The sequence below is a fragment of the Lissotriton vulgaris genome, chromosome 12 (genome assembly GCF_964263255.1).
Source record: "Lissotriton vulgaris chromosome 12, aLisVul1.2, whole genome shotgun sequence".
NCBI classification, from domain to species: domain Eukaryota; kingdom Metazoa; phylum Chordata; class Amphibia; order Caudata; family Salamandridae; genus Lissotriton; species Lissotriton vulgaris.
In genome coordinates, this window is record NC_141700.1 from 622,177,205 (window position 1) to 623,330,637 (window position 1,153,433).

A 1,153,433-nucleotide genomic window follows, 5' to 3' on the forward strand; every position below is an offset into this window, starting at 1 on the left:
TAGAATATCCTCCTATTTCCCGAAATTCAAGACTCTACTCAAGCCCCTCTTCCTTGAGTGCATCTGATCTTAACGGGAAGAACATAGGACATGCTGGAGAAAGTGCAACAACGCTCCACATCCATGTTGGGAACAAAAGATCAGCTGCCTCAGAATTTTAACCACCTGGCTTCTTCCATACCTCGTACGACTTGGACTCCCCTCTCGCAATCAGCAAAAGATCTCCTCTGTTTCATACCCCGCAGCCGCAACCCTCCTGGGGACCACATGATCTGTATGGTAATGTTATTTGCAATGCTCTTAAGTTGACCAGATGTTGATTCTGCCGTCGCCGCCAAGGCACATTATTGTACCTGATGTGAAGTGCTCGGATACCCTTGGGTCCAGCTAGTGCTATACAAAACTTAGAATAAATAAATAAATAAATACAAACGCACCTCGGAGACATGGTAACTACTGCACAACCATGCTCCAGATCAGCTCTCACAGTAACAAGGCTATACCCAACCTCTGTTCCGGACATTACTGCATCCATCTTTGCCGTCACCATCATATATTCAAAGATACCATCAGCTGCATCACCTACACAGCCACCCACACCAGCTACATGGAACAGTTAATGTTTACAGTCAACTTATCCCTAGGTGGAACCCTCATATCAGACCACCAGGTCCCTGTACTAATTTCACCAACATCACAGACTTTGTTGCATGCCTCATCATCAACGCCAACAACTTCAAACTCATTGGTGACCTTAACTGTCACCTATAAAACTGCACTGAATCAAAACTACATAGCCCTTCTAGAAAACCTCAGTATCACCCAGCACGATAATGAACCCACCCAACACTGCCAGCCACCTATTTGACCTTATTTTCTACTCAATTAGATACATCACAGTCGACAAGCCAGAAACTATGAAATGGGTAGACCACACCCTGCTCATTTTCAGCATATTCATCCCACACCATCACTGGATCCTCCAGCACCTGTTCGAGGCGAGTGGGTTTCTGCCCTCTTCAAGCACCAAACTGAGCCCACCAGCAACTTCCCGAAAGTCATGTTATGTTATGTTATTTTTATTTGTATGTACCGCGCACAGCTGCCCCAGCAAAGGGGCGTCCTGGCGCTTTGAGAAGGTAAACACAACACAGCATTAAAAGCAGGCAGAAAGGAGAAGAGACACAACAGATGAGCTAAACAAATAAAAAGGTCTTGATAGCCCGTCTAAACTGAAGGAGCTCATCGATGGCCCGGATTTGTGGAGGAAGAGAATTCCACCAGCTCGCTGCCAGGACCCGAAAGGAGCAGCCACCAATTCTGCTCAACTTAAAACGCGGGACCACTGCTAAGTTCTGGCCTAGCGATCTAAGAGTGCGAGAGGGGACATAGGGGATCAGCAGTTTCTCCAAGATTTGTGGGGGAAGTACCCTTGAGGATTTTAAATGCAAGGCAGAGAACCTTGAATCTACTCCTCTGCTGCACAGGGAGACAGTGGAGAGAGCGCAGGGCATTGGACACCGAGCACCGCCTAGGCAGACCTGTCACCAGTCGGGCCGCAGCGTTTTGACCCCGCTGGAGCCGCAGAAATTCTGACTGGTTAACCCCCGCCAGTAGGGAGCTGGCATAGTCCAGCCTGGACAGCACTGATGCTTGGACCACCAGCTGTCTTGTGGGTGCATCAAAGAATCTGAGGATGGGTCGAAGTCCTCTGATGATGCCATAGCAAGAAGCTGCCACCTTCTTGGTATGACAGATGAAACTCAGAGAAGGATCAAGCCACACCCCCAGGTTTTTTATCTCTGCCGCTGGGAGGGGAGTCACACCCAACTCCGAAGGCCACCATTTGTCACCCCACAAAGCAACCTGTTTACCAACCACCATAATCTCCGTCTTCTTGGTGTTTAACTGGAGACAGTTGGAATTCATCCAGTTAGCCACTTCCCGCAGACCATCACAGAACCTGGGAGCCTCCAGGTCTGAGTCCCCACTCAGTGTGACCGCCAGCTGCGTGTCATCTGCGTAAGAGACCATGGTCAGGCCCCACCGCTTGACGACTGCAGCCAACGGTCTCACATACAGATTGAAAAGGGTGGGACTCAGTGATGACCCCTGTGGGACTCCCTGGTCTAACGGGTAGGATGACGACTTACCGGGCGGGATCCCCACCTGGAATGACCTATCCGTAAGGAAGGATCGAAACCAGTGCAAGGCGAAGCCAGAAACGCCCACCTCCTCAAAACGCCGAATCAGAATCCTGTGCGAGACTGTGTCGAAGGCGGCACTGAGATCTAATAACAATAGTGCCGCCGTCCGACCGGAATCCAGCACGGAACGCAGATGCTCGACCATCGAGAGAAGGGCCGTCCCATGCTGTGACCCGCACGGAACCCGTTCTGGGTAGGGTCGAGAATGTTAAGCCTACCAAGATGGTCTGTAAGAGTGGCATTCACATGGGCCTCCGCTATTTTCGTGGCCCAAGGGAGATAGGGCGGTAGCTTTCAGGTTTAAGGGGGTCAAGGGTCGCCTTCTTCAGAATTGGCGTGACTACTGCCTGCTTCCATCTGACGGGAACCACTCCAGAAGAGAGGGACAGGTTGATCAAGGACAGCACCGGGGTGCGGCAAACCGGCGCCAGGGTCTTGAGTTGGGCTGGTTTCAGCGGGTCTGCCGGAGATCCAGACTTGATTTTGGCGCTGAGAGAGTCAAACACCTCCAAAGATAAGGGGGGTAAGATAGAAAAACATTCCCCCTCACCTAAGGTGCGACCAGCCTGCTCTAGCATCAGGGAACCCGTTGGAAAAGTGCGATAGATGGCTTGCACTTTTTCATGGAAGAAAGAGGCCAAACCCTCACAATGTGAGTCCGAGCATATTTCCACTGCAGTTGCTCTCTTCGCCATCAGGTCCTTTAATACTTTAAAAATAAGTTTCGATGGATTGGCAGAATTCTGAAACTGTTGAGCATAAAAGGAAACGCAAGTTTGACACACTGCCCTGTGGTAGATCTTGACCGAGGCCAGATAACATATCTTCAGATCTGGGTCATACGACTTCCTCCATAATCTTTCGGCCTGTCTACAGGCCCTCTTAAGAGATGCCAATGAAGTGTCATACCAAGGACTCGGCTCCTTCCGATGACACTTGGACCAACACATAGGAATCAGAGAATCAAGGGCACCAGATAGCCACTCACAGAAGGAGTCGTATCCACAATCGACCTCGGTGAACGGACCTAAAGGAACCTCCTCGAGCAGATGGTAAAAATCCTCCAGTCTTAATTTGTTCCAGTGTCGTTTAAGAACAAGTCTGTCCTGAGATAGAAAAGGAGAGTCAGACAAAGAGCATGCCGTTTTCACCAGCATGTGGTCTGTCCAGACCAACTGGGAGGAACCAAGAACTCTGAATCCTTCTAGATTTGTGAAGAACGGGTCAAGAGTATGACCACCTCTATGTGTGGGGAAAGTAATCATCTGCGAGAGCTGTAGAGCCTCAAGATCCGCCAGAAAGCTCCTAATAGAGGGTAAATCAAGAACCTCACCAGCTGGATCACTGTACGGCTACCTTCAAGTGCAACTCAATGGCAGGAGCCCGACCAAAGGCAAGCTGTAACACAGATGAACAGCCAGGAGCACAAATAAAGAACAAGTCAAGACAACCACGGATAAAGACATCTTCAAACCGCCCTAAGATGATACCACTAATAAATTTGAAATACCAAAAGTTAATATCTTGCAGACCGCATTGATGCCTGTACAAACAGCAGCAAGAAAATCTTCACCATAGTTCTAGATTTTACTGTGCCTACTGCTCCTTCCAGCAACACCTCCTCCTCACCTCCTGCAAGACCTTTGCAACAACCTCTTCCAATACTTCTGTAACAAAATCAGATCGACCCTCAACCGGACCCAGTTACCATTACAACTTAACTTCCCTTCACGTCCGAAGAATTAAACTGGACCGTGTGACCCGCCGCCACCACTGTCTAAACCTCCCGATCTGATCCTTGCCAACCATGCCTTCAACAAAGCACTCCTACCAATCAGCAAATAACAAACACCAGTGGTGGCTGGCATGGATTGCGGGAGGTGTGGTGGCGTAGGAAAAAAGAAATTCACACATCTCTTCGGCCGGCTGCATCTCTCCTCTGCTTCTCTTCCGACAAGTCCCGGAACGGAGCAGGAAACACACAGGCTCCCCTAAGCCAATCACAACACTTCTGTCACCAGCATATGACAGCAGCGTCGCGATTGGTCTGGTCATCGTGGTTTGGCGCTCAGACTGGGACTATGAGCCTGTGCATATTCTCCACCCAGGCTGTACAATACAACCGGCGAAGAACATGCAAACTGCGCTTGGCTGGCCCAAGACGGCAGTCCAAACCACATGCACACGTAAAAAGTGCCCACAACCACTCCCCCCCCCCCCTTTCCAATCTAGAAGAAGCCTATCTCTGCCCACAAAACTGCCTCAGCCGGGAAAAATAAAGTTATAACATCGCGTTATCATGATTTTATTTTTCCTTTTTTGTACTGCTGAAAGCAGAGGGGAGACACTCCACCTCAGCAGCGAAGTCGACACTGATGAACACCCATCCTCAGCACCTCAATTGACTTAGCCACATTACTGGACACCTAGGAACATGCCTTTGTCACACCGTTGCTCAAGATCCATTGTGGACCCACACTTTCCAACTACAGACCCATCTACCTCCTACCATACCTGGCCAAGATCTTAGAGAAACTAATCAACTGATGCCTCACGGACCATCTCATCTGTGGAGTGCCTCAAGGTTCATCACCCAGAGCAACCCTCTTCAATGCATACTTGATTCCCCTGGCCAAAATCAGTGCATATGACATTAAAATCCTCTCCTACACAGACGACAACTCAAACTCTCCCTCTTGGACAAAACCCCCAATAAAAGAAAGAAGTTCACCGCTTGCATGACCAAAGTCGCTAACTGGATGAAAGCCAGCTGTCTCAAGCTCAACACAGACAAGATAGAAGTGTTGATATTTGGCAAGAACACCTCACTATTGGACTCCAACTAGTGGCTGGCCACACTCTGACCCACACCCAGAACCCATGCCTGGAACCTCAGAATCAGACCGCAAACTGGACATGAGAGAACAAGTCAATGCAGTCATTGCATTCTGCTTCCATATCCTGAAGATGCGGAGGAAGATCTTCAAATGGCTCCCAAGTAACACTAGGAAAACTGCCATGCTATAAATCACCAGCAAGTTGGACTAGGAGAATGCCCTCAATGCCGGAATGAACTAGCAATTCATCAGAAGACTACAAACTATCCAGAATTCGGCAGTCAGACATTCTCAAACTTCTACACTAAACTCACACCCTCCTCAGGAAGCTCCATTGGCTCCCGATACACAAATGCGCTCATTTCAAACTCTTCACACAGACACTACACTTGCATTATTTAATCCTTCAGAAACAACTGAAACAGACAACTGTTGGAGGGATAAAAAGAACCAAAATGCACTATTTTAATGTTAATGGGTGAGCTAACAACATGGCAGGCCAACTGCAGTCAATACTTCTGTTAACTTTTTGAAGGAGTAATTTAGAACGATCAATGCCCAGATATTGGAAAGCCATTCAATTTCAAGTCTAAATTCTTCAGAATTTAAAATGTTGAAAATAAGTAACTTGCATTACAAGGAAAAAGGGTGTCAATAGGATAGATGCCAGGCAGAATCTAGTTCTAATTTGGACATAGGAAATGGAGTTCGTTATTCGGTGGCAGAAAGTGCCTGCCAGGCATGGCAGGAAAACCAGTCTTCACAAGTAAATGCACAATAGTCTTTGGAAGTCTGACTTTTGATGGTTTACTGGTTAACACCCAAAAGGGCTTAACTTAAGCATTGGTTCGGGAATGGGAAAAACAGCAAAAGGCTTGTTTACAGAATCACACAACACAGAGAGCCGCAAGAATATTCCAATAATTCAGACATTTGTTTAATATTTGACAGCTTTCACTGATTACGTCTATAAAATAAAAGGCATTGTTAACACAGGTGGAAAGTACATTTCCTTTGCTTGGTACACAGGAAGGAGGTCAAAGGGAAGGGGGATAATCGATGACAATTTTAGCCACTTTCCAAACATTTTGAAGCTCAAAAAGTATGTGGCAAGCATCTTGATACACCTCTGTGAGCGTACAGATTAAGCAGCATTTTGGAGATCGACATTTATAAGAACAATAGCATGATACAGTATTCATGGGGGAAGTGGCTAGAAAGTTCTACATATAACGGATGACAGCTTGAGGAATGTGTAGCAAGAAAAGTGTCCTGTTGAACAGATTAAAAAGGGGTATGTGTCCACTGAGGGGAAGTATATTCACTGACCACAATCTGCTCATTGGCCACGACTGGTGCCATCTATCAAGTGTCGGGCACAGAATGAGCGCGTGTGTTGTGTTGGACACAGTGAATAAACAGTAACCAGCTGATTCCCATCCTCTTTTGCAGACATTGAATTGTTGGCCAATTTGCAGCTCCAGAGAGAGAGGGTGTGAAAGGCAGGTTCAGGACGATTTGCTCTCCAGAGTATAATAGCGGTACATGAATCCTAAGAGCAGCACTGCGATGGCAGGGATGAACCAGTTGGACCAATAGCTAGAGAGAAAAAAGACGACAAGTAGTTAGAGACCCTTTAATCAAATCAGGAGTTCGACATTTCACACAAAACACCAAACATGGGCATGTCCTTTGCACAATGAAACTTTTTTGTCGCAGCCACAAACTCTTGGAACTACTAATTCAGTTGCAAGGTCCTTGAATTAAAGATCAAAATACTTAATCAATGCTTTCAGCAAATAAGTGTGTTTTGGAAACATGTTTGCTTTCGGTCTATTCGAGGTTAGCACATTTTTGTTATTATGGTCGCTGCCATACCATTATGGATGCTTAGAGTGAAAGCTGACAGGCTTCTATTGTTTAATTATAGGGGCAAATATCTGTATGTAATTCGAGATTACACATGTATCGCTTTATTTGATTTGCCTGGTTGAGACGTTAGAGTCTCCAAGTACAGTTTATTTTATAGAAATAAAAAACAGTAATCAGATAATAGAAAAACCCAGGTATCTGACTAGAATTTGGTGTGGCTTTTTTGCTAGGACTTTCAAGCCTGGGATCATGCCAGTTTGCAGAGATAGCCAACCTCGGTCGGGCCCCCTTCAGAAAGTGGTGCAGAGAACTGGCCTTCAGCCTGGCACCGCTTATCATTTCCAGGCCTGCGCTGGGACAGAGATTAGCTAAACAGCTATTTCTTTTATTAACGAGAGAAGAAGGTATGCTGTGCCATCCATCGTTAGACACTCGTTTTACAGGCGTGCTATTTTCTGCTTCTGCTCAAATTTAGCATAGCATTTAGAAATAGCGACCGACTAGGATGCTAGGAACTTGTTAAATAGGTTAGGAATGCTCTTATTATTTTCGCTGGCCATGTCACGCAGTGCCGCGTTTATTTTCTTTTTCTGCGTGGTTACTGTTCATATTTTATGCACTAGACTGGTTTTATTAATAACGATTTTAAAATGCATCCCCGGTTTCTTAGAGCTATTTGAGTGTGTCATTCATGGACAAAAGAGGGTCTGGCGTTCCACTGTGTCCCTGAACTCCTCCATTGAGACGGATTGTACCCAAAACACTTCTCTACACAACCCACTGAGCAGGACTGTGTAAGGTCGCAGTCCAACTGGATTTCTCAATCGTGTTAGCGCATTGAACGGAGTCTAGGCTCCAGGGGTTTAGAAATGTGACCCCTGTGGCTCTGGTGGGGGGCGCTCGTATCATGACAAGTAAAGTCCCGTCTCGACCAGCATTAAAACAGGCATCCTACAACTCTAGAAAATTCTTATTGAGGGTCCTTGAAACATACCCGGCTCTATTTACATTCAATGGAAGAGGTGTGGCGCCGCGGCTAGGGCGACTGACTCCGGAATCTAGGGATCATGGTTCGGGCACAGGCGGCAGATTAGCCCAGCACCATGTGACTCTGGGCAATAGCTTGCTTAATATTCCCGACGGCCCCCATCGCCTAGAGACCCTTACGGGTGATTGTGCGCTTTACAAATGTGGATTATTATTATTATTATTATTAATGGGGTACACATTCTTTTGGTTTAATGGATAGCCACATATCAATGAACACAATCTTAAAAAAGACAATATAGAATATGAAATTGACACTTATCTATATTATTTTTATGCACGGACCTGCGTTTCTTGCAGTGGGTAGTTTTCGTGGCAAGAGCAGGCCACCAAATATTCCATTGAAGCTGTTCGCTTAACCACTTCCATGCGGCCGCGATTCTGCGCCTGTGCGGCAGAATCACGAGTGAGCGGGTTTATGACGGCCCCCAGCCGTCATCAGCACACGAGCACCGTAGTGCATGACGGCTGGGGGCCGTCATCAGCATACAAGGGGTTATTGAAAACACCTCACACAACGTTGTACTTCACATTGATTTATTGGCAGGCAGCAGCAGCAAACTTGAACGAGTCCTCACAACGTAGTTTTGCGCCTTTCTCGCCATACGGGTTTCGGAAACAGCTTTCCTTAATCATCTGCTTGGCATTTGGGGGCAGGCAACAGCGTGCATTGTTTCTCAGGTGTTTTTCAATAGTTAATCCCCATCCCACTGGGGGTGAGCTCGCTGTGCATTCTGGTTATTGAAGTCCAAATTGTTTTGAATCCTTCGTAGATACCGCTATGCCTTCACTTCCGCAATTGAATCCCATTGGGTCGCTGATGCAAGGAAGGCCAGCTTGCTGCTTGACTCGTGCCTCACTAACCGGTACGTTGTTCCGTTCCGTGCCCCGGGGTCAGAGCACGCGGACCAGCAATTCTTGCTGTGGGGTTGTTTTCGTGGCCAGAGCAGGCCACCAAATATTCCATATGAAGCTGCTCGCTTAATGAAAACACCTCACATAACGTTGTACTTGATTTATTGGCAGGCAGTGTGTATATATATATATATATATATATATATATATATATATATATATATATATATATATATATATATATATATACATATACACACACACACACACACACACACACACACACACACTAAGTGGAGCAATCTTGCTCGCTATCCCTTCTTGTAGGCTCACTTCATATTGAATAAGCTGCAAAGATATTAATTTTATATTCTAAATATTGTATCCAAACTGGCCAATATTACTTAAGTCAAAGACTTTTCAATCGGCAAGATGGCCGCACATTAGTGCAGATCTGCTGGCCAGGTCTTGAACCCAGGCCAAACATGAGCCATCCAAGACCCCAAGCGAGGGGTACACACGCCACTAACCCGCTCCTGAGACTGTGTGTGAAATCAGGGTGTGGAGCGCACGTGCAAGCAACAGACAGCGCTGTGGCGAGGGTCAAACCCCTTCAACCAACATGGCAGTGGCCGACCAAAGCTAGTAGCGGAGAGGGAGGGTGACTGCAGGCCCCCGAGGCAGAAACAGTGTAACAAAGCAAATAGGGTGGCTCTTATAGGTCTGCAGACCAGCGGTATAGGCATTACCATCAATAGGGCGACCAGAGGCGAAACGACTCGCTGTCTGGGGTGTACCTGCTGCCTTGGAACTCACCACGTCAATTAGGAGTGCTGGTCGGGCCCCAGACAGTGTGTGCTGGGAGCAACTGATGGCACCACATTGAATCAGAGGTGGGTCGGATGACACACGTCTGCCTTGGCACAGTGGAGCAGACGCTGCTGCGGCATTGAAGAAAGCTCCCTCAGGCTGGGCTTCAGGCGCGCACGGGTGCCAGGCAAAACGGCCGCTAGGTGCCGCAGATACGAGCCTCTGCAGCGAGACAGGACAGGTGAGGCTGGTGCGCGCCGGTTACAAGATGCGAATCTTGCGGGGGCGCTTCTATATATACCGCCATCACTGGTGCCCCCGCTGAGTGTGGGATTGGTGGCCCCTACCCCCTGCGCGAACGGACCGTGGCAGGACAAGGCAGGAAGTCAAGAATGGGAGACCTGAAGGATTGCCCCCCCTGGGGTAGGAAAGGGGAAGAACTACTAGTTGTGGGCGAAGAGTCCACCAAGAATATATAATGGGGAAAACAGACAGGCAGCAATCCTGCCTAACCTTCCAGGTGAATAAGGCCCCCAGGCCAACACAAAATGTGCACTCTCACTCTGAACAAGAGCTGCCGCCCTAGGTGGATGAGCCCTGGAGGCCACCCTACTGGCCATGCAGCAGTTCCTGCAGTCAACAGACGGCATCATAGACGCCTTAAACATACCTATGGATAATATGGCCTCCAAGCTAGATAAACACAAAGTGTGCCTCAAGACGGCAGAGCAACGCATTTTGGGAGCCGAAGAGGATACACAAGAGCTCACCCGGAACAACTGAACATGGGCAAGATCTTGGCCGTCATCCAAGCCAAACATTAGAACCTGGAGGTACGCTTGCGTCGCATTAACCTGCGTATAATGGGAGTCCCGGAGCCCATAAACACAGGCCGCCTAGAAAACTATGTGGAAGAAATGCTGAGAGGTGTGTTCGGAAGTGAAGAGCTGGCGATGGTGCGGTCAGTTGAACGCGCTCATAGCTCCTTGCAGGTGCGCCCGCCTCCCGGACCCGCGCCTCCCACTCTCCCCAGACGCCGACCATCGCCAAGCTCCTGAATTATAGAGATTGGGACACAGTGCTATGCCTCTCATGTGAAAAGGGTGTCACACAATACGATGGAAACAAAGTAGCTTTTTGCCCCGATTTTACCTATGCAGTGCAGGCGGCGCGACAAGAGTTTGCCCCAGAGAAGAAGAAACTTCAGTTCCTGGGCCTCAAATATGCGATGCTGTACCCAGCTTGTCTGAAAGTGGATCACGATGGCCACCACACCATACTTACCTCCCCCAAAGTAGCTATGGACTTCATTAAGACTGTGGGTGCCCTCACAGTACCTCCCCGTGAAACGACAAGGCCACTGCTGACGCTGGGGAATAATGGAACTGACCTGTACCAGCGGAATGCCTCCACAGATAAGTTCCATTCAGGGATGTAATGATTTGTAATTTGGGAACTCGCCTTTTGTAATGTACTTTGCACTAATAGATGTCAATAGATACAGTAGTAAACGCCCAATGCAGCTGGGTGAGATCCCTGCTGGATGCCCAGAGACAGGGCCCACCTTGTTGGGAAACCTTACACAATTACATATTATGCTCATGGGTGGCAGATGGTGGGTCTCCTTAACCTGAATTTCTGTACAGCCCAATGATATTTAAATTTCTCCCGGTCCCCTCTGGTCATCAGAGGGCAGCTAGCTTCTCGCGCCCCCCTTCAGGGTAAAACCCACTGAAACTAAATGTATTATACCATGTGTTTTGATCCTCTAGGACAACGATGTTTTGAATGAGTATTTTGTAATTTTTTTTTTTACTGTATTGGGCATGGCTTAGGCATGTTTCTATCGCTGAAGTGAGAGGGGGTGTGTTTGTTACTGTTGGTCTGTTACTGAGACTCGGATTGCATGCTACCTGATAAACATCCACATAGCTAAGTTCTCTACCCAACAACCCCACATACATGGCAATAGCATAACGTGATTAAAAAAAAAAAAAAAAAAAGGAGTACCAAAAATGGCAACCTCAACCTGCTCACGCAGAACTTGTGCAGGTTGAATACCCCTAGAAAGGTTAGGCAGGTTTTTGCGTATCTAGATCGTCATCAGGTGCACACTGTATTTATACAAGAAACGCACCTCACCACACTGGCTTCCTCCGATTCTAGAGGGGTCCTTATCCTGGTCCGTAGAAGTACCCTCTTCACAACATTGCACTCTGAAACGGATTATCAAGGGAGATATGTCATATAGCAGGTGTTGTGTGGTGGCATAACATTGACCCTAATCAATGTGCATGGTCCCAACACTGCCGATCCAAGGCTGGACTGTTCCCATGAGGCACAGGCTTAAGACTGATTTGCATATAGTTGTGTCTGAACTGCGCTGGCGAAGTGAGCTAAAGAACGATGATGTATTCATCCCAGATCTGTGACTGGGGGTGAGTGCCTGAAACGTTTCAGCGCTCCATCCATCATCTCCTTGCGTTTGCTTTGTTCACCCTAAGTTGGCAGGGTATTCCCAGACGTGGGTCCCTTGCTCACTTTGCCACTGGATTCAAGCTAGCCTGGCTGATGAGGGCTGTTAGCCCGAATCCGGTCCCAGAATGCTCGTTTCCGGTCCAGGGAAGACATGGCTTGACAGTTCGGGCTGGAGTGTTTCCAAGAGGCACAGCGTCAAGACTGAATTGCATATAGCTGTGTCTGAACTGGGGTGGGGAAGTGAGCTAAAGAACGATGATGGTTTCAACCCAGATCTGTGACTGGGGGTGAGTATCTGAAAAGTTTCCGCGCTCCGTCCATCATCTCCTTGTGTTTGCTTTGTTTGCCCTAAGTTGGCTCTCACCGCGACAGAGGGGGTTCCTGCTCCAACCGAAAACGGAGGAAGAGGTTGGTGATGCTATCCGCTCATTACCTAATGGAAAATCGCCTGGAAGCAACTGCATTCCATGCAAATTCAATAAGACATTCTCATACTTGCTAATACCCCACCTCCTTGAAATGTACCAGGAGGCGTATGACAGCCAGTCCCTTACCCCACTCTCCGGGAGGTGCTATTAATCATGCTATTGAAACTGGGGAAATCGGCCAAACAAGTAGACTCACACCATCCGCGGTCACCAATTAATACAGACGTAAACATTTTGGTTAAAAGTTTTGCATCCTGGCTACAGCTGATGCGGCAATCCTTAGTATTGCCGGATCAGGTAGGCTTCTTTCCCTCTAGGTCCACCACACATAATCTCCACACCCTATTTGCCATCATTCATGAGCTGAATCCCTCGTTGCCAGCTGCAGTGATCTTTCTGTACACTGCAAAGGTGTTTGACTCTATACAATGGCCTTACATGTTCACTGTGCTGGACCGGAAGGGGATGCTGCTGGCCTTCTTGTGTTGGATTTGGTTGCTGTATACGGCCCCGGTTTCCCGTTTCATAGACAACCATAATCTCCCACCCCGTGTAAATCTACAGGGGAAAGCGACAGGGCTGCCCACTTTCCCCGATCTTACTCGCCCGGTCACTGGAACCACTTGCTTGAATTATTAGGCAAAAACACTCGTCTGCAGCTCTGTCCTTCTATCAACGGCCCCTAGCTATATCACTTTACACTGAGGACATGGTGGTATATGTTAGAGAACCTAGGGTAAATTTAGATCAGACGGTGAGGGAGTATGTCAAATACGAATGGTATTATGGACTACATATCAACTCGAATAAAGCGCTTGTGTTTCAATTAACCCCTTTCATGTTGCTCCACACGCTAGAGTATCCACTAGAGTGGTGCACTGAGCCCCTAAAAAACCTGGGGTTATGGATACACTGCGACCCAGAGGTTGTAATATGTCAAAAGTACTGCACTGCCATATTGAAGCTGCACGATCAGATAACCCAATGGATTTGACTCCCCCTTTCACTGGCAGACAGACTGGGAATCATGAAGATGGTTGTGCTGCCCAAGTTTCTATATTTGATTGTGAACATTCCCATCACCCTAATACAAGAGTTCCTGAAGACACTAAAATCTTGCATGATGTCTCTCGCCTGGGCGGGCAAATAGCCTAGAATATATTGGCAGACACTCATGCGCCCTTATCTACAAGGAGGGTTTGCCGCCCCAGATATCCAGCTATATTACCTGTGAGACTATGCTCACTTTGCTCACTACTGGTACCACCCCCAATGCTACATGGCTCACACCACTGTTGACCATGATGAAGCCTACCCTAACCCCCTAAATGCTATACTGCCGAATACACAGTCAACGGATACCCTCAAGTCTGTCAGTCCACTAAACAGTACAAATAGAGCATGGCAGGCACTCGCCACACGTGCACACAAGACTCCACTATACATTACAAAACTGCCATTACTTTACCATCCCTCCCTATCAGTCACAAGGGAGGCAGGAGTGTTAACTATATTTAAGGAGGCGGGAGTGAGAACATGGGTGACGCTTTCCCCGCGGGATCCTTTCTCACACTTGCAGAGTTTATGGGGAACCGGAATTTTACTCCGATGCAGAGTTTTGTATACTTTAGGCTAAGGGCAGCAATGAATGCGTTATACCCCTGCTTTCCCCAAGAACAGCCTGTGCTGCATTACCTATAGACCCTACTTACAAGCGCAGATCAGAAAAAACTCATTACCAAACTGCACAACTCCTCTCTGAAGTAACAATTCAAATCCATGGGCACACCTTTCAACCTATCAAATATAAAATTATGAGCTTATAGAGCATGCCTGTGTACAACTCCTTACGTTTAAAACACACAGAGCCTTGTACCTTTTTTTCCCTCTTAATAATCTAAATCTATTGTGTTGGTGGGCTTTCCACAATTCTTATTCCCCACCACTCATGTAAAAAAGTTGATCCTAAAGTGCCTGCGACAACACAAATCTGCAACTAAAGTATTTCAAAATAGCAAAGTACACACAAAAACAGTCTATGGTACCTAAATTAGATTTTTGCGTCCAGAGTAATCTTTTTCTTTCGAGTTGGTGGGCTATCTAATTCTAACTCCACACTACTAACATCAAGAGATTTTCAAAACCACCTATAGTTAGAAATAATCCTAACAGCGAGTCGATTTAAAACGGTTAACTTAACAGTCTGTTTATAAAATGTTATTCCATTTGTTTGTCACCAGTTTTAAAAACGTCTGTCTCCCTCGAGAACCCAGGTTCATATAAAAAGATAAACGCTAAATCTCATGCTTTATTCATAGGGGAAATCATCAGGTAATAGAACTCACCTGATGCTAAACCATGTCCCTTAAGGAATCTAGACTGTTAGTAATACCACAAGTAGAAACCTACCAGGTATCATGAAACACTGACAAAGAAGACACTCATATTGAACCTGGAAGCCCATGCATACAGCCACCATCTTGGACTGATCTAGGACTAAACTAAATAGAATCAAATTAGACTGCCCTATACATTTTATGGCAAAATGTTTGCAAAAACAGAAGATTCCACACTTTTCATATAACCATGCTAGTGTATTTAAGTGGAAGATTCAAAATTTGTGCCCTGAATTAGGTGGTCTGAATCAATTTTTAATATTGATGTATAATTGTGTAATATTTTAACAACTAATATAGTTTTGTAGGTAATTGTAACTTTGTGTTTTTGCTATGTGTACATGGTCTATTAGTAAGAAACTTAGTTAGTGAACGGAGTCACAGAGGGGTTTTGAATTATTTTTGACATGACAGAAAACACAGAGGTTGCAATAGCCCAAGTACGTTTTAAAAACAATGTTTCGCTTAGGTTAGGGAGGCGAGAATAAAAACGAATGAAGCACCTTCCATTACGAGAGTTCAGTTCAGACTCCTTGTGTTGGGAACACTGCGCACTTCTCACCAGACCATGCTACAAAGGATAGTAAGCTGGTCACAATAAATTAAAGTGCTAAACAAGAAGCATTTTGTCGACATGTACCCACATTTGAAAGAGGGCTCGGTTATGAAACAGGATTATTATGTGGCTGAAATTTCACCATCCTCTTCGGAACCCTATATGAGAGCCTCAGACATTTACAAGACTGTACCCCAGAAAAGGGCAGGGTACTCTGTGGGCATTTACATTCTATTAGGGAGGATGTTCCCATGTTCTTTTTTTAAAAAAATCCTCTCACAGTAAGTCTGGCAGAACCGAGGCCCTTACAGCCCTTGGGTGTGTAGCCCATAACAGTAGAGTTAGTAAAAAACAAATCCATAAAAACAGGACTGCTTAATTTGCATCCAATGGTCATTACCCTCACTTCAAGCAGCTGTACAGGAATCACATACCCTATGGAGTGCCGGATGCTTAATATTCCCTACCCGGTGGATTTATTAAGGTCCCTAGAACTACTCACTCTCATGACAATAATAAATCCTTCAAGAGTAGCACACTAAACTGTGCTGAATAAAATTGAAGGAATATACTGGCTATTCAAGTATACAGGGATGTTTTGTAGTTCATGTTGGCACCTATTATGTAAAACACTTCTCAATTTTATTGAATTTTTTAAATATGCTTTAACACGGAGGTATGCTTGGAAATAAATTCAACTTTTGTAGTTTAAAAAAAAGTCATGAAATAACGTATATACACAGCAACAGTGGATAGCTTTGGAATAACGTATACACACAGCAACAATGGATAGCTTTGGAATAACGTATACCGCTAGCAACAATGGGTAGCTTTGGTTTTAAGTAATTGCTTCTGGGAGGAACTCTAATGTCAAACAGCAGCATACTCAACATTCACTACATAAATGGTGTCATGGCACCTTATAGTCCACTTCTAAACCGGCCATGAAAACATTTGGTTAATCAACAGAAGTAAGTGAGAAAAAGAGTACAAACGATAATGTTAAAGGATTATGAATCCCAATGAGCAGAGATGCATTTATGGAAAAACAGACTTAAGGATAATGCACCTGCTACAAATGTATACATTAAGTAAACGAGTTACAAAGTCAAATGCAAATGAGTACTTCAGAAGTCGGTAAAGCGGCCCTCGAGTAAGGAGACTACCATCATTCATAAGAGCATTTACAAGCCCAGAACTTACAAGCCTACAAAAGGTTCATTCAGTCATTACTTTGTACAAACTTCAGGCGCTGCGCTAACAAAGGAACACTGTACCTGGAAGTATTGGATGACGTGCTGATGAGAACATTCTGCAAAATAAAATAAATATTTTTAGTAGCTCTTGGCAAGGAATACAATTTGCCGTTGGTTTTTGCAATGAAAAGGTACAGTCAATGTTTTGAAAGGGAAATATGCCCAGTTTTTCTATTTCCATTGAGAGTAAACCTGGATCAGACATTTATCAGCAGCTTTGGTGCTCCTAAATCGAGTGCCTCTTTACAAATAAATATTGCCACAGTGATAAGGAGTGGAGAGTTTCTTAAAATAATTTGAAAAACATCTGCACGCATGGCCTCCCTTGGTTTGTAAATAAATTCAGCACCCCAAAGATACAGTCTAAGAAAATGTGCGCAAACCTACAAGACACAAAAAAAAGACTGGGGAATCACAACAGCAAAGAAATGCAAGCCATGATCCAAAGACCTGGTATGGGGTCTCTTAGTCCTGGATACTATTATCACCACAGGCAGAGAGGAGCCAGAGTGCGATTAAATTCCCGGGCTTGCAAGGAGAAACCCCACAGCTCTTTGGTCACTAAACATGTGAACCATTTCAGAGACTAAATCAATGCAGTACTTAAAACAAAAACCAGAACAACGATTGCCTGGCTGATGTGAAAATCTGAAAGAAGTGAATACACTTCTGCATCATCTATGTGAGGCATATATGGTTATAAAACATGAGAACATCTGCTTTTCACTGACTTTCTTGCGAGAAGAAGTGGAGAATAACAGTGTCCCCTTCAAAAGGCAAAAGCTTTATAATTATAATCAATGAAAAGATTTTGGTTAACCGTGGCAAGGGGGGGTTGGAAAAGATTTATTAACATGGTAAAACAAGCATTGGGAAAAACAATGTCTGGTATTGGCAAGCATGCACGTTTATTATTTAAGTATATACAATGAATAGAAAGTAAAAGATTAAACCTAATAATGGCACTGTACAAAACGAACCATAGCAGCACTGGGCCCATGAACACTGGTGCTTATGCAAATTTGTTTTAATTGGGTTGTGCACCTGTTGTCAGGCAAAATGACATAATTTTAAGTGCGATACAGCCAATGGCTAATGTGGGCTGACCCATTGGCTATGCTGTATACTGTTGTGCATGTGAACGACACCTGAACAGAACAATGGATGAAAATGCTCGACCTAAAGGGTATCATGAAAGCATTTTCTAATTAGGATTTATTTTTATTACGTGACGATGGCATGATACCTAAGAACACTAACTGTGGTTCCATTTCACGATGTGACATGTACAAGACAATAAAACTTATTTCAAGTTGCACTGAAACAAGTACAACTCTTCTGGAATATTTTGGTGGATCCTAAACGCTCTCATTAGGTTCAAAGTGTGAAACTGTATACCAAATCACGTTTAAACTACATTACAAATTGTGTGTTAAAGGGCAACTGAAGCTCATGCGTTTTATTATAAGAGCGAATGTTTGATCTTCAACCGTGCACTCTTGGGCCGAGATCTAGTTGACACAATCCAATCTGCTGTAAACCCCAACCCCGTTGTCAACTCATCACAGTTACGGAAGAAAGTACTCTAAACCACATTCTGTTGCTAAGAGGAGACTGGTAAATATTCCTGGGCGGTGGAAAAGTAAAAAATCTTGTATGCTTGGACTGAGCCGATTAGAATCATCAAAATATATGCGCTTGAAACTAATTTTCAGGATTGTTTTATCGATTAACAGAAAAGGTGGAAATCTGGAAGTAATCCTGAAGAACTAATGGAATTTGGCGAGACCTTTCACCAACCAAAACTCGTACAGTTTGCACTTGAGTTGTGTCTTGGGTTTATAGAAAAGGTGAGGGCTAGCAAGTGATAAATGGCTACTGAGAAATTCTGTAGTGTGACATTATGACGGCTGGTAGCTCTATGTTCTACTTTGTTGTCAGGTAAACAGTGTCAAGGGAGATGTGATGTAAAGCTCACTTAGTGTTTTCCAGGGCCAAAGAATGCGAATAAGTGCCACGAATATTACTCCTGTAGATTAGGTCAGTGGTGGAACTGTGGTATTCCGTAATCATCTTGTTCTGGATAGGTCAAAAACTATTTTAAGTCCAAGAAGACAAATCTTCAACTGAAAGTCCTCATCCAACATGGGTTTGATCATCTGGGAACTGGGAAGAGGATTAGGATTCCTTAAACCAGCTACAAAGAGTCTTAAAGCCATCAAAACACTGGAGATTAAAAATAAAGATGCCTGAAGAGTTAAAATGTTTATGTCCGCAAATTCTTAGGTTGTGAACTTAACTTTTGAGTCCCTCTGAGATAAGGCTTGTATCTTAAATACTCTGCCTGTCCTGCAGACTGTGTCCACAGAGAAGACCAAGAACCCCACAGTACTTTGTAGCCACAAAGCACACTTTAGCATACGAATCTGAACATGGCTGTTTCATTGTTCGTTATGATTCTTTCCGGAAGGAAGGGCACCATTATTTCCACTCATTATTGAAGAGAATATGTTATGTTATGTTATAAAGAGCTTGTAGAGCGCACAAATACTCTGGAGTGTCCTGGTGAAAAGTGAGCTGGGGTGAAGCGAGCAGGAACCATTAGCCAGACTGACTGAACAGATAAGTCTTTAAACGTTTTTTAAAATGACGAAAGTCTTGCATGAGCTGAAGATCCGAGGGGAGCGCATTCCAGGCCACTGCAGTTTTAACAGAGAGAGACTGCCCCCCCCCCCAAGCGTGATCTGCGGAAACGTGGAATAACCATCCGCCGTAGAGAAGCAGACCGCAGAGATCGATTGGGCACATATAGGGTAAAGCGCCTCCTAAGATACACAGGACCCTGGCCATGAAGGGCCCTGTGCGAAAGGATAAGGGCTTTGAATTGTACCTGCTGTGCCACCGGCAGCCAGTGCAAATCCCGCAAATGCTGCCGCACACTAGACCTCCTAGAGATGTTAAACAGGAGTCTAGCTGCGGCATTTTGTATGATTTGCAGTTTTTTTTCAGCAAATACCCCGGAATGCCAATGAACAAGGCATTGGCATAATCGAGGCGGGAAAGAATCAGAGCACGCACTACCATCTCTTTGGCCTCTCTGGGGAGCAAAGGAAAGAACCTTCTCAGGGCCAAGAGGGTGCCAAAATAAACACCAGTAAGTTTCTTGACATGATCAACAAACCGAAGATCCTCACTGAACCACACCCCTAGGTTTTTTTCTGGGCCTCCCTCAGAATTAGGGCAAGGAAAATCAGGAGGCCATAGGGATTGTCTGAAGGCCGGTGGGAACTGGCCGTACAAGAGGACCTCCGACTTGTCCTCGTTGCACTTTAAATGGGCCTGCGCAAGCCAGCGGAATACGGACGCTAGGCACGTCTGGGCGATGTCGGGCGATGAAAATAGAAGGCTACACCATGGCTAACTGCCGAAGAGCTGCTGAAGAGCTGCTGGTTGTGGAGCATGTTTAGAACTGCATGAACGTTTTATACCCTGTACCCAAGTAGTTGTAGGGGGAGACTAACACATACACACTTTCTTTTTCTCTGTCTCTCTCGTACCAGAAAATGTTTGTCTGGTTTGTCGATCTAAGATCTTCCAATGCTCAGCTGATGGTAATCCCTAGGGTTAGGAAGGTCAAGTGGGGTGGGAGAAGCCTCTCCTACTTGGTGGGCAAACTATGGGATTACTTGCCTTCCGCCCTCGGGTCTCAACCGAATGGGCTCCGTTTAGATAATCTCTCAAGGCCTGGCTCTTTGCTCCCATGTCCAAGTAAGTCTCTTCTTTTCTAGATCAGCAGCAGCATTGTTTTAGCTCTAAGACGCCTTGATATTGGAGCACTCTAGAAATACTTTACTCACTTACTTTCTCTTACTCATCAAAATTGTTGCTCCAGCAAGTACATTTGATCCAGGGCCCTTCTGGTGTTTCTCTGGAGGGATGGTCACCTAGTGGTAGCCTCTCTTTTGCATCATGGAACTAATGATGAGGCACCACTCACCATCATGGCCCTATAACATGCAGCATTACAGTCACCTAGCAAGGAGGCCATCAGGAATATTTCCCTCAAGAGTCATATAAGGTGGCACTGTCCCCTAAGAAGTAGCTGATTAACCCTAGATGTTAGTTTCCCTTCAGATTGAAGGCTGAATCTAGATGTCCGGAGGGCCCCTCCAAAATCATAAATCACCTTTAGGTGTTGAGACTGGTGTATGCTGTGTTGGATGGAAGCAAAATGTGAATGGCATTTGAACAGACCAATGGAAGAAGAGGGATAGGTGAAAACCCTAGTGTGTGTGTGTGTGTGTGTGTGTGTGTGAATATATCAATTTTTGTGTACTATTTCTTAGCAACAGTTTTCCAGCAGTGCCATGTGGCTTCAACTCCAATACCAGTCATCTGATGTGGCGATATCAGAGTTTATAGGCACCAACTGGCACTCTAGTTTCAGTTTCTATATTTTTTCCACACCCCATCTAAGCATGCACGGAGAAAGAGACCAAAATCAACAACACATACAATACATAACATGACATGACTGTATATCTTGGTATCTTATTTTTTTACTGCACTAATTCATCAGGGCAGGATGGAGGGTGGTAACAAATCTGCAAGAAGATTAAGAGCAAGGATTGGTCTCAGACCATAGTCCTTAATGGAGACCAGAAAGTAAAGGGAATAAAATCCTGAACCTCTTTCCTTCAGGTTGTCCAACATTATGGCCCTGCCGTGAAGGGTGCATCAAGTGTATTTCAGGGACAGGTCGTCGCATCCTGCTAATTGCCTGACGACTGTTAGAATTGAAAACGACTTATTCCATGCTGCCATAACAGAATACAGCAAATCCTTGTGACCGGGCAAGCGTAGTTCTGAAGCAAACACATGGGGCTGCAGCATAGTTCTGAAGCAAACACTTGGGGCTGCAGCATAGTTGTGAAGCAAACACTTGAGGCTGCAGAATGTCAGCTAATACAGTCAACTTGACAGCTGAAGCAGGCAAAAACAATTCTAACACCTCTGACTTCTCCCCAACAATGGGCATTGCCAGATCGGCAGTTTCTCCGGTGACGTTTTAAGGCAGACACCATTCTTCAGATCCAAGAACACATCAGAATCAGTTGACAAAGAAGGAAACAAGTTATCCTTCGAATTATCATTCTCTGTGCAAGCATATTTCCCCCAAACATCAATACAATCATACCCAGGTGATTCTGAATGCAACTCCAAAAAATCTTCTAGTAAGCAAAATTCTGGAACCTGGGGAGGCCTGGGCGTTCCGCTTGGCAGATGAGGTAATTTGTTGAGTTGGAGACGCACACTGACGCATTAAAGCCAACAGCTGAGATCAATTTAATCACAGAGACTGAAAAAATGCGCCATAGAATGAGTTTATCCAAGAAAAGCAGCACCATATGACCTACACAGCTTGCCACTGAGTCAACTGGCTCCAGAGCTGGTGAAGTCTGACGATTTGAAGCCATCTTGTGAAAAGATTGAAAGCTTCTAGCATGGGGTAAAGGGGGGAGTGGGAAGGTGAGCCAGCAATCAGAAAAGACCAGGCATGGATCGCCTAAATATTTTGATCTGTGAGCAATCAGTGAAGAGTGCTGGAAATTCCAGATGCAATTTCTCCAGGATAGGAACTAGCCGGGAGAACAGTAAAACCTCGGCTATCGAGGGACAGCGTCCCAGACAGATTTATCCAGAGAATGGAACCGGTAGGAGAAGCTGAAGTCGACCTCTATTACTTGTGCTTCTTCTAAAGATTCTCATCTTGAGTAAGGAATCCGCATAGGAATGCTTCCAATTTGAAGACTTACATGGAGTAGGTGGAGAATGGGACGGTGTGCAATAGCAGGCCTGGATCCTGAACATCTTGGCCTCCTGTTTACTAACTGCTTTGGTGTGCATCAAGGTAGATTTATCGCAGTATACAGAGTATCGCTGAATGCCTGGGCACCACATACAGATGTCACCGTAATCGGAGTGCGACATACGCTTCCAGGAGGACTCAATGCTTAAACCCCTAAAAATTGAGTGGAGACATTCCTAGAGAGTACTTGCATATGATGAAATTCGGAAAGTAAACTACAAGAGGGAGGAGTAAACCCCTGGGATAATGTTGAAAAAGTGGAAAAAAAATCTGACTCCATCGTGCAGAGGTTCCTTGTATAGAGCTTGTGTCGACATTCCCAGAGACAGTATGGAGCTGCAGGTTGAGTCGCATATGGCAATAATGAAGGACATTGTTGTGAAGTTTTCTGATTTAGTCTGGCAGCTGTAGATATTCAAAAAGTGAGGAAAAGGCGGGATAGAAGAAGCCAGTAAAAGTACTGTTTCACTTGTATGGATTGCTTTTTTAAAACCCCAATAAATAAATATTAGCCAGATTAAAGAGTTTAGAAAATGTTGCCTTTTATAGGAGTGTTTACATTTTGACATGAACATTCAAACTACTTACCAGGAGCAATGGCTGCGGAAATAGTCTACTGCCTATGGGCAGCACAGAGAATCCAAGATAGGCCTCACTTAAATTCTTAACCAAAGGAGGTAAAAAAGATACAAAATACATCTACGGCACAGGAGAGGGGTTATTGTGTAGAATCCAGTGGAAAAACATGACCCTATTGCTCTTGGGTTGGGTTGTAATAGAGGTTCTCTTGGCAGCATATGACTGGATATCGGGAGACTGTTCCAGAAGGTCAAGGGTTAGACTCTCCAGTGCTAGGATGCTAACTTGAGTAATGGAGGGCATCAGTGAAGCACATGGTTCTCCTGCTATTACAAGTGATCCACAGGGAGGCAAAGAGCAGTTTCCACTGCCACCTGAATCGGTTCTGAAGTTTAAGTGTTTAGCTACGAAGGTACCCCATTATCATTGAGCATTCAGTCGGTCTCCCAATAAGAATATTAACTTGGGAACTAGAGTGAGGCAGGAAAATGTATACAGGGCGAACACAGAGTAAGTCAAGAAGCAATGCTTGCCACAAGAAAGTGCCTGCCCTTCAGAAAGCTAAGAGAGCACATTTAAGTACTGCTTGAATGCAAAAACATCCACTGCTGGGGTCCCCCATTACAGAAACTGAAGGGAGATAGCCAGGTGTTTCAGTTTCCACGTATTTAGAGTGGAAGCCAAACTGCTCACTAAGTCTACCTCAGAAAGGTCCCATATCACATGAAAAGGAAATGAAGTAGGTAGGATAGGGCATAAGAACCCAACGACAAAGAGGGTTCATCAATAACCCCAGGGCAGACCTGCTATCCTAAGTTTATTTGTCACAGTGTGTGTTTACAGGAAGAAGGGGCAGGGCAATGCTGAGTAGGCTTTATACTCATCGCTCTTCCTAAACAACCAAAACACCCTTACCCCTCCCCCCATAATGAACTGATTGAGCACTATCTTACATATCCCAAGGAGGTTTTAACTGGGGTCCAGCTGTTTAGACCATTCACACTAGAGCTTGAAACCACTTCTGGGCCAGGGTTGCCAGCTCCCTGTATGATTGTACCTCTTCACCATGTGGCCATGTGAAGAGGCATGAGACCGTGTGTCACATGGTGGCACCATGTGAGTTGGCAGACCTGCAGTGCATCACCCACCAAGTCCAGTTGAAGGTCTACTAATTATTTTCTAGCTTCTTCAAAGGGTAGTCCAAAATAAAACACGTGCACATGAATGTAACCCACATCTGTATCTAGTTAGGATTCTACCTCAAGAACTATCTTCAGGGAAGACCTTTAGTCCACACTATCTGGGGCACTACCATGGGCAAAATAGAGGCAAAGGAATTAACCTGCTCTTCCAACTCTTGGCCACTGGACTAACTCTCTTAAAGGGGCCAATGCCACTGATCCGCATGCGGTTTGGTCCCATAAGGAGGACTGAAATGAGCCTGGGGATCACCACAAGCCATTTTGCATCAGGCTGTATGTATCAGACCCAGCTGGAACAGAGGAAGACCGACTTCTTTGTGCTTTTTTTTTTAGATCGGTTTGTTGGCCAATGCGGTCTAGAACCTTCTTAATATAATTAATCACACCAAGGAAGTGATTTCGAGGCTGTCGAATGTAGGGCCAAGCGTTAAAAATGCAGCTCATGCCTCTAAGATAGAACATATTGTGTGTTGATTGGACTGTAGCTTACCAAAGTCTTCCACCTCCTCATCAACTGAAGAAGCAGAGGCCAGTCACATTCCGGCTCAAGCAATGGCAACTTTCCATTTGTCTGTGGAATACTGGTAGTATTAGCCAGTCGGGGGTTAATTACAAGGTATTCTGATACAATTGGGCCAGAAATGTAATTCAATGGGAGTCCTCAGAAAGGAGAAACTCTGAACAAGCTTAGTTTGTCCAGTCTTTATAAAACAGCCTTTCTGGAACATTTTTGAGGTGATTTTGCATGCTGCCACAAAGCTGCTTTATATACTTCCACCTACATGTATTCAGGGGAAAATCACTAAGAACGCAATAGTTTATTGAACGAAATACAGTAGTAATGCAATGAGTAATTACAAGAAGTACAGGAATAATCCAGGTCCAGAAATATACACCACGAAAAACCGAATAATCAGCTGTACGGCGAACAGCAGAACAGGTACTTACAGGAATCATTACTAACTACAGGAATGGCTTTCCACGGCGCCTGAGGGTCAAGCGTAACCATCCGTGGGCTGGATTTCAACTTTACACTTGCAAAATCAATTACTGAAATGCAGCCCTGCACAGCACGGCATTTGTCCTTTTCATGTGTGAGCGAGGAAAGCCTTGCCGGAGACCTTGAGCCTGGTTCAAGGTCATTCCCAGAGAGCCAAGAACAAGAAACACTGATCACAAAGTAGTGAGAGGGGCCCCACATCCGTCACTCGGCTGACAGCTCTCACTCCACTCAAGGTAATGCCAGGAAATCGCCGGGCTTCTCGGGACAGCTAGTGCCGCCTGCCTGGCCATTAGGTTCAGCCCTGAAACTCGTGAGCACGGCTCTGGACGTCCGCGAAGGTCGTCCACCTTCCATGCAGCGGAGACAGACAGGGAGAGGAAGAGACGGAGAGGAAAACACGAGGAGAGTGAGAAACAGGAGAGAGATAGATGGGGAGAGAGAGAGAGCAAGAGAAGAGACCGCGAACTAGAGGGACAAACACATGTAGGGGCATAGAGCAATCTAGAGGCGGGGAGAGACTAGGTTGGGGGCACAGGCCTGAAGAGACAGAGACAAATATTCATATAGAGAAAAAGAGAAACGTTGAGGACAAAGGGAGATCTAGAAATAGAGGGAGAAACAGATCAAAAGAGACAAAGACAAATCCAAGAAATAGAGAGAGAAAACACATCGTCGACAAATAGATCTATTGACGGGGAGAGACCGCAGGGGACAAAGACCAAAAGAGACAGACACCCAGAAAGACAAAACACAAATGAAATAGATACAACTAGAAACCGAGCGGCGTGCACACACACACACACACACCTTGAACAGCTATGTATTAAATACACCTTTGTGCTCTTCCCTGCCTGCCTTTCCCCATTTCATCTGCAGCCTCTTTTCCTCCTCTCGGTGGAAACCCAGCTGGCCGCCATGATTGGCAAACACATATACAAGCAAGAAGAATGTACACATGTGCCATAAAACCAGAGCCTGTTGTGGATGGAATAAAGCAGCCAGAAGTTAATCAGTTTAGTAAGAAATGCAAGCACACCAATGCACAGGGCCTTTCACTGCTGCACTAGCCCGCAGGTCAAGCCCTTTCCACATTCCAATGCTCTGCCTCTCTCACAGGCATTTACTGGCTCCCAGAATCCCCTCCGACTTCTAGGTAAACCTCACTGCTGGTCTGACAGGCATCTGAGGCAGGCGGTGGGGTAGGGGAAAGTTCAGTGACAGGAACTGGCACACAGTGATTCAAAGGTGGAGATGAATATAAACATATACAACAAAGCTAAGGAGAGAAATGCCAATAATGGAAGCCAGCAATGCTCTAACTGAAGTTTGTTGGGGCAGAAACTGGCCGAGCGATACAAAGGTGAAGATGATCTAGACAAAGGAAAGCAGAGAAATGTCCAGCACGGATGCCAGCAAAGCTCTGAGGTTTGATGGGGCAGTAGCGATAGACTCATGTGTGTGAAGATAAATACAGACAAATTAAACAAAGGTAAGGGAGAAATGCCAATAATGGAAGCCAGCAATGCTCTAGCTGAAGTTTGTGGGGGCAGGAACCGGCCGAGCGATACAAAGGTGAAGCTAAATATAGACAGATAAAAGAAAAGGTAAACAGGGAAACGTCCAGCGAGGAAGTCAGCATTGCTCTCACTGAGGTTTGTTGGACTGAAACTTTGGACATGTGCGAATGATTGCACACATGCCAATGCCTTTTATGAAGGTGTGTCCTGTGCTTTCCAGGGGTTACTCTGTGGCATTGTAGATGTATGCAACATGAGATTTGCGGTTGCCATTGCGATATATTCCTGCAACTATCCAAAATGGCCTAATTTCTTTAATAAATAAGTCCACGGTCCAGCATCGCAGAACATCCTCGCCACCCACTGGCCCTACTGTGGTAAGATGTCATTTCGAAAAGGTAGGATGCCCTCATCCCACCAATATCCCTATTCTACCATAGGAATGGATCTTCTGTAGGTCAATGTACTCCGGCTTCACTTGAGGAAGGGTTACCAGGCCCGTTTTGTCCCCAGAGGCGCCACATTTCAACTACTATGGACTTGGACTTACTCTGTGGATCAAACTGAACATCAGAGTAAACATATGAATCTCAGACAGGAACTGTGTTCTTCACAGAAGAGTATCCTGCTATAAAGTTTAGGTTTGCATCAAACCCCATAGTCGTCCTGTGTCAAAAGCCCTTCATGGCATTGTGAAGTGTGCAAATTCGGTTTATGTTTTGTGCAATCAGTCTGACCCAATGTCTTGTGGGCTTGAACCTTGAACACACTGGAAAGCTTTCTCATGTTTTCTCTGACTGCTCCATTTTGCAGTATAGCCAAAGAGTACTATTTTCCTTATATGAGGGCGATTCCTCCCCCCACACGTCTCCTGGCCCTAGCGGAGATGTTTGATCAGTCTCTGACACCACAGTTTTCTCCCACGAGTGGCATGTGGTGTGTGGGCGCGCGATTCTTTCAGGTAACAGTGTGGCTGATATCTTTTTTAGAAAGACACAGCAACTACACCTAAAAATTGAGGAGCCACCTGTATTTTTAAAGAGGCAGCTTCCTAGATAGGGCACTAGTTTTCCATTCGAAGCCCACGTCTGCAGCCCGGAGCCAGCTGCTCAAATCCTCTGAGATCTACAAAACTCATCAGCACTCACATTGAGAAAGGCATTGATCAGTTGTAGGCCTAGACCACAGGTACCCCCTGAATTTTTCTACTTTGTGAGGAAAAAGAGGAAGCGAACTGCCCTGCAAGAGAAAAAGCGACTTGACTTCATGACTAGACTTGCGGTCCAAGTGACAGCGGAGCTGGGCTGACCTGACAAGGGAGGGGAAAATGGCTGTCCAAAAGCAGAGGATCATCTATCCAGTGTGACCCATAGGGACTCTGCACTCGCTGCTTGTATATGCGTCTTTGACAGTCTAGGACCTGTCTTGGAAGTGTGCCAACATGGACTGCGGAAAGCAGGATTCTCCCCCGATTCTTCACCTAGTCTCCTCCGTGTAGAATAATATATTACTCTTCCGTGGATCCTCAGAACCCTTGGCCATCTGCCCCCAGATTACTATGATGATAAAACCTCTTCACTGCCAGGAGCGGCCCACGCAGGTAAGAGCAGTGGGGCGGGGGGACTCTACAGATGAGGACAAGGGAAAATGTATTACATTCTTCCTCATAGTTGTCTGTCGAGTTAAGCCCCCCCGCCGCCCCCCCATTGCTCTTGCCTACACGGACCACTTCTGTTCACTTTCAACAGCTTGGAGTACAGGCAGTTTGAGATACAGCTACTTTGAGGTTTCTAGGCACTGGAATAGGCTAATCTCACAATACCTTTTGGACAAACATGATTTGCCAAAAATCCTTTAGTGAACATAAACCAAGAGGTTTCTGCGATTCCTTTGGGTGGAAGTTGGGGTGTTTCCAAACATGAAGCAAAGAAGCAAAGCTCAACTGACCTTGGCTGCCGTGGTACAAGTTGTCTGGAACTGGCAGAGATAGCGCTGTAGCTGAGCTGCTCAGATAAATGATCTTTTTGTTACAAGGGATGTACGTGAACTTAGGATACTTTCTCTGGTATGTGTGTGAAATGCTGTGTTGGAGATTACTTTAGTAAATCTGAGTTCAGTAGGAGCCTGCTGGAGCACTGCTGACTGAAAGTTACAATTAAAATTTCTCTACAGTTAACAGTGAGCAAGAGCACTATGTTTACATAAAGGCAGCAGTTATTTAGGAATAAACCCCAGCCCTACAAAACGGTACGGAATACTGTTTTTTTTTTGTTGAGTGCAGTTTACTGATCTGTTTATCTAGATTTTATATAAGTTTCTGATAACCACCCCCTTGATCAACTGCCCAACCTTGCGACCTCAAGAGAAGAAATACCCAAACAGCAATACTTTTGAGTGGTGCAAGAGTACCCAAGATGCTGAGACACAAATGGTAAACACCAGTTAGTCACGTGCATAGTGCCCAGTAACTAGTGATTGCTCAAGGACCTGGTGAAGAGACCTTATAACATATTACTGGACGTCACTGACAAAGCCAAGCTTCGACCCGCACTGCTGTTAATGTGTTTGCGAGACAACAGCACCTATTTACAAGAAGCAGCAAGCACAAAGCAAAACCCTGCAAGAAGAAGCCGGACACTGGAAGAGCGAAGTGCCATACCAAAAAACATAAAAACGTGCTGTTTGCGAAAGGTAAATCCGACAACACAACAACAGAAAAAGCATTTCATCTGCATTTCAGACTCGCAAAGGATATGTGGCCGGGAAAGCAGTCCTTGCGGAGGGATGAATTTATAATCCTGCTCAAAGAACTACCAGCTCACTGTAAAACAGACGCACACAATGACATCAGCAAACCCCATAGTGCTTTTCTTACCCTGCAGAAGATTAGGCTTAAGGTATCAATGTAAGGTGACAGGGATTATCCATTCCCATTTCAGCGCTCTCTTCCAGGAGGGGCTTGTCCACTTCCATGAACTACAAATCACTGAGTTTGAATGTATAGCGAATCCACTCATTGTGAGAGCTTTTTGGATACCTTGAATTGTACATGTATCTTTTCTGTCTACCTGTATAGTTTTTATATTGTGATGTATTTTATCTGCACTTTTATGGTATTTTTTTATGCCGGATAAAGTCTTTTGAAGTGAAAAAAAATTAAATGAATGTACAGCGAAGCCACTCGTTGTGAGAGCTTTTTGGATACCTTGAATTTTAAATGTGCCAGTCTTATTATGCTGCGTTTCTGCTATCTTTGGACTATACCAAAACCTCAAATACATACATTAGCCTATTAAGTAGTGACTCCCATATTTAGCATCAAGACAGAACTGCTGCAGCCAACTGCCTCAGTCTTTGCAGGACAATATTACAGTTCAAAATATATGCAATGGCAAATGGTATCCTTACCTTTGATCCTTTCCCCGTACGGTCATTCTGTGAAAATAAAAGAACATTTATTTGCACGCATGTTTTCTAAGAAAATCTTCAAATTACAACACAGAGAAGCGAACATTTGAGATAAATGCAAGTGATAACCAGTCCTGTACTCCATAGAAGTGTGCACAGACCTGCCCAAAGGTAAGGCGGGCACCCATGCGAATACCAGACCCATACTAAAACCCAACCCAAACCAAGATCCCCTTGCGCTTAACTAAAGCAAGAAAGGAAAGCCCCCCATTTCCCCAAACCACGCATGCTCAGCAACATGTCCCAAGCAAGCACAACCAGGTCTCCCCACATCCAGAGCAACAGCACCCGGGATTCTGGATGAGCAAACTGTACACAAATTGATTCCCATCTTAGGTCCAAAATAAGTTTATCCAGACACTGTCCATCACAACCAAATCAAGCTAAGACATAGGCCAACAATCCCACTAAAACCAAGCATATCATGCCCAACGAAAGCTAGGCAAACCAGCTCTGAGCACAGACGACTATAATCTGCCAACTCTAAAGTCTGAGCAGCACATCGTAAGAAAAAGTACACAAAACAGACAACAGCTGACGTTTCATACAGATTTAATACCAGTTGTAAGATTGGAAAATGTGTTTAAGTCCACAGGTGCACTTACCGGATGGACCTCTCCTATAAAATACTGCTTCAGCATTTCTCTTGCATCTATGGAATGACCAACATCTTCAAAGCTTTCTGTGGCATCTCCACCAGCCTGCTCAAATAGCACCTCTTCGCCACCTGGGTGCTGGAAAACAGATATTCTATAATTAGCCAAAGAATGACAAAACAACCAATAATAATAATTTGTGGAAGAATGGAATTGATCATTAACGACCCATTAAGAATTGAGTTTGATTACTGATGTCCTACTCCATTACTGAGCTAATTATCTCTACTGAAATGCTCCGAAATGGGCAAAAAGGGTCTCAATGGATCATTCCGAGATAGATGGCAAAAGTGGGATGGCACATGACAATTTGTTTTTGATCATTCTAGGATTATAAAAATATTATATAAATCAAAAGAAACAAAATAAATAAAATGCCCAGTTATATTTGCAGGTGGGGGAGATTAACTTCCGCTTAGTGTGAAGGAAGGTGAAAATAATCCGGCAAATCAAAACACATTAACCAGACCAAAATCCCACCTGATTTTTCAAATATACACCACTTAAGCAGACGTGTAGGGATAGAGAGCATGGAGCCATATTGTAGAAAACATTTTTTTGGAGGTTGCAAACAGCCCGGTTCACAAAATCGGGCCATTTTCTACCGCAAAAAAGATTTTTCATATATACCAAGTACAAATTGCGATTTGGTTACATGTTACCGAATTGCAATTTGAGTTTAGCAATTCGGTATTTGGATGGGGCGTATTTAGGGCGTCCCTTCCAAATACCGAATTGAAGTGCTATGTAGGAATGTTTCGTAACAGAATTACGAAAGCAAAATATTCTTTTTTTACTGACACCTCTAGGGTAGTGGTAACCATTCGCAAATAGGAAGGAGTTCCCACTGGACCCCTTCCCCTTTGTGAATATTGAAAAAAATATTTTGTAATAGCAGGCAGTGGTCCAAGGAACCACTACCTACTCTTAAAAAATGTTTAAACTTAAACGTTTCATTTCATTTTTTGAAACGCTTACTGTTTTCCTTTAAAAAAAAAAAAGGATGCATTAAAAAAATATATATATTTAATAAAAATTAAGATTGTTTTATTTGAAAAATCAATCACAGACTTGGCAGTCTACTGACCCCAGGAGGCCAATGTCCCTGTGATGGCTGCAGTTCCTAATGGGTCCCAAATTGCAAGCTAACTCATTAATATTTATGAGGCAGGTCCATTTGTGACACCATTAGGAATCTCTTTCTGAAGTTTGTAAGTTTATTTACATTAGGAATTACGGTTTCCTAATTGCGATTCCGTAAAAATCGCAATTCCTATTTTTGTGCATATGGCTCCTAGTTCTAAAGTTCCAGGTTAATGCTGTCCACATCAAAATCATCAACTAGTTATCTGTATTTCATTGCTGTCCCTTTAAGCAAGGCTAGACGTTTGCAGTTGAACATTTCACTCTTGATCAAAGTTCAATGTATGCTAGGTAAACACTGATGCGAATTCTGATCTCATCTCCAGTCTGACAGTAGATGAATATATTATGAAAAGTAAACTTTAAAATGGTAAAAAAAATAAAAATTTCAAGTAAGGCTGTTTTCAAAGAATGTAACAAAGCAGAGGGGTTTCATGGGGCACGCGACTGCAGTTTGACTGGAGATTCGTATTGCCCAACAGTGTTTGGCATGATTAGGAGAAGAGACTGACTAGCATTTGAAATGTTAGAGTTAGTATGGAGCAGGTTGGCTGGCATGAATATTGCTGACTGACTGGTTCTATGCGTTTCCTCATTTCCATTGTAAAAGCGATTGGGTGCTGTACACCGCAGAGCCTAGCTTATATTTATAAGTATAGTAGTACAGCTGGAACAGTTTGAGACTCCGGACTACTTCAGTAGAAGAGTAATGCTGCTGAAAGGAAAGGTAGCCCACTTTTTTTTATTCCCCGGAGCGTTGAAATAGATATCGCAATAAATTGTCTGGGGAGAAAGGGTAATCAATTCACCACCATAGAGCGGCCAAAAAAACAAGCTCACTAGCATTTATTTGTAATTTAGGAATCACAGTAGAAGAAGATATTGCCTGGAATTCTGGATTTGCTTGACTTGTGAGAATGTACATTTATTGGACCTCTAGATGACTTACTTAAGAATTGCAGCCTGACCAGGCACTGATGTTCTTTGAAGAGGCTTCTTCTCTCACTGAGTATACAGTAAAAACAATCAGAAAACGAGCAGTGGCAAAGTCAATAGGTTTCACATATAAAAGAGCTATTGAGTTTGTCAATGTTTTTTTAGCCACGTTGAACAGCAGTGTGGTTGCAGTACAGCATGGCTGAAAATAAAGAAAAAATGAATTATGATGCAATCATCGCAGAGAGGATTGGAAGGGTGGCAGGGGACAAGCCCCAACATGGAGAAGAAAAGGAGGGTGGGAGAGGCAACCAATAACAGAGTGGGACAGGAGGGTGAGAGAGGGCAAGCAATAAATGGAGTGGAAAGGAGTACGGGAGAGGGGGCAAGCAATAACTTGGGAGTGGTACAGGAGAGTGGGATGGGGCTAGCAATAACAGAGCGGGAGGGATAGAAAGAAGGGAATAATTCTTATGGAGTGCTACAACTAAAAGAAAAAAGTTGACAAGGCTTTAAGCTAGCAAAATGTCTTGCAAGCAACAGCGCATGCGCCTTCTAAGACATGACCTAAAAACGGATTCACATCCCATGCTCAACTAAAAGGCAACTTAGCTTGAACACTATACTAAAGGAATGGAAGGTAAATCAAGGCTCACCCCCAGCATACATGTTGAAGCAATCTTACAAGACCATCCTGGACTGTCGATAACCAGATTCCCTGGTGTACAGACAGCAAACATTTGAGGAGCTTAAAATATCATCAGTAGAAGAGCTGGAAGTGTATATAACACGAAAGTGACTGAAACTGTGATACTTTTACAGCTCATATAAACTGCGATCCATATTTTTCTGACATTAGAGCAAAAGCCATACAATATATTAGTTGAATGCTGGCATCACAATGCATTATTTATATAGTGTACTGACAACGAACATACACACTGCACTTAGTTGTAACCAAAAGCAATACATTTCCTTACTATGGTAGGTGGGCACAACAGAAAACATTCATATACTTAGTATCAGTTTATTCAATATGACAGCGGACTGATAGGGAGTGTCCTCATGGAGTGCCCCACAATATTCTTTAAAATCCTCCTCACCCCTGCAGACCCGCTGTTGCAGACATTTGCTAAAAAGGCACTGAGCCAAAAGCATAATCTAAGGCACTACATCAGACGGAGGTGTGCTCCACTAGGTGGCCATCAAACACTAGCCTAGCTCATTACAGCTGTGAGTGCAGAGGTAGCTATGACAGCAACCAAATGGAGATAGGATCAGGTGGATGTTAACTCACTGGGAGGTAGGGGTGGGAATGGGAGGGGGTGCAGCAAACACATGTAATGTAGTATATTTTTGCAGCGCCCAGGAACTTGGATAAGTGGTAGATCATGAGCAACCAGAAACCTGGTGGTGTGCAGATCAGCAAACTGGAGTTACACACATTTTAAAGAGGTGCACCGACACATAGGTGGATGACCACTCGTGCCATGCGGGACTGTGAATGAAGATACAGCATGCTTCTTTCTGGGTGAGAGTGTAAGCCTGATGCTACATCATAAGAGGCAGCACTCCCAATCTGCAGGGACCACTGCTCTATCAGGCCTTCGCTCCAAGGAATACTTTAGTGCTTAATGGAGGCAACCATGTTGGGGAAGTTGTTCACACAAGATTAGACAGCAGCACAAGGCAAAGCATCACACACAATTTAGCCTCAAATCTCAAATTTTTATCGATAAATAGCCCTTTCAATTTTTAACAAGCGGCCATATCAAGCGTAGGGAAACGAAGATATGCATTTGATTTCATGTATTCCAAATCATCAGTCACTGGAATAAACAATAGAAAGTTTCAACACCTTATATTTCAACTGAGCTAGGTGAAGAACTGCTTTAACCCTAACAGACCAACAAAGTACAGAATTGCCACCTTTTAAAACGTGTTACTTTCCACAAGAGTTTAATTCAAGTGAAGTTAACAAAGAAGCAATAAAAATCCAATTTTACTCTATCAACAGATTTCTTCTCAAATCCATGTGGCTGTATAAAGACTGGATCTAACTTTAATTTCCACCTGACAAACCACTTTAAACACAAACTTTGAAGCAGTCGCGCAGGAGTGACCCCCCTTTAGTCACACAACCACCAGTTAGAGAAAGACTGTCGATACAAACAGGTTTCACAAAGACTTAATTTCATGCGATAGAACACCCTCCTTACTTGATAAAGGGCAGCTATCTAAGCAGGTGTGTCAAATAAAAAAATACAGAAGGTCAAGAAGCCAGACTATGTCTTAATTTACAGAAATCTTCTCAGATCACACCAGGCCTTTGAAGACCTACATGGACTTCTGCGGTACAGAAAATAAAGTTTAGAATATCTTGCTTAGTCTTCAAAACTAAGACGGGATTCGGCCATAAATATGTCCAGTCGCTGTTCATCAACTATACCCTGAAGGGAACTCTGAGATCCAGCAACCTGCTTATTCAGGCCAGATTCAACAAAGTCCCATGGTAGGCGAATAGGCAATCAATGTCATGGCAATCCAGCTTTGGATCTGTTTGGAATGAAAGCGGAAAATCGATCCAATTTGGCAACGTTTTACCCCCCCCCCCCCCCCCCCCCCAAAATAAACCTTTAAACAAACCAGCTGTTTCATCCATGCATGAAAACATTGGTACTGCCTCCCACTCCCTTCTAAAATAGTACGTGGCCACTCTGGAAGCAGACGAAAACTGGATAAAACCTCCAAGATGGGGTGAGGGCCAGAGAATGTGGCCAGGCCAGCAAGACAGTAGATATGTTGCTCCGGAGTTCCCCACACTGCCTCTGGGGAACCACTGACCTTCAGGTGCAAAAGTGCTATACCCCGCCCTCAAAAGAGCATGAGAAACTGCCAGACGGCACAGAGTGACAAAAGTTATCACATTTACTGGACAGGACCCAATCAGAGAGCACCTCCCATTCTTCAGCAATACAGAACGTCAGGAGTCCTAAAAAGGGGGATCACTGGGACGGGCATTGCAGAAACCTAGAATACTGCAGCAGTGGCCATGGTGGTGCAGATGGGACACCTGCCACTCCGAAGGCAGCTAGTGCATGGGTTTCTGAGAACAATACAGTCACGCATTGTTGCTAGAAAGTGTGGGAGCGGCTCTAGAAGTGTGGATTGTAAGAACAAATCAGAGCAAACTGTCAGAACGTGTGACAAACTGAATCCAATCTTTCTACAATGCAACCATTATTTCTGGACATACAGAAGCAACTGTCTGAACTTAAATAGTGCTAGACAAAGCAACAGAAAGGCAAAAACGGAGGAGGATGCTTGTTACTCTACAACATATGGGTATCCCAGAAAGGGCAGGAGTGCTTAATGTTACACTGAAAACTTACATTGGTTGGAGAAGACATTTCAGGAGTCTAAAAGAAGAGGAAGTTGGGTAAAGTTGTGAAATGGTTTGAACATCAAACAGCGACACCCACGGAAACTACAACGAAGATAAGCCTGGAAACTAGTGCAGAAGGAATGGGGCTACCCCACCCACCTTGGCTACAGGTAATCTGCGATAAGCGGAGATGTTTCGTAAATTTAACATATGGCTACAACAGTGGCAAAGAAAGAAACACACCCCGACATATGGGAGTACTCACTTTACTCCTCAGTTCATGAGATCGGTACTTGATTAGACATGTTCATTGGCACTACAGACGCATGTAGAAAAGTACTCGCTTCTGAATATCTATGATGGACCACATCACATTACATTACATCATCGATGATGATAGAATGATGCGTAAAACCCCAATCATACCAAAGTGTTGCCTACAGAAAGAAGCCCTCCAGGGAGACCAGTTCACAGAAGCACCTCAAGGAAACAGATTGACCACTATTTTCCGGAAAATGAGGGAACAACAAAACACAGCAACCAAGTGAAAAGTCTTCAAGGCAGTACTAAGGGGATATACGGGATTAAGCAAGTACCCCAACAAGAATTATTACACTCAGCTCGACAAAGTCAATAAGTAGAAAAATTGACCTAAAATGATCCACAGGTGGCTCACCGCCTGAGAGCTGTGCAAGCTATGCTCTTGGTACATACCAGATGCCTAAATTATAAAGAATACATGACCAGGCAAAGCGAAAAGGGTGACAGGTCAAGCAAGATGATGGCTTAGCTCTTAAAATCCAAGAATCCTAAAACCCTATTCATGAAATATGCACTGATGATGGACAAGTGCTAGATACAGCTTTTTCGACTATCACACACGATTAAACCTTGCTCCACTAGCTTGGGATGGAACCCAGATACAAACATACTTAAACTCCAAATACCTACCATCACAACAGAGAAAATTCCTGAAGGAGATTTTCATGCTTAATAAAATTAAACTAGCCATAGATCAAGAGGCAAAACTCTCATGTAACCTCCAGAATGGTTCTATATCAGGCCGCAACACATTTTCTGATCTTAGAAGACTTCCATGCGATGAATGCGCTGTCCAAAGATTGGACTTGTGCCGGTAGCAGTCTTATTAGATATACAAAAGGAATTGGACATTCTACTCTGGCCACATCTCTTCAAAGTTGATAAAAACTGGAAACGAGGAACGAATTTAAGAAAATGAATAGTTTTCCTATATGATGGGCTAATGGCAAGGGTGAATATATGGAAGGTGATATCTGCAAAGTGGCCCACAGGCAGAGAAACCAGACAGAGGGGTGCTCGCTATCCACACTATTGTTTTGTTGGCTCTGGCCATGGAGTCGCTAGCGAGTGTTCTCAGAGGCAACGGCCCAGACCTAACAAATACTGAAAGGAAGTGTTCTCTATATGCTGATGCTGGACTGCTTTTCCTGAGGGACCCAGAGCAGAGTATAGAATAACTTATGGGTATTCTGTTTGAGATGGAAACAGAATTGAGAGTCAAATCGTAAACATTCTGTATATTCCTATTGAGGCAAATAAAGGGCTGGGAGTGAATAGAATTTCCCATAACCCCACTTTGTTGGGAAATTGAGACATTCAAGTACCTTGTGGTGCGACATTACCATGATCTGGACAATATGAGTGCTGGAATCTAGCATGGCGACTGCCTTGATGATAATATTGTTGAGACTTCTATACTACTTTGAGGCACTGCCAATTAGTTTACATAGGAAATCCTTTAAGAAACTTCAAACTCTACTGGTTTAAGTAATATGGGGCACAAATAGAAAAGGATGCCAAAATGTAAATACAAAGACTCATTGAGGAAGGGGAAGTGGGGCTCCTTACTTCAAAATATATTCCTTAGCAGTGCAACTTCCATTATCAAAGAGAAAGTTTGGGGGCAAGAATGACCTGAAAGAGGTGTTATACCAGCTGAGCTACAGCAATACAGGAAGCAGTCCTGGGAGATGTGAAATTGACTGCCCACCCAAGACGGTTTGATATCGACGCTCGGCCAAGATATAAATATACAATTTAGTATTTAACACATATAATCAGACCTCAAGTCACTGAATGCGAGAGGCAAACAGGGTAATCATATTGTCAGGCCTCGAAAAATCCACTTGCCCACTCGCAATTGCGAGTGAGATTTTATCAGGTCGAGCTATTTTCAGTATTTACTTATATGTGCTGGCAAGTTAACTTAAGCTGAAAGGAGCAGGCGTTCTGTTCATTCTAAAAGTGAATGAGCAGTAAAAACAGCTTTAAATCTGGTCTTTGTCTTAACAAATTTGCTGTTTGTTCAAGGACAGGGTAAAATGTTAGTTTGTCCTTTTACTAATTGTTGCTTATCTGTTCATGGAAAATTGTGTTTTATTTTCTTTCTTTTATTATAGTAAGTGCTTTTTGTCAAGTAAGTTATCTGACCATAATTGTGAAACAAAAGGCTGTAAAATGTCAGTATTTTTATAACACAACATTTAAACCGCTTTTAAATGAATAGTACAAGTATTAAAAAAGATCTCGGCAATTATGAAAGAACTTTGTTTTGTAATTCAGAAGTGTGATGCAAACAAAGATTTACATAGGAGCAATACAAATCGGAACACTACTTGGTGATGTGCAAATGACAAATAATTGCAGAAACTCGATTTCCAGACACTGACCACTATATAGTTTTAAAACCACGTGAAACGAAATTCTGTAGCCATTTCAGTGTAAAATCTGCTGATTGAAAATGACAGTGTACTACTATTTTATGTTTTAGTTATGCTTTTATTAAAAGTGAAATTTTTTAAACAGGATTTGAGAAACATTCCTGCCCCCGCACTGATGACAATGCAGTTAATGAACTGAGGCAAGGCAGCGGTCATGTGTATCCTATATGTGGCTAGCTTTGTATTATATATGGAGCAAACGTTTAGTCTATTAAATCAAACAAGAGTTTTTTGTACAGCCAATGCTCTGGAAACGGAATGGAACGTCAGAAGTAGTAAGAGATTGAATTAATGCAACAAGTAGCCCAATTCTTGTATCACTCATTAGGGCACAGCAGAGAGAGAAAGAGAAAATGAAGAAACAAAAAGGATGCAAGCTGTGCACACGCTTAATAAATGTCCAACCATGCACATCCCTTTTTTGCATTATAAAGCTATGGGGGTGCAGTGACTTTCAGAGCAATGAGATTAAGGCAGGTGCCTATTTTAAGAAAGAAGTTGGGCGAACCCAACAATATTTCCAGTGTTATACGATAAGTCAGATCAGATAGCAAATAAAGTTTCATTTACTTATGATGTGTTTACATGTTCATATAATTACATGTAATGGCTCAAAATAATGCTTTAGGGAACCCAAATTGGATACGGGGTCTATTTAAAAGATAAAAAAAGCCCATTGAATGAATTCGAAAATATTTAAAAACCCAACTGAGAGCAATAAAAAAAAGTGTGTTTGTGTGTCTGCGTGTGTGCACGTGTGTGTTCATTTGCTCAGGAGATTTTAGATTTATCCTCTGGCCTCTTGATTACAGGAGACTTCAATTTGGTAATAAAGGCACGGCATGAAATGATCTAACAACGCCTAGGTGGAACATTCAAAATCTCAGAGGAAGGGAAACTATGGCTTTGTTCTTGGGGCTGTGCAATAGTCGCCGCTTAGCAGTAAGGTATTTTCACTTCTCGGCGGCCCAACTGACATATGCCTGAACTGATTACTTATTTACAAATAAAACGCCTATTAAGTGCATTATATGGGACTGTTCAGAACCCGCAAACAGTGTCTGATCATGTTCTTCTTATAGAGCCAAAGGCCTATTACTCACTAAAGAATCCAAACCCTAATGGGACATTGTGGCCGACTGAACCCTTCATAGTGGCCCTGATGGTTATTAACACAATCAAATAGTGGACCACAAAATACAAAAGAATACAGGAGAGGTTCGCAAGGAATCCGATGGGATGCCCTGAAGGAGATCATTTGGGACTTGTTCATACAAAAAGGCCATCCACCTTAATGCAATGAGGAATACACTCTTACGTAACTTACACTGGAGTTTCTGCACCTACAGGAAAGGCATAAAACAAACCTGTTAATAAAAATATGGCGATTGGTAGAACATGTTAGGGAAAAGATAGGCTCCATAGAGAATGACAAAGCTAGCCATATACTTGTAAAGTTGGGTGCACACTTTCACTGTGAAGACAACAGGGCCTGTAGACTTCTAGGAAACAGAAAACTGGCATGACAAGCATGCAGCTATATTGTATAGGTCTTATATGAGGGGATAAATCAGGGGGTCAAAGAAGGGAACACTATGGTAATTCCAGGATTTCTACCAGACACTGTACATGGCAGACCCCATCTAACCCACTAGCTTGGTGTGCATATCTGAATTTTGTGTCGCTGCCCAGACTCGGGAGATCAGAGTCAGAGAGTCTGGATGGACCAATAACTAAAAAATGAAGTTTTATGGGCAATAGGAAGCTTGAAGAGGGCGTAGGCCCGTGGCCCTGATGATTTAGCTGCAACGTTCTTGTCCACCCCACGGGTGGACAAGAACGTTAAAAAATGTGGCTAGTAGCAGCGTTTTTGCAGACAAAAATCATATGTTTGGTGGGCTATCTTGATGACGCTGCCCTTGTGACTCAAATTACAGTTTTTTCTCAGGGATACCTGCTAGTGGTAGTGGATCATTTGAACGTATGCGATTTCCTACAGAACTACAACAATTCAGACAGCTATCCAGAAAGGCTGATGGATTTTCTGGGATTTGTAAATGATCCTTACTCCTGTGAAATCATACCCATTCAGGAGAAGCTGCATTATATGAAAGATTACATGGAGGCAACTGTTACCAGGCTGGAGATCAGAGGCGCAACAATCATTGTCAAAAAGGTGCTCCTTGAAAAATGGGTCTTTAGCTACTTTCTAAAACTGCACAAGTGACATTGCAAGTATAGAGTGATCTTATTCCAGATACTCAGTGCATAGATGAGGTATTTTAACTCCTATTTTCCATTCTTTTACATTTGCAAATTTCAATTCCGGCTATGTTTGTCTTTCTTAGTCAAGCTACCCTTCAGTTAAAAAAAAAAAAATAAATAAAAAAAAAAAAAAAAAAGCTGGAGCACCAATTCTTGCTTCTTTGCTGGTGACATCCAGAAGGTTTTGTCATTGATGTGAACTTCGAGGAGCAGCCAATGAAGATACTTCAATCTGACAGCAATATGGTTGTACTTTTTCATGGTGTGATGAGTTGAGAAGCGGCGTGTAGCACATTCTTCTAAGAAACTAGAGTTAGGAGGAGTGAGCAATTAAGAATATTTTTTCATCAATCAGGTGAGGAAAGAAGAATGATAGGAAGGTCATACTGAAGTCTACTTCAGAAAGTCAGTATTTCGCCTCCTGCAGAATTTAGAGGTGGCACCAGGATTTCTTCTATTGGCAATATGTCCGTAAGTTGCAAGCGCAAATACTTTGGATTTGGCGTATGTGCAAGTTTGTGGAGGGACGAATGCATTCAGTTTCATGTCCAAAAGCCACAGCTGGACAAGAGCTTGTCTGCTGCAGTTTACAATGAAAAGAATTTGGTCATGGGCGGATTCAAATTAAGGCAGGTGTCCAGTTCTCTATGAAGGCGTGTCAGGTACTGAGCCAGTCGAACTCACAGGAGGAAGTTACTTTTAGCCATCGCTTTCAGTCAACAGCATGACAAGTAATAAACAGCTTTTTCATAGGGCCTACTGTACGCATAATGTACTCTGGAAACATGCTGACGCAATAACCATCATTGTCCGAGCAGGTAGTTTTCTCTTGGGTTACCGTCTAAGCCTGGGGTAAAATTATATCTAGGATGATCTAGGCAGATGTACACAACATTTTAGGAGGCATGACTCTGTATTCAAAGACAAGACAGCATAGTGGAAAATGATGCATAAAGATGCAGTACAAATAGGAATACATTTATAGGGAGCGTGACTTCTGGAACAACACGTCTGGGCTCTAGCGGTCTGCTTGTTACCTCACATTTATGTGCACACAAAACACACCGTTCTACTGATCTTCTGAGGGGTTACAGAGAAACAAAATAATCTCTGTACACCATTGCTCACAGTGTCACACCAGGATATGCAGTACAAAATGTGAATTTTTGGCGCGATAAAGAGGAGGAACAGGCACATATGATTTCTTCCATGTGAGCTGGGGGCCACCCTTTAACGAAAGGGTTGATGTTCATAGTACTACGTCAATTTCATTTTTCGGCAGGATTGGAACTGAAATTCTATGTTTCAAGAGAGAATGGCTGCATGAAAACATGAGGCAGTGCCTGCTCCAGATCTTTTCAGTGCTGCCCTGAATGGGTGTAAAAGGCAACTACTACTGAACATAGTAGGTATAACGGAAGGAAAAGTAATCCCGCGAGTTTCTTCTGCTCTAATAAGACCACTGCGTTTCATTTCTCAGACTTGGCAGGGCCAGCTTCATACAGAGCCTGGGATGACGACACAAGGTCCTGAAGTGGAATCTGGAGGAGTACAGCGGCCTTATCAAACACAACAATATTAACGTCCTTCGAGCAGAGGGTTACAATTTATTTTCTAAAAAGAAATGCCTCACTGGAACACAAACTTGACCAGATTAGATTTGTTGCCTCTTTTACTTCAAGCAGGATAGCAGTCTTGTGAATCCTTCTACAGCGGTCAAGCATGAATATGGTCCATAGCCCTAGAAAACGTGCTCGTTTGTATGGGATAAAGTGCACTATGCCATGCATTATAAGGATACAGCAAATCACCAAAGCGCCCCTCAAGCATACAGAGCAGCGAGGCTGAAGGCCGGACTCCTTTATGAGGCCACTGAACTCCAAGTTTATTCTTATATTTACATTCCTTATACATGCTGGTGCCACCCTGCTAACAATAAGTCTCCTGAAAGTCACTTCAAAAACAGCTATAGCTCATAATCTGTTAAGGTGCTAAGCGATTACTGCTTTCGTGTAATGGACTATGGCTGGCCTTCTTTCTTCTAATGACCGAATATCAGAAACACTGATCAGAAGAGTGAAAAAGTAGCACCGATTCATTCCATGAAGGTGCAAACACCAGTTCTACTTCGGGAAACATCCTTTACAACTCAACTTTTACCACGCAGTGCCTTTACAACACAACTTTTACAACGCAAACCATTACACCGCATTGCGCTGGGGGGTGCTCTAGGATAGGGAATAGGTTTAATTTACTGTCCAACACCTTCCCTACTATCCACAGGGCCTGGAGTTGGACTATGCGTTGTAATGGTATGCGTTGTAAAAACCGTGTTGCAAAAGAATACGATGTAAAAGCATGCGTTGTAATGTCGTACATCCGTTCTACTTCTGCTCCTTGACCCACGCTGAAGCTTTGGCAGGAGGCACTATAAATTTCACACTTCAATTCTAATAGGTTATTACAGTTGATCAGTTACGTCATTGCTTATTACAGGAGGCTAGTAATGACACGAGTATATTGCAATAAGAAAACTAGAATCAGATTTTTATACAGGGATTGCAGGCACCTTTATATTATAACAGTGTAATACATTTACTCAACATTTTCACTCTCAGTGCATAGTCAAGATCAGGAGCCGAATAGGCACAGTTTGGAATGCACTGCCAATCGAGCTCAGACAAATTAACACTCTGCTGAGGTTTAGGAAGGAATTGAAAACCAGACTTTTCCCCAAAGAATAATCTCTCAGTCCCCTCGGCCTGGCTCTTATGAATTTCAGTTACACATAGTGTTCTTTTGCAGGTAATCTCAGCGCCAGGATACCCGTTGGGTGGCAGCTGCGCTATAGAAATGCTACTTACATTACAGTATAGTTGTGCATTCACAATGAATCCAGGACAATAAATATTCAACACAAAACGATTTCTGGCCTCTATATAAAGCCCCATGATTTACTACTACATGAAAGCTGGTTTATGACCGTTTACTGTAAGCTTCGCAATAATTAAATAAAAGTCAATATATTGGCAACTAATAATGGCTTATTGTTGCAAAACACCTTTTTAAAAGGTCACATATAACTCGCCCACTGTCTCAACTGACTTGTGCCAGCTGGAAGGTCCATGGGTGGAGCTGGGCACGTTGCAACACAAGGACACACAGATGCTTACAGCAAATACAGTAGCTGCCCTTCATTGGCAAATGTGAGATTGAAGCACTTAACAGATCTCAAAATAAGGACACTATATGTGCGCCATTTTATCTCATTACACACTACATCAAATTGTGTGGGTATGCTCCGGCTTACCAAAAATATAGCAAGTTCACAGGAGATCTTTAGCCTTTTTCAAAGGCAGGCAGTCCGCCGAGGGTTTCTGGAGTCAACAGCTACAGGACGAGTCAATGTAGGCACAGTTTTCGACGAGGGATGCAGACAGGCCGGCAGGGTTGGTACCAGGTCAGCTGCTTCTTCTCTCCTCTCTGCAGCTCTTCGGTGTCCTCTCTCTTCTTAGGTCATCAGTATCTGCTTCTCTGGTGCCAGGGACTCCCCTAGATCCTGAATTTAGGGGTGTTAGGGAAGTGTAAGGTAGTAGTCAATGGGCTACTGACCCTTGGGGTCATAACACCCCTTATATGACCACTTCCTATGGATAGATGGTATAACCCTTGACACATTTCCTAAATTCTGAAAATCATATCGACTTCTCAGTAGCCCACCTTCGATGTGGTACTAGCCTGGAGGTGGCGTGCCCATCTGAGTAGTTAATTGTCCCGCCTGTCCAGGGTCCAAGGGGGCCCTGGAGAAATGAGTCAGCTTCCCTCATGTGAGGGGGAGGCAGATTCACATTTCAAAGGCGGCAGCCCTTTGAGGCTTGCCGGTCAAGGAAGGCTAATCAGCAAATCATCCTGTGCAATGGAGTGTTACACCCTTTTCCCGGACAGGCTTTTGTTCGGAGTCTCCTGAGAGCAGAGGCTCTCAGCCTAGGAGGTCAGAACAGTTTCTCCAATCAATCAATCAATCAAAGAGAGTTTATAAAGCGCCTGGTTACACTAACTAGTGTGTCCCCGCGCTGCAGTCAGAAAGAAAGGTACATAGAGGATGCGAAGAATGGTCCAGTGAAGCCAACGGGATAAAGTGTTTTACTTCTGGAAAAGCCAAGTTTTCAGCTTTTTTCTGAAGATGTTCTCTGACTGTTCCATACAGAGGTCAAGGGGGAGAGCGTTCCATTGCTTGGCGGCCAAGTAGCGAAAAGAACGGCCTCCCATTCTCGTTCTTTTTATCACTGGAACTTTCACCAGTCCAGCGCCCTGGGAGAGCAGGGCTCTAGTAGGCGTGTAGGGGACAAGTAGGTTGTGCCTTTCCTCAACAGAATACGTTGGCTAATGCATCGTTTTAAATAGAATTCTTTCCCTTATAGGGAGCCAATGAAGGGTAGTTTGGGCTTTTTTAGATGAGGCTCTCCTGGGAAGCATCAGGACCAGGTGGGCAGCGGCATTTTGGATGCACTGTAATCTTAGCACACTCTTTTTATTGGCCCCCATGTAGAGTGCATTCCCATAGTCCAAGCGAGAGGTGACAAATGCGTGGTCAAGGATTTTCCTGGCAGCTACTGGGAGCACATCTAAGATTTTCCGAAGGGCCTTTATTATTCCAAAGCACTTTCCTGCCACCGTTCTGGTGTGGTGATCATAGGAGAGAGTGGGGTCTAGCCATATCCCCAGGTTTTTGACCTCCTCCTTGGGGACAGGGGTGGTACCCAGATTTTATGGCCACCAACTCGGTGACCATATTGCCGGGGTGTTTCCCACAATGAGGACCTCAGTCTTGCCGGCATTTAACTATAAACAATTGTTGGCCATCCAGACAGAGCTCTTGAAGGCAATCTGAGAAGTTAGTGGCAGCTTCTTTCCGGGGCTGGGTCAAGGATACGACAAGCTGCGTGTCATCCGCGTATGACAATACTAATGCCGTATTTATCAATGATGTTAGACAGAGGGGCGATGTACACATTAAAAAGCGTAGGACTGAGTATCGATCCCTGGGGTACCCCCTGACCCAATCTGATCTTCTTTGAGTAATACTGCCCTTGGGATACTTGAAAGCTTCTATCCTGAAGGAAGGAGCTTAACCATTTCGGAGCCAGATTGGTCATTCCGCTCTCCTTGAGGCGCTGAATCAGTATGGGATGAGCCACGGTGTCGAAGGCTGCGCTAAGATCCAACAGTATCAGCGCCACTGTCTGCCCAGTATCGACCAGCCGACGGATGGTTTCAGTGGACAGAAGCAGTGCCGACTCTGTGGAATATGAAGTTCGGAAGCCTGATTGCGTGGGGTGGAGTAGGCTGGCTTGATTCATGTGGTCAGTTATCTGAGCATTAACCACCTTCTCCGTGATCTTCGCGAAGAAAGGTAGGAGAGATGGGACAGAGATTCTCCAGTTGGCTGGCACTAATCACCGGTTTCTTTTTAATAGGGACAACTACTGCCTCCTTCCATCCTTGGGGAACTACTCCTGCCTCAAAGGAGAGTTTAATAAGGTGTCTAATGTATGGCCCTAATAAGTTAATACTCTCCCTCATGTTTCTCGGTTTAAATGGGGTCTTTCGGGGAGCCTGACTTGATGTTCAAAGCTATCGATTTTACATTGTCTAAGGAGGGGAGACTGAAACTGGAGAGACCAGAAGCATCTTCCAGATGGCATACTCCTTTCCAATCAGCTTTCCTACTAGGGCCTCCTCCGGGAAGGTAGAGTAGATCTTCTCTACTTTATCCGAAAAGTAGTCTGCAATCAGATTGCAAGACTCAACAGACGCTTTACTAGGGGCAGAGGTTCTGTCTAGGGACGAAAGCTCTTTAAAAATTACAAATAGTTCTCTCGAGGAATTGTCGGCAAGTTCAATCTTCATATTGTAGAGTGCCGCTCGAGTCTTCCTTATGAGGGAGTGATACATCTTTAGATTGGTTTTATATGTGGCCCTCCCCTCTTCCGAGAAATCTTTCCTCCACCTACGTTCCAGATGTTTACAGACAGATTTCATGGCCTTCAGCTCCTCATTGAACCAGGGCGCGGATCTGGATTGTCTCCTACGAGCATTAGTGGCCCATGGTGCCACATTGTCGAGTGCATCACAAATGCATTGATCAAGAGCTGTGCAGGCCATTTCGACATCGCTCCCTCCCGGTTGCCCTCCCTGCTGAGAGCAAGGTTAAACTTGGTAGCTGTAAACTTAGACCACTTCCTCTGGGGTTTGCTAGTGTCCGATTTTGGCCTGCCTTAGGTATTGGAATTCTAAAGGGGATGATATAGTGATCAGTTCACTGGACTGGAAAGGGAGTATCAACCTGCAGCTCTCCCCAGTTTGCAAAGATGGGGTCTAATAGGTGCCCCTGCTGATGAGTCGGGAGGGTGGATTGCAATATTAAATGGAGCGCCTCCAGCTCTTGGCTGAGCTCTTGCGCCTGGGCATTATCCCTGTCGTCAAAGTGTAGGTTGAGATCACCCAACACCAGCACCTTAGCATAACGTAGTGTTAGTTGGATGACGTGCTGCCTGAGACTGATGGCAAACTGTGAGGCTGGGCCCGGTGGCCGGTATATCAGGAGGCCCTTAATGACATTGATATTGTCGACAGTGATAGTGAAGAGCCCTACCTCATTGGTCTCTATTGACACCCTCTCCAGGGAACATTCCACCACTAGTTTATGGATTATAGCTTTCCCACCCCCTCTGCTTCCAGGGCGGTCAAGTATTAAGATCCCATAGTTTCAGTTAACAACATGATATCAGATTGGGTATCCGTGAGGAAGTCAAAAAGCTTGTGTTTATGCTTGCTTAGGGACCTACAGTTAGCCAATACCATATGGAACTCAAATTTCCTTGCCGTCAGCCCCCTGGTAGGTTGTCAGTGCAAAGGGGCAGTGACTGCATTTTTGCTCCCTTCGGTCTAACTGTATACTGTGCGCACAGAAGTTAGATGTACAGGAGCGCATCATATGGAGTTCCTCAGGGGAGTAGGTGCGGTGTTTCAAAAAATGGGCAGGGGTACTGGCCCCGGCCTGCGACGGACGAGATTGCGCTCTGGTGACGCTGCGCGCGTCCGCTGCACGTCCTTCCTGTCATATGCCCTAAATAGCCCCTCCTGCCTGCACACTAGAGCGCTGACTGGGCCAGTCGCAGGGCGACCGGAAGTCCTACTTCTTCCTCCCTGCCCTCTGTTCCACTTTTAAAACAAGCAGCATGTAATTTTAAAAACAAAAGCATCCAGCACCGATACCTGCCAGAAAAAACGAGGTCCGCCCTAGCAGCTTCTGAAAGACTCTGCCACTGTCTGTCTGACTGCAGTGCGCCCTCCTCGGCAGATGCCCTAAATAGCCCCTCCTGCCTGCACACTAGAGCGCTGACTGGGCCAGTCGCAGGCGACCGGAAGTCCTACTCCTTCCTCCCAGCGCTCCGTTCAATCGGTACAGGACACGCCGTGACGGACCAGGGCGGGGAGTATTTCCAGGAGCAGGTAAAAAAAATGCCACTTTTAAAACAAGCAGCATATCATTTTAAAAACAAAAGCATCCAGCACCGATACCTGCCAGAAAAACGAGGTCCGCCCTAGCAGCTTCTGACAGACTCTGCCACTGCCACTGTCTGTCTGACCGTCCGGTGACAGGCTGGCAGAAACCAGTCAGCAAGGACAAATGAGGCTGGTAGATATTCAGGGGACACTTCTAATGTGCCCTCTGGGTGCATGTAATGGTGAACCACTGTGGGTTTACCAATACGAGATGTTTTATACCAAACATACTTATTCTCAGTGAAGCCATCGTGTAGCTGGGAAACTCGTTTTCACCAGTGTCTAGCATGTTTTAAAATGGCTTCCTTGGTTGTAGTATCCTGTTCATGTTAATATACAGCCATTATATCACCAGCTGCTCAGCCAGTGTGAACGTGCTGTGTGCTGCATGGAATGTTGGAGTGATGATACGTATTGGAATGTTGGGTGTCTGTGAGGTGAAATTGAGAATGGGCTGAGCAGGAGACAGGCTGCTCTTGGTGGGGCTGCTTCACAGGAACTTATCTACATGTAACTTACTTGATTAAGTCCACATAATCTACATCCCACCTGCCTGGACATTCGTTACCACACTGGTCACTTGTACTGGCAGTAATAGCACTGACCAGCACAGGGGCATATCTGCTCATGAAGGGATGCTTTCACATGTAATATTCAGCGCCCTACCTTAGAGCTGCCAGGCCTGGTGTAGAGGTGACTTACAAATATTTCCTGCAGTGTTACGGGACATGGCACGCAGGGATGTGTTACAGGACATGGCACACAGGGATGTGGGACATGTCATGTTTTCACTTTTGTCTGAACCAAGACACGCAGCCTGCAATAGGAGCCCTGCATATACCTGGTGATAGGTCCCTTAGCGTGGCACAATTTGAGCTGCTGCCCTTAGGGACCCTCTAAGTACATCAGGCCCTAGGTTCCAGGGGTTCAATTTACAAGGGAATTACAGAGGGGACTAAAGGTATTGCCGATTGGAGGAAACAACTGAACAATTTTAGGGAAAGAACACTGGTACTGAGGCCCTGGTTAGCAGGAACCAAGTACACTTCAGTCAAAGTTGCATCACATACCAGGCAAAAAGTTGGGGGTTACTGCCACAAAATCCCAGTTTCCTACACTTGCACAGAGGCAATTACAATAGTCAATTAAAGGATTAACTAAGTCTCCAATCACAATAGCAAGAGACCGAACAGCATGTAACCAATATTTCTTTAAACCAATGCAGCTGAAAGAACAAATACAGGCTCAGTGGGATGAATTCTAGAGCCCTCAATAAAATGGTAAAAATTACGTCTGTTTTTGCAAAACTGAGCTGCAGCCAGCTGCTTCTCATACGCATCTCTACAGCACCAACCAAAACTGCAGCACTGCATGCTGGCCTAGAGTCCCAACCAGCATGATGTACAATTCAGTGCTACGGGCACAGTAAGTGCAACTAGGCAGAATAAACACGTGATGTAGCAGAGATTGCATATTTGTCAAATAGGATAGAAAATAATGGCGACCAAGGCAAAAATACACTCTCGAACCTGCTTGCAGTAGAACTGAATGCAATGGCAACTAACTGGGTTACATCTTTCATAAATGAGGAGGAAAAGTTCAGCGCCAGAGATCTTCCTGTAGCAACCTCTGAATACTACAAAATCTTAGATTCAACAGTGGCGAAAGTTTCCAAAAAGCCCAAAGGACAAGTGCATCATTCATTGCAGATACTAGAAATGCCAGGACATTATCCGACAGTTCAGTTAAACAAGTTTCAACCCCATTTTCTGGTCGGTCGTCTGAATCAATGTGGTAAGATGGGTGGTGATTATTCATGTTGTCCTAAAGTAAAGGACCTTGGGGGAAGAAAGGAAGAATAGTTGTAGGTTTTAATCTGGGAAACCCCACAATGGATCTCCATGGTATAGCCAGGAGTGGTACAGTATCAGGATATTGTGGACTAAATATTATTTACAAATATATTGCGCAACTGAAGTTAATAACTGAAACGGTCCACATAATGGGACAATCTATTTAAAACTGTATTGAAGGAATGAAACTCATCTAACTAAATATTTTTATCTAAGAACCTGACGTACAAACTGTCCAGTAGTTGTTCAATAATTCCTACTTTAAAAAAATGGTCCACCCCCTTCCTGAAAGAGTCAATTTAAGATGTTTAATATATAGGGAAGGGGGGGTGGAGACTTAAGGAACCTAGCTTAAGATCTAGTCGCTCCAAGTTTTATTAGGCTAAGTGGTCACAAGTCAAATCAGAAGCAAAGATTCTAAAGAGGATTAGTTATTTAATGGTTGTCTAAAATGGAGACAAAGGACGTAATGAGTCCTCTACAATAAATGTAAATGTAAATGTACATGTATTTATATAGCGCAAACCACCCACATCGCAGGCATCTAAGCGCTTGCTTAGGGAACCCGTCCTGGTATTCCCCTGTGAGATAACCCTGGCAGGGTATCCACAATGTGAAAGCCAGGCATCCCGCCGCGAGGGGCCGTTGTGGAGATTAAGCAAGCTATTGCCCAGAGTCGCAGTGTGAACCCGTGAGTCGAGTAGACACCGAAGCGAGAATTCTATGTCAGGACCGGAGGCTTCAGATTATGCTATATCTTCCTTCGCTTTATTAACATAAAGACTCCACAGCAGCTTAGGAAAATATATATAACAGTGAACAAAAAATGCTTTACTGTCTAAAGCATTTGACGGAACGTTCAACAGCTCAAAACAACAACTCCCAAGAGTCTCTTATATATTGTCAGTCCATAGTCCTTCCACTCTGTCCATCACCGCTATAAAACCGGCCTTCTCTTCCTCTTCCTCCTCTTTCTTCGCTGCTCCCGCAGCCAGATAAGTGCTTTTCATGTTTTCTTTATGAGTTTTACTGGTTGTATTGTATGTACGATCGTTGGGGACTCGCCCCATGGTGTTTCCATTTCAGAGTCCCCGGTCGCGGGAACGTTCTACCGTTCCTACGCGATCTTTCTTTCCCTTTTGTGTGCGGTGACTAAGAAAGCCGCTAGGGGGCGACCACACGTCTCGCCGGCTCTTCGGCGCGCCTCCGCAGTTACAGGGGCCGCGTTGAGGAGTCAGCCTGCGCAGGAGCCAGCCCTCGCGTACCCCTCTGACACCTGGTGTGCCGGGTCTGTAACCCCTACTTCTGACGCCCCGCTGGGGTCTGTATTGCGGCATCGACCGCGTGAAACGCCTTCGGGCGCATTTGTGCACCTTTTTGCTCCTGTGTGGCTTAGCGCGCTTGAGGGGTACGGAGACTCGGTCCCGGCGAGGAGAGTACACGCGCTGGGGGGGTCGGTGCAACCCTACCTGCCACATCCGTTGGCCCACAAAGTGATTGCAGTCCGCTGGTCTGCCCATACTCGAGTAATATCTCGATTAACACCCCCCTGGGTGCCTTTAGTGTTACGCCTGTGCTTCAGGATGGAAGGAGAGTACGAGGAAGAACCCTATTCCTACCTGCAGGACGACGAATTCTACCAGGCGGTGGATAACTCCATTTACCGCTGCGTGACGGAGGTGGTAGGGCCTATGGAGGACCGCCTCTCCGCCGCATTGTGGAGGAGTGCGCGAAGCTTGCGCCCGCGCATGTTCCCCCGACGCCCGAACTCCCGGGGACATCTGGCGGTCTGCCGCCCGCACCGAAGAAGCCATGCAAGGAGGGCCCGTCATCGGAGGCCCAAGGAGTGGACAGGGGCGCGTTTGAGCGTCTCCGGGACGCCTTTTTGGCCAAGGCAACGGCTGTGCCCCCTGCCCCCTCGGCGGACCCTGGTGCTTCGGGGGACGTCTCGACAGCCCCCGCTTCCCCTGTATACGACTCGCCAGACACTGATGACGACGGGGAGTCGGTCCGTTCTTGGCTCCCGTCGTCCTCGGCCAAGGATCTGCCACGGGATGAATCGGGCATGCTGGATCCGGACGAGATCGTCCACCCCCGCTCCGCGGCTTGGACACCGGGGGAGACGGTGGCGAAATTCGTAGCAGGGTGGCTGCGCAAGCCGTTGGAGAAGGAGGCAAGGGGTTGCCTACGTGGGGAGTGCCCTCGGCCAACTTTGGAGGGTAAAGTGGCCACCTTCTTGGCGAAGTTTATGAAAGACCCACGGAAAGGTATCGATCAGTCCTGGCGGTCCTGCCAGGACAAGCTGCTGGATGCTGTGGGGCCTGCCACGAAGATCCTCGACATGGCGGAGGAGGCGAAGGCTAATGGCACCGTTATCTCCCCGGAGGTGCTTTCTAATTGGGCCCAGAGGGTTATGGTCTTCCTAGGCAACGCCAATTGCGCCCTGTCTACGGAACGGCGGCGTTCCCTTTTGATTAAATTGGATCCGAAGTTGGGGGATCTGGCCTCGTCGGAGGCGGGTGCTGTGGCCCAGGGAGGCCTCTTCGGCGAGCCCTTTATCAGGGAGCTGGGCAAGTTCGTGAACACGTTCACGTCACTGGACAAGGCGCAGTCCAGCATCAAACGGGTGTTTCATCAACGTTTCTCCGGAGGGGCCGGTCGCGGTAGGGGCCGCGCGACCGGCCGTGGCCAGCAAGCCAGTAATAAGGGACAAGGCTCTGGCAGAGGCCAGTACCAGACCTCAGCAAACTTTAATAACTTCTACCCCACCAGAGGGCAACGCTTCGGCGGCAGAGGGTTCAGGAAGAATTCTGGACAAGGAAATGCCTCCGGTGAGTGTACTTTGTTTGGATCAGGTTCCAATTGGAGGGCGGTTGGCAACCTTTTACGGGGAGTGGGAGTTGCTCACTGCGGACGCTTGGGTCTTGCAAACCGTACGTGGGTTCCACATAGAGTTTTACGACCAACCCACACAAGCGGTACCCCCACGTCCAATGGTGTTTTCAGAGTCAGACGCGCGGTTGATAGACGGAGAGGTCTCGGAACTGCTCCGCAAAGGGGCCATCCGCCTATCAACGCGCCATCCCAACGGTTTCCTCAGCAATGTCTTCTTAGTGGACAAGACAGATGGGGGCAAGAGGCCTGTGATCAATCTCAAGGAATTCAACGGGTGGTTGGTTTATCGGCATTTCAAGATGGAGGGAATCCACCTCCTTCGAGACGTACTCCTTCCCCGGGATTGGATGGTGAGACTGGATCTCAAGGACGCCTATTTTGGTCGTCCCCATCCACCCGCCACATCGTCGCTTCTTACAGTTTCTATGGAACGACAAGGTGTTCGAGTTCACCGCACTCCCGTTCGGTCTATCATCGGCCCCCTGGTGCTTTACGAAGGTGCTCCACCCGGTGGTGGAGTTTCTCAGAGGTCAAGGGGTTCGGATGTTGGTGTACTTGGACGACATCCTCTTCATGGGACAGTGCCCGGAGGTGTTGGCGGGCCAGCTTCGGCAGGCCGTGCACCTTCTTCAGAAACTGGGGTTCGTGATCAACGGCTCCAAATCGGTATTGGTTCCCACTCAGAGGATTACTTTCCAAGGTTTCGTGGTGGACTCGGTGCAGGCGGTCTTGAGCCTGCCGGTTCGGAAGGTTGCGAAAATACGACACCTGCTTCGGCAGACGATCTCCAAAGATCGCACTTCTTTGCGCCATATCGCCAAGGTGGTTGGGCTTCTGTCGTCCTCCATCCAGGCGATATTTCCGGGGCCTCTGCACTACAGGGCACTCCAGCGTCTCAAGGCCCAGCATTTACGTCGCAGGATGAGCTACGATCAGTGGATTCTTCTCACGGACGAAGTGAAGGAGGAAATGTCCTGGTGGCTGTCTCACATGGAGGCGTGGAATGGTCGGGCGATCTTCGGATCGGCCCCGGACCTGGTCATAGAGTCCGATGCCAGCAGGTCGGGCTGGGGCGCCCGATGCGGGGATTTCTCCACCGGCGGCGCCTGGTCTTCAGAAGAACAACGGTTGCATATCAACTGTTTGGAGGTCCTGGCGGGCTCCTTCGCAGTCCGTTGTTGGACCAAGGATTCGGTCAAAGCCTGTGTTCTATTGAGAATGGACAATATTTCGGCGGTTCGTTATGTGAACCACCTGGGGGGTCCTCGATCCCGCGCGCTGGCGGATTTGGCGAAGGACTTCTGGGACTACTGCCTGTCGCGCCACATTGCGGTGACAGCGGAGTACCTCCCGGGTCAGGCCAATCAAGTAGCGGATTGGCACTCCAGGCACCTCAGGGATGCCAGTCAGTGGAAACTGGATCCAGAAGTCTTCCGGTGGTTACAAACTCTCTGGGGTCCCTTCTCGGTGGACCTGTTTGCGTCCCGTCTCGACCATCAACTGCCGCGTTTTTTCAGTTGGAGGCCGGACCCTCTGGCGGAAGCCACGGACGCCTTTCTACAGGACTGGAGTCGGGAACAACCGTTTGCGTTCCCTCCGTTTCCCATGATTGTGCGGACGGCGGCCCAAATACGCCGCCAAGGAGCGGAGTTGGTGTTGGTTACGCCGCTTTGGAGGTCTCAAGTGTGGTTTCCGGTTCTTCTGGAACTTTCTTGGGGTTTTCCAATCCTACTCCCCCTGTTTCCTCTGCGCCTGACGAATCCGGATCGGGAACCGCATCCTCTCGTCATACAGAACTCGCTCCGCCTCGTGGCGTGGAGGCTCTCAGGAGACGCTGGTCGCTCCCAGGCCTTTCGGGGTCGGCTGAGCACCTGCTCTCCAAAGCATGGGCCGATAGTACGACGAAGCGTTACAGATCCGCTTGGCTTAAGTGGATGCGTTGGTGTCTACGAAGGGATTTGGATCCCTTGGTCGCGGGCCTCGTTCCCGTGCTGAATTTCCTGGCTCATCTAGCCGACAAGGGCTTGGCCTACAGAACGATCAACGCGATTCGATCGGCCATTTCAGCAGGCCACGATAACATCGATGGTCACCCGGTAGGGGAACATCCTTTTGTTTGTCGCCTTCTGCGGGCTATTCGCCTCGCCTTGCCCCCGGAGCCCAGGTACTCCGTTCTTTGGGACGTCAATTTGGTTCTCAACCTGTTCCTGTCCTGGCCGGCCAATTCCTATTTGTCATTAAAGGAACTCTCGGCAAAATTAGCCATGTTGTTATGCTTGGTCTCCTGTAGACGCGTATCGGATGTGCGCGCGCTGGATATATCTGCACGCATTTTCTCCCCGGATGGGGTTACTTTTACCGTGGGCCGACGCACAAAAACGTCGTCGCGATCCATTTCCTATCCAGCCTTTCTAGACACTCCTAAGTTGTGTGTTGTGCAATGTCTCAAAGCGTATGAAGACCTGACCTTGGAATTGCGCCCCCCGGGCGAGCGTCAGTTGTTGATTGCCCTGCGGAAGCCACACAAAGCTGTCTCCTCCCCCACTATTGCTCGGTGGGTGCGTTGGGTCATGCAGGAAGCGGGCATCAATACGACTCTTTTTGGAGCACACTCTGCCAGAGGTGCCATGGCCTCGAAGGCATTTTCAGTGGGTGCTCGTTTGGAGGACTTAATGCGAGCTGCGGATTGGTCCTCGGATTCCACCTTTAAGAGGTTTTATTTTAAGCCCGTGGTGGATTTGGCCCAGTTGGTGGTAAGTAAGCTTTGAACTAGCATAATCTGAAGCCTCCGGTCCTGACATAGAATCGAAATTTGCCTAGCTTATGTAACGGTAAGTTTCAATTCTATTAAGGACACAGAGGCGAGGATTATCCCACCCAGGCTACACAGTGGTTTCGCTTCCCACCCGTATGGCAGTAAGTAAAGCGTTTTTCCTTTACATTGTCTGTACTGTATTAGTCACTGAATGCTCCTCGCCTTATTGTTGCATTCCTGGGCCACCTCGCTGACGCTGTCCCTTTTTTTCGACAGGCAACGAGGGTGCTAAGCAGGATCAATGAGGTGTATGCGTGATCTGCGCGAAGAAAGAGGAGGAAGAGGAAGAGAAGGCCGGTTTTATAGCAGTGATGGACAGAGTGGAAGGACTATGGACTGACAATATATAAGAGACTCTTGGGAGTTGTTGTTTTGAGCTGTTGAACGTTCCGTCAAATGCTTTAAACAGTAAAGCATTTTTTGTTCACTGTTATATATATTTTCCTAAGCTGCTGTGGAGTCTTTATGTTAATAAAGCGAAGGATGATATGGCATAATCCTCGCCTCCGTGTCCTTAATAGAATTGAAACTTACCGTTACATAAGCTAGGCAAATTTCGATTATCGAGTCCATGGAATTATTGAGCCCAAGCCCCGTCGAGGCGGGGAATTGAACCCTGGTCCAAGGCCGATCTCAGCTTCCGGGTCTGCCGCCTGTAACTCCGGAGCCACACTTCTCCAATACAATACAATAACCTCCGGAGAAAGAGATTGGGAAGCACAACTGCACAAGAGCAGGAGTGGAGATCAAAAGTATTAGTGTCAAGTAATACTATTAGGGCGGAGTCCTGCTTACATCCAGAATGATCTTATGAGATATTTCTCAACATACAGACACCTCCCTGCTATCGGACTGTTATTTTGAAGGTAGAAGATCATTATTTAAAACACAGTGTTGTCAAAAAAGTAAATCCCCAAGAGTCTATATATTTTTTTACATTTCTAACCTTTACCTAGTCCTCCTCAAGTCCTAATATTAGATAAATGTATCTTCATATGACCAAAAACACACACATTTCACTTTGTCATTATTCATTAAACAGGTAAAATTAGCCAATATTCAGTAGCCTTATGTGATGAAGCGAGAGTGGAGTGAAATTCAGTAATATATTAAATACTCTTTGACTGAGAATCAACTGGGAATAAATCTGGCCCAATCCTCCTGACTAAATTGACAAAAATCAGTGATGTTTGAGGGCATTCATTTATGTACAGTTTTCAGAGTCTCACAATAGCATCTCAATGGGTTAGACGTTTGGACTTGGACATTCCAAAATGAATAATCTTTCAAGCTGGTCACTCTTACATTTTAAGATTGAAGTTTCTTATGTTACAGAATTGTGGTAGCATTTTTTGATAATCAAGTAATTGTATGCAATTGTATAGTAGCAACCGATTCCAAATAACTTTTTAACTGATATGGAAGCAGTAATGGCCCTTTTTCAAAATAGATTGCTGACCGTTGGCTGATTTTTTGTTTTATACATGATAACTAAGTTGGATCTATGGCTTTATTTGTTACAAAGTGAGACTCATCTACTGTTAGGAACTTGTGAAGCCAGAAGATATATGCCCTAAAATGTAAACCAAAAGAATACCAATAGAGTGTATTTTCATTATGGAATCCCCATTTATGGTGTTAAGAAATCCTGAAAAGTGGGGGTATTTTTCAAGGGTGGTTCTAAACTATTGCAATGATAATCTACCACAATCTAGTCTTTTTTTCCATAGAACAGACAATGTTGAACACATAAGCATATTTTACTTCTAATTCTTACTTCTTTGTCTCTGACATTTTTTTTTGTCCTTTTTAGGTCTTTTCTACACAGCGCATGCGCTGCGAGACATACTGTTTACTGGTCAGAGGGCTTACCACCCGTCAACAGCATACCACTGGCCGTTTTCGTTGTCACTCTCATTTGCAATCTTTCAACTGGTTAGCTCCCTTCTCTCTTGTGTTAGCTCCTCCCCAGAGCATGGACCAAGTACATGTTTTCTTTCTAGTCTTTGTTCTTCCGCATCTTCTTTCAACGCACTATTTTTTATAAGCATTTCGGTATTGTTCATGGACGCGCAATGTCCTTTCTTAATTTGAAAAGTGGCATAAAGCTGTTGCATTAGCCCTATCTGCCGTTTCTATCGACGCTTTATTTGCTTACACCCACAAATGTACTAGTCTATGCCTCTCTACTCTACGCCACACCAGTCTATGCCATTCTACACCACTCCAGTCTATGCCATGCTACGCCACTCCAGTCTATGCCATGCTACGCCACTCTAGTGCACTCCATGCGACCCCACTCTAGTGCACTCCATGCGACCCCACTCTAGTGCACTCCATGCGACCCCACTCTAGTGCACTCCATGCGACCCCACTCTAGTGCACTCCATGCGACCCCACTCTAGTGCACTCCATGCGACCCCACTCTAGTGCACTCCATGCGACCCCACTCTAGTGCACTCCATGCGACCCCACTCTAGTGCACTCCATGCGACCCCACTCTAGTGCACTCCATGCGACCCCACTCCATGCTACCCCACTCCACGCTACCCCACTCCACGCTACATAGTTCCATTCCACTCTACAACAATGTAATCTACGCCATGCTAGGACATTCTACTCTTCGCCACTCCACTATATTATACACCACTGCAGACTTGTACACTTCACACAATGCACAATTGACAACACCCTTGCCTTGAAAACACAGATCACAGGTCTCACGGGTACCTGTTTTGGCCTATTAAAAATGATGCGAAAATTCCTTCCTATGCTCCCTATGGCCCACAGGAAGCTGACAGTTCAAGCTTTGATCTGTTCCAGGCTTGACTATTCAAATATCCTTTACTTGGGTTTGCCAGATTATCTCTTGCACAAACTCCAGGTTGTTCAAAATTCTGCTGCAAGAGCCATCTTCGGACTACCATCATCTGAGTTGCTTTCCTCCCTGCACTGGCTTCCTATTAAGAAGCGTATCATATTCAAAGCACTTACTCGGGCCCATAAGGCACTCCATCGGGTAGGGGCCTCATACATTCAGAACCGGATTTCTTTCTACAAGCCCACCAGATCTCTCCGGTCGGAAAATCTTGGCCTGGCAATTGTACCTCCCATTAAGAAAGTCAGAATAGGTGGACGTTCTTTTAAATATCTCGCCCCCACATTATGGAACTCCCTTCCCGTTGATCTCCGCCACACTCCCAATCTGTTTGCCTTCAGAAAGGCCTTGAAAACCTGGCTTTTTCATTAGTATCCCTGAAGTCTACATACTCAGGAAAACTTAAGGTGGCCAGGTGAGTAATAGAACATCTAGCATGAGACCTTCCTACAACAGACTTTTTGGCAGATGTAATTCCTAGAGGGCCATCCCGCCTCCATGGCTTATGTCGGTATCAGCTCCAATAACGTAATTATCACTGAATAGCAAATTGATTAGAGATCTGGCTGTGCAAAATTAGTAGTGGCATTGGAGACTCCTAGTTCTTTAATCTCATGGACTACAACCATCTTCCGTAACAAAATTTGCCAAAAGTGGGGTTTGGCCACTCCCCATTTGTAACTCATAGAAGTAATCAGTGAAGTGCTGGATGACAACTTACAAAAAATAGGACAAAAAAATATAGTAGCACTTCCAGTGATTTGTCAGTACAGTTTTGATTAAGATGTACCCTTCTTCCACGTTAAACAAAAATATCATATATATGGGTTCATCCTGTATAAAACAGATTTTCACCATTTACAATGGCATATGTTTTCAGCTTCATGCCTACAGGACGTCTCCTGACAAGTGGCCTGATAAAACAGACTAAAATGCTTTAGGTCACAGAAATAGGGCTTTTGGGAATACACAAAACTGACAAAAAACGACTTCCCAAAGGGCAAATGTTGAACAGCTGTTAAGACCCGCTACAAAGAAGCACAAATCCCAAACAAATGTGAACAGCAGAAGGGAAGAAGGTAAAAATAAAAATAAAGACCATGTACTTCCGACCAGGAGGGCCGTGCGCTAAAAGCTCAAGAGCGCTTCCCTCGTCCTCAGCTCACTCCTTTGGTCTAATCTGAGCCAATCCGCATGCATCGGATACAAAATTTACAGGATGCCAGTGTTGGCTTAATGTTGGTAAAGGAGCAAGAAACACTGTCAGCCTCCTAATCAAAAGACTACCGCAAAAATGAGAATCAACCATCAAGACCTCTTCAAGAAGCAAAAAATCTGCCAGTATCTGTGAGACCATGACCTTGACACCACTTTCTTCCAGCGCACTCACCTCCTGGTTCAAGATCAGTTTAGAATGCGCCACAAACTGTAACCTGGGCGATTGTGGGTATCTGCAGAATCGGGAGTAGCCATTCCCCTTAAGTATACACTAATGTGTAATGTTTCTGATGTAGCCAGGGACTAAGAGGTGCATTTAATTAGACAGCATATACAAATGACCACTGCAACTATCACGCTTATAAATATATACTTCCCCAATACCATGCAAAATCCATTTTCAGCTTTTCATCGCAGAAGTGCAAGGGGAAATGCAATAGTGGGGGGCAGTGTGTGGGCTGGGGGGCTTTAATCTGAATTTGGACTCTCACTGGAACATCAAACAATAGACATCCTAATAGATCTCAGCAAGTGGAGAAAACTATTTATATCCTTGCTGGGTAGGATAAACATATTAAAAATGAATACGTTATCCAGGTTGCTATATTTAATTCAAGCCTTGCCAGTGCCAATTACGATGCCACACCTAGAGACATTGCAGGGAAAGTTGATCGGCTTTGTCTGGGCAGGAGGAAGAACCCGAACTAAACACAGATTAATGGCTGAGAAAAAGATTGCCTAGTATGTCCAAACATTATACAATACTTCCATCTCAAAATAATAATAGAGTGGAGAAGTGTGGCTCACTGCTTAGAGGAGGCAGACCTGGAAGCAGAGGTCAGCCCGGGACCAATTCCCTGCTCGGCGGGGTCTTGAGTCCTAAAATGTCCATGGACTCGACAATTCTCGCTCCGGTGCCTACTCGATTCATGGGTTCACACTCTGCGACTCTGGGCAATAGCTTGCTTAATCTCCACAACGGCCCCTCGCGGTGGGATGCCTGGCTTTCACCTTGCGGATACCCTGCCGGGGTTATCTCACAGGGGAATACCAGGACGGGTTCCCTAAGCAAGCGCTTAGAAACCGCTCGGTGATTTGCGCTATATAAATTCCTGTACATTTACATTTACACTACTGGGGAATCAATTAAAAATGGCTCTTAATGGTGCGAGCAGCTGCAAGACAATCATTATGGAACTAAACATGGATAGCACAGAATCAGTAACTCCCGAACACATACATATGCAGACATATTCCTACGTTCCTAGAACTCTGGGACAAACTGACAAGGAAGGGACACTCGAGCAATTTTTCATCCGCCAAAACCCCCCAAAAACTCCCTTTTGACAACGTCTACTCTTGGAAAAGTTCAAGAAATGGCAATCAGAAAACTGCATAACTACTTCATTCCAATTCCATAAAACACAAAGAAAATGATTTGTGCAATGAAAGGCAGAATTCCACCCAATTGAAACCTACAGATGAAAATATTTCAAGGGTGCTAAATTTATTAGAATATCTACTTGTCCATGAGACCGGTCGATTCATAAATCTACTAGTCCTGTAAACAAATCACTTGGGCCTTTCGTGCCACGTAGGGCGGTGACAAATTATGGCAGCAATCTCAATATATAAGAGCTCTGGCAATAGCCTCTCTGATTATGCCAGGGCTAATACTATAGTAGGGCTTGAATTCTAACAATTCCCTTATTTTGACACCTTTCCACAGATCTATAACTGGAGCTGGAAGTAGTGTTAAGCAATAGTTCCAGGGCTGGAATGTACTTTTGAGTCTTTGCAAACCTACTAACTTGCATATTTTAGGGGTTTTCACTAGCTCTTCTTTAATCTTTCCCCATACTGAGAAAGGTTGGAAATTTACTCCAGACAAGGGCATAAGTAAAACTTCTTTCAGGGTTGGGGAAAAAGTGGTTGGAGAGAAAGTCAACTTGTAAACGCTCAACAGATTTTCGCATGAGCAAATCTACACATGAAGATTTGCTCAAGCTAAAATGGTTTGCAAATATTTTCGAGGAGTACAATTTCCTTGCCTATTCTGTAAAGTATTGTGAATTCATGAAAGCTGTAAATCTGTACTACTGCAAGGACATATACCAGTCAGTGGTGCACTTTTGTAACTTAATTTAAGAATTGGGTCCCTAATTAGGTCTTGAGTTAACGAAGACCTTTTGTTTTCATTAAAATTCTTCCCCCCTCTATCCATTTCTGGGCAGGGGTCATTGTGAGTGGCAGCATTCTGTTCTTTCGCCAGGAGCATATTGGCACACATAGGAGTTTTGTTCAGCTTCGGGGACTCGTGTAACAATGTGCACTTTTTGAAACCAAAAAATATGATTTCTTTTTGGCAATGTTTGTTATAAAAAGGAAGGGCATGGCAGCTTCCACAAGAACAACGTTTTAAAAAAAAAATGTTGAAACTAGACATGCATTGAAAAACCAAAAGGCTGACCACCAATTTAAAACCTATTGGCTTTTCCAATGATTGTTTATTTTTTACGTTTCCCACAATCGTCTTGAAACTAAATTGTACTGATTGTACATTCTGAATATTTTTGGGCAATACAAGCATGCATCAACATATTTTAATAGATGATGCTTCAAAGAAAGGGTACGTAAAATTTCTTAGTAGTTTGGCAAAACGTTTTGTTTCCAGGTTGCATTTTGTAAACCTTTAATTTGAAAGCAAAGACTCATCACTCTTGCTTTCAAGCTTCCACAAATATTTGCATCTAACCAGAGAGCATTCTGGGAGCATTTTAAGTAGCCTCATATTATTATACTTTGCAAACGAGTGTACACATTTTTATACTGGGCCACTGTCAACAGTGCAGTCCGAGCTTACAACATTTCCTTAAAGCACTCATCCTAATATTAAAGGCTTTGCATTACTGAAGCATAAATAAAAATGCAAGCAGCCTTAACATAAGGACACAAACATTACCTTAACTGCAGACAATGCCCTTTCCTGATCCATAATCTAGTACTGTATACTGGCAGCCAAAGGGTTTGTAATGCAGGGTGTTGGGCCAGATTGTCCCAAGGACAAAGTAAACGTGAAACTTTGTTGTCCTTAATGCGAAGATATGTTCTAGGAGTCCAGCTAAATTACTGGAAAAGCTTGTTGGAACACACATGGGGGCTAGAGGATTAGTACCCGGGATACACAGCAGTCAAACAAAAGTTTAAATATCAATCAGACTGGAGTAACATACTCCATAGGGAGGTAACAGATCAGGATTACAAGGCAACTGGACCTAAGGAATCCGTCAACAAGACAGTATATCATTACTACCAGACACCTGAGAAACTACAATGCATTTACTCAGATGCAATAGACAAATGTTGGAGGTCTGGGCGAAAGTCGGGGACGGTTTCTGCACATTTGGTGAAGCTCCATCAACATATTTTGGAAACAAATTAGAAGCAACATTAAGGAGGGTAGGTCTACCAAGTCCTGGCAAAGCTGGCTTGGTATTATTGGAACTCTGTGGTGTAGACCAGTGGCAGCGGTTTCCCTTGAGAATGGTGGAGCATAGATAGGATACATTTTTCATATCACAAGGCCATCAGAAGCATACGGCTGCTACAAGTCTATCGTTTTAACCCCATTTTTACATAACCCAAACTCTATCTCTCACAATATGGGAGCGCTTAACATGAGCACTAGTTACATTTACATTACACAGATGTAAATGTAACTAGTGCTCATTAAACAGGACTCAAACTATGAAAAGAAAAAAAAAATTAAATCACCTATCTCCTTTTCCACACCACGGGCCGACCCTTAAATCCACGGCGCTGTCTGCTGAACTGATGAGCTCCGCATGTTGTGCCTGAGGAAACTAGCACCATACACATCCGCCAATGAAAGCAATGATCTCCTGCTGTTTATAATAGTTAACAGCATAAGAGCACTGCGAGGATTGGCTGGGACAGACAAATGCAGCGCTCCATCCAAGACTAATGGGGCTCTGTGTCTGGTTCCCCATCTCACAGACTGGGATAGCCTGAACTGAGCATGTCAGGCTGGCAACAAGCAAAGTACCAACCAACCTGACTTGCGCAGTTCAGATACACAGCGCCAGCTGGTCAAGGCAGTAAACCACACGTCTCCAGCCGTACAGCTCATGTCTGCCGGCATAATGTGCGCAATATAATTGCTGGCAGGCAGGGGGTCAACACCCCCTTACCCATATGGAGAAACCACTCCTGGCGTAGGCACGAATGTAATAGATCATGGTAAGAATTTCTAAAGAGGTGCTACATTGGGAGTATCATAATTAGATATAAACGAAGAACATGATAAAGTATTGTACCTTTTGACACATGCTTCTAATGTGATTTACATGATGTCATTATAAAGGCCACCTGGTCCCAAGTCTCCCCCCTTTTGTCTAGTCTGTGTTGTATACTCAATAAGCATGACATCCTAAGAGTTTTTCTTTGGCTATTCCTCCTTCAAGGCATGATCAACCTTTCCACCCTTGCCATATTCATGCTTTAAAGCTCCACAGTCATCTCCTTCTATTGGCACCAAACCAGAAAGCATACTACCTAATCCCTGTACACATTCCTGACCACTGATGATTACATCATTACTGCAGCCCCCACAACCAAACTAAGACAATGTCCTGGCTGCTCCACATTCGGACACTTCCACAGCCTTTCTAAACAAATCTGCTCTACCTTACCATTTCAGATCTTTCAACCTGTTGGCTTTCCACCACTGGAATGCCTGCTGCTTGAACATTAGAACCTAAATCATCACCAGGATATTCAAGAACCTTCTGCAGCTGCCCCCCCCTCTGAACCAAGGGCCAACCTGTAGTAGAAGTGCTACACTAAGTCATTAGTGCTATTCCCCTTCTACTACTCCCAACACCTATGACCAGTGTTTCTCGAATTCTATGTTCGTATGGTACCCTTGTTTTGTTTTATACATTTTTGAAAACCTTTATTTGTAAACAAGGTGCACACAGCTATTCAGCCGAACATCCCGGAGGCACGGCAGCAGGATTAGAGACCATTACTATCGCAGCACACACAATGTTGCACAGGATGAGTGAGGTTAATTTTAAATTTTACAACAGGATATTTACCATTAGAAGGAATGAATTACAATATATTAACAAAAGGAGCAGAAAACGAGAAAGGAGGGTGGGATCAGTCACTGAATCTAGATCATATATCTGTCGGTATCTTTAAGGGGGGGGGCATCAATATACGCGTGCAATCAAACACTAAGCACACCCGGCCATCGCCCGTACATGGAGAGGCTTAGTGAAAAACATTTATGGGCGAAACCCACGGTCAACATCGGGAATTCAAAATCAGGTAATACACTGCACCGATCCCAGAACCCTGAAAGAAGGAGAAAGAACAGAGAGTCCAGTTAAACTAATGAAGAAAAAGAGGCCATAGAAACAAAAAAGAAAAAAACATAATACCCCATCCCCCCCCCACCCTGCACCCCTGCAAGTGGCTACGGCCTACCCCCCTAGCAGCGTGCCTATCACCCAGCATCCAAAAACCCGAAATATAGCGAGAAAAGGGAAATATATAAAGATAGAAAAAGGAAGAAATAAGAAGAGTAAGAAAGGCGGAGGAGGAGAAAAATCACATTTGCCCTCGGTCCCCTTACCCCCCCTGCGGCGCACAGTCCCAGTCCTAAGTCTAGCAATTATATAAGCAGGTTATTGAAAATAAAGCCCAGGAAAGGCGTCCGACACCGCCCCACCACCCGTAAGCAACAAAATGGCGGATCCCCCGAACTTCACGCACCCACAAAGTCCAGATCCAAGCAGTCTCACCCTTGACCCCTCCGAATGTTCACAATGAGTTCAGCCAACTGCACCAGAACATACCCAGGAAAAATCAGAGTTCCCGCCAGTCTGTGGACCTGCATAAAGAGTCCGATCAAGCACCTCAGTCCATCATGATCCGCCGCCGCCATGACACTTGCCGTCTTCCAGCCAAAGTTCGACCAGGTCGACCTCAAACTCAGGGCAAAGTCAAAACAATCGAGTGATGTTCGCAGCATCTGCTGGGTCGTATTAGCCGTAGGCTCAGGAGAAGAGAAGACTACAAACACATCAGTGGACGGATGCGCCGATAATGGCGGGCGTCTCTCTGAGACAACAGGTCCACCAGTACATAGTGTTCCAGGCGATAGTTGTGAGGTTTCGACATGAAGGGAGTCTCGTTTGGTAAATACCGGGAATAGCGTAGACATAACAGCCGGCTCAAGGGCACCAGGCAGGTCAGGGTCCCCGCACGATCGGGCACTTTCGGTGACATCCGCAATCGTCTTCTGGAGGGTAGAGGCCATGAAGGATCGCAGCTCCCTAATGGCGGCCATCACGGTCCTCAAAGACGGCTCTTCAATCCCCCGCACCGCCTCCACACGGTCAACTCCAGACATTTAACTGCACTTCGGGGCACCCGATTCCCCCGGGGACCGAAGTGCAGGTAGGGCAGGCGGGGATTGGAGGCTCACCTCCGAACTGCGACGGGGCCTCTCGGGCGGGGGCACCAGCCCTGCGAGGGGGCCAGCCGCCGGGAAGGGGACCCCCCGACCTCTCAGCCACCTTCAGGATACGTACACCTCCGGAGTGTGTACAGGACCGCAGTCACCTCACCAATATAGGGATGGAAAACACTCCAGGTTAATCATCCGGACCGCGTCTGGGGCACCCAACCGCCGCTGCTGCCCAGTAACCCGGCTGGGTCAGTAATCGAGGTCCCGGCTTACAGGCAACTCTGGGCCAAGATCTTCCATACGGCACAGCTCCGCCAATTCGGGTGGGAAAGTTCTCGGGACCACACCGCCAGTGTTAGCAAAGATTACCCCGCACGGGGGTGAGGCGCGAAAGCAGGATATATGTCAGGATCTTCAAGCAACAGGCGGAGGTCGACGGAGCTGAGAGCTTATGCGGCCATCTTAGTTTGTTGCTAGGCTCCTCCCCCCCGAATGGTACCCTTTAAATAGCACAGATATCCTCTTTGTAGGGGGGTGCTGAATTGCTTATCCATTTGGGGAATATGCTACACCAGTTAGGTATCTGGTTCAAAGTGTGTTGTCTTGGTTAGAATATATGTGGACAGTTTTTTCGTGTTACGAGTGATCAACCAGAGAGGTGCGCTTATCTTGCCTTGGGATGCAGTGCTTAACAATATGATGACATTGGCAGAGTCAGTCCCAGAAAATTTGACAAGGTGCGGGCAGTGGAGGCCCTACCATGGTTTGTTGGACGATATGGTGGGATTGGTTGGGGAACCCATGCTGCGAGATGATAATGGGGCGGATGAGGATAGACAGGCAGGGGTGTGAGGTGATCTTCGGGGTCTGGGCATGTGCAAATATCTTGTTATTGTATTATTTTGATGACAGAAAACGAATAAATAAAAAAAAACATGAGATGATTTTGAATGTAAGAGATGGATGCGCAGGGTAAAACTGCAGGGTGGTGGCACCCATTAGCTCTGTAGATCCTTAGAAGTTACAACTTTCTTTTCAGTCGGTTTCTATACTGGCTGCAGCAGAAGGGTGACAAATCGAGTTATGGTGGTGCAGCAGTGTAAACCAGTTATAGGAGGGAGTAAAACTTGGAGATCTGTCTAGATGGCTCAAATTACTGTCACCTTAGAGGTTAGAAACGGCGGGTTCAGAATGGGTCTGGATCTGCATGGATGGAGTTGGATTTGGATTACAGCCCTACATTTAATAAAACAGTCGGCGGTTCTCAGCCACTACGAAAAGCAACAAGCCTACAACTTGAGTGTTTATATAAGTTGGCTCTCAGTAGAAAATGGTACAGAAGCAATAATCTCCATTAAGCCAGTGGAGGGTAACAACTGGGCATTATAATTCCAGAAATCCAGGAGCAGATGTAAGTACCTAGAAAAGTTGGTGTTGAGTAATACCAAGAGCAGTACATTTACATTTATTGCAAGTTAATCAAAGCCATTCATATTTAGAGTAAATCGATAACAATTTGCAGCATCAAATCAGATCATAAAATTAAGAATTCATTTCTAAAATAGTATAATAGAAATCCAGGCAAACTTCTGGGGGACAAATTTGTTTTTACCTTCGATATTCAGATGCATTTTAATTTGGTCCTCAGTAAAGAGGTATACTTTTTTTTTTACATTATCTAATATATTGAACTAGCAAGACGTGTTCTTGGTATGTTAGATATAACAAAAACACTAGATGGAGCTTAATTGCCACTCCCTCTTTCAAAACATCCTCATCTAAATCTTAGAGTTGGAAAACCAAATCTTTGCAGAAGGGAACAACGGCCTTTACATTTCTCCATGGAGACAGAATGGGTAAAAACCCTTTTCTACTTTAGGCACCAACAGCCTGATTCATCAAAGACCCGTTTTGCGAGTCTTTAATAGCGATTCATAAGGAATCGCTATTACAGACTCGCAAAACGGGATTCATGTAGGAATCGCAAAAAAAAATGCGATTCCTACACATTCCTTATTTGCGATTAGCAAATTGCTAATCGCAAATAAGGAATAACTCCCCATTCATTCCTATGGGCCAAAGGCCCATAGGAATGAATGGGGAGTTATTCCTTATTTGCGATTAGCAATTTGCTAATCGCAAATAAGATAGCGATTTAAAGGGTACTAGGGGTGTCCAAAGGACACCCTGTAGCACCCCTGAAACGAAATCTACATTGGTGTTGCGCACACACGTCCAAAGGACATGTGTGTGTGCAACATGCAACTTAGAAAAATGCTTTTAAAAGCATTTTTCTAAGTTTTCGCTATTTACCACGAGGTTTGACCTCGCGGTAAATAGCGGCCCGAAATTGCGATTTTGCAATTTGAAAATGGATGATGAATTACATTTAAGGAATCTCAAATAGAGATTCCTTAAATGTAATTCCTCGCAAATTTGCGAAATTACTATTACCGATTTTTGCATTTGGGATGATGAATCCCAAATGCAAATATTGCGCTCGCAAAGGGCCAGATTCTGAGAATCTGGCCCTTTGCGAGCGCAATTCACCTTCATGAATCTGGCTGCAAGTCTCTTGAAGCCATTTACTCCCTTTCCTGAACGGACGACCTTTCTCAATATCTGCAAGGCTTATTCAAATTTCTGAGGCATGAATATATAATTTCAACTTAACTTGCCTTTCCAGGTTTTATTGCATTAATGAACATGACTTGTTCTTGTAAAGTGCTACACCTATTAGGTGTGTTCTTTTGTCCAAAAGTTTCCAACATGGTGTAATTTCTACCGGACTACTTTGAAAACCAATCAAGAATTCTTTTCACTTTTACACACAGACCTCCTGCTTGCCATTTCAAAGTCAGCCACAGAAATTGCATTAGTGGTGGTGTTTTCCAACTGAAATACTGCTCGAGAGCTGCATCTATCCGACGTTCGATCAGAACTCGTTTACGCCACTTCTGGCAGAGCAAATAAAATTACAGGCACAAAATTGGGACACATTCCACTAGTTTAACCATTTTTGTTCACAGGAGCATTAAATGGATCCTATAGGCAAATAGGCTATACCCCCGGTTTTAGATCAACAGGACTGGATTCCCCAGTTGTAACTGCACATTTCAAGTTAAAATCTTTCAGGGACAATTCATCAAGATATGCTTCTAATTCAGAGTTCCTTTGATGTGCAATGTATACATTTGATATGGAATTGCTAACAGCGATTCTCAATTGTATTTTGTTATACTCTTGCTTCAGGTTTGTGATTGAATACCATGCTATTTCACAAATGAATATGCACTCAAAACCTAATAATACAAACATTTTGGAAACAGCAGAAGTTTTAAAAAAAATGCCACCTTATTGCAAGAGTGGTGGCTTGTTAAGGGGTAAGTGGGCACAGGGGACACTGCAACGTCAAACTGGCTGAGAAGTTCAATACAACAGAGAGAACACTGCTGCCACCTCTGGTTAAGATGGTTAATGGTTAAGAGGCACAGATGCTGAAGAAAATAGGAAATACGAGTATGTCCACAGCTTAAGTTGAGTGCTCCGTTTAGAAACCGGTTATCCAATGTCAAATAAGTACACAAATACATATTAATAATAACAGAAGACTAAGTAGTTGGCTATACACTACCACATAAAGAATACAACCTACATATGAGCATAAAGCAAGGTTATTTAATCTGAAAATCGAAAGCAGTTTTGATAAAGTGCATTTGATTTGTAAATAAATAGAGACCGACACCCGCCCACCACGCCTTACTAATGAGCATGGAAGAGCAACTGTCAGAGCAAGGGGGAGCAGTTTCCCTCCTGAGGCTGAATCTGGTCTCAAGGTGGACGGCGGGCGAGACTCGGGCATGTCATCCATAATTGATGACTGTAGCAGTCACATTCCGAAAACGTGCATCATGAGCTGCACCCAGAGAGGGACAAGAGGGTTGTTCACATTCCCATGGTAGGTTTCAACACTAACCAGCAAAACAGGAGCTGAAAAACAGGCGGAAGTAAACTAAAAACAACCTTTTCTACTGGCCTATAATCCGATGGCAGTCTAGTTGTAGGTGCACAGATTTGCGTCCAGCTGCACATTTCCCTTCCTTTCCATTACGGCCATCCGTTTTTTCTAAAATTATCAGGTAAATTAACAGGCACGGATAGACTGACACTGGCATATAGACACACAGGTACAGGTACAGGCAAGGATGTACAGGCACAGGAGATTTAGAGACAGACACAGGGGCAAACAGACTGGACAGACTGCCACTATACGTTAATGCAGACATGGGACACTGATACCAACAACTAGGGCACAAAAATGGGCCATAAAGACATGGGCAGATTGGCACTGACAATTACACAAATGGGGCTGAAAGACATAAGGACCCTGAAACTCAGAGCGTCAGACAAAGGGGAGAAAGTCATTGAGCACCTGACATCGGTATGAGGCACTAGGAAATGTGTCATAAAGACACAGACAGAAGAATTTAGACACACACATCCCACAACAGACTGACGCGGATGCACTCACATTGGAATGTAGAGAATTAGACATGAGCAGAGAGAGACAGACACTAAAACTTAGAGAGAGGTTCTGGGAAGAAAGACTTGTAGACATGGACACCAGTATGAAAAGACAGAGAATTAGGGTACAAAGACGTAGTGTATTAGCTTGAACTAGAACTAAAGATAAAGGCACGAAGGCAGTAACAATTGCAAGACTGGCACTGAATTTAAAGACACCAACACAAGGACAACAAGACACAGATGTCCTGACTTTGGAAGTTAGAGACACTGATGTGGGTGGAAGGGCACAAGGCACTGACACAGAGGATAGCAGAGATGAGGGTATGGGCCAAAGGACGAGCAAATTGAGAAGTGAAGCTTCATCCATCTAAGCCAGGCTTCTCTAATAAGCAGCTCGTGACTGAGCCACTGGTAGCTCTCCAGCTGCCTGGAAGTAGCTTTCCTGTGTGCATCCCAGCCTACAAATAGGAATCTTTTTCTCGGTTGAATAAATGTACGCATGGCAAAATTGTTTATTCAATACAAAATTGTGTGCATTTTCATGAGCTGATGTTTGGAGAAAAATGGCTGAATCTACAAAATATATTTAAAGTTGATTTTAGAGTGATAAATCATGTGGGGAGACATTACTGTTATCATTACTTTACTGCCAGAGGCACTGCACCTGTGGCTGCTTTATTTTTTTTTTGTAACACCATTTTTATTGCAGCGAAAGCACAGTATTACAGCTCACATGTATTGTAGCATAAAATGGGCATCAGCCTACCCCCCAGACCAGTACATATTGCCTGCCCGTGGTCATCAGCGAAATTTGCATATACACGTCTCTCGTGTTCTGGGCCAGTAGATATAGCAGTGCAATCAATGACAATGGCTTGAACTAAAAACCCCCGGAAGTCCCCCCCCCCTCCAACACCCATTAACTGGTCTAACTATAGTCCCTGCCACCGTCCCCACCTCCCCACCTCTCCCCTTCTCCTCCCTTCAACACTCCCTTCCCCTCCCCCCTGCGTGTCGTGATGCAGTCCCCATCGGATTGGGAAAGGGATGACTGCCGTAGTCCTATCTCGCAAATGGGTCTGTGAATATTATGTTGTAAGAGGTGTCTCTATGCTCAGTATAGGGCATCTCCCTGTGGATGTTTTTTATTTATGAAGAGTCATTCCAAAATGATAAAGCCTTTTTTTACATTACTGCTGGCAACCATTTCTGATGCACTGAGATAATCACTGCTAGTAATTTTAAATAGGATTGCCACTAAGGTAATCTTGCCCAATGTGGTGACTATTGCAACATTAATATTAGTAGCTTTCAATGATTTTCACTGAACACAAATAGATCTTATTACACAAAAGAGTGGAGATCCCGGTTCTAAGCAGAGTCCACTCTTCATGAAACAACACAGTGCAGCGGTAGTGCACAGTCAACATAGCCACAGTACTTTGAGGATGAGCGTCATGTTCCAGGGCACTGACAAGAGCTGCCCTTGGTGCGGGTTTTAAAATATGGTATGGGGTTGCCCAGTCAGAGAGCTCTTGGGCACAGATGACAGACCTGGAGCGTACTCTGTCATACATAACGGAGATAAGCCTGGTTAGTCGGACAGAGATAAAAAGAAGGTGATAGGTTCCCATACCTGGTTCTGGGAATAGCTTGTTGAGACATATCACGCCACTAAAGATAACCACATGGCCCGCCTCACAGTACATGGCTGACTGGGAGGTGAAGCAGTGTGCTCCCACCACTTCCTGCTTGAAAAGGCTCTCTTGAGCCACTGAGCGGACGAGCTTGTGGAGATGCGCCTGTAAGAGGTACGGAGACCTGAAAGGATTGTGGCAGCCTGCTCAGCAACCCCAGATTAAATTTGTTTTTATTTCTACTGATGACGGATGATATTCAGAAACACGTGTCTAGAGATTTGCAGCACTAACCTGCACCAACTTTGGGGGAATACTCCAGTAAAATTTCAAGTAAGCATGTACCATGAACTGCATTTACCCTAATGCTAAGGGGCGAACTGTGCTGGGAGGTGAAGCAGTGTGCTCCCACCCCTTCCTGTTTGAAAAGTCTCCCTTGAGCTAATGAGCTGCGAGCTTGTGGAGATGCGCCTGTGCACCTGTGAGGTACGGAGACCTGAAAGGATTGTGGCAGCCTGCTCAGCAACCCCAGATTAAATTCGTTTTTATTTCTACTGATGGCGGATGATATCCAGAAACACGTTTCTAGAGATTTACAGCACTAACCTGCACCAACTTTGGGGGAATACTCCAGTAAAATTTCAAGTAAGCATGTACCATGAACTGCATTTTCCCTAATGCTAAGGGGCAAACTGTGCTGGGAGGTGAAGCAGTGTGCTCCCACCCCTTCCTGTTTGAAAAGTCTCCCTTGAGCTAATGAGCTGCGAGCTTGTGGAGATGCGCCTGTGCACCTGTGAGGTACGGAGACCTGAAAGGATTGTGGCAGCCTGCTCAGCAACCCCAGATTAAATTCGTTTTTATTTCTACTGATGGCGGATGATATCCAGAAACACGTTTCTAGAGATTTACAGCACTAACCTGCACCAACTTTGGGGGAATACTCCAGTAAAATTTCAAGTAAGCATGTACCATGAACTGCATTTACCCTAATGCTAAGGGGCGAACTGTGCTGGGAGGTGATGCAGTGTGCTCCCACCCCTTCCTGTATGGCTGATAGAGGTAGGAAAATGAGCTGCAACAGAAGGGTCTGCACTGTGGACTGAAGAATCAATGGGTCGTCACACAAAACCAATTGCGGAGCTATGCAAGGAAGTGGTAGCTAGCTTCCTGTATGGAGACACTCAGGATGGAGAAACACGGACGGGGGGGGGGGGGGGGGGGTGCGTGTGTGTTTGTGTGTGCGGACAAGAGGAAAATGATTAGTACCACTGAGACGGAATGTCTGCTAATACAGCAGTGAAGGTTATGCAGGGCCGATCAGAACAAACCCCTGGATAACAGGTGCATTTTCCAAGTGGATGTTGAGCTTCCTTGTAATGCAATTGCACTACTGACTACTGCTGTAATTTTTTTTGTTCAAAACGTAATAAATTAAATATATACATATATTTAGATCTGAAGCAACCCTTTTAGGAATTAGCTAAAATCACATGGCGCTGCTGTAACCATTAGGAGCAAGAACAACAAAAACAACGGAGGAAGCTACAACTAGACTTGGAGTAACAGGATACACCAAAATGTCTGACGAAATGACATGCAAATCTATTCACTATGGAAATAATGCGGGACACAGAGACAAACACCACCATGAAAACAACTACATATTAAAACCACTCCAATCCAGTTTATTATATGATGTATCAAAGCATGTAACACAAAATGCAACATTCTGTAAAAGACTGGCACCTCCATGAAACAGCTGAATAATACCAACTAACACAGCATTAGGGAAAGAGGCCCTGCATACAAGGGTGCCAATGCATTATCAAGAAGAACACGAACATCAAAAAGCCACCAACCAGAAATGGAAAGAGAACAGCCTCGTCTGGAGGAAAGAAAGAATTTGGAAATAAAGACTTGCAATATATGTACCTCAGGCCCACAGAAATAAATTCAAACCATGCTTATTGTGCATTGCTTGCTATGTCTACTCCTTGATGCTACCTCCGAGATACATAAATACCCTCCATAAAACACGTGCATTCTGCAAAGGATATCCAATATTACACGCTATTTTTAGCTCTTACTAAGGTTGTAAAAGTTTTACTATCCAATTAACTATGTTTTCAAGCCAGGTGGTGCAAAGGTGGGCCCGGCCTACAGCAGGATTTCCGCTGTCATACAGTAAGTCCTGCCTGCGTCACAAAGGTTGCAACAGCATCTGTTGAATCCTCATCTGAACTGGGGAACATTACATCTGGGGAAGAACCGATCACTTGTAACCAGCCACGTCTGTGGGATGGAATCTGGATCTCAACCTCATGACTGAAAAAGAGTGAGAGAGTCAATATCACTTTAAAAAAAAAATCTCAGTACAATGGTGACATTTACAGGTACTGCATCATATACATGTGGGATGGAATTATCACCATATGAGAAATTTCTACCAGAGAAAGTGGAGGCTTGAAAAAGTCCGACAATCTCCCAGTGCGGTGACGAAACACGTGTTGGCTGGCTAAGAACTCCATAAAGTAATAAGAAATGTAACAGAATAAAAGGGGGAGGATTACGACTACTTTGATTACAATTTGTGTACACAATTTCACATTACTATTGTCTTTACCCTGCGGATGTGTGCTAAGGATTATATTTACCGGTTGTGTTGGCCACATTTTGGGGAGGATGGTGGTTCTCTTCACCTTACAGCACCGACATATGTTACTGTCCTAATGTGGCGTTTCCTGAGTGGCGCCAATATACCTAGTTATATACCATCAACCATTGGAACCTTGCAGAGCTGCAAGCCTCAACTGTTCCAGATGCAAACCTGAACATGTCATGAGATGAGAAAGTAACAGAATCGCACCAACTGGCATGGCGGATCCAGAGAAATGATGGTCTGCGGAGTCCCTACCTACGTAAAATGTTTACAGAGTTGAAAGAAAGTGGAATCCTTCCACAAGACCTCCGTACTGCCACAATAGTGGTAAATCACAGGCTGGGCAAGCCCAAGTTAATCGGCAGCTCCTATATCCAGATGTCCATCTTAAACAGAGTCCAAAATCCTAGCATCCATCCTGGTCACGAGGCTCCTGAAGGTTATTGCCGCCCTTATTCACCATGATCAATCAGGCTTCATGCCCAAGAGATCAACAAGGATGAACATCCAGAGGCTATACAATTGGCTTGACACCATACTGAATAGGAAAGACCCACACATGCTACTATCCCTAGATGCCCAAAAGGCATTTGATGCCGTAGACTAGCCCTTCCTCAGACAAGTCCTAATAAAGAATGTGTTTGACCCCAAATCCTAGAATTGGGTAGCCCTTCTATATAATTACCCGACATTTGAAAGTGGGTAAATGGAGAGCTCTAGGCTGAATTTCCAATTGAGAGAGGTCACACGTCAGGGGTGCCCCTTGTCAACACTGTTGTTTGCCTTGGTACTGGAGCCGCTAGCATGCATCACACAAGCACAGCCAGTGATCACAGGCTTCCGGAAAAGGGAAATACGTTGGGAGATTAAAGAATATCCCTATCCCTGATGATATCTTGCTGTATATCATGGACCTACAACAGACGCTACCAGACGCTACCAGACCCTTTACATTTTTAGGTACTAGCAGGATATAATATTACCTGGAATAAATCCATCCAATATTCTGTGGGCAGACATCTAGATGAGCGAGATGTCCAGGGGTAAACAAAGGGGGATTCGGCTACTTAGGCATTTATATGACCACAAATAAAGAGGCGAGCCTAAACCATAATACCCGCAAAGTCCTTGCAGACTTCCAAGAGGATGTACAGAGGTGGAGAATGCTGCCACTGACATTTCTGTGTAAGATGACCATGTATAAAATGATTGCACTCCCAAAAGCTCCTAAATATACTCCAAAATACAAATTACAAGATCCCAACAGACACCTTTTCCAAAATAGACGGCGAGGTCTGGACGTTCCTCTGGAATGGAGGTCACCCAAGGGTGACGCAACACACCCTCCAAAAGGAACCAATACAATGGAAGCATTGCCCTCCCCGACATTTAAACATACTATTGGGAGGCTCACTTAATAGTTATTAATGACTGGAGCCATATGTCAGGAGCCCACCCCACATATGGCATAGAATGAACCTACTTCCAGGCCCACTCCTACATATATTCTCTCTATGGGGAGTATGAGGTGAATAATTCAAGTGGTTGTAGAAGCATGTAAGGCAACGGAACAATGGATGAAATGAGACGCAAAAGTGACCAGAGACACCACTCTTTGGGAAGGATCACGACTAAAAGAAATAAAGACGTTTAGGGACTTTGGGTCCTAAGATACGCTTGGGATCTCCAAAGTGGGCAACATTATTGAAGGAGCTGCACAGATACCATTTAGTTCCCTCCAGAGAGACTACTAGCTTAACGTGACACAGCACTATAAAAACATTCATCTACAGCATGCCTGGGCGATGGAGGGACTCCTCGAACTTGAAAACATGCCGGAGTATGCACCCATAGAAGGGGGGACTGTTAATGTGGGAAATCCCAGAACAGGCAGTTTTGTGGACATACACGATGACGACAAATAATGGACCCGACTCCCTAGTGAACCTTAGAGCCCGCTGGGAAAGGGAAGTGGGTGAACTTGATGATCTGGACTGGGAGGCGGCTTTAATGCACCCTAGAGTATTCGCCATTAAATTAAGGGTCTGTCTGATAAAATGTAAAGTCCTATACAGAGTATATTATGATAGAGCGGGACTACATAGCTTCGGGAAAGCTGAATCGCCTAGTTGACAATGCTGTGGGGCAGACAGGAGGTCCTTCATCCATACAATACAGGAATGCCCAACGATTCAGAAACACTGGACGGACATTGTTGAGGAACGGTCTAAAGTATAGGGGAAAACCATATCGATGGACCCCAAGTCCATTATATCAAGTGGATCTCCCCAGAGCCAAGGTGGAACTTAGTAACTTAGGCCTGGTCGTGGTTAAGCTGGACGTGGCCAAACACTGGGTGCATCCAAAACCCCCACAATCAAAGAAAAGAAATCCGGGATGGACATATATATATATATATATATATATATATATATATATATATATATATAACCGCTGAGAAAGTTACATTTAAGGCCAGAGGGTGTCCCAGGTAATTCACTAAAATATGAAGTCCCAGGTTAGGGTATTATGATATTGACATGAGAGATCGTGAAGGACCGCCCAATACTGAGTGACTGTCCTATGAGGGTATATCCGCTTTTAACTGCCTGTTCATTAAATGACTAAAGTCTAAAAAGAATGGTGTAGGTTTTTCACCTACCCATGGGCATTTCAACTTTTCTGCTTATTGGACTCATTTGAATTATTTCACAGAAAATTCTAATACAAATATTTTTTTTTTTAAAGGCTGGTTTGCCAAGATCTGGTGTCAGTCTGCAAGTTACCCATGTGTAATACCACTGCAGTCCTCTATACACAACAAAGCCACCACCTCAGATGAAGACATATGAAGTGTGTGTGGCGCGTTGCAGTACTTGCTACCTGCAGATTAACAAAAAAGGCCATGACCAAGACGCCACATCTGAGGTCTGGGAGGCCTCAGAAGAGCCCCAACATCCCCGATCTAGGGTGAGCGAGCACCCTTCAGATAATAGGGTCAGTCTCTCACTTGGAGGAGACTAGAAGCTATTCAGTTGGGGGTTTCATCAAGTTGTATCAACGATAACCCCTTTTCCAGGGGACAAGCAGTGGGCGGATTTTGCAGGTCTCCTTGTGAGATAGCAAAACAACTCATTAACCAAGTGACTGATATTAACTTTGGGAAGAATAATCCTAAAGATACTTCACTGGCTTTGAAGAAATGAACAGAAGACCTAGAGCAGAGGACAACCTTTAGTTATTTTTACCTGGGTGATTAAAAAGGCCTGCACCCTGCCCTGCTCCTCCTACACCATCCCCAACTCAGAAGTGCACAATCCTTGGACACTATCCTCTAGCTGTGAGCAGTGCTCTTCCTGGTCTTCTATTAACAAACGAAAGTGAAAATCTGTTACGAGGAACTGACTGCAGCCTGGGCTTCGCCTCATCCCCCAATGTCCCCCCGTAGTAGGTATTGGAGGAGAGGCTGTGACAACAGAAGGCCAGAACCGAAGGCAACTCAAAGTAGAGAGTTCATTGTCCCACCACCAACCGTGGAGCGGCATGGCTCAGTGAGCTGAGCTTGCTAAGGAATCTTCTGTGAGATGCACCTGAAGGACAGAAACCCTGCCTGACTGAGGTCTTTATAGTGACAGTCGGCTCAGTACAATCGCCAAGAGCACTAGTCACACCACATCTCCATTTTTCAGCAAGAAGAATGTTGGATCTTGCCATGCAGACAACGGTTGCCTTTGGGAGTTCTTTAAGAGTCACCTCCCACGAGTCCATTGCTGAAAGTTGCTGGCTAGCGACAGGGATTCTTGTTTTTTGGGAGACACATACTCGCGGAGGGCTACCAAGTCCCTTCGATAAATCTAGTAGCCTCAATAATGAGTTTCCTCCTTCCCCTTTAAACCGTGCGCGAGGTCCTCGACTTTGTGCCTCAGTATTCCATGCAAAACATAACTTGGGCGTGTTCAGATGGCTGATGTGCACAGGACAGAAAATAGTTTAACCCCGCGTTATGGGCACCCGTCTCTGAGAGCATTTCCTCAACCCTAGTTTGTGAGTTAAGTTTTCGCGACTACGCCTGAACTTGGGGGAGGGGATCACTTCTGTGTAATTCCGCTGAGCATCCAGCTCCAAATTCGGTTCTGTACAGAGGGTGGAATGAGTGATGAAAGTTTGTGAACAACTTAAAATTCTTGAACAGTCCTTATCTGCTAAAGGTTTTGCCTTCGGCCACCTTACTTAGTGTGAGATCAGTAAACTAGAGCGACAGTGACATCTTGAGGTATTAAAGAGAATCGCATTTAAGAACTGCAACCACTCATGAACAGTCTCGATTATAGGGGAAAAATAAACTCGTTATTTTGCAAAATACAAGAGTTAAAGTTTTTTTAGGACGCGAAAACAGTAACCCAGTCTCTTTAATTCGGATGCTCAAATATGAGCGTTGCGCCCCCATAACGATAAGCCAACCTGCTCCCTGGTGGTTCTGCACGCACTTTACGTCCACTAACCCTGAACTGCTGTGTTTGCCAGAGTTACAGTGAAGCCCCTTCTCCCCCGTTCCACAGCAGTGAGACGTTCAAACTCCTAAACATTAACCAGATGGGAAGGTGGTGCTTTTGTGCAATCACTGTTGAGATAGCCGAGAAGCAGGCAACAAACAGTTTGACCTTGGCCAGTCCAAAGGCTCCCGGCTAAGCTTCAATTGCCCGTTTAAAAATATTAATAAGAATAGAGCGCGTATCATCTGTTTAACGTTTCAGGTCCTTTCTTGAGTGAAACTGTAGCATTTATGACACACCATGCAGTCCCTGGTGATTATGGGTAAAAGCAACTTTTTCACCATCTACCTCACACCCCCTCACACCCCCCCCCCTCCCCCTCCCTTCCCAGAATCACCACTCAACCATCGCCGCTTCCACCTCTTGGCAATAAAAGCAGCTGGTGATATCCAACTTTAAGACTCCTACCTCCTTCATAAACAATCGCGCCCCTACACACTAATGGATAAGAAGAACAATTCGGAAGGGCCGTGCTGGGGAAATGTCACAACAATTAAAACAAGCATTGGCATTATTATTATTATTATGTTTCTTATATAGCGCCTGAATCGATCCCCAAAGGGGTATCTCCGCGCTTGCCTTGGGAACCCGTCCTGGCTTTTCCCTGCGAGATAGCCCCTACATGGCATCCCCAAGGTGAAAGCCAGGCATCCCGCCGCGGGGGGCCGTTGTGGAGATTAAGCAAGCTTAATGCCCAGAGTTGCAGAGTGTGAACCCATGATTAGGTCAGGCACCGAAGCGAGAATTATCGAGTCCATGGACATTTGAGCTCAAGACCCTGCCGCTTTGGGAATTGAACCCTGGTCCCGGGTCTGACCTCTGCTTCAGGGTCTGCCTGCTCTAACCAGGGAGCCACACTTTTCCACCCTAGGCATAGCCAATAGGTCTCGCCTTTGGGACATTATACGTGTTTAGCCACGCAGCACATCATACTGGGTGCTGTGCCGCCAGGGAGGAATAGATATACAATTGCTACACAGCGGGTCATGCAGTCTGATACTACTGGAAAGTGTGTGTAAATTGCAACTTTTAAAATGCCCTTTGCCTCTTTTTTGATTGAGACATTGGTCTTTAAAAAGTAGGTCCTCAATACCACTGCAAAATCAAATTTCTGGCCAACAAATTGTTTGTTTGCCCACAAGAGTATAAGCCAGTGAGATATTAAAAAGAACGCAGGAAGGAAACTTAGCGTGAAAAAGAGAACATGTACGATTTGAAAAAAAAAATCAATCTTTGTGGGTTGGGCAAATGTGCATTTTAATCAAGTCTGTATTATTTTACGATTTGCTATGATGCAGGCGAGAGGCAGGGGATCTTTCCAAACTACCATACATGTACACATGAACATCACCAAAAGCTAGGAAAATCTTGGTGTTTTTGTAAGTTTCGTAGGGTGAAGTCTCCTAATGTATTTGGTTGCAGCACAGCCCTGCTGCAGTAAATGCACAAACAGGCATCTGCCGAGTAGAGCATAGCAGCTCAGAAAGGAGTTCTGCAAAACTCAAACAGATACATTTAGTTTTATCAGATTAGCGGAAATGATAAACAGGAGTAGCAGGAAGTGAGAAGTTACGAAGAATTAGGAATTTATTGATCTATCCTTCTTGCATGGTGTTGTAAAGTGTCCAATATTGGGTTGTTGAAAGAGGACCCTAAAAAAGCCCAAACCAAGCCAGATTTGTAAAATGACCAATGACTAGATTAATTTGTTTAATGTAACAGTATCGTAAATTGATAGCCTGAAATGTCACATACAGCGTTCGTGGAGCAATCTGTGGAGAATTCCCCTGTCAATGCCTTCACATACAATCACAAGCAACAATTGGGACTACTACATCATGGGGGATACGAAAAGATAGAGTTCTATATAAATGATGGCTGGTAAGCAATTGAAAACCTCAAACTCATAAGCCCAGAAATACATTGCTGAAAGCAAAAATATTTTTGGGTCTCAAAAATCACGTTGCCACTGTAGTCTTGGTCAACGAAAGGGACTACTTGGTGTGCGGATGAGCTGTCCCATTGCCCCATGCTGGGTGCTGCAGTGGGCGGATTAAGAATCACTACAAAGGACCAATGGATGAAGCACACTGGCTGAAAAACCTATATGTAAGAATGTTGTATATATAATTTTAGTAAAATCAAAAGGTCTTTTGTAATGTCAGATCTAAGTAGTATCAGTCACCTGTGTCTTCTCAAACAGAAGAATATCTGGTATTAGGTGGATATTTTTGAGACTTTAGCTCCAAATGTCTGGGACTCGGCAAAAGACTGTACTTAACTTTGTCATCTTGTCAAGATTTCTGTGGCAGCAACCAAGTAGACAATGTTAATTTACACTCTCTGCATTGGGAAAATTTGCTGCATGCCTACACATCCAGGTGAACATTTAGTTTTTTTTTTTGTTCAATAAGTTTATTAAATTTTAAGAAGTTTAAGAAATAATTAAATACAATATAAAGTGATACAATCAATTAAATCTATAGGTACAGTACTAGGTTTGATCCAATTACAAATAATTCCCACAAATAATATATAGGTGAAACCTAGGAAACCCATAAGGGAAAAGTCAGTGAACCAAAATATCCGTTAATGGTATCACTATTATAAATGGAAGAAGTAAAAAGCGAGAAAAAGGAAAGGAAGAAAGAAAAAAGAAAGTAGAAAGGAAGACAGCAAGAAGAAGGAAAAAGAAGAATGAAAGAAGTACAAGGGGGGAAAGGAAAGAAGTGGACGTGAAGAAGGGAAGGATCCACTGCAGTACTACAAAAACTCACCACACAAATAACAAACAGCAATCAATTCGATGACACAGAAGGATACTGGTCAACCAAACCCGTTGAGGCCAAATCCATATATGCGTCCAGAGCTTTCCAAACATTACTAGAGATAGTAGGGGTAAGATGAGCCACATCAACTGAAATATGAGCACTTCGTAAAAAAGAAACCCAAGCCCACCCTGTATGATATGATACAGAAGAAAAAGACTTCCATTCCATAAGAATTACCCTAACAGCAGCTGTCAATAAAAGATCCAGCAATTGCAAATCTAAGGTATCCAATGGCAAAGGTACTCGGGAAGTTAATGGGCCCAACAGGACCATGGGAGAGGAAAGCTGAAAATCAGTATTAAAAATTAATATAAGATGTTTATTAATGAGATCCCAGAAGAGTTGTAGAAGAGAACAGGTAAAAACAATAGGCGGATAATCACCACTAGCCAGAACACAGCTCCAACAGAGATCATCATCCTTCAAGTTTAGCAAATGTAAACGCACAGGAGTCCAATGGAGAAGGTTGATAGAGAAAAATTTAGATTGGGTTAAAGAAGGGGCGATCTTATCACGGAGAGAAAACTTCCCAATCAACTGGCAGGTTTCTGATGAAATATGGTCAGTAAGATCCTTATCAAAATGATGCAACAATTTTTGTTGGGTAACAGTATGTAAGGCAGATGAAGTAGAAGACAAAAATGTATACATTTTTGAAGCCACATGACCAGATCTAAGCCACAAGGAAATTAACATAATAGTGGGGGAATTAGGCTCCAGGCGTAATTTAGCTAGAGCTACTTTAATTTTTAGAAAAGTATAGAAATCCAAATTGGAGAGCGAGAACTGTTGAGCTAAGGAGGAGAAGGGCATCGGATCATTATTAAGAGTCATACAAATGACGAACTAACGTCACTCCTTTAGAAGTCCAGTAAGGGATCAACGCGGGATCAATAACAAATTTTATTCTAGGATTACGCCACAAAGAAGACCACCTTGATTTATGAATCAGGGTAGCGACTTTCTTATCCACAGACCTAACTGCTGCAATAGTATCCAGGATAATTGAGCGGGAAAAAGGAATAGATAAAGTGGATGTGGTTAAAAAGGAAGAAATTGGTAAGGGAAATGAGAGATGTTGCTCAATGAACACCCAGGAAGGAGTGTGGACAGGAATCGAGGAAAACCATAAAGCACCCTGGGAACCTAAAAAAGCCACCCGATATCTCTCCCAATCAGGAAAATGACAACCACCCATCTCATAAGGTTTTCTCAAGGACTTATACGCAATTCTAGCCCTCTTGTCACTCCAGAGAAACTTAGAGGTAATGGAGTCAATCTCACGAAAAGAGGACAATTTTACCGGAAGAATAGAAGAAACAAAGTTAATAATAGGAGTAATCATCATTTTTAGATTTTGTTCCGACCCCACCAAGAAACATGTTTAGGGGACCAAGTATCTAAAAGTTGACGAACTTTTGAGTAGAGTTTGCGCCTCATTATATGCCACCGTATCATAGAGAGTGCCACAAAACCAAATCCCTAGATATTTGAGATGTTTAGATTGCGACTTAAAGCCAGCGGCACCCATATTCGCTGGGAAACAATAAGCATTCAGGGGGAACATCTCAGTCTTGTCCCTGTTAAGAGTATAACCAGAGACCTTAGAAAAAAGAGCAATAATATCTGTGAGCGCGGGAATAGCTGAAACAATATCATCTGAAAAAATAAGAACATCATCCGCATAAACCGCTGTTTTTATGCAATGCGGACCAAAAGTAAACCCATTGATATTTGGATGGAAATCAACTAATCTAAGAAGGGGATCAATAGTGAATGAAAACAAAAGCGGGGATAAGGGACATCCTTGACGAGTACCTTGACGAAGATTGAGAAACTCAGAAGTAGCCCCATTGACTTGGATATTCGCTCTCAGTTGGGCATATAAGGACATAACCATGTTAACAAAAGAATCACCAAGATTATGTGCACAAAGAACAGCATGGAGAAAAGGCCAAGATACCTTATCAAAAGCCTTCTCGGCATCTAAGGCTAGAGCAGCAGCTGGAAGCGTAGACCGCTTAGCTGTACATAGAATATGGCAGAAGGTACGGATATTATCTCTAGCAAGTCTACCCTTCACAAACCCCGTCTGAGATGAATGGACCAAAGAAGGAATATAAGATTCTAACCGTTTAGCAAGAATCTTAGCAAAGATTTTAGCCTCCAAATTAAGAAGGGAAAATGGGCGAAAGTTTTTAGGGTCTGAAACATCTTTTCCTTCTTTTGGAATTACTACAATAGTAGCATCCGCCGCAGTACCCGAAACCGCGCTCTCCTGAATAAACATGTCAAAAACAGCTTTAAGACGAGGAACCATAGAAGGGAGAAAGGTCTTATAAAATATGATGGGAAATACATCCGGCCCAGGGGCTTTACCAGACCGAGTGGACTTGATTGCATGTATAATTTCATCAGATGTAAATCGGGCCACCCAATTTCTCTCCATCCGGCATAGAAACAGACTGAAGAGGGATAGTTTTTAAAAATTCTTGGCAATCTTCAAACGACAACTGATTAGTGGGGTATAAAGAGAACTATAAAAATCCTGAAACACGTCAAGAATCTCCGTAGTCTGAGATTTTTTAATACCAGATCTGTCAGTAATAGAAGAGATTTGAGAGGATTTAAAGCTAGACTCCTGAAATTTCAAAGTCGCGGCTAGAATCTTACCAGCACGATTCTTCAAGAGTAACCGTTTGGATTTCTGGGCCTGAACCCCAATATGAGCTCTCTTGGTAACGATAGTGTTATAGGAATATTTCAAAGTTTTAATGGATTGCAACAATTGTTTATCATTAGTACGACGAAAAAGAAGCTCCTGTTGTTTAATACCATCTGCTAACTCCGCGAGTTCCCTTTTGATGTTAGCATTTCTTTTCGCCATAACTTTAATAATGTGTACCCGGAGTGTACACTTAAAATCATCCCATAAAACCACCGGAGAACTAACTGAGCCTTCATTATCAGAGAAGAAATGTTCAATCTCATCATGTATATTCTGAACTTGAACATCGTCATGGAGAATTTCCGTATTGAGTCTCCAAGAGGAAGGTTTTCTCTTAGGAGCTAGATTTAGGAGAGAAAAAGAAACAGCCGCGTGATCTGAGATAAGAATAGGATGAATGTACGGAGCAGATGAGTGCTGCACTAAAGACGAATGAACTAAGAGATAATCAATACGAGAAAAGCTTGAATGAGGGGAGGAAAAGAAGGAAAAATCCCTACCCGTAGGATTATGGAGACGCCAAATATCTTGAAGATTAATAGAAGAGCACATATTTAACAATTGTTTATGAGCTCTAGGAGGACGGAAAGAGAAAGCCGAATTCCTATCCAGCACAGGGTCAAGTGGTAAATTTAAGTCACCACCAACGATCAAATTACCATTATGCGGTGTAAGAGCTAGTTGTTTAATGATCTTTTGCCAAAAAGAAGGATCATCAGTATTTGGAGCATAAATGTTCAAAACATAAATATCAGCAATACCATCAGACAATCTAGATAACAACCAACGTCCCTCAGAATCATGTTGAGCAGAAATGACTGATAATCCAGATTTTTTAGAGATAAGGGTTATGACCCCGTTCTTCTTGCCAAGGGCATCCGAACACATCACATCAAGAACCCACTCTTTCCGTAATAACAACGCTTCTTTATAGGAAACCTTTGTTTCTTGTAAGAACACTAAATCCGAAGATAGAGATTTACAATAGTCAAGAACATTAGCCCTCTTAACCGGATGGTGTAATCCCTTAACATTAAGGGAGACTACATTCAAACCAGATACAGTCTAACACAGAAATAAAATCCGAGCAAGAAACATGGTAGAGGGAGTAAGACGCCAAACAAAACACGAACAAAAGACCAACATCTAACTACACCAGCACCACCTGAGGATCCAAGAGGAGAAAGAGAAAGAAAGGGAAGTTAGAGAAGAGGAAAAGAAAAAGAGAAAGAGAAGCACAAGAAAAGAATAGAAAGAGCAAAAGAAAAAGACCCACCAGGGGAGGTCTATAGAGGACCAAATTCATACCGGGGGGAGGGGGGGTGGGACATGGATGGGGCAAGCAAGGGGACCGTCAGGGAACAGACAATAGTAAAATTAACAACCCCATAATAGACAGGAAAGTAGGTGATAGGCACCAAAGAAGCAGAGTGATGCAACATTTAGAGCCAGATAGAAGTGAAAAAAGCTTAAGAGGCCTCTAAGCTAAATAAAAATGGGAATACATAGGCGCAATACATATTAAAATAAAGACATTATGAATATATATGAACAAGCAATAGTAATAAATATAAAACGACCTAAAGAGTAAACAGACAATTAATTGTAAAGAGTAATCATATACCCTGTATATGGAGCATATGTACTAAATATGCAGAATTAATGTTCAATAGATACTGTAATAAAAACATCATGAATAACTACGAGTCGGAAACTAACAATAAAATTCATCAAAGGAGAAGAAACAATAATGAACTATATACATAGAATATAAACAGTCAGTGAACTAATCAAACATAGTAAATATGCAGAATTAATTCTCAATAAATAGGGGAAAAAAAAAACTTAAGAGGCCTGTAAGCTAAATAAAAACGGGAATACAAAGGTGCAATTCATATTAAAATAAAGACATTATGAATATATATGAACAAGCAATAATAATAATAAATATAAAGCGATCTAAAGAGTAAACAGACAACTAATTGTAAAGAGTAATCATATACCCTGTATATGTAGCATATGTATTAAATATGCAGAATTAATGTTCAATAAATACTGTAATAAAAACATCATGAATAACTATGAGCCAGAAACTAATAAAATTAATCAAAGGAGAAGAAAAATAATGAAATATATATTTCATACTGGACACTAAGATACCGAACGGGCTTAACACCAGTGATGATTGCTACACTTATTTATAGGTTTCCAGCTTTAAGGGAATATCATTGTTACTGTATGAGCTGGATATTAACTGAAAGTGCCACTGAATAATACTCTGTAATTTCAAATGAAATCCATTTTGTATTACCCCGCGTGCAAGTCCTCCACACGACTATAGTTACATGATTTTTTTAACATCTATTACATGTTTTTAAATTCACTGGTAGCACTTTCAATGCTTTACATAATGGAGCTATGCTAGTACTCAGAACTTAACACCTTAGCAGCTATGGAACGTCCAACTCCAGTGCTGAACGTTCCATTGCGCAGGTGCAGTTGGAACGTCCAACGGCCGACGGCAGCACTTCCGAGGTAGTGGTGCAGTCGGCCGTTGGACTGGGCGCAGCACTTATGAGGTTAAGCTATTGCGTATTTTGCACTGAGGGTCTTGCCCACTTGGGCGGCACTAACTATTTATCGTTGTTTCACAACTGCTATTTTTGCACAAAGACTCTACCCAGATAATGCACTGTATGCCCACTTGGGCTATATGTCTGCCAATTTTGGATTACTTATTCAGTTTTTTAAAATGTGGCTTCAATGTGTGATCTTTGTATTTTATTGTTGCAGATATCTTGCACACGGTAGAATCATGTACCCTTTTTAGCAATGGGTGGTAAATGTGATTATTTATTGTTTTAAAGGCGTATTACCAACGTAATTGTTTTTAACATTATTTATAATTGCCCCCATCGATTCTCTTATGCATTTTAGATTTTACAAATCTGAGAATCTGCTACTCTGATGCTAAACAAACAGATCTCAATAAATTATATTGTTTGTCAGTACAAGATCAATGCTTCTGGGTTGTACTGCATATGCAATGCGAATACGCGATGTAATATGTCAAAGTATTTCTTCACTTTCCATTATGTAAATGAGCACTGTGCACTTTAAATAAGGGTCATCAGCCCCCATGTCTGTGTCATGTGATCAAGGCTTGGAGAAGCCGAAACGTGTCATGTCGGACTGGTGTTGGGTCTCTAAATAAATAGAAAATCTGCACTACCTATGGGTCTTGCCTCGTCTTTCCAGGTGCTGGTTTTTCGACGTCTTCTACATACCGAATATATATATATATATATATATTTATTATAAACAGTCAGTGAACTAATCAAATATAGTAAATATGCAGAATTCATTCTCAATAAATACTGTAATAAAAAGCATCATGAGTAAATATGAACCAGAAGTGACAATAGGGAGAAATTCATTAAAAGAGCAACAAAATACAGTGAAACATTTAGATAGAATGTACAGTGAGCCTGTAAATTAATGAAATATGATAAATAAGTGTAAATAATTCTGAATAGATGTTGTAATACTAAAAAACAATCTAAATAGGAACGAACAAGAAACAGCAATACAGAACATTACGTCCAAAGAGAATAAAGCATTCAAGTATATGAACCAAGTATAAACCGAACGTATATCCTAACCACAAAATAAATAGATAGACATCTAACGGACAATACCGCAAACAGAGGAAAACATCTTAAAAAAACTAGGAATAGCAAAAAGATCTAATAGATATAACTAAAAGCATTTCCATAAGCTAAGCAGAGAGAAGTACAAATACAAAAAAAATCTGAAGAAGTAAAATTCCATAGAAAGAAAGCAACAACTAGACCAAGTTCCAGAGGGAACAGGAGAAGGAGAAGAAGAATCCATCTGAGACTCAGATTGGTTGTCAAGAAAGGAGGAAAGATCAGAAGGATCATCAAAAATTCGAGACCGACCTTAAAAGGTAATGCAAAATTTTGAGGGACCAGCAAAGGAAAAGGGAATGTGCATGTCTAAAAGACGTTTCCGCAATTGCAGAAAACCTTTTCTTCGAACAACAGTATCTCTGGCAAAGTCTTGCGAAACAGAAATCCGATGACCTTCCCAAGTTACCGCCTTAATCTTCCTCATATGAGCCAAAATTTGCTCCGAGTGTTGATGACGAAGCGGTTTAAAAATTACCGCTCTAGGATGTGGTGAGGACTTGGGCTTAAAAGTAGGAACTCGATGAGCCCTTTCAATTTCAAAGTCCTTCTGAAATGAAAGTTGTAAGGTAGCAGGAAGCCATTGGTATAGAAAATCTATCATTGAGGGGGCCGTTTTTTCCGCATCTTCAGGAAGGCCAAAAATTTGCAGATTACTCCGACGATTGCGATCTTCTTGATCCGTGAGGTCTCTCCGCAAGGCTGCCATTGAACGCTCCATCTGTTGAAGAGACTTACAATGCTGGTGCGCGGAGTCCTCCACCCCACTAATACTTGCCTCCGCATTCGTAAAATGAATAGGCGTTGAAATCATTCCTAATAGCAGCCACCTCAATCTGTAATAATTCAGTATTAGTCTTGGTAGATTGAGCAATATCATGTACTGCATTTAAGCGTGACAAAATGGTATCTAATGTAGTCGTAGAATCCTTCTGAGATAACTCAGGGGTAGGAGACGTTTGTTTGGACCTTTTCAAAGCACCCTCAGCATCTTTAGCATTGGTGGAAGGACCCATATTGTCAGCCATAAGGAAGAACCCAAAAAAGTCCCAAAAGTCGTACCAGGAGACAATACGGAGATATGCAGACCAACACAGGACCAAAAAATGGCAGAGGAGCAAAAAGGAGCTCACCAGGACCCAATGAAATCAAAAGGTAATTGGTAATAAGCAAACAATGTCCATCGAGATGGCATTAGAGCACAAAATGGAGGGCAGTGACCAATGATGAGGAAAAAAAATGTCAAAATCTGCAGGAGCAGTGAAAAAAAAGAGCCTGTCCAGGTCGCAATGTGTATCATATTATCAAAAACAGCTCATTGTCTATGCTTGATTCAGAAACCTCAAAGAGAGGTTAAGGATGACAGGGACTGCGACACAAAGACCAAAGTGCCTCATAAAGAGGAGTGAGCAGACATAAGCAACTGTGAGCCCATAAAACTGATAATAAATCGAATGTCACCCTAATTCAGCGTAGTGCGCCAAGCCCAACCAACTGAAACAGTTGTTTGAGGAGAAAAACGCGAGCGACGCCAGTAGAAACAATATGGCGGCCGCTCGCGAAATCCAGAGAGCCGGACTCCCAGTCGGTAAAAGGACAAGTTCCAGGCGTCGCCGACGATGAAAACACCACAGCCGATGTTCACGGCAGCATCCTACATCGATGACATGACAGCCGCTGTTGCCCCGGAGCTCAAGCGCAAACCGCCATCTCGTAGCGGCGCGCAAGCCACGCCCTGTGAATATTTAGTTTTGATGTATTTTGCGTCAACCAGTTACCAATAACCACAATAGTTTTCTCTCTACTTCCTACCACTTTAAATACCCAAAGCTTTCAGTGCAATTGGAAAACTGTTGATGTTTTGAATGCAACTCTGTCGACATAAAAATTTTAAACTTTACAACGAAAAATGTAAACAGTTGCAATTACAATGATTGACGAGATTCTCTTATGACACAACTATATATTTTAAAACCATGAACATGGACCTCGCAATTTAACACAAAATATCCATTCATGGGTTCGAATAACATTGCAATTGAAGATAAATAAATCAACTGCTGAGCATAATTCAAGCAAAAGCTAAGCTCCTTTTCTGTGTGTCTATTAATAGTAAAAATGAAAAACCATGTAGGTGAAGGGATCAGATAGCGCAGAATGTCATCGCGATGGATTCAAAGATGGGTGTCACATTTCAATACATCAAACCTTGGGTTAAATGATGACATTCCTTGGTTGGCCCCAACGTAACATCATTCCACACGCAGACGCTTTCTGCATCACATGGTAGATACAAACACATTACTTTACCAATATTTTCACATTCAGTATCCGACGCTGTGATCAGCATCTTTTCGATCCTTCTAGAGATCATGTACTCTGACGCTGTTCTCTAGCTCAACAGTGACGTCCACTCATACAATGTCCTCCTGCTCAATTACGAGTGACTTGGTCCTGTTCCGAGCAGGATTGCCTTTCCATGATGGCCGAGGACTCTTACTTGGTCCTCCTGTTTCTCATTGTGTCCTAACATTCAGAGCTCCGTTTTCATGTCCTTAAGACCCCTTTGACATTCTTGTCCTGGCACCTCAGCACCCTGACTGTGCTTGTGAACATTTCCTCCAATTGTAGGCATAACCCTTACTTAAACAGGTCAGGTTTATTCTGATTTGTAGAGTTGCCTTTATTATGTTAACATTGCGTCTGACCGCGCTTCTTGTCCCTTAGTGGACATTGAGTCCCGCTGGACTACAGTTCCAACCACCCTCGGTCCACTTTTGGATATCCAGTCCCACCGACCTACAATACCCAGCCTTCCCTACATCTAGTCCGGATATCGACCCATGTGCAATCCCATTTAACCCGGCCGCGCTCCACACGGCCTTCTCCCCAGTCCGTCGGACGGATGTGCTGGAGCACTCTGCATACTTTGAGTGGTAAGTTCCCGCTTGCTTTCGTATACCCTTCGGAGCTGACTGCTCTATAGCAGTCTCTAAGCTCATAAACAGAGCACTTCACTTGGCTCTCCCCACCCCTGAGAGCTGTTGGGCATGCCACACCGAGTGAGCTTTCTAGCATTAGGCTGCTGGCTGCTCGATCCACCCCTTAGGGCGACTTGCGCAGCTTCCATCATAGCCCTCCCCATCCACATAGGCGTTCTCGCTGCAAGAGTTGCTTGTACGTACCACCATTAATGCTTTACAAGCCCACACAGTGCGTACCACACATCCCATTGCTTTTATTTACCCCTTGGGGATGTCGTGTTAATCACTCGCACAGCCGCCTCAACTTGCACACTTGGCCAGCAGCCCGGCTTGGCAACAATTGCATACGTGTCGAGCCCCGGCAGACACGCACCCCATGACGCACAGCCCTTCTCGATTTCCACAGTCAAAGCCTTCGTGAACCCCTCCAAGCTTGGACCTTGTGAGACACTATCATGTTTTTCTCACAGCGTTCATTATGTACCCAAGTGTACAGCTCCAACCATGGTTATGTTTACATTCAAGTTCCCCAGGTCACTACACCTCCATACTGCTGTGCCCTCATTCCCTCGGGTGGCAATTCTTTTTTTCCGACCACATATCACAGAGCATTTGACTGCTACTGCCCCCCCCCCCCTTTCACCAGCCATTGGCAGGATAGCTCCTATCTAACGTGTGTTAACATATTCTCTGCTACCCTTTTTATTCTGTATTTTCCAGTCTCTTGACCCTAAACACAACCACTTTATCTATTAGGATGGTCGGCCTACGTACCTTTGGCTCAAAGCCCAGGACAGATGTGGTATATTTCCTGACAGTTGTAGGTGAGTCTCGCATTCCCACCCACTCATTATTAATGGATGGTGCTGCCTATTGTTCTTAACTAAAGCAATTGAGGCATGTCTAATGTGGTATTGCCTTACCATGCAATATATGCTCTCTTTCACATTGTGACAGGAATGGAACATAATTAGTTTGTCTCACTACAGGCTTCACCAACTAATCTTCAGAACAACCGGACAACTGGTGTAGTATCCCATACTGGTGTCATTGTTTTTTCATTCACATTTGTAGTTCCACATTTTCACCTTTTTGCAGTAGCTTTTGACTGATCCCGACTAAGGCTGCAACACTTGTATAGATCTAAAGGTCGAAACATGTCAATTGTTTCAAATGCAGCTGTCTCTAATGTCAGCAGCTACATCACAAGCTATTTGTTTATGATCCTGTCACAGGGTAGTAGAATAAAGTTCGCCTCAGCTAACCCTGTAGCCAGTTTAAACCCCTTCAGTGCTGATGATGAGCCCAGGCTCGTCATGCAGCACGGTGCTCGTGTGCTCATGACGAGCCGGGGCTCGTCATGAGCCGTGGAACGCTCACACGCGGGGCTAATTCCCCTGCTGTGCTGAGCGTTCCATTGCGCGGGCGGGTTCATGACGAGCCCAGGCTCGTCATGAGCGCACGAGCACCGTGCTGCATGGCGATCCTGGGCTCGTCATCAGCACAGCGGCGCCGTGCGCGGCCCCTCTCCCCCCCGCACCGCGGGAGAATTAGCCCCGCGGCGAAGGGGTTAATCACCACTCACCACAGCACTGCACTTCACCAACACACCACGCTCACATAGGGTTTTAGGACCATTCTCTCTTCCGAAAACATCCCTGAGCTCCTCCCTCGTAGCGAGGGGGTTGTAGCCCACATCGCAACTAGGTTGTTGGCGTGAGGAGGCACCCCTATGATGAAGCATGACACCTCTGGTGTGTGAGGGGGAACCGTCCTTTAAAAGGGATCCCCCCGAGCATGGTAAGCAGTCTCTACACGCTCAGTAGACTTATCAGTAGGACATTTTTGTGTGTTTTGATTGTGATTTAGTGGGGAGGCGGCCCACGCATGTCCTGCAAATCTCCCCGCAGCCCTCTGTGTGAATTCAAGGCCAACTACAAGACTCAAGTGTCTATGTGCCAGTTATCAAATATGTTTTGTTGTTAGGCCTGCCTTTCGTATGGACTGACTTTGTGGGACCAACACCAATAACAATCACCCAATAAGTCCAATTCAACAAACCAATCTATGAAAGTAACCATTACAAAGGTTTTTGTTTCAAAGACTGCTTGATCCCAAGTGATAGGCATGTCATCAAAGCACCTGGCTGTCTTAAATCTGACAAAAGCTGGTAGGGTAAGTTTCCAGGTAATTTAAATAAAAAGACAAACCATAGGAAATGCTTGATTGCCAATGCTAAGCGAAGCAGTGCCCCATTCTGCTGACCTGTTGGACATTACTGCTTGTTTGTTTCACATATAAATCTCAATGGATTCAGTGTAGTCTTACTATACATATCTGAACATGGAAAAAATGCCAAGATCTTTAAAGGGCATCTCTTCCATTACATGAATATTGTGTTTAAATCTTTTTCAATTACAGAAACCAACAGCGAAAGACTACGCAATATAGATTGAACCCTTAATACATACACATAAAAATGCAGCTATTAGACCTTCTCATTTAGTATATAAAAATCACGAGATCATCTAAACAGATTCTGAATAAATCTGCCAATCACTCACGAAAGAGTTGGTGAGAGATGAGAAAAAGGGAAGTGTGTGGGGGAGCTCAGACAGAGCTACAAATTAACACAAATACAGTACCTCAAAATGTCCAGCTCTTTAAGGGAATGGTTTAAAAACACACTACAGACTGGGTCTTGGGCTCACACAGGTTTAAAAGAGAAAGAATAAAATACTTACCAGTCAGCTAGCATGGGAGGTCTAAAGAGACAGAACTTTGGCCTTGAAGGCCAGGAATACTGGCGACCACAGGCATTCCTGGTGGATTGTGTGTGGGAGAAAAACACTTTCACAACATCTTCTACTTTCCAGAGCAGGTCAGCTGATAGCAAGAGAGACATGGTCAAGCCCAAAGAGTTCATCTCCTTTACAACCTACAGATCATGCCTCCTTTGCTACGTCTCCTGAGAACTATCTGGTAAGAAAAGGAGCCAGTGGCTTCTCCAGAGCAACCTTTGCAGGCACTTTGCGCAATTCACCCGTTGTCTAATAGAGACCTCGTACAAAGTTATGCTAATTTCACTGAGGGCATTCCCAGAAACTCTGGTAAATATAATAGAAGCTCTTTGAATATTGATAGGAACTGGTGTCCAACGCTCAAAGACCTCGTTTCCATCAGCCTCAGACTATACCTACTCAGGTGGGAGTTACACTCCTTGTATTGATTTACAGTCTGTTGTAAGAGGATCAGGAAACACATGTCAGGGATATAAAAGATGGCCAAACTCTTCCTCTGTTCTCAGAGTCTCCCTTATAGGAACTACTTGCAGTGTGCCTGTAACAACCAACAATACTGAAGAGCCAGCCATAAATACAATACATCACTATATAGGTGCACAAAGTAGCGATTTGCAAAGATCTATGCAGCAGGTCAGCATGGATGGCAGTGGTGAACAGGACCTAAGTTTGGAAATCTATTGAACAAGCAACACAACAGGACCTGTAGGTGCACTTTTTAGGTTGCACCCTACCGGACAGCGGAGTGGTCTGATTTGCTAAAGACATCCTGGGAACTTTCAGAAAGTTGACTTATGAATGCTTTCTCCCAGATTACAATTGGCTTTGTATTTTGCAACTCACATTTTCTGGCTTTTTCTGGCTGGCTTTATTTGTTTTAGGCTTTCTAGGTCCTGTTTGCTACTCACGTTGCCTAAACCGTGTTTAATGTATTCTTCAACAAACTCCCTTTCTGTAAACAGGCCTTTAAATCTTGTTTTATCTTGCCACATTTGGCAAAACCGAGGTCAAATGTCAGGCACTGTCTTCCAATGGCGCTGGTTTAATTTTCTCTCTCCGACTTCAAAGTGAAAGGATTTATGTGACAATCTTGCTGGCTACTGGGGTAGGAAAGAGTTTTTTTCTAGCACATGTCAACATTTAAATGAACTGTGTAAGTATTTCAGAATATGAGAATTAGGAACACAAATGAAGCACATTTTTTGTTATTTCTAAAGTGTGTTGGAAACAAATACTTTAATATGAACAAAACAAATTACAGTAGGGGCTTGTAGCAGGGAGACCAGGCAGAGAGATGGAATATATATCCCACCATGCCGAATGGTGGGTCACTGACTCGAATAACCCCCCCCCCTCTTTCCACCCGACCCAGAACGTATGGAGTTCAGACTCCCAGGCGCTGTGGAAAGAACACATCGACGAAATGGTGAAAGGTTCCTTTAACTGGGCGTACCTAGAGGAGGAGAACACACCCCGGATGACGTGGGTCTTCAAGCATTGGACAAAAGGGAGGAAGCAAGAAGACCGGCGGGTGAAGACACCGAGGAGCTTTGGTTTGCAGTGGAGATTGTGTGGAGTTCGGAGGAGAAGTAGCGTACCGAGCAAAGGAGACGGGAGACGGAGACCAGAAGCGCCGGCCACGGATGTTGCAGTGCCTGGAGGCCACCGTCACCACGAGCCGCCCAGCCACACTCGCGGAGGAGTGTGGCTCAGCCAGGTACGACATAGTGTGTTGGGCAGGATGGGGAGGCGGGGAGATACGGTTTGAAAGTAACCGGTCGAACCGGCTACTGCCTGTGGGGCTTACAGTGTAAATACTCTGTTCCTGTTGCTCCCGCTCCCCTAGTTTTCCTTTACCCTCATCACCCTTTCCTCAAAATCACCACACTCACCTCGTGTATATAGGAGTTTGTATATACACTTCTGCACCCGTGTCCTTTCACCTCCCGGTTCCCCTTGGGTGTTCCTGAGAGAGAACAAACCACCTGACAGAAGTATTTTCTTTTCTGCATGTCCTACTGTGGAGCAACGAGGAAGAGCAACCTGCAGAGGACCACTCACATACTGCACAGGACCCAAGAAAACCCCAGAACTTAACAGCAACTACGGATCCTGCTATCTTGGCCCATGAGAGACTCACTCTGAGAAAGAAATAAAAACATATATACCAAGGTCCAGTCTCCGAGCCCATCCTTCAACCCAGCCACAGTGATGCAATTTCCATACTTTAGCGTTTGCGCGCTTTATAGTTTTATTAGTAAAATGATAGGTCTGTGCAAATGAAATAGTAATTGAAAATGTGTTGTCTGTAATGGAAATGCCCTTCCATGCCATGCATACTCCGCTCTACGCCACTCCATTCTACTCGGTACCACTCCACTTTACACCCCTCCATACCACTGCACTCTGCACCACTCCATTCTACGCCACTGCACTCTATGCCACTTCACGCTACACCAATGCAGTTTCGCCACTCTACTCTACACCACTCCAGGCTAGGACACACCAATCGACTCTGCACAACTCCACGCCATTGCTCTCTACACCAATGCACTCTACTCTCCAACACTCAACTCTTTTCCCCTGCACTTTACACCACTCTAATCCACTTTGCATCACTGTACTCAACGCCATTACACTCTATGCCACTCTAACCAGCTGCACTCTACCCAACTGCACTCTACCCTTCACCACTCCACTCTACGCCACTTCACTGTACTCTGAAACAATCCATTCCATGCCACTGCACTCTATGCCACTCTACCCAACTACTGCACTCCACACCAATGCACTCAACACAAAAACAGTCAACGCACTCTATGCCACTACTCTCTACACTACTGCACTCCGACATTCTACTTTGCAACACTGCACTTTCCGCCACTCAACTCCATTCAATGCCACTTGACTCTACTCAGCACTCTATGCCACTCCACTACTCTGCGCCACTGCCCTTTGCATCATTCAAAGCCACTCTACTGTGCGCCACTCCAGTCCACTATGCACCACTAATCTACGCCACTACATTTTAAGAGGCTGTCTTTTTCATGCCACTGAATTCAAGGCCACTGCACTTAACACCACTCCACTGTACACCACGCCACAACACTCTTGGCCACTCCACTCTACAACACGCCATGCAACTCTCCCCTACGCCACTATCTTTTAGCCATGCTGAACAGTAGCCACGCTGGAGTACAAATTGACTAAAACTCATTGGCAAAGCCCACATCTCTTACATAGGCGAGACCTACTGGCTTTGGCAATTCTCGTTATATCATATAGATGCCAGGATTAAAGTGACTTATACTGGAGGATAAATATATATTATAGAAAACTCTAAATAAGGTTTACATAGACCTTGAAAATGAGGTTTCTATTGGAAAACGGATTTTAGTAAGGAAGGAATGTCTTTGGAAGGATGAAAATAGAACCAAGGGCCTACTACTCCACAACACTAATGCACAAGAAGGGTAAGGTGAATTCATCATTTTGCCTGAGGGGTTGTGGGTAGGAGGGCACTTTCTTTCATATTATATGGAAGTGGCCCCAAATAGAGCTCTACTGGAAGGGGGTACTGCAGATAATGTCTAGAGTGTTTGACCAGACGGTCCCACTGGACACTAAACTGGCCCTTCTCAATGTCTCTTGGGAGGAGGTCGGCCCAGATATAAGAGAATATGTCTGGCAATAGCAGCTAAGCGCAATATAGCACAAGCCCCGGGTCCGGGGATGGGGGGGGTGGAGGTGGGGGCGGGTTGGGGTGCTTTAGGGAGCAGTTCCGCCCTGACTTGTTGACTGGGAATCAGATATGGTCTGGTGCCAAAGGGCAGAACAGGCGGTCTACCACAGCAGGGGCTGCCCCAATAAGTGGGACCAGGTATGGGGCGAATGACATGCCTATCGAGATGAGTTCTGTATCATCACACACACACACCCACCCAGAGTCACACACACCCACCCAGAGCCACACACACCCACCCAGAGCCACACACACCCACCCAGAGCCACACACACCCAACCAGAGCCACACACACACTCCGGGGCAGGGAAGCAAGCACAGTGAGGGGCAGGGAAGCAAGCACAGCGAGGGGTTTTAGGCTATGTAATATACACTATAGGGTAGCTTTTCCTCAACACAGTATCTAGAAACATGACTTGCCCCTGTGTCACTGTGATCACGTTTTCACACAAAGCACTTAATACTGTTTTGCCCCTTATACACTGATTATAGGCAAGATTATTTAATTTCTGTTTCAAAGAATTCTAATTCAAGAATGCATAAAGAGGACTTGACCTTCTTAAAGAAACTTTCTACCCATGAGATATACTAAATTTGATAAGAAACGTCCCTGAACTAAGGAAATATATGAAATGCTGGCAGTATGAGTAACATTTGTAATTAAGAATTTTTAACCTTGGTATAGTACTGGTGATGTAATCTGTTTGAGTTTTAGAAAATAACAAAATATTGTCGAATTGGTGCATTATGAGACCCAGTCTAATTTTTAGTAAAATGTGAACGAATTTAAATGCTTAATAAACAAGCAGCAGGCAACAGAGGCAGACGCAAAACCGGAGCACAAGCAGCAGGCAACAGAGGCAGACGCAAAACCGGAGCACAAGCAGCAGGCAACAGAGGCAGACGCAAAACCGGAGCACAAGCAGCAGGCAACAGAGGCAGTTGCAAAACAGGAGCACAAGCAGCAGGCTACAGAGGCACACGCAAAACTGGAGCACAAGCAGCAGGCAACAGAGGCACACGGAAAACGGGATGTAGTTTCCGTGATGACCTGGAGTGAGGTGGTCACCCTATATAGGACTGTGGGGGTGACCAGTAAGATCACGAGGCCTAACGGAAGGTTGCAGCTGCATGTGAGAGAGAAACCGAGTAGAAACAATGAAAGACAGAAGAGAGCTATTTAAAAAAAAATGCAGACTAAGCTACACAAAGAAGAAATAAGAAAGACGAGATGGGTAGAGAGAGGAGAGATAAGGAGACAGGGAGAGCGAAAAAGAGACAGTTTAGTATAGTGTGTGAGAGAGGATCTATGGAAAGAGAGAAGGATAGGGGAGATAGAGCGAGAGAGAGATGGATTCTAGCACAAATATGGCCCACGCGCCTCCGTGGCTCTGAAGACGAATGCCTCCGGTCGTGGGAGTCCCTCGTGGGGGACTCGAAAGAAATGCCCCCGCTTTGGAAGAGCCTCGTGGGCTCTGAAAACAAAATGCCCCTGAAGCTGCTAAGACGCCCGCACTCACCGGGAGCTTCTGGCGGACACAGCGCTCTTCTGCCTGTATGCTCCGTGGCTCTTCCTTGCTCCTCGGTGTCCCGGGGGAAGTCGAAGGGTAAAGTTAGAGACCTGCAGATGACCCAGCGGACTAAGGGTGGATCCAACCGACGTGGGCTTGACTGGACCTGCCCGTCACATCCCGTGCACGCTTCCGTGCACCACTGGCTGCGTGATCCCAGGGTGCAGAGCAGCGATCGTTATAGGAGTCCCCAGGAAGGCACGGTGCCCGAGCCCCCATGCAAAGATCACCATAGAAACCGCCCCCATACTCTCACGCCACCCCCCATGTTTTTTTAAAGCAGAGCCGCCGAGCGGGGCCTGCAACAAGCGCCCACCCAAGCAGCGCCCAACTGTCGTCTGTGGACAGCTCTCGCTGTAACACCACATCCTCACTCCAGGAAGAACCAAGAGGAAGGGGCCATTTTTGGGTGCTTAGGCGAGATTCGTGAGGAGTCGATCTATCGGGCGGGTGCATTGAACCTAGTTGGAGCACTTTCCCGCAAGGGCTCCTCCGCCACTCACTCACCTTGTTGCAGCGCGTGCCTTCCACGGAGGGTTCAGTCGGAGCCGAGTGTCGCCTGGACTCCTCGGGGCCCTCTGGCCGTGCCACAGGGCTCTCCTACGAGACTAGGAATTCAGCAGCCACCCACTCCTGGGGTTAGGAAAAACAAAAAGAGTCAAACAAATGCCGAGACAAAAAAAAAACAAAAAAAACGCCCACCGCCGCATGACGTTTTAAAAGGGGTGGAGAGGGGGGGGGGGGGGGGGGGAGGGGGAATCCCGGGAACGTCCACGAATCGTCTCGCACAATGACAGACAGATCTCTGTTCCAATGGCTAGCCTCCATTTATGGAGCTAGCCACCAATGGCTAGCCTCCATTTATGGAGCTAGCCAATGGAACAGAGAGGCGGGACAAAGCCCCATACTAGTAAACAAAGGTTTTCGCCTGCGCAGCGGATCGCCAGGCGAAACCTAAAAATAAAAAATACAACAAATACAACCCAGTTGCAAGCATGTGCTGTCCTACTAGAGCTCTTGCAATAATGGGCCTTATGTCAAAATGTCAAACACATTGGCAGGGCAACAGATACACAAGTTCATGTGCCAGGGACATCCCCAGCAAAGGCAGTGCATGCTCAGTGCCAATGCTGATCACACCTCCCCTCTGCTCCACTTTCATGCCAACCAAGTCATGAAACACAATGTTCTGAGTCTGAAATTCAGTGGTCCGCAGAATCACAACAGGTGTCTAAAGTCTGGCAATTGTCAACCGCTGAGCAATTGTAAACTCAAGGAACACAAAATTACTATTTACAGACGTACAGCAATCTAACAGTTTTAAAAGTCTTGTGGCCCTCGCATTTGATGGCTAGCCACATAATTACTTGACAAAAGAGTAAAATAGGAGGCCTATTTGCAAAGGCATTTAAGCGTACTCCTGTAGGACTGTTTTACATATTTCTAGTGTTTTGGGCATTAAAAAGAGTTTTCAACTTGGAAAAAAGGGGGAAAATGCAGAATCAGAGTGCACTAGGGCAGTTTAAATGTAAGGAGGTAGTGACCAAGAAGTGAGGTCTACATAAACAGCGGCAGAGGAACACTCACAATATTAGGACTACTTCACTACCATTAGCCACAGTCTTCTTCCTGCCCAGTAAATTGTGTGGAGACCTCAGTCTGAATGATACGACACAGCACTCGTTGGAGATTGTTTTATTATGTGCTATGTACGCGGGCTTAGGTGTCGAGAATCGAACCCAACACCATCTCCTTGACAAAGCCTTGAAATACTTACTGTGCTTTGTACTTCGTTATCAGTCCAAAGTAGCACAGGTCTCAGGAAAGCAGATGCAAGAGACTCCAATTACATTTGGATCTCAGTAGACACTACCTGCCCCATGGCCCCGAATCAGTTCAGACAAAGGGTACCAGTTTATTTGGGAGTTAGAACGAGAAAGAAATTGTCTATTTTCTGCAGGAAAGGAAAGAAAGCACTATTCTTGGGGAAGGGAGGACAGAAGAACAAAGTAAGAGAAATGGCCGGTTTCCTTATTTTCCTCATTTTGAGAATATCTAGATTTCTAGGAGCAGTTGGATGGTCTCACCACAGCACATTAATCAATACCCTGCAACAACATACCATAGCTCATTTCACTTAATTTTTTTTTTTTAAATTATATATTTATTTATTGGTATTTGCTACATTTCTCCATAAACGTTAGGAATACATGGGAAGCAACCATAACAGATATATTCAGTAGTCGGTTTCAGATATCAGTACAATATCAGTATCTAGTACAGGATATACATCTGGAATATTAATTAAATCTGAATAAATTGGGCCTCCTTTGCAAGCAATTGGTAGCCTAGGAGTCCAAACAGTGTCTTCCAATAAAGTGTTGCATGACTAGCGTGTTCCAACCAGGGCCAGTTCTAGGATTTTCGGGGCCCGGGCGAAAGGGAAGATGCGCGGCCCCTTTAGTTTACATAAGTAACACCCTCTGGTCTCCGGAAGCTTCTTTGTGGAGACTCTTCCTAGACCGCAGCTCCTCCTCTCAGCTACCTACAAGCACCTCTGGAGCTCATATCGGGCTGAAGGTGTTCGAATTGCTTGGGGGGGGGGGGGAAAGAGTTAAAACTGTGGGGACGCTAAAGTGCTGACAATGGGCATCCTGCGGCGTCTCTGAATGGGCAGCCAGAGAGGAGGCTGAATTACAGAACAAACCTGAAAAGTGTTTTTCCCTGAAACTTGGACAAGAGAAGTGTCGCTCTTCCCTAGGCCTTTCCATACCATCCCTGAGAGGCCCAGGGAGAGAGCCCCCTCCCATTGGCCCAATTGTAATGAGACACCTTTCTTTCAATTGGATTGGCAGAGGTACATGAGGACCAGTGTTGCAATTGTGCGGTTCCCCATGCTGGTAGGCTTAGTGGGAGGCTCTGGGCAGCTGCCCACACTGCCCATGCTAGCCCCGGCCCTGGTCCCCACCATCTTAAGAACAAAACATTGTAACTTATAACCTAGACCTATCCGGCATTTCCTGTAGCATCAGTCAACCTCTGCTGAAGCAGTTTCTCCTAGCAGTCTAAGGTTGGGGCATCTAGGTGCAGGATAGAGGAGCCAGAGGACAAGAGGGCTCAATGACATTCAGTCACTCCTCTAATACCTCAAGAACATAGGCACCCTCCAGACCTACAACTCAGCCAGGCCAAGCTCCGACAACGATTCAAGCTTGGTGGTAATCAAAAGGACGCCTATCTCAAATAAGTTGTAGGTTACTGTTTGAGCTCTAGGAAGTTGGCGGCCATCTCCCCTCAGAAGTCCGCTGATGGTGGTTTGCATAGTCCTCTGTAGTCAGCACACAGTGTCTCCACTTCAGCTGCTGCCCAGGCTCTCACCCCAGCCAGCCACCTGTTATGAGGTAGGCCACGGGGGTATTTCAGTGATCCCACCTTATATAGCCTAGGAAGGCAGATTTATGTTGTAACTGTTCACAATTTGAGTGTACGCTAGGTCCCTCGTGACTATAATCGAGCACCTCCAGGCCGTGTGGAGAAAATCCAAATCAGTTTGGATTTTCAGTAGCTCAGATCAACAGCATGTTGAGTCGCGAGGTGTGAGGTACATACAGTGCTGATAATTAAAATGTGTGTATTTCAATCTAGTGCTATGAGTGGAGATGAAAATGCATTCAAGAGTGCAGGCCCATTCCTTTGCAGAAGGGCCTGCCTATATTGGCCTTCCATCTAGTCTTCAGAGTCACCTGTCCTCTTAATCAGTGCGGTTTTAAACAGCCAGGAGACAGGTTGCCTACCCCCACAAAACATCAGTATGATCTGTAAGAGGTCATACGTAGATGGCTCCAGCTAAAGTGTGCTATATAAGTGGCTCACAGCTAGGCTTATCACCCCGTAAGTCAGGAACTGAGTTCCAAGCAAGCCGTCCTCAGTCATTAATGCCTTCAATAACTGTAAGGAGCCCTCTGACTAACTGTTCCTCACTGTTTCACCCCAAGTTCTGTCCAGGGCAACATTCGCCGAGCAGCGACATACCCAAGTTGGGTGGGCGGCAAACTCACCACCATTATCGCTGGGGGATAGAAGATGGTCATCCCCATCCGGTGACAAATTACATCCTCCCCCCACCACCACCCCCAACACCTAAGGGTGATGAGACGAGTCTGTGTTTACGAGTCTGTGTGAGTTTTACTCCCCCCCCCCCCCCCCCCATTAGCAAACCCAGTAGTACCCATTCTTTGTTCGGGTCTCCGAATTTTCCCAGGTCTTGCAGGTTGAGTTCCACCAACTGGCGAGCAAGCTATTGCAACTGGGCTGCATGATCATACAAATCGTAGTCTGGGACTCCCACCAGGCTCCTCTGGTCGAGGGGCTCTGTAGTGTGCACAAGGAGGGTGTTGGCCTTCCATCTCACTCCTTTGAGGACATCGAGGGATATGAACCAGGCCCCCTAGAACGAAATTGGAAGACTTACGAAGTAATAATGGACTCTAGGTAATATCATAATTTTGGTCAACGCTATGCAATATCAGCCAAAAAGCCACACTATTCGGCAGGCCATGCATTACGCCCTTGTGGTTGCCCTCCCTTATATCAGCATGAGTATGATATACCTAGACCCTATTGTATTAAAGGACTTTGGGCTCCAATTGGATCCAAGAACTTATAAATCGACGCCTGTGGCCTTTAAAGCCCCACTGACAGGGAAAGTGCACAATTTCTGCCAATTCATACAGAAGGCAGAGACTCGCCGGAAGTCCACCAAAAAGGGTAACATTCCACAGGATTCTAGGTTAGGAGTCTTTCAGATAAATAAGCATATTGCCCACAAACAATAAGACCACATATTCTTTGTCATGGAGCAAGGTTTCCACATCTCAATTGCCAGCGCAAACATGGAGAGGTGGGGGCAGCACTGTTGTGTGCCCCAGCCAATCTCAAGTGGGTAAGAGATATATCTGCCTGTTCATACTAGTGCCTCCACATAGAGCAGTGTGACCAGTTTATTAAATTGTCACCCAGAACAGCTGGGTCATGACCGCCCGTAAGTATTGCCAGTGCAGGGTATCAAATCAAATGTCTTACATATATCGATGGAGAGCATAGCACGTTTCACCATACCAAACCATATTATAACACATTTCCATACTCCGACATTGTAACAGCTTACTACACTATCCGACATGTGACAACATCACATTATATCATATCCAGCAAAACAATCTCACAACAAAGCTCACCAAAACATACACAACCACACTGAACAAACTAACTACACACTATCAACTCCAAACTACACCTTCAGGATAGGACTCCTTACCAAACGACACATCAACATACCTGCCATGACACCAAATGCTGCAACATATCACCATCCCCGCCACAATAACATACTGTAGGAAAGAAGGATCTGCTTTTATGGTTACCCCCACTTTTTGCCTGGTGCTAACCTGTTATTGACTAGTCTGACTGGGATCCTGCTAACCAGGACCCCAGTCTATCTGCTTTTTCTCTTACATTGTGATGTTCAGTACTTGGGTACATTCCAGATTGGATACTGTGGGGTACCTTTATTAGTCCCTAGTATATGGTACTAAGGTACCCAGGGCATAGGTACCCCATAGGCTGAAGCATGCATTACGCCACTCATGGGAGACCATTCAAAATGGAACTACAGGCCTACCATTGCAGCCTATGTAAGCTGGTGCTAACACCACTTACTAAATATATAGGTTTCCTATATCTAGGGTCACTGCACTTAAAACCTTTAAGTCACCCCTATAGCAGGCCTTTGCAATCCTGAAGGCAGGGTGCTTGGTTCTAAGTGTGAGAGTGCCCCTGCATTAGCAGGACACCCCTACAACCTACAGAGTGAAGTGAGTGAAGCAGCCATATACGATATGGAGGGGCACAGTGTAATTACGCGATGACCATCTCAAAATCAGCTGCAACAATTCCTGTCATTTTTGTTATCAAACTTGTTGGAATCATACCCCCACACCTTAAACGGCATGGGAGGTATGATTCCAAGCACTGGAAGAGCCCTCCGTTAGGCTCTCAGTGTTCCCGGTATCAGTCTTCTAGACCCGGACAGCACAACATGGCTGCTGCGGACCAGAGACATGATTCTGCCCTTCTGCTGCTGAGCCAAGCTCGAGCAGGGGAAGGCAGAACAATAGGTATCCTGAGACAGGATTTATTGTATTGGGGCCGGGTGGGTGCGCTTTCTAGCGCCGTTCAATCTGCATGAGGTGCACATTTGGTGTCCGCGTGCATAGTACAGTTCCATTTGGTGTTTGCATGCATAGTACAGTTCCAATCAGCTCTAGGAGCTGTTGGCTCGCACTCTGGAGCGAAACTGGACAAAGGACATGGGAGTAACTTCCCCCATATCCAAGCCCTCTCCTGGGAGAGTCCCCTGAATCGTCCCAACCCTTTCCAAAGGGTACTTAAGAGCTTACCGGTGGGTGGGTCCCTAGATTCGTCGTTGGACAAGATTTAATTCAGACACCACTGCTACTTCTACCATCTGGGCACTCTGGACTTCGCTTGAGCTCGACTTCGTCCCCCTTTCAGTCTGCTGCATCGTCTGTGTCTGTGCACCGTACAGTAACCTTCCAAGGTCTGTGGGCATCCAAGACACCTGAAAGAATCTCCCTTGAAGTGAAGGAGTCACTTCCCTGCATTTGCAGGCACTGCAACTAAGCTGACCGGTCTGCTGATCCAGAGCTCCTAAAGACTCCAAAAGGTTCTGCAACACAGGTGCTGGTTCTCCACAGCTCTCGAGGCCTGCCCTGCCCTCTCACCAAGTTTGAGGCCAGTATCCCTTGTGGGAGCCACAGAAACCGAACCCCCTGTGCACTGCGTTGACTTGCAGTTGCAAAGGCTTGTTGACTTCCTTCCACCAAGATCTTTGGGCTCCAAGTAGCCCCAACGTCAAGCATCTCCAGTGACCAATGTCTTCGTCCACATCGCATTGTTTACACCGTGGCCTGTATCTTTTGCTGAGCTGCTCGAGGTACTCTTGCAACTGCAGTGCCTCCGGGTCCTGTTGAGGTTCATCTTTGCTTCTTTTGGGCTTCCCTGATTTCTCGGGTCATGCCCGACTCCCCTGCTTGTGGCAATTCCTCTGGACCTTGCTGGTCCCAAAATTGCACCTTCTTCGATGTTGTTTGTATTTGCCAAGGCTTGTTGGTGCTCCCGCCGGACACAGACCCCTCAGCACTCGACATCCGACGTGGGACAGCTTATGCACAGCTCCTGGCTTTCCTCAGCATCGCCTGGTCCTCATAGCTGCAGAGTCAAGGTCCTTGTCAACTCTCCTGCAACTCCAGACATTGGTGGCCATTTGTCTTCCATATCTTCTGGTCACTCCTGAGTGACAGACTCTGTCCCCTCTGCTTGCAGGTACCTCTCGACTAGAATACACCTTCGGATTCCACTGGACACCTTCTCCTTCTCCAGCAGCAACACTTTCCTGAAGTCCTCCACTGGGTTCAACAGTGGTTTCCGACACCACTTTACACCTTTGCACCCGGCTTCCCTGGTGCAGGTAACGTGGATACTAGGGTTTCCACGGGTGGGCGGGCTCTGCAACCTTCTGTCTTCCTCTGGGTTTCTTCAGGGTGCACTGGGAAGGGTTCTTAATCTTTCAAATTCTAACCGCGACTTACACATTGATTTGAAGGAGCACGCTCTCCGTGGAGTTCCTAGTCACTCACCTTGGGTGGTTTCTTGGGTCCCCAGCACTTCTATGTCCTCTCGACATTGTCCGGACCCAAGTTGTTGTTCTTATACCACTTTCTTAGTATATGGTTTGGTCCCACCTTGGGTCCACTGTGTTTTTTGTGCTATTTAGGTGATTTCTACGCAAACTATTGTGTGTATTGTCTATATCTCTGGGTAGGAGATAATTGTATGTGTTAGAGAGTATTATATAATAAATAGATTTTTTTATAAATACCTTGTGTGGTTCTTTTTCACTTAATCTATACATACAAGATTGCACTCTGGTAAAACAAGCTGCTTTTCACTATTTCTGGACTAAGCCTGAAGGCTGCTCGCAACATCTACCACTTAGAGAGCTTTCTAAGGTTGTCTATGACCTCTAAGACCACCATAAAGGTTGTCCGGACTGGTGCAATGTGCCCACTTACATAAGTGGACATCATATACCAGGCCAGCTTCTCACACATACTATAACATCAAGCAACACCATATCACAACACACCACTGCTCTACTGCTGATACCACAATACATCACACTGCTCCTACAACACATCAGACAACTTACCCCAACTCATCACACTACATTATCATAACCATCCCATTCAACAATAGATCATGTCGCACCACATTTATAACACACCATTCCATAGCACCTCAAACCATACAGTACCCATTGGGTCTGTGGAAACACTACATTAGAGAGTTAGTTCAGCACTGTGTATTCACTATTAGCGGCATGAAGAGGATTTTATGAGTAAGGCAAACGTCTCATATGGCAAAGCTTCATACCTAAAACAGGAAAGAATAGAAGTAAATAGTCCAGGTTCTACTAAATAGTTGTGTGCAAATGGCAAACACATTGTTAAAAACTCAACAATATTAACAGTGAGACAAATAAAACTTTGCTAGTTAGTCTCCAACATTTGAAAACACACAGTCTGTGAGGAGGAGATAGGTTTTGGTGCAGGGAACCAATGGATTTTTTGTTTTTATGGTTCAAAGACTTGACCCATGAAAATGTTGTTGAGCGGTCACAAGCAGGCAGGGAAGATATTGGAGTGTAGCAGTTTTCATCTATCCTCATCTCGGTTTTGCAGCGGTGTTGCATTTTCTGGAGTCTTCTTGTTTTTATTACGCCATAAGACTATAAAGTTTCCAGTTTTGAGCCCCAGAACATAAGTGATGCCGGACAGGTGAATCTTCGTTAAGGTATTGGGGGATAAGTTACCATAATGATGTGTTTTAAATTAGATCATTGAGGTGAACTTCACAACAGCATATCCACAGAAAACCAAACGATTCAATGGTTTCTCACAGTGTACAAGTAGAGCAGAGCCCTTGAAGTGGGCCAAAATCACAGATTTCATCACAAAGGCAGTGGGGAGGGACATACAGCCAGGCTTTGTAGGACTAGCGACGGCCTTCATGGCCCCAGACCTCCAATCAAAAAAAGGACGGGGACCTGATAGACCTCCTCCTCACGGCAGCAGTCAAAACAATTCTAGCAAACTGGAAAAACACAAGGAAGGCCACCTTCAAGGGCTGGGTCAACTGGATCACCTTTCTAAGGGGGTCCGACAACGTAGCGGCAACACATGCTCCCAACCATACAGCAAGATGCGAAATGTGGACATCCCTAGACATACACCTGGGCACGCACAAACCCCCATGAGAGGGTCCTATAGGAGTCTCCTTTTCACCACCGACCACCTGTGCTTGGCACAGCACAACCATGCGATAACTCATCTCTATCTCCACTTCATTTCCTTTTCAGCCTCTTCTCTTCATCTCTCACTCTCTTTCTTTTTCAACAAGGGTGCAACAAGATTTAACAATGTGCTACACTACCGATCCTGTGATATACGCTCCACCATGAAGCCCGACAAGCCAGTTGTAACCCTTACGGAGTCCGCGAGGCAATGCTATCACTGTACTGCATGTATATATGAAAACCTGCTAATAAAAGATTGTTGAAATCAAAAAAAGAAGTGCATTTATAACCAGGAATGCAAAGCAATACTGCAAATGTATCTCTGCCCAGGGCATTGGCTTCTGTTCCATTTTTGGTACCAGGTAGGTACGCCGTTTAGCCTTGAAAATGTACTTGCATGACATTATCAACTGTGGGTGCTACTGAAATATTTACATAATCTGCCACCAGCTCGCAGGTCAAGGTCACAAAAAAAAGAGTACTGGATGGCTGATTGGGGAGAAGAGACTTTCTGCGTAACAACGGCTTGTTTCAAGATACAGATCCTTGAGTCGGGTAACAATGGGTCGTCCTGGAGGTGCCCCTTAAATTTCACTTAGGCTGGCTAACATGAAATGCACAAAGGCCTTGTGCCAATTAAGGAACCCGAGATTGATGTGGGCTCCTCTGAACCAAAAGAGCTGCAGAGGTCGTAGTTAGTCTTCAGGTAAACATGACAGGATTGTGTCACACATAGAAGTTGCTCTTCGATCCTACCAATTCTGGCCACAGTAACAGGTGGTTTTTATTGGGCCTGAAGTTACTGCTATACCAAGGCAGGCACAAATGAGAAATAGTTTAGAAAGGCAACCTTGCCCTCTCACATCTATGGAGCTGATTTTACACAAATGTTAGAAATACACAGGCAGTAAGTAATACTCATTGAGTGCCTATTGCCATATACCAAGTACTCTCTAAATCAAGACCTCAGCTTGCAAAACCTGCAAGAATCTCTATTAAGGACAAAATATTAAACATACCTAATGGCAGTCACCTTGGACAGCCACTGCAAACTCATTTTTGCCCCACAGTCTCTGGCTTCAACCTAAAAAAAAAAAAGCTCACTCACTCACTCACTCACTCACTCACTCACAGGACTGCTGCTTTACAGTCTAGATTTTAGTGTTGGTTCTGCTGGGTGGTCCGTGTGCCAACAATCCCATATTTAATAAGCGTCACTGCATACCAACTGTAATAATTTATGTTTCAGCTTTTCAACATAAACAAAAAAAACCCAAATAAACTGTTTAATTCAAATATATGCACATAAGCGCTAGTTGTTATTTTGACTATATACAATAAATGCCATGTTGTACTTGATGGGGAAATCTATAGATTGCAAAGAGATTACACAGAGGCAGTCTCCACTCTGTAGCTATAGTTAGGTCAAAGTTTCCGTAGGAAGAGCATTTTTTGTTTTGCTAATAAATTAGGCGCCATCTAACGAATCTGCACAAAAGTTTCAATCAATACGCCTCCGATCCTTTATGGAAAGCTTTCTTTCCACACATCAAGTTGTGGCCAAGAAAAAGGGGACGGGGTCCTAAAACTTTGCTTTCACTTGTTTAGTCACATCAGAAACTTTGCTCTCCAATACAGAAAATAGCTGAATAAAATTACACCAAATTTGTCAACAAGTTGTAACTTTACTCAGAAAGAGTGCTTTTGTGATTGGGTGTAAATTCATTCAGCAGTTTTTGAGAAATTTGCATTTAAAGTGGTGCTCTAGTGTAGCTTGAATGGGTTAAAAAAAATGTAAGTGCATCTGAAAGGTAGGTCCCGTGGCAGTCCCACAGTAACAACATTTTCAATAAATTGTACCCTTAGATTTGCCAAGGGAGACTTTTCTCCCGTCGGCAATCTGAATTACTGGCCACAACAGAAAAGAAAATGTTGACATTGGAGGACTTGGGGACCTCGTCCCGGTGTCCAGAAAATGTTTTTAAAAAAATAGGGTATTAGGGTTAATAGTAGGGAGACCCAGACTTTAGAAGAGGCCAAAAGGATTCCCACCAGGCTGGCTGCATTGAACCAGACTTACCCGTTGCAATGGTCGACAGACTCCATTCCCTATCTGGGGGAGAAAACAAAAATCCTTAATTATTTTATAGAGAGAGTGGGCTGACCTAGATCGCTGGAGACACTATACGGCTGTCACTGCTAGGTGGCATCACGGCCCTGAAGACAATCATCTCCAAGATACTCTTCCTCTTCCAGACTCTTCCCCTGACCCCGCCGACAGGCAGATCTCCACCCTACAGGCTTCTTTACACCTTTTTATCTGGGCGGGTAAATGCCCCCAAATGCGAAAGGAGTTGAGCTGGCATCCATCAGCTGAGGGATGACTCTGAGTGCAGAGCTTACTCCATTACTCCCGCAGCTCATCTTCGCTGCCTGGTTGAGTGGTCCAGAGTTGGATCTGAGAAGCTGTGGTTGTTTATGGATCGAGCACTTGCTGGTACCTCACTGGGGAAAGTCCTGTGCCTTCTTCGGACACAAAGAGACCCCAGTCTCTACAGGTCACAGATTACGAGCTCCCTGCTGAGAGTGTGGAACACTTGCCCCATTAAGGGAAACCTCAACTTTTTCCCCTCCCCTGTGAAGTTGGTGGTCCACAATCAGGCATTCACACTGGGTATGGAGCCCATCTTATGGATGGACAGGAGGCCAGGTGTCGGGCGATTGGGCACTTTTTTGTTCATTCCTTTCGAAACCCTATGGGTGGATTCCTGAGGAGAAGCATTTTCGCTGACTTCAGATTATACACTGGATCTTACATTCATCAGTTAGGCAGGGGGCACAGAGGCAACTAACAAAATTTGAAAAATGGCTGCTTGCTAAAAGGTCAGATAAGCGCCTTATCACAGAATTATACACTTTGCTTCTCCCAGCAAAGTCTGTGGACAAATCACGGGCCCAATCACGTTGGTAGGTATAACTGGGAAGACAGCTCACCCATAAAGAGTGGCAAAACATCTTTAACAGAATGAAGCATACTGCACGCAACGCATCTGGCACAGAAACAGGAGTTAAAAATGCTACTTATTGGTACTGGACCCCTTTTGGGCTACACAGAGGTAACCCTGCACATAGTGATGAACGTTGGCGACAATGTGGGGGTATAGGAACGCTTACCCACATCCTCTGGGACTGCCCAAAGGTGACTTAATTTTGGGAATCAGTACTGCATGACATTGCTACCTACCTGCACACCCAGCTCCCAAGATTTCCGTCATTTATCTTGTGGGGACTCCCCAACTCCTTCACATACCCACTCACATCACGTAGAGGGTGTCACATCAGTATAGCTCTGGGGGGGACCTACCAAACTGTCTTAGCACTTTGGGGCACTACTACTATTCCATCCTAGGGTGGCTTCAGCGCCTTAGGTTTGCTCTTGGGATGGAAAAGTTGACCCTCACCCTTTCCGAACAAGGTGACCCATGGAAAACCCTTTGGCAACCATTTATAGCCCTCTTGTCTGAAGAATTCAGAGAACTAACCTGCCCCTGCATTTTGTGACTACCACATCACAGACTCTGCCTCGACAAGAGATACAGGGGCCCCCGAGTTACACGTGTCAGTTGGCTTCTTCCATACACTACTATTGCTATTGGTACCCTGGGAACGGGGGCGTCATGGGATGGGGTGTCATGGGATGGGGTATGGGTTACTTGAAAAGTTATGTTTTATGACTGAAATGTGATTGAAAGTGGATAGCCCACCATGTCATGGTCGCTGGCTAAGCAGATAAAGCTGTAACAATAAAAACAAATTTAAACCCAAGTCATAAACTACTCTGAAACATACCATTGCAACCTACATCAGCTGTGCTCACCTTTTATCTGGTTTAACATGGAGTAATACTTACAACCCAACCTATAGTGATTTGTAAACTGTGCACTATAAAACTTTCAACATGCACAACCACACTTGCCTCCAGGGTTTAAACTCAGTAACTATGTTGTGTATGACTATGTTGGTATCAGTGATGTCATCAATGATGTAATTTAAATTACATTAGTGATGTAATATAGGAGTTTGTAAGCAATGCATGGCAGGACCGGAAGTTGTACTAAGCTCAGTAAATTATAGCTGGTGAATAATTTTAGAGTTCGGTTTTACCTTATTTTGACACTATAACGTCACTCGTTTTTTCTGTGAATATCTAAGTTTTTTATTGTAAGCCAAGATTTTATTACCATACACAACTATAACATCAATGTAATCTTTGCTTTATTTCCAGTGAGAATATATGTACTGTATCTTCCTCTTTTCAAAGCCACAACACTCCTTTGAAATTTGATGTTCTGCTATTTGCACCATATAAACCAGCGATGCAAATTCTTTGAGCTAACCCGAGCATTGCTCACAATAGAGACTGCCAGTTTCTCTCATATTTTAAGTTGCTCACAATCCACAAGAAAGAGATCCGAACATTTTCAGGAAAAAAAATCATGTACATATCAAGTTGCCATTGAGGTAATAATTGTAAGATTTCTTCTTAAAATATTGTACAGAAATTTCGCCTGGTTAGACTGATCAAAAAGGCGGACTATAGGGGGATAAGAGGAAAATCCAGAGGGGCAGCAATAAAAGCAAACAAACTTAAATTATGATAGACCAAGGGTTAAAGTGTTTCAATTAATTATGAAATTAAAATGTCAGAATTTCACATGCAGTGGATAGAAATAACGACAATCGGCAATTCTCCAATCAGAAAAGCTTGGCTAACAGAAGAAGCAAACGAGGCACTGTCCCCGCTTTGACAATAGGTAATTCACATGCCACTTGAGTAACGAAACCTGAAGAGGCCCTCTTGCAAAGTCAATGCAGGCCCCCCACATGCCGGATTCAGGCCGAAACTCTCAGGCCAGTGCGGGCGGGGGCCCCGGGAGCTCAGCCCCCCTCCCCTCTACCACACCGCAGGGTTTTTGTTACACCACTGTTGCAGACAAACGAAAATCTGCAAAACAAAAAAACGTACAAAGATAGTGCTTACAAGCGTACATTAAGAAGCCTTCCTACACTGGAGTAGGCAATTGTTGAACACGAATGTCAGAAATCTCACCATTGCAGATTTTCATATGCAGTTTTGACGGTTTTCTCTTTTAATCTTGAGATTGTCCAATAAAATGATGCAATCAGCTGGAAGCTGAATGACGATTTTCTAGAAGCACCGTTGGTGATAGGTTGATGTACTTTTGTGCAGAAGGCATAGCTAACCCAGTCAGTTATTTATTTGATAATTATGTATGCTTTGAGATTAACAGTAAAAAAAATGCTTTATTTTTTTTATTAAACATGAATTTGTTCAGTAGCATGATCCACAGATATAAATTGGGAGTGCACAGCTAATGCACAAAGCTTCATTTGTCACAACAAGCATTGGTAAAACCACAGATCTAGCTTTTCTTACAAATGCAATAGAAAATCTAATAAGTCTGGCTTTTTGTCGGGGGAAAGTGTTTGGCAATAGTTGGGCTAACAGGAAATGAATCTGCCAGGTGCCATCCTGTCAATAAACTAAATACTTCAAAGAACACACACTGACTGGATTAAAAGCTACACATCATGTTGATTTTGTAGTCTGACAAAAGCACTCATTTAGCACCATCACCAATGAGAAAACAAATGGGACAACGTAACCATCACCAAAAAGCACCGGCCTTAATGGCCAGTTCTTCTTTCAAGCAATGAAATACCATTAAAAGAAAATACATGAAAGCCATTGTCAGAAGTAGGCGCACCCAAAGCCTACTGTCTCCATACAACTTGTTTCATGTACTTATTTTTTTTAATTGATGACATGTGGTTTCCTTACCAGCTAAGCTTGTCAATAGCGAGATCTAAAAATAACAAGATTTCAACCCAGTCACAATAAAGCACCACTACAAGAAATTAAAAAATGTATCAAGCAGATAACCTTCAGTCTTATACTGCAGAAATAGCTGTGCGAGAAGTACAATCATTGGTGTTATTAAACTGCAAGTTAGCAACTGAGCCAATACCTGGGTGTTTTATTACTTATTTTGAACCTGAAAAGGAACATCCAAGTAACTGGCATATGTCCCGGCTGGTAGGGCCAGCTAAAAGATAAAGAGCAGTAACTTCACATCAGTATTAATCAAGAAAAACACACAAACTCTGTGCCAGGAACAGGCTTGTTTTGAAGTACACTGTGTTGTGAACGCTGCAGCGAAGTGGCAATGAATCCAACAGGACACAACCAAGTGTGCATAAACGACCATACAATGTAGGTTTCTTCTTAAAATGGGGTACTTTGGGTGAAATTTATATTTTATAATTACGTACCGCATTTGGATGTGAAACATTTTTATGAATAAAATATGCTTAAAAACTCTAGGTACTGTTAACTGCAAATATATACAAATCTTTATGGCATAACCATTTTTAAAAATAGGAGTGTCCAGCACAATGACACTATGGTTTTTGTTCACAATGTAAGCCATTCAGTCACATAAAATATAAAATAGTGGGCTGAATCTTCTACTTGCAAGCAACACATTGTCATGATTACCCTCTTCTTAGTCTTAACAGTTAATTGAATTTGTATAGTGGGTTAGACAACTTGTTTCTAAACACAAAAAATATCCTGTGCCCACAGTATAAGGTTTCGCAGTCATGCTACTGAGTGGCAGCCATACAATTGTTTACATTCTAATTTTCCACATCAGTTTCCATACCGTGTTACTCAATTCAATCAATACATCATCTCAAAAGTAACAGCTGTATTTTTTCCTGGAAAATGTCTTACCCTATGAGATGTGTTTCCTTTTTAAGATGGAGCTATTCTTTGGTTTTTCACAATGGATTGTCATATTGTTAGAGAGTTTCCACTTAAAGTGTAGTTTGTGCTAGGGTCAGACTACCAAAATAGTGGTAATTAGGAGGAAAGATTCTCTTTGGTACCTATGCCAGTGGAGGGTCCCATTCTGGGTTTTCCTCAGTTGTTCAATAGCTCACTGTATTCCCAAACCTTAATGCAACACATTACAACAAGCATCTTGTTTTAGTGGGGCAATTTACAGTGCTCCACAGTCCTACCACTAGAATCTGCATTTGCTTGATAGGACGCTGAACAGCAAATGAGGAAGAAAAAAAAACTTACCCAGGAGTAAAGTACACAGGAAGTGGGAGCAGCAGAGACATAGACAGCAGACAGAAGCTACTAGACCATCAACAGCTGGGTGTAAGTGGCACAACTTGGAGCACAGTCTCACTGAGAACAGTTTCAGTTCTTTGAGCTTAATCTCACCCATTGTGTTTTAGCTTTAATTGGGGGGGGGGGGGTTTACAGCTTCACAATTTTCTTTTAACACTTTGCTGCTCAGTTTCTCTCTCAGCATCATCTTGGAGAGAAAGTGGGCCATGAAGACCCAGATCAACGCAATGACCTCTGCCTGCTTCTTCCCTCTGCGCATGCTACACAAAATTTAAAAAGGCTTTACCAGAGCACAAGACTCACGGTCCCACAAGCCCCACCTTTTACCTTTGAATGCAAAGAAATCATCTGCGGTGTTCCCCAGGGGTCATTCCTCAGCCCCTCTCTCCAACATCTACATGATACCATGGTCAACATTGTGAGATCCAACAGACTCAACATAATACCATACGCAGATGACACTAAACGTATCTTCTCAGAAGAAGCCACCAGAACCAGCTTCCATAGGTTTATGATGAGTGTCGCAAACTGGATGATGGTTGATAAATGCCTGAAACTTAACACTGACAAAACATAAGTTGTGATCTTCGTCAACAATACCACTCTCTGGAATGCTTTCTCATGGCCCTCGGAGCTAGGACCTTAACCCACGCCAGAAACCTAGACATCATCCTGGACAGCAAGCTAACCATGTAGTCTCAGATCAATGCAGTTTCCTCTGCCTGCTTCTTCACTCTGCACAGGCTATGCAAAATCTTCGAATGGTTTCCTTAGAGCATAAGATGCAACGTCACAAAGTCCCTCATCACCAGCAAATTGGACTACAGCAATGCTCTCTATTCAGGGATCGCCGCACACCTCCTCCAGAGATTACAGACCATACAGAACACAATAGCCAGACTAGTCCCTGACCTCCTCCAACTAACCCACATCACCACAAAACTCAAAGAACTCCATTGACTACTAGTACAGATGAGATGTCAATTCAAGCTGTGGACCCACACATACACAGTCCTACACAACAAGGAACTGCCTACATCAACCACTGTCTGAACTTTTTTTTTAAATGTATTTATTAATATTTAAAGCAAGGCAGGTAATCAATGGTACAGAATCATTGAAAGCAAGGAAACGTATAAAACCCACAACATCCCCCTTCCCCTCACCCTCACCCTCACCCTCACCCTCTCCCCCCCCCCAACCCCCCCCCCCTGGTGGAACAGTAGTACAGGTACAGTACACTTTGGACAACAAAGCTGCATTTAGCAGTATACAATAATAAGGAACTTTTTTTGGCAAAGACTATCCTTCAGGTCCGCGCAGTTGTTAGCAGGAGGTCCACACCCATTTAAAGGTATCTAGTGGGATCTGCTAATGGGCTCATACCAGGGCAAAATGGGACAGAAGATACTCCGGTCAAGGGGGCCCAGAAATCTTTGGGGCGAGAGGATTCCGGCAGCTCCTCCTCATATGTCTGTAGGTAAGTTTTACAATACACCAGGTCTCGGAGCCACTTCTTTACAGTGGGTGACGTTTTGGCTCCCCAACATTGCGCCACCGCCCTTTTTACAAACAAAGTGGAAACTGCGACAATTCGCCTGTTACAGGGCTTAAGGCGCTTGACAAACCCCAGTAGGCAAAGCTCAGGAGAGCAATCCACAGGCTCCAGCACAATATCATATAGAATGGCCACCACTTCCATCCAGAAAGCAAACACACTCCCACGCATCCAAGCAACATGAAGGAAATCGGCATCCGCCGCTCCACAGCTCACACAGTTAGAGGTTTCCTTCAGGCCATATTTATATAGCTGCAAGGGGGTATAATAAACCTGATGTAGGAACTTAAAATGTATAATTCAAAGATTACAATTAGCCGTGAGGCGACCAGTGAGCTGACAACACGCAGTTCAGACCTCCGGCGCGATAGGAGTACACAGCGCCGTCTGCCAGCGCAAGCAAGAGGGGTGTACCTCTATTTCACGTTCGCGCAGAGAGGCATTGTAAAGTCTTGTAACTAATTTCTTTTGACTCTCTCCCGTCAGCAGCACTTGCAGGGCTTGCAAAGTGGTGTGCTCAGGAGGATAACCCGGATACACCGCACGGATAGTTTGTCGAACCCGAACATATGAAAAGTTAAACATGAAACCCCGCTCGGAGTCGCTCTGACCTCTTTTAGGGCTAGATGTAGGTATATAGGATTTACCGATTCTAAAATACCGAATTTTAACGATTCTGTATTTTACAAATCGGTAAATGCTATGTAGGTAATAATTCGGTAAAAATTACTGAATCGTTAAGATTTGGTATTTATGGAATCGGTAATTACCGATTCGGTAATTGCCAATCATTCCTATAGGCCTGGAGCCCCATAGGAATGAATGTCAATTACCGAATCGGTAATTACCGATTCGGTAAAATAGGGAAAGAGTCAAGGGAGGCAGGGTGTCACTTTGACACCCTGTTGCACCCCTGAATAGTGCTTGTGTGCAGATGTGGCAACTAATAGTTGGTGGAAAATAACGAATCCCTAAAGCACAGAAGTACTCTTCAAAGTGCTTCCTACATGTCATTTACCGATTCGGTAAATACAGAATCGGTAATTGATGATTCGGTAAATACCTAAATCGATAAATACCGATTAGTTATTTACTGAATCCTTCCCTACATCCCAAATGCCCAATACTGGTCGGTAACGGCCGAAATTCGGTAATTTCGTCCGTTACTGACCGGTATTGGGCAACCTACATCTGGCCCCTAATGTTTTAAATCTACCCCTCACATATAGATCACCCAGCCGGTGGATGCCAGCCGCCGCTAATTCTTGCAAAGCAGGCACTTCCCAAGCCTCCGAGATTCCAGGGTGGGAAAGTAACGGCAATAGTGGCGCATACAGATAGGAAAGCTGCGCCCTAGTCGCCAGCCTTCACCAGGCCCAAGCCGTGCACTGAGTGGGGTTAATCTCGGTCCGCGGCCCACCCAATTCCCCTGTAAATGTCACCGCCTGCAGTGGTACAGGGAGCACAGCATCTGCCTCTATAGCCACATGTGGCTGATACCACGGTGGGTAGTGCCAGTAATGCCAAACTGCGCCTGGGCGCACAGGTAATAGAGGCGGAGGTCTGGAGCCCCAAAACCTCCTCTTTTAAAGGGCTTCACCAACAGGTCCCAGCGGCACCTTGGCTTCTCGCCGCCCCACACAAATGTGAGCAAGACAGATTGGAGGATACAGAACAGAGCTATATTCAGTTTGACAGGAATGTTGATGAAGAAATATAACAATTTAGGTAAAAACACAATTTTCACCACCGCAATCCTGTCCGCCAGAGAGAGGAGCAAGTGTGTCCATCTTGCCGCCTGTTCTGAAATACGGGTCATCATGCAGCCATAGTTTTCAGAGATCATGATGTCAGGATCTCCATATTCCCAAACACCCAGATACTTCACAGGGTCAGTTGTTCACGTCAGTGGAAAATCCAGCTCAACCTCTTTGGTGAATGCAGTTAGGGGAAACACCACCGACTTGGACCAATTTATCCACAGGCCGGAGAAGCGCTAGAATTGGACATATTCCAGAGTAGCGCAGAGAGGTGGACCACAGGCTCCTGGATATATAGCAGCATGTCATCTGCATAAAGTGAGACAATACGTGACCGTTGTCAGAACCGCAGAGCAGCTACAGAATGCCTCAGTCTGCAGGCGAGGAGTTCCAGCGCTAAGGCAAATAGCGTAGGCGGCAGCGGGCAGCCCTGCCTCGTGCCGCCTCCAATAGGAAACAATGATGACACCCAGCCGTTAACTCGCACCCTGGCGACTGGGTCGCTGTACAGCCCTCTGAGTCACTGCAGGAAAAAAGGGGGAAAGCCCATCCTTTCCAGTACTGTAAACATAAAGGGCCACTGTAAAGAATCAAAGGCCTTGGCTGCGTAAAGTAATACGGCCACAGCCTGAAAGTCCGGCGCAAAGTAGTGCTGAGTGGAAAATAGTGTACGCAAATTATGAGTGGTGGAACGCTCCATAAGGAATCCCGATTGATCCGGCAACACCAACAGGGGAATCAAGAGTTACATTCTAATAGCGATCATTTTCGCTAGGATCTTTGCGTCTATATTGATCATAGTGAGCAGTCGGTATGACCCGATGGCTTACCTGGTTTCAGGAGTGTGACCAGCAGGGCTTCACGGAGTGAAGGGGGCAGCTTCCCGCTCTCGTATGCTTCTGCATAGACCTCCCACTGTCTTAACTTACAACATCCAGCCAGACCTATACGCTCTACGTCCTTCTCGCTCGCCCACACTCCCCACATCAAGAGAATCAGCGGCGGAGAACGCTCTTTCTCCCACCTTGCAAAGAACACAGAGGTCCAAAGCTGCAGGGGGAGTTCACTCCAATTCTCTACCAGAGGACGTTTAAGGCCTGCCTATTCGACTGAGTCCCTTGGACTCTGCAAGTGCCTGAATATCCAATCATGTGATAAGCAGCACTTTACAAATCGACTGATTGAGGATTGATAAGAAGTAGGATTTTAATTGAGGACAAAGCTTGCCTGGCTCCAAGATGGCCGCAATAGAGTAAAGCTCTGGCTGCTAGTCTACAGGAATGAATCCTGGCAACTACTGTGTGAAAAATGATTTACTGACAAGAACTCGGCGAAATAACCAGCTACCCAATCGAGGTGCTGAAGTCTTCCGGCAGTGTCCATTTTTTTTAAAATATCTTTTATTGCATTTCTTATTAAGATTACGTGACAAAGCAATGGTTGTACAGGGTAAACTTGTCTTTCATCTACAAAAGAAAGAACCAAAAGAAAAACCGCAGATGTACAGAGATATATGTAGTCAACAACAGTTCGCTATGTTAGCAGTATTCGACGTACATCACCTGCAGATCAACCATGTGGTCTAAGGCACTCATTCCAATAAGCATTCAGTCCAGGAGTGTTTGGGGTCACTTGGGATAGTGGGGATTACATCGACCAAATGAATGCAATTACATTTCAGCAAAGGGGTGCCATCACAGTTTGAGGGTACGTGAAACAAGAAAAAACTTGGGACATGTAAGGCATCACAGTATGTCTGGTCATGTGTATCAATTATCAATGTCCACATTTCAAGGATGTGCCTCCCGCCGTGCTCCTCAGAGAAGCACGTCCACCCTTTTGGGCTACAGTGTCCATATATTCAAATCTGCATCAGCAGTCGTCTGGGTAGGCCCAAAGGAATATGCATGGCATTCGATATTCAGTGCACCACACTCATTGTATTGAACATAAAACAGTAACTTGTAACATAGGAACTGAAAACATTAAAAGAAAGTGTCAACCAAAGAGGAGCATGGGCACGGGTACATGTGTGTTTCATGCTGTCATCGATGTGAAATGTCTGATGTGGGGTACAGTTATTGTAGGGGGCAGGGGAAATCCGCAAGCGTCATGGCTCAAAGGGGTCTTCCTGAAGTGTCCATGGAGTGAATTCTGATGCAACCGGGCCTAAGGGTGCGGCCGCAGCTGAAAGCGGCGCACAAATCGAGCCTGCTGAGTGAAGCGAGAAGAACAACAAGCATTGGAAATGCAATAGGTCTCGCAGCATTAGAGTTAGTGCTTTTAGAATTGTTTATGGGTTTTTTTTGTAAATCTTTAGCATTTTTGTTTCCTGTAGCCAATGCTAAAGAATTACAAATAAAAAAAGCCATAAACAATTCTAAAAGCTCTAACTCAAATGCTCCGAGACCTATTGCACTGTGTGAGGGTGAGGGGTTGAGGGTGAGTGAGGGTGAGTGAGGGTGAGTGAGGGTGAGTGAGGGGTTGAGGGTGAGTGAGAGTGAGGGTGAGTGAGGGGTTGAGGGTGAGTGAGAGTGAGGGTGAGTGAGAGTGAGGGTGAGTGAGAGTGAGGGTGAGTGAGAGTGAGGGTGAGTGAGGGGTTGAGGGTGAGTGAGAGTGAGGGGGTTGAGGGTGAGTGAGAGTGAGGGTGAGTGAGGGGTTGAGGGTGAGTGAGAGTGAGGGTGAGTGAGAGTGAGGGTGAGTGAGGGTGAGTGAGAGTGAGGGTGAGTGTGAGTTAGGGTGAGGGGTTGATGGTGGGTGAGGGTGAGGGGTTGAGGGTGAGTGAGGATGAGTGAGGGTGAGTGAGGGGTTGAGGGTGAGTGAGGGTGAGTGAGGGGTTGAGGGTGAGTGAGGGTGAGTGAGGGGTTGAGGGTGAGTGAGGGTGAGTGAGGGTGAGTGAGGGGTTGAGGGTGAGGGGTTGAGGGTGAGGGGTTGAGGGTGAGGGGTTGAGGGTGAGGGGTTGAGGGTGAGGGGTTGAGGGTGAGGGGTTGAGGGTGAGGGGTTGAGGGTGAGGGGTTGAGGGTGAGGGGTTGAGGGTGAGTGAGGTTGAGGATGAGTGAGAGTGAGGGTGAGTGAGAGTGAGGGTGAGTGAGGGGTTGAGGGTGAGTGAGGGGTTGAGGGTGAGTGAGTGAGGGTGAGGGGTTGAGGGTGAGTGAGGGTGAGGGGTTGAGGGTGAGTGAGGATGAGTGAGAGTGAGGATGAGTGAGAGTGAGGGTGAGTGAGGGGTTGAGGGTGAGTGAGGGGTTGAGGGTGAGTGAGGGGTTGAGGGTGAGTGAGGGGTTGAGGGTGAGTGAGGGTGAGGGGTTGAGGGTGAGTGAGGGTGAGGGGTTGAGGGTGAGGATGAGTGAGGATGAGTGAGAGTGAGGGTGAGTGAGGGGTTGAGGGTGAGGTGTTGAGGGTGAGGGTGAGGGTGAGGGTGAGGGTGAGGGGTTGAGGGTGAGGGGTTGAGGGTGAGGGGTTGAGGGTGAGTGAGGATGAGTGAGAGTGAGGGTGAGTGAGAGGTTGAGGGTGAGTGAGGGGTTGAGGGTGAGTGAGGGGTTGAGGGTGAGTGAGGGGTTGAGGGTGAGTGAGGGGTTGAGGGTGAGTGAGGGTGAGGGTGGGTGAGGGGTTGAGGGTGAGGGGTTGAGGGTGAGTGAGGTTGAGGATGAGTGAGAGTGAGGGTGAGTGAGAGTGAGGGTGAGTGAGGGGTTGAGGGTGAGTGAGGGGTTGAGGGTGAGTGAGTGAGGGTGAGGGGTTGAGGGTGAGTGAGGGTGAGGGGTTGAGGGTGAGTGAGTGAGGGTGAGGGGTTGAGGGTGAGTGAGGGTGAGGGGTTGAGGGTGAGTGAGGATGAGTGAGAGTGAGGGTGAGTGAGGGGTTGAGGGTGAGTGAGGGGTTGAGGGTGAGTGAGTGAGGGTGAGGGGTTGAGGGTGAGTGAGGGTGAGGGGTTGAGGGTGAGTGAGGATGAGTGAGAGTGAGGGTGAGTGAGGGGTTGAGGGTGAGGTGTTGAGGGTGAGGGGTTGAGGGTGAGGGTGAGGGTGAGGGTGAGGGTGAGGGTGAGGGGTTGAGGGTGAGTGAGGATGAGTGAGAGTGAGGGTGAGTGAGAGGTTGAGGGTGAGTGAGGGGTTGAGGGTGAGTGAGGGGTTGAGGGTGAGTGATGGTCAGGGTGAGTGAGGGTGAGGGTGGGTGAGGGGTTGAGGGTGAGGGGTTGAGGGTGAGTGAGGGGTTGAGGGTGAGTGAGGGGTTGAGGGTGAGTGAGGGTGAGGGGTTGAGGGTGAGGGGTTGAGGGTGAGTGAGGGTGAGTGAGTGAGGGTGAGGGGTTGAGGGTGAGTGAGTGAGGGTGAGGGGTTGAGGGTGGGTGAGTGAGGTTGAGGGTTTGAGGGTGAGGGGTTGAGGGTGGGTGAGTGAGGGTGAGGGGTTGAGGGTGAGGGGTTGAGGGTGAGTGAGGTTGAGGGTGGTTGAGTGAGGATGAGTGAGAGTGAGGGTGAGTGAGGGGTTGAGGGTGAGGGGTTGAGGGTGAGTGAGTGAGGGTGAGTGAGTGAGGGTGAGGGGTTGAGGGTGAGTGAGGGTGAGGGGTTGAGGGTGAGTGAGGATGAGTGAGAGTGAGGATGAGTGAGAGTGAGGATGAGTGAGAGTGAGGGTGAGTGAGGGGTTGAGGGTGAGGGGGTGAGGGGTTGAGGGTGAGGGGTTGAGGGTGAGTGAGGGTGAGGGGTTGAGGGTGAGTGAGGGTGAGTGAGGGTGAGTGAGGGTGAGTGAGGGTGAGTGAGGGTGAGGGGTTGAGGGTGAGTGAGGATGAGTGAGAGTGAGGGTGAGAGAGGTTGAGGGTGAGTGAGGGGTTGAGGGTGAGTGATGGTCAGGGTGAGTGAGGGTGAGGGTGGGTGAGGGGTTGAGGGTGAGTGAGGGTGAGTTTGAGGGGTTGAGGGTGAGTGAGGGTGAGGGGTTGAGGGTGAGTGAGGGTGAGTGAGGGGTTGAGGGTGAGGGGTTGAGGGTGAGGGGTTGAGGGTGAGGGGTTGAGGGTGAGGGGTTGAGGGTGAGGGTGAGGGGTTGAGGGTGAGGGGTTGAGGGTGAGGGGTTGAGGGTGAGGGGTTGAGGGTGAGTGAGGATGAGGGTGAGTGAGGATGAGGTGTTGAGGGTGGGTGAGGGTGAGTGAGGGTGAGTGAGGGTGAGTGAGGGTGAGGGTGAGTGAGGGTGAGGGTGAGTGAGGGTGAGGGTTTGAGGGTGAGTGAGGGTGAGGGGTTGAGGGTGGGTGAGGGTGAGTGAGGGTGAGGGGTTGAGGGTGAGTGAGGATGAGTGAGAGTGAACTCCCTTCTGTCTGTATGCCAGTTTTCTATCCCTCACCCTGCCTCTCCCTTGCCCCGCCCACGGCCCGCAGCACTCCCTCGAGGAGCCTCCACTGGTATTTTCATGCACCATAAAACTCTTGTATAGTGTTTATTGTGAACAGAGACATTTCTAGTCTGTGAGTCCAGGTTGTGGTGGGTGTTTATAACAGGCCATGACCCAGCGCCCTGGAGTTGATGCAGAAGGCAGTGGCAGTTTCTCACAGTGCCTATCCGTGGGCCATAAAGGTGCTCAGCATACACGCCCATTTATTCATTGGCCTCTCTGTTGATCGCACAGAGCAATGGTCACAAGCACCAATTGTATTCGGGGTTAAATGTGAAAGCCTGAAAAGAGGTACATAGCTGCCAAAATATTGACAGGGAGAAAGTAAATGCAGTGCTTACAGGTGAGTGGGAGCGTTGTGTGTGTACAGAGGTGTTGGAGTCCAGGAGATGCAAGGAGGTACATGCAGAATGTACAGATGGAGAATTTCAAAAGAGGGGGATAGCAACGAAGGTGTAAGTGTCTAAGAGAGAGTAAAGAGGGAAGTGGAGTGAAGCGGAGAGCGGGAGTGATTGAGACACTCCAAAGACCAGTACTCCTTCCAGAGGCCTTAGTAATGTGTATTTCACACAGTCTCATATTTTCAGATGCGTCGAGGGCAATTGATGTGGTTTTATTTTTTTATTTATTAATTAATTTATTTAATTTTACCTATCCGGTCGTCTGCCGACTTTCCCCCAACGCCACACCTCACCGCTTTTACCTGTGCCAGCCACGTTTGAAGGTAGCGGTAGGCAAGTCAGATAACTGGCGAGCGGGTGGAAGAGAACAGGCACGGCAGACAACGAAGAAAAAAAAAAATGAAAAAGCCAGGTACAGAAAGTTGCGTAATGAAAATAAATGATGGTGAAGGGAGAGACAAAGATGTAAGACGGTGAGAGGGGATCGATTGCAAGAAACTAGAGTCCGAGCAGGTGCTGGACGGACGCATGCGCCGAGCCTAATGCTATCGGACATTATCCTTTCATTCATGATAAACATGCAACAACGCAAATTGGTTCAGTCATCTCTGGAGACACCGCCGGGTTAAAGGCATCTGGTGCTTCCATGATGTTCATGCGAGTGCAGCCTGCCTCAGACTTTTATACATTTAGGGCGAGTCACAAAAACATTGAATTGAAAAATACCTCCTAAATTGTATAATTTTGCCATCTTCGTCTCCTTCCTCCTAAATGACGGGGGAATTGAACACCTGCTTGAGGGCGCGCGTGCTGATTACGATAGAACTCTGTGAAATTCACTGCGGTTACTGCGGCTTGCTGGCAATTTATTCAGAGCTGCATTCTCTCGCTTTTAGAGGCAGATAGCATCTCCATGTTTGCCGCATTCTTTGCATGTTTCCAGTCACACGGCTCTTAAATTAAATGTAATGTAATTTGTAACAAATAGTGCATTCTGAAGACTTACTGCAGTCTAGCCTCAAGAAAACAAGGGAGGTTGTATGGAGAAATATATGTCCCGTATGTCAGAGGTGATAACAGCGTAAGGTGCAAAACTGGATTAGCCTAAAAAGTGATAACAACCACAACAGCAACGACCGGAAGAGTGCGGGGAGACAGGCAAGCAATGGCGGGGGAAAGAGGAAGCAGCAGAGCACAGCGTCAGTGTTGGCATTGATGGGGGGTAGGGGGGAAGTGGGGATTTAAAAAAAAATGCGACACGGCGGGCAGGGGAGGGGGCGGAGCGGGTAAAATAAACAAAGAAGACGGAGGGAAGAGAGGGGAGGGGGGAGGAGAAATGCGACACGGCGGGAAGGGGAGGGGGCGGCTGTAGGGGTGGCAAGTGAAAAAAAAACGAAAGAGAAAGCAGGGTAACCTGACCCAGGAGGGGGGAGGAGGGAGGAGAAATGCGTCTCGGCCGGAGCAGGGGGCGGAGCAGGGAGAGCGGGCTTTGGAATGTAATTCACACGGCCGGCCGGTCGTGAAACTGAAAGCATGGCCGGCCGGCCGTGAAAGCCTTTGATGCGGCAGGGGAAATGCGAGACGGCGGGAAGGGGAGGGGGCGGAGCGGGTAAACCAAGACGGACGTGCACGCGCTTTTAAGCTCAATGCGCATGCGCATTGAGCTTAAAAGTCACGGGCACTGCAAGGAATCGCCACGATTCCTTGCAAGTTGGGGAAAGAGTGGATAAGTCCCAATACTCTCGCTTGCTCGATGCGCATGCGCATCGACAGGCGAGACCTAAAAACAGCAACAGACAGATTCAAGTCCATGACCCGAGAGGTATTGCAGCGGAGGACCCTCTGCGAATGCCAGCGATTCGGCAGCGATCGGGAAATTACTGAGGCCTGTGGAGGGAGAAAGCGAGTGTCGCTTAATGCAGAGCGAGTAACACTGACACCTGCAGGCCTGTACGGGGCAACGAGGAGGCACTGTAAGAGCCCAAGTAAGCAGACCTCGCACATTGGGAAACTCACCAGCACAGTTTGTAACGAGGCTGAGTGGTCCTAAGACCCGAAGAAAAAGAGCGCTGCACACGTGAGATAGTCACCATATTTACATGTATGCGAAGGAGTGTACAACCACAGAGCAACTTAAGAAGCACATCTGAGGTCACTGAAAACGCAGGGTCTGGATAAGACCTACAAAATATGGGAAGCGGAGGCCAGTTGCACGAAGGGCGAGAAGACCTGCCCGGTTCCGGCCCTGTAGTTCCCATTGGCGAGGGCAACACTCCACAGGCATCGGGATAAGAGGCGAACAGTCACTGGCCACAGAAACAGCCTAGAAATAATCAAATAGGCCTGCTCCTGGCGAACTTGAAAGGCTTCAAAGTGTAGCAGACCTATTAATCCATAGGCCTCTCACCCTTGGCACGGATATTGGGGCTGAACAATATTCAGCAAAAATTTGTGTTGAGTAATTTCACTATGAGATTCGTGTATCTTTGCATCAAAGTTCAATTTATTCTTTTCATCCGCATATGTTTTTATTCACATTTCCGAACCATTTTTTCTTTTCAAACATTTTTATAAAGTTCCAATGCATTTCGGTGCCTCATGCACCTTCATCAGGGAAAATCTGAAATGTACAAATAAACATTCTTAATACCGAATACTCCATCAATCCCAGTATGTGCTAACTTTAATCAGTTACGCGCGCGCTAATATCATGGGTTGCGTGTTGTTTCTGCTCCCAAGGTCCCATATTAAACTCTCCCATGCTCGTGGTTCACTCAAACACAAAATCTGTTTTGCCTGTTCTACTTTCAAAGGTTCTGGCGCCTTGGTCCCGTGAGTCGAGTGTGAACGAATACATAAAAACTTAGCCGCCTGACTGCTTGCTAGACGTCTGCTACTAAAGCGCTTTGTCTGTGCGTGGTTCATCTTACCTCATGTGTAGTTCTAACGGGGCGTCTTTTCTCCTCTTGGTGTTGGTTCGGTCTGTGTTACAGGACCGGCATAAAACGGGTATTTAAGCTGTGCGTGTTTCGCGCATGGGCATTAAGGGCTGCAGTTTTTTTTTGTGTCTAACTTTATTAGCTGTCGAGTGCCTATCTCTAAGTGTCTAACTGGGATATATGAATCACACTACGCGTACTACAGCCAGTGACATTAGGGACATATCAACATATGACAATAAATAACGAGAAACACTGAAATTGGTTCAAACCTGTAAAAGTAAGGGTTAGTTACTAATTTACAATGCTGACGATTCAAAAGATTATAGATAACATAGGAATTCAGTCCGATCATTGAGCCCATTTGGCTTTAGGCTGTTATGGTGATAGATCCAATGATTTTCGCGTTTGAGTAAGTTCTTCTTATAGAGGGGACCTTCAACTTTAGGAACCAATTCCAGGATACAAGCCCGCAATTGGTTAATATGGTGTCGTTTTTCAAGAAAGTGAGTTGCCACTGTCGATTTAAGCAAGCCAGATCTTATGTTGCTCTTGTGCTCTGTCAGCCTAGTCATTGAAAGGCTGCAAGGTGCCGGTCACTAAAGCTTGTGCAGACTGTGTGCAATACGGAGATCCCTTGGTACTGGGAGGGGGCTGTGAAGAGTCAATCCGGAACAATGGCGGGTGGAGGACACCTGGGGATCACACACCCAACACCGACAAGGCGCCACCGCCCTAGTGGAGCCTGGAAGTTTCCCACAGGTTTGCAATATGAGCCTGAAAGGGCCCAGAGGGGTGCTTTGATATAGTAACTACTGTGCATAGCAGAGACACTCCATCTGGGCTTTAGCACCCCGCTTAAACCCTCACAAGGCACCATGGGGAAACGGATAAACCCCAGCCCAAACTCCAGATTGAAGCGAGTAAGACCCCCCGACCCCCCCAAGTCAAGCGAGGCCAGATTCGGAAGCAACAGACCCACCAGCAGAAAATGAACTCGAACAGATTCTTTCAGCAATGCAGCGCAGCCTAACAGAAATCGATGGAAAAATAGATGCTCCGACAGTCAGAATGTATAGAATGACAGAAAGGCTGAACAAGCATACGGATAGGCTGGACACAGTAGAGAGGAGGGTATCAGACACCGAAGATGTTATATCAGCAGAATCAGCTGAACATTAAAAGATGGACAAAATACTTCTTACACTAAGAGCAAAAGCTGAAGATTTAGAAGCACGCTCCCGGAGGAACAATCTGTGCATTGTGAGCGTTCCGGAATCCACCCACATAGAGAACATGGAACTGTTTGTTGAAAGTCTCCTGACCACTATTTGGGTAGGGATACAAATATTGTGGCAGAACCCTTGGCTTGCACTTTGCGGAGTAACAGACACAGAGGCCTTCAAATCCCTGGCTACAGATTTATAATTTCAGCATATGCTGACAACACATTATTTTATATCCGTGTCCCCGTTAGGAACCTCTCCCCAGTATTGCAGGAGGTGGTGCAATTTGGAAGTCTTTCAGGTCTTCAAAACAACTGGGACAAATCCATCATATTCCTGCTCACCCCTGCCATGACACAAATAGCACTGGATGGACGACCGACTCAGTCCGGTATTTAGGAATACAAATACATACAGAACCAGGCCAAGTACCTACCGGACAACTATGGTAAAGCGATCCACAAGCTGGGAGAGGACACTGAACTATGAATCAAGCTCCTGTTATCCTTTAAAGGGAGCGTAGCGATTAAGAAGATCGTAGTGCTTCCTAGATTTTTATTTGTGTTTCAGAACATCCCAATGTTACTACCACACTCATTCTTCCATACACTGAGATCACTACTACTTCAGTTACCCTGGGCGGGAAAACAACCTATGGCGCAATGAAAGGTCCTGGATCTGCCATATGACATGGGGCGGGGGGGTCTTAATGCTCCCGATTTGGAATTATACTATAAAGCCACACAGAGTAGAGTATTCCAGCATATTATTGGGCCCATGGCCTGCATGACCTACCACATCTACATATTGAAAGAGATGCTACATCTCCACACACTCTCCCCAACACACTGTTCCATAATCCAGCATGGTGCCATGGCATCCATGATTCACTTAATTCCACGGTTCCCTCTTGGCGACAGGACTAAAGTACCAGGCTAGCTTCCTACTACACTCCCCTCACACAGCAATAGAGTAGAGTGCCTGGTTCCTGATGAGCCAGGAGAAAAGTGTTGTGAAGACGTTACACACATTGGGGATCACCACAATTGGAGAACTTTTCCGAGAGGGGGGGTAGCAAAAGGGTGGGAATCCTTCCAAGAAGTTGAACAGACACAGAAACCCCTAGCCCGATTTTAATATTTCAGAGTCAGGCACGCATTACGGGACATACTGGGAGAGGATATGCAAGAACCGCCAGACACCCAGGGGCTATCTACCCTGATACAAGCAAATTCACCCACTAGACTTGTAGCAAACATTTATGCCCTGGTGCAGGATACATGCAGACCAGGTGTCCCGAAGGCTCGATTAGAATGGCAGAGAGAACTTGACAGGTCTTTGGACGACAAGTGCTGGAAATATTGCTGCTCCGTGACCCAAACTGTATCATTACATGGACGGCATAGACTTATCCATTTTAAATAGGTTAACAGTGTATTACACTTCACAGCGACTCTTTAGATATGGCCTACGAGACACAAAAGGAATGTTCCAGATGTCATGCAAGTACAGCAGATTTCATTCACCTGGTGTGGTATGGTCACAAAATCGCTATATTCTGGAGGGCAGTATTTAGAGAGCTAGAATCCATTATTGGCTCCGCCCTGGAATTTGATCCAATGCTAGCTCTCTTGGGATATGACTGGTTGGACACAGCCAATAAAAAGTTGGTGGCCATTGGGCTTTTACTGGCTAAGCTTTGTGTGACAATGCACTGGGCGATGGATCCAACTCCCACTATAACAGAATGGCATGCAGACATGGTATTCTGCAAAACACAATCAGATGTATACAGGGAGCTATTATCCCCCAAAGTAGCCCTAAAAATCCCTGGGGCCCATTCCAGATGTACCTCATGGAGAAGGAGAAAGGAGAGCCGGAAGCAGTTAAGTGCCTGATACACATCAGCGCCGCATAGGAGGGTAGACGAGAACAGACTGGGCAGGCTGTGTTAGTAAATGAATGAATGGCACCAGAAATGCCACTAGAAATACATATGGTTTTCCAGTTATCGCCCCAAAATAAGATAAATCAAGATTGCAAATATGGGAGTAATGCAAATTGGAAAAAGTCGCACCCAAACACTATTGTTTGTATTACTGTGAACAATTGTAATAAATGCTACGCATTATAATGTGTTGAAGCAACGTCAGTCAACTGAGCCATGATCATGTTAGATCATCATAATTATCTGATCAATGTGTTTCGGCAAAATAAATAATAATAATCATTTTTTTTTTTAAAGTTTGATTTTAATTTCCATTTCAGCTCTGTAGCTGGGGCTTGCTTTGGTGTATTGTGGTGGAACCGAAAATTTATAGAACTCCCTTTATCTGCCTGCAAAGAAGCTGCCCATGCCATAATTATGGCCAGGCTTGACTGTAGGACTATACTTTATCTGGGGATACTGGACAAATGAGTCAAAAGATTGAAAACTGTACAAAAGGTGGCAGTTCACCTAATTCTGGGCATCCACAGATGGGACTAGACACCTATAATCTACATTGGCTTCCTATTAAGAATAGTATAATTTTTAAAGCTCTGATTTTTGTACATTGGGCCTTCTATAAATGTGTCTCACAATATCTGATTAACAGAATTCATCACCCTCCCTTTCCCCCGCATAAGTCCAAGTATGTGCTCCAAGAGTGCCAGGCTTTCAAAGCATTAGATGTGGTCAACATTTCTTTTCTGTGTTGGCTTGCAGAGAAAGGAAAGTACTTCCTCTGGCCTGGATAATCTCGAAAGAAATCCCCTTTAGGAAGGTGCATATCTTTGCTTTGGCTTAGGATGGCATAAGGTGGTCGTAGCAAATGTGACCTAGGTCGGCTTTAGCACCGGGACACTCAGTTGCTGTAACCAAGCGTTTTATATATTCTTTCATTAAATTTTACATATTGAAGCACAGTCTCACTCATCAAGTGCGAGTCTCACATCTTGGGGCCAGATGTACGACCATTCCGTTTAGCAAATTGCGATTTTTTGCGACTCACAAAACAGAATGTACTAATGTACCTCAGACACATTAGCGATTCTTAATGGGTTCGCAAATGGCCTGCCTCATCAATATTCATGAGGCAGGTCGCAATTTGCGACCCAATGGAAATGGGCAATAACATAGGGATGGTGGCATGCTGGGGACAGTAGACCACGATGTCGGTGTTTACTTTTTAAATAAGCAACTTTTGTTTTCTCAAATGCAGCACGTTTTCCATAAAGGAAAAAGGGATGAGTTTTAAAGGAAAAAAATAAAGATTTGATTTTTATTTTTTAAGGGCAGGCAGTGGTCCATGGAACCACTACGGGCCCCTGCCTGCTCTCAAAAAATATTTTCGCTGCCAAACACAAAGGGGAAGGGGTCCCCTGGTTTGTGACTGGCTTAACACCAATTTGAAATTGGTAACTGCGTCTGTTTTGCAACCGCTGGGACTTGCCATTAGGAAAGGACGCCCTAGGCACGCCCCTTCAATCAATCAATCAGGAGTTTGTTAAAGCGCGACTACTCACCTGTGAGGGTCTCAAGGCGCTAGGGGTGGGGGGGGGGGGTGCAGGTTCCATTCCATCAAGGAGGGGGTCTGTCGAAGAGCCAGGTTTTGAGGTTTCTTGCGAAGATGGGGAGCGATGTTGTCTGTCTGAGGTGGAGCGGAAGGGCGTTCCATGCTTTGGCCGCGAGGAAGGAGAAGGAACGGCCTCCCGATCTGGTCTTTCTGGTGCGAGGGACCACGGCGTAGGAAAGCTGGGCTGATCGTAGGGTCCTTTGGGGTGCGTGGAATTTGAGTCGGCTGTTCAGGTATGATGGTCAGGTGCCGTGGAGGGCCTTGTGTGCGTGGGTGAGCATCTTAAAGGTGATTCTCGCCTCGACGGGGAGTCAGTGGAGTGTGCGCAGGTGCTGGGAGATGTGGCAGTGTTTTGGCAGGTTGAGGACCAGTCTTGCGGCGGCGTTCTGGATGTTCTGTAGCTTGCGGATGAGGTTTTTGTTTATTCCGGCGTAGAGTGCGTTGCCGTAGTCGAGTCTGCTGGTGACCAGGGCGTGAGTGACTGTCTTTCGGTGTTCGAGGGGGATCCATTTGAAGGTCTTACGAAGGAGGCGGAGGGTGTGGAAGCAGGAAGATGAGACAGAGTTGATCTGGCGGTCCATTTTGAGCTCGGAGTCCAGGATGATTCCCAGGTTGCGTGCGTGGTCTGTGGGGGTTGGCGGGTTTCCGCGGGCAGTGGGCCACCAGGTGTTGCTCCAGGCGTCAGGGTTTGGGCCCATGATGAGTACTTCTGTTTTGTTGGTGTTTAGTTGTAGGCAGCTGTTTTTCATCCATTTGGCGACGGCTTCCATGCCCCTTCCTAATAGCGACTCGCAAACCCCATTTTGCGAATCGTTAATAGGTTTCAGACTCGCAAAATAGGGTTTTTACAGGATACAACCCTTTTTTGCAGTTGTAAACGGACTGATTTTCTCTTTACAACTGCTAAAAATGCTTGTATATCTGGCCCTTTTTCTCAAACTGGGAGCGAGACGTACACCTTGATGCACAGCCTCACTCAATGGATACGAGGCTCACTTCTTAGAAAATGTCCAAGGGCAAAATTATACCTGGAGGTCTCGCTGACCGGTATTTTTTTTAAACAAAGCTCCTGACAAATCTCTTCTCTGGTTTTATGGCCTTGTGATTTTCTGCAGAGGCCTGTCTAGGATCCAATCAGCCATAAAATTACCTGAAATTCTTTTCTGTAAGCAATTTTACCATAAAGCATTATTATGTACCATTTTCCAGCCTTGATGAAGCCACAGGGCTGAGCACCACTAGGGGGCAAAACACGTGTTGGCTGTAAGCTTGGACTGCACACTCTTGAATCACTAACTGAAGATAACAGCAAAGAAAAAGAGAATTCAACCAGCCCTCTCATCATACCTGATATTTTCTGTTGAAACGTATGTATTGTACTTACTAAAATTGTGTGACCCAATGGGTGTTTGCTCTCTAACCATATCTGTAGGTCTACAGATTTAACTGTGAGCGTCACTAGAACCAACCAAGTGAATCTCTTGGATTTCCCAGTGCCTGGTGGTTTTGGACAGGAATGTCCCCAGCATGGTATATAGTTGTGCCCCCCTGCCCTGAATGCCAACTGCAAGTATCTAGTATCCTTGTTTTCTATTTTGTACCCAGTCTCAGGCTAAGCTAGCGAATGTACAAAGGACTAGGCCTGTTGTCAAGTGAATGAGATCATGGACCTTGACCTGAATGTAGAGTGGTGCATGTAGAGTATGGTACCACCCTATATCTACCTTTTCTTGTCATGGTAACTAAGAAATATGTTTTCACTCAGCTGATACAACATATCCAAGAGAATGACCTACTGGGCATATTCCAGTCTTCCTTTATAGAAGGCCAAAGTATGAAATGTGCAAAAATGTCATTGATAACATTTGCCACACCTTCTATAAAGGCCACCACTACAATTAAGATTTCCTAGAAACCAAACTAGAAAACGCTTCGCAACTGCTCAACAAAGGCCACAAGAGATTGAGGTCACAACGAATATTTCAGAGACAGGTCTTCACAAAATGTTCAAAACTTTTGCTACAGTCGGTTCAGCTGCTGTGTTCAAAGTTTCAAGGTGATCCGTCAAGCGAGGGCCAAGAAAAAAAAAAGGGGGGTTAGTCCCAAAACACGTTTTCTCCATCTATTTTCCCTTAGGGATTTTGAACACAACTGCAACCCGAACCACCTAACAGAATTACACCAAACTTGGCAGAAAGCTAGATGCTGGCTCATAAAGAGTGGTTTTTCATATTTGGTGTAAATCTGTTCAGTAGTTTACAGGGGGGGTGCGTGGCCCCACTCCTAGGCCGTTCTTGGCCCCAGGGACTTCCTCCTCCCTGGGGTAGACCCTAAAACAAAAACATGAGGGAGGGCGCATGCCATTCCCCCCCCCCCCCCAAAGCCGGTTCCTATGTTCCGCGTTGCCAACCCTCACGCCAAGCCTCAGCAAACTGTGTTCCTCTTTGACAAAGCAAGAGCATTTTGCTCTCACTTGTTCAAAGCAGAGCACAATTGTTTTGACGGAGAGGGAGCTGAGTGTTCAGAAGCTCCCTCTCTGTCAAAACAATGCCTGTTCCCGCAGGAGGCGGGGAGTCAGCAGGGATATTCAGGCTTCCCCAAGGTCCCCAACAGTAGAGAGTGGGTGCTCTGCGTGGGACCATGGCGCCCGCAACTGAGGCTGGGCCACAAGGGCAGAAATCTGCCTGGGGGTGGGGGTTTAATTTAGAATAAATTAAGAAAAAAAGGACCAGCAAGTCGCCAGAGACCCTGCCCCCTTCCTCCACCACTTTACAAACATAACTAATAGTTAAAAAACATAGCAATTCATTATAAAAGAAGTGTTAGGCTGACATTTGACTCATATAAAACAGAGAAATATCAGCCGTTCTAGTTCGTGACATCATTGGAGATGTTATGAGTGATGCAATATGTGAGGTCATAAGCAGTGCATTGTGGGGGTGTAAGCAGGGCCGGCTCTAGGGCGGAGCAACCGGTGCCACAGCACTGGGTGCTGGCTTCCTGGGGGCGCCGTGTTTGCATGTTTATTATGTTTTTAAAGCACCTGCTGCCGTGTTCCTTTCCTATAGCAATAACCAGGCCTCACAAACATGTCAAGTTGACTCCTGTGATTAATGTTCTTCCTGGAGAGAGATTGGAGTTTTGTATAATTGATGTTTTGACTTTTGTGAAGGTAATGCAGAGGGTTAATATGCCTGCTGCAAAGAATGTTTACAATGTAGATTACAGAGTGTATACAATGTAAATAGATTAGCAGGTTACTGCTTTTAAAAGAGACATCCTTTTGTTACTTGCAATTTATACAGTAAAGTCCTAATATATAACAGTGAGGTATTAACTTTCATCAAATAACTGCATACACACTGCAAAGTATACATTAGAGCATAGATTAATGTTGCAAAAAGGGTTAATTTGGGTAGAAATCGACTGAGTCTGTGCTTCTCCACATTAAGCACTCCTAAACTATACGGCTTACCAGTATGAATGACATGCAACTCCTACACTTTAAGTCCTTTGGCTTAAGTAACATCCTGTAAGCTGATTTACACATGTATGTTTGATTGTCTCTGTGTAAGGTGTGTGTGATGCAAAGTGCTCTGACATCCTATACTGTATGAGTGGCGCTATACAACTAATTCAATGCATCTGAGAGAGAGTGGTTATGAAGACTTGGTCACTGTTAAAGGGTGCTAGTGAGAGAATCGGTGGTGGAGGTTGTCATTGGGGGGGGCCGGGACGGGAGGCAAAAACATTGTCGCACATGGCGCCACCAGCGCTAAAGCCGGCCCTTGGTGTAAATGATAGTTCTCTAACTAGAACTTCTGAATTTCTCTGGTACTGTACAAGTCAAATGTCAGCCCAACTCAAACATTCCATTAACCTGTGTTAGTTCAGTGAATTTCCAAATTTCTTTGTAATTCTATTTTCTTACTATAACGTCCTGTAACCTTCGTTTTTTTCAGTAACATTTGTTTTTTTCCAGTGAATATTTTTTTTTTCCACCAATTGTCCTGTCGCAGAGGGAGCGCATTCAAGTCGGTGCCAACGCCGAGACCAGGGCAGTGTCTCTTATTTCCACACAAAGAATGTACTTGTGGCACTCCGCTTGGCAGTTTTCAAGAATATTTATTTCAAAACTGTGATGGAGAATATATTATATATATATATATATATATGCCACAAGACTTCTCCTCCCAAAGAAAAGAAATGAGGACCACAGCAGGGGAACATTCGGAGGCCACTTTAATTCACAGCATAGGCGAATGCATTTCGGCTTCACTTAAGCCTTCATCAGCGCCTGGTGAGTCCAAGAGCAAATAAGCGGGTCTGTGGTTCAGTGTTGGTAGAAGAACTTGCTGCTCGCTCCGCATTGGTTATTCCCAGATCCGCCCCTTGGCGAATGCTGGGGTCCACCTGCTGCGCATAGTAGCGGCGCAGGCAGACTACAATACCCAAAATGCAATGAGGATTCCAGGTAGGTCCAAAAACGCTGTGGATGATGAACTGCGAGCAGAGCCCCACACAGATGTTACAGTGCCACTCTCTTACTGTCTGTGAACCGCGCCTCCTCCGGCCCCCATGACGCAACAACCACCGGAGCCACAGAGTCCATGTTGCGGGGGTAGTAGTGCAATGCACCTCACCCAATGAGGAGCCAAATGGCGCCTGCACCGCTTCTTTCTTCGTGGCTGAGGGGTGGGAAACAGCAATTCCAGAAACCTGGACAGTCAATAATTCACTGAAGCAAACAACCAGCGATGCTGATTCCTCTTTGTGTTGCGGTGTCCTCAAAAGCGCGTCACTGGCATCAGCGCTGATTTGTATGCCACAAGACTTCTCCTCCCAAAGAAAAGAAATGAGGACCACATTCCAATTACGGGCTTAGTTTGCATATGAAGCGCTGCACTGTTCAATCCTGATTGTTCAAGACTGCAGACTCACAAGCTGGCCGTCGTGTCGCTCACCAGTTCGTGATGGTGCTCCTCTCCACAGCTAGGCTTGCCGTGTATAATGTGTTTTCCAATGTGCCTGCGCACGGGAGGTCACTCGGCATTGCCTCGCTGTAGAATGCAGCCTGTCATCATCCCCTTTTAATATATTGGGTGCCGACGCGTTTCAGGATGTCAAATCCCTTCTTCAGGGCGATAAAACTAGCTGCTGAGGGTCGCATGATTGTTCATTGATTGATATTTATTTGGTTGAAACGACCGCCCCCAGTGGGCGTGTCCACAATTGACTTCTGGGACATTGAGTTCTTGCATGCGATTGTAAATATTTTCTTTGATAAGGTCAGAAAAAGGGATTTGACATCCTGAAAAGCGTCGGCACCCAATATATTAAAAGCGGGGGATGATGACAGGCTGCATTCTACAGCGAGGCAATGACCTCCATATACTAAAATAGTGATATGCGAACCACGACTCAAACAAAGACTATACCCAGAAGACGTAGAAGTGCCGGGGACCCAAGGAACCACTCAAGGTAAGTAACCCTGAGCCCCACAGAGGCCGTGTGCAGAGTGGGGACACGACTGCGGGATCAATACAAGTCAATGGGTAAGTTGTGGTTACAATTTTAAACAAGAAGTACCCTTGCCAGTGGACCCTGAATAAACCTAGTGGAAGACAGAAGATTGGAGAGCCACCCCACCCGTGGCTACCCGAGGAACCAGGATACCTACCCCAGGGAAGACGGTGCATAGGTGTAAGTGGCGTCGGAAACTGCTGTCGGACTCGATGGAGGACTTCAGGAAGATGCCACTGCTGGGGAAGGTGTGAGTGTCCGGTGGAACCCAAAGGTGGATTCAAGTTGAGAAATACCTGCAAGCAGAGGGGACAGAGTCTGGGCCACTCAGGAGTGACCAGGAGGAACAAAAGACAAAAACCCACTGATGTCGGTGTTGCAGGAGAGATGACGACGACCTTGGAGCTGCAGCTGTGAGGACCAGGCGACGCTGTGGAAGACCAGGAGCCATTCACGAGCTGTCCCACGTCAGATTTCGAGAGGTCGGTGTCCGTCAGGGAGCACGAACAATCCTATGCATCTGCAAACAACGAGGAAAGCAAAGAAGGTGCAGTGTCGGGACCAGCAAGGTCCAGGTGACTCACCACAAGCAGGGGAGTCAGTGCAGGCCTGAGAAATCAGGAGAGCCCAAAGAATTCAAAGATGACCCTCAAGAAGACCCGCAGGCCGGAGGCACTGGAGTCGCAAGAGGACCTTGGGCCGCTTATCTAAGATGCAGGTCCACGGTGCAAGTGATGCGGTGAGGACGAAGATCTTGGTCACTGGAGATGCCTGGTTAGGGCTAGATCTTGGTGAAAGGAAGCCAACAAGCTTTTGCAAATGCAAGTCGACGTGTTGCAGAGGGGTTCGGTTCCTGCAGCTCAGACGAGGGATACTGGCCTCAAAACTTGGTGAGACAGGGCAGGGCTCAAGGATTGTGAAGAACTACCACCTGTGTTGCTGAGCCTTTCGGAGTCCATGGGAGCCCAGGATCAGCAGACTGGTCAGCTTAGTTGCGGTGCCTGCAGATGCAGGGAAGTGACTCCTTCACTTCAAGGGAAATTCCTTCAGGTGTCTTGGATGCCCACAGGCCTTGGAAGGTTCCTATATGGTGCACAGGCACGGACGTTGCAGCAGATAAGCAGGGTGACGAGATCATAAGCAGAAGGAGTCTTCCCAGTTGCAGCCTTGATGCCCAGAGCGAAGTACAGAGTGCCCAGATGGTTGAAGAGGTGGTGCATTGAAATTAATCTTGTCCCACTTCGAATTTAGGGACGCACCCTCAGGTAAGCCCTTTAAATACCCTAAGGAAAGGGTTGGAAATATTCAGGGTTCCCTCCCAGGGGAGGGGCCAGACAGTGGAGAGTATACTCCCATGTCCTTTGTCCAGTTTTGTGCCAGAGCAGGAGCCAATGGCTCCCTGAGCTGGTTTGCACTGGACTATGCAAGGAGGACACCAAGTGTGCCCTTCAAGCAGACAGAGTGGCGCTAGCAAGCGCTCCCACCCGGCCCAAATACACTAAACCCTGAGGTGGTCATACCTCCCTGTGACAGAATACCTATCGATCTGACCCCTCCTGCTCGAGATTGGCTCAGCAGCGGAAGGAGGGAAGAATCGTGTCTCTGGTCAGCAGCAGCCATGTTGTGCTATCCGGGTCTAGAAGATTTATACCGGGAGCACTGAGGGGCTCCTGGAGGAGCTTTGCAGTGCATGGAATCATACCTCCCACACCGTTTACGGTGTGGGAGGTATGATTCCAGCATGTTTGATACCAAACATGATAGGGTAAGTTACAGCCAGTTTCGAGATGGTCATCGCATAATGACATGGTGCCTCTCTATATGGTTTATGGTTGTCTCACTTACAACCCGTGAGAATGGACTCCGTAGGCTGTAGGGGCACCCTCACACTTAGAACCGAGAACCCTGCCTTCAGGATTGAAAGGCCTGCCTTAGAGATGGCTTATAGGTTTTAAGTGCAGTGACCTTAGATATAGGGAAACCTTTATCTTTTATAAGTGGTGCTAGCACCGGCTTGCACAAGCTGCAATGGCAGGCCTGTAGTTACAAATTGAGTGTACTCCCATGAGTGACATAATACATGCTTCAGCCCATGGGGGACCCCTGGTGTACCTTTGCCATGGGTACCTTAGTACCATATACTAGGGACTGATAAGTGTACACCAGTGTCCAATCTGAGATGTACCCAAATATTTACCATACCAATTAAGGGGAGAAAGCACAGAGACTGGGGTCCTGATTAGCAGGATTCCAGTCAGACTAGTCAGAACAAGCATTACATCAAACAAACAGTGGGGGGGGGCATAAAAGCAGATCCTACTTTCCTACACTTGCAATCTGTGATATTATTTTGAATAACATCACTTCTGTGTTCCACGTAAAAAGGGCACCACCTTGTGTTGTTTAGCCAAGCGTTTACCAAACTATTTGTTGCAAGCTGATTTCTGGTGGGTTGTGAAAGTATAAGTAATAAATAAAGAGATATTTAAATAAGTCTGCATGTATCTGGTCACATTTGCTGCACTTCAATGAGAGAGGTTAAATGTAGGTTGTCTTCTGAGAAATCGTTTTTTTTTTTTAACATGGCGATTGGTGTTTTCAAACACCTCTCACTTTGCAGAGAAAGAAAAGTTCATTATCTGACAATCTTCTTGTGGTACAGACAGTGTGAAAGGAAAGGATGTAAGATGTCATTTTTGTAGCACACAACAAAATGTAAATACCTGTACACACTCAGTAGTCCGGCGAGAAAAATAAAAGAGGCACATATTTTAATTCTTAAGTTTGATGGAAACAAATAATAGGATCACAACACGTCAAGACACTTTTTCTTGGTGATGCGCAAAAACTTAATTTACACACAGTATAATTTGTGTGCAATATAAATGTTTCAGTAAAACTGTGTGTGTGTGCAAATGTAATTGCCATTCTATTGGAAATTGTGCGGTCTATAAATATGACAGTGCGCTACCACACAACGCTTTAGTTACATAAAACAAAAACAAAATTGCATGTCTCATGTCCATTAAAGCTAGGTGGGTTGTGAGAGTTTGTCATGTTAAAAAGTGGGTTGTAGTTATAAAACGTTTGGGAATTTAGGAAGCATCGGTCTAGCCGTTACACCACTGTTATGAGCTACTGGTCCACTATTAACCTGTGATTCATGAAAAAAGTTTCGATTAACCAGAGATGGGCACACTATTTGCTAATCTGCACTATCTTCATCACAATTACAGCAGCTGGCAAGCTTTTGCCAATCTGCATAAGTTCTATTTATATTTTTTCAACTGTCAGAAATGCATTTGTAACATACTGATGTGTAATTTGTGTTTTCATTAACAAGTGCATAAAACAGTACACCATTTAAAATATTATTTTATAATGCTACTATCCTTGTTTTTGTCCCACTTTTAGACACACTTTTTCCATATATAGGTGTTCACGGCCTGCACTCTTTCTCCAGGATCCACAAGCACCCTTTGAAATGGCGCCTATAGATCCACCCACTTGATGCATATCTGGGCACTATAAATGGTCAGAGATTCAGATCAAACAGGAAAAGGTGCCTATGATTATTTTTGTTAAAGAGTAGAATGGTTTCCATCTACTACCCGTTTATGCACCAGCACAACATGAGGTTTTAGATGAATAGCATATTGCAGTTATATAACTTGAAATTTATATTGAAGTAATATAGAGCTTAGTAGTCCATTGCTATACATTTTTCAAAAGAGGGCAAGGTCCCAACGAGGCAATAGACTCGTAACATCGATCTAGCTGTTTTAGCATCCTATCACAAATTTGAAGGGTTGAAGTCCTAACTAATACTACATCAATTAGTGTCTCAATGTTACGACCAAAGAGTTTTCTTGCAAAATCCTTCTTTAGATAGAGCTGTAGATATCGCAAGAGTCTAAAGAATTACAGGAGAATGCTAAAAAGGGTGGAAGCTGCTTGTTCAGCTGTCCAGCTAGCTAACATAACCTCTTCTAGCAGTGTGCAAGCCTCTCAACACAATTTGCTCAATGGTAGAAGGAGATTACTTGGACATTCCTTCAGGGCCATATACTTTAGGTGTGGTTCTCTTTCAGAGGGGTCCAATTTTAAGAATTGTCCAGCGATAGGTCAAAGGTTTTGGACGTGCAACAAGGTTGGGCACTTTAGTAAAGTGTGTAGAGACAGCAGACACATTAACATAATAAAGGTGGCAGATCAAGACGTTTCTCCTGATTTGGAGACTGTCAGTGAAAATATAAATTAGCAGGTTCTTTCCCCTGATGTAGTGGATATGTACAAGAGGATATGGTGTACACCGACCCTCACATTGTCATCACAATGGATCGCACCAATACAGAATTACTGGCTACCTCAGGTGCCAGGATTACTATAATTTTGGTAGAGAAATAAAATATGTTTTTTGCAAGGAAACTGTGGCTACTTCCTGACGTCGCCATCACTGTATTTGAAGGCAGCAGAATTAACCTGTTGGAATATTTTTGGGGAAGAGATCAGCTTCAAAGATAATCAGAAGCAAGGCTTGTGTTGCTAACAATGGTGTCCATCTTTTAGGTTGGTGGCACCAAGCTGATTGTAATGCGATCATCATGCCTGGAGATAAAAATCCAGTGTTCTTGGTTCACAGCAAAACTAGTCACAACTGGATGCTGAAATTTGGTCAAGTATTTGTAGAGAAGTTAACTAAAATAAGGATTTTGAGCATTCTATTAAAGTTAAAAGTAGGCTGTAGCCCTGTAAGACACAAGCTACAAAAGATACCACACTGTGTGAGGAGTGAATTATTCAGGATCCTCTAGACGTTGCAAGTAAATGATATCATTAAGTCTGTAATTCTTGATGCTACATTTCAATTATGCTAAATGCCAATTGACCTAGCCTTAACAACATCAGTGTTTTAAAAGATCATATTCAAAATATTAAAGGGGCCGAACATTGTAGTTGCCTTTCAGGACAACATTCTAATTTTCGCAGAGTCCGAGGATGATCATGACAATACTGTAGAAAGGGTTAATAAGGTTTCAAGAGCATGGTGTTACTGTAAAGATAGACAAGTGCATTTTCCTAGTAAATGAAGTTGAGTAAGTATGATATGTACTCTCAAGTGAGTGTGTGAAACCTACATGAGTTTAGTAGACAGAATTGTTAATGCACCATATGCCATTGAAAAAGGACAATCATGCTCATTCTTAGGTCTTTGCACATCTTATTCTAAGTTTATTAAGTGTTTCTTAAACCTTACAGAATATGTCGGAAGTTTGTTAGAGAGAAACAACAATGTAAATGATCTCTACAGTGTCAAATAAGTTTTGATCTGAATAAGCCTAGCATAGAGACAGACAGAACCACGTGTAGCAGGTCACAAGACATTTGCCATTGTAGTGAATAGTTCTTACGGCATGGGCATTGTTTTATCTCAGGCAGATTAAATGAATGAGGTCACAATTGGGTTCTCTCCTAGGTAGATGGAGGATGCAGAAATAAAGATAGTCTGTAGTAGGGAAAAAAAGTCGTGCAAGAGTATGGTGGATAGTAAAGGTTAAACCATATTTATTTTGTGTAAGAACAGATCATTGACTGTCATTTGACATTTGTTGGGTAAAAAATAAATCCACTGCAGGGATAGCAAGACTATCCACCAAGATAGTTGATTTCAATTTTAGAGTGGAGCACATCGGGGGTGGATAGGGGGGATATAAAAGTAGCTTTTTTGTTGAAGTTGCCTTCTTGCGCAGATGTACATGACATTTTGAGTGAAAATTAAATGGAGGAGTTTATTATTGCTACGATGGAAAAAAACTATAATTTGTGCAACAAGAAGTGGAGAGGATGGCAAGTGATCTGAAATTGAACGAGGTGATAAACTTCTTCAGTAAGGGCAGGCCTGGACAGAATGCACTAAGCATGCATTTGAAGCCATTCTAAGAGGTGGCTGATAAGTTCTCTTTCGAAAGTGGGGTTTTCGTAAGAGGGGAGAAGGTATTTCCTCCTGCATGTCCGAGACAGGATATATTAAAAACAGCTCATGGTGGCTGTTTGGCGGTCTGTAATGGATGCTGAAAGGTTGGTGCGAGACTCTAAAATTTTGGCGATAAACAGTTTGGCACCTCTATTCCCACCACTGTATCGGAGGAGTGCTGGGAAAGGGATTGACAAGAAGTGGTGGTTGATTTTCTGGATCATTTCATCATTTTTCTAAGACATCCAAGGTAAACTCGAGGACGCTCTTTCAAGGTGGGTTGAGGTCAACGGTGTAACAGAACCCACTACAAAAAATGTTTCACGTTTCTTTTTAGATGTCTATGCAAGGGATGGTGTACCCAACGAGATCTTTACATATAATGGTGTTCAGTTCACATCATTGGTTATGAAGGAATTGTTGGGTAAATGTGGGGCAAACCACGTACATACACCACTTTATCATCCCCAAGCTAAAACGCAAAGTAGAGACGTGTCACTAAGTGTTAGTTGAGACTGTTTTGGTGCTATGTGATACATGGTTTGGTCTTTCAGGACTACTCTGCAATTAGTCACTGGGAAATTTCCTTCGGAGGTTATGAGACAAAGGAACATTGTGTCAAAGTTGTATCCATTATGGATGGTCAAGTTGCTGAATAGGATGTGTGAAGTGAATGAGTTGTGCAATGAAGCTAAACAGATTACTGATGCAATGGGTTGCATATACTGTGAGCTTAAGGACAGGAAAAGGAGGACATAGCGGTCTTTCAAGATTTCTGTTGGGGAGGGGGATTTGTACTAAAGATGGTTTGTTGCTGAAGGAGGGGCTGTCCAAGTTTAGGAATCCTGTGCAGATCATGGACATGGAGGAAATCTTGGCTGGGTTGCTAATAGTTAATAGAGGAATGTTAAGAGTTGGATGGTCCAGCTGAAGCTGCATCTCGCGTTTGCAAGGATTTCCCTTACAAATTGGTCCAAATAATACGATGCCTAAAAGGTCTCAAATGAACAATGTTACAGCACACTCTTCGAGTCAAGAGGATTACTTGCTTATTCAAAAACTAAATAAATGATTCACAGTTTTTAGGTTTTGCATCTATTTATTTTGAGGTTGTGTTTATTTTGTAGTTTCTATCTTTTTGGGGTGTTTATTATTTTGTGGCTGGGAAGGTGTGTGGCATCAGCATGCAGAGCTGTTATGCTGTATAGGTATATTCTTCTTGTTGTTAGTCTATATGTTCTTGTATAAAATGTTATGTTGTTGATCAATGAACATAGTGGCAGTTACCGGATTGATTCTGGAAGCAGCTCTAGCGCCGCTAACTTTTTTTCAATAAAGCTTTGGTGTATACAAGGCACAATAATGCCCACCTTAGCATGATAGAGGATGGAGACAACTGAACGCATCAATGTAATGATGGCAGCCAATTGCCCGAGCGGCAACATTATTTTATAAGCCCCGGAAATACGATCCCCACGTCTCCCTCATGTTCATCAGCCCCGGTTCCATCAGGGATCCACTAACAATCACTCCTCCACGAACTACTGCATTGACCTAATAAACACTGATGTCACATTCTCTTTAATTCCTGTTGTTGATATATGTGTACAACGGGTAAAGCCATTTTTTGTTATTCAAAATATTAGGAACGTTTGGAAAAATAATAAAGCTTTGTTCAAGTTTTTAGAATTGGACAGTAGTATATTTGTCAAAGGAGCATTATGCATAGTACTGCTTAATTCTATCTACATGTATGTTCAAGGGCTTTTGTACTTGTACTCATTTGCAACTCAGTTCTCTTGTGGACAAACCCCACTTGTAAGACCAACTGTGTCTCACACAAGTCACTTCTTTATCGCATTTATAAATTCCTGATATTTGTACATGTATTCTGATTTTGGTAATACGGCTACATCCTAAGTTCAACTCGACGTATATATGCATCTCAAATAGCAAAATGAGATTTTTTACCCAAGCTGACATTTCAAGTAATTTTTATTAAACATTTTTATTTAGAGATAGTTCATCAATGCTTAATACAATAATAAATTAATACAATATCCTACTTATCCACATGATTGAGCAAAAATGTAAACCATATACAATATAACGAGATTTGTATAGTACATTATTCCAGAGCAGCAATCGTACAATCAGATTTACAAACATAAATATTATATAAATAAATGTATCTAATCCAACAACATAGCAGCCTCTTACTATATTTTAACTCTAATTCTCCCATAAAGTCCTAAACTTCCTATAGAGGCCTGATCTTAGACCATATTTTCTTTTACACTCCTTAATCCAATCTAGTTTACTGAGTAGCTGTGAAAAAGTTGGGCTGTACTTTGACCTCCACTACTGAAGAACTAGCGACCGGCCTACCAGGGCCAGAATATAGATCTGCTTTTTTTGCAGGAAGTTGCTGTTAGAACAGGAGAGTATCCTAGTATCATTGTCTGAATATCTAGCCCCGTGGTACTTTCAATATATTGAGGCAGTACCTGTTAATCATTTCCCAAAATCTATTCAGCTCAAACACCCACAGATGATGAGAGTCCAGTTCCCTCCTCCCTCCATATTACAACAAAAGCAATTTGCAGAGATTTGGGGGTTAATTGTATGCAGAAAATCCGGCCTTCGATTCAGCAGCCATTTAGAATAATATTGCATTAGTTTTAAGTTGGCCACTTTCATCAAGGAGCTGTTAAATTTATTTATCTGGCTCCAAGCTGTGGTAGAGATTTGCAGCCCTTCCTGAGTTTCCCATTTTCTCTGTGCTTTCTGATATAATTTACCTGTAACTCAGGCTCGAAAAAGGGAGGCCCAACCACTTATCGATATACAGTGTTCAGGATCTAATAGTTGCCCTGCTAAATCACTGGCCTCAGTAAGATGAGTAAGGTTAAGCTCCAACAAAAAGCCTCTAACCCTGGCGAAAGACCATTGTAAGATTATTTACTATGTTCAATAAATGGTTCTATTTCGGACCAGGTTTTCCAATCACCCATTAGAAAGTCTCTTATTTTACAAAAGCCCCGACTTCTCCCGTTAGCTATAATCACTGGATCTAATAACGGATCTTGACCAATTTGTACATCAGAGAGAAGAGTTTCTCCATTTATATTTGGAATCATGTAATGCCCAAAAATCTGTTTTTTCCCACTTAATACTCCATTATAGGGTTTTGTATCTGACTTTTTGGGGTATTTTTATTAAACGCATGAAGTTTTAGATTAGATATTCTTTATAAATTAGATCCCGAAAAAATTATTGTATCTATTAATATTTCAAATCTTCACTGTTCTGTATATGGAATGTGCAAAGTTAGCACTGTAGTACTCTTTCAGGTCGGGGCGAGCTAGTCTCCTTTTTGTCACCGGTCTAAAAAGTGCATCTATTGAGAGCCTAGAAACCATATTTGCCCATATAAATGTGGAAAACAGACCTTGAACTTCCTTCAAAAATTTCATTTGATCAGCATTTGGAATAGCTAAGCAAAGAAAGTTACATAAGGGTAAAATCATCTTGAGAATTATGGCTACTCTGCCTATTGTTGCTATTGGGAGATCTTTCCATTTTATCAATTTATCTTTAATTTTACTATGAAGAGGAATATAATTTATAATTTAAGGCATAATGATCATTGACGTTTTCCGTAACATACACGCTTAAGTATCTCTTAGGCCGAGTACTAACCAAAGCGGTCAGTTCTGCCAATAGTGAATTAGACGTACAATTACAATCAGTCTTAGATGTATTGATTTTATACCCCCCAATGGATTGAAATTTTTGAAACAAATTAAAAATTTGAATTTGCACTTCAATATTAGGTTTTAGAAAAAGGGCAATATCATAGTCATAAAACTGGATGTTAGTCATATGGAGCATTGGAGATGTTGAACTGCATAGCCACTCGCTCTATAAAGCACACAAAAAGCAGAGGAGACAAAGGACAACCCTGTCTTGTCCCTCTAACTACTCTGCAAATGGCCACCTTGTTGTCATTTACAATTGCTTGAGCCGTAGCTCCCTCATAGAATTTAGAAATTACTGCAATCAACTCAGGGGGAAATACAAATTTAGCAAGTGTATAGTACAGGCTTTACCAGCACACAAGGTCAAAAGCCTTCTCGGCGTCTAAAAGCATAAATTGAGTCGGATATTATTTTGAGTAAAGTAATCCAGGGCCTAAGCTAAAAAAGTGGTATTAAAAGATAGTTGTCGTCTTGGGACAAACCCGCATTGATCTTTATGAATAATTGACCTTGTGCAGTTGCTCATTCTATTTGCTGGTAATTTAGCTATGATTTTGTAGTCTGTATTTATCAGGCTGATGGTTTATAAGAATGTATATCTTTATTCTTTTTCAAACAACCGACTACCACAGCTGTTTGAAAGGAGGGTGTTATTCTCCCACCCTGTAAAATATGATTCGCTAGGAAAATAGTTTATTTTTTAGGCTTGCACTAATTTTTTTTTTATTATTCTATCTGAATGCCATCTTCCCTGCATGCTTTACCATTAGCCATAGACTGAACCACTGCTTCAATTTCTTGTATTGTAACATTAGATGTTAATTTTATACATTGATTTGGGAATTTGCAATCCATAAAAAAAAAATCTAATTTCAGACTGTCCACCTCTTGCCTGACAGAATAAATAGATTCATAATGTTTTAAAAACACACTTAGAATTGCCTTTTCATTTGTAATACAGATTTTAGTAAAGTTATTGGTCAGCACATGGACTCTGTTCTGGGCCTGTCCATCTTTTATTTGCCAAGCTAAAAATGTAACAGTAAAGTCACTCTCTTCATAAACTCTCTGAAGGCAGGCGGAATTGGCTGTATATACTGGAGTATAATAGTAATCTTGCATCTCCAGGCAGGCTGAATCTATAGCAGATGTATTCTTACTGTTTTTATCCCTTAAATATTGTTCATTAGTATACTTAACTTTAGGTTCAAGATGGTTTCTCTAAGTTTTGGGCGCGTCTAATTGCGATCTGCATAGATGATATGACACCACGAATTGTCGCTTTTAAGGCCTCCTAGACGTTCTCTACCGAGGACGTATCTCTAATTTATCTGAAAACAACTTTTCCATGGTTTCCTTGCACCAATCTTCATCTTCTAGCAGTATTCCATTTAATGACCATTTTGGGGTATTTTTGTCCCTCCCAATTACAGATAATTCAAGTTTTACTAAAGCATGATCTGAAAAGCTATTTTGTGTATAGGTACAATTACCCAGATTTAATCCCCTAGAGATTAAAAAACAGTCAAGTCTGGTGGCCGAGTTGTATTTCGCTGAAAAACACGAATGCTCTTTTTTTGGGGGGGAAATCTTGTCCGCCAGCTGTCAATTAGGTTTAGATTTACAATACATTCATTTAAAGCCACACTTAACAGGGGTTTATTTTGTTTTCGGACCTGAAGATGAATCTAAAGCAAGGTTCTGTAAATAATTAAAATCCCCCACCTAAAATAACCATTCCTGGAAGTAGCAGCAGTGCATGATACAGATCCAGAAGAGGGCAGGATTATCCTCTATTGGGACATATATTGTGGCTATAGTCAACCTGGTAGTATTAATTGAGCCATTCACTAATCCCCATCTGCCCTCGTTATCTATCTGGGAATATATATAGTCTGGAAGGGGAAATATTCCTTAAAAAAGTATTGCTACCCCTCTTTGAGCCGTACGTGCTGATGAAAGAAGGCTACTGCCTGCCCACTGCTGGAACATGTTGAATGGGAGTTTCTTCTTAGCAACAAAGTGGGTTTCCTGTATCAATATGATATCTGGGGAGTTGCCTTTCAACCACTCCTCCACAACCCGAGCTTTCATTTTGTTATTCAAACCATTAACATTAAAAGGAGAGAATTCTAACAGATTCTTTAGCTGGCTGTTGATAAGACTTCATCAGTGGTAACAAAAAGTATTCAGCCTACCTTGTACCGCCACATTTTAACACAATAAAATTTCAAGTAATTTTTGAGCGCATAACTACAAATGTGAACGCAAATGGCTGCGTTTTGATTGCAAGTGGCAGTTCCTTTAATGTGGGTAGTCAAAAAGCATTTCAAGTAGATTTTTGCACTGAGCGGACGTTTCAGGTACTTTTTTTTATTTCTGTCATTTTTTATTGTAGAAAAATATATATTTACATGGAGCATAAACAAACACAAAACTGTATATACGATTGTGCGCTGCTGTGTTTTGAATGCAGGTAACTAAAAATCAACTCAAAATTACATTTATACGTTGACTTTTTAACCAGACTGTTTGGATCATTTTTTTCAGAGTGAGATGCATTTTGCTCAATCATGTCAAATTTTTCAGTAATTTCGCCAAATTACACAACCTGAAATTACGCAACTACACCCAACCCCAAGAGTAAACCCAATAAATACACAGTGGACAGGGCTCAAGACCCCAGAACCAGCAACTAACCCAAGAAATTATTTATTTGGGGGATGAGGGTGTTGTCAAACCCCAAACATGCCCTCGGAATCTACGTTCAAACATACACTTAAACAAAAGGTACATTGTAAGTTATATTTGTTCGGTTATGCCTAGGGTGACCAACCCTCGAGGATTTGTCCCGACAGTCCTGGATTTTCAAAGAATGTCCCGGCATCCCAACACTTTTTGCAGCGACAAAGACGTCCCAGTTTTTGAGAATGGGTCGCATGAGCATGCACATTAATCAGTGTGGTCAAGGCTCTTTCCTACAACTGTCTCTTCACAGCAGGGACATAAATTGAGCGGTTTAAAGAGCTCTCTTCACACCACTGAAAGAAGTTACATTTCTCAAAACAGCTACATGTTCTGCCCCGCCTCACTCATGCAGCCCAGCAGGAGTTAATGAGAAACGAACCCATGTCTCATCACCCAAATAGGTGCTCCTGGGTCGCAGCACACAAGGAACACACAATGTGTATGTGAAGCGCTCTGATACCTACGGGTCTAGCTAGCGCGAAACAAAAAACTTTTTTAATAAAATTAAAGAGATATAGATATATATATATATATATATATTTGCAACAGGTTTTCCCCGGTCCCGGGGAAGAATGGAGTCGCTGAAAAGACGGCTCTGAATCGCTTATATCGGTGAAAATTCAACATTTATTTCCATCAATCCATTTGGGGGGGTCAAACAACAAAAAAGCAACCAACGCGTTTCGACAGCGTCCGCTGTCTTGATCACGGTCAGCTTGGTGTGTGAAGCTCACATTTTTATGAAACAAACAAAACATTAGAGTTACACCCCCTCGGTCTCTGGGTCCCGCCCTTTAGTTCTGGGTATTCTGGGACTGGTAGTCTATGGATTACCTTCATAGTACTGGTATAGTCATTTTAAACCATCAAGAAGCCTGGGGGTGCATTACCATTGACTTTCCTCATTTTAGGTGTTGCATGCTGTCCACTTTTTATACATTTAATCATTTTTGCATTAATTAACAATTCCATGGTGAACGCTATCCTGCGAAGGGAAACCATCGGGAACCCAATTGTTCTAAAATACCGCCCTCCAGTGGGCTCGGTCTGCAAATTGGTGCTTTGCTGGGGTTGATAAACCGCGTGGTGTTTACTGGGACTAGTAGTCGCCTGATTACCTTCATTATGGCTTGGTCATTCTAAACAATGTAGAGTGCCCTCAGGGATTTATACAATAATGGTGATTATTGGCATTGCATGTTGGTCACATTATTCAGCCAGACAAACAACAATACAGTTTATAAGCGGAACACATTTGCCCCCATGATCGGGTTCTGGCCATCAGGCTTCCATTACCATTATAAAGGGTGCCTCGCGGCTTACAAATACTAATAATGCCAAGCCAGCAGGATGTTACGAATGAATTACTCCAGGAGTGGGGTGGACACACAATAAATTCGTCTCTGGGCTTGATAAAAATATTGGTAAAACATATCGAAATAGCCCTTGAAAAAATAAAGGAACAGCTACGAACAGTGGAAAAAGAACTTGACACCCTCAAACTTAATACGGAAATGACAAAATTCAAGGAGGATTTAAACAAGCAGATTGAAAAGCATGAGGAGGAAGTCAGACAAAGAAAGCAAACCAAGTTTGAAAGGGATGCCAATGATTATGCGCAAGGTCGCATATTTACCTTCGCCCGAAAATATGACCCCTTCAGTCCACCGAAAGCTAACACAGCCAGCTCCTCATCAAGCTTGGCATCTTTGACATCAGCGGACCTAAGCGAGGACGATGCCAATCTAGACCCACTGCAAAAGGCTTTTTTAGGGGACATGCGCCTTGTCTTATCACAGCAAAGATGGGATGCACCCCCAGGCTTCTTGATGGTTTAAAATGTTTAAAATGACTATACCAGTACTATGAAGGTAATCCATAGACTACCAGTCCCAGAATACCCAGAACTAAAGGGCGGGACCCAGAGAGCGAGGGGGTGTAACTCTAATGTTTTGTTTGTTTCATAAAAATGTGAGCTTAACACACACAGCTGACCGTGATCAAGACAGCGGACGCTGTCGAAACGCGTTGGTTGCTTTTTTGTTGTTTGACCCCCCAAATGGATTGATGGAAATACATTTTGAATTTTCACCGATATAAGCGATTCAGAGCCGTCTTTTCAGCGACTCCATTCTTCCCCGGGACCGGGGAAAACCTGTTGCAATTGTTAGCGGTTGGCTCAACCGCAGGAGTAACGCGACCGAGGGAAAGAAGCGCCTAGCGAAGGGAAAGGGAGCCAAGCGGTGGACATATATATATATATATATATATATAGCATTTTAAGTGCAGTCCTTCTGAGGCCACTATACAGCCTCTGGCAGGACATTGTCCTATTGTTAGGTCTATCGCTGTCCCGGTTTTTCTGTTTGAATCTCTGGTTGACCTAATTATGACCCCAATCATCGCAATTGATTTCTGCATGAGGTTGCCACATCCGACTACGTCCAGCAATCTGAAATCCCTCGGATGAAGCCTGGCCTACATAAAACCGCAAACAAATAACTAAAAATTTCTGTCCTGTATTTGACAAACTTAACCTTAAAACTGGTCCTAAATCGGTTGGCATCAAAACCTAAACACCTGCCTAAGGTCCTGCACACCTCCTTTCTCTTCAGGTCCAAGGTCCAACCCACTTCCAGCCTAGCAGTTTCCGCATCACCTGTTGTCCCACCTTCTCCTTCTGTCAAGCTCACCTCCTCCACAAAGCGTGTCACGTCGTACACCCGATCGTGGATGACCAGCCAGATCTCCTTAGCTGTGCTGCGTTTATTAACCTCTTCAAGAGTAAAGTATTTGACTTGACACTCTGGGGACGCCTCCTTTGCACTCGCCTCCTTCGCCATGTTGTTGCTGCCCAAAAAGGGCTCGTCAAACCTGTACGCTCCGCACCAGAACCCGAACACCCCGTGCCGATGGAAAGCCACACAATTCTGAACACGTTCAGCTTCCGTACTCCAGCCCTCTAAGGCTCACGACGCAAAGTGGTATCTCTAAGCAACAGCCAATCCCAGCGTTACGCTACACGTCCGCAAAGCTTGATGGGCCAATCAGCTGTGGACTCTCGTTTCACGTGACTAAGGAGTTTCACTTGTCTTAGCTTCAAGGCGGCTCATTCGTGCAAAGGATCACGGGGAATGGTCAATTCAATGTGTAGCACGACCATAAATATAGGACACTCGCCTGCTTTGTCAAGGCCGAGTAAGCACCTCCCGTAGGCAGCTAATGAACAACGTTCATATAAACTAGTAATGGTAATAATCAGCGGTTGAAATGCTTAAAAAGTACGGGAATTGGTTTCTCGAGCAGGGCTGCCAAGGTTTCTGATTACTTGTGTGTGACATTTCTAAATGTGGGGGTTTGTGGCTTTTCCATGTCATGTGTGATATTTTGAGTGGCACCTAACTGCTAGCTGCTATTCATGTTTACAACGTTTTGTTTTCAGTGCAAGGGTCCAGTGCTTTACATTGCTGTGATATTTGTACATGATTATCTCCGCATCTTTGTATTTCCTACAGGTTAAGCCTTCCTTTATGTGCAGTCCTGGAATTTGTTTTAAAGTGAAACCACAGTGGGTTGCTGAGCCGAGTTTAACTATTTGCTGCACTTCGCTGTCCTTCATTATCGGCACCTGTCCCCTTGTTTGCGTGCGCCGCTTGTGGCGTCGCAGGGGTCCGTTTTGACATGGCGGGGCTCTTCACCGGCTAGGTCAGCCGTTAAATACAATCTGCAAAGTTACCCACAACAGAAGAGTCCTCAACAGTTTCTTTAGCTCGAAATTTTAATGAAGGCTGCATTGCAGACAGTTTAACCTCCACAGCATATTCATGAAGAGAGTAAGGAGGCACACAGTACATAGTAAGTTGGTTTGAATACACATCCTTTCTATTAGAGGACGTGTCAAAACCCAATTCAGGCGGTGGAGAGGCAAGCATGAGCTGCTGGGCTTTAGCCTTGGGGGTGGAGGATGTTTGCCTCTTATGTACAGGAATCCATCCTAGTGTGGCTCTGCAAACTGGTCCAAATACAACCCCTTCAGAACCGGAGTATCTTTTGTAACGATCGCGAGCAGTCATAGGCTTTCCAGGGAAATGGAGTGGGGTTGCACATACTCGGAACTCAGTCAGCCAGCAGCACAAAAATAGCATAGGTAATGGTTGCAGGTACAATAATATACAATGTCATTTAGGCTACTGCACCTTGGGATAACACCCTCTATTTCCTGTTTCACCAAAATCCCTCTTCTTGTGAGTCTAGGCAGGTCAACATTAGGTTAGGGAGTTTTGTGCAACATGATTCAAGTCTCAGGCGTAGATACCCCAGTTCATCAATGCTTACAATCAGTTTAATACAATCCCCTGGATTCAGTCTCATCACAACGTAGGTCTCCATGTTCTTTTGACAGCACACGTCTCCAGTCTCTCCCACCTCTGGGATGAGACATGGTGTTTACAGAAGCAGCACTCAATCTGGGTAGTCCGCATTAGATGGGCAGCCAGAGCGGAAGCCTGAAGTCCTTCGTCACATGTAGATTCTGGCGCGGGTGGGGTTCACAGAAGATATTGGACCCGCTTCTGGGTGACTTGGTGTTGAGTAGCAGATGGGTTGCCTTGTAGACGGGGACACAGTGTCCTGTTGGCAGCCATGGGGAGTACTTTGTACATGCAGCAGTGGTGACCGGCAAAGGTTTTGGGTTTGATGGCGACAACCATCATGTGCACAAATTTTAACTTTGATAGCTTGGTCTGCACCAATTGTTATTGTAGTTCTTAATGCATTGAGGTTAGCCATTAATCTATGATTTTCACTTAACACCACAATTTTGAAAAGATTGAGCCCATTCTTTCTGTCTTGCCAGTCATTCTTTGCAGTCTCCCTTCTCCTGGTTGACCCTCAGCACTTGGGTATTACTGTTTCTGGCACTCCCTGACAGTCATACCTCTATCTCAACAGACAGGCAGGTTGGCATCCAGGTGCTTCAGGTCAGATACCGCTCTTCCATCAAGGCAATTCTTCAGTTGATATCTCCTCATCTGGGTTGCCAAGCAAGTTGTTGGCGTAGCATTGAAGCTCCGCCGGCCTCCTCACAGTCCTGGCCATATACGTATCAACATTTGGCATCCTAGCTGGGAAAAACCTATGTAGTAAGCCTCTACACCAGGCGACAACCCATCGTGGACAGCAGCGGCGCAAACGAGGCCAGAACCAACTAACTAGCCAGCATGCGAGCGGAACCTCGCTGCACCACAGCTGGACTCACCTGCGGTCGAGCTGGCCTACACTGGAGATGCGGCCTTCACTGAGGCGGACTGAGCGGTACCTGACAACATCGCTGTGCACCAGATAGGAAACAGCGCAACCAACGGATTGGAAAGACTGGTGCCGGGACCGCATGAGGAAGAAACACCCGCCGATACGGAACGAGAATCCAATGGCAGCCTGGGGGAGCTGTTAGCAGCCGCGGGGACTAGACTCGGGGCTTACAGGGGGCCGCAGCAAGATTCGGCTTATTGGAAACAAAGGTAAGGCTTGCCCACACATCCCCCGGAGGCCCCGTGGTGACAGGGTCCACAGACGAGCTGCCCTGTGGGTCGGCCATCGGGCTGAGCTGGGCCGGCCTGGAGCTGTTTTCACCCGCTTCCTTTTATCCTCCCACGCGCTGCTCTCACCGATTGGGGCCTGCAAATATAGACCGGGAGAGAGTGGTGGCTTGTGGATCTAGTAGTCCCATGGCCTGGGTAAAAGCATGAACAGACAGACCGGAGGGCCCATATCTTTTTGGGGTCTGACCTCCTGTGGCTAACGGGGCCTCAGTGCATTGAGTGACCAGTGGGGCCAGTCCTGTGGAGGTCGGGCTGGTGAGAAGCTAGAGGTCCTGAACCACTGGATTTTTTAAGTGACCCTCTACTGCGTAGTTGTCACCCTTGTGCCTATGGCAACACAGTGAGTGGCAGAATCACCGTGCACAGGGGTTGCAACATGACCATCTACTGCACTCGGCCCCCACTGGAGGCGGACTGCTGCCTTGACTGGGTCCTTGGACAGTTGGACTAGCTGCTCTGTGCCTCCTCCCTGGTCAGCAAAAGCCACTGCTGCACATATGCCATGCATCCATTTCCAATACGAGCCCCGTACTTAATACCTCTAGACTGTGGTGGGCATAACCCCCCCTGCCGGTGGTGATACCAATCTGGGGAGAGCAGTGCTCCACCCCTAAACACACACAGAGCCTGGACTGAAGTGCCGCTCCTGCTCTGGACTGTCTGCAACTGCGATCTCACTCATCTACAGGCTATGGTTTTGGTGACGCAAAGCACGCCCTGCTAACTTTCGACAAGATCTAGCCCCCTGGGGTTGCAACCAGTGATGGTGTAGGGAGCGGGCGTGCCGGGCATCCTCACTGAGGCACCGGCCGGTACTCATGCCCTCATGGTGGAGCTCAGGGCAGGCTTTAAGGCCGTAGGCAGACACTTTGATACACTATACTGGGGGTCCCCTCCAGTGGGTAGGGACCTGGCTCGGCTTTCGGGTCCCCGCCCCGCTACTCTCCAGGAACTGAAATCCCTTGGTTCTGTCCCACTGTTCCCAATAGGTGGGTTTGAAGTGCTGTCTCACGCAGGCCAGGGTCTCCCACCTGCCCCGCAGTCGATGCCGATTTCTTCTTCTTCACTTCAGGGTCTGGTGCAGTCTAAGACACTTTACCTCACCTCCTCCTATTGGGGGGCCCCTGCCAGTAATCAAAGGGGGCCTCGGTGTTGTATGGCGTTTTAGATTCCGAATGAATTTTCCCCGATTCATGCCCTTATATAGGTACAGTCCAAGTTGCCCTTATATAGGCATAGAAATCAAGCCCTTATTTAGGCATAGCCCATGCTACCCAAATACAGGCATGGCTACTTCCATCCGTTCATCAACGTCACAACAATTTCTTGGAAAACAAGACTCTTAAGCAGAAGGGTCTTCCCCTAGACTGGATATTGATTTTTCCAAGAAACTCATTATTATGTAAGAACAACTATTCCTTAGGGGTTCATTCATGACATTCATATGCCCGACTTTACGTCAAAGCTAGCATTCCTAAACACCTTCAAGGTATAAATATACCTTCACACGCAGCTCGCTACAGCAAGTGCCGAAGGAAGCCGACTCTCCAGCTGATGCACTGACAAGAAGCTGTCTGTCTTTGCCGAGAATCCAGCTCCAGTGTTTCTGACTCCCCTTGCGGGGTGTTGGGAAATCAAGTCAGAGACAGAGATACCAACCTCCTTCATTCTAAGGTATGGAGCTGATTAGAACCTAGAGAAACCTTTGGCAATTCTTGGCACAACTAAAACGTATGCTAAACAATACTTACTTCCCTTGTACTAAACCTAGGTTAGGTACATTGAGGTAGGCGTATTTTAGAAGCACCAGTTGAGTATTTCAGCCTGTGTTATTTATGTATGTATTTTTATATGGCTTAGAAAGCATACAATCCTATTACAGTATTATTTTATAATACTATTCTCGCTGTACGCATTATACTTTGCATTCTGTCTAACGATTGTAGCAGTTCACCTCTCTTGCTTGAGAATGAAGACTGTTCAATAAACCTTTTATTGAAAATCCCTGTCTCACTATACCTCTGCAACTCTGTAGAAACGAAGCATGCACGATTGACTGAGTAAAATAGTTATCTACTGTTTCTACGATTCTGAGGATATTTTCCAGTCCTAGGGAAACAAAGTTGTCATGTTTATGCCGTTGTCAGAAACTAATCCCTTCTTGTGTATTTGAGAAAGTTTCTAGTGACCTCTGAGCTAGCTGGCACTCACAATTAAGTTTAGTATATTCGATAGAGACATACTGACCTCAGTCCTATGTCATATCTATAGGGTATATTATTCCAATGCGCAGAGCCTATTGGGAAAATAGGAACTACACTACATGGCGCCCAATGTTTGGTAAGGCACTAATTTAACGCTAGATACTAAAGTTACTTAGTCGTGCTTTTCTCCAAGACCCCTTTTTTCCGTACATACTCCAATAGACGTCTAGAGTGGGTAAAAGGATAATACCGCCATAGCTGAGTAGGATGAAAAATCCTATGTATTAGCTTTTTGGTTTGTTAAACGTTGAAGGATAGTGTTCCAAAATATTGTGCACCTTATCTTTGTTTCTTTGAAGCTTGCTCTGCAAACTTTCAGTCAACAAAATGGACGACGAAGATAATCTCGGGGCCAGTGGAGCTACAGGCGACAACGCTGTAGCAGCTTTTAACATAACACGTTTTAATGAAAGCGATGAGGATGCTATAAGCATTCCTATAAATTTAAGAAAAGCCATCACTATAAAACTTATAAAAAATGGACTAACACCGAGAGGTGGTAGAGTAGGTTTTGTGATAGAGGCACATGAATATCACCAGACAGTGGTATTCCATTCATGGATAGCCTTCCCCGAAGCAAATCCAGTAACACATGTGTTTCACTTCTACAAAGAAGATAAACAACAGGATGAGTATATTCCTTTCGAGGATATAGTAAATTATCTCAAGTGCGACATGACTTGCTGTGCCTATATCACATGCGAACTTTTAAAAAGTATAATGGTTTTTGAATGCACTGCATCCGGCAACAAATGTGCAACTAATGTTCTAAGATGTTTCAATTGTTGATCCAGTTTCCAATTATCACTACGGTTTGTGTTCAAGGCCATGGGAGGGATGACACTGTTGTTTTTTCCTAGTCACCATGCCTACTACTTTCATTTGAGGTGGTCGGGGGAGGTACGGGGGGAGGGCGGGGCGGGGTAAGAGTTTGGAATTTCTTTTGTTTTTCGTCTATGTATTTATTATTTGCTGCATACCAGGGTCCGGTTGTCCACACTGTCAATACTCTGAAGAAGTTCTCTATTGCTCCACAATTAATGCTGGTTTCATCCCTATTGATATTCTGCTCTTGCAGGTCCAGGTGTTGCTGTCCACACCTACATTGTACAAATACTGCTGTACTCTAATCTGGAACGGTTGCAGACCCTATGGGCACTCTGTCTACCTGACTAGATTTGATCTTCCAATATTTCTCTATGCCACTATCCACAATTGACACATAGCTTGGTGTAACGAGAGTGGATAACCTGAAAATACTCTCCCTTAATGTTAAAGGTCTTAATCAACCTGTTAAACGTCCGAAAATCCTAGATTACTCGCACAGGCAAAAAGGAGATATTGTCTTAATGCAGGAATCTAAAATGGATGCTAAACAATTTAATACACTTAGGAACAAAATCTATGTCGAAGTGACAGGATCGGAGGCAATCGGCAAGAAAAATGGCGTCTTAACACTGATAACAAAGAAATCAAATATTGACTTGCTCTCCTCTACGGCTGACACTAAGGGGAGGTGGGTCACAACCAAGTTGCTCAAAGATGACACTGAATTTTATGTTACAAACGTTTATGCTCCTAACACATGTGATATAAGTTTTTGGTCAGACCTCACTAAGCAAATTGATACTATTCCTGACCAGTGTTCCCTCTAACCCGCGCGGCTGGGCGCCCGCGCACCTTTAAGGCACCGAGCGCGCAGTGCCTCTTGTGAAGCGCGCACACGTTCTGGCCGCCGCCCGCTTTCACAACGCGAGCGGCGAAAAACGGCAATTTACTGGTTGCCTGAGGCCTTAGAAATGCCCTCAATCAGCCCGCAGCCTCTCTCTATTCGGAAAAGCCACGCATCAATTCCAAAAGCATTACGTGTGCTTTACAGGTCATGCTTTTGGACTTGCTTCATTTCTTTTCTAAATAGAGCGCAGCTGGGTGCTGATTGCGGGCCGTTGTGAAAATATTGCTGTTAATTGCTGCACTCTCATGTGCTGCAATTAACAGCAATATTTTCACAACGGCCCGCAATCAGCACCCAGCTGCGCTCTATTTAGAAAAGAAATGCAGCAAGTCCAAAAGCATGACGTGTAAAGCACACCTAATGCTTTTGGAATTGATGCGTGGCTTTTCCGAATAGAGAGAGGCTGCGGGCTGATTGAGGGCAGCAAGGCCCGGTTCACCGGCCTGGATCATCGGGGAGAGAGGGACTGAGGACCAGTGGGGTAGCTAGGGGCGGGGGGGGGGGTGGCGGTCGGCCCCAGGCGGCACCATTTTTGAGGCGGCGCTGCACGGGAGACTTCTTAGGGGACTGGGCTCCGAGTTGCCAACTTTACAATCTAAACTGTATTGATTCGCCGGCCCCACAGTAGCGCGGTATGCTTTCACTTTCGTGAGTCCATGATGGGAAGGAGCTCTGCTGAACTGAGAATGAGCCTGATGTGGGAGGCCGGACCCAACAGGGAGAGGCGTGCTAGGCGGAAGGCATGGCGTGAAAAGCAGCTGCTCTCGAGCAGGCCGCAGTTGCATTTTCTTTTCAAGTAAGTGTGTGCCCAGCCCTGGTCCGGAGTTAGAGAGGGGTGTATCTTGCTGGCAATAAACAGTTCCAAATTATCTGTGCTCCCGGGTTTGGTTTGCATACCGACCTCCTCCAAGATCAAAGCGCGGTGCAGGGCTCGTTTATTATGAATTGTTTGTTGTGCCATTAGCCCCTGGAGATCAGAAGGTGTGTTTGAATTTTTTCAAGGCATGGTGGAAGAAAGCCATCTTTTCTATACAAAACATAAATCGCACTTGAAATGTCCGATTTTTCCACCAAAACGTCATGATGGCTCTGAGGATAATATTTTTCACAGAAGCTCGAGCCACGTTTTGTATGACCAGAGAAATGGAAATGAAACACACCACCACGCATGGAGAGGTGAATAATCGGGTAAAATCTACGAGGATGTGTGTGTGTGTTTTTTTAAATAGATGTGCACAGTTATATAGTGCTCTGTTAAGTACCATTTCAAGATTCAACTTTTTAATTTTTCTTGAATGTCAAAATAACTTTTTGAACTGTATAAATGTTGATCGAATTTTTTTCAACTTTCGCTCTGACTTACCCTAGCTTAGCAGGACTGCCTAGGAAATGCTGTTTGTTACTAAATCTGACTCTTGATCATTACAAACACGCCACACACATTAAGGGAACGTCTATGGCAGGCCAGGCTCTGACGGTCCTGGACCGGCAGCTCGTGCCGGTCTCCAGCTCCTCTAGGTTAACGGCAGCTCACGCAGCAGGGGCTTTTAGGAGACAGAGGGAAAGAGGGAGAGAGAGCTGAGAGGGAAAACAGATCAAAGTGCGAGGGAGGGAGAATGGTGTGGCTAGAGAGAGACATAAGCGATCAGAAGAAGAAGAGAGAGGGGAGAGACAGAGAATGGATGGATAGAGATAGAGAGCAAAAGAAGGGAAGGAGCAGGGCTGGCTTGGACATTTTTGCCAGCCCTGCTCTGAGTGAGCTTCCAGCTCTAGCGGAGGTTCTTGAAATTTTAAAATCCATTAGGGATTTTTCAGGCTCCCCAGAGCACACAAGGAGCGATTTCACAAACCTTTTGTGGTTTGACCAAGTTAGGAGTGTCCCATCCCAAGTCCATCCATGGCTGCTCAGGCAATGATGGGGTGAAGTACGCCATTCCCATCTCTAACCCTGCCCCATCGGAGTCCACGCCTCATCTCTCGGACAGGCAAACCGAATTGCCCTGTCCAACATTAGCTTGCAGCCTGAGCCTGCCTGCCTGCCTGCCTACAGCCAGCCTTGCACTTCAAAGTCGCTGCCTGCAATGGTAAACCCAAAAGCGCAAGGCCAGAACTAGTTAGTTATGGGAGCCCAATCTACTGCCTCTGAAGATGTCCAGGGTTTCATCAGCAGGCAACTGACATGCATACCTGGATGATGGTAAGACAATACGTTTATAATAAGTTGACAATAATTTGATAATCATGTGATGTGGATACATTCAGATAGTCATGATGGGTCACTCACATATTGAAGGATAGCCATTGATGAATAGGACATCAGCACACTTTGTAGCATTGCTGAGTGCATGCTCGAGGCAGAGACTCCAACTCTAAACGCTAGGCTATTTTCATGTTGTGCACAGTACAAGCTAATGTACAGACAGGTTGTAAATACGCTCCACACCAGGGTTGGATACAGTTAACACTTGGTGATTTGTATCATTTAATCAGTCTAGGTAAACTTGCTGGCGAGTGTCACTCATAGTCATTGAAATGTCACTCATCAGGTAGTATAAATGGTGCCGAAGCAGGAGCCCAGGCCCAAATTTACCGAAGGTAAATAAAAAAGCACACCGCCTGCTTTTGAAGGACAGTTGCATCAGTGCAAGGCTTTTTAGTAAGGAGACTCCATTTTTATCACTGCTTGAGTTGAGAAGGGAGCGCGTTTTGTGTTTCCACAGACCTCTCCTTTATGAAGTCAAGTGTGTGAAGGTTTCCATAAAGGCGAAACAAGTCAAGTGAAATACATTATACATTACAGCGGTTGGAATAAGAACTGGGATGAGTGGGTGGCAGAGAGCAGAGTACTCAACTACGTGGAAACTAACCTGCAGAAGCAGAAGGGACTTCAAAAGGCTAATCAGGAGCAGTATGCAGAGAGGAAAATGAGAGGTGCAGCACCAAAGAAGGCCGGGGGTCCGTAGCAGAAACATGTGGAAGTAAAAACGAAGAAAAATAAACAGAAAACTCCAGGGGCTGGAGAAGGCAGTAGTACGAGTGAAGCACCTCAACCCCCACGTAAGAAGAGAGCTCGTGTAGACCCCAGCGTGGAAAATGAGGAAACATTTATGGACAGAGTTGAAGTGAAAGTAAAGACTCCAGAGGAACTCAAACCGTGGCTGGTTGATGACTGGGGCTTGATAACTAGGCAAAAGCAGCTCTTCTATCTCCCTGCTAAAAAAAAGTGTTGATGCCATTTTGGAGGATTATGCAAATTACAAGAAATTGCGAGGCAACACAGATAACAAGGAGTATGCAGTGAACAAAGTGGTTGCTGGAATTAAGGAATACTTTAACGTGATGCTCGGCACACAGCTGCTGTACAAGTTTGTGAGGCCACGGTATGCAGAAATTCTGGCTGATCATCCAGATGCACAGATGCCACGCGTCTATAGAGCGCCTCACCTTTTAAGACTGTTTGTATTGGTGCAATGCTTGCCTACACACCTCTGGATGAGAAGAGTCTGGCTTTATTATTGAACTATTTGCATGCTTTTCTGAAGTACCTTGCAAAGAATGTGCTAGTATTGTTCCCAGCTTGTAGCGAGTGAGGTAAGAGGAGAGCAGCAGCAGATTCAGAGGGGTGGGTGGCTGAGTCTGTGGCCCATCCATGATAGCTGCCTAGGTTTCAGATTGCTGTGTGTGGCACTTTCAGAATTTCATTGTAATTATGAGTGACATTTTAACATCTAGAAGTCACACTTTCTCAGGGGCAAAAATTAAAATCCCTCATGTACGTGCATGTAACTTGCATGATCGAGGTAACTATTAGCAGCAATACTAAGTGTCTCTCGGACATCTTTCAAGTGCTCACCGGCATTTTTCCCCATTCCCCCCCCCTCCCCAAGGGGTGGCAATCTAAGGGATAGCCCCGGGTGCCACAAGCTCTAGCTACGCCCCTGCTGAGGACCCCCGGTACCACAGCTGTGTTGAGGAGATGCATGGAGCAGTGACGCTGTGCTCGCTGGTCTCTCACATAATTTTTTTATGCTAGTAAGCCCTCGAGTGAAAAAGTAATGAGAGATACTTAGGAGTATATTTATGGAGGGGTTTTGAGTCTTGTTTGCACCACACAACATGGAGAAAAGAAATGCAGCAAGTTTTTATATAGTGCAAACTCAACCGAAAAAGTATTGCAGCGCTTTACATGATTTATTATAATATATTTTTTTGTATGCATGGGGAGATTAATTGGTTTGCCCAGAATCACAGGATTTTAGGCTGACCTGAGACTAAAAACCCATCTCCAAAATCGACAGCTCAATCATTAAGCCACAACCCCAACCACAAGAGCAGAAGCATTTTCATTAATATATACAACTTGATTCAAAAAACAACTATTGATAAAGCCAATTGTCTTGGCCAGGGCTCGAGTCGGGGTACCACGCGGGTGGACGGCATCCCCCCACTTATTTTGCCGGCAGCTCGATAACTGGAGCAAATGGAGCCACACATTCACTCTTTGGCCTCTCTGGGGTGAGATCAGAGCCCATTCAGAACGCTGCTCACGCGCTGGCTTCTCTGATGCAATCGCATCCAAGGGGTGAGTGAGGGGAGGCAATGACAGAAGCAGCAAAATATCAGTAGGCTGGCACACTATATGATGCACTCATTTTTAGCTTAATTGCTTTGAAGCCACACCCTTAATTGCATTGGTTACGCCCCTTTGTAAGATCCCCGAGAATTTTCATCCCACTCAAAGCCCTGGTCTACAAGCGCGGTCAGGTTCTTGGCGCACATAGCCTTGGTTGCAGCGCACAGAGACCTTACTCTGCCGCACACAGAGGAAAATAATTAGAGGGAACATTGTTCCTGACTCAGCTGTACACATTCTGCGCAGGAGATTTCAATTTACCCTTTGACCCAACTCTTAATAGAGATTCCCGATGCACCTTCCGTGGCAGTACGTCTCACAAAGCCTTCACTAACCTTTGTACCCAATTTAACTTAGTGGACTCATGGCGGCTGCAAAACCCTGATGGGAGAGAATACACATTTTGCTCGTCTCCACACGATTTGTTTTCACGTATCGATTATCTATTTATCACGAAAAATGCCGTCCCCAGACTAGAGGAGACAACAATAGAGCCGAGGGTTATATCTGACCATTCATGTATATCACTGTCCATCTCTAATGTGAAACCGTCTACCCGTCAATCGATTTGGTGGCTCAATGAGGAGGTACTCGAAAAGGAGCAGCATCGGTCCACCATTGAATCTGCTATTAAAGAATACTTGGAACATAACAATAGGGGGGACACCACTGATTTGACCTGTTGGGAAGCATTAAAAAGTACTGGAATGGAATGGAATGGAATTCCATTCCACTATCAGAGGGGTTATTCTTAAAATTATATCAGCTATGAACAAGGATCATAACAAGGCTCTAGAAAAACTAGAAAGAGAAATATCTGCCCTAGAGAATAGACACCTGCTTGATAGGAAGGAAGATACACTGAATAAGTTGGTCAATAAGAAATATGAATATAACAAAATAGTAAGTGAAAGAGCAGGGATATGGCTGAATAGGAGGAAACAATTTAAGCTACGTGAATCAAATAAGGCTGGGAAGAGTCTGGCGGCTTATCTCAAATTTAAGGTACAGAAAAATGGGGGCGTGGCCAAGCAGCATGGCCGACAGGACGTGATCTCCCTTAGCTCCCGGCCGGCCAGCAAACAAATCCTGCATTAACCTTCATCCTGGGGCGCTCAGACTGCCTAACTGGGGGCCCGGAGACCTGGCTGCCGTTGGGTCCCGCTGAAGTCGGAGAGTGGAGCAGCGGACGCCCGTTGTCTGAAGAAAAGCGACCGGGCCACGCTCCGCCAGCAGGGTGAGCTACGCAAGGCCGATGTTGAGGCCTCCGGCCGGGATCCCCGGCACCCGCCCAAACGACTCGCGGGGGCCACAGGAGCAGCACACGCGCAGCCCAATTCCTCTCCCCGATCGGTCCCGCCCCGGGGAGCCCATGGACCGCCTTGTGGGGCTGCTGCGGTGCCCTGAAAGGGAAGAAGGAGCCGGAGCGGGGCGCGGGACCCCCGGGACTCGCCGCATATGAGAGCTGAGGATTGGGAGGCGCCGGATACATCTTGGTCCCGTTGGCGCTGGGGAGTCTAGGAGGACCCTCGGTGCGATTGACTGTGGGGGGAACGGACGCCCTCCGACCGTAGAGCGTGGCCGCGATTTAGCTTGCCGGACTCGGCCCCTACGCAAGCCCGGTGCTGAGGCCTAGTCACGGCCTGCCTGTTGGGATCCCGTGCGGCCGCGACGACTGGAGGGGGCATCCGCAGACGGCCGGTGCCCCCGGAGCACCTTTGACCTGCCCTGGTGCATGTCGGCCGGCTCAGAGGATTGTGGCGACACCTGGCCGGGGAGACGGAGCCTGACGGTGGGGCTGGAACCCCGGGTGCACTGTGACTGCCGGCTGGTGATACTGATCCCGGGTCCCTGGCGCTCACAAAACTTCATCAGTGGTCGCGGGGGGCCCCTGTTGACATTGGGGACCCCCGGTAGCGGTGGAATCCTGGTGAGCCCACTAAAGAGGAGGAGCCGCACCGGTAGCAGCAAGAGCCATTGTACTGGGGAAACTGGCTCATCGGCCCAACGCGGCCTGAGCCGGAGGGGTGTCCGCACTGGGACCAAGGGGCCCGTAGTGGCCGCCGGGGACCCCCGGCACCACTGTTTTGCACCAGTAAGGACTTAGAGGAGAAGCAGGAAAAGGGAGTGCTCCGGAGTCGGGGCCCTGTTCCCCGGTCCCCTTGGCAAACATACGGCTCGACGGAACCACCTCGGTTGGAGGCCTCACTAGGCCGAGCCTGCACCTGCGAGGTCCGGACGCTGACCACGAGCCTGTGTTACCTCTTGGCCGCATGGTCCCCTTGGAGAGCCGGTGGGGGCCCGGTGGGGACTATCCTGAACGTCCGTGGTGGCCCCAGCTGATCATGATAGAGGTGGCTCCAGCCCCCTAGGGCGGCTTCTGCGCTCTTAGGCTTGCGGTGAGTGGGACCTACACTAGTGAGCATCCACAGGGCGGTTTGGACTGAGAGAGACCCTGCGGGCCCTGGGATAGATCATGGGGCACATCATCAGGTTGGCCCTCTAGGAGATGGCCCCATATACTCCTATGATGCGTAAAGACAGGATGGCCCGACCATCGCAGCCAAACACCATCACCCAGTACACCACCCAGCGGCTCCCGTCACAGCGCATCACGCCCCAAACCGGTCCGGATGCGGAGGGAGATGCCCCGATGGCGCTGGTGAGCCCTCCCGGGCGGAGTTACTGAAGGCGATTCAGGGATCCCACAGCGCCTTGGAGAGACAGATAGAGACAGTGTCGATTGACGTGAATCTCCTGAGAGCAGATCTCCGCAAGGTAACGGATAAAGTCACGGCAGAGGAGGGCAACATAGTCCAACTGCAGGAGGAGGTGGCGTCCCTCAAGCAGACAGTCTCGAGGCTCTCAGTCTCTACGGGGGAGCTGGAGCGCAGGGCGGAGGATGCTGAAGGGCGGGCGCGCCGCTGCAACATCAGAGTTCTTGGCCTTCCGGAGCGCGCTGAGTCGGTGAATGCTGACCGATTCCTGGAACACTGGATCCGCACCACACTTTGTCCTACAGGGCTGTCGGAGGTGTTTTTTATCGAGCGGGCACATAGAGCATTGATCCCGCCGCCGAGGCCTGGCACCCCGCTGCGGCCCTTTATTGCTAAAATCTTGAATTACCGAGGTAGGGACTGCATCCTGAGAGCAGCGAGAGAGGCGGCGGATCTCACCTTTGAAAATTGCCGAGTGTCCGTGTACCCGGATTACACCCGCCAAGTCCAGGAACAACGAAAATCCTTCTTAGCGGTCAAGCAGAAGTTGCGAGAGATGAACCTCCAGTATATGCTCCTGTACCCCGCCAAACTCAAGGTCATATCCCAAGGCAAGGCGCACTTCTTTGAGGGTCCTGAAGAAGTATGGGAGTGGCTGGAGATCAGAGGAGATGCCCTTCCGCCGGGGGAACATGGGGGATCCAGGGGACTCGTTGTGAACGGAACCGTGGTCCTAGACACCGGCGCTCGACAGATGACACTGACCATGAGGAGAGGCGCAGAGTCACGGTAGGAGATGACGGTGCCCTCCGGATGGAATCCTTGGAGCCTGGGGATCTCCCGGAGGTTCGACGAGATCACCCCCAGGATGAAGTACTGGTCCCGGACACTTTACCGCCTCCTGTGGATGCCCTCCCACCTACCGTGGACACGATCCCTGAGACGGCGGGGAGCACATCACCTGTGGCGGATAGCAGGTCCTGAAAGAAATTCTGCTGTTGGTCTCCGATGTGGTGACCGCTGGCGGGATCCCGTGGCTCACTTCCTATTGGTGACAATGGGGGGCCCTATTTGCTTGGATAATATTGACCTGGTGCGGGGTGGGCACTGGGGAGGGGCGGTTGTTCCTATTGATAAGAGCGTATCCACTTATTTTGAGTCCGAGTTCCACATGATTGTTACTATTGCTGGCAATGCTGGGAACTGAATGGGCGGGCAGGGATTTTGTTTCTTTACCTTCATAGTTAGGGAGGTTTCGCCCATTTGGGTATTTGGGAATGCTGTGTACGTCCTGGCACTGGCAGGGGAAGGGCATATTAGCGTGTTTAGTTGTTGCAGAAATATTGCTCGTGGGTGGGGGGTGGTTGGGGTTGCGGGGGTAAATGTTGGGGGGGATTGTTGCAGGCAACAGGTGTATTTTTTAAAAATTTAAAAAAAAAACTTTATTGTGCAAAACAACATCATTACAGATATGGGCCTACAACCACAGGGGCCGGCCGCTAGTGCATGTAGATCAATTACTTGGCGTCAAGAAGCAGCGACTGATCCCCAGAGGTCCAGCAGAAGTACAGGATACATGTTCAGCAACTCAGGAGGTAGACAGGATATAAATATTTTACATTTTTTAGAAAGGAACAAAGAGAAAAACAAATGAACAAAACTCAAGGCGAGAAACATTGTAGAAGATGTCGAGCTCCGGTGGGGGAGACCAACCATACCGGATAGAGAATCAGGAGGACAATAGAGATGACCAGGGGGGGGGAGGCAGTGGGGAAGTCAGGACAATCAGCAAAGGAATGCATTATTCTAGGAACCTCAGAGGTCAGGGGGACAGAGAAATGTCCGGAGTGTCTTCGAAGGGGGGCGTACAGATGTTCCCTCGGTAGGTGTTCCACTGGCCCCAAATTTTACTCCACGCCCTAGGCTTGCCCCTAGCCAAATATACCGTCTTCTCTCTAAACATGCACCAATCCATGTTCTCCTTCCATATTTACACGGTGGGAGGCCGTTGGGAACCCCAAAGCTGTGCAATATCCCTTTTAGCAATCATGTTCCCAAGTGCCGCCCACCGGGCCTGGGCAACGTTGTAGTCATTCGGCTCCCACACATTCAACAAACATCTTCGAGCCTCAGGCAGCAGAGCGACCACAGTGACACACTCTATTACAGCATGCACGCGGTGCCAATACGCCGCAATATCACGGCACTGCCAAAGGATATGAAGGAATTTGGCACTCATTCCACATCCGCGCCTACACAACCCATCCGAGGAAAAACCCATAGCAACCAAACGAGGACCCGTTACATACCCAGGGTGAAGAATTTTGAGCTGGACGAGGCGGAGACGGGCTGAAATGGCAACCTCTTTCGGGGAGAATAGTGAGGACTGCCAGTCCTCGTCATCCAATTCCAACCCGTCTCCGGTCCAGGCCTCCCTAAGACCATCGAGTATACGGTCCTCAAGCGGGGAAGATTCAGGGACCGCGGTACCGGCCGTGAAGACCGACAAAAAAACGTGACGCACTTGTGCATTTCTGAAGAACTCCCGCTCACTTAACTCATACTCACTCTGAAGTACCGCGAAGGATTTGACCGCACCTTTCACCCAAAGATCACTCTGCTAATGCCAATCGTATCCCAGTTCTCAAAACCTTTCGTTGTCCAGAGCCATCCCAATCTTTCCGAAGCAAACAAAGGGGTCGCTCGCGTCAGTCGATCATTCCATCCCATGGCCACATTGGCATCCTTCCACACACGCACTGCAATCTTAGTGGGTCCCATTAGGTTCCTCCCCGCCGTCCGAGAGTAGAGCGCTCTGTTGAAGTCGCCACCAGGCAACAGATATTTATCCATCTCAAACGCCGGATTCGGACCGGGTGCATACGTAGCATGGTTGATGGCGGACAACTGGGATGCCCAATAATACCTCCTGATGTCCGGGAGTGCAATGCCCCCGTCATACCAGGGGAGAGTTAGTTTTGAGAGAGCGATGCATGCGCGACCTTCCCAAACAAGTCTCCTCTGTAAACCCTCCACCTCCCGAAAGTAGGTCGCCGGAATAATATCAAAAGAGTTCTGAAGTGCGTAGAGGAATCGGGGCAGGGACATCATTTTAAATAGTGCCGCTCGACCAAGTGGTGACAACGGCAATCTACGCCAACGAGCCACGTCCAACTTCAAGCGATGGAGAGGAGGAAGGAGATTATGCTCGTAGCGGACAGCCGGGTCCAACGGTACGTAGACCCCCAAGTACTTAAAGCCGGATTGTGAAATTTGAATGGGAAACCTATTCGGCAAGGGTGGAAGGCCGCCGGAGATGACATACACACACGATTTAGACCAATTAATGATCAAACCGGAGTTTTTGCCAAAAGAAGTGAGGACGTCAAATAGGACGTTAAGGGATTTGCGATGGGAAGTGAGATACAAGAGAATATCGTCGGCATACAACGAAACCCGGTCTTCAAAATCGGGGGTCCACTGAATGCCCTTTATCGATGGTTCCCATCGGAGCCAGGCCACGAGCGGTTCTAGGGCAAGAGCAAAGAGCAGGGGGGACAGCGGACACCCCTGCCTAGTACCCCTCCCAAGAGCGAAGGACTGGGACACCCTACCATTTACAACAACCTGAGCCAGCGGATCCGTATATAAAAGTCTCACCCAACTTATAAATCCCGCACCGAAACCGAACTTCTCCAGAGTGGCCCAAAGATATGGCCACTCTATCGTGTCAAAGCCCATCGTGGCGTCCAATGTGGCCAAGATGGCCGGCTCGGACAGAAACTCCGCCCTAGCGAGAACGCCATGAAGGCGCCGCAAGTTAGGAGCAGTGTTCCGGTGCGGAATGAAACCAGATTGATCCAGATGGATCAGGTCACAAATAACAGTGAGTAGACAGTTAGTGTGGACGTGGGGGGTTGGCGGACCGGAATATCAAGCGTGGAGGCTTTATGTAGTGGGCAATGTTTGTTTCTTTTCTTCCCACTTGAGAAACAGAGTAGGTAAGTGTCTTTCAAATTCGAACACAAAAAAACAGCTCCTCGGGTAGAAGGATGGGCTCTGGTCCAGGTCACGTGTAGGAGCCGGACTTCGTAGGACAGAAACTCTCACCAGCACCCGGGTATCCGTGAGGGGGAGGAAACGACAGTGAGGCGGGGAAGGTAGGGTCGGGTAAGGAACGTGACACAGGGCGGATATCGAGAGGCAGTATGTGCACTGAGTGATAGGACGTGAGGGGGACGAAGGGGTTCTATCTACAGAGTGATATGGTGCTATACAGTTTATATACAGTGCTATTGGTGACAGCGTGATTCTAGGGGTCGGTTTATACACAAGGGAATTATTTACACTGCACCTAATGTGCTACAGGGGTGGTTCTTGCTCACTCACCCGCTCTGCCGCAACTCTCCTGGTTGAGTTGCGGCCGCTCCCCAGCAACCTCCTGTGGACTCCACCAGTCCTCACTCCACTCCTCTTCCTCCTCGGTCGCCTTCTCCGTCTCCGCTCCGGTCTGGATCGCCTGCCACAAGCTTGCTCCGACAACTGACTGCTTCCTGGTTACTCCTTTTCCAGTGTCCGGTTCCCGCATGGGGGAGGTACTTCCGGGGTCGGGATGTTGTGCTTCCGGGTATCCGTTGCTCCCGATTGGTTCCTGGAACAGAGGACAGAGGGTTGGACGTTTGATGGGCCGGGTTGTTGCTATGGACGCCCTGGATGTGGTTTCCGCGTTACTCGAAGGACTGAAGTGACGCGGGTCAAGGACGGTATGGGAGGGCGCCGCATCACAGTTAGCAAGGACCTTGGCGAGATTCTTCGGCTCAGCATTCAGTAGGGAGATAGGCCTGTATGAGGCACAACGGTCACGAGGCTTGCCCTCCATGGGAATTACAACTATAGAAGCCAGACGCTGGTCACTAGGGAGGGAGCCAAGATCACGCGACTCTGTAAACATATCACGAAGATAGGGTGCGACCTTATCCGGGCGCAATTTATACAATTCAATAGGCAGGCCATTTGGGCCCATGGCTTTGCCAGAACGGAGGGAACGGATCGCAGTTGCAATCTCGTCGACCGACAATGATGCCTCCACATACTCCCGATCCTCTTCAGACAGGCAGGGCAGCGCAATGTCTCTCAGCAATAAACAAGAGTCATACTCATCTCTGTCGGACACCGGGGAGTAGACCACACGAAAATAGTCAGCAAAACATTCCACAATCTCGCCAGGGTCAGTCACATTCACACCGTCAGAATTTTGAATCACAGGGACCACACAATTCGCTCTCTCCTTCTTATCGAGCCAGGCAATCAATTTACCCGCCTTATCCCCAACATCATACAGTCTACCTTGCTGTTCCCTGTACATCGTTTTGGCCGCATCTGTCACAAGGGATTTATAATCAAACTGTTTCAAGCTAAGGGCGTGGAGTCTATCCCGGGTGACACCTAAGTCTAGGTCATCCTCCAACTCCAGTATTTCAGCCTCCAGACTCACGACCTCCCCATTCCTAGCTTTCTTAGTCTCAGCTATTAAAGATAGGGCGTGTCCGCGAATAATAGTTTTGAAGGCTTCCCACAGGGACACTGAGGACAAAACAGACTCCTCATTCTCCAGGAAGTAGTGGTCAAGCGACTTTATGAGGCTGGTGTGGGTCTTGGGGTTGCGCAGATGCCAGGGATTGATAGGGGCGACCCGCCCCGCAGCATGCAGCCCCGTATCAAAAAGAAGCCACACAGGAGAGTGATCCGAAATGCCCCGGGCCAAGTGGCTAACCTCCCCTACGTAGGAGGACTGGACAGCGGGCATGAGGAAGTAATCTAGCCTGGAGAGACTCCCATGAGCACCGGAGTGATAGGTGTAGTGACGTAGCGTCGGATGCATTAACCTCCAGCAATCCACCAGACCAAAGGTGTCCAAGAACCCACCAAGCCATGATTAGGAAGCTAGATGGTCCCTTGGGGGGTGGCGGTCCAAATCGCCGGACAGTACAGAATTAAAGTCCCCACCCATAAGGAGAAGACTATCAGGGAGCCCCAGCATCATCCGACCAACATCCGAGAAAGTAGAGGTCTGGAGGCCTGGGGGAACATATACCGTGACTAAAGAAAGAGTCTTGCCCTCCCACCTACCGGTGAGGGCGGCGTAACGCCCTCTGTCATCAAGAATTACATTATCAATCTCCAGAGGGAGGGAAGACCGGACCAGAATACCAACCCCTCTAGAACTAGTGGTAAACCTGGAGTGTGTAACCAATCGGTAACCCCACCTATTCATAGCATGACACACATTGCCGACCAAATGCGTCTCCTGCAGGAGTACCACATCAGGGGACAAACGACGTAAATATTGCAGTACAACACCCCGTTTTATACGATCCCCCAATCCATTGACGTTCCAAGATATGAACTTCAACCCACTACCCCCCCATCCCCAAATGTGTAGCATGAGGCTCCCCACAAAGAGCAGGACACCAGTAGCAGAGAAAGAACCAATATGCCGACTTGAGAAAGGAAAACACAAACACAAACACCCCCTCCCACCCCCCAACTAAAACCCGTTACAACTCCCCCCTCCCTGCACCCCTGCAGTAGACTAAAAAGCCACCCCAAAATGCAGTGTGCCTGTCGCCCTAACAATCCCATTCTACAAAAAGACCCCGGAGGAGGAAAGAGGCCCGTCCCCACCCGCCACCCAGGAGTGGACTACCACAAGGCAACATATACAAAAGAAATAGCACCCAGCTGAGCGACGTCCAATGTTCGGAGGTCAGGGACCGAAAAGTCACTTCTGTGTAGGCTCACCACCCTCGGCACCGCCAGGGTGCTTCGTCCAATCGCCTCGGCCAGGCAGGGAATCCAACCAGTCACTCACATTGTCCGGTCGATCGAAAAAGAAGGTTCGTTCCTCATATTCCACTCGAAGCCTGGTAGGGAAAAGCATCGCGTACTTCAAACCCAGGTCCCGGAGATGTCGCTTAACCCCCTGAAAGCCCATCCTTTGTCTCTGGACAAGTTGAGTGAAGTCCGGGAAAAAATTGACCGAGGAGTTTTCGAATTCACTGGGCCATGCACTCTCGATGCCTGAAAGATCACATCACGGTCTCTGAAATGAAAAAAGTTTTGCGATGATAGGCCTCGGAGGGGCGCCCGGCTTGGGCTTACCGCCCAGGACACGATGTGCACGCTCCACAGCGAAGAACTTGCTCAGTCCAGAAGGGGCAAGATGGGTGAAGATTAGATCTGAGTGAGTCTTGGGGTTTTCTGGAACACCTATGACGCGAATGTTGTTGCGTCTTGCCCTGTTTTCGAAATCCTCCAGCCGATGGGACATTAGGTCATTGGCCGATTTTAAATTCCCAAGTTCGGTTTGGAGTTCCGACACATCGGCCGTGAGGCTGGAAGTCCTTAAATCCAATGACTTCACTTTCTCATTAGTTTTAGACAGGTCGGCCCTGATCAGAGTGACGTCAATGGCGACCGTGTCGATTTTACGAGCCAGAGCCTCATACTGCTGGCCGATGATTTCCCTCATGCCGGTGATGGCGCCCATAATGTCCTGCAGGGACAAGTCAACAGGAACAGAAGGGTCGTCTCTGGCGTCCTCCGGGGTACGGCTGGAAAGCCCGGGGGATCCTTTGGCTTGAGTGTACCGGTCCATAACGTTTGTCTGGACCGGTCCCCCACGAAGAGACGTCTTGGTCTTCCGCTTCTCGGCATCACCCCTGCCCGCCATACTGGATAATGCTCCCCGGAGGGGCCCGCACGACCTGGTGAAAATGGCCGTCGGCAGGCCGGGCGCCAACAAACCACAAGGGCTGGCTCGTGTGGCCAAGAGAAAGTCACAATTTGACCCAAAAGAGCTAAAATGAGGAAGCAGTGCTGACACTAAATGGAGGCTGGATTGGTCCCCAGCCGGGCAAAACGGTCTCTCCACCACACCCTGCAGGGATCCGGAAACGAAACCGAAAGTAGAGGTACGCCACCAAGGAGGCCCCAATGCCGTTGTTGTTCAACTTCGTCCCGGATCCACAAGTCGCCAAGTCACCGGCACAGCCTCCAGGTGGGCCTCAAAAGTTCAAAGTGCTGTAATTTCGGTTACCCAAGTCCGATTTCAATTCTGAAAAGAGTTATGGACTCAGTCGAGGTTCATCTTCGAAAGTCCGTCCAAGAAATCAGGATATCTTCAGGATAAATTACGAGGAGTGGCGAGGGTCCGGGGAGCCCTGTGCTCACGCGACCATCTTGGATGCGCGCTAAGCTCCTCCTCGCAACAGGTGTATTACAGTTCGGGCACAGGGATGGTGGGTTACAGGACATAGAGCTGTTGACCCGGATGGGCGCTATCATCATTCATGGCACACAAGTTCTTAAGCTGGAACGTGAGGGGGCTAGGCACATTTACCAAGAGGCTTAGGGTTCTATCCTTCCTCCGAAGACATGGAATCTCATTTGCATGCCTGCAGGAGACCCCTCTAGACGAGGAGGGTGTCCAAAAGTTAGCGAAAAAGTGGAGGGGCCAAGTGTTTCACTCCTCATTCTCTACATATGCTAGGGGGGTCCTGATTTGGGTGGCCCCGGGGGTCCCGTTTGCCGTCCAATATGTGGAGGCGGATATCAATGGCAAGTACCTGCTCCTGCGGGTGAGGCTAGACGGGAGGGAACTCTCAATTTTGAACTCATACGCACCCAATGTAGACAACCCTGACTTCTTTTTGCACCTACAGGAGGTTCTTATTTCGGACCTGGAGGGCCCACTGCTTTGGTTCGGGGATTTTAATTGTGTATTGGACCCAGTGTTAGATAGATTCCCACCCCGCACAGGGACGAAACCACGCATGACAGCGCGACTTCGAGAGGTGATGCAGAACTTAGGGTTCAGTGATGTATGGCGCCTGGGTAACCCGACTCAGAAACTCTATACGTGTTTTTCCCCCACTCATAACACACATAGCCGACTGGACAGGGTTCTGGCTGCGAATGTGGACGCTTCTCTCTCCCTAACGGTTACACATCAGGCCCGTTTCTTGTCCGACCACTCTCCAGTGACATGCGTTGCCCAGTGGGAGGGCCAGCCCTCCGCCCTCGAACCTGGAGGATGCCGATAGACCTCTTGCAGGACCAGGTGGGGAAGGACCATGTGGAGACCGCCCTTACTAACTATCTAGACTTGAACTGGGAGGGGGGGACCTTGCCTATTCTACCAAATGGGATGCCCTGAATGCGGTAATACGGGGCAAATGTATGGGCCTCATGGGCCTCACCTATGGGGTCCGGAAACAGCTGCTTCAGGATTTGCGTGAGGCAGAGGATGATCTTCTGCGCCAGCAAACATTGCCGGATCCCAACGACCTAGGTCAGGAGTCGGAACGGGCAGCCCGGTCGTGTGTACATGACATACTGAATCGTCTAGACAAATACACTCTGGGCCAGTATAGGCAGCGTACCTATCGGGAAGGAGATAAGTCGGGCTGGCTATTAGCCTGGATTCTCCGGCGTGAGTTCGCCCCAGAGAGGATTGTGGCCTTGAGAGGGCCTGCGGGAGGAATGGTACACTCAGAAGTGGGCATTCTCCAGGTCCTCCGGTCGCATCTGCAGACGGTATATGCTGCGGATCCCACGGTTACTGAGGTCTCCTTCCTCCCTTATCTACGGGGGCTCACCCTCCAGGCCCTTCCGAAAGAAGCCGCGGAGGAACTGGATGCAGTATTGACGCTTCGTGAGGTGAGGGCGGCGATGGCTGGCCTGCCGAGGGCTAAATCCCCGGGAGGAGATGACTTCCCCCCGAATTCTATCAGGCCTTCGCGGATACTCTTGCCAACCTCCTCTTACAAGTGTACCTAGAGGCGTTTGAACGTGAAGCCCTTCCGCCCAGCATGAACTAGGGCGAAATCTGTATGATCCTGAGGCCGGGCGGGGATAGCGGCGACCCTGCGGCGTACCGTCCCAACACCATGATAAACACGGACATGAAGATTTTAACTAAACTATTAGCCACCTGGTTGGCGCCACATATGGCACACCTGGTACACCCCGACCAATGTGGGTTTATTCCGGGCCGCAACACCGCCATGAATTTGAGGTGATTGAACCACATCATCCATGAGGTGCGCGACAGGGAAGATCAGATGGTCCTGGTGTCGATTGATCTCGCTAAAGCATTTGACACCGTCGACTGGGGGTACCTGTTGGAGGTCCTCCGGATGGTGGGGATGGGCCCGACTTCTGTCATTGGATCCACATATTGTACAAAGCCTCTCGGGCCAGGGTGCGCCTCGGTGCAGCACGATCGAAGGAATGGCTCTTGGGAAGGGGCACGCGGCAGGGGTGTCCCCTCTCGCCGCTCCTTTTTGCCCTGGCGATCGAGCCTTTAGCGGTCCACGTCCGAACAGAAATGATGCAGTGGGGTATCACAGTGGGTGACACGCGCAACGTGATCTCCTTGTATGCAGATGACACCCTCTTTTATTTAATGGCCCCGCAGCAGTCGTGGCCCGTCCTGCTCCAGCACTTGGACCGCTTTGGTGCAGCTTCGGGCCTGAGAATTAACTGTGGGAAGTCTCTGATCTTCCCCCTGGCGGGTTACAGTGTGGGACCGCTGATGAACCTGCCGAATCTAGGGCTGCGCTGGGAGCAGGAGGCGTTCTGGTATCTCGGGATCCAGGTGGCTCCAACAGATGCACAGTTGTTGGCCTGTAATATTGACCGGGTTCTTAAATCCTTACAACAGTCAGTTTCTTTTTGGAACTCTTTGCCACTCTCCCTTATGGCTGGCCGTCGCGAAGATGGTGATGCTCCCCAGGACGCTCTACGTCCTTCAGAACTCTCTATGCCCGCTCCCCTCGCGAGTTTTCCGCACACTTAACACATTGCTTTCTTCGTTACTCTGGGCAGGCCGGCGTAGCCGGGTTGCCCTCCATACCGTTGTCCAAAGCTGGGCGGCGGGGGTGCCTAGAGGCGCCGAGATTTGAGTTGTACTACTATGCGACACAGCTGTTGCCAGCTGCATGGTGGTTCGTGGATGTTGATAGCTGGTTGATGGGTCTTCTAGCCGGCAGAGCTGACGAGCGAGCATTGCAGGTGGCATTGATTCGGGGACGGAGAGCAGACGAGGCCCTGCCATATGTGGTGCGCCACACTGCTGCGATCTGGCAGCGGTTCGTGGAGAGAATACTGAGACGAGCCCCCTTTCATAGGGAGTTGCCGGTGTGGATCCTGGCCCCTATAGTTGCCATGGCAGAACACATGTCCTTTAGGGATTGGAGAATGGGAGGCTGTGAGACTTTGGCGGACCTTTATCCCGATGAGTCATTTGTGTCCTTTGAACAGGCCGCAGAGGCCTTCGGCCTGGGAGAGGGGCAATATTTGCACTACCGGGGCCTTCAGGAGGTGGCAAAGGCGACCTGGCCCCAGTTCCCTGAGGCGCCCCCGTTGTCCCAAACCCTGCACATCCTCCTCTCTTGTGGTAGAGGGCGGGGACTGATATATTTGCTGTATTCAGCCATGAGACAGGATTCAACCCCGCCGATTCCGCCCTCATGGGGGGCCTGGGAGACAGACCTGGGGGCCCCTCTGGACCCGGGACAGCGCAAGCGTATAGGAAGCCTTACCCGTAAAGTGTCCTGCAATGCGAGGTTAAAACTAACACATTTCAGCTTTATGCATCATACCTATTTGACCCCGCTTTCCTTTAAGCGTATTTCAGAAGACAGGGAGGATAACTGCCACAGATGTGGGGTGGAGAAAGCGGGGTTCCTACACCTTGCCTGGGACTGCCCCTTGGTCAATAGCTTCTGGATGGAGGTGGTGGATCGTATACACGCCGTAACCGGCCTTCGGATCGACCTGACCCCGCTTCACTGCTTATTAGCCCTGGTCCCTAAGCCTAGGAAGAGGAACCTTTCCTACAAACTATTGCAATTCATGCTGGTGCTGGCGAGGCGTAGGGTAGCGATCACATGGATGTGGCGGAGGGCTCCTGAGATGTCGTCGGCCTTGGCTGTCAGGGAGTGGTCTCTGGCCGAGGAGACGCATATGCAGCGTACACACAGGGACGACAAACTGCAGGAAGATCTGCTCACATGGCGAGTCATGTGTGCCACGGGGTTGTCTCACAGCGATTCAGATGGCACGAGTGCTGAACTATTTTCTTTGGAGGGGTCGGGGTCTGAGGGGGAGGGAGAGGGGAGTGGGGAGGTTGGATCCGCTCTGGCATAGTGCACTGCTTGTTCCTCAACAGTATTTCATGTTATTAATGAGATTTTTAAGTCGCTCATGAACGCAGCCTGAACTGTGATTACTGTACCCAATAGTGCCATAATGAGGTTATCGAACTCTATACACGTTTTGGATGATTGATGCCAATTGTAGGGGGGATTGTTTTTCTTTGTTGCAAAAATCAAAAATAAAGTTAAAAAATAAAAGGTACAGAAAAACACAATAAACTCCATTCAAGATCAATTTGGGGTGGCCCACTCAGATCCTGTCAAGATCGCAGATATATTTAAAGACTTTTATGAGCGTCTCTATGCCAAGAATGTAGAGGTAGAGGAAACCAAAATTAAGGACTACTTAGGGGAATGCGAGCTACCGTCTCTCTCCCTTGCTGACCAAGCCGACCGTAATAACCCAAACACGATCCTGGAGATTGAAAAGGCTATCAAATCGTTAAAATGTGGAAAGGCCCCCGGACCGGACGGGTTTAGTGCTAGATTCTATAAGTGCTTTTCCTCTCTCCTATCACATCCACTCCTACACATGTTTCAGGAAATCAACAGCACAGGTGAAGCGAAAGGCACACTATCTGAGGCTATCATTGCCGTCCTGCCCAAAGATGGGAAAGACCCAATACTCCCTAAAAACTATAGACCTATCTCGCTTATTAACCTGGATTGTAAGCTCTTAGCCATGATCTTAGCCAACCGCCTCCAGAAAGTTCTGCCCAAACTTATCCACCCCTCCCAGGCAGGCTTCTTGAAATATAGGTTATCCAGTGATAATACCAGGACATTAGCCCATGTACTCGAAGAGGCGAAGCTTATTACCACCCCTACTGTAGCAATCATGCTCGATACCGAAAAGGCATTCGACAAAGTGGATTGGACATATAAATTTAATCTAAGAACGTCCTTCACGAAGATGGTTATGTCCCTTTATTTCTGCCCCTCGGCCAGAGTTAGAGCGGGAGGTTCGTTCTCCTCATCATTCCGATTACAGCAAGGAATCAGACAGGGGTGCCCCCTCTCCCCTTCATTATTCCTACTGGTAATCAAACCATTCCTTCACCACATACGGAACAATAAGGGCATTTCGGGAATCCCCTTTAAAGATTGTACAATAAAACTAACTGCCTATGCGGATGACGTTCTGGTTGTTTCGGAAAAAACGGAGGAGGCTATACCGGCCACCATGTCTACTATTGAGGAGTTCTCAAAGGTGTCAGGGTATAAATTAAATAAGGATAAAACGGAGGTTAAACTGTTAAATAATCAAGGAAATAAGGAGGTTCTGGGGGTCTCTGGTCTAACTTGGCAACCGGGTTGCTTCAAATACCTGGGGTTGGACTTTGATAAGGACCTAATTTCTAAGTTACACATCAACGAAAACCTAACCCTAAAGAAAATATCCACATTATTAGATGGGTGGTCTCCTAAGTACCTATCATGGTGGGGTAGGGCTGAAACCCTGAAAATGATGGTGACTCCACTGGTGAATTACCTGGCAAGTATGTTACCCATGACTTTTTCGGATGAATTTTTAAACAAGGTTGATAAGCTTTTTGGTACATTCCTGTGGCAGGGGAAGAAACCCAGGATATCAATGAAGAAGCTACAGCTATCTAAAGAAAAAGGTGGCCTGGGTCTCCCCAACTTCAGAAATTATCAAACTGCGTTCCTGTATAAGCAAGGTGCACAATGGCTGATTGAAGACTCGGCCTACACCCCGCTGTGGCTGGATGTTGAGAGATCCCTCATTGATAATGTTCCCCTTCCTGCCCTACTCACTATGGATCTCTCCCACCTTCCTCACTCAAAATACATTTTATTAAACACAAGACGAGCCCTCTTAAGGCTTGATCAATCCCACAAAACTGGCTTAAAAATTAAAAAAAACTACCTTGATAGCCTTGTGGCGTAACCCTTCACATAAAATTGAAGGGGAACACCTCCATTGGGAATATTGGTCCAAGAAAGGTGTCAACTTGGCGAGTGACCTTTCTGACTTTTTGAAGCTAAAAGTACTCTTATCAACACACTCTTTTAAACCCTGTGATCCCTGGCTTAAGATCAATATAACACGTATCAGGGCGGCTGGGCATTTTGTCTCGAAAATATACAAATTTCTCCTCCCTCTACCTGGGAAGGCTCACAGGCGGAATGAGATTCGATGGGAGTCGGAACCCAACTCTACGGGCTTGATATTTGATTGGGACACGATTCATACTACTACTTTCTTGAACAAAGTCTCTCCAATATTATCCCAAACCAAATACATGTTATTAAACAGTACGTATTGGACGCCATATAAGCTGTTTAAACTCTACCTGAGAGATAGCCCTAAGTGTTGGAATTGTGACTCAGCTGTAGGGGACTTGGCCCACATGCTTTTTAACTGTCCATCCCTGGGAAAATACTGGGAGAAAATTTTTGATTGCATAGAACATATTTTCAGTATCAAACCTGCAAGGGAATTTGTTTATGTCCTACTGGGTGTCCTAAACCCTAGTTAACGCATATGACCGCCAATTGCTTGACCTACTGCTCACCCTGGCCTGTAAAGTAGTCTTATGTAAGTGGAAGAGCGCCTCCGAGGTGTCCTTCAAGATGTGGCAAGAATGGTTATCCTTTCTAAGAGGAGCTGACAACCCTGCTCTGCATTCCTCCCCATGGCGCGCTTCACGTAAGAAGCTTTGGAAATCTCTTGATGGGTCATCATTTTCATTTGATCCTCCATGAGGTGTTATGGGTAGGTGTAATAATCGGATGCGAAGTGGTGTTATTATTATATACTTCGTAATAACTTTGTCATATAAATTGATGGGGCACAAGGGTGAAATCACAATCCCTAACGGAATTCCTCTCAATGAAGTACACGGACTGTTGGACACAAATGGAGAATGTAGATCCAGGGATTTCGACAAGGACATTGTGTATGCAGCATTGTATTGTGTATATAGAGCACTCGTTTTAGATTCGGGCTTCACACTCGGATCTCATGGTATGCGTCTTTATGTAAGTCACGAAATTATGTATTACCCTGTCTTTATTTGCTATGATTTTGTTAAGACCACGTATGTAACTCATTTTATGTATCGGTGAATCTGTGTTTTTTTTATTTTGTTTATTATTTTTTTACTTTATGTTTTCTTCCTTTGTTCTTTCTCAATAAAAATGATTTGAATACAAAAAAAAGAAATTCCACTCACATACCAGGAGCATGAGCTCTGGTTTAAAGGTGCCCTAAAACATTTAATATTTACAACAAGGGGTGGTGAGGGACAGAGTCTCTGAATTAAGCAGAAAGCTCTCACCCAGTCAAGAGATCAGGGCTAGATCCAACACCGTTTTTTAGCTCACTGCACCATCCCAGTTTCAGAACCTGGCTGTATGCAAATTAGTCTGTTCCTGTCCCAGTGCATGATGGGAACAGGGCAAACCAAACTACAAAAGCCAATTCTTACACTGGGAAGGAAACAAGCTCCCGGGGACCGGTTTCTGGCATTACAGCCGTCTTCGGCCCGGTTTGCTTGAATCCTGATGGTGCAATGAGCAAGGGTCTCACATCTGAGAATACCCTTCCACGCTTAGGTTGGACAGAAATATTTACAACAAGGGGTGGTGAGGGACAGAGTCTCTGAATTAAGCAGAAAGCTCTCACCCAGTCAAGAGATCAGGGCTAGATCCAACACCGTTTTTTAGCTCACTGCACCATCCCAGTTTCAGAACCTGGCTGTATGCAAATTAGTCTGTTCCTGTCCCAGTGCATGATGGGAACAGGGCAAATCAAACTACAAAAGCCAATTCTTACACTGGGAAGGAAACAAGCTTTTCTAAAACATTTAAATCACATTACCAGGCTCAGTCCACTAGGTAGACCAGGAGCAACATGACCAGTCTTAGCCAGCTATACACCACATCCTGCCATTGAAGAAATATCAGATGCGGAATTACAAACTCAGCTTAAAGAGTTAATCAAAATATATAGACAATTGGTTCAATATGTCATGCGGACTCTTACAGTCCAACCTGCAATAGTGATTCTACAACATAGGAAGCCGACTCTTCAGCTGACGCACTAACAAGAAGCTGTCCTCCTCTGCTGAGAATCCAGCTCCAGTGTTTCTGACTCCCCTTGCGGGGTGTTGGGAAATTGAGTCCGAGACAGAGATACCAACCTCCTTCATTCTAAGGTATGGAGCTGATTAGAACCTAGAGAAACCTTTGGCAATTCTTGGCAGAACTAAAACTTATGCTAAACAATACTTACTTCTTACCTCATACTAGACCTAGGTTAGGTACATTAGGGTAGGCGTATTTTAGAAGCACCAGTTGAGTATTTTAGCCTGTGTTATTTATGTATGTATTTTGATATGGCTTAGAAACCATACAATGCTATTACAGTATTATTTTATAATACTATTCTCGCTGTACGCATTATACTTTGCATTCTGTCTAACGATTGTAGCAGTTCACCTCTCTTGCTTGAGAAAGAAGACTGTTCAATAAACCTTTATTGAAAACGCCTGTCTCACTATTTCTCTGCAACTCTGTAGAAATAAAGCATGCACGATTGAGTAAAATAGTTATCTATTGTTTCTACGACTTTGAAGATATTTTCCAGTCCTAGGGAAACGAAGTTGTCATGTTTATGCGGTTTTCATAAACTAATCCCTTCTTGCGTATTCGAGAAAGTTTTTAGTGACCTCTGAGCTAACTGGCACTCATAATTAAGTTTAGTATATTCGATAGAGACCTACTGACCTAAGTCCTACGTCATATCTATAGGATATATTATTCCAATGCGCAGAGCCTATTGGGAATATAGGAACTGCACTACATCGGGAGCTGGTTCAGTCTCTCTCTCTCCTCTGGGCTCCCCCCTCATCTATTGCATTCTCAGGATCTAAGCTAGGCAGGCCAGCGCAGACTTTCTTGCCTGCAGAACCCAGCTTTAATTGGGGAGGTCCCTCTCTGGCTGCCGTACAGGGTGGCCGCAAGGCGGTGATGGACTGTGGAAGGGTCGTCAGCTGAGGGGACCCCCGCCATCCCAAGGTCCACATGATCGGATTGGGCAGCAGTTCCTGCATTGCATGCTTGAAAGGCCAGGGGTACTGCTCCACTGCTGGTGTTCACCCTCAGTCGCGCTCAGCAGGTGTTTCCCTGAACAGGTCAAAAGACTCCTGAAGGGGGCCCATCCCTCCTCCCTGGAGTCCTGTGCCACCGCCTGGCCTCTCGCACCACCTCCTCACCTGGGCAGTTGTTGTGTTGGTGACTGCCTCCCGGGGGCCGTTACCAGTGGGCCCAGCACCTGGCCAAGATGGACCTGGGATACAACTGCTTCCCACTGGGCCCCTTCCTCACAGGCAGTTTGACTCCTAGTCCTGCAGGGGGCTCAGGCTCTGCCACCCAGTATGGTCCTTCTTCGAAGAAAGGGGAAGGGGATGAGGGTTGGTATCTCTCACCTCAACCCCTGCTCTACCCCTCTGGATTTGTGCAGCTCCTCAGCCTGGTAACGGTCGGTGCGCTCCCCAGGCCGCGCCCCTCTCGCTGGTGGGCCTTCGGATTTGCGGCTAAAGAAGGTACTCAGGCTGTTGCCGCTGTGTAGGTGGAGAGCTCGCAGGCCCCGAATGTACTCCCGCCTGGAGAGCAAACAGGCAGCAGGTCAGTTTACCCAACTATGCCATGGCCAAAGGGTGGTTGAGGCAATTTAGTGAGTCTTACCGGCAAAATGTTCACTGCGCGAGAACTCAAGATCAATGCTGCACTGCAAACGGCGATTTTGCAGGCCTCAGGCCAACTACTCCTGCTCCAGTCTGGGCCAAGGGGAGGTCCAGGCCCTCTCGTTGTCTTCGGGTTTAGGCGGTCAGATACTCCCCAGGCACAGACCTGGAGGGCTCCGGCCATGGGCTCCTTTCACTGCCCTTCCAGGGGGCCGCCATTTTCTGTGGGGACGGTCCGGTGGCACAGGCCAAAAAGATCTTCACAGCACTAGGTTCACCAAGAATTATCAAGTGGTCCGGAGCACTCTCAGAATGAGATCACCATCTTGATGCTCATAGCCAGGCCCCCGCAAAATGGGATTTTTAAGCAAAAATGTATGGGGGTCCAATAAAGTATCTAATATGTCTCTTCAAAGGTGTTAAGGAGCTTGTGTTCTCCCAGATGCTAATTCCCAAGTCCTTTGGTCTGTCAAATGTCATTTAGTAAGAGACACCAAACTTGACTCCTTTCTGCAATGCCCATAAATTTCACGAACCCCACAGCAAGAGGTTAATGCTTACTTGATGGCATGTCATTATCGCTTGCTTGCAATAACTGAGTCCGAACTGATCAACAAGCTCCCATAGGTCTCGGCAATCGAGAGCTATAGCGTTTTCAATGTTAATGTCCATAGGTGTTGTCAATGCACAAGACTACACAGTAGAGACCGAGCAGTGCAAGTGACAACCTAAGAGTTAAGAGGAGGCAGACAGCTGAGCCATTGGTAATATTAATGCGCAGCAGACAGAGAAGGAGAAATTCCCACACTAAACTAGTCAACAGGAAAAAAGAAAGAAGAGAGGTGAGACAAACAGAGGTGAAACATCATTGGCTTTATCCAGGGGTACCGACCTGTGAATCACAGCACAATGTCTCCAGACCTCTGCACTAGAAACAAAGCATCACAATCAAATGAAGTCCAGGACAACAGAGTCTACTTACTCTAACCAAGGCAGAAGAGGGCTTTGCAAACCTACATGCATGACCTGCAGGGAACTTTTCAAAGCTACATCCATGACATGCTCAACATCCGACGCCAGCTAATCACCTACTCACAATATAAGGCTGCAGACAATCACAGGCTCACATTCCTCACCTGCAGCTACACTTTTATTAATCACCTCTCAAGCTAAAGCTTCAAACACACTCAGTCTGAATGCAACATTTGGGGTGCGTTCTTTCTTGGTGCAAGACTTGGAGATCAGTTTCCTGAACAAAAGGTGTATCCTAATGGCTTAAAATTTGAACGAACAATGTCAGACACGAACACTCCAATCAAACCCTTAACTGGATATCCATTACCCTGGCAGAGAGTGCAATAGCGGCCCTCTGAGTGAGCCGACAATCTCCAACTAACTGCCTCCTCCATCTCTCCTCTTTCTCTACCACCCTTGTGTGCTGTTTCACCCTTCAGAACCCTGGTGGTCTGTTGTTTACGTGTACGGCAGGGCACAGCGTCCCCCTTGGTGAAGCAAAGAGCATAAAAGAATGCAACAAGGAGTAGCAAGAGCACCCTTCAAGCAAGTCCTCACTTACTGAAACTTACCGTGTTCTCACAGCTCCGAAATACAGTGTGACGTCCCGCCCATGGAATTCTGCGGTGTATGGCACTTTGAACTGAACTGAGGCAACTGGGCTGTACTCGATCATAGGATACATCACTGCTTGCGAAGCTCCAATGCCATCAGGAAACACCGCCTTGCCAAGTAGTGAATACCCATATGGTGTTATCACATACTGAGACACTGTCATTCTTTCTCATTGGATTTACAACTCTCCATTTACTTCTTGATTTTTAACATGGAAATATTTTGGCTTCTGCTGCCACTGTTACTCACCGTGATCAGTGTGCCTGCTTCATAAGCTGTGAATGTTAGTTTATAGATTTATATAGTGCACCTAATCACCTGTGAGGGTATAGATGCGCATTTCTACACTGAGCTCTTTAGAACTCGCTTGAATGATAATGCAGTGTCCTCTGCACTGTTTAACTGTCATGTTTTAACAAAGTGAATGAAAAGCAGGAAGGGAAAAGAAAAAAAACTGCACTTGAAGCAAATAAAAACAGCAACGTTCCTGAGGAGGGCTCGTAAACTAAGAAAAAAGAGGTTCCTAAAATGGTCATAAAATGAGGGATAGTGGAGAGATAGTGTACTTGGTCCCTGATCTTGGGGAGGGGTAAACACATGAAGAGGCATGACAAATGCATGCCATGGACAAATGGGGAGAAAGAATAGGAAAGCAACAATATAGACAGAAAATGCTAAGCCTATGGGCGGGCTGAAATCCACAAAGTATATACAACATGGCTCTTCGAGACAGCGCATGCGCTGTGTAGCCAAGACCTGAAAATGACTCATCTGTAATAAGTAAATCCAGTTCAGTTGTGAAGCCACAAACCTCCAGTCAAAGTCAGCAGCCAAGCCAAAACGAGAACTGCCATTTCCGTTACAGAATCTGTTTTTCAAAAATCAACTGTGATCAACAGAAGCGAGCTATTTATGACAACATATTTATTTGTTTGCACTCAATAGGCCATTACAGGAAAGTAGAACTTTTTTGCATGTTTCTACACAATTTAAGCTACAGCATTTTCTTAATCTGATTTACATTAAGATATTCTTATACCCTTTTGCAACACATTATTGACTGCTTTTTAGTGCATTTATTTCCACACCAAAGATTTCACTTTTATTCTTCATGTTTGCACCCATACTATCTATTAGTAACAGAGCACAAGACACCAAAGATGTAAGCGGTTGGTGTGAAGAGTGACGGTGTAGCCATGTATTATAAGGAATAAAATACCCTGTGTGTAAGTTAAAAGAATATTACAAGTTATTTTACAATTCCATGACCTTGTAAAGGAACTTGGTCTTTGTTCTTGTTTCTCTTAATGGTCACAGAACTCCTTGGTGATTTCAAGTATCCTTATAATGTACAGTACCTTTTCTCATTTATGTAGTTGATGTACTGAGATGAGCATGTCCACTCTTTAATGTTGCCAGCACAACTCAATGCTAAAAGGAAGAAGTGGCAGGAGTACAAAGTAGTTTACAATGGTGGAGGGGTGAAAGTTGTGAACACCCAAAGCTCATAAATGCATTAAGTACAGAGGAGAGGGAACATCCATGGAAAAAGTGAGCAACTGGTGCTTTGAGGAACAGATTAAAGTTTGAGAGTGCGTGCTGGCGAGGGCGGAAATGCTACGTGAACCGGCCATTTTGGTTTCTTTAGATGCCACTATGGCATTTGACACAGTGGAATGGCCATATCTATGGGCGGCTTTGGCGAAGTTTGGCTTCGGACAGGTGTTCATCGGGTGGGTCCGCCTACTTTATGAGGAGCCCCTGGCCCAGGTTGTAGTTAACGGTCGAGTGTCGGCTCCCTTTGTTCTGGGGAGGGGTACGCGGCAAGGATGCCCTCTCTCCCCGTTGCTTTTTGCCTTGGCTCTAGAGCCCTTGGCCGCTTGGTTGAGATGGTAGCGTCCCTCAAGGGTATCAGGTGGGCCCCCGGTTTAGAAGATCGCATCTCACTTTATGCGGACGATATTCTTCTTTACCTACCTCCCCACGGAAGTCACTGGGGGTATTGTTCGACGTCCTTAATTCCTTTGGGAAGAACTCTGGACTGGTCATCAATTGGGGCAAATCTCGTGTGTATTTGCTCACAGACGATACTCCACTCGTACCGCGCAACTGTCCAATACAAATTTCTTCCACCGGGTTTAAATATTTAGGTATCTATGTTTCGCGTGATTCGGCTGTCAGGTATCAGCGCAACCTACTCCCCCCGCTTACTCGCTTAAAAGCAGACGTGAAAGCCTGGAGCAGGCTGCCGCTGTCCCTGGTGGGCAGAGCAGCCTTATTCAAAATGATATCCCTTCCCAGATTTTTGTATGCGCTTCAGAATACATTGGATCTAGTGCCTTCCAGCTACTTCCATGAGATCGAGTGCCTACAAAGGAAGCTGCTGTGGGCCGGACGTCCCCGGATTGCCTTGGCTAAGCTTACGCTGCCTTGGTATGATGGCGGTATTGCGTTGCCAGATATACGACAATATTACTGGGCCTCACAACTGAGCTCGGTTAATCATGCGATGTATGGTCCAGCTCCTAACCCGGCTTTTGCTATGGATAAATGCTGCTGCCGGGCGGAGACTATAACAGGGCGCTTTATTCCAAACGGTCCGATGTGGCTTTGACCGGGTCTACCAGAGTTGTGGTGCGGGTCTGGTACAACGCTAATGTCGCTATGGGCTGGTCGGATACTCTCACTTGAGCTACTCCACTTTACGCTGCTGAGAGGTTGGGCAATTTGTGGACTACCAAGGGTTTTGATAAATAGGACCTAATTGGAATTAGTAGGGTGGGGGACCTTTGGCGGAAAGACAAGATAAAGTCTTTTGAAGAGTTTCAACTAGAATTCAAACTTAGTTATCGAGAATACTTTCGGTACCTACAGGTCCGACACGCCCTTTCCTCTGTTTTTCCGTCTGCCACGCCTGTTCCAGAATCCTCTCCCCTGGAGGACAGAGTACTTGATGGACACGTCCCGGACAGTACAATCTCTCTTATATACAAAAAGCTGATAAACGACCGAGCGGACCTTCTTCTACAGCTCCGTACGACTTGGACCGGCGATGGCCTGGAACTTGATGATGAGGACTGGCAGGCGGCGATATCCTCCCCGAAGGAGGTAGCAATCTCGGCCCATCTGAGATTGGTGCAGTTAAAAATCCTCCACCGAGTGTATATGACGGGTCCTCACTTGTTGCGTATGGGGTATGTCTCAGATGATTTGTGTAAGCGTGGGTGTGGCATGGTGGGTACATTCCTTCATATTTTGTGGGAGTGTCCGGCGGTAGCTTCCTTTTGGAATCGTGTGCATGGTGTTATGACTGAGGTGACGGGTGTTTCGCTTTTGCCTGAGGCCCGAAGGTGGCTATTGAATGTGTGGGAGCCTAGTGATTATAATGTGGCACAGACGCAGTGGGCCTCCTTGGGTAACATGATCGCTAAGCGTGACATTTCGCAACTGTGGGGATCGTCTAGGGCACCCGGCCTGGTCTAGGAACATGGACTGGTGCATGTTTCGTGAGAAAACAGTTTACATCGCTCGGGGCAGGCCCAAGAAATGGGGAAGGATATGGAATCAGTGGAACCAATATCGTGGCGAAATTTGTACCCCCCCATTTGAGCCTCCACCGGAAGTGCTGCACTCCCCCTAGCGTGATGTTCCTTCTGGTTTGGATTTGTCTATATATCGCTGGCTATCTCTCTTTCCCCCTCCCCCCTCCCGTCTGCTCTTCCTATAGACTATGAAACAGTTGTGGATGTGGTACTCCCTCCCCAGAAGGATCACTTATGTCTCTGCCTTCAGTTTAGCCTGTGTAGTTATTTTCTTACTTTTTGGTTGGTTGTTTTTTTCTAAAAAACACAAAACAAAAACCTGATTTCTCCTGCGATGTAATGTATGACACGACATGATTGTCCAACTGCCGCCGGGCCCTAGGGTTGTCGGCTGAAGGGCTGTGTATTTATTCATCCTGATATGATTATTGGAAATGTTGCCAGCCGACCCGATGTGGCTGTATGATTGCTATTGTATCTTCATGTTTCTCAATAAAGGTTTAAAAAAAAAAAAGTTTGAGAGTGCCCACAGAAGAAAATACAACCAGCTAAAGAAGAGAATTAGTTCAGTAGTGGCACAGACCTGAGCCGGCTGCCCTCTTGAAGACTCAGGCCCTTAAGGTGATAATTGCACAGCCAACAACCAGCCGCAGACCCCAGACGCTGCACGCAGAGATCCTGACCAAGATGCCCTGGTCGGATTGCTGCTGGAGGCCCAGAGAGACTGTGACCACCAGCTGTGAGCAGGGCCATCTGGCAGAGCCATTTGGGTGACCCTTACTGTCGAAGCCGCAGCACCATACATCGGGTGAGATCCCGGTCTACGACGGGAGCCAGCAGCCCAGGGTCAGGGTTAGGTCTACAGCTGATGGTAGGAGCACAGGCCTTCTGTCGCGCAGAGTCGAAGATCACTGAGCCACAGGGAAACGATGGTGACAGCACCCTAATGGAAATCCAGACACACGGCTACCGGGGACTTACACAGACGGATGTATGACGGTACAACGCGTGGTATTACCGCGCGTACCGTTACAACGCAGGTTTTACAACGACTTGCGTTGGGGGCACTGGATAGTGAATAGTTTAATTTGCTATTCCAACTCCAGTCCCCGTGGATAGTAGGGAAGGTGTTGGATAGTAAATTTAACTATTCCCTATCCTAGAGCACCCTCCAGCGAAAGTCGTTGTAACGACTTTCGTTATAAAACCTGCGTTGTAATGGTACCGCGTTGTTAGAGTTTCGTTGTAAAGGCTGTTCCCCACGCAGACACATTAGAGGTACCCGACACCGCGGCTGCACTCAAATACCTGAGCAGAGAACCCGGGCCTGGTGACCTAGGGCCCACCAAGGTGAAAAGTGTCCGGACCATCCGTGGCTTTGGGTATATCTAGAAGAGCAGCGGCCTACGGTCATACCACACTAGATTTATAGGACTGTGACGGGTGACCACAATTGCCTGCTGGGTGTGAATCACGCACACTGCATGTAAATTAGTTAGGCCCACATCACAGGCCCAGTGAGGCTCTTCCAGACCCCGGTTAGCTTAAATTTCCTCTGGATGATGTCCCACCCTGCAAAGAAGGTGGCGAGCATTAAAGACCTCCTGCAAAAGCCTGGAACCAGGAGAACCAACGGGAGTGGCCCTGACCTGCCTTTACTACTCACCCTGGAGAGAGATATGGACCCACCTGGTACTGGCGTGGAGGAGAAGATTACCCATCAATTTTTTAAACAATTGTTTGGCACCCTAAGAGAGGACTTTACAGGTCTACAACAGGATGTCGCTGCTGATATAAAACAGACCAGGACTGAGATCCTTGAACTAGGTGACCACGTGAACTTTCTGGAGTGGTCTGGTGATTGCAGAGAGGAAGAGCTAGCTGAACTCGCTCGGGAGCTGCTGGAGCTCGGGGGCCGCAATGCTGATCTCTGTTTTCGCCTTGAGGACCTTGAAGACAGGTCTAAGCGTTCCAATATCCACATCAAAGGAGTGCCGCTTCAGGCAGGTGCTGGGAAACTTGAGGAATTTGTGATTTGACTTTTTAGACATGGCGCACCGATACCAGGCGATAAAGAGATTGGACTTGATCGCGCCCACTGAGACGGAAGGTTGACATCAGGCCCGGGACAGCCCCATGACATACTCACTTGCCTTCACTCTTGCAAGCAGAAAGAAACCATCATAAACGCTAACCGAGACTTGGCGGTTGTGTCATATGAGGGCCTACTGGTGGGCATATATCAAGACCTCTTCCCCCTCACTCTACAACAGCGTAAAGCCCTGAAGCCGGCCACCAACTATCTTTGGGAGAAAGTGGTTTGCTACCACTGGGGACACTCCTTTAAGCTGATCTTTGTCTGAAACAAGGAGATGCACTCAGTGCAATCCCTGAAAGACGCGCAAGAAGGACTGGGAACCGACTTCGATGATGGGAAGAATATGGATCACCCACCTGGAGACGCAGTGACTTAGAAGACCAGTAAGGACTCACGCTTACAGCCCTCCAAACAGGAAAGCCAGAAGGAAAGAGAGGCTCTCCTCTGACTATCCTGTCTATCTTGCTGTACTATTTCCTCAGCTCACCCTTTCTCTTTTCTATCATATGCCTCTTTGACGCGCTCCTTCTACAGATTAGGAATGGGAGCCATCTGATCTTTCTGGTGCAATGGGGGAGGATGCATTTGCTGGAGCCACAGAGAGAATCTAGAGGGGTATCCTGGAACATCTTCTTAATGGGCAGGCTTCATCGATCTGCAGGAGGTACCGGAGGGCTGAACATGGGTTCTACTCACTTGGGTCCACTACCAAGACCACTGGTGAACCCTGTTCTTTTTAACATACATTACGTTTTTGGATCACACAGTGTGGAAACAGGCTTGGCATTCCCCTTTTTCCTCTATCATTAATATTGCTTTTCCTTAATTTTGTGGGACACGGGGGTTATTATTTGATCCACCCAATGAGTGGACCCGACACACTGCACGGTTATACCCCACCCTTCTTTTATGGCTCCCCTTAAGATCACACTATTGAGCCTCAATGTACGAGGCAGAACTCACTTACTAAAAGGCGCACGCTCCTCACCCTGCTTAGGGATTCCCATTGTGACATTTACCTCCTACAGGAGATACACTTAATGTGCGCTGATTGTTAATGCCTTCGCTCAAGATGGTTTGACCGCCAATACTTCTTTTCCATACCAGGGAAGAGGGCGGGGGTCGCCATTCTACTCGCAACTCACTTCCCTTGAAAAGTGCTAGATACTCATGCAGAGATTCCTGGGAGAATGACTGTGTGGCCGATGGCAATGGGGGTCATACCTACATGCTTGCATCCATATATAGCCCAAATGATTACCAGGACACGTTCCTTAGAGAGCCATTAACCCTATTATTCAGTCCCAAGAAGAGGATCTTATAGTGACATGAGATTTCAACATAGTGCCAGACCCCCAGCTAAACAGATCTATTCAAAGAGTGGGACATTCTGGGGCACTCTCAGAATCCATGAAAAAGCGGCTGATAAAGGTGGGCTTGGTGGATGTCTGGCGGCAGCGCAATCCCACTGCTCGAGAATACACCTTTTTCTAAGCAGCACATCAAATTTATGCCTGTATAGATATATTCTTGACATCTTCTCATGCTGCATTGGTGACACGAGAGGTTGAGATAGGGGTGGTGACGTTTTCGGATCACTCCCCCATTATCCTCTTGCTGCAGTTGCCTGGGGAACACACTTGCCAAAGACCATGGATGTTGAATCACAAGTTACTCACATATGACACAAACATTAAAGAGATACAGGTGACCATGCAAACCTATTTAGAAACCAATGATGATGGCCTTACTCCTGCCCCCTTGCTGTGGGACACTTGAAAGTGGTTATTCAGGGCCAGTTTATAAGTATAGCAGCTAGGCTCAATAAGGATAGAAGAGATAAAAGAGATCCATTGGAAAGACAGATTAGGGACTGGAAGGTGTGCATCAGAGCGCAGGCTCGGTCAAATCCAGGCGTCAACTTACCAACACGCGAAAGCAACTGAAAGATCTGGATTATGACCAAGCAGAATATGCCCTCGTATGTACTATACAGCGATATTATGAAGGGGGGAAAAAGCCGGGAAACTACTGGCACACCAACTCTGTGCCCTAATAGCATTGCAGAGATCAAAGGCTATCAAGGGGACACACTTCAAACGGACAGTTCCATAGCTACTGAATTTGAGAGCTTCTGCACTGCCCTCTACTCCCCTGGCTCTCTAGACCCGGTGGCGAAAGCGGTGTATGTGAATCAAGCACCAGTAGCTTCCCTACGGTCTCAGAGGCAAGTAAAATAGATGTGGATATTCAACCAGACGAAGTGGTGCGAGTCAGACAGGAACTTGCCTCGGGAAAAACGCCCGGGGAGGATAGCTGTTCATCTGATTTTTTTAAAACCTTTGCTTCAAGTCTTACCCCACTGCTTACACGTTTCTTTAATTCATTCAATGACACAGGGACTATTACTCCATCTATGCACTTGGCGGTGGTAGTGGTGATACCTAAGCCGGGTAAAGACCTGTCATGTTGTGCCTCATATCGCTCCACATCCCTTCTAAATATTGACTTGATAATATTCACTAGCATCCTAGCTGCTCGACTAGCTCCATATATGCAGGAACTGGTGGACCCAGACCAGTTTACCTTTAAACCGGAACGCAGTTGCAGCGATGGGACTCGGCAAGTATGTCACCTCCTTGACAAGATCCAACGCTCCCAGCAACCAGCCTTGCTTCTGTCAGTAGACCCTAGAAGGCCTTTGACAGGGTCCACTGTCCCTACCTGCAACTGGCACTGACCAGGTTTGGTCTGGGTACGAGATTCTTGAGGTGGGTGGACTGCACATACAGTAATCCGGAGGCACGAATCAGGGTGAACGGCGTTGCCTCTCGCTCTTTTGAAATCTTGAAGGGTACCCATCAGGGGTGCACGTTGTTGCCTTTACTATTCGCTCTATATATGGAGCCTTTCGCGAAGCGTATCAGCCAGCACTGCACAATAACTGGGATCCGGATGGGCAACAGGGAACATACGTTTTCTCACTACGGGGATGATGTCGTGCCTTTCCTCACACAATCGTTCACCTCTTTACCTCCCTTTCTACAAGAAATGGAAGAATTTGGCCAAATCTCTGGGTTCAAAATTAACATTCAAAAGATGCAAGCCCTTAGCTCAACTATTCCCAAGTCTGACCAAATGTGCCTGGTGGTGAAATTTCCATATATATGAGCCCCAGGAGGGTGTTTCCTATTTAAGGTTGCAAATATTTCCCACAGTTGATAGAACGGCCCGGGAAAACCATGCTGCCCTTTTGTCCAATACGCAAACAGAACTCCTGACCTGGAAGAGACTTACGATGTCATGGCTGGGTAGACTGGCTGCCTTCAAAATAACTTTACTACCCTGTTTTCTGTATGTAATGCAGACCCTCCGGCTACAGCCCCAGCCTCTGGACCTAGCCAAATTGCAGAATCTCCTGGTGGACCTCGTTTAGAGTGGGAATAGGTCCCATATGGCATGCAGCAGGAAGACGGAGGGCTGGGTCTTCTGCATCTGGAACAATATGTTCAAGCAGCTAAACTGCGCTATATGATTGAATGGTACAGACCTACATCAGAGAAACACTGGTGCTTTATCACACAATCACTGGCATACATGTAATTGTAATTGTAGTTAAACTTGTAAGGCGCTCAGCTACCCATATGGGGTCTCCCGGCGCCGCTTGAGGTGGCACTAAAAGTCCCGATTATCACTGAGGGAAGAGCCAGGTCTTGAGATCTCTACAAAATTTCATCCAAGAAGGTTCATATTTCAGCGCAACAGGGAGAGAATTCCACAGCTTCGGAGCCAGGCAGGAAAAGGAGCGTCCGCCCATTGTCGTCAGCTTAAAACGTGGAATCAGAAAGTTCCCTAAAGATGAAGATCTGAGAAGACGAGGTGGAGAGTATTGTTGGACCAGGGACTGGAGGTATGCCGGAGCAGACCCCTGCTTGATCTTAAACATAAATCAGAGGGCCTTAAATTTGACTCGGCTTTCAATACGGAGCCAGTGTAGGTCTTTTAGATAGGGGGAAATGGAGGATCACCAAGAAACATTGCACAGGAGACGAGCGGTTGAATTTTGGACAAGCTGGAGTTTCCTCTGGATTTCCACGGTGGGTACAAGGTAGAGCACATTGCCGTAGTCCAGGCGAGAGGTGACCAAGGCCTGGACTACAGTGCGTCTTGTCGAGTCCGGGAGCATCCAGAGGATTTTCCGGAGCCACTCTAAGATGGAAAAACAGGTGGCTGCCACTCTGACCGTTTGGTGCCTCATGGAGAGCGAGTCGTCCAGAACAAAACCAAGGTTTCGTACCTGCGCGACAGGCATGGGTAGCGGGCCCATTTCCGGCGGCCAATGTTGGGCGCCCCAGAGATGTTTATGCTTGCCCAAGATGACCACCTCCGTCTTGTCGCCATTCAGTTTCAGGAGGTTCGACTACATCCACTCTGCCACTCGGCTGAGTCCCTGTTTGAGAGCAGATGGAGCACTTGACTCAGCCGAGGAAAAGGAAAAGATGATTTGGGTGTCGTCTGCGTAGGAATAAAGGGAAAGACCAGCGTCTTCCACGATGGTTGCCAGGGGCCTCACATAGATGTTAAAGAGTATAGGGCTCAGTGAGGACCCCTGGGGCACCCCATGCGCAGACGAACGGGCAGAGGAAGAGGAGTTAGAGGAAACAACCTTAAATGATCGGCCACTCAAGAAGGAGGACAGCCAGGCCAGCGCAGAACCGGTCACCCCAGCTACCTTCAGAGCGTTCAAGAGGACAGGGTGCGAGACCGTGTCAAATGTGGCGCTTAAATCTAAAAGTATAAGCGCCACGGTTTCGCCCTGATCGAGGCGAGAGCGTAGGCTCTCACTGACCCCCAGGACAGTGGTCTCCGTGGAGAAATGGGAGCGAAACCCAGATTGGGACGGATGCAAAAATCCAGTGGTCTCCACGTGGGAGGTTAGATGTGTGTTAATGTGCCTCTCAAGGATCTTTGAGAACATTGGCAGCAGAGAGATGGGGCGGAAGGGTTTTTTTAGGAGTGGGACCACCATGGCTCTTTTCCATTCGTCCGGGACGATGGATTCCCGTAATCAGGAATTAAAGAGCTCTTGAATGACCAGGAGTAGATCCGGAGATAGCTGTCGAAGAGTATCGATAGGGATTGGATCCAAGGGAGAGCCTGAATTTACCCTGGCCATACAATCTCGAAGCGAGCTCTGATCTAACTGGGGCCACTCCGTAACCTGTGCCGTAGAAGATGGAAATCCATGTATTTGAAAGTACCTTGGCTACCTAAACTATATCGCCCGCTCGGGGTCTACATCTCACCAGTTCTGAGGGCCACACTAAACGCATGGGACAAAGTGCAGGAATCCACCGGCCTCTCAACCCGCACGTCCCTACTCACGCAACTGTCACTCGGAGTTTCCCCCGGCTAGGGATGGGAATAGCTACATCAAATGGCAGGAGGCTAATTGCAAGAGAATTGGCGACCTCTTTGACGTGGAGGGTATAACTCTTTCTGACTTTGGCTTACCCTGAGAATTATACTGGCAATACCTTGCCTTGCGGCATTTGGTCCCACAAGCTCATATGCATCCACATACAAGCCGCCCCCTAACAAAATTTGAGAAATGGTACAAAACTTGACAATTGGACAAATGTTTGCTCTCAGATATATATTCCTTCCTACTTACACCCACACAACGAAATAAGTCCCCTGCACAGCGTCGATGGGAGTCTAAACTTGAACGCGAAGAGTGGCAAGATATAAGACATAGAGCCCGAGCTTCCTCCTGCAGCCCCACTGGGAAAGAAATGTTCCTCAGAATAGCACACAACTGGCACTGGAAGCCCGGGGGAGATGACCTCTGCTGGTGCCGCTGCAGACAAGTAGACACTCTTACACGTCTTGTGGGACTACCCAAAGATAACACCCTTCTGGGACTCAATACTGCCCGATATCAAAGTCACCTACCAAACAGATCTACCCAAATTCCCTAGCTACATACTATTTGGTCCCCCCCCCCCCCCCCTCAAGTCATGCCGGAGGAGGGCCATCATTCTGACACTGGGGGCTGCCAAGCAGGTGTTGCTTTTCAAGTGGGGAATGGATGGGGTCCCATCCAGTGTGAATTGGCTATACAAACTGTGGGAAGTGGTTGGCATGGAGAAAATAAGGGCGAGCATCACGCATAAACTCCCCCGTTTTGATAAAACATGGGGCTCTACTAGAAGTTTATATCAACAGAATTCAAAGAACTCACTTGCCCAAGATACCTACATGGACTCTGACTCACTAGGTCACTCCCCACAACAGATGAAAACACTCCAACGAGATGAACATGCTCTACTGATATTACGTCTCCCTCACTGGAATAAAGGCGCCATTAGCTACCAAGATCCCCTCCTAATCTTCCTTCTCTCTTTCTCTCTACTAATCTCCACTCTGTCTTCGTTTCACTATCACCATATTGACTTCCCCACAGGTGGTGTTTAATGTTATATTTGCAAAACTTAATAAAAAGATTTAAACCATAGGCGAGTGGCTCATACTATCCAGATTTTTTCTTTACATTCTTGTACTTCTAGCTCTGTATTTATTACATGGGATAAAAAGGACTAAGAGTGACAGAATATAATAAAAAGCCCAGAACAGATTTTTTAAATGTATTTTATTGCGTTTTTCATCAGAAATACATTGTATGAATTCCCACTACCACTCCCATCCACTTATCCTTAAACAGCATGCTGCAGAATTGCCGACAAGCATTTACACTATGCGGTGCACAGGGGTTCAGGTATTGCACCCCCCACAAGGGATTCTGGCCTCAAACTGAGTGAGCGGGTAGCTCGGGCCTCGAGGGACATAGAAACCCACCTCCTGTGTTGTTGAACCCTTCGGAGTCTGTAGGAGCTCGGGATCAGCAGACCGGTCAGCAGTATTGTGATGCCTGTGAATGCAGGGAAGTGACTCCTTCACTCCAAAGGAGATTATCTTCAGGTGTCTTGGATGCTTCACAGGTCCAACTTGGATCCTGTATGGTGCACGGGCACAGAGGATGCAGCAGACTGAGAGGGAGACGAAGTCAGGCCCAAACGAAGTCCAGTGAAGTCCAGATTGCCCAGACGGTAGAAGTGCAGTGGTTTCAGTTCTGAATCTTGTCCATGATGAATCTAGGGACCTATACCCAGCTAAGCCCTCAAGTACCCTAAGGAAAGGGTTGGGGAGATTCAGGGATCCTCCCAGGGGAGGATCTGGACAGGGGGAGGTTACTCCCATGTCCTTTGGCCAGTTTCACGCCAGAGCGGGAGCCAACGGCTCCCAGGACTGGTTTGAACTGGACTATGCACAGGGACACCAAATGTGCCCCTCATGCAGACTTTCAGGTGCTAAAAACCTCACACACCCAGCCCCAATACACTAAATCCTGTCTGGGAGGTGGTCACACCTCCCTATGACAGTATGCCTATTGTCCTTCCTTCCCCTGCTCGAGCTTGGCTCAGCAGCAGGAGGGTAGAAATGTGTCCCTGGTCGGCAGCACCCATTTTGTGCGGTCCAGGACTAGGAAGGCTAGTACCAGGAACACCAAGAGCCTAACCGAGGGCTCTTCCAGTGTTTAGAATCATACCTCCCGCACCGTTTATGGTGCGGGAAGTATGATTGCAACATGTTTGATACCAAACATGGTAGGATTAGTTGCAACCGTTTTCGAGATGGTCATCGTGCGGTCACGTGATGTCCATCTATATAGTATATGGCTGCTTCACTGACAACATGGGAGAATTGACTCCGTAGGCTACAGGGGTGTCCTGCTCATGCAGGGGCACACTCTCACTTACAACCAAGCACCCTGTCCTTAGGATTGTAAATGCCTGCTCGAGGGGTGACTTATAGGTTTTAAGTGCAGTGACCCTTAGATATAGTAAACCTGTATCTTTCGTAAGTGGTGCATGCATCAACTTACACGGACTGCTATTGCAGTCCTGTAGTTCCATTTTAAATGGTCTCTCATGGGTGGCACAATACATGCTGCAGCCCATGGGAGACCTCTGGGGTACCTATTCCCTAAGTACATGGGTACCATATACTAAGGACCAACAAGGGTACCCCAGTATCCAATCTGGGGTGTACTTAAGTACATAACACAACAGTTTGAGGAGAAAGCAGATAGACTGGGGTCCTGATTAGCAGGATCTCAATCAGACTAGTCAAAAACCAGTTTAGCACTAGGCAAAAAGTGGGGGTACACATGCAGAAGGATCCTACCTTCCTACAGGTGGAAGGTGGATTCTCTTTGTCAGGGCCATCCTGCCCATTACTGATAGCGGCAGCGTTTACCAGAATCTTACAGATTGCTGCAAAGAGGCCATGGTCGCCAGAACATTTCTGCCCAGGAGTCGATCTCCCTTACTGTAAATTTGGACCCCTAGGTATTTGATTGTGACCGGTACCAACCGTATGGAGTCCCATGTGCTTGTTTCCCTCCCATGGGTCTGCAAAAGGTATGCATATGGCTTCTTCCAGTTTACCCGCAGTCCCTAAAGTGTGCGGAACTGCTCTAAGGCTCTGAACCCCTCCTGTATATCCTCAACCATGCCTTGCATTCATAGCAGCATATCAGCATAGTGATAGATTCAGGGGGCACCATAGATCAAAAACCCTTGATAATGAGCATCCTGACAGATGACGTTGACTAGTAGTTTTAGGACCATTGCAAATAACACTGGTGAGAGCCGGCAACCCTGCGGCATTCAATTCAATTCAATTCAATAAATGTATATAGCGCGCTACATACCCAGAGGGTCTCAAGGCACTTGGAGAGGGGTGGGGGATTACTTGTCGAATATCCAGGTTTTAAGTTGCTTCCGGAATGCTAGGTGGTTCTGAGTGAGGCGAAGGTGAATGGGAAGTGAGTTCCAGGTTTTAGCCGCCAGGTAGGAGAAGGATCTTCCTCCCATGGTGGTTTTGTTGATGCGAGGTACAGCAGCAAGGGCTTGGTTGGAGGAGCGTAGCTGGCGGGAGGGGGTGTAGAAGGAAAGTCGTGTGTTGAGGCAATCGAGTCCAAGTTCGTAAAGTGCTTTGTGTGCGTGGGTTAGGAGGCGGAATGTTATCCTCTTATTGACGGGGAGCCAGTGGAGGTTTTTCAGGTGACCCGAAATGTGGTCGTTACGCGGGATGTCTAGTATGAGTCTAGCCGATGCGTTCTGGATGCGTTGGAGTTTTTTCTGAAGTTTTGCGGTGGTACCGGCGTATAGGGTGTTTCCGTAGTCCAGGCGGCGTGTAACCAGTGCGTGGGTGACCGTTTTTCTAGTTTCGGTGGGGATCCAGCGAAATGTTTTTTTGAGCATGCGAAGAATGTTGAAGCAAGATGATGAAATGGCGTTGACTTGTCTGGTCATCGAGAGTGAGGAGTCCAGAATGACGCCCAGGTTCCGTGCGTGGTCTGTCGGGATGGGTGCTTTTCCAAGGGACTCTGGCCACCAAGAGTCGTCCCAGGCAGAGGGGGAGGTACCTAAGATAAGGACTTCTGTTTTGTCGGAATTCAGTTTCAGGCGGCTGTGCTTCATCCACTCGGCTACTTCTTTAATTCCTTCATGTAGGTTGGTTTTGGCGGTGTTCGGGTCTTTGGTGAGTGAGAGGATAAGTTGAGTGTCATCAGCGTAGGAGATGATGTTGAGGTTGTGTTGGCGTGCGATGGCCGCGAGGGGGCTCATGTATACGTTGAAGAGGGTGGGACTGAGTGAGGATCCTTGTGGCACGCCACAAATGACTTCAGTGGCCTCTGACTTGAATGGTGGGAGGCGGACTCTCTGGGTTCTTCCGGCAAGGAACGAGGTGATCCATTCCAGTGCTTTTCCCTGGATTCTGATGTTTCTGAGGCGTTGTAACAGGGTGCTATGACAGACTGTGTCGAAGGCAGCGGAGAGGTCGAGGAGGATGAGGGCGACTGTGTCTCCATTGTCCAGTAGAGTTCGAATGTCGTCTGTTGCTGCGATGAGTGCGGTCTCAGTGCTGTGTTTGGCTCGGAAGCCGGACTGTGAGGAGTCGAGGGACTTGTTGGTTTCGAGGAAGGCGGCGAGTTGGTTGTTGACAGCTTTCTCGATGACTTTGGCCGGGAATGGAAGGAGCGAGATGGGGCGGTAGTTTTTGAGTTCGGTGGGGTCAGCTGTGGGTTTTTTCAGAAGGGCGCTGAGTTCGGCGTGTTTCCAGCTTTCCGGGAAGGTGGCGGAGTTGAGGGAGCAGTTGATGACGTCTCGGAGGTGTGGTGCTATGATGGAATCTGCTTTGTTGAAGATGTGGTGAGGGCATGGGTCTGTGGGGGATCCTGAGTGGATGGAGTTCATCAGGCGGATGGTGTCCTCAGTGGAGATTGGGTTCCATTCATTAAGGATGTTCAAGGGGGGTGAAGGTACGGTAGAAGGTTGGGTGGGTTGGTCACCGGGTTGGTTGTCGAAGCTGTTGTGGATGTCTGCAATTTTGTTGTGGAAGAACGAAGCTAGGGAGTCGCAAAGGGTTTGAGAGGGAGTGATGTTGTTGGAGTTGGCAGTGGGGTTGGTAAACTCTTTGATGATGTTGAATAATTCCTTGCTGTTGTGGGCGTTGTTGTCTAGTCGGTCTTTGAATGCGGCTTTCTTGGCAGTCCGGATCAGTTGGTGGTGTATGCGGGTGGCGTTTTTGAAGGAGTCCCTGGTGCTGGTGTTTGGTTTTTTTTCCAGGCCTTCTCAAGGGAGCGACAGAGTTTCTTGGATTTCTTAAGATCCTCGTTGAACCAGGGGGCGTTTTTGTTGCTTAGTTTGATTTGACGCTTTTTCAGGGGTGCTAGGTTGTCGGCGCTGTTGGTTAGCCATTGAGTGAGGTTAATGGCTGCTTGGTTGGGGTTCGAAGAGTGGACAGGGGGGTTTTGAAGAAGGGATGAGGAGATCTGGTCGATGGTGATTTTGTTCCAGTTTCTTCGCAGAGTAGGTTGAGGATGGTTGTGGGTTGTGGTCTTATTGTAGATAAAGTGAACGCAGCTGTGGTCCGTCCAGTGGAGAGCTGTGGTGTGACTGAAGGAGATATGTTTGCTGGAGGTGAAGATAGGGTCGAGTGTGTGACCTGCGTGGTGAGTGGGGGTATTAACAAGTTGTTTGAGTCCGAGGTTGGCGAGATTGTCCAGAAGGGCGGTGGTGTTGCTGTCGTTGTTTTTTTCCAGGTGAAAATTGAGGTCTCCCAATAGAATGTAGTCCTCGGAGGGGAGGGCGTGTGGGGTGATAAAGTCAGTGATGTCTTCACTGAATTGTGCACGGGGTCCTGGTGGCCTGTAGAGGAGGGTGCCTCTGAGTGTGGTCTTGGGGTCGGTGTGGATCTGGAAGTGAAGGTGTTCGGCGCTAGCGAGGTTGACGTCTGAGCTGGTTGAGATGCGGATGGAATTCTTGTGGACGATAGCGATGCCTCCTCCTGTTTGCTTGTTGCGGTCTTTTCGGATGATCTTGTAGCCTTCCGGGATGGCAATGGTGATGTCTGGGGCTGAGGAGGCGTTCATCCATGTTTCAGTTAGGAAGGCGACGTCCGGAGAGATGGTGTCTAGCAGATTCCAGAGGTCGACGGCGTGTCTGTGGACCGACCGGGTGTTGAGCAGGATGCATTTTAGGTGGTTGGTGTCAGGTCTCTGTTTGGTGTTAGTGGATGAGGAGTTGGTCTTGGTGCCGTCAAACTTGCAGGAGTTGCATGTGAAGGGTCCATGGGTGTGTCCAGGGGCGGCTTGGGCGCAGTTGGGGAGTCGACCGGGGTTAAGGGCTAGGAGGGTGGAGGCGGCGTATGTAATGCGGGTGGGGTGGGTGGGACGGGGGCCAGGGGGTCTGGCGCTGGGCGCGGGCTTGGCGCGGAGAAGCGTAGACGGGCTTACCTTTGGCGCACCTTCGGCGCAACTGGGGCGCGACCGCTGCGCGTGAACGCTGACCGAGAATGCATCTGTCATATATGGATGGAGGAAGGGGAGGGGCGAGGGAGGGTCAGCAGGGAGGCGGGGCGGGCTGTGGGGGCCGGGCTCTGAGGCACCAACAACAACAACAACAAGCGTAAGATGGCGGCAGCGTAGGGAAAAACGCAACTGGAGGTAGGCTGGGGCTCAGGTGACTGACTACGCTTGCAGTAGGATCGCGCTATTTAAATTAGCGTTAGAATATCAAGCGCTGTAAATACAATGCCCCCAAAGCTTTCCTATGTGTGCAACTATGAGCGCCGTGTCAGCAGTCCCCCAGAGGCTTTCAAAATGTCCCAATAAGGTGTAGTACCCCTCGCGCTGCAGCGTTATTTAGAGTAGTAGGCAAATCCGATAATAATGGCAAATCACACAACAATGCAGCTCAAAGCAACGATACCGATCAGGAGCAAGGCAGCAGGGCAAAGGGAGCGACCGCTTCTGAACTGGTCAGGACGGTCACAGCGCGAGCGGGGTCAGAGCAGGCAATATAATTCGTGGGAGGGAGGGTCAGCAGGGAGGCGGGGCGGGCTGTGGGGGCCGGGCTCTGAGGCACCAACAACAACAACAACAGCAAGCGTAAGATGGCGGCAGCGTAGGGAAAAACGCAACTGGAGGTAGGCTGGGGCTCAGGTGACTGACTACGCTTGCAGTAGGACCGCGCTATTTAAATTAGCGTTAGAGTATCAAGCGCTGTAAATACAATGCCCCCAAAGCTTTCCTATGTGTGCAACTATGAGCGCCGTGTCAGCAGTCCCCCAGAGGCTTTCAAAATGTCCCAATAAGGTGTAGTACCCCTCGCGCTGCAGCGTTATTCAAAGTAGTAGGCAAATCCGATAATAATGGCAAATCACACAACAATGCAGCTCAAAGCAACGATACTGATCAGGAGCAAGGCAGCAGGGCAAAGGGAGCGACCGCTTCTGAACTGGTCAGGACGGTCACAGCGCGAGCGGGGTCAGAGCAGGCAATATACTTCGTGGGAGGGAGGGTCAGCAGGGAGGCGGGGCGGGCTGTGGGGGCCGGGCTCTGAGGCACCAACAACAACAACAACAGCAAGCGTAAGATGGCGGCAGCGTAGGGAAAAACGCAACTGGAGGTAGGCTGGGGCTCAGGTGACTGACTACGCTTGCAGTAGGATCGCGCTATTTAAATTAGCGTTAGAATATCAAGCGCTGTAAATACAATGCCCCCAAAGCTTTCCTATGTGTGCAACTATGAGCGCCGTGTCAGCAGTCCCCCAGAGGCTTTCAAAATGTCCCAATAAGGTGTAGTACCCCTCGCGCTGCAGCGTTATTCAGAGTAGTAGGCAAATCCGATAATAATGGCAAATCACAGAACAATGCAGCTCAAAGCAACAATACCGATCAGGAGCAAGGCAGCAGGGCAAAGGGAGCGACCGCTTCTGAACCTCTACCCACCAGGCAACTGTCAGATATGACACTGCCTGTTCTCACACGGGTCGTTAGATTTGTATATAGTAACGTAGTCTAGCTGAAAGTCACTACCCAGACCCATGCCTATCACTGTTACTTAGAAGAAGTCCCAGGACAAGGAGTCAAAGAACTTTCCAATGTATATCGCCAGTGCCCAGGCCAGGGAGGGTAATTGGGTGGTGTAACATTAGAATCAATTTTCTAAATTTTTGTCAGGTGCTACGCATGAGGATAAACCCGACTGGTCAAGCTGAATTAACCTCTATATTCCGTTGGCCATGACTCACCTGAGAACATTTTGTAGTCTACAATCACATAGGCCTGTATGATTTGACTATTTCACTATCCCTCCACGGTTTGGGCAGTGATGCTATCATAGCCTCATGCATGGATTGCTTCCTGGTCTTCCCTGCCGCTTTGAACAGTTAGACAAGGTGGGGAACCAGTCAGTCTGCGTAAGTTGCATAAAATTCAATAGGGAGCTCATCTGTGCCTGGGACCTTTCCCCTTGTCATAGCCTTAAGTGCACCCCTAACCTCCTGTTCAATGACGACCTCCATCAGTGAGCTCGTCTGAGATACTGGGAGGCGATTCAACTGTGCCCTGAAAATATTTTCATGGATCGATTGCGCTTTACACGCTGTGCCCAATGTATTCAGCTTTTTATAATATTCCAGAAAGATGCAATTGATTTCCACCTGTGAATGGACCACCTCATTTCTCATATTCTTGATGCGGAATATTGGGGAACCCCTATTTCAGGGTTAGCCAGCAATGGAAGGAGCCTGCCAGTTTTGTCCCGTTCATCATGGTCCTCCGCTAGATATGTGCCGAGTCATAGCCCCGCAAATGCCCAATTAGGACCAGTAGGAACTCTTGCTCTTTGTGTAGTCTAGTCTTGCTGGTAGGGTCCTTCCCCAGAGATTTTTTTAACCAATGGAGCAGGTCTTCCTGCTTTAGTGTACCGGCGTTTAACTGCACTCGGACTCCGATCATTGTCGCTACACACTGCCCCTGTAGTCTCACCTTAAATGCTTCCCACTCCAGCAACAGAGAGGTTGCTGTACTCTCATTCTCCTTAAAGTAATTGTCTATGGCCTCTCCCAATGCATCCCGGAATACCAGGTCCTCCAATAAAACAGTGTTAAGTTTCCAACTCGGAATTAGGGGTCTTGGCTTGTCCCACTTACGTGTCATCAGTAAGGCGGTGTGTGATCAGAGTGCATCCTGGTTAGATACTTTGTCACCAGTACATTTTCTTGCAATGGAACATTGCACATGAACTTATCCAGTCGCAAATGTAAAGAGTGCACCCCCAAGTAGTAGGAATACTCCCGTTGGAGAAGCTGGAGTGCTCGCCCTGCGCCCGACAGATCCCATTATGATACCCACTCACAAAACCCCAGAGCAATCTAATGTGGAGCGGCACTAAGCAAAGGAGAGTGTGATCTATCTAGTGTTGTGTCTGTAGCACAATTATAACCCCCTCCCACCTCCAGGAGGTAATTAAATACCCTTGTCAATACTGGGACTAGACTGCCCAGAAAGGCGCACTGGTCCACATTTGGAGCATATACATTAAGGAATGCCGAAAACCTTCCATCCAGTTGTCCTGCCAATAATATATATCAGCCTTTCTTGTCGGCCACCTCTGTTTGAGACTTAAAGGGGACCCCCGGATGTATCCATAATAAAACCACCCTTGCAAATGCAAATAATGTTGTGTGATACACTTTTCCTCTTTCTGCAAGGCTTTGCCCTCGGCGCAAGTCATATGTGTTTCCTGTAGGAAGGCAACTTGGGTCTTCTGACGTTTGAGGTGCGCCAGTACATTATGGCACTTACTTGGCGACTTGAAACCTCTTATATTCCGTGTAATAATGTGTGCATGCATTATTAACTGGCATACTCGCAAGCACAGCAAGTACCACCAACTGCGATTCACTCCATGGGCCAGTTTCTGAAACTTCCTGACTCTCCAGCAAGGAGCAACAATCAAACACAAACAAACATGGTTACAATTGAAACATTCCCAACACCCCCACCCAGGACTGAGGAGACATAACACCCTGTCCAAACCAAATAGATTTTCCATAACAGTGAAACCTGTGGTCGGGACTCACCCACCAACCGTGCAAGCAGAGCCTCTTTCATCAGAGCATTCAGAAGGGATGTCCGGACTACACCTGCCACAGGCATTGTGCTTGTGTTCATTATGCTTGGTAGCACCTCCAGACCACTGCCCACCCAGCACCACATAATAATGTGCTTCATCAACCATTATAAAGTCATACAAATGGATCACTGTGCTATCAATCACTTGCAGGCCCTGCCAGTAAGATACATGATGACTCCCCTTGTCAGTTTATTTTATCTGTGGTCAAAGGTATGACCTTGGGTAGCTGGTAGCTGGTAGCTGCGCTTGGAGTCTGGCATGCTGCCCTCCTGTGACTCCAAATGTTCCTGATCTCTAGATGTGCAATTGCAAAGTCCGCCAACCACCAGCACCACACTTCACTCTGTGGACATCTGCTTTGTAGTAGGGCTAACCACTGGAGGTTTCTTAAGGCGTCTTTTTTTGAGTTGGCACATCTTCTGAGGCGTTGAGAGCGCCACTGGTCCAGTCACCCCATACTGGGTGTCCCGCCAGTCAGAGGTCTCCTCTCGACTATCAAAGAAGTGGGACTTGCCTGCTACCTGAAGCCGCAGTTTGCCAGGGACCACTGGAGGTTTCTTAAGGCATCTTTTTGAGTTGGCACACCTTCTGAGGTGTTGCAAGAAACTCTGGTCCAGTCACTCCATATTGACTGTCCAGCCAGTCCAAGGCCTGCTGTGGTCTAGCAGAAAAGAGGGACTCGCCTGCTACATAAATTTGCAGTTTGCCAGGGACCACTGGGGGGCTTAACACATTTTCCTGCATCCGTAGTTTGCCAGGAAAATGTAACACATAGTGAAAATCTAGGGTTTGCGAGCGTCTCTTTACAGATACACCTCGGAAGCCACATGTGCCAAACTACAATTGCCCTTCCTCGCATATGGCTTCCTATTCACGAGCCACTCAAAACTTTTATTCCGCACAATTTTATTCTCAGTATTTGTTAAACAATTCTTCCTCTGGCTAGATAGAATCTGTATTTACTCCCTAATCTATGTATATGAATCTGGCAGGCATGTTTCCTAAGCCACGCTCACCAACAATATCATATATGTTATACAATATATTATGAATCTGTGAACTATACGATGCACAAAATGTGTGCTCCACAAACATGTCTTCAATTTTTCAATGCTCCACGTACAGACCAAAGTCTATATTATGTGTATCTGCAGAGCATGCTATCACCCGGGAGATTATCCTGTGCTGTGCAGGTATGAGACTAGCCTAGGCTGGGCTAGTTCTTGCAGCGCTTTGAAGGTGTGTGTGGGGAGTTTCAACTGTCCACATTTGTGTTTTGGGGCCAGTGGAGCTCGAGGTGCAGTTCAATGTATGCAATGTGTGAGGTTGAGTGTGATTCTTGTGTTTGAGTTCTGGGTAGTTTGTAATTGTCTAGTAAGATGTTTGCTGATCCTGGCATAAGGCAGGTTCGCATAGTCCAGCTTGCTAGTGACAAGGGCTTGAGTGAAGGTTGTGTGCTGGTTGGAAGCTGTTTGAAGACAAACTCAGCATCTTTAGGATAGGAAGCATTAGGCTGTCACGCCGTTGACTTGTGCGGTCATGTTGAACTTGCTGTGGATAATGATCATGAGGCTCTTGCCATTGAATGCGGGGGTGGAGGCAGCTGGCTCAGCTCGAATGGCCATCAGGTGCAGTTCTAAGGTGATGGGTTCTTCCTGAAGATCACAACTTCTGTCTTGTCAGTGTTCAATTTGAGGCAGTTGGTGAATTCAGCTATGCAGGAGGTGAACTTGTTCTGGGTGTTCAGGGATTTGTCAGAGGGACAGTGAGAACTGGGGGTCAGCATAAAAGGATGATTATGTCACGGGAGCGGCTGATGCCAGCAAGAGGAATCACATATGCGTTGAAGAGGGACAGGCTCAATGAGGATCCTTACGGTTCTCCATAGATGAGGTTGTGGGTGTCCGAGGTGTATGGGGCTGAACAAACTGACTGGGTATGTCCATTCAGCAAGGAACAGATCTAGCAAAGGGCAAGTTCTTGGGTAAAATCTTATGTAGCTTTCAGATGAGGATGGGGTGGGATGAAAAGATCAGCTGTGTCTCTTTGTTTATGATCAAACGGATGTTGTCTGTAGCAGCGATAAAGGCTGTTTCTGTGCTTTGGTTGGGTCTGAAGCTGAATTGTGTGATGTTGAGGAGTTAGTGATGTTTAGAAGGGTTGGTGTGGCGTGTATTGATGAGTTTCTATAGAACTTTGGCCTGGTATGTTAGCAGGGAGATGGGTCTTTAGTTGGCTAGCGTCTAAGGCAGTGGCGACTCCTCTGCTAAGGTAGAGGAGTGTCACCCCACTGCTCAAAATAAAAAGGATAATAATGTCTAGTTATTATGATTTTATTTTTTCCTATTGCAGTCAGTGGTTCTGTTTCATGCGGGGCTGGCCAGAGCAGTGGGAAGGAGTGGTGGCACTCTCCTGAAGTAGTGCACATGAATGTTTGGCCGGCCTTCTCGGGCCGACCAAACAGTCATGCACACTTTGAATGTTTCCCACCAGGCTGCATTATACAGCCTGGTGGGGAACATGCACAGGCTCCCTGTCCCTGTCTGAGTGCTGAACCACTGCGTTCTGACCAATCACATCGCTGCACTGCAGCATTGTAATTGGCTTAGGAGCTCCTGGGAGCCCAGGTACTTCTTGCTGCTTAGACTGGAGACAGGAAGAAGAGGACGCAGGAGAGGAGACAGCAGCCAGCCGTTCCCAGGTAAGTCCTTTTTTCCATTTTTGTCATCCCTCCCTCACCACCCCCGTCCAGTAGCAGCTGCAACTGGTCTAAGGGTCTGCTAGAATTCTTATCTGCATCACTTAAAGACTAAAATAAAAAATGTATAGTATTCTCCCTGCTATTTACATACTTGCTCAGTAGAGCCCCAATTCCCACAGCACAAGAATTAACTCTAACTACATACTCATGTCCAGATACATAAGGTTTCTATGCAGGTGCAGTCACAATCAAATCCCTCGCTTGTTTTTTTTTTAAATAACAGGCATATATATTTGATTTTTGTAAGTCTTCGGAAAACCCCTGTTGTTAAGGAGTTGTTGATGAGTGTTCTGGCTGAGATGAGTGAACCAAATGGATGTCTCTCTGAATTAAATTTTGAACCATTTAGATGATATTTTCACCAACAGTCAGATTTGTGAAAGGGTTTGAGCACAAGATCTTCTTAAAAAATGTACCACTCCTGTCACATAGACTGTGAGAAATGGCCTTGCTGCGTTGGAGGTGAATTCCATACTGTCTGACTTCCAAACTGTATTCCATCCAGGGAGAGTCGCTGACTTACACAGTAGACAAGAACAGGGCTGCCACCCCTCTTCTCTTGGACCTTTTAGCAGCCTTTGACACAATGGATCATAAAACACTATTCCAAAGACTTGAAGAAGACATATTAGAGGCCACAGCTGTTACCTGAACAATATTGAACCTACACAATAGAGCAAGAAGTATACAGACTCCTCCTTTCTCTTTTAAACCATGCAACATTAAAGCAGGAGTCCCTCATCTCATGGCTCAATTATCCCAAACATGCTTTTCAACATGTATATGAAAGCATACAAGATTTGATAGATGGTTTTGACTTCACCTGCAATAACTATGCAGATGACACACAGATGTTTCTGAAATTGGAAAACCCAAAGGACATTAGAATATTAAAAATCTTGAATTGCCTCTGGGCCATTGATTAGTGGGTGACATGCAGCCAACTCAAATGGAATGCCTTCAAAACCGAAATACTCACTTTAGGAATCTGGAAAACCTATGACCCACTCTGCCCCTGGCTTGATGATCTGGAACCACCGCTAACATATTTAGGGCCCGATGTAGGAGCCCTAATACCGGTCGGAAACGGCCGAATTCGGCCGTTTCCGACCGGTAGTACGGTTTTCTTATGTAGGGGGCTATATAAGTACAGATTCGGTAATTTTACCGATTCTGTACATTTACCGATTCGGTAAAATACCGAATCGGTAAATGTACAGAATCGGTAAATAGAGATGTAGGTGGCACTCTGAAGAGTGCCACAGGCCTTCAAGAGTCGGTATTTTACCACCCAATCCAATTGGGTGGTAAAATACAGAATCCAGGTGTGCATGCACATCTGTGTATGCACACCTGTGCCATGTGACACACAGACATGCCCTTAGGGCATGTATTTGTGCCACATGGCACACTAGCCTGTAATTGGGGTGCTAGAGGGTGTCAAAGTGACACCCCCTGCACCCTTGCAAGAATAGGTAATTACCGAATCTGTAAATACCGATTCGGTATTCCACATTGATTCCTATGGGCTTCAAGGCCCATAGGAATCAATGAGGGATACCGATTCGGTATTTACAGAATCGGGAAATACTGAATCTTACAGATTCGGTATTTACCGAATCAGAATTACCTACATTTCCCCCCCTCTAATTTACCACTTCTTAAATACCGAATCGGTATGATTCGGTATTTTAGAAGTGGTAAATTAGATTTACCTACATCGGGCCCTTAAGTAGGTAAGAAACCTCAGAATTACCATAGACGCTAAGCTGTCAATGAATACACAAGTGGACAATGTAGTCAAATCAAGCTTTCTCAAATGAAAACAGTGTGACACATTTTCCCGCACCTAGGATTTCTTCACACGATTCATGCTTCCATCTCTCTTGTCCTATCAAAACTGGATTACATTAATGGGGTGTATCATGGCTCATCTTTGTCGGGGGCGTGGCCAAGCAGCAATGGAGTAAATGTAAAATGTAAATGTAAATTGATACTTGTATAGCGCACTACTCACCCGCAAGGGTCTCAAGGCGCTTGTACGAATACCGCTGTGGAACCCATCCTGGCTTTCCCTGTGAGGCGTCCACTCCCGGGCACCCCCAAGGTGGAGGCCAGGCATCCTTAGCGTTGTGGAGGCCATTGTGGAGATTAAGCAAGCTATTGCCCAGAGTTGCAGAGTGGGACTCTATGATTGGAATAGGCACCGAGGCGAGAATTATCAGGTTCGTGGAATTTTGAGCCCAAGACCCACCGAGGTGGGGAATTGAACCCTGGTCCCAGGCTAGACCTCTGCATCAGGGTCTGCCGCTCTAATCATTGAGCCACACTTCTCCAGGAGTAAATCGCACTCCTTCTGAGCTCCCACTGAAAAACCCCACCTGCTGATATCCTGCGGACAATGTGAGGCCGGGGGCGAGGGGGAGTAGCTGATGCCACCTACAAGCCCCCACCACCCACCTCACACTGTATGATGACCCAGAGTGGGCCAACCGGGTCGTGCTGAACGCTTTGATGGATGATCAAGCTGACTGTGTGCTCTGCTTACAAAATGGCGGACGTGGGTCCCTAGTAAGAAAGGAGAGAGCAGGTGCCGAGTGCCGAGCCTTGCGGAGCCTGCCGTGACTGCCAGGTGGTGCTCCTGATGACAAGAGCTCCCTAGGTGTACCCCCCTTGATCCCGACCTTGCCCATTAATAAGCCCTGGCAGGAGTGCCGGTCCAGCACCAAAACTGCAAGGAAAAGGACCACGAAAAAGGTGAGTAGACGGCCTGCAATGCCGCAACCCTGGGCGGTTTGGCCCCTGGTCTCGGTCTGAGAAGAGGTATCCCCTATAAGTTATTGATAGGCCTAGAAGTAAGGGGGGAAAAACCTAATGAACCAAACAAACTCCTACATGACCTGTATTTAATCTGTGCGGGCCTACTAAGGCTCCATGGGCTGACCATTACTCAATTCACTGAGTCATAGGCATATAACCACTGTTGTTTATTTTGTTATTATTAAAATATAAAAGCTTTTACATATATACTTCACCAACAGTAATTTATTTTATAATTTCATTGTACAAAATTACATAGTTAAAAACATGTATTGAGACCACAGCAGATCCATAAATACACACATGCAGTTCTTCCACATAATAACATTTAGAATAGTTATCTAATGCAGAAACAGAATGACAAAAATACAACAAAACATAGTTTGGCGCCTAGGTCAGAGGTACTCAGGAGCTTGGGCAGCAGCTCTTGGGCTCCCCCGTCCCCCCTCCCTAACAAGGACGATTGCTCTGCTCGCATTTGGATTCCTGAGGCGCAGAAACCCTAAGAGGCACCCAGAGCAGAAATTGTGAGGACCTTTTGTGTTGTATTTCAACTGATAGCCAGGCCAGCCCTAACAAACGCCCTGAAATGCAACAGGGGTGACTTGTGGTGGTGCAGATAGACTTGCACTGGTGGCCCAGAGTGGAGGCGGCCCGTGCCTCTCAGGATGACAGATGTAAGGCATGAATTGAGAGGTTCCTGATTTCCTATGCTGAGCCCACTGGCTGATAGAGGACTGTTGACTGTTCTCATTACCAAGTGTATTTGTAGCTCTGGTATTCACTGGACTGTCTAAGCTGAGTTTTATTTTTGGGTTAAGGGGGATCCCTCCACCTCTGCTAATCAGAGAAGGCGGAGATACCTTGGGCAAGTGATTACATTGAATAACATAGACAGTAGGGTGAGGAATGGCTTTCACATTTCTTTAAATGTGGATTATGAATTTGCAAGGGTGGCTTGTATTTGCTCCATCCCATAATCTATGAAGCCAGCCTAAGTATCTGGGTACTGTTTGTGTCTGGCAGTGTATTAAAATATCTTGAAGCGCGTCCGCCAGGGCCAATCAAATCTGTCTCCCCTGCGAGATTTAAGTGGAAATGTTAACGGGTTAGGCAATCCCAGCACTATGAACACAGGGAATCTTGGGATTTGTGTATCAAATTGCTGATCAATGTCATCTAATATCTTGGGCCAATAAGATGTCAAGACAGGACAATCCCACAACAAATGTAAGAGAGCAGTATCCTTCCCACATTCCCACCAGCAAGTGGCACTTCGATCTGGGTTTCCTTTGTTAAGGCGCATTGGTGTCAAATACCAATAAGTGGCCATTTCTATACTAGACGCTTTACGCGCCGTGTGTTTAGCCCTATAATAATGTATCCCCATTCCTTACTTGATAAGCCCCTCCCTAATTCTTTTGCCCATATGTTCTGGCTGGTAGTGGGTTGCTGGGGGGGGGGGTTGCCAGATCAAAGCACATAGTTTGGAGATCATTCGCTTGTCATTTTGTTTTGTGACCAATCATTTTTCATATTTCGTTAGCCGGCTGCTGAGTAAGTATTGGGATGAAGTACCAATGTATAGCTGCAAGTATCTTAGCCATTCTGATGCTGGTAAGTTGCATAGCAAAACCAAAGGGGATGATGGATGGAGTGTTGAACAATGCAAGCACTCACCCCCAGTCAACTGATCTGGGTTTAATCCATCATCATTCTTTAACTCACTCCGCCACCCCAGTTCAGACATGGCCATATGGAAATCAGTCTGGCCCTGTGCCTCATGGGAACAGTCGAGCCCGAACTGCCAAGCCATGTCTTCCCTGGACCGGAACCAAGCATCCTGGGACCGGTTTCTGGCTAATCAGCTATCATCAGCCAGGCTAGCTTGAATCCAGTGGCAAAGTGAGCAAGGGACCCAAGTCTGGGCATACCCTGCCAACTTAGGGGGAACAAAGCAAAACCAAAGGGTATGATGGGCGAAGTGTTGAACAATCCATGCACTCACCCCCAGTCAACTGATCTGGTAAGTTGCATGCCTGTCTTAGTTGTAGAACTGGAACACTACCCTCAACATCAAACTCCTGCCATGGGGCGTGGCTTGCAGCCGACAAAGATGACTGCAGCCTAGGGGAGCTCCGGGCCCCCGGCGGCTAAGATCATTTATCTGGGCCTTAAACTCTGCATCCTTGATGGTGGGGTTGCCTGGAACTCCCGTGACCCCAATCAACTTCTCCACGGGGCGTAACGTTGCTGAACACGCGCTCTGCCGGTGACAGTACAAGGCACAGCCTACAACCGCGAGGCGACCGGGGGCTAGATTACCTGCTGTGCCCGGCTGCCACCTCCGACGCCCACTGTCCTATGAAATCGCGTGGCACCGCAGGCGATCGGGGGTACCAAGAACCTCCCCCTGACATCAACGGGGAAGTATTCCGGTCGTCTCCTGAAGCGGTTGGGTCCGTGGATCTGAGGCGCTGAAGGCCCATGCGGAAGCCCTGATTTGGGGCACTTGGCGGCCTGCGGCAAAAAAGAGCGCACCGTGTTTGACACCAGGTAGGCCGCTTTGACAGGGGCACACACGGAGTGGATGCGGCTCCGGCCTATTGAGGACCATAGCAGGGCCATGGGGACCTATGGTGCGGATCTCTTCGGCCCGCAGATTACTTTGTTGATTTATTAAGAACTGGCGGAGACCTTAACCCTGGAGCTACACGACAGGGCCTGTGGTCGGCTGCTGATGCCGAAAGATTGCATAGCGGTCTAGAGACACTCGCTCAGAGACGCTTAGTGCACCAGCTTCCCCACAAACAAGGGAGAAATATACTCGATCACAACCACCACTCCTTGGGGCCCGAAGTCCATCAACTAGAAGCTACACAGAGGGACAGTTCATTTGCAAAGAAGGGGAACAGCAGCTGGCTGGGGGGAAACCCGACAGGCAGCGTCCATGGTGAAACGGTACGGACAGGCGGTGGTGATTACCATCGGCTAGTAGCTCACAGTTAATGGCCCTGGTTCAAACTGACAGAACAGGATGCAATGAGGGGTCGTGGCCAACGAGTGACCCACCAAAACAAGCTAGAAAAATACGCCTACTCTAAATCGGGAACAAGATCAACACAATCGTACTAAAGCTGAGGCTGCAGCCGGCAGGGGCCCCTCCACGGGGAAGGAGATCACACTAGCAGATACCATGTCCATGCCTAATAAGGTCCATACATCCTTGGAATCCTGCATCAACACTGTCACTACTGAACTCTCCCTGATTTTAGAAACCTCTGCTCACGAGTAACCGAGGTGGAAACCACAACCGTTGAGCTGAACTCTGACATGGCTGCCTTAAAAAAGCAAGTGAAACAGCTAGAGGCGGAAAGTAAGGACATGACAGCTTAGTTGGATGACTACGAAGGCCGCTCCCACCGAAATGACGTTCGTATCATGGGGGTGCCGGAAGGAGAAGGGGATCCCGCAATGGACCTTTTTGTAGAAGACCTGGTCAAACATCATCTGCAACCTAGAGGACTTTATAACTATTTTTCAGTTGAGCGGACTCACCGGGTCCCTGGTGGCAAGCCCAGGCCGGGTGCGCCCCCTCGGCCCATACTGGCACGCATCTTCAAGCTTCGTGACTGCAACGTTATTCCTCCAAACGGCCGGAGCGGCCCCCCCGATCCAGCACAGCACAATCTCCTTCTTCCCGGACAATACGGCGGTGGTGACCAAACAATGGCGGAATTTCATCGCAGTAAAACAAGAACTCAGAAAACGCGGTCTTAAATACTCATTGATGTTCCACGCAAAGCTCAGAGTGGTGGCAAATGGAAAGGCATGGTTCTTCCCCACGCCGGAGGAGGCGCAGGACTGGCTTGAAGGTTGGCGACAAGTTCCACTTGTGGTAAGCCGGGATGAAACATCAACCGAAGGGCTGAAGGATCTCAATCACCGGGAACGGCGGAGCAGACATCTGCCGTGGAGGCACAGCAAAATGAGGACTAAATGGACCTTGCAGGCACCTTTCTCGCCTAATATGGCATGACTCAAATCTACTCGATGGATGTGATAAATTGTGAAGTGACATATTATTTGACTGTACTAATGACACCTGATTGGATGAAACTGCAGTCTAATATGGGGCCCTGCATGTCTTCATACGGTTCTATAATCCCTTCCTCACCCTCAGTGATTAGATTTTCATGAGCCATGGTGTGGAATTGGTTAGGGAGATTTATGCCACACTAAATGATGGCACTTTGAACAGATATGTGCTGCACATTTACTGTGTAGTGCATATGTTGTGCAGTCTGAATGACCTAGAGGTGGATATCTGCTAATAAGCTTGTTGCCAAAATTTCTATGCTGTATGTAATGCATAACAGATCACTTGTCTGCGGTACGGGCTCAGCCTGTCCGAAATTATGTTAAGTTCACTTTAGGGTGTTCTTAAAATTAGTATGATATTTGGCAGATGTATAAACCTGATATGTGATTCTGAAGTGGCACCTTCATCTAGCAGTGGCTGATAAGGCACAGTACTTTCTCTTCTAGGCCTCATAGTTTGTTTTTCCCATCGGAAGCATGGACACGTATCTCTGGACATGCGAAGTGCTCATAGCTAAAAGCCAGGCTCCCATTTGCAAGGGTGTTTGTTTGCCAATATTATATTTTATGTACACTACATAAGTATTCACATGCATATTTGGTTGGGGTCATAGTGCAGATGCAGATAACGATAATACAAACTATTACATTTCATTCTTGGAAAAAGCTATACATTTTAAAAACACTCCCAAATTTTCTAGCAAAGTTAGGGTTGTATATATTATTTTATCAACTGTTCCCTGTTGAACCGAATTCCTGCAAGGACTGTGCCTGACCTCTAGAGGACGGCTGGAATTCTCTCGGTCCAGGGCCCCCCCTCCGCACTATTCTGACATTCCCCCGAATACTCTTGACCCCTACCCAGACAGCGGGCATGTTCTCCGACGCCTGGTGGAGCTGCTATGGTCTTCCCCTGACCGTCACCTGCCCAGCCGGACAATGGACACAGTTTCTCCCCATCTCCCTGTCTCGCCCTCCCCCCTCTACATATTTCTGCTGTTCTTCCTTCTCCTTGTCTCCTTTCTTTCCATCTTTCTGACCGATGCCCGTGGGACCTTCCTAGATAGCTATAGGAAAGACTGGCTGGGGATTTCCTCCCTAGCCGTCACCTACCCTTCCAGTCTTTGGGCCGACCTTCCCTCTATCTCTTTTCCATCTTTCCCCTCGTCCATTCTCTTCTCACTCCCCCTCTCCTCCTTTCCCTCTCTACTTGTCTCGCCCGAGGTACACATGATCTCTACCCTGACAGCGGAGTTCGAGCATTTTGTCCGACGCCCGGTGGAGCTGCTCTGTTCAGCTAATGAGGAGATCGGCCTTGGTTTATCCCCTGACCGTCACCTTCCCAGCCGGACCTTAGGCACAGTTTCTCCCCTTCCCCCTGTCTCGCCCACCCACCCTCATCACATTTCTGGCACCCTGCTTTCTCCTCGTCGCCTTTCTTTCCAGCTTTCGGACCGTTGCCCGTTGGAGCTTCCTTGAGAGCTATAGAGGAGACTCAGTCTTTGGGCTCTCTCCCTTGACCTCTTGCCCGTCCTCCCCCTCGTCCTCTCCCTTCTCACTCTACCTCTCCCCTTTCCCTCTTTATTTGTATCTCCGGACACTGGACACAGTTCTTCCTCGTCTTTCTGTTATGGCTCCTTCCTCCCCTCCTGTCCTATAAATTCTTTCAACCTTGTTGTTTGTTTACTGTACCTTACTACGCTATTGTAACTGATGTAATTTTAACTCAATCTTCCTTTGTTACAGCGCTCAGATACCTACGTGTCTAGCCAGCGCCCTATAATCCTTTTGATGTACCTTCTAATGCAACGTTCCCCTAGTTATGCGCTCTGATACCCCCGGGTCTAGATAGCGCTATTTAACCTTCGCAAATCAAATAAACTAAAAACTGGTGTTTCTTGATCGTCGAGACCTGTGCAACATGGCTGATGACCGGTGGAGCTGCTTGACAGCTAATGAAGAGATTGGCCCTGGTTTTCCCCTTTGACCGTCACCTACCCAGCCGGACATTGGGCATTGTTTCCTCCTCGTCTCCCCGCTGTTACTCTTTCATCCTGTAGCGGCGGGACCAGTAAAAGGCAAAAGTCTGGTTTTAGTAATGCTAGGATTTATTCGTTCATATAGGGAATCAGTACAGGTTTTACGAGTGACTCCTCGGCGTGGCGATCTGCTCCTTTCCGGCCGGGTCTTCCGAAGCACTCCCTCTTCTTTTCTCCTTACTGGGCTCCTCCTCCTGCTAGGCTCCGGAGGCTCCATGCTGTCCGCCCTCGCCGACACCGTACAGGGGTAAAAAGAAGAGAGGCCGGTATGAGTATGACCGTCCAAGCAATGATTGGAGCACAGGGGAGGGGGACCGTGAGGGAAACACCCAGTGACGTACACAAACCGGAATCCCACTTATATGCAACTAAGAGGGTAAGTGTCAGTGTAGGAACCCAGGGGTTTTTAAGTAAAGCAGACAACCCTCTACTAGTTGCGACTAGCTCGCTTTTTGATCCAGCCTATGAAACGATTACGCACCTCAGAGAGCCGTACCCCTCCTGGCGTACGGCTGGGCGGATCGTGGTGTTGGCCTCCGGGCGTGTCCAGTGCTTCTTCTGCTCTCCCGTCTTGTCCTCTTCCCGGCTCCGGGATCCTCGGTGCGTCCGCGATGTTGTCCTCGCTGATCCACGGGTAGCTGTGGTCCGGCTCTCGTCCTCTGCTCCTCCAGACTTTCTCCCCTCGTCTCCAGTCGTCCTCTTCGCTCCCTCGTCCTCCGCTCCTCCAGTCCTCCTCGCTCTCTCGTTCTCCGCTCCTCCAGTTCTCCTCGCTGCTTCCCGCCTCTCCGCCCTGCTCCTCACTGACCGCTCCTCCGGTGAAATAACACACCTGGGTCTTGTCGGACACGCCTTTTAAGGGATTTTCAGACTCCACCTCCTCCTCCAGGTCTTTGGTCCAGTTAAAGGGCCCGTCTTCGTCCTCGTCGCAACTGTATCTCTCCAGGCCAGTCCATCTCGTCGCCGGTACGGGCTGAGGAAATAAGAGGGGGGGGTCACAAAAGGTTAGTTCGCGCCCTAAAGCGGGGCTGTCGCGGGGACCCCTGTTACACACCTCCCCCCTTGGACCCTTCCGATCGGGAAGGGGATGCCGGGACAGGTAATCAGCCCCCTTGTTGTCCACCCCCTTTTCGTGGCACACAGTGAAGGAATAGGGCTGTATCGCCAGAAACCAGCGCATGACCCTGGCATTTGAGGACTTGTTCCGAGCCATCCACAACAGCGGGGCATGGTCAGTGTACAACATGAAGGTCCTGCCCTCGAGATAGTAGGCCAGTTTCTCAATAGCCCAGCGTATAGCCAGGCATTCCTTCTCCACAGTGGCATATTTGAGTTCTCTCGGGAACAGTTTCCGACTAATGAAGAGCACCGGATGATTCATCTCGTCATCCCCCTTTTGAGACAGCACTGCTCCTATTCCGAAGTCCGAAGCATCCGTATGTAGAGAAAAGGGTTTCTTGAAGTCCGGCGAGGTGAGAATCGGGGCCGAAGTGATAGTCCTTTTCAAAGCTGAATAGGCATCCAACATGTCTTGTGTGGGACACTTCAGGACGGACTGTTTGACGTGGGACTGTAGGGCATCCGTGAGAGGGGTGACCAGCTGCGCGAACTGCGGTATGAACCTCCGGTAATAGCCAATGAGGCCTAAGAAGGCACGCAGCTCTTTCTTTGTACTGGGAAACGGAGTCTCCGCTATCGCCCTTACTTTTTCTGTTTGCGGCTCTATGAGGCTGTGTCCCAATACGTACCCTAGATACTTAACCTTGTGGAAGGCTAATCGGGATTTTTTTTGCGTTTATCCGTAAGCCTGCGTGGTCGAGGGTTTCAAGCACTTTCTGTAAATGAGCCAGATGGGTCTCCCAGTCAGGGCTAAATACGACAATGTCATCGAGATAGGCGGAAGTGAATGAGGATATGCCTTTCAAGACGTTGTTCATGAGCCTCTGGAAAGTTGCGGGTGCCCCGTGCAGACCAAACGGAAGCACCGTAAATTCGTAATGCCCCTCAGCAGTTGAAAAAGCCGTTTTGTGTCGATCTTCTTCCCGTAGTGGCACCTGCCAGTAACCCTTTGTCAGGTCGATAGTGCTGATAAACTTGGCTTTTCCTAATTTCTCGATCAGTTCATCGATACGCGGGATGGGATATGCATCGAATTTAGATATTTCATTTAGGGCGCGAAAGTCCATGCAGAAGCGTCTTGTTCCATCGGGTTTAGGTATCAAAACGATAGGACTCGACCAGTTACTATGAGATGGACGAATCACACCCAGTTTCAGCATCTCTTCCACTTCCCGTTTGATATCTTGTCTTCTGGCCTCCGGGATTCTGTAGGGGCGTATCTTCACTGTTTTCCCCGGGCTGGTCTCAATGCAATGTTCTGCTAGGGTGGTTTTTCCGGGAACGTCGGAAAACACCTGTTCTTGTTTTCTAAGGACTTCCGCCAGCTCCTGTCTTTCTTTTTGTTGTAGGTCATCATTGATTACCAGTTGGGGTATGGTGCTGGGATCGGGAGGCAGGTCTCTCTCCACTATATACACACCTACTGGAGTTTTACCCAGCCATTTCTTTAACATGTTGATGTGATACGTTTGTTGTTTTCGGGGGGTCATCTGTAACCGGTAACTGGTATTTCCGATAGTTTCCCGGACCTGATAAGGCCCGCTCCAATCTGCTTTGAATTTTTGTGTGGAAGAGGCTAACAACACCAACGCCCAGTCCCCTTTCTCCAACTTACGCCATTTCTTTCCTTTGTCATAGACTTTTTTCTGTTTCTCCTGGCTTTTTTCTAGATTAGCGAACGCCAGGTCCCGTAATTTGCCTAGTTTTGACCTGAGGTTGCGTGCATATTCCAGGGTATTGGCCGTTTCTTCCGGGGATTCTCTCTCCCAGGCTTCTTTGGTCATGTCAAGCAAAGTTCTGGGTTGACGACCGTAGAGCAGTTCAAAAGCAGAACATCCAAGGCTACTCTGTTTCTGTCCTCTGATGACATATAAAGCAAGAGGCAGGACCTGATCCCACTCCGTACTGTTGACTTCCAACATTTTTCTCAATGTGGTTTTTATCGTACGATTGTACCTCTCCACGAGGCCATCCGTTTGTGGGTGGTACACAGCAGTACGTATTTGGTGTATGTGTAACATTTTGCAGACCTCACCCATGAGTCGAGAGACGAACGGAGTTCCTTGGTCTGTCAGTATCTCTTTCGGGAACCCCACTCTAGAAAACAGTTCCAACATTTTGTCAGCGACATTTTTAGACGGACAAACAGGGTTTTCGGTGTCTCCCCGGTAACTCCTCTTTCTCTTCTGAATCTTAGCCTATAAGCTTCCCGGTCTAGTCCCAGATGATCTAGGATGATCCTTTTAATATCGGCGTAAGGGGTGTCACCCCTTGGGTTAGCTACCTGATAGGCGGCTTGGGCTTCACCAACTAGTAAGGGGGCCAAAAAGAAGGGCCATTTCACTCCAGGCCATCCACAAGCCCGAGCAGCACGCTCAAAATTCATTAGGAATGCATCCGGATCTTCGCCGGGTTGATACTTCTGTAACGACACTCCTCCAATAGTGTGAGGTATGTTGCTCACTGTTACTGGCCCAGAAGCAAGGGGGGGGTCCAGGGCTCGGGCCGCCACGGCGGTTTTAATTAACTCTCTGTCAGCTTCTGCGGCCCTGAGCTGTTGTTCCGCCAGTCTCTCCAATCTTTCCTGGCCCTGCACCAGGGCTTGTACAACTCCTTCCATCGTCTTGGTACAGATGCTCACACTGCCCGCATTCTCCACCACTGTAGCGGCGGGACCAGTAAAAGGCAAAAGTCTGGTTTTAGTAATGCTAGGATTTATTCGTTCATATAGGGAATCAGTACAGGTTTTACGAGTGACTCCTCGGCGTGGCGATCTGCTCCTTTCCCGCCGGGTCTTCCGAAGCACTCCCTCTTCTTTTCTCCTTACTGGGCTCCTCCTCCTGCTAGGCTCCGGAGGCTCCGTGCTGTCCGCCCTCGCCGACACCGTACAGGGGTAAAAAGAAGAGAGGCCGGTATGAGTATGACCGTCCAAGCAATGATTGGAGCACAGGGGAGGGGGACCGTGAGGGAAACACCCAGTGACGTACACAAACCGGAATCCCACTTATATGCAACTAAGAGGGTAAGTGTCAGTGTAGGAACCCAGGGGTTTTTAAGTAAAGCAGACAACCCTCTACTAGTTGCGACTAGCTCGCTTTTTGATCCAGCCTATGAAACGATTACGCACCTCAGAGAGCCGTACCCCTCCTGGCGTACGGCTGGGCGGATCGTGGTGTTGGCCTCCGGGCGTGTCCAGTGCTTCTTCTGCTCTCCCGTCTTGTCCTCTTCCCGGCTCCGGGATCCTCGGTGCGTCCGCGATGTTGTCCTCGCTGATCCACGGGTAGCTGTGGTCCGGCTCTCGTCCTCTGCTCCTCCAGACTTTCTCCCCTCGTCTCCAGTCGTCCTCTTCGCTCCCTCGTCCTCCGCTCCTCCAGTCCTCCTCGCTCTCTCGTTCTCCGCTCCTCCAGTTCTCCTCGCTGCTTCCCGCCTCTCCGCCCTGCTCCTCACTGACCGCTCCTCCCGTGAAATAACACACCTGGGTCTTGTCGGACACGCCTTTTAAGGGATTTTCAGACTCCACCTCCTCCTCCAGGTCTTTGGTCCAGTTAAAGGGCCCGTCTTCGTCCTCGTCGCAACTGTATCTCTCCAGGCCAGTCCATCTCGTCGTCGGTACGGGCTGAGGAAATAAGAGGGGGGGGTCACAAAAGGTTAGTTCGCGCCCTAAAGCGGGGCTGTCGCGGGGACCCCTGTTACACATCCCCTCTCACCTATGAATGATTGAATCATTGTTTATGTGTACTGTACCTTACTATGCTCTTGTATCTGATGTAACTTGTAATGCTACGATCCTAAATTTAAAGAGCTCTGATACCCTCTTGGATCAAGTTCGCGCTATATAAAACTTTATAAATCAATAAATCAAATAAGCAATGGGACTTACTCCTGCTCTGTGGGCCCGTGTGGTTGGCCGAACTTCACAGTATTGTCAGGGTATAATTAGATCGCTGAATGGGTATAAGGTATCTATCGGATAAGCCCCGGGGAAACCACCACGAGAGCTCACCTCTCCCCCTTTGAAGGTACAGGGTAATGGGATTTAGGCGATCTGCAAAGTTGGGGTGGCGGGTTGTTCTAAATCCGTCTTGTAGGGAGGCAGGGAGGTGGATGGACTTGGAATTTTCTGGGCTATTCTTTTTTGTATTAATTGCAATGTTTATTGTCATTTGTTCATTGGCACACTATATATGTACACACTCGGTTTAGCTACGACTGTAGAAATCTCAGCGACACGCAACACGCACCCCCCATGTTGTCCATGACCAGCCCACAGCACCTGCCTATAATTTAATGGAATGTCAATGGTCTCCGGGATAAGCTCAAGCAGGGACTGGTCCTGCAATACTTAAAGCGCAAGGCGCCGGCGATAGCTCTGATACAAGAAACCCATTTAACAGGGACGACCTATAAAGCCCTTGATAGATGGGGCTTCAGATTAGCTGTACTTTCAGAATTTACGCCTGGTTCCCGGGGGGTGGGGATCCTAGTCGAAAACAACACCTGATTATTATAAACCGCACGTACACAGACGATCAGGGCCATTTCGCGGCCCCTTTCATGCCAATTGGAAGGTTGGGTTATCAATATAGTCTCGGCGTACATCCCCCCCGCGCTCCACTCACTGGCGATTCCAGCCCTCAGTGTATTCGTGTTTAAGCTCCCGCACTGTAATTTAATAATAGGTGGTGACCTCAATACGACACTGGATGATACACTAGATCGTACACATCACCGCCAACAGCACCAAACGCGCACTGCCTTTGCAGATTTTCTAGACACCTTGGGCCTGGTAGATATTTGGCGACTCCGTTTTCCATAGACACAACAATACACATACCATTCTGGAGCACATATAGTTTGTCCCGAATAGATCACATATTGATACCGGTGGGGAAAAACGGACACGTCCTTGATGTTATGCACTTACCGAGAGACATCTCGGACCATTCCCTTTTCAGAGCTCTGTACACATGGCACACTATCACACAGCATCGCTTATTCCCTATCTACCCAGGATACCTTAGGAATGCAAAAATTGGAAAGGGGCTGACTGACGCTACCAAACTATACTTTAGCGAGAACACGTCTTCGGTCACATCTCCACTAGTCCTATGGGAAGCCTTTAAAGCAGTGGTCTGCAGACAAGCTATCTCCTTAATTGCACACCATAAAAGGGAAAAGGCCCAGACAGTGATAACACTTAAGAGGGAGATTGATGACAGGGAAAAGGCCTACGGACAAGACCCCTCTGACGAAGCCACCCACATGCTGCTTCTCAAAAAACAAGAATATAGTGGCTATTTATGGGAGGAGGTGAAGTTGCGAATCTCTGCGACTCAACACACGGTCTACGAAGTCGGCGACAAGGCCGGTAAACTTCTGGCATGGCTTGATAAACGGAACAAGGCAGACAGGTGAATTGCTGTACCGCAGCTCCCTATGGGACAAACGGTAGCAAACCCACAAGATGTGGTAGACCTTTAATCACATTACTATGAGCAGGTTTATACCTCGGCACTTACCATAACACAGGCGAACGCTGAGGACTTCCTCCGTGATATCCAACTTCCCAAACTTACAGAGGTGGAGCATCTATTTATCAAAGTGATTCTCCAGTCAGGGAAGGCCCTGTGCCCGAATTGTATCCCCATAGAGTGGTACAAACAAAATGCGACAGTACTCACGCCCCACCTCGTGGCAATGTACGAGGCTGCTCTGGCTAGAGGAGAACCCCCACGAGATCAGCAAATAGCGACGATAGTGGCCATTAAAAAGCCTGGCAAACCGTCTCAAGAGTGCACCTCATACAGACCTATATCCCTGATTAATGCCGAAGCCCAAATCCTGGTTAAATCTCTGGCCAATCAACTCACGCCACACCTGACCACATTGATACACCCAGATCAATCAGGGGTTATGCCAGGTAGAAATGCAGTCCTCAATCTGAAATGTCTCCACAGCATACTGAGGCGCAAACACACTATACAAGAGGACATCATTGTAGTCTCCCTAGACGCCTGAATGGCCTTTGACACGGTTGAGTGGCCTTTCCTATTTGCTGTCCACGTGAGGTTAGGGTCCAGGCCTAAATTCTGTGCCTGGGTGAAATTGCTTTACGCTGCTCCTCTCGCACATGTAGTAGCTAACGGACATATATCCAAAGAGATCCCACTCCATCGTGGTACTAGGCAGGGTTGTCCGCTGTCCCGGCTCCTATTCGCCCTCATCCTAGAACCCCTGGTGGCATGGGTGCGACATGACCCTGTTATTCGGGGACTCCGCTGGACGGAGAGCTGCGAGGACCGGATTTCCTTATATGGTGACAATGTCCTTCTTTACCTGGCCTCTCCTAAACAATCTCTTGCATATTTGTTGGACATCTGTGACTCGTACTGCAGTCACTCAGGATACACAATCAATTGGACCAAATCCGTGTTGTACGTCCTGAAGGGATCTCCACGAGCACTTCCGGCTGGATGTCCTTTTTTGCTGGCGGGGGACACTTTTAAGTATTTGGGAACCCATATCACCCATGACCCGGGGATCTTTATGACTCTAAACCTCCATGCTCCCCTCCGTAGACTACGAACTGACACAAAATACTGGCAAAAAATTCCACTAACACTGTTAGGTAAAGCGGCCCTTTTTAAGATCATGGCACTGCCGAGATTTTTATATGCCTCCAAAACATCCCTTTCCTGGTTCCCCAATCCTTCTTCCGCGCAATAGACGCAGAGGTCACAAAACTGTGAAATAATAAGCCACTGTGTATAGCTATGGCAAAGTTGTTCCACAGCTGGTACGATGGAGATATAGCACTCCCAAGTATCCAAGTATACTACTGGGCGTCTGTGAGAAGGGGAGCCACGGGAGACCGCAATGCTCGGGACTGCTACAACCAGGATCCTTTGCGCAGATGGGACGGACACAGGTGGAAACAGGAGAGATGTAAATGAGGCGGCAACAACGTACCTTTCCTCTCTCCCTGCAGAGCGACTCTGTAGAGCAAGGAGGGGGAGCTGACCCCGGAAGTGGCACGGAGGGACCAATGAAACAGAGACCGGGAGAGGAAGGGGCGTCTTTGACCAGCGGGAAGGAGCAATGGAGAACGCGGAGTGAAGAACAGGACGCCGAGACCGAGACCAAGAGAGAGAGAGGAGAAACCAGCCAGCGCGACCAGAAGCCGGAGGAGCCCGACGACCACTGGACGGAAGAGTGGTGGATTTCCACGGAGGACGCTGGAGAGCGGCCGTGACTCAGGAGAGTTACGGCGGAGCCATGTAAGTGACTCATGCCTGGGGAGAGTGTTGTTGTAAAGGGGAGCGGTAGAAGGGAGGCCATTGGTGCATGAAACGGGTAGTCCACGTACTGGTAGAATTGCACACAGCATGCTCTGATTTGTTTAATGCTATACTGGTGTACGGAGTCCGGACATCCTGACCCTTACCAGGCTTATCTGCCATATCGAACTGCCGTATCAATCCCCTTTTTCCCCGTCAGGTTATCATTTCCTATTCGCCATATTCCAACCCCTTCCCTCCCTCACAATCAATAGTCCTTGAGCACTACCGGGTGTAGTGTAGTAACGACCGGGGCCTCTGTGACTAGCCATCTTGAAAGCGGGAAGACCCATCTGGAGAAAGAGACTGTTGATAGCAAACAGGAACCTGTGTCCATTGATAATAAACCCACTTCTGTTTGAAAGTATATACAGCCTCCACGTCTGTTTATCCGCCCTGCACTCCCACAAGTGGTGTCAGAAGTGAGATCCAGCGGAGACATGGAGGCTGCCCTGGCAAGGATGGCAGAGAATCAGGAACACTTGAGCAAGGTGATGGAGAGATTTCTAACTGTGTTAGAAGAAGATGGAGAAAAGGTACAAAAGGCGATAACTGGACAAAGTCAAACTCATGGAGCAGCCATGGACAAGATTGCTGAGGCCTTGGGGAATCAGAGAGGACACATATCCCTACCCTCCATGGTACTTCAGAAGTACGTGAACGGGGAGGACCCGGATTTCTTTTTTACCAATTTCGAACGAATAGCTACAGCTGCTGCCTGGCCGGCCGACAAATGGGGACAATATCTGGGACCCTTGCTATCAGGTGATCTCCAAGCCGCATATCAAGCAGCAACCATACAAGGAACCGTTCCCTATGCTAACATCAAACAGTGTATAATGGAGCGACTGGGAGTGGATGATGAATCATACAGGATAAAACTACGACAGATAAAGGAAGGACCCCAAGAAACACCTCGGGCCTTATACTTTAGGGTAAAAGAGATGACGGATCAGTGGTTGAAACCTGCCACTACAAGTAAAGATGATATAATGGCCAAAATCTATTTGGAACAGTATTTGGCGTCCCTTCACCCTCCCATCCAAAGATGGGTCCGACAACAGGCCCATCTCACTCTTGAGACGGCAGTAGAAATAGCCAGCGCTTATAACCGAGCTCAGGAAATACAAAAGGGGAAAGATGAACCCTCGTGGAAGCCCGGTACTCAAGGAACACATCAACCACCACGCCCTATACCCTTCCCAAGAAGCCTGATCCAGTGGCCTTCCTCCCGGGAGTAGTTACCCGAACTCCTATACCCCGACCTCTGAATCCTGGACCCCAGTGTTTCCATTGTGGCGGAAGGGTCATATCGCTAGGTTTTGTCCACAGAAAGAGGAACCTATGGAAATTGGAGTGGCCCGCCATTATTACTGTTCCTCTTCGGAAAAATCCTTTCCACCTTATCATTGCTCAGTAAAGGTGAATGGACAACAGACCATGGCTCTAGCAGACACGGGATGTCAACAAAGCGTAGTACATCCCCAGGATCTGGAACCCTGGATTGGACCCGTGGATGGAACAGTTGCCATTCGGTGCGTGCATGGTGATGTTAAGCAATATCCGACTAGCCAAGTCCATATCCAACATGAAGGTGATCCCGGTACATCCTTGAAAGTAGGGCTTATTCCTAACTTACCTAAGCGAGGTATTCTGGGGACTGATTATCCACACCTTCCCAAAATGTTGAAAACAGAGCCGAATCAGGAAAAAGACTGGTGGGCTGAAGCTCCTTTTTACGGTGATGAAAAACCAGACTGGCCTCCTTCCAAAGTGCGGAAAAGCAGAAAACAAAGATGAGCAGAAAAAAGGGAAAACCCCTACGGTGTTACCGGTGGTAACAGAAGATATTCCCTGGGAAACTGATCCGAACTTCCGGGCCTCGAAACAAGAAGATCCGGCGTTACAGGAAGCATGGAAAAACGCTCTAGAACAAGAAGACCCTCTTCACGTAGTTCCTTATTTTTTTAAGAAAAATGGATTGTTATATAGGAAAGGAGGACCCAACCTGAACCCCCAACTGTTGATACCTGCACCCTTTAGAGAGAAAGTGTTGTTTTTGGCCCATAGCCATCTGTTAGGGGGACACTTTGGGGTAGACAAAACGGAGAAACAGATTACCGAGAAATTCTATTGGCCAGGTATTTTCCAACAAGTAAAAGTGTATTGTAGAGAATGTCCCATATGTCAACGACATAGCCGGTACAAACCACCAAGGGCCCCTTTATACCCCTTACCAATCATAGACAAACCATTTACCAGGGTGGGAATGGATATCATTGGACCTTTATTGCCCTCCCGTAGTGGATGTCGATATGTTTTGGTAATCGTTGACTATGCCACTAGGTTCCCAGAAGCGCTAGCTCTACGCAGGCCTGATACCACCAATATTGCTAAGCCATGGTAATGGTATTCTCTAGAGTGGGATTTCCGAAAGAAATCCTGACTGATCAAGGGACTCCCTTCATATCAAAAGTTATGAAACAGATATGTAATCAGTTGGGTATTCGACAGATCAGAACAGCGGCATATCACCCACAAACCGATGGGTTAGTGGAAAGATATAATGCTACCCTTAAGAAAACGTTAAAAAAAAACTTCTGAATCTAGAAACGAGGAAATGGGAGGACATGTTGCCTCTGGCCCTGTTCGCAATACGATGCAAGACACAGAAAAGCACATTTGAACTATTATATGGCCATCAGCCTAGAACCTTGTTGGACATGGCACAAGAAAAATGTGAGACTTAACCAGATAATGCCAAACCCTTGGTAGATTACGTCTCTAGTCTTAAGACCCATTTAAGCCAAATTAGATCCATTGTACGTACTAACTTAGAGGAGGCCCAAGCAGCCCAAAAAGCCCAATACGACAAAAAAGCCAAAGAGAGATCCTTTGATGTAGGTGATCCGGTATTACTCATGATGGCCTCGCCCATCATAAACTCCTAGGACAGTGGCAGGGACCCTACATAGTTACGGAGAAAGTGACCCCAGTTACCTACCATATTGAATTGGACCCCAATCGGGGTACCTCACAAATCTATAACATCAATGTGTTAAAAAATTGGGAAGGACCCATTCCAACCGTTGTAGCCAAGATAGAAACAGACAGTCTATTGTTTGAACAATGTCTAGAACCTACTCTGTCGGAGCCTCTTAGGAACAGGTTGATAAACGTCTTACTACCCTATAGTACGGTGTTTTCCCTCACCCCAGGAAGAACTTCCTTGGTGGAACATGCCATAACAACCCCTACAGGTGAAAAAAAATACGATTAAGACCTTCCCGAATACCTGAGGCACGGCGTATGACTATACGGGAAGAAGTACAAAAGATGTTACAGATGGACATCATAGAACCCTCCATCAGCGAATGGAGATACCCAATAGTCCTTGTTCCGAAGCCGGATGGCTCGGTGTGGGAGGGCAGGTGTGATAAACAGGCGTGGAGGCTGCAGTAGTGGTTTAGAAAGAGGTTTATTGGCAATAGAAGTAGGTGTTAACGAGCTAGATAATTGTCTTTGAGGTTCCTCGTCTTCTTCAGATGAATCCTGTGAGCTGGAGGGGTTGGATGTGGGCAGTGGTGTTGTTTTGCTTCCTGGTTCCTCTGGACCGGGGTGGTTTCCCCGGAGGCTCATAGGAGGGAAGAAAGAGAATAAAAGGATCCGTAAGAATGAGATCCTATAATAAAGTGATTTGTTTTCCCTTCATCACACCTCTGTGCTCTTGGTATCACCACTTTAGTGCCCGCAAGGAGAAATACTGTCCCCCAAGTCAAAGGTTTGCATTTAAAGGAGTAGTGTCCCAAAACAGAACTGAGTCAGGAAGTATAATGTCCAAGTAGAGTGCCCCACCGGGAAACTACTACCGTATACTGCCAAAATAGCGGTTCAAAGGAAAATGCCACAGTCTCATGCAAAATAGAAGTTCAAAGGAAAATGCCACAATACTTGTTGTGCTGTATCAGCTTGTTTCGCCCCCCCTCCTCAATACGTCAATGTCGTCCCTCCCTTCCCCTCTTAATACAACCCTCGAGCCGTTGATACTCACCGGCTCCCGACGTAACTCTCCTGAGTCACAGCCGCTCCCCACCCACCACCGGACACCACCAATCCTTGAACCAGCTTTCCTCTTCTTTGTCAGGATTCCCTGTTGTTCAAACGTCCGGCAAGTCGGGTCCCACGTCTTCTCCACCTCGACCGGGTCCCGCGTCTTCTCTGGTACAGTCGGGTCCCGCGTCTTCTCCACCTCTACCGGGTCCAGCGTCTTCTCTGGTGCAGTCGGGTCCCGCGTCTTCTCTCCTTCCGCATTCGACTCCTCTCTCCTCCAAACCTGGTCCTGGCCCGTATTTCATTGGCTCCTGGGTTTCACTTCCCGGGTGTAGAGGCGGCCCTTCCGGGTTATGGCCATTGACGCGATCCTGTAGAGAAACAGCAGAGGGACATGGAAATCGTAGTCCATGAGCTCGTCGCTGCACTGAAATCCGCGACGGGGAGCCCATTCAGCTGGTATGTCTCGCTACCTCATCACACCACCTTTCCCTTGCTGTGCTTCTTCTAGGGAGACAATCTTGTGGGTAACTGGACAAGTAATCAGCATTCCCTTGCTCTTTTCCTTTCCTATGTCTAGTATTGAACCTGTAAGGTTGTAAGGAGAGAAACCACCTCAATACCCTTTTGTTGTGGCCTTTATTCTTTGCTAACCATTCTAAAGGTGCATGATCAGTGAAAAGGGTGAATTCTCTCCCTTCCAAATAATATCTTAGAGTTTTTATAGCCCATTTGATGGCCAGGGCCTCTTTTTCAATGGTAGCATAATTTTTCTCTCGGGGAAAAAGTTTACGGCTAATGTACAAGATGGGGTTTTCTCCATGAGGAGTTTCTTGGGACAAAACGGCCCCTAGACCCTGGTCGGAGGCATCTGTTTGTAAAATAAAAGGTCGGGAATAGTCAGGGCTGATTAATACAGACTCCGAAGTCAGGGAGTTTTTTAAGGCCTCGAAGGAGTGCAATATAGTACTAGAAGGAGAGCGTAACAATTCTTCTGTTCTACTATTCTTTTGTAGAAGATCAGTGAGAGGGGCAGCCACTTGTGATAAGTTAGGGATAAACCGTCGGTAATACCCCATCAACCCCAGAAAGGCTCTTAGATCTTTTTTTGTTTTGGGCAAAGGAATCTGTGCGATGGCTGTTAATTTAGATGTCTGTGGTTTTATGACGCCTTCTCCTAGTAGATAGCCTAAGTACTTCACTGTTTGAGCAGCTAAATGGCTTTTGGCTAGATTAATCTTCAATCCATGCGACCCCAACGTATGCATTACTTGGGACAGATGGGACCGATGTTGCTCCCAGGTGTCACTATGTATCACAATGTCATCGACATATGCCCCAGCATAGGATTCATGAGGACTCAATACCATATTCATGGCTCTTTGGAAAGTTGCAGGGGCCCCATGTAAGCCAAACGGTAGCATTTTAAACTGGAATAAACCATCTGAAGTTGAAAAGGCTGTTTTTTCTCTGTCTTCTTTCCTCAAAGGGATTTGCCAGTACCCTTTACATAAATCAAGGGTACTAATATACTTGGCTCTCCCTATCCGTTCTATCATTTTGTCCACTCTTGGAAGGGGGTAGGTGTCAAATTCAGAAATCTTATTGACCTCCCTGAAGTCAATACAGAAGCGTACCGACCCATCAGGTTTTGGCACGAGCACAATGGGGGAATTCAATTCGCTTTTAGATGGTTCTATAATGTCCATTTGCAACATCTTTTGTATCTCTTCCCTTATGATCTGACAACGGAATTCCGGTATCTGGTACGGTCGTAACCTGATCTGTTTCCCGGTTGGGGTTCTAATGGCATGTTCAATCAGAGTGGTTTTCCCTGGAGTGAGGGAAAAAACAGAGGTAAGGGGCAATAACGTCTTGTTCAAGTCGTCCTTCAAAGAATGGGGTAACTCGGGATCTATGCATTGCAAAAATAGGGGGGTTTGAGTCTCCACATGATGTACAGCTACTAGAACAGGTCCCTCCCATTTCTTAAGTAAATTCACATGATAAATTTGTGATATTTTCTTGTTGCTGTCAATTTCAATGCGATAGGTTACTGGTGTGACCTGTTGGATCACTGTATAGGGTCCTTGCCACTGCCCTAATAACTTCTGGTCAGAGGAAGCCATCATGAGCAACACCTGATCTCCTACTTGGAAGGTTCTAAGTTTAGCCCCTTTGTCATACTGTTTCTTTTGGGCATCCTGGGCATCTTCTAGATTATTTCTTATAATGTCTCTGACTTGTCTCAGATGTGTTTTAAGGTTAGAGACATATTCATTAAGGGGCTTGGTGTTGTTTGGTTCAGTCTCCCATTGTTCCTGGGCCATGTCCAACAAGGTACGGGGTTTATGGCCATATAACAATTCAAAGGGAGAATACCCTGTGCTTTTCTGTTCGTTACACCTAATGGCAAACAACGCCAAAGGTAAGATATCCTCCCATTTCCGGGCTTCGAGGTCAAGCAGTTTCTTTAGAGTGGCCTTAATAGTGGCATTATACCTTTCAACCAACCCATCGGTTTGGGGGTGATAGGCTGCCGTTCGAATCCGTTTCACCGCTAGCTGTGTACATATTTCCTTCATCATCTTGGAAACAAAAGGGGTTCCCTGGTCAGTCAATATTTCCTTCGGAAATCCCACCCTAGAAAAAACATCGATCATGGCTTTGGCTGTGTGGGTTGTGTTTGGTTTACGAAGGGGTATGGCCTTAGGGAACCGGGTAGCATAGTCAACTATGACAAGTACGTATTTACAGCCACTTCTAGAGGGAAGTAAGGACCCAATGATATCCATACCAACTATGCAGAATGGTTCATCGATAATTGGAAGAGGAAGCAACGGGGCTCTTGGGGGGTGATAACGGCTATTCCGCTGACAAATAGGACACTCACTGCAATACTTTCTCACCTGATGATATATGCCTGGCCAAAAGAAATTATCTAAGATGGTTTTCTCAGTCTTTTCGGTACCAAAATGACCCCCTAACAGATGGCTATGAGCAAGATACAATACTTTCTCGCGGAATGGTCCTGGGACCAATAACTGCGCTTTCTGGTCAGGATTGCCTTTTCTATACAATAGGCCATTTTTAACAAAAAAATAAGGACCTAAACGGTGTGGATCCACCTCCTCATGTGCCTTGTTCCATGCTTCCTGTAGGATAGGGTCCTCTCGCTGGGCTGCGTGGAAATTCCTGTCTGTTTCCCATGGGTTTTCTACTGGAATGACTGGCATTACCAGGGAATCTCTCCCTTTCTCGGCCCTTCTCTGTCTCCGACTTTTTCTAGGTTTTGAATGCTGCCATTCTCTCTCTGTATCTTCAGAGAAGGGAGCGGAAGCTAGCCACTCATCTTCGTTCCTAGATGACCCTTGTAACAACTGAGGAAGTTTACCATAATTATTGCCTAGAATTGCTTGTTCAGGTAATCGGGGTATCAGTCCCACAGTAAGAGAGGTTCCTGTATCCTGGGGATGTTGTATGAGCACTCGTGCGGTGGGATACGGTTTGTTGTCGCCATGTACACATTTGATGGCCACCATTCCTTCTATGGGACCTACACTATCACCAAGGTCCTGGGGTCTGACTACGCTATGCAAGCAACCTGTATCCGCAAGGGCAGTAACCGGTTGTCCATTCACGGAAACAGTACATCTATAAGGGGGCACCTTTTTTTCTGTGGGAGAGCAGAAGTAATTACGGGCCATCCCTATCTCCATAGATTCCTCTTTTTGTAGACAGAACCTGGCTATATGTCCCATAGCCCCACCTTGGTAGCATTACGGTCCTGTTGTGGGTAGACGCAGCGGGGCAGTAGGCAAAGGGGCACTGGGAACAAAAGCGAGGGGTTCAGGCTTCTTGATCAATGGGGGTCTGGTGGGCCGATGAAGGGTATGTCCCCCACCTTTTCCGGTGGCTTCTTCTCTACTTTTGTGGAAGTCCTGTGCCCTATTATATGCGCTTGCTATCTCTACTGCTGTCTCTAAAGTAAGGTTAGCTTGCTGGCGAACCCAGCGGTGGATAGGCGGTGTAGAGATGTCAGATACTGTTCTAGATAAATTTTTGCCATGATCCCATCTTTGTCCGTAGTGGCCGGTTTCAACCAACGATCTGCCATGTCTTTCACTCTGAAGTATAAGGCGCGAGGGGTTTCTTGAGGACCTTCCTTCATTTGCCTTAGTTTTACCCTGTACATCTCATCATCTATTCCCAACCTTTCCAGAATACATTTTTTTATTTCTGCGTATGGAACCGTCCCTTGGAGTGTAGCTGCTTGATAAGCGGCTTGTAAATCTCCTGACAAAAGGGGTCCCAGGTATTGTCCCCATTTGTCTGGGGGCCATGAAGCAGAATTGGCCATGCGCTCGAAGTTGCTGAAAAAGAAATCCGGGTCTTCTACGGCTACGTATCGTTGAAGTACCACTGATGGTAGGGTGGTTGGACCTCGTTGTTGCCCTAGGACTGCAGTGAGTTTGTCCATGGCGGCTCCTTGGGTCAGTCCTTGTCCAGCTATTACTTGTTGTATCTTCTCCCGATCTTCCTCTACCACGTTCAAAAACCTTTCCATGACTTTCCCCAAATGTTCTTGGTTTTCAGCCATCTTTGTCAGGGCAGCCTCCATTTCGCCTATTTATCCCAATTCTGACACCACTTGTGGGAGGGCAGTTCTGATAAACAGGCATGGAGGCTGAAGTAGTGGTTTAGAAAGAGGTTTATTGGCAATAGAAGTAGGTGTTAACGGGCTAGATAATTGTCTTTAAGGTTCCTCGTCTTCTTCAGATGAATCCTGTGAGCTGGAGGGGTTGGATGTGGGCAGTGGTGTTGTTTTGCTTCCTGGTTCCTCTGGACCGGGGTGGTTTCCCCGGAGGCTCATAGGAGTGAAGAAAGAGAATAAAAGGAACCGTAAGAATGAGATCCTATAATAAAGTGGTTTGTTTTCCCTTCACCACACCTCTGTACTCTTGGTATCACCACTTTAGTGCCCGCAAGGAGAAATACTGTCCCCCAAGTCAAAGGTTTTCGTTTAAAGGAGTAGTGTCCCAAAACAGAACTGAGTCAGGAAGTATAATGTCCAAGTAGAGTTCCCCACTGGGAAACTACTACAGTATACTGCCAAAATAGCGGTTCAAAGGAAAATGCCACAGTCTCATGCAAAATAGAAGTTCAAAGGAAAATGCCACAATACTTGTTGTGCAGTATCAGCTTGTTTCGCCCCCCCCCCCCTCAATACGTCAATGTCGTCCCTCCCTTCCCCTCTTAATACAACCCTCGAACCGTTGGTATTTACCGGCTCCCGCCGTAACTCTCCTGAGTCACGGCCGCTCCCCAGCCACCTCCGGACACCACCAATCCTCGAAACAGCTTTCCTCTTCTTCGTCAGGATTCCCTGTTGTTCGAACGTCCGGCAAGTCGGGTCCCGCGTCTTCCCCACCTCGACCGGGTCCCGCGTCTTCTCTGGTACAGTCGGGTCCGCGTCTTCTCCACCTCTACCGGGTCCCGCGTCTTCTCTGGTGCAGTCGGGTCCCACGTCTTCTCTCCTTCCGCATTCGACTCCTCTCTCCTCCAAACCTGGTCCTGGCCCGTATTTCATTGGCTCCGGGGTTTCACTTCCCGGGTGTAGAGGCGGCACTTCTGGGTTCCGGCCATTGACGCGATCCTGTAGAGAAACAGCAAAGGGACATGGAAATCGTAGTCCATGAGCTCGTCGCTGCACTGAAATCCGCGACGGGAAGCCCTTCCAGCTGGTATGTCTCGGTACCTCCTCACACTCGGTAAGATTTTGCATCGACTTCAGGGAAGTAAACAAGATATCGGAATTCTTACACCTATCCATTACCCAGAGTGGACGAAATGGTAGAGAAAATCGGGAGAGCCAAGTACATCAGCACCCTGGATTTGTGCAAAGGTTATTGCCAAATTCCCCTGCGTCCACAGACAAAGAAAAGACAGCATTCTCTACCCCAGATGGGTTATATCAATTCAAGGTACTACCCTTTGGATTACATGGAGCACCGGCTACTTTTCAGAGGGCCATGAATTGTATTCTACGGCCCCATGAGCAGTATGCTGGTGCATATATAGATGACATAGTCATCTATAGCGATAACTAGAACCAACATAAGGACCATTTATCACAGGTAGTGCAGACCCTAGGACAGCACGGATTGAAGATCAACCCGGCCAAAAGTCATTTAGCAGCCTAAACTGTCAAGTATTTGGGTTATCTGTTGGGAGAAGGAGTAATAAGACCCCAGGATTCTAAGTTAACAGCTATCTCACAAGTTCCTTTGCCAAAGACAAAGAAAGACCTCAGAGCCTTCCTAGGGTTACTCGGTTACTACCGTAGGTTTATTCCTAACTTTTCACAAACAGCAGCCACCCTCACAAATTTGCTTCAGAAAACTGCAAATACAGAGGTACAATTAAAACATCCCACCACAGAGATTATACAAGCCTTTGAATCCTTGAAAAGTTCTCTTATGTCAGACTCTGAATTAGTCAGTCCTGATTACTCCCTTCCCTTTGTCCTACAAACGGATGCATCCGACCAAGGATTAGGAGCGGTATTATCCCAGGTAACAGGACAGGGAGAAGAAAGACCCATTTTGTATATTAGCCGAAAGCTATTTCCGAGAGAGCAGAATTATGCTGTGATTGAAAAAGAGGCTTTAGTCATTAAATGGGCGATAGAAACTCTCAGGTACTATCTAGAAGGAAGGGAATTCACCCTATACACGGATCACGCTCCACTGGAATGGTTGGCCCGAAACAAAGAAAACAATGATAGGGTGTTAAGATGGTTTCTAGCTCTACAACCCTACAGATTCCGAACACAACACCGAAAGGGAGCAGACCAAGGCAACGTGGACTTCTTATCCAGATACCCACCAGGGAACAACCCTAGTAGTAAGACATCAAGGGAAAAGGGATATGAGAAGGGGAGCCTCAGGAGACCGCAATGCTTGGGACTGCCACAACCAGGATTGTTTGCGCAGATGGGACGGACACAGGTGGAAACAGGAGAGATGCAAATGAGGCGGCAACAACGTACCTTTCCTCTCTCCCTGCAGAGCGACTCCGTAGAGCAAGGAGGCAGAGCTGACCCCGGAAGTGGCACGGAGGGACCAATGAAACTGAGACCAGGAGAGGAAGGGGCGTCTTCGACCAGCGGGAAGGAGCAATGGAGAACGCAGAGTGAAGAACAGGACGCCGAGACCGAGACCGAGAGAGAGAGAGGAGAAACCAGCCAGCGCGATCAGGAGCCGGAGGAGCCCGACGACCACTGTACGGAAGAGTGGTGGATTCCCACGGAGGACGCTGGAGAGCGGCCGTGACTCAGGAGAGTTAGTTACGGCGGAGCCATGTAAGTGACTCGTGCCTGGGGAGAGTGTTGTTGTAAAGGGGAGCGGTAGAAGGGAGGCCATTGGTGCATGAAACGGGGAGTCCACGTACTGGTAGAATTGCACACAGCATGCTCTGATTTGTTTAATGCTATACTGGTGTACGAAGTCCGGACATCCTGACCAGGCTTATCTGCCATATCGAACTGCCGTATCAATCCCCTTTTTCCCCCTCAGGTTATCATTTCCTACTCGCCATATTCAAACCCCTTCCCTCCCTCACAATCAATAGTCCTTGAGCACTACCGGGTGTAGGTGACGGGAATACATTTCTGACACAGTGATCTGACAGGTTCCTTTTCTTTTCTCTTGGGCGAGCCTCCGGGGAAGCGACACCACGGACGAGTACGTCGACCACCCCATCCATCCCCAATCTGAGGAGGGAAGAACGACTGGGGCCACTGCGACTAGTCATCTTGAAAGCGGGAAGACCCATCTGGAGAAAGAGACTGTTGATAGCAAACAGGAACCTGTGTCCATTGATAATAAACCCACTTCTGTTCGAAAGTATATACAGCCTCCACGTCTGTTTATCCGCCCTGCACTCCCACAGCGTCTCAATTGATTGTTATTAATCACTGGCTCCATGTTCCACATACAGATCCAGCCTACAGCCGTGACAGATTAGAACTGGGCGAGGAAGGCATGTAACGGGCACTTTATAACAAGACTCAGACCCTGACAAACCCGACAAACCACGTGCTCCAAATATGGAACATTGTGCGCAAAAATTAGGGTGGCATGATAAGTTAACACAAGCAACTCCCCTCTGGATCACTGATAAATTAGGTAGATTGGGCAGGAGCAAAGGTTTCAAACACTGGGACAACATAGGGATATCCAAGGTAGGGGACCTCTGGGTGCGGGGAACGATGATCCCCTTTAAACAGCTTCAGAAACCATATGAGATCTGCCAAATGAACTATTCCGCTACCATCAGATCAAACAGGCACTAGAGGTAGTGATCCCCCCTGGCACCACTCCGCCCGAGGCCTTGCCGTTGGAGGATAGACTATTAACACACCATATGACAACAAAGGAGATTTCCATGACATACCGTAAGATTATCAACAACATGCCCGACCCCATGCAAAGGCTTAGGGACAATTGGGGGGAGGAGGTGGGAGAACTGGATGACACCGACTGGCAGGAAGCGCTTGCATCGCCCAGAGAAGTGGCAATCTCGTATAAGCTGCGATTAGTACAGCTTAAAATACTCCCCAGAATATACTATACCAGAACCACGCTTCACAGAATAGGAAAAGCTCCTGCCCAGCTATGCCTGAGACAATGTGGGGCAATTGGTACCTTCTTCCACACACTCTGGGAGTGTCCCACTATACAGTCGTATTGGAAATCTGCCATGAACACCATTACTAGAGTTAGTAGGAAACCAATTCCCCCTAAACCCAAACGATGTATTATGAATATTTGGGAAGCAACAGATCTTAGCTCTATAGCGCAGATATGGGCCACGCTGGGGATGATGCTGGCTAAGAGAAACATTGCCCAACACTGGTGGGGGGGCGACAGCACAGACACACACAAACTGGTGGAAAGATAGGGACAGAGCCATGGTGGCACAAAGAACTGTGTATATGCGGAGGGGGTGTCCCAAAAAATGGATTCAATTGTAGGGTGCATGGAACACTTACAGAGGGGGAATATGTGAATTGCCAACGCTACCTCCTGAACCGGAACGGTCATAATGTTGCAGATGCTAAAGAATGTACTGATATGCATGCAAATGTAACATGTGTCTACAGATATACTGATCCTGGAACAGGAAGTCTGACATGTGTGATAATATGTACTATGATGAACGGGAATTATATAAATGTGTCATTTATGTTTAATAAACAGAATTTAAAAAAAATTATAAAGCATATGCCCTGCCGCCTTGCATGATGTGGTACAAAAGGAGGGTTATGGACGGAGCATCTGAACCAATCAACCACTCACACCCAGTCAACAGATCTGGGTTTAATCCATCACCGTTCTTTAGCCCACTCTGCCACCCCAGTTCAGACAAGGCCATATGCAAATCAGTCTGACCATGTGCCTCATGGGAACAGTCCAGCCCGAACGGCCAAGCCATGCCTTCCCTGGACCGGAAACAAGCTTCCTAGGACCGGTTTCTGGCATTACAGCGGTCTTCAGCCAGGCTTGCTTGAATCCAGTGGCAAAGTGAGCAAGGGACTCAAGTCTGAGCATACCCTGCCAACTTATGGCGAACAAAGCGGTACAAAAGGGGGTGGTGATGGACGGAGCATCTGAACCAATCAAACACTCACACCCAGTCAACAGATCTGGGTTTAATCCATCACCGTTCTTTAGCCCACTCTGCCACGCCAGTTCAGACATGGCCATATGCAAATCAGTCTGACCCTGTGCCTCATGGGAACAGTCCAGCCCGAACTGCCAAGCCATGCCTTCCCTGGACCGGAAACAAGCTTCCTAGGACCGGTTTCTGGCATTACAGCCGTCTTCAGCCAGGCTTGCTTGAATCCAGTGGCAAAGTGAGCGAGGGACTCACGTCCGAGCATACCCTGCCAACTTATGGCGAACAAAGCGGTACAAAAGGGGGTGGTGATGGACGGAGCATCTGAACCAATCAAACACTCACACCCAGTCAACAGATCTGGGTTTAATCCATCACCGTTCTTTAGCCCACTCTGCCACGCCAGTTCAGACATGGCCATATGCAAATCAGTCTGACCCTGTGCCTCATGGGAACAGTCCAGCTCGAACTGCCAAGCCATACCTTCCCTGGACCGGAAACAAGCTTCATAGGACCGGTTTCTGGCATTACAGCCAGGCCTGCTTGAATCCAGTGGCAAAGTGAGCAAGGGACTCACGTCTGAGAATACCCTGCCAACTTATGGCGATCAAAGCGGTACAAAATGGGGTGGTGATGGACGGAGCATCTGAACCAATCAAACACTCAGGCCATAATGTAGCATGCCATGAGCTCCCTTCGAGTGGCTACCCCGTCCCACACCTCCATCACCATCTTTGTAATGGGTGACCTCTGAAGACTCCGCAGCCTATCTACTTTCTTTAGAAAAGGTGCCTTCCAAAGGGAGAGACCTGCTATCACCCTGTCCTGAAACAACCACTGGTTTTCTGACTCATCTCTGCCCCACTCTACAAGATACCTCATCTGCGCCGCTCATAAGTAATCCATTGAATTTGGGATCCCCAGACCCCATCTTCTGGGCTCAAATAACCCAGTTCCCGTCTCAAGCGGGGTCCAGATCCGGCCCACACAAAGTGGAGGATGTCCTTTTGTAGTGTTGAGAGGGTTCCGCTAGGAGGGTCAACCAGTAATGTCTGAAACAAATATAGTGCTTTAGGTAGAATTGACATTTTAATAGCAGCCACGCGACCCAAGAGTGACAGGTGATGATGTCTCCACTTATCTAGATCTGTCTTAACCTGTCAAGCTAATTTGGCATAGTTCAACGTTACCGTTTGCTGGATGGTTGGGGCCAATTCAGTCCCCAGATACGGGATAGATTCAGCTGCCTGAGCCACTGGGGAATGGTTTCCCCCTGTCACCGAGCCCCGGGGCATTGTGGGTAAGCTGAAACCCTGAGATTTACCTACATTTACCCGGAACCTGAAGCCCATCCAAAAGTCTCCAGCTATTCCAGAAAAACTGGAAGTGACTGTATTCTCAAGTGATGCTAATATATCATCAGCTTATAAGCTAATGGAGTGGTTTTCCCCTCCAAACGGAATCCCTTTAATATCAGGGTTGTCTCTAACCCTCTGTGCCAATGGTTCGATGTAAAGGGCAAACAGGAGGGGCAACAAAGGACACCCCTGCCTTGTACCCCGTTGAATGGAGAAAGGATGCTGTTGGGGAGCTGTTGGGGAACTTTAACAACTCCTTACCCATGATCTAAATATATCCCCATACCAAAGTGGGACAATGTTCGTTCTAGGTATCCCCAATCCACCTGGTCAAACGCCTTTTCGCCATCAACCGTCAATATAAGTGCATCTAGGTTTGTATGATGGGCTTTGTCGATTAAATGAAGGATCCGTTTGGTGTTGTCCCCGCTTTGGCAATTTTGTATGAATCCTGCTTGATCAGGTTCTATTATATTTAGCATCAGTGGGCGTAATCGTGTATTCAAAGTACTTGTGAACAATTTTAAGTCCACATTGAGAAGAGATACAGGGCTGTAAGAGCCGCATAGTCATTTATACTTCCCAGGTTTAGGTAATAACACAATGGCCGTCGCTAACATGCTAGAGGGAATCGATCCCGGCACCCCAAAGTAATTAAATAATCGTGTCAGGATCGGGGCTAAGAGTTGGCAAAATGTCTTGTAAAAAGCCGCCAAGAACCCGTCCGGGCCTTGCGACTTGAGGGGTACAAGGCGTGATATCACAGTGATCCCTTCCTCAATCCTTATAGGAACGTCAAGGGAGTCAGCTTGGTCAGGAGTTATCCTAGACGCGCGAGTGTCCTCTAAATATGATGACATGTGATGTACCTCTAGGGCCTCCCCGTTATGTAGTTCTGCATAAAAGTCTTGTAAAATTATGTCTTGGTCGTCAGTGAGTTCCTCCCCATTCTGCCACCTGAGAGAATGGATCTTTGTTTGCTGTTGTCTGGCTTTGAGCTTACTAGCCAGCAGGCATCCCGTCCTGTCCCTTCCTATGTAGTACGTGTTTTTTAAGGGCAATGCAGCATATTCCGCTCTAACCAGGTCTAGTCCCGCTAATTCCGCTCTTGCTGCTTTCAACTGACGCCACATTCTAGGTGCCCCTTTACGACTATGCACCCTCTCCAGCTCTTTAACTTGTGTAGTCAGTTGCTCTCTCTTTTCTTTACGCACCTTATTATCTGCTGCCGATATAGCGATAAGCCTGCCCCTCAGCACCGCCTTCAGAGCCTCCACATGGTGGAAATGGAGATATCGGGGTAATCATTTATCGCTAAATAATCCTGAATACACTTGGAGATTTGTTGTGTCACTGTATGTTTGTGGAGCATGTTTTCTCTCAACCGCCAGTTCCCAACCCGCTTCTGTTGTTGTAGCAGCTGTAAGGTGACAGTCACTGCGTCATGGTCCGAGAGCGCCGCAGTTACTATGTCCTCGTCTATCACCACCCTATGAATCTCCCCTGTGCCCAAAAGATAATCAAAGTGTGCGTAGGTCCCTTGAGTGTGAGTGAAGAATGAAGTTTCTGTTGCCTGGGGGTGTGCCTCTCTCCACAGGTCCACCAACCCTGTGGTCTGCAGCCATTTACCCAGTCTGAGTGGAGCAACTGCCCATCCTATCTTTAGCCGCATCCATGAATATATTCAAGTCACCCCCGTCAATGTCATGCACATTTGTGTATTCATGGCATCTGATATTGCCGTCTTCAGAAAGCCCTCCTGTCCCGAATTAGGTGCGTAAATCGACCCTAACACTATAGTATGACCACCCACTGAGAATGTATAAACTAATAGTCTCCCTTTGATTTCTGCTACCTTGTCTCTCACCTCTCCTCTAAAGCTTTTGGCAACCAGGATAGCAACTCCTGCTTTCTTATCTGGGGTACACAAAAAGAACTGTTGGGGGAAAGCTCGTGACCGCATGCGGTGCCAGTCCTCAGTTAAGAGATGAGTCTCCTGTAGGAGGCAAATATTTGCTTCTGGGTTTTTTAAATAAGAGAGGATGGCCCATCTTTTAATGGGGTTATTAAGGCATTTCATGTTAAGAGTAAGGACCTTCATTGTGTAGTTTGACATGTTAATCAGGATCATGTGCAGTTAGGCTGAGCTCTCTATGGAAATCCTTTTCGCCTTCCCTCCATCTTTTACTGAGGGTCGCCCGTCCCCAGTTTGACCATGTATTACATCTGTTGCCCCTCTTCTTTGGATACTGGTTTCCAACCAGCCCCTCCCTAACCCCAACTAGAAAACAAAAACAATCCCCATACAGTCCAGGACCCCCAGGTCGAGTCCACGTGTCCCTGGTAAACAAATTAGTTGGGTACATAAAGTGCCCAATAAGTGCCCTCCCCGCTCCTAGAAGCCTCTCCCACCGCCCATCAAGCCCATCTCTGTCCACTTATCTATGCCCTGAAACTTCAAATGCCATCTTTGGAGAGCTTCAAGTTAGACAATGTCTGTAAAATTACTTGTTTTTCCTGCGCTATTGTCGCAAGGTCTGGTTTAGCTTTGTACTCCATGGATTGGCCCCCTCGGACCCTTCGCCACTGATGTCGAGGCGCCGTGACGCCACTCTTTTCAAGTTCCTCTTGTTGAGAGTGTTCGATACCCAGGATGCGGCACGTTTCCGGTAATGACCTAAGTTGATGCAGCCTGCCTTCCCATCTGAAGATCAATCTGAAGGGGTGACCCCATAGGTTTGTGATCCCAATTTTACGCCAGTGTGTTGTAACCGGCCAGAAATCTCTTCTTTTTTGTAAGGTTATAGTGGCTAGATCTTGGTAGAGAGCAATGGCGTGCTCCTGGTAAGTCAGAGGTTATCGATCTCTGGCTTTTCATAAAATGTGTTCTTTTAATTGAAAATCCGGGAGATAGGCTAAGATGTCTAGAGGGGGAGCTGGCGATCATCTTTGCAAGCCAACTCTATGTGCCCGGCCTATTTTAATTTCAAACTCCGTAGGGGCCTCAAATATATTTCTGAAGAGGTCCTGTAAATATAGCGAGATGTCAGAGTCTTCTTCCTTAGGTGAAACTCCTTTAACAAGGATGTTATTTCTTCGAGAACGATTTTCCAAGTACTCAGCATGTGCCTGAATATCAATCTGCTGGGCCGGTAATCGAATGACCTTCTGTTGTAGCTGTTCCACCTCCTCATCCTGGGCCAACTCATGGTCTTCGATTTCTGCCAACTGTTCTCCCATTGCCTTGACATCCTGTTGGACCTCTTTCATCTCCTTCGAGAACTCCCCTCTGAGAGTGTGCAAATCCTCCCTTAGCGTGCTGAACAGCTTTTCCAAGAGAGAACGTGTGACTGGCTCTTCAGCATTATCTGAATCCTGCCCCATTGGCGTGTTAGGTGTCACTCGCCCCTCTTCTCCGCTTGCCCCCGAAGGCTTGGTTAGTATGTCATTTAAATTCCTGTCTTTCTTCCCCCTCAATGAAGACATGACAACACCAAAACTGTGCTACGATTTCCAATTCGGGACGATTTGTTATCCCTTATCAACGCTTGAAAAAACTCCTGTGCTGCAGGTTCCAGTAGGTTAGCCAATGGGCAGGAGTGAAGGTCTGTGGCCTTAATCGTAGGTTCTTTCCCCTTCCAGACTCCTCTGCTGGGATCTCGCCCAATGATCATCCACGCATAAGGACTCAGACCTTGACTGTTCCCAGGTCCTTACTATCCTGTTGTGGTATTGCCACCTTACGTTCTCCTTTGATATTCAGGCAATTGATGAATGACTTCTGGTGCCTTATGTGGGGTGCACCCTCTGAGTCCTATTATGTTCTTTTTGACCTGGGTGTCGTGCCCTTGGACCTATCCCCAGGCCCTCAGAGTTGGATCTATCCCCCAGGCCCTCAGAGTTCTCGCATGACCTCCCTGGGTCCCATAGGTCAAACTACGCCACTCTTGTTCACTTGTCCAGGAGATTAATCCCCTTGGTGGGACTCGGGCTCACCTCTCCCCTGAGTCTCTCGTGAGGGATTCCCAAAGTATTTGCTTTGGGCACCCGGCCTCAGGTCTCTTCAGTGGCCACCACCTGCCTCCAGATAGTTGCCGTACTGCAGGCGACCTCATCTCATGTGCCGTCCCCAAAACAGTGCTCTGCCTCGCCAGGCGCCCTCCGCTCCTACTCTCCGATGGCCAATCACTCAATGGAGCAGACTCGCCTCCCAAGGCCTTCTTTTCTCTCGTCTGTCCCGGCCTAATTACTGCTGTGTGGGGCTCTGATCCTGCCTCTGTAACTCCTGGTGATCTCAGGGACGGGATTCAAGTGGGTACTCCTCTCACCTGCTCGGCCGACCCTGTCCTGGGCGCCGGGGGTATTATCGCTTTAAGGCGATTATCTGAATCCTGCCCCATTGGTGTGTTAGGTGTCACTCGCCCCTCTCCTCCACTCGCCGCCGAAGGCTTGGTTAGCATGTCATTTAAATTCCTGTCTTTCTTCCCCCTCAATGAAGACATGACAACACCCAAACTGTGCTATGATTTCCAATTCTGGACGATCTGTTATCCTTTATCAACGCTTGAAAAAGCTCCTCTGCTGCAGGTTCCAGTAGTTTAGCCAATGGGCAGGAGCGAAGATCTGTGGCCTTAATCGTAGGTTCCGTCTCCTTCCAGACTCCTCTGCTGGGATCTTGACCGATGAGCATCCACGCAGAAGGACTCGGACCTTGACTGTTCCCAGGCCCCTTACTATCCTGTTGTGGTATTGCCACCCTAGGTTCTCCTTTGATATTCAGGCAATCGATGAATGATTTCTGGTGCCTTATGTGGGGTGCACCCTCTGAGTCCTATTATGTTGTTTTTGACCTGGGTTTTGTGCCCTTGGACCTATCCCCCAGGCCCTCAGAGTTCTCGCATGGCCTCCCTGGGGCCGATAGTTCAAACTACGCCACTCTTGTTCACTTGTCAGGGAGATTAATCCCCTTGGTGGGACTCAGGCTCACCCCTCCCCTGAGTCTCTTGTGAGGGATGCCCAATGTATTAGCTTGGGGCACCCGGCCTCAGGTCTCTTCAGTGGCCACCACCTCCCTCCAGATAGTTGCCGTACTGCGGGCGACCTCATCTCTTGTGCCGTCCCCAAGACAGTGCTCTGCCTCGCCAGGCGCCCTCCGCTCCTACTCTCCGCTGGCCAATCACTCAATGGAGCAGACTCGCCTCCCAAGGCCTTCTTTGCTCTCGCCTGTCCCGGCCAAATTACTGCTGTGTGGGGCTCCGATCCTGCCTCTGTAACGTCTGGTGATCTCAGGGCCGGTATTCAAGTGGGTACTCCTCTCACCTGCTCGGCCGACCCTGTCCTGGGTGCCGGGGGTATTATCGCTTAAGGCGATTATCTGAATACTGCCACATTGGCGTGTTAGGTGTCACTCGCCCCTCTACTCCGCTTGCACACGAAGGCTTGGTTAGCATGTCATTTAAATTCCTGTCTTTCTTCCCCCTCAATGAAGACATGACAACACCCAAACTGTGCTATGATTTCCCAATTCTGGACGATCTGTTATCTTTTATCAACGCTTGAAAAAGCTCCTGTGCTGCTGGTTCCAGTAGGTTAGCCAATGGGCAGGAATGAAGATCTGGGGCCTTAATTGTAGGTTCCATCCCCTTCCAGACTCCTCTGCTGGGATCTCGCCCGATGAACATCCATGCATAAGGACTCGGACCTTGACTGTTCCCAGGCCCCTTACTATCCTATTGTGGTGTTGCCACCCTAGGTTCTCCTTTGATATTCAGGCAATCGATGAATGACTTCTGGTGCCTTATGTGGGGTGCACCCTCTGAGTCCTATTATGTTCTTTTTGACCTGGGTGTCGTGCCCTTGCACCTATCCCCCAGGCCCTCAGAGTTCTCGCATGGCCTCCCTGGGTCCCATAGGTCAAACTACGCAACTCTTGTTCACTTGTCCAGGAGATTAATCCCCTTGGTGGGACTCGGGCTCACCCCTCCCCTGAGTCTCCCATGAGGGATGCCCAAAGTATTAGCTTGGGGCACCCGGTCTCAGGTCTCTTCAGTGGCCGCCTCCTCACACCAGATAGTTGCCATACTGCGGGCGACCTCGTCTCATGTGCCGTCCCCAAGACAGTGCTCTGCCTCGCCAGGCGCCCTCCGCTCCAACTCTTCGCTGGCCAATCACTCAATGGAGCAGACTCGCCTCCCAAGGCCTTCTTTTGCTCTTGTCTGTTCCCGCCTAATTACTGCTGTGTGGGGGTCTGATCCTGCCTCTGTAACTCCTGGTGATCTCAGGGACAGTATTCAAGTGGGTACTCCTCTCACCTGCTCGGCCGACCCTGTCCTGGGCGCTGGGAGTATTATCGCTTTAAGGCAGGTCCCAGGCCTGAGGCACTCTGCTGGAGTTGTCTTCCCATTCTACTCCCTGACGTCCGTAAGCTTCCCACCGTCCTCACCTCGTCCCTGGTCTACTCAAAGGAGTCGCTCCTGTTCCTGCCTCCTGTACCTCTGCTCCGGTCGTCCGATCTCCGGGGGAACTCGTTTCAGGCAGTGTTCGCGGGGTGAGGTCCCTCCATCTCCTGGCTACCAGCGTTAGTACTCGGCCATAGGAAGCCGTTGTCATCTTGTTCCGCAGATTCCGAAAGCTGCGGGACACTGCGAAGCAGGTACCACAACGCCTAAACCTCTCCATGACAACTACGTAGGGTTGGGCTAGTGTCCCCAAGCCAAATGGGACCATTTGCGCCGCTATACTGTCGGCTGGTGTTATGGAGCGGGGAGACGAACAATGCAAGTCTTACCCGATCGCCATCTTGCCCAAGCCTCCCGATTATAAGATTTTAAGTAGGATCGAAGCCACCCACCTTTTACAGCACATGCCACATTGGATCAGGCAGGGTTTATTCCAGGCTGCAATACAGCCCTTAACATTAGGAGACTTCTTCGACTGTTGGAGGCAGATACATATGACAAAGAGGAGGTCGTGATTTTTTCAGCAAACATCAAGAAGGCACTCTATAGTGTCATGATACACTTTGGCCTTGAATAGAGGTTTGTGACTTGGACCCGCCTACTGTACACTGGTCCATTGGCAAAGGTTCGGACAGCCCGTATCATCTTAGAGAGCTAATGAGTGGAACACGGCACAAGGCAGGGCTGTCCCTTGTCACCCTTACTCTTTGCCCTGGTCATGGAGCCACTGTTAGACATCGCATCCCAAGCACACTACCAAGACCATAATACATCAGTAAGGGGTATAGGAGGTGTGCTGTCCCGTACTGCCCTGTGATTGGTCAACCAATAAGGAGGGAGGTTTTTAAGCCTCCTGAGACATAATGGCGGCGCTTGGCTTTCCTTTCCTGCCCTGCTTCGTGCCGTTGTGATATCTTCCTTGTTTCCTTGCTTCTGCTGAGTCAAGCCCCGTCCTTTCTTGCTGAAGCTCCCGTGTCTGAATCGATTTCGGTGAGCTCGGTGAGTTTTATGAGTATAACAGCCTTGATACCGTAAACGTTTGGAGTTGCCGACACTTTCCCTGTGTGCCGGTACCCCTGACTCCCTGTGTGCCGTTATCTCTAACTCCGTGTTTGCCCCTAACACGATATCCTGACTAAAGTGCATTGTTCCACCAAATCCCATTTCAACTAGTGCACTTTATCTTTTTTGTGGTAACCTACATCGCGCTCCCGTGGAGTAACGGGCTCAAGCGATTCCTTTTTTTTGTTTGCTTGTTTGTTCCTATTGAAAAACTTTATTGCCAGCGACCTTTTCTCAGCGCCGTCCAGACCGCGCTGCCACGCCTGGATTCTTGAAACACTCACCGCTTGTGCAGTATAGCGCCACCTCATCTTTACAGCGCTGCCTTGCCTGGATTCTTGCACGTGCATAGCGTGAATATTACAGTGCTGCCTCTCCTGGATTATTGCGCTCTGTCTATGATTGATGGAGCTCCCCTCCCAGAGGAGTATCGGCAATTTGCGGACGTGTTTGATGAGACAAAAGCAGTGGCCTTACCACCCCATAGATCCTACGACTGTAGGGTAGATCTGATACCTGGGGCAGCTTTGCCCGTGAGCAGAGTATATGCCCTCACGGAACCAGAGACCAAATATCTTTATGAGTACATCCAAGATATGCTCAAGAAAGGGTTTATAAGGCATTCAACTTCTCCAGTATCCTCCCCTTTTATCCTGAAGAGGGAAGGAGGCCTTAGAGCCTGCCTGGACTATCGCTCCCTTAATAAAGTGACAATCAAAAATAGGTACCCTCTTCCGCTCATCTCTAACCTTTTGGATCAGGTGCGTAAAGCCACCATATTTACGAAACTTGATTTAAGGGGGGCTTACCACAAGATCCGGATCAGGGAAGGAGATGAGTGGAAGACGGCTTTTCGTACCAAATTTGGACTTTACGAATATTGCGTAATGCCTTTCGGCTTATGTAACGCGCCTGCCGCCTTTCAATTCTTCATAAATGAAATACTCAGAGAATATCTGGATGTGTTCGTGATCGTCTACATTGACGATATTTCAATATACTCCCAGAACATGAAAGAGCATGTAGAACATGTAAGCCTGATATTGAAAAGACTACAGGACAATCACCTTTTTGCTAAATTGGACAAAAGCATCTTCCACACTCAAAGAGTAGCATTCCTCGGTTTTATCATATCTCCTGAAGGCATCCACATGGATCCAGCCAAAGTATCAGCTATCACTCAATGGAGCAGTCCCACCTCAGTTAAAGAAGTACAACCCTTCTTAGGATTCACTAACTTTTACAGGAGATTTATTAACCATTTCTCAGATCTTATCACTCCTATTACTAGACTCCTTAAAAAGGGAGTAGATTTCAACTGGGATACAGAAGCTGAGAAGGCTTTCCAGACCCTAAAAGATAGATTTACCTCTGCTCCCATTGTCAGACATGCTGATGAAACACAACCGTATTTTGTGGAAGCAGATGCCTCTCAATATGCAGTTGGTGGAATATTATCCCAGAGAGAGCTCAATAGTGGTGTTTTACATCCTGTAGCCTATTTCTCCAAGACCTTGTCCCAGGCGGAACAGAATTATACTATAGGAGAAAGGGAGCTACTGGCCATAAAGCTTGCTTTTCAAGAATGGCGCCATTACCTGTTAGGTTCCCCACACACCATTACAATCGATTCAGACCATCGCAACTTACATTATTTCAGAACTGCCAAGGCCCTAACCCCTAGGCAAATGCGATGGGTCTCCTTCTTTGGGGAGTACAACTTTCAAATACATTTCCGTCCTGGAGTTAGACAAGGTAAAGCTGATGCCTTATCACGGCTAGGTAAAGAACACAAATGGTCAATAGAAACACCCACTGCCATGATTCCTGAAGATCGCATCTTTGCTGTTGGGGATCAAAAAGTAGATGCACTCTCCTTGCTTTCACGTTTGGAACAGGTATACTCTACTTTAAATCAAGAAGAGTGGTTGAAAGAGTCTTCCAACACGATCACTGATAATCTCTTCTTTCACAACCGCAAGTTGTACCTCCCCACAAAGGAAACACAGAACCTGATTATAGAATGGTGTCATGCCCTACCTTTAGCAGGTCACCCTGGAGAGGAGAAGACTCGATTGACATGCCAGAGATGGTTCTGGTGGAAGGGCATGACTAAAGATATCGCTGCATATGTGCACGCCTGTCCTACACATGCCAGACAGAAGTCCTCACATTGCGTTTCTGCTGGTCTTCTTCAACCATTACCTGTGCCCAATATTCCTTGGTCTTCCATTAGTATGGATTTTATCACTGATCTTCCTTTGACCCGAGGGTATACCACGGTATTAGTAGTAGTGGATTTATTGTCCAAGATGGCTCATTTCATCTCTCTACGAAAAATACCCAAATCGTTAGAACTCACCGAAGCATTAATTCAGAACATAGTGCGACTACATGGATTGCCTTCTGTTATCATATCAGATAGGGGCCCTGTAATGGCTGGATTTTCTGTTTAGATGGGATCAGCCCCCAGGGGCCCCTGTGACCCAGCCAAAACGTACTCACCTTCCCTTCTTAGATCGTATCCACAATAAGTAGCTATACAGATAAATATACAGGTTGCACCTAAGAATGGGGAATAACAATATACATATATGGATTTTCTACAATGTCTTATTCACATCGGTTGGTCTCGCGGTCACTCTGACCCAGACCGTTCTACCCCAGGGCAGATCTGACACACAATCCGGCGTGTCTACACACGGGCCTGCAGAACCCAATGCTCCCTTTTCCAAAGCGTTCGCGATCCTGCGAAACATAAACGTCAGTATCCCCCCTGACGCTCTCACTTAGTCTTATACCACAATCCGGTGGCTTTACACGGCGGTGTCCCTCCCGTCGCTCTCATTAACGCCGCATATCAACGACGACCACATTCCTATGAAACATTATTAGGATGATATCTCAGCAGTCTACTTAGGATAAAACTAAAATAATAACTTTGGATATGGATTCAGATTGTATAGTGTACTCCGTGCTTACGACATCAAAGGTCCACTCACTCCCTCTTTATTTGATAACTATTCGTCTGATCGGGATTTCTCATCCGTTCGTCTAAACAGTGCTCAACTAGGAGTATCATTTACCAAGATTGAACACAAGAACCAGGTACACGATAATTCTATATGAATTAGGGCATTTATTAACCATAAACATAAATCACATTACTATGCAGCATTACATTTGCAAAGGGAATAAAAGATAAAGATTAGAGTGCACGCACTATAAGAATCGGTCGGACTTCACCTGGTTAATGGGAAATCGGGACTCGGCAGTCATCTAGGCTCCTGTCTCGTCTCTGGGTCCTGGCTCGCCTTGCAGTCACCCTCAGCCGTCACAAGTACACGTCTGCACCGCTAGGCTCAAACTCGTCTGCTCTCCCTCAGGACCTCGGAACCTTGCTGTTAATTAGCTACCGTCTCTCTCTCTCTGCATTAGTGCGCTCCGCGCCACTTCTCGTTCAGTCTATTTTCAGAGAGTTTCGGTCTTAAATCTTTCTCCGACTTCAAAGATGGCGACTTGTCCACCATGAAAATGAATAATGGTAGAGATGCTAACGGCTAGATGCCGCCTACGGACTAACTGACTGAAAGACTAACACCTTCGCTAATATCAAAGCCCGTTCCTTCATGGAAATTCACGGCCAGTAACCTGCCGCCCACCAAATTCTTGTACCTCCCCGTACCAAGGACACTTTCCCAGCCGGCCGGCCTGAAGTTGTGTCTTCGGAGTGGAGAAAAATACATTCCTTCGATAAGGGTCAGCCTGAACCGGTTCTCTCCAAGCGAACAACAGCTTGAAACTAAAACATCACTCTTAACCTAGAAAGCCTTCTCGAGCTACCAGGCAGAAAGCAAAATGGAGTCTGTCTCGCTTAAGGCCTACGGAGCCCATAATATACATAGCTCCATGAGAAACAGATCGGCATGTTAGCAAATGAGTAAATCATGACTAATACTTATATATCTAACCCCTCACTTAATTTCATAAGCCTTACTCTAAGGGAAATGGCACGAAAATGCCCTTATATCTGTAAGACAGGGTCCCTATCTATCGGCCTAATCCCTATGCTATGAGGGTGATAGGCTGGAGTCACTCTCCATCATTCTCCTTCTCCAGAGGGCTGGCAAAAAGACAGCCATAACATTACACCCCTTGACTCCAGTCTATTAACCAGTAACTAAATGGAACTAACGTCAGTAGATGAATAATATGAAACAAAACTAACTGATCTACGACTCTTCGTAAGTCTAAAAAATTGTAGCAGGGAAGGGATACACTGAATAAAGCAACAAATCGCTATAAGGATGCAGACAATAATAATAACCCCTCCCAAAATTTGTCGTAAAAAATGCATGTCAGGGAGCCAATTAAAAAGCCAGTCAAAGAAACCCTGATCTATGTGTTCTCTAATTTCTGCAGTCAAGTCGTGGAGTTTATTAATATGGGATTGGATATCTTTAGAATGGTCAGACAAATTAAAACAGCATAGACCTTCAAATTCAGAGCATTCATGCCCGTGTTTCAGCAACAAATAATCGATAGCGGCACGATTCTGCAAAATAGCTCTACGTTCACCTTGGGAATCTAATAATAAATCGGACAGAACAGTAGAAGTTTGGTTGATCGATTTGACCATCCAGCAGGCCATCTTGCCGATTGTTTTGGCATTATAAACGGCCAATGCAGGAACACCAATAATAGAAAAAGCTAAACCAAGATATTCTGATCTGGAATAAAGATGAACAGAGGAATCACAGTCTTCATGCAATGACATGGAATCTCGAACAATACGGGAATGTGAAGGAGGATGTGAAGAAAACATTAGCAAACTTAATCTAGTGATGGCACATGGGCCACCAGAAATATTCGCAGGAATATAGGGCCAAGATGAATTCCCGCATGAAAAGAGCCATCCAGCCGGTAACAACATTGAACGATAATGGCTAGTGGCAACAACTAAACTTTTGCAAGTCATATTGTTCTTCACTGAAAAACATGAAGTAGGAAGTCTTTTCATACATAACAAACGCTGGTGAAATGAAAAAGTAGTAGCGGCTCGGAGTTTCAACCGCAGACATTCAGAGATGGCTTTAGGATTGCAGGTCATCATAAAACAAAGGTCACCAGGGGTAATATTAAAAGTAGTGATTCTGGAATTAATAAGGACATCCTGGTCTGGAAGAAGAGTACATGAGGGACAATATTCATGGGCCAAGAAGTCGCCCAAAATGACATTAGGTCGGGCATTGGATATATTAAATACATGACGAAGTGTATCAGTAGATGCAGGGACAGCAACCAAACAGGTTGATAAAATGTCAGTAACGGATTTCATGGGCGTAAGGCAAAAATGCGGAGAGTTCGTCACTCGCTTAGCGAGTGTGATCCAGAAATTTGAAGATTTCTGCCACGCAGATCGCGCGGCTCTTGTTATCCCATCACTCGGCGTCGGTAGATCCTCTCCTCTCCCGGCGTAGCAGGCCAAAAGGAGTCCAACGCCGACACATCCTGCAGCAGCAGTCCAAAGAATGATCTGAAAAAATACAAACACAGGCCTTAATCATTCTCGTAAGTAACATTTATCAGCTGGGACAGCTTCCCAGCCATCTTTCCCTGGCTTCATCACCAAAACGGTGTTGTCATGACCGGTCGCAATAATATCAGCCTGTTCAGGAGGATTTTTAGGCGATTGCACCCATATTTTAGCTCCAGGAAGATCAGATGATCCGAAGCCTTTTTGTCCACGCACAGTTAGCAACGTTGGGGCAGAGCCTTTTTTGATCTCACCACTGAAGACAGGCATAATCAATAGCTGAGCAACACAGTCAGACTTTTTGATAAACAAATCCATCTCACTGCTGTTAAGCAAGAGAACCTTAATCTCTCCCTGATAATCACTGTCGATCACACCACCAAGGACTTGAACACCTTTCAGGGCCAGGCCAGATCTAGGGGCAATTAATCCAAAACTACCGGCAGGTATAGAGACACCTATGCCAGTTTCAACAATGATTCGATCCTTTCCTGGGAAGTGTGCATCATTTAAAGCATGCAGGTCGAGGCCTGCGGAACCTGGGGTTGCTCTACATGGAGCCAAAGCACCGGGGGTAATTTCCCAATAAGTGACAGTACTTCCAACAGAATTAGGTTTCGCATCAACATGTGGAGGAAACAAACGCATCAAAGGAGATTCAGCATGCAACAAAGGACGGTTGTTCAAAATTAATAAAGCTTGAAGTAGGACATCTCTCCACTGGCTGTAACGGTCATCAGTCAACTTGCGCAACTGTTCTTTCAACAAGCCATTCATTCTCTCAATCAGTCCTGAAGCTTGTGGATAATATGGAATGTGAAAAACCCAGTCGATATTGTTTTCCATACAGAATTCCTGCACCAATCTTCCACGAAAGTGGGATGCATTGTCCGATTGAATTTGGAATGGGACACCATAATATAGGATAATCAGCTCCAGGGTTTTAATCGTGTTCACTTGGGTAGCATTCTTGCAAGGGAAAGCGACCAAAAGGCCACTGTAGGTATCAACCACTGTACAAATGTATTGACAATTTCTGCTCATAGGGAGCGGACCAATATAATCAATCTGCCAAATTTGGGCGGGCAATTTACCTCGATGTAAGTGACCTCGAACAATTTGAGGCACCTCTTTCTTTCTAGAATGCTGACAAATGGGACAATGTAGAATGGCGTCTTTAATTAAAGAAAAGGGAATATGAATTCCTCTATCAGCAGCCCACCTGTTAGTGGCTTTCTCTCCAAAATGTCCTGCTTTCTGATGGGCCCATTTCGCCAATCCCGCCAAATCAGAATCTTGCATGTCAACCACTGCCTCAGAAATTTTAGATTGTTCATCTGCAATGTTATGGAAAAATTTGTCAAGGGAATCTATTGGAGTATGAGCATCCACGTGAAAGATTGTTACAGTACTGTGCGGAAGCAGTTCCCAAATTTCTTGCCACAATTCTTTACCCCATAATTCCTTAGAATGCAATTCCCAATTGTGCGAGTGCCATGTAGGCAACCACACCGCTAGTCCATTTGCAGTGGACCAAGAATCAGTGAAAATATGACATGTACCTGGTAACTCTTGTTTCAAAACTTGGTAAATCGCATAGAGTTCAGCATATTGACTACTCTTACCATCTCCAGTTGTGCTCAACAATTTCTTAGTAGTCGGGTTATAGGAGACAGCTTTCCAATGTCTCTTGTCACCAATGAACTTCGCAGAACCATCCGTAAACCACACATGTTTTCTATCCTCCACGGACAGATCATGAAATGATTTACCCCACTTCACGGGAGACTCCTGCACTACGGGAACCGAACGCTCACTTTCAGCCTCATTGGAGGGCGCCTGCGCCACTCGCTCATGTAGAACCGCCACACCTTTCGGACCCACACGTGCCCTGTCCTGAATGTACCATTTCCATTTAATCACACTAGCCTCCTGAGCATGTCCAATTCGATGGGACTTCGGTGAACTCAAAACCCACTGCATGATGGGAATCTCAGGCCTCAAAATCACAGCATGGCCTAAAGTCAATTGCTCGGTATCCACCAGAGCCCAATAACAAGCAAGCAACTGTTTTTCAAAAGGTGAGTAACGCTCACCAGCCTCTGGTAACTTTTTGGTCCAAAAACCTAATGGCACTTTTTGTCTGCCTTGCTTTTGCCACAAACTCCAATTAGCATACAGACCTTCCACGGATACATTCAAATCCACATTACCTTCACTCACGGGCCACAAATCCAAAGCATACTGAATAGCTTCTTTAGCCAAATTAAAAGCAGTCTGTTGAGGTTCACCCCATTCAAACGCATTCTTTTTACGAGTGACTCGGTACAGTGGAGCCAAGATCTGACTTAGATGGGGAATATGCTGACGCCAAAAGCCAAACAAGCCAATGAAACATTGAGCCTCTTTCCTGTTTCTGGGAACAGCAAAATCAAGTATTTTCCGTTTAACCTGTGGAATCACCTCTCTGTGACCCTCATGCCAATTAATTCCTAAGAATTTCACAGCTCGGGATGGAGTTTGTAATTTGTCAGGATTAATTTCCCAGCCTTTTGCTCGCAAACAGTCAATGATCTGATCTAAATGAGACTGTACTTGGTCTTGCGTTTCACCTTGAATCAAAATGTCGTCAATATAATGACAAACTTGAACTTGTGGAATCGTGGGCACTTCAGATAAATGTTCCGCCACCAGCCGGTGACAGATCGTAGGACTATGTACATAGCCTTGAGGAAGACTCCGGAACGTCATTTGACGTCCATTCCATGTAAAACTGAATTGTTCTTGGCATTCGGGGGCAATTGGAATCGAAAAGAATGCATTAGCAATATCGATAGAAGCATACCATGTACCAGGATGCTTTTGAATTCTCTCAATCAATGTAACAATGTCAGGCACTGCCACAGTCAATTTAGGTGTATGTTTGTTCAATTCTCGATAATCAACAGTCATGCGCCAAGAGTTGTCACTTTTGCGCACTGGCCAAACAGGATTATTCCAAGCAGATGTGACCGGAGTAATGACTCCTGCGTCAACCAAATCCTGAATCGTAGCAGTAATTTCTTCATGACCACCAGGGATGCGATATTGTTTTTGAGAAATCACTTTCGTCGCTAAAGGGATCTTAATAGGTGGCATGCGTAAACGGCCAACCCGTACGGGTCTGGTCGAAATGTACTGTCTAGTACCAAACTGATAATAACCATCATCCAAATGCAAAGTCATACCTTTCAAAATGTCAATTCCAATAATGTATTCCAAAAGTGGCACAACCAACACAGAGTATTCTCTACGAGGAATCCTACCAATTTTAATCTCAAGTGCAGTTTGAACTGCGGGTGTTTCTTTACCACCCAGGCCGGTAATTGTAAAAGACTGTCCATGAAATTTCCTTGATTTACCATGAATTAAAGTGGCCTCCGCCCCAGTATCAACTAACGCTCGGGCCCTTTGGATATTACGATGTTTCCAAAAAATCTCAATATCTACATATGGTCTGTAATCTCTGTGGGCCCACCTGCGTACCGGAGCTTGACCTATTTCCTAGTCATTTTTCCTGCGTTCCGTCAACCAAGACAGATCAGGGTAGATGTTTTCGGTTTTCTTCGGTATCAGAATTTCTTGTTCATATCCGTCTCCAGTACGAAACGGATTAGTGTCAGGTTCAAAAAGTTGTGAATTACGGTCGGAGAGTCTGTTACGATCCTCCCTCCTTCGTACATCAGGGGAAAAACTCCTTGCATCTCTACGTCTGTTAGAACCACGATCATCTCTTCCCCTTTCACGATCATCCTCTCTCCCCCTCCCATCACTACGACGGGGGGAATCACCACGTTCCTGGCGCCGATCATCACGGCGATCAAAATTCACACGTCGTCTCTCATCACCACTGTCATCCGAACCACGATCATAATCATTCTTTCGCACACGACGGGCACCTTCCTTCCGATCCAAACCACGCTTACGGAACATATCCCATAGGATATTATTAGGTTCACCATCGATCTCTTCCCTTTTCACACCATCAGCAATGAGAGCAAGAAACATGTCACGTCTAGAGAATTTATAGTCCCCACCAGTACGACCCTCAGGTCGGGATTGTCTTTCAGGTTTAAACCATTCACCCAGCTCACCAAGCTGACGAACAGACTCAAGCACGGCAGACAAAGGATTGCCAGTTTGGTTAATCAATAATGTCATCATGACCTGTTTGTAAGCAACAGGAGAAGTACGTATAATGCGGTTACGCACGGAAGATGTTAACAAACCATCCAATAACCTGTCAGCAGTACTAAGGAAGATACACGTTTTCATGACTTCTTCCTTTAAACGTTGCGACGCATCGCGCAGAGTGTACCACGGTTTTTCATCAGAGGGCCAATCAGACTCTGTTGGATATTTATGATTACAGCCATCAGACGCAAGCTGGAGCAAAGAAGTCTGGACATTACCATTAAAATTTCGAAAATGGTCCTGAATAGTAGAATCAGAACTCAAAGAACAAAATCGTAAGCAATCAACAGCATCGAGCATAATACCGGAAGCGCCAAGCTCATACAGACGCACCATCCAAGTAAGCAAGGCCTCACCAGGCCGTTGTTTAAATCGTTGCAGGATGTCACTAATCTCCTGCTGAGTAAAATCTTCAATACAATCAAGAGGGATACCACCCGGATTACCAGGGGCTTGTTGTAATTTCCGTCGAAAGATTGGGTGAGCAGAAACTGCGGGAAGAGCTTCCGTGGAAGCCCGCATCTTAGATTTAACAGAACAATCAGGGCAAGCTACGTCATCCGCACGGGAAGAACGAGCACAGTCAGAATCGGGAGTCAAATCAATGCATGAAGCAGATTTACAATCACGTCCGGAGCGAGAAGACTCGCGCTTGTCACCCTCCTCTGCCGAGGAGTCAGAAGTATGAGAATCCCAGATATTACCGTCCCATTCATCGGGGTTCCAATCCATTCCAGCTTTAGCTACAATCATACGCACTTTGCGGGACGACACGCGCCCACGACGATGTTTGTATTTATATCGTGCAATACGGACCGCAGCTCTTTCGGCAATGGTCTGATATGTTTCAAGTTTATCGGCAAGCAGTTTATTTTGACAACGCAAAAGAGTATGCGCATTTTGCAACTCAACACACTGTCCTTCCGTATCTTTAAATTGTTTCTGTAGTTGAACAAACTTCTCATGCAATATTCTGTATGCATTAAGAATAATCCACCCTCTGCGTCCTAAAATAGGAAGTTCATCGCCCTTCACTATTGGCGCTTTCTGTAAGCACGAGATCACATCGGCAGGCTCCGCCTGCTCCAAGCATGAAGACCAATTTTCACTCAAACCAGTAGAATCAGCCCACTCACGGGCTAAGGCCTCATAAGGCGTAGACTCCCAGCCGGGAATCTGAATCGGTAATTTAAAAACCGACGATGATTTTTTCGGAAACATAATCACACACAAAAAATTATATACACAATTATAAACAAAATGTTATACGTACAAGCCGAGCGCAAACCAACTAGATTAAAACAATACAATGCACACAGGCTTCGTAAACAGTTTGTGACGCCAGATGTAATGGCTGGATTTTCTGTTTAGATGGGATCAGCCCCCAGGGGCCCCTGTGACCCAGCCAAAACGTACTCACCTTCCCTTCTTAGATCGTATCCACAATAAGTAGCTATACAGATAAATATACAGGTTGCACCTAAGAATGGGGAATAACAATATACATATATGGATTTTCTACAATGTCTTATTCACATCGGTTGGTCTCGCGGTCACTCTGACCCAGACCGTTCTACCCCAGGGCAGATCTGACACACAATCCGGCGTGTCTACACACGGGCCTGCAGAACCCAATGCTCCCTTTTCCAAAGCGTTCGCGATCCTGCGAAACATAAACGTCAGTATCCCCCCTGACGCTCTCACTTAGTCTTATACCACAATCCGGTGGCTTTACACGGCGGTGTCCCTCCCGTCGCTCTCATTAACGCCGCATATCAACGACGACCACATTCCTATGAAACATTATTAGGATGATATCTCAGCAGTCTACTTAGGATAAAACTAAAATAATAACTTTGGATATGGATTCAGATTGTATAGTGTACTCCGTGCTTACGACATCAAAGGTCCACTCACTCCCTCTTTATTTGATAACTATTCGTCTGATCGGGATTTCTCATCCGTTCGTCTAAACAGTGCTCAACTAGGAGTATCATTTACCAAGATTGAACACAAGAACCAGGTACACGATAATTCTATATGAATTAGGGCATTTATTAACCATAAACATAAATCACATTACTATGCAGCATTACATTTGCAAAGGGAATAAAAGATAAAGATTAGAGTGCACGCACTATAAGAATCGGTCGGACTTCACCTGGTTAATGGGAAATCGGGACTCGGCAGTCATCTAGGCTCCTGTCTCGTCTCTGGGTCCTGGCTCGCCTTGCAGTCACCCTCAGCCGTCACAAGTACACGTCTGCACCGCTAGGCTCAAACTCGTCTGCTCTCCCTCAGGACCTCGGAACCTTGCTGTTAATTAGCTACCGTCTCTCTCTCTCTGCATTAGTGCGCTCCGCGCCACTTCTCGTTCAGTCTATTTTCAGAGAGTTTCGGTCTTAAATCTTTCTCCGACTTCAAAGATGGCGACTTGTCCACCATGAAAATGAATAATGGTAGAGATGCTAACGGCTAGATGCCGCCTACGGACTAACTGACTGAAAGACTAACACCTTCGCTAATATCAAAGCCCGTTCCTTCATGGAAATTCACGGCCAGTAACCTGCCGCCCACCAAATTCTTGTACCTCCCCGTACCAAGGACACTTTCCCAGCCGGCCGGCCTGAAGTTGTGTCTTCGGAGTGGAGAAAAATACATTCCTTCGATAAGGGTCAGCCTGAACCGGTTCTCTCCAAGCGAACAACAGCTTGAAACTAAAACATCACTCTTAACCTAGAAAGCCTTCTCGAGCTACCAGGCAGAAAGCAAAATGGAGTCTGTCTCGCTTAAGGCCTACGGAGCCCATAATATACATAGCTCCATGAGAAACAGATCGGCATGTTAGCAAATGAGTAAATCATGACTAATACTTATATATCTAACCCCTCACTTAATTTCATAAGCCTTACTCTAAGGGAAATGGCACGAAAATGCCCTTATATCTGTAAGACAGGGTCCCTATCTATCGGCCTAATCCCTATGCTATGAGGGTGATAGGCTGGAGTCACTCTCCATCATTCTCCTTCTCCAGAGGGCTGGCAAAAAGACAGCCATAACAGGCCCCCAATTTGTTTCCAAGTTCTGGCAGAATTTATGCACAGCCCTTCACATAGACCATTGCTTATCATCCTCCTATCACCCCCAGACAGACGGGCAGACAGAGAGGACCAATCAGACCTTAGAACAATACTTGAGATGTTTGATCACTACTATTACAGGAGATTGGGTTCAAGCCTTACCTTTGGCCGAGTTCGCCTATAATAATTCCACCCATCTGCATCTAAAATGTCCCCTCTCTATTTCACCTCTGGCTACCATCCTGAGTTTTTACCATTAGAACTACCTCCTTCAGTTTCCAACACACCTGCCGTAATTGATCACCATACACATCTCATAAAAATTTGGGAACAAGCTCGTCAAAACCTGATAGATGCCAGGGAAAACATGAAAACACAAGCTGACAGACATAGACGTCCTGCCCCTGTTTACGTTATTGGTGACCTTGTTTGGATAGCTTCTAACAATCTCAAATTGGAAGGGCCACGTAAACTACAACCCAGATATGTAGGTCCTTGTCCAGTTTCCAAGATTATTAATCCTGTCGCCATCAAATTAGACTTGCCTCCAGAAATGCAAATACATCCTGTCTTTCACACTGCCTTATTAAAACCCTATCAAACTCCCTCTTGTCCAGAACCCCCACCTCCTCCCATTACTATCGATGGTAATTTGGAATATGAAGTGAAACGTATCATAGACTCCAGAAGAGTGAGAGGTAGGTTACAGTATCTCATAGATTGGGTTGGCTACCCCCCAGAGGATAGGTCATGGGAGCCAGCAGAACAGGTACACGCCCCCTTGTTAATCAGCAGATTTCACGCATTACATCCATCTAAACCACGACCTGTGAGGAGACCTTTAGGGGGGAGAACTGTTAGACATTGCATCCCAAGCACACTACCAAGACCATAATACATCAGTAAGGGGTATAGGAGGTGTGCTGTCCCATACTGCCCTGTGATTGGTCAACCGATAAGGAGGGAGGTTTTTAAGCCTCCTGAGACATAATGGCGGCGCTTGGCTTTCCTTTCCTGCCCTGCTTCGTGCCGTTGTGATATCTTCCTTGTTTCCTTGCTTGTGCCGAGTCAAGCCCCGTCCTTTCTTGCTGAAGCTCCCGTGTCTGAATCGATTTCGATGAGCCCGGGTTTTACGAGTATAACAGCCTTGATACCGTAAACGTTTGGAGTATCCAACACTTTCTGGGTGTGCCGGTACCTCTGAATCCCTGTGTGCCGGTATCTCTAACTCCGTGTTTGCCCCTAACACAATATCCTGACTAAAGTGCATCGTTCCATCAAATCCCATTTCAACTAGTGCACTTTATCTTTTTTGTGGTAACCTACATCGCGCTCCCGTGGAGTAACGGGCTCACGCGATTCCTTTTTTTTTGTTTGCTTGTTTGTTCCTATTGAAAAACTTTATTCCCAGCGACCTTTTCTCAGCGCCGTCCAGACCGAGCTGCCACGACTGGATTCTTGAAACACTCACCGCTTGTGCAGTATAGCGCCACCTCATCCTTACAGCGCTGCCTCGCCTGGATTCTTGCACGCACATAGCGTGAATATTACAGTGCTGCCTCTCCTGGATTCTTGCACGCTCATAGCGTGAGTATTACAGTGCTGCCTCTCCTGGATTCTTGCACGCTCATAACGTTTGTATTACAGCACTGCCACGCCTGGATTCTTTTAAAAGCTCGCAACGTGTGTGGGACAGTTTCTTGCACGCTGCTGCTGCAAACCACCTTTGGAACTCTCTTAACGCGAACTTGGGAGTTATTCCCTGTTTGTTTGTTATATGGAAAGACTGAATTTTCCTTGCTGTTGGTGACTTTAACCTGAAGCCTTATTTTACGAGACCAAGACATTCAGTAGTCCTTCTCCTATCTTGTCCGCTGGTAAGTTTGGGACAGCACACTGTAGGGGGTGGAGAGTACTGTTTATAAGTTAATGTTAACACCCTTGTGTTTTTTCTGTTCTTTCCCCCATTTGTAGTTCCTGTAACCATGTTTCTGACGGAGTCTATCCACCCTCACTGCCTGAGACTCTTCAGCTACGGACATCTTGTCCTTGGTCTCTTCATTTTCTAGAGTTGGTATTTCCTCCCTGGTGTGTTCTTTGTAACACGGAGAGGGAAACACCTTTTGAAAACGCTGAGGCATTGACTTCGCTCCTGGGGTCATTGGATTACTTCCTGGTCACTTTAAACGCCCGACAGCCACTGGCCTGCTACGCCAGGTCAGGGACCGCATATTGGGGCATAACAGTAGGCAAGTAAACTCACCATATTGCCCTCTACGCTGATGACCTCCAACTGTTCCTCTGAGATGTTGGGGAGGCCGTGGGGTTGCTCGTGAACTCCTGGAGCAGTATGGGCAGTGACAAAGACGGTGTAGCGCTCCCACTAGCCATATAACTGTGAAAGGAACAATGGAAAACATGCCAGATCAAGAACAGTGTCTGGTCTCTGGCTCCCATCAGTCACCACTCGGAACCGCCCTTCATCATTTGGGGCTCCGAGGACCAGCACTATACTGGATCTTAGTATCACAACAGAAAGGAATGAACCTTCCTGTTGGTAAGTAAGTGTTGGTGTAATGGTAAAGACCATATGTGTTGGTGAAGTAACTGACAGGGATAAAAAGTGTAGTGTGCAGTGCAAGAAAAACCAGGAAGGGTAGGGAGGAGTGAATAAAATTGGTTAAAAGGAGCAAAAAGATAGTTTAATAGGGTGTAGCTCCTAATACCAATATTAAAAGATAGCCAAGACAGGGTAAAGCTATGACCTGTCTAGTGGTGTAACGTGGTCGACATGTTTCAGCAAATATTGGCCAATAGCCTTGCTTTCTTCAGGACAACAAATATACGGCTACTGCAAACAAAACACCAAATGTGACAGATAAGTGAAAAATGATTAAAAAGAAGGAACGACACAGAAAAGTCACCTGGACATCCAGGTGTGTCTGTTCCGAAACTTCTCACAGACGGCACAGATGCCGCTAGGAAGTACCGACGGATAGAGCGGTGCTTCACCAGTCCTGAGCCGTGGCCAGGCGACGTGAGGTATACACTTCTTACTGACCAGCCCATTGCTGATCAAGTGAGAAGTTTCGGAACAGACACACCTGGATGTCCAGGTGACTTTTCTGTGTCGTTCCTTCTTTTTAATCATTTTTCACTTATCTGTCACATTTGGTGTTTTGTTTGCAGTAGCCGTATATTTGTTGTCCTGAAGAAAGCAAGGCTATTGGCCAATATTTGCTGAAACATGTCGACCACGTTACACCACTAGACAGGTCATAGCTTTACCCTGTCTTGGCTATCTTTTAATATTGGTATTAGGAGCTACACCCTATTAAACTATCTTTTTGCTCCTTTTAACCAATTTTATTCACTCCTCCCTACCCTTCCTGGTTTTTCTTGCACTGCACACTACACTTTTTATCCCTGTCAGTTACTTCACCAACACATATGGTCTTTACCATTACACCAACACTTACTTACCAACAGGAAGGTTCATTCCTTTCTGTTGTGATACTAAGATCCAGTATAGTGCTGGTCCTCGGAGCCCCAAATGATGAAGGGCGGTTCCGAGTGGTGACTGATGGGAGCCAGAGACCAGACACTGTTCTTGATCTGGCATGTTTTCCATTGTTCCTTTCACAGTTATATGGCTAGTGGGAGCGCTACACCGTCTTTGTCTCTGTTAATCAGCCTGTCTTACTTTTGACCCTCGAGTACCCTTGTGTGATTAATGTTAGGTGGGCATGTACTCAGAGCCGGTCAATAAATTGCCCGTGGGTCCCCTTTACTGTGTGTGGTTTGGATATTTGCAGTATGGGCAGTGTCAGGGTTACAGGTTAATTGGCAAAAATATTGCCTGTTCCTCATGCTGGTGAATAGGGCCTTGCCGAAGAAATTGGGAGGGATGCATTGGGAGCCTCACTGTTTACCTTACCTGGGGGTGTGGATTTATCATGATCCTGCAAACCTCCTGGAGGGGAATGTGGGCAAGGTTGGTTGCGCTGCTCGATCCAGCGCTGACTTTTGGGCCACGCTCCCTCACTCCATAGCAAGATGGTTTGCATTGATGAAAATGGTAGCCCTCCCCGCCTGCTGTACTACTTTATGGTCCTGTCGGTGTGGATTGCCCTGGAATTCTTTCGGGACCGTATTATGGTAACAATTTTTATCTGGGGGCTGGTTGGTGGAGAGGCCAAAAGCCGAAGGTGGACTGGCTCTTCCAGACTTTGAGACCGACTATTGAGTGGCGCGGCTTCAATGGCTAACATGGTGGATTGCGAGCAGACTCACAACTGGGAGAGCCCTGGGCCCTTATGTCCCAGACCTTCGACAATTATCTCGAGTTCTGTTGCACCTCCACATGGCTAACTGGAGACTCTATGGAGTTTCAGGTGCGGCACCGCTGCTGGACCAGAAGCCTACAGAAGGCAAGGGGGCAGATGTCCTACTCTTTGGACATCCCATTGGAGTTCCTGGTGGAGCTCCCAAGTGGGGGGTGATTGGCGGGATATAGAAGACTGGGTGACTGTGGGTGCAAAGACAGTTGGGCCCTCTTTTAGCCCGAGCTGCTGATTCCATTTGAAGAATTTAGAGAGAGATATGACCTGCCTCTGGGTCACTTCCTACTACATGGAGCAATCACGCCGGCTGGCTGCAGACACTGGAAGATGGGCCTATCTGAGCCGCCTTCTGCCGGGGGACGCTAATTTGTGGTCATTTCAAAACGAACTTATAAGATTGTCACCTGTCTCAATAGGCTGTGAGGGGATCTGCTGCTCCCACTAGACTATCCCAGAGCCCACTTGGTGGAGGACTTGGGGATCCCCATCACAGAGAAGGACTGTAAGACACTTGTAACTCGCATGCCTGAAGTTTCTAGGAGCGCTCGATTTAAGCTCATCAATTTTTATGTGTTACTTAGGGCGTACCTCGCACAAGGGAGGAATAATAGGCACTTTGCTGCAGTTGATGTGAAATGCCCACGTTGTGGAGAGATTGGAGCTGAGTTTCTCCACATGTTCTGGGGAAGCCAGAGGTTGGTGGATTATTGGGAGGCCATTACGGGAGTACTGGCTGAGATCACCAAATGGGAGGTTCAGTGCACTCCTTGTTACTATCTTTTACATGGGTTCTAACACACTGCCAAGACTTAGACCACAAGCAGGTTTCAGGATCTAGCACTTCTTTTAGCAAAAACAAATAGCCAGGAACTGGAAGACTCCAGGGGTGCTGAGAGAGATCTTTTGGAGAAAATATCTAACAAGGTGGGCAGGATAGGAGGGGCAGTGCTTTTCTGAGAAGTTTGGAGAGGACTGGGTTCAGTGGAGGCAGCTAGGGCTTGGGAGACTTTGGTAGAGGCCTTACAGCACCCTGACCCCTCATCACCGGAAGAAAAGCTGAGCACCCCCTGAATAAGAACAATATCAGTTCAGTTCAGTTCAATAAACTTTATTCGGTTAAAAAGCAAATAACCATAAAAGTAACAGATATAAAACAAAATACAATGATTACAGCAGTTACAATAATTACTTCTCATGATTAGTAGTACAGTGAGGTAGGTCGGTAGGGAGTCTAAGATATTTCAATTTGAATTTGTTTCCTAAGTTTAAAAACACTTTTTAAATAATTTAAAATCACAGTAACAGTTAAAATCGTGTCCATTTTCTGTACTTCTAAAAAAGCTGGGCGACATCTGGTTAAATTCATGTTTTTTAAAAAAGGGACTATGATTTTCCTACGTACAGCAGTATAAAATTTGCAGAAGAAAAGGATATGAATATCCGATTGTTGTGACGTACCATCACACAAACAGGTGGGCAAAATATGGTTCCATGAGTTCATGCATGGAAAAGACACTAGTCTAAAAAATATACAGAATCTAAAACGAGTTAAAAGAAAACGATCATAGTTAGTCATGGACAGGGATAAATATGGCTGTACAGTGTTAGTCTCACAGAGGGTAGGAAGGTGAGAGTGTACTGTAGATTTCAAAATTTCCACTCTCTTCCTCTTATCCAGCAGGTGGTCCAGGCAGATAGTTTTTAGTGTCTTCCTGGGAATAGTGTCCATTGAGGTTGGGTCCGAGAAATATGAATGTAGTCCAATCTCGGTCAGAAACTGCTTTACGTAACCCAGCCATTCCATTCTGTCCGCATGGTCCAAACTGAGGGTGTCACGTAGCAGGGCCCGGTTCATAACGCATTCGTTAGTAGTCCATATCCTGTGCCACAATAGGATAGGTTGAATTCTGATAATGTCCGTTATGTAAGGTTGGCCAAGTTCAGCGTGACAATTAAATGTGGCAGCACACTGTGGAACTGCTAGAACTCCCCTCAGAAATTTGTTCTCTACCAGCTGGATTTGATCAACATTTGCATATCCCCACAGACCTGAGCCATACATAGCCACAGACAAGCATGTAGCTTTATAGATGGTTAACATTTCTTTTATCGGCTTCCTGCCCAGTTTTCTAACAAAATTCTGTAAGGCCATGATCGTTTTCATAAATAAAAGGGTTCTAGCCTTAATAGCGCTTGTCCAGGAACCTGACTCATGGAATAAAATGCCCAAATAAGAAAAGGTTGGGGTGTTATCCAGCGGCACATTGTTTAAGAAAATACGCTTCATTAGTTTACCTGGTTTTAGGCCACAATTCATTGTGAGAGTCTTGCTACAGTTTACTAGTAGGTCCAGGTTCAACATACATTTCTCAAAGCTAACTACTAGTTTTTGCAGAGCGCGAGGAGTGCGTGCCATGAGTACTGCGTCATCCGCATACATGAGCGCAGGGATTTCCCTCCTCCCCACCCTGGGCATATCCCTACACTCCTGCAGCAGGTGACGCTCCAGCCCATTAATATAAAGAAGGAATAAAAAAGGTGCCAATACGCAACCTTGCCGCACTCCGCGACCTACACTAAATTGTCTGGAGCATTCTCCTCCCCTGCCGTAACGAACAGAGGCTGTGGCTCCACTGTAGAGTTCCCTCAAAAAACAAATAATATTATTGTCCACTCCCAAACCTTTCATTATGTCCCACAATTTAGAGTGTGATACACAGTCGAACGCTGAAGGAAGGTCGACAAAAGTAAAATACAAGCGTTCAGATTTTATCCTTATATATTTATGCTGCAAAAGCATTAGGTTTAACCCTTGCTCAATTGTACCAATCCCTTTTTGGAAACCAAATAGCAAATCACTAATAATATCATTTTCCTCTGCCCAGCTTTGGAGTCTTGCCAACACAACGCGTCCTAAAATTTTTACTGAGGAATCAAGAAGGGAGATTGGTCTGTAACAGGCACAGCTGTTCCTATCCCCCTTCTTGTAGATCGGGACAATGACTGAGGTGAACCACGATTCTTTCAGACCCAGTGAAAGAGCTGCATTAAAAAGTTGTACTAACATTGGCCTCCAGATTTCAGTATTAGCTTTAAATAGGTCTGCCGGAATCCCATCAGGTCCGGCAGCCTTACCGCATTTAGTAGATCCCAAGGCTAAAAGCACTTCATCAATTGTTGTAACCAGGTTGTAACTCTGTTGGGCATCCAGGCTAGAGTTAAGACCCCCACCATGGATGTCTTCCTGTGCCTTGTAAAGATTTGAAAAATGGTCTACCCATTTGTCTTCATCTATTGCAATCTCGATTCGCGCCGTGTGGGTTTCATAGGGGAAAGGGGTGTTAATTGCTTTCCAAAATGCAGCGGAATCTTTAGATTGCGAGGCCTCACAAAGGGAATCTAATGCCTCCTTATTCAACGCGGTTTTCCTTACTTTCAGGGCCTGAGTATATGTATTCCTACACTCTCTTATTTCATTTTTATCCCTAGGGCATCTGTGTACTGCCTGTTTTAGATTTTTCAAAGCCCTTGTACATGCAGTGTTAAACCAGCTCTTGGGCCCCTTGCCTTTGCGTTTTGCCTCCACCCTTAGGCTACTTTTTATGTTTGCAGCTATTGTTCCAAAGTGCTCAATAATTTGATCGTTAGTGGAGTTGTCACTTAGGCAAATCCTAAAACTATTTGAGCACACCTCCCAGAGTTTCTCGAAAAAGGTTGTGGGGATTACTTTACTCCATTTAAGTGTGTACCCGTTTTGTCTCCCAAGGACAACATCAACCGCTGTCTCTACTAGAGGCGCGGCCGTCGATGGGTCTGGGAACAAATCTGCTACCTTAAGAGATTGTGGAAGGTGGTCACTTATGGGTAATTGGATATTCGTAACCCCCAAGAGTCTATGATTGAGGTTACTGGAGGTAATAATAAAATCAATAGTTGTCGATAAGCCTCTACCAACAAAGGTCGGAACAAAGGGTGTGGGTTCTGGGGCAGATTCATTGGCGAACCCCAAATCAAACATGAATAATAATTCATTAAGTAGGTCCCCCATCAAGGTATGATCAAAATGTGTCAAGTGCATGTCTCTCTCTGTCATTAGGCCACATAGGCCCTGATTCCTTTTAGGACATAATGAACAATTAAAATCCCCCCCCATATGATTATCAGCTCCCTTTCATTTCTGTCTACCTCTAACTGAATTTCATCTTTAAGCTGCTTCATTACAACCAGAATATCATCTCTCGGGACATTGTTATAGAAATTAATAATTAACACCACAGCTCCTTTATAATTCCGTAAAGTTATAATTTGGAAATAACAGGAATTTAAATGGCAGTGAGCTTGTTTAATTTTGAGTTGATTTGAAACAAGCGTTGTCAACCCACCCTTAGCTCTTCCAAAATGACCTCCAACAGCTGGTGTAAAGAAGGTTCTATAGCCACTTACATGGATTGATTCCTGTATCCAAGTTTCTTGCAAGGCCACTATATCCTGACCGTTTATTACTGACTCCCAGGCTGGATTTGTGATTTTTTGCCTAAACCCTGCTATATTCCAAAACAACAGTGCACATAGATCATTCTCTTTCTGGGTCAGGCCTTCTCCTACCTGTTCCCCACCCCTGTTATTGATATCAACTATGGGGGATTGCATCTGTTCCAGGGTATTACTGTTACATGGTAACAAACTGTCAGTGTTAGGGGCCTTTTGTAAGATTGGCTGATCTTGTGGAAGGCCGCTCAAAATCTCAATACTTTTAAGGGGAACTATCTCCTTAATAGAGGGGTGAAAAACTCGAGGAAGAAACGTATTCCCAACCAGAATTTCTTGAGATGTCTGAGCTTGTTGTCAATCTACCCCGTCCAGACCATTAAAAATCTGGAAACGATTTTGGATAGGTAGATTATACATGGATGGGTGGAACTCTCTGTTATTCCATGGTCTCCCTTGCAGGAGGTTGGGCTCGGGATGTGGTGGGTATTGGCTATTTATAGGGGGGTATTGATAATCTGATACCTGGTATCTGGGATAGAGCTCCTCCGACCTTTGCATGTGAATATGGGGATCCTGAGCATTTACATAAACAGGATAACCCATCAAAGGTGGTGGCCCCATTAAACCGGGCATATCCCATGGTCCCACTTTTCTAAAACCCCGCTGTCGGTGTGATGTTTTCTTAAATAGCTGCCTATTCCAACCCTGTTTGTTATAATCTTTTGATGGTGCATAGGGATAGAAATAGGATAAAAGATGTGTGGAGATGGCATCGCTGCTACTGGCATCGAACCAATCTCCAATGTGCCTCACGGCCCTATAATCCTTAAAATTGATGACTATTACATCACCCCTTCTATCCTTAGGTCTGACTCCCACCCAATGGGCACGCCTTACACTTAGGATTTCTCCATTGATGGATGCAGGCAGCGGTCTGTTGTCTCGGAGCCAGAATGTGACCTTGTTCCGTAAAGCAACGTGATCTTCCCATTTACCTGCAGGTAGTTCTGGGACCCCTGCCATTACAATGACGAAAGGGGCAGAATCTGGGGGTAAGTCTATAGTGTGGCTCGTTTTTTCTAAGGCAGTGGTTGGTGGATTCTTATTTCTCGGATTAGTTGTTAAAGGGTCTTTTCTACCTCCCTGATTTTGAGATCCCCCAGGTTTTTGAGTTTGTTCTTTAGTTACTGGGGCCGCCAGCTGAATTGCAGGCGGTTGCAGTGTGGGAGTTGATGGCAAAATCGTTGGGCTATCCACTCTTCCCTTATCTTGCACTAGTTTCTTTTTTAACACGGGTGCTGGTGTCTTGATTACTGAGGTTATAGGAGCTGGTGTTATAGGGGGCGCTACAGCTTTAGATTTTACAGGAGGGTTAGTCTTAACTGCGGGATTTGTCTTAGCTTTTCCCGGGCCTTTTATTAGGTCATGTAAAAGGAGGGAATTCTGTTCAACCTTTTTCTCTATGATGTCCAAGTGTGTGGACATCAAGTCGGTCTTATCCAAAATCGGTTGCATCACACCCCTGATTAATTCTAGAATTTTGGCCAGCATGGCCTCTTCGCCTAATGAAGTTTGACCAGTTTGTGACTGTGGGGTCTGAACTACCCCTTTCCTTATCTTCTGAGGTCGATTACACAGTGGCTCACCCCCCCCCCCTTTTTTTACTTGTTCTTATAGTGAGGGGTGAAATAGAAGACCTGGAGGATGCCTCAATGGGCATTTTTGGTGATCCTGATAACCTTCCATTATCATTCCCTGTAGATGAGTCTAGTAGAGATGAGCTAGTTGGCGTACTAGACAAAAGATGCTTACTCATTATAGTGGGATCAAGGGGAAGATTATCAGTATTGTCTGTGATCCCTGATTGTGAAAAATCAATAAGCATCACGGAATCTGTGGGTCGACTCTGTGAAGTAGCATCCCCCACTCCTCCCAGGTTTGAAGATCTCAACTCAAGAAGTAGAGGTGCAGTTTCAGGCACACTCCCCCCTCCTTGTGTAATTTTATAACTTGCCTTAATTTGCTTCCCCCTCCGTCTCACTCGGGCTTTCTTACATTTTCTAGGGGATTCTTTAGTTGCAGGATCATTTAAACCTGTAGACCATATGGCCAATACTGTGGGAACTGGAGCACAAGGGATTTCGTCATACTGGCCTGCATGGACCATGGCTGTTACAATAGTTACTTTGCCTGCAGGGACCGAGTGTTCCTTAGCCACAGAGTTATCAGGAACAGTAACTGGGGGTTCTGATGCAATAGTAATAGCAGGTGAGTATTCCAGACCCAGTGAAGCCCTCCTGTTACTGTTAATTTGCGCTACCTTCTTTATAAGAAAATTGTCCATAGTAACCACTTTAGTAGTCATAGTGGCTGATAGTTGAATGCTAGCTTAATACGAGAAGTAAAATGATAAAATAACAGATTCTCACTCACATAATAGGAAGCTGCTCGAATGATGGATAAAGGGACGAAAAGGGTATGGCCCCGGCCCGGCTCCTCGGAGGGCCACAGAGGGCCCGCCCTTTGCCCGGGCTTAGCCCGGCGCTGCCCGCGCGCTCCCGCGACGCGGGGAGTGCCGCGTCAATTTCTGCGCCGCCTGGCGCGTGTCCCAGGTGTGCGGCTTCCGGCCGCGATGGTTACAGGGAAGTGTAGTGCCCTTTCACGCTCTCCCCTTCTCAGCGGCCGCAGTACGGTGTAAAAAGCGGCGGCGGGGGGTGAGCGTTCACGGCACACAAGGACCTGTCCCTCCTCGATATGGCAGCCCCCACAGTCCGAGGTCTGGCAGCAAGGTATGTCTGGGGTCTTCTGCTGATACCCCCGCTCTGCCGGGAGTGCCGCGTCAATTTCTGCGCCGCCTGGCGCGTGTCCCAGGTGTGCGGCTTCCGGCCGCGATGGTTGCAGGGAAGTGTAGTGCCCTTTCACGCTCTCCCCTTTTCAGCGGCCGCAGTACGGTGTAAAAAGCGGCGGCGGGGGGTGAGCGTTCACGGCACACAAGGACCTGTCCCTCCTCGATATGGCAGCCCCCACAGTCCGAGGTCTGGCAGCAAGGTATGTCTGGGGTCTTCTGCTGATACCCCCAAAGATCAAAGATGCGACGAAGGCCAGACTCCTACACCCAGATGATATATGTATGGGAGGAGATTGGTAACAAGGCCTCTTTTTGGTCTGGGATGACACACGGACCACTCTCGCACATCTGATAACAAGAGTGATTGAGGAACGGCCAAGGGAAGTTGGAGGGTTGTTGGGGCGTTTGTGGTTGCTAACCTTTGAGGGAGTAGACCCTAGGTTATCAAAGATGTGAAATTCCCAGCTCCTCATCAGTAGATATACATGATATATTTGCTGTTACTATGCTGATAGTTCATATGGACATGTGTATGAGAACTCGGAGATGGCAACCACACTGATATATATATATATATATATATATATATATATATATATATAGAGAGAGAGAGAGAGAGAGAGAGTTGTATGACCTGTTTTAGAAAAAAATCACAGCTCATCTCTGTCAACTATGAGATTACAGCAAATTCAGAACTCTGCTGCTGGACGCTGGACTACTCCTCTACATGTAAAGCCACAAGCACACTTCTTCCCTGCCTTAAGGGCCCTACACTGGCTACCAGTTGCCAGAAGATCCACTTTCAAGCTGCTTTGTATAACAAGCACTACATTGCAAAGGACCACCCTTCTTCAGGAAGAACATCAACAAATACGTACAACAAAGAAACCTTCTTTCACAAATGGCTCACCGCCTCAACGTTCCTATATACAAGAAAAGACCATTGGTGTAATATCTTTCCGTTTTCAAGCAGCCAAACTATGCAATTCTCTACCCACACACATAAGATCTATTGCACGTTAATCTGTAAATGAAAGAGTCCTGTTGCCCAAAGCTCCTCTTAGGACCCTGTGGTTAAAGCAATTTAATGTCTACGCTCTGAATATCAAAGCTTGTAGTCTTAAGCTCATCTCAGGCCTTTCGAATTCCCAACCAGACACCCCTTCTCCCTTTATCTCACTTTTACCGGTTCTTCCTTTATCCTTTTGTGATAGTTTTTCCATCTATCTTGCCTTTTGTCTTTCCGCTTTGTGTGTTTTTCCACTCTCTTGCTATAGGTAAAGGAAAAATAAGTGTTGGTCTCCAAAAATAAGTGCTGTAGCCCCCACCGGCGAACAACAGCTCAAATTAAGCACTGACCCATTGACCACCATCTTAGCTTCAGAAGATTAGTCAAGAGATGGCTTTTTCCCGCAACTATACTCACAAAACAACAGTGTACAGCAACAGTATACTCAGACATGACCAACTATGCTTCTTATAGTATAGATATGAAATTGCTGTTATGCATGTGCCTTTGCGCATTGAACTATGCATCCTGTTATAAGCAGATACATTCGTATGAGAAGAAAAATGTATATTACTGTATTTAGACACAATATCGGAAACAGAAATATCGTGGACAAAAGTGTTGTGTCAAGAATATCAAGGACACAAATATTGTGAAGGTAAGTTTCTATAGGTAAGCAAAGTTTTACTATATATATAACTCCAAATATATGTACCTTGACATTTTCAAAGTGTGTAGATGTGGAGTTAAGACTAGAAAATCTACGGCCCATGAGCTGAGACACCTCTGCAAAAGATTGTACGTTCAGCATTTGAATGGTTTGGTGTGACTCCCCTTCTTTCTGTGGTCGCGCCTTTCTCTTTATTCCCCTCCTGCCTACTACCCCACACATAGGAAATGTAATGGCCTTTATTATTGCTGTTCTTCACCCGCACCTTCTGCGCATGCACAAGGACACTGGAGTTGTATTGTTTCTTCTACTAATTTTCTATTTCTTGAACACCTCGTCAGGGGGTAATAGGCGCTATATAAATACAATTTACAATTGCAATCACAAGGGTGTTTGTTCCTGTCATCAATGTGATCTCTACTCTAACCTAATCCTTCTTAATGCTACTTAAATTCACCAAATGATCCTGTAACTTACACACCTGGGAAAAATGCCACCCTTTCTTACAAATTTCTTGAATCATATCTAAAAAAACAACTGCCAACCCTTATTGCATCCTTTCCAGTGTTTCAATTTCTTACCCACAGCATTCACACTGGAATGCATGGGATTAAGCACCTACTAACTAAAGCCCTCAACGATAAAATTGATCCCTCAATCCATTTGGCTATTGTAATATTTTCCTCAAGTGTTGAATCGCTGCAGCATAGTAATATATGAGGCACCTTCTTAGAATAAATAATAATCACAATTGCATCCCTCAAATATCAGCTACTGCCGACTACAAATTCACATTGCAGCTAGAAAAACTAGCGAAAAACGAGCAAAAAAGCGACCGCGCTCCTGAAGGACCTGGCAAGCGGCGACCTTTGGTTACGAGGCAGTTTGGTGGTCCAGACTACGGTCAATCTGTGGACGTATGACTGTTGTGGCTGCGGACTCCATTAGGCTCCACCAGGCGCTACCGGTGAGTGGCTTGAAGCAGGGGGCAAGCGTAAATTAAATACTGCCTGTGTTTCTGTATTAGGAGGTCGCTTTAAGCCCTAGCTCTCGCCCTAGGACTCAAAGCCCTTGGCACGGTCAACCCGGCTCCTCCAGCCTTCATGAGCGGGCGAAAGGGGGGCTGACCGAGGACTGAGTCTCTTCTGACCCTGCAGGTCTGGAGTTGGAGTTGGAGCTGTGTCCCCCTGTACATTAGAACCCTCGACTTTGGAACATCTCAATCTTTCGGCAGGAATGATTGTATGTCAGTACAAATCCACGCTTTACACCTTGCAGCACACAGCACATAGCAAATAGCATACAGCATTTCTTGGAAACAGTGATAGGCCAGAGGGCCTTAGTTCGAGGCTCCCGTCAAAGACTTAAGCAATTGGGCATCAAGGCGACAGGGAGCCTGTAGAGACAGAGGCAGCGTCAGAGGCTGGGTAAAACCGCGACAGCAGCAGAAGATCGCAGGCCGCGGGAAACAGGCAGCCAGGAGGAAGGGGACAACTGTGCCCTGAGGATACACTACGTCCGTGAGCAGTACCGCACAAAGGGGGGAAAAAGGCAGTTCCTCCTGGGACGAAAGTCGATTTATTGAAAGTAAGCAAGCAAGCAAGCAAGCAATCTTGCCCGCTGATGGATACCACTGAAAAGACCGGTCTGCGCACTGCATGCCTATCATTACATCTTAGTCAGCTATCTTCTTCCCGGTCAAAGCAAAGATGAGATCAGGGAAGCAGAGGACTACAGCCCCACAAAAGAAACGGAACCGAAGCGATAGACTAAAGACACCTACCATGGTCACTGATCAGCTACTGAACTTATCGCCAAGCGCTTCTGGAGGTCCTGCGGCTAACACGTCTCCGGCGAAACTTGAGGAAGCAGGCCTGGTGGTTCTACACCAATCCTACAAACAACCAAAAATAACAACAAAATTTGCCCTGTTAAAAGACGCACGGTCAGCAGTCTTTTCCAGCAACACGAAAATTAAGGGTCTACCCATTCCCCTGACTCCCACAGTGATCGTTAGCTTAGGTGGCAACAACGTGTTGGGAAAAAGCACAAGCAACAATGCGACATCCACTAGCCAATTTGACGATCTCACGCTTCCATTGGAGGAAGAAGTCACCAATATGTCTACGTTGAGCAACTTAGGGGCCCTCACTGCCATATCCTTAGGACGCTCTACAACAAAGACCAGCTCCAAACAATCAATGCCCAGCGGCGTCTTCGTGGCAAATTCCGCGGGCACACTAAACCCTACACTTTCCATCACTGACCGCCCATCTGAAAACAACAATGAGCCAATGAGTGCTCTAGTAGATAGCTTCACTGTCAACTCTGACGCGAGTACGACCAAAAGATGTTACCACGCAGAGAATCTAACAACTCACAATATGTCTATAAAAGAATATGCATTCAAATTGACTGCAGAGGGAGAAACACTCCTTACACCTGTCTGCACACCCGCACTACAAGCTTCTGTACTCCCTGGGGGGAGGAACATAGTGAAGCCCAAAGTCTGCAACAGAATGTTACTGGGCCCGCAGCCATGCAACTTACGGAGAAAGACCACGTGGTGGAGAGGGACCTTTCCTTTCTCGAATCCAAAGAGTGGGAAAAAATGCTGTCTTTATACGGCAAAGACGCCCCTGACCATCTCTTATCCCCACCACCCCCAAATGAGGAGAAGAAGGAGGATTTCAAACAAGAGAAGGCATGGGCTACAGCTCTGGATATTCTACAAAGGTCAGCGGATGCAATGACCTATCAAGCAAACAAAATGGACATTCAAATCAGTCTTCTAAACACATTAGCTGTGTACGTAGTCAAAATAGATGACAAAAAAAACCTTGAATATTCTGATCAGACGGGCACAAGAGGCCATTGGAACCAACAACAAGGATGTGATTGTTCACCAATAATGGAGAAAATTAGCACGCTCCCTGTAATGATGGATCAACTGCTGGTAGACCTAAAAGAGCTTACAAACTCTAAGCTCTTCACCTCAAGTAACAGCAAGGAGGACACACGTCAAGAATTCAAGGAAAAGAAGGCAGTACATGCTGGGCCATGCAGGGACGAAATCAAAGCCCTGCCCCTACCCCGGGATACATCAGAAACAGGCGGTTCAATCAGTGCCCAGCTAAAATCCCCACTCGCGGACAAAGCTATCCCACCACCCCAAGCAGATCAGGTGGCAATAAACCAATTCAGCAAGGTGAAAAGACAAAGGAAGCGAAAAGGACGCAACAAGAACTGCAGGATCAAACAAGATCTGAGCCTATATCCTATGTTGAACACCCTCAGTCGAGTCGCAGCTACAGAGCAAAAAGACCCAAAAAGATTCGGCGAGCCACCAAACCAACAAGCCGACCAAATAACCTCAGCAGAAAGCAGCATACAAGTAAAGACCGGTACTCCGATTTCTGCAACAGAAAAGGACGCAGCCGGGGGAGATCCGACCCACACTGACAAAAGGGGGGAAATAGAGTCAACCACCCAAACAGCGTCTCTTGTCCAAATGAGGTGGCAAGATGTCGGGGGCCAAAGTTCCACCGAGCCCAAGGATCAAGGAAGACCACAATCCAGTAAATCCAACTCAAATCATCAGTTCACACCAAGATTTTTGGGGCCAAAGCTCAACCAGGCCCAAGGATCATGGAAGACCCAAGCCAGCAAACCCGACCCAAACGATAAGCTCACAACAACATCTTTCACGCTACTTTACTATATCAGAGAAGGCCAATGGAGATGAAGCTCCAATCGCCCGCATCACAAATGAAAAGAGCTTTAGGGAAAGGAACTCGCTATCGCATACACTCGATTATAAAACAATGATCGCGCAAATTTCAGGACCCCTGACAGAAGCTGATCCAATGCACAGGCCCCAAACATCAGTGCCGCGATCAAGTCTTCCAGCGGCCCCCATCCATGCAGATCCAACTTTTACACTATTCTATCTGGAATATAAGTCCAAAGGCAGCTGTGACATATTAAACTGCGGGAATATCTTCAAACTGATAGAAGCGACAGGCCTGTCCAATGTCGTAACTCCACATGACATCAAATCAATAGAATTTATTCCACCAGGTCAGGGACAAATCAACGAAAGTACAAAGGTCACTTGGAGTTCGATAGAGGCAATGAACACCATCTTACGACAAACTGAAACCTTCAAGCAATGGGGCATAATCGTAATACCTGGAAGGGAACCAGGCTACCCACACATTCTGCAAGAAACCAGAGGCCGTGAGTGCCCAACTGCCGGAAAAAGAGCAGTCTACTCAGTTCTGAGGAGTGCCCGGGACAAAACTCCTTCCCCTGTGCCAAAAGCACCACCCGCAAGAGAGGAACAGCCCAGGCTCAAAAGGGACTTAGAGGAAACCGGCACATGGTCCTGGCTGGCAGGCTCCTTAAACGCGACCCGGCTGCTCCGCTGACATTATAAAAACAAAATGGGCCAGACTCCTGCCCACTAAGGATCTGCTCCTGGAACGTTAACGGGCTTTCAAGCAAATTGGATGATACAGCAACAATCTACTATTTACAATCCTTTTATATAATATTACTTCAGGAGACATGGCTCGTGGAGCCGAAATACATAGAAGGCTTCTAAACACATCATACACCAGCATTGAAACTGAAATCTTCAGGAAGAGGCAGTGGCGGCTTAGCAATCTACTTATCAATAAAAAATGCAATCACCTCACGGGAGATCGCCAGTACCTCCCAGCATCTCCAGTCGATAGGAATTTCATTCAGTACAAATAAAGGACAGACCAGAACCATCACCCTCATGAATGTATATGTTCGCCCTAACTCAGCGTCGAGGGAATCTTTCATAGGAGAGGTGACGGATCTAGTGACAAGAACGAGATCTGGACTCTTAACCACTTGGATGCTAGGGCATTTCAGAGGTTTATATGTAATTTCCATTGAAATGAATGGCCACTCCATGACGAGCTGAGCTCGTCATGAGCATGGAAGGGGTTAAACACAGATATAATGTTAACTGGCGACTTCAATATGTGGCTAATGTCCGACTTAGAGGCAAACGAGGTAACCAATACACAGGAAAGCTTCTGGTCCATACTACCTCAGGTCCTCCCCGGATGGCACAAGGAAGACCGGCTCGGACGCTGTCTACAAAGAAATCTGGAACATCTGGGCCTTAGAGCCCTTAACGGCCGTTTTCTCCCTGACAAACCACCCGGCCTTTCATATTTATCGAAAAATGGTGCATCTTTAATTGACTACACCTTTGTCAGCCTCCCTCTCCTGCATCAAACACTGGGCTTTGGATTCGGCGAAAGAATAGAAAGCGACCACAGCCCTCAAGAAATATCGCTCAGCATCAGCTTAGTGCAACATACTGATGCAAGGGCTCAAGCTTTTGAAAGCTATACGATCAACTTGAAACGAATAAAGTGCTCAGTGGATAACCTACAGCAGCTATTAACGGAGGCAAAACAAGATTTAGAGAGCACTAATAGGACATCAAACGATCCAACGGCTAACTGGACGTCATTTACAACAAAATTGACAGACAGATACGCAAAACCAATAATGCACGCCAAACCAAACTAAGGAATCAGTCATTCTCTGGGAACATGGCGATACGATCAGCAAAAAGAACCATGAACCGGCTATGGCGGGCACTAAAAACAAAGCCAATGGACCGACCAACAATAATAAAACTGAGAGAAGCCCGCAAACACCTGAAGATTGTAAAAAGAGAACATCGAAGGGCTCACTGGAACTCTTTCTGGGCTAATTTACATTATGACATTAAGTCATAATCATTAAGTCATTAAGTCACAAAACCTTCCGCAAGAATCTTAAAACCTGGCTCTTTTAAACCTGTTAACTGCCCCCAGTCTCACTATCCTTAGCTTCAGCAAGCGCTCTGAGACCGAATGGTGACATATGCGCTATACAAAAATAAATACATAAACATAAACATAAGTCAAACAATTCTGCAAGGTTCTGGTGCACTATCAACAGCCTTGGAGGGAAAGCCCCGAAAGCCGCTTCATTAAACATTCTTGAATCCAAGTGGTATTCTTTCTTGCACATCCACTTCAACGATCAACAAGAAGGGATAGCTGACCCGTAGCCCGGAGCAGAAGGCAGCAGAGCTCTAAAAACAACAAACATGCCTCCAGAGCAAACAAAAAAAATGCCATCTACTGAAGACCCTTCCCACCAAAGCAGACTACCGGAAAAGCAATCCGAAAGCTTAAATCACTTAAAGGACAACACTAAAAGTATTGTCCCGGTGGACCTAATTGAAAAACAGATCTAAAAGGGCCGTAAAGAGAGAGCTCCGGGTCCCGGAGGAATCCCCCCAGCTTTGTTCAAGGAGGATTCAGCTTTCTGGGCTTCCAAATCATCGCCACTTTTTACTTCCATCTTAAAAGAGAATGTCATACCGCGCTCTTGGCAAGGTTCAATTCTCGTGCCAATATTTAAAGGAGGGGATAAGAACTCTCCAGGGAATTATTGATTGGTTGCCCTCATCGACAACGAAGCAAAGTACTTCGCTGGGATCCTGCTGAACTCACTCCGGGCATGGGCTGACGATCACTCAGTGATTCCTCTGAACCAAACCGGCTTTACAAGCAACACAGGTACCTCAGTCAATCTAATGACTCTCTCGTGACTGATAGACCAGGCGGTATCCAGCTCCAGTTTGTTCTATATGGGATTCATAGATTACAAAGCTGCATTTGACAACGTCAACAGGGCTACGCTCTGGCAGAAGTTGTCCAGACTGAATATCCCAAATGACCTCCTGAGAGCCATACAACTTCTGCACCGAGACACGTGGGTCAGGATTAAGATCGGGACGGCTCCAGACTCTCACGACCGATCACAACAACCAAAGGACTAAAACAAGGGTGCATCCTGTCCCCCACACTTTTTAATCTATTCTTATCTGATTTCCCAGAAGCCTTAATCAAGGTAAACTCCCACCCTCCTAAACTAGCCATGATCCATTTGTCAAACCTCCTCTATGCCGACGACGTAGTTCTTCTAAGTAACTCAAAGAATGGCCTACAAAGACTAATGGACGCCACGGCTGCATACTCAATAATGAATGAGCTCCAGATTAACAACAAGAAAATTAAAATTTTAGTGGTCCGTCCAGGACGGCCAAAGAAGTTGGCATGGGCCCTAAACTCTGAAAGTATCGAAGAATCCAAGTGCCAAAAGTATCTAGGAGTTCACTACGATAATAACAACAGATTCAAAAACCACCTAGAAGAGCAAAAAAAGAAGGGTGTAGCACTATCATTCGCACTAAATTATATTCACAAGAAGCTTTTTGGCCCAACATTCGCCCCAACACTGCAGGTAGCACAGGCAAGAGTGATTACCACACTAACATATGGCAGCGAGGTGCTCAAAGGGCTTGATAGCGGCCAATTGGACAAAATCATTGCGAAAATCTTCAGAACAGTGTTCCAGCTACCACCTCATACATCACCTGCCCAAATCAGGCTGGAACTGGGCATCTGTAACCAATCGTTGGCCAGACTAATGAGTTTCCTAGTGTGCTGCCACAAACTGAGGGCGTCAAAAGAAGGCAGCTTAGCGCAACACCATTGGTCAAATTTGCACACTAAACGATTGCGGGCAGGGTACGACTACTGGGAAAGAGGTCTTAAAACACTAAGCCTGAATGAAGTCTGGGATTTACAAGTCAGCCAAAACGAATTCAAAAGGCTAGCAAAAATAAGTGTAAAAAAACTCTCCTTACTACAAGACAAGGCAAGTCTTGCAAGAAGAAGCCATGGCTGGATGACTTTGAGATCGTATGACCAGCTGAAGCCTCATGTAAATGTAAATGTAAATGTATGAAGCTTATATAGCGCATGACTTACCCTGGGGCATCTCCGCGCTTGCTTAGGGAACCCGTCCTGGTATTCCCCTGTGAGATAACCCTGGCAGGGTATCCACAAGGTGAAAGCCAGGCATCCCACCGCGAGGGGCCAATGTGGAGATTAAGCAAGCTATTGCCCAGAGTCGCAGAGTGTGAACCCATGAGTCGAGAAGGCACCGGAGCGAGAATTAACGAGTCCGTGGAATTATTGAGCCCAAGACCCGCCGAGGCGGGGAATTGAACCCTGGTCCAGGGCCGAACTCAAGCTCCAGGTCTGCCGCCTCTAACCCCTGAGCCACACTTCTCCAGGGGTTAGAGGCGGCACACCCTCAGGGGTATCTAATCCTGCAGTTCACTACACGCACCAAACTGGGCTTTCTAAAACTAAGAATGGGAGTGATTAACTTGTGCAGCCATCTGCCCAAATGGAAAAAAGAACAAGTCCAGCAATGCTGTCGACTCTGTGGCAACCAAAGGGAAGACATTGTACATATTCTTTGCCTGTGCCCAAGCCTTTTGAAGGAAAGAAGGTCCCTCTTACGGAGAGGCTGGATCAATAACGAGGTCAGATCATGCAGAGCAGCTGTACTGGCCTGCTTCGACCCACGGAACTTTAGCCTGAACGGTGCCCTAGTAAGTTTTATGGAACTTGCTGCAACAAAACTGGGGGAGGCGATCCACTAACATCAGGAACAATACTTGGCAGCAGCTCCAACGCAAGTCAAGAGGGACAGAGTGTGCAGGTTAGCACACTCCGGGACTCGATGTTCAAACTCGGGTCATCTCCTTCAACGAGCCAAAGGGCCAAAACCAATATGTTGGCAACGCCGATAGTGCTGTCTGCAAAAATGGGGGGCCGGGGGTCTTTTACCAAGACTGGGGGTCTACTTTTAATTTTGGAACACTATTAAATTGCCATAAAGGGTTACTTCTAATGTGTCGGCGAAAGGGCAACCACATTCAATCCACTCTGCAATCATGGGCAAGAACGACGTCTTTTTATAATGAACTTTAATCCTCTTTTAAACGTGGAATAATTTCTTATTTTTGTAACTTGCAAGGGTTTTTTAACCCGTTCACCGCGGCGGTAATTCCGCCGCAGTGAGGGCGTTTCCGTGCGCGGGTGGGGCGCCGTCGGCCAGCACTGGGCAGGTAGTGCTGCCGTCGGCCATTGGCCGACGGCAGCAAGGAAAGGGTTAAATCATGCAATAAAGATATTATTATTATTATTATTATCATTGCAGCTAGACTCCTCAAAGTGGCCACATATTTGTTGATTGTTTCTGGACTACCTTGTCTCCTTGAATACAAATTGTGCTGTTTTGACACCACGCTTGATTCTTCATTAACATGCAATCCCAGTCACTTCACCACTTCAGTGCATTCATCCCCTCTACCAAAGCCCACTGGTTTTGGGTCAATTTCTGGTAGTCAAAAAATATTTTTCAGCAATCAATGAATCAAACAGCAAAGTTAGTTTCATTTCTGCCTCGAATCACTTCCCATTAATTGTTACCATACTTTTATAGATTCCATAAAAATGCAGTGGGTGGTTGTATGCTTTCGGTCCATTCAAGATCATACCCGGTTGTTGTTTACACAAAAAATGATAACTGAAGCAAATAAGTACTTCTGCTTTCAAAGTGTTTAGGATAGCAAACAATACTTGTGTTTTTCACAGTGTTGATTTCAGTTAATCGTTTTTGTGTCTTAATCAGGTTAACGGCTTACGTGACTCTTTTCTGATGTGACACATCAATCAAAATGGCTGCCATTTTCTGTAAGATGCACAGTGATATCTTCACATACAGCTGAATCCAAGTTCAGATGGTGTGTGCACTTTGCCATGCCGATGTGGCTGCTGTGAACACTTTAATTGCCAGTCCAGAAATGTACAACTCCCCAATAACGTCAAACTCTCACAAAGTATGCCTGGAATCAAGAAGGAAAAGAGAAAGCAGTAGGGAGGATCAGTGTCTCCAGGGAAGAACGCTTCTTAAGGACGAGAACCCTCACTCATCAAAGAATGACATGCTTCATCATTGGGTTCCCTCCTCGCACCAGGACCGCAAGGTACCTGGTGTGGGCTACAACTCCCCAATAGGGAGGAGCAGAGGTGTTTTGATTCAGATGAGCAGATCTTGTCGAGGAGTGAAGGCAGAGTGCAAAATGCAGAATAATGATAAAACAATCTACAGAAGGGCTGGACAGAGTATATTTGGATGCCCTCCGAGATAGGGTTAAATACTTATAGAGGACAGTGGGGTTGTCAATAAATGTACCCCCTTTATGTGGTCAACATATTTCTGCCAATCGTCGACCCCAGAAAGTGTTCTAAGGCATACGTCAGGACTCAGATGATATGTCACTCTGCTAAAAACATGAGAGTAGAAACGTTACCGGCCTCACAAGATAGGTGCAACGGGAAAGGAGATGGCCCAACCAGAATCAGGGTCCACCAAAATTCTATAAATTTACAACGAAAAGAAAATCAAGCAAAGCTGTAAAGAATTTGCCTGTCCTCTACTAATCTGTGCATCACAAGTACACACACTTTTTCCTGTGCTCTGCTCCACTGCTCCAAAAGCCAGTAACCAATACCAGCAACCACATCACGCTTGATGCGCTAGCTGGTATACTGCACTGGAAGAGGTTCTTCGGTTGCCTCCTTCCTCCTAGTAATACCAGACGGGCTCTGTTTGATTATTCTCATGCCACCAGGTGGACACATTGGCAGGGAAGAAGATATAGACACCAAGTAGCTAAGAGTTTAGTGCTGTATTTTTAAGGACAGAAGACTCAGAGCCCGTCAGTATGCTGCCACCAGTTATCAGATCCAGGCTGTAACTACCACAAACCAAATCTGCAGCATCACAGTGTACACGTAAATAGCTTGTTCTTAACCGCTTCGATGCGTCGGATGACCCCCGGCCATCCGACGTCACGGTAGGCATGTGGAGAGGACGGCCAGGGGCCATCCGTTCCGCGCATGCGTGGAATTCTTGCGCACCGCAGGGGAATTCCAGCCACGTCAAAGCGGTTAAGCACGAGCAAACAACGCAAAACATACTACAATAACTAAAGTCGAAACGCAGAGCTATAAAAAAACACTATGCATCACAACCTCCTGAGATTATTTTCCTTTTGGTGCCTTACCTTTTTTTCAAGCCCACCTTCCTCCTTACTTCTCCTGTATGCTTCCTGTTGAGGCTTCTTGCTATCTTATGCATTCTCTCCACAGTCTGGATATTCCCTGCTGCTCAGCCAGTGAGTGAGTTAATTGGATGGTTGGAATGTTGAGAGAGTTTGTGCTTGGATGAGTGGACAGCTGGATTGAGAAGGGCTGAGCAGCAGGGTGCTGCTCTGGCGAAGAGCGGAAATGAAACAATGCGTGAGAAAAAAGAAATTAAAGAAACTAGAGGAACTGCAGAAGAAACTAGAGGATTACAAAGACACCTGTAAGGAAGAACTGTGCCCGGTAGCCCCACCAGTGTCTATGTACATCAGAAAGCGTGCAGTCTCGGGCAATTGAACAAGCCAGCATATTGTGTGCAGCAGATATAGAGGCTGGCTGCTTAGCTGAAAGGATTTTGTTATCAACAACATTGAAGTTGGTATGTACAAGAAGATTTCGTGGTTTGGCTAGTCATGCCGGAGGGCAGTGAACAGGCAGCACTATGGTACAAATATTGAGGTAAGTGGTGACCTGAGCAAACTGGCAGCATGAAATTAACCTTTGTGGAGATCACTAAGGAAGGGTTTTTACTGCAGAAGAAATATGGTGGACGTCAGCTGTGTTGTAAAACTGGTGAGTTTTACCTGTGTTCAGACGCTGGCTCAATCTGTGAGTGGATTTTGGCATCAGTGAAAATTGCTGCTCAACTTTATTGGAACCAGACAAGATTACAGTAGCTCCCTGATATGGTGTTGAGAGTTTGTCAAAGTTTCATTGGGATTTTGTCCAGTGGTGAGTGACTTTCACATTTGAGGAAGAATGAGTATTGCACCACAACTAACTCACTTAGGGTCAGTGGGGCCCAAGCATTCAAAGCTGAGGAGGGAGGTTACTACATGTGTGGGCGCATACCAGAGCTGTTTTGAAGGAGCTGAACTGCAACTGATGATCCTCTTGTGGGAACTAGGGAGGAATTGGATTGTTCCGGTTGGTCTTATTGTTCGTATTCAGGGTTAGATGTCAGGTGAGAGGATTCTCACAGGAGTGGAGGTATTACCTCAGTATATGTTTTTAATGCTATGCTTTATTCTCTTCCCAGTCATGTCGGGTATGCAGAAGAGGGAGAGTGTGTACTGTGATATGGTGGTCCTAAAGTGTGACCATGTTGTGACATGTAGGTCCTGGAGTGTGACTATGTTGGTTGAGTGACATTGATGTGATATGTAACTTTTACCACCCTTCCTAAGGGGTTAAGGGTGTGGGGGAATGTGTTTAGCCCAATGGTTCCACCGTTCCTAAGGCGTTAAGGGTGTAGGGGCAAGTGTTTAACCAAAGGTTCCATACTTCATAAGGGTTTAAGGGTGTAGGGGAATGTGTTTAGCCCAAATTTGTACAAGTGTACATTTTCTCTGTCCTGTTTACTATGCAGGAGGAGTGGGTTCATTAAATTTGTTGAGAAGTGTGATTTTTACCATCCTTCCTAAGAGGTTTGGGATGTCGGGGAATGTGTTAAGCTCTGTGTCATGTTTGCAGCGTCTTGCCGTTCCCGAGGGGCCGCTAGACACATACGGCGATCGGAATACTCACTTCCGGGCGGAAGTCGAATCCCGGTCTAGTCTTCCATGACCTACCTCCACCGAAGCACTTCCGGGGGAAATGCTTAAACGCTGCGTTTCCCGCCGGCTCTGTGCTTCGGATTCGTCCTGTTACCCGGATTCGCCTGGTACGTTCGGAGCCAAACACCAGGGATTCCACGGACACCTTGTTCTCCGGTTTCCTTGCTGTGCCTTACAAACACTTGCTGCCGCAGGACTTGGGCTACGGATCTGCGCTGCAGTCAGGTCTGTGTTCACGCTGGAGCATTGTTCTTTGTTTATTCATTAGCTGCGCAGGTGCACTTTTCTTTGTGGTTAAACAGTAACAGCGCAGGAGCGCTATTCATTAGTTGCACATTGCCGTGCAGGAGCCCAATACCTTGGTTTCTTTCCACAGCGCAGCAGCGCTATTCATTAGTTGCAGATTGCCATGCAGGAGCCCAGTACCTTGGTCACTTTCCACAGCGCAGGAGCGCTATTCATTAGTTGCACATTGCCGTGCAGGAGCCCAGTACCTTGGTTTCTTTCCACAGCGCAGGAGCGCTATTCATTAGTTGCACATTGCCGTGCAGGAGCCCAGTACTTTGGTTTCTTTCTACAGCGCAGGAGCGCTTGCCTTGGCTTTTCCTTTATTCATTGGTGCATTCATAACTTCCTTGGTTCATAGGTCTACACAAGCCCTGGTGAGTCCATGGTTAAAGGAATCCTTTCTGTATGTGTCTAGAGGTCTGCCATTAAGGGGGTGGTGTGGTCTTTTCCTAATTAAGCCTTCTTGTCTCCCCAGTTGGCACCAAATGATCCTACCCAGCTCCACAACCACCAAGGCCTCTTCATTTCGTTTCTGGCTCCCTTCCCTGGTTCCATCTCATCCCTGCTGGGTACCACATCTCCGCACGGGTCAAGTGGGTACAGGGGCGGTGGCTCTTGTCGTCTCTGCGGAATCGCTTCACAAGCAAAAGTAGGTCTTGTGGGGCATCCAACAGAATCCGAAGCCCACGTACTCCATTCCGCCCAGATGACATGAGCGACCCGGAGGTGTCCCTGCAAGACATAGCACCCATGATGACTGCTATGCATGCAGAGAACCTCAGCCTTCGTCATGACATGACAGCCATTCAGGGTCAGTTGGCAGCCGGTGTTCCCAACCCTTGGGGAACCAGCTCTAGCCCCAGAGTCAGACAAGAGGGGTTGTTGAGGCCGCCTACATTCACGTTTGGTGGGTCCTCCACTGCCACCAATCAGGACACAGCGATACAAGTCGTCACACCCCACCCGGTGCAGCTGGCTCCACCTGAACGCTTCTATGGCGACAGTGCCAAATATGGCATCTTCTTCCATCAATGCCATTTGCATTTCATGGCCAGGGCATCAGCCTTCCCCGACGATGCATCGAAAGTCGCATTTGTACTGTCTTATATGGGTGGGGACGCCGCTCAGAGGTCTATTTCGCTGGTTGAAAACGATGATCCCATGCTCAATGATCTACCGACGTTTAAGGAAGCCATGCGGCGGATGCTCGCCCGTCACACCTTTGTACAAGCCGGAGACAACGAACTGCTCAACTTAAAGAAAGGTAACAACGACCTGCTCCATTACATCACTGTGTTCAGTAGGCTCGTCATCGAGGCCCATTGGCCCGAGTCCAAGAAGGTGTCAGTGTTCTATTGGGATTTGCGTGATGACTTCAAGGATCTCATATCGCAGATGCCCAATCCGCCTGACGTAATAGGCCCTTTCATAGACATGGTGGTCAAAATGAACTTCCGTTTACAGGAAAGAAGAACCGAAAAAGGGAAAGGCAGCGACAACCGCTTCCTTTCTTTCGGGAATAAGGGCATGGATAAAGGCAAGGAGGAAAAGGGTCCTCCAGGCGACACCCCGGAACCTATGCAGATAGGAGGCATCAGAGGGCCCCTAACCAGTCAAGAAAGAGAAAAGAGGAGGAAACAGAACCAGTGTTTGTATTGTGGCAAAAGCGGACACTTCGTCAGGGAATGTCCGGTGAAACCCACACGCGAACCGAACAGAAGGCCTTTCGCGTTGCCCATTAACAAGGGAGACAAGACGGGAAACGAGGTAACCCAGTAGACAAAGGGGTCCGTCCTCTGGGTTTCCCTTCCTGCGACTCAGCGATCTCTGCACTTTTCAACGGCAGTCACCACGTAGGTGTGGAAGTGACCTTGCAGAACCGGACAGGCAGTACATGGCAGGTAACCGCTCTGCTGGACTCCGGAGCAACCGTCAACTTTATTGACACTAACTATTCGCAAGCCTTGGGTATGAACACAGTGCCAAAGGCATAACCAGAAACGGTCAAGGCTGTGGATGGAACAGACCTGACTTCCGGCCTTATCAGGCATCAAACCGAGGACATGAGCATGACCTTCACGAATCGCCACACCGAATCCATCAGCTTTGACGAGATTGACGCCCCACAGTTCAAGGTCATCTTCGGTCTGCCGTGGTTGGTAAACCACAATCTCCGTATCGATTGGGTGCCCAGGATTCTGACCCTGGATTTGGAACACTGCTGCAGATCCTGCTACACGGAAGATGACCTGCTTGGGCTTCGTACCGCACAAGCTCATTCATTGCCCTTACAAGGCATGGGGGTGGTTACCCAAGCAGAAGTACCAGAGGCCTATCTGGACTTGGTGGAAGTGTTCGACAAGAAAGGAGCCAACACCTTACCGCCACATTGTTCCTTTAATTGCAGGATAGACCTGATACCTGGCTCCACGTTACCATGCAGCAGAATCTATTCCCTCACAGAGAAGGAAAATGTCCACCTGCGCTCTTAACTGGATGAGTATCTGAACAACGGGTTCATCCGCCACTCCAGGTCTCCCTTGTCCTCTCCCCTTTTCTTCTTGTCAAAGAAGGAGGGCGATCTGAGGACCTGTATCGACTTTAGAGCAATAAACGCCATCACAGGGAAGAACCTATACCCCTTGCCGCTAATCTCCAACCTATTGGATCAGGTAAAGAATGCCTCCATCTATACAAAGCTGGACCTACGGGGTGCCTACCACCTAGTCAGAGTCCGAAAGGGTGATGAGTGGAAGACCGCCTTCCGAACTAAATTTGGCCTGTTTGAATATCAGGTCATGCCTTTTGGACTCTGCAACGCCCCCGCAGCGTTCCAGTATTTCATCAATGAGGTGTTGAGGGAATTTATCGATATCTTCTGTATTGTCTACATAGACGATATACTGATATACTCACAACCGTCGCGGAACACGTTCATCATGTGCGTTCTGTCCTCCAGCAGTTGGGCAAGCATCGTTTGTACGTAAAATTGGAGAAGAGCGTTTTTCACGTTAAAGCTGTTGAGTTCCTCGGGCATATCATCACTCCAGCTGGTATTCAGATGGACAACAACAAAGTAGAGGCCATCCTGAAATGGCCCACTCCTGAGACCGTAAAAGGGGTCCAAAGGTTCCTGGGGTTTCTAACTACTACCGCCGGTTCATCACGGGCTTTTTCGGAATGGTGGCTCCTATCACACGCTTGCTACGCAAAGGGGTTCGCTTTTATTGGGACCAGAAGGCAGACAACGCATTTCAGGAACTGAAAAGGCGGTTCACCACAGCCCCTGTTCTTGAGCACCCAGACACCGAGCTGCCTTTCATAGTGGAGGCAGACGCCTCACAGAACGCTATAGGGGGTGTGTTGTCACAAAGAGACACTAGCACAGGACAGCTACACCCTGTGGCATTCTATTCCAAGAAACTCTAACCCGCTGAACATAACTATACTGTGTCTGACCGGGAGCTACTGGCGATCAAGACGGAGTCCGAGGAATGGCGCCACTACCTGAAGGACGCAAAACACACCGTAAACATCTACACAGACCACAGGAACCTTCAGTTCCTGCGTTCAGCACGTGCTCTCACAGCCCGACAGCTTCGTTGGACCTTGTTCTTGAACGAATACGACTTCAACATAACGTTCCGACACGGAAAAGAGAACGCCAAAGCGGACGCCCTTTCCCGACTAGAGGAAGCCGATGACGCTACTGATACTACCGAGCCTGTTCCCATCATACCGGAACAACATTTCCAGGGCATCATAACGTCCTCGGAGTTCATGACTCAGTTACAAAAGGATGTGGTCTTAACCGATCCGGCTGTCCTAGCAGAAGGACACAAGGGCATGACAAGGGTGAATGGGTTCCTGTTCAAAGGAGACAAGCTGTACCTGCCTAGGGCGGCTCGTCAACAACAAGCAATATGCATGTGTCACGATCAGCTCCTCTCGAGCCACCCAGGGTACCACAAGACGCTCGACCTGCTAGAGACAATTCTGGTGGCCAACCATGGAGGCCGACACAAGAAACCACATTTCCAGTTGTGCCGTTTGTCTGCAAGGCAAGAACAGTTCGAAACCCCCTGCAGGTCTTCTGCGTCCCATTCCGGTACCACCATATCCGTGGCACACCATTTCCATGGATTTCGTGGTGGAGCTCCCACCTACCAAAACCGGCCACACCACAATACTTACTGTAGTTGATCATCTATCCAAGATGGCTCATTTCGTGCCTTTGTCGAAGTTACCCACAGCAGCCGAGATGGCTTTGGTCTTTGTGCACAACGTGGTTCGCCTTCACGGCATTCCATCGGTGGTGATAACAAATCGGGGATCGCAATTCATTTCCCGCTTCTGGAAAGAAGTATGCAGGATATTGGAAATGGACCTACGCCTTTCTTCCGCGTACCATCCCCAGACGGACGGGCAGGCTGAAGGTGCGCCAAAGGTAAGCCCGTCTACGCCCGTCCGCGCCTGGACCGCGCCCAGCGCCAGTCCCCCTGTCCCTCGCGCTGCCCAGCCCCCCCGCGTCACCTACGATGCCGCCACCCTCCTAGCCCTTAACCCCGGTCGCGCCCCCAACTGCGTCCAAGCCGCTCCTGGACGCACCCATGGACCGTTCTCCTGCTTCTCCTGCAAATTCAGCGGCACCGACAACATCTCCGCTACGACCACACCACAGATTCCCGACCCCAACAACCTAGAATGCATCCTTCTCAACACCCGCTCGGTCCACAGGCACGCCATTGACCTTTGGAACCTACTAGACACCATCTCTCCTGACGTCGCCTTCCTAACGGAAACATGGATGAACGCTTCCTCCGCCCCTGACATCGCCATCGCTATCCCTGATGACTATAAGATCACACGCAAGGACCGCACCGACCATACAGGAGGTGGAATCGCTATCGTCCATAAGAAAACAATCCGCATCTCAACCAGCTCTGATGCCAACCTCGCCAACTCCGAACACCTTCACTTCCAGATCCACATCGACCCCAAGACCACACTCAGAGGCACCCTCCTCTACAGACCACCAGGACCACGCGCAAAATTCAGTGAAGACATCACGGACTTCATCACCCCACACGCGCTCCCCTCCAAAGACTACATCCTTCTGGGAGACCTCAACTTCCACCTTGAAAAGATCAACGACCGCAACACCGCCACCCTCTTAGACAACCTCGCCAACCTCGGACTTAAACAACTGGTCACTTCCCCCACCCACATCGCAGGTCACACTCTCGACCCCATCTTCACCTCCAGCAACCATGTCTCCTTCAGCCACACTTCAGATCTCCTCTGGACTGACCACAGCTGCGTTCACTTCACCTACAACAAGCCGAAACCTATCATCCACCTCCAACCAACTCTACAAAGAAACTGGAACAAAATCACCACAGACCAGATCTCCACATCACTCCTTCAAACCTCCCCAGCCCTCTCCTCTAACGCCAACGAAGCCGCCGCCAACCTCACCCTATGGTTATCCAACACCGCCGACACCTTAGCACCACTGAAAAAACGGCAAAGCAAACCAGGCAGCAAGAAGGCCTCATGGTTCAACGATGATCTTAAGAAATCCAAGAAACTCTGCCGCTCCCTTGAAAAAGCCTGGAAAAAAGACCCAACCACCAGCACCAAGGACGCCTTCAAAAGCGCCACCCGCACTCACCACCAACTGATCCGAAAAGCCAAGAAAACAGCATTCAAGGATCGACTTGACAACAACGCCCACAACAGCAAGGAACTTTTTAACATCGTCAAGGAATTTTCCAACCCCTCGGCCAACTCCAACGACATCACCCCCTCTCAAACCCTCTGTGACTCCCTAGCCTCTTTTTTCCACAACAAGATTGCAGACATCCACAACAGCTTTGACAACCAACCCGAAAACCAACCCACCCTACCAGCTGCTGACCATCTTCCCCCCGTCAACACCCTTAACGCCTGGAACCCAATCTCCACTGAGGACACCATCCGCCTGATGAATTCCATCCACTCTGGATCCCCCACAGACCCATGCCCTCACCACATCTTCAACAAAGCAGACTCCGTCATAGCACCTCACCTCCGAGACGTCATCAACTGCTCCTTCAACTCCGCTACCTTCCCAGAAGATTGGAAACACGCTGAACTCACCGCCCTCCTGAAGAAACCCACAGCTGACCCCACCGAACTCAAAAACTACCGCCCCATCTCGCTTCCATTCCCGGCCAAAGTCATCGAGAAAGCTGTCAACAACCAGCTCGCCGCCTTCCTCGAAGCCAACAAATCACTCGACCCCTCACAATCTGGCTTCCGAGCCAAACACAGCACTGAGACCGCCCTCATCACAGCAACAGACGACATTCGAACTCTACTGGACAATGGAGACACAGTCGCCCTCATCCTCCTCGACCTCTCCGCAGCCTTCGACACGGTCTGTCATAGCACCCTTTTACAACGCCTCAGAAACATCGGAATCCAAGGAAAGGCACTGGAATGGATCACCTCGTTCCTCACCGGAAGAACCCAGAGAGTCCGCCTCCCACCATTCAAGTCCGAGGCCTCTGAAATCATCTGCGGCGTACCACAAGGATCCTCACTCAGTCCCACCCTCTTCAACGTATACATGAGCCCCCTCGCGGCCATCGCCCGCCAACACAACCTCAACATCATCTCTTACGCGGATGACACTCAACTGATCCTATCTCTCACCAAGGACCCCAGCACCGCTAAAACTAACCTACACGAAGGAATTAAAGAAGTCGCCGAATGGATGAAACAAAGCCGTCTGAAACTGAACTCAGACAAAACAGAAGTCCTCATCTTAGGCAAATCCCCCTCTGCATGGGACGACTCCTGGTGGCCGGAAGCCCTCGGAAATGCACCCATCCCGACAGACCACGCACGGAACCTTGGCGTCATCCTTGATTCTTCACTCTCAATGAACAGACAAGTCAGCGCCGTATCCTCTTCCTGCTTTAACATTCTTCGCATGATCAGAAAAACATTTCGCTGGATCCCCTCCGAAACAAGGAAAACAGTCACCCACGCTCTAGTCACGAGCCGACTGGACTACGGAAACACCCTCTACGCAGGTACCACCGCCAAACTCCAGAAGAAACTACAACGAATCCAAAACGCCTCAGCCAGGCTCATATTAGACATCCCACGCAACGAACACATCTCTGGTCACCTTAAAGACCTCCACTGGCTACCCGTCAATAAGAGGATCACTTTCCGACTGCTTACCCACGCACACAAATCACTCTACGACATTGGACCAGATTGCCTCAACTCTCGACTGTCCTTCTACACCCCCTCCCGCCAACTTCGCTCTTCCAGCCAAGCCTTCGCCACTGTTCCTCGCATCAACAAGACCACCATGGGAGGCAGATCCTTCTCATACCTGGCTGCCAAAACATGGAACTCACTCCCCGCTTACCTTCGCCTCACCCAGAACCACCTAGCGTTCAGAAAGCAGCTTAAAACGTGGATTTTTGACAAATAATCCACCTCCCCTTCCTAAGCGCCTTGAAACCCTCTGGGTATGTAGTGCGCTATATAAATTTTTTGACTTGACTTGACTTGACTACCATGGAGCAATTCCTCCGCTGCTTGCTGCTTGTGGTTGAAAAGGAATGGTCTGACGTGCTATGGATGGCGGAATACGCATACAACAGTAAGCATTCAGCCATCGGTATGTCTCCTTTCTTCTGCATCCAAGGACGACACCCCCGCACCACTGCTTGGGAGGCACCCCTGGACAGCCCATTGCCGACGGTGCGGGCTTATCGTGATGCTTTGTGTGGTTTCTGGTAACAAGCCCGGTTCGAGCTGGCCAAGGCAAAGGACTCCTACAAGGCACCCGCCGACGCTCATAGGCAGAAAGAGCCCGAGTACCGCAAGGGCGACAGTGTGTGGCTCTCTATTCGGCACCTCAACGTGCATGGTCCCAAGAAACTGTTGCCTCGTTTTGTGGGTCCTTATGTCATCGAAAAGGTGGTCAACCCCGTGGCTATGAGGCTCTTGCTTCCTCCACACATGAAGATACACCCTGTTTTCCATGTCTCCCTTCTGCATGCGGTCCGTCCCGGCAGCACGATACCCTCTCCTCCTTCCCCGGTGGTGGTGGAGGACCAAGTTGAGTACGAGGTCTGGGGCATCTTGGGTTCTCGTCGTACCAGGGGGAAGCTCTTCTACCTGGTGGACTAGAAGGGGTACGGTCCCGAGAACGGTCCTGGGAACCCTTGTCCCATGTACGCCATGCTTCCGTTCTGGTCCGTCCTTTCCATTTGAGTCACCCACTTAGCCCTCGCCCTTCCTCCCCTTTCTGATTACGGGGGTGTTGGGGGTTCTGTCTTAGGGGGGGTACTGTCATGTTTGTGGCGTCTTGCCGTTCCCGAGGGGCCGCTAGACACATACGGCGATCGGAATACTCACTTCCGGGCGGAAGTCGAGTCCCGGTCTAGTCTTCCACGACCTGCCTCCACGAAGCACTTCCGGGGGAAACGATTAAACGCTGCGTTTCCCGCCGGCTCTGTGCTTCGGATTCGTCCTGTTACCCGGATTCGCCTGGTACCTTCGGAGCCAAACACCAGGGATTCCATGGACACCTTGTTCTCCGGTTTCCTTGCTGTGCCTTACAAACGCTTGCTGCCGCAGGACTTGGGCTACGGATCTGCGCTGCAGTCAGGTCTGTGTTCACGCTGGAGCATTGTTCTTTGTTTATTCATTAGCTGCGCAGGTGCACTTTTCTTTGTGGTTAAACAGTAACAGCGCAGGAGCGCTATTCATTAGTTGCACATTGCCGTGCAGGAGCCTAATACCTTGGTTTCTTTCCACAGCGCAGGAGCGCTATTCATTAGTTGCACATTGCCGTGCAGGAGCCCAGTACCTTGGTCACTTTCCACAGCGCAGGAGCGCTATTCATTAGTTGCACATTGCCGTGCAGGAGCCCAGTACCTTGGTTTCTTTCCACAGCGCAGGAGCGCTCTTCATTAGTTGCACATTGCCGTGCAGGAGCCCAGTACTTTGGTTTTTTCTACAGCGCAAGAGCGCTTGCCTTGGCTTTTCCTTTATTCATTGGTGCATTCATAACTTCCTTGGTTCATAGGTCTACACGAGCCCTGGTGAGTCCATGGTTAAAGGAATCCTTTCTGTATGTGTCTAGAGGTCTGCCATTAAGGGGGTGGTGTGGTCTTTTCCTAATTAAGCCTTCTTGTCTCCCCAGTTGGCACCAAATGATCCTACTCAGCTCCACAACCACCAAGGCCTCTTCATTTCGTTTCTGGCTCCCTTCCCTGGTTCCATCTCATCCCTGCTGGGTACCACATCTCTGCACGGGTCAGGTGGGTACAGGGGCGGTGGCTCTTGTCTTCTCTGCAGAATCACTTCACAAGCAAAGATAGGTCTTGTGGGGCATCCGACACTCGGTGGGTAGTTACCATCGTTCCCATGTGGTTAGGATGATGGGGCAGTTTTTAGCCCAATATTAAGGGGGTACATTGTTACACCCCTATGCAGTAGAGGGTAGGTGAAACCCTGGTCCTGTTCAAGTTTATGGTGATAAGTGGTTACATCTCAATGCAGTGGAGTGTGGAAAAAGCCTTGGCCTTGTTTCAGTGTTGTTATGGTAACGGACTGGTCCTGCCATTGTGCATGTGTTGTGAGAGTAACAGCTAATTGTGTTCAGTTTTTGGGTTATCTGCAAACTTGCATTTTGAATTTGTGGGACATATTGATTGCCTTCGTATTTTTCCATCTTACATCCTCATTGGAGCAATGAAGTTGTTTGCCCTTTCTGTTTGTTTCGCTGGGATGGTATTTATAGCTTTGCTGGATGTTTTGCTGTCCTAGGAGGGTGTTTTGCTGTCCTTCATCCTGCTGAATTTCGTGTTTCATTCGGCTGGGGGAGATGTGTTGTGGCTTCTTGCTATCTTATGCATTCTCCCCACAGTCCCTCACACACTAAAATCTAGCGAGAAGGCGTTGCTGTCTACTCCCTGTGTCCAAGCCTCAAGATATTGGGGCAGAGCCATTTCTTACACTGCTCCAACAACGTGGAATCTGCTTCCAAGCCACTTTTGCGGCTCTTCAGATTTTGCTTTGTTTAAAAAATTTCTGGAAAAGTTGCTTGTAAATTATCAGGTGCATTTTACCATGGAGGCCGTGCACCAAGATACACCTCTTGGTATGATTTGTTGCGCTTTACTATATAGATATAACATAACACAGTCTTGATGTTCTCTGTTGCTCAGCCAGCGAGTGAGGTCATTGTATGGTTGAAACGTTGAGATAGTTTGTGCTTGGATGAGTGGACAGTTGGATTGAGAAGGCCTGAGCAGCAAGGTGCTGCTCCTAGTGGGGCTTTGTGTATTGCAGACAGAAAACACATTGTTTTCTGTCTGTATTTATCTGTAAAATGGAAAACCGGGAGCCTTATATAACTTACAAGACTACATACTTGATTGTGACAATTTCCTGTTTGGTTCCTGCATTGTTTCTGAGGCACTATCCTTTATCTTCCTTCAATCGCTCTTATTCGTTTGGAAAAAAAGAAAGATGCAGTTTTTAAACAACATCTATCTTAAAGCGTCACTACAAGGAATTCCTCTTTCATCTCTATCGAATTCAACCAGTGTTCTGTGCCCAACGAGGAAAGCTCACAAGAAGCTTTACCTCAGCATAGATCACCCTCAAGCGATTTAAAAAGTTGGACAGACATGAAATGTAAATACCATACACACAAAAACAGAACAGCTAGTAGTTTTTGTTTGCCACACCGGCCTTGCATCTCAAATTGGACACCGTACCAGCAGGAACCATTTTCGCCAAACAATTAATGTATTCGATACCAACACATATTTACTGGACGCCAACAAGTCCGGTTTCAGCAGAAGACTCCTGATTTGTATGCAGCAAAAAATAAGCTATTTTAGCTTTCTTTTTACAGTTTTCTTCTATTCCATGTACGTTAGTCGAACACAGCCACACAGCGATTCGGTGTAGTAAACTGTGTAGTTCGGCGTGCCTACGTCTGCGGAGACGTTATGTTTTGGCTGACGTCACTTCCTCTCCAGGTCTCCTGCGCGGGTTTTTTTGTAGTTCTGACATGGCGGGGAGTGAGGAGGCTGTACGGGTGCAGCGGACAAACTTGGAAGAAAGGGTGGTAAACGGCTGGCTGATACAGTACTACTTCCATTGTGCGCTAGACGCCTTCAAAGCAGGGCGACACCGGGATTTCCACCAACTGCGCAACGTCCTTTCCGGTGAGGGGCGGAGCCTGGGACGGAGTTGCTGTAGTAGGCGTGGCCTAGTAGTGGAGAACACGTATTTAGTTGGGTTTATAAAACACCTACAGAGAACCGATTTAATGAATAATTGGTTGCAGTAATCGGCAGTATATTGGACTGAAGTGGTTGCAAGAAGGACCGAGAATCAGAAATAGAAAATGAAGGAATAGTGTGTTCAGTGCTGCAGGGCAGTATTGACTGTATTGAATGATTTGACCAATGAAGGTAGTGTTTAAGGGTGAAGTAGTAAAGGAGTGTTAAGTAACATCGGATGGCTCCATTCCTGAGATCTATAGTCTCCCTAATCTAGCTGTACACACATTTGGAGGTTGTTTATTGCTCTCACTTGACTGTGGCTCCCACTCAGCTAGGTGGAATTAAATATATGAACGTAGTGGTTTTCTAGGCACTTTGCCATTATTTTTTATTTTACCAGCATGACCGGTATTTTAATGTCGCAGACGGGTATACAATTTAATGAAGACCAGTCTTTTCCCCTTATCATTAAATATTTAAACCCGTGAATGTAGGAAGAAAGCGTTCAGTTGTTTTCGAGGGCTGCCTTAATGTGTCCTGACTGATTTTTATAGTAAATAAATGCAGAAATGTCATGTTAAAAATGAAAATAGACAATATTACCTGAAGCTACGTTTATATATCATGTCTCAATCAGTGAAGCTCTGTTGTAGCCTCCAGTCAAGAGGTGGAACCAATTTGCACACAACAGAGTTCTGCCTGTAGGTCATACGCTTGCTTTATGTGGTCTTGTTAGTGTTTTTTCTATTAGACATACTTTGTGATTTTCATTTTCACCTATGACGTTGCCTGTGATCAGTGCTTTAAATGGGCCAGTACTGTCCGGTACGGAGTGCCGGCCTTTTTTAATGTTGAGAGGGAGAATACCGGCACTTCTGAAGAGGAATGTAATACTTTTAATTGGAGAGTGCCTGCACTTCTCAGAAACAAGCAGGTCCTCTGGTACTTCTAGTTTTACATTTCAAGCGCTGCCTGTGATGTTACTTATGCCTGTATCCAAGTGCCATCACTTCTGTTGTAATCTGTTTATTCTAACAAAGTGCATCTGAATCCACCGTGGTAAGTGTAAATGGGTGTAGTTTGTGCTAACCTGTCCGGCAAAGGGCAAAACTCCTTGCATATATGTTAAGTATATTCAGTTTATATGGTATACTTAAAAAATGTGAATTCAGTACCATTTTGATTTCACAGCAAGAAAACTAACCCTGTGCATCTCCCAGGGACGCAGTCACGTGCTTAATATGTCCCATATTTAGAGATCTGTATATATAACTCCTGATCCAGCAGGGAAAACACATAACAGCCAAGATACATGAACACTCGTTCTGTTGCTCACCCATGGCACGATTGGTGCCCTCAAACTTATGACTTGGCATCTCTCTTTGAACCTCCATCAATGGTTTGGGGCATTGCAACCCTCCGATATGGCAAACGTACCCAGAAGATGACACCTGCTGTTGGTAGTAAGCTGATCAGACAAATGGTGAGGTCAAACTAATCTGAGGGTAGGTGAGAGGATAATTAGGAGGTGATCCCCTCTTAAGCTACACTCTGGTGCACCTGCATGTCTGGCTATAGAAAAGGTCGGTGGATAGAAGTGTAATGGCTTCTGGCAAAGGCTTAGGGCCAGTGTCAGGACTCTTTATGAATTTGTGCTGCCTCAGTAGCTTACCTAAATACTCAGTAGTCCTCAGTATTGAGATGTTGCATTTCATCTACTTATTACTCATGAAAGAAATGTAGGTTCCATAACTTCTCCTTCTGTATTACCTCATGAGCCTCATAATCCATGTTAATTAATAAGGTCCCATGTTGGTTATCTTTACGCTGTCCTCAACAATTTGTAGAAGCGATCCATGTCTGAAAGTGTGGTACGAAGAACAAAGACACTGTCGTCAGCACGAAGAGGTGGCACTTATATGCAGCCCCGCTCTATCACTTCTGGGGTGGCATTTCATCACAGTGTATGCCGCCTACCAGCACGCAAAAGCATTGTAGGGAAACTTCCTGCGATCCAGTCTGTCTCTTGTGAATATTCTAAAGGGGATGCATCTATGGTTAGATAGAGTATCCAGCAGAAAGAACGTTACAGAATGGAAGTATTTAATTGTCTCTTCGACTTTAGTCTCGAATACCAATGCAAGTATCAAACATGCTAGTATGTATTTGGCAGTCCTCTGTGTTGTCACTCTTGCTGCTCTATTCATATGACAAGAGTCACAATCAATATAGTTTAGATGTTTCCTTCCTGTTAAGTTGCTTAATATGGTCAAACCAGAGCACTTTCTATAGTCTTCTTTTTATGTTTCACTTGATCCATAACAGAAATGTACCTCCGCAGATGCGTGTACATCGTCCAGTACAATTTGTGGTAAGCGCTTCTGACACAATTGTTTATTGGCATCCGAAATCTTTCTGAAAATGCCCCCCGTGTGACCCTTGCACAACAACAGGTTTTTGTCACACCCTTCCAGCATAAGTAAAAATGCGAGGCTCCTCTTTCTGCATGCAATGGCGGCAGGATGAGGAGCATGCTAACTGCTGTCAGAGGCATGGGTAAACATTTCCATGCTATATACCGTGCACAAAAGATGAAGAGAACACAGTCCTTCTGCTCATGAGGAGCCTGCCGTTGAACGTGCTGTGCTTTAAAAGATGTGGCTATAAAGGAAATTTTACACTCATGTTGCACAGTTATTTTCTTGTTCCACATGTGGAATGGATACTACTATCCAATAACAAGTTCCAGACTTGAGACTTACTGCATAATGTTTATTTCTTCAGAAGCACCTCCGCTACCAGTTAAACCAGCTCAGTCTCTAGCTTTTTGAAGATCCTCTCTCCCACATTAAATCATTTACCAAGGGATTTCTGCATCACACTGAGCAGACTTTAGAAAACCCAATGGAAAAACCTTTGAACCATATGACAATGGGAGTGTGAATTTATCAATGTACATTATCAATTGTGGTTTTGGTGATCAGTGTACACCTTCCCTTCTGTATTGTTGCTGAATACATTTGTACCTGCATCCCTGCACCATCATGCATGTCCGCAAATAACGTTGTTCCACTCAAGAGTGTTGCTATGTTTAATACTGGGGCCAGGTGAAACTTGTGCCTAAAGTAGAGGATGACTGTATGACCTTACAGTTTGCCTAAGGGTGGGCATGTTCCTACCGGTTTTTTTTAGGTGCTTTATTGTGCTTATGGTCTGTCAGCCCTGTGGTGTAATTAATTGTTGGAGGCAACATTGCCTTAGGCACATCATATTTGAAACTTTCATTGGATCTTTAGAGTAACTACGTTGATTCAAGGCATGATTAGACAATCAGGGTGATCTAGTCATCCATTAGGTCTACATTAAATTAGGACTCCATATCAGTGGTTACTTTGACAGAGTGGTGAGGGTGCCTGTTGGACCTACATCCTCCTCTGAAGTGCACTTGTTAGTATGTTTAGAGAAATTACCTTTTGACCTAGACTATGTTTGCCTGCATTTTGCAACTACGATTTTACAACTGTGGAGTACATCTAGGACGAGGAAAAATGAATAGAAGATGCATAGGGACATGGCTGAAGAAAGGGGCGGAAAAAACGCATCTCTTCCTGCTTTGTGGTGGCGAGGGCACACAGGATGTTGACACAGGTGAACCACCCCACCTCATCACTAAACTCCAGCTGCAGGTACAGAGATGTGGTTCCAGCAACTGGGCAACAATTGGGACAGATGCAATATAAATTCTTTCTTGTGATGTTCTTCTTAGACTACATCAAGCGGATACACAATCAGCTGAAAACGTTTGAGCTAAAGAAAACGCTGAGAAGCGTGCATTTGGAATATAGACTTCTCGGCTGAACTGAAAGTGATTTTCAGGGAAAAACCTACTTTATCGAAAGGCCATAAGGAATCTTGGACAGGGAGGTGAGAGTGCAAGACTCTTAGTGAGGCTCAAACAGATCGCAAGACAAGAGCCTAGAGCCCAGAGAATCACTCGGGTGGGGGAAAATGAGATGGGGGAGTTTCAACCAAATTAAAGAAAGCAAAAGTCCAAGAGGAGATAGCAATCTGGATGTGGCGTGGGAAGACGCCCGGAGGATATCAGAAGGAAACATAGAGGTGAAAGGGATTACTTTAGACCCATAACAGCTGCCAAGAAAGCTGGTGAATACTTAGCTGGCAGGGGGAGGTGGGAAGTCCTGGAAAGTGGATGCCCAACTGAGATCTTCTCTCTCTCTCTCTCAACTTTTGCCCCATTTGACCACTAAGGTGGGAGATGGGATGAGCTCAAGGGGCACCGGTCTAGGCATTGATCCTCTCAATGTGGGTTAGTGGTAAAAAGAGTAGCGGAAAGAGAGCGGTACGGTTAATATATCTAGCTCTGCCTGATTTAACTTTACTAGTTGGGGGATGTAATAGGTTGCATGTAGTATCTTAACACCATCGCTGCTAGTGATATTTTCCTCCTGTGCTGGAATTTTCAAAAGTCCATTGAGTATGACGAGCTGGGCTCTTCATCAGCCTGGTAGGAGGCTACTTCATGACGAGCCCAGCTCGTCATGAGCCTGGAAGGGGTTATTGCAAAATTAATGGAGAAACGGTGGGACAGCCGGCGCATCCCTCATTGAGGTGCCAGGATTATTAAAGGGTGGTGTGTGGGAAAGTTTGGAAGCACAGTTATAAAGGGCAATAGTTATTTGTTGTTCACTTACATCTATTAAAGCTACAGTAGACTGGCATGCAAAATTTGAGTGAGGGTGTACTCTGCACTGGGTGTACTCGGCACAGAATGGACTGATAAGGCCAATCACCGTGGTAGGGGGAAGGATGACGAGAAGGACATGGCTACAGGCTCAAAATGCCAATAGAGGCCATAGTTTAAGGGTTTGGGAATGTAATCTTCACTAAAGTCCTCTCTTGGAATGCAAATGCCTTGAGACACAAGATTACTTGGAAGGGGGTGGAAGGTGGCTCCCATTTCCCCCTAAGGTAAGATCCAGGCCAGGTACTCCTCTAGAAGACACACTTGATAGAGATACGTTTTGGGTCCTCAGGAGAGGAAAGTATTTAACGTTGCAAATGTGGGTTGTGCATGAGGGATGGCTGTACTGGGTAAAAATATAATTTCTTGTGTCTAAGAGTAGTACAGATCACAGTGGGTGGTTTGTGAGTCATTGGAAAGTGGGGCAGTCAGGAATGTACAATCCTAAAAAACTCACTCTGTAGGATTAGTGAGATAATCCTGGAAACCTGACCTCTACCCACGACTGGGGGGTGACTTCAGCGATGTTCTATATAATGTAGTAGATGGATGGGAGGGTAGAACAGTAAAGGGTTTGAAAAAAGGCCAAGGTGCACCACGTCAACATTTAGGGGAATAAATATTTTCAGTGAGGTAAACAGTAATAATCATATCAGAGAGATTCTTCTTCATATAGTTTTGAGAGTTCTTTATTTAGTTCAGATGGTTAAAAAATATACAGGATCTACAGCCGACGCGTTTCGTCCACAAGGGACTTCTTCAGGGCAGGATAGTCAGATGGTGATGATGTCCCTGGTTTCTAGACCATAGGTGAGGAATAAGTGAGTCTACCCGGATAACTATATTAATCATCCGATAGTATCATGTATAATTAGAACTTAAATCCAATTGGATAACTGGCGTTGGAGGGTTCAACTGCCATCAAGATCGCACCAATGATATCAGGTGTTGCAATGTCTTGTGTTCAAGCCACATAGAAAGTGAGGACAATAATCCAATGGTAGTGGAACCAGGGTAGATAGGTAATGGAGACCTCCGTGTAATATTTAAATTTTTTCTTTGTATGCGGGGAAGTATAGGGAAAATTCTATTGCCAGCCAGCTCTCAATGAAGCGTGCTACTGCCTCCCCTGGTTCCTGCGTGGCTAGAGACGATAGCGTCTGTCCAGACGTCCCCCTCCGTCAAGTACCGGTACAAAGAATTTTTTTTTAAATATTACACGGAGGTCTCCATTACCTATCTATCATTGGTGCGATCTTGATGGCAGTTGAACCCTCCAACGCCAGTTATCCAATTTGGATTTAAGTTCTAATTATACATGATACTATCGGATGATTAATATAGTTATCCGGGTAGACTCACTTATTCCTCACCTATGGTCCAGAAACCAGGGACATCATCACCATCTGACTATCCTGCCCTGAAGAAGTCCCTTGTGGACGAAACGCGTCGGCTGTAGATCCTGTATATTTTTTAACCATCTGAACTAAATAAAGAACTCTCAAAACTATATGAAGAAGAATCTCTCTGATATGATTATTACTGTTTACCTCACTGAAAATATTTATTCCCCTAAATGTTGACGTGGTGCACCTTGGCCTTTTTTCAAATCTTGTTATAGTTCATGTTTGAACCTGCATTGTGACAGTGGGTGTTCTTTGAAGTGTGCACACATACTGCCCCATGTACTAGTGGGCGAGATTTTTTGGAGAATAAACTGACTAGGTGCTGTCCTTTTGGGAATCTACCACTGTTACTTTCCTTTTTTGTAGAACAGTAAAGGGGTTGTAATGAACCTGGCACGATTTGCAATTGCTGATGTGTGGCAGTTTAGTCATGATACAGACAGACATTTATTCTTAATTTTACCCTCTCAAGGATCCTTCTCCAGACCACGTGTCTCTTTACTCCCTCGCTGCAGTTCCCATGCAAAGCTAGCTCAATATCCTAACTGAAATGTCTTGGCAACAACACAAATGGCCCATGTAATCAATAGCTAACTTGCAAGACAACAGCTTCATGGAAGTCTTAAGATATTACCACTTATATCAATCTTCTTACTGATACTCCCTTCCCACCCTTCTATGGCAACTCTCTTCACTTGTATTGGCATTGCTATTCACTAGAAATGTTTGCACGTGGTAGAAAGTTTGAAATGTCATTCATGACCCAGTTGAACTCTTCTATGTTTTGCTGCAACAAGAGGAACAACTTGATCCCCTTTCACTAAAACCTCATCGCCCCAAGGCAACCCCCATTTCACCTTGCACAAAGACCTCTCTTCCAGACAACACTTGAAACTGATGCTTAAATCATATGCAGTCTGCATTTGTAGTTTGGGGGCTGTTTTATTTTTATGAAGGTATTCCAAATTTATTTTATTTATTTATTTTAAAGGTTTTATGAAGCACTGGGTAGACACGGAGGTATCAGAGCATAGTAGAGCAGGGGTTGGGCCTTGTACATCTGTGACTGCGGGATGGGTCATTTCTGCATGGTGGTTCACAGTGGAATTATGGTCTTTGATCAGATTGCCAATTTTGGTTTAGGTGGGTCAGCGCGCTTAATGTGTAGTGCAATGGAGTGAATTGCTATACTTTGGTGCTATACTTTGGTGGCCCTACTAGCTCCAGTGATAAGTATCTTTGTGAAGGATTAGCTTCTAGTGGTATTAACTCATATCCGTAGTACCTTATGCTTGGTTGAGAGATACCGCTAGGCTGTTTATTGAGGTCCTGAGGTCTGATGTTGCACTCAAGCGGTTGTGTCCTATCACTTGTCCCTGGTTACCATGTGCCTCTATTATTGGTTTATCATCTACCAGAGGTTCATCACAACATCTTTCTGCACAAGTTCACACAAGCATTTCAGTTACAGAATAGCTTCTGGGAGAAGACTTCATACGGAAGAAAACAAATGATATCACTCTTCCTTCTCCCATAGTCTTTTGTAATTTTACAGCTCCTATATTATAACTATTGCTCTTCACAGAAATTATACAGTTTTTACCCACTCTAAACAATCTTAAACACCACACTTTAGCAATTTCTTTTTTGATCATATCAACAGAATTGTAACTGTTTTCCTCCTGGACAAAGGGATTCTTCTCCCCTACCTTGCTGTTTCCATCACTGGTGTAGATGTTTTTGTGGTGGTTCTTAGAGATTGCTTTTCAGGACATAAAGGAGTGTGGCTCAATGGTTAGAGAGGCAGACCCTGATGCAGAGGTCTGGCCCGGGACCACGGTTCAATTCCCGCCTTGGCGGCTCTTGGACTCAATCTCCCCGGATCTGATAATTCTTGCCTCGGTGCCTATTCTAATCACTGGCCCCACGCTGCAATTCTGGGCAATAGCTTGCTTAGCCTCCACACCGGCCCCAACAGCGCTAAGGATGCCTGGCTTCACCCTGGGGGTGCCCAGGAGTGGACACTTCACAGGGAAAGCCAGGAGGGTTCCACAGCGGTATGAGTCTCAGCGCTAGGAAGCCGAATAGGCGACACCGCAAGGTGACCGTCTGGTGACAGTGCGCTCTATAAGTACCATGACATTTACATTATTTTTTACATTTGCAATTTACACTCCATGGAACTGTCTCATTTCTCGATTTGTGCTTTGAGGCGGGGCCGGACTGGTTCAGTAACCAGAGTGATGTTTGAGTGGCTGTTCTCTGTGGTTGTAGATTGTAAGGACTGTAAGTTCCAGCAAGCTCTAGGAGAATTGAGTGTGTCTCTGCCACCTTTGAAACTAGTTAGAAGCAGGGTCTGACTGCATAAATTGAAACAGCTTCATGGGTCTGGCATGGGTTGGGCAAATTCCGGGCCAAGGCGTGCCCGTCTGCACCCATCGGAGGTAGGAATAGCCTGAACTAGACTTTCTGAGTCCTGTGTTTTTGAAATATTGTGTTTTAGTCTAATATTTTCTTTAATTACAAAGTGAAGGAAAAGCACCCCAGAGTTCTCCTCTAATTGAAAGCCTTTAATGCAGGGCAATGAAGAATCATAATGGAAATTTTTTAAATAAAGTTATGCTTATATGTGAAGTTCTATTAGCTGAACAAAAATGGTTTAGTTAGAAAGCACTAGCATGTAATACAAACACTATATTCTTAGCTGTAAAACCTAAGTTAAATAGTATTCATCAACCAGTGAGACTAATTCAATGTAAAAATTTATGTTCAGGGCGACTGTTTTTGAAAAACGTAATCAGGGAAATATTTCCTTTGCAATCAAATAATACGGCCTGTGTCCATTTCAGAGCATAGGGAGCTTACTGACAAATTATAGTGGTTAAGGGCATGAGACAAGGCTGTATGCTGAGTCTGACTATTTTTAATGTTTTCATGAAAGATTTAGTAGGCCATTTATTGTCCTATAGTGCCTACTGTCTTATTTCAGAAGTCTTGAAAAGTGCTGTGCTTGTTGTATGCTGACGATGTGGTACTTCTTGTTTGTGCTGAATACTCCATGCATCATTTGTTACTGGCATTTAAATAGTGTTGTTTACAGAAGACGTTTGAACCTAATTTTGCAAAATGCAAATATAGTATCATTGATAGATTGTACCCAGAAAGATGCAGCTTTATAAAATGTGATAAGTTAGAGGATTCAATACTTTTTCTGTTTGGGATTGAAGTTAGAAAAGTGACTAAGGTGGTTAGCTAACAAAAAGTACTTTGCTTCAGCTGTTGATAGTAGGGATTGGTTTGTAGAGTATATCTTACTGAGCCGTCATTGAGCTAGTTCTATTCTAGGTAGAGGGTGTGGTCCATTCCTTAAGGGAATGTACTCCAATAAGGACTCCAGAATCTCTTAGCTCATGACAAAGTTACCCTTCAACTATTAAGCCTCCAGACTCGTAGTGCCCTTTCCAAACTTTCTGTCTCAGAACTCCTCTTCCTCCATTCGGATACAGATGGTCTTTGGGATTTGGTAGATAGCCGATTGGCACCGGTTGACGGTCCATAAGAGTTTGTCTCAATTAGCAACAATCAGAGCAGATGCTAGGATAAAATGATGAGGGGTTCTGGCCTCATCACCTCTTAGAACACTGTCACATGGGCAAATTATTGATGAGAAAAGAGTACAGATGGCCCAATTAATGATTGCATTACTGGGCTAAGGATCATATCTAACCAAATTCCCTTGCAAATGAAAGACCGTGCCTTTGCTCCAAGAACCTATGAGAACCCAATTCCTAAAATCTCATGGCTTCCTGACTCATAATCCTGTAGTATGTAGGAAGATTGCTAGCCTTAAGTGTTGTTTTCTGATACTTGGTGAGCACAGTGGGCTACCTACCCCAAGTCAACATAATCGGTGATATCCGTAGTCATTTCTAAACTAGAGGAGAATTTGGCGTCTGAGATGAAGGAACTGATCTGCACAATTTATGATCTCTCAGACAAACGTGGGATGCTGCCTGCATTCAACAGTTCAAGATCCCTTCGCATTCACAGACAGTACTGCATAGGTAGAAGCCTTATAATTATCACTTACTCCTAAGCAGCACAGCATGTGCTGTAGTAATGAAGCTTCCTGCATCAAAGAAGGGGGCATTACAGTGAATATCAGTGCAAGTAGTCCTCATTTACAGAACACCACATGAAGTAAGGTGAAGAGGAAGATTTACCACAGACCGATAAGTTAGCAGTGTTGACACAGCATTAAGAATAGCATCAATTGTAATAGCTCATCTTCAATATATTGTTCAGTTCTGGAGTCTACCGCTGGACATTATAAAATATTCAGATCATCAGAAACGGGGCAATTATATTATTCCAAATTTCAAAACAGTGTCAACAGACTGAAAATAATGTCATGTTTATGAATAGCCCATAAAGACAAAGAATATGTTCGGGATCTCCCACACCTTTATTGCTATCAGCATAACAGAAAACACTAGTGAGGGACTCACTTTTCCACCTACAAATGGCTGGGCACTGTCATATCCCAGAGAAGCAGATAATTTGCTCTCTAACTCTATATTTGGTTGGCTCCCTTTAAAACAGATGGCATTTGACTGGGGAGGAGGTTGGGGCCCTGTGCTTACATTAGGTGGGTGCTGGTCATCTACTCTGCTTGCTACAGTGTGGCAAAAGCCAACAAGGTTATCATTGTAGCAGATCTTTAGGAACAGCAAAGAGCTCAGCTTCCTGATTGATGTAGACATTAACACAACACCTACAATCAACACTGTAGCAACACAGCATGTCAACCCACTAGCCACCCTTAAAAATCAAAAACTGAGTTCGTGTGCTTGTCTCAGCCCGGCTTGCTTGAATCCAGTGGCAAAGTGAGCAAGGGACTCACGTCTGAGCATACCCTGCCACACTTATGGCGGCCAAAAGCGGTACGAAAGGGGGTGGTGATGGACGGAGCATCTGAATCAATCAAACACTCACATCCAGTCAAAAGATCTGGGTTTAATCTAATTGACTGGGTGTGAGTGTTTGACGTGGGTATGCTCAGACGTGAGTCCCTTGCTCACTTTGCCACTGGATTCAAGCAAGCCGGGCTGAAGTTGGCTGGAATGCCAGAAACCGGTCCTCGGAAGCTTGTTTCCGGTCCAGGGAAGACATGGCTTGGCAGTTCGGGCTGGACTGTTCCCATGAGGCACAGAGTCAGACTGATTTGCATATAGCCATGTCTGAACTGGGGTGGCAGAGTGGGCTAAAGAACGGTGATGGATTAAACCCAGATCTTTTGACTGGGTGTGAGTTTTTGATAGATTCAGATGCTCCGTCCATCACCACCCCCCTTGGTGTAGACAAAAACAACAAAGGTGACATGGTACTTAGCCTGTATGCCATGTCAGAGCAGCACTACCTAAGGTTTAGATAAGTCACCCATCTAGCAGGCATTACAAGCCCTAAGCCGGGGTGCACCATATCACAGATGTGGGCATATCTGTGTCGGTAGATATGCCCCTACAATATTTAAGTCTATTCTTAATATTGTAAGTGCCAGGGAAGCCATAAAGAGTACATGGTTTGGAAACTTGAGAGCTTGAGTTCCCCAACACCATGATGGTTTCACTGAACTCAGGGGTGTTTGGTACCAAACAACTTCTCTTAATAAACCCACACCAATGAAACTACAAAGAAACCTGGGGTTCTAAGCATCAAAGAGACAGTCATGTACTCCAAGGGACTCACTATAGATAGAAAGGAATAGTTCTTTTTCTTTTCCTCTTAATGTGAGTGTTCTCCCCTTTTTTTCTTACCTCTTTAGAGCGTGGCCTCCCTTACCCTGAGCTTGGTCCAGGCGAGGTGAGGTAATATCCCCTGTCAGTACGGGTGAGTAAGGAACTTTGGCGGTCCTTTTCAGAATTACTGATCTATATTGATTAATATCCAATGTACTTATACCACCTTTGCATCCCTTTTTTTAGGTGATTGATACACCAGCTGACATGGAGGAATAGGAATACATATGCTTTATGTTGTCACTTTATTTGTTTCCTTTATGATTTTTTGATTGTGGTTCACACTAGCAGTTGCAAAAGATTTTCTAAGAACAGAGGCCCTGAAGAAAGCCTAGGGAGTTATCCCCCTGATTGGCAGAAACATGTCGGCCCCTAAGCAGTTATTTGTTTTCACTGCGTTTTTGCACTGTTCTGGTTTTTAAACAGAAAGAGGCTCACAGCTATTAAAGTTGCCTTACTGTTTGTTATCTATTTTAATCTTCACTTTCTATACACATTCCTTCTTTGCACTGCACTTGGTCCCATTTAGTGATCCCACGCATGGTCTACAAGTGATTGTGGGCTTGACCCTAGTCCTATCAGGTGGATCTGGAAGCAGTCTCAATGATCTAGAGACACTCCAGTCCAACCTTTAGATGACCAGATGGGAAAATAAGATCACTAACAAGATTTTGATGGGAATCCATCTCTGGATCTTGGGTCTCACCTACGTTTGCTGGTGTTTGGATGCGTTGGATTATTAACTCTATATAAGACCTATTGGTTACTCTACTCAGTACGTTAGTGACTTTTGAATTCTATAGGTTTTGGAGTACATGACTGTCTCTTTGATGCTTAGACCCCCAGGTTTCTTTGTAGTTTCATTATGTTAATTAGGGGATGATAGCCTGGGCAGGTCTTAAAACTCCCTTAGACCCTCCACCCCTCGTTTATGTAAATATAAACCCACACCAATGCCAGTGTTGTATCTATTAAAGCGTACTCAAGAGAGCACCTCTGAAAAACTACCAACCCTGTTGTGGTCTCTGACTAGCTTTAGGCAGCCTGCCACCACCAGACAGGTTTCTGGGCATCTGAGTCAAGAGCCCATGCTTTCTGAGGCCAGAAAAAAAGCACCTCCTTGGCAGAGGTGTCACCCTACCTCCCCCAGGATGAGCACAGTGCCCGAGAGAGGCTTCAAAGGCCTTGCTGTCTTTGTAATGCAAGCCCCATCCTCTGCTGCTAGCAGCAGATGGCAGTCTCTAGTTCTAACCGCCACTTTTAGTGGTAGAACCGGTTGGAAAAACCAAGATAAAACAGCAATGTGCCCCCCCCCCCTTGCCAACTCCACCCCTCAGATGCTGGAGGCGAAGTTAAGCACATTTTTTAGTGCCCACCATCTTGAAGAGGGTTGGGCTTATCCAGTCAGGACTAGGGCAATGGCCTTATGGAGGATGGCGTAATAGTGGGTGTATACACCACAGGTAAGGATTGGTCCCTACCTGTTACTCTGCTGATAAGACCTTAAATTTAGTATTTAGGTGGCTCCTCTAGACGCTGAGATCCGATCTACGATGACCTAACAGGGCTCAAAAAAACACTCGCCTGCTCGCATTTGCGAGCCAGATTTAATTAGGGAAAGCTATTTTTAGGCCCTACTCGCAGGAAGACAAACAGAATTTTGACCTCTGTCTCAGAAATCAAAGCAAATGGGACAAGATAGCAAGATTTAAAGGCACCTTTATTGCTCACAAAGTGAATGAGCAATAAAAATGCCTTTTAATCTTGTTAACTTGTCACATTTGCTAACAGAGGTCAAGCGCATTACAGTTAGGTTGAGTAGATTTTTTAAGTTACTAGACCTGTAGGTCTAGTAATTTTTTAGCCTTGCCTAAGAAGCCTGGACACAGAAGAGCCGCATCAGCATGAGAGAAGGACCAGTGACTGACTCTATGCCAGCTCAGCTGGCGTGTCTGCCTCCTTTTTCCTCTGCTACAAAAGCACGACTCGTGTCCGCCCCCCCTGTGTGCTCACTCCACCGAGGGGCATAATTGGTCTAGGGCCCACGAGGCTCAGGGGGCATCTTAGTGTTAGAGCCACGAGAGGCTCTTAAGTGCCGCATTTGTTCAGAGCCCTGAAAGGCTCAACGGGGGCAATTAGTTGTTTAGAGCCCACGAGAGGCTCAGGGCCCATTTCTTGTCGAGTCCCCCGAGAGGGACTCCACCAGTTTTGGGGGCATTCTCCTTCAGAGCCACGAGGCTCCCCGCCCGCATTATTGTTTACGAGCCCTGAGAGGCTCTGGAGTGCCACAGTGTTTGTTTAGAGCCCACGAGGCACTTGGGGGCCATTTGTTGATTACGAGTCCCCAGAAGGGGGACTCCAATGTCAGGTGACATTCTGTTTGGTTCTTGAGCCCACGAGTCTCCCACGTGGCCCCATTATCTCCAGCTGCCCAGCACTTAGTGGGCAGCTGCTACGTGTAGGCCCCCCTGACATTGGGACACAGGGTGTGCTAGCCCCAACAAGGCCAGAGGGCCTAGGGACTGCCACAGGTGGTGGCTTATGTAAGTTTTGCGCAATTGTATTTTCCTTCCTTACACCTCTGAATGTGTTGTTTATGCATCATGTGTTCTCCTGTGCTGCACCTCTGAATGTGTTTTGATGCGTCATGTGCCTTGTTCTTACACCGCTGAATGTATGTTTTATGCATCATGTGTTTTCCTTCCCTACACCTCTGAATGTGTTGTGATGCATCATGTGTAATATGTTCATGCTTATACCCCTACAGGTATTGTGATACTTAGGTGGTTGTTCTTGCTAGTACAGGTGGTGCTAGTGAGGTCCTGGTTCCCTGCGTGACCTGTTCCTAAGGTGGTTAGGGTTGCGTAGGTTGTACTTAACCTTTACCAGTAGTTACTGGTTGTGTGCTCTATTTTTATATTTTGTGCTACAGTAATTTTATATTCTATGTTCTAAGTGCTAATTCTACCCAGTGCTAAGTTCTAAAGGTGCCTATTCCTGACAGTGGTCCAAGTGGCCCTGTCTTGTACATATCCCCTGTAAATTCTGCCCGTGGCTGTTGGCACATTGTAAAGTATGTGTTTTATCTAATGTGTTTTGGTATAATACAAAGGCTATTTTTATATATAACCTTGTGTGGAGTTTCCTTTGTGGTGGGCCTTGGGTGTTGTTGCTGGGTGCGCGCGCAAACACTTAACCTACATAGCCTCCAAGTTTAGCCTTGTTGCTCGCGCCACGTTACCTAGAGGGTGAGCAGGGGTTATCTTGGTGTGTAACTCCCTTGCCCTGACTTAGGAGTGGTGGCCTCTGACTGACTTTGGCGCAAGCCCTGGCCAGCCAGAGATCCCATTTCTAACATGTATTTTTCTGGCCAGCACCTGGCCAAACCGATTCCCCCCCACCCCATTGAATTACATTGGGCTCCAGACGCTGTGTTAGAATTTTGCAACTGGCTGCCCCTGAGCCACTAAGGGTGTTAGTTTGGTTCTGCCTTGGCCCCCCCCACTTTACGTACCTTAACTCCAGGAGATTGACCCCTGACACCACTTTACTCACCTGTGAGCAGCACAACTCCGAGTACCCCCATCTACGCTAGTAAACATTGGGCTCCCGACCTCAAATTTGACCTCTATACCGGGCCGCCCCAGTGCTGCTGGTGGTGCACTCTTGGAACTAATTTGAACCCTGACTGGTGTTGACCAAAGACCTTGAAGACTGGATCTGTAAATCGAGTAATTACTTGCAAAAACAGCATTCTTTGTTTTCCTCCCATAGGTTAACATTGCAAAGCTCGAAAATTGCACCGTGTCCACTTTTTAAAGTATTAAGTATTTTTCCTGGAAAACGTAATTACCTTTTTTGCGAATATCTTGCGTTTTTTAAAGTAAATCTTGAAAGAAGCTTGTTTTTCTCAAATTGGTGTAGATCTCCTTTTTGAGTCGTGTCATTTATTTATCAATGGGTGTATAACAAATGTCTTACACTCCTCTGAGTTAGGCCTAAGGCTGCTCGCCCACAGTAAGACAAATGGCGCACTTTGGGACTACATTGTGCCCTGTACACATCTGGGGAATCTCTGGGCTCTGTGCATGGTATAACCACTTAGAGGTATACCATATACAGAGTTAGCTTCCTGCATTCCTGCTTCGTAGCTCTGCGCCCTATTCTCTGCAAAGCAACACATAACAATCCCACTCGCTACTGTGCCTACCCCTACCAAGCAAATCACTTGAACATCAGATCAAACTTGAACATACATCAGAAAAACGTGAAGATTAAAACACAATTCCCCCTTCCTTATGGGTGCCCATACCACCACCCCTGTGCCTCTTCTTCTAAGACCAGACGGATTGCTGATGGGCCAAGTTATGTTCCCTCAGTTGAGGACAAATTCAACTATATCCACCCTACAAAGCGAGCCAGTTCTGAGGTTCAGCGGAGTCTAATTCAAGGGATTATAGAGCTCAGAATACAAGGATGATGTACATTGGTCTAACCCGACTGCCAGAAAATGTGAGAGCTGGAATGTGTATGATTCTCCCAGGGACTGTGCAGTGCTAAATTTGAGCTGCAGGGCTTCATAGTAGAGCTTTTTAGCACCAGCTCTCATTATTTTACAATGTAAGCACCAGGTCTGCGAGACGTTTAACAGGTCGTAACCCCTTGGGACCACCATAAAAGATCGCACTGCATAGTGAAAATAATTTGCTGTTCCAAGTTTCCACTAATAGACACTTTTTCCTTCCATACCTATTTTTCCATTTTCTTGAAACATCACTGCAGTGCCCTTCCCCTTTACACGTAAACTGAGGGTTGAGCATTCCACAAGGACTTCCTCACATCTGGTAAATGAGATAACTGAAACCAGGGCTTGAAAAATCCAAGAAATGGTACTTACCTAACTGCAACCTACTTGACCCCCGTCTCTCAAAGCGGAGCAAATGTGACAAGATAACAAGATTTAAAGGCATCTTTATTGCTCATTAACTTTGTGAGCAATAAAAATGCCTTTAAATCTTGTTACATTTGTTCCGTTTTCACAAACAGAGGACAAAAGTTGGTTTGTTTTCCTACTCGCCAGAAAGGGCGAGTAGGACCTAAAAACAGCTCGACCTTGTTAAATTTAGCTCGACTATGCGAGTTGTCAAGTGGAATTTTCGAGCCCTGTGAAACAGATGGTCTGCAAGCATGGGCACATTTCTGCAGGGAAGTGGGAGTCCTAGAGGCCTACATTTTGAATGAGAACATATTGTTCCACAAGGACTGACATAGTTTTATATTTGAGGGTTTGGTAATTCTCTGTATGTTGCCTTTTAGCCACATTAAAGCTGTGACTACCTTGGTTTCACAGTAGAGTTCATGTTCTCTGCTCTGACTTAAAATATACAATCAGCCTTATAGGGAAGGTGAGAAATGGTTGATTTGATGGGAATTCCCATTTTTGAAGAGATTCAGGTGGAACTACTTTATTTCTGTATTTGGAGGCCCATATGAGGGTGTCTGTTTGTGTGAACATTGGAAGATTGTGCACTCTGAAATAATGATTCATCTGTTAGATGTGATTAATTCAAGATTACTGTCCAGTGAAAACGGAACTGTGGAAATAAGTGGACAGTCTGTAGCCAGAATCCATTCAGGACGTTAAATTGCATGCCTACCTATTCATTGTTATCTGATGAGTACATTTATATTTTTGTATGATTCCATTTTTTTGCCAGCTCTTATTGAACGCCCTTGTGACTCCTTGCCACAAGTCTCTAAGCAGATGCGAATAATGCAGTGTCTCTCCAGAGTTGAGGAAGGAGAAAACCCAGGTGAGTCATATGGCAGTTTACATACATTGGTAAGCATAAAGGTGATACATATAGTGTCTTTTCTTGTTATTCATGTGTTTATTTAAAGCAGTTTGAGTATGTATTGATTTGTACTGAGCAGCTTAAGACATTATTAGGTTGTAACTTAGATAAATCTGATGAAGAATGATAGGAATTCAGTAAAAAAACAGTTCAGAATAACAAAGACAAACGCATAAAAAATACATACTTATGCCAGTACACAAGCAAGTTACTAATTACGTACAATACACCGATATTCCTAAATTATGGAGAAATTGACCAGTTAAGCTGTGGACCTAGGGACGCTTATAAGTTCTGGAAGGCGAAAGGCAGTTCAGACTCGACTGAGGAGGCCACTCCTTGGAAGCAGTTTAATGACCTTGTGGGAGCACGGAATATCTTGAAATCTCCAAATAGAGTGATGTGAGTTGAGTGTAAAGAGCAAGCCAGGGTGTAATATGCCAATAGCTCAGACTGGCTTTATGATAATTCATTGGTTTGACCTCAAGGGGGAGTAGTTTTCATTAGACATTTGTGTTTGGCAGAGTGCCTTTGTGCTTGATGAAGGTGGAATGATGTTGGTAGTGCCTCTCGATGGTCCTCATGTTGAAATTTAGTATTTTGTTGAGGGAGACTAGAGTACTGCAGTAGTCTCAAAAGCAAGCCTTTGAAGTGCAGTAGTATATCTTACACATGGTCAGTTTATGTTTTAGAGATTTGGCAATCTTGAAATTGATGTATGTCTGAATTTAGGACTGTTTTAGATGCTTGAGCATCAATGATGTCATTGAAAAATAATTCCAATTGTGTGCTTTTTTTTTTTTTTTTTAAAACGTATTTTGTCGAATTGCACATATGTTGCAGGACTCTGTACCCCAGAGACAACTGCAGTATCAGACATTACAATAGCAAAAAGGCAATCAACTTTTTCTTTTTTTTGGGAGGCAACTAAGACACATGACTATAATTGTCAATTAGAATAGCAAGAGCCCCCCCCCCCAACTCTCTCCTCCCACGCCTTCCCCCCCCCCGAGTCGCACAACATCCTTAAAGTTCATTCTGTGACCATGGTGTATAGTACAGAATTAATTTTTTGCAGAAACACTCACACTCCCCATACCCCCCCCCCTGCCCCATACAAAAGTCTAGCCCATTTTTCCATGCTGCTCCCGAGGGGGCCCGGGGATCCCTCCACGCCTTAGCAATATCGCGTTTCACCAGTGTGAGGCCCAGCTGCATCAGATGTCTTTTATTTACATTGACCCTATGCCCTCCATGACGTGAAGCAGGGCGAACTGTGGCGCACGCGGGAGCACCCACCCCAACACCTCCGATAGGCAGGAGAACACCCCCCTCCAAAATCGGTCCAGGGATAGACACTGCCAGACGGTATGCATAAATGTGCCCTCCTCCCGGCCACAGCGAAGACATTTCGGGTAAGCAATTAGACCCGCCCGCCACAGTCGAACCCGAGTAAAGTAGACCCTATGCAGGAACTTAAATTGAATGAGGCGGAGACACATTGCTATAGATGCTCCCCGGGGGTCCGCAAGGGCCTCCCTCCAATCCTCCTCCTCCAATATGCCCACGTCCTCCTCCCAAGCCTCCCGAAGCCTCTGAAGTATGGGGGAGCAGTGAGTAACTAAGGACTGATAAATCAGGGATATCTTCTTTGACTCTAAATCCCCCATGAAGAACTTCGCCTCCAGTGGGCTAAAGTCAGGTAGGGAGTCCAGGCCCTCTAGGAAGGGGGACAGCGCATGGCGGAATTGAAGATACTGATAGAACTGGGATCGGGGCATGCTAAATTTCACCTGCCAATCTCTAAAGGACTTAAGTGTTGTACCCCTCATAACATCACCTAGGGGCGAGATGCCTATAGCATCCCAGCCCCGGAATCCCCGCAGAGCCGCCAGATCAGGCAGACGCCCATTATGCCATAGGGGGGTTTCTTGGGTCAGGGTATTCCACCATCCCATGCGCCGCATCGCCTGCCTCCAAATTTGAAACACAACCTGCATGGCTGGTGGCAACGGGCCTCGCAACGGCGCTGAGTAAAGAATAGTCTGTAGTGTATGGAACCGCATGAGTCCACGCTCCAATGCATATGCTGGGTCCCCCCTGTCGCCATACCACCACTCATTGAGGAACAATAAATGCTAGGCCTTATAATACGAGAGAATGTCCGACGTCGCAAGTCCTCCGCAATAGGTGGAGAGAAAACATGTGCGTAGCGCCACCCACACTGCACCCCCTCCCACAGGAAGTGCCCAAGCACAGAATTCACCAGTCGGAACCATTTGGGCGGGATCGGGTATGGGTGATTCTGTAGCTGGTATAGTACCCGGGGGAGGGCTACCATCTTAAATATAGCCCATCTACCATAGAGTGTCAAAGGCATGCGTGACCAGATTTTGATATCTGCCCGGACTCGTTCCCATGTCGGTGCCAGGTTCCGCTCCCAGGAGATGGCCGGCACATCCGACAGACACCCCCAGGCCCCCTACCGCTATCTGAATAGAGGACGGCCATGTTACTACCTTCACCCGATCCCCCAGAACCCACAGCGTGGATTTGCGCGGGTTCATATAGAGCCCAGACGTTTCCCCGAAGATCTGCATGATCCGCAGGAGCCGTTGCCCGTTCTGTCCAAGGCTGTGAGGGAAAAAAAGGACAACATCTGCATAAAGCGCGATTCTGTCCGACAGACGCGGAGTCCACTCAGAACCTCTAATCTGTGTGTCAATACGCACCCATGCCGCCTACGGCTCCATGGCTAGGGCGAATAAATATGGCGACAGGGGGCACCCCTGTCTGGTGCCCTGCCCGATGGAGAAGCTGGAAGAGACAACAAAAGGAAGTTTCCCTCATGGCCCACATACTTTATACATTATAACATAGTTCGTATCAATGTATTATGTCCTTCAAGATATGCCAGTAACACTTTTTGTTTTTGGTATGTTTTTCCAAACATGTTTTTCCATCGGAAGCGGTCGCTCCCCACGCTCCCTGGTCTTCCTTGGTATCGTTGGGCTTGCTCACATTGCTTGTTGCTGTAAACAATTGCTGCCTGCCTAGGTTGCTGCCTGCTTGGATTTCGTAGCTTGTGCATTGTAATATCGTGGTGCTCTATTGCTCATTTGCGCATTGTGGTTTTCGTGGCGCTCTATAGCTCATTGCTGCATTGTCGTGGCGCTCGCATTGCATTGCAGGAAATAATTGTTGGTGCCTGATTGTGCCGGTGCCACTGCCTGTGCCCCAGCCTGTTTCGGTTTTGCTTTTGCTGCCATCCATTTTGTTGTTGTGCCTCGGAGCCCGTCCTCTCCACCCCGCTCCCGCCTGCTCCTCCCTCGATCCGCCCCCCTCCACTACCCACTTATGTCAGATGCACTTACGCGCAGCGTTCACGCGCAGCGGTCGCGCCCCATGCGCGCCAAAGGCGCGCCAAAGGTAAGCCCGTCTGCGCCCGTCCGCGCCTGGATCGCGCCCAGCGCCAAACCCCCTGGCCCCCGCAAAATCCACTCCACCCGCATAACGTACGACGCCGCAACCCTCTCAGCCCTTAACCCCGGCCGACCACCAAACTGCCATTAAGCCGCCCCAGGACACACCCATGGACCCTTCACCTGCCACTCCTGCAAGTTCGACTGCATCAAGACCCACACCAAATCCTCCAACTCCAAACAGAGCTCCGACACTAACCACCTGAAGTGCATCCTGCTCAACATTCGCTCGGTCCACAGACACGCCATTGACCTTTTGGAACCTTCTCGACACGACGTCGCCTTTCTCACAGAAACCTGGATGAACGCCTCATCAGCGCCCGACATCGCCATAGCCATCCTGGACGGATACAAGATCATCCAAAAGGACCGCATCAACCAAACAGGAGGAGGCATCGCCATCGTCCACAAGAACACCATCCGCATCTCGACCAGTTCCGACGATAACCTCGCAGTCGCCTAACATCTTCACTTCCTGATCCACACTGACCCCAAGACCACACTCAGAGGCACTCTCATCTACAGGCCTCCAGGACCCCGCACACAATTCAGCGAAGACATCACTGACTTCATCAGCCCAAACGCCCTCCCCTCCGAGGACTACATTCTACTGGGAGACCTCAACTTCCACCTGGAAAAGAACAACGACAGCAACACCACCACCCTTCTGGACAACCTCGCCAATCTCGGACTCAAACAACTTGTTAACACCCCCACCCACTATGCCGGACACACGCTCGACCCAATCTTCACCTCCAGCAAGCACATCTCCTTCAATCACACCACAGCTCTCCATTGGACAGTCCACAGCTGCGTTCACTTCAACTACAAAAAGACTACGACCCACAACCACCCACAACCAATTCCCCACAGAAACTGGAACAAAATTACCACCGACCAACTCTTCACAATGCTTAACCAAAACCCTCCTGCAATATCATCAAACCCAAACCTTGCAGCCACCAACCTCACACAATGGATCACCCACAGCGCTGACGAATTAGCACCCTTGAAAAAACATCAAATCAAGCAGGGTAGCAAAAAAGCCCCCTGGTTCAACGATGACCTTAAGAAATCCAAGAAGTTCTGTCGCACCCTCGAGAAAACATGGAGAAAAAACCCAACCACTGACAACCTGGCCACCTTCAAGAACGCCACCCGCAAACACCACCAACTGATCCGATCCACCAAGAAATCAGCATTCAAGGATCGACTTGACAACAACGCCCACAACAGCAAGGAGCTATTCAACATCGTCAAAGAATTTACCAACCCCACCGCCGGCACCAACGACATCACTCCCTCCCAAGACCTCTGCGACTCCCTAGCCTCATTCTTCCACAACAAAATCGCTGACATACATAACAGCTTTGAAAACCAATCCGGAGACCAGTCCACCCCACCCACCTCCGAACTAAAACCCCCCTCCAACAACCTCGGCGCCTGGAACCCAATCACCACTGAAGACACTATCCGCCTGATGAACTCCATCCACTCAGGATCGCCAACTGACCCATGTCCCCACCACATTTTCAACAAAGCAGACTCCATTATCGCACCCCATCTCCGAGATGTCATCAACTGCTCCCTCAACTCCGCTACCTTCCCGGAAAGCTGGAAACATGCCGAACTCAGTGCCCTCCTGAAGAAACCTACAGCAGACCCCACTGAACTTAAGAACTACCGCCCCATCTCGCTCCTCCCATTTCCTGCCAAAGTCATTGAGAAAGCCGTCAATAGTCAGCTCGCCGCCTTCCTCGAATCCAACAAATCCCTCGACCCTTCACAGTCCGGCTTCCGAGCCAAACACAGCACCGAGACCGCCCTCATCGCAGCAACAGACGACATTCGAACACTACTGGACAACGGAGAAACAGCTGCCCTCATCATACTTGACCTCTCCGCAGCCTTCAACACAGTCTGTCATAGCACCCTTATACAACGCCTCAGCAACGTCGGAATACAAGGAAAAGCATTGGACTGGATCATCTCGTTCCTCGCTGGAAGAACCCAGAGAGTCCGCCTCCCCCCTTTTAGATCAGAGGCCACCGAAGTCATCTGCGGCGCACCACAAGGATCATCACTCAGTCCCACCCTCTTCAACGTTTACATGAGTCCCCTCGCACGCCAACACAACCTCAACATCATCTCCTACGCAGACGACACCCAACTGATCCTCTCCCTCACCAAAGACCCAAACACCGCCAAAACCAACCTACACGAAGGGATGAAAGAAGTAGCCGAGTGGATGAAGAACAGCCGTTTAAAACTGAACTCTGACAAAACGGAAGTCCTCATTTTAGGTTCATCCCCCTCCGCATGGGACGACTCATGGTGGCCACCGGCCCTGGGAAACGCGCCCACACCTACGGACCACGCACGTAACTTGGGCTTCATCCTGGACTCCTCCCTCTCGATGACCAGACAAGTCACCACCGTCTCATCATCATGTTTCAACATCTTACGCATGCTCAAAAAAATCTTCCGTTGGATCCTCACCGAAACAAGAAAGACTATCACCCACGCACTGGTCACAAGCCGACTGGACTACGGAGACATCCTATACGCCGGAACCACAGCCAAACTACAGAAAAAACTCCAACGCATCCAAAACGCCTCAGCCAGACTCATACTAGACATCCCCCGCCAAGCTCACATTTCCAGTCACCTGAATGACCTCCACTGGCTCCCCGTCAACAAGAGAATAACGTTCCGTCTCCTCACCCACGCACACAAAGCCCTCTACGACCTAGGACCCGAATGCCTCAACACCCCCACCCGTCAACTACGATCATCCAATCAAGCTCTCGCCGCAATCCCACGCATCCATTGATCCACCATGGGGGAAAGATCCTTCTCCTACTTAGCGGCCAAAACCTGGAATTCTCTCCCTACCCACCTCCGCCTTACACAGAACCACCTCTCCTTCAGAAAACAACTAAAAACTTGGATATTCGATAAGCAAAGTACCCCTATCCCTCAAGCGCCTTGAGACCCTCTGGGTGAGTAGTGCGCTATACAAATGTTAAACTTGAAACTTGAACTTGAGAAAACTTTTTTTTAAATTCTTTTTTTAAAGATTTCTTTCTTATAAATTCATTATATTTTTCTTAGTCCATCTTTCAACATTTCAAATGTCTAACACAATGAATAAATAAAGTTAAAACCACCCTAATATCATCATTCATACCACTTTCTCATACATACATGTGCCACTCATTCATTCCTCATCCAAACACTCTTTTCTGTACATAAGGTTTAGCAGAGAATCACTCTGTCTAAGTGAAGACCACAGAATGTTATGTGGGAATCCACGCCAGGTCTATGCGCGTTTCGGTGGGTTTTGTACCACCTTCTTCAGGACCTCAACAGAATCACTTTCTTCTTTTCGGGTGGGTATAGGGTATCCAGTGCAGCAGTTTTTTATTGTAGCAATCTGTACTTGTACTTATTTTCTAAACGGTTGCACTTGTTCCGAAAATTTACAGCTGATGTCCTCAACAGGTTTCTTCTAATACAACAATTTCTAATATAGTAGTCTTTCTTCGTCCTTATTCTTAGTACGGCTTCACTTTTCTAGATATTTACCGCTCTTATCTTCCACAAGATTTTTCTTATTTTCCTCGTCTTTTCACAGTCCTTTCCTATGGTTAGCGTTTTCGTTACTTAGATGGTCACAAATGAGGTTTTATTTATAAAGCAATATTTGTCAAAATACCAAGTTTTCCAGCAGAGTCGTTTGTAGCCGTACGCCCGAGAGACAGAAGCTGGAAGAGACCGCCCCGGACACCCGTACTGATGCCATCAGATTTGTATATAGGAGTAACAAATATGACATGAAACGTGGGCCTAAATTAAGTCTGCGCAGCAGTGCGAACAAATACACCCAACTTAGGGAATCAAACACCCTGTCCATGTCTGCCAGGAGGAGCGCCGCCGGTTCCCCTGTCTGTCGGACCACCGCAATTGCTACATGTGCCTGCCTTATTTTGTGCCTAGTCGCTCTCTGGGGCATAAATCCGACCTGGTCTGGAAGTACTAGTGTCGAGATGTGAGGCAGGAGGCCGTTAGCCAACGCTTTGGCCAGGACTTTAGCCTCCACATTTAGGAGGGAGATAGGACGATAGGAGGCGTGTTGCTCCAGGGGTCGTCTGGGCTTATGGAACACAACCACTTCTGCGTGCCTCCAGTCCGGGAGGAGCCGGCCCTCCTCCCTGGCCTCCTCCAAGGCTACCCAATAGTAAGGGGCCAGCTGTAAGTTGTACCTGTTGAAGAACTCACTTGGGAACCCACTGGGGCCAGGAGCCTTCCCAGAGTTGAGCTCACCCAGGGCCGCGCCCAGCTCCCCATCAGTCAGAGGGAACGTCAGCCGATCATGTACCTTATCCGATACCGCCTTAGGCTGCAGATCCGCTATGAATTTGTCTACGGTAGTTTCCGGTAAGCACTCCAGAGGGGCATATAAATCTGCATAATATGCAGCGAAACTCTCCGCTATGGCCTCAGGGTCCGTAATTGGCTTCCCCGCCTCATCCAAGACACCCGGGAGGGCCTGGGCATGGAAAGTGCCCTGGCAAAGCCGATGGAGCATCTTGCCGGACTTGTCCCCCCATTGACATATTTTGCTCCGCGTCGCTAGCCAAACTTGTTGGGCCTCGTCCATCAGGAGAGCAGCATAAGACTGCTGCGGTAGTAGCAGTCGTCTCACTGCCTGCCCCTCACCTGCATCCCGGCTCTGGCGCTCCAGCACCTCTACCTCTGCTTCCGCCCGTACCAGGTCTTCCCTGCGTTTCCTATGGGCCGCCACACACCAGTCTAGGTCCGCCCCTCACAGGGTAGGCTTCAGAGCCTCCCATTATGTCCCGGCAATAGAGACCGATCCCTCGTTGATGGTGAAATAATTTGCGATCGCCTTGCTCATGTGCTTCCCATACTCCTCACTCTGCAGGTGCCCCACCGAGAGACACCAACGGAATGGCTGTCGCCCCCTGCCCATCCGAAGCGCAACAGATATCGGGGAGGGATCCGAAAGACCACAGGGAGAATCTCAGCCGACGCCACTCTACCAGCCACCATTTTGGGAACGAAAATGTAATCGAGTCTGGAGAAGGACTTATGGACCGCCGAAAGATATGTGTACTCTCGTTTGTCCCCATGTAGGTGCCGCCACGCATCTACCCAGTCAAGACCCCTAGTCATAGAGTGCAGTTTCGTGGGTTGTCCACCTCCCAGGCCCCCCCTGCCCTGCCCCTGTCCTTGACTACATCCATTACGTTGTTCCAATCCTCGCCTACTATGGATAGCACATCTGGCATGTCGGCCCATAAGGTAAGTATCTTCTCCACCAGCGGCCACTGTAAGGGAGGGGGGGCATATACGCAACCTAGTATCAGGGGTTCCTCTCCAATCATACCGCGGATGAACAAATAGCCCCCTGCGTGTCAGCCCACTGTTTCGCATGTATGTATGGGACTCTGCGATGTACCAGGATTGCCACCCTCCTCGATCCTCTCGTGAACCCGGCATGAAAAATCTGCTGGAACTCATATCGCTGTAGACCTAGGGCCTTCGTACGCATTAAATGGGTTTCCTGCAACAAGAAGATGTCTGCTCCGGCCCTCTTCGTCTGACGAAGTATAGCCCCGCGTTTGATTTTGACCTGGACCGCGCGCACGTTCCAACTGACAATGCCGAGGGTACCCAAGGACACCTGACCCCTATCTGTCCAGCCAGTCATCAGGGAGAGGGCATAGCCGTATAGCGGACGGGGAGCCGCGAAAGTGCACGTGTATAGCGAAATGGACCCTTCGTGAAAGTGCGACTCGTACCTTAAAACAACCCTCCCCCCAACAACAAACCCCCCACCCCATACCTCAAGTACGCTGAAGTATCTGTTGCGGCAGGATTGGCTCCCTGTCCCCAACGGGGGGACGAGGGCCAGTCCAGCCCATGGATGCCCACCTTACAGCCCATGTCTTCCAGGCATATCCCCAACTAATACTAGACAGGTGGGGCTGTAGCCCACATCGAGACCCCCGCCAAATATAGAACAAAACATGCACCAGATTCAGCTAAAAGAACACCACGGCACCACAGCAATAACAGAGATTAAGGTTCCAATGTCTGTTGTCCAGGAACTGGACCCCCGTGGTAGGAGGCCCCGAGGGACATGGAGCGCCGCCGGGATCGTGACCTCCTATCGCCCCTCCGCCGCTGTCCTCTGGGTCCCTTTAACGCCACTTCGCTCGATGAAGAAACCGACTCCCGCCCAGGCGGCGTGTGCACCCGCACAGTTTCATCTGTCCATTTAAATACCTCCTCTGGCGTGTCAAAGAAGTGGGTGCAGGAGCGGTATACCACCCACAGGCGAGCCGGGAACAGTAGAGCATATGGGAGCTTGAGATCCCTAAGGCGGGCCTTCGCTGCCATGAACGACTGGTGCTGTTATTGTACCAGCGGTGTGTAGTCTGGAAATATCAGGATACGCATGTTTTTATAGAGTAAGGGTTCTTTTGCCCGGGCCTGCTTCAGTATGGCATCGCGATCAAGATAGTTTAAGAGTTTTGCAATCACGGGCCGTGGGCGGGCCCCCACCTGGGGCTTCTGGATAAGCGCTCTATGGGCCTGCTCCACCACGAAGCACCGGGACATGGCCTCCGGAGGGAGCCAGCTTTTGAGCCATTGGGTAAGGAACTGTTCCATATTGCCATTTTCGCATCCCTCCGGAAATCCGACAAAGCGTAGGTCATTCCCTGGGGCCCGTCCTTCTGCATCTTCGACCCGGAGTGCCAGGCCCTTTTGAATATTCTCCATGCTCGCCACCTTTTGCTTCAAAGCCGCTACGTCGTCTTCTACTCCTGAGATGCGGGTCTCCGTTTCAGTGATACGGGCCACTGCATTCCGCAGGTCCTGTCGCAGTAGCATGACGTCCTAGCCCACCGCTCTGAACTTGGCATCTAACATGTCCCAGGATTGGGTAATCACCGCCATCAGGGCTGCATTGTCTGGAAAGGCCTCCTGCTGGCCCCCAGTAGCACCAGCCTCCGCTCCCGGGCCAGTGAACTTGTCAATGGGCCCATGCTTAGTCGAGCCACTGCCACCCTTGTCCCTCGTCATGGCAGTTTGCAGTGGTCTCCTCTCTGGTTCGGGCAGGGCCAAGCCCGGTGTCGGCGCAGCGACTCCCTCAGCGTTGATACACTCTGACCAACTCAGACCCTGATCCAAATCCAACAACCCAACATCTCTCTCATGCGGAGTTCCCCAAGGCTCAGCACGCTCACCCCTCCTTTTCAACGCTTACCTGCAGCCCTTGATCTCTGTACTAAACCACATGGAGTGCCGGCTTTATAATTATGCCGACGACACTCAAATCATTATTCAAATCGACAACTCCCCCATGATATATGTAAGAATGCAAGACATATTAAAATTTACGGTTAATTTGATGTCAGCCAACTCACTAAAGATAAACCTTGATAAAACAGAGGTGCTGGCGATCACCACAGCATCCAGCCCTTGGAACGATCTCTTTTGTCCAAAAGAACTGGGGCCTTCCCCTGAACCGGCGGCGGCAGTGAAAAGCCTGGGCATTAAAATCGATGCCAAGCTCTCTATGGCACAACAAGTCTCTGCAGTCGTTGGTACTTGTGTGGGCCTCTTAAGACAACTGCAAAAACTGTCTCCACTCCTTACCTCGGCCACACACAGACGGGCGGTCTCAGCAATGATCCTGTCGCATCTGGACTATGGCAATTCTTTGTACCCAGGCCTTCCTCAACAACTGTTGGCCAGACTACAAACTGTCATGAATGACGCAGCAAGACTAATCTTTAAAAAACCAAGACGGACACACGCCACACCACTGCTACAGGATCTTCACTGGCACCCAATTAGGCAGAGAATCAAGTTCAAGGAGCTCTGCACTACTCACAAAGCTCTGTACGGACAAGGTCCTAGATACATCAAGGACCGCATAGTCCCCTATGTCCCCAGTAGGACACTCCGATCAGCGGAGGCTACCTTTCTAGTCGGCCCCCGTTTTAAGCTGTCCTCTATGGGTGGCTGAGCATTCTCTAATGCAATCCCCGAGGCCTGGAACAACCTGCCAGTGAGCCTCCGTAAGGAAACTAACCTCCTACCCTTCAGGAAGAAGCTTAAAACCGTGCTCTTCCTGGAAGCATGGGGTACGTCCTAGCAGCCCCCCCGCTCCTCCATCTAGTTTGTGTGCACCCTCTGACAAGCGTATAGAGACCCCTGGGTGATAATGCGCATTACAAATGTAAATAAAAATTAAAAAAAATAAAAAAACTCTGGAGGGGAAACTCCCCCCACCCAGGGCCAGCAAGTCGCTCCAGGAACCCACGTCCGACAGCGGCCCCCCTATAAGGTGTGCGCAGTCTGACCACCCGCCGACGCAGTCACACTGTTGGTCGATAGGGAGGGCCCCTCTCCTCTGCAAGCACACCCCCAGCTGCGTGGCCCCACCACGACCAACGTCCCTGGCCCCTGCGGTCAGGCCAACCTTCAGTCCGGGTATCCCTGGGGAGGAGCGCCAAATTCCTTACTCTCCACCCCCGCGGCCCGACTGCGCTGTCGCTCTCAAACTGTGGGGGGGAGGTAAATAGGACTCAGCAGGACACTGTACCTCTACACCAGGGGCCCTCCCTCTCCCGGAGCATCCACCGCCAAGAAATGCCACAATGTTCCAGATGTGCAGCCAGGAATCGCTGTGCCAGACCGTCAGCAGCGCTCCTCACCTGCAAGGCCCGACCTGGCCGTCGTGCCTCCGCATCCAAGCCCGCTCTATCAACGATGGGGCCGTGTGGTGCTGGCCTATCACAAGGCCACCGCCACACCTCACCACTAGGGAGCCCCTAGCGGACCTCCACATCCACCGGTGAGGCCACAAGCCAGGCCGCCGCCGTCAATAGGTGTCTCGGGGGGGGGGGGGGAGAATGGGGCACTGAGAAAGGAAGGGCTCCAGGTAAATGCCCACGCAGTCTCCCCCCGCGGCCCATCGGGTGGGGCCCGCGGGGGAGCCCGCAGGAGGACACGTGGCCACTCTCGCCTCTGATGTCACCGCTGCCCACACCATCGGCTACAGCGCCGACCACCAGGATCCCGCAGCGCAGGCCACAACTTTCAGCCCGGTCCGCTACTCCTCATCGGGCTGACCCAGTTCAGCCGTAGTGCTTGTCTCTCACAGCCAGTCTCTGGCGGTTGTACCAAGCCTCCGAGGGCCGATATGCCCCCCGATGTCCGCCATCGTCCTCAGCTGCTCGGAGGGTGTTCCCAAAGAAGCACGCGGCACCCGCTGGCAGGATCGGGCTTAACACACAGCTCACCCCCATCGGGCACGCCAAACTCCACGCCCCGGCTCCTCCGCTGAGCACTGGGCCGCTCCTCGCTCCTTGTGCGTGGTCCAGACACCCCGTTTCTGCTGTCTCTGGTGCCGCAATGTCGCACCAGGCAAAACCTGCAGCTAGTTAGTGCTCCAAAATCACTGCCAGGAGCTCACGGGGATTGGGGGGGGGGGGGGGGGGGGGGTGGAGTCCGGATAATTGCAGGATGTGTGTTGGGCTGAAAGGAGCTCGCCAAGCACACATCCGCCATGATGGCTCGCTAAGCCAGGCACCGTGCTGGGGTAATTTGCCCACAAAGGTTCCAGAAGACCGGGGCGATGACAAGCCTTCAAATGGAAAGAAGTGACACAGTACTTGTCCCTAAAAATAGATAATGCAGATGAGTGAATGATATTGATTTTAGAGAAGGGGGTATGCAGCACACTACTGCTGAGAGGCACTGTGAAGGATAAGAACGTTTGTGGCTTGTGTAAGTGAAAGGAAATGCCAACAATGGAGAGGTGGTGTAGATGTGAAAACGAGAGCGCCCAATCATGTCCAGGGAATCACTAATGCAGTTGTAGGCTGGGTGTCCATTATGTAGAAGCCTGGAAACAGAATGGCTGGTAAGAGAGATGAGCTGAGAATCTTTCATGTGCTGTGATAGAATACTTGGTCACAGTGTTGCATACAATAGTGAGATTGAAGAGGGTAACAATGGAAGAGAGATGATTGTGGTTGGAAGAGGTTTGGAAGTTGCACATAGTAGCGTAATCTCTGTGAAGTGATGTTGGGCAATACCAGATTGCAATGGGTTAAGCTGGTTTAAGTATGAACAACCAGCAAGCTGGTAGGAAAACAAATCCTCATGTGTTTTCAAACAGTTAAGTTGAAGGGGAGTTTAGATGAATGGAGTAGAGAGGTATGCTGTATTTGTTCCTATTTTATAAAAGCCAAACTATAACACATTTAAAGCATTCTGGGTAGGTTAAATATGTTTTATTGGTGTGGTTAGTCCTGTAGTTTTGTGCACCAGGACATGGATATGATTGTCTTTAAATTCAAATTTATCAATAGCATTTTCACATTTTTTTCATAAAGGGAGTTGAAAACTATACTTGGCTATGTACATTAATACAAATACTTTGTTTTTTGTTACATCTCTTGAAGTTTTGCTTCACGATTGCAACTTGGTGAGCTCCCCCACATCCTTGTATTCAGTTGCCATCATGTGTTTGGAGAATAATTTTGGACCTCAGCCTGGTGATGCTGGATGTTGGTTATGTCAGTTGTGTAACCTAGCCATACCATGCCAGATCAGAGTAGTTAGTGAATCTTTGGTTTCTCTCTTTTGATGCCAGATCCGTTATCTCTCTATTTTTAGGCGTGCAGTAAGTACTTAGTCTTGTGATCTCTACTATTGCCAGGGATCTCTAGTAATGTTATGTATATTAAATGATCATTCAGTTAATGTGGGCAGATTTCTGCACATCAAACACTATTCCAAGATATGAGAGGCTAGACCACAGAGTTGTCCAATCCAGATTCTCAACAATGTTGGAATCCGTTCATGTAGCATGTTCTATCGCCCCATAGCAATTTGACTACCAAATTTTGAAATAGACTCATAGAAGATCATAATGGAAAATAACGCACAGTTGCCGTTTAGTTCACATTGAATCTGCTCTTTCGACCCATTATTTTCAGCTTTTACCCACACAAATACCTAAAGGGTGTACCTAGAGTAACATGTTCTGGTAAAACAGAGTGTGTGAACATTTCACACACCTCCTAATCTGAGTTTGGGCATCTTTTGGATACACCAGAAACTCTTAGTGAGGTCCTTAGTGTTAGTGCATTGGCGCTTAAGCCAGCCAACAGGACCTTTTTACTTTTGCTTTTGAAGCCTTGAAAATTACTTGCATTTTTGTCTTTTTGTGTTTGGCTTTATTAGTGCATTAGTGCCAATGTGAGATTTCCAAACTATTTGTATGAGTATGGGGAGTTTAGGGAGTTAATTTAACCCATCTTCTGTTGAAGGAATCCTTCAGATGTTGCATAGACAAATCAAAGCACAGTTGCATTTTGCATTGCATTATTATGTTTGCCTCTGCATGTGTTTTTAGTATTAAAGACTTCAAATGTATTCAGCTGTTGACAGCAAGCTTGTAGCTTACTTCATATGGGCATAAACATGTGTTTGCACCATAAATGGGTATAAACACACTTACTCTACATACTTCTGTCATCTGGTGTTGGGCTTGGACTTTACAACTTGTTTTCCATTGAAGATGCTTGCGTCCCTGTGACTTCTCCCTTATTCCACAATGCACATGGATACTGATTCCCCCTTTGAATATTGTTTTTCTCAATCTGGTTTGGGCATGCTGTGCAATTGCTCTTAGATTAACGTGTTCCTTGCAGGTTTTGGGGATTAACTTTTCCACTCTTCGGAACCAACATCGCACTCAATTTAACGGTTCATTCCGTGAAAGCACCACTCTACTCCTCAACGCTTGGTTTATGATCGCTTTTCTTCAGTGCCCTGGCTGTTGGTACCTCAGTCTTCAACTTCGCCGAGTCTTTTTTGATCTTTGCTAAGCTTGCCCCTTAGAATACAGACAGGACTAAGCTGATGGAACACACACCCTTCCAATTTTGTTCAAGGATGAATGTAAAGTACCCATGGGCAGACGAGCACCGCGTTAGCAAGTTCTGCCTCTACCCGACCACAGCAGACCTCGTTTGAGTGCTGATTTGCCTTTCATTTCAAGAAACCTTGAAGTACTGAAGGGAAAGGTGTTGGGTGCACTCAAATGCAGCAGCAGTCATCTTTTGTGATGCCAAACATTTACATTGGACACAACCCACTCAGCATCTAGGAGGAAGAGGAGGATCTCTCCGGAATCCCAAAGGCCCATCCGACATTCAACTCTGAGATGGTGTCCTCAAGCTACTCAGAGGAAGATCAGGATGGCTTCACACCAAAAAAGACAGAGGGGCGTGGAGTATCACCCCTATGCTGAGGCAGAGCAACTGTCTCGCAGGAGATGGGTGTCCAGTTTTAAGCATTTCAGAAGGAAAACCTCATCTTCCATCCCTTTGCCATCCTTTGGCTGCAGTTGGCACCAAGAGAAGGCTTCAGAGCTCAACAAGCTCCCACCAAAGGGCGTTGAGGCTTGACACTCATTGAACCCCCTCCCCCTTGTGCCCAGATGGCACCGAACCTCCCCTTTCAGAGCCAAAATTGTGCAGAGAACGCCACTGAGACCAGATGCTAAATCGAAATCTTGCACTCCTTTAACACTGAGATTAAAGGAACCTGAGGCCCCTATGCTGGAGAGACTGGCAGAAGAACTCCATGCCAGATAGAAATGACGTTTCATACATCTAGAAATTAACAGGATTTCTGGTAAGGGACTTCCAGGGAAGCTATTATCCACGCGGACCCAAACTCACAAGAAACAAGGCTAACACTTGAGGGGTAAAGTGCCTTTGATGCACCATTTTCCAGGTTGCTTAAGAGGTATAAGGACAAGGTAACAAGCCCTACCCCTGTAATATGGCCGTTAGGGTCATTGTAGACATTGCATAGTTAGCATAAGCTCTGCTTGCCATGATGCTGCTTTTGCGCACTTTACTACATGACTTTATTTTGCGAAACTCTGTTTGTGCCTTTCACATGAGAACTGTCTGCTTTCTGCGTTCTCTGCCTGTTCCTGGAGTTTAGTCTGAAAACGATGTGCAAGGTCGGTAAGCAATACCCCTTGTTATTCTGTTCTGGTCAGTCCCTAGCACCTAGACAAAACATGCTAACACAGCTGCACTGCTCAAGACTCGTGCTTTGATATTACGTTGATGCATGTTGTTCAAACACACACTTGGAGAGACACCTTTCCTTGGAGAAGAGCTATGCTGTTCCTATGATGTAAAACCTCCATCTAGGCTTTAAGGTATGGGGTCTGCTGACAAAGCCCAGGGATCTTCCTTTATATAATAAACTTCAAATCACCAAGTGGAGGATGGTTAGGCCGTATAGCCCTTTTTCCACTGTCTGTATATGATGACATCTCCCTTTATGTTCTGAGAGAAGTGTGGCTCACTGGTTAGAGCAGGCAGACCCTGAAGCAGAGGTCAGACCCGGGACCAGGGTTCAATTCCCGACGCGGCAGGGTCTTGAGCTCAAATGTCCACGGACTCGATAATTCTCGCTTCGGTGCCTGACCTAATCATGGGCTCACACTCTGCAACTCTGGGCATTAAGCTTGCTTAATCTCCACAACGGCCCCCTGCAGCGGGATGCCTGGCTTTCACCTTGGGGATGCCCTGTAGGGGCTATCTCACAGGGAAAAGCCAGGACGGGTTCCCAAGGCAAGCGCTTAGAGACCCCTGGGTGATAAGCGCTATATAAACCCAATCTACAATACAATACAATACAATTTTCTATGGAATTGTAACAATGCTCACTGTTTTAGGCTTATGCATTTTGCTGCTGGTAGTGGCTTGTATACTGTGTTATAGAACACAATAGTTAAAGTAAACGTTTTGAACTATAACCACAACTCTGACAATTCTTATTTTGGACAAGTTTGAGTGAGTGAGCGAAAAGGTACGTCTTGCTACTGCAATCCCTGAGAGAGTCTGGAGTGTTGTGTTCTGGGTTGTCTAATCATTTGTTACTTCGTGATTATATAGGAGAACGAATAAGACACTATAGCTAGTCAATTTTGGGTACTAAGGTGGTAGGAAGGTATAACCCCTTTACACCGAGGTCCTGTTTTCCTGTGCATAGTTCTGTGTATATGCAGAATCCCCGCAACACCACCCAAACTCTAAACCCAGCAATCAAAACTGCTGCCACCTCCTCCACCATGCCCAACCTTATCATGACCTCCACCAGAATCACCTGAAAGGTCATTGAGACCCTTACAACCAGCCTACTGGTGCAGGGGATGGCGACAACCCCTGGGATGATCACAGCATTGACCCTATGGATGATCCAGATCTGTAACTTTTCCCGTCCAACCTACCTCCCCTAGAGGATACCAGTACGTATCATTCTGCCACTCGGAGAGCCACCCACCACCATGAATATGACATGGATGTCCTACTAGTATGTGGGTGACATTTTGGTGGAGACCTTCTCCAAGATTGAGCACACTGACCTGTTCCTGCCTATGTTGAAGGGCATGCTCAAGTTGGCCTCAGTTTCAGGATCCTGTCAGGGCAGAGATGGTCTCACCATGAATCAAGAAGAAATTTAAGTCTTCTCCCAATGACCCTCTAAATCCACTGCCAGGTTCTACCAGATTACCCAGTGATACAGGCTATAGGGACCCACCTCTAAGATGAGGAGAGCAAGCACATCCCCATCACGGGCAAGCGTTCGGCAGTTGGTGCAACCACCCAGTGACACATTGCCAATTCACTGCCTTCCCTGGACCGGAAGCAAGCTTCCGAGGACCGGTTTCTGGCATTCCAGCCGACTTCAGCCCGGCCTGCTTGAATCCAGTGGTGTGGAGTGCATGGGACTCACGTCTGAGCATACCCATTCCACTCGGGGTGACAAATGCAAAAACCACAGTTGATGGACAGAATGCAGAACAATGTCATACATTCACCCCAGTGCAGAGTTCTGGGCCCAAATCCATCGTTTTTTTGCACTCCACACCACCCCAGTTCAGACATGGCCATATGCAAATCAGTCTGACCCTGTGCCTCATGGGAACAGTCCAGTCCGAATTGCCAAGCCATGCCTTCCCTGGACCGGAAACAAGCTTTCGAGGACCGGTTTCTGGCATTCCAGCCGTCTTCAGCCCGGCTTGCTTGAATCCAGTGGTGTGGAGTGCATGGGACTCACGTCTGAGCATACCCATCCGTCATATCTCTGGGTTCCATTCAGAGGTCCAACAACACCTTCTCAGCATTCGGTTTGAAAGGGACCATCTCATTAGATTCCAAGTGGGTGAGATGCTGAAACAATATAAAATGACACAAAGATTGTGAGGTTTATTGGTGCCTTGCAGTCTGCCATTCCGGAGGGCACTCCTCATAGACTGCGATCCAGGGCCAGACACAAAACCACATCTTCTGGCCAAATGCAAACCTTGCCGAGCCAATTACAGGCCTTACATGAGTCCCCAGCAAGCAGATGATACTCAAGGATTGGTTACAGGGTTAACAAGAGCAAGGGCAATGATGGTTCCGGTAAAGGAGCCTCCAGTCTCAAGCACTGATTTCCCCACAGTGCCCCTCTCTCCTTATTGTACAACCTTGGTCTGATGGAGAATAAAGGATTTCCACCTTCGGTGGGAGGAAATCCACTCCAATCAGTGTGTGTTAGTAGGTGTTCAGCAGGGCTACTGCTCAAAATCCCCCCCCCCCACCCCCCCCCCCAACATACCACCATGTTGATCTATTCTCAGCCAAGACCACTACCCTTTCCTAGAGGAATATATTCAAACACCCCCCCCAAAAGGGCACAATACAGCTCTAGCCTCCACACCAATGTGATACACGTGTCTCTACTTGCTGTACATCCTCATTCCAAACAAAGATCGCTCCCTACGGCTCATCTTCGATATGCGGCCATTGAATTGGTATAGCTAGTTGGAGTACTTCCGAAACAAATCCTTGCAGGACTCCAGCCTGCTGCTCTGCCAAGAAGATTTCATGACATCGATAGACCTTGGGTACGGGCACTTACACCCCCCCATCCATCGTATCCTTCAACAGTGCGTTCATTTTTTGGTAAGTGGACATACTACCTATTCACAGGTCTATCACATTCCAAGGGTTTTTAGCTGTGGTGTCTGCTCATCTACACAAGGCGGGTATCCATGTCATCCATGTCTTCTTGTACCATGATGACTGGCTGATCAAGAACAGCAGCTGGCAACAGTGCCTAGCACACACTCAGGTACCTCTAACTCTGCTCCACAGCTTAGGGTTCACCATAAATGCAAAGTAATTCCACCTCTAGCCACAACAGAAATAGCCCTTCCTAGCTTCATTTTCAGTACACTTCTACACTTACTGTAATGAAGCTCTTGGTATGATAAAGAAACAATTGATGTACGGAATGCTGGACAATGCAAACATTCACCCCCAGTCACAAGGATCTGGGTTAAATCCATCCTTCTTTTGCTCACCACCCCACCCCAGTTTGGATCCAGCCATATGCAAATCAATCCTGACCCTGTTCCTTGTGGGACCAGTCCAGCCCGAACTGCCATCCAGGTCCTCCCTGGACCGGAAACAAGTATCCTGAGACTGGTTTCAGGGCATCACCCTTCATCAGTCAGGCTAACTTGAATCCAGTGGTGCAGTGAGCACAGGACCCACGTCTGGGCATGCCCTTCCCACTTAGGGCGACATATGCAAAAGGGGTGAGGGTCAAGACTGATTTGCATATGGATGTGTCCAAATTGGAATGGCATGGTGAGCAAAAAATGATGGATTAGGCCCAGATCTCTGTACTGGGGTTAATGTAAGACAGAGTTCCGCATTCGGTCCATCAATTGTTCTTTTTGCATTCGTCACCCGAGTGGGATGGGTATGCCTAGACGTGGGTCCCGTGCTCTCCATGCCACTGGAGTCAAGCTAACCTGGCCGATGAGGGCTGAAAGCCCGAAACCGGTCCTAGGATGCTTGTTTCCAGTCCAGGGAGGGCCTGGCCTGGCAGTTCAGGCTGGACTGTTCCCATTGGGCGCAGGGTCAAGATTGATTAGCATATGGCTGGGTCCAGACTGGAATGGTATGGTGAGCAAAAAAACGATAGATTTAGGCCCAGATCACTGTACTGGGGTGAATGTAAGATATTGTTCTGCATTCTGTCCATCAGTTGTTCTTATTGCTCTTGGTATGATGGCATCCTGCAGAGCAATTGTGTTGCAAAGCAGATTATACTCGCTCAAACAGTGTCTTGCGAGTAATGGTTACAAGCGGAGGGTCAGTGGTAAGATCGAGTGTTGATTAAGGACACTGCTCTGTGCTTTCTGCAATGGTGGAATAGAAACAACCTGTTGCTAAGCAAGGCTTTCTTGGACCCTCCATCCATAAGTGGCCATTGCCAGTAATGCATCACTCACTGCGTGGCGCGCACATCCTTGGCAACATGACTGTGCAAGGACACCTCACTACCAGGGTTGATGCACCTACTAGCTTGACCTGATGACCATCCAACTAGCCCTCAAAGCTTTCTACAAGGTTGTGTATGGCAAAGTTGTCCTCAATAGGCAAACAGCATAACGGACATCTTTACATACAAACACAGGGGGGTTCCTAGTTCCCCGCTGTCTGCACTAGCTAAGGAGATCTGGAACTGGACAGTCTGCAACAGGATGCATCTTTTTAGTGTAGCACCTACAAGGGATCGACAACACATTTGTGGATGTGTAAAGCAGGATGCACCATCAAGTCCATAAATAGGAAGTCAATACCCAAGTACTCCACTGGTACTTCTGTCACCATTGACCTCTTTGCCATCCCAGATAAGGCAAAATGCCCAAGCTTTACCTCAAGATACCTACACCCACAGTTTATGGTTTAAATCATTTTATTTACAGGCAATTAAGACAAAGGGATACAGCAATTAAATAATTGTGTCCAGCATCTATATACTGTATGCCAGTCTCCATCGCAGTTGTCTCTTAACTTAATATGTGGATGTTACCTGCTGTTTTAACATAACAATTGCAATAACAAAGAAACAAAACACTAGCCCTCCCATCCTCCTTTCCCACCCTCCTCCAGTATTCAGTGCGAAGATATTTGACCTTATTGTTTTAGGGAGGTGTAGTTCTACTTGTGCTACTCCTTCTCAGAAAGTTGGAGGATGCGCAGGTATTTGGGACAGGTAAACTCTCTGAATTCAGTGACCAGGAGACTGAGTAATGGTTGCCATATTACGAAGAACGATGCCTTAGATGTGGTGAGGGTGGCGGACATACTTTCTATCCCTAGTATGTACCATATCCTGTTGAGCCAGCTAAGATGTGTAGGAGTAATAGCGGCCCACAAGTGTGTAAGAATGTTCTGGAGCGCTGCTCCAAGTGCTAACCCTATCTGCCTACCTCCACGAGATTTAAGTGGGAAAGTCAATGGATTGGGTAAGCCCAAGACTGTAAAGGCCAGAAACCGGGGGATCGGAGTGCCAAAATGTGTGTCTATTTCGTCCAGTATGCTGCAATCCTCGGACATTCTCATAGTATGTGTAGAAGCGTGCCAGGCTGACAGCATCCCCACCAACAGTCAAGGCTTCACTCTGGGTTACTTTTATTAAGGTGTACCGGAGTCAAGTACCAGAGTCTTGCTATTTTAGTGGCCGTCTCCATTCTATCTGTGTTCCGCGCATTGTGTCTGGCTCTGAAGTATCCCCTCATTCTTTAGGTGATAGTTATCTTCCTAGTTCCTTTGCCCACCTATGTTGACTGTAGGCTGTGTAGGGGTGGGATGGCGCAATGAGACATAGAGTTCTGAGATCAGCCGTCAAACATATGGCCCGCAGCCCAGCATGGTGTTGATGCCAATCCACAAATGCCCCCCCCCCGAGTACACCGGGGTACAATCGCCTATCTCAAACAGCGGTGTCATGGGGGATGGGAAAGTAGTGAGCCCCCCATGTCTCCCCACGGAATCCCACACCTCCACCACCGTCTTGGTGATAGGAGAGCCCATGAGGCTCGGCGGCCTGTCCGCTCTTTTAAGAAACGGGATCTCCCAAAGGGGCAGCTGTGCAAATGCTCTGTCCTGACATAACCAATGCTTTTCAGACTCCTCCCTATTCCATTCTACCAGGTACCTCTTCTGAGCTGCCTGGAAATATCTCTTCAAGTCTGGGATAATCCCCCCCTCCCCCTCCCTCCTCCCCCTTCCCCCCCCGTCCCCCCTCCCCCTTCCCACACTCCCCACCCGGCCCAAGATAGCACAAGCTCTTCCTCATGCGAGGTCTCGCCCCAAGCCACACAAACCTGTGAAGCTCTCCCTGCAGCGTAGGTAGCATCTCCGGGGGAGGGTAAACCGTAATTGCCTGGAAAAGGTATAGAATCTTCGGTAATACAGACATTTTAATAGCTGCGATTTGCCCCAAAAGGGGGAGGTTATGGCCTTTAATTTGCCATAGGAGTGTGTTATACTTTGTCGCGATGTTTGAGCTACTTAGGGCGAGCTGAATCCCCAAGTATGGGAGGGACGCCTTCAGCCAACTCAATTGGCAGATGTCTTTCAGCACGGAGAGGTGCTCATGCGTGACTGATGGAGCCATAGCATGGGATTTCTCAACATTTATCCTGAGTCACGATGCTAGCCCGCAAACGGATAATTCCTCGAGAAAAGCTGGAAGAGAGGTATCCGGATTGCTTAGGCAGGCCAAAATATCATCTGTGTATAGGCTAACTGTATGTCTCTCACCTCCAAAGGGAATGCCTTAAATGTTTGGGTTATCTCTAATCCGCTGTGCTAGGGGTTCTATGTAAAGAGCAAATAACAGGGGTGACAGGGCGCACCCCTGCCTGGTACCTCTACATATAAGAAAGGGAAAAGACGAGACACCATTAACTCTAACCGTGGCCATGGGGGAGCTGTAACAGCTCTCCACCCAATAGCGGGCCAAAGTCTGCTCCACGTATTGGCAGTGCACCCTGTTGAATGCTTTTTCAGCATCGACTGTCAAGAGAAGAGATTACAGGTTCGTGTAGTCCTCCACCTTGTCAATGAGGTGTATAATGTGTTCATGTTGTCACTACTCTGCTTACCCTATATAAATTCTGCATGATCAGGATCAATTATACCCATCATCATGGGACCCAGCCGAGCTGCTAAAATGCTTGTAAAGTGCTTGATGTCTATGTTTAGCAATAATATAGGGCGGTAAGAGCTACAGAGTTGCTTATCTTTCCCTGGCTTGGGGATTACTACAATAGATGCGGCCAGCATTGTCGATGGGATCGAGCCAGATCCTCAAATGACTTAAACAGTCTCGTAAGAATGGGAGCCAGGACCTGACAAAATATTTTATAAAAGTTGTCCGGGAAACTATCTGGGCCCAAGTATTTGAATGGCAGAGATAATCTCCTCGACCCTGATGGGGGCATCTAGCAAAGTCGCTTGAGTGTCATCTAAGCTCGAGGTGTTCGTTCCTTTCAAATAAGTGTCTATGTGCTGCGTTGCTAGCTCCTGGCTCTCGTATAATTTTGTGTAATAATTCCAAAACTCATTTGCTGTTTGTTCATCACTCACTATCTCTCCTCACTCTGGGGACTTCAGGGATTGAACGTTTGTCTGCTGTCTTTGGGCCCTCATCTTATTGGCTAGCAGTCGCCTTGATTGTTCCTTCTATGCAGAAGGAGTGTTTAGGGCGGAGGGCCGCGTATTCTGCCTGTTCAGTATGTAGACCTGGTAATTGGGCCCGTGCTGTGTGTAGTTGGCGCCAGATTCTGGGATTCCTGCGGCTATGTATTAGTTCCAGTTTCTTGACTTGGGCTGTCAATTGGTCTAGTTTCTTCCTACGTGCTATGTTATCAGCAGCTGATATTGCTATAAGTTCCCCTCGAACTACGGCCTTCATAGCCTCCCAGAGTGTGGCGATCGCGATCTCATGGGTGTCATTCTGCTGGAGATAGTTGATATAGCAACCGTAAGCTGTTGTACTACTGCAGGCCTGTGAAGCAAGGTCTCCCTAAGACGCCAGTTTCCATATTGGTGCTTCTGAGGTGGAACCTAAGTGTGAGGATCACTGTGTCATGATCTGTCAACGCCGCCGGTTCTACGTCAATGGCCCTCACAATATGATGAACCTCCCTGGTCCCAAGTAGGTAATCAAGTTGGGCATAGGTTTTGTGGGCATGTGAGTAGAATGTGTATTAGGTAGATTGTGGGTGAGCTTCTCTCCAGAGATCCAGTAACCCTATTTTTTGTAGCCAGCTACATCCTCCCTTAGACAGTGCCCCGCCTGATCAGTCCTAGAACCGGATATATCTTTATTATTATTAGTATCAAAAACCAGGTTCAACCTCCCCTGCCCCCCACCCCCCCCCTCCTTCAAGATGTGTTATGCGATCTGGTGTGGTCAACACCTCTGAGACTACTGTCTGAAGGAACCATTCCTGGCCGGAATTAGGAGCATATAGGGATCCCACTACTAAGTTGTGCCCTCCAATATGAACAGAGTGCACCAGGAATCTACCTTTAACCTCCGCTACCTTGGGCCTCACCTTCCCTTTGAACCGTTGCGCTATCAGCATAGCCGCACCTGCTTTTTTGTCGGAGGTGGATGAGAAAAATTGGTGTGGAAATGCACGTGCCTTCAGGCGGGGCCAGTCCTTTCTCCATGAATGAGTCTCCTGGAGGAGACCAATATCTAAAAGGAAAGCATTGTCCTCCTCTTGATGGGATTATTGAGGCCCTTGACATTTAGCGAGAGTACCTTAATGACCTGCAGTGCCATAACTTCTGTGGGATAGGTTGTCTAGTTGGTCCCATGCATATCTAGTGGTCCTAATCTCCTGTTGTCCCTTTGAACCAAGTATCCTCCCTGTATATGCCTGCTGCGTTCCTCCTTCCCCTTAAAAGTGAGTTCTGCCCCCTGAAGTTAAAACAAACAAGACTTCATTATAAGTCAGTGACTCGCGGGTCGAGTCCACAAGTCCCTGGAAGATGGAGAAATTGGGGATGTGTGGTGGCCCATGAGCCCCCCCCCCCTTCCCCGGCCACCGTGCCCGCTACCCGACCAACCCCTTCATGAAGTCTTTATGTTTGTCCAGGGGTCTTGTGCTGCAGCTTCTCCTCGTTTTTCCCCTGAGTGCGACTCCAGGACCGCCTTATGTTCTTTCTCTATAGTGTTCAGATCGGGCCTCGCACTGTTCTCCCTTGAGCGTCCATTCCGGTCCCATTGATTTCTCCTTCGCTGCGGCTTGTATCCACTATTCCCAGGATGCTACAAGTTTTGTGAAAGGACAGGAGTTGAAGCAATTTACCTTCCCACCAGAATATCAGGCAAAAGGGATGGCCCCATGAGTAAACAATCCCGAGGCTTTGCAGGTGCTTAGTGGCTAGGCGGAACTCACTTCTTTTCTGCAATGTGATCATGGCCAGGTCCTGATATAATGTTGGGGTATGGCCTCGGGACTCTAGGGGCTGCCTCTCCTGCGCCTTTCACAAGATCAGTTCCTTTAGCTGGAAGTCTGGGAGATAGGCCTGGATATCCGGGGGCAGAGCTGAAGAGCGCTGCGACAATCCCACTATGTGCGCCCGGTCTATTTTAATCTTGTTGGCTTGTGGAGATCTCAGATTAGAGTTAAAGAGTTCCCTCAGGTGAGGGAAAATATCCGAGCCCTCTGCTTGTGATGGTATGCCTTTGATACGAATAATATTGCACCTTGAGCTGTTCTCAAGGTCTTCAGCGTGGGCTTTCAGCTCTATCTGTTGCTCCTGTAGGTGGATTACCTCTTGCTGCAGAGACTCAACTTCCTCATCCCGCTCATGTTATTTGTCTTCCACAGTTGCCACGTGTGAGAAAGTGCCACCTTTCTTGCCTTGGAATGCCCCTACTTTTTTTCTGAACTGCTAATGTGCTTTGACTGAGTGTGCCCTGGGTTCCTGCCAACCAGGTACCCAGGGCCTGTGTTCCTTCCCTAAAACTGTGCTGAAACTAAAAACCCAATTTGCCTCTCGGCCACCTGTCAGCCCCGTGTAAATGGTACCATAGGTACCCAGGGCATGGTGACCAGAGAAGACCCCTGAGGGCTGCAGCACTTATTGTGCCACCCTCAGGGGCCCTGTACCCTGGCACCCACACACTGCCTTTGCAGGCTGAGTGCCTAAGTACAGAACTAAACCAAGAGTTGACATGGCACACATCCCTGTGTGCCATGCCCACAGAACCCACTGCCCTGGCATACTTCATTCAACCCTCTAGCTGGGTGCCCTATGCCAGAGGTGTGGGCACAGGTGCATGAGCCCTGTACCCCTACAGTACCCAGGGCCATTCCTGGGCACTGTAAGTGCACTGATGCCATTAAGAGTATATGGTGCTGGGAAGTTGTCATTTCGAACTCCACAGCACCATAATGGCTACACTGAAGACTGACAAGTTTGGTACCAAACTTCTCAGCACATTAAACCCGCACAGATGCCAGTGTGGGATTTAATGTAAAATGCACCAGAGGGCATCTTAGAGATGCCCTTTGAAATCCTAACCTACAATCCACGTCTGGGCTGAGTGGCTGCAGAGGCTGCCACACAGCAGACATGTTGCTGGACCCCTGGGCGGAGAGCCCCGCTCTCCTGGGCCTGCAACAATGCACATCCTGGGCGAGGTGCTAGGTCTCCTCCCCCAGGATGGGCAGGGGGAAGCCTCAAAGGCATGCTGCCTCTGTGGGCTTCTCCAGACCATTTGTTGTACCAAGCAACTGGCCCCCACCAGTTCTAACCCCCACTCTGGCGGGAAGACTGGCGTGAAAAACTACATCAGGAAGGGGGCGTGCGAGCCTGTGCCAACCCCACCCCTCAGGTGGGGGAGACGAGGTGAAGCACGACCGCGGGCCCCGGCCATCTTGTCGATGGGGAACCCTGCCCAATCCCAGCTAGGCTCCTGCCCCCCTCCCACAGGAGAGGAGCAGACTAGGGGGTGTACTCACCCCAGGTCAGGGACCCATTGGTCCCTGTCCTTGCCCTACCTGTAACGCCCTTAAATTCAGTATTTAGGGGCTCCCTGAACCTTCCTTCCTCAGATCCTGATACGAAAAGAAGATCAAGAAGACCCACCGTGCAGCTGCTAACAGGACGACAACAACTGACTTGGCCCCAGCCCTACCGGCCTGTCGATCCTGGAACCTGCTCCTGCCTAATCCCGGCGACTCCTGCGGACAGCAACCTTGGGACACCCGGAGGACCTGCCTGCCTTGACCCTCTTGAAGACTGGGACCCCCATCAGCAGAGGCTGTGCTGCAACAACCCACCTGGTGTCAACCAGGGAGCTCCGGACCAGCCCACTCTGCACCCGCCGAGCCCGGGCCGGGCCCAACCGAACCAAGACCATGAGGACGTTCCCCCGGCGACTGGGACCCGAAGTCCAGTGCCCAAAGACCCTCCTTGACGAACCAGCTGAAGCCTGCAGACTCAGAACCAGGTGCCACCCCAACCGCTACCAACCGAGGGTAAGCTTTTCCGACACCCAAAGACACTGCTGCTCCCGGCGCCCTACAACCCCCTGTGCCTCCCTTTGGGGTACCTACCTGTGCTCCAAGATCCCAACTTACCTCTCGAAGTGCTGGTCGCCCCTGGAGAGTCTCCGTCCCTGAACCTGCAGCCTTTCTTCCTTTTTGACCTTTCCCATTGGATAACATTGAGCGCCCGACGGGTCAGGAGCACCCTGCACCCAGACACCCGAGTGCCACTGGCTGTGCCACCTTTGTCCTATCCTACTTCCCCCCCTTGCCCTGAGCAAGTGACCAGGAGCCCAGCTCCCTCATCCGCGTGGCCTACTAGCCAGCAGCCACCAACCAGAGGCCCCCTTTCCCTCATTGCATATCATTGGGCCTACCTATGGCTGCACCCAGCCGGCCCTGCGCTGCTGGGGCGGAACCGGCTGTACTTACCTGACTCTGGGGGACCCCTGAGTCTATACCCGGAACCTTAACTTCACCAGCCAAGTACTCACCTGGAAACCGGTAAATCACTTACCTGCCATTGGATAACATTAGCCCATTTTGACTCGAAAATGTTCCAAGTGTGAAGTTTAGAAAACTGCAAATATTCATATAAATTCAGCCGAAGTCCGAATTCCGAAGTACTCACCTGCAAGCAAGCGAGAAGCCAGTACTGTACTTTGCAGCCCAGTACTGAACCGCAAAAGTAATCCTTACTGGGTTTACTAGTAATCTGTATTTTCTCCATAGGAACCCATTGTATGCTTTTCTATGAAATTTCTTCGAAGTGCCTACTTTTGAAAACTTTAAGTATTCTTTAAAAATCATATGAAATACAGAAACCCAATTACCTACCAGTTTTAAGCTCAGACCCCAGTGCTGGCCCTAAAAGCCCAGTACTGGATTACAAAAGTAACGCGACCATACTTTACCTGCAACCTGAATTTTCTCCTATTGAATAACATTGCCAGATTGTCATTGAAAAGTTTCCAAGTGTGAACTTTTAAAACCGCTTTATATTCATGAAAATTCACCACAGTAACCAAAACGTTTTTGCTGATCTGGTTTCAGCTTAGACCCCAGAACTGAATCTAGGATCTAGTCCTGGAACTACTAAAGTAATCTGTACTGTAATCAACTGTACTTTTATGGTAACAATCCAGTGAGCTCAATGCTGACGTGTGTTTAGACTTGAGTTGCCTTCAGCAACTCCTGTACCTATTGTGTTCACCAACTTCATTGCTTCCTTGCAAAGTAATTACATAAGAGTTCTCATATCTAGCAAAGTATATTTCTATGCCTGTTGGTTCTAAAAATAAAACAACTATATCTTTGGATATAAAAACAATTGGCCTGGAGTTCAGTCTTTGAGTGTGTGAAATCCTTTGCTGACTGAGTTGGTACAATAAATGCTTTGCACTGCCCTCCGGTACTGCCTTACTGCTCAACCAAACTACCACTTTTGAGAGTAAGGTCAGTACTGACTTTAACCTCTGTTATCTTTTTGAGGCTTGTGGACTCTATACACACACTGTACTTCATTATTGTCTAGTATATATAGAGCCACTTTCTCACACCACGCGTTCCCCAAGTGAGTCAGCCTCTTGCCGAACTTCTTTGATATCGCTAGATAGCTCCCCTCAGAGGGACTGTATGTCTACATGCAGTGAGGAAAACAGGGACTCCAAAAAGGCGCGGGTGACATGCTCCTCTGCTTTCTCTGGCTCTTGATCAGGTTGGCCGCTCTGATGCACCTGCCCATCTCCTCCAGGCACAGAGGGGAGTTCAGTCAGCTTTTCTTTCAATGTACGATCCTTTTTAGGTCTCACTGAGCCAGCGCATGCGCTTCTCTGCAAGACATTTAGTGTGTGGCTCCAGAAAATGCTACCGTACGCTTTTGCTTGTGGCGGCCGAGAGCTTGGGGTTACGCGCACAAGCGTGCGCACCTCGCTCCGCCTCTCCAATGCTCGCTGTGCCTCTCCTTCTTCCTCTTTTCCTAAGTCTGTAATGCAATGAGGCTCGAGAATACTTCTGAGGGGTGCAGGGGGCAACATGTTTGAGCATTGTTGCTTTTGTGGACGATTGGGGACGGGCAGAGAAGGAAAAGGACTCTGTCTCTTCCTTACTGCCAAGAGAAGACACAGACAGTGTCCTCTTCTTTTCTGTGCTGGCACCTGCCCCCCCCCCCTTCCTATTATTCCCTTTCTTTCTGTCTTGCTTCTCACTTACTGAAAACCATGACTTGAAGAAACGGTTCACAATCTCTCTTTCCTTCTTTCATTTAGTTGCTTCCCTGTGAAATGGATCAAAAATAGAAAAACACTCTTACAGGAATTGCTCTTTTTCTGTCATTTTTCTATTACAAAGTGCAGCCTCGGGATGGAGAGAAATAAAGGTTTTAAATATGAAAAATAAATAAAGCAAGACAGAGTGGTTGCAAAGTGGCCATATTGCTTTTATTCACATCCAAACACATCAGCCTCATTTTACAGACTTTGCAGTGAAGCGCTACTTTTCTTTTCTCGTCTTTCTTTGAATAGCATTGTTGTCCACAGGCGGGTAAGTGCACCATTCCTGGATGTATTGCAATATCTGGTTGATGGGTGGATTGGAAAACAAAATGTGTACCTCTGTGTTTATGGATGTGGTCTTTTTAAACCATACTGTTTAAGTTTATTAAGGATATAAGCAACCAACATTGAAACGGTTCCCTTCAGGACCCTGTAGTCATGTCCTTAACTTTTCCTGTAAAACCACTCAGTGATTTCTGAATAGTGAGTGAGAGATCGTTAAGGTAACCATGTTTCTGCTTACATTTCACAAGCTTTACTTAATCTTGCACTCCCTATAAGTGTTTGCTTTAACTTTTTTTTTTAGGCAGCATATTACTCTTATCAAATGCATAACTTGAATTAAGTCGCATTCTGGTGTTTATAGCGGGGCACAATTGGGTTGTAGCTGAAGGCAGTGTGAGTTTTTCTCAGTGGGGCAGTATGGTGGTCAGTGGGAGAGAGGATGTGGCACTATGGCCAGAGCTGTCAAATTTGGAACCGGGGAGCCGGGTTCAGCCTTCATGACCAGTCCTCCAAACCACTCTCCTGAGTGAGCACATTCCCATGCTAGACCTTAGAAATCCCCACTAGACCTTAGAAGCCCAGGTGTCTTAGGTCTAGTGGCAGGTGGACCTTTGCATTGGCAAGTGTGGGTTAACCTTGAAGACCTGTCCACCACAATCCATTCTGAAGTTCACCTCCAGCCTTGCGGGCAGGACTACGAAGCAGCACACCCTAGAGCAACTGTGATCCAGTCACTGTGACTCTGTCACTGAGGTCACATGAACCTTGAGCAGGTTAGGGCTGTGCGAACAGTGTGACCGCACTGGGTACCTATTTCGAGTGGGTGCGTAGTGTATGCAAGTATATTATGACTTTAAATAAACTTGCTGCCTCCTTCCTGGCTACCAGCAACTTTCAGCAACAATAAAAATGTCATGATAACTTCGGTGATTAATGTTCTACCTACAGAGAGATCTGAGTTTTGTCTAGTGGAAGGGTTGACTCCTGGAAAGGTGGCACAGAGGGTTTATGTGCCTGCTGCAAAGAACATGTACTATGCAGATCACAAAGTGCACATAATGTTAACTAGGTTAGTAGGTTACTGCTTGTGTCAGAGAGATCCTTTTTCTTACTTGCAGTTTATAAGTTAAAATCCTAACATAGAACAGTGAGCTATTAAACTATACTGCCTACTAGTTTGGTTGTCATGTGGCTTCTACACCTTGTAGTCCTTTGTCTTATGTAACATTTCCTACACAGCGATTTACACACGTATAAATGATTGTCTCTGTGTAGTGTCCGAGGAGTAGGTGATCTTTGGGGGCACCTACAAACATTGTTGGACAGGGCACCACCAGCACTAAAGCCAGCCCTGCCATCTAGGCCAGTCTGCCTCACCCATTGGTACCTCCATTGACCTTGTTTCAGCAGTAGTAGCTACAACTCACCAAGGATCGGCAATGCAGGATTTGTACACACACCAAACTAAGTTTACAAACTTCACACACTCTGCTTCATGCTCAAGCACTTTTAAAAATGTGCTACCTGCTCAGGAGCCACTGGAATTATGCAGCAATGGGGGACAAAATGATGCCACAGTGTTGACTAAATTATGCAACAAATAAAGGCTGCAGCGTAATGCAATATATTTTCTTATACTTTATTATTTAGACATTTTTACACATGTTAAGTCTCTGCAAAGAATCTGCCTCAGTAGTATCAGTATAACATACAAATGCAGCAGTGAGAAAGGTGATCAGTCAACCTTTGCAAAGGGCCGTCCACTTTGCAGCAACCCGAATCACGTTTTTTAGTAACTTTCTATCCGTTTGAGCTACAAAAAGGATTAGTTAAAACTGCAAGATTATGCCGTGGATGATGTATTATGTGACAGATATGTCAGAGCCATAATTATATAGAAAACATTTGCAAACTAGGATATTTTGCCATTCATGTTTGAGCTGCTCTTGTGGAAGAAGGTAGGAGAAGTGCTAATGAGAGAAACTGCATGGCGTGGAGACAAATGGCTTGTGATTCCACTTTTAAGCATATTTGGGACATTGTGTGATTGGAAATATATTTAAGTTTGTGAATGTATTTAAATGCCAATAACTCCTATTAAACCTTAACTAATCAAGTGTATCCATTGGTTGAATTAAATAACACAATAAGCTGTAACTGGTCAGGGAAATGCCAAACAAATACAAAAAATTGGAATGTTTGGCACATTCTGGCCACACCTCTGACTCCGCCCACTGATCCAATCCTCGGTTATCTCCACCCACAGTTCCCCTACTTTTTTCCCCCCAATTCGATCACTGGGTACAATCATGGACTTGAAACAGTGCAGCAAGGAGATGTATATCTACTCTGTGTGGTGAGGAATTGTAAACTCCTGAAGTTTAACTCTTCCTCACCCTGGGATTACGCCCTCTTGCGCGCAATCCGTCTCTCTTGTTTTCCTCTCTCTCCCCTTCCTTCACTGCCTCTCTCCCTCCCTCTAGTCCTCTCCTCTTTCTCATGTTCTCATCCTTTCTTTACCTCGCACTTTCTCTCTCCATCTCTGTATCCTCTCCCTGTGCCTCCTTTGTGCTCTCTGTGGCATTGTCTGTCTAAAGCACACACACTCGTCTTTCTCCGTTTATCTGTTTCCTCCCCCTACCCCGAAACCCTTGCCCTTTCTTCCCTATCAAGTACTGTTTGAACGACGCAAGAAAAATATGATATCTTTATTTAAGGTGTTAAGAATATCGTAACATTTACATCCAGAAAGTCAGATTAAATTTTTTTTCCTATAAGGGCAATAAAAAGTTTATTTAAATCTATATCCCTAGAAAACATTATAATTTCTAATATTGAAAAGTCATTTCTCCTAATGGAAATTAAATGGTAATGTTTCTGATCAAAGCTTATATTTTCAACATGTGCTTTTTAATCTGTGCGTAATTTTTCGCTCCATTTAGCTTCAGAGCCGTGTGGGTGCAATACAGATTCAATATGCTTTTCTCATCTTTTTCTGGTAGCCTGTTGTAATTCGTGTAGACAACTTGTCCCCAAATGGAGCTTATCACCTGGGACACCAGCCCTTATTCCTTACAAACTTGCCACAGACAGTCTCAAAGCTCTCCCTGCAATGCCCCTTGACCGGTCTTGATGTTCTGCTCGCTCAGTAAAAAGACAACGATTCGAACAGCTAAACATGTCAAGGCTGACTCGGGAACTACAGGGCATGTGTTTGCCAAGGACAACTGTCTGGCCTCTCAGGAGAGGAGCAGTAACTCATTTGCCTAGCCAGTTTTGCATGATTTTCTTGTCTGATTGGCACTTCTTAGTGCTGCCTGTTGGGTACTGCTTTGAGACAATTTCATAAGATTAGGTGTCTGGGGAAGAAGTATCCCCTGTGTCCGATAACTCTTTTTATGGTGTATAATCTATCTTCTGCAGATTCTTCTCCCCTCCCCCTTCTCTCCTTTTGAGGTTGAGCCAGTACAAGAAAAGGTTCCGTTGTAGGTTCGGTTATATACATACATACATCTGTCTAGTTTCCCCCTCCTTAGGCTTTGGTTGGCTGCCAGGAAAAACAAGCATTGTCATGGCCAATAGGTCTCGCCTTTGGGACCTTATAAGTGTATAGCCATGCAACAGTTGATGTTGATGCACCAAGGATATTGTGCTGCATAACTAAATGCTTATAAGGTCCCAAAAGCGAGACCTATTGGCTATGCCAATGCTTGTTCCCCTTGCTGTCACCATGGTTGGGAAGAGGACCGAAATACAGTATGCTTCTATAGTGTGCTGCTGCTGCCGCTTGATGGGAGCTCCTCACGCTGAGAAGGATTCTCTAAGGGTCAGGCGCACGCCCAATCTAGCTAGGCCTTCAAATACTCCCTTGGCTCTGCTTCAGAGGCTCCGCCTCAGCCATCTTATCCCACTTGGACCTCTCGATCCTCGCTGGCCCAGATCTAGGGTAAGTACAGCTCCCTATTCTTACTGTCTCAGAGTTCTTGCCCGCTCCTACTTCAGGGGCTTGTAACTGCCAACGTCACCTCCTCTCTCCCTTAGGCCTCAAGCTTCTGCCTGTCGCCTCCTGGCCATCCCCTATGGGACGCTTGTCTAGTGTTGGTTGGGTCACTCGCTTGCTACAGGCTGCGTATGTCTTATACAGGGGCCCATTATCCTCTTCCTCCGCCCCCGCTCTTATCGGACAGGCTCAAATGCCCACTGGGTGTTTGCTTCTAGCCTTCAGAAACCCCTCCGCTAGGCCCTGCCGTGTTGGGGCCATGAGGAGTTCAATGTGCACCTCCGCAGGACAGGCGCGGCGTCTTCCAGGCTCTCCTTTTTCCATACCTTCGGGGAGCTCCCACAACTCGGCCTTTCCTGCAGCTTACGGTTGCGGGCATAGCACTCTGGGGATCGCCAGTCTCCAAATGCAGGCCGCTCCCCGATGCGGCCTCTCGCGGTGCCACTCGCCCTCCCTGTGCCGATTGCACCACTCTGCTCACAGGGAAGCTTTACCCGGCAACGTCCTCGGGTATGGCAGCCTCACCCGCCAGCGCCATCAACTTCCTCACCCGATTTGATAATAGGTGTACCCTTCTAGGCAACGCCTGGAGTGAAGCATGGTGACCGCCATTATGTCCCGCCTCACCTCACCTGACCGCAGTACTTTAGCTGCTCCCGCCGCCACAATCAGCCTCCATCCAGCAGCGGTGTTCAGTCGTTTATGGGAGAGGGCTCAAAAGTGTGCAAGAACAGTTCCAGCTTCAGCGTGGATACTTAACCTAATTAGCCTAATTAGAAAGATGGCCTTTATAATAGCCATAAGTGCACTCAGATGCATCAGCAAGTTACAAGTGCTCAGTATTCAGGAACCATTTATACCCTCGCGGGGGATAGTGCACTTTACAAATTCACATAACGTAACATTCAGGTGCACGAGTATAGGATAGTTCTTAGAACCGGTCCAAAATTCCTACCCAGAGTAGTCTCACCCTTCCATATTAACCAAACTATTGGGCCCATGTTTGTGCTGGCTTAGCGACGGGCAGTGGACTTTTTTATGCGCACCATTTGAATTGGATGAGGTGAGGGAGGCAATAATGAGTTTGCAATCTGGCAAGGCCACGGGCTCAGATGGGATCCCAGTTGAATTTTATAAAACATACATTGATCTTATGGCTCCCATTCTTAGGGAAGTGTATGAGGATACAATGGAAGTGGGGCATGTGCCTCCTACAATGAGGGAAGCCCTCATACTGTCGTTATTGAAGCCGGGAAAGGTGCCGGAGCTCTAGGATTCATATCGGCCACTCTCGCTCCTTAACTGCGATGCCAAAATCTTAGCCAAGCTCATTGCAACGAGATTGAGCCTCTTGGTGGAGAACTTGATCCTGCCTGATCAATCGGGCTTTGTGCCTGGGAGAGCCACCTCTTACAATCTGAGAACGCTCTTTGCTATCTTGAACAGTGTCTCCCCGGACCTCCCTATGGCAGCGATATTCTTAGGCGCCACTAAGGCATTCGACTCCGTGGAGTGGAATTACATTTTTGGAGTGATGCTGCGAATGGGGTTCTCGCCTTTGTTTCCATCATGAATTAAACTACTATATACCCTGCCAGTAGCAAAGATTCTTGTCAATGGCCACACCTCACAAACGTTAGATATAACAAGGGGGACCAGGCAAGGTTGCCCACTATCTCCATTACTATTTGCCATTGCTGTTGAGCCGCTTACGGCGAAATTACGTCAATGTCATAATGACAAGGCCCTGCAAAGTTACCAAAGCCAAATACTCCTATCCCTCTATGCAGACGATATTACCTTGTATGTCGGTGACCCACAACAAAACCTGAACCCGATCCTGCGTGAGTTCATAGTGTTTGGGTGACTTTCTGGGGTCCAGATAAACTGGGCGAAGTCTAGTTTCTTCCCACTCACGGAGGCTACTAAGCGCTTTTCGATGGACTACCCCTTGGAATGGTGTGAAGAAGACTTGAAATATTTAGGGATCAGAGTCTCCAGAGATAGGGGGGAACTTAAGAGAATGAATTATGAGACGGCTATGACTCGAATGGCAGACAACATTACACGGTGGGTGGCTTTGCCTCTGTCCATGGCTGGCCGTGCGTATTTGATAAAAAAGGTGATACTCCCCCAGCTTCTGTACCTTTTTTTGAACATACCATTCTACCCGGGTGCGCATTTTTTTAATACGCTTAAATCTGAAATAACACGACTCATGTGGGGAGGTAAACCGCCCAGATTGCTGTGGGAGATAATGACGCGGCCCTACTCAAAGGGAGCATTTGGAATACCGAATTTTGAGCTATATTTTGCTGCAGCACAGGCCCATTTTGCGTGGTTTTGGGTTAAGCAACCGAGGTATATGCCACAAGTGGCAGCATAACATTGGTTGGCACACCCCATTCCTCTTGAAGGAGCGTTATACCTACCTGTTGGGGACAGAGATAGGCAGCCCAATGCCCTAGTATGCACGATAACAGCATCGCAACGTATAGAACGCATGCTAGATGTGCCCCTGTTGTATTCGCCATTGTTGCCCCTAACATACCACCCTAACATGCCTCTGCTACAGGAGGAAATCTTTCATAATTTTAAACGTAAGACCAACATCAATAACTGGGGGGATTTGTATTATGAAGGCAGATTTCGTACTATTGATCATATGTTTCAATCGGAACAGAAGACAACTCTTGATGTTTTTTTGTACATTAGGCTATGCAGGGAATACGATCGCTAACTCCAGAGTTTCCGGAGGACCCACAAGTACTGGCCCCCCTGCAACTCATTCTGGAAAAGGCCTCAGCCAAAAGACTAGTCTACCTGATATATAAATCAGTACACGCACAGAGAAAGCTTCCAGACACACTGTCGCGCACGCGATGGGGGGAGGAGTTGGGGACTGCCCCGACGGATGACCAATGGGGGACCTGTTGCTTTCAGACCGAACGAGTATCAGCGAGTAGTAGACTCCGGATTACACATAAGTTCTTACACAGGCTATATTACACCCCGGCTAAGATGTGCAAATATAAGCTTAGAGTAGATGATAGATGTGATAGATGCCATACTGAGGGGGCGGATTTTCTACTCTTGGCATGGGATTGCCCGGAAGTCAAGGGTTACTGGATCCTTCGCGCATTGCAGCTGATAATTGATACTTCTGTGGAGCCGGATCCTCTCTTGGCCTTGCTGGGGTATGTTAAATCCCTACGAGCAGAACATCGTAAATTTTTTGCCATAGCGCTTCTAATGGCCAAGAGGAGGGTGGCCTGCAGGTGGGGCAGAGGGCGGGCGCACAAATTCAAGACTTGGCTAGATGACTTGATAACATGCCAAGAGAAGCTTGCTTCATATACGGAATTGTTACCCGTGTCCTCTAGACCTAATGATATTGGCCCCATTGACATGTTATCTGATTACTCACCTGAGGGATGAGATCTAAAACTTCTGCAAATGTTGCATAGTAGAGGATATTGAGAGTGGTCACGACCGGACTGAGATATGTCTGGGATATAGACTGTGATATAATGATTGCCCAGAATAATTGATGACTATACAGCTGACTGGGCTATGTTGGACATAATGCAGGGGATGGGAAATGAGGAAATGTACTCGTGATGGTTGAACGGCTGAAGAGATATGTATTGCGGTCATGATGGGTAGACCAGGCCCCCTGAACGATATGATGGCACCATACTGATGATGTACAGAAATTGTCATATAAAACTGCGTATTTGGAATGTATATAATGTAGCGATGAACCCGAAGAATATCCAAGTTGGATACATATTAATGATGTAGTTATATGTAACTTGAAAACAATAAACAGAATATTAAAAAGAAAAAAAAAACTATTGGGCCCATGTTCTTTTCACAACCTGATTCTGTAGGGAATATTAACAGGACTATATCCTTCCCATAAAACCAATCAGATCTTTGTAGCTTTTGTATCGTCCCATTAAGTCAGGGATGTGGAATTCCTGCCACCCGTGTTTGGGGTAAAGGGCAATTGTTGTCCTTGGGACAAGTAGGCCCAACCCCCTGCAGCACAACCCTTTGACTGCCAGATGCAGTAACACAGTGCAGCAACTGTCTGCAATTAAGATCATATTTGTGTCTGTGTGCTAATGCTGTTCAAACTTGTATTTATGGTTCATTAATTGAAAGCCTTTAGGGTGTGCGCTCTAAGTAAATGTTGTAAGCTCTGACTGCACTACTGACAGTGGTTCCAGTATAAAAATGTGTACACACGTTTTCAAAGTTTAGCAATATGAGGCTATGTATAATGCTCCCAGAATGGTCTCTGATTAGATGCAAATATTTGCAGAAGCTTAAAAGCAAGATTGATGATTCTTAGCTTTCAAAATAAAATGTTTATAAAAAAATTATAGCAGGAAAAAAAACTTTAACTAAACTGCTGTATAATTTCAGGTACCATTTCTTTGCAGCATCATTTAGTAAAATGTGTTGATGCATGCTAGTATTTCCCAAAAATATTCATAATGGAAGATCAGTGTAACCAGTTTCAATAAGATTATGGGAAACAAAATAAACAAGCATTGGCAAAGCCAGTCAGTCTGAAATTGTTGGTCAGCTTCTTAGTTTTGTCAGTGTGAGACTTGCTATGGCATGGTTTTTGTAAAACCTTCCTGGTGTGGAAGCTGTCAGTCCCTCACCATTATAACAAACATTGGCAAAAGCAAAAACAGTTTTGGTCTCAAAAAGTACACACTGCCATAGTATTTACTGGCACGGAACAAAACTACTTTGTGTGCCAATATGTTACTTATGAAAGAGCAGAATGCTGTCACTCGCAGTGAAGCCAGCTGATACAGAGAGCGAATTTTAATAAACTCAAAAGGTCACGGTTAACGCCAGACCAAATTAGAGGCCCAATTATTAAAGAAAGCGTCAAAAGTGCACCCATGGTATATGTCCTTTGCATGAAGTGCAGCTATACAGCTTTCGTAAATTCACATGAATTTACAGAAGTAGGGCAAGAAATAGTACTCCTAGAAAATATTTGTGAACTACATTTTAGCAGGAGCAAATATGCATGTGTAGAGTTGCTCATGCGAAGTGTTTACAAGCTTACTTTCTCTCCAACCACTTTTTCCCCAACTCTGGAAGAATGTTTAATTCTGCCATTGTGAGGAGTAAATTTCCAACATTTCTCAATATGGGAAAAGATTAGAGAAGAGTTGTTGAAAACCCTTAAAACATGCAAGTTTGCAGGTTTTCACGCTCAAAAGGGCATTCCAACCTTTGAACTATTACTTACCACTCCCTTCATCCCCAGTATGCAGATCTGCGGAAGCGTGGCAACATAAGGGGATTGCTAGTATTTAAACACTACTAGGGTATGAGCCGTGGCACAATCAGAGAGGCTATATAAGAGCTCTTATATAATGAGATTGCTGCCATAATTTGTCTCTGCACTACATGACACCCAAGGGACAAGTGTATTTTGTTACAGGACAAGTAGATTTATGAAGCAACCTGCCCATGGACAAGTAGATATTTTATTAAAGTCCACACCCCTAATTAAGGTCATTCCATTTCCACAACAGGCATTGCAAGTTGTATCGTCAAATGCATCCATACCTAGTACATCAAAGCCAAACGTGCACTCACTGCTCCTCCTAGGGCACACTGTACATGTAAGAAGGGAGGCTTTCCTCTGTAACCTACCATTAACCGACAGCTGCAAGGAAGCAACTTGGTCAACACTACATATTTTTACAAAGTATTAGCCCACCAACAGTCTATGGTGGGTGTTCAGAATATTATTCGAAGCAACCTCATCATCTGCCTGCTAACCACTGCTTGGGAGAAAACAGCTTCACAGTCGATGGAGAGCATGTGTATCTATAGCAACACATGGTACAAACAGAAATGTTATGTACTCTGTAAGCATCTGTTTGTAATGGGTAGTGATGTGGGATCACATGGGCCCACCCTCCTCCCATTGGAGCTGACAAAGATGGCATCTTTCTTACGTTCACACTATTTACCAACTTAAAATATATACTGCACATTATAGTAGTCATACTCTACATTCCACTTTTTCCTTTCACCTGCTGAGTGAAAAGCAGTTAAGGTGGAGTTGGTTTCCATGTGCATTGCAGACTAAAGGAGGAGTTGTAGCATATCTGGTGACTTGAAGCTTTTTTAAAGAAATAAATTGTAATGTCCGGGCCCAACATTAGAAAGCAGGAACCTCAATTTATGTTTCGGGTTACAATGGGACGATTCCACTCAGAAGACTTTCATGATATATTTTGAGCATGCACCATCATATTGACGTTTAATTTTCCAAAAACATTAGGCCAGACTGTTAGATTTCTGGATATTATAAACTGCCTAGCGGGGTGTGTGTTAATTTGAAGAGTGACTGAAATTTAGGAGGTGAATTATGTCACTCTTCCTCCAGAGGTTTTCACTGTTGGTAATTTGAGAAGTGTAGTTTCTAGTGCTGTGTGCCTTATTTGTTATTGAAAGCTACCAAAAGTTATTCCTGGACCTTCTCGTTCTTGAAGACCACTGAGGGATTCAGTGATTTTACAGTTGTTCTCATCCGACTGTTTGCATTTAATCTTAGACTAGGTCATTGTTTGACAACAATGGTTGAATGCTGTTATAGACCAGTCTAAAAATACATCATATTTAGATGTGGTTTGACAGCACCGTGGGTTTTAAGGCCTACACCTAAGTTTTTTGTGATGGAAGTGAATCATAGTGGTTTTAAGTGTATATCATTAATTGCTTGTCGAGTCCAAGGTTCCTGTGAGGGTGTACAGGAGTGTCCATTCAACTAGAGCCAGAAACTGTTACATTTCTGAGTGTGGGGTCCTAATAGTCCATGTTCTCCTGTGAACAATATTAGGTGTGTATACTTCTAAACTGTTTATGTCTCAGCAACGCATTCCATTGTCAAATGCTGGCCTCTTCAGATCACTAGCACTTATGGGACATCCAAATGGGCAGTTTCTAGAGCATGAATGACACCTCTAGAAGGCCTTATACCTTCATTGAGTGCCCTTGGTTCCTGCAGATCCATTGATTCTCATTGCAGCATTGATTAGGTACGCTGAAGGCATTTGTGATTGTATGTTTGTGTGTTTATTGTGTGGCTGAGTTTGTGTCTCCTATAGTAGTAGACAGTTCCTTTATTTATATCTTTACCTCGGTCTTGAGATATTATTGCTGTCCAGGCTGGCAGTGCATACCATGATTCTATGTGACCAGTCCACCGAACTGATAAGATTTTTTTTTCCATTTCCTTGATCCTGACCCATATCCTTAACCCAAACATTAAGCAATATCCTAAACCTTCCTGTCACTGTAACTGCCACTCTGCATCTAACACCCACTGTACACCCTCCCATCCTCACCCTCCGTCTTAATAAAAATGTTCAACCTAACCTTAAGTCTCATCCTATCCCTTACTCGGAACCAAAACAACGAGCCTATCTGCTTACCTTTTTCAAACTAAGTCCCCTCTCATTGGTTGCTCTTACTAATTGATGTTTTAGTTAGAACGTCATGTAATTGAACCAAATGCTTAGACCTATTCAAGTTTTTCCTAATGCTATAACCTAGGAAAGTGTTTGTAGAAAGCAGTGAATTATGGTAAACATCACAAATAAATTAGAGGCTGTAATGTGCAAGGGTGCATCTGGGAGCTTGTAATCAAAAAGTGTGCAGCGACTGGCTCCTATAGCAAAGGACAAATGACAGAAGACATAAGCCACATTACTCTGGATCTGTAGGGTAATCTGTGAAATGCTGGAAAATGTGATGTGCTATGCCACATTGGTCTGAGTGTAAATATGACATGCCACACAGCCTTACTGGCCAATGGTTGTAGAATAGCAGTTGATTATTTTGGTGACCAACCTAGTGGGAAAATGTGGCATGCATTGTAGGGGGAAGCATAGTTGTCATTTCTTACTTGGCATGAGACATTTTTTGTTTTAAGTGTACTATTTGATATTGCCATTGTTGAAGATATCCTTTGTTAGATGAACTCTCTTTATGCCTACCTAGTGTATGAAGTTGTACACTGCTCGCTTTTATTGGAATTTCCCTGTCCAGTGAGTTCTCCTTCTCCTAATTTCTCAGTTGAGTTTATGTCCCAGACTATGTTGGATCTCTAGGAAGTATCAGGTTTCTTGAGAGATTGTCAACATTGCTGTAGTGTAGTCCATAGCATCCGCTTTCTCTGTTTAGTTTGGAAATGCTGTCGTATTTCCTTGATATATGAACTGGAGGTGCTTGTGTTCAGGTGGTACACAGGACTGCACTAGTATAATGTATTTATTATGTCACATATGCTTCCTTGGTGTGTTCTTAATAATTGATCACTTGTTTCTTCTCTTATATAGCTTCATGATTTACAAAGACTAAACACTTTACTTTGCACAAGTTCTGAGATAAGTCATTTTTACCTGTAAATCCCTTCATGGGTTGTATTTCCGGGTGAGTTGGTCCAGTAAATTTGATAGTGGCACAATTGTGATCCTGTTGGTTGTTTAATCTCTGTGGTTATGGGGTCCAGGTATTGTTGCAGTATGTTAATTTTTGTTGTTTGCCTGAGTGAATGTGCATGGTCATGCAAACATGTTGATAGTCGCAACTGTAAGCATTTTGTTTCAGATCTCACAATGTATTCCTCTGTTCCCTCCATGTTTGCTTGATGTGAAATTCTCTTTCCATCAGTGCTTTCGGGGAATTTTCGGATGTCATTCCTTGTGATTCCTAACAGGTTTTCTCGATCAGACCCTTGGTGTCCTCCAGATTCTGCTGATCCTACTTCTTGGTCAGCAAACAGACAATACCATCATGATACTGCTACTGCATACTTACAGCATTTGTAATGATGACAATACAGGGCTTCAAAATAAAAGCAATGGTATTGCAACTGCTTTACGGTGGCTAGAACAGTACAACATAAACATATATATTCCAACAGTGAGTGAATTCCTGGTGTCCATTGGCTAGCCAGAAAGCCAAACGGATTGGATTTGTTAATGGTTTTTTTTCTTCTTTTAGATTGTTTATTTAGGAATGAAACTGGTGAAACACCTCTAGAATCTGCTGTTAATGTGCTTAGAGTGATTGAGGATGAGTTCTTCGTTGATGAAGATTTGATGTATTCCAACAAACAAATGCTCAAGGAGGCTGTAAGTTTGTGTTTTTTTAACTTAATATCATGAATACAGTGTGTTTTTTTTCCTTCTGTTGTGCCTGTCCTAAATTTTCCTTAGAACAATGCAGTGCTTTAAATCTTCAGTTTGTTCTGAGGTTCAGTCCCTAACACAATTTTGCTGCGTATGCCTTCCTGGTTTGTTTCTTTCCTGTGTTATTCTTTCAGTATTGCTTCTGTGATCCCACTTCCTTTTTTTGTGAATTAAGTTTTAAGCTATTGCTCCACACTTCTTATTGTCTGAAGCCAAAATTTTGGCCTGCCTGCTTCTACAGCCTAACTTATAAGTGATCCAGTAATGTCTGCATAACTATTGAAGTGCACTATTAGCCAGTTCTATTAAAGTACTAGATCTTTAGAGGGAGATTAAAGACAATGTGTATCATTTCCGCTGTTTGTGTCTTCCATCTCGAGCGCTTCTCCTTTAAAGCTATGATTGTTTTCGGATTTTTTTTTAGGTCTCGCGCACGCTGCATAGGAGGAGACCTTTAGGAATCAATTTGCTTTTTCGCCCAAAAACGTGCACGCTTTGCATTGCGGGAGCGAGCTATGGCGACATCTGTTTGTAATTAACTTTCAAACATATGGTGCTCCTGCTCGCTCCCACAAGGGAAACGGGCGCAGGCGTGGAGGGGCCATATGTTTTTTAAAATTTTAATTAGCTGGCCTTTCACTTTCACGGCCACGTCACAATGGTGGAGCGGGTTTGTATTAGAGTGGGAGACTTGAGTTTGCAGTCATAATCACATTGATTCTTTGGTTACATGTACATACACACCGACGTTCCATTATCACTTCTCTCCCTGTGCTTCTTGACAGCTCATCCGTATTATTAGCCCAGCTGCCGAGAGCGGAGGATGGCAGTTGACGTGTCTGCCCGCCGCTGAGCGTGAGGAAGGTTCTGTTTGGTGGGTCTCGGGAAGTTTACATCGGTACTTACACCGTATGCGCGCTGAATGGCCGCTGTATTCTTCAATCCCGCCGCAGAGGAGGCAGTCTTTCTCCTCAGTCGGCGCCCTTGTTTCTGGCGGTGCGGCTGGTGCCCTCGTAGCCCAAGGGAGACGTCAGGTCACCTCCGCTCACGAGGAGGCCTACACCGCACTGGCTCAAGCGTGGAGGTCGCAGCCGCTGTCTGGGACGCCGTGCGCAGAGCCTCCTTTGTACCGGATGATTGCGCAAACAGGGGCCTCGTTTATTTTTATCTCGGTGCCGGCGGGTTTTTTGATCTGGGGTGGGGGCGTTATGCAGTAAGGTGGTGACTGGGGCGGTGGACGGACACGTAACAGTACCTCCTTTAAGGGCCATCATTACAGGGCTCATTTTGGGCTGCATGTAACCAGACTGCCCTCGGATTTAGTGTACATCAATAAAGCCCTGTGCCGACTGTGGCACCGTCCATCCGCGGGCTTCAGAGTTAATTTTATTTAAAAGATTCTGTGAGGTCCTTGAAGTGAAGCTGTGGAGCACCACATCAAGTGTCAGGGCCCCACCTGGTTTCAGTCCCCGCCCACCACCTCCACCTTGTTTCCGTCTGTTGTTTCTCCGTGTCTTGGGCCGCTGTAAAACAGCACTGGGACCGTTTGCTTCAGAGAAGAAGGCGCACATTGGGCGTGTTGCTTATAGAGTGTCGGGAATTCATACTGTTGTGTAAACCATGGCAGAGATGTGCTATTGTTGTGTAGTGTTGTCTGCGGATTTTTCTTGAACCAGTGTGTGGCCACACTTTCTATAAAGTGCCTCATGGCCCTTTCTAACGGGCGATCAGGACTTTCCTCGCTCTTAAGAAGATGCATTAAATCTATTGAAGGGCAGGGATTGCATCTGGTACACCCCCGGAGTTCAGGACACAGAGCAATCTTGATAAAAAAACACAGTGTTGACATCTTAGTGAAAGAACAGTGCCTTGAGTTACTCTGGAGTGAACCATTACCTACGTGTTTTTCGAGTCTTGTGCTGTCTGTGTGTATGTGTCAATGTAAGGCCTCTTACCCCACATCTCCACTCACTTATCCAATGAGGTCAACCTGCAGAAAGGTTTTCCGAAAGCACATTGACAATTATTTTTATGAAATTTTAAGAGATGGAACTGCAGTGTTCAGGTTGCTAAAATGTAGTCATAGCTACCATGTGGCCAAATCAATCAGTCAATCAAATAGTATTTGTATAGTACGGCTAATCACCCCAGGGAGTATCCAAGCTCTGTGCTGCAGGTGTCAGTTGAAGAGCCAGATCTTGAGTCTCTTCTTGTAGTGGTTCAGCAAGGGTGAGTTCCAGTGAGGTGGGAGAAGGAACTAACTCCAGAGTGGCTCCATGAGTATGTTCTGGATGGTCTGCAGTCTTTGCATGAGTTTGGTGGTGTCGTCATATAGTGCATGGCCGTAGTCAAGCTGGCTGGTTATAAGGGCCTTTCTCCTTATGCTAATGCGGAGCCATCTGAAAGTCTTACAAATCGTGTGAAAGCAGGCTGCGGCTACAGTGTTGACCTGCCATTTCATGATGAGTTCGCTGAACAGTATGATGCTGAGACTGGGCCTCGGAGGGTAACAGACTCTGCAAGCGCACGGAGCTGCAGAAACGAAATTTCTCCAGTATTAGGGGTGTCTTTCATAGATTCACATGCTTGAATATTCCCCGTCGTCGAAGTGGGAGTCCCACGATAAATAAAATTGCAATAATGCTAAATATATAATAAATATATATGTACACATAATGTATATAACAATAAAGAAAGGGAAACATAATAGAAAACTCAAAAACGATTCCTACATAGGAATGCATGGTAAAGAGAAAAACCATTTGTAACACATCAGTGTCATTATGTTAGTCCTAATTACAGCCAATCAGGCGCCAGCACCCTCTAGAACCTTCTCCTCAGAAGCTCAAGCCCTCAGATTTTCTACCGCATGTCGTGTGAAGGAAGTCTCCCTGAGCTCTGCTCAGTTTGTTCTCATCTCTATCTTCTAGTTCCAGAAATCTACAATGTCAAGTAAGAAGTCTTTATTCAGACCATGTTCTTCTTGTGGGAAGCTTCGTCTTTTTGAAAAGGACCCCCACCAGAAGTGTATTTATTGTTTATATCCAGATCATGAGGCTGGCAGCTGCAAGTTTTGTAGAATCTTTTCTACCGAAACCCTTAAGGACAGGGAAGGCCGTCTTCTTCTTTGGCTGCAGCGTCTGAAGGACAAAGACTCTTTAGTGTCCGACGCAGAGAGTCTACATTCTGGTTTCTCCTCATCCTCAAAGAGGGGTAGTGTTCAGGAGGTTCCTTCTCCTTTCCTCAAGAAGCCAAAATTAGCCCTGTCTGTGGCTCCTGCAGTCTCTACTGCCGTTTCTACCACCTCTACGCCCACGAGACCTGGCTCTCAGGCGTCTTTGGCTGCCTCTCAAGGTGTCTTTACACCTCTCTCTGGCCCGCCGTCGACGAGAGCGTCTACGAGCGTTCCGTCGACGAGAGCGTCTACGAGCGCTCCGTCGACGAGAGCGGCTTTGCCTGCATCGTCTACTATTACTCTGACTACCACTTCTGCCTTCTCATCGTCGACGATGGTTTCGACGACGGCCTTCACGTCGACAAGGGTTTCGTTGCCGTCTAAACCTGTCCCGTCGACGATTCTTATCTCGTCGACGAAGAAGAGAGAATCCTCGTCGACGAAAGATCTGAAGACATCGTCGTCGACGGCGCTGTCGACTAAAGCCGCATCGACGAAGACACCGTCGACCAAGATCTCGTCGACAAAGAAGATTTCGTCGACGAAGACAGATCCGTCGACTAGGGCCCCGTCGACGGGGTCAGTACCAGTATCAACGGCGAAACCGCCGCCGACGACTCGCCCGTCGACTATGACGAACCCGTCAACGACACGCCCGACGACGACTAATCAGTCGACGGCTGCTCCAACACTGGATCGCTCGTCGACGGTGACACTCCGTCGACGCAGGTTTCTTAAAAGTTACCGGCCACAACAGCTGATTCAGCCTCGTCGTCGGTCACAGCTCCGTCGACGACGGCACCAGTTTCTTTTGCTTCTGTACCGTTGGTGCCCTTGAAGACATCTAAATCTTCACATTCTCGCTCTGCAGTACCCTGCCAACAGATCTCCGAACCAGAGCTTCAGCCACCTTCTCCGATGTTTGCTACTACATCTGACTCGGAGCATGAAGAAGACACGTTTGGGGCAGCACATAGTCCCTCTGATTTAATTATTAAATGTCAGGACACAGACTCTGATGATGGCGGTGAGCCAGAATTTCAACAGGAGGAACAGTTCGTTGAAACACATGTGGCCACCATTCCTTTGTCCTTAATTTCTAATCTCCAGCATATGCTAGATGATTACAATCGCCGTTTTCCGGCTAGTCCGCAAACTACTCCTGCACAATCTCCCGCTCCTGTGGTGCTACCTCCACCTTCATTGCCACCTGTCGTACCAACTACAACTTCGTCCCGGATTCAAAGGTCTATTAGCATCCATACCACTGTATATCCGCAGGATGCGGATGATGAAGCGAACGCAGAACGGGAGGATGGTGAGGTTCCTGACGAAACAGATGATGAAGCAGGTGACCAGGATATGGCCGACTGGGACGATTATAGGACGCAAACGCCTTCTCCTCAACCTGGTACTTCAAGTGACTCGCCACCAGTTGATATTGCCAGTTTCCATCTTTTAATGGATAAAGCAACTCAGAGTTTCAAGCTTCCACGGTCCCAACACGAGGAAGATTGCTTCTCTACGACTTTAAAGACAAACCTTATAAGCAGGTCCACACTATTCCTATTATTGAGTTCGTGTGGAAAGAGGGAATTAAACTAATGAAAGCTCCTAACTCCTTACCTGCTCAGATTCCACGCCTTGAAAAGAAGTACAAGGCCCCCACTGGCTCCCCAGCTTGCCTGACTTCTCATCCCAAACCGGATTCTGTTGTGACTCAGGCCGCACAGCGTAGAGCTCGGAATCCAGCGTCCCAAATCACATCCCCTCCGTATAGAGAGGGTCGACGATTAGATGCTATTGGGTGCAAGTTCTCAACGATGGCCTCAACTTCTGTCCGAGCAGCCAATGCTTTAGCCATCTTGGGACGCTATGACCGGCAGATGTGGTCAGATATTGCAGATTTAATGGCACTCATACCTGATGCATCCAAGACTGACCACAACAAATTCTCGCGATGGTCAAAGAGCAGCGGAAGAAATCATTGACTTTGCAGTCGATATCGCTAACACAGGTTTCCGCCTCCTGGCAAGTGCGGCAGCACTCCAAAGACAGGGTTGACTGAAGTCCACCTCCTTCCGACAGGAAGTCCAAAGCAGAATTTTGGATATGCCTTATGATGGGGAATCACTGTTCGGATCCCATATCGATGATGCCCTCGAATCCATCAAGAAGGACACCGATACGGCGAAGTCCTTGGGCACGCTCCAATTTCGGAAGCAGTCCTTTCGAGGTGCGCGCGGACGAGGCACTTCTTCCAACTTCCGAGGAGGACAACAATACCGCTCCTACACTCAGAGCGGCCAACGATACACGCCCAACCAGCAGTCTCGTCAGCAAACCTCCAGACCTTACAGAGGAAAGTCGTCCTATCGTGGCACCACACAGAAACGCCAATGACTTGTGCCATTCTCAAACTGTTGGAGGGCGAATCTCTGTTTTATTCCCAATGGTCCTCGATCACCTCGGACCGCTGGGTATTGGACATTGTCAAACGGGGTCACACCCTGGAGTTTACAGAGATTCCTCCTTGCACTCCACCTCATGGCCCACCTCCTCCACATCTCGAGGAGCTCTTCCATCAGGTCCGTTTTCTTGTGTTGAAGGGTGCAGTCGAAGTGGTCCCTATACATCAAAGGGGGAGAGGTTTTTACTCTCGATTCTTCCTCATACTCAAGAAGAACGGAGATTGGCGACCCATTCTGGATTTGAGGGCTCTCAACCAGTTCCTAAAGTCTCAATTATTCCGAATGCTAACACTACTAGGAGTTCTGCGTCTTCTATCCAGCGAGGATTTTATGACCACCATAGATCTTCAAGACGCTTACTTTCATGTTCCAATAATCAAACGACATCGACAGTACCTGCGCTTCAAAGTGGGGCCACTACATTTTCAGTTCAGGGTGTTACCCTTCGGACTGGGTTCAGCTCCTCGTGTGTTCACGAAGGTACTGGCCCCGGTGGTGGCTCACTTGCGTCTACAAGGAGTTCAGATCTTTCCCTATTTAGACGATTGCCTTCTCAAGTCTCAATGCCACCATCAGCTGGATCGGGACACGCACCTTTTCCAGCAAGTGTTTCGGTCTCTAGGGTTGACCATAAACAAAGAAAAGTCACAGTTTGCACCTCTGCGGATCAGAACTTTCCTGGGAGCAATCCTAGACACGCAGCTCTCAAAAGCGTTCGTCTCAGACGAGCGGTGTCTAAAGATTCTTCGTCTGGTCTCCCTTATTCGAAGAAAACAGTCCGTTTCTGTTCGGATGTTAAAATCATTCTTGGGAATGGCTTCATCTTGTATCGGACTGATCCCAAATTGCAGGTTGCGCGCCCGTCCCATTCAGGAAGAACTGGACTTATAGTGGCGTCAGGTCTCCGGATCTTTCAACGACCTTGTTGCCGTCACAGCTCGCATGAAACCGAGCCTGCAGCCCGTAAATCTGGAAATGGGTGTGTCCTTCCTCGATCATGCTCCAGACCTTTTGTTGACGACGGACGCCTCCTTGGAGGGGTGGGGCGCTCATCTTCAAGGCCTGTCCATCAAGGGCAAGTGGTCGCCGATGCAACGCACGTGGCATATCAACCGGCTAGAATTGATGGCGATTTTTCTGGCACTCAAGTCCTTCCTCCCAATTGTTCACGGAGAGTCAGTGCTAATCCAAACGGACAATACCACCAGAATGCACTACGTGAACAAACAGGGGGGACCAGGTCTCCGCTTCTGTCCCGCTTGGCCCAGTCAATCTGGGATTGGGCTCTTCGCCATCACATCACCTTGACAGCTGTCCACCTTACGGGCGTGTCCAATTTCCTAGCCGACACTCTAAGCAGGTCCACTTCCTCGACACACGAATGGGAGCTGCACCAACCGACTCTGGATCGTGTGTTCCGCAAATGGGGTCACTCGGATCTTGATCTCTTTGCGACACCGGAGAACCGGAAATGCCCAGCTTATGCAAGTTGGCATCCCCATCCAAATTCCCGCGGGAATGCCCTATTGATCAACTGGAGCGGTCTATTCGCTTACGCTTTTCCACCGCTCCCATTAATTCCACGGGTACTGTGGAAGATGCGGAGGCAGCCCTGCCACATCCTGCTAATTGCTCCTCGTTGGCCCAGACAGGCATGGTTCTTAGAACTACTCCTTATGTCCCTGTGCGAGCCCATTCCTCTACGCTCTCGTCCGGACCTTCTAACCATGGACAAGGGCTTAGTGTGTCATCCAGATCCCTCAACGCTACAATTGTGGGCTTGGAACCTGAAAACCTTGAGTTCGCTGGTTTAAACTTATCCCAGGAGTGCAGAGACATTCTAGCTCATGCCAGAGCTCCGTCTACCATCAAGACTTACAAACTTAAATAGAAGCGATTCTGTCATTGGTGTGCTACGGCCAATATCCACCCCATCCATTCCACTCCTGAGCAGCTCCTTCCTTTCTTTTTGAGCCTCTCTCAGGCAGGTCTCTCTCATGCTACTCTGAGAGTGTTCTTAGCTGCTATATCTCGTTTCCAACATGATGGCTCTTCATCCCTCTGTTCATCACAAATTATACGACAATTCTTCAAAGGGCTTTTCCGCAAGTTTCCACCTGTGCGTCGACCTCCTCCAGCCTGGCACCTCAATGTTGTACTATCTCAACTTATGAAATCACCTTTTGAGCCTATCCACAGGGCGGATATCAAGTTCATCACTTGGAAGGTTGCACTTCTGCTGGCCTTGACCTCCTCTCGTCGCATGAGCGACCTTCATGCTTTTACTATCAAGCCTCCTTACCTACAGTTCAAACCTGACTGGGTGGCACTTCGGACCAACCCCTTTTTCATGCCTAAGGTACCTATGGATTTTCGTTTGAATGAGCCTGTATTCCTAAAGACTTTCTTTCCGGATCCAAAATCCCCGGCGGAACAGCGCTTGCATTCTCTGGACATCAAGCGATGTCTTAAATTTTACATTTGCAGAACTGCCTCATTCCGCAAGTCCGACCAACTTTTCATTGCCTACGGACGAATGCGAAAAGGTCATTCAATTTCTAAGCCGACTATTGCCCGGTGGCTTTCCTCAGCCATTGCTTTCTGCCACCAACAAGCGGGCAAACCATTGCAATCTTCAGTGAGGGCCCATTCTACGAGGGCGATGTCTTCATCCACCGCCTTGTTCGCTGGTGTGCCTCTTCATCAAATCTGCAGTGCAGCGACATGGTCCAGCAGGCACACTTTCACCAAACATTACTGTTTGGATGCCATCAATGAAGCGGATACTGCAGTGGGACAGGCAGTGCTTCGCCATCTTTTTCAGTAAGGTGAGCCTCTGTTCCCTCCTCCTTGTTTTTTCCTGTGATTGCTATGATGCCTTTTATGACTGTATTATATTCTAGTACTGTCTTGATTTTTTCCTTCTATGCCTAGCAATCTCAGTTTTCTAGGAGGTTACTGCTTACTATTCTATTCAAGCATGTGAATCTATGAAAGACACCTCTAATACTGGAGAAGAACAATTGTTACTTACCTGTAAACAGGTGGTTCTCCAGTATTGGTTTCTTTCATAGATTTACATGCGACCCACCCTCCTCCCCTCAATGGCTCTCTTCTCCTCATGCACTCTCGGTTACTTGTGCTACGAAAATCTGAGGGCTTGAGCTTCTGAGGCGAAGGTTCTAGAGAGTGCTGGCGCCTGATTGGCTGTAATTTGGACTAACATAATGACACTGATGTGTTACAAATGGTTTTTCTCTTTACCATGCATTCCTATGTAGGAATCGTTTTTGAGTTTTCTATTATGTTTCCCTTTCTTTATTGTTATATACATTATGTGTACATATATATTTATTATATATTTAGCATTATTGCTATTTTATTTACCGTGGGACTCCCACTTCGACGACAGGGAATATTCAAGCATGTGAATCTATGAAAGACACCAATACTGGAGAACCGCCTGTTTACAGGTAAGTAACAATTGTTCATCTTCCATTATATAATGCAAACAGGACAGTAAAGTGCTCGTGTTTGTGCTGTGCTCCTGGGCGGGTCGACGCTTATCGAACATTGTTGGGCAGAGGAAGACCATTCAAGCCAACTGGCCTGTAGCGCCTAGACTCACTACTTACTCTCTGACAGCAAATCAGGACCCTCTGCCAATACTTAAACCATCAACTTACTTTCTTTTTAAAGCCGATGTTGGCGTTGTGAAGTAACCTAAAAGGTACACACAGTGCTTTTGCAAAGCTCCTAAATAAATATTTCATTTTTAGTATTCAGTTTCATTTAGGACCTCTCCTTCCTTAATCTTAATATTTGGGCTCCGCCTCCCTCCAGCTCCTTTTCAGAAACGGCCCGGCTCTAGGCGCGCTTCTGCCTGCGTGCAGCGGCCACAAAAAGAGACTGTACTGATTTGTGATCCTATTTTAAGACGTTTTGGCTTCACACCTAATGAACGCATTGAGATGCAAGGAGTGGTGGATCTGCGGGCGGGAACACACCAGCTGCAATAACTTAAATGGCCATTGGGAGAGCAGATGATAGACTGTGCTTGGACCAGAGGGGGCCGAGGCTAGTAACTAGATGCCCCGCGTGAGTGCTTTTAATTGACTATCGGTTCTCGCGAGAGGTGGCTCTGGCTTTATTACATCTGGGCTGGGCCCACCTCTCTTGCCCTGCCGCCAACATCATATTGTCTATTCGGGTGCTCAAACCCTTGGTAACCCTTTGATAGAAGTTAATGCCGTCCTCTATGGAAAGACCCTTTGTAAAACTATATTTAACAAGCATTGGCATAGCCAATAGGTCTCTCCTTTGGGACCTTATACGTGTTTAGCCATGCAACAGTTGATGTTGTTACACCATATTGTGCTGCATAACTAAATACTTATAAGGTCCCAAAAGCGAGAACTATTGGCTATGCCAATGCTTGTTCCTATTTGGCACCACTTTAAGAACTTTGAAAGGTGAATTCTGTTCTATTCTGAAGTACTATTTCTTTATTATTTTCTTGTTCAGGTGATTATTTTCTTCTACCTATATATTTATTTATATGTATTTTTGTAGGTATACATTTATAAATTGGTATGCATCAATCAAACATCTGTTTATGCAAATTCAGTAATCCATTGAACATGCAGGATATGGCCATAATGAAGATTGCCAAAATATCAGTGTAAAAGATTTTGACAATGTGCCCGTGTAAAAAATGTGAGATGTGTTGGTCAGTATTTCAATCTGTTACTAAAAGCAAAACATTCAACCACAAAGTTATGTACAATTTCTTGCATGGGGTCATCCGTATATTTCGATTTTCATATGTACTCTCAAAATATATAAAAATGATATGTTCTGGTGCAGTGCAGTCATTGGCATTTACTGGTTCCCTACCTGGAGCGCTTCCCTTGATACAACTCATTAAGTATTTTCGTATGAAGTTACTTGTTTGATATTTACATTATTCAACCATTATAAGGTTTTGTATAGCCCCTCTATGTATTTTGATACTGAAAGGATATTGTACCTCAAAACAATTGTATATAGTACTCATATAGAAAATATGTGTAAATATATAATGGTATAGGGGAAGCATCCAGGTGACTTAGTTGCAGCGGACATGATGGCTGTGACATAAAAACTGAAAAACCTTAAAAGTCCCCAGTTGAGGCACTGGCACGCCAACAGGTCTCAAAGATCAAGTCAATATGAGAGCATGAGCATGAGTGTGAGTGATTGAGATTGAGTGCTTGAATGATCAAATGACTAAGTTAACTGATTGATACAGGGCACTATTTGTTGGCTTTATATTTTATGCTGTTTCCACTTGTTTTCCCCAACAAAGTATAATTCCTTTAAATATTTGCGAGGGTGCTGAAATAATGTTGACTCTTATTAACAGCGGATTGATGTTACATGTCATCAGAAACTTTTTAAGGTACGGCCAAAGCGAGCAGTTGCCCCTGGCCCTCAGCTTCCAAGAGGCCCCCTAGTAAATGGATTGTGACAATCAAAAGTCACACCATAATAACAGTCTGCTTAAAAAAGTATTCTCTTTTAACTTGACTGCTGGCCATGCAGACTTCATAGAAGCTTAATGTGCATGCCCATCCTACCTAACCGTAAGCCTTGCACTCTCAGGCAGTTGCTATTGGATATCTTGCACTGTCATGTCCATCTCTCCTTATTTCATCTTGCTATTTCTAACTCAACCTTGTCTAGCTCCAGGCTCTCTCTCCCTTAACTATGGTTAACTCATCTCTCTCTCATATACCTTTACAACTCTGCGTTGTTCTCATGAGCTCGTCCCTCTCTCTAATACTCCCTTTGTCTAACCATTAATTTATATTTCTCTACTCTCTCCCTACTTCAAGTCTCTCTGTACTCCTCATCTTGTGAATGCTTGTGATGCAAATGTAGAAGCATTGTAGTATATTGCAGCATTTATATGGCGCGTACTACCTCTATGCACAGAAAGCTACTCCATGTAGGGTGTTTAGTTAAAAGGTTGTTGTATTTGTTTTGTGAGCCTATGTGGAAACTGTTTCCATGTTGTTCCATGAAGACCACCGAGGTTTTGTTATCGTGATCTGGACCACAGCGCTGAGCAGTGTGGTGGATGGTGAGAGATAGACACACAGCCTATTGTGTTCAGTTAGCTGGCTGCTTTGAGCAGCTCTGCAGGTCCATTTATTGTATTTCTTATGATCATTGCATGGTTGGAGAGAGGAAAAAGGTGGAGAGATCTGCTGGGATGGGCCATATACCTACCTTCCCAGATCTGAGTGTCATTTCAGTTGAAAAGAAGCAGTCATAGTGTATATTTTGGACCTGCAGTGGTGTACTAAATTAACGTCCTCCAACCAACCAGCAGAATGTGACAGATCTGTTCAGTTGTTTGATGCGTGTTCATTTGGAGACGGCTGGTTTGTTGTCTGGTACTGAAGGTGGAAAAGCAGATAGTCAGAAATGTCTTATGTGTGTGTAAGTGCGCTAAGTTACTGTTGGCTGCTGATTTTTGAGTATTATGGTATTAGTATTTGTGTGGGCTATACATGTTATATATGTGTATCGTAACTATATTATACCCAGGTGAACCATGGATCAGATCTTCTTAGCTTACATAGATATAAACAGTTATTTGCTGGTTAGGCTGTTCCCTACTTGTGCACTGTATGTAGGATGATATATTTATCTCGGAAATAAACATTTGTTCAGTTGTCTTCCGCAGTGTACATACTCCCGGTTGCTTTGAATGTTGATTGGTAGAGAGTTTCAGAGCTTGGCAGCTTGTACTAAGAAAGCAGTGCCTCCCATAGATTTCTTATTGTAGGGTGGTACGATATTATGTGGCGCAGGCCCGGAGCTCCCTGTCTTGTATTGTTTGAATTTAATTGTAAGTATAGTGGTCCTTTTCCTTGGGAGGCTCTGTAGATAATGCAGAGTGCTTTTAACACTGTTCTTCTAGCTGTAGGTAGCCAGTAGAGTGATTGCCATACTAGAGTAATGCGTTCTCTTGGTTGAAGACAGAGAAGAAGTTTTGCAGGTTTGACACAGTGTTTTCACTGTGTAGTGAGAACTCTTTGTGACATTGGTAAAATATGGTATCAAGGATTGGTCTGACTCAATGGTTACCCTAGGTTTCTTACTTCTTTTTATGGTGTTGGATGGGCCTATAGTTCCTTGGACCTTTTGATGTTAGACTGGCATTTTTGCCATTGTCCACAGTCATGATCTGTGTCATTGGGGTGTTTAGCTTTAGATGGTTATTCATCATTCATGTGTTTATGGCATGAAGCCAATCCTCATGTTTTGAGTTTAGAGGTCCTCCAGCCTACCCTTTTTTTGAACGATTTGGGGGTCATCTTCATAGTTGTAACAGGGTGAGGTTGATTGACCTAATCAGGTTTAGTAAGGGATGCTGTTACATGGTTGAACTACTTGTCTCTGAGATCAGAAGTAATCAATTTTAGAGCATTTTCACTTACTCTGCATTGATGAAATTGTTGTAGTAGAGTGTGGAACTCGACAGTGTCAGTTGCAGCTTATAAACCAGAAGCATTAGTGGCCACTACATTTTCCTCTACTGTGAGTTTTATTTTATCTCAAATGGATATGATGGCTGACTCCGTGCCTCTACCTGGTCTGAAGCTGGATTGTTGGTCTGACATTGAGTCATATCTTTCGTAACATTTGAAGGTTAGGTAAACACTGTTCTTTCAAATATTTTTCCCAAGAATAGTCCATCTGATATAGCCTGTAGTGCTGGGTCAAGCAGTGGTCTAGCAAAGGATGTTTTTAGTTCAGATGGGAATGAACCTAGTTCCAGGTCTTGCTGAGTAAACATCTAGCTCCCTTCCCCTGTGAGGGGGTGTGCAAAGGATATTAAATCTACCTTTTCTGCGAGGTCACCCCTGATTTTCTTTCATTTTGCTGAACCCTATCTTTTTGCTGGTTTTAGAATTCTGTTTACGTTATCCTTGCTAATCAGTAGTAAAGTGCTTCTGCCACCCAAATAAACTTGGTAAATTTGATTTATTCTTAATTGGCACATTTAACTTTCCTTTACGTCCCTAATCTATGGTGTAGAAAGTGCACCAAAGGCCTGGGGAAAAAAGACACTAGCAGACTGCAGCACCTATTGAGCCATCCACTGCTGGCAAGGCAGAGATGGCTTCTGGCCTACCCTGTATAGCCTGACTGCTGTAGTGTAAGCCCTTCAGTACAACCTTTCAAAAGTAAGCCTTTTTTTGTAGCAGGAGAAAATGTAGTGACTTGGAGGGTTGACCCTGTCAAAGTGTTGTGATTATTTCTTGAAGTGGACAGGCGCCAAACCCAAATAATAATCCAGATATCTTTAAACATTTCTGGAGGTGCTTGGTCGGAAGGTGATCTTGATGATCTGCTTGCTACAGTATTGTCAAAGAAATCTTTTTCTGAAAGGGTATTAAAAATATGTAGGGATAGAAGATTGATTTTCGTCTCTTTCTATGTTACCTTGTTCACGTGTTGGTGTGGTGCTGTTTTTGTTACTTGCAGCAGGCGTTCGTCCTGTAGATGCAGTGACAGATGCCTAGTTCATTCCACCATCTCTTGAAGCCACAATGGAGATAGACTGCAATTAAATCATTATCTGCCTGTGAAATACTAACAGAGAAATGGTAACCAAGAAATTGCTTCCTGCTTATTTCTGAAGCCAGTAGTCTTTGTTTGATAGGTGTACTCTGTGTAGCCATTGAAATGGGTGCTTTAATTTGTATTTATATATTTCATAGCATTGTACTCCTGCAACACTGATAGTGTGTTACGGGAAACACAAGAGAGTTTTACTTCATTTTCCATTGGCAAAGCCATTATCTCGATCGAACAAGCATTGTCAAAGTGAGACCCATTGACTTTGCCAATGTTTGATCAAGATGGCAGAAGTATAGTGATTGTAATTATAATTTATATTTATATAGGGCGTTATCACCAACGGTCTCTAAGCGCTGACCGAGAGGGGACCTGCTTTGGATAGGTGGCGAGGAGACGGTACTTTACTGTGTGCCCCATGCTTCCTTAAAAAGGAAGGTCTTTAGTTGTTTCCTGAAAGGAAACAAGGAGTGTTCCTTTCGGGTATTATCAGGTAGTTTGTTCCAGATCTTTGGGATGATAGTGGAGAATGCTCTGCCCCCGAAGGAGACCAGGCGAGAGCGGGGACAGACAAGCATCCTAGCCTTCGAAGATCGGAGTGCTCTGGTTGGGGCATAATTGACTAGGCTATTTTTGATGTATTTCGGTGCCTGGCCGAAAATGGCTTTGTGTGCGATACAGAGGCCCTTGAATTTTATCCTTTGCCTGATCGGGAGCCAGTGAAGTTGGCGCCGGAGGGGAGAGGCATGGGTGAGACGGGGAACCTTAAACACTAATCGGGCCGCGTCATTCATAATGATCTGGAGTCTGGCTAGTTGGTAGTCTGGAAGTCCTAGGTAGAGTGAGTTTCCATAGTCCAGCCTCGATATAATAAGTGCAACTACCACTCGTTTGAGGGTCTGGAAGGTAAGGAGGGGGGCCAGTTTCCGCAGCTGCCTTAGTAGGCTCGAGCAGACACCAACTATTGTTGATACTTGTAGGGCCATAGTAAGTTTATTATCAATCTTGATGCCCAGGCTTTTAACTGCCGTGGCTGGCTCGGGGTATTTGCCCACCTCTTGTGGCCAGAAAAGGCTGTTCCAAGGATTGGTGTCGGTGGTGACGGCCAGCACCTCAGTCTTGTCTGGATTGATTTTAAGAAAGTTGTCCGACATCCAATTGATTGTAAATTTAAGAATGTTCTTAACTCTGGTGTGGGCTGAGGGAGAGTTATCGATCTGGATGATAATTTGGGTGTCATCAGCGTAGTTATATATTTGACACTCCAGCTGGTTTAGTGCAGCTATCAGGGGTTGGAGGTATGCATTAAACAAGAGGGGAGACAATGCCAATCCCTGCGGGACTCCACATGGGAGTGTGCATGGTCTGGAAACCACATCACCCAGCTGCACTCTCTGAGAGCGGTCTTTCAGGAAGGATGTAAGCCAAATCAGAGCCATGCCCTGAACCCCAAACCCCAAACCCAGACAGCCTTGAAGAAGAAGCTAGTGGTTTACGGTATCAAAAGCCGCAGATAAGTCTAAAAGGATCAGGGCATGGAGTTCCTTGGAGTCGGCCCCGCAGTCTCAGTCCGTCTAGTACAGATAGCATAACTAATTCTGTACTATGGTGTGCTCGAAAACCTGCCTGATTGAATTGTAACAGGTGATTTGCCTCCAGATGGTATGCAAGTGAGGCGAGCACATGCTGTTCGAGGACTTTAGAGAGGAATGGAAGCTGGGATATTGGCCGAAAGTTCTTCAGGTTTTTAATATTGGCCCGGGTTTTTTCAAGAGAGGTATCACACGCCCCTCCTTGAAGTCTCTCGGGACCACTCTAGTTTCAAGGGAGGAGTTCAAAAGTGATAGAATCTCGTCTTCAATCCCAGGGAGGGCCATCTTCTAGGTCCTAGGTGGACAGGGGTCTGCTGGTGAGCCAGATTTTACGCGTCCTAGAAGTAGGACCAGGGCTTTGTGCGCAAGCGGGGGGAATGAAGTGAGGACTGACTCCACAGGGGGACAAATGAGTATTGGTTCTAATGAGCATGGGAGCCTGGGAGTGTTCTCAATTGTGGTCAGAAGATCCTGCACTTTGGTGGCAAAGAAGGTTTGAAATTAATCGCAGTCTTCTTTGCCGAAGGGAGGCTTCTGCTCTTTAACCTGTCTAAGTTCTTTCAGGACTTTGAACGTTTCTTTTTGCGTGTTATGAGCAGATATAATTCTATTTTCATAGGAGACAGCTTTCTCAGTTTGGATAGCGTTTTTGTATATCGCGAAAGCTTCAAGATATTTTGACAGGGCGATTGGGTCATATACTTCCCGCCAGGCTCTTTCGCTTTGGCGGAGCTGTTGTTTTTGGCTGCGAAGGTTTTCATTGAACCATGGGGCCCCCTTCGCCTTGTCTCTGATCTTTTCCCTCCGTGCGGGTGCTAAGGTGTCGATGTTAGTGTTTAGTCTTTCCGTAAGTGCGCTATTTTGTGCGTTGGAATCCCCAGGAGGGTAGCCTGGCCGGCTCGGTCTTCTAAGGGTGGAGACCAGAGCGTCTGCCCTGATTTTATTCCAGCTTCTAATTATTCTCCAACTGGGGGGTGGTGAAAATCCCAGCTTAGGAGGCTGGAGGGTGCCATAGATGATCTGGTGGTCAGACCAAGAGCTTGGAATGATAACTGGGGGGCCGATGAGGGGCTGGGAGGACCAGACTAAGTCCAATGTATGACCTTCTACATGGGTGGGGCCGGTAACAGATTGACAGAGTCCCAAGGCGGTCAGCGCCTCGTCTATTCGGTTGGCTTGGCTCTCTTTGGGAGATAATTCCCAATGGAAGTTAAAATCTCCCAGCATGAGAAGGCATTGGTAACGTGAGCATAGGTCGTGTGCCAGTTCCGTCAGCCACTTAATAAATTTGGGCGATGTTTTTGGGGGACGGTACACGATCAAGATGGTGACACACGCTGAGGAGGAGTGGAGTTTTGCCCCTAATATTTCCGCCCCTTCAATGCTTTCTGTGAGGAAGGTCTCAGCCTTCAGGGAGTTTTTGTAAAGTATGGCCACCCCACCCCCTCGGGTACTACCTGGCCTGTTGTGATAGAGTGCCGCGTAGTTGGGGGGGATGGATGCTACAAGGTCCGGTGTAGATGAGTCCTCAAGCCAGGTCTCGGTGATACCTAAAATGTCAATTGTTTCATCTTGCAGTAATGTAAATACCTCCAAGTGGTGCTTTTGTAATGATCGGGTATTTAGCAAGGCAACAGTGAGAGCCGGGGGCTTGCAAGGGCCAGCGTCTCTCAGTGGCTTACCGATGGCCCACTGGTTGAAAGGCCTTAGTAGCCCTTCCGCTTTGAGACGGGTTGCAACATTGTTGTCCAGTGGCCTTCGTGGGCATTTTAGGCGGTGAAGAACTGCCTGAGAGTATGTGAGGGCTCGGGCAGGTGTTCTTGCCCCTGGGTCCGGTAGGGCGCGGATGGGCGCAGACGGGCTTGCCTTTGGCGCGCCCGCTGCGCGCTTGCTCCAGCGTGAAAGAAAAAGGCAGAGTCTCCACCCACCCACCAATCAGCCCTGCTGTGCAGCGGCTGTCAGCTCCCTGCACTAGACCGGTAACCGACCGGAAGTGCTTCTCCCAGGAAGTGTCGGGAAGTGGGGAGAACTGGTCTACCACCACACGATGATATAATGTTCTTTAAAACTTGTAAATCAGTTTAAAACATCCTAGCACTGTGCAAACATGCAAATAAGCAGAAATTCAATTTTTTAAAAGGGCAGCGAGCTTGGCAGCTTTAAAAAACTTTTAGTCACTTTAAAACAATCTCGCACTGTGCAAACACGCAAATAGGCAACAATTCAATTTTAAAAGAGCAGCGAGCGTGGCAGCGTTTCAGTGAGCCCACCACACCTAAGCAGGGCTCTCACAATCATTGTTTTAGAAACCCTATTCACACTCAGGATTGCGTAAATGCTGTTATTGCCATCATTATGTTACAAGCACTTCACTAAGAAGTCTGTGTATATTAATTTATATTTATTCTCCTTAAGAGTAAGATTCTTAGGAAACTGCTCTCTTTTCCTAATAGTGTGTCCTATTTTCTCATCCATGAGGAACTAGAGATTGACTTTTTAGATGACTTTTTAATGTTACAGCGCCTTTTTTATTGGCAAAAAGACCAATTGATGGACAGAATACAGAACAGTGTCATGCATTCACCCCAGTACAGAGATCTGGGCCTAAATCCATCGTTTTTTTGAAAACCATGCCATTCCAGTTTGGACCCCCCCATGTGCAAATCAGTCTTGACCCTGCGCCCAATGGGAACAGTCCAGCTTGAACTGCCAGGCCATGTCCTCCCTTGACTGGAAACAATCATCCTAGTACCGGTTTCGGGCTTTCAGCCCTCATCAGCCAGGATAGCTTTACTCCAGTGGCATGGAGAGCATGGGACCCCTGTCTGAGCATACCCGTCCCACTCGAGGTGACAAATGCAAAAAAGAACAATTGATGGACAGAATGCAGACCAATGTCATACCTTCACCCCAGTGACTTTTTCTTTGGGTCTCCGTGTGGGTATACCCAGCTAAACTCTAAAATGGATTACCAATTACAGTTCGATTGACTCTCGACTGAGCTTTGAGCATCCAGTGGGTTAGGTATGTTACAGAATGTTTTATTAAATTGGACAACATGAATTTTTTAATCTTCCAGAGTCCCTACCTATGGCCGTATTACATCTGGATTGAAACGTTTTTGTGTCCTGGAGGGTCATAGAGAGGACAGTATTGTTAGAGGATAAATTGTCTGTCAGAGCGTATTTACCACTCCAGATCACCCTTTTAATTGAACCATACCTTTTCTATAATATGTCTGATTATAATCGATTCTTGTTAGTAGGTTGTAGATTAAATTTACTACATCACCTACTTGCAGTTCCCTGTGGTTACATGTATGGTCCCACTTCTACATCTTGCAGTTGGAACAGTTATCAGGACATGTTGCACTTGACCAAGTTTTGCGCTTTCTGCAAAAGACTAAAAAAGCTTTTTATTGTCTCGTTGCTTGCTGACAAACATTTTGTACATGGCTAACTTGCTTTCTTTTATTTAAAGTTATTCCCGGATATGTTGACCTTTTTAGGTCGAGCCTACTCTATTCCGCAGGAATGAGTATGCGAGTGTAATGCCGCTAAACCACTACTTAACCCAAGGCTCTCCTCAAGCGGATTTTCAACAGTTCACGAGAATCCACAAGCTCCTCGTGCACGAGCTCTCATCAAAGGCAGCCCAGCCTCCCTCACACAAGCTTCTCCCAGCAGGCAACCCACCCCCTCCCTCTAATCTGACATCTGCCCGAGCCTTCTGCCTATCAGCCTCCCTCCCACCTCCCCCCTAATTGCTTTAATTTTCACGGCCTCAAGGTCGTGAGCTACTTCAAAGAGATCCGCTCCGCAGCTAATCAGCCTGCCCACCCCCTTCCTGTCTGTGCCTTTATCTCCGTGCCCCTCAGCACATCGCAGCCTGCCCAGCCTGTGCCGTCTCTCCCTACCCCTTAACCCTTCACCCTGCGGTTGACATCTCATTGATTGCATCAGTGGTAGCATGTTTTTTTCTACAGCTCATCACTCCCGGCACACACAGCATTCTCTGTCACATCCCCAGGGCTTTTCATACTTTGTGGAAAGATTGCAGTCATTAGGCAAGATAAATGCTAGTTCCCTTAACACATTGCATGCCTCTCCGGAGTTTTAAGATCAACGCCGGTCTTCCCCGGCCACTGCTTCACACTTCACGGCCGCCAGGCCGTGACTCATATTTGTTTTTCGTCTTCTGTGTGTTATTTTTTTTTTGTTATCAGATTGGCGTCCGTGCCTTCTTTAGGGAGTGCGCTGCCTGTGTGCTAACCATCACTGCGACTTGCCTTGTTGTACTCTGATGGATTAACGGCCCCACATTGCTATGGCATTTATCGAACAAAGGGACGACATGCATGTATGTCTGTGAGGAATATATTTAAAGATACATTTCTGATGAAGGTTCAGCACAGAACGCAAGAACAGTAAATTGCAGCATGGCACCTTTAGCACATTGTTTCTCGGACTTTGTTTATCTGTGCGCTTGAGCATTCCTTCTGCCACTTTGGTTGGTTTCACAAGTAGTAGTAGGCAATACCTATGACACAGACCGCGGCAGTGGAGCGAAAAGTACACTTTTTATACACTCCAGTAGCAACATATTTTGGTGCAAATCCAGTATTGTATCAGAAAAGTTTAAGGGTCCTTAATTTAGGCCCCCAAGTGGACATCTCCTGCTGATGAGGCGCCTAGATGCTCGGCTGATGTGAGCGCTATAAAACACTGGTTTTGGGCACATTATATATGACCTGATCAATTTACATACAATGTGCACATTGAATCTAATTTCACCGTTTGATGATGACAAAACACGGGTGCGCCCTTTCTTTCACGCGAGATCAGATTACCGGGATATTACAGGCTGGACTCACTGCAGAGAAACGTCAGATCTATATTCACCCAGGTGAAAACTCCATTGTCAGTTACAGTTAATTTCGCTTTGATCCCAGCGCTGCTGGAGGGGGTGTTGGGCATGTACCGATCTGCTGCCGAGAAACTTCCGGTTAAGTCCAGTGGCCTCTTGGAGCTGGCTGTTGATGCCTAATGGCTCTACAGGCTGTGCCTAATTTTTAGAATATTCTCTGTTGGCGCCTACATTTTCTCAGAAGCATACTAGTGCGATGCCGAATGTCGTGCGTTGCCAAATATTAAGGTCATATTTCACCTCTGCCTCTTTCTGCCACTGACATACCCTCCCCTACCCCTTTATGTTATGGACTCGTTTTCATCCCTTTTGTTTGTTGTTGTAGTTTCATATTGCCCAATCTGCTCTACTTCATGCCCTTGCAGACATCTCCCCCAGAAAGTAATCCCCTGAAGGGATCTTTTTTAAAGCTGCAGGTTTCAAAATAATTCCCAGGAATGATGTGAAATGATATTGTTTTATAAAGCGCAATAAAACCCAAAGTACCAAAGCGCTATTGCGAGACAGACAAATCTACAAAGTCAAACAAACCAAGAAGTAAAGGAACTGGAGTGAGAAATCCAAATTTCCAAATGCGTTTTAAGGGAGTCTGCTTCGGAATTGTGAGTGGGCTCTGCCTTTCATCCTTCTAAAGTAGATAAAGCAAGCAGCATGCATTAGAGCCACACCTCCCTCATTTACTGATCTGATTGTTCCCAAACCAGGTTTCTTTCGCTTTGCCAACACCCGCCACAATGTTTGGAGCAGGTCTTCAAACCGCATGCAGAGAAGACCTCTCTCCCATCCGTCCAGTACATTACAGATGGGACACAATATTTCACGTCCCTTCAGCACCCTCTCATACCCTCACCCACTCTCACACCCCCTCACTCACCCTCACACCCCCTCACCCCCTCATACCCCCTACCCCTCACTCCCCCGTCACTCTCACCCCCGTCATCCTCACCCTCCCACCCTTACCCTCACACCCTCACCCCCCCTTCACCCTCACACCCCCACACCCTTGCACCCCTCACCCTCACACACCCCCTCACAATCCCTCACCCTCACATCCCCTCAGCCTCACACACCCTCCCCCTCACCCTCACACACCGTCACTCACCGTCACTCACCCTCACCCTCACACACCCTCTCACCCCCTCTCACCCTCACACACCCTCACACACCCTCTCACCCTCACACACCCTCTTGCCCCCTCTCACACCCCCTCACCCTCACACACACCCCCCTCACCCTCACACATTCACACACCTTCACTCATCCTCACACTCACACCCCCTCACCCTCACACACCCTCACTCACCCACCCTCACATCCACTCACCCTCACACAACACACACACACACACCCACACACACACACACACACACCTTCACCAGCATAGCATAGCATAGCATAGCATAACAAAACAAAACATAGGATAGCAAAACAAAACATAGCGTAGCAAAACAGCATAGCATAACAAAACACAACAAAACGTAGCATAGCATAACAAAACACAACACAACATAGCATAGCATAGAAAACAAAGGTTAGCATAGCATAACAAAACATAGCATAACAAAACCTAGCATAACAAAACATAGCATAGCAAAACAAATCATAGCATAAAAAAACATAACAAAACATAGCATAACAAAACAGCATAGCATAACAAATCAAATCATAGGATAGTAAAACATAGCATAACAGAACAAAACATAGGATAGCAAAACAAAACATAGCATAGCATACAGCATCACTCCGCACCATCACAGCATCACTCAGGGGCAACACAACATCACTATGCGCTACCACAGCATCACTGAACGCCACGGCATCACTCGTTCGCCATCACAACATCGCTCAGCGCCATCCCAGCTTCAGTCTGTGCAACCATTCAACAACACCTGGTTCAAATATGTTCTCTCAATGTTTCAAGCTTTATTACAAATGTAATAAAAAGATGTTAATATTTCACTTCTGTTCTTAGATTTTCGTCACAATAAAATACACTGAACATAATCTTCACAAAAGTTATTTACAAAACTTTAAGCTATTGCCATTATAAATTACAATAACTGTTATATAAGTATTAATTATTGAAAAAATTAAAAGCCATTGTTATTTGTAATATCAATACATCTAAGTCACGTAAATACAACACATATTGCATTACAAATGATATAGGTGTCACATTGGCGAAAGTTATAACTATTGGCATTGTAAATGACAAAGCTATTAATTTCGCTATTTTCAAAAACAAAATATAAATAAAAAAATTGTCATTTACAATACCAATAGATCAAACTTTCCTAATGCGAGACCTATTGCATTGCAAATGCTTGTTAATATAGCTTGCTTTTTAGATCGCAGCTGTGTGGTATGTGAAAAACATCTTGCGGAGTTTCAGAAAGTTGGCCTGGCAATAATAATAATAATAATAATCCACATTTGTAAAGCGCACAATCAACTGTAAGGGTCTCTAGGCGCTGGGGGCCGTCGGGAAGATTAAGCAAGCTATTGCCCAGAGTCACATGGTGCTGGGCTAATCTGCCGCTGGTGCCGGGGATCGAACCGTGATCCCCAGATTCCGGAGTCAGTCGCCCTAGCCGCGGCGCCACACCTCTTCCTCATGAGATGCATTTTGTCCTTAGCTTGCCATTGGCTTTGTGGTGGTTTGTAACTCACGTTTTCTTGCATCCCTTTTGCTGTCTTTATTTGCTTTAGGCTGTCCAGCTTAAGTTCATATTCCCGCATGCAAATGTCGTGTTTACAGTTTTTTTCCACAAACTCATTTTCTGTAATAAACAAGCCTGTAAATCTTTTTCTCATTGTTTCCGGTCCAGGGAAGGCAAGGCTTGGCAGTTCGTGCTGGACTGTTCCCAAGAGGCACAGGGTCTGACTGATTTGCATACAGCCATGTCTGAACTGGGGTGGCAGAGTGGGCTAAAGAACGGTGATGGATTAAACCCAGATCTTTTGACTGGGTGTGAGTGTTTGATTGATTCAGATACTCCGTCCATCACCACCCCCTTTTGTACCGCTTTTGGCCTCCATAAGTGTGGCAGGGTATGCTCAGACGTGAGTCCCTTGCTCACTTTGCCACTGGATTCAAGGAAGCTGGGCTGAAGACAGCGGGAATGCCAGAAACCGGTCCTCGGAAGCTTGTTTCCGGTCCAGGGAAGACATGGCTTGGCAGTTCAGGCTGGACTGTTCCCAAGAGGCACAGGGTCAGACTGATTTGCATATAGTGATCGTCCTGACTTTGTCAGACACGGTCGCTCCAGCCGCTCCTGACCCCGCTCCACAATCTCTGTGCCTGACTGCGCTCTGAGCCACACTCGCCTGTGGTATCGCACTGACTGCCATCATAACTACTGCCTGTGCTTAGCGCTTTGGCTGCGGGACGTATTTGCTATTTATTCATCTGGGTGCATAGCTTCATTTGTTTGCATAGCGTTTTTGCTGCTGGACGCATTTGCTGCCATTATTATTATTTGTGTGCCAGCCTGTGCTTAACATTTGTGCTGCCTGATTCTGTGTCTGTGGCCCGATCTCTCCCTGCATCACCTTGTTGTTGTTGTTGTTTGCTGCCATCTTGCTGTTCAAGCCCTCTCTTCTCCTCCCGACTCCCAGCTGCTGCTCCCCCGTGGCCCCACCCCCTGCTCCCTACAGCACCTTCCATAGATCCCCTCCCCACTCGCCACCCCGCTCCCGCCTCCCAGCTGCTCCTCCCTCGCTCCGCCCCCCTCCACTCTCCACTTATGTCAGAGCAACAAACGTGCAGCGTTCACGCGCAGCGGGAGCGCCCCATGCTCGCCAAAGGTAAGCCGGTCTATGCCTGTCCGCGCATGGACCGCGCCCAACGCAAGACCCCCTGGCCCCCGCAAAAACCACTTCACCCGCCTAACATACGACGCCGCAACCCTCTCTGCACTCAACGCCGGCCGGCTCCCCGACTGCCACCAAGCCGCCCCAGGACGCACCCATGGACCCTTCACCTGCCATTCCTGCAAGTTCAACTGCATCAGGACCCACACTATATCCACAAACGCCATACAGAGCTCCAACAATAACCACCTGAAGAGCATCCTGATCAACACCCGCTCGGTCCACAAACACGCCATTGAACTATGGAACCTACTGGACACTACAACGCCGGACGTCGCCTTCCTGACAGAAACCTGGATGAACACCTCATCAGCGCCTGACATCGCCATAGCCATGCCGGACGGCTACAAGATCATCCGAAAGGACCGCATCAACCAAACAGGAGGAGGCATCGCCATCGTCCACAAGAACACCATCCGCATCACTAACAGCGCCGACGACCCTCTCACCGCCGCCGAACACCTCCACTTCCAGATACACACCGACCCCAAGACCACACTCAGAGGCACCCTCATCTACAGGCCACCAGGATCCCGCACTCAATTCAGCGAAGAAATCACTGACTTTATCAGCCCACACGCCCTCCCCTCCGAGGACTACATTCTCCTAGGGGACCTCAACTTCCACCTAGAAAAGAACAACGACAGCAACACCACCACCCTGCTGGACAACCTCGCCAATCTCGGACTTAAACCACTGGTAAACACCCCCACCCACCACGCCAGCACACATTCGACCCAATCTTCTCCTCCAGCAAGCACATCTCCTTCTCTCATGCCACAGGACTCCACTGGACGGACCACAGCTGCGTCCACTTCAACTTCAGAAAGACCACGACCCACCACCACCCACAACAAGTCCCCCGCAGAAACTGGAACAAAATTACCACCGACCAGCTCACCACATCGCTAAACAATAACCATCCCGCCAAACCATCGGACCCAAACCAAGCAGCCATCAATCTCGCACAATGGATCACCCACTGTGCCGACGAATTAGCACCCTTGAAAAACCATCACAACAAACCAGGAAGCAAAAAAGCCTCCTGGTTCAATGACGACCTCAAGAACTCCAAAAAGAACTGCCGCACCCTTGAGAAAGCCTGTCGAAAAAACCCTACCACAGACAACATGACCGCCCTCAAGGACGCCACCCGCAAACACCACCAGCTGATCCGATCCACCAAGAAATCAGCATTCAAGGAGCGACTCGACAACAACGCTCACAACAGCAAGGAACTCTTTAGCATTGTCAAAGAACTGACCAATCCCAGTGCCGCTCCAATGACATCACTCCCTCTCAAGACCTCTGCAACTCACTAGCCTCATTCTTCCACAGCAAAATCGCTGACATACACAACAGTTTCGGCGACCAGTCCACCCCCCTTACCACCACCGAACTGAAGCCCCCCACCACCACCCTTGGCGCCTGGGACCCAATCAGCACCGAAGACACCATCCGCTTGATGAACTCCATTCACTCCGGATCACCAACCGACCCATGCCCCAACCACATCTTCAACAAGGCCAACTCCATCATCGCACCTCATCTCCGGGATATCATCAACTGCTCCCTCAACACTGCTACCTTCCCGGAAAGCTGGAAACATGCCAAATTATGTGCCCTACTGAAGAAACCCACAGCAGACCCCACTGAACTTAAGAACTACCGCCCCATCTCGCTCCTCCCTTTCCCTGCCAAAGTCATAGAGAAGGCCCTCAACAGTCAGCTTGCCGCCTTCCTCGAGTCCAACGACTCCCTCGACCCCTCACAGTCTGGCTTCCCAGCCAAACACAGCACCGATAACGCCCTCATCGCAGCCACAGACGACATCCGAACACTACTCGACAACGGAGAAATAGCTGCCCTCATCCTCCTGGACCTCTCCGCAGCATTTGACACGGTCTGTCATAGCACCCTTGTACAACGCCTCAGAAACGTCAGGATACAAGGAAAAGCACTGGACTGGATCATCTCGTTCCTCGCCGGAAGGACTCAGAGAGTCCGCCTCCCCCCTTTCAGGTCAGAGGCCACCAAAGTCATCTGCGGGGTACCTCAAGGATCTTCACTCAGCCCCACCCTTTTCAACGTCTACATGAGCCCCCTCGCTTCCATCGCACGCCAGCACAACCTCAACATCATCTCCTATGCCGACGACACACAGCTGATCCTCTCCCTCACCAAAGACCCAAACACCGCCAAAACCAACCTACACGAAGGGATGAAAGACGTAGCCGAGTGGATGAAGAACAGCCGCTTAAAACTGAATTCTGACAAGACGGAAGTCCCCATCCTAGGATCATCCCCCTCCGCATGGGACGACTCATGGTGGCCACCGGCCCTGGGCAGCGCACCCAAACCAACGGACCACGCCCGCAACCTGGGATTCATTCTAGACTCCTCCCTCTCGATGACCAGACAAGTCAACACCGTCTCATCATCATGCTTTACCATCCTACGTATGCTCAGAAAGATCTTCCGCTGGATCCCCACCGAAACAAGAAAGACGGTCACCCAAGCACTCGTCACAAGCCGACTGGACTACGGAAACACCCTCTACGCCGGAACCACAGCCAAATTACAGAATAAACTCCAACGCATTCAGAATGCCTCCGCCCGACTCATCCTAGACATACCCCGCCACAAGCACACATCCGGTCACCTGAGAGACCTTCACTGGCTCCCCGTCAACAAGAGAATAACGTTCCGCCTCCTCACCCACGCACATAAAGCCCTCTACGACCTGGGACCCAAATACCTCAACACGCGCCTGACCTTCTACACCCCCACCCGCCAATTACGATCATCCAATCAAACCCTCGCCGCGATTCCACGCATCCGAAGAACCACCATGGGAGGAAGATCATTCTCCTACTTAGCGGCCAAAACCTGGAACTCCCTCCCCACCCACCTCCGCCTTACACAGAACCACCTCTCCTTCAGAAAACAACTCAAAACTTGGCTATTCGATAAGTAACGAACCCCCCCCCCCCCTCAAGCGCCTTGAGACCCTCTGGGTGAGTAGTGCGCTATACAAATCCTCGACTTGACTTGACTTGACTATAGCCATGTCTGAACTGGGGTGGCAGAGTGGGCTAAAGAACGGTGATGGATTAAACACAGATCTTTTGACTGGGTGTGAGTGTTTGATTGATTCAGATGCTCCGTCCATCACCACCCCCTTTTGTACCGCTTTTGGCCGCCATAAGTGTGGCAGGGTATGCTCAGACGTGAGTCCTTTGCTCACTTTGCCACTGGATTCAAGCAAGCCGGGCAGAAGACAGCTGGAATGCCAGAAACCGGTCCTCGGAAGCTTGTTTCCGGTCCAGGGAAGACATGGATTGGCAGTTCAGGCTGGACTGTTCCCAAGAGGCACAGGGTCAGACTGATTTGCATATAGCCATGTCTGAACTGGGGTGGCAGAGTGGGCTAAAGAACGGTGATGGATTAAACCCAGATCTTTTGACTGGGTGTGAGAGTTTGATTGATTCAGATGCTCCGTCCATCACCACCCCCTTTTGTACCGCTCATGACGAGCTGAGCTCGTCATGAGCATCGAAGGGGTTAAAACAGCCTTGAAAACGACACTTAGCAAAAGCTTGTGAAAATAACGTTTATTTTGATGCAGTGCTTAATAGCAAGGTTCTGTATAGCGCTATACTCTCGTTTTGAGAAAATGTGCTTCCAACTTTGTAATGTGTGGTGCCAGTTCGAGAGAGGACGCAGGAGCAGAAACCAAGTCTCAGGCTTCCACAGCTTTCAGTCCAACCATTTAGGGCAGGCCAAATAAATGACCATCATTCTTTCTTTGTAGACCCCCAGCCATAGCTGGGAAAGTTTATTTATTTAATGATGCATTCCCTAGCTGGAACAAAACTCGTTGATGCAGATACCTTACTGGGACGTCCAATGTTTTAATAAGTCACTTGACAAATTTATTACCCATCTTCATGTTACTGAACTTATGAAGCTCTACCAGATAAAATGCTTAGCTGAGACTCGAAGCAGCGATTTGCTGGTTTATGGAGATAGGATGCAGCACTTCTATTTACATCTTAATTATATCAAACTACTTTTTACATTTCTAGTAAATGTTAACATCTTTAGTTATGCAAACCCATTCCACTAAATACAGCGTGATAGCAGCTGAGCTCTTTTAAGGTGGTTGGTAGTAATTCCACATCACAATCTCCTGCTCCGAAAAATACCAGACCCCCATTAAAGCTCATGTCAGACCCCCATTCTGACCTTCTCCTTAGCTGCTTTTCGTGCCAAGGAGAACAGTCAGGCAATTCTGCACAGGGAATCACCCCTGGCACCGAATTCTACACTAGCCTGCTTTCAGCAAATTTAACTCCTGTGACTGAACGCAGAGGAAGACAAGATTTAGCTGCCCCTTATCAGAAAGCCTTTTAGTTAAAACAGATCATGCTGTGTTTAAAAATGTTATTTAACTCCTCTTTGTGCTGCTGCCGTCAATGAAGTAATTTTGTGCTCATCAGCGGATGAAAACATTAGTCTTACTTCTATGTTTGTGGTAAATCCCTGTTTAGGTCTCTCGTGGGCGGAGCAGCGAAGCTGCCATGCTCTGCGAGAGATATTGTTAGAAAAAGGGTACTGTAAGCCCGCCCCTCCTTTTCATTGGGTAGCGTCAGCGTTTATGGTAAACGCTGGCCTCCCAATGGAAAGAAGTGTTTTTGGGTGCCGCCCTGTCCGCTTTTTGTACTGCCCCTCCAGACACGATAGCCTGCTTTGTGGCTGCCGTAAAGACTTTTCTTGTCTGCTTGTTTATTTTAACAAGACGATAGGAAAATTCTTCGGTACAGCCCTGAAGTATGCACGGAGAGCGGAGGCGCACAGGGTCATGGGGAGGACATAGGGATCGGCAGACTCTGTGTTTTCCTGCCGAGGCAGCAGCATGTTCATTTTTGCATCCCGCTTTCACTTTCAAGCGCGATGCAAAAATAAACACGCTGCTGTTTGCGTCTCGGCTGCGCTTGTTTTTTAAGTATCCAAACGTACAGAGCATGAAATAACATCTTGCAAGTAGTGAATGGAAAATCTGGGATTTACCAGCTGTGTTTAACTGCTTGGATTCCAGCAATTGCTGGAAGATGATTACTTAAAAAACACTTGGTTAATGTGAAACGATACCAATAAAACAACAGTGGAAAAATAAACCTGCTCCAACAGCTGATGGCACACTTTCTGCTTCTTGGGTTCACAGCGGGTCTCCTTCACCGTGCAGCATTCAGACTTCACATACGCTGGCTTTCTGAACCTTAGCAAGTACAAGCCACGGGAATTTAATAAGTGTCCGTTTGCTCTTGTACTGCAAAAAAAAACCCTGGGAGAGAAAATAGAGTGATATAACAATTCATATCCCTGTGTAGATGAACTTGAATGCTGATGGGCAGAGTCTCTGCAGTCCAGTACCAGCAGCCTGCTAGAAGGCACGAAGGGCAGTTGCACAAGTGATGAAAGCCCTCCAGATTCCAGCAGTGATAGACATGCATTCCATTGGCGGTGTTGATTTTATTGAATAACTGCCCCACACCCTTAGATGCCATGGGCGTGAGGCTTGTGCGTCGGATGTCTCGTAGTATTCCACCACTTACCCTGAAGGCCTCCCAGACAGATTCAACACTATCCACGATCCCTTATTTCTCTGCAGGAAGTCCTCAATATCTTGGACAAGCTCGCTCCGAAACATCTCGTCTAGAAGCGTAAGAGGCGACAGTCTCCAATGCAGGCGTGGAAGGCAATCTCCATCTTTACAGGCGAGTGGTCAGAAAAGGAGCGCAATACCGGTACCAGACCTCTGGAGATAATACAATAATCTATTCGTGCCCATGAGGCAGATTGCGCCGTGAAATGTGTGCCCTCTAAGACATGGCGATGCAAGTGTCGCCATGTGTCTATCAGTTCCCCATCCTCCATTATATCTTGTAGTGTTTTCTGTGCTTTTATGTAGTGGTGTGGCGCAGGATTAGATCCGTCTTTGCCAGATCTAGAGCTACATTGAAATCCCCAGCCCAGTCTCGATTTTCTCCAATAGTTCCATAAAGAACTCAGGGGAATCCATGTTAGGGCCATAACAACATATCAAAGTGACAGATTCAGGGCCCAGCCTGCCCCACACCATGCAATAGCGTCTCTGCGTGTCACTGACTGCACCAGCGGCTACAAAAGGAGTGTTCTTTTTAATGAGTATGTCTGTTCCCCTGCAGTATGAGGAGTAAGATGAGTATGTTCGATGGACCGCCCATTTAGATGCTTAGGTGTGTGCGTGGTTAGGGTTGAGATGGGTTTCCTGAAGCATCACTATTTGAATCTGATGGCGATCCAGGTACGGCAACACCCTACAGCGTTTCCTGGGTTCCCCTAGCCCTCTCACATTCCAGGTGAGAACATGTAGACCTTGGGGTTTCACTGCATCAACCATTTAAGAACCAAAGGAAAATAATTGTAGGAGTACCCATGGAATTCAGTAACCGTTGCAGCAGTATTGGAAGCCATAGTTGTCTCTAATAAAAGAGAGAGGGACCCCAAGACCAAAGGGATAGGGTTCCACAATTGACACAAGTCAAAATGTAATTCCCTTTGGGCGAATTACCATAGAAACACAAAGTTTTGCAAACATACACATAAAACACAACAATATCAGATCATAACAAGGAAGCAATAAAAATTAAAAAAAGCAGTGAAAACACTATAGTAAAAATATATCTGCACAGTTTATTAGCATACACTATATTTTGTTAAAAATAGGAAACATATACAAAACGGAACACTATAAATGAAATAAATTAAACATTCCTCTAAAAAAGGAGGTACAAGTAAAGGACTAAATTCCAACAAAAGCTCAGAATTTTCCTTAGTATGTTTTTTCTCGTATTCCTCCTTGTGCATCGACGCGTTTCGGTGGTATATTTAATGTTTAACCACCTTCATCAGGACAATTTACAATAAATGTTTCCCAATGGTTCTGAAATTCAAACAAAACCAATCTTAGTAACACATAATTCTATATTTGTTATTTTCTTTAAAAAAACATAATGTATACAAATTTCTACAATCCTAAAAACGTTTAACATCAATAACATTGCTTCCATGTTATACTAAACAGACAATACATATAATTACTACATTCCAATGAATGATATCTCCAGTATAGAGCAAACCAAATCATAAACAATACATATTGATTTTGGTCATATAAATATATTTATATTGCTCGTGCTCACAGCTTCTCATAGGGTCTATGCATGTTGATCCTCTATTTATAAGTACCCTAAACAGTGTACAGTCCACTGAACATACGGCATTAAGTCCACATCAATGCATTTCTTTAAAATAGAGTAGCCAGATATGATAGTTAGGGCTAATTTTGGGCAAGGGAGGCGGCTAATGAGATAAACTTGATATATCACCTACCTCAATTGGTTTTTGTCACTAAAAATAAGATCAGGGGTACTCTGCCTCCTTCTCAATCTCAATAGATATTCGTCCAGCGAATTATCCCTTCAAAGTTAAAATAAAGTTGTCCTATATAGGGTGAATAAACAACTGATTTTAGTGTCTACAAACACCATTATCTGTAAAAGGTGATATTTTTTTCCACATACAGCTATTTACTCAAGGCTTTAGGAAATTTATTGAGTATTTATGCTAGGAATTTATTACCCGCAAATATTTTCTAAGGACATTAGGATATTATTCATTAATCGCCCCATCAGATATCTGTACAAGTTTTACATTAAGCAGTAATATTGGCAGTAAGCGCCTTGACCTAAAGGCAACAGATGTCCAGATATATCTGTACTACCCCTACGGTTTTGTAAAGGGCAAAAAACAGTGGCACAAACTTATGGTGTTTATATGCCACAAAAACGCTCACCTCCTATTATATCTTGATGGTGATTAGGGGATCACACCACTTATATTCTGCGTTGTTTCCAGACTAATTAAATGACAACATGTGTCCAAATGAATCGAAATTTGCCTAGCATAGTAACGGTAAGTTTCAATTCTATTAAGGACACGGAGGCGAGGATTATGCTTTTCTCTCTCCGCTGTTTATTAACAGAAAACACATAGCAGCCAGAAAAGCAAAACTTTGTAAAGGATATGATATACTACCCAACACTGGGATAAACATATCACAAAAACATCAAACACATGGGATAAACTACAACTCCCATCAGTCCATAAACATAGTCCTTCCATAGTGTCCACTGCGCTAAGGTAGGGCGTCCCTCTTGTGATCCCTTCCTCTTTCTTCGCGCGAGTCACGCCAAATCAACCACGATCCTGTTTAGATTCGCTACCTGGAAGGAAAAGAACAACTGCGTCAGCGCCGCAAACGTTCATAAATAATTTGAACAAGGCAAGAAACAATAACAATGCCGACACGTCATAAGCAAGCACTTTCAAGTGTTATTACTTACACCAACACGTTAGAAGCAAGTACTTTCAAGAGTTTTTACTTACACCAGTACGGGGAGGGAATTCCGCCAGAGAGTGGGTGGGATAGTCCTCGCCTCCGTGTCCTTAATAGAATTGAAACTTACCGTTACTATGCTAGGCAAATTTCGATTCTATGTCAGGACCGGAGGCTTCAGATTATGCTGGTTTAAAGCTGACCGACCACCAAACTCGCAATATCCACCACTGGCTTGAAATAGAACCGTTTGAAAGTGGAATCCGAGGACCAATCTGCAGCACGCATTAAGTCCTCCAAACGCGCTCCCAAGGAGAAAGCTTTCGAGGCCATAGCACCTCTGGCCGAATGAGCTCCAAACTGCTTGGTATCAATGCCAGCCTCTTGCAATATCCACCGTACCCAACGGGCTATGGTGGGAGAGGATACCGCTTTATGCGGTTTTCGCAGTGCGATCAGGAGCTGCTGTTCGCCCGGAGGACGAAGTTCTAAAGTCATATCTTCGTATGCTTTCAGGCATTGGACCACACATAGTTTGGGAACGTCCACGAAGGCCGGGTAAGATATAGATCTCGTTGCGGACTTCGTTCGACGACCCACCGTGAAGGTAACTCCATCCGGAGAGAACACTCTCGCTGAGATATCCAAAGCACGTACATCAGATACCCTCCGACACGACACCAGGCACAATAGCATGGCCAATTTTGCCGATAGTTCTTTCAGAGAAAGATACCTATTCTGTTGCCAGGAAAGGAAAAGGTTCAGGACCAAATTAACGTCCCAAAGGACAGAATACCTTGGCTCCGGGGGCAAATCCAGACGTACCCCCCGAAGGAGCCTGCACACCAGGGGATGTTCCCCAACCGGGGCACCGTCTATCTGGTCATGCGCCGCCGACATCGCCGAGCGAACGGCATTAATTGTCCGATAGGCCAAACCACTAGTCGCTAGTTCCGCCAGGAAATTCAGTACGTGAACGAGTCCTGCGACCAGGGGATCCAGATCCCGTCGAAGACACCAACGCACCCATCTGGACCACGCTGATCTATATCTCTTCGTGGTACTGCTGGCCCATGCTTTAGACAAAAAGGAGTCAGCTGCTCCCGAAAGGCCAGGGAGCGACCAGCGTCTCCGGAAAGCCTCCATGCCATGAGGCGGAGAGAACCCTGCATTATCAGGGGATGCGGGTCCCCGTCTGGATTGAGGAGAAGATGAGGGAGCAGGGGGAGTAGGATTGGAAAATCCCAAGAAAGTTCCAGAAGAACCGGAAACCAAACTTGCGACCTCCACCACGGCGTCACCATCACCACCTCCGCCTGCTGGCGGTGAAGATGGGCCGCCGACCTCATTAACATTGAAAAAGGTGGAAACGCATACGGGCGCTCCTGACTCCAGTCTTGCAGGAACGCATCCGTTGCCTCCGCTAGAGGATCCGGCCTCCAGCTGAAAAACCTCGGCAACTGGAAGTCGAGACGGGACGCAAACAGGTCCACCGAGAACGGGCCCCAAATGGTCTGTAGCCAATGGAACACCCGCGTGTCCAACTTCCAGAGACTCGAGTCCCGCAGGTACCTCGAGTGCCAGTCCGCCACCTGGTTGGCTCGACCCGGAAGGTACTCCGCTGTCACTGAGACCTGGTGGGCTAGGCAGTAGTCCCAAAAATCCTTTACCAGGTTCGCCAAGGCTTTGGACCGAGGGCCGCCCAGGTGATTGACATAGCGCACCGCTGAGATGTTGTCCATCCGTAGAAGGACGCACGATGACGCTGAATCCTTGGTCCAGCAACGGACCGCGAAAGAACCTGCGAGGAGCTCCAGACAATTGATATGGAGTTGCTGCTCCTCTGACGACCAGCCTCCGCCTGTGGAGAAATCGCCGCAACGGGCGCCCCAACCAGATCTGCTGGCGTCTGACTCTATCACTAGATCCGGAACCGATCCGAATATCGCCCGGCCGTTCCAGGCCTCCATGTGGGAGAGCCACCAGGACATCTCCTCTTTTACCTCTTCGGACAATGGGACCAACTGTTCGTAAGATAGACCTTTCCGAAGGTGGAACGCCTTGAGGCGCTGAAGGGCCCGATAGTGAAGCGGACCCGGAAAGATCGCCTGGATGGAGGACGAGAGGAGGCCTACCACCCTGGCGATCTGACGTAGGGATGTGCGCTCCCTGGCGATCGTCTGCCGGAGTTCGTGCCTGATCTTGGCCATCTTCCGTGACGGCAGACTGAGGGAGGCCTGCACTGAGTCCACTAGGAACCCCAGGAACTCCATTCTCTGGGAAGGCGTCAAGACAGACTTGTCCTTGTTGATGATGAAACCCAGACCCTGCAATAACGTTACCGTTTGGTTGAGCTGGATAATCAGCTTGTTGGGACATTGCGCCATCAAAAGGATGTCGTCTAGATAGACTATCAGTCGGATGCCCTGACTCCGAAGGACCTCCACTGCTGGATGCAACAATTTGGTGAAACACCACGGGGCCGAGGAGAGCCCGAAAGGAAGGGCTGTGAACTCGTAAATCTGGTCCTGCCAGAGGAACTGCAGGAACCGACGGTGAGGCGGGTGGATGGGCACTACCAAGTAAGCGTCCTTCAGGTCCAAGCGGACCATCCAGTCGTTTGCCCGTAGGATGTCCCTGAGAAGATGGATCCCCTCCATCTTGAAATGGTTGTAAACCAACCAACCGTTGAACTCTCGGAGATTTATCACCGGTCTCTTGCCGCCATCCGGCTTTCCCACCAGGAAGATGTTGCTGCGGAAACCTGCAGGATGCCGTGTTGACCGACAGATGGCGCCTTTCTGGCACAGCGCCAAGACCTCCTCGTCGATCAACCGGGCATCCCCTTGGGAAAAAAGAATGGGCCGTGGATCCCTTAATTGAATCGGGTGATCGTAAAAGTCTATGTGGAAACCACGCACTGTCTGAAGAACCCACGCGTCCTTCGTAAGTGCCGACCAGGCTTCCCGGAAGCAGGCCAGCCTCCCCCCAATCAGGACCTGGTCCGCCGGGATTACACTCACCGTGAGAGTTGTTGCTGTTCGCATCATTCCTGAAGCCGCCGCGGCCTCCTCTGAAGCGTTGACCCCTGGAGGGGTAAAAGTTCGTGTAATTGGCTGAGGAGTTGTATTGCCCTCTGCCGGAGCCTTGACCCTTATTCGGTTGGTTCTGTCCACCACGGCCGGACGTGAGGCCCCTTCCACGACCGGCCCCCCGGGAAAAACGTTGGTTAAACACCCTCTTTATTGTGGACTGCGCTTTGTCTAAGGATGAAAAAGTGGAGACAAATTTCCCCAATTCTTTTATGAATGGATCTCCAAATAGGCCGCCCTGCGCAACTGCTCCCGCCTCAGACGAGGCTAGGTCTCCCAGTTTAGGATCTAACTTAATGAGCAGCGAGCGTCTACGCTCTGTTGAGAGGGCGCAATTAGCGTTGCCCAAAAAGATCACCGCCCTCTGAGCCCAATTAGAGAGAACTTCTGGTGAAATGGTGGAACCGGAGACTTTGGCCTCTTCCGCCTTGTCTAGGATCTTTGTTAAGGGGCCTATTGTATCTAAAAGCTTGTCTTGGCATGACCGCCAGGAACGGTCAATGCCTTTTCGCGGGTCTTTAACAAACTTTGCCATAAAAGTGGCCATTTTCCCGTATAACTCAGGGGTCAGGGCCACTTTTCCCTCCAGTGTAGGCCGCGGACACTCTCCCCTGAGGCAACTACGTGCCTCCTTCTCCAGTGGCCTGCGCAGACGTCCCGCCACGAACTTCGCGACTTTGTCGCCCGGTGCCCAGGCTGCCGACCTCGGATGAATAATATCGTCCGGGTCAAGCATACCTGAGGCATCATGAGGCAACTCCGTCGCTGATCCGGACGGGCGCCACGAGCGCACTGAATCCTCGTCGTCATCCGTGTCCGCCGGGGAGAGCCCTCCCTGGGGGGAAGGGGCTGTCGCGATCGACCCCGAAGGGCCTTGGGCTGGGCGCGACGCAGGGGTGTCGGGCTCTGTTGCCTTAGCCAGGAACGCATCCCGGAGGCGTTCAAAGGCATCCTTATCCACCCCTTGCGACCCTCCGGAGCCACTATCCCTGCAGACCTTCTTGGGGGCAGGGGGGTTAATCACAGAAGTGGCAGGGACAGAACCCTGGGCACCCAGAGCCGTAGAGGCCAATTTAGTGCACTCCTCCACAATGCGGGCCGAGAGTCTATCCTCCATAGGCCCCACGATCTCCTGCACACACCTATAGATTGACTGGTCTACAGCTTCATAAAACTCGTCATCCCCCAAGTATTGGTGGGTTTCCTCCTCCACATAATATCCTTCTGCCATGACAAGTCCTTTAGGGCAGGGAAAGGAGGGTTAGACTGGCCCAGACACCAGCAATGTGGGCTAACCAAAGATTAGCAAAGGCTTTGAATATCTGGCACACCAGACAGCAAGAGGCAGCACTCCTCGTAACGCGCTGACCCTCTTAAGCAAGACCGGGTCTCAAGCCGCCCCCCAGCGCGCTCACAGAACAAAATGCAAATCACGCCGAGCAAAATCGGCAAGTGCTGAACGAAATACCGCCCGTAGGCGTCAGCGCGGTAAAACCGCAAGTACAGACCCACAAACGGGCGTCAAGATACTGGGGCAATACAACCCTGGCCGGGCGTCACGGTGGGGCAGCAGTCGAAGGCTCCGGCGCGATCGCTCTCCTCAGCGCGGCTCCCGATGAAGGGAAAGACGCGCTGAGGAGAACGAGACGCGGCAGCGCCCTCTAGCGGCAATCGAAACGAGCCGCAATTCCGGGGACAGTCGCGTCAGGGGCGAAACGTCCCCGCGACAAAAGCAATAAAATACGGGCTCTGTAAGGGAAACAACGTTTTTTTAAAATCCCCACCACAAGAGCCCACACAATCGCATTACACACACAGTACCAAAACCCCAAACGCTCTCACCACACCAAAAAACGAGGGAGAGAACAGGGAAGGCACTTAACTGGCTGCGAAGCAGCGAAGAAAGAGGAAGGGATCACAAGAGGGACGCCCTACCTTAGCGCAGTGGACACTATGGAAGGACTATGTTTATGGACTGATGGGAGTTGTAGTTTATCCCATGTGTTTGATGTTTTTGTGATATGTTTATCCCAGTGTTGGGTAGTATATCATATCCTTTACAAAGTTTTGCTTTTCTGGCTGCTATGTGTTTTCTGTTAATAAACAGCGGAGAGAGAAAAGCATAATCTGAAGCCTCCGGTCCTGACATAGAATCTGTGGACATATAGGAAATGGAGAGAGAGAGAAAAAAAACCACATTTATGGGCTACTAAAGATACATGGTCTAACTACATTTCCTTTTCTTTATCCTATTATACTTACAAAAATGTGGAATAAAACCGTCATGCACGCGGTAATAATGTGCTCATAAATTCACACTCTTGTCAGGGTTCGTATATAAATAACTCCTAAAGACAAGAAGAAAGAGGAAGAGACCACATCTTATTCCCTCATCTATACTCGAAGGCTCGTTGTTTTAACAGATACCTAATCTTCTCACACCCATTACGATAAGGAATAGCTTACTTGCTAAACGAAAATCCCAGAAACAGGAAGCCAATGTTCACACGTGAATATACCAACGTGCAAATCCTAAAAATCATATAAACAAATACATCGCGTGTTCAGTAACGCCTTTAAAAATAGTCTGGTATGCCAGAACAGAGCGCCGCAATTACCTTACCTTTCCGCAATCTAGTCGGAACGTCCCGCGTGCTGGCGAACAAAACTGGAAACGGCTAACAACAACGCCGTTCCAGCCGCCGATTTAAATACCCGGTCCCTTCTGGTTGTATGGCGGAGGATCCAGTCACATGATCAAATCGGTGACGGATATAGAAAACGGACTGCACAATGGAGGCAAAATCAAACAAACTCACTTCCTCCTAAATGTACACAAACCATCGTTGCCAGCAATCGATGTTTGAACTACAAACTATAGTTGTCTGCCTGGACCTGTCTGTGTAGCAAAACTAACTTTCGTACCCCAAACAGTCCCTCCCTCCACCCACTGAAGCATCCCAATCACGCCAGAACAATGATTCCCTCTCCCCTCCCCAAATCCCATCCCCAAACAATAACTTTTGCTGTTTAATCTGCCACCAGAATCTAGGGGGTATGCCCTGTGGGGGGTACCAACCAGGGGCATACACGGTACCTCCTCACCTCTGAGTTGTAGGACGTTGGAGCGATCATGTTACTCTGGGGCCAGGGTGCTCAGTGTAGTGAAGAGTTCGCTCTTGTACCCCCATAAATCCATACGGTCCCAATAGACAATCTAGACTTCCCTTCAGAGTTCATGCAATGTCCGGCATATCATGGTGCATATCCGCATAAGACCGCAAGTGAAACTGCACTTTCAGTCCGAATCCTCAGGCTGTCCATCTTGCACCATGGCGGACTTGGACTTCTGATGTTTCAATTTTTTTAGGAAGTCATCCACCTGCTGCGGGTTAACAAAGAAGAACTGCTTTCCTTGGTGCGTGATCTGTAGTTTTGCGGGATATAACAGGGCCTACTCAGTTTGGCCTGCCGTAACTTCTGCTTGGCAGGAGTACATTTGTGTCTTTGCTCTTGCACTGCATTCGTGAAGTCAGGTTTAATTGTGAATTTATTTCCCTCATATTCCAGCTGTTGTTTTTCCCGTGCTTTCTTGAGTACTGCATCACAATCCCGATAATTTAAGAGGCATGCTATTATGGGGCGGGGGCTGCTTCCCGATGGTTGTCTAGGCCCCAGGGACCTGTGTGCTCTTTCAACTATGAAGTGGGGAGACAAAGAGGCAGCACCTATAGTGTCCAACAGCAATCTTTCAATGTATTCCTCCATTTTGCCCGTGTTCGTGCTCTCCGGGATTCCAAGAACGCAAATGTTATTTCTGCGACTTCTCGCTTCTGAGTCCTCATTCTTCGCAACTATATTTTTGAGGAGTTTGTCCATTCGCGCCACCATTCGCGCCACTTGGGTCTGCATCCCGGAGGCAGTATCTTCTCCATCGGAGATACGCCGCTCGGTGTCCTTGAGGCGCTCTTCGTGCACTTCCAGCTTGTGAACAATAGCGTCCATCCTATTGTTCACGGCATCCATTTTGTCTGCGACGGTGGCCAGACCGTGGCGCACCTCAATCATTAAGGCCTTCATGTCGTCTTCGAGAGGGGAGGGGGCGTTCTGTGCGGCGTCAGCTCCACTCGCTCCTACCTCTTCCTGGGGTGTCCGTCCCCCTTTTGTACCTCAAACGGTAAGCGGGCCTGTCTGGTATCCACCTTCCCCATCTCTCTGTTCAAGAAGTGATCACCCTCTCGGGTTGCCAGATTATAAGTAGCGCGTGAAAGGGAGGACTGCAGCAGGGTCGCAAGTCACAGCGGATTGATTTAGCGTTATTGTCTTCTCCAATCCACTGCGTATTACTCGTATCTTCCTCAGAGGCAGGGGTTAATCACACAAACATTCCCCACCGTCGAACCGGCTTCGAGATAAGATATTAGAGTCCGCACTCTGCCTTGTCTGTTGTGTGTTTGCCCTGCCTGTAAATGAGCCTCAGCCCCCAAGTTGGTTGTACTACATTGATGACATTCTGATAGTGTGGCATGGTAACCAAGAAAGTACAAAAACCTTTGAGGCCTGGATCAACCAGCTTAACCCCTTTCTCCACTTTACCAAGTCCACAGACAATCACAAGATAATATTTTTGGATGTGAACATCATTGCTAGAGGCAGAAGATTGTAAAGCTCTGAATACACAAAACACACAGATAAAAACAGTCTGTTGTGTTTCCACAGTGCACATCCTCATGCACTTAGGGAAAATCTCCCAGTGAGACAATTTCTAAGGATTAGTAGGGATTTCTCGGATTTGGACACCAATAAAGTTGGGGGCGGCAAATTTGTCTAGGAAACTGGTAGAAAGAGAATATCCAAAGAGAATAATAAACCAGGCACAGAAAAGATCACAAAATATTCAGCGCTCAGCACTGCTGGAAACTAATATTAAGAAAGAAACCGACTCTGTGATATGAGTGACCACATATAACTCTTCCTCTAATGCCATCAAGAAGATCATCAATAGCAAATGGAACATACTGACCTCGAACGCGCTGAATTTCAAGAAACCTATGTTTTCCTTTAAAAGAAATAGTAACCTCAGGAACTCCTTAATTCACACAGATACATGGAAACCTTATCCAAAATACACAACTGACATTGTGGAACCAACCCCAGGTTAAAGGCCACTATCCATGTGGTTCCTGTTGTGTATGGCAATTTATCACACACACCTCACATATTGATGTAGGACTCCCATGGATGTGGGAGCAGCGCAGTCATACTAACTGCAATTCTGACAACATCATATGCATGATCACATTCCCATGTGGGCATCGCTACTAGGAAAATCAAAGTCTGTATCAGTGAACATAGGAGCACGATACGCAGAGGCATTGCAGCTACAAGACTTACATCACACTACCTAGAGTGACAACATGCAGACATTGATCTCAGATGGACTGTCATCGAAAAAGTGAAGGGAGGTCCAGGTTTGACTAAGAGACTATTACAAAAAGAGCAGAGATGGGTATACAATCTTAAGACCCATGAACGTAGTCTGAATGATTCCATTCCATGGGGACAGTTAGGACGCACCTGAGCCCTCTTTTTATGTAAATTCTGTGTTGGGGATCCCACATGTACTTTATCTGAGTGGTACTAGGGTATCACTAGAGCGTTATGATATGCCTGGAAGGCACTGATGGGAACCTAGCTAGGTTTAACCAGTACGACTGTAACAATACCACCATATATCGATACATACTTATCCGTAGGTAATGACAGCCCCATAGAGAAATACAAGAGCAATACACTGTGCGCATTATCTACAGTGAATAACGTACACTGGCTTACTTTAACTGTGACTATAGATTATGTTTACTGGTTTACTTATACTGTGACTATATATTCTAACTATAACCCTCATGATCCTTCATGGGATCTTGTAGGTTGCTAACCGGAAGCATGACTATGATGCCATGTCCTATGCTTCTGTAAGGGTCGGGTGCAATTAACAAGTAAACGCCTGTCCGGGAACTTCTGCTAGCCTGATGCTTAACTCAGCCTCGTCGTACACGCCTGGAGATGTGGACACAATTAGGTGTTGCAGCGGGGACAGGATCCTTGACAATGTGAGTGATTATGCAGAATGGAAGAATGAATGCGGTTCTGCCCGTTACTAATAACTCCTGTATTGTGCAACTGGGATTCTAACACCGCTTTCTCTATTCTCTGACTACAGTGACATGCGTAGTCCCCCCAGTTGGGTAATGTACTTCCTTGATATTACTAATTGAGGACACCATGCTCTAGGCGAAATCCATTGCAGGGGCGCCTCATAACAATTCGCGATGACTGAGCAGGTTGTTTTTAAAAATGTTTAATGAGAGTTATGGTACCTCACCACAATGAGGCGGGCTCATGATCAAATAGATCACATATCTCACTCCGGGTGTAACTGGTTAACGTGCAGTTCACGGAAACCGATCACATGTTTTGATTTTGGCGGATTTCAGGTCTCCTTGATCACTATGCACTATATGAATTATGAAATATAAGCATACACTATAGTGCAAAATTGCACACATCTCACTATAAACACACCAGGTGGGTGAGCCAGCACCGCGCGAGCCAGGCACTAAGACTCATCTTGAGTCGCTATACCTTTTGGTTCTCTTTTATTTTCAGGTTGGACATACCAGAATTGAGCGCCCACAATAAGGATAAGTATATCCAAGAGGCGAACGCGTTGGAACAGCTTTCTGCTCCACATATATAATATTTTATATTTCATCCAGGGAGTGAATTTTTCTCCGCTTTTTGCCCTGAAGAAAGCTGTGGACTGACAGTGGCCATTCACAGGCTGAAACATGTTGGCAATGTACGTAGGGTCATAGGACCGTTATATCCTTGAGAAACTCTGTCTTTGGTTTTTAATATCCCCTGTCACTCTATATTAAAGGGATACCTGGAATACCGAGAGTACCGGGAGGATTTTTTATCTTTAACCCCCCCTGGCCTTTTCTCTAAAGTGCTCCCTGGAATACAGTTTTTGTGTTTTTTAAACAATTTTTATTGGCAAAACAAAATAAAAAAACAAAGCGAAATCACAATAATACATCATTCCAGCAAATGTATATCAACCATATTCGTCGGCAACCACCATAGAGTCACCTAGATAATCATAGTGCCCTTCCACAGGATATTACCTCCTCGGCATATCATTAGTGGCATCAGAGACATTGGAAACCGAGTATAAGTACTGGATCAACAGCTCTGAACCCGCACCCCTCTCTCCTCTTCACCCAACTGTAACCATCCCCAACTATTCCTCCCTCCATACATCAAGCCCTCCCCCCACCAGGCGTGTCGTAGCGTAACCCATTGGAATGTGAATGGACCTAAAACCGCGGTCATAGTCCTCAGCTGGACCAATGAATATATTACGTGGTAGAGAACGTCTCACTGTACAGGAAGGGGTAACAATTTGTCGCCTGGTCAAAATTAGGTGTCTGCGATCGCTTTGGCACTAAACAGTGGGTGTGGTCCAGGACAAGTCTGGTGGAACACACTGCGATACACCATATTAGAACATGCATTTCGGACACCAACAGTAGCCTTGTTCCAAACAGAAGTTTCTCCCGCTCCAGCTATGTCCCCCATCCCCCTCCCTCAATGCTCCCTGGAATACAGTTGAGCCCACCCTGACCTTGAAGAGTCAGGGTGAACCCGGTGATGAAGCATGACACAATTAGAGTATGTGAGGGTTACTATACAAAACTGATTTGATTCCATTTGTGCTAGGAACACCTAATGACACTTCCTGATTAGAGAATTGTACCTAGCTACAGCTTTTTTTGGTCGGTTACTTTTTGGATGGTTAATGTTAAGTTGGGAGGACGTATCCCCCCCCTTTTGTTTCTCTTCCAATACTGTGGAAGAACCTCTCCACCCTTCTAGCCTTATGCCATTATACTGTAATTCCTGTGATTAAAAAACATCTCATGTAAAATGTGAAATGTATGACTTTATTTATTTATCTGGAACAGGGATTTGCACTCTGAATGTAAGCATTACTCCGCCGAAACATACCACTTAAGGATTGCCCTTTCTATAGTATTTATATAGTCAACCAGTAACACTCAAACAATTTATTACAAAAATTCAGAAATCAACCTCTAATGCTTTTTAGAGCAAAGCACCCAGCAAAAACCTCACCAATGTCTGTATATTCAAGTTCTCCAGTATTAGGGGTGTCTTTCATAGATTCACAAGCTTGAATATTCCCCGTCGTCGAAGTGGGAGTCCCACGGTAGATAAAGATAGCAATAATGCTAATATATATATATATATATATATATATATATATATATATATATATATATATATATATATATATATATATATATGTAATAACATAATACATAATAAAAATAGAGATAATACACACTGAAAAACCTCTACAATGGTTCCTCCATAGGAATGCATTATAAAGAGAAAAACTCATTTGTAACATATCAGTGTCATTATGTTAGTCTAAACTGCAGCCAATCAGGCTCAAGCACCCTCTAGAACCTTCTCCTCAGAAGCTCTAGTCCTCAGATTTTCTACCGCACGTCGTGTGAAGGGAGTCTCCCTGAGCTCTGCTCATTTTTCTTCATTCAACTCTTCTACTTCAGTTGTTTCTCAAGATGTCAAGTAAGAAGTCTTTGTTTAGGCCTTGCTCTTCCTGTGGGAAACTGCGTTTGTTTGAGAAGGACCCCCACCAAAAGTGTATTTACTGTTTATATCCAGAACACAAGGTGGCTGACTGCAAGTTCTGTAGAACTTTTCCTGCTAAAACTCTCAGAGACAGGGAGGGTCGTCTTCTTTTGTGGTTGAAGCGCCTTCAGGACAAGCCCAAGTAAAACCTACTGCTACTATAACTTTTGTGTCTACTCCCACGAGACCTGGCTCTCAGGCGTCTTTTCCAGCCTCTGTAAGTGTTGTTACACTTCTGACAGCGCGGTCGTCGACGGGCTCGTCGACGACCATTCCAACGACGAAATTGGCTGCTGTGGCTTCGTCGACGATTACAGTGACGACGACGTCTGCTTCTTCGTCGTCGACGATTGTCTCGTCGACGGCTTTCACGTCGACGAGAGCCTCAATCTCCTCAATCTCGTCGACGATCCCTATTATCTCGTCGGCGAAGAAGCTTCCGTCGACGAAAAAATCTTTGTCGACGCTACATGTCCCGTCGACGAGTTCAACGACGACGAAGGTCCCGTCGACGATGAAAGTTCCGTCGACCAGCTCGTCGACGACTTATATCCCGTCGACGAAGGCTTCGTCAACGAAGAAAATAACACCCAAGGATTCGTCGACTAAGCTCCCGTCGACGAAGGCTCCGTCGACGGCTATGGCAAGACACTCGTCGTCGACGACTACATCTAAAAAATCACCGTCTCCGACAGCTGTGACTACGTCATCATCGTCGACGGCTGCTCCAGGTAAAACATCTACGTCGACTAAGTCATCGACGGCAACGGCTACGTCGACAGCAGCTTTGCCTTTAGATTCTGGAGCGCAGCAGGAAGACGCAGCATCCACTTCAGGATCAATGTCTTTCGCCACTGTTCCTCTAGTGCCTTTGGACACTTCAAGTACTCCAGTCATTACAGAGCCTTCCATGGGCAATTTCAAGGAATCTACACTCCAGTTGCCACCTCCTACTCTCCAGCCTCCCTCACCGATGTTGGCTAATGACCAGGAAACAGAGTCCATTGCGGACGACAATGTTTTTGGTGATGCCCACAGTCCATCGGACTTGATTATTAAGTGTCAGAACACAAGTTCTGAAGACGACGAGGAGGAGGACGATGACCAGCAGGAGGAAAAATATGTACAGGTTCCAATGGCAACATTGCCAGTATCTCTGTTTTCCAACCTCTAGCATATGCTGGATGATTACAATAGGGGATTTCCTCCAACACCTCAGGGTACTCCGAGCCATGCTACATCTGAGATAACAGAGCCAACTCAACATCAGCAGCAGCCTTCAAAGCAGACTGCACTTCCAGAAAGGCCACGTCAAGCTATCCCCTCTAATTCTCAACAAGAGGTGGTGGATGAAGCAGAGCCGGAAAGAGAGGAAGGAGAAGTTCCCCAGGATACGGATGATGACCAAGACCTGGATATGGCAGAATTCGATGACTATCGAATGCATACGCCCTCTCCTCAGCCGGACGACTCCGGTGATTCACCTCCGGTTGACATCGCTAGCTTCTATATATTGATGGATAAGGCGGCAGACCGCTTCAAATTACCAAGAGCGCAGCGAGAGGAAGACTGCTTTCTCTATGACTTTAAGAACCAGCCTTACAAACAGGTCCACACCATACCTATTATCAAATTTGTGTGGAAGGAGGGAATAAAAATCATGCAGGCTCCTAACTCCTTACCTGCTCAACTCCCTCGGCTGGAAAAGAAATATAGGGCCCGACTGGTTCGCCCGCTTGCTTGATCTCGCATCCTAAGCCGGATTCAGTGGTGACCCAGGCAGCGCAACGACGAGCACGTAACCCTGCAACTCCTATCACTACTCCACCGGATAGAGGGTCAACGTTTGGATGCGATTGGCAAGAAGTTTTCAACCATGGCTTCTACATCAGTCCGTATCGCAAATGCGTTGGCCATTTTAGGTCGTTTCGACCGACAAATGTGGTCAGACATTTCTGCGCTAGTCTCGTTGATTCCGGAGACATCCAGAGCGGAAGCGCACCAGATCCTTCAAGATGGCATGAGGGCATCAGAAGAGATAATTGACTGTGCTGTGGAAGTTGCGGGTACTGGTTTTCGTATCCTTGCCAGTGCTGCGGCTCTCCGGCGTCAGGGTTGGCTAAAATCCACATCTTTTCGACAGGAGGTCCAGTCGAAGATACTTGACATGCCGTATGACGGTGAATCTCTCTTCGGCTCTCACATCGATGAGGCACTAGAATCGATAAAGAAGGATACCGATACGGCAAAGTCGCTTGGATCCTTACAATTCAAAAAGCAGCCTTTTCGTGGTGCGCGTGGACGAGGCACATCTTCAAGCACTTTTCGAGGTTGGCAGTCCCAGTACCGCCAGTACAATCAAGGAAACCAGCGTTACTCCAACCAGCAGTCCAATCGTCAGCAGCAGTCAAAGCCCTATAGAGGAAAATCTAACTATAGGGGTGCCAACAACAAGCGTCAATGACTTTCTAGTTCCACAGAGTGTTGGAGGGCGAATCTCGCAGATTTATTCCCAGTGGTCTATGATAACATCGGACCAATGGGTATTAGACATTGTACACAGGGGTCATGCCTTGGAGTTCAGAGATTCCTCCAAATTCTCCACCATCAGGTGCGCCACCTCCCATCTTGAGGAACTACAACATCAGGTTCGTCTTCTGATAAAAAAGGGTGCAGTCGAAGTGGTTCCTGTATCTCAGCGAGGGAAAGGTTTCTACTCACGGTTTTTCCTCATTCTCAAAAAGACGGGAGAGTGGCGGCCCATTCTGGATTTGAGAGCTCTCAATTTGTTCCTAAAACAACAATCTTTCCGCATGGTGACGTTGTCGGAAGTCTTGCAACTTCTCTGCAGCGGAGATTTTCTAACAACAATAGACCTGCAAGACGCCTATTTTCATGTGCCAATACTCCATCGACATCGCCAGTTCTTGAGGTTCAAAGTAGGTCCAATACACTATCAGTTCAAGGTGCTACCTTTTGGCCTACGTTCAGCACCTCGTGTCTTCACGAATGTTTTGGCTCCGGTCATGGCTCATCTGCGTCTTCAGGGAGTTCAGATTTTTCATTATCTGGACGGTTGTCTTCTAAAATCCCAATCTCCTCAACAGCTAGTTCACGACACACGTCTATGTCAGCAGACTTTCAAATCACTGGGGTTAACCATCAATATGGAGAAGTCACACTTTGCACCGCTGCAAAGAAGAAACTTCCTGGGAGCAATTCTAGACACGGACCTGTCAATAGCCTTCATCTCCCTCGAACGTCTTCAAAAGATAGTTCGTCTGGTCTCTCGCATCCGGTCAAAGCAGTCCGTTTCTGAGCGGACGTTAAAGTCGTTTCTGGGGATGGCATCGTCCTGTATCGCACTGATCCCAAATTGCAGGTTGTGCACTCGTCCTATACAGGAAGAATTAGACCTGCAATGGCGCCAGGTGTCGGGGTCTTTCAACGACCTGGTGAAGGTAACGTCCCGCATGAAGAACAGTTTGCTTTGGTGGAAACAACCATCCAATCTGGACGAAGGAACTTTGTTTCTAGCCCAGTCTCCGGATCTGACGTTGACTACAGATGCGTCCATGGAGGGTTGGGGCGCTCATCTCCAGGACCTTTCCATCAAAGGCAAATGGACGGCGACACAACGAACCTGGCATATCAACCGGCTGGAGTTGATGGCGATCTTCCTAGCGCTCAGATCATTCTTGCCCGTAGTGCAGGGGGAGTCGGTGCTGGTTCAGACAGACAACACCACCAGCATGCACTATATGAACAAACAGGGCGGCACAAGACCTCAGCCACTGTCTTGACAGGCTCAAAGGATTTGGGACTGGGCTCTTCATCATCAAATTTCTTTAACGGCGGTCCATCTGCCGGGGGTATCCAACATCCTGGCGGATTCCCTGAGCAGGTCCACGTCATCCACTCACGAGTGGGAGATACATCAGCCGACTCTATACCTGGTGTTCCGCCGTTGGGGTCGTCCCATGATAGACCTCTTTGCAAGCCCAGTAAATCGAAAGTGCCGATCCTTCGCAAACTGGCATCCCCACCCAGAGTCCAGCGGAAATGCCCTCCTCATGGATTGGAACGGGCTGTTTGCTTATGCATTTCCACCGATCCCGTTGGTGCCGAGGACGTTGTGGAAAATGCGCAGGCAACCCTGCCACTTAATACTGATCGCCCCTCTTTGGCCCAGACAGGCATGGTTCTCAGAACTGCTTTAGTTATCCCAATGCACACCCATTCATCTGCATCCACGTCCAGACCTCCTGACGATGGACGAAGGTCGAATTTGCCATCCAGACACATCAACGCTTCAATTATCGGCATGGAACCTGAATACGTTGAATTTGCAAAGTTAGATATGCCCCAAGAATGCAGAGACATTCTAGCATCTGCTAGAGCTCCATCAACCATCAAAACGTACAAGCTAAAATGGAAGCGTTTTTGTCATTGGTGCGCTGCATCCAATATCCATCCAATCAATTCCACTCCGGAACAGCTTTTGCCTTTCTTTCTGAGCCTCGCTCAGTCTGGTCTCTCTCATGCCAACTTGAGAGTTTTTCTAGCAGCTATTTCACGCTTTCGACACGATGGTTCAACGTCTCTCTGTTCATCCAGAATAATCCGACAGTTCTTTAAAGGTCTCTTCAGGAAGTTTCCTCCTGTTAGGCGCCCTCCTCCGGCATGGCACCTCAACGTGGTGTTGTCACAGCTTATGAAGCCTCCTTTTGAGCCAATTCACAGAGCAGACATCAAGTATCTTACCTGGAAGGTTGCATTACTTTTGGCCTTAACATCTTCTCGTCGTGTAAGTGATCTTCACGCTTTCACAATCAAGCCTCCGTATTTGCAAATTAAGCCCGATGGAGTGTCACTTCGTACCAATCCTTCTTTTTTGCCGAAAGTACCTACTGATTTCCATTTGAACGAACCTGTGTTCTTAAAGACTTTTTTCCTGGATCCAAGATCTCCGGCGGAACAACGATTACATTCTTTAGACATCAAACGTTGCCTAAAATTTTACATTTCAAGGACTACCCCTTTCCATAAATCCGATCAACTGTTTGTAGCATATGGACGGATGCGGAGGGGACATTCAGTGACAAAACAAATAGTTGCAAGATGGCTCTCAGCAGCCATATCCTTTTGTCACCAGCAAGCTGGCAAGCCTTTACAGTGTTCAGTGAAGGCACATTCGACGAGAGCGATGGCGTCATCCACCGCTTTGTTTGCTGGGGTGCCTCTACACCAGATTTGCAGAGCAGCGACATGGTCCAGCAGGCACACCTTTACCTGACATTACTGTTTGGAGGCCATCAACGAAGCGGATACCGCAGTGGGGCAAGCAGTGCTTCGTCATCTTTTTAAATAAGGTGAGCCTCTGTTCCCTCCTCCATTTCTTTCTGTGATTGCTATATGCTTTTAAGCTGTATGTTATTGTCTTCAAGTTTGGAGAATGTATTTAGCAATCCCAGCTCTAAGGAGGTTACTGCTATCTATTCTATTCAAGCATGTGAATCTATGAAAGACACCCCTAATACTGGAGAAGAACAAGTGTTACTTACCTGTAAACGTGTGGTTCTCTAGTATTGGTGTCTTTCATAGATTCACATGCGACCCACCCGTCCTCCCCTCAGAGGCTCTCTTCTCCTCATGCACTCTACTTCACTTTGGTGCTACGAAAATCTGAGGACTGGAGCTTTTGAGGAGAAGGTTCTAGAGGGTGCTTGAGCCTGATTGGCTGCAGTTTGAACTAACATAATGACACTGATATGTTACAAATGAGTTATTCTCTTTATATTGCATTCCTATGGAGGAACCATTGTAGAGGTTTTTCAGTGTGTATTATCTCTATTTGTATTATGTATTATGTTATATCATATATATATATATTAGCATTATTGCTATCTTTATGTACCGTGGGACTCCCACTTCGACGACGGGGAATATTCAAGCATGTGAATCTATGAAAGACACCAATACTGGAGAACCACCTGTTTACAGGTAAGTAACACTTGTTCATCTTATTCGTTTACGTGTTGGTATCCTGTTAAATGGCGTAGATGTCCTCGATCCGTGAAAACAAGCATTGGCAAAGCCAAAAGGTCTTGCTTATGCAAGATCTGTTGCCTAGGTCAATGTTCTTTTAGCCATATTGAACAGCAGCTATGTCTTCAGTGCAGTATGTATGTAAGTAAAAAAAGAAAAAGTGCTATGACACGGTCAACGCTGGCTGTGTCATACAGCTTTTGTTTCTTTACTTACAACCATGTTGCATCATGGCTACGAAACATTGGCAAAGACAATAGATCTCGCAAAGGTGAGACCTACTGTTTTTGCCAATGGTTGTTTTCTGGTGCAGTCTGTTTGAGGAAAAGTTTATTTCCTGTATAAGGTGATGTTTGTACTTTTTACTGACTGCTCGGTCACTGTTTTTAATTTTGTAATTTTATTATTGATTATTCTTATTGTTTTGCTTATATGTTCTTTTAGGTTCCATGTGTAACCAAATAAAGATTGTTGATTGAGTGATAGATCAATATTTATTTATGGTGAATAGCAACGTATACTGCCTGGTTTAACTATTTCAAAATCATTGCTATAATTGATTGCAGAATCGAAAATAGTCCTAATATGGCGAGAGTGCTTATATACCTGGCGCCTTAATAACCTATTCAGAAAAGGGGGTGGTGATGAACAGAGTGTCTAAATTGAGCAGATCACTCTTACCCAGTCCAAAGATCAGGCCTTGATCCATCACCGTTATTTATCTCACTGCCCCATACCAGCTCAGAACCTGGCTATATGCAAATCAGTCTGTCCCTGGCCCAGTGCATCATGGGAACAGGGCAGACTAAACTACCAAGCCAATTCTTCACCAGAAAGCAGACAAGCTACCGGGGACCGGTTTCTGGCATTTCAGCCGTCTTCGGCCCGGCTTGCTTGAATCCTGATGGAGCAGTGAGAAAGGGACTCATGTCTGAGTATACCCTGCCACACCTATAGTGGCCAAAAACGATTCAGAAAAGGGGGTGGTGATGAACAGAGTGTCTGAATTGAGCAGACCACTCTTACCCAGTCCAAAGATCAGGGCTTGATCCATCACCGTTATTTATCTCACTGCCCCATCCCAGCTCAGAACCTGGCTATATGCAAATCAGTCTGTCCCTGGCCCAGTGCATCATGGGAACAGGGCAGACTAAACTACCAAGCCAATTCTTCACCAGAAAGGAGACAAGCTACCGGGGACCGGTTTCTGGCATTTCAGCCGTCTTCGGCCCGGCTTGCTTGAATCCTGATGGAGCAGTGAGAAAGGGACTCATGTCTGAGTATACCCTGCCACACCTATAGTGGCCAAAAGCGATTCAGAAAAGGGGGTGGTGATGAACAGAGTGTCTGAATTGAGCAGACCACTCTTACCCAGTCCAAAGATCAGGGCTTGATCCATCACCGTTATTTATCTCACTGCCCCATCCCAGCTCAGAACCTGGCTATATGCAAATCAGTCTGTCCCTGGCCCAGTGCATCATGGGAACAGGGCAGACTAAACTACCAAGCCAATTCTTCACCAGAAAGGAGACAAGCTACCGGGGACCGGTTTCTGGCATTTCAGCCGTCTTCGGCCCGGCTTGCTTGAATCCTGATGGAGCAGTGAGAAAGGGACTCATGTCTGAGTATACCCTGCCACACCTATAGTGGCCAAAAACGATTCAGAAAAGGGGGTGGTGATGAACAGAGTGTCTGAATTGAGCAGACCACTCTTACCCAGTCCAAAGATCAGGGCTTGATCCATCACCGTTATTTATCTCACTGCCCCATCCCAGCTCAGAACCTGGCTATATGCAAATCAGTCTGTCCCTGGCCCAGTGCATCATGGGAACAGGGCAGACTAAACTACCAAGCCAATTCTTCACCAGAAAGGAGACAAGCTACCGGGGACCGGTTTCTGGCATTTCAGCCGTCTTCGGCCCGGCTTGCTTGAATCCTGATGGAGCAGTGAGAAAGGGACTCATGTCTGAGTATACCCTGCCACACCTTGCTCATTGCACCATCAGGATTCAAGCAAGCCGGGCCGAAGACGGCTGAAATGCCAGAAACCGGTCCCCGGTAGCTTGTTTCCTTCCCAGTGTAAGAATTGGCTTTTGTAGTTTGGTTTGCCCTGTTCCCATCATGCACTGGGACAGGAACAGACTAATTTGCATACAGCCAGGTTCTGAAACTGGGATGGTGCAGTGAGCTAAAAAACGGTGTTGGATCTAGCCCTGATCTCTTGACTGGGTGAGAGTATTCTGCTTAAATCAGAGACTCTGTCCCTCACCACCCCTTGTTGTAAATATTTTTGTCCACCCTAAGCGTGGAAGGGTATACTCAGATGTGAGTCCCTTGCTCATTGCACCATCAGGATTCAAGCAAGCCGGGCCGAAGACGGCTGAAATGCCAGAAACCGGTCCCCGGTAGCTTGTTTCCTTCCCAGTGTAAGAATTGACTTTTGTAGTTTGGTTTGCCCTGTTCCCATCATGCACTGGGACAGGAACAGACTAATTTGCATACAGCCAGGTTCTGAAACTGGGATGGTGCAGTGAGCTAAAAAACGGTGTTGGATCTAGCCCTGATCTCTTGACTGGGTGAGAGTATTCTGCTTAATTCAGAGACTCTGTCCCTCACCACCCCTTGTTGTAAATAGCCTTAATAACCTGGCTTTATTTTGTTTGTAATAAATAGATGTGTAGAAGCGAGGTTTGGCTGTCAGCCCAGTTCACTGACTACAGTAATGTATGCATCAAATACATAAATAACTAATTTATATTGGGGAACAGCACAAAGTATTGCTGCATCTGAAGCTTGTAAATTTTCCTGCAACTTTTTATAAGTGGCATTTGAAAAATTGTTCAGCTACATTAATCAGTCACAAGTCTCCGTTAGACATTTGAAATATTGAACAGCCGGTGTAGAAATTTACGTTTTTGTATACAGATGACTACCCGTTGTATGCATGCACGTTAGACAGTAGTATTTTCATTAGTGTCGCCAAAATAATAAAGTAATAGTGGACCCACTCACCAAGCAGGACATACCTTGGATATGATAATATCTAATTTTCCTGGTATTGAATGCTGTGTACCCAAACAATACCATTGGACAGACCACTTCATGCTTGAGTTTTCTATGCCGATGAATGATCTCCAGCCTATTCCCCATATTCAGATTCCATCCAAACGTAGGCAGTGGCATAAAATCACCAACATTATTTTTGAACAGAAATATCTTCCCCCCCCCCCTATTGTATGCACGGATGACATTAACATTGCTCTTTCAAACTGGGATTTAGCAGTCAATGCTGCAGTACAACAAATTGCCCCGATTAAGACCTTTAAAACGAGCCTTGCCAGGAAACAAGAGGTTTGGTATTCGGAGGAGCTGCGTAGTCTTAAACGCCTGGCTAGAAAGTCTGAATAGACATGGAGAAAATCTTTCCTGGAGGAAGATAAAATCAATTATAAAAAGGCTCTTAATATATATCATAAAGCCATACGATCTGCACGTAAGAATCACGTTACCGCTCAGTGAGAGGCAGCTGGTAATGATTCGAAAGTTCTATACCAGATTGTCAACACATTTCTGAAGCCTACAGCTTGCAAAAGTGCAGATATGGCATCTCAACATCTCTGTGATAGTATCTCCAGTTTTTTCACTGAAAAAATTGATGCCATCTATAACAAAATAGAGGCACTTAACCCTGACATAAGTAGCCAGGACAATTATACTTTGGTGCAGACAGCACCCATTAATTCCCACTCTTTTAACGATTTTCCTGAAATATCGTTAATAGAGGTCCAGAAACTGTTCACTGATATTAAAAGTGGAAGCCCGGCAGACTTGCTTCCAGCTAAAATCTTTGCCCGATCCATCAACACTCTCCAACCTCCGTCCAATTTCCTTGCTCCCGATGCTTTTTAAAATGACCGAAAGGGTGGCGAATAAACAGCTGACCAAATTCCTAGAGGACGAGGATATCCTGCACCCTAATCAATCTGGGTTTCGGGCCTCACACTCAACGGAATCCGCCCTTCTGTACACCGTGGAGACACTGAAGACCGCCATGGATCAGGGGAAGAAGGCCGTCCTTATCCTACTAGATCTATCGGCGGCCTTCGATACGGTGTCCCACTCAATACTAATCAGGCGTTTGAGGGCTGCAAGGATTGGGGGCTCCGTGCTGGACTGGCTGAGGAACTTCCTCGACCACCGTAGGCAGGTCACGGTGCTGGGAGAATACCGCTCTGAGGAAAAAATCACACAAACTGGGGTACCGCAGGGCTCCAGTCTAAGCCCGGTACTGTTTAATATATACATGATCCCCTTGATTGAGCTGATTTCGTCTTTTAACATCAGTACCATATCATACGCTGACGATACGCAGCTCATTCTAGTGCTAGGCAGGGAAAATGGAAAGGCAGAGGAAAATCTAAAAGCCTGCCTCACTGCAACTTTCATTTGGATGCGTGACAACCATCTCAAATGTAATGCCGGGAAGACCGAAATCATACCGTTCGGCCCGCAAAACCCTTTCTCCCCCAGCCTATGGTGGCCACTGGGGGTGGAGTCCCCCCCGGACACCATCACTGCGGCCCGGAACCTAGGGATTAGATTTGACAGTGCCCTATCTTTCAAACAGCAAGCAGGGGCAGTGGCAGGGTCTTGTTTCAACATCATCAGAGGGCTTAGAAAGTTTTTTGATTTTCTTCCTCTGACAGCCAGGAAGACGGTGACAGTAGCACTTGTAACATCTCGCTTGGACTACTGCAACAGCTTATATGCAGGATTAAATCGATCTGTCCTGCATAGGTTGCAGGTTGTCCAAAATGCTGCTGCCCGTCTGGTCCTGAAATGGCCGAGGAGGTCATCTGCCTCAGCCGCCCTCAAGGCCCTACACTAGTTACCTATTCACAAACGCATACTTTTCAAAATCTTACTGATTACCTTTAGGGCATATCACCAAAAAGGACCCAAATACTTCCTCCCCTGGTTCAAACAGTATGCACCAACACGCTCCCTAAGATCAGCCAACATGAATTTACTACAGACCCCTAAATTCAGACTCTCAACTAGAGGAGGGAAATCTCTCGCAACACTAGGCGCAAAAGCGTGGAATAAACTTCCTCCCAACTTGCGCTTGATCTCTGCTGAGAAGAATTTCCGTAAGGCCCTGAAAACTTGGATTTTCAACCTTCCAGACTCGATCTGTATGACTCTGGTTTAGACATAGTGTTCTGTTTAGATGAGATAGATGTGTGAGCTGACTTTTCCGGCCTTCCATCTAGGCTACGGTCTACAAGCGCCAGGATGCTCCTTGGAGCGACAGTTGCGCTATAGAAGTGCATATTTACATTACATTACTTATGGGCCCTTTAGGGAGTACACTGGGCCCTGATGTTCAGAGACTGGTAAATCTCTCACTTACAACTAGAGTTGTCCCACAGTGTTGGAAAAAAGCCCTTGTTAGACCTATTAGGAAGAATACATCTATTCCTTGGACCAACATGTCTAACCGTAGGCCTATTTCCCTGTTGCCATTTCTAGGGAAAATCATCGAAAAGCACACCAATAAACACCTATCTACCTACCTAGAACAATCTGGTTGCCTTGATCCATCACAGTCAGGTTTTAGGCCAAAATACAGCACCGAAACGCCTTGCTGTCGATAACAGACGATCTACGGTTGTACCAGGACAAAGGTTACTCTGTTGTCCTGGTGCTGCTAGACTTATCGGCAGCGTTCGATACCATTTCCCATAACATCCTGATCGAACGCCTGTCTGTGAATGGAATCGGTGGTAGAGCACTGGACTGGATCAAAAGCTTCCTCTCCAACCGCACCCAATCTGTCACCATGGGTGAGTTTAGGTCGGAAGAGGTTAATATTACCAAGGGGGTCCCGCAGGGTTCTTGTTTGAGCCCGACATTATTCAACACCTATGTGGCTCCCTTGGCAGATGTAACTAGAGCTTTTGGATTCTTCCCAGTGTCCTACGCTGATGATACGCAGCTGCTCTTCCCCTTTAAACAACTTACCCCGGAAATTATTCAATCTTTTTCCGATGGGATGAAGGCAGTTGCAAGGTGGATGTCCTCCAACTTTCTTCAATGTAACGTTGGAAAGACGGAGGTAATGCTTTTCGGCGAGGCTAAGGTCCAATGGTCCCCCGATTGGTGGCCTCCTGATCTGGGCCCAGTTCCTGAGCCCAAAACAATAATCAAGAACTTGGGAGTTAGATTGGAACCGGAGCTGACCATGAAGCAACATGTCATCACTACCGTGAGATCCTGTTTCCACGTGATAGGTCTCCTCCGTAGGATTTTTCCTTTCCTCCCTGACTCCTATAGGAAAACCTTAGTTCAGGCTCTGGTTATCAGCCGCCTTGATTATTGTAACGGTCTCTTGGCAGGTGCAAATGAAGAGGTTCTGGATCGTCTGCAGGTGGTGCAGAATACAGCAGCTAGGTTGGTGCTTAACGCACCACCCAGATCCCCTTCTAAACCGTTACTACACAAACTTCACTGGTTGCCAATACGTCAACGAGTGAAGTTTAAGACCTGCTGTATCATTCATAAGCCATACGATCTGCACGTAAGAATCACGTTACAGCTCAGTGAGAGGCAGCTGGTAATGATTCGAAAGTTCTATACCAGATTGTCAACACATTTCTGAAGCCTACAGCTTGCGAAAGTGCAGATATGGCATCTCAACATCTCTGTGATAGTATCTCCAGTTTTTTCACTGAAAAAATTGATGCCATCTATAACAAAATAGAGGCACTTAACCCTGACATAAGTAGCCAGGACAATTATACTTTGGTGCAGACAGCACCCATTAATTCCCACTCTTTTAACGATTTTCCTGAAATATCGTTAATAGAGGTCCAGAAACTGTTCACTGATATTAAAAGTGAAAGCCCGGCAGACTTGCTTCCAGCTAGACTTATGGGTCCTTTAGGGAGTACACTGGGCCCTGATGTTCAGAGACTGGTAAATCTCTCACTTACAACTGGAGTTGTCCCACAGTGTTGGAAAAAAGCCCTAGTTAGACCTATTAGGAAGAATACATCTATTCCTTGGACCAACATGTCTAACCTTAGGCCTATTTCCCTGTTGCCATTTCTAGGGAAAATCATCGAAAAGCACACCAATAAACACCTATCTACCTACCTAGAACAATCTGGTTGCCTTGATCCATCACAGTCAGGTTTTAGGCCAAAATACAGCACCGAAACGGCCTTGCTGTCGATAACAGACGATCTACGGTTGTACCAGGACAAAGGTTACTCTGTTGTCCTGGTGCTGCTAGACTTATCGGCAGCGTTCGATACCATTTCCCATAACATCCTGATCGAACGCCTGTCTGTGAATGGAATCGGTGGTAGAGCACTGGACTGGATCAAAAGCTTCCTCTCCAACCGCACCCAATCTGTCACCATGGGTGAGTTTAGGTCGGAAGAGGTTAATATTACCATGGGGGTCCCGCAGGGTTCTTGTTTGAGCCCGACATTATTCAACACCTATGTGGCTCCCTTGGCCGATGTAACTAGAGCTTTTGGATTCTTCCCAGTGTCCTACGCTGATGATACGCAGCTGCTCTTCCCCTTTAAACAACTTACCCCGGACATTATTCAATCTTTTTCCGATGGGATGAAGGCAGTTGCAAGGTGGATGTCCTCCAACTTTCTTCAATGTAACGTTGGAAAGACGGAGGTAATGCTTTTCGGCGAGGCTAAGGTCCAATGGTCCCCCGATTGGTGGCCTCCTGATCTGGGCCCAGTTCCTGAGCCCAAAACAATAATCAAGAACTTGGGAGTTAGATTGGAACCGGAGCTGACCATGAAGCAACATGTCATCACTACCGTGGGATCCTGTTTCCACGTGATAGGTCTCCTCCGTAGGATTTTTCCTTTCCTCCCTGACTCCTATAGGAAAACCTTAGTTCAGGCTCTGGTTATCAGCCGCCTTGATTATTGTAACGGTCTCTTGGCAGGTGCAAATGAAGAGGTTCTGGATCGTCTGCAGGTGGTGCAGAATACAGCAGCTAGGTTGGTGCTTAACGCACCACCCAGATCCCCTTCTAAACCGTTACTACACAAACTTCACTGGTTGCCAATACGTCAACGAGTGAAGTTTAAGACCTGCTGTATCATTCATAAGGGCCTCAATCAATTGGGACCAGAATATATGGCCAGTAAATGTGTCCCATACGTCCCTACCCGGGCTCTTAGATCCAGTGAACAGTTGTTACTGAGCGTCCCTAAGATAACTAAATCAAGGCTAGGTGGCAGGGCTCTGTCCGTGGTAGGTCCTAACCTCTGGAATTCACTCCCGCTCTCATTGAGGCAATGCTGTAACCATCTTCATTTCAGGAAATACTTGAAAACTTTCTTGTTTAGTTCATTCTAGCTAAGATAGGAGCTTCATTGGCACAATTTTAACTTCATTACTTCCTTTCTCAGTTTCTCTACCGGTTGTCATTAGCGCGGAGATACTCCTACGGGAGTTTATTCATAGCGCTATATAAACACGCAAATAAATAAATAAATAAAACAGCTGTATAAACATACGGCAAATCAGAAAATGGAATGGGCTGAAGATATGTGTCATATACCTGCCAAATTGTATTTACTTTCAGCTGTTATGGAGTTTTTCCCATCAAAAATTAATTTTGGGGGTATCCCATGCACAATAGACCCCTGCTCTCCAGCAATTGTATGTTAAACCAAAGCAAAGTGAACATACAGTAGTCTTTTTCCCTGAAACGTTTGTTAGAGTTAGATGAACGCAGTGGGGGCGAATCAAGTGTCCAACTTAATTAGTTCCCCTAATACAATACACTAAATGGTTGTTTTTGTCCGACCCCTCTTTGGAATTTGTTAGAGACAAGCAAGTAAACTTTAATTACAGTGCTTAATTTGAGTCATTGGTGGCAAATGGGGCCCGCCTGGACTATTTTTTGAGGGACCAGCCCTTTTTTTCCTCACCAGACTCTGCCTCATAATAAGAATAAGAAAAACACAAAAGGAGGAAAAGAGGGGAACACGGTGACAGAGGGAGAAAGCAGGGATGAAAAACATAGCCTGCAATAGTTAAATGAAGGCGCAGAGAGTGTATAGAGATGGAATGCAGATTATACATACATGGTATTTGGCAGTCCTGACAATTTGTCATCGCTTCTGCGAGCTCTAAATCGATCTTTGGGCACCTGTATTAAGTATTTGACGGATTAAATATTGTTTAATCATTATGTTTTTCTCTGTTCTGGCTTTTAGGCTGTTGTCATCTGTATTAAACATAGGCAGTTTGAAAGAGCTTCTGAAATTCTGAAAAAGTACACTGCGCATGGATTCAGCACAGAGGTAGGTGTATTATTTTCTCTGCTGTTTTATCTGCATTAATTATGCCGGGAGGTGAGGTTGAAGAATGTTAGTTGGTGTCACTCTTCTATACATTCTTCAACACCAACCTTCACTCCTGCTGCAAGTCTCAACGGACAAATCCTGTATTCTACAAAGCCTTCAACATTGAAAATTGCTTTCTTAAAAGTTGTGTCTTCTCATGAATGCCTACTTATGACAATGTAAGCTCCCAATAACTTGTTTGCTTGGATGGACAGACCCCTCTCTGTGCACCCTAGTTCAAGCCACAACTGCTTTTTTTGGGATTTTAATCTTGGAGTGTCATGCTGTGGCTGCTCGCCCTTTTTGTTTTACAAATTATACAAAAATGACCAGTAGTGCTGCTTTATAAGTGTGCTATATTTTATTATATTCGTGTGAATGCTCTTAGTGTCCCAGGAAAATTATATTCTATTCTGTAGACTTTATTCCTCCTGTGTTACAACCTTCTAAGATTCTTTCCTATTGTGCCCAGTAATGTCCCAATGACTTTTCGTACTTTGAATAAAGCACCCATAAGATTGGCTACATCTGCTTGTTCCTCCCATTATTGATATCCTCCTGCAATTCTTCAATCATTTTACCTACATGGAGTAATCTGCATACAGTTTCTGTTGCATCGTTTTGCTCAGACTGAACAGGCTGCGTATGTTTGTACCATGTGACTGATGTTGAAATAGGGTATCCCCATCCTTCTATACTTACGTTGGCTAATCTTTCTATCACAGTCATCTTTATTCTGCTATCCACATGCCCCATACGTAGTTGTTTTTTTCATAACTTGGGCAATGTTCGTAAAAGGCAATTTCCCTCTTTGCTTACAATGCACAGTGACTGTAAGAGTTTCAGCTCTCCTCTTTGACCACCTTGACTAATATTTCTTGGAATGTGTCCACGTGGGTCGTTGTTACATGTGTTTTCAGCATTTGCTGACACGCAAAGATCCGTTTCCCTCTGAAAGAAATGCAAAAGGCAGATTGTTATACAATGTTCATGCTAAGAGCTAAACCTTAAGCATAGCATATCTGGCAACAAACATACGGCTAAAACGATCTTATTGACATCCAGTGATTTTTTTTATTTGTGCAGGTTTATAGAAATGTGTTCTCTACTCCTACCTGTAAAGCTGGTGTTGCACTAGGCATAGGTATTGCATATAGGTACCAGATGACATATTGCCAATTCACACAGCCTGTACCAATATTAATTACTAGTTGTAAGTGCAGAAACGTGTCCTTAGTTTTTGACACTATATTTAGGATTAAGTGGTATTGTGGTCAGTTCTTCCCAAACAAGTGGAAACTGTGAATTTGTGATGCTGAAGCAGTGAATGAATCTCATAACAAACTGCACCTTATTTTCTTGATTAGAGTGCTTAATGGGTGATTGCTTAGATTCTGCATAGCTTTTTGACAGAATAGGAAGGCTGCCAGAGAAGACAATGGTGACTGAAAAAAGTGGCAGCGACTTTCTAACAGCTGAGAGAATGTTGTTGGTCACAGTAAAGAGCCATATACCAGGTGGTGTTTTGGGTCACCTGGGTGCAGAAACTGATGGCGCTGAAGTTGTCAAGTAGGCAAATAAAATGTGAGCTTGTGTAGCACTTGGTCTGCAAGAATTAGGAATGCTTCGAACATGGTTCATTCTTCACACAAGGCAATAGCTTAGACTGCAAACCTGGAAAGCATATACGAGATGACAGCTTGTGCTACCCACTGAGGATTGATGCTGCAGATCAGAGCTGAATCAGAAAAGGGGGTGGTGATGAACAGAGTGTCTGAATTAAGCAGACCACTCTTACCCAGTCCAAAGATCAGGGCTTGATCCATCACCGTTTTTTAGCTCACTGCACCATCCCAGCTCAGAACTTGGCTACATGCAAATTAGTCTGACCCTGGCCCAGTGCATCATGGGAACAGGGCAGACCAAACTACCAAGCCAATTCTTACACTGGGAAGGAAACAACTTCCCGGGACCGGTTTCTGGCATTTCAGCCATCTTCGGCCCGGCTTGCTAGAATCCTGATGGTGCAATGAGCAAGGGACTCACATCTGAGTATACCCTTCCACGCTTATGGTGGACAAAAATGATTCAGAAAAGGGGGTGGTGATGAACAGAGTGTCTGAATTAAGCAGACCACTCTTACCCAGTCCAAAGATCAGGGCTTGATCCATCACCGTTTTTTAGCTCACTGCACCATCCCAGCTCAGAACTTGGCTACATGCAAATTAGTCTGACCCTGGCCCAGTGCATCATGGGAACAGGGCAGACCAAACTACCAAGCCAATTCTTATACTGGGAAGGAAACAAGCTTCCGGGGACCGGTTTCTGGCATTTCAGCCGTCTTCGTCCCGGCTTGCTTGAATCCTGATGGTGCAATGAGCAAGGGACTCACATCTGAGTATACCCTTCCGCGCTTATGGTGGACAAAAATGATTCAGAAAAGAGATCAGAGCTGGACTGGCCGTAGCAGACACCGGGTGTTTTCCCAGTGGGGGGGAAGGCTGGGGGACGTTTTTGTTACTGGGGGCCGGTTTTGCAGCAGTGCTGCAATATCAGCCCCTGTAACAAATGAGCAGCTGCAGTGTGTACCTCCAGTTTTTAGGTTTCGCCTATTATCATTAGCTTGCGAATGTAATAGGCGAAAATTCAAGTGCTCCATTCGACTCGTCAAACCACTGCGGTTTTTCCACAGTGCATGTGAGTCACGTGACCACAAAAGCGGGTCACGTGACAACACAAGCACGCACATCTCCCTATCCACCTGCATTCCCACCCCCCCACCAGGCTCTCCCGCCCCCATCCGGCTTCCCTCCGCGCATCTGCCTGCCACACTTAAAATGGTGATTGGTAGCTGTCAACAAGGGGATGTTTGCCACCTCGTGTTCAAGAGATATTTATTTACCTCTATTCAAAGCAGACATCTGTTCTGGAGCTGCTGTTCAACTGCAGCCACCCCACAGGCAAAACAAACCGTGCGCCGCCCCCGCCCCCATCCGGCATCCCTCCGCGCATCTGCCTGCCACACTTAAAATGGCGATTGGTAGCTGTCAACAAGGGGGATGTTTGCCACCTCGGGACACAGTCGGCATCAGAGACGGCTGCGGCTTCGCTCTCAGTGCCTTTAATGTCACTGAAACACCTCGGTGAAAACAGCCACCCTGCTGGGTCTGCCGTGCGTTTCTTTTCTTAAAACTCGCACACAGCGCTGCGGACGGTGGAGCCTTCTTCGAGCGCTAGCCTCCTGTGACCAAACTAGACTAGACTCTAGCCGGCCACCGTAGTACTCCGATGGATGGGAGCTCTGGATAGCGTTAGTCTGGTGCTGTCCGCGGAACCTTCCCCGCCTGCACCTCCCAGATCCGGAGCCCGTTTGCAGCATAATCTTTGGGCATACAACCTTGTGTTCAAGAGATATTTATTTACCTCTATTCAAAGCAGACATCTGTTCTGGAGCTGCTGTTCAACTGCAGCCACCCCACAGGCAAAACAAACCGTGCGCCGCTGCAAATTCCAGAGGAGCTCGGATAGAAGTAAATGTGAAGTTTTTCTTGGACAGAAAAGGCTCTTTAGTGTGAAAAATAAAGTGAGATTTATCTGTGAAAGTTAACCCCGTACTTGAGAGACGGGCTGACCAAATTCTGGCATCAGAATGGGCCTCAGGAGTTTGAAAGGTCTGTTTGCGCGTGGAATCCGTGTACACTGAACCCAGCAGCGCCCACCGTCCCCAGCACTACAGGCGTAAATGGAACTCACTTGTAAAAGAAAATAGGAGGTTCCCCTGTAATTTATAGCAGGGAGGGGGATCTTTACATAGGAAAAGATTTTAGAGTCCCTGTCTTGAACGTAGCAGACTAGGATTGCTGAATCATTATTCATAAGTGGGGTCTAGCTTAGGAAGTAGGATAATTCTCCATATCATATGAACAAAAACAAATTACTAACACAAAACAAGGCAGAGTGAACAGCTGAACCAAAGAGAATACAACTGAAAACACTAGTAATTGTACCAGGCAAACACTTTCAATTAAAAATGATCATGAAATTTATTTTTTACCTCCCGAATGGGTTACAATCTAAAACATAATAAAAAAACAAATTTAAAAACCACCAACAGTGGTAATAGAGTGAATTGTGATTCTCCTATTAACATGACCAGAGAATCTGGATTTCATTAAAGACACGGAGGCTAACATTATGCATTAATCCTTTCAATGCAGCTCACACAGCCGCTTACATCACAAAGACTAGAATAAGAACAAAGTGACATCACAGTATCCATAAAAGGCGTGTGCCAGGAAAGATCAGCCTCTTTTAAATGCCTTGAACGACAGGTCAAACTAAGAATACATCTTAAAACTTGAAGGAAGTATTGTTGAAACTTGGAAAATCCTTGGAGATTCATCAATTCGAATTGTCTGAAAGAAAATAAAGGAAATCAAGAAAGGCACAAAGTAACCTTCAGAAGAAGCAACAAGAAAAGCATAACATAAGGTTAAAAGGAATGAAACATTGAAAACATTGTAAACCAAATCAATCCTCAATATCCCTCAAGGGAGGGACGGGAGGGATAATGTTAGCCTCCGTTTCTTTAATGAAATCCAGATTCTCTGGTCATGTTAATAGGAGAATCACAATTTCATTACAAGACAGGAGGCTACATTATGCATGTTGGTAGCCTTGAATCACAACATCAGAAACATGTTCAATTGGTTTACAATAATGATGGGCAAAGGTAGAGGCATTAGACCAATCAGCAGCCTTAAGGATAGCATCCAACTTACCACCCGACCAGTATGACTTGCTGGCCATTGCGCTTCTTAGTGAGTGAGCTTGAAATTTTGAAAGGTCAATACCAGCGAAGTTCATAGCCAATTTAACCCACCTTGCGATAGAGCAGGATGAGATGGGTTTAAAGGGTTTAACGTAGGAAACAAGAAGTTGATTTGCATCAGGGGGTCGAAGATTAGACATCCTGGAGTCGTATTCCTTCATACAATCAACCACACAGAGTTTTTTACAAAAATCAAAACGTGGATAAAAGATAAAGTCAGACATGGTCTTAGTTCTCCTAAAAATTTCAAATTTAACACCAAACATGTCATAACATCTATTGGAGATGTCCAGATCTTTAACATCTGAAACTCTGCGACAGGAGACTAAACAAAGAAGAGAGGCAAGTTTAATTGAAAGACATTTTCTGTTAAGAAGGGAGTTATCAGGCCAGGAGCAAAAAAGGTCAAGCAATAGTGTAACATCCCAAACAGATTGATATTTAGGCCTGGGGGGCCTTTTAAGTCTGATACTTTTAAGGACTCTACAAATAATAGCGTTCTTACCTACGGTTTTACCGTTGACAATAGAGTGACCTGCGGAAATGGCAGACCTATAACAGTTAATGGATCTATAGGAGAGACCACTGTCGAAAAGTTCCACTAGGAAATTGACTATATTAACGATAGGAGCTTCCACAGGATCCAAGTCCCTTTCCAAGCACCAACTAGACCATTTTTTCCAGATGTTATTATATCGGTAGTGTGTTCCAGGTGCCCAAGATTCTCCGAGGAGTGTAAGAGCAGATGACGAAAGTCCAGACAATTGGTTAGATTGCCTGACACTTTCCAAGCAAGAAGGTTCAGGCTCCCTGAAAGAACCAGGTGGTGATCTTCTCCGTTTGCGTTTAGGAGGAGACCTTGAGAAGCCGGGATTAGGAGGGGAATGTCGCAAGAGAGTTCCAAAGCTGTGGGGAACCATGCTTGAGACGGCCAGAAGGGGGTTATCAGGACCAGGGAGCACTGTTCCTGTCTCACTTTCTGTAGAACCCTTTGAATCATAGCAAAGGGGGGAAAGGCGTAGGGTCGGAGAGGAGCCCAAGGTTGGAGGAAAGCGTTGACAGCGGGAGCACCCGGGTCTGGCATCCAGCTGAAATACTGTGGAAGCTGGGAAGACAAACGACTTGCAAAAAGGTCCACATCGAAAGGACCCCAATAGTGGACCAGGGAATTGAAAATGGTCGGATTGAGTTTCCAATCGCTGAAGTCTACTAGGAACCTCGAGTTCCAATCTGCAGAGAGGTTGGATTTTCCGGGGAGGTACTCTGCCCTCAGGGAAATCTTGTGTTCCAAACAGAACATCCAAAGTTTCTTGGCCAGATCCGATAGGTCGGCAGATTTCGTACCGCCAAGACGGTTGATATACGAGACTGCGGAAACGTTGTCCATCTTCAGGAGAACGGATCTGCCCTGAAGAGACTGTCTGAAGCTCATCAGTGCATAGAGCCCGGCTGTCATTTCTAAGAAATTTATATGGTGGGAAGATTCCGAAGGGGTCCATACACCACCAGTGTCGAGGAGACTGGCACCCCAACCGTGAAGGCTGGTGTCTGACTCTAGAAAGAAGTCTGGAGTTGAACCAAAGATAGCTCTTCCATTCCAGGCGTCCAAATTGTCCAGCCACCAAGAAAGTTCTAGTCTGACTTCTTCGTCTAGAGAGACTTGGTCTCCGTACCAAAGTCCGGATCTGAGAGCTTTGGCTTTTACTCTCTGAAGAACACGGTAGTTCAGGGGGCCAGGGAAGATAGCTTGGATCGAGGAAGAAAGGAGACCAAGGAGTCTGGCCAGCTCTCTGAGGGATAAAGAGTGATGTTTGAGGACAAATCTGATTTCTTTCTGAATTTTGGCAATCTTCTTCTTGGGGAGTAAGAGAAGACACCTGGATGTGTCCACAGTGAAGCCAAGGAACTCCAGAGATTTGGAGGGTAAAAGGATTGATTTTTCCCTGTTTATAATGAACCCAAGGCTTTCTATGATGTTCATGGAGGTTTGTAGATCTTCTAGAATCTGAGAGTGAGATTGGGACATTATTAGTATGTCGTCTAGATAGATGATGAGACAAATACCCCTGGCTCTTAGGATGGAGACTATCGTTCTCATGATTTTGGTGAAACACCAAGGGGCGGATGAAAGACCGAAAGGGAGGGCCTGAAATTGAAAAAGGCGATTGTCCCAAATGAATTGGAGAAAGGACTGATGTTCTATTGCCATGGGAATGGTAAAATAGGCGTCTTTTAAGTCCAATTTGACTAGCCAATCTCCTTGGAGTAGAAGGTCCCTGAGCATATGGATGCCTTCCATCTTGAAATGACGGTAGACGAGGTACTTGTTTACGTCTTGAAGGTTTATTACTGGGCGCCAACCCTTGTCTTTCTTTTCGACTAGGAAAAGGGTGCTCACAAAATTCTTTTGAGACCAATGGACCTCTATTATTGCGCCCTTCTTTAACATATAGGAAACCTCTTCTTTGACGATTTCTAGATGTTCTCAAGAGAGAATCAGAGGATTGGGAGTGGTAGATTGTAAAGGAATCTCTGTGAAGTCTATTTTGAAGCCCTGAACAGTTTCAAGAACCCACGGGTCTTGAGTTAAGGATTCCCAGACATGAATGAAATGTTTGAGTCTGCCCCCGACCTTTGGGGGTGAAGAAGAAAGAAGTGCACTTACTTGAGGTGGTGTTGTTGGAAGCACCACGAGCGGGGAAGCCTCTTCCGCGTGAACCTCTCCCTCTTTGTGGGAAGTACTGTCTGGAGTTGGAGGGGTAGAAGCCTCTACCTCTACCGGATGAACCTCTTTACTCTTCCGTAGGTGAAAGGCCGGAAATTCCCTCGGCCGGAAGAACGGCCTCTTCCACGGCCTGACCAAAAACACGTTTCATATTGTTTTGGGCTTTGTCGAAGGCTGTAAAGGTCGCCACATATTTGCCGAGAGTTTTAATCATATCTTCTCCGAAGAGGAGGCCATTAGGTTTAGATGATGGCTCTTTTTCAGCAAGTAAGAAACAAGTAGGGTCTGGCGTACAACACAGTAAGGCTGCGCCTATAAAGCAGTGAACAAAACAATTTGCCAGTACTGTGAGCTGGATTATGTAGATTACATTTGAAGAGCTACCAATCGCTCTCTCAAGCTGACCTCTTTTTCCGTCGCTACAAATTCAAATCACAAGGATTTTTAGGATCAATGTTTATTAAATTCAACGTATAAATTTAGATCTATTTTTTATTTTTTAGATTATGTTTTTTATCATTTGTTTTCTCAAATCATCTTATTCAAAAGATCATACAGTATATACAACAATGAACAGTCAGTTGGGAGGAGAACCAATTGAAAGTGCCGGAAAAGGGTCAAAAACACAATTGGGGTCACACTTAGACACTTGACATACAGTTAGACACTAGACAACATATATGAGTGATACATAGAAGTTGGGGTTGGTAGAGGTTAGTGGCATTATTTACAACTTTATACAACAGAGCAGCTGTGTTTCATTCTCCTAAATGCAAGTTGTTCATCTGAATGAATGGAGAACATTGGTAATTTTCTTGTCACTCAATAAATGAGAAATTTAAATCAAGCTTAAACAAGAAATCAGATCATTGTAACGTCTATAATTGGCCTTAGTATTCACAAAACAGCCACCATATTGGCGCCACCATACGTCTACCACCTTAATAGTTCATAGGTCAATAATTCATGGGTCGACGCGTTTCGAATCCTATCTAATTGTGTAGGATTCTCTTCAGGACCAAACCAACTCAATCTGTGAAAAATAAGTGAAAAAAACCTCTGTCAGTGAAAACTAAAGAAAGACTCTCGAGTCACATTCTACATCCAACCACTCTCAACATATTACCTGTCATTCTTTCGACCTTGTTTTTAGGCGTGATGAATTTGCTGTAAAGAATCGAAACATTGTGTTTCAGAAATTGTGCACATGAGTTCAACGTTTTGAGAAAAAACTTCGTGACGGTCGAAATAGTACTTACATATTACTAAGGGTAGAGCCTCCCTTTTGAATGCGTGTCCACTTGGTAATTTTTAAGTTCCGATTGAAGGGGCGCATTCGCCTCGTGTGCTCAATCTAAAAGTAAAAGTAAAAAACAACGGAGATGGTTATTCCGTTGTGGTCACTAAACCGGCCTGATAAGCGAGCCCGAGAGCACCCATTTACCGTGCAACTCCGCTCGCGTTGACTTGCTAGATCCCGGGTTCTGTTTACCTGAGGCTGCGTGATTCTCCTCCAGTATGGGTCGCGGTCGGTTTGAAAAACGCGATACCAAATGGGCGGATGAGCCTCTATTTACTCCCATTCATTTCCGGTTTTCGGGTCAGGGGCTCATGGGATTTGTAGTTTTCCGTCTGCCGGAGGTCCCTCCGGCTTCTTATTGTAGTCATGTGTTGGAAGCACGTATAGGGTGCCATGGTGAAGTCATAACACATCTTCAGAAGCATATACGGATCTTTATAGGCTATACAATTCCGACATTTCATTTAAACCTTGTGTGGCTGTATTAAATTTCAAAATTAACATAGCCTCACGCTGTCGCAATTTGGCCTCTACGTCTCCGCCTCTGGGGTCAGGGTCAATTTTCGAGATAACAGTCCATCTTAAGTCTTGTTCACTGTGCAGTTGATCCATCCAATGTTGAACTAGTGGGGCAGTGACCACTTTCCTCTTTATCCGTGATTTATGTTGAGACAACCTTTGTCTTATTTCCTGGTTTGTCTTTCCTATGTATAGCTTATCGCAGGGACATAGGATCCCGTACACCACATTTTTTGATTTGCAGTTGGTAAACTGGTCATGTTTCCAGGATATTCCTGAGTGCTGGAATAGATCCCCTTCCTGAGTGGAAGCACAGCAAAGGCATGTGCCACATTTGTGATGACCTTTGATAGGTGGCAAGTTGACATAGTCCCTCATTGTCACTGGTTTGGTTTTTGGAATCGCTGCTCTGACAATATAATTCGCAATGCTTTTATCTTTTTTGAAGGCAAATAAGGGATGTTGCGAAAATTGAGTGTCTAGATCTTTAATCAGATGCCAATTCTGGTAGATCAGTTTTTTGAGAAAATTCGATGTAGGACAATATGTAGACACGCAGACAATCCGTGTCTGTTGTTGTTTCTGTCTCCTTTTTAACAATTCCTCTCTAGGTGTACACCATGCTCTTTTGATGGATTGGTTTAATAGTTTCACCGGGTATCCCCGGTCTTGAAGTTTGTTTTTCAAGATATTCGCATGGTACATGAATTCATCTTTGAATGTGCAGTTTCTGCGGATGCGCAGAAACTGCCCTATCGGAAGGTTTTGTTTGAGACTTCTTGGATGATTGCTCGAAAAATCTAGCGCTTTATTGCGATCCGTGTCCTTCTTAAAAAGGGTTGTGACTAGTCGTCCATCTACACAATATACTTCGACGTCCAGAAAGGACATTCTTGTTTTTGAAGTTTGTAGTGTAAATTTGATATCACTTGTCCTGTCGTTGATCCAGGTGTGAAATTCAACCAATTGTTCATGTGATCCTGACCATTTGAAAAAAATATCGTCTATATATCTTACCCATCCTCCTATCCACTGGAGGAATGGGTTATTATTATAGACGAACATCTCTTCATATTGGCTCATATAAAGAATTGCCAATTCCGGGGCAAAAGGACAGCCCATGGCTACTCCTCTTGTTTGAAAATAGAATTCTTCACCAAACTTGAAATAGTTTTTTGTGAGGGCCAGTTTCGCCAGTTGTAATATGAAATCTGTTGGAATTCTCATGGGGCTTTCTCGCTTGTTCAAAAAAATCTCTAGAACCTCCAAAGCCTGGTCCTGGGGGATTTGGGTGTACAGCGAGACTATGTCCATACTTACTAATGTGTCTCGATTCTCAATGAATGTCATTTGTTCCAGTTTTGATAAAAAATCAGTGGTATCCAGAATGAATGATTTTACCGTTAAAATGAAAGGTTTCAGGAAAAAATCAATAAATTTGGAAACTGGTTCGAACAGTGAGTCGCATCCAGAAATGATAGGTCTGCCCGGTGGGTTATCTGCATTTTTGTGCACCTTGGGTAACACATAAAATAGTGGAGTTCGTGGGTATTTATTAGACAAGAAATTGAATTCATTCTTCCCGAGAAATCCTTGGTCAAGTCCGGTTTTTAATATTGATCCCAATTCATTTTGTAGATCCAATGTTGGGTCCTTATTAATTTTCCGATAGCACGTGGAATCTGACAGTTGTCTGACTGCTTCTTGAATGTAGTTTGTTGTTCCCCATACTACTATGGATCCGCCTTTGTCGGCCTGTTTCACTATAATGTTGTCATTTCGTTTGATAGTTTGCAGAGCCGACTTCTGATCCTGAGACAAATTCGGTTTGACATAACCGTTCCTTCGTTTCTCCTGTACAGCTAAGGCTGAGAGTACCGTTTTTTCGAAATATGTGACCTCTTTGGGCACTTTATGTGCTGGGGGGCAGAAGCTTGATTTTCTTTTAAAACCAGTGGTCTCCGTTTGAAGAGAGGTCTCTTTATCAGCAAAAAATGTGGTCAGTCGGATTTTCCGGCAAAATTCTATAAATTCAAGTTTTAATCGCACGAAGTCGGTAAATCTTGATGGTACAAATGTGAGTCCCTTTTCAAGGACACTGATTTCCGATGATGTTAGTGTCGTATTAGAGAGATTAAAAATGGAAGATTTTGTATGAGATGTTAGTTCTTGTAATTTTGCCTTCGCGTTGACATTTCCCATGGCTGGTTGTATCTGGTTTTCCCACGTGGTTTTTGTGCGTCCTGTCCTAAAAAAGTCTGTTGTTGCTGCTGATTTTGATAGTTTTGTTGATATTGTGGCTGATAATTCCTCTGATAACCACCTCTTTGATTGAATCGCGGGCGGGGGCCTGCTTGCTCCGAGTCGCTGCCTCCAGAGGAGGATGTTTCTGAAAATGTGAGAAACTTAGAGCGAGATCTCCCTTGGTTGTCGTTCAGGAAGCGTCTTGCTTCTGGTCTTGAATAAAATTCTTGTTGTAAATACGGATATGTTTTTTCGAATGTGAAATTCCGTTTATCTCTTTCGAAGTTGTTGTCTTTCTGTTGGACAGTAAAATCTTTAAATTCAAGTATCTCTTTGTCCACTCGCTCAAGTAAAGCTTTACAATCCTGGATCAAAGGATTAACTTTGATTTCTGCTTCCAATTTCTCAATCTCCTCGAGTTGTGCTTTTGATAAACGTTGCGCAGTTTCAATGGTTAACACCATCAGATCCCGGCTACATTTAGTCTCAATGTAACTGAATCCTTTCTTATATATATTATCCTCGGTGAATATGACTGGTATATTCTTTACAATTAACCCGGATGGTATGGTTCCTGACCTCAGATGTTGGAGCAGGTAGTGACCGTGCAAATCTGTTCTTATTTGTTTCTTCTTCAAACGAATCAGTTTGTCTGATTCATTACTCACTTGTGCCGTATTACTGAGTGTGGCGGAGCCAAATGTGGGAGGGTCCTTCAACAGTTTTTTAATGTGATCTTCGCTGTATGCGAAGGTCTGATCTTCTGACATAGTCGAAAGCGAAAGTACAAGATCTCTTTCACCTATAGGGTGTTCATACATACACTCTCATTCTTCATTCAAAAGAGAAATTTAAATAAGTGCAACATAAAATTGTGAAAAACGAGTGAAAACGCCAAAAGAAAAGTGGCTCGACTAGCTGCCTGTCAACGAAAAGCTACAAACAACTATTAACAACTAGCCACAGCCCAAGGCCTGTGGCAAACAATGGGTTCGCAAGTTTGAGACAATAATCTTGTCTCAGAGGTGCCCCTCGCGAGCCGGCGCCCGCTAATTCACTAAGAAACAAGTAGGGTCTGGCGTACAACACAGTAAGGCTGCGCCTATAAAGCAGTGAACAAAACAATTTGCCAGTACTGTGAGCTGGATTATGTAGATTACATTTGAAGAGCTACCAATCGCTCTCTCAAGCTGACCTCTTTTTCCGTCGCTACAAATTCAAATCACAAGGACTTTTAGGATCAATGTTTATTAAATTCAACGTATAAATTTAGATCTATTTTTTATTTTTTAGATTATGTTTTTATCATTTGTTTTCTCAAATCATCTTATTCAAAAGATCATACAGTATATACAACAATGAACAGTCAGTTGGGAGGAGAACCAATTGAAAGTGCCGGAAAAGGGTCAAAAACACAATTGGGGTCACACTTAGACACTTGACATACAGTTAGACACTAGACAACATATATGAGTGATACATAGAAGTTGGGGTTGGTAGAGGTTAGTGGCATTATTTACAACTTTATACAACAGAGCAGCTGTGTTTCATTCTCCTAAATGCAAGTTGTTCATCTGAATGAATGGAGAACATTGGTAATTTTCTTGTCACTCAATAAATGAGAAATTTAAATCAAGCTTAAACAAGAAATCAGATCATTGTAACGTCTATAATTGGCCTTAGTATTCACAAAACAGCCACCATATTGGCGCCACCATACGTCTACCACCTTAATAGTTCATAGGTCAATAATTCATGGGTCGACGCGTTTCGAATCCTATCTAATTGTGTAGGATTCTCTTCAGGACCAAACCAACTCAATCTGTGAAAAATAAGTGAAAAAAACCTCTGTCAGTGAAAACTAAAGAAAGACTCTCGAGTCACATTCTACATCCAACCACTCTCAACATATTACCTGTCATTCTTTCGACCTTGTTTTTAGGCGTGATGAATTTGCTGTAAAGAATCGAAACATTGTGTTTCAGAAATTGTGCACATGAGTTCAACGTTTTGAGAAAAAACTTCGTGACGGTCGAAATAGTACTTACATATTACTAAGGGTAGAGCCTCCCTTTTGAATGCGTGTCCACTTGGTAATTTTTAAGTTCCGATTGAAGGGGCGCATTCGCCTCGTGTGCTCAATCTAAAAGTAAAAGTAAAAAACAACGGAGATGGTTATTCCGTTGTGGTCACTAAACCGGCCTGATAAGCGAGCCCGAGAGCACCCATTTACCGTGCAACTCCGCTCGCGTTGACTTGCTAGATCCCGGGTTCTGTTTACCTGAGGCTGCGTGATTCTCCTCCAGTATGGGTCGCGGTCGGTTTGAAAAACGCGATACCAAATGGGCGGATGAGCCTCTATTTACTCCCATTCATTTCCGGTTTTCGGGTCAGGGGCTCATGGGATTTGTAGTTTTCCGTCTGCCGGAGGTCCCTCCGGCTTCTTATTGTAGTCATGTGTTGGAAGCACGTATAGGGTGCCATGGTGAAGTCATAACACATCTTCAGAAGCATATACGGATCTTTATAGGCTATACAATTCCGACATTTCATTTAAACCTTGTGTGGCTGTATTAAATTTCAAAATTAACATAGCCTCACGCTGTCGCAATTTGGCCTCTACGTCTCCGCCTCTGGGGTCAGGGTCAATTTTCGAGATAACAGTCCATCTTAAGTCTTGTTCACTGTGCAGTTGATCCATCCAATGTTGAACTAGTGGGGCAGTGACCACTTTCCTCTTTATCCGTGATTTATGTTGAGACAACCTTTGTCTTATTTCCTGGTTTGTCTTTCCTATGTATAGCTTATCGCAGGGACATAGGATCCCGTACACCACATTTTTTGATTTGCAGTTGGTAAACTGGTCATGTTTCCAGGATATTCCTGAGTGCTGGAATAGATCCCCTTCCTGAGTGGAAGCACAGCAAAGGCATGTGCCACATTTGTGATGACCTTTGATAGGTGGCAAGTTGACATAGTCCCTCATTGTCACTGGTTTGGTTTTTGGAATCGCTGCTCTGACAATATAATTCGCAATGCTTTTATCTTTTTTGAAGGCAAATAAGGGATGTTGCGAAAATTGAGTGTCTAGATCTTTAATCAGATGCCAATTCTGGTAGATCAGTTTTTTGAGAAAATTCGATGTAGGACAATATGTAGACACGCAGACAATCCGTGTCTGTTGTTGTTTCTGTCTCCTTTTTAACAATTCCTCTCTAGGTGTACACCATGCTCTTTTGATGGATTGGTTTAATAGTTTCACCGGGTATCCCCGGTCTTGAAGTTTGTTTTTCAAGATATTCGCATGGTACATGAATTCATCTTTGAATGTGCAGTTTCTGCGGATGCGCAGAAACTGCCCTATCGGAAGGTTTTGTTTGAGACTTCTTGGATGATTGCTCGAAAAATCTAGCGCTTTATTGCGATCCGTGTCCTTCTTAAAAAGGGTTGTGACTAGTCGTCCATCTACACAATATACTTCGACGTCCAGAAAGGACATTCTTGTTTTTGAAGTTTGTAGTGTAAATTTGATATCCTTGGGCCTTGGGCTGTGGCTAGTTGTTAATAGTTGTTTGTAGCTTTTCATTGACAGGCAGCTAGTCGAGCCACTTTTCTTTTGGCGTTTTCACTCGTTTTTCACAATTTTATGTTGCACTTATTTAAATTTCTCTTTTGAATGAAGAATGAGAGTGTATGTATGAACACCCTATAGGTGAAAGAGATCTTGTACTTTCGCTTTCGACTATGTCAGAAGATCAGACCTTCGCATACAGCGAAGATCACATTAAAAAACTGTTGAAGGACCCTCCCACATTTGGCTCCGCCACACTCAGTAATACGGCACAAGTGAGTAATGAATCAGACAAACTGATTCGTTCGAAGAAGAAACAAATAAGAACAGATTTGCACGGTCACTACCTGCTCCAACATCTGAGGTCAGGAACCATACCATCCGGGTTAATTGTAAAGAATATACCAGTCATATTCACCGAGGATAATATATATAAGAAAGGATTCAGTTACATTGAGACTAAATGTAGCCGGGATCTGATGGTGTTAACCATTGAAACTGCGCAACGTTTATCAAAAGCACAACTCGAGGAGATTGAGAAATTGGAAGCAGAAATCAAAGTTAATCCTTTGATCCAGGATTGTAAAGCTTTACTTGAGCGAGTGGACAAAGAGATACTTGAATTTAAAGATTTTACTGTCCAACAGAAAGACAACAACTTCGAAAGAGATAAACGGAATTTCACATTCGAAAAAACATATCCGTATTTACAACAAGAATTTTATTCAAGACCAGAAGCAAGACGCTTCCTGAACGACAACCAAGGGAGATCTCGCTCTAAGTTTCTCACATTTTCAGAAACATCCTCCTCTGGAGGCAGCGACTCGGAGCAAGCAGGCCCCCGCCCGCGATTCAATCAAAGAGGTGGTTATCAGAGGAATTATCAGCCACAATATCAACAAAACTATCAAAATCAGCAGCAACAACAGACTTTTTTAGGACAGGACGCACAAAAACCACGTGGGAAAACCAGATACAACCAGCCATGGGAAATGTCAACGCGAAGGCAAAATTACAAGAACTAACATCTCATACAAAATCTTCCATTTTTAATCTCTCTAATACGACACTAACATCATCGGAAATCAGTGTCCTTGAAAAGGGACTCACATTTGTACCATCAAGATTTACCGACTTCGTGCGATTAAAACTTGAATTTATAGAATTTTGCCGGAAAATCCGACTGACCACATTTTTTGCTGATAAAGAGACCTCTCTTCAAACGGAGACCACTGGTTTTAAAAGAAAATCAAGCTTCTGCCCCCCAGCACATAAAGTGCCCAAAGAGGTCACATATTTCGAAAAAACGGTACTCTCAGCCTTAGCTGTACAGGAGAAACGAAGGAACGGTTATGTCAAACCGAATTTGTCTCAGGATCAGAAGTCGGCTCTGCAAACTATCAAACGAAATGACAACATTATAGTGAAACAGGCCGACAAAGGCGGATCCATAGTAGTATGGGGAACAACAAACTACATTCAAGAAGCAGTCAGACAACTGTCAGATTCCACGTGCTATCGGAAAATTAATAAGGACCCAACATTGGATCTACAAAATGAATTGGGATCAATATTAAAAACCGGACTTGACCAAGGATTTCTCGGGAAGAATGAATTCAATTTCTTGTCTAATAAATACCCACGAACTCCACTATTTTATGTGTTACCCAAGGTGCACAAAAATGCAGATAACCCACCGGGCAGACCTATCATTTCTGGATGCGACTCACTGTTCGAACCAGTTTCCAAATTTATTGATTTTTTCCTGAAACCTTTCATTTTAACGGTAAAATCATTCATTCTGGATACCACTGATTTTTTATCAAAACTGGAACAAATGACATTCATTGAGAATCGAGACACATTAGTAAGTATGGACATAGTCTCGCTGTACACCCAAATCCCCCAGGACCAGGCTTTGGAGGTTCTAGAGATTTTTTTGAACAAGCGAGAAAGCCCCATGAGAATTCCAACAGATTTCATATTACAACTGGCGAAACTGGCCCTCACAAAAAACTATTTCAAGTTTGGTGAAGAATTCTATTTTCAAACAAGAGGAGTAGCCATGGGCTGTCCTTTTGCCCCGGAATTGGCAATTCTTTATATGAGCCAATATGAAGAGATGTTCGTCTATAATAATAACCCATTCCTCCAGTGGATAGGAGGATGGGTAAGATATATAGACGATATTTTTTTCAAATGGTCAGGATCACATGAACAATTGGTTGAATTTCACACCTGGATCAACGACAGGACAAGTGATATCAAATTTACACTACAAACTTCAAAAACAAGAATGTCCTTTCTGGACGTCGAAGTATATTGTGTAGATGGACGACTAGTCACAACCCTTTTTAAGAAGGACACGGATCGCAATAAAGCGCTAGATTTTTCGAGCAATCATCCAAGAAGTCTCAAACAAAACCTTCCGATAGGGCAGTTTCTGCGCATCCGCAGAAACTGCACATTCAAAGATGAATTCATGTACCATGCGAATATCTTGAAAAACAAACTTCAAGACCGGGGATACCCGGTGAAACTATTAAACCAATCCATCAAAAGAGCATGGTGTACACCTAGAGAGGAATTGTTAAAAAGGAGACAGAAACAACAACAGACACGGATTGTCTGCGTGTCTACATATTGTCCTACATCGAATTTTCTCAAAAAACTGATCTACCAGAATTGGCATCTGATTAAAGATCTAGACACTCAATTTTCGCAACATCCCTTATTTGCCTTCAAAAAAGATAAAAGCATTGCGAATTATATTGTCAGAGCAGCGATTCCAAAAACCAAACCAGTGACAATGAGGGACTATGTCAACTTGCCACCTATCAAAGGTCATCACAAATGTGGCACATGCCTTTGCTGTGCTTCCACTCAGGAAGGGGATCTATTCCAGCACTCAGGAATATCCTGGAAACATGACCAGTTTACCAACTGCAAATCAAAAAATGTGGTGTACGGGATCCTATGTCCCTGCGATAAGCTATACATAGGAAAGACAAACCAGGAAATAAGACAAAGGTTGTCTCAACATAAATCACGGATAAAGAGGAAAGTGGTCACTGCCCCACTAGTTCAACATTGGATGGATCAACTGCACAGTGAACAAGACTTAAGATGGACTGTTATCTCGAAAATTGACCCTGACCCCAGAGGCGGAGACGTAGAGGCCAAATTGCGACAGCGTGAGGCTATGTTAATTTTGAAATTTAATACAGCCACACAAGGTTTAAATGAAATGTCGGAATTGTATAGCCTATAAAGATCCGTATATGCTTCTGAAGATGTGTTATGACTTCACCATGGCACCCTATACGTGCTTCCAACACATGACTACAATAAGAAGCCGGAGGGACCTCCGGCAGACGGAAAACTACAAATCCCATGAGCCCCTGACCCGAAAACCGGAAATGAATGGGAGTAAATAGAGGCTCATCCGCCCATTTGGTATCGCGTTTTTCAAACCGACCGCGACCCATACTGGAGGAGAATCACGCAGCCTCAGGTAAACAGAACCCGGGATCTAGCAAGTCAACGCGAGCGGAGTTGCACGGTAAATGGGTGCTCTCGGGCTCGCTTATCAGGCCGGTTTAGTGACCACAACGGAATAACCATCTCCGTTGTTTTTTACTTTTACTTTTAGATTGAGCACACGAGGCGAATGCGCCCCTTCAATCGGAACTTAAAAATTACCAAGTGGACACGCATTCAAAAGGGAGGCTCTACCCTTAGTAATATGTAAGTACTATTTCGACCGTCACGAAGTTTTTTCTCAAAACGTTGAACTCATGTGCACAATTTCTGAAACACAATGTTTCGATTCTTTACAGCAAATTCATCACGCCTAAAAACAAGGTCGAAAGAATGACAGGTAATATGTTGAGAGTGGTTGGATGTAGAATGTGACTCGAGAGTCTTTCTTTAGTTTTCACTGACAGAGGTTTTTTTCACTTATTTTTCACAGATTGAGTTGGTTTGGTCCTGAAGAGAATCCTACACAATTAGATAGGATTCGAAACGCGTCGACCCATGAATTATTGACCTATGAACTATTAAGGTGGTAGACGTATGGTGGCGCCAATATGGTGGCTGTTTTGTGAATACTAAGGCCAATTATAGACGTTACAATGATCTGATTTCTTGTTTAAGCTTGATTTAAATTTCTCATTTATTGAGTGACAAGAAAATTACCAATGTTCTCCATTCATTCAGATGAACAACTTGCATTTAGGAGAATGAAACACAGCTGCTCTGTTGTATAAAGTTGTAAATAATGCCACTAACCTCTACCAACCCCAACTTCTATGTATCACTCATATATGTTGTCTAGTGTCTAACTGTATGTCAAGTGTCTAAGTGTGACCCCAATTGTGTTTTTGACCCTTTTCCGGCACTTTCAATTGGTTCTCCTCCCAACTGACTGTTCATTGTTGTATATACTGTATGATCTTTTGAATAAGATGATTTGAGAAAACAAATGATAAAAAACATAATCTAAAAAATAAAAAATAGATCAAAATTTATACGTTGAATTTAATAAACATTGATCCTAAAAGTCCTTGTGATTTGAATTTGTAGCGACGGAAAAAGAGGTCAGCTTGAGAGAGCGATTGGTAGCTCTTCAAATGTAATCTTTTTCAGCAAGGTCCCCGAGTTTCGGGTTGATTCTGATGAGGACGGATTTTCTCCTTTCAATATTGAGGGAGGAGTTAGCATTACCAAGGAGTACAATGGCTCTCTGACTCCAACCTTTAATCAGGGTAATGTTCAGGGGTGTGTTGGAAATGTGTGATTCCTCAGCAAGGTTGAGGATCCTGGTAAGGGGGCCTAGAAGGTCAAGAAGGCGATCTTGACAGGCTTTAAGGGCTCTTTCCAGACCTCTTCTTGGATCCTTGCCTAGTTTAAACAGGAACTTAATCAAGTCGTGGTCTAAGTTGGGAGTTTGACAGACTTTACCCTCTATAAATGGACCGGGGCACTCAGATCTCATGGTGTTGCGTGATTCTCTTTGAAGAGAGTTTCTCAGCCACTTGGTGACGAACTTAGCCACGTGATCGTGGGGGTAACACTTTTTGCTGTTAGGGTGGGAGATGTTTTCCGGGAAGAACTTTTCCCCACCAAGAGGGTCAAGGATTGCGTCTTTTGACGAGGGGGAGGAATGCGCCTCTGAGAGAGCGTTAAGGTCCCAGTCATCGGTGTCTTGCTCGTCAAGGTCCAAGACTAATTCGTCGTCAGGATCCAGGAAGAATTCATCTTCCTCTGAGCTGGAATTGACGGGAGCACTGAGAATAGTTGCGTTGCTGATGGTGCTCGTTAAATTTGTGCCGCTAGGGACAACATTACCTTTTGAGGTGCTTGGACCGCCCATGCCTTTTGAGGTGCTTGGACCTCCCATGCCTTTTGAGGTGCTTGGACCTCCCATCTCAATTGTGGTAGCGCGACCTCCGTCAGTGCTTAAACAGTGTTTGCTTTTTTTGGTAGCCTTAGAGTGTTCAGCTTCTAGATCAGAAGTGTCTTCATCAGGTAAGAGGGACCTTTTATTAGACATAAGCTCACGGAATGTATTTAGCATACAGGTCCTCATTTCCTTTTGAAGGAAGGATTTAAAATTATCACTGTTATGATTGGGGGAGCTTGCCATAGCGTCATCTGATTCTAAATCAGACATTGCAGGTAAGTGAAATTAGAAAGGTATTAAATAAATTAAATAGCTAGTATTAGAATGAGCTCAAGGATATGGTAGTTGATTATGGGTATGAGAGTTAGGTAATAAATCAGCTCTCCCTTTTTATTTTATTTTATTTTGAATCAAGAACCTAAGCTAAAATAAAGTAGTGGTAATTCCAGCTAAACTAATATTTGGGGTAAGCTATATATCGACGCGACCCAGACTTGAGGCAAGGAACAGCTGTTTGGCAGGAGCGCAGTCGGTAATGCCTTGAAAACGGCAACCGATGCGCTCGAGCTGTAAGGAAATGAGATCAAGGAATGGACCCTGGCGGATACACAGCGTTGCGTTGCTGTTGCCGAGGGCCATTCCTCGAATCGAGATGAGGGAGATGTCGGGCTTTGCGGGCCAAACGTGCGGCGATGCGAGGAACAATACCGCCGGGAACGGGAAACCTCAGAAGAGGAGGAGGTAGGAAAGTGTGCGCGACGCGCAGGAAGGACGGAAAGGGGATGCGCAATGCGCAATTAATCGGGGAGAGACGCGCAGTCAGTAAAGGGTCGACAACCATAAATTGGAAGTCGAGGGAGGGTGGGGAGGGGATCGTGGGGAGTCACAGCGATCGAGGGAAGGGTGGGGAGCGAGTCACACCACAAGTTCAGATTGAAAGGTGCCATAGTAGTAGATAACAGTTAAGCATGTTCAATAATAAAGCAGTATAAGAATAAGTACATTATATCAAAATAGGCACCATATGAGAATATAAAGGTAAACTGGCAAAAACTGGCATAAACAGTAGTAAGGATTGAAGAGGAGTTACTTATCTGTTGTGAGCCGCATTAAAAAGAGGCTGATCTTTCCTGGCACACGCCTTTTATGGATACTGTGATGTCACTTTGTTCTTATTCTAGTCTTTGTGATGTAAGCGGCTGTGTGAGCTGCATTAAAAGGATTAATGCATAATGTAGCCTCCTGTCTTGTAATGAAATCTATGTACAGTCAAAGTTAAACTTTGACTGTACATAGATTCACTCTATTACCACTGTTGGTGGTTTTTAAATTTGTTTTTTTATTATGTTTTAGATTGTAACCCACTCGGGAGGTAAAAAATACATTTCATGATCATTTTTAATTGAAAGTGTTTGCCTGGGACAATTACTAGTGTTTTCAGTTGTATTCTCTTTGGTTCAGCTGTTCACTCTGCCTTGTTTTGTGTTAGTAATTTGTTTTTGTTCATATGATATGGAGAATTATCCTACTTCCTAAGCTAGACCCCACTTATGAATAATGATTCAGTAAATAGAACTCACAGCACAACCCAGGGACGTCAGCAGATGGCCACACAGCACAGCCCACAAGTTACAGTTAATTCACAAACATAAACCCACGGGAAAGGTGCAAACTTTATAATAGATCTAAACCACCACCACAAGCATCAGATACCCTCACACTGCCTTTTACGGGCTATTCATCACAAATAACACCAGATTCTGGTCTACAATGGCATCCTCCTAAACAGGGTGAGGATGTACAGCACTCGATGGGTGCCTCAAGGCCATCCTTCTAGTGGGATCTGCACCCTGTACATGCATGGAACATTTCCTGCCTCGATCACACCCATGATGCTGGAGGCTGCAGGGCTTGTATTCCACTCGTGGGCTGTCTGACAGTGCCTCTTTTACAGCTGACGGGCTCATCCTGTGCTTTCGTTGCTCCTTAACTAATCCTGTTTTTCCAAGAATACGAACCTTGAAATCTATGTTGGTGTATGTGTAGGAGCCAATTAGGAAACAAAACGAGTAACCACCAGATTGAAGTGGAGCTGAAGGTGCACACAGGAGGGGCGTGAGCTCTTTTTCGCAGGAAGGCGCTTGGATGCAGGCGGGAGACATGTCTGTGTTCACTGATAGCAAATCCCAGCTGCAGTGTGGGCTTCCACAGTAGGACTGGAAGTAGTTTCACCGCGGGCTGTACATCGCGCCTGGGATCTCTTTGTGGTGCTGCCTAAATCTGTTCATATGCTCCTGAATTTTTCAAGCTTGTCTATGGTGGACATCGAATACGCCAGCTGTGAGTACATAGAAACCCCACAAACTGTGCATTTGCCTTAAGCCGCTAGCTGTGCTGCAAACACTGGTGCGAGTCCATTGTTGTGCTTTGCTTTGGTGTTTTCAGGCTCAGCTTGGAGTGGCCAAAAGGGACCTTTCAGGGATGTATTTATAAACCACAGGCCCTCCTGAGAACAGCATTCCCCGCTCACCTGTGGTGGTTGTGCATAGATCCAGCTCTGTGTGAAGCTTCAAGCGCCAATGATGTACGATTGTTCAGATACTGTAGGCAATGTGGGCCCTACGCAGGAGTAAAGAACTGCATGCTGATTGGATACTCTTCCTGACTAGTGAAAACCAGAGGTTATGCTTTGTTGGTTGGTGTAACCTCTGGGCAGCATTGTGTGCACTATTCTCAAAGGAGCCAAAGCTATTGTTATGGTGTGTCATCAATCGTTAATTTGTGGTTAGATTCAGTTTTCTGTCTATGCTGAAAAAACACTTCTTTAAAGATGAAGAATTATGAAAATGTAGATTTGTCACTTTTCCACGATTACAACTTTTTAAATACAGAGTTGCTGCCTTTCTTATGGTGATAAGCATCTAGTCACTCTCAAATTCCTTCTTAGAACTCATGAAAAGTCAGACAGGTTCAAATGTAACCCCCCAATCTCCCAAAGAAGGCTGGCATTCCCTTCTGCCTCAAAAGCCCCCTTTTGCAGTATTAGTCATTTCTCCGGTCTACCGAAAGCCACCTCACACATCATTTTTCTGATATGGAGAACTGTGGCAGGACTGTGGTTGAACTTGAAGTGGGAGAAAGACCTCCACTGTCCCCGGACTCACTCATACCCCAAGAAGAGCCGATGGAGGTGAATACAATAGTGGCAGAAAGGAGAAATGGCCATGGATTTCAGGTGAACTAGCTGTCAGGACTGCATCTCAGGGAAAATCAGTAGAGCTTGAATAAAAGAAGGGAGCTGCAGCTCCGGGGCACGGCAGTGTGGAGCATGGTGTGAGATGTTTGGGCGCTGGGATCAGTAAGGCACATGCGGAGCTGGACCTTGAGTTACTAGAGCAATCTGCCAGACTCAACAGGGCAACTTCAGTAACCTCTTTGTGGACATCACCTCACACTCCATCTACCAGAGCTTGGTGGCCCTAGTAACTGGACCCTGGAACTTTGGCTTTTAAACCAGTTGTTTCACACCCACTTCAAACCTTTAAACTGTTTCTAATTGAACTAAGGACCGTGTAGAAACTTGGATAATAGAGAATTTATAGCTTAATTGCAGCTCCAATAAAAAATCTCGAAGTGTAGCATCGTTCATAGATCCCCTCTTACTCTTTGAAGTGTAGTGTGTACCACCCACACTTTATAAAATTTGAGTTGTATCTTTCACCCTGAAAGTGCTTGAACTTAATGGTTTGTGTTGGTCTTCATTCCCTTCTTATTTTAAAAGGTATACCTCTAATTGGACATTGCAATTCATGGTGTGTGGACTGTCGTACTGGATCTTAGGTTCAAATGTATTGTTGCCTACTAGAATAAGTATTCCCTGCCGCAGTCATACTGCCTTTGGAGAGCTAAGTTTTCAAAGTAAGTTAACTTGTTATTTGTGAAACGCAGTAGTTGAAATTAGTATTTAATGACCACCTCCACCATACTGACTGTCCAAAAACGGCTGACTACCTTGATACCCAGAGAAAATGCCTCCGAAGGTCAAATCACTGTGGCTTGCTGTAGTAGACAGCACCCTCAAAGAACAAGCACTGGCGTTGCCAATTGGTTTCGCATTTGGAAAGTTGGAGCTATTGGTTTTGTAAATGACATTTTATATTTATATATTGTTATTGACAATGACAATAACGATATATAAATATAAAATGTAATTTACAAAACCAATAGCTCCAACTTTCCAAATGCGAAACCTATTGGCAACGCCAGTGCTTGTTGTTACTGGGGGCCAGTTTTGAAGCAATGCTGCAATATCGGCCCCCTGTAACAAAACGCAGTAGCAGTGTTTCCCGCCAGCACCCACATCTCCTCTCCCCCCTTTCAATCAATCAATCCGGTGTTTGTTAAGCACGACTACTCAACCGTAAGGGTCTCAAGGGCGCTGGGCGGTGAGGGGGTCGCAGGTTCCAGTCCATCAAGGAGGGGGTCTGTTGAAGAGCCAGGTTTTGAGGTTTCTTGCAAAGATGGGGAGCGACATTCTCCATCTGAGGTGGAGCGGAAGGTCGTTCCAGGCTCTGGCTGCGCAGAAGAAGGAGCGGCCTCCGGATCTGGTCTTTCTGGTGCGGAGAACCACGGCGTATGAGAGCTGGGCGGATCATAGGGTCCTTTGGGGTGCGTGGAATTTGAGTCGCCTGTTCAGGTATGCTGGTCCGGTGTCGTGGAAGGCCTTGTGAGCGTGGGTTAGCATCTTGAAGGTGACTCTAGCTTCAATGGGGAGCCAGTGGAGTGTGCGCAGGTGCTGGGAGATGTGGCAGTGACTTGGCAGGTTGAGGACTAGTCTTGCGCCGGCGTTTTGGATGTTCTGTAGCTTGCGGTGAGGTTTTTGTTTATTCCGGCGTAGAGTGCGTTGCCGTAGCCTAGCCTGCTGGTGACCAGGGCGTGAGTGACGGTCTATTTGTGTTCGAGGGGGATCCATTTGAAGGTCTTACGTAGGAGGTGGGGGTTGTGGAAGCAGGACGACGAGACGTAGTTGATCTGGCGGCCTATTTTGAGCTCTGAGTCCAGGGTGATTCCCTGGTTGCATGCTTGGTCTGTGGGGGTGGGCGGGCTTCCGAGGGCGAGGGGCCACCAGGCATCGTTCCAGGCGTGAGTGTTTGGGCCCATGATGAGTACTTCCGTTTTGTTGGTGTTTAGTTGTAGGCAGCTGTTTTCATCCATTTGGCGACAGCTTCCATGGCTTCTCGAAAGTTGTGTCTGGCGGTGTTGGGTTCGTTGGATAGGGAGAGGATGAGTTGGGTGTCGTCTGCGTATGACGCAGTGTTGAGTCCGTAGGTTCTGACGATGGGGGCGAGCGGAGTCATGTAGACATTGAAGAACATAGGGCTGAGGGAGGACCACTGGGGGACTCCGCAGGTGGTAGGTGTAGGGTCCGAAAGGAAAGGGGGGGGGGGTTTGACCCGCTGCGTTCTGCCGGAGAGGACGGTGCAGATCCAGTCGAGGGCCTTGTCTTAAGTCCCTGCGTCGTGGAGTCTGCGTATAAGGGTTCGGTGAGAGACTGTCGAACGCCGCTGAGAGGTCGAGGAGGATGAGGGCTGCTGTTTCTCCTTTGTCCAGTTAGGTACGGATGTCGCCTGTTGCGGCGAGGAGGGCGGTTTCCATACTGTGTTTTTTTTCTTCTGAAGCCGGATTGGGAGGAGTCGAGGATGTTGTGCTCTTCGATGAAGGTGGCGAGTTGGCTGCTGATGGCTTTCTCAATAACTTTAGCTTGGAACGGGAGCAGGGAGATGGGTCTGTAGTCTTTGAGGTTGGTGGGTCCGCAGAGGGTTTCTTCAGGAGGGGGGAGATCTCAGCGTGTTTCCAGTCGTCAGGAAACGAGACGGTTGGCAGGGAGCGGTTGAAGGTGTGGCAGAGCATGGGTGCGATGGTGTTGGCGGCTCTGTTGAAAATGTGGTGGCGGCAGGGGTCCTTGGGGGCTCCGGAGTGTATTGACTTCAGTGTGTCTTCGGTTTTGAGGGCTGTCCAGTTGTCGATCGCTGGCTTCAGGGTATTGGTGGTGGTTGGTGAGGGTTCAGTGTGTTGGTTGTCTTTGTCGAAGTTGCAGTAGATGCTCTTGATTTAGTGGTGGAAAAAGGTGCTGAGTTTGTCGCAGAGGTCTTGTGAGGGAGGGATGTCGGTCGACTCGCTGGTGGGTTGGGCGAACTCCTTGATGATGTTGAAGAGTTCTTTTCAGTGGTGTGCATGATTGGAGATTCTGTCTTCATACGCTTTTTTCCTCGTTTTTCTGATGAGTTGGTGGTGGCTCTGAAGTTGTTGTCGGCTTCTGTGTATTTGGTGTTCCTCCAGCCCCTTTTGAGGCGGCTGAAAGTGCGTCTGGACTCTCGAAGTTCGGTGGTGAACCATCTAGCTTTTATGGCGTGGGTGTTGTTTTTCTTGGTGGGGCTATAGTGTTGGCGCTGTGCAGGGTTCGGGCTGTGGTGTTGGGGTTGTCGTTTTCCGCGATGGTTGGGGTGGAGTTACTGAGTGATGAGGTTAGCTGGTTGTTGGTGATTCTGGTCCAGTTTCTTCGTGGGAGCAGGTGCTGGAGTCTGTGGATGGTGGGGATTCTGAAGGTAAAGTGGATGCATTGATGGTCAGTCCACGGGAGTTCGGTGGTTTGGCTAAAGGTGATGGAGTTTCCTGTTGTGAAAAGGGGATTGAGGGTGTGTCCTGCTGAGTGCGTGGGTTCGGTCACGTTCTGGCGGAGTCCAATGTTGTGGAGGTTGTCCAGGAGGGATGTGGTGCTGGGGTCTAGTTAGTTGTTGATGTGGAAGTTGAGGTCTCCCTGTAGGGTAGTTGGTGGACGCGATGGCATGTGGGGAGATGGTGTCCGTGATGGAGTTGGCAAAGAAAAGTTTGCGGTGTCCAGGGGGTCGGTAGATGAGGGTTCCTCGGAGGGTGGAGGTAGGGCTGCCCAGTATCTTGAAGTGCAGGTGTTTCATCAGGTCTGTGGGCTCGTCGGGGATTGTGCTCAGGCTGGGGGTGGATTTGTGGACAATGGCGATTCCTCCTCCCGGGCGGGTGGGGCGGTCCTTCCTGGGGATCTTGTATCCTAGGGGAATGGGAATGGCGATGGCGATGTCCCGTCCCGAGGTGGTGTTGGTCCAGGTTTTTGTAAAGAATGCTATGCCTGGGGTTTTGCTGTTGAGGAAGTCCCAGATTTCGGTGGCGTATTGGTGGAGGGATCGGACGCTTAGGAGGATGCATTGCAGGGTCTTCGGTTCGGTTGTGTTCTTGCGGGCGTGTTTTGCTGGGTCCGTGTTCCTGGCGGTGCTGCAGGTGTGCCGGCAGCGGTGACAGCTGAAGGGTCCGGTCCGTGTGTGTCAGCTGGTGATGCTAGCTTGCAGTTGTTGTTGCGGCCTGGGTTGAGAGCATGGAGTGCCGCTGGGTCGTAGCGTTGGCGGTGCAGAGATCCAGGGTTCCTGGCGCTGGTCGCAGTCTGGTCTCGGACGGGCGCAGACGGGCTTGTCTTTGGTGCGCCGGCGGCTCGCCGCACTGCGACCGTAATTAAGTAGAGGTCTGGACAGCTGGGAGGCAGGAGCGGGGAGGGGAGCTGGATTTGGCCGGTCGTACTGGTCGTGCTGGGGGTGGGGCGCAGGGACAGCAGCGACTGGGGAAAACAGGCTGAAAAAGGCTAAAGGAAAAAGGCAAAAAGAGAGAGAAAAGTGCAAATAAGACAGCAAAAGTTCAAGAAAGAATGGAGGAAAGACACAGAGGAGAGAGAATGAGAGTGAAAGGGGGAGATTGAGATGAGGGTAAAAAACGAGTGAAAACGGAGGAAAGACATAGGAGAGTGAAGGGGGGAGCTTGAAATGAAGGGAAAATGACAGAAAATGGAGGAAAGACCCAGAAGGAGAGTGAAGGGGGGAGATAGAAGTTAGGGGAAAAACGAGTGTAAAAGGAGAGAAAAAGCAGAGCGAAAGAATGGAGACAGAGGTCCACTGGACCGCAAAGGGATGAGGCGCAGGTGAAACCTGCGGGTGGAGGAGTGCCTCGAACACCAACACTCGAGAGTGCAGGAGCTTGGGGGAAGCTGCGAGGGAGGGAGAGCAATTTTACTGACAATGAGTCAGTGGCCTTGCGCCCTTCCCTTTCCTGGGACCAGTCTGATATAGTTGTCAGGGCAGGTTTGCGCGTCCAGTCCGGCTCTGCTGCGAATTCATCCACACTTGGCCTGACTTGCGTGTGCGGGCAGGTTGTGATGGTGCGACCGGGTCTGGTGATCTTCCAAAATGTGGGCCAACATGTTCTGTGACTACATGGATTTCTGGGAAATTATCAAAGGTTGCAACTCCCATCATCCAGGTTCTCGAAGTTGGCCACTGGGCTTTATCCTTACAGTCTGGCTATCAGCCTTCATTCTCCAAAGTGTAGGAAAGTGCCCCGTTTTGATGTGATCACCCCCTCGTTATGACTGGTATTAGATGCAATTTTGACTGAAGTGCACTGGGCTCCTGCTATCCAGGTCCCCAATGCCAGTGCACTTTCCTAAAACTACATAACTGTTCAATTGGCAAGACCTTTAGCCCCTTTGAAAGTCCTTAGTAAATGATACCCCTGGTACATAGGGCCTGGGTACTAAGGAGGGTCCCTAAGGGTTGCAGCATGGATAGTGCCACTCCAAAGGACCCACCACCAAACTTAATTCAGTCTGCCTTTGTAGGCTGCGTGAATTGGTGCAGACATATGTGAAAACACAACATGGCACACACCCAGGTTGCCATGCCCCCAGTCAATGCATGAAATATAGATAATTAAACTATCTCACCATTTACCATAGATTCTGTTAATAGTGTCCCAGGCACCATTTTGCTTTATGTAGTAATGAAATATATGTAAGTCACCCCTATAGCAGGCCTTACAGTCCCAAGGCATGGTGCATTATATTACATGCGAGAACATATCTAGTTCAGTTGCTAGGTAGTACAAGTGAACAAGGAAGCCATCTTAAGGATATGTACTGGTCATTACGAGTTTTCCAGCTACAGGATGGCTTCACTGAAACCTGTGGTGTTTGGTATCAAACTCCTTGTCTTAATAAATCGCTACTGATGCCAGGAGTAGATTTATTAAAACATGCACCCAGAGGACACCTTAGAGGTGTCCCCTGAACACCTACCAGCCTCTTAGTGTGGTGGCTATCTAGTATCGTCCAGCCCGCTACCAAATACATGTTTCTGACACCCTGCAGGTGAGAGCCCGTGCTCTCTGAGACCAGGAACAATGCCTGTTCCAAAGGAAGGTGTTCACACCGCCTCCAGCAGGATGGCTAGTGAATCTGCATGTCAAGCCCAGGTACTTCATAGTCCCTGCGGCCTTTGATATGCAACTGCTCCTTCCCCCAGACCTGGGAAATGCACCCCCTGCCCTGAGCCCCATTTGGCACCAGGACAGACAGGAAATTAACTGTGCAAGGAGGCGTGGTGTGTTACCAAGCTAGGTACACCCCTAAGATGGGCTGCCTGATGTGCTCTATGAAAGGGTTATGCCCTCTCCCCACAGAAAGCGGTCATATAGGGGGCATAGTGACCCCAAGAGTAAGTAGACCATTGGCTACTACCTTTCACTCCCCTTAACACCCCTAAATTCAGTATTTAGGTAGCCACCTGACCCCCAAAAACACAACTCCCCCCCCCCCCCCCCCCCCCCCCCCCCCCCCACAAAAGAAGAAGCACCGAGCAGAAGAAGCAAGAACTGTGGACTACTGATGGACTTTGGAGCAAAACCTTGCCTGCCTGCTCCTGTCCCAACAATTGTGACAACCCCACTCGTCCTGCAGCTGTGTCCTCCGAAAGCCTCAAAGGGCCCCCAGCACTTCGCCAAGTCTTCAGCATCTCCCTTTAGCAGGAAGAGCCACTTCCCTGCTTCCTACAGGCACCAACTGCAACTTCTGGTTCACAGCTCTGCTCACCACCAGGTCCTAGATTTAGCAGCCGCTGAGGAGGAGGTCACTCTGCTCCAGGAGGTCAAATCCATCTCCTCACCAAGTGTGAAGACGCCAGGAGAAACCAGAGCAACCCTGCACCAATACCCAGGGTACCAGCAAGGGCGGCTGGCGTACAGAGGCGAGATGGGCGCCGCCCTGCCACCCTGGGGGATTAAAAAAAATGTGAGATCAAACACCGGGCAGATAGCAATAAAGTTTGCTGGCTGCTCAGTGGACAAACATGTGCAAATTCGGGTTTTTTTAGGTGGTGGGGGAGGATCGCCCTTGGCTCTGCTGCATGCTTTTGGCTGGGCGAAGATTTATTCGACCTTGAGCCAGAAATCAGAGCAATGACGACACACAGGTGTGCAGGATCTGTGTAGCACTGCCAGAACAGCTTTTGATTTGGGCGTTATTTGTAAAGCCCAGGGAGGAGTCAGAAGCTCTCTAGCATGGGGCAGGGCAGTTCATCTTAGAGAATGACATAGAGTGGTGTGGCAGTGGTCTCTGCCTCTTCCACGAGACCCAACAACAGTTGCTTATTGGTGTGCTGGGGTCTGGGGGAGGAGTTATCCAAACCCAGCATTTTCCAGTTCGGCTGGTGCGTGCTTCCCATGCTGGCTGTGTCTGCACTTTGCAGTCCTGCAGTCACTAGGAGCCTGGCTCGAGAATGTTCCAGTGTAGGTGACAAAATGTTGCAGGACTGTCAAGTCAGTGAACAGTGGAGAATAGGTGAGAACACTGCATCTGTGACTAATAACCTCAGAAAGAGCTGGGGGATCACTACAGGAGCTTGCCTATGGTCCCCCACGCACTGGGCGCCACATGTGACAGGGCATGTGGAGTCCTTACAGGTAACATGCTGAGAGACAGGGAACGCCTATATCTCGGGGGCAGAGGAGCCATGCTTTACTAGAGAGAGCAGAGAAGGCAGGGTACATTGGAGGGAGGGAGGGAGGGAGAAAGAGAGAGACGGAGACGGGCAAGGCCTCTGCACATACTATGCACCAAGAAGCCACACTTAACAGCGAGAGACAGGAAGCCGGTCCCCCATGAGACCATGCACAAAAGGGCCATGTTACAGGGAAGACTCAGATAGACCAGAAGTGGACCGAGGGGCCACATATTACAGGAGCAGTGTGCTCCAAATACATAATAGAGAGAGAGCAATGGGCACCCTGCACAGGCCACGCATTACGGGGGCTGTCGCTCCTTGCAGTATTACGCATTCAGGGCAGCTGTGATATTTACAAGCAATACGCAGAGGGGCCATGCCCTGCAGGCAGAGGGGCCATGCCCTGCAGGCAAAGGGGCCTTGCACTGCAGGCAGAGGGGCCTTGCACTGCAGGGAGCCCAGAGGAGCCTTTCACAGATGTGCACAGAGGGGCCTCAGAAAGTGCCCCAAACTAACAAGGCCAGCCAGCCTCGTCAAAGTTAGCAAACTGAAAAGCAGCACGGTCCTGGCTGGACACCTTTATGGTCAGTACACTCAGGTCCAGAGAGGAGCCTCTCTATGGTGGTGCTGTCGGCACTATGACATTGCTGATTGCTGCCAACTTCCTACCTAGCAAGCTCGATGGTAAAGGCTGGCATATTCCGTTGATTGCACACGACTTGCTTGGCTGTGACCACTGGGCCGGAGGAGTTTCCCCACCTGCGAGAATGTGCGATTAAAGAGTTGGCACTGGGCTAGGTCCCCTTCCTGACTGGTTGCCCCTTGAGTTCTATGTTACTTATGCTGGAGCCCTGGCCCCTAAACTAACGGACGGATTCAATGGGGCACCGGCACAGGGCCTACTCCCGCCTTTATTGCAAGAAGCTATGATTGTGTTGTTACCTACAAAACTCAAGGACCCTGGACTGTATGAGTCCTATTACCCCTTTTCTATGCTTAATGAAGATTACAAAATTCTGAGCAAGGTTCTGACAAATTGAATCTTGCCTTATGTTGGTAAATTCATTCATCCTGACCAGACTGGGATTGTCCCCACTCGTAGCACCTTACCCAATATACGCCAACAGATCCATGTTTTGCTCATACATGAGCACTTCACGCTGGACTCTTTAATGATGTCTTTAGACATTAACCCCTTCCAGGCTCATGACGAGCTGGGCTCGTCATGAAGTAGCCTCCTACCAGGCTGATGACGAGCCCAGCTCGTCATGAACAATGGACTTTTGAAAATTACAGCACAGGAGCAAAATATCGCTAGCAGCGATGGTGTTAAGAAGGCGTTTGACTCCCTCCGCTGGGAATTCCTCTACACCACTCTACTTGGGATGTGCTTTGAGCCCTAATTCTTTTAATAGACTTGGCTTTTATAAATACAAGGCAATGGCGAGGGTTAGAACAGGATCGATGATGTTAAATTCCTATCTGGTCAAGCAAGCACCAGGCAGGGCTGCCCGCTCCTCCCACTGTTATTTGCCCTGGCTATGTAACCTTTTGACTTGGCTGTATGTCAGTGGAGGCACTGCTGGGGGCTGCAGATTGCAGTGGATAACCTATATATCTTGTTAAATGCGGATGATATGCTTTTATATATGTGAGGCAAGACGTCTACACTGGAGGGGGTGCTTGTGGCTGTGTCGACATTTGGTGAGCTGTCAGGTTTCACAGTCAGTTGGGATAAATCAAGTGCTTATCCGCTGCATCCCACCACTGATGCGCTGTTGTGTGTTTCCTGCGCTGCCCATTGTAGTTTTCCCTGTTAGCCTAACAGTGCACGTTGTAGGCATAATTTTTCTTTGTGCACGTTACTAGATAAACATGCTTGCCCAATTGTTTTTGCGTTCTGTTCGTCTCCTGGGATTTAGTCTGAACACAATAGACACGGTCAGACAACATTGTCCCTTGTTGTTCTTTCTGGCCAGGCACTAGCACCCAGACATAACATGAGACTGCAGCTGTTTTTGTTCATGTGCATACATGTCCTATCATAGAGATGAGCACAGGAACCAAAAACACAAACATGGAACAAGAGTTCTGAGACAATAGCACTGCATCTGCTGAGATGTAGAACGTCCATCTGTGATTGCTAAGGTACGGGTCTGCCAGTAATCGAGGAGATCTTTGGTACATAATCATTTACCCTCATTAGCAAGAGAGGGCGTTCAGGTTATGCTGTCTTATAAAATGATAGGGCTTTTCATGATGTATAGATTATTAACCATGCTATAACAGTATGTTCAAGGCATGTGTGCTGTAGATACACACGCTTTGCAAACCCCTGCCATCTAGTGTTGGGTCCGGATGTTTGCAAGTTGTTTTCTTCAAAGATGTCTTTTCCAGTCACAAGCTAAGGTGAACTCATTTCGGTGATAGTGCGCATGGGCATTGACTCCATTGTTAAATTGTTTTCTTTCTGCCATTGGGTTCGGATGTGTATTGCTGCGCTTCGGTTCAAAATAGTCCTTCGAGTTCCCCTCTGTGCACAATCCACTGTACCCTCAATGGTATTGTTATTGTACATGTTTCCCTATTCTCCGCCTATCTAATCGATCAGGAAGCTCTCGATCTTCGGTCGAAAACATTGTGGGTGGCCTACGGGCCTAGCCGCGTCCGTCCAGCCTTTCTGCCGTTGGAACAGGCTCAGTTTCAATTTTGTCCCTTGCACCGACCTACATAAAGTCTGTAACCTGTGCCTATCACCAGAGCACAAGGAATAATATTGTGAGGCTTGATAGTCATTCTGATTAAAAAAGACTCTACGGTATCATCTGACTCGACAAAGAGAAATGCAGCAACAAAGCATCCAACATAATCTGGATATCCTCGGAGAAGAATTGTACTTAACGCCCTATGTAAAGGGAAGAAGAAAGATGTGGTGGTAATTGATAATACACATATTAAGGCAAATACAGTGAAAAAACTGAGTTATATTCTTATTTCAAACAAAACATTACACTAAAAAGTACGTAGAACAAGAGAAGTGCATTAAATCAAAGAGATCCTGGGAGTGAGGGTTGGGATTAATGTTAGCCTCTGTGTCTTTAATGAAACAAGATTCTCTGGCCATGGTAATAGGAGAATCACAATTTCATTGCAAGACCGGAGGCTACCATTATGCATTTTGGTAGTCAAGTAAAACTATATCAGACATGTGTTCGACAGGCTTGCAGTAATGTTTTGCAAAGGTATAGGAACTTAACCAGTCTGCTGCTTTGATAATATCATCCAACGTGCCTCCTTTCCAAAAGGACTGCCTAGTCATAGCCCCTCTTAAAGAGTGAGCCTAAAATCTATGGAGATCATTGCCTGCCAATTGCATAACCAGTTTAACCCATCTAGCTATGGAAGAAGAAGAATCAGGTTTGAAGGGCTTAACAAAGGATATAAGGAGTTGGTTTACACCAGGGGTTCGATGAAGGACCATCCTAGAATCATATTCCCTCATGTAATCCACTACACATCATTTTTTACAAACGTCAATCCAAGGGTAAAAAATCATATCAGACATCGTTTTAGTTCTCTTCATAATATCAAATTTGACACCAATGGCGTTATAAGATCTGTTGGATATTTTCAATGCTTTAACGTCAGAAACTCTGCGGCAGGATATTAGACATAGAAGAGAAGCGAGTTCGATGGTAAGTCTTTTCTTATCGAATAAATTATTATTCGTCAAGTTACAAAAAAGGTCAAGTAGCAATTTAATGTCCCAAAAGATGTCGTATTTAGGTTTGGGAGGTCTTTTAAGCCTGATGCTTTTCATAATTCTGCGAATTATAGGGTTTTTCACAATAGGTCTACCATTTAAAAGGGAGTGACCCGCAGAAATGGCTGATCTAGAACAGTTAATTGACCTATAGGAAAGACCTCTTTCAAATTGTTCAACAAGAAAATTGGCTACATGCACAATAGGAGCCTCCAGGGAATCCAGGTTTGTTTCCAGGCACCAACGAACCCATCTTTTCCAGATGTCGTCATATCTATAATGTGTACCGGGGGCCCAGGATTCTTGGAGGAGAGAAGAAGCCTGCGCCGAAAGGCCAGAGATTTCATTGGTTCGCCTGACACTTACCAGACAAGAAGGTTCAAAGTCTTGTTCAGAAGAAGCTAGTGATCCAAACCGTTTGTCTCTTAGGAGGCCTGGTGAAGCTGGGAGCATAAAGGGTATTTCGTAAGCTAATTCCAAGGTTGTTGGGAGCCAGACTTGGGACGGCCAAAGAGGAGTTACTAGGACTATTGAAGACTGTTCTGTCCTCAACTTCTGGAGGACCCGTTGGATCATCGCAAAGGGGGAAAAAGCATATCCCCGAATTTCGTTCCAATGTTGGAGAAAGGCGTTCACAGCCAGAGCACCCGGGTCTGGCATCCAGCTGAAATAACCGGGGAGTTGGGACGTGACGCTGCTCTCAAAGAGGTCTTCTTCTAGGGGACCCCTAAAATAATCTAGACTCATGAAGAAGTTTGTGTTTAATTTCCAATCGGTGTGATCCATGAGGAACCTTTAATTCCAATCCTCACAAACATTCTTTAGGCTCGGAAGGTATTCTGCTTTTAGCGAGATTTGGTGTCCCAAGCAGAGAATCCACAGTTTTTGGGCTAGGTTAGAGAGGTCTGGTGACCTCGTACCCAGTAGACGATTTATGTAGACAACAGCTGATATGTTGTCCATCTTGAGGACGGCTGACCTCCTTTGAAGGGATTGCTTAAAACTTGTCTCCCTAACAAAGGCCAGAACAGAGGGCCTTGCCCTTTATTTTTTGAAGGGCTCGGTAATGTAAAGGCCCGGGAAGATAGCTTGGATTGAAGATGATAGGAGGCCCAGGAGTCTGGCTAGTTCCCTTAACCCCTTCGCTGCTAGGCCTTTTCCCCTCCTGTGCGGCCTTTTCCTCTCCTGTGCTAAGCCTTTTTTTGGCAATTTGGGGTAGTGCGCGCTTAGGCCTCTGTAACTTTTTGACCACATTAGGAATCCACGCCAAATTTGCGTCCTTTTCTTCCAACATCATGTGGATTCTAAAGGTGCCCAGGGTTTGTGGATTCCCTTGGAGGGGTCCCAGAAATTAAGCAAAATACAGTAAAATGTTAGTTTTTTTCAGAAAAATGGGGAAACGGGCTGCAAATGAAAGCTTCTGGGTTTTTCCCTGCAAATGTTATCAAAAAAGGGTTTGTGGGGCTGAAATCTCAATTTTCTCAGCTTTTAGGGAATGACAGTCTTTTGTCAGAGAACCAACATTTTTCACACAGTTTTGGCATTTTTCTGGGACATAGCCTATTTTTGCTATTTTCAGAGCTTTCAACCTCCTTCCAGGTAATGGTAGAAATTAGTTTGAAAGCAATAATGGATCCTGGAAAGCTATACATTTTCGAAAAGTAGACAAAATTTTGAATTCAGAAAGGGGTCATTTGTCTAAATCCATGAAGGTTTCTTTATAGAAACTAACAGTTAAATATTGGAATAATTAAAAATTTGTTGAAAAAAACAGCCTTTTATCTCCACATTTTCACCTGTAACTTCTTGTAATTTTGACAGCTCTTTGAAAGCAATATACCGTTACATCCGTTTGACCTTCCTGGTTGTGTGGATATATAGGACTTGTAGTTTCACCAAGACCCGACGCACCCAGAGCCACAAACTGAGCAGCAACTTGCAATGGTATTTTATTATTTATCGGGTATAGAGCACTTATTCTTGGAAAATGTATACATGGAAAAATCGGTATGAAAGACACCTATGTATTTCTGAATTGGGTACAAATGATAGAGTTTAGAAACAGTATATATTTGCACATTTTCAAAATTTGGAATACTCATACTGTTGTAAGCAAACCTCAGCTAGGCCTACTTAGTGCAAGGGGTTCGCCCTTCTCTGCACGGAGTCCTCCGACCATAGGAAGAAGTTGGCAATGAAACTGGAAAATACAAAAGCAAAGTTTATTAAACCTTTAAAGCTGGTACTACAGTACACACAACACCCTTCAGTATTGTATAGAGTAGCACACCAAACTAAAGCACATGGCCCCTTTTATACACAATAAGGGGGCTCAGAAGAAGGCGGTACAGAACACAAGAGCAGTTTCATGACCATACAAGGACATATTAGAAAGCACAATCGATAAGTGGGCGGAGCTAACCGCCTTCGGAAACTAGTAAACACATTCCTGTCTGGAACTAATTAGTAACAGCCGTAGACCCTACTGAGCATGTCTGGGCATGCTGGAAGTGGGGGATGCTAAATATAGCCTGTTGCCAGGCAGACTTCAAGCGCAGTTAACAAGGAGGTAGGACAAAGCACATGTTGAGCACATGGCGATGTATGGCATACAAAACGGCCGCTACAAGTACAAAATGGAGTCGGTACGTTTGCTACAATAATGGTCAAACACAGCATGTCTTCTGCTAATGCTCAACCCAATCGCCGTTGATTTACAACAATACTAGCATGAGAATTATTGGTCATTTTTCAAAATGATTTTTCTTTAACCAATGTCTTTCATTGGGAAGGGAGAAATGCATGAAAACTCAATAGGTAATAACAGTTGATTTACAAATCTGAATTACCCCAAGTCTCCCGATACAAACGGTACCACACTTGTGTGGGTCGGCCTTGTGCCTGCGACAGGAAATGGCGCAAAATGCAACGTGGTCACACCAAGTTTGTAGTTAAAAATTGACCCTTTTATGGCAAAGTGCATAGCTATAGTTTTTCACCCTAGCTCTGCCAGAACCTAGGGAAACGTAGCAAACCTATACATTTTTGAAAACTAGACACCCAGGGGAATCCAGGATGGGTTGACTCGACTGCCTCCCACCAGGTTCTGTTACCCAGAATCCCTTGCAAAGCTAAAAAAATGACAAAAAAACGCATTTTCCTCACATTTCTGTGGTGGAAAGTTCTGGAATCTGCGTGGATCAACAAATTTCCACCCACCCAGTGTTCCCCCAGGTCTCCCGAAAAAAATGGTACCTCACTTGCCTGGGTCTGCCTAGTGCCTGGGACAGGAAACAGCGCAAAAATCAACGTGGTCGCACCTCAATTTCACAGTGAAAACTGGCCCTTTTTTGGCAAAGAGCCTACGTTTAGTTTGTTAACCCTAGCTCTGCCAGCACCTAGGGAAACATAGCAAACCTATACATTTTTGAAAACTAGACACCCAGGGGAATTCAGGATGGGGTGACTCTACTGCTTCCCACCAGATTCTGTTACCCAGAATCCCTTGCAAATCTAAAAAATTGACAAAAAAAAGCATTTTCCTCACGTTTCTGTGGTGGAAAGTTCTGGAATCTGCGTGGATCAACAAAGGTATGGCTTGCGTGGATCCTCCAACGATCCTTTACCCAGAATCCCTAGCAAACCACATTTCTGTGTGGGAAAGCGTGGCATCACTGGGCTCACACAAATTTCCTCCAACCCAGCGTTCCCCCAGGTCTCCCGATAAAAATGGTACCTCACTTGCGTGGGTAGGCATAGTGGCTGCAACAGGAAAAGGCCCAAATCTTATGGTGGAGACTTACAAATTACCTTTAGCAAAACTACCTTATTTTTTTGGGGGGGGCACCTGTGTTTCTGGCCCGGGGCTCGCCAGCAAACTTGGGAAACTACCAAACCCAAACAGTTCTGAAAACTAGACACCCGAGGGAGTCCAGGGAGATATGGCATGCGTGGGTCCCCCAACGTTTTCCTACCCTGAATTCCCTGCAAACCTTAAAATGAGGAGAAAAAAACATGTTTCCATAAATTGTTTTGTGGGATCTCCGTGCCGGCACAAATGTCCTACCACCCAGCGTTCCCCTGGTTCTCCCGAGTAAAATGATACCTCACTTGTGTGGATGCCCAAAGCAGAACAGGCTAAAAATTTATTTTTAAAAATTGTAGCGTTCGGGATTGACAAATAAAGCACCAAGAATTCTACTGTTTTGGGGTCACCCTAGTCACAGGCCTTTGGCCCGCCCACACAAGTGAAGTATCATTTTACTCGGGAGAACAATGGGAACGCTGGATGGTAGGACATTTGTGCCGGCACGGAGATCCCACGCAAAAATGTATGAAATGGTTTTTTTCTAACCTCATTTTAAGGTTTGGAGGGCATTCTGGGTAGGAAAACGTTAGGGGACCCATGCATGCATACCTCGCTGGACTCCCCCGGGTGTCTAGTTTTCAGGAATGTTTAGGTTTGGTAGTTTCCCAAGATGGCTGCCAAGCACGGGGCAAAAAACTCAGGTGCCCCCCCCCCCACAAAAATAAGATAGTTTTGCTATAGGTAATATTTAAGTCTCCACTGTACAATTTGGGCCTTTTCCAGTTGCAGCCACTATGCCTACCCACGCAAGTGAGGTACCATTTTTATCGGGAGACCTGGGGGGACGCTGGGTGGGAGGAAATTGAAGATCCACGTAGATTCCACAACTTTACCACACTGAAATGTGAGAAAAAAGTGATTTTTTTTGCAAACTTTGAGCTTTGCAGTGGAATTTGGTAGGAGCATGATGAGGGACCCACGCAAGCCATACCTCGCTGGATTCCCCGGGTGTCTAGTTTCCAGAAATGTGTGGGTTAGGTATTTTTCCCTAGATGGCCGCTGAGCCCCGGGCCAAAAACTCATGGGAACTCCCTTCCTTAACCATGTTGTTTTATGATAGGTAATGTTGATGTCGCCTCATTAGGTTTTGGGCCCTTGCCTGTTGCGGGTCCTTGAGCCACCCACGCAAGTGAGGTACCATTTGTATCGGGAGACCTGGGGGAACGCTGGGTGGGAGGAAATTTGTGTGAGCCCAGTGATGCCACGCTTTCCCACACAAAAATGTGTGAAAAAACAGATATTTTTAGCTATTATTGAGGTTTGCAAGGGATTCTGGGTAAAGGCCCTTGGAGGATCCACGCAAGCCATAGCTCTTTGGAAGCCCCCGGGTGTCTAGATTTCAGAAATGTTTGGGTTTGGTAGTTTCCCAAGATGGCCGCCGACCCCGGGGCCAAAAACTTGTGGGAACACCCTTGCAAAACCTGGTTGGTTTGTGATAGGTTAAGTTTTGGGCCCTTGCCTGTTGCGGGTCCTTGAGCCACCCATGCAAGTGAGGTACCATTTTTATCGGGAGACCTGGGGGAACGCTGGGTGGGAGGAAATTGAAGATCCACGCAGATTCCACAACTTTACCACACTGAAATGTGAGAAAAAAGTGATTTTTTTTGCAAACTTTGAGCTTTGCAGTGGAATCTTGGTAGGAGTATGATGAGGGACCCACGTAAGCCATACCTTGCTGGACTCCCTCGGGTGTCTAGTTTTCAGGAATGTTTGGGTTTGGTAGTTTCCCAAGATGGCCACCAAGCACGGGGCAATGTCAAAACCAGCAGCTTTTGCAAGGGGGGGTCACATGGGTTTATGGTCCCGTGCTAGACGGCCATCTAGGGAAACCTACCAAACCCACACATTTCTGCAAAGTAGACACCAGGGGCTTCCAAGGAGCTATGGCTTACGTGGATCCCCCAAGGTGCTCTTACCCAGAATCCCTTGCAAACCTCAATTTTAGCTGTAAAAAATCCTTTTTTTCACACATTTTTGTGTAGGAATAAGTGGCATCACTGGGCTAACACAAATTTCCTCCCACCCTGCGTTCCCCCAGTCTCCCGATAAAAATGGTACCTCACTTGCGTGGGTGGCTCAAGGGCCCGCAACAGGCAAGGGCTCAAAACATAATGAGCTGACATCTAAATAACCTATCACAAACCAACCTGGTTTTGCAAGGGGGTTCCCACGAGTTTTTGGCCCCGGGCTCGGCGGCCATCTTGGGAAACTACAAAACCCAAACATTTCTGAAAACTAGACACCCGGGGGAATTCACAAGAGAGACATCACCATATACTCCCATGGTTTAACAATAATATCTACATTTAGTAGGTTATTCTTAGCTGGAATGTACACCTTAACAGAGACACTCAAAAGTCAAACATTCCAGTGCAGCTATCTATTCCTCAAACACACACACATACTGGTTGGATTTGGCACGAGGGCAAGTGATGGTTCAGTACATAAAATTTATTTAACAAGAGATTTCACACAAATGAAATGCTCTGTCAATAATTAAATGCATAAAAACCGAACCAGTGACTCGTGAGTTGTAAAGCCACGACAAGGCACCAACCGTTTTACAGGCCATTCACGCACCTTTCATACCTGATGCACACAAGACCATTGACACCATCCAGGAGCAAATACAGCACATTACAATATTCACAAAAAGGGACAAGATACACCCTGCTTCAGAAAGAGAAAAAAGACAAATATTACTGCACAGCCATCTAATCCTCAAGCACACACACACACCCACACACACACACACACACACACACACACACATACTGGTTGGATTTGGCACAAGGGTGAGTGATGATTCAGTATATTCAATTGTATTAACAAGTCATTTCACAAAAATGAAATGAACTGTTAATAATTGAAAGAATGAGAAACTGAACCATTGACTCACAGCTTGTGAGCTGTAAAGCCACGTCAAGGCACCAACCTCTTTACTGGCCATTCATACACCTTTCATACGTGTGACACATACAAAACATTTGCACCGCCAGCCGCGGGCCCATCACATTACAACACTCACACCAACAGACAGCGCCATTCAAGGGCCCATCACTTTCACACACCCACATTCCAGACACAGCAACTGCACAAAGTGATGGACTGCGAGGAGTGGCGCTCAGCTAGCAGTGTGTGTAGAGACCAACAGAAAGAAACTACTCGCACACCGCCAGCCAAGCGCCAGTCCACCCCCACCACCATCCAAACACCAGGCCATGCACATCGTCAGCCTAGCGCCAATCCACACACTCTGCCAGCCAAGCGCCAGTCCACACACACCGCCAGCCAAGCACCAGTCAACGCACACCGCCAGCCAAGCACCAGTCAACGCACACCGCCAGCCAAACGCCAGTCAATGCATACTGCCAGCCAATCGCCAATCCATGCACACCGCCAGCCAAGCGCCAGTCCACGCACACCGCCTGCCATGCACCAGTCCACGCACACCGCCTGCCAAGCACCAGTCCACTCACACCGCCAGTCAAGCGCCCGTCCACACACACCGCCAGCCAAGCGCCTGTCCACACACACCGCCAGCCAATCGCCTGTCCACACACACCGCCAGCCAAGCGCCTGTCCACACACACCGCCAGCCAAGCACCAGCCCAGACACACCACCAGCCAAGTGCCAGTCCATGCACGCCGCCAGCCAAGTGCCAGTCCATGCACGCCGCCAGCCAAACACCAGTCCATGCACGCCGCCAGCCAAACACCAGTCCACGCACACCGCCAAATAATTTTTTTTTTAAAACAAAGAAAAAAATTACAAACCATTTGGAACTAGATACAAAACTACAACTACAAACAGCGGTAACTAAAAAACAAAATACTAATGCCACAGGTGAAACTGAATAACCAATAAAAAACATTACAAACCAGGCAGTAGACCATTAGACTCATGGTAGCTCCCAAAATTTCTTTTGAGTGTGATACATTCTGAAACATCTAGGCACACACAGCCCAGGATGAGAAGGACAATCGGCCCAGTGCATACAAGTATCCTTCCGCACATCTCTTCGATAGCAGACTTTACATCTCTTACAGGGATTGTTTTTTTGTGGGCGTGGGAGGAATGTAATTAGGAAAGTGGCGATCTCGCAATCTAGCCACTTCCTCCACCACTCCGACTCTAGGAACATGTGCCTGTTCCACAACAACAAGGCTGCCTATCACAGACTCTTGAAACTGAACAAAAGTCAACTTTGACGCAGGAGAACACTCCTTGAACACAACAAAAGCATTAAAAGTTGCTATATTAAACAGATGGATGGCCAACTTCTTATACCAAATGTAAGACTTAAGAATAGCAGTGTAAGGTTCCAACCTCTGATCTACTCTGTCAACACCACCCATGTGCTTATTGTAGTCTGCAATGCACACAGGTTTACGCATTTCAGCAACCTGACCCCAAACAGGCACAGAGGTAGCACTTTCATCATGGATGGTAGTTAGCATGTACACATCCCTCCTGTCGACAAATTTTACAGCTAGCAGTTCATCACTACGCAAGGCACTGCACTGTCCCCTCTGAAGCTTTTTGCAAACAAGCTCTTTCGGATAACCTTTAGGGTTAGAGCGGATTGTGCCGCAGGCAAAAGTGTCCACTTTGAACAACTCCTTACACAATGGCAAAGCAGTGTAGAAGTTATCAAGGTACAAATGGTGGCCTCCGTTAAACAGTCCTCTAGCAAGTTCCCAGACAATTTTCTCTGCCACTCCAAAAGTGGACGGACAACCAGGCAGGTCAATAGTGGAATCCTTACCAGTGTACACACGTAAATTATAGACCTATCCTGTCCTACTCTCAGACACCATATACAGCTTAATTCCATAATGTGCCCTCTTGCTAGGAATGTACTGCTTAAAAAGTAAACAGCCCTTGAACAGGACCAAAGACTCATCAATAGATATTTCTTTGCCTGTAGTATAGATCTCTGAAAAAGATCTAGAAAATGATAAATAACAGGCCTAATCTTTAAAAGACCGTCACAGTCAGGGTGATCTTGTGGCAACGCCAAAGCATTATCAACGAAATGCAGCATCCGAAGCAAAAGTAAATACCGATCACGACTCATAACTTCAGGAAATATAGACGTTGCCATCAAGGGACTGGAAGACCAATATGAAGCCAGGGAAGGCTTCCTTATCAAACCCATCAAAAAAGTCAAACCTAAAAACCTCTTCATCTCATCCAGATTTGTGGGAGTCCAACGGGTAGCTCTAGAGTGGGGCCCAAGTTTGGGGCTGTTGTCCCTCAAAAACTGTTCCGCATACAAATTAGTCTGCTCAACAATCTCACCCAAAAAGACATCATGCATGAACAACTTAAAAAACTGTATAGGCAAGTAACTTTCACAATCCACTCTACACACTGCATAACCAGTAAAGTCAGACAACACCGACTGCACCATGTTTGGATCAACCCAGAGCCCAGCACTTCCAATGCGAAGGCTTGCAGCCCCAGGCTGCAATCCGGATGTCTCTTGCACCATCGGCACATCAATCTCCTCCTCTAAAACAGGCACTTCGTCCGCACTGAGAGTTGATTCATCATCCGATGATTCCATGTGGAGAAAAAACTCACTGCCTGAATCTTCCCCTCCCTCCTCTCCCTCAGACGCACGGTCAGTCTCATAATCCAGCTCGGAGGAAGATTCAAGAAGCAAACCAATCCCCTGCTGAGCAGTCATTCTACGGCTAGCCATAATGCTAACTAAAAAAGGTAACTTGTCAAACATGTGAACAACAAATCCTTTGAAAAAAAATAAATAAACACAATGTTGCTTTATCTCAAAGACCTATATACTCCAACACTATATATCACTCACTTGACAGAAGCAGCTAGACTCAACACCACCTACTCTGCACAGACACAGAAAGGATCAACAATATCCCACTAAAAAAGAAAAAGAAAAAAAAAACAAATTACACATAAGACAACGCAAAACACATTGCAAAGAATTTCATGCTCAGAACAAAAACAGAAATACAGCCATTATGACAGCACTTACAAAAAAAGACATTTGTGCATAACAATAATACTAATTTGGAGTAAACCCTACAAAAATGTTTTTCTTACCAAATAAATGCAAATATGCAAAACTGCAGAACAACCACTGCCGAAACCGCAAACAGGAATCACAAGCTTTACACTACAATAAAAAGGAGAAGAAAAAACATTACAATCACATGTTCAAATAATGCACCAGTCAACACACAATACACCATCTAAGCTAAGGGGTAGGTGGGCCTAAGAGTATAAATAAAATATTCACCCCTGTAAAAGGGGAGCAACCCTTGCCCTTGAGGCCACCCCCCACACATGGCTTCATTGGTGGTCCAGTGGGCCAATACATTACCAAACATTCAATCTGCCAAAATAAATTGCACCCCTTGGGGAGCGACCCTTGCCCAAGGGGCCGCTCCCCACACACATCCCTGGTGGTCTAGTGCGAGAGGGCCCCCAACGGAAAGTGACAATTACCCAAGGGGCCACTCCCCACACATGGCTACATTGGTGGTCCAGTGGGCCAGTAAATAAATAAATATTTCACCTGCCCTTCCCCCTCCCCCACCCCCCCAGGAGGGGACGGACAACGTAAAATGAATTGCGCCCCATGAAGAGAGAGAGCCTTGCCCAATGGGCCGCTCCCCACACACATTCCTGGTGGTCTAGTGGGCCAAATGTGGTGCGATTGTGCAGCAGGAATGCAAAAAGAGGCATCAGGGGAAAGAAAAAACCCTTTTCTAACCCCCAATGCCTCTTTTACAACAATCGCCCCCGCCACGGTGATCAGACTCACCTGTTTTTCCTTCGATGCGCTGCATCCAAATGGCGGCCACCGGTGGGGAAACAGAAAGTAAATACGAACTGACGTCAGCGCGGCTCGCGCGCTGATGTCATCGATGACGTGGCAGGGGGGCGGTGGGGGAGGCAGGGGAAGGTCTTCCCCGGCCTTACCAAGTTAAATTACCGCAATCGGGCACCCGCGGGGGGAGCACCAGCCCTCCCCCCGTGGGTGGGCGCCATGACCACACGAGCACTGTGTGCCATGACGGCTCCCGGCCGTCATCAGCATCGGAGGAGTTAAAGTTCTAAGATCTAATTTCAGAACATGACGCATCTCTTTCCGAATCTTGGATATCTTCTTTGTGGGAAGTAAGAGCATAGACTTCACTGTGTCTAACGTGAAACCCAGGAGCTCTAGAGACCTCGAGGGAGTCATGATGTACTTCTCCCTGTTTATGATAAAACCTGAACTCTCTATTAAATCCACAGTAGTGTTCAAGTCTTTCAGAATTTTTGAATGGTTTTGAGACATGACGAGTATATCGTCTAAATAGATTGAGGCGGACTACCCTTTCTCTCAGAACCATTTTAATGGCCTTCATTACTTTGGCAGCAGAAGAGGAACAAGCCTTCTCTCTCCCATAATCGGATTCCGAGCTGGAGATCGAGTTGGAGTCCGAAGACATGCCACTAGGACAGGGTGGCATGAATATTAAAGACCCTTTACCCCACAAACTCTCTTGACCAAATATAAGGCTTCTGCACCACCTCAGCCTTCGGAACCTTGTCGGCACCGAGACGATGTTTCCGACCCCCCGCCCTTGGGCCGACCCCGAAACAACCAGTCAAGCCTTCCGGCTTGGGATCGAGTCGACAAAAGTCGTCTTCGAAACTGAAACCTTCCACTTCCAAGAATAAAAAAAACAAGTCTGGTTCGGCACTGAAACTTTCGGCACCGAAATCGAAGGAGGGCCTTCCAGAACCGATCCCGGACCTTAAAAAAGAGAAATTAGACCCTAAGCAGAAGAAAATCTACAACAATCCAGATACTGTACATATTTTGGCAAAAACACCTTCAAAAACAAAAGCTAGTTCAGAGGACACTACTTATAAAATTCCTCTTAAGAAAAATAGGACATAGCTACAAGCCCCTTTCATCCTAATACTCAATCTCCGCCACCTCCACCATCTTGACCACTACCACAATTGCCAGATCCTCTACGCATAACACCTCAGGGGTCCCCTTATACACAGCCTGATATAGGGGATGATGACAATTGCAATAGTAATTTACCAGCAGAACCATTGGATGACTATAATATTGATCCAACCATGGATAATTTTCCAGATTTATACCCTACAAAGCCATCACTTCCAGATGATAAAGTAGCTTATTAATAACTGATTTCAAGAGCAGCAGCTTATCATGGGGTTACATTGTACAAAGAGTCTTTGGAAGAAGACTTTTTATTTGAGATGCTAGGGTCTCCACATAGGACAAGTCAGAGTCTTCCTATGTTAAAAGGCATGATGAGACATACTGATGAAATATTTAAGGACCCTGTTCGGGCCCGCATTCTAACAGCTAGGTGTGGGAGGGCAGGCTTGATAAACAGGCGAGGAGGCTGTAGAATGGGTTTAAAAGAAGGTTTATTAAGGATTGGTAAAGAAGTTGAAGGTTGTTGAGTTATAGGTTTTTGAGATTGTACGGCGTCATCCGAGTCTGACGAGGATGTAGATGTTCGATCTTCGTTGCGTCCGTGATCGTGATGTTCTCCCCGGAGGCTCATAGGAAAGAAGAAAAGAAAAGGAGCCGTTAGAATCAAGTAGGGTTTAGGTCCGAAAACTTATAACATCCTAACGTTGCTACTTAAGCGTGTTTAACGAAAAGTCCTGCACACAGTAAGGACTAAAACAAAACACAATAGGGTTTTATCACCCTCAAAACCAATATTCTCTTATTATTTAGTTCTAAGATTCGTTTGTCAGGATGGGTTGGCAATAACGTAGGCTCAGCCTAAGGCAGTGTTAACTTCACAAAAAACGCCTAAATTACCACTTTGTTGAACGCTACCTCTACCCATGCGTTACCACCCTCTCCCCTCTGTTCCCAGTTTACAATCACTAACCTGGCTCCGCCGTAACTCTCCTGAGTCACGGCCGCTCTCCAGCCACCTCCGGACACCACCAATCTTCGGACCACGTTTCTTCTTCGTCCTCGTTGGCTCCGGTTGCCCAATTCTCTCTTCGGTCGGGTTCCGCGTCTTTTTCCTGCTTTACACCGGGTCCCGCGTTTTCCTGCTTGAATTCGGGTCCCGCGTCTTCCTGCTTGAATTCGGGTCCCGCGTTTTCCTGCTTGAATTCGGGTCCCGCGTCTTCCTGCTTGAATTCGGGTCCCGCGTCTTCCTGCTTGAATTCGGGTCCCGCGTCTTCCATCCACGTTGTCCTGGTTCCACCTCCTTCTCTCCCGTAACGGTTATTCCATTCCCCTCTTATTGGTCCTGAGGAACTGTTTCCGGTCTTCGGGGGAGGGATTTCCGGGTCGTATCCCCGGTCGTAGCCCTGCGAAGATAGACGAGAGGAGCCTGGATGTCGTAGTCGGTAAGGTCGGGTAGGCAAACTCTCACACTAGGGTTGGCAAAAAATACAAACCCCCACCATCTGATCCCATTTTTATTAATGAACAGTTACCTTTAGACTATCTAGTAGTCTCTAATACTCATAAGGGAGCAAACTCACAGACCTGTGCAGATACCCCCCCCCCCCAGACAAAGAGTCTAAATTGATTGATGCATTGGGTAAAAGGGTGGCTGCTCAAGCAGCTAATCACTGATGTATCGCCAATACGCAGGGCCTACTAGCTAGGTATGACAGGGCCCAGGAGTTAGTACAAGAATTCACGCTCATATCTAATTCCTCCATTAGATAAGCTTTAGATGCTGATGACACTGCAGCAAGGAAAATTAACTCCAGCATTCTCTTACTATTACATGCTTGGTTTAGAATTTCAAGTCTTAAACCTGAGGTTCAGTAGTCTATTTGAAATACCCCATTTAATAAACAACATTTCTTTGGACATCAAGTAGATGAGGCCCTAGAAAAAATGAAAAAGGACACAGACGTGGCGCAGTCCATGGGAATGCTTCAGTCACCATCTAACAGAGGCTCCTTTCTTCGCTCATTTTATTGAGGAGGGTCCAAAAGTACATCCTTGGATTCTAATGCTTCTTCTTATAAATCAAACACACAGCTTTCTCACTCCAGAGATTTTTATAGAGGAGGGTACAGAAGAAACAATTTCAAGGGTAGGGGTAAGAGCACGCCAACGTGTAACTCCCCTTTCCCTAATAAGCAGTGACTTGCCTACATTTCCACCCGATCATTATACACCTGTCGGGGTAAGACTTCACCAATTTCTTCCCCATTTGGCAATCCATAACATCAAACAAATGGGTACTAGACATTCTCCAACATGGTTATTGCCTGAAGCTCACCAGCAGTCCTCCCACTTTTCCACCTCGCGCTCACAAACTCTCGTCAGAGCATCTACAGCTCCTCAAACAAGAGCTACAAGCTCTTTTAACAAAAGGAGCCATAGAACCAGTTTCATTGCAATACCAGGGTTCAGGGGTTTACTCTCTGTATTTTCTAATTCCCGAAAGGGATGGCTACTCAAGACCAATTTTGGGCCTAAGGATGTTAAACTTCTACATACTGTCAGAACATTTCCAGATGGTTATGCTTCACCAAGTGCTTCCACTTCTACAGCAAGACGATTTTATGTCCACACTGGACTTAAAAGAGGCATACTTTCACATTCCGGTTCACCCTATCAGTTTGAGGTACTCCCATGCGGAGTAACTACTGCTCCCAGAGTGTTCAAAAAATGTCTAGCAGTAGTGGCAGCTCATCTCAGAAAACAACAAATTCATGTTTTCCCATATCTAGACAATTGTTTTATCAAAGCCAGCACAAACCAAACGTGTTTCTAACACTCTCAGACTACTTTAGACCTACTCCACCGTTTGGGTTTTACTGTCAATACGCACAAGTCTCATCTTCAGCCGTCGCAGATGCAGTCCTATCTGGGAGCAAATCTAAACCCTCACACAGCTCTAGCCTCTTCCAATCCAGCTAGAATTCGAAATATTCAAACTGTTACTACAGTTTCAGACCAATCAATACTTGGCAGTCAGGACTTTCATGCAATTGTTAGGAAAGATGGCATCATTTCTATTTCTGGATTTGGTGAAGCGCAACAGCTACCCCAGCAATGGGGCGTCCCGGCGATGAGAGACAGGCTCACACCTATTAGACGGGGGAGTAGAGAGGGCCCTAAAGAGCGGGAAAGAGGTAGGTCTTGATTGCTTTGCGAAAGACTGGGAAACTGTCTATGGAACGTATGCTGATCGGGAGATCGTTCCAGAGTTTGGGTCCGAGAGCGCTAAAGGAACGACCTCCAGTGCGAGAAAGCCTAGTTCTGGGAACTTCCAGAAGAAGTTGGTTGGAGGAGCGTAGTTCACGGCCAGGAACATAAGGTCTGGCCAGGTTTCGCAGTAGGGGGGGGCTTCCCTGTTTGACGATCTTAAAGATCGTAGTCAGAGCTTTGAATTTAACTCTGTGTTCCACCGGCAGCCAGTGGAGCTTGCGGATGGTGGCTCTAGCTGAGCATCTGCGAGGGAGACCGACCAGCGTTCTAGCCGCCGCGTTCTGGATACGTTGGAACCTAGCCGTTTCTGCTTTGTTTGCTCCCAGGAGGAGGATGTTCGCGTAGTCCAGGCGTGACAAGATGGTTGCCTGGACGATTAGCTGGCGGGACTTTGAGTCAAAGAGTCCAAGTATAGGCCTGAGGTTCCTTAGGAGACCTATGCAGGTGGCTGCTACCTTTTTAGTGTGTGACTGGAAGCTGAGGTTAGCATCCATCCAGACTCCCAGATTTTTAACACAGTTTTTAGGGAGTGGAGTGGTGCCGAGGGATGACGGCCACCAGTGCTCGTTCCAGAGGCTGGTGTTTCGGCCAAGGAGGAGCACCTCGGTTTTCCCAGCATTAAGCTGGAGGAAATTGTTTGTCATCCATTGTGCCACCGCTGCCATGCCCTCTCTGAACTTGGATGCCGCGGTGGACGGGCTTTCCGAGAGGGTGACGACCAGCTGGGTGTCGTCGGCGTATGAGACCAGCGTGAGCCCCCACTCTTTGGCCACATCCGCGAGCGGCTGGACATATAAGTTAAAGAGGGAGGGGCTCAACGCTGAACCCTGGGGGACTCCTTGGGCTATGGGATACCAACAAAGATCATAGCGCTAGTGCTTGAATGCGACCAGGAGTTCTGCAAGCTGCTACTTTCGTTTTTAATAATTTTAAAGACCTATTGACTATGAATATGTGTTTTTAAAATTAGATTGCTGCTACTTCGTTTTAACAATTTAAAAACCTATTGATTGGAGAATATGTGTTTTTAAATTACATTGCTGTGCCTCTTACCTGTTTTCTGGTCGCTACTCCCCGGTCCACCACAGCTTGTGCTGATTGTGTGGAGGGAGGCTTAAGCGACACCACTTCCTGGTTGTCCCATTCTGGGCAGCCATCTTGGGGAGGTTGACGGGCTAGTCTCCCCCCTGGCCTAATCTATATGACCTCTTCCTATCCCGCGCAGCGGTGACGCGCTGCGGTAGCGCCGAAGAGGCGCCAAAGAGAAGCCAGTCTGCGCCAGTCCGCGTCCAGACGCTTCTCGCTGGTCCTGGTCTGGGGTGGTGACCGGCATCATGGTCGGTAATCAAGTTGTCTACAACTCTTTGTGGTTACACTCCTTACGCCTCCCTGTCAGTCCTTCCTGCTGCCATTCCGTCTCTCCTGCTAACACCGACCATCACTGCAAGCACTGTACATGGAGCACCTCCAGCCCATGTAGCGGCTCCCTCCCGTTGGAAGATTTTTGGAGATTGTATCTCCTTAATTGCCGGTCGCTACCTAAACACTCCACAGAGTTGCATCTGCTGATTGATGAGCTTAATCCTGATGCCCTATTTTTAACGGAAACTTGGCTTCAGATTGACAACGACTCGTCCTTAATATGGGCCACTCCTCCAGGCTACACCCTTAAGCACCTCGACCGCCAATCGGGGAGAGGCGGGGGCTTAGCTATTATATATAGGGACACCTTTAAGTGTCGGGTCACCTCTAATTCCTTGCTGACCTGTGAGAGCTTACACTTTGCACTTGATCTCTCCCCTACCACCACTTTTTCTGGTATTCTACTCTATCGACCACCAGGCTCCCTCAACAATTTTATCACTCAAATTACTGATCTCACCGCTAACGCTGCCGTGACCTCATCTAACCTCACTCTGCTTGGGGATTTTAATATCCATTCAGATGACCCCCAGGATACGGCAGCTAATAACTTGCGGGCCAACATGCAAGCGTTAGACCTCTGCCAGAGAGGCTATCAGGCGACCCATAAGAAGGGACATCTTCTCGATCACATATACAGTAATATCAACCTTAATGTAGAGTCCCCTGTTCCTCTGCCTTGGACCGATCATTTTTTGATACCATTCACCTGGCTTTCTAACTCTTGTCCCCCTCCTGAAGCCTCTATAAAGTACATGGGCAGGAAATGGTCCTCACTTCCCCTCACCGATTGGACAACGGCCCTTACTCAAGACCCCCCGAGAAAGGCCTTGAACCCTGCCTCAGCTTCTAGCAACTTTGATCACTGGATCTCCAGCACTTTAGACCAAGTTCTTCCCAAACGCCCTTGTAATCTCATCAGAAGACCTAAAGTTGCACCCTGGTACACTCCTGCTCTGAGGTTATTAAAGCTTGACTGCCGCAAACTAGAGAGAGCGTGGAGGAAGGACCATTCTCAGTCTAGGAAAGACGAATACAGGTCCGCAATGAGGCTCTATAAATCAGAGATTAAAATGGCACAAACCTCCTTCTATGAAGGTAAAATTAGTGCTGCAGCAAATGCGCCTAGAGAAATCTTTAGGATAGCTAAGTCCCTCATTTCAGCTCCGGCTGAGCGTCCTTCTGTTGAAGGGGCACAAGACCGCTGTAATGAGCTAGCTGCCTTTTTTTCCAAGAAAATCTCGACCATATATTCATCTTTTAGTAATCCTACAGTCAATACCCCCTCCGTCCCTCCTAGGCCAGCTGACTCCTCGGTTCCCTGCAAACTGGACACAATTCCGCTTCTTGATGCCGCCAGCCTGGATAGATTAATCTCCAAAGTTTCTTCTGGCTCCCCCAATGACCCGGCACCCCCCCGGATCCTTGTCAAGGCACTGGACGTTATTCGTCCTGTGATCCTGGAAGCTTTAAACACCTCCATTGTGTCCAGGTCGGTTCCACTCGCTTGGAAGTGTGCCATGGTGAGGGCGCTTCTCAAGAAACCCTCCCTGGACCAGAACAACCTGTCCAACTACCGCCCCATTTCGCTGCTTCCCTGGTTGAGTAAACTGCTGGAGAGGCATACCAACAATATCTTAACGGACTATCTGGAGTCCAACTGTCTGTTGCGTGCCTCCCAGACAGGTTTTCGCCCTCAACATGGCACAGAAACTGCCATGTTGGCGGTCACAGAGGAAGCAAGAACGACTTTGGATCGGGGAGGAAAGGTGGCCATTATCCTGTTAGACCTTAGTGCCGCGTTCGACACGGTGAACCATGCCACGCTAGTATACCGACTGGCGGGCATGGGCGTGTCGGGCGCAGCTCTGGACTGGCTTACCTCCTTTCTGAGTGAGCGCTTTTTCCGGGTCTTTGAGGGTGAGACAGTCTCTCCTAAACATCCTCTCAGGTGTGGGGTCCCTCAGGGCTCCTCCCTGAGCCCGACCCTCTTTAACGCCTACATGGAACCTCTGGACAGGATAGTCCATCCCTTTGGTGTGCGTATAGTCACCTACGCGGATGATACGCAGCTGGTGGTCTCGTTAGACCACGCAGATGGATCATCCAACACCTTAGGCCCCTGTCTAGAGGCTGTTGCCAGCTGGATGCAAGCTTCCTGTCTCAAGCTTAACGGGGAGAAGACAGACATCATTCTCCTTGGAAATTCCTCCCCGTCTGCTCTTGCACCCGTCTGGCCACCATGTCTTGGCGCTCCTCCTGCGCCAAAGTCCCAGATAAAGAGCCTCGGGATCTGGCTTGACACTGCCCTTGATTTCTCTGTCCAGGCTACTAAGACTGCTGCCACTTGCTTCGGACTAATGAGGATGCTCCGGCGGGTGCTCCCTTTGCTCCCTTTCCAGGCGAGGAGGATCATGGTCCAGGCCCTCATTCTCTCTCGCCTGGATTACGGGAACGCTCTCTACCTGGGAGCACCGGCTTCGGTCCTTCAGAGGCTCCAGGTCACACAAAACAGTGCGGCCCGCCTATTGTTCAATCTGTCCCGTCGGCAGTCGGCGAGGAAGGCTCTGAAGGACCTTCATTGGCTCCCAATGGCTGCCAGAGTGCAGTTTAAAGCTCTGTGCATCATGCACAAATCCTTCCACCGTGTAGGCCCAGCTATTCTGCACTCTCTGGTTACGCCTTATGTTCCAACACGCCCCCTTCGGTCTGGTACCCTGCAGCTGGCCACCTCCTCTAAAATTAACAAAGCCCGTTGGGGTGGCCGCTCTTTTTCCCATTCGGCGACCAGACTCTGGAATGCCCTCCCCTTTGCCATCCGGGGTAACAGCAACCTCCTCTCGTTCAGAAAGGCCCTAAAAACGCATTTGTTTGCGAAATCTCTCTGATCTGCCCCAGCCTGCGCTAAAACCATTTTATCTTCAAGCGCTGCGAGGCCCCAGGGCGGTTATGCGCTATACAAATGCAATTTTTCATTTCATTTCATTTCATTTCATTTCATTTCATTTCATTTCATTTCATTTCAGTTGGAGAGAAATGGGGGGGCTGACACCTTGAAGGTTCTGTCCTTAAGAAAGGATTGAAACCATGTCAGAGCGAGGCCAGTCACACCGGCCATCTCCAGACGTTTTAGAAGAATGTCATGGGATACCGTGTCAAAGGCTGCGCTGAGATCTAGAAGGATCAGCGCAGCACTTTGACCGGAGTCTAAAATCGTCCGGAGATGTTCGGTGGTGGCCAGTAGGGCAGATTCAGTACTATGGCCCACTCGAAAGCCATTTTGGGATGGATCCAGGATACCGTGCTGGTCCACATGCTTCGAGAGGATGCCGTTGACATGGGCTTCTGCTATTTTAGATATCCAGGGGAAGAGGGAAATTGGCCGGAAGTTTTCCGGCTTGGACGGGTCAAGGGTGGGTTTTTTGATTATCGGCGATACCCACGCTTGCTTCCAAGCTATGGGTACAGAAGCAGAGGAAAAGGAGAGGTTGAGGATATCCAGCATGGGGGGTAGAAAAAAATCAATCGAGTCCAGGAAGTGAGAGGGGCTCATAGGGTCAGCTGGAGAGCCAGACTTCACTTTCTTGCAAAGTTTGGTCAGGTCAGCAGCCGTGATGGCAGGGATTTGGGTAAGAGGGGTAATGGTATGATCGGGTGTCTTAATTTCTTCAGAGTGAGGGAGGTTCTGCAGAAAGGTCACATAGATTTTTTGGACCTTTTCAACGAAGTATGTTGCCAACTGCTCGCATTGCTCGTTGGATGAGATTTTAGGGGAGGGGGATCTAGGGTTTTGGAGTTCTTTGACTAGTTTAAAGATTACTTTAGATGGGTTCGGGTTGGAGCTTATTTTGTCAGCATAGAAAGTAGCACGGGTGGTGCGGATGGCTTTGTGGTAGATTTTAAGCTTGGATAAATAGTTAATCTTATCCTGGCTGTCAAAGTTTTTCTCCATTGGCGCTCGGCATTTTTGCATGGCAACAGTGAATCATGCAAGATTACACATGCACCCCCTACAAGAATGCTTAGCTCGTCAGTGGAATTAGGCTCAGGGTCAATTAACTGATCTAGTGTTGGTAGACAGCTGCACCCATTGCTCTCTGCAGTGGTGGAACACACAAAACATATCAAAAGGGCGGCCCTTCATCGACCATGTTCCACAGATCGTGCTAACAGCAGACACATCTCTCACATGCTGGGGTGCCCATCTCCACAATTGGACAATTCAGGGTCTATGGCACAACAAGCACAAAAGTCTTCACATCATCTATCTAGAACTTCTAGCTGTGTATCTAGCACGAAAAACTTTTCAGACTCACTTCATAGGCAAAGTTGTCTTAGTTGTCTTAGACAATATGACAGCTATGTACTATGTACAAAAACAGGGGGGCACACTCTCTGCAGCTGTCACACCTCTCTCAGCTCATTTTGCGTTGGGCAATCCATCACAGAATTTATCTCTAGCAGAGGACCTTCGAGGAGTGAATACTCAGATTGCCGACCTCCTCTGCAGGATGCGGCAACAAGTACACAAGTGGGAACTTAATCCCGAAGTTCTCCTTCCATTTACTCCAAAATGGGGTTTCCCAGAAATAGATCCGTTCGCCACAGTGGACAACAAAAAATGCTCAAACTTCGCCTCCAGGTACCCACACCCTCTATCCAAAGGCAATGCCCTATGGATGAATTGGTCAGGGATATTTGCCTTTGCATATATGCCTCCTTCCATTTCTGGGTCGGAAGCTCAGGTACATATTGCACACACTAATCTAAGTGGCTCCCACATGGGTCCGTCAAGCGTGGTTCACCACACTCTTGGATTATCAGTGGTTCCACATCAAAAGCTGCTTCTCAGTTCCAGCCTTCTCACGCAGAACCATGGAGAAATCAGACACCCAAACGCCAAGGAACTCAATCTATCAATTTGGCTCCAGTCATAGAGTTTGGATACTTAAATTACCACCAGTTTGTATGACTATTCTTAAAGAAGCAAGAAAGCCTACCACTAGAGCATGTTAGGCAGCAATATGGAAAAGGTTTGTTATAACAACAACAATATTGATCCGCTAGATGCCTCTATCCAAAATATTATGTTACCTTTTGCATCTACAGCGAGCTGGTCTAGCTCACATATCCATTCGATTGCACCTTGCGGCAGTAGCCGCATATTTGCAAAACAGACAGCATTTATCTTTTTTCAAGGTTCCAGTAATTAAAGCCTTTATGGAGGGCCATAAAAGAGTACCTCCTGCATCAGTTTGGAATGTGAACATTGCGCTTTCAAGACTCATGGGTCCACCTTTTGAACCATTGCACAATTGTCTATTACAGTTTCTTTCTTGGAAGATTGCCTTCTCATTTCTATAACTTCATTAAGGAGAGTTGGTGAGCTATAAGCATTACCTTAGAAGAACCCTTCTTTCAACTTCACAAAGATAGAGTAGTTCTTCGCACCAACCCAAAATTCTCCAAAAGTGGTTTCTGCTTTTCATATTAATCAATCAGTTAAGATACATGTATTCTTTCCTCAGCCTGATTCTGTAGCTGAAGGAGCTCTTCACACACTTGCTATCAGAAGAGCGTTGTTGTACTATATTGAAAGGACAAAAGATTTTCATAAGACAAAGCAACAATTTGGTGCATTTGCTACACCTCACAAAGGAAATCTGAACTGTAATCTGGTGTTTCAGGATGGATTGTTAAATTAATTCAAACTAGCTATGCTAAAGCTAAACGAACTCTATACCTCCTAGAGCACATTCCACTCGTAAAATAGGAGCATATATGGCCCTTTTAGGTAAAATTCCTATAGCTGACATTTCTAAGGCAGCAACATGGTCACACCACGCACATTTACCAAACACTATTGTATGGATGTGTTGGCATGCCAAAAAACCAATGTAGGGCAAGCAGTGGTAAAGACACTTTTTCAAACAACTGCAATGCCTACCGGTTAGCCACCGCTTTAGGAGAAATCTGCTATATAGTTTATGCAAATCATGTATATCTACAGCACACATGTCTCAAATGGATTATGTTACCCAGTAACCATCTGTTCTTGACATGTTCTTGGCATGTAGAGCTGTAGATTCACAAGCGCCCTTCCACCTCCCCAGGCACCTGTAGCTGTTGCAGTTCTCATTTATTTACATTACATACGCATGGACATCTCTGTACTATACTCACTTACTCCATTCTTCAATCTAACAATGGAGTCTATGCCCATGCTCACACTATCACCGAAAGGAGTAGTCACCTTACTGTGAGTGGTAAAGACTTCTTTAAAGAAAACAACTTGCAAACATCCGGACCCGATACTAGAGGGCAGGAGTATGTAATGCATAGTAATCTACTGCACTACATTGTAAAAACAGATGCTTCTCTTCCAGGGGATCCTCATCATAAGCACTGAATATTCCCGCCCATGTGCGGGACCCCGCAAACAATATAAAAATATATATGTAGAAAACACATATATCTCGTTCCACATATATGTAAATACATATATCATTTTTTTCACACCAATGCAGCTCCAAAACCAAGGCTAGACAATGTAAACACTTGGATATGTACAGCAATTGGAAGGAAACAAAAAACACAATTGGTCAAATAGTCCTTGAACTTTGTGTTTTAATGAGTAAAAGCACTCATAAATCTTGAAAATTGCTCATAAAAGATAAGACATTGTCAGCCATAGGCTGCATTGAAAAGTGAATAACACAGAAACTGAAAGCATTTTCAGCGAAAACTGGCACCGTGCCTTTAAGGCAGCCATGACCCCAGGCTTCCCATCATGCCTCAGGGGTGACAGTTAGGTCAGTTGTTCTTTCTGGCTCTTTCAGCCAGGACCCTGGTTAAACAGCTCCCACCTTTTTTGACTTTCTGTCAAAAATACTTGGTGTTTTTCTTCAATTTTTGTATTCACTCGACAGCTTTTAGCCTTAGAGAGCTACTGCTACCTTTTTTTGGGCTCAAAAAAAGTTGATTTTTTGTCAAAAATGCCTTTGCTTTTTGATCCCTGCCCTTCCTGTGGGAAGAAGAAAGCTAAGTCTGATACACATTCTGTGTGTATCCTCTGTCTTCCTGACTCTCATTCTCCAGAAAGCTGTGATCACTGCAAATCCTTGTCAAGTAGAACTCTCAAGGACAGAGAAAAAATCAGGAAGAGAGGTCGACGTTGGAGCATAGAAGATCGACGTCGAGACCTCCGTCATCAAAAGCCTCAGGTCCAGTCTTCGACGTCGAAGCCTCCGTCGACGCCTTGTCATCGGCGTTCGACGTCGAGGCACCCTTCGTCGGCGTCCCATCATCGACGCTCGACGTTGAGGCACCCTCCGTCGGCGTCCCATCATTGACGCTCGTTGTCGAGGCACCCTCCGTCGTCGCCAGGCCATCGGCGATCGACGTCGAGGCACCCTCCGTCGCCGTCCCACCATTGACGGTCGACGTCGAGGCATCCTCTGTCGGCGTCTCGCCATCGACGCTCGACGTCGAGGCATTCACCGTCATCGACAGGACGTCGGCGTTCGTCGTCGAGACATCCATCGAAGTCCAGTCGAGGGCATTCAGCGACCAAGCATCCTCCGTCGGCGTCCAGTCATAGGCGCTCGACATCGAGAAGACCTCCGTCGACGTCACCTCACAGGCGTTTGCCATCGAGACATGTGACTCCAGTGCAGTCTCTTCAGAGTCATCAGCCAGTGGTGACACAACACACCGAGACGCCAAGCTGGCCGACCCCGTCTTCGAGTCATGGGCCTACATCTCAAAGGCCCTCAAGAACAGCTTCAGCTGCGGAAGGTGCCCAGGGCTCTCCAGAGAGCATCATTCACGCTGCCAAGAGGAAGAGAACTCCAGAGCTCTCACAGTCGCACTGTTTCTCCTGTGAGCCTGTCTTCCTCATCAATGTCATCTTCTGGCCCTGATGTGATCATTTACAAGTCGGGCGGTGAAGGATCAAGGCACTCTCCTTCACCTACTCCACAAGGGCGAAAGGAGGTAACACCTGCACGCTCTCCAGTGAGGGACGCAGCACAGCAAACTCCTGCCATCAGACTGTCTCCACGATGGTATGCACCTCTACATCACTGGGCTACAGACAAGGAGACAGCGTCCCGATTGCAGCAACCTATCTCTTGGGCTAGAGAACGGTCTCGCTCTCCGGTGAGGTCCAAGGGAAGATCACACTTCCCGGTTCGCCGTAGGGTAAGATCACGCTCCAGGGTTCGATCCCCCAGGCGTAGATCAAGATCTAGGAGCAGGAAGAGAGAACAAAGATCACCTACAACCTCTTCTTCTCCGACACGCTCCCATAGAGGCTATTCGCCCACTCTGACGGATTCCCCGCCATCAAGGGTATCTCCGATCGATGATATCTTCACCTTTCAGGACATACTGGGTAGAGGGGCTCTAAAACTGGGAGTTCCCTTAAGAACTCCGCAGGTCAAGACCTCAGTGATTTTTGAAAAGCTGCATCACAGGTCGGCACCTAAACCCCTTTTGCCTTTAGTGCCTGGTATTATACATCCGGTGATGGAGGTATTCCTCACTCAAGCAACGGCCAAAGCGGCTCCGGCGAGGATCCTGAAGAAATACAAATTTCCAGAGGAGGACCCTCTGTTACGAAGAGCTGATCCGCCCCCGACTCAGTAATCATTGCAGCAGCGAAGAAGTCCAGTGCGGTTTCCTATTCTGCTACTGTACCTCCGGACAAGGATAGCAAGACGCAAGATTTGTGGGGGAGACGAGTCTGTAGTACTTCAGCGTCTTTTCTTAAGGTTTCCAACGCAGAGGCCCTTTTGGGGCGTTACGATATGTCCCTGTGGGATTCTCTACAGCGTTTTGTGGACAAGCTCCCTCAAGAAGACCTTAAGGACTTTGAGGAGATCCTTCTGGAGGGCAGTCAAGTCTCCAACCAAATTATAAGTGCCGCAGCGGATGGGGCTACGCCGGCGGCGCATGGATATGCCCATGGAATATCGGCGAGGAGATCATCCTGGTTGCGACTCACGGCTTTAAAACCAGAAGCTCAAGCGCACATTCTGAACTTGCCCTTTTCCGGGACTTCACTGTTTGGAGCGAGCACGGATGAAGAGATGCAGTGCATGAAAGCGGAGCTGGACACTCTCAAGGCGGTAGGGCTCGAAAAGAAAAAAGAATTCAAAAAGAAATACCGCTCCTACAACAGGGCTCTTCAAAACAGCTGGTTCAAACCCCAAACTGGCAGAAGAGTCAAGACCAGCAGGGTCAGCAAAAGTCCCAGTATAGAGGAAAGCGTAATTCCAGAGGAAGAGGGAATCAACGCCAGGGCAACAATACCGGCAAAGCTCAGTCAAAGCAATGAGTCTTTCCTTCCCTCAGCGCTGTGGACCACTCCAGTGGGGGGAAGCCTTGCGGGTCATTTGGAAGGGTGGCAAAACATCACAAACGACAGATGGGTGTTATCTACACTTCAGAATGGATAATGTCTTCGTTTCAGTCATCAGCCTCCACATGTTCCCCCGATGGCAACATCGAATCATCAGTTACACCTTCTGCAAAAAGAAGTGTCCACTCTTCTCGAAGTCAGCCATCGAGAGAGTGCCAGTGTCTCAAAGGGGAAAAGGAGTGTACTCACGATATTTTCTGGTCAAGAAAAAGGGACAAAAGGGAGAATTCAGACCCATTCTGGACTTGCGTACTCTCAATCTGTGCGTCAAAAAGGAGAAATTTCGCATGTTGGCGCTTCACCAAATATATCCACATCTCGGAGGGGGAGATTGGATGTGCTTGCTGGACCTCCAAGATGCCTACTTTCATGTTCCAATACACCCCAGTCACAGAAGATTTCTTCGGTTCCGGGTGGGGACATCCCACTATCAGTTCAAAGTCCTGCCGTTTGGGTTGAAGTCGGCTCCCTGGGTGTTCACGAAGTGTGTTGCAGTGGTAGCAGCGGCTCTACGCCGCAAAGGGGTCTTCGTTTACCCATACCTGGACGATTGGCTGTTGAAAAGTCCCTCACCAGACAGCGTAAGAAGTCAGTTCCAGACTTGCTAGAGCTCTGCCAGCGACTAGGGCTACATGTCAACTTCGGAAAATCAGTCTCTCACCCCACCCAGAAGATTCACTTCTTAGGAGCTCTGCTAGACTCCGAAGTAGGAAAAGTGTTTCCTTCGGAGGAGAGACAGTTTTCGATAACCCAGAAATGTCAGCTGGTAGTTTGCAACAAGGCCTAGAAAGTGCGCCAGATTGCCTCCCTTCTAGGGTCGATGGCACCATGCATCTTCCTGGCCCCGAATGCCAGACTTCAAATGCATCCTCTTCAGCAGGATCTGGAGGACAAATGGGACCAACAATCGGCTCGCTGGGACGATCACTTCATTCTCTCAGACGCAGCTCGAACTTCCATTCCATTGTGGACCAAAAGGCAAAATATGCAGGTGGGAGTTCTGTTCCATCAAGCTCCCCTGGTGCAGACACTGATCACGGATGCTTCCCTTTTGGTTGGGGAGCACACATTGGTCAACTACAGGTGCAAGGTCTGTGGTCGCACAAGGAAAGTACCTACCACATCAACATGCTGGAGCTGAGAGCAGCCCACCTAGCTCTCAAGGCGTTCCTTCCCTCGATTCACAAAGCTTCAGTTCTAGTTCAGACGGACAACACCACCACAATGTACTATTTGAACAAGCAGGGGGGAACACGCTCACCAACTCTGTCGCTGGAAGCACAACGGATCTGGCATTGGCTTCTGGCTCGCAATTTGTCCGTCACAGCATTCCGCCTCCCAGGAGAGCAGAATGTGAGGGCGGACGCTCTAAGCCGTGTTTTCGACGACAGGGAGGATTGGGTCCTACACGACGCAGTGGTAGAAGAAATTTTCCAATCCTGGGGTCGTCCCACCATAGACCTGTTCGCAGACGACCAAAACACAAAATGCCAAGACTTCGCCTCCAGGTTCTACCGGCCAGGAACGAGAGGGAATGTTCTTTTGATCGACTGGTCAGGGCAATTTGTGTATGCTTTTCCACCTCTTCCGTTGATCCCGAAGGTGGTTAGCAAGTTAACACACTCGTGCACAACGATGATTCTCATCACCCTGGACTGGCTGAGGCAATGGTGGTACACGGACCTGCTTCACCCATCAGTGACTCCTCACAAGAGGCTACCATGCAGGCCGGACCTGTTGTCCAAGATGGACGGGAGGATTCACCATCCCAACCTTCCGTCACTGAACTTGGCAGCATGGCTCCGGAAGTCATACAGTACGGGCATCTAGGGCTGCCAGAGGACTGCATGTTCATCCTAAAAGAGGCAAGGCGGCCCTCCACAAGACATTCTTATGCATGCAAGTGGAAGCGATTCTATATGTGGTGTATACAGAATGATTATAATCCTGTTCAATGTCAAGGAGAAGCAGTTCTTCCTTATTTGTTATATCTTGCTAAAGCAGGTTTAAAGGTTAATTCCATCAAGGTGCACCTAGCTGCTATAACAGCTTATAGGAGGTCATCTTCTCAAACCTCTTTTTTCCAGTTACCATCGGTCAAGGACTTCCTGCAAGGGTTGAAAAAAGGGTACCATCCAGTGCGTCCTCCTTCTCCGCCCTGGGAGTTAAACCTGGTGCTATCAAAGCTGATGGGTCCACCTTTTGGACCCATTCATAAAGCTACTTTACAACATCTTTCCTGGAAAACAACTTTTTTGGTGGCAATCACGTCCGCTTGTAGGGTGAGCGAAATTCAAGCTCTCTGTTTCTCTGAACCCTATACGGTGTTCCATATGAACAGAGTGGTGCTACGGACGCATCCATCCTTTCTTCCTAAAGTGGTGTCAGATTTTCATGTAAATCAGACCATTTCTCTGCCCACTTTTTTTCCAATCCCTCTACTCCAGCTGAGAGGGCTTTGCATTCCCTAGACCTGAAAAGAGTTTTAAAATTCTATCTAGATAGGTCTAAGGGTATTCGTCACTCTGATCATCTCTTTGTTAACTATGGATCGATCAGAACAGGTCATTCTGCCTCGAAACGTTCTACTTCTAGATGGATTGTTTCATGTATTAAGCTTGCTTACCAGCTTGTGCAGGAGCCCCTGGGGTTTTCTCCCAAAGCGCATTCCACCAGAGGGAGAGCTGCGACTGCGGCTTTCCTCAATAATGTACCCATGTCTGAGATCTGTAAGGCGGCGACCTGGAGGTCCGTCCATACATTTACCAGACATTACTGTCTTGATTCTGACACAACAGCATATACCCAGGTAGGCCATGCCTCCTTGCGGAATCTGTTTAACAGCTAAATTGGGCTGTTATGAATGGTCTTTTTAAGTTCGGTCATGTACTTCTCATTTACCTGCAGGTGGTTGATGGACTTGCTATTCTATTCAGTGCTTATGACTATTGATGAGGATTCCCTGGAAGAGAAGGATAAGTTACTTACCTGTAATCCTAGTTCTCTTCCAGGGGTATCCTCATCAAAGTCATAAGCACACCCACCCGCCTCCCCAGGTAATTGAGATGTGTACGTCTCATTACTTGTGGTTTAGCCCTGACTTCAGGGTTATGCAAAGAACAACTGACCTAACTGCCACCCCTGAGGCATGATGGGAAGCCTAGGGTCATGGCTGCCTTAAAGGCACTGTGCCAGTTTTAGCTGGAAATGCTTTTGGTTTCTGTGTTATTCACTTTTCAATGCAGCCTATGGCTGACAATGTCTTTTATGAGCAATTTTCAAGATTTATGGGTGCTTTTACTCATTAAAACACAAAGTTCAAGGACTATTTGACCTAATGTGTTTTTTGTTTCCTTCTAATTGCTATACATATACAAGTGTTTACATTGTCTAGCCTTGGTTTTGGAGCTGCATTGGTGTGAGAAAATTATATATGTATTTACATATATGTGGATTGAGATATATGTGTTTTCTACATATATATTTTTATATTGTTTCCGGGGTCCTGCACATGGGCAGGAATATTCAGTGCTTATGACTTTGATGAGGATACCCCTGGAAGAGAACTAGGATTACAGGTAAGTAACTTATCCTTAATGGGTAAGTAACATAATCCTTTTATTGTGCTTTTGTTTTCAAATTGTAGCACGTATAATGCATTTCAGAGCACAATAGTTTAAATAATTCTAAACTTTCATCATGTTGTCTGACTATCTTATTTTGGACAAGTAAGTATGAGGGTGTGTCCTGTTACCCCGATCCCTGAGAGTGTTATGTTCTGGGGTGCCAATTCACTTGTGGCTCTGGTAAGATTAGCTAGGACCTATAGCTAGTGGGACTCATAGTTACTGAGGTGAAAGGGTGACTCCGTCCTTACATACTAATGTTCTATGGTTCCAAGCATAGTTTTGTTTAAAGAGCAGAATCCCTGCAACATGGCGCTGCCAACATTTAGTCTGGTACATACTTGCGGGACCCCTGAGTAGTGGTTGTGCTTGTCCACAATACCCTCGCACCTTTTCCTGCAGACGACCGCGGTGATGGGGATTTATCCTCCACAGCTATTAGGGAGTTCCTAGTTCTGTATGTTTTTTCAGGCTTGAATATTAAAAGGTTTTATAGTCCTCATTGTGCCACGCCTTTGGGTCCTTTCTCATTTAATTGTGGCACAATCCATTGTCATATCTGTTAACTGCCGTCCGGCGGTTACTCAACACTTGTTACAACATGGAGTCCCTAATGTGGGACTCTATGTGTCATTTTTGTTGTAGAGGCAGACCAGCGGAACGCTTTGAGGTCTTCTCTTCCTGGGTCACTTTTCCTGCTGTTGACTGTATTGATCATACCTTTCATGAATATTCAGTGCCGCAGGCACCTAATGCATATCGTCCATATGCATTTCATGAAATTCCTCTTACCGTCTGGTAAAACCAGACCTGGTTTAACAGCGCACTACCTCACGTCCTTGGCACTGTTCGAATGGATCCCTTAATTATTGATGGGGCCACACGGCCAGCATTAGCAGGCTTTACTCCATATACTAATATGGCGAATATTAGTTTGGTAGAGAGACATGCTTTATATAATATTTTAGTCGTATTGTATCGACGTCTTATGCAATATATTTCCCGTGCGTTGCTAGCTGTCCAGCTATACTTTGCATACAAGGGCAGGCCCAACAACGTGTAGGACCTGTGATTAGCTCTGTAATTGTTAATTCGGTTATGGGCAAGAGACCCGCGAATCATGAACAAATACAATTTTCCCTCACAGGACCACAAGACAAGTACCAGACTTTAACCATGTGCTTAACCAATGGACTGGTCCCCAGTCTTCCTGACTGCAACACATGGGGGGCTATTTTTGACACAGTACACAGTTTTTTTCAGGGCTTCCTCGGTGATCGTTCTACTGTATGTCCTCAAACAGATCCAGAATAAGCATGGGGCAGGTCCTGCTCTCCATCTGGGGATGAAACTTAATGGAAATTTCCCTGTCATCTCCAAAATGATTATTTCTAATGTTAAAGGTCAGGCAGCGTCTTAGGCTAAACACTATCGACTTGTGGCAGTAGCTGACGTGAATGGAAGTTGCCTGTCATTATAGCTAATGTGTACACGTCTCTAGGATGCAATACTGTGGGGACTAGACCTTTTGTACCACCACTTGGCAAACCTAGTTTGACAAGGAGGCCAGACCTGCCCATGTTTTTCCTAAAAAAACATGGGATAGTTCTAAACCACAACAAAAAGCGTAACAACATAGAAGCACTCCACCCCCGGAGTCCTCTGTCCGAAGTTATGACTTTTGTGATCGCTCTAAAATTAGTACTCCTGACAGGTATCATCCTTCTGATACATTTACCAAAATTTGCATATGCACACACAATCATTAGTTGTTAACATTCATATAGGTACATGAATAATGTAAACTAATAAGGACAAAGACAACAATATTCGTAGATTCTTTTGACACCAACATTTTCAAGAGTTTTATCGTTCCACAACCAGCCACGTGTTTCGTCGCGTTAGGAACAGAGTGTTCGCGACTCCTCAGGGCTTGCGTCAGTTTCGTGAACCCGGTATAGGTCGCTCCACCGGTGATAATTCCGACCCGGCGGGGCCTGTGACCGTTCGTAGTTGATAAAGGATAAGTAGAGACTCACAATGTAACAATCGTAACACAGTCTATCTGTGTCCTTATAGAATTCTGGAAAATGGATGAGTAATCCGTTGAATAATATTCTAAGGGCGACTAGAAGTGAATAGGCGCTCTTAAAACAGAGTTTTTTTCAAGGGAACCCAGGAAACCCCTCGTCCGGCTGGAGCGTATAACTCTCAGCACAAACCAATTCGATTGAAGCTCTCCGTAAGCTGTGTCTCGGGTCCCCGGTTCACTGTGTTCCGTGTGTTACACTTTTGCGTACACTAGAGGCAGAGCGCCCAGTTACTTCTCTTAGAACTAAATAACCCTGTGTAGCTGAGTATAAGTCTTCTGATACATGTTCTCCTCGTTCCTTACAGGAATTGTCTGATCAATAATACGACAGGGGAGGGCGATCTGATTGCAGGCAAGAAGAGTACGCCCAACCAAAATGATAGACGCAGCGCTCGTCTGACATGAAGATAAACAAGCATGCTCAGTGCAATAGGTCTCGCATTACTGAAAGTTTGAGTTATTGGCTTTGCATTATTATGTGTAATGCCAATAGTTCAAACTTTCAGTAATGCAGACATTTACGTGTTACATGGCCGGCATTGGGCAAGCGGGTAGGACAGAACAGGCGTCCTTCGAAAACAGCGCTGTGCCGAAAACAATGCATAACAAGTTGTATATGCCACGCTTTATAAAGAAAAAAGGATTTTGTCGAGCCACGCTATAAGAAAGTTGCGCAACTAAAAAAAATATATAATTTTTTTTTTTAAAATATTTGGGCGAACCGCGCTGGAACGAAGTTGCACTGCCACCAATATTGAAGTTCAAATGCGGCATGCCACTCCGGAGATAAGAGAGTAAAAAAAAAAAAAAGGAAGGCGCATAGCTGTTATGAATATCAAGCTTGGCATGCCACGCTGCATAAAAAAATTTAATTAAAAAGCATTTGGGTGAGCCGTGCTACAAGAAAGTCGCGAAGCTGCCATATACACTGCATTAAAAAAATATAAAGGTAAACAAACAAAAAGGATTTGGGCGAGCCGCAGTGTAAGAAAGTCATGTGGCCGGCATTATTGAAGCTCAAACGCGGCATGTCACCCCGGAGATAAGAGAGTAAAAAAAGAGAGACGCATAGCTGCCATGAATATCAAGCTTTGGGTGCCGCCCTACAAAAAAAAAACATTAAAACAAAAAAAAAGGATTTGGGCGAGCCGCGCTATGAGAAAGTCGTGCAGCCACCTTTATTGAAGCTCCAATGTGGCACGCCATTGTGCTTTAAAAGAAAATTGTGCTCACAAATGGTAAATAACACCTCTAACAGGGGCAGTCCTTATGGAAGGGTTCAACCGCAGAAAAGGTGGTACTAAGGAGGGACCAGAAAAGAAATTACTCAAAGAAGCAAAAGCATTTAGAAAAGACAAAGGAGCCAATTAAAAACATGAGCGGAGCTTAATCCCATATCCTCTATATAGCATGTCTCGAAGGGACAGTACAAGCGCTGCCTAGGCGAGACCTAAAAAGGATAGACCTCCTCCCTATAAACCCCCTTTTCAGAAAAAGAAGGTTGCTGTTTTAGCTGCAAAGTATGCCACATAGAGTGAGAACTCTCCTCCTGAACAGGAGTTGGGCCGTAACTCTCCTCGACAGTGAGGCCGAAGTCACCATAGTACGCCGGCATCTCGACCAATTTCAGATAGCCAGAGCAACTGATACATTCATTATGGTCAAAACTGCGGATACCCGCGGAGGCCCTCCAGACCGATTTTGTCATTTGGATATAGAACTTAGGTTTATTTATTCCTGGATGACCTACTAATGATGAGGAATGACACCAAGTAAATAACTGCGTCCTTAACTCTGGTGGAATGAATAGTTTACCGTCATGATACAACAATCCTCCCTCCTGAGAGAAAAGAGGGTTCGTCAGCCAAGGGGTGAGATCTACATTCACCATCTGATCCTTGACTGTAGACCTAAAAGCCTCTACTGACACACACCCCACTATCCTTTCACCTGCAATTACTGGCCTTATCTCCAAACAATTCCGCATGTCATCCATCTGGTTAACGTGTATGCGAGACAATGCATCAGACTTAACCTGTTGAGCAGCGGGCCTATACATAATGATGAAATCATACTTGTTAAAAAAAAAAGCACCCACCGCATTTGTCTTGGAGTTGGAGCTCTTGCTAAATAAGAGAATTCCAGACTCTTATGCTCCGTATAGATCGTAATAGGGTGTCGTGCCCCCCATAAATGATGTCTCCTTTCCTTACGCTGGGGTGTTTTTCTATCAGCATGAGGAGTCTATAGTGATTTAGTTAGTTAGCTGGGTTGTTCTTAGCCTTGTCCTCAAGCCACTTCCTCTGAGGTTTTTTTTTTATACTACCATAGTATTTTTTCCCCTTCTCTATCCACAAGCAACCAGCAATTGCCTTTTCTTGTGTCGTTTTGGAGACACACTTTTGGAAGAGACTGCTAATCTACTGGAGTCCCTAACCTTGGTAAGGGGAAGTATTTTTATGCGTGTTGCAGCACTGGTTCATGCATGCTCTGGGGCTTTCTTTGCGGGGTGGGTTATTCTCATTTCTTTGTTGTTTTGGTTTTATCCAGGGATTGGAAGCTTCTTCTCAGTGGTAGCAGTCGCCTAAGAAGAGTGAGGTGCGCTGGTCTGATCAGTGGAGTTGTTTCTTCTTCTATCCCACCCTCTCCCTTTGTTTCTGGTGGCTATTCACTGTATGTATATAGGTGGTAGCTGCCAGGGCAGAGATAGGGGACTGGGCTTATCGTCACTCCATCAGTGGGGGTTGATATCTGGTGGTGTCAGCACACAGTTTAGGACCCCGAGCAGCAGGGGCGAAGCGGAGAACCACAAAACACATAGCAGTAACAAATGAAAAAATTGACATAAATCCCTGGCACAAAGGAAGGAAAGCTTGCGGGGCAGGGAACAGAGAGATACATACAGCAGTCAGGTATCATTTCCCAAGGGGAGGGTATCTGCACCCTCTGAATCCTGCATGAGGAGGTAGGAGCGAAGAGGACCCCAGAGGTCCCTGGGTTGAGAGGCACGTGGGACTGTTTCAGCATAGGCTGTTAATTGCTCCTGACAATAGAGTAGGTAATTTAGCCAGTCCTTGAATTTCAGAGCTCGCCCCATCTGCAGGCTACTCTACTCTTTTACAGTAGGAGCGACATGGCAAGGAACTTGCGATGTGATTTGGGTATCTGTGCAGTATAGCCCAAAAGCGCCATTAAGGGATCCCTATCCAGCGTGCTATTCGTCATTTTCTCAAGTGCCACAAAGACCTGCCTCCAGAACTCCTGTATTTTCAGATACTCCCATGCCAAGTGTATGAATCCGGCCCCCGGCCTCCTACATCTCTCTCAGCAGTCAGTATCGGACAGTTGGAATCTATACTTTTTAGCCGGGGTATAATACAGGCGGTGTAGGAATTTGTAGTGTATGACCCGTAGTCTACAACTAGCGGATATTTGTGAAGTTTGGAGACAGCAATATGTCCATTTTTCGTCCGTCACCTCCTTTTCCAGTTCCGTACTCCAGTGTGTGCGGGCTGTACTAGCAACCTCTGTTTGATGTGTATGTATACTGTGATATAGGCCAGATACTAGGTGTTTGCCGTCCTGAGAACCCAACATTTGGTGTAGTGGGGCAAGGCTCGGGGGCTCTTGCGGGAAGTCCGGGATAACAGATCGAACCCCCTGTCTAGGTTGAATATACAAGAAAAAATCAAGAGGAGTGGGAAGAACCTTCTGGAATAGTTGATCAGCAGAGCATAAAACACCAGCTTGAAAAGGTCACCCCATGTAGCAACATTAATCCATTCGCATAGTTTGCGAAACCCCGTTTCCTGCAATACCTGCATGCAGGGATGATAAGATAGCGGGAGCCACGATGAGTATAGCAGGGAGGAATCCAGAAGATCTGTGATTCGGTTCCATTATTCAACTGTGCCTGTAACCGTGGTGGGTGGCATTGCACAAGTTCGAGTGGTTGCATGTATGATACCCTCCTGAGGGATGGGATCAGCGAACCAATGTTCCGTCGCCACCTGTGGCATGTATCCGGGGGGATTAATTCAGTAGTAAGCGTAGTGAGCTTGCGCACTTAAAAAATAGATCTCAAAGTCTGGAATGTCGAAGCCGCCCTGGGCATATTGTTTTGTGAGTGTGGACCATTTAAGCCTCCGCTGCTTACCTCCCCGAAGCAAACGGAGTAGCTCAGTGCGAAGAGTTTGAAAAAAGTAGGAACCAGGATTGTAGGGCATATTCATGAAGAGGTATAAGAACTGCGGTAGAACAACCATTTTTATCAGGGAAGCTCGACCTGCGAGTGATAAAGGGAGGGAGATCCAGAGAGTAAAGTTGCTTGTAAGGTGAGCAATGACCTTGCCATAATTGAGATGTATGGTATCTTCTCTGTCCCTTGAAAGCTGTATACCCAAGTAGCAAAGGTCGGTATCGCACCATTCAAGTGGATAGTCGAAAGCAAATCTATTGACCGCATGCGTCAGGGGAAAAACCTGAGATTTCACCCAGTTAATATGAACCTCGGACAACCTCCCAAAAACAATGAACTCTCGTAACAAGGGGTTGATGTTATGTTGGGGATCTCTATTATTTAGAGTAACCTAATCTGCGTAAAGAGATATCTGAATTTGGCGTACATAACAGCGTAATGCCTTATCCTGGTGATGTTGGCGAAGCTTATATGCCAGTGGTTCGATCGCTATGGCGAATAAGAGTGGGGATAGGGGGCATCCCTGTCGGGTACCTCTCGTGATGGAAAAAGCGGAAGAGAGGTGTCCATTGATCAGCACTTTAGCAGTGGGCTGTTGATATAGTAATTTGATCCAGGAGATGAACAGAAGGGGAAAGCCCATACGTTGCAGCACTCAGAGAAGATAATCCTACTCCACAGAGTCGAATGCCTTAGTGGCATCTGAAAATACTGCAGCTAGTGGAAATTCAGGTGCTACGTTCTGGATCAAGGAGAACAGGGTATGAAGATTATGGGTGGTCGCACGCCGGGGACGAAGTCCGACTGATCGGGGAGGATGAGTATATCCATTAGAAGAGTCAACTGGTTAGCCAGAACTTTGGCCAATATTTTCGTGTCGCAGTTTATGAGCGACAGTGGTCTAGAAGAGTCCCAGGAATCAGGGGGTTTGCCGTGTTTCAGAAGAGAAGTGACAAGTGCTTCCCTCATCGAGAGGGGGAGTACCCCAGTTTCGAAGGATTCCTCATGCACTTCCTTAAGAACTGGAGCCATGATATCCATATAGTTCTTATAAAATTCGGTGGGGATGCCATCTGGGCCCGGTGCCTTCCTGTTTTTCAGCTGCATTATCGCCTTCCTAATTTCGTCCAGCTCGAAAGGAAGACAAAGAATCTCCCTTTGTGTATCACTTAACCACCCAGTGTGACATCTCCCAAGAAGCCATCTAGATCAATTGCCCCACTTCGCTGTGTAGTATAGAGCACAGTGTAATGTGAAGTGAATGTTGCAAGTATGTCGGCTGTGTCCCGGTGCACCACCTCCCCAGGCCCCCTGATCTCTAATATGTGGTTGGAAAAACGAGGACGCCTAGTTATTTCAGCTAATGCTTTACCTGGCCGTTCATCTTCACCTTATCTACGGGCTATCCAATATCGACCCTTAAATTTCACCTCTTGCGCTGCAGTGTCTTCATATTCTGATAGCTTCTCTCTGCACCTGTCCCATCTCCCCCGCCCCCATCCGAATCTCCAGTATCTTCAAGTCGGTCTGCAGTTTTCTAAGTGTTCCCTGTATGTCCCTAAGCACCCCGAAACTTTTTGAGATACAAAACCCACTGATTGTGGCCTTGAAGTCCTCCCATATCATTTCCACACTGTCAACCGACCCCTTGTACCGCAGGAAGCATCCTGGATCTCTTCCCCCAACTCACTGTTAAAAACTGCATCCAATAGAGCGTTGGGCTGTAACCTCCAGCTAGGGCGGCTTATCATACCCTGGAGGTATGAGCTTAAGTTTCACGAGGCAATGATCAGAAAACGTTCTGGCAGGGTGTGTGACATCATGAATAGTACATACATTTGGTAATACGGGATGCACTCAATTTCAATAATGTTCAGTCAAGTGTTTTTTATGGTGTGCGTGCGACTTGGATTGTGCCTCGCCCAGACGGCACTGGAACATCAAAATTGCTATGATATGAGGCGTCATTACGCCCCTGCCAAATGCACTGCGAAATATGCCCCTTTGGCCAGCTTGTGTGCTTATTTACTCCAACTTTAATCAAGTTTCATTTTTGTTGTACTCTCCGTGTTTCTCCGTGATTTTCAAAATGACTTTGTTAATGTAAATCCCCACAAGGAATCATGCGCCAATTTCCATGCTTCTTAAAGTTCGAACAGTGCCGCTCCGGACCTCATGTAAGAACCTGACAAATGCGTGATTCATCAATGGCAGTGTTTATTAAATCCAATGCATTTCGGGCAACGCAGTGCCCTTCGTCAGGGAACACTGTAAACAATAGAAATGATAGCCTGTTACTACTTGTAATTTAACATTTTGTTGCAAGTATCCTCATGATTAAAAATGTAATAATGTAATGTGCCCATTGTCCTCGATGTGTAACAATTAATTCAATTTTACTCCCATTCACTCTCATTACGGAAAATGTTTGTTCCCAAATGCTTTCTTACATTGCTTAATATCGGATAAGTTGTCCACTCTATCTTCACCTCTCTCCTATTTTAACCAACAGTATTGTGCACGTACCTGCCACAACGCTTTCTACCCGCTCGTCCTTCTCATCTTCACAAGAGAATCATTACCTATGCGGTTGTCCCTCCCATATTTAAATGACTACCAATTAGTGCGCCCAGTCGCTTGTGTTTCGTCATCGGCGGTAGCATACAAGAGCTTTAGAAAAATTAAACACACTACATATTCCATGATGCAACTTGAATGTAAACCAAACTTTTACATTTTCCATATTTAACAAGGTTATCATGATAAAACAATCGTTTCCACTACTGCTTCAAGTTCTGTGATAAACCCGATGTTACGATCACCTTGGGGGGGTAATTCTTATTTTCTTACGGTCATAATATTAAACGTGCATGTCTTTCAAGTCTTTTCACAACGGTGCAACCCCGTGGGTTGGGCAAAACATTATAGTACATACATTTGGTAATACGGGATGCACTCAATTTCAATAATGTTCAGTCAAGTGTTTTTTATGGTGTGCGTGCGACTTGGATTGTGCCTCGCCCAGACGGCACTGGAACATCAAAATTGCTATGATATGAGGCGTCATTACGCCCCTGCCAAATGCACTGCGAAATATGCCCCTTTGGCCAGCTTGTGTGCTTATTTACTCCAACTTTAATCAAGTTTCATTTTAGTTGTACTCTCCGTGTTTCTCCGTGATTTTCAAAATGACTTTGTTAATGTAAATCCCCACAAGGAATCATGCGCCAATTTCCATGCTTCTTAAAGTTCGAACAGTGCCGCTCCGGACCTCATGTAAGAACCTGACAAATGCGTGATTCATCAATGGCAGTGTTTATTAAATCCAATGCATTTCGGGCAACGCAGTGCCCTTCGTCAGGGAACACTGTAAACAATAGAAATGATAGCCTGTTACTACTTGTAATTTAACATTTTGTTGCAAGTATCCTCATGATTAAAAATGTAATAATGTAATGTGCCCATTGTCCTCGATGTGTAACAATTAATTCAATTTTACTCCCATTCACTCTCATTACGGAAAATGTTTGTTCCCAAATGCTTTCTTACATTGCTTAATATCGGATAAGTTGTCCACTCTATCTTCACCTCTCTCCTATTTTAACCAACAGTATTGTGCACGTACCTGCCACAACGCTTTCTACCCGCTCGTCCTTCTCATCTTCACAAGAGAATCATTACCTATGCGGTTGTCCCTCCCATATTTAAATGACTACCAATTAGTGCGCCCAGTCGCTTGTGTTTCGTCATCGGCGGTAGCATACAAGAGCTTTAGAAAAATTAAACACACTACATATTCCATGATGCAACTTGAATGTAAACCAAACTTTTACATTTTCCATATTTAACAAGGTTATCATGATAAAACAATCGTTTCCACTACTGCTTCAAGTTCTGTGATAAACCCGATGTTACGATCACCTTGGGGGGGTAATTCTTATTTTCTTACGGTCATAATATTAAACGTGCATGTCTTTCAAGTCTTTTCACAACGGTGCAACCCCGTGGGTTGGGCAAAACATTATAGTACATACATTTGGTAATACGGGATGCACTCAATTTCAATAATGTTCAGTCAAGTGTTTTTTATGGTGTGCGTGCGACTTGGATTGTGCCTCGCCCAGACGGCACTGGAACATCAAAATTGCTATGATATGAGGCGTCATTACGCCCCTGCCAAATGCACTGCGAAATATGCCCCTTTGGCCAGCTTGTGTGCTTATTTACTCCAACTTTAATCAAGTTTCATTTTAGTTGTACTCTCCGTGTTTCTCCGTGATGTAGTGTGTTTAATTTTTCTAAAGCTCTTGTATGCTACCGCCGATGACGAAACACAAGCGACTGGGCGCACTAATTGGTAGTCATTTAAATATGGGAGGGACAACCGCATAGGTAATGATTCTCTTGTGAAGATGAGAAGGACGAGCGGGTAGAAAGCGTTGTGGCAGGTACGTGCACAATACTGTTGGTTAAAATAGGAGAGAGGTGAAGATAGAGTGGACAACTTATCCGATATTAAGCAATGTAAGAAAGCATTTGGGAACAAACATTTTCCGTAATGAGAGTGAATGGGAGTAAAATTGAATTAATTGTTACACATCGAGGACAATGGGCACATTACATTATTACATTTTTAATCATGAGGATACTTGCAACAAAATGTTAAATTACAAGTAGTAACAGGCTATCATTTCTATTGTTTACAGTGTTCCCTGACGAAGGGCACTGCGTTGCCCGAAATGCATTGGATTTAATAAACACTGCCATTGATGAATCACGCATTTGTCAGGTTCTTACATGAGGTCCGGAGCGGCACTGTTCGAACTTTAAGAAGCATGGAAATTGGCGCATGATTCCTTGTGGGGATTTACATTAACAAAGTCATTTTGAAAATCACGGAGAAACACGGAGAGTACAACTAAAATGAAACTTGATTAAAGTTGGAGTAAATAAGCACACAAGCTGGCCAAAGGGGCATATTTCGCAGTGCATTTGGCAGGGGCGTAATGACGCCTCATATCATAGCAATTTTGATGTTCCAGTGCCGTCTGGGCGAGGCACAATCCAAGTCGCACGCACACCATAAAAAACACTTGACTGAACATTATTGAAATTGAGTGCATCCCGTATTACCAAATGTATGTACTATAATGTTTTGCCCAACCCACGGGGTTGCACCGTTGTGAAAAGACTTGAAAGACATGCACGTTTAATATTATGACCGTAAGAAAATAAGAATTACCCCCCCAAGGTGATCGTAACATCGGGTTTATCACAGAACTTGAAGCAGTAGTGGAAACGATTGTTTTATCATGATAACCTTGTTAAATATGGAAAATGTAAAAGTTTGGTTTACATTCAAGTTGCATCATGGAATATGTAGTGTGTTTAATTTTTCTAAAGCTCTTGTATGCTACCGCCGATGACGAAACACAAGCGACTGGGCGCACTAATTGGTAGTCATTTAAATATGGGAGGGACAACCGCATAGGTAATGATTCTCTTGTGAAGATGAGAAGGACGAGCGGGTAGAAAGCGTTGTGGCAGGTACGTGCACAATACTGTTGGTTAAAATAGGAGAGAGGTGAAGATAGAGTGGACAACTTATCCGATATTAAGCAATGTAAGAAAGCATTTGGGAACAAACATTTTCCGTAATGAGAGTGAATGGGAGTAAAATTGAATTAATTGTTACACATCGAGGACAATGGGCACATTACATTATTACATTTTTAATCATGAGGATACTTGCAACAAAATGTTAAATTACAAGTAGTAACAGGCTATCATTTCTATTGTTTACAGTGTTCCCTGACGAAGGGCACTGCGTTGCCCGAAATGCATTGGATTTAATAAACACTGCCATTGATGAATCACGCATTTGTCAGGTTCTTACATGAGGTCCGGAGCGGCACTGTTCGAACTTTAAGAAGCATGGAAATTGGCGCATGATTCCTTGTGGGGATTTACATTAACAAAGTCATTTTGAAAATCACGGAGAAACACGGAGAGTACAACTAAAATGAAACTTGATTAAAGTTGGAGTAAATAAGCACACAAGCTGGCCAAAGGGGCATATTTCGCAGTGCATTTGGCAGGGGCGTAATGACGCCTCATATCATAGCAATTTTGATGTTCCAGTGCCGTCTGGGCGAGGCACAATCCAAGTCGCACGCACACCATAAAAAACACTTGACTGAACATTATTGAAATTGAGTGCATCCCGTATTACCAAATGTATGTACTATAATGTTTTGCCCAACCCACGGGGTTGCACCGTTGTGAAAAGACTTGAAAGACATGCACGTTTAATATTATGACCGTAAGAAAATAAGAATTACCCCCCCAAGGTGATCGTAACATCGGGTTTATCACAGAACTTGAAGCAGTAGTGGAAACGATTGTTTTATCATGATAACCTTGTTAAATATGGAAAATGTAAAAGTTTGGTTTACATTCAAGTTGCATCATGGAATATGTAGTGTGTTTAATTTTTCTAAAGCTCTTGTATGCTACCGCCGATGACGAAACACAAGCGACTGGGCGCACTAATTGGTAGTCATTTAAATATGGGAGGGACAACCGCATAGGTAATGATTCTCTTGTGAAGATGAGAAGGACGAGCGGGTAGAAAGCGTTGTGGCAGGTACGTGCACAATACTGTTGGTTAAAATAGGAGAGAGGTGAAGATAGAGTGGACAACTTATCCGATATTAAGCAATGTAAGAAAGCATTTGGGAACAAACATTTTCCGTAATGAGAGTGAATGGGAGTAAAATTGAATTAATTGTTACACATCGAGGACAATGGGCACATTACATTATTACATTTTTAATCATGAGGATACTTGCAACAAAATGTTAAATTACAAGTAGTAACAGGCTATCATTTCTATTGTTTACAGTGTTCCCTGACGAAGGGCACTGCGTTGCCCGAAATGCATTGGATTTAATAAACACTGCCATTGATGAATCACGCATTTGTCAGGTTCTTACATGAGGTCCGGAGCGGCACTGTTCGAACTTTAAGAAGCATGGAAATTGGCGCATGATTCCTTGTGGGGATTTACATTAACAAAGTCATTTTGAAAATCACGGAGAAACACGGAGAGTACAACTAAAATGAAACTTGATTAAAGTTGGAGTAAATAAGCACACAAGCTGGCCAAAGGGGCATATTTCGCAGTGCATTTGGCAGGGGCGTAATGACGCCTCATATCATAGCAATTTTGACATCATGAATAACCAGCCCTCGGCCTCTTGTTAGCAGACAGTAGTCTAGGTGAGCCCAGGTCGCAGCATATGTTGTGAAATGTGTGCCTTCCTTAACTTGCGGGTGATTGTAGCGCCAACTATCTATCAGACCCCCCTCGTCCAAGATTCCTCGCAGGACCACCTGAGAGTTATTATAATGATAGGGTGCAGGATTGGACCTATCCAGTGCTGGGTTAAGGGCAACATTAAAGTCCCCACCCCAGAATATATGATTGGATCCTACGGTGATAATTTTCCCCCAGATGTTAGTGAAGAACTCCGGAGCATCTACATTAGGACCTTAACAGTTCGCTAACATGACTGAATCCATGCCTAGGCGCCCCAACGCTATTACATATCTCCCTTGAGGGTCTGTGATCGCGCCTGCCAGTGCGAAAGGTGTCTGTCGTTTAATTAGTATTGCTGTGCCACAGGCATAAGAAGAGTACGAAGAAAATAACTGACTCTCCGCCCACTTGCTAGCAAACATGGTGGGATAATGTAGATGAATATGGGTCTCTTGAAGCATAACAATGTGTATCTGTTGGCGATCCAGATAGGCTAATATCTGCCTACGTTTTCTTGGGTCCCCCAAGCCCCTGATATTCCAAGACAGTATTCTCAGTTGAGATTTATTTACCGGATCCACCCAATCAATTTGTAATGCAACACCCGCCACACTGCAAAGTCGTATACTTTAAAAACCTGACAAATCGAGAGTCACAGTTACAAATAGAGTGCTGTAATTTATGCATGTCAAAGCATTCATTAATCCCAAACTCAACCTCCCCCTCCCACTGAAGCATCCCAATCATGCCAGTTACATTTCTCCCTCCCCCCACCCTAGTACCCATTAAACAAGACATTACGCTTAACATCTCCAGTCGGTGACCAGAGGTAACCAGAAAAGGGGACCTCCCTTAGGGGAAATTTCAGCTGGGTGGCACACGAATACCTCTCGCCGTTCCAGGGGCTCTGCACTGGAAAAAAAACAGTTCCCCTATTGGTATTTGAGGGCGTCTGGATGCCTTTGGAGTCTGTTTCCCATCAGAAGGCAGATCTCGCCTCGACATGTCTGTGCCCCCATGGACGCAGGGATCGTGTTGTGTAGGTGGTCATCTCACTGTATCATTGTAGTGTTTATGTTAGTGTTTATGTTCATGAACGAAGAGCCCCATTTGGCCATTTTGCATGTCAACCTTCAGTCTATGTTTGCCGAATGCCCTCTCAGTGAGTCCTCTGATATGGTGGTGACAGATTTCTGTTTCTTGAGGTGCTTTAGAAAGTCTTCAACCTGCTGCGACTTTGTGTAGAACGTTTGCTTCCCTTGATATGTGATCCGGCGGTGCGCAGGTTATAGAAGGGCATAATCAATCTGGCCTGGCGTAGCTTTTGTTTGACAGTAAAGAATTTGCGCCTCTCCTCTTGCACCAGTGCAGTGAAATCGGGGTACATAGTGAAGGGCACTCCCTCAAAGTGTAGTTGCTTCTTCTCCCTCGCCACCTTGAGGGCAACGCCCCTATCCCTGTAGTTCAGGAGACGCGCTATGATGGGTCTGGGCGTGTTTCCAGGGGGTGACTTCGGACTGAAGGATCTGTGGGCTCTCTCAACTAGGTGAGGGGATAGAGATTCCGCCCCCACCACCTCCAACAGTAACCTCTCAATGTACTCCTCCATTTTGCCAGTGTTGGTACTCTCCGGTATGCCCCGCACACAAATATTGTTCCTTTGGCTTCGGGCTTCAATATCGTCATTCTTTGCAGCAATAATCTTCAGTAGCTTATCCATCTGCGTTACTGTGCTTTGGATGTGGGCCATAGCATTTTCAGCATCTGATATGCGTTGTTCAGTACCTTTAATGCGCAATTCATGACCGTCTATTTTGCGCCATGCGTGTTTTCAGAGAGTCTACTTTAGCAGCGATGCTGGCAAAGCTCTGTTGCACCTCCAGTAGGATTGCTTTCAAGTCCTCGCCCTGTGTGGTCTGAGATTCCTGCAGCGGCCCCTCAACACCATTGTCTGTCTCTGCTGCTTGCAGGCGGGTGCTCTTCTTGGCATCGAATGTGAGATGCGGCTGACGCACGTCTGGCTTCCTCATCTGGAGTGCTCAGTGGGCCCGTGGGCGTGATGAGACCCGAGCGTGGAGTGGCAGCAAGGGGAGCCGAGCCACCCAAGTGATGTCCCTCTGCTGTAATGGATTTTAGGGGAGTGGAGCATAGCTAATCAGCGATCGAAACTGGGTGTGGCACAAAACCTATGTCAAGGATAGTGTGCCCGTCACCATTGTGGGCGTGAGGAATGTCGATTTCAGGCAATAGCGTCCCCCTGCTTTTCAAGTAGTGCCTAACGTTGCGGGGGTGCCCCCTGCCTTCGCCACTCAATTAGTAAAGCGCTGCAGTAGTAGTGAGAAGCAGCGTCACACGTGTGCCAGTCTCTGCGGTGGCAAATCCAGATCCCTCCTTGTAGGGACACACACCTCACCGCGCACCCTTCGTAGTAGCCCCCTCAAAGTGTGTATGAGGTGTCGTTGCCGCTTATGGCCGATCCACCATCCGCGCGACGTGTAGATGTCAGCGCTACTCCGGCCGTCAGCTTCAGCCACCAGTTGCATTAGGGCATTAGCTGAGCCTCATTAAAACTCCGTGGTATGTCCCCGAGTGTGACGATGTAATGGAGCTAGCTGCAAAGCACTCACTGCCCTGTAGTCTCCGCTGCCTCAACGCTCCGGCCTGCATGCCTCGTGGGAGCCGCGTACTTGCGTGAGCGTCTGTGCCCAGAGGCATCTCCAGGCCGCACAGTGACACGCCACGGGCCCACCTTCTCACAGTGATATCAACTGTAAACTGCGTCACTCCATCTCCAAACCGGAGTCGCTCACACCCCCCGAGTTCAGGCTCTTCCTGCTTGTGCTGCTTAGGGCGAATCGTGCCCTCGGGACAGGATAATTGCCAGGATATCGGCTCCTGACTGCGGGAGCCTCACACGATGATGGCCATTCTGCTTGTGCGCCACCTAGCGCCCCGACAATTTAAGTACTTCTTATGACATTCTCTTGGCAGAGGTCGACTGGCCCGCTCCTTTTGTTCTTGCATGTCCCCAGGGTGAGGATTATATTCTCCCTTCTTTCTTTTACCTTGTCCCTGACGACGTTAAACAAGCCCATGCCTCTGAATGGGCCCTTGCATTAGCCCCCGTACTTTCGTAGCCATACTGGTTGGGATAAAGATTCTCCATACCATGTTATTCCTATACGGTCTACACCTCAGGTGCATCCACAATATCCTATCAAATGGGGCGCCAAGGCCCCTGTTAAAGGAATTCTTTCCCAACTAGAATACCAGGGAATAATTTAACCGTATGTCTCAAGTAAATAATCCTCTTTCTCCTCCCCATTCCTATTCCATTGTCTTAGATTACAGACATTTGAATGGTCATATTCGCACATATGTGGTGCAAATACTCATGATATAACACTGATCAATAATATCGTCCATAAAAAATATAAAACCACTTTGGACATTTCCAACTGTTTTTTTCAGTCACAATTTGGCTCCAGAGAGCTGCAGCTGAGCACCCAGGAGTTTTATATCGATTCTTCATGAGCTCGACCTTTCCTACGTTGATGATATCTACATAAGTGACGAAGAATTAAACCCCCATTTGGCAAGAGTGGATTGCGATTTGCTGTGCTAGGTTACAAGTTTAACTTCAAAAGGTCTTGTAAAGCTTTTTTCAGTGTCCTTTTTTTGAGATATGAACTTATTAAAGTAGGTAAAAGTCTCGCTCCTCATTTTCTGGAGAAGTGTGCTTAATTACTCCCAGTACTTTTTTTGAATTTCAGTCTCTGCTGGAATTTTTGAATTTTAGCAGGACATACATACCTGATTATGCACAATGTATTAATGCCATAATAGGCCCTGATTTTTCCACTGGACATCAGAACACACTGCCATACTCGGATCTTTACAGTCTGATTTATTTGAAACACGTATCCTGCATACACGTGTTAATAACACTAACTTGTTATCTGTGTTGTGCCAGGTGGAATTAGATTTACATATGTAAACTTTAAGGAAGGTGAAACAGTATCCATTGCATATAAATCACATCACTATTTATCTGCGAAAATGCATTTTGCTTCTATTGAAAGATTTCAGAATACTATACAGATGGCCATCCTTAAGGAAAAGCCACTTGCCCAAAGGAAACCCATTATCGGGGTCTCTTCTCTGCCTACCCTTGAGGCGGTCACAAAACCCAGCGTCCCTAACTCGAAAACCCTCTGGCTCCGATGGATGCAATGGGCTGGGTCATTGACAACCGTAGATGTAGACGTAGACTACGTCTTTTACCCTTCTTTGCAAGCACAAGAATTTTCGCAATATGAACATGCTAATACTTTGCCTTATTCGGTTCTGCCTCTTGATCAATATTGATCTGTATTTATACTGATGGTTCTGTTCAGCCTGCTATAGGTTCCAAGCAGCAGTATTTTGCTGCATGCGATATTGTTATTGGCTCTATCTCAGATGGCATTTTTACCCACAAACTACTCGCACACAGTCTCTTGGAGATTGTATTGCGCAGTTGGTTGAATTGAAGGCTTTACTTCTTGCGCTCGTACATACGGATCCTGAATTCCCCACCCTTATTGTGTATGATTGGTATTATTGTGTACAGTCCTTTAATGACACCTTACGTTTTTGGCATAAAAAATATTTTAAGGATTGCAAGGGCAGCACAATAAAGCACACACTGCTTTGGGATAAAGTGGCAGCTTTAAGAAATGAGTTGCCACTGGCTCACGTTATACATACTGTGACTCATAAACGTACGGGAGCTCATGCCATTGGCAATTCTTTGGCTGTTGAAGCAGCCACATCTGCAGTAGCCACAGCTAAAATACCAGTGGTAACCTGCTCTAAAACCCGTATCGATAATGATATTGTGGCTGCCGTTAATGCGTTTCGAAGCGGCAATCCTTTACCAAAGGGCTATCTTTCAAAACATTTGTACCATTTAAATGATAAAAATATTCCCTTTGAACTATTCCTAGAGTTGGTGATTGTATGATTTCCAACACAGACCGCAGGCATGATTTAATTGTGGCTGCACATGAAGGTATAGCTTCTGTGCATGATGGTGTGGCTGCCACTATTTTGCTCTTTTATCAATGCTATTGGGGGCAAGGCTTATACCAACAAATCAGAAAATATGTTTTAACTTGTGACATTTGTCAACAAATCAAAGGCTTCACAGTGTCCCGTCCACCACAAACACATCTGTTTATTTCCAACTAGCATTTTGGCTGCATTTACTTAGATCATTGTGGTCCACTGATTTCAGATACTATGTTTAAATATATTTTGGTTGCAATTGTTTCTTGCTCTAGATTCCTCTGGGTTTGGCCACAGTGCTTGGCTGACGCTCAAGGTCCAGCATTGTCTTCTAAAGCGTACCATGATTTGATGAAGGCTGTGGGTGTGCTATTGTATTTTTCTTCTCCATATAGAACCAAAGGTAGTTCTGTTATGGAGAGAATGAACCCCGACTTAAAGCAGTGCTTAACGGCTAAAGTATTGGGTACTGGGCGTGGTTGGTTGACCCATCAATATGGGGTTCAACGTACTTTAAATAACCTCCCTAGAAGATCTCTGGGTGGGCGGACCCCGTACGAAATGCTTTTTGACATCAAGATGCATGTTCGGGACCTTGATGGTCCAGACATTGTGGCGGCTGCAGCAACCTTTGTCGCAGAGTGCCCTTGTGCTGTCTTACAGGACGTACAAACGTTCTATGACCCTCCATCTTGCAAACACTTGTCTGAGTCACTCTTCCAGTGCTACAGATCAAATTCCAGTTTACGGCTGTCTTTCAAAAATCGGAGAGTTGGTTCCAGAGAGGGTAGCCATCAAAAAGGAATTCGGCCCATCATACCATGCTCCTGTTCTGTTCCTTGGCATTCAGGGTACACGAACAGTGATTTTGCCACCTCTCCCTGGTTATAAGGACAATCACTTTGTCCCCATTGAACATGTGAAATTACACCATGTGGCCGATACTTCATGGTATGCCACAGAATAGCAGTTCTTTTTTGCAAGACTTTTCTTTGCAGCCTGTGAGCACCACCAATGCTGATACTCCCCAGCTGAGGGAGGAATGGCTGAGTCCTCTGCTGACCATTTCCCTGACACGATACCTGCTTCTAATATAACGTCATCTACAACAGATGTCATTTATAATTATCCACTGTTGGTGAGTCCATCTGACATGGCTGATTCCCAACCTCCTGTTTTTCTACGGAGTACCTCTAGGTACTACATGGATCAAGATATTTTTTCTTCAGACAGTTCTTCCGTTCTGTACATGCTTCCCGCACAGATTTGTGTTTTTATTTCATGGTTAAAACACACTTATTTAATCCCTCATTGGATATATGTGTGGATCATACTTTCCTTTTTCATGTGGATTGAATTTGTGACAGTTTTTTTTCCTACTGATCAACGTCCGTTACCTCCTGGAACGTTCATCTACAAAGCTGGTCAACGGGGTGTTGGTCCCCCCCATTCTTCATCGCATGAACTGAAAAGAGACTTGTCCCTCGTTAACATTTTCATCCATTCCATTGACTGTTGGAATTGTTTGGAATAAAGATCCTTGTAACATGTTCGGTCCAACTGAGATTCTGCAGATACCAAATGTGTTCAAAGTTTTCTATGGGTGATGTAATAGTACCAGGGTTGCATTCAGATGATTAGGATGTTGATACTGTAGATTCTGTGCTTTCTAAATTAGAATGGTATACTGTTTTTGAATCGAAAGCTCTGTACTTTAACTCTGCTAATTATGCTGAGATTTTCTGCTACCTTCATTTCGGACACCATTTCCTACATAGAACAGGTAAATAAGGCCCCCATTTTAACTATACCCAGTGGGTACATCGTCCAACTTCCCCTCCAGAAATTTCCAAAAAGCAAAATGATAAATATACTTATTTCATGGGATATGACACTTTAGACCCTGTGTCAAATTATTTTAAATTTACTCCAACACCACCAAAGAAATATATGCTTACTCAAACATAGCTTCCCACTACATTTGTCAATCAGTTGGCTTCTAAAGGTTAAGGGTACTGAAAGGACACTATTGATTTGAAATCGATTTGGTGATATACAAATTACACAGAAGAACTATTAAATAGTATGGTGCAGAATGGTACATTTAAATCTTTACTTTCGAGACCTGGTGGGTGGTTGTAAATTGTATATTGTGGCCAGTAGACATGAATAGTTGTCATACTAGTTTTCTCAATACCACCCCTGGGTTTAAACCAAGTAGATATGATCCCCGATACTCTCAATCAACACCTTCTGGTATTGTTACCACCTATTCAGTGGGAAAGTTATGTCGGCAATGGTTGGAACATTCCACCCTGTCTGCAGTAAAACAACATCTTTCTCTCCTGTCCGAGGACATGAGTTTATCAGATGTACTTTTAGGTCCAATATCCCCACGTTCTAAAAGATTTATATATGCCACCCACAATGAAATTTGGAAATGATCCTGAATGGAAGCTGCTGCACGTTTAAGACAAATTTACCAAGATAGTTTCAAAAAGTGCTAGCTGTTGTTAACCGCATTAATACATTGTTATCTTTAATTTACAACTTGAATAATATTGTCGTCTGTTATTGATATTGTGCAGAGTGACATGTTGCGTATTATCATGGGCAAAGTCAACTTAGATCTATTATGCAGTTTAGGTGGACGCTGCAAACACTCAAAAAGGGCTGTGTTACATGGCAATACTTGAATTGCAGTGATTTTTTTTGACCTTTTAATTTAATACTTGAACAATAATTGACAGCCATGAAAGACGCGACCTATACAATGCGGCATTTAGAGAAATTATAACAGCTCACATTCACCATAGCTGAAACTCCTTCGGCGGTGTGATTAATACACAGAGTTATTTCACTGCCTATTTTGACTTTTCAATTCACAGCTTGAATGAAACATTTTCCTGCAGGTAGATACGAACCCCTAGGTAGCATTTACATACATGAAATATGGTCCATCTACTTTACCTATTGTGAACGTAGCAACAAGAACATTTTTATCACTGATAAAGAATGCGTCTCTACTGTCTAATAACCACTTGTTTGTAAACACGTTAAAATTCACAGCGCATGCAACATTTAGGGCCTAATTTGGCTTGTTATATTAAAGGAATCTCGGTTCCTGCAGTTCTTACTTTCATTACAGTACTCTCTAACAGTGGTTATCTCATGCTTTGTGATCAGGACTGTTGCGGAATGCGGGCCGGAGTCCCGTATATTTTGTCTGTTTCCCAGTTAGTCACTTGTATAACAACGCCTTGTTTCCCACTCCTCATTGGATAGTAAATAGCTAATTTTGGCCATCCATTCCAACTTTGAAGGCAGATTTCAACAAATTAAGTAGACTCAAAGCATTATTGTTTCAGCAAAAAGTAGCTCTTACATCTGCTCGCGAGACCTTCGAATTGCTGGTGGCTAGACATTTTTGTGAAACTAAAACACCACATTTAAAACCCCATCATGGCCTATATTCCATTTGAAAAAATCTGAAAATTAAAAAGATATACCATAAACAAGAAGCAAAATAAATATTAATGTTAACTATATTAAACACAACATTGTTAAAATAAACAGTATTCCATCAATCTTATTAATAATCACAAATAAACAATATTGCAACCTTTAATATTATGTCCCACACTAGCTTGACTTCCACTTATTGTGCTATGAATTTTTTTCCCAACTTGATATTCAGGTACCATATCTCCATGAAATCTGTTTACTTTAAATGTAGAAATCATTAAATGGGGGCTCTCCTCCATTCTGATGTACTGTAGCTGCTAGGGACCTAAAATCTCAAATGTAGTGGTATGTCAGTCTCATTGAGCCCATTTTTTCCCAGCATGAATTCATCAGAATCATCCACCTGTCCAGTAATTTGCGGCTGAAACTGTACCTCAGTGATGTACTAGGGACCCATAATTACCATCTGATCAACACCTCTGATGTCTTAACCATAATACAGGGCTTATGCTGCCTGACAGGATTGAAGAGGTCCCACTCCTCCATCCTAACCAACTTTCATGTCTACAACAAAAAAAGGATGTAGTAAGAGTAAATATTTTTTTCAAGATAAAGGCATGGTACATCCCCAGCAAAATGTTAGAGGAATAAGCCATTTTATTATGCAGTGATTCATGATAGCAAATCATAGGCATGTTATAGTGTTAATTAAGTTCCTTCTGTTGTCCCTCCCGCAGTTTGTCGTCAGGATGTCCGTCAGTTCTTGTTCAACACATGCCAAGCTGCGTCTTCTCGGAATCGTGATATGCCTTAGCCATTGACTATCCTGTAGAACTCTGGGTTTTAAAAGGATGAATGCCATAATGTTGTATTTGACAAGTTGCTACATCATTCACCTATGAAAGGCCTACCACATGAAAAAAAACGAATTGTGTCTCTAGCGTCCTTTGTCTTTGTGCTCTGCTGTAGCAGTTGATAATCGATGAGGATCTCTAGAACGTGTCTAAAGTACAGGAAGCCCAATCCATCAGGGCCTTTCTTTTAAACTAAACTCTGTGGTCAGGTGTATCCAATTGTCCTACTCTATAAAGGTGGTGAACAGTGGTGCAGTACATCCAGTTTGTTAATCTGGCCATCAGTTTCTCAACTTCTGTAGTTACAGTTTTGCCACTAACATTCTTTGTTTCAGTACTCTGCTCCATTCTTGTACCTTCAGCTCTCATTCTGGCCTGCATCTACAGTTATGCTACTGGTATTTTGTATTTAGAACAATTTCATTTTGGAACAATTTTGCACCACATTTTTGATGGCATCCTTCTTCAACCCAAGTCATTACCAGAGTGAACCTGTGATGTTGAAAAGGGGCTAAGAAGTAATTCAAGGTGACTGCTGTATATCCAGTCATTGCTAGGCGTTGTAACCAAGGACACAGGATATGTCCCAGGCAGAGACTCTGCTTCTGTCTAATTGGTAGTTTTCCTTCTTTCATAAGTACTACCTATAATAATAATAATAATAATAATAATAATAATAATATATGTATTTATGTATTTATTAAGTCTGTCCCAAGCCCCAAATTCACACCTTTGTGGACTCCAAGGTCGAACACGCTGGGGGCTGGTGACGTGGGGATGCTGCCCGGAGGTTGTCGAGTAGGTGGTATCTACTCATGGCAGGACCTAGTTGCCTTAAAACCTCAAACTCCCCTGCCATTACAAGTTTCCTCCTGAGGCCCTCCAAAGGTCTCTTCACTGCGGCTGTCTTACTGGCCTTTTGGAGCCTTTACCGTCTATTACGCCTGACACACAATCTCTCAAGGCTCTGGTAACCCTCAATACGACTACGGAAGAGGGCTTTCTTGTCAATGCTAGATCATTGATAAAAAACAACATAGCCTTCAATGATTTTGTTGCAGCCAGGAAGCCCTCATGGGTTTTTATCACAGAAACATGGGCCACCGCCTCTTCCGGTCCTGAATTGACTAACGCTGTCCCTGAAGGCTATGCTCTTGCCAAAATGGATAGAATTGGGCGTAGAGGTGGAGGCTTGGGTATCTTATATAAAATCTCGGTCTCCTGCCGTATTGAAACCCTCTCTTCCCCCTCGGATCCTTTCCAGGCTCTGTTCTATTCCCTTAACTCCTTTTCAGGCCTCCTGATTTATAGGCCCCCGGGCCCTAGATCGGGTTTTTGTCTTAAGTTACTTAGTATTTTAGAGCCTTATTTTGGTAGGTCTAACCTGACGATTCTACGTGATTTTAATTTCCATCTGGAGGACTTAGGTCTTGGCGACACCAGATGCCTGGTGGACTTTTAAGCTGCATATGTTTTTTTGCAATTAGTGGACAGCCCCACTCATCAAGCAGGGCATACACTGGTTGGGGTTTTTTCTAATGATCCTCGACTAAAAATAGGGTCCCCCATCCCTCTGGTATGGTCGGATCATCTGGCTGTCCCTCTTGAATTAATATCTTCCTTTGCTTCCACGAGGTTATGTCCCCCCAGGAGAAGGGAACCCAAACGGAACTTTAGGAACATCTCTAATGACATCTTGACCCCCTTTAGGTCTAACATCAAGGTAACTCCTTTTGCGGAGGCCCGTGATGCTGCATTAGATCTTTCTAATGCTTTAGCTAGAGCGGTAGACCTCCTAGCCCCTGTTTCCTACGGCTATTCTGCTATAAAACGACCTTCAGCCCCGTGGTTTTCTGAGACCCTTAGGCTTCTCAGACAGGACTGCAGGAAGCAGGAGAGGCTCTGGCGAACTGGTTGGGATTCCAGAGAAAGGGAATGGCACAAAATCTTGTTGAGCAAGTATAAGAGGAGGATAATTGAGGAAAAGCAGGCCTACTTTTCCAACCTTACAGCCTCCCTCACTTCACCAAGGGAACTGTTTAAAATCGTGGATTCCCTGTGTACCCTACATACCCCTGACCCTGTTATTTGGTCCCAAGAATTGTGCGATAAGATCTTGCTGTTTTTTCACACTAAAATAGCGGATATTTACGCCTATCCGGAATCCCAAAGGGACCTATTGCATCCCTTTTCTCTACCGAATCCATCTCCTATGAATTGCCGGAGAATGGATCCTCCTAGTACTCTGTCCAATTTCCCTCCCCTTACTCTCCAGCAATTGGACTTGCTCTTGAATAAGACCAAATCGGGCTCTCCACTGGACCCCTGTCCCCTTAGGATCCTGAAGGATTGTAGGGAGGTTCTTTTGCCTCTCCATCTTGAAGTGATGAACCTTGCCATAAAGGAAGGCACTTTTCCAGTGTCCTGGAAAAAGGCAGTGGTTAAGCCTCTACTGAAAAAGCCTTCATTGGAACCGCAGATTCTAAAGAATTTCCGTCTAATTTCCCTGCTGCCGGCTTCAGCAAAAATGCTGGAAACTCATCTCAACCTACACCTAACTGCCTTTCTTGATTCCACCCCCTGCCTGGATTCATTGCAGCATGGGTTTCGGAAACACCATAGTACTGAGTCGGCCCTCACTGTGGTCGTTAACAAAATGTGTACAAAGGTTGATCAAGTGCAGACAACTTTATTGGTCCTGCTAGATCTGACAGCAGCTTTCGACACCCTCAATTCTAACATCGCGTCTTAGGGAGATAGGGGTAGAGGGATCTGCACTCAGTCTGCTGTCTTCCTTTCTCAACCAGCGAGAGCCGAGGGTCAAGCTAAGTGAGTTTGTGTCCCCTTCTAAACCTGTGTGTTGTGGGGTACCTCAGGGGTCCGATTTAAGCCCGACCCTTTTCAACATTTATGTGACCCCACTCGCCAGGCTGGTACGATCTTTTGGGATGGAGTTGGTGTCATACGCCAATGACACCCAAATCCTGGTCTCTCTCTCCCACTCGGTGAGTACCTCCGTTGTCCACTTCAGGAACTGTATGGAGGCAGTTGCACGGTGGATGATCTGCAACTCGCTGAAGCTAAACGGGGAGAAAACAGAGGTTTTGATCTTTGGGGGAGACCAGGATGCCTGGTCAAGTGACTGGTGGCCCCCATCCCTCGGAGAATGCCCAAGGCCCACCAAATCCACCCGGAATCTGGGTGTAATGATTGATTCCTCTCTTGCCATGGACCAGCAGGTAAATATAACGATTTCTACCTGCTGGGGTGTTATTAGGACCCTGAAGAAAATCACTCATTACCTCTCCCTGAAAGCCCGTAAGCAGACTGTAGTGGCCATGGTTACCTCCCGCCTAGACTACTGTAACGCACTCTACTCGGGTATTAACCTAGGCTTGATACGTCTTCAGACTGTTCAAAATGCGGCAGCTAGATTCATTCTGGATGTCCCCAGCCGTTCATCTGCTACTCTAGCCAGGAAGAGTCTACATTGGCTCCCGATTCAGGCCAGGATCTCCTTTAAGATCCTATGCTTGGTCCAGGGGGCCCTTTTTGGAGATGGCTCTGAAGATATTTGATCTCTTTTAGCCTCCTATACTCCCTGTAGAAACCTTCGCTCCACCAGTAAGAACCTCTTGATTGTCCCTCGGGTTCGGAAAGTCAGGTGGGGAGGAAGGGCCTTTTCGGTTGTGGCCCCTAGGCTGTGGAATACTCTTCCCCTGGAATTAAAAATTCAACCCGCCGTCGGTCCCTTTAAGAGGGCATTCAAAACATGGCTTTTTTCAGAGGCATACCCATAAGGTGGCTCCTGGTACATCAATTTTTAGAACCTTTTCTGTTAGGCGCCGTGATGCCCACGGGCTAAGTCTGCGCGTTATAAGACTACTTTCATTCATTCATTCAAAGAGGCAATTATTTTGTAGTGTGCTTTATAACAAAGTCTATAATCATGCTTACTGTTTATGAGGATTGGAAACTTCTAATAAACAAAAGGAGTATCACCGTAGAGAATCGTGGATTCTTAATGGGATATGTGTTTGAAAAAATGATTTTTTTTTCCTTTTGTAAAAAAACCCTCACTCACCAGCCTGGTGGTGACATGCTTTATCATTGGGGTCCACTCTGATGACCGAGTGCCATCAGGGTGTGCTGCGACACCTGGAATACAGTGGAGCTGGTTATTGTGAGTGATAAGTGCAAAAAAAAAAGTGTTAAAAATTGTCCTGGTTTAACTTAATGGAAAAAATGTTTATTCTTAAGTAACTGGACAATATTAAAAAGTGTGTGAAGATACTTTGTGGGTGATTATGACCAAGAGTATCTATGTGGGTGGCTTACATGTTTCAACCTATGTGTTGGAGTTACCAGGTTTTCTTCAGGACCAAAGTGCAAGAAAATGGAGGGTCTACACCCCCTAAATGGCGTACCCAATCCTAGATTCTTGGTGCCAGATTAGCAAATATTCTGCTACTGGTGTGGGCTCTAGCCAAAATAGGCGAGACTGAGATTAAAAAGACTCCTATTTGGTGCCTTTATGACATCGTGGGGTGATCATGGCACTTCCAACACACAATGTGCCTGGAGTAGATTTTACAGGGACTGTAATTATTCTTTCTTGAATCAGGATAGATGGAATTAGCAACCCTCCGATTTATTTTGCTCATGCGGAGTGAGATTTACGATGCGTTTCGTGCTTAAATCCATACATATCGTGTTACAGAGGTGAGATGTTATATATAATGTAATTGCTATGCCTGTACCTTTTTAGCGCATTTGCAACTTCTTTGAGACAATCTTTCCCATAATCAGAAATACTCTAAGAAAATTAGGCCAGAACTAAAGGCCACATTTGCAACCACTGTTTAATATTGCAAAACAACCTGTAAACCAATAGGTGAGTTTCCAAAATTCCTAACCGGAGTGGGTCTCAATCTGACCTAACTCATTAATACTCATGAGGTAGGTCGCAATTTGTGACTCACTATGTTTGATCAAAATCACACTCTGTCCGCAGTCACAGGATGGTATCCTGTAAGGGTAAGCAGATAACCATGACCAGATTTTGTTTAACTAAAGAAAATGTTTTTGCATGCAGCCAATTCTCCTTATAGAAAACAGGAATGTATTTAAAAGTTATCACACAGAGTTGGCATTAGTCCCAAGGAGCACTGCATACGCTCCCTGACACTTTTTTCAAAACATTCATAAAGGAGAGGTGGTTAGTGTCAGGGATGCTCCTCCCTTTTGCGAATGGACTACCACCCCAACTTGGGGTCTGTAACTTTTTAATGGTTTGCGATCAGAATTTTGGTTGCAAATCGTAGATAAATCTTATTTCTATGCCTCTTCCAAATGGCAATTCGCAATGCAGTCGCAAACCCATTTTAGAAGTTGGTTAAAATATACTGTTTTATCAGATGCCTTAAGTACATTGTAAAAACGCTTTTGCAGTTGCAAGCAGGGATTCAGACTGTTTAAGACTGAAAATATTTAGTACTTCTGCCCCTTTTTTGCATATCCGATATAAGTATGTAGGGAACCTTCCCAATAGTAGCTTTTTTACAGGGCTGGCAATATATGTGAGGAAGAATGTGAGTCTTAGTACTATTAAACATCTTTTCTAAAACTCACTTTTGGCAATTTCCCAGCACACCACAGTTGTCTTATATATGTATGTAAATGTTTGGTATTTCTATAGATCAAATCTAGGTAAAAGGCAGCTGTACAGGGTCTAAGACAAGGATAAAGTCAATGAGTTATCAGAGGGGTTTCTAGGTTGTGTAAAGTTAATGCATTGTGATGTATATTTGAATGGGTTGTGTTGATTGCAACATGTTCTACTCATAATATCCAGGTTTGCTTGAGCTGGGCCTGATAATTTTATAAGCCTTATTAAAAATCGGTCAAAGGTGTTCTTGTTACTTTTTTGTCATTTTATTTTTTCTTGTACAGTACGAAAATGATGTATTTTATAACGTAGATAAGCACATTTGTTATTAGATACTGTGACAAGTCATAAGGAGGAGAGAGGATGTGAAGTAGCAATAGACAATGTATTATGTAGTTGTGGGTGCAGAAAGCCTAAATTCTAAAAGGATTTAAACACAAAATAATACTCAAATTCCAGGAACGATGACCAAACAGCCTCTCAAAGGATGCTTGTTTATTCCTCTCTTAGACACATTTCAGTGCTCACTGTTCTTGCAATTTTCGAATTCATAATATGGCCTTCAGTGCTATTATCACTTTGTGTAATCTTAATTCCGGGATCATTGAGAAGAGCTTTCAGACTGTCCATCTCTTTCAGGGCAACTATGGAAAATGATCTAGGAATTTACTTCTCAGTAATTGTTTCTAGGCTTTCAAAAACCGTGTGCCAACAAAACATTACAATGAACATGACGGCATTAAGAGGTAAAAGAATTCCCAATACATTCAAAATATTCCCACAAGTGTTTTCCACACATCTCAACTTTTCATGTTTTTATGGTGTCCAGTACTTTTTAAAAATAGTTTTAATGGCTTCTCAAAAGTATTAAAAATAGTATGTGGTTTAAAAATCAATTATTACAACCCCAACAACATTTTTTGTGGGAATACCATTAATGAAAAAACCCATTTGAAGGGAAAAAAATTAAAAACTCTTGACAGGCGAGAATGGTATAGTGTATGGATGTTGTAGTCCTTTTTCGGTTTCAGCCGCAACCCTGAAGAAATGCAGCACCACACATGGTCTACAACTGTAGAAGGAAAACAAGAAAGAGAAGGAGCAGGGAACAATGAGAGTGGTAAAAGAAAATAGAAGGAAGGGAAAATCAAGTAATGTACAGGAAAGGGGCCTCAATTAAAATAAGATGAAAAGGGAGAGAGGGAGAAAAAAGTGGAGGAAAATAAAGACGTGTAACAAGGTAAAAGAAGATTAATTTAAAGGGAGCAAGATGAGGGAGAGAATAGCAGGAAAATGTCAAAAACATGGTGAAATAACCAACTTCTGGGGAAGTCTGGAGCATTAACACCTGATTGAGGAATAAAACAACTTTAGTGCTGCAGGTGAGGGAAGGAGTAGAACATAGGCAAATTGGGCATTATATGAAACTTTCAAAAACATGTAAAAGACAATTAAAACTAGCATTTACAATGCAATGGTTTTGCCTTTGTTAAAGTTAGAGCTATTGGCATTGCTCTTGACATTATTTTTATTTATGTTTTTTTTAACATAAATAAATGGCATTGTCATTTACAATGCCACTAGCTTTATCTCTCGCAAATGACACACACAAACACCCACAGAGAGCCCCCCCACACACACACACAGAGCTCCCCCCACACACTCACCCACACAGAGCCCCCCCCCCCCACACACACACACAGAGCCCCCCACAAACACAGCCACACAAAGCCCCCAACAGAGGCACGAAAACAGGGTCACAAGCAGGCAACAGAGGCACGAAAACAGGGTCACAAGCAGGCAACAGAGGCACGAAAACAGGGTCACAAGCAGGCAACAGAGTCACAAGCAGGCAACAGAGGCACGAAAACAGGGTCACAAGCAGGCAACAGAGGCACGAAAACAGGGTCACAAGCAGCCAACAGAGGCACGAAAACAGGGTCACAAGCAGGCAACAGAGTCACAAGCAGGCAAAAGAGGCACGAAAACAGGGTCACAAGCAGGCAACAGAGGCACGAAAAGAGGGTCACAAGCAGGCAACAGAGGCACGTAAACAGGGTGACAAGCAGGCAACAGAGGCACGAAAACAGGGTCACAAGCAGGCAACAGAGTCACAAGCAGGCAACAGAGGCACGAAAACAGGGCACACGGACAGCGGAGGGGAGGGTGCAGGAACGGGCACACATAGACAGCGGAAGACAGCAAGCACTCACAAAAAGTAGAAAAACATCCCGGGCTTCAGATCCGAGGGAGGTGTGGGGAATTCAGCGAGAGCACTTTGTAAAAAAAAGGAGGCTTTGTGGCTCTGAGTGTAAATGTTTTTTTTTTTACTCTCCTCTGCCGTAGATTTCAGAAGCAAGCAAAGCGTGCAAAACCTAAAAACAGCACCCACCCTTCCGGCCAACTGGGAAAACGCCCAGTGGCCGCTACGGCCATTCCGCCCTGTCCACTGAACCCAGATTATTGCTGCTGTATTCCACAGATCAAACAGGAGCAGGGGTCGATTTCCTTCCTTGCACTCAGGACGATGACACACTAGCTACGCCACTGGCTGGAACCCGATTCCACACACTGTCTTTGGTACGCTGTAAAACTTTATCAGTAAAACTGCATGTCTCAAAATTCAGTGGTCAGGTCAATGGGAAATGTTCTGTCTCTAAAGGACAGTGCGCTACCACACCATGCAAGACCAGTTAAATACCTTTTTATTCTGGACTCGACTCATTTGTTACACTTGGATTTTTTACTATCCATATGACTTCAGAAATGCAACATTAACTGCAGTAACGACCTACTGCAGAATTGCATCTGTTAATACTCACACTATGAAAATCTTAATTTCCACTAAATGTTTCCCAGTAGCCCCGCGCCTGGCCCCACCCCCTAAACCCGCCACCTCGCACATAGCTCAGTTTGTTTTACTTGAGTACCTGCATAAAACTGAAGAAAAAAAACATCTGCCTCCTGAATAAGGTTTATTAAGCGCTAAACCCCGGTGTGAGAATATTATAGAGCAGTACATGTGGAAGGGCCGGCCGTTATTGGTTGAGGGAACAGAAAAGTTAATACATAACAACTGCTCCGGGATGTTAAAGCGCACACGTGCTGCAGCCAAACAGACTTCACCACTGGCTGCCAGCCGGCGCATGCTGGAAAACTTCCCTGTCTGCTGTTCTTAGAGCGCCGCTGAAATGAAGAAGCTTCTTGGTAGAAATAGCTCTTTATTAAACAGTAGAAGAGCATACAAATTACACAGCCAGCATGGTCAAGTCCTCAGCAGCAGATAACCGCTACAACCTGAAAGATGCACATTCTACACATTAACATTCTCAAGCAGTGACATCCTAACCTTCCATAATAAACCATTCTAAGATAAGAATGTAAACACAACAGCCGCTTACGCCTCTCATCCAATGAGCGCTAGCCTTCTTGAGCTCTCACCCAATGGTAGCGCACATTGTTTTGTAGTGCAGAGGCCTGGCGGAAGGGAAGGGCAAACTGTCAGGCGCGTTGTGTTCACCTTTCACTGGCCACTACTGTCTCAGGAAGGCTATCCGTGGCCGCCTGTGACTGGAAAAAGGTGACCTGCAGCTCGCAGCTTCTCCGCCTCTCACCTACTGCCAGCCCCAGCACAATGGGTGGCAACAGCAGCACCCGGCGCGTCTCCTTCGAGGCTGACTAGAACGATAACATCACTGTGGTGAAGGGCATCAGGGTGAGTGAGCCCAGGGGCATGAAGGAACTCGGGGTGCGAGGGAGCACTGACTTCCTAATGTGAACCCTCAAACCTCGGAATATTAAGCAAACTCCTGTGTGAACTCACAAATGCGGGTCAAGAAAGTGGTGTTCGGTACTTTCCTCAAAGTACTCTGGATACATTTAAGTGTGGCTGCAGTCTAAATGGGTAACGAAACAGCAGGGATGTCGGGTCTAACACAAGGTCATTAATTTTTTGTTGTTCTTGGGGAGATTAAGTGATTTGCCCAAAATTACAGGCCCCCCCCTCCCCCCCTCCTCCCCCCCCCCCCTCCGCAGAGACTCGAACCGGGTTCCCCCATTCCAAAGTCAGCATCTTCGGTTGTAATGTCACATCCTCTCCCTATTAAAAAAAGCATGTATCTAGCAGCCTTAGAAACAAAATAAAAAAATAAAAAACAAGAAGATCCCACCCAAAGGTCAGATTTGATAGTTCGCTGAGATCAGAGCCTGCCCAAAATGAAGATAATTGCCACTTCAGTTATTATGTTGTTCACCCATCAGAGCATGTATAGCTGTCTACTGACAACTAAAGGGGCAGGCCTCCAAACGCAACCTTACAGAACTAATTGTACATTACACTAGGGGAGCTTGCATCTCCTTTGCACATTCAAATCGCACTCAGACTTTCCTCTAATTCCATTAGACTCCTAGCACTCTACGTTGATAAACAGGAGTCTGACTTCATGCTCCTCAACCTATGTGCATAAATCTTGAGTTGTAAAGATATTATGAGAGAAATGCACAGGTTAGCAAAAATACGAGAAGTAGATGTCAAATAAACAAGGCCTTACACGGGGAGGCTCATATGAGTGCCATGGACGTTTGGTGGTGGGTTGCAGTTAGTGATATAGTCGTGTGACCAGAACCGTTGTATTCAGAGCTGTAACAAACATCCCGGCCAAGCTTCGGCGCTCCTGTTTTTACTACGGACGTTAGCTACTTTCAGTGGGCAGGAGACTGATGCGACAAAGCAAACAGCATACGCACAAAGCAGACTATTAAAACAAACAGATTCACGGGCCAGCATCAAAGGCTCTATCCATATGCGACCCGCCATCAAGTCAGCAGGATATCAGGAACACAAACCTGAGCCTAGGGAGAATGTAATAAAAACGTTCTCAAGTCAGCGTGAAATAAAAGGAAGCAACCCAGCTAATGCACAAATTACTCCATCCTGCTCTCTTAACCAACACTATGGGAGATAACCACCAGCCTCTAGGGAACAATAAATAAACCCTGAATCCACAAGACAAATAAGCAATGGCAGATAAATAGCTGCTTTATTAGTTAACAAATTCAGTATCTTTCCTTGTGTGTTTTTGCTGCACTTGGGCGTTTTCCACACACACGAGGGAGCATTGCTTTCTTTGTGTCACACTGCGCCTTGTCACACTGCGGGGAAGTCTCAGCTTCAAAACACGCCTTGATCACCAATAACTCTGAAACAATGCAGTCCTGATGATACACGCCATGTGATTTACTCCATACATCTAATTACAATGCAGATTCCCACTGCTGCATTATGTATCCCCGGTACAGTATGTAGGTCATAACAGCCTTTGCCCTAGTTTCTCAGATTACATGTCGGGGTGAAGCAGCCTTTGATAGTGTGTGGTCCTCTTTCTGCAGAGACTCCGATGGAGGTCACACCCTCTCCATCGGGCAGTGCAAGGTGCACGCTGCACCTTCACAGGACACACGGCTCCACAACCTAACCTGACGCAGCTGCGAGGTAAACACGCACAGAGGCGAGTCTGCAACCCAGGGGTGGATGCATACATGGGTCCGTGAAAAGCTGCTGTTGTGACACAATAGCCATGTAACTATCTTCAGGTTCCTTTGAGCCCTTCTCTCGGACCACCTGCACGAGAGATTGCTCACAATTAGCATCACTGACACCACGACACTCGCCCTCCCACAATCAAGGCGCAGCACATTTCTCACAGCGGGAATGTCGACAGGGCTGGATGTGAGGGAGTCCCCGCGAATAAGAATTGGGGGCTTTTGATCTAAATTAATTTTGATCGTGTGGTAAATACCTGCGTGTAGCATCATTAGCAGGTCTCTAAGAAGTCCCAGGTATGGTAGTTTAAGGAATTCAAGCGAAGAGACAAAACCTAGTCGGCCAGGAGCACACAGTTATGTCGGGCGAGGTTGCCAGGGTTCGATAATCAAACAAACAAGTTCGCTTCCCGATCCAGTCTTTCTTTGCGATTCTGCTTCAAAGTGTAAGCCTAGCGAGGGAGCGTTAGTTGTCGTACCACAACAAAAAGCAGCACTCGACTTCAAATGTGTGAAATTGAAAATGAAGCGCCTCCTGGGTAAAAGAGCCCGCTTAAGTGACGGGGGAGGGGTCGAATTGGGAATTAAACAATCTGTTTGCGTGTCATAGGCAACACCCTCCTGCTACATTGTGCTCCCGGGACATGGATTCAGGTGGAGGCGCACAAAGGTTAATGAGACCGCAATCACCCAGTGCGGACGGTAATCAGATCCTGTTTTAATTATGTCGGTGGATAGGGTTTCCGCTGCAGGCGGCCGGCTATAGACAGCGCGCTGCCTGCGCCGACACATGATAGGGTCCTGCAGTGCACCGAGGGTGCTCAACCACCCACAGACACCCAACAGAAGAGGTTAAGGGTCGGGCCAGGCAGGCGCATTTCTGGCATGCCGCTTCCGTGCTGCTGATGCCCTGGACTGTAGCATTACTGCTCACTTACCTGCTCAAAACAAGGGCTCCCGGCTCCGCCCACAACCAGGCGGCGGGCCGGACATCTTCTTCCGGTGTTTCCAATGCCGGACCAGATTCGGGGGCGGTCTTGAGAACAGGCTTTCGGCTGACGTCGCCAAATGCGAACAATTCTCGGGAACGCCCCCGAATCTGGTCCGGGATTGACGGACAGAGCCGTCTCCCAATGGCTAGCCTCCATTTATGGAGCTAGCCAATGGGAGAGTGGGGCGGGTCCCTGTTCCACACTCTAACTCATAAGGTTTTTTAGCGCATGCGCACTTCGTGCGCATCGCCAGGCAAAACCTAAAAAGGCATTTATTGAATTGGATTTTGACATGATGAATGCTTTTTATCTTTGATATTTCTGTTAGCCAGTCTAGATGAAATAGTTTCTCACAATTGACACTGTACAAGTATTTTTTTCCAGAGGTCAAATACAACTAAGATTAAGATCGTTAGCTAGCTGTTTCCTAACTTAATTATCTTGTAATCTAGGTGTAGAAAAATCATCATGATTTAGGTACAGTAAATTTGCAGACCACATTGGACCTGTTAAAACAAAATATAAGGTGGTGGTTCTTCTATTGTGTTAGTTCACTAGTTTATTTAAAGAGGCATTATTATAGCTCTGTTTTACTGAGCAAAATAATTGATTTAACCTCACCCTGTCAATATCAACTTTTGATTGTGATGACCCTATGAAGTCAGCCATACTTAAGTAAGCAGAGATGACAGCAATTTAACATTCTGATCTCATTTTCACTCTTTTCTCTTGCAGAAGAGATGCATTCATATTCTCCCAAGCAATTTGCCTGTTGTGGGATGGTAAACGTTGGTGTTGAACTGTCTTTCACGTTTTTTTAAGGTGTAATCATATCATACTTTATCTTCACAGGTACTAACAAATGAACTCTCTGATATTATCTGCCAGAAGAACTTGATGCATCCATTGATACAAAACTTTAGCTACGAGATGATTAAAGAACAGATTCTGCAGCTTTTTGAAAGTATGATTGATGATTCTGAGAACTTCCTGAAAGGCGTATGTATTTTTATGACTACTCAACATTCTTTTGTTATGCAACCTGTATAGTCCCAATCCTTTTAACTTTCTCGTTATATGTTATGGTTGTAGGAGAATGATATTAAAACTTGCCTCAGACAGCACTGAGATTTACTACCTTTCTTTGGACTTTATAATGACATTAATGTCCTTTTCCAGGAGATTCTGCTTTCATATGCCTTTTAATGTACACTTTTATATCCTGCCCAACTATAAACAATCTTGGTGTTCATCACTATGGGACCAATAGAGGATAATTGGTGCTGTGGAGGGGGAAGGGAGAGAGTAAAGGGTATCTCAAAACATTTGATGAACAAGTAACCCCCATCGCCTGTCCTTTTTTATTTTTGTTTGCTCTTGGGACTTTTTTCAACATGCCCCAGTATTTTGTCCACAAATTTGCCCATGAGGTGAGGAAGCCAGACTGATATGACATTGCATAAAGTATACGCTTGTTTTCTAAGCAGCTGACTAAACATGCCAAGTGGCCAGTTCTATAGATTACCTGCTATTTTATCTCTGAAGTTCAGAGGGACACGTAGCAGAAGCAGTTTAGCTCCGTGGACGTGTCCCGTGTGGACCAAATCCCCTCCCTCCAGCAAGAATTTTCTGGGGCCCTCTATATGGGGAACGCTCCAACAAACTTTGGGGAGGTCCTCTTTGTGGCCCACTATTACCCCTCGACAACACTGCCCAAGATTTAATCAGTGACAAGCTATTATAATCATGATTAGTGTATGCCTTGTCAATGCTGGTTCTGTAATGCCAATTGATCATTAGTAGTCAATAGTGGTATTGGTAGGTCCTAGAAGGGCTGCTATCATGCCAATACAGAAATCATCAGTGATATTGGGTGGGGACCTACTTTTTACAAATCCCACTTGCTATAGATTCTGTTTGCATAGTACAGTATCTCCTACACAGCTGTAGCCCCACTCGCCAATGGAAGGAGCTACTGTCACCATTTAAATGCCTTGGTTTCTTTAGACAAAAAACAACAAACGTTCTTATAATCTCAGATCCTTAGAGAGAAGACCCCCCCACTACCGAAGAATATTTATTTTTCTCATTACACAGGAGAATATCTAGAATATAGCTTTGTTTCAAGAATTCACAGAGGTTTTGTCAGTTTTCTGCGTCTACTTCTTTTGTCCCACAGTCTCCTATTATGACTGAAATGCCTTTTTCCCCTCTCAAGAATTGTTTCTTTTTATAGTCGAGTCTTAGGTCTCGACTAGAGAGCACTTGTGCTCTCTCTTCGAGACATGCTGCATATACTTTGTGGGCTTACAGCCCGCCCAATTCTTTTCATTTGTTTCTTCGAGTGTATTTTAAAACGCCTTGTTTGCAAGTGCTTAATCTTCTCTTTATGTCCCTTCTTTTCATGCATGGGTTGTTCCCTCCCAAAGAGCACAGCCCAATTACTTGTACCCATACTCTTTTGTGTTTGTATGTTGTTTTTTTGCACAGTTTTCATCTTTTTGTTGAGCCACTCTATTGAGAGCAGGTTTTGTTGCCTGCTCCTTCCAACCATATTTTTCTTCTTCCCTCTGTGTTACCCCTCCCTCCCTCCCATTGCAGTGTTGGCCTCCCACCCAGCACAATAAATAATCCAGAGGCCAGATGCCTTTGTCCCGTTCTGCTTCATGAAAGCCTTTGAATTTGGCTGGGCAGTGTCTGGCGTCTTATCTCAGCCTTCTTGGAGTATTTCACAGGGCTTTTAAAGACCTTTTACATGCCTTTGTAAAGTGGTTAACAAAGCTTTGCTTGTTTTGTTAACTGGTTTCTTTCTCTTCACACAGGCCTTGCAAGTGCACATGTTTCTTTTGTTGCTCTGCTCGTTTTGTTTTACTTCTTTTTGCTAGGTTCTTGTTGCCCTCTTATTTTGTCCTGTTTATGTCTGGAGGAAACTCATGACTGTAGAAAAAAGATAGAGGAGGCTCAACTGTCCTAGGGGACCGAGCACTATATACCAGTTGAGATAAAGTATAACCCTAGGATCTTATTTGACACTTGAAAATAACCAGCATTCACTCACCAACAATCCTTCAAAACCTCGTATACACAACCCCTGAGGTGATCCCCCCCACACAGAAAATCCCACAAGATGCTCCACCAAAATAAGCTCACTAAAGTTGGGTTATAGCGCATGTAACAACTGATAATTTATTAAAAAAGATTTTCTTGAGCAATATATAATCTTAAAAACATAGAATCAGTCCTCCAAGTCCTGGAATATTGGAAGATACAATTTCATAATCATCTAGTTAAAAAGAACAAATTACACATATACACTTTATAATGGCACAATACAGTGAAAAAATCAACAGCATCAGATTGACTAAAAAAAGGAGGAAATCCTATTAGCACAAACAAAATTCAATTTTTTCTCATAGGTCCATAATTAGCATAAACGGAAGAAAACCAGGTGAGAGCCTTGCTCTTATCCTTTTAGTCGTTCCCTGATGGATTCCTTGAGTATCAAACTGGTGTTGACGCCTTTTGGTGTTAACAACAGAATTTAATGACCACCTTCAGGACAAAAGGTATTCAAGGAAATTATTCCTCCATCTATAAAGAAATAATCCATGGATATATATATATATATATATAGCATTTAGTGAATAGTTCGAATCATATATATACATTAGACATACCAATTTTGTCTACCCTGTCTTGCTACAACTGCATGAAAAAGGGAAACGATTTTTTTTACAAACTCTATTTGTAACGATTGACACAACAGAAGCCTTTTTCGCGGGAAACACACACGGTGAGTGCTTGCTTTGCCTTACATCTGCATGTGCACTCTGGATTATGCTCATTAAGGATGTTGCTCCTACTTCACAGTGACAGTGCACTTTATTTACATTTTTTTAACATACTTCTCTTTAAGTGCTTGTACGAAACTTTGGTGTTGCTTGGGAACTTGGTGTATGCAACGACAATTGCTTTGTTAAGTTTGTGTATGCAATGCTTCCATCAGCTGTCCATCTTGTTGGTACATTTTTTTTTGTTGTCTGCACTGAGGTTAAAGCAGATGTTAGACTTGAATACCATCTGTGAAAAGGGTTTGCAAGAGCTCAAAAAGAAGAAAAAAAGAAGAAAAAACATGATGATGTGCTTAGCACGTCTTCATGTCGCATTAATTATCTGTGGTGTGACTGCCTTTGAATGAGAGCTGCACTGTGTTTAATGCATGTGCGACGTACAGATATTGAATGATTTGTCCATTTTAAAATGTACAATAATTCTATTATTATTCAATGATTTTCCAAGCTAAAGGGAAAATAAATATTTTACCGCACAATTGTTTTTCATTAACTTCTGTAAACAGTCTATTTTGATTACCCATTACATCCCCCAAAAAACTATTTTATTGATAGACCTTATACTATCACACAAGGTTGCCAATACGGAAGCAAAATGTGAACCTATGGTGTTTTTACAAACACCTTGAGGACTTGGTCTTGAGTGGGAGTAATGGGAGAAGGATTTTGAAGCTTTTATTGAGGCTGCGGATGGTGATATTTTAACAACCTAATGGAAGTTAGCCCTGCTCAAGCACTGTTTGTGGCAGAAGAAAGGAGAATTCTCAAATATTTACGGAATCCAGTGTCAGAAGATAAACAAGAAGGAGAAAATGACCTGGCTAATATGGAATTAACCATAAATAAATGTAATGCCAACTATGGGAAGATAGTAAATTAAATGATGGCAAGATACAAATTCTTGGTATGTGGAGAGTTACCAGGTGAGACTATTGACAACTATGTACCAGACCTAAGAGGTTTAGTTGACACTTGTAATTATGGAATAGTCCAAGATGATATGATGACAGATCAGATAGTACCCACGACAAACAAAACTAAAATAGTGCACCAATGTGAAGCAATAGATGAGGGTATTAAATACTTTGTGGTAATGTCTAATTTTGGAAAAGTTTAAGAGGTAAGACAAATAGAGCAGAAAAGCATGTGAATAATGGGCAAAAGTTACAAAGCCAAAAACTCAGATAGGATGGAAGAAACAGGAGGGAGTAGAATACAGTAATATTTAGGTGCAGGTTGAGTGGACATGTGGCAACAGACGAATTGTTTCCTTTATTAGGACATATTTTTCGAAAATACAGAGGTAAAGGCCATTAAGAAAAAGTTTGCAAAATTCCTAATTGGAAAGGAAATAGGGAGTCAAGGAAGTTAACGATTTAACAGAAGAGTTCATTCTGGATTTTTTTGAGGTAGGACTGGCAGACAAAAAGGGCCTGTTTTTTTACATAAAAATAAATGGAAAGTTAGTGACGGACATGGCGGTGTCGGGAATGGAAATTTTCAAAACAAGAAATTACATCCTCTGTATTTTAAAATACATGGTTATGACAATTAACCTGTTCATGTTTTAGTATATTTTGTAGCAACGCTAGAGTTTTAAGGAAAATTTATTTATTCAAATGTCTATATACACTGGAAAGGTTTGTCTATTGGGCTGGCCACAACAGCGTGATCTAATGATCAAAGTGAAACCAAACCATTCCAAACAAGTGTTAGAATATAAGGTTAATGTGTTAGGTGATAAGGATATAAGGATAATGTTGGAAACGTTACAGAGAATACAGAGTAGGCAAATAGATAATGTCTGGGAATTTTCTTTGAGAAATTGCATCTTTTAAAGGGATTCTCACGTAAAATGTTTTCCAAGAATGGGGTGAGACCAAATGTTCGTAAAGTCGGAAGCATTATGTTTCATTGAGTGATCATCTCAAGAAAGAATTGGACAAACTACATATAGATGGAGTCATTTAGGAAATATCATTTTTAGAGTGTGTGTTGCCAAACAGAATAGGCTCTGTATAGATTTACAGGAATTAAATAAGTTGGTTTAGATGGACCACCATCCTAAATCCACTGTATGGTTTAAATCTTTTATTATTTTCATCAGAACAGAAAAAACAAAGAGACCACATACGTCAATCGGTATATCTGTTCTGAGCCACATACAGGGAGCCTCCATCATTCGTAACGCAATAGAAATACGAGCAGTGTCCACAGGACAGGGTCCCCACTGTGGGAAGCACGGGTCTCGGATTCTGCCCCCTCTCCCTTCTCCCCCCCCCCCCTCCCTTGTCCCCTCCTTGTCCAATTAAGCAAGGCCAGAAAAAGGAAAAAGATAAACCAAGTATAAGAAGATAGTCCTCTGCCCCGGGTATAGGAATGTATGTTAAACCCTAGGTGTGGTCTTCCGCTTCCGCGGCTGAGCTTTGGTTTCTTCAATTGGAGTATCTGCTAGGCGCAGTAAGTGCAAGTATCGAGGGCAACTTAGCTCCCTGAAATCGCCTGTGAGCAGGGTCAAGAACGGTCGCCAAAGAGCAGCGAACTCTTCGCCCCGGCCTGCCTTTGCCAGTGATAGCTTTTCCATCCCTAATATCATCCACAGTCTATGTAACCAGCCAGAGTGTGGGGGCGATTGAGTGGACCTCCAGTGTGCTACAATGTTCTGTACGGCTGCCCCCAGTGCTATTGCTATGAGTCATCCTCTCCTGGACTTCAAGGGGTACATTAGCACGATAGGGAGCCCGAGTAAAACATATGCCGGGAATCTGGGGAGTTGAGTATCTAAGTAGGATGCTATCTCGACCAGAATGAATTTCCAATAGGGTTGCAGGCGGTCACAGCTCCATAACAAGTGTTCTAAGGTGCCCTGTTCTCCACAGCCCCCCCAGCAACGGTCACTAATTCGGGGATCCCATTGGTGTAAGCGTTCCGGTGTATGGTACCAGTAGGTGGCCACCTTAGTCAGTGTCTCAGTGAGGCCAGTGTGATAAGCCGAGTGCCTGGCCCTGTGGTATATGCCCCCCCCCATTGTGTAAGTTACCTTTCCAGGTCTCTCTCCCACCGAACCCTCCCTGCGTTGTCCGTGTGTTTGTTGGTGAGGAGGAGGAGTTGTTGGTATAGGTCTGAGATCAGTTTCTTATCTGAGGAACGTGTCAGGAGCCATTTCCCGTATGCAGTGAGAAAGCGTTGTGCGCCGGGTCTGATCGATGGTTGTAAGGCCCAGTGTCGCACCTGTAGGTAGGTAGGGCAGGAGATCTGTTTCCGAAATGCCATAATCCTCCTTCATTTTCTGAAAGGGTAGAATCCCGTTTAAATTGAACAGGTGTCCTAGCTCTCTACAGGGCGTGCGTCTTCAATCCGTGAATGCCTTGGGTTCCAGGCCTGGAGTAAAATCGGGATTATCAAAGAGCGGGGTCATCGGGGAGGGGAACGAAGTCAGATCATGCCGAACCGCCACCTTGTCCCACACCTCCAAGACTGTGCAAGTGATTTGGGACGCATAGAGGTTGGGGGGGCCTATGTCCCTTAGGCAGGAACGGAATGCCCTGAAGAGGCCTGGCCGCCACCGCTTGGTCTTGAAAGAGCCAATTTTTGCCCGACTCTAGTTGGTGCCATTCTACCAGGGTGCGGAGCTGTGTCGCTTGAAAATACAAAGTAAGATCGAAAACCCCTACCCCGCCGTGCTCAGGGGGAAGTACTGCGATCGCGTGCTTGAATCGTAGACAGCGGCCGTTCCATATGAAACGTGTCAAATCAGCCTGTGCCCGTTGAAGCCAGCCCAGTGGGGGGCGTAGCGGAAGAGTCTGGAACACATACAGGAATTGTGGCAACAGGGTCATCTTGATGGCAGCAATCCGACCTAGCCAGGAGAGCGAATGCCGCTTCCATCTCCTGAGTTCATTTTTCATTTCATAAACTTTTATTCGATTATAAAAATTTGCATAATCATAAAAAGTACAATATTTTTAAAAACCATCAGTTTTAAGCTGAAGTTCACATGTTACATTTTATAAAACAATGCCCTGTCGTATTTTCATTACTTTTTTTAAAAAGGTCGCTGTCATTTTGGCTTCATGCGGGTTTACCGGCGACTGGAGATAAGCGAGCGCTGGATATGTGTTTCTTTGACCGCTTGAGCGTAGAAGGGGGAGAATCCATTTTTTCCTGGCCACACTGTAGTATTTGCAGAACAATGTGACATGGACCGTCGATTGCTTGGAAACCCCATCACACGGACAAAAAATCAAGTTCCGTGACCAGCTGTTCTGTTCTGGAAATGAGACCAGGCGAAAGAAGAGATCGAACCGGAATCTAGTCAGTAGAAACTTTTCATAGTTCGAAAGAAAGAACGTGAGGTAAGGCTGTATCGATTTTCCTGTTTGCAATTGGGAGATTTTTCCATTTTGCGTTTTCACTATCTCCGCCTGATTGCGAAGTTCTCTCAAGTGGCCTATACATAGTTCTTTCAGCCGTTTCTTGGATATATCTTCGATTGAAGGTGGATCAAGAAAGTATTGCTCACGGTTGAGATCTTGAAAAAATTTAAAAATGTAATTGAGCCAGGGGATTTTTCTCCAGTGAGCAAGGCTCAGGCAGTCTGTGATGAGGGAGCGTGTTACATGGCTTTCTGGATTGCACCATATGCGGTGCCATAGAATGAGAGGCTGGCAGCGTATGGTGTCTGTCACAAATTCCATCCCTAGCTCTCGGTGTGATGCTAAAGTCGGGGAGCTTTGGGGAAGGGCCAGGACGTACTTAATGAAGGCATTCTCCGTTGCCTGTAGTTGTTTGATGCTTCCGTAACCCCAGATGCCTGCCCCGTAGCTCGCCACACTGTGGCATTTTGCATAGTATAAAGTTAATAGTTCCGACGGAGCTGGTTTGCCTAGTTTCCTGGAGAAGGCACAAAGTGCTGATGTTGCTCGACGAAAGTTAAGGTTTCTGGCATCAATGGCTTTTCGCCAGGTCATTGAATCGTCCACGAGTATACCCAGGTATGGGTAAACTGACGTTTTTTCCAGCTTGGTATTGTTTATATATAAGGATTTTGAATTTCCGGGTTTGGGTCCTATGGACATTGTGAATGTTTTCTTTGTGTTTACTTTTAGACCCAAAGAGTCCATGAACGTCACATATTTGTTCAGCTGTCGTTGGAGTTGGTTGGCAGTTCGGGCCAGGATGACCGAGTCGTCGGCGTAGAGTAGAATGGGTATGGGGCGGCGTACTATTTGCGGGAGGTCCTGGCTCCCTGCCAGCATTGCTTTTTCAATCCCGTTGGTGTATAGATTGAATAGGAAGGGTGCCAATACGCACCCTTGCCTAACTCCTCGCATGATTTTAAAAGGACGTGATAGATCGCCGCCAATGCCGTAGCGCACTCGGCCTTCTGCGTTGGTGTATAGACCCCTGAGAAAGGCCAATATCGCTGGATCTACTCCAAGGTTCGACATGATTTCCCACAGCTTTGCATGCTGAACGCAGTCGAAAGCTGCGCTCAGATCTACATAGACCAGGTAAATTTTTCCTTCTTTTGCATGGGCGTATTTACCGGCCAGGAGGGTCAGATTTAGGGCTTGCTCCACCGTGCCGAGCCCCTTCTGGAAGCCGTATTGCAGGTCTGTAAAGATGTTATTTGCCTGGGCCCAAGATTGTAAACGGTCCAGGAGTAGTCGACCTGCAATTTTGCCCGTGGAATCCAGAAGGGAGATCGGCCGGTAGCACGCGGGGTCGTTGCGGTCCCCTTTCTTGAATATTGGCAAGAGTGTAGATGATGACCATGAAGGAAGGAGACCGATTTCAGCGACTGCAGACATTACCCGGGTTATTATTAGCGACCAATAGTCACTGTTATATAAGAACAAGTCCATGGGTACCCCGTCTGGACCGGGAGCCTTGCCAGTTTTTGACGCTGTAATTGCTTTTCTGACCTCGGTTACGGTGAAGCGTAAGTTTATGGGTAAATTAATGGGAAGAAGATGATTCTCTGCTTCAGCCTCGCGTTCTGTTCGAGGTGTGTCAGGTGGCAAGCCAAAAATTTTTGTGAAGTGGCGGACCCATTCGTTCTCGGTTACTGCTACGTCAAGTAGATTTGGATCAGTATCATTGTCCAAGAAGGGTGATCTAATGGTCTGCCAAAAAGTTATGCTGTCCTTTTTTAGTGCGCTTTCGTGTAATTGGCACCAAAGGTCTCTCTTTATCTGGCACCTTCGGTTTTTCCTGGCTTCGTTGTACGCTTTCCTCCGGGATGAAATTAATTGGGCGTCTCTTGGTTCCTGCCGGAGGGCATCTTTTAAAGCCGAAAGGGCCTTTCTGCAGTCTGAGTTGAACCATCTTTTAGTTTGGGATATTGGTTTGTTTGTCCTGTATTTGACCAACTCATCTCTTATTGCCCCTTGGATATTATGGAAGGAGGTAATGATTAGTTCAGGCAAAGCCTCAGCGGACAGACAGGCCCTTAACCAGGGGTGTGTTTTTTCAAATATCCTTTGCGAGGTCACCTCGGGATCGACTTTGGCCCATTTAATTGCGAACCCGTTCCTCTTCCTTATTGATATTGTTTGTTGATCGAGAGAACTAATTTTCGTTGTAGAAGGACCTAATTTCTCCAATGTAATCTCCACGCTTAGGGGATAGTGATCGCTAATCGGACAGGACCCTACTTTGTAGTTAGTTAGCGAGTTCTTGCAGGTATTGGAGGCTAGGATAAAGTCGATGGTAGATGTGCAACCTCGCCCATGGAAGGTGGGTCGAAATTCCTGGGCCGGGTCCACTAGCTCATTTACAAAGTCAAGGTCCAGAGTAAATACAATTTCATTCAGCTTGTTTCCGCTTTGAGTGTGGGCGAAGTGAGGAATCGGGTTACCGGATTCAGATTGTAGACCACAGGTCCCGGTTTTGTGGTTTGGGCATATTGGATGGTTGAAATCGCCTCCCCAGATGTATTTTATTGTCTCGCTTAAATTCACGTTTTGAAGTGTAGATATATGGGCCACCATTTCATCCAGGTTTGAACAGCAGTCCTGCGTGCCTATGTTGTTATAATAGTTTATGAGTATGTAGATGTTCCTCGATGCGGTGGTATGGTGTGTGATTTGAATGACTTGAAAGGCAGGTGTTTCTTTTGTTATTTTTACCTTAACTGCTAAGGTGTTGGAGAAATAAATCATGAGGCCACCTTTAGGTCTTCCCATTGTGCTTGGCGTTGCTTTGGTAAAGAATGTTTTATATCCCGCTAGATGGAGGGGGGATAGACGCCAGGTCTCTTGTAGGCACAAGATTTGGTGGCTTCGTGCAATTTCCAACCATTGAGGGCATGTTATTTTTCCGGTTAGGCCTGCGACGTTCCAGAAAGCTATGCCTACGGTCGTGGCTTCGTTAACAGTCGAGGTGGTGCGTGCTGTTTTGCTGTTGGTAGGGATTTCGGTGGTTAGAGTTTGTTCAATGAGAGATCCTGCACTCGTGTCCAGGTTCTCTGGGGGGGGGAGGGTCAAGAGGTTATTTTGTTGAGTCGTTGGGGTCTCTGATGCTTCAGGCTGTTTAGAGGGAGTTATCTGGTGCTTGTCTGGGACTGGGAAGTGTGAGGCGACAACTGAGTGTAAGGAGGCAGCTGTGGGTTGGTTAAGATCATCAGTGGGTGGTCAATCGACCATGTCGAGGCACTCGTAACGGTTTTGGGTCGGGAAACCCTGCCAACCCTCATATACTGGGTATGATCTGTCCTGCCAGTATGGAACTTGGCTATCGACATACCTTTCTCTTAGCCCCCCCCTATCAAGGTATTCGCGTGGGAAATCCCTCCGGATCCATGGTGTTTGTCGCCATGGGTCCTGGTTCCTCGGGCCTTTGGGATGATGGTACCATTCCCAGGGAGGGGGGTTGTGTTGTTGTTTCATTGGGGGGTAAAAAAGAGAGAGGTGACGAGCGTCTATTCCCCCTTTTTTCTCGAGTTGTGGCCAGGCACATATATAGTCAACCGTTGCGGGATCTTTGCATGTTACAATGATGCAATCACCGCGTATTGTTTTCTTGGTTTTGCCTATCCAGGCTACCCTACGTGCTGACGTAATTCCTCCTGATAGGTGGGATTCAAGAGGTCTATTTATGCTAAGCCACTGCATGGCCTTGTTTTTGAGTGACCAGGCAGTTTCTGGGGTGTCATCTACTAACTCGGGTACTCCTGTTAGAACTATTGTGTATGGAGTAGCTTCAGGGGGCAAATGGGCACGGCGTCTCACTACAGGGTATTTTTTCGGGGTGGTTTCCGTTACGTTCTTAGGTGTTTTTTGGGGGGGTGGGGAGTTCGTAGGCTGGGAGTCAGGTTTCTCCTGGGGGATTCTGCTAGGGTCTGGGTTTTGTGCTGGACATGGGGTTCGTGCCGTGACCTTCCCTTTGGTATCTGCCTGCTGCTCTTTTTGTTGTGATGATTTCTGTTGTGGTGGTTTCTCCTGGTGGGAGTGGAGCGTGCTTACTATTGGTTTGGGTATGACAGACGATGGATTAGGGTTCTTTTGTATTATAGGTGTTGCATTTGTATGACTGGCTACTTTCTGGATATGTTTTTGGTTTTGCTTTTTTGGTGGGTGTGTGGTGTTTCGCTGGCCCTTTACGTCTATCCTGGTGTTTGTATCTAGGAGAGTAGCTGATATTATTGTTAATTGAGCCTCGAGGTTTCTAACACTCAGCTGGATAGGCTTTAGGTATTGGTAAAGTAGGTCTTTGGTGGTGGTTAGCACTTGGGATGTGATTCTGCAGGTCTTGCATTGCTCAGCTGCGTTGTTGTTGCTGGATATTGGCTTGTGTGGGAGGGTGCAGTCAGGAATGTGCAGTATGCTGTTGGAGCATGGGGAGTTTGAGTTGGTCGTGGGTGAGCTTTGTGTTTTTCCTCTAAATGATAGTCGGGTTTCCGATGTTGCCCTTTCTCTCTCACCGTGCTGAGGTAGGTTGTTGGAGGTTTGGATGTCTCCTTGCGTATGACAGCCGGCTAGGTCTGGGGTTGCTTCCAAATCTTCTGATGTTAATGAGGGATCCGATTCAGAGTGCGTGACTGACAGATCGACTACTGATGGAACGGTGTTAAGTTCTGTAGTTGAAAGAGGCACTGGGAGTGAGCTATTTTGGGAGGTCAAGTTGATTGGGGATGCAGCGTTCGCTATGGCACCAAGTGATGAGCGCTTAGCATTTGCGCTCATGAGATCCATAGAGACTCTCTTTTCCATTAAAGCTATGCTTTGGTTTATTGTATCGTTTACCCGCGATATGAACAGGTCAATGGGGCCTGTTACCTGTGCTACCTCCTGCGCATGTTTGGATTTAGGTTTGGGTTTGGAGGTGCTTCTGGTTTTTGCTGGCATGATGTTTGTTGCCAGGTCGTTGATGAAAGAGAGATGGCCCGGTCCGGTCTCTATCGGGCGCTAACGGGCAACAACGGGCCCGCCCTTGGCCAGGGCTTCGCCCCGGGCTCCGACCCGCGCGCGTCCCGCGATGCGCGTTGGAATGGCGGTTAAATGGTTTTTGGGTGAGAGGGGGCGTGGCACTGGGAGGGGGCGCGGCTCGCACGGGAAGAGGCAACAGCTGATGTAGCTGATAGCTGAGCCTCGCAGTCCCGGAGCCGCGCCTCGCGCCTCCTCTGCGGCCACGCAGATGGTATTCCTCCTCTCCTCCTCTCCTCCTCTCCTTCAGGGCTGGAAGCGGGTTTAGGCAGCAAGCTACTCCTGTAGCGGCGAGTTAGGCAAGCGACTGGCAAGAAACCTCACTGCGAATGGCGCCCGCGTAGCGGGAGCCACGAGAGGTTGTAGGCGATTTGGTGGGGGCGGGCACTGGGAGGGGGCGCGGCTCGCACGGGAAGAGGCAACAGCTGATGTAGCTGATAGCTGAGCCTCGCAGTCCCGGAGCCGCGCCTCGCGCCTCCTCTGCGGCCACGCAGATGGTATTCCTCCTCTCCTCCTCTCCTTCAGGGCTGGAAGCGGGTTTAGGCAGCAAGCTACTCCTGTAGCGGCGAGTTAGGCAAGCGACTGGCAAGAAACCTCACTGCGAATGGCGCCCGCGTAGCGGGAGCCACGAGAGGTTGTAGGCGATTTGGTGGGGGCGGGCACTGGGAGGGGGCGCGGCTCGCACGGGAAGAGGCAACAGCTGATGTAGCTGATAGCTGAGCCTCGCAGTCCCGGAGCCGCGCCTCGCGCCTCCTCTGCGGCCACGCAGATGGTATTCCTCCTCTCCTCCTCTCCTTCAGGGCTGGAAGCGGGTTTAGGCAGCAAGCTACTCCTGTAGCGGCGAGTTAGGCAAGCGACTGGCAAGAAACCTCACTGCGAGTGGCGCCCGCGTAGCGGGAGCCACGAGAGGTTGTAGGCGATTTGGTGGGGGCGGGCACTGGGAGGGGGCGCGGCTCGCACGGGAAGAGGCAACAGCTGATGTAGCTGATAGCTGAGCCTCGCAGGCCCGGAGCCGCGCCTCGCGCCTCCTCTGCGGCCACGCAGATGGTATTCCTCCTCTCCTCCTCTCCTTCAGGGCTGGAAGCGGGTTTAGGCAGCAAGCTACTCCTGTAGCGGCGAGTTAGGCAAGCGACTGGCAAGAAACCTCACTGCGAATGGCGCCCGCGTAGCGGGAGCCACGAGAGGTTGTAGGCGATTTGGTGGGGGCGGGCACTGGGAGGGGGCGCGGCTCGCACGGGAAGAGGCAACAGCTGATGTAGCTGATAGCTGAGCCTCGCAGTCCCGGAGCCGCGCCTCGCGCCTCCTCTGCGGCCACGCAGATGGTATTCCTCCTCTCCTCCTCTCCTTCAGGGCTGGAAGCGGGTTTAGGCAGCAAGCTACTCCTGTAGCGGCGAGTTAGGCAAGCGACTGGCAAGAAACCTCACTGCGAGTGAGTTCGTCGGTAAGGCGGGAGCGGAGCCTGGTGTAGTTCGCGTCTGCGGTAGCTTGCAGGGTCGGGCCCAATAGGACTCCCAGGTATGGGATCGTGGAATCGGACCATTTCAGGTCAAACTCTTCTTTGGCGTCGGCGAGTACCTCTGCAGATAAGGATATGTTCAAGGCCTCCGACTTATCTATGTTAACTTTAAAACCGGATGCCGCCCGAACGTATGGAGCTCGATAAAAAGGGCCCTAAGAGATTGCATCGGTTCAGTCAGAGAAAGCAGGATGTCGTCTGCATATAGGCTAATCTTGTGTACGTCCCCACCGAATTTGATCCCTTTGATGAGGTCATGTTGCCTGATCCGTTGCGCCAGCGGCTCCATATAAAGCTCAAATAGGATTGGGGAAAGAGGACACCCTTGTCTGGTGCCTCTGCTGATCGGGAATTGCGGGGAGGTGTGGCCGTTGACCCGGACCGTAGCGTTAGGCTGGCGATAGCAGTTTAATATGCGGTCACAGAGAGTTTCCCCTAAACCGAATCGTTTTAGCACGAGTTCTAAGTAGGGCCAGTGTACCCTATCAAAGGCCTTTTCTGCATCTATGGTGAGCAGCATGCAGTCTGGCTGTGCCTGAGACCCTGCCTCTGAGGTGAAGGACTCGTTTGGTGTTGTCACTGGTTTGCCGCTGGGGAATGAAGCCCGCCTGGTCAGGTTCCACCAGCTGCTGCATGTACGGTGCCAATCTATTCGCAAGAATACCCGTGTAGAGCTTGAGATCAATATTCAGAAGGGAGATCGGTCTATAAGAGCTACATCGGGTGGGATCACAGCCTGGTATGACTGATATCGCCGCTTACAACAGGTCCGCAGGTATTGCCCCTGTTTGGTCAAAGGTGTTGAAGAGGTCCCGTAAAATCGGGGCCACCTGATGGCAGAGGGTCTTGTAGAAGGCCGCTGAGTAGCCGTCAGGGCCAGGTGACTTCCCTAATTTGAGGCGGGATATCACTGATATAATTTCTTCCAACTCGATAGGCCGATCCAGGAATTCCGCCTGCTCCCCGTTCAGCGATGGGAGAGGCGCACTGTCCAGGTACCCTTGGCTTGCCAACATATCGGGCGTGTCTGCCGCATATAGATTGGCATAGAAGTCACCGAATGTCGCGGCAATGGCCGCATCATCCGTGATCTGCTCATCCCGACAGGACCTAACAGCGCGGATGCCCTGCCTTTGGCGCTGCTCGCGTAGCTTGCTCGCCAAGAGTTTCCCGCATCTGTCCCCTCCAGTGTAGTAGGCGTGCCGAAGACGTATGGCTGCGTATTCTGCCACATCCTGGTCTAGGGCCGCCAGCAGTTTCCTCTCCGTGCAGAGTTGGCGCCAAGCTCGTGCCGCCCCCGTGCGCTGATGCATCTGCTCCAACTCCTTGACCCGTTGGGCTATTTCAGCCCTTTTCTGAGCACGTTCCCTATTGTTGGCCGAGGCTATGGAGATAAATTCCCCCCTTAGAACCGCCTTAAGTACGGCCCATTGGGTGGCCTTAGTAGTGTCTGCATTAGCGTTATGAGTGAGAAATTGAGAGATGGCGGTCCCAATCTGTTTTTTGTTAACAGGGCTCTGGAGCAGATTGTCCCGAAGGCACCAGTGCCGTTGCGGGCTGGGTGTGCTCGGGAAGAGAAAAGATGCCAGCACGGGGAATGGTCCGATAGTGAGGTCGGAAGAATATCTACATCCTGCGCGCGGAGGACCAACTGAGGGGAGCATAGAAAATAATCAAGCCTCGCATATGACTTGTGGGCTGCCGAGTAGTGAGTATATGCTGTGGTTTGTGGGTGAAGGTGTCTCCATAAATCCGCCAAACCCAGGTCAGTAAGATGTGTATGACCCGCCCCAGAAAGTGCCCCCACTTGCCCGTATCGTTGATTAGAGCGATCAGCTGTGTTGTGGAACCCTATATTGAGATCTCCGTCCAGGAGTAGGTGTGGGTGCGAGTTGGCAGTGGCTGTCTCTAGTGCTGTGTGAAGGAATTTCTCTTGGCCCTCATTAGGTGCGTAAATAGAACCTATTAATAATGTGTGCCCCCAATCGTAAAGCGGTGTACCAGCAGCCTGCCTTTGAGCTCTGCTTCCTTCTGTAGGGCCCGTCCCGGAAAGGATTTGGACACTAAGATCGCTACTCCTGCCACCTTCTTAGCTGCCGAGGAGAAAAACTGCAAGGAGAAGGCCCGAGATTTAAGGCGGTGATGGTCTTTTGGCAGCAGATGTGTCTCCTGTAGGAGGCATAAATCGCTGCAGTATGTTCCAGGAGGGAGAGTATTGCTCGGCGCCTAATGGGGTTATTGAGCCCTCTCACATTGAGGGAAAGACTAGTCAGTGGACGGGACATCTAATCGGGTAGACGGACCTGTGCTGAGCAGCGCGTCTTGCAGAATGGTACTTGGAACTTCAAAAGAAAACGGCCTTGGACAAAGAGGGCCCACTCCACCCCCCACACCACAACACCTCCCAGACCCCTCTCTAACCCCAACCTCCCAGTGCTACCCCCCCACCCCAGTGACCAGAATTAGCCCCCCCCAACACCTCCCCAACAACCCATTACACCCTCTCCCTCCCCAGCCCCAACTTGTAAGTCCCAGACTTGATTCATAGTCCCAGGCCTGTCCAGAGTCAAACCAGGCCTGAAGAGTCTAAAATGGAAGTTCAACGTGGAGGAGCGTGGCAATAGTAGCCCCCATGGCCCCCCGGCTCCCCCCCTCCCTTTGCGAATATAATGCATTAAATCAACCCCCAAACCTCATTATGTCAGTCAGAGCTGGTTGTGTCCTTGACCACCTCCTGGATAGCCGCTGCCTGCTCATGGGCTACTGTTTCTGGGTCTGGTTTGAGGCCTTTCTTGTGGTGGCGTCTTCTCCTTACTTGCTGCCACCCGTCAGCTTGCGATGATGAGGGACCCTCGTGCCGCAGCCTCTGTGACAGTCTTCCAGGCGATTCATCCTCTTCAGCGTCGATGCCTAGCAAGGTGCACGTGTCACGGAGGGATCGCATATGATGCAGGGCTCCCTGCCATTTGAAAATTATCCGAAAGGGGTGGCCCCATGAATATGGTATCCCTTTCTCTTGGAGAAAGGTCGTGACAGTTCGGAAGGATTTCCGCTTCTGTAGCGTGATGGCCGAGAGGTCCTGAAACAATGCCACCGAGTGGCCTCGGAAGCTAAGAGGTTGCTTCTGACATGCCTCCCTCAGGATACGTTCTTTCAAAGGGAAATCGGGAAGGAAAGCCAAAATGTCTGGTGGAGGGGCAGGGGCCCGTCTGGCCAGACCCACTCTGTGTGCACGGTCTATGCGGACCTCAAAGTCGGCTGGTTCCCCAAGTATCTCCCTGAAGAGCTCCTGTAGGTAGCATGACACGCTGTTTCCTTCGGCTTTTAACTGAACTTCCCTCACGCCGATGTTGTTCCTCCAAAAACGGTTTTCAAGGTCCTCCGCGTGCGCCTGAAGGTCCACCTGCTGCTCTCGGAGCTGGAGCACCTCTTGCCGCAAAAATTCGACCTCTTCGCTGCGTGCTTGATCTGCGGTCTCCACTGCTGCCACTCTTTCACCCGTCAATCCACATCCCTGCACAGTTCTCGTTGTTCCCCGGCCAGATCTTGCTTCAAGGCCGTAAAATCGTCACGCAGGGTATTGAAAAGGGATTCCAGGAATGCCTTTGTGATAAGGGTACTCCCGTCATCCTGCAGTGCAGTGGTGGTCGGGGTAGTGGCTGAGGGAGGCGTGCGAGTCTTATCCTCCTTCGTAGCGCTCTTGGCCAGCATGTCTGGTATTTTGCGGCCTGCCCTGCGGCTCGCGTTTGCCATAACCCCAGTCCCCGGGGTGGGGTGGGAGGGCTCTTCCACAGCCGGGCGGGAGAAAGGGGGAACGTTCTCTAGGGCCCCAGGGAGAGAAGCAGGAAGCGGGTGAGCGTAGGAGTGGCGCCCTTGAGGGACTATCTCGGCCAGTTCCAGATGGCGAGTGACCACTGTGCCTTTAACTAGGCCGGGTCACCCCTCCTGCTGCCGACGCCTTCCTACCTGCTGCCGCGGATGCGAGCGACCCAGCCGCCGCTGAGCCGCCCGTCAGTGCCGGTTTCCCGCCGCTGCCTCCCTGCGGCCCCGCCCACCTCCAGCCCATTGGCCGCCCCGCTCCCGCCTCCCAGCTGACCCGCCCTCCCGGCTCCAGATTTATGTCGCCCCCTGAGCGACCGCGCAGCGGACGCGCGCAGCGGGAGCGCCGACTGAGCGCCGAAGGTGCGCCAAAAGTAAGCCAGTCTGCGCCCATCCGCGCCTGGACCGCGCCCAGCGCCAGGACCCCTGGCCCCCGCAGACCCCAGCCCACCCGCCGGACGTACGACGCCACCCTCAATGCACTCAACGCCGGCCAATTCCCGGGCTGCTACCGAGCCACCCCGAGACGCACCCACGGACCCTTCTGCTGCAACTCCTGCAAGTTCGCCTGCATCCGGACCTGCACTACTCCAGCACCAACCAAGACCAAGACAAGCAACAGCAGCAGCCACCTGAAATGCATCCTGCTCAACACCCGCTCCGTCCACAGACACGCCATCGAGATCTGGAACCTGCTCGACACCACAGCCCCAGACGTCGCCTTCCTCACGGAAACCTGGATGAACGCCTCTTCAGCGCCTGACATCGCCATCCCAGACGGCTACAAGATCATCCGAAGGGACCGCATCAACCACACCGGAGGAGGCATCGCCATCATCCACAGGAACACCATCCGCATCACAACCAACACCGACGACACCCTCGCACCTGCACTTCCAGGTCTACATCAACCCCAAGACCACCCTCAGAGGCACCCTCATCTACAGACCCCCGGGACCACGCACACAATTCAGCGAAGACATCGCCAACTTCATCAACCCGCACGCCCTCTGCTCCGCTGACTACATTCTCCTCGAGGACCTCAACTTCCACCTGGAGAACAACAACGACCGCAACACCACCACCCTGCTGGACAACCTCGCCAACCTCGCCAACCTCGGTCTCAAGCAGCTGGTGACCACCCCCACCCTACTAAGCCGGACACGCACTCGACCCCGTCTTCTCATCCAGCAAGGACATCGCCTTCAGCCATGCCACCGGACTCCACTGGACGGACCACAGCTGCGTCCACTTCAGCTTCGGAAGGACCACGATCCACCCCCACCAGCAACAGGTTGCTCGCAGAAGCTGGAACAAGATCACAGCCGACCAGCTCGCGACTTCCCTGAGCATGAACCCTCCCACCAGCACAACGAACCCAAGCCAGGCGGCCACCAACCTCACGAAGTGGATCAGCGACTGGGCAGACGAGCTCGCCCCCCTGAGGACCCCGCCTAGCAGACCCGGTAGCAAGAAAGCCCCATGGTTCACCGACGAACTCAAGAACTCCAAGAAGAACTGCCGAGCCCTCGAGAGAACCTGGCGCAGAGACCCAACTCCGGACAACATGGCTGCCCTCAAGCTCGCCACCCGAAAGCACCACCAACTCATCCACGCCACCAAGAAAACCGCATTCAAGGAACGACTGGACAACAACGCACACAACAGCAAGGAACTCTTCAACATCCTCAAAGAGCTCTCCAACCCCAACGCCGGAAACAACGACATCACCCCTTCGCAAGACCTCTGCAACTCCCTCACCTCCTACTTCCACAACAAGATCGCGGACATACACAACAGCTTCAGCACTCAACCGACGCACGCCACGACCGAACCACCGCCCCCCACCACCACCCTCCGCGCCTGGACTCCGATCAGCACCGAAGACACCGTCCGCACGATGAACTCCATTCACTGCGGATCTCCGACCGACCCCTGCCCTCACCACGTCTTCAACAAGGCCGACGCTGTCATCGCACCCCACCTGCGGGACATCATCAACACCTCCTTTTACACCGCTACCTTCCCGGAGAGCTGGAAGCACGCCGAACTCAGCGCCCTACTCAAGAAGCCATCAGCCGACCCCACCGACCTCAAGAACTACCGTCCCATCTCGCTGCTCCCGTTTCCTGCAAAAGTCATCGAGAAGACCGTCAACAAGCAGCTGGCCGCCTTCCTCGAGACGAACGGATCCCTCGACCCCTCGCAGTCTGGCTTCCGGGCCAACCACAGCACCGAGACCGCCCTGATCGCAGCCACCAATGACATCTGAGCTCTGCTCGACAACGGAGAAACTGCAGCCCTCATCCTCCTGGATCTCTCCGCGGCCTTCGACACTGTCTGCCACCGTACCCTAGTACAGCGCCTCAGCAACGTCAGAGTCCAGGAGAAGGCACTGGAGTGGATCATCTCCTTCCTCGCCGGAAGGACACAGAGAGTCCGCCTCCCTCCATTCAGATCTGAAGCCACCGAAGTCATCTGCGGCGTTCCTCAAGGCTCTTCGCTCAGTCCAACCCTCTTCAACGTCTACATGAGCCCCCTCGCAGACATCGCACGCCAGCACAACCTCAACATTATCTCCTACGCTGACGACACCCAGCTGATCCTCTCCCTCACCAACGACCCCGCCACCGCCAGAGCCAACCTTCATGAAGGGATGTAAGAGGTAGCCGAATGGATGAAGAACAGCCGCCTGAAACTGAACTCGGACAAGACGGAAGTCCTCATCCTGGGATCCTCACCCTCCGCCTGGGACGACTCCTGGTGGCCCCCCGCCCTAGGCAGCGGACCCAAACCAACAGACCACGCACGCAACCTGGGCTTCATCCTGGACTCCTCCCTCTCCATGACCAGACAAGTCAACGCCGTCTCCTCGTCGTGCTTCAACATCCTGCGCATGCTACGTAAGATCTTCCGGTGGATCCCCACCGAGACCAGGAAGACGGTCACCCAGGCCCTCGTCACCAGCCGGCAGGACTACGGCAACTCCCTCAACGCCGGAACCACCGCCAAACTCCAGAAGAGACTCCAGCGGATCCAGAACGCCTCAGCACGACTCATCCTGGACATCCCCCGTCGCAGCCACATCTCCGGACACCTGAGAGACCTGCACTGGCTCCCGGTCAACAAGAGAATCACCTTCCGACTCCTCACCCACGCACACAAAGCCCTACACAACCAAGGCCCATGATACCTTAACAGCCGCCTCAACTTCTACGCTCCCAAACGCCAGCTTCGATAGACCGGCCACGCCCTCGCCGCCGTCCCCCGCATCTGAAGAGCCACCACAGGGGGACGGTCTTTCTCCTACCTCGCCGCCAAGACATGGAACTCCCTCCCGACCCACCTCCGCCTGACCCAGGACCACCTCGCCTTCTGGAAGCAACTCAAGACCTGGCTGTTCGAGCAGTAGCGGACCCCCCTCCCCTAGCGCCTTGAGATCCTCTGGGTGAGTAGCGCGCTATATAAATGCTTTGATTGATTGATTGATTGAACGGGGTAATAACTGAGGGATTCTCCACTCACCACCAAGTCCGATGTCTCGTAGAGCGTTGTGTGTGCCTTCAGGTGGCAGGAATTGGCGGGGCAGCTATATCAGGCACTGCCGCGTTGGCGTGTCTCTTCCTCTTGTGGTGCAGGCCTCTTCCGGTGTCAGGACCAAGCCCTCGTCGCCAGCTCAGCCGGACCAGAACAGGTAAGGCAAGTTCTTCGATGATGGGACACTTGTGACTGTCCAGATGCTGAGAGCAGGGCCGATGAGGACACCTGGCGCGGTGCACTTCGCTCGGGCGCCAAGGATGCCAATCCCTCCAGTTGCTGCTGAATAGGCCCGAAGCCAGGGTCTCCGGTGCCAGGCCAGCTGCTCTCCGTGTGCCTCTCACAGGGCCGCTTAGGGGCAAACGCCCTAAAGTCGTGCGTCGGGCAGCATCGGGGGTTCACTCGGGCGCTTCTGTGCTGGCATGAGCTGGGGGGCACCAGACGTTGAGGCAAGACTTCACCAGACCCGGTCCCCGACAACGCGAATATATGCCGTCGGGTCGGAAGCCACCGCAAGTTGAAGGCTCTCGTGATGGTGTGTTGGCCCTCAGGTGCAAACGCCGTCTGGGCAGGCCCATCGGCGTGTCCATGAACAGCTAGAGGCCACCCGATCTTCTGTGGCCCCCTGACGCCGAACCAGGCCCAGTGCCGGGGTCTCAATTTGGCATTGTCTCGTCAGGAGGGTCGGCTGTGGGCACTTAATACCCGGCCTCCGGACAAAGCCTCCTCGCTGGCGTCCGCGCACGGGCCCAAGATCCGGAGCAGTCCGCGGGCGGTTTTAACTTAGGGGTTGTAGCATGGGAGCTCCCGCTCGGGCACGTCTCTGCAGGGCCAGGTCTCGTAGGCGTCCAGTCCAGGCCCAACGCCGGGCTCTCAGGTAGCGGCGGCCGGCCGGGATCGCACGCGGCTCTCGGACCCACCGATCTCCCAGCTCCGACCTCACCACTGCGTCGGAGGTCCAGCGACCCCTCGAGGTCTCCGGCAGGGCAGAATCTCTCGCCGGCGATGCGCCCTCTGGCCGCGAACTCCACTGGGCCGACTCAGCTCGGCGCCGCCATTGCACCGGTCCCGCAAGTCCTGGCTTCCACGAGGCAAAGGCACCTTCCGCCGCTGCAGAGCTCGAACAGGGGTGCGTCGCTTTGTGGCACATCCCCACTGAGTAAGTTTGGAGCAGTTTTAGGGAGGATTTGCAGCTAATTCCAGGGTTTTACGGGGTTTAGGGCCGGGGAGCCACGCGAAACACGTCCGCTCAAGCCGCCATATTAGCCACGCCTCCCCTAAATCCACTATAAATGAATTGTGGTCTAAGCTGTATGGCGCTGAAGTATTCAGCACGTTAGATTTATCATTGGCATATGTTATGTTATAGGGTATTTGTAAAATGCAGCTTTCACTCTGAAGAGCATCATGGCGCTGAGCAAATTACTGACAGACATCATGGCTGAGACTAGGAAATATAATTTAGATAAGTGCCTTGCATAGCACATCAGTGTCCTTAAAAATCCACGTTTTGCGAGCTTTCCTGAAAAGATTTTCTGATTGAATGAAACGTAGGTCGTTAGGCAGTTAGTTCCAGGCTTTGGTCCCTAGCACTGCAATTGATTTCCCCCTTTTAAGACGTATCTAAAAACAGGGGGCTTTTGTAGGTTAGCGTTCAAAGATCTGAGGGTACGGCATGGCAGATAGTGTGTAATTCTAGGCCGAAGATAGTAAGGGCCTGAGGAATTAAAGATTCAAAAGGCAATTATCAGGATCTTGAACAAGATTCTTTTATGGATGGGTAGCCAATGGAGAGCCTCTAGTGCGGTGGATGCGGAGGAGCTCCTGGGCCATTTTAGTAATAGTCGGGCTGCAGGGTGCTTTACTATCTGTAGCTTGTGCAAGACCGACTTATCAGCTCCTGCATAGAGGTTGTTGCAATAGACCAATCTAGAAGTGATTAAAGCCACTGCAACTGCCTGTTTTGCCATACAGGGAAATAGGAAGGTAAAAGAACTTTTTAAGTGAGTTTATTAGATGGAAACTGGTTCCAGCTACTGCTAGGGATTGATGGTGAAAGAATAGTGCTGAGTCGAATGTGCCTCCAGATTCCTGGCTACTGTTACTGAATTGGAGGGGGGGGGGGTATCAGAGGGCCACCATAGGCTAGGGCAAAAGATGTTCTCTTTCCCTAGTGGCATAATTTCATTTTTTTTCCCGAGTTGCATCTTAAATGGTTTGTTTTCATCCAGTGAAGGATTACTGTAAGACATTGTCGGAGATTTTCCTCCACCAGTGTGGTAAGACCAGGTAAGTGTGGTAAGACCAGTCTGGTAAGACCAGGATTAGCTGTGTATTGTTTGCGTAGGATTTAGTTGTGATGTTAAAGAATGATATCGGACTAATCAGGGGGGATATATAGACACTAAAGAGTGCTGGACTGAGAATATACCCTTGTGGTACCCCCGGAGGAAGCAGAGGTTTTTCTAATGACTGATAGTTTCAAAGAGTGATGACTTGTCTTCTGTTTTGTAGAAATGATTCGCATGCTGATATCTAATTTCTATAGTAATAAACTTGTGATCGGACCAGGTTAAACTGAGCATACTACCAAATAGCTTTACATAATGAATCAATATATCTAACACCTTTTATTACTCCTGAGAGCGCTTTTAGGTACAAGCTCATGCCTTTTGGATTAATTTAAAAATCTACTTTTTTTCAGAGAGTAATTCGCCATATGTTCAAAGATGTAATGAATGTAATGTATTTTCAATACGCCATTTTGATATATGGTATAAACGAAGAAGAACATGATTTAGATTTGTATAGAGTGTTATTCATTTTAGAAGAAAAGAGTTTGACTATTGAGAAAGGCAAATGTAAGATAGCTGTGAGAAACGTAGAATATTTGGAACACAATGTCAGCAAGGAAGGGCTAGTACCTAAAGCTAGTTTGGTGGAAGCAGTCGTAGGAGCTCAAAGCCCAGCTGATAAGGAACAAACACAGTCTTTCGTGGGTTTAGCTGAATTTTTTGTGTGACTACGTATGCTCATTTTCAGACTAGACAGCATACATGAGAAAACTACTAAAGAAGAATGAACATTTTGTGTGGATTTAAAGTCGCAAGAATGTATTTAAAGAATTGAAAAAAAGAGATGACTAATGCACCTGTGTAGAAATTGTTTGATACACGCCTTAAAACTGAACATGGCTAATAGCTGTGGAAAATAGAAGCTTAAGCCTCATTACCATTGAAGGGTGCGGAACATAACTATTCAAAGGAGACTTTGGTGTGTTATTGTGGAATGGAACATTGCCACTCAATATGTGTGGGTAACTTCGTTTTCTCCAGTATTAGGGTGTCTTTCATAGCTTCACATGCTTGAATAATTCCCCGCCGTCGAAGTGGGAGTCCCACGGTACATAAAATAGTAGTAAGAATACATATATACATAAAATATAAATAAATATATATATCAAGCTCCATGGGGGTTGTCCAACAATGAGCCGCACTCAGAAGCAGTTACACTTTTCCCCAAATAAAGCCTTTATTTTGGGTCAGGTAATAAGTTTCTCGGCATTGAAAGCATTTCACGGCGGTCCAACATGTTTCGAGTTTGTGCCTCTTCTTCCAGGGTACTTGCAGCGAACAAAGCGCATAATTGACTTCACCTGCACATTTAAACATTATCGTGCGCCATGATTGGTCGGCTCTGTTTGAGCATTACACGTTGCTTTGTGGGATGTGAAGTCTGTAGTTAAGTCCTCAAACTGATGCGCTTGCAAAGTGAATGCTAATTTAGGCTCTACACGAGCCCCCGAAAAGCCGTACTGCCTTTAACCCTCGAACTACCTTCCACAATTTGGAGCTCATGCGAGAACCCCGTGGCACCCTATATATATATATAGATAAAAAATATACATAATAAAACTTAAAAACTTTGAAGTACCATAGAACATCATTGGCCCATAAAAAGCATAGAGGGAGAGTTCACTTTAGTAACATATCCATGTCATTATAATAGTCCACATTCCAGCCAATCAGTCTGTAGCACCCTCTAGAACCTTCTCCTCAGAAGCTCAAGCCCTCAGATTTTCTATTGCACGTCGTGTGAAGGGAGTCTCCCTGAGCTCTGCTCAGTTTTCTTCATCTTCAAACCTTCAGAACTTCAAGAACATGTCTTCTACTAAAAAGTCTTTATTCAGGCCCTGTTCTGCCTGTGGGAAACTTCGTCTTTTCTCTGAGGACCCTCATAAAAAATGACTCTACTGCTTGTATCCTGACCATGAGATGAGGAGTTGCAAATTTTGCAGAACATTTTCTTCAAAGACCCTAAAAGATAGAGAGGCCCGTCTCCTTCTGTGACTACAGAGGTTGAGACCGCAGACAACCCTGTGTCTGAAATAAAGTGTGTGTCTTCTCGCCATTCTAAGACCTCTCTGAAGCGTGGGTCTGAGACTGAGATTCCTTCTCCTTTTCTAAAAAAGAAGAAGCTTGTGGACGCTCCGAAGTCAGTCTCCTCACGGGATCTGCCGGCCTCTACGCCTGCGGGACCTAGTTCTCTGGCGTCGCAGATCCACACTGCGCCCTCGTCCTCAAAAACGAGTGCCAGCTCGTCGGCGCGCCCGTCGACGACGACGAGATCCGTCGACGTTATGCCTACTTCGACGACGACCAACACTCTGTCGACGACTACATCGTCGACGATGGTCCAGGAGGTCCGGCCTATCTCGTCCATTGTAAAGATCTCGTCGACGGCAAAGAAATCCGTCTCGTCGACGAACCTTCCTAAGCGTCATTCGTCGACGAAGACTTTGTCGACGCGTCACGTCTCGTCAACGCTACCTCTTCCATCGACGGTGGTCTCTGTAGGAAAGTGGGGTCTGCAATCCTATGGTCACCCCCGATTTTTACTTTTTGCTTCACTGGTTTACGACTTTCCCTGGCTGTGGGCCTGCTAATCAGACCCACAGCCTAGCTGTTCTCTCTCTAAATTGACACACATGTACCTTAGGTGCATTTACCAATTGGTACTGGGCCACCTTATCAGTCCCTGTACAGCATACCTTAGGTATCCAGGGCATAGGTGTACCCAGGGCCTACCAGGGGCTGCAGCATGTATTATGCCACCCCTGGCTGGCCACCCAAATCTGACACAACTGGCTGCACGACAGCTGGGGCAAGGTGGTGTAATCACCCTTTGATTTAGATATAGTATTCCTATATCTAACCCTAAAATGGACACATATATTCCTATCAGTCACTCCTATAGCAGGCCTTATCAATCCTGAAGGCAGAGTGCTTGGAATTATGTGAGATGGTGCTCTGGCATGAGCTGAGCCCGTTTGCAGCTTGCGGAACCAAGTCCTAATAGCTGTTCCATGATAAAGCGTACCATATACTCTTAAGTGCATTATAATCCTCGCGGTTATTTGCTAACTTTGGTATCGCATTATCAAAACATGTCGAGTAAGGTGTCATACGAATTGGAATACTAACCCCTCGCTAATTCTGACGACGGGGTTAGCATTCCACCCTTCTAGAGGGACACAACATGTATGTAACTGTGAACCCCGGTTAAAGTTAACTCGAGCCTCAGCATCACAAAATGGATGCTGCCACCACAGACACAAGTCTGACCTCCTGCTGCTGGGAGTCCTTCCAGCGAGGAGGGCTCGGACAAAGGGTTTCCTGTCAGGGGCGGCGCCAGCACCATCCCAGATAGGATTTTGTGTATCCCAGGTAGGCAGGGCTGAGAGGAAGGTGACTGCAAGTGGCACCCCGGTGCTCACTGTGCATATGCCGGCTCAAACCAGTTCCAGGGGCACCCCAGCCCCTGAGCTGGGGAGAGACCGGACAAAGGAGAGGGGTGTAACCACCCCCCTCCTGGTCCCACCCATGGGCAGGACCTAGTCGCTTGCCAGCCCCTTTTCTTAGGATAAAGGTAGGAGCAGGCCCCCTTCCCAAATTAGATAATCTTGAATCTTGAACTACTTTCCACGAAAGGAACTCTTGACATTCTCTGAAGACTCTCCCTTGTGGCTAAGGAGTAGCCACCCTGCACCAGCAGGCACCACCTAAGCGGTTGCGGTTTGCTGCATGTCCATCCTCCGGATGAAGACTGACCAACTCGACGAGACCCGGATTCCCTGCCATCTCTGACTTCTACCTGCATCATCAGCCCAGCTGAGATTCGTGGGTGCGACGAGACCTGAGGGACCGGCTATCTTCAAGACCTGCACAACGCTTAACCAGCACGACCGCCGAGGGATCCTCGAGTGAGTGCACTGGGGTTTGAGAAGCCCCAACCCAGAGCAGCTCCAGCAACGAAGTCCAGCCCCCCAGCATCCACGAGATCTGCGTGGGGCCCTTCTGCTTCTTTGCTGCTTGCCACGTTGTCCGGTCACTTGCCCGTTGGCTAGTGGCCCTCCTGACGACGTACCACAACATTTTTACCGCTGGTCTAGGTCCTCTAGACCGGCCCTTGCTCCTTGTCCAACAAGAAGTGCCCTGGACCCTCCTGGTCCACTCCAGACGCCATTTTGACTCCATTGCGTGGGCTTGCCTTTGCCAAGGCTTGTTGCTCCAATCCCGGATCCAGCATCGCCGACATCAGACACCATCGTGGGACAGCTCGCACCTCCAGCCTGGTCGCCGACAACGCCTCCTGGCCCGTGTGACTGCCGAGTCCAGCGTCACCCACTCACCTGATCGCAGTGACTTCATCCGGTGCCATCCTGGTGCCCACACAATCACTGGCTAGTGATTGAGAACTGAGTCCCCTCTGCTTTCAGGTCGTCTTCATCACCGATCCAGCCTTGGATCACACCGAACATCTTCACTGGTCGCCTGCCAGCAACATCTTCTTTCAGGCTCCATAGACTACAACGAGGCTTCCCGACGTCATTTGAACCCTATGCAACCGCGGCCCCTGGGCTAGGTAACCCGAGCATTTTGGTGCTCCAGCGTAGGTTCACTATCCTAGTGTCCAGATCCTTTTTCGTTTTTAGTCTACCTAGTCGGATTCGTCCGGAAACAGTAACTTTAGAATTACTAGCATCAATAGACTTTGTCCCGCATCCCGCGTAAGAGCTCACACTCTGCACCCGAGTTCCCTAGGCCTCCTGCTCCTAACCTTAGGGTCCAGTAAGGTAGTCCTAGCGGTCCTGAAGCCTCTGGATCGTGTTACTTACCTGCTAGTATTTCGCATTCCATTTTTAGAGTATATGGTTTTTCGTGCCCCTCGGGCATTTGTGTTAATTGTGCAACTTAGAGTATTTTCTTAAGAGTTTTGTATTGTGCTTAGCTCCCTGACTCATAAAGAGTTCAGGGTAGACTTGTTATTAATAAATATACTTTATTTTTATAACAACTTGTGTGGTGTCCTTTCACTAGGTGTTCAAGGGGTATATGTGATGGTAAAACAGCTGGCTTAACGCGCCCTCTAGAGTTTAGCCTAAAGACTGCTCTTGTCCATGCTACTAGGATAGCTGGTCTATAAGGTTGACTTACAACCAATCATCAATAAGGGTTGTCTGGAATGATACAAAGTGATCACTAGAATAGTGAGCACTATATATCAGGCCAACTTCTCACAGTCTCATCGACGTTAAGTACCTTGTCGACGACAGCTTCGTCGACGATAACTCCGTCGACGCTGAAGACTTCATCGACGACAGCATCATCTTCGTCGACTCCAGTGTCATCGTCGAGGAAGACCTCGGCTTCGTCGACGGCAACTACATCTTCGTCGACGCCAGTAACATCATCGACGAAGGCCCCGATGACGACTTCAACGACGAGCTCGTCGACTGGACCGTCGACAGCACAATATTTTCTGGCGACTGCAACCACCTTCACAGTGGTGACAGACACTACTGTCCAGCTCCACTGGTTTTGAGCCCTTTACTACATCGGTCAGTTCCACCTGCTCAACTATTTGCGTCTGCAGATGAGGACGATTCATATGACTCATATGCAGATGACATCTTTCGTGCTGCAAGTAGCCCGTCGGAGCTACATATCAAATGCCAAGAGTATGATGATGATGAGCGGGAGTCGCACATCTCAGTTCCAGATGACACACGTGATGATGGCCATGATGTTCCTATGACTCAGTTACCAATGTCTTTGATCACAAATCTTCAACACATGCTGGATGATTACAATCGTCGTTTCCCACCTTCTTCACAGGCCTCGCCACCGCCTCCTTCAATACAGGCGTCCATTCAGGTTGCAGCAGCGCGGTCACCAGTTCCACAGTACCATGATAATGATGATAATGACCATCATAACGATACAGACCAGCATGATGACGCTGCTCTAGAAGATTGGGACAATTACCAGGCTCAGACTCCGTCCCCTCCTCATGCCTCTCCTCTGGCATCTCCTCCAGTGGACGTTGGAGGTTTTCACCTTTTGATGGCGAGAGCAGCCAAGCGTTTCCACTTGCCTATGGTCATCAGACAAGAGGACTGTTTTCTTTATGATTTTAAAGATCAACTTCTGAAACCAGTACATACCATTCCTATCATAGACTTCATTTGGAAGGAAGGACTCAAACTCATGGAGCGGCCTAATTTAGTTCCGGCCGTACTCCCACGCATAGACAAAAAGTATAAGGCACCAGAAGATTCCCCTGCCTTGTTTCTCAACCAAAGCCAGACTCTAATTACGCAGGCTGCCCAAAAGAGATCACGTAATCCGGCTTCTCCTTTAACATCCCTGCCGGACCAGGAAGGTCGACGCATGGATACCATCGGCAAAAAGTTCTCCACGATGGCTGCGACAACTGTAAGGGCGGCAAATTCTTTAGCCATCCTTGGCCGTTACAACCAACAAATGTGGTCGGAAATCGCAGCTTTGGTCGACCCGATTCCTGAATCCTCCAGGGCAGAGGCACAAAAGATCCTGCAAGAGAGTGAGAAAATGTCATCGGAAATTATAGACTGCGCAATCGATATTTCCTCGACAGGCTTCAGACAACTGTCAGGCGCTGCAGTCTTAAGAAGGCAGGGCTGGCTTACGGCTACGTCCTTTCGGCCGGAGGTGCAAGCAAAAACACTCGACTTGCCCTTTGATGGGGAGTCCCTCTTCGGCAAGCATGTGTACGACGCCTTGGAATCCATCAAAAAGGATACGGACACTGCTCGCGCCCTAGGATCTCTCCAATACCGGAAGCGACCATTTTGTGGAGCACGTGGCAGGGGCACATCCTCCAATTTTCGAGGCTCCTCCCAGTACCGCTCATATGGTGACAACAGACAGCGTTACTCCAACCAACCACAGACTAAACAGACTATTTCCAGACCATACAGGAGAAACTCCTCCAAAAAACACTTTCTAAACACCAAGTCTTTTCTTGCTCTGAAGATTGGAGGTCGAATCTCCCGAAACTTTTACAATTGGTCACAAATAACTTCCGATCATTAGGTCTTGGATGTGATTTCAAGAGGCCACGCCCTAGAATTTCCCAAGTTTCCTACCAACTGGCCCCGCTCCAGCACACTTTAAGGAACTGTTTGCACAAGTTGCAGTCATGATTCAAAAAGGAGCAGTCAGAGTGGTTCCTCGATTACAACAAGGGACGGGCTTTTACTCCAGATTTTTTCTCATCAAAAAGAAATCTGGAGAGTGGCGCCCGATATTAGACCGCCGAGCCCTCAACAAGTACATCAAGTCCCAAACATTTCGAATGCTGACTTTGTTGGAAATCTTACAGTTCCTAAACCCTGAGGAGTTCCTCTCCACAATCGACCTCCAAGATGCCTACTTTAATGTGCCAATCCACCACAGACACAGAAAGTACCTCCTTTTCAAAGCAGGAACGAAACACTTCCAATTCAAGGTTTTGCCTTTTGCCCTTTGTTCCGCTCCGAGGGTCTTCACAAAGATCATGGCTCCGGTAGCGGCTTATTTACGCCTACAGGGCATACAAATTTACCCCTATTTAGACGATTGCCTGATAAAGGCCCCAACCTTTCTCGCAGCACAAAAACACACTCAGACTTGCCTGTCAGTCTTCAAAAACTTGGGTCTTTCCATCAACTACGAGAAATCGCATGTCCTTCCGGCACAACAAAGAGTCTTTCTGGGAGCATTAATAGACACAAATCTAGCAAAGGTGTTTGTTTCACTGGAGCGCCAAGCTCGCATTTCCAAATTGGTGGCTCTTCTACGCTCAAAAAAGTCTGTTTCTGTTCGAATATTGAAATCCTTTCTGGGCATGACGTCGTCCTGCATACCATTGATCCCCAACTGCAAGTTGTACATGAGAGTAATCCAAGAAGAATTGGACAAACAATGGCGGCAAGTCTCAGGAACATTCAACGACCAGGTCTCACTGACACCTCGGATTCAGGGAGCGTTGAAATGGTGGGCTCACCCTCCCAACGTCGCAACAGGGCGCATGTTTCAGGAGACAGCCTCCACGCTTACCCTTACAATGGACGCTTCCTTAGAGGGTTGGGGCGCACACCTCGAAGTGTTGTCAGTCAACAGCAGATGGACTGCGGACCAACGCAGGTGGCACATCAATCGCCTGGAACTCCTGGCCATCTTTCTCGCCCTGAAGTCCTTCCGTCTGCTGGTGGAAGGAGAGTCACTGTTGGTGCGTACGGACAACACCACCAGTATGCACTACCTCAACAAGCAAGGGGGTACGAAATCTCTTCTGCTCTCCTGGTAGGCACAGCAGATCTGGGAATGGGCGATACAACATCAAGTCCATTTGACTGCAGTTCACATATCGGGCATCTCCAACGCCCTTGCAGACTCTCTCAGCAGATCTGCCACGGACAACCACGAGTGGGAACTCCATCAGCCAACTCTGGAGTATGTCTTTCGCATGTGGGGCCGACCAAAACTGGATCTATTTGCGACGCCACTCAATCACAAATGCCTATGCTACGCAAGTTTGCATCCCCACAGAGGGTCTAGCTGGAATGCATTTTCGATTAACTGGTCGAAAGAATTCGCATACCCTTTTCCTGCCGATCCCTCTTGTTCCTCGTCTCCTACACAGAATGAGAACACAACCATGTCGCATCCTGTTGATTGCGCCCAGGTGGCCGCGTCGACCATGGTTCACGGATCTTCTTCTTCTTTCCCAGTGCGATCCGATCCATCTTTGCCCCCTGCCTCACCTTCTCACCATGAACCACGGACAGATCTGCCATCCAGACCCGGCATTTCTCCAGCTTCACGCTTGGAACCTGAGCACCATGAGTTCGCCCATCTAAATATTGCTCCTGACTGTAGAGAGGTCCTTGCTCATGCACGTGCTCCTTCAACCATTAAAAGCTATAAATTGAAATGGAAACGGTTTTGTTTTTGGTGCCACTCGGAAAACATTGATCCTGTGCTCGCCACTCCTGAGCAAATCTTGCCTTTCTTCCTCCTTTTGGCGAAGTCGGGACTTTCACATTCCACTCTCAAAGTTTTCCTGGCCACACTTTCCCGCTTTAGCCATGATGGTTCCACATCTCTGTACTCCTCTCGGATCATTCGCCAGTTCTTTAAAGGTCTGTTCCGGATATTTCCACCAATCCGGCGTCCTCCACCTGCTTGGCGTCTGAATCTTGTCTTAGCCCAGCTTCTCAAGCCTCCATTCGAACCAATCCACTCAGCGGATTTGAAATTCCTTACTTGGAAAGTTTCCCTCCTCCTCGCACTTATATCTTCCAGGCGAGTGAGCGACATCCAAGCTTTTACCATTCAACCACCCTTTCCTCCGTTTTCAAAGGATGCTGTTGTACTACGTACAAACACTAAGTTTATACCTAAGGTGCCATCTGACTTCCACCTTAACAAACCTGTCATTCTCAAGACTTATTTCCCTAACCCTCAGTTCATTCCCTTGACCTGAAGCGATGCCTCAAATTCTACATCCAACGCACTGCTGTCTTTCGAAGGTCAGACCAACTCTTTGTGGCCTATGGGCAGATGCGCAAGGGACATCCGGTCACTAAACAGACCATCACTCGTTGGATTTCTTCTGCCATCTCCTTCTGCCATCAACGAGCTGGCAAGCCTCTTTCTGCTCCGGTGCGAGCACACTTGACGAGAGCAGTTGCATCCTGTACGGCCCTGTTTGCTGGAGTGCCTCTACATCAGATCTGCTGAGCGGCAACGTGGTCCAGCAGGCACACGTTCACGAGGCACTACTGTCTAGAGACTGCTGTGGGTGAAGCGGTGCTACAAAATCTTTTCAGATAAAGGTGAGCCTCTGTTGCTTCCCGCCTCCTGTCATAAAAGGTTTTCTTGTGCAAATAATGCAATGTTAATGTGTATTTATATGATTGCACTTTTCTTTATTGCCTTTTATGACTCTACTTATTATGGCTTACTGCTTTCTATTCTTATTCAAGCATGTGAATCTATGAAAGACACCCTAATACTGGAGAAGAACAAAAGTTACTTACCTCTAAACTGTGGTTCTCCAGTATTGGTGTCTGTTGGACCTGGAATTCTCAGATCACAAAGGTAGCTTGACTCAGGGTAGAAAGGTCCTTCCAAAGGCAAAAGTGCTAAGCTTGCGTCTCACCCATACAGTAGCTCAGCGTCCATCCACAAGAAAAGAAAGACACTACACCAGTCTTAGGAAAATACGAGCTGTTTTATAAAATAATCTCTTTGTTCTTCCGCAATTTGTGTTTCAATACATAAAAAGACAAAAGCTACACATTGGTGTACGTATATATACGCACCAGTTCAGTATTGCACACACAACATTTCTTTTCTCAGAAGAAAGTATTCCACAGTTTCAATTGCAGCAACTAGTAAATATCACTTCTCTACACATTTAATTACAGTTGATCCTTACCCTCGGAAGTTCAAGGTTACTATTAACAGCAGGATACAAATTTCATCAATTACACCCCGCTTAGCCCTCTAGCACCTTGGCTCAATAGAGGAATACCTGAATAACAACAAGTAAGGTAATCAATTAATACATGAGGCACAAAGGAACATTGGTCTTATTCCCTCAAGGGCTCACTAGTAAAGATTTCCACCCAGCTGCTCATGAGTTTATACCAGCTAGGTTACTCTGTCTTGTCCCACAATCAGTTAACCTACGTGGTGGTTACAACTACAGGTAGATTAAAGCTCCAGTTCACTCTGGACCCCTCCCCATTGGTGTACTGAAGGCAAATGATTTCTTTCAGCCTACCCTTCTCACCCCTTAGGAGACTCCTTCGTTGCCCAGCTTCCCTTTATGGGACAGAGTTTGTTCATTTAGCAGGCTCTCACACTCAGAAGAATCACCCTAAGCCTGGTAATTGCCAGGGGGTTGCCAGTCTCACAGTAATTGAGCACCGCTGGTGGTGCGAGTCACTGGGAGGGGGGGGGGAGCGGGGGGGGGGGAAATCGGAGGTCGGAATGCGGCTTTCTCCTCCCGCCCAACCGATGCCCCTGCTTACTGTATCTGTGTACTTCCGACCGCTCGTTTCCCAGTTGTGCCCTTGCAGTTCTCCAGGCTCCGGGGAAGGCTCCGCTGTCAGCAGACTGCCCTCGCCTGCTTAAACGGAGCGCGACTTTTCCGCTTCCATCCCTCCAGTCTCCAGGGCAATACGCAGCTCTTCTGGGGCTCTTTCCTCGCCGGCTCCGAATGAGCTCAGGACTCCGCCCGCTCCTCTCCGCCCCTTCCGACACCACGGCAACAGCTGTGGTGATTTCCTGATTCCGCTGCTCTTCGGTTGCGCTTGCCTGACTTCCCCATAGCAACTCCGAGGGAATTCTCACACGGCAGGCACGCGCCCTCACAGCTAATGGTTTCAGCTACCACCGGGGAGTTTCTCTCAGCGCTCCAGGGCCTCTTCCGCAGTGAGTGACTCCATGATCACAAATATTTCTGTATGGTGATGCTCCAGGTCAACTTCCTACCGCACCCAGAGGGTAGCCTAGGAGCACTTGACAACGTAGGGAGTCGGAATTAATCCCATCATAGCAGGACTTGGTCGATGAGTAGGGGGGCACGTCACTTAAGGGGGCAGCCGGCCCAAAAGACGATCTCTCATCACACAGGGCGCCTTCTTCTCCACAAGGTTGCCTCCCTCCTCTACTGACCAGGTTCCAAAACACCTCACTGGTAACTACAAAATGGCCGCCCTCGCACTGGCCTTTATATAGGCAGGCCTCAGGCTACTAGAACCAGCTGGAAGGTTCTAGAGTGTCCCTATGGGTCCCTTCCCTGAGGTAACAGTTATGGCAGTTACTGGCCACCATTTTGTGCGACTGAGTTTACATCATTTTTAAGAGTCACCTAGGCCTAAAGAAAACTATAGGGTCAAGGAGTACCTAACCCCTAGGACAACACCTAAAAATTCCAGTGGACATAAAAATAAAAGGAATTGAGGGGCAAAAAGGCGACAAAAATAAATAAATAATGGGAGGGACCACCCAAAGGGCTGACCGGTCTAACAGTGTCTTTCATAGATTCATATGCGACCCACCCTTCCTCCCCTCAGAGGCTCTCTTCTCCTCATGCACTCTTGGTCACTCTTATTCTACGAAAATCTGAAGGCTTGAGCTTCTGAGGAGAAGGTTCTAGAGGGTGCTACAGCCTGATTGGCTGGAATGTGGACTATTATAATGACATGGATATGTTACTAAAGTGAACTCTCCCTCTATGCTTTCTATGGGCCAATGTTGTTGTATGGTACTTTAAAGTTTTTACGTTTTATTATGTATATTTTTTTATATATATATATATATATATTTATATTGATATTTTATGTATATATGTTTTCTTACTACTATTTTATGTACCGTGGGACTCCCACTTCGACGACGGAGAAATATTCAAGCATCTGAATCTATGATAGACACCAATACTGGAGAACCACAGTTTACAGGTAAGTAACTTTTGTTCTTCTGTGTCCATGGTTCACAGGCCACTTGTGGATTTTTTTACATCTAAGAGAGGTGGAAGAACAACACCTAGACCAGCCAAGTGGCAATTCAAAATGGAGATTTTAATTTCGAACTGTACTACATGCCAGGCTGCATGAATGTATAGGCTGATAGTCTAGGTTGCCAATTTACATGGAGCCAACTGAAACCAGGGACAAGGATGATGATTTGATAGCTACTAACATATTTGAGGATGCACAAAAAGTATGGAAGGAAGAAGTGGGGCAGATTTGGGTGGAGTGGGGCAGTGTAGATTTGTGTGGGATGGAGTGGGGTGGAGTAGATTAGATTAAACTAGTGTAGGCTAGATTGGACTGGAGTGGGGGAGATTTATGTGACAGTGTATCGATTAGAGTGAAGTGGAGAGTGGGATTGATTGAATAGAGTGGAATGGAGTTTCGTGGATTGGAGCTCAGTGGAATGGGGTAGATTGTGTGGATTGGAGTGGCTGGGTTGGAGGTGGTAGAATGGAGTAGAGGGGACTAGATTGGGGTAGACTTGAATTGGATAGATAGGGGTAGAGTGGAGTTGGATACATTAGAGTGGAGTCAAGATTGGAGTGGCTGTAGATTGGAGTGGAGTGGAGCTGGGTAAATTTGGGTAGGGTAGACTGGACTGGAGTGGGGTGGGGTAGAGTTGATGGATTTTAAATTGGACTTGAGCGGGGTGGAGTGGAATAGATTAGAGTTGCGTAGAGTAGGGTAGATTCGTGTAAAGTGTAGTGGGGTACCTTGGAGTGAAGTGGGACAGATTTGGGTAGAGTGGAGTGTGGGAGAGTGGAAGGGATTAGACTGAAGTGGTGTGGGGTAGAGTCGGTGGATTGGAGTGGAGTAGAGTAGATTGAAGTGGAGAGAATATGTATAGATTGCAGTGGAGTTTGTAGAGGAGTGGGGAAAATTGTACTGGGGTATATTGGAGTGGCGTGGGGTTGATTGGGTTAGGTTGAGTGAAGTGGGGTAGATTGAGGTAGAGTGGAGTAGGGTAGATTGGTTTAGAGTGGTGAGGGGTAGGTTGTAGTAAAGCTGAGTAGATTGAGGTAGAGTGGAGTGGGATACGTTGGAGTGGAGTGGGATACATTGGAGGGGGGTGGGATACATTGGAGGGGGGTGGAGTGGTGTAAATGGAGTGGAGGGTCATGGTTTAGAATGGCATGTTGTGAAGAGAGTGGCAAAGATTGGAATGGCATGGGGTTAGAGTGGTGTGTGATTGAGTGTCATAGAGTGGAGGGACGTAGAGTGGAATGGCGTAGAATGGAGTAGTGTTGCAGAGAGTGGAAGGGCATAAAGTAGAGAATCCAAGGTGTGGTAGCGCACTGCCATTACAGACCACTCATTTTCAATTGAAGTGACCATTACGTTTGCATTAAAATACAGTTTACTGTACACAAAGGATAATCTGTGCAAATGTCATTTGATAGTATTAGAATATTTGTTTTCACCACGCTTCAGAATTACAAAAAAGTGCTTCATTTGTACTTATTCTAATCTGAAACATCAGCACAATTCGTGGGGGGCGTGGCTACGTAGCGAATGAGGGAAGACGTGTGAGCTTTGAGCTCTGCGCCGACCCTGGCAATTATCCTGATCTGGGACATCGTAAAGAGCCCCCGAGCGCCTGGGAGGACGGCGGTGGGGACCTGGCGGCTTCCGCAGCGTTCCTGGTGAGGCTCAGCGTCCTGCTTGCAGAAAGAAAGACAAAATGATCTGGTAGCCTGCGGGTGGATCAAAATGGCGATGATGGCGATGCTGTGATCCCGGTGGAGGCGCTGAGGGACAGCCTCAACTATTGCAATCGGAGCTGTGGGGACCTGCCTGCTGGTGCCTGACTGGGTGCTGCCACCACAGTGCTGATTGGGGGGCACCAAGGGCCTGGGTCCACACGTGGTGGACATAGTGCGGGGGAGTTCTCTGCCGCTGCGGCTCACCGAGGTCAAGGGACGACCGACATAAGGGATTTGGCTGCGGAATGCAGAGAAACCCCTCCGAGGAAGTGTGCAGAGATTTTGAGTGCCAGAAAGAACATCGAGGTGCCGGCTGGACGGGGAGTAGCCTACTGGAGCAGACGGCGGGAGGAGCGGCCCGCCATCTTGAGCGGCTGGAGTGAAGGAAGAGGGGACCGGACGGCGGGCTGTGGTGAGCACTGTAAAGCGCAGCCGCTCTGCAATGCCGGCGGTCTGAAACACTCTAAAACAGGGGAGCAATGCGGAGAAGATCCTGTAGAGCATTGAAGTGGCAATAATTGAGAATTGGAGAGGTGAGCGGATGTTGGCTGACAACGGGGGGCGAGGCAGAACAGGACGTGGCAACGGACCGGTGGGGGCAATGAACAAACACCGCAGTGCAGCGCAATAATAAGAGCGCTTGAATGAGACTCAGCTTTATTGACTGTGCGACACAAAGTGGGTGGAACAGCGGTTGGGCCGCTGAGTGGTTGTGCTCTCCGCCATCTTGGGTTCCTACAAAGGTGAATACACCAGCACAGCGCAACAAGCAGGATAGAGTGGCTGGACAATACTGGATGGAAAGGACTTGGATTTCTAGGGAGCTGTCCGGCTACAGTGAAAGTGGAACTGGCTCAGTGGTTGGGGTGCCAGCGGCATTGCTGGGGAGTCACAAGTTAACGGGCACTAGTGTGTGCAGGCCCTCCATGACCTGCTGTGTGGCGCGCAGTGCAGCTGAGACTGGCCAAGTGTGGGAGTGAGAGGTGACTCAGAATCATGAGACGCTCCATAGCGAACAGAACAGCGCACAACAGCTTTGTGTTGAGAGGGACCGAGAGGTGGTGGATGCGCGATAGAAGAGGAGCCGGAAGTGTCAATGACGGCTGAAGGGGTCCCCAGGTGCTATGGGTGAATGCACTATGGCAAGCATAGGTCTGGGATCCCGGTGACACATTGCTTTGTCCCCTGCCTGTGGCAGTTAGTGAAAACAGAGTGGGGAGTCTGTGCACTGCCCAGGCTGTGCCCAGGGGTACTTGGAGGGGCGAACCAGTGAGGCGGCAGACCACAAGGAGAGAGGAGAGTGTCGAGATAGTGAGGACGGCTTGATCATCAGAGACACAAGATTGCCGCTGGTGGTAAACACGTGCGGGGCTGAAGACTGGAGGAGAGCCTGCCTGAGAGCAGGGAACCACGTCAAAAGTGCTCATGGGACAGACGGGTGCGCGCCCGGAGCTTGAAGAAGATGCAGGGCCCCCGGACAAGCAGGAAGGGCTCACGCCCTATCCTGAAGGGATACTCCAACAACAAGTGGGACAAATACTCAAAGCTATTACAGACACCAGGGAGGCTCTGTGACTGGATATTGCGCATATTGCACAGGGTCTTGGACTGCTCCGGGCGGACCACGCTAAATTTGCCGACAAGGTGAAACAGATGGAGGTCGCCCTAGAATCCTTGGAGCCTGCCCAAAAGACAAAGACAGCCCAGTTGATGGATGTCCAACACCGGTTGCATATCCTGGAGCGAAGGGCAGAAGATGCCGAAGGGAGGAATCGAAGAAACAATATCCTGAGTGGTGGGGCTGCCGGAAGGAGTGAAAGGGGCTAAAATGGTGGATTATCTGGAGGATTGGCTGAGGAAGGAGGTGGCACCTGAAGGTCTGACATCTTTCGATACCCTGGAAAGAGAGCATAGAGTACCGGCACGGCCGTTGGCCCCTGGAAGACCGCCTTGACCGTTGGTGGCCAGGCTGCTACATTACAAAGACAGAGACCTCCTATTACACAATGCCTGAGCCGCGGGCCCATGCAAAGTAGACAACAGTAAAGTGATGCTATTCCCGAACTATACGCTCAAAGTGCAGTGCCGCCCAGCTTCGTTTATGGCAGTTAAGAGAGCCCTCCATGATGAGGGCCTCCAGTACTCCCTGATGTTCCCAGCGCGCCTAAAATAACAATGGATGGCAAGTCGTTCTTCCACAATAGTCCTGAGGAAGCCTGGAATTGGCTGGAGATGTATAAGGCGGGCGCTGGAGAAGCGGGACACAGTACGGGTACGCCGGCAGAGGGGCCGCGGCCGGGTAGATCACGGCGCATCCTGAGACTCCTTCCTGCAGCTCAGAAGCCTACGGAGACACAGACGGAGAAGGAGCGTGCTGCTGTTGCAGGCCGTCGGTCATCTCGCAGGAGAACAGAACGGTGTTACTGGTGGCATCGGACTCTGAAAAGTGTTCATTGGGATCGGACACTGAAGATTCGGACGCAGGAAGTCTTCCTTTGCCGCATGTAACGACTGGGACAGCGGATGAGATCGTAGATGGGTAACACTGTGGCTTGCCCTGCGATGACGAAGGAACTCTTAGGGAGCTGGACCCGCCCTTTATTTGTGTCCCCTTGATTTGGGTGGCGGTCGAACACTGGTGGTTAGTGGGGTTGGTGAGGTCTGATAAGTACGCATTAAAGCTGTCCTGCCATATAGCTGACCCAGCTGGGGCCAACTACCTCTCTTGGGGAGTTAAGCGTGGGCTGGATGAGGACTAAGGAGTCGACCCTCTGAAGCTTTAGGCCCACTCCCTTAATTTTGTGTGGGTGTAGCTCCTTGGGTTTTTACTAAAGGAGTAGTTTGAGCAGAAGTTGGGATGGGTGCCAGCGTTGTGGCACCTGTGCTGGGGTTGGGGAGTTGGGGCTGGTTCTGGGGTTTGGTTGGGGTAGTTAGAGGCACCGGTGTGTTTCAATGTAGGGGGCAGTTGATTGGGAGGAGTTGGACTCGGTATGGGAACGTTACATGATTTGAAATGTGTTACCTGCAATGTACGGGGACTCCATACAATGCAGCGACTAAATAGGGTACATGCTTATTTGGTGCTATGGGGGACTCACATAGCCTTTCTTCAAGAAACCCATATTAATCGACCTGAGGGACTAGGACTGAAAAGTACATGGAGGTGGCAACTATTGTACACAACCTACTCCGCTTTTGCAAGGGGAGCTTTGAAATGGGTCAGAGCAGGTGTTCCTTTTCAGCCGACGCAGCAATTGATGGAACCAGAGGGGAGGTTTTTTGTGGTCATGGGGCGCCTAAATGGCATGAATGTGACACTATGTAGCATATATGCCCCTAATGTAGATCAGACCGCCGTCTTTGACTGAATATCAGGAAGCTTAGCGCCATATCTGACTAAGTCAACGATAATGGGAGGGGATTTCAACTCAATTATAGATGTAGAAATGGATAAATCCCACCTTCCGCCCCTGACGCCAAGATAGTAGACACTCTAAGGTGAGATGTACATGGCAGGCTAATTGGGGGCTGATGGATACATGGCGTGCACATCATCTAGAGAAGCGAGACTACTCTTATTACTCCGGATTCCATGAATTGTATGTGAGGCTGGATGCAATATTGTGTACCTCCGAAGTCCACGCCAAGGTAATACACAGCGAGTACTTAACTTGGACGATATCGGACCATAACCTGCTACTAATACAGATAAGATGGGTTAGGGAGAGGGCTGTGATACCGACCTGGCGGCTTCGACCGGAAGCGCTGGAAGATCCGGCCTTCTGCAAAGATTTGGGAGCAGGCATAAGTCGGTATTTTGATGAGAATGAGGGCACGGCAACATCAGTAGCAGTTGAATGGAATACTTTTAAGGTGGTAGTTCAGGGTTTATGTATTGCTAAAATGATGGGGGCGAGGAGAACGATATTACATGACTTAGAGGCAGCCGAGTGGCGATTGCGTAGTGCTGAGAGAGCCCGCCCTGAGGATTTGGGAGCACCGGGGGAGGTCTTAGAGGCTAGAGAGGCAATGGCGGCGCAGGTGGAAAGGCTGCGTGCCTTTGATCACAGGTCTTACAGAGCGAGGGTGCACACAGAAGGAGATAAGAGGGGTGCACTGTTTTTTTTTTTTTTTTAAATATATCTTTTATTCGGTGCAAAGGAGAAAAAAATACAAGCGTATGCCATAGAGTCTCGATGTATGAAGATTCAATTGTCAAAGAAATGCATACATAGATCATGGAGTAGATCGCAAAGTATATCACAACAGTTCGCTGAGAAAGTCAACGTTCAAACAGTGCGTGATCATGCTGTCTTAGTTATTGTATCCTGCCAATTAAGCAACTTCAATAAAAGCGTAACGGGAAAGGGGTATCAAACTTGGGGGCGTGCGGTGCAACAGTTGGTGGGGTCTACGGAAGGGGGGGGGGCGAGGAGAGTGGGGGGGAGGGCCCGGTAGTAGTGCGTCAGCAGATTCGTGTCTGTTCTTGTATGTTCGGGAGCTGTGCTGGCGATGCGGGAGGGTGGCAGCAATCCTGGCGCGTCAGCAGGGCCGGGGGGGGGGAAGAAGAGGGGGTGTCTAGGGGTAAGGTGTATGGGCGTTATGTCTGTCGTCTGCGGCGTCTGGAGTGTGGTGGCCATCACTATGTTCCCCATCTGGGGGTGTCTGTCTCTCTGGAGTCTCTGGTGCCTGGGGCCCATTGTGGAAGGAGCGGATCATGTCGTCCCAGAGTGCCGCTATGGGGTATTTACGCAATCCCGCCGTCTCCTCGTTATGTAATGATATGCTTTCCGCTTTCGCCCAGTTATCTAGCGAGGCGCGCCAGTGTTCCGCCGCTGGTGGTGCCGCCCGTTTCCAATGCTTTGTGATGAGTCTTTTGGCCGTGATGAGGCCAAGATCCCAGAAGCGGGAAGGCACCCTGTTTAATTTGGTCCTATGGAAGAGGCCCAGTAGGCACGCCTCCCACGAGAATGGGATCGGCATCGCCGTGCATCGCTTCAGTAGCGTTAGTATCGATTGCCAGTATGCCTGAAGCTGGGGACAGTGCCACAGCATGTGGAGGAGGTCTGCTCCCTCCGTGTCACATCTCGGGCATTTGGCTCCCGTGCCCGGGAAATACGAGTTTATCTTGTCCGGGGATAGATATGCGCGGTGTAGGACATAAAATTGGATCTGTTTGAAGCGTGCATTACGGGGAATATTGCGGGGGCCTGAGAGTATCACCGCCCACTCCTTGTCCGTCCATGCCTTCCCTCTGTCCACCGCCCATTTGTCCCGGAGAGGTTGCAATGTGGTTTGAGTGTGCGAGAGTAGCGCCTGTGTCAGCCAGTGCACCACATGCGTCCCGTTGCCCATCACGTGCATGCACTGAACTAGCTGGTGTGTGGGCGGTTCGTCAACGATGTTCCCCCATTTCTGCGTGAGTGTCCGCAGTATTGAGGCATGTTGCAGGAATTGTCCCGCGGGCAGTCCCGTGTCAGCAGTCAGTGCCTCGAAGGAAAGTAAAGCGCCATCCGCATACAAATCTGTCATTGCGTGCCGTCTGCTAGCGGGATGCCCCATCGTGCACCACTGGCGCGCAGCCGTTCAGCTAGTGGTTCGATCGCCAGGGAAAATAGTAATGGGGAAAGCGGGTAGCCTTGTCTGGTGCCTCTTCTGACATTTATGGACTCTGAGATCAGTTTCCCAGTGCGTACTCTCACCTCAGGCTTCCCATATAGCAGGCCCACCAGTTCTATAAAGTCATCACCCAGGTCAAACTTACGCAGCACCGCCGATAAATAGGGCCATTCGACAGAGTCGAACGCCTTCTCCAGGTCCAGCACCAGGCAACCCGATCTTGGCCACGTCTGGGCTGCGTATTCCTGCACCCGGAACAGCCTCCGAATGTTCTGGGAGGTGCATCTCGTTGGGACAAACCCGTTCTGGTCCTTGTGCACCAGGGCCGGTACCAGGGCCGCTAGTCTACGAGCCAATGTTGATGCCAGGATTTTGTAGTCCGTGTTGAGCAGGGCTAACGGCCTATATGACCCAAGGAGCGTCTCTTCCCTGTTTGGTTTGAGAAGCGATACCAATATTGCTTCGTTCATGGATGCTGGTAAGCATGAGTCGTCTAGAGCTGCCGAATATGTTCTGAGCAGTTCGGGGATGAGGATGTCAGAATATGCTTTGTAGTATTCTGCAGGCAGTCCGTCCGGGCCAGGGGTCTTCCCGTTAGAGAGGGCAAATATGGCCTCACGTAATTTCTCCGCTGCCAACGGCGCTCCGAGTTCATCCCGTTGGTTGTCAGTCGGGGCGGGAAGTGTGAGTTCCTCTAAGTATGCCTGGATGTCTGGTTGCGGATTGCCCATTTGTGACCGGTATAGTGTCTTGTAATGTGCCACGAAGGCAGCATGTATGCCCGCTTGGGTGTATACCACGGTGTCTGCGGTAGGGCTTATGGCCGTTACTGGGGCGGAGCGGTCTTCTCGCCTTATCAGCCAGGCCAGTAATTTGCCCGGCTTGTCGCCGTAGCGGTGTGTGCGTGCCGAGTGTGCAGTGAAATTGACCTGCTTCAGTCTGCCTATCAGTCTGTCGTGTTCCGTCCTAGCCTCAAGCAGCTCTGTATCGTCCCCTCCCGTCGCCTCTTGTTCTATTTGCAGCAAATCCCTTTCTAGCCGTTTCAGGTCTGCTTCCAGCTGTCGGCGGGTGTGTGCTTGGGTGCCGAGGCATAGCCCTCTCAGGACCACTTTGAACGCGTCCCATTCTAGCTGGGGTGTGGAGGCAGTGTTGTTGTTATCTTCGAAGTGCTGTGCTGTTTGTGCCCCTATCGAGGTTCTGAATGTGCCGTCAAGCAAGAGGTCTGGTGCAGTCGCCAGGTGGGGATTGGCGGTCTCGGCTGTTCCCAGGCGAGTGTCATGATGTGTGGATTATGGTCCGAATGCGTGCGGCCCATGTATTGCGTGTCTCTGATCACCGGCAGTGGGTCTCTAGATACCATGTACCTATCTAGGCGTACATGCAGGTTGTGTGCCCCTGAGTGGAAGGAGTAGGCCCTGGCGTCTGGGTTGTGGCTGCGCCATGCGTCTTGTAGGTCCCATTGCACGGACCAGTCTAGGAGGGCTCGCGCTGCGTGATGAGCTGGAGAATTAGGGAGTGGAGGACGGGAGCGGTCTAGGGAAGGGTCCAGCGTACAGTTATAGTCCCCGCCCAGTACCCACTGTGTGCCATGCCATGGCGCCAGGATGTTGGATAGTTGTGTTAAGAAATCCTGTATCCCTGTGTTGGGTGCATATATCGAGGCTAGCACTATCGGGTTCCCGTCTATCCTGCCCCTGACCGCTACATGTCTCCCCCCGGGGTCCACCAAGGTGTCCTGCACTATCCATGGGGTGCCCGGGCGTATCCACACCAGCGCCCCCCTAGCGTAGGAGGAGTGGTGTGTGGCATATAGGTGGCCACGCCATCTGCGGCGTAAGGTGGTGACTTCCCTTGCACAGAGGTGCGTCTCTTGTAGGAGAGCAATATGTACGTTGTGGCGTTTGAGGTATGAGAATATTTGATACCGTCTGGACGGTGTGTGCATCCCTCTCACATTCCATGTGCATATATTGATCACAGACATTGCATTGTATTGACGGTCTCCCCAGAGCGGCCTCCCCACCCCCCGCCCGCCCGTTGTTCGTAAGGAATATTGTTTGACCCACACGCCATTGCAGTATTGTGAAGGGGGAAAACAGGCAGTTAACTTGGCCAATAGAACAGTTAGCCAATGAACATCGCGAACATGCGAAATACCAAAAGGTCGGTGGGCAAACGTGCTCCCGTCCATGCTCTCAAGGAGAGTAACAAAGTTTAGTTCAGTTCTGGGGGCGGCCTTGCAGTGCTAGCAGTAGCAGCTGGTTAAGTGTTTGTAGAGTCATCGTATAGGGGTTGCTCCCCTTCCCGGGGGGTGTGTGGAAGCCTAAGTCAGCCTCAATCTTAAAAGTTATAGGTGCAAAACCAACATTTAATGCCATACATTACGTGTCTTGATTAGCGTGCAGCAGGACAGCTGGCCACAGGTGTGGGGGGTCGGCCGCTCAGCGTCCATTGGGTCATCTTCAGGGCAAATCGTAGCTCACCGCTTTCCAGGGGCCTCGTCGGGCCAGGTGTGTGCAGTCTGGGCCTGCGATCTCCTCGCGGATGGCCTTTCGAGTGCCCTTGTGGGAATCCCGGTGGATACGTTCAGGGAGTCAGTTAGCCGATGTATTCCGATGTTTGGGGGGTGACATCCGGTCCAGGATCTGTCACAGGAGAGTCCGACATTCCGTATATTGCTTCGTCGTCGCTTGGGAGGTCCTGTGTGCCGCTGCCAGTTGATTCGCTGGGCACGGGGAGTGGCTGAGTTCCCGCACAAGTCGGAGGGCTGCTTGCTTTTCTTGCTGCGTAGCGTCAGTAGGGGGAGACATCTTCCGTGGCCCGCTCGTATGCCCCTGCGCCCGCTGCTTCGGGCGGCGTCGTCTCCTATTCCCGCCAGGTTGGCGTCCATTTGTGCGGGCTGCCGGGGTCCTGGGGGCTGTGTCTGTGCCGCTGTCCAGCCATGCCTCCACTTCATCTGGGTCTGTAAAGAAATGGGTTTTCTCTCCGGCTATCACTCTGAGTTTCGCGGGGAATAGCAAGGAGTACTGTAGGCCCTGCTGGCGCAGGCGTTTCTTCGCCGCTAGGAAGGATTGTCTCTGCCTCTGTACTTGTATGGTGTAGTCCGGGAAGAACATTACTTTGGTGTTTTCGATTCTCACCTCATCAAGTTTGCGCGTTTCTCTCAGTATAGAGTCCCGGTCTCTGTAGTCCAGGATACGGAGAAGCATGGGCCTTGGGTTGGAGCCTGTTGCCAGGGGTGTGGTCGGAACTCTGTGGGCGCGCTCCACCACGAATTGAGGCGAGAGTGAGCCCTCAGGCAGGATGGATGTCAGCCATTTTTCCATGTGTTCCTCCGGCTTCCTCCCTTCCCATTTCTCCGGAACGCCGACCAGGCGTACATTATTCCTCCGCGCCCTGCCTTCTGCATCCTCGGCCCGGTCTTCTAGGAACTCCACTCGGTTCAGCAAGTCCTGTATGTGGGTATGTGTCTGACTGGCCTGGGGTTGGAGCTCCTTCACGGTCCCCTCCAGCGTTGAGGTGCGGTCAGCAAGGGTTTTGTGGTCTGCGCGGAGATGCGTGAGGTCTATGGCTACACTGTCGATCTTAGTGGCCAGGGAGGTGCGTGTGAGTTGAATAGATTCTTCCAGCCGCTCCATGGCTGCTAGCATGGTATCGAGTTTCACTGCCGTTTGGTCCTGGTCCGTGGTTTTGCCGGTTTTATTCATTTCGCCTTTAGGCCTCGCGCCCCCAGTGCCGGTCCGCGCCCTGGTCCCGCCAGACATCGGCGTCCGATGGGGGGTCCGCCTTTCTTGTCCCGGCTTGGTCCTGTCGAGTCTGGCCAGTGGCGGGTGGGTGGTTGAGGGTCGTCGGCTTCCGGTGGGGACTCGGCAACTGATGTCGGTAGATTCTGCTTGTGTGGTGATCGCGTGGCACTAGTTCACCCCTGGGAGGATAGACAATTGTTGGGCGCCTCGCTCCTCGGTGTAGCGCGGTTTGTCTGGGCGTCGCTGAGCTTACAGCGTAGTTCCACGTTGTGCCCCCAGTGAGTCGCGAGCTTGTTTGTGGCAAGGGGCTCAGGCTCTGTGTGCATCCATGTGGGCTGTGCGCTGTGCCGGCGTGGTGACTGGCTCCGTTCGTGTGGCAGCCGCTCGGCGTCCAGCCTCACTCGGGGCGCAGGCAGTGCAGGTCTTCGTTCCCTCAGGTCGGATTCAGCACATCAGGGCGTCGCTATTCCCACTGTGCGTGCCCGGGGCAGCGCCGGTGGGTTGCGGGCTGTGCTGCGTTGTGGAGCCAGGACTCTGTGTGCCCGTGGGTGCTGCCGGCGGCCGGGGTCCCGTGTGTCAGGTCTTCGTTCCCTCAGGTCGGGTTCAGCACACCAGGGCGTCGCTATTCCCACATTGCGTGCCCGGGGCAGCGCCGGCGGGTTGCGGGCTGTGCTTCGTTGCGGAGCCAGGACTCTATGTCTGCCCGTGGGTGCTGCCGGCGACCGGGGTCCCGTGTGTCGTGCGCCGTGGTTCGCGCGGTCACCGGTGAGTGCCGAGTTGCATGCCCCAACCTCCACTGTCCTCCAGTTCCCCAGGTGTCCGAGGCCCAGCCGCTCACCTCTCCGCTCCGCTGTGTGTTTGGGTCTGTGCAGCTCCCGTCGCAGGAGAGACGCGTCCAGGCCTAGCGGCCACCGCCAGTTCCAGGGCGCTCCCGCCAATCCGCCCTAGTAGGTGCGTGAGGTGTCCGGCCGTGCTAGTGCGGTCGCCTCACCCCAGTGCCTCTCCGTCGTAGGGGGCGGACGGCCTCCGGTGCGTCGATGTGTGGTCCACTGGTGATTGGTGTTGGCCCTGTTTTCGGGCCTACCGCGTCTTCCGGATCCTCTGCGTTTCCTGGGTCCGCGCCCAGGCTGGTGGCAACGTTCTCGGCCGCGGGCGGCCGGCACCTCCCGGTGCGGAGTTACAAGCCCGATCCGCGCCAAAATCGGACAGGCGCCGCGTCGGAGCTGGTGGGGCACTCGCCGGTGGTTTTCAGCAGGCTTTGTGCAGAACTGTCCCGGATAACAGCGCCGGGAAGGGGAACTCAGCGCGGAGCTCTACTCACAGGCGACCATTTGCTTCGCGTGCTAAGCCACGCCCATAAGAGGGGTGCACTGTTGACATGGTTGGCTACCCGAACCCCCGGGTAACACCAATTCTAGGACTGGCAGCCCCGACTGGTGATTTGGTATATACGCAACAGGGGATAAATAGCCTATTCCTGGATTATTATACAGAACTCTATTGCAGCACAATGCAATAGGGTGAGAAAGCCACAGGGGAGTTTTTAACAGAATTGGCCCTGCCTAGATTAGAGAAGGTTACAAATAGGGGGATGGGCCCAATAGACCGGAACCAAGTAGGGCCCTTATATATAGTTTAAACAATGAAATACTTGGTATCCTTGTCACTTCAGCTTATTAATTTTAGATAAACCACGCTATATTCCTTTCGTGATCGGGTTATTTATTCACCCTGTTTATTTTCAAATTCTCATTTTTGGGGGGGGGGGGGTAAAGGACTATGGCCTTCACACAGGGACACAAAACGATTTTGACATATACTATACACATTTACATATATTACAAATATCACATATCACTACAAGACACAATCAATTTTCACAAATAGATAAGACTGTTATGTTACTTCTTACAATATATCCACATTCAAACAAACCAATGTAGAACAATTATTCAAATCTTTTCGTTCACATATAAGGAAGAAACATTTTTTTGGTTATATAATCCTTCCACGCTTATAGAGCATAAATTCTACTTCTAAGTCTTGATGCTTTATTTCATCCAGCTAGATCAATAGTTGCTAGCCGACGCGTTTCGAGCCTCACTGTTGTATCTGTGGGCTCTCATCAGGGCATCTTAACCTCCCACATTGGCCTTTATCTATGAACAAAAATTGAGACACCTATCACTCATTTGTGCTGTCACCTCAAATTCTATCAGCTTTTACCTTTGGCGTTTCTTTATACTTACCTGCCAATATGGTAAAAAACTTTGTATTCCTCCTTTCTTTCCTGTTTTAGATGGTGAGCGTACACACACAATTCAGCGTTCAAGTCTGTAATCAATAAAGTTTTATCTTAAGGATAGAGGCATAAATAATGCTCCTGTTTCAATTATCCCTTGTTGTCATAGCTAGCGGACATATCTGAATTCTTGTTATTGGGTTGAAAATAGAATTTTTCGATTTCGAATTCTGTTTGGAAATGGAAAACAAAAATGGACAACCCCAATAAGTTCCAACTTTTTCTAACTCCAAGTTCTATTATTCGAGGAGGATGTATTTCGTCCTACCTGTGGGCGTTCGTGTTTATTTTACGCCTGCTTTCTTTTCAATTGGCCAGCACTTTCGCATTGCTCTCGTTTCCTGTAACTGCAAAAGTACAGTTTAGTTCCCGCCAGGTTATCTCACATATGACTCGTTCTCATGTTTGTAATGCGGAGAAATCCGCTTACCTTCACCGGTTCTCTTCTCCGATGTCAGCGCTCTCCTCATTCAACCTTGTGCGCGCTTAATCTGCAAGCGTCGCGCGGATGTTTACACCCAATATACAGCCCGGGCGTTGATGGGAATTGTAGTTAAATCTCCCTCAATGCCTCAACACCTTCTTATTTAACTGATTCGCAGTGGATGCTGGTAGTTTTAGTTTACCAATTGAACACAAAAAACTTTATTGCCCATCGTGGGGCGAGCGCTCTGCTTCAGCTGGAGCAGGACAATAGGCTGTGAGAACATTTTTTTTAGAAAAAGAGGGGTAGTGCACTTGGATAAAATCCTGGGAATTGTTACAGTGTGTCGCCTATACTGGTATTGGACAGTTTGTGGGCATGGTTACTGAAACCAATTTTTAAATACTTGAAATTTCTGTCATCTCGTTCAACCCTGTTTGCACACTGTTGAACCTCATGATTAAATAAGCTTCCTTTTTAAGCAAAAGAGATTCCACATCAGCCATCCTCTTTGATGTATTTAGTACCATTAGCACAGTCCATTTAAGGTCTCTTTCAGAGTGTCCCGCACTTACAAAGTGCTCAACTAATGGGGCGGTCAACACCTTTTTTTAAATTCTAGATCTGTGCTGCGTTATCCTTTGGTTCATCTGTTAGTTCGTCTTCCCGATGTATAATTTACCACATGGACATATTACAGCATATACAACATTTTTGGTTTTACAGTTACTGAATGTGGTATGCTTCCATTTCACTTCCTTGTGGACATAAATCGTGCCTTCAATTGTGGAGTCGCAAGCGACACAGTTCCCACATTTGTGGTGACCTTCTACTGGTTTAAGACCCAACTGACTACGTAAGTCCATTCTGGCTTCATTTAGGGAAACATCAGATTGCACTATTTCTTGACCAATACTCCTATTTCTTTTCATGGCAAATAAGGGTCTTGGAAAACCACATTCTAAATTTTCAAACCAATGTCAATTTTTTAGTACAATTTGTTTGAACTTATTTGTATCTGGTCCAAAGGTTGAAACACATACTAGTCTCTCTAGTGGTGGTTTAATCTTTTTTTTGGAGCAATGTTTCACGCGGGGTAGACCATGCCCGCTTTTTCGCGTGTTTCAACATTTTTTTGGGGTAGCCTCTTACTGTCATCTGTTGGCAAAAATTATTTTAATTGTATTCAAAATCCTTTTTTCCGGAACAATTCCTACGGATTCGTAGTAGTTGACCGTAAGGTAAGTTATCTTTTCAAACTTTTTGAGTGAGCGCTGTTATAATGTAAAATCGAATTTTTATCAGTCGCTTTTTGGTGCAGTGTTACTGTTAAAGTCTCTCTTTAGGGACCACTTCCACATCTAGGAATGTTAGTCTGGTCTTACTTTTAGTGTAACTGAATTTGATGTCTGGATGTCTGCAGTTAAGCCACCCGAAGAAGCTCTCAAGGACCTCCTCAGGGCCTGACCACAGGCACCAGACATCATCAATATAGCGGAGCCACTGGTTCACATTACTCGAGAAGGGATTGTCATTGAAGATAAATTTATCTTCATATTGAGCCATGTAGAGGACCGCCATCTCCGGTGCGAAAGGACATTCCATGGCGGTCCCCTTCGTTTGCAGATAGAACTCGTTCTCAAATTTGAAATAATTGTTTCTGAGGGCAACTTCAGCCAATTTTAGGATAAATTCAGTAGAGACCCTATGTGGTCTTGGTCTTTTGTCTAGATATAGCTCAATCACTTCAAGCGCTTCATCCTGGGAGATCTATCTGGGTATACAGTGAGGTGACATCAAGGGTCACCATCCACTGCTCCGAGCCCTCAAACTCCACTCCTTCCACTTTTTTTATGAAATCAGTCGTGTCTCTCAGGTACGATTCTACTTCTGTCAAGAATGGCTTTAGGAATATATCCACATACTTAGATATGGGCTCTAAAATAGAATCACACCCGGAGACGATTGGACGGTGGTTCTAGCAGCTGCTTATGGATCTTCGGGAGAAAGTAGATTACCGGGACCCTGGGGTGTTTCTTATTTAGAAAATCACGTTCTCGTGGGCCCAACATTCCTTGATCAAAACCTTCCCTCAAAATTTGTTCTATCTGCCCTTGTATCGCCATAGTTGGATCTGTATTTATTTTCCGATAGCATTCTTGATTCATGACCTGAGATTTGCCCTATTTCATATACATTTCACAAGGCCAGATTACTAAGGCACCCCCTTTGTCTGCTTGTTTGAAAATGAGCGAAGAGTCATTTTTTAAGTCGTTCAAGGTTTTTTGTTGATTGAGTGTAATGTTCCTTTTGAAATACTTCTTCTTTTTTCCAAGTTGCGTCAGTGACGACACCGCAGTGACGTTAAGATTCAGGAATGAAGTTTTGGCAGGAATTACAGTTATGGTAGATTCTGGAGCAACTGGGAATTTCTGCGATCACAAATTCACTAGCCAAATTGGACTACAAGCAATTAAAAAGGAGAACTAAGTGGGAAGGGTAGAGCGGTGGATGGTACGGATCTAACTTCAGGGCCCATAACCAGTTACACAGAATTGGTATACATGACTACAGTCGAAGGACATCAAGAAAAATTGCACTTCAATCTAATTGACGCCCCACAATTCCAATTAATTTTATGTTTGCCATGGTTGACAGAGCACAACCCACAGATTGATTGGGGAGCCAGAACAATTCAACTAAATTGGGAAAATTGAACAATAAATTGTTTTGATTGCTCAATAAATCTTTTTCAGCCCAATTCAGTCGCATAGTTGTGTGAAAATGGAGGTTCTGTGTGTGTCATACAAACTACTATTGTACCGGAAGAGTATCAAGACTTTGTGGATGTTTCTGATGAACTGAAGGCTGAGACTTTACTGCCCTTACAGACCCTACGATTGTAAAATTGACCTTGAACCTGGGTCTAACTTGCCGTGCAGTCGGATCTAGGCTCTGACGGAGAAAGAAAACATTCATTTGAAGGAATAGAATGTATTTATCAGACCATCCCAGTCTCCGGTCTCCTCCCCTCTTTTTTTCGTACCAAAGAAAGGGGGAGGGGGGATCTCAGGACTTGTATTGACGTTAGGGCAATTAACAGGATAACAATTAAGACCCGTTGCCCCTAATTTCCGTCTTGATTAATCAGGTGAAGGAAGCGAAGATTTACACTCGTCTAGATCTACAAGGAGTATACCATTTGATCTGGCTTGTGGAAGGTGATGAGCAGAAGACTGCGTTCAGAACTAAATATGGCCTTTACGAGTATCTGGTCTTGCCGTATGGTCTTTGCAGTGCTTCAGCAGCTTTCCAGTACTTCATCTTCGATGTCCTAAGTGAATTTATTGATCAATAAATCATAGTTTATATAGACGACATTGATTTATTCAGACTCAGTTGAAGACCACCCAAACCAGGTCTGAGGTGTTTTACAACAATTAATAGAAAATTCATTATACGTAAAACTGGAAAAATGCCTGTTCAATACCGAAACAGTGGAATTCCTGGGCTTTGTATTATCATCTGCAGGGGTGAGAATGGACAATCAGCAGGTGAAAGCTGTAACGGAGTGGAAGGCCCCTACCACTGTCAAAGAGGTTCAAAGCTTTATTGGATTTTCCAACTTTTACCACTGATTCATTCAAGGATTCTCCCAGAAAATTCTTCCCTTTACTCATCTTCTAAAGAAAGGAGTTCAATTTAAATGGTCTGAAGAAGCTGAAGAGTCCTTTAGATTGATTAAAGACAGCTTCACCACAGCACCTTTTTTACTTCATGCAGATCCCTCTGAGCCTTTCTATTTGGAGACAGGTGCTTCAGACCTGGCTATCGGAGGAATACTATCACAGAGGCACAAGGATACGGTACAACTACGCCCGGGGGCTTACCGCTCCCGTAAATTCAACCCTGCGGAATGTAATTATATAAATAATGAGAAAGAACTTTTGGCAATCAAAGATGCCTTCAAAGATTGGAGGCACTACTTAATGGGATCTAAGCACACCGTGACGGTGTTTACGGATCACTGCAATCTGAAATTCCTGCGATCCGCTCGTACTCTCACACCATGACAACTGCGTTGGTCTCTGTATTTCGCAGACTTCAACTTTCTAATTACCATTTGTCCAGGATTTAAGAATGGAAAGGCTGATGTGCTCTCCCGATTGGACACCGAGAATCAAAATCCTGTCATTACTAATCAACAAATCATACCTGAAAATAAAATCATTGGAGTTATCTCTATAGAGCCCTTCGAACAGCACGTTCGGAATACAATGTCTGACCTGGAAATGGAGAACTGGGTAACAGACGATCCTCAACGTCTCGTCCACAGCGGCCTCCCATATCATGGCACCAATCTGTATTTACCTACTAAAGAACTCGAGTTCAAGGCAATGCAAGAATGTCACAATAACCCTTTGGCGGATCATAAAGGTGTCTCCAAAACAGAAGAGTTACTTAGACGTAGTTTCTGGTGGCCATACGTGTGTAGAGACATTAATCAATATGTTCTGGGCTGTGAAATTTGTGCACGGGGAAAATCGGTCAGGCAGGCTCCAAAAGGTCTCCTACAACCCATGCCGACCCCCCACATCCTTGGCACACAGTTTCTCTAGATTTAATTGTAGATCTGCCCTCTTCCCATGGTTATGATACCATTCTTGTTGTAGTGGACCCTTTTAGCAAGATGGCACACTTTGTACCTTTCAGGGGGACACCTACTGCTAAACAACTCTCCCAACTTTTTATTCAACATATTATTCGCCTTCATGGAATTCCAAAGGTACTCATTTCAGACAGAGGCTCCCAGTTTCTATCAAAATTTTGGAAGGCCTACGTCAAAGGTCTTAATATAGACCATCGTTATTCTACCAGTTTTCACTGAGAAACTGATGGGCAGACCGAACGCATTAATCAAGAACTAGAACAATAGGTGATTGATCTGACCATTTATGGACAGCCGAATACTCCTATAATAATGCTCAAAATGTATCTACTGGTCATTCCCCTTTCTTTGTAAACGCAGGCAGCCATCCTAATTCTCATGCTAATTTTGATAAGATGGATGTTCCAGCTGTTCAAGACATTGCTCAACAAATGACTAGAATTCACCACTCTGTAATCCAGAACTTGTAATTTGCGATGGATCGTTATAAACATTTCGCTGATCGCAAACATAAAAAAGAACCTGATCTTCAGGCAGGAGACTTGGTTTGGTTGAGCACTAAAAACCTTAGACTCAAGTGTTCCTGTAAATTCCAGCCCCGTTTCATGGGTCCCTATCCTATTAAGAAGGTTATCAGTCCTGTCATCTATCAATTATCTCTCCCAGGCACTACTAAAATTCACCCAGTGACTACTAGCCGCAGATTCCTTAATGTAGAATTATCCCCAGGCTGAGGCTGGATCCGGAATTTGTTTGCCCAGCATCCCTGCACGCCGGGGGGAAGGTAACACGTGACTCCGCCCAGGCGTTGTCCGCTTACGTGACATCAGCGAGGTCACATAACTCCCACCGCAGCGCGCCTATGTCAGTTTTTTACTTTTCCGTGTGCAACGCGAATTCGGTTCTGTTTAGGCCTTTCCCTTTCGCTATTGTGCGTGTTTGTGGGAACAGTGTGCGGATGCCTTCGGGCTTTAAGACGTGCTCATCTTGTGGACGCCTGATGTCGGCGACGGACCCTCACCTCATTTGTATGTGGTGTTTGGGGGAAGATCACGGCTCCACTGATTGCAAAGCGTGCCAACAATTGAAGCCGAAGTCTGAAACTTCTCTCGGCTGGCATGTCCAGATAGGCTTCGTGACCCCAATCAGCTTCTGCGGAAGGTTTTTGAAACGGCTGTCATCGTCCTCGTCCTCATCCTCATCCTTCTCCTGAGCCGCAAGAGCGCTGCTCCCCTGTCGGTAAGTGTCGCAGTTTGTCCCCGAGGGCTGGTTTCCGGCCTGTTGGGGACGTGGGCTCTCCACAGGTGATTCGGCCCGTGTATCGTCCCCCCTATCCAACAATTCCCGGTGAGGGGGCGTCAAGAGCCCAGATGAAGACCTATGCGGCGGCTTAGCAGGCCTCGCTGGCTTCTCCTCCTCCTCCTTGCCCTCCTGGGACGTCAACAAATCCCTTGCGTTGTGCGGGGCCCTCCGCGGCGTTGCCAGCGGCTCCAGCCCCGATTGGCTCGGATCCAGGCTCAGAGGATGTGGTGCCGTTAGGGTGTGGGGCACTTCAGGGTTCCCTCCTTTGGACCACAGCGCCTCTGTTTCACCGCAAACTCCCGCGGGAGTCCCTGTGGTGTCGCGGGAGGTCACCAGGGCTCGGGTCGCATCCCCGAGCCCCTCTCAGCCCTATGGACAGGCGGCGATCTTGTCTGAGGCCGAGGTGATGCTGCTACGGCGCCGGCGGCTGCTGACCCTGGCGGTGCCACAGGGGTCAGCGGACCCCCCTCGTCCCATCATGGGTCGAGGTTGGCGGGGGTACCTGCGTCCCTCCCCGGGCCCCTCTCGTCCCTCCAAGCAGGCGGCTGCCTCGTCGGAGGTCGAGACGGCCTTGGCGGCGCCGGGCCCCTCTCGCCCCCTAATGGGTTGAGGCTTGCGGGGGACTCCTTGTCACTCCCTGGGTCCCTCCATTCAGGCGGCTGCCTCTTCGGAGGTTGAGTCTGCGCTGTCCCTTAGCCGCCTCGGTCTCCTGCACCATGTGGTGTGGAGGAAACCTGTCCGGCATCTTCTTTGGCGCTGGACGACGATGACGTGCGGACTCAGGTTGCGGACTCTACGACACCGGACAGGCGTCGGGTCGTGGACTCATCCTCGGACGCCCTCTCTTTCCCGGAGGTTGGGTGCCTGCTGGTGTCATCCTCGCCGGAGACGGGCCACCGCGCCGTGGCTTTTTCCCCAACGTCATCAAAGGGCGGCTCCTCGCTGTTGCCGCAGCAGTGGTTTTCGTCGGAGGTGCCACAGATACCCCACTCCTCGGGTCCTCTTTCTCCTTTCCAGACCTGGCCCTTCCCCACTCCGATTGGCTTAGGAGAAGGCCGCCTTAGTTTTCAGCCGTCGCCTATGGAGGAGCTACTTTCCCCACCGCGGGGCCCTGCGGAGGCGGGAGCGGCCTTCGCTCGCGCTGTTTCCACGGCTGTGGGTATTTTGCACATGGGTGATCCGGCTGCACATTTCCCAGCGGATCATCTTCTGGAAGATCTCCACCAGGGCTCTGGTGGGAGGGAGCTGCTGCTTGGCTTGGCAGTTCGGGCTGGACTGTTCCCATGAGGCGCAGGGTCAGACTGATTTGCATATGGCCATGTCTGAACTGGGGTGGCAGAGTGGGCTAAAGAACGGTGATGGATTAAACCCATATCTTTTGACAGGGTGTGAGTGTTTGACTGGTTCAGATGCTCCGTCCATCACCACCGCCTTTTGTACCGCTTTGTTCACCATAAGTTGGCAGGGTATGCTCAGATGTGAGTCCCATGCTCACTTTGCCACTGGATTCAAGCAAGCCTGGCTGAAGACGTCTGTTATGCCAGAAACCGGTCCTAGGAAGCTTGTTTCCGGTCCAGGGAAGGCATGGCTTGGCAGTTTCGGCTGGACTGTTCCCATGAGGACAGGGTTAGACTGATTTGCATATGGCCATGTCTGAAATGGGGTGGCAGAGTGGGCTAAAGAACGGTGATGGATTAAACCCAGATCTGTTGACTGGATGGGAGTGTTTGATTGGTTCATATGCTCCGTCCATCACTACCCCCTTTTGTACCGCTTCCCTTTGAGGCTTTGCTCCATTCTTCTCCGACGGGGACTTAGGGGTGCCCCCCTCCCCCCCCCCCCATAGGGGATCAGGTGTCCCAACACCTTCTGCACCGACACCTTCCAGCACTGCGTGACCCTGTGTGTCATTCCCTCCACCCCTCTGCCTCGATTGCCCTTTTACGGACTGCCTTTCCATCTCTGCTGCCGCTGTTGTCTCTACCATCACGGGAGGCCCGCTGGCTGGACTCTTGGGAGCGCAAAATGTTTGCTTCGACCAGTGAGGCCCTGCGGGTCCTTAACACTTTGTGTGTTGGCTAGGGCCACCTCTTGCTTGTGGGACTCGGCCGAGTCCCTTGGATGTGCCGCTTCTCAGGAGGCTGCTGGAGATGATTTGCGGCACCATGCGTTGGATGGCCGGAACCTGGTGGTGTTTATTCTACGCTCCGCTCTGGACACATCGGAGGTACTTGGTCGTGCCATGGCTTCTTCGGTTGCCCTTCGCCGCCATGCTTGGCTTCGGGACAGTGTGTTCCCGGAAAATGTGCGGGAACGGCTGGTAGATCTTCCCTTCGATGGCACTCTTTTGTTCCATGCCCCGACAGACTCGGACATCCGAAGGTTCTTGGTGGGGCTTCAGCCTCCTCCTCCTCCTCCTCCCTCCTCCCTCCTCCCTCCTCCCTCCTCCCTCCTCCCTCCTCCCTCCTCCCTCCTCCCTCCTCCCTCCTGCCTCCTGCCTCCTCCCTCCTCCCTCCTCCCTCCTGCCTCCTGCCTCCTGCCTCCTCCCTCCTCCCTCCTCCCTCCTCCCTCCTCCCTCCTCCCTCCTCCCTCCTCCCTCCTCCCTCCTCTCTCCTCTCTCCTCTCTCCTCTCTCCTCTCTCCTCTCTCCTCGCCCCAGTTGTGTGATCTGTGTGCTTCATGTGCATTAGAGTCCTCTTGTTGGGACTGTGGTTCTGTTGGCTGCTGGCCACCCTTCTTCACTGTGTGTTTTTGTTCTAGGTTATCTACACCAGGTTGGCCCTGAGATTAGGCCTTTTGGTTTTTCTCTTTGGCTGCTTGACAAGCCTTCAGCTGGGGTTTTTACTCGTGGCTCTTTCTGTTGTCCTCTGCTGCGGAAGTTTCTTCCTAAGAGGGTTCCCATGTCTTGGGACTTAACATACCCTATGTGGGGTAGTGGTAGCTGTTATATAGCTTTTTCTATGCTGGGGAGTTGTGGTCACCTTCGGGCATCTGCTCTCTATGGCGTTTACGTACGTTGCAGGTGCAGTTCCCTTATTGCTGGTTTGGAATGCCTTGGTGGTGCCCTTCTCCGGAGTCGCTGCCCTGTTCGCCTGGTCTGCCTGCTGTCTGCGGCCTGGCGTTGTAGCTCTGGTTCTACTTCTTTTTGGGTCGTGTATGTGGGCCCCTCTCTAAGGTGTGTCCGGGCCCTTCTTCACTTTCATGTTCTCTGTTCTGGGGGCTGAGATGGATTTTATGTTCCTCCCTCTTTCAGACGCAGACAGCCCGGTTTTCCTGGGTGCCCAGGCTACTCATTCTGCTTCCAACTGCTTTATTGCTGTCTGCGCTGTTCTGTCTGGTCTCTTGACTTCTGGCTGTGGTGGGCTCAGCTGCCCTCTTCGCAGGATGTGTTCCCGATTGGGGGGGATTGACTTCTTTTTCCCTCGTTTTCTTGGAACCTGTAGGTTCTGTTGCCTTGTATGGGCGTGGGGTGCTTCGGCCTCCCATTGCCTTTGTTTCCTCCGTTGAGTGTGAACAGGCTTCCTCTTCGTTCTTCTTCCCACACCCCCCTTGGGGTGGGTAGTGTTTTGCTTGTAGGGGTTCCCCTTGCCTGGGGTGACGGGGCTTCTCGCCCTGTCCGTTTGACTAGTCCCCGTTAAGACCCTCTGTTATGTCCAGGCTGGTGGGTTCCTCTCGCAGACCCTCCTTCCCTGTGGGTATGGCTAGGGTATCTTTTCTACGTTAAGGAATCTGCGGGTAGTAGTTGCTATCAGATGTACGAGTTACTTCCCTTCGGTAACGATGTATCTGGTAGAGACGATTCTAGCCGCAGATTCCTTAACGTAGAACTATCCCCAGGCATGAGACTGTGACTCACTCTGAGGTAGACACCTTGGCACCCAGTCTCAAAAAGGTAAAGGGGGCTCTAGATGAAGTTGCGAAAGAGACATCAATGCAGTCTCAACTGTCTCGCACAAAGGTAGATACCCAAAGCTTGTCAGCTTTTGGGGGGGAGGTTTCCTTATGCCACTGCCTGGAACGTGTAGTTTCAATTTTACAGGAATGAAATCCTGCGCCTAGAGGCGATTCAGCATGAATTGTGCATGCTACATAAAGGTAGAAACCGCAGTTCCGAAGTTCCTTCGGTAGATCTTTAATGGTATGATGAGGCATAGAACAGACTAACGGGACAGCCTGGAAGACAGTCCGTCTCTTGGAGGAATGGGGTAGGCACGGTCAGGTGACCAATCCCAGGGCCTGTGAGACAGAATGGGCCATTGAGGAGCAGCCCAGCTGATGTCACTCACCCCGGCACAAGTATTCAGAGTCCGAACAGTAACTCAAACAGCGGGGGAATGTCTGGCAGAGAAAACAAGCAGGTGAGTGGTGCGCGCTTGCGCACCACAGTGAAACATCCGTTTTGAAATATCGCACACACGTCTGGGCACGATAGTTCAAAACAGATGGTGCCTGTGTGGGTAACCGCAAGCAATAGGCTGTTGGCGGAGCAAAGGCGTGACATGCACCCGCCTTTGCGCAATTACGTGCTGTCTTTCTTAGAAAGATGCACACAAAGCCCAATAACCTGTGCGAAAAACAAAAACCCAAGCACGAGCGTGTTGTGAGCTTGGTGAGCTTTCTGAAGCCCCTTAATAAAAGTCTCGCTAGCAGCACATGCTTGCTGCTCTAGGCTCGACCTAACTAGAGTCTAAAAGCACCTTTGTCTAACAAGAGTTAAAGGTAATTGGTGTAGACTTGAAACATCTCCTTGAGAGTTGACTGTACGACCACTTTTAGTGACTTCGGCACTGCAAGATGTTCCATGTTAGAATGCTTGCCACTACGTAAGCAAAGATTTGTTGAGGAGCAATTCGGGAAGTTTATTTTACAGTGCATGAGAAAAATCTTGCAATGATGCATAGAAATGTCCCTTCACCAACCATTGCATTTGAAGTCAATAAAGCCTCACTGAGGTGTGTTGCACAAGTTCCAGATCCCTTCCATAAAGGGGATTTTTCTCCGGAGTTTGAAAAGTACTGCTTCATTTCAGACCGCTTCAATAACTGAGAGCATATGTGCCTAGTTCAACACGTATATGGCAGAACCTGCCTGAAAGAATCACAATCTTCAGGTGCACCTGTATTGGCATAGAAAGCTATGTCATTTTACTTGTTGTTTTAATTGTGTACTAGTCCTGCACAGAATGTATGTGTTTTGTATGTTTTATGTGTGTTTTATGGACAGCAACTTGAATACTTTTGATTCAAATTCAGAGAATATGAAAGTGTATCAGTAAAAATTCACTTTCATTTTTTCTTTGTAGTCAGTGCGGATGATTGTACTGGTATATTTACCACTGTCTTTGTATCCTGATTAGGGACGAAGTATACAAATAATACTATTGGAATACTATATCATTGTGTATTTCTGTCCGACAGAACCACTATTATTTACTTTATTACCCACCCAGGTTCTGAGGGTTACAGGGTCACCCCATTACATGTAATTGTAGTGTGTGGCATTTTCAGCCAATCATGCAATGCCTTTCATTCTGCGGTGTGTGTGGGATTTGTATCATTGTAAGCATTCGGTCAGTAATTCAAGCATGTAAGGAAATGTGTAAAAAAAAACGAACTACACAAAAGAGTCACGTGCGTGGCGGGGACACACCTGGTTCTCTAAAAATGTAACAGATTTTGAATGGACTGACATGTTAGTCATTTTAGCCGACTTTAACATTTTCTGGGGTTTAGCAATCGCGATTGTTGGATTTGCTTCTACTCTACCAGAGTCTACCCCTTAGTCTACCACAGATTTAAGAGCATAGTCAAAGTGCGCTGTCTCTTTTAAATTTAATTGATGTCTAATGAGGTCATTGGTTGAGCAGCCAGGTGATTTGCATACACCCGGTTCAAGTCAGAGGAGAGCCTCGTACATCTTGTGCGGACAGTGAATGGGACAGCAGAGACATTGAAAGGTTAGTGACCAGAAACAACTTGCCGATGAAGGGCACTTTAGGAAGGGAAGGTTTCTGCAATTATGTGCATGATTAGCCAGACTACCTCATTAATGAAAGCTTAGTCTCCGCACCAAAGGTATGGTTAGGGTGACCACATGGTTTCATGTTACCAGGACCCCACTTTTCTATTTCTGGACTTTGTATTTGCACATCATTATCAGGCGCGCTGGTCCAACTGGCTCAATTAAAATGTGTGTGTGTGCGTGTACACGTGTGTGTGTGTGTATGTGTGTGTACGTGTGTGTACGCATGTGTGTACGCACACATATTCACTCTCCCAGAATGGGAAAAGTGGTGTACTTGTGACTTGGAGCCATCTGGTCGCCCTTTTTAAGGCACCAACCTCAAAGCACAATTCAGAGAGACTAGATCAAGAGAGATAAAACAAAGGTCAGAGGTGATGTATTAGACTAGGTAACTCTGGGGAGTGAGACAGTGAGGTGATTGAATCTAGAATCAAGTGCCTTTAGAAGAGGAGTTGCAATAGAAGCCGACCGACCAGGAGGGAATGAATCCCAGATGCTAGTCACCATTCATAAGAAAGGTGGAGTCATGAGTAGACATCTCAGGAACAGCAAAGACTTATACATCTTCTGGTTACCGGCTTCTGAAACGGGAGGTTTCAGCTGCCACAGAGGAGAACGGTAACCCAATGTCATCAACACTGCTGCCGGCTCTGTGACCTCAAGGCACCACAGAGGTCACAGCCATACTACACACGGCATCCCTGGTCTCCCGACACATAAGCCAGCGAGCAAGGGCGTGTACCGTAACCGGTGGGTACCTCACTCCACACTGCACCACTTCACTTCACTCCGCCCCCCTGGTCTCACCAATGCTGCTGCATGCTGACCTTGCCACCACTGCCTGCATTGTGGTTTGGGGGCACTGCTTGTACGTCACACGACCCACCAACTCCATCCCCAATGACTCCAGATCCTCAACTGGCACTGTGGCTTGCACCACCCCACTACACACCGCAGCCTGGTCTCAATGTTGTTACTGAATGACTGCCACTGAGCCACTGTCTGCACCGCAACCTGAAAGCGCTGCACGCCCCGATTCAAGCCGCAGCTTCGAAGCCCACAACCACTGGGCCGCACAACATCGTTCAGCCGTAACCATTGGATTTGGGTGTTCACAACACCCCAATAGCCACGGACAGAGCTGTCCACTCAGAGGAACTGTATAAAACGCCTATTTTTGCATTATTTGCAGTTTTGATCACCGTATGTTGGATTTGTATAATTTTGGTCTTGTTTTACACAGATAAATATTGGAGAGTTTTCTATATGTCATGTGGTGTCCTTTCGTAGTGTTTTTCACCGTATTACTTTCAATTTTTGTGCAAATGCCTTACACACCGCCTCTGGGATAAGCTGGACTGCTCATGCCAAGCTTTCAAGGGGGTGAGCAGGGGTCATTTTAAACCTGTAATCCACGTATTCTGACTAGATTGGTGGATTCTTCCAGGCTTAGGTGCATACAATAGCCAGACAGAGAACCTATTTCTAACAGTGATGACAAAAAAGACAAGTATTTGCAATGCAATAGGTCTCGCATTACTGAAAGTTTGAGCATTGGCATTGCAGTATTTGCAACTCCAATAAGTCAAACTTTCAGTAATGCGAGACCTATTGCATTGCAAATGCTTGTTGTTATTGACACTAATGGGGACAATGGCGGCTGCTTTATTTTGTCATATTTGCATGTTGAGCTCGGCGCTCAGTTCAGGGACACCGCGTTCCATTTTTTAAAAATTTCACACTGTAATACTGAGCGTGGCTCCCGCTTCAGAGACACCACGCTCTGTTTATTAATATATATTTTTTTAATTTAATACCGGTTTATTTTATTATATTTTTAACTGTAATACCAAGCGCGGCGCCCGCTTCAAGGATACAGCGCTCGGGTTCATTATTTTTTTAATTAACTTTAGTCATGAGTGCTGCGTCCCATTCAGGGACATTGCGCTTCCTTTCTTTTTTTTACTTTAATGAGGACTGTGCCCGCTTCACGGACACCATGCTCTGCAATGCAATAGGTGTTGCTTTTGGTATTGTAAATGACAATGCCTTTTAATTTTTTATAAAAGGCATTGTCATTTACAATGCCAATAGCACCAAAACTCGCAATTGCGAGACCTATTGCATTGTAAATGCTCATTTTGTTATTGCAAGCATATGTAAAACAAGCATTTACAATGCAATGGTCTCTGCATTATTAAAGGTAGAGCTATTGGCATTGCTCATGACATTTAAAAAAAAAACATTAATAAATGGTATTGTCATTTACAATGGCAATAGGTGAGCATTAGAGAGTAGTAGAGAGTATTTGCGGACACAGAGCCATACAAACACACACACACAGCCACACACACACAGACCCACACACCCACACAGACCCCCACACACACACAGACCCCCACACACACACAGACCCCCCCACACACACAGAGCCCCACCGACACACACAGAGCCCCACCCACACACACAGAGCTCCACACACACAGAGCACCACACACACACACACAGCGAGCACCCCCCCCACACACACACAGCGAGCCCCACACACACACACACACACGCAGAGCCCCCCACACACACACAGAGCCCCACACACACACACACAGAGCCCACACAGAGAGCCCACCACACACACAGAGCCCCCCCCACACACAGAGCCCCACACACACACAGAGCCCCCCACACACTGAGCCCCCCACACACACACAGAGCCCCCCCACACGCACACACACAGATCCCCCCCCACACACACACAGAGAGCCCCCCCACACACACACACAGCAAGCCACACACACACACACAGCGAGCCCCCCCCCACACACACACACACAGCGAGCCCCACACACACACACAGAGCCCAGCCCACTCACACACACACACACACACACACACACACAGAGCACCACACACACACACAGAGAGACCCACACGCAGACAGAGCGGTCGCGACTAGGTCAACGCAGGCGCCTGTCACAAATCAGAACCAGATAACAGAAAGCAAATGGCATTGGTTGGTTATAAGCACAAGTTCAAAGTCAAATTCAAAGGTCGGAGCCTAAAGGGTAAAAACATAGGTCAAAGGTCAGGACAAATGAACATAAACTTATACCACAGATAAAATAGAACCTGGGAGACCCAAACCGAAAGAATCAAAATCCAAAAATGTTTCCAAACAAAGGTGACTGCTGAAACATTGGTAAAGGCATCGAGTGTGGTGGGAGAGACATGGGAGGGGCGCGTCGTGGAGCCCGGGAGGGGCTGGCACAGCGCTGATGTCATTGTCATCTCGGAGCTGCGCGGGCAGCCGCTGCCGCCACCTAAGACCCCAGGAAGATGCGGAGAAGGCATTATTGGCAACTGGGAGCGCCACCATTAAAGGGAGACCGTGGCTGTCCTGGCTGGTACCAGGCTCTACCCACACACACCCTCCGCCCGGGGGGGGGGGGCAAGGTCCGCCCAAGACGTGCAGTGACGCCGCTCCCTGCTGCAGCAGTGCCATGTGTCCTGATGCACCCGGGTACCGAGACATGCAGACAGGAGACACTAGATGCACACATGGTGGGTGGGGGGGGGGGGCAGTTGACACACATGGGGGGCTGGTTAACACAAAGACAGGACGAGGGAGGAGGAACAGTCAGGGAGCTCACGGACTAAAACACGAGGGGGGAGGGGGTGCAGGAGAGAGCAGACAGAAGATTCATAGACGGCATAGACAATGAGTGATATCAGTGACATCAGGCGTGAGTGTCCACACATGAGACTTCAAGGATGACGGCAGAGACAGGAGGCATGAGGGCACAGACAGGAAGAATGAAGTCAACAAAAGGCATGAGGGCACAGACAGGAGGCATAAGGGCACAGACAGGAGGCATGAGGGCACAGACAGGAGGCATGAGGGCACAGACAGGAGGCATGAGAGCACAGATCGGAGGCATGGGGACACAGACAGGAGGCATAAGGGCACAAATAAGAAGCATGAGAGCACAGACAGGAGGCATGGGGACACAGACAGGAGGCATGGAGGCACAGACAGGAGGCATGGCGGCACAGACATGAGGCATGGCGGCACAGACAGGAGGCATGGCGGCACAGACAGGAGGCATGGCGGCACATACAGGGGGCATTGCGGCACAGACAGGAGGCATGGCGGCACAGACAGGAGGCATGGCGGCACAGACAGGAGGCATGGCGGCACAGACAGGAGGCATGGCGGCACAGACAGGAGGCACGGCGGCACAGACAGGAGGCACGGCGGCACAGACAGGAGGGATGGCGGCACAGACAGGAAGCATGAGGGCACAGACAGGAAGCATGAGGGCACAGACAGGAAGCGTGAGGGCACAGACAGAGGCAAGAGCATGAGGGCACAGACAGGAAGCATGAGGAAACAGACAGGAGGCATGAGGGCACAGACAGCAGGCATGAGGGCACAGACAGCGGGCATGAGGGCACAGACAGCGGGCATGAGGGCACAGACAGCATGCATGAGGGCACAGACGGCACGCATGAGGAGGCATGCATGAGAACCCAAAGTCGGGAGTCAGGAACGAGCAGGCAGGAGAAGTACACAAAACACACTGCCAAAGAGGAGAGAGTTAAAAGGAAGCAAGTCAGAGGAGGGTTTACACTTACAGGTAGACAACAGGGAGGAGGTGACAGGACAGACAGTGAGCCACAGGACGGACAAGCAGCAAACACCAGAAAAGACGGAAGAAGAGGAGGCAGGGTGCCTGCTTCCCAGAAGCACCCACAGGGGTCGTGCCAGGACACATATACCAGCAGGAGCATTGGCAGGACACAAGGCCAGGCAGAGCAGGGCACACACCCGGGCAGGTGCAGCGGACCCCCCCCCCCCAGACAGTGGCAGCTCAGCCATCCGCAGGACACGCCCAGGCAGGAGCAGCAGATCACAGTCAGGACACCCTGGCCGGGCTCGCCAGGAGTGGGTCACTACCGGGGGCTTGGCAGTCGGTGCACACGTTGTTCCCCGGCCTCTAGATGATCTCCTGCAGGGCTCTCTTGTTCCTCTCCTCTGCCATGGTGCCCAGGGGCGGCTGGAGGTGCCCCGCTCCCCTCTCCGGTGCCTCCTGGCGGACTCTGGGCGCAGGGGCTGAGGGCAGGCATGATGCTCAGAATCATCCAGCGCGGAAGGCCTGAAGCTGTATTAATTGAAATAGACCTTAAAATCGGACATCTTGAGGCAAGATGGCGATCATGTGAGCAGGCAGAGCGCTTTGCTCCCTCCTAGCGAGTTTTTGTCTGACAGCAGGAGAGAAGAGGCAGTGCCTTCAACCAGGCATGAGCAGCGGCTGCTGTAGCTGTAGACGTGTGGAGATGCATCTTTGGAGACAGTGTTCAATCTTGCTGGAGACTGCCTCAGGCCGTGCATTATGGCGTGCTTTGTATCGAGTGGCCTCAGCAGCCGCTCTCAGCCTCACTTTACCCGGCTTCCCAGGAACATGCTGCCGAAGAATCAATAGACGCAGGAGCGACCTGGGAGATCAGTGGCTGCATGAGGATCGGGATTTCCTTGATCAAAAAAGCGGAAGGAAGGGGTTGCAGCGCCGGAGTCTGAAAGCTGCTGCTGCCAAAATGTGGTGAGCCTGGGCAGTCGGGTAAAGATTCCATAATGGCGAAAGATGCAGTGGCTTCGGTCCCTGGGTCACGGGCCTCCATAGCGGACATCTTCATGGCAGCGAGAGGGGGAGGGGGGGTGGGCATGGGAGGGACAGAAAGATCTCCGCAGTACTGGGGTCTCAGAGGCACAAAGAAGAGGAAGTGACCAATACTTGAACAAGGCTGATCATCGAGAGCGTACCATGACCATGCCCTTTGCTGTTCAACAACAAAAACAAGCATTAGAAATGCAATAGGTCTCTGATTTATTTGAGTTAGAGCTAATGGCATTGTAAATGGCAATGTCTTTTAGCCATGTGTTATGGAGTGTATGCATGTGGTGTATAGTGGAAATATGTGGGTTGGATTGGAATTGTAGCAATGGTGGCATGCTGCGCTTTAGATGAATATGTTTAAAAGTAAAGTGCACCATACTACGATTGCTACAATAGTTAATTGTGGATGCATTAACAATTGATGTGTGCACTGGTGGTGTGTGTGTCTGTAGAAATTGTGCACTGATGGCTGGTGGTGTGTGTGCTTGGTTGAAGCGTGCACTGCCGGCTGGAGGTGTGTGTGCTTGGTGGAAGCGTGCACTGATGGCTGGTGGTGTGTGTGCCCGGTAAAAGCATGCACAGACGGCTGGAGGTGTGTGTGCCTGGTGAAAGCGTGCACTGATGTCTGGTGTTGTGTGCCTGGTGGAAGCCTGCACTGACAGCTGATGGTGTTTGTGCCCGGTGAAAGCGTGTACTGACGGCTGGTGGTGTTTGTGCCCGGTGAAAGTGTGCAGTGACAGCTGGTGGTGTGTGTGTGTGTATAGTTGCGTGTGTGGTGGTGAGTGTGTGGTGGTGTGTGTGGTGGTGAGAGTGGGGTGTGTGTGTGTGTGTGTGTGTGTGGTATGTGTTTGGTCTTATGTGTGTAGTCTTTTCCTGCGCTGAGACTCACTCTTACTCCGCAGTCATTCTGCACTCACTCTGCACTCACTCTGCAGTTATTCTGCACTCACTCTGCAGTTATTCTGCACTCACTCTGCAGTTATTCTGCACTCACTCTCATTCTGCACTCACTCACACTCTGCACTCATTCTGCATTCACTCTGCTCTCACTCTGCACTCTCACTCTGCACTCTCTCACACTCTGCAGCACTCACACTCTGCAGCACTCACTCACACTCTGCAGCACTCACTCACACTCTGCAGCACTCACTCTGCAGCACTCACTCTGCAGCACTCACTCTCACTCTGCACACACTCTGCACTCACTCTGCACTCATTCTGCACACACTCTGCACTCACTCTGCACTCTGCAGCACTCACTCACACTCTGCAGCACTCTCTTCACTCACTCTCACTCTCACTCTGGACTCATTCTGCACTCACTCTGCACTCACTCTGCACACACTCTGAACACACTCGCACTCTGCTGCATTCACTCTCACTCTGCACTCAGTCTGCACTCATTCTGCACTCATTCTGCACTCACTCTCACTCTGCACTCACTCTCACTCTGCACTCACTCTCACTCTGCACTCACTCTCACTCTGCACTCACTCTCACTCTGCACTCACTCTCACTCTGCAGCACTCACTCTCACTCTGCACTCACTCTCACTCTGTTTTCACTCTCACTCTGTTTTCACTCTCACTCTGCACACACTCTCACTCTGCAACACTCTGCACTCACTCTACACTCACTCTCACTCTGCAGCACTCACTCTCACTCTGCACTCACTCTCACTCTGCACTCACTCTGCACTCACTCTCACTTTACACTCACTCTGCACTCACTCTGCACTCACTCTCACTTTGCACTCACTCTGCACTCACTCTGCACTCACTCTGCACTCACTTTGCACTCACTCTGCACTCACTCTCACTCTGCAGCACTCACTCTGCACTCACTCTCACTCTGCACACACTCACACTCTGCATCCACTCACACTCTGCAGCACTCACTCACACTCTGCAACACTCACTCACACTCTGCTGCACTCACTCTCACTCTGCACTCACTCTCACTCTGCACTCACTCTCACTCTGCACACACTCTCACTCTGCACTCACTCTCCCTCTGCACTCACTCTCACTCTGCACTCACTCTCACTCTGCACACACTCTGACTCTGCACACACTCTCACTCTGCAACACTCTGCACTCACTCTGCATTTCCTCTCACTCTGCACTCACTCTCACTCTGCACTCACTCTCACTCTGCACTCACTCTCACTTTGCACTCACTCTCACTTTGCACTCACTCTGCACACACTCTCACTCTGTACACACTCTCACTCTGCAGCACTTTATGCACACACTCACTCTGCACACACTCTGCACACACTCTGCACTCACTCTCACTTTGCACTCACTCTGCACTCACTTTGCACTCACTCTGCACTCACTCTCACTCTGCAGCACTCACTCTCACTCTGCAGCACTCACTCTGCACTCACTCTCACTCTGCACACACTCACACTCTGCATCCACTCACACTCTGCATCCACTCACACTCTGCAGCACTCACTCACACTCTGCAACACTCACTCACACTCTGCTGCACTCACTCACTCTGCACTCACTCTCACTCTGCACTCACTCTCACTCTGCACACACTCTCACTCTGCACTCACTCTCACTCTGCACTCACTCTCAATCTGCACTCACTCTCACTCTGCACTCACTCTCACTCTGCACACACTCTGACTCTGCACACACTCTCACTCTGCAACACTTTATGCACACACTCACTCTGCACACACTCTGCACTCACTCTCACTTTGCACTCACTCTGCACTCACTCTGCACTCACTCTCACTTTGCACTCACTCTGCACTCACTCTGCACTCACTTTGCACTCACTCTGCACTCACTCTCACTCTGCAGCACTCACTCTGCACTCACTCTCACTCTGCACACACTCACACTCTGCATCCACTCACACTCTGCAGCACTCACTCACACTCTGCAACACTCACTCACACTCTGCTGCACTCACTCTCACTCTGCACTCACTCTCACTCTGCACTCACTCTCACTCTGCACACACTCTCACTCTGCACTCACTCTCACTCTGCACTCACTCTCACTCTGCACTCACTCTCACTCTGCACTCACTCTCACTCTGCACTCACTCTCACTCTGCACACACTCTGACTCTGCACACACTCTCACTCTGCAACACTCTGCACTCACTCTGCATTTCCTCTCACTCTGCACTCACTCTCACTCTGCACTCACTCTGCACTCTGCACTCACTCTCACTTTGCACTCACTCTCACTCTGCACACACTCTCACTCTGTACACACTCTCACTCTGCAGCACTTTCTGCACACACTCACTCTGCACACACTCTGCACTCACTCTGCACACACTCTGCACTCACTCTCACTCTGCAGCACTCACTCTCATTCTGCACACACTCACTCTGCACACACTCTCACTCTGCAGCACTCACTCACACTCTGCAGCACTCACTCACACTCTGCTGCACTCACTCACTCTGCGTTTCTAGAGAGAGAAAGTGGTCCACAGGAAAGTCCAAGTCCATATCAGTTTTCACATATTTTTTGTAATGAAAACACACTCAAAAAAACTCTGGACCTCTTGAGTTTTTGAACAATAAAGTTAAAAAGGGGGTAATGAGTGTGTTTAGCATCAATTCTTGATATCCTTAGGCTGAGTCCTTGTTCATATAGTCAGAGTCAAAAGTCCATATTGTGTAGAAAAATTGCTCTTTATTAATTTAGATAAAAACATGAACAGCCGACACGTGTTTCGCCCCTGTGGCGATTTGCGCCAGGGCTTTTTCAAGGTTGTGAGGGTAGAATCCCTAATATGCGTCGTCGGCAGCCTGCTGGGTAATCCTTCTGCTTTCGCGAAAGGAAAGAAGGCGGCCGGCCGGCCGGGGTGGCCAAACATGGAGTCTGATTCTCACGTGCACGGGTGCAGGCACGCGGTCTGGGGATCGTCTCAGGTCCAGTGTAGGAGTGTCATGTACAGTTCGGGGTGGACGGGAATCAGTTCCACCCGTAGATCTGGGCTGCGGAGATCAGCGAGGACCACGCCACGAGGCCGGGTCCAACACATGGATTGTGGATTACTGAACATTTTGCCCATGAAGGGCGCCCAGCAGAGTACAAGAGAGAAAGTTTCACGTTGCTGAGACTATAGGACAATAATTGAGCCTGGATGCATAGAACGTCAGTAGGTGCTGTCTCTGGGAAATTTTACTTGGGGTTGGGCTCTGGGGAATGGCAGGGTGCAAAAGCTAACAAGCAGCACTTCAACGGATCGCGAAAGCGATCCAATTGTAAAAAAAAAAAAGCCTGCAGTGGTGCGCGCGCGCGCGCCACTACTGGCATATGTTTTGAATTATCACGGTCGTCAAGCTGCGATAATTCAAAACATATGGCCTTCTGGTGCGCGTAACAGACACCAGTAGGCCATAGGTGGAGCTACTCGCCCGCCTATGGCCTATTGCGTGTTCTGTTTCTAAAGCACATGTACACGAAGGCCAATGGCAATGCAGCTAGAGAAAAAAACCACGAAAAACCACGAGCAGCCTGGAATTCGTTAGGTACGTTTTCGGGAGCCCTGAGAAAAGGACTCTTAGGCCACGCCCACTGCTGGCGCAGTGGGACGGTAGGCCCGAGCCCTAAAAATGGCAGCCGCAAAGGTCTGAAATTTTCGGAATCGGGGGCGTGTTTTTTGCTGAGTGACGGATGACGTCACAGATAGAAAGAACGCAAAAAACACGCCCCCGAATCCGAAAAAGACGGGGCTTAAAGGGAGTGATGCCCCTCTCCTCCAATGGCTGGCCTCCATGTAGGAAGCCAGCCAATGGAGAAGAGGGGCGGGTTCCAAGCCCCCTCTAAGAAACATTAAATCTCGGGCACCGCCCACTGCTACGCAGTGCGACGGTCCTCGACCTAATAAAAAAGGGCCCAGACCTGAAATGATGATGCCGGCATTTTGGGACAGAGAGAGTTAATGGTAGAGGGTTTGGATAGAGTGTGAAGGCCCTACTCGTTTGCTTTCCAGGCAGGTGGAGAAGTAGCCGCCATGGCTGAAGGTCGCATCCTCTGCCTAGGGGCAACTTTTAGTATTCTTAATAGCTAGCCATACCTTACCATTCACCTCATCTGGATTTCAGTAAGAAGGATGATAAAGGCAACATTCCCAGTTGCCACTCTTCTGTTGACCATATAGCTCTAGGATAGCTGTGGATTCAATTAAAGTAAAGTGACGTACAGTGTACTCTACAAGTGTGGGCGTTGAAACCAAGAAGACAGCTCAAGAGAGGAAAAAAATGAATATTTTGGCATAAAAACCTCTGAAATATAAATGAAAAACATGTGAATTTAATTCAGAGAATTAAAGACGATCATCCTTAAAGGAAATAAGGGACAGTGAACAAGGCAGGCAAAGATTGTGTCTTCTGAGTATAGCAATTCTTTGCTTTGTCTTTAAATAGAAATACTTTATTAACTTGAAAACTATCCCTCCCCTTCAACCCCATTGAGCCTCCATTCAGTATTTCTACAATCTTTTTTAATGTTTGTTTTGTTAGTCCAGTTGTCCAATCTCCTATGGTGGAGGAGATGGTTCTTTTCCACCAGATTCAGGGCTCTCAGTCTAAGTGGTCATGTTAGGCCTCTAATGTTTTAATTCATGCACTCAAGTACTGGTCTCCACATTAGATTAGATATCTTGGTCGGTCTGTGCTACTTTTCCATGTCCCCATAACATCTATACCATGGGTTATCACAAACGTTCTCCCATGGGCCTAAAAGTATGATCTGTGGTGTGCCCGAGGGCTGCATTGATGCGAGCAGGGGGGGCGGGGCGAGGGAGGGGGGTCTGAGGTGGGCGTTAGGAAAGTGAAGCACGTACTTGGTGTTGACAGAACATTATGGAGTTATTCTAGGGTTTCATTCCATTCTAACCTCTAAATTAAGCCCCTAGTCTCTAGGAGAGTCATAGATTTGTCAATACTGTGTTATATGCTGTACCTGAATCTCTCCATCGCACCTTGGGGTAAGCCTTCTCTGCTTGCCCTCACTTCTTGGAAAAGTCAAGTGTCCAAAGGAAGTAACAGGATTATTGAATTGGAATTAAATAGAATTGCACAATGGTAAACCAGTAAACCCGGGAATCAGTACCCGTTTCCCCATTTGACCAAACCGTGTGATCCTAGGCATTTGTTTTATTTCACTTTGCCTCATTTTTCTTCATTATTACATATAAGAGCACCTTGAAATACATGAGTTCAAGTGGTGTGCCGTACAAAACCTTCTTCTGTGTTAGATTTAAAAACTATGATGTCCATATATATTTACAACAGAGGCCACCTAGAGAGGTCCACATGGCAATTGATGTGCCGCTTAGTTCACTATTGCTATTGTTGTCAGAGTGGAGAGAGTCATGAGCAGTTATTCTGCACTCACTCTCATTCTGCACTCACTCACACTCTGCACTCATTCTGCATTCACTCTGCTCTCACTCTGCACTCTCTCACACTCTGCAGCACTCACACTCTGCAGCACTCACTCACACTCTGCAGCACTCACTCACACTCTGCAGCACTCACTCTGCAGCACTCACTCTGCAGCACTCACTCTCACTCTGCACACACTCTGCACTCACTCTGCACTCATTCTGCACACACTCTGCACTCACTCTGCACTCTGCAGCACTCACTCACACTCTGCAGCACTCTCTTCACTCACTCTCACTCTCACTCTGGACTCATTCTGCACTCACTCTGCACTCACTCTGCACACACTCTGAACACACTCGCACTCTGCTGCATTCACTCTCACTCTGCACTCAGTCTGCACTCATTCTGCACTCATTCTGCACTCACTCTCACTCTGCACTCACTCTCACTCTGCACTCACTCTCACTCTGCACTCACTCTCACTCTGCACTCACTCTCACTCTGCACTCACTCTCACTCTGCAGCACTCACTCTCACTCTGCACTCACTCTCACTCTGTTTTCACTCTCACTCTGTTTTCACTCTCACTCTGCACACACTCTCACTCTGCAACACTCTGCACTCACTCTACACTCACTCTCACTCTGCAGCACTCACTCTCACTCTGCACTCACTCTCACTCTGCACTCACTCTCACTCTGCACTCACTCTGCACTCACTCTCACTTTACACTCACTCTGCACTCACTCTGCACTCACTCTCACTTTGCACTCACTCTGCACTCACTCTGCACTCACTCTCACTCTGCAGCACTCACTCTGCACTCACTCTCACTCTGCACACACTCACACTCTGCATCCACTCACACTCTGCAGCACTCACTCACACTCTGCAACACTCACTCACACTCTGCTGCACTCACTCTCACTCTGCACTCACTCTCACTCTGCACTCACTCTCACTCTGCACACACTCTCACTCTGCACTTACTCTCCCTCTGCACTCACTCTCACTCTGCACTCACTCTCACTCTGCACACACTCTGACTCTGCACACACTCTCACTCTGCAACACTCTGCACTCACTCTGCATTTCCTCTCACTCTGCACTCACTCTCACTCTGCACTCACTCTCACTCTGCACTCACTCTCACTTTGCACTCACTCTCACTTTGCACTCACTCTGCACACACTCTCACTCTGTACACACTCTCACTCTGCAGCACTTTATGCACACACTCACTCTGCACACACTCTGCACTCACTCTCACTTTGCACTCACTCTGCACTCACTCTGCACTCACTTTGCACTCACTCTGCACTCACTCTCACTCTGCAGCACTCACTCTCACTCTGCAGCACTCACTCTGCACTCACTCTCACTCTGCACACACTCACACTCTGCATCCACTCACACTCTGCAGCACTCACTCACACTCTGCAACACTCACTCACACTCTGCTGCACTCACTCTCACTCTGCACTCACTCTCACTCTGCACTCACTCTCACTCTGCACACACTCTCACTCTGCACTCACTCTCACTCTGCACTCACTCTCACTCTGCACTCACTCTCACTCTGCACTCACTCTGCACACACTCTGACTCTGCACACACTCTCACTCTGCAACACTCTGCACTCACTCTGCATTTCCTCTCACTCTGCACTCACTCTCACTCTGCACTCACTCTGCACTCACTCTCACTTTGCACTCACTCTCACTCTGCACACACTCTCACTCTGTACACACTCTCACTCTGCAGCACTTTCTGCACACACTCACTCTGCACACACTCTGCACTCACTCTGCACACACTCTGCACTCACTCTCACTCTGCAGCACTCACTCTCATTCTGCACACACTCACTCTGCACACACTCTCACTCTGCAGCACTCACTCACACTCTGCAGCACTCACTCACACTCTGCTGCACTCACTCACTCTGCGTTTCTAGAGAGAGAAAGTGGTCCACAGGAAAGTCCAAGTCCATATCAGTTTTCACATATTTTTTGTAATGAAAACACACTCAAAAAAACTCTGGACCTCTTGAGTTTTTGAACAATAAAGTTAAAAAGGGGGTAATGAGTGTGTTTAGCATCAATTCTTGATATCCTTAGGCTGAGTCCTTGTTCATATAGTCAGAGTCAAAAGTCCATATTGTGTAGAAAAATTGCTCTTTATTAATTTAGATAAAAACATGAACAGCCGACACGTGTTTCGCCCCTGTGGCGATTTGCGCCAGGGCTTTTTCAAGGTTGTGAGGGTAGAATCCCTAATATGCGTCGTCGGCAGCCTGCTGGGTAATCCTTCTGCTTTCGCGAAAGGAAAGAAGGCGGACGGCCGGCCGAGGTGGCCAAACATGGAGTCTGATTCTCACGTGCACGGGTGCAGGCACGCGGTCTGGGGATCGTCTCAGGTCCAGTGTAGGAGTGTCATGTACAGTTCGGGGTGGACGGGAATCAGTTCCACCCGTAGATCTGGGCTGCGGAGATCAGCGAGGACCACGCCATGAGGCCGGGTCCAACACATGGATTGTGGATTACTGAACATTTTGCCCATGAAGGGCGCCCAGCAGAGTACAAGAGAGAAAGTTTCACGTTGCTGAGACTATAGGACAATAATTGAGCCTGGATGCATAGAACGTCAGTAGGTGCTGTCTCTGGGAAATTTTACTTGGGGTTGGGCTCTGGGGAATGGCAGGGTGCAAAAGCTAACAAGCAGCACTTCAACGGATCGCGAAAGCGATCCAATTGTAAAAAAAAAAAAGCCTGCAGTGGTGCGCGCGCGCGCGCCACTACTGGCATATGTTTTGAATTATCACGGTCGTCAAGCTGCGATAATTCAAAACATATGGCCTTCTGGTGCGCGTAACAGACACCAGTAGGCCATAGGTGGAGCTACTCGCCCGCCTATGGCCTATTGCGTGTTCTGTTTCTAAAGCACATGTACACGAAGGCCAATGGCAATGCAGCTAGAGAAAAAAACCACGAAAAACCACGAGCAGCCTGGAATTCGTTGGGTACGTTTTCGGGAGCCCTGAGAAAAGGACTCTTAGGCCACGCCCACTGCTGGCGCAGTGGGACGGTAGGCCCGAGCCCTAAAAATGGCAGCCGCAAAGGTCTGAAATTTTCGGAATCGGGGGCGTGTTTTTTGCTGAGTGACGGATGACGTCACAGATAGAAAGAACGCAAAAAACACGCCCCCGAATCCGAAAAAGACGGGGCTTAAAGGGAGTGATGCCCCTCTCCTCCAATGGCTGGCCTCCATGTAGGAAGCCAGCCAATGGAGAAGAGGGGCGGGTTCCAAGCCCCCTCTAAGAAACATTAAATCTCGGGCACCGCCCACTGCTACGCAGTGCGACGGTCCTCGACCTAATAAAAAAGGGCCCAGACCTGAAATGATGATGCCGGCATTTTGGGACAGAGAGAGTTAATGGTAGAGGGTTTGGATAGAGTGTGAAGGCCCTACTCGTTTGCTTTCCAGGCAGGTGGAGAAGTAGCCGCCATGGCTGAAGGTCGCATCCTCTGCCTAGGGGCAACTTTTAGTATTCTTAATAGCTAGCCATACCTTACCATTCACCTCATCTGGATTTCAGTAAGAAGGATGATAAAGGCAACATTCCCAGTTGCCACTCTTCTGTTGACCATATAGCTCTAGGATAGCTGTGGATTCAATTAAAGTAAAGTGACGTACAGTGTACTCTACAAGTGTGGGCGTTGAAACCAAGAAGACAGCTCAAGAGAGGAAAAAAATGAATATTTTGGCATAAAAACCTCTGAAATATAAATGAAAAACATGTGAATTTAATTCAGAGAATTAAAGACGATCATCCTTAAAGGAAATAAGGGACAGTGAACAAGGCAGGCAAAGATTGTGTCTTCTGAGTATAGCAATTCTTTGCTTTGTCTTTAAATAGAAATACTTTATTAACTTGAAAACTATCCCTCCCCTTCAACCCCATTGAGCCTCCATTCAGTATTTCTACAATCTTTTTTAATGTTTGTTTTGTTAGTCCAGTTGTCCAATCTCCTATGGTGGAGGAGATGGTTCTTTTCCACCAGATTCAGGGCTCTCAGTCTAAGTGGTCATGTTAGGCCTCTAATGTTTTAATTCATGCACTCAAGTACTGGTCTCCACATTAGATTAGATATCTTGGTCGGTCTGTGCTACTTTTCCATGTCCCCATAACATCTATACCATGGGTTATCACAAACGTTCTCCCATGGGCCTAAAAGTATGATCTGTGGTGTGCCCGAGGGCTGCATTGATGCGAGCAGGGGGGGCGGGGCGAGGGAGGGGGGTCTGAGGTGGGCGTTAGGAAAGTGAAGCACGTACTTGGTGTTGACAGAACATTATGGAGTTATTCTAGGGTTTCATTCCATTCTAACCTCTAAATTAAGCCCCTAGTCTCTAGGAGAGTCATAGATTTGTCAATACTGTGTTATATGCTGTACCTGAATCTCTCCATCGCACCTTGGGGTAAGCCTTCTCTGCTTGCCCTCACTTCTTGGAAAAGTCAAGTGTCCAAAGGAAGTAACAGGATTATTGAATTGGAATTAAATAGAATTGCACAATGGTAAACCAGTAAACCCGGGAATCAGTACCCGTTTCCCCATTTGACCAAACCGTGTGATCCTAGGCATTTGTTTTATTTCACTTTGCCTCATTTTTCTTCATTATTACATATAAGAGCACCTTGAAATACATGAGTTCAAGTGGTGTGCCGTACAAAACCTTCTTCTGTGTTAGATTTAAAAACTATGATGTCCATATATATTTACAACAGAGGCCACCTAGAGAGGTCCACATGGCAATTGATGTGCCGCTTAGTTCACTATTGCTATTGTTGTCAGAGTGGAGAGAGTCATGAGTATTTATTTTTTAAAAGTATCACTTTAAAAAAAATACTTCTTAGTATACTGATATGATCACGCTCTAAGGTAAAACACTTCTGCATGAAATGAAATACACTTTTTTAATTTTGAAGACATTGTATCATAGGTTTAGATGTTTGTTGCAAGATATCTTTAAAAATAAAGTTGCTCCTAAATGTTAGTGCTCTGTCAAGTAAACAGCAGCCTAGGTGGCTTGACACCTATGTAGGGAGCAGCGGACCTCGGAGCTCCTTCGTGACCTCCCTCAGTTGCAATTTAATCCTGATATGCTGAGGGGGCCCCAGGTCACCTATTTTACGCCGGAACTCCTGCTGCCCCTGAGGGTGATCCGTCGGTGGCCCAGGAGGCTGTAACGCAGAGCAAGAAGCACTTTCTTGTTCTGCTCGTACTTCGGCGATCCAAGATGGCGGGCGCGACCTGACGTGTAGATCTTCAAGGGTTACAGAGCCACAACCCCTGCAGACTGCCACTGCGCGATGGCGAGGGGCCCTAAATCTACCCCGAGGTGAAGGTCTATGGCAGCTCAGGCGTGGGGACAACGCGCAGACGAGGCAACACGCCGAAAACTGGCACCGAGTGACGGACCTAAGTTGGCAGCCCTGAGAGCTGGCGGAGAGACCCGATGAGCATGTGGGCGGTAAGCGACCGTGGCGCTGTATTGGTTATCGCTGTTCCTGGAGCGGCGAGCTGGCAATCACGAGGTGCTCTCTGGGACTGAGGTGAATTTGCAGAAGGTGAGACAGGCTAGACGCTAGAAGAGGCGCACTGGGATCGGACCATGCTAGGTGCCTGGCGGCTCATGAACCGCTTTGGACAAAAGGACTTGGAGTCCATGTAAATTATTATATATCATTTATATTTTTAACTATTTTAAATCATTTAATTTAACATTATTTCTGATGAGGTTTTATTTTAAATCCCCACCGCCAATATTTTCGATACCAGGGTTGACTGTTGTGCTGGATTTACTTCAGCTCTGAACTTCTGAACCAAAGTAATTTACTATGTTTTCGGGACCCTTTATGGCTGAAGTAAATTTAGAAGTGCAGTTAATGAATAGCAATGTGATTACTGTTTTGTGGGTGGGTGCACATTCCTCCTTAAACAACTTCCTATCCATCCCTAAACACCCACTTACTCCTCCTTAAACTCATCATTTAGTAGTAGGTATGGCCCTTTTTTCAGCCACTCCCCTGGTCCCTCCCACATTTACTACTAATTACTAAACTTACATGTGTGAGGATCTCCCCAAATAAAAGGTAGGAGAGGTGGAGGTGAAGATTTATACCCGTAAGTTTGTTAATAGCATTTTGTTGTACTTTAGTAGTACTATTGTAGTACTGCTGAACATACTACAAAAAGCAATTTGTGAGCACCTGTGTTGCTCATTTGAGAAGGGTTCTTGGACAGAGCTGCAGATACCACATTTCAATTTCTTGCAAGGCACCCAAGAGATGAAAGGCTGTAGCACATTATATGTATAAATATTGATAGTATTAGGTTGTCTTAAATGAATATTTGTTGTTTGGTAAATTTATTTGACTTGGATAGAATTCTAAAATGTAAGCAACTAAAAACAATTGACTCTAAAATGATTTTGATAAAGTAGATAAAATATTTTGAGTTATTCTTTTGATTTTACATGAATGGTGAGAACTAGAAAAGGTTCCATTTCTTTGTGAATGAACACTTAGAGACCTGGCACAGCTTGCTGACTAACCACTTATTTTTATCTCTCAAAGATGTTTGGTATTACGAGCTTTTCAGTTTGTGTATTTCCCTTTGAAATAATAGCTCAACCTGTGTTAAAACTTCACTCACTTTTCAACCCTCTCTTTTTATCTCTTTGCAGCATGCCCAAAAAGTTGTGCTTGCCAAAGAACAGACATTTGCACTGGAACCAGAACAGATTGATATGGAAGAACAACTCATTGAGCCTCAAAGGTTTGTATCTTATATTCTTTGCATTTCCCATACCTTTTACTGTGTATATATATATATATATATATATATATATATATATCACGAGCAAATGTCCCAAAGTGAGAGGAGCATCGGTAGTCGGTGCCGGCGGCAAGGTTCAGGACACCCTCGCAGCAATACCTTTTAGCAAAGACGTTTTGAAACGTCTTTGCTAAAAGATATATATATATATATATATATATATATATATATATATATATATATATATATATATATATATATATATATATATATATATATATATATATATATATATAAAATCCTATGCTTAAAGACTTTGATAGAAAAAACAGACATTTGAGGGGAGCAGATCTAGAGTGTCGCTGGTGTTGAGTGCTCTTAACAGGAGCTGCTTTCCACCTAAATTTGAGAACTACCCAGAGTTCTCTCCTTCTTTTTTGCATATATATATATATCAAGGCTCGTCGGGGTGACCAAAATTGAGCTGCACTCGAACATGACACGCTTTTCCCCAGTAAAAGCCTTTAATAGGTATACGAAGCTTCATTCCTCAGTTATTGCCAGTGTACGTCAGATGAAAAGGCGGATGTGGCCCGGCTTGCTTCCTTCGACTGCCTTGCCTTTGAAGAAGTGAAATACGAAACGCGTCAGGCGGCAGACGTACGCTGGCAATAACTGACGAATGAAGCTTCGTATACCTATTAAATGCTTTTACTGGCGAAAAGCGTGTTGTGCTCGAGTGCAGCTCAATTTTGGGCACCCCGACGAGCCTATATATATATATATATATATATATATATATATATATATATATATATATATATATATATATATATATATATATTTATCTGCTTCACGTACTTTGAAAGTACCACGCACTCTGCACAGGATATAAAGATTAATACTCCGTCTGTGTGGTCAAAATCACGGTTTATTACAAACCATAAAGTCTTAAAAAAACCCTACGCGTTTCGGCGGACAACCGCCTTGCTCACGGGTAAAGTGTTTCTAAACGGCCATTGCTTATATCTTGTGCACGTGACATCAAACATAAACATACAAAAAAGAGGCTGATTTTCACAGTTTTTGAGTCGGCCATCTTACAGAGGGTTAGCAAACATATGATGTTGGTGGGTCATGGTGTCTCAGATCACATGTGGATTTTAGCAGAGGAGACAAACAAACCTAAATATAAATTATATTGTTTTATAACACCCCATGGTCATTTCAAACAGTTTGGTGCGCGTCTTTAGTAATGGTCCTTCCCATCAACTAAACAGTAAAGGCGTACTAAATTTGACAAATTAAGCGTTTAAGCATTACGAGCATGGCGTAAAGCACCCCATTGTCATTTCAAATAGTTTGATGCACGTCTTTAGTAATGGTCCTTCCCATTGACTAAACAGTAGAAGCATGCTAAATTTTATAAATTGAACATTTAAGCATTACGCGTATAGCGTTCAAAATGCGTTGTGCCCAGTGGCCGCCCCAGCATGCGTCTTATGATATCCACTGCCGAGGTATGGGGTGAAACTAAACACACCAAGATAAGCCTCCCTGCTAAAAACTCAAGGGTCTGGCATATATGGAAGCCCAGTTATGTCATCAAGTGGATAGGACCATGATAGTTAATACACTGTGCCAAGTGGCAGAACATATCAGTTGGATAGAAATCAGATTCACGTAAACATTAAAAAAGTTAATGCATAAGTATCCAATCCACATTGACCCTCAAATTATAATGCCAATCCATGTATATGCATATGTGGAGGCCCAGTCCTCCATACAAATGGGTAGGACCATAATTGTTTTTACAACGTGCCCAGTGGCAAAGTAATTCAATGGGATAGAAGTCAAACTAAAGTGAAATAAAGTTAGTGCAAAAGTATCTAATCACAAATAACCCTCAATTCATAACACTAACCAATGTATGTGCGAAAAATAATGAGGCCATGTGGCCTGAAAATCAATACCCAAGTGGGTCATAATAGTTCTTCTCAAGTCCCCTGGTTCCTACGGTCCAACCGGGTCAAATGTATTACAGCTCATACACTTCATCTATCCAAGCTTCTTAATCGTGTAAGCATGATCCTTTTTCATTTTTCAAATCCACTTGATTGATAGTGTCCCAATCTAAAAAGAAAGTACCCATGGCTAATTATTCTCCAGACAATAATTACACCTCAGACCATGTAAGTAGGCATGACTCCGTTGCTTGTTACATTAAAAACAAGTGCACCAAAGTGAACGTTAAAAACATTAAGGAAGACATTTTAGACTCAGTGTAATTCATAATAATCTCAAAACAGAACAGAACGTAGGAAGTCAGCCAAGGATCACAGTTTTTGCCCCCAGAAAATATAACACTTATCCTAATAGGATAGGGCTGACATATAACCCTAGATGTGTAAAACTAGGCTGTTATAGGGACCTTAGTAATGATCGGTTACTCTCCTAGGAACCATGCCATCTCTTCCTCAGAATTTAACCTTTTAGGGATCTTGGAATCTAAATTAAGTATATATTGTGATTCCAATTGGCGTAGTTTGCGAATTCTGTTGCCTCCTCTATTGCTAGGTGGTACCCTATCAACAGCAAAGAAGCGCAGCACATCCCGATTACTTTGATGAAATTCTTCGAAATGGCGTGCAAGAGGTGACTGTTTGTCTTTGTTTTGAATCGCTCTCATGTGTTCTAACACCCGTTTCTTGGCAGCAAACATCGTGCTACCCACATATTTCTTTGAACACGGGCATGTTAGTACATAAATGCAATGGTCTGAGAGGCAAGTCAGGTGTTTGTCAATCAATTTTTCTACATTTTCGACAGGGTAAAACACTTTCTTGATATTGCAGCTAAATTTGCAGGCCTTACAGGCCATGCAGGTATAGAATCCCTTGATATCCAATGGAGATTACTTCTTTCTGAAAGTGTCATTGCTGCATAACTTGTCCTTAAGGGACTGTCCTTTTCTGAATGTGATACTCGGGAAATTCTGTACTGCTTCAACAAGGGTCTCTTCTGTTTTTAGTACTTTCCAATGCTTTGCTAGGAATTGTCTGACCCTGATGGACCCAGAATTATAGGTAGAGATATACCTGATATGAGTGGTATCTTGTCTTGTGCTGGATGAGTCCAGCAATTCACTCTGGGTAAATTGACCTGCCTTCTGTCTAGAGAGTGTCACAACGTCTTTGCTATAGCCTCTCTCAATGGATCTGTTGGTCATGAGATCACATTCCTTTTCGAAGTCTAGCTGTGTTTTGCAGTTCCTTCGAGCCCGAAGGAACTCCCCGTAAGGGATACTACGAATCAGCATTGGGGGGTGGCTGCTTTCTGCATGCAAGAGCGTGTTACCTGCAGTTTCTTTTCTAAACAAGGTAGTCACTAGTTTATCACCCAATACTGTTATCTCCAGATCTAGAAATTTAGCATTAGTTCTGCTATATATATACTAGCAGCCCGTCCCGACCTTGTCTGGGAGCAATCAGGCTTCAGGGCCCCCGCCCCGACATTGTCCGTGGTTCCCCCGGAGTAGCAGCCCGTCCCGACCTTGGCTTCAGCGCCCCCGCCCGGCCCGACATTGTCCGTGGGTCCCCTGGAGCCTTACCTCATCCGCCGCACCTCCCCGCACTCCTGAGTTCACCGGTCCGCCGGTCCTCCCCGCCTGTCCTCTGCTCCTCTCCACTCCTCCCAGCCTGTCCACCGCTCCTCCCCGCCTGTCCGCCGCTCCTCCCCGTGCTCATGTCCGCCGCTCCTCCTCGCGCTCCTGGACGCTGCTCCTCCCCGCTCTCCTGATGTCAGCATGCACGTCGCAGCCGGCGCTACTTCCATGGGACTACTTTTTTTTTTCTCGTAAATGTTTTAAATAACTTATATTTTTTTAATTTATATAGCCTATGTCCATCTGCACACTCTGACAATTACACCGATGTATCGGGTGTGTGGATTGGTGCTGTGGTTCCCGAGTTTAACCGCCTCAAATGTTCAAAGTTCTTCCTTTATAATAGTAGTATAGATATCACAGAACAAGATCAAAGAAAAAGCAGGAGCATAAATGTAGGCTCTATGGCATTACCAGATATAGATATGTAGATCTATAGAGATAAAGAAATATAGATTGTCTGATGGAGATCTTCAGCTTCGTATTGTTTGCCCATTTTTCTACCTCCGGTAATGCTCCTGCTTTTTCTTTGATCTTGTGCTGCAATTACTACCATATTTCTATTGTTAATAGTCTTATGATATCAAAAAACTTAACAGTATAAACTGATGCTACAAAAGGTTACTATGCCCACCACCGTAGCAGAATATACCCACCATATTTTTAGATCATTGCCTACATTGCAGTCATCGCTGTGCATTCAAAGTAGGCACCACTGCATTGGATCCTCTGAAGGTGCTGAAAATTAACTAAACAACCGCCAAGTTTCATGCGGTTGCTCAGCACACTTTTTTTGTATCACAAAAACAAGCTCCCTGATCGGGAGATTGATTTTGTAAAACAAAATAATCGCCTTGACACCCTTGGAGTTTTCTGCCATGGTGTAAGGGGTCATTACTTGTTTTGTCTGTTCTCAACCACCAGGCTTTCCGTAGGAGTCTGGAACAGAAAAAAAGGTAACCAGACAGTTCTCGCTAAATAGGGTGGGCAATCGATCTAATTTACTTAGACCCAGGATGCTGAGTCCGTCGATCCATTAGTATAAGAGTTTATCCTGCGGATTCTTGTGTGGGTGAGGAAACTGCGAACGAAAACATGAGTTAGCCCGCCTCAAAATAGAGCAAACAGACTGTCAGTTTCGCCTGCAGGGTACTCCACCCCATACAAGGCAGAGCAGTCTCTCTGCCAAACTGTAAATGAGGCATTTAATACACTAATGGGAAGGCTCATCCAGTTTACTTCCTCATTGCCTCCAGAATAGCAGTGCTCTACAAATCATAATTGTAGTCTAATTTCAGACAAATAATCTAAGTGGAAGTATATGTTTGTCTTAGCAGTTGTAGCACCTTGGCAGCTCTTCTTTTCCCTTTTTAGTATGATCCTTTTGACTCGAGCAGACTAAAGATATTTGCCAAATTTGTAAACAGTTGTTCACTTCAGAAGACAAAATGAGCTAAGGTTTAGCACATCTGGCAATTGAGTGAATGATGACTTTAAACTATATTAAATATTTAACCTATACTGATCATCGAGGGCGCTAAAAAGTGCCCACAGGAAGATGGCTGCACCTTAGTACAGCTCTGCCGGCTGGATCCCACAATCCGCCATGATTCCGCGATATGGGCAGACATCAGAGGCCCTAGAGCACGGAGCCACGTACTTATGTGGAAAGGAGACGCACTCCGCCAAAAAACGCAACATTGATAGTGACAAGCGATGTAGAACTGCTAAGTTACACGACGCGTCCATTAACAGAGAGGCAAGACATTGACTCGGAGCAGTAACACTCAAACTTCCTCTAACAAAGGATATTTTAGAGTGGGTTACAGAGGAAATAACAACAAAGGAAGAGGCAGCAGGAATAACACCTGCACCTCCCCTACCACAAAACAGTGACTTCCCTCCACTCCCCCAGACCATTCCACTCTGGTCGGGGGAAGACTATCACAGTTCCTACCTGTCTGGAATTCCATCACAACAGGCAGGTGGGTGAGACAAATTATCCAGTATGGTTATTGCCTGGAATCCCCTCTACTCCCCCACTCATACCTCCCAAACAACGTCCAATTTCCACAGAACATCTATCGCTTCTAAAACAAGAGATTCTCTCTCTCTTGCAGAAACACACAATAGAACCGGTTCCTCTACATCATCAAGGTACAGGGGTAGCATCACCCGGCGGAGCGCGTCCTCCCAAGCCCAGCAGACGGACGATTCGGGGGTGACCCACCACCCCGACCTGCCGGACCACCGAGTGGTTCAGACGAGAGGCGAAAGACAACCGGGACCCCCACGGCACTGGCCGCCACGCTCGGGAGTCCCCTCAACGGCCGCCACGCAACCACCCTGTCCTCCCTAGGCGGCCGCATGCTACAGATCCCCGGAATCCAGCGGCAGGACGACTCCCCCCCCCCCCCCCCCCCCCCGCCTACGGCTACGCGGCATCCACAATAGGGAGCACAGAGAACCTGACCGAGAGACCCGCGTGCTCTGGCCCCTCCGCCGCGCATTGCGAGAATATACCTACCCGCCTGACCAGCCGCAAAGGCCTCCCACATGTCAGGGGGGACAAGGGCAAAGACTGGCACAGGAGGGACCCTCGGCAAAGGGAAAATGGTGAAAAACGCAGAGGCTGACCAGACTGCTTCCAAGCTAGACACCATGCTGGCGGCCATGGAGCGCCTGGAGGAATCCATGCAGCTGACCCGTACGTCGCTGGAGAACAGGATCGACAAGGTGGCCGTGGATCTGACACTCCTCCGGGCGGACCACAAGAAACTGTCTGACCGCACCACGACCCTGGAGCACACGATGGCGGAGGCCACCCCCAAACTAGCACAGACGGACAAGCACGTCCAGGACCTGCTCAACCGGGTGGAGTTCCTTGAGGATAGGGCAGAGGACGCGGAAGGACGGGCCAGGAGGAACAACGTGCGCATAGTGGGCCTACCGGAGCGCTGGGAGCGGAGAGAGACAGCGGAACATATGGAGACCTGGCTCAGAGAATTATTGCCAGAAGGCACACTGTCACCATACTTTGTAGTGGAGCGGGCACACAGAGTACCAGCCCGCCCGCCCCCGGAAGGTTCCAACCCAAGACCGATGCTCATGCGGGTATTGAACTACCGCGACCGAGACGCCATCCTCCGCGAGACGCGGAAACTATCAAATATACGGATAGACAACGCCAAGGTGATGTTCTTCCCTGATTATACCATACAAGTTCAGCGACGACGTCAGTCCTTTCTTGAGGTGAAACACCGGCTCAGACGCTTGGCTCTCAAATACTCGCTGTTGTTTCCAGCACGCCTCAGAGTGGTGGCATCAGACAGGACCCACTTCTTCGACACCCCAGAGGCGGCAATGGCCTGGCTGGATTCGGGAGTGGACACGAACCCCGAGCCCGCACCGAGAGAACAGCGCCGGAATCGAGGCACGCGCAGACGGAGACAGCGACACACCTCGAGGGCCGGGTCGCCGACCGTGGACACGGAAATCGGCCCAACCCCGGAGCAAATACAGAATGAACAATTGGAAGCCGTCCGCATAACAGCTGTGATCAGCGGGTCGCAATCGCCTCTACTGCTATCCAACGCCAGCCCGCGCTCACGCGGGAGCGAGGACGACGACTACATCTACGGTCTACCAGACGACTCGAACCCAGGGGGCCTGCCAGACGTCACCCCCCAAACATCAGATCTGATATCGTAAGTGCTCCTCCCCAACCCAGCCATGGCTGGACCAAAGCGACTCGCACAGAGGAGCGGCCGGCTCCCCCCCCATCGATGGCCCGACCGGGGAATTACATGGATGCTCCTGAAGGCCTGACGGCCACGACCGCCACCTTCTCCGAGACTTGTGCTTTGCTGCCGAACCCCGCTTTCCGGCTTGCCACGGAACTGCAGTGGCACCGGGTGGGGGGCCGGGGCTCCTCTGCTGGAACATTACCGGGACCTTGACTTTGGAGGGGTGGACGGACCCCTAGAGGTGAGTGCCCCTCCTCCGGGGGAATGAAAGATGGGGCCCCGCCGTGGGACCAATGTTCTGGGTCAAGTGACACTGGGAACCCTAAACTGGCCACAGACACTATCACTGGCTCTTGGTGCTCCTCCGGCCCACTGCCCGTGGAGGCGAGCCGCTTCGGCTCTTTCGGCATAACGAACTACCCTGTTTACTTTCAGTGCTGTACTTAGTCAACACCCCATTGAACTCACGGATTGATTGAGCTCGATAGAGCGTTTGGGCGACGACTTGGTCTTGTTGTTGCCCTTTTGGTATTATGTTTATGTTCAAGTTATTTCTTTTGAGACTAGTGTTGGTACTGACTTGCTATTGTGTGCATCTATGGGTCTGTGGGGAGGGGCGTGAGGTAACAATGCTCATTATTCGCCACTGCTGTGTGGGTGTGGGCGGGACGGGTGGGGCCCTGGGGGGGGGGAGGTGGGTACTTGGCCGCAATCACCACTGTGATGGCTACGTTTACATTTTGTACCTGGAATGTCAGGGGCATGCACACACCCTCACGTAGATACCAGGTATATTCCTATCTTAAAAGGCATCAGATCCAGATTGCACTGCTACAGGAGACACACCTAGTTGCCACGGAGGAAGCCACACTTCGCCGTAAATGGAGGGGACAGATATTTGCCACGGCCTTCTCGGCGTTTGCGAGGGGAACCCTGATCTGGGTCCGGCCCGGGGTCCCGTTTGCGCTAACACACAGCAACATAGACACTGAGGGACGCTACGTCTTCATACAGGGCAGACTTGACGGGCAGCAGATGGTCATAGCCTCCATATATGCGCCTAATGTAGAACAGGGGAAATTCTTCACACGACTGTCGACAGCGATAGCGACATGGCCGGACGTACCCATGATGGTGGGCGGGGATTATAACTGCGTGTTGAATGCCTCCCTTGATCGCTCATCTCTCCCAGCGACAATAGCCCCGGTACAGGCGTCCTCCAAGGCCCTCCTTGACTGGGCAACACAGTGGAACTTACAGGATGCCTGGCGCGTCAGGAACCCCACCGCCCGGGTGTATTCTTACTACTCGGGAGCCCACTCACTGCATGTCAGGCTAGACAGATTCATGCTGTCCCGTGACCTGCTCCCCTCTGTGTCCGACACTGACTACCTCGGTCGGACCCACTCGGACCATAACCCGCACACGCTGGTATATGGATGGAAGCGCCCGCACCCGCCAATACCAACATGGCGCCTACAACCGGACCTCCTACTCGACACCCCTTTCCGAGAGGAAATCTCCGGGAAGATCCTACAGTACTTCGAGGACAATGCAGACTCGACCTCCTCCCCGAGAATCGAGTGGGACGCCTTTAAGTCGGTGACCCGGGGAAGTTGCCTCAGTGTACAAGCGGGCCTGCGCAGGCAAGTGGAGCGAGATCTGGCACAGGCGGAGAGGGCGCTACTGGGTGCAGAGCAAGGGGCAATGGGGGGCGATGACCACCAACTCGTCTCGGCCAGGGCGGACCACGCTACCTTGATGGAACGCCTCAAGAATATCAACTTCGCAGCGCACTCCGCACGCACCCACAACACGGGAGATAAGCCTGGCAGACTCCTGTCGTGGCTGGTGCGACAGGACGCGCAATCCGCATCGGTCCTATCTATCCGCACAGCCCAGGGCGTTGAGGTCTATACCCAGCAACAAATCCATGATGCGTTCACATCGCATTACAAATCCCTGTACAGCTCGCGACTACGAGCCACGGTTGCGGAGATTACAGACTACCTGGCGACACTGCAGCTCCCGACCGCTACTGCTGCCCAACAAGCAGAGCTGGGAGCCACGCTCACTGGTGAGGAACTACGAGAGGTGATTTTCTCCCTCTCCAACTGCAAGGCGCCGGGCCCCGATGGGCTCCCGGCGGAGTTCTACAAAGCCTACTCTCTGGTGCTAATACCGGAAATGCTGAAAATGTACAAGGCGGCACTGGAAGACGCCGAACTCCCGTCGTCCCTGAACGAAGCAAACGTGGTCTCCCTGCTGAAACCAGGTAAAGAGGCGAACGAACTCGGCTCGTACCGGCCGTTAGCGCTCCTCAATACCGATTATAAGATACTTGCAGCAGCCCTAGCCCGGAGGCTTGCACCACTGGTCCCCACTCTGGTGCATACTGACCAGAATGGCTTCGTACCCACACGGAGCACGTCCCACAACCTACGCCGGTTTTTCAGGGTCCAACGTTATGCGACCCCGACCTGGCCACGCTCGGGATGTATCGTGCTTGACTTAGAGAAGGCATTCGACTCGGTGGAATGGCCGTATCTCCTCCGAGTCCTTGAGAAGTACGAGCTGGGAGACACCTACGTCCAGATGGTGGGGCTCCTCTATCAAACACCCGAGGTCCGGGTCCGGACCGGACGGTTGTTCTCGGACAGGATCCGCATTGGGAGGGGCACCAGACAGGGCTGCCCCCTCTCCCCCATCTTATTCGCCCTGGCGATGGAGCCACTAGCGGAGATGCTCCGCACTTCCGGAGACGCTTGGGGCATTCCGCTGGCGGACGGCATCCACTCGGTGTCTCTGTACGCCGATGACTTGTTATTATTTGTCAGAGACCTCACGCGCATACCTGAGGCGCTCTCGGACACCTTTCGGACGTTTGGAGACATGTCGGGCCTCCATGTCAACTGGGCCAAATCGGGGACCTACGCATTCGATGGCGAGTTGCCACAGTGCGATGTGCGTATGATGGGGGAGACACTCCGATGGCACCCGACGGTATTTCGATACCTAGGGATCTTAATGTATCGGGACCCTGCGGATCTCCTGGAGGGGAACCTAGTGAGGGCCATCTCCTCGCTCACAGCCCAGGTCACATTCTGGAACTCCCTCCCTTTAAATGTGCCAGCCAGAGTGGCCCTGACCAAGATGATAATGCTACCCCGGCTTCTCTATTATTATACTAATTTACCAGTGTATGTACCGGCGCGCATATTTAGGGAGCTGGACACCCTTACCAGGCGCCTCATCTGGAATAAGGGGAGACCCCGGGTTGCGCTGAGGACCCTGTATGCACCCACAGACGCTGGAGGCCTAGCGGTTCCCAATCAGGAGCTTTATTACTTAGCGGCACAGCTACAGTGGGTTGCCTACTGGTTGAGTGGTAAGAACCTGGCGGACACGGCCACGGCCGATACTATCCTATCCCCCGTACAGGCGCTCACATTCTTCCACCCACTGACAGTGGGCCGGTCCCCCACGCAGGTTCATGTAGCAGTGGCAAAGCGATGCTTCGCACGGAGCCTCCGGCTCACCAGGCATACGGTGCCCTATGCTCCGAACCTGCCCTTGCTAGGGACACCTCTGGGCGCGGGCATATTGTCCACAGCTGAGCTGCGCAGCTGGACTGCAGCAGACCTGGATGACCTGGGCGGCCTGTACAGCGACGGAGAGCTGCTGCCATTCGGGACCTTGGCTGAGGCCACAGAGCTACCGGCTGGTCAATTCCTGACACACGCCAGACTCCTTCGTGAGCTGGCAAAAGCGTGGGGTGATCTTAGCCACGAGCCATCCACTCACCTGCTCATCCAATACCTGCATGTGATGGGAGACGGGTCCCACATTGTGCACTGGCTCGCACAAGCCTTGCACAGCCATACGCAATTTTCTTCCCAGAAACTGAGGGAAAAATGGGCGACTGACCACGGCTCAGACTGGACGGACAAACAATGGAATGCCATCTTAGCAGGCGCAAGGGTCATTCCCCGTAATGCACGTTTCAAGATTATCCAATACTATATCATCCACCGTGCATATCTGTCTCCGGACAAGCTGAACCGCTACTTCGGGCTCACTTCATCAGCATGTCCCAGATGCGGCCTCCTGGACTCGGACCTCCTACACGCACTTTGGAGCTGCACCCATCTTACCCCGTACTGGTCCGCGATCGCGGATATGCTGACAGCGGCGACGGGCGAAACCCTCCCCACGACGTGGGAAGTATGCCTACTGGGACTCTACAAGAGGACCAAGCAGACCAAGCTACGGGCACGCTTCTGGGACTTGGGCCTAATTACGGCCAAACGTCTCATTACACGACGATGGAAGAGTCCCACTCCGCCGCGCCCTGCAGATTGGCGCCGCTCTTTTGCAAACTGGGCCTGTGCGGAGAGTGTGTCGCTCCATAGAGAGGAAACCGCGGGTCTACGGAAATACCCGATCGCCCAAGACTGGGACGCTGCCCTAATTGCATATCACCGCGCATGCACCCAAGCCGGCATAGAGTACCGACTCGACACAGAACAGGGAGTGCCCACCTGATTGCTGTCCACACCTGGCGCAGACTCCACCACCCCTCTCCCCCCCCCCCTCTTCTTCCCCCCCCCCCCCACCCCACCCCACGTGCTTACCAACCTCCCCAGCCCCCCCCCCTCCCGGCGACAGGGGTCTTGCGCGATGGAGATGTCCCCTGCCACTCCCGCCCCCCCCCCCGCCGCTCAGTTCCCCCCCCTATTGCCCCACAGCTACGGCGACGCCGCCTCATCCATTGTCTCTGCCCCCACACGGCCCACATAGGATACACCACACACAGCTGGAAACCTAGATGCACTACCACACACACGAATACTAGTCTAACAGTTATTGCAATGTTCCTCCCCCACCCCTTGTTTTCGGCTACCCAGTTAATTATTTTGGTTGACACAGAGGCCGTTCATACTATACTCTTGATAACGCCCGAGTACCCTTCCTTGTCTGCATCTTATGTAAAGCTGCTTCGATGTGCTCAGAACTAGGGAGCGGGCACCCAGCGACCCACTGGACACCGGAGGGTATGATGCTGCCTTAATCCCCTGCTACGATGACCAGGGAACTTCATTTCAAACAATGACTGTGGGCTTTTCGTTTTGGACACGCTGGTTCTTTGCTGCAGTGCTATGAACCGTAGACACTGCACCATGTGACATTTCCTGACACCGTCATTTATGAACTGATGCACTTCCACCAGCAACTGTTTGTTTTCACTCATGCATACCTGAAATGTCGACCTGTACTATCTGCTGGGTTAATGTCTGTAACAATACTCCGTGGTTCTGACACTGTATGATTAACTACTGGCTTATTTGTGAAACTGAATAAAGTTTGGGACCATTGGTCTTAAAAAAAAAAAAAAATCAAGGTACAGGGGTTTACACCCTCTACTTCGTCATCCCAAAAAAGGACAATAATCTCTGGCCAATATTAGACCTCAGTCCATTAAACCTGTACATACAAACTGTCCACTTACACATGGTCACTCTCCAACAGGTCATCCCACTGCTCCAACAAGGCGATTTCCTTGCTACTCTAAATCTCAATGATGCCTACTTTCACATTCCTATTCACCCTGCTCACAGGAAATACCTGCTGTTTGTACTGGATGGTCAACACTACCAATTCAAAGTCCTCCCATTCGGAGTGACTACGGCACCCAGTCTTCACAAAATATCTCACAGTAGGAGCAGCTCACCTGCGAAGACAACACATTCATGTGTCTCCTTACCTCGACGACTGGCTCATAAAAGCCAAGTCACGCAGCAATTGTGTGCACCACACACACAAAACAATCCAGCTGCTGCACGACTTAGGATTCACAATAAACCTCACCAAGTCACATCTTCAACCGTCCCACACACAACAGTATCTAGGCGCCACAATTGATACTTCAAAAGCCCATGCATACCCTAGTCCAGTCACGATAGCCAGCATGCAAGCTGTCATAACAAAATTTCAACACTCACTACCAGCTTGAGTGTTCATGCAGCTAATAGGGATGATGGCCTCTTGCATTTTCTTCAAAATATTTTTATTGGTTTTCAAAGACATTGAGAAACACAAATATGCAGAGAAAAAGAGAACATGTAGGAGAAAGAGACCCCAATTCACAACATCATCCGAACAGTACAGATTACTTATAGATCCTATATAGTTTGTGAACTAGGAATCTGTGATTTCCGAAAAACTTTAGAAGGCAACTTACGCCTCTCCCCCTACCCCTCTCCCCAAAAAAGAAAAAACTTGAGAACTTAAACTAAGGAGTCACGGTCGGTAAAGAAAAATAATTCTAACAGTCACTGTGAAAGGTTATTGTTTAAAGAGTAAGGAACCCCCCCGACTTGCTTGGAGGCGTAGAAGAGTCTTCTCGGCCCGTTAGTGTAGATCGCTTGAAGTTTCCCTTTAACCTGGGTAACCTTACGGAGGGTTTGCACTGAGGGGGAGGCCTTATGGTCAGCTTCCGCAGCTCGAAGTATGCCCTCGAAAAGGAGGCGTTCTCCCTTGTGTTGCGATTTAAGCGTGGCCTCTAATGCAATACATTTTCATCTGATAACCGCCTTGAAGGCGTCCCAAGTGTTGGCTAAGGACTTGTGTTAAGGGTCATTTGGTCAAAGTAATCTGTGACTGCTTTTCGTAGTTCGTCCTGGAGGAGTTTATATCTGCATAGGTAATTGGGAAAGTACCACCTGGTGAATTTGGAGCGTGGTGCAGGCCAAGCCACAGTCCGTTCTAGGGGCGCGTGGTCTGAGAGGCAGATAGGGTGAACCTGGGTTCCCGTAACCGTATAGAGGAGGGATTGACTCATAAAGGTATAATCTATTCTGGAGTACGTCCTATGTGAGTAGGAGAAGGAGTGGTAATCGCAGGTTGAGTTATGTGCATTCCTCCAGGCATCTACCAGTTCCAGCCCCAGCCCCCGCATTGTTGCTTGGAGAGGTTTGCTGAACACCCCCACTGATGCCCTATGGACTTGTGTGATATCCAGAGACAGGTCCCATATCAAATTGATGTCCCTGAGCAGTATAATGTCACCCCTTGCAAATCCCCCTAGGAACGATGAGGAGTGGAGGAAGTTGTGTTGCCCTGTGTTGGGTGCATAGAGCGTCGCTATTGTACACAATCTGCCCCAGAATTCCCACCCTCACCATCACAAACCACCCATCTTGTCAGTTTGGGTGTCATGGTGTTAAAAGGGGGTCGAAGTGTGAAAGAGTAGCTCCACCCCATTGCGCTTGGTGCATGCTGTGGCGCGAACTATTTGAGGGTATGCCCTGTTTTTCAGGTGGTGTTTCTCTGTACGGGGAAGGTGTGTTTCCTGAAGGGCAGCAATTTTAATCTGATGATTCTGTAGACATTTCCAAATCCTATGCTTCTTGTTAGGGGAATTAATCCCCTTGACATTCCATGTCAGCCATTTAACTCCTGCCACACCTCAGTAATGACCTATCTGCTCGGATGACCCCTGCCTTGTGTTTTGCAAATTCTCCCCCTGTCCTCTGTAGTAGCAACCTTTAATGAAACAAAGCAATAAAGAAGACCGTGACACCAAGAAACCCAAAAGAAAAAAGGAGGAAAAAGGTGCACAATGTCAAACTTGAATAAAACGCTTGCTCTCGTGGGTCCTCGATCATAGAGGAGAACCTCATTACGAGCAAAAACTGGGGCGGACCAAGTTCAGCCGCCGAGATCCATTACCAGTTCCATAGAAGTAAAAAGAGATATGAGCCAGTGGCCGACTTGGGCTTTGGGCTTTGCTGACAGCATTGTCGACTCAAACATTTTGCCTCGTCGCTGTGATGTAAATGGCCAGACAGGTCATTTTAGCCTCTGGAAAGTCCAGGATTCAGCATCCCCTAGAGATTTTGTTTGGTCGTTGCCGTTGAAGTCGGGGGCCTCCCCCCTGTGTCTCCAGTCCCATCGCCACCACCGTTCTCCACTTGTGTGCCGCGAGTGTTCTGGTTGCACCTCAGTGCCAAGGGTGGCCGCCGAAAATTCACAGTGTCCAACGGTGGGTTAGCTTGATGCACAAGACTCTACGACTGTCCTAAGTGCTGGTTAGACATCTTGTAAGAAACGCTGCATGCGTTTGACAGCTGTCATTGACCCTCTCGACCTGTAGTATTCCTGCCGGCTCTCCGTTGCTGGTGCCAGGGCCTCCCTCCCTTCTGCCTCATCTTCAGAGCCGCCTCCAGGCCACCTGTGGCAGCCATCGCTCCCGGGAGAGACACATCGATGCCCAGAATAGGCGCTGTCTCCTCCAAAGTCGTGCATTGGTAGTTTTTGTTATCGAGAGAAAAATCCAGACCAGCTTCAGCACCGTATGTAGTCCTGCGCTGATCACCAGTCCAGTGAAGCCCTTCACTGAGTGGTCATCTCATCAATAAGCCTACCATGCTTCCACCAGGGGCCGCCTTCAATCCTGCTTCAGTGTGTCATAGGACCTCTTGGGGGCTCCCCTGGTTGGCACTCTAATGCAGATCAACAGCTCAGGACTGCCCCCTTCAGAGGTGAGCCATGTGGGAATAGATGGACAGGAGCCAGCATTCAAGTGTCCACAGTCACTCCAGGCGGTCTTCTGGGCTCGGGGCCCCTGAGGGATTCATCTACTGCCACTTGTGGCCTCACCATGCAGTCACATCGATGTGCCTGACCTCCACCATCTTAAGGTCAGGCACCACATCACCACCAGCTCTCCCTGGGAGCCACTACTTTATAGGGGGGGCGCCTCCCCGCTTTACTCCGTACCTGTCCCTGGGGGAGGTAGGTGGCGTTCACGTCATCTTCTGTTCCAGGGGCGCCCGTCCGCAAGCATGTGGCCCACCAGGTTAAGCGGCCCATTAGCCGCGATCAGCCCTCTCCCGGGCGCTGTCAGCAAGCAGTCAGGAGCAGTCCTCTAGGCAGGGGCGATGCAGTTTCTGCCTGCCCCAGTAGCGGCGCTTTTCAGCCGCGGTCCCTGAGCTGCTGTGACCAGATCAACATTCCGGCTTTGTGCAAACCGCCATTTTTGGGTCGCGCCGCGGCTTACAGTCAGAGGCGCGTCTTCAGCCAGCAAGAATCTTCTGCCTCTTCCCACCCGTCACCGGAGGGCTCTCACATCTCGAGGCAACCCATAGGATCGGGAGGCCCGGAAATGGGGAATACAACTGGCTTTGGAACCGTAGGTAAGGCTGGGCCTGGCACGGAGCTAATCGTATTCACGTCAGGTCGGCCATGATGGTTGGCACACCCCCTCTCTTGCATTTTCATCGTACCTTACGCCAGACTCCAAATGTGTCCATTACAGGAATGTTTAGGCACATCTGTGGAACCAGGCTCAAGGTCAGCTTACAGATCTGGTGTTGGTGGACAGCCGCACACATCACTCTCTGCAGTGGTGGAACACACAAAACCTTTCCAAAGGGCGGCCATTCCTAGAACTGGTTCCACAGACCCTGCTAACAGCAGACGCATCACTCACCGGCTGGGAAGCTCATCTATTAAACCATACCATTCAGGGCACGTGGACTCCTCAACAGAAACTGCTCCACATAAATCACCTGGAATTACTGGCGATTTTTCTTGCATTAAAATCATTCCAAATACATCTCATAGGCAAAGCTGTCCTCGTTCATACGGACAATAAGACAGCAATGTCCGATGTACAAAAACAGGGGGGGGGGGGGACACACTCTCTGCAGCTTTCACGCCTAGCGCAAAGCATATGAAGATGGGCCATTCCTTGAAAATGATACCTCTTAGCAGAACATCTCCCAGGGGTACATAATCAGATTGCGGATCTGCTCGGTCGTACGAGACAGCAGATCCGCGAATGGTAAGTCTACCCGCAAGTTCTTCATCCGTTTTTTCACATGTGGGGCCACCCAGACCTAGATCTGTTCGCCACACATTTAAACGCAAAATGCCCAACCTTCGCCTCCAGGTATCCACACCCATTGTCCAAAGGCAATGCGATATGGATGAACTGGTCAGGCAGATTTGCGTACACCTTTCTGCCTCTCCCGCTCATTCCATTACTGGTGCGCAAGCTTAAATAACAGTCTCTCACAATGAACCTGGTTGCTCCAACATGGGCTCGGCAACCATGGTTCACTAACTTGTTGGAACTCTCAGTAGTTCCACATCAAAAGTTGCAACTTTCTCCATAGCTTCTCACACAGAACCATGGAGAAATAAGGCATCCAGATCCTGCTCAACTGAACCTAGCGATCTGGCTCCTGAAGTCTTAGAGTCTGGTTACCTCGATCTAAAGCCAGACTGTATGAATATCATTAAGGAGGCTAGACGTCCTACCACTAGAGCGTGCTATGCAGCTAAATGAAAAAGATTTGTTATCTACTGTAATAACAACACAATAGATCAACTAGATGCTTCGAAATAAAAACATTGTTATCTCTTGCATCTAAAAGATGTAATCTGACATACACATCTATACGATTACAGTTTGCTGCCATAGCCGCTTACCTACAAAACAGACAACACTTGTCATTGTTTAAGGTACCTGCCATCAAAGCATTCATGGAAGGCCTTAAAAGTATTATTCCTCCCAGAGTTCCACCCTCTCCAGTGTGTAATCTAAACATTGTCCTTACCAGGCTCATGGGTTCCCCATTTGAACCTTTACATAAATGTGAGTTACAATTTCTCACATGGAAAGTAGCTTTCCTTGTGGCGATCACATCTCTCAAAAGAGTTAGTGAACTCCAGGCATTAACCATACAAGAACTATTTTTGCAAATACATCACAACAAAGTGGTTCTTAGGATAAACCCTAAATTCTTACCAAAAGTCGTTTCTGCTTTCCACCTTAACCAGTCTGTTGAGCCGACAGTCTTTTGTTCCTCAACCAGACTCGGTTGGCAGAACAGGCTCTTCCTACTCTTAATGTCAAAAGAGCTACCCTTTACTACATTGAAAGGACAAAAACGTTCAGGAAAACTTAACAACTTTTTGTAGCTTTCTCATCACCACCTTCGGGCAATCCTGTATCAAAAACTGGAATTGCCAGGTGCATCGTTAAATGCATCCAGATATGCTACCAAAGAGCAAAGCGTATATTATCAATTCCCCCTAGAGCGCATTCCACACGCAAGCTAGGGGCTTCTGTGGCAGTGTTAGGGACCATTCCCATAGATGTGTTTTGTAAAGCAGCAACAAGGTCTACACGCACACTTTCACAAAACACTATTGTGTAGATGTGCAGGCAAAACAGGCTAGTGTGGGCCAGGCTGTACTAAGGACACTTTTTCAAACCACTGCAACAGATACAGGTGGCCACCCCTAGGGAGAGTACTACTGTAGAGTCTATGCACAAGTATATATTCTGCAGCTCATATGCCTCGAACCGAAAATGCTACTTACCAGTATTTATCTGTTCTCGGCATGTAGAGCTACAGAAGCACCTATCTCTTGACTTCAAAGAACTTCTTCTGATACAACAACAAAGTGCAAACATCCGACCCCAACACACGATTGCAATCTATACACAAGTATATTATTCTGCAGCTATACATGCCAAGAACAGATGCATACTGGTAAGTAACATTTTCCTTCTGTCTCTGGCTCATGTCTTCCTTAGGCCTGCGAGGTTGTTCTGGGCCTTCCGTCGCCTCTCTGGCATTTCAATTGATTGGCTCTTTGGGCGGGGCTGTCTGCTCCAGCCCTCCAAATCGGTGCCAGCTCAGTAGCTTTCCAACCAGTCCCAAACACTTGCTAAATCATCAAAGAACAGCACCCGACTGTCACCTTCAGATGAGCAGGGAAAAGCAACATATATTTCAGGACGGCTTTGCGAAGCTCCTTCTTCACTGCAATCTACGAGGTCCTTTGGATTTGGACAACAGCTGTATAATCTGGGAAGATTGCTACAGGAGAACTATCTACATGGAATTGGCTGGCCGTGCAGGCCTGCTGCAAGATTAAGTCTCTGTCTAGGTAGCATAGCAGACTTGCCACCACGGGTGGGGCTGTGCTGCGGGGACACATTGGCACTCTAGTTCTTTCTAGGGCAAAGAACGGTGACAGACCCTGTGGAGCGACCTCCTTAGACAGCCAATTCTCCAGATAAGTCTCCATGTTGTTTCCCTCTGTTCGTTCAGTCTGATCTACCACTCTGATATTGTTACAGTGGCAAAGTCTCATTGCATTTTCCGGGATAGGACTTCTGCATCTTCAACTAGCTTGGTCGCATGTACCTGCAGCTTCGTAACTTGCAGGTTACTTTCTTAAGAGATTCCTCATTTCGCTTGACATTATCTGCTAGTTTGAGGTGGTCATCTGGCAAGATGCTAAGGTCCAGAGAGACCTGGTCAATTTTGCATTCCAGGGCGTCTCAAGAGGAGTGGACAGCATTGAGAATCTGGTCAAGTTTGTTAGTTGCTATGTCTGTTCGTCCCCATTCTTCAGGAGCTGTTAGGATGCCCAGCATGCCTCCCTGTCGTGCAGGTGTAGTTTCCACTTGCATGCAATTCCTCACCTAAATTTTCCTAATCATCCGTGTGTGCTCATGCTTCAGGTGTCTATGATGGGTGGTCAGTCACTGCGGTGATGGCTGGGCATGCAGTCAGCCTTGGGAGCGGTTAGTAAACCGGAGTCTCAACCATCGCCCCCAGGGTGCCATGCCTGCGCTGATTTCTCCTTGGTGTGTTGTGTAGTGTGGTGTCACCCCTCAGAGGCCGAGGATGGGCACCTGCTAGGCCAACGGGGCACAGGTGTCACTCCCAGCACCTCCAGTGAAGTCCAGTTCTCCCCTGTACTGGCAGATAGAGGTAAACCTAGAGCACTCTGAACATTACAAACCAATCACTTCTCATTCAGGCCATGTGGGTGGGAGAGAGGGCTGTGGTCTCTTCCTCTGATTCTCCACAGTCTAGGCTGCAGCTCCTCGCAGCTTCTCAGCAGCTCCTCCAAGCCTCTGGTGCCTGGCCCGCCCTCTCTTGTAGCAGGCCCCGTTGTTCAATTCAGCACACGTTAATCCCGGCCTGTACTCGCCAAGGCCGCAGGCGGCTGCTTCCACCCAAAGCTTGCTCACCCTGTTGCGGTTGGTGGTTGCAGGGTTGGGACCTTCACAGGGTCTGTCCCAACGTGCAAGGTGTTGCACATTGTATTGTATTGTATTGTAATTTCATTTATATAGCGCTTACTACCCCTGACGAGGCGTCGAAGCGCTTTTTCGGCGGGTAGCACGCTACTCCGGACCCATAGAGGATTAGTGTTGAATTAGTATAGTGAAACATGCAAGTACATTTTAAGTGGTGGATAGGTTAGTCAGTTATTTGGATTTGGAATAATAGCAGAGAGATAGAGGAGGACAAAGGTTTGTATTTATTTATCACTTGTTGAAGCACGCTATTCAGGAAGCCTATAAAGGATTAGTGGTGAATTAATATGGTGAAAATGAGGTAATTTCAGTGGTGGATATTAGTCTGTTACTTGGAGTGAGAAGGATAGTGGAGGGATAAAAGGGGGAGAAAGATTTGGATTCCTATAGCACTTGTTACCCCTGATGGGTGTTGAAGCACTTTTCTGGCCAGTAGCAAGTGGGGCAGCCCGCAGTGTAGTCCTCCCGCACTTCTGACAAGCTGTCCAGAAGGCCTGCAGAAGGTATCTCCAGAGCCGAAGAAGGAGACAAGGGGGGCAGTGGGGCAGGGAGAGGAAGCCTTTGCTTTCCCCCCTTTGACTCCCTTCAGCGTGGGCATAAGTCTGCAGCTTTCTGCCCCAGCATCCTGGTGCTGTAGTCCTCGCTAGGAAAAACTGTCATGGTCAATATGGGATGCGCCTCCTCTCAAGCTGCCCACGCGCCCCCTCGCCCTACCAAGCTCATGGCGGGTGTGTTTGGTGCTCTGCTCGTGCCTGACAGGAACCATTTGGAGCGAGGCAGCGGAAAAGATCTTCGCTGGTTTCATGTCTACCTAGCGGTCACCATGGTCTGGCTATGGTCCTCATGGGTCTGTACCAGTTACGCTGCCTCACTGAACCTCCCTGTGAACACTTTGGGTCCTGGTGTACTCAGGATGCCGCCGGACTGTACGTGGTCAGTGGCACACTCGCGGAAGTGCAGGATCTTCGTGCTTGGTTGGCCACGCCCCTCTGGTGCCACTCTGATGTTGACTGTAGATGATGTTGCAGTTTAGTTATCCCGTTGGAGTAATAGCACCTGCTCTAGAGTTTTGAGAGACAAAAACATGCAGACATACCACATTACACACATTTCTTAAGTTGGCTTGTTATATAGGGCACCCAAATCCAATCATGTCTTTTTTAGAATAGAAATCCCTGTTTGCACAGTGATTGTTGGTAGATTGTGGGAGGATTAAATGTCCAATAACAATACAAATCCAAAACTTGCTGGAGGAGTCACACATGACAAGGTGCGTTTTCTGTAGCTGTGCAAATGTATTCCTTCACTGCTTCCCATTCTGTCTTAGACTTACTCTACTACTTTGCCTGACAGTGTCTTGCACAGCCATGGCTGGACTTTAAAGCCTCAAGTAATCCGAGTTGGATGGCGTCCAAATGGCCTGCGCTGATTGTACCCTGAGTAGCCCTACATCCTGTGAGCGATAGGAGCGCTTAGCTATTGTACAAGCCACGTTTGTTTTGTGGTATAGGCTTAAATTGCTGCTTTCATGGTGTGCTGTACGCCCTGTATCTGTTTTGTGACAGACTTGCATGCTCCTTGTTTGCCATGCTCTGTTTTGTGAGGGAGCCTCGCACTGCTCCTGTTTTTGAGAGAGGTTAGAACAGCAGTTTCTTATATACTATTCATGTTTTGTGATGGAGGCTTCCACTGCTTCTGTTTTGGAAAGGTTTGCACAACAGTGACTTATGCTACCCATGTTTTGTTAAGGAGGGTTACTCTGCTGCTTACCATTTCGTACATGTTTTATAAGTGTTTCTTTTACTACAGCTGCTGCCCTTGTTTGCACCTTTTTAGGTTTCGCTGGGGAACGGAGCCTTTAGGCTTCGCCTCCAGAGAAATCTCTTGATTGCAGTAGTGACTCTGGAATACGCCCCCCGTCCCATTGGCTAGCTCCATAAATGGAGGCTAGCCATTGGAACAGAGAGGCGTCCGTCATGGCCGGAGGAGACTCGGGGGCGTTCCCGAGATTCTTTGGCTTTTGCCGACGTCACGCGACGCCGGGAACGCCCCCGAATCTGGTCCGGCCGGGCCGTGCTTGCTGCTGTCCTGCCTTGTGTCCCTCCTCCCGCCGTCCCCACGTTTCCCGCCTCCCTCTTCCCCGAGCAGAGCGCACTAAAATAACCTGTGTGCAGCTTCACCACCGCGACCCGGGATCAGTAAACCCCCGACGAAGGGCCCCGTACCTTGCTGGTACCAACGCGACCGAAAACGAGCCCGCTGCTCTCCGATTGGACGGGAGAGCCGAGCCCCCTCACCAAACGCCGCGACGGGATTGGCCCGTGCGGCGCAGCGTCACCACTGTTGCCGTGTGGTGATTGGCTAGGGCGAGGAGCGTCATCGCAGGCTTGACCCGGGAGCCGCACTGCCATAGGCTGACTCCCGGGTGCTTTGGAGGCTCGCCCGTTCTGCCGTGTCTGGATTGGCCCGCTCGACTGGAGGAGCCGAGAATTCACCGCGATCACCGCCGGGCCCGGGGAAGACTGACCTGACCTCGCCTGCTCGGCCAAACCACAGTCCCTCTGGAGGGGGCTACCGGGTGCTGCACTGTAGCCTCTGCTGCCCTGTCTCTCGTTTGGATCCTGCGGTCGGACCCTCCACGGTCGCTTCCTGACTGCATACCCTCCGGCTACATTTTTTCCTTTCTGACACATTTCTTTTCTTTTCCCCTTTCTCTTGTTGTAACAGGCCGCGGCCTAGGCCTGGAGCCAGGGGCCGCATTCCTGCCATTGCTGCAACAGGTATGTTCAGTGATAAGCTGCACCGAGGCGCGAGGCCCTGGCGGGGGCGGCGTCTGCACGGGGGGCGTCGGGTGATGGCGACGTTTTTTATTTATGCAATTTTATATAGCGCGAACTTTACCCGAAGGTGTCAGAGCGCTTAACATACGTCTACGTACCTGCCAAGTAGGAGGTCATCAGATTCGGGTCTTGTGACTCACACTCCCATTGTTAATACGCATTTAACTGTGGCACGTCGGTGTGTCTTTACTTCCATTGATATTTCCAACGCCCCTACCCCCTGCACTTTTATTCAGCTGACACTAGCCTCGTTCCAGTGTATGACGTATTATTTATATCCTACCAGTTGGAACTGTAGTCAATCTTTATTTCGACAGAAGTATGGGATTCTTCAATGTTGTACAACGTCCAATGTCTCCTAGGATGCTTTGTACTTGTCCTCGGTCAGTGTAGTGCATACTGGGAGTTGTAGTCCTTCTTCACTTCAGTAACTCCAGTTGGACGTGGCCCTCCCCCCCCCCCCCCGCTGTCCTGTGCCCCGTTCCCGCCCCCCCCCCCCCCTCGCTGTCCTGTGCCCCGTTCCTGCCCCCTCCCGCTGTCCGTTCCGCCCCCCCCCTCCCCTTTCACTCTCCGTTGCTTGCCTGGAGCCAGGGGCCGCATTCCTGCCATTGCTGCAACAGGTATGTTCAGTGATAAGCTGCACCGAGGCGCGAGGCCCTGGCGGGGGCGGCGTCTGCACGGGGGGCGTCGGGTGATGGCGACGTTTTTTATTTATGCAATTTTATATAGCGCGAACTTTACCCGAAGGTGTCAGAGCGCTTTACATACGTCTACGTACCTGCCAAGTAGGAGGTCATCAGATTCGGGTCTTGTGACTCACACTCCCATTGTTAATACGCATTTAACTGTGGCACGTCGGTGTGTCTTTACTTCCGTTGATATTTCCAACGCCCCTACCCCCTGCACTTTTATTCAGCTGACACTAGCCTCGTTCCAGTGTATGACGTATTATTTATATCCTACCAGTTGGAACTGTAGTCAATCTTTATTTCGACAGAAGTATGGGATTCTTCAATGTTGTACAACGTCCAATGTCTCCTAGGATGCTTTGTACTTGTCCTCGGTCAGTGTAGTGCATACTGGGAGTTGTAGTCCTTCTTCACTTCAGTAACTCCAGTTGGACGTGGCCCTCCCCCCCCCCCTCGCTGTCCTGTGCCCCGTTCCCGCCCCCCCCCTCGCTGTCCTGTGCCCCGTTCCCGCCCCCTCCCGCTGTCCGTTCCACCCCCCCCTCCCCTTTCACTCTCCGTTGCTTGTTTGTTTTTGGTGCCCAGGGGGTTGCATTCAGACTTGTATCGCCCAAGCACGTGGTTGCCATACTATTTAGAGCAAGTTTAGGCTTACTATTTGACTGCAGTTAACAAGAAATCATCTGGAATGCACTCGGTTTACATTGCCACTGAAAACGCAAAGGTTTAAATGGTTTCTTCTGTATGGCTTTTATCTAATTGGGAGCAGGGCATGGTGCTATTAAGAGGATTAGCAAACTTTTGATTAAATGCACTATGCCTTGAATTTCTTATGTTGAAGTGGACTCTTTTGGCAGTAATCACATCGCCAGGAGAATAATTGAACATCGTGTGCTGTTCCCGCCCCCCCCCCCCTCGCTGTCCTGTGCCCCATTCCCGCCCACCCCCCTCGCTGTCCTGTGCCCCGTTCCCCCCTCGCTGTCCTGTGCCCCGTTCCCGCCCTCCCCCCCTCGCTGTCCTGTGCCCTGTTCCCGCCCTCCCCCCCTCGCTGTCCTGTGCCCCGTTCCCGCCCTCACTGTCCTGTACCAGGAGGTGAGTGACCAATACTCCTCTGACTGGATCCAAAGCCCACTGTGTACATCATTTTATTTTTATTATGTCTCACCTCTGTCTGTTGCCAGACGTTTTGGTACTTTACAGTGGACTTAGCGCCCGCCCATTTCTACTTCGGTTCATTGTCACTCTCCTTTGCTTGCTTGGAATTCTTAGCTTCGGTAGGTTTTCCTCCCTCTACTTTATTTCTTTTTTTTTTCTCTTCTATAGCGTTATGGACGCACTGCTGTCCATCCACGGCTCACTATTTCAGGTGGTACTTTTTTCTTTTAATTTAAGCACCACTTTATGAGAGTGCGTGTTTCCTCCAGCTGGCTCCCTTGTGTACTTCGCCCCCTCTGTGTTTCTCACTCATTCTGTTCCTGCCTTTCATCCTTTGTCATTTTGCTTGACCCAGCATCTCCTACCCATCCTTCGTTGTCAGTGTGATCTCCCTACCCTCTCCTGCCCACCCTCCATTGTCCATGTGCTCTCCATACCCTCTCCTGCCTACCCTTTGTTGACGTGTGCTCTGCCCACCCTCTATTGCCCGTGTGCTTTCTTTACCCTCTCCTGCCCACCCTCTGATGTCCGTGTGCTCTCCCCACCCTCTCCTGCCCACCCTCTATTGCCCGTGTGCTTTCTTTACCCTCTCCTGCCCACTCTCCCTCTCTCTCCTCCTCTAGCCCTCCTTCTCCTTTCCGCCCTCCCTCTCTTACCTGCCGCCCTCTCCTTTCTGCCTTTCTCACACTTTCCTACCTTCCCTCATGCCCTCACACTCCTTTATGCCCTCCCTCTCTCCTGCATCTATTCCTTCCCTCCTGCCCTCCCTCTCTATCCTGCACTCGCTTCCTTTTGAGCTTTCTTACTCCTGGCCTCTTTCATCCCTTCCCTCTCTCTGCAAATAATTGCATTATAAATGCACTCCAGATTTCTGTGCAAAGTAAAACACATCAACGTTTTACACATAATTCAATGAAGATACAAAACACCATTTATCAAAAGCTCAAACTTTAACAAAGGGAGTGCAGAGTAGGGAGTGCATAGAGCAGGGGGAGTGCAGAGTGCATAGAGTGCAGAGTGCGTGCAGAGTGCATAGAGGGTGCAAAGTGCATAGGCAGTGCAGAGTACATAGGGAATGCAGAGTCCAGAGAGAGTGCATAAAGAGTGCATACAAAGTGCATAGGGAATGTATACAAAGTGCAGAGTGCATAGGGAATGCAGAGTGCATAGGGAGTGCATACACAGTGCAGAGTGCATAAGGAGTGCAGAGTGCATAGAGAGTGCAGAGAGAGAGTGCATAAAAAGTGCAGAATGTATAAGAGTGCATAGGGAGTGCAGAGTGCATAAGAAGTGCAGAGTGCACAGTGCATAGACAGTGCACAGTGCATAGGTAATGCAGAATGCATACAGAGTGCATAGGGAGTGCAGAGTGCATAGGGAGTGCAGAGTGCATAGGGAGTGCAGAGTGCATAGGGAGTGCAGAGTGCATAGGGAGTGCAGAGTGCATAGGGAGTGCACTCTGCACTCTTTAGGCACTCTGCACTCCCTATGCACTCTCTATGCAAAGTGCTGCATAGGGAGTGCATGATAAGTGCAGAGTGCATAGGGAGTGCAGAGTGCATAGGAAGTGTGGAGTGCATACAAAGTGCACAGTGCATACAGAGTGCTGCATAAAAAGTGCAGAGTGCATAGGGAGTGCATAGGAAGTGGAGCGTGCAGGGTGCATATAGAGTACAGAGTGCATACAGAGTGCTGCATAGGGAGTGCAGAGTGCACAGGGAGTGCATATGAAATGCAGAGTGCATAAAGAGTACTAGGGAGTGCTAGAGAGTGCCAAGTGACTGCAAAAAAAGGTAATGGCAATGTAAATGACAATGCCATTTACTTATCTGTTTTCGAAACAAAAACATAAATACAAATTTTGGCATATGCAATGCCAATAACTCTAACTTTTCCAAAGGCGAAACCATTGCATTGTAAATGCTTGTTGGTATGAATGAAGCTTTCACTGCTTTTAATCATGTTGTGCCTGTTCTGCGTGGCATAGAAATGTGCTCAGTTACTAAACCTACAGTGCACCAGGAAGTGCACTGGATGATGCCTGTGTAGCATCTATTTGGTGTTAGAGGAATCTTTTTTGTGTAAATCTTTTTATTAAAACTCACAAGAATAAACAATGTCACCATATTGTGATATCATGTGAGGGGTCAACACAGGTTGGTTGGGGAGGAGGAAATGCAGGTTTCCAGTACAGAATCACACTTGCTAGTTGTACTTCTCACATAACATACAATTTACATTAAAGTTTTTCAATGATTGCACAAATCCACACCCTACATACCTGGCTCATTTATTATTTCCGTGTAGAGCATATTTTCCCCTTTTGTGGGACATCCTTAAAGCTCTTAGGTGGGCTTTTCAGCCAACATGCACTAGTGCATTTCCTCCTTTCAGGGTTTTTATTATCTTTCTCTATTCCAAATTGGTTGAACTAGTTAGAGTGATCTAGTGTCAGAAAATGGATCCTTACTAGATTGAGTTCTGCTTAGCACAAAGTTTGCATGTTAATTGCCCCTAGCCATTCATGCTAAGCAGATCGTAGAATCATAAGCAGCCCACGTACATTTCAGCTCCACAACTGGTACGTGGAACATTCCTTTCTTACCTGGGTAACACCCTTGATATGCTGTTTAGCACGTTGAACATTATGATTTTAGCAGCGCATCAGGATAGTTGAGCAGTAGGACAAAGACAAAGCACATATTTTAGAAGTACTCAGGCCACAAACGATTGCCACAGTATTAGCTACAGATTTACCTGCAAGAAAATACATTCATACCATATTTGCTACTATTATAGTGTCAGAAATTCTGATTTTATTTAACTTTTTTGCACACATTATAATGACCAAATAACTTGCAGGTAACAATGATGGACAGACAGTCTCATAAACTTTGCTCTTCATGGCATGAATATTTCTTTTGCACTTCAAGTATTTTTAATAGGCACACATTTTTGTGTAGAGCTCAAATTTGCTCCTGGGGAACCCAGACTATTGGAATGTGCTTTCGCACATTTTTCAGTTCTCAGTTGCTTGCTGATTTCTATATAAACGATGTTGGTCAAAGCAAAGTTTGTCTCTTGTCTAAATTGTCTTTAAGGGGGAGCTACCGTCCAACTACTTTCAAAGAGTTTGACTTGTCCCCTCATTGCTATATGTGTTTGGTGGTCATGCCCGAAATACAAACTGAATCACCTTTAGGTACTCCCAGTTTTACAAAATGAAGTACGAAGGTACACAGGGCTAATATTTCATACAAATAGACAATACCTCTTTACCTGTGGTCCATGGATGGCACCTCATAAGATGGACTATATTGTACTTTAAATTCGGTAAAAATGCATAACTGCACATGCGTAGTGTAGAAGAAAACGGACACTCAGGAAAGCTCATGGAAATTATATACACATTTGAAGCAAAAGTAGACAGCAAGAATCAAAAATATTATTGGAAGGATTGCCATATGAAGGAATCAGAGCTTCGCCCGCCCCATCTCATGTGGCTCATGTAATGCTAAATTTCCCCCACCGCTCGGGCTTTTACTTCTACAGGTTTATGAGAGAGTTCCAGTCACTTGGCGGCTGTGACCTCCCCACTGGCTCTGGTCACCTCTACGTACGGGTGAAGGAGAGGACCGGCACTGGCAAGAGAACGAGAGAGTGACTCAGTGATACTTTGAAACGGACGACAGACTTTGGAGTAGAAAAGTACAATTCTTGCTTAGCTGCCAATCCATACATTTCACATTTGTGAAGAAGAAAAAAGCTGTAGACGGAGAGGGAGGAAGCTGCAGTGTGGGCCGGGCACGGAGGGGTTAAACAGCCTCAGCACTGCCTCCTCGTAATCCGGGACACACAAGCTCCGGGGAAGGCTCTCTCCCCCATCTGATGTGAAGGGGACCGAATATTTTCCCAGAAGCTCTGGTCTACTGCATGGCCCCTCCAGTAGCAGCACAAGGACCTCCTGGTCGACAAGACCCCTTGAAAGGAGGCGCATTTGCTCTCTCTTTACTCCCCTGCTGCTGGCTGTGAAAAGAGAAGTTGCTGTCTCGGTAGCTCCTTTGTCACACTCTGCCTGCAGGAATGAGGGTCAGTATTTTCAAACACACCCGACTCCACTGCACACACAACTCATATACACCTATAACTCACCTGCATTCACAACACCCCTGGACACACATTCTTCGCCTAACACACCCCCACACACATAACGATTGCATACCTCACCCAGCCCCCTCATTTTTTTTTTTTTTTTTTTTTTTTAAATATATTTTTATTGCAGGAATCAGTACAACAATATAGTAACGACCAGCATCATATTATAGCCAACTCTTACAAGATATAGCCCACCGACCCCCTTCCATAGCATTGCTATACAGCCAAGCGGCCCATATTCCTGGGGTTGGGCGGCGAATGTAGCTGGGGTCAGTAGGATGCTGGAGCTGGTCCGGATAACACACTGTCCGTCATCTGCTTTTCTAAACAAACCCCAACCCCCAAAAAGATACCCCCCCCCTCAAACTACCAGTCATTGTGAAACTCCCCCCTCCCCCCCCCCCCCCCCCCACCATCAGCGCCAGGGAGTTTTATCACTGTAGGATCCACTGCTTGACCCTCGGGGAAGGTAATAGTGCTGTTAATGCTAGTGTCTAACGGGACTCGGGTCTAGTTGCTTCTTCGCTTTCGGAGTCGCTGGGGGTACAATAATCCCTGAGGGCCTGCACCAGCGTTTCCCATTCTAACGCGGCCTCCTGCGCCTTCTCATTGCTTTGCCTCCAAGCCAGCTGATATCGCAGCGCGCTCTCACCCGCTGCCCATTTCAAAAGTTCACCGTGCCATCTGCTGCCCGTAGGACCAGCACGTGCCTTCCAGTTCCTGGTCACCTCTCGCTTAGCCAGTATGAGCCCCAGGTCTATAAATTTACTGGTGATTTTATTCCGGGGGGTATGGGGGAACCAGTGCAGTAGCCCTACCGCCGCATCGAACGATAAGTGCCTCCCCGTCACCTCTTCTAAAGTCGCCGCCACCTCCTGCCAGCAGGACGTCAATCCGGGACAGGCCCATAGCATGTGTAGGAGGTCCGCCTCCTGAGCCGGGCACCTAGGGCATTCCGCCGAGGCTGCGGCAAAATAACGCCTGATCTTAACCGGGGTCAGGTACGCCCTATGGAGAACATAGTAGTGGACCAGTTGGAAACGGGCGCTACGTGTACCCTTCCATGCTCGCCTCACCAGCTGGCACCAGGTCGTCTCCGGGATCTCCCTACCGATGTCCTCTTCCCAGCGGGACTTCAGTGTGGTGAGAGGGACCAACCCCTCGGTAATCAACCTGCCGTAAAGGCAAGTGACCGCCTTCACTGTGCCCGCCGACATCATTACATACTGGCACACCTGAGACAACTGAGGTTCCTCTAGTCCGTTTTGCCAGTACGCCTGGATCACTCGCACAATGGCCGAGTGCAGCAGAAAGTCGCCCCGGGGGATCCCAAAGCGGTCAATAAGATCCTGAAAGGACAGGAGCACTCCGTCCTCATACAGGTCCCCGACGAGCTGTAAACCCGAATCCTCCCAGTCCGCCAGTCGCGACCAGTCTCCTCCGTGGGGGAGGGCCGTCAGCATCCCCAATGGTATTTCAGGTGCATATGGGGTCCGCAGGTGACCTCTGTTATGAGCCCGATTCCAACAGAGTCGGATAGTCCGCTCCTCCATCGACAGGTCCCGAAGGACTAAACGCTGTCGCAGCGCGATAAAGGAGAGGACGTGCCTGGCTATACCCGTCCCTCTACCGTCTTCCGGGCCTCTGAACTCCCGGGCTATCTCCTGGGTGTATGTCTGGAGCTGCGCCGCCAGGTAGTACTTCTCAAAGTCCGGCACAGCGAGCCCCCCTTCGTCCTTCGGCCTCATCAGGGTATTGAGGGCCACCCGCCGCCGGCCCGTGCCCCAAAGGAACCCGACCACCATAGAACGCAAGCGGCGAAACGTAGCCGGTGGGACCCAGATCGGCAAAGTCCGAAAGTAATACAATAGTCGGGGGAGCGCCACCATTTTGAGCAGGGCGATGCGTCCTGCCACGGAGAGCGGCAGCGTGGCCCAAAAATCCATGCTGCCTCGGAGTGCTCGTATGCAACGGGCAATGTTTCCGTCCAGGAGGTCGGGCTGGTCGTGGTACACAAATACCCCAAGGTATTTAAAGCAGTCGGGTTCCCATCTGATCTCCCTACTTAGCGCCGGAGTGGGGACACCCCTACGCATCGGGAAGAGGCAGGTCTTAGACCAGTTCACTCGTAGGCCTGAGACTTCTCCGAACTCCGTTAGCGCTAATTCCGCTCCCCGTAATGCGTCGACCGGGTCCTCCAGGAAGAGCAACAGGTCGTCCGCATAGAGCGAGACGTAATGCGGGCCCGCCGCTGTCCATAAGCCCGTATAGTGGGCTCCCGAGCGAAGATGCATCGCTAGTGGCTCCACCGCTAGTGCAAAAAGAAGCGGGGATAAGGAGCACCCTTGCCGCGTGCCACGCTCCACCGGATATCGCGATGAAATCAAAGAGCCCGATCTAACCCTGGCTGAAGCGGAAGCGTAAAGAACTGCTGTCCATTTGATAAATCCCTCCCCGAGGCCGAATTTCCGCAATACCGCGCTTAAGTAGTCCCACTCCAGGCTATCAAACGCCTTCTCCAGGTCCACCGACAAAACTACCGGGGACGGGGCATCCACGAATGGTTCCCCAAGCAAGCGAAACAACCTTCGGATGTTCATGGTCGTATTTCGCCGTGGGATGAAACCGGCTTGGTCCTCGTGTACTAGGGAGCCCATATGTCCTAACAGCCTCGAGGCCAAGACGCTGCTCAATATTTTGTAGTCCACCGTCAGCATTGAGAGGGGACGGTAGGACCCCGGGTCAGACGAGTCTCGGCCTGGCTTGAGGAGAGGAACCACCAACGCCTCACACATCGAGCCGGGGAGGCGACCCAGCTTCTTCGCCTCCCTGTAGACCACCAGTAAACGAGGGGCCAGGAGGTCAGCATAAGCTGCATAGAACTCCACCGGCAGGCCATCTAGGCCCGGGGTCTTGTTCCTCGCCATCCGTTTGATGGCCCCGCGGATCTCCCCCAAGCCTATGTCAGATCCCAGGGTGTCTGCCACTTCTCGTTCCACTGTGCGGAGTTCCAGCGGGCGAAGATAGTTATCAAGCCGGTCTGGGTCACGCGCGGAGCGACTGCGGTATAAACATTCGTAATAATGCCGGAAGCAAGTAAGAATCTCCGGTTGGGTGCACACCTCGGTCCCATCCGCCCTACGCATCCTAGTCGTCGTTTGGGACTGGCGCGTAGGGTTGGCCAACCACGCCAGTAACGCGCTCGACCTGTCGCCCTCCGCTATAGATCGGACCGTGTAGGCCTTATAATCGAAACAGCGGAGCCGTTCGACCTCCACCGCCACCTTCTCCCTCGCCTCTGCCGTTTGTGTTTGCAATTCCGGGCGTCCGGGTCGGCTAATTTCGAGCTCGCGGAGCGTTCGTTCCGCTGCGTCTAAATCAGCCAGGATAACACGCCGCATGCCCACCCTCTTAGAGATACAGTACCCCCTCACCACCACCTTGAAAGCGTCCCATTCGAACGCCCTAGTACTCGCGGAACCGCCGTTGGATGCAAAATAATCCGTGATTCTCTCCCCTAGGTCTGCCTTGAAGACACTGTCCTCGAGGATCTCGGGGCGCATCTTCCAGGTGGGTACCGCTGGCGTCCCAGGGAACCAGCGAATGTCCAGCAGGAGGGGGTTATGGTCCGAAATGGTCCGCGATAAATACTCCGATCGGACCGCTGCCGAGACTAATTCGGACGAACCAAGAAAGCCATCCAGTCTGACATGCAGCTCATGAAGGCTCAAAGTACGAATAATCTCTAGACGCGGGGTGATGCGCCCTCCATATGTCCGTCAAACCCCAGCGGGTCTGCCAATCTTGACGGCCCTTAGCCGTCCGCCGGACCGGGGAGTCGGGGAGCGGGGGATGCGAGCGGTCTATGTCTACATCTACCACGGAGTTAAAGTCTCCCCCCAGCAGGAGGGGACCTGTGAAAAAATGGGCCAACGAGCCCGATAACCCGGAAAGGAAGGCAGTCTGGTCCACATTAGGGGCATACACACAGCAAACATTCAAGTCCCTCCCTCCTAGCGTGCCCGATATGGCCACGAAGCGCCCTTCTGGGTCCAACACTGTCCTCGTGACCTGGAAGGGGACTCCTGCCCTGATCCATATTAGCGCCCCCCTGGCATAAGCAGAGTACGCCGTGGAGAAGACCTGCCCTCGCCACCTACGCTGAAGCGCCGCCCCTTCCGCCTTGTTCAGATGCGTTTCCTGCAGCAGCGCCATTTGCACTCCCCTACGCACTAAATAAGCGTGGACCTTGTGACGCCTAGACATAGTGTGAAGCCCCCTCACGTTCCAAGTAATACATTTCAAGTTAGCAACATCAGCCATTGTCCCAAAGTGTTCTTGCACAGTCTCCCCGTCCGGGTCCCCACAAAGAAAAAACATCAATCCTCCCAGCGCTGTCGGCGGCCATTTTCCCCAACCAGAACCAAACCCCCCAAAAACCAACAAAACCCCCTCCCAACCACCCCAGAACAGGACCCAAACTGCACCATCTAGATCCCATCCAAACTTCTACGGAGAACAACCCCAAAAACCCCACTAGTCCTATGGTCGCCACCGTAGGAAGGCCTTATGGGCCAGGTGCGGGCTGAGCGGAGGCAGTGGGCCCTCGTCGCCCAGGCTACCAGGACTATAATAAGCCCCCCCGTGTCAAAATCTTTCGGGGCAAGAGTAGAAGCCTCCCAACCCTCCCTCCTCCATTGTCAGCAATAAAGAACGGCAGCCGCCTCCCCCCTGCCGGGCCCCCACCCAAAACAAGGCAACCTATCCCATTACCCTTGTCCGTCCAAAAGGTCCTCCACCGATTTCGGTGTGATCACCGGTGTGTGGGTACTGTCTGCCACTGAGTCTTCCGAGTCCGATGGTGCCCCCTGAGCACCCGGGTTTTCTTCCTCCTCTTCGATGTCTTCGCCCCTTGCTCCCGACAGTTCCGACAGAACTTCCAGCACTCCCCTCCGCTCAGATGATGTCTCCGCTGTCGAGGGTCCTCCCGTGCGGCCGCGGCGGTTCCTGACCCTTTTAGATCGCCTCCTTTGTTCCGGCTCCTCCGCCTGATGGGTCGAGGCGTTATAACCATCCTTCCCTGTTCGGTACAGTTCGAGCCAGTCACAGGCCTCCTCCGGGGTGTCGAAGAACTGGGTTTTGTCGTCGACAATGACTCGGAGCCTCGCGGGAAATAGGAGTGAATATTGGATGCCCTCACTCCTGAGTTCACGCTTAACCGCCAGGAAGGAGAACCGCTTGCGCTGCGTCTCGTAGGTATAGTCAGGGAAGATATTCACCTGGCTGTTTGCAACCTGGAACGGGCCATTGTGTCTGGCGGCATTTAGGATCAGGTCTCTGTCCCGGAAATGTAGCAACCGCGCCACCACCGGCCTCGGGGCTCGTCTCTGCTGTGGGGGCCGCGCTGGAACTCTGTGGGCCCGTTCTAGAGTGTAAAAGGAGGACAGGCCCTCCGGGACCACCGTGTCTCGGAGCCAGGTCTCCAGGTAGCGCACCATATCGCCTTCCTCAACCTTTTCCGGCAGGCCCACTACCCGAATGTTATTCCTCCTGTTTCGGCCTTCCGCATCCTCCGCCCTCCGTTCGAGGGTCTCGATTCGGGACATGGCATCCTTTATCGTCGCAGCCAGGGTTCTCTGCGCCGGTTCGATAGTCTTCACCGTGCTCTCCACCTCCTTGACCCGGTCCGAGAGTTTACCGTGGTCTGCCCTAAGGAGGCCCAGGCCAGTCGCCACCTGGGCAATGTCCTGTTGTAGGGCCGACCGAGTTGCCTCTATGGCTTCCAGTACACGGTCGAATTGTTGCTGGAGTGGTGCGCCACCAGGTCTTTTAGGATCTCCATGTTCTTCCTTGTCCTGGGCCTCAGAGTCCGAGGTGGCCTGGCTGGATCCCTTGGCTCCTTTAGGTTTCCCCATGCTGCCAGGGGCTCTCCGCAAAGGTCCCGGAGTAGTCGCCTCCGTGTGCAAGTGTCCAGCACGACTTTCCCGGGGTTTCGCCCTCCAGTCCGGAATGGGCGATCTCCTTCTCCAGAGCCTGTGGAGACTCCGCCGTTTCGGCTCACGCCACCGCCACGGCGTCCGAGGGCACCGATAAGGGGGCGGAGACACCCGTCTCCGAGTCGGGCAGGCCCGTTCACCCACTATAGCTCCGGGGGAAGGGCCACCAACTCCCCCGGTTGTCCTGTGGCGCCCGAGTGTCGCGCCATCCATGTAGTTGGGGTGGCCAGGAACTCGCAGCTAGTTGCGGAGTCGCGGTGCCGACCACTGCCTAGAACTAAGTGCACCCGTGCCCGGTGCCCTCTAACGCGTGGGCACCCGCCCGGTCGTCTAAACGAGTATGGTCCCGCTGTAGAGGGTCCGGACCAGCCAATGTCCAATGTCTAAAACAACTGAGGCTGGTGAAGCCGGGTGCCGGGCGACACCCGCGAGACCTCCTCAACTCCGTAGGTTCGATCAAGGGGACAAAGGGGTCCGGGCGCCATATTGGGTCGCACTCCGCCACTCCGCAAACTTCGGCATTTCTTCAAAGCCACCTCCGTCCAAACTCCACCAGGGCCCTCGGGAGGGTGTCGTCGCCTCGCTCAACCGAATGCGGGGTCTGGGGTGCCCCTCAGCCTCCGATGTTCAGGATAATTCCGGGCTCAGTCCCGGAGCCGAGCTCTCAGGCGACCATCGCCATCGGCGCCCAAGCCACGCCCCCCACCCAGCCCCCTCATGCACACACTTGGCTCCTCTCCTGCACAGACCTGACTCTACCTTCCACATACCACGCTCTCCTGCACAAACCTGATTCCCTTGCACACAGTAATTTCACTGCAGTCACTTTAATCCCAGGCACACAACTCACACTCACGCCCCTCTGTACACAAAGCACTGCGTGAGATATCGCTTATTCCTCTTCACACTCAAACTGGTCTGCGCATCTCAGCCCTTTTCACACACCTCACACAGCCCAGTCTCCTCCTTCCTCAAACTCCCTCACACAGCTCAACCCTGCTATCACTTCACTCGTCTGTAAATACCTGTCCCCACATCACTCCTCTGTAGTACATACCACACTCACACACTTACACATGCAATACTCCCCTGTACACACCTCTCAAATACTCATACCCATCCCTTGCTTCCAGTCAGAGCTCATTGTCCTCCGAATGCACCTCACCAACCTGCACGCCTCCCTTCTCCGACACACTCCTCGCCCCATTCACTTTTACATTCAGGGCCGGACTGGGAACTGAAAGCAGCCCTGGCAAATTTTGTCAGACCAGCCCCCATCAGGCACGTAGCAAGCCAGCCCCCGTCCGGCACGTAGCGAGCGAGCGCAGAGAGCGAGCCCAACGAAATTTTTGGAAAACGACAGACCAAAATGGCGAATTTTACAGCACATTTTCATCACATATTCAAATTGTATCAACCTTCAAAGCACAGTAAAGAGTAGATGATGACCTTAAACAACATCAGGTTACCCACCCAGTCATATGTACCCATAGGCATTCTTTCAGAGAGCACCAAAAATAGACACAAGTAGTGAATCGGAGAGAACAAAGTAAAAGTGAGACCAGCCCCACATGGTGTGTAGCGAGCAAGTGCCGTGAGCAACCACTAGGGGGAGGGAGAATAGAGATGGAGAGAGGGGAGAAAGAGGGGAGGGAGGCAGAGGGAGAGAGAGGGGGTGAGAAATACAGGGATAGAAAAGGGAGAGAGGGGAGAGATGCAGAGGGAGAGACGGGGTGAGAAATACAGGGATAGAAAAGGGAGAGAGGGAAGAGAGGGGAGAGAGGCAGAGGGAGAGGGAGAGGGAAGAAAGAGAGGGGAGAGAGGCAGAGGGAGAGGGAAGAAAGAGAGGGGAGAGAAGCAGAGGGAGAGGGAAGAAAGAGAGGGAGAGAGGCAGAGGGAGAGGGAAGAAAGAGAGGGGAGAGAGGGAGAGGGAAGAAAGAGAGGGGAGAGAGGCAGAGGGAGAGGGAAGAAAGAGAGGGGAGAGAGGGGGTGAGAAATACAGGGATAGAAAAGGGGGAGAGGGAGAGGGAGAGGGAGAGAGAGGCAGTGGGAGAGAGAGAGAGAGAGGGATAGAGGGATAGAGGGAGAGGGAGAGGGATCACACGGTTCCCTTTTCTGTCCGCATTTGTCTTTTCTTCTACCTTTCATCTCTACACCCCGACTGGCTCCGCTTCAGCCACCTATGGGGCAACATGCATTCCAGACAGAGCACGACTGTGTTACCTGTACGTCTCAATATTGACAGCAGGCAACACTTAAACCAAAAGGTCCATAGTCATACAGACGTTTTAAGGTTATGGACATTAAATAAATGCACATCCACCGAGTCTGAAAGTGAAATGGAACACATTACACAGTCTGTGCTCATCCTATCACCAGCCAAGGATCCAGCCTTCCTGGACCAAACTTGGACACCTCTGAGTCAGCATTTCAAAACTTGTAAACTGCAGCAGATCCAAAGGAAGACACAGCTTTTTTGACATTACGTTTGCCTGCCTCACTTTCCTTTGCTCCTCAAAGTACAAACAAATGCGTGATCACACGATTACCTCCAAGATTTAAACACAACTGGATTTTTAGTCAAAAATATGTAGATTTCACTGTTAGGAGTTATCGCTAAGGCACATGATATGACAATTTCAATGGACACCATGGGGTCAGGTTTGCAGGATACACCGCTGTGTACAGTTGTACTACAATGAGTGCCTTTCTGGCTCTGCCTGTGATTTACAACAATAAAGTATGTCTGCATCTCACTGAATAGTTTCTCAAACTAAGAGAAAAAATAGCTTGGCGCAGCCTACAGATTCCATGCCCAATCCCTCAAAGTTACAGCAATTGCTTATCACTAATATTAATCCAACCCATGCCTAGGCCGTGATTAAAGTAGGAGAACGAACAAAGCAGCCACCAAGCCTGCTTAGTTCAGATCTCCTACTTTAATCGAGACCTGCCGGCCAGTCCGCCCGCACCATGCGCGCAGTTCTGTGCCATGCAGGAAAGGAATAGAGCCACACAACGTTTGTTTTCAAAACATGCTGTCCACAGTGCATGCACTAACTCTGTAAGTTAAAGAGGTAACCAACCACCGCTTTATTTCTGAGATACGGTGCATTGCAGTGAATGGGTTTACTAAGAGAATACCTAGCTAGTACATTCACTGTAGACAGCTAAGTAATTTTAAAAATTGGTATATGGTACCTTTTAACAAGCTTATGATAGTTGATTGCTGACTTTTCTAGAAGCATTCACCTCCAGGATGTGACTTGTCATGTGACGTGTGAACATTTGTGTGGGGTGAGTTGGCATGTCCAGGGTGTACTACCATCCATAGAAAGTGGCGAACAAGAAGGCACCTAGGTCCATTTACAACTCACCCATGCTGTTGGTTGTCAGCACACGTGTTGTGATGGTGGTTGCAGAATCATAAATGAAAGTTATGTAATGTGGAGTGATCAACCAGTGGCTGAGGGGGGCTGGCCTATTCACCCTGAATATCGATGGTAGAAGCTTTGCAAGACATCTAAAAATGCCTCTGCCTAACCTGAAAATATACTGCATCATATACATCACAACTATGAGACGAAGCCTTGACATTCATGATAAACCTGACTAGTATACATGTAGGCTGCTTAGAAATAGAATTCCGCGAAAATGGATCTCCAGCCCCAGCGGGAATTTAGACACCTACATATACTCAACCAACAGAATGAACAGAGACTCCTTCAAGATCAAAATATAAAACAATGAGTGTGATGACCTCATTACCTCATCAATGGTGAATGTGGAACATATCCTCCAGTACTTCAAAAGGGGAAAAGACAAATCTTGGACTGGTGCGCGAATCACCAATAAGGACACTCACTGTGTATTTTTAGATTTAACTGTAGAGTTTGCTGTTAGAGGTTGGTGTGCCTGCCACCAAGCACTACTAGAGCGTTGTTGAAATGGAGCAAAAATACTTTCAAGATGGTGCCCCAACTTGATGACGTGACCACATCCACTTTGCAGTCTATTTTGTTAACAAATAAGCATTTCACCGGAGAGTGTAAGAAAATATGTTCCTGACATGATGGCTGTGACGTACACACAGAAAGCAGCAAGAAAAGCTACTTGTGAAGCAGAACAACACTGCGCAAGCAATGGTCACCCAGCCCTCGACGAGAAGAACGCTTGCAGATAGATGCTCACTCACAATGGGCACTCAGCATGTGCTGACTCAAACTGCCATGCTGATTCCAGTAGGTACAATAACAAATGAGAAAAAAATAGCTTTCTAACCTGTGCGCCGAATCAGCAAGCCCCCATGCGTGTAGTACTCATAATCTCAATAAAATCCTGTGACAGGAAATCTTCTGCTGCAACTACGTCATTTATGGTTGGGGCTTTTTAACAATGTTTGGGTCCAAATTATCCATCCTTGTTGCCAATAATTATGTGGTGAGCCACACCGAGAGTGTTGGTGTTCTTGAAGATGAAGTTTGTTACATATCAGAAGCCCCATACCATACTGCATCCTCTGTTCAGTCAGCCAGCCGCCAACTGCCCTGCATGGAAAAATACCCCTGCATAATTCCTCTTACTGGGTACAAACATCTACGTAACCCCACGAGGAAGACTGAGTGATGCAGAGCCGCAACACAGCAAGAGCATACAACATTATTCAACAGTTAATATAATGAGGGAAAATACTACACCCCAGCCTACCACATAGTGAGATGCCCCCAAGTGGGTGGAGATTTCTAACTATGGTGGTAGTCCTCCAAAGACCAGGGTCTCCATTCATCGAGTAGGCAGGCAGGCCACTCGCTTTGTTCTAAATGACCTCCTTAACACCTTGGCTGCTAGGCGTTTTCCCCCCCTGTGCTGGAAATTGCCATTTTGCTGGTGTCATGACGAGCTCAGCTCGTCATCAGCACAGCTCAACTGTGCATCATGACGAGCTGAGCTCGTCATGAGCATCGAAAGGGTTAATCAGTTGTAGAGTAGTAGATATCTATTTCTATTTTTCCATACACCACCTGCCGTGCATCCTCATATAAATTGTTGTCTATGGATAGCACTAGAGTCAGAGCCTCAGTTAAATTTGCTACCATTTGAAGGTGTGCCAGAAGAAGAATCCCCCGCTGGGGTGGGACAGTAATATAGAGGCTGCACCATCCGTGGGGGAGGACCCAAGAATTTCTCAAAAGCTTGTGGAGAGGTTCCCTGGAGCAAGGGTAGGCAGTGCAATCACGGTTGCACTGTCCGGCTGGGTGTGGCCCATCATACTGCACCCCAACATTAATTTTTACCCCACAGAAGAGCATGTATAAAATGTTGGTTTAATTGGCGAGGAGGCCACCTGATGTAATATGGAGAAATCTGATGAAACTTTACCTCCACCCAGAAGCACATTTTTCCCGACTTCACCAGCAGTGGGTGAGGCCTCACTCGAGCCAGCCGCATGGCTTTGGTTCTGCACAAGTCCCTCTTGGAACATCGAGTTTAAAAAGAGACGAGCTTTGCCCTGTACCAAAGGTTTTGTGGTTGTGGAATGTTAAACTGGCAGCTCAGTGGGTTTCGCATCTACTGCAGTGGCTGTAAAACCAGAATCCAAGCAGCTACGCCTTTCATGACTGGTGAGGGTGAAAGGTGACAAAGCATGTACATTCACTTTCGGAGTAATCGAAAATATCCGCAAGCTCTGATAGCAAAGCGCACCGAACAAACAGCCTAACACAAAAGAGTGTTTTTTATTTTAACGTTATTGCTGCCTTTATATTGACGACCTGAGAGTATCTTTTTTTTTTTTTTTTTTTTTTTTTGGAAAACCTTTATTTATAGTAAAAAGTACACCGCTATTCAGCCATACATCCCGGAGGCCAGGCAGCATCAATGCAATCCTCAAAATCGTGCACAGAACCGTACACAGGACCGGTCAGGTTTAATTTTCAAAAGAAGCTTAAAACAATAAATAAACCAAGTTCCAGAAAAGGTCAAGGAGAGAAAAAGAAGAAAAGAAAACGAAAGAAATGGGGAAAGAACCTAGGCTGAGGGCAGGTAAAGTACCCTGGGCTGACATCACGGGGATAGATCCGGGGTAGCACCCTGCATTACTAGCAATATAATAAATGGCAGCGTTACAAATGGGGGGTTGTAGTACAGGATAGGAAGCATGGAACTATGGGAAGGGGGGCACTACGGGGACAGACGTGCGTCCGGCGTCACTGCCTCGGGGGGTACACAAATATCACCTTGGTACGAATTCCACGCTCCCCACACAGACCTCCACATTCTAGGCTTGCCTCTGGCCACATACACAGTTTTCTCGCGGAGCATGCACCAGTCCATGTTAGTTTCCCATAAACCAATCGTGGGGGGTGCAGGCGCGCCCCACCTCTGTGCTATGTCCCTCTTAGCGATCATGTAGCCCAGAGTGACCCAGCGGGTCTGAGCGACATTGTAATCATTCGGGCCCCAAATATTGAGAAGGCAGCGCCGGGCTTCCGCAGGCAAGGTAACCCCAGTCACATCTCTCATCACCTTATGCACCCGGCTCCCGTATCGAGCCACCTCAGGACATTCCCAAAGGATGTGCATGAAGGTAGCAAGCACTCCACACCCTCTCCGACACATACCATCCTGCGAAAACCCCATGTGTACAAGCCTGGAGCCCGTGACATAAACCCTGTGCAGAATCTTCAGCTGAACAAGACGAAGCCGTGCCGATATGGCCACCTCCCTGGGGGAGGAGACCGCTGACTGCCACTCCTCGTCATCCACCTCAATTCCATCATTCACCCAGAGTCCTCTCAGTTTCGCCAGCAAGTCAGACCTCACATTAACAAGCTTCTTATAAGTCAGGGAGATGGCACTATCCGGCATGTAACCGTCCAAAACTCTATCTTCCAGCGGGGACGATTCAGGCACTACCTCCATCACCGGTATACAGGACGAGAGAGCGTGACGAAGCTGCGCGTATCGGAAGTACTCCGTCGCGCCCAGTTGAAACTCGGCCTTTAATACATCAAAGGATTTGATCGCCCCACCAGCCATCACGTCTCCCACCTTGGATATCCCAATGACATCCCATCTGTCGAACCCTTTAGTATGCCACAATTTCCCCAACAAGTCGGAATCATACAGTGGAGTGGCCATAGAGATCCTGCCCTGCCATCCCAAAGTCTTGGTAACCGCCCTCCACAGCCGTACCATTGTCTTAGTGGGACCCGTCAGCTTCCGATCCAGAGACCTCGAATACAACGCCCTGTAGTAGTTTCCATCATTCATGAGCCATCGGTCCATTGCATAGCCGGGGCTAACTGCTGGGCCGTAGAGGCCATGGTTAACTGCAGCCAGTTGGGACGCCCAATAATATCGACGCACATCATGGTAGGGCAATGCCCCCATCATAGCAGGGTATGGTCAATTTCACCAAGGATATCCTTGGCCTACCGTCCCACAGCAAGGTGCGCTGCAAATTCTCAATCTCCCCAAAATACTTGGCAGGCACCGGATCCTGAGTGTTCTGCAACACATAAAGGAACCGCGGCAAGGACATCATTTTAAACAATGCCGCCCTGCCCAGTAAGGAAATCAGCAACTTTTTCCAACCCTCCACGTCTCGACGCAGCCTCGCCAAAGGAGGAAGCAAATTGTGTGTGTATCGTGCCCGGGGATCCTTTGATACATAGATGCCCAGATATTTAAAGCCCTGTTGGGCAATTTGTATTGCACAGCCGCGGGGAAGGCGCGGAGTGTCACCACACAACGTGTAGAGAGAGGACTTGGACCAGTTAATGACCAGGCCAGAGTAGCTACCGAAGGTGCCAAGCAAACCAAACACTACTATAAGGGAATGGCAAGGGGAAGAGAGGTACAAGAGGATGTCGTCAGCATAGAGCGATACCCGGTCCTCAAAACCCGGAGACCACGTTATCCATGCGACATCGGGGTGAGCCCGGATCCACGCCGCCAATGGTTCAAGTGCCAATGCAAACAGGAGAGGCGATAACGGGCATCCCTGTCTGGTGCCCCTGCGTAACGCAAAAGAGGCAGACACTCGGCCGTTAACAGTAACATTTGCCAATGGGGCAGAGTACAGGAGCCGGACCCAGCCGATGTAAGCGGGTCCAAACCCCAATTTGGCAAGCACGGCCCACAAGTAGTTCCACTCCAGCGAATCAAATGCCATGGTGGCGTCGAGCGAAGCGAGAACCGTTGGTTCAGTAAGCAGGTGAGCCCGCGCCATGACCGCGTGGAGCCTGCGAAGGTTGAGGGCCGTGTTGCGATGCGGTATAAATCCAGATTGATCTGGATGGACCAGGTCCGAAATCACCCCAACCAAGCGGTTAGCCAGCAGCTTGGCCAGGATCTTGGGCTCGGCATTTAACAAGGAGAGGGGCCTATAAGAGCGACACTGGTCACGTGGCTTCCCCTCCTTGTGTATCACCACTATGGTGGCAAGTCTTTGGTCACGCGGGAGCTCACCAGCTTCGCGGGCCTCAAGGAACATATCCAGTAGAGGCGCAGCCACAGTATCGGCCTTGAGCTTGTACAATTCAACGGGAATGCCATTGGGCCCCGGCGCTTTGCCAGATCGCAGCGACCGGATCGCCAACGCCACCTCGTCGACCGCTAAGTCACGGTCCATGTCCTCCCGCTCAACATCCGAGAGGCATGGGAGCTCGATGTCCTCCAGAAAGGAGGCCGAGGCCGATTCCGGTAGGGAAGCCGCGGAGGTATAGACCGCCTCAAAATATTCCGCGAACGACCCGACAATGGCGGCCGGGTCCGTCAAGACCAGACCATCCTCGCCCAGTAATTCCGGGACAACACGAGATGCAAGGTCTCTCCTATCCAGCCACGCCAAAAGCTTGCCGGCCTTGTCCCCTGACTCATAAATCCTGCCCTGCTGTTCCCTGCTCAGCGCCTTCGCAGCGTCAGTGGCAGTGTTCCTAAGTTCCGTTTGCTTCAGGGATAGGGCATGGAGCAGGTCCGGAGTCGGCCCCAAGGCCAGCTGGGAATTCAGTTCAGAGATCTCAGACTCCAGCCGTACCATGTCCTCGTCCCGCCGCCTCCGCACCTCCGCAATCAAGGAGTATGCCTCACCGCGGAGCACAGTTTTAAAGGCCTCCCATAGGGAGATAGCCGAGTCAACCGAACCAGAGTTTTCGGAAAAGTACCTCACTATGGATTTAGCCAGGAGGTCACGAGTCTTCGGATTTCGAAAATACCAAGGATTAATGGGGGCCACCCTCGACGTCGCGATAACTTGGAAGTCAAAGGACACCCAAACCGGGGAATGGTCCGAGATGCCCCTGGCCATCAGGCGGGCGGTGGACACCGACTGCGCCTGGGCCGCAGGAGTGAGAACATAATCAATACGAGACAAACTACCATGGGCACCCGACAGGAACGTATACTGCCGCAAGGCGGGATGTAGTAGGCGCCAGCAGTCCACCAACCCCATGGAACCTAGGAAGTCCGGAAGCCAGGACTGTGATGCGCGTAGGTCTCTGGATGGGAAGCGATCCAATTCCCCCGATACCACCGAATTGAAGTGCCCCCCCCCCCAGAATCAACAGGCCCTCAGGAAGATTCAAAATGGCGCTACCCAGATCTTGAAAGGTGGTCGCTTGCAGCCCCGGGGGAACGTAAACCAAAACCAAAACCAGGGTACGTCCCTCCCATTTACCCACCACGGCCACATATCGGCCCCTCTCGTCAACAAGTGTGGACTCCATCTCCAATGGAAGAGACATGCGATCCATGATGCCCACGCCCCTGGAGCCCATAGAGAACCCCGAGTGGGCCACCATCTTGAAACCCTTCCTGTTCAAAGCCCTACATGTATTTCCCACAAGATGGGTCTCCTGTAGGAGAACAACATCTGGCGAGCAGCGTTTAAGCAGCTGCAGTACAACACTTCGTTTTATTCGATCCCCCAACCCATTCACGTTCCAACTCAACAAATTCAGAGATTTACCCCCCATCGTCAAGGACGCTGCACCCCATCAACCCCACCCGCAATAGTGCCCGCAGAACAAATAGAACAAACCAATGAAACCCCAGCCTAGACAAAGAAAGGAACAAAAAGGAATACAGAAAGAACACACCCCAACAACCCCCCACCCTGCACCCCTGCGTTTGACTAATAGCCACCCTAACTAGCAGTGTGCCTGTCGCCCCTTAACTAAGCTACAAAAAGCCCCTGCAGAGGAGAAAGGAGGCATCCTATCCCCCCCGTCACCCTCCATATGAATATCAGAAGCAATCAAAACTGAAGCAACAATGTCTGCAGTCGATGTCACTCGCAGCTACCCCCCCCAGAAAGTCAGAAATCTCGTCGGTCATTCCTGGGAACCTGCTCCCCCGGTGGCCTGCTCCGCCTGCTCCTCCGGGTCAGTCCGCTGTTGGGATAAAGTGTCCAGCCAGTCCCCTGCCGCATCCGGGAAGTCGAAAAACAAAGTTCGATGGTTGTGTTCAATGCGAAGCTTGGCAGGATAGAGCATGGAGTAGCGCAGCCCTAACTCCCTAAGTCTCCTCTTCACCCCAGCAAAGCTCTGGCGGCGCTTCTGTACGGCCTGGGTGAAGTCGGGGAAGAAGTTAACATCCGAGTTCTGGAAACGCAACGGGCCGGCAGTCCTCGATGCCTGTAGAATGGCGTCCCGGTCCCTGTAGTTGAACAGCCTCGCAATGATGGGGCGAGGGGAAGCGCCCGACTTCGGTGGGCCTCCCGGTATCCTGTGCGCCCTCTCCACCGAGAAAAACTTGCTCAGACCCCCGGGGGCCAGATTCTTGACCACAAGGTCCTCAACGAAAAGTTCCGCTGAGTCCTCCTCGGCTTTCTCCGGTACTCCAGTTATGCGAACGTTCTGGCGTCGCGCCCGGCCTTCGAACTCATCCAGCCGGCGAGCCAGCAATCCGTTAGCCATCTTCAAGTCGCGGACCTCGGTCTGCATATCAGACATATCGTTGACTAGGCTTGATGTTTTAAGGTCCAGCGATTTCACCCGATCATTAGTTTTCCCAAGATCGGTCCTGATGAGATTGAGGTCGATCTTGAGGGTGTCCACCTTGCCAGACAGCGCCTCATGAAGGGTGTGCATCTCCGTCTTCACCCCAGCAATCGCTCCCATCACGTCCCTGAGTGTGATTTCAGAGTCATCCGGGGACTCGTCCCGTATAGGATCCTTAGTTCGACCCGCCAGTCCCGGCGACCCCTTAGATTGTGAGAATCGCTCCGGAATGGTAGATTGGGACTGGATTGGTTTTCTACTGACTCTCGGAGGCTTGCCTCTGTCCGGGTCCCCTTTACCCGCCATGTTGGCACACCAGGGTAGGATAGTCCCAGGGGGCGAAGGAGGCGTGAAGCTCACCTACAGTCTGCCGACAGGGTCTCGATGTCCACAAAAGGGAGTACTCAGCGCAGGGTTTAGAATCCTGGCACCCCAGCCGGGTCAAGGAGGCTGAAACGAAGAGTTCCGTGAAGAGGCGCCGCTCGTACCCCTCGACGTCCGCCAGTGACGCAGGCGGGGCCACCAAAGTATCGACGAGCCAGCTAAGTCCAGGAAAGTCGGATTTTAATTCTGAAAACGGGCGCCGCTTCAGCACCGACTCAGCAATAATTTCCCACTATAGTGGGACAGGATAGGTGGCAGGATATTTGCGGAGGATCGGGAGGTCTTCGGAGCTCCGAGCTCACGCGGCCATCTTGGTTGCCCGCGAAGCTCCTCCCCCTGACCTGAGAGTATCTTGCTGCCTCTTTGGGAATGGGAATACCCTGAAATGATTTTTAAGTGCAGTTAAATGGTGCAGGATACAGACATAGTCTTGCTTTCACATTCTGCACAATGATAATAACCATCAGTGCTACTCAGTCTCGGGCCAAGAGTTTATAACTTATCAAGTCCACCCGTCCAGGGCCAGGCCTGCGCTGCTTGCTTCTTTCAGTCTGGGGCCGGCCCGGGGCAGAAAAACGGACTCGCCTCACTCAGGCCTGCTGATGCTGACTGCTGTTGGTGGGGTCACGGGGTGGCACTATGGCAAACACAGGGGGGTCGGGGGGCTAGGCGGCGCTAGCCTCTGCCAGTAGCCACTGTAGGAATAAAAGTATGCAGGGGCCGCTTCAACTACAGTCCGTCCGTGCGCACCTCTGCTCCTCTCCTTAGTCACGCTCACGCTCAGTTAATTGCGCATGCGGGAAATGGAATTACAGCCGCACCCTAGAGAGGCGCGCCACGCGCAGACGCGGCAGAGGAGGAGACAGGGCATATTCTGCGCGCTGCGCACAGGTACCTCCTCCTCCTCGCTCCGTTTGTTTAAGTTAGGTTAGGTTGCACATTGAGTACAGTGCACACACGCACCGGTCAATCAGGCTTGCTGGCGGCGCTACTATTCGGGGGCTGGGGCAGGCAGGCCTGCATCGGAACTGTCTGTAACTTTAAGTTGGAAGTCTGACTGAGAGAGTGAGAGTCTTGTTGTGGCTTCTTCTATCTAAGTGAGTGACGTGACTCTACTGGGGGTGATTTTCAGTCCGACCGTCACAGGCTGTGACGGGCGGACTGAAAATCGGCCCCCAGCCGCAAAACCAGCCCCCTTTTTGAAAACCGGCCCCCCACCCCCTCCAGCCGACCGGGGGATTGCCCGGTGCCCGGCATTGCCAGTCCGGGCCTGTTTACATTCAGCACTCTCCCCCACATCTGTCTCCTCTTCTCACGGACACTTCTCTCACCTACACATGCCCGACTCTTTAGCGCACACCTCTCGCTTCTTCTCGCTCTTCACCTCTGCTCACATGCACCTTCCTTTGCACATGCAGTCTTCTGTTCACGTCTCACGCCTCCTCTGCGCAAACCCTGCTTTTCTAAGCACACTTCGGCAGTCCCTTGCTCACATCTTGGTCTTCAATCACTTTGTCTCTCCACTTTATTTCCAAACGGTGCTCATACCGTGCGCTGGTGGGTGGGCTCAAAGGCGGGAGCTCACGAGCCACCCATGACCCACAACCCTATCGTAGTGTATGCAACACTGCACAAAACAAATGCAATATTTGCAAATCTGCATGCGCATATTTCTTGGGATGGGCGAAGCCCCCCTTTGGGGAGGAGGGGGACTTTTGAACTACAGAGTTCATCAAGTAACACGCAAGGAGAGGGCTCCCTTGGGACTCATCCCAGCTCTGATCTAGTTGAAGCCTTTGTCCGCGCTGATTATCCACATACCCGCTACACAGAGCAGTGCTGGGCCCGGCATTTCGGTCGTGGCGCACGTAGCTGTTTGCACATTGCATTCAGAAAGTGAAACTTTGGAGCTCCCGAGCTCACATACGCAACCCGAATTTTAATCTTGGGGACAGAAACAAAATATACAGATTGACACAGTTATCCTCCCTGTGCGGGCGGAGCGGGGTTGCACAGAGCTGCGCTGTTTGCACATTGCATTCAGAAAGTGAAACTTTGGAGCTCCCGAGCTCACATACGCAACTCGAATTGTAATCTTGGGGACAGAAACAAAATATACAGATTGACACAGTTATCCTCCCTGTGCGGGCGGAGCGGGGTTGCACAGAGCTGCCCGAGTGGGCGGCGTAATGCTCCAGAACAGCCCCATTTAGCTCTGCAAGTAAACCATACAGCAGAATCAACCCCATTCTTTCACAGACCCCGTCCTCCCTCCTAGAGGATAGAGCTCTGCCCTTCAGACCGGCACCAGTCCCTGCTCTCCGCAGACCTGGACTGGAAAACGGAGAAGTCAGAAGACGGAGGCAAGGGAGCTACTCTGACTGTGCAGAGCGCCCAGACACATAGTGTCCATATCGGCCCTTACACCAGCCCCCCACAATAAGCAGAACATGTAATAAACAGAACAGACAAATTGTTGATGGGAAAACGGTGTGCAGGTTTATTAGCATACAATGCCAACAAGGTGGGTTATTTTACAGATGATCCAAAGGCAAGCTGCCCCTCGCAGCTTACAATCTGATGGGCCTTTTAGCACCACAGCCTTGGCCAGACGGTGCTTCGCGGTTGTGGTGAGAGGACTAGCCCCTCCGAAAATCCGGTGAATTCTTTGTCCACCATCTTGCTCACCCCCCCCTCCCCACCCCCTACGAGGGGCGGAGCGTTAAGCGACTCTCGGTTGTCCAGGTTTCCAACCGCCCGTAGGATAACGGGGCGCCGTCGCACCCCAGGGTTCACCGCACAGATCTCCCGGGGATATTAGGCCTCAGCACCCTTTGTGCTCCTGAATAGGGACTCCTGCGTCCCTTTCTCCTCTGGATCATCTTGCAACTCCTCCTGCAACATAAATGACAGTAATTAATACATTAAACATCCCCTCCACTTTCCCCCTGCGATGTCGGGTAAGCGGTAGGGAGGGGAACATCATCGCGAAAGTGGCCAAGAGACCGGGAAACTAGGGGAGGAAGCATATATACTTCCTCCTGCCCCTTTCGCAGACCGGAAGTGACGTGCCACCCCGGAAGAGGTAACCACCCTTGGGCTGGAGGCGTGCCATCTTGAGGCACTAAGGGGCCGCCCTCCTATGAGGGTCCCCTGTGGGGACCGTCGGTCCGCCCTCAGATTGGAGAGTGGTAGAAAAACAAGTTTACGACGCAGTGCTTTCTAAGAAAAACACTTAACATGAATTTAAAATGAGCAGCCCACCTCTCTTTCCTTCTTTCATTTAGTTGCTTCCCTGGGGAAATAGATCCAAAAACAGAAGAAGCCCGCGAATGCTGCGTGCCCGCGCCACAGAGAGACATGTGGTTTCAATTATCGTGCCCAGACACAGGCGCGATAATTGAAACCACATGACGGCTGGTGCTCGTAATAGACACCAAAGGCCATGGGCGGAGCAATGCGCCCGCCCTTGGCCTATTGCGTGCTTTTTTAAAATTTTATATATATTTTTATTTGCATTTTATCATTTAACAACAAAACAGTCATGTCATCATAAGTCCACATATCCCGCCTATCCACCCTTCACCCCCCTATCCATACCATTAAAAACAATACTGAAGAGTTTATCCCACACCACTTCACCTTCACAGTCTGCGACCCAATCTGCCGTTTTCCTCCAGAGTTCCCTTGGCCACCACTTGGCTGTGTATACATCTTCTTCCCGCCCCCCTGCTCACAGACCCCGTCAAGTCCATGGTATTTCCTCCACTTACTCCAGACCCTGCCAAATTTGTTTGGGCAGCCCCGCGTATTGCGTGCTTTCTTGGTAAAAAACACACTCGCAAAGCCCAATAGCTTGCCACAAAAGGAAAAGCACACACTTTTTTACCTACTAAATGTCTCGCGCTACGCACTGCAACGCTAGGTGCGAGACCTAAAAATCACACAACTCGAAAGAAATCTGACACCATTTTATAACAATAGATTATATTTTTAGGAATTTTTAGACACCAAGATGAGTCAAATCCCCATAGGGTCCAGAGATAAAGATTTTTGAGGAAAACCTGAATCTCAGTTTTTAAATCCAAAACGCAAACAAGCTTTGGTAACCGTAAAGCTTGTAATATTTCAAAAGTTAAAAAGAGTGATGTTGGCTACTCCGGCTCACACTGGGCAACCATGGTGTGGTCCTGATGCTGGTGATGCACAATGGTGTGGATGCTCAAGGTGCTGTGTGGTAGAATTTGGCCACATGGGTCGGAGTCCCTCAAGTCCTCTTTGTGCCAGTAGAAGCCCAGCAGCTGCTGGGCTTTTTGTCTCCGGCAATCCGGGTTCAGCTGTATCCTTTGGTGAGGGCTAGTGTCTGTTTGTGGAGAAGGGTTCAACCCTCTTGTCACTAATACCCAATCATAATTTGACCGGCTAAAATACTTGACAGGCCAGTGCAAGTTTGATGATGTTACATTTCTTACCATGGTGTGTCACACCTTCCTGACTGTATAAAAAAAATCTTGTCTGTGGACGACAAGACATGTACTTCATACAGTGTTCTTTTTCTTCTCAATGTTTTGACACTTACATTTACCCTTTCACATCTATGTCTAGTTGTGTATAATTTAAAATAATTAATAAAAATATATTTCAGTTCTTACCAACATGCCTAATACTTTTTACTAGACAGTGTGTCACTTCTGCATAGAGTTGTTCTACATGTAATGGGTCAGTTTTTCTACCTTTGAACTTTTAATTGGATATTATCAGCACTAAGTCGGACTCATGCCTTTTATCAGAATGTGATAGAACTTCTCAGTAGGGTGTCTAGTCCACTTTTTGGCAGTTTGAACAGAGATGCCAAGGATGGGTACGTAAAACATTTCATGGCGCAATCCTGAGCAGGTTTGATGAAAACTCACTGCACCTCTCAGGACGCCTTTCACTTCTGACAGGTGATAGTACCTGCTACAGCCATCGGCTCCTTCTGCAATTTCTTGTATGACATTTCCACAAACTCCTGAGCTCCTGCAATTGGAAGTGTAGTAAAATTGTCATCCACAATAAATTTGCATAGATCCTGAATTAAATATATGTAACAGCAGCAGAAGTGCAAGGGTATATAGTACATTGAACATGCACAGAATAGCAGAATCATGGCAAGCTTCACTCTGCTGTTTTAATAAGTTCACTATGGCAGCCATCTGTGAGTTTCTCTCACTAATACAGATTATGAGCACCACCAATAGCATGATTGCAGGCGTCACTCATTAACAGAATAGCTACAGAACTGCAAGCAGCGATGCATGCTTTCCTCATGCTTAGCATAAGTGCAGCCCATATAACGTCAATGAAAAATTTTGTTTGAGGCATGTGTTGCTGTAGATACACATGCTTTGCCTACTCCTTTCATCTAGTGTTTTGTCTGGACAGTAGCATCCGCAGGCAGGTTAAACAGTATGGCGGATGTAGAATAAAAAATAAAACAAAACTTACCTTCAGCCTGACGTCCGCCGCTTCTTCAGCTCCGATGCTCGCACAGGCTCCCAGAGTCCCCAGCGCCAATCTATATGCTACTTTCATGCTGGTATTACTCAGCATGAGAGAAGCATCGGAATTGGGCAGAGTGGGGTAGTTCCACGCTCCACCAGAGATGGGAGCCTGTGCTCCCGAACCTGCCAATATCTCTAAGCAATAGCCCGGAGATTTCAAAGTGCGCAAGTCTGTTTTGGCCCGCCCAAGCGACATGCCCACTGGCAGTGCCCTGAGCACATCAGTCCTCCTGCTGGCCCCACCCTCACGACTCCACTGCAGCTGAGCTCTTGATTGAAATAAAATGAAAATAAAGCAGTTTTATAACTGCTTTATTATAATTTTTATTTTATGTACGTCTGCTGGTTTCAGCAGTTGGGTGAAGCTCCTCCACCATAATGGAGGAGCCGCCCCTGGGTCCGGATGTGTGCAAGTTGTTTTTCTTTGAAGAAGGTATTTTGAGTCACAATGTAGGGTGACTCTTCCTCTTGTAATAGTGCATAATGGCATCGATTCCATAGTTAAATTGTTTTCTTTCTGCCACAGGGATTGGACGTGTATTATGGGGCTCTGGTTCAAGACCATTTTCAGGATCCTCTTTGTTCGTAATCCACTCTACCCTTGTTAGTATTGTTTTGAGCTTGTTTTCCTTCCTCATGCATCAAAGTTCGAAAGACTTTCATTTGTCCAGTAAACATGTTTCCATTGCAGTCTTCGGGCCTTACCCATTCGGGCTACCCTTTATTATCCATCGATGATACTCTGCTGATGGAACGGACTGTGTTTTGATTCTGCCCCAGTGCTATTCAAAGTACCCTGGGACCAACCTTCACGAGGTCTGCAATATGTGCTTTTCTCCCAACTATTAAGCCCGTTGGGGCACCATTACCTCTCAAGTACTCAGCCTTGGTAATACCATGGATGCAAATGCGAGAGTGGCTCTTTTTTAGTATGAGGATTTTAGACCATCCTTCATCCCCAGAGTCTTGTGGTTTGGGCATGAGGTCCAGCATACTTGGATTGTCATCCAGGATTGATTGTATTACTGCCTCATCATAGGCCAGGCCTTCAATCACGATAAAACCGGCGGATAAGGGCGGAGCAACAGTCCTGCTGGACACTACAACCTATAGGGCAGAGTGCCTTAAACATCTGAGTACAGTCGTTCATACCGCCGTTTATCTGAAGACCCAACACCCAGACTGATGACACAGATTGGCCATCTGGTGAAAGAAGCCCTCTCGGAAGGTTGGATAACCCCCAATGAAAGCAGTTACCTACGCAGAACACATCCCACAATGCCATATTTTTATATATTACCAAAGATACATAAAACACAGCGACCACCCCCGGGCCGCCCGATAATCTCGGGTATTGGCTCATTAATGGAACCTCTTTCATCCTTTGTAGATGTTTTTTTGAGACCGTTGGTACGGGTTATGCCGTCTTACTTACAAGATACTAAAGACGTGCTAAGGCTATTGCCAGAGATTGAATTTGACTCCACATCAGATATACTGGTGTCCTTTGATGTGGAGTCGCTTTACACCTCGATTCCACAAGACGAGACGCTAGAGGTGATTGAACAACTTCTGAATGCGAGTGACTTGGACTCCATCACGCCGGTCTCTTTGATCATGGATCTTGCATCTATAGCGATGAAAGAAAACTTCTTTCAGTATGAGGATAGTTACTATCTACAGACGTCAGGTACCAGCATGGGCAGCGTTTTCGCGCCGAGCCTGGCGAACCTCTACATGCACAAATTTGAACAGGACTATGCATTGAACATCACAAACCCGTATTTACCATCTGTACGGGTTTGAAAAGATATATAGATGACATTTTGGTAGTATGGCGTGGCAATGTGTCCGACCTCATGAACTTCCACACTTGGTTGAACAATTGTAACAATTTTCTTAGGTTCACCATATAATACAATCATCAATCCCTTGCTTTCTTGGATCTGTTGATAACTGCATCTCCAGAAGGACTGAGATCCGAGTTATACAAAAAGCCGATGGCTCGTAACTCACTCCTAGAATATGGGAGTTGCCATCCCAAATCCCTTCGGGACAATCTTCCGTTTGGACAATTTTTACGTGTCCAACGCAATTGTTCTACAAAAGAGACTTTCAAAAAACATGCCCAGGATCTAGAAGACAAACTACTACTCGAGAGAAAATATCCTAAGAAACTAATTCCAACATCTCAAAAGAGGGCCTCTAATAACAATCGGGAGGCCTTGTTAGAACCGGCTCCACCAAAAGAACAAAATGAGAGGATAACGTGCGTGAACACGTTCAGTACCAGATCCAATGCCATCCAACAGATCATCCGAAAACATTGGAAGATCCTCAATACTGGCCCTGACAAGTTGGAACATCCTCTATTTGCCTTTAAGAGAGGCACCAGTATCAGGGATCAGTTGATACACACGAGACCACGTCCAGGTACCATTCACCAAGTTGGGACACTCTGGGACATGCCAGCAGTAACAGGACACCACCCGTGCGGGAATTGCGCAGCATGCCCACAAACCAAGAAATCTACAAGCATTGATATCATGAAAAATAGAGCCTTGGAACAAAGGCGCTTTACGAACTGTAATAGCAGCAATTTAATATACTTAATCACTTGTCCCTGCTCCCTGAGATATGTCGGGATGACGACCAGGAAAGTTAGAACGAGGATTTCAGAGCATAAAAGTACCATCCGCTGTAAAAAAACAGGCGACCCGTCTAACTAACCATTTCTTGGAAGTTAATCACAAACCTACGGACTTCCAATGGACAGTACTTGAACAACCACTGATTCCAACTCACATTACAGATGTGTCTAAACACCTTTTCAAAATAGAACAGAAATGGGTGTACAAGCTTAATACTGACAAAGCTGGGCTTAGTGAGGACATCCCTTGGATGTCACTATAATACACTTGAACCACTTACAATGTAGCTGTAATAGGACTACAAGTCTGAGATCGAGATATCAAAAATAAGGGTGACATGAATGTATTTAGTCCATCATATAGATCCATCTTTGATAAAACAAAATAGGTTACCAATAACACTTATGACCTATATGCACGTGTATCATACTCCTATCATCTCTCATGTGGGACACGATGTATCCCTCCTTGTCTCATTTATATATATATATATATATATATATATATATATATATATATATATAATTCTTTACCTCACTGCTCATTTAAATATATATATTACTTCAACTAATGATTCCTTCTCAAAAAGAACTCTTAAATAACTTCTCCCTAACACGAATCGGTTTAACGACCCTCTAGAGCTTGTTGGGTCATAATATACCTGGGACCTGTCTATCCTAATTGAGGTTTTTGCAACATACTCTGTCGTTTTGAGAGTAATAAACGGTGGCATATCTGCTTCCCTATTTATAAAACATATGATTCGATTATACACATTCTTAACCGATCAACTGCAAGGCTCTAAGTCCAAGTCTAAGTCCTTTCCGCATAACGAGCATACACAATACCGACACATAAGCGGTACACGCACTACATCTCCCGGCTTACCTTGTCGCTGAAGGGTGACGTCATTTTCAACCAATCGCGCTACGAGCACCAACCAACTAATAATGGCAACGTACACAGCCCCGGCACCTCCCCAGACAGCCCAGACGGCTGCAGAGTGTACCGACGGGCAGGTAAGCCCATGCTACCCCGCAAGAGTGGGTAAATGAGTGCATGTACCATGTGAATGAATGGCGTATTAAGAGCGCTAACGCTCGAATCACCCGCAGCATAATGTGTGATAGGTAAATGACTGCGTGTACCATGTGTATGAATGGCGTACCAAGAGCGCTAACGCTCGAATCACCCGAGCATAATGTGTGATATACTAGGAGTAAATGGATAACAGCAATCACGAATTTAGAGCGCGAACGATACGAACGGTCACCCGTTGAGGGTGATATAAATCGGACACAGGGAGACAAAAAGCGCACTGGGCTGAATTCTGTTTTGTGTGAACAGGAGAACTAATAGATTTGGTTGCGGTAGAAGGATCAATGGTTAAACACTCATGTTTTGACCTCTTTACCAACATTTTGAGCTTGAATAGGAGTATATTTACCCGAACCACAACACAGGGGTATGATAGAATACTAGCAAGTGTACAATAGCTAAGAGACAAATGGAGGTATATAATGAAAAGGGATACATTTTACACAAGGTGCAAACATGGACAATGGACAAAGGTATCTCATATAGACGTTACGGAGCGCTTTCATGCCTGGCACTCGCGTTGTTTTTAATTGACTTTTACATATCACTTTCTCTACATCATAGAGCGGTGCACTATCTTCCTGAGCTGTGGCCAGGCGAGGAGTGGCACGTTCCACTTACCCTATAGTTGAGCGAGAGGACTTGAGTGACCTAGCGATTGCTAGCTGGTCATGTAGGATTGCCATATAATTAGTTGACAATATGAGATGACTTACACTAACCATGGTAATGTCGTTTTTAGACCGAGCGTAGCGAAGGAACTATTGTCGGCGTGTTCCGGGGAATGTGAGACAGTGTTCGGGCTCGCGCCTCTGCTGTCTCAGATTCCTCCTCGAGGGCGCGCACGGCGCCGTGCACATCCCCTGCCTCCCCTTGACATGCTCTCTCAATCACAACGCGCACGTCGGCTCCGTCCACATTGAAATGAAAGAAATGAAATTGGATTTATAAAGCGCATGGCTGCCCGTAAGCGTCCCAGCGCTACCATGCGAAAATAAGAGGCTCTGAAGAGGGGCAGGGGAATTTAAGAGGCTTTGGGAAAAAGAAGGAATTTAAGACATTTGCGGAATTTGCTAAGGGATGGTTCAGTGCGAATGTGTCTCGGGAGGGCGTTCCAGGTCTTTGCTGCATTTACCGAGAAGCGACGGCCTCCCGAGCGAGCTTTTCTGACTCTGGGGACTATGACCAGGTTTTCAAGGTCCGATCTCAACGCTCGTGAGGGTCTGTACGGGCGTATCAGGCTGCTTAGGGCCTGGGGACCTTTACCTTGAAGAGCTTTGTGGACGATGCATGATGATTTAAAGGAGATACGTTCACGCACTGGGAGCCAGTGCAAGGTTTTCAGCAATGGTTTTGCTGATGCTCTTCTTGGTTCACCCAGGAGCATCCTGGCAGCAGCGTTTTGTACTCGTTGTAGGGTGTTGATAGTGGCTTCCGGGGCTGCCAGGAGCAAAGCATTACTATAATCCAGTCTGGACAGGATCAGTCCCCGAATTAATAGTTTTCTAGATTGGAAGGGTAGCAGTGGCAGGACTTTCCGCACAGTTCGGAGCAAGCCGAAACATGTGCCTGCCACTTTCTGGGCATGTGCCCTGAAGGTTAGTTCAGGCTCGAACCATACCCCCAGGCTCTTGATTTTGTCTTTTGGTGAGGGCACCTCTCCCATGCATGGGGGCCAAGATGTAATGGGTAGAGAGGAGAGTTGGTGACCCAGCATTAAAATCTCGTTTTTTTCTCCGTTTAATTTGAGCTTGGAGTTCCCGCGCCGTGCACATCCCCGGGCTCCGATTTCTTGAAGTTCGCACACATGCGTGCGCATACACACACAGACAGACACTCGCTCGCTCCCCCCCTCCCCCCCTCGCCCCCCCTCCCCCCCCCCCCCCCCAGTCATCGGGCTCTTTTAAACACACACATGCATACACACACACGCATACACACAGACTCCAAGACACATACACACATGCACGCTCACACACATACAGAGCCCCCCGCCGCCGCACGCGCACACACACATGCCCCCGCCCTCGCAGCTCACCAAAGGCCCCCACTCACCGGTACTCGTCTCCAGCTCTCCAGGTGAGGGCTCGTTGCAGGCGGCGGCAGTCTCTTCCTTCGGTACGGGGCTCTCTCACATCACGGGAGCCCCGCTAGCGCCAGCCGCCGTTCTCCTCCTGCCCACACGTCCCAGTGCTGGGTAGGCTCCCGCCTGGGCTTCCGGTGTGTCTTGACGTCCCGCCCCGGGCCTGCCTGACTTCCGTCCGGGATTGTGCATGCCACGCTAGTTTCTTTTTTTCTGCTTTCCCTGCCGATGTCCACAATGCAGATGGCGTTCCGTTGAATTATGAATGTTAATAAATGGCGTAGCTACCAATTAATTTCCTGTTATGCATGGCTTTCGGACAATCCTGGTTTTGCCAATACATCACGTTGCATGTTGAGCTTTAATTTTGAGCTCGTTCTTAGTTAAAGAGAATTTCTTTTGGTTTGTTGGGCTTGTCGTACTCTGAGCATGTCTGAGTGATTAGTATCTCTTCGGGGAGCAAGCTGGGTTGCGCGCTGTCTCTGAGTCTGTTCTAGTGATAAGTGTCTTGTGTTCTGAGCATACGAGGTAAAATTACCTTTGTTTTATTTGTTAAAACTGCAAACTCGTTTTTTATAGGGATCGTCTAGTAGGCAGACGAGTAAGATAAATTGAGAGCAATGTATTTGAAGGATTTAAATGAGGTAAGTCTATTAAGATTGATTGGTGCATGCTTCGCAGTGCTAGTTTAACTTGCTGATTTTGGAAGGCGCGCTGTAAAAACAGTGATTTGTGCAGGCTTACCCTTACATACATTGGTGGAAGAATTTGTTGTATAAAAATCAATTAGATACTGTAGCCTTAGAAGTATGGCCACTCATGGAATATGTTATTAGACTTTATTAATTGCAATTTATTATTGTGCCAGTCCCTACTTGGCTTTATTAGAGATATCCCCACCATAATGCCGAAGCAAAAACTTGATCCCCTATGGATGGGGTAATCCACGGACTGTAATATGCAGGCTTCCAGTGATGTATGTATAATTTGGTTAAATAGCGCCATCCAAGTTTTAAAGCAAAAGAGCGTTGTACAGCAATAGAAAATTTCCATATTTTTTTATTTGAATCATTACATGTATATTAAGACGGTGCTTAATTTGAGCCGGTGTTTGCAGCTTGGAACCAGCACTTCTTTTTCCTCACCATACTTTGACCGAGAGTTCAAAAGGGTGTGTGATTTTCATCCCAACACAGGTATTGTATTCACAGTGGTTTTTGCAGGGAAGCGGGAAGGAAAAGAGCAACACATGGAAACAAGCTGCAGAAGGGGAAACAGTAGTCGTAACTACCGGTTAACTGTATCAATCTACTGCAGTTTCCTGCACTTGTAGGGACCACCGTTCTAAAATATGTACCGCTATCCTTCAGCAGACATAAAAGTGACCTACGCAACCCAGAAACAAGTTCTATATTTGAAGACTGAGGCTCAACGAGACCCGAGCTTCGGTGAGGGGGCTAACACTCCCAGCAATGGGGCAGAACAAGCCTTTCCATTGTCGTGGCCATTTTATGAGGAAAAAGAAGTGAAAAATAGTGCAGTTGAAGCATATTGGAAAACACAGGTATAACAAACTTTTTTATAGATATGACACTGTTCCTAGGCTTCAACTGATTGCAAGTCCATAATAATGCTCCTGACCCATTGTTTGACCCATTGTTTGACCTTGGCCCAATTACTAAAATTTACGCTAGTGCCATTATAAATTACAATAACTTTTATTTAAGTATTAATTATAAATAAAAAAAGATATTGTTATGTGTATTAGCAATACATCAAAGTCACATAAATACAACACATATTGCATTACAAATGCTATCGGTGTCACATTTGCGAAAGTTATAACTATTGGCATTGTAAATGACAAAGTTATTAATTTCACGATTTTCAAAACCAACACATAAATAAAAAAATGTGTAATTTACAATACCAAAAGCTCCAACTTTCCTAATGCGAGACCTATTGCATTGCAAATGCTTGTTATCTTTGTATGTGTCTTTTATCTATGTTGTCTGTGTCTTGATGACGTCTCTCCTGGGAGATCCCCTGCACCATTAGGAGGACTACCAGGTTTGAACAGGTGATATCTGTATCAGAAATCCTTTTTATATCGCACCTTTGAGCAGTAGAAAATGTTATAGGTCCTGAAGAAGCGGGAGATACTTAGTGATCTTTAAATTACCGCAGAAACATATCGACCACCACATTGGGCCAGTGACTATTAGGGTTAATCACTGGCAACTTTGCACTGAATTGTTTTTAGTTTTGGAAATGAACGGCACCAGAATAAAGTCTCTTTGCGTTCATTATTCAATTTTATTATAGAGCACATTCTTTCCTTTTTGGTTTTCACAACTCATTTCTGCACTGCTCCTCAGTTACTATACCAATCACAACGACACAGGGTTGTGACTCCTAACCAGCAAGGCTGAGTCCAAACTATTCAACAAAAAAACAGCTGCCAATACTGGGTATTATTCAATTAATTTTAGATTTAACCTATATGAAAGAAACATAAAGGTGCGTTTTTTTTGTTTACGTCACTAGTTTATTTATTTGAACACTAGTGGAAAAAATTTTTTTTTCTTTTTTTCCCCTTATATCAGAAACCAATGTTTGGTGTATAAACACAAAACCAATAAAATAACATATTTACAAGTGATTCATAATATACAAAAAACAATTTACCAACAGTTTTTATTGACGCATCCAAACTTGCACACTGGCCAAAACATTCATCCATCTACATTCATCCAATACAAACAGTACAAATCCTAAAGGTCTAATGTAAAAAAAATAGACACAAATCTGTATATCAATTTCTTTAGATGTACATATATACAATATTCACATTTTAACGATTTTTTCCGTTTTTATATGAAATATTTTCACCTTGCTTAATTAAACCTATTTAAACAAAGTATTTCAATTTTTTGACAAAACGACCACACACTGGTCGACGCGTTTCGAACTCCCCAATGTGGAGTTCTCCTCAGGACCAACAATCTTAATGTGCTGAAAAAGCGCACTCGAAGAGTAGATGGTATTGAAAACAATAGACAACTTAGACCAGACAAATTAAGGGCATAGTCATTCTTGGAAGGTTTGGCTCTGTTATAAGTATTCGGCGGCGTGCAATTCAATCCCCTGAGTCCTAAAGTTTCTGGACGCCGGCCCTCGAAATCCAATTTCCTGGTGTGCCAGGAAATTGGATTTCGAGATTAAACTAGTGACGAATTGCAAACACACATTATTAGCAAGATATGACAGAGCTCACTCGGAGGAGATGGAGGAACTCCTCCAATTTCTCCCAGAAGAACATAAAAAGAAAGGTCAACAACTGATTCAGGAAGGAAAGCTAATTTCCATTTTCTCCATTAGATGCACACTGGACTCTACAGATACTGCTGCCAGGGGCTTCAATACAAGTGTCCTTCTATGCAGGCATGCCTGACTGCGTAGATCTGGTTTTAAACCAGAAGTTCAGCAAACGTTACTCAACGTCCCATTTGATAAGGAGCATCTCTTTAGCCCACAAGTAGATTAGGCCTTAGAAAAGATTAAAAAGAACACTGGGGTTGCCAAATTCATGGGGGCCCTTCAAACACCGACTCCTCACGGCTCCTTTCATCGCTCCTCTTACAGACCAGGCTCCTTAGCAACATCTATAGATGCGTCTGCATCTTCCTACAGATCGCAAATGCACACCTCTCCATCTAGAGGGAATGTCAGAGGCAACTATAGAGGTAACAACTTCATAGTTTGGGGCAAAAGTACACTAACCCGTAATGCCCTATCAGGTAACAATTATTGACTTACTTATCTTTCCCACGATCATTCTACTTCTCTCGGGGTTGATTGCAGCAGTTTCTCTCCACCTGGCAGTCGACAACATTGGACCTATGGGTGTTGGACATTATTGCACATGGTTATTGCCTGGAGCTCATCAACACTCCTAAACATCCCACCTCGGACCCACAGACTCTCTCTAGAACATCATCAACTGCTCAAACAGGAAATGCCAGTTCTCTTACACAAAGTAGCTATAGTGCCAATTCCTTTACAACATAAAGGGTCACAGGTCTATTCCCTGTCTTTTCTTCTTCCCAAAAAGAACGTCTCCCTACGCCCGATTTTAGATTTATGGCCTCTGAATTACTACATACTATCAGAGCATTTCCATATGGTCACAGTTCAACAGGCGCTTCCACTTCTACAACAAGACGACTCCATGTCAGCACTAGACTTAAACAACACTTACTTTCACATCCCCATTCACGCATCGTAAATGCCTCCGGCTTGTGATAGCAGGAAAACATTATCAATTCAAGGTCCTTCCATTTGGAGTTGCTGCTGCACCCAGAGTATTTTCCAAATGCTTAGCAGTGATAGCCACACATTTGCGCAGACAGAACATTCATGTCTTTCAAAATCTAGACGACTGGCCTATCAAAGCATGTGCACACCTCCTGTGTTGTCAACATACTCAGATTGTCCAAAAGTCACATATTCAACCTACACAGCTGCAACCATACGTAAGGGCTATGCTCAACACTTAGTTAGCTTTAGCCTATCCAAATGCAGCCAGAATTCAAAACACTTTTACCACAATTTCAGGCCAATCAATACTTAAAAAAAAAATGATTTATACATTTTTCAATGCAAGTAAGATAGTGCACTTCAAGTAACAAATATATCTGATAGAAACATCTAGCAACAGATTCCTTAACTTAGAATATTTCCTCAGGCATAAGACTGGATCCGGAAAATCTTTTTTCCCCAGCAATACCTCTGCACGCCGGGAGGCGGCGTCGCCCGGCTCCATCCTGACGTCAACCGAAGTGACGTCATTGGAACCATATAAGCCTCTCCCGGCGTGCTGACGTCCGCTTTCTTCTTTTCCGCGTCCTAATGCGGATCCGGGAAAGTGATATCTCTGGCCTGTTTTTGTTATCTTCAGGACTTTTCGATGCCTTTTTGCGTCAAGGACCAGTGTGTTCAATGCCTGTGTGCTTCAAGCCGTGCCGGTCCTGCTTGCAACAGATGTCCGTGACGGACCATCACAAAATCTGTTTGTGGTGCTTGGGCGAGCACCATGACTCCGTGGAGTGCGATGCTTGTCACCAGCTGCGGTCAAAATCCCTGCAGGAACTCCACATGAAGCTGCTGTCTACCCAATACTTTACTTTGAAAATGCAAGATATAAATATAGAAACCATGAAATTACATTGAACAAGATTGAAGAATAAAGAAAATCTTGGAACATTGATAATATTGAACTTTTTGTTTTTTGAATCTTACAACCCCGTATGGGGTCAAGCTGTGACTAGGGGACGTCACCCAATTTGGGCCACGCAACTCTTGTCCCATTGGATTCCCCACCCCCTGAGTCTCCGGAGCGGGCGCCAGTGGGGCATTGGCCTACTCCTCTTTTTGCTGAGCCTCAGTTAGGTGGCCGGATTAGCTTGCGTCCGTCACCTACTGATGACTTGCTATCACCACCTCGCGGGTCCACGGAGACTAGTGGGACATTTGTGAGGGCTGTTTGCAGCGCTGTAGACATTTTGAGGATGCAGCCGCCCACAGTCTCTAGACCTTTGGAGCCTTTGCTGGATCTTCTCCACCAGGGAGCGGAGGACATGGAGCCATTGTTGCCATTTGCATAGTCATTATTTGACATCATTCTCGGGATGTGGGCGAGGCCTCTTCGGAGGACCGCGTGGATCGTGCTGTGGCACATCGCCATAGCCCCGCTCCCGATGACCCCGCCTGTTTGATCCTCCATCCTGGGACTGGAGGACTTGTGATTCAGCCAGCTCTCTCTACCACTCCTGTTCGATTGCATCCTCCAACTCGGGAGTCTCAGTGGTTGGAGTCATGTGGCCGCGATGTGTTTGCATCTGCCAGCTCGGGACTCTTGGCCCTAAACACGTTGTGTGGGTTTGCTCGGGCTACATTTGCCTTTTGGGACTCTGTCGAGCAGCTCCTCCCTCCTTGCCGGAAAGCTCTTGTGCCGATCTGGCCCGCCTGATCCGTTATGGCCATGATATGGCGCGATTTTCAATTTGGTCTGCCATGGACACTACTGACTCCAATGGTCGGGTTAATGGCCAGGTCGGTTGCCATGCGCCGCCATGCGTGGTTGCGCGATTGCGTTTTTCCAGAGCATGTTCAGGAGCTGCTTAGAGATCTACAATTTGGTGGGGCCACTCTTTTTGACGCCCACGCTGATTCGGCGGTCAAGCGCCTCCTGCTTATGTTTGATCGTTTTCCCAGGTTTTAATCCTCGTGAAGGTTTTTTGTTTTCGTGACTGCGCCGTCACTTTCTTTTCTGTTATGGGTTACAGATGTTCTGGGTTGTGTTGCTGTTCAGTTGTGATATTTCCTTATTCTGGTACCGCTGGTTAAGCTGTGTTTACCTATCTTTTGAACCTAAGCATACAAGCTTATCAAGAGTGACCCTTCATTTGTATGGTTGTGCCTTACCCTATGTGGGGTATTTGTTAGCTGGTATATTACTGCTCTTCCTTACCCAGGAAGTTTTGCCGCGTGTTGACTCTTCCTACCGTTGTAGGATGTCTCCTCTGGTGAGGTCCATGGGGTTGGTTTCTCTCCGGGGGATACAATTTGTTGTCTACCGTTGATACGTATTACATGCCGGCCTCAGTAGGGGCGTCCTTCCCTGCTGTTTCGTTGGGGTTTTGTCACGCCTGTTTTATCTTGGCGTGTTCTTGCAGCCTCGCTGTGCCCTTCTTGCCTGTCTACAGGTGGACATGCGCCCCTGCGTGGCAGGTCCCTCTGTTCCGATCCTTAACAGTCTCATCTATATTCTGTGAATACTTGCCATATTGGTGCACACAGGTTGTGCTCTTTGTCTTTTCTTGTGCCTCATGCACTGTCTGGGTTCTTGCCTAGGGCAAGTGAAGTTCCCCCCGGCTGTCTCGGCTGTGTGTTGCCTTCTACCCCACTTCCCTAGCAAGGTCTCTGACCCCTTGCTTCTTGCAGGACAGGGGGTCAGGTTTGTCCGCTCTTGCCCTGTGCATATTTCTTAGTTCTTCAAGGAGTGGCTCTTGTAAATGACTTTCTGCCACCTTAACTGTTATCCACCCCAGCTGTTTCTCGGGGTATGGGTTCTTGCTAACATTTGTAGAACTGGTGATGGGCTCCCCACCAGCTGTTTGTCTGGGTGTGAGTTCTTCCTCCCATTCTGGCACAGTTGCTTCTTTGGTAGCATTACTGTGTATGTATTCTTCTCGACGTTTTCCTTGTTGGTAGATGGTGTCGGTCTATGGCGATGTCTGCTTTTTAGCGAAAGGCTTCTGTCTGTGCCTTCTCTCACTCCTTTACTGGCAGTATCGTGGTCTATGTTTCCGCCTGCCTCACGAGAATCGAGTTTTCTTCCCCCTCGGGGTACTGTGGCTTTTTCTGCGTTTTGCGACTGTTATGCCGCACACCAGTACAGTGGTACAGTTTGAGCGACTCCCCTGTTTAGGGTTTCGTCCATTCCTGCAGGTGTGGCAACATTCCTCTCTGTGTATATGTCGTAAGTTCTACACGCCACAGGGGTGCTTGCATACTAGGTTCTTTTTTTGCCCTAGTATCATGCCTTCTTGCTCACTCTCTCCTTCGGGATAGGGTCCTCTGTCTTCCTGGCTTTGCAAGTTATCCTCTAACAGTGGGACCTTTGCTACGTTTGGCTGCATGCCTACCTACTGCGCTTTTGCTCAATGGTGACTCTTCTATCTCTGTTGGTGCTAGACTCTGGGTTTGGTCCTGCCACAGTTGTTACATGTCCTAGGGGGTACACAATTGATGTGTTTTTTTTTCTACACAGACTGGGCTCCTTTTGTGGTTTCTGTTCTCAACCGGACTGTCCCCTGTTTTTATTTCGACATCCACTGTGGTTTATGTTCAAGACGTGTGCTCTACCGTTGTCATGTTGTTTTGACCTTTGGGGTTTCGTTCCTCATGGATCATAGGGATTGGTGCTGGGCTCTTTCTTTGACAGAGTCACTGCATTATTTCTTACGTTGGCATTGACCTTTCTAGTTTTGTATTTCCATTCGCCTGTGTCTGAACGAGAGAGGTCTCACACCATCCCTCGACGGATTTTGGTGTCTTTGCCGTCTGTTTCCTGGGTCTCATGTCAGTTGCCCTGGCATTGCGGTTCCAACCGTGTTTCGTCAGCCTCTTGACGTATATGTTCTCCGGAAACTTGGTGGTTGTTTCACAGACCATCCTCCTAAGGGGTATGGCTTTGGTATCTATTCCAAGTTAAGGAATCTGCGGCTAGATGTCTCTATAAGATGGAAGAGTTACTTACCTTCGGTAACAATATATCTGGTAGAGACACAGTCTAGCCGCAGATTCCTTAACACCTGCCCATCCTCCTAGCTCTGCAAAGGCCTTTTCATATGGTGTTTTTCCACCTAGCCCCACTTTCTGGTGGCCTTGGTCTTCCAGAGGTGTGCTCTCGCACTTCACTCTGGGGTAGGGTGTGTTGTTCTGCGTGAGACCCTTCCGTCCTAGTGTTTGGTCGGTGACGTGTTCTCGCACCTTCCTTTGGCGCAGGGGGTCTGGTTCGGCTTTCGAGCCCTTTGGCTCTCTGCTCCGTCCACGTTTTAAGGTGATTCAGGTCTATACTTTTTTACTACCTTCTCATGTTGTTCCTCACACGTGGAGGTATTCTGTTTTTAATTCCCTCCCACCGCCCACACCTATGCCTCCTCTTTCTCTGGCAGTCAGTTGGGTTGGGTGCTGCAGTTCTTCAATCTCTGGAGGGTGTGTGTGGTGAACTTTCTAGTGGTCGTTCACTTCTAGTCACTTGTCTTGCAACATGTTGCTTCAATATTGTGGTTCTTTTAATTTCCCTCCTGTGGTGACAAGCCGTACCTCGCTTCTCATCTATTTTGTGCCGTAGTTGTTGCCCCCTCGAGGTGGGGCACAGCTTGGCAATTTGTTGGGCCCTTGCTTGCAGCAATTACTCTGTGAGCTCCCTTCAGTCCTTCCTGGTACTGGGTGCCTTTTCAATGATTTTGTTCTTTTTTAACACACACTGTTCCTATGCTATCGCAGTTTTTTGCACGGCTCCGCGTTTTGGCGTGGAAACGTTTCCTGTAGGAAACTGACATCAGCACTTCGGAAGGGGCTTATATGGCTCCATTGACGTCACTTCCGTGGACGACGTCAGGACGGAGCCGGGTGACGCCGCCTACCTGGCATGCAGAGGTATTTGCTGGGGGAAAAAGATTTTCCGTATCCAATTGAACAACTGGGGAGATATTCTAAGTTAAGGAATCTGTGGCTTGACTGTGTCTCTACTAGATATATTGTTACCGAAGGTAAGTAACTCTTCCGATAGTTGTCCACATACCACATCATTTATATATCAGTAAATTTCACTTAATTATAGCATTGGTTCAGATTGTATTTCTGGTCCATCTCTATTTCTGAATTAGCTGAGCATAATGCATGACATTCAGAGGTAACAATGACAATGCACCTCATTAAGAATTCGTCAGGCAGGGATTCCCAGAGGTATCCTGTTCGATCTTTAGACATCGCAGGTCTCACAGCTATTTGACACATTCCCACCCTGTCAGTGCAGGCTCTCTGATTGTACTTATGCTGGCCTTTCAGCTTGCATGTGAGGATTCGGGGGCTAGGGGTACCTATCAAGTGCACATCGGGTCATTTTAATCAATGCCCTCCCTCGAATACACCTGTAATGGGTCTTGTGGACTTGAAGTCAGGGGTAGGAGCTCAGCATATGTGATCAATTTATCTTTGCAGTATATGAGATCGTCCAACCATTCAATACATTTGGGAGCTTGTCCTCGTCCCCATCTGCTTGCCACTCTCCGATTTGCCAGTAGTAGCCCCAGTGATATGAGTGTATAGGAAGCGTTGTGTTCCTCCATGTATCTCCGCAATATCACCACTGGGGTGGGGTGGATATGATCGTCCACCATTTGGGACAGGGCAGTAGACACCTGCAACAAGTAATCGAATCACAGGCGGGAGAGGGACGCTGGAACACCATGCCGGTTTGAACTTCCATCATGAAGTTTGACAGATAGTGTGAAGAGTCCCTCATAAAAACATGCAGGTTCTAGCCATACCAGCATAGTCTAAATCAAGTTGTGGCTATCAAACCACGCTAATAATTCATTGACTTACGACTATTGGACAATGGACCACATTGAATAATGTTTGGATCTTTATATGGACCACTCATTCAATATACAAATCGAATGACATATCTTTGACTCCTGCTGAGAACTATCTACTCACAAGGCGACAACCGATCTACTTACTTTTCAGTCACCTCAGACTGATTAATGCCCTGAAGAAGTCCTTTGTTATAGGACGAAACACGTTGGCTGTTTGTTTCAAATGAAAGAATAAAGAAGATAAATTTCACATTCTGCGCTTCATTGAGCTATGATTATTTATATGGACATGTTCCTTCTATGGTGGTGCAGCTCTAATTTAGTGTTTGTTTAATTTCCCCATTGAATAGGGGGTGCTCTTGTACAGGGGGCACCATTGGAAGTCTGCACACAAGATATTTCAAAACTCTGATTTTATTGGTGATTTTTTGTGATTGGTGCCGCAAGTGTTTGTATTTGGTCCACTGTCCGTTGTTTTGTATCAACCAGTAATCGTGTATCAGTGCACAATCCCCTGCAAGGTGCAGGAAATCTACACCATCACGCTTACATCTGGCACAGAATCATCAGTTCGTAGTTTATATCTGTGGAGTGTAGCTGGAGTGTAGTAAATGCCATGTATGAACTTAAAAATGTATGATTCGAAGGCGACTACTGGCGGTTATCATACAGGTCTGTTTACAACTGTAGAGTTGTTGCTTGTGAGCAGGGTTCCCAGCTCTAGATCCCAACCTGCTCAGGAGCCACTTTGTACCTCTAGGGTGTTCTACTTGGGCGGTACGGTAAAGCAGACAAACTGTATGCGAGAAAGTTGAAGTCTGTAATAGTACTTGTAGCGTGTCTAGTGTGAGGAATTCTTAGGAATAGATGGGGGTTGCTGCTTTTACCTCATGCCGAAGCCTTAAGTAAAGAAGCACCTTCAACGTTGGGGGTGTCTCCCCTTCCAGAATAGTCTTGAGGTCTTTAAAAACCCCTTTGTGATAAAGGTTCCCCCAGGTACTAATCCCTCTTTTTTGAAGCATGTTACAGCAGGAGACTTCATGCGTGACGGGAGACCAGGGGTGGGTGTTGCAGGGATTTTGCGGAGTCACAGAACTATGCTTGGGATTATGGGACCTTAGTTGGCTTGGAACTGAGTCATCCTACCACCTGAGTACCCAAGAGCCCGGAACTGACTAGCTATAGTGTCTCACTTGCCCTCCTACTCACTCACAGAGGTATACAGCTGCACTCATCGCTATCTGTAGCTGTGGAACACATAAAATCTGTTAAAAAGGCGACAGTTCATTGACCCTGTTCCACATGTCGTGCTAACAGCAGACACATTCCGAATAAGGTGTGGTGCTCACTTGCAGAATCTAACAGTTCAGGGTCTCTGGGACACCAAACACCAGAATCTCTATATCTACTACCTAGAGCTTCAAGCTGTTCAGCTAGCACTGAAAGCATTTCTATAGGCAAGGTTTTCTTAATCCGGACGAACAATTTGGCAGCCATACACTATATACAAAAAAGGGGGGGGCGCACTCTACAGCTGTCACGCCTTTCTCAGACCATTTGGCTTGGGCAATACATCCCAAAATCCATCTGTTAGAGGAACATCTTCCAGGTATGGACAACCAATTTGCTGACCTCCTCTGCAGGACGCAGCAACAAGTCCACAAGTGGGAACTCTACCCCCAAGTCCGCCTCCCCTGCTTCCACAAGTGGGGTTTCCATAAATAAACCTCATTGCGACCGCAGAGAATGCAAAATGCCCAAACTTCGCCTCTATGTTGCCACACTCCCTATCCAAAGGCAATGCACTATGGATGAGCTAGCCAGGAATATTTGCCTATGGTATTCCGCCTCTCCCTCGTCTGTTTCTGGTTCAGAGGCTCAGGCAAGCGTCTCTCACCCTCATTCTGGTGGCTCCCACATGGGCTCGTCAACCTTGGTTCACCACACTACTCGAACTCTCTGTAGTAGTTCAATTCGAGAAGCTTCACCTTAACCCGGATCTTGTCACTTAGAACCATGGTCGAAATCAGATATCCAAACCCAAAAAAGCTCAACCTTGAGATTTAGCTCCTGAAGTCGTAGAATTCGGGTACCTCAATTTGCCACCAGAATGTATGATCATTCTTAAGGAAGCACATACGCCTACCACTAGAGCTTGTTATGCAGCTAGATGGAAAATATATTTTCTTTACTGTTGTTACCAAAATATTGATCCACTCAAATCATCTGTACAAAAAATTATTTGTTATCTTTTGCATTTACAGCGTTCTTGCCTTGCTTACACCTACATACGGATACATCTTGCGGCAGTTGCTGCCTATCTGCATAACAGGCAACACATATCATTGTTCAAAGTGCCAGTTATTAAGGCTTTCATGGAAGGCCTTAAAAGAGTAATACCACCTAGAGTTCCACCTGCACCCCTGTGGAATATCATTATTTTTCTCAAAAGACTTATGAGTCCACCCTTTGAACCATTACACAATTACCCCCTCCAATTTTTATCTTGGAAGGTTGATTTCTTAATTGCTATCACTTCACTAAGGTGTGTCATTGAGCTCCAGGCACTAACTTTAGAAGAACCTTTTTTCTAACTACATAGGGATAGTGTGGTTCTTCGAAAAAACCCTAAATTCCTCCCAAAGGTAGTGTCTTCTTTCCACATAACCTGTGATAGCAGCTATACCTGGCTCGGTATGGCTGTCCCTCCGGGCACCGATTTGTGCTGACACAGCTCTGAGTTTCCTGTTATTTAAGAATTAAGTTCATTCAAGGACAATGTTTCAAAATAAAGTGGTTACTCCGTGTTCTTGTGCATTTCATTTATTTTTCATGAAATTAATTTTCGTAAACGTTGTTTTCCATTATTTCACATGAAATCCAATGCATTTCGGCAGTATCATTCTGCCTTCATCAGGGAAATAGTAAATCTACAAATTAAAATTAAAGAAACACAGTTTTAATCCTTTTGCTTGTGTGGTTTATGCCATCTCTTATACTAAACATTTCAACGTTTACCAGCATTTCATAACAACTGAATAGACGAGCTATTGGTATGAACTTGTTTAAATTCACCTTAGCATTATAGGAATCGTTCTGACTTGATATATGCTATGTTGGACGGTGTTTAGATCATGGTTCGCGATTGCTAGCGGCGCTGTGTTACAAAGTATCAAGAATAGCCGGCTGTTGCAGCACGGTGTGAGAAGATTCCGCCAGCGCGTAACGCGAGGCATTCTTAGATACTTTGTAACGAAGCACCGCACAGAAGGCAGAATGCAACAGCCGCCTATTCTTGATACTTTGTAACACAGCGCCGCTAGCAATCGCGAACCATGATCTAAACACCGTCCAACATAGCATATATCAAGTCAGAACGATTCCTATAATGCTAAGGTGAATTTAAACAAGTTCATACCAATAGCTCGTCTATTCAGTTGTTATGAAATGCTGGTAAACATTGAAATGTTTAGTATAAGAGATGGCATAAACCACACAAGCAAAAGGATTAAAACTGTGTTTCTTTAATTTTAATTTGTAGATTTACTATTTCCCTGATGAAGGCAGAATGATACTGCCGAAATGCATTGGATTTCATGTGAAATAATGGAAAACAACGTTTACGAAAATTAATTTCATGAAAAATAAATGAAATGCACAAGAACACGGAGTAACCACTTTATTTTGAAACATTGTCCTTGAATGAACTTAATTCTTAAATAACAGGAAACTCAGAGCTGTGTCAGCACAAATCGGTGCCCGGAGGGACAGCCATACCGAGCCAGGTATAGCTGCTATCACAGGTTGCATACATATCTCTCCAGACGGGGAGAGAGCTCCGGAGGCACGAAAACCACACTTACCTTCCAGTTTACATAGCTGTGCTCTACCCTACACCTTCAGTATATTTCTTTCCACATAAGCCAATTGGTTGTACTGCTTGTTTTCTTCCCTCAACCAGATTCTGTGGCAGAAGAAGCTGCACATATATTAGATGTCAAAAGAGCATTATTGTATTATATTAACAGAACAAAAGACTTGCGCAAAATAAAGCAACCCTTTGTTGCTTTTGCACCCACTCATAAAGGAAAGCCCATTTTTAAATCGGGCATTTCTTGATGGATCGTCAAATGTATTTAGACAAACTTTAGCTATACCCCTAGAGCACACACTACTCGCAAAATCGGGGTATCTATGGCTTTCTCAGGCAACATCCCCATAGCTGTCATTTGTAAAGCAGCGCAAACACAAAAATAGGACCAGAGGAAATTTAAAGACCAGCAGAGGCCGATTCCCCAATCAATTAACTGAAAACACAATATGGGCCACTGGGTCTAAGGTTGTATTGATGGGGTGTTAAGTATCCCTTTGTTAGGACGATTCCCCTCACCCACCCACGGGTGGCATGCTTTATCAGGGATCTGTGCCCACTACAAACCTATTCGTAGTGCAGGCTACAAACTCATCACTGAGAGGGAGGAGTTCAGGGATGTTTTTTTCATGGAGATATTGAGGTGTACTAAACCTCTAGATGAGCTCTGTGTGTGGCGTAGACCATGTAGCTTCTTTACAAATGAAACCTCTAGATGAGTTGGGTGTGGTGGAAGGGAAGTGTGGGCGAGGAGATCCTCGATGATGAAGCATGCCACCCTTGGGTGGGTGAGGGCAGCTTTTCTAAAAGAAACTCCCTTACATCTGGAACCATATTTAAAATACAGAACTGAGAGGCAACAATATACAATACAGTGCGTAAATCAAGTGGTTTTCCAACGGGTGTTCGTATATATTCACAAAAAAGAGTAGCGATCCTTCAGATTATTCTTCAAAGATTTTTATTGCAGTCTTCAAACACAATCTTGACAGAGATGACAGCCAACGCGTTTCGCCCAGATTGGGCTTCCTCAGGGCAAAATAGTATTTGGAATGTCAGCGGAACTTCAGTGTGATGTCACACGGAGGGCGTGCCTAATTTTCGTGTGTCGAATTAAAGCTGTCTAAAAGTGAGGAGGTCCACGTGCTTATATTTTAAGGTTGATGCCAATAAGCATTTGGACACGAACACCGTGCTGACACAGAAATTTGCTTTCTGACGAGTTTTCCTGTGGTGCCTACACTGGTCAGATCCGAATCAGTAATACATAATTTTCCGGGTGGACACTATGATAGGTGTCTCTGGCTGTAACAAGTTATGATGTAGGGCGCAACGGAGCCATTCAGCACCCGGTTCCGAATTTTCGTTGGAGTCGGTCCGTGTGAGAAACCGTGCGGTCATCTCTGTCAAGATTGTGTTTGAAGACTGCAATAAAAATCTTTGAAGAATAATCTGAAGGATCGCTACTCTTTTTTGTGAATATATACGAACACCCGTTGGAAAACCACTTGATTTACGCACTGTATGGTATATTGTTGCCTCTCAGTTCTGTATTTTATCTGTTTAATGAAGGTTCTTTAGCAGTGGACCAAAGAGGTGGGCAACTTTGGCAAATAAGGTTTTGCTTTGACTGTCGTGTATATATCAGGGTAGTGCAACTGTTGATTCCTACTGCTATCTGTTGCTTCTTTTGGAACCATATTTAGCTTTCCAGACACAAGACTAATTAGTCTACATCTCCAGGAGCAGAACTTATGGGAACCCCTTCTGGGTTGGAATCATCACCGGAACTAAGAGGCTACTTGAAACTGACCACAGCCCTGAAGACGTCACGGGGTAATCCACTGTACCAGCCACAAAACACGTGCTGGCTAAGAAGGCTTAAAGATCTTGAATTAAAGACATCTGAAAATATAAGGACAAGCATCATTGTGAGATTTTATGTAACTTTATTTACTTTTGAACGTGTGCAGAGGATTTGTATATACTGCTGGCCTGGCCTTGCACAAAGTGGCGGATAAGGACAGTGAAAGTATATAGCGCACATTCCTGGAGGTCGAGGGAGAAGACCTAGACATTAAGGGCTTCTTAAGACATTCTACAAGGCCTTTTAGTTATCAAGCTGCTGCTGATTCGTTTTCCTGCCCACTGCCATTAGGAGTGAGGGGTGGGGCAGCAGACTCTGTTATGAAAGTCGAGGAAGACTTTAAGTGAGGGCTGTCCTTTGGCCTTTCCTTGATTACTCTTTCAGTTGAACTGATAACAGTTTGGTATAGAAACTTCACACCTTTTTATGCCTCTCTTGTGGGTGCTCCAGAATGGATATGATTCTGCTCTGAGAAGCAGCACTCTACACAAATGCTGTATCAGGATACTTGAAAGGAAAACCACCCCAAACCAGTGCTACAGTATGAGACCACATCGCCTGTCTCCCAGTTGTGTATAAAAGTCGGACCCAAGCCATCCCAATTTATTCCAGTTTTAAGTCCTATTTGACCAGAAAAGTGAGCATTCCTTAGGCTACTCGAAGTGCATCTTTGCAACCAGGGCTGGTGTTTGTCTGGCAGCCAGCCTCCCATAGGTGAGGGAATTTCACCTAAAATCCAAATTCCTTGCTGGAGAAGGTGCAAACGGGCCCACTGGAGGGTGATACTATGCCTTAAACAAACTACATGGACCAGCGTGCACTGGAAAATTTAATTGATAATGAGGCACACCGGAGGCCAATATGAAAGACTTTAAAAGCATGCAGAATTCCTTGTAGCGTGCAAGCAAACTCCCCGAATGCAATGATGGCCTCTGAGGAAAGAGTTAAGAGACTCTGAAACGCGTCAGGCCGAGGGTTTCCAAGACGGAATCGGAAGCTGCCTGTTTCTGTGAAATAAAGATGTTCTTTTGACCTGCAGTTGGTGTGCGGCTTCAAATTGCTGAAGCAATGTGGGAAATATGTCATGTGGCAGCTTCAGGCCACAGAGGGATCGCACTGTCCGGGAAAGCATGAGGAACCACGCAGGAGAAAAATTCCCTTGTGAATGGCACTGCAGGTAACATAAATTAAACAGACAGAGTCCGATTCGGGGGCTCAATGGAGGGCTGTAAACTATAACCCTGAAAAGTATCCGTGCAAACGGGCCCACTGGAGGGTGATACTATGCCTTAAACAAACTACATGGACCAGCGTGCACTGGAAAATTTAATTGATAATGAGGCACACCGGAGGCCAATATGAAAGACTTTAAAAGCATGCAGAATTCCTTGTAGTGTGCAAGCAAACTCACCGAATGCAATGATGGCCTCTGAGGAAAGAGTTAAGAGACTCTGAAACGCGTCAGGCCGAGGGTTTCCAAGACGGAATCGGAAGCTGCCTGTTTCTGTGAAATAAAGATGTTCTTTTGACCTGCAGTTGGTGTGCGGCCTCAAATTGCTGAAGCAATGTGGGAAATATATATATATATATATATATATATATATATATATATATATATATATATATATATATATATATATGCTGCATTGTATTGCACTAGCACTTTAGGCTATTTATTCGCTTCATGGCAATTTCTTTAAATAGAAACTTTTTAATATGTAAAGTTTTTATGCATATTTCAAATTGCCATATGTATATTATACATGTTTGAATCAATTGATTCAATATTCTACACATTTTTTATTATGATCTAGATGTTTTATTGAGAAGTTTTTAGCCTATTTATATGCATAACTAATGGTTTGTTTACCTTTTGCTTATTATGATGAGTTATGACCCACTTGGGTTTTATCACATTTAAATCATGTTTTAAGCAAAAACAAAAGTTTCAGATTTTTTACGAATTTTAAAATTCTCTGAAGTTTATTATAATTTTTTTAAGTACCTAATATAAATGATATAATGTTTATTATGTATAGCATGTAATTTATGGCATCAGTACTAGCAATGTTCGAACTTAGGCACTTGCCTAGTACTTACAAATGTTCCTCTATGTCTATTGTCATGTGCTCTATGCAAAGTACGATTTCACGCACGTAGCACTTTAAATTTTGCACATTCCTCCACAAGCGTCATGTGATCAAGGACTCTTGAAGTCCGAAACGTGTCACGGCGTACACGAGGGCATTTAATTAATAAAACATAAACTTTGCACCGATTTCTGGGTCTGCTTTCGTCTGTTTTGCTGAAGGATTGCAGTGGCGATGACTATCGCGTGTGTGTGTTTGTACGTACGTGTGTGTGTGTGTGTGTACGTGTGTGTACACGTACAAGGCAGGTGTGCCAAAACGCGTCCGAGCGAAGTTTAAATAAACTAAAAGACTTAATGGCAAACCAACCCCTGTGTCGGAGTCCCGTCTTGGTGAGGGAATCAGAAGTGGATTGTATATATATATTTCCCAATAAAAACCTTTGGTTGTAGATTCTCAATGAATACGCACTCACGGGCTGTTAAATTTCCTCTCCAAATTTTATTTCATTTGGCCTTTGGCATAAGGTTTACGGAGACAACCGACACGTTTCGCTATTACAAATAGCTTGTTCACGGTTAAATGGTTGCATTCAAACTAGCCAATAAAAACAGTATACACAACATCACTGGTTAGCTGAAAACCTGGATTCCCTTTCTGATGCATTGTGGTGATTGTAGTATGTTGATGGAAAGTTTCTCTTATTTAAACACAAGTGAAGGGATTAGTTGTAGTTACCTTTGCTCATTCCTTGAGCACTATGTGGTGATCAATTTCTACATTTATTATGTTCTATGTGTAACAATCTCTTCAATAGATTTTCATACAGACAGTGCGCACTGTTTACCCTAATGGAAAAGAGAATCCAATTGCAGTGTCATTACGCTACGCGTTATTACTGAGACACGATTTTGGCATCCTGCCCTCTAGTGGGCTATCTATTTCGCTTACCGTATCGAACACTGATCATACAGGTGATGTTAATGTAGATTTATAAAGTGTATTTACGACTGAGTTTTTAACACCTTAAGAGCGTCGAACGTTCAGCGCCCAGTGCTGAACGTTCGACGAACGAATGCTGGCCCGTCGGCCAACGGTCGTGCGTAGCACTGGCAAGGTAGTGCTTGCGACGATGTTGGCCGACGGCAGCACTTAAGGTGTTAATATTTGAGATGTTTGTGTGTGTTTATTCCTTCAACTCATGATTCTAACATTTACAATATTTACAATCACAGGTGTTCATATAATTCCTCACTATGGTTTAACCCAAAAGGAGTTAAGGTTCTGAAATTCAGTATTTGCCTAGACTCTCTCTGTCTCCGTTTCTTTATACGGTCCCCCCCTCTCACTGAGTGGAACCGTTTCAAGTCCCCAAAATGATAGTAGTTTCCAGTCCCCACCATGCTCAGTCTCCATGTGCTTTGCGACCACATTGCTGCGAACGTTGTTAACTGTCGCACGTATGTGTTCTAAAATCCTCTTCTTCAATTCACAGATAGTGCTCCCAATGTATTTTAGCGAGCACAGGCATTCGATCATATAGACCACAAATTGACTTTTACAAGTGATCAGTTCTCTGATTTGCCACATTTGTTTGTTTGGTAATTCCACTTCGTTGATATTCTTGGCAATTAAACATACCTTACAATTGGTACATTTTCTGAACCCTTTTGTTTTCAACCATTGAGTTCCTGTGAGTTTGTTAGTATTTTGATGGTGACTATGCACAAGTTTATCCCTTAGATTTGGTGCTCTTCTGTACGTGATACGTGGATGGTTCCCCATCGTTTTCGCAATTGTAGGGTCCATTTGCAACAATTTCCAATTTTTTCTTAGGATTTGATTTATTTCTTTGGTTTCACAACAATAGTCCATTATTAGTATAACTGGTTCAGATTTTAGATAATTTGAGTTTGGTGTTATTTTTGCTTTAATGATTTCCGGTCTTAATTTTTATCGGCTCTCATCCATCCTCTGTTAATACTGTGATCTTTATAGCCTCTTTGTTTTAATCGTGTTGCTGTTTTTTCACTGTTTTTCTGCCACTCAGTTTCTTCAGAGCATATCCTTCTTATTCTCAGGAATTCTCCGTACGGGATGTTTTCAATGACTGTTGATTTATGGAAACTGTTGGCTTGAAGAGTCGCATTTGTTGAGGTTGCCTTTCGATCTAAGGTGGTTTGAACTTTATTGTTGGATATATAGATTTCTGTATCCAGGAATGGCACACGTTCATTACTGATTTCGTAGTTGAATTTCATTTTTGCCTCAGTTGAGTTTTAGATGATAAAATATTTATGAAATTCCGCTGCTGTGCCTTCCCAAACAATAAATAAATCATCAATGAAGCATACCCATTTGGTAATCCTATTCACAAACTTGTCATTATTGGAGTGCCACGCTATTTGTTGTTCCCACCACCCCATGACAAGACATGCGTTCGCTGGGCTGAAGGCAAATCCCATTGCGCACCCCTTTGTTTTTTGATAGATTTTGGTACCAAAAAGAAACACGTTTTGAGTAAGGCATATTTCAATAATGTCTGTTAACATTTGATTATGTTGAGTGTATTGAATGCTTCTTTCTCTCAGGAAGAAGCTACATGCTAATAAACCAAAAGTATGTTCAATGTTAGTGTACAATGATATTACGTCCATAGTTATTAACATGTATGTTGGTTGCCACGTTAGTTCTTGCAAATGTCTCAGGAGATCGGTGGTATCTCTCAGATAAGAGTTTAAGTTCATTACAAATGGCATCAGGAAGAAGTCAATATAACTTGCCATTGGTTCTAATAGAGACCCTTTAGCTGAAACAATGGGTCTCCCTGGTTGTTTTAGTGGGTTTTTATGTAGTTTCGGCAGGAAGTAGATTGGGGCAGTAATAGGATGATCTGTCATCAAGATTTTCTTTTCATCTTCGTCAATGAGATTTTGCGACAGCCAGATCAGAATTGCGATTCTCCTATTAACATGACCAGAGAATCTGGATTTCATTAAAGACACGGAGGCTAACATTATGCATTAATCTTTTTAATGCAGCTCACAGCCGCTTACATCACAAAGGTTAAGAATAGAACTAAATGACATAACAGTGTGCATAAAAGGCGTGTGCCAAGATAAATCAGCCTCTTTTAGAATGCTTTGAACGAAGAACAGATCTTGAAACTTGAAGGGAGTATACTTGAAACTTGTAAAATCCATGCGGGTCATCAATTCGAATTGTCTGAAAGAAAATAAGGCAAGTCAAGAAAGGCACAAGGAAACCTTCAGAAGCAAAGAAAAGCAAAGGTTAAAGGTATGAAACATTCAAAACATTGTAAACCAAATTAATCCTCAATATCCCTCAAGGGAGGGACGGAAGGGATAATGTTAGCCTCTGTGTCTTTAATGAAATCCAGATTCTCTGGTCATGTTAATAGGAGAATCGCAATTTCATTACAAGACAGGAGGCTACATTATGCATGTTGGTAGCCTTGAATCACAACATCAGAAACATGTTCAATTGGTTTACAATAATGATGAGCGAAGGTAGAAGCATTAGACCAATCAGCAGCTTTAAGGATAGTATCCAACTTACCACCTGACCAGAATGATTTGCTGGCCATTGCACTTCTTAGTGAATGAGCTTGAAATTTTGAAAGGTCAATACCAGCGAAATTCATAGCCAATTTAACCCACCTTGCGATAGAGGAGGATGAGATGGGTTTAAAGGGTTTAACGTAGGAAACGAGGAGTTGATTTGCATCAGGAGGTCGAAGATTAGACATCTTGGAATCGTATTCCTTCATGCAATCAACCACACAGAGCTTTTTACAAAAATCAAAACGTGGATAAAAGATAAAGTCAGACATGGTCTTAGTTCTCCTAAAAATTTCAAATTTAACACCAAACATGTCATAACATCTATTGGAGATGTCCAAAGCTTTAACATCTGAAACTCTGCGACAGGAGATTAAACAAAGAAGAGAGGCAAGTTTAATTGAAAGACATTTTCTGTTAAGAAGGGAATTATCAGGCCAGGAGCAAAAAAGGTCAAGTAACAATTTGACATCCCAAACAGATTGATATTTAGGTCTGGGGGGTCTTTTAAGTCTGATACTTTTAAGGACCCTACAAACAATAGGGTTTTTACCTACCGTTTTACCGTTGACAATAGAATGACCTGCGGAAACGGCAGACCTATAACAGTTAATGGATCTATAAGAGAGGCCACTGTCGAAAAGTTCCGCAAGGAAATTGACTATATTAACGATAGGAGCTTCCACAGGATCCAAGTCCCTTTCCAAGCACCAACTAGACCATTTTTTCCAGATGTTATTATATCTGTAGTGTGTTCCAGGTGCCCAAGATTCTCCGAGGAATGTAAGAGCAGATGACGAAAGTCCAGACAATTGGTTAGATTGCCTGACACTTTCCAAGCAAGAAGGTTCAGGCTCCCTGAAAGAACCAGGTGGTGATCTTCTCCGTTTGCGTTTAGGAGGAGACCTTGAGAGGCCGGGATTAGGAGAGGAATGTCGTAAGAGAGTTCCAAGGCTGTGGGGAACCATGCTTGAGACGGCCAGAAAGGAGTTATCAGGACCAGGGAGCACTGTTCTTGTCTCACTTTCTGAAGAACCCTCTGAATCATGGCAAAGGGGGGGAAGGCGTAGGGTCTGAGAGGAGCCCAAGGTTGGAGGAAAGCGTTGACAGCTAGAGCACCCGGGTCTGGCATCCAACTGAAATACTGTGGAAGTTGGGAGGACAAGCGACTCGCGAAAAGGTCCACATCGAAGGGGCCCCAGAGGTCGGCCAGGGAATTGAAAATGGTTGGATTGAGTTTCCAATCGCTGAAGTCTACTAGGAACCTCGAGTTCCAGTCTGCGGAGAGGTTGGATTTTCCGGGGAGGTATTCGGCCCTCAGGGAAATCTTGTGTTCCAGACAGAGCATCCAGAGTTTCTTGGCTAGGTCCGAAAGGTCTGCAGATTTCGTACCGCCAAGACGGTTGATATACGAGACTGCGGAGACGTTGTCCTTCTTCAGGAGGACGGATCTGCCTTGGAGAGATTGTCTGAAGCTCATCAGAGCAAAGAGCCCGGCTGTCATTTCTAAGAAATTTATGTGGTGGGAAGATTCCGAAGGGGTCCATATACCACCAGTGTCCTGGTCGAGGAGACGAGCACCCCAACAGTGAAGGCTGACGTCTGACTCTAGAACGAAGTCTGGAGATGAACCAAATATAGCTCGTCCATTCCAGGCGTCCAAATTGTCCAGCCACCAGGAAAGTTCCAGTTTGGCTTCTTCGTCTAGAGAGACTTGGTCTCCATACCAAAGTCCAGATCTGAGAGCTTTGGCTTTTACTCTCTGAAGAGCACGGTAGTTGAGGGGGCCAGGGAAGATAGCTTGTATCGAGGAAGAGAGTAGACCAAGGAGTCTGGCTAGTTCTCTAAGGGATAAGGAGTGATGTTTGAGAACAAATCTGATTTCTTTCCGAATTTTGGCAATCTTCTTCTTGGGGAGTAAGAGAAGACAGGTCGAAGTATCCACGGTGAAGCCGAGGAACTCCAGAGATTTGGAGGGTAAAAGGATTGATTTTTCCCTGTTTATAATGAACCCAAGACTTTCTATGAGGTTCATAGAGGTTTGCAAGTCTTCTAGAATTTGAGAGTGAGATTGGGACATTATTAGTATGTCGTCTAGATAAATGATGAGACGAATACCCCTGGCTCTTAGGATGGAGACTATCGTTCTCATGATTTTGGTGAAACACCAAGGGGCGGAGGAAAGACCGAAAGGGAGGGCCTGAAATTGAAAAAGGCGATTGTCCCAGATGAATTGGAGAAAGGACTGATGTTCTATTGCCATGGGAATGGTAAAATAGGCGTCTTTTAAGTCCAATTTGACTAGCCAATCTCCATGGAGAAGAATGTCTCTGAGCAGATGGATGCCCTCCATCTTGAAATGACGGTAGATGAGGTACTTGTTTACCTCTCGAGGGTTTATTACTGGGCGCCAACCCTTGTCTTTCTTTTTGACTAGGAAAAGGGTACTCACGAAATCTTTTTGAGACCAAGGGACCTCTATTATTGCGCCCTTCTTTAACATAGAGGAAACCTCTTCTTTGACAATTTCTAGATGCTCCGGAGAAAGAGTCATAGGATTGGGAGTGGTAGATTGGAAAGGAATCTCTGTGAAGTCTATTTTGAAGCCCTGAACTGTTTCTAGAACCCATGGATCTTGGGTCAAGGATTCCCAAACATGAAGGAAATGTTTTAGTCTGCCGCCGACTTTTGGAGGGGAAGAAGAAAGGGGTGCACTTACTTGAGGTGGTGTTGTTGGGAGCACCACGAGCGGGGAAGCCTCTTCCGTGTGAGCCTCTTCCTCTTTGTGGGAAGTACTGTCTGGAGTTGGAGAGGTAGAAGCCTCTACCTCTACCTGATGAACCTCTTCCTCTTCTGTAGGTGAAAGGCCGGAAATTACCTCGGCCGGAAGAACGGCCTCTTCCACCGGCCTGGCCAAAAACATGCTTCATGTTGTTTTGGGCTTTGTCTAAGGCTGTAAAGGTCGCCACGTACTTGCCAAGGGTTTTGATCATATCTTGTCCAAAGAGGAGGCCATTAGGTTTAGTTGTTGGCTCTTTCTCTGCAAGGTCCCCGAGTTTGGGGTTGATTCTCATGAGGACAGATTTTCTCCTTTCAATATTGAGGGAGGAGTTGGCATTACCCAGTAGTACAATGGCTCTCTGGCTCCAACCTTTAATCAGGTTAATGTCTAGGGGTGTGTTGGAGATGTGTGATTCCTCAGCGAGGTCTAGGATTCTGGTAAGGGGACCCAGAAGGTCAAGAAGGTAGTCTTGACATGTTTTAAGGGCTCTTTCTAGACCTTTTCTTGGGTCCTTGCCTAGTTTGAATAGGAACTTGATTAAATCGGGGTCTAGATTGGGAGTCTGGCAGACTTTACCCTCAATGAATGGACGGGGGCACTCAGATCTCATGGTGTTGCGAGATTCTCTTTGAAGAGAGTTTCTCAGCCATTTAGTGACGAACTTAGCTACGTGGTCGTGGGGGTACCACCTTTTGCTGTTAGGGTGGGAGATGTTTTCTGGGGAGAACATTTCGGCACCGAGAGGATCAAGGATCGCGTCCTTTGACGAGGGGGAGGAGTTCGCCTCTGAGGGAGGGTTAAAATCCCATTCATCGGTATTTTGCTCGTCAAGGTCTAGGACGAATTCGTCCTCAGGATCCAGGAAGAATTCGTCTTCATCTGAGCTAGAGTTGGCGCTTGTTAAATTCATGCCGCTATGGGCAACTTTACCTTTTGGGGCGCTTGGGCCTCCCATGCTTTTTGAGGTGCTTGGACCTCCCATGCCTTTTGAGGTGCTTGGACCTCCCATGCCTTTTGAGGTGCTTGGACCTCCCAACTCGGATGAGGTAGCGCGACCTCCATCAGTATTCATACAGTGTTTAATTTTTTTGGTAGATTTGGAGTGATCAGCTTCCAGGTCTGAAGTGTCATCATCAGGTAAGAGGGACCTTTTATTGGACATAAGTTCACGGAATGTATTTAACATACAGGTCCTCATCTCCTTTTGAAGGAAGGATTTGAAATTATCAGAGTTATGGTTGGGGGAGCTTGCCATGGCGTCATCTGATTCTAGATCGGACATGACAGGTAAGTAGGATTACAGGGTTATCAGACAAAATAAATGGTTAGTATGGAATTAGCTCCCTTAATATTTCTTTTTTTTTTTAATATATTTTTTAAAATGAGCCAGTAACTAGTAATGCCGATTAAAAGGTAGGGAATTTAAGCCTTAGACGGCAACCGATGCGCTCGAGTTGGTGTATTGACGCGTAGAAAATGCTACCGAAGGACTTGCAGTGGAGGAACAGCTGATCGTAGGGCAGTCGGTAAAATAACCGAAGCGCTCGAGCAGCTGATGCATAGCGAGGGAGGAATGGCACTTAGGAGGCGTACCGCGTCGCGCCGCCGTTGCTAGGGTTCATTCTCAGCCTCGCGTTGGAGGGATCGCGTTTGTTCGCGTTTGAGGGGCGCGAGTGTATCAGCGCCGGTAAATAAATAAATCCTATTAAAGATCGCGTTTGTTCGCGTTTGAGGGGCGCGAGTGTATCAGCGCCGGTAAATAAATGAATCCTATGGATGATGAAGGAAAGGAGAGGGGTTTGCGCAGGAAAACGCGGGGCAGGAAAAACGGTCAATTTTGGGAGAACGCGCGACCACCATAGATTGGAAGTCGAGGGGATGAAGGGGGGAGATCGTGGGGAGTGGCAGTGATCGAGGGGAAGGTTGGGAACGAGTCACACAACAAAGCAGGTAAAAACGTGGAAATAGACATTTTCATTTGCTAATAATGAGAGTAAACAGTTCAATAATAAAGCTAAACATCATGTCAGAATAAAAGTACAGTCATAGTTGGCAAACTGGTATAAAGTTAGTAAGGATAGTAAGAGGTTACTTATCTGTTGTGAGCCGCATTTAAAAGAGGCTGATTTATCTTGGCACACGCCTTTTATGCACACTGTTATGTCATTTAGTTCTATTCTTAACCTTTGTGATGTAAGCGGCTGTGAGCTGCATTAAAAAGATTAATGCATAATGTAGCCTCCTGTCTTGTAATGACATTTTTTTGTCGACCTGTTCTTTATAGATTTGAGTAGGATTTCTCTCCAATTTGCGATGATATTTGCGGTTCTTAAGTTGTGAGTGTGCCTCCAATTCATAATCCGATTTGTTTAAAATGACAATATTTCCGCCTTTATCCGCCATTTTTATGGTTATATTTTTATCTTCAGTTAGGTTTTTTAGGGCCATGCATTCATCTTTAGATAGATTATCAGAGTACTTGTTCTTCCTGATTTTGTACAAATCTTGAATTAGAGCCTCTTGAAATATATCTATTTTGTTGCCTTGTGGGAGTTGGGGGTAAACGTGTGACGTAGGTTTTTTTCCACTTAGACCCGCACCCTTCTGTGGGCAAACTATTTCTTCACTGATTTCTTCTTGTTCTTCAGGTATATCAATATTTACTAATGTCAATAATGCATTCATAGGGAGGAGGAGCTACGACAGCAAGCAAGATGGCCGCATAGCCTCCCGGCTCCGCCGACCCCCGTCCTTCACTCGAAGATCCTGTCGTATATCCTGCTTTCTCGCCCCATATCCGGGTGCATGAACTATTCTGCGGACTGATGGTGCAATCCCGAGAATTTTCCGACATGGTGGAGAGGAGTTATGTCGAGGTTTAATTTGAGGCCTAGCCCAGTCTGGAAGCCGGGGTCCCCAGTGTTGGTCTAGCTGGGTCCGAGTTGAACAACAGCGGACCTCAGGGAGCGGCAGGGTCCGGTCCGTGGAACTTCGACATCTTTCTACTGCTTTGCTGCCGATCTGCTGCCTGGAACTGTATCGGAGGTGAGGTGACGTGTGACGCCCGAGGTGGTGTATGTGGGGGTCCGAGATCTAGGGGCCTGGCGTACGTAGCGCCGGTGCCGTCGGATCGGAGACTTGGTGCACACTGACGCTCATTGATGATCGGTCCCTCACGGCTCATTCATGCTCCGCCTAATCTCACCCCGGGGAGGGCGCCTCTCCGTGGGGGTCAATATGCTTGATGCTATGCGAAGCCCAGCGGAGCGGGTTCAGTGTGGCCCGTCATTGCGGTCAGTGATGGCGGCCCTTGAGGCACTTCAGGCGACTATGAAGACCCAGGCCTGAAATCTGATGTCGGCGGCGGACAGTGTTAGAGGATCGGGACCGGACTCTGATTTGCTGCCCGAGACCCGGTGGCCAGTTCCTTCCCCTATTGCTACCCCATCGATGCAATTTGACCCGGTTTTAAAACAAATTTTGAAATGCACCGCTCAAGAAATCAGATTTGCACCATATATAAGTGATAAAGTCTGTAATCGAAAAAATTGTTCTAAATGAGAGAACGCTGAGTCCGTAATTGCAAAAGAGTGTTCAGAATTCCTTTAATATTCCAATTGAGAAACCAGCCAACGCGTTTCGCTCCGTCAAGCGGAACTTCGTCAGGGCTGTAAATCATAAAATGAAACATACAAAAAACCCGTGTAAGTACCTTCAAACCAAATAGTGTGCTACATACATAAAAGACAAACAACATTAGCTTCACCAAGTCAAGCCAAAGTTAAAAACATACTACAGTTTAAAAATGCAGCGATCACATCACATCAGAAGAATTGTCTTGTCCATTTCAATAAGTTCTTATGCTGCATAGGAAGTTTAAAAAACAGATCTCAATTTCCACCCGCAAGCAATGCCTGGGGGTTAAGCTAATATTGTCAAACAGAAAAACATTTAGTTGAACACATAGTGTTTTTTCTCAAATTCAGTTTACATATAATATTGCTTTCAAAATTGCAGTTACCAGAAACAGCTTTATCATCATTTATCATTTGTGTCTAGGTGTATGACTGCAACATAATTCCGCACCAAACATTTGCTTGACCATTCAGGTTATTTCATTGTCCCAGATCAGAGATACTTGTTTCCAAGTTCGAAATTGCCAGCAACATTACGGAGGATGGTTTCAAAAGAAAAGGTTACGTTTACACAAATGGATACTGTGGGAAATGCTGCATTGCCCCAGAGTACAGACCTCAATTTCATCCCTGTTGTTATGCATTATAATTGAAAAAGAACACCCGCTTTTTAAGAAATGGGCCCATTATCTATGTACGTCTATTTCATGGACGTTTCTTACATTCCCATCGTCAAACAAACCGATCCAAGCTACACATAGAGCGACAGTGTAAGATCTCCATAATTATCTCCAAATCAACAAACCAACGGTCCTATATGAAGTAACCTTTCATGCATAACACATATATAAAGATAAGTTTCCTACCGTAATGGTAGTTGACAGTACCACCAAATAAGGGGCACCGCGATGGGGAGCAAATTTGCTCCTTCGTACGCGGGGCTATTTATGGGGTGGTGGGAACGTGAACATGCTTGGGGTAAATATGCCTCCCCCTGGATAGATAGGATTATCTTTTGGGGGAGGTATATTGATGATATCATCATGCTATGGAAAGGGAGTGAAGCGCAATTGCAGGAGTATTTCAACTTCCTGAATGATAACCCCTATAACATACAACTGACAGTTAAATCTAACAACAAACAGATAGAATTTTTGGACATACTGTTTTACATTGAGAATAACACAATACAAAGCAATCTGTATCGCAAAAGCACGTCATGCAATAGCCTGCTGCATGCGTCGAGTGCACACCCTAGCTCCACTATCCGTAATATACCATATGGAGAGATGGTGCGCATTCGGCGCAATTGCAGCAAAGAAGAAAACTTTAGACACGCCATACGGGACTGTAAAAACAGATTTGCCAATAGGGGGTACAATAAAAAAACCCTGGATAAGGCGGAAAAGAGAATCCTGACTGTCACACGCAATAATACTCTCATTAAAAAAGCGAAGAACAATAAAAGGAAGAACAAACCAAAGATGGCCTTCACCACCCAATACACACAGAATAGCACAGAGGTTTTCAAAGTTTTGAGAAAACACTGGAAACTATTGTGTGAAGTTCCCAACTTAAAAGAAGACATCACTGAAAAACCTAGTGTCACTTTCAGGAGAGGAAAAACCTTACGGAATATCTTTTTTTTTTTTTTTTAATTTTTGAAAACCTTTATTGTACAGTAACATGAAACAAATACGGGCCTACAACCATCCGGCCGGCCTCGACAACGTTTGAAGCACATCAGCAAGCAGTACGGCACCTCAGTAGTACATCAAACAGAATACAGTCGTCATGGGTAACACTGGAGAAATCAGTACTACTGGGGAAGAGGAGAAGTGAAGGTTTATTTTAAAGTTTTTTTTATGAAGAATAGTAATTATGAAGACTAGAAAGGATCAAGGACCAGACATACCATAAGAAACTGAAGTAGGCGGCGCGCAGCAAAGATATCCAGCGAGCATAAGAACAGCATCAAAATGGCGGCACCAAAACAGAACACAAGGATTGACAATCTCAGAACACATTGTGTGCCAAGTGCTACCCACCCCCTTACAACTAACGCCATTGACCCAAAGAAATAGGGGAGAGAAGAAAGGAATGTAGAGATAAGAGAAAAAGGCCCATAGAAACCAAAACGGACAAAATAATATCCCCTCCCCCCACCCTACACGCATGCAGAGGCTACGGCCTACCCCCCCTAGCAGTGTGCCTGTCGCCCAAAAAAGAGTACCCGAAATAAAGAAGAAAGAAAGAGAAGAAAGAAAAGGAAAACCTATATTACCGGAGGAGGGCCAACCATTTGCACCCAAAACAGCCATCATGAAAATTATCGGCCGCCTCACCCCGACCCCTTAATCGAAACACAGCCAGCGTCCAGCTCCCCCGTCTATCCACAACAGGCATTAGCAATGTAAGCCTCGGTAAGTAAGAAGGGGAGAAAAAAAAAAACAGAGTCAACCTTGTCCCTTACGATCCAGTGTGCCAGCGATGTACAGATGCAAAGCAGCCGTGCTGATCAGGAGAAACAGCCTGAGCGTCCACAGCAAGACAGGGCACCGTTCACCAGTGATCTTCCGGCGTAGGACAGTGTGGTCTACAAAGGCACAATATAGGCAAGCAAACAGCAGCAGTCCTCCCAAATTAGACAACCAAAGTACAAGCCACATGTCAAGAATAAGGGTGCCAGTCTCGCCTGTAGGTTTCGAAGGAGGTATCAGACCTGACGTCCAAGGGCGATCTCCCAGCATCTGCACAAGTGCAGGAAGCATACTTTTCTCCACTGCCGCGATAGGTCGGGCCGCGATGGCGTTTGGCTCGCTCACCCCCAGCGCCTCCGCGCATCTCCGAAGAGGCAATTCACAATAATCGTACCCAGGATGTGGCGAAGTGCTCCGCACACGGGCACCAGCACGGCCAGTCGAGGAGAGCGTGGGCAAAATGTCGTCCAATCGGCCATCCAGGTCCCAGGCAGTACAACACAATGCAGCTCGCAAGTCGGCCAGGGCATCCAGAACATCACCGATCCCCAGGGGCGGATCAGAAGAGGATGGTACTGCAGCTCCCTGCACCTGGAGCTCGCAGGCATGTGGCAAACATCGAGCCCGGTCGCCGGCATCCCTTCTCAGCTGCCAATCAGCAAAGCGGCTCCCGGATGGGCTCGGCCAGGGCGTGGGGACCATGGCAGCACTCTCAATTACCACACTGCAGATGTTGTCACCACAGTGTCGATCACAACAGGCGCCTGCAGCCAAGATCGGTTCAACAACTGCGAGCTCTGCCATTCCGTTCAAGATGGCCCCCTCCATTCCGCTCGAGAACAAGAAGACTCTCGGGGCCATCCGGGGTGAAGGATACAATTATTGCAGCGGTAGCAATGTAGCAGTAGAAGCGTGGAGATCCTAAAGAGGAATGTTGCACTACTTCGGGAGACCCAGAATCTCTACCGCGTCTCGCCGGCCGAGTCCGCCCTGTCCACAATGGCCGATGATATCGTAGGCAGTCTAGCCGCCGCGGGAGCACACCGCTGGAATCAGCGTCGCTTCCCGAACCCGATACCGCATCACAATTACAGAGCAGCGTACAGGAGAAGAAGCGGTACGGGAGGGAAGCGGACGGGTCGGCGGAGCCGAGGGCTCAGGCGGCCATTGCAGTCGCTGGCTAGGCTCCCCCCCCCCCCTTACGGAATATCTTGTGTCCCAGCTATCCTATCAAGAGAAAGACAGGTACATGGTTGCAGACAAAACCAAAGGGTTTTTATACATGTGGAGGGTGTAATGTCTGCCCATTTGGCAAGAACAAAACTAAGAAATTCAGATACAACACTGACAGAGAATATGAGATAAGGCATTACATCAATTGCAACACGAGCCATGTGATTTACGTTATTGGCTGTGGATGCAACGTGATATATGTTGGAAGTACCATACGACCATTGAAATTAAGGATTCAAGAACATACCCGAGCCATAAAAAATTATGACTTAAAGTACCCCTTGACTTATCATATGCAAGAACACCATAAAGATAGTAAGGTACTATGGTTCCAGGGTATTGATTACATACCACCGCATCCAAGGGGGGGAAATCGTGAACTTACCCTTAGGAAAAGGGAAGCGGCTTGGATATGTCATTTACGATGTGTGGAGATGGGACACAACACAGAGGACGAGATGCACTATTATCTAAGCTAGGATACCATTGCCAGTGTGACTGAAATATACTTGTAAATATCGCAGATATTAAGGCTAACTAAAAATGGAGTATGTATGCTTGATACTTAGCTCGCCTGTCTCTGTGGCCCCCCATCATCTTCCCCGTATCCTTTTTCGATTTCTGTATTCCATCATTAATTTCATCACTGGATTTATCTTCAACCAAAGATAATACTAATCTGGAGACGGATCATGTATAACTGATGTAGTCCCAATTAGATTTAATATATACAACGGGTTTCTTTGCCTTCTTTCAGAATATAATTTGGTTGGTCTTGTAAGCTCATAATGGGGTCGGACTTTCCCTGTTGTCACAATACCGGCCCTGGCTCGCGTGGAGCGCCAGCAACATTTTCTCCTCATTGACATTGTTTCATCTCTTAGACTTACTGACCTACATTCATGCATAACAGACCATAATTGGTCTTTATCTCCTTCGACGCTCATGACGAGCTCAGCTCGTCATGGTGTACACCTCCATACACTCATGACGAGCTGAGCTCGTCATGAACAATGGGAATCAACATAACTCAGCACAGGAGGAAATAAACACTAGCATCAATGGTGATAAAGTGATCTATCTGCACTAATAATTTGAAATCAATTCATTTATATAACACACTTTCGATATATATCTCGATACGTCCTTGATAAGTTGCAGCCTGTTTGAACTTAATTGTAGATAGAGTATACGTCAAAAGGAGTAGGAAAATCCTGTAATCGTAGGATATAAAGCTAGAGTAACATCATTGAGGTGTCATATTGCACAACATTCTATTTGATTATGACATGTACTCTGGCCCATTTAGTAAATTTCTTTTTGTTGAGCCCTTACTCACCAGCTCAAAATGGCGGCCGCTTTTGACCTAGAAGTAGTGGTATAGGTCGGGTGTTCTATCTACCACCAACACGTGGAGAGGGAGTGGCCTTTTTAAACCAATCTCGGGGATAGTGCGCCGTAACACTGGCTGGAGAAGATTTGGTGCGCTGACTGTAGAGACGCCGACTGGGGGTATCGAATGGGACCCTGACAGGTAGGACCTTAATGAGACCATTTCCCTTGCAATGCGCCCGAATATAATTTCCATGCCGATAAGCATAGAACGCATTGTTATTTGCGATAGGGGCAGCTTTCCGACATTTTGGGCATCCCCTCCTACATTGCTGTCGCTATCTAATATGTAATGGTTTTGGGGGTCCGTGACATGGGCGAATAGAAATATATATCTTCTTGCTACTTGGTAGCAGGAGTTTTGCGATAAGGGCACCTTTCCGACATTTCAGGCATCCCCTTCCACATTGTCGACGCTAACTAGCACGTTATGTTCATATGTGTCTGTGACATGGGCGGATACATATATATATTTTCCTGTTACTTGGTAGCAGGAGTATCGCGACCTGCTTGTCAGTATCTGACGTAACTGCGCAGTGACTTGCACTTCTAAAACGAGGGGTAATAGAGTCTCTTTTCAGTGTGTAATGATAGGATGACACGGGTGGTTTTTTCGTGCACTGAAGGTTCTATTTTGGAACGTATGGCGCCTGTATTTGTTTCATGAACCATGTTTTTATATACAGTGCATGAATGGTTATATTCACTTTGGTTTCTAGGTAACTACCTTAAAGTGACTGTGCCTTCGGAGCCGACTAGGGATCTACGAGTTTAACTACGTGACAGTGCAAAACGTGCACATCACATGAGTAAAGGTATGCTACTCGAATATTTCAGACTCCATGTGAAATTTAGACTCTCACTTGAATAAAGTACGAGTAATGTAGCTTCTATATATCCTAGTAACTGAATTAGTTACGGTCTGAATATCATTTCAGGTCAACATTCTACAATGAATTATACAACATACTGATAACTTGGATGAAGAAGTAGGAGTGTCTTCTCAAGGAATATATCTTTTTGAAGCTATAAGGTATATACTGACTATATGTGTCTATACTGCATAGGGTCAAGATATGTTTTTGGCCACTTTACACATATAAATATGAAGAGTTTGAGAATCTTTCTTTTCCGGACATATATGTCTACTATATATATTTCTAGGTGATTACCACATTTCCAACGTACATCCCGAAATTCACTTTATTCATCACCACCCAGATAGAGGAAATAGATATTTATTGCATCTCATGATCCCGGCTCAGAAAATATCCACGACTGTCAACTACCATTACGGTAGGAAACTTATCTTTATGTGTTATGCATGAAAGGTTACTTCATATTGGACCGTTGGTTTGTTGATTTGGAGATAATTATGGAGATCTTACACTGTCGCTCTATGTGTAGCTTGGATCGGTTTGTTTGACGATGGGAATGTAAGAAACGTCCATGAAATAGACGTACATAGATAACGGGCCCATTTCTTAAAAAGCGTGTGTTCTTTTCCAATTATAATGCATAACAACAGGGATGAAATTGAGGTCTGTACTCTGGGGCAATGCAGCATTTCCCACAGTATCCATTTGTGTAAACGTAACCTTTTCTTTTGAAACCATCCTCCGTAATATTGCTGGCAATTTCGAACTTGGAAACAAGTATCTCTGATCTGGGACAATGAAATAACCTGAATGGTCAAGCAAATGTTTGGTGCGGAATTATGTTGCAATCATACACCTAGACACAAATGATAAATAATGATAACGCTGTTTCTGGTAACTGCAATTTTGAAAGCAATATTATATGTAAACTGAATTTGAGAAAAAACACTATGTGTTCAACTAAATGTTTTTCTGTTTGACAATATTAGCTTAACCCCCAGGCATTGCTTGCGGGTGGAAATTGAGATATGTTTTTTAAACTTCCTATGCAGCATAAGAACTTATTGAAATGGACAAGACAATTCTTCTGATGTGATGTGATCGCTGCATTTTTAAACTGTAGTATGTTTTTAACTTTGGCTAGACTTGGTGAAGCTAATGTTGTTTGTCTTTTATGTATGTAGCACACTATTTGGTTTGAAGGTACTTACACAGGTTTTTTGTATGTTTCATTTTACGATTTACAGCCCTGAAGAAGTTCCGCTTGACGGAACGAAACGCGTTGGCTGGTTTCTCAATTGGAATATTAAAGGAATTCTGAACACTCTTTTGCAATTACGGACTCAGCGTTCTCTCATTTGGAACAATTTTTTCGATTACAGACTTTATCACTTATATATGGTGCAAATCTGATTTCTTGAGCGGTGCATTTCAAAATTTGTTTTAATATTGATCTTTCCCAAAGTTGCTGGGATATACTCTTTGGACAGGGAGTATTTGAAAACTGCACGCAATTTGAAAGATAACTAAACACAGATAGTGGTGATATATGGATTGGTGCTTATAGGGTGTTAAAAGTGGTCCACTGTCCACATTGTGTTGTAGAAAAAAAGCAATTTGACCCGGTGCTCGTAGCTTTCCATGCTCCTGCGGAAGTGGAACGGTTCGAACATGTGGAGATCGGCGATACACCTACAACGTTGGACTCTTTGGAACTACAATTGGCGGAATTTTTCGCTGCTTTTCCCGATTTGGAGACACTCGTTCGTAATTGTGATCCGTGTGGGACTGTGTCGACCCCCCTTCCCAACGGGTCCGTCAAGATGGCGGATGGGATAGTGCCTGGTCTTAGAGCCTGGAAGGGGCATCGTTGGACTCGAGCGTCTTTTTTGGAACTTGCCATCCTTACTTCGACTTATAGACTATGGTTCGACAACTTCTGTTTGACCTTCGACAATCTTGCGGTGGGGCTCTCACTATCGGAGGGGATCAGCGAAATTATTCGACGTGGCCAAGGTTGAGTCTGTTGTTTGAGGTTTCACAATTTTGATTTATTGGTAACGGGACTGCTTTATTTGGTTAGCGGAGTCCGGGGCGGGATTTCTAGTTTCCTCTGCTGTACTGTTTCATTGTGGTCTGCTTGATCGTATTATCATGGCGGGGGATTCTTCGTTGAGACGGGGGGGAGAGTCCGGGAGTGCGTTGGACATAGCCCTCCTCCATTACTCCCTTTTTGGGTAGGGTTTTAGTCCCTTCTTTCTTTCTCTTTTCTTTCTTTCCCTTTGTTCTTCTATATTTCGGGTTCATTTACGGGGCGACAGGCACGCTGCTAGGGGGGTAGGCCGTAGTCATCTGCAGGGGTGCAGGGTGGGGGGTTGGTGGGGGGGGGGATTTTGTTTTTAATTATTTGTTTCTATGGCCTTTTTTTTCTTCTTATCTTTCTTCGCCTTTTCTTTTGTTTCTTCTTTTTCGGGTCAGCGTAGTGGGTCTATTCTTTTGTCAACTGTTGTCTTTTTATCTGTGCCTATACTTTCACGGTACTTCAGTACCATCGGGCGGGCGCTCCACGGGCGCGAACGTTAATTGTATGCTAGTTTATCCTGATTCGTATTCCTCGCCATGGTTTTGAATAATATCGAATTAACTGTGGACCTCCTACTGTTTTGCTCGCCCTTTATGCACCTTTGTGATATTGTACGGCACCTGATCCTTCTATCTTTATATTATAAAATGGAACCTTTATTATCCTGTTATTCGTATAGTGTGCCATGCTGCCAGTTTTAATTGTAGTCATACTGTGTTAGCCTCCCGGGGGGCCATATCTGGTTCTAATTGCTTGGTTGAAATGATATTGATTAGCGGCCAGCCCTGGTGGTTGTAGGCCCATACTTGTAACTGGTTGAAGTATCAATAAAGGTTTTCCCCCCCAAAAAAATAAATAAAATAATGCATTCATATCCCCAGTTGTTAGGGTTTGGTCCGTTGCTCGAGTTTCCTTTTTCTTTTTCTCATTTTTGCATAATTTTCCATATTTTTGTTTTCCTGGAAGATTTTGGCCAGCTTGATTTTCCTTATATATTTATAGATGTCGATTCGCATTTGTGCCATATTCATTGGTTGCTTTGGACAAAAGTTAATGCCATGTTTTAACAGTGTAGTTTCACTTTCTGTTATTGTTCGTTTTGATAAATTGATCACAGCCAATTCATTATTATCCCCCATTATGTTTTCTTCTTGTGGGACAAGGTTCATTATTTGGCAAAGGCTTGACGCATATTTCTTGTTTTTGATCCAAAAACAAGAAGCATGCGTCAAGACAACGGAGGCTAACATTATGCAATAACTTTTATTGCTGCTCAAGACATGCAGCCCTTTAAAGTGTAACAGTTACATAATAAACAAAACATTCCACACAGCATAGACAAGAGCCATAGCAACCAAATATCTTCCTCTTAGAGCTGCGAGGAAAATGACTGTAGCTTCAACTTCTTCCAAGATGTTAAAAGGTTTATAAAGAAGCCAAATCTGAAAGGAAAAAATAAAAGGGGGTAATACTTATCCAAGAAGATACAAAAGATTAAATGCAAATAAATTATTAAAGAGATATTGAATAAAAACATCCACCAGGGAGTGGTGGGAGGTATATGGTCAGCCTCCGTTGTTTTTAATGAAATCAAGATTCTCTCTGTATGGTAATTGGAGAATTGTCATTTCATTACAAGACCGGAGGCTACATTATGCAAGTTCAAAGCTTTTTAATGCAACATTGCTTACATGTTCAACAGGTTTAAGGTAAAATTGAACAAAAGTTGAGGCATTTGACCAATCTGCTGCTTTTAGGATATCAAAAAGGGATCCCCCAGCCCAAAATACTTTACCAGCCATAGCGCCACGAGAGGAGTGAGTGTCAAACTTGGACAAATCTATTCCAGCTTCAAACATAACAGTTCTAACCCACATAGAAATTGTCGCAGAAGAGACTACTTTATAAGGTTTGACAAAAGAAATTAACAATTGGTTCTCATTGCTAGGTCTAAAAATACTAATTTTTTGTTTGTAAGTTTTCATACAACTAACCCAAAGGCAGGGGGAAGGCTCTCTCTTTTCAGCCACAATTGGTCGTCCATAACAAACAATGCCTGGGTCCTAGAGACTGTAAGAGGTTTCAAAATAGATTTTATTACTACTCCTTGTCACACTAAACAACCCAGAGAACTTTCCCTAGACCAAAAACAATCCACACTAGTAGATGCCGAAGTGAGTCAAATGTTAGCCAAAGGGGCGATTCATATTGTTTCAAACATTGGTCCAGGCTTTGTGAGCACAATCTTTCTCGTGAAAAAGACAGAAAAGGGTTGGCGCCCCGTAATAAATCTAAAGAAATTAAACTCCTTCCTTGTATACAGACACTTCAAAATGGAGGGTATACATCTTCTTGGAGATATTCTCCAAGAGGAAGATTGGCTCATAAAACTAGACCTTAAGGACGCCTATTTCACAATCCCTATGGATCCAGATTCTCAGAAATACCTAAGGTTTGTATGGAGGAATACACCCCACCTACCAATTTCAATGTCTTCCCTTTGGCCTCTCCTAGGCCCCTTGGTGTTTCACCAAGATACTGAGACCGTATGTGGCATCTCTAAGGAGAAGAGAAGTCCATTTGATTATCTATCTGGACGATATCTTATTGATGTCCCAAAGTCAGAAGGAACTTCTTCTCCACATGAGATGGACAGTGGAACTCCTAGAGAATTTAGGTTTTATCATCAATGTAGAAAAATCAGTCATGACTCCTTCACAGAATCTAGAGTTTCTGGGTTTTCAAGTAAATACGTCTTTAGCCCTACTGCAACTTCCTTTAAAGAAATTGGCCAAAATAAAGAAGGAGGTCTCCCATTTTTTTGTCGAAAGATTTAGTGAGTTTAAGGGTACTAGCAAGAGTAGTGGGTCTCTTATCATCCATCCAAGCAACCTCTCCAGGACCACTTCACTACAGAGCCCTTCAGAGGTTGAAATCCACGAGCCTGAAGAAAGGTCTTTGGTATTCAGACCACATTCCCCTGTCTCCAGAAGCTCGAGCCGACCTACTTTGGTGGCGGAACAACCTAGACAGTTGGAACGGGAAAGCCATATTCGGGAATACCCCGGATCATATTTTGGAATCCGACTCGAGCAATTTAGGCTGCAGTGCCAGAGTAGGGAAGTTGGAAACAGGTGGAAAATGGTCCCAGGAAGAACTAACTTTACATATAAATTGTTTAGAGATGATGGCGAGCCTAAACGCTCTTATGAGCTTCAAGTCAATTTTGAAAAACAGTGTAGTCCTTATCAAATTAGACAATTTTACAGCCGTCTCCTACACCAACTGTTTGGGAGGAGCGAGGTCTATGCTACTGTCGGATCTAGCCAAGAAAATTTGGTATTTCTGCTGGAACCAGAAAATACAGCTGAGAGCGGAATTCCTTCCGGGCCATCTAAATACGAGGGCAGATTGGAATTCAAGGTCCCTGAGAGACGCGTGCGATTGGAAATTGAACCCCCTGATTTTCAAGAGAATTCAGGACTTATGGGGTCCATTCGAAGTAGATCTCTTTGCCAGCAGACTGACCTTAATTCTCAGTTGTTATGCCTTCCCTCCTTTCGCTCTAATCCAGAGAGTTCTTCTGAAAGTTCGTTCAGAACGCTGCCGCATTGTTCTAATTACTCCTTTTTGGAATTCCCAAATTTGGTTCCCAGGTGTGATGGAATTAGCGATGGAAGTTCCTCGTCTTATTCCAGGGAGTTTAGATCTCCTTCAGGGTCTAGAAGGAGACATACATCCTCTTCTTTTAGAAGGAAACATGAACCTTCTTGCCTGGAAGATTTCAGGGGTTCTACAAGATACTCAGGCCTTTCAGGAGAGGCTAAAAGCCATTTGGATGAGTCATGGGCTTCCGGAACAAGGAGAAGATATACTGGTGCTTGGAAAAGGTGGTGTAGTTGGTGCATGGAACGGGATATGGATCCCGTGAAGGCACCTGTAGTGGATGTAGCTAATTTCTTAGCGGATCTTTTCAATTCAGGCCTTTGTTATAGAACAGTTAATTGCTATAGATCCGCAATTTCTGCAGGACACTCTTTGTTAAACGACTTTTCTATTGGTACCGATCCCTTGATTCGTAGAATAATGAAGGGTATAAGATTAAAACGTCCACCTAAACCCAAATATAGTTCATTGTGGAACGTAAACCTTATTTTTGATCTTTTTTCATCCTGGCTAGACAATTGTTTCCTTACAAGGAATCTGCCCGTTTCTCTTCCCAAAACGCAGAAATTCTCCAAGAGAAGGATTGGCTCATAAAGCTAGATCTCAAGGACGCATACTTTACTATCCTTCTGGATACGGAATCTCAGAAATATATAAGGTTTGTATGGAAAGGTGTGACCTACCAATTTCAATGTCTTCCATTTGGCCTCTCCTCGGTCCCTTGGTGTTTCACCAAGATACTGAGACTGGTTGTGGCATCTCTAAGTAGAAGAGGAGTCCATTTGATTATCTATCTGGATGATATCTTATTAATGTCCCAAAGTCAGGAGGAACTTCTTCTCCACATGAGATGGACTGTGGAACTCCTAGAGAATTTAGGTTTTATCATCAATGTAGAAAAGTCAGTCATGACTCCTTCACAGAATCTAGAGTTTCTGGGTTTTCAAGTAAATACGTCTTTAGCCCGACTGCAACTTCCTTTAAAGAAATTGGCCAAAATAAAGTAGGAGGTCTCCCATGTTTTGTCGAAAGATTTAGTGAGTTTAAGGGAACTAGCAAGAGTAGTGGGTCTCTTGTCATCATCCATCCAAGCGATCTCTCCAGGACCACTTCACTAAAGAGCCCTTCAGTGGTTGAAATCCACAGGCCTGAAAAAAGGTCTTTGGTATTCAGGCCCCATTCCCCTGTCTCTAGAAGCTCGAGCCGACCTACTTTGGTGGCGGAACAACCTAGACAGTTCAAACGGGAAAGCCATATTCGGGAATACCCCAGATCAAATTTTGGAATCCGACGCGAGCAATTTAGGCTGGGGTGCCAGAGTAGGGAAGTTGGAAACAGGTGGAAAATGGTCCCAGGAAGAACTAACTTTACATATAAATTGTTTAGAGATGATGGCGAGCATAAACGCTCTTAAGTCAATTTTGAAAAACAGTGTAGTCCTGATCAAATTAGACAATTTTACAGCCGTCTCCTACATCAACTGTTTGGGAGGAACGAGGTCTATGCTACTGGCAGATCTAGCAAAGAAAATTTGGTATTTCTGCTGGAACCAGAAAATACAGCTGAGAGCGGAATTCCTTCCGGGCCATCTAAATACGAGGGCAGATTGGAATTCAAGGTTCCTGAGAGACGCGAGCTATTGGAAATTGTACCCATGTTCAAGCCGAATCTGAAAGGAAAAAATAAAAGGGGGTATCACTTACCCTAGAAGATACAAAAGATTGAATGCAGAGAAATGAATAAAGAGATATTAAATAAAAATCACATCCGAAAGACGTAGAGGCATTTTGATTCGGATGAACCCCAAATTGGGGGACCTGGCCAATAAAGATATTGAGGGAGACCCTAATGGACTCCTCTTTGGAAAATCATTTATTAAAGTCCTTGGGAAATACGTGTCCACTTTCTCTGCTTTTAGCAAAGCTCAAAGTAACATGAGAAGGATGTTTGTAGGTAGACACATTTTTGGATGAGCTGACAGGGCAGGACTGTCTGCAGCCGAGGGTACAACAGGTCCTTCTATCCACAGAACCGGCGTGGAAGATACTTCAGAGGGAACAACTCCTTCTTCCCTCAGAGAGGACGCAACTACAGCAATCGTGGAGGTGGAAACAACCGTGGAAAGTTCCAAAGTCAAGGAAATCAAGGTAACAACCCCTCCTTTTGGTTCTTTCCTCCGAAGGGTCGGGGGAAGACTTGCTATTTTCAGCCAAAACTGGTTATCGATAACAAACGATGCATGGGTTCTAGAAACTGTGAAAGGTTTCAAGATTGATTTTGTTTCCCCCCCTCACCAAACCTCACCTCCCAAAGAACTGATTCTAGACAAGATCAATCTGCTCTAGTCGACGAAGAAGTTCATCAAATACTAGACAAAGGGGCAATTTTCATAGTATCCAATGCTGGTCCCAGCTTTGTGAGCACAATTTTTCTCGTGAAGAAAAAAGACAAGGGTTGGCGTCCCATAATAAATCTAAAACTTGTGAACTCTTTCCTTGTGTACAGACACTTCAAGATGGAAGGTATCCATCTTCTGAGAGATATTCTCCAAGAGAAGGATTGGCTCATGAGGCTAGATCTCAAGGACGCTTACTTTACTATTCCTATGGATACCATGAAATTTACATGCTGGGCTGTAGTACGGAAGTTTTGCATACAGCTGTATTGTGGAGGTATGGCATGCAGGGCTGTATGAGAAGCACGTTCATTGTGGGTTTAATATGCTTCCATCAGGCCAAGGTACTGTTCTGAGGGGCCCCCCTGGACCTCATCAGCTTCACCACACTGCTGAAGGGGCCTTTGTTAAGCACCTGGCGCCAAGCCTAAATCAGACCCCATGAGCTATGGAGCAGGCGGGGAGGAAAGTCACAGGCAAGAGCCTTGTCTCTGATATTCTCAGCCGGCGACCCTCACCTGGAACAAATCATTGCGGATCACAGGCGGGCCAAACAGGCTGCTGCAAATTTGGGGCCTACCTTCACAGCCACAGATGAGCAGTCCGGTCTGCATGTCTTCTCTTCCGAAGAAAACACTCCCCAGTCTGATGGCTCTCATAATGAATCAGTCCCCCTCCTAGTGACTCCACATATGTCAGATAACCTCATTTGACTATGTATGTTTCTGTAGTCTCTCAAAGAAAATTTTTTCGTGTCATAATGGTGCATCTATAAGGAAAACGCAGCATCACGCTGAAACAGACAACCCCTAGACTGTAGACTTTGATGGTTTGCAGTTCCCCTTGGTCGTTGACACCACTGGCAGCAGACACTCTTATTTGAACATTTCCCTGTTGACTCTCAACGCTGACTGACTCATGCCAAAATGGGATTGTCCGATATAACTGCAAGCAATATATAAATGCATACCTTTTTCCCTCTTCTATCCCTCCACTATCTTTCTCAATCCACATAACTGGCTAACATATCCACCACTCAAATTACTTTCATATTTTCAGTATACTAATTCACCACTAATCCCTTATTGGTACCAGAGTTGCGTGCTACTCGCCGAAAAAGCGATTCAACATCTCGTCAGGGGTAGTAAGTGCTATATAAATGCAATTATAATACAATACAGAGCATATTCCCATTGTGGTTATTTCATCCAAAGGGGACTCTCACACTCGCTTAATGCAAGCAGTTCCCTCTCCTAATCCCTCATCTTGATGCCCTGTCTACACCGGCCTATCCCATTATCTGACCTTCAGAGGGCACTAAAGCTACACCGCTGCACACTGGTGGCTAAACCCACCCTCGTACTACATTAGGGCACAACGAGCATGCCTTGTGTGGGCGTACCATCGGTTGTGGTAGGTTCCCAGTATTGCGACATTTTTTCCCCCCAGTTGATTGTTACCCTTGAATACTTTTCACCATGCCCCTACACAATCAATTAATCAATCAGGGGTTGATAAAGCTCGCTACTCACCCTTGAGGGTCTCAAGGTGCTGGGGGGTACAGCTCCAGTTCAGTCAAAGAGCCAGGTCTTGGTGTTCTTCCTGAACGTGTGCAGGGTCGGGGAGCGTCTGATGTTAACTGGGAGGTCGTTCCAAGTCTTGGCTGCGATGTAGGAAAAAGCTCTTCTTACTGCTCTGTTTTTGCGGATGTGGGGAGTCTCTGCCAGGGCGAAGTCGGCGAAGCAGAGGTTCCGTTTGGGTACGTGGAAGGAGACTCTGTTGTTGAGGTATTTGGGTCCGATGTTGTGGAGAGATTTGTAGGTGTGGGTGAGAACTTTGAAGGTTACTCTCTTCTTGACGGGGAGCCAGTGGAGGTCTCGTAGGTGTTGGATCATGTGTTCGTGCCGTGGGGTCCCGTGGACGAGTCTGGCTTCTGCGTTCTGGATGGTTTCGAGCTTATGTAGAAGAGTTCTGTTGATTCCGGCATAGTGGGCGTTGCTGTAGTCCAGTCTGCTGGTTATGAGTGTGTGGTTAATGGTCTTTCTGCATTCGGAGGATATCCATTTGAAGGTTTTTCTGAGGATGCGAAGGCAGTTGAAACTGGTGGAGGCGACGGAGTTGATCTGGCGGGTCATGGTGAGGGAGGAGTCAAGGGAGATGCTGAGTTTCTGTGCATGGTCTGTGGGGGTGGGTGGACTCCAGAGGGCGGAGGGCCATCAGGTGTTGTCCCAAGCAGAGTTGGAGGGTTCTAGGATGAGGACCTCGGTCTTCTCCGAGTTTTGCTTCAGGCAGCTATCTTTCATCCAGGCCGCGTTGTCCTTCATTCCTTCCTGAAATCAGAGCCTTGTATGTTCGGGGTTCTTTGTGAGGGAGAGGATGAACTGGGTGTCATCAGCGTATGATACTATGCTGAGCCCATGTTGTCTGACAATGGCGGTGAGGGGGACCATGTAGATGTTGAAGAGCGTGGGGCTGAAGGATGGTCCTTGGGGTACTCTGCAGTTGATTTCTGTGGGTTCGGAGAGGAAGGAAGGGAGTCTGATCCTCTAAATTCTGCCGGAGAGGAAGGATCTGATCCAGTTGAGGGCAGTTCCTCGTATTCCAGCGTTGTGAAGCCTGGCTGCGAGCATGCGATGTGAGAGGGTGTCGAAGGCTGCGGAGAGGTCTAGTAGGATGAGGGCTGCAGTGTGTCCCTGGTCGAGTAGAATGCGAATGTCATCAGTGGCGGCGAGGAGGGCGGTCTCGGTGCTGTGGTTGCTGCAGAATCCAGACTGGGAGGAGTCTAGGATGGAGTTTTCTTCAATGAAGGCGGTCAGCTGAGCGTTTATGACCCTCTCAGTGACTTTGGCAGCAAAGAGGAGCAGATAGATGGGCCGGTAGTTTTTCACGTCCATCGGGTCGGCTGTGGGCTTCTTGAGGAGGGGCTTGACCTCCGCCCGCTTCCAGTCATCTGGGAAAATGCCGGATTTGAAGGAGCCGTCGATGGTCCGTCCTAGTTCGGGTGCGATGGTGGTGGCTGCCCTATGGTAGATGTGCGGTGGGCAGCGGTCCATGGGGGCTCCTTAGTGGGTGTTTTTCATGGTCGCTGTGATGTGTTTAACGGTGGGGAGATTCCAGGTAATTGGCGGTGGCAGTGGTAGGGAGGGCGGTGGTTCCTGCGTCTGTTCGCTGAAATTGTCATAGAAGCCCTTGATTTTCAGATGGAGGTAGGAGCTGAGCTTGTTGCAGAGTTTCTGTTACACCACCCTGGTGGAAGGGCTTTACATAAATCCTTGGGTGCGGCAAGGCAGCACGACGGGCACCTGCGACCGGGACATGGCTCTCCTGTCGTTTGCACTCACAACACCTATGCATCACTATGGCCCACACTGACGTACATTTCCTCATCTTGAACATTCCCGGCATGGACACCGCCAGAAAACGCTACGCTGTCTATTTGGATATCAAATGCCACCATGCGCAAATTGTCTTTTTGCAGGAGGCCCATATTCTAGCTGAGGAACTAGACCGCCTGCTCAGGCGTTGGAGGGGCCTTCTCTGTGCCACCATCTGTTCAGCGTATTTGAGGGTCGCCCTGATCTGGGGACAACCTGGAGTACCCTTTCAGGAAGCAAACGTGACCATTGAGAAGGAGAGTCGCTATGGCTCCTGGCCGACTGCTTCTCCTTAGCAGCATCTACACACCTCACACTGAACAAGGCGCCTTCTGGGATGACATTTCATCCAAGCTTGCCCACAAAGCTACCATGTCATGGGTGCTGGGCGGAGATTGTAATTGTGTGCTTGATACAGTATTGGACAGATTCAACACACCTGTCCCTTGCTCCTCACTACACCCGCAGGTGAGCTGCTTTTTGGAGCTGGGAGGGCCACTGGTCTCTCAGCACCCTGAATCCAGACTGTACTACTTCCACTCCAGCCCGCACAACCTGCGAGTGCAGTCTGACCGATTCCTTTGCTCTTCCTCGCTGATACCCGTGTTTCACCACACAATTTACCTGGGACGAGTAGTTTCCAACCATGGCGCACACGCAATGGACTTCAAACTGACACCACCGCCCCCACCTCCCCAACCCACCAACCTGAGAACCTAATGTTCTGGGAGGAGCAGTGCAACCACAGTTTTTATCTGAAAACCAAAATACTACCTCATCTTGGACATTGGAATTTGCGGAGCTTGCATTCAACAGATTTCTGGAAACTGTAGGGTCTTGGAGAGGAACATGATCTCAGCTGACAAACCCTGGTGGAGAAAAGCAAAGCAGCGGATACAGAGTCCACACTCATGGCGTGACTCGTAGATTCAAAACCGCTTACATCGTCCTCCTAGAACATCTGCAACGTTAAAACTTTCCTGCCCACGCAGCGAAAGTCCATCAAGAGGGAGACAAATCCGACATGCTCCTGGCCTATCTTTTCCGGCAGGAGTCTGAGGCCCGCCCCATCACCGAAGTGGTAGACATAGCAGGCAGATATACTGCAGGCCTTTTACAACTATTACTTGTCTGTGTATAAGGCCCCCCTGACACTTAGGTTGAGCTTGCCACAGCATTTCTGGTGGGTATAACCCTCCAACGCATCACAACCTCCACCAGGCTTTTCCTGGAGGCAGAGATCACTCCTACCAATGTGACACAGGCCATCCACAACCTAGCCCAAAACAAAGTACTGGAGCTAGACTCCTTGCCTATGGAGTACTACAGCATCTTTTCCTCACTCCTGGCACCACCCCTGGAAGTAGTGTATAATGCGGCATTAAACACCGGTGAACTCCTGCACTCACTCCACGAGTTCTTATTGGTTTCACTTCTCAGGCCAGGCAGAGATGCACACTGCTAGCCTCCTTCATAGCCATTGCCATCCTCGGAGCTGATTATAAAATCCTGGGCATAGTCCTAGCCAATTGGTATGCCCAGATCCTCCCGGTACTTGTGCACATGGTTCAAAATGGCTTCGTCACTGGACGCAGCACCTCACAGAATATATGTCACTTCTTCCATGTACAGGACCAGGTACATGGGCAGTTCCCATGGTTGCCCTGCCTTATCCTTCATTTGGAGAAGGCATTCCACACCTTAATCTGGCACTATCTGTTCGCAGTGCTCACCCGTATGGGGATTGGACCCACATTCCTAGCCTACACAGATTGCTCTATTGCAGGATAGCTTCCTGGGTCCACCTAGGCTGCCTCATCTCAGACCACTTCCTGGTTGGCTGAGGTGCGAGACAGGGACGACTACTCTCCCCTTCTGTTAGGAAAATACTTTGAACCCTCCCAGGAGCAAATTAAAGAAACTCACCAGACACAGCAGTTTGCTCAGAAACAGAGTGAAATGCATTTATTGGTAGCCATGCATACATGCTGATCAGCAAGGAAGAAGTCAGGTCACCAACTGGTGCTCTCAGCCAGCTTCTTCCTTCTTTCCTTAACACCTTCTGTTTGCACTCGCCATGGAGCCTCTGGGTGTGCAGCTGCACAGGGAGGGCCAAGAGTGGGGCATCCCACTTGCGGTTAGGAAACATGCAGTATCTATATGAAGATGACACTCCTGTACTTTCGAGACATAATGGCCAAATGCATGCTGATTCGTGCCACCTTGGCGGAGTCTAGCACCATAGCGGGGCTTCGGGTTAACTGGGTGAAATCAGCCGTGTACCCACTCTGCTCTGACCAACAACTGCGGGTCGTCTATCTCGGGGACACCTGCCTCAATTGGCATGCACAGGTGAAGCGATACCTGGTAGGTTACCTTTATCACCGACTCCAGGACCTGTTCGAGGGGAACCTTCATAAAGCCCTATCGGGAATCCAAACTGCAGTTCATTTTGGCAGCTTTGCCTCTTGGCCCCCATAGACAAAATCGCTTTGACAAAAATGGTAATCATGCCTTGCCTGTCATACAATATAACCAATCTCCCTATGTAAAACTGCACTTCTTCTTTAGGGAACTATACAGTATCCTATGCACACTCATATGTGGCTCCAGGCGTAGATGTATTGCTCTTGCTAAGTCTCAGTTGCAATTATCCCAGGGTGGCCTGGAACCCCATACTTTGTGGCATATGTCCTTGCAGCACATCTACAGTAGTTGTCCTACTGGACAACTGGGCGCTATCTGAATGAAACTAGCATTGAATCTGGGCACCTCCCGATTCCTGTAATTGTACACCTACTCATGCAGAAGGCTCAGCACACAGTACCCTGGCCCCTTTATGCAATGGTATCAAAGACATGCATGGCTAGGATACATCAATATTACCGGAAGACCCTGCTGTATGCCCCGAATTTTCCCCTAGTAGGCCTACCTCGCAACCCGGGTTTCTATACTACGGGGGAATTGAGGGTCTGGACTGACCACTCTGTGCTCAGGACCGGTGACCTATTTGCCAAGAGCCATCTTCTCCCTTCCGGCCAAGTAGCTGAGAAGAATGATCTTCACCCCGGACAGTTCCTCATGCACTGGTAGCTCAGCCATACATGCAACACCCTTCGGAGGGGGAACCAGCGTTGCACCCAGTGCTTCAAACCATCCTGGCTATGGCACCGGTCAGCTCCTGATCACCTGGCTCTATAAAGCCATACATGAACTGTTGGCCGCTCCTCTCATAGCACTGCGTTAAAAGTGGGAAGATGAATTTGGGAGGGTAAACATGATGAGGAATGTAGCTGCTAGAGTTCCCCTAAAAGATCTCTTGCAACCTGTGCTTCAAAAATATACAATTCTTCATATTACACAGGGCTTACCCTACTCAGCTCAACTCCACCGCTATTTCCCTGAGACACGGTTCGAATGCCCACACTGTTGAGCTCCTGCTGCAGATCTCATGCACATTCTTTTGTCCTGCCCTGCCCTCTGGGCGTATTGGCACAAAATTCAAAACCTCTCTACATGAAGTCACAGAATTACCAGACATCCGCACATGGGAAGCATGCTCCCTGGGCATATTTTGATGCAAGAAGCGACTGAAAGTACGGGACCGCTTTGCCGACCTGGCACTACCGCTACCCAAGCGCACATTAACACTACATTGGTGCTATCCAGTGACTCCCTCGGTAGAGGGATGGAGGGGGGTGGTGCGTAAGTGGGGTGTAGTGAAGGAGGACTCCCTCTGATATGGGGAGGTTCACCGGCTGTGCAGGCTACCCATATCCCCTCAATGGACCACTCTTGTGGTGCTCTTTCTGCAGGAGATGGGAAACGCTGACCTACCCCTATGAAGCACCGAGCCCCCCTCACACATGCAGCACACAACACCCTGACTAGGGCTGTGCATGTTAGCAGGCACAACCACTCTATACCTTTGCTCACAGCTGTCCAACTCTAGCCTGCCGGACAACCTTCTGCAGGCCCCACGCCCAGTTGCCTACACCACACTATAGCTCCTGTCGCTGATGCCAACCCACCTGCCATCTCTCACCAAACCCTCTTCGTTCATCCCTAATTACACCTGTCACAGTAGATCAGCAATATTCAGCACTCTAGGTGGTATGATCTTAAAAGCACTCCTAAATATCCCACATTGCTACCTGTCAAATGCACATCAGATTAACCGTTTAGCTTTTTCTATTATATACTGAAATAATAAACCGTAAGACGCGTACATAACTGTTATATTTCAAAACTCAATTAAAACGTTTATTTAAAAAAAAAGTAGATGCACATGTTGAAACCCCTTTGTACATCTGGTTAATGGGCATTAGGGCAATTCTCATGGTGACCGTTCTGATTAGGGATATAAATGTGATATTCCCAAGTTTATATGATAACCTCAGTACTTTTCCAGACAAATATTGTAGAGATCTGGGGTAGCCAATCTACTCTTATTTCTGGCTCTGCTATATAGAGGATATCATCAGCATATGATATCTGCACATCCTATACATTCTCCCATCTCAAGCCTCTTATGAGTGCTTCCCAACGAACCCAGCCTACCATGTTTTGCAATATGAGTGCAAAGTCCATATGTCCATGGGGGACAAGGGACAGCCCAATTTCGTCCCCCTCTCTAATCGAAAGGATCTGACTGTGTCCCTTTCACTAGTTCTCCAGTCACTGGTTGCGTATATAGCACTATGCCATGTAGTTGGATCCAAATGCCGTTTTAGTTAGCAACCTAAGCGTGTGGAATATGCCTCTTGACCCCGCATCCCGTTAACCCACATGTTGTTATAATGTGGTCGTTACAACAACTGCGTCCTAACAAAGCATACCATTACCCTACAAGTCGTAACAATGACTTGAGGAGGGGGGCGCTGGATGTTGGAATAGTATCATTTACTATTCCAACTCCAGTCTATGCGGACAGTAGGGAAGGTTTCAGATTTTGAATCCAACACCTTCTCCCCCCTCCACAAGTCGTTGTTACGACTTGCCGAATAATGGTATGCGTTGTTACAACCCGGTCGTTGTAACGACCGCATCGTAACAACATGCAGGGTGATTGATGCAGGCTCACGGTTGTTTACCAAGCTTGTGTGTCTATTCAAAAGAATCAAATGCTTTGGCGTCATTGAGCGACAAAACCAATGCTGGTTCCTGCACATCTTTCATGTATGCCATATATCCATAGAGGCACCCGATGCCTCTTCACTGTGGCACACTGCGAGTCAACGCTGTGAAGGTAATCATGCCTAAACCTCATTAATAAACATATTGAGTAACAAAAACAGTTTTTTCGAAATTCAAAAGATGCTGCATGATTGACTTCTGACCTAGATAATAATCTGTGTACTAATTGTATGCCCCGATGAAGTGAATATTATTCACGTTGCAAAACATTTCTTGGCTCATGTTCTGCTCCCACTTAATTTCAGTGTTGTTTGCAAAATATAAAATGTAATAAAACATAAAAGTACAAAAGAAATCTTTTTAGTTCAGCATTGATTTGGTTTTTACTAAAGAGCCTCAATCTTGTATACTTTATGTAAACTATGTCGTTCCAGGGCGGAGGTACAAAATTACTACACTTTTTAGACAGTCATTTTGGTCTTTCATAAAAAGGTTTGAAGCATACCTTAAGGGTTGTTTAGGTCCTGCCTTAGACCCTGCATGTGCTGTAGATTGCGACAATCTTTCTTTTTTCATAAAGCACTCTGAAAAGGGGCCTTTTAGTGCATCCACTACTTACCATTGGTTGGCTTCATCGTCACTCATTTCCTTGCTTTCTATTGGTAAGTGTCTCCTGTTTTACTTTCTCTTTGTGTGCCTTTTTCTCTTCGACAGAGCATGGAACAAGTACTGATTCAGTTCAGTTCAACTTTATTCGGATACAATAGTACTCATAAAAGCACAAAAACATAAATACTTCACAACGATTGATACAAAGTTTAAAAATCGTCCATATATCCAAAGTGCCTAGTGCATAAACAAGCCATCATTTTAACATTCAAATAGTTAAAACAATTCTCAAGTTATATCACATATAATCAGGGATCCATCATAGACTTACGTGCCCTGATCGCAGTCTTAAGAAAAGTGCCAGTGCGGAAGGTCAATTCAACATCATCTAAATCTAATATGCATCGATACGCTACATCCAATGTAATTGGTCTTCTCTTTTTGAAATACGGATATATCATCCGCGTCTGGACCGCGCCCAGCGCCAGAACCCCTGGCCCCCGCCGCACCCAAAGCACCCGACTGAGATACGACTCCGCCGCCCTCAACGCACTCAACACCGGACGAACAACCGCCTGCTACCGAGCCACTCCGAAGCGAACCCACGGACCCTTCACCTGTCAAGCCTGCAAATACACCTGCCTCCGAACCTGCTGACCACCCACCGGACCTCGCAACAACAACAACCACCTCAAATGCATCCTCCTCAACACACGCTCCGTTCACAAGCACGCCGTTGAACTGTGGGACCTCCTGGACACAACAGCACCAGACGTCGCCTTCCTCGCGGAAACCTGGGTGAACGCCTCCTCGGCCCCCGATATCGCCACAGCCATCCCGGATGGCTACAAGATCACCCGGAAGGACCGCGTCAACCAAACCGGAGGAGGAATCGCCATCGTCTACAGGAACACCATCAACATCGCGACCATCACCGAAGACACATTCTCCCCAGCCGAACACTTACAATTCCAGATTCACACTGACCCCAAGACCACCTTTAGAGGAACGCTCATCTACAGACCCCCGGGCCCTTGCACACAATTCAACGAAACCATCGCCGACTTCATCAGCCCGCACGCCCTAGCCTCACCAGAATACATCCTCCTCTGGGACCTGATCTTCCACCTGGAGAAAAACAGTGACAACAACACCACCACCCTGCTCGACAACCTTGCCATCCTCGGACTCAAGCAACTGGTGAACACCCCCACCCATATCGCTGGCCACACACTCAACCCCATCTTCTCGCGCAGCAACCACGTCTCCTTCAGCCACTCCTCCGGACTACACTGGACCGACCACAGATGCATCCACTTCACCTTCAAAAAGAATACTTCCCACCATCGCACGCAACGAACCCCCCACAGATGCTGGAGCAAAATCACCACAGACCAGCTCCTCTCATCGCTGAGCCAGAACCCACCAGCCAACACCGCTGACACCAATGACGCAGCCCACAACCTCGCACAGTGGATCACCAACTGCGCAGACAACCTCGCACCACTGAAGAACCCCCCAGGCGTGACCGGCAACAGGAAAACTTCAAGGTTCACAGACGCCCTCAAAGAATCAAAGAAATCCTGCTGAACCCTCGAAAAAACCTGGCGCCGCGAACGAACTACAGAAAACATGACAGCCCTCAAGATCGCCACTCGCGAACACCACCAGCTGATCCGCACCACCAAAAGGACTTCATTCAAAGAGCGACTAGACAACAACACCCACAACAGCAAGGAACTCTTCAACATCGTCAAAGAGCTCTCCAACTCCAGGGCCAGCAACAACGACATCACAATGTCACAAGAACTCTGCAACTCCCTCGCCACGTTCTTCCACCGAAAGATCGCAGATATACATGACAGCTTCGGACACCGGACTCCGCCTCCAGTCACCGAACCAGCAACCCCCACCATCACCCTCAGCGCCTGGACCCCCATCAGCTCTGAAGACACCACCAACGTCATGAACTCCATCCACTCTGGCTCCCCCTCGGACCCCTGCCCCCATCATATCTTCAACAAAGCCGACACCATCATCGCACCCCATCTCCGGACCGTCATAAACATCTTGTTCGCGTCAGCCACCTTCCCCGAGAGCTGGATGTACGCAGAAATCAACGCCCTTCTGAAGAAACCCACAGCGGACCCCAAAGACCTCAAGAACTTCCACCCCATCTCTCTTCTTCCCTTCCCGGCCAAAGTCATCGAGAAAACCTTCAATAAACAGCTGACTGCTTTCCTAGAGACAAACAACTCGCTCGACCCATCCCATTCCGCATTTTGAGCCAACCACAGCACCGAAATCGCCCTCATCGCAGTCACCGACGACATCAGGACCCTGATGGACAACGGAGAAACAATCGCCCTCATCCTCCGGGACCTCTCAGCAGACTTCAATACCGTATGCCATCGCACCCTAATAACCTGCCTCTTCACCACTGGGATCCAAGGAAAGGCCCTGGACTGGATCACCTCGTTCCTCTCCGACAGAACCCAGAGAGTCTGCCTCCCTCCCTTCCGCTCAGAAGCCACCGAGATCATCTGCGGCGTCCCCCAAGGATCCTCGCTCAGCCCAACCCTCTTCAATATCTACATGAGCCCCATCGCATGCAAACACAACATCAACATCATCTCCTATGTTGACGACACCCAGCTGATACTCTCCCTCACCAAAGACCCAGCCACCGCCGAAACCAACCTACAGGAAGGAATGAAAGACGTCGCAGAATGGATGAAGCTCAGTCGCCTGAAGCTGAACTCAGACAAGACGGAGGTCCTCATCCATGGACAAACCCCCTCCACCTGGGACGACTCCTGGTGGCCCTCAGCGCTGGGCTCTGCGCCGACACCCTCGGACCACGCACGCAACCTGGGATTTGTCCTGGACTCCTTCCTCACGATGACCAAGAAAGTTAACGCCGTCTCGTCATCATGCTTCAACATCCTGCGCATGCTCCGAAAGATCTTCCGGTGGATCCCCACCGAAACCATAAAGAGGGTCACCCAGGCCCTCGTCACCAGCCGACTGGACTACGGAAATGCCCATACGCAGGAACCACCGCCAAACTTCAGAAACGACTACAACGCATACAGAACGCCTATGCTCGACTCATCCTCGACATCCCTCGCCACAGCTACATATCCGCCCACCTGAGAAATCTGCACTGGCTCCCCGTCAACAAGAGTATCACATTCAGGCTCCTCACCCACGCACACAAAGCGCTCCACGACATGGGCCCCGAATACCTCAACAGCCGCCTCTCGTTCTACATCCCCACCCGCCAGCTCTGCTCCGCCAGCCTCGCCCTTGCCACCATCCCACGGATTCGCACAACCACCGCCGGAGGAAGATCGTTCTCCTACCTGGCGGCCAAAACATGGAACTCCCTCCCCGCAAACCTACGAATGACCCAGGACCATCTCTCCTTCAGGAAACACCTCAAGACCTGGCTTTTCGAGCAGTAGTAGCACCCTTCCCCCCCCTTTCAGCGCCTTGAGACCCTCACGGGTGAGTAGCGCGCTCTATAAATGTTTTTGATTGATTGATTGATTTGATTGATATGAAAACTGTTTGGAGTATTTAAAATAATATTTACAGAGGAATATAAAGTTCGTAATAAATTACTCGCTCCTTCCATCACAAGGGCAAACATTTTTATAAAAATTTGGGCTATAGCCCAGTGGGAAACAAAGTGCAAATCGGATTGTACCAGCTCTTAATCTGAACAGAAGACTCCTTTCCCATCGACTCATGGCTAAGGTCATATACTTATGAAGCGGATAGTAGTGCTGTTCAATGGCCATATATTTACGCACAATTGTTTTCCCAGACCTCTCAACATCCCGCTCATTGTTATAAAGGGAATATAAAGCATTCCGCAGTTCCTTCTTTGGGACTGATTCAGCTAATATGGGGTCCAGAAAAAGATTTTCTCTTTTTACGCTGCGCAAACTTTGAAGCACACCTCTTATCCATGGGATTTCTAAACCTTTGTCACAGTGTAGGCAACCCGTAATGATCTGCTGAGACAGGGATGCCGCCTTGTTTCTCCACACTGAAACCCAGAAAAGTGCTGGACGAGTTCGAATAAAATCAGTTATAAAATTAATATTGAGCTCCTTATGACATATATATTGGGGGGTTAAGATTGGGGTACACAGTAATTTCCTGCAAAACCTATTTTCTTCCTGCTGGATAACTAGGGAATTAGCTGTTCCCCAGATCTCAGCACCATATGTGGCCAACGGGATACACTGGAGTTTGTATATTTTATGAACTGCTAAAAGAGCCCCTGTGGTCTTAGGGCGGGGCAGGCTCAAGATCGAATTGATGGCCTTTGAGAACTTGCTCCTGGCGTGGGCTAAATGCTCACTCCAGGAGCCGTTCGCAGCAAAGGCCAACCCTAAATATACAAAAGATCTTACAGAAGTCAATTTTGACTATCTATTAAGTTCGAGCCTATCTCGCGCTTTCCTGGCTCACTGGACATTAAAAAAGATTTCTTAAAATTAACCCGCAGATCCAACTCCTTCATATAATTGTTAAAATTTTGGACAAGGAGAAGCAAGGAATTTGGGGTGCGACCTATAAGGACCGCATCATCTGCGTAAAGGAGCACGGGGATGGGCTTCTCATTAATGTATGGGACATCTTGAGTGGCCCTTTTCAAAGAGCTATTCAACCCGTTAATATATATGATAGAAAGCAGGGGGGCCAACACGCAACCTTGTCTGACCCCCCTGCCTACATCAATAGTCCCTGAAACCTTACCTCCCATGCCAAGCCTTACTTGGGCCTGGAGATCTCTGTGTAGATACGCTTAGAAATTTACCAATGTCTCATCCAGCCCACTGCCAAAAGGATTGCCCACAGCTTTGACCTATTCACTAGGTCAAAAGTTGTGGACAGATCCATAAAGGCCATATAAATCAGGGACCTTCGCGCAATGGTGTATTTCCCGAGAACTAGGTTTAGGTTGAGGCATTGTTCAATAGTTCCAACCTTACCCCTAAAGCCCAGCTGGCATGGGTCTAAGATGGCATTCGCTTCTGTCCATCCCAAGATTTTGTTATACAAAACTCTTCCTAAAATGTTAAGGGTATTATCTATTAGGGAAATAGGTCTGTAGTTGCATGGGAGGGATCTATCTCCCTTCTTAAAAATTGGGACTATTATGCTTCTAGCCCAAGTATCGGGTAATTTTGTCGCAGTTATGTTATTAAAAACGTTCAAAAGCAGAGGGGCCCAAAAATCCGTGTTCCACTTAATTAGATCAATAGGGAGCCCATCAGGACCCGGTGCCTCATTGCCCAAGCTCTGATTGAAGGCTTCATCTACTTCAAAAATACTGATTTCTATAGTTACCATGCTACCTGGAGTAAAAGTTGTCTCACTTGGGGGCGGTGAGGCATAAATGCCTGAGAAGTGTTCGACCCACGCGTCACTAGAGATATTACAGCTAATCGGTGTCGATGTCTGGCCCATGGATCGAAGGTCCCTTACAGCTGCCCAAAAGATATTACCCTTTTTTGGTTGGCGGCCTCAGAGAGTTTGTCCCAGCTTTCGCTCAGTAAATCCTTCTTCCTATCTCTAATCACCTCATTATACTTCTTTCTGGCCAATTTAACTTCTATAGTGCACCTAGGAGTAGCTGTAAGTACCCTACGTAAATTCCAGTTTGCTTGTGTGCATTCATGGTTGAACCATCTAGGGGTAGATGCCATTTGAGGGGTGGGTCTAGAAAGAAGGGTTTTAATCGTTTGACATAGTTTACCAAAATCCTGAATTATCATAACAGAAGGTAATTGTAATGAAAGGCAGGTGTCAATAAGGTGCATTTTGTCCTTGGCCAATTTCCTAAATATTTCGCAATTATCGGCCCCCTTCCAGTGTAATCTTAAGTTGTCAGTCGACAATGTTAGATTTGAAGCCCCTCATTCTGTCTGGAAAATCGGCCTATGGGCGATGTTAATCGACATTCTAATAGGGTTATCTCCAGTTAGAAGGAACAACTTTGGCCGATGCAAACTGTTTTTCTATCAAAGGGCATACAAAGAGGAAATCTATAATAGAGCTACAGCCCCTGCCCCTGTAAATTGGATGGTTAGTCATGGTTGGCCCAGCGGCCAAGTCCATGACATTGGACAGATTGTACGATCTTACATGCCGGCCAAGTTCTCTACCTCTACTAATGGATTTACCGTAACGGGCCAGCCCCCTTACTGACTGTGTGTCAAGAATTTTGGCATTAAAGTCACCCCCCAATAAATAACCTAGGGGGTCCCCATTATTATCCTGGGTATCCAGGTCTGAAATAAAATCAAAAAGCTTGATAAAACTCTTATTTGGAACTGAGTAAAAATCGTTGTTATAAATATTTATCAGATAGAAATTAATCCCTCTTTTACAGCGCTTTACCTGATAATCTAGGCTACGAGATGGGATTGCTTTAAAACTACCCCCGGCAGCCACATTGATCCCTCTAAACAATCCTCCCGATGGTCTACCCATCCTCAATATTTGAGCTGTCACAATGAAACCCCTCAATATATATCTCTTCTGTGGCCCAGGTTTCCTGGAACATGACAATGTCATAATCCCTGTTCATATTTAACCAATCTAAATGATCAAGTCTGGAACATAGACCTGCCACGTTCCAGTTTATGATACTCGGGGATGCTCCATTGCCACTTCTAGATGTGATTGTCCTCTCTAGGGGGCAATTAGATCTGAGCGGCGAATTTAGAATTGGCCTTCCAATGGCTTCTGAGGAAAGTGCTGTGTCTAATGGTCAATCTTGTGTGTCCAAACTCGAGAGGACATGGTATCTATTCGTTTGGGGCATAGCCGTTTCAATGCTCCTATTTAGGATTGTTGTTGGCTTATAAAAAATAACCCAGAGAGAGTGCACTAATGTTGGTCAAGGGGGTTAACGATTGTTCTCTAGTAGATAGGAGTCTTCTGACCTGTTGGATTTATTTGATGGTCCGACCCACCCTACTCTCCTGGCCATAATTATTTCTTCCATCCTGCGCAGGTCAAAATTCTTACGTTTGTGGAGCCAGTCTACCGATTTGTTTTGGAGATCGGACCAGGACTCCCTCTGGCCCCTACCAAGCGTAGGAACGCCAGTTAGGACAAGCAGATAGGGGGCAGAGGCTGGTGGGAGATGTAGAATATCCGAATTAGGGTTTGTACCAAGATTACTAAGATCTCTCTTCACATAGTTGGTGTGATTGGCTGGCATTGGGCCCTGCATAAACGCCCTATCTTGATTAATGCCTGCCTTCTTGTTGCCCACTCCATCCTTACTTAGAATTGTCCTACTGCTTCTATTAATATGATCGTCACTGGATGGAGGGGATAGAGGGGATACCCCCTTATTCCAACATGATTTGCATCGTGCGGCTTGAGGGAGTGCCATAAGGTCAACTGCACTAGGGGATTGTGATACACCATTACAATTGATTTGACTATTAGGTTGACCGTTCAGTACTAGGTTCAGGTCAGTTCCCCCGCCTCCTCCCCCATTTGTACTTGCTGCCACAGTATTTGTTTTAAGCATTTTCTCCCATAGTACATCAAGTTTTTTGACTAAAATCTCCATTAGGTCATCCAACCTAGACTCAAACCCTTCCATCAAGGTATCCAAAATGTTAATGCCCATAGCTGTGTTATGTCCATTTTCCAGGGTATCATCTGTCTGGGTTGCAATAGAGTTGTTCATCAGGAATTCAGCTGTCGCTCCACCGCCACCACATAGGGCACCTATATTAGTGTTCCTTACTTTCTCCTTGGTCTTAGACTGGTTTGATTTCACTTGATTTTTCTTTCCCCTAATTACTGAGGTAGCGGGTGTCCGCCCACTGACTGTCTTGCTCGAAATCCCTCATGTGTTACTGGCAGGAGTGCTAAAATCCTGGATGACAGTAGGGGAAAAAGGAGGTGGTTGTGTATCTACTATACCAGGACTTCATGCCGCCGGGGACGATCTTAAAGTGTCAGAAGAAATTGGGTCCACAGAGCCCCCAGATGACAAAAGCGGATGGTGTGGGGCAAGATCTAAGGACAGTCTTCTCCCGGTTGCCACGTGTATAAGCACAGATTCTGCCCTTATGATGAAATCATCCAGGGTTCTGACTAACGCGGGAGGGGCTGGACGCTTTAAACCTTCCAACTGCAAGGGGGAGGGGAGGATTGGCCGGTGCTCGCCCGCAGCATCCTGGGGCTTGTGGTTCTCTCCCCACCAAGCACTACAGCAGCAGCAACTAATTCATACCTGCCAACTCACACGGTGCATCTGTGTGACACACAATATCAGTTACTTTCACAGAGTCTCCCGGTGAGGAGCTGATATAACACGGTAGAAGGGAAACGGGCTGAAAACCACTGTAAATAGTGGTTTTCAGCTCATTTTCTGAGGCTTTGAACAGCCAACGTCCACTAAGGGGTGTGAAACACCTCATGACATCACACCTGCTGCAGTAAGCTCTTTAGGTCGAGCCTAGCGCAGCGCACATGCGCTGCTCTAGGAAAACGACCTCTTGGAATCACTCTGAACTCCGCTGATGGCTAGCGGTTACGAGCAGCTGCGCACGCGTGCCATCTGTTATGTGTCATATGTCACACTCGCGGGACACTGCATAAAAAACATAATGTATTTTGTCGCTAGTGACCCTGGTTTTCTAACACTGGGGAGGGAGTGCATTGCTGGGCTATTGTAAATGAGCATCACTGAATGTAACATTTTCCTCGTTGTCTATTTATTTCACCATTTTCTCATGAAACTAGGTGTCTTAAAATGAGACACATGAAGCTTGTTGTAAGATGCCCGAATGTCTTTGTTTGACAGTGCGTGCAAAGTTTTGGCTTTCATCAAATAATGACCGTGGTTTGAGACATCTGAGTGAAACTGTGCGCTAATATTTGAAACTTGCTCCCAATTTGCGCTTCTGTGCTCCACATTGGGAGAAGAGTACTCCATACAAATTTAGGCATAGATAGCTAATAGGGGTATGAGGTGGAAGCAGAGGTGTTCAAATCGCTATTCTTATAAAATGTGCACATCCTATTTTAAAAACGCTTGTTAAGGTTCTGGCCCTCCAAACTCAGCAACGGGTTTAGCTGGCATCAGCAACGCTCTACTCAACACTCGGCACATAGACATACTACCTACCCCCCTCCTTCACCCCAACCTATGAAGTTTGAAGCCAGGTTCCGAAAATAACCTGATTTTAAGGCTTGAGTAATTCATTTAGTTTGTATTCATTGTACAGCACTTAAAGTTCGAGGTGTTTAAGCGGCTCACAATTCACACTGTCAAACCACCAGGAAAAGAAACTGTGACGTTTCACACAAATAAACGTTTGTGCAGCAGGTGCATGAATCTAAGTACACGTCCACATTAGTTGAGAACAAACATTAACCTACCAGTCTCTCTCATATTGACAACAAATCGGTGTGTGAGCTTGTTGGATGCTATGAATATGATCTGGGGTTGCATACAGTTACTGTTCCTAAATTCAAAACCAGCTACCAGCATGAAGATTACGTCAAACGTTCATTACTTATACATGGGATTATGTCATCGTAATTGGGTTTCGTACAGCTCAACTTACACACACCGCATTCACATTATAAAGTACAATATACATTTAGCAAATTCTCTGAACCAGCGCCTATCCCGGGCTATCTAAAAGAAGGCATGTATATACAGAGTTTAATGATCTTCAGTTTACATTTATCAAGGTGAACCGAATAAGGAGTGCATTGTTGTTTTAAGTGAAAACTGCCAGTCGAACAGTCAGTTTTAAGGTTTCCTGCTTTTTGTAGTAAATTCACACAAAACAGTCTGAACAGTCATTAAAAAAACTACCTTCACAGGGTGTGGCACTATGGAATTCCCCTTTGCCCTTCGTCTCCTGGGAAGTTGTTACCTCTTGTTGCCACCAAGAAACATTCGAAAGCTCTCATTTTCAGATCTGTTTTCTCAACTGTGCATTTATAGAGCTCATTTTGTCTTGTGTTGTTTCCCCTTCCTGAAAATTCTTGCAGGCATATGTTTCATGCATTTGTATACTCGAAGTATAAACCCCTATGGTAGGTTCAAGAGCACACCAAGGATCGATAAAAAGCTGGATACACTTCAATAAGTAGGATACCTTTTAAGGTTGCAGTGGCTTTCAGGATGTGCACCCGCCAAGTAACAACATTTCAATGTGGAAACTATTAAGCATACTTAAGTACATGCACATGCCTACTAAATAATGTGGCCAGTCTTCTTTATTATCATTTTTTAACATGCTACACAGCAGCCACACTGCACCACAACATAGCTTAAAAAGAAAGGCAAAGCCAAAACCTCTCGCTAACCACTAATAAGGTCCCAAAGGTGCGACCTATTGGCTATGCCAATGCTTGTTTTCATTTTTTTGGAGGAGGGGTTTGTCGGGCGGGGTGGGGTTCAAAAGTGCCCCTTGGGTATTTCTTGGCACAAGGCCGCGCCCCTTACTCACACAGTAAGATTTTTGTTCAGGTTAGCAGTTATGCTGATTGATTTCTTTATTGGTGCCCTTCCGCTGGTCAAGCGCATATTAAGGTACTGTTTATTTCTCTCCATCGTGCTCTGATGCTTGTAGCTGTCGTCACTTTGCCCCATCGCTTGTATCTTTTACCTGAAGCATTACAAGAGAGGGCATCTTTTAGGTCTCGCCTGGCATCTACGAGCAATTGAATGGTGAACTTTTTTAGACATTATATTATGAAGGTATCGGCACAAAAATTGAAAAGTTGATGCTGTATGTTTACCTATTGCAGAAAAAAGGACCCCTGAAGAAGGGCAGGCCTGAAATGCATTGGGCCCATTGTTTGAAATACATGATGAATCTAATCATTGTTGAAGAGAAAAAGATTTGAATAAATACAACAAAGAGAATTTAAGAAACAGTTGTTTGAACTCCATTGAAGTTGTTCTTTTGAGTGCATCCTGGGGTCGTTTCAACTGGAACTGATAACGCAAGTTCTGGCATATTTGTTACCCTCATACTAAGGAGGGTTAACCAGGTTGCACAGACCTACTGTCATCACACTGTTCACCTTTATTCACCAGGTGTGCGATTGCCCTAAAACCGACTGGATTACTTTCATGTGATCACATTTCTAATTTTCCATGATTTCCTTCTTAACTGGTATTCATAATCATTGGCTTTTATTTGAAAGTATTTCACTTGGAACAAGTAATGAATCCATTGGACCTCTGCAGTAGCCGTGTGTGTGAAAAACTTGAGTTGCAAAAACACTTAAAAAGAGTGTCAGTCTGATATCATTAACCAGCTCTGAAAAACACTAGTTCCTCAACTATTAAAACAGATGTCATTTTCTCTGAAAGACTTTTTAGGTTCTTTGGCGTTATGAAAACCGGACGTTCATGCAATAGAAGTAAATTAAAAGAATGGTAGTTGAGTTGGGATGGCTGAAACAGCACTTTAGGAAGTACCAGTTTCTTACATTTGTGGATGAAGGTCCTTGGTTAACGGGTGATTGTGTACCAGCTCACTTTTGGGTGATTGGGTGGGTGGATAGTGGTAACACACAAAGAAGGACAACACTCACTCAGGACAATACTGAATGGCAGTTGATATCTGAGACTGAACTTGTTTGTTTGAAATAGTTTATAGGTCACCCAAACATGCTCATCTCATATACTCTTTTCAACTCTTCATAGCATGTGGTCTTCTCCTGGCTAAGATCTATTTTGTGTCCTATGGGGTTGACTTCCCAGTTCCTAATATTTTTATTGCATTTACTTACACATGGTTTGTTTTTTGTTTCAGTCTAGAGGTTGACAGCCCAGAGACTCACAGTCTCAGTGCTCTGAAAGCTGCCTTCAAGACGCTATCGGATGTACAGGACTCTGATGCTGCGTTTTCTGAGCTGTGCGAGACAGACCTTTCATACCAGAAGTCAAAGTACCCGCTCTTTTTAGAAAAAAAGCAATCAAGGAACAAGGGGTGTTCTGCATTGGACTCCAAAGCGAAACATTCAATGAGGAAGAAACATACTATAGGGAAACTCGTAATTGAGAAAGACAGTCAAGTTAGTGACTTTAACGAGAGTCCCGAACCACCTCAGAGACTGATAGTGAACTCTGTTGCCAAATCCACAGCCGCCACATCATCCACTTCAACGTTGCATATCAAAACTTCATCTCCCTCGAGGCCTGGCAGGTAAGCATTCCTTACATTTTATTTACGTTTCCATTATTGAGCTATTTTGTTTTGCAGACAGTGTTAATAGAAGACCAAACCCAACAGTAATTGGCGCATGTTCTCTTCATCAGCGTGTATGTAAAGTAAATGCTGACGACAAAACCATTTGAAAAGTCATATTTGTATGATATCTTTATTTTTGGTGGCTGCAGGATAGCAGAATTGAAGTCCAGTCCCCTAAGTTGTTATAATTTCTCAAGTCTTGATCAGTAATAGTAACCAAGAGGTTTCACTAACTCAAAACGGATGGGCCGCAGCAGGATAGAGGATCAAAAAGTGCAGTGCAAACGTTGAAGTTTGTCTCGGCTGACTTTCAGTTTAAATGTGGAAAACAGCTGTTATGCAAAACGGCAGCCTTAAAATTAACATGAATTTTGAGCAATTTGTTTTTGCATGATATCATTTGTTTGCTCTGGTTGTCCTTGTTAGAAAGAATCACTGTTTAAAACCTGGCATTTATTAGCACCAACGCTCTTATTGAGAAGCAGGTTTAGTTAGGATCACTTTGGCTTGTCATTCGAGCCAGGTGTATGTATGTGGTTGGATTTGTAAGTGCAAAACTAGCTGGGAAGCAACTGAAGGCTGACGTGACCGAGAGCCTTATTTAGGCATACAAGATCGATACCAAAAAGGCTGGTAATGAGTAGCACCTGTTTGGAATTATGCTACTCACGAAAAAGATGTATCTTCAATTTCTTTCTGAATTGCAGGAGGATCAAAGCAGTTCTGATGTCAATGGAGATAGTGTTTGAGATCCTTACTGCATGTATGGGGAAGGCCTACCTCTGAGTATTTTCCTTCTTGCATTCCTGTCTCTCTAATCTGGTGATGACCTAGTACCAGGTGTGTAGCTGCTTGCCTAAGTTGGTTAGTTTCTGCTACTAAAATGTAGGGGATTTGTTTGTGATTGCCTTATAAGTCATTGCTCGCTGGTCGTGGTGACGTATTCCTGTAGGGGGATCCAGTGTATTTTCTTTAGCATTGGGTGTTTTTTCAAATTATACAGACTTTTATGTTACATACCGCAGCATGTTCGATAACCTTCATGGGTGATAATGTGTTGTTGGGTATACCATTTAGCAAAGTGTTGCCTTCACTCAAGTGGGAGACGACCATGGCTTGTGCTATTGTTCGGGACTGACTTTTCGGAAAAGGGTTTCCCTTTTATCAAGAGCTACAGCTACTACCAGGCCGATGCTGTATTTGACTGAGCGGTCAATGTCAAGTGGGAATCCAATTGATTTTTCTTTAGGTGTTAGCTGAGAGGGAAAGTTGTCTGTTTTTATGCCAGCCAGATATGCTTAATTCTGTTTTTATTTTGAGCCTTTGTTGGACTGAGTTTCATGAAGCTGCTTGATATTTGATTGTGAATCAAATCGAGGCTGGTTTTAGTCACTGAATGTCATCAGTCAGCAGATTGTGTGGTTGAATTAAGCGTCATTAGTGCATGTATTGGTCGATATGCATGTCTGTGATTACAAAACGGACCGGTTCCCTGTAAAGGTGAAAGATGACAGGGAAAAGATTGGATCCCAGTGGATCTTTGCAAAAGATGGGAGCTTCAGGAATATATTTTTGTTTCAATCAGTACGAGTTGGTAGAGGTTGGTGAGATAAGAGGTGAACTATTGCAGGACACTGTTAGAAAAACCCAAGCATGTTTCCATGGTGATGATCAATGCAAGGTCCTGGAGGTGAGCGGAGACTTCTTTCGTAATAATTTATCTGGTAAAGGAATGTGGGTAATATTGTGGCTGTTGGTTGAGTCATCCGGGTCCAGAATAAGGGCCTCATGTACACACTGTTTTAACAGTAACAAACCCTCAGATTCAGTAAATTGTAGAGATTGCGACAGCTAAAACCCTTTTTTAAATGTAATAAAAAGGTTTTCCAATTGTTAAATGGATTTAGGTAACAATAAGGAATCTGTATTTAAAGGTTTAGCATTTGGGGCGTCCTTTCCAAATACTTATTCCTTATGGTATGTATTATTGGGATCGAAATCCAGTTGTAAAACGTTAATATTTTACAAACAACTCAAAAGAGGTGGTAATCCATTCACAAATTGGAAGAGTACCCAAGGGACCTCTTCTGAATGTTGACAAAAAGCTATTAGGAGTTAGACAGTGGTAGTGACCTAAAAATGGTTTCTGAAACTTTTCATATTTTTTATTTTTAAACACATCCCGTTTTCCTATAAGGAAAACGGGATGCATAAAAAAAGTTTGCTTTATTTAAAAGCAATCACAGACATGGTGGTCTGCTGACCTCAGCAGGTCATCATCCCTTTGATTGTTACCAATCATAGTGTGTCGTTATTTGTGACTTTACTCTTGCATATTTATGAGATAGATTGAAATGCGAGCCACCATAATCCTGAATTTTGTGAACTGGCCTATTAGTGCATAGATTGGTTCACAAAATATGAATGCATTCTGTAGAAGTTGGTGTACAAATGGCAACCACTTTTACCATATCCATTTTAGTACATTACAAGTAAGGAATCACCAATTGCAAATTGTGTTTGTTGCAATTCACAATTTCTATTTAACTTATTTGCCCATGCGACCATAAGTGTGTTTTTTCAACAGGGGGGAGGGTCTGTCGTATCTTGATGCCATCCTGAAAAAGGGTCCTTGCCTAATGTAGGTTTTAAAGATGGTTAGGAAATATATTAGAGCGTCTCCATGGAGAAGTTTCAAGAAGGATGATGGATGGTATAGAGTATTCCTTATGGGAAGTTGTCCTGAGTAGGTAAAGTATATTGTTGAGTCCATCTTGTGAAGTAATATTGAAAGCTGTCTACTTGGGGTGGACTGATGAGGGATTGGAGAGCGACTACATGTCTGTTTCAAGTTACTTATCTTAGGTACTGAGTGTGTTGATTTTTTTCTGTGATTTACTTACTGATTTATGGTATTGCATTTGTTGATTGATTAAGGCATCGTAGGATCTTGGAGTTGATTAATGTCGTATCTGACAGCATTGAAGTGTACTTTGTTTCTCCTAGACTCATTGTTGATTGTAATCTAGTGTAAATTGACTTCGTCAGTGATGATAATGGATATGCATGCCAAGCAGAGCGCTTTTAGTAGGGTGAGGTCCTTTTGTGTGGTTGTTGAGAATAAATACTTTATAAATGCACCAGTGACAAAATTAGCGATCAACATTCTTTTAAATTTGTAATCTCGTATATTATTTGTAGTTCATATGCATTCTAAATATTTCTACTTGATTAAGCTAGTTCAAGCTGTTCAGTCAACAATGTTCATAATCTCCTTGATCTCTTTATCAAGGCCAAGCTGATAGGTCAAGAACCGTTTAATTTGACATTTGGATCTAAATTTCATTCCTCCTTTCAATAGTTATGCTGGCCTTATTGTGAGAGCTAAATTTACTTGTTTATTTTAATCAAGTTGTAACATTTTGAAAGACTTTGAACTACAAATAAAATGCTGGATTATGAGCTTTAAAATATTATAGCACTAATTTCTTCACTGGCGCCTCAAATTGGTTATTGATTTATTTTGTAATCAGTAATAAGTTACATATGAGTGTGTACCACTGTAGTGTAGTTCCTAGGACACCCAGGACCTGCACATTTTGAATGACCTAAACTTAGGGCTTGGTGTACAGCCAGACTCTGGACACCCCCACAGGATTAGCCAGCCGTTAGACCAGCTTGCTCTACAGTGCCACTGCCACCCCACTGTATTCTACAGCGGTGTAGTAGTTTCTGGCAACCACTGAACGTGACAACGTGGGTTCCTTAGGTAGCTTGGAAAACAATACAGTATCTTTCACTCAGTCACTCATGCTTACCTTTCCCAGAATGTAATGTAATATGTTCTTATATGGCTCTCTGTCGCCCTACTGGTATCCTCGCGCTGAGAGACTTACCTTGGTGTTAACTACATACTAGTCATGCAAGAATATATACTAGGCAGGGGAGGACAAGATAGATCTACATGTTACTCCTCTCTCTGGAACAGCCAGGGTTTCAGTTTTTTCCTGAAATGCATGAGACTGTCAGACTGTCTGATATCTGTCTTAAGGTTGTTCCATAACCAGGAGGCCACCGTACTGACGGCTCTCCCTCCTGTTCTAGATCTTTTTAATTTTGTGGTATTAACTAGATAGGCTGAGTAGGAACAGAGATTTCTTGCAGGCAAGTACCACGAGAATTTTCTCCGTAATGGTTTAGGGCCCAGTTCATGAACCGTTTTTAAAACAATGCAGAGAGACTTAAATTGTATTCTTTGCTGCATAGGCAGCCAATTTAATTCTCTTAGTGCCAAAGTTGTAGAAGACCTGCGTTGTCGATTTAACGCCAGCTTGACTGCTATGGTTTGGATCCTTTGTAACTTCCCTATCAAGGAGTTTGGGCTCCAAGGTACAGGGAGTTACAGTAGTTCAGCCTGCTCATGATGACACTCCTCACTATTTCTATTCTACCCGAATTGGGAAGTACTAGGAGGATCTTTCTTAGGACTCTAATTAAGGAGAAGCAGGTGCCCACAGTTTTATTCACCTTCGAGTCCAGCTGAAGATTGTTGTCCATCATTAACCGTAGGTTACGGACTGATTCAGTTGGAATTAGTGGTGTGCCTGTGGGGGTCAGCTGGAATTCCGTAGGGAGTGGGCGGGCTATCTTACTTGAGGTACAATAGACAATCTCTGTCTTGTTTCCATTAAATTGAAGGTAGTTCTTAATAATAATATTAATATTAATACAGAATTTTGTAAAGCGCGTACGGTTACCTCAACCGGAAATGTCCCAGCGCTAAGTGTACAGTATGAGAGATGGAAGTGGTGAGGGGAAGTCCATGGCTCTGATCTAATGGGTAAACAGCCAGGTTTTCAGGCCCTTTCTGAAACCAGCCTCTGAGGGGGCTAGCTGTATGACAGGCGGCAGAGTGTTCCACAGCTTTGCCGTATTGGCCGAGAAAGTCCTACCACCCAAACGTGTCCTTCTTACTCACGGAACGAGTAGCTGGAGTAGAGAGCTGGAGCGTAGGAGTCTCGCCTGTGTATATCTGGAGAGTCGAGCTTTTAGATACTTGGGGCAGCTCCCATGTAAGGCTCTAAAAGCCAAAGTCAGAGCCTTAAATTTTATCCTGCTTGCTACTGGCAGGCAGTGAAGTGCGCGCAAATGCGGAGAGACATGCTGCTTTAGCCGGGTCTGGTGGCTCAGTGGACTAATGCGTCTACTGCAGGGGCCTGTGTTCGACCTCATGGTCACAGGTTCAAATCCCGGCGGGTCCACTCAGCCTTTCATCCATTTGGGGTCGATAAAATGAGTACCATTGAGTTGGGTAACAACAAACATCTGTTATTTCAGCGCCAAGAGGCCCGTAGTGGTGAACGTGCGCTTTACAAATACTCATGTTATGTTGTGTTATGTTATGGGATAAACGTTATCAGCCTCGCAGCTGCATTTTGAACGGTTTGCAACCGTTGGATCAAGTATTTGGGCAAGCCCAGGTACAAGCCGTTGGCATAATCCAGCCTTGAGGTGACCATAGCACGGATTACCGTTTTCCGGCAGCCTTCAGGTAGAAGCAGGAGAATTTTTCGCAAATTCCTCAGTTTGCTTAAGCAGCCTCCTACGACCTGTTGGATATGGGGAGAGAAAGATAAACTATCATCCCACTTCACCCCCAGGTGTTTTGCCTTTGTGCTAGGGCGGGGCGCCTGACCCATCTCAGCTGGCCACAACAGCTCTGAAGAGGGGTAAGGGCCTTTTCCGAAGAAAATAGCCTCTGTTTTACCGGCATTCAGTATCAATTTGTTTGTGTTAAACCAGCTCGCTACATCGCAAAGGCACCCTTTGAAATTGGCAAACACTGCCTCCAACACCTCCGAATACGGGAAGACAAGCTGGGTGTCATCGGCGTACGAGACTGCCGTGACTCCCCAGTTAGCAATTAAAGAAAAAAGAGGGGCTAAATAAACATTAAAGAGTAGCAGGCTAAGAGCAGAGCCTTGAGGAATCCCGCCGCCCAATCTCTTAGGTTCGGAGGAAAAGGCGCCCAGCGCCACCTTCTGTGATCTATTAAGCAGATACGAGCGCAACCACCCTAGTACTTGTCCCTGAAGGCCAATCTCCTCCAGACGCTGTAATAGTCTGCAGTGGTCGACTGTATCAAAGGCGGCCGATAGATCCAGGAGCACCAGCATAGCAGATGCCCCTGAATCTAACGACCACCCAACCGACTTAGTGTGGTAAATTTAAATTACCTATACTTAATTTATGCGGTAAAGTTCAATAAGAATAACTCAGTCAAAAATAAGAGGCAGAGTCCGTGGCATCTGAGTTTGTAAGGGTTTTATTCCTTAAAAAGGAATTGGTTCGAACCAGGTATCATGTTCCATCACCACAAGGGTTCAGGAAGGGAATCACACTGTTTTATTAACAGAATATCATATATATAGTCAATGCATTACAGTGGTGATAGATGCAGAAGGCGTAACAGCTGAGAGAAACGAGATAAGAACACATGTACGTAACAGAAGGCGTGCACGAGGGCGTACACGGAGGTGTGTGCTAGAAACGTCACATGAAACGTATCACAGGTAGGTGGATCCATAGGAGAATCATGCAGAGTCAGCAGAAATATGTGGCAGAGATGCGCGCGCAGCAGCATGACGTGTGAGTGACGTGGAACTGGAGGGTGAAGGGGACTTGACATTTAGCCCTACATGAGGAGACAGAAGTCTGGGGTGTCAGAACAACCTAATCCCAAATCATATCTAATATCTTGTGTTTGAGGAACTGTATTATCTAGAAGGAAAGGTCTCTCGGGCAGAGGCTATTCTATACTGACTGCTAGTGCGTGCATATGCGGCTACGTGTCTATGTGTAAAGAAAGGGGCCATGGGCCTACCATGGTAACAGGAGCAGTGAATTACTTGCACGGAGACAGAAAGGCCGGGCCCTTTGCTCTGCAGCTGGGAAGGATGTTTTCCTAAATCACTAGACAGGAATGTATTTTCGAGGAGCGGAGCAGATAACTTGAAGGCTGAATACAGTCTTGGCAGGCAAGCAGGCCGAGCTAGGCACCGCTGGCCGCACAGGGAGTAAGGCAAGGGTCACGGAAGCGGCAGGCTGCAGCTTTCAGAGACAGATGGCAGAAAGGGCTCGATGGCAGGAATCAGGGCCTAACTCACCAGAGCCAGGGAAACGTGAAAGTGCACCATGTAAAGACGGTGGCAAGGCATACTTAGGAACTGAATATCCGACCCATTCATGGTGGATCTGAAAGAGGACTTGTTAACGTTGGACGCAAATGTATTTGCGTCTTCATAGCTGGTTGTGGAGGGAACATACATGTACTTGAAGCACGTACATGGAGCCGTCGGGGTCTACGTTAGGGGACACAATTGACCATAAAAATTCATATTACCTCATTCCCTCCTTGTCCCCTACGGACCCTTCATGAGATATCAATCCTCATTAATCTATCAATCTGTTCATGTAACATCATTTGCTCTTCTTTCTTCTTACGGTGTTTTGAACGTGGACTTAAATGAGGAATACATGATGTGGCGCACAAGCCGCAAATCGCTGGCCCACATTGCAGACATAGGCAACAACTGAATACTATGAGAAGGGCTATTCCTAGGAAGGATAGGACTTTCCATCCCCAGGCTGATAACACGCTCCAGAACCAACCGGACCAAGTCCAGGTGCCTGGATTCTGGTGTATCTGACTTGCAATCTTGTGAAGACGGGTTATGGCTCTATATACTGATGGCGCGTTTTCTGGAATGAAAACACAGCAGCTCGATCCGATGACTCTACAAGCTCCGCCCCTATCGGCCAGGATGACGTCAAGGACAAGACGATTTTGAAGAACAACAATCCGCATAGCAGACTGTTCCTCCGTTAAGTTACCTAGGGCGGAAGTAGTTTCATTCACTACTGCTTCGAGGGTTCTAGTTAATTTACGTATCCGTTTACTATTAAAGACAGCACCTAAGTAGGGAAAGAAACCTTTATTGAAGTCTGTATACTGCTCCCATGCCGTTTCAGTGTAGTCAACAATCGGGAGATCTCTCTTGGGTCTGACATGTACTAGATGGGAGTCCCTATGATAATCAGGAGGAGCTAGGAAAACAGGTGGCAGAAGGAATGCAATGTAACAGGTGCCATCCCAATCTAGAGGTAAGCGTATATATGCGGTATGACCACAAATGAAATAGGAATGACGAGAAGCTTTAAACGTAGACTTGCCCTTATCACTGAATTCGATCACAGTAGTACATTTACTATGACCCAGGTGTACTGAACCATTCTTTCTGACACATAATTCACCTTTGACTGGTAGTACGGACATAGCGGGCAAGACTGGTTCGGTTTCGGATTCAACATTCAGAATCATGAGGTTAAGTGTAAAGTTACCTAATCCATATACTTCATTTTCTAGATCAGTCCCTGTCCTTTTTGGAAGACCCTCCTTGTCAGGGAAACATACTTTATGCAGAACTGTGTTCAGATTTCCCCATACCCAATTGCCCTGGTAAACTACGGAATCAGAATCTAAGGAATTAATCAAACTAAACCATGCACCACAGGAACCATTGTGTGTGAACGGGTACGGAAAGAGGGGCAGAACTCCCTTGTATTTCTGATAGGGAGGGAGTCGGCCACATATCCAACAATTGGTAGCATTGCTGGTCTGATGGGAATGATGTAACATACTAATGAATGTATTCTTGCGCAGCGCAAGTCGGTAAGATAACTCATGCGGGGGCAGTTCACTGAAAGTATGCTCGGCAGTGACATTTAAGGAAGAATGTGCACGCTTGAAAATAGGATAATATATATGTAACAGTATACTTGCAGCAATAATCAAAAGACTCAGAAAAAACATAATCAATAGTGTCACAATACAGTGACTACGAAGTGATTTACAATATTCACGTTTCTTTAGCTGTTTCTGTCTATCTCTCTCTCTATTGGGGTCTAGGGGATACATGTCAGAAACTTGTCTAACCGATTCACCTAGGGGAGGACTTAAACAATTAAACTGTCTGACTTGCTAGACCTCAATTTTAATTTATATTCCTGAGAAGAAGTTTTCTCGACCAGGGGGAGTTTCGAGTCAGTCTGTGGAGGAGGGCAGGGCTGGGAGTCTAGATCTGGTGGCAGTCCATGGCATTTTTTGACATGACTCGAGTGAAGCCAGCCCTTACGGCCCTCGACTTTAATCGCAGTCCTTGTAGTCAAAAGTACTAGCTTCGGCGCTTGCCAACGGGGCTCCAGCGGACTTCTCCTGTCGAAGTTCCTCACGAAGACGAGGTCCCCCGGAACAACCTCATGTGGCTTCACCTCGGTGTTGTCGGGAAAGGCTGCAGCAACCTGTGAACGACATGATTGTAGTGCAGACATCAAGGAAGCAAGGTAATCTGTCAGCATGTTACAGTCAACATCAGTAATTTTTCTTGGCAGAGGCGTCCCCCACATATTCGGTGGCCTACCAAAGACCACCTCGTACGGGGATAGCCCTGTTCTTGAGTGTGCGACCATTCTCATGTAAAAGAGTGCAACTGGTAAAGCTACTATCCAGTCGACGCCTTTCTCTCTACAGATCTTGGCAAGACGAATTTTCAGAGTCTGATTATGACGTTCCACGAGACCTGCTGCCTCGGGATGTCGGACACAGTGGAATTTCCATTGATAGCCGAGCAGGAGAGATACCTGCTTCATAAGCTCGGACGAGAATGGCTGACCGTTATCTGAGTATACGATGCGGGGCAAACCATATCTGGGGAAGAATTCACGAACCAGCTGCTTGGCAGTGGTCGGAGCAGTGTAATCTGGGACTGGATATGCTTCTGTCCAACGGGAGAGTGCACATACAACTACGAGGACATATTTGAATCCTCGACAACGTTCCATCTGGATATAATACATCTGGAGGACTTCAAAAGGGTGATCGGGAGGATGAAATCCACCTTGCTCTACGGGAATGCTTTTACCTGGGTTGAACTGACAACAGATCATGCAAGTACGCACTTTTTGTTTGGCTGTTGCTCGTAAATGTTTATTGAACCAGAGGTTTTGAATACTGTCTAACATGGCTTTTTCTCCTAAATGTGCAGGACTGTGTACTGTGTTAATGATAACTTGGACCATAGAGTCAGGGAGAAACCATGTAGATTTTCCCTTCGTCATCCATCCCTGTTCTGTCTGGATCCCTCCTAGTTCAATCCATTTCTTGATTTCGTCTGGTGTAGCATGTGTCTGTATGTCAATTACATCTAGGGCGGGATCCTTAACTGTCATACAATGTGTCGGTGTCTGGACTATTGTCTTTGTCAGATCAGTTGCGTGAGTCTGAGTCTGAGCTGTATGCTTGGCTGTTCGGTCTGCCAGGTCGTTACCCTGGGAAATTGTATCTGTGACTTTGGTATGTGCCTTGCACTTCATGATGGATATCGCTGTAGGCAGATGTAGTGCATCTAACAGAGCTTGAATGAGGGGACCGTGCTGAATTTTGGCCCCGTGAGAAGTCAAAAAACCTCTCTCTCGCCAGAGTACACCGAAGTCGTGTACGACTCCGAATGCATAACGTGAGTCTGTGTATATGTTAACTCTCTTGTTCTTTGCTCGAATACAGGCTTGAGTCAGAGCGATGAGCTCTGCTGCTTGAGCTGACAGGGTGTCGATACAATTCGTTTCTATGACTTCAGTTTCTGTCGTGACTGCGTAGGCGGCCACTAATTCTCCTGTACTTGTTCTCATGCATGAACCATCCACATAAAGTGTCAGGTCTGGATCTGGTAATGCAGTATCTGTCAAGTCTTGTCTGGGTTTCGTCGTAATGGTAATGACTTCAATACAGTCGTGTGCCAAAGGGTCTGTCTCACTTAATGGTAGAAGTGTAGCAGGATTCAATGTATTACAACGTCTGATTTCTATGTGTGGCTGAAACAATGTCAATTCATAACCTGTCAGTCGTGCTATAGTCAAGTGCTGAGTCTGTGTTCGGTTTAAAAGAACTTCCATGGAGTGTGGAACTTGTACTGTCAATTGATGTCCTAACACTATGGAATCACTTTGTCTGATTGCTAGAGCTGTTGCTGCTACAGATTTCAAGCACGCAGGCAGTGCCTGGGCTACTGGATCCAATGTACTAGAAAAATAAGCACACGGTTTGTGTGAACCTGCTTGATCTTGGGTGAGTACTGACAATGCAGTACCTTCTCGTTCTGTGACAAAAAGTGTAAAAGGCTTGCTGTAACATGGTGTCGCTAAAACAGGTGCTTGACATAAGGCTTTCTTTAAGTCGTCAAAAGCTTGTGTATGTTCCTGAGTCCAAGGGAGGACAGTCGATGTCGCTGCCTCCTGAGTTGTCAATTGTATGAGTGGTTTCGCTAGAAATGCATACTGAGGGATCCATTGTCTACAGTAAGAAGTGAGGCCTATAAAGGCTCGTACCTCCTTTTGTGTCTTGGGTTGTGACATGTTTACAATTAACTGGATACGGTCAGGTGTTAGCTGTCTCCCCCCTTTGGACAGCAAGTGCCCAAGGTAAACCACTTGCTGAACACAGAATTGGAGCTTCGAAGGGGACACCTTGTGTCCCTTGTCAGCCAGGAAATGCAAAACCGTCAGTGATGCTTGCTCACATTCAGGTTCGCTGCGGGCGGTGATCAGTAGATCATCGACATACTGTAACAGGGCAGTGTTATCAGGCATGTGAATACTGTCAAGTTGTCTCTTCAGTGCTTGGCTATAGATGCTGGGGCTTTCTGTGAATCCTTGAGGTGCGCGTGCAAATTTGAAGCTTCGACCACTTAAACAGAATCCGAAGAGATATTGGCTTTCCGGATCAATGGGGACACTAAAGAAGGCGTTCTTCAGATCAATTACAGTAAAGAACGTTGCTTCGGAATCAATGGCAGTCAATAGAGACGAGATGTCTGGGACCACGGGATACTGTGGTATAATGCATTTATTCAGTTCTCGTAAATCGATCACTAATCGATAAACTGGGGGTGCATTTGGATCAGTGCGTTTAAGAATCGGAATGATAGGGGAGTTACATAGATTCGAGTCGGTTTCTACAACCACTCCTTGTGCAATGAGCTCGTCAATGATTTTCAGTAAAGCCACTACAGCATCTGGGGGTAACTTGTATTGTCGGATTCGTGGTAATACCACTCCTGGCCTGAGTGTGACTCGATATGGTGTAATGTGCATACAACCTACATCAGTGGGGCCTTGTGCCCATAAATGTGCAGGAACATTCTGTAATCTGGGATCAATATCTCTCAACACATAGTGACCCTTAAAGTCACGTAAGAACAATCTTACTCCTTCCGGAGAACAGCAAATCACAGCTCCTAGAGCTTTCAGTGTCTTGATACCTAACAAGTTTTCTGGACATGATTTCGTTAATAACAAATCTGTAGTGCGAGACAACGGACCAACTAAAAGAGGTACTGGTTTCGATACTTCATTTACAATAGGTTTGCCTGAAAATCCAAGGGAAACATTCTGGGAGCCTGAGAGGGGTGCCCCTGGAACCTCGTCATGACTTATTGTTGCTCTGCTTGCCCCTGTATCATTCAAAAACGTTCTATCTTTTCCTAACACTTGGCTATGTACGTAAGGACCCTCTTGATCTACAGGAACCTCAGTAAGAGGCAAGCCAACTTCCCTCTCTAGGCTGTTTCATGTGTATCGCTGATAATCGGGATAATCTGTTTGTGCATACTGGTACATCTGTTGCGTTGCATGTTGTGTTGCAGCAATCGGTTGTGGCTGTGGTACTGCTACGGTCTGTACTGTCTGTTGTGGAGCTTGCATAGGCTGGATATTCTGTGGTACTTGTTGTTGGACCTGGTCCTGTCTAGGTGGACGCAGTCTTTCTTTAGTTTTACCTGTAGCTATATTGTGTTTCAAAACTGCACAATCGTTTATATAGTGACCTGGCTGTTTACAATAGTTGCATGTCCCTTTAACAGGAGCTGCTGAATTGTTGGACTGTGTCATGCCCTTTTTCTGACCGTCAGCTGGAACTGACTGAGCAACTAACATTTTCATTTTCGTGTCTTTCATACGTCTTTGTTCGTGATCATGTTCTTCTCTAATTCTGTTCTGGTGGTACTGTAACATTTGTAACATTTGGGAAGGCGTGTTTGCTTGCCAGGTGCTCTCGACTTTCAGTACACGATTCTTAACTTGGGGCAGGGAATTTTCGACCAATTTGGATACAAAAAGGTGTGGATATGACTCGCTACTTGCTTTCAGACCACTATTAATAATAAAACATTTCTCAAATCGGGAATAAAAATCACTAGTGTCTTCGTCGGGTTTCTGTTTGCAGGCTGAGATTGCATCCCAGTCCTCCTTTTTCGTTGCTAGTAAACGTGGCAACACTTGCACTAACAATCCTGGTAATGCTTTAGTTTTATCCCCAAGCCCTAGGCCTGGGGTTCGAGTATTTTCTTCGTTCTCTAATGCAGCCCAATCAATCTTTTGCTCTCCCACCTCCCATTCTTTTTCTTTGAGTTTCTCGTAAATACCGGCAGGCAATAATACTTTCAATATTTTCATGATGTCGGGATAGGTATAATCACCCATGAGTAACATGTCTTTTATTTCACGGTGGAAACCTGCAGGGTCTTTATCGTGACTAGGCACTAGTTTCTTCATTTCCAATAATTCCATTTTTGTTATGGGCGTGTACACAAACACACGTCTAAAGGTATTATCATCATTCCTGACTGGGTGCACTTCTCGTAAGGGATTCTGTCTGTCTATGTAATACATTTTTCTTTCTACAGGTGGAGCTGGAACAAACTGTGGATTCAGGAAAGTACTATATCTGTGCCGATGTTCTAAAATTACTTTAATTAAGTCGGTACCTAGGGGAGACAATCAGCGGGTGGTATGCGTGCAGGCGGAACATTGATATATTCGGGAGCTACATCGTCTAAATAGGAAGAAAGGAAAATGTCTTTTGTGGTCTTGTGACGTAATTTAGTCGGGAGCAATGGAGGGGGCAGATCTTTAGGTACTTCCGGGGTCGCCTTGGGCAGGCCCTCGGCCAGGACTGGATACAATCCTGTCATAATAGCATTACTACGTCTATCGTGTTGTTCTATCCTAACTCGTTCTCCTTCTTCTAGTAGTTCTTTTTCTTTGGCTTTTTCGGAATCCTCTTTACTGCTCTCTGCTTTTCTGAGTGCTTTCTCTGTCCGTCTGTGCGATTCTTTACGCCATAATTCAATGGCATCTTTCTGTGACTGTCTGGCTTTCTTTTTCCATAACGCTTCTTCTACTCTCAAGATGCACTCGGCATCCCATGTCCCTGTAACGGGCCATCTCTGATTCTCTGCTAGATCTTTGGTGTAGTCCACCCACAAATCGAGAAATAATACAGCATCTAAGCCGTGTTTGTGGTACATAAAATACCCTGGAGTGTCCCTGGGTGGGATGGGAACAGCTTCCTCGAGTATCCCTTTTCGAGTTCCTATCTGTTTCAGTTTAAAAAACAGCGGCATGTTGAGCCGTGATACTTGGTACTTGATACTTACTCGGACTTGGACACAACTAATACAATAAACACAATAATGTAGATCGAACAATCACTCATACCACGACATTTAAAACACATTTAAACATTTTTGAAAACGAACAACAATAACTAGAATAAAACTAGCTACCTGCATACTGGATATACTGCTAAACAGTACAGATACACCGCTAAACAGTGCAGACCGGGTCTGTGTACCCAAACCCGTCTTGACCGGGCACAAACTAATGCACCGTCTAGATGCGTCCCCAGCAACGGTACTCACCGGGAAGCACGGAACGGAAGGCCTCGGAAACTCGACACTGGACTGGACCGGACTGGACTGGACTGGACTCGTGACGTAGGCACTTCGGAACTTCGGAACTGGTGGGCCTCGGAATACCTCGGACCTTGCTCTCTCAGCTAGGCTTTGGTCAGGATCCTCCGCACTCCTCACCGCCTCGTCTGGGTGTCGATCGCAGCCTCAGTCACCTCCGTTGGCCTGAGGGAGGTACAGGAAATCCTGCGGGTACGCGTTGTTGTCCGTCACGGCTGTGGCAGGGGACCAAGCCTGCAACGCACCGCCGGCGCGTAAGGTGGGGGAGGGTCCCTGTTCGGGCGCCAATTATGTGGTAAATTTAAATTACCTATACTTAATTTATGCGGTAAAGTTCAATAAGAATAACTCAGTCACAAATAAGAGGCAGAGTCCGTGGCATCTGAGTTTGTAAGGGTTTTATTCCTTAAAAAGGAATTGGTTCGAACCAGGTATCATGTTCCATCACCACAAGGGTTCAGGAAGGGAATCACACTGTTTTATTAACAGAATATCATATATATAGTCAATGCATTACAGTGGTGATAGATGCAGAAGGCGTAACAGCTGAGAGAAACGAGATAAGAACACATGTACGTAACAGAAGGCGTGCACAAGGGCGTACACGGAGGTGTGTGCTAGAAACGTCAGATGAAACGTATCACAGGTAGGTGGATCCATAGGAGAATCCTGCAGAGTCAGCAAAAATATGTGGCAGAGATGCGCGCGCAGCAGCATGACGTGTGAGTGACGTGGAACTGGAGGGTGAAGGGGACTTGACATTTAGCCCTACATGAGGAGACAGAAGTCTGGGGTGTCAGAACAACCTAATCCCAAATCATATCTAATATCTTGTGTTTGAGGAACTGTATTATCTAGAAGGAAAGGTCTCTCGGGCAGAGGCTATTCTATACTGACTGCTAGTGCGTGCATATGCGACTACGTGTCTACGAGTAAAGAAAGGGGCCATGGGCCTACCATGGTAACAGGAGCAGTGAATTACTTGCACGGAGACAGAAAGGCCGGGCCCTTTGCTCTGCAGCTGGGAAGGATGTTTTCCTAAATCACTAGACAGGAATGTATTTTCGAGGAGCGGAGCAGATAACTTGAAGGCTGAATACAGTCTTGGCAGGCAAGCAGGCCGAGCCAGGCACCGCTGGCCGCACAGGGAGTAAGGCAAGGGTCACGGAAGCGGCAGGCTGCAGCTTTCAGAGACAGAAGGCAGAAAGGGCTCGATGGCAGGAATCAGGGCCTAACTCACCAGAGCCAGGGAAACGTGAAAGTGCACCATGTAAAGATGGTGGCAAGGCATACTTAGGAACTGAATATCCGACCCATTCATGGTGGATCTGAAAGAGGACATGTTAACGTTGGACGCAAATGTATTTGCGTCTTCATAGCTGGTTGTGGAGGGAACATACATGTACTTGAAGCACGTACATGGAGCCGTTGGGGTCTACGTTAGGGGACACAATTGACCATAAAAATTCATATTACCTCATTAGCCACCTCGATCAATGCGGTCTCGGTGCTGAAACCGGGCCTAAAGCCCGACTGGGTTTCATGCAAGATGTTATTATCATCCGTGAATCTATTCAATTGACGTTAAATCAGTTTCTCCAACATTTTGCCTGGTGCTGTCAGTAACGAGATTGGGCGTAGATTGCTGAGATCCGCCGCATCTCCGTTCGGTTTCTTTTTCAAAGGGAGGAGTGTGGCGTGTTTCCAACAATCAGAAAACCCCCCCCTGGAGATAGACATATTCCATATATGCCGAAGAGTGGGCGCGATTGAGTCCGCCATCAGACTCCAAAGCTTAGGTGGACAAGGGTCATCTGGTGACCCTGATTTGCATCTCTTTATTTCCTGCAGAGCCTCAGCGAGTGTTATCGGCTGAAATTGACATAGGGTCACAAGAGGGGCGCTAGCCTCCGCCGTATCAGACATTACCATGGGCCTGGATTGGGTGAAGGTGCCATTCACTTTCGTTATTTTATCATCAAAAAATTCAGAAATATTATCACCTCCATTTCAATGCTTCTAGGTTTGAAAAAAGTCTGCACAACTTTGAATACTTCTTTGCTAGAATGTTCTGCTTGTTGAATGGAGGTGGCAATAAAATGTTTTCTTGCCTTTTTTATTGATTTATGAAGCTTGCGGATGGCTGTCCTATAGCGCCCCCTAGCCAATTCGCAATAGTTTGCCCTCCACAGCCGCTCCAGCCTCTTGCCGGCTGCTTTTTCTACCCGCAGCTCCATTGAAAACCAGGGGGCTGAGGGAGAACCCCTCCGTGATACTGCACGTTTAGCTGGTTCTTCCTAAGCCAATTGGTAGTGCATTGCATGCACTTGTGGAATTTGTCTATAGACACTGATTGGTTCCCTTCCCCTGAAAACACTAACTGCGTGTCATCAGCATAGTTGATCACTTCCACTCCAAAAAAGATCTAATAAGGGGAATAAGTGGTTTCAAATAAATATAAATAGGATCGGGCTGATAGCAGACCCCTGTGGGACGCCATATTGAACGGCTGTCTTTGTAAATGAAAAAGGCTAGATGCTCACTGCCTGTGTCCTATCTGTCAGATATGACTGAAGCCATTTGAGCGCCTGACCCTTAACTCCAATACTTCTAAGTCTTTCAAGCAGTATGCCATGGTTCACCGTGTCAAATGCGGCTGACATGTCCAGCAGTACTAAAATAACTGACTGGCCCTTGTCAGCCTGCATCCTCATATCATCCAATACTGTTACCAGGGCCATTTCCGTACCGTGTTTGGGGCGGAAACCGAACTGCAGCTCATCCAGTAGATGATGGTCCTGCAAGCACTGGGATAGAGACTTGCTAACCACTCGCTCCAGAATCTTTACCGGATACGGAAGTAGAGAAATGGGTCTGTAGTTAGACAGGCAACCCGGATCGAGTGTTGGTTTTTTGAGGAGTGGGGTTACCACAGCCTGTTTCCAGCATTTCGGAACTTCTCCCTGATTTAAGGATTGGCTACAGATATGGCCGAGACGAGGTTAAAGCTCTGCCCTAAATTCTTTCCAAATTTTTTGAGGGAGAGGTTCTAGTGGCGATCCAGATGAAACCCTCACCGCTAATTTTGAAAATAATTCTTCAGTGGGGATTTGAACATTATCCTAGGTGGCTTGACAGCTACTTCTGTCTAAGTCCACCTTCTGTTCCTTTACCCATGCTGATGTTAGAAGCGTGTTCTCTTTATTCATAAATAGAATATTTTCAACGCTCTCCTCGACATGATTATGTGGGGCAAAGTCCCTGATGATTTTGTTGATTTTTTACCTAAAAGAAGGATGCAAGGTCATCACATAACTTTTGCAATCTTGTTGCCAACACACTCTGGTTTGGCTAGATCCTTCACTATGCCAAAAATAGCTCAGGTACTGTTGGTTGCTTGCAGGATGACTTTGGCAAAGTATTCCGCCTTAGTTTTCATAATCGCCTCATTATATATCATCTGGTGCAGTTTGAAAGGTCTTTTATCTACTTCATCGTATAGTCTTCTCTATTTTCTTTCATCTTGTTTACATCTCTTCCTCATCTCTCTCAGCTACTCATTGTACCACGGGGCTGATATCTTATCTCTTATTTTTCGTTTCTTCAGAGGTATTCTCTGGTCCAGCGTCTCCTTTATCTGGGCACAGAGGGCCTGGTAGTTTTCCTCCACTGACTTGTTAGGAGTATACAGGTTTGTCTCCGTAAGTGGGAGAGATTGTTTATTTTCAAGCATTTTGGCCCAATCCCTTCCCATGCTCTCATTTCTAGGGGGCGCTGTTTTATTAGTTGAATTTGGCAGTGCTATTGTAAAGTGTATAAGAAAGTGATCAGTCCAGCATCACTGTAGGACCTCGACCACCATTGCCGCCCTCCACGCCCCGCCCTCCCCTGACGTTAGTGAATATTAAGTCAAGTATATGGCCTCCTTGGTGTGTGGGTTGTAAAACTAGCTGTTGCAGATTAAGACTTAACGTCATCCAGTTGGATTGGAGAGAAATTGCATTTCTCTTTAAATATGACTCCAACCCCTCCTCCTCTCCCATTGGGCTGAGGTTTATGAAACGCTTTATAACTTGGGGGACAAGCAAGCCCTAGCTCAACTATTGAATCAGTACGGGTCCAGGTTTCAGTGAGGAATAGAGCGTCCAGGTCGTGGCACTCTAATAAAATGAAGATCTCTTGGTAGTGTTTAATTAGAGACCTAACATAGAGTAGCCCACTTTTGATGTTGCTCAATGGTTGGTCTGCCACAGAATTAATATTTTTATCCAGGCTACCCCATTCTTTATCTGCCGATCGTCGCTCACCTATGTGCAAGAGCTGTTCCATTGAGTAGCAGAGTCTACTGTCCCTAGGCGGGTGATGGGTCTGACCGGCATCATGGCTGGCGCTGAGCGCGACCGGTGCGCGGACGGGCGCAAACGGGCTGGTGTGTCAGCGGCGCGCCCGCTGCGCGCTTGCATTCCCCTCCCTTAAGTAGGGTGAAGCGTCCTCACCAAGATCAGCTGAAACGCTGACCAAAATGGTGTGTGCTATGTGTCCCGCTCTAACAGACAGAAGTACTCCTAGCTGGTGAAATGCAGTGAACTTGTTATGTAGCGTGTGCAAGTTCTGTCCGCTGTTCGGCGCAATTCAATCAATCAGAACAAGAATATTTTTTAAAAAGCAGTGCGCAAGGTACTGTCAAGTTTTTAAGTGCAGGTCAAACACACTGAATTTTTATACAGAGTGCGTAAAATACTATCCGTTTTTTAAATGCCACTTCTAAATACACACAGGAATATTTTAAAAACGTTCAGTGATTTTAAAACAGATTCATCTCCGCACTATTGTAATTTTGTCCTGTGTCCCTTCTACCATGAGCAGAGTGTCAGGTAGTCTCTTTTGAATACGCATAGAATGACGCTTGGAACGGTTTCAATAATTATTGATTGATCAAGTATCAATCTAGTTTGAAACACATTCTCTGCGACAATCAAAAGACCGGAGCAGACAAATGTGATCACTAGCACCAATATCGTAAATAACAGATACATTTCTACCATAGTGCTAATAAGATGAATGAAAGGAGATTATATAAAATAATAGCATTAGAGTACGTACTCCAACGATGGGTAGCCTACCTAAATGTACCTAGCTTATATATGTAGGTGAAGCATGTTGATATAAGTGCTAGTATATATTCTAATTGGAGCCAAGAATCCCCCAGGGAAGTGCCAACCCCTCACCTGATGGTTCTGAAGGAAGAACCTCGTCTCTGCGTCGAGCATGGCACCCCGCAAGTAATGTCAGGTCTCTGCCTGTCAAAAGATCAGCCTGCAGAGTCTTAGTCCGGCCCTGAAGGAATTCACCTCTCTGTCTATAAGGGGGCGTGAGGGTCTTTTGTACTAAGGCGGTCCCTCCAGGGTTTCTTCTAGAATCAATAGGTTTTGAAAACATTTGCTAATCCTCTGTTAATCCTTTTCACAACAAACATGATCATGCACAGCTGGCTGTTGGCCATGGATGAAAAAAAGTGGTGACCCTTAAACAGAATAAATCTGCTGTGCCTGGAGACATGTTTATGTATGTCAGGTACAGGGATTAAGATAGGGTACTGAGAGCCTGGTGTCGAAGAGACAGAGGAAAGCTACTAGGTAAAAGGTTATGTCTTGTGGGTGGGACAAAATGTATTTAATTGGTATGTATGATGGGACTATCCTCGGGGCGTGGCTTGGACGCCGATCGGGATGGCGGCGTGAGCTTGCAGCTCCGCGCCGGGTCCCGCTACTTCTCCTGAAATCAGCACCCGGAGCGACCCCTGGTCGGTCTGACTGGCCTATGAAGAGTTGGGGAGCCACTGGGGAGCGGCGGAAAGCGCTTTGGGGTTCGCTGGCCCCGTGGAGACTTCGTAAGACGACGACCGAGGTGTCGCCTGGAGTGTGAAGAAAATGGCGGCGGCGCGGACCGATGGCCTCGGAAACCGAAACTGAGCGGAATTGGCATCGACTGGCGGGGTGGCCCGCTCCTACGAGATCGGAGTTGTGGGAGCTGTAGATGCGGTCCTGAAGGCGGGGAGTTTGGTGCCCAGCATTTGTTCAGGGCAACTGGGGGCGACTACTCGTCTCTACTCCTTCTCCCCCTCCCCCACCCCCCGGACCTGGTGGCAGTGAGGTGGACGGCGCTGGTCCTCCTGATCCCTGGAGTTGCGGGCATTGTGGTGGCACTCTGTCGCGATCATTGCTGAGACGCACGTCCCACTGGACAGTGGTTGTTGGGACTTGGCGAGGCCCTCTGCCCGTGCAGAGGCGACGGAGCAACCTAAGATGGCGGCTGCTGGGGGAGCGACCACCACGGAGCAGGGCCAGGAGGAGGTGGCCGCACTATCCCAGGTCGGCGAGGGCCCCCTGCCGATGATGGACCAGGAGCAGAGGCTACACCGACGCTTGGATGCCATACTAGATGCTATCACCTCGACCAAGGAGGCATTGCAGCAGGACATTGCGCAGGTCGCTACGGGGCTGGGGCTCCTGCGAGCGGATCACGCCAAGTTGGCGGATAAGGTGAAGGACCATGAACAGCTCTTATTGGACCTGAAACCGGCGGTGGTGACTGCGGAACATAAGATAACAGACATCCTGACCCGGCTGGACATGTTGGAACGACGAGCGGAGGATGCCGAAAGCCGCAACAGAAGGAACAACGTGCGGGTCGTAGGCCTGCCGGAACGGATTGAGGGGGAGGATGCAGTGGCCTACATGGAGGAATGGTTCCGGACTGTGGTGGCACCGGAGGGACTTACTTCCTTCTTTACATTGGAACGAGCTCACAGGGTGCCGGCTCGCCCGCCAGCGCTTGGCCGCCCCCCCCCCGACCGATGGTGGTGAGGCTCCTTCATTATAAGGACCGGGACCTCCTAATCCAGAGAGCTCGGGCTTCGGGCCCATATAAGGTGGAAAACAGCAGGGTCACAATCTTCCCGGACTACACTCAGGCGGTCCAGAAGAATAGGGCATAATTTCTGGCAGTGAAAAAGGAACTGAGGGAGGAGGGCATCCAGTACTCCTTGCTCTTCCCGGCCAAGCTGCGGATAATCCTGGATGGGGCCACGCACTTTTTTCAGACCCCGGATGAAGCATGGCTGTGGTTGGAATCGTACAGAGCTGGCACGGACAGGAATCACAAAAGTCGGCGAGATCGGCCTAAACCGCCTCAGGTCCGGCAGTCCCAAAGGATCCGCTCCCGCAATAGGCGCCAGCGAGAGAAACGGGAGGCCCAAATGGCTTCGGACAAGAGAGAGGCGCTTGCAGCGACGGCGGCCATTACGAGATCGCAGCCGGAGAGTGAACTGGCAGCGACGGACTCTGGCGACGACGGCGGCAGGACCGGTGAGGAACTTTCGGAGGCGGAGAGCTCGAGGGGGCCGGTGGTCACCCCCCAGACGTCTGATGAGATTTTTCATGGCGGATTTTTCATTGGGACTTGGACACGGTTTTTGGTAGGGTGGCATCCTGTTGGAGCTGGGTGGGTCGTAGGGCAGGGTGCCGCGTTGGCATTGCGGGATGGAGAGCGCGGGGCGCGGGCTCCGCTTGCCGGGGTCGGCGATAACTCACCCCCCCAGGGCCCTTAAGGCCTTCTGTGGTGGCGACCACAGGTTAGTCGGATGTGTGTTTGGTTTAAGGTTTGGATCGGGGCTGACACCGGGTTTGTGGGCTCTGTCCTGGGGAGTGGGGTTCGGGGAGTTTTCTTTTCAATAGTTTGTTCTGGGGGGGGGCAACTGCTATGGTGTGGATATTGACTGGCTGCATTTGAACTGGATCGCTCTATGCTGGTATGGGGACGTTACCTAACTTGAAATGCCTGACGTGGAATGTCCGAGGGCTGCGAACTATGGTCAAACGCCGCAAAGTGCATGCGTATTTGGTGAGGAGGGGGGTTCAGGTTGCCATGTTGCAGGAGACTCATTTAACGAAACAGGAATGCACCGCACTACAGAAGAGATGGCGGGGTCAGGTTTTTGGCACCACTTACTCAGCGTTTGCTAGAGGGGTACTGATATGGGTGAGGGCGGGGATACCGTTTCAGGTGCGGAATCAAGTGGTGGATCCCGAGGGCAGATATGTGGCGGTGGAGGGGAGGTTATATGGTCGGGATGTGGTTCTCAGCTGTGTATATGCTCCAAATGTTGATCAGGCCCGCTTTTTCGATGGTTTATCCGGGTCCTTGGCCTCCTTCCTAGCGGGCCCTGTGATATTGGGGGGGGACTTTAATTCGATCACGGATGTGGCCTTAGACAGATCTCACCCTCCCCTTGTTGACTCCCCGGTACGTAAGCTAGCCATGCATAGGAAGGATTGGCAGGATAGGTGGGGGCTGTTGGATGTGTGGCGGGAACAACACGGGGATGTTAGGGACTACTCCTTTTTCTCAGCACTCCATGCTCTACATGTTAGAATTGATTCGGTACTGCGTAGCGGGTCCCTAGCCCCATTGGTCTCTCATACGGAGTATCTGGCCAGGACCATCTCGGATCACAATCCTCTGCTGGTGCATGTCCAATGGCAGCGGGAGCGTTCTGCGATTCCAACATGGCGGCTCCGGCCTGACACGCTGGAGGACTCGGTGTTCAGTGATGCAGTCCAACAGGGCGTTGATCAGTATTTCAGTGAGAATGAGGGTACAGCTACATGCAGGTCCACTGAATGCGATGCGATGAAAGTGGTGGTGAGAGGTGTATGCTTGGGTAGGTTTTCGAATGCTCGATTGTCGGTGCTGAATGCGCTTGCCAGTGCGGAGGAGAAACTGAGGGAACTGGAGCGGCGTAGGCCGACCCGACCGGAATTGCAGGCGCGGTTGATGGAGGCGAAGGAGGTGGTAGCCACCGAAACGGAACGGTTACGGAGCTATGACTACAGACAATACGCCATTAGAGTGCATGCCGAAAGGGATAAGGTGGGTACGCTCCTGGCCAGGCTGGCTAATCCCGAACTCAGAGGCTGCCCGGTCCTAAGCATCAAAAATGCACAGGGGGAAATGGGGTATTCCCAATCGGCGGTGCTGGAGTGCTTTCGGGCCTATTATGAGGAGCTGTACGAGAGTCAGCTGGGAGTAGAGGCCCACAAAATCGCGGCGTATCTGGAGTCAGGGCAGCTTCCGGTCCTTGACGATGACGATGCAAAAGACTTAGGTGGGCCTATCACGCTGGCCGAGATCAGGACGGCCATTAAGCACATGGCGCGGAATAAAACTCCCGGTGTGGATGGCCTACCAATAGAGTTCTATCAGAAGTACGTTGATAGTTTGGCGCCCAGACTGCTGGTGGTGTACACGGAGGCTTACAGGTTGGGGGGTCTGCCCGGGTCAATGAGGGAAGCACTGATAGTGCCGTTGCTAAAACCCGGCAGGGAAGCGACTGATGTGAGGTCCTACAGGCCATTGTCCATGCTGACGGCGGACTACAAGATATTGAGCCGGATTTTGGCCACCAGGTTGGCCCCACACATGACTGGCCTGGTGCACAGGGACCAGGCGGGGTTTATCCCCACGAGAAGTACGGCGTTAAATATTTGTCGCCTGGTTGGGATACTGGATGGTACAGTGGATACGGATGGTGCCCAGGCGGTGTTGTCTGTAGACATTGAGAAGGCTTTTGATAGTTTGGAATGGGTCTATCTGGATGAAGTGCTAGTGAGGTTTGGTATTGGTGAAGGGTTCCGCAGGTGGACGAAGGTGCTGTATTCCTCGGCAACGGCGCGAGTACGCCTGGGCAATTTGGTGTCCGCGTCTTATCCAGTTGGTAGGGGAACGCGACAGGGGTGCTCCCTTTCCCCTCTTTTGTTCGCACTGGCGATGGAACCCTTGGCGGTGCGTGCCAGGTCGGGAGACGGGTATGCAGGGATTGCAAGCGGTGGGCAGCTGCACCACATCTCACTGTACGCGGAAGACCTGCTGCTATATATGGAGGACACGGAAAGGGCTCTGGAAGGGGCGATGGAAATGCTGTCTGAGTTTGGCCGGTTGTCAGGCCTCAGGGTTAACTGGGCGAAGACCTGTGTCTTTCCGCTCCGAGCGGATGCACCTTGCCCTGCACGTGACTTGGGGGTGGTCTGGGAGCCATCTTGCTTTACTTATTTGGGAGTCCGTATCTACCACGAGGCCGGGGACCTATTAGAGGGCAATATTGGACGGTGCGTACGGGCGCTGAGAGGTTGTATGTCCTTTTGGGCATCCCTTCCCCTGACGGTGTTAGGTAGGATTGCTCTGTTGAAAATGGTAGCGCTCCCACGACTCCTGTATTATTTTCGAACGCTGCCCATTTGGATTCCTCAGAGGATCTTTCGGGACTTGCGGACGATGGTTATTGACTTCCTTTGGGGACACGGCCGCCGTAGAGTGGCACTGAACACGTTGCTTCGCCCCAAGATTGAGGGGGGGGTGGCCGTCCCTGATTTTGAGTTGTATTACCTGGCGGCGCAGCTTCAGGTTCTTACACAGCACGTGGCTAGGGTGTTCAGAGGGCCGGAGTGAGACCAAGAGTTGGGGATACAACGCCATGTCCTGGCCTATATCGTTATGCAGCAGAAACTGGAGTTGCGAGGCCTCACTATGGAGGAGCGGACGCTCAGGTCATGCTGGCAGAGGAGTCTGAGGAGGGCGAAGGCGTCCCGACCGTATGCACCGGAGATACCGATAGGCATGTTGACTGCACTGCCGCATGGGGGCGATTGGTCCCCACTGTCGGAATGGGAGGAGTTGGGATTGCAAGTGGTAGGGGACCTGTATGTTGATGGGACCTTGGTGCCCTTCGGGGTACTACAGGAACAGTTTGGGCTGCCGGAGGGGAGCTTCCTCTTGCATGCGGCGGTGGCGGCGGCCATTCAGAAGCACTGGAGAGGGGGGCTCATTGAACCGGACACGACTATGGCATGCCAGTACGTAGTGATGGCCGCTGGCACCTTTAAGGCCTTGACCTGCCTCCATAATAGGATGCTGCATGAGGGGCTGGAACCGCTCCTGGGGCTGAAAGCGAAATGGGAGGCGAGCATAGGTAGGCCCATTCCGGACACGGTGTGGAGCCATATTCTTAAGCGTACGTGGAAGGGCACGAGGAACGCGCGCTTCCAGCAGGTGCATTTCTTTGTATTACATATGGCCTACTTGACTCCGGAAAAGATCAAACGGTACTTCCAGGTGCAGGAAGCGCGGTGTCCGAGGTGTTTGGCGCCGGAGGCAGATATGGATCACCTGCTCTGGGGCTGTCCGAAATTAGAGGCTTATTGGGCGGAGGTAGGACCGACAGGGAGGTGGAGTTTGATATGGCGGCGTGCTTGTTGCTCTGGTTCCCACACACCAAACACACTAAGGTGACAAGTAAGTTTATTGACCTAGGGCTGATACTGGCGCAGCGAGAGATTACCTGGCACTGGAAGTCTAGGGAGGGACCGTCTGTGAGGAGGTGGACGAATGACTTGCTGAGGTGGTCCGAGTGCGAGAGTGTGCTCAGAATGAGGCAGGCTGTCAAGCTTGATAATGAAAAGAACTTAGAATCAGCGCGTGCATGGGAATTGATAGTGCAGGCTTTGCGTGATTCATTGGTGGAGGATGAGGACTGAATGGATAGGACTCGAGGACACCGCGAGGCTTACGGGTACGGAGGTATCAGCGGATCTGTAGCAGGACCCATGCAAGAGTCAGGAACATGGCACACACCATTAGCGGTTGCAGGCGGGGTGGGACTAGGGGTTGTTGAGGGGTGGGCTAGGAGCCGGGAGGCAGATTGGATACGGCAGCGATTCTGGATTGGGACTACTTACTGGGTCTGTGGAGCGTGGGTGGATAGCGGGGGACGGCAGGGGAGCATGGGACGGACATGACGAGGCCCTCGTAGGGAACGGGGAACGGGACTGCAGCGGCTCCGTAGCACTGGAATGTTGGACTAGGATGGCTGATGTTGGGGACGGGTTAGGGGTTGGGGGCGTAAAATGCAGATACGTAAAGCGATTTCGACCATTGTCCCTCAGGGACGCTCACCATGATGTCTTGCTACTAACTGGGATGCTGTGCCGCCCGGCCTCCGGGATGCGGGCTGAATGGCTGTGTATGATCTAAGCTCTTACGATGGATGCGGGGGGCACCATGAGTGTACTGGTTGAGCAATTGTATGCAATGGTTTCTAATTCTGCAATAAAAACAAATTAAAAAAAAAAAATGATGGGACTATCCTAAAGGACATGACACCGTAGGTGCTGGGCCTAAACACTGGTTTACTCCCAATGCACGTAAATTCCTAAAATGCATGTCCATCTCTGTTTCTTGTTTGCACTGCATTTCGGCCTGTTATTCAGTCTTCCATAAACATAATTTGATATTCTGTACTCCTGATCCCTAATCCCAAAAGTACACTCTGATTTTGCTAATTTGTTACATCCTCATTACACCCCCCTTGCTTCATTTTGTTTGAATCTGTTTATTATTTTTGGTTTCTTTATCCTATTTGACAACACATTTCAGAGTACAGGGATTACCTTGAATGTGGCATTATCACATTTGCTTCTTACAGTGTTATCCGTCTGAAGCGAACATTAGTTTTGAGTAAACAGTACCAAATAACATATGGTGTGCAGTGCAGTGCACACGTCCATAATTGTTATCCATGCCATAAACTAAAAAGCTGGAGAGAGTTTTGGATCCAGTATACATAGTAAAAGGAAGATTCAATAGTACTCAGTTAAAAGAAAAGATTTGACATCGAAGTGGCTCCGCAGACAGTTCAGCCGTTAAACAAAGCCCCTCCAGACTCCGCTAAATCCTGGAACAATGTCAGGGTGCCTATGCCTATCGGCAATCTGGGTCATACATCCCAACGAACCAAAGAACCCCGAGAAATCTGCAGATGCTGCGGACACATCTGGATCAGGAGAGGGGTCCTCCGCGCAACTCCTAAGCTAAGAGTTTTAGTTTAGCCTGCTAACTTTGAATTTAATAGGGCGAGTTATGCTTCAGTTACAGAAGTATAGGGTAGGGAAGGGAGGGTTAGGACCGTTGTCCAATGTTTATGTGTATTATTTTTGTTTAGTGTTCACAGCGCTTCATGCTTTGACCAACGCAAATGCATTTTGATCCCATGCACTAAAAGACAGAGGCCTAGGTTACAACCACTCGCTGTTCAGCCCGGGCCCCCAAGGGGACTAAAGCCCTGTAATTTCCTGGTCTCACACACAGAGTATGGAGCAAAAAGTCAATAAGGGTAGCTGTCGCCGGATTTTTTCATGGAACGCCAATGAGATGCTTGATCGAATCAAACGAACAGCAGTCTTAAAGTACGCTCAATGACACACTCCTGACGTACTCTTACTCCAAGAAACTCACCGCCTGGGGATCCTTTGCTCCTTCCTCACAAGATATGGGTTCGACAGAGTATGGCAGAGTATGGCACTCCGGTTTCGAACGGGCCTCACGGGGTGGCGATCCATATGAGACGTAGCTTTCCCTTTGTTCTCACTCACGTTTCTAGTGACTCACAAGGCTGGTTCGTAGCCATAACCGAGACGTTAGGAGGGAACATCCTCAACTTAATATCCATATATGTCCCACCGCCACGCTTATATCGTCATTGAGACAGCTTATTGACACTGTTTATGCCCTGCCTCTTGGTTAGACAGTAATAAGGGGTGACTTCAACGCAGTCATGCAACCTGACCTCAACACCACTGGCACACTCTCTCCTGTTAGGAAGGCACATGCAAAAAAACTGGTAGATTAAGTGGCCACCCTGGGCTTCTGTGATATGTGGAGAACTTGGAACCCCTGTGGCACTCTCTATACCCACACTTAAGTGTCACATCACACACAAGCACTTATCGACATGATTTTCATGCCAGCACCTGATTGCCACAGAGTAACTGACTTTAATATCCTTCCCCGAGGAATTTCAGACCACTCACCCCTTCTCCTTTATCTGGGAGACTCCTCCAACACACTCCGGTCCGTCTGGAGGCTGAACGCCTGGTTCCTTCAAAACCAGGATATCAAAAAAGCGATAGGGGAAGAACTCCGCTAACACTTTCTTACTAATCTAGACTTTGTTCCCTCCACGAGCAACCTCTGAGAGGCAGGTAAAGCCACTAACCGTGGTGTTGCCAAGGGTCAGCTCAGGGCACAACGACTGTCCCAGGCGAACCGTTTAGCCCTCCTCGAGGCGCAGAACACTCGCCTAGAGAACAGATCAACAGGGGCATCAGACGATTCGCGAAACAGGCAACTCGCAATCCTACTTGAAGACATCAAATAAATCTCATTAGAATTGGCCAAGCTGCTATGGAGATCCTCCATCGCCCAAGTATATGGATGGGGTGATGAAAACGGGAAACAATTACACAGACTGGCGTCGTATTTCTTGGCAAACCTGAATAGTTTCAGAGATCTGGGACCTCTCCGGTGCCACCCAACGTACATCATCCGTGATAGCACAATCTTTTGCCTACTACTATTCCTGTCTACATTCAGCCTACAGGCCTGAAGCCTCCCTTCTCGATCTGACTGACCGGAGGGGTGTTAGTCTCCCCCTCTTCACCGAGAGCCAGACAGACCGCTTATATCTCCCCTTCACCCCAGAAGAAATAAGTAACACCATCTCATTAGCAACAGGGAAAACACCGGGCCTCGACTGTTCCCACAAGAATCCTACACTGCATATTGAGACATTTTGATCCCTCCGCTCTATTCCACTATGTCGCAGAGACAGGGGCATTCCCTCCCAAAACGGACGTAGCAGCCATTGTTGTTATTCCCAAGACTCAACCACTCTCCCCAGTCTGTACGGACTATCACCCAATTTGATTAATTAACACAGAACTAAAGATATGCTACATCTTGGCCCAACGCCTACGAGAATTTATTAGTACATTGATCCATCCAGCCCAATGCAGCTTCATGCAGGCACGCAGCATCATACATTGCCTGCAACGCCTACACCTGGCCCTTGCGAATCGCCAATCACTCACCCTCTATCTAGTGCTCCTCATCGATTTTGAAAAAGCCTTCTACACGGTTGACTGGCAATGCCTTGACAAAGTGCTAACTGCAGCATTTCTGCTGCTTCATTTGTGTCCTGTATTCCAACCCAAGAGCGAGAGTACTCATAAACGGGGCCCTCTCAGAGGCATTCCCGATCAGCAGTAAAAGACAGGACTGCCCCCTCTCGCCCCTTCTTTTCGTTCTGGCGATGGAACCCTTGGCATGCCTCATTCAGACCGACAAATTGATTCAGGGCTGGACATGGGGGAATCCCCACATTGATAAAAATTGCACTATATGAGGACGACATACTTACCTTTCTGGGAGACCCAGCCCGTTCTGGACCCAGATGCCTCCAGGTTCTCTGGGCCTTCGAGCAGGTCTCAGGTCTACGTCTCAATCCTGAAAAGTCGACCTTGGTACCCCTTCCCCTCTCAAGGGTCTTTTTTGACTGGCAATCAACCATCCCCATTAGGCGGCAGTCATTCAAATATCTGGGGATATGAATAGTTTTACTCCCTGAACTCGAATGGGTGCTCATTATCACCCCCACTGGTCAGGAAGGCTAAAGAGGATCTTCCAGTCTGGCAAACCTTGTAGTAGTACTTGTATAGCGCACGAATCACCCATGAGGCATCTCAGCACTTGTACGGATACCGCTGTGGAACCCTTCCTGGCTTTTCCCTGTGAAGTGCCCACTCCTGGGCATCCCCAAGGTGAAGCCAGGCATCCTAGCGTTGTTGGGGCCGTTGTGGAGATTAAGCAAGCTATTGCCCAGAGTTGCAGAGTGGGACCCATGAATTAGAATAGGCACTGAGGCGAGAATTATCAGGTCCAAAGAAATTTTAGCCCAAGACCTGCCGAGGCGGGAATTGAACCCGGGTCCCGGGCTAGACCTCTGGATCAGGGTCTGCCGCTCTAACCATTGAAACACACAAGATGATGGACGGAATGTTGCACAATGACAAAACATTCACCCCCAGTCACAGATCTGGGTTTAATCCATCATTATTTTGCTCACCAAGCCACTCCAGTTCAGACATGGCCATATGCAAATCAGTCTTGACCCTGTGCCTCATGGGAACAGTCCAGCCCGAACTGCCAAGCCATGTCTTCCATTGACAGGAATCAAGCATCCTAGGACCGGTTTCTGGCTCTCAGCCGTCTTCTGCCAAGATAGCTTGACTCCACTGGCTTAGTGAGCTCGGGACCCACGTCTGGGCATACCCTTCCCACATACGGTGAAAAGCAAAACACACAAGATGATGGACGGAGTGTTGCACAATGACAAAACATTCACCCCCATTCACAGATCTGGGTTTAATCCATCATTATTTTGCTCACCAAGCCACACCAGTTCAGACACGGCCATATGGAAATCAGTCTTGACCCTGTGCCTCATGGGAACAGTCCAGCCCGAACTGCCAGGCCATGTCTTCCCTGGACAGGAATCAAGCATCCTAAGACCGGTTTCTGGCTCTCAGACTAATTTGCACATGACCATGTCTGAACCGGTCCTAGTAGGCTTGAATCCGGTCCAGGGAAGGCATGGCTTGGCAGTTCGGGCTGGACTGTTCCCATGAGGCACAGGGTCAGGCTGATTTGCATATGGCCATGTCTGAACTGGGGTGGCAGAGTGGGCTAAAGAACGGTGATGGATTAAACACAGATCTGTTGACTGGATGTGAGTGTTTGATTGGTTCAGATGCTCGGCATGGTGCTCGGCCTTACGGCATACTCGGTGGAACAACAAATTGACCCAACAAACACCTCTCTCGCAGGGTGCGTGGCTGGGGGAAGTGGCAGCTTTAGAGGGATTCAGAGGATGGGACCTCATCAGTATATCACAACTGGGTGACGTATGGGTGGGGGACCGCATACGAACATTCCGAGATTTACAGGGCCGCTACACCCTCCACCCATCACAATTTTACAGATACGTACAGCTACGCCACCCCCTCAAAACCCACTTATCACCTGGCACCATACTTCCCGAATTTAGTCCAATGGAAGCACAGGTCATGATGGGGGACTTAGGGAAAGGAGGGATATCATGGATATATCGCTCCGTAACTAATAACGCCCCAACAACTCTTGATTTGCTCAGACACCGCTGAGAGGGGTGACTGGGCCCTTGGAGGAGGAGGAGGATTGGTGCAATGCCCTAATGGCCCACCAGACTATTACCACCTCAGCCAGGCTTCGATTAATTCAATTATATTATCTCCATAACGCTTACTTAACCCCGGATCACCTCTATATGGCGGGCCTACGACCCTCACCATCCTGAACGCGCTTCGGGCAAGAATCAGCTCACACTTATCATATGGTTTGGTCTTGTACTCACCTCACCCCTTACTGGGAAACACTAGAATCTGAACTCACTGGTGTTTTGGGTTGGGAGGTGCCACATAACCCACTGAACCTCATTCTAGGAGTCACGGATGGCCTAGATTGGGTCAGGGCAGACAAACTCTTCCTAGGTACGGCTACAGGGGTGGCTAAGCACGACATTGCCGCGGCATGGAAACAAGCTGATCCTCCCAAGTATAGCCTAAGGGCGTGGACTGGTGTGTTGCACAAGAGATGCCCTAATTCGAAGTTAGGGAATGCCCAGCCAAACACTCAAGGATCTTAATGGAGTTTTATATAGCACAAACTTGACCCTAGGGTATCGGGTATCAGACCGCTTTACACAAGCACCAGTTGCGTTACATGAAGACACATTCACTTTTGTTAGGCATGGGGAGATTAAGTGATTTTCCCAGAATCACAGGATGTTGTGCGTCTTTGCCGAGACTCGAACCCAGTTCCCCAGATTAGAGGTCGACCGCCCTTGCCGTTAGCCCAACTCCTCTCGAATCGGTTATGATGAATGGGACTTCTGTCTCTTCACGTAGCTTGATTGTATTGATAATGTATCTTAAAAATGGATCGATATGCATGTTTGCCCATGACCAATGCAACTACTTATCTCTGAACCAATTACTATTGGCTAACGGTGCTGTAAAGTTTTTTCTTGTTTACTAAAAAATCAATAAAGTTGATTATCCCCCCCCCCAAAAAAAAAGAAAAAAGTTGAGGAGTCTTTAACAATTTTAAATTTAACTTGTGGGACCCGTGTCTGCAACCCCTAAGCCCATTTGTATGTGGTATTGGTTGACAACAGCATGGTTAAGGGGGAACAGTGGTTCAACCATGGGTTAGGTTACTGTAAGGGGTGGCTTTGCGTCATACAGGTGTGGAGGGACGTGGGTGCCTCCTGCATGTCTACTGCCACCGCACTGGGTTCCGGTGAGTGATCTGGGGCATCGTAGGTGTGTTGTGAGGAAGATTTAAAATCAGTCAAGGTGGTGTCTCAGTTGGGAGCAATGGGGTATTTAACCAAGCCCTTGGTGTTCACACCCCATTTGCTCCATGATACCCAATATATGAGATTATGCACAATCTGAGCATGTGATGATCTCTGAACCATTGCTAATTGCACAAAGGGCACTAGAATATATATTAGTAATGTTTAGTCACTGCTCTTTAGCTAGGTCCTTGCTTGTAGTGTTTACCCCCAAGAAGCACATTTTCTCTTTGCGTGGCCCATATGTAAATACATGCTCACATAACATAACCTCTTACTGACAATTAAAAATGCCCCATGCTGAACTAGAACTAACACAGCTTCAAAGGCGTATGTGGTGAGGAAACCATTTTTAATACTCACATGCATTTGTGGGGGGTGATTTCAACTGTATGTGGGGGGTGATTTCAACTGTACTTTCGAACCCCTCCTTGGGGATGACCCTTTGGGAATTGAAGAGGAGGATTCGAAATGGTCCATTCCAACGCTCTCCCTCCCCACTATTAAGAAATGGTCACCTAAGGTTATTCAATTGAACGCACTGACTAGGGATTTTAAACTAAGAGCCCTTAATGGTAGGACTTTATCCGACCAGTCAGGGGCAGTGACCTTTAACAGACTATCAGGCCCGTCCCGAATAGATTACATCTTATTGAATGTTGGATTCTGGGCGGACCTCATTGACATGAAGGTCTCTCCTAGTCAGGATAGTGACCACAACCCCTTGTGCTGTAAGTTCAATTGGGGGGGTCTTAATGTCAGGGGGGTGAGTGACTCCTTAAAAATATCTAAAGAGGTGGTCCCATGTAGTAACAACCGCAGATTAAAATGGGACAAGGCCAACCTAGGGGAGGACGAGATGGATAGTATTAGGACCCTGATTGAGGGTCTGTCCTCTAAATTAGAGATCTGGGAGGGAGACAACCGCCCTACTGATCACCATCACCCCTTACTTGATTCTGTCTATAAATCAACAATAGACCAAGTGGGCCAATTCTTTACTTCCAAGGGGAAAGGTAATAGGGTTCCGGTTATGCCGTCTACTCTTTGCAAACCTTGGTACACTGAACATTGTAAGAGCTCTAGGAAAAATCTGACAAGAGCTCTGCTTTCGGGTGACCCTTTGCTGGTTAGAGCGGCCAGAAAGGATTATCTGAAAGCACTAGTTCTGGCCAAACGGGAGTGGGAGGAACGGCACTGGCAGGAACTCTCCTTGGCTGTGAGCAGTAAGAACTCGAACCTCTTTTGGGATTTGATTAACAAAACAAGGCAGGGTAAATCGCAACCACTGGCTGTACATATAACTAGCCAGCAATGGTTTACTCACTTTTCATCCCTATATGGCGGCATAGAGGAAATATCTAGTTTGGGGGTGAATGGGTTGGGTGATGGGGTAAAACTGGACGATACAGATCTGTTATTTTCGCCCTCAGAAGTATTATTGGCAATCAGACGCCTTACCCCTAAGAAAGCCGCCGGGCAGGATGGGATCCCCGGAGATCTGCTGAAGGCTGAGCCAGAAGTTTGGGCCAAACTAATTGCCAGTATTATGAATCTGATCACGAGGGGTCATCAAGTACCAGACTCCTGGAAAGGAGCCGAGGTAGTTACTGTGCACAAGAAGGGGGCAAGAGATGACCCTGCGAACTACAGACCCATTAGTCTGATTGACATCATCCAGAAAGTGGTTGGCAGGGTCATCATCTCGAGAGTTGACGACTGGATAGAGGAGGCTAGTGTTCTCTCCCACTTGCAGGCGGGGTTTAGAAAGAAGGTTGGCACGATGGACCAGGTCTTTCGCTTTTTTGCAATCTATTGGAAGGCGGTTACCATCAAGAAAGGCAGTTTGTATATGGCCTTCATAGATCTCAAGACTGCTTTCGACCTGGTCCCTCGTGCAAAACTCTGGCAAATACTTGGCGAAATGGGGTTTCCCAGTAGCCTTCTGCATATAATAACGAAGCTGCATGAGGGGAATTATGCGCGGGTTAGATGGGGATCGCAGGGACAATTAACAGATAAGATCCCTGTGCGGAGAGGAGTACGCCAGGGTTGTGTTATGGCTCCGACCCTCTTCTCCCTATTTGTAAACGGAGTTGTGGATCATCTGAAGGGGGAAGAGACGGATGCCCCATCCCTGGCGGGGGAGAAAATCCCCACACTTCTCTTCGCGGACGATACCCTATTAATCTCTAAATCCCCGGTGGGCTTACAAAAACTCTTGAACCTGTTTAGCTCCTTTTGTACTACTCGAGGCTTAACCATTAACACTTCAAAAACCAAATTGATGGCTTTTGCCCCCTCCAAAAGATTTAAAAATCACCTCGTGCTCAATAGTGCCCCCCTTGAGCTGGTCACATCTTTTGATTATCTTGGAGTCCGGATAAACAGCCGTATGACCTGGAAAGATCATCTTTCCAAAATGCTCCTTAGTCATCATAGAGTTTCCGGGGTGACGCTGAAGGAACTCCGGGAATCTTCTAGTAAACCGGTTTCTCCAGTTATGGCCATCTATGAGGGTCAGATTCTTCCTTCAGCATTATATGGCTCCGAACTTTGGGGGTTTGAAGGGGTTACAGATTTGATGGTGGCAGAAAATAATTTCTTTAGGAAAGTGGCTGCTCTCCCTGCTTCAACACCAATGATCCCCCTAAGACTAGATTTGGGCAGAAGAACGTTAAAAGACCTGGTGAGGCTTCGCCCGCTGCTCTTCTGGTCTCGACTAAGAAGAACTGAGGAGCTGGCTAAGTATGCAGAAGGGATGGATGATCTACTCTTGCTGGACACAGGTAATAAAATAGGATGGCTAAAAAAACTGAAGGATTTGGCCATCAACCTGGGTCTAAGAGAGGCATGGGAGTCTCAATCCCCGCCACCCAAAGCCGTTATTAAAAAACTTTATTGGGATTGGGTCCAGAGTGAGGCCACGAGGGCTACGAATGTGGGTTCACTTACGGACAAATTTTTATCAATTAAGAGTGTAAGGAAATTGGAACCCTTTTTAGACCTAATAACTAAACCGTGGGATCGATCGCTGTACCTGAAACTGCGCTATGGGACGCTTCCAGTACTTGATTTCACGGCAAGTTGGTCGGCCTCTGATGCCCTCTCACGTACATGCCCCGGCTGTGCGGCCCCCAAGGAATCGGTGGCCCACCTGTTGTTTGCATGCCCAGCCTATAAAGGGGCGAGGAAGCTTTGGCTGAAACCGGTCTGTAGGGAATTAGGGCTGAGGTGCCATAAACAGGCACTCCGTGTCCTCTCTACAGACTCTTCGTCTGCCCTCATGATCTGTGGGGTGGCCAAATTTTTGGGAAATGCATGGCGGATACGCTCCCGTTTATTAAAACCTCGGGGGGCCCTACTGGTTGATACTAATCTGGTTGTGTTGTAAATCTATCAAAATGAGATCTCCCTGTTCTTATGTATTTTACAAATTTTTATTGGTAAATGTGAATTGTATATGTATATGTGCTCTTTTATGGTGATAAAATTGCCGAATAAAGATATTTCAAATATATTAGTAATGTTTAGTCACTGCTCTTTAGCTAGGTCCTTGCTTGTAGTGTTTACCCCCAAGAAGCACATTTTCTCTTTGCGTGGCCCATATGTAAATACATGCTCACATAACATAACCTCTTACTGACAATTAAAAATGCCCCATGCTGAACTAGAACTAACACAGCTTCAAAGGCGTATGTGGTGAGGAAACCATTTTTAATACTCACATGCATTTTACAAGCAATATGCCTTGGTCACTAATTTCATAATAGACAGTTTCCACAGACAGTATTTCAAAACCTCTTTACCTGAGTCAATGCCTGTCTTTTTTGTTGTACTCCTCCTGTTTTCTTTTAAGTAGTCTCCACACACATTTACAATGGTTGGAGGTGGCCATATTAGTAAGTTACGCTTGAACCAAGCTTCCTCTGTTTCGAACATGTAGAAGTGTTATAATGTAATAAATGGTATTCATAGTGTAAACGACAGAAGTGTTTGTGCATCTCCCCTACACAGCCAATTTCCTTTACCTCTATACCTAATCTACGTTTTATTTTCCAGTGATGGAGATTTGATTTGAATTGTCACATAATCCTGTTTTTCATTAATACCTATCTTTAGTAATTGTAAGTAGTTCATGTGCGGTGATTTTGCAGTATTTGTCATTCGTAAACATTGTTTTAATATATCATTGTCTTTTTGCAGCTTTACAACTATCATAGGTTTCAATGAAGTCTTCTTCCCATTCCCCGTATTGAACCCACATTCCATAGTTGAAAATGTATCCCATTGCATATTGGTATTCATCTTATATTTCCCCATTATGACTGTTGTGTCCCACCCACCAGTAAAATTATTTTTTCAGGACCAAATGCTTTATTGAGTGAACATTCTGATGGTTATTTCTAACCACAGATTTCTCACCTTTTAAATATTCCCCAGGCACCATGCTAGATCTGGAAACTTCACAGCAGCGATGGCACTGTGCAGCTCCATGTTGGCTCTGCATTTCCCCAGAAGTGATGAGGCAGAGTCCCATATTGGCTCCACCCCTGCATAGGGTGTCAGTTTGTTTCTTCCTGCATCTTCCAAAATGGGTCCAAAGATTCACTCTCCACTTTACTGGTTATTCCGACAGCCCACAAGTGTTTCTACACTACAGTGTGCTAAAACAATGTCCTCTCCACAGCCTATAGGCTTCAATTCTTTTCGTGACTGCGAGAAGTAGATGTCAGTCATAAAACTGCACAATGTGTGGTGTGTCTCTGTTGCTTGGGATGCCTGGGCTCTAGCCATGACTCAAAGTTGTGCAACAAGTATGTAACTATGCACCTGAAGGTGATCTGGCAATGCTCTACATCACGAAATACAAGAAGATTTTTCTGCTGGAGCATAAGTCCCACTTCTGCTCCAAATTGCAGGCCCGCTTCACGCTTGAAATCTCTGGGGGTACGTTGCAGTCTAAGTTCAAACAAAAATATAAAAAGATGAAGTGGAACTCAACCCCATCCTGCCACTCTAGTTTTAAAGTGAAGGCACAAGACCATGAAGATGAACATCATACCTGTCCAATTTCCTTTTCTCCGAAGCCAAGTCCTCAGTTGGTTCTAGGGTCATGTTCACGCTATATAAAACTTTATAAATAAAAAAATAGTGTGCCACGAATTTTTGTGACCGTATTTGGAGACCATGCTGCACATTTTCCTTGCAATGCCAGCACCCTCTGAAGTGCTTACGTGCTCTCAAGGAGCAACAGGAATTACCACTGGTGAGCTCTCCCCTGATGCTAACAGTCGCTCTGCAAATGGTTCTTTACTGGTTCTTGTACAGACATCTTCACCGGTTCTGAGATCTACGTTGGTTCCTGCTGCAGCTATTCAAACCCTGATGGTGCTGATTGGCAACCCTGTGAGGAAACCCCTTGTTGAATCGCAAACCGACTCAGACTGAGCTTGGCTGATGTTGTGCTATGAAATTACAGAAGTACAACTGGTTGCCTTTCTGCCTGATTGTAGCTCAACATCTCTACTACGATACAGCTACCAATCAATCAATCAGTCAATCAGCATTTTTTGAGCATGGCACTGCTGCCCGTAGGAGTATCTGGGTGCTGAGTTACAAGGTCTCCATCATGCCAACAGAGGCTCCATTCTCTTTTTTGGCTCGACTGTGACCCATCCTAATTATACTGATGATGCATTATACCTAAATCTACAAAATGACTGTCGGTTGGATACATCCCCTGGAACTGAGCTAAACTCACCACATGAACCTGTTTGCAAAGGTAGTCCAGAGGGCCGTTGAGGTTCAAGAATTCCAGTTGCCCTATATCAGTACAAGTTGAATGTCCTCATAGAGATTCTTCAGCCAGTGCCTATGACCGCTGAGCCATTCTTAGCTTTTAAAGAGGCCTTACTGACACTTTAATGGTTTTGTGCTCAAAACCCCGTTGTTGTGTCCACCACTTAAAACTGGTAGCCCAGCTTGAGACCAGCTCCTGGTGACCCAGATTTTTTTACACCCTGCACCAAAGTACTTTAATGTAAGGCTTCCATTAGCAAGGTTAATCGTAACTCTTTTCCGACCCGTCCGACGGACAGGGAATCAAAATCAATTGATACATTCAGCAAGAGAATGTTTTTATCTGTGAGTTTGAATCTGAGGTACTGAAACGCTGCTTACTTGCTGAGAAGATACAGACATTCTCTCGGGGACATGGCTAGCAAGATCTTTCCAGCGATCCCTGAAGATCTCAGAACTTCTTTGAAACAAACAAAAAAAGATAGACCAGATGCAATGAAGTTTGTAGTTTGTGCTGAAATGTATACGACATATTGCATTGACACAGACGTTGGTACCGGTGTGGTTTTTCTACTGAATTGTTTGGCAATGTGCAGCAGTCCTTAATAGATGTGCCCTGTGATGGATGCAGATTGTAGGTGAAAAAACAGACTCTGGTCTTCTGAGTGATTGCATGATCCTTAGGACAGTTGACACCAGCTAAACAGTTTATCCGCCAGCTCCGTAAGTGCAGAGGTTATTCAAGGGGGTCCTTTTCCTCCCCACTCATTTTCCTTCCTTAGCAGAACAAACTTTGGAGGAACACTTGTAAATCCTGATGTATAATATATTTCTTCTGTTCTCCAAAGGTGCCATCAAAACAGTACCAAACTTTGAGAAAGGTGAGTTATTTCCTATATTTCCTCTTCCCCAAAAATAATGGGTTCTCCAGGCTCATTCTGGATCTTCACATGCTAACTGCCTTCCTACGGACATAAACTCAAGATGTCAAGTTTGGTCCAATTTTGCTTCTGCTGTGGATTTGGGAGACAAGTTGGTATTCTTTGGCTTGCAGGACACATATATCCTCCAGTCACACAGGCGTTACCTGTAATTCAATTTTGACAAAGAACACTTTGTGTGTCGTGCTCCCAGGAGTTCATGTATTCTTGTGTCTCTTCTACTGGCTGCTGAACGCAGGCTTGCTACAGCCAGTCCTGAACCACATCTAGACAACGGTCAGCCTCCTGATATTGTTTGTGGTTTTCCATCAACTTGCCGAAGTACATCTGACTCTGTGCAGAGTATCTCCTTATCGGGGCAGTATAGAACATGGTGGCATTCAAAATTTTCACCCCACCCCACCACACCAAGACCATTATATTTTATATGTGATCCCACTCTAGGATCAGTTCTAGATACCAGCGAGGCTGGCTCTGAGGCTATTTGGTCTACTGTCCTCATGCAGCCTCCTTTTCCCATACTCCATGTAGCCTCTGAGGGCCCCTCAGTTGAACCTCAGGTCCCTGTCAACCCATTATGAGGGCCAACTCTCCTACCCCATACTGATCTCATAGGAGACAGTTTGAGATCTGCAGTGGTGTCTGATAGATGTTCACCTGACCTGTGGCAACAGCTGGAGCTCACAGTGGTGACAGATGCATCACTGCTGGGCTGGGGGAGCGGGAAGCAAAAAGGAGATGTGGAGATCAGAGCCCTCTACTCGCCTGCAAAAAGCTGGCTCCACATCATCCTCCTTGAGCTGCTGGTGAGTCGTTTAACCCTGAAAGCCTTCCTGCAATCCACCACGGGAATGCTGGTATAGGTCATCATGGACAACCATATAGTACTGCAGTAAGGAGGGTGGCATGGGGTCATAGGCCTTGTGCTTTTGTGCTTCTAATGGAACATTAGTTGCATCCCCTTATGCACACCTGTGTCTCCTTGGTACGGCCCCAGGGATTCCTTTCGGAAAAAAGTAAATCACTCCTTTGTGTGTTTTTTTAACTTTCCATACGCACGTATTTGATCGACGTCCAAGGCAAGAGGCGTTACTCTTATAGCACCCAGAATTCGCAAGACGAACAGTACAATTTTGTTTAAATGATATCCAGGCTGTGCACCAGTCTTCAAAATTTTCCTTCAGTCATAGGCCTTGTGCCAGGAAGCTCTATGTCTCTGGAAGTGGCTGAAGAAACAGAACGTCTTCCTGCTTACCAACCACCTAGCAGGGTTCTTAAATGCCAGAGTTGAAGATTTCAGCAGGTATCATCAGGCGGCCACAAGTGACATCTTCCCCAAAAGGTGGTGCAGGTCATCTTCAATTCATGGCTAGAGCATTTGGTAGATATGTTCTCCAACACTGAGAGAAAACGTGCAGTGTTCGATGTTTTGGGCACTGCAATTTCTTCCAAAGCTTTCACTAGGGGACACATTCTTGATAAAATGGGCCTAGGATTTCTGTATGCATATCTACCGCTCCCTCTCCTGCCCTCCAGTCCTGCAGAAGCTCAGACAAGACCATGCCCAAGTTATCTTTATAGCCCCCGTCTGGGCATGGGATGTGGTACTCAGAACATCTAAAGCCTTGGGAGGACTTCCTGTCTTGTCGTGTAGTTCCTATAAATCTATATAGGATATTCGCGTTTAGACAACATTAACTAAGGAATTGTTGTGCAGACTGGTTCCAGACACCCCCAAAGGATATGTTAGTCTGTAGACCACCTCACAGTACCACTATAAGCCCGACAACCTTACCAAGGAGCTAATAGTTTCTGGCAATTATCAAACATGACCACCCTGACCCCTCAGGGATTGTGGAAACAGTACAGTATTATTCGCGCAATCATTGTGCTCACATTGTCTCAGAGAGATATACAGAATAAACGGTGGGGATATTTTCAATAAGTATTTATTGAACCAGCGTCATCTATCTATATATATAAAAACGAAAGTATGTCTGTTTGTCCTTTATGCATTACTAAACCATTCATCCGATCGGCATGAAACTTTGGGAAGTTGTTGAGTACACTCCCGTGAAGGTTTCTGGCAAAAAAAAAAGAAAAATTTGTTAAATATCGCCCCCGGCCCCCCAGAGCCCTCATAATCTTTCCAATAATAACCGTTTACAGTTTCCGGTGCAACTCATCGCTTTTGCAATGACCATCAACAAAGCCCAGGGACAATCGCTGTAAGTGTGTGGACTAGATTTGGAGAATCCGTGCTTCTCACATGGACAACTGTATGTGGCCAGCTCACACGTCGAAAAACCTTCTGATTTATTCGTCTAAGCACCAGACGGAAAAACAACAAATATTGTGTATCTACAAGCACTCGAATAAATAAACAGAATTAAAACAACACTTTGAAATGTTTTCCATATTAAAATGAATAAGTTTCAATAAAAATGACACAATGTAAATTCAATGTTATCATAACAAGTTTCCTTAAATTTCCTTTCTTCTGAGATCGCAGCAACGCGCGACGGGTAAGCTAGTTCTTGCATAAAATATATGTGCTGCAACAACCATGAGACAGAAACAGATATAGAGGATTATCAGCACAAATAGAGAATATAAAAGATAGACTTCTATCATAGTGTTAAAACAATGAATATATGCAGATATATAAATACATGACCGTAATAAAGCGCTCTCCTACGATGCAAACCCTAACTAGGTGTACCCAAGTGTACCTAGCATGTATGTAGGTGTATAGCCAAGAATCCCTCTAGGAAAGAGCCAACCCCATTACCTGATGTGAGAGAGCGAAGTACCCCATCTTGGTCTCAAGTCGGACACCCCACGAGGGATGTCAGACCACTGCGTGCTGGAATGTCTGTATGCAGGGACTTCAGTGTCTTGTGTCAGCATGGATGTTTCTTCTCCTCTAGTTTACCCAGCGAAGATGTGGTACTTATATACCCTTAAGGTACCCTCAGGGGTTCTACCTATATGTGTCATGGTACTGTGGGCATGTCAGCCAAGAATGACGATAGTGGTGACCCTTATACAACACATCCCCCTTACCCAAAATACAAAAACTTGGAGATAAAGGGACATGGAGAGAAAACGGAAATAGAGTTACAGGGAAGATAATAAAAGGAAAGACTAGGAATAATGAGAACAAAAGTACAAGAGAAAAACAAGAAAAGATTGAAAGGGGAAACCAAGTTCATCATATCATCAATACATCACATAATCCTGGAAATTTTCTGGAGAACGGCCAGACCTGGAAGAAAACGCCCTTGCATGAGACCCAGAAGGAAGGTTAGCTTTAGACATGTTAGATCCAGGTAAATTAGCTCCAGAACATGAAGGGTGCCACAATTTGCCACCTCAAAACTTCACAAGACGTGACATACTCCAAGTGCCACCATTGTGCACCGTCACCACATTCCTCTTGATGGAAGTTATAACAAAGGGGCCCATAAACTTGGTGACACCCTTCCTTTGCCACCTGGGTTTCTTTATAAGCACCAACACTCCATGTCCTTTCCTTTACCGATTTCGTAGAATAATATCTATCCTTATATTTCCTTTGATAAGACTAGTTGACAATAAACCACTTTCAAATAATCCAGTGTGTGTCATTTTAACAGAGGGCAACTTCTACAATGTGTAATGTAGCGGTCACCATACTGCAGCATGATCAGAAGCCAGACTGGTAGTCGTGCAGGAGATGATTAGCACTGAAGTGACCCTAATTTACAGGTGCTGTCAGCCTATTCTCTTTAAACACCCTTTGTCTCAGACAAGTTGGTGCTGCGAACCAGGACAGCCATTCTTCTGAAAACCGTGACACCTTTCCATGTTGAACAGTCTTATTACATCGCTGGCATCTTTGCGCTGCCTCATTCCTTGAAAAAGGGTGAGAGCCTCCATCACTTTAACTTAAAGAGAGTGTTGAGTTTTTACTTGGATTGCAAAAAAGACAATTGGGTGGACAATAAGTTGTTTATTGGGTTTTATGTGGGAAACAACATCAAGGCAATGCAGAAGAGGACTTCGTCAAGATCGATAATCCGTTGTACCAAAATCACTTACGCCCTGGCCAAGAAACAAGTCCAAGAGGCCCTAAGTGATCATTGCAACTGAGCCAATGCTGAACTGATTCTGCTGATGTCAATGCTTAGGGGTGGCGCTTATATGCTGTTCTGTTCCATCACTTATGGATGGTGTAGGGTCACACGAAGAAGTGCTCCAATGGATCAGCAGGTGACACTAAGTTTTCTGGCTCCATTTTGAAGCCTGTGAAATATTCAGAATATATTGAATATGCAACTAGATATATTTTCCAATTGAAAAACTGTTACCCAAGTTTATTAACTTTTCTTTCGTATGATAACTATGGGACTGAATTGCATACTCTTACAAACATAGAACTAGGATCAACATTGAATGGCAGAAATGTGTCTGTTTCCCATGAAAATCAAACCCTACAAACCATGAGCATAGACCAAAGGGAAAGGGAGGTAAATGCAGAGTCTGGGTTTGGCCCAGGCTAAAAAGTAGAACAAGGGCTTAACAAAGGAGGGAAATAACTGGCAGCAGACGCTGAGCTGGGTCAGCTAGAGTTACCAAAAAGAGGAAGAGCATGTGTTTTAATATGCTGTATGGCATGCACAGCCATCTGCTTTGAAAAAGGATAAGTCTAGGAGAGCGTGTGAGGCCCCATTGCTTGAGAAGAGACAGGGGGAGCTGCAGGAAGAAGAGCTGTTGAGGGTTGCTAAGAGGTCCCTGGAATGGGGGGCTCACACCGAGGTATAGGAAGCAATGAGATGGGATTTGCGCTTACTTTGGCCTCTTGTTTGAAAAAATAGGATGAAGTCTTGTGTCCAAGAATGTAATATTTGATCTAACTTGTCTGAGTGAGAAGGAGCAGTACTAAATCTGTGCAGGTGGTTGTTGGTGATGGGACTTATTTTTCATCAGCAGACCTTTATATAGTGCAGGAGAGAACAGAGAGAAAGGATGATGATGATGAAGGTAGGAAAGCAGGGATGAAAAAGATTCTGCAAGAGTGAGATGAACAAGATAGTAAGAATAGTGTAGTTGGAGGACTGCCCCTAAGCAAATTTGGGCACTGGCACCTACTTTCTTAACAAATTAAGTATTGGCAACTTGATTTACAATGAGGGCTGTTGCATTTTGCAAGCTTTTTAACTGAAGAGATCAATATACTTTATTTGACTCAAAAAGAGCCATAAAAGATTACATACATACATTTTCCTTAAAAAACAGATGGCCATAAACTGAAAATACAGATTAATAAAAGTGCCTAGTATTTGCTACGGATCTTGAAAACAGTAAAAAGATAGTTTAAAATACCATGTATAATCTCTGTAGTTCCTAGGGAGAGTAAATATTCCATTGCCAATTCATGAGCTCTAATCCCTGCTGCAAATAGTAATGGACGAATAAACTGCCACCTCTGAGGGGTATAAAGTCTACAAAATAAGATAAAGTGCATAGTGCTTTGACGTGAAAAACTGTCACAGGGGCAGATTGGGAGTATTGTGAACCATGAGCCCTGAATAGGAAAAGCAGCCAAAAATGTATAGTTTTTAAACGGAGCCTGGTCAGCAAAAATGTCCTCCTTTCATTCAGTTATATTTGCAGATAGAGGGTGAGTTATTTTTGTGGATGAAAAAAAGGCTCTGAGTGTCAAGTTGAACTACACATCGGACTTGCCCGCTCAAGGTTTTGATAAAAAAGGGATTTGATTGTGGCAGATGATACATCTTTCAGGGTATCAGGATTTGTATAGTATTCTGAGACTCCCTGATTGGCAAAGTTCATTTTAATAATCCTTAACCTGGGTATGTATAAGCTGTTATCCAATTTCATACAGTCTGCCAATTTTGTCCTACAAAGAACAGCCTCTGGATTATTCCATGTTCTTACACAGAGCAACAATGGCTGTAGTACAATAATAGTCTTTCAAGAAACTCAAACCGAAATCATAGTGACAAAAACAAGCAGAAGAACTCAGGGGTACTGAGAGAAATCTTCTTATAAACTTAATTTCTGCTATTTGAAGTGAATTGCAGTTTACATATCCTCAAAACCCCAGCTCCAAAAGTTACCACTGAAAGGCATTTACTTTTATAGATGCATAACATTTCTTTAATGGGCCTATGGCCCAATCTCTTAGCAAATCAAAACATGGCATCAATCGATTTTTTGGAATTGCCTGGCTATAACATTTAGAACAGATTTCCAATTGAAATCTACATCAAATGGTACCCCCTGATAGGTGAAATGCGGGACGTTCTTAATTTGTTCACCCTCTAGTAAAAATGTCATTGTTTTAGACTTTTTTTAGCCCACATTTCATTATAAATCATTTAGTGCGATTGACCTTTAGTCCCAGGTCATTCAAAAAACATTAAAAGAGTCAAGCAATATTTGTAGGCCATTAGCTTTTTCTGGCTATCAGGACAGCATCGTCAGACTAGTAGTATGGGTATTTGGCACGAGTTAATCCTTGGGGCGCCCTTCCCCACCTTACACAATTTATCTCCTAGCCCATTGATATATAATAACCCTTTCCCTGCGGCCGTTGGCCGTCGCGAGCACTACCTCGCTGGTGCTGCCGGCCCCGCCCACTCCGCCGAACTGACGCAAAATATCGCCTATGGCTAAGGTGTTAAGAAGAGGAATGGAACCAGAACACAACCCTGCCTTACCCCCATGTCAGAGGGGAATTCTTCAGTTAGATCCCCCTTGCTGCTATAACGTACTGAAGCTGAAGTGTGTTTGTGGAGCCTACTGAGCAGGGTAATGATTGCTCCATCGATCCCCATCTGTGCCATTATGGACCATAATTTACAACGATTCACTGTGTCAAAAGCACATGTTAGGTCCATAAAGGCTAAATGTACACAGCTCTTTTGTGCTTTTGTATATTTTTGGCCAACTAATGCCAAGTTTAGTGTTTGTTCCACGGTTCCAAGTCATGGCCGGAATCCAAACTGATAAATTGAGAGCACCTGGGACTCAAGCGCCCATAGTTCTAATTTAGCCTGGATAACCCTGCCCAGGATTTTACCTGTACTGTCGAGCAGGGAAATTGGGTGGTAGCAATGAGGATGGCTTTTATCCCCCTTTTTAAAGATCGGTATTATAATGGCTTCCCGCAGAGTCTTAACTAGAGGTCCCACTATGACGGCCTTTAAAACATTAGTTATTAATGGAGCTCAAAATTTGGTAAATATTTATACAGATCAACTGTGATTCTATTCGGCCCGGGCTTTCTCTCAGCGACTATTCTCTATTGCAGAGAGTACATCACTCACCTCTATTGAATTACTCAGGGCCTGAGCTGATTTTATATCAAAGGGGCTTTTTAAGGCTGGGGGCCTATTTACTAGCTGAGGTTTCGGGGAGAATCTTTCTGAGAAGTGTTTTACCCAATTTTTAGCTAATACTATGGAATCTAGTTTAGGCATTTCATCTCCAAGCATTGAGGTTGAGTTTACAACCTCCCAGAAGGCACGTGAGTCTTTTAGCGTTGAGGCACTTTTTAAGACTTCTCAGGCCGTATCCTTCACGTACAATTTTCGTTTCCTAACTACCTCTTTGTAATCTTTCCTGGCTTTTGTTATTTCACCTTTATGCCTCTGAATCTTTTTAAGAGCGCACCATAGTATCCTATCAGCTTCGGAACAGGCCTTATTAAACCATCTTAGAATACCAGGAGCTTTTCTGCCACTTTTGGTTAATTTGTCTGCATAAGGACATTAAGATTTATAAAGGCTACTATGACATCACCTGGGGTGGCAGAATATGAGAGGGCTACCTCAATTTGAGCCTGATTATTTATTTGCCATAAGATCTGGAAGAAAAGCCACCTTATCAATGTTTTCCATTTAATATTCAGGCCCTTATTTTTATTGTATGCCACCCAATGTTGCTGTTTCTTATCCCTCTTATTGATCACGGCTAAATTGTGAGTTAATACAATGGGATTTTGGTCACTTATACAGCTAGCCATTACTACACATACCGTAAAAGACTGTCAGCTACTCACTGATTATAATGTGATTGATAGTAGAATTTAATGTGGGGCCCACATATGTTGGAATCTGGGGAGAGATAGCCGTATCCAGATCTTGAGCAAATTTCAGATTCTTAACAAAAGCAACTCTGTTCAATGTGTCCCCATATGGCGTGTGTTTAAAATGCATCAGGGGCTGAACCCTCTCATCACAGATACCACACGAGGCCTGAACTCTAGGGTCACAAGTTCCTATATTAAAATCCCTGGCCCAGATTATTGGAAGATCCTTTAAATGATTGTTCTAAGCTGGGTTATTACACCCTCTAAGTCATCTATGATCTTGGTCACAGTTGGGTCAAAAACATTATTATAATAATAATCAATTCAAATCAAATGATTTAGGCAGGATGATTATAAGCAACTGAAAATACAGGGATATACACAGTTCTCTCATCGTAATGTCTGTCAGAGCTACTGATATAAAAGTAGCTAGGCCTCATTTAGCTTGACCTGATCTTGATGGTACTGCTGGTTCATAATAAGACAGCGATACAAAAGGGAATGATGGGCGGAGTGTTTGAGCAAATCAAAAACTCACCCCCAGTCGAACAATCTGGGTTTAATCATCACCATTCTTTAGCTCACTCAGCTACCCCATTTCAGACATGGCCATATGCAAATCAGTCTGACCCTGTGCCTCATGGGAACAGTCCAGCCCGAACTGCCAAGCCATGTCTTCCCTGGACGGAAAACAAGCATCCTCATCAGCCAGGCTATCTTGAATCCAGTGGCCAAGTGAGCAAGGGACTCACGTCTGAGCATACCCTGCCAACCTAGGGCGAACAAAGCAATACAAAAGGGGATGATGGATGGAGCGTTTGAGCAAATCAAACACTTACCCCCAGTCAACTGATCTGTGTTTAATCCATCACCATTTGCATATGGCCATGTCTGAACTGGGGTGGCGGAGTGAGCTAAAGAACGGTGATGGATTAAACCCAGATCAGTTGACTGGGGGTGAGTGTTTGTATTGTTAACGCTCCGTCCATCACCCCCTTTGGTTTTTCTTTGTTCGCCCTAAGTTGGCAGGGTATGCTCAGACGTGAGTCCCTTGCTTACTTTGCCACTGGATTCAAGCAATTGCAAAAACAACAAGTGATGGACCGAATGTGGATCAATGTCACACATTCCCCCAGTCATTGTCTAACCCAGGGTGGTGTGGAGTGCAAAAAAACGATGGATTTGGGCCCAGATCTTTGGACTGGGTTGAATGTGTGACATTGATCCACATTTGGTCCATCACCTGTTTTGTTTGCAATTGCCGCCATAAGTGCGCTGGGGATGCTCAGACCTGGGTCCCAGGCACTCCACACCACTGGAGTCAAGCTAGCCGGGCTGATGAGAGGTGTTACCTCGAAACCGGTCCGGTCCTCAGATGCTTGATTCCGTTCTGGGAAGGACATGGCTTTTGTAGTTCGGACTGGACTGTTCCCATGGGGCACAGGGTCAGAGATGATTTGCATATCGCCATTGTCTAACCCAGGGTGGTGTGGAGTGCAAAAAAACGATGGATTTGGGCCCAGATCTTTGGACTGGGTTGAATGTGTGACATTGATCCACATTTGGTCCATCACCTGTTTTGTTTGCAACTGGATTCAAGCAAGCCCGGCTGAAGACGGCTGGAATGCCAGAAACCGGTCCTCGGTAGCTTGTTTCCGGTCCAGGGAAGGCATGGCTTGGCGGTTCGGGCTGGACTGTTCCCATGAGGCACAGTGTCAGACTGATTTGCATATGGCCATGTCTGAACTGGGGTGGCGGAGTGGGCTAAAGAACGGTGATGGATTAAACCCAGATCAGTTGACTGGGGGTGAGTGTTTGTACTGTCAGCGCTCCGTCCATCACCCCCTTTGGTTTTGCTTTGTTCGCCCTAAGTTGGCAGGGTATGCTCAGACGTGAGTCCCTTGCTCACTTTGCCACTGGATTCAAGCAAGCCCGGCTGAAGACGGCTGGAATGCCAGAAACCGGTCCTGGGAAGCTTGATTCCGGTCCAGGGAAGACATGGCTTGGCAGTTCGGGCTGGACTGTTCCCATGAGGCACAGGGTCAGACTATTTGCATATGGCCATGTCTGAACTGGGGTGGCGGAGTGAGCTAAAGAGCGGTGATGGATTAAACCCAGATCAGTTGACTGGGGGGGGAGTGTTTGTATTGTCAACGCTCCGTCCATCACCCCCTTTGGTTTTTCTTGGTACATAAAAAAGGGCATATCCGTCAACTTGAGGGTGTCTAATAGGCAGGTATCTTGGCAGTAGACGATTCATTATGTGTTGTTCTACCAAGATTTTCCAGTCCCGGTTATCAATCTTGGAGCAAAGACCCGCAATATTCCATGACGTAATGCTAAAGCCTTCCTTCCGGATGAATCCAGGATTAAACACAGGATGAGGTGGCACAGACGGTATTACACAGTATTCTTTTGATGATATGCTCTCAGAGTCCAATGACTGTCAATATTGGGGTTCCAGGTCTGATAGAGCCTCAAATCTGTTTGAAAGGAGAGGTCATTTTTAGGTCTCATCTGAGCCAGCGCATGTGCTACTCTTGCGAGACTTTTAGTAAGTGGGTTTCAAGTGTCCTAAAGTGTGCGGTTACGGGCACAGGCGACATCTGGCTTTCCTCTCTCGTCATGGTTCATTAAGCGCCTCGCTCGCGGGCACCCTTACAGCGTGCGCATACCACTTGCCAGACGTTTTTGCTTCTGTCTGTCCCCTTCTCTCACCCAGACCTACCGCCTCTTTTCCCTGCCTCTCCTTTATCCTCCTTTCTCTCACAGTGTCTCTCTCTCTCTCAGCCTATGTTTTTTTCTTCTGTCTCCCTGCCCCTCCAGTGCCCCTACCCCTTTCCTCCTCCCGGTGAGCCTCTGCCCCCCTCCCCTCATCTTTATCCCTCCCTCTCTGTTCTCATTCCTCCAACCTTGTGCCCCTGTCTCCCACACTCCTTCACTCTATTCCATCTTTCTGCCTCTCCGGTTCTTGCCCCCCCCCCCTCCCCATTCTCTTTCCCTCTCGCCCTCCTGCCTGTTTTCCCTCTCTACCTTCCTCTAACCGACTCTCTCACCCTTTTGGTGAGATTCCTCCCTTTCTCTGTCTTTTCTGTTTTTCACTCGCTCACCCTCCTTCCAAGTCCATGCGCCTCCCTGTCCTTCCTCCCTTTCTCCTGCTTCTCTCACCCCATCGTTTCTCCGCCCCCCCTTCTCCATGCTGCTGTTTATTCGCTGACTCGTCTTTACAAGGTGCCCTTCAGTTCCTTCTCTTATAATGCTCCTCCCTTTCTCTTATCAATTTTAATCTCTATTCAGCTGATTCAATAGCACTGTACTTTAGCAGCGTGACAAGTTACACACCCTCTTCTGAGGCAAATGCATACAGAAACCGGTCCTAGGAAGCTTGTTTCCGGTCCAGGGAAGGCATGGCTTGGCAGTTCGGGCTGAACTGTTCCCATGAGGCACAGGGTGAGACTGATTTGCATATGGCCATGTCTGAACTGGGTGGCAGAGTGGGCTAAAGAACGGTGATGGATTAATCCCAGTATGGCTGAGATACCCGCCACCCCCTCTCAACACAATCCCCAAGGATGTGAAACCGGAAACAGTTCTGAACTTTTGGAAGACGGGAGGGAGTGACCCTCCCGGCCGTATTTATTAAAATATGAAACAAAATTAAAACATTAAAATAACAGTTTCATATTATGTACAATTTCATTACCACATTGCGATGTTTGGCTAACCTTAACATATTCTCTAATACAAAGGTTCTCCTAGCCGAACTAACATCCTACAAAACATTTAACTTGAAATTTTGAAATTGTACATCCTAACGTTTAAGGGCCAACGGCAAGGTCGTAACCGGTGTCAAGATCCCTAAACCAGAAATATCCCCCTCACTTGTGAGGGGCGACCGCACAGAGGTGTACCTCCAGTGCAACTACCAATTTCCCTTGACTTGACGGGGGCCCCAATAAACTCGACGCCACTTAAAGGTCGTCCGAGGACTCGTGTGAGGTATCTAGAAGGTAGCGTAGACCCCCCCCCAAACCCCACACAACTTACCACATCTGCCGTCGCAGATGTCCTGGCCCCGGGAAATTCTCCAGGAGGGGGCTGTAGCCCCTCCTACCCAGGAAGGGGCCTTGACCGCCTTTCCTTTCCTTTCGGCGGCCCATCCTTAGAAGGGACCGCCTCCCCGTTGAGGGGCCAATGGCCACCTCCCTCGAGCGCTCCCATCCGTAATGGGTGACGCCCACTCATAGGGATCTTCCAATTAGTGCTCACCGATCATGACCTTACCGCCACAGGCCGGATAGTTGACCGGCTATCCGGACCCCCCACAACACTCCTACCTAAAGGTCATGTCTTAAAGTCTTTAGCCAAGCTATCAAGTCTCCTATGAGTAACTCGTTCCCCACCCGGGACAAATGAACACCATCCCCCAAATACATACTGTCACCAGTAATACAACCATGCGAAATAGAATGCAGTGTATTGGAACGGAACAATCTACTCACTTTGTTATTAATTTTTCTTACTGAATGATTCAGAGCAGAAACAGAAATAGCCCCCCGCCATACTTTTCGTGGGATCATATGGGACCATGCAATTGTGCACCCTGGAACTCTCCTCGCCAACCAACTTACAGTGGAAAGCATCGCCTCAAGAAGAAGTCGTCTACCAGTGGTGACCAAATCATTGCCCCCAAGATGTACTATGACTATAGACGGCGGTGACCTCGTCCGCCCTAGCAAACCCTCGAAAAATGATTGAAACTGGTCAATACAGAGTCCGCCCCTTCCGTAGAAGGACACACTGTACCCGTATTCCCCAGCCACGTGAATCATGTCACCTGCTTTGAATACGTCCGCGGCACGCCTCACGTATGAGTGGCCCACGACCCACACCTCCTTTTTCACAGCCGGTGATGTCTGACCGCTGGCCCGGTGTTGGGTCGACTGCATAGTCCGCCCCGCCTCGTAGGCTTGCGTAACTGAAACCAAACAAAAACAAGAAGCGTGAGTACATCATTACAGCTTCACAACATGTGCAACCGCACATACCTTTTATAACAATTGGAGGACCAACGCCCCACACGTTTAACTTGTTCGACATTCAGACCCCTGGCTGTAGCCTCTGTAGCAGCCCCTATCCGAAAGGAATGGGTCCCAAACTCGCCCGGGTTCAAGCCCGCAGCGGCAATCGACATCGCAAGCACCCGCTGAAACTGAAACCTCGTCAGTGGGGTGGCGTCAGCGTGTCTCAACAAGGTCCCCCCCCACGATGCCACCCTTTGTTCTAAATTTTCCTCTACACAACTCACCGGGCACATGGAGGACCCGGGAATCCTTTGTATGATTATGCAATCACCCATCGCACCCTGATCGGTCTTGGACCTGACAAACGAGACAGTCATTGTCCCCCCTCTGACCTGAACGTGCTCTCGGCACAGTCCCCCCATCACATCCTGCTTGTTCCTTGCCACTAGTTCGCTTACCCGCATAGCCCCATGGAATGCCAGCGTAAAAGCGGCTCGGAATAACACTGTTTCATACTGGGATGAACACGTTGCAGGGAGTATGGATAATAACAGGGCCAACCTATCCAAACCTATCGGGCGCCTTTCATCTACTCTGCGACCCTCAAGGCGTTGCCACCCACGTAGCGCTTTTTGCACAACGAAAGACGCTGTCGGGTCCTGGATCCCATGAGCCCTAGCCACAAAGGAAATGGCGGCCCGATGCCTCTGGGCCGTAGCCACTGATTTGCCTGCCTGATGTAAAGACAGCAGGAATTTCACTACCAACTCCTCCTGGCCCCAAAGCTCCCCTCTAGCAGCCCCCAAAAAGGCCCAATAGGAACGGAACGTCCCTTCATATGCCTTCCTCGTCCTGGGTGCTAAACTCTCTCCCACGAGGTTACGAAGTTCGGGGCACGAGAGACCAGAGAGCTTCGGGAAAGGGTGCCGCCACCGGGTCCGCTGTGGGCAGAAAACCCCAGAAGGCCTGCATACGAAAACGAGAAAGCGCATCAGCCGCCTGGTTCATCACCCCCGGCACATGTCTTGCCTTAAATAGCACATTCAATTGCATACACAGTAATTTAATTTCCTTGAGCAATCTCAGAATCCATTTGCATCGTGCTGCCTGGCTATTGATACACTCAACCACGGTCATGTTATCAGACCAGAATACCACAGAGTGATCTCTGAACCCCTCGGGCCAAGTTCTCAGGGCCACCAGAATGGGGAAAAGTTCCAGAAAAGCAATGTTACTTGTCAGGCCGCTATCATGCCACCATGACGGCCATTTTTGTGCCGACCACTGAGTGCCGAATATGGCACCAAAACCAATGCTCCCTGCCGAATCTGTCCACAGCCCCAGCTCCTCAGAGGACACCGCCGGTTTGTTCCAGACAATTCGACCATTGAAATCCGCCAGAAATGCCAACCAAATGCGCATGTCCTGGCGAACCTCTGCCGAGAGCCTTGTGCGATGATGACCCTCCTTCAGGCCGACCATGGCTTGAGCGATCGAGCGGGAAAAGGGGCGGGCCATCGGTATTACTCTTAGGGCAAAATTCAACTGTCCCACCAATTGTTGTAATTGATGTAGCTTAACCTTAGACTCACTTATACACGTTTGCAGGCATGCCCTGAATCTTAACACTTTGTCTCCTGGTAAACGAAAACAACCTTCTTCAGAGTCGAGCTCGATCCCCAGAAACTCGAGGCAAGTCGAGGGACCCACAGTCTTACCTGGTGCCAATGGCACGCCAAACTGATTCATCAAGACACAAAATTCAGTCAAAGCCTGCCCACATTCCGGATCCCCGGCTGCCCCCAGAAACAAAAAGTCATCGAGATAATGCATAACATGTTGAAACCCCGTCTTCTTTGTGAAGACCCATTGCAGGAAACAACTGAACTTTTCAAAATAGGCACAAGATATAGAGCACCCCATTGGCATACACCTATCCATGTAATAGTGACCCTGAAACATGAAACCAAGGAGACGCTGATCGTCTGGATGTACCGGGAGCAACCGGAACGCTGACTCGATATCAGATTTTGCCATCAGCGCACCGGGCCCCAGGCGATTCAATATGGCTACGGCCTCATCGAAGGATGCGTACCGCACCGAACACACTTCCGGGTCTATCGCATCGTTTACGGAAAGACCACGTGGGGCTGATAAATTATGTATCAGCCGAAACTCACCCGGGTCCTTCTTGGGGACCACCCCTAAAGGGGAACAAACAAAGTTAGCAACTGGTGGCACATTAAATGGACCGGCGACTCGACCTCGAGTAACCTCTTTCCCGATCTTTTCCTGTACCACGGTCGTATGTTGCAAGACCGATATTTGGTTTTTACATTTCGCTATACCCTGAAACTCCCCCACTGGGATGCGGAAACCATATGAAAACCCGTTCCGCAACACCCCAGCGGAAGCGTGATCCGGGTATTCGCTGAGCCAGGGAATCATTGCCATGGTATCAATCGGAGTAGGTAAAGGCGCCCCTCGGACTATATCAGACCTGTTTGGCGCCTCCTCTACCCCCGTTATCACCCGTTTTGGCTCTGCACATGGACTCAGGATGGGATGATTGCCCACACCCACCACATTCGTGCCTAAATTTGCATGTCCCCTGGGGCCTCGTACATTTACCCCTGTTAAAGTTCCAACAAATCCCCCTTTTAACTGCGTTGCCGATCGGCCTTGAGTGGTTGTCGTTACTCGTACCTGATCGAAAGGGCGTCCCAGCATATTGGCGGGAGGATTCACCCACGCTACTCCCTACCAATGGCAACTTCAACATACCAGTATCTTCCATTTTGGACCAAGACACAGAATCATAACAATCCCAAGTTAAGTTTTTATCATGTTCTTTCGCTTTTCTGAAAATATTATCGTAACAGAACCATTGATTGCCCTCGTGTGATACAGAATACCCCATGATCCGTGACTGATAAATCGGCAATTCGGACAGCAATTCGGGCCTACGTTCACCCATGATGGATGTAAAAATCCCCCACGCTCTGCCCCAAGTGCCAATGTTTTCATTTACCTTAAAGGCGGCCATCTTTGCGCGCCAAACACTCGGATGCATGAGCTTCTTCTGGCTCTTAACATGCTCCATCTCATAATGATCGGTAAGCAACGAGAAGATGTTTATATACTCCTCTGCCCATATCTTCTCTTTAATAGCCAGAGGGACATGTTGACCCAACTTTTCCCTTCAGAGGGTGCAGACTCATCCCTCGCAATCGGCAATGGCCGCTTACCTGAACCGGAAGCTGTATCTGCGACTGGACCTGTCCCAGGTGGCTTCTCTACTGCCGCAGCCGGCGATGGTGCCTTCGCCGCTTCCCTTGTTTCACGCAGTTGCTTCAGCAACACCTGCGCGTCGTCAGCCGTGGCGCCCTTGCTACCTTTACCCAACCACGCTGCTAATTGTGCTGCCAGCTCGGGCGGCATATCCTCCCCGGACACGGGGGTGACCACTACGGGAATCGGATTCCCCTCTTCCGGCACGGGAGTTGGTTCTTCGAGTGGGGTACAGGGAACCGGGATGTCTCCCCCAGCTGCTCCCCTCCTGGGCCTCTTACCTTTTCCTTCCGGAGCTGCTCCTGCCAAAGGACGTTTCGGTCCCCCTTCCTCGTCTTTATCCGCCATTCGCCTCTTTAGGTCGGTCACCTCTTTCATAAGAACACGCAGCATCTGGTCGGTAGTCATTCGCTTTCCCGCTTTCTTGGGCATTCTCCAACAGAGTATCTGCAAAACAAACAAGAAAGATTACAACGCTCAAAATTGGCTCTTCGTTCCGTCTCGAGCTCACGTGCAGCGAGGTGGTGCAGCTTCAGAGCACAGGAACAAGAGGATGCTTCCTTGGCTTGTTGCTCCTTTTATCCGTCTTCAGGGCGGGCGTAAACCCGCCCCTGCCTGCCCCAAGGGCGTGGCCGGCCGCGTCAGTGTCTAGGCCAGCCCACTCCAGGGCGGGAAAAAGGCGCGCCCCGGCTACGCCGCTTCGGGCATACCAGCCGAGACTCGCCTCCCGCCCAAGATGGCTTCCCGGGGGGATCGTGGTACTCCGCCATACGTTCGGGGGGACCGAATGGTCGCCCCTTTCAAATCTGTTGACTGGGTGTGAGAGTTTGATTGGTTCAGATGCTCCGTCCATCACCACCCCCTTTTGTACCGCAAATGCATACATTACACCAACGACACCCCTTACAATAGTTGAACCGTTTTGCAGCTCTTTGAAATGTTGCCTGAATGAGGCAGCTGCGGTATGTTTACACGACCGGTCTGTTTTTCCTTTAATGTATTTCATTCGTTTTTATTTTCATGTTTACATTCCAGATTTAGTCATTACAAAACACGCCATATTGTTTGTGAAGTTGTGGGTGTTATTGAGTCATCTGCTTCAACAAGTTCAGCAAAGCTATTAGGTTTCTCGTTTTGTTAAGGGAAATGTTTGATCATACTTTGGAGAGGTTGTGTGTCTTGCCTAAGCTGTCATACCACAGGCGCTAGAAATATGGATGGAGGATGGGGTGCTGCAATAACCATGCTAGAGTTCAGAAGGTGAATGAGCAGTAAAGGTGCCTTTAATTAGTATTTTTATTTGGTCACATTTATTGTGTGTGCCAAACCAGAGTTCACATTTCAGGCTATGTCTTCTGACAAATTACTGCTTATTTAATTACATGTAGATTGGTGCTTACTTTTTTTTAGGTTGAGCCTGGGCCAGTGCGCATGCGTTGCTACTGCATGATGTAGTAATTGTTTAGATTTTCAATCCTTAGCGGCACAGCACCCAGTATAGAATGCTGCATGGCTAAACACTTATAAGGTCCCAAAGACAAGACCTATTGGCTATGCCAATGCTTGTTTGATCTTGATGGAGCAGCTTTGTTTGTTTTAGGGACTGACTGTAATGATCTATTTAGATGTTGTAATGAATGTGACTTCTCACCAATAAGCCTCACCCAAACCCTGCTCTACCACCGGGTAGACAAATTTTCCACTGCACCTTTAATAATACACTTTGATCAGCACTTCCCCAAAGACGAGGAAAGGACATAGCACTCCTTTAAGTCAAGGCAAGAAAAAAATTCTGGTGCATTTAAAAATAACACATACAAGTTTATTCATGCAATATTTAAATCGTTAGGCCAAATATATCAGTAAATGCAGATTCCCAAGTATCAATTAACTACAATGAACAATTGAAATAAAATTCATTATATACAGATAGCAAAGAGTAGAACATTTATACAAGAATGGCTAGGAACACCTCACCGATTGAATTTGCATCATCCTTGCCAGCTCAAGCTGGGGAAAGTCCGTCAACAGCCCAGGAAGGAGTTTCAATCAGGACTCAAGTTCCATCACCTCCACAGCAATACGTTTATTCTGTGGTGAACTTCCACCTGGCCCCCACCAGTTCCCAGCTTTAATACTATTACTCAACATTTGGCGAAGCTTCTAGAAAACCTCACCCCTTTCTCATTGGAAAAAACCAAGCTGGCTGTACCAGTCTGCGTCGAGGCCAAGACGGAGGCTGGCTCCCATATTTTGACTTTGATGCAGAGTTGCACATTCTACAGATAATATCCAGTTCACTCTGGTCAGTGCAGGGCGAAAAACAAGTGAGGAGCAGAAAAACCTTGAATATGAATCGCAAGCACTGCTGGGCACGCAGAAGTAAGGCAAAGTCAGAAAGCAAGATGGCATGAGGCCATGTCAAAGCAAATAGTAAGAACTCATAAAACAAGATGACATGAGGCCATGTCAAAGCCAGAAGTAAGAAATGTACTGTTCTACTCCGTGACAGCTCTCACTAAAAGACAGCAAGACTACAAGACAGAAGAGAAGCAGCCTTATGCAGGACCGCCTCATAAATCCAGGCTAGGGTAAAAAAACACACTAAAGTCAATTACAGTGGGCGTAGTTGAAGGTCATCATAGGGTGCCTAACCACAAGAGTGGCTCTTTCACTACATTCCAACCCATGACCTTCGACGATCACCATTTACATATATCAAAAACTGAACCTCCCAACTAAAGACACCACTACTAGTGAAAAATTGAATTTCCAAAATACATGTTGAAGCAGTAACTTGTGCTGAACTAAAAGCACAAATATAATACTGTGAAATCATAAAAGCATGTAATAATCATTTTAAAGCATACAGAAATAGCACAAAATGGAGTCAGTTATGTAAAACGGAGTCAATGGCCAATACATCTTTCTCTCCCTTATAACGTTCCTTCCCTTAACTAAGACCTCCTATAATACATCAGTCTAAAATCAACCACTTGCATAGATAAAAGATTAGGCACACACCGAATACACCAACATAAGGATACCAAGATAAATATTGCTACTGCTATCCCACCTAGAACAGAGCGAAGTTTACCAAAACATGGTAACCAACCAAACAACCAATCCCACCATCCCTGTTCCACATCCTGCTTGACTTCTTTGGCTAATTGGTGTAAAGCATCAATATGGGATTGGATTCACTTAAAATGATCCGACAGATTAAAGCAACACATTCCCTCAAAATCTGAGCATCCATGATCATGTTTCAGCAGTAAAAAGTCAATAGCGACTCTGTTCTATAATATGGCTTTTCTAGCACCCCGTACATCTAATAATAATTCTGCTAAAGCAATTGATGTATGAATCATATTTTTCACTATTAAACATGCTAATCTACTAATAGTTCTAGAGTTATAAATGGCGATGCCTGGAATTCCTACTAATGTGGATAACAAATGAACTTCAGAGTCACAATGTTCACTAAACTGAACAGCTTCTCTCGTATTCCGATCATGTGATAATGGTCCTAACGGGAACATCATCTAATCTAGTAAAAGCACACAGTCCACCTGTAATGTTTGCTGGAATATACGTATAAGTCACATTCCCTCATGAAAATAACCACCCTACAGGCAACATGACATGCCTGAAATGACCGGCAGCAAATACCACATTTTTGCACGCCATATCGTTTTGCACATTTGCACAGACATTGTCATGTCTATGTTGACATAAAACCAAGACATAGTGGATGTATTTCCGTCAAGTCGAATTTGAGCAGATTTAATAATGATAGTTGGGTCGCACATTAAATTTTAACGAATGTCGGCTTCAGTAATGTTAAACCTGATCACTTGTGTCATGATCTTCCAATCAGTATCGGTAGTGTCAGGACAAAATCGACAGAATTCATAAGGTTATATATGAGACCTCACATCATGTTCCTCCACTGCATTTGTGACATTAAAAGACTGCAGAAGCACATCAACAGGGGTAGGTACAGCTACGAGGCACGTGGAAACAATATCCATGGTACTTTTCATATTTGACATGCAGAAGTATGATCTTTTGAGGACTGTCTGTGCAAGGTAAGACCACACATTGTCAGGTCGAGTCAGCATCTCTATCAATCTGCGCAGCGGGCTGTCCACTTTGGGGTAAGGTGCTCCTCGTCCACTCCCCCCCCCCCTTCCCCCGGCCCCCATGCATACGACCAAACAGGCTGCAGCGAGCGCAAGCAGAGCACAGACACGCCATACTGTGATCTAAAAGAACAGAAACAAAACGGGTATTATTCATTCTCGTAAATAACATTTATCAGCAGGCGCATGTTCCCATTTTTTCTGCCCTGGCTTCATAATCAATAGGACATTGTCCTTTCCTGTTGCAATGATTTCTGCCTGTTGGGGGGACTATTTGGAGACTCTAACCACACTTTGGCTCCTGGATTCTTATCAGTTGAGCCAAACTCTCCTACACCACATACGGTGAGGAGGGCTGGGGCAGTCCCTTTCTTAACTACCCCTCCGTACACTGGCATGATCACCATTTGAGCAATTCTGTCTCCAGATTGTATGATCAAATCTGCATCACCACTATTAAGTAGGATGACTTTGATTTCACCTTGATAATCTGCATCAATGCCTCCTCCCAGCACTTAGATGCCCTTTAAAGGTAATCCAGATTGAGGGGCAATCAAAGCAAAGTGCTCTGGGGGTATCTGGATTCCCACTCCTGTCTCAATGAGTGTAATATCTTTTGGTTTCAGTCTGTACAGTTTCAAAGCATGCAGGTCAAGACCTGCATCCTCCGGTGTCACCCGGTACGGAGCCAAAGCTCCAGGAGCTGTCTCCCAGTAAAGAATGGTATTGGTGGCCACATGTGGCTAAATCTGCAAAACTTGAGTTAACATTCGCATCAAAGGTGTTCCTGCATTTGTTAAAAGTCCATTTTTCATATCTGCAATGCTTCACTCAAATGGTCTCTCCAATTTTTCAAAGAGCCATCAAACAACTTTCTCAATTGATCTTTCAACAATCCATTCATGAGCTCAATCAAACCTGCTGCCTGCGGATAGTATGGGGTATGAAAGATCCACTCAATATTTTGTTGCACAAAATATTTCTGCACTAATCTGCCTTTGAAATGAGACCCATTGTCACTTTGGATCTGTAATAGAATTCCATAATACAAAATCAGCAAGTCTAATGTTTTCAATGTATTCACATGAGTAGCACGTTTACATGGAAACGCGATCAAATATCCAGAGTATGTATCCACAGCCGTGCATACATACTGACATCCTCGACTAGTTGGCAGTGGCCCAATGTAATCAATCTGCCAAATATGTGCTGGTCATTTTCCTCTACCTAACTGTCCTCTCATTATCTGTGGGACTGGTCTATATCGGACATGCTGACAAATAGGGTACTGCAAAATCACAGTTTTAAGCAAATCTAGGGGAACGTGTATCCCTCTACTCTCTGCCCACCTGCTAGTAATCTGTTCTCTAAAGTGTCCGCATTTCTGATGTGCGCACTTCGCAATCCCAACCAGGTCAGAACCCTGCGTTGCCACCCCGCCTTCTAAATCTTAGCTCTTTCATCTGTGAGAGAATCAAACCAGTGGTCAAGTGAGTCGGTGGAGCAATGAGCATCTGCATGATGCACAGTAACTGTACTTTGTGTCAACATGCTCCAGATCTCTTTCCACAATTCCTTACCCCACACTTCCTTTGCATTTATCTTCTAATTATGAGCATGCCATGTGGGAAGCCAAGTTACTAGCCTATTGGCAGTGGACCATGAATCAGTGTAAATATGAAATGTTCCTGGCAATTCTTGTTTCTTGGCTTGATACACAGCATATAATTATGCGAACTGACTACTTTCCTTCTCCAGTAGTGGTCAACAATTTCTGGGTCACAAGATTGTATTACACCGCCTTCCAGTGCCTCTTAGCCCCTACATACCTGGCTGCACCATCAGTAAACCACACATGCTTCTTGTCCTCCACGGACAATTCGTTAAATGGCTTACCCCACTTTACGGGAGACTCCTGTACTTCAGGTACATCATGCAACACCTCTGTCTCTTCCATTGGCGCCTGCGACACCTGTTCATGCAACACCTTGGTGCCTTTGGGACCTACTCGGTCCCTATCCTGTATATACCACTTCCATTTGGTTATGCTGTCTTCCTGCGCATGCCCAATTCTGTGAGTCTTAGGGGAACTCATCACCCAGTGCATTATTGGGATTTCAGGGCTCAAAATTACATTGTGCCCTAGGGTCAATTGCTCAGTATCCACCAGAGCCCAATAGTATGCAAGCAACTGTGTTTTTAAAGGGGGTGTACCTCTCTCCAGCGTCTGGCAATTTCTTTGTCAAAAACCCTAATGGTACTTTCATTCTTCCTTCTTCTGCCACAAACTCCACAAATATGGTCCTTTTACTGTCACATTCAGCTCAACATCCCCCTCCCGCACTGGCCACAAATCCAAAGTGTGCTGTATAGCCTCTTTAGCTAATTCATATGCAGTCTGTTGTTGCTCTCCCCATTCAAATGCATTTTTCTTTCGCATATCTTTGTACAAAAGGGCCAAAATCTGACTCAAATGAGCGATGTGCTGTCTCCAAAAACCAAACAAATCAATGAACCTCTCGGCTTCCTTTCTGTTTCGGGGCACTGCAAATTCTCTGATCTTTTGTTTCACTTTGGGCACCACCTCTCTGTGTCCCTGATGCCACTGAATACCCAAAAACTTCACACTCAGAGAGGGTCCTTTGATTTGGCGGATTTATCTGTCATCTCTTGCTCTGCAAATGTTCCACAATCCTGTCTAACTGAGTCTGCACTTGTTCTTGTGTCTCTCCCTGTATCATCACATCATCAATGTAATGACAAAGCTGTACTCTAGGAATGCCTGACACCTCATCTAAATGCTCTGCCACCAGTCGGTGACAGATCGTGGGACTATGCAAGTACCCTTGTGGCAAATATTTAAATGTCATTTGTCTACCATCCCATGAGAAATTGAATTGCTCTTGATGTTCAGGGGCAATTGGTATCGAAAAGAAAGTATTGGCAATGTCAACCATCGCATACCAAGTCCTAGGGTGCTTCTGTCTTTTCTCAATTAAAGTAACAGTATCTGGGACAGCAGCAGTCAAAGGAGGTGGATGCTTGTTCATTTTGCGATAATCACTGACATGCGCCAAGTATTGTCACTTTTGCGGACAGGCCACACGGGGTTATTCCAAGCGCTAGTGATTGGGGTCACCACCCCTGCCTCTATCAAGTCCTGTATAGTTGCACTAATCTCTTCATGCCCTCCTGGAATTCTGTACTGTTTCAAATGTATTACCTTAGGAGCCTGAGGCACATTCACTGGGGGGATTTTCAGGTGACCCACCCTTGCACGCCAACTGAAATGTACTTCTTTGATCCAAATTGATAGTACCCATCCTCCAAGTACAAAGTCATTCCCTTCAAGATATCAATTCCAATAATATATTCAGAGAGGGGCACAATCAATACAGTGTATTCTCTTTTTGGTATTCTCCCTATTTTCATTTGGACCTTTGTCTGCACTGGTGGTGTCTCTTTACCACTTAAACCTGTAATTGTGAAATACTGTCCTTTAATTTTTCTGGGATTTCCACATATCAAAGTGGCCTCCGCTCCGGTATCTACTAGGGCTCGGGCCTTCTGAACATTACGATGTTTTCAATGAATTTCTATGTTAACATTAGGTTTATTATCTTTGCGAGTCCATCTCTGTACCGGAGCTTGACCTATTTCCTAATCCGCTTTGTATCTGTGAACCTTTGCCCAAGTCAATTCTGGGTACACTTTTTCATATCCTCGAGGGAGAAAATCCTCCTACCTCTGGTTCTCAGTGAGCCATTTGCTTTCTAAATATCTTCCTTCCTGCTATCTCCCCCTCCTTTTCCCGCTCCTTGCCCTCACCCTCATCTGACTGTCTTTGTGTTTTATTTTGTTTATTCACTCTCCTGCTTCCTTCCTTCTTATCCAAACCTCTTTTCCGGTACATCTCTCACAGACTTTTAGTCTCTATTGCATCTATCTTCTCCTTCTCCACACCATCTTCTAATAAAGCCATAAACATGTCTCTTCTAGACAGCCTGTTATTATCTGTACGAGTCTCAGACCTGGAAGCTCTTTCAGTTTTTATCCAGTCACCAAACTCTCCTAACTGACGGACTGCCTCAACCACTTGTGCCAAAGTATCACCAGTCTGATTGATTAGCAAAGTCATCAGTACTTGTTTATATGCAGGGGGAGTTGGGTATTTATGACTACATCCAATCACAGCCAACTGCAACAAGTTGTTTTAATTATTGTCACTGTAATTCCTAAGCTGCTTCTCCACTGTAGAACCAGAACTAAGTGTACAGAATTTCACTGCATCTCCATGATCTAACATCACAACAGCAGCGCCCAGTTCAAACAACCGCACCATCCATGTAAGCAGAGATTCTCCGGGTCTCTGTCGGAATCTGTCTGGAATGTCATTAATCTCCTGCTGAGTAAAATCCTCCATACAATCCATTGAAATCCCCTGTGGGTAGTTAGGACCACCTTGGATTTTTTCAACGATACGATGCGCAGAGTGTGATACGGCCTTTCAGCGGTATCACGCTCTGCAGCTTTGATACTCGCCTCCAGAGTCTGAAATCTCTGAGGAATCCCAAATATTCCCATCCCACGTTTCAGGGTCCCAGTCAATTCCAACCTTTGCAATAGCTAAACATACTTTTCTCATGTTACCCTTCCTCTCCTTTTCTTATACTTGTATTGTGCAATACGAACTACAGCCTTTTCTGCCACAGTCTGGTAGGTTTCCAGTTTATCATGCAATAACGTATTCTGACAGGCTGACATTGTAGAGGTATTTGTGGCTTCAACAAACTGTTTCTCTAATTTTTCGCATTCATCCTGCAGCTGAGCATATTCTTCATGTATTATACAATAAGCATTTAAAGGGGTCCAGCCACTTCTTCCTAATGTAGCAACCGCATCTCCTTTCTTTACAGTCTCTTTTTGCAAACACGCTAGCACTTGCGCTGGCTCAGCGCCGGCTAAATACTCCAATTCTCACTCAACCCAGCACAATTAGCCCACTCATGAGCAAATGCGCTATATGGGACTACCTCCCATCCTGGAATTTCAATTGGTATCTGGGAATCTGTCTTTGATTTTCTAGAAAACATATTTCTTCCGCTTTTAAAATTCAACATTCGAATCCTGTGAGAATGACGCCAAGATGTAAGGAATGTGACTTCTCACCATTAAACCACACCCAAACCCTGCACTCCCACCTGGGAGACAAATTTACCACTGCACTTTTAAAAATACACGTTGAGCAGCACTTCCCCAAATACAAGGAAAGGACACAGCACTCCCTTCAGGCAAGGCAAGAAATCAAATTCTAGTGCATTTAAAAATAACACATACAAGTTGATTAATGCAATATTAAAATGGTAGGTCAAATATATCAGTAAATGCAGATTCCCAAGTATCAATTAACTGCAATGAACAATTGAAATAAAATGCAGTATATACAGATAGCAAAGAGTAGAAAATATATACAAGAATGGCTAGGAAAACCTCACAGATTGAATTAGCATTATCCTTGCCAGCTCAAGCTGGGGAAAGTCCGTCAACAGCCCAGGAAAGAGTTTCAATCAGGACTCAAGTTCTGTCACCTCCACAGCAATGCGTCTATTCTGTGGTGAACTTCCACCTGGCCTCCATCAGTTCCTAGGTTTAATACTATTACACCGTGAGGCGAAGCTTCCAGAAAACTTCTCCCCCTTCTCATTGGAAAAAAACGAGGTGGCTGTACCAGTCTGCTTCAAGGCCAAGACGGAGGCTGGCCAAGGTCCCGTATTTTGACTTCGAGGCAAAGTTGCACATTCTACAGATAATGTCCAGTTCACTCCGGTCAGTGAGGGGCTAAGACCTTGAATATGAATCGCAAGAACTGCTGTACAGGCAGAAGTAAAGTAAAGTCAGAAAGCAAGATGACATGAGGCCATGTCAAAGCCAGTAGTAAGAAATGTACTGTTCTACTCTGTGACAGCTCTCACTAAAAGACAGCAAGATTACAAGACAGAAGAGAAGCAGGCATATGCAGGACCGTCTCATAAATCCAAGCTAGGGTAAAATAACACTCTTAAGTCAGTTAACATGGTGGTAGTTGAAGGTCATCATAGGGTGCCTAACCACAAGAATGGCTCTTTCAATTCAGATGTCCTATCGATACACAGACTTTCGGCTGGTAAAAGAATCTTAGAGATTGTGATCTAATACCCTCAGCATGAGTAAGCATTTTTGAGAGACTGGAAAAAAAGAGTTTTGACCAGGCACGGATTCCTGAAGTTAACAATTATACAATTCTCAGGGGATATCTTTTGGGCTGAACCCGCCCAGTTAACTCTTCTTGTGGAAATAATTTCCCTAAAAGTTCGCTTGACCAGTTAGAATTCCTCTTCGGCCAGAAGGAGATTTTGTTCACTAGGGATGCATGGGATTCAGATTGTGCCTGCCGGAGTGAGGGGACATTTTCCAATACTATTATGTAAGATGTGCACTCCAGTGAAATGTGGAGTCATATTTTATTAAAGTCAAGATGATTGGCACTATTGGATGATTGAGGCACCCTGTGATCAGTGTCCCGTGAATCGCGAACCATTTGTCTAACCAGCGACTGCACGGATGGCAATGGGATTTCAAACCTTGGGGGTTGTATGTGCCTTAGTTCTTCTCGTTGTCGGGTGGCATGTTCTTTGTTTGCAGACCCAATATTAGCCCCTCGAAACCCTTGAGAATTTCCCAGCTCTTCCAGGGCAGCTACTCTGCTTATGAGCCTTTCTTGGGCAGATATTACTTCCTCATTCTTTTCCACTAGGAGAATTAATTTTTCGTATGTCCCAGAACATAATTTAACTATAGAGTTTAGCTGTTCACATAATTGATCGAAAGTAACAGGATAATTTGTGCCTGGTTTCTTCATGGCATATTCTTCCTTAGGTGGCTTTCTTGTGTGTTTGTTCTCCGACGTTTTCTTTTTATTTGAGCCTTGTATGGTCGAAGGGCGGGAGTTTGAGTTAGGGAGAATGGGCTTTGATGGCTCTTCTATAGTCAGATTTTGTCTACTTATCTTGCTAGGAGGGCTATCCAACTGATATATACCTTCTAGTGCAGATAATGATTGCGTATCTGTAATCACACAGGGGTTATAAATCAGGCTGGGATTACGCTCTGGGATCTCTCTGAGAGATAAGGATTTCCACTTTCTTAGAGGACTTGGGCGTGGTCAATGTCTGACTATCATGGTCTTTCTGTGCCTGTTCAACCTGCGTAGGTTTAACAGTGGGAGAGCCAGACCTTTTTATTGCTGAGTCCATCCTAGCCTCAATCTTGCCACCCTCATTTTCAATAGCGCCCATAACAGAGGTCAAATAACTTTTAATTGAGTTACGTTGAGCATTGCCCTTCTCCCTTATTGGGCCTAATTGACTCCCCTTCCTTTTTCCTATCTGAGGGTTGCAATAGAATTACCTTTAGGAAGCTCTGCCGGGTCCTGGGGCACCTCGTTGCAGATAATCAGACCAAGTACAGGTTGTAGGGAGACCAAAAAAGAGGGAACCAAGAGACTGGGCCCAGCTCCAGCTACCTCTGGACGCTGACTGGCGCAAACTAGCCTGCTCTTGGCCCGGGCTTAGCACAGGCACGCCCCCGCACGTCCCACGTTGCGGGATGCCAGCGATGTGGAGAAGTGTGGCTCAATAGTTAGAGCGGTAGACCCTGATGCAGAGGTCTGGCCCGGACCAGGGTCCAATTCCCGCCTCGGCGGGTCTTGGGTTCAATTTCCCCAGACCTGATAAATCTCGCCTCGGTGCCTATTCTAATCATGGGTCCCACTCAGCAACTCTGGGCAATAGCTTGCTTAATCTCCACAACGGCCCCAACAGTGCTAGGATGCCTGGCTTCACCTTGGGGCTGCCCAGGAGTGGGCACTTCACAGGGAAAGGCCAGGAAGGGTTCCACAGCGGTATGTGCACAGCACCTTGAGACCCCTTCGGGGGTGATTTGTGCGCTATATAAAAGCACTACATTTACATTTGGTTTTGATGGCTAGTGGGGCTCCTCCCCCTCGTAAGAACACAGATGCTGGCTGGGGACCAAGTCCCACCCCAGCAAGGATAGCAGGAATAGCGTTGTGGGCTCGGGTTTGCCTGTGAAAATCTCCCGTTGTGCGGGATGCCGGCGTTGGTTATGGTGGTGAGTGGGGCTCCTCCCCATCGCAAGAACACAAATGCCAGCTGGGGGACCAAGTCCCACCCCAGCAAGGATAGCAGGAATAGCGTTGCGGGCTCAGCTTTGCCTGTAAAATCTTTTTAATTATTATAAACTACCCTACAGTAGTCTAAATTTGTACTGTCCTTTCTATTGTTGCTCAATGTTTCTCTTAAAGAAACGATCATAGTCTTGAGCATTTCATTAAAATAATTGATTGATGAGGGGAACTGATTAACGTGACTTCTGAACAATCTAGTTCAAAGTGTGCTTCTGCATAATTTTAGAATGCATCTACTTGTAAGATAACAAAATGGGCTCAACGTCCGTCAGAACTCAGATAGATGGGAACTCTGGAGACCGAAGCCAAGTTTGTTCCTGTGTTATCGCATATGAATTAGGAAATCTCTTCCCCAGCTACAGTCCTGCTCTCTACTCACATTTATTATAGATTAGTCTGAGAAATCTCCCTTGAAAGAGAGCTGCCTTTTACAGTCTGTAACAAGCATTTGCAATTGAATAGGTCTCACATTACAGAAAGTTTGACCTATTGGCGTTGCAAATAATAATGAAACGCCAATAGCCCAAACTTTCAGTAATGTGAGAGGTATTGCATTGCAAATGCTTGGTTTTTTTTTCTTTTACAGGCACACAATGATTATCTATCAAAGCAACGGCGTCTATCCAGGTATCATTCATAAAAAATAGTAAATAATTCCAAATGGTTCAGTCAACAATTAATCCCTTGGGTGCTCATGATGGCTCGATGCCGCCATGAGTCACGGGCGGCGTGTGCTCATGACGGCGTGGAGACATCATGCCGCTGCCGCTCCGCCCACCTGACACTAATTACCAGCCTGTGCGGGCGAATTAATTAGTGGGCGTGACTCATGGCGGTATGGAGCCGTCATGAGCACCGAAGTACCACGCGCACCCCCTAGCCCCACCCCGCCGAGGTTGAATTCACGGCGCAGGGAAGGGGTTAAAGGAACAAAAATAATAATGAATGTGTTTAATGTGAAAAAGTAAACACACGGTACTGGGGGATGTGATCAAGGCAAAACAGTGTCAAACTATATTGTAATTGCATTTATATAGCGCTTACCACCCGTAATGAGGCGTTGATGCGCTTTTTTGGTGAGTAGCACGCTACTCCGGAACCCAAAAAGGATTAGTGGTAAATTAGTGTAGATTAATCTGATCGATGGGCATGCGAGTTTGTTATTTGTATTGAAAAAGGATAGTGGAGGGATAGAAGAGGGAAGGGATTGATTGTACACAGCGCTTGCTACTCCTGATGAGGTATTGAAGCGATTTTCGGCGGGTAGTAATCTACTCCAGAACCCAAAAAGGATTAGTGGTGAATTAGTGTAGGAAAATCTAAAATGTATTTCAGTGGTGGGCATTTTAGTCTGTTATTTAGATTGAAAAGGGATAGGGAGGGATAGAAGAGGGATGGGTTTGTATTTATATAGTGCTTTGCTCCCCCTGATGAGGTGTCAAGGTGCTTTTCGGCAGGTAGCATGCTACTCCGGAACCCAAACTGGATTATTGGGGAATTTGCACATAAATTAAAAGAGCCAGATAGCTAAACAGATATTTCCACAGATGAATAGAAAATGATGTAGTGGCTGGAATTTCCTATAGCAGCTCGCACACCCGCCAAACAGGTGGGTGTGCCAGCATGTTCTTGAACAATAGGGTGTGTTAAATAATCAGCCAAATAAAGTAAAAGTGATGCTCTTTTATTAGCAGCACGGCAAACATCTTCCTGCATCAGAGTCCAGCATTAACTGTTCTCCAGATGCAAAACATAACAGTTCCACCAGCATGTGGAATGCAGAATTTCATTAAAGAAAAACATGTTGCATGCAATGGCATGCGACCATTACTACATTACTTAAAGAGATAAAACAATACAAAAGAATGTAACACATCTCCCTTTTTACGAAAAGAAACTAAACAATAAATGAAGAAGAACAAATGTGTGCGAAACAATATAAAGTCATGTACAGCACTGCACACAGTCAGCATATCTTTTAGGTAAACTGATAACTCGTTTCGCATCTTTGACTCTGTAAGCAACAGTATCATTTTTGTCAACAAATAACTTCTTGTCAGAACTTCCACTGTGATCATTATAAAAATTGGAACATTTGGTCAATCTCCCAATATTCCAAATTCTACCATCTTGAGTCATGACACTGTTTGTAAACACTTTTTTTTATTTCAATGGGATCACTAAATTTATTAGACCCTTTGCACAACAAACCTGGTTTAAGAATTCTTACCCGTTCTCCCATTTGAAAATATAGTTTTTTGCATTCCATTTCTTATCTTACCATTTCTTTGTTTTTAATTGCTTGTCTTCCACATGTTTAGCCACGTCAGTAACATTCTCCTTATTATCCACTAATACATTGTTGTATTTCTCCTTCAACCACCAAGGTAAAACATTGGATGCCGGGTTGCGACCTTTGAATAGTTTAAAAGGACTCACCTCTGTAGTGGAATGGGGCGTAATACGATAAATCCCCAACCTTTCTCTTAATGCACTTACCCAATTTTTCCTATATCTGATAGATTCTACAACAAAACTCTTCAGCACCCGATTGAATCTCTCCACCTGACAATTTTCGTGTGGTTCGTATAAAGAAGTTAACCTGTGAATAACATTACATTCTTTAAGGAAATCAGACATTTCTACAGACGTTAATTGCACACCGTTATCAGTGACCATTATCGAAGGGCAACCTTCTGTAGTAAAAATTTCTTTGAAAAACCCTATGACTGCTTCAGTGGTAGCTTTGGGAACAAACGTAACTTCTAGCCACTTGGAATGATAATCTACCATAACCAATGCATAACGTGCAGACTCTGGTAGAATGTGGAAAGGCCCAGAAATATCGAATGAGACCTTCTCCCACGGTTCAGATGGCCATTTGACCACTTTAAGCGATGGTGTAACAACCTTCAACATTCTCTCACTAGATGCACATTGCTGACATTCTCTGACTGTTCTATCAATAAATCGATCAATTCCAGGCCACCAAAAGTACGACCTAACCAACCGCTTCATGGAGGATATGCCAGGATGGGTTTTATGTGCAATTTTAAGTATGACCTCTTGCATGCCCTCCGGGGGAACACACTTTCCAGACCTAAATATAAAACCAGATTCCAACTCCAATTCTTCTATCACATTATAAAATTGTAACAATTCTGACCTAATTTTATCCTTACTTGGCCATCCCTTATTACTATAACTTTTGAGTTCTTCCCATTATGTATCTCTCTGTACACATTCTAACCACAGTGATTCAGAAATACCCTGAAATTTATCTTGTAAAACATCCTGAACATTTAGCACAAAATCCCCTTCATTTAACACACTAACTTCATCTTGACCACAGGGAAGACGTGATAAACAATCAGCCGTAACATTTTTTTTACCAGAAACATAAACAGTGACAAAATTATATTCCTGTAATCTTGAAGCGAGTCTGGCTATCCTAGCTGTAGAATTCCATCCACCACCCACAGACCATATATTAACTAAAGGCTTGTGATCTGTCCTGAGTGTAAATTTTGAACCCCACACATATAATCTAAAATGTTCAATTGCCCAGACACAAGCAAGAAGTTCTCTTTCTATTACTGCAAATTTTCTTTCACACTTCTTAAGAGTTCTAAATGCAAATGCTACAATCCATTCATCACTTCCTTCTTTCTGTGACAGTACACTGCCTAGACCATACAAACTCGCATCTACTGTAATTATACATTCTTTGTTGATGACAAAAAGGTTTAAGTGTAGGTGAGTGTATGATATAATTTTTAACTACCTCAAAAGCTTGTTGTTGTGTATCAGTCCATATATACTCTTCCCCTTGCCTCAATAATTTTCTTAGAGGTTCCATTTTAGTGGCAAAATTTATCACAAACTTGCTGTAATATTCGCACATCCCAGCAAAGGAAAGAAGCTGATCTTTATTTGTCGGAGTGGGGGCTTTAACAATAGCTTCTACATTCTATTTCTTGGGAATTACCCCATCACCCGACAGTGTGTGTCCCAAATATTCAACTGATTCTTGGAAAAGTTTGCATTTGTGTGCTTTTAACGTTAAACCATTTATCTCTAATCTTTTGCACACTTCCTGTAAATGTGTCTCATGTTCACCAGAATCCTTTGAAAATACTAGAATATCGTCCTGAAAACATTTAACATACATTTCCAGATCTCTGAACATATGAAACATTGTTCTTTGAAAAACTGACGCCAGGCCAAGCGGCATACGTATGTATTGGAACAAACCCTGCGGTGTTATAAATGCTGTGAGTCTCCTAGATGCTTCTGTCAATTCAATTTGATGGTAAGCCGATCTTAGATCCAATATTGAAAAGATCCTTGCCCCATCTAACATCAAGACTAATTCATTAATATTTGGCAATGGATGAGAATCGATGACAATATTGGCATTCAGAGCTCTCAGATCAACACATAGCCTTAATTTTTGGTCCGATTTACCTACCAAAACTATGAGAGACACCCATTCCAATGATTCTATTGGCTCTATGATGCCCTCATAAGGTAACTCTTTCAACATACCCCTAAATTCTTCTTTAATGTTGATTGCAACTCCTCTAAGTTGTTGTACTACCGGTGTGTGATTTCTTTTAAGTACAATGTTATGTGAGAAATTTTTAAGTTTACCTAACTTCTCACTGAACACAGAACTAAAACGTTTTACCAGATTACATCCTCTCTCAATGTTAGTGATGTTTAGGAATTTAGGTGGATCAATTACTGAAACTGTACCCATTAAACTTTCATCACAAAGAGACACAGGGTTTTTAGCACGTGGATTTAGCTGAATCCCTAATTTCCATTGATCTAACCATCCTAACACATTAACTCCTTTGAGAGAAATATACAGTTTGATATCAGCTTTTCTGTTTTTAAAATGAATTATCACTTGAAAAAAAACAATGATGTCAATTTTTGTTCCAGAAATTTTTTTTGCAGCAATATCAGAGTCCCTCATTTCATCCAACATATTAGACTTAGCTAAAGTGTTACTGAAATATTCCTGTGTTATGATGGTCAATGGTGAACCGGAATCCACCATAAGAGACAACTCACATTCACATACTTTGAAAATGCAATTTGGTGACTGTAGTATCTAAGTCAATACATACATATAATGATGTAGCAGAGGCAGATGTAGATGAGTTATGAAGTAGGTTTATTCAGCCATAGATAAGATAACAGGAAGTATAACTCGGGGACAAGCAGCCCCACCAGGAGCAGCCTCCTAGCTACTCAGCCCATACTCCAACTGCCAACCCTCATACCAGTCACCCAAGCATTCCATCCATGTCAATCACACTCACATTCTAACCTGGAACACTCACACTGGCTGAGCAGCTAGATGCAGAGAAGTGCAGTAACATAAATACTAAACCCAGAATACTACACTATCCTCTCCCTCTCGAATTGGAAAACAAAAGAGAAACAGAGAGCGAAGAAGAAAACTATCCACAATCAAAGTATACAATCGTAATCATAATCCGTAAACCCAGGGTTGAGGAGGAAACCACACCACGAGAGGGAAAACAGACAAACAAGATAAAGAAGGAAGAAAGAGACAGTAAACACAAGCACTGACACTATCCTCCTCCTTTAATAATGAAAATGAAGATAAAAAGAATCCTCTAGATCGTCGCCATAAAATATGTAGTATCTAAGTCCATACATACATATAATGATGAAGCCGAGGCAGATGTAGATGAGTTATGAAGTAGGTTTATTCAGCCATAGATAAGATAACAGGAAGTATAACTCGGGGACAAGCAGACCCACCAGGAGCCGCCTCCTAGCTACTCAGCCCATACTCCAACTGCCAACCCTCATACCAGTCACCCAAGCATTCCATCCATGTCAATCACACTCACATTCTAACCTGGAACACTCACACTGGCTGAGCAGCTAGATGCAGAGAAGTGCAGTAACATAAATACTAAACCCAGAATACTACAGTGACTTAAAATGTAACATTGTTTAGTCGTCTACAATTGATACTACAAAACCCTTGTTGGTTTTACAGTCAGCATCATTAATAACATTTATATTTTCTTCTGATAATAAGGACACAGAACCCTCATTGTGAAATTGAGGCCGTCTGTCTCTACACATGTTGCTGAAATGACCAACTCTTTTACAAAAGTTACATTCTTTTTTCAATGCAGGACAACCTGGAAACGTAGCATAATGAGATCTATTTCCACATCTGAAACCCATTCCTTGCACATTATTAAAATCATTAGATTTTTGTGTATTAAATTGTTTAGGTCAATATGAATTATATCTGGTTGAAGATTGAACAGATAAATGTTTAGTATCTTGTTTACTTTTGATAACACAAATTTCCTCTTCAGAAATGTTCTTTTCCGTGTTATTTCTAATAGTGTTCATCCATACATCAGATTGTTCTTGAGCTTTGGCTATAGCAATTGTCTCTGTTAAATTAGGATCACCCATAACCCAAAGCTTGTCTTGTATCTTTTTACATTTGACATGTACAATGATCTGATCTCGTATCATCTCATCCGTCATCATTCCAAAGTTGCAATGTAAGCTTAATGATGTTTAAAAATCATCAAATGATTCGTCCTCCCTTTGTTTCCTAGTGTAAAATTGGAAACGGTTGTGGGCAATACTAACATTTGGCTTAAATCTTTTTCAAGTCTTGCTAATGCTTCTGTGTATACATTCATAGAATCTCCTCCTCCTTCACTTTGAGTACTTATTTGAGGTAAAGATCTAAAAATGACCTGACCCTCAGAACCAAGGCAATGTAAAAGAATGCTTTTTTTTCTTTCAGAGCCCATCCTTTCACCATCGATGGCCTTCATATAAGTCATAAATTCTTTCTTCCACCTTGTCCATAGCATAGGTGGATCACCCTTGACTTGCAAAAATTTCGCAGGAGGATCGAATTGCATTTCTATTTAAATGTTGCTTTTGTTGCACTATAACACTTCTAACAAAAAGAATACAAGTTTTTTGACTTTTGAAAATAATGTTGCAAATGTTGTACGTTGGTATTCTATAAATAATACTACTTCAAGTAATATCTTCTCTTAACAGTGCATCTTCTACATACAGTATGTTTGAAATAGTTATGTAGAAATAGTACTTTAGTATGTTTTATTGTCTTCTTATTGCTTCGTAAGTTCAAAATATTAGATTTGCCCCAAAACTGTAAAATTATTTCGAACTTACTTTCCGCATCTTGTATAAACAGCAAATATCCAAAAACGAAATATATTGCTCCTCTAAATCGGTAAAACAAATTCGTACCGTTGCAATGGCAACTCCAGTGTAAACTCTCGAAAATGGCCTCCGTACGCATGACGTAGGAGATGTGATGACAGATTTAACGTCTATGCATCATTACGCCTCTTAGTCACTGCGCCGACAAACCTCCGAAGAATGATGACGCTCTGGACAGAACTCCGGCAGTAGTGACACTCTGAATGGAACTCTTGAAGTAGGAATTTATTTTTAAATGTAGCGCATATCGTAAATGTTTTCAAGATCGAAAATGTACCTAAAAATAATTGTTGCAGGAAAATGAAACCTTTACAAATATAGCGGAATGTAGCTAGTGTCTACTTTAGCTCAGAAATACGCTTCAGAGAAAATATTTTTTTTACATTTTTTTAAACATATCAGAATTTGCCAATTAAAAATGTAAATCTTCTTAAAGATAAAACACAGCCGCCAGTGCAATCAAAGCACAACTAACATTTCTCTCAGCCGCAGGTACAATCAAAGTACAATGAGTAAAATAAGAGTACATACCAGAAAATTACGAAAATTGAAGTAAAATGGGTCCAACACCACTAAAATCCGTGCTGCATTGTGGTGATTTCCCTCTTCGCCAAATTTTGTTAAATAATCAGCCAAATAAAGTAAAAGTGATGCTCTTTTATTAGCAGCACGGCAAACATCTTCCTGCATCAGAGTCCAGCATTAACTGTTCTCCAGATGCAAAACATAACAGTTCCTCCAGCATGTGGAATGTAGAATTTCATTAAAGAAAAACATGTCGCATGCAATGGCATGCGACCATTACTACATTACTTAAAGACATAAAACAATACATAAGAATGTAACAGGGTGCCTAACAGGATCCTTGCTGCTCCACCATCAAATGCGATACAGAATGCCCCTTTCTCTCGTTTCCACCCAGTGAAGCTGCAACATTTTGGATTCTTTGGACTGAAAATGTTCCATCAGAACGGCACCAGATATTTTTGTCATTAATATAAAGCATCAAAACTCCTGGTGAATTAACAAAAGAGCTGCAATAGTGCTTTTTGGGATCTAGTGAGATGTGTGTCATTGGTGAAAGAGATTCAGTTGAGAGCCTTGAAAGTGAAGTTGAACCTGGAACTCATGTATAGAAGATTGCAGTAGTGCACAATATCCTATAAAAACATTCTGAAGCACCTGAACTTGTCTGCAAGAGTGCATCTCTATGCTAACTCGCTCTTTGCCCTCTCTTCTGAGATTGTCAACGGCACTAGAAACTCATGTGCTCTCTGAAGAGGAACTTCCAATGTAACAAGCTTCACCCCACCAGGAAGTGGGCTAACAGCAGCACCTTTTTAGGCAGAGACCAGAACTTAAAGGGTCAAGAAAGAAAGGACTCCACTCAAACAACCAAAAGGAGGATCACTTTTCAGACCTGGGCCAACAAGGTCACCAACCCACCACAACTGTCCTGTGTACACAAAACTAACCTGCAGTCTTCTGATCTGGAGTTCCAGAGATCTGGTGTATGGTAGGAGTGCTCATGAAAGGGGGCAGTGTTGAGAGCTCCAAATTAAAGTCCATGATTCAAACCATCCAGGTTTGTTAAATCCGTAAGCAATAAATATCGATACAGTTCAAAATTATTTGCATCATAGATTACAAAATGCAAGAAAACGGCTGTGCAAAAGTAAAATAAACACAACTTTAAAGTTTTTGTAAACAAACATTACTCTAACCTCTTAAGTGCTTCGAACGTTCGGCGGCCAACTGCACCACTACCTCAGCAGTGCTGCCGTCAGCCATTGAACGTTCGAACCTCATAGCTGCAATGGAACTTCCAGCACTGGAGCTGGACGTTCCATAGCCGTTATGAGGATATTATTCAAAATCAGGGTCTGTAAACAAAACCAACACAGATTGAATATGTTTTCAGATATATCGTAAGAGTAGAGCACCGAGTCAATGTGAGGAAACATACGTATTAACTTAGAGGAGTGAATTCCATTTATCAAGGATATTTGAACCTTGCATGATCCATTTAGATTCACATCTATTAAGCATATTTTGTATGTCTCCTCATACGAGGGAGGGTCAAAATGCGCTGTTTGAACATGCTGCATAACAATGGCAGTATGTGACAGCATAAACCGTGCAATGCCTTGATAAAAGTGTGTATAATATACAGTAGCTGGAGACAGTAAAAGGAGCCCAGACACAAAGCTGCAGAATCCATGGCAGTAGGTGACACTAGAAAGATCCCAAACCCCAGAGAGAAAGCTGAAAAACATTCGGAATCAGGTTACATTACAAGCCAACCAAAGCCAAGCAAAAAACTCCAACATTTATGGGCACTTGAGAGTAAAAGACACTTGAGGCGAAACGATCAGCTGTGAAATACCTGGCAGGAAATGAGTGTAAAGCATCCCGGGCTATGGGCCTTGCATAGCAGCATCGAACAACCTACTCCACCGCAAACCCCGAGATACAGCTTTGGGAAGTATTGATCACCTCAGATGGAGCTTCAAATGACATGACATTATGTGACGAAATGAGACATCGTAACACCGCAGGGGACTCTGCACAATCACTAGTTTTTAGAAACGTGACCACATAGGCCCCCAGAGCATGGAGATAGGGTGCTGAACACCAGGCAGCATTTGACAGTATAAGTTATAAAGCAGTGAAAGCGGAGTTTAATCTGTAGATTATTCAGCAGCTGGTTACCACATTAAACCTGAAAACACACAAGGATCAATGAGACGGACCATGCTTTAAGGTCTTAGGCATTTCACCTGCCCGGTACAAGAGCGCCAGTTGTACCTTCCCCATGAACATGAGGTGGGGGGTGTGGAGGGAGCTGGGGACGAATGAGATAGGAAGTGGGCAAGAGAAACAGAAGACCAATATACAGAGGAATAAAAAGATGGATAGAGAAAGGGGTACAAAAGAGCAAGGCGAGAGATAATAAAGACATGAAAAACAAGGTATAATGAGACAGATGGTATTTAAGCTAATGAAGAACTTACCTCGCATTATCCTCTGTGGCTCGCCTGTTCTTCTGTAGAAAACACTCTCTCTCTTACTTTTCTGTGGTAAAGTGTTGAGTAGTACTGCCGTTATGGGTACCTCTGGGCCAGCAGGCTAGTGGCCTGAGAAAAGGGCCTAAATGTTCCCTTTCCAGATAACGACATGGATGGGTTCTGCATTTGCGTTCTGTGGGTGGGGGATAGCCCATGAGTCAAGAGATCAGCAGAGCTGGCTAACCAAAAGAATCAATTGGTGATGTCCGCTTGGAGGGAACCAAGGAAAGAAAGGCAGTACAGATGCTCAATATTAACAAACCTGAGAAAAGGAATTTGAAAAAGCAGACCAACTAACCAACCAAAGCGGTGGGTGTGTCCAAAGTCCCTGATTGCTCATAAACAAATACAGTGTGCCACGGAGAGCATGCGGTGCTCAGGCTCGACTTAAAAATGACTGTATTGTGGTAATCTTTATGACACACATTATAAATCAAAAAGAGATCTTGCTTTGCTTTAATGTCCCTAAAATGTGCTCGCTCTATGTATTACTCTACAACATGCCTGATTAATCAGATCTCCCTTTGCTGTTCCTGACAGCCCTGGCCTCCTTTTACTGTCCCTCGCACAGACTGCAACTTTCTGTGGTGTTACTTATTATTTGTAAAAATTCAGCTTTTACCTACCATTTAATGATTACATTTCTATCTTTCCATAGAGTAGGATAGGATAGAGACGCATGTATATAGTGCAAACATTCACCTCAAAAGTCATCTTGGCTGAAGACTGATAGAAGCTGGGATAGAGTCTTCACAGATGAGACTACCTTGGCAATTAAAATAAGTTCGTTTTTAGGGCATTCTGAAATATCATGTACAAGCATATTTCTTTGATCCCAATCCTCAGTCGTCAGTTTACCATTGCAGGTTTGTGCAAAGAAATCTTTGACTTTGACCTAAAATGTGCTACACCAGGAGAGTTCTTGGAGGAACAAGGAAGAGGGGCAAGACAGTCGGTACAAACCTTTGGCTCGCATATTTTTAAATTAAGTGCATAACTTATGCCTATGGTTGTAGGTGTTGGGCATTGACACTCATTTTGGGGACTGTGACCGTTTCTTTTATCATCACCACAGTAAGAGAGAGGGAAGCAGAGAAGGGATGAAGGAGGTTGAAGAGAAAGCTAGGAACACTGTGACAAAGGGAGAAAACTAATTGATAGGAATCTTCAAAAGTGAGATGTATGGACAGGAAGGGTAAGGTGTTGGAAGAAAGATGGATGACTGGCCAGCCTTGGTTCTGCATATGCTTCATTAGTTGGTTGTGCTATACAAATTAAGCACTGGAAAGGGGCAGAACTCCGATGTCGTGAGCTGAGTGGGTATCATGTTGAGAGGGGAAGCACACCTTTGGATAGTATGGGAAGATAAGCAAAATAATCAGGAGCCAGTGGTTAAAGCTACTGTCTTGTTAAAAGTAGCTAACCCTGAAGGCAAGAGCAAAATCTCCCACAGCCTGCATAGCACCTAGGAGAGTTAACTGTGCTCTTCAATGGTATTATATATGGATACCTTTTACATGGGGCAGAATCAATAATGAGCATTGCAAGATGTATTCCACCTGGGCACTTATCGGAATATTCCACCGCTCAGAAAGGTGTTTGAGTCAGGGACTACAAAGATCAATTTTGAGACCGTATTTTGAAAAGGGAGTTATGCCTGAAAGACCTGCTCAGTCAAGTGAGTAATAGATCCTGGGCCTCTAGCATCGAAATGTTTCTGCAAGACTAAAATAGATTGTCAGTCTTGGAGCCTTGGAGAACAACTGGGAATACATCTTTGAAGAAGGTATTGTCCTAAGTAAGAGGACTGGTATTTAATCTTTGATCTGTGAGCTGTAAAAAATCCTAAAAGGCACCAGAACTTTGAACAGCTCGAAAATTAAAGACATTGGAAGAAGGTGCATAAAACAGGAACTTTGGGACTTACACCTATTGCCCCTAGCTCAGGTTTGGAAACAGAAGCTACTCCTCCCCTTCTATCTGGTGGGCAAAATGTGGGCTGTTTACGCAAATGAAAAACTAAATGCATTATTACTCAACAATATTAGCAAGTTCGAAAAGATCTGAGCACCCTTATTAACATATGAAAAGGAAGTAAACGCTACAGAGGACGCCCACTGGGCAGACCGACATTGCTATTGAGTGGATGAGATGTCTTCAACTCTTGAGTCATCCTCTTCTGTAGACTAAATTATCTGGTTGATCCCAACAAAGGTGAGGCCTGCCGCGATATGCTATAAATAAACTGTTATGAATGTGCAATGTACTTGGTTGCAAAACTATATCAATGAGAAAGTCATGTAGTCTGGTAATATTGCTGCAGTATTAACCATGAAAATAAATATAATGTTTAATAAATTAAAAAAAAGAGGCTTATAGTTCTTGTTGAGAGACTAAGAAATAGGGAGGCTTTGTGATTGCAGGCTTAAAACCTGTTTCTTCAAGAATCTCTTGGCCTGTTTGATGACCTGTAGCTCCACTGTAATCCGAGGCTTTCGTAGGGGAACTGTGGTGGCTGACAGAGCCTATATGCCTACAGTTTGCTGTATAAATTAATACCATTTGGAGCACTTTCACTAAGACTGAGAAGTACATTTTTCTATACTTGGTTTGTGCATCATCAATGTACAGGTCAAGAAAATCCCCCCCAAAGTGAAATGCTCAAGTAGGCGATGGTACTGTTTCATGGGCCCCCCTCAGCTTTAAATATGTAGGCATTCAGATATATTACAGAAGGGTGGATCTGTTTAAGGGCAATTGGAGAAATACCCACAGATTGGTATGCCCTCAGATATCATTTTTGACCATGATCCTGCTATGGTGGGTCCTATGGCCCTATGCATAATAATGTTGCTCCCCCGTCTGCTTTTTCAAAAACATTTTTTTTTACTTAGGATCTCGTTTTCCCTCCACCAAAGTTGAGCAAGCTTTTTTCTTTTTTAGTTGACTTCATCTGGAGGAAGGGTAGAAGGAGGACGGTGTTGTCCAAGTTTATAGGCATCGACTATAGGATGGTATGGAAGCACCCGGCATATCTCAAAACCGTCTGGTGGCGTCTAATGAGTCTGGTGGCGTCTAATGAGTAGGGTACTGGTAGGATGGCCACCATCAATGGTAGGCAGGTATTACCTAGACTTAAAAACAAAGTTACAAGGTTTGTTGACTTGTCCCTACTTTTAGCTAAAAGAGCTGTGGCGATGACATGGAAAGCTCCTATGTCCCCTTCGATTGCACAGTGGAGTGCCAAGGTCTTTAAATGGGCACAGGCAGAGAGCATAGCCTCTCTTAACCCCTTCGATGCTGATGACGAGCTCTGCTCGTCATCAGCTACGGCGCTCGTATGCTGATCACGAGCTGAGCTCGTCGTGTAATGCGGGTTTTTGAAAAATCCAGCACACAGCGGGAAAACCCCTAGCGCGCAAGTGGTTAAGGAATAAAAACGGGACCTGAGCAAAAGGCCAGTAGTGATATATTGGGATACAATCCTTCTCAACTTTACAGAGCAGACTAAAAATGATATCCAGACACATTAGATTTCTGGTCACTCCACCATATGCATGATTTAGAAGGAGTGAGAAACTTTGATAAGGTGGAACCCTCAGCCTTCCAAACTGAATTGAAAAACTACACAATGGAGGGTTGACATATCTCTCTTAAAGCCCATCTTTTTACAAGGCTAGTTGCATGGTCCTTATTATATCTCAAGTTAATGTGCAGTCTACACCCAGATCGATTAGTGTGAAGTCACTACTCTCATGTGATAATAAAAGTTACATAAACAAACAAAACATTAAAGCACACGTCTATTCCTCAATTTCGATAAACAGTTCCTTTCTTTTTGCATGGAGTTGGATTAGAAGTTGAACTGGCTGAGACCGCTAGCGGAGGCTCCTAGGCCACAGACACTGGAGTCGGAGCAGGATGCAAGGATCAATTCCTGATGCACCACTACCCAGCTTACATTTACTGGAGCCAGCACCATTGGGACTTAGAGGTGCCACCAGTCCTGGAGTGATCTGGATAGGTACCAGAGATATTCCCTGCAACACAGAAGGAGCATGTCCGAATGTCTGTTCTGTAGATTGGCATTCAAGCAGTCTAATAAGTAATCAGAAGCTAGGAAGAATGATAAAAAGCCTCTCATGGTGGTATGTAGTTTCCATTACTGTAATTTACATTCTGGCCAATGTTTACCCTTCTGTGGTTTGCCCAACACCCATTATGCCCAGCTGGTGTGGGTCACAGAAGGGGTAGTGCCAGAGTGCTTCAGTATACGTTGCCCAAGCAGGTACTAGGTCTCACTCCTCGTTTTGAAGTGCCTGTTTTTCCTTCTTAATGCCTCACTTCAAATCTAAAATACCTCTTCTATGGAATTTAATCTGCCCTGCTCTTGATGCAGTTAGCGAGCAAATCTAAAAATAAATCATGACAAGGACAACAAGGTGCAGTCAAGAGAATCAAGTCCACACCAAGTGGAAAAACATGGAAGCCATTAGGGCACATAATTGATAGGGGAAGGGGCGTGGCCATCTGTACATACTCAGGCATGCAAAGTAACATCTATGCAAAGCTCAGTGTTTAACAGCTTTGATATAAGAATGTGGTGGCATCTATAGATGGCAGTATGCCCACAAGCTGGCAGTTGTAGAAAAGCAAGATGTAGGAGTAACATGTCATTTATGGTAAGTAATCATCACCACATTTAGAATTTAAGGGCACACACAATCGAATCACACAATGATGCATTGATTGACAATCAGCCTCTAATTACAAATGTGATGGGTGCAGGCACCTAGTCTAATGTTTGCTTTTGAGTTTTTTTCCATTCAGCTCTACCAAAGTATTTAATTTACACAAGATGGTCACACTTCTTCAACATAATGATTTCTTTTGCATGCCTTTTTTGCCACAATTTTAGCTTTAGTGCACACGAGGACATTGATGTTATAATGGAAAAAATAAGTGCAATATGTGTATGTAAATATATCTATATTTTTGTAGGTCATTTCGTTCACAGTGGAACAGCTCTAAAGATAAGGAAGAGAAGGACAACTGGAGTGATGAAGAGGATATGTTTCCGAGGAAGAGTAAGCAGCCTATTCTTAGTCATTGTGTGAATGGTACACTGATATGTTCGGGCATAAGGACATGTTTTAAAGGTGCATGGATTGTGATAAGGATAGTCACGCTCACTCAATTTAACTAGAGGGATGAAGACTGGGAAATGTATTTGTATTACAGTTTTCGTAAGGACTGCAGCACTGGGTCCCTCGTTGGTGGTAGTAATGCTGAATAGTGGCATATATATCCTGATTAAGATCTTTTCATCAAATAAGATCTTCTTGCCTGTAAGCTGCCCAGGATATTTGCTACTGTTTTGGAGATCATCTTGTAAACGGGCTCGACAACTGTTTTGATTACACAGCAGATATGAACTTCTCCGAGACTCATTCATACCAATGAGGTGAAAAGAAATCAAAGATGTCCTCTTGGAGCAAATTCCCAACACAACAGTCTTCCATATGGCAGTCAAACAGCCGGAAGGAAGTGGACAAGCTGCAGCTAAAAGGCAGAAAATATTACTCACTTATTTTATGTCAGCTGGCATTTGTATAGCGCAACACCACCTCTAGATTGTAATCCGGCAAAAATGTATATTTAGTTGTCGTTTTAGTTTGACCTGTGTGGGAAGAGTTGAGTGAGATGCAGCCATGATAAACTCAGCATTTGTTGTGTGCTGATACGATTTACCCACTTTCTGTTACGGATAACAGACTGCATGCCAACCACAAAGTAGAAATAGGCTGATTAAAACCGAGACTATCATGGTGTTTATGTCAACTTGAGAATGGTAAAATTATATCCTGCAACTCTCTCAGGACATACCTGTATTGGTGAGTTCTCATCCGGAAAATATACTATCCTGCGCTTCTTAATCTGGCTTCAAAGGGAGTTCTACAGTTTGCAGGCTTTAGCTGAGAATGAGTGATCTCAGAGTTGGGTTTTGTTGAAAGATGTACTTTAAATTGTTGGTTTGTGGTGGATTATGGGCTTCATGTAAGGCAGTTGGTCTGAAATGTCTGCTGAAGGAATTGTTTTCCTTTCCTTGCAGTGCCTAGTGTGTTGCACTTTGAATTCAAGCCGATGATGCACTTAAAGGTAGTGCAAGGTCACAAGAGTTCGGTACGGCGATCCCTTGATTTCAGGTGTAGGAGTGGCCACCTGGTCGGTGTTTTGCACCAGAAGTTTTAGAAGAGGCTATTTTGTGTAGGTAGTTTGTGTAATCCAGGCGAGAGTGCACAAACACAGATGTATATTGAACTCTGTGTGGAAGTTTCGGTAGGGGAATATTCTGGTCAGGATTTTGACCATATTGTTTGAGAATTTCACAGTGTAGCCTAGTGTTTCCCAAAATGTGGGTCGCTAGCGGATTTTTTGTGGGTCGTGAAAGTTCAAGCAATAAATAAAGATGCCCTTGAATTCCTAATTTTTCTTGTTACATTTGCTGCACTTTAGAGACAGAGGTCCAATGTCAGGCTCTGTCTTCTGACAAATTGCTCATTTTTAGGCTTTGCCTATACAGTGCTTGCAAAATATCTTCTATTTAAATAAAAAGCTTAAAAAAGTCTGAGAGTCCCCATTACTTACCTTCCTTACCATTGGTTGGCTGCCAGTGGCTCTCACATTTCTTTACTTACCATTGGCTGGTTTCGAGTCTCTTCAATATCACTCTGGTTTCTCTGCTTCCTATTGGTCAGTTTCTCCTTCTTCCCTTTTCTTCCTGCTGTGTTGTCAGTCTTCATCTTCGTCCTCGCCCTGCCGTGGAGTTTGGCCCAAGTTCTGCTTCCGGTGGCCAGTGTTCTTACACTGCAGGCTCCTTCAGTACAGTTGAAGTAAAAAAAAGTGCAAAATCTTTTCTATCGACAACTGAATGTATTCTCCTATCGCACTTTTCATTAGCCTTTAGTTTTCTTCCTTATTTGTTCTTCACGAAAGGTCAAGTGGACGCCACCCTGCGGCACAAGAAATTAGAATCTCTGCAAGTAGCTTACTGTTAGTACAGTTTGGTAGAAAGGTATCTAAGCAATGCTTTTTCACATAGAACACCACTGCTGAAATGTACAGTGGCGGATAAACTGTAGGTCAAGGGACCTTCCTACCTCTCGCAGCCTCCATGTTGGTTTGAACTCTGGGGTAATGCCAACTTAGCCAGAAACTGATTTTTGGGCAGTTATTCAATCCTGCTCTGCAATCTAGCCTGGATAATTTTCATGTTGAAAGTATGTTTGAAAGTACTCTTACACATGGAAGATATGCTTTGTTTGTAAATCTCCCTTTGACCAAATGTGTCCTCCATGCTTTCTGCTTGCATGCATGTTACATGCAACATTTGGGATCCGTACAAACACCTTGCCGCACTCTAATTTTGTTGAGTGTATATCAGCTGTCATTTCAAATATCTAGGCTCAATAAACGAACTATGTTAAAGGCGCAGTAATTCAAGTTCCTTAATCTGCCCTGTTCCAGAACATCAAATAACACTGTTTTCTGGCGCCATCTCGATATGCCAGATCAAGCAACTCCATATGGAGCACAGCATCCTCAGGCCCTTTTAATGACTCCCTGATGTTTCAGGAAGAACATAATTGTTAATATAAATACAGCAGAGCCGCCGCTGATGATTGCCTCGTTCATACTAAATAACTAATGAGAAAATATCTCCGTTATCACCTTGTCAGTAAGGGTGCCAAATCCTTGGCGCATGGCGCAGGGGACGTGATAGCTCCAGCAAGTCATTTATGTTTTCATAGAAATTATGGATTTAAAAAAAAATCTTTTTTATTAATGAAAAACAAACAAACACACAACTAAGACAGGTGCAGTACGATGCAATAATCAACTTTTCTAGGTGGCCATGATGAAGCAGTACAATCAAGAAATAGAATATTATTGGATCGCTGGTACAATTTCTTATTTCGTTGTTTCCTCAGTATCTGCACATCAAATATCTACATTATCAAACATCGCTGAGAGGGGATCGGGGAAGGGGGAACAAAGCAAGCCCCTACTTTTATTCCATGGGCCCCAAATTCTTGTCCGTTTGTGAGCAACCCCTACTTTCGTAAATCAATCTCTGCCTGCATACACCAGTCCATATCGGACTCCCATTCAGCGTGCTGTAGTGGAGCTCCCCTCTTCCAAGTTTTTGCTATATTTTGTTTGGAAACCATACAGCCCAAAACAAAACACAACCTCCCTGCTCGGGATAAGTCAGTGGCCTCCCAGATGTTTAAAAGACAAAACTGAGGGGAGAGATCAATAGATAAACCGCTTATCCGGGACATGTCGGATATAACCTCCCAATACACCAGAAGCACCAGACATTCCCACACCTGATGAATGTAGGTACCAACATGACCGCACGCTGAGGGCAAGCCGGGGAGTCCATTATTCCCATCTTGACCCACGACAAACTAGTATAGTATACACAATGGAGTAGTTTAAGTTGAATGAGTTTAAAGCGGGAGCGGATTGCCACCTCGTGAGGAAAGGCGAGGACCTCCCACCATTCGTCATCTAGATCTCCTATGTCTGTCGCCCATTTTGAACGAAGTTTCTCCTGGTTGTCTGGCATATTTTTCAGGATTTTACAGTAGGTTAATGAGATGGCCTTCTGCTGGAGATAGTCGTCCAAGAGTCTATCCTCCAGGGGTGCGGAGACCGGCAAGTCCGTCCCTTTAGGGATCGCTCTGCGGAGATCATTGCGGGCTTGAAGATGGCGAAATTTCCCCCCCCCCCCTGCAACTGAAAATCTCTTTGCAAGTCAGTAAATGTAGCCACCCCACCCGCCCTCCCCATATCTCCGACCTTAGATAAGCCTATCAAGTCCCACTTATCGAAACCTGGTTGCTTAGACAACATTCCCAGTCGGCAAGAGTCAAGAAGCGGAGTAACCTGCGTGATCTTATCCTTCCATCCAAGAGCGGCTGTTGCCTTATTCCAAAGAGTAGCCTTGGTGGAGATTGGGGTGAATCCGGGCAAGTGTTTCGCACAACCATATAGTGCCCTAAGATAGGTGCCTGGAAGCATATTATGCCTATCCATCCTGTAGGCTGGGTCTGCAATATGTCAATGTGCCCAGTGATTCAGCACCACAACTTGGGAGGCCCAATAGTAGGATTGAATGGCTGGCAAGTCTATGACGCCATCATACCAACTTTTTGGAAGCTTGGTTAGAGCAATACGGGGACCACCGCAGTTCAAAAGCAGGGCGCAAACCTCAGCGTTAATAGATTGGAAAAAGCGAGGCGGAACCAAAATTGGGGTATTTTGTAGGACATATAGAAAGCGTGGAAGTGCCATCCTTTTATAAAGAGCTGCTTTAACTAGCAGCGTAAGAGGCCGTGTTTTCCAATGTTGCACATCCGCCTGAAGTCGGCGTAGGGGAAGCAAAAGGTTCCGGTCATAAAAGATGGAGGGAACGGGCGTGATATATATAACCAAATAATGGAAGCCATCCATAACTATCTTGGCTTCACAGCCAATGGGGAGCAGGCGAGGGCCTCCACTCAATACATATATCAAGGATTTTTCCCAGTTGATAGTATAACCGGAATACTTTTGGAAAAGAGTAAAAATATGTAGTACCCTGTGCATGGAGAAGTGAGGTTTCGCTAGAAAAAGCAAGATATCATCGGCGTAGAGGGAGAACGTATCTTTCCAGTCTACCGACCAATTGAGACCCCTAATAAGGGGATACCCCCTAATCCCAATAGACAGTGGTACGAAGGTCAAAGCGAAAAGCAGTGGCGACAGGGGGCAACCCTGTCGCGTGCCTTTTCCCAATACAAAGGCCGTTGAACAGCCGCCATTTACTGCGACACAAGCTCGGGGCTGTGACTACAAAAGACGTATCCAGGACCAAAATCGCGGGCCGGAACCATATTGTTCGAGCGAGGCAAACAAGAAGGGCCATTCGATCATGTAAAACGCCATTTTGGGGTCAAACAACATGATTACGGAGTCCTCCTGTATGTTGGAGGCCCGCCCCAGAACTCCGAACAAGCAACGGAAAGTCAGAGCAGTATTTCGAGCTTGCATTAAGCTGGATTGATCCGGATGTATCAGTTTGAGAAGGTAGGGCGAGAGACGCAGAGCCAGGAGATTCGAATTTTGGCCTCCAGGTCCAGAAGGGAGATGAGTCTATAAGGGCTACACTGTTCACAGAGTTTACCCTTTTTATGTATAACAGCAATAGTTGCAAGATGCTGTGTCTCTGGTCACACACCTTTCGTCACACTCTCCTCATACATTCGCACAAGAAATGGGGCAATTGTGGGAGGGTTAAATTTGTAAAGTTCAATGGAAAGGCCACTAGGGCCCATAGCTTTACCGGACTGCAAGGAGCCAATCGCGTTCCACACCTCTTCACTCGTCAAGTAAGCGTCAAGATCCGCAACATCCTGAGGCTCCAAGACGGGCAAGTGCAGAGTGGCCAACAGCTCCCCCGCCTCCATTTGAGTGGAGGAACATGTGGTGGTATAAACCTGTTCGAAATATACAGCAAATGTTTCCGCAATTCCAGCTCTGTCATATATTACTGTACCCTGATGATCTATGAGTTGAGCAACACACCTTTTAGCCATTTCCCTCTTGTCAAGCCAGGTTAACAGTTTGCTGGCCTTGTCGCCTATGTCATAGACCCGGTGTTGCGTAGCCCTGTATTGGGCCCTCGCCGTCCCCTCCGCAATATCCCTATACTCATTTTGTTTAATAGCCAGTCTCTGTGCGGATCCGATGTGCTTGAGGTTATCAGGCCACTCTCGAGACGGACGATCTCCCTCTCCATCTGTTTACGTTTTTCTATGCTATGGCCTGCTATCGCTGCGACCCGCAACCCCGGATCACAGTCTTATTGGCCTCCCAGACTATTACTTCTGAGTCAACTGAGCCGTTGTTTTCTTCAAAGTAATTCTTGGTGGCCTCCGCTAGTTTGTCTCTTATTTCTGGCACTCTAAGATACCAGGGATTAAGTATCATAGTGTGAAGTCTGTGGGGGCACGTATAGGGAGGTCACATTAAGGGACCGACCTTCTCATTGCCCGAAGCCGATACAAATCTCCCCAGTGGATCCTGTGTGACTGTTTGTATTTGGAAAGGGAGGGAGTTACGTAGCAAGATACCCACACCTCTGGACCCCCTAGCGTAGCCGGCTTGCACCACTACCCTATATCCGCATCTATTAAGAGCACAATATGAAACTCCCTGGATGTGTGTTTCTTGGAGTAATACAAGATCAGGGGTGTGGCGCTTCAAAAATTGCAGTACTACACCCCGCTTGAAACGATCACCCAAACTGTTCACATTCCAAGAAATTCATTTAAGGCGGCTCAACGGTGGAGCTTCAACACAATCAGCACTCATTCACACTGGGGGCCAGGAGCCCCTCCTCAGGAGGGGTAACAATGACAAGATAATGGTGGCCTATCACACAACCCCCGATGTATGCTAGCACTTGAGACAATGCACATGTAGACAATAGGAAACTGACATTTGTACTGCTAGCGACACTGAATGCGTTAAAGAAAGTACCAACCATTTGACTGTACTGAACGCACATATAGAAACATAAAAAACAAACCCTATTGAAACACCCTGGAACCCACCCCCACCCTGCCTCCCTGCACGTGAACTCAAAATTGCCCACCACCCAATTTTGCACAGAGTGCCTGTGAACCCAAAACGAACATACTAAATAAGGGAGAACGCTACAAAGCCCAACTACCCAGGAGCATGAGTACATTCCCAGAGTAAACAATTACGTGAGCCCTATCTTGAGAATTATGAGTCCCAGCTAACCAAAAGCCCACTCGACCACAGGTGATCGGGCGCGGTTAATCGAACCCAGGAGCAAAAAGCATAGTGCAGGAACCTGCAAGGTCGTGCAAAGTGTAACTATAAAATAAAAAGGATACAGATCTCAAACAATACAGTCACAGTATAGTCACCCCCGCTCTCATTTTTTTTTCTTTTTTCCGAGACGTTTATTATTGTTCAAAAGTGCAGTACATATAGCAAAGCCTACAACCCTGTGGGCCGGCTGCAACAAGTCTGTGGATCGTCTGGTCAAAGGTGTACAGGGGAAGGCATTCTGCAGTATCTTACTCATCTTCTGGTGTGCTAAGCCACGGGTATTTTATGCATATCAGTCTTGTTCAGCACACAATCATCTCTATAAGTGACGTCTCATTTTACATTTTTACTAGAAATAAACCTTGAACTCTGCAAACAAAAAACAAAGCCGTTTGCATCGGCGTGTCCCAGTGTTTCTGTCGTGGCAGCGTTGCGCCGCGTCCCTTCGGCATGTATAGCCCCAATGACCCTTTGAACGGTGCAATGTGCACTGAAAGTGTGTCAGCGAATCGGGGGGTCAATGGCGTGCTTGTACAGATAGCTGTAGAGCTGGTGAGGGACAGGCTTGGTGGGCGGTGGTGCCTCACCGACTGTCAGCTCAGTGTGCGGTGTGTGCGGCAAACAGATGAATCGCCCTAGTCGGTGTTTCGGCAGACGCTGCCCGCGCCCGGGCTCGCTGCCGAGTGCTCGGCTAGGGGCATCCTTCTATCGCTATGTGATAGTGGGTATATTTGCAGCTGGGAAGAACAGGAGTCTGAAACCTTAAACGTGGGAGTATGAAAGGGGTGGAGAAGAGGGGGGGGGAGTGTACTCGTGAGGACGGTGTCAGGGTTATGGTGCTGGGGGCGAGTGTCGGGTCTGTGTATGTTAGAGAGCTCTCGTGTGGGTGGCTGGCTGTGTCCGTGACCTGCGCGTCTAAAGGCCGGTGTTACCCTCTGGGGGGGGTGCTGCGTGCAGCCCTGCCTATGGTGCCGTCACCCCAGGGGCGCCCGCCCGTCTCAGTTGTCTCTGCGTGAGCCCCCTGGCCTCGCCCTCCTCCTGTAGGGACCCCAGGATGTCATCCCAGAGGTGCGCGATCGGGAACTGTCTCAAACCCGCCATCTCCTCCCCGCGCTGCGCCGTGCCCTCTGCTCTGGCCCAATTAGTAAAGGATGCATACCAGTGTGCGGGGGTCGGTGGTTCCCTTCTCTTCCAGTGCCGAGTGAGCAGTCGCTTGGCTGTAATGAGGCCCAGATCCCAGAACCGGGCTTGCGTTTTATTTTGTTTAGTCCTTTTGTATAATCCAAGAACGCACGCCTCCCATGTGTCAGGTAACCCCGGGCCTGTGCTGTGTGTCAGGAGTGACGTCACCTCCCCCCAGTATGTGGACAGAGATGGGCAGTTCCAGAGCATGTGCAGGATGTCCGCATCCAGCAGGTCGCATCTGGGACAGGCGGCAGTGTCGGTCGCAAAGTATTTGTTTATTCTATCTGGTGATAGGTATGCCTGGTGCAGTATATACAACTGAATGGTTCGGAAACGGGAGTTACGCGGGACGTTCACAGGGCTGGCCAGGACCAGGTTCCATTCCTTATCCGTCCAATCCCTCCCACGGTGGGCTGCCCATTTGTCCCTGATCGGCTGTGTGGGCCTCTGAGTGTGCATGAGTAGCGCCTGCGCCAGCCAGTGTGTAATGTGTGAGCCTCTGCCCATAACATGCAGGTACTGAATTAGGTGATGGATCGGGGGCTCCTCCTGGATATCCCCCCAGGATTCCGTGTATGCCCTTACCACTGACGCGTGGAGCAGGAATTGCCCTGCCGGCAGACCCGTGCCCTCCGATAGCTCCGCAAAGGGAAGCAGGGCCCCGTTTGCATACAGGTCGCCCATTGTCTCCACGCCGGCAGTAGTCCAGAGTTCCATGTTACGTGGTGTCACCATCCCACTCCTCCGGGGGGTGCCCACCAGGGGGAGGGCAGGGGCATACGGCCTGACAGTCTGTGTCAGCTTCAGGCTACGGATGAAGCATTTACGGGCTACGGCCGTGTGGAGGGGCAGAGGGCGGGGTCCCTTGGTCAGCAGGTGAAACAGGGCGCACACCTGTGCGTGTGTCCACTGGTACTTTGCGTTGGCGGTGTCATCGAGGTGTGAGTCGCTGAGCCAATACGTCACCCATTGCAGTTGCGCAGCCAGGTAGTACAGCTCCATGTTGGGGACTGCCAACCCTCCCTCCGCAGTCGGGGAGTACAACTTCGCCAGGGCCACTCGTGGGCGCCCCGTGTTCCAGATTAAGCCGCGGAGCATCGATTCCAGTTCGCGGAAGATCCTCGTGGGGACATACAGTGGGATATTCGCGAAGTGGTAAAGTAGCCTGGGTAGCGCTATCATTTTAGACAGTGCAATCCGGCTGGGCACGTTCAATGGTAAGGTCTTCCAGAAGGTCATCTGGGCCCGCAGCGAGGAGATAGCGCGCACCAGATTGCCCTCCAGTATGTTCTGCGGGTCCCTATAGATGTGCAGCCCGAGGTACTTGAACGTAGTCGGGTACCAAGCAAGCCGAGCGCCTCCAAGGTGCACGTCGCACTCCTCCAGGTCCGGGCTGAATGCGTATACCCCGGACTTGGTCCAATTGACCCTGAGGCCCGACACTTCCTCGAAGGTCCGGAAAATGACCGACAGCGCGGCGGGCACCGCGGTGAGGTCTCGCACATAGAGCAGTAGATCGTCCACGTAGAGCGAGACCGTGTGCATCCCATCAGCCAGCGGGATCCCCCATTCCGCTCCCTTGTCCCACAGTAGAGCTGCCAGGGGCTCGATGGCCAGAGAGAAAAGGAGGGGTGACAGGGGGCAACCCTGCCTGGTGCCTCTGCGTACCCGCACCGTCTCCGACAGCAGCCTACCCGTCCGCACTCGGACGCCAGGCCTCTGGTAAAGCAGCCCGACCATTTCCGCGAAGGCGTCCCCTACGCCAAGTTTGTCCAGCACCGCTCCTAAGAACGGCCACTCCACCGAGTCAAAGGCCTTCTCTAGGTCTAGGACGAGGCACCCCGATCTCGGCCAGTGCAGTGTGGCCACTTCCTGAACCCGGAAGAGGCGACGCAGGTTACGAGAAGTGCTCCTCGCCGGCATGAACCCGTTTTGGTCAGTATGTACCAGGGCCGGGACTTCCAAGGCCAGGCGGCGGGCCAACAGGGAGGTGAAGATTTTGTAGTCCGTGTTCAACATGGCTAAAGGCCTGTAGGACCCCATGCACGTACCATCCCTGCCTGGCTTCAGTAGCAAGACCAGGTTTGCCTCGTTGAGCGAGTCTGGGAGCGCCGAGTCCTCAATTGCGTTTGCATACAGCTTGAGCATCTCCGGGACCAGTGTGTCCGAGCAAGCCTTAAAGAATTCGGCGGGTAGGCCATCTGGGCCGGGGGACTTGCCATTGGACTGTGCGAAAATGGCCTCGCACATTTCCTCTTGAGTAAATGGTTCTCCTAGATCCCCCTGTTGTGCGTCCGTTAGTGAAGGCAGTTGAATGTCCGCTAGGTAATCCGCGATGGTGGCCGCGGAGACCCTCAGTTGTGACTTGTACATGGCCTGGTAGTGCCCCACAAACGCCTGATGTATCTTGCTTTGTGTATACACTATCTCCCCCTCAGCTGTGTGGATAGCGGACACGGGCTCCGTGCGGGACTCTTGTTTGACCAGCCAAGCCAGTAGTCTCCCTGGCTTGTCACTGTGTTGGTGTACTCGCGCAGAGTGGGCCGCAAAATTAATGTGCCTCAGTCTTTCCAGTAGCGCCGCATGTTCCTCACGGGCCTCCCGCAGCCGGTCACCTGCGCCAGCCACCGCCTCCCGTTCCCAGCGGAGTAAGTCCGCTTCCACCCTGCACAAGTCCGCCTCTAGTTTCTTCTGCATACTTCCTTGCGTACCCAGGCAATGACCCCGTATCACCACCTTGAAGGCGTCCCATTCCACTCTCGGAGAGGACGCTGTGCCCGAGTTGTCAGTGAAGTATTGTGCTACGCGGGCCTGCAGGGAGTCTCTAAAGGGGGCGTCGAGCAGCATAGCAGGTTGTAGTCGCCATGTAGGGATGGGTGGGTGTGGGCGTTCCCAAGCTACGGCCAGCGTGTGTGGGTTGTGGTCCGAGTGTGTCCGACCGAGGTATTGGGACTCAGTGATGTGCGGTAGCATTTCCGTTGACACCATGTACCTGTCTAGGCGGACGTGCAGCGCGTGTGCCCCCGAGTAGTAAGAGTATACTCTGGTGTCTGGGTTGTGCGCGCGCCATGCATCTTTCAGGTCCCACTGCGCCGCCCACCGTGTGAGTGCCTTCGTGGCCCCTAGGGATGTGGCGTCTGGCCTGGGCGGGGCCGAGCGGTCCAGCACAGGGTCCAGCACCGTGTTGTAGTCACCCCCCAGTACCCAGGGGACACCGTGCCAGGGCGCCAGTTTCTCCGAAAGGTGTGTCAGGAAGCTTCCCTGGTCTGTGTTTGGAGAGTAAATGGACGCCAGGACTACTGGCTGCCCGTCTATGCGACCCTTCACCAGGACATATCTCCCCCCCTGGTCTGTGAGAACTTCCGACATTGTGAAGGGGGTGCCCGGCCTGACCCACAGTAGTGTTCCACGGGCAAACGAGGAGTATTCAGTGGCGTACAGTTGACCCCTCCACCTGCGCCGCAGTGCAGCCACCTCCGCCCCACATAGGTGTGTCTCCTGCAGGAGTGCAATCTGTACTTGCTGTCTTTTCAGGTAGGAGTATATTTGGTATCTGCGCGCAGGTGTGTGCATACCTCTGATGTTCCAAGTACATATCTTTATTGCAGACATAACAGCAGTGTGTACTCCTCCCCAACAATCTTACAACCAGCAGCCCCACCAAAGGCCCTCTCATCGCTGTTCTCAGCATTCCCGTATCCACCCCCTACAGTACACTCAGCATTATTCAGGAAGACATCAGGTAGGGGTAAAACAATAAACAACAGTAACCAACTGTGGGTGAGTCCCACTAGAATACCAAAAGGGCAGTGGCGAAACGGGCCACCGTCCATTATCTCAATTGAGAGGGACAACCGTGTTAGTCTAAGGGGCAGTGTGCATAAGCACAGTTGTGGCAAAGAGGATTGTATGTCAGTTAAGGGATTCAAGTTCCATCCCCGAGCCTCAAGTTACAGGCCGTTGCTGGCCGCCGGCTGCGTTCCGGTGTACGATGCCATTCCATTCGTGGGGGGCCCCGCTTGTGTGAGTTTCAGCAGGCAGGGGGTGGAGATGTGGTATGTTGTGAGCCCTTAGTCCCTGTCAGGAAAGGCACCCCTCCCTCCCGGGACCGTACCTGGAGGCGGTTAAGGATGAGTACAGGTCAAGAGGTAACCCCACCAACACCACCCCCGCCGGCCACCAGTGCCACTAAGGCAGTACTCACTGTTCCTGATGTCCACTGTCGAATCTGCAGGCAGGGGGGAGAAGAGTGCGCCCCCAGCCGTGTCTGGTGTCAGCTGCGCTTCAGCGTCCAGTAGGCCTTTGCCGCCTCCCCCTCGCCTTGATGGATAGGTCACAGGTTCCTCCTGTGGAGTTAGTGGATCAGGTCAGAGGTTTGAGGCGTGACGACTGGCAGGTCTACAGAGATCTGTGAGTTCGGGATCCCATAAATGGCCTCGTCTTCATCGCTGGGCACTGTCTGTTGGCCTTCCTCGAGGTTCGTTTCCTGTGAAGGCGGATTGCTGAGCTGGGAAACCTTCCGGAGCGCATCGCGTTGTTCCTGGAGCATCTGGTCCAACGGGGGAGAGTGTCGCGATCCTTCCTCCGTCCGCTGAGACTGTTGAGTTCTGTGTCTGCGGCGGCGCTGTGGGCCGCGCGGCCTGGACCTCGTCTCGCCTCCTCGAGGGTGTTTGGGTGCCGTGTCCGTGCCTCCGTCCAGCCACTCGCTGACCTCCCCAGGGGTTCCGAAGAAGTAGGTGTTGTCCCCCGCCACCACTCTCAGCTTTGCGGGGAAGAGCAGGGAGTATTTGAGGCCTGCGGTGCGTAGCCTCCTCTTAACTTCCATGAAGTCGTGTCTTTGGCGTTGCACCTGGATGGTGTAATCTGGGAAAAACATAATCGATGCATTGTCTATGCGTATTTCGCCCATTCGCCTCGTTTCCCGCAGCACTGTGTCCCAGTCCCTGTAGTTCAGGATCCTGAAGAGCAGTGGTCTTGGGTTAGCGCCGGTGGTGTGGGGCCTTGTCGGCACTCGGTGCGCACGTTCCACGACAAAGTGGGGCGAAAGTGCGCCCTCCGGTAGCAGGGCCCGTAGCCAGTCTTCCACATGCTGTGCGGGGTGGTTCCCTTCCCATTTTTCCGGGACGCCTACGAGCCTGATGTTGTTGCGTCTCGCCCTCCCTTCCGCATCCTCGGCCCTGTCTTCCAGGAACTCCACTCTATTCAGGAGATCCTGCACTTGCCTGTCCGTCTGGGTGACCTTGGGCTCGATCTCCTTCACCACGCCCTCCAGGACCTTGGTCCGGTCGGACAGCTTCCTGTGGTCGTCCCGCAGGAGGGTCGGGTCCACAGCAACACCATCTATTTTTGACTCCAGGGAGGTTCTGGTCTGCTGAAGTGACTGTTCCATTCGCTCTACGGCCGCCAGCACACTGTCTAGCCTCGTGGCCAATTGTTCGGCGGCCATTTTGTTGAGCAGTTTGTCCGTTTTCCCCTTTGGCGGGGCCCCTCCAGTCCCGGTGCGGGTCCGCACCCCTCCGGACATGTGCGGGGCGCACGTCCAGCAAAGTTCTTGCCTTCGCCACTCCGGTGGCACCTCCGGGATCACGCCCCTCCTGGGCCGGGGGGCCGTCGGTCTGAAGTCTCCTCTTCAATCGTGGCCGACGTCTTCGCGCCCGGGGGGGGGTGTCAGACGGGCCCTCTCCCTCCCGTGGCTCAGCACCGCCACGCTGCCCCAGGCACAGCGGGGGTCCAGGGAGTCCGAGTGTCTCGTGCTTGTCGGCCACTCCGTCCTGGCCCGTTCCCCCCTGCACGTGTGTCTCACTGCCCCCCAGACAGTCTCCACCTCCGGGGGGGGGGGCCCGCAGGCGGGCTCGACCACAGGCGTCTCCCCGTGTGTCCTCGCTGCAGGGGGGAGGTGTCCGCTCCGCGGTCAGCAGCAGAGCGCCGGCCGGGCCGGGGGCTCAGGCCCGCGGCGGCAGGCTGGGGGGCGGCCTCTCCGCTCCGGGTCTCCTGCGCCTGCTTGGGCGTCTCGGACTCACCGGGTGGCGCCAGGTGCTGCGCGGCGTCCCGGGGGTGGGCCTCCCGTCACTCCCGCTCCTCACCGGGGTCAGTCTCCGCTCCTCGGCCGCTGAAGGTGCACCGGCAGGAAGCCCGGCCGGCCCTCTCTCCCCACGGGGCAGCAGTCTCGTGGGGGCCGCGATGGGGGTGCTGGGCTCCCGTCCTCTGCTGGTCGGGCCAGGTGCTAGCGTCGTGCGGTGGGGCAGGGCAGTTACCGAGCCCCCGTTGGTCGCTCCCGATGTGGCGACAGTCAGTTAGCGGCCCTCCGGCAGTGCGGCGCGGCCCGCGCGTCAGGGCCCATGCGCTGGGCCCAAGCCTCGGTCTCCCGTGACCACACCGCCGGCCGGGGTGCCTCCAGGCCCGCAGGGGGGTCTCAGGACAGGTCGGGGTCCGGCCCGTCGGAGCCCCGAGTTGAAAGTCGGCCAGTCTGCCGAGGCAAGCTCCGCGGACGTCCGCCTGCAGTTTCCGGCAGCCGCGGTGAAATTTGGCGGAGAATCGGCTCAGGGAAGGGGAGCTTAGCGCGGAGCTCTACCCAAGCGCGTCCTCCGCCATTGCGTGCTTAGCCACGCCCCGTCGTCACCCCCGCTCTCATGGAACCAAGCAGCAGTGGTAGTTAACACAGAGTGGTAAGCGATCTGGGTTTACTCCAGAAAGAGATCAAGTCACAGTCACAAAGCCCCGTCTCCCAGACCACCATTGTTGTCGTCTTGATCCCCCTTCCCAGGATGAACTTCTTGTTCTTGCTTCCGGGTGGGGCGTCCTCCTCCATCAACAGTGCGCCACCCTTCCAGCCAGTCCCAGGACTCCTCCGGGATCTGAAAAAACAGGATTTCCCCTCCACCTGCACTCGCAATTTAGCTGGAAAGAGCATTGCGTACTTCAGGTTCTGACTTCTTAGGGCGTGTTTTCCTTCCAGAAAGGACCTTCTTTTTTGCTGTACCTTTTAGGTAAAGTCAGGGAAGAAAGTAATGGAGTTTTCAAATTTAAGCGATGAGGCCAGCCGTAGAATGATGTCCCTGTCGCTGAAGTTAAAAATCCTCGCCAGTATGGGATGCAAAGGGGCGCCCGGTTTCGGGGGCCTCCATGGAACACTATGAGCACGCTCCACCAAGAAGAATTGGAAGAGAGACCGGGGCTGCAGGTGTTTTTGAATTAAGTCCTCTACAAAGAGATCAGTGGTCTGCCCCTCCGCCCTCTCGGGTACCCCCAAAATTCGCAGGTTATTTCTGCGTGCACGCCCTTCATAATCCTCCAATTTCGCCTCAAGGTCTGACGTTTGAGCCAATAGTCGCTTTACCAACGTTTCGAGTAACTTCGTGGAGGCCTGAAGTGTGGTAACAGTCCTCAGTCGTCTTAACTCTGTCTCTCATGTGATGGAGGTCAGTGCAGATAAGGGTGACTCCAGATTTGACTGCATTGATCTTATGCTCCAGTGCTGTTAGGACTCCCTGGATTGCCTCCATGACGTCTACCAGTGTTGGGGCCCCCTCATCACTATGCTGCTTCGCTTCTGGGTCATCGTGTCTTTCTTCCGTGGCATCCGACTTAGTATGAGCGAACCTCGCCAGCTTTAACTGATGAGTCTGCCTAGAGCCCTTAGCAGCAGCCATGGTGTTATGTTGAGGAACAAGCGCAGACCACAGGTGGGTGGAGTAATGGGGCAGAGACAGTCAGGTCCGTCTCCAACAATAGTCCGGAGAAAGTACAGATGTCGCACACCTCACCCCAAAGTTCTTTATTTAGTTTGCTGCAACAAGGGTCCCTAAGGACAGACTATATCATTAATACAACATCCAGCCACTGTGACGTAGTCTCTGCACCACTAGCACACGATGCCTCCAGGGTGTGGGGCCAATACAAGGCAATTCATATTATTGTAGTCCATACCCCTTCCCACAGAGGCGTTTTATCATTACAATACAGCAAGGGAGCCATTTAGCAAAAGTTCCAATACGCATGTCTTCCGAGGTACCCCGGGAAGGTGCTGTCCCAGCTCACCCGTCCGTATGGGGGAGGGGTTAGGCATCTCGATATGGCGCTAGCCCAGCCCTCCGCAACAGCGGATTCCACCAGGCGTGCACACAACCGCTGGATATTACCCTCTGGTGTGGGTGAGAAAGGAAGCCCCGAACCCTTCCACTCCCCATCGGGAGACAGCGATCATGCCAGCAGCTGAACAATCCGGAGGAGCTGCGCGCACCAGAGCCTACTCGGTGCCACGCAGCGATCGTATCCCACGTGGAGTCCACCAGGAGCCGACGGTAAGAAGCAGTCGAAATCTGGCCGGAGGACGAGAAATGCGCCAGGTCCGGTGGGATCTCAATTCGTTGTCTGGGCCAGCGGGCTCGTCTCTGCAACCCCTGAGCATCGTCGCAGAACGCGGGCAGCGCACCGAATGAAACCCCGCCTCCTCTCCGCAAGTTGTGACATAGCCGATAACTCGGTCAGGGTTGTCGGAATTTTCCTCCCGATGGATCGGTAAACTCCTGGGCATAAGTCCATGCACTTTGCGGTCTCACCGGATAACTGTACGTACCGGATATGTGGGAAATATTATTCAAGCTGCGATTGGAGCTCTTAGAGAGTACAACCATCTTGGGTGTTGGATAGTCCCTCCACCCCTATCCCCACTCCTCCCCCCCCCCCCCACCACATTATGCATTTTTGAACGTGGCCCTTTCATCCACCACCAAATGCTTTTCATGGTACCATGTGAAAAGGAGGCAAATTTCCATTTTTATTAATACGAAGAGAAATAAATCTATAGATTCTAAGCAAGATCTTGCGCTTGTTTTGTGAAGTAGACAGTGATACTCTTTTATCTGGGGTGAACTACTATTTTAAACAATGCGCTGTAACGCAGAGTCCAGATAAACTAGACTAGAAAAGAAAACAAACATTTACAAAGCTAATAGGCAGCCACTATTGACTGCGTCATGGCATTTTTTTCATTGTCACTTTAAGCCATGTTGCACAGCAGCTCAATTGCTGTGTAACATGTAAAACAAATTGACACAGCCAAAGATTTCGCATAGGCGAAGCTATGGGGATTGGAGTTTACAAACGCCTCTCACTTTGCTGTCAAAGAAGGAAAAGGTCAGTGAATTATGCGTCTGTCTTACTGGGGGACATGAAGTGTGAAAGGAAAGGCTGTAGGATGTCATTTTTGTGAAACAGAGAATGTAGATAACTTCAAATGAACTGTACATATTCAGCAGTTAGGAAAGCAAAAATGAAGCCCATGTGTTTTTTGCAATTCTGAAGCGTGATAGAAACAAAGATTTTAATAAGAGCAAAACAAATCAAGAAACTCAATTGGTGATGCACAAATGATAAATATTTACTGAAACCAGATTTCCACACATTATAATTTGTGTGCAATATAGTTTTATCAGTAAAAGTGCATGTCTCTGAAAATGTAGTGCCCGTTTCAATGAAAATGTGCTGCCTCCAAATGACAGTGCGCTACCACACAATGCTTTAGTTACATTCAAATATCGCCCACCTCATATGTCCATTAAAGCTAAGTGGGTTGTGAAAGTTTGTCTTTCTAAAAAGTCCGCCATGGTTCTAAAAGGTTTTGGAGCCACTGGGGTAGCTTATGTATAGTTCTGAAGTAAAGGCTACATCTTGGATGATTCCTTGGTGTTTTGTTGTGTTTGTTGAAAGTCACACTTCCAAGGTTTCAGTTTTATCAGGGTTGAGTTTACAGTGGTTTGCTGTCATCCACTGTTTCACTACAACCAAACATGGTTCCAACTTCGATGTCATCTTATGGTGTGATTGGAGTTATGTCATCCATGTGCAGCAGATTAAGACCTTCAAAGAGGGCATGCTGCAAATATTCAGTGAGCTACCGTCTCCTTGCGGTGGTCCTTAGAACCCCAAGGAACCTCTGGCTTTTAGTTGGGTAGCTCTCCTTCTTAGTTTGTACCTGGTAGTGGGCCCGTACCAACTTCATAACAGATTTCAACGTCAGCTCCACAATTCATGCCGGTTACTGCCATCCTGATGTGGGTGTCAACACCAACAGTGATGATCTGGTCCCATCACCTCTGTCAGGCCGTGAAGCAACATCGGTGTCAGCTCAACTAATGTTGTGCTGTGAAATTACCAAAGCGCAGCTAGTCATCATTCAGCCTGACTTTAACCCCGTACCAGATCAGCTTCACCCCAGGATGTTGATGGTATTGGGGGGGTGGCTTGCTGGCTCCTAATTACAATAATGAGTCCTTATACCCTGATTTGCAAAGCATCAGTGAGCTGGACACTTGGGTTCCCTACAAGAAATATGCCTGACGGTTGACAAAGAGGGTCGTTATGTCTTCTGTGAGAGCCGTCTGGATTGGACAGCCGCTCCTCATAGGGAGCATTTATTCTTCGAACTAGGGGCCTTCTGGGACACACTGTCATCTGTACTAACCCCTAGGACATACCTACCCTGGGTGCAGACTTCATTTGCTTACTAGACCTCACTCTGGACCAGTCTCACTCCCACAATTCATTTCCATGCCTGGACTCAGCACTGTTCACTCACAGATATCTGGTGCTCGTTTCATCCTGGGGTTTGGCTATACTCCTTCCAGTCTATACCCCATTATTTGTTTGTCAAGGGTTCTTGCTTCCTTTGGTCTCTCCCTCTTCTGCCCCTAGTACAATACTCGGACTATCTGGGTCGAGTGATTTCTGATCATCAAGCTCATATCTTGGACATTCGATGGACACCTCCTCGCTCCCTGTTGCGCATGTGCAGACTTCCACGGGACTGCCTTGATGACCTAGTCTTCCGAGCGGAGCACGAAGATCACATTCAACACTGCTTTTCTGAAAACAGTGACACAGCCTCAATGGAGGCGTTGGAGTGTGACACCGTTAATGTAGTTACAAGGGGAATCTGCATCCAGAAGATTGTGGGAGTCCGTAGGACTCTGGAGAGGGAGATAGTATAGTCCGAACGCTAACTGGTCTCGCTGTGCAAAGAGTCGGTCATGGACCTGGCACTCGACACGTGGGTCGCAAAGGCTAAGACAGATTGTGCAATCCTCTTAGAAGACCTGCAAAGCTATAATTTTGCTGGCCATGCGTCTAAAGTACATAGGGAAGGCGACAAAGCCAAAAGCGTCCTTACATGGCTCATTTGCCGCGAGACAACCACTCACCCAAATAACAGAAGTAGTGGATTCCAGTGGCACCTTGCTTTATCAACAGGCAGTTATCCTGCAGGCTTTCTGTGATTACTATACCACTATGTATTTATTGGGCCCCATCAACCGCTATGCCAGGCCCCACTGAGTCCTTTCCATCCAGCATCCCTATCCCTTCCATCCCTGCATTCCGGAGTGCTGGTCTCGATTCTACTTCCTGCCCGCCTCGGTCCGACTCGGTAATTCATTACCGTTGTGCGGAGGGCGGACAGGTGAGGGCCAGGCACTTCCGGGAGCGGTCAGCGCTCTAGCTGTCAGCAGGGGGCTATTTAGCCATCGCCTCACAGGAGGCGCGCAGCCTCATTACAGCCGAAGACCAGCCAAAGAGCTGCCCGTCTGCGCCCGTCCGCGACAGGACGAGGCGACGGGGCGGTATTTTCACATCATGCCGCCTCTCGGCGCTACCAAACACATCAGGTATGAGTCTAGCTTTCTGAATTCATTGAGGCAACTTTCCTCCCCGTGTTATTCTGAGGACAATAGACCCTGTTTTGATGGCCCGTTCTCGTGTAACAAATGCCATTATTCCTCAATGCACTTTAATAACTCTCACGAACCCTGTAAATCATTTAATGATCTGCAATGCATCCTCATGAATGTTCGTTCGATGCCCAAACACCAAACCGAGATCTGGGACTTAATACACTCCCTGTCCCCAGATCTATGTTTCATTACTGAAACTTGGTTAAAACCCCATACGGTATCTGCCATCACCTTGGGAGTACCTATGGGATACAAACTCCATCACTCTGATCGCCCGATAAAATTGGTGGCGGCATCGCCATAATTTATAAAGAGTTTATTAAATTAGACATTTTAGATAAACAATGTTGCAGAGAAATGGAAACAATGGTTTTCAGAATTACCTTCCCCAACAGAAAGACTAGCAAAGGTGCACTCGTATATAGACCACCTCTTCCATGCCCCAGTTTTTCCACATCTCTTTTAGAGATGCTTGGCCCTTATATGCGGGCCAATGAAGATTTCCTTCTCCTCGGAGATTTTAATATTCACACTGACCAATTTGAATCCACAGGGACCAAAAGTTTGTCAACTGATATGACAACCATCGGTCTCACACAAAAGAATCAGGATCCCACCCATGATGGTGGACACTGCATCGACCTGATATACACCAACTTCGACAATATACTGTGTCATAAACCTACCCAAGTCTATTGGTCAGATCATTTTTTATTACAATTTACTATTTTTAAAGTTAATAAAGGTCCCCAAAAAAACTCCCTACCCTCCACTATACGTAGACAGTGGCACAAACTCACGCTGGAGACGTTAGAAAAGGCGTGGGAAAAACCCGAGATCAGAGATATTGATGAAGTAGAACATAAGTTAACTATGTTTCAGCAATCTCTGACTGCAGCCATTGATAAAATTGCCCCCTTGAAAACATTTAGACAGTTCCCTGTGGCTAAACAGGAAAAATGGTACACCGAAGCTCTCAGGAAAGAGAAGCAAGAATGTAGAAGGATAGAGAAGAGATGGAGGAAATCACACTCTGAGGATAATAAAAAGGCACATCGTGCAGCTCAAGCCAACTACTACAAACATATCAAGGCTGCCCGTAAAAACAACATTGCTCAACAGCTCATGGAAGCCGATAATTCCCCCAGAGAACTGTACAGGATTCTTGAAACATTTGTAAAACCCACGGCCTGTATAAGCCCAGATGACTTTTCACAAAGTCTATGTGAAGAAGTCTCATCCTACTTTGAGAACAAAATAGAATCCATCTATGGAAAAATCTTAGTATCTCAACCAAATGGTGATTCCTTAATTGTTTCCTCCCCCAATGAAAATACTAACCTTACACTAACTACATTCCCTCCTATTAACACTGAAGAGCTTGATTCAATAATGACTCAAGTAAAATCTGGATCGCCGGATGACCTTATTCCTGTTAAAACCTTAACCCCTCTCCGTACCCTGTTAGCCCCCTACATTCAGGATATTATCAACCAGTCTCTTAAAGAGGGAAAAGTACCAACTGAATGGAAAAGAGCAGTGGTGAACCCTATCCGCAAGAATGCGGCTCTCCCATGGACGGAGCTTTCCAACCTCCGCCCTATCTCCCTTCTGCCTTACTACAGCAAGATGGTCGAGAAACATGTTAATGCACACCTGTCCAATTACATCGAGGCAGCGGGCGGCCTAGACCACTCGCAATCTGGTTTTAGGCCCAACCATAGCACCGAATCAGCCCTCTTGTCAGTGACACATAACATCAGAATGTTACTTGACAGAGGGAGCTCAGTGATTCTGGTGCTATTGGATTTGTCCGCTGCCTTCGACACGGTGTCGCACAAAATTCTTCTCGACCGTCTGAAGGGAGTAGGAGTAAAGGGAACCGCTCTTGTGTGGTTGGAAAGCTTTCTTGAAGACAGACAACAAGGTGTTAAACTAGGCTCCCATAAATCTGTCTGCAGGAAGCTTACCAAGGGTGTGCCACAGGGCTCATGTCTGAGCCCCACGTTATTCAACGTATATGTGGCCCCCTTGGCAGAGATTATAAGATCACACGGGTTCTCACCAATCTCTTATGCTGACGATACTCAGCTGCTGTTTCCTTTTCAAACCATTACACCTGCAGTCATGCAATCTTTCCAAGACGGCATGAGAGCGGTGGCAGGCTGGATGGCCCAAAACTTCCTCCAATGCAACGTGGCCAAAACGGAGGTCATGTTGTTTGGGGGGGCCACCCTGCTCTGGTTCCCGGAATGGTGGCCAACTGAGCTTGGACCTGTCCCAGCGCCCAAACAAACCATCAAAAACCTGGGGCTACGCCTAGACCAAACTCTGATTATGAAAGATCACGTCAGCCAGGTCACGGGAACGTGTTTCCGTACAATTGGTCTTTTACGGCGTATCTTCCCTTTCCTACCAAACATCTATAGGAAAACGCTGGTTCAGGCACTAGTCCTCGGACGGGTTGACTATTGTAACAGTCTACTCATTTCTAGGTTTCTAAAGACCCATTGCCATCCTAGTTGCGGACTATAAAATCTTTGGGAAGATCTTAGAGATTAGGTACACCCAATTCTTCCAGCCCTTATCCATGATGACCAAAACGGATTTGTACCGAGGCACAGTACTTCCCCAAATATCCGTCTGCTTTTCCATATCCAAGACCTGGTAAGAGGCAACTTCCACTTGGTGGCGTGCCTTGTCCCCGACTTGGAAAAGCCATTCAACACTTTAGAATGGCACTACCTATTCACAGTACTTTCTCATATGGGAATAGGGCCCAAATTATTAGCATACACCTGATTGTTGCACTCCAGTCCTACCTCCTGAGTTCACCTGGCCGCCTCATTTCGGCCCCCTTCTCAGTCAGTGAGGCACGAGACAGAGATTTCTGCTCTCTCAACTTCTGTTCACCCTGGTGAGGAAGGCCCTCACCATACGCCTCCAAAAGGAGGGCCAGAAGTGGGATAGCCAACTGGCGGATCGGATGTATGCGGCTTCCCTCCATGCAGACGATCTGCTCTTGCACTTGCCAGACATGACAATGGATCTTACCCTCCTTCAAAAAAGGTGGTGGGCTTTGCCTCTGTGCGGTGGCAGGGCTGCGAGATAACTGGACAAAATCATCTGCATACCCGCTTTGCCCTCAGCAACCACCTCTTGAGCTGCACATGGGTGATAACTGTATACTTTGGCAGGCACAAGCGACCCGTTACTTAGGTATCTACTTATATCCTACCCCTAGTCTCTTCCCCTAGCCCCCACACGGTAAATAGCGTTGGCAAAGATGGTCATCTTGCCCTGTATCCTCTGTTATTTCGTTAGCCTACTGGTAATTCCTCCACACTCCTTTTACAAAGAGCTGGACACTATCCTAACCAACCTAATGAACAAGTTACTTAACTTCGATAATGATATATCTGAAAGAAATATAGGTTAGTTATGGATTCTTAACCTTAGAAATACCCCTAGGCGTCAGACTGGATCCGGAAAGTTTTTAGTCAGCAGTATACCTGCTCGACGGATGGTGGCGTCTGTCAACACAACGTCCGTCGTTGTCGCCGGGATGATGCTGCAGAAGCTACATAGACGCCGCCCTTGCACTTCAGTTCTGAACACAACTTTCCACACCAGAGGCGTAGAGCCATGGAAGACACTGACCACTGGGGCACAAAACTAGGTCCCTGAAAGGAAATCCTTAACCCTAGAAGTCAGTTCGCAGAACGGGGAGGATGGGTGGGGCAGTAAGGAATCTATAACTAACCTATGTTTCTTACACATATATTGTTACTGAAGGTAAGTAACTTGTTCATCTGAAAGAAACTGTTAGTGATAGATTCCTTACCTTAGAATAGATACCCCAGCAATACCAGCCCCGGAGGTGGGTCAGGGAACTAAGTTCACACCAGAAAGTCCTGGAGAACAGAACGGCCAAAGAAGCTGTCTCTCCGGACTTGGCTGTCCAGGCAGTAGTACATGGTGAACGTGTCCAGTGATGCCCACGTTGCTGCCTGACAGATGGAATTTAGGGGGACTCCCCGTCCCAAAGCAGTAGTAGCTGCCGTCGTCCTGGTGGAATGGGCGCACAGCCCCACTGGAGGCTCCTTCTTTGTCATAGAATAGCAGGCCTTGATGCACAGAACGTTCCACACGGAGATGGTCCGTTTGTGCACGGCCGACCTTTCTTTGCGCCCACGTAACCAACAAAGAGCTGGTCATCCATCCGGAATTATCTGGTGCGATCCAAATAAAAGGAGAGCACACGTTTTGGATCCAGACCATGGAGCCTCTGTTCCTCTTTTGAAGGATGCGGAGGCGGAAAGAAGTTTGGCAACGTTATGGTTTGGCAAATATGAAAAGAATCGACCACCTTTGGAAGAAAGGAAGGTCGAGTTCTGAGGACAAACTTGTCCGGATCAACAGCCAGAAAAGGAGGCTTGGAAGACAGAGCTCGTAGCTCACTCATTCTGCGCGCATAAGTGATGGCCACCAGAAAAGCAGTTTTCAGAGTGAGAAGTCTGAGATGGCAGGTACGTAGCGGTTCAAAGGGAGCGCACCTCAGATAAGTAAGAACCAAGTTCAAGTCCCACTGAGGCAGTACGAATGGAACAGGAGGAAAAAGATGAGTAATGCCTTTGAGAAATCTATTTACAACAGGGGACTTGAAAAGAGAAGGCTGATCAGGAAGCCTTAAGCGTGCCCAGAGCAGAGCCCTGTTGGGCCAAAGACAGGAGAAACAAAAGAACCTCAGAAAGGAGATCCACAGCCTTTGCTGTGCGCCATGCCACAAATTTATTCCATCAACAGGCGTATACTGTCTTATTGGAGGGACGCCTGGCTGCCAAGATTACATCGCAGACTTCGGGAGGCAAGTCAAATGACATCCACTGCCGCTGCTCAATCTCCACGCAAGGAGGTGGAGGCGGGACTGGTTCGGGTGGAGGACCATTCCCTGCTGCTGCGACAGAAGATCCTCCCGAAGAGGAAGCCAGATCGGGGGATCGATGGCCATGTTGAGTAGCTCGAGATACCAGACTCTTCATGCCCAATCTGGAGCCACAAGAATGACTAGGGCCCGCTCGCACTTGATCTTCTTCAGCACTCTGGGCAGAAGTGGTATAGGCGGAAAGGCGGAAATATATGTAAGAGGAACCTCCCACTTGACCTACATTTATTCAACAATGGCTGACCCAGCTCAAAAGGGCCTTCTCTTTCTTGCTCTAGTGATCAATAAATTCAACATAAATGAATTTATTTATATCTTTATTATTTTTTTAAAGCAAAAAGCACATTTATTTAAATGTTATCATATAGTTTTGCTATATTTTAAAACATGTAGACATAACTTTAGTATATATACAGTGCAATTCATAAATAGTTCAGTATTATGTAAGTGTCGTATACAATCCCAAAAAACATAATTATGCATGTCCCCATATTGTGATATGCGCCATCATTACATCACATCACACCTCACATTCCATCATGTCCTCACATACCAAACACTCACATTCACACATCAGGTACATTGCTATTCCAGCTTTGATTGGCATGCCAGCGAAAATCCTTCACTAATGTCTATGGTTATGCTGCCCGCTGCAAATCCAACAAGCCGTCGTACGTTTCAGTGGAATAGGGGTATTCAAATCAACATTCTTCAGGACCGCAAATTCAGATTAATTTGTGTTGCGGAGGTAAAATGGGGAATCACGATTGCAAGTTGGCTTTAAACGCAGAGGTAAAAGCATGTATACTGGAAAGTCTGGCACATATGGGGCCTTCTTCTCTGTTGGCCATACTAACACTCTCAGTTGTGCCACTGGCTTCTATGAGCACTTCCAATGTGAATGCTCACTGGTTTGTTCTTCGTATTTCATGTGATGCTGATAGTGCAATGCATTTCGCACACAATATCCATAATTGGAGGCTGCTGCAAAGGGGCGGTGGTGGACTGGCCCGCCCGCTGGCGACCAGGCCAATGTCGGTGGTTCCTACGTCCCCGGCCACACTGAGGTTGAACAGCTTGCGCTGGCCTGTGGCTCTGAAAGGAACGTGTTGGGGCACCCCTTCCGTGGCCATGAAATGGGCGGAAGGCAGACCATGCATGGTGTGTGGTGGAGAGGCCTAAGGACTTGGTCGTAGCCCAAGAGTCCTTTAGGTGCTCTAGTGCACTGTCTGTTTTGTCGCCGAACTGGCGACGGCCATCAAAGGGCATGTCCATGAAGGTGTTCTAGACATCCCCAGAAAAGCCAGTCGTTCTCAATCAGGCGTGACAGCAAAGCACCACCGACGTTGAAATGGTCCTACCCAGTGAGTCGGCAGTGTCCAGTCCACAGCAGATGGCGAACTTTGGTGCGTCTCTCCCCTCTGCAACAGCACGGGAGAGTATGGCCCGAGCCTCCTCTGGACACTGAGTCAGTACTTGCCCCACCTTATCCCACACAGAGTGGGAATAACGGCCCAAGAGGCATGCGGTTAGCAGGAGGAAGAAAACAACTTTTTCCTAAGCTGATCCAGCTTCTTGAATTTCCTGTCCGGTGGTGCGTTAGGGAATGTCCTTTGGGACGTTGAAGCTTGGACCACCAAGCTCTCAGGGAGAGGTGTTGGGAGAGGAAAGGGGGGTCGCCCGAAGCAGGACGGTGGCGTCTGGCAACCATCCTATCCACCGGAGCCTCTGTGTTGGGCCTGGACCAGGTGCCCAAAAGGATATCGGTGAGGGCTTCATTAAACTTCAGCAAGAGCTCGCTGCTGGCTGAAGCACCTCTGTCAGGAGGTTAGTCCTGACTACCACAGTAGGTATCTCAAGGTTTAGGGCCTCTGCCGCTCTACGCAACACCACTGCGTAAGACGCTCCCTCCTCCGTAGCCACAGTAGAAGGAGACAACATGCCATGGTCTAGTAAGGTGTCTAGATCACTGGCATCCCCCAGTTCCTCTCTCCAGTCCTGGTGGTACAGCAACTGGTCAGTTAAAGGGTCACCGGACCCCTCCCGGTCTTCCTCACCCTCCTCTGGCTGTCAAACTGGCTGAAAATATCACAAAAGAACCCATCGGAACCGGTCGACGCTGGTCCCGCTCTGTATCTACATCGGGGTGGAGGCCGGGGTCGATGCCCGTTGGAGGTCCAGCCGGCGTCTGCTGCGGACGTGGTGCCAGTGGAATCGACGCCGGTGGAGGTGTAATAAGATCTACCGGCACCGATCCGGATCCAGGCCTGGATCCAAGGGGGCCCTGCAGTTCCCAGGCCGGAGCCACTGGTGTCGAAGACCAAGGGCCCCAGACGAGTCACAGGCCCGAAGGCGCACTGGAGGAGTCAGGCTGCCCAAAGATGACATGCATCGCTTCGTAGAACTGACGAAGCTGGGCAGGGGTCGCTCCCGGTCCCGGGAAGGGAAGGCCGGAGTCGACCCTGAAGGCTCCACACTCGGAGCCTCTGGAGGGGCTCCACCCGCACTCTTCGTCGCCTCGGACGAGGGGAAGTCGAAGAGTGACAATGCTTCTTTGACTTCTTCTTGTGCTTAGACTTACCTGACCCAGAGTGTGAAAACTTAGACGAGGAGTGGTGTTGGCTCCGCGATCGGTCCCTCGACCTCCCATGCGACCGGGACCTCGAACGACACAGAGCACAGCTTGGGGTCAATGTCGCGCTCCAGACAGTAGAGGCGCATGCGGTGCAGATCTATCACCCACATCAGTCCAGTACATGAACCGCAGGCCTTGAAAACGGGCATCCCTTGTTCACCAGGAGTCAATGTTAAACTTGAAAAAGAAGTCGACAAAAGTCTAAAAAAAGTCAGTCAAAAATTGACTGGGGGTACCTTTCTCTCCGGAACTTGCATTTTCTGGCGCGGAAAAAAAAAGAACTGATGTCTGCCCACAAGGGCAGCGCCTATGTAGCTTCATCCCCGCGGCCCGACCACAACGACTGACGCGGAGTCGACCAACGCCATCTTTCGACGTGCAAGGGTGCTGCTGATGAAAAACTTTCCGGATCCAGTCTGACCCCGGGGGGGTAATTCTAAGGTAAGGAATCTATAACTAACCGTTTCTTTCAGATATGGGGTACTAAAAGCCCTGGGTAGCTCTTGCTAACCTGCAACTTCCAACAGACTGGTTAGGCTTGGGCACCCCATCATTTGAGGCCTATTTCTTGGCATCGCAACTCAAGTGGCTACTCTGCTGGACAGCAGGCCGATATTTGGGGGAAGCTACTGATAGTTGTGGACCAATACCAATATAAACTCTCGGGGTTTCCCTATCCCGAAATCGCAGTGTCCCTCTCCCTGACCCCTCCAGGTTTCAGTGGCGCTGACCTGTATGACTCGCATTCACCACCTATTCAAGCATATGCTCCCACCTTTCCACTGGTAGGATTACCATGCGTGCCGGGTTACTACACAACCAGGGATTTGAGGGTTTGGACAGAGCATTCAGTGCAAGTCACAGGTGACCTTTTTTCTTACACCCATCTTCTTCCCTTTGAGCGCTTGGCTGAAGAATTTAGCCGTCCCCCAGGGCGATTCCTGTTGCATACACAATTCAGGCATACCTTTTGTGCACTCTGGGGCATCACAGATGAGGAACACCCCACCCACCCCGTCCTTCTGTCCATTCTAGCTGTGGCCACAGACCAACATTTCATTACATGGATCTATAAAGCAATACGGATCTCACTAATATCCCTCCTCCCCCTTGTTCCAAAAATGGAAAGAGGACTTCGGGAGAGCACTCCATGATAAGGAGGGCTGCAATTTCTCAAAACGGTATCCCGTACCTTACGATTTAAAAGCATTCAGTTCTACATACTTCATAGGGCGTGTCTGAACCCAGCGCAGCTAAATTGCTATTTCCCTGACATGCAATCATCCTGCCCGCTCTGCCAAACCCCTGATGCTGATCTCAAGCACATGTTCTTTTCCTGCTCAGTCCTCCACAGCTACTGTCACTCTAGTCACGCTACCCTGCAAGCCGCCATGAAATTCCCACCTCGCCAACTGGGAGGCATACTCGCTTTGTATTTTCAAGTGGAAGAAACAACAAAACATTTTAGCCTGCTTTGTGTCCTTGGCCCTTGTGCTGGCCAAGAGGGCCATCAAGCTACACTGGCGATCTCCTACTGCTCCCACAGTGGCAGTGTGGTAAAGCGCAACGCACAAAAGGGGCACAGCTGAGGAGGATGCACTCAGTTTTGAAGAAGTGAGACACTTGCGCAAACACCTGATTGCCCCCAATGGGCTACATTGTTGATGCAATTCCAGCAGGTAGTGACTATAGACAGCCCTCCCCGTGACCGCGCAAACACCACACATATATATTGGTCCAGAGTGCTGCTTGGTGAGGCAGTTGTGAAACTCCTCGTTTTTTTTTTTTTTATTATTATTTTTATTTTTTTTATTTTTTTTATTTTTTGGGGGAAAACCTTTATTGTTCAATTCAATAACATTACAGGCATGTGCCTACAACCACAGGGGCCGGCCGCTAATCAAAATAGGAGCAAATATATTGTAGTATGCCACAGCTCTTCAGCCGACATCCCTAAGGTCCGGCAGCGATTCAGGATAAAGTTCGTATTGAACGCAGAATTAAGTCACAGAATGAGATAGAGGTTTTTTTTTTTTTCAATTAAACTAAATAAACATATCGGGTGCCACAAAATCGAAAATACTAATACTGTGGCTAGGCAGAGAAACCGAATATGCAAATTAGGAACAGCTATAATTGAGACGCTGGCGTTAAAGCATACTATTCAGGATATAACCGCATACAATACACAGTCTACATCAAGCGCCAGTCCTCAGAGCCCGCCCACCCAAAGATCATGATAATGAAGGAAGCAAGAGCTCCCGATATGGATATACAATACCAATCCGAACGTTTCGCCAATTATACTAATAAAAGGAAAGAAAAGGAAAGGAAGAAAAAGGCCATAGAAACAAAATAAAGGCAAAACAAAAAAAAAAAACTCCAGCCCCCCACCCTGCACCCCTGCAGTTGGCTACAGCCTAACCCCCCTAGCAGCGTGCCTGTCGCCCCGAATAACTAAAACCCTAAAAGAAGGAAGAAGTGGAGGAGGAGGAAGCGTATAAGCACCCAGTCTCCTTCTCCGCAGATAATATCAGGAGATATGACAGTGAAAATACAGGGGAATCACTAAACCCCGCCCAACCTCCCTCTAATTTATTAGATCTAAGTCCCATGTCCGCCAAGGCCCCAAAGTCAAACTCATCGAAGCAGTCTCATCCTTGGCCCTTCCAATCTTTTACGCAAACACCATCCGGCAGCAGCCCCGCAGTCATTGTAGATCCAGGATACGAGACGAGTGCCGAAGAGGATAGTCCACAGATAGCCCGAAAAACAAAGTCATTACCAGCCACGATCATCAATAGGCCCTCTGTCATCCGCACCCTGTCCAAGTGACGTTCCCTCCGCGGAAGCGGCAAAGCAGACGGGGGAGGCAGAGATGTTGTGGCAATCCAGTCGGCTCCGACGGAAAAGTCCAGGATAAAGAGGCCAAGCGGAACTACCCCAGGCGATAACAATGGCGGGTGCGACCAACTCTCCGGAGAACCAAGTTCGCTACTCTTTGTCAGTACACAACTCGAGAGCTGCACCAGATCGTTTTGTCCTGGGCGGTCATCATTGGTCATCCCAGACCTCACGGGAAGCGTCGATATTGGTAGACGTAGTGGAAGATCAGAGCCCGGTCCCAAACTGTCCACGTCAGACCCATAGGCAAGCATATTATCGAGTCGAGATTCAATGTGCGCTTGTAGCTCCATGATGGCGGCCAGCACGGTCCGCAATGTCGGCTCTTTATTCGTCAGATCCGCCTCCGCTCTTCCGATCACAAACATAGTGGCAGTCCCCTAGGAGCCCGGTCCTCCCAGGGGGGCAATGACAGAGCGGAGCGGATCGCAACTGCGAGCGTCTTGTAGACAAAGTGGCCCTGGACAGTGGGCAAGGGCCCCACCCCGGTGGACCCGGCGATGTCTAACCGGGTCCCCGGGCCAGGAGTCCCCAACCTCCACAGACGCTCAGGTCAATTGTCCGATGACATCAAGAAAACTACGTTGATCGCCATCTAAATCAGACATGGAGACTTCCACTGTTGAGACTGGACCCTGTCGTAGCCACACGGCCGATGTTGTTCAACTACGTCCCGGCTGGGCTCACACTCGAGGCCCCGGCTTACAAGCTGCGTTAGGCCAGGATTCAAAAGACGACATAACTCCGTCAATTCTGGCGACAAAGGTCTGGGGATTGAACCAAACGATTCAGCAAGGTTTCATCTCCCTGGAGGTCGGGCATGATTTCAGGATAAGTTGCAGGATCATCCGGCTGGAAACGGAGGTCGGCGGAGCCGGGCACCTAAGCGGCCATCTTAGTTGGTAGCGTAGCTCCTCCGAAACTCCTAGTTTTTAACTGCATTTTTATTTTTGAATCTTACATTTTAAAATTGTTTTTTTAATCTATTTTGGGGGAATTGTAATGGAACTGAATGTGTTTGTAGTTAATTGGGGGAAATGAAGCATGGAGCACCTTACATAATCTGCAAAACTCTTTGTTCTTTTTTACCTGCATCCTTATCTCTGAATCTCAGCATCTTTTAAATATTTGCTTTCCTTTATTTTGGTGGTTTTGTGAGGGAATCAGATGTGGTTCTAGTTAACTGAAGGAAACAAAGCACTAAGGTCTTTAGCCATAGAGTCCTAATCATAAAGTTGCTTGGGGCGGTTGGCGCTCTTGTGGTTGAGCTACTCATTATTTAAGCTGGGCAGCGGGAGCACAGTGGCGTGCCAAAGGCAAGCCTGCCTGCACCCGTCCGAGCCCAGGGGTCAGGAACCCTGCCTCATGCCAATCTTGAATAGTGGGCTATACTAGGCAGTATTTACTAGACCTAAGAGAGGTATGTTATCCCAATTGTCTCCACTCTTTAGACTTAGCTAAGAGCAACATGGCACGTAGGCATTGCTCTTATAGTTTTCTACCTGTCCTACCTGCCCATAACTTCCCTCCGTCCAAGTCCAGCTGGAAATTGTTTTTGTTAAACCGCTCTCTTCCTCGATATAGGTTGGACTTTCTTCTCCTTGTTGGAGGATGAAAAGGATGTTGTTTTATTACGAAAACCTGGCTTCACAAGGAGTCAAGGCTAGACATTGCTCAAGCTCTTCTCCCGACTATTTTATTGTTTGTAGGGTTTGACAGGATAGAAAGGGTGGAGAACTTCCAATACTAATGAAATCCCCTCTCTCTTGCATGATGGACACCCATTCACTATCTTATTGTGAAGCTCTTCCGTTCACTAATACTTTGTCACATACCTATACTTTTTCAGAAATCTTGTTCTATCTGCCTCCTGGCCCTGCAGGACAGTTTATACAGATGCTACTGGTGCTAGTCAGCTCATTAAAGAAACCAAATTTTACAGTATTGGGCGATCTAAGCCTACTCCCCCCAACGCCTCAGCATCTAGTTTCCATTCAGATTTAGTGGCTATGCAACTGAGTCAAAAAGTACAATGCCCCCACTCATGGAAAGGGGTACTTGCTAGACCCTACATATACACCAATTCTCCTTTGCTTCAGCTCGCAGATCTGATACCCATCTTTTGGACTGATCATTTTTTATCCCTAAGTATCTGACCATCCTTGGCCCCAATCGACACCCTAAATCTTGGGCCAGGGAAGAGAAATGCTGGTCCAATTAAATCTTGATCGCTGGACAAGAATCCTCAGTCAGACCTCTCCGTCAGTGGGACTAGATCCCCAAGCTGCCAACTTTAAGATCAGACTGGCTAAACTTCTGTCATGATTTAGCCCTCCCCAAGAAGAGGCACATACAGACACATACAATTAAGTCGGCTCCCTGGTACTCCTCCCACCTTAGAGTGTTGTAAAAACTGTGCAAGCTGTCAGAAAGGGAATGGCAAAAAGACTATGGGAAGTTTAAAAAGTAGATTTTTGGAAGACAATTAGGATCTATCACTCTGAAATTAGATCTGCACAAGCTGCTTATTTTGAGGCTAGAATTTAAGAAACTACTAACTCAGCTAGGGGCAATGTTTAAAATCACTAAAGCCCTGCTGGAAGATGATCCCATTGGACCACCTTCCGAACACTCCCAATGATAAATGTAATGCACTGGCCTCCTTTTTTAACACTAAAATTGCGGATATCTACCTCTCCTTTCAAAGGGAGGAGACATATCCCAAGCCCACGTGCCCAAGTCTCATCAAGGAATCCAATCCAGCTAACTTGTTGGAATTCCTGTCCCTCTCCTTTGATACCTTCGCTGAACTTTTCTGCAAAATTAAATCTGGATCCCTTCTTGACCTGGCTGCTCCAAGGATTCTTGCTCTTGGAGCTGAGATTATCTTCCCCATCCTGCTTCAAATGGTCAACCTCTCCCTAAAGGAGACTCTGGTGCACCAACCATGGAAACATGCCATGGTGAAAGCTAGTTTAAAAAAGCCTCACCTCAACCCTATTTGTGCTAGGATTGTTTTTGCCCCATCTCCTTGCTCCCTGGCATAAGGAAGATGGTGCATGAGTACGTGAACAGGCATCTCTTGGAATTTCTATAGGTCCTTTATTTCCTTCACCACACACAAACTGGTTGAAGGCCTTAACATAGCACCAAAAACCGCCCTTTTAGCAGTGGTGGAAAAAGCAAAAAGAGACTTTATCAAGGGGCCTCAGTAGCGATTATTCTTTTGGATCTTAATGCAGCCTTTGACACCGTGGACCATTCAACTCTTTTAAAGAGGATTAGCTAGGCCGATGTTGGAGGGAAAGCTCTGGATTGGATAGACACCTTCTTAAAGGATAGATCCTGCCAGGTTTTCAATAAAATGTGTTTCTCTGCAATTCCACCAGTCACCTGTGGAGTGCCCCAAGGGTCCTCTCTTAGCACTATGTTGTTCAATGTGAACTGCAACCCTTGGTGGGTCTTGTAACTTCCTTTGGGATCTCCATCGTCACCTACGCGGACGATACTCAGCTGTTTTTTTCTCTTGCACAGATATGGACCAGTCAGCGACCACCTTATGACCATATCTGTAAATGTAGCCAGTTGGATGAATGAGTCCTGTCTTAAGCTGATTAGAACCAAGACAGAGTTTATGATTCTGGGGAGTGATTCCCTGCCCCAAAGGGCCCTTGATTAACCAGTCTGCCTTGGTCCTCCTCCCGCGCCTAAGCCAGCCATATAAAACCTGGGGATATAACTGGAAAAAACCCTGCCCATGGAATACCAGGCTACTAGATCGTCAACCGCCTGCTTTGTATTCATGCGCATGCTGGGAAAGATTCTGCCTCTTCTCCCCCATGTTACAAAAGCGAAATGTCGCTATGTATTATATCAGTAGCAAATGACACAATGTTACCCAGAGACTATATCCTAGTGCACAGCTTTCCAAACTTTTCATGCTGGTGACACACCTTTTTAAACAACAACAACGATTGATTAGGGCCAAAGGGAATTTAAAGACCAAGCTCTGACATGCTCCCTGTACAACTTAGACTACACAACAAAATATCAGAGGGTCTAAAAAGGAAAATGAAAAAGCTAGTTTGTGCACAACGTGTAAACTAACAAGAAACCTAAACATCCCTACCATGTGTACATCTATCTAAGGTCATCCCTTCGACAGACCCACGTAGTGGTCAGGAAAGGATGCCCATCAGTCGCCACACGGACCGCCCTTCATCATTTGGGATTCCTTTCAAGACCAACGTTAGGAGTGCCCCTAACTTTCACGGAGGAAGGCCCAGATGATAGAAAAGAGCCTTCGACTGGTCAGACAGGTCTCACTGTGGTCTTGCTGCTCAATTTTGAGGATGTTAATACAATGGAGGGACTGATGTCGCAGTGCAAAAAAGTGTAACAAATGAAAAAAAGGGTGTGATAAAATTGGATGAGGGGGTACTGAAAATGATATTTATTATGTTGCTACCCACTCTTCCAACATTACAAAGTAGTCAGTGGCAGTCGCAAAGGATTTTTTACTGCCCAGATGTACTATGAGGTCAACATGTTTCAGCAATTGTCGACACATTCTGTCTTTGCTTTCTTCAGGACCTATTATACTGATAGCTACTGCAACAAGGTGATAATTCAAAAAAAAAAGTGCTCAAAACCAACATTAATGAAACAGATACAGAGATCACCTGAATCCACTAGGTGTCCGCATCGTTTCTCCTCTTTTAGTCGTATGTATCTACTAAAAGAACAGTGAAAAAATGGCGGTAAATACAGGTGCCTGTCAATAGACACTGCATACACATCACAGCAAAAATAAATACAAGGTTCCTGTATATCAACCCTAGTATAATGTGTCATAGTCATATACTCCAGTTGCACTGCAGTCCTGCGTGCTAGTGTCTCATATTGGATAAATCATTGAAAAATTCCAAGATGGAAAATGAAAACCTTCTTACCCGACTCGTAAGCGGTACAGGCCTCACCCCACCTGGCAACGGCTCAGGAGAAGAGAGAAGCACCTCTCTAGAAAAGAAGAAAGGGGACAGGTACACAATGAGAACGAGTCCCTCTCTAGTACCTAGAATGATCCACTCTGTGCTAACCAACACATCCTCTACTTTGTAATCCTTGTTGTGACTTATGCTATTATGCCCAGAAGAGATAACACTCGATAATCCAAGAAATTAATTTCAGAGTCACGAGTGCCACGTCCTGTAGGGCGTCGGTGTTACACATATTGCATAGTCCCAACATAAAAACCATTAGATCGTTACTCTAGATTGCCACTCTCCGAGTTTGTGGAAAGTTGGTGAAAGACGGTTTAAAGTTGGTGAAAGACGGTTTAAAGTTGGAAAATGCTGTGAACCGCCTTGTTATTTCACCAAGAGCCTACCTGTCCGTCGGTACTTCCATAACCGGCATCCGAGCCGATTGGGGAGGTACCGAGCCACACCATAGCTCTGGTATATGATGCTCTGCATCATTGGTTGAATGTAGATCACATGACCCCCTACGCCGGTCTGGTCGAAAGGCTGAAATTGATTGGCTAACAGTGCCGAGGATCGGCCTATCAGGAGGCAAGAAGGATGAATGCTCGTCATTTCATAGGCTAAACAGCCCTCGATTGTTCCTTTGGAGATTTGCATTTTTTTGGACAAACTTTATTTACGTACAGACTTTATCATCGCGGTTTTTAAATACCAATGGCATTGTCGACCAATATGATGAGAGGTCAGGAGACATCAGTTTCTGTATGTTATTAGCTAAAGTGTCCGTAGGGAAACCGCTGTACCAGGCACATAGTAACTCTTTTCTTATAAAAACTGATGTTATGGAAGTGGTTGCCAGTTTTTAAAACCTGATGTTATGAAAGTGGTCGCCAGTCTTGATCTTGCCCATCTTTCCAAAATACTATTTCAAGTTTAATAAAGTGAAACTTGCAACAACATGTGTAAGGTAATAGATAAACGTGTTTCAAAAAAAGGGGGGGGCACTTAGCTCGAGATAACCTTGGAAGGCTGTACCTGTTTATTGAAAAATAGATAAACCCCTATTATGTAATAGCCTGTAATTACAGATAGTATGCCCTTCAAGTTTATAGGGTTGCCCACGGAATTTCCTCGTTCAAACCCACACGATTGGTGCCCAGTTTAAAGGCCCACGTTTGTTCTTTAAGCATAAGGTACTTAGATATGTCAGTAATGTGTGTAGGAATGTAGGGTTGCTCAATCACTGTCCACTGAAAAGGCGTAGATGGATGGTGTGCGTCCAAAAAGTGATTGGTCAGTTTGGTTGCTTGTCTCTTGCACCTAATGGTGCTTTTATGCTCAGATATTCTAACCCTGATTTTACGGGTTGTCATCCCTACATACCTCAGGCCACAGGGACATGTAATAAGATAAACCAGGTTGTCACTATTGCAGTTCGTAAATTTGGTTTGGATCCAAGGTCTCGTGGTACCTATATCTATTTCAGTTGACTTGTTAGTCTGTGCGCAGGATTGGCATGTACCACACGGATGATGGCCCATGACCGGAGGAAGGTTCCAGAGCGTACCCAGAGCCCTGGATATCTCTTCTCGTGGCCTTGTATGAACCATCCGATCTCGAAGATTTGGACCTCTCTTGAAAGCGAACAGTGGACTCTGTATTGAGACATGATCTGAATTGAGAATGGACCAGTGTCTTTTGACCACTCTCTGTATTTTATTTGATAGTGTCCCAAACGTAGTGACAAACGTGAGCCTATCCAAGGGAGGCTTGGGGGCAGACGGTTCCAAAATGTGCCAGAAGGTTATTATTTCTGGCACGTTTGAGTGATCGAAACACAACAGGGAGTTCTTCGCCAGTGGTTTCCTGTATAGTTCGGACTGAAACCCCTCCGGGCTTACCGTAATCAAAAGGTCTAGGAAGGCTAATCTGTCCCTACCTATTTCAACCGTAAATCAAAGGAAATTATTCCTACTGTTCAGCCAGTTCAAGAACTCTAGACATCTTTCGCTGGTACCCCGCCATACCACTAGGACATCATCGATGTACCTATTCCATGTCTTGATACCTTCAAAAAAAGGGTTTGAGGTTACCAGTATGTGCTCCTGCTCAAAAGAGTGGACATATAGGTTCGCCAGACTGGGAGCGTAAACGCTCCCCATACTGGTACCTGACACCTGAAGGTTTTTTGTATCCTCAAATCTAAAGAAATTGTGCTTCAATGCTAAAGTAGCACAGGCCATGATGAAATTAACCGGGGTGATACTATCTAGAGTCCTAGATTGTAACAGGGACTGAATGACTTCAAGAGTTTCATCCTGCGGTATTGATGTGTATAATGCTTCCACATCAAACGAAACAAGAAGATCATTAGTGATGTCAAAGTCTATCTCAGGCAAAAGGCGTAGCACATCAGTTGTGTCCTTTAGGTAGGTAGGCATCTCTTGGACCATAGGGCGCAAAAAATGATCAACAAAAGTTGCTAAAGGCTCAAGAATTGATCCAATGCCCGAAATTATGGGGCGGCCCGGGGGCGGTCTTTGTTTTTTATGCACTTTAGGCAAGGCATAAAAGTACGGGGTAACTGGGTGTTCAGTGCATAAAAAGGCAGCTTCTTGCGCAGTGATCCACCCTTCAGATAACGCTTCTTCGGTCATGGATGAGATGGTTGTCTTCAGTTCTTCTGTTGGATCAACATCCAAAGGGCGATAAGATCTCACATCGCTGAGTTGTCGCAGACACTCAGCGCGATAGGTACTGGTGTCCAACAGGACAATGGCACCGCCCTTTCTGCCGGTTTGATGGTCAGTTTGCTGTCTGTTGATAAAGTTTTCAAAGCCAAATGTTCATCTTTGGGAAAATTGTAGAACACAATCTCTTGCTGTGTGAACAATTCTTCAATACTCTTTTCGATAGCTTGTTCAAAAGCAAGTACCTTAGGGGGCATAGAGTGGGCGGTGGATTAAAGGTAGATTTCCTCTTCAGTCCAGTGTTTACCTCCTTGATATCTTGTGCGTCAGATCCCTGTTTGTTGGCAAAGAAAAAGTGCAATCTGACTTTGCGTAAAAAGTTGGCCAGTTCTAAGGGTTTGCAGCCATTATCCCGCATTTTTTATCCCGCGGACTTTCAGGCCGCATACCATTTACCCGCAAGGTCATTGACCTCGCATTCCATCATGCCGCATTTTTCAAAACACATGTGCATTTATCACGCATGCCTTTAAAACGAATTACGTTGCAACGGCATGTATGGTAAATGCATTTGCGTTTTGAAAACCACGATGACGAGAGAGGTAAGGGGGTTTGGGTTAATTTTTTAGGGGTGGGCGTCGTGCTGGGGTGGTTATTGTGTAGTGTAGTGTTGTGTTAGTGTAGTGTAGAGTTGTCGTGGTTGTTTAATGTAGGGTCTTGCTGGGGGAAATGTTATAGGGGTTAGGGTAGTGTTGTAGTGTTTGTGTTGTGTAGGGTAATGCTGGGGTAGTGTTTTAGGGTTTAGGGTAGTGGTGTAGTGTTTGTGTAGTGTAGGGTCATGCTGGGGGTAGTGTTTTAGGGTGTAGGGTAGTGTTGTAGTGTGTGTGTTTTGTAGTGTAGGGTCATGCAGGGGTAGTGTTTTAGGGTTTAGGGTACTGTTGTAGTGTTTGTGTAGTGGAGGGTCATGCTGAGGGTAGTGTTTTAGGGTTTAGGGAAGTGTTGTAGTGTTTCTGTAGTGTAGGGTCATGTTGGGGTTAGTGTTTTAGGGTTTAGGGTAGTGTTGTAGTGTTTGTGTAGTGTAGGGTTATGCTGGGGGTAGTGTTTTAGGGTTTAGGGTAGTGTTGTAGTGTCTGTGTAGTGTAGGGTCATGCTGGGGGTAGTTTTTTAGGGTTTTCAGTAGTGTTGCATCGAATGGTCATGCTGGGGGAAGTGTTATAGGATTTAGGGTAGTGTTGTAGTGTAGGGTCATGCAGGAGTAGTGTTGTAGGGTATAGGGTAGTGTTGTAGTGTAGGGTCATGCTGGGGCGTAGTGTTTTAGGGTAGTATTGTAGTGTTTGTGTAGTGTAGGGTCATGCTGGGGGTAGTGTTTTAGGGTTTAGGGTAGTGTTGTAGTTTTTGTGTAGTGTAGGGGTAGTGTTTTAGAGTTTAGGGTAGCTTTGTAGTGTTTGTGTAGTGTAGGGTCATGCTGGGGTGTAGTGTTTTAGGGTTTAGGGTAGTGTTGTAGTGTTTGTGTAGTGTTGGGTCATGTTAGGGTGTAGTGGTTTAGGGTAGTATTGTAGTGTTTGTGTAGTGCCATGCTGGGGGTAGTGTTGTAGTGTATGTGAAGGGAAGTAAAGTGCTTTATGGTAGTGTTGGGGGGTCGTGCTGGGTAGTGTAAATGTTGGAAAAGGACTGTGTGTCAAGGGTGGGTGGTGCAGGGGTACTACATTACAGTGTAGTGTAGGGTTGGGTACGGTACTCTTATGTACCTTAACTACTTTAACAACGAGTATACCTTTAATATGCATGCCTTTTCGTTGTAAAGGCATGCGTGTTAAAGGCATATTCGTTTAAAAAGTATTCATTCTCTTTATTTGCGGCCTAATAGTACTTGCGGGATCAAATTTGCGGTATGATGGTATGCGGGATGTTTGTCTGCGGTCTGACATCATATATTCAGTTCTAAGCGTGTCTCAAAATGATCATTCCTGTGAGTAGGGACAAAGCCCAAACCCCTGTTGAGTGCCTTTTCTTCAGTTTGTGTTAATACGTGTTGACTCAAGTTGATCACGAGCCCGGTTCCATGCTGGTCGTCGCCTGCTCTTTGTTCTTGGTTGTTGTGCTCCTTAGGTTCCTCGCTGTTGATGCCGGGGGGCTGTAGTGCACCTGTGGTTGTTGTTGACCTCTTCTTCTTCCCCGGGACCGTCCCCGGCCAAAGCCTAAAAAAGGCTGTCCACCAAAGTTAGCAGGATACTGAGGCGGAAAAGGCCCCATCTGTTGTTGAAAAGGGGCCAACTGTTGAGGTCCCATCTGTGGAGGGAAAATCGGACCACCGAATTGCCAGGGATTTGGTGGCCACCACTGTTGCGTTTGGTTCTGTTGATTCCCTCTCCAATTATTGCGATTATTCCTCTTTCCTCGGCCTCTACCTCGGGAGCCCTGATTGGTGGACCCAGTATCGCTGCCCGATGTATTATCATCAGAGCTCGATGTTCCGAAACTGGATCACATTTTGCGGCCATTTGCAGTAAAAACAGGTGGAACGTACGTGTCACTAGTGTAGGGGTATACTTTATCTAACTTGAATTTATCCAAATCTTTCCTGAATTTTTCAATCTTAACTGACAAAGTAAACTCCCTAAACTCTCTGTTCTTTTTATTCGTTTCATCCTGATTCTTTTGGAAAACTTTACTCGAAAGGGTAGTTTTAATTTGGGACTCTAAAAGCTGAATCTCAATGAGTATTGTATCCGCAATTCTTTTTGAGGTTTGGATAATGAGTATCAGCCAGTCCCTAGTGCATCGCCAAGCGATGAGTGACTCTCTTTGTCCTTTAGGAACAGTCTAGGGGTATTGGTTACAATTAATCCAGTGGGTGCACAACTATTACGTAAATACTGTGCCATCACAGTGCCATGCAATGATATGTGTATGTGAGATTTTTTTAGGCCAAGAATCTTGCCCCATTCATCCTCGTTGTTGGTAATAACGGTTGGTATGGTGTCTAATAAATCAGGATGACTAGCCAATGCTAATTGAAGATCATCCTCGTCAAATGAGAGTCCTTGGTTCTCAGCCATGGTTAAATGGATGGTAAAGTAAGTGTAATTAGGATCGCACTAAGCAGAAGATTCAAAAGTATAAAGAGCATACGCGTGACACCGCTTATGGTGGCGTAAAGAAACAGTCACCAGATCTGTTATCTAAAATAGCCCGCAGTCACACCGACTGCTCCGGAACAAACAACAACAACGATCGATTAGGGCCAAAGGGAATTCAAAGACCAAGCTCTGACATGCTCCCTGTACAACTTAGACTACACAACAAAATATCAGAGGGTCTAAAAAGGAAAAAGAAAAAGCTAGTGTGTGCACAACGTGTAAACTAACAAGAAACCTAAACATCCCTACCATGTGTATATCTATCTAAGGTCATCCCTTCTACAGACCCACCTAGTGGTCAGGAAAGGATTCCCATCAGTCGCCACACTGATCCGCCCTTCATCATTTGGGATTCCTTTCAAGACCACCGTTAGGAGTGCCCCTAACTTTCACGGAGAAAGGCCCAGATGATAGAAAAGAGCCTTTGACCGGGTCAGACAGGTCTCACTGTGGTCTTGCTGCTCAATTGTGAGGATGTTAATACAATGGAGGGACTGATGTTGCAGTGCAAAAAAGTGTAACAAATGAAAAAAAGGGTGTGATAAAATTGGATGAGGGGGTACTGAAAATGATATTTATTCTGGTGCTACCCACTCTTCCAACATTAAAAAGTAGTCCGTGGCAGTCACAAAGGATTTTTAACTGCCCAGATGTACTATGAGGTCAACATGTTTCAGCAATTGTCGACACATTCTGTCTTTTTTTTCTTCAGGACCTATTATACTGATAGCTACTGCAAAAAGGTGATGATTCAAACAAAAAAAGTGCTCAAAACCAACATTAATGCAACAGATACAGAGATCACCTGAATCCACTAGGTGTCCGCATCGTTTCTCCTCTTTTAGTCGTATGTATCTACTAAAAGAACAGTGAAAAAATGGCAGTAAATACAGGTGCCTGTCAATAGACACTGCATACACATCACAGCAAAAATAAATACAAGGTTCCTGCATATCAACCCTAGTATTATGTGTCATAGTCATATACACCAGTTGCACTGCAGTCCTGCATGCTAGTGTCTCATATTGGATCAATCATTGAAAAATTCCAAGATGGAAAATGAAAACCTTCTTACCCGACTCGTAAGAGGTACAGGCCTCACCCTACCTGGCAACGGCTCAGGAGAAGAGAGAAGCACTGTTCTAGAAAAGAAGAAAGGGGACAGGTAGACAATGAGAACGAGCCCCTCTCTAGTACCTAAAATGATCCACTCTGTGCTAACCAACACATCCTCTACTTTGTAATCCTTGTTGTGACCTATGCTATTATGCCCAGAAGAGATAACACTCGATAATCCAAGAAATGAGTTCCAGAGTCACGAGTGCCACGTCCAGTAAGGCATCGGTGTTACGCATATTGCATAGTCCCAACATAAAAAACATTAGATCATTACTCTAGATTGCCACTCTCCGAGCTTGTGGAAAGTTGGTGAAAGACGGTTTAAAGTTGGTGAAAGACGGTTTAAAGTTGGAAAATGCCGTGAACCGCCTTGTTACTTCACCAAGAGCCTACCTTTCCGTCGGTACTTCGATAACCGGCATCCGAGCCGATTGGGGAGGTACCGAGCCACACCATAGCTCTGGTATATGATGCCGTGCATCATTGGTTGAATGTAGATCACATGACCCCCTACGCCGGTCTGGTCGAAAGGCTGAAATTGATTGGCCAACAGTGCAGAGGATCGGCCTATCAAGAGGCAAGAAGGATGAATGCTCGTCATTTCATAGGCTAAACAGCCCTCGATTGTTTCTTCTGAGATTTGCATTTTTTTGGACAAACTTTATTTACGTGTGGACTTTATCATTGCGGTTTTTAAATAGCAATGGCACTGTCGACCAATATGATGGGAGGTCAGGAGACATCAGTTTCGGTATGTTATTAGCTAAAGTGTCCGTAGGGAAACCGCTGTACCAGGCACATAGTAATTCTTTTCTTAAAAAACTGCTGTTATGGAAGTGGTTGCCAGTTTTTAAAACCTGATGTTATGAAAGTGGTCGCCAGTCTTGATCTTGCCCATCATTCCAAGATACTATTTCAAGTTTAATAAAGTGAAACTTGCAACAAAATGTGTAAGGTAATAGATAAACTTGTTTAAAAAAAGGGGGGGGGGGCACATAGCTCAAAATAACCTTGGACGGCTGTACCTGTTTATTGAAAAATAGATAAATCCCTATTATGTAATAGCCTGTAATTGCAGATAGTATGCCCTTCAAGTTTATAGGGTTGCCCACGGAATTTCATCTTTCAAACCCACACAATTGGTGCCCAGTTTAAAGACCGACTTTTGTTCTTTAAGCAGAAGGTACTTAGATATGTCAGTAATGTGTGCAGGAATGTAGGGTTGCTCAGTCACTGTCCATTGAAAAGCTGTGGATGGGTGGTGTGCGTCCAAAAAGTGATTGGTCAGTTTGGTAGCTTTTCTCTTGCACCTAATAGTGCTTTTATGCTCAGGAATTCTAACCCTGATTTTACGGGTTGTCATCCCTACATACCTCAGGCCCAGTGACATGTAATAAGATAAACCAGGTTGTCACTATTGCAGTTCGTAAATTTGGTTTGGATCCAAGGTATCGTGGTACCTATATCTATTTCAGTTGACTTCTTAGTCTGTGCGCAGGATTGCCATGAACCACACGGATGATGGCCTGTGACCGGAGGAAGGTTCCAGAGCGTACCCAAAGCCCTGGATATCTCTTCTCGTGGCCTTGTATGAACCATCCGATCTCTAAGATTTGGACCTCTCTTGAAAGCGAACAGTGGACTCTGTATTGAGACATGATCTGAATTGAGAATGGACCAGTGTCTTTTGACCACTCTCTGTATTTTATTTGATAGTGTCCCAAACATTGTGACAAACGTGAGCCTGGGGGCAGACGGTTCCAAAAGAGCCAGACTGTTATTATTTCTGGCACGTTTGAGTGAACGCTGCACAAGTTTAGGTGGATATTTTCTTAAGACTAGTTGTTCCTTAAGAGCCACAGAGTGGGTTTGGAACGCCACAGCATTAGAACAGTTTCTCTGAACTCTGAGGAATTGCCCAAATGGTACATTTTGCCGTAGGGACTTGGGATGATGACTATCGAAACACCACAGGGAGTTCTTCGCCGGTGGTTTCCTGTATAGTTCGGACTGAAGCCCCTCCGGGCTTACCGTAATCAAAAGGTCTAGGAAGGCTAATCTGTCCCTACCTATTTCAACCGTAAATCAAAGGAAATTATTCCTACTGTTCAGCCAGTTCAAGAACTCTAGACATCTTTCGCTGGTACCCTGCCATACCACCAGGACATCATCCATGTACCTTTTCCATGTCTTGATACATTCAAAGAAAGGGTTCGAGGTTACCAGTATGTGCTCCTGCTCAAAATAGTGGACATATAGGTTCGCCAGACTGGGAGCGTAAACGCTCCCCATACTGGTACCCGACACCTGAAGGTATATTGTATCCTCAAATCTAAAGAAATTGTGCTTCAATGCTAAAGTAGCACAGGCCATGATGAAATTAACCGCGGTGATACTATCTAGAGTCCTAGATTGTAACAGGGACTGAATGACTTCAAGAGTTTCATCCTGCGGTATTGATGTGTATAATGCTTCCACATCAAACGAAACAAGAAAATAATTAGTGATGTCAAAGTCTATCTCAGGTAAAAGGCGTAGCACATCAGTTGTGTCCTTTAGGTAGGTAGGCATCTCTTGGACCATGGGGCGCAAAAAATGATCAACAAAAGTTGATAAAGGCTCAAGAATTGATCCAATGCCCGAAATTATGGGGCGGCCCGGGGCGGTCTTTGTTTTTTATGCACTTTAGGCAAGGCATAAAAGTACGGGGTAACTGGGTGTTCAGTGCATTAAAAGGGTTGGCTGCTAATTGTCGCTTGTTGAACCCTGGCACGTATGGAATGCCCTCTCTGCGCCATATTACCATCTGAAGGGTGTTTATTCGCGCAGCTCTTCTCTGAATTGCCTGTTCATAAAGCTTTTCCTGTTGTGGATTATTAGACTGGTGGTATGAAATTATTTGCTTTCTTTTTTTTTTTTTTGGGTTTTTACTTATGTTTTTTTTTTCTGATACAGTACATTTTGGGCAAATGTTGTTTCAGATTGTTCACCTGCTTGCATTTCATTACTCTATAACTGGTGCTCTTAAATACACGGTGAGCATGTTAATGTTTTGAATAATGTAGGAAATGCACAGCGGAATTAAATATAGCTCTTTACCCTTCCTTTTCCCAACTGCTCTCCCGTGCCCCCAGATCGATTGTTTATACAATTGTATAGCACAGCTTATCATTGGTGAGTGTATCCTGGCGCTGTCCATGACCAAGGAGACATTATGTGAGTTGCCCAGAATCACAGAATGTTACGCCGATGCCGATGCCGATACACGATTGTTGGTACTTTATGAAACATTATCAACTTGTATTGGCCTTTTTGTGCTGCTTTAGTATTTTTTTATTAACCCCTTCGATGCTGGTGACAAAGCCAGCTCGTCATGGGCGTTACCTGCGCTGGGCGTTACCTGCGCTGCGCGCATGACGAGTTGGCTTTGTCACGTAACGCGGGTTTTTTGAAATCTCAGCGCGCAGCGGGAAAACCCGCTTGCGCGCATGCGGTTAAGAGGTTGTAAATGTACGAAAAAGGTGTAGGGTGATTTGAGTTTTTTTTTTAAATGCTTAACTTCTGCAATTCTAATGTTACATCCCTTGAATTAATGACTGAACTTTTAATAATGCAGTGTTTGGGGGCAGGGAATGGAAGAGAATTTGAAAATCCACCCTTGCTTCACATAGTCAGTGTTGTAGAGGGAAATGTTTTCTGATGAAATAAAAAAGGAGCAATGAAGGAGTTTATTATATCCAAGTGCCTCTCTTTGTTTTATAAAATGTCTTTAAAATTGTAGTTCACATTGGAGGGTCATTTCACTATTCTGAAACATTCAGAATAGTAAATACCACCTCCTTGTCACTCGTACACAGCGGAGTCACTTTCATTGGTGCTTGATGACTGTGTCTAGAAACAATTGGGTTTGAAGATGCACTGGCAAAGTGTAGCTGACCATTCACTTGCTACTAGGTTGCATTTACTACTACTTTTTACTTTTTTGGGTTGAGCCCACTAGACCGGTTGTTGCAAGGCATATTATAGTTTCCAAGAAGATAGAGGACCTTTGGCTCAGCCTGTTGCTTACAATTCACTGGCTTTCCTTGTCCCTCTGATTTGGCTGCTTCTTATTCGTGCCCTATCTTGTGTTGTCCCTCCCATGGAGCATTGCCTCTTTACAATTTCTTTGATTAGCTGGCATCTTTGATTCCACTACTTGTTTTACTTTTGTGAACCGCTACATGAAAGTACATGTGTTTTCGAGCCATCTCCCACCTGTAAGTCTCTCCTGTAGTACGTGTGGCTTTCTGTCGCCTACATGCTTCTCTCTCGTTTAGCCCTCCCCTGTGCTGCTTCCCCTTCCCTCACCTACTTAAAAAACATGTTAGACGTTTTTTTTATTTATTAGTTATCAGTTTAACTTGGATCGGTGACTACACGAAAACTGCTTGCCTTATTGTATAGGTGTGCACCATGCACATTTTGTAGACGTGTGCAAGCCTGGTGCGTGCCTACAATATGAGGCTTTGCCTGAGCTGCTTTTAAAAAAAATTATAATAATTAAATCCGTCCAACGGCAAAATGATGCTTTTACGGTCTTGATCTAGAGAATGGCTGCAATGTTTAGCATGGATTTGCCCCAGCATCCACACAAACTAATTTTACCCCAATGATACCAGGTTTGATGTTTGCTCCTGCTTTTGCTGATTCCTTAATAGTTTAAACCCACCCCCACCGACACAATCATCAACAGCTCAGTTTACAGTAAGGCCGTTTTTACATGTTTTTTTATTTAAAGTATACTTTTTCCCCACATATAGCAATGTATTCGGGTAGTCATCATGCAAGTTCTCTAACAAAGCTTGTTTGCAACTTTTTAGGCCGAGTTTGGGCAGTGCATGCGCTGCTCTCAGAGGCATGCTATATTGGAGTATGGACTTGAAGCACCAACCACTCTCTGCCCATATTTCATTGGCTTGTGTCATTGTCCTCCGTGAATGCTGACTTCTGATTGGTAAATAGGCTTGTTAGACCCTCCTTAGTACTGCCTTGTCTTCATTTTTAACGTCCAACGAGGACTGGCCCTTTTACTTTGGTGGTTAGACAGAATGTATTATTTAGTATGTAAGCACTATTTTCTTTAATGAGTTTGTCTTACTGCAGGCATGACATGAGTTCCTGCAACATTCAGCACGCCATGCGTGCTTTCAAGGGCGTTTTTATGAAAAAAAGCCTTTGTCAACTCGACAAACAAATGCTTTTTTTGGTAAAAGACCCCATCAGCGTTTTCACTTTAATAGCGGCTGCAGACCTATCTTTTGGCATGGCTCGTCTAAAGAAAGGGGTGTGGCCTCTATTAACATGAAAGCACAGCTTTGGGCGCTTGTAAACAACAGGCATTTGCAATGCAATAGGTCTCGCATTTTAGGAACTTTAACCTTTTGGTATTGTACATGGCAAAGCCTTTTATTATTACTGGTTTTTTAAAATGCATAAATAAAAGACATTGTCATTTACAATGCCAATAGGTCAAAATCTCGCAATTGCGAGCCCTATTGCATTGCAAATGCTTGTTTTCATTTGTTACACTTTTTTGCACTGCGACATCAGTCCCTCCATTGAATTAACATCCTCACAATTGAGCAGCAAGACCACAGTGAGACCTGTCTGACCGGTCGAAGGCTCTTTTCTATCATCTGGGCCTTCCTCCGTGAAAGTTAGGGGCACTCCTAACGGTGGTCTTGAAAGGAATCCCAAATGATGAAGGGCAATTCCGTGTGGCGACTGATGGGCATCCTTTCCTGACCACTACGTGGGTCTGTTGAAGGGATGACCTTAGAAAAATATACACATGGTAGGGATGTTTAGGTTTCTTGTTAGTTTACACGTTGTGCACACACTAGCTTTTTCTTTTTCCTTTTTAGACACACCTTTTAGCCAATCTTCAGCTGGCGACAAGGTAATGCGAGCGCAGCTAGGGAGCCCGAACCACTTAAGGGGTTACTGTATTTTTTACTATCTCGCAATCAGGTAGATTGGTTTTATAGGAGTGACAATAAATACCTTCATACAGTTAAAATGTGAGGGGTGACGGTCTCTGTTTTAATTAATTTGTGGTTCGACTGTTTGTACTCATTTATTCATGTAGCGTAGTGCTTGGGGAAAGTTATGTCTTCTAACATCTGTTAGCAGTAGTAAACATTTTATATTAAAAACACCCCCCCTCTTCGCTGGTGCAGTTGCTTCAGACTAAAAACATCATAACTGCATTACAGTCGAGCAATCAAATGATCATTTCCTGTCACGCTATGTTCCTACCTACAAAGCACATTTAACAAACTATGCAAGACCGTTAATCAGATCACTGCAATGGATTTAATTTGAAATATTTACAGCTAGGAACCTTGACCATGGCGTCAGAGTGAGTGGTGTCACTCTCAGCAAGAGCCAGGTGATCTGGCAGACAGGTTATTGCCTTGTGGGTGAGGCAGCAGAATGGAGTGAGTGGCGAGCATAGGGTTAGTGGGAGAACAGCCAAACTCTGGAGAACAATTGCTCCGGTCATCAGAGTCCAGCATGTTTTGTGGTTAGAGCCCATGTCGCTGGCGTGAATACACAAGTACGGGAGAACAGGCTACTCCTGCTTAAGGGCTGTTATGTCATCTCGCAGCGTGAGGAAAGGGTTTCCATGAAACCGCGAGTAACTGGGGCGTTGTCCTCCGTGCAGCCCTCCTGAGGTACAGTGAAGGGGGTTCTCGGAGGAGATGCAGGGTCTCTGGCCTGGTTACCTCTGCTAGAAGCAGATTTAGAAATCATGTCCTTTCTCTGGTGCACTTCCATGACCGCTTCTATTCCCGTGAAAGGGGTGCGGCATAGGAGGAGGTAGGGCGCTCTTTGGGGAGGACAATCAGAGTCCCAAGCACGGATGGTACCTAGGCATCCCAGGCCTGGGGGGAACTTCTCATGGGGGATTATTGCACTGACACCCCAGATGTTGGATGCAGATGACTCAGGGCAATCTCAAGTCCTGCTTCACACTCGCTGCTAGTTTAGTGCAGATACCTCTACTCCTTGATAAGTTTGAGCTCACCAGTTCTGCTCGATGTTGGTGCCTGGTAGGTTTCACTGCACCTCCACTCCCCTCATGGCTGATATTAGGGGCACTTGCCAGAGCACCGAAGGCTGTATGTAGGGGCTGTGGTACATACCCCATTTTAATCTGCTACAGTTCGTCACTTAGTCTGTGTCTGCTGAAGTCTCCACACCCACCTGGTATAAGAGCACATTGGCGCGTCGTCTCAGTCCGTCCCGTGCAGCACACGTGTGTCACCAGTCTGGCTGCAGTAGTTTGAAGGGTTTAACAGCCAGCACTTGCCACTTCAGGGATAGAAAGAGTGTGCAAGAGCTGACTGCACACCCACCTCCAGTTATGTGCCCTCCAGGCCCGTCACCGCTGCATTGACCTCTGGCACTCACAGCCGCCTATGGCTGGCATTTTGTACACGTTAGTGTGGCCACCTGCGCTTTTAATCTGTGGGCTTCACAACAATGGGATGTGACTCCAGCAGGCGAAATCAGGTCGCAGTTATCACCTCCGCAGGCAACACTTTCTCACCGGCTGGGGAGCACCCAGGCTGTTCACAGGCAGGCTGGTGCTTGCCAGTTGCAGTGCAGCTTCCCCGGTCCATCCTGCGCCGTTCGCGAGTGTCCCTGAGTCTCCCCTGTAATTCAAGCCGTTCACACCGGCTGGGCAGCCCCTGGCCCGAAACAGACCGACTGGTGCGGCGGTGCTCAGTATAAAGGCGCCTACATGGACGCCAGGTTGGACACGTCCAGATCAAGCATTTTTTTTAAATGATGGCATGCTAACTTCATCTTTTGTTAGCTTCATTAAATGGATGTGACATTTGGAGAGAAAAAAGAACGAAGAGGTGAATTGTACGTATCTAAAAATGTAAGGCAAATTTTACAAGGTGAGCTTAGCAATTATTCATCATTCCACAAACTAAGGCCAGACAGCAAATTATGAGCCTGATACTGCACGCCTGTTGTTATCGATCTTGCAGTAAACAAGGGAGGACACCTGCAACATGGCGGCTAACGGGGCCTCTGAGGTAGCTACGTACAGTAGGCCCTAAACAGAGTTTTAACATTTCGAAAATGTTGCTTGCTGAGAGCCTGGGGAGCAGAGGGGGCTCCTTGGTCACTGCGTGGGAAAAGGGAACAAGGCCGTGCGCTCAGCTCACGCTCGCTGAACGCTTCTTCCTCCATGTACGTCTCTGTACTGTACTGCTTCACTAAATGCAAACGCCCAAGAGAGCATTCGCCCTAATATGCCCGCAGAAGTCATCGTCTCGCAACACACCCACACCTGGGAGGCGACACAGTAATGTGTCGCGACACACACTTTGGAAAGCACTGTCCTAGTGGATAATGTTCTCATACCATCTCAACCAATGCTAGAGCCATTTCTAAATATGCTCTGTCAATTCTACATATTCCCTCAGCAGCTTCCTGGTTTGAAACATTCCACATCTCATTGTGTATTGTATACAGAAAGCGCTTTTGATGTGACTTTCTAGACCTAACAAGAAATCCTGTAAAACCAGGTAATCACAAAGGAGACAACAAGTGTTGTTTCACCTCAGTTGAATGTTTTAGCCAATTTAGGCACAACCTTCCAACGCTGAATGTTGTTAGCACTTCTGAATGTTGTGTCTGCATGTAATGTGGGTCTGGCCTATTGATCCTGAATCCTTTCGTGTTTTGAAAACATGCTTGACATCCATTAGTATCTAACGGCCACACTAACCTTCCCTCTGGCCTAGAACATGAAGAGTTGTATGCCTCCTTTCTGAGCATGCTGTCAAATGTGTCCTCAATGTAATTTGTGAATTGCTGCCAATTCTCAAAACATGCAAACGTGGGAATGTTTGGTGTATTCATATTTTTTATATTGGCCAGTCAGGGACAGGACAGTTGCTGAACAGTTTTATTCAGGAAAAGTAGTTGTTGTGGTATAACACCTTGCGTGCTCATGACAAGCTGAGGCACGGTGGCTCTGTGCTCATGACGAGCTTAGCTCGTCGTGACCGCCACGGCGCTCACACGCGGGGATAATTCCCCTGCTATGCTGAACGTTCTGTGGAAACAGGAGTGGTCATTACGAGCTCAGCGCGTCATGAGCACAGCGCCACCGTGCAGTGTGACGAGCCGAGCTTGTCAAAAGCAGCGTGGCGCTGCACGCGGCCCCCCTCCCCACAGCGCTGCGAGGGAATTAGCCCTGCGGCGAAAGGGTAAAAGGCAGGCTCTAAATAAAGCATTGATCCTGAACTTGCCAATCTCTACTTCTCTTTGTAGATTTCAAATCAATATTATCTTTCCAAAAGTCATCCCCTGCTGTTGATAACTAGTATATAAAAGGCTCTCTGTACCCCATACTGGTGATGGAGCCAACTACGGCCTGAACCTACTACTCTAGCTTTTAAAGACTGTTTTAAGCCACAGTTTTTCCTCCCCACAACCACATTTCCCTTAGGATGGTATGGGGAAGAAAAATGCACAGTCACACCCAATGTTCCCACAATGTCTCTGTATGCTCTAGAGGCAAACACCAGACCCTGGTCCGAATGGGATGTGGCTACTGCATATGTGCTGATGAAGACTTCCAAGTCCTTTATACCAATTTGAGTGTCAGCCGATCACTGTGTCCATACCCATAGGAATCGAGATTAGGAATCCACTACTAACAGGATGTATTTGTAAGCTCTGTCTGGGTGTAAGGGTCCGTAATGGTCCAAATAAACACAACTCAGAGACTTGTTTGATATCAATGAGGGTGTCTGTGGTGGATGAGCTAGGGTGGAAACTTTTATTCATAATCCATTCTAGCTCCAGTAATGTAAATACACATTGTAAACTGTACACAATAGTACAAATCACACTCTATATATGTGGGGTTCTCAGGATCGGTATTCTCAAGTGCCAGAATTAGAACTTTCAGTTCAGCCAGCTGTGCAGTGCAATCAGCAAGTGACTGCGTATATTTTTTATAAGGTTGGAATTCTTGGCTCCTTATTTTACACTTTACAGCAGTGCAAGCAGAAGAGTATTGGTGTTGTGTCCCTACTGCAGGCTGGGCAGTATCATCAGTGTAGATGATAAAATCATACTGATCCAGAGGCATTATTTTACTGGGCAGAGGATATTTGTGTTCATACTGGAGGTATGCTAGCGTTTGTAGTGTGGAGGCAAAGACATAATCTAAACTTGTTGCTGTGAGTGAGTTGACCCACTGTATCCATCTTGGGTGTATAGTTTTATTTATTTATTTATTTATTTATTTATTTATTTGGCATACTTATATAGCGCTAATCTGTCACCCAAATGGCCTCCTGGCGCTTTGACTAGATAAGCCACAACTATCGATGCGGGATTAAGCTGCTCTAAGAAACAGATACCAAGTTAGGCTATTCTAGGAAACAGATGGGTTTTCAGCCCTTTTTTAAAGGCTAGAAATTCACCCTGACTTCTTAACGAGAGCGGAAGGAAGTTCCATAGTCTGGCGGCCGCAAAACTAAACGACCGTCCACCCATCCTTACTCTCTGCACTTTAGGAACCGACACTAAGTACGCCGACGAGGACCGCAGGCTCCGGGATGTGGTATACCAAGAGAAAAGGTTCTGTAGCATCACTGGGCCCTGTCTATGTAAAGCTCTAAAAACAAGACAGGATGCTTTAAAGAGGATCCGCTGGTGAACCGGCAGCCAATCTAGATCTTGTAGTGCCAGAGTGGAAGAGGCAGCGCGTGGTCGAGATAGTGCCAGCTTGGCTGCCATGTTCTGGACCCGCTGCAGCCTGCCCACCAGCGTTTTAGGCGCCTCCAGAAGTAGTGCGTTGCAGTAGTCCAATCTGCTTAGGATCAGACCCCGCACTACCTCTGGCCTAGCCTGTGCCGGAAGAAGTGGTAGTACCTTCCGAAGCATCCGAAGTAGCATCATGCAGGTGGCCACGGACTTATTTACAAACTTATTTTGGGAATGCTGGCCTTTGTGACAGCCTCCACGGCGGGAATCGGGGTTACAACAAGAATTTGTTTTCCATGAGCCAATGATCTTTCTTTCACTACAACTATCTGTATTGCCATCAGGATCTTATCTATAGGTGCAAAACGTATTTCTGTATTTGTTTATAAATGCAATTTATATGCAATTGGTACAGTATCTCCTTAATTGAATGTGACATAAATGTAACCTCATGTTCCTACAATTGTGCGGATCACCATATTCGTGGTGTTGACACCTGTGTGGCAGTGTTTTGAAGCTAGCATGTCAGCTTTTACTGAACGTAAAATCTTTGTGTTCAGATGTCCAATGTGTACTTAAACTCTGGACATATTAAATCATAAAATGGTTTTACCCATTGTGCGTACTTTGGTGTGTAAGTTCTGCCGGAATTTAGAAAGCCCAATATTTATTGGAGTTTTTCCAAAGTATTTGGAGGTTGTAAAACAGCACACTTCTCCAAGAAATGTGTTGTAAGACGTTTGCCTTCACTCAGCAATTCGTATCCCGAGAAGAGAACACTGAATAGGCAAGCTTTTTCAGTTGAATTTGTAGACCATGTGTGCAAATCCTAGAATTATGCAATCTACTCTGGCTAAGTGTGTTCTTATGTATGTGTAACACAGTTCAGTTGTCAGCAATCTATGACTAAACAGTATGAATGGTCTGGTTTTAATACTGGAGGCAAGGACTAATCATTGGTTAGGTGTAACTTTCTATTACACCCCAATATCTAAATAGATGTGTGAGTATCTTTCTACCTTGTATTTTGGGCATATGTTTAATGGGATATTGTGGTTGTGGGCTGGATCTTAGGGGTATGCTGTGGTAAGGGGATCCATCATCCCAACCAATGTTCCCTCTAATGTTTTTCCTCTGTGTGCGGCAGTGCAAGATCTCTGTGCGCCACAGGCAAGGCCATGTGCACCAAGCATTCAAGGGGAGCACACAAGTGTATCAACCTGTGGCAATTACCACCCAAGATTTGTGTTTACAATGAGAACGAAAACAAGTGCCTTTCACACATATAGCTCTATTTAACTGGGTCTGAGACAGTTTTGCAATGCTGTAATTTTATAGAGAAGTTTGGTTGTTTCTTGCAGAAGTTGTATACTTCCAATATATCTGTCAGTTTACGGAGAAGGTGCAACAATGAATGTGATGCAAAAAATGCTATTGGTCGGACACTAAAAAACTGTGGATGGTATATGTCAATAGCACTCTGCAAACCTGAGACAGACGGGATGCATCACGCTGTGGTTTTGCAAAAGGGTTTCTTTTGGGGGGTGAGGGGTGGTAAACTAATGTGTCATCAATCTGAAAAAAAGGACTGGTTGAAAGCAAACCAATGTCTTAGCCTGCTAAAAGAGCACACATTACTAGTTCCTGGCACTGAAGAGAACTACTTTTTGTGTGGCTGTACTCCTTGTGAAATGGCAGCATGTTGTAACTTACAGTGAAGTCAACCAATGACTGAAGAGGACTGACTCGTTGCCCTGCGATGTATGCTGGATAAATTGAAGAAAATGTGTGACACAACATCAGATTAATGGAGGACACCTCGCTAAAAAGCCCTATAACTATGTAACACATAATCTGATTCAAATCAGAAGGGCTTGGTTAACACCAGAACTAAAAAAAAAACAACAACATAAAACAAAAGGGACATAGAGGAGACAGTGAGAGAGAGAGAAAGTGGCCTGAAAGTATATGTATGTGGTGCAAGACTGTAGGAAAAGGTGAGTTAGAGTGTGTGAGAGAACGTTTGCCAGTGTCTATACATTTAGTGGCATTATAGTAATGGCACATTCTGCGCTGTACAAATGCTGAGCAACAATACCCAGGGACACTGGAATTATGCAGCAGAGACAAGCACCAAATTATGCGGCAGTGTTGACTAAATTATGCAACAAGAATAGGGAAATTATGTGGGATTATACAGCACGTTTTCAAAGTGTTCATTCCATCTGAAAGAGACACGTTAGTGATAGATTCCTTACCTTAGAATATCCCCAGGCGTCAGACTGGATCCGGAAATTTTTGCGTAGCAATACCCCTGCGCGTCGGTAGGCGTCGTCTGCGGCCCCGCGTCCCTCGTCGGCGTCGTTAGCGCCGGAATGACGTTGTCGGAGTACTTAGACGCCGCCCATGCGCGCTGACATCAGTTCTACTTTTTTGCACGCCAGCTAGCGCAGATCCGGAGAAGCTCTACCCCTAGTCATTTTTTGACTAAACTTTTGATCTTCTTGATCATTTTTTTTCTTCGAGTCTTCGACTCTATTGGTGCTGGTAGGGATGCCCTGGTTCAAACCCTGTTCGAAGTGCGACCGACTGATGTCGGTGATGGACCCCCATCGCCGGTGCCTGAAGTGCTTAGGCCTTGATCACGACGACCGCACCTGCTCCAACTGCCGGGCCCTGACGTCGAAGGCTAAGCGGGAGCGGTCCCGCAAGCGGCTCGAGCTCCTGCAGTCGGCCCCGCGCCGCTCCAGGTCCCGGTCCCACGGGAGGTCGAGGGACAGGTCGCGGGGGCGGAGTCATCGCAGCTCCTGGAGTGGATACCGGTCGTCGGGATCCAAGTCCTCGGGTAGGAGGCATGAGAGGTTGGAGAGACGTCATCGTTCCTCCGACCCTCCCCTACGCTATCGCGATGCGGCCGGGGGCTCGGGCGACACCGCCTACGCGGCTCCGCGGGAGTCGCAAGCGTCGCCGCCTGCCCCATACCTTCGGGTCCCTGGGCACGGCGCGACGCCGGAGGAGATCGAGCGGTACCTCATATCCATGAGGTCCCTCCCTCCTCAGTCGGGTTCCGTGGCACCTCCGGACCCAACGGTTCCCGACTGGAGGTCCTAGCGGGTCGGGCGCTTCGGTCCCGGCGCCGGCGACTTCGGTCCCGGCACCGCAGGACCTCACTGGATCCGGTTCCGGATCCGGGTCGTCGCCGCTCGACCTTACGACCTCACCGGCGCCGGCCTCACGGGTGTCGCCCCCAGCGCCCACTGTGGACGCCGTCCCCAATGTTTCCTGGGGTCCGACTCTGGCGCCGGAACGGCGCCGATTCCGTCGGCCTGTGGGGATTTTTATCTCCACGAGGACGCCCTGTCTACTGATCCTGTTTTACAGGACACAGGTGACGAGGAAGATTGGGAGGGGTCTGAGGACCCTCTGGCACGGGAGTGGTAGTCTCAACAGGACTGGACATACGCGCTTGGGGAGGCCAGTGGTATTGACACATCGCCAGACACTGGATTTGTCTCCCCTCCGACTGTGGCTTCGGAGGAGGGGTCAAGATATAGCGTAGTGTTGACGAAGGCAGCCAATGCCTTAAACCTTGAGCTCCCCGTCGCGGCCGTGAGTACTAACTTACTCACCCAGGTCCTCAAACCGCAGTCAAGCTCCAGCGAGCCTCTGCTGCCGTTCAATGAGGCCTTGTGTGACGTTCTGGTGGGCACCTGGTCCAAGCCCGCCACAGGTCCGCCTGTGGATAGGAACGTGGCCAGATGCTACCGCCCGGCTCCGGGCGACCCATGCTGTTTGTCCATCCACCCCACCCCCGAGAGCCTGGTCATCCAGGCCTCAAATTCCCAGACCGCATTCCCGCCGGCCCTCCCCGACAGGGAATCCAAGAGATACGAACAGTTCGGGAAGAAGGTGTTCTCGTCTGTGAGCATAGGGCTGTGGTCTGTTAATACCGCCTGTCTCTTGGGCCGCTACACCCACACTCTGTGGGACGCGGTTGCGGACGTGCTGCCACAATGTGCGGAGGAAGTCCGGGCTAAACTCGCCCAAACCCTTGCGGAGGGCCGAGACGCAGCGCGTTATTCCATCCGGTGTGGGCTGGATACAACGGACTCACTGGGCAGTGCGATGGCAACGACGGTGGCGGTTCGCCGCCACGCCTGCTTGAGGTCCGCCAACTTCTCGGCCGATGTCCAGGCTACACTTCTGGACATGCCGTTCGATGGCCGTCGCCTCTTTGGCGACAAGGCAGACCATGCGCTGGGACGTTTTAAGGACTCCAGGGCTACGGCCAAGTCCTTGGGCCTCTCGGCCCCACGCCAGCAATCGGGTGCCTTTTGCTCCTTTCGTGGCCACGGAAGGGGCGCCCCCACACGTGCTGCCAGCCACGTGCCGCAGAATGTTCAACGGCGCGGTGCGACCGTGGAAACCGCCGTGGCGGCGGTCGGGGACAACGGCGAGGCCAGTCCACACCTCCCTCCACAGCACCCGCCTCAAAACCTTCCTAGTCCGAGTTTTCAGGCCCATGTGACGCCTGTGGGAGGCAGGGTTCTCCATCACCTCTCCCACTGGCGCACTATCACATCGGACAGGTGGGTGCTGCAGATCGTCGGAAGGGGCTACTCCCTCCCCTTCGAGGCGACCCCTCCATCCATGCCACCGCGTGTCGGGGGATCACTTGCAACTTCTGCAAGCGGAAGTCACAGCCCTCTTGGCCAAGGGGGCCATCGAGCGCTTTCCTGGGCCAGAAGTAGGGTGTGGATGTTACTCCCACTACTTTCCGGTACCCAAGAAGGGCAAAGGGGGCCTACGTCCTATCTTGGACCTGCGGAACGTCAACGGCTTCCTCCGGAAGGAGAAGTTCAAGATGCTGACTTTGGCTCAGTCCTAGCTGCCCTGGACCCAGAAGACTGGCTGGTAGCGTTGGACTTGCAGGACGCTTATTTCCACATCCCCGTCCTGCCGGCCCACCAGCGTTACCTGCAGTTCACGGTAGGCCAAGAGCACTTTCAGTTTACCGTGCTCCCCTTCGGCCTTACCAGCGCCCCACGGGTGTTCACGAAGGTGATGGCGGTGCTCGCAGCCCATCGGCGCAGGTTAGGGGTATCAGTCTTCCCCTACCTAGACGACTGGTTGTTGAAGGCGGGCTCGCCCCAGACAGTCGTCAGCCACCTCCAGACTACGGCCGACCTCCTGCATTTGCTGGGGTTCTTCATCAATGTGCCGAAGTCGCACCTGTGTCCCTCTCAGAAGCTCCTCTTCATCAGAGCGGTTCTCGACTTGGCGCAGTTTTGGGTTTACCCACCCGAACAGCGGGTTCGGGATATACAGGCTCTTATTCCCATCTTTTAGCCTTTATCCTGAGTCTCGGTCAGGTTGACGCTACGGTTTCTGGGGCTGATGGCCTCCTGCATCCTTCTGGTGCATCACGCCCGGTGGCGGATGCGGGCTCTGCAGTGGGACCTGAAGTTTCAGTGGGCCCAGCATCAGGGCAACCTGTCCGACCATGTCCTGATCTCGGAGGGCACTGCGAGACAACTGCAGTGGTGGCTCACGGACCGCGATTGGGTCAATGGCAAATCCCTCTCCCTACCCCACCCGGAGCACGTGGTTGTGACGGACGCGTCCCTCCAGGGCTGGGGAGGCCACATGGGAGAGGCGGAGATCAGAGGCCTCTGGTCTCCGGCGGAGTCCCGGCTCCACATCAACCTTTTGGAGCTGTGGGCGATTCGTCTAGCACTGAAGGCATTCCTCCCCTCTGTCCGGGGGAGTGTAGTGCAGGTGTTCACGGACAACACCACCGCCATGTGGTACTGCAACAAACAAGGCGGGGTGGGGTCGTGGACCCTTTGCCAGGAGGCACTGCGCCTCTGGCAGTGGCTGGAACATCAGGGCGTGACTCTGGTGGTTCAACACTTGGCAGGCTCTCTGAATGCCAGGGCGGACAAACTCAGCCTTCGGTGCATGATGGATCACGAATGGTGTCTGAACTCGGACGTGGCGCAAGGCCTCTTTCAGCAATGGGGAGAGCCTTCGTTAGATCTATTCGCCACAGAAGAGAACGCGCAATGTCATCTGTTCTGCACGTTGGAATTCCCAAGGCGGCACTCGCTCGGAGACGCTTTTCGTCTCGAGTGGAGTTGCGGTCTATTGTACGCCTTTCCGCCTATACCACTTCTGCCCAGAGTGCTGAAGAAGATCAGGCGCGACCGGGCCCAGGTTATCCTTGTGGCTCCGGACTGGGCACGAAGATACTGGTATCCCGAGCTACTCAGCATGTCAGTCGATCCCCCGATTCGTCTGCCTCTTCGGGAGGACCTCTGTCGCAGCAGCAGGGGACGGTCCGGCATCCGAACCTGTCCAGTCTCCACCTACAAGCTTGGAGATTGAGCGGCGGCAGTTGAGGCCATTTGATTTGCCTCCCGAAGTCTGTGATATCATTCTGGCAGCCAGGCGTCCCTCCACAAAGTCTGTATACGCCTGCAGGTGGAACAGATTTGTGGCATGGTGCACAGCAAAGGCTGTGGACCCTCTCTCTGCACCCCTTTCTGAAGTTCTACTCTTCCTTCTATCCCTTGCCCAGCAGGGCTCATCTCTGGGCACTCTTAAGGGGTACCTTTCTGCTCTTTCCGCCTTCTTACGGCTTCCAGATCAGCCTTCCTTATTCAAGTCCCCCATTGTAAATAGATTTCTGAAGGGCATCACACACATGTTCCCTCCTGTTCCCTTCGTGATGCCCCAGTGGGACTTGAATCTTGTTCTCACTTATCTGATGTGTGCTCCCTTTGAGCCGCTCCATAACTGTCCTCTCCGTCTTCTTACCCTGAAGACTGCTTTCCTGGTTGCCATCACCTCTGCCCGGATAATGAGTGAGCTCCAGGCTCTTTCTTCTACTCCACCTTTCCTCTCTGTTCATCCGGACAAGGTGGTGTTGCGTACACGACCTTCCTTTCTGCCCAAAGTTGTCACGGCCTTCCACATTGGGCAGTCCATTACTTTGCCCACCTTCTTTCCGCCTCCGCATCCCTCGAAAGAGGAAGAGAGGCTCCACCGTCTGGACCCAAAACGTGCGCTCTCTTATTACCTAGATCGCACACGCCAATTCCAGGTGGATGACCAACTCTTTGTTGGTTACGTGGGCGCGAAGAAGGGAAAGGCAGTACACATGAGGACCATTTCGCGGTGGATCATCTTGTGTATTCAGGCATGTTACTCCATGGCCAAAAAGGAGCCCCCTGCTGGATTACGGGCTCATTCCACTCGAGCCACGGCAACAACAACTGCCTTGGGCCGAGGAGTCCCCTTACAGGACATTTGCCAGGCAGCTACGTGGGCCTCGCTGCACATGTTCGCAAGACACTACTGCCTGGACAGTCAAGTCCGGAGAGATGGCTTCTTTGGCCGTTCCGTCCTCCAGGACTTTCTGGTGTGATATTGGTTCGCAGACCCACCACCGGGGTTGGTATTGCTGGGGTATCTATTCTAAGGTAAGGAATCTATCACTAATGTGTCTCTTTCAGATGCACAAGTTACTACTTGTGTAACAATATATCTGTAAGAGACATTAGTTAGTGATAGATTCCTTACGACCCACCCATCCTCCCCGTTCTGCGAACCGATATCTAGGGTTAAGGTCATCCCCTTTCAGGGCCCTAGTTTCATGGCGCCAGTGTTGGTTCTATCATGGCTCTGCGTATCTGGCGCGGAAAAGCTGTGTTTCAGAACTGACGTCAGCGCGCATGGGCGGCGTCTAAGTACTCCAACGACGTCATTCCGGCGCAAACGACGCCGACGACGGACGCGGAGCCGCAGACGACACCGACCGATGCGCAGGGGTATTGCTACGCAAACATTTCCGGATCCAGTCTGACGCCTGGGGATATTCTAAAGTAAGGAATCTATCACTAACTAATGTCTCTTACAGATATATCGTTACACAAGTAGTAACTTGTGCTTTTACATGTTTAATGCCTGTAATCCTGTCTGTGCAATGATTTCACCTCATTAGTACCAGTTGAGCAGGGGGGGCGTGGCTAGGCACGCAATGGCGGCAGTCGCTCCAGAGTAGAGCTCTGTGCCGAGCTCCCCTTCCCTGGGCTGATTCTCCGCCATTTCTTCGAAAAACAGCCCGAAATTGCAGGCGGAGCATTACCCAGCTGCCACCATCACACGGGCCAACTTTTGTTCGGAAGGTCCACACCGACCAGCACCGGCCTTTCCTAAGAGTCTCCAGCGGAGATCCCAGCAGACTGGCCGGCGGAGACGACTACGCGAGGCCATGATCCGACCTGCCACACGGGCGGCCTACTACCGGCCGGACCCGGCCTCTGCGCTTGCTGCACACGGGGCCGAGGAGCTCACCAGCTGCCCTGAGAAGGTGCCGACGGTGTCGCCAAGAGGTAGCGGAGGGGCGAACACCGGCATTGCAGACCGTGGACCGGACCAGCTGCAGACACCCGGCGCGGAGGTAGGGGACCCGGCCATGGGAGCTGCTGCTCGGCCACTACCTGCCGAGACCGGAGTTGGCGGGGCGCCCCAGAACACCGCTAGGAGCGCACAGACAGGACTACTGCACTGGAGGAGAGGGGCACCCACCGGGAATCGCCGAGCGCCCGCAAGCACGTGGCGAGGGCCCACAGTGACCGCAATAGACACCGACACATCGGTGGTCCCGCGAAAGACCTGGGACGGGCGCGATTGCCCGCATTGGGGAGGCACCAGAGGCCCATACAAGCGCCGCTACGGGAGAGAGGAGCCCGACTCACCGGCAGAGGCACCTCCGGGGGCCGGCCTACGCGGAACCCCCCCTCAGAGCCCATTTCTGGCAGGCAACCGGAGGAATTCACTGCTGTGAGCGTACACTGAGGGACTGGAACTGCTGAGCCCACAGGGGGCGCTGAAAGGAGGCACCGGACCTAGTGGGACACGAAACAACAGGTGAAGAGCAACGCCGCCCCCCCCCGAGACACTTCGAGGAGAATATACCGGGGGTCCGGCGAGGAACCCGGCTACCATTGGTCAATCTGCTGCCGTGAAACCTGCTGCCTGCCAGAAGCACACACAAAAGCAGAACTGTTAACTGGCGCCGACTGCTTAATGCTGACACACCTGCCTGCTTAGAGGAACGCCACTGTCGGCTTGTGTGACACCGAACGGCCAACAACGCTGGAGCCACAGAAAGTCACATCGCCCCGCCGGACTCGGACATCACCAGAATCACGAACCAAAATCTGCCTCATCCTCCTGCGACCCCGACTGAGCTGATAACCAGGTAGCCCTGCACATGTCCGGAGGGGTAAGGACGCGCACTGGAACCGGAGGTGCCCCGCCGAAAGGGAAGTCTGATAAATCGCTCAAAAAGATGGCGGCCGACCAGGTGACCACAAGACTAGATAGCGTGCTGGCTGCCATGGAGCGCCTGGAACAATCACTCCAATCGACCAGAACCTCTCTGGAATCCAAAATCGACAGCGTCGCCATTGATCTCACCCACCTGAGGGATGACCACAAGAAATTGGCTGATCGGACCAAGGCTCTAGAAGGAACTATGATGGAACTCGAACCCAGAGTCACCCAAACGGATAAACAAGTACAGGACCTCCTGAACAGAGTAGAGTTCCTGGAAGACCGCGCCGAGGATGCGGAAGGGCGGGCACGACGCAATAACATCAGACTCGTGGGGATCCCGGAAAAATGGGAAGGCAACAACCCTGCCCAACGTGTGAAAGACTGGCTAAGAGACTTGCTACCAGAAGACACACTCTCGCCCTATTTCGTGGTGGAACGGGCGCACCGCGTACCCACGAGACCACTCACCACAGGCTCTAACCCAAGACCGCTACTCCTCAGGATACTGAACTACCGGGACAGAGACACAGTCCTAAGGGAAGCTAGAAGATCTGGGGAGATTCGTATAGAAAAAGCCACTGTGATGTTCTTCCCAGACGACACCATCCAAGTGCAACCTCAGCGGCACTCTTTCTTGGAGGTAAAACGGAGGCTCCGCACAGCAGGCCTCAAATATTCCCTCCTCTTCCCTGCGAAGCTAAGAGTGGTGGCACAGGAAAAGACTTACTTCTTTAATGATCCTGAGGAAGTAAGCGTTTGGCTCGACAGCGGTACGGACACGACACCCAGGCAGGCACAGAGCTATGAGGCGAGACCGCGAACACGCGGACCGAGACGTCGCAGAAACAGGGACCAGCAGGCCCGCCGCCCAGCAGAATCGCCACGCCGCTCCCCGCCAGCAGATCAAAATCTACGGGAACAACGGGACGCACTCCGGAGGGTCTCAAAGCTGAGCAGTTCACCAGCATCGGACGTCATGCAGGAGGCCAGCCTACGGATAGTCCCAAGTGATGATGAAGCTATTTACGGAATACCGGACTCTCAGCTGTCCGTGGACCTGCCAGACCTCACACCACAGACAGCTGACCTGCCTCACTGAACATGCACAAGTAGTCCTAGCGAACCCTAATATAGCAGCGGAGTCAGCGCTGAGGGCTAGATGGACGCTGAGGCGCCGCAGGAACTGGGCGACGCCCTGGGGGTCTCCCCTTGCCCCTAAGATGGACGGTGGAACATTGCTGCAGTAAGTTTTACACCACTCGCATAGACACTGAAAAGGTACTGTAATGGTGGGGCCGCACTGCGGTCCTCCCCCCTTCCTCCCCTCTGCCCGCTGGCCCTATCACACAGGGGACTAACTTTGCCAGAGACTTGGGAGGTGCGGTCTGCCTTACTGACCCCCCTACATGGCTGGCCGGACTGAGACCCCTAAACAGGAGCAGCGCCATGCCCCCGCGCATTGATTATGGCTGCATGACACATATACCATATGGCCCAGGGAGGGCCAACGATTCCCTCCTTTGCTTCGAAAAGTTGGCAGCCGAGACTGTGACTAGCACGCGGTACCCCCTAGACTTGAACGGTTGTCCCTCTCAATAGAGAATATGGACGGTGGCGCGTTTCGCTACTGCCCTTTTGGCATTCAAATATGGTTCACCCTTCAGTTGGTTTTTTTTGTTAACTGTTTCTTCCCCCTTTTATGTATTCCTGGGATATGCTGAGTGTGTTAATGGGAATGGTCGTGGAAGTATTTGCTGGGGAGTTGCTATGGACCCGGGGCCGACTAGTGCATGTGGACAGGGGGGGAGACTGCCAGAATTGATAGGATGTCTGCGATAAAAATCTGCACCTGGAACATTAGGAGTATGCACACGCCAGCGCGCCGTTATCAAATATTCACATACCTGAAAAGACACCACATTCAAATTGCACTCCTTCAGGAAACGCACTTGAACAAGGCGGAAGTGGCCGCGCTGCGCCGCAGATGGAGAGGGCAACTGTATGCCACAGAGTACTCCTCTTATGCCCGTGGGGCGCTACTGTGGGTGAAACCGGGCTCCCCCTTTACTGCGACACACACACACACTGACCCGGAGGGCAGGTATGTGCTAGTGAACGGCCGCATCGACGGACAGCCCTTGGTTCTGGCGTCCGTCTATTCTCCCAACACAGATCAGGGGGGCTTTCTAGCACACCTCTCGGAGAAACTGGCGCCCTGGCATGGAGTCCCATGGATTCTAGGGGGTGACTATAATACCGTACTGGATGTTACACTAGACCGCTCGGCCCCACCTAGGCCTGATGCATCATCCTTAGGAGCAGTGAAGGCACTCATCCAGTGGGCGGCACAGTGGGACTTACAAGATGCATGGCGCGCCCATAACCCCAACATCAAAGTATACTCCTATTATTCAGGAGCGCACGCATTACATATACGTCTAGACAGGTACATGGTGACATCGGAACTACTGACACACGTCACGGACTCTCAATACCTTGGCCGAACGCACTCAGACCACAATCCGCACACGCTGGATATAACCTGGGAACGCCCACACCCGCCCATCTCCACATGACGTTTACAGCCTGCTCTGTTACTGGATGCCCCCTTTAGAGACTCCCTGCAGGCCTGTGTAGCCCAATACTTCACTGACAACTCAGACACGGCATCCTCTCCACAAATAGAATGGGACGCTTTCAAAGTTGTAGTTAGGGGGCATTGCCTGGGCACACAGGGGAACATGCAGAGACGGCTGGAGGCTGACTTGTGCCGGGTAGAGACAGACTTGCTCCAGCGAGAGCAGGAAGCAGAGATGGGAGCGGATGACCAGCTGTGCGAGGCCCGAGAGGAGCATGCAACACTGCTGGAGCGATTAAGTCACCTTAATTACGCAGCTCACTCCGCGCGAGTGCATCAATACAGTGACAAACCCAGGAAATTATTGGCCTGGCTAGTCAAGCAGGAGAACCGTACGGCACCAGTGTCTGCCATCCGGACACCTGAGGGAGAGGTAGTGTATGCGCAGAGCAAAATACATCAAGCCTTTGTGCAACACTACCAAGTCTTGTATAGGTCGCAGCTGGGAGTCACGTCAGAAACCATAGCAGATTATCTCACGAATGTTCAGCTGCCGTCCCTTACGAGTGCACGACAAGGGGACTTAGAGGCGCCGCTCACACCGGAGGAAATACGCGAAGCTATCTTCGCTCTTTCTAACGGAAAATCGCCTGGCCCAGATAGCCTCCCCGCCGAATTTTTTAAAACATGGTCGGAAACTCTAGTCCCGGAATTGCTCAAAATGTACAATGCCGCAATAGAAGACTCGGCGCTCCCAGCCACGCTCAATGAAGCCACCCTGGTCTCGCTCCTAAAACCTGGTAGGGAAGAAACATGCATGGGCTCTTACAGGCCATTAGCCATTTTGGACACCGATTATAACATTTTCACCTCTCTATTAGCCCGACGTTTGGCCGTAGTGGTCCCAACTCTGGTCCATAGTGACCAAAATGGCTTTGTGCCTGCACGAAGCACCTCTCGTAACATCCGCCGCCTCTTTCGAATACAGGAAGCCGCCACGTTGCACCGGCCGAGATCGGGATGCCTGGTACTGGACCTTGAGAAAGCCTTTGACTCCGTGGAATGGCCCTACCTCAGAGCGGTACTAGAAAAATTCGACCTGGGTGATGCATATGTTGACATGGTTGGGTTACTCTATCAAGGGCCCAGTGTGAGAGAGCGGACGGGCGGATTGCTCTCAGAGACAGTACAGGTGCGCAGAGGGACCCAACAGGGCTGCCCCGTGTCGCCCCTTCTCTTCTCGCTGGCCATAGAGCCCCTAGCGGCGCTGTTGCGGGCGGGGGGAGTGGGATGGGGGATCCCACTAGCTGACGGCATACACGTGGTCTCGCTCTATGCGGACAACCTACTACTGCTCTATGTGTGAGACCTCGCTGCAGTACCGGGCATATTGTCGGACATTTTCCAGAGGTGCAAAAAGATATCGGGACTCAAAGTCAACTGGACCAAATCCGGGGTGTACTCGTTCAGCTCGGACACGCAGGAATGCGACATCCACCTCAGAGGTGTCAGACTTACTTGGTATCCCACCACGTTTAAATATCTGGGGATGCACATCTATAGAGATACACAGAGCATACTGGAGGGTAATCTGATGCGCGCTATTTCCTCACTGCGTGCTCAAGCGACCTTCTGGAAGACGGTACCCCTGAACGTGCCCAGTAGGATAGCGCTCTGCAAAATGATAGTATTACCAAGATTGCTCTATCACTTCGCCAACATCCCGCTATATGTCCCTATCAAGATATTCCGTGACCTAGACTCATTGATACGGAGCCCACGAGTAGCATTGGCTAAACTCTATTCCCCAACTGCAGAAGGAGGGTTAGCGGTCCCCAACCTAGAGCTCTATTACCTGGCGGCACAGCTGCAATGGGTGACGCACTGGCTGAGCGGCACACATTTGGACGACACAGCTGCTGCCGACTACATATGGACCCACACGCAAATATGCGCACTATTTCACCCCCTGACTAAGGGACCTCGCCCGTTACCAATGCATGTGACAGTAGCCCGCAAATGCTTCCTACGTAGCCTGAAGCTGACGCGAGACACAAAACCTTATGCCCCCGTGCTTCCCCTGTTGGGCACCCCCCGGCGGAGCGGAACGGTGACATTGCGCATCCTGGAAAGTTGGACCGCGGCTGGGGTGGACACCATGGGCGACCTCTATGCGGACGGAGCAATGGTCCCATTTGCAGAACTGATGGAGGACACGGGACTGCCGGCCGGACAGTTCCTACTCCATGCATCCATTCTATGCCCGTACACAGAGGCCTGGGGCGACATGCAGGAGGAATTGCCGACACACCACTTAGTGCAATACCTGCATGTCATGGGCAACGGTTCCCATATAATACACTGGCTGGCGCAGGCCCTCCTCATGCACACACAAAGATCCACGCAACCACTGAGAGATAAATGGGCGGCCCTCCGAGGGAGGGACTGGACGGACAAGGAGTGGACCATGATCCTGGCCAGCCCCGTGAACATCCCACGCAACTCCCGCTTCAAGATCATACAATTTTACTTACTGCATCAAGCATATTTATCGCCTGACAAGATCAATAGGTATTTTAAGGTCAACACTACTGCCTGTCCCGATGCGGATTTTACACATGATCTGGCACTGCCCCTCTCTTGCAAAATATTGGAAAGAGGTGACAACTCTATTGACGCGCAGTGCTGGCTCAGGCCTACCACACACATGGGAAGCTTGCATTCTAGGGTTATACAAAGGAACAAATTGAATAAAATACAAGCCAGGTTCTGGGACTTAGGCCTTATCACCGCCAAGCGCTTGCTCACTAAACACTGGAAAAAGCAGGAACCACCGCACACTAAGTACTGGTATATTTCCTTTACCAACTGGGCCAGGGCGGAAAGCGTAGCACTACACCGAGAGGAAATAGCTGGCTTAAGAAAATTCCCAATTGCACAACTCTGGGATGACACTTTGGGCTCTCTCCAACGGGAAGGCGCGACCAGAAAGCTCACTTAATACACTACCACATACGGGGAGACACGTATAGAGTAGGCGCGGAGGCACTACGACCGCAGGCAACAATGCACCCCCACGACGCCCGCCTGACTTAGATACTGCCGGCGCCGTGCCTACATGACGGTAGGAGCTCGACCCTCCTTGACACATTACATAAAGAAAGTAACAAACCTCCAATATGCGAGCCACAGGCCCGGGCGCCCTCCCACGCAACGACCCAGCAGAGCACGACACAACACGACGATCTCCTAATACTTCTCACGTCCACAACCCCCCGGATACACTCATCCCCCCCCGCTTGTTCTTCTGTATAATATCCCCTCACCTATTTCCAAGTTTCCTTCCACGAATACACAGCCACTACCTCCATGTTCGTTTCACCTGGGACACACCTACCGGCGCCCGACATGCCCGCACTGTTACCCCATAGTTGATTACCCCTTGGGTACTTTGCTCCCCAATCGGAGCTGGTTTAAGACATGGCTGTGAGAGGTTAAAAACCGCTCTACAAGATACGTTATAGAACGTAACAGTCTAGGGGCCCAGACGCACACCCTGCCTGACACCCCGGACTATGCGTCATGCTGAATGGCACCACAATATGTCAACCAGACATGAGGTGGACACACGTAAAGGACACCCTTACATGCCACCACCCATAGGACGCCAATACACAATCTCCTGAGAACATATAAACCTACGAACGAGGGTGCATAAGACCGGAACAATACTGCGTCTCCGCGGAGCGCAACTGCACAAGCCTCATTGCTATAAAACCGGATATAAGCCTAAATCTACTCAAAGTGCAATCAGGCTATGCTATTTGTTTATGTTACAACTCACTTAGCGCGTTGATCATCGGCAGAGGCACACCGCTCTAGGTAGGTAATATGAATCACTGCACGGATAAAGAAACCTAATATATCAACGACTTCTATCCACATGACACACTCACAGGGTCTGTCCATGACAACCATGAATATTCGCATAACAGTTACCAGTGAGGCACCCTAACGAATTAGCGAACTTTCAGGGACAATTGGATAGGAACTGTTGAGTTTACAGAGTTACCTTCTTTAGTTATACTGGAAAAAAAAGATAAAACAAGACGTCATTTGCGAGTAAAATTGAATTGTGAGCATGCAAGAAGCATACAACGTAACCAATGCTAATTACCCTGGTGTTATGGCCAGACGAGATATGCACAATCACTATGTTGTCCCTTTCCCATCCTCTCAGTTCCCCATTCTATTTCTTTTATATGCATGGAAGTGTTGCAGCCGGCCCACAGGGTTGTAGGCTCCGCATTGTGTACTGCTCTATATTACTAATAAACGTCTTACAAAAAAAAAAAATTAGTACCAGTTTAGCAGCCAAATACAGACGTAAGCAACTGAAAGATGCCCAGCTAACCTTTGCAAAGAGCCTTCCATGCATGCAAACAAATGTCACAATTATTTTAGTAACGTTTGATTCATTTGAGCTAGAAACTATTTTTATTTGGTTTAAATTTGTATATTTATGTTTCAGATTATGGATTATGTGGAAAATCCATAATTTTGCACACAAAAGAACTCTACAGGATTGCATAATTCCAGTGTCCCTGGTAATGCCTTATACTTGTGATGCTCCATTGTGCCATTTGCTTGTGCAAGCCCATCCTGCATAGTTTTAGCCTACTGATTCTTGTGTTACCTTAGAGTGTGTTACCGGAAGAGAAGGAAGCTCACAGATGTGGAGCAGTAGAAGTCTATGCTAGGAGTCTTACAAGATAGCCGCATATTTCATGGCAACTGTAGAAAAGTAGAGTGCCCGACAGGGACGGTTATGGGACAGAAGTGATAGTGACAACTTGGAAATGTATGTCACCCCTCCTTCACATTAAAACAACAACAGTCCCTTGCACATGCCGACAGTATATATTATGTATCATTGAGAATAATAAAAAACACTCGTGGTCCTCCGTTGTAACAGTCACTTCAGTTTAATCATGAGATCATTGGCCAACACGTGTTTCATTGTGCTTAATTGTTATTCGCAGCGACTTCTACAGGGCTAAGAACCAAACGAGTGTATAGAAGTTGGGAGTAACAGATATCCATCACTAACATCAGATGTCCGTTACCCTGTGTGACAGTATGTTTATCGCAAAGAGCGGCTCAAATATAGTCCCAAACCTGTGGATACCCATGCTGTTTTACTGGAACATATCACCATTGCTGTCTCTAGACAGACTTGTGCAGTTAAAAGATGATCGCTATTCCAAACAACAATTGTCATCAGATGATAATAAGCCAGTTTCCGGTGACTTATTTAGTGACATCCAATCTCTGAACGTTTAGCAGTGACTCTTCTAAAGTGATTTAAGAAACATCGCACCCCCTCATGTTGCCTCAGATCAAGAAAAAGTATATTCATAATCTAAGAAGTACCTCTAATCTCTTTGTATGGATCCTATATGGACAAAAGGTACAAGGGAAGAAAATAATGTGGTATTAAAACAACAAATCCACTAGAACTGGTGAATAGTGATAATTGTAGGGAAACCAACCATAGTTCCGGTTGTATTTCCGACCTGGAATGGGTTCTAGTACTCCAGTGATATTTGCACAGTAAAGGGCAACAGTGATTACTGTGTCCAATATTTAGTGTATTCCAGAATTCTTTTTGGGGATAAACAAGAAAGATCAGACAGAAAAGTCCCAGTTACAATTGTGATTACAACCCACTTAAGTAAGGGCTTGTTATCGCCCCATTCGTAGCTGACAGCAGGAAGTTCAATGTACCTTAAGTGTGGATCTTGTGTGTATTAGTCAGAAATCCATCATGAAGAATGACGACCTGGTATAGTAAAACCACTCTATGGGGGCTAGGTGAGTCCCTCTTACCAGCAACCAAATCTTTGCTGGCGTAAACGCAAACCCTAAACACAATAAGGGGAAGATGGGGAGTTTGTTACAATCACTATATATGTCCTGCTCATGTACTTCTATTAAGGAGTGTACCCCAAGTAAAGGGTGCTCGTCTCAAGAGTGTAAAGTATGCCACAGCTCAGTGCTACTGGGTATCCTATCACAAGCGCCTATCTCTGTTCAGTAGCAGGGCAGCCTCGGTTGTGTCCGCAGAAGAGTTTGGCCTGCTGAGGTTCCCGCCTAAATACTGGATAGACCGCAGATATAGTCGTAGGACAACACCCGCTCACTCTAACAAATCAAAGAAATGGCGTTAGCCATCTTGAAATGGAATTAAAAAATTGTTTGAAAGTACCCCTGCCTCCTAAAAGCTAAGTGGATGGTGCAGTCCTGAACCCAAAGTATATCAAGGATCATAATGTTAAAGGTATTGACATTTCTAAAGCGCGAACTGCTACCCGACGTGTCTTGGCGCTACATGAGGTCCTACCTGGGTCTTGAGCAAGAGATAGGTGTCAACCAGACTCTGAGCTAAACAGTAAAGAGCCAGGTCTTCAAAGCCTTTCTGAAAGGCAAGCAGACTTGGCAAGTCTCTAAGATGCATTGGAAGGCAGTTCCATGCCTTGGCTGCACCAACCGCAAAGCTTCTCCTCCCCCAGTTGGATTTTTTGCAAAAGGCACAGATAACAGTTTAGCATCTGAAGAGCATAGACATCTAGTTGGTGTATACCATTGGAATTGCGTTTTTAAGATGGTTGGACCCAGTTCTATAAAGTGCTTTGTGTACAATGCACAGGGCCTTAAACTGTACCCGTTTTCGCACTGGCATCCAGTGGAGACTTCTGATCTCTGTGGTAATGGAGGCATGTTTGCGAGTCCCAGTCAGCAGTCTAGCTGCTGCATTCTGCAGACGCTGCAGTTTGTTCATTAGTCCTTCCTGGATATTGACATATAAACTGTTGCAATAGTACATTAGGAACATTACTAAAGCTGTGATGATTAACTGATGACTATCTTTAGGCATAATTGGCAGGATTTTCTTACAGGCTTTTAGAATGTAGGACGTGGAGGATCCCACTGCATTCACCTGGTCTCTGAGGCTCAATTTATACCCTTTCTTACCGGAGTGGGAAGGGAACCCAATGTATCTGGCCACCATTCCGGGGTCCAAAAGTTGACATCATTATTGAATAAAACCACCTCTGTCTTACTAGAGTTCAGTTTGAATCAGTTTTGGGCCTTCCAGGTACCCACCACTATCATGCAGTGATGAAATCTGGACGCCGTTCCCTGCAATTCTCCTGGCCTTTATAACACCTCAATTTGGATGCCATCTGCATATGAGGTTAAATTGAAACTAAATAATTCAATCAGGGAGGCCAGTAGCGAGACATATATGTTAAAAAGCCAACGTACTGGGGTATCTGCAAGGTCACAAATATATTGTGAGGGGCCATTGTGTCTAACGTCCAATTTATAAGTTATGAAACAGATGCGTAATAGTATGAAGAAAACGGCCTGCCATCATGGAGCAGTGAATCTCCACAATAAGTTAAATCCTACGTAGCATTGAGTGAATGAGTAATAAAAAGTTATATTGAGGTCAAAACCGATGCTAAACTATGGCAACATTGAAGCAGAGTCAAGGGAATGCATTCCAAATCTTGTGAAGTTGTGTCCAAAACGCTCTAGGACAAGACGTGCAAGCAGGAGTAATCGTAGGACAGTATTAGACACTCACAGAATCTAGAGACACAGTTCTGTGAATTATCTTGAGAACGTACTTTTTGAGACTTGTAATATATAAATCAATGCCTGAATAGTTGTATTTTTTAAATTTATTTGAGTTTTATATAGCGCTGGCTAGACCCGGAGGTATCAGAGCGCTTTACATAAGTATCCACAAAATTACATCAGTTACAAGTTACATCAGTTACAAGAAAATATTGCAAGAGCGTCAGAAGATGAAGTAAATGGAGCTTAGAAGGGTAAGGGGGTGAGGTAAAGGAATAGGAGGGAGAAAGAATGGAGATAGGATGGATGGAGAGACGAAGGAGAGTCTGCCCAAAGTCTGGATGGCCAAGGGGGTAGTCCACAGCCCATCTCCTCTATAGCTATCAGGTAGCTCCACTGGGCATCAGTCAAGTGACTAGGTCTCAATGAGAAAACAGTTAGAGAGCAAAGAGGGGGACTAAATGGAGCGTAAAGGAGAAAGTGGGTGGAGTAAAGGGGTAGGAGGGGAGAGTAAGACAGAGAAACGAAGTAAGGTCTGCCCAATGTCAGGCTGGGTAGGTGACGGCCGAAGGGGTAGTCAACAGCCCATCTTCTCTATAGCTATGAAGTAGCTCCACCGGGCATCGGACAAAAAGCTAGGTCTCCACGGTCAGAGGTAGGTTTGCAGATTCGGTATCCTGAAGGGTAGAACGGATTGGGAATGAGTTTGAGATCTGGTCGAAGTCCGTTTTTTTCTCAGAGGAGTAGCACAACGTGGTGGGGAACACAGTGCAGCCATCTTGGGGTCAGGCAAGGGATCAACAGGTAGTAACAGGTAGAGCTCAAAAACTTGCTTGCCAAAAGATCTTGGTGCTCCCCATGCCACTCACCCCAGACCCGACCTTGGGGAGCCGCAACAAAAAAACTAAAAGTATGTGTCAGGCGGCGCTCCGCAGAATTCGATTGATGCCAATAGGGGTCCACCTCCAGACGTTACCAACACCCTGAGTATATGTACATACAGGGTGTTCGAACCATCAGGTGAGGGAAAAAAGGAGGGTGAGGGAACCGCTGGGTAGGAGACCTGAAACAGCAAAAGGCAAGTATAAGAACAAAGCATAGATATAGTCTACTCTCATATATTCTCGCTAGTAAGGGAATTGTACCTGTCGCAAAAAAGGTCTCAGTGGAAATACAAGAATACATCCAAGACCATCTTCCAGGTTCTATAAGCAATCTGTAAAAGATAGAGAGAAAATGAGCCTTTCATTCTCCGTGCTCTCATTCATACCCATATTTCATCCTTCATATGAAACTTGGAACATACCACAAGATGCACTCTGGACAATTACAATGATCCTATGTATTTCCCAATCCTTAATGTAAATGAAAGAAAAGTAACAGGAAATGACTTCTTCCTCCAATAATAGAAACATTCAACAAGTAGTTTCCTTGTAACCAGTGGTTTTTCAGGTAAGGGAAAGAAGTAAGATTCCACAGTCAACAGGTTAACTTCACCAGAGCGAGAACCCTATCTTTTGTTGCATTCAATAATGAGAACACTGTAACGCTTAGTTGCGACCACCCCAGCGCTCAGTAGAAAATAAACGATGTACTTATATGTAGTCAAATAAACATGGACCCCGGTAACGCATAGCTGCGACCGCCACTGCGCTCCGGTAAGATAAAACAGAGTGAAAGTGCAAACAGCCCGGTAACGTGTGGCTGCGACCACCACCACGCTCTGGTGAAAACAATAAGGTGAGGAATCCAGCAGGCCGGTAACGCATGGTTGCGAACACCACCGTGCTCCGGTACTGCCAACGGAAACACTAAACGAATAACAGTCTGAAGAACAGCGGCGCGTAGTTAATATTCACCACCGCGCTCTGCTCTAGTTTAGCACGCGAGCACAATGGACCCACTCGGACGAAGGAGGCAAAAAAGGACAAGATACAGTAACGCATAACAACGCTACCGCGCTACGCTCCACAAGGCCTTCCGTTACTCACTGCGAACAGGAAACTTAGGTCATGACGATGATCCCCACAATCCCGCAGGGTACAGGGCAAAACAGGACGACCGACAGCGAACTCCTCTGTCCGACCGGCAATCCGGAAACAACAGAATTACGCGCACCCTCCTAAGCCCAGACTCGCCTAAGTACTTCCTTGTCTTTCGGCATCATGGGAATTGTAGTCTTTTGCTGTAACCGGGCAGGCGCAGCTAGGTCGGCCCTTACAATATGCAGCAGCAGCTCAGCACGTGAAACATGGACACGCTCGAAACATACAAATTAGATGAGAGCCATCGCTACCTCAAGATCGAATAAGGAATGTGGGTATGAAGCACTTCGGGCCCCCTCTGTGCAGAGTCCGACGATCAGTCTCGATTAGTGCCGGAAATGGTGGTCCCCTTGAGGCAATAATGTCACTTTGCGGCCATCTTAAGGTCAGGCAGTGGCTATATGCTCCTGTGTACCAGTGATCCTGTGCTTTCTTCACATCTGCCTATGACATTACACGGAGCCTTATTTCAATCCTCCCTAAGTCCAAGGGACTACAGGGAAGCCTCCTGCACTCCTCCTGTGTGAGGGATGACAACCGCCATTTTGGGGTCAGGCGGGCTGAGATATGTGCTATTCTATTCCTCCTTTACTGTGGCCGTGTTATTGTACCTCCTGCACCCAGGAGGAATATGCCCTGTGCTGGTTAGCCTTGGGGGCCCGGTGAAATAAAAGCAACGTGTTGGAACATACATAATATATTCATTCTAATAAAAGAGAGGGACCCAAAATCCAAAGGGGTAGGGTACCAAAAGACAAAATGTCAAACGTGTTTGACCTAGTGAAATGATGCACAAGAATGGACCACGAGTGCTAGTCCCCGAAAAAGTAATGTCATTCATTGGTCTGTATTCAAGCCCATCTCAACACCTCTCAATCACATAATCCAAGTTGCTTCCCTCCTCCTCAACAAAAGTTCTCTATTGCCACCCCTCACGTGTCTGGGTACGTTGTCCAATCCAAAAACAGAGAAGGATTTGTGGCTGTCCTGAGCTGGACAATCCATCATGTGTATTGCCACAGGGTATCTAGTGTCAGCCTGTTTGACTGCCCTGACGTGTTCTACAGTGCGGTCCTTCAAAGCCCTAATAGTGCTGCCAATATACTTTTTTTTTTTTTTTTTGAAGACCTTTATTGAAATAGCACAGTAACAATACACAGCTTAGTCGCCTACAACCTGAGGAGGCAGGCCGGCAGCTTCAGCAGCAAGCGATTGTCCCGTCAGCTGCTCATGCCTACAGAAACATTTGCTTAACACAGCATGTCACCTACAACCCATCAGGGCCGGCCGCGATTTAAAGTGCCTGTAGCTGTCAAAGGATACGTCATTAACCAGGAAAATAACAGATCTTTAGCATACATTGGACAATTGAGGTCTCATTTTGTCATTTTTAACGTAACTATAACTGTTCGTAGTACATTATGAAATCCAAAGGTGGATGTTCCCCACCCACAATGAGTCCACCATACATAGTATGTGGCGCAGAGGACAGTCCAGCGCAGAGCAAGTTCATAATGCGGCCCGCAAAGTGAGGCCACTCATGTCAGCAGCTAGAGTGCTCTGCAGTGTATTGATGCAGAAGCGTGTTGTGGGAGGGGGAGAAGTGCAAACTGTGCTCGTGTCTGTGCAATAGCGGAATTGCCAAGAAGTGCAGTCTCTAAAGGCAGGGTGGGTATACCGCCTGAGCCAGGAGGGCAGATGTTCTACCCCCCGCTCACTCAAAGTGGGTGTGTCCCTCAATCATGCACTCGCCTGATATGTGCCCGGGGTCAGGGACAATTCCCCCACATGTATCTATACTCTATGTCGTGCAGTGTAGTCAGAGATTGGGGGCAGCAGGGTGTGGATCGCCTGTGTCTGTGGGCGCAGAGGGAAGCGCAGCGCCACCCCCTCCCTCCCGGTCATCAGGGACGGAATCGTCGTCTGACTGGGTCCGAAGTAAATAGGCCGTGAGCGGGCCCCATAGGTCCTTTGGGCGTGATTTATGGGGCAAAAGTTCAGCATAGCTGTGTAGCTGTTCCTGCCATGTGGCCATGGTATTTAGCCAAATCTTGAATTTGGGGGCCCTCCCCCTACCCCACCTACATGCCACGTGGCGTTTTGCTAGAAGAAATCCCAGTGCAAAAAACTTCCGGTGTTTCTTGATCGCCGGGGTGGAGTGGCCGAGCAGGGCAATTATGGGACAGGGCTCGACTGCCACCTCTATCATGGCAGACATAGCTCCGAAGACCGCAATCCAGTAAGTAGCGACTGCTGGGCATGTCCATGCCAAGTGAATGAAGTCTGCCCCGAACCGTTTGCATTGTAAGCAGCGGTCATTGTCCCGCAGACCGAAGCGCAGTAGCTTAGCAGGGGTGTAATATAAGCGGTGCAAAAATTTAAAATGGACCAATCTGAGCCGGGCATTCCCAGTAACTGAGTTCGTATGTGCGCAGCTGAACTCCCATTGCTCGTCCGAAAGTGGGGAACCCATGTCCTCCTCCCAATCTCGTCTCGCCCTAAGCTCTGGAGGTGTGGGAGCCGCGTAAGCATGTTTGTATAGCATGGAGACCACATGTTTCGGAGCGTCATTTTGCAGAAGAGCGTGCAGGGGAGCCATGACTTCCGGCTCGTCAGGGAAGCAGGGTGTGGCGGACTTAATGTTTTGTCGCAAGCGTACGTATAGGAATGTATCCATGATAGAGGGTGCATGTTCCCCAAAGAATTGGGCCTCGCTGCGAAACTGCCCCTGAATGTATAAGTCCCCCCATGTATGCAGAGCTAGCTTGGTAAGCAGTTTGCGGCCAATTTCTTCCTGTGTGATGCTCAATCGGGGGTCATATGCCAGGGTCATGCGAGGGGAATATAAGAAGGAGACCTCCATACGTTTCGCTATTCTACGCCAGGCTATCACCGTGCAGTCCACTGTGGAGGGGTCACGGCTTGAGGCAAGGGCCTCCGAGTAAAGATAGCCCGATGGTTTCTCGGGTCTCATGTACCCGTCTTCCACGGCCAGGTGTGCCATAAAGGGAGGTGGGTGGAGCCAGTAAGCGGCAAAGTGTCCCTGTGCGCAGTCGTAATACAATCTAAAGTTCGGCACATCACATCCTCCCTGGTGGTACGGCAACATTAGTGTTCCTAATTTCATTCTCGCCTGTTTTCCCCCCCATATGAGTCTCGATAACTGGGAATCAAGGGCGTGGAAAAAGTGAGATCCAGGGCTGTATGGAATATTAGTGAATAGGTATAACAGCTTAGGGAGGAGTACCATCTTAATCAGTGATATGCGTCCTGCCATGGACAGTGGGAGGTGGATCCACTTAGTGACGCTATCCGTTAACTTGTCCAGGACAGTACCATAGTTCGCCCTTATCAGGGCTTCCCGGTTTCTGGTTATTGTGATCCCCAGGTATTTGATCTCATCATCTTCCCATAGCAGTGGGTAGTCTAGGGGGAACCGAAGCGTCTTATCCGTTAGGGGGAAGAGGGCAGATTTCGTCCAATTTATCTGTATCCCCGAGATGGCCCCAAATTTGGTTATTTCGCGCAGGAGTGGGTTCAGATTTTCCTGCGGTCTGTGAATGTACAACGTCATATCGTCAGCATATAATGAAATGAGCAGTTGTCGCTCTGGATAGATCAATGACCGATGATTATGATGTTGTCTAAGCTTGGCCGCGAGTGGTTCAATAGCTATCGCGAAGAGCACTGGGGAGAGAGGGCAGCCCTGGCGAGTGCCCCTATGTATGTCAAAGGGGGCCGACCGGGAACCATTTAAAAGGACTGAAGCGTGTGGTTTAGTGTATAATAATCTGATCCAGTCTAAGAAGTTAAAGGGAGTACCCATCCGCTCCATCAGTTTCAGTAGATAGTCCCATTCCAGGGAATCGAACGCCTTAGTGGCATCCAGGAAGACAGCAGCCGCCTCGCACCTGGGATTAATGTCTTGAAGTACCGCCTGTAGGGTGCGCAGGTTGTGTGAAGTCGCGCGATTAGGGACGAATCCGGCTTGGTCCGGGAGAACCAGCCGATCCATTAAAAGGTTCAGGCGGGTCGCCAGGACCTTCGCAAGGATTTTAACGTCAGAATTTAGCAATGACAGGGGCCTGTAGGAGTCACATTGTTCTGGTGGTTTGCCTGGTTTAAGCAAGGAGATTATCAGGGCTTCGCGCATGCTAGGTGGCAGGAGTCCTTCCTCCAGCGCCGCATAATAGACTTGCTTAAGAATGGGGGCTAGCAAGTGGATGTAAGTTTTATAGAAGTCTATCGGTAGGCCATCCGATCCCGGAGCTTTGCCGGATTTCATGGACATGATGGCGTCCTTGATTTCATCAAGCTCTAGTTCGTGGTGTAGGAATTTCTGTTGTGACGGGCCCATCCATGCTATAGCGGTATCCTCAAGATATGCATGTAGGTCTAGTGGCGACTGCCTATGGGAGGTATAGAGTGTCTGGTAATGATCAGAGAGTACCCGCAGCTGCCCTGGGAGGTTCCTCTGTGGCTCCTGTTGGTTATCAAGCAGGACGGTAACATAATTGTGTTGGCGGGGGGGCCGAACCGCCGAAGCCAGTGCTTTCCCCGGCCTATCTCCCTCGCCATATATGCGCGCTGTAAAAGGCTTCCCCAGAAATTTGCTTTCCTTGTCTGCAGCTTCGGTGTATGCATTTATTTTGTCCCGGAGCTGGGCTTGCGTCGCGCGTCCCTGCGCCTCGTGGGGGATATCACGCTCAAGGGTACGAATGTGTGCCTCCAGCCTACGCAGCTCGCCTCGTAGGGACTTTAGCACCCCCCCACCTTTAGAAATGCACCATCCCCTTACAGTGACTTTAAATGCTTCCCACACAGTAGTAAGGCTCGATACAGAATTAATGTTACGGTCAAAGAAGTCTGTTATGTCTTGCTCTAGGTCCGCCCTGAAGGCCGAATCTGTGAGGTGCGCAGGGTTGAGGCGCCAGTTCAGGTAAGGAGAGACAGCAAGGGGGATGCGTAAAGAAAGGAGGACAGGTGAATGGTCCGAGAATGTGCGCGCTAAGTGTATAGCTTTTAGTACCCAAGGAGCGAGGCCGGCAGTCAAGAAAAAGTAGTCGATGCGGGCCCACGTGTTGTGGACGGCCGAGAAATGTGTGCCTTGTCTAAGGAGGGGGTGTAAGTGTCTCCAGGAGTCCGTCAGGTGGTGTTCCCCCAGGATGCCCTGCAGTATGCGTTGGGTTCGTGTATAGTGTTGAGACTGTGGGTGTGACCTATCCATGGCAGGGTTTACTGCAGTATTGAAGTCACCCCCCAGTACAACATGGGCTATGCCCAGGGTTTGAATTTTGCCCCACAAGGTGAGCAGCGCAGTCGGATCATCAATATTGGGACCATAGTAACAGGCAAAGAGCACCATGTGAGAGCACAGCTTCCCCCAGACCATACAGTATCGGCCCTCCGAGTCTGAATCAGATCCCGCCAGGGTAAATCCCACCCCTTTTTTTATTAGGATAGTGACTCCCCTGGCATAGTTCGAGTAAGATGAGAAAACTTTACATGACCCCCATCTTGAAGCAAATAGGGGGGAGCAATTCGGCGCGAGGTGTGTCTCTTGCAACATAGCTATAGTGACACCATGCCGATCCAAATACCCCAGCACCTGTCTTTTCTTTCTAGGATTGTTCAGTCCCCGCACATTCCATGACAACAATTGGAGTTTGTGCGCAGGCATCGCGTCTGTTGCCTCACCCATCCCCACATTGTAAGGTCAAAATGGCTGGCACGTATATCAACACAAGTCCGACAGACAGCAACGGATTGAAAAACAGCAACATCTCCCAAACCCTCCCCTCCCTCCCCTCCAGTGCCCAGTACCGCAACAAAACTGATACCCAAGGAATGGCTAAAAGCATCAGTATGTAGCAAAAGATTGTGACATCCATGTTCCTATATCTCTTAGTACCACATGTAGAACCAAAACCCCAACTTCCCTCTTTGTCACCCCAACAACTATAATTCATGTCAAAATTGTCAGCAGTTCCAGTAACGTGTTGGAGCGAGACCCCTCCCACACCGGCAACCCCAATCCGCCGGGCACATAACTCCCGCCCTCCCCCAACCATTCCCACCCTTATCAAACCCAAAAACAGAGGTAGTTTCTCAAAAACCCATACTCTACTAACAGAGTGGGGGTGATGGGGCTCGCCCATTGGGGGTCAGTTCTAGGGGCGCCCAACCTGCCACCCACCTCCCTACTTACACCCACTAGGAGCTAGGAAGGTACCTAGTCTCTCTATGTGGGACGGAGGTGGTTGACCGAGCACGAAGTGTAATGGTGACCAGATCATGTAATATCATAAAATTGTACCTCACCAAACTAGTGGAGTCCTGTTGTTGACGTCTGAGAATAGAGTCAAAAGTCTTGCGCCACACGTTAGTCTTGTTGGTTCATTGGTGAGGGAGAACCGGATCGGCGTCTTTCTGCATTGTCTCTGGCTGTGTCTTTCTTATGTTGTTTAAGGAAATCTTCCACTTGCTGCGGTGTTTGAAAAAAATGTTGCTTGCCTTGATGGGAGACCTTTAGTTTCACCGGATATAGCATGGCGTACGTCATCTCTTGATCCTGCAGCTTCTTCTTGACTCCTGCGAATTTCCGCCTGGCCTCCTGTACGGCAGGGGTGAAGTCGGGGAAGAATCAGAGTGTAGTGTTGCAATATCCCACCGTGCCGATCTCTCTTGCACGCCTCAACACCGCGTCTCGGTCCCTGTAGTTTAGGAATCTCGCGATGATGGGTCGTGGCTGGGCTCCTGGCGGTGGGCGGGCAGCTAAGGATCGGTGGGCACGCTCTACTATGAGGTGCGGGGAGAAAGATTCTTTCCCAAAGAGTTCGATCACTAGGTTCTCAATGAAGACCTCCATTTTCCCCGTATTGGTGGATTCTGCTAGGCCCAAAACGCGAATGTTATTGCGGCGGGACCTCGCTTCCAAATCCTCGTTCTTTTCCGCAATAATTTTTAGTAGCCTGTCCATTTGAGTTACTTGTCTATTGTTAGAGGTGGCACCATCTTCCAACTCGGAGATTCTGTCTTCTGCCTCCTTGATACGAGTGTCATGGTGCTCCAATTTAGTGACAACGCTGTCCATGCGCGAATTTATGGTGTCGATTTTGGAGTCAATGTTCGACAGGCTCTGTTGCATGTTGATCAATAAGGACTTCCAGTCGTCTCCTGGGGTTTCCGTGGCAGTAGGGCTGGTCTCGGGGCCCTGCGACCCTTTGGGGTTTTTCCTTGTTTCGAATGGTATTTTGGACTGCCTGGCATCGTTGCGGCCCATGTCGCGTCTTGGCGTTCGCGAGGCCGGTGTGGCAGCAGTAGCCAGGATGTAGGCAAGATTTGGCAGGCTAAGCAGGTGGTGAACAGCTTGGGCGGTGTGATCTCATAAATCGCGTGCCCTTTGCGAAATGTGGTAGCGATGCGGCAAGAAAGTGTCTCTGGGAGAGTGGCTCAGGATGGCCGGCAAGGTATCAGCACCTCCCGGGGGGTTTCCTCTATTAGGTATCTTGGTGCAATACACTGCTGCTGTTGTAGCGCTGGTGGTCGCAGTACTGGCAGAGGTCAGGTGTGGAACTGTATTTCTGGCCTGTAGTCGGGAAGTCTGTTGTGAGCCTCAGTGGGCCAGTTATTTCCTATGAGAGTCTCTTGCAAGGGAGCCCCTCTCCACTGTGTGTAAAAAAGCGTATCTGTACACTGTGCTGCAAGGCCCAAGGCAGTGGCTAGATGGTCGGGGGGGGGGGGGGGGGGTTTGGGCTTGAATCACGTTCCGGTAAACTTTGCTGTTACCAAGGCACTGGGCCGACGTGCTTGGCGCCTTTTTTTGTTTTCCCCTTCATTGCCGGTTACATGCAGGCCTCAGTATTGCCCGTTGTCCACAGCGCTGTAGCTTGCAGTATGAGTCAGCAGTGCGATGGGGGGGAGAGGGGCCGTGTTGCTGGCCACCTATTAACTCCCCAGTCTCCGCAGCGTAGGCCCGAGCAGCAGCCTCCTACTTCTTCGGTCCACCCACGGGGCACTCAGGTTTTGGTAGGTGTCGGGGGAGGGAGAGGCGGCAATATCCTCTGTGCGGCAGTTTTAGAGATGCGAGGTGGGGTGCCTCCTGGGCCTACGGTCTCCCGCCCAGTATTTCCAGCGCAGTTGTACGCGAAGGAGCAGAGATAGCGGCCGGTTTACCTCTGAGGCGGCCCAGCAGCTGCGTTGCTCCCCGAGGCGGCACCGGCAAGGTTCTTCAGCTCCGGTCCTCGATGCCGCCCACACTGCGCCTCCGTCGCACAGGCCTCAAAGCCCCGAGCTTTCCCAGCGGTAGTTCCCCGCAGGACCACAGGTCACGGAGTTCACTGCCCAGGCGCTCCAGACTACGGCTCCGTTCACTCGGCCGTCCTCCAGTCTTCCCGAGAGTTCTTGACACCGATGCGTTCCGCAGGCACTCCTGAGCACTGTGGTGTAGGTTTTGGGCAGGTTATACTGGTCAGGAAGGGCAGAAGGATAGTTTATGTGCTCAGTCCGGTGGGAGCCTCACTACAGTGCGGCCATCTTGGTTTGGCGCCACCTAGCGCCCCCTAGTGCTGCCAATATACTTTCATCTGCATTTGCAAACAATTGCGTAAATCACATAATTGGTCTGACAGTTGATGTTGGTGCTTATCTTGTAAGTGCAGTGATTTGGGCCAGAAAACTCCTTTTTATCTGAGGCCCATCTACACGCGGAGCAGCATCCACACTTGCAGAAACCCAGACCCTGTGACAATAGCCAATTTCTCGGAGTACCCGCTTTCGGGTAGCTGGGACTCAGTAGATTCCTGAGGCCCTTAACCCTTACGAAATGTCACATCTAGTCTAGAAGAAGTAAAGTCCTCCAATGTCTTGTCAGCACACAATAGGTAGAGATATCAATATAGGACTAGCTATGTTGTGTTAGAGGAAACTCAGAAGGTATATCTGTGGGCAAACCCTTAGGTTTGGTCATGAAGCCCTCACACACCAACCTAGTTGGTGTCATGCTTCATCATCGGGCCCACCACAGTGACACCGAATGTGTCCCGGGTGTGCTGCGACTCCAGATTACTGAGGAGCTGGTATTCTTACTGAGTGTGCAGTGTTGGTGAGAATGAAGGTGAAAGGTTTTAAAAGCTATACAGGTGGTCCCAGTTCCCGAGGGTAAGAGGTAAATTTAATACCTGGGCCCCTGTTAGCAAGATAAAAAGGCTGTGGACGATGTGGAGTATATTAGGGGCTCCTACGTCCTTGTGGTCTACATGTTTCAGCCAGGCCTTTTGATTAAAACTGGCTTTCCTCAGGACCAAATGAGTATGTGTGGGTGAAAATAAACTATATTAAGTGAAAGTGTGTGGTAAAAAAGTGTTGCACTCGCTAAGGTGCCGTACGTGTAAGAGGGGGATTCCCTCTGCTTTAACTTGCTACTTGCTGTTAAAGCCTCATGGGTCACTTGGCAGGGAGGGAAAGAAGATCGGTATTTCCGATCAGCGGTTCCTGCGACCTATCGTCCTGCTCCAGTGTCCCGAATTCATGACCAAACCTAAGGGTTTGCCCACAGATATACCTTCTGAGTTTCCTCTAACACAACATAGCTAGTCCTATATTGATATCTCTACATATAACCAGGGGACCCGGACTGGCTTACCTAGTCCTCTCTCTCCCTTTTGATTTGCTCCTAGCACACAATAGGTGTCAGTGTTTTCGCATGCTCTTGGTGAGTGTCATTTTGAGTGCATTGTAATCTGTGACAAGCCGAATAGTTTTAGGATCTCCTCGTTTGCCTCTAACTTGAAGTGTTTGTTGACTTTCTACTCGTGAAATCCTGCTCAGTGCATTATGTATCGTTCTATGTCTGGTACCCCTGTGCACAAATCTGACCCACATATTTTTGAGGCAACCTGCAAAATCACTATCAATGCTGCAATTACGTTGAGCTCGTATAAATTTCCCGTAGGGGATAGCATTGACTTGGTGTTTGGGATGCATGCTAGTGGCATGTAACATACTATTGCACGTCGTAGTCTTCCTGTATAGTCTGCTTTCAATTTTATTGTTGGAAACAAAAAGTTCCACATCCAAAAAAGTGAGGGAGGTTTTGCTATGGGTGTAGGTGAACCTAATATTGGCATCATTGCCTTTGAGATGTGTCACAAATCTGGTCAGTTTATCATTGTCGCCTGTCCAGATAAGTAAGCAATCGTCAATGTACCTGCCGCAGTACAGGATAGTCATTCCATTCACTGCCCACAGTGCCCCATATCCAGTTCTCCTCCAGCCATCCCATGAACAGATTAGTGTATGATGGGGAAAATGTAGAGCCCATGGCCACTCCACGTATCTGTCTGTCCCATGACCCTTTGAAAAGAAACATCACTGTAGTGGGGCTTCATCTCGCCCCAAACAATCGCACAGCTGAATGTGCCTATTACGCAATTGTTTGTTTATTTGTTCACCATAATCACTGTTCATCCATGTACTCCATAGTATTCCCAACTTATTATAACTTGTTTAATTCGAGTCCACACGCAGAGTGTGCATGCCGATTTTTTACTGTTCAAACTATGTCTATCCGGACCTTTTGAATGAACAGGACTGAAGCATAAATTCATGTCAGGCAGCGTTTATTCCATAAAAAATACCCAATGCATTTCGGGCTCAACGCCCTTCTTCGGGGGTCACTGTGGATAAATCATAAATAACCACAATCACAAATTGTGTTCATCACTTCGGTTTAACATTTCCCAATGCTAACCCAATTATAAAAATATTGCGCGATACCAAAAACATTTTTGTCACTTTAAAAGGCTTTGCACAATAAATAAATGTGTTACGAAAATACCCAAATACCAAACAGCCTAACTCATACATTCCTCCCTGTTTTTATATTTTCGATACTTGTCACATTCCAATTTTTTAAAATTGAAATCTCCTGAGAACATATAAACCTACGAACGAGGGTGCATAAGACCGGAACAATACTGCGTCTCCGCGGAGCGCAACTGCACAAGCCTCATTGCTATAAACCCGGATATAAGCCTAAATCTACTCAAAGTGCAATCAGGCTATGCTATTTCTTTATGTTACAACTCACTTAGCGCGTTGATCATCGGCAGAGGCACACTGCTCTAGGTAGGTGATATGAATCACTGCACGGATAAAGAAACCTAATATATCAACGACTTCTATCCACATGACACACTCACAGGGTCTGTCCATGACAACCATGAATATTCGCATAACAGTTACCAGTGAGACACCCTAACGAATTAGCGAACTTTCAGGGACAATTGGATAGGAACTGTTGAGTTTACAGAGTTACCTTCTTTAGTTAGACTGGAAAAAAAGATAAAACGAGACGTCATTTGCGAGTAAAATTGAATTGTGAGCATGCAAGAAGCATACAACGTAACCAATGCTAATTACCCTGGTGTTATGGCCAGACCAGATATGTACAATCACTATGTTGTCCCTTTCCCATTCTCTCAGTTCCCCATTCTATTTCTTTTATATGCATGGAAGTGTTGCAGCCGGCCCACAGGGTTGTAGGCTCCACATTGTGTACTGCTCTATATTACTAATAAACGTCTTACAAAAAACAAAAAAAATTAGTACCAGTTTAGCAGCCAAATACAGACGTAAGCAACTGAAAGATGCCCAGCTAACCTTTGCAAAGAGCCTTCCATGCATGCAAACAAATGTCACAATTATTTTAGTAACGTTTGATTCATTTGAGCTAGAAACTATTTTTATTTGGTTTAAATTTGTATATTTATGTTTCAGATTATGGATTATGTGGAAAATCCATAATTTTGCACACAAAAGAACTCTACAGGATTGCATAATTCCAGTGTCCCTGGTAATGCCTTATACTTCTGATGCTGCATTGTGCCATTTGCTTGTGCAAGCCCATCCTGCATAGTTTTAGCCTACTGATTCTTGTGTTACCTTAGAGTGTGTTACCGGAAGAGAAGGAAGCTCACAGATGTGGAGCAGTAGAAGTCTATGCTAGGAGTCTTACAAGATAGCCGCATATTTCATGGCAACTGTAGAAAAGTAGAGTGCCCGACAGGGACGGTTATGGGACAGAAGTGATAGTGACAACTTGGAAATGTATGTCACCCCTCCTTCACATTAAAACAACAACAGTCCCTTGCACATGCCGACAGTATATATTATGTATCATTGAGAATAATAAAAAACACTCTTGGTCCTCCGTTGTAACAGTCACTTCAGTTTAATCATGAGATCATTGGCCAACACGTGTTTCATTGTGCTTAATTGTTGTGCGCAGCGACTTCTACAGGGCTAAGAACCAAACGAGTGTATAGAAGTTGGGAGTAACAGATATCCATCACTAACATCAGATGTCCGTTACCCTGTGTGACAGTATGTTTATCGCAAAGAGCGGCTCAAATATAGTCCCAAACCTGTGGATACCCATGCTGTTTTACTGGAACATATCACCATTGCTGTCTCTAGACAGACTTGTGCAGTTAAAAGATGATCGCTATTCCAAACAACAATTGTCATCAGATGATAATAAGCCAGTTTCCGGTGACTTATTTAGTGACATCCAATCTCTGAACGTTTAGCAGTGACTCTTCTAAAGTGATTTAAGAAACATCGCACCCCCTCATGTTGCCTCAGATCAAGAAAAAGTATATTCATAATCTAAGAAGTACCTCTAATCTCTTTGTATGGATCCTATATGGACAAAAAGTACAAGGGAAGAAAATAATGTGGTATTAAAACAACAAATCCACTAGAACTGGTGAATAGTGATAATTGTAGGGAAACCAACCATAGTTCCGGTTGTATTTCCGACCTGGAATGGGTTCTAGTACTCCAGTGATATTTGCACAGTAAAGGGCAACAGTGATTACTGTGTCCAATATTTAGTGTATTCCAGAATTCTTTTTGGGGATAAACGAGAAAGATCAGACAGAAAAGTCCCAGTTACAATTGTGATTACAACCCACTTAAGTAAGGGCTTGTTATCGCCCCATTCGTAGCTGACAGCAGGAAGTTCAATGTACCTTAAGTGTGGATCTTGTGTGTATTAGTCAGAAATCCATCATGAAGAATGACGACCTGGTATAGTAAAACCACTCTATGGGGGCTAGGTGAGTCCCTCTTACCAGCAACCAAATCTTTGCTGGCGTAAACGCAAACCCTAAACACAATAAGGGGAAGATGGGGAGTTTGTTACAATCACTATATATGTCCTGCCCATGTACTTCTATTAAGGAGTGTACCCCAAGTAAAGGGTGCTCGTCTCAAGAGTGTAAAGTATGCCACAGCTCAGTGCTACTGGGTATCCTATCACAAGCGCCTATCTCTGTTCAGTAGCAGGGCAGCCTCGGTTGTGTCCGCAGAAGAGTTTGGCCTGCTGAGGTTCCCGCCTAAATACTGGATAGACCGCAGATATAGTCGTAGGACAACACCCGCTCACTCTAACAAATCAAAGAAATGGCGTCAGCCATCTTGAAATGGAATTAAAAAATTGTTTGAAAGTACCCCTGCCTCCTAAAAGCTAAGTGGATGTGCAGTCCTGAACCCAAAGTATATCAAGGATCATAATGTTAAAGGTATTGACATTTCTAAAGCGCGAACTGCTACCCGACGTGTCTTGGCGCTACATGAGGTCCTACCTGGGTCTTGAGCAGGAGATAGGTGTCAACCAGACTCTGAGCCTAAACAGTAAAGAGCCAGGTCTTCAAAGCCTTTCTGAAAGGCAAGCAGACTTGGCAAGGCTCTAAGATGCATCGGAAGGCAGTTCCATGCCTTGGCTGCACCAACCGCAAAGCTTCTCCTCCCCCAGTTGGATTTTTTGCAAAAGGCACAGATAACAGTTTAGCATCTGAAGAGCGTAGACATCTAGTTGGTGTATACCATTGGAATTGCGTTTTAAGATGGTTGGACCCAGTTCTATAAAGTGCTTTGTGTACAATGCACAGGGCCTTAAACTGTACCCGTTTTCGCACTGGCATCCAGTGGAGACTTCTGATCTCTGCGGTAATGGAGGCATATTTGCGAGTCCCAGTCAGCAGTCTAGCTGCTGCATTCTGCAGACGCTGCAGTTTGTTCATTAGTCCTTCCTGGATATTGACATATAAACTGTTGCAATAGTACATTAGGAACATTACTAAAGCTGTGATGATTAACTGATGACTATCTTTAGGCATAACTGGCAGGATTTTCTTACAGGCTTTTAGAATGTAGGACGTGGAGGATCCCACTGCATTCACCTGGTCTCTGAGGCTCAATTTATTGCCTTTCTTACCGGAGTGGGAAGGGAACCCAATGTATCTGGCCACCATTCCGGGGTCCAAAAGTTGACATCATTATTGAATAAAACCACCTCTGTCTTACTAGAGTTCAGTTTGAAACAGTTTTGGGCCTTCCAGTTACCCACCACTATCATGCAGTGATGAAATCTGGACGCCGTTCCCTGCAATTCTCCTGGCCTTTATAACACCTCAATTTGGATGCCATCTGCATATGAGGTTAAATTGAAACTAAATAATTCAATCAGGGAGGCCAGTAGCGAGACATATATGTTAAAAAGCCAACGTACTGGGGTATCTGCAAGGTCACAAATATATTGTGAGGGGCCATTGTGTCTAACGTCCAATTTATAAGTTATGAAACAGATGCGTAATAGTATGAAGAAAACGGCCTGCCATCATGGAGCAGTGAATCTCCACAATCTAAGTTAAATCCTACGTAGCATTGAGTGAATGAGTAATAAAAAGTTATATTGAGGTCAAAACCGATGCTAAACTATGGCAACATTGAAGCAGAGTCAAGGGAATGCATTCCAAATCTTGTGAAGTTGTGTCCAAAACGCTCTAGGACAAGACGTGCAAGCAGGAGTAATCGTAGGACAGTATTAGACACTCACAGAATCTAGAGACACAGTTCTGTGAATTATCTTGAGAACGTACTTTTTGAGACTTGTAATATATAAATCAATGCCTGAATAGTTGTATTTTTTAAATTTATTTGAGTTTTATATAGCGCTGGCTAGACCCGGAGGTATCAGAGCGCTTTACATAAGTATCCACAAAATTACATCAGTTACAAGTTACATCAGTTACAAGAAAATATTTCAAGAGCGTCAGAAGATGAAGTAAATGGAGCTTAGAAGGGTAAGGGGGTGAGGTAAAGGAATAGGAGGGAGAAAGAATGGAGATAGGATGGATGGAGAGACGAAGGAGAGTCTGCCCAAAGTCTGGATGGCCAAGGGGGTAGTCCACAGCCCATCTCCTCTATAGCTATCAGGTAGCTCCACTGGGCATCAGTCAAGTGACTAGGTCTCAATGAGAAAACAGTTAGAGAGCAAAGAGGGGGACTAAATGGAGCGTAAAGGAGAAAGTGGGTGGAGTAAAGGGGTAGGAGGGGAGAGTAAGACAGAGAAACGAAGTAAGGTCTGCCCAATGTCAGGCTGGGTAGGTGACGGCCGAAGGGGTAGTCAACAGCCCATCTTCTCTATAGCTATGAAGTAGCTCCACCGGGCATCGGACAAAAAGCTAGGTCTCCACGGTCAGAGGTAGGTTTGCAGATTCGGTATCCTGAAGGGTAGAACGGATTGGGAATGAGTTTGAGATCTGGTCGAAGTCCGTTTTTTTCTCAGAGGAGTAGCACAACGTGGTGGGGAACACAGTGCAGCCATCTTGGGGTCAGGCAAGGGATCAACAGGTAGTAACAGGTAGAGCTCAAAAACTTGCTTGCCAAAAGATCTTGGTGCTCCCCATGCCACTCACCCCAGACCCGACCTTGGGGAGCCGCAACAAAAAAACTAAAAGTATGTGTCAGGCGGCGCTCCGCAGAATTCGATTGATGCCAGTAGGGGTCCACCTCCAGACGTTACCAACACCCTGAGTATATGTACATACAGGGTGTTCGAACCATCAGGTGAGGGAAAAAAGGAGGGTGAGGGAACCGCTGGGTAGGAGACCTGAAACAACAAAAGGCAAGTATAAGAACAAAGCATAGATATAGTCTACTCTCATATATTCTCGCTAGTAAGGGAATTGTACCTGTCGCAAAAAAGGTCTCAGTGGAAATACAAGAATACATAAAAGACCATCTTCCAGGTTCTATAAGCAATCTGTAAAAGATAGAGAGAAAATGAGCCTTTCATTCTCCGTGCTCTCATTCATACCCATATTTCATCCTTCATATGAAACTTGGAACATACCACAAGATGCACTCTGGACAATTACAATGATCCTATGTATTTCCCAATCCTTAATGTAAATGAAAGAAAAGTAACAGGAAATGACTTCTTCCTCCAATAATAGAAACATTCAACAAGTAGTTTCCTTGTAACCAGTGGTTTTTCAGGTAAGGGAAAGAAGTAAGATTCCACAGTCAACAGGTTAACTTCACCAGAGCGAGAACCCTATCTTTTGTTGCATTCAATAATGAGAACACTGTAACGCTTAGTTGCGACCACCCCAGCGCTCAGTAGAAAATAAACGATGTACTTATATGTAGTCAAATAAACATGGACCCCGGTAACGCATAGCTGCGACCGCCACTGCGCTCCGGTAAGATAAAACAGAGTGAAAGTGCAAACAGCCCAGTAACGTGTGGCTGCGACCACCACCACGCTCTGGTGAAAACAATAAGGTGAGGAATCCAGCAGGCCGGTAACGCATGGTTGCGAACACCACCGCGCTCCGGTACTGCCAACGGAAACACTAAACGAATAACAGTCTGAAGAACAGCGGCGCGTAGTTAATATTCACCACCGCGCTCTGCTCTAGTTTTGCACGCGAGCACAATGGACCCACTCGGACGAAGGAGGCAAAAAAGGACAAGATACAGTAACGCATAACAACGCTACCGCGCTCCGCTCCACAAGGCCTTCCGTTACTCACTGCGAACAGGAAACTTAGGTCATGATGATGATCCCCACAATCCCGCAGGGTACAGGGCAAAACAGGACGACCGACAGCGAACTCCTCTGTCCGACCGGCAATCCGGAAACAACAGAATTACGCGCACCCTCCTAAGCCCAGACTCGCCTAAGTACTTCCTTGTCTTTCAGCATCATGGGAATTGTAGTCTTTTGCTGTAACCGGGCAGGCGCAGCTAGGTCGGCCCTTACAATATGCAGCAGCAGCTCAGCACGTGAAACATGGACACGCTCGAAACATACAAATTAGATGAGAGCCATCGCTACCTCAAGATCGAATAAGGAATGTGGGTATGAAGCACTTCGGGCCCCCTCTGTGCAGAGTCCGACGATCAGTCTCGATTAGTGCCGGAAATGGTGGTCCCCTTGAGGCAATAATGTCACTTTGCGGCCATCTTAAGGTCAGGCAGTGGCTATATGCTCCTGTGTACCAGTGATCCTGTGCTTTCTTCACATCTGCCTATGACATTACACGGAGCCTTATTTCAATCCTCCCCAAGTCCAAGGGACTACAGGGAAGCCTCCTGCACTCCTCCTGTGTGAGGGATGACAACCGCCATTTTGGGGTCAGGCGGGCTGAGATATGTGCTATTCTATTCCTCCTTTACTGTGGCCGTGTTATTGTACCTCCTGCACCCAGGAGGAATATGCCCTGTGCTGGTTAGCCTTGGGGGCCCGGTGAAATAAAAGCAACGTGTTGGAACATACATAATATATTCATTCTAATAAAAGAGAGGGACCCAAAATCCAAAGGGGTAGGGTACCAAAAGACAAAATGTCAAACGTGTTTGACCTAGTGAAATGATGCACAAGAATGGACCACGAGTGCTAGTCCCCGAAAAAGTAATGTCATTCATTGGTCTGTATTCAAGCCCATCTCAACACCTCTCAATCACATAATCCAAGTTGCTTCCCTCCTCCTCAACAAAAGTTCTCTATTGCCACCCCTCACGTGTCTGGGTACGTTGTCCAATCCAAAAACAGAGAAGGATTTGTGGCTGTCCTGAGCTGGACAATCCATCATGTGCATTGCCACAGGGTATCTAGTGTCAGCCTGTTTGACTGCCCTGACGTGTTCTACAGTGCGGTCCTTCAGAGCCCTAATAGTGCTGCCAATATACTTTTTTTTTTTTTTTGAAGACCTTTATTGAAATAGCACAGTAACAATACACAGCTTAGTCGCCTACAACCTGAGGAGGCAGGCCGGCAGCTTCAGCAGCAAGCGATTGTCCCGTCAGCTGCTCATGCCTACAGAAACATTTGCTTAACACAGCATGTCACCTACAACCCATCAGGGCCGGCCGCGATTTAAAGTGCCTGTAGCTGTCAAAGGATACGTCATTAACCAGGAAAATAACAGATCTTTAGCATACATTGGACAATTGAGGTCTCATTTTGTCATTTTTAACGTAACTATAACTGTTCGTAGTACATTATGAAATCCAAAGGTGGATGTTCCCCACCCACAATGAGTCCACCATACATAGTATGTGGCGCAGAGGACAGTCCAGCGCAGAGCAAGTTCATAATGCGGCCCGCAAAGTGAGGCCACTCATGTCAGCAGCTAGAGTGCTCTGCAGTGTATTGATGCAGAAGCGTGTCGTGGGAGGGGGAGAAGTGCAAACTGTGCTCGTGTCTGTGCAATAGCGGAATTGCCAAGAAGTGCAGTCTCTAAAGGCAGGGTGGGTATACCGCCTGAGCCAGGAGGGCAGATGTTCTACCCCCCGCTCACTCAAAGTGGGTGTGTCCCTCAATCATGCACTCGCCTGACATGTGCCCGGGGTCAGGGACAATTCCCCCACATGTATCTATACTCTATGTCGTGCAGTGTAGTCAGAGATTGGGGGCAGCAGGGTGTGGATCGCCTGTGTCTGTGGGCGCAGAGGGAAGCGCAGCGCCACCCCCTCCCTCCCGGTCATCAGGGACGGAATCGTCGTCTGACTGGGTCCGAAGTAAATAGGCCGTGAGCGGGCCCCATAGGTCCTTTGGGCGTGATTTATGGGGCAAAAGTTCAGCATAGCTGTGTAGCTGTTCCTGCCATGTGGCCATGGTATTTAGCCAAATCTTGAATTTGGGGGCCCTCCCCCTACCCCACCTACATGCCACGTGGCGTTTTGCTAGAAGAAATCCCAGTGCAAAAAACTTCTGGTGTTTCTTGATCGCCGGGGTGGAGTGGCCGAGCAGGGCAATTATGGGACAGGGCTCGACTGCCACCTCTATCATGGCAGACATAGCTCCGAAGACCGCAATCCAGTAAGTAGCGACTGCTGGGCATGTCCATGCCAAGTGAATGAAGTCTGCCCCGAACCGTTTGCATTGTAAGCAGCGGTCATTGTCCCGCAGACCGAAGCACAGTAGCTTAGCAGGGGTGTAATATAAGCGGTGCAAAAATTTAAAATGGACCAATCTGAGCCGGGCATTCCCAGTAACTGAGTTCGTATGTGCGCAGCTGAACTCCCATTGCTCCTCCGAAAGTGGGGAACCCAGGTCCTCCTCCCAATCTCGTCTCGCCCTAAGCTCTGGAGGTGTGGGAGCCGCGTAAGCATGTTTGTATAGCATGGAGACCACATGTTTCGGAGCGTCATTTTGCAGAAGAGCGTGCAGGGGAGCCATGACTTCCGGCTCGTCAGGGAAGCAGGGTGTGGCGGACTTAATGTTTTGTCGCAAGCGTACGTATAGGAATGTATCCATGATAGAGGGTGCATGTTCCCCAAAGAATTGGGCCTCGCTGCGAAACTGCCCCTGAATGTATAAGTCCCCCCATGTATGCAGAGCTAGCTTGGTAAGCAGTTTGCGGCCAATTTCTTCCTGTGTGATGCTCAATCGGGGGTCATATGCCAGGGTCATGCGAGGGGAATATAAGAAGGAGACCTCCATACGTTTCGCTATTCTACGCCAGGCTATCACCGTGCAGTCCACTGTGGAGGGGTCACGGCTTGAGGCAAGGGCCTCCGAGTAAAGATAGCCCGATGGTTTCTCGGGTCTCATGTACCCGTCTTCCACGGCCAGGTGTGCCATAAAGGGAGGTGGGTGGAGCCAGTAAGCGGCAAAGTGTCCCTGTGCGCAGTCGTAATACAATCTAAAGTTCGGCACATCACATCCTCCCTGGTGGTACGGCAACATTAGTGTTCCTAATTTCATTCTCGCCTGTTTTCCCCCCCATATGAGTCTCGATAACTGGGAATCAAGGGCGTGGAAAAAGTGAGATCCAGGGCTGTATGGAATATTAGTGAATAGGTATAACAGCTTAGGGAGGAGTACCATCTTAATCAGTGATATGCGTCCTGCCATGGACAGTGGGAGGTGGATCCACTTAGTGATGCTATCCGTTAACTTGTCCAGGACAGTACCACAGTTCGCCCTTATCAGGGCTTCCCGGTTTCTGGTTATTGTGATCCCCAGGTATTTGATCTCATCATCTTCCCATAGCAGTGGGTAGTCTAGGGGGAACCGAAGCGTCTTATCCGTTAGGGGGAAGAGGGCAGATTTCGTCCAATTTATCTGTATCCCCGAGATGGCCCCAAATTTGGTTATTTCGCGCAGGAGTGGGTTCAGATTTTCCTGCGGTCTGTGAATGTACAACGTCATATCGTCAGCATATAATGAAATGAGCAGTTGTCGCTCTGGATAGATCAATGACCGATGATTATGATGTTGTCTAAGCTTGGCCGCGAGTGGTTCAATAGCTATCGCGAAGAGCACTGGGGAGAGAGGGCAGCCCTGGCGAGTGCCCCTATGTATGTCAAAGGGGGCCGACCGGGAACCATTTAAAAGGACTGAAGCGTGTGGTTTAGTGTATAATAATCTGATCCAGTCTAAGAAGTTAAAGGGAGTACCCATCCGCTCCATCAGTTTCAGTAGATAGTCCCATTCCAGGGAATCGAACGCCTTAGTGGCATCCAGGAAGACAGCAGCCGCCTCGCACCTGGGATTAATGTCTTGAAGTACCGCCTGTAGGGTGCGCAGGTTGTGTGAAGTCGCGCGATTAGGGACGAATCCGGCTTGGTCCGGGAGAACCAGCCGATCCATTAAAAGGTTCAGGCGGGTCGCCAGGACCTTCGCAAGGATTTTAACGTCAGAATTTAGCAATGACAGGGGCCTGTAGGAGTCACATTGTTCTGGTGGTTTGCCTGGTTTAAGCAAGGAGATTATCAGGGCTTCGCGCATGCTAGGTGGCAGGAGTCCTTCCTCCAGCGCCGCATAATAGACTTGCTTAAGAATGGGGGCTAGCAAGTGGATGTAAGTTTTATAGAAGTCTATCGGTAGGCCATCCGATCCCGGAGCTTTGCCGGATTTCATGGACATGATGGCGTCCTTGATTTCATCAAGCTCTAGTTCGTGGTGTAGGAATTTCTGTTGTGACGGGCCCATCCATGCTATAGCGGTATCCTCAAGATATGCATGTAGGTCTGGTGGCGACTGCCTATGGGAGGTATAGAGTGTCTGGTAATGATCAGAGAGTACCCGCAGCTGCCCTGGGAGGTTCCTCTGTGGCTCCTGTTGGTTATCAAGCAGGACGGTAACATAATTGTGTTGGCGGGGGGGCCGAACCGCCGAAGCCAGTGCTTTCCCCGGCCTATCTCCCTCGCCATATATGCGCGCTGTAAAAGGCTTCCCCAGAAATTTGCTTTCCTTATCTGCAGCTTCGGTGTATGCATTTATTTTGTCCCGGAGCTGGGCTTGCGTCGCGCGTCCCTGCGCCTCGTGGGGGATATCACGCTCAAGGGTACGAATGTCTGCCTCCAGCCTACGCAGCTCGCCTCGTAGGGACTTTAGCACCCCCCCACCTTTAGAAATGCACCATCGCCTTACAGTGACTTTAAATGCTTCCCAGTAGTAAGGCTCGATACAGAATTAATGTTACGGTCAAAGAAGTCTGTTATGTCTTGCTCTAGGTCCGCCCTGAAGGCCGAATCTGTGAGGTGCGCAGGGTTGAGGCGCCAGTTCAGGTAAGGAGAGACAGCAAGGGGGATGCGTAAAGAAAGGAGGACAGGTGAATGGTCCGAGAATGTGCGCGCTAAGTGTATAGCTTTTAGTACCCAAGGAGCGAGGCCGGCAGTCAAGAAAAAGTAGTCGATGCGGGCCCACGTGTTGTGGACGGCCGAGAAATGTGTGCCTTGTCTAAGGAGGGGGTGTAAGTGTCTCCAGGAGTCCGTCAGGTGGTGTTCCCCCAGGATGCCCTGCAGTATGCGTTGGGTTCGTGTATAGTGTTGAGACTGTGGGTGCGACCTATCCATGGCAGGGTTTACTGCAGTATTGAAGTCACCCCCCAGTACAACATGGGCTATGCCCAGGGTTTGAATTTTGCCCCACAAGGTGAGCAGCGCAGTCGGATCATCAATATTGGGACCATAGTAACAGGCAAAGAGCACCATGTGAGAGCACAGCTTCCCCCAGACCATACAGTATCGGCCCTCCGAGTCTGAATCAGATCCCGCCAGGGTAAATCCCACCCCTTTTTTTATTAGGATAGTGACTCCCCTGGCATAGTTCGAGTAAGATGAGAAAACTTTACATGACGCCCATCTTGAAGCAAATAGGGGGGAGCAATTCGGCGCGAGGTGTTTCTCTTGCAACATAGCTATAGTGACACCATGCCGATCCAAATACCCCAGCACCTGTCTTTTCTTTCTAGGATTGTTCAGTCCCCGCACATTCCATGACAACAATTGGAGTTTGTGCGCAGGCATCGCGTCTGTTGCCTCACCCATCCCCACATTGTAAGGTCAAAATGGCTGGCACGTGTATCAACACAGTCCGACAGACAGCAACGGATTGAAAAACAGCAACATCTCCCAAACCCTCCCCTCCCTCCCCTCCAGTGCCCAGTACCGCAACAAAACTGATACCCAAGGAATGGCTAAAAGCATCAGTATGTAGCAAAAGATTGTGACATCCATGTTCCTATATCTCTTAGTACCACATGTAGAACCAAAACCCCAACTTCCCTCTTTGTCACCCCAACAACTATAATTCATGTCAAAATTGTCAGCAGTTCCAGTAACGTGTTGGAGCGAGACCCCTCCCACACCGGCAACCCCAATCCGCCGGGCACATAACTCCCGCCCTCCCCCAACCATTCCCACCCTTATCAAACCCAAAAACAGAGGTAGTTTCTCAAAAACCCATACTCTACTAACAGAGTGGGGGTGATGGGGCTCGCCCATTGGGGGTCAGTTCTAGGGGCGCCCAACCTGCCACCCACCTCCCTACTTACACCCACTAGGAGCTAGGAAGGTACCTAGTCTCTCTATGTGGGACGGAGGTGGTTGACCGAGCACGAAGTGTAATGGTGACCAGATCATGTAATATCATAAAATTGTACCTCACCAAACTAGTGGAGTCCTGTTGTTGACGTCTGAGAATAGAGTCAAAAGTCTTGCGCCACACGTTAGTCTTGTTGGTTCATTGGTGAGGGAGAACCGGATCGGCGTCTTTCTGCATTGTCTCTGGCTGTGTCTTTCTTATGTTGTTTAAGGAAATCTTTCACTTGCTGCGGTGTTTGAAAAAAAAATGTTGCTTGCCTTGATGGGAGACCTTTAGTTTCGCCGGATATAGCATGGCGTACGTCATCTCTTGATCCTGCAGCTTCTTCTTGACTCCTGCGAATTTCCGCCTGGCCTCCTGTACGGCAGGGGTGAAGTCGGGGAAGAATCAGAGTGTAGTGTTGCAATATCCCACCGTGCCGATCTCTCTTGCACGCCTCAACACCGCGTCTCGGTCCCTGTAGTTTAGGAATCTCGCGATGATGGGTCGTGGCTGGGCTCCTGGCGGTGGGCGGGCAGCTAAGGATCGGTGGGCACGCTCTACTATGAGGTGCGGGGAGAAGGATTCTTTCCCAAAGAGTTCGATCACTAGGTTCTCAATGAAGACCTCCATTTTCCCCGTATTGGTGGATTCTGCTAGGCCCAAAACGCGAATGTTATTGCGGCGGGACCTCGCTTCCAAATCCTCGTGCTTTTCCGCAATAATTTTTAGTAGCCTGTCCATTTGAGTTACTTGTCTATTGTTAGAGGTGGCACCATCTTCCAACTCGGAGATTCTGTCTTCTGCCTCCTTGATACGAGTGTCATGGTGCTCCAATTTAGTGACAACGCTGTCCATGCGCGAATTTATGGTGTCGATTTTGGAGTCAATGTTCGACAGGCTCTGTTGCATGTTGATCAATAAGGACTTCCAGTCGTCTCCTGGGGTTTCCGTGGCAGTAGGGCTGGTCTCGGGGCCCTGCGACCCTTTGGGGTTTTTCCTTGTTTCGAATGGTATTTTGGACTGCCTGGCATCGTTGCGGCCCATGTCGCGTCTTGGCGTTCGCGAGGCCGGTGTGGCAGCAGTAGCCAGGATGTAGGCAAGATTTGGCAGGCTAAGCAGGTGGTGAACAGCTTGGGCGGTGTGATCTCATAAATCGCGTGCCCTTTGCGAAATGTGGTAGCGATGCGGCGAGAAAGTGTCTCTGGGAGAGTGGCTCAGGATGGCCGGCAAGGTATCAGCACCTCCCGGGGGGTTTCCTCTATTAGGTATCTTGGTGCAATACACTGCTGCTGTTGTAGCGCTGGTGGTCGCAGTACTGGCAGAGGTCAGGTGTGGAACTGTATTTCTGGCCTGTAGTCGGGAAGTCTGTTGTGAGCCTCAGTGGGCCAGTTATTTCCTATGAGAGTCTCTTGCAAGGGAGCCCCTCTCCACTGTGTGTAAAAAAGCGTATCTGTGCACTGTGCTGCAAGGCCCAAGGCAGTGGCTAGATGGTCGGGGGGGGGGGGGGCTGAATCACGTTCCGGTAAACTTTGCTGTTACCAAGGCACTGGGCCGACGTGCTTGGCGCCTTTTTTTGTTTTCCCCTTCAGTGCCGGTTACATGCAGGCCTCAGTATTGCCCGTTGTCCACAGCGCTGTAGCTTGCAGTATGAGTCAGCAGTGCGATGGGGGGGGGAGGGGCCGTGTTGCTGGCCACCTATTAACTCCCCAGTCTCCGCAGCGTAGGCCCGAGCAGCAGCCTCCTACTTCTTCGGTCCACCCACGGGGCACTCAGGTTCTGGTAGGTGTCGGGGGAGGGAGAGGCGGCAATATCCTCTGTGCGGCAGTTTTAGAGATGCGAGGTGGGGTGCCTCCTGGGCCTACGGTCTCCCGCCAAGTATTTCCAGCGCAGTTGTACGCGAAGGAGCAGAGATAGCGGCCGGTTTACCTCTGAGGCGGCCCAGCAGCTGCGTTGCTCCCCGAGGCGGCACCGGCAAGGTTCTTCAGCTCCGGTCCTCGATGCCGCCCACACTGCGCCTCCGTCGCACAGGCCTCAAAGCCCCGAGCTTTCCCAGCGGTAGTTCCCCACAGGACCACAGGTCACGGAGTTCACTGCCCAGGCGCTCCAGACTACGGCTCCGTTCACTCGGCCGTCCTCCAGTCTTCCCGAGAGTTCTTGACACCGATGCGTTCCGCAGGCACTCCTGAGCACTGTGGTGTAGGTTTTGGGCAGGTTATACTGGTCAGGAAGGGCAGAAGGATAGTTTATGTGCTCAGTCCGGTGGGAGCCTCACTACAGTGCGGCCATCTTGGTTTGGCGCCACCTAGCGCCCCCTAGTGCTGCCAATATACTTTCATCTGCATTTGCAAACAATTGCGTAAATCACATAATTGGTCTGACAGTTGATGTTGGTGCTTATCTTGTAAGTGCAGTGATTTGGGCCAGAAAACTCCTTTTTATCTGAGGCCCATCTACACGCGGAGCAGCATCCACACTTGCAGAAACCCAGACCCTGTGACAATAGCCAATTTCTCGGAGTACCCGCTTTCGGGTAGCTGGGACTCAGTAGATTCCTGAGGCCCTTAACCCTTACGAAATGTCACATCTAGTCTAGAAGAAGTAAAGTCCTCCAATGTCTTGTCAGCACACAATAGGAGTCAGTGTTTTCGCATGCTCTTGGTGAGTGTCATTTTGAGTGCATTGTAATCTGTGACAAGCCGAATAGTTTTAGGATCTCCTCGTTTGCCTCTAACTTGAAGTGTTTGTTGACTTTCTACTCGTGAAATCCTGCTCAGTGCATTATGTATCGTTCTATGTCTGGTACCCCTGTGCACAAATCTGTCCCACATATTTTTGTGGCAACCTGCAAAATCACTATCAATGCTGCAATTACGTTGAGCTCGTATAAATTTCCCGTAGGGGATAGCATTGACTTGGTGTTTGGGATGCATGCTAGTGGCATGTAACATACTATTGCACGTCGTAGTCTTCCTGTATAGTCTGCTTTCAATTTTATTGTTGGAAACAAAAAGTTCCACATCCAAAAAAGTGAGGGAGGTTTTGCTATGGGTGTAGGTGAACCTAATATTGGCATCATTGCCTTTGAGATGTGTCACAAATCTGGTCAGTTTACCATTGTCGCCTGTCCAGATAAGTAAGCAATTGTCAATGTACCTGCCGCAGTACAGGATAGTCATTCCATTCACTGCCCACAGTGCCCCATATCCAGTTCTCCTCCAGCCATCCCATGAACAGATTAGTGTATGATGGGGAAAATGTAGAGCCCATGGCCACTCCACGTATCTGTCTGTCCCATGACCCTTTGAAAAGAAACATCACTGTAGTGGGGCTTCATCTCGCCCCAAACAATCGCACAGCTGAATGTGCCTATTACGCAATTGTTTGTTTATTTGTTCACCATAATCACTGTTCATCCATGTACTCCATAGTATTCCCAACTTATTATAACTTGTTTAATTCGAGTCCACACGCAGAGTGTGCCTGACGATTTTTTACTGTTCAAACTATGTCTATCCGGACCTTTTGAATGAACAGGACTGAAGCATAAATTCATGTCAGGCAGCGTTTATTCCATAAAAAATACCCAATGCATTTCGGGCTCAATGCCCTTCTTCGGGGGTCACTGTGGATAAATCATAAATAACCACAATCACAAATTGTGTTCATCACTTCGGTTTAACATTTCCCAATGCTAACCCAATTATAAAAATATTGCGCGATACCAAAAACATTTTTGTCACTTTAAAAGGCTTTGCACAATAAATAAATGTGTTACGAAAATACCCAAATACCAAACAGCCTAACTCATACATTCCTCCCTGTTTTTATATTTTCGATACTTGTCACATTCCAATTTTTTAAAATTGAAACCTCCTGAGAACATATAAACCTACGAACGAGGGTGCATAAGACCGGAACAATACTGCGTCTCCGCGGAGCGCAACTGCACAAGCCTCATTGCTATAAACCCGGATATAAGCCTAAATCTACTCAAAGTGCAATCAGGCTATGCTATTTCTTTATGTTACAACTCACTTAGCGCGTTGATCATCGGCAGAGGCACACCGCTCTAGGTAGGTGATATGAATCACTGCACGGATAAAGAAACCTAATATATCAACGACTTCTATCCACATGACACACTCACAGGGTCTGTCCATGACAACCATGAATATTCGCATAACAGTTACCAGTGAGACACCCTAACGAATTAGCGAACTTTCAGGGACAATTGGATAGGAACTGTTGAGTTTACAGAGTTACCTTCTTTAGTTAGACTGGAAAAAAAAGATAAAACGAGACGTCATTTGCGAGTAAAATTGAATTGTGAGCATGCAAGAAGCATACAACGTAACCAATGCTAATTACCCTGGTGTTATGGCCAGACGAGATATGTACAATCACTATGTTGTCCCTTTCCCATTCTCTCAGTTCCCCATTCTATTTCTTTTATATGCATGGAAGTGTTGCAGCCGGCCCACAGGGTTGTAGGCTCCGCATTGTGTACTGCTCTATATTACTAATAAACGTCTTACAAAAAACAAAAAAAATTAGTACCAGTTTAGCAGCCAAATACAGACGTAAGCAACTGAAAGATGCCCAGCTAACCTTTGCAAAGAGCCTTCCATGCATGCAAACAAATGTCACAATTATTTTAGTAACGTTTGATTCATTTGAGCTAGAAACTATTTTTATTTGGTTTAAATTTGTATATTTATGTTTCAGATTATGGATTATGTGGAAAATCCATAATTTTGCACACAAAAGAACTCTACAGGATTGCATAATTCCAGTGTCCCTGGTAATGCCTTATACTTGTGATGCTGCATTGTGCCATTTGCTTGTGCAAGCCCATCCTGCATAGTTTTAGCCTACTGATTCTTGTGTTACCTTAGAGTGTGTTACCGGAAGAGAAGGAAGCTCACAGATGTGGAGCAGTAGAAGTCTATGCTAGGAGTCTTACAAGATAGCCGCATATTTCATGGCAACTGTAGAAAAGTAGAGTGCCCGACAGGGACGGTTATGGGACAGAAGTGATAGTGACAACTTGGAAATGTATGTCACCCCTCCTTCACATTAAAACAACAACAGTCCCTTGCACATGCCGACAGTATATATTATGTATCATTGAGAATAATAAAAAACACTCTTGGTCCTCCGTTGTAACAGTCACTTCAGTTTAATCATGAGATCATTGGCCAACACGTGTTTCATTGTGCTTAATTGTTGTGCGCAGCGACTTCTACAGGGCTAAGAACCAAACGAGTGTATAGAAGTTGGGAGTAACAGATATCCATCACTAACATCAGATGTCCGTTACCCTGTGTGACAGTATGTTTATCGCAAAGAGCGGCTCAAATATAGTCCCAAACCTGTGGATACCCATGCTGTTTTACTGGAACATATCACCATTGCTGTCTCTAGACAGACTTGTGCAGTTAAAAGATGATCGCTATTCCAAACAACAATTGTCATCAGATGATAATAAGCCAGTTTCCGGTGACTTATTTAGTGACATCCAATCTCTGAACGTTTAGCAGTGACTCTTCTAAAGTGATTTAAGAAACATCGCACCCCCTCATGTTGCCTCAGATTAAGAAAAAGTATATTCATAATCTAAGAAGTACCTCTAATCTCTTTGTATGGATCCTATATGGACAAAAGGTACAAGGGAAGAAAATAATGTGGTATTAAAACAACAAATCCACTAGGACTGGTGAATAGTGATAATTGTAGGGAAACCAACCATAGTTCCGGTTGTATTTCCGACCTGGAATGGGTTCTAGTACTCCAGTGATATTTGCACAGTAAAGGGCAACAGTGATTACTGTGTCCAATATTTAGTGTATTCCAGAATTCTTTTTGGGGATAAACGAGAAAGATCAGACAGAAAAGTCCCAGTTACAATTGTGAGTACAACCCACTTAAGTAAGGGCTTGTTATCGCCCCATTCGTAGCTGACAGCAGGAAATTCAATGTACCTTAAGTGTGGATCTTGTGTGTATGTGTCAGAAATCCATCATGAAGAATGACGACCTGGTATAGTAAAACCACTCTATGGGGGCTAGGTGAGTCCCTCTTACCAGCAACCAAATCTTTGCTGGCGTAAACGCAAACCCTAAACACAATAAGGGGAAGATGGGGAGTTTGTTACAATCACTATATATGTCCTGCCCATGTACTTCTATTAAGGAGTGTACCCCAAGTAAAGGGTGCTCGTCTCAAGAGTGTAAAGTATGCCACAACTCAGTGCTACTGGGTATCCTATCACAAGCGCCTATCTCTGTTCAGTAGCAGGGCAGCCTCGGTTGTGTCCGCAGAAGAGTTTGGCCTGCTGAGGTTCCCGCCTAAATACTGGATAGACCGCAGATATAGTCGTAGGACAACACCCGCTCACTCTAACAAATCAAAGAAATGGCGTCAGCCATCTTGAAATGGAATTAAAAAATTGTTTGAAAGTACCCCTGCCTCCTAAAAGCTAAGTGGATGGTGCAGTCCTGAACCCAAAGTATATCAAGGATCATAATGTTAAAGGTATTGACATTTCTAAAGCGCGAACTGCTACCCGACGTGTCTTGGCGCTACATGAGGTCCTACCTGGGTCTTGAGCAGGAGAGAGGTGTCAACCAGACTCTGAGCCTAAACAGTAAAGAGCCAGGTCTTCAAAGCCTTTCTGAAAGGCAAGCAGACTTGGCAAGGCTCTGAGATGCATCGGAAGGCAGTTCCATGCCTTGGCTGCACCAACCGCAAAGCTTCTCCTCCCCCAGTTGGATTTTTTGCAAAAGGCACAGATAACAGTTTAGCATCTGAAGAGCGTAGACATCTAGTTGGTGTATACCATTGGAATTGCGTTTTAAGATGGTTGGACCCAGTTCTATAAAGTGCTTTGTGTACAATGCACTGGGCCTTAAACTGTACCCGTTTTCGCACTGGCATCCAGTGGAGACTTCTGATCTCTGCGGTAATGGAGGCATGTTTGCGAGTCCCAGTCAGCAGTCTAGCTGCTGCATTCTGCAGACGCTGCAGTTTGTTCATTAGTCCTTCCTGGATATTGACATATAAACTGTTGCAATAGTACATTATGAACATTACTAAAGCTGTGATGATTAACTGATGACTATCTTTAGGCATAACTGGCAGGATTTTCTTACAGGCTTTTAGAATGTAGGACGTGGAGGATCCCACTGCATTCACCTGGTCTCTGAGGCTCAATTTATTGCCTTTCTTACCGGAGTGGGAAGGGAACCCAATGTATCTGGCCACCATTCCGGGGTCCAAAAGTTGACATCATTATTGAATAAAACCACCTCTGTCTTACTAGAGTTCAGTTTGAAACAGTTTTGGGCCTTCCAGTTACCCACCACTATCATGCAGTGATGAAATCTGGACGCCGTTCCCTGCAATTCTCCTGGCCTTTATAACACCTCAATTTGGATGCCATCTGCATATGAGGTTAAATTGAGAAAATTCGCTGCTATGGGTTTAGATGTACAGGAAGAACAGGGCGCTCAAACAGTGCGAGTAGGGTATGATGATAGATGCTGCTAGTGTAAGACGGTGCATACAGTGTAGAGGAAAACCCTATAACCTCTAACTAATGTTCAAGCAAAGGATGCTGAAACACTATAAACCGTACATACAAGAACTGTGCACACGTTAGATAAACAATTGTGTAAGTTTCGTATAACAGGACAAAAAGGAGATGAAGCTGTTGTCTTGAAGAAAGTTTTATATGGTTCTTTTTATAGAATGTAAACGCCAGCCGACACGTGTTTCATCAACAGGACAAAGCCTGTGACTCATCAGGGCTGAAAAACATGTATGTGACATTTGTCAAATGATAAGTACATAAATAGCCATGAAAATGACAAAAGGAAAAAAGAGAAAAACTCAAGAGACAACATGTACATAAAGGAAAACAATACAATCTTATTCCTGTGCTCATTAAAACTCATGCGCAAGGAAATTGGAACATGGGTGTTCTAAGGAAAATAGTGACTAGATAGAGAGATAATTCAAGGTGATGTACGAAGGAAAGAGACAAAACCTCTGAGTGAGATTGTGAGAGTAGTAAGAAGTCACCAAGGTCGGTGTAGCCACGGATAAAAATAATTGTAACAAGGGTGCAAAAAACCGTTAGAGATTGTGGCTGTTGTCAGGAACCCCAGAGCAGTCACCATGGTAAGTATGGGTTCAGGGAAATATCTATACTCTATTAGAGATGTATTCAAACGCAATGGTATCGTGGCATAGTCAAGGGTCCTGCAAAGTATTGTTTAAGTGCCCCAGAAGTCACCCATATGCATGTTTCCAAGCAAAACAATAAAAGAGGGCAAACATGCCCGGGTATTTCATGCATGTGTAGTAGGCAAGATACAGTTTTCTATGCAATTGTTAATGGTATAACAGTAAAACACCTATGTTGTCATGTACTAGTAGCATGGGTGGCCTACAGCATTAATTTCGGAACTAGGTATAATAAAAATCTCAACATATTGTGAAACACTGTAATATCTCTTAAATGTGGCATTATTATTGGTGCTGAAAGCAACGAGGTTTACATATCTAGACATATAAAGGTTATAATATGGCTGAAACAGTGTTCTCATACTCGTCGGTTTAAGAAAAATAGGTAGTCGCGTTCTCTATATTTATCACAAGATACATCGTATGGGAGCTTGACTAAAACATGATCCCGGTGCACATAAAGACGTGAAGATGAAGATAGACATGCCGGTATAGGTAAAAATTACAGCAGGGTTAGGTGCAGTTCTACCGTGCTTGTCAGATAAAGTGCCGATTTTAAAGAAAAGTGTCAGTATACCTGAAATTGGCGTGGCAGGTCATCAGCTACGAGAAAGTAATACAAAAGGGGGGAGAGGGTAGCCATTAAAAACATTCTGCGGCGGTGAAATACGTGAAGGCTGTAAAAGCCTACCGAATCAAAAAACTAACCTGAAGAATCAAGTGGTGAAATAAAACGGAAGCCGTGTTCTAGGCTTGATACAGGATGAGATGTGGCGGGAACAGTCGGGTACAACTGTCATCCGGATTCTGGAGGAGGATAAAGACATCCGTCAGGGAAGATAATTAAACGTTGGATAGGGACGTAATGGCGGGGGCGGGAGATAAAGACCCCACTGCTCCTCTCCTTACCGCATGGACGTGGAAAACAGAGTCGTAACTGGAGTCCGTGGTGTTCACAGTGTTTGGTCCGTGAACCGAGGGAAATACTCGAGCGTAATGGTGCGCATGCGCAGTGCGAACCGGAAGTGAGTGGAGCCGGCAAAAAGACTAGAGTGTGAATCGATAAAATATCGCGTCAATAGGGATCATGTTTTTACAAAATCTCTGTCCCCAAGGGAACATAGTCTACTAAGTAAACAACATGGAACATCATAAGAGATAAGCAGGTCTCGAGATTAACATGTATTATAAATGAATGAAAATAGAACATTCATGTTAAAAGCAAACAGACATTATCTAAAATTCTTTGCAATTTAGCGAGTGTATGGAGAAAAAGAAAAATGAAACCCTAGAGTGTCAAAAGGGTACTAAAGGAAGCGCTTTAAAGAGACAGATGTGTATCCTGTTCTGCAGAGATGTAAGAAACAGGATAGACAGTGGACAACTAGTCGATGGACATGAGATGTATTAAGGTGAAAGAACTCATTAGTCTAAGAAGTATTGGAGCTCTGAATCAAAATTCTGGCCATATTTCACAGTGTGTAAACGCATTATCCAGGTCGCCTCTAGTCTGCGTAGGCGGAGTTCTCTGTTTCCTCCCCGTATGTTGTGTTTGACCGTGTCAATCCCATAGAACTCAAATCTCTTGTATTGGGATTGGCTGGCACATGTGGCTATGTGTAGGGCCATAGGGTAGCGGGGATCCTGTTGGTACATGGCTCTTGCATGTTCTCCAATGCGTTCTTTGAGGGGTCGTATTGTACTACCCACATATTGGGTGTGGCAGGTGCATTCCAGGATGTACACCACAAACTTGGTGTTGCAATTGATGTTTTCTTTGATTTCATATTTTTGGTTGTGGTAGCCTTGGAAATGTTTGGTATTGTTCCTTGACCATCTGCAGACACCACAGCCACCACAGTTGTAAAAGCCTTGAGTGTGTGTCGTGAACCACGAGTTGGAGTTGACTGGAGGCAAGACCGTTGGACTAAGCCTATTGCGTAGTGTTTTTCCTCTGCGGTAGGTGATCTGTGGTCTTGTGTTAATGCATGGTGCCAGGGTTTTATCGGCCATTAGGACGTTCCAGTGTTTGTTGATACTTTTCTTAATTACTGGACTGATCTCATTATAGTCAATAATCATTCTTGTTTGAGAGTTGTCATCCGCTTGTTTGGGTTTGACAATTAGAGTTTTGCTGCGGTCGAGTTTCTTTGCTTTTCTGACTGCTTTGGTAACTGTTTGCTGGTCATAGCCTCGTTTTTGGAAACGTGTTCGCATATCCTCAATGCACGTGTGGAATTCTTTATCTTCACTGCAGTTTCTCCGTGCCCTGACACATTCTCCGTAGGGTATGGTGTCTATTTGGTGTTTCGGGTGTGCGCTATCTGCTCTTAGGATGGCATTGCAGGATGTTTCTTTCCGATACAATTTGGTATGTAGCGTGTCGTTGGCTATGTAGATTTCCAGGTCCAGAAAGGTGACATTACTGGTGCTGTGGTTACATGTAAATTTCATGTCCATATTGTTCGTATTGAGGTAATCGAAAAAAGCTTTATGCTCCAAATCCAGGTGGTCTCTAGTGTGCCCATGTAGAGATTTGCAAAAGAGGGGGAAAACCTCGAGCCCATGGCTACCCCCTTCGTTTGTCTTGTAAAAAACCTACCGTCATATATCCAGGACACCAAGCATGTCCTGAGTATTCTCAGTGACTTACAATGGCAAACGGGCATGACCCTTGCCACGCTGGATGTGGTGTCTCTATACACCTCAATAGACCCAGACAAAGGTCTACTAGCGGTTTCCAAATATTTGGACAAAAGACCAGCCAATCTATGGCAGCATACTAAAATGATTATAACCATGATGGATCTCATCCTCAAAAATAACTACTTTATGTTCGACCAAAAGTGGTACAGACAAACGAAGGGGGTAGCAATGGGCTCGAGGTTTTCCCCCTCTTTTGCAAATCTCTACATGGGCACACTAGAGACCACCTGGATTTGGAGCATAAATGGTGCCAGGTGGATAGACTCAATAGTGTATTGGGGACGATACATTGATGACTGTTTGCTGGTCTGGTCTGGAAGTCATGAAAGTCTACAAGCTTTTTTCGATTACCTCAATACGAACAATATGGACATGAAATTTACATGTAACCACAGCACCAGTAATGTCACCTTTCTGGACCTGGAAATCTACATAGCCAACGACACGCTACATACCAAATTGTATCGGAAAGAAACATCCTGCAATGCCATCCTAAGAGCAGATAGCGCACACCCGAAACACCAAATAGACACCATACCCTACGGAGAATGTGTCAGGGCACGGAGAAACTGCAGTGAAGATAAAGAATTCCACACGTGCATTGAGGATATGCGAACACGTTTCCAAAAACGAGGCTATGACCAGCAAACAGTTACCAAAGCAGTCAGAAAAGCAAAGAAACTCGACCGCAGCAAAACTCTAATTGTCAAACCCAAACAAGCGGATGACAACTCTCAAACAAGAATGATTATTGACTATAATGAGATCAGTCCAGTAATTAAGAAAAGTATCAACAAACACTGGAACGTCCTAATGGCCGATAAAACCCTGGCACCATGCATTAACACAAGACCACAGATCACCTACCGCAGAGGAAAAACACTACGCAATAGGCTTAGTCCAACGGTCTTGCCTCCAGTCAACTCCAACTCGTGGTTCACGACACACACTCAAGGCTTTTACAACTGTGGTGGCTGTGGTGTCTGCAGATGGTCAAGGAACAATACCAAACATTTCCAAGGCTACCACAACCAAAAATATGAAATCAAAGAAAACATCAATTGCAACACCAAGTTTGTGGTGTACATCCTGGAATGCACCTGCCACACCCAATATGTGGGTAGTACAATACGACCCCTCAAAGAACGCATTGGAGAACATGCAAGAGCCATGTACCAACAGGATCCCCGCTACCCTATGGCCCTACACATAGCCACATGTGCCAGCCAATCCCAATACAAGAGATTTGAGTTCTATGGGATTGACACGGTCAAACACAACATACGGGGAGGAAACAGAGAACTCCGCCTACGCAGACTAGAGGCGACCTGGATAATGCGTTTACACACTGTGAAATATGGCCAGAATTTTGATTCAGAGCTCCAATACTTCTTAGACTAATGAGTTCTTTCACCTTAATACATCTCATGTCCATCGACTAGTTGTCCACTGTCTATCCTGTTTCTTACATCTCTGCAGAACAGGATACACATCTGTCTCTTTAAAGCGCTTCCTTTAGTACCCTTTTGACACTCTAGGGTTTCATTTTTCTTTTTCTCCATACACTCGCTAAATTGCAAAGAATTTTAGATAATGTCTGTTTGCTTTTAACATGAATGTTCTATTTTCATTCATTTATAATACATGTTAATCTCGAGACCTGCTTATCTCTTATGATGTTCCATGTTGTTTACTTAGTAGACTATGTTCCCTTGGGGACAGAGATTTTGTAAAAACATGATCCCTATTGACGCGATATTTTATCGATTCACACTCTAGTCTTTTTGCCGGCTCCACTCACTTCCGGTTCGCACTGCGCATGCGCACCATTACGCTCGAGTATTTCCCTCGGTTCACGGACCAAACACTGTGAACACCACGGACTCCAGTTACGACTCTGTTTTCCACGTCCATGCGGTAAGGAGAGGAGCAGTGGGGTCTTTATCTCCCGCCCCCGCCATTACGTCCCTATCCAACGTTTAATTATCTTCCCTGACGGATGTCTTTATCCTCCTCCAGAATCCGGATGACAGTTGTACCCGACTGTTCCCGCCACATCTCATCCTGTATCAAGCCTAGAACACGGCTTCCGTTTTATTTCACCACTTGATTCTTCAGGTTAGTTTTTTGATTCGGTAGGCTTTTACAGCCTTCACGTATTTCACCGCCGCAGAATGTTTTTAATGGCTACCCTCTCCCCCCTTTTGTATTACTTTCTCGTAGCTGATGACCTGCCACGCCAATTTCAGGTATACTGACACTTTTCTTTAAAATCGGCACTTTATCTGACAAGCACGGTAGAACTGCACCTAACCCTGCTGTAATTTTTACCTATACCGGCATGTCTATCTTCATCTTCACGTCTTTATGTGCACCGGGATCATGTTTTAGTCAAGCTCCCATACGATGTATCTTGTGATAAATATAGAGAACGCGACTACCTATTTTTCTTAAACCGACGAGTATGAGAACACTGTTTCAGCCATATTATAACCTTTATATGTCTAGATATGTAAACCTCGTTGCTTTCAGCACCAATAATAATGCCACATTTAAGAGATATTACAGTGTTTCACAATATGTTGAGATTTTTATTATACCTAGTTCCGAAATTAATGCTGTAGGCCACCCATGCTACTAGTACATGACAACATAGGTGTTTTACTGTTATACCATTAACAATTGCATAGAAAACTGTATCTTGCCTACTACACATGCATGAAATACCCGGGCATGTTTGCCCTCTTTTATTGTTTTGCTTGGAAACATGCATATGGGTGACTTCTGGGGCACTTAAACAATACTTTGCAGGACCCTTGACTATGCCACGATACCATTGCGTTTGAATACATCTCTAATAGAGTATAGATATTTCCCTGAACCCATACTTACCATGGTGACTGCTCTGGGGTTCCTGACAACAGCCACAATCTCTAACGGTTTTTTGCACCCTTGTTACAATTATTTTTATCCGTGGCTACACCGACCTTGGTGACTTCTTACTACTCTCACAATCTCACTCAGAGGTTTTGTCTCTTTCCTTCGTACATCACCTTGAATTATCTCTCTATCTAGTCACTATTTTCCTTAGAACACCCATGTTCCAATTTCCTTGCGCATGAGTTTTAATGAGCACAGGAATAAGATTGTATTGTTTTCCTTTATGTACATGTTGTCTCTTGAGTTTTTCTCTTTTTTCCTTTTGTCATTTTCATGGCTATTTATGTACTTATCATTTGACAAATGTCACATACATGTTTTTCAGCCCTGATGAGTCACAGGCTTTGTCCTGTTGATGAAACACGTGTCGGCTGGCGTTTACATTCTATAAAAAGAACCATATAAAACTTTCTTCAAGACAACAGCTTCATCTCCTTTTTGTCCTGTTATACGAAACTTACACAATTGTTTATCTAACGTGTGCACAGTTCTTGTATGTGAGGTTAAATTGAAACTAAATAATTCAATCAGGGAGGCCAGTAGCGAGACATATATGTTAAAAAGCCAACGTACTGGGGTATCTGCAAGGTCACAAATATATTGTGAGGGGCCATTGTGTCTAACGTCCAATTTATAAGTTATGAAACAGATGCGTAATAGTATGAAGAAAACGGCCTGCCATCATGGAGCAGTGAATCTCCACAATCTAAGTTAAATCCTACGAGGCATTGAGTGAATGAGTAATAAAAAGTTATATTGAGGTCAAAACCGATGCTAAACTATGGCAACGTTGAAGCAGAGTCAAGGGAATGCATTCCAAATCTTGTGAAGTTGTGTCCAAAACGCTCTAGGACAAGACGTGCAAGCAGGAGTAATCGTAGGACAGTATTAGACTCTCACAGAATCTAGAGACACAGTTCTGTGAATTATCTTGAGAACGTACTTTTTGAGACTTGTAATATATAAATCAATGCCTGAATAGTTGTATTTTTTTTATTTATTTGAGTTTTATATAGCGCTGGCTAGACCCGGAGGTATCAGAGCGCTTTACATAAGTATCCACAAAATTACATCAGTTACAAGTTACATCAGTTACAAGAAAATATTTCAAGAGCGTCAGAAGATGAAGTAAATGGAGCTTAGAAGGGTAAGGGTGTGAGGTAAAGGAATAGGAGGGAGAAAGAATGGAGATAGGATGGATGGAGAGACGAAGGAGAGTCTGCCCAAAGTCTGGATGGCCAAGGGGGTAGTCCACAGCCCATCTCCTCTATAGCTATCAGGTAGCTCCACTGGGCATCAGTCAAGTGACTAGGTCTCAATGAGAAAACAGAGAGCAAAGAGCAAAGAGGGGGACTAAATGGAGCGTAAAGGAGAAAGTGGGTGGAGTAAAGGGGTAGGAGGGGAGAGTAAGACAGAGAAACGAAGTAAGGTCTGTCCAATGTCAGGCTGGGTAGGTGACGGCCGAAGGGGTAGTCAACAGCCCATCTTCTCTATAGCTATGAAGTAGCTCCACCGGGCATCGGACAAAAAGCTAGGTCTCCACGGTCAGAGGCAGGTTTGCAGATTCGGTATCCTGAAGGGTAGCGCGGATTGGGAATGAGTTTGAGATCTGGTCGAAGTCCGTTTTTTTCTCAGAGGATTAGCACAACGTGGTGGGGAACACAGTGCAGCCATCTTGGGGTCAGGCAAGGGATCAACAGGTAGTAACAGGTAGAGCTCAAAAACTTGCTTGCCAAAAGATCTTGGTGCTCCCCATGCCACTCACCCCAGACCCGGCTTTGGGGAGCCGCAACAAAAAAACTAAAAGTATGTGTCAGGCGGCGCTCCGCAGAATTCGATTGATGCCAGTAGGGGTCCACCTCCAGACGTTACCAACACCCTGAGTATATGTACATACAGGGTGTTCGAACCATCAGGTGAGGGAAAAAAGGAGGGTGAGGGAACCGCTGGGTAGGAGACCTGAAACAACAAAAGGCAAGTATAAGAACAAAGCATAGATCTAGTCTACTCTCATATATTCTCGCTAGTAAGGGAATTGTACCTGTCGCAAAAAAGGTCTCAGTGGAAATACAAGAATACATCCAAGACCATCTTCCAGGTTCTATAAGCAATCTGTAAAAGATAGAGAGAAAATGAGCCTTTCATTCTCCGTGCTCTCATTCATACCCATATTTCATCCTTCATATGAAACTTGGAACATACCACAAGATGCACTCTGGACAATTACAATGATCCTATGTATTTCCCAATCCTTAATGTAAATGAAAGAAAAGTAACAGGAAATGACTTCTTCCTCCAATAATAGAAACATTCAACAAGTAGTTTCCTTGTAACCAGTGGTTTTTCAGGTAAGGGAAAGAAGTAAGATTCCACAGTCAACAGGTTAACTTCACCAGAGCGAGAACCCTATCTTTTGTTGCATTCAATAATGAGAACACTGTAACGCTTAGTTGCGACCACCCCAGCGCTCAGTAGAAAATAAACGATGTACTTATATGTAGTCAAATAAACATGGACCCCGGTAACGCATAGCTGCGACCGCCACTGCGCTCCGGTAAGATAAAACAGAGTGAAAGTGCAAACAGCCCAGTAACGTGTGGCTGCGACCACCACCACGCTCTGGTGAAAACAATAAGGTGAGGAATCCAGCAGGCCGGTAACGCATGGTTGCGAACACCACCGCGCTCCGGTACTGCCAACGGAAACACTAAACGAATAACAGTCTGAAGAACAGCGGCGCGTAGTTAATATTCACCACCGCGCTCTGCTCTAGTTTAGCACGCGAGCACAATGGACCCACTCGGACGAAGGAGGCAAAAAAGGACAAGATACAGTAACGCATAGCAACGCTACCGCGCTCCGCTCCACAAGGCCTTCCGTTACTCACTGCAAACAGGAAACTTAGGTCATGACGATGATCCCCACAATCCCGCAGGGTACAGGGCAAAACAGGACGACCGACAGCGAACTCCTCTGTCCGACCGGCAATCCGGAAACAACAGAATTACGCGCACCCTCCTAAGCCCAGACTCGCCTAAGTACTTCCTTGTCTTTCAGCATCATGGGAATTGTAGTCTTTTGCTGTAACCGGGCAGGCGCAGCTAGGTCGGCCCTTACAATATGCAGCAGCAGCTCAGCACGTGAAACATGGACACGCTCGAAACATACAAATTAGATGAGAGCCATCGCTACCTCAAGATCGAATAAGGAATGTGGGTATGAAGCACTTCGGGCCCCCTCTGTGCAGAGTCCGACGATCAGTCTCGATTAGTGCCGGAAATGGTGGTCCCCTTGAGGCAATAATGTCACTTTGCGGCCATCTTAAGGTCAGGCAGTGGCTATATGCTCCTGTGTACCAGTGATCCTGTGCTTTCTTCACATCTGCCTATGACATTACACAGAGCCTTATTTCAATCCTCCCTAAGTCCAAGGGACTACAGGGAAGCCTCCTGCACTCCTCCTGTGTGAGGGATGACAACCGCCATTTTGGGGTCCGGCGGGCTGAGATATGTGCTATTCTATTCCTCCTTTACTGTGGCCATGTTATTGTACCTCATGCACCCAGGAGGAATATGCCCTGTGCTGGTTAGCCTCGGGGGCCCGGTGAAATAAAAGCAACGTGTTGGAACATACATAATATATTCATTCTAATAAAAGAGAAGGACCCAAAATCCAAAGGGGTAGGGTACCAAAAGACAAAATGTCAAACGTGTTTGACCTAGTGAAATGATGCACAAGAATGGACCACGAGTGCTAGTCCCCGAAAAAGTAATGTCATTCATTGGTCTGTATTCAAGCCCATCTCAACACCTCTCAATCACATAATCCAAGTTGCTTCCCTCCTCCTCAACAAAAGTTCTCTATTGCCACCCCTCACGTGTCTGGGTACGTTGTCCAATCCAAAAACAGAGAAGGATTTGTGGCTGTCCTGAGCTGGACAATCCATCATGTGCATTGCCACAGGGTATCTAGTGTCAGCCTGTTTGACTGCCCTGACGTGTTCGACAGTGCGGTCCTTCAGAGCCCTAATAGTGCTGCCAATATACTTTCATCTGCATTTGCAAACGATTGCGTAAATCACATAATTGGTCTGACAGTTGATGTTGGTGCTTATCTTGTAAGTGCAGTGATTTGGGCCAGAAAACTCCTTTTTATCTGAGGCCCATCTACACGCGGAGCAGCATCCACACTTGCAGAAACCCAGACCCTGTGACAATAGCCAATTTCTCGGAGTACCCGCTTTCGGGTAGCTTGGACTCAGTAGATTCCTGAGGCCCTTAACCCTTACGAAATGTCACCTCTAGTCTAGAAGAAGTAAAGTCCTCCAATGTCTTGTCAGCACACAATAGGTGTCAGTGTTTTCGCATGCTCTTGGTGAGTGTCATTTTGAGTGCATTGTAATCTGTGACAAGCCGAATAGTTTTAGGATCTCCTCGTTTGCCTCTAACTTGAAGTGTTTGTTGACTTTCTACTCGTGAAATCCTGCTCAGTGCATTATGTATCGTTCTATGTCTGGTACCCCTGTGCACAAATCTGTCCCACATATTTTTGAGGCAACCCGCAAAATCACTATCAATGCTGCAATTACGTTGAGCTCGAATAAATTTCCCGTAGGGGATAGCATTGACCTGGTGTTTGGGATGCATGCTAGTGGCATGTAACATACTATTGCACGTCGTAGTCTTCCTGTATAGTCTGCTTTCAATTTTATTGTTGGAAACAAAAAGTTCCACATCCAAAAAAGTGAGGGAGGTTTTGCTATGGGTGTAGGTGAACCTAATGTTGGCATCATTGCCTTTGAGATGTGTCACAAATCTGGTCAGTTTATCATTGTCGCCTGTCCAGATAAGTAAGCAATCGTCAATGTAACTGCCGCAGTACAGGATAGTCATTCCATTCACTGCCCACAGTGCCCCATATCCAGTTCTCCTCCAGCCATCCCATGAACAGATTAGTGTATGATGGGGAAAATGTAGAGCCCATGGCCACTCCACGTATCTGTCTGTCCCATGACCCTTTGAAAAGAAACATCACTGTAGTGGGGCTTCATCTCGCCCCAAACAATCGCACAGCTGAATGTGCCTATTACGCAATATTTTGTTTATTTGTTCACCATAATCACTGTTCATCCATGTACTCCATAGTATTCCCAACTTATTATAACTTGTTTAATTCGAGTCCACACGCAGAGTGTGCATGCCGATTTTTTACTGTTCAAACTATGTCTATCCGGACCTTTTGAATGAACAGGACTGAAGCATAAATTCATGTCAGGCAGCGTTTATTCCATAAAAAATACCCAATGCATTTCGGGCTCAACGCCCTTCTTCGGGGGTCACTGTGGATAAATCATAAATAACCACAATCACAAATTGTGTTCATCACTTCGGTTTAACATTTCCCAATGCTAACCCAATTATAAAAATATTGCGCGATACCAAAAACATTTTTGTCACTTTAAAAGGCTTTGCACAATAAATAAATGTTACGAAAATACCCAAATACCAAACAGCCTAACTCATACATTCCTCCCTGTTTTTATATTTTCGATACTTGTCACATTCCAATTTTTTTAAATTGAAACCAACACCTCGACCTGTTCCATACGTATTAAGTTCTCATACAATCTTCCTGCCTCCCTGCGACCTGAGAGTATATCGATTATATTTCCCTTCCAACCTTTCCATATGCCCATCAATCTACAATCACCATTTCCCAAATAGTAAGCAGTGTAAAGACTGCCGTAACTTGTCTCTCATGTTATAAAATAAGAAAGAGTTCTCCCAGGTAATTCTAGGTCCAGAGGGGGGAGAGACAAACCAAGCAAAAATATACAGAACCTCAAAAAGGACCTATATTTCTTTTTTACATTGAATAAATCTAAACAATTTTTATGAAAGATGCCAGAGAGAGAAATTGAAAGTTATTATTTAAACAAGTTTATTAATATTTTTACATTTTTATAAAAGAGAATTTTTTAGACACATTTTTGCAACTGAATTATTCATTATGTAGTTAGTGAAAAATAAAACAGGTTTACATACATACTTTTTTTGAAGAACGAAGCATTGAGAGTGCCCTCAAATGACAACTAGTCTAAACAATCATACAAACATGCTCACATATCAGCCATACTGTTATCTATTCTAAAAAGGCATATCTATCCTCACAAACACAAAAGACTCAAGAATACAAAACAAGAGACTAATACAATTGGCAACTCTAAGGTGTACTGAGTTGAATACACATGGGAACCAAGATGGTATAGTTCTACTAGTTATGATGGAGTTAACTAGTTTGTATCCAAGACAAATGATGTTAGGCCGACGTACGTTTCGGTGAGAGCCACCTTCCTCAGGGCCAAGGACAACGTAAATAACAATTTCTCAATAAAGTTACATTAAAAGATTGAGGGCATCAAATCAATTTCAATAATGTGGTCTTTGTAGACACTGAGTGTATGGTGGAACAGATCCTGGTCAGTCTTTAATTAAAGCAAGAGCTCTCGCGATGGCGTGGGGTCTATAGGTTATATAGACCGTATTTTCAAAAGTTTTGGAGACCGTAATTTCAAAAAGCAGGGAGCTTCCGTATGGATGGCATGTTGTCTGGTTGTATGTAGTTATAGATATTTGTAAGGTCTTTCAGTGCGCCTTTAGTTGTGTACTTATTTTAAAGCTTGTTATTTGCCGCGACTCTGGGTTCCTAGATTTATAGCCCAAAGTTGAAAGTGTTCGTCACGGAGCCTCGTCCATAGTCAGCTGTTGCCGCAAACGGGGGTTCTTGGGACTGATCCCAGGGAGAGAAAACTCTCCAGGATCTGTTCCACCATACACTCAGTGTCTACAAAGACCACATTATTGAAATTGATTTGATGCCCTCAATCTTTTAATGTAACTTTATTGAGAAATTGTTATTTACGTTGTCCTTGGCCCTGAGGAAGGTGGCTCTCACCGAAACGTACGTCGGCCTAACATCATTTGTCTTGGATACAAACTAGTTAACTCCATCATAACTAGTAGAACTATACCATCTTGGTTCCCATGTGTATTCAACTCAGTACACCTTAGAGTTGCCAATTGTATTAGTCTCTTGTTTTGTATTCTTGAGTCTTTTGTGTTTGTGAGGATAGATATGCCTTTTTAGAATAGATAACAGTATGGCTGATATGTAAGCATGTTTGTATGATTGTTTAGACTAGTTGTCATTTGAGGGCACTCTCAATGCTTCGTTCTTCAAAAAAAGTATGTATGTAAACCTGATTTATTTTTCACTAACTACATAATGAATAATTCAGTTGCAAAAATGTGTCTAAAAAATTCTCTTTTATAAAAATGTAAAAATATTAATAAACGTGTTTAAATAATAACTTTCAGTTTCTCTCTCTGGCATCTTTCATAAAAATTGTTTAGATTTATTCAATGTAAAAAAGAAATATAGGTCCTTTTTGAGGTTCTGTATATTTTTAATTGTCTCTCATGTTTACTTGCCCACCTCCGTTCTCAAAACCGCCATTGCTTGACATTTTCACCTCTCACTATTCCCACCTTATGCCTTTGAAAAGAAACACATTGTTTCCAAAATTATTTGTGTCATTTGCAGTAACATGCTCATGTGTTCCCAGAGGCTAGCCGGGCGAGAGTTGAATGTGCATCTTTATGCCTTTAAACCCAAGTCATGTTGAATTCTCGTGTAGAGAGCAGTGACGTCCAGTATGACCAGTGTCATGGTATTGTCCCAGGTGATGTCTCACACAAAATATACGGTAGCACTATAGTGAGCAGTTTATTCTAGAAAAGGGAAAGGAAGCAAAAGGGCGGAACCTTGTTGTGGACGAAAACCCTCACTCACCCTAGGGTGACATGCTTCATCATTGGGTTTCTCCAACACACGGGGACCGCAAGGTATCCTGTGTGAGCTACGACTTTGCCCAAGTAAGAAGGAGCAGGAGTGCAGAGCACGTGTTGGTTCTACCAACTCGATATGGTAAGGCGGGGCAGAGTGCAAAAGAATAAGTGTACAAAGTGTGTTAAAAACTACCTTCTTAGGGGTAACAACGTTATTCTTCCTTCCTATGTGGTAGTAGTTAAAAAGCAAGTGAGTGTAGGGTTATAGATTTATACCCTGTCTAGTGATCAACATGTTACTGCTATAGCGACAAGCGACATCAGGATCAAACAACAGTCCCTGCCTTAACAGGTGTATAAATAAAATGTGATACTTAGGCCTCTATTTCTTGACCATCATACGCATATGTTGATCAATATGATCGGTCAGAAGGCTCTGTAAAACAATAATAATACAACACAACTTAAGAATAACCCTTCACTAATGTATATAAACACGCCTTTTCCAGTGTATGATTAATATATCAAAATAACTCTTACCTAAGTGTAGTAGGAATGTGTTAACTCTACCTTCTACCGAGTATCACACCATGTCCATTATTCTAGTAGAGGGTTAAAATAATTATATCGGCAGATAACATAATAAATTGCCAATTGCATACACCTCAGCATTACAACACCTGAAACATAGCTATCACTCAAAATTACATGTCCCTGATATGTATATATACTTAAAAGAATTGATAGTGCGGGTACCACTAGCCATCTAAGTTGTGACGTACCTATTTATTTAGTGCAGGTTGTTTAGAGAGGTATTATCTCTCTCAATTGTCTATATCAAAGCACGTGTTCTGTAATAGGCCATATTAATATTTAACCCATGGATCCACATTGGTTATATCTTCTTCTTAAACTTGCCCCGACTAGCAGCTAGAGATTCCATTATAGCAGGACCTTAACTAGGTTGAAATGGACGAGCCATAACAAGAACCCCTTCTGTGTAGCCAATGATTTAAAGTATTTTGAAATGCTTTTATATGTACTAAATAACAAACATGATACTCAGTGAAAAAGTATTTGAGCAGTATCACACACTTTGGTTAAACATGGATTGAGCCTAGTTTTTCCAGTTGCACACTGTGCAGTTCAGCCACCAGATTTATTTTTGGACACGTTTCCTGATGGCAGACCTTGGGCAGATATTACCAGCGCTTACACTTAAGCTAACATTCAGGTCCTTTTGTGCTCTTCTTTTGTCACAAAAAAGGGATTTACAGCAAAAAAGACACAAGTGCATTATGTGAAAATAGGCAAGATTCGCTTGAAAGACTGGTTTTAAAAAGCCCCACTAAATAGTTTTATTGAGAACCCTTAGATATCTCAGCACTGGTCACTCTCCCTCATGAATGCATGAAGTCACTATTTCATTATTGGGGACTGCAATCAGGGGCTTACTGAGTGCCTAAGAACAAGCAGGATTTCTAGATTGTGATGACATAATGCTTTGCAACATGGTTTTCCAATGAAAGAATGTGGGAAAATGTGTTTGCTACCCTGAAAACTATGGTAAGAACTATTCTTTATGCTGCAAATGGTGATGGTTTTTAAAATCGCCGATCTGGTCCTTAAATTTGCTCTTTACGCAGATGACCTGCTTATGTTTACAACCAACCCAGCAGTGTATATACCCAGATTGGTTGATCAGGTCGGGGCATTTGGGGAAATCTCGGGGTACAGAATAAATAGGGACAAGACCGAGATCATGGAGTAGAACCAGGCAATTGGGACACAAGGGGCCAAATCTCGTATGAGGTATCTGGGCATTCAATTAGCTCAGAAAATTGAGGATATCCCTAAGATCAACTGGAGCAAGGTCTCCAACGAGGTTTGCAATCTACTTCGGTGGTCTGGCTTACCACTGAACATATTCAGTCGAGTAAATCTAATAAAAATGATTATTTTACCCAAGCTAACTTTTTATTTAACTGTATTCCATTATCCTTTTGTGCTGCGGATATTACAAAACTGCAGGGGAAAATCGACTCCTTTATTTGGAATACCAAATCCCCCAGAATCGCCTGGAAAAAACTCAGGAGGAACTTACAAAGGGGAGGTCTAGCTCTGCCTGATTTACTTAACTACTGCCTCGCGTTTCATTTTAAAAACTTTAGAATATTGGCCAATAAATTCGTCCCGTCTTCCTTGGGCCTACTGTTTAAGGCCCTACTCCACGATATCCCTCAAGGACAGGAGTTCTTTCTTTTTGAATTTGGGGACACTAAATTTTACAAAAAGGTCAGGCTGAAGGTCCTGGGGGCTGCATTAAAAAATTGGATCTATGTCAGGAAAAGTCTAAAAATACCGTACTACACTTCACAGGCCCCCATCTGGGACTCCCCAGGCACTCCTGCTTGCCTCAGGGATCATCTCTCTCAGCCTCTTAAAACCGCAGGCATTCAGGTTTGGGGTGATCTTTAGAAGGATTCGCAGGTGATGAGCTGTGAATCTCTTTCTAACATCACAGGTGGCACGCTCACCAGATTTAAATATTACCAACTGTCTGGGTGGTGGGCAACACAGTCCTGGGACCATGATGACTCGAGTGCCAAGTTTAATATGGTTTCCAGAGAGGGTGGCTGGAAGCGGGAAACTTCTTTCTGGTATTGGGCTTTGTTGGAAGTTGAAATTCTGGTGGCTTCCGAAATCCAGCATCTGTGGAGAAATAGCCTTGTGCCAGATATGTATAATCTAGACGATCTTTGGAGGGATTCTTTTACTATGTTGCAGACTGTAGTAAAGCCAGCCGCTCTTAGGAGAAATCACCTTTATACAGTCTACAGGGTTTATTGGACCCCAGGGAAATTAGCCAAGGTGTTGGGATCAGTATACTCTTGCCCTAGATGCAACTACTTGGCTGCCGATGACCTCCACGTGTTTAAAGATTGCCCAAAGATTACCCGCTATCGGCTTGAGGTAAAAAGGTTGATTGAAGATGTTCTTCAACAACAGGTGGAGATCAACCCTAGGACAATCTTTTTTGCCCTAACCACAGATTACTGCTTGAATGATCCAGCATCCAAGTTTATCTTCTATGTGGTTATTTTGGCTATAAGAGACAGATCATGGAAATCTCTAAACTCCCGACCTTTGCAGAGTGCCTGTCACATGTAATATTTACCAGCGAATCAGACATTGCATGTGATACTACTAGTCTGGATAATATATGGTTGGCCCTGGCGTAATAAGTAAAGTGGTCCCGTGATTTAACCAGGGTACTGTTGGCTCTTTTTCTCCTAAGTAACATATGGCTTGGGAGTCATGGTGAAAAGGAGCGGACAAAGAAAACAGTTTTGACTTGAGGGAACCTCATCTCAATATCATTACTGGCCCAACACATGGCGGGAACGAATTAGCCACATGAGAAGAGAAAGGACGCCCAATACGGTGTATGAGGACTAAAAAAAAATCCCCCCAAAAAAGCAAATGGTGATGGTTTTTGTAAACAGGGACTTCTGGACAACAATGAAAAACAGGTATCAACACCAGTAAATACAGGGTAAACTTAAGGGATGTGAAATGTTGCGCTGACATGCGGTGCCTGAAATTAGTAACTCTATAGTAAAGTTAATTGAACACAAGGCTGTCTTTAGCGCTGGTGGCGCATGTGCGACAATCTTTTTTCCACCTTGCACGACCTCCTTCTCCATGAATTCCCTCACTACCACTCTCCAACAGTGCACCTTAATAACCGGTTGCTGAAGGTGGGCTGTCCCAGTTACTAGTGACCACCTCCTGATGGCGGTTGACGTTTTGACATTATTGGGTTTCACCTTAAACGAGCTGAAGGGCCAATTGATTTCCTGTCAGGCTTCCACCATGTTGGCACTTTGGATGATACTCAAAGCTTTCCATCAGGGAGCAAGAGTCTAGGACATTCGGGCTATGAATGTAATGGTTTGAGCTTGTTATTGGATTTAGGTGAGGGTGGCTCTGAGGCTTCTTCGCCTCTTAGCTTCTTGCATCCTCCTTGTCAAGTAGATCAGGTGGTACATGCGAGCTCTGTATAGGAACTTGAAATCCTAGTAGGCCCAACATTGAGGCCACCATTCCAAGACCATCAAGGTCCTAGAGAACACTGCTCGGGACCTGCTGTTATGCCTCATCATCCTCAATTTATCCAGTGGCATTCTCTTCTCTGTCTCTCACCCAGAGGTGTGGGTGATGACAAATGCATTATTTCTATGTTGGGGAGTCACGTAGGGGAGAAGGAATCCGGTTTCTAGTGGACTTGCGAGCCTATGGTCTGGCTTTGAAGACCTTCCTGCCTTCCATTAATGGTAAGCCAGGTGCAGATTTTCACAGACAACATCACCGCCATGTGGTTCTGCAACAAGCCAGGCCGGATAGCATACGGTTTCCTGTGCTACGAGGCTTTGTGTCTCTTGACATGGTTGAATAACCAGCACATCTTCCTGGTCTCCAGCCACCTGGCTGGGTTCCTGAATGCCAGGGCAGATGTACTAAGCAAACGTCATCTGACAGACCACAAGTAGTGCCTACATAACAGGACTGAACACATGGAGCCTTCCACCAGTGAGGAGAACCTTGACTAGATCTTTCTTCACTATTGAGAAGGTGAAGTGTGAACAGTTTTGTGCTTTGAGTTTCCGCAGCTGCACTTGTTAGGAGGCACATTCTGGCTGGAATGTACATGGACCTTCTGTACACCTCTGCACCACTTCCTCTCCTGCCCCCCCCACTTCTGTAGAAGATCAGGAACAACCAGCCCTATATTATCCTGTTGGCCCTAAAGTAGCTCCTCGTCCTGACCAGACGTTGCTGGGGGTAGGTTTGACAGCGAGGACCGCACGCCGCTTGGGTACCTTATTCATTGTTGCAGGTCCCACGGGAGCAGACTGCGGGACACCTTAGGGAACTGCTTAGGGTCGCATCGCATAAGCAGGACCAATTGGCCTGCCTACTTATTGACCGCAAGGAATAAGGTTGTAATTTACATTCATTTACTTTTTTCACTGTGTAGTACTGAGCACTTAAGTCCTGAAGAATTGCCATGACTGCAAGAAACATGTTGACCTGACCTGAGGGTGGAAGATATTTTGTTGTGAATCTGTCTCAGCATATATCTCCCCTCCCACCCCTTTTTAATCAAGGGAGTTAGCCACGCCAATAAAGTTCTCTGTGGACTAACCCACCTTTTTTATTCACCACCACTTCACGACTACACTTTCACTTGCCCTCTCACACGCATGCACCATATGGCTGGAACAAAAGATCTCCGATAAAGAGCCCCTTTGTGGGTGCCCATCAGACATTGCAGCTCCAGTCTGACGAGGAGCAGAACCCATATGATGAAGCATGACACCTAGCTTGCTGGGTGTGTGAGGGTTTTAGTTCCAATGCTGGAATTCTCCCTCCCTTTTCACCATCTTCTACGCTACTCACGCATTTACACTCACTTGTATTACACACTCTCATCAGGGAACTTTGTACCCTTCTTGTGTTACAATTCTTCACTTTGCCTGTGTTCTCCGCTCCCTCCAGCTCCTAGAAGGGAAAGGAGCAGCTCCATCGGTTGAACCCCAAAAGGGCTGTACCTATTTACATAGTTTGTATCAAGGCTGCTACTACCGAGTGGCTCGAGGAGTGCCTGCCCTTGTTATCTACCAGGTCACAAATGGGCATTGATGCATACATTCATAAAGCTCTTGACATTCCGGTCTGGCAAGAAAGACATTGCTTGCATGGTTCTGCAAGACATTTTGGCCCAAGTCCACTCGACAGACCCAGTACCTTTGAGAGGTATCATTTTGGTTTCTCCTCCAAGGTGAGGAATCCGCTATTAGAAGTATTCACCAGAAGAACACTTACATTTTGGTAATGCTCTTTCTGGTGGCTATTCTAGCTGCAGATTCTTCAACACCATCTCACCTCCCTATTCTGTGGAGTGGCCTCTTTTAACAACCAAAAAAAGACTCAAATTAGTACTCGGCACACTGTGTACAGCAATTCTCACTCTCCTCATCTGAGGGTGTGAAAAGAAAGTGTTACCGAAGGTAAGTAACTTGTTCTCGAGGTCCGCTGACCTCTACTAACGTTCAGTTTTGTCTCTGCTATCCTTGCTGAAACAACAGTTTGCAGCATGAGTTGTATTTAACATGCTCTACATTCTCCTACTATTTAGGTGTGGGTTTGCATTATTAAAATTGATTTTGTTCAAAAAATACTTTTGGTTTTGAGCAGACATGACTTGTGAACATTACCCCAAAACCCGCAATGCACCAGGACACAGGCTCTCCCTTAAATTATTTTTTTCCATCATCGGGGCCAGATGTGGTTTAAAGGGCTCTTGGAAAGACTGCTCACTAGATACATTTCTTTACCAGAGATGTGGAAGATAACGCAGAGCACTTGAACAAAATCCATACTCTTAAGTACGCTGTATGGAGCCAGAAGAATGCTGTCATAAACATCAAAACTACAGCAACATGCCAATTCCTTTTTCTTAGTGTTTCTTTTTCGTTAGTATTTTTATAGGTTTATTGTTCTCATACTATAAAATTAAACCTGATATGTTTCTTTGATCTGATTTGTGCGCACCTTTCATCCGTTCTCTACAATGCTGCCTAGCCTCAGGGATGTAAGGCTGAATAGCTGTGTGCTTTGGACTTTAAATAAAGGTTTTCCAAAAAAAAAAAAACTACAGCAACAGATATGGGGCAGGTCATCCAACAATCCCTTGGGAGGATCTTGTGGTGAACCAAGTTGCTTGTGGGGGTTGAGCAAGAGAGATTAAGCATATAAGCATATAGGAGGAGGGGTGAGTGAGGTGGGCGAATGATAACCTGTTCCGAGCTATAGCAAATAGGTATACTAAGATACAGTTTACGGGCTGTGGTTGTGTGAGTTTCAAAAAACAATCACCTCATGAGTGCGTTTTAAAAAGGGTACTTAGTAGCCTAATCCTAAAACTGGGACATGCGTCTTGACAAATGTGGGTCTTTTAGGCTCATGTCCCTAATTAATGTAGAGAAGAATATACTGGCTGAAGTACTGGTGAACTGTCTAATGGGGATAATGAAGTCATTCATTCATCAAGACTAAAGCAGCTTTACGCCAGAAAGCTAGACCTGACAAAATATCAAAAGCTTTGTAACGCATCAGCGCTAGCAGAGGACACCACTAGTGATTCTGAGCTATAGACTTAAAAAAAGCATGGGAATACTTGGTTTTAGTGGCTCAGATGAATATTGGCCAGAGTTTTATAAGGTTTATGTGTTTTCTCTGCAACCTATCTGGGGCGAAAAGGGAGAGTGAATGGATCACGCTAGCATTTATCCGCTATTTGACACAGCACTAAATAAGAATGGCTGCTGTCACCTCTTCTACTTGCCCTGGCAGTGGAGCCATTGGCAGAATGGCTATGCGAAGATGAGGGACTGGTGGGTTTCGGGTGGGCCTTTAACATAGTAAAGTGTCTTTCTACTCAGATGACCTGTTGATTTTTTTAGGCCCCCCTAGTGATTTGGGTTTGTAAGTGGAAAATATTTTAGTATTTTGATTTTCAAAAACCTTTATTGAAAAAGATATATGTCACGACACAGTACAAGTGATAAATTCAGCGCGAATGTAGTCACTGTTACATCAACACAGCACCTTCCAGAACAGAGATGAGAGAACATGACGGGCCCAACAACCACAGTGCATTACACAGAACGCATATGTGTCCCTCAGGGTGTGCTGTTGAAAGCGCACGTAGGCAGGGATGATGATGGGAAATTGTCTGTAGCATTTTCAATCGCAGTTGGTGCATCTACGGGAGCGGAGGGCTGTTAGGGGCTGCCAAGCGCTGTAAGTAAAAGACAAGCGGGGCCCAAATGTCAGGAGGTCGGCTGGCTAAACATATTAAGTCCCAAAATTCCCCAACAGTGTTTAACAGTGGGTAGAATCGTCCAACCAGTTTTTAACCTTAGACGCAATTCTACGTCCCCAATAAATGGATACTCTACGTTTAGCAAGTACCAGGAGCATGGCAGAAGTGGAAAATATACAAATGGAATCTGTTGGACACCCAGGCCTATTGTTGAACCATGATCGTCATTTAGGAGTCGCCAGGTTGCAGCTGCAACCCCTGGATTGCCCCGTGCTGCCATGCCGTGCTACCACTGGCATGGCCTTTGTGACCCCTAGCCTCAGAGGAGGCAAAATCAGTGTCTGGAACACAGGAGCAGCTCTTCCTTATGGACGTCGTTTGGAGCTCCATTTTCCTTGTTTTCTGTCAAAAAGTTTGATTACACAAATAGTGAATAATAGTGTTCACTATTAGTGTAATAAAAAATGGAGTATAATGAGCTGGAATATGACCCTATCTGTCAGCTAAGGTACGTAAAAAATGCTTTTAATTGTATGTTGTATGCATGCTTGCAGGTGAGTGTGTTTGTCTGAGAAGGAGTGGGTGAATGTGTGTGTATGAGTCAAAGTAAATGGCAAATGGTGTGTGATGGTTCTTCTGCTACCCCTGGCATTTTGGATACCCTTAAGGTGAACTGGACCAAATCTAGAATACTCCCATAAAGAATTAAGAGAGCCTGGACTCTTTATCAAGATTTGATCCAGTTTACCTCATTGGCGTCAATTCACCAAAATGCCAGGGGTATCGGAAGGGACATCATACACCTCTTGACCTTTAATTTGTCTCTTACACACATGCTTAAACATAAACACAGGAGTGCACTGAGGGTGCAAAGGAATGCGTGCATGCTAGTAATTAACATGCTTAATGTGTATGTAGGCCCATTGGAACACAATGAACAGTGATAACATTACTCTTCAGGCTCATTGAGTTCAATACATTACATTGGTTGTATGTCACAAGAAGCAGGTTGTGGCAGAGGGGGAGGGACTCCTCTCTGACGTATCATAAATGCCAGGCAGCTAAGGAAGAATGTATCAACTCAGTGTGAGGATGGGGAGGCCATTGAATGATTCTAGGAAGGAGTAACTAGAACACTATCAAAGGTGTTGGAAGTATCAAATAATGTTGACCCTAACCAATAGTGCTAATAAATATACTTGATAACATAGAGACCAATTTTATGGGGTAAATATTTTGGGATTCGGTTTAGTCTTGTCTAAAATACATTGTACAATAATGCTAGTCAGCAGAGGCACCCAGTCTCACTAAATGGAATACAGGGCTAGACTACTATTGAGTGCTGTAAATGCCACTAAATATGAAGAGAGAGGGTGCCCACCTAAACATCAGAAAGTGTGGGGAACATTCATAACCTAAATTGGGATCATATATATTGTGTAAACATTTTTGACTGCTTGCAAACATGTTTTTTCCTGGAGCCTGAGGCTGAATGTGTTATACAGACTGTGTTTTACAATGATGTGGGGGGCGGAGCTTGCCTGGATCCAAGATGGCTGCAGAACAGTGAAGCTCCAATAACCCTGTCATCATCCTGACCCCTAATGCACCACATAGACGCCAGCGGACTGCTACATACCTGATGCAATAACGAACCAACCAGCCATCCAGAAAGACGAACCGCGGAGAGACCGACAACATGCAGCAGGCGTCGAGTTGCAGCGGCGGCCTAGCACTGCTCACTCAGCATATCTCTCGAGCACGGATGGCTGATCGGGTATGGTGCGGAAGGGGCGGAGGCCCGACTGCAGCTGCGCTGGTATGCTGGAGATCTGTTTGCGATGGATCAATCACAGATCATTCGGTGAATCACATTGAACGGGAGGCGTGGGAAGAGAGCTCCCAAACAGCGCTGCCGCTCAGGGCTACGGGTACAGTAAGGTGATTCCCCATACGGAGTGACAGGGTGCCAAAACCATACAAACGACGTGGAGCCCAATCTGGAAAAGGGGAAAATACGCACCAAAAACTGAAAGGACCGAGTGGCAGTGGGGGACAGCGACTAGGGATACGCTCCGGCAGACAGTGGGGGCCCCAGGAGACGAAACCTGAGTGGCCAGTGGTGGGACTCAACGCTTCGCGTCACCCCCCTGCTGGGAGCTGCCTTTGGTGGGGCCTATGGGGACACCATAACATCCTTGTCGCCCAAACCTATCAGACTTGTGAGTGAGAAGCAACTATGGGTGTCTTTGAGAAACTGGAGCCCTCAGCCCTATAACTCTAACTACTTTAAGGACAACCATAAAAAAGGCCTCTGGGGCACCGGCCACATAGTAGATATACAGAACGCATGTGGACGAGGTCCAATTGACTTCTAACCAAGAGGTTGACCAAGGGCTGATCACAGGGGATCTCTGGGCCCAAGATCCTTGATCTAAGACAATCCATGTGTCTCCTGGTGATTGAGATGTGCAGCAATCACCCCTACGCACATACCACCTATTGTTCGGCCTAAGTTAGGACCCCCGCCCAGCCCACAAGAGCCTACGGGGTTGCTTTACTCCGTCCCCCCAATAGTTTTCAGACCACAGGCGCCCTGCGATGCACCAGTTGCTGCCAAACAGTTAAGGCAGAATATGTGCAAGCCTGATAAATCCCAACCAAAACTCCAAGTCAAGTCCTGCAAGATCCCTAGACCGAAAGATGCAGTTATGAATGCCACAGAGTCTGGGCCTGAGACTAGATCATGCTGTGGACATGGAGCTGAAACAGATATTGACAGCTATGCAACGGAGCCTGACAAAAATTGATGGATAGAATGATGGAGCGGCTAGATAAGCACACTGAGAGGCTAGACACAGTGGAGAAGAGAGTGGGGGACGCAGAAGATATGCTAGCTACAGAATCAAAAATGCATAAGAGGGTGGACAAGGTACTTTACACCCGACAGGTAAAAACAGAAGATTTAGAAGCAAGATCAAGGATGAATAACGTACATATAGAGGAGGTGGCGGAGTCCACCAACATAGAAAACATGGAACAATACGTGGCGAACCTCCTCACCACTCTATTTGGGAAAGACACTTTTTCAGAGATATTTGGGGTGGAGCGAGCCCACTGCTCACTGGTGCCCAGATCGGTTCCATGGGCTAATCCCCGCCCCATAATTGCAAGGCTCTTAAATTATAGAGACAGAGATGCTGCACTGTGCAAAGCACGAGAACTGAAATCCTTGAACCATGAGTTATCCTATACCAAGACTTTACACAACAAATTCAAGAGGTACGCAGCTGTTTGTCCCAGAGGAAACTTCGCAAAATCCACTTGGAATACAGTGTTGTATCCAGCGAAGCTGCGGGTTATATCCGAAGAAAAAGTGCATTACTGCACAGACCCTAAATGGGTATTCCATTTCCTCCAACAAAAGGAAGGAATTGGAGGCAGGCGAGAATCACCCTGCCATGCTTCAAATTAGGGAAATGATACACAGGATACAGAGGAACAATAAGAGGTCACCTGAAACTATGGATCAAATTGGGACAGGTGGAACTGAAGAGTCTGTTGCTGAAAAATCTGACTATAGGTGGCTAGCACACCTATTATATCTTAGTAATGAACCCTACTAGAATACTTCCACAACATTGATCAGCTCTGATGCGGACATGCGATATGCAGGAGTTATGATTTATAGTACTTTATGTGAGAAAGACATAGTGTACAACACTAAATGGGGCCTGCTGTATAATATGACGATGGGAGGTACGAATAGTTTGAAACCTAAAGTTACGACCTTTGTATTTTTGCGAAGAGTGCATGTTAAGTTATACTATTACTATCTATCGGTGTCACAATAAAAGAGGCGAAACAGTCGAGAAGCTTCATAGCCGGTGACATCCAACCCGATTTATTTACTACCAAATGCATATAGTTTTTGTTTATGTTCAGTAGAGGGATTACCGGGAGGGACAACGTTTTGCTATGTAATGTTGGGGTTTACATAGCGTGGGAGAGAAGTTGAGGGGGTTGTTTTATGTTGGATTTCATTAAAAAAAAGTGAAATGCATTATTTTATTAACTATGACGAATATTCGCAGACCATAGAAACAAGCAGAGAGATCGAGGGCGAATGGCTGGAGACCAATCTGACACATCAGGGATCCGCTTCATCACCTGCAATGTGAGAGGTTTTAACGACCACAGAAAGATCCAGAAGGTGGTAGCCTATTTTAAAATGCACACGGTACAGGTGGTGAACATACATGAGACCTACTTTGCCCCGGGTAGTGGCGCTATGACCTTGCAAAGATTGCGGGCCATTTTTGCGCAGCAGGATTTTACTCACACACCCTTGGGGTCCTAGTATGGGTGGATTCCAGATCCGAAATTCAAATAAAGAGTTATGTGTGGAACTGGGCGGCAGGTATGTGGTGGCTCTTTGGCGCAAAGATAGTCTGGAAATATTATTGGTAGGAACATATGTCCCAACCATAATGACCCACGGTTCTACCATACCCTCAGTGTTTGACTACACCAATTAGGGGATCTAGCACAAATATGGGGAGGAGATTTCACTTGTATATTGAACCCTGTGTTAGATCGCTCTTGAGGTCCACCACGACTTTCCTCAGCTACTGCCTGGGCACTCCTTGAGGTAGCGGAGATGGTGGGATTAATGATTATATGGAGGTATCATAATTTCTCATGCACGGAGTTCACACACTACTCTGCCATGCACGACACGCACACTCAAATAGACTACTGGCTGGTGTCTCAAGTCCTGAATTGCGAACCGCTTCCTTGCCCTTATTCTGATCATTCACCTGTGGCTTTGGAATTGGAGCTCCGTGACCAAAGGGCACCGCATTTACTTGGCGGTTCCCCCTCTACTCCCTGCTGGACTCTGTCTTTAAGGCAGAACTAGTGCAGTCGATAGAAGATTTTTTCTCTAACAATGTGGGTTCTGTAGATAGCTTTACCACAGTGTGGGAGACATTTAATGCTTATATCCGAGGCATGACAATCTTAAAGCATGCAGGAGTGTTAAATTCCCTGAGGGACAGATTGACGCACCTGGAAAGGGAAATAGCCTACCTCGAGTCAAGACACCAAAGCTCAAGTGATAACACTATACTACGAGAGATTAAGGCTAAAATAGGGAAATACCATGACACAGCCAACAACAAAGTGGTACACATGGGCAAATACGCAACAGCCAGGATATATGGAGAGGGGGATCGCCCTGGGGCAACTTTATCGGCCCTGATGTGTCCTAAGCGAGAGGCAGGAGGATGGTGGATCCGAGAGACGAGGAAGGGGGACCAATATATGACACAGATCATATAGTGGATAGATTCCGCAGATACTATGCTGAGCTGTATCACATGCGTATTACGCTAGATGAAGGGGCTACAGTTGACCATTTGGAGCATATAACCATGACATGGCTAACTACGGAACATAGAGATGGCACTGTTACACCCTACTGAGATTGGTGCTGCACTTGTAAATATGCAATTTGGGAATGCGCCAGGCGGGATGGGCTCACAGTAGCCTTTTACAAGGCTTATCAAGACTTACTTATACCACCATTGGTTACATTGTATGAAGAAATTGTACAAAATGGTAAGATGCCCCCCTAAAGGCCCTAATTGTAACTCTCCTAAAGCCAGACAAACAACCCAATGAGTGCTCTTCATAAAGGCTCCTTTCACTCTTAAATGTTGCACCAAATTTTACGCTAAAGTATTAGCAAACAGATTGGCAGCCTTGATGTCGGGAGTGATACGTCCAGAAAAGGCTGGATTTGTACCCGGTCGTAGCATTAACTATAATCTCTGTACTGTGTTTGGAACCATACAACAAATAGACCCAGAGGTGAGGGCTGCTGCCGTTTTCTTAGATGCTGAAAAAGCAGTCTACTCCATCGAATGGGTATTCATGCGAGCCGTCCTCCACAGAATAGGAGTGGGTGAGGTGTTCCTGCTGCTGATTGAGGTTTTGTACATTGCACTGGTGGCTCAAGTCCGAGTGGGCAACACGCTCTCATCAGTATTTAATATCTCTGGAGATATCTTACAGGGGTGACCATTCGCACCTTTACTGTATGCACTAGTGGCAGAGCTGCTGGTGTGTGCTCTACGTGAATACCACAGGCCTAGAGGGCTGCGATTCCCAGCTTACAATCTTATTATCTTGGTGCATGTGGACGACACCTTGATTTATGTACGGAACCCGGAGAGGGACCTCTCTCCTAATCTGGGTCTGGTGACTCAGTGGGCTAATGCGTCTACTGCAGGGGCCTGTGTTCGACCTCATGGTCACAGGTTCAAATCCCGGCGGGTCCACTCAGCCTTTCATCCATCTGAGGTCAATAAAAGGAGTACCATTGAGTTGGGTAACAACAAAACATCTGTTATTCAACGCCAAGATACCCGTAGTGGTGAACGTGCGCTTTACAAATACACATGTTATGTTATCGTCAGGGAGGTTATGCGCTTCAGAGGTCTCTCAGGTCTCAACATCAACTGGAACAAATCTATATTTTCCTACACACCTCGACTGTGACACCAGTTGCCTTAGAATTCACACTGCACTGGATGATGAAGTCTGTCGGGACCTTGGATATACAGATTCAAACCAATCCCTCTACAGTCTTACTTGATAATTACAGAAAAGCAATGAATAAATTAGTAGACTATGTTAACCGCTGGATCAAAGTGGGGAACAGAAGAACAAGGGCACAACTTAGACGTTGAATAAAAAAAACACTTCTCCTGAACTATGAATAGAACTGGAGCTCGGCCCATTGGATAGCTCTGACAACGCTCTATATGAACACCGATAAGTGCCCACCTCAAACCCATTGTTTGATTTGCAGTTGAAAAGCGGATACATGGGAAACAAGATGTATATATTGGGTACAGTAGTGTACATAGCACTGATGTCTTTCTGGCGAACAGCATATTGTTTCTTCACTGAGATTAGCAGGATGCGTAGATGGTATTACAACCATTAAGCGACCCCCCCCCCCCCCCCATGTGACATTGTCACTGCGGACTCCGGCTGGTGGCTCCCTCCACCTTGTGTGCACTGCAACACATTATTGTTTCTGTAAGGAACTGTTGGGGGGGGGGGCTGGAAGCTTTTTGATTTAACAAGGGAGGGCTTTAGCAATTAGGGTCTGCTGAAGTGGGTGGGGGAGGGGGCTGAGATTGTTTAGAGTTGGGGTTTGTTAATGTGATCGCACTGACGGGCCAGCTGAGATTCATGTTAATTGCACTCTTAGATTATTGTGGCAAGACATTACAAAATGCCGGACAAATGTCCCAGTCTGAATATGGGTGAAACATACAATTGTGTGACATGTAATGTCCGTGGGCTCAACACCCCCCCTAACAATTAGGCAGGGTTGCCTATTTAAATTGTGATGATATTCAAGTTGCTCTGCTCCAGGAGACGCATCTGACCACGACCTCTGAGACTAAAATCGCTCTTAGATGGGCAGGATACAAACTGGCCTCATCGTATTCCTCATATGCCAGAGGGGTGCTTATTCTGATTAAACAAGGGCTTTCCTTCACACCTATCAAAACATACACAGACACGGAGGGTCTCTGCGCCATGGTACACAGTAAATTGGGAGTATCCCTGGTTACTTTTATCAACATCTATGGTCCCATAGTTGATGAACCAGAAACCTTCACGACTGGACAGCACTATGCGAGAGTGGCCTGAGGCGGCTAGTGTGTGGGGGGGGGGGGATCTAAACACATACTTGGACCCTCAATGAGATAAGATAAACCTGCAAGGTCTACGAACACCCAAAATAGCACATAGTATCAAAGATGCCATACTTGAATTTGGTCTCGTACACGTATGGAGGCTGCGAAACAGCATGCTCGCCACGCCTGCACATAACAGTTGGTCCTGATTGGACTACTGGCTACTTAGTGAAAGGGCGAATGACTTGGTCACGGATGTCACTATTCTATCACGCACCCTTTCGGATCACAACCCAGTGCTGCTCGCACTCAGGATTACGGCTAATTTGCATCGCTCATATGTGTGGTGATTTCGTGCACAGGCACTCCTAGATCCTATCTACAATGACACCATATGAAAAGCCATAGAACATTATTTTGATATTAACACAGGCACAGTGGAGAGTACATCTACACTGTGGGAGGCTCCACAGCTGGTATTTTAAAAGATATCCAGGGTCAACTCGCACAGACTGAACTAAAACTCACAGCGTTAGAATACCAATACACAACCTGTCCCAAAACGTTCGCCTGTATTCATGACATACTATTAGAATACGACTCTTTGGCGGAATCTGAGATCTGCTACATAGCACGCAGACATGTGGCATGAGCGTATGGTGAGGAGGATGCCCTGGCCGCAGCTTGGCCACCAAGATTAAAGTCCGAGAAGACTATCATCACAATACTAAAGTCACAGATCGCCAGGGGACGGAGCACTACGCCCCTATGGGAATTGTGGAACAATTCCGTGGATTCTACTCAGATTTATATATGTCGCGGGGAGCTGCAACTGACCTAGAATTAGAAGACTATCTCACGGATATAGCATGTGTGTGGTTGGTAGAAGAACATTGGGAATATCTAAACCAACCAATCAACGAAGCAGATATAAAGGCGGCCATACGCACTACCCAACCAAAAAGTTCCAGGGCCGGACGGGCTCACAACTAAATTTGATAAAGAATACATTGAACTAGTTACGCTACATATTCTGGAAATGTATGCAGAAGCACAGGAGTCGAATAAGGCCCCATATATTTGTGAATCTTACCGACCACTGTCGCTAATTAATCTGGATGCCAAAATACTGTCAAAAATACTGGCTACCAGACTACAGCCCCTTATGCCGGTCTTTTTTCTCCCGGACCAATCCGGTTTTATCTCGGAACGATCTACGTCCCATACCCTAAGAACTATCTTTGCTATGTTCCATGTTCTGAACCCCATCTTGCCTGCTACCGTGGTCCTGTTCGACGTGGCAAAGGTGTTTCACGCTATAGAGTGAATCTATATGTTTCAAATACTGAGACATATGGGGTTCCCGACCATTGTTCCTTGGGTGGATACAGCTTATATACACTGCTACCTCAGCGCTGGTGCGGGTGGGGGGCTTGACGTCACAACCTTTTCGGATTTACAGAAGCACTCGCGAGGTGCCCGTTATCACCCTTACTGTTCGCACTGGCATTAGAGCCACTGGCGTGTATTTTTCGACAGTGTCACAGAGCCGCAGCACTTAATTTCCTACATCGCCTTGTTGGTATATCACTCCACGCCGACGACTTGGTGTTATTTATAGGAGAACCGGGACAATACCTAGCGAGAGTGCTGAGGGAATACATCCGGTTCAGACTCTTCTCGGGTCTGCAAATTAATTGGAATAAATCGATAGTGATACCACTCACGACCAAGTCCACTACCACACGTACCCAGCTGAACCCCCAACACTGTGAGCTTTACAATTGTTACTGGTGGCACCCTCTAGGCGTAAGCTAGTAACGAAACTGTACAGGGAATTGCGAGATGAGAGAGTACCCAAACCGGACAAAAAGCCTAGCCCGACGGAATGCTTAGCTAACCCCTCCATTACTAGATGCAGAGTGGCAGCAATCTACAGATTGACCAGCGCCCTCACGCCCAATAGCAACTTGCGCATTATACATTTTAAATATATTCACCAGACCTGTCACACCCCCATTAAGCTACATAGGTGTGGCCTCAGGGACACAAGTAACTGTAAGCGATGCAGCCATTTGGACGCTGACTTTTTACACCTGGCATGGGAATGTAGACGGGTGCTGCTTTTCTGGGTAGGTGTATTGCAACACATACAAGAAATGACGGGGATTATATTGCAATGTACGAATAGCACTGCTGATGGCCAAGCACTGAGTCGCTCTACACTGGGAAAGTGTCATGGCTCCGAACATTAAGAACTTGATTAAGGATTTGGTGTACTGTAATGAAAACTTGATGTTATATGCAGAACAATTGCCCACAGCGTCAAGACCCAGAGACATATTGGAGCCGTTACGCCAATATATGCAACAATTAGCTATCAATTGCCCGCAGACTGAATAGAGAAGGTATTATTGTAACTGGAATGTTGTCTTGCTGCAAATGTAATGAATAGCGCTAATGAGACGATTATCATTAACCGCTTAACCGTGGCGTGAATTTTGCCGCGTTGCTGCGGTTTGAAAGAGTGGGCGGGGTTGTATCGGCCAACGGACGTGCGCAGCACTAGCCAGGTAGTGCTTGCGACGGTCATTGGCCGACGGGAGCACGGAAGGGGTTAAGTTCTTAGCGAAAAGGTCGATCACAGACTGGTTGTATGTTTAGTTATTGTTACGCTGCCTTGCACTGCAGCAAAATGCACTTATTATTTGAAATGCCAATAAACAGATTTTTTAAAAAAAAGAAACCATTAGGAGGTGCACAAAAAGGAGACCAATATCATGATGCTAGAAAATTCTTTTCAAAAGTGATGGACTCTGTAGGTTGACCTGTTTGTTACAAGCTCCAACAAAAATGGCCTACCTAGGGCTCCAGATTCCCATAACACCTGCTCTGCGGATAGCTGGGTCAGGTATTTTGGCTTACACTTATCCCCTTTTGCCTCTAATCCTGTAAATTGTGCACAAAATTAGATTGGTATAAATGATTGTGGTCCTCTGTGCTCCTATGGTGACCAAGCAGTTATGTAATACAGCGCTACACATTTCTATGCTTCCATGTGGAAAACATACACCGCAACAAGTAAAAATTGCTGCGTCAGAATCCAAAAATCCAGTAATTTGACTCCTGAAATCCTACAGTTTTGGTACCTTCACCTTTCTGACGAGTATGTGTCCATCCTGAAGAATCCTCAATGACCTATGCAGCTAAGTGGTGATGTTTTGTGTATTGATGCACAGCTTTGCACATAGATATTTTTAAAGTGGTTGCACAAGATATTCTAAAATGCTTTTTACTCTGTCAAAAATCAGGCTTAGCTTATACCTGGATATGAGTACTATTGGTGTCAGTTACTGCTTACTTGCAAAACGGGGTTACATTCCAGTCAGAAAAGATTTAATAGGGAGATCAAAAAAAGTATACCTCCTTGAGTAATCCTGCATGCTTGCCGAATTGATATGTGGGCCTATCCCCTCAAGTGCTCCACCTTTTGAACCACTGCATTCTGTTATAGTTTGCTTCTTATATCGAAGGTGGTATACTTGTCAGTGATGTACAAGCTTTATCAAAAAAGTGTTTTCTGTGTATAAGGGCAGAATCAGTCAATTCAGCTACCATCTGTTTTCATAAAACAACAGCTTCTGAATGATCTTTCAGGGATGTGGAATTCCTATAGCCCGACGCCCAGGACATATTGGTTTGGGTCAAGGGCAACACGTTTTCATGTGTATTTTGTCCTTGAGACAAGTAGGCCCAACCCCCTTCTGCTGTCTGCAGTTAAGGTAATATTTTTGCCCATATTTTAATGCAGTTCAAACTTGTATTTATAGTTCCTTATTTGAAAGCCTTTATTATTAGGGTGCGCACTCTAAGTAAATGTTGTAAGCTCTGACTGCACTACTGACAGCGGTTCCAGTATAAAAATGTGTACACACGTTTTCAAAGTTTAGCAATATGAGGTTATTTTTTTCTTTAAAAATGTTTTAATATGTTTATTGGTAATTTCACAGCAGAAAAGAACAAAGCAATACAGCAGTGCAAAGACATTGGCATGGCCCCAGACACGTGCACGCCAGGAAGTGGAACTCTTGATCGACTAACCCGGTTTCCTGGCAGCCGACGGACTCCATTTAATTCCGCGGCTCCCGCCACCCGATTGGGGGTGAACGCGTATAATTCCGCTAACCAAGGAATAAGCCTCTGCACCATGAGGCGTTCCGGCATTTAGAGGCTTAATTACTTTAAGGCTTTTCATTGTATCTGTCCTGATGATGGACCCTGAGATTTAATAGGGGTCCGAAACGCCGTCGACTTTAAATGCACTAAAACCGAATTGTGATTACTATTGGATGTCAAGTGCACGGTTGTAACACTCTGTACAATTGTATTGTTGATAGAGCAACTTGTTTTCGCCTTACAAAGCCCTTCTTTGCTGTCTATATCAACCCTTTGTACCTGCTCTGTTAGTACTGGACACAGGCTTGTGGTCCACTCTGATTGATTGTTGGAAGGTATTTCTATGTGATTTGAATACATGAATTCTGAGTAAAATCTCTGAAAGACCACTGTCCGGCTGGACATGCCTTTCTAAAAATATAGATTGACTCTGTCTATATTTTATTCTGTGCTGAAACTTCTCAATGTTGGGGACCAATGTTGTTTGATAAAAAATATTCTCCCCGAGGTCCCTGCTGACTAATTTTGGGGTTCCTTGTTGTTGTTGAATTATTTGTCATCTGACAGTTCAACCCGTAGGTCCCGCTGCCACGCCAGTCGTGGTTTGGTGTATTCACCGTCTGTCGCAGATAGAGCTGTGCGGTATAGCCTAGACACCAATTTGGTGGGTGACGAAGCCTTAATAATAGCGGTCAGGTCTGTGACCTCCGGGGGTTCTGCCATATCGTCTTCAAGCAGTTCCCTTAGCGCGTGTCTCACTCTATGGAATTGGTATTGCGCAAGAGTCGATTGTGTCTCCTCCCCCTCGGTGACATCCCCCCAGGAGCGGGCGATGCCGTCTGCAAAGAGATCCCCTATTGGATGTATGTTCAGTGTCCGCAGCGCTCCAATAACTCCCCTGTCTTTGCATGGCACCAACCAGTGGCACCAATCAAGGTGAGCCAGTGGGGCATATAGTAAATTACCGGCTTGAGCGTCCAACAAACAGTGCCACGCATGAGTGACCGAATTTAGAGAGTCCAATATACCAGTGCATCTATCGCGAGGCGAGAATAGTAGTGCTGGTAGGGGTCTAGGATCAGCAACAATGGTTTCAATCCGTATGTGCGGAATGTCAGAGGGAACATGCATCCAGTGATATGCGTGAGAACATTGGGCTGCCCTATACTATAGATCTAAATCAGGATGGCTCAGTCCTCCCATCGAGTACGGCGGCGTCAGTATTTTCCAGGCCACTCGTGACTGTTTTTCCTCCCAAGCCAGGCGAACCATTAACGAGTGTAGGTGCTGAAAGAATGTTTTGGACAGGACCAAGGGAATTTTCGTGAAGAGGAAGATAAAGCGGGGTAGAACAATCATTTTCATGAGAGATACCCTGCCCATCAATGACAACGGGAGGCAAATCCATCTGTCAATGTCATCCTCAAGTTTGGAGATGGCTACTCCGTAATTCTCCCTCAGGACGACCTCCGAGTCGGTATGGAGCCGGACGCCCAGGTAACGCACCGCATCTGTAGTCCATTGTAATGGATATTCTGGATCAAAGGGCACCGTGGCTGGAGTAAGGGGAAACATGGTGGACTCCAGTTAACGTGTATTCCTGAAAGAGAGCCTAACAGGACCACCTCGCATAGAACCGGGAAGAGGTTGGTCTTGGGTTCTCTAACATAGAGAAGAGTGTCGTCCGCATATGTAGACACAATTATTCTGTAGTTTGCAAACCGTATGCCCCTCTGTCGATGATATTCCCATAGGGCCTAGGCTAGTGGTTCCGCCGTCAGGGCGTAAAGTATCAGGGATAGGGGACATCCCTGCCTCGTACCCCTGCAGATTTGTATGGGGTCAGAAACCAAAGATCCGATCCGGATGCGGGCCGTGGGGGCGGAATATAGTGTTGCAAGTAATTGAAGGAAGACCGCCCCAACTCCCATTCGGCCAAGGACCTGTCTCATGAAAGGCCACTCGACAGAGTCGAAGGCCTTTTCCATGTCCAAAAAGACCGCAATTGCAGGGACCTCCGGGCGGGTTTGTTGCATAGCGGCGAAAACGGTCCACAGATTATAGGTTAAGTTCCGGCTAGGTACGAAACCAGCCTGTTCCGGGGCTACCAGAGTGGTGACAAGTGGGCTAAGACGGTTGGCCAGCAACTTCGCAGAGATTTTCGCATCCACATTCATGAGAGATAAAGGCCTATACGAGGCGCATTCACCTGGGTGTTTCCCTGGCTTAAGCATGGCTACTTGGATCGCCTCTCGCATAGTCGGGGGCATCGTTCCAGAGGTACATATATCCTCAAACAATGTTAGTAGGTGCGGGAGTAAGAGGTCCTGGAACGCCTTGTAAAATGTGACAGTGAGGCCATCACTCCCAGACGCGCTCCCCGCTCTCATCTCCGAAAGTGCCAGAATTATCTCTTTGCGCTCTATCGGTTGCATCAGGAACTCACTGTGCAGGTTGGAAAACCATGGTAGTTCAATATGGGTCAGATAGTCAAGAATGCGCTCCTCTGAGCCGGATCCCCGGGAGGAATAGAGCCCCGCATAATATTCGCGGAACTTCTCCGCCACCTGGGTCTCCGTGAGCGGTGGTCCCCTGGTTGCGATGTAATGTCTGGTATCGTAGTTCTATCCCTGCGTTGCTTAAGGATTTGCGCGAGAACCGTCCCCGGCAGCTCTCCCTCGCCATAGGTTCCTGACGGTGGCATATTTCCTGAGGTGCTTTATTTCCGCATCGACTTCCTCGTGGGATTCACAAAGTGTCTGCGCTAGCTCTCTGATAAGGTCTTCATTCTGATCTGTCACGCGAGAGGACTCCAGGTCCTTTAATTTGCGCTCCAGGGTACGCCTGTCTACCACGTATCGACTTAAGAACCCCCGCATGTTTGGAAATAGTGATCCCCTAATGTATGCCTAAAAAGCCTCCCAGACAGTTTAAAAGGAGTCTACAGAGCTCACATTTGCTTCAAAGAACGTCTCGATGGACATGACTAATTTCTCTTTAAAAACTGTGTCAAGGAGGGAGTAGGGCGGGAAGCGCCATAAAAACGGGGGAATTAGTTTCTTAGGGAGGCAAGTGTTAATAATAGTGGGGAATGATCAGAGTATGTGCGGGGAAGGATCGTTCATGCGCGAACATGTTGGAGTAGCCTGTGATGCGTAGGTTACAGCTCCTGTAGCGCGCCTCTAGGTCCTCTGTTTTATCCTGTAGGAACTGAAGCACTTTACCCAACTGTTTGTGCTCGGTATCAAGGACAGTTTGTGCCTCCTCCGCCTCCATCAGCCTGCGCTTCGACATGTCAAGTCTTTCCGCTTGTTTGTCTAGCCTTTCAGCCATTCAATCCATTTTATAAGTGAACGCATCCATCTTGGTGCTCAAGGAGGATATCCCGCCCTGCAGGTTCTTCTCCATTGTCAACAATAGGCCGCGTATATCTTGCCGTTGGTCGTCCACAACTTGTTCCTGCTCACCAACTCCGTCCTCGGTGGAGGATTCACCAGTCTTGGACCTCTTCGGGTCAAACGACAGTTTTGATTGCGTCCTATCTACTCGCCGCATCCGACCTGCGCGTGCAGGCCCCCTCACAGTCAGGTGTCAACTCGGGCGTCAGGGTAGCAGCAAGGCGAACGGCCCAGCGCAGTCACAGCAGCTGCAGGAGAGTCTGCAAAGTCGATCAGTCACGTCCAACGTCGTTGTTCGCCATGGCATGGTAGGACCTCCCCACCTCTTCACGGCGGCAGATCACTCAGAATGGCGACCCCCCTCAACCCTCACGATGTGTGGTCCATGGGGCAGGCCCGTAGCTGCAGGCCTCACCTCGTCGTCCTCTCTCCAGCACTTGTACTGCCCTGCGTGCTGTAGGCAACCCAGCGATCCTTCAGCCAGTAGCACAGTAGTAGTATTGTCGGGGGGTACCAACCTCGCCTCACCCGACCAGGCCGTTACTGTCTCGCCCCTCTTCAAACATGCATCAGGCTATCCTTGTATGTCTCCAGGGAGGAAGGAATGTAAACTAGTGACTGACGTCATTAGACCCTTTCCGCACTACCTTTGGCAGAAATCCATCTGCCTATGTAATCTATTGATTTAGAAACATTGATTTAGATTTTCAAAGTGTTTAATTGAAACACATTTTTTCACTCCTTTTTCCACATTTGGTGCTTTCTATATTTACATGTGACAAAGAAAATATATGTTTGTCAGACTTTTTCTAGTCATTCAATTCGCTGACTCAGTATACAAAAAAGTTATGACTGAAGAGAAAAGGTGATTCTGTCCCAATGCATTTCGGGATTATATCCCTTCGTCAGGGGCGCTGAAAAACATAACATAATGGATATACTTAAAATGCGACTGTCAGCACACATGATGTTTAAGAAATAGGTTCACATATTGTCATGCATTGTATAACATAAATGGAAAATCGAAAATAGGAAATAAGTCGAGTGTTTTACATGTAGCGGTTTCAGATGGACATGATGATTTCTCGATTGAAAGAAACAACACATACTTAGGCAGTGACTATACAACAAGTAGTTTTGAATAAACATGTTAATTTCTCAAAAGTTAAAAAAACTTGCATTGTTGAAAAAGAACTACATTCAACCTCTGGTTTGAGCATGAACAGAATGTTGTTAAATGAACCCTAATTGGGATGATGACATTGATCAAAGAAAGACTGTTGAAGCGGTTTTGAAAGTGAAAGACTCACCAATTAGACTGGAAAGCACTATTTTGCTCAGACTGCGTGCTGGGGCGGAAATTGACGTGTGTTTTGGTAAAGACCTACAGAATAGGAAATTGGGCTCTAATTATAAAGTGTCCTGTTGTTTGAAGTAAAAGTGATCTAAAAAAATATTAAATATCATACCGAGATTGCTGGGTCGTTTATTTCAAGTCACCTATTTTCGCTTGAATGTTTATCAAAGATAGTGTCCAGGCGTCCTCTTTGGATTAGACTGCGTGAGGATAAAGAGATACTGTTGCTAGCTAGACAAAGTCGGAGCTAATGCGACCTCACTTGGAGGTAGATGAGTTATTACCTAAGGTAGCAAGGTTAAAGAGACGTTGACTCGGTAAGCGTGGACATCTTTAAAATATTGGATTTCGATCGACGGAGTGGGTCGCTAGAAAATACACAGAGATGTGTTAGTGATAAGTGACATGCTAAGTGTTGCTGAACAGGATAAAAAACTATGTTATAAAAGAGCGTAGGTGTGGTATACCTTCTTAGTATGCGTATACTATTACATCGAAGATAGGTTTTACAAATGAAGTATCGACTCGGTATGCAACTTCTCTTTAAATTCCGGATCCTAAAACGAGATTGAAGAGGTCCGTTAAATAAAGGTCGGACTTGCATTTGCCTAACTAGTCTACAGTTAACAGAAAATTCACCAATGTCAAAAATGTATATTTTCCCCTGTATATTTTCCAGTGTAGATAACATTGTCATCAATGTCAAAAATGTATATTCTCCAGTGTAGATAACATCTCAATTTCTTTTTTTCAACAAATAAATGTTAAAATTGTCTACTAATTGTTTATTAACTCTTACTCATAGTTTCTTCAAAAACATGATGGTTTCATTATGGCCTCACACCAAGTTTCCAAATGAGCAATGAACACACAGTTTCTCATATCTCTCATACCCAGATTTTAGTTCACTTTTTCTTTAGTATCCTCTTAGTGAACTATTACACCCAGTGAAAGCGCTATTTAGCATTTTCCTCAATATCAACATGGCGCACCACCCCGCACCGGAACCTAGTCCGTCATCTACAATAATCACGATTATTTTAAACTTTAAATAAGTTCGTCTTTCCCCTTTTTTATTCATTAGCAAAATAATGTCAGTATTTTATATTCTTCATTAAAGTAAGTTCCACAATCAGGTATTCCAGCGCCTCCAGAGCGCCACATTATCGAACCTAGTATTTTTTCACTTTCATTAACCGGACCGTCGTCAGGCACTATTTAAACCATTTCCGTAGTCCGTCTATCTTCGATTCGCATACACACGCGGGATTCCAAAGGAGAACTCTTTGAACAAACGACCCAGAGGCCAACTCCTATGGCCGATCATTACCACACAGGTATCTACCTTACTCAGTAGACTAGTTAAGCAAATGCAAGTCCGACCTTTATTTAACGGATCTCTTGAAACTCGTTTTAGGATCCGGGATTTAAAGAGAAGTTGCATACCGAGTCGATACTCCATTTGTAAAACCTATCTTCGATGTAATAGTATACGCATACTAAGAAGGTATACCATGCCTACACTCTTTTATAACATAGTTTTTTATCCTGTTCAGCAACACTTAGCATGTCACTTATCACTAACACATTTCTGTGTATTTTCTAGCGACCCACTCCGTCGATCGAAATCCAATATTTTAAAGATGTCCACGCTTACCGAGTCAACTTCTCTTTAACCTTGCTTCCTTAGGAAATAACTCATCTTCCTCCAAGTGAGATCGCATTAGCGCCGACTTTGTCTAGCTAGCAACAGTATTAAAAATCCTTTCTCTTTATCCTCACGCAGTCTAATCCAAAGAGGACGCCTGGACACTATCTTTGATAAACAGTCAAGCGAAAATCGGTGACTTGAAATAAATGACCCAGCAATCTCGGTATGATATTTAATATTTTTTTAGATCACTTTTACTTCAAACAACAGGGCACTTTATAATTAGAGCCCAATTTCCTATTCTGTAGGTCTTTACCAAAACACACGTCAATTTCCGCACGCAGTCTGAGCAAAATAGTGCTTCCCAGTCTAATTGGTGAGTCTTTCACTTTCAAAACCGCTTCAACAGTCTTTCTTTGATCAATGTCCTCATCCCAATTAGGGTTCATTTAACAACATTCCATTCATGCTCGAACCAGAGGTTGAATGTAGTTCTTTTTCAACAATGCAAGTTTATTTTAACTTTTGAGAAATTAACATGTTTTTTCAAAACTACTTGTTGTACAGTCACTGCCTAAGTATGTGTTGTTTCTTTCAATCTAGAAATCATGTCCATCTGAAACCGCTACATGTAAAACACTCGACTTATTTTCTATTTTCTATTTTCCATTTATGTTGTACAATGCATAACAATATGTGAATTTTTTTTCTTAAACAACACTCGACTTATTTTCTATTTTCTATTTTCCATTTATGTTGTACAATGCATAACAATATGTGAATTTTTTTTCTTAAACATCATGTGTGCTGACAGTCACATTTTAAGTATATCCATTATGTTATGTTTTTCAGCGCCCCTGACGAAGGGATATAATCCCGAAATACATTGGGACAGAATCACCTTTTCTCTTCAGTCATAACTTTTTTGTATACTGAGTCAGCGAATTGAATGACTAGAAAAAGTCTGACAAACATGTATTTTCTTTGTCGCATGTAAATATAGAAAGCACTAAATCTGGAAAAAGGAGTGAAAAAATTTGTTTCAATTAAACACTTTGAAAATCTAAATCAATGTTTCTAAATCAATAGATTACATAGGCAGATGGATTTCTGCCAAAGGTAGTGCGAAAAGGGTCTAATGACGTCAGTCACTAGTTTACATTCATTCAATCTGTGTGGAGAGTGGCTCCTCCTCCCCTCCCAGCACGCCCACGCAAAAACATAGAATAATTCAATTTAAAGGTCAAAACGGACTATAAAGGGAGTGCACTTCACAACCCCAATTTTCCAGGGAGGAAGGGGCACTCTGTACTTCAAGGGGCGCTCTGTACTTCAAGCAGCACTCCCATGACAAGCAGCACAGGAGCTGTAGTAGTTGGCGGTATCAGCTGTGCCCCGCCCGATCATGCAGCTAAGGTCTTGTCGTAGCCTAACTGGCATCTGCGTGGTAAGGGGGGGTCGCAGAACAGCTCGCTTTTTTTTCCCTCCCACGCATGGGCCAAGCCAGCCGCAAAAGATACCAGGGCGACATAGGCACAGGGCAGCACACAATACTCTGTGAAGGGCCCCATCGCGTTCAATAACACCAGCGACTAGGGAGTCCCAACACGCGGCCAGGCCAAAACGGGGAAAAGTCTCAAGACCCCCAGTCCGCCTCGATGATCCCCCCGGGGCTCACTCACCAGCTCCGCTCCAAATTGCAGCTCTTACTCCAGCGCGCTCAGCCCCCTCACGCCCCAGGGCATCGGGCTCCAGAGTCCTGCTTAATCGAGCAGCGCCACACTGCAGGCAGCCGCCGCCAGTCTCCAGGGCCAGACGAGATCAGCCGTGTGGGAGTAATAGCGTGAGTGCCCAGCAGCACCGGGCCGCTCCCGCCGCAATAGCAGGCCTCCGGGAGAGGCCTCGGGATCAGGATGGAGTGGGCGCCCCCTTTGCTAGGGCACCCGACGGGGCTCAGCAGGGTCTCTTAGCGGGCCTCAAGAGGTTCGAGGTCCTCACCTTCGGAGACCTGGGGACGCTCGTCAGCATGCAGCCTTCGCCTTCACCCAGGCGCCGCCCCTCGTGATCTCGTAGAGCCCCCCCGACGGCAACCCGCGGTAGGGTCCCCTCCACTAGCAAACAGTCGCACCTCGGAAACGGGCAGGGGTGGCCAGGAAACCAACTCTGAGGGGGAGAATGTTGTCTTTGCGGCCGCCGCAGCGGAGTCACCCGCGGCGGTCCGGCGCCACCCCCTCAGCCGGAGAGAGGGAAAGAGGCCTTCGGGCAGTATCATGCCCGCGCCGCTACACGTCCAGAGCACGGCTGAGCCTGGATCGGCAGCAGGCCGCAGCTTCGTCCATGAAGTAGGTAGGCGACTCGTTCCTTCTGCGGTCGATAGCCTAGGACCTCGGGGGCTCGTCAGTCTTTGTTCAGCAGTGTAGTGCTGCTGTAGGATTATAGGCGGATGGTGTGGCAGATTGTCGGAGCTCTGGGCTCAAGCGGCCATCTTTGTCGCAAGCTAGCTCCGCCCCCAATATGAGGTTATGTTTAATGCTCCCAGAATGCTTTCTGATTTGATGCACATATATGTATGAGTTTGAAAGCAAGATTGGTGATTCTTTGCTTTCAAAATAAAATGTTCATAGAAAATGAAAGCAGGAAAATATAATTTCGCTTAACTACTGTAACATTTCAGGTACCATTTCTTTGCAGCATCATTTAGTAACATGTGTTGATGCATCTAGTATTTCCCAAACATATTCATAATGGACAATCAGTGTAACCAGTTTCAATAAGATTATGGGAAACAAAAATAAACAAGCATTGGCAAAAGCCAGTAGGTCTGAAATTGGTGGTCAGCTTTTTAGTTTTGTCAACTTGTGACTTGTGTTGGCATGGTTTTTGTAAAGTCTTTTTGGTGTGGGAGCTGCCGGGCCCTTGCCATTATAACAAACATTGGTAAAAGCAAAAATTGCTTTTGGTCTCAAAAAGCGCACACTGCTATAGTAGTTACTGGCTACTTTCTGTGCCGATATGTTCCTTGTGAAAGAGCAGAATGCTGTCACTCACAGTGAAACCTGCCGATACAGAGAGAGAGACAGAATTTGAATAAATGCAAAAGGTCATGGTCAACGCCAGACCAAATTACGGGCCCAAATATTAAAGAAAGTCTCAAAAGTGCACCTATGGTATATGTCCTTGCACTAAGTGCAGCTATATGGCTTTAGTTAATTCCCAAGAATTTACGGAAGTAGGACAAGAAATAATACTCCTAGAAAATATTTGTGAACTGCAATTAAGCATGAGCAAATATGCAAGTATAGATTTGTTCATGTGAAAATCTGAGTGTTTGCAAGTTCACTTTCCCTCCAACCCCTATTTTCCTCAACTCAGGAGGAAGGTTTATGCCTGCCATTGGCAGGTGTAAATTAATAACATTTCTCAGTATGGGAAAAGATTTCAGAAGAGTGATTGAAAGTGCTTAAAACATGCAATTTAGTGGGTTTGCACAGACTCAAAAGGCATTCTAACCCTGGAACTATTGCTTACCACTACCTTCAGCCCCAGTATGAAGATCTGCAGAAACGTGGTACATAGGGGGATTGCAAGTATTCTAAGACTACTATGGTATGAGCCCTGGCATAATAAGAGAGGCTATATCAGAGCTCTTATATAATGTGATTTGTGCCACGATTGTCGCTGCACTACATGGCACCAAAGGGACAGGTGGGTTTTGTTACAGTACAGGTAGATTTATGAAGCAACCTGCCCCATGGACAAGTAGATATTTTAATAAATTCCACACCCCTGATCTTTATATTCTTTTGATGGCAGAGCTCTCATTTACTTTGTTGAACAAACTTGTATACTATGAAACACTAAGCAACTGTTGGCTTTTTTCATTACTGCACTTTGGAAATGCTATTTCCAGAGCACGAATATCAAAGTGGCTTGCAAAAATGTATCCATGTCTGCAATTCTAAAGTAAAGGGCAAGCTTCCAGGTGTGCCAAGAACACAGTTTACTCTTAAGAAAGGGGATACCATGACTTTTCTTTGAATAAACAATTTGCTGATATTCTCAAAGCCGCAACATGGTGATCAGTATACATGTTCACAGAACGATACTATTGTGTAGGCATAGAGGCAAGGAAAGAAGTTCAGTTTGGACACACAGTTCTAAAGAAACTGCAGATAGTTCTAAAGAAACTTTAACACAACCTCCTTTACTTGATGCAAGCCTTTGCTTTATAAGGGGGTTTATATTATTTTGCAGTCTGTGTGCAACATGTCATCTAACACAATCCATGCTGCAAACAGAAACCATTGCGTTATACTTGGCTTGGCACTCATGGTGTTGTAGATTCAAATGAGTCTGCCCAGAGGCAGGGAATTAGAAGATGGACTGTTGCTCACATAAGTAGTTATTCTCTGTGGAGTGCCAACTAATTGAGCCTGTATTTGCACGTTCCCCCTTCTGTAATTGATCATTCGTAATCCTTATGTGTTCTGTATGTATTGCTACACCCATGCGTAATTTAAGATCAGTGCTGAATTGAAACAAGCCATTGACAACAACCTTGTGGCTTGGGGCCTGCCATTGACCTAAGTTGCCACCACTTCTAAAAGTTTCCTCTAGTTGATTATTTTTTTTAGCAAGATTAAGATGTCAGTCAACTTTGTAAAAAAAAGTATTAATACAGAAGAGTAACTTGTTGTGGTTCGTGGGATATTTTACATTTGGGATGCTGACCCATCCTCCCTGCCTTAATGTGGGTTATACATTTTTTTGTGGGATGTTAAACTAATGGTTGCTCGGGGCGCATGGAAGGATGAGGTATAAGGATAGAAGAATCTGAATTGCATAGGAGAGTTGAACACATAACGAAGTCTTGCCAAGCTAGTCAGTTTGAAATTATATTTAACAGAATGCGCATCTGCCCCTGCTAGTACTTAATCTGTAAATACTATGTCTTTGGAAGGAATAGTGCCTTAACTCTTTCTCTTTTGTTTGTTCGGCAGATGAAGATGCATCTTCGAGTAAAGGGAGCATTACAAACTGTAATTATAAGAGGAATGTAAGTTGTGGTGGCAGGCATGTTCTTGTTTAAACATGATTGTTAATTATGAAGAAACACAACTAAAGATGACTTGGTATTTTTTCTACTGCAGAAGTGGACAGTGGAAGAGAGTGAGTGGATAAAGAGTGGTGTGAAGAAGTTTGGCGAAGGAAACTGGATAAGCATCCTCAGAAAGTACCCTTTCACCAACCGTACTTCTGTCATGCTTAAAGACCGTTGGAGGACTATGAAGAGATCAGGACTCGTGTGAATGTCCACTGGAAAACTATGGAGAATTTGGTGAAAAAAATGACCCTTAATGGAACACATACCAGATAACAGTATTTCCAGTTATCCAATTCTATTTTGATGTTTCTGTTACACAAAGGGACAGCTTCTGAGTGTTGGGAACAGGGATTCTGGTTTGGTCCTATTGCATTTTTCAATGTGCATTTCCATAAGGATGAAAACGGGTTTCAGAGCCTTGCACTTCACTACTGACTGTACAGTTGGATTATGTGCATTGATTTTCCTTGTGTCCTTTTGCTGAAATAAGCCTAGACTGATATGCATTTTTGAGATTGGCTAGAGTTTGTTAACGGTCACTGGGTAGGGAGAGGATCTACTGTGGCAGGAATCAAAGAGACATGTTTGCACATGGCAGCAGCTTCATTCTCTAGATAACAGCCTTTCTGCAGCGTTTACCTACTTGCGCAAATGATCAGGTTCCACCCTGGAATTTCATATGCATCCATTTACACAGGAGTAGGTTCTCCAGCATTCCGCTTTAAGATGAAAGTAAATCCTTGGCTGACAATACTTTCATTCACCATCTTCATGAATGCCCCTTGTCATTTATTCCCTGGTGAGTATTATAACCCTGCTTTCTTTCAGCATTTTTCCTCGTTCCTCTTCTTCCCTTCTACCCAGGCATGTTAAGTACTTGATGCTTCTAGAAAAAAAGGGACATAAATTACATTGAGCATTTATACATTTTAGGTGATTTTTGTCTTGTTGGCTTTCTTTCTGCATCTTTGCTCACAGTTTATTGCTCTTTTTTTTATTTAAGCAGTCAAGTCAGCAGAAGACAAAATGTAATGGAATGTGTGTTTAATGTAATTTTACTTGTTAATAACCTCCTTGGACGGCTAAATGAAATGTGTAAGATGGCTGCTTCAGAAACAAAGATTTAGATATGCTGTGCTATATCTTTTGAAATGAGTAAGCTAGTACTGCTAGCTCGATCCACACGCTGGAATCCTACAGTGGCATACAAGAGCCCTCCGATGTAGTGAAGTGTATTACAAATATGAGCCACACCAGCTAGCCTTTTAAAACAGCTTAATGTGTGAGTGAAAGAATTGATGGAGCACATACCTTTTCCATTTAACACGTTTTCTTTTCCTTTGCAATGTCAACATACATTTTGTATTCGGAAGTATGTTTATTTTTTATCTGACACAGGTAGCTGTGGATATCAAGAATTATACTTAATGTTTCATTTTAAGAGTTTGCTGTTGACATATTGTTCTAATTTTCCAAGGTGGGGTGGTTTACAACGTGGTTCATGGAACATACAAGTCATCCTGCCATTTCAGATGCAGAATCCTTCGGTTGACCAGTTCCACTGCTATTAGTAGTAGCACATCATCTATTATGCTCATTTGACGACAAAGTCGAACTTTGTAAGTAGTGTCCAGGCAAACTACTGAATCTTTCTATCTCAGAGCAGAAGCTACGAGGTGGGCACTTTGGCCTAATACTGTCCTTTGCTTTAATGAGGAATGCCAAAATCCATGAAGAAGAAAGCACCTGAAAACCAATGCCAGACACTCTTTCAAAGGCCTCAACCGTGGACTTTTAGAAACAAAAATGTGTGTGTTATTTTGATGTAATTGTAATACTTTGTCTTTGCCACAAGGATTTTAGACACAAATAAGATTAAATCTACATGTGTGAGGAAGGAAGGGTGATTTAGTTATCAATCAGGTTTAATTTAGGGGGGGGGTAAGGTGCATAATAGTCTTTAAAGTAATCCTCCTTGCACATCTGCAGTCTTTTAGAGTTTCTATATATACAAATGTGTATTATTATGTAAGTGAGTGTACGCATAGAGTTGTGCGCTCTCCCTAAAGAAATGGTGTATTTATATGCCTGTGTTTTAAAATAACGATCCATATGTTTGCTTTGCTTTCCCTTCGCTCTTTCACAGGTTTTATATTGTAATTTATGACCAATCTATAGAATATTTTTTATGTCCTTTGCATTTTAGGAGATGTAATTTGAACAGTTAATCAAAAGCATGTTTAAAGCTCAAACTAGATGATTTACTGATACAGACTAAGAAATGCTAAACGTAAAAACAGAAAAACAAGATACATAAATCTTATCCTCTAGGTCTTATACTTTGTTGTGTGTAACCAGAATGAAGCGCAATGTTGAAGCCCATGATCCAAGATAAGTGTCGATATCTGCTGGTAGGTTTGCTTACATTTAGTACTTTTTAAAAATGATTATTTTGTATGAATCACTTGACATTAAGTCTACATTAACTCCCAGTTTCTTTCGCTTTTTTAAAAATATCTGGCTCTGTTAATCTTTGTGGCTTTAACCATGGAGATCTTTTCCAAAAGATCACTGCAAACATTGTAACAGTTGTTTGTTATTAAATAATTAAAAGAGCTGGATTTCTTCTTTTTTTACAATATAATGGGAGTATGCTGTATCGGGTAAGGAGCATAAAATAATCCTAACAGCAATAGATTTTTTTATATTAATCAGTATTATTTCTTTAGACTAGCTACATCACACATTTTTTTACCATTAGTAAAATATACAGTCCATTTCTTTTTAGTTTGAGTAGCTCAGAGGTACAAAGGCTAACCTATAGTGGCATGTGACTACAACACCGTTGTAACAAATATAATATCTATAGGAGAGACATGTACTATCTAAGACACTTTATTAAAATATTATATAACAATAGACGCTTCTGCACCATGGTTACAGCACTTTGGAAATGGTATCTTGTTACTTTTCAGCGTTTAATCATTGTATTGGAGTTATTTAACAGGTATTGAAGAGGTAAAAGTGTTGTGCACATTTAGTGGACTGGTTGGGGAAAGAATTGTGTCTATGCCAATCAACTCTTGATCAACTTTTAGTAAAGAGTCTTGCTACTCCACAGACACTTTCCCAAAGCAGCAGTTATTTCAACAGGGCACACGGCGTATAAGAAAATACCCGACATATTACTTCTCTCTGTGGTGAAGTTCGGGGCTCCTCTTCACACAAGTGATAAGCGGAGGAGGAGTGGAAGCTGAGCGAGCCATGGATGGAAGAAGTTTATCAGGTGGCTATACATGGAGCAGGGGAGCATGTCCGAGGCAGGAGGTGAGCGCTAGAATAAGAGCACATGCCTCTCACCCACCCCTACACTCCCGGATCACCGAGGAATAAAGGCTTATGAGGTTAAGAACGAGTTATACAGAAAAAGAATAATGACATTTTAAAGAACTGAATTTCTAAACAACGGGAAACGAAGGTCTAAAAGATGAAAAGAAAGAGAAAGTGGACAATCCTTGGCCTCATGAAAACTGGCTTGTCGATAGAGCTACATTTCGTCCAAAATGGCTGAAAATACATAGAAAAGGAAAGAAGACCTCCGACATCGGTACATAGAAACAAAAATAGGACTACCATAGTTAGATTTCCATAGTAAATGAATAAGCGGCCATATTGGAACGGGGTAGCTGGTCTGACCACTCATCTGACATGGCGGTCGCGAGGCCTCTTCATGGCGGCGCGGCCCCCTAAGCATCTTCCTTCCCTGCAAGTAAATGCCTGAGACCCCAGGGAGAACATGTCTGAGGGGAGATATGGCGATTTGGCCGCTCTGTTAGCCATAACGCTGCTGCCAGAATAACGGTTGACTCTGGGACGGGGAGTCCTCCTCTTCCATACCCTTAGGCACACGCGACCCCCTGGGGAGTCTACCTGCAGACGCGCTGGCGCAGAGCTTTCGCTTCTGGGCCCCGTGGAGCTGACACCCGGCCGAACAAAGTGACGCCAGTCTCACTCAAAACACTAAACCACACAGACTTAGAGTCTAACATATGGGGATTTGAAGGAGTGGTGACGGAGGCAGCAATAGAAAAGAACACCCTCACAGGCAGCTGGAAGGAAAAGTGAAACCGAAACCTCCTTAGACACTGGACAGCCTAAGGGGTGCCACAGTGAAGTGAAGAAGACGACATAACAGTGTCCACTCCAGTGGGCGGTGAGGGGAGCCTGCGCCACTACACTCTGTTGTCTCAACTCTGTGGCCTCAACTCTAAAGCTACCTTTGTATGATGCCCGGTGGAGCTACTTCGCGAACCATAGGGGAGATTAACTCTGGACTCCCTCCTTTGACTATCACCTACCTAGCCGGACTTCGGGCAAACACTCCCGCGTCTCTCCTGACCTTATCTTCCCCCTCTCTCGTCTCCCAACCCTCTCCGCTCCTACTCTTTCCAGCTTCTGATCTCTGCCATCACCTGCCCTCCCCTTGTCCCCACCCTGTTTCAGTGAACCTCTTCCCTAGACACTTGAGACCAAACTATTTTGTCTCATGCCCGATGGAGCTACCTGGTTTAGCTATAGGGGAGATGGGCCATGGATTCCCTCCTTGGCCGTCACCTACCCAGTCGGTCTTCAGACAGACTTCCTTTCGTCTCTACGATTGTCTCTTCCCTTATTCTCACCTCCCCTACCCCCCACTACTTTTCTCTCTCCTTTCTCTCCTCTCCTAATGTATTGCTGATTGTTTGATGTAATTTGTATTTGTCGATCTTTTTCTGTTATATTGTTGAACCACATTGTTCCACTTCCTTTCGTCTCTCCTGTCCTCTCCTCCCGCATCCTCCCTCTATTTTATGTCTCTCCTTCTCTCCTCTCTCGGTGTATTGAGACTGAACTATTTTTTCTAGATGCCCGATGGAGCTACCTGGTTTAGCTATAGGGGAGATGGGCCGTGGATTCCTTCCTTGGTCGTCACCTATCCAGTCGGTCTTTAGACAGACTTCTTTTCGTCTCTCCTTATTGTCTCTTCCCTTATCATCACTTTCTCTTCTCCCCTGCCCCCTCCACTACTTCTCTCTCCTTTCTCTCCTCTCCCAATGTATTGCTGATTGTTTGCGTGTATTGTGTAATTTGTTGAACTTGTTCTGTTACATTGTTGATTCTCATGTAAAGCGCTCTGATACCTTCCGGTCTAGCCAGCGCTATATAAAACTCTTTAAAATAAATAAAAAATAAATTAATAAACAGAAGGTGCGTCGCTGTTCCCGTGATCTCTCTAATTCTAACCCAGTAGCTGAACAGATCAGGACATGTCCACAACATATGTAATAATCCCACTCCAGGGGCGTGACATCTTGGGCATGAGTGTTGCGTCTGAGGAAAGATTTTATCCAATCGGTCAGGAGCCAGATAAGCGCGGTGTAGTATCATGGTTTGAATGAATTTGAACCTCGAGTTTCGGGATACCTTTTTGCGGTGTTCCAGAATCTTTGCCATTCGGTGTCCGATAGTATCCTACCTATCTTCTCCGTCCATATAATTCGCAGTGTATCTAGGCGTATCCTGGTGTGGTTACTGATCCCATTATATATTCAGCGGATCAGGTGCCGCCCCCTCCCCATATAATGCACCATCTTTTTACCAGCTGGTTTTGGTCGGGTTCACAACCTTGTGGTGCCCAATGTTTTTAGGTTTTGCCTGGCGTCTGCTGCGCAGCAGCGTTTGCGCAGGTGAAAACTTTTGAGAATCAGTATGGGGCTTTGTCCCGCCTCTCTGTTCCATTGGCTAGCTCCATAAATGGAGGCTAGCCATTGGAACAGCGATGCGTCACTCATTCCCCGAGCAGATTCGTGGGCGTTCCGGTGATTTTTTTCGCTCTCCGCCCCTTTACGAACGTCATTGCGGCGGTGGGCGTTTTTTTTTTTGTTTGTTTTTTTAAAGTTTTGTTTTGTCATTTGTCCGAAGATGGAGGCCGGGCAGTAGCTTACTTGCGAAGCTCCATCTTGAAACTTTCGAGTTCGTATATGTAATGTACCTTTTGCACCTAGTGTATTTTGTTTGCTCACAATTGTCACTTTTGCCTCTTGTAACTTAACGTCTGCTTTTGTAATTTGTTCACTCGGGAATCACAGTGACTCGTGATTTCTGAGGCTCTCGTTCTGTGGGGCTTCCACTCATTGAGGCCCAGATCCCGCCTCGGCCATGGGAGCCTCACCTCTCTGGGACGCGGCTCCCGTCTCCCTTGCTGTATCTCTCAGTGATCTTGACTTAGACATTGGCACTATGTTCGTGCGCCTTGCTGCTCTAAGCACAGCACAAGTGCCGTTTGAAGGTGAGTTACTGCATCTTGCTGCACCGAGCCCATGACACAAAGAATGATGCATTCACCAATCGCCTGTGTTTCTGTCTGCACTATGAGCATGACATAAAAGCTGCAGTGAAAGGTTAGACCTCTGGCCTTTGCCAGTGCTTGTTTTAAAATGCCTCTTATCTCCCGGACACAGCAGCTCCCGGGAGGAGGAGGCCGTTTCTCGAACACTTCCTAAGGCTGCTCTGGAGGGCACCCCTGACTCTGGGGGTTCAATCCCGCCCTCCGGCTTAAGTTGTACCCCTCCCCGGCTGAGGGGACTCGTGCCGAGCCGGACTCAGGCACCCGGTGCATTTTTGCAATGCCAGCTTGTCTCATGGCAGTTTGGAAAAGGGGCGCAGGACAGAAAGTCCCGGAGAAGCGGACTTATTCACAGACCGCCCCCTCCCTCTCACGCACAGACACACAGACTCACAGACAAACACCGGCTATATATACACACTGCCACCAGGCAGCGAGTCACAGGCACAGAGCTCCAGTGTTTCACCAGCCCTCCTCGCATCCCTGCCCCGCCTGCCCTCACTGAGAGGGACCCCTGGGGAAGTGAGCGCCGACCAGGGAAAGAAGGTACTTGCTCCTCCTTTTAACACCCGTGCATCTTTCATGCTGCGGTCGTGCGTGTCTCACGGGTGTTCCGGTCTGCTGTCTGCGCCCTCTGAGTCCAGAATAGAGAGTGGCGGCATGGTCTGGAGGGGAGTGGCTGGGGATGGGGTGGGAGAGAGAGAGAGGGGGGTATCATGAATACAGATGCATGTTAGTGTTGCAGCTTAGTGGCTGTGCCTCTGAGATTACGACGGGAACTTCCTCGGGGCTGGTCTCCTCAGTTTCTCGCCGACACTCTATGTGATCCTGGACTCCATCTCCACAAAACCCTTGCTTGTTGAATGGACCAGGCGCCGACAGCTCAGGTAGGCGCAGCACTCTATCCCTTCTCCTGGTTTTTGGGGGAGTGGCCTCTCGCTTTTCCATCAGCTCGTGCACAGCACGAACTCTCTGTCCTTTCGATATTTGATGTATAATGTTGTCTTTGCACATCGTTGTATTTTGCTTTGCCTGCATCTTTGAATCCGGCTGTATAGTTACACCCTCGGAGGCCACCGTACACAGTAGCATATGGATGGGTTGATAGATGTCTGAAGATGGCCACGCTTCATAGTTACAGCGACTGAACTCAGAGGCTTCCAGGTGCTTGCTTGTCACAGTCTGGGTCTGTTAAGGGCTCTATGGAAGACCTTTCCGGGATGTGATGGGCTTTTGTTAGGTGTGAGGTTCTGCTTAGCCTGAGGGTCTGCGTACGGTTGTGTAAGAGGGCCTGCTTAGGGTTATGCGAAGGTCTGCTTAGGGTTATGTGAAGGTCTGCTTAGGGTTATGTGAAGGTCTGCTTAGAGTTAAGTGAAGGTCTGCTTAGGGTTCTGTGAGAATCTATTCAGGTATGGGTGTTAAGCTATGTGGAGGTCTCTCTGGGCTCAGTGAGGGTCTGCTGAGGTATGTGTGAGTTTGATGAGTTATGCGAGGGTCTTTTGGGTGCTATAGAAGAAGGTCTGTTTTAGGCTCCATAAAGGTCTCTGGAGGTATGTGTGAGGGACTATCGAAGTGTGTGAGGGTGTGTGTGGCTCTGGGTGTGTGTGTGTGGCTGTGTGTGTGTGTGTATGTGAGTGTGTGTGTGTGTGTGTGTGTGGCTTTGGGTGTGTGTGTGTGTGTGTGGCTCTGGGTGTGTGTGTGTGTTTGGCTCTGGGTGTGTGTGTGTGTGTGTGTGGCTCTGGGTGTGTGTGGCTGGCTGTGTGTCTGTGGCTCTGGGTGTCGGTGGCTCTGGGTGTGTGTGTGTGGTAGTAATTGCGGTCTGCTGAGCTCGTCCAGTAAGGTAAAATAGGTCTCACATTTGCGAGAGATTAAGCTATTGGCAATGTAAATGACAATGCCATTTATTTATCTGTTTTCAAAACCAACACATAAATAAAAATGTTGTCATTTACAATGCCAATAGCTCCAACTTTTGAAAAGGCGAAACCGTTGCATTGTAAATGCTTGTTAATGTATCGTATCAGAGCAGCATGGGTTAAAAATAGATGTTGCGGAGCACCTGTCTCGTGCACGAACGTGTCGGGATCCATTAGGAGCTCATGTCCAAAGAGGTCCGCCACTGTAGTGACACCAGACTCTGCCCAGGGTGTTAATGTACGGTTAGTGAGGGTACCAGCAGCAAGCGGAATGCCCAACAGGGGTATGTTGCCAGCGTACGTGAAGGGCGTTTTGGCGTATTGGAGCGACGCCTTCCAGCATGTCAATGCAGTGGTCAGCAGTGTAGGTAAGTCTTTACGCATTTTGTAACTTGGTAGCATCAGGGTGTGTAGTGCGCCAGTCTCCAAATCAGTTTTTGTGAATACTATTTCATGGAGATTACGTCCAGCCATCCAATAGGTCAGCCACTGTAGTTGGCAGGCGTAGTAATACGCCCTAAAGTCCGGGACTCCCAGCCCCCCCATACGAGTGCATATTTGCAGTTTCTTCAAGCTGATCCGCCGTCTCCCTGTACCCCAGATCAGGTCTATTGGCAACGTGTTCAGCTTCTGAAATGTGAATATTGGTACTATTAGAGACAAATTCGTGAAGTAGTAAAGTAGTCGTGGTAGAACTACCATCTTCGCTATTGCCGCCCGTCCCATAACGGATAATGGCAGCGAAGTCCAAAAAAACACACAGGATCTCAGGGACCGCATTGTTCTGCTGAGATTACCCTCCAACAGATCGGCAGGTGTTCTATACACTTGGATACCCAAGTATTTGAATGTAGTGGGGGCAACCAATATTGGAGTGTCCCCGAAGTCCACCTCCGTGACGTCAGCGTGGTCCGTAAAGAACAAGGCGTGTGATTTGGCAGCATTCACGGCAAGATCGGATATGGTTTCAAAGTTCCGAAACAAGTCACAGATCGGAGCTAAGGGCTGACGAAGATTGCGGAGATAGACAAGTATGTCATCTGCATATGCCGAAAAAAGGTGGGTGGTGCGTCTGAGTGGTATTCCCATATCCGTCAAGTCCTGTCTCATTGCAATCGCCAGGGGCTCTAGGGCAAGGACAAAAATCAGAGGCGATAATGGGCAGCCCTGTCGCGTCCCCCTGTATATCTGATACTCCCCTAAAATGTGTCTGCCTGTTCTTGCCCTTGCTGTCGGCTTTGTGTAAAGCAGACGTAGCCACGTTAGACAGCTGTCAGGTATCCCGAAACGTGACCGCGCCCGAAACATATAATCCCAGTGGATCGAATCGAACGCCTGTTTGAGGTCTAAAGAAAGACATCCTGCGTGAGAAAAGTGCTGCGGTGCTTCCGACATTAAGTGGTGTAGCTTCCTAATATTCAGGGAGGTGCTTCGTGCTGGTATGAACCCCGTCTGGTCTATATGTATCAGTTGGGTTAAGTAGGGTTGTAGTCTGTTAGCCAGCACCTTACTCAGTATCTTGTATTCCGTGGGTAAGAGCAACAGCGGCCGATAATTAGCCATGTCAGCATGATCTCTGCCTGGTTTAGGTAATGAAATTACCAGAGCCTGTGTGGTAGTGTGAGGTAAAACACCCTCCTCCCAGATCGTCTTATATAATTCCGTCAGTTTGGGTACAAGCGTCTCTGCGTACGTAGTGTAAAATTCGATGGGCAGGCCATCTATACCAGGGGTTTTGTTGCGAGGAAGGCCCTTCATAGCAGTTTTGATTTCTTGTGAGGTTACAGGCCCTGAGAGTTCCTTTTGCGCCGTGTCCGATAGTGTGGGGAAGGTCAATGAGGAAAGGAAAGCATCTGCACGTTCGAGGGGTATCTCTACTGGTTTGTCATATAAAGAAGCATAATATGTTTTGAAGGCTTCATTAATCTCTCCCTGTGTATAAACTATTGTGTCATCTGCCATCCTGATTTCATTGATCACAATTGCGGGAGGAGCGTCCCGGAGCAACCTAGCTAACAATGTGCCTGCCTTATCTGCATCCACATGCGTCCTTTTGGTATATTCCTGGTAATCTATGGTTCTCAGTGACTCTAACAGTTCAGCATGTTTAATCCGCGCTTCCTGGAGCGCCTCCGAGTGTGTGTTGTCAGCCGCCACCAGCTGTTCTAATCTGCCCATTTGTGTTTCAGTGACTATCAGTGACTTATGTAATTCCTGTTGTGCACCCACTGTCGCGCTAATCGCTCTGCCCCGCAACACCGCCTTGAATGCATCCCATTCTATCAACCTACTGGTCGCTGTGCCGCTGTTCTCGGTGTAGTATCGTTCTATTGTGTGTAATATATATGTGCAAAACACCGTGTCTTCCAGCAACTGTGGCCAAAGGCGCCATGTGGGGACCGGTGTAGGTACCCTGCCCCATATAATAGTGATCTCTTGCGGGTTGTGGCCGTAGAATGTTTTGGGAAGGCATGTGGAACTGAGGACCTGCCCTGCAATATCATCCGAGCTATTACCCTGTCTATTCTAGTGTGTAAGGCGTGTACCGCTGAATAAAACGAGTATTCTCGGTGGCCTTGGTGTCTCGTCCTCCATACGTCACATAACCTCCATCCATTCATCCAGCGCACTAGCGCCTCAGTTTGTTTAAATAGCCCCGCGCCACACAGTTGCGGGTGATATCTATCTAGGGTGACATCTACTACCGTATTGTAGTCCCCACCAAGTATCCAAGGGCAGGTATCCCATCCCGCAAGTGCTCCGCTGATAATATCCCAGTATTTGTCTTGATCGAAATTAGGGGCATATATGGATCCTAACACCACTAGTCTTCCGTCCATTGACCCCTGCACAAAACATATCTACCCTCCTTATCAATTTTCTGATCACGAGCTACGAAAGGCACTCCATAACGTATTCAGATCGTAGATCCCCTAGCGTAGCCTGAGTAAGAGGTGGAGAAAACCTGCCCTCTCCATTTCTTCCTGAGTTTGGCTATTTCGCTGGCTATCATGTGCGATTCCTGTAAGCAGGCTATCTGCACCTTGCGTCGAAGCAGTAGTGCATGTATCCTGTGGCGCTTATGTGTGGTGCCCATACCCCGTATATTCCAGGTGACTATTTTATAGCTGTCCTGTACATGCATGGTGTCAATCCGTACAGCAGTAAGGGTGCAACATCGGCGCCTAGGAGAGCGACCAGAGTGACAACTGCATTATGTGGGTGACCATCCCTCCCCCCAACTTTCCCAATACACGGTCTGGAACCGGAACCATTCCAGACCACAACATAACATTGCAACAAGCATAGCAAAATTCACAATCCAAGGGCTTTGGCCAAGTGGGGGGCGGCTACTACACCTCACATGCGTATGCGTATTACTTTAACAGAGCACTTTAAAGTTACGATACCCGAGCCCAATCATTACTTTCCTGCAATAAGCATATAAACAGCAAATAACAGAGATCAACAGCGTGTTTCAGGTACATTCCAAATAAAGGTACAGCACAGTGTATACTTGCGTGTGTGTATTAGCCAAATATGTCCGTAATCAATTGAGGGGTAGCCGAGGGGAACAGGGCCACGCTGCCCTCAGAGTCCGATCCATGAGATGACTCATCGTCTGTGGAGGATTTAGTCTCATTACCAGCTCGTGGGTCATTCGTGAAGGTTGCTGTCGCGACGATCACCTGTTGTTTGGATTGGTGTAGCCGCTGCGAGGGGACTCGCTTGTCCAGAATGGTCTGTCTGACGCGACCTCTCCTGCGGCCCACTGAGGCAGTCTGCTGAGATCTCTTGGGGAAGTCCTGGCGATTAGTGGCGTTCGCAGCGGCAGTCAGCTCCATCACCTCGATCCAGTCCTCCACATCACCAGGGCTCTCGAAGAAGTAGGTTTTTTGGTCGTGTAGGACCTTCAGGCGCGCCGGAATTAACAGAGCATATTGGATATTCAAGTCCCGTAACCGACGCTTCACGTCTAGGAATGAGGAGCGCTGGCGCTGTACCATCACTGTGGTCTGGGTATAGGGAGACTCTTGCGTTCTCGAAGGTGATTGGTGCCTTCTCCCTGGCCTTCTTCAATAGTGCATCCCTATCTCTGAAATTGAGTAGTTTCACAATGAAGGGGTGTAGGCGGGGCACCCGGTTTCGGTCTGCCAGTAGGTATGCAATGCGCCCTTTCGATGCAATATTGCGAGGAGATCCCTTCCAGCATGACGCGGTCCCTAAACCACTGCTCCATGTAACTTGTTGCGTAGATCCCCTCACTTCCCTCCGGCAGGCCGATCACCCTAATGTTATTGTGCCTTGCCCTCCCTTCCGCATCCTCCACCCGGTATATTAAGGCCGCCATCTGCGTCTGTAGGAGTTTCACATCGGCCGCTGTCTGTTTTTGCTGCGGGAGCACCTCCACCAAGGCATGGTCTTTCACTTTATCAGCTACTTTCGTGTGATCCTCCCTCAACAGGGTTAAGCCAGTAGTTAGGGTACCTATCTGCAACTCAATGGCCTTCCTGGAGTCACGCACTTCCTGCAGAATAAGGTCTAGTTTGCCTGCCTGTGCAGGCACCACCGTAGGGGGGATACAGGCCGACTCCGGCGTTTTATCCACGTCGTCATTCGTATCCTGCGTGGGGCCCGTCACAACCTGCCCCGACGGTTTCAATCTGTTGCGCCCCATATCGGTAGGACAGTGCTGCACCCCGCCATATTCTAACGATGCCACAGGTCTAATGAAAAGGTGGCACTCACCCAGGTCGCACGCGGGCACCAACTGGGTCACAGGCGCCAAAAGCAAGTGGTATTGCCGTCAAGCCACTCACCGGGCGCGGCCAAGCCCGGACAGGCACACCAGTAACGTGATGGGGGGGGGGGGCCGCACCGCTCCCGCTTCACGGTTTCGTGGAGTGTAGCACCACTACATGTAGCAAACCCTCCTGTGGCCCGCACCAGTGGGGGAAATATGGCGTGGTTCCAGGCGACAACGCCCAGGGGAGATAGGTTGATCCCCAATAGCAGTCTCAAATATGCCTCTGCACGTCCCCGGGCAATGAAAGTGAGATGGCTGTGGTGCCTGCACCGTGTACCCCAGAGAGGCACTCGCCTCGTGACAGCGTGCCCCCTGTGTGTCTTACACCCAAGTATCCTGCTCCACGGCGTCGGCGGTCAGGGCCTGCGCAGTTGGCCCCCTACCTCCACACACTATCTTCCAGTCCTCAGGGACTAGGCCTCCAGTAGGGAGCACTCGCCGTCCGGTCCGCGCAGTTCCTGAAGATCAGGCAGGGTTAGCCGGTCTCATCCACAGCTGTCCACAGTTGGCCCAATTTAAAACGGCCGCCGCCGTTGGTCCGCCAGGTATGGTGCTGTCCCTGCGTGTATCCGGACCTCTCCCGTCATGGTGTGCCGTCGAGGCGCCACTTCGGTCCGCCCGCCAGCCTCGAGCAGTCACAGGCGTTGCATGGGAGCGCTCCTCACCACGATGCAGACAGCGTCAGTCGGGCACCGCGTCGAAGAAGGACAGGCCTCACCGCATCCCCGAACTCGCTTAGTAGCGTGCCCCGGCCCACCTCCGCAAATCGCCTCACTTCTGTCAGCGTGTCAGCTCCCGTCAGCGGAACCGTGAGCGGAGCTCCAGCGTGTCCGCAGCTGGCGGGTGTCAAGGTGCGCCATCCAGAATCGAGATACAAGGCTCGACGTAGCAGCCGCCGGCACACGTGGTCTCATTCCGCCGGCCTGAGTCGCCGCTCCTCCCCCCGCTGCACCTCTCGCCTTCGGCGGTATCAATGTAAAGCACAGCTCACCGCGACCTCCGATCAACTCCGAGGGCACAGATCTGCCCCCTCGATGTTTCCCAGCAGCTACCACCGTCCATGCAGTAGGGAAAGACAGTATATCTCAGGATCTTAGAAGGCTCAGGTCCGGAGCTCCTCTATCGAGCAGCCACCATGCTCTCGGCTGTTGGCCACGCCCCCCCCTTCCCCCCCCCCCCCCCCCCCCCCCCGGTTTTCCAGCATAATGCCTCATAATTTGCCTTTCAGTGCTGGATAATTTGGTCCTCCATTGCCCCATAGTTGCATTTACCTTAACTACACAAAGGCTAAGTGTGTATCTCATTAATGACTGCTTTTATCAGTTTAATTAGAAGATACCACTGGGCCTGGATTTTGGACCCCGTTGTTGGGACTAAAAGCAGCACTAAATCTACAGGATGGCATCTTTGTCCTCTTGGTTTTTTGTTATAGGACATTTTCTAGAGCTGTTCCATTAAACATGTTTTTTTACTTCCTTATGTAGAATTTGTAGTCATTCTTGTAACATCAGGAATGTTTGTTCATTTTGCAGTTGTTTCTCCCATTTTTCATGTGTCATATCTAGTATAGATTGTGGTTGTCTACGACAAACAAGTTAAAATGGTGTTAATACCTTAGACTATTGTTGGTTTTCCTACAGAACAAATAGCACCAATTCCAGTGCTCGATAACCTTTCTTGCCCTGATAACCCATAATGTTTGATAGCATCTACTTGAGGTTTTGTTGTATTATTCTCCCAATCCATATGTTTGGGAATGGTAAACGGATATAAAGTTAGATCAGGTATGATCTCCATCTGTGAGCCTAGATTTGCATTGAACAGGATTAGCACAGTGCAGCTTTATTACAGTGAGGGCTGTACCTTGGAAGTTATTACCTTACAGGCTCTATAGCGAGAGTCATGTCAACCCTGGTACATTTATCCCACCACTACACTGAAAGTGACTACAACGTCTGGAACTCAGATATACATACGTATGTATATATATATATCTCCAAAATATGAGTTGCTGGGCGGGTCACTGTTATGGAAATGGAGCTCCTCGTACATACATCCAAGCACCACCTACCTTTTCTGAAGAGAAGCACACCAACACCTGCTGAAAGCCGTTTCAAGCGCTTTAATTCACATGGAAATCTTCACACAGTTAAAAGAAAACCCAACATGTTCCTCCTCTTCCCAAGGCTTGATCACGGGTGTATGTTTCTGCCTTTCGACTGGCTGATTTAACACTGCAGTTCAAACATCTTCCAGAGTGCCCAATTACAAACGAGTGTTAATTTTCCAATGGAGAGCAGCATAATTATACTTTAAATTTCAATGTAAGATTCCTGCACCGCTCGGAACCGCTGATTCCCCCCGGATCACGCGGCCACTGAGCCTGGTGCTTGCGGCGGAGGTGTGGAGAGCCTGCTGAGCCTGGTTTGCGCCGTCGGGGACGAGATTTTGGCCGGTATAGCCCAGGTCGGACCCCGCTGTACGACCCGAGTGAGAGCTGGAAGCCGCGAGTCTCCCGACCCTCGGAGCGCGACGGGGCGACCGGCCTCTGAGGTGTGAAGCCCGCTGTGGTGCATGTGCTGTTGGAGTGGGATTTGGCGACGGCTCCGCGTGCGGCTTGGAGCTGTCCAGCAGCGGCTGTACGGAGCGGAGCGGAGGTGCAGAACGGTGGCGGAGTCGGCGCCACCTCGCTACGCCAGCCCGTGGCTTGACGAGGCCTGCTGGAGGAGGTCGCTTCGGCTGGCTATCTGTGCGGAATTGTGGACCGAGTCTCCCGAGGCTGATCTCTCCCTGAAGCAGCGGACGCTGGTGACTGTTGCATTGTGACTTAGCCCCCTGGCCGGATTTCTGGTTCTCGGATCGGAGAAGGAGATGGTCTCCATCTTGGGCGCTGTCCCTACGACACTACTGAGCGGCCATTTTGTGGAGTTCGGCCGGGCAGCTCGTCCCTCCTGGTGCTCTTTGCGTGGACCACTCCCGGCTGGCATATAGCTGCTTTCTCTGCTGTTCAGTGAGCCTCAGTGTCCGTTATTGCTCTACAATGTCGAATGCCAGGGGACAGCGAAGAGGCGACGGACCTTGCCGGAAATGCTGGGAAGGGGCGCCCTGCGCAGCGGAGGTGCTCAACCGGCCGCGACCTCCCCGGCACCGACCAGGGGGGCAGAAGGTGGAGAGCCCCCGGTGACGAGGTCCTTTCTCGAGTCCCTGTTTAGCTCCCTGCGGGAAGACTTCCAAGCACTCAAGAATGAAGTGGCCGGGGAGGTCCGCGAAGTGAGGAGAGAGATGGACTCCCTGGGGGATCGGGTAAACACAGTGGAGGAAGCGGGCCACTCCAGGGATGAGGAGATCACCCATCTGCAGCAGGAGGTCCTACGGCTCCGGGAGCAACAGATTGAGCTACAGGCCCACGCCGAGGACCTTGAAAATCGGTCCAGGCGGAACAACATACGGGTCCGCGGAGTGCCGTCTGGTGAGGAGGGTGAAGACGTGACGGCATATCTGGTGGCCCTCTTCCGAGCGATCCTGGGTGAGCCGGAGGACTTTCGGATTCGCATTGACCGGGCACACCGGGTGGGTCGCCCCCGCAGAGCCACGGCGCCCGCTCCGGACATTTTGGCCTTCCTCCCGAACTTTCCTTTGAAGGAGCGGATCCTCCGTGAGGCACGAGGGCAGCAGCCTTTTCGATTCCGGGACCATCCTGTGACACTGTTTCAGGACTTATCCACAGTCACGTTACAGAAGAGGAAATCCTTCAAGATCGCTACGGACTTCCTTCGCGAGCATGAAACGCAGTACTCCTGGGGGCACCCCTTCCGCCTGATCTTCCGGTGGAACGGTGTCTTACATCAACTTCGGTCCCTTCAAGATGTCTGCGCGGTGCTGGGCCTCACTGCAACGGACACGGATACCCCGGCCCCGCGACGGAGGCGCAGCACTCGTAACGGCTGGCAACGAGCTGAGGGGGGGGCCTCTCCCCCGGCGGAGCGCCCGGGCTCGCCTGCAATCCGGGCTGAAATGGCGGCTGCCATCCAGGAGGCCTCCAGAGTGGCGGCGAATGGCGAAGTGGCCTTGACGGCCTGAACTCACTCCGGGGGGAGTCTACTTTAGCTCATTCTTATTGCAGGTGCGGGGTTCCGGGGGGTGGCAAGGGAGGAAGGGCGAGTGCTGAAGGTGGTGGCTGGACGTCCACTAGGTTGACTTTCCACGGCCTTGCCCGTTTTGGGCCGGACTGGGACAATGTCTTTTTTGAAAAGTTTGAGAAGCGGGGGAAGGGGATGGGGCGGACGGGCAGCTGTTTTGATTTTGGGACCTAGAGGGGGGGCCAGTAGCGGGGGGTGGTGTGGATTTGTTGGTGTAGGGGCGGGGGGGGGTTTTTGGTCGTGGGGTGTTGGGGTTCGGGGACTGTACTGTGCCAATGGTTGATTCAACGTCGCTCTGTTTTGAGGTCTCGAAGGGTGCCTTCTGTGTTTGCTGACGGGGCTTTGCCTTTTGATATGTGCTCCCTGAACTCTCTCTTTGATGGCTGTTAAGGTGCTTACTCTCAATGTGAAAGGGCTGAATAATCCGGTTAAGCGGCGGGCAGTGTTATCCCTGTTGGAAAACTCACAAGCGGATATCTGCCTGTTGCAGGAGACCCACTTGTTGGCTAAGGACTGCTCGCGGATGCGAACCCCCAAGTTCCCCACACAGCTATTCTCCTCTAGCACTTCCAAGACGGCAGGGGTGGCCATTTTGTTTTCTAGAAGGTTCAGGGGCGAGGTTGTGAGCAAGGTGGCGGAGCAGAAAGGAAGACTCCTGGTATATAGAATCAAGGTGGGGGGCTTAGCACTGACTGTAGTATCCGTTTACTGCCCCAATGATCATCAGGACCAATTCTTACACAGGGCCTTGGATGACGTTGCATTCACCTCTGATAGGCACATAGTGTTGGGGGGTGATTTGAATCTGGTTTTTGACGCGGCGCTGGATAGGTCTGTGCAGCGGCGCCAGCAGTTGGGTGAGCTTTCGGGCTCGATTCGAACTCGACTTGCGGAGCTGGACCTGCATGACATGTGGCGCTGCCTCCACCCCACCACCCGCGCATACTCTTATTTCTCACACGCCCATAGATCTTATGCGCGCTTAGACCACCTCCTAGTGTCAGGCCCGCTGCTCCTTTTGGCTTCGAATGCGGACATGGGGGTCCTTTCTCTTTCTGACCACGCCCCAGTTGAGGGCGCTTTCACTCTTCCGCAGGTGGCTCGGTCGAGGGGGGTTTGGAGGCTCCGAGATACGCTTTTGCATAGGCGGTCGGTAGTGGATCAGATCAGGGCGGCCATTTTGGCTTTTCAGACCGTGAACGATAATGGGGATACCTCCCGCGCGACACAGTGGGCGGCCCTTAAGGCCGTGCTCCGAGGCGAATTTATCGCGATTTCCGCCGCCGAGAATAGGGACCGGCAACTTAAGAGAGATGAGCTCACCCAGCAGGTGAGGGAGCTGGAGCAGGTTCATCACAGGACAGGGGCCCCCAGGGTGTGGAGGCAGCTGAAGGCGGCGCGGAAGCTCCTGGCAGCCCTAGACACGGATCGGGCGGAGTACGCGGTGCTCCGCCTGAAGCACAAATATTACACGGGAGGCGATCGGTGTGGGCGGCTCCTGGCTAACAAACTCAGGGTGCAGCACCAGCAGCACTGAGTGAAGGAACTGCTGGACCCGGCCGGAGGCAGAGTCACGACCGATGAACACATAGCGGATGTCTTCCGCGGCTTTTATGCGGACCTCTACTCCGGGGAACCCCCTTCGGCCCAGGCTGAGGGGGACTACCTGGACTCGGTTCCGCTCCCGTCGCTGACACAGGATCAGGCTCAGTATCTGGAACGTGACATACGTATTGAGGAGGTGGTCACGGCGATATCCCGGCTCAAACTGGGCAAGGCCCCGGGTCCGGACGGCTTCATCCCGCTGTTTTACAAAACCTTCTGTCATGAACTGGCACCTCTGCTGACTCACCTCTTTAACTCCTTCGCAGAACCGGGAGCCATCCCCTCCGAATTTCTCCAGGCCACGGTCTCAGTGATCCCTAAGCCGGGCAAGGACAGGACCGCCTGTGGGTCCTATTGTCCCATTTCGCTGCTGAACACCGATTTGAAGGTGTTCACCAGTATTTTAGCGGCACGCCTGGCGTTGCATCTCCCCGGCATGGTTGACTCGGACCAAGCGGGATTCGTGCCCGGTAGGCAAACGGTAGATAATACGAAGAGGGTGACGCACATTCTCGAGAAGGCTTCTAGGATCCCTGGAGAGAGGATGCTCCTGTCCATAGACGCGGAGAAAGCTTTTGACAGGGTGCACTGGCCCTACCTTGAGAAAGTCCTGAGCAAATTTGGGATAGGGGAGAAGTTTCGTCACCTGATCTTTAACTGCTACAGGTTCCCATCTGCGGTGGTCCGGGTGAACGGCGGCAGCTCTCGACCCTTCCCCATTGGACGGGGCACGAGACAGGGATGCCCGCTCTCCCCTCTGCTCTTTGCTTTGTACATGGAGCCATTTGCCCAGAGGGTTAGGCAGAACCCTGACATTATCGGTGTCCAGATGGGCGGGTTTCGCCACGCGCTTAGCCTGTACGCGGACGATGTCATTCTGACGCTGGATGACCCGCGGAGATCACTACCGGCCTGTGTGGAGGAACTGAACTTATTCGCTGACGTGGCGGGCTTTAAGGTGAACCTGGGTAAGTCGGCCGCCCTGGACATCTCGCTATCTGCTGCCACTAGAGTGGAACTGCAGAGGCTTTACCCTCTGAGCTGGTCCAAGGACCGGATCCCGTATTTGGGGATCCTGCTGGCGCCCTCCCTCCCGGAGATGGTTAAGGCCAATTACGCAGCTCTAGGCACGAAAATCAAGGAGGAACTGGGCCGGTGGGATAAGGGCACGCTGTCGCTACTGGGTAGGGTGGCCGCAGTGAAGATGACCCTTCTGCCTCAGGTGCTTTACCTCTTCAGAGCATTACCGCTCCACCCTCCTGCGGGGTGGCTCGCGGAGACTCAGACTGCCATTGCGCGATTCGTGTGGCAGGGCCGTAGGCCGAGGATCAAGAGGGGCATCGCTATGCTCTCACCGGAATCCGGAGGGCTGGGGATACCGGATTTACGGAAATATTTTCAGGCCGCTCAGCTCCGATACCTCGTGGAATGGAGCCGGTGGGAATCTGATAAACACTGGTTGTTCCAAGATCAGGCGGTGGCGGGTAGGACGCTGCAGGAAGTACCATTCTTGAGGCGAGCCCATCGGCCCCCCAATCTTTACGCGTCTTTGGTGACGCGGGTCCCGCTCCAGACGTGGGACTCGGTGGCTGCCAGATGCGAGTTAACTACCTTCCCCTCTCCCTTCACGCCGCTCATTGGCAACCCGGACTTCGGCCCGGGGCTGGAACAGGGAGCCTATGAGCGCTGGCGGGTGGCCCGCTGCTGCACTCTGTACCACTTGTACTCCCCCGAGGGAGTTGTCTCCTTCCAGGACTTGCAGAGGGATTATGGCCTCCCCGAGACGGAACGCATGCGATACCTGCAGGCGCGCCACTGGGCATTACAACCACAAGTGCGCGACGCGGCACACAGGGAAATCACGGAGTATGAGCGTTGGTTAATTACTCGCACGTCGGACGCCAAACTGATCTCGGACCTGTATAGAATGCTGCAGCCCCCCTCATTTCACATTCACAACCCTGGTCGGGAACGATGGGAGCGAGAGCTTGGGAGCGAGCTGAGTCATAAAGAATGGGACCACATCTCCTACCGCGCGCGCCACTCGGCCTACCACACGGGTCTCACAGAGACCTTCACTAAAATCTCGACCTACTGGTACCGCACTCCGGAGAAACTGCACGAGATGGACAGGGCGATACCAGGGACGTGCTGGCGCAACTGTGGCAACACTGGTACACTAACACACATACTGTGGGATTGCCCCCTGCTGGCTCCGTACTGGGAAGAGGTCCTGAGCGAGGTGGACAAATGCTTTGGGATAGAACTGCCTAGGTTCCCGGCCTATGTCCTGTTGGGGTTGCCGAATGGGTTGATGTATCCCCTTAGGTCCAAGAGGGGTAGACAGATCGCAATTGCGCTGGGATCAGCGGTGCAGAATATTCTCATACACTGGCGCACTACAACACTTCCCTCTGTAGTTGGTTGGTTGCACAGATTATGGCATGTTCTTGGAATGGAAAAGATGTCCTTAGTGGCCCTGGGGGATACTGATACCTTTGAGGAGTTGTGGGAGCCCTTTCACAGCCTGTTATGTTCCGAGTTTCGAGAGATTACCTGCCCTAGATATCTTCGGTTGTTGAGGCTGACGCCGCCGCCGGACCCGCCTGCCTGAGTGGGTGGGGTTGGTGTTGCATAGTGGAGATTCATGGAGAGTTCACAGTGGCGGAGACTGTAGATGCTGGCACAGTACAGGGGGTGGGTCGGGGTATGGTAGTTGGGGGTTTAGTTTGGTTAGGTAGGTTTTTTGGAGCGGGGTTGTTTCTCCTCCCTTCACCCCCCCCCCTTTTTTTTTTTCTTTTTTTCCTTCCCCATTCGTTCTTTCTTTTGTTCCTTCCCTCCTGATTTTTTTTCCTCTCCTCATCCCTCCCCTCCCCTCCCTTTCACCCCCCCCCCTCCCCCCTCCCCTCCCCTCGTTGTCTGTCCGTGCCCACAGGTGCTGAAGCTATGCTCCCGAGTCGGACAGAGCCTCTTACAAAATTGTAACTGTAATGTTGTATTGGCTGTATGATGCGCACTGATGCCCGGATCTTGTGGGTCACTTGTTTCTTGCCCCTTTGTGTCCTATCCCACCCTGCTTCAATAAAATACTTTAAACCTAAATTTCAATGTAAAAAAATGCTGCAGTCCTGTACTTAAATACTGTTTTTATATATTACCTCGGAGTTTGTGGATTTGGCGGTGTGTGTCTCAATCGCCAGTGGTGCAAGGTAGATATGCTACCACAAACGCCTCTTTTAACTGCAAATAACATTTCATCACATACAGAGAAAGCTTGCACTCGAATCCTTCAGGAATTTCCAATGCATTACAGGCAGCGCATGCAAATAAAAACAGGAACGTGTTTTGGCTGAACTTACAGCATATATATATATATATATATATATATATATATATATATATATATTTCAAAAATACTGGTCCTGCACCTCCAACTTTGGCGAACAGAAAACCACGGCGAGACCCAAAGATGTCAGGCAAGATGTTTTTTATTTTACCACAACGGTCTGACGCGTTTCGGGCGGATGCCCTTGCTCACTGATAGTCTGGCCGGTGTGTGCCATTATTTTTAAATGCCTTAGTGAACACCATGTGATCATAGATACAAACAAAATACTACTCACAATGTCTAAAGTTCTTAGATTTCGAACAGAAGGGTAATAGATGCAAGTATAAATCCATCAAATAAATCTTGTACCGAATAAATTCAGGTATTGTTAATCTCTACTGTCAATTTCATTTGAAACATGTAGATGTAAATATATCTGCCTAAATGCAATATAATCGTCAAAATAGTCTAACTAGTATTAGTGCAAAATTGCAAATGTAAACAAGTATCAACTGAACATTTTATATCAAAAATGTAAACCTGTTGACTGTGCAAATGTATGCAATTAGATAATAATTTATCGATTTAGTTAAAAATCAATAAATAATAGTTAAAATGTATCAAAATTAAATAACAAACGTATTTAAAATTTGGACAGTTCATATAAAAATTTAAACATCATGATTGTGCAAAATACGCAGAATGATACAAATACTATAATAGACTATAGCCATGGATATACATGTCTGAAAGATATAAATAGATAAAGACAGTAGGGACATCTATAAAGATGGCAGCCCTGCTTAAGAATATATAAGACTGTATTGAGTGTATGTTAACAATTATATGTGTATTATACAATAGTAAAAACACAAGGTGAATTTCCATGGTGCAGTAAGGACTACAAGTCAATTTCTGCCCCTAAGTGGAAAATATGTACAATTACAAAAATTGGCTCGGAAACAGTAAATTATTACATGAGCGTGGGAGATAATAATAAAAAGGAAGCAAACTGGGATCAGATACTAAGTGGAAGGTCAGACAGCTGCACACTCTATAGAAAATGATATAGATCTTCCGTTGTGTTAAGGCCATTTGGCACCTTACTGTCCAACTCAAGAATCATTTTTGATTCCAATTGTCTAAACATTTTATCTCTGTCACCTCCCCTGCGCGGTTTGGGGACAGCAGCTAATACAAAGTATTTAAGACAGTCAAGGTTGTTGTTATGAACCATCTTAAAGTGTCTTGCGATAGGGTAGGAGCTGTCATTGTTTACAATGGCTCGGAGGTGCTGCAAAATTCTGACATGCACCTGAAACCTGGTACTCCCGACATATCTCAGGCCGCAGGTGCATGTCAGGACGTAAACAGCATACTCCGTCTTGCAATTGAAAATGCCCTTGATTGGTAATAGAGTTGGACTGAACGGAGTGGCATACTTGGTAGTGTTGATGCCAAACTTACATGCTCTACAACTAGAACATTTGGTAAACCCCAGCCGGGGTTGTAACCAGGATTCAGTTTTCAAAAGTTCAGGGAATGGATCAGAAACAAGTAGGCGCATGGAAGGACCCTTCCGATATGTGATGTTGGGTTCACATGTTAGTTGGGGTGCTAGGACACCATCAGTCATCAATATCGGCCAACTTTTAGTTAAGATGGCTCTGATGCGCCGTTCCTGACAGTTATATGTTGTCATAAATCTCAGACTTGAATCGTCTCTACTGTTGATGTTTTCTGGACAGGGAGCTACTAAGGGATTTAGCAGGGATTCCCTACATCTTTCCTTCACTTTTTCAGTGGCTATTTTGAGCATCCTATCACTATATCCCCTGTCTTGGAATCTTTTGAGAGCTTGAGTGGTGCAGACTGCTAATTCATCCTCTGTACTGCAAATCCTTTTTAGCCGGAGCAACTCCCCATAGGGGATGTTGTCAACGACATGGCGAGGGTGTGCGCTACTGGCGTGGAGAACTTAGGTTCGAGGCATGTGGGCTGCTGAATTCATATCTGTGCATAGATCGCCGCCTAGTGTTGGGTCCGGATGATTGCACATTGTTGTTCTGGAAGAGTCTTCGAAGTATCACGAGATACGTGGCTCCTCCCCTGCACTACAGTGCGCATGGGCATCCTCTCCATCTTCAGATTGTTTTTTTCCGCCATTGGGTTCAGATGTTACTATCTTAGCTCAAGTTAGGAAAACTTTCTACAAAGCCAAAAGGCTTTCGATGGCGTCGGTATCGTTTTGTTCCGTATCGGTGCCTTTCTTCTGGAGGACATCGAGGACTCAACAGGTTTTTCTTTCCACACTCGACCCGATCTTCGATCTCAAATGGAAAGAAGTCCATTCAAGAGGTGTCCCCTTTGCAATGCAAAATACCCGCACATCGATGTCCACCCGGTGTGCAACAAGTGCCTGTCCCCAGACCACAACGAAGCCAACTGTATGGCCTGTGCCCGGTTCAGGTCGAAGAAAACTCTCAAGATTCGACGCGCGGCTCGATTGGAGTCAGAGAAGTCAGCGCCTGTTCCCGTGAACATCTTTGGGACAGAAGACGAAGAGGTCGTTGATCTGGAGTATCAGGAACACTGCTCCGATCCGGCTTCAGGCCATGACTCCGAGTATGATGCCGAAGACGAGGAGGTGCAGGACGAAGACGAAAACGTCGATGAGGTAGGAGACGACGTGGAGGCCCTTGGGGCCGTAGAAGGTATCTCGGGCGAAGAGCTAGGCCAAACCGGCTATACGGGGGCCGAAGATTACGCACTCAATAAGGCTCAGGTCGAGGGATCACCACTAGGCCTTACCCAAGATCTACAATCTCGTTCTACAGCCCCGCATAAAGGCCCGGCTTCGAACATTACTAAAGAGCCTTCGGTTTCGAAACCGCCATCGGTCGATACAAAGAAATCGAAACCTTTGCCGAAACGGAAAGTGCAAGTGACTCTAGTCTGCTCCAAGGCCTCGAACCCCTCGGAGCCGAAGAAAAAGAAAATGGCCGTCGATGCCGGAAAGCTCAAGAAGGTCGTCGAGCCTATGGTTGGGGCACCGAAGACCAAGGTCAAGGCCGTCGAGCCACCAAGGCCGACGCCGAAGGGAGTCGATTCGCACAAAAGGCTCAAACCGAAAGACGGGATCGATCCTCGGTCGAGGCCTACGGACAAGTCAAAGACTGGCTCCAAGGACCCTGTCGAGTCGACGCGTCCCAGTCCGTTCATAGCCAAAGAAGTGTCGGAGTCGCTCCAACGCATCAAGGAAAAGGCTACATCGGTCGGTCCCGAAGAAGGCCCCGACGCCGAAGCTGGTCGGACAAGTTCAGACCGCGTCGACACCCATCAAATTCGGGTTACCACCCTCGGTGCGTCCGAAGATGTTCGAGCCGAAACAATCTATCAGCGCCACTAAACATTTGTCGACGGAAATGGAGGCTGCAGAAGAGCCTGAAGACCAGGAGCAGAGACAATTCATCGACTCAGACACTGGTAGACTGTCCATATACAAAAGAAAATTAATGCCAGAAACTCCCATGGAATAATATAAGATTCCCTTGAAGAAGAAGAAGAAGAGAGTTTCTGCAACTTCTCCAGCTCTTGTGGAACCCCTCCATCACTATGGACAGGAACCTCAAAATGTTTCCCAACATACTCGGATGTGGAGGCAGGGGATGACCTCTATCATGTGGACACTGATCCTGATGATCAAGACCAACAATGGACGGACCCTGCTGACTCAAGGGATCCGCAGACTGGCCCGGACACTCATGTGTACAGTGTGAAAACGTCTCCTACTGAGGACACAACTGCCTTTAACGCCCTTATTGAAAGGGCAACAAGTAATCATGACGTCGAGCTACATGCTGACCCTGTGGATGAAGACTTTCTGGTAGACACTTTTTCCACTTCAGAAAGGGCAGTAAAAACCCTACCCATGCTCAAAGGGGTCCTCAAGCATGCTGGTGACATGTTTAAAGACACCACTAGAGCCAGGGTGTTAAACCCAAGGATTGAGAAGAAATATAGGCCGGCCCCTGTGAACCCTCCTTATATAAGGGGAAAGTTGCCATTGGACTCATTGGTTGTTTCTAACGCACGTAAGAGAGCAAACTCCCAGACTACAGGTGATGCTCCTCCTCCGGACAAACAGTCAAAAGTTATGGAAACTTCAGGGAAAAGAGTAGCTGCGCAGGCAGCTAACATCTGGCACATTGCTAATACTCAGGCACTCTTGGCCAGATAGGACAGGTCACATTATGATACCCTTGAGACACTGTTGCAACACCTACCTGATCAGTTAAAGGAGGGGACAGAACTCCTCATCCAGGAGGGTAAACTGATAACCAATGCTTCCATCAAATGCACTCTAAACGCAGCTGACACTGCAGCCAGGGCCATCAACACTAGCGTTATGTTAAGGAGACAGGCCTGGTTGAGAATTTCAGGATTCAAACCTGAAATTCAAACTTCTATCCTCAATCAGCCAGTTAACCCAGACTTCTTATTCGGACCTGAGGTTGACACCACACTTGAAAAACTTAAAAAAGACACAGAGACTGCAAAGTCTATGGGGGCTCTGTAGTCACAGCAGTTTAAGGGTGGCTCCTTTCGTCGCTCCAATACTAGGGGCCCCTTAAGAGGCCAGTCAACACAACAGACACAATACAATAAGGGAGGTACACAATCCACCTACAATAAGAACAACCGGGGTGGATATCGTGGAAACAACATCAAGGGCAGAGGCAGAGGAAACAACAGTTCCAGATCCTCTGCCAATACCAAACAGTGACGCCCTGTCACTGCCCCCCGACCATATAACACCTGTCGGGGGGAGACTACAACAGTTCCTACCAGTCTGGAAGTCCATCACCACAGACAGGTGGGTGAGAGACATTGTACAGTACGGGTATTGTCTGGAAATAACGTCCACTCCACCCAACATCCCACCAAGACACCGTCCTATGTCCGCAGAGCACTTACACTTATTGCAGCAGGAGGTCGTCAGCATGCTGCAAAAAGGGGCGATAGAGCTCGTGCCTGTAGAAGACCAAGGGTCAGGGGTGTATTCTCTGTACTTTTTATTACCATAAAAGGACGGGTCTCTCAGACCTATACTGGACCTCAGACCTCTAAACAGTTACTTACTGTCAGAGCATTTTCATATGCTCACCTTACAGCAGGTTCTGCCGCTACCCGGTCAGGGAGACTTCCTCGCAACACTGGATCTCAAAGATGCGTATTTCCATATACCCATACACCCTTCACACAGACAGTATCTCAGGTTCACTATTCAATTTCAACATTATCAGTTCAAAGTCCTCCCTTTCGGAGTAACAACGGCACCCAGGGTGTTCACAAAGTGCCTGGCAACAGTAGCAGCACACCTCAGGAGACAGCACATACATGTCTAACCTTATCTGGACGACTGGCTTATTCAAGCAAAGACGGCCCAGCAGTGTGCCAGCCACGTGTCCCACACCATTCATCTTCTTCACAGTCTGGGATTCTCACTGAATTATCCAAAGTCCCATCTTCAGCCCGCCCACGTGCGACAGTACCTGGGCGTGACAATAAACACTCTGGCAGCCAAAGCTCAGCCAAATTCAGCGAGAATAAACAGCATGCAATTGCTGATACAAAAATTCAGACCTCAACATCCGCTTCCAGCGAAAGTGTTCATGCAGTTGATAGGCATGATGGCCTCCTGCATCTTCATAGTCCCGCACGCGAGACTACAAATGCGTCAGCTTCAGGAGTGCTTAGCACGTCAGTGGAATCAGGCTCAAGGACAGTTAAAAGACGTAGTGTTGGTGAGCGGTCGGGCATTCAACTCTCTGCATTGGTGGAACCCACGAAACCTTTGCAAGGGCCGACCTTTCCAAGAGCCTGTGCCACAAATTGTACTGACGGCGGACGCGTCTCTCCAGGGATGGGGAGCTCATGTACTCCACTACACAGTGCAGGGAATGTGGACAGCACAGCAAAAGAAGATGCACATCAACCTTCTGGAACTGATGGCAATCTTCATGGCGATGAAAGCTTTCAAGGTACACTTGTGCAACAAGGTCGTGTTGATCCGGACGGACAACATGACTGCCATGTACTACATACAGAAGCAGGGAGGAACACACTCTCCACAGTTGTCTCATCTGGCTCAGAGCATGTGGAAGTGGGCCATTCAGAGGAACATCTTCCTCATGGCGGAACACCTCCCGGGCAAGGACAACCAGATGGCGGATCTGCTCAGCAGACACAGCCACCAGATGCACGAGTGGGAGATACATCCATCAGTGCTCCAACCGTACTTCCAGCAGTGGAGTCATCCACGGATAGACCTGTTCGCCACAAGGGAAAACGCAAAATGCTGAAGCTTCGCGAGCAGGTTCCCACATCCGCAGTCGCAGGGCAGTGCGATATGGACGAACTGGTCAGGCAAATTTGCGTACGCTTTTCCCCCAGCACCTTTGATACCGCTGGTGGGGCGCAAACTACGGCAACACACGATGACCCTCATCCTGGTTGCTCCAATGTGGGCACGCCAACCATGGTACACCACGTTTCTGGAACTATCCGTGGTACCGCATCAAAGGCTTTTGACGCAGAGCCATGACGACATTCAGCATCCAGATCCACAACAGCTCAACCTGGCGATCTGGCTCCTGAAGTCCTAGAATTTGGCTACCTCAACTTGCCGCCAGAATGTATGAATATCATCAAGGAGGCAAGACGGCTCACAACCAGAGCATGCTATGCGGCTAAATGGAAAAGGGTTGTCATTTATTGTACCAACAATGACATTAACCCACTGGATGCATCTATTCAAAACATTATCTGTTATTTGTTGCATTTATACAGATGTAATCTAGCGTACAGTTCCATTCGTATACATTTATCTGCCATAGCAGCCTATCTTCAGAACAGGCCGCACCTCTCATTATTCAGAGTGCCTGCCATTAAAGCTTTTCTGGAAGGACTTAAAAGAGTGATCCCTCCCAGACACCCACCGTCACCAGTCTGGATTCTGAATGTGGTCCTCACCAGATTGATGGGACCATCTTTTGAACCTCTACACTCTTGTGAGATTCAATTTCTGACCTGGAAAGTTGCTTTCCTAGTAGCCATTACCTCACTAAGGAGAGTTAGTGAACTCCAGGCACTAACCATTCAAGAGCCATTCATACAGGTCCACGCAAATAGGGTCGTATTACGCACCAACCCTACCTTAATGCCTAAGGTGATTTCGCAGTTCCACATGAACCAGACCATAGAACTACCAGTTTTCTTTCCTAATCCGGAAAATGTCGCGGAGAGATCCCTACACACGTTAGATGTCAAAAGGGCTCTAATGTACTATATAGACAGAACAAAGGATTTCAGAAAAACGAAACAGCTTTTTGTTGCCTTTTCTCCAAAACACAAAGGCAACCCCATTTCCAAAGCAGGGATAGCCCGGTGGATCGTTAAGTGTATACAGATTTGCTATGCTAAGGCTAAACGCACACTAACCATTCCACCACGAGCACACTCCACACGTAAGTTAGGAGCGTCCATGGCTTTCCTGGGGAATATTCCTTTAGAAGAGATATGTAAGGCAGCCACTTGGTCCACCACACATACATTTACGAAACACTACTGCGTAGATGTGCATTCCAAACAGCAGGCAGCTGTAGGACAAGCTGTTCTCCAAACTCTTTTTCAGACTGCTGCAGCTGGCACGGCCAGCCGCCGCTAACAGGAGGGACTGCTATGTAATCTATGCACAGATATGAATTCAGCAGCCCACATGCCTCGAACCGAATATGCTACTTACCAGTATGCATCTGTTCTTGGCATGTAGGGCTGCTGAAATTCATATCGCCACCCTCCTCCCCGGCGCCTGTAGCAGCTGTAGCATGGACATCACTCATTGTATTACACTCCATCTCTGCCACAATGGCGAAAAACAATCTGAAGATGGAGAGGATGCCCATGCGCACTGTAGTCCAGGGGAGGAGCCACCTATCTCGTGATACTTCGAAGACTCTTCCAGGACAACAATGTGCAATCATCCGGACCCAGCACTAAGCGTCGATCTATGCACAGATATGAATGTCAGCAGCCCTACATGCCAAGGACAGATGCATACCGGTAAGTACCATATTCGTTCCCCGCCGTCTTCTTTCTAAACAGGGTGGTTGCAATTTTTAAATTTTTCACAAATACTTTAACATCTAAGAAATCTATAGTTTGTTTACTCATTTTGTAAGTAAATTTAAAATGTTTTTGATTGATGGATGTTAAGTTGTTCAATGAAACCGATGGCACTGGTTTCATCCCCCCTCCAAATCATAAAAACATCATCAATAAACCGTATCCACTGAACTGTGTTGTGAGTAGGTATCCCGATGTTTTCGCATGAGGACCTGCTTCTCCCACCAGCCTACGTGCAAGCACGCGTAGCTGGGAGAGAAACAGGCCCCCATAGCGACACCCATTTTCTGCAGATAAATCTCTTTACCAAAGATAAAGTAATTGTTGGGTAAATTCCATGTGACAAGCTCTAAAATCATCTTATTGTGGTTGTAACAATTAAGGGGTCTAGTCCCTAGAAAGAATTCCAATGCCCTCAGTCCTGTGTTATGTTCAATGCTAGTATATAAGGACTCTATATCAAGGGCAATGAGTAAAGAGTCAGATGCCCAAGGAGTGTTCTTTATCTTACGCGGAAAATCTCCTGTGTCCTTCACATAGGTGGTTAGATCTTTTACCAAACTTTGCAAAAAGTAATCCACGTAGATGGCAATATGTTCCGCCATACTGTCAATTGCCGATATAATCGGTCTTCCTGGAACAGGTAAGGTTTCCTTGGGGATTTTAGGGATTAAATATAACCTTGGCATAACTGGACGTTCTACATCAAGGAACTTGAACTCCTGGGTGGAGATCCGGCCTTCTCTCTTGTACTTGTAGAGCTTTTTTTTTAGGGTATCTCTCGCTTTTTCATATTCTTTTGCATTGGTCTTTTGGTAACATGTGAAATCTGAAAGTTGTCTGGTCGCTTCAGTGATGTAGTCCTTTTGCGGCCAAATCACGATGTTGCCACCTTTGCCTGAACTACAAACAATGTTTTTGTGGTCAGATTTTAATTTGTTCATAAGTGCTCAGTAAAGTTTTTCCCTAGTATCTTTTTGTCTCTTGCGATGTTTGATTTGGTAATGTAATTTTTTTAGATCTGCTGTTACCACCTCGTGGAATGAGTCAATGGCGTCACGGGGCATGGTTGGTATGAAATTGGAGGCAGGTTTGAATGAACTGCTACCTGCTCCTATTTGATTGATTTGGGCGTCTCTGAGCTCTTGCTGGGTCGATGGATTGAAATCAGTGCTGTCAGAGGTATCACTGGTTTCTCCCATTTGGTGCAAAGCAAGTAATGCTCTGGTGTCATGAGCCAACAGCGAGGAAGGATTCAATTCAATGTTGGAAGGTTCCCTTTCATTTAGACCATCCTTTACATTGAAGAACTTGCGCAGTTTGAGTTTGCGTATATATTGAAAAACATCTATTCTGGTCTTTGAATAGTTAAAGTCACTTATTGGGCAAAAATTCAACCCTTAGCTTAACAGTTATTTTTCTGCCTCTGTAAGCGTTGAGGAGGAGAGATTTATGATTGTCTTATCATTTAGTTTCTGTTCTGCCAGTGTTGTTTCTTTTTTTTGTTTGAGTTTGTGTTTTTTACGGCATTCCCTCCTTCGTTGTTTGAGTTTTGCCCTTTTTGTGGCTGCTGCTGTGGCTGTTGCTGGCTTCTTGAGCGTAATGATTGAAGGCGAGCGTTCACTAAAAAATCAACCTCCTCTCCTAAATCTAGCACCGTTGTTGATTCTGCCGAGATTACCCCTGTTGTTGTGCTGTCCTCAGAGTAGACACTGCTATTTGATGTTTCTTCATCACTCGGATTAGGGTTAATATCAGTACGCACAGGTTGTGGCATTCTTGTTGTATTTGTGGGAGCACTCATAGACGCAGTTGATTTCTGATTCATTTTTGTTTTCTTGGCATTTTGATACTTGCGTGCAAATGTGTAGATACGACCCTGCTCATAGTCCTCCTAGTCGCGCGCAAACTTATACGCCTTGCGCGCCTTGATTTTGTCTTCATGTTTCACTAGGCGCACTTGGATTTCCTTTTTGGATATTGCAATTAAAGCGTTTGGTTCCAATTTTAGTAATTCGTCAATGATTTCTTCCATTTCTTTCAATAATGCTATACGATCGATTTCAGCATATTTGATCAGAATTTTTACTAAATTTGCCGATGCCTCCAAGTTGCTGAGCCCCCACTCTATGAGCATTTCTGGGTTGGGTCTCTCGTAGCTGGGGGCAAGGAGTATACGAAGCCCACATGGGAATCTACCTTCCGCTAGGTACATTGATAGAGATTTATGCTCCCACCATTTCGTGGCTTCGCTGAGCATGCACTTTTCCATTTGTTTCATCAAGTTTTTGATTTTGCTTTCATCAGACAGAGCATTTGGTTGTGCAGCTATTGTCCCCCCTCGATCGGAAACTTTTGGAAGATTATAGAATAATGTTACAGAGGCTGCTTCCCTGCCTCGTACTGTTTCGGCAGACATGCCGAATGCGCTGTGATGGTTTCAGTAGTTGGAAAAAAGAGTTCTTTTAAACTGATGCCGTACAGTTCTTTCCGGCCACCCGCCTGTTGCCTGTTGTCCTCCCCACCGCCTTGATAATGCAGTATACGGAACACTCACCCAACAAAAGATTCGCCGTAAATTGCCAACACCGCTTCACAGTTCGTTTCACTTGTCGGCTTCACTTTCGGCGTTGTTCACAGCGAGTTAGCTGAAAGCGTGGGCATGTTACTATCCACTGGTTCCGCACTGCAGGCAGGGTCGTCACCAAATTTCGTTACCACAAAGAAGCGAACAAGCTGGTTGACGATGGCGGACTGCTTACGAGGAGTGGACTCGCAACGGAAGCAACCACCTTCCGTGAATTGTATTTCAAAAATACTGGTCCTGCACCTCCAACTTTGGCGAACAGAAAACCACGGCGAGTCCCAAAGATTTCAGGCAAGATGTTTTTTATTTTACCACAGCACAACGGTCTGACGCGTTTCGGGCGGATGCCCTTGCTCATAGATAGTCTGGGCGGTGTGTGCCATTATTTTTAAATGCGTTGGTGAACACCATGTGATCATAGATACAAACAAAATACTACTCACAATGTCTAAAGTTCTTAGATTTCGAATAGAAGGGTAATAGATACCAGTATAAATCCATCAAATAAATCTTGTACCGAATAAATTCAGGTATTGGTAATCTCTACTGTCAATTTCATTTGAAACATGTAGATGTATAGATGCATATATATACATATATATATATATGCATCTATACATATATACTGTTTTACCGCTACTTTGTAGTTTCAGTTAGCGTTTCCAGAAATGAGAAATTCTCTGATTTTGCTGGCTAATAACTTTGTCCCTGTATGAAGAATCTCCACAAAACTTTTCAGACCTATTTCTTTTCTACATTGGCGGATGATGCAAAGTTTTATGGGGTTTTTTTGTCCTCATTTTCCACCATGGTTTCAAAGATGACAGGTACCAATGGACTCGGATACTGCCTCAGTATACTACTGGTAGAGCTTACACGAACTTCCTGTACCAACACCCTTCAGCATACAAGAGCCATTCAGGACCCATACATTGAATCCAATAAAAACGTGTAAAGTGCTGCCATCGTAGCTAGGGAGCCGACCCTGAGCCAAGCACGTACCGAGGGTGAAAACCACAGCAGCTTAATCATTGGACCGGGGAAAAAAAAACCCCGGTTAGTTAATTCCATTTTAGCATATGCCAAAAAGCCCTTTTATTCCGGTTCCCGGTTCTGACCAAGTCAAGTTTGGATACTTGTAGAACTGATGCTCTCCAATCTGAGAATGTAGGTGGATAGTGATCTTTCCACTTTTTGCAGATTTCCTAGCCAATAAAATTGAGTAAAAGAGTAGAATTTTCGCAGGACTCCGCACTTCATCCATTACTCTCATAATTGCTAGAGGAAGATCGATCGAGATTTGCTGGCTCAGAGATGATGTAAGTACTTTACTAATGGCGTCCCGAAAGCACTGATAGAGGGGCATTCAAAGAACATATGGGCATCATTGGCATTTACTAAGCTGCATCTAGCACATGCCACAGAGGAACCTTGAACACATTTTGCCAACCTATTTGGAGAATAATATGCTCTGTGATGCGTGTACAGATGATTCCTGCGCAACCATGCAGGTTTTTCAATATCCCATAAGACCCTGAATGAGAAGGACCATAAATCTACCATTTTGCCACAGGCTAAATAGGAGCCCCACAACAGCTCGGGTAGTTGGAATTACCCTTCAGACTCCTCTAGTATCAGATTGTACCACAGCGATATTTCTTTTTTGCCTGGTGGTTTGTCCAAAAGTAAAGTTTCCAGTTGGTTGCCACCCCCAACTGGAGCTCCCCTTCGACCTAAAGCCTGCATAGAATGGGACTGTGCCCAACTGGCTATCTGGATGTATTTAAATGATGCAAAGTTTTGTGGTGATTCATCAAGTGGATGTAAAGAAAAAAGGGCAGGTACAAAAACAGGTTTTTCTACCTATGCATTTTCCCTAGACTTTAATGTTGCACATAGCACAAAAACCGCTGAATGGATTTTAATGAAATTTGGCAGGAATATATAAAAAATTGTGAAGATGGATCCTTTTGGGTATTTGAACTAAGGAGGTTCAGTAGTAGTTAAGTAATAAGGCACAAAAACTTAGTGATATGGTAGTACTGCTGTACTACAGTATTACATGGCAATGACCGAACACAATATCATTGCCTAATTAAAGCATTTCCAAACTTGTCTTTTTGCAGCACTGATTTTATTTTTATTTATATATTTTTATTTTTACCGCAGAAAAACCAAAGTACATAATTAACATCACTTTTGACCAGAGCCCCCCCTTTCCCCCTGGTCACCACAAAACCTTCCATCTTTTTTTTGTATCTGGGCATATAACAGAAGGGAAAAAAAACAATCCAGAGCAGTTATACAATACATAGCAAGTAGTCCAAAAAGAGAAGAAAGCAGAGAAAAAAGGAGAGACAAATGAAGCAAGAGAGAGCGGAGATTTAGTGAAAAAAAGAAAAGGGAAAGGAGATAGAAAAAACGGAGTAGGGAAACGATAACGGAAGACACAACGAAAGATTGATTAAATACGACAAAATCATAATTACATTGATAGCAAGAAGCCTAGGCAAAGTCAGAATGCTACCGTCTCTCCCCTATATATTTCCACCAGTTGCCTCAAGTTAAACTCTGATAAGACTGAAGTTTAGATTTTTGGCAACCTACAACCGGCTTGGAGCAATCTTTGGTGGCCTGCAGAAATGGGATCGCCTCCTATTCCATCGGATAAGACCAGAAACTTGGGCATCCTGTTTGACAACAGACTAACATTTTTTCAACAAACAAATGCTATTGTCTCGGCTTCCTACTTCCTGATAAAAAAAAATTAAGAAGGTTCTTCCTTACATCCCTGAAGAAACCAAGAAAGTGGTAATCACCTCCCTTATACAATCGAAATTGGATTACTGCAATGGACTCTATCTGAATGTCCAGAAGCAGTGTCTGAGGAAACTTCAAGCAGTTCAAAACTCGGTGGCGTGCCTTTTGTTAAGGTTTCCACGGCATAAATCCATCTCGGGAGAAATTCGAAAGCTGCATTCGTTGCCAGTGGTTCAGCGAATTAAATTTAAGGCGCTGTGTGTGGCCTTTAAAGCCTTAACACACAAGTGTCCATTGTTTTTGCAAGAACTCTTTAGATGGTACGAGCCAGGTAGATCACTCCGGTCCACTGGTGCTAATCTTCTAACTGTGCCGAAGATCCGGACTTCGCACTGGGGAGGTCGGAGTTTTCACTATGGCACTTCCAAGTTGTGGAATTTGCTGCCACCTGAGATTAGGAAGGCTAGCTCTCTTATGAGCTTCAGGAAATCTTTGAAAACTTGGTTGTTTCAGTGAGATGAGTCGATTGGGGTGCTACTCTTGGTTCCGTTTTAGCGCCGAGACACCATTTTTGGTATTTGTGCACTTTACAAATGTCATTATCATTATCATCATTATCATTGTGGCCTGGAGCAGCGTAAAATTGGGTTTTAGTCTTGTGTCCCATTAATTCATTTGCCCAGGTGCTCCAATACCGCCAACCCAATTTTTTTACCTCGTTTGCCCTTTTTTGAATAAATCGCCATCTCTAATTTACATGTTGCCAATAGTCTTGCCTGCTACTGAGAGAATGACGGCGGGTTCGGATCTTTCCAATGCGCCGCAATTCATATCCTGTAGATGGTCATAGCAACAAAAATCAGAGGCCCCCCGACCTGGGTAATGTCATCCAGACCCAATAAAATTAATGACAAAGTTAGTTGTATGTTTTGTCCCAGTACCACTCTCATAAAAATCTGTATTTGTTGTAGCAGTGGTGCTAGTTTTGGTGCTAGATTTGGGCATGTGGCGAACATATGGTCCTGGTCGGCTGAAAATTCAAAGCATCTGGGGCAAAGGGTTCCACTTCCGGTTCCCCACTTCGCTATTTTGTCCGGAGTGATATAAAGAAAAAACCCTGTTTTGTAGAATTTGGCCTGTAATTTAGTGGACAATAAGTATTTATGGGCTAGTTTCATAGCACTACTAAAGAGATTCTGGCTGATATTTAATTTTGTTTGCCATTTTGTATCTCTTTTCCCCAGGTCATCTGGCATCTTATCATTCAGGATGGTATAAATCGCTCCAATCCGTAGCGGTTTATTCCCCTGAATTCTATCAATCACTTCTATTTTATCAAAACCCGCCATGCCACCAGTCTTATGATCCAAGTCGTTTTTGACTGCGATGTAATGAAAGACCTGATTTTCCTCAAACAAGAACTGGGTCCTGAGATCCGAAAAGGACCGGATCCCATTCACCGTAACCAGGTCCCCCAGTTTAGTCACACCTACATTATACCATTTCTGAAAGTATGAGTTGTCAAATAATGAAGGGAGCATTGGGTTATTCTTAGTGGGAGTGTAGTGATTCAATTTACCGAGGCCAAAAAGTTTCCGAAAGTTCGAGAATACCCGGTATGCGTTCCTTAGGGACTTAAACCGTACGCGTTTGTAATAGCCAAATTCAAGTTGCCTCCAGAGGCACCCCTTGCTGTCTTCCTCCAGTAACACTTTATAGGGGGACGGTAAACCTGTATGTTCCTGATCTATGTCATCATGAAGTAAAAACGAGCTATACTGTAACACAGTAGCCCAGCAGTATAACTTAAGATTTGGCAGCGCCCATCCTCCTCTCTCCTTAGGTAACAAGAGCAATTTGTATGATCTTCTCGTGTTTGAATAGGCCCATATAAATTGGCAAAATATTTGTTCAAATAAATGGAGGATTTTATTATTGAATTCCAGGGGAATTGTTCTAAAGAAATATAGCAGCTTCGGGAAATAGGTCATCTTTACTACGTTGCACCGTCCTACAATGGTTAAATGCAGATTATCGATTCTCTTAAGTGCTTTCTTTTTTTTGTTTTACTTTTTTTTATTTTCCATTCCATTTACAGGATTTTACAGACATCCAATAACTACAGTCATCTCCGTTTTACGAGTGAACATAATACATTCAACTGAATACATGCTTAGGACACCGTGTACAGCACATGATCTTTCAATGATTCAAGCCCCAGTATTTGAACCCCCCTCCCTTCAACTCTCCCCCTTCATCCTCTTCGCCAGTGCCGGGCACTAACATATTGGTAGGTCTCCCTATACGCACGTGCTACTCTCGGGGGTTAATGCCTCACATGGTGGTTCACAGATAGGCCCACGGAATTCATTCCATGTCCCCCATATTCTTGACCATTTTTTGGGGCAACCTCGATGAGTGTACACCGCTTTTTCTGCTACCATAGCCATGTCCATATCATTTTCCCAGTGCTGCAGTGTGGGTACCACTCCAGTTCCCCAATTCCTAGCAATATTACTCTTCACTGTCGCCATCTCCACTGTTGCCCAAGCTTTCATTACTATGTTGAGGTCTGTAGGTTGCCATATATTTAAGAGACAGCACTTTCGGTCTGTCTAGATCTCTACCCCACCCACTTCCTCGATCTCTAGCAAAACCTGCTCCCAATAGATCTGTATCTTGGGGCATTTCCATATTATATGAAAGAACGTTCCTGGTTGCCCGCATCCCCTCCGACAAAGTGAATCGTGTGCATGTCCAAGTTTGTGTAGTGTGGTGCGGGGGTATTATACACGATGCAGCACCTTGAGTTGCACTAATTTCAAGCGAGACGGGATCGCCGCCTCCCTGGCCGACGCCAGCGCGTCCATCCAGTCGGAGTCGTCTATGTCCCCTAGTTCTGCCTCCCATTTGCTTCGGAGGACCGCCGTGGGATCTGGAAGATTATTTAGTATTTTACGATATGTCTGCAATATGGCTTTTTTGTCCATATGATCCGTGAGGAGTCTGTCCTCTAGGGGCGACGCGTCAGCTAATTTAGTACCCAGAGGGATTGCGCTTTTAAGCGCGTGCCTGATTTGAATGTAACGGTAGAGCTCCGAGTCTGCCAGTCCGTATTTTTCTTGGAGTGCTGGAAACTGAATGATCTCCCCTCTCACCCATAGATCACCGATGTTAGTGATGCCTAGTAAGTCCCATTGTTTGAACCCTTAGGTGTTGACCAAGGTGCCCAGTTTGTCTTAAGTGCTTTCTTGGTATCTAATGATAGTGGGATCAGATTATCTTCCACTATTTAATCTACGTTGGCCCCGACGGTCACACCCAAGTATTTTGCTTTAGGAACAACTCGTCTATCGACCCAGGCTATTTTATCATTCAGTATTATCTGTGTCTTTGTTTTATTTAGAGCGTATCCTGAAAGTTTCCCAAATTCCTGAGCTTCCCACTCCAGAGCTTTAATGGCATTTTTAGGGTCAGGAGTAATGTTTGCCAAATCGTCAGCGTATGCCATCATTTTTGTACTTATGCCATGCCTGACATCTGCAGGTATTTCAGGATTTGCTTCTATTCTATTAATGAGTGGGTTTATAAATAGGGCGAACAACAGTGGGGAGCAGGGGCAGCCCTGCCTCGTCCCGCGTGAGATTTCTATTGACTCTGTTAGATTCCCATTAACCATTATTCTGGCCCTTGGTGTTTTATATAAAAACTGGATCGCCTGTAGCATAATGGGACCAAAACCTGTCCGATTTAAAACCTCCCATAAAAAGAACCAGGAGACCCGATCAAAAGCCTTTTCGGCATCCAGTAATATTAAGGCGATCGGATCTCCTGCTACATTTGCTGCATCAAGCAGCATAATCGTTCTTCGTACATGCTCAGCTGTTCTTTTTTTTTGGGATAAACCCATGTTGCCACTCTGAGACTAAGCTCTGTATATTTTGGGATATTCCGCTGGCCAATATTTTCGAAAATATCTTAGAGTCCGTATTTATTAGAGTAATTGGCCTGTAAGATGACATTTCAAGTGGGGATGTATCTTTTTTTGCAAAAATTACAATCTTTGCCAGGGACCATGACAGAGGAGGGGAGGCGCCACCAAAAATCGCGATAAACTCTAATGTAAAAACTTCTTTGATCTGTGATTCGAAAACCTTATAAAATTCTGCCGGTATGCCATCTAAGCCTGTTGCCTTACCATCCGGCAGGGTCTTAATTGCGCTCAATATTTCTTCCCACCTAGGAGGATGCTCTATCTGTTCTTGTTCTTGTGGAGAAAGTTTGGTCATGGGTATAGTATCTAAATATTCCGCAATGTCTACCCTCTTATGTTCTGCAGGTCTAACATCCTCCTCAGTGTATAGATCTCTATAAAATCCTTCAAAAGCTTTATGTATTTCCCTCGGGTCCTTTGTAGGCCTTTCCAGATTGGTATTAATTGCAGTTATTGTGTTCATTGTGGACTGTTGCCTGATTGCTAGGGCCAGTTGATGCCCTATCTGTTCCCCTCATCCAGTTTCAGTTTCAAAAACTTTATTCGATACATAAAATGAATCATAAAAGTATTGAACATACAATTCATCTTGTCTCACAGTGTTAAAAGAATGCCAATTTGAAAGCACTTTTATACCAAAAATTTTTTTTTTTAAAAAGACATGATGATAACAGTAAAAGAATATACAAGGCATGATATTCATTTAAGAAAATTCTATACATGTGGTGCTACCCATACTTCTTCCTAATCTGTAGTGAGATTCTAATGAAATTTAACATGGAACAGCAGATTTCTATAGAGGATAGTGAAAACAAATATTTGTACCCTTCCTTATAAGTGCAAGGTTGCCTCCCCTTCAAGATTGGTTTGATAAACCGGAGTCTCGGCTCCTTATATAAGGAGCAAAAAAGAACCAGATGAAGAGTACTTTGCCTATCCCTGTTGTTACAAGGACAAGGGGGCAGCCTTTCACACCAACCCCCTTGTTTCGGGAATGCAAATAGAAAATGGAGAATCTCCAGTCTAAACCTTGTTAAAAGGAATCGCCATTGCACGTTAAGGGTAAATTTTAAGTAGAACTGTGGTTGGGGTTTACAGGCATGTGCAATACCATCATCAATAACATTGTCCATAGACGGCTGGATCAGTGACTTCAGATACTTAGTCTTTATGTCCATCTTGTAATTTCCCTCAATTTTTTCTGGGTTGTGAAAATAAGAACTAAGTCCAATTTTATTCAACATATTACAGACATAAGACAGCCAGGGAATCTGTTTTGCGTTTTCTAGTGCCATGCAATCCATTATAATGTTCTTGGTGAGTTGCAGGTCTTCGGATTGCCAAATTTTGCCCCATAACAATAAGGGGGACAGGCGGATTGTGTCAGAAACACTGACCATACCAATTTCATTGTGGCAGAAAGTGTTTGAAGAACTTCTTTGAACTGATAGGACCCTTTTTATAAAGTTATTTTCCACCACCTGTATCACAGATGGCGTTTCGGTCCCCCACACCCCTGCCCCATAGGTGGCTACGGATATACATTTTGAGGTATAAAGGGTTCTGAGATGCATGATATGCTTTTGCCCCAGTTTGCTACAAAAGCGAAAAATACCCTCTATTGCCCTTGTCATATTCTGAGCTCGGACCTTCATTACCAGTATCCAACTTAGTTTACTATCAAACAGATTACCTAGGTAGTTGAAATTTCCCACTTTCCCAATTGTGCGATTGTTTACCACGAACTTCCTAATGGATGACCCCTTTGGGCCACAGGACATTACAAAGGATTTTTCAAAATTTACCTTTAGATCGAGATCAAGCATGAATGTGTTAAAAGCATCTAGACACACTTGCATGCTATTTCCTGTCAATGTCATTAGGACAGTATCGTCTGCATAAGAGAGCATGGGAATGCTTTTGCCGTTGATTTTTGGGAAATCACAGCCCTGCTTTAATAGGTACTGTTCTAATCCATTTGTATAAACCAAGAAAAGAAAAGGCGCCAAGATGCATCCTTGACGGACACCTTCGGTTGAGGGTATCGATTTAGTTATTTCTCCTCCAGTGCCAAATCTGATAGATACATTGGTTGCTTCATGTAGCCTACGGAGCAGTGTAACTAAAGGTTCCTCAAAGCCCATATCGCTCATCATCCTCCATAACTTATGCCTGCAAACAGTATCAAAAGCACTTGTCAAGTCCATGAAGGCTAGATGTACAGGAGATTTTTTGGCCTTCATGTATTTGCCCAGGATAAGTGCCAGATTGAGGCACTGCTCATTTGTCCCTTTTCCACGTCTAAAACCATACTGGGAATCCACTATAAATCCGGTAGAATCTGCCCAACTTTCTAATCTCGCCAAGATTACCCTACCCAAGATTTTACATGAGGCATCTATTAAAGAGATCGGGCGGTAACAACGTGGATCAGACCTATTACCCTCCTTAAAAATTGGCACTACAGTTGCCTCCTTCCATGTGCCAGGGATACGGCCAACCACTACTGCTTTAAAAACGTTCAATAAAATGGGTGCCCACAGACTAACATTGGACTTAAAGAGATCCAGTGGGACAGCATCTGGGCCTGGGGCTTTTAATGATGTTCCTTTCCCTAGTGCTTCCTCAATCTCAGTCAATGTAATTGATGAGCTGAGGGTCAAAGCCGAGGGAGATGCCACCAGATCCCCTGTCCCTTCGGTACTTGCCACTGTTGCAATAGAATTGGGATTGAAAATCTTACTAAAATGTTGAACCAATTGATCAGCAGTAACCTGCATAGCAATAGATTCCTTATTATCGCTCTTGAAAAGGGGGCGATTAATGACCTCCCAAAAGAGCCTACTGTCTTTTAATTCTGCTGCCTTTTCAAGATCATCCCAAGCCCTGCCTTTTAAGTCCTGCTTTCTTTTTGTAATAGCATCCCTATAGGCCTTTCTGCTAATCCTTACAAGCTCTTTATTTCTTGGCTTTTGACATAGAGCTAGTTTCAATGATCGATGTGTGGCAGAACACACGGAGTCAAACCATCTAAAAACTTTTTGGCCTCCCTTCCCTTTAGGTTTTTTTAGGCACTGTCCTACTTGGCCACACAACTTTTCAAAACTTTCAATGACCTGATGGGGGTCCGATCCCGGTGCTAAACAGGATTCTATTTCCGATTTACAATTTACAACAATATCTTCTTCCAGTTTAGCCACATTTACCTTCCCCCATTTCATTGTGACACCTTGGTTTTTGTTATACTTGATCGGCTGTTCACAAATCCTTGGTGGTTCTTTTGTTGTTGGCACCCACAATGACAATATTAAAGGATTATGATCACTAGCGGGATTCGCCACCGCCTCCAGCTTATCCACATACTTAAGAAAATTACTCGATACCAGAACAAAATCAATTGTACTCATCTCCCCCCTCAGGCCCTGAAAAGTTGGTATACACTGAGTATCTGGGGAAGACCAGGGATCTACTACACGCAGATCATTTATAATGATAATATTGTTCAGGGCATCCCCCTGAGGTGTATGTCTAAAATGGTTTAAGGGCTGGGCATTCAAATCATCTAGACCACAGACATTCGAACCTCCAAAGTTGCACAACGTGCAGTTAAAATCACCAACCCAAATAAGAGGCGAAGAGGGGTACCTACTACGAGCTTTACCCAGAGCATCCTCCAAGCATTGAATTATTGAGATATCATATTCATTAAAAATGTTATAGTACCAATTAACTAGTAACACTGATTCAGGAAAGAGATGTTCCAATAACAGCACTTGGTACCAATTTGTCACTACCAGTATCACAGTTTTAAGCTCCTGTAGTTTTGTTGATAATGCTGTCATTATTCCACCTTTAGCCCTCCCCGATGTAGATGGAACAGCCGAGACAGCAAGTGATTGAAAGCCCTCGATATCACAGGTGGTCCTGGACCACGTCTCCTGTAAGCACAGGATTCCATGAGCTTCCACAAAATCTAACCATATCTCATCTTCTAATTTGTTTTGTAGTCCAGAAATGTTCCAAGATAGTAGAGATAGTAATGATAGTGGCGAAGACCCCTGAGTTCCAGGATTAATTCCCAAGGCAGCTCTTCTTCCGATGGAGATGTTTTGGTCGGGCAATGGTAGCCTATTCCTCTCCTGGCCCGTAGAGATGTTACCCACCGGCATGACAGCAGACCTTGGCTGCAAATGTCCAGCATTCTCATTATCATACTCAGGAGTTACCTGTACTAAATCGTCATTAATGCGTGTCTCTAATACTTCATTCTTTCCCCCATTCAGAGTGGAAGTTACAGTGTCTTTGATCCCGGTTGGTAGTCAGTCTACCTCATCCAAATTCATTAAAGGGTCAAAACGATTCCTCAATGGGATGTCCCACAGGTGGAAGGTAGGGTGTGCCTTTAATCTCCTACAATGGGCGGGGGCGGGCCAGCAGGGAGAGCGGACCGTCTGCTGTTTCCCGGTCTCGCAGGGACTCCTGGTTACTGGAGTCCCTGCACGCTCGCAGCCCCGCCGAGCCTCTCACCCAGACCGCCTTGGAAAGCCTCCTCAATGCCCGCTGCGAACACCTGGGCGAGATGTAGAACCGATCTGCAGGGTCCGTTTACACAGACATACACCGTCTGTTTCCGAGTGCCTCCGTTAGTAAGAAGAACAGATGTCCCACAGGTGGAAGGTAGGGTGTGCCTTTAATCTCCTACGATGGGCGGGGGGCGGGCCAGCAGGGAGAGCGGACCGTCTGCTGTTTCCCGGTCTCGCAGGGACTCCTGGTTACTGGAGTCCCTGCACGCTCGAAGCCCCGCCGAGCCTCTCACCCAGACCGCCTTGGAAAGCCTCCTCAATGCCCGCTGCGAACACCTGGGCGAGATGTAGAACTGATCTGCAGGGTCCGTTTACACAGACACACACCGTCTGTTTCCGAGTGCCTCCGTTAGTAAGAAGAACAGATGTCCCACAGGTGGAAGGTAGGGTGTGCCTTTAATCTCCTACGATGGGCGGGGGGCGGGCCAGCAGGGAGAGCGGACCGTCTGCTGTTTCCCGGTCTCGCAGGGACTCCTGGTTACTGGAGTCCCTGCACGCTCGCAGCCCCGCCGAGCCTCTCACCCAGACCGCCTTGGAAAGCCTCCTCAATGCCCGCTGCGAACACCTGGGCGAGATGTAGAACTGATCTGCAGGGTCCGTTTACACAGACACACACCGTCTGTTTCCGAGTGCCTCCGTTAGTAAGAAGAACAGATGTCCCCTCATCCATAAATTCTTCCTCGTGTTGCGGCCCATTTAGAGGCTAGTCTCTCTGAAAAAATTAAGCCTATTTCTGCCTTAACTGCCGCTACCGTATGTTGGATTGCCTCTATCTCTCCCACTGTTTGGATTGCCTGAGCTAGTCTAGTTTCCTCTACTGTCAGTTTTTCCTGTAATTTCTGCACCTGGTTTTTATCCTTTTTACTTCTGCTGATGGAAAAGCTAAGAGTCTCGCCCCTGACACCAGCCTTGAATGTGTCCTATACTATCATAAGAGGGGCAGAGTCTAGGTTTACTTAAAAAAATTCCTTGATCCACTTCTGCATATACTTTATATATTTAACATCGTATAGCAACGCTTTTTCAAAGGTCCAAGTTGTATTTGTACTTTTGTTTTTTAAACCTTGGAGGGTTAGCGATAATGGGTTATGATCTGACATAAACCGGGGTGATATCTCAATGTTAGAGAGGTTGATCAGTGAAGAGGAGATAAAAAATAATCTGTTCTTGTAAGTGACACATGAGGTGCTGAAAAAAACGTAAAGCCCTCTTGCTTAGGCCTCAGATCTGCCCAGACGTCGACCAACCCATGCGTCTCAATCAGGTTTAACATGGTTTGAAACACCTTTAGTTTTCTCCCTGTGCATATCCAGTTCCTGTCTGCTTGCCAGCCACTAGGTAGGTTCAAGTTCAGATCTCTACATAATATGATGGGAGTATGCCAATGCGCTAGCTCCCCAGTAATCCGGTTTATTACTCCTGGGTCGTCTTCATTGCTCCCATATATAGAGCATAATGTAAAAGAGCTGTTTGCTGTCACAGAGCAACCCACAATCACCCATCTCCCGAGGTTGTCAGATTTAACCCTGTCTATTTGTAAGGCCAACCTGTGATTAGCTAACACCCCTACCCCTTTCACTCTCGCACCCTGTGTTGTAGCTCCTATTACCTTGTACCCTAGTGAATTCAAAATGTGTTTCTGGGACCCTTCAACATGTGTCTCTTGCAGGCAGATTAAATTCGGGCCCAGTGTCCGCAACCCTTGTGCTACTTTCTGCCTTTTTGCCACATCGTTAAGCCCACAGATATTAACAGAAACTATTTTGATTTTAGTTGTATCAGTCATCCTGTACTAATAATTTTCTCCATCAACCTGCCAGCTTCTCCTCTTTTTTTCCTTTTTTCCCCCCTCTGTGTTTCTTTATCAAAAAGATATTTTGTGACCTGTGTGAGAAGTTGGCCTGATATATGATGTTTCCAATTCTGGAACCACCTTGTATCAGTCCAAGCAACCCTTATGGTGTCTGGTTGTAAGTCAACCTTATTAGACAAGCTATCTTAATGGTAGCATAGACTAAGCAGCCTTAAAGGCTTAACTCAAGAGGTCGTGTTAAGCGAGCTGTTTTACCAATCACAGTCCTGTAATATCAAATGAAAGGACACCACACAAGTATATATTATAAAAATATATGCATTTATTTCTAAAATAATCCCCAGTACTCTTTATGAGCAAAGGGGCACAAGCGTTAAATCAAAAGCACAGTATAACATACAAAGTTGCACAATTATGGATGAGGGCGGGTGGCCACTCAAACCATATATTAAGAAAGTGGTATAAGAGATACCAATCGAACAGTGGTTAGGCCTAGGGCCTAGGGAATCGCTGGGAGCAGTCTGGACTAGCAATGCTGAAGTCGGGAAAAGCCCGCGGGATTCGGGTGCAGCGCTTAAAGCGCGGCTTGCACCAATGCAATGTCAATGGTGCGTAAAAGTTACACAAATAGAGTTTAAGGATACTTCCGCTGAACCTAGAAGGACCAAACTTTAGGCACAGACCCTAGAGGAGTGTACCAGTGTGGGAACACCGGCGTTGCAATGTTACCTCACCCACAGGAAGCGGGTGCATAGGGTCGAAGTGGCGTCGGGTTTTGTAACGCAGGTTCTTGGTGCTTGAAGCTGAAGATGCTGCAGGCGATGTGAAGGAGAAGTGTCCGGTGTGATCCAAGGGTGGATCAGAGTAAAAAAGTACCTCAAAGCAGAGGGGACAGAGTCTGGGTCACTCAGCAGTGACCAGGGTGGAACCAGGCAATGTCGGGCGCAATCAGGTGGTTGTCGAGGAGCTTCTTTCCGCTGTCACGTGGGCTCTGGGGCATCTGCGACGTCCAGGAGCAGGTCACTCACCGTCGGCGCAGTCGGCTTCAAGATTGGAGCAAACAACACTTGGCAAGAGCAATCCACGCAGGACCGGAAGATTGCTTCTCACTCGGACCAGGAGGGTCGGAGCGGGTGCTCCTTTTCAGAGTAGCTGGTGCAAGTCTGGAGCAACCAGAATCGCAAGTCGGTTTTAGGTTTTTGTCGGCACAGGGGCCACAAGCCAGCTGGCAAGTGACCGGGCCAACGCGTTGAGCCAAAGAAAGCAGAAGGGCCCCACGCAGCACTCGTCGAGTGTAGAGAGGTGAGCTTCAGTGCAAGAGTGGCTCAGGGTTGGGGCTTCTCAAACCCCGGTGTACAGCTTCGAGGGTCACTTGTGGGCTGCACGTTCAGCGTCTTGTGGTCTTTTCAAGATGGCGTGCCCCACACTTCCGGTCGCCTCCACTGGTCTCTGAAGGGACTGTGGATTGGGCTGTAAGAAGGCAGGCAAGCTTGATCTCGTCGATCTTTGTCGCTCGAGTTCCGGCGGGAACTGCAACAAAGCAGACGTCGAGGTGCTGGATGGTGCCTGTTTGCACAGGGTGGTCACTCCTTGACCACAAGGGAGATTCTTCAGGCTTCTACGTTGAGTAGGATGTTGAAGGGTCCAGAGTTTTGTTTCAAATGTTTCATCAGGATAATCTGAGTGCGTTGGCACTGCTCCCATTCTTATACCAATCTAGGGGGCTGGATTACCTGCTAGGTCCCCTCCTATGGGTGGGACCCAGGAAGGGGGTGGATACACCCCTTTCCTTTGATCCAGGCCGCGCTGGGACAGGGGCTGGTGTGCCCCAGAACCGGTGTGGCCGGATTATGCAAGGGGCAGCCTTGTGCTCCCCAGGCAGTGTCTGGTTTCTTTCAAACCTCCCTGCTACAATCCACTATCTCCTGTCTGGGGTGGTGTGACACCTCCCTGTGACAGGGAACCCTTTGTCCAGGCCTCCTCTGCTGAGTTTCGGTCGGCAGCAGGAGGTCAGACTTGTGTCTGTGACAGAAGCATCCATTTTGAGGATCTGAGGCTCTTTTAAAAATCAACCGCGTTTCAGTAAAGTAACATGTCTTCTCCCTCTAGAGGGGTGGAATGCTATCCCCGTCGACAGAACTGTCGAGGGGATAGTATTCCAAATCGTATGACACCTTACACGACATGTTTTGATAAAGCCAAACCAAAGTTGCTATATAACCGCAAGGATTATAAGGCACTTAATAGTATATGGTTTGGCATTATCCCGGAACAGCTTAGGGAGTTGTTCCCGACAGCTGTAGACAGGCTCAGCTCATGCCAGAGCTCCATCTCACATTAAACCACGCACTCTGCCTTCAGGATTGATAAGGCCTTCCATAGGAGTGGCTCACAGGTTTTATATGTGTCCAGATATAGGTTTAGATATAGGTATACTATTTCTAAGCAAGGGGTGATTACACCAACTTGCCCCAGCTGAGTGATCAGCCAGTTGTGTCAATTTAAGAACCAGCCAGGGGTGGCAAAAGATATGCTGCAGCCCCTGGTAGGCCTTGGTGGCACCTATGCCCTGAGCACCTATAGTGCATGGTACAGGGGCTGACAAGGAGTCCATTTCCAATTGTGGTATGTACCTATAGCACATGTAGTACGAATTTAGAGAGAGAACAGCAGGCTGGGGGTCTGAATAGCAGGCCCAGAGCCTCAGTAAGTCGAAAACCAGTGAAGCAAAAAGCAAAAATTGGGGTGACCATAGGATAGCAGACCCTACTCTCCTACACAACCCCCCCCCCCAAACGCAGGGACATTAAACTTAAGCTTGACCAGATAAGTCTTCATGTTCTAAGTGGAAGTACCTGGAGAGACCTTCTGCATTACCATGGTCAGTCCCAGGGCGGTGCTCCACTGTAAAGTCCATCCCCTGTAGGGAAATGGACAACCTGAGCAGTTTGGGATTTTCACCCTTCATCTGATTTAGCCACAAGAGGGGCTTATGGTCTGTCTGAATTAGGAAGTGAGTTCCAAACAAGTATGGCCTCAACTTCTTCAGGGCCCAAACCACAGCAAAGGCCTCCCTCTCAATAGCTGACCAACGTTTCTCCCTGGGGGTCAGCCTTCTGCTAATAAAAGCAATGGGCTGGTCTTGACCATCTTGATTAAGTTGTGAAAGCACAGCTCCCACCCCCAACTCAGAAGCATCTGTCTGTACAATGAACTGTTTGGAGTAGTCAGGACTCTTCAGGATAGGTGCAGAGCACATGGCCTTCTTCAGGTCATCAAATGCCTTTTGACAGCTAACTGTCCACTGAACCTTTTTGGGCATCTTCTTGGATGTCAAGTCATTCAATGGTGTCACAATGGACCCATAGTTTTTCACACATTTTCTGTAATACCCAGTCAGGCCCAAGAAGGCTCTGACTTGTGTCCGGGTAGTTGGAGGAGCCCAGTCCTGTATGGTCTAGATCTTGCTCTCCAATGGTTGAACCTGACCCCCACCTACTAGGTGGCCCAGGTACACAACCTTGCTCTGCCCTATCTGGCACTTGGTAGCCTTGATAGTCAGGCCTGCCTTTTGCAGGGCCTCCAGAACCTTCTTCAGGTGGATCAGGTGATCCTCCCAGGTGGAGCTAAAGACAGCAATATCATCTAGATATGCTGCGCAAAAGTCATCCAACCCAGCAAGGACTTGATTCACCAACCTTTGGAAGGTGGCAGGTGCATTCTTCAAACCAAAGGGCATTACCACAAACTGATAATGTCCACTGGGGGTAGAGAATGCTGTTTTGGCTTTTGACTCTTCAGCTAACCTGATCTGCCAGTAGCCAGCTGTCAAATCAAACGTGCTCAGAAGCTTGGCAGAAGCCAATTTATCAATGAGCTCATCTGCTCTTGGAATGGGATGAGCATCTGTCCTAGTGACAGCATTGAGACCTCTGTAGTCCACACAAAACCTCATTTTTAGGTCTCGCCTGTCGATGCGCATGCGCATCGAGCTTGCGAGACTATGGGGGCTTAAACACTCTTTAACCAACTTGCAAGGACTCGTGGCGATTCCTTGCAGTGCACGAGAAATTTAAGCTCAATGCGCATGCGCATTGAGCTTAAAAGTGCGTGCACATGCCCCCAGCCGCCTGCCTTGCCCACTCTCTCTCTCACAGCCTCCCCCAGCTCCGCCCCCTCACTTCTTGGTTGCACGGCCGCTAGGCCGTGCCTCCCCTACTCTCCTCCCCCCTCCTCCTCCTACTCTCCTCCCCTGCCTGCCGTGTCGCACCTCTCCCCCCTCCGCCCCCTCCCCTGCCTGCCGTGTCCTAGTTAGCGTGGGAGTTTTGTTTCATTATCAACTCACGAGTACTAGGAACATACACAGACACACATGCGGACTGATCCATTTTTGCAGACCTCGGGTGAGTTTGCTGATAGTCGCTACCCAGTGACATGATTTCTCTCACTTATGTAGCAGAGAAGCCTTTCGCCCATCAGGCAGCTGAGTCTAAGCAGCGGCTATCAGAAAGTGATTTGCCGTAACATTTTAAAGACAGGAAAATTGAGACAAAACATTGTGCTTGCCCGCCTGGTTATTGGAGTGGAGATGTCCGAGATCATTAGAGCTAATCTGTTGGGTTCTTCTGCCCCTCCTCCCCTCTGCCTGGGCTATCCATGTGCTGCCTGCATCCCTCTCTCCCGTCTCTTGCACTTATTGATAATGAAGAGAAAGTCAGTAAAATGCATTCTTGCGCTGCAGTGGGTAGAGCATCTCCGCTATGATGTCACAGACATAAACTCAATCTCCCTGAATTGCGCAGCTCAATGTACAGCAGACTGCGTCTCCAGCCCTTTGCCCCCATTAAGAAAACAGTGGTCCTGGGTGGTGGCCGTGCCTCCCCTACTCTCCTCCCCCCTCCTCCTCCTACTCTCCTCCCCCCTCCTCCTCCTACTCTCCTCCCCTGCCTGCCGTGTCGCACCTCTCCCCGCTCCGCCCCCTCCCCTGCCCGCCGTGTCCTGGTTAGCGTGGGAGTTTTGTTTCATTATCAACTCACGAGTACTAGGAACATACACAAACACACATGCGGACTGATCCATTTTTGCAGACCTCGGGTGAGTTTGCTGATAGTCGCTACCCAGTGACATGATTTCTCTCACTTATGTAGCAGAGAAGCCTTTCGCCCATCAGGCAGCTGAGTCTAAGCAGCGGCTATCAGAAAGTGATTTGCCGTAACATTTTAAAGACAGGAAAATTGAGACAAAACATTGTGCTTGCCCGCCTGGTTATTGGAGTGGAGATGTCCGAGATCATTAGAGCTAATCTGTTGGGTTCTTCTGCCCCTCCTCCCCTCTGCCTGGGCTATCCATGTGCTGCCTGCATCCCTCTCTCCCGTCTCTTGCACTTATTGATAATGAAGAGAAAGTCAGTAAAATGCATTCTTGCACTGCAGTGGGTAGAGCATCTCCGCTATGATGTCACAGACATAAACTCAATCTCCCTGAATTGCGCAGCTCAATGTACAGCAGACTGCGTCTCCAGCCCTTTGCCCCCATTAAGAAAACAGTGGTCCTGGGTGGTGGCCGTGCCTCCCCTACTCTCCTCCCCCCTCCTCCTCCTACTCTCCTCCCCCCTCCTCCTCCTACTCTCCTCCCCTGCCTGCCGTGTCGCACCTCTCCCCGCTCCGCCCCCTCCCCTGCCTGCCGTGTCCTGGTTAGCGTGGGAGTTTTGTTTCATTATCAACTCACGAGTACTAGGAACATACACAAACACACATGCGGACTGATCCATTTTTGCAGACCTCGGGTGAGTTTGCTGATAGTCGCTACCCAGTGACATGATTTCTCTCACTTATGTAGCAGAGAAGCCTTTCGCCCATCAGGCAGCTGAGTCTAAGCAGCGGCTATCAGAAAGTGATTTGCCGTAACATTTTAAAGACAGGAAAATTGAGACAAAACATTGTGCTTGCCCGCCTGGTTATTGGAGTGGAGATGTCGGAGATCATTAGAGCTAATCTGTTGGGTTCTTCTGCCCCTCCTCCCCTCTGCCTGGGCTATCCATGTGCTGCCTGCATCCCTCTCTCCCGTCTCTTGCACTTATTGATAATGAAGAGAAAGTCAGTAAAATGCATTCTTGCGCTGCAGTGGGTAGAGCATCTCCGCTATGATGTTACAGACATAAACTCAATCTCCCTGAATTGCGCAGCTCAATGTACAGCAGACTGCGTCTCCAGCCCTTTGCCCCCATTAAGAAAACAGTGGTCCTGGGTGGTATGATTTTTTTTCCTTCATAGACAAGGCATGCGACAGCGATCGCATCTTCTATGAGTGACTTTCTTCCCAAGCGTCAGTTGGTCCCACCACATGCTCCACCGCATCCACCACCACCACATCCACCACCACCACCGCATCCACCACCACATCCACCATCACCTCCACATCCACCATGACATCCACCGCCACATCCACCACCACATCCACCACCACCACATCCACCATCACCTCCACATCCACCATGACATCCACCGCCACATCCACCACCACCGCATCCACCACCACCACTGCATCCACCACCACAGCCACCGCCACCACATCCACCGCATCCACCAACGCATCCACCACCACATCCACCACCACATCCACCATCACCTCCACATCCACCATGACATCCACCACCACATCCACCACACCCACATCCACCACACCCACCACCACATCCACCACCACATCCACCTCCACCACCACAACCACCACCGCATCCACCACCACATCCACCAAGACATCCATCACCACATCCACCACATGCACCACCACATCCACCATCACATCCACCGCATCCACCACCTCCGCATCCACCACCACATCCACCACATCCACCATCACCTCCACATCCACCATGACATCCACCACCACATCCACCACATGCTCCACCGCATCCACCACCACCACATCCACCACCACATCCACCGCATCCACCACCACCACCGCATCCACCACCACATCCACCACATCCACCATCACCTCCACATCCACCATGACATCCACCGCCACATCCACCACCACCACATCCACCACCACCACATCCACCACATGCACCACCACCGCATCCACCACCACATCCACCACCACCACATCCACCACCAGGTGCAAATGCAATGTTCTTGGATTTTCGTCACAATAAAATACACTGAACATAATCTTCACAAAATTAATTTACAAACGTTTAAGCTATTGCCATTATAAATTACAATACATTTTATTTAAGTATTAATTATTTACAAAATTAAAAGCCATTGTTATTTGCAATATCAATACATCTAAGTCACGTAAAGACAACACACATTGCATTACAAATGCTATAGGTGTCACATTTGCGAAAGTTAAAACTATTGACATTGTAACTGACAAAGCTATTACTTTTGCTATTTTCAAACCAACACATAAATAAAAAAAGTGTCCTTTACAATACCAATTGCTCAAACTTTCCTAATGCGAGACCTATTGCATTTCCAATGCTTGTTCTCTTTCCATCTTTGGTATGAGGTTTTGGCACAAGGACCACTGGGCTAGCCCATGGGCTCTCTGATGGCTCAATCACTCCAAGCTCCAACATCTTTTGCACCTCGGCCTTTATACAATCCCTGACATGGTCAGGTTGCCTGTAGATCTTATTCTTCACAGGCAGACTGTCACCAGTGTCCACCTCATGGGTGCACCAGTTAGTTTGACTGGGTGTGAGTGAAAACATGTGTCTGTGGGCCTGCAACACCTGTCTGCAGTCCACCTGTTGCTGCTCAGTGAGGCTGCCTGCCAAGGCTACTCCATCAACTGAACCATCATCAGGGTTCTGGGAAAGCAGGTCTGGGAGAGGGTCACTCTCTTCCTCCTGATCCCCATCTGTGGCCATGAGGAGACTCAGGTCCTCCCTGTCAACAAATGCGTTCAAACGATTTACATGGAGCACCCTGTGGGGGCTCCTAGGGGTTCCAAAGTCAACAACATAGGTGACTTCTCCCTTTTTCTCAACAATAGGGTAGGGTCCAGTCCATTTGTCCTGGAGTGCTGCTGGGCCCACTGGGTCCAACACCCACACCTTCTGCCCTGGCTGGAACTCAACCAGAACAGCCTTTTGGTCATGCCAAGCTTTCTGTAATTCTTGACTGGCCTCCAGGTTTTTGGATGCTCTCTCCATATACTCAGCCATCCTGGAGCGGAGACCAAGTACATAGTACACAACATCTAGCTTAGGCTTTTTGAGAGGTAACTCCCATCCTTCCTTCACCAAACATAGTGGACCCCTCACAGGGTGGCCAAACAAAAGTTCAAAAGGGCTGTAGCCAACCCCCTTCTGTGGGACCTCTCTGTAAGCAAAGAGCAAGCAGGGTAAAAGGGTGTCCCATTTCCACCTAAGCTTCTCTGGTAATCCTTTTATCATTCCCTTTAGGGTCTTGTTGAATCTCTCCACAAGCCCATTGCACTGTGGATGAATGGGTGTGGTAAACTTGTAGTTTACTCCACACTCCTTCCACATTGCCTTTAAGTATCCAGACATGAAGTTGGCACTTCTGTCTGAAAGAACCTCCTTTGGAAAGCCCACTCTTGAGAAAACTGCAATGAGGGCTTTTGCCACAACAGGTGCTGTTGTGGTCCTCAGGGGAATTACCTCTGGGTACCTGGTGGCATGATCCACTACCACCAGTATAAATCTGTGCCCAGATGCTGTTTGAGGATCCATGGGACCCACAATGTCTATTCCAACTCTTTCAAAGGGTACCCCCACCACAGGTAGTGGTATCAGGGGGGCCTTTGTTGTGCCACCTGACTTACCACTGGCTTGGCAAGTGACACAGGAGCGACAAAAATCCTTGACATTTTCTGACATGTGAGGCCAGTGAAAGTGAGGGACAAGCCTGTCCCAAGTCCTGTTCTGGCCTAGGTGTCCTGCAAGGGGAAGATCATGGGCCAAGGTGAGAAGGAAACCCCTAAACTTCAAAGGTATGACCAACCTCCTGGTTGTACCAGGCTTGGGGTCTCTAGCCTCTGAGTAAAGGAGTCCATCATCCCAATAAACTTTATGGGCATCTTGAGCATTCCCTGCAGCCTCAGCAGCAGCTTGCTGTCTGAGGGGTTCAAGTGCAGGGCAATCTAGTTGGGCCTGCCCCAGGTCTGCCCTTGAGGGTCCCCCTGTCCCCAGAAACTCAACCTGGTCAGGCTCAAGTTCCTCTGAGACAGTCTCCTCTTGGACTGCAGAATCAGCTTCCTGTGAAGTCTGATCCTCAACCTGGGGCAAGTGGGAAGGCACAGCCTTAACCCTCTTGCTCCTTCTCTTGGGTTGTGGTTGGTCTAATGTTTCAAGATCCACCACTGGTTCAGGAAGGCACTTCTTAGCCTGAGACCTTGTCACTGCAAGGACATGAGCTGAAATCCCTAGCATTTCTGCATGAGTCCTGTACTCCACTTCTGACCAAACGGAGCTTTCAAGATCATTGCCTAACAGACAGTCTACTGGGAGGTCTGCACTTACCACAACTTTCTTTAGGCCATTTACCCCTCCCCAGGAGAAGTTCACAACAGCCACACTATGTGAAGTAGTGGAGGTGCTTGCATTGGTCACTGGGTAACTCTCACCTAGTACAATCTGACCAGGGTCCACAAAGTCAGATATCACCATAGTGACACTGGCACAAGTGTCCCTGTAGGCCTGAGCCAGTTTCTCCTTGATTAAAGGCGTCTGCCTATATTTGCCCAGATTACTAGGACTCACTGTAGTGGACAAGGATAAGTCCACATCATATAGGAGAACTGCCTGAGTGGGGACTCTGACTAGGCCAGATTCCACCTCAGTACCCAAGGTTAACCCTACTATCCCCTTAGGTTGTGCACTACCACTACTGACTGTACTAGGGGGTGCAGTTGCTTTAGGAGCTGCAGTGGTAGGAACTGGATTTTTCTTGGTGCATTCACTGCCCCAGTGTGAAACTGATTTGCAGGTATTACACCAAGGTTTCTTTGGGCCATCATTCTTCTTCTTTTTGTTACCATTTTGGGAACCACCCTCCTTATTAGAATGTTGTGGGCCTGAAGAAGACTTCTGGTCTTTTTCTTTATCTTTCTTCTCTCCACCCTTCTGGTCTGTTTTCTTCTGGTCACCACGATGGTTCTGGGGTTTCTGCTTAATCCTTGTTCTGACCCATTTGTCCGCCTTCTTTCCCAATTCTTGGGGAGAGGTCAGATCAGAGTCAATAAGGTATTGATGCAGCAGCTGGTTCTGACAGTTATTAAGGATCTGCTCTCTCATTATAAGATTGTACAATCCTGTATAGTCTGAGACTTTACTTCCCTGCAGCCAACCCTCCAGAGCCTTAGTGGCACAATCAACAAAATCAGTCCAGTCCTGAGTCTGTGCTTTTTGGTTGTCTCTTAACAACAACCTGTATTGCTCAGTGGTTAGGCCAAATCCTTCAATAAGAGCACTCTTCAGGACAGAGTAGTTTTTGGCATCCTCAGGTCTAACTGTGAGGAGCCTATCCCTCCCTTTCTCAGAAAAGGAGTACCATAAAATTGCAGCCCACTGATCCTGAGGAACCTGCTGTACCATGCAGGCTAACTCAAAAGCAGTCATCCATTTGTGGATGTCATCCCCTTCCTTGTAGGGGGTCACAATTGTTGTCAGATTTCTATTGTCATAGCCCCTGTCTTTCTCTCTAGGAATATTGCTGCCACCAGTGGAATCTAATCCACACAACATAATATTGCTGCCACCAGTGGAATCTAATCCACACAACATTTGTTCTCTTGCTAAAGCAAGTCTAGCTTGAACCAAGGCTATCTCTTCCCTCTCTATCTGAAGTTGGACAGCCCTCATCCTGGCCCTATGCTCTTTCCTCTGGGGGGGAAGTCATTCCCCTTTGAGATTCCCTGGAGACACTAGAAACATGAGTCCCCTGAGGGAGACCTCACCCTTCTATTGCCTGAGGGAATTAGGGTGTATGGTCTGTAGAGGTGCTGGCCCTCTCCATTCCCATGTAGGTTTAAGTTGGCCTGGTTAAGCCTGGCAACTACAACCTGGTTACCCTGCTGATCCTGATTCTCTGAGCCGCCCTCCTCTTCCTCCTCTTCTTCCTCTTCTGGAGTGGTCTCATTCTCAGGGTGGTTCACTCCATCTCCTAAAGCTAAGGGAGCTACACTCTCCTTATTTAAGTCATCCATTTCCAGGATGGCTATCAGGATAGGAATGGTGGGGTGTCTGCCCCTTTTTAGCCCCCTTGCAATGCACAAGGCACTCAAGTCTTTGTGGCTAAGTTTGTCATAGCTGGAAGTTGCCTTTGTAGGGTCAACTGTCACAGGGACAGAGCCTGAAGCTCCACCTGCGTCAGACATGACTGCTAGTGAGGTGCAAGTGGTGCACTTACCTACACTAAGTGTTTTCCTACTGTACCTTGCTAGTGAGTTGTAGTCAGGGTGTGCTAATCCCTTTAATCTACAACTACTAAGTTCAGTAGAACTTAAATATGCTAAGCTTTTGATTTATATGTACCTAAGGTACTTGATGTGATCTTTCAATTTGATAAAAAGATTGCAATAGTAAAACAACAGCAAGCTCAAATCCGCACCGCTGCACACCAATGTGAGAAGTTGGCCTGATATATGATGTTTCCAATTCTGGAACCACCTTGTATCAGTCCAAGCAACCCTTATGGTGTCTGGTTGTAAGTCAACCTTATTAGACAAGCTATTTTAATGGTAGCATAGACTAAGCAGCCTTAAAGGCTTAACTCAAGAGGTCGTGTTAAGCGAGCTGTTTTACCAATCACAGTCCTGTAATATCAAATGAAAGGACACCACACAAGTATATATTATAATAATATATGTATTTATTTCTAAAATAATCCCCAGTACTCTTTATGAGCAAAGGGGCACAAGCGTTAAATCAAAAGCACAGTATAACATACAAAGTTGCACAATTATGGATGAGGGCGGGTGGCCACTCAAACCATATATTAAGAAAGTGGTATAAGAGATACCAATCGAACAGTGGTTAGGCCTAGGGCCTAGGGAATCGCTGGGAGCAGTCGGGACTAGCAATGCTGAAGTCGGGAAAAGCCCGCGGGATTTGGGTGCAGCGCTTAAAGCGCGGCTTGCACCAATGCAATGTCAATGGTGCGTAAAAGTTACACAAATAAAGTATAAGGATACTTCAGCTGAACCTAGAAGGACCAAACTTTAGACACAGACCCTAGAGGTGTGTACCAATGTGGGAACACCGGCGTTGCAATGTTACCTCACCCACAGGAAGCGGGTGCATAGGTCGAAGTGGCGTCGGGTTTTGTCATGCAGGTTCTTGGTGCTTGAAGCTGAAGATGCTGCAGGCGATGTTAAGGAGAAGTGTCCGGTGTGATCCAAGGGTGGATCAGAGTAGAAAAGTACCTGAAAGCAGAGGGGACAGAGTCTGGGTCACTCAGCAGTGACCAGGGTGGAACCAGGACGGAACCAGGCAATGTCGGGCGCAATCAGGTGGTTGTCGAGGAGCTTCTTTCCGCTGGCATGTGGGCTCTGGGGCATCTGCGACGTCCAGGAGCAGGTCACGATCTGTCCCACGCAGGCTCTCACCGTCGGCGCAGTCGGCTTCAAGATTGGAGCAAACAACACTTGGCAAGAGCAATCCACACAGGACCGGAAGATTGCTTCTCACTCGGACCAGGAGGGTCAGAGTGGGTGCTCCTTTTCAGAGGAGCTGGTGCAAGTCTGGAGCAACCAGAATCGCAAGTCGGTTTTAGGTTTTCGTCGGCACAGGGGCCACAAGCCAGCTGGCAAGTGACCGGGCCAACGCGTTGAGCCAAAGAAAGCAGAAGGGCCCCACACAGCACTCGTCGAGTGTATAGGGGTGAGCTTCGGTGCAAGAGTGGCTCAGGGTTGGGGCTTTTCAAACCCCGGTGTACAGTTTCGAGGGTCACTCGTGGGCTGCACGGTCAGCGTCTCGTGGTCTTTTCAAGATGGCGTGCCCCACGCTTCCGGTCGCCTCCACTGGTCTCAGCTCTGCAGGGACTGTGGATTGGGCTATAAGAAGGCAGGCAAGCTTGATCTCGTCGCTCGAGTTCCGGCGGGAACTGCAACAAAGCAGACGTCGAGGTGCTGGATGGTGCCTGTTTGCACAGGGTGGTCACTCCTTGACCACAAGGGAGATTCTTCAGTCTTCTACGTTGAGTAGGACGTCGAAGGGTCCAGAGTTTTGTTTCAAATGTTTCGTCAGGATAATCTGAGTGCGTTGGCACTGCTCCCATTCTTATACCAATCTAGGGGGCTGGATTACCTGCTAGGTCCCCTCCTATGGGTGGGACTCAGGAAGGGGGTGGATACACCCCTTTCCTTTGATCCAGGCCGCGCTGGGACAGGGGCTGGTGTGCCCCAGAACCGGTTTGGCCGGATTATGCAAGGGGCAGCCTTGTGCTCCCCAGGCAGTGTCTGGTTTCTTTCATACCTCCCTGCTACAATCCACTATCTCCTGTCTGGGGTGGTGTGACACCTCCCTGTGACAGGAAACTCTTTGTCCAGGCCTCCTCTGCTGAGTTTCGGTCGGCAGCAGGAGGTCAGACTTGTGTCTGTGGCAGAAGCATCCATTTTGTGGATCTGAGGCTCTTTTAAAAATCAACCGCGTTTCAGTAAAGTAACATGTCTTCTCCCTCTAGAGGGGTGGAATGCTATCCCCGTCGACAGAACTGTCGAGGGGATAGTATTCCAAATCGTATGACACCTTACACGACATGTTTTGATAAAGCCAAACCAAAGTTGCTATATAACCGCGAGGATTATAAGGCACTTAATAGTATATGGTTTGGCATTATCCCGGAACAGCTCAGGGAGTTGTTCCCGCCAGCTGCAAACAGGCTCAGCTCATGCCAGAGCTCCATCTCACATTAAACCACGCACTCTGCCTTCAGGATTGATAAGGCCTTCCATAGGAGTGGCTCACAGGTTTTATATGTGTCCAGATATAGGTTTAGATATAGGTATACTATATCTAAGCAAGGGGTGATTACACCAACTTGCCCCAGCTGAGTGATCAGCCAGTTGTGTCAATTTAAGAACCAGCCAGGGGTGGCAAAAGATATGCTGCAGCCCCTGGTAGGCCTTGGTGGCACCTATGCCCTGAGCACCTATAGTGGTACAGGGGCTGACAAGGAGTCCATTTCCAATTGTGGTATGTACCTATAGCACATGTAGTACGAATTTAGAGAGAGAACAGCAGGCTGGGGGTCTGATTAGCAGGCCCACAGCCTCAGTAAGTTGAAAACCAGTGAAGCAAAAAGCAAAAATTGGGGTGACCATAGGATAGCAGACCCTACTCTTCTACAACCTGTGCCTATTCTCGAACTGCCCCCTTGTGTCCATTCCACTAAATCCTTTTGGTGCCCCCCTCCTTCCCTCCCCCCCACCCTTATTGAGCAGTCAAGATGAGGGTTTATTTCCAAGTGAGAGTAAGCCAGGAGAGTCGGAATAATCCCATTTCAGTTGGTCCCTCTTCCGCCTGGACTGTCTCTTCCTCATGACTGTATCGGCAGCTTTTTTTTGCGCAAGCTCATCCTCACTGTAATTCTCTTCTGAAAATAAGCCATCCGATGAGGAGGTGTCTTCTTTACGTGTGTCTGTTAAAGAGCTGTCCGAAACTGAGTAGACGTTTTCAGCATTGGGGTCAGGGGTCTGAGGTTGTGGGGGCCTGGAGTCGTTAACCTCATGCAGAGTTGCACCTTGCTCCTCTGCTCCCACCACAGACGTGGTTGTAGGGGTTATCTGAGGGAGAGGCTGAGGCCCCTTGTCTCCTTCAATGGTCTGCTCATGTGTGCTATGCCCGCCCTGTCCACTCTGTCCACTTTGCCCTCTCTCTAGGCTCGCCTCTCGCGGGGTCTGATCCCCCCGTCTCTGCCTCTCTGCCATTATGTCTGTTGGGGTCACTTGGGGGCTAGAATTGGGTTGGGGTCTAGAACTCCGACTATTCCCACTTGCAATTGTTAAGCCCGTCTTTAGCACCATCTTTAGCACCGAGAAGTGCTTACTGATAGATGGGGAGCCACCAGAGTTAGTTGAAACTGCCTCCCGGGTAGGGTTCAGTTTAGCATTGTTCTTTTTTACAGCCCCCAAGTCCCTTTTACCTTTTGGGGGTAGATCAGGCTTCTCTCCTTCTTTCTCACCATCTGTCTGTGCTGGGGGCGGTTTTGTCTTGGTCTTCTGGCCCCTCGTCGTCATCCTCCTAGTATATTGCCGGCTGCCAGATGCCTGTACTGCTTGCCGCTTCTTGTTTCCTGGATGCGTGTCAAAGATGATTGACACCGCGGCAGTCCGCAGCCCTCGCTCGAGAGCACTGAGTGAAAAACAAAACAGAGCTCAGCCCAGACCTCTGATCGTTTCTGCTGCGTTTTCTTGCACATATACTTGGGCAGGCAGGCTCCTCTAGCCCCCGCTCTCGCCCCCACGGTCATGGACATGGGCATAGCTCGCGGCTCCAGCACGGCATCAGCACCAGTTCATGCATCCTCAGCCGTCTCTCGCGCTGTCAGGCTGTCTGTGCGATGATCGCCGAGCATCGAGAGTCTCCTAGCATGCAGCAGTGGCGCGGTGGCTGGATCGCGGTTCTCCTCACACAAGCCCCATCATTGCTCTCTCTTTACAGCACAGATTTAATGTGTTGTGTGTTGGAATATAAAATGTAAGTGATTACTTAAGATGCACATCACAGGTAGAAAGTAGCCTCTGTAATAAATTGCACAGTAGTAGCGAAAGTTACTTTTATATGCTTACAGCTTTAAAAACCTTTAAGGAGTATCGTGGTACTACTGCGGTAGTATCTAGAAAGTACAGTGGTTCTTAACAAAATTTTAAAAAATATGACTTATTAAATAAATCAGTTATACATAATATAGGGTGGTTCTTAAAAGAGTTTTTGGTTGTATTCCAATGTTAATATAGCTACATTTGGTGTCTAAGCCAACCTTTGGCTGGGAAATATGCTTTCCAAAGGATGCAAAATGTGGACCCTATCTGGATGATACAGTACTGCATTGGAATAATTGATTTCCAAATTAAAAATGGAAGACATTCCATGATGTCTAAGGAATGCTGACACTGTCTAGTTAATATGCCCTTGGGTTTTTTCAAAGTTTGCCGCATGTACAGTACACCACTTCCACTTTTCTCTCCAACAAATGTTTGAGAACACAAAATGTGTGCTTGGAAACTTAGACATTATGGGTGAAAATGTCTTCTTCATCTTAGTTACTAGTCTAACTCTCGTTAAGTGGCCAGTAGCATTCCTACCACAGTGGATAATCATAAAGTGTGGATGTTCACATGCACTAACTAAACATACCATGCATTTCTAAAGCGAAAGTTCACCGTATGCATCTTAGTGCCGAATAGCAGATATTTATTGTTAACCAACTCCTCAATGGTACTCATTTTCTCGACCTCAGATGGATGAAAGGCTGAGTGGACCCGCCAAGATTTGACCAGTGACCATGAGGTTGAACACAGGCTTCTGCAGTGGACGCATTAGTCCACTGAGCCACCAGACCAAGAAACTATAGCAGGAGTAAATGATGCCATCTCAAAACTCTTTTGCCAATCCAGGTTATGTCTATTCCTCTTGAACCCAAATTAGCGTCAAAATCAGCTTTCTTGGCATACTCTCTGGGCAAAAGATAACACTGTGCCTGTCAAGCCAAATAGAAACTATCTTGCTCCAGAAGTCACATACAGTAATGATGAAGAGCAGCAGGAAAGTACTTAACATTAACACATTTTCAGAGGAGAGCAATGATTCGCTTAGATTCAAGTTGGGCTTCAAATGTAGCACAATACCACCAAATGTAAAAATAATGTCATATCAACTAGCCTGTAGCTATGACGTTTGAGAGGAACTACTAAGGCATGTCAAGCATCCATTTCTGGTCCCATGAAAATTCAAACCATTAGACCACAACATAAAGACAATAAAGAAAGCAAAGATTGTGTGATTGGTTATGAACTGAAAGTGGGCCCTAAACACAACCTAATACTACCAAACACATAGTTCTGGTCACATGACAATGGCAACAGATAGAAATAAAAAAACTAATCTCATCCAGAACTAAAGCTACATTGAATTGATTTGTGACACTTAGAGGCCAAAGCCCACAACTACTAAATAACAGCTACAACCACAGCTAGTCTGGTGACTGTTGGCAAACAAATCAGTTGAATTTCTTTTCCAAAGGGATTTAATAAATACATCATTATACCTTCTCACCCGTATATTTCAACATAAAACAGGTACATTTTATTATACTACTGTTATTAAAACAAAACACAATTAAAAAAATCATACCTGCTTCCTCTTTTATTTTGATCATTAATACTGAAAGTTTTCCTTTTATACAATAGATTTGCTGATGTTTAACACAATGTCTTCCTAACATTACCTACAGAAGCAAAAAAGAAAATTGTACAAGAGAGACATAACAGAAAAAACAAAAGTAAGAGATAGAAGAACATGTACAGGAAAAGTACACTAATGGTAAGAGTATTATTTTTTTTAACTCACTTTAAGATTAATAGTAAAAAGGTCACTAAAAAGCAGTTGCCAAAAAGAGCAGTCCGGTAATCCACCAGTAAAAGTGCTGCCTATTGTGAAAGGATGTATACTTTAACTAGAAGAGACACAATCAGAAACATTACTGCAAAGAGTTATAAAAAGTGTGTCCTAAATCTATCCAGTTTTGTTCAGTTATACAGGTCAGGATTTCCAAAATATTTTTCCACCTCTTAGACTATTTTTAAGTGATTTTAAAGACAATATTTTTATGAGGCTCACTGAAAGTTTTGTGCGCTGCTACCTTGCAAAGAAAGTAGTTCACTAGCATTTTTTTTATTGTTGACTATTAGGAAGAGGTATGGGTGTTATGTTTCATATGGGTACCCTAATATAGAACTGGGTAATATCATACACCTTCATCAACATTACCTCCCTTACACTACACAGTAACAAGTCTTTGATGATTGAACCTTTACCTAGTTCTAGTCCTGAACACAGAAGGAGGGTTTTCCCTGAACAATAGCGTCCTATAACTTCATCAATAGACTCGCACACTATGAATAAGTATTCATAAGGGTTCTTGGAAACCAGGCAGGGGCTACACCACTTGCATAATATCTACGTACAAGGTTCATCCCATACGTCATCCTCAAATCCACAATGGCTAATGCTAAAAACAAGAGACAAAGGAACCCTAGATACTTTCTGTATAAATACAGCACATCTTACTAGTGTTAGCTAGAGGAGACCAAGACTTCCAACCGACACAGTGACCAGAGACACTGAGGCTTCTGCATGGAGACACTCCAGCTAACAGTGGTCTAACACATCCCTTGCGTGATGTCCAACTCGAGACCAGGACGGGGTCCCACACTCTCTCAGGTAATGGGGTTAGACTAAATCCTTTAGGGATTATTGGCTTCACACCTACTCACTTGCTAGGTACACTTAGGTACATCTAGACAGGCTTCGTAGGAGTACACACTTTCTTTTTATCATGCATTTTATATTCATGTATGTAGTCATGATTATTGCAAGATGGTAGAACTGTACTATCCTTTTATATTCACTGTACTGCTAATCCTATATATATATATATATGCTACTGTCTAACGGTTGTTGCAGCACATTTAATTTACACTAGAAGAACTGCAATAAATTCTTATTGTAACACGCCCGACTCTTCTGTGTAACTCTCTGAGACCGAATAAATGAGCGCGAGTGACTGAGCGAAAGGTAGTACATTGTTCCACGATTCTGAGGAATCAGGTTTGTCTTCTTCTGAGGTTGCCAAGAACAAGCCTCTCCCCGATTAGAGGAGATTCAAGTTGCACTGTGAGCTAGCTAATGCAAACAGGTTAACATTCTCGGTGGGGTGCTCAGACCAGTCTGCAACCAAACGTTCAGTTTATGTTATCCTAATGTGCAGATCCTGTATTGGTAATATACGAAGTACACGTCATGGTGCCGCCAACGTTGATTGGGTACTTATTTAACAGTAGAATCTGAGTAGTTCAGTCGTGCTATTCCCAGAGACCCCTACTCACAAAACGCCAGAGATGTCTGGAGTGGGTGGGCACAAAACTCCGCCACAGCTGAATAGGCAGAATTTTCTGCTGGTTCATCAAGCTTGAAGGACACGTTGTTCCTAAATTGTGCAAAACACCTTATCTTAGTTTCCCTTGAAAGTTATTTTGTGTTCTAAACACAATGACTAACCAAGAAGGAGATTTACATGCGTTAGAACAACAAAGGCCTCACTCAGACAAGGAGGAAGATCTGAATGGAATAAAGTCTCATTTAAAAAATTCTTTTTTTAATTAGTTTTCAAAGAACGAATAGAATAAAGCTTCATCTAAATATTAGACACGCACTCACCCTTAAACTTCTTAAACACGGTTTAACAGCTAGAGGTGGCATAGTAGTATTCACAATAGAGGCGCACGAAGATTTTCAAACAGATGTATTTTATTTATGGGTTACATTCCCAGCAGCAAATGCAAGAACAACAATGTTTCATTATTACACACATGATGACATACCAGTGGAATACATTCCATATGAGGATATTGAAGTTCCACTAACATACCAGGAACATGCATACTGGTTTAAAGGCGCCCTCCCCCATAGAAGAAGAAGAGTAAGGCTCGGTCCGTTAGGAGGACCAGGAGCAACATGGCCGATATTAGCAGCCTACCTACCACATCCTGACATTGACACAATGCCACAAGATGAATTACTCGAACTACTCGAACAACACAAAAAGTTGATAAAACTTTACGTAAACATGATGCAATTTTGACCTGAGGACACTTACAGTCCAACCAGCAGTAGCTACCACTATTACAGCTCCTTCACAAAATACAGCAACTAAAATTACTCCACAAACATTACAGGCGGTAATGGGCAAAATGCCCTCAAAACGTGAACAGATACCATTCTGGATAGCTCAGAAAATAACAGTTAGAAGCAGTATTCCCAAATACTATCCAGCATGAAAAACACAAAATGCTGACAATATGCCAGCCCATGGGGATTACACCACAATTAGAGGATTATACCTTTGGGTTACAATCTTCGCAGCCATCTGTACCAGAACTTATGGTATACCATCCTCAGATGTATTAAGACAAATACAAAATGAGTACGGGCAGGACCTGCTCTGAACTTAGGGATGAAATTACTAGGTAATTACACCCAGGTATCAGCAATAGTATCGGCAAATATTAAAGGAGAGGCAGCATCAGAGGCAATCTGCAAATGCCTACGGGAGTTTGGTCCTTTACAACAGGAATGTGAATTACCCAAAATTATAGAAACTGCATATACGCAGAATTGAGACAGTTTGGGTGGGAAAGCTCTAAAACCACAATTAGTGGGCAGGCCTAAAAATGATAATTCCAAGCAGACACCTGCTTCTCCTAAAAAGAAGTGGGATACTAATATTAAAAAAACAAAATAACAGAGAAAAGAGATCTCAATCCAGAGGTGGATCTCCTCCACAGGAGCCCTCCGAAATGAGGTGCACCTCAGGAATAGGGATAATATTAGGAAATCTGACCGGTATCAGGATACTGATCACGTTCCTCTCGCTCCTTTAAGGGCTCGACGAAAAACTCAGAGAGAGAAGGACGGTCAGAACACAAAGAAGAGCGTACAAAGTCCAGAGACCAGCAGCACGCTCAAGACTATACTTCCAAAAAAGAAGAAAGCCAAAATTAAAAACTCAGTTTAAAAAGAAGAAAGTTTCAGGCCTGAAGATCAGAGTCTTCAAGTATTTTTTTATTTGCATAATTAATTAAAATCGTTGCGGGCGTGGCCAAGCGGGCTAGCATGGCGGACGCAGCTTAGTGTAGCTCCGTCTCGCCACCCGCATATCTGGACTATTTATCCTGCTCCCCCACGCCGCTGTGCAGTCCTGAAGCGTGGCGCTTGTCCGTGGACCGCAGGCGAAGCTCCGTTGCGGTCTTGTTGACTTTGGGGGCGCTTGGACGATCGGCTGAGAGAGGCAGCGGACTGAGGCATGGTCCGCACTGCAGCAGGTCTCGATTTTCAGGCCCCCGGCCGCAACTCACGAGAGGCGGCCGCGGAAGAGGGGGAAGCGGCGAGTGAGCTGACACTCCGACTTTTGCAGGCAGGTGCCTGAGGCCTCCCCCGTGAGATCCGGAGGTGCGTGGGCGGCCAAGGTGTGGCTTGATCCTTCCCAGGCAGTGCTATTGAGGCCCGGCAGCCGTCCAGGCCCGGAGGTAGGCCGCAAAGCCGGGACCCATAGTTTGGAGCCACCCACCGACAGGATCCTAGTGAGGTGAGGCTTCGCGAGGGCTCGGGGGGGGCAGTTCGGCCCTCGTTGACAGGTGATGTGCTAAGCCATGTGTGTTCGGGAGCAGAGTCAGATACCCTTGGAGTGTCCTGTTGGGGTGAACTGCGGCCTGATGGGGAGCCGGAGCTGAGGGGCGCCCTTATTATCTGTTGGGAGCTCCGGGGGCCCTAGACTGGAAGAGACTCAGGCAGCGCCTGTAGGGCTATGAGAGGTGGGCACCGACCTACATGCACGTGATATTTGACCATAATGAGTGGCCCTCGGGGGTGACAGTGGTCCCTGAATTGTTGATCTGTGGTGGAGTGACCCTTGGCGCTAGGGATTGCAGTACAGGCCAGAACTGAGCATTCGGGAGCGGAATTTGGTGGACGGGACTGGCACAACCGCCCTGGAGACAGTTGGATCCTGCGAGGGGCCTATGAACACAGCGATAGCCCCATATTGTGGAGGAGTGAGGCAAGGGGTGTCGGCCCTTGGAATTGAAGGGTGACCAGGCCCTGCGGTAGCTGGACCCCGGCTATCGCCGCAGAGGGGGATTTTCATGCTCCAAAGCATCCGACAGAGAGCTGTGTGGGCACAGGTCAGCGGAATGTCTGAGCTTGCGGTGAGTGCCCCAGGGTGCCGGTCAAGATGACGCGTGGTGAGAGCCGCGAAGCATGGGCCCATTGACAAGTATACGGAGCCCAATGGAGAGGCCGGGGCAGCGGGAGGCCCTCCAAACCCCGGACCAGATAACGCAACGCTGCTAGCAGCTATAACCCAATCCCAAGATATGTTGGACACGAAAATTGGGGCTGTGGGAGCGGACGTTACCCTGCTGCTTCAAGACCTGCGTACTGCTGTAGCCTGCATCAAGGAAGCCGAAACAAGGGTATCGGGAGTGAAGGATGATGTGGCAACCCTGAAGCGTAAGGTCGCCAACATGGAGAGTATACAGAAGAATCTAGCGCTCCAGGCCAAGGATGCGGAAGGGCGGGCCCGGCGTAAGAACCTGCGCTTTTTTTGGGCTCCCGGAGGGTTGCGAGAAGGGCAACATGGAGACGTTCCTGAGGCAATGGCTGACGAGCTGGCTTCCTCCGGACTCCCTTTCAACTTGCTTTGTCATTGAGCGGGCACACAGGGCTTTGATTCAGAAGCCGCCGATTGGGTCCTGCCCCAGACCGGTCATTGACAAACTATTGAACTATCATGACCGCGATACCTTTTTACAACAGGCACGGGCAAAGGAACCTCTTCTCTATGAGAACCAGCGGATCCTTATTTTCCCTGACTACACGAAGATGGTGCAACAACAACGGCAATCATTTATGGCGGCCAAAGCGTGGTTGCGGGACCTCAAGCTCCCATACGCTCTGCAGTATCCGGCTCGCCTGAGAGTGGTGTTCCAGTCTCCCACTCCCTTTTTTGACACTCCTGAAGAGGTTTTTCAATGGACCCACGAGACAGTGAAGATGCGGGTGCATACCCCACTGGGCTTAGACTCCGACGCTTCGCAGGGCGGAGAGCAGCCGTGGACTGCCTGAGGGTCATGGAGCAGGGGGAACTGGCGCTCCAGGTCTCGTAGGCGCTCCAACTCAGGGGGGGGCGGAGGGGGGCTCAAAGGGTGCTGCTGATCCTCCCAGAGTTGCCTCCTGACTGCAGGTCCCTTAAATAAGGGGGTTAAAGTTGTACCGAAGCATTGCACTGTTTTTGCTGTTTCTGCCGGGGCCGGGTCACTGCTGCTCTGGTGGAGTACTTAGCCGAGAAGGACTTTGAATGTATGATGTAGATTGTATTTGAGGTTAGCGGGGTGGGGGGCGGGTTCTTTCCCTGGTTGGGACTTGTTGGGGGGGAGGCTAGATGGTGGGTAGTGTGGGGGGGATCCATTGGTGGGGCTGGGCTCAGGTCCTCTGTTGTGGGCCTTGTGATACCTACGCCGCGATAGGTACTTCAGTGTTCTTGAGGTATGGGACTGGGAACCAGGAGTTGGGTGGGCAGTTTTATGTTTAACAATGGGGTGTTGTTGGGGGGGGGTCACACGACTATAAGGACATCTCCTTGTCTTTTTTGCATACGTCTACAGGGCTCAGCGCAGGGGCATTCCCCTACATGGTTCACTTATGGGGAGCGCAGATGCTAAAGTGAAAGGTACCGGATCATCCCTTTGAATCCTCAGCTGGAATGTGCAGGGGATGCTAGATCAAATAAAGAGGGGCGCTGTACTGCGACAGGCCAAACAAGAGCGCGCAGATATTTTATTCCTGAAAGAAACACATTTAATGGGTAATAAAAATCTTTGTTTGCAGCGATTTGGCTATCACACGTCTTCCACGCAGGCTTTGTTAGAGGCTCCCGGGGGGTGGCCATATTAGTGCACCGCAGACTCTCTTACGTCCACATCACCCAATGGGTAGACCCGCAGGGAAGATACATATTCATTAGGGGTAAGATTGGGGAGGAGACCTTTATATTTGGTAGTGTATATGCCCCTCCTCCACTGCAGTGGTCATTGGTAGAAAGGCTTTTTGCGCTCTGGGCCGACATTCCTGAGACATTAGCGGTAGTGGGAGGGGACTGGAACGATGTCATGGATGGGTTGGTAGACAGATGCAGGCCAGGAGGTGGGCGGGTGCCGGTGGCATCCACTAAGTTGGGAGTCATGGTTAAAAACTTAGATTGGGTGGACACATGGCGGTATTTACACGCACTTCGGCGGGAATACACATATGTTTCAGCAGTACATAACTCCTTTTCCAGTTTGGATTATATCTTTGTCCCCAGAGCAGTTACTGGTAGGGTAGGATCGACGGCTATTTTTCCGCGGGGCTCTCGGATCACTCCCCTGTAAGTATTGAGTTACAGCTGGGCAGGGTGAGGCAGCCGTTTCGGTGGCGCCTCTCCACTTGGCACCTACACAACGAAGACTATCGGAAACACATGGGGAAGGCCATTACCCACTTCTTAGCTGAGAATGTTGGATCGGTGCCGGCAGCCGAGACGGTGTGGGAGGCCATGAAGCTCACGCTGCAAGGAGTGGACATTGCGTGGTGTGCGGCTGAGCACTGACAGCGCAAGGCAGACTTACTCCGTGCCGCGGCGGACATAGAGACCCTGGAGCGACGCTGTAGTGTCGGTGGAGAGAGTCAGATGATGGGACAACTTCTCCTAGCTCAAAAATCCTATTAGTCTCTGCTCTTAGAGGAGGCTCGACAGGTGTGGCTGGCGACGCGCAGCAGAATTTGTCAGTGGGGAGATAAGTCGGGAACGATGCTGCAGCGGCTTTGCCAGGGCACGTTCCAGGCTCAGACCTTGCCGGGGCTTCTGGATGCCACTGGTGACCCGATCACAGACCCAAAGATGCTCGCTGAAAGCTTTGCGCTATACTAAGCGGGACAGTATGCCTCGAATGAATTCCGTCGGCGGAGATGGTGAACAAGTTCATAGCGGATCTACCCCAATGGTTCCGTCAAGTAAATTCAGCGCTGGGGCAATTTCTTTGGGCGGGAGGTGTGGTACGGGTGGCATTGCGGACGTGTTTTCTTTCAACGTATTGTGGGGGTCTAGCGACCTCGGATATCCTCTCCTACTATCAGGCCTCCCATCTTCTTGTTTTAAATGAATGGTGGTACGGGGACAGGGGCGACCCAGCGTACGCCCTGGAACGACATCTGATGGAGTCTGATTCTCTGTAATCAGATACTGTACACGGCACTGCTTCGCAGGAGGCTGCCGCCGGCTACTCAACTAGCATTTCAGATTTGGAGGCAGGCATTGCATCGCATGGGATGGTGGGGCAAGCTGACCGAGGAAACCCCTCTGTGGAGTAATGGACGCTTTACAGCTCTGGAGTCCCTTCCGGAATTTAGGGGGTGGGACAATATAGGGATCTCGAGACTAGGGAATGTAATGTGCCCCACGCTTCCGGTCGCCTCCACTGGTCTCAGCTCTGCAGGGACTGTGGATTGGACTGTAAGAAGGCAGGCAAGCTTGATCTCGTCGCTCGAGTTCCGGCGGGAACTGCAACAAAGCAGACGTCGAGGTGCTGGATGGTGCCTGTTTGCACAGGGTGGTCACTCCTTGACCACAAGGGAGATTCTTCAGTCTTCTACGTTGAGTAGGATGTCGAAGGGTCCAGAGTTTTGTTTCAAATGTTTCATCAGGATAATCTGAGTGCGTTGGCACTGCTCCCATTTTTATACCAATCTAGGGGGCTGGATTACCTGCTAGGTCCCCTCCTATGGGTGGGACTCAGGAAGGGGGTGGATACACCCCTTGCCTTTGATCCAGGCCGCGCTGGGACAGGGGCTGGTGTGCCCCAGAACCGGTTTGGCCGGATTATGCAAGGGGCAGCCTTGTGCTCCCCAGGCAGTGTCTGGTTTCTTTCAAACCTCCCTGCTACAATCCACTATCTCCTGTCTGTGGTGGTGTGACACCTCCCTGTGACAGGAAACCCATTGTCAAGGCCTCCTCTGCTGAGTTTCGGTCGGCAGCAGGAGGTCAGACTTGTGTCTGTGACAGAAGCATCCATTTTGTGGATCTGAGGCTCTTTTAAAAATCAACCGCGTTTCAGTAAAGTAACATGTCTTCTCCCTCTAGAGGGGTGGAATGCTATCCCCGTCGACAGAACTGTCGAGGGGATAGTATTCCAAATCGTATGACACCTTACACGATATGTTTTGATAAAGCCAAACCAAAGTTGCTATATAACCGCGAGGATTATAAGGTACTTAATAGTATATGGTTTGGCATTATCCCGGAACAGCTCAGGGAGTTGTTCCCGCCAGCTGCAGACAGGCTCAGCTCATGCCAGAGCTCCATCTCACATTAAACCTCGCACTCTGCCTTCAGGATTGATAAGGCCTTCCATAGGAGTGACTCACAGGTTTTATATGTGTCCAGATATAGGTTTAGATATAGGTATACTATATCTAAGCAAGGGGTGATTACACCAACTTGCCCCAGCTGAGTGATCAGCCAGTTGTGTCAATTTAGGAACCAGCCAGGGGTGGCAAAAGATATGCTGCAGCCCCTGGTAGGCCTTGGTGGCACCTATGCCCTGAGCACCTATAGTGGTACAGGGGCTGACAAGGAGTCCATTTCCAATTGTGGTATGTACCTATAGCACATGTAGTACGAATTTAGAGAGAGAACAGCAGGCTGGGGGTCTGATTAGCAGGCCCACAGCCTCAGTAAGTTGAAAACCAGTGGAGCAAAAAGCAAAAATTGGGGTGACCATAGGATAGCCGACCCTACTCTTCTACAACCTGTGCCTATTTTCAAACTGCCCCCTTGTGTCCATTCCACTAAATCCTTTTGGTGCCCCCCTCCTTCCCTCCCCCCACCCTTATTGAGCAGTCAAGATGAGGGTTTATTTCCAAGTGAGAGTAAGCCAGGAGAGTCGGAATAATCCCATTTCAGTTGGTCCCTCTTCCGCCTGGACTGTCTCTTCCTCATGACTGTATCGGCAGCTTTTTTTTGCGCAAGCTCATCCTCACTGTAATTCTCTTCTGAAAATAAGCCATCCGATGAGGAGGTGTCTTCTTTATGTGTGTCTGTTAAAGAGCTGTCCGAAACTGAGTAGACGTTTTCAGCATTGGGGTCAGGGGTCTGAGGTTGTGGGGGCCTGGAGTCGTTAACCTCATGCAGAGTTGCACCTTGCTCCTCTGCTCCCACCACAGACGTGGTTGTAGGGGTTATCTGAGGGAGAGGCTGAGGCCCCTTGTTTCCTTCAATGGTCTGCTCATGTGTGCTATGCCCGCCCTGTCCACTCTGTCCACTTTGCCCTCTCTCTAGGCTCGCCTCTCGCGGGGTCTGATCCCCCCGTCTCTGCCTCTCTGCCATTATGTCTGTTGGGGTCACTTGGGGGCTAGAATTGGGTTGGGGTCTAGAACCCCGACTATTCCCACTTGCAATTGTTAAGCCCGTCTTTAGCACCATCTTTAGCACCGAGAAGTGCTTACTGATAGAGGGGGAGCCACCAGAGTTAGTTGAAACTGCCTCCCGGGTAGGGTTCAGTTTAGCATTGTTCTTTTTTACAGCCCCCAAGTCCCTTTTACCTTTTGGGGGTAGATCAGGCTTCTCTCCTTCTTTCTCACCATCTGTCTGTGCTGGGGGCGGTTTTGTCTTGGACTTCTGGCCCCTCGTCGTCATCCTCCTAGTATATTGCCGGCTGCCAGATGCCTGTACTGCTTGACGCTTCTTGTTTCCTGGATACGTGTCAAAGATGATTGACACCGCGGCAGTCCGCAGCCCTCACTCGAGAGCACTGAGTGAAAAACAAAACAGAGCTCAGCCCAGACCTCTGATCGTTTCTGCTGCGTTTTCTTGCACATATACTTGGGCAGGCAGGGTCCTCTAGTCCCCGCTCTCGCCCCCACGGTCAAGGACACGGGCATAGCTCCCGGCTCCAGCACGGCATCAGCACCAGTTTGTGCATCCTCAGCCATCTCTCGCGCTGTCAGGCTGTCTGTGCGATGATCGCCGAGCATCGAGAGTCTCCCAGCATGCAGAAGTGGCGCGGTGGCTGGATCGCGGTTCTCCTCACACAAGCCCCATCACTGCTCTCTCTTTACAGCACAGATTTAGGGGCCAATTAGGATGGCGGACGGACTTGCGTCCGTCCGCCACCCCTGAGTAGGAGGGACCGTCCGCATGGGCAGCGGCGGTCCCTCCATGGCAATTAGGATGTGACCGCCACCCTGGCGGTCACATCCTGTATGTTTTACATTGCGGCGGGTGCTGCTTGAAGCAGCACCCGCCGCAATGTAAAAAATGAAAGCAGTGCATTTGCGCGCGGTGCCTGCCGCTTCGTGCACGCAAAGGCAGGGGGTACCATAGGTACCCCCCATGTGCACCCCCCAATCAACCTTCACCCAGGGGGCCCACAACGGGCCCCCAAAGTGAATGTCCGTATGCTTTTCCACGGCGGAAAACCGCCGCGGAAAAGCATTACTTTCCCTACATCCTAATATGGCTGGCGGTGTCTGATAGACACCGCCAGCCATGTTAGTGCTTTTCCGCCGTGGTCGCCTTCCGACCGCGGCGGAAAAGGGGAGGATAGATTGTGAGACCCACCAGCCATCCTAATTTGGCGGTGGGTCTTTCAAGCCTCCTCGGCGGATTTTCCGCATCCTCCGGGCCGGTGGTGGCTTCCGCCGGCCCGGAGTATGCGGGAAATCCGCCATCATAATGACCCCCTATATGTGTTGTGTGTTGGAATATAAAATGTAAGTGATTACTTAAGATGCACATCACAGGTAGAAAGTAGCCTCTGTAATAAATTGCACAGTCGTAGCGAAAGTTACTTTTATATGCTTACAGCTTTAAAAACCTTAAAGGAGTACCGTGGTACTACTGCGGCAGTATCTAGAAAGTACAGTGGTTCTTAACAAAATGTAAAAAATATGACTTATTAAATAAATCAATTATACATAATATAGGGTGGTTCTTAAAAGAGTTTTTGGTTGTATTCCAATGTTAATATACCTACATTTGGTGTCTAAGCCAACCTTTGGCTGGGAAATATGCTTTCCAAAGGATGCAAAATGTGGACCCTATCTGGATGATACAGTACTGCATTGGAATAATTGATTTCCAAATTAAAAATGGAAGACATTCCATGATGTCTAAGGAATGCTGACACTGTCTAGTTAATATGCCCTTGGGTTTTTTCAAAGTTTGCCGCATGTACAGTACACCACTTCCACTTTTCTCTCCAACAAATATTTGAGAACACAAAATGTGTGCTTGGAAACGTAGACATTATGGGTGAAAATGTCTTCTTCATCTTAGTTACTAGTCTAACTCTAGTTAAGTGGCCAGTAGCATTCCTACCACAGTGGATAATCATAAAGTGTGGATGTTCACATGCACTAACTAAACATACCATGCATTTTTAAAGCGAACGTTCACTGTATGCATCTTAGTGCCGAATAGCAGATATTTATTGTTAACCAACTCCTCAATGGTACTCATTTTCTCGACCTCAGATGGATGAAAGGCTGAGTGGACCCGCCAGGATTTGACCAGTGACCATGAGGTATAACACAGGCTTTTGCAGTGGACGCATTAGTCCACTGAGCCACCAGACCAAGAAACTATAGCAGGAGTAAATGATGCCATCTCAAAACTCTTTTGCCAATCCAGGTTATGTCTATTCCTCTTGAACCCAAATTAGCGTCAAAATCAGCTTTCTTGGCATACTCTATGGGCAAAAAATAACACTGTGCCTGTCAAGCCAAATAGAAACTATCTTGCTCCAGAAATCACATACAGTAATGATGAAGAGTCAGCTAGGAAAACAGATAAATTCAGGCTTAGATGGTTAGCCAGCAGGAAAGTACTTAACATTAACACATTTTCAGGGGAGAGCAATGATTCGCTTAGATTCAAGTTGGGCTTCAAATGTAGCACAATACGCACAATACCACCAAATGTAAAAATAATGTCATATCAACTAGCCTGTAGCTATGACGTTTGAGATGAACTAGAAAGGCATGTCAAGCATCCATTTCTGGTCCCATGACAATTCGAACCAATAGACCACAACATAAAGACAATAAAGAAAACAAAGATTGTGTGATTGGTTATGAACTGAAAGTGGGCCCTAAACACAACCTAATACTACCAAACACATAGTTCTGGTCACATGACAATGACAACAGATAGAAATAAAAGAAACTAATCTCATCCAGAACTAAAGCTACATTGAATTGATTTGTGACACTTAGAGGCCAAAGCCCACAACTACTAAATAACAGCTACAACCACAGCTAGTCTGGTGACTGTTGGCAAACAAACCAGTTGAATTTCTTTTCCAAAGGGATTTAATAAATACATCACTATACCTTCTCACCCGTATATTTCAACATAACACAGGTACATTTTATTAAATACTACTGTTATAAAAACAAAACACAATTAAAAAAATCATACCTGCTTCCTCTTTTATTTTGATCATTAATACTGAAAGTTTTCCTTTTATACAATAGATTTGCTGATGTTTAACACAATGTCTTCCTAACATTACCTACAGAAGCAAAAAAGAAAATTGTACAAGAGAGACATAACAGAAAAAACAAAAGTAAGAGATAGAAGAACATGTACAGGAAAAGTACACTAATGGTAAGAGTATTATTTTTTTTAACTCACTTTAAGATTAATAGTAAAAAGGTCACTAAAAAGCAGTTGCCAAAAAGAGCAGTCCGGTAATCCACCAGTAAAAGTGCTGCCTATTGTGAAAGGATGTATACTTTAACTAGAAGAGACAAAATCAGAAACATTACTGCAAAGAGTTTTAAAAAGTGTGTCCTAAATCTATCCAGTTTTGTTCAGTTATAAAGGTCAGGATTTCCAAAACATTTTTCCCCCTCTTAGACTATTTTTAAGTGATTTTAAAGACAATATTTTTATGAGGCTCACTGAAAGTTTTGTGCACTGCTACCTTGCAAAGAAAGTAGTTCACTAGCATTTTTTTTATTGTTGACTATTCGGAAGAGGTGTGGGTGTTATGTTTCATATGGGTACCCTAATATAGAACTGGGTAATATCATACACCTTCACCTACATTACCTCCCTCACACTACACAGTAACAAGCCTTTGATGATTGAACCTTTACCTAGTTCTAGTCCTGAACACAGAAGGAGGGTTTTCCCAGAACAATAGCGTCCTATAACTTCATCAATAGACTCGCACAGTATGAATGAGTATTCATAAGGGTTCTTGGAAACCAGGCCGGGGCTACACCACTTGCATAACATCTACGTACAAGGTTCATCCCATACGTCATCCTCAAATCCACAATGGCTAATGCTAAAAACAAGAGACAAAGGAACCCTAGATACTTTCTGTATAAATACAGCACATCTTACTAGTGTTAGCTAGAGGAGACCAAGACTTCCAACCGACACAGTGACCAGAGACACTGAGGCTTCTGCATGGAGACACTCCAGCTAACAGTGGTCTAACACATCCCTTGCGTGATGTCCAACTCGAGACCAGGACGGGGTCCCACACTCTCTCAGGTAATGGGGTTAGACTAAATCCTTTAGGGATTATTGGCTTCACACCTACTCACTTGCTAGGTACACTTAGGTACATCTAGACAGGCTTCGTAGGAGTACGCACTTTCTTTTTATCATGCATTTTATATTCACGTATGTAGTCATGATTATTGCAAGATGGTAGAACTGTACTATCCTTTTATATTCACTGTACTGCTAATCCTATATATATATATATGCTACTGTCTAACGGTTGTTGCAGCACATTTAATTTACACTAGAAGAACTGTGCAATAAATTCTTATTGTAACACGCCCGACTCTTCTGTGTAACTCTCTGAGACCGAATAAATGAGCGCGAGTGACTCAGCGAAAGGTAGTACATTGTTCCATGATTCTGAGGGATCAGGTTTGTCTTCTTCTGAGGTTGCCAAGAACTAGCCTCTCCCCGATAAGAGGAGATTCAAGTTGCACTGTGAGCTAGCTAATGCAAACAGGTTAACATTCTCGGTGGGGTGCTCAGACCAGTCTGCAACCAAACATTCAGTTTATGTTATCCGAATGTGCAGATCCTGTATTGGTAATATACGAACTACACGTCATGGTGCCGCCAACGTTGATTGGGTACTTATTTAACAGTAGAATCTGAGTAGTTCAGTCGTGCTATTCCCAGAGACCCCTACTCACAAAACGCAGAGATGTCTGGAGTGGGTGGGCACAAAACTCCGCCACAGCTGAATAGGCAAAATTTTCTGCTGGTTTATCAAGCTTGAAGGACACGTTGTTCCTAAATTGTGCAAAACACCTTATCTTAGTTTCCTTTGAAAGTTATTTTGTGTTCTAAACACAATGACTAACCAAGAAGGAGATTTACATGCGTTAGAACAACAAAGGCCTCACTCAGACAAGGAGGAAGATATGAATGGAATAAAGTCTCATTTAAAAAATTATTTTTTTAATTAGTTTTCAAAGGACGAATGGAATAAAGCTTCATCTAAATATTAGACACGCACGCACCCTTAAACTTCTTAAACACGGTTTAACAGCTAGAGGTGGCATAGTAGTATTCACAATAGAGGCGCACGAAGATTTTCAAACAGATGTATTTTATTTATGGGTTACATTCCCAGCAGCAAATGCAAGAACAACAATGTTTCATTATTACACACATGATGACATACCAGTGGAATACATTCCATATGAGGATATTGAAGTTCCACTAACATACCAGGAACATGCATACTGGTTTAAAGGCGCCCTCCCCCATAGAAGAAGAAGAGTAAGGCTCGGTCCGTTAGGAGGACCAGGAGCAACATGGTCGATATTAGCAGCCTACCTACCACATCCTGACATTGACACAATGCCACAAGATGAATTACTTGAACAACACAAAGAGTTGATAAAACTTTACGTAAACATGATACAATTTTGACCTGAGGACACTTACAGTCCAACCAGCAGTAGCTACCACTATTACAGCTCCTTCACAAAATACAGCAACTAAAATTACTCTACAAACATTACAGGCGGTAATGGGCAAAATGCCCACAAAACGTGAACAGATACCATTCTGGATAGCTCAGAAAATAACACAGTTAGAAGCAGTATTCCCAACTACTATCCAGCATGAAAAACACAAAATGCTGACAATATGCCAGCCCATGGGGATTACACCACAATTAGAGGATTATACCTTTGGGTTACAATCTTCGCAGCCATCTGTACCAGAACTTATGGTATACCATCCTCAGATGTATTAAGACAAATACAAAATGAGTACGGGCAGGACCTGCTCTGAACTTAGGGATGAAATTACTAGGTAATTTCACCCAGGTATCAGCAATAGTATCGGCAAATATTAAAGGAGAGGCAGCATCAGAGGCAATCTGCAAATGCCTACGGGAGTTTGGTCCTTTACAACAGGAACGTGAATTACCCAAAATTATAGAAACTGCATATACGCAGAATTGAGACAGTTTGGGTGGGAAAGCTCTAAAACCACAATTAGTGGGCAGGCCTAAAAATGATAATTCCAAGCAGACACTTGCTTCTCCTAAAAAGAAGTGGGATACTAATATTAAAAAAACAAAATAACAGAGAAAAGAGATCTCAATCCAGAGGTGGATCTCCTCCACAGGAGCCCTCCGAAATGAGGTGCACCTCAGGAATAGGGATAATATTAGGAAATCTGACCGGTATCAGGATACTGATCACGTTCCTCTCGCTCCTTTAAGCGCTCGACGAAAAACTCAGAGAGAGAAGGACGGTCAGAACACAAAGAAGAGCGTACAAAGTCCAGAGACCAGCAGCACGCTCAAGACTATACTTCCAAAAAAGAAGAAAGCCAAAATTAAAAACTCAGTTTAAAAAGAAGAAAGTTTCAGGCCTGAAGATCAGAGTCTTTAAGTATTTTTTTATTTGCATAATTAATTAAAATCGTTGCGGGCGTGGCCAAGGGGGCTAGCATGGTGGACGCAGCTTAGTGGAGCTCCATCTCGCCACCCGCATATCTGACTATTTATCCTGCTCCCCCACGCCGCTGTGCAGTCCTGAAGCGTGGCGCTTGTCCGTGGACCGCAGGCGAAGCTCCGTTGCGGTCTTGTTGACTTTGGGGGCGCTTGGACGATCGGCTGAGAGAGGCAGCGGACTTAGGCATGGTCCGCACTGCAGCAGGTCTCGATTTTCAGGCCCCCGGCCGCAACGCACGAGAGGCGGCGGCGGAAGAGGGGGAAGCGGCGAGTGAGCTGACACTCCGACTTTTGCAGGCAGGTGCCCGAGGCCTCCCCCGTGAGATCCGGAGGTGCGTGGGCGGCCAAGGTGTGGCCTGATCCTTCCCGGGCAGTGCTATTGAGGCCCGACAGCCGTCCAGGCCCGAAGGTAGGCCGCGAAGCCGGGACCCATAGTTTGGAGCCACTCACCGACAGGATCCTAGTGAGGTGAGGCTTCGCGAGGGCTCGGGGGGGGGGGGGGCAGTTCGGCCCTCGTTGACAGGTGATGTGCTAAGCCATGTGTGTTCGGGAGCAGAGCCAGACACCCTTGGAGTGTCCTGTTGGGGTGAACTGCGGCCTGATGGGGAGCCGGAGCTGAGGGGCGCCCTTATTATCTGTTGGGAGCCCCGGGGGCCCTAGACTGGAAGAGACTCAGGCAGCGCCTGTAGCGCTATGAGAGGTGGGCACCGACCTACATGCACGTGATATTTGACCATAATGAATGGCCCTCGGGGGTGACAGTGGTCCCTGAATTGTTGATCTGTGGTGGAGTGACCCTTGGCGCTAGGGCTTGCAGTACAGGCCAGAACTGAGCATTCGGGAGCGGAATTTGGTGGACGGGACTGGCACAACCGCCCTGGAGACAGTTGGATCCTGCGAGGGGCCTATGAACACAGCGATAGCCCCATATTGTGGAGGAGTGAGGCAAGGGGTGTCGGCCCTTGGAATTGAAGGGTGACCAGGCCCTGCGGTAGCTGGACCCCGGCTATCGCCGCAGAGGGGGATTTTCATGCTCCAAAGCATCAGAGAGCTGTGTGGGCACTGGTCAGCGGAATGTCTGAGCTTGCGGTGAGTGCCCCAGGGTGCCGGTCAAGATGACGCGTGGTGGGAGCCGCGAAGCATGGGCCCATTGACAAGTATACGGAGCCCAATGGAGAGGCCAGGGCAGCAAGAGGCCCTCCAAACCCCGGACCAGATAACGCAACGCTGCTAGCAGCTATAACCCAATCCCAAGATATGTTGGACACGAAAATTGGGGCTGTGGGATCGGACGTTACCCTGCTGCGTCAAGACCTGCGTACTGCTGTAGCCTGCATCATGGAAGCCGAAACAAGGGTATCGGGAGTGGAGGATGATGTGGCAACCCTGAAGCGTAAGGTCGCCAACATGAAGAGTATACAGAAGAATCTAGCGCTTCGGGCCAAGGATGCGGAAGGGCGGGCCCGGTGTAAGAACCTGCGCTTTGTTGGGCTCCCGGAGGGTTGCGAGAAGGGCAACATGGAGACGTTCCTGAGGCAATGGCTGACGAGCTGGCTTCCTCCGGACTTCCTTTCAACTTGCTTTGTCATTGAGCGGGCACACAGGGCTTTGATTCAGAAGCCGCCGATTGGGTCCTGCCCCAGACCGGTCATTGACAAACTATTGAACTATCATGACCGCGATACCTTTTTACAACAGGCACGGGCAAAGGAACCTCTTCTCTATGAGAACCAGCGGATGCTTATTTTCCCTGACTACACAAAGATGGTGCAACAACAACGGCAATCATTTATGGCGGCCAAAGCGTGGTTGCGGGACCTCAAGCTCCCATACGCTCTGCAGTATCCGGCTCGCCTGAGAGTGGTGTTCCAGTCTCGCACTCACTTTTTTGACACTCCTGAAGAGGTTTTTCAATGGTCCCACGAGACAGAGAAGGTGCGGGTGCATACCCCACCGGGCTTAGACTCCGACGCTTCGCAGGGCGGAGAGCAGCCGTGGACTGCCTGAGGGTCATGGAGCAGGGGGAACTGGCGCTCCAGGTTTCGTAGGCGCTCCAACTCAGGGGGGGGCGGAGGGGGGCTCAAAGGGTGCTGCTGATCCTCCCAGAGTTGCCTCCTGACTGCAGGTCCCTTAAATAAGGGGGTTAAAGTTGTACCGAAGCATTGCACTGTTTTTGCTGTTTCTGCCGGGGCCGGGTCACTGCTGCTCTGGTGGAGTACTTAGCCGTGAAGGACTTTGAATGTATGATGTAGATTGTATTTGAGGTTAGCGGGGTGGGGGGCGGGTTCTTTCCCTGGTTGGGACTTGTTGGGGGGGAGGCTAGATGGTGGGTAGTGTGGGGGGGATCCATTGGTGGGGCTGGGCTCAGGTCCTCTGTTGTGGGCCTTGGGATACCTACGCCACGATAGGTACTTCAGTGTTCTTGAGGTATGGGACTGGGAACCAGGAGTTGGGTGGGCAGTTTTATGTTTCACAATGGGGGGTTGTTGGGGGGGGGGGGTCACACGACTATAAGGACATCTCCTTGTCTTTTTTGCATACGTCTACAGGGCTCAGCGCAGGGGCATTCCCCTACATGGTTCACTTATGGGGAGCGCAGATGCTAAAGTGAAAGGTACCGGATCATCCCTTCGAATCCTCAGCTGGAATGTGCGGGGGATGCTAGATCAAATAAAGAGGGGCGCTGTACTGCAACAGGCCAAACAAGAGCACACAGATATTTTATTCCTGAAAGAAACACATTTAATGGGTAATAAAAATCTTTGTTTGCAGCGATTTGGCTATCACACGTCTTCCACGCAGGCTTTGTTAGAGGCTCCCGGGGGGTGGCCATATTAGTGCACCGCAGACTCTCTTACGTCCACATCACCCAATGGGTAGACCCGCAGGGAAGATACATATTCATTAGGGGTAAGATTGGGGAGGAGACCTTTATATTTGGTAGTGTATATGCCCCTCCTCCACTGCAGTGGTCATTGGTCGAAAGGCTTTTTGCGCTCTGGGCCGACATTCCTGAGACATTAGCGGTAGTGGGAGGGGACTGGAACGATGTCATGGCTGGGTTGGTAGACAGATGCAGGCCAGGAGGTGGGCGGGTGCCGGTGGCATCCACTAAGTTGGGAGTCATGGTTAAAAACTTAGATTGGGTGGACACATGGCGGTATTTACATGCACTTCGGCGGGAATACACATATGTTTCAGCAGTACATAACTCCTTTTCCAGTTTGGATTATATCTTTGTCCCCAGAGCAGTTATTGGTAGGGTAGGATCGGCGGCTATTTTGCCGCGGGGGCTCTCGGATCACTCCCCTGTAAGTATTGAGTTACAGCTGGGCAGGGTGAGGCAGCCGTTTCGGTGGCGCCTCTCTACTTGGCACCTACACAACGAAGACTATCGGAAACACATGGGGAAGGCCATTACCCACTTCCTAGCTGAGAATGTTGGATCGGTGCCGGCAGCCGAGACGGTGTGGGAGGCCATGAAGCCCAGTCTGCAGGGAGTGGACATTGCGTGGTGTGCGGCTGAGCGCTGACAGCGCAAGGCAGACTTACTCCGTGCCGCGGCGGACATAGAGACCCTGGAGCGACGCTGTAGTGTCGGTGGAGAGAGTCAGATGATGGAACAATTTCTCCTAGCTCAAAAATCCTATTAGTCTCTGCTCTTAGAGGAGGCTCGACAGGTGTGGCTGGCGACGCGCAGCAGAATTTGTCAGTGGGGAGATAAGTCGGGAACGATGCTGCAGCGGCTTTGCCAGGGCACGTTCCAGGCTCAGACCTTGCCGGGGCTTCTGGATGCCGCTGGTGACCCGATCACAGACCCAAAGATGCTCGCTGAAAGCTTTGCGCTATACTAAGTGGGACAGTATGCCCCGAATGAATGCCTCCCGGCGGAGATAGTGAACAAGTTCATAGCGGATCTACCCCTATGGTTCCGTCAAGTAAATTCAGCCCTGGGGCAATTTCTTTGGGCAGGAGGTGTGGTATGGGTGGCATTGCGGACGTGTTTTCTTTCAACGTATTGTGGGTGTCTAGCGACCTCAGATATCCTCTCCTACTATCAGGCCTCCCATCTTCTCGTTTTAAATGAATGGTGGTACGGGGTCAGGGGCGACCCAGCGTACGCCCTGGAACGACATCTGGTGGGGTCTGATTCTCTGCATCAGATACTGTACGCGGCACAGCTTCTCAGGAGGCTGCCGCCGGCTACTCAACTAGTATTTCAGATTTGGAGGCAGGCATTGCATCGCATGGGATTCTGGGGCAAGCTGACCGAGGAAACCCCTCTGTGGAGTAATTGACGCTTTCCAGCTCTGGAGTCCCTTCCGGAATTTAGGGGGTGGGACAATATAGGGATCTCGAGACTAGGGAATGTAATGTCGGGTACTAAACTTAAATCCTTTCAGGACCTCCAAACTGAATACAGCATGCCCTGGTCCCAATTTTTCCAATATCTGCAGTTTCGCCACGCCATTACACCAAGCCTAGTGGGTCTGTATACCCTCCCAGAATGTAGTCCCTTGGAAGCCACGGTCTTCATGGGATATTTAGGTGACAAAAAGATATCTCGCATCTATCAGACTCTAACCACACATTGTTCCTCAACACTGCAGAAGCTCAGGGAGTCATGGGAAGGAGATGTTGGGGTGCTGGAGGAGGAGGATTGGCGGGAGGCACTGGAGGCCCCTAAAAGCGCGGCTATAGCGATGCTTATTCAATTCAATAAATAATTTACACATAATCTACTACACTAGGGAGAGGTTGTGGAGTGTAGGCCTCATTGCATCCCCGAGTTGTCTTAGATGTGGGGGGGTGGGTAGGAACATTGCTTCACACGGTGTGGGAGTGCACTTCACTGGCCAGATTCTGGAGGGGGGTGTTGGGCTGTATGTCTGAGGTCCTGGGGTGGGAACGCCCACATATAGCGCAATTGGGTTTGCTACATGTGATGGATGGGGTTGGGGGGAACAGGTACAAGAGGCATCTGTTGGTATTAGGCCTGACCCTTGCTAAGAGGGATATTGCAAAAGCATGGAAAGATCCCCGAGGTCCTTCTGTTCCGGTGTGGAAGAAATATTAGATTTCTGCATGGGGCTAGAGCAGCCGATCTTTGTGGCCCGAGGCTGCCCACGTAAGCACTATCGGATTTGGAAGAGGTGGGCTGATTACAGGGGCCTATGGCTGGAATCTCCGGTAGAGCGGGTGGCTACTGTGGGGATTGTGTGATGAGCCACGATTGAGGATGTATGTAAATTCTGGACTGAGACGTCATTTGCTGAACAAGGGAGACAGTGTTGTGTGACATGGGGGGGTTCCAGGGGGGGAGGGGAGTTGGGGGGAGAGGGATGGGGGGAGAAATTAACAATGTTCAGTTTGATATTGTTGCTAGACAAAATGATGTAAAGATTGCTATGACAATCATGCCTTGTAATGATTGGCGGCTTCCTCCGGAATGCGGGGTTCTGCATTATGTGTGCAATGTATCAAATAAAATCTGTTTAAGAAAAAAAATCGTTGCAATATGTACAGGCAATAATTAAAAATTAAAGAAAGTGCATTAATCGATTTTGAATAAAAACAGTAAGTACATAGAAAAAGGGGGCAATTAATTAGGTTAGAGTTCATTCTTGGTCACCTGGTGGTAATAAATTGGTAATTTCAGACATGAATTTTACAAAGCGAGAGGCCATCTGAGGTGAGTCGTTCCTTATGCACGATTCTAGTGCTTCTTGGCATGTCCTGATTTTTAAAGAAAGTCAAATTGGGCGAAGCCAGAAGATTCGTAGAGCCTGTAAGCGTTTGAAGATGCACATGATGTGGATAAGATTTTCTTCCTCTTGTTGCAGAAAAGGCATTGTTTTGGAGCTGCTTTCTTATATCCTTGGCCGAACTTATACGCCATCAGTGGAATTAAGCCAAAATCTCATTAACTGAAGCTTTACATATGGTTTCATTGGCGATGAGAGGTAGGGCGGTAATATTTTAGGGGCATAGAGTTTAGAAGCCCAAGTGCCATGAAAAAGCTTTAACACTGTTTGAGCGTCATGCTCATAGGACATAATTTTTGCTTGCTTAGTCAAAAGGTTGGATATTGTCTCCATGGGTAGCGAGGCTGACCATATATCCTGGGCCTTTAATGATTCCAAGCAATATGACAAGTATTTATTCCAGGATGTATTGGGATTGGTAAGCAGTGACCATATAGTGTTCTTTAGAGTATAAGGGCGAGCTTGTTTTGTTTTTAAACTGTAAGCAATAAATCTTGCACTCATGACCCAGTGTTGGGAGGAAAGAGAGAATTCCATTCGGATTTGAGCATGTGAGGTCGAGTTTGGTAATTGAAACATGCTGACTGGGCTCTGTCTAGCCAGGTGGACGTTTTATCTTTGTAGTTTGTAGCACCAAAAGCTATTGTAGGCAAGAGTTTTATGCCTACCAGTCTTATTAACGGGGCAAAATCCAGGGAAGGGAGGGCTCGCTTTGTTCTAATGAAAGCCCCCTCCAAGCTGCGGGCGACACTCTGCATTGCGGTTATGTGCGCGGACGGTCGCCCCTTGTGGTCTATCCAGACACCTAAGTATTTATATGAGGTGACTGATTCCAGTGCCTTCCCCTCAATGAACAAAGTGCTCTTTCTTGTTTTCAGAGGCGAAACTGTCATGACTTTGGTCTTGGTGATGTTAATCTCCAATGTGTTGGTATTGCAGTACAGCACGAGGGAGTCGAATAATCTTTGAAGGCCCACCTGGGTTTTATCAAGTAAGATGGTGTTGTCGGCATACTGCAAAGTTTGAATTTTTGTAAATTCAATTCGCGGAGAAAAAGCACGGCATTGAGCTAGCCATTCGGGGAGGTCTGCAAGGTACAGGTTAAAGAGTAAGGGTGCAAGAATACAATCTTGTTTTAGGCCTCTGTTGGTGAGGATTTGATTGGTTGTTGACCATTTCGAGGTAACTCTTATTTTCACCCAGGTATCTGTGTGCAGAGCTATGAGAGCTTTCAATAGGGGCTGAGGGATACTCCATTTTGCCAATTTTGCCCAACGTTTTGGGCGGATCACACTATCGAAAGCCTTCCGAAAGTCAATAAAGCCCAGGTGTAATGATTTACCTTTCGTGGCTTGTGTGGTCTCTATCATATGAGCTAAGCAGACCAGATGTCTTCAATAGGACAGCCCTTTCGGAAGCCTGTTTGTGTAAAGGGAATTAAGTTACAATTCTCCACCCAGGTTGTTAGTTCGGAGACAAGGACACTTGCATACGCCTTTCCATCTACGTCAAGAAGCGATATCATACGATAGTTGTCAGGGCTGGAGCGAAAGCCTTTTTTATGGATGGGAACAAGTAACGATCCTCGCCAGGAAACCGGAATAGATCCACCTGGTATTGCTGTTTCAAAGAGAGGAGCCAGCAGGTTGGCCCATTTCTGGGCAGAGGCTTTATATACTTGGGTGGGAATGCCGTTTGGACCGGGGGCGCCCCCTAAGCACATTTTCTTTATTAAAAGCGCAACTTGATTTGGAGTTATCTTAGCAGTTGGCTTCGTGTCATCGTGGGAACTAGAATGAGTAGAGGTGGAGAGGCTGTTATGGATTATACCAATTGGTTCTGTGTAAAGTGCTTTGATGTAAACCTCCCAGTCGGAAGGAGAAATGTTTGTTGCGCTGGGTGGTTTGGTGGTTTTAGTAGCCTTGTTTATCCAACTCCAGAATTTTCTTTGATCTTTTGACTTTATGATCTCATAGGCAGTTGCCCAATGATGTTCTTCTTCCAATCTCTTGAGGGTGAACCTTGCCTTCCTATATTCTTTTCGAGCAGCTGTTATTTCGGCCCTCAGAGATTTATATGCACTTTCGTTGCTGGCATGATTACGCTATAGCTTATTTAGTTTGTATTTGGTGGTAATTATAAGGTACTTTTGCTCTGAGAGGGAAGATGAAACTTGAAGGCCTTTACCTTGACTTTTTGTTTGCATTAAGGCTAGTTGTTCTCTGAACTCGACCACAAGGGTTTCCCATGATGGTGCTGTCAAAAGACTATTACAGTCTAGATCCCATTTGGTCAAAAGATTGTCCACCTTTGCTTCCATCATTTCCCGATCAACCTCAGACCATCTTAGTTTACTAATGATCTCTAAGTTAGATTAATTTCCAATCAAGGGAATTTTTCGGGCGATATGAATGCCAGAGATCAATTCTGCATGTTAGAGTTGAGTGATCGCTTTCCAGTGAAGGAGTTACCAAGAGCTGCTGTACCAAGTGAAAGTGAGTAACCAATATCCATATATAATCCAATGTGGCCATTCGAGAGGAAGATACGTGAGTGTATGCTGCTGGTTGGTTTGAATCGATTCTTCCATTTAAAATACGAAGGCCAAGTTGGTTTAAATATGTTGACAATTTAATCCCTTTGCCTTCCTTGCGTTGGAACTGCGATTTTATCTCTGGGATAGACCACATTTCATCGATTGAGGATGGTTGAAAAGTGCGAGTGGAGCCTACCTCTATCAGATTAGTGTTGGTGTCGCCCATTATCAGCCATATGTTGTTTAGGTAGTGAGCTTCAAGGTTATTTATATCAGGAAACATTTTGCTCAGTGTGACCTCTCGTCTTACTTTAGACGGGTGCAAATAGACGCAGCCAAGGTTAATTTTTCGTTGTCTCAGCTTTTCTTTTTCATGGCACTGAATCTCCATTCTGATAAAAATGTAGTCACCCTGGCCCTTGAAGAGCAGTGCTACCTTTGCAACCAGAGTATTCTTCACGGCGATCAGCACACCTCCGGAGGCGTGGCCACCTGCGACGGAAGGAATAGCATGGGATTCAATAACAGTAAAATCCTCCCAGACGGGGTTTTCCAGGGCCCAAGTTTCTTGAAGAGCAAATATGTCCTGAGACTTCTGGAGGTCCTTGGTTAACTGGTTACTTTTCTCTTTTGTTAACCCTCGAATGTTCCAAGAGCAAATGTTAAGATATTGTACTTCGTCATAGTTGGTTTTTTCTTCGTTCCTTGTTTTCTGAGATTTACCCTAAGGCCTGAGAAAGCCAAGACCAATCTTGTGATTTGTGAGACATGAGTACACACTTACGTGGGCCACCCGATTTTGGGGCTATTATTTGGAGCGGGTTCTCTATCCAAGGCACTGTTTTTGTTCCTGGTCTTGGGCCACATAATTTTGAAGAGGGCTGCTGGGTGATTTTGTCTTGCTTTAACAGTAATTTGTTATTGCCGGCCGTAGGTGAGTTACATATGTTATCTTTTAGGAACTCTGGGTATTTGATGTTGGTAGGAAAACTGACCTGGACGCCCCAGTTACTCAGTTGGTCTTTGTTATTCATTAGAATTGAGGCTTGGTCTTTATTATAGGAAGTAACCACCGTCGATTCATTTTCTGGCCCTGCTCAGGTTCAAGAAAGGCCACGCTTTCAATATCCACTGATTTTATATTTTCTAATCCAGGGAGGTGCGAGCATAATTTTAAGATGTTTCCTCTATTTAAAATGTCCCATTTTCCTTGAGATACGTATTCTGGATACAGTGACATTTTTTTATGTTCTTGAGACTGATGGGGTAATTCTCGAAGGTTTGGTTTTGGTTTGTTCAGGAATTGTTGTTTGGGGTGAGCCACTAATTTCTAAGTGTGTACATTTTTGTTAACTCGAAGATCAGACATGCCCAGAATTCTGAGGACACAACTTCTGAACGGGGAATGGGCTCTGATGATGCTAGACAGTGCGATAGAAGTAACAATAGCTCGCCAGAACCTGATGGAATTTCTAATGACAACGGACTTAAATGATTACATCACGGTGGAAACACCAGATATGAGGGTAAGAGTCCCATATGAGTTACATGAAATAACACTCCAAATGGAAGGAAAGTTAAAGGTCTCTTTTGGGAGAACCTGTCATCTGGTTATGACATCCTATTAGCTGAACAAGATTGGCCACCAGCATTCGTTATGGAGTGCCCTCGGGGAGAAAATATAATTTTTCCAGCTTTCTCCAACCTCGTTCCCATTCATCTGCCCTAGCTCCAGCATTACACAAAAAATCATGCCGGATGGGATGAGGATTCAACCCACCACGTGATCCCATTAAAAGTCTCACCAAATTCACAGAGACAATATCCAATAAAGAAAGAATCTAAAAAACTGGTCAGGGAGATCTTAGATCAACTTGAATATCAAGGGGACATTGTAACATGTACCTCATCAATGAACAATCCTTTGTTTCTTATAATGAAACCGGACAACTCATATCGTCTAGTTTTAGATTACAAACGTTTAAACACATGCACAAAGACATTTTGCTGTCCAAAATGCACACAGTGCCGCATTAATGAATAACATTGTGCAGAAGAAATACAAAACTACTCTTGATATCTCAAATGGATTTTTCTGCCAAAATATAGCACCTGAAAGCAGGTATTTGACCGCATTCTCAGCGTTGGAGCCCCAGCGACAATTTTGTTGTCTCCCTCAAGAGTATAAGAACAGCCCAGGGGTATTTTCAGCAACAGTAACTGAGTTACTCCAAAATGTTGATGAGGAAGCATTGTCCTATGTGGATATTTATCTGACGGATGACGACTTAGAAAGGCACTTGACCAGGGTGAACACCATAATTGTGGGATTCGCCTCTAAGGGCTACAAATTTAATTTAAAAAAAATTGCCCACCTCAATGTCCTGTTTTTAGGATATGAGCTGTCAAGTGAAGGGAAAAGTCTGGCAGCTAACTTTTTAGAAAAGTGTGGGCTGCTCCAACCTCCAAAATCATTAAAATATGTACAATCAATATTGGGATTCCTAAATTTCAGCAGAACATACAGTTAGGATTAAGCAGAGTAAAGAGTAAAACCTTTCTACGACTTAATAAAAACCTGACTTTTCAGTTAGACAATGGACACAGGAACACACAAACATCCTACATTCACTACAAGAAGACATGACAGCTTCAAAACACTTAGACACAGGTAAATGTACGCAACTTAGTGATCCGTGTAAAATCGGGTCAGTGAGGGTACACCTACATAACCTTCAATGAAGGCGAAAAAGTACCAATCGCTTATAAATCACACCTGTACACAAACGCAAAAATGTGTTTCACTTCAACAGAGAAAATCCTGACAGCAGTTCAGACCACTGAATCTAGAGAAAGAGCACTGGCTCAGGGAAAACGCATAATCGTCGTAACCCCGGTACCAGCTTTAGAAACTGTTACAAAAGCAAGCATTCCAAATGCAAAAGCCTTACATCCGAGATGGATACAAAGGGTTAATTCTCTTACTGCAACGGATGTTGAATACAGATTTGATCCAAGTCAAAAACACAAGCATTTCTTCAATACGAACAAGAATAACCTCTACCGAATGAAATCTTGCTTATAGATCAGTATGAATATATAATTTACACTGACAGGTCTGCTCAGCCGGCCATAGGAAGTAAGCAGGTATACAGTGCGGCATGCACAATCGTTAAAGGTCATATGCGGGATGGAAAGTTCTATCCAAGTTGCACTTAAACACAGTCTCTAGGGGACTATACGGCACAGCTAACAGAATTAAAAGTATTGATACTGGCACTAGTGAATACGGATCACAAATTCCCCACACTGATAGTGTGTGATTCATTTTACTGTGTACAATCGTACAATTAATATTTACATCAACTGGAACAGAACAGGTTCAAAGACCCAAAAGGTGGCACAATTAAAAGATGGATTCAACTCCCATTATCCCTAGCCGATCGAATCGCGATAGCAAAGATGGTGGTTCTTTCCAAACTCCTTTACCTTTTTAACAACGTCCCCATTCAGCCGCCAAGGGAAGTATTTAAGCGCATAACCACAATGGTCTTGAGGCTGATCTGGGCTGGTAGACAAGCGCGTATCGATCTAGCTACCTTGACACTGCCAACATCCAAGGGGGGATGGGGTGTCCCGGACTTCTTCCTATATTATCTCTGCGTTCAGGCACAGTATGCAGGTTTCTGGTATCATAGAACCCCGTACATGACACATGTGGCTGTTGAGGAGGGAGATGCTGATCCCATTCCGCTCAACGCCATCATCACACACGACAGACCACCACTTCACAACAGAGACATTAATACCATAGACGTTACTAACGCAGCATGGAAGAAATTTGGCCAGCTAGCCCACAAATTACCACTTTACGCTCCGGCTCTTCCCCTTCACAATATTACGGCGCTGTCGGTAACAGCTGAACCAATGGGAATGGGCCTATTAACACAAGTAGGACTGATTTCCATGGGAGATTTATATAAAGATGGTACCTTCCTTACAGAACTTGATCTAGCCTACATCCAAAACCCATCTTTATTATTTCAATTTACGTTTCATAGACTGAAAATGGCAATCCGGCAGCTCTATCACACCTTTCCTGAAGAACCACCCACCCTGGACACATTGCAATTAATTCTAACGACCCCTAACACATCTCACTTAGTATCCAGACTTTATGCATCGGCTCTGGCAGATTTTGGACACACCACAGCTAAGGCGCGGGACAGATGGAACCCGCTATTGGAGGGCCCCCTCACTGACAAAGACTGGGATATTACCTGCACTCTGACCACACTCCTAACGCCGAATGGAAACTTACGCATCATTCATTTCAAATACTTACACCAGGCATACTACACCCTAGTCTCTCTGCATAAATACGGTCTGATTGAAGATGCACGATGCAAACGCTGTTACTTTCAGCATGGTGACTTCATACATTTGGCGTGGCACTGTGTGAAGATCCAGGCCTACTGGCTGGAAGTTACAAATAAATTGTCTGAAATGGTGGGGATACCTCTGGAATGCACCATTCGCTGTTGTCTCCTAGGTCTGGTTGGGAAAATGAAACCAATGCCACGTAGATTTTGTGCTGTGGCCCTGTTGCTAGCTAAGCGCAGAGTCTCAATGTGCTGGGGGAGTAAAAAGGTGCAGACAATCAAGCTATGGCTCAGAGATATGACTTACTGCCAGGATACATTACGCACATATGAAGAAATGTTACCAGTTAGATCTAGGCCAAAGGACTATTGGGTATATCCGACTGCATACCTAAATGCTCAAGGGGAGGAGTGAAAAATGTTTAGCCTCAAAATGATACAACTTCTGTAAATTTTATGATACTATTGTTGTAAAGGCACTGTTTGACCACAATTTGAGATAATGTTGGAGGGGGACGGAGTGCGGTAGTGGGCTGATCCAAGTTGATTTTTGGTTTGTGTTTCACAGTAAAATAAACCCCAAGACTCACAGTTACTTTTGACGCAGCCGGCCCATGGTGTTTGTAGGCGACTTGCTGTGTAAACTGTGCTACAGCCACCTACCTCTTCAGTACTATGCAAGTACCTGAGTATAATGCTGCCGGCCTTCTTTAAGGTTGTAGGCACTGAGCTGTGTTATCAATCAAATGCATTTTCAATAAAGGTCTTGGAAATTAAAAAAAAAAAAAAAGGTGGCACAATTAAGCATAAAAGGCTATGGGAACAGGTAGTTGAGTTGAGAAATGAACTACCACGGGCTCACGTGATTCATATACTGAGTAATCAACGTTATGGCGTTCACGTTGAAGGGAATTCATTGGGTGATGTAGCCACAAAGGGGGCTGTACACACAAATTCCGTAGCTGCAATCACTTGTTCAAAAACGAGGATAGACGGTGATATTATGGTTGCTGTCATTGCTTCATGCAAGGGCAGCTCAGCAGTACCAAAGAAATTTCCACTCAAGTACTCTTACAAGTTAGATGCAAACAACATTCCATATGCTCAGATTCCTAGAGTGGGGATAGAGTAATACCAAATCTGATAGAGACATATAGCCGCAGATTCCTTAACTTAGAATTTCCCCAGGCGTGAGACTGGATCTGGAAATCTTTTGCAGCAGCACCTCTGCGCGCCGGGGGACTGCGCCACACGAGCCCGCCCTGACGTCCTCGTTCGTGACGTCAGCGAGGTTATATTAGTCCCTCCCGGCGCACTGATGTCAGTTTCCTGTCCGGAGTGAGCTCCTCTGGCCTTTTTGCAGGCCTCATTTTCGACGCTTTGCGTCGGGAACAGTGTGCGATGCCTTCGGGCTTCAAATCTTGTGATTCTTGTTCGCGGCAGGTGTCCGCAACAGACCCGCATCTTATTTGTATGTGGTGTCTGGGTGAACACCAGGACTCCACGGACTGTGAAGCCTGCCAACGTCTAAAACCGAAGTCTCTGCGGGAGCGCCGTATGAAGCTTCTATCGGCACAGCTGTCCCGGTCGGAGTTGTCTCGCCCCCCCCCCCACCCCGTTGTCGACTGCAGGTCCCTCTACTGTCCAGTTCCGCCGTCGATCGCCCCTGGGATCCGGGGCCGTCGTTCTCCACTTAGTAAGTTGAGGCGCTTGTCGCCTAGGTCATCGACCTCCCCTTTTTCTGCTGTAAGTGGCACTGGTTCCCGGAACTTTCAGGATGTGCGCTCCCGACGATCATCCCCCTCTATCTGCCCTTTCCGGGTGTGAGGGCGACCCGGGCCCAATTGGAGGCCTATTCTACGGCCTTGCATGCCTCACTTGGGTCCGCTCCCATTCCTGGGTTGTCCTCGGAACCTCCGCTTCTTGTGGGGTCTCCGACAGTCTCGCCGGCGGGTTCGCCCCCGACGTCAATTGAGCATTTGCCTCCCAGGAACGTCGGAAATGTAGTGTTAGGGCGCAGCCCAGCTTCGTCCCCCTCTACGCTCCATGTTGGGCCATTAGGGCACGGCCCTCCTGGGTCCCTCTTTTCGTCCTACGGTGCCTCTGCCACGCTTCAGAGCCCTGCGGGGCTCCCTGTGGTGCCGCTGGTGGTTGTCCATGCTCATATCCCTGACTTGAGCACACCCCAGCCTTCCAGGCAGGCGGTCGCCTGTCCGGAGCAAGGGTTGGCTCGGCTCCACCTCCGCTCCTTTCTCCGGAATCGGAGCCCGCTCTGGATGAGGTTTGGCCAGGGTGGCGCCGGAAGATGGCCTCGCCGGCCCCGGTGACTTCTTCAGAAGGGGAGCTTGTCATTCTTTCAGTGTTGGGCGGCGCCGACTCGACTCCGGAGGCTTCAGAGTCGGCGTCTGACAAGGGACAATCCGCACCGACAGGTGTCGTTTCAAAGCCATGTTCTGGATTCTTCTGTAGAGGCCTCTGGACAAAGTTCAGCGCCGCCCTTTCGCCTGGCGTCGCCGCAGCTGGTGCTGCCATTGCCCCCCTTGGAATTTGTGTACCTTCCTCAGGAGCTCCCAGATCCGGCAGGCTGTTTGCCTTCCCAGGAGCCCTGTCAGGATCCTCATTCTTCTATGGGGCTCCCTCCTGTGGGGCTTTGGGTGCACCCTCAGTGTCATGGGAGGTCAGCCTACAACCCTCCCCCACTGATGAGCTGTTTTCCCCTCCACGGAGGGCTACTGAGGCTGGTGCAGCTTTTTTGAGAGTGGTCTCTTCGGCCACCCGCATCTTGAGTATGCAACCCCCCTGAACCCCCTTGTCGGCGGACCCCTTGCTGGGGGTTCTCCACCGTGGGTCTGGTAATGTGGAGCCACTTTTGCCTTTTGAGGAATCCCTCTATGATGCCCTCTTGGGTACCTGGGTCTGACCTGCTTCAGTTGGTCCGATGGTACGCTCAGTTTTGCACCGCCACCGCCCAGCTCCACGTGACCCGGTCTGTCTTTTTGTGCTCCCTGATGCGCAGGGGTTTGTGTTACAGACTGCCTTTCCTTTTCTGCCCCCTCTAACACTTCCTCCCTCTCTGAAGTCCAGGTGGCTCGAATCCTGGGGTAGAAACATCTTTGCATTCTCTAGGGCAGCCTTTCTGTCTTTAAATACAGTGTGTGTTTTGGCTCAGGCTACTTCTGCCCTGTGGGACTCTGCAGAGTCTTTGCTTACTGCCACCTCTGAAGGTGCTTGCGCTGATCTTCTTCACTCCATTTGAGATGGCAGCGACATGACCGAATTCACAATCCGTTCAGCCTTAGATACTGCGGATTCTTTGGGCCCAACCATGGCGAGTTCTGTTGCCTTAAGTCATCATGCTTGATTGCGAGACTGTGTCTTTCCTGAAAATATCCGGGAATGTCGGGTTGATTTACCCTTTGATGGGGTTTTGCTCTTTGATGCTCACACCAAGTCAGCGGTTCACCGGCTGCTGGCAGGCTTTCGTCTTCCCACTTAGGTCCTTTTAGACCTGTCTTCTGTGGAATTTTTTCATTTTCGCATCCGTTCGATGCGCTCTATGTTTAACATATGCAGTGAGCCTTTAGATGTGCTGTGTGTTTAACATGAGCAGTGAGCCTTACGTCTTCTTTTTATGTGGTCAAGGGTGTTTGCCCTTATATTAGCATCTCTTCGATGCATTTTGCTTTCAGTTGCCTTTTGGGCTTCTGTGGCCATATTTCACAGGTTGCTGTGTCCTCTGCTTGTGGCTTTCAGCCGGTAGTTCAGCTCAGTAACATCATTACGGCCCAGAACTCTGTTCATGGGTTTGGTTTGTTGCTGCATTTTTTTCATCTGGCTTTTTGCCCTAAGAGGTTTCCCCTGTTGTCCTGGGTATACATACTCCATGTGGGGTACTTGTACGTTATTATATAGCCTTGCTTATCTCACCTGGGCCTGGAGATGATGTGGGCTCCATGCGCTGATTAAATGTTCTATGTTTTTCCTTGGTGCCATCTACTTTCGCCATGGTAATCCATCTCTTTTGGAGGTTTCATGGTCTCCTCTTCGTAAACGGCTCTTACCTGCTCTTCAATGTGCTGGTATAGTCCTGCATATACAATATGTTTACATGCCGGTTGCTTTGGTTTCTTCTTCCTACGTTGCCACCTCTTGTCATGGTTGCGAAGTTTGGTCCAATATCTCCACATGTGGGGGAGCCCTTTTTAGGTGGTTGCAAGTTGCCATAGGTTCCTCCTTGCTTCCACTTCCTGGTGTGATTTTCCAATTGTCATATGGTTCCTTTTTGGTGTTCGACACTATCCGTGTCTTTTGGAGTTTTGGTCTTAGATTTTAAGACTCTTTCCACCATTCGTTGATTTGGCTTTTTTGGCCTCTCCATTCGGAGTGGCCTACTCTTGTTAGAACCACGCCTGTGGGACAGTTCTTCTGATGGCAGTGGTCATTAATTACTGTCAACAATTCTATATGGTGGTCGTTCCTCCTTCTGGCTTCGTGCTGCATGGCCGGGCGCTCTCCTGTTCCTGTGTAAGTCCCTTAAGGTCTCTGTTGCTGTTTGCCAGCGGCATGTTCTACCTGCTTCAGCTGGTTAGGGGTTGATGCTATTGCCCCTCCTTACCCTTTTGGGGTTGGGTGTGCTTCTTGTCCTACTGGCTATCTCCAATGCATTGCTCAGGTTCTGGCTTCCCTTTGGGCTCTTGCCACTGGCAATTTCAACGTTCTTTTACAACTGGTCTATTAGACACTGGATGCATCTCTTCAAGTTCATTCCAAGCTTGAGTTAATGCACTTTTCGTGCGCCATTTAGCGGAGAGTGATCCTTCTTCCCCTCTCTCTCTCTTCTGGGGATCATACTGTTCTACCTGTCATTTTTATACTGGTACAGTGTGGCGCCATTCTGGCATGTTGTCGGATATAATTTATCCTGAGATTTCTGCTCTTTGAGCTGCTGGGGTTGCTGTTGCACTGTTCTGCCGCAGTTTTTCCCCTTTATCCGTCACCCTATTGCCTGATCACATGGCTGGCGCTTTCTGTTGTCCTGTCGCAGACCCTCCCCCCTTTTGGGGTAGGGCTGTGGTATCATATTCTAAGTTAAGGAATTTGGGCTACATATCGCTGTCAGATGAACGAGTTACTTACCTTCGGTAACAATGTGTCTGGTAGAGACGTTGCCTCGCCGCAGATTCCTTAATGTCTACCCAACCTCTCTGTTCTGCGCGGACCTTTTCTGGTGTTGTTTTCCACTGGCCTCTTGAGTTGCCACTGGGTTTTATCTTCAGGGGGTTCAGGTTGTTGCACTCCCCTGGGTGCTTTCTTATACAGTAACCTCTGCTGCAGGCTTCTTTTCTGTTATGTGGTACCTTTGATTCACATTTTTTTCCTCTCAAGTTCCCTTCCCTTCAATCTGCTCTACTGCCTCGGGGCCCTAGTCTCCTCGTTGTTATCCTCTTTGAGAGTCGGTTGTGCTCTGTTTCCTATCTCTGCTCTTAGAGGGGAAAGGCCAGTCTTCTCTTTCTTTCCTTCAGTGGACTGTTGTTCTTTCTGCGTTCCGTTCTTACTGGACGGCACACTGCCACATGTCACTATCAGTCTATTTCTGTCTGTTGTAATATTATTCCCTTGTTGCACTCGGGAAGGGGTCTTCCTTCGCTTGTCCTGCATGCTCTTTCTCACAGTCTCCCCTTATTGTGTAGGCATGTTTTTCTGTCCTTTGGATGGTGTCTCCCACCACCCCTTCTTTAATCAAGGAATTTAATTCCTCGCTCACTGTTCCCATACTTTCACAGTTTTTAGTTGGTGGCTCCGCGTTGTGCCGCGGAAAAGGTTCTCCGAAGAAAACTGACGTTAGCGCGCCGGGAGGGACTTATATGACCTCGCTGACGTCACGTACGAGGATGATTTCAGGGTGGGGTCGTGTGACGCCGTGCTCCGGCGCGCAGAGGTGCTACTGCTAAAAATTTCCGGATCCAGTCTCAGGTGTTGGGACATTCTAAGTTAAGGAATCTGCAGCTAGACGACGTCCCTACCAGATACATCGTTACTGAAGATTTGATAGTTGCAGCACACAAGGGTTTGGGCTCTGCACATTCAGGGGTTACTGCGACTATTTCATTATTGAAACAGCGCTATATGTGGCCAGGTCTAACAAAGCAAACTAAAGACAATGTCTTGAAATGTGACATCTGCCAGCAGATGAAAGGCTCCACCATAACACGCCCGGCACAGACACTCTTATTAATATCAGACAAACCTCTCGCTTGTGTGTATTTGGACCACTGCTGCCCCTTACAATCCAGAGGGGCTTACAAGTGTATCTTGGTGGCAGTGGATTCATGCTCAAGATTCCTATGGGTTTGACCTCAGCGCTCGGCTGAAGCTCAAACTGTTATCAAAGATTTGCGAGTCTTTATGGGGACATACGCAGTTGGCATGTTCCATTCTGACCGTGGCCCCGCGTTTAGATCTCTGGCTCACAAAAAGGCCATGGAAAGTATGGGCGTAGCATTGCGGTAGTCCTCTCCGTACATCCTGAGGGAAATTCGGTAGTGGAAAGGAAAAATCGGAACCTAAAGCAATCTTTAACAGCTAGGGTATTAGGCAAGGGCGATAGTTGGGTCAATCATCTATATGGGGTACAGAGAGCCCTCAACAACCAGCCAAGACTTTCTCTAAGGGGTGTCACTCCTTACGAGGTCCTATTTGGGACGAGAATGTGGGTACCTGATCTTGATTGTGAAGGCACAGTTGCGGATGAAAAACCTTTTGACATTCGTAACCGTTTGGCTATCTTACATGAATTGAATGAAGCAAGAGCCTTGCACAGTAATGTGCCGGTTAAACGAACAGCCACTGGGGAAGTCAAGGCAGTTATAGCAAGTCCTGTCTGGATCCCAACAGTCGGGGAGCTGGTCAGAGAGAAAATAGCGGATACAAAATATTTTGGACTATCATACAGGAAGCTGTATCAGTCATAGCAATCCAAGGAACAAGCACTGTGCTTTTTCCACCTCTTGCTGGGAAAAAGGAGATTTGTCTCAATTGACCTAATCAAACCAACCTATGTGACTGATACTGAGTAGTAGGCCATGTGGACTCCAAAGTAGCAGAAGCCCTCCTCTCGCTACAATTCAAGAAGTTCAAACGTAAAGACTCATCAGATTTGAAGAGTGACCTATACAGAATGAAGGACTATGCAACAATGCTAGGGAACTCGTTCCCCTTGAACCAGAAGTTCATCTTCAAAATGAAACTCAAAATAACAAACAAGTTGCAATAAGACCAAATACAGACATCTACGTCAACATGCCTTGACCAAATACGATTTCAACAAATCCTGATGCAATTCCTTTTTTTTTTTGTTTCGTAATTTTCTATTAGCATTTTTGTAAAAATTCATCACAGGAACAATTATGATAATCGCATTCAACATGTAACAATTCATACTAGAGAAATGAATACATTATAAGTAGAAATATATATAGGAGATACGTTCTATTTGTTAAAAAATAGGATATATATATGTGAATAAATACATAAATAAATCATTGAATAATTATAAGAATGAAAAAGAATAAAATGAAAAAGGGGGATAATAGATAATGTGGAAAGGTACAGGAAAGAAGTTAGGTATCAAATATTATAATATGACATGAGATAAGATAAGATAGGATAAGATAATAAACAATATGATAAAATATAACAAGATAACCAGAGGTGGGAAAGAGTAAAGGGTAAAAAGGGGAAGAATATAATTGGACTAAGGTAGAGAAATAGTAGCATTTGGGGTATTAACAGCAATATCAATACCACTATTCATATTCAAGAAAGGTGACCAAACCTGAAGGAATATGTCAGTTTGATTCTGGAGGTTGTAAATCACTTTTTCGTGTGATGCTGCGTGTATCATAGTTGTTAGCCATTCTTCTTGTGAAGGAGGAGATGTGGATTTCCAATGACAAATTTTGGCAGTGGCCAGTGCTGTATGAAAAAGACGACCTTGGGGTTTGGAAAGTTTTGGGGAGAGACAGAGATCATGAAGAAGTATATTAGCAGACCTAAGCGGAAGAGATAAAGGCATTATTGATCGTAAGATTCTACCTACATAAGTCCAGTAAGGGTGTCTCATTGGGTTATCACATAAATGTGTGTGGAGTCACAATTGGTATTAGGGCACCTCCAGCAGGTAGCATGTGAGAGTAAACCAGCCTTCTGTAGTTTTGCATGGAACCAATGCCACTCATGACGGATTTTGAAAAGCCTGAATTTTAGTTCAGCTTCACTGCCATTTAAGTTGTAGCATCTGTGACAGGGGTTGAGAGTGAAGGTGTATTGTAAAAATGTTGTAGAGACCAGATATTACTCCTTTAAGTTTACTCCAAATGTTTAAATATGTGACTATGTGTGACGTTTGAAGCATGGAAGAAGATAGAGGGAGCTGCTTTTTCAAACATTGTTAAAGTTGAGTATACTTCGAAGATTGATGCAATGGAAGACCAAATTCTGCTCTAAGTTGTGTGAAGGATTTAAAATCACCATTGTGGAGAAGCTGATCTAGTGTTTGAATACCTGCTAGATGCCATGGTGACCACAATAGCACTTTCAGATTGATACGAATACTGGTATTGTTCCAAATAGGTGCTTTTTCATGAATGTTTGGATTTAAATCTAATAATCGGTGTGCTCTTTGCCAGGACTTGAGCATTGGTAATAAAATTTGGATTTTTAGATTGCTGACGAGTGATTTTAAAACCATATAATGCAGAAATACCTGGATCAGTAACTAATAGATGCCGTTCTATATGAACCCATGAGGAACGTCAGAAATTCCATAAATATGATAGCTGCGAAATTTGTAATGCCAGATTATAATATTCAATTGAAGGGAGACTCATTCCTCCATAAGTGTGGTGTGCTTTTAATTTAGTTATAACTAAATGAAGTTTTGTGGTACCATATGTAAAAGATTCATTTTAGAATCTATAAGTCTACGGGTAGATAAGGGAATGTGAAGAGGAAGCATGCCTAAGGTATATAAAAAATGTGGTAAAGTAACCATTTTAACAGTTTTCACTCTTCCCCACATGGAAAGATTTCGAATTTTCCATTTATCAAAATCACCTTGCATTTGGGTAATCAATGGATTAAGATTGTCTGAAACCATACATTCCGTACCTTTATTTACTAATATACCTAAATACTTAAGGTGTGAGGATTGCCAAATGAAAGGGGAACCATGAATAGCCGCTTTTGTGGTACCATCAGAAATTGGTAAAGCTTTGCTTTTGTCCCAATTTATTTTATAACCTGAGAAGGATGAAAAGTCTTCTATGATTTGGAGTAAAGATGGCAAGGAGCGAGGAAGATCAGTGAGAGTGAGTAAGATGTCATCTGCATATAAATAAATGTTGGATTCACCGATGGGGAGATTTATGCCGATAACTTCCTCTGATTGACTAACAGCGGCTGCCAAGGGTTCTAATGCCAAAAGAAAAAGGAGCAGTGATGAAGGACAACCCTGACGAATCCCTCTTAAAATTGGAAATGGGTCTGACAAAAAAAAACACAATTTACTTGGTCTAAAGGATTATCATATAAGAGATGTATTTTTTAGGATAAACTGAAGCGTCCCAGCACTTTGAAAAGATTTTCCCACTCTATGCTTTCAAAGGCCTTTTCGGCATCTAGTGATAAAGCTAATGCATCTTGTGGGAGGTTCTTGGCATACCATAATGTGTGTGTAAATGTACGTATGGGATTCCTAGAGGAACGCCCTGGAACAAATCCCACTTGGTTTGGGTTGATTAACGCAAAGAGGATATGCAGAATATGGCAAAGCAGCAACAAAGACCAACATATTTGGAAGACCATCAGGTGGGACATGTATTTATATAAAGCACACGCTTAAATTAGAATTTACGGAAATAAACAACCTACCAAACACGCTCCAGGCGGGTATCTTGAAAGGCTTCTACCCGTCACATGGAACAACTTCAATCCTAGTAATAAACATCTACCATAACCAGCATGGGAACACAGCAAACCTGCCCATGCTAACAAACCATCTAGAGTCTTTGTTGCTACAATTCCCGGCACTAGATTGCATCATCCTTGGAGACCACAACATTCATAATATAGGGGTCTTGAGTACACAAAACCACAAGTCTGGTGCTACTAAGGCAATGAACGAATTACTAAAATTGTACAAACTGGCCTCAGCACATTCAGTCCATATAAAGAACAATCCAGGGGTTTTTGTCGCCCCCACATATAACAACTAGACGACGAACGATTATATCATTATAAGCGACAAACTGCAACCCCTAATGTCAGATTACACAGTCCACCCGCGCAGTGACAGCGACCACGCCGCCCTAACAATCACTCTGAACCTGACAGCAGAAACACACCACAGGCTGCAATGCATGGGGGCTGCTAACGGAGACGAACTGATAAAGCTCCCTAGAAGAATTAAATGGGGGCACGTAGCGACCTCCAAATTTAATAACTGGATAAACTCGTGGGCGGGCTGGCCATCGTGTGAATAGAAGAAGGGCGCTATAACAACATGGGATGGCATTACTGGGACATTAGCGGTGATACTTCGAGAGGACTCAAACAGGACTCCCCACCGCGATCCACCAGCTGCATTCGGATTCAACCCGGTAATCAAAAATAGTGCTAAACACCTGAACAGGAAACAACAAGCTTTTCGTAAAAATGGCACAGCCTCGGATAAAAAACAACTACAAGAGGCTGTAAAAAACCATTCCAAGAAAGTATGGGCTGCAAAACGTGAATATTGCGATGGACAATGGCTGAAGATCTTTGACCTGCTGAGCCCCGGGAAAACGCAAGAGTTCTGGAGCTACCTAAGTAATCTTGGTCGAGGCACTAATCACAGAGAACACTCCCTTGAGGCCTCAACCTGGGTAGCCCACGTAAAAGCTCTATACAACGAAGACAAACCGATCTCCCAGGAAAATAATGGACCAATAGTAAGAGACGAGCCATACTCCTCCACCGACAAAAAGACCGCACCTTGTAAATTGCTAGTCTCAAAAATCCTAAAAAAAATCAGGAAAAATGGGGCTCCAGGCCCAAATGGCCTTCCTGGCCAATTGTTTAAAGCGAACATCGATTTCTGGTCCGAAAATCTGTCCCACCTATATGACGAATGCTGGCTCTTGGGGGATGTGCCTGATTCCTGGAGAGGCTCACTTTTACACCCAATCCATAAGAAGGGGCCTGAATCAGAGCTGTCTAACTACAGACTGATTGCCCTCTTGGACATCGAGGGCAAAGCCTATGCCAGTGCAATACTGACGGACCTCGCAGATTGGGCACGTGAAGAAGGTCTTTTGCCTTTCTGTCAAACTGGTTTCAGACCCGGGTCTTCGACCGTGAACAACATCACTGCACTCTCCTATTTGGCCTATCAAGCACGGTCACGTAAAACCCTCCCTCTATTCGCCTGTTTCATCGATTACTCTGCCGCTTTCGATGGGGTAGACCGCGCAATCTTATGGAGAAAGCTGGCACAATGGAACATCAATTCGACTCTGCTAAAAGCAATTCAGTCACTCTATCAAAAAACTTGGGTTAGAATTAAACTCTCGAGCGTTTCAGCATCTGAGAAGATCAACACGGACCGAGGCCTAAAGCAAGGGTGCGTGCTAGCGCCACTGCTGTTCAATCTGTACACAGCAGATATGGAGTCAGCCCTGTTGGGGGCAGCCTTAGCAACCCCAAGGATTGGGGGGGTCAAAATCCAGTTTATGCAGTACGCTGACGACTTGGTACTCCTGGATCACACTAAAATAGGACTACAAAAGATGCCAACAGCCCTGGCAACATATAATAACGAAAACAGGCTGGTGGCAAATCCTTCCAAATCAAAAATAGTCATTTTTGGGCACTACCCACATAAAAAACGAGTAAAATGGAATCTTGGTCACCTCTCCTTGGAAAGCACACACCTTGGAACTCCTTGGAACTCACTTCCCACTCACATTCGCCTCACTCAGAACCACCTAGCATTCAGAAAGCAACTTAAAACTTGGATATTCGACAAGTAATTCACCCACCCTTCTTCAAGCGCCTTGAGACCCTCTGGGTATGTAGTGCGCTATATAAATCATTTGACTTGACTTGACTTGACCTGGGAGTCTGCTACCACGAGTCAGGCCTCTCCGGCGCCCAGTTAAAGAAAATCCAAGGCAAAGGGAAAACCATCACTTATGCACTCTGCAAATTACAAGCTTCCTTACATAGCCCAACTACAACGGCCATTCGAAGAGTATTAAAGGCTAAACTAATGCCGGCCCTCAACTACGCTCAGCAAGCGTACCCGGGCAAACTAAACAAGGAACTTGAAAAAATTCATTGCAGAGCATACAAGAGAATATTTCATTTACCGAAGTGCACTAGAAAACCCTTATCCGCTTAGAATTCTCGCTCAACCAACAAATTCTGAAAGAGATGGCGGCCTTAAGTAAATATTACTACCTTGCTTTAACCGCAAAAGATAAGAAACTTAAGGCAGTTTTGAAATATATCTTTATGGAACCCGGGAATCCTTGGTCAGCTACCCTTACAGCGGCAAAAGTACGCCTCAATTTGGCCACTGAACATTGGGACCCTGAACTAGTCAACTACATGGCAATCAAAAATGCAATCAAGAAACAAGTTCAGGTTCGCTCCCGCGAATTGGACTTGGAGTCACTAGCGATAAGAGACCTACACGAGACCCTATGCCTGCCGCATATTGTGTACAATCCAAAGCACCATCTCACGCAGGCTGTGGGCCGCACAGCTCTCCATAAGATTCTAGCCTATAGACTACACCCTCTGCCCCTCAAAGAACTATATGCTGTCGAGCGGGCAGAGCTGGGTGCATTGGAATGCAGGCTCTGCAACTACAAACGTGAGTCCCACACTCATCTGTTATTTTGCTGCCCGGCCCGGCGTGCAGCACGCAGTCTCTACCTTAGGCCCATTCTAAGACATGCGGGGACCCGAACTGTAAAGGAGGCGGTCCATCAATTATATACACTGTCTACAGTAAAAGACATGGCCTCATTTGGGAAGTTCATCCAAGAGGTCTAAGATGATGGCCACTCTGGGCTTAAATGAATAGAGACTCCGTAAATGCATAGACTATTTCGCTAACACATTCCCTGTTTTAACTTTTGTAACTCCTTTTTATACGTTTGTTTTAATGTAATGGTTTTGAGTAACCAAACAATAAAAGTTATTCATTCATTCATTCATTCACTTGGTTTGGGTGAATTAATGAAGGCAATGCCTTCTTAAGATGAGATGCCAGAATACTGGCAAGAATTTTTTTATATCACTATTCAAAAGTGAAATAGGGCATCCTGATGCAATTCCAACAATTGATCGAACTGCTTCTGGCTACTTCATGAACTTTGATATTTTTTTTTTTATCCAAGTGAACCAGAAATGACGCCAGCCCAACAAACACGCAAGCAGCAAGTCAAGGAGTTTCTGAAAAATAACTTTCTTATAAGACTTCCCTGGTATCGCCTTGGTAATCACTGGAATACTGTTCTTTCTTTTCTGGCTAGGTTTAGTTATAACTTTTAGCATGCTTATTAATGGACGATACCTCCAACAACATCCTAAAAAGTTCATTTGAATCTGAAACTACATCAATCTTCTCATCGTGAACAAAGAGACTTGTCATCAGTGAACATTACAGCAGTTCCTATACGGGACTGTATAGTTTGGGACAAGGTTGATTTCGACAGATTCGGTCCTACTGAACTTTTACAAATTTCTCATGTATTTAAAATTTCATTGAGTGATATCATTACCTCAAGTATACTTTCTGATGATTGGGACTCTGAAACTGTGAATAACATTTTGTCCGATTTAGAGAAAACTGCCGCATTTCCAAACACTGAAATGTTAGAAGGCACTTCAGACTATGACACTTTGTACTGTTACCAATATTATGGTCATCATTTCTTGCACAAATCTATAACACTGTCAGGGGGTCCCTTGCTCGGCTCAGACTGAGTTATCTGATTCTCCGTCTTACCTACAGGCGGACTACTACGGGCCCTTTAAGAACAGCCCTTGCTTTCTTGGTGACGGCCTCGCCTCTGCACCACCTGACTTTGTGGGCCTATCAGGTTCGAGCTCTCCTCATTTGAGAGAGGACCAGAAAGACGCCGTGTCTCGGGGAGCACTGGAAGAGTCCTCGTGGGAAGAAGCTGTGAAACGCCAGGAGGTCAACACGAGCTGGAGCAGAGAAGCCGAGACCAACGTAACGGAAGCGGGAGCCGAGACCAGAGCAACGGAAGTGGGACCCGAGACCAAGACGCCGGAAACCTTCGCGAGACCCGACACAGGGTGTGGAGAAGACGTCAGGACAGACCCGGGGGAGAAGCAGACACCGGCAGCTGAATCACCAGGAGGCCAACGGTACCGCGTATCGCCCAGCCACGCGAAGGAGGACGCGTGGCTTCTCCAAGTGCGTGCTCGTTTGGGTTCGCTCTTTAGAATTAAGAAGGGCGGGACCGGGTAGGAGACGGGAGGGAGCACCTGGGCACCGCAGTTCATGAGCACAGTTCACGGGAGTACGTTGCTGTCGGTGGTGGTTCTGGCTATTCCCTCACTCCCCCTCCCTTACATTTCTATACAACGTGACCCGTCCCTAAAAGACTCGTTTTCTTTTTGTTTGCTTTACATGCACTGGAAAACCCCGGACCTCCGTCCCAGAGACTGAAGCCGAGACTACATAGGAAGGATCCTGGACCCTTATTGTTTCTTGATTCTCACGAACGTTTTGTGTAGAAACTCAATAAGAGTTTAAACTTCGCCCTTCAGTGTTGGCTCGTTCCATTCTTGTGACCCAAAGGTGACAAACACCTAGAAATGTTTTTGAGTACCATCAGTGGGAACATTGCCCTACACCACCAAATGTAGTTTGCAAACATTTCCCCAGAAATGTTCGTATTTTTCAAGGTTTAACACTACTGACCAAACTCATATTATTATAAGGTTACACCGACATCAGCACTGAAAATTATGGTGACCAACACCAAACAGATTTACTCTGCTTCCTTTATCACCCGATTGACTGAACAGGGGTTTGACCGACCTATGGAAGGACACAATAGACTTAAAATCTGTCTGGGGTTCTAGGGACTGGCAAGTCCAGGGAACAGAAGTGCTATTTAGAGCATGTCTCATCCCACAGCAGATGATATTTCTAAATGACACCGTGCAATAGACATCCTGTCTTGGACTAGCCAAGAACACGGAGCTTAACACACCTCCGTTTCCAACACCATCACAGATGGAGGGGTGGCAAAATTCAACTTCACAGGAAGGGGCAACAATAGATGACATTTTACAGTACGATAGATCAGACCCTATTTGGAAAGAATGGTTGGTTTGGCCCTTAGACACAAACAGATGTCAGAAAAGATTCTGGGATCTCACCGAAGGGTTCCGTATCCATAGGCCAGACCCACGCTATGTACAGACAGAAAACCCAGGGGTAGTGACATCCTACAGTGTTTGGAAGTTGTGCCTTGATTGGCTAGAAACCTCAACACTTAGAAGTGAATCAACACTTATCCTTACTCACAGAAGACATGGGTCTTAGGGATTTTTTTACTAGGTCCCAGGAAACCCCGTCAGAAACGTTTCATATATGCTGGCATTGATGTTGCCTATAATGAAATTTGGAAAATATCTCAACAAGAGGCCGCAGAGAGAATACCGGAAATAGACCGTATTAACATAGAGAAGGCGGTAGCTGTTGTGGACAATGGGTTAACAACTTTAACCTTCAGGATATATTCCTTAGGCAAAATTGTATCTTCTGCGATAGACATACTGGAACAAGATTTGGCCATATTACAACACTGGCAATCTCAGTTACTTACGTTCTATTATGTTGTTAAGCTGGACGCTGCAATCTTTGCATGCAGGCTATGTGCCTTGGCATTTTATCAATAGTACGTCTCTGTTTTCTGAATACAATCTAACATTTAAACAGGTAGAAATGGCACAAAGGGGAGCAAAATATACAATGCTGCATATTGAAAAACTGGATAGATTACCATTTACGCTGGCAGAATCACCATCAACGGAATGGCTAACCCATGGCCTCATAACTCTACCGGTCACTACTTTTCAGTTTCAATATTACCTTGAGCAAAAGCAGGCAGGCAGGCAAATATGAAAAAATGGGTAAAGAATACATTAAGGAATCTTGAGAATTACCATACAGATTTCGATGCCGGAGTGGGGATCGAGAAGTGTTTCTAAGCAGTACAAACTGCAAGAATGCTTTAAGCGGTTCTCTCATGTGCCAGGATATTTCACTACATGGAGCTTGTAATGGTTCAGTAGCGAACTTCTCCTGCCACATGAAAGGGACTCCAGCAGCTGTGATTACTCCGGTATTTAAGCTACTCTCACATGGGAGTTACTTGATGCTGAACGATCAAGGTTGCTTTGGGATGCTTCCAGGCATTGCCTATCTGGTCACTGTGAACTCCAGGGTTACTTGCTGTATGCAAGTATTGTTTCCCCCAATTAATACAGTCAGGGAGGCACCGTTATGGCCTTTGTTGAATGTTTCCTTTATACAGTTTGATACTTTGAGCAGACTGAAAGCCATGCTTCTACAGCAAATCGTACCCTTAACCTCCGCCCGAGAGATCTTTGATCTTCAAATCGCAAGGACCTTGACTGAGATACAGGCACTTATATGTACAAACTGCCCCTTTTATTTCGCAGAAATGGTGGGTCGTATCTTTAATATGTCTGATACGAGTAGTATTGTACACCTATTTAAGACCCTAGGGCCAGGGTTTCTAAGCACCTTTCAGAGTGTCCTCAGAGTTATTCCAAATTTTATACACTCCGTATTGGAAAGCATTTTTGGAGGTCTTCCGCTGATCCTGCTCTCAATAGCAGGAATCCTGATTGAGCCGTCCATTGCTTAGCAGAAAAATAACAATCTCAAACAAGATGGCAAAAGCACTCCTGGAGCGCAAATACTGTGAGCGCATGGTACAACATCTGGGCACACCTCGCCTATGGGACTGAGCACCTCTTGGTTCCTATCCTTTACACCAGTCTGGATGGACTGCATCTTACCTGTTCTTCGATCCCTGCTTTGCGAAGAAGAATGCGTGTTGGATCTCTGTCTGACACTTGCATGGAACACGCCTACGGGCTTGAATGCCAGGCTGGAACCCGTGAAGGCCCATGCTGGACAATGTCCTCCGCCTATTCCTATATTGATGGCTGCATTCCTCGAGAACCCGCAGCTGCCATTCACTACAACTGGGTTGAGCATCCGCTCTTCCACTAGCATTCAGGTATCGACTACAGCACTAGCTGCCTCTGTACCAGCTATTATTTAACAACAAGGGGTGGTGATGAACAGAGTTTCTGAATTAAGCAGAATACTCTCACCCAGTCAAGAGATCAGGGCTAGATCCAACACCGTTTTTTAGCTCACTGCACCATCCCAGCTCAGAACCTGGCTATATGCAAATTAGTCTGTTCCTGTCCCAGTGCATGATGGGAACAGGGCAAACCAAACTACCAAGCCAATTCTTACACTGGGAAGGAAACAAGCTTCCGGGGACCGGTTTCTGGCATTTCAGCCGTCGTCGGCCCGGCTTGCTTGAATCCTGATGGTGCAATGAGCAAGGGACTCACATCTGAGTATACCCTTCCACGCTTACGGTGGACAAAATATTTAACAACAAGGGGTGGTGATGAACAGAGTTTCTGAATTAAGCAGAATACTCTCACCCAGTCAAGAGATCAGGGCTAGATCCAACACCGTTTTTTAGCTCACTGCACCATCCCAGCTCAGAACCTGGCTATATGCAAATTAGTCTGTTCCTGTCCCAGTGCATGATGGGAACAGGGCAAACCAAACTACCAAGCCAATTCTTACACTGGGAAGGAAACAAGCTTCCGGGGACCGGTTTCTGGCATTTCAGCCGTCGTCGGCCCGGCTTGCTTGAATCCTGATGGTGCAATGAGCAAGGGACTCACATCTGAGTATACCCTTCCACGCTTACGGTGGACAAAATATTTAACAACAAGGGGTGGTGATGAACAGAGTTTCTTAATTAAGCAGAATACTCTCACCCAGTCAAGAGATCAGGGCTAGATCCAACACCGTTTTTTAGCTCATTGCACCATCCCAGCTCAGAACCTGGCTATATGCAAATGAGTCTGTTCCTGTCCCAGTGCATGATGGGAACAGGGCAAACCAAACTACCAAGCCAATTCTTACACTGGGAAGGAAACAAGCTTCTGGGGACCGGTTTCTGTCATTTCAGCCGTCGTCGGCCCGGCTTGCTTGAATCCTGATGGTGCAATGAGCAAGGGACTCACATCTGAGTATACCCTTCCACGCTTACGGTGGACAAAATATTTAACAACAAGGGGTGGTGATGAACAGAGTTTCTGAATTAAGCAGAATACTCTCACCCAGTCAAGAGATCAGGGCTAGATCCAACACCGTTTTTTAGCTCATTGCACCATCCCAGCTCAGAACCTGGCTATATTCAAATTAGTCTGTTCCTGTCCCAGTGCATGATGGGAACAGGGCAAACCAAACTACCAAGCCAATTCTTACACTGGGAAGGAAACAAGCTTCCGGGGACCGGTTTCTGGCATTTCAGCCGTCGTCGGCCCGGCTTGCTTGAATCCTGATGGTGCAATGAGCAAGGGACTCACATCTGAGTATACCCTTCCACGCTTACGGTGGACAAAATATTTAACAACAAGGGGTGGTGATGAACAGAGTTTCTGAATTAAGCAGAATACTCTCACCCAGTCAAGAGATCAGGGCTAGATCCAACACCGTTTTTTAGCTCACTGCACCATCCCAGCTCAGAACCTGGCTATATGCAAATTAGTCTGTTCCTGTCCCAGTGCATGATGGGAACAGGGCAAACCAAACTACCAAGCCAATTCTTACACTGGGAAGGAAACAAGCTTCCGAGGACCGGTTTCTGGCATTTGAGCCATCGTCGGCCCGGCTTGCTTGAATCCTGATGGTGCAATGAGCAAGGGACTCACATCTGAGTATACCCTTCCACGCTTACGGTGGACAAAATATTTAACAACAAGGGGTGGTGATGAACAGAGTTTATGAATTAAGCAGAATACTCTCACCCAGTCAAGAGATCAGGGCTAGATCCAACACCGTTTTTTAGCTCACTGCACCATCCCAGCTCAGAACCTGGCTATATGCAAATTAGTCTGTTCCTGTCCCAGTGCATGATGGGAACAGGGCAAACCAAACTACCAAGCCAGTTCTTACACTGGGAAGGAAACAAGCTTCCGGGGACCGGTTTCTGGCATTTCAGCCGTCGTCGGCCCGGCTTGCTTGAATCCTGATGGTGCAATGAGCAAGGGACTCACATCTGAGTATACCCTTCCACGCTTACGGTGGACAAAATATTTAACAACAAGGGGTGGTGATGAACAGAGTTTCTGAATTAAGCAGAATACTCTCACCCAGTCAAGAGATCAGGGCTAGATTCAACACCGTTTTTTAGCTCACTGCACCATCCCAGCTCAGAACCTGGCTATATGCAAATTAGTCTGTTCCTGTCCCAGTGCATGATGGGAACAGGGCAAACCAAACTACCAAGCCAATTCTTACACTGGGAAGGAAACAAGCTTCCGGGGACCGGTTTCTGTCATTTCAGCCGTCGTCGGCCCGGCTTGCTTGAATCCTGATGGTGCAATGAGCAAGGGACTCACATCTGAGTATACCCATCCACGCTTACGGTGAACAAAATATTTAACAACAAGGGGTGGTGATGAACAGAGTTTCTGAATTAAGCAGAATACTCTCACCCAGTCAAGAGATCAGGGCTAGATCCAACACCGTTTTTTAGCTCACTGCACCATCCCAGCTCAGAACCTGGCTATATGCAAATTAGTCTGTTCCTGTCCCAGTGCATGATGGGAACAGGGCAAACCAAACTACCAAGCCAATTCTTACACTGGGAAGGAAACAAGCTTCCGGGGACCGGTTTCTGGCATTTCAGCCATCGTCGGCCCGGCTTGCTTGAATCCTGATGGTGCAATGAGCAAGGGACTCACATCTGAGTATACCCTTCCACGCTTACGGTGGACAAAATATTTAACAACAAGGGGTGGTGAGGAACAGAGTTTCTGAATTAAGCAGAATACTCTCACCCAGTCAAGAGATCAGGGCTAGATCCAACACCGTTTTTTAGCTCACTGCACCATCCCAGCTCAGAACCTGGCTATATGCAAATTAGTCTGTTCCTGTCCCAGTGCATGATGGGAACAGGGCAAACCAAACTACCAAGCCAATTCTTACACTGGGAAGGAAACAAGCTTCCGGGGACCGGTTTCTGGCATTTCAGCCGTCGTCGTCGATGGATCAAGCCCTGATCTTTGGACTGGGTAAGAGTGGTCTGCTTAATTCAGACACTCTGTTCATCACCACCCCCTTTTCTGAATCGTTTTTGGCCACTATAGGTGTGGCAGGGTATACTCAGACATGAGTCCCTTTCTCACTGCACCATCAGGATTCAAGCAAGCCGGGCCGAAGAAGGCTGAAATGCCAGAAACCGGTCCCCGGTAGCTTGTCTCCTTTCTGGTGAAGAATTGGCTTGGTAGTTTAGTCTGCCCTGTTCCCATGATGCACTGGGCCAGGGACAGACTGATTTGCATATAGCCAGGTTCTGAGCTGGGATGGTGCAGTGAGATAAATAACGGTGATGGATCAAGCCCTGATCTTTGGACTGGGTAAGAGTGGTCTGCTTAATTCAGACACTCGGTTCATCACCACCCCCTTTTCTGAATCGTTTTTGGCCTCTATAGGTGTGGCAGGGTATACTCAGACATGAGTGCCTTTCTCACTGCACCATCAGGATTCAAGCAAGCCGGGCCGAAGAAGGCTGAAATGCCAGAAACCGGTCCCCGGTAGCTTGTCTCCTTTCTGGTGAAGAATTGGCTTGGTAGTTTAGTCTGCCCTGTTCCCATGATGCACTGGGCCAGGGACAGACTGATTTGCATATAGCCAGGTTCTGAGCTGGGATGGTGCAGTGAGATAAATAACGGTGATGGATCAAGCCCTGATCTTTGGACTGGGTAAGAGTGGTCTGCTTAATTCAGACACTCTGTTCATCACCACCCCCTTTTCTGAATCTGTACCAGCTATTGGCAGTTCTGAGTATCATCTGTGTCCATTGACGTACTTTGCGAGGTGTTACAGGGTCTGTCCTCTGCAGCCGCGAGCAATGACAATGTTGCGTCTCCCAGCCAGGACACTTAATCTATAATTGTATAGAGAAAGATGGAGGATTGTGTCCTCTTGATTTATCAAAATGGGTCTGGAATAATTATCAATCCACTTTCTGGTGTTTTTCCGTGCTTTGTTTTTTTTATTTGAATTTTCATACGTGAAATAAGCAACAGACCAATTAAAGATAGCCAACACGTGTTTCGCCCTAGTGGTCCATTGACCATGGACTTATTTAAGGCTGATAGGTTGAGGGTAGGAAAGGTGGGGGATTCAGAGTGAGTGTTGTATCAGAGGAGATAGAAGAAATGTGGAGGTCACATTGTAAGATGCCACAAAGTAGTATTAGTGAAAGATTAGGCGTGATAATTCAGAAGGTTGAGTGATGGAAGTCACGTATAGATAACAGGGTGAAGACAGAAGTGAGAGGGGCATATTAAGAAAGAAATGGAAAAAACGAAAACAGAAAAAAGAAGAAAGTTGAGAAGAGGAGAAAAGAACGGAAAGAGAAAGGTGACCAAGTTGAGTTAAATATATATACACACATTTGAAATTGCAAAGAGAAGTCTATGATCATCACAATGGGACCATGAACATGCGAAAACAAAAGTAAAATATTTAAGTTATACGGCGTCCGCTTAATAAGCACATGCTTAGCTCATGATCCGTTGGGGTCTGGACACATCGACTTGCTGGGCAGAGTGGTTTCTTAAATATTGGCCTTATGATGACACGCCAGGCTGAGAACAACTGGCTTTTCCAAAAATATCCAAGCATTGTTTATGGACATGTCCTTTGATGGCTCCTGTCTCTTTGGAGACAAGGCAGACTCAGCGCTGGAGCGCTTCAAGGATAGCAGAGCTATGGCCAGGTCCTTGGCCTTTTCATGGCCCCTCATTCACCCCAGTCTGCCTTTCGCTCCTTTTGTGGCCACAGAATGGTTTCCCACAACCGTTTCTTTACCGGCCCAGCCCCAACAGCGCGCAAGCTCCCCAGCCTCTGTGTGGCTGAGGATGCAGTACCCACAGACCGTGTGGGTCAGGAAGCCAGAGGTCTGGCCGGTACATCATCCCCCAGCAGCGATAGCCTCCAAACTCCTTTAGTTTTCCCTCTTATCATGGGCACCTAGTGAGAGGTAGGATACTCCATCACCTGTCCTGCTAAGGGTCTATAACATCAGACCGCTGGGTTCTTCAGATTGTCTGAATTGGCTACTCCCTCCCCCTCGTGACTTCCCCTCCACTCATGCCACCCATTCGCTATAGGCTGGCAGAGGACCATGTCTCCTGACTCTGCCTGGAAGTGACGGCTCTCTATGCCAAAGGAGCCATAGAGAGGGTGCCGGCGCCAGGTGTAGGTAGTGGCTGTTATTCCAGCTACTTTCTGGTGCCCAAAAGGATAGAGGCCTTCATCCTGTGCTAGGCCTGCACCCTCTCAGTTTCTTCCTCAAGAAGGAGAAGTTCAAAATACTGTTGCTCGCTCAAGTCCTTTCTGCCCTGGACCCGGGAGACTGGATGGTGGCATTGGACTTGCAGGATGCATACTTCCAAATTCTGGTCCTGCCTGCCTACAGGCTTTAAAGCAAATTACAGTGGGCCACAAGCAGTTTGCTGTGCTTCCTTTTGGCCTAACAAGCGGCCCTCGGGTGTTCACCAAGGTGATGGTGGTGGTTGCAGTTCATCTGCGGAGATCAGGGGTGCCAGTCTATCTCGACTGGCTGTTGAAGGAGGGCTCACCCCAGCCTGTCATCTCCCACCTCCAAACTACAGTGCACCTGCTGCATTTGCTGGAGTTCACTATCAACGTGTCTAAGTCACTCAGAATCCCTCTCAGATGCTCCCTTTCATCTGAGCTGTTCTGGACACAGGGAAGTTTTAGATAAACCCTCCCTAACAGCGAGTCCAAGATATTCAGGCTATGATACCAATGTTTCAGCCTCTATCCTGGATTTCGGTGAGACTGGCTCTGAGGCTGCTAGGCCTCATAGCCTCCTGTTTGTGACACATGCCCTCTGGCATATGTGGGCTCTGCAGTGGGACCTGATGTTTCTGTGGACGGAGTATCAAGGAAATCTCTGCAACATGTTCCTGATTTCGGAGGGAACTGCAGAAGATCTGCAGTGGTGGTTAACGTACCGCGATTGGGTCAGAGGCAGACCCCTCTCCCTTCACCAGCCAGAGCTTACAGTAGTGACCGATGTGTCACTCTTGAGCTTGTGCGGCCATCTTGGAGAGGAGATTAGAGGCCTGCTGGAGCTCTGAGTGATCCATTTGGCATTGGAACCTTTCTACCCTTCATCAAGGGAAGGCTAGTTCAAGTGTTTACGGACAACACTACCGCCATGTGGTACTGCAACAAATAGGGCGTAGTGGGTTTGTGAACCCTTTGCCAGAGGATATTTCTTTCTGGATGTGGCTGGAACAACAGGGCATTTCCCTGGTTGTTCAGCACCTAGCAGTATTACTGAACATCAGGGTGGACAAACTCATCAATAGATGCCTAGCGGATCACAAGGGATGTCTCCATCCAGAGGTGGCGCAAGGTCCTCTTTCAACAGTTGGGAGAGCCTTTGTTAGAAGTGTTTGCCTCTGTTGAGAACGCGCATTGTTAACAGTTTTGCACGCTGGAGTTTCCAAGGCGGCTCTCGCTCGGAGGTGCTTTTCATGCTAAGGCCTCCTGTATGCCTTTACCCACATACCATTCCTACCCAGAGTTCTCAAGAAGATGTGGAACAACAGGGCCCAAGTTATCCTTGTGGCTCTGACTGTGCCAGGAGCGTAACACAGGCCCTGCAACCCCTGCGGTGTGGGGGACCCCCAAGCCACAGGGGGCCCCCTCAGCGCAGCACTCTGGCTGGAGAGCTACTGCTTAAGCCCAGAGGGGGGCCCTCCACGTATCTTGCAGGGAGGCCCCTCAAGTTTCGTTACACCAAGTGGACTGGGCTCGTTGAGCACAGACATCATTGATCTGATTGGGCTGCCTCTTAATGAGAATCTTCGGTCGCAACAAAAGTAGAATGTTCTCCACCCGAACGTGTCAATGCTTTGCCTGCATGCGTGGATGGTGACAGTTGACAACTTTCGACCTTCCACCCGAAGTCTGCACTGTTATTTTGGCAGCAAGGCGTCCATCCACCACGACTGTATACTCCTGCCATTGGGGCCGGTTTGAGCCATGGTGTGCAGAGAAACAGGTTGACCCTCGTTTTGCTCTTCTCTGTCGGGACCATCTCTTTATCCTTTCTCTTGCCCAGTAGGTCTCTGCTCTGGACACCCTAAAGGGCTATCTTACCTCCATCTCTGCCTTTTTGCTTTTGCCTGATCCGCCACTTCTCTTCGAATCCCCTGTTGTAGATAGGTTCTTAAAAGGTTTGCAACACTTGTTACCACCTTCACCCTTCATCATGCCTCAGTGGTACATTAATCGGAGAAGCGTGGCTCAATGGTTAGAGCGGCAGACCCTGATGCAGAGGTCTGGCCCGGGACTAGGGTTCAATTCCCGTCTCGGTGCCTTGTCTAATCATGGGTCCCACTCTGTGACTCTGGGCAATAGCTTGCTTAATCTCCACAACGGCTCCAGCAGCGCTTGGATGCCTGGCTTCACCTTGGGGGTGCCCAGGAGTGGACATCTCACAGGAAAGCCAGGAAGGGTTCCACAGCAGTATGAATACAGCGCTACAAGACCTCAGGGTAGAAGTGCGCTATATAAATACAAACACATTTACATTTACATATACATCTACTCCGGGCTTTTCTGATGTGTGCTCCTTTTGAGCTATTGCACAATTGTCCTCTTGGGCTCCTTACTACCAAGACTCTCTTTCTGGTGACAATATACATCTGCCCAGAGGGTCAGTGAGCTTCAGGTTTTGTCCTCCAAGCCTCTGTACCTGAACATCTATCAAGATAAGCTGGTTCAAGGAAGCAAAGGATGTTAACGCATAATTCTAAACCTACTCTTATTGATTATAGAAAACTGAGTTGTGACACGATAGAAAGACAATATTTTATTATTGAAACCATTGTGGGAAGAAGAGATTATAGGCCCATTTGAATCCTATGAAAATACTTTTCATATATATAAAAATGACATTGCAGGACCTCAATTTAACACATATTTATAAATGCTGGAACAAAAAATAGCATTAATGTAGAAATCCAACGCAATACTGCAACAAGTAGTAATACTTCTACATCCAGTACTGCTGACCCACTTGGACAACCAATTATATAATGAAGCTATGATTGTAATGGAAGAGGTTGAAGATGAAATGGCCAAAAAATGATGTTGAGGGCACGATCCAACCATCATGGCCATTTGGATTTGATCCACCCAGGCTTCGCTGTATTCCTGGTGGATTCTGAGAAATCTGGTGTTAATGGCTAACGACTGACCACTCCCTGACAGGAGGGTGATGAATATATCAGGGGTGAAGCAGCGGGTTCTTCTTCCTCGCTGCTGTGAGCCGAGTATTGAGTTCACCCGCAATTACCCAGGGTGGCAGCGAGCCACGTGGTGGTCATTGGTGCGGCATTGCAACCTCACCTTTAAATGTGAGTGCTAGCGGCTCTGAATAGTAGAGATAGCCCTGCAAATTCTGCACCAAAGAGGAGCACTTGATTGAGAGTGGCGACTTCGGCGGCCCAGCAGATCACCAATTTACTGACCCTAACATGGCAGCGGTTTTCGTCAGTGGCCTGCTCCGAGTATAATAGATACCCTTGGACAATGGCGACAACTAAAGAAAAGCATTATAGTTGGTGCAGGATGCCAACTCGCTGATCTACAACCTGTATTTTCCCAAAAGAGAGCAGCCTCAAATATGCCCCTAATCGCCCCCTGCTCTGAGGCCCTCTGTTTAATGCCTAATTAATGACTTAAGCACTCTAACACGTTGGAGTTCCATAGCTCTTAAACAAGGTGTCCAGTCAACTGTCACAGTGCATTGCAGTTTTAGGTCATCATCCAAGATGTCCAGAACCAAGTCCTCTGGGAGCAGCATGCACCGTCTCTCCCTTGCATCCACCAACGGTAGAAGAAGAACACAATGGCGTTGGGACGAACACCGGGAGAGGGGTTTGGGAACAAACTAAAATAGCAAGCTAAAATAAAAGGCTAATATAATTAAGCAAAATAACAAACGCGATGATTCACTATCCTCCAGAGATCCTACTTGGACCTACAGAACGAGTAAAGGTTAGTACAGATAGCAGGACAGTTACATCACCTAAAATGAAATCTGACAGATGGTACCTAAAGGGTACTTTGCGTTTGCTAAAGGGGGTAAACAATATACTGTGCCTACTAATCAAGCACACTGGAGGAGGGGCAACACACTATGACCTCCTGATGATGTGCAAAAAACAAGAATATCACAAGTGTACCTACATTACTTGTTCCAGTTCAACATTATCTATCACAACACATAACTCAGTATCAACCTTCATACCTATTAGATGCTGATCTCTACTAGTACACTGTCAAAGTGCACACTGATGTTTAATGTTTCTCCTCACACCATAGCACACCAAATTGCACAACAATAAAGAGTTCCTAGGGAGGTTGAACGAGAACACAATAAACAACAAACATATCTGTTTTTAGAATGTTCTGCAGTTTAAATGCACAAAGTGTTCACTGGCAATGAGAGTTGCCAAGCTTTTCTTTATCCAGGTTCATGGCACCCCCTAACAATGAGCGTTGTGGCCGCAGACCTTATATCAAAGCAGAAGAGCTCTCAATAGAGTATATATTGTATTGAGATGGAGACATGTGATCAGAATTTAGAGGCTAGGCAGGAGTTGCATAAAGTCTGGAGTCCTTGATGCGAAGCATCAAATGTTCAGGAGCCAAGCTACTTATAGTTCAGAACTTTAAAAATGGCTAACGAGACTTTGAGGCCTTGCAAGATTTTGGATGGTTGTCTCATTTTGTTGTGGATGACTCGTCAGCTGAAGATGACACTGTTGTTGTAAATGACACAGCCGCTGAGGATGACTCACCATTATACATCCCCCTGTCTCATGTTGTGAATAACTCCCCAACTGAGGATGACTCACTAGTATTCAGATCCCCTTCCAATCTTCAGGGCAAGATCTGAGACAGAGATTAATTAAAGCATAAACCACCATACGTTTAGCTAGAGAGATCCCCTAATGTTCTGCCCAAAAGTTGACCTAAGATGTCGAGCTCTATACCCTACACACCCAAGACCATGATGAACTGAAAGTGTGTGCTGAAGGCCACGTGGGTCCAAGCACTTAAATGTGGATGAGAGTGTGGAATGCCAAAGATGGCACCAGAAAACTATAGGTTTGTAGGCAAAGGCCACCAGTGCAATTTCCTGGGAGCAAGGATGGTGGCTACACTTGAATCTTGACATCAACAGTGGATACTTGGCCAGCGGGACAGAGAAGCAAGTTCTCCCCTTTGAAGTTCGGAAGGTCTCTTCGGGGGATTGTGTGGCAGTCATTAGAGGCAGGGAGACAGTATACTACTGTCAGTGGCCGAATTTAGCTGAATCCTGCCGTAGAGGCCTTGTCTGCCCACGACTCCTGCATAACTTGAACGCCCTTGGCTTATGGGGTGGGAGTCGCCATGAGATTTCTGACACTGATTGTGGAAAGGTGATCCTTGGTGCTTGGCCCCTGGTGTTCCTTACTAGGTGCTTTCCTGCAACATCTATGCCTCTGAAAAAGCTCAGTCTAAAAGGGTGTCATGTTACTTTGCCCCAACTGAAGCATGGGACTCCTGCCCCAAAGTCACACACGGTACAACAATGGCCCTGTTAAAGGAAGACCTGCTTTCCTCCCACCAGCACTTTAGGAAAGAACTTAAAGAGAAACTGGAACTGAAAGCCGATCTCAACTCCTCCTCCTTTGAAATCTTCAAATCTGATTTTAAAGCCAGGCTCACTTCCCTACAACAAGATGTGGACTTGATAGGCACCCGAACCTTGGTTCCTGACACAAAATTCCAGGGATTGGATCATAGGCTTGGCCAGATGGAAGATTCTGCAGAACAACAATTCTCCAGTATTTGGGGTGTCTTTCATAGATTCACATGCCTTAATCATTCCCCGTCGTCGGAGTGGGAGTCCCACGGTATATAAAAAAGCAATAATATGCCTGTACTAACCAAAAAACCTTGGTAATAACCAACCAGGAAGTAAAGTAGCCCTAGCTTCAGGAGCAAAAAGCTCCCACACTCATGACTATCCTAGTCATTATGTTAGACCAAACTGCAGCCAATCAGGCGACAGCACCCACCAGAATGTTCTCCCCAGAGGCTCAGGCTCTCAGATTTTCTACCGCACGTCGTGTGAAAGGAGTCTCCCTGAGCTCTGCTCAGTTTCTTCTTACTTTGGTTAATATTTTAACCTACAAAGGATGTCTACTTCTAAATCCCTTTTTAGGGCTTGTGATTCCTGTGGAAAGCTAAGGCTGTTCAAGGAGGATCCTCACAAGAAATGCATATACTGTCTGTATCCGGATCATGAGGAGAAAGAATGTAAAATCTGCAGAACCTTCCCTCAAAAGACCCTCAGGGAAAGAGAGGGTCATCTTCTCCTGTGGCTTCAGAGGATAAAGGACAAGGATAACCCTGTTTCAGAGGTAGGGAGCATTGCCTCAGGGTCTTCTGTCTCCTCAAGGAAGAGAAAAACTGAGGTTGAGTTGGCTTCTCCTAGGGCTAAAATATTGAAGAAGGCCCAATCCTCTCAGGATTCTGGTTTGCCTACTACCTCCAAGAAGGTGTCTCCAGCTGTGACATCTTGCCCCTTAGGAAAATCTGGAAAATCGACAGTTTCCAAAGCACCTGCTCATAAGGTTTCACCTCAGTTTACACCTCTGGCCATGGCAGACTCAAGAGCAGCCTCATCGTCGCCATCTCTTCATGTGGCCACTTCTTCCACTTCAACAGTGACTTTCTCCTCGCCAAAATCATCTATGGTGATGTCTTCAGCCTCCTCACCGTCGACGTTGGTTCAGGTACAAGTTAGACCCATCCCGTCGACGAGGATAGCCCCATCGATCGTCGACGCTCCACCGTCAACGGGAATCCTGAAGGACTCAGGCGTCGACGAATCTCTTGCCGTCGACGAAGAAGACCTTACCTTCGACGACATCCCCGTTGACGAAGTTACCGTCGACGACACCCTCGTCGACGAAGTTACCGTCGACGAAGAAAATGGATCAGTCGACGACCTCCTCGTCGACGAAGAAAATGGATCCGTCGACGACCTCGTCGACGAAGAAAATGAATCCGTCGACGACTTCCTCGTCGACGAAGCAGACAATTCCGTCGACGTTGACACCGTCGACGAAGAAGAAGAAAACCTCGTCGACGAGTTCATCGTCGATAAAGCCACTACCGTCGACGGGCGCTCCGTCGACGACGGATCTAGCAACGCAGAGGGAATCAAGCTTGCCATCAGCATCGGTGACTCCATCGACGCCCCCACTGTCAACCTGTACGGCAATGCAAGTGTGGTCGGCAGGAGCATCCACAATACCTTTGCCATCACCGGCTACCACTGCTTCACTCCTACAGAAGCGTGGTTCATCCTCCACAAGTTTGTCTCCTTTAAAACTACCAGATAAATTGTTGGATTCTGAGGAAGAAGAATCCTCCGAGGACGACACTTTCCGTGCGGCCAGGAGCCCTTCGGACTTGCTCATTAAAGTTCAAGATTTAGATCAGGAGGAGGAAGAGAGTTTCCAGGAGCACGCTAGGCGGGAGACTGGGTCTACACCTGGCATGCAAATGCCTATGGATTTGTTCCAAAACCTCCAATATATGTTAAGCGATTATTATCCCAGGTTTCCAACTTCAGAATCGGGTGATTCTCATGTCTCTACGCCTAGGCCAAGAACATCTATGGCAACTTTAGGACTTCAAGAATCAGTTTCTCAAGTGGCAGCTGAAGAAGCACGGTCCACACTACCTTCTTCACCAGTACCATCCCATAAGGCAGGGGGTGAAAATTCATCAGAAGACGAACGAGAAGACGGTGACTTGGACGACAAGTCGGTATCGTCGGAGTGGGACGACTATCAGGCACAAACCCCTTCCCCAGCGGCACCGCCTTCGGCGGATTCTCCGCCGGTGGACATTGCCAGCTTCCATAAGATTAAGGATAGAGCTACGAAAAGGTTCCTCATCTCAATGGAGGCTAAACAAGACTAATGCTTTCTATATGATTTTAAGGACTTGCCACAAAAACAAAGTTGGTCTATTCCAATCATTGACTTTATATGGAAGGAAGGTCTGAAGATAATGAAAACACCAAATTCTCTACCCGCAGTACTACCTAGGGTCGATAAAAAATATAGAGCACCTAGTTCATCACCAGCATGCTTGATTGGTCAGGCTAAGACGGAGTCCGTAGTCACACAGGCAGCACAAAGAAGAGCCAAGAATCCATCTACAGAGGTCTCTGCTACCCCTGATAAAGACGGTAGACGTCTTGACTCAATAGGGAAGAAGGTGTCAACTATTGCGGCAACCACGGTCCTAGCCGCAAATTCACTGGCAATACTTGGAAGGTATGATAGGCAGATGTGGTCCGACATATCGCCCTTCATCGAGAAGCTTGCAGAACCGGATAGATCTGAAGCAAAAAAGATACTACTAGAGGGAGAGAGTTTTTCCTCTGAAATAATTGATGCTGCAGTGGACGTGGCAGCCACAGGTTTTAGGCAGCTGGCGGGAGCAGCTGTTCTCCGGAGGCAAGGATGGTTAAAGGCTACATCTTTTCGTCTAGAGGTCCAGACAAAGATCATGGACATGGCCTATGATGGAGAGTTCCTTTTTGGTCAACATGTTGATGAGGCATTACAAGCCATCAAGAAAGACACAGAGACGGCACGGTCGCTGGGTTCTCTCCAATTTCGGAAGTCTTCCTTTCGTGGTGCAAGAGGAAGAGGCAATTTCTCGAACAGAGGAGGTTAGTCACAGCAACGCTCCTACAGTAACACCCAAGGAAATCAGAGATACCAGCCATACCGTCAACAAACATATGGCCAAAGGAGAAATAATTACTCTCAATCAAGAGGGAAAACCTCTTATCGAGGGAGAGACAACAAGAGCAAGTGAGAGACACATCCTGCCACCACTTTGTCCCAACCTGAAACAAATTGGAGGAAGAATATCCCGATATTACTCAAATTGGTCCAAGATTACCACGGACAGATGGGTCCTGGACGTGGTTTCCAGAGGTCACATTCTCGAATTCATCAAAGCCCCTCCAAATTCTCCCCCAAGAGGACCACCTCCAGCTCATCTCAAGGAGCTGTTTTCTCAAATACACTCTATGATTCGGAAAGGAGCAATAGAAAGGGTACCTCAACATCAAAAGGGAACAGGATTTTATTCAAGATTTTTCCTGATCCGCAAGAAGTCGGGGGAATAGCGCCCCATCCTCGACCTGCGTGCCCTCAACAAGTACCTCAAGAAATTATCTTTCAGAATGTTGACGCTTCAAGAAATCCAAAAAAACAACAGGAGGGAGGTAGAGTGCAGAGATAGGATTCTTACTCCACGGGCACTGTTACATAAACAAAAGGAATCCTACTCACAGTGGAAAGGGAAAAGTGTTAACCACAGGTGTGGGGACACTCAATGTTTTGTAAAATACCCCTCACACACCAACAGGCCCCTTGGTGTCATGCTTCATCATAGGGGTGTTCGCACCCCTCTAACGGGATGCGGCGTGCTGCGACCTACGACTACGCGAGAACACTGAAAGTTAGACTATGTGTGGTGTGTGTGGTGGAAGTGGTGGGGGTATTAACATGTGAGTGGTGGGATATAGTGAAGGTTTAAAAAGTACCTGGCTCGTGGGTGTACAGGAAAAAACTTTATTCACAACCCCGGGCTGGTACTGTTAAAAGAAGTGCAGTGTGAGGTAATTATCTGTCGTGACTATGGACAGTACCTCTGGTGTGCGTCGACATGTTTCGGAGCATATGCTCCTCCTTCAGGACGGGGGTGTAGGAGAGTAGGGTCTGCAATCCTATGATCACCCGGACTTTTTGCTTTTGTTTCACTGGTTTACGACTTTCTCGGGCTGAGGGCCTGCCAACCAGACCCACAGCCTAGCTGTTCTCTCGCTAAATTGCTGTGTGTACCTTAGGTGCATTACCCAATTGGAACTGGGCCACCCTGTCAGACCCTGTAACTCAGGGCATCGGTGTACCCAGGGCCTACCAGGGGCTGAAGCATGTATTATGCCACCCCTGGATGGCCATCTAAATCTGACACAACTGGCTGCACGACAGCTGGGGCAACGTGGCGTACTCGCCCGTTGCTGTAGGTGTAGTATCCCTATACCTAACCTTAAAATGGACACCCGAGTTCCTCTCAGTCACTCCTATGGCAGGCCTTAACAATCCTGAAGGCAGAGTGCATGGAATCGTGTGAATTGGGCTCTGGCACGAGCCGAGCCCGGTTGCAGCTTGCGGAACCAAGACCCAATGGCTGTTCCATGATAACGCGTATCATATCGGTAACTTCGGTATCGCGTTATCAAGACATGTTGAGTAAGGTGTTATACGAATCGGGGTGCTGCCCTCTCACCATTCCTGGCGACGGGGTTAGCATTCCGCCCTTCTAGAGGGACACGACACAAAATGGACGCTGCCACCACAGACACGAGTCTGACCTCCTGCTGCTGGGAGTCCTTCCAGCGAGGAGAGCTTGGACAAAGGGTTTCCTGTCAAGGGCAGTGTTCGCACCGTCCCAGACAGGGTTTGTGTATTCTGGGTAGGTAGGGCTTTGCAAGAAGGTGACTGCGGAGTGGCACCCCGGTGCTCACTACGCATCTGCCGGCTAGAACCAGTTCCAGGGGCGCGCAGCCCCTGACCTGGGGAAAGTCCAGCAGGGGGAGAGGGGTATAACTACCCCCCTTCCTGGTCCCACCCTTAGGGCAGGACCTAGTCATGTATCCGCCCCTTTCTTTAGGATAAAGGCCGGAGCGGGGACCCTTCCAAATTAGATCATCTTTGCATCAAGAATACTTTCTACGAAAGGACTTCGAGACTCTTCTCAAGATTTCTCTCTTGTGGCTAAGGAGTAGTCACCCTGCACCAGCGGGCACCATCTAAGAACTCTGCGGTTTGCTGCAAGTCCTTCCTCAAGGATCCGACTGCCCAGCTCAACGAGAACCGGCTTCCCTGGCACCTCTGACCTCTACCCAAGTCGTCAGCTCAGCTGAGATCTGTGGGTGCGACGAGACCTCGAGGGACCGGCCATCATCAAAACCTGCACGCTTTCTTAATCAGCACGACCATCGAAGTAATTCTCTGGTGAGTGCTCTGGGGTCCGAGAAGCCCCGACCCTGAGCAGCTCCAGCACCGAAGTGCAGTCTCCCAGCATCTCCACGATCTGCGTGGGGCCCTTCTGCTCGCTGCTCAGCACGTTGTCTGGTCACTAGCCGCTGGCTTGTGCCCTTCTTTGACGACATCCGACAACCAACGCTGCTGGTCTGGTTGCTCTAGATCGGCCCTTGCTCCCTTTTTCGAGAGGAGCACCCCGGATCCTCCTGGTCCACTCCAGACGCCATCTTAGCCCACCACGTGGCCCTGAGATCTGCCAAGGCTTGTTGCCCCAATCTTGGGCCCAGCGACGCCGACAGCACCAACCTTCGTGGGACAGCTCGCACCTCCATCCTGGTCGCCGACAACGCCTCCTGGTCCGTGAGACTGCAGAGCCTAGGTCGCCCACTCACCTAGTCGAGGTGACGGCCATCCGGTGCCTTCCTGGTACCCTCTGACTACTGGCTAGTAGTATGAACTTGGTCCCCTCTGCTTTCAGGTATCAACGATCACTGATCCAGGCTTGGATCACTACGAACTATTCATCACTGGTCGCCGGCCAGCAACTCCTTTTCTTCCGGCTCCTGGCTCGTCAGCGAAGACCCCGACGCCTGTAAGACTTGTGCAGCCGCAGCCCTCGTGGCTAGGTAACTTCGGCATTTCGGTGCCTGCATAGCCTCCTTACTCTAGGGTCCCGAGTCCCTCGCTTCCGACTTGCCTTATCGGGTCCGCCCGAGACCACTAAACTTTCCGTGCCCTCGGGCACTTGTTTTAAATTGTGCACTTGAAGTATTTTCTAAGAGCTTTTGTTCTGTGCTTAGTACCCTGTCCTCATAAAGAGTCCAGGGCTGTTGTGATTCTTAATAAAAATACTGTTTATTTTCATAACACTTGTGTGGTGTCCTTTCACTTGGTGTTCAAGGGGTATGTGATGGTATTACAGCTGGCTTAACACGCCCTCTAGAGTTTAGCCCGAAGACTGCTCGTATCCACGCTACTAGGATAGCTGGTCTAAGGTTGACTTACAACCAATCACCATAAGGGTCGTTTGGAACGATACATAGTGGTCGCTAGAATAGCGAACGCTGCATATCGGGCCAACTTCTCACATTGGTGAGCAGCGGTTGGGATTTGAGCTTGCTGTTGTTTTACCACGCGTATCCTAAGAATATCTTGTGAAAGATCACATAAGTACTCCAGGTACATATAACTTAGCTTAGAATACTCTGGGTTCTACTGAACCAGCTGTTGTAGCTCCTCAAGGCTTAGCACACCTTGGCTACAACTCTTAGCAAGGGATCAGTAGGTAAACCCATAGTGTAGGTAGGTGCATCACTTACACCACACTAGAAGCAGCATGTCGGACAAAGGAGGAAACTCTGAGTCTCCCCTTGTGTCAGACGACCTTCCACAGGTCACCTCCAGATATGCTGCACTTAGCTTCCATGAGATGCGACAGATCTGTACATCTCGGAAGTTAAAACAGGGTGCAAACCCTACCATTCCGTTTCTGATTGGTCTCTTGGAGACTTATGATGCAAGGAGGGCGGGTAACACCGACCCTTCTCATCCAGAAATGGAGATGCCTCCCCTCGAGGGAACCCGAGGTGACCCTGACCTTATCCATCTCTCCGCCGAGGGTGAAGAGGAGGATGAGGAGCCAGAGACATCTGGGGACGAGGCAGACAAAAGTCCAGTCATAGTTAGTCAGCTAACTCAGGACAACTTAAGCCGGCACGAGATTGGTACTAGGCGACCCCTGGGCCCTCTCTCGGGCCAGCTTAACATTGGGAACAGACGAGTTAGGTCTCTGTCGAGAGGCTCTAACAGATCCGCTCGAACCAATGGCTCTCGAGGTTCTGCTCGAAGAGGGATGACATCACCTCAGAGGAGAATGTACGAAGCAAAGGAGAGGGAAGTCAATCTGCGGATCGAGAGGGAAGAACTTGCCCTAGCCAAAGAGAGACTCGCCTTTGCTCGAGAGCAAGAGTTGAGTGGGACAATTCCCACTGGTGGCAGCATTCCCCCACGGGAACCCAGGAGTTTAGACACTAAGCACCTGAATAAGATAGTGCCCCCCTTTAAGCAAGGGGACGACATCCACAAATGGATTACTGCTTTGGAGCGGGCCTGCACTGTACAGTGCATCCCCCAGAGTCAGTGGGCAGCTATCTTGTGGCTCTCCTTTGACGGTAAAAGTAGAGATAAGCTCCTCACTACTAGAGTCGAGGACGCTAACAATTACCATATCCTGAAGAACACACTGATTGATGGGTTCGGCCTAACCACTGAGCAGTACAGGTTGCTGTTCAGGGATACCCAGAAAACTCTCAGGACTGGTCTGATTTCGTTGATTGTGCCACTAAGGCTTTGGAGGGCTGGTTGCTGGGCAGTAAGGTTACTGATTACACAGGATTATATAATTTGATCATGCGAGAACAGATTTTAAACAATTGTCAGAACCAGTTGTTGCATCAGCACCTTGTCGACTCGGATCTGACCTCTCCCCAAGAATTGGGAAAGAAGGCAGACAGATGGGTCAGAACAAGGGTTAAGCAAAACCAGGGCCAGAACCAGGGTGGTCAGAAGAAAGCAGACCAGAAGGGTAAAGATTCGAAAGGGGAACAAACTGACCAGAAGTCTTCGACAGGTCCCCAACAACCCAAAGAGGGGGGGGGGTCAGGCTTCCCAGAAAAAGAAGAATCAAGAAGGCCAATCGAAAAGGTGGTGCCAATACTGTAAAAGTAAAACTCACTGGTTTAGTGAGTGCACCAAGAAAGGAGGGCAGACTCCTGCTACTGCAGCCCCTAAGGCACCTGTGCCCTCTAGTACAGCCAGCAGTAGTAGTGCGCCTCCCAAGGGACTAGTTGGGTTAACCTTGGGTTCTGAGGGGTGTGACAGCTTAGCTGGTACGCTCACTCAGGCTGTCCTTGTCTGTACAGGGGATGTGGATATATCCCCTGATGTCAGTCCCAATACTTTGGGCAAATACCGACAGACGCCTTTAATAAATGGAAGAATGGCTCAGGCCTATAGGGACACTTGTGCCAGCGTCACCATGGTGACGCCTAACTTTGTGGACCCTGGACAGATCATGCCAGGTACAGATTTCCTGGTGACCAATGCCAGCAACGTCACTACCAGTCATAGTATGGCGATTGTTGCTTTCTCCTGGGGAGGGGTAAATGGCCAGAAAAAGGTTGTTGTTAGTTCAGACCTCCCAGTGGATTGTTTGTTGGGCAATGATTTGGAGTCATCACAATGGTCAGAAGTGGAGCAACGGGCTCCAGCACACGTGTTTGCTGTGACCAGGTCACAGGTCACAGGTCAGACGATGCCCCACTGAACAGGTGCTGGATCCTGGAACAACGGACCAGACACCTCCCAAGAAGAGGAGGTGGGCCTTCCCCCTTGCCTTCCCCCTTGCCCCAGGTCGAGGATCAAGTCTCAGAGGAGGCTGACCTCCAGGAATTGCGGGAAACTGAACCTAAAGAACTCGAACTTGATCAAGTTGAGTTTCTGGGCTCAGGGGGACCCACATGAGAGGACCTGGGGAAGGACCAGTTAGACTGCCCTTCTCTTGAACCCCTCAGACAGCAGGCTGCTGCTGAGGCTGCTGGGAACGCCACAGGTACCCACAAGGTATACTGGGAAGATGGACTCCTGTACACTGAGGCAAGAGACCCCAAGCCTGGCATGACCAGGAGGCTGGTCGTCCCCTTGTCTCAGCGTAGTTTCCTCCTTACCTTGGCCCACGAGATTCCCTTAGCAGGACACTTAGGCCAGACGAAGACGTGGGACAGGCTTGTCTCACACTTTCACTGGCCTCACATGAACGAAGATACCAAGGAGTTTTGCCGCTCCTGTGTCACTTGCCAAGCCAGTGGTAAGTCAGGTGGCACGACAAAGGCCCCCCTTATACCAATGCCTGTGGTGGGGGTGCCCTTTGAACGGGTGGGGATCGACATCGTCGGTCCCATGGAACCACCAACAGCATCAGGGCACAAGTTTATACTGGTGGTAGTGGATCATGCCACCAGGTATCCTGAAGCTATTCCCCTTAGGACCACTACAGCGCCTGTTGTGGCAAGAGCCCTAGTTGGAGTATTCTCCAGAGTGGGCTTCCCTAAGGAGGTCGTCTCCGACAGAGGTGCAAACTTTATGTCGAGCTACTTAACTGCTATGTGGAAGGAATGTGGTGTCAACTACAAGTTTACTACACCCTATCATCCACAATGCAATGGGCTTGTTGAGAGATTAAACAGGACCCTGAAAGGGATGATTGATGGACTGCCTGAAACGCTTCGGCGTAGATGGGACGTCCTGATCCCCTGCCTTTTATTCGCTTACCGGGAAGTCCCACAGAAGGGGGTTGGCTACAGCCCTTTTGAACTTTTGTACGGGCATCCTGTAAGGGGACCCCTGTGTTTGGTGAAGGAAGGATGGGAGAGACCTCTCAAAAAGCCTGCAACCAACATAGTGGACTATGTGCTTGGCCTCCGCTCGCGGATGGCTGAATACATGGAGAAGGCATCCGAAAACCTTAAGGCCAGCCAAGAACTCCAAAAAGCTTGGCATGACCAAAAGGCTGTCTTGACTGTTTACCAGCCCGGACAGAAGGTGTGGGTGTTGGAGCCAGTGGCCCCAGCAGCACTCAAGGACAAATGGTCCGGGCCCTACACCATCCTGGAGAAAAAGGGAGAGGTCACCTACCTGGTCGACCTGGGAACTCCCCGGAGCCCCCACCGGGTGCTTCATGTCAACAGGCTCAAGGCATATGTCGACAGGAAGGACATGAGTTTGCTCATGGCCATAGATGAGGGACAGGAGGAGGAGAGTGACCCTCTCCCCGACCTGCTCACTCAGAATCCTGACGATGGATCGGTAGATGGTGTTATCTTTTGTGGCAGCCTCTCCGAACATCAACAGGAGGATTGTAAACAGGTTCTTCAATCCTTCCGGCATATGTTCTCTCTAACACCCAGTCAGACCAACTGGTGCACCCATGAGGTTGACACAGGCGACAGCTTGCCCGTCAAGAGTAAAATCTACCGGCAGCCTGATCACGTTAGAGACTGCATCAAGAGTGAAGTGCAGAAAATGTTGGAGCTGGGAGTCATTGAACCCTCGGACAGCCCTTGGGCTAGTCCCGTAGTTCTAGTGCCGAAACCTCACACCCCGGGCGGTAAGAAAGAGATGAGGTTCTGCGTAGACTACAGGGGTCTCAATGCAGTCACTAAGACTGACGCCCACCCAATACCAAGGGCAGACAAGCTTATCGATAGATTGGCTTCGGCCAACTACTTAAGTACGTTTGACCTGACAGCTGGGTATTGGCAAATCAGGTTAGCTGAGGACGCCAAGCCCAAGACAGCATTTTCTACCCCTGGTGGGCATTATCAGTTCGTGGTGATGCCCTTTGGTTTGAAAAATGCACCTGCCACCTTCCAACGGTTGGTGAATCACGTTCTCACCGGGCTGGATGACTTCTGTGCGGCATATCTTGACGATATTGCTGTCTTTAGCTCCACCTGGGAGGATCACCTGGTCCACCTGCGGAAAGTGTTAGAGGCTCTGCAAGCGGCAGGTCTCACTATCAAGGCTACCAAGTGCCAGATAGGGCAGACGCAGGTTGTATACTTGGGCCACCTCGTCGGTGGAGGCCAAGTTCAACCACTGGAGAGCAAGATACAGTCAATCAGGGACTGGGCTCCTCCAACCACCCAGACTCAGGTTCGAGCTTTCTTGGGCCTGACTGGTTACTACCGGAAGTTCGTCAGAAATTACGGATCGATTGTGACTCCGCTCAATGAACTGACGAGTAAGAAAATGCAAAAAAAGGTTCAGTGGACAGCGAGCTGTCAAAAAGCATTCGATGACCTAAAACAGGTCATGTGCACGGCACCTATCCTCAAGAGTCCAGACTACTCCAAACCATTCATTGTCCAAACAGATGCTTCTGAGTTGGGTGTGGGAGCTGTTCCATCTCAACTGAATTTTGATGGTAATGACCAGCCCATTGCTTTTATAAGCAGACGGCTGACCCCCAGAGAGAAAAATTGGTCAGCTATAGAGAGGGAGGCCTTCGCTGTGGTGTGGGCCCTGAAGAAACTGAGGCCATACTTGTTTGGCACTCATTTCAAGATTCAGACCGACCATAAGCCCCTCCTATGGCTAAATCAGATGAAGGGTGAAAACCCCAAACTGCTTAGGTGGTCCATTTCCCTACAGGGGATGGACTTCACAGTGGAGCATAGACCTGGCACTGATCATGGCAATGCAGATGGGCTCTCCAGGTATTTCCACTTAGAACAAGAAGACTCACCTGGTCAAGGTTAGCTTATTGTCCCAACGTTTGGGGGGGGGGGTCATGTAGGAGAGTAGGGTCTGCAATCCTATGATCACCCGGACTTTTTGCTTTTGTTTCACTGGTTTACGACTTTCTCGGGCTGTGGGCCTGCCAACCAGACCCACAGCCTAGCTGTTCTCTCGCTAAATTGCTGTGTGTACCTTAGGTGCATTACCCAATTGGAACTGGGCCACCCTGTCAGACCCTGTAACTCAGGGCATCGGTGTACCCAGGGCCTACCAGGGGCTGAAGCATGTATTATGCCACCCCTGGATGGCCATCTAAATCTGACACAACTGGCTGCACAACAGCTGGGGCAACGTGGCGTACTCGCCCGTTGCTGTAGGTGTAGTATCCCTATACCTAACCTTAAAATGGACACCCGAGTTCCTCTCAGTCACTCCTATGGCAGGCCTTAACAATCCTGAAGGCAGAGTGCATGGAATCGTGTGAATTGGGCTCTGGCACGAGCCGAGCCCGGTTGCAGCTTGCGGAACCAAGACCCAATGGCTGTTCCATGATAAAGCGTATCATATCGGTAACTTCGGTATCGCGTTATCAAGACATGTCGAGTAAGGTGTCATACGAATCGGGGTGCTGCCCTCTCACCATTCCTGGCGACGGGGTTAGCATTCCGCCCTTCTAGAGGGACACGACATGTACGTAACTGTGAACCCCGGTTAAAGTTAACTGAAGCCTCAGCTCCACAAAATGGACGCTGCCACCACAGACACGAGTCTGACCTCCTGCTGCTGGGAGTCCTTCCAGCGAGGAGAGCTTGGACAAAGGGTTTCCTGTCTAGGGCGGTGTTCGCACCGTCCCAGACAGGGTTTGTGTATTCTGGGTAGGTAGGGCTTTGCAAGAAGGTGACTGCGGAGTGGCACCCCGGTGCTCACTACGCATCTGCCGGCTAGAACCAGTTCCAGGGGCGCGCAGCCCCTGACCTGGGGAAAGTCCAGCAGGGGGAGAGGGGTATAACTACCCCCCTTCCTGGTCCCACCCTTAGGGCAGGACCTAGTCATGTATCCGCCCCTTTCTTTAGGATAAAGGCCGGAGCAGGGACCCTTCCAAATTAGATCATCTTTGAATCAAGAATACTTTCTACGAAAGGACTTCGAGACTCTTCTCAAGATTTCTCCCTTGTGGCTAAGGAGTAGTCACCCTGCACCAGCGGGCACCATCTAAGAACTCTGCGGTTTTCTGCAAGTCCTTCCTCAAGGATCCGACTGCCCAGCTCGACGAGAACCGGCTTCCCTGGCACCTCTGACCTCTACCCACGTCGTCAGCTCAGCTGAGATCTGTGGGTGCGACGAGACCTCGAGGGACCGGCCATCATCAAAACCTGCACGCTTTCTTAATCAGCACGACCATCAAAGTAATTCTCTGGTGAGTGCTCTGGGATCCGAGAAGCCCCGACCCTGAGCAGCTCCAGCACCGAAGTGCAGTCTCCCAGCATCTCCACGATCTGCGTGGGGCCCTTCTGCTCGCTGCTCAGCACGTTGTTTGGTCACTAGCCGCTGGCTTGTGCCTTTCTTTGACGACATCCGACAACCAACGCTGCTGGTCTGGTTGCTCCAGATCGGCCCTTGCTCCCTTTTTCGAGAGGAGCACCCCGGACCCTCCTGGTCCACTCCAGACGCCATCTTAGGCCCACCACGTGGCCCTGAGATCTGCCAAGGCTTGTTGCCCCAATCTTGGGCCCAGCGACGCCGACAGCACCAACCTTCGTGGGACAGCTCGCACCTCCATCCTGGTCGCCGACAACGCTTCCTGGTCCGTGAGACTGCAGAGCCTAGCGTCGCCCACTCACCTAGTCGAGGTGACAGCCATCCGGTGCCTTCCTGGTACCCTCTGACTACTGGCTAGTAGTATGAACTTGGTCCCCTCTGCTTTCAGGTATCAACGATCACTGATCCAGGCTTGGATCACTACGAACTATTCATCACTGGTCGCCGGCCAGCAACTCCTTTTCTTCCGGCTCCTGGCTCGTCAGCGAAGACCCCGACGCCTGTAAGACTTGTGCAGCCGCAGCCCTCGTGGCTAGGTAACTTCGGCATTTCGGTGCCTGCATAGCCTCCTTACTCTAGGGTCCCGAGTCCCTCGTTTCCGACTTGCCTTATCGGGTCCGCCCGAGACCACTAAACTTTCCGTGCCCTCGGGCACTTGTTTTAAATTAAGAGCTTTTGTTCTGTGCTTAGTACCCTGTCCTCATAAAGAGTCCAGGGCTGTTGTGATTCTTAATAAAAATACTGTTTATTTTCATAACACTTGTGTGGTGTCCTTTCACTTGGTGTTCAAGGGGTATGTGATGGTATTACAGCTGGCTTAACACGCCCTCTAGAGTTTAGCCCGAAGACTGCTCGTATCCACGCTACTAGGATAGCTGGTCTAAGGTTGACTTACAACCAATCACCATAAGGGTCGTTTGGAACGATACATAGTGGTCGCTAGAATAGCGAACGCTGCATATCGGGCCAACTTCTCACAGGGGGCACAACTTCCCCACCTTACTCACGTATCTCTATAGTTAGTGTAAATAACCAAAAGTGCAGGACTATTTACAGTGTCTTAATACTAAATAAAGGCTATAATGTGCCTACAGCGGTTTTTGACCATGCATTTGCATGACCTAGAAAAAGCAAAAAGAAAAATGAATATGGTTACCCTCAATGAAGTGGCTCATACTGGTGCAGTCACCTGGAACACCACATGGCATATTGGCCCTGTAAAGAGAAATGACGACAGGACACACAACATAGATGACACACATAAAGTTTGTAGGAAGCATATTGGTCATACTCATTGTAAAGAGATGTCTTGCTTCATGAGCATTCAAGAATGTCTGGGGTTGATTGCTAATTTTGCAATCTGGGAGGACAAAGGATCATTTTCAATATTTTGTACTCACTTTTTGGATGGGAAATGGTGTTTTTGTTTACCCAATACTCACAGACTCTGGACGAGTTTGCCTCCCTGCTACCCCACACGCTGCTCCGCTGGTAGTGGCTGTGGATGCATGCCGTGCGGTTTTTATGCTCCGATTCCCTGATTGGTTTGGCACTCATAGGGTAATTGTCGGAAGCGCCTAATGCCCATACATGGATAATCCGTCCACTTAATGGTTAGTAGACATACCTTATATGGTATGTCCGGTGAGGCAAACAGCGTAAATATGAAGCCTGGGTGCAGTAGTGGTGGTTAAAGGAGCGCATGCGCGAAAGTTCTAAGACGTGCGCACGTGTGTGGCAAGTGGTCTTGCCAGCGTGTTGTTCTATGAAAGGCGCGTGCGCGAATGAGAAGCGTCAGCCCCTTTCCAGCGCATGCGCGAATATTCGTTCTAACGCGCATTGGGATTATTATAGCGATGCTCATTTAGTGTGACGCGAGTAGTGGATAATGGCAGCAATGTTTTAGAGAGATCTAATTCACGATGTGTGAACTATCACCAAGGTCAATTTGGTAAAAACATCAAAGAATAATAGCATAGTTGTAGGCTGGACAGTTTCATCATTGGAGGGGGCACATTGGTTATCTGGACAGCTGATCTAATTCACGATGTGTGAACTTTCACCAAGGTCAATTTGGTAAAAACGTTGCAATAAACCCAAAGAATAATAGCATAGTTGTAGGCTGGACAGTTTCATCATTGGAGGGGGCACATTAGTTATCTGGACAGCTGAATTACTGTGGGGGGCATTTTGGTTAGCTGGACAGCTTACCCCAAGGGATATCATCGTTCAGACTGTGGGGGTGAGTGCCCAGGCGGAACACCCATCGTTGTTCCTTCTGAAAAAGACCTGTTTCCGATGGCATGTGTTCGATTACAGTCCATTTTAGATCGTTCACACAGTGTTGTTTTTTCCAAGTAGTGGGTCGCCATTTTTGTTGTGGACTTCTTGCAATGAACGTTGCTTTTGTGTTCGCCCACTCTCATTTTTACAGGCCTCGTGGTCATGCCCACATATTCCAAACCACATGGGCATGTGATCATGTACACCACATTTTTAGTATTGCAATTTGTGAATTGTCGTTGCTCCCAAGTCGTACCGTGTCTGAATGTCAAGGTGTTGCTTTTCTGCGTGAGGTAACAACTACTGCAATTTCCACAGGGAAAATGTCCCTGTATCCCAATTATGGTTTGCCTCGCTGTGGTGTTTGGTTTGGGCCTGGTGTGTTCCAGTAAGTCTTTGAGGTTCCTACCACGGCGGTGTGCATGCATTGGTTTCTCGAGGTTGAGACTACCGCAATTCAGTGTCCTCCAATGTTTGTTTATAATTCTGGACACCTCGTTGGACATTGTGGAGTAAGTCGTGACACATATTGGTCTTTTATTTTCATCTTTATTTGGTAGTTTGTCTTCCAGGAGTGCCTCCCTATGATTGTTCTTGGCCCTTTTCATAGCCTTGTCAATTATCTTTGTGGGCTATTGTCTCTGCATCAATTTCTTTTTTAAGTCACCAGCTTGTGTCTTAAATTCAGTAAGTTCTGTGCAGTTGCGTCTCAGCCGCAAAAATTGACCGTATGGCAAATTCTCCCTTAGATGCCTAGGATGAAAGCTATCATACCTCAGTAGGCAATTCCTAGCAGTTGGTTTGAAATGTGTACTGCTCTTGAGTCTGTCCCCTTCAGCATAAATATTGAGATCTAGGAACACCATGGAGTGATTAGAGATGGTACTTGTGAATTTCAGATATGCATTTTGGTTTTTTAGCCAGTTCACAAAATTGGCGGCAGTTTCTGTTTCACCGTCCCAGATGATGAAGACGTCATCAATATACCTTTTCCAGGTATTGATGTGGGTTCTGTATGGATTGTCCGTATGTAATATCCTGTTTTGCTCTAGATGGTGGACATATAATCCGGCCAGACTTGGAGCAAAAGTACTGCCCATACTGGCACCGTACTCTGTAGGTAAATTGTCTGCTTGTATTGAAAAAAATTGTGTTGTAGTGCCAGGGAGATGCATTCGAGGACTAAGCCTCGTGGTGTTTGGTATTTCCATTGGTTGGTAAACAGTACTTCCTCAATGATTTGGAGTGTCTCATCATGTGGCAGACTAGTGTATAAACTCTCCACGTCTAGGCCCATCAGGAGTTGTTTTGTTGGATCAAATGTTTTATCCTCCAGTAACTGTAGGACTGACTTCGTGTCCTTCAGGTAGGTGTTGGTGGACTGTACAAGTGGGCGTAGGAAGGCATCAGCAAATTTAGAGAGCGGCTCAAGAATGGAGCCAATCCCTGATACTATGGGTCTTCCAGGTGGGTTGTTGATGTTTTTATGGATCTTTGGGATGCAGTAAAAGTATGGGATTCGTGGTGAGGGTTGTTGTAGAAATTCTGCTTCTTTTTTGCTTAGCCAATCGTGAGCTAGACCCTCCTCTATCATGCCTCCAATCCTGATGCGTAATTTCTCAGTGGGGTCCTCCAAAAGGACCTTGTAATTCTGTTTGTCCGACAGTAACCGCATACACTCAGTATTGTATGCATCTAGGGTTTGAAGGACGATTGCTCCGCCTTTGTCTGCTGGTTTTATGATTAACTCTTTGTTGTTAGACAGCTCTCTGATTGCCTTTTGTTCGTCGCCACTGGTGTTGTGGAAAATGTTGTTGTCCCTCAAGTTTAACTTGTTAACTTCAGTGATGATGGCCTTCTCAAAAATTAACAGTTCAATTGGCATTGCAGAGTCTGGAGGGGTAAAAGTCGACTTCAGCTTTAAGCCGGTGTCAGTGGTTTGTGCGGTTGGTGGTTTATCTTGAAAAAAGGCTTGTAATTTCAGCTTTCGTGTGAATTCCTGAAGTTCCATATTTAATTTGAAAACATCAGGTTTCTGTGTTGGCACAAAACCCAGTCCTTTGTTTAAGACATTCCTTTGTGTGTCGGTCAAAGGCCAAGGTGTAAGGTTAGGGGAAGATGAAATTGATAAGATCCTCACGGCCATCAACCCCTTTGAAGGCTTGAGCAATCCAGAAACCGGTCCAAACATCAATGACTGGAATGAACTAATGAATGTCAGACGAAACCAAATAAAAGCAGCTCTGCATGGTCTATTCATGACCGAATATTTACGGAATAAAATGGCGCCACCAGGGTTGATTGTTAAGAATGAACCACTTATTTTTAAAACGACCTGGTTTTTAAAAAAGAGTGGTCATTGATATCCTGGCACTGCTCAAGAGACTGGTTAGTCCTAATAGTTAAAACAGCAGCTAGGATCACTCAGGAGTTGAAAATTGAGATCAACAAAATAGAAGTACAGCTTAACACATACATATCCCCCACAGATCTGAAAATAAGGCTGGATGAATTAAATCAACAAATGACGGATTTTGAATTCACCCTAAAACAGAGCAAATCTAACAAATTAACCAAAGATAAGGCCAAATCACCAGAGAGTGCATACCCCTACACCAAACCTGACTACGTTCCAAAATATTCCAACAGTGATGCTGACAGCGATGTTTCGGACAATGGATCCTCGGGTTCCAATTCCAGTGGCAACAAAGGGTCCCGACCATGGAGAGGAGGATGGAGACAGAGGAAACAGCAGTTTCCCAGACAACGAGGATGGAGAGGTTACCAACCCCAACCACAATACCCACAATACATGGGCCCACCACAATTCAACCCTTTCCAATATGGACCTCCATCCGGAGCACAAAATTACCAACAATGGAACCCTGACTACAATGAGGGATATTACGGTCAACAACAATCTTTTTTAGGCACGCACCCCACAACACGGGGAAGGAACTGGAAAGGCTACAACGTCGCATGGGAAGATCAGGACCAATCCAACTCCCGAACAACCAGGAGCATGACCGGATCCCTCCCGAACCAGCCATCAACGAGCAAGAGGGGGACCTAGTGGTTAACCTTACACCTTGGCCTTTGACCGACACACAAAGGAATGTGTTAAACAAAGGACTGTGTTTTGTGCCAACACAGACACCTGATGTTTTCAAATTAAATATGGAACTTCAGGAATTCACACGAAAGCTGAAATTACAAGCCTTTTTTCAAGATAAACCACCAACCGCACAAACCACTGACACCGGCTTATAGCTGAAGTCGACTTTTACCCCTCCAGACTCTGCAATGCCAATTGAACTGTTAACTTTTGAGAAGGCCACCATCACTGAAGTTAACAAGTTAAACTTGAGGGACAGCAACATTTTCCACAACACCAGTGGCGACGAACAAAACGCAATCAGAGAGCTGTCTAACAACAAAGAGTTAATCATAAAACCAGCAGACAAAGGCGGAGCAATCGTCCTTCAAACCCTAGATGCATACAATACTGAGTGTATGCGGTTACTGTCGGACAAACAGAATTACAAGGTCCTTTTGGAGGACCCCACTGAGAAATTACGCATCAGGATTGGAGGCATGATAGAGGAGGGTCTAGCTCACGATTGGCTAAGCAAAAAAGAAGCAGAATTTCTACAACAACCCTCACCACGAATCCCATACTTTTACTGCATCCCAAAGATCCATAAAAACATCAACAACCCACCTGGAAGACCCATAGTATCAGGGATCGGCTCCATTCTTGAGCCGCTCTCTAAATTTGCTGATGCCTTCCTACGCCCACTTGTACAGTCCACCAACACCTACCTGAAGGACACGAAGTCAGTCCTACAGTTACTGGAGGATAAAACATTTGATCCAACAAAACAACTCCTGATGGGCCTAGACGTGGAGAGTTTATACACTAGTCTGCCACATGATGAGACACTCCAAATCATTGAGGAAGTACTGTTTACCAACCAATGGAAATACCAAACACCACGAGGCTTAGTCCTCGAATGCATCTCCCTGGCACTACAACACAATTTTTTTCAATACAAGCAGACAATTTACCTACAGAGTACGGTGCCAGTATGGGCAGTACTTTTGCTCCAAGTCTGGCCGGATTATATGTCCACCATCTAGAGCAAAACAGGATATTACATACGGACAATCCATACAGAACCCACATCAATACCTGGAAAAGGTATATTGATGACGTCTTCATCATCTGGGACGGTGAAACAGAAACTGCCGCCAATTTTGTGAACTGGCTAAAAAACCAAAATGCATATCTGAAATTCACAAGTACCATCTCTAATCACTCCATGGTGTTCCTAGATCTCAATATTTATGCTGAAGGGGACAGACTCAAGAGCAGTACACATTTCAAACCAACTGCTAGGAATTGCCTACTGAGGTATGATAGCTTTCATCCTAGGCATCTGAGGGAGAATTTGCCATACGGTCAATTTTTGCGGCTGAGACGCAACTGCACAGAACTTACTGAATTTAAGACACAAGCTGGTGACTTAAAAAAGAAATTGATGCAGAGACAATAGCCCACAAAGATAATTGACAAGGCTATGAAAAGGGCCAAGAACAATCATAGGGAGGCACTCCTGGAAGACAAACTACCAAATAAAGATGAAAATAAAAGACCAATATGTGTCACGACTTACTCCACAATGTCCAACGAGGTGTCCAGAATTATAAACAAACATTGGAGGATACTGAATTGCGGTAGTCTCAACCTCGAGAAACCGATGCATGCACACCACCGTGGTAGGAACCTCAAAGACTTACTGGTACACACCAGGCCCAAACCAAACACCACAGCGAGTCAAACCACAATTGGGATACAGGGACATTTTCCCTGTGGAAATTGCAGTAGTTGTCACCTCACGCAGAAAAGCAACACCTTGACATTCAGAAATGGTACGACTTGGGAGCAACGACAATTCACAAATTGCAATACTAAAAATGTGGTGTACATGATCACATGCCCATGTGGTTTGGAATATGTGGGCATGACCACGAGGCCTGTAAAAACGAGAGTGGGCGAACACAAAAGCAAAGTTCGTTGCAAGAAGTCCACAACAAAAATGGCGACCCACTACTTGGAAAAACAACACTGTGTGAACGATCTAAAATGGACTGTAATCGAACACATGCCATCAGAAACAGGTCTTTTTCAGAAGGAACAACGATGGGTGTTCCGCCTGGGCACTCACACCAACGGTCTGAACGATGATATCCCTTGGGGTCAGCTGTCCAGCTAACCAAAATGCCCCCCACAGTAATTCAGCTGTCCAGATAACCAATGTGCCCCCTCCAATGATGAAACTGTCCAGCCTACAACTATGCTATTATTCTTTGGCTTTATTGCAACGTTTTTACCAAATTGACCTTGGTGATAGTTCACACATCGTGAATTAGAACTCTCTGAAACATTGCTGCCATTATCCACTACTCGCGTCACACTAAATGAGCATCGCTATAATAATCCCAATGCGCGTTAGAACGAATATTCTCGCATGTGCCGGAAAGGCGCTGACGCTTCTCAATCGCGCATGCGCCTTTCATAGAACAACACGCTGGCAAGACCACTTGCCACACGCGTGCGCACGTCTTAGAACTTTCGCGCATGCGCTCCTTTAACCACCACTACGGCACCCAGGCTTAATATTTACGCTGTTTGCCTCACCGGACATACCATATAAGGTATGTCTACTAACCATTAAGTGGACGGATTATCCATGTATGGGCATTAGGCGCTTCCGACAATTACCCTATGAGTAATGTAATGTAATGTAATGTATGTAATGTGTTATGTAATGTGTAATGTAATGTATGTGGTCTTGTAAAGCGCACTGCTGCCCTGAGGCGTTGTGGCGCTGTAGACCGCTGGGGAACCCGTCCTGGCTATCCCTGTGAGATAGTCCCTGCTGGGTATCTCCAAGGTGAAACCAGGCATCCCCGGCGAATGTGGGGGGCCGTTGTAGAGATGAGGCAAGCTAATGCCCAGAGTTGCCGAGTGTGATCCCTGGTTAGAGTAGGCACCGAGGCGAGAATTATCGAGTCCGCTGACCCTGGTCCACGACCCTGCCGCGTTGGGAATTGAACCCTGGTCCCGGGCCGTTCTCTGCTTCCGGGTCTGCCGCCTCTAACCAGTGAGCCACACCACTCCACAGTGCCAAACCAATCAGGGAACCGGAGCATAAAAACCGCACGGCATGCATCCACAGCCACTACCAGCGGAGCAGCGTGTGGGGTAGCACGGAGGCAAACTCGTCCCGAGTCTGTGAGTATTGGGTAAACAAAAACACCATTTCCCATCCAAAAAGTGAGTACAAAATATTGAAAATGATCCTTTGTCCTCCCAGATTGCAAAATTAGCAATCAACCCCAGACGTTCTTGAATTCTCATGAAGCAAGACATCTCTTTACAATGAGTATGACCAATATGCTTCCTACAAACTTTATGTGTGTCATCTATGTTGTGTGTCCTGTCTGTCATTTCTCTTTACAGGGCCAATATGCCATGTGGTGTTCCAGGTGACTGCACCTGTATGAGCCACCCTATAGAGGGTAACCATATTCATTTTCTTTTTGCTTTTTCTAGGTCATGCAAATGCATGGTCAAAAACCGCTGTAGGCACATTATAGCCTTTATTTAGTATTAAGACACTGTAAATAGTCCTGCACTTCTGGTTATTTACGCGAACTATAGAGATACGTGAGTAAGGTGGGGAAGTTGTGCCCCCGTGCTGAAGAAGGAGCATATGCTCCGAAACATGTCGACGCACACCAGAGGTACTGTCCATAGTCACGACAGATAATTACCTCACACTGCACTTCTTTTAACAGTACCAGCCCGGGGTTGTGAATAAAGTTTTTTCCTGTACACCCACTAGCCATGTACTTTTTACATCTTCACTATATCCCACCACTCACATGTTAATACCCCCACCACTTCCACCACACACACCACACATAGTCTAACTTTCAGTGCTCCCGCGTAGTCATAGGTCACAGCACGCCGCATCCCGTTAGAGGGGTGCGAAGACCCCTATGATGAAGCATGACACCAAGGGGCCTGTTGGTGTGTGAGGGGTATTTTACAAAACACTGAGTGTCCCCACACCTGTGGTTGACACTTTTCCCTTTCCACTGTGAGTAGGATTCCTTTTGTTTATGCTTCAAGAAATCCTCCACTTTCTCTCAGCAGGGGATCACATGGCAACACTCGACCTTCAGGACGCATACTTCCATGTGCCCATTTTTCCCAGACACCGGAAGTTCTTACGGTTCAGAGTGGCTGGCAGGGACTTCCAGTTCAAAGTACTCCCCTTTGGACTACGTTTGGCCCCCAGAGTTTTCACAAAAATATTAGCCCCGTTGACCGCACGCCTGAGACTAGACGGAGTTCAAATTTATCCATATTTGGAAGACTGCCTTATCAAGGCCAGTTCCATCGGCTTGGCAAAAACTCACGTTCAGAGATGTCTATCACTATTCCAGAGCCTGGGTTTTTCGGTAAATTTCAAAAAGTCTCACCTGACTCCATCACAGAGGAAGTCGTTCTTGGGAGCCACGCTGGACACAAGACTCGCCCAAGTGTTCATATCAAAAGAAAGGCAAGTGAAGATTCGCAAGATGTCCTCATCACTGCTAAAAAGAAACTGCGTTTCTGTTTGCAAGTTCAAGTCTTTCCTCTGGATGATCTTGTCCTGTAGTATCCCTCTCACCCCCAACTGTCGCCTGCGAATGAGACCTTTGCAAGAGGAACTCAGTCGTCAGTGGGTGCAAGTAACAGGCTCATTCGAGGACGTCATCAATATAACTCCTCGGATGAGAAACTCCATCCAGTGGTGGGGACAAGATGGCAACCTGCCGGTGGGATGCGCATTCCTGACAGAAGGACCCAGATTCATCGTGACCATGGATGCTTCTCTGGAGGGCTGGGGCACCCATCTCCAAGGGATGACAGTCAGTGGCAAATGGAACATTCAACAGAAAAAATGGCACATAAATCTGCTGGAATTAAGAGCTATTTTTCTCGCCATGAAATCCTTTCAGGTGATCTTGGAGGGCTCTACTGTGTTGATACGAACGGACAACACAACAAGCATGCATTACCTGAACAAGCAGGGAGGCACAAGATCGGCCCGGTTGTCCCATCAGGCGCAGGAGATTTGGAATTGGGCTCTGGATCACAACATCAATCTGTCGGCGGTCCATGTCCCAGGGGTTGCCAATGTCCTAGCGGACTCACTAAGCAGGTCCGCAGGAAGCAATCACGAATAGGAACTGCATCAACCATCCCTGGATCAGATATCCTGAGAGTGGGGTCATCCCAACCTGGATTTGTTTGCAACAGCCCAGAACCGGAAATGCCAACGCTTTGCAAGCTGGATTCCCCGCAAAGACTAGTGCGGGGATGCCCTTTCGATGAATTGGTGTCGAATATTTGCATACGCTTTTCCGCCAATTCCGTTAATTCCCAAGATCATCAGGAAGATGAGGAGTCAACCATGTCGTCTAATCCTGATTGCTCCAAGGTGGCCCCGGTAATATTGGTTCACCGAGCTTCTCCTCCTCTCGGGGTGCGAGCCAATACAACTGCCTCGAATACCGAATCTCCTCACAGTTCAGAAGGGCAAGGTGTACCATCCGGACCCAGTTTCGCTGAAATTGTCAGCTTGGCTCCTCAACACAATGAATTTGCCCACTTAGACATTCCTCACGATTGTCAAGAGGTGTTGGCTAACGCCAGAGCACCATCAACCATTAAGACCTACAAACTCAAGTGGAAGCGTTTCTGTGCCTCGTGCCAGACTGTTGATCTACATCCCTTTCATGCTAGACCAGAGCAAATATTACCCTTCTTCCAGCAACTGGCTAGATCGGGTTTGGCGCATTCAACCCTGAAAGTATTTCTGGCAGCCATTTCCCGATTCCTTCAGGACGGATCGAACTCTGTTTTCTTCAAGAATAATCCAGCAATTCTTCAAGGGTCTATTTCGTATGTTTCCTCCAATTCGACGGCCGCCTCCTGCTTGGCATTTGAATGTGGTGCTAGCCCAGCTCATGCTTCACCCTTTTGAGCCGATACATAAGGTTGACCTTAAGTTTATTACTTGGAAGGTCTCCTTGTTACTGGCTTTAACATCTACCAGAAGGGTCCGTGACATTCAGGCATTCATGTCTAAACCGCCCTTTTTAGGTCGAGCAGACCTAAACAGCAAGCGAAGCTTGCTTTGTCTGCGAAGACATCTTTTGCTGGCGTGTCTGGAGGAATGTGAGACAGCGATCGCCCACGCCCCTCGCTGTCTCAGATTCCTCCTCGAGGGCGCGCACGGCGCTGTGCCCATCTCCTGCCTCGGAAGCACCACACACGCATGCGCATTCACAGAGACACACAAGCGCCCATGCACGCACCCATACACGCACCCATACATACAGAGAACACATCCCCGCCGTCGCATACACACACACACACACACTGCATACACACACGCATACACAGAGACACACACAAGCACGCACGCACGCACCCATACATACAGAGAACCCAGATTCCCCCTCGTGAGCGCGCCTTTGCTGCTGGCTGCTTGCTGTGTCACTTTCGCTTTCGCTGTGGAGCTTTTCGCTGTCGAGCTTGTTCTCTTTAATGACACCCTTTCACGCCTCCTCATACAGCGCTTGACCCCCGCTTATGAACCGCTATCCAAAAAAAAACACCAGCGACTCCTACAATTCTCTTCTTATGCGTGCGGATTGGTGCCGCACCAGCAATCACTCTGCGGGCAGAGGACTGACACTTTCGCCCCTCCTCCCACCAGCCTGTCCCATCTTGTGCCTGTGTGAGGACACGAGCCCCTCCACCCATCCTAGCACAGTGATCGGCGCTGCCCCCCTTCTTGTGAACCCGCTCCCTCCTCCATCACCGGCAACTCAACACATAGTGCCAGGCTCAGGAAGCGCCAAGTTTCTCGCGGCCATCTGGCTCCAAGGAGGAGTCGGTCTCATCCACGCACCCATAACAAAGCGGGGCGCGGCAGCAGCGGAGCCCCGTCAAGGGGCACCTTCACCGAGGCAGAGAGGCGCTGCCACTTAAAATCCCTACCGGTGAACAGACCCGTCACGACAGCCTTGCCTGCTACGGGCCTACCCACGAGCACCCCGAAGGGGCTGACAGGAGGACACTCCACCCCCCGCACCCTGGAAACTACCAAAGAGCCCCATGCCTCCCTCCGAGCCCAGCTCCAGGACCTGACCGATTGTCCCCACTGCCGTCCCGGCCCCCACACTCACCTCGGTGCCCTCGGCGGACGCTCGGCTCAGTCCTCCCCGAAGGCTGCGACGGCCGGACACGGGTGAAAGGAATCAGAGGGCTGCGAGCTCCGGCACAGGCTCACCGCGCCTGCGCACACTAACAGCTCCGCGCGCGCGCTGCGCCTGCGCACAGCAACAGTGCCTCTGCCCGGCATGAGCTAAATAAAAATAAAAGACACCCAGAGTTTTAGTAGAAGGCAGGGAGTTTCGAAACAGGGATAATTGTCCGGCCAAAGCCCAACTGCGCAGACACCAGGGCATGATTCTTACACAAATACGAACATTGTGCAAGTGGGTCCGTAGCCAGACCTCCCGCGTGCCCAGCGCGTGTCTGTTATTGATCAGCTTTTTCTGCCTGTCCTCGAGCTGCTCGGACGCTGCACTTCTGCGCTCCTGACTTTCTACAAACAATTCTGGGCCCGGGGGCGGCTGCAGGGCCCGAAGAGGCCCCCGACGAGCCTCGGCAACCCCTCGTCATGATCACCGCCCTGCTAGCCCTGGCCTGGGCCACCGTCAGCTTCCTGGAAGCCTCGGCCCTTGTTTTTAAGTGCTTCCATTTGCTCCCAGACACTTCGTGTGCGCGCGCTCATCCCTCACCAGGCTTCCCACCCCCTCCCCCTCCAGCGCGCGCCGCGCTCTCCCTCGGTTGCCACACGCATTGAACTCACAAGGCACACCACCCCCTTCCTCTCCATATGGGCGTTAGAGTTTTCTTTGATCTCCGTTACGCGTTCTAACAGTCTCCTTTCTGCCCACGCATCTCTCCTTCCATGTATTTCCGTCCCGTCTGGTTTACGTTCACAAACTCGTACATTGTTTGCTATGCAAACATTTTGCACACGTATTATATTTATTTACTTATTAGTATTTTACTGTACGCGCCCGAAATAGCTCTTTCTTTTGTATGCAAACCTTACTTTTTGTTCCTGCTTACATTCTCAGTCAAACAAAAAGAAAACTTTCCATAAACAGCACTTTTTAAATTTAAATCACTAGCACATCACTCTGGTTGTAATTTATTCACTAGCACATCACTCTGGGGCAACACTCAGGGACACCACCACATCTTTCAGGGACACCACCACATCTCTCATGGACACCACCACATCACTCAGGGACACCACCACATCACTCAGGGGTACCACCACACATCACTTAGGGCTGCCACCACCACATCACTCAGGGACACGACCACATCTCTCAGGGACACCACCACATCACTCTGGGACACCACCACATGACTCAGGGACACCAAGACATCACTCATGGACTCCACCACATCACTCAGGGACACCACTACACCACTCAGGGACATCACCACATCACTCAGGGACACCACCACATCTCTTAGGGACACCACAACATCTCTCAGGGACACCAGGACGTCACTCAGGGACACCACCGCATAACTCAGGGACACCACCGCATAACTCAGGGACACCACCACATCACTCTAGGACACCACCACATCACTCTAGGACACCACCACATCACTCTGGGACAACACCACATCACTCAGGGACACCACCACATCACTCAGGGACACCAGCACATCACTCAGGGAAACCACCAACCAACTCAGGGACACCCCCACATCACTCAGGTACAACCCCACACATCACTTAGGGACACCACCACATCACTCAAGGACACCACCACATCTCTCAGGGACACCACCACATCACTCAGGGATACCACACATCACCAAGGGAACCCACCACATCACTAAGGGACACCACCACACCACTCAGGGACACCACCGCATCACTCAGGGACACCACCACATCCCTCAGGGACACCACCACATCTCTCAGGGACACCAGCACATCACTCAGGGAAACCACCAACCAACTCAGGGACACCCCCACATCACTCAGGGACAACCCCACACATCACTTAGGGACACCACCACATCACTCTGGGACACCACCACATCACTCAGGGACACCACCACATCACTCAGGGGCACCACCACATCACTCAGGGGCACCACCACACATCACTTAGGGCCACCACCACATCACTCAGGGACACCACCACATCTCTCAGGGACACCACCACATCTATCAGGGACACCATTACATCTCTCAGGGACACCATTACATCACTCAGGGACACCATCACATCTCTCAGGGACACCATTACATCATTCAGGGGCACCACCACATCACTCTGGGACACCACCACATCACTCGGGGACACCGCCACATCACTCAGGGACAGCACCACATCTCTCAGGGACACCATTACATCTCTCAGGGACACCACCACATCACTCAGGAACACCACCACATGACTTGGGGACACCACAACATCACTCAGGGACTCCACCACATCACTCAGGGACACCACCACATCACTCAGGGACACCACCAAATCACTCAGGGACACCACCACATCTCTCAGGGACACCATTACATCACTCAGGGACATCACCACATGACTCGGGGACACCACAACATCACTCAGGGACTCCACCACATCACTCAGGGACACCACCACACCACTCAGGGACACCACCACATCACTCAGGGACACCACCACACCTCTTAGGGACACCACCACATCTTTCAGGGGCACCACCACATCACTCAAGGACACCACCACATCACTCAGGGGCACCACCACATCACTCAGGGGCACCACCACATCACTCAGGGACACTACCACATCACTCAGGGACACTACCACATCACTCAGGGACACTACCACATCACTCAGGAACACCACCACAGCACTCTGGGACACCACCACATCCCTCAGGGGCACCACCACATCACTAAGGGGCCCACCACATCACTCAGGGGCACCACCACATTACTCAGGGACACCACCACATCACTTAGGGGCACCACCACATCACTCAGGGGCACCACCACATCACTCAGGGGCACCACCACATCACTCAGGGGCACCACCACATCACTCAGGGGCACCACCACATCACTCAGGGGCACCACCACATCACTCAGGGACACTACCACATCACTCAGGGACACCACCACATCACTCAGGAACACCACCACAGCACTCTGGGACACCACCACATCCCTCAGGAACATCACCACATCACTCTGGGGCACCACCACATCACTCTGGGACACCACCACATCACTCAGGGGGACCACCACATCACTCAGGAACACCACCACATCACTCAGGGACACCACCACATCACTCAGGGACACCACCACATCACTCAGGGACACCACCACATCACTCGGGGACACCACCACATCACTCAGGGACTCCACCACATCACTCAGGGACACCACCACACCACTCAGGGACACCACCGCATCACTCAGGGACTCCAACACATCCCTCAGGGACACCACCACATCTCTCAGGGACACCAGCACATCACTCAGGGAAACCACCAACCAACTCAGGGACACCCCCACATCACTCAGGGACAACCCCACACATCACTTAGGGACACCACCACATCACTCTGGGACACCACCACATCACTCAGGGACACCACCACATCACTCAGGGGCACCACCACACATCACTTAGGGCCACCACCACATCACTCAGGGACACCACCACATCTCTCAGGGACACCACCACATCTATCAGGGACACCATTACATCTCTCAGGGACACCATTACATCACTCAGGGACACCATCACATCTCTCAGGGACACCATTACATCATTCAGGGGCACCACCACATCACTCTGGGACACCACCACATCACTCGGGGACACCGCCACATCACTCAGGGACAGCACCACATCTCTCAGGGACACCATTACATCTCTCAGGGACACCACCACATCACTCAGGAACACCACCACATGACTTGGGGACACCACAACATCACTCAGGGACTCCACCACATCACTCAGGGACACCACCACATCACTCAGGGACACCACCACATCTCTCAGGGACACCACCACATCTCTCAGGGACACCATTACATCACTCAGGGACACCATTACATCACTCAGGGACATCACCACATGACTCGGGGACACCACAACATCACTCAGGGACTTCACCACATCACTCAGGGACACCACCACACCACTCAGGGACACCACCACATCACTCAGGGACACCACCACACCTCTTAGGGACACCACCACATCTTTCAGGGGCACCACCACATCACTCAAGGACACCACCACATCACTCAGGGGCACCACCACATCACTCAGGGGCACCACCACATCACTCAGGGGCACCACCACATCACTCAGGGACACTACCACATCACTCAGGGACACTACCACATCACTCAGGAACACCACCACAGCACTCTGGGACACCACCACATCCCTCAGGGGCACCACCACATCACTAAGGGGCCCACCACATCACTCAGGGGCACCACCACATTACTCAGGGACACCACCACATCACTCAGGGGCACCACCACATCACTCAGGGGCACCACCACATCACTCAGGGGCACCACCACATCACTCAGGGGCACCACCACATCACTCAGGGGCACCACCACATCACTCAGGGACACTACCACATCACTCAGGGACACTACCACATCACTCAGGAACACCACCACAGCACTCTGGGACACCACCACATCCCTCAGGAACATCACCACATCACTCTGGGGCACCACCACATCACTCTGGGACACCACCACATCACTCAGGGGGACCACCACATCACTCAGGAACACCACCACATCACTCAGGGACACCACCACATCACTCAGGGACACCACCACATCACTCAGGGACACCACCACATCACTCGGGGACACCACCACATCACTCAGGGACTCCACCACATCACTCAGGGACACCACCACACCACTCAGGGACACCACCACATCACTCAGAGACACCACCACACCTCTTAGGGACACCACCACATCTTTCAGGGGCACCACCACATCACTCAAGGACACCACCACATCACTCAGGGGCACCACCACATCACTCAGGGGCACCACCACATCACTCAGGGACACTACCACATCACTCAGGGACACTACCACATCACTCAGGGACACTACCACATCACTCAGGAACACCACCACAGCACTCTGGGACACCACCACATCCCTCAGGGGCACCACCACATCACTAAGGGGCCCACCACATCACTCAGGGGCACCACCACATCACTCAAGGACACCACCACATCACTCAGGGGCAGCACCACATCACTCAGGGGCACCACCACATCACTCAGGGGCACCACCACATCACTCAGGGACACTACCACATCACTCAGGGACACTACCACATCACTCAGGAACACCACCACATCACTCTGGGACACCACCACATCCCTCAGGAACATCACCACATCACTCTGGGGCACCACCACATCACTCTGGGACACCACCACATCACTCAGGGGGACCACCACATCACTCAGGAACACCACCACATCACTCAGGAACACCACCACATCACTCAGGGACACCACCACATCACTCAGGGACACCACCACATCACTCAGGGACACCACCACATCACTCAGGGACACCACCACATCACTCGGGGACAACATCACATCACTCAGGAACACCACCACATCACTCAGGGGCACCACCACATCACTCAGGGACACCATTACATCATTCAGGGACACCACCACATCACTCAGGGGGACCACCACATCACTCAGGGGGACCACCACATCACTCAGGAACACCATCACATCTCTCAGGGACACCATTACATCATTCAGGGACACCACCACATCACTCTGGGACACCACCACATCACTCGGGGACACCACCACATGACTTGGGGACACCACAACATCACTCAGGGACTCCACCATATCACTCAGGGACACCACCACATCACTCAGGGACGCCACCACATCACTCAGGGACACCACCACATCACCCAAGAACACCACCACATCACTCAGGAACATCACCACATCTCTCTGGGGCACCACCACATCACTCGGGGACACCACCACATCACTCAGGGACACCACCACATCACTCGGGGACACCACCACATCACTCGGGGACACCACCACATCACTCGGGGACTCCACCACATCACTCAGCCCAACCATATCATCACTCAGCACCACAACAGCACTGTCCTTGCTTGCTGCTAATAAGCATTGCCATAGCCAATAGGACTCGCATTAGGAAAGTGTAAGCTATTGGCTTTGTTATTAACAATGCTATTAATTTATATATTTTCAAAGTCAACACATATTTAAAAAAAATTGTCAGTTACAATACCAATAGCTCACACTTTCCTAATGCGAGACCTATTGCATTGCAAATGCTTGTTACAATTTACCTCTGATTCGGTGGTACTGCGTACCAATCCAAAGTACATGCCCAAGGTCCCATCGGACTTTCATTTAAATGAGCCGGTAATCCTCAAGACATTTTTTCCAAATCCACAAACACCGGCTGAACGAGCTTTGCACTCTTTGGACATCAGTAGGTGCCTCAAGTTTTATCTTTCAAGGACATCAGCTGTACGCAAGACAGATCAGTTGTTTGTGGCCTATGGCAGACTGCTCCAAGGCTGTGCAGTGTCCAAACAGACTATTGCTAGATGGGTCTCGTCAACAATTGGACTCTGTCATCAACAAGCAGGAAGACCCTTACAGGCCTTACCAAGGGCGCATTCGACAAGGGCAGTCTCGTCTTCCACTGCCTTGTTCACTGGGGTGCCTCTTCTGCAAATCTGCAGAGCCGCAACGTGGTCCAGCAGGCACACGTTCACGAGGCACTACTGTCTGGACTCAGCAAGTGATGCAGATGCTTCTGTGGGAAGAGCAGTTCTTCTCAATATTTTCCAATAAGGTGAGCCTCTGTTCTCCCGCCTCCTCTATGCTCTTTCTTAGACGCTTTACCATGTCTTTTGCATTTTATCATTATGCATGTATACTGTGATACTGTTAGCGTCTATGAGCATTAGGTTATGTGTACTGCTATCTATTCTGATTCAGGCATGTGAATCTATTATAGACACCACAAATACTGGAGAAGAACAATAGTTACTTACCTGTAATCTGTGGTTCTCCAGTATTAGTGTCTTTCATAGATTCATATCCAGCCCGCCCACCTCCCCTCAGAGGCTCCCTCAGGCAATTATGTTGGTTTCACTCCTGTGCGAGAAAATCTGAGAGCCTGAGCCTCTGGGGAGAACATTTTGGTGGGTACTGTCGCCTGATTGGCTGCAGTTTGGTCTAACATAATGACTAGGATAGTCATGAGTGTGGGAGCTTATTGCTCCTATAGCTAGGGCTACTTTACTTCCTGGTTGGTTGTTACCAAGGTTTTTTGGTTAGTACAGGCATATTATTGCTTTTTTATATACCGTGGGATTCCCACTCCGACGACGGGGAATGATTCAGGCCTGTGAATCTATGAAAGACACCAATACTGGAGAACCACAGATTACAGGTAAGTAACTATTGTTCATACCCAATTGCAATCCACCCTTCTGAAGTTGGAAGACCTGGAGAATCACTCCCAGCTAGACAATATCTAGATACCTAATTTGGACAGAAGAGTTGGCGGGCCAGGTCTGGAGGCTTTTGTGGGGGGGGGGGCATGTTCTTTGAGCTCCTGAGGGAGAACCATGCTGAGTGAGGCTGGATTGGTTGAAACAAGTTGGTCCAATAGCTCCTGGAGGGGGGAGGCGCTCCTGTGATGTGCTGGCAGAACTACACTCCGTCAAAGTTAAAGAACTGATTCTACAAGCTGTAATGTCAAAGGCCTCAACTCCGGCTAAGCATCACAAACTTTTGAAAAAACAGGCTAGGACATATAGGATTTACACAAATCGTCAGCCACCACAAAACACAAAAGAGTATCCCTCTCCTTTCACTCTTCTTTAAAGTTCCAAATAACAGGCAGCAAGACAAAGCAGAGAGAATACTGATTGCTAAGGGGAACATTAAAGGACTTATGTGCACTATGGGCTTGATAGACACACCCAATACTGAACAAGTTGAGTTTATTCATTCCTTACTTTCTCTCCTGAGTGGATTTGTGGTAGACAAAGTTATTTTGATGGGAGACTTAATCTTTTTTTTTTTTTGTAAAATTTTTATTTTGCAAAACACAGAAAGGAAAAAAACAGTGAACAAAAGGTACCGCCTCGGGAGCACAGATGGTCCCACACAGTGGGAAAGCAGTAAATTAAGACGAGGCAATAATGCAATGCAAGAGAAGTAACAAATAATAGGCTCCATCATCCGCAAGGCGGCGTACACGTAGCCCCAAGGCGGGGTACTCCGATAGTTCAGCCAGCTGAAAGTCCAGTGTCACAGAGCCGTCGATCTAAGCCTCGTCCCAGCAGTACAGATGTCCCGATAGCCGTACACAAACTCAACTTCCCGTAACCCCCCCCCCCCCTCCCGTGACGGTGCCTCATTCATTCCCCACTCATCCTCACACAAACTTAGAGCTGAAATAGATGTAAGGCCCTCAAAGATGCTGGGCACACTGCCGAGGGTAAACCAGTAGAGAGAAAGGACACCAGGGGGCCCCATATATGTTTAAAGTGTTTTTAGTTGCCTAGGAAGATGTCCGCCATTCTCTCAAGACTCAGGAGCCTCCACAGTCTAGCGTGCCAAAGTGAGATCGCCGGCGCCTCCTTCCGCTTCCAGGCTGACGCCAGCGTGAGCTTGGCAGCGCCTAAGTAGAGCCATAGAATCTTCTTGTCTGCGTGTGTCTGGTGCTCAAGACCAGGATCTCTCAAGCCCAAGAGCACGAACGCTAAAGAGTTATCGATAGGATACTGCAAGATGTCTTTAATATGGGATAGGATCTCGTCCCAGAAGGGTTTGATGATCGGACAATCCCACCAAATGTGGCGGAAGTCCCCCAGTAGGCCACAACCCCTCCAACATCTGTCCGAGGCAGCCGGGTAGATACGGTGAAGCCGGGCCGGGACCATATACCACTGTGTAAGAGTTTTTAAGTGCGCCTCCCTCAGGAGTATTGAGTGGTTAAATTGCGTCATGTCCCTCCACAACGCCGACCATTCACCATCAGTGACATCCCTCCCCACCATCTCCTCCCATTGCTCCATGTAGCGCGGTCTAGGGGAAAGGGCAGATCGAAGCAGCAGTTGGTACAGAAAGGAGATGGCCCCCTTCATGGAAGACGTTTTTAGCAGGAAGGCCTCAAATTCGGAGGGAGGCCTCGTGGCTGCCTCCCGCACTCCTGGAGACATGGCCCAGTGAAGCAGTTGTAAATGTCTATATTTTTCAGTCGGCTGCACTTGGTAGTCCCGCATGCAATTCTCAAATGTCAGGGGGTCAGTGCCGTGGAACAGATGGAGCAGTGCTCGACATCCTCCCTCTCTCCAGGTATCAAAGGGACCCTCGGCGAGTGCCGGCGGGAACGCCGGGTTGAAATGCAATGGGGTGAACGGAGACGGGAAGGTCGTCCATCGCTCATCCCCCGCCAAGGTATCCCAGACTTTCAGTGCAGTCCCCGTGGGCGTACTGATGTACGCATTCCCCGGGCGGTCACGCTTTGGTTTCCAGGCTAGATCCCAGACGGACCGGCCAGCCACGCTCCGGTCCATATGCAACCAGTGTTTTTCGGAAAATTGCTGTGACCATTCCACCATGACTCTTAGTTGGGCAGCTTTATAATAGAGGTGTAGATCCGGGAGGCCGACCCCTCCGTCAGCTCGTAACCGTCGCAGGAGTGCAAACGAAAGTCGTGCTCGACCTCCCTGCCAAACAAATTTTAAAATCAATGTTTTGAGCTGGCCAAAAAAGGAAGTGCTTAGCTGAATCGGTAAGGCCTGAAAAAGATATAAGTACTTGGGGAGAAGGACCATTTTAATGGCATGCACCCGACCTAGCCAGGACAGGAATTTGGGCTTCCACTTCTCCAGTTCGGCTCGCGTCTTGGCCAGTAGGGGCGGGAAGTTGGCTGCAAATAAGCCACCTACCGTAGGAGTGAGGTGGACTCCTAAGTAAAGTATCGAGCCTGAGGCCCAGGCTAGCGGAGTTGTCGCTCTCACCTGAGCGACTTCGGCCTGCGATAAGGTTAAATTCAGGACATAAGACTTGCCGTAATTAACCTTGAAGCCAGCTACTCCCTCGAAGTCCAGCAAGATATCCCGAACGCATGGGAGAGAGTTAGCGGGATCGGCCACCGACAGCAGGACATCGTCCGCAAAGAGAGAAATCTTGTGCTGCTCTCCTGTGAATGGTATGCCCTTCACCCCCTCGTGCTCCCGGATCGCCATCGCCAAGGGCTCAATGCTGAGCGCGAACAGCAAGGGAGAGAGGGGGCACCCTTGTCTGGTGCCTCGCGAGTGCTGGAAGAAGGCCGACAAGTGGCCGTTCACCGCCACCCTCGAGCGTGGGCTACAGAAGTTTGCCCTCACCATGGTGATAAATCTATCGGAGAAACCAAACGCCTGTAACGCGTGGAATAGAAAGTTCCAGTCCACGCGATCGAAGGCCTTCTCCGCATCCAGGCCCACCAACACTGCCGGGATGCGGAACCTGTCCGTCTTCTCAATGAGATGAATAACCCTTCGTGAATTGTCGTGTGTCTGGCGGCCTTTGATGAATCCGGACTGATCCGGGTGAACAATCGCCGGTAGCAGGTCCTGGAGGCGTCGCGCTAGTACCGCCGAGTATAACTTTGCGTCAATATTGAGTAAGGCTATGGGACGGAATGAAGTACAGTGCTCCGGATCCTTCCCCGGCTTCGGCAGGACCGTAATCACCGCCTCCGCCAGGGTCCCGGAATTCACTCCGGACGTAGCCATGTCGTTAAAGAGGGCGACCAGGAAGTCGCACACCTCAGTCGCGTAGGTCTGATAGAAGACTGCAGTGTACCCGTCTGGGCCGGGGGCTTTATGTAATTTCAAGGCTTTTATGGCAGAGAGGACTTCCTCTCTCGAGATCGGAGCCTCTAACAGGTCGTTCCAGGCACTAGAGACCTGCGGGAGGGGCAAGCGTTGCAGGAACTCCCGCTACGCTGCAGCATCCAGTTCCTCGCCCGTATATAAATCGGCATAGAAGCGGCCAAATATGTCCGCCTTCTCCCCGTCACGGTGGTGGAGTACTCCTGCGGGGTCTCTGATCCCCCCTACGTATTCACGTTCCCTCTTGTCCCGCAGTTTCCGGGCTAAGTGTCTGCCAATCTTATTACCACTGGAGTATGATTGCCGCCCCAACCGCAGGAGAGTGAGCTCTGCCCTGTTTGCATAGTGCGCCTTCAGTTTGCCCCTAACCGCCGTCAGTGGACGCAGGGTGACCCTCGAGGGGTTGGCCTTATGAGCCCTCTCGAGCTCAAGCACCTCGGCTTCCAGCGCATCTCGTTCCTTCCTACGCAGAGTGTTAAGTTGAGAATTGAGGCCCAAGCACGTCCCTCTGATCGTCGCCTTGAAGGCATCCCACGTGGTCGTCAGAGAAGTGTCCGACGGGGGATTGCAATCGAAAAAATCACGGATGGCCAGGCGTAAGGCTCGGTCGGAAACTTCATCTCTAACCACCGACGCCGGGAAGTACCACTTTCGGCTTGCGGTGTCGGGCGGCGACCAACGGAGAGTGAGCACCAAGAGGCTATGATCCGACACCGAGATCGGGAGAATGGCGGCATCTAGAATGTTCCCTCTGAGGGATTGACTAAGGAAGATGTGGTCCAAGCGAGAGTATGAGTGGTGTACATGTGAAAAGAATGTGTAGTCTTTCACGGCAGGGTGAAAAAATCGCCATCCATCTACGAAACCCAACTCCCCCATCCCTTGTTGCGTGGAATCAGAAAAGACCCCTGTGTCCGCTCTGCGACCCCCCGAGCTGTCCAAATCCCTGTCCCACACCAAATTGAAATCGCCTAGCATAAACAAGAGCCCCTCGGCAAATTCCCCCACCTTCACCAGCAATACCTGTAGATACTTGTTCTGACCGGCATTGGGCATATACACCACCACAAATGTACACAACCTACCCTGAATGTGCCCCTTAACCATCAGCCAGCGACCCTCCCTGTCGTTGCGGACTTCCACTGGTTGAAAATGCAACGTAGCCCTGAACATAATTGCCACCCCCGGTGCTTCGTGACAGCAGAGGACCTGTAGATAATGGGGTATGCCTTATGGCGGAGCCTCAACGCATCCTTCCGTGCCAAGTGCGTCTCTTGCAAGCCAACTACATCAAGGTGATGGTCCATCACATACTTCAGAACCCACTGCCGCTTCTGAGGCGAATTCATGCCCTTAACATTCCACGTCCCTATGCTAAGCGGCATAGCAGATACAAACCCCAGAACCCGCTCCCAGCATGCCAAGCGTCATCCACCCCGCATCCAGCCCCTCCCCCAAATAGTAGACAACTAGTTGCTTCCAGAACATCCGTAGCACGACATCACCAGCAGTAAAGAGCGCAGTCATCAGCAGGCACACAACAACCATCCCCTTTGGCCCTCCGTCACAGGTCCCCCCCCACTGTCCCCAACAACCCCCATCCCAACCCCACCCCAAAAGATATGCAAACCAAACAAAGTGCAAAGTCCAAAACAAAAGTGCAAAAACAATACTCATCGAGACCAGTAGGCCGAAGTCCGTAGGAAGCCTCCCACTCAAGAAGCAGGCCGGGGGAACAAAGACACTATTCCCCATGGCCATAGTCGAGGGCGTCTCCTCCAAGAGTACTTTCAGCTCCCTCAACCAGATGGCTGGGCCCTTCCGGCGCCGATCCGCCATTTCCCGGGGATCACGCCGCCCCAGAGCTATGCTGTGTGTCGGTCACCGTGACTGACGCCACCGAGGCGACCGCTGCATCCCGTTCCTGCAGGCTGGTAGAGAGATCCGGCCGTTGCCTGATGGGTGACCCCCCCACCCGTTGCCATGAAGACGAACGACGTCGCCTTCGGGACGGGGAAGCCGTCGCGGCCTGCGAAGGCAGTACATCCTCCAGGCCCAAAAGTTCTGTCGCTGCCTGAAGCGTGCGGAATTGAGCGAGGCGATTCTGCCACCTGAAAATGATCCTGAAAGGGTGCCCCCAGGAGTAGGCGATGCCCCTCTCTTTCAGAAAAGCCGTCACCGGTCGAAACTCCCGCCGCTTCTGCAGGGTAGACGCCGCCAGGTCTTGGTATAGCTGAGGCCGATGCTCCCGGAACTGTAGCGACTCGATGGTTCTGGCCTTGCGTAGTATCCGTTCCTTCAGCTGGAAATCGTGTACGCACACTAGGATGTCGGGGGGGCCCCCCCCCCCCCCGCGCCGTGGCAGGCCTACCCTGTGTACTCTGTCCATCCGAATCTCCTTCGTATCTTCCTCGTCCAACACCTGGAGGAACAGCTCCTGGACATACCCCCGCAGGTCCCCAGCCTCACCGTCCCACGGCACCGCCCGTATTCTGATGTTATTTCTACGGGAGCGGTTTTCTAAGTCCTCCGTGTGCAATTGTAGGTCCAGATTTTGCTCGGTAAGGCGAATGATGTCTTGCTGCAGTAGGTGAACGTCGGTAGCTACGCTCAAGTCTCGGTCTTCCAGGGTCGCCACCCTCTCTCCTATGCCGTCCACATCTCTCCGCACCTCCCTTAGATCGGAGGCTAGCTGCGCCCTGAGTTCGGAGATGTCCTCCTTGATGGAGGCAAACAGCTCGGTCATAAAGGCTTTCGTCGCCGGGGCCTCATCGTCCGATTGTTTCGAGGACCCACTCGCTCCAGGGGAAGCCGGTTGCTGAGAAGATTTCGGGGCATTGTCTTTCCCTTGGCCCCGTTTGCGTGGCACAGTAGACATGGCGGCTCACAGTGCTCCGGCCCGGCGCCACGTGGCTCAGGATAGTGGCGGGCCTCTCAGGTAGTCCAAACGCACAGCAAGGCGCGCTCTGTAGCTTCCAACTGTGCCCAGCCCCACTCACACAGCAACTCGATCCGTGGGCCCCACCGGAGCCCAGGCAAGGCAAAGCCCAAGTGCCGGCGCCTGCCTTCCAACGCCCTCCGGGCCCTCGTGCGACGCAAAATGCGCCGGTAACCGCTGGCCAGTTCCGCGGCCTCACTCCACAGTAGACTCGGCGGCCCACAGTGCTCAGGTTCTTTGCTCGTGGCCAAGTTCAACGGCGGACCTCGCCGATCAGTTCAAGCGCTCGCCTTCACTTGCTCCGTAGACGCCGGCTGTGTCCAGCCTCACACGTGCGGTGGCGGGTGATGCCGACCGCGGGTGCCTCCGACCTCCGTGCGCCTCAGTCGGTGCTGGAAACCGGTGCAGCAATACTCCAAGGGCAAGGGGGGTCGAGCTGGGTCTGTCGCCAGGTCCACCTGTCGCCGGAATGCAGTTACTCTCCGCCTTCCGTCTGCTCCGACTTCCTCAGGGCAGCTCCAGGGGCCCCGCCCATCAACCTCGCCGGGCCTCGATGTCAGGAGAGTCCGGGGTCTCACAGGCCGTGGGGCGCGTACGATCTCAGGAGCGAACTCGGGATCACACCGCCTCGGCGACCACACCAAGGCCAACCGCTCCGTCAGGCGGACTTCCCCGCCGCTTTTGGGGCGGGTGGGGTCCCACAGATTCGTGCTATTAGATGCTTTGTAGGATCAGCGCCGGAGCGGCACGAAAAGGCGTCCTACTCCGCCGCCATCTTGGCCACGCCGGGAGACTTAATCTTACCTGGGCTCCCGCCTTAGATAGAACTCACCCCCATAGACTTCAAACTGGAAACTTCTCTAAAGCACTGAAGCACGCAACCCTGGACATAGGCTTGATAGACCCGTGGAGAATCATGCACCCTACGCATCGGGATTATACCTTTTATTCCCACTTCTACCACAGATATTCACGGCTTGATTGAGTTTTCATCAGTGAATCACTATAATTCACTTATTGCGGAGGCCAGGTTTAATCCTACTACTCTTTCAGACCATGCTCCAGTAGAGATCGTACTGAAATTGCACACCCCGAAGTCCAGACTTGTGAGATGGTTCTTTCTGATGCCTCTCACATGGGACCATATCGTCTGAGATCAGCTCCATAAGACAATCGGGGTTATTTTAAATTGATCAATCCCCCGACACTAACCTCTCGACGACCGGGGACCCCATAGCTTATTAGAGAGAAATTTATCTCATGGATGTCTACCCTGTCACATCAAAAGGCTCAAGATCCGTTAGTACTCAAGGCTGAACACCAGTTAGCTGAGTACGCCCGCAAAGACTCCCCCACTTGTCGGAAGGTCACAGCCTTACGAGGAAAGCTTAACGCCATTTACACAAATACGTATGAACAAGGGAATGAGATAGGCTTGCATCTGGTGCAACAGCTTTAACCCAAACATGAAAAAGAATATGTTAACCAGTTGCGTCTGGACTTTAAGAAAACTGTATCTACAGAAAAAGGCTAGGCCCAAGCTTTTCGAGATTTCTATAAACAATTGTACACCTCTGATCACACTGATAAGACGGCGCAGCTGACTTATCTAGACTGGGTGGAGCTTCCCCGTTTGACAGCTGAACAAAATGAGCTCTTGCGAGCCCCCATAAAGGCATATGAACTCCAGACAACCATTGACGCCCTTAAACTCCATAAATCATGTGGGCCCAAGGGGTTTACGGACCAATTTTATAAGACTTTTAGCTCATATCTGGTGCCACACTTGTCTGCTTTATTTAATTATATAGCTCCTGCAAGGTGTACACATACAATGGGTGAAGCCTTGGTCTCTGTTATAACAAAGCCCTTGAAGGATCTCTATTTTTGTGCGTCTTATCAAGCTATTGCCTTGCTCAATCTAGATATCAAACTTTATCATAGGCTAGAAGATATTATGTCAGAACTGATCCATCCAGATCAATTTGGATTCATTAAAGGGTAGCAAACTCATGACAACCTGCAGAGGGTGGTCCACCTAGTCGAAAAAGCTTCTAAAATGCACATCCCTACTGAGACCAGATGGACAGGTCCTTCCTTTCCATAAACTAGTATGGTTTGGGTTTGGAGAACGGGTTATAGACATGGTTCAAACCAACTATGCTCACTCACAGTCACGCTTGCTGGTGAATTGGACTGCCCCTGATCTTTTCAACCTAGAATGTGACACAAGACAGGGGTGACCATTATCCCCACTTTTATTCGCCTCTGGTATTGCCCATGGCAGCCAGAGTGTGAGCTGCGCCTCAATCCACTCAATCCATGGCGTTTCCTTTGGTTCAGTGGACCACTAAATTCATATGTTTGCAGACAATGTACTACTGTCCCTCACATCACCTCCAACATCCGTGACTGTCTTGCAATCAGACCTGAAAGCCTGAGACAGTGGCGAGTTTTCATTTCAACCTTCACAAGTTCTTTCTCCTCAACCTAACTCTTTCCACAACTGAGATGGGGCGTTACCAGGATTTACCCCTTCTAAAGGGCCAAAAAAGACCTAACCTATCCATGGATTAGGATCACTCTGAAAGGGGCTGACCTATATAAAGTGAACTATCCCCCGCTCATGCAACAGCATAAAGCCGACCTCAAACGCTGGCCCCCTCCATATTTATCCTGACTCATTTGCTTTAATGCGGAAAAAATGACTGTTTTGTTGCATCTTCTTTGCCTTTTTCAGGAGATCTCCATTGAGATAGAACAGGACTTTTTCTCCTCCCTTTTTACCTTGTTCATTCACTTTATTTGGCAAGACTGCAGAGCTCGACTTCCCTATACGGTGTTGACAATGCCTTGAGAGGCTGGTGGCCTGCCACTACCTTACTTTACACTACAATATGAAGCAGCTCAATTGAGGGTAATTGCTGAATGGTCAGTGTGGGAATCGGACAAACACTGGCTCCACATGGACAGAGCGGTGGTTGGTAGATACATTTGGAAAGTATTGTGGAAACCAAAATCAGACTGGCCACTTTCTGCGTACCGAAACACCCAGACTAAGACCACCCTTAAAGTCTGGGACTAAGTGAATAGGTCTGCTTGATGGGTGGCATTCCCCTCCCACTATACACTTTAACGCACCTTCTCACCGGCACTGCTGCTGGGTCCCTTTGATTTGTGGCAGGCGGTAGTTGCCTTACCATATCTGATTTATTCCATGGGTGGGACATCCTCACCTTTGACAATTGCCAACAAGACTTTAATCTACCAGGCACAGAGAGATACCACTATATCCAAATGAATCATTGGGTACTCTAGCTGAAGAACAGGCTTGCCACCACCAGGGACCTTGCCCCAATAGAACATTTGTACGGAGAGTGGGTGGGCAGCAGGGCTGTATCTATTAATTCTATGCACTCCTGATTTCCACCGCTCGTACAATTAGACCTAGTCCTGTGGAGCTCAGGGAGCGAACTCTTGGAGTGACAATTACTTTAAAGCTGCAGCATAAGATTTGAAGGGACTTTCCTAGATTCATCCACTCACTTGGAATAAGAGACGCATACTACAAAGTTCTTTTTGATTGGTACTTATATCCTACGAAATTTAAAAATACCTACCCGAATACATTTGATTTATGCTGGGGGACGTTGGACTACTTGGGAATTTAAAAACATATTTGGTGGGATTATCCTATTATTACACTCTACAGGGCTGAGATATTAGCCCAGATTAAATAAGTCTTGGGCTATCCTTCTCCTATCACTCTGGCGTTTGCGCTCCTGGAATTGCTCCAGAGGCCGGTCCATCTTATGGTTCTGCTTGGGGGTAGCTATGTTGGCTCTGGCCACATCCTTGAAGAAACCTGGAGCCCCCTCAATAATACAATGGCATGCTTGCCTCTGGCAGGCTGTGACCATGGAGCAGGTGGCCGTTGTACTCCTAGAGAACCACAAAAAATGTAAATATATAGGACCCCTTGGTGCATTTTCTTTCGAATGGCCTACTGCTCTTCGCATGTCAGACTCGTACTAGAGTGCTTCGCCTTTTCTAGATCTGATATCCTAGAGAGATGATGACCGCCCTCTGGGCATGATGGCCCTACTCTGCTGCCCTTCCCGCTTTTGATGGTCTCTATACCTCACGCACCCTTTTATGCGTCAACATCTGCACTCATGCTAGTTAGTTATTTTGGGGGTTATTTGGGGGGAGTAGACTGCAAATTGGGCACATGACTCAATGAGACTCTATTGTTGATTTGACGTGATAATACACCTGATTGTTTGTTGCTAACTGAGAGGCCTATATCTTGTGGTAACTGTCTATGCTACTAGTACCCTTGATAGGTACATACGGTCTCCTGCTTTCACATTGCTGTCACTGTATGATTCTGTCATCAATCAATAAAGAAAGTTTGAAAGAAAAAAATTATGTTGAGAATTTGGATTACTTAGTATTGCAATAAAATTCCGAACAACTATAAATAAACAAAGACAAAAAAGCAGTCTGTAGCTCATGGATTTCAACATGAAAAGAGATTGTGAATAAGTAGTTTTGGACCCACGTTACAGTATATAAGCAGCCAAGCTGGAACAGGGAACAGCTTTCTTATTGAAGTAATTACTGTTTACGTGCATAAGCCTACAAGTTTGATTTATCTTGTGTAGTTACTGCTCCTACTGCATTAGCAGCACATATCATCAACGGAATAACTTTACATTGTCTACTACTGTACAAAAGATCACTAAAGATATATAAAAATAAAAACAAACTTTACATTGTCTACTATTACTACCTGGGGGCATGATAACAAATTGGAAATCTACAAATTGAATACAGATACATGTCAAAAACTTGGTAGAGTTAAAAATATATATATAATTTGATCACAGATAGTAGTCAGCATGGTTTTATGTTTATTATTGCCCTTTGTAGATGAAAGAAGTGGTGCAGATATTTTAACAAGTCCTTTTTGGAGGTAAATACATTCTTGTTTTTGGGAGCTTGTTACAATTTACACCTGTAAAAGGTGAACCGTATTTCAAAAACCTTTTGCAGGAGCAAACTCCGAATTCTTTAGGAAGTATAGGGAATGTGAACAGTTGATTGAATTTTACATACAGAGAATTAACACAGAATACGGGGCAAGCTAATGATGAAGAGTATACCAAGCTATTACAAGATGTTACTGTGGCATTCTCCCAAAAGAGGCGCAGATTATGATAAAGGAATGAAGTACAGGCATATTGTTTCCTAACCTTCATTCACCTGCTGAAGTAATACATTTTCTTCTTTACAATCACAACCTGTGATTCGATTAATGGCAACTTTTTAAGAATGTACTGAATCTCCCTTACAAGGATAAACATGAGACTCAGGGACTGAACATACCTATTCGTAAAAGTTTCGCTACAAAAATACAACATATGGAAAAATTTGTATCACATACAGCGGGATTGGAGAAAGATTTACACCTGTGTAAAAATTGTTACTTTATTTTACGTTGCAATTTACATGTAGAAGACAAACTCATAAATTGAGCTACGGGATTTTTAGTGGACTCTGTCATGTGTGCAAAGAATGAAGAGATTGAATTTTTTTGTGGTCAAATTTGACGACATTGAAGAGCAAACAAAAATCTTCCTGTGCAGCAAGATTCTTACTTATCAAAGATGTATATATTCTAAGAGAAGTTTCCTCTATATGTGGCATACACGATAACAATAAGCAAATCACAAGGACTAAGTTTAGATTATGTAATAATTAACATTGGCTCTACAGTATTCAAAGATGGAATGGCATACGTTGCTCTGTCTCACATTAAAAAATGAACAGGCCTGTATTGTTGATTTCGCTGACACAAGAATTAATGCAGCCAGTAGTTGTGTGAGCGAATACAATCGATTGTGAAAGACATGGACTCCTCATCGTGGTGAATTTTCTATTTTTACAAAACCAAAACTGTCTTTCAAATGAAACATTACATCAAACTAGAATTATAAACAAAATTTGGAATAACCAAAAAAGAAAAACTTGAACACACGGAAACTACAGGACATCGGTTTAAAAATCGAAATGGTATCAATTACTATAGCTTTGTCATTAATCTGGTTTTATACTTGCAGTCAGTGAAAGAACTAATACAGCAACTCGTACATCAACCTTTTTGTAAGACTTTGACAAATCTTTGTCAACAAATTCTTTGAGATAGCCAAAAATTCCACTCTACATGTGCCATTAGAGATATGCTAGATATCTGTAGACGTGCTGTTCACTTTTCTATCAATAAACAGCAAGATGCCTAGGACTTCTGTATGGCTGTTCTACAAATTATAGCTGATGAAACTCAACCGAGTTCTGACCTCTTTAGTATAAGCAACTCTTGGGAACATAATGTATTTGCCTACATTTAAGCTTTACTGTTACACCAATTGAAAGATTTGTGAACGATTTGACGTAAATCAATTCCATTAAAGCAATTAGTATAGAAGGCTGTGCAAGCAAACTTTTGTCCAAACTTTAAATCAGAACTAGTTTCAACTCTTAATTTAACTATGGTAGCAAAATATATCATTTTGATGATTCATAGATGTAGTGCAAAAAAACGAAAAATCAATACATGCATTTCAAACTTTACTGCTTCTTAAATTTAAATTTCAGGGCATACTTTTACTACTGCTGCTATTATTGTTTCTCATTTGGAGACTGCAGCATCAGGACACTACACCATCTACTTAAATAACAACACAGGCTGGACAAAATGTGTTGACAACACTCTTTACCTTACAGCCTGATTAAAAATGTTCAAGCCTGTTACGTATTATTTTACATACTGAAGTCTGAGTCTTAATGTTACCATTGTAATGAAGATACAAAGGTATTGGAGAGTTCAACTTATATATATTCAGTAGATATGCCATTATGTGGCCTAGCATTGTTAATGTCTTTAAAAGAAATCTATTGGAAGTATTGTTCTATTGTATAGTTTTCCAATATATGAGATTACTTAGATAGGTATCTAAACAGTGACATGCGTGGACTCTGTGGGATAGTTTCACAATCCAATTGATTTGTTTTTCCCCAGTATTTCATGATGACTGCCACAGTATGATTAGCTTGACCTGTAAAGTTTTAAAATCATTTCTTACTTATGTAACAATAATGTTACTTATGTTTGAGAAGCATATAAAAAAGCAATTTTCGACTCGCCTGTATTTCTGTTTATCACAAACATTTAGGAATTATGGTAGTACTGTGTTATAAAGTTACTAATTTTTCTAATTACATGTGTCTATTTGTTATGAGCAACCTGAGCACCTCCCCTACACTGATCTGCCCCCCTTGTTCTGGGGAAGGTATTATAGACATCGGAGCGGAGAACCCAGGATGGCAGCCTGCGGACTGTCTGCTGGAGCTCCCCCCTATTACTGAGGTGGACTTCGACAGACTGGCTCGTGGTATCTCATCTGGATCTCCTCTGGACCCTATCCCCCACAAAGTCTGGAAGGCCTCTGGAGAGGAACTTTTTCCTACTCTCTGCAGGGTCTGTAATCAATCCCTGCGTAGTGGCTCAGTCCCTGCTTCTTGGAAGCAAGCTCTTGTTTCGCCACTGCTAAAAAAAACCTCCCTTAATCCAGAGTGCCTACAGAATTACAGACCCATCTCCTTGCTACCATTCCCCGCAAAAATTGCTGAGCGTTGGGTGAGCTCATGTCTCTCCAAACATTTGGAGCAGCATCATTTCCTGGACAAAATACAATTCGGTTTCCGCCCGCCCATGGCACCGAAACAGCCTTGCTCTCCGCCATGGAGGACCTTCGAATGCGTGCAGACAGGGGTCAGGCAGTAGCTCTGATTCTGCTGGAACTGTCTGCTGCATTCGATACGGTAAATCATGGGATTCTATTGGAGAGACTGAGGGAAGCCGGGGTGGGTGGCACTGCCCTGCACTGGTTTCGTCCCTTCCTGCGGGATAGAAAGCAGGCTGTATCCCTTCCTCCGTTTCAATCGGCCTTCTCCCCGGTGTCTCACGGGGTGCCTCAAGGCTCGTCCATCAGCCCGATTTTATTTAACGTATATCTCAAACCATTGATCACGTTGCTAAAATCTCACAGGCTAAAGGTGATCGATTACGCTGACGACACTCAACTCATCCTCTCTTGGGAGGGTGAGGAATCGATCCCTTTGGATTCCTTTCATGAGTGTCTGCGAGACACGGCTGGCTGGCTACACAACAACTCACTACAGTTCAACGCCTCCAAAACTGAGGTTTTGTTCTGTGCCGGAAGTCGGATCCCTCGCTCTTTCCCGGTGGATTTTTGGCCCCCTGAATCCTCTGAAAAACCCCAGCCGGTCACCACTGTTCGCAATCTGGGTGTTATGTTGGACAACAAACTCAGCATGGAAGCCCAGGTTACGAAAACAGTGTCCACCTGCTCGGCCCTCATTCGCTCCCTACGTAAGATCCTGCCACTACTTCCCCTACAGGCCCGGGCTTTAATAGTCAGGTGTACTATTCTAAGTCGCCTCGACTATTGTAATGCGTTGCTACTCGAGTCTCCAGCCACGCTGTTAGACAGACTCCAAAGAGTACAATCTGCCAATGCTAAATTGGCCCTTGGTTGGCCTAGGAGATCATCGGCCACAGCGGCAATGGCTGAACTCCACTGGCTCCCGTTGAAACAGCGAGTGGCCTTTAAATCCCTCTGTCTCGTTTTCAAAGCCCTGCAGGGACTTGGGCCCAGCTCTATGCAAGCCATGTTTGACTGGTACATCCCAACCAGAGCACTTCGCTCTACAACGGCATGCCTTGTAAAAGTACCGAGATTTTAAAAAGTTAGGACCGGAGGCAGATCCTTCAGAGTTGCGGCTGCTAAACTATGGAACAGCATGCCCCTAGATATCCGTCAAACGAAAGAACTCCTACCTTTCAGGAAACGGGTCAAAACCTGGCTGTTTCCTAAATGTTAACTTGCTGGCCACTTTATTGCTGCCCCCTCGTGCTTCCCCCCCTGGAGATATCTCAGCGCCAGGATGCCTGTAAGGTGACAGCTGCGCTATACAAATGTTTTAAATAAATAAATAGATAAATTACAAAAAGAACACAAGGGGACGTGGCCAAGATGGCGAGCGGTTAGGACATTTGCTGCTTCGTCTTCCCGCCCGCCGTTGCCCAACTCGGCCCCTGGCTAGCTAATTTCCCCCTCCAAAGCAACCAGAGAGCAGAGGATCTGCTCCCCAATCGACTTCGAGCCACGAGTATGTGACAGTGCGGCGGGGGCCGACATATTGCGCCTTGTTCGTAGCGGACCGGTGGAGAAGGCAGAGAAGCTAAGATGGTGGCCGGGCTTGGTATGTCGCTGTACTTGGGCGAGTGGTAAGGCCGATGGACGCAGACTGAGGCACAGATGGTGATCCGGGTGTCTGCAACCGAAGATATCAGGGAGGAGAACCGCTGGCAGCCTCGGCAGAGGAACCAGGACATAGACAGCAGGTTAGGAGACCCACGGAGCTGCATCGCGGAAGACACCTCGGTGTGGAGGAGAGCGGAGGCCCAGGCTCCCAGCGGACGGATTGGCCATACAGCAAGTGGCCGGGAAAGACAGCTGTCGCTGTTGTGCTGAGGGTGTGGCGGTCCGAAAGCCCCTGCACCCACCTGTGGCTACGGAGATGCTACCCTGCGGGTGATGGGAGCTGAGAGCACGCAGAGACACCAAGCTTAGAGGTGAAGTGACGCAGGTAACGGGGAATCTGTGCCCCTGTTGCGGAAGGGGTCCCAGTGTTTGGCCCTCCTGCGCAATTGCGAGCCCCTAAGCAGTAATCAGAGGCAGGCGAAGGGCCCGGGGGACTGCAACACGCACAGACCCACCGAGTGGAGAGGAGCAGCAACGTGGCGGATTGACGCCTGGGGAGGCATTGAGGAGGCTCTGCTCTGCTGGAGGTGTCGGCTAGGTGACTCAACTGGCGGCGAGGGCTTGCAGGGACGCTCTGGCGAATGGAGGCCCCCGTAGTTCTCTCAGGAGGGACCTTCTTTGCTTGCCTACAGGGACCCACCATTTTGCGCGAGCGGCTACCGGCAGTGAGATAGTCTCCGGCCTGCACCTGGTCCCCATATCTCATAATCTGGAGAGGAGCTGAGGGCCCTGACCAGTAGCCGTGGACCGTTTTATTGACAATCAGCGCATTAAGAGGAGGCTGGCCCTGGGCAGAAGGCCTGTGTCTCGACTTCGGGGGCCTAGCCACCACTGGCTCCGGGAAGCTTGATACTTAGGTTGCACACTTACCGCACCTGATGTGGGCTGTGGTGCCTTCTTTTACAGCTACTGAATCTCGGCGAGGCGCGTTCCTTCACAGATTGCGCCATAGCATTGGGCCCAGCTTATACGGAGCTGCGGATTACCTGACGCCTAGCGTTCTCTCAGTGGGGCGCTGCCATGTCCAGCCAATGGGGGAAGTAAGAGCGCACGCTAAAGGATATGCTCACCAAAGGCCCTCAGACTAGTGCAGGTCATGATGAAGAAGATCCCGCCCCATCACCAAATCTTTCCTGGAGTCACTATTCAATACCCTCTATGACGATTTTCATACCCTAAAGACCGAAGTGCCAGAAGTGCGTGAATTGCGGAGGGAGGTTTACACCCTTGGAGACAGAGTGGCGGCAATCGAGGACCAGGAGCAATCTAAGGACGAGGAGGTCACGCAGCTACAGCAGGAGGTGATCCACCTGAGAGACCAACAGCTAGACCTGCAGGCTCACTCCGAGGACCTTGAAAACCGCTCTCGGCGGAATAACATTCGAGTCCGGGGGGTGCCATTGGACGCAGAGGGGGCCGATATCACCGCTTTTCTGCAAGGTCTGTTTTGCGATATCTTGGCGGCACCCGTGGAGACGGAGATCCGCATCAATAGAGCTCACAGGGTGGGCTTGTGGCGGCGAGCCAATGCTTCTCCGCAGGATATACTGGCCTTCCTCCCAGACTATCCACTGAAAGAGCAAATCATCAGGGAAACTCGGTCTAAACACCCAGCCCAATACAACGGCCTGCCTATCACCCTGTGCCAAGACCTGGCAGCTAGTACTTTACAGAGAAGGAGAGAGTTCAAGGATTTTACGGCGCATCTACGAGACAAAGGGGTGGCGTACTCTTGGGGGCACCCCTTTCGTATCATCTTCAATTGGCACGGACAGTTGCAGCAAATAGCGTCCCTCACAGAGGCCTGCAAGTTGTTGGGCCTGACGCATCAAAGTCCAGCATCGGAGAGTACACCGAATCGATGCCAGTCCCCGGCGCGTTGGCAGACGGTCGGGGTGAGACGCCCTGGGGAGGCTGCCAGAGGGCCCGATCCGGAGGTGTTAGCACAGGAACGGAGAGCGGCCATAGAAGCGGTCACAACGGACACGTCCCCTCAGGAAGATGCGTGAGGAGGCTGGGGGCCCTGCTTGTGTGCCTGTGAAGAAGGGGCTGGGGGGTGGTGTGGGGGGGAGGCGAAGGGTTTGGATATATTGGTCACACCATAGGAAGCCCCGGACTGTTATTTTACCAAAAGCACAATATTAGAGGTGGTGTGTGCGGGACTATGAAGGGGGGATTGTTTTGTGGGGACGATTGTTTCAGGAGTTGGGGTTAGGGAGGGGAGGGAGGGGAACTGGTGTGCTCAAGTGGGGTCTTCGCACTCCCCAGGGTGCGGGTTTTGACATTACCAACACGCGGGAGGGGCCCGAGGTTACGTAGTTGGCTGGCACCGCGGGCTAGGGGGAGTGCTGTCTACCTGTTTATCCCATGCATGATTCCGAACTAACCATCCTCACCCTAATGTTAAGGGCCTCAATAGCCTCAATAAGCGATGCTCCATTCTATCCTCCTTAGAGAATGCGAGCGCAGACATCTGCTTACTGCAAGAAACGCACTTATTAGCCCGCGATTGACATAAGATGGAAGTCCAAGGCATTGCCCTATCAATCTTTCTCCTCTACAAATGATAAAAAGGCAGGGGTGGCGATCCTGGTAGCTCTGAAGTTTAGAGGGTCAGTGGGGAACAAGGTAGCGGAAATAAAGGGTTGGCTTCTGGCATACCGCTTGTGGCCTCACTCTGACAGTTAGAACGATATATGCTCCGAATGCGGGCCAGGAGGTATTCCTCAAGTCCGCCCAGTCCGAGGGTTTTAGAGCCACAAGATCGCTTCATTCTGGCGGGAGGCGACTTGAACTTAGTCATGGACACAATAGCGGATAGATCTGGCAGCCGACATTCCCAGGTGGGAGAGGTCTTGGGAGCGGGCAAGAGATGGTTGGAGGAGAGGGGCTTGATGGACTTATGGAGGGCGTCTCATCCTAAGGCCTCCCAATTTTCCTATTAGTCACACGTGCACCATACATACGCAAGATTGGACAATTTTTTAGTCTCCGCAGAAGTCCAAAGGACGATTAAGTGTATTTATATTACAGCAGCGGTCCTGTCAGACCATGACGTGTTGGTGGTAACCTTAGGGGTCCCACGCATAGATGTAGGTTGCGAGAGACGATGCTTCAAAAGCCGGGGGTACAGGAGCAAATCCTTAAGTGCATCAAAGACTACCTGGAGGTTAATGACACTCAGGACATCTCAGTAGCCACTCTATGTGGGGCACTCAAGGCAATCCTGAGCGGGGAACTGATCACTCTGTCAGCAGCGGAGAATAGAGAGCGTAAAACTAAGAGGGAAGAACTTACTGCTCAAGTGCTGGAATTAGAGAGAGCTCATAGTCGAACGGGGGCACCCCGAATTTGGCGGCAGTTGAAGAACGCGAGGGCCCTGCTGGCGGGGCTCGATTTAGACAGAGTGGAATACTCTGCTCTTCGCCTGAAGAACTCGTAGTATATAGGAGGGGATAAGACAGGCTGGATGCTGGCTAACAAGCTGAGGGCAAAAACACAGCAGAGTAGAGTTAAAAAGATCATCAGTTCAGAAGGGAGACAGCTCACTGACGATACGGACATAGCGAAGGCCTTCCGGGTTTTTTATGCTGACCTATACAAAAGAAAATCATCGTCTGTCCCACAGATAGATGCCTATCTTCACACAGCCCACATGACTGCATTAAATCAGCACAACGGGGAAACGTTGGATGCTCCCATTCGCATTGAGGAGGTGGTGGGGGCTATCTCCCGCCTCATACTCATGAAAGCCCCGGCCCAGACGGCTTTTCGGCCGGGTTTTGTAAGAAGTTCTGTTCTGTCATAGCCCCTATACTTACTAGACATTTTCTTTTTGTGTGAAAACCTTTATTGCAGCATTCATAAGTTACAAGTATGGGCCTACAACCACGTGGGGGCGGCCGCTAAACAGAAGTGAAACTTGATTTATCACAATTTACCAGAATTTAGCACAGCTGCTCAGCCGACAACCCTGAGGTACGGCAGCGATTCAGAATGGACCTTGTACTAGAACGCATTGATACATTACAGGAGATAATAAAGGTTTCATTTTATATTATTTAAAGGAGCGGATCAGGTGCCATACATTATGAACAATAGGACACGGGGGACAGGCCAAGAAATCAGGATATGCAGATAAAAGAACCATTAATGGAATTCTGGCGTTATGACTTACGATTCAGAGAGGACAACAGTGCAATATACATTTCCGTAGACGCCAGTACTCAGGGCCTGCCCACCCAAGGTTCGACCGAACGTAAATCAAGGGCACTAAATACCCGAGCTCGATAAATCAAAATAAGGCACAAACCATACTGATCCAAAGGAATAAAGGGAGGGGAGAAAAGAAAGGCCATAGAAAATAAAAAAGGCAAAATAAAAACCCCCACCCTGCACCCCTGCCGATGGCTATAGCCTAACCCCACTAGCAGCGTGCCTGTCGCCCACTAACCTAAACCCCAAAAGAAGGGAAAAGAAGAAGAAGAGTGGAGAAGGGCATATTCATACGATGTTTCCGACCCCTTAGTCCCCCCGCCCAACACAGATCCCCCCTGTCGCAAAGGACGGATGTCGAGCTACTCCTACGAAGGACCACAGGGGGTACCGTGATACGCCGCCCAGCCTCATTATTCAAACAATTGCAATTCAGGCGCTAATAACAGTAGTTCCAAATCATCCCAATGTAACAAACTTAACCCTGACCCCTCCGAACCAGCACACGGACCTTCTCCATCGAGACCCGTGAGCACACATACATGACAGAAATAAGACGGAAGCTATCGAAAGTCAAGCCAGTACCACTTGTAGCTGATAACTCTACTAAAAGTTCAAGCACTGAAAGTGTCCTTCCCTGCACTGGACCGTCTCGATATTTCTCGTCCAGAGATCGTAGAATATCCAAAGGAGGAAGAGACCACCAGACGATGAGGGGAGAGTCTATGGCATAGGTCTCCAGGGGGGAACGCCACATGATACGTCCAAAGTCAATGACGATGTTAGGTACAGTGACACACTCACGGTCTCCGGGACACAATCTTCCAGGGCGCCATCCGTTGGTTCAAATGTTCGCTTCTCTACTCGTTCCCTCACGGGGTCCTCACAGAAAGGCAAAATGGCCGCTGCTTGAACGACTGTAGATTGTTGATTCAACCGTATGGCAGGGTCCGGGGCCCCGAGCAGAATCCCAGTTAGGCATGCATCCATTTTAGTCAAGGACACATCCATTTGCGAGCGAAACTCCCAAAGTTCCGACAGTATCGATCTTAACGTTGGCCCAGATATCGTTTGATCCATTTGATCAAGTTCGGCACCAGTATCAATCCGCTCCCCGGGCGAAAACTGGTCCTTCTAGGAGGGGCGAACAGGATCACGAGAGGGCAGGCGTAAACGGTGACCTGCCGTTATCCTCAGCCGCGATGACTTGGCGGAGCACGCGGGCCGGGGTCCCGACCCGCTGAGACCCCGCAGAAATCTATGCCGGGTCCGCGGGACGGGGATCCCCACCCTCAGTCAGCAAGCAGGTCACCTCTCTATCGATGCTGGGATAGGAAAACAGTTGCCACCAAATTCGGGCATAGATGAAGTTTCCACTGCGATCGACCGGACCCTGCCAAGGTCCCCAGCCGATGTTGTTGCACTGCAGCTCAGCCTTGCGGATACTCGAGGCCCCGGCTTCACCGTCGGAACAGGCCACAATCTTCAACACGGTGTAAGTTCGTTAAATCAGCAGATAAAAACGTCGGGATTTCGCCATCGGAGTGAGGAACACTTCATACAAGCAGAGGCTGGGCGTAAGGTCAGGATATTGTACAGGATCTTGCGGCGGAATACGGAGATCAGCGGAGCCGGGAACCTAAGCAGCCATCTTGTTTGCCGTCGTAGCTCCTCCCCCCTTACTAGACTTTTTAATTCCTTCACAGGTACAGGGACCATCCCACAGGAGATGTTACTGGCCTCTGTGGTGGTGCTGCCCAAACCGGGTAAAAGTCGATCCCAGTGCAGTTCCTATCGGCCCATCTCGGTTCTCAATGTCGATCTAAAATTGTTCACCAGGATACTAGCGGCACACCTGGGTCCTCTTATACCAGGCATAATTGAACCAAATCAATCGCGCTTTTTACAGGCTCAACAGAGCAGCGACAACACAAAACTTATTTTCCACTAGCCAGATAAGCTTATCGCACCAAGATGGACGCCCTCCTCCTATCAGTGGACGCTGAGAAGGCATTTGATCGGGTGGACTGGTGCTTCCTAGATAGAACCCTGATGCACTTCGGTTTTAGAGACAGGTTCAGTGCATGGATTTCGAGTTGCTACACCCATCCCAGAGCAACGATTAGGGTGAACAGGGTAACCTCCACACCTTTTGAGATACAACGGGGGACCAGGCAGGGATGCCCACTGTCACCCCTCCTCTTCGCCTTATATGTTGAACCGCTGGCGCAGAGGATCAGGGATAATCCGGAGATAGTGGGCATCCCATTTGGGGGAGAGTGGCTCACCGTTAGTTTATACGCAGATTATATCATTGCTTCCCTAGAGTCGCCGGCTCGCTCGGTCCCTGCCTTATTGAAGGAATTGGAGGATTTCGGCCAGTTTTCGGGTCTACCAGTTAATATTGGGAAGTCTTTGATCCTCTGGTTCCTGGAAGCCACCTCAGCGTCTGCACCTGTCGCTCAGGCATACGCAGGGGTGCCAATCTACCCCTCTATCCCCTGATTAGGCATTGAGCTAGCATGGTCTGTACCACACACGGTACATCTCAACTACTCTAAATTCTTACAACGCACCGCCAAAGACTTGAACGACTGGAAACGCCTAACTTTCTCTGCTAGGCAGGGTAGCGGCAGTCAATATGTCTCTATTGCCCAGAGCATTGTATCTCTTTCTAACGATTTCGAGCACCCTGCAGTCTTTATAGAAGGCTATAAATAATTTCATATGGGGAGAGAAAAGACCTCGGTTACGCAAGATATCTGAGGCCAGACGAGGGAGGACTGGGCATTCCGAACGTATTAGAATATTTTCGCGCAGCGCAATTGCGATACCTGGTAGAGTGGAGGCGGCCCGAATCCGAAAAGAGCTGGCTATTCCAAGATAGGTCCATAGCCCAACTAGATCCCTGGAATGTCCCTTTCCTCAAACGGGCTGACAGACCCCCCGACCTCCGGATCTCCCCAGTAACAAAAACTTTGCTGAGAGCGAAGGACGGAGTGGTGGTAGCGAGGGGCTGACGGCATTTCCCTCCCCCATGACGCCTCTTTGTGACAATAAGGAGTTGTCCCCAGGTATGGATGCTCTAGCTTTTTCTGCCTGGAGGGCATCTGAATGCCGCTCGGCTGGTAATTTTTTGACCTTGATGGCATTATCCTCTTCCAAGACCTTAAAACGGACTATGGGCTTTCGGACGCAGAGCGTTTTGGCTACTTTCAAATTAGACACTGGCTCCTCCATTCTGAAGTACACCCGGCCATGGCTAGGAAACTAACTAAGTTTGAGAAGTGGTTATATACCAAAACTTCAGACAAAGCGATGGTATCTGATATTTACAACATGCTTTGATTAGGGGCCCCTACAGATCCAACTGCAGGCTAGAGGAGGTGGGAGAAGGAACTTGGGAGGGAACTCACAGGGAAAGAGTGGACGGACATCTATTATCGCGCGAATCATACCGCACGTAACACAGCTAGCAGGGAGGCAGCAGTTAAGGTTGCTATGTATTGGCATCTGACCCCAGCCCGCTTGCACAGGGGGAATCCAGCGCACAGTCCACTGTGTTGGCGTGGCTATGGGGAGGATGGCACTTTGTTTCACATATTATGGGACTGCATGGAGCTCCAGCACTACTGGAAAGAAGTTCTGGATGATATTGACCGTTAATTCGATACTGAGATACCGCGCTTCCCAGCATACGTGATTCTGGGGCTGCCCAACGCCATAACATACTCACTCAAGTCCAGGCAAGGCAGATTAATGGGGTTAGCCTTAGGAGGTGCTATTCAGAATATCCTATCACACTGGAGCTCACCTACGAACCCAACACGGCTGGGGTGGCTACATAAATTATGGTATATTTTGGGAATGGAGCGCATACAGGCCTCCTTGTCTGATACTATGGCCAGCTTCGCTGATGCCTGGCAACCACTGCTTTCTCTTCTGTCATTGGAGATGAATGAGATCACATGCCCTAAATACCTCCGCCTTCTCCGACTCACAAGCCTGGCTCCCATTTCACAACCTGCAGATGCTAGCCCATGATATCTGTTCTCTGCAAACTGCACATTGGTACACTTAGAGGGCACACCAGTTCGGGGTGGTAGGGGTGAGTTGGGGTGGGGAGGGGGTGTTTCTTGTTTATTTTTCACCAAAAGGCGTTATATCGTATCTCCTCCAAGTTTGGCTGTTTTCTTAGTGGCTATCATGGTAGCAATGGGGGGAGCTTGTGGTGGCCTTGTTGTTTTGGGACTGTTGATGTACAGGAGGAGTCTGTTTCGGTACTGACGTGCTCGAACATCATGTTTGACCTCCTTGGAACAGGTTGTTAGCCTGTATTTTGATACAAATGCCAATAAAATAGAGTTAAACAAACAAAAAAAAAGAACACAAGACTTAATTAACATGGCGCTACTTTTCGGCACATATATGCTATATTACACTTCTTAACACTAATTCCAAACACACTCAACTGAACCAGACTTCATTTAATAACCTGCTATTAAACATCACTCAACTAAATAAGACTTATGAGTATAACACACCACTCTACGACACACCACTCAACTCAACCTCATGTCTCACTTTGCTTTCACTGCTTTCAATACTATATAATATTTAAATAAATATAGAGGTTTCCTGTAATTAATGTGGTTGATATGGACACTAACTCTTTATTTTTAGAAGTATTTGGGTAGTTCTGAAAAGAACTGTTTTTTTTCTTTTTAGGTCTCGGCCTGGCTAGAGCAGCGCATGCGCTGCTCTGCCATGAGAGGCCTTTTGGAATCGATATGATTCCAGCGTGCGCACGGGGAGACTAACGAGACAGAAGATGTGCACACGGGTATTGGCCCCTTTACTAGGTGTGTTATACTCTGTGGACTTTTTTTTTTTCGGAGCCAGTAAAGCCAGTCCTAGCGTGCACATCTTCTGTCCCTCCCATGATGGGCTTCGCTTGTAATCTTCTCTGTGTCACAGTCCGCTCTGCAGGGAAGCGGAGACTGAGAGATTTGTGTCACAGTCCGCCCTTTGGAGAAGCAGAGACTGAGAGAGTTGAATAAGCCTCCAAGACGGGAGGTGGGTACCTACAGGGTTTCTGAAGTAAGGAAGAGAGGTTGCCAAGTCTCCCAGACTCGTTAATCACTTTCTGATACGTTGTGTAACGTTTGCCAAACAAACAAAACAACAATAAAATTAAAAAAGCGATACAAGGTAGGTTCAGAAGTTTACATCCGTTTCATAACAATTCTCTTTGTCGCAATAAAATGTCGTGCAACATAAGGTGTCTCCAAAAGGAATTCAGCACGCTGCTTCAGAACAACAATACTATACAGAATATAACGCACTTTGTTTGTTCTACTAGGCTTTTCACAAGTGTCCCGTACTAATTCAGAAACGAGTGAAACACGCTGGAGGTGCCAAAACCAGATTCGTCTGACATGACCTGGCATTCCTGCACGTTTAAATTACTATGCGTGCTAAAACAAGAGCTCCCAGGACAATAATAAGCCCTTGTGCCAGCTGCAGCGCAGCTCACAGGAGCTTCTTTGGCAGGCAGTACAGAAGAAAGTTACTCCGTCTTTCAAGGAGTGCTGGGTCCCTCAGTTACAAGTGCTCTGCAGATCTATCTGTATTTAGTAAAGAATGAGTTAGTGGCAGTACTGCTTTTTAAAGACACAGGCAGTTAAAGAAACCCTAGCGCCCACCTGGAAGGTACGACGACGATGATGGTGGTCCCATCACAGCATCTTACCCCCACCCTGCCTTCACAGAACTGAGCCCAGCCCATAGAATGACAGCACTCATGAGCATAGAATTACAGAAGAGGCAGTAAGAACATAAATTAAATGTCATTTCTTAAAGCCAATATCATGCCTGTTGATTAGATTGCTTTCTTATAACAGCTGCTTACTATCCGTGCTCTGGAAAACATAAAAATGCACTTCCCACCGTTTTCAATTCAATATCCCAAAATCTGCTGGGACAGGGGTTGACAACCCGGAACTGTCCCGGCAAATTCGGGACACATGGTCACCCTGACTGACTGACACTGACTGACTGACTGACACTGAACGACAATCACTGACTGACAATCACTGACTATGACTGACTGACTGACTGATATTGACTGCTTTAAAATTCTTTCTGTCATTTTTTTTTTTTTTTTAACCAAACGGATCAAGCAAAATAAGGCTGACAGAATACAGGAGAGAAAGGAAGGGAGTGGTTAAAGAAAAACTCGGGATGACATTGGTGAGCGATAACTAGCTGCTGATGCATATTTGTCCTTCTCCCCGGCGACTATCACAGTATAACACAGCTGGCAGTAGGTGGCTATACTGCCATACTGGTGAGCAATCTGCTGATCCTCTCTCATCAGGTAAACAGGCACAGCACTACCATATAGAGAGGGGCCAAAGGATAGAGTAGGTGCAGCTGAAGCTCTAGAGGTGGAAGAGGTTGCAGAGTCTGAAGATGTGGGCACTGAGGATGTTGCTTTAGCGGCCTCCTCCTACTCTTGCCTCTTTTCAGTCCACGCAAATCCTCCTGAGTGGATGGAGACCAAATGTTTTCTTAACCCAACGTCCCCAAAGACTTTTACTGACGTGTGCCACGCGAGATGACTTTGTGGCACAGGTCACCAGTGGAGCATTAACTTTTTTTCCCTGCTAGTGGCAGGGAGAAAGATTTTCACACAACTGATTCCTTCCTCATTTTCTTCTCAGTGTGTGTCACTGGGACCGCGCTGAAATGGCTGCAATCCTTCCTCTCCGATCGGACTTTCTCAGTATTTGAGGATGATATCTCCTCTCCACCTTCACATCTTCACTGTGGCGTTCCCCAGGGGTCGTCCCTCAGCCCGACCTTATTTAATATTTGTATGAGGGCTTTGGCTGAGGTGGTGTTACCTTGGGGGATGCAACTAGTGACGTATGCTGATGATACTCAGCTTATCATCACCCTCTCTGGCCAGATGTCCTCTTATGACAACCTTTCCTCCTGCCTTAGCAAGGTTTGTGAGTGGATGGATGCTTCGTTCCTTAAACTCAATGGAACAAAGACGGAGATCATGATGCTTGGGCATGATGCTCCCTCCTCGGTGGACGGATGGTGGCCTACTATTTTCAGTCAGCCCCCTTCCCCCAAAGAGAAAATTAAAAGTCTAGGGGTTTGGTTGGACCCAGCACTTAACTTTTTTGTGCAGGCTCAGAAGGTAGCAGCGACCTGCTATGCCCTGATGAGATCTCTTAGAAAAATCATTGGACTGCTTCCGTTCGAAGCAAGGCGGATATTAGTCCAAGCTCTGATCTTAACGCACCTGGACTATTCAAACGCAGTATATTTAGGGGCACCATTAGGGACACTCAGGGTTCTACAGACTGTACAGAATTGTGCAGCCCGGATGCTTTTAAAGATACCATGTAGAACCTCTGCCAAACCAGCTCTTCGGCAACTTCATTGGTTGCCGATACAACAAAGGGTCAAATTTAAGGCTATGACTATTGTCCATAAAATACGGTATACTGTACAATTCATGTTTTCTCTTATCCTGTGAACCCAATAAAGTATATATTTAAAAAAAAAAAAATGACTATTGTCCATAAAGCCTTGACTAAAACAGGATCTGGTCTAATTCAACCTTTGTTCTGCCCTTACCAAACCAATAGGACCCTCAGATCTAGCAGCAAGAACTGTCTGGCAGTCCCACAAATAAGGAGAAGCCGCATGGGTGGCAGACGTTTTTCTGTTCAGTCAGCCAAACTTTGGAACAACCTGCCGGACCATATTCGGTTGGAGGAGAACCATCCTAGGTTTAGGAAAATGCTAAAAACCTTCCTATTTCCGTAATCTCTCTGGGATGAATGGGACCACTGCAGCGCTGGGATGCCTGCGGGTAACCACGCGCTATATAAATGAGTAGTCATTCATTCATTCTTCTGTCCTTGTCTTGTTCCTCTTCCAGCAAGCCTTGCTCCTGTCCCTCCTGCTGGGAAGGATAATGTTGATCAGCCATTCTGCACAGGACTTGCAGCAGCAGCTGAAGAAATTGTAGCACAAAGTGAACAGCGCCTTCCCCTCACGGTTTCTCAGTGCAAATTATACGAAATGGTTGTATACTTCCTCAATCATAAAATTGACATTCTTTTTAGCCAATCACAATGTGTTTTGCATTCGAAAAGTACAGTTATAGGATCTAGGAAGTACAACGGTACCAGAAAAATAAAAAAATAAAAAGTAAAACGCTCATAAATTTAACTAACACATATTAAAACCACACTATTACAACACAATATCTGTGCTTCTAGAAAGTACATACATATTACATTTAAAATATAAAAGTGAGATCACTTTTTCCAGTGTGCTATACCATTTGTGCTGACTGTAGAAAATTATTTTAACTTAATTTACAAAATATAAAAATAACGATTAGTAGGTATGGATAACTTCACACATATATGTATATATCCAAAAGAACATCCTACTCCCACAAATTAAGAAGAGGCACGCACTCATGTTAAGTGGGAATAAGGCTATTTATTTTTCAGGTCTGCCTCCACCCTGCAGTAGGAGAGATACACGTTTCGGCTGCGCAGCAACCTTTATCAATTTCCAGTGTGCTATACCATTTATGCTGACTGTAGAAAATTATTTTAACTTAATTTACAAAATATAAAAATAATGATTATGGATATCTTCACACATATATGTATATATGTGCATAGATCACAATATCACTTTAAAATTGTATTCATTATGAATATTTGTAAAATAAAATATTGCTTTCATGTCAATCATTATACTGATTTATGTTTTAGACATAAAACGAATGAAATTCACTGAAAAAAGAAAGTTTGAAGCTTAGTTGTAGTTAGGAAAACATTTTTATCATAAACAAAAACATCAAACTACACAGACATTTTAGATTTTACAGTTATACCTCACATTTAGAATGTATGCACCTCCTTTGTGTATTATAACTACTGTACCTTACCTCCATGCATGCTGTTTTCAGCTCACTAAACACTCACCTATTGAGATATACAATTTAAAAGTTTTAGGTAGGTATAGTGCCTTAAAGTTCCACTAGAAGTCATTTGGTCATTCTAAACCTGGACAAAATCACTAGTTCATGGCTGACCACGATGGAAACAGGGACCAGGTTAGTCCTGATGAAAAAGTGAACTTAGATTCTGGGGTGAAGAGTCCAGATGTTCAGAATTTCACCTTTTCCTGTAGAGGAGTTCACTCTGACTCCAGCAAAGGTTCCTGGTCCAGGGGGAGACACCTCTTGGGGATAAGGGACTCCCTCTAGCAGAGGCCAGCAGGTTCACTTGTAGCTGGTCAGCTCGGCAGTTGTATGGAGGCTCTGAAGCTTGTTGTTTCACTGTAAGTCAGAACAAGAGGTCAGGCAACTGACCTTTGGAGTTACTCAGGTAGCCTTGGATAAAGGGAGCAGGTCCAGTCTTCCTTTGCAGAGAGCAGGGAAGGGCTCAAGCAGCAGGGCAGTCCTATGGGGAACAAGGCAGTCGTTCTTTGGTAATGTCAGTAGGTCAAAGAGTATATTGAAAAGTAGCTCAGGATTTCCAATATTTATAGAGGGAGCCATTTTGAAGTGGGAGAATGTTCTAGGCTACTCCTAGACCTAGCATTGGAAAGTTCTTCACCAAGCCACTAAATTCAACTTAAAGAAACTAAAATGGAGAGGAGAAATGTTGGAACAAATTCTTCGTGCCGCAATGGCTAGAAAATCCGAGTTAGGGATGCAAAAAAAGGAGGACCTTGTAAAAAATTGGGAGCTACTGGTCCTGGACCTTCTTCACAAATTTCCTGCAACTTCAGGTGTACGGAGTAGGTCCACCGCTAAAAAGGAGCCCTGGTTTTCCACCGAACTGAGAACAAAGAAAAGGAGGGTAGCAAATGTTGTCCGTCACCTTGCGTGGAATAAAAAGCTGGGGTTACCAACAAACAAAGGGGTTCTGACAGAAGCCAGAAGTACCAACAGGAAGGCTTTATACATTGCAAAATCAGCCTACAAGGAGAAGTTATGGAATAGATTGTTAAGTGCCGGAAAACAACCCAATAGTCGTGAATTTTGGGGCATCATCAACGACCTAAATAAAGGACAAAAACTCTTTCAGGAAGCGGGAGTAGGAGCCGACGCTTGGTCCCAACATGTGCAATCCCTTTACTGCACAAGAACAGTTGGTCTTCCAAATAATATGCAGGTAACAAATACAGCAGAGAATGGCCAGTTGGAAATCTACAACACAGGCACAGAAGGACCGGGGATAAAGGATTGCGCGAAAGAGGAAATGATAGTCCCAGAATTAACAACTAGAGTGGAACTGTGTAAAATCATTATTAGGCTAAAGGCTGAAGGAGCACCAGGTCCGAATGGACTGCCCAATGCCATTTTTAAACATGACCCGGTATTTTGGGCAGAAATCCTGACACCATTGTTTAACCAAATCTATCGTGACATACAGGTTCCTGCATCATGGAAGGGGAACGTGATTCACCCAATATTTAAACAAGGTGACCATGGCAACCCAACAAATTACCGACTTATATCATTGATAGATGCGGAAGCCAAGCTCTATGCCTCTTGTATCCTCCTTAAACTGCAAGATTGGATAGAAGAATCTCAGAGAATCCCCTGGTTCCAGACGGGATTTAGGAGGGACATGGGGACAATCACCAACTTAACTTGCCTGTCAGTATTAATGGACAGAATTGCTGTAAAGGGCGCACAATTATACGCCTGTTTTGTTGACATCAAATCTGCATTTGACAGAGTAAATCGAGAGCGCCTATGGGAAAAATTGCAGCTTTGGGAGACGCCTTTAAAATTAATACAGGCAATAAAAGCTTTGCACGAAGATACATGGGCAAAGGTTAAATTGGGAGACGGAGCGTATACAACGAGGAACATACCAACATTCCAGGGCCTAAAACACGGCTGTGTTCTAGCGCCTACCCTTTTTAATCTATTCCTTTCTGATCTCGCAACAGTGTTGGACACAGATGAGGTGCATCCACCTTCATTGGCAAACCGGCGAATTCCCTGTCTGCAATATGCAGATGACATTGTCCTGCTGAGTAAAACTCCAGTGGGTCTACAAAGAGCTTTAAACATCTTAGCAGAGTACCTAAGACAAGAAGGATTGGACGTAAACAAAGAAAAAACAAAAGTAGTACGTTTAGTGGACCCAAAAAAACTTAGTTACACATGGTCATTTAACGGGACAAAGGTGAAGGAACAAGGCTCGTATAAATATCTTGGAGTAACAATATCCCAGGGAGCAAAACTAACGGAGCACAAAACTGCAATTCCAGCAAAAGCACAAAAACTAATCTTTGCTTACCGATTGCTAAAAGCAAGAATGAATTACAGTCACCTCCTGAAGGTCATGTCAGCACAAATATTACCATCATTATCTTACGGTCTCGTCACCTGGTGTGGCAAGAAAGTAGACCTGCTAAACGAGCTCCAAACAAAAATTTATAAAGCAGTTTTTAACCTCCCTAAGAGTGCTTCAGCTCCGCAAGTAAGGCTGGAATTCGGTCTGCAAAACCAGAAATATAGGAGCATGAGCGGCTTCATAAAACTGTGTCACAAATTAAGATCTGCAGATCCGGATTCGATGGATTGGTTAAACTGGGAAGCCATAAAAAATCAAGGAGCAACTGGATCCCCTTGTCCTTGGGGAAAAAACCTGAAAACCTGCGTGAAAGAGCTGGGGCTGGAAGGAATTTGGGAATCTGTGACGGACAAAGCAACAATAAGTAGACTAGCCAATAAGGCAGCAAGGTCGAAATCTTTTCAAGAGGACAAAGCGTTACTGCTCAAGGGGTGACATGGTTGGACCATAATCAACTCCTTCACAGCTGGTCGACCGCACGCATATTTAACCTCTCATTTTAATGTGCACATAAAAAGAGCCTTTACGGCCTACAGGATGGGTATGCACAGTTCGAAAGACTTAGCACCTTCTTGGAAAGAGAAACACCAGACCGAGAGCTGTAGACTTTGTGGCTACAAAACGGAATCATTAGCCCATTTTTTGTGCGTTTGTCCGGCTCTCCCGGTGCAACGTCGAAGATTATTGAAACAGATCTGTAACGAGTTAAAAATCCGCACCTGTAGGGAAGCGGTAACTTGCTGGCTAGGTGGAAGTTCAATCATTTTAGCATGCCAGGGAACAAAATTCCTGGCAGAAGTGAATAAATGCCTGAGTCTTGTGGAACAAGGACATGATGAAATAAGCGGTGTAATAACTCTGCCCTGATCCCTAAGACCGTTAAACCTTGCATTAATATGTACCAAACATTCTGACCTCTTAATCCCGGTGGGAGTTTACCTGACGTATCTTGTTTTAAAATTGTGTAATCATTTTAACAATGGAAGAGTTCAATCTTCTTTTTAGTAGCATTTATTTTTCGTATCATAATATTGACATGTGGAAATTGTAATGATTTTAATTAATTATGCAATAAACCTCTTTGAGTTGAGTTGGAAAGTTCTTCTCTTCCCCTGCCAAGGCTCCAAGAAGTCTGGGGTGACAAGGGAGGACCTGGCTTGGCAGTTCAGGCTGGACTGTTCCTTTTAGAGCAGGCTCAAGACTGATTTCCACAAGGCTAGGTCAAAACTGAGATGGCATGGTGGATGAAAATGATGGATTGGGATATGGCCCAAGCGATTGTCAGTGGCTGAGATTAATTCAAGCATTCAATGCATCACCTTATTGTTGCAGGTAATTCCCTAAGTGCAACTGGTAAGCCCAGGCGTGGATTCTGTGCTTACTGTATCACTGAAATCAAGCTGATGAGCCCTTATCAAAGCCAAGCTAGATCTAGGTTGCTTATATTCCATTTCAGGTTGGACCTAGCTTGGCAGTTCAACCTGGACTGTTCCCATTGGAGCAGGGTCAAGACGGATTTACATATGGCTGGGTCTGAACTCAGGTGGCATGGTCATTGAAAAATGTTTGATTGGGATGTGGCCCGAGCGATTGCCAATGCCTGAAATTAATTCAAGCATTACATCCATCACCTTGTTGTTACTTTCTGAATGTGGCATTTTCAAAATTGTAGTCTGAAATCCAGAAAAAAAGAGTATTTTAAATGACAATTCATTTGAGTACAAACATGATGTTTGTACTTTTTCCCAATTAAAAGTTAGCATTTATTAATTGTAATAAGGTAACCCAATGTTATCAGAGATTTAGGCTTTATGGTAGTGAAAAAAGAATTAAGGAGTTTTTCCCTACCAGGACATACAAAACTTAAAAACACATGTCCCAATTTTTAAATACGATCAACCCTACCCTGTGGTTCAAATACCCCTGAGCACTCAATTACTATACATTATGGTCTAGTGTGCCGTAATAATGTACTTATACTCCAGATTACTCAGCAGTCCACAATATTCAAAATAGTTGCAAGTCCATTCTTCCAAAGTAATAGTCTCTTATAAGTCTTCACAAGTTTATTCCAAAGTTCCAAGTTAATTCCAAAGTTCCAATTACAAGTCTTCAATGCATCAATTTCAGTGAGGATAATACAGCTGCCATACATCTGCCAACACGTGTTTCGTCGTGTGTAAATCTAACACATAGACTTCCTCAGGGCTGTAACAAGAATATATATTGCCCACCATTAGAATAAATCTAATTATAAAACTTGCAAGGAAAAAGAAAGTAAAGTCCCTTTCACCTCAAGAAAGTGTTCTGTACATGCCAATATCCCTCATTAACACATAAGTCAAAATGTTTGCAACAATCCTGGCCAACAGACTGTTGAGCATCCGGCCTCTATTCCACCCAGATCAAAGCAGGTTCATGAGCCAGCGTAGCACTTGCCATTGCATGTGGCGGGTACAGTAGGCAATGGCCCACCTCCAGGAGCAGAGTGACCCCTGTGCCCTTCTCATACTGGACTTTTAAAAAGCCTTCGACTCTGTAGACTGGGACTTTTTGAGAAGTGTTGTGTTGAGTGTGTGCCTGGGACCCCGGATCACTTGAGACCGAGGATAGCCAGATAGACTGGTGCCAGATATGCATGACTGTATGCAACAACAAGGGAACCCAATCGGTTGTCCGGGGACCGTGGGTAGCTATAGTCTAGAAACAACAGTGGTCCCCAAGAGTATATAAATTCAAAATCAGATAAACAATAGTCCACAATGGGAGCTATATTGGCCACTGTCCAGCCGGACAGGGTAGTTTATTTTTTACAATGAAACAAATATTGGGGTGTGAAAGGACACAGTCCTGTACCATTTTCAGGAACAAACAGGGAGAATTTTTTAGGCAAGAAGGAGCATGATTGGCCACTTGTAATTCAGTAGAAATTGAAAGTAGTGCCAAAAAGTGCTAGACACAGCGTAAATCAGACATAATAGTAGGGCTGTGAAAACACTTAATACAAGTGCCACCTCCAATTGGAGAAGCCATTTTTGATCCGATAGGCAACAATGGCTGTGTTTTTCCACCCTGGCGTTCAGAGAACCTGACAGGCGTTGAACCACTAGGGCTATGTCCTGCTGTTCCAGCCATGTCCAGAGAGGTAAGGGCTCTTGACAAAGGGTCCATGACCCCACCCACCCTGCTTGTTGCAGGACCACATGGCGGTGGTGTTGTCCGTAAACACATGCACTAACTTCCTGTTGACAGAGAAGCCCAAAATTGCACTGTGTCCAGAACAGCTCCGATGAAAGGGAGCATCTCAGAAGAAGTCAGGTGAGACTTTGGCACGTTTATAGAGATTCCTAGCGAAGCAGGAGGTTTACCGTAGTCTGGAGGTGGAAGACAACAGCCTGGGGTGAAGGGTACCTTCAACAACTAGTTATCGAGCTAGGGGAAGACTGATTCCTCTAACCTGCACAGATTAGCTGCAACCATCACCTTCGTGAACACCCAAGGGGTGCTGATAAGGCCAAATGGAAGCATGGTGAATTAAAAGTGCTACTGGCCTACCTTGAATCGCAGGTAACACATGTGGCCAGTCAGGATGGGGATGTGAAAATACACATTCTGCAAGTCCAACGCTACCTGTCGGTCTCCTTGGTCTAAGGCAGACAAGACCCGAGCCAAAGTGAGCATCTTGAATTTTTCTTTTTGAAGAAGCGATTGACTGTCTGAAGGTACAAAATGGGTTACAACCTTTTGTTCTTTTTCGGAAAGTAGCCGGAGTAGCAACCACTGCCTACTTCTGAAATCTGAACCCATTCTATAGCTCCCTTGGCCAGGAGAGCTGTAACTTTCTTTCAGAGTAATGCTACATGATACTCCGCCAGCTGTTCGTGAGTTGGCAATAAAGAAAGAAAGAAAAGGAAGAGAATAGCCTCCCTGAATGATCTCAAAGACCCATTTGTCCGATGTTTTGGACCTCCAGCGGAGGAGATGGTGTAGAATTCTCCCTCCGACTGGAGTAACATGGCCTTGCAGAACCAAACTAAGAATGCTTGGAGGCTGCAGCTGCCGAGGTCTGGGTGGCAGACGACTTCTGGCTACCACTTTGAGGTTGGAAAGAACATCGTCCATGTCCTCACACAACTTGGGGAGTCTGCCCAGGATGGTGGCCTTCCATTGCCAGGAAAGCTAGACTGGCCA

The 1,153,433-nt window shown here is 47.0% G+C and overlaps 2 protein-coding genes and 1 pseudogene across 2 annotated transcripts; 2 read left to right on the forward strand and 1 right to left on the reverse strand.

The window, feature by feature from the left end:
* Positions 1-5,959: 5,959 nt before the first annotated feature.
* CYB5B (cytochrome b5 type B) lies at positions 5,960-155,424 on the reverse strand. The gene is made up of 5 exons (XM_086945761.1): positions 155,160-155,424; positions 30,986-31,114; positions 30,321-30,347; positions 16,764-16,798; positions 5,960-6,643 (listed from the first exon to the last, which is right to left on the reverse strand). Exons 1-5 carry the CDS (start codon positions 155,307-155,309, stop codon positions 6,553-6,555), a joined length of 432 nt encoding a protein of 143 aa, XP_086801887.1. The 5' UTR covers positions 155,310-155,424; the 3' UTR covers positions 5,960-6,552.
* Positions 155,425-164,620: 9,196 nt separating this feature from the next.
* Positions 164,621-165,655, forward strand: LOC147677861 (mortality factor 4-like protein 1; annotated as a pseudogene).
* A 137,449-nt stretch (positions 165,656-303,104) lies between these two features.
* TERF2 (telomeric repeat binding factor 2) lies at positions 303,105-966,369 on the forward strand. The gene is made up of 10 exons (XM_086945762.1): positions 303,105-303,375; positions 321,119-321,214; positions 364,859-364,989; positions 425,306-425,392; positions 526,245-526,391; positions 607,047-607,138; positions 728,353-728,745; positions 812,894-812,979; positions 963,645-963,700; positions 963,795-966,369. Exons 1-10 carry the CDS (start codon positions 303,219-303,221, stop codon positions 963,951-963,953), a joined length of 1,404 nt encoding a protein of 467 aa, XP_086801888.1. The 5' UTR covers positions 303,105-303,218; the 3' UTR covers positions 963,954-966,369.
* The last annotated feature ends 187,064 nt before the right edge of the window (positions 966,370-1,153,433 follow it).

Coding starts and splice junctions, on each gene's coding strand:
- CYB5B (XM_086945761.1), bottom strand. CDS start 155,309: ATGGCGAAGGAGGCGAGTGCAAAGGAGGCGTCCCCAGAGTGTCAAGTC. Junction 30,348..30,985: donor TTATAGGAGAGGTCCATCCG/GTAAGTGCACCT, acceptor TTATTTTCACAG/AATGACCGTACGGGGAAAGG. Junction 16,799..30,320: donor GTACGGGGAAAGGATCAAAG/GTAAGGATACCA, acceptor TTTATTTTGCAG/AATGTTCTCATCAGCACGTC.
- TERF2 (XM_086945762.1), top strand. CDS start 303,219: ATGGCGGGGAGTGAGGAGGCTGTACGGGTGCAGCGGACAAACTTGGAA. Junction 303,376..321,118: donor ACTGCGCAACGTCCTTTCCG/GTGAGGGGCGGA, acceptor TTTTTTTGCCAG/CTCTTATTGAACGCCCTTGT. Junction 425,393..526,244: donor CGCATGGATTCAGCACAGAG/GTAGGTGTATTA, acceptor TTATCTTCACAG/GTACTAACAAATGAACTCTC.